We start from the raw sequence: 1153433 nt of genomic DNA on the forward strand, positions 1-1153433 counted from the left end.
CTTGCTGGCAACTCTGACAGAGGGGAAGGAGGGTGGGTAATGGAATGGACACAAGCAACACATCTCAAAGAACAAGAGTTACAAAAAGGTGGGTAACTTTTTTCTTCAAGTGCTTCCTCATGTTGATTCCATTCTAGGTGACTCACAAGCAGTATCCTCAGAGCTGGGCTCAAAGTTTACATCCAGTGGATTGCAATACTGCTCTACCAAAGCCAGCATCATCCCGGGCCTGCTGGGTAAGTGTGTAATGGGCTGTAAATGTGTGGATGGATGACCAGGCGGCTGCCCTACAGATGTCCTGGATAGGAACGTGGGCTAGGAAAGCTGCCCAAGAGACTTGTGCCCTGGTTGAATGGGTGGTTACAATCACCAGAGGGGGCACCTTTGCCTGCCCGTAGCAGCAGCGAATGCAGGAAGTTATCCAAGAAGAAATTCTTTCAGTGGACACTGGACCATCTTTCAATATGTCAGCCACCACGATGAACAATTGTGTCGACTTGTGTCGAATGGCTTGATCCATTCAATGTAGAAGGCTAGTGCCTTCCTGATGCCTAGGAAATGCAATGTACACTCCTCCTCCAACTTATGCGGCTTTGGAAAAGACAGGCAAGTAAATGTGTGGGCCTGTATGAAACTGCAAGACCACCTTGGGCAGGAAAGCCATGTGCAGCTACAGCTGGATCTTGTCTTTGTAGAAATCCATATAGGGTGGTTGTGAGGTAAGCACCCTAATCTCAGAGACCTGGCAGGCTGATGTTATAACTAGGAACATGACCTTCCAGGAAAGGAGAAGGAGATCAGGAAGCCAGAGGCTCAAAGGGAGGTCCCACAAGCTGTTACAGCACAAGATTCAGGTCTCATGGTGGAATGGGGTCCTTGATGTGCGGGTAGAGGCGCTTGAGGCCCTTGAGGAACCTAGCAGTTATGTTCTTCGCAAAAAATGATCTATCCTCGAGCAGCGAACGGAAGGCCGAAACAGCGACCAAGAGGACCTTGATAGGTGAAAGGGATAGGCCTTGGAGCTTGAGATGCAGAAAGTATTCCAGGATTAACTGCAGCGAGACTCGCTCAGGACAAATGCCTTTATCTGAGGTCCAACAAGTGAACTGGTTCCATTTGGCCAGATAGGACACTTTGGTGGAGGGCTTTCTGCTGCCTGACAGGACCTCCCTGGACAGTGGCTGAGCACTCCTGCTCCTCTGCATTTAACCATGCAGCAGCCAAATCGTCAGGTAAAGCGCCGCCAGGTTTGAATGCAGAAGACTACCGTGGTTTTGGGACTGCAAGTCCACAGCAGCCACTGAGAGGTCCAGCAGCATGCTGAACCAGTGCCGGCACGGCCAAGTCCTGTCCGGCTTGATTTTCATGAGGACTCTGTGAATTAGTGGCACTGGAAGGAAGGCGTACAACAAAGCTCCTGACCACGGGAGCAGAAAAGCATCCAGCAGGGAGCCTCTGTCGATCCCCAGAATCAAGCAGAAAATGTGGCATTTTCTGTTCTGTCTGGACTTGAACAAGTCCATCTGGTGAGTTCCTCACCTCTGGAAGATTAATCTGACTGCTTCTCGGTGGAGGACCACTTGTGGTGAGACAAGGTCCTACTGAGGCTATCTGCCAAAGCATTCCTGGACCCAGGGAGGTATGCAGCTACGAGGTGGATGCTGTGTTGTATGCAGAAGTTCCAGAGCCTGAGGGCTTTCTGGCAAGGGACAGACAATCTGGCTCTATCTTGCTTGTTGATACAGAAGATAGTCGCTGTATTGTCTATCAGGACTTGGAACACCCTGCTTTTTATGTGAGGCAGGAAGGCTTGGCAGGCCAGGCGAACCACTCTGAGCTTCCTGACGTTGATGTGTAGGGAGCAATTGTGACTTGACCAAAGACCTTGCATGCTGAGATTGCCCAGGTGGACTCCTTACCCAAGGTCTGAGGGTCACCGATGTGGACGGAGCCATGAAGGGCACTCCCTCCAACACTGATGCAGGATTCTGCTACCATGTGAGTGATGACAGTACATGGTCCACGCTGTATCTGTTGAGAACATAGCCCAACACCATCCACGCCTGCAGGGTCCTGAGGGGGAGTCGCGCGTGCCGGACCAGGTAAGCGCAGGCCGCCATGTGACCTAACAATCACAGGCATGTGTGAGCAGTGGTGAGAGGGTGGGCTTGCATGCATGAGATTAGGTCCGCCATGGCTTGGAACCAAGCCCCAGGAAGACCTCAGTAGAGTTGAGGACCGCTCCAATGAACTCTATGCATTGGACTGGAATTAAAGTTGATTTTTTTCTTTTTTATCAACAGCCCCAGGTCGAGACAGGTGGAGCAAACCAGATGGAGATGTCGCTGCATCTGCCCTTTATTAGTCAGTTGTCAAGGTACAGAAAAAATTGCATCCCTCAGCACCTCAGGTAAGCGGCCACTGGTGTTATGCACTTTGTAAACACTTTTGGGGCTGTTGAGAGAACAAAGAGCAACATTGTGAATTGAAAATGGCAGTCGTCCAACACAAAACGCCTGTGCCCTGGGAAAATGAAAATATGCATCCTTCAATTTGAGAGCAGGGTACTAGTCTCCTGGATCCAAAGAAATAATGGAGGCCTGAGAAACTTTCTGAGGGGGGTGCAGATCCAGAATGGATCTGAGGCCCCCATTTACTTTTGGGACTAGGAAATAGTGAGAATGAAACCCTTTACCCTTCAAGACTGGAGGGACCTCCTCTACCACCCACAGGCATAGGAGGTTCTTGACCTCCTGAATGAGGAGTTGCTCATGAGGAGGGTCAGGGAAGGGGAGGCCTGGCCATGAACTGCAGGGTGTAGGCTGAAGATATGTCAAGCACCCAATGGTCCAAGGTCAGCCGCGACCAGGCTGACCGGAAGGGGTGCAGGCGGTTGAGGAAAGAACAAGGAAGTGGATCCTGGAAAGTGACTGGGGTGCTGTCCTTGGATGCATCCTCAAAATGCCTACTTCTGGCTTCTTTGGCCTCTGGAAGAACCAGGCTGGACAGATGAATGGGAAGATGAACAATGATGTCATTTAAATCCTTTGTCTCTGTCTTCCTTCCTGTACGAGCTGGGCCGGGGGCCACCCCATGACCTTGACGGAGGACAGAATGGCTTTCTAGCCTGCTGAGAGGTGTGTAAGTTTTTGCAGATCCTGCACTTGTCCTTTCTGTGAGACTCCTCACAAACATTTTAAACAGTTAGTGTGTGTGTCACTAATGGGTAGCGGCCGGCTGCACGAGTATGGCTTAAAGCCGGGGGAGTGGGGCATGCCCCATTCAGAGGTGAAGTCCCAGCCAGGACTCTTGCTCCTAAACTACTACTCTAATACTTAACTAAATGGTCTAAGTACCTATCAACTAAAAATGAAGGGGACAGGCCAATGGCCTGCAAGAACCTCTAACACTCTTGCAAGGCAAAACAAGGTGTTCTGACCAATGGTAACGGGTGGTAAGAAAGAACTGAGAGGGCGTAGGTTTGGCACCACCTAATATACCAAATGATGAGCACAGCACTCAAGGGGAAACTACAGCTACTGCAAAGACAAACATCTTGGACAACTCTGCATGTGGGTGTGCACACAGCTAGAATGAAATCCACATGAGCAAGCACTTAAAGAAGAAAGGGTGTTGGGGGTGAGAGGGGACGTAAAATAGATGGAGAACATGGTTTGAATGCTTGCTAGGACCCATAGGAATGCTATCAATCTGTGGCCAAATGGGTGTGGAAAGATGGTCAGCTATGTCAGTCAGGGGAAGTGGTCTAGCAGTATCTCACCCTGCCCATCACAAGTGGTGCTTAGACATAGAAGGCTGAGATGAAGATTTGTGGACCAGGTGGCTTGCATTTAGGGCATTTTCCTTTCCTTTTTTGTAGCTCCTAGTGGCATTGAGTTTCTACTGAGACGTGTGGTCTATGCTGGGATTGAGGACTAAACTGTTTCTTTTGTCTCACTAGTGAATAAATACCCCATGATGAGAGGATAGCCCTGAAGTCCTTCAGGGTGGGATGGGAGGTCTTCTCAGTACAGAGCTTTGTGACCTCAAAAGAAAGTCCTCAACAGTGGGTCCCAACAGGACCATTAGCCTGGTAGTGGCACCCATGGATGGCTGTACCAAGATGATGGGGCCATCTGCAGCTATATCTTGAGCTCTGTTAGTGTCACAGTACTCCTTCATAGCGTGCTCACTACCATCTCCTCTGACTTACTGACTGAACTCTCACTAGAGAGTGGAGAGGCGTGGCAGCTGGGATACCTCCTATGCTCGGTGGAGGCGCAGTGCAGAGCTCTCGGTACAGAGAGGTGGGGACTCCAGTGCATGTGGAAGTCTCTGGAATGGCAGGATTCCAGTGGTACCCATCGTCCCAGCATCGGGAGGGGAGAGGTGAGAAGAGACAGGGATCTTGTCCATAGTGGTTACTCCTGTACTGGGCAAACTATCGCTGGCAGCGCCAATGTGGACTCACACACCAGGAGTGAGTGTTTACTCCTATCCTTCAGTGCTGATGACTTGGTGCCCATGCTCATTGTGTCTGTCAGCAGTACAGGTTGCAGTTTCAGTGAGACACGGGTGCTGGACTGACATGGTCTTGGTGCCAAAGATACTAAGCGAGATTGTGATTGCTTATGGCTCACTGTGGAGACTTCCCATTCTCTTCCGCAGCCTGTTTCCTCAACCCACAGCCCTTAGATGTGAGTGTTCCCCACATATTTTTATATCTGACTAAGGTCAGAGAATCACCGCCATGAAGATGATCTTCTGGTGTGATCTCAGCCAGAGTTGTTGGCAAAGACCACACTTTTGCTGTATGTGACCTTCCCTGAGGCAGCGAAGGATCTGGGAGTGCTTGTCTGCTCTTGGGATTGCTTCTTTACAAGTGAGGTACTTTTTTTGAAATCTAGTAATACACCAGTGGGGGGAGAAAAAGCAGGAAAGAAATTAAAGTATTTGTTCAAGGGTAAAATTAGAAAGGAGAAGAAGATTACAACTAGAACTCAGACTAACTGCAGATATGTAAAATGAAACAATAGTCTTAACAGACTAAGGGCTCTGTCTCTAGTAAGGAGCAGTGGTTAGCTCAGACCCGCTAGTTAGCTTTGGAGCACAGCACAAGGAGAGAGAGTGCATTTGCAGGTCTAATGGATGCTGCTGTTCAAGTGTACAATTTGGAGCACCCATAGGGACGCTACTCTAAGTTGAAGACCCAAGCCCTGTGGCATGCCACTAGATTCACAGCTGCTCAATGATTTACATGTTGACGTCTTGATTAAAAACTGGTGGGTCTCATGTGGTATCAAGTAAAATGCTTTACAGAAGTTTGTTATATAAATACTATTACCTTCATTAACCAAAATTGATATTTTTCTTATGAGATTACAAGTTAATTTGACAGGCTCTATTATTATCCATAAACCCATGTTGAGTGGCATTATTATATTACCCTCTTTTATTAATGGAGTCCTGTATCAGCTGCTCTGTTATCTTGGCTGCCAGACTTATAATTAGGCAGGTAATCCCCTTGTTAAATATTGGCATAACCTTAGCTGTGTTCCAAAATTTACTGAAAAACACCATTAACAATGCTGTAAACCCTCAGCCAGCTCCTTTAAAACTCTAGCATGCAAGTTATTTGGACCTATTAACACATTTTCCATTCTACTGTAGCTCAGCAGGATGTTAAATGTATCATCATATGGGGGGGAAAAAACCCTGAACACTTCTGCATTATTATTTATAATTCTACCCCAGTAATGCACCAAAGGGGCTTCATAGTGTAAGTGGTAATGGACAACAATTTTTCATCTCAAGAAGCAGGTGAATGCTTGCTCTTAATTTCTGGCTTAAATACGTCACTTACCTCCCAAAGGTCAATCTGCTATTACCCAGCTTTATTTGGTTTATGCATAGGCCAACAGCAGTAAAGACTTACTACATGTGTCAGCTAATGCCCTCCATAAAATACAAAACTTAAATTATAAGGGCAACTCTTCTGTGTCAGATTAAAATCAAGAGGTGATCAACTGATGTTCCTAGGCTACTCACCTTGTTAGCAGCATGAAAATGTCAGGAATAGGTTTCGACCTGTACAGCAATAGATGTGTCTGCGCCAAAGGACAAAGAGTGAAAAGAGCTTGAAAACTAAAATGTTTCATTAGGAAGGTACTGTCAACCCATTTTACATTGTTTCACTGCTTAAAATTGATCAGTTCTAGGAAATAGTTGTGCTCTGAAAAACTACAGATGGATGTAAAAAAGTAGCTGTATAAAATGCCTGAATTAATACTGAAAATATTTTGCTAAAGGTAGCACTATCCACATTTGCTGGTCTTTCCCAATGTGTTAATTTCCTGCTGCTATCTTTTCACCAAATCTAATGAATACTCATGTTCTCTGCATGCTAAACACTTATTCTTCATCACCTGGAGTCCTTAAAATGTAGCTTTTCTAGATATCTTTCTCAAAGCTATGCTGTAGTTCATGCTGCTAAGTGAGAAGCAGAAGTCAGACTGGATCATCATAAATGGTCCTTAAAATCTCTGAAGAAGAAAGGAATTGGAAGAAGACGACCCTAGGCTAAAGTTCTGGCTAACCACTTATGACTTACACTAGAAGGCACTAATATAAAAATACAAAACCAGACCCTATACGGTGATATTCCTCCCAATACAGCAAAAAGCAGTAGAGACAAACCAAGATTTTATTAAAACCAAATCAAAATATCATAACGATTAAGTATATTAACCAGTAACACTAAAAAAATTAACTGCATTGCTCTAAAAATATAAAACTTTTCACTGAGTTGATATTAAAGGAGAAAACTTGATCATTAAAACTCTTTAAATTGCCTCTCACTTATTTTGAGAAATAAAATCAATATTGGCACACAAATTCCCTTATCCACTCAGTTAGTGTAATGTAATTCCAAGGGTCTGTCCTGAGCACAAGAAGAGAGACTGCACATTACCACCAAAGTATATGGTCTTCAACCAGGAAACTGAGAAACCTATTTCAAAGAGAATCAAACACTTTCCATGCTACAAGAGCCATAATCCACTATTGAGTTTTAAGCATAACTGCAAATTGATTTCAATGAAGGGTTCTGTTTAAAATACAATGGAATGATAGGGCCATACATTTCCTGGAAAGCTAACTATTTAGAACTCCCCCTGATTATTAAGCATTAAATAACTGTATTAAACTGCTCTGAAAGTGCAGAGGTCAAGATATCTTAATTTCACTTTTCTTCCATATTCGCTACCATAGCTTCAACAGCATTCCAATCCAGTTTGCTCAAGATACTTCCTGTGCTTTCAGATACACTGTCATTAATGCTAAGAGGAGAGCAATCCTCTTCATGAGGCACAGACACCTATGGGGGGAAAAGATAGTGATCAGTGAGCCAAGGTACATATAATGCCTCTAGAAATCCCTATACATATAGCAAAAGTGCTCATCACATTTGTATAGAAAACTTTTGTCCTGATTTAAACAATCATCTACTAAGACTTTTCTATAAAATATCTTGAGAACAGAACACATGCTTGTGCTGAAGGGAAGCTAATTGTTCATTTGCCTAAGCAACAAGGCCATTACGCAATTGTGTCCCAGTTGGCTACTTGGTAGCAACTGAAATGAGTTCCCAGCATACAAATTATCAGTATGCATTTGCAGGTTATAAGGTAGTTAGTAGTTTTCCCAGTCCATGCTACACCAGTAAAGACATGGCAGGAGCAACAGCTTTATAATGTGAGCATGAGGTTCTGCTAAGCTGCTGCTGTAGTATTTATAACAAGAATCCTCAGCTACTACCTCCACCTCCTGCATGTGAAATCTATTTCAAATGCAAAAGAGGTAATAAAGGGCATATGAAATAATGGTCCTTTTGGTACAGGATAGGCACCAACTCATTCCTATTATAATTAGACTCCTTACCTCAAGTAGGGAATCGTAATTGTCATGAAGGAGTCGTTGGATATCATCTGGGACACTCCAGGGACTTATTGAATCTCGCTCGGACTCATAATCAAGACCTGTCTCTTCTCTCTGAATTGCAGCTGCACAGGGTGTAGGTCTTCTCAGATTCCTTGTGCTGAGTGTTTGATCATCAGAGGCTGAATAGGGAAACACAAAGGAATCAGGCAATTGTTTATGAATTTGTGATAAAATAAAAATCAGTATCCTTTATAGCTGTTCTATCCAAATACTTCTAGCTAAATACCCAGTACCCTTGCTCTCCCTAAAATATTAGCAGCACACCCCTACTCAAAGTACAGCAGAACTGCATGATCTCTCTCCTCTGCCCAATCACAGCTCAGCAGATATTTCTTGCTGCCTTCAGCAGTGTGGCTCTTATGCAGTCAATCAGAGCATGAAGTGTGGCTCTTCCAGAAAACCAGCATAGAGAAATGGAATTCTGGATCAGGGAATGGATGCTATAACATAATCCTATTCAAAAAAATCAAAGCCTAAGCTAAGGGAAATGAGCTGCTCACCCTGCTACTAACTGGCCACAATATGACAAGTCTCCAAAGACCGCTCCCAACATAGGCGCCAACTTTCTCCGGCGCCGGTGGGTGCCCCCCCACTCCCACTTTCCCCAGCTGGGCTTCACTCTTTCCCCATCCCCAAAGTCCCTGCCCTATCTCTGTCTGCTCCCTGCCCCTATTGGATCCCTTCCCCAAATCCCCTCCCCGGCCCCACCTCTTCCTCAACACACTGCATTCCCCATCCCTTCCCCGTGAATCAGCTGTTTCACAGCACTAGCACTGGGAGGGAGGGAGAAGCAGGATGTGGGGGTGAATGGGAGCGGGTAGGGCCACGGGGAGCTGTCTGAGCACCCACCAATTTTTTTCTGTGGGTGCTCCAGCCCCGGAGCACCCATGGAGTCGGCGCCTATGGCTCCCAATCCTCAGATGAGTATTACAAATACTATTAAAAAGGGGATGTTTGAACAAAGAGTGGGGGAAATTCATGGCTAAATACACTTACAATGGCCTAATCTCTTCAGAATCTATCTTAAAAAGAGAGCTACTCTAGCATATGTCCTTGACTGGGACTGGAGACAAGGGATATTCCATGGTTTTAGAGCTTGTGTCTCCACAAGAGGATAAATAGTTTTTTTTATGAAAAGGCTTTTTTGTAAACGTTCTTAATTTTAAGATTTAAGCCTCACATATTTCTCAAGATCATAGAAACAACTGTTACGGGAACAAGTTCATTAGTATACTAAAGATTAGGACACAGCTGTTAAACTGGGTGGAATGTGCCTAAAAGAGAATATTGTGGTGAAAGAAGACAGTAGCCTACCATTGCAGTGCACTTGCTTAGGTAATTTTCTTGGCTAAAGACTGAAACAGATCTGGTGAACTTCAGTGACCATTCCTTTTTTTTTTTCCAAACTGGAGGCCTCATAACCCAACAGAACCACTTCATGGAACATGGTTTTGTAAATTAAAATGCCGAGTTTCAAATGTAGGTTGTTTTGTGTAATCAGTAGGCCATAAACAACAAGATCAAATTTCTTATCACGTAGCTCAGAAGTGCACTTTAATGTTTAAACTACGATAACAACTTTTAGCAATACTGATCAAAAGGTCAAATGCTAAAGTTGTTTTCTCCTCTTGTATTCAGCAGCCTACAATGACTAACAATGCACAATTTTAAGATTTTTGTTAAACAGAAAGATGGAAATTAGGTCAGTTAGAGACATGGCTAGAAGTTTGTTTTATAGAATATATTCCAAAACTCATTAAATACCCATTTATAAAAAAATATAGGCCTACTAGAGACTCTCCTTTGAATGTAACCCTCTATATTAAACTTCTATGAAAATAGGCCCATGACCCTGGATTTTGGAAGTATACAATAATATATTAATAAAAAATGGCTTCTCTGATTCTTTTAGTTACAGCAGCTCAACAACATATGGTGCCCTATAGTCCCCTAGATTGTCTAATAATATGCATAAGATATGTTGCTGCAGTTCAGTTCCTTGAAGCAGATGTCATACTTTCCTTGACCTTGAAGTCAAGGACATTGGGGGACAGTCTAGACTCCCAACATTAAGTGATTTTTTGAAGATGCCCTGGCCTCAGTAATTCATGCCTTTGTCATTTCTTGGATGGACTGCAGAAACATGACATACATGGGCATGAAGCCTTCACCACTTGGGAAACTCCAACTAGTACACAACGCTGCAGGACATTTCCTCAGCAACACAGGTTACTGTGAGCACATCAAATCTGCCCTGTGCTCTCTAAACTGGCTTGCTACAGAACTCAGTCAAGTTCAACCTCTCAGTCCTTATCTTAAAGGAACTCAATGGTTTGGGTCCAGGATATATCTGAAAGACCACTAAAGCTCCAGGATTAACACCACAGTCAATAACTTCACTCCTCTGGCACAACTGAACTCTATAATAAGGAAAAGCTTCAATGTGTGGGAGACAGAACTTTATCAGGGCTGGTCCAATACTGTGGAATGAGCTCCCCCAAGAACTAAGGGCCATCGCAAACCTCACCACCTTTCCTCACAGGGGCAAGGGAAATTTCTTTGAAGTGCCTCCTTATAAATGCCTATCATCATGTATATTTGAAAAACCTACCAAAATAAGACACTCCAGTGCTTATGCTTCTCCTGGGGAGAGGATGAGTGATCGAACAATATGTCACATGCACAGTCACACTGCTTAATGCATGACTGGAAGGCACTCAGACATTATAGTGACATGCACAGTATAAAAAGCTATAGAGAATACAATATGTGCAATACAATGAGTGGCACTTAAACTTTTTAGGCAGTAATCACGAAGCTTCTTATGTTTTCCTGAGGACCTGATGACTGGAATTGGATCTTGCTACTCCAGCTAGTCTGAAATTTCCCAATGTAACATTTTCCCATCAAAACCGAAATGTTTCATGGGAATGTATTGATTCTCATGAAACTCAGAGGGAAATCTGCTTGATTTTCTGCCCATTCACCTGCCTAACTTGTAGGCAGGCTGTGAGATTATGAAGATAATTTTCAAATGTTCTTGGAACCCTTAGTAAAAGTCTTAATTACTTCCAGGATATAAGTAGACCTAATTACACAAAAGGAGATTCCAACTGGAGGTCACATAAGCCAAAGTCCATAAAAAAACGGTTACTCACCTTTGTAACTGTTGTTCTTCGAGATGTGTTGCTCATATCCATTCCAGTTAGGTGTGCGCGCACCGCGGGCACGTTCGTCAGAGAAACTTTTACCCTAGCAACACTTGGCGGGTCGGCTGGGCGCCCCCTGGAGTGGCACCGCTATGGCGCTGGATATATACCCCAGCCGACCCGGCCACCCTTCAGTTCCTTCTTGCCGGCTACTCCGACAGTGGGGAAGGAGGGTGGGTTTGGAATGGATATGAGCAACACATCTCGAAGAACAACAGTTACAAAGGTGAGTAACCGTTTTTTCTTCTTCGAGTGATTGCTCATATGCATTCCAGTTAGGTGATTCCCAAGCCTTACCTAGGCGGAGGGGTCGGAGTGAGATGTGGCGGTATGCAGAACTGCTGCGCCAAAGGCTGCATCATCTCTAGATTGCTGGACCAGCGCATAGTGCGAGGTGAAGGTGTGGACCAATGACCAGGTCGCTGCACGCCATATCTCCTGGATAGGCACGCGCGCCAGGAAGGCGGCTGATGATGCTTGAGCTCTAGTAGAGTGCGCTGTGAGGTGGCCCGAAGGGACACGAGCTAGGTCATAGCATGTGCGGATGCATGCAGTCACCCAGGAGGAGATTCTCTGGGAGGAGACTGGCAGACCTTTCATCCGTTCCGCGACCGCCACGAACAGTTGGGGAGACTTTCGGAACGGCTTTGTTCGCTCAATATAGAAAGCGAGTGCCCTGCGTACATCTAAGGAGTGTAGCTGCTGCTCCCGCCGAGAAGAGTGGGGCTTTGGAAAGAAGACCGCGAGGAAGATGTCCTGGTTGGTATGGAAGGCAGACACAACCTTAGGGAGGAACGCCGGATGAGGGCGCAGTTGTACCTTGTCTTTATGAAAAACAGTGTAGGGCAGGTCCACCGTGAGTGCTCTCAGCTCGGAGACCTGCCTGGCTGATGTAATGGCCACCAGGAAGACTGTTTTCCATGACAGGTACAGGAGCGAGCAAGTCGCTAGCAGCTCAAATGGTGGGAGCATTAGTCTGTTTAGGACCAAACTGAGATCCCAGGTAGGGGCAGGGCGACATACGGGGGGATAGAGACGCTCTAGGCCCTTAATGAACCGAGAGACAAGGGGTGGGAGAACACGGAGTGGCCACCCTCACTTGGCTGGAAAGTGGATATAGCCGCTAAGTGCACCTTCAGAGAGGATGTCGCCAGGCCCTGTTGCTTAAGGTACCAGAGGTAGTCTAGGACTGTGGGAATCGAGGCCTCCGAAGGAGTAATGCCCTGAGTTGCGCACCAGCAAGAGAAGCATTTCCACTTTGCCAAGTACGTGGAGTGGGTGGAAGGCTTCCTGCTGCTGAGGAGAATATGCTGAAATGGAGCGGAACAGCGCAACTCCCCTGTGTTTAGCCATGCAGGAGCCATGCCGTGAGGTGGAGGGCTCGTAGGTCTGGGTGACAAAGCCTGCCGTGGTCTTGTGTGATTAGGTCTGGGAGGAGAGGGAGGGGAACTGGGGTGTCCACGGACAGATCTAGCAGTGTGGTGAACCAGTGCTGTCTGGGCCATGCAGGCGCGATCAGGATCAGATGCGCTTTGTCCCTGCGGAGCTTTAACAGGACCTTGTGCACCGGGGGAAACGGAGGGAAGGCATACAACAGGTGGTGCCTCCACGACAGGAGGAATGCGTCTGTGATCGACCCTGGAGAGAGACCCTGAAAGGAGCAGAACTCCCGGCACTTCCTGTTCGAGCGAGAGGCGAACAGGTCTACGAGGGGAAATCCCCACCTCCGGAAGAGCGAATGGATGACGTCTGGTCTTATTGACCACTTGTGACATAGAAAGGACCGGCTGGGCCGATCCGCCAGAGCGTTCCGGACCCCTGGAAGAAAGGACGCCACTAGGTCTATCGAGTGGGCTATACAGAAGTCCCAGAGTCAAATGGCCTCTTGACACAGGGGAGATGAGTGGGTCCCTCCTTGTTTGTTGATGTAGTACATGGCCGGTGTGTTGTCCGTGAACACTGAAACACAATGGCAGTGAAGATGTTGCTGGAACGCCTGGCACGCAAGGTGGACTGCTCTCAACTCCCGGACGTTTATATGGAGTGTGAGCTCCTGGGACGACCAAAGGCCCTGGGTACGCAGGTGACCTAGATGGGCCCCCCAACCGAGGGATGACGCATCCGTCGTTAAGGTCATCGACGGTGGCTGTGGATGGAACGGCATCCCTGTGCATACCAGGGATGGAGTTAGCCACCACTCGAGGGAGCGGAGGGGGCTGGGGGGAACTGTGACCAGGACGTCTGTAGGGTCCCTGCCCGGGCGGAAGACCGAATGGAGCCACGTTTGGAAGGGTCTCATGCGGAGTCTGGCCTACTTCGTCACATAAGTACATGCGGCCATATGCCCCAGGAGTCCGAGGCAGGTGCGAGCTGAAGTGATTGGGGAGGCCTGTAAACCTCATATGATCGATACGATTGCTTGGAAGCGGGGCTGAGGCAAGTAGGCCCTGGCTTGAATGGAGTCCAGCATTGCCCCTATGAAGTCCAGCCTTTGTGTGGGGACCAGGGTGGATTTCTCGGTGTTGAGGAGTAGGCCCAACCGGGAGAATAGGTCCGTGACTATATCGACATACTGCCGTACCTGAGATTGAGAGGTCCCCTTGATGAGCCAGTCGTCCAATACAGGAACACATGTATCTGTTGCCGGCGCAGGTGGGCGGCGACGACGGCCATGCACTTCGTGAACGTCCTCGGGGCCGTGGAGAGGCCGAAGGGGAGGACTGTGAATTGGAAGTGCTGGTGGTTGGCCATAAAGCGAAGGTACTTCCTGTGTGGTGGAAAGATGGCAATGTGGAAGTACGCATCCTTCATGTTGAGGGCGGCATACCAGTCTCCAGGATCCAGGGATGGGATAATCGTTCCCAGGGAGACCATGCGGAACTTCAACTTCAGCATCCATTTGTTGAGTCCGCACAGGTCTAAGATAAGTCTGAGGCCTCCCTTGGACTTGGGAATCAGAAAATAGCGGGAGTAAAACCCTTTTCCTCTCTCGTCTAAAGGTACCTCCTCTATAGCTCCCGCAACAAGGAGAGATTGTACCTCCTGTAGGAGGACTTGCTCGTGAGAGGGGTCCCTGAAGAGGGTCCGGGATGGAGGGCGGGAGGGCGGTGATGAAGCAAATTGGAGGTGATATCCTTGCTTCACTGTGCGCAGAACCCAAAGATCTGATGTCAATTGGGACCACGCCAGGAGGAAGTAGGAGAGACAGTTGGAGAAGGGAGGGAAAGGATCCTGTCCTGAGACTGGCACGCCGTCCCCGGGCACACCTTCAAAAGTTGGACTTGGGGCCCGGTGGTGCCTTAGAGGGCCCGTGGTTTTGGCCCCCTTGGGGACCGGACTAGCATCTGCAGCCACCCCGCTTGCGCCTTCTACTGATGTCCTGCCTCTGCCGAGGTGTAAAGTACGGGTGGTGTGCCTGGGGCCTGAAGGGTCTACGCTGGGTTACGGGGGTATGCATCCCCAACGAGTGCATGATGACTCTATTATCCTTCAGGCTCTGCAGCCTGGGATCAGTCTTTTCCGAGAACAAACCCTTGCCATCAAAGGGTAGGTCCTGGATGGTGTACTGCAACTCAAGAGGCAGGTTAGAGACCTGGAGCCAGGAGATGTGCCTCATGGTGATTCCCGAGGCCAAGGTTCTGGCCGCTGAGTCGGCCGCGTCTAGGGAGGCCCGGAGAGAGGTCCTGGCCACTTTCTTTCCCTCCTCCAGGAACGTATTCAATTCCTGGCGTGAGTCCGGGGGTAGCAGCTCGGAGAACCTACCCACTTCTGCCCAAGTGTTATAATTGTATCGGCTCAGTAGAGCCTGTTGGTTGGCCACTCGGAGCTGTAGGGCCCCTGCTGAGTACACCTTACGACCCAGGAGATCCATCCGTCTGGCCTCTTTGGACTTTGGGGCCGGCGCCTGCTGGCCATGTCGCTCCCTTTCATTGACTGACTGGACAACTAAGGAGGAGGAAGGAGGGTACCATGTACTTTCTCTCAACTCCCTTTGCCATCGGTGGAATGGAGGCTGGAGACTGCCAGAGGGTGTCGGCAGTGGCCTGGATGGTTTTAATGAATGGCAGTGCGAACCAGGTGGGAGCATCAGCGGTGAGGATGCTCACTACGGGGTCCTCGACTTCCGGGACCTCCTCCACTGGGAGGTTGATATTGAGGGCCACTCTGCGAAGAAGGTCCTGATGGGCCCTGAGGTCTATTGGCGAGGGCCCTGATGCTGAGGTCCCTGCCACAGCCTCTTCCGGTGAGGATGAGGAGGATACCCCGGGAATGAGGGGGTCCTGGATGGCCTCCTGCTCCTGAGACGGTTCCTGCTCCAGCTGTCCCGGGGAGTCCGGAGGATGTGTCGCGTGCTCTTCCGACTCAACCGCGGGGGGGGCGGGAAATGGTGGCCTCTGGTGCCCGATGTTCTGAGGCAGCAGAGAGGGTCTGGACCAGGGGGGCACCCTGGGCTTGGTGGTACGCCCAGGGTGTCCAGAAGGACCACTGCTGGGGTCCTATGTCCTGCGGCCGAGAGTCTTGGAAAACCCCCATAGGTACCTCCGTATCCCAGTCCCGGTCGTAATAGCTGTCTGCCTGGGAGGATACAGACGTGTGCCTGGACGGCCATGGTGGGGCAGAAAAGCCTGGAGCTGAAGTCCCGACTGATCTTGCACCCCTTGATCTTGGGGACCAGTGCGGGTACACAGAGCGGTACCGAGAGAGAGACCGGGACCTGCGACTGGCCCGGTGCCCGGAGGGCGACCGGGATCTCGAGTCTCTACGCCCTGACCTGCTCCGGGAGGTACGGTGCCTGCGATGGTGCTGGGAACTGGAGCGGTACCGCGAGTAGCAGGTTGAGGAGCGAGAGTCCGACCGGTGCCGTGGCGAGGACCGGCGCTGGGATGAAGAGCGACGTCGAGAGCGTGAGCGACGTCTTGACTCAGAGCGCCTGCGGCATCGTGATTTTGATCGGTGCTGGTCCGCTACGCTGACAGACGGCTGTCTGGTCAGGGTCGGCTTGCCCATGGACTGCAATACCCGCACCGGCGGTGCCGGGGGTAGAGGTGGTGCCGCCTCGGTGATGGCAATCAAGTCCCTCGCTGCGGAGAAAGTCTCCGGGGTAGATGGCAAAGTGAGCTCTATCACGGCCGATGCTGGGGAGCTGTCAGGTGCCGGACTCAACGGCCCTCGTGGGGCTGGAGTCGACGGTACCAGTTTTGGCTGTGCCACGGCAGGTACTGGTGCCGGGCGGTCAGACTTAGGTGCAGTCTCTGGCTCCAACGCTGGTGTTCCCGTCTGACCCTTTGCCATCTTCGACCTCGGGGAGAGGGAGCGGCGTGGAGTCGATTTCGGTGCCGGTGGTGGCCAGTGCCGGGAATCCTTAAGCGTACCGGTGACGCCCGGTGCCATAGGGGTGCCTCTGCTCACTGACTGGCTCGTACTCGGTGCCGAGGGCGACAGTGTCAGGGCCGCTTCCATTTGGAGCTGTTTTAACCTAAAGTCCCACTCCTTTTTAGTTCTTGGCTTAAAAGCCTTGCAAATTGGGCACTTAGCCAATAAATGCAATTCCCCATGGCACTTCAAACAGGTGTCGTGGGGATCTCCTATTGGCATCGGCCTATGACAGGCCAAGCACTGCTTGAAACCCGGTGAGCCAGGCATGGGCACCGGGTGCGGGGAAGGGGCTACCCTCCGAACCCCGCAACACTTACTAACTAACAACTATAACTATGAACTATAACTAAAACTAATGAACTATATATACAATAACAGCTAACTAAACTACGAATATAACTAGAAGAGACTACGAGCAGCTAGGGAAGGTGGAGGTCAGCTAAGCCGCACTCCACTGTTCCAACGACCGACACGGGCGGTAACAAGGAACTGAAGGGTGGCTGGGTCAGCTGGGGTATATATCCGGCGCCATAGCGGCGCCACTCCAGGGGGCCCGGCCGACCCGCCGAGTGTTGCTAGGGTAAAAGTTTCTCCGATGAACGTGCACGTGGCGCGCGCACACCTAGCTGGAATGCATATGAGCAATCACTCGAAGAAGAACAACAATTTTAGAAAAAATAGTACCTTCATACAGAAATAGCAAATAGACAGGACAATGAAACAGAGTCCAGGGCCGGCTCCAGGCACCAGCTTATCAAGCAGGTGCTTGGGGCGGCAACTCCGGAGAGGGGCGGCACTTTCACGTATTCGGCGGCAATTTGGCGGAGGGTCCCTCTCCCCTGCTCGGAGCGAAGGACCTCCAGCTGAATTGCCGCAGATTGTGATCGCGGCTTGCTTTTTTTTTTTTTTTTGGCTGCTTGGGGCAGTCAAACCCCTGGAACCGGCCCTGACGGAGTCACACCACATGAGGCTAGTTTGAGCAAGGTCTCCACTCCATTAAACTACTTAAACACCATTGATACTAGCATAAATCTGGGTAATGGAAAGAAGACTTAAGACTCAATATATCCTAAATTTCTATTTCATTCCTTTTCCAAACCTTGTCTGGCCAAATTAGGTCTTCCTTTGCTCAAGACCTGCCTCTGGCTTGCATTGCCTTGCAACCATGTTCTCCTCCAGTTAAAATCTGTCAGCATTCCTCTGAGAGTGACTTGGGATGTTTGGTCTTCAGGCCGCATGGCAACTTGGAAAAGAAAAGTTTTTTGTTTTTTTTTTTTTTTTTACTAGTTTCACACAACAGAGCAGTTAATGTAAACCAAGCTCAAAAATTATTGCTCAAGACTCTTCTGTGCCATAGAATCATAGAATATCAGGGTTGGAAGGGACCTCAGGAGGTCATCTAGTCCAACCCCCTGCTCAAAACAGGACCAATCCCCAACTAAATCATCCCAGCCAGGGCTTTGTCAAACCTGACCTTAAAAACCTCTAAGGAAGGAGATTCCACCATCTCCCTAGGTAACCCATTCCAGTGCTTCACCATCCTAGTGAAAACGTTTTTCCTAATATCCAACCTAAACCTCCCCCACTGCAACTTGAGACTATTACCCCTTGTTCTGTCATCTGGTATCACTGAGAACAGTCTGGATCCATCCTCTTTGGAACCCCCTTTCAGGTAGTTGAAAGTAGCTACCAAATCCTCCTTCATTCTTCTCTTCTGCAGACTAAACAATCCCAGTTCCTTCAGCCTCTTCTAAGTCATGTGCTCCAGCCCCCCAATCATTTTTGTTGCCCTCCGCTGGACTCTTTCCAATTTTTCCACATCCTTCTTGTAGTGTGGGGCCCAAAACTGGACACAGTACTCCAGTCAAGGCCTCACCAATGCCAAATAGAGGGGAATGATCATGTCCCTCGATCTGCTGGCAATGCTCCTACTTATACAGCCCAAAATGCCATTAGCCTTCTTGGCAACAAGGGCACACTGTCAATTCATATCCTGCTTCTTGTCCACTGTAGGTCCTTTTCTGCAGAGCTGCTGCCTAGCCACTCAGTCCCTAGTCTGTAGCAGTTCATGAGATTCTTCCGTCATCAGTCCAGGACTCTGCACTTGTCCTTGTTGAACCTCATCAGATTTCTTTTGGCCCAATCCACTAATTTGTCTAGGTCCCTCTGTATGCTATCCCTACCCTCCAGCATATCTACCACTCCTCCCAGTTTAGTGTCATCTGCAAACTTGCTGAGGGTGCAGTCCACGCCATCCTCCAGATCAATAATGAACCGGCCCCAGGACCAACCCTTGGGGCACTCCACTTGATACCAGCTGCCAACTAGACATGGAGCCATTGATCACTACCCACTGAATCCGACAACGATGCAGACTTTCTATCCACCTTATAGTTCATTCATCCAGCCCATACTTTAACTTGCTGGCAAGAATACTGTGGGAGACAGTATCAAAGGCTTTGCTAATGTGAAGGAATAACACATCCACTGCTTCCCCCTCATCCACAGACCCAGTTTTCTCATCATAGAAGGCAATTAGGTTAGTCAGGCATGACTTGCCCTTAGTGAATCCATGCAGATTGTTCCTAATCACTTTCCTTTCCTCTAAGTCCTTCAGAATTGATTCCTTGAGGACCTGCTCCACGATTTTTCCAGGGACTGAGGTGAGGCTGACTGGCCTGTAGTTCCCCAGATCCTCCTTTTTTAAAGACGGGCACTACATTTGCCTTTTTCCAGTCATCCGGGACCTCCCTGGATCACCATGAGTTTTCAAAGATAATGGCCAATGGCTCTCTAATCACATCCGTCAACACCGTTAGCACCGTCAGATACAGCGCGTCCGGCCCCAAGGACTTGTGCTCATCCAGCTTTTCTAAATAGTCCTGAACCACTTCTCTCTCCACAGAAGGCTGGTCACCTACTCCCCATGCTGTGCTGCCCAGTGCAGTAGTTTGGGAGCTGACCTTGTTCATGAAGATAGAGGCAAAAAAAAGATTGAGTACATTAGCTTTTTCCACATCCTCTGTCACTAGGTTGCCTCCCTCATTCAGTAAGGGACCCACACTTTCCTTGACTTTCTTCTTGTTGTTAACATACCCAAAGAAACCCTTGTTACTCTTAACATCCCTTGCTAGTTGCAACTCCAGGTGTGATTTGGCCTTCCTGATTTCACTCCTGCAAGCCTGAGCTATATTTTTATACTCCTCCCTGGTCATCTGTCCAATCTTCCACTTCTTGTAAGCTTCTTTTTTGTGTTTAAGATCAGCAAGGATTTCACTGTTAAGCCAAGCTGGTCACCTGCCACATTTATTATTCTTTCTACACATCAGGATGGTTTGTTCCTGCAACCTCAATAAGGATTCTTTAAAATACTGCCAGCTCTCCTGGACTCCTTTCCCCCTCATGTTATTCTCCCAGGGGATCCTGCCCATCAGTTCCCTGAGGGAGTCAAAGTCTGCTTTTCTGAAGTCCAGGATCCGTAATCTGCTGCTCCCCTTTCTTCCTTGTGTCAGGATCCTGAACTTGACCATCTCATGGTCGCTGGCTCCCAGGTTCCCATCCACTTTTGCTTCCCCTACTAATTCTTCCTGGTCTGTAAGCAGCAGGTCAAGAAGAGCTCTGCCTCTAGTTGGTTCCTCCAGCACTTGCACCAGGAAATTGTCCCCTACACTTTCCAAAAAATTCCTGGATTGTCTGGATTCCTTCTCCTGCTCTAAACATTTGGAATTTCAGTCTATTTTAGAATCTGAATTTTGATTAAGAATAGCTTTGCAGATGTACCACAGGCGCTCTCGAACTCATTTTAATCACTGAGGAGTGTGCACCACTGCCACAGCAAACATGGAGGGCTGGAGTATGGAAACTGGTACACAAGAAAAGAGGCAGAACAATGGGTTCCAAATGCACAGCAACAAACAGATCTGGAAAAAGGCATTTTTTCTAAAGTTTTGCCATTTTCTGCAAAACAAATGCACAAAAAGTTGAATATTTTCTATGAGTAGTATCCTATGACTGCTTCCACTCTCTTATCACAGTTATATTTACTGTTTGTACTGCAGTACTACCTAGATGCCATAATTGAGGGGAAACAGCAGTACAGAATGGGGAAGAGACTTGCTCAAGGTCGCAATGCTAATTTGTAGTAAAGCTGGGAACTGAACCCAGTTCATTGCTACTTTTCTCCTGTGCTGCCTCCTGTACACTGCTTCATAAATACTTGAGCTTAACTATTTTCCTACTATGATTCATAAATTCCATCTCATAGAAATGATGAGATAAACAATGCATTTCAAGGCACTTACTGAACTTTTCAGGCTGTTAAAGGGCATTCAGTCATTGGCAGAACATGTCAAAACATTTAAAAACTCAAAATTTGTCAGTAAAAAAAGAGGGGAGGGACACTTTTCCCCCATTTTTCAACCAGTTCTAGTCTTGAGTACTATGCCAAGTAAAAATACCACCTGAAATGTGCAGCAATAATTCAGAAATGCAATAATTTTGTCTTATTGTTTAAATAGTTACTTACATCAGGGTTTTTTAGGTCTTTTAAAACACAGCACTATTAAACTTTTAGCTGAAAAGCACCATTTCTTTGTTCTGTATAGCTTACCGTGCCTAGAATTAACAGGATAATGTCTTGCATTTCTAATCCTCCCTTTGGATATATTCTTCTGTAATACCACAGTGGCAGTTCCTAAAAAAACACGTACAAACCAATTTTACTGCAAGCAGTTTTAGTATTGTGTGCAATACATATGGTTCTCAAAAAGGAAGAGAGAGAGTCAAGTAAGTGCCTGCTGCCTGGGTTCTACACTAGCCTTTATTATGGGCTCTGGACAAATTGCACAATCAAGACCTTCATGAATACAGAAAGGAAATGTGAAACAGTCAAATAGCTGACATCCTATTTGAGAGGCTAAAGTCATTATAATGGTGACATTCTCATCTTCAAAGAACAATCCAGATCTTGAGTCTGGGGCCTGCATTATACCATAAGCTTGTTAGCTTCCATGTACAAATGGGAGGGAGTGGGGAAGCAGAGTTACAATTCTTACCCCCAGATTGAGCTAAACCCTGAGGTGGAGTGGAATGGGATCTTGCTTGACCAAAGTCAGATTTGGCAGCAGTTTTTCTCCTTTCAGCTTGACTTGCTGATAGACTTCGACTACCAGGACGACTTATAAAGCAAGAAGAAAAAAATACATATTTACCACTGCTAGCAACATACAATTACATTAATACAAATGTACTGCAATAAAAAACAGACTATGTTTGAAACAATAATCTCTAGGGGAGGATATTTAATTATTTGTAACATTAAATGAAATATCATTATTTCCTACAAGGCAATAAGCAGTGAAGTACAAAACAAAGCAGAGTTATCTTGGTGATCTAAGCCACTTCTGTGAAAGTCTTTCTTTCTAGAAAAGGAGACGGGGTATAAATTCAGGAGGCTCTGCTGAAAACCAATATACGTGTAAGCAGGGTCTGCATGAGCTCTCCCCTGACAGTTACAGATAAGCTGGGGAAGAAAACTTCAGCAACTGACCTTGTTTGCACAGACAGACACACCTGCTCTGCTTATGTGTGCAGCATTGTCGGGCTGCTTTGCCCAAAAGATCACTTTTGGCTGGTGTTGGATCACAAATCATTCTGATATTGAGTGCAGTGGTAATAAAGTGTTGTTATCCTTGTGTGAATCAAGGATAGCAGAACTGTGCTTGGCATACCCTGACTGAGAGACTCACCCTCAACTGAACTGCACTTGCTATGCAAGGGACTAGGGGGCCAAAGCCCAGTTGAGTTGAGAGATGGTGGGGATGGGTGTTTGTACCTGGTGGTGTGGGTGCCATCTAAGAATCCTAGCCATCATTTGACTGGTCCCTCTCTCCACTGTATATGACAGAGCTGATTATTTTGTTGTGTATAAGTAGAGCTGAAAACACGAATAACCAGGCCTAAACATTTGACCTGTGATGAGACAGCATCTTTGGTGAAAGCAATTGCCTAGCCTGCACTGGCAATGAGACTCCCCCACTGAGAACAGAAAGCTGTGTTAAGTGGTGGGACCTCAAGACATCCTAGAAGGAGCAGAGGAGCAATGAGCGGCTGGCAGCACAAGCAGAGCAGCCAATCAGGCAGCCAGTGCAGCTAATGGAGTGGCCAGCTGAGCAGCTAGAGAGCAAGGAAAATGTCTTCCACCCCTAGCCCCCGCCCCGCACCGGGTGGGAGGTGAACTCATGTGAATGCACCTCTGGGTATTCACTGACCAAGGACAACAACTGTGAGTGGGGTGCAGTGGAAGGAGAAGTGAGGGGCATGTTAAAGGAAAATTTAGTTGTTGGACTTAAGAACTTGAGACAAAAGGCACTGCCCAACCTACTTGGAGGAAGGTATTTTACTCATGTTTTTTTGCTTATGAATCCTGCTTGCAGCATTTTCCTAAGTTAATGACAGGTTTCTTTCCCCCTTTTTATTAAAATTTTCTTTTCTACACTCAGACTCTATGCTTGCAAGAGGGGAAGTATTGCCTCTTAGAGGCACCCAGGGGGTGATATGTAAATTTCCCAGATTACTGGATTGAGGTTCAAGCCAGTTCTGTGTTGTATTGCTGAAAAGGAACCCCTAGATATTGAATCCAACCTTGTTGCCGCCAATTCCACAAGGCAGAAGTGTTACATATGCAACTACAAGTAGGATCAGGTAAGTTTTTCAGCTTTTACTAGTCTAGGACTTTAAAAAAAAAAAAAGTGGTGATTGTTACCAGATGTTACAGGGCTTATGGACTCTCATGAACCACCAGATTCTCAGCTGTGCTTGGTATCTCCTGGATGCAGGCAAGTTGGGGTGGATTTGAAGGAGCTGATTGCAGCTCTGATTCTGGGGCTGGTTATCTGGCTATGGTCTCCAAGGGGTAATCCACAAGCCATGCCAGAACAGCAGCATTCAATGCCCTGTTTTCTGGTGCTTGCCGGGGGATGGTGTAGGAGCTAGCTATACTAGCTGTGTGCTAGCTGGAGACTTCCACACACCAGGAGAAGCATCAGCTAGAGAGATCCAGCCCTTTTGCCCACTGCCATTACATTTAACTCATTCGAATTTAACCCATGTCACACAGGATTCGAGGTGGTCATCTCAACTAACAAATCTGATGTGCATTTGGGAGGCCTGTACACCAAAGTATGTTTGAATTGTAAATATGTTACCCTCTCGCAGATGTGGGGTGCTGCTTTCTGAAATCTCGAGGGGATCTCATTGTTTTGGACAATGGTCTGAGTTCACTTGCAGGAAGCTGCACTGTCTCGGATAACATCTCATTCATTAGGGAAAGCGCTTGTGAGACTCTAAGATTATGATGCTCAGACAACAGGGCTCTTTGGAGAAAAAGAGTAAGGCAAAAGTTACACATTAGTTCATTATATCATTCAGTGAAATTTATTTATTTTATTTTAACTTGAGCTGTTATATGGATTCCTCAGTTCACTTCTGTAACATCCTTTTACGATGGTTACTGAAAAACTTTCTGCAATCACTGAACTCAGTTGCAGAAATCTTAGGTATGTTACAATAAACAGCTTCAATAGAATGAATCAAAACATTACATTAAAAATAGTTAATAGAATACAAAAATATAGAACAGAAAAAGTTAAATATTCAACTTTCTCCCAAAGACAATTTAATGAGAATTCTGACACACACTGTTGGTGATTTTTACATCAAAAGTTATTAATATCTGAAACTCCAGAGTGAAGACAGACATAGTTAGCTAGGCACTGAGACTAGGGCAGAATGGTTAAATGTAAAAGTACATAAGAACTCCCAAAATGAAACTCTCTGTAACTTACTTATCTTTTTCATCTTTCTTTTTCTGGCTCAATTTGATTTCCTTTGCAGACACACCAAATTGCTATAAAAGAAAATGAAAACAAGCATTTAACTTGCTATACATTTTAGTTCACCTTCTAAAAATCTTTGAAAATACCTATGAACATAAGAAGAGCCATACTGGGTGAGACAAAAGGTCCATCTAGCACATGACGATGGCCAATGCCAGAAGTTTCAGAGGGAATGAACGGGGCAATTTGGAGTGATCCATCCCCTGTTGTCCAGTCCCATTTTCTAGCAGTTGAAAGTTTACAGCTATCTGGTGCATGGTGTTACATCTCTGACTATCTTGGCTAATAGCCATTGATGGACCTATCCTCCATGAACTTATCTAATTCTTTTTTGAACCTAGTTATATTTTTGGCCTTCAGAACATGTGTTGTGTGAAGAAGTACTTCCTTTTGTTAGTTTTAAACCTGCTGCCTATTAATGGCTAATAGCTTTTGTTTTAAAAATTATTTAATATTCCAAATATACCCAAAAACATTGTGAACAGTATTAAATGTAAATTCTTCTTTGAGTATGTGCTCATGTGTATTCCATGCTGGTCTCTGATGTCAAGACACTGGTCTCCATCTCCCCAGCACTAGCATCCCAGAGTCAGTCTCCAGAGAGAGGACGCCAGTCACCGTACCCTTGACGTCATTCCCCAGCACCTCGGGACTGCTCCCCAGCCTCACCGCAGCCGGCAGGAGAAAGACAATGGCTCCTCCTTGGCCTTTGGACATGGAGTCATCTTCAAGCTCCGGAGGTGAATCAGCTCCCCCACAAAAGAGGCGATGTCATCCTGCCTATGCACCGGATTTCCGTGCAGGGCTATCTATGGGAGTTTGGCCTCCAGGGCAGTGGGCACTTCAATGGCAATATTGGAACCCGGGGGGGGGGGGGAGAGGGAGGGAAGGGGGTTCACAGCATTATCCGGGCCATTCTTTCAGCCACTGTCATCAGTGGTCTCCCAAAGATGGGCTGCAGCCCTACCTAAGCAGGTTCTAGAGGCTGACTGAGGCTGACTCAGGCTCCGACCATGGCTCTGAATCCTTGGCAGTACGGCTGGTAGAGACCACCCCCAGAGAGGTGGAAGATCCAGTCCCTCCAGTAGTGGTGGCATTCTCCTCATCATCCCCAGATGAGGTGGTTATGGGCCCCATGATCCCACTGCCTCCAGGTGACTTTAGTGCTCACCAGGAGCTACTTAAAAGATTTGCTACCAACCTGGGACTGGAGGCAGAGAAACTGAAGGAGCCCATGAACAGCCTATTTGATATTTTGAATGCAAAGTGGCCTTGCCAGTAAATGATGGGGTGGTAAAGTTGGTGAAGGCACTTTGGCAGACCCCATTGTCTCTGCCCCAAATATTCAAAAGGGCGGAGAAAAAGTACTATGTTCCCAACAAGGGATTTGAGTACATGTATTCTCACCCTCCCCTGAGGTCATTGGTGGTTTCCACGGCTAATGAGCGGGACATACAGGGCCAGACAAGCGCCACACCCAAAAATAAAGATGTTAAGCAGCTCAATGCCAAGCTGCTAGGGAGATAAGAATTTAATATTTGAGACTCAATGACACAGTTTAAGGATTCCCTGCCTCAGGAGTCAAGGCAAGAGTTTCTGGTCATCATAGACAAAGGGAAGTGGGGGTCAGGACCTCTCTCCAGGCAAGGCAAAGGGGGGCCTCTGTCCCATCCTAGACCTGCAACATTCAACAAATATCTCAAGAAGCTGAGGTTCCAAATGGTCTGCATGGTCTACATCAATCCCTCCCTGAATCCAGGGAACTGGTACACCACACCCTTGATTTGAAAGATGCGTATTTCCACATCTTCATTTTCCGTGGGCACAGGAGATTACTCAGATTCGTGATGGGCCAGAGTCATTACCAATTTACAGCACTTCCCTTTGGCCTGTTGAGTTTTCACGAAGTGCATGGCAGCAGTTGCAGCCTATCTCAGACACTGAGGTATACAGATTTACCCACACCTAGATGACTGGTTGATAAAAGACCAATCACGGGCTCAGGTTCAGCACAGTATCAACGTCATACAAGCCACCTGTCAGGCTTTGGGACTCTTAATAAAGGAACAAAAGTCAATGTTAGTCCGGGTGCAGAAAATAGAATTTATAGGTAGTATTCACTGCATCTCAGGCCCGGACCTTCCTTCTGGAGACCAGGTTCACAGCTATGGCAGACCTAATCACCCAGGTCTCAGCTAGCCCACTGACGACCGCCCATGTGCTTCTAGGTCACATGGTGGCATGTACCCATGTCGTGCAGTACGCTTGACTACACCTCAGGTCACTTCAAATGTGGCTTACGTCAGTCTACTCCCTGAGAAGACATTGTTTAGACTTGATTCTAACCATTCCATCACCAGTTCTGGCATCCCTGATGTGGTGGTAAGATTCAGACTCAGTGCTGACCCGGGTACCCTTTGTAATCCCACAGCTCATGAAGACTTTGCCATCGGATCAGAGGCATGGTGCCCACATTAGCAACATCAAGATCAAAGGTCTCTGGTCACAGGGAGAGCTTTCAAAGCATATAAATGTAAAAGAACTCAGGGCAATATCGTTGGCCTGTGAGGTGTTCCTTCCACAACTCTGCAAGTCAGTGCGGGTCTCAACGAATAACACAGTGGCAGTTTTTTATGTCAACGAGCAAGGAGGAACTAACTCCAGGATCTTTTTCCAGGAAGCCTCAGACTCTGGGAGTTTGGCATGAAGCAGTCCATTCACCTGGAAGCATCGCATCTTAGAATGGGTTAGCAGATCGCCTCAGCAGGTCCTTTTCCTCTAACCACGAGTAATCTCTCCACCTGGCCTTATCTTCCACAGGTGGGTGACTGCTCAGGTGGACCTGTTTGCCACTGCAGAGAGCAGAAAATGCCATTGGTTTTGTTTGAGGCTCGGTGAAGGCAAGGACTCCCTGTCTGATGCCCTCCTGCTATCATGGAACAACCACCTGCTATACGCCTTCCCTCTGATTCTCCTGAAGATCAAAGGAGACAAAGCGAGAGTTGTTGTAATTGCTCCAGCGTGGCCACATCAACACTGGTTCTGCATGCTTCTAGATCTTGCAGTTGAAGCCCCGTGGATGCGTCCACTCAGGTTGGACCTAATCCTACAAGATTGCGGACAGCTTCTTAATCCAAACCTCACCTCCCTGAACCTGACAGCAAGGGTGCTGCATTGCTACATCTGGACAAGAGGGCCTACTCGGAACAAATCCAACCGGTCTTGCTAGGTAGCAGGAAACCCTCTACCGGAGCTACCTATCTGACCAAGTGGAAACGTTTCTCTTGTTGGGCAGCCGAGCGGAGCCTTTGCCTGACTCAAGCTTCTCTGCAGTCAATCTTACACTATTTACTTGGTCTGAAGCACCAAAATCTATCATCATCATCACTCAAGGTCCACTTGGCAGCCATCTCAGCATTCCAGCCTCCGATCCAAGGCAGATCAGTCTTCACCGACTGGGTATCAAAATAAGTTCTTCAAAAGGTTGGAAAGGCTCTACCCATAAGTTCGCGACCCAATTCTTCCTTGGAACTTAAACCTGGTCTTATCCAGACTCACAGGCCTCCCTTCTGAGTCCATGGTGTCTTGCTCCCTGCTGACCCTCTCATAGAAGGTCACCTTCCTAGTGGCAATTACTTCCTGCCAGAAGGATTTCAGAACTTCAAGCCTTGACTTCAGGTCCTCCTTATCCTTCTCCTCCCCATCCTTCCTGCCAAAGGTGGTGTCGCAGTTTCATATCAACCAAGACATCTTTCTGCCTGTGTTCTTCCCAAAGCAACACAGTACAGATGAAGAAAGTGTCTTCATTCTTTGGATGTTAGAAGGGCCCTGGACTTTTATATTGACAGAACTAAGCCATTCTGCAAGTCAACACAGCTTTTCGGGCTATAGCAGATAGAATGAAAGGGCGCTTTATGTCACCCCAGAGAATCTCATCCTGGATCACAGCCTGCATCCTGACTTGCTATGAGCAAGCAAAGGTACCCTCCCAGCTGCAGTAAAGGCCCATTCTACAAGAGCACAAGCACTCTCAGCAGCATTCCCTGCTCAGGTACTGACTCAGGACTGCAATGTGGTCATCAATTCATATCTTCCTGGCCCACTGTGCAATTACCCAATGGGCTTGGGACGATGCCAGTTTTGGAAGAGCTGTGTTGCAAATGGCACATCTGTGAACTCCTGGCCCACCTCCAAAAGCACTGCTTGTGAGTCACCAGACAAGTAATGGACATGAGCAAGCACTCGAAGAAGAAAAAACAGTTACTAACCTTCCCTAAGTCTTCGATATGTGTTGCTTATGTCCATTCCATGACCTGCCATCCTACTCCACTGTCGGAGTTGATGACAAGAAGGAACTGGAAGGGTACGGGGCCAGCAGCATGATGACGCATGAGCACAGGCCTCCAGAGGGCACTAGAACCGGCCCTATGGATACCATTGAGGGGAAAATCTCTGTCAATTATACATACGGCGCGCACACACCTGACATGGAATGGACATGAGCAACACCTCTCAAAGAACAACAGTTATGGAAGGTTAGTAACCATTTTTTTTACTAAGCAATTGTGTTGTAGTCTCTCTTTGAAGCTGACTGGAATCTGTTACTAATATTTACATTTAGGTTTTTGCATTTAATAGTCATGTGTTTAACTCTGTGTAATGGTTTCCAAAAAGCCCTGAAAAGACAATTCTAGCCTGGTCTTCAGCAAAGAGTTAAACTGCGGTGCCATCACTGTGGCAGGCCCAGTACCCTCCTCTACAAAGCCCGGGACTGCAGGTGTATCAGAACAGGTCCCGCCTACAAAAATTAAGAAAGCCAGTGAGCTAACTAGTAAAGCGACGGGTAGTGGGTAGTGCTCACCAGGGAATTGGTAGTGCCGGTAACGGGCGTAATATTATAGCTCTCACTAACCCTACTCAATAAAACCTGAATAATTCAGCCCACCAGGCAAACTTAAAAAAATTCCTAAACTATATTTTAACAAGTATAAAACAAGCAAAAAAACCTCCTCTAAATTGGTCTAAGGTTCATAATACCATGCAAAAAAACACCCCTCCAACTTTTATAGAAAACTTTGTAAAGCATTTTGTACTTATACTAACATAAACCCCAAGGCTGCAGACACACCGTCCATGGTCAGGCTTATTTTTATCTCTCAGTCAGCCCCGGACATTAAGAAGCGGTTGCAACAGCTCAAGGGCGCTAAAAAAAAAATCCCTAAAAAAACTGGTAAGCGTGGCCACCCGTGTGTATAACACAAAAAATAAAGTTCAAAAAACCAAACAGGTAGGGATGCTAGCACCCTTTGTAAACGCTGGAAGTAAAAAACAAGGGGGGAAGGCGGGAACCTCCTAAGTGGCAATCAAAAGCGAATCACGGGGGGGCCCCAAGCCGCGCTAATAAAATGTCATTATTGTAAGCAGCTTGGTCACTGAAAAAAAAAGTGCCCAAACCAATGTACCAAACGACAGCCCCGACCTCAACACCAAATGGCTGTAGAAAAAAAAGACGCTGTCAATAGTAAAAAATAACGGCGACCCAGGGGTCCACATGTTACCTATTCAAATAACTTTACCACTTATGTTTGTTCCTCCACAGACTCCCAGGTCCATTCAACTTTAAAAAAACCCACTTGTCTTCTGGACTTTGGGGCTGCCCTCTCCACTATTACTGCCAAGCCAAAAAAAAACACCTTTACAAATAAAAGCATTCCAATAATTGGTATAGGCAAAAAGCCATTTAAGTGTCCTGTATTGCAGAAGGCTGCTGTAAAAATCTCTGGTGTTTCAGCCTCCCATGCATTTTTGCTAGCTCCTGCTTCCCCAGTTAATCTCTTAGGCAAAAACCTGCTATATAAATTACGTGCTCAGATTTTCTTTTCAAATAATAAAATTATTCTTCAATTGCCTCAAAATTAACTCCCTCAGCTATGTGCCGCATTAACCCAGGCTACCAAAAACCCAATTCTGCCTGCAAGTCCAATAAACCTGCCTGAACAACTCAGACAAAAGGTACACGTCTCCCTGTGGGGCACTTCAAAAGCAGACTTAAGCACTCTCCAGACAGAGCCTGTACAAATAACCCTGAAGCCAGATATTAACATTCCTCAAATCCGGCAATATCCCATCCCCCAAAAAGCTCTGCTGGGCCTCCAGAATCTTATCAACACATTCCTATGGTTGGAAGTGTTGATTTGCACTAAGTCCCTCCATCCTGCCTGTTAAAAAACCTAACCTAAATCCAGAGGAAAAACTGGTATACCAATTTGTCCAGGATTTGCGTGCAGCAAATAAAGTTGTTCAGGCTAAACACAATGTGGTACCTAGGTACTGCTTGTTATTCAGTAATAAATCTGTGTAATGCCTTTTTCAGTATTCCTCTAAATCAAAACAGCTAAAATATCTTTGCATTTACATAAACAAACCCAAAGACCGGGATAGCAAAACAACTAACCTGGACTCGGCTACCCCAGGAATATGTTAAGTCCCCAACTATTTTCTCCTCCATCCTGGCATGTAACTTAAAAACCACCATCTTCGGGACAAGTAAAAAAAAATAAATCAAACTTTAAAACTTAAACTCTCTAAACTGTGCGCTCTGACTGGGTTAAAATGGCTTCAAGCCCTGCCTCTGGCCCTTCTGGCAGTTCAAACTGCCCCCAGAGGTTGGCTCCGTCTCTCACCCTTTAAACTTTTATTCAGCAGGCCATACACCGGATTTGCTAATCCAGAACCTATAACTAATTTAGCCACTTGGGATAACAAAAAACTAACCAAATATGCTGTTTCCCTCCAAACTACTCTCACACCTCTCTCCACAGGTACGCAGCACAATTTCAGTCCCTACCCGCTAATGTCCCAGCTCACCGGATCGCTCCAGAAAACTGGATCTATGTAAAAAAGTAAAAACACAAGCCTCTCCAACCCTGGTGGGCAGGCCCTTTCCAAGTCCTCCTTACTTCTCACACTGCAGTTCGAGTGCAAAAGCAAAACACTTAAATTCATCACATCCGAGTCAAGCTAGCCCCTAGGCCGGGGCCAAAAGCAAACAACTCCAGACCTCAAGGAAGCCCCGCCAGCTCTTCCCACCGCAACCTGGAAGACCCTGAAGCAGACAATACCTAAAAGGCTGAGCCTCTCAAGGAACTAAAGATCCTGTTCCAACAAAATAAGTCCTAAAACTTTAATAACTATAAATTTCTGGGTGGTAATACAATGGCTACTTGCTTTTAGTTTGCCCTTTATACATGCCAATCCCCACCCAACGGTTGAGTCCTTATAGCAACTGGCCACATTGGGACACCTGTCTAATTGCTGGCTGTGCCACCAAACTCGTTTTAAAAAAAAATACAGTTGTGGGCTGTTCCTGCAAATCTCGTCGAAGTACTCTCCTTGCAGGCAGTACAAAAAACTAAATAGGCATGGGTAGGGGAATACCAGTATAATAAATACGGAAAAGTGTCTAAAGTTTGGCATTATTACTGGGCGGCTAAAAGGGTCCCTCTTTTTAATATCCTTGAAATTAAATATAACCTGCCCCTTTGTTTAAAAAATACTATAAAAATTTTTAAAAAAGGTAGGCTACCTTCCCCTTAAAGCCTGTAACCAAACCCTTCAGTTTAATGTCGAAATTGAAACCTTTTCCCCTTTAAATGTTTTTAAAAATGCCCAAATGTCCCCTTGCCTCCTCCATGGGGCTTTTACTGTAAAATCAACAGGCATTCTTTATCAAAAAAAATGGTTCCCCTCATTCCTCCCGCTGAGCCCCATAAATAGCACACATACGTTTTATATAAATATTTACTCTGGCATTATGTTGCCTCACCCATCCCTTAAAAAAATGTCTAAATACCCACAGCCCATGGGATCGCTTGCAAGTTTTACAGCTAATTTGTTTGCTGTTATGTATTGTCGGGGTATCCTAAATGCTACCCATGCCCTGGAATGCTTAAATATCTCCCATTAAATGTGCCAGGACAGCATAATAGGTACCCCCAAGCAGTGGAATATGTCAGTAACCCAGCGCCACCAAGTCACAGGTAATACCCTTACCCTCTATTTAAACCCCCTCGGCTTGTATTTTATCTGTAGCCATAGCGCCTACAAGGCTCTCCCTCCCGGCTGGCAGGGTCGGTATGGTGTGGCCCGGGTGTTGCCTAATGTCCAAATTAACAACATGTTAAATTCTAGTCAAATCCTCAACCTGGAAAGCTATTCTCACAAGCTTTTTACCCCCTCCATAAAAACTAAAACCAAGCACGCCGAAAATCCCTAAGTTGTCAGGCAAACAGAATTCCATTCCTTTGTTCGTGTGCTCATTCCTGGAATAAAAGGTAGCTAAACTGAAAAAAGCAATTGTAAACATTTCTGCAAAGCTTAAAAAAACAGCAAATGCATCAATAAATGCTTTTCAAATATTGCAACAAAAAATTAATAAAGTAATAAAAATGGCTATGCAAAATAAATGTATATTAAATGCCATAAATGCTAAATTGGGGGGGGCTTGTGCTCGCATAAAAAAAAATGCTGTTTTTATGTTAATCACTCTGGCTTAATTAAAAAAAATTACAGGCTATTAAAAATGCTGCTGTTGTTTTCCATGCTGTGTCTCTTAATCACACCTTTAAATTTAAAAACCTTCTCCCAGACCTTGGGTCATGGTTTACTGGTCTTTTCCGTATAATCGTTAAATAAATTATTTTCTTCCTGTTCTTCCTATGTATTGTTTGGGTAATAATGCAATGTGCAAAATATCTATGTAATACTATAACCAAAAGCTCTGCTATCCGTAAAAAAACCCAGTACCTGTCTCTTCAGTTTAATCATAAAGGAAGAAGTCAGGGGGAAATCTGTGTGTGTTAGATTTACTAGCCTGACTTTGCATACCCTCTGGGTGAAGAGGGAAGTACTTCTGTTTCCAGGTCTGGAAATAGAGAGGGTGGAATCCCTCTGTTTAGATTCACGGAGTTTGCTTCTGTGTATCTCTCCAGGAACACTTGGAGGGGGGAAGGGAAAAGGTTTATTTCCCTTTGTTGTGAGACTCAAGGGATTTGGGTCTTGGGGTCCCCAGGGAAGGTTTTTTGGGGGACCAGAATGCCCCAAAACACTCTAATTTTTTGGGTGGTGGCAGCTTTACCAGGTCCAAGCTGGTAACTAAGCTTGGAGGTTTTCATGCTAACCCCCATATTTTGGACGCTAAGGTCCAAATCTGGGACTAGGTTATGACAGGGCCTGACAATCTGGGCCTGTCAGGCCCTAAGGGGGGACTGTAAAAGTTAAGGTAGCCCCCCTTAATAGCTTACAAGCAGCCAGTAGGCGGAAGCAAAAGCCTCACATACACACTACCCTGAACTTTTAAACTGTTTTTTCTCTTCTGCCTCAAAGCAGAGAAAACTTGCTTCAAACCAGTTTTTACTAAACAAATAACAAAAGCCCAAAGTTCAACACCTACCAATCAAGTGTTAACATGCAAAGGTCTTTGTCTAAATGTGTATAAAAGGTTTGTAAAATTTGTATAAGGCAAAGTCTTTGTACCAAGGTGCAAGGCTCTCTTTCTTCTGCAAAATAAAGCATCTTTTCCTTATCCCTCAGGCTGTTATTGGCTCTCAGCTAGGCAGACCCATTACTTCGATAACAGGATGCATTTACTTTTTATTTTCTTAGGTAACTATCTCTGACCTTTATGCCTAGCACTTACATTTTATCTTTCTGTAGTTAATAAACTTTAATGTTTTATCCTTAACAGTGAGTTTGTCCAAAGTGCTTGGGGAATCTGCTCAGATTACAAGGGCTGGTGCATGTCCACTATCCTTTGATGAAGTGGCAAACTAATTAATATGGGCTTGCATTGTTCAAGAGAAGGTCTTGAGCAGTGTAAGACGGTACATTTCTAGGGTGCTAGGGGGATTTGCTGGTGTTTCCCAGTGTATGGTTCCTAAGTGGCTCAGAGAGCATTCATGTAATTTTGCTGGGCGTGTCCTTGCATGCAATGAACTGGCCCATGGAAAGGTTTGCTGCTTGTCACTAGCAAAGCATCGTGAAAGACAACCCAGGCTGGAAAGTTAAGGGGGCACAGCAGTCCCCGCAGTTTCAGGCTGTACCCTGGGAATCCTGTTACAGTTTTCCAGCAGTAAACAAATTCATATGAAAGCATCTTAGTAGTGGCTGTAATGCCAAAATTCTCCCTCTGCCCTACAGGCAGACAGTGGTGGGGCTTGTAAAAGCCAGTGAAATGGAGACTGGTGATCCAGAGAAAAGCCCTGGCCCTAATTCTTAGATCCCCAGCCAGCTGAGTTGAAGGAATCTCCCTCTTCTGTCGTCTCTGGCTACTAGTGGTTTCTGGAGTAATTTCTCTAAAGTGAATGTTGAAGCCCCTCTGAATAATGCCTAATACTCTTGTATCTAACCCTTCTCTTGTAACCAGGCCTCTCCTGTAACCGGCCCTTGTAACCGGAGGCCATAAGAGATACAGGCCTCGTTTCCTTTTGATAGAAATGATCTTTGAGGCTAGCTATTCGTTCCGAAATAAATCTTGTAGATTTTATACTGCTTGTGGTTGGGGACTTGAAATCTTTTGGTTTCTGCCAGTAGGGAAGCCAAGAACCTGGATTCTGAATGTACTAAGCACTTATGATTTCAAACTGAACAGTGAGTTGTCTGAGTCTATGTGACACACCCCTTCATCTTTTAATGGGAAAGGATCCTTCTAACACATGCCAGTCATCCAGTTTCTCCTGAACCTCTGTGTAAAACTGAATGCATCACTGTCAGGGACAGTTTCCAATATTGCCATATTACCACCATTTAAAGCATGTCAACATCTGACTGGCCTCATACATTAGAGCTCAGATTTTTAAATCAGTCCTGTTTCCCTTTGACGGCAGAATTAATAAAGGTTCAGGCCTTCTTAACAACAAACGTTTACTGCTCTTGAAAGACAGGTATCTCCTAATGAAAGAAGAAAAACTTGTCATCTAAAGATATCAGACACTCTTCCATTGTAGTCAGGGGGTGACATATCGTGAGAATAACCCATTTGCCTCTGACCTTAGTCACTAACAACAAGGAAGAGTGAGAGGAACAGTTAGAAACATCCTATTGTTTACTAGTTTCAGCTACCTACCTACCACCCTTGACACAACTAGGGTGGTATTCGTTTCTCAAATCATCATCATCTTTCTCAAAATTCAACAGTTCAAAAACCTAAATGTAGGAAATTTTGTAAACACACAGTTATCCAATGAGTTTTCCAAATAATTGCTGATTAACAACCATCACTCCAGACTTACATTACCCAACTCAGCCTTAGTTTATACCAATCCATGAAAAGAAATTCATATTTTTTTGCCACACTAACTTATATTAAAGCAACAGTGACTATTCCAGACACCCAGTAATCTTACCGTATTATTTCTCAAATTAAATGGATTATATTCTCTCTCTCTTTGTTCATCCAGTTTTTTAAGATATTCTGCCAGTCTTTCCTTTCTTTTTCTTTTCATCCATGCTTGTATCTCTTTTCTCTCTCTTTCTGTTTTTGGAGACTGTCCAGCTGCAGTATCATGGATTCTGAGGACAGGTATGAGCGTGAAACAATTCAGTATGTATCTTTTAAACTATAGTTATGAGGGTCACATGAAAACACAGATATATAGTGATATACTAAAATTCAGACACAAAAAGGCTAAATAATGATCAACTGGAATAGTCATTTATTATATTATTATATAAAATGGTCCCTTCTGGCCTGAAAATCTCGTGAAGAGTTAGTGGACACTTACAATTTTTTTCACCAAAATAATTTGTTCCTTAGGGAAATGTATATCTCCCCTGTTAAATACATATTTCATGGAAGCTAAGTAGATTGTATTCACTGTTTGAATACTAGGGCAACTGAGTCAATGGAAGTGCACTCATGCTTAAAGTTAAGCATGTGTGGAGATGTCTCTTAAATTTAACCCTACAAACAATGACATTTTATAACGCATTTATTTAATCATGCTAGTTTTAACCAACAAGCTGCTTGTTTTATTAGAGTTTTAAACACTAGTGAATTTAAACAATTTAATTTACTCAGTACAAAGCAGAAGTGAAGACGACCGCTATATTATTACCTGGAGATATTTCTAGCCTGTGTTTTTGTAATGCCCAGTTCTGAAGTGGAAATGCCACCCTCTGTTACAAGATCATGAATAACATCAGTAATACCACTCAGTCCAGTAATTTGCAGGGGATTGTCTATGAAACTCAAATTAAGGAAAAAACAATGTTGTTACTAAAACAGGAATACATTTCCAAGAAAAACTAAAATTAAAATATCTTAAAATCTTCACTTTTGTGCTCAGGTGGACAAGAATATTCTCCTTATTCAAGAACTAGTTACCCACACTCTTGTCTACCCAGTTGCCCATATTTCTACATGTGTATTGTTAGAGTTGCACAGAACAATATTCTAGGTGTGACACATATCAATCCATTTTCATTCAATGGTTAAATACCTCTTCAATACAGAACTACAGCCTGCTGGGTTGCATTTTTATTCAATACCTTTGTAATGATTTCATTGTGTTAATTCTGCTTTTAATATGATTATTTCAATGGAAGCTGTGTGCTTGTCCAAAAGCAAAAATTACCCCATAAAAATAATATAAAAAAAAACATGCATAAACACTAGTAATGTCTTTCTTAAATGCTCAAAATGTACAAAAGAAACATAATTTTTGGCGGACTGCATGGTGTCTTATATAAATCATGTTTATTCGTATCGTATTAGTGCATGTTAAGGTTATTCTGATCTAGGTTACGTATATAAAACTGCCTAACTAGAAAAGCATTACACATATGCCTAGATTTCTATATAGATAAGATTTCCAGTTTGATGCTCCATTTTTCAGTAGGCTTTTTAGAAATACAAAGTTGGCAATGTAGTTTAATAAAATCTGCAATTATTTCAAAATACTTACCTATCACCTAAATCTTCATTTATATGAATGTCTGAAATGGAAATATCTTTAATCAATTAAAACGTAAACACAAGTATTAACATCTAATTTCTATGCAAATAGAACAAGACATACAGATTTGTTAGGTGAAATATAGACTTTTTCAAACTGGATATGTTTATATTATAATGAATATATGTACTATTGTGTAGTCTTAACTACCCTGTGCTCATGACAGGATTTGGGAATACATTATCTATAGGGCCCGACCAAATTCACAGCCGTGAAAAAATGCGTCATGGCCTGTGAAATCTGGTCTTGCCCCATGAAATTTGGTCTTTTCTGTGCTTTTACCCTATGTTATACAGATTTCATGAGGGAGACCAGCGTTTATCACATTGGGGGTCCTGACCCAAAAGGGAGTTACGGGGGGGTCACAAGGTTATTGGGGGGGTCACAAGGGGGGTTGCAGGGGAGTATTGCCACCCTTACTTCTGCGCTGCCTTCAGAGCTGAACAGCTGGAGAGCTGTGGCTGTTGGCCAGCCGCCCAGCTCTGAAGCCAGCACCCCACCAGCAACAATGCAGAAGTAAGCATGGCAATACCATACCATCCCACTTTTACTTCTGCGCTGCTGCTTTCAGAGCTGGGCAGCCAGAGAGCAGCAGCTGCTGCCTGAGGGCCCAGTTCTGCAGGCAGCAGTGCAGACATAAGGGTGGCAATACCATACCATGCCATCCTTACTTCTGCACTGTTGCTGGCAGCTGCTTTGCCTTCAGAGCTCAGCTCCCGGCCGGCAGCCTCTGCTCTCCAGCTGCCGAGCTCTGAAGGCAGCGCCCCTACCAGTAGCAGTACAGAAGTAAGGATAGCAGTACCGCAACCCCTTTACAATAACCTTGTGGCCCCTGCACAACTGCTTTTGGATCAAGACCCCTACAATTACAACACAATGACATTTCAGATTGAAATAGCTGAAATCATGACATTTACAATTTTAAAAATCTGATGACCATGAATTTGGTAGGGCCCTAATCATCTAGCATCACTATTCCTACTTAGTGGTCAAAGATATTCAGTGTAACAAAGATCAATCTTGGCCCTTAGCTTTGTAGTTACAGCTCTACTTTTAAATACAATTTAGTAACAATTATATAATCAGTCTGGCTTTTTATATCGTTTGATGTTCACTGCTTATAAGCAGATTTCACTTGGGAGCTGAGATTTGAAAACAGTGGTGCCAACACTTTTCCTGTTGTGCCCTGCTTTATCAGTATTGGAATCTGTCCGTGACTCCCTCTATTACTGAACAATTGGCTCAGCAGAGGAGCTTGGGGCAGAACTGGGGAGGGAGAAGCTGGGGCTCGATGTGGAGCTGGCCTGGGGAGAGAGAGCGATAATGAGGGCAGAGCTGGGCTGGGGCCAGGAGTGGAGCCAAAACAGAGAGAGGAGCCGGGGCCAGGAGTGGAGCTGGGAGGGGAGGCAGGACTGGGGCCAGGAGCTGAGCTAGGGCCAAGAGCTGGGTCCAACCTGTGGCTAGGGTTGGAGCTGGGAGTGGAGCAGTGACCAGAAGCAGAGCTACAGCTGGTGCCGAAGCTGCGGCTGTGGCCGGGCCTATGGATGGAAGCAGAGCTGCAGTCAGGCCCAGAAAAGAGCTGAGGGCGGAGCAGTGTTGGGTGGCACTCCCTCCCCAATCTCCATGGGGGCTGGCCAGGGCCCTATCACACCCCTCCATAGGGGGCACTGTTTTAAACCCATTAGCGAGGCTGCTACAGCTTGAGAGCTAGATTCATAGTCACTCACCAAAAGTACATATAATAACTAAGAATGTGAAAGAAGAGAAAGGCAAGAGAATTGTCATTGCACATACAGCAAAAGAGAACTGTAAAGTCAGTACAAATATTTAATTTGCACATTGAAATGAAGCTAGATGAAATAAAATGAACATTCAGGCTAGGATACAGCTAAGGGAACTGGTATTAGTGACATACAGCAACACATTTCACCGCCATGTAGTGGACTGGAGTTAAATTCTCATCTCAAGTCACTGGGCAGATAAAAAGGAAGGGATGCTGGCTTCAGAATCTGACCCAAAATTATTTATTTTCCTTCAACAACATTCTAATGGAGGCGTCTTTGGACATAACACAGGATATAATACCCCTCTGGACTGTCATCAAACATTAATGTACATCTGTACATTAAATGTATGTGCATGGGTTACAAAAACAGTGCTTCTACACTTCTGAATGCATAAATCAAGCAACTGAGAAAAGTTGCAAACTGATCTTTACGAACATATTGCCACCATGATACTTCATATAATGCTAATGATCTCACCACACTAAGCCATGAGGACCTTTGTTGGGCTTGGCAGAGAGATTGTGTTGATCCTTTAACGGAGGTTAGAGAGCCAGAGAGTTACCTGCAACATGGAGGAAGTTCCATCCCAGGTCAGCATGGGGATGCTGACCTATTACCCTTCCCTGAGGTGATGGGAAGAGAGGCGAACTGTTTATGCTCGTATCTGAGCTGTGAAAGCCCTCTTTTTCCCTGGGCAGGCAGAGCACCACCCACCTGTTCAGCAATATAAGTAGTTGAAATACCAGGTTTTCATTACGATCCACTTTGGACATTATGCTAGTTTCTCCTTTTGGGGTTCTGGGAAGGAGTTTTCCCTCACTGCCAGTTTGGCAAAGGCAAGGTAGTTTTTTTTTTTTGCATTTCCCACAGTGGACTGGAGTTTTGGGGGAGGAGGGAAGAACAAAAGGGGGGGATTGGGCTATGATGTCACAACTCATTATGTAAGTGTAGGTACTCCATAGGGAATGGATACAGTGATCAGATAAAATGGACTGGGAAAAAAGACTTAAAGGAAGTATTCATTGAAAGAAGGGAAACTGTGAGAGGGCAGGTTGCTGTGAGGTCGGGACTCCTATGACTGGGTGTGGCAGGTGCTCAACCCTCCCCCATTTAGCTCCATTAACCCTCATTCAAGGGGAGTGGAGGAGGTCCCGACAGTCTCCCTGAGTATATGTAAATGATTATGGAATTACCTGCATTGTACAATTTTATCTGCTGGGTACTCCCAGACATTTAGTAATACATTTGCAGCCTAGTTAAACCACACCCAGTGTCTCCTCCTCTCCTCCTTCCAGCATAGCCAGATAATGAGAAAGATTGTAGCAACACAAAGAAATGTGTCTACTTGCTTTTTAACAAGCGAAGGGGGAAAAGGGTAAATTAAAAATGATACCGGATGATGACTTTATATGACTCAGAAGGTTAGCAGATGAAGTTGCAGGAGAAAGAGAGCGAGCTTGCAAGGCTGTATAACGGGTTACAGAATATTCAGGTCTTGAACCCTCCTCTTCTTCATCCATAAGATCTTCAAAGTCCACAGAGCTCACATAACGCGCTGATGCAATAGAAGAATTAATAGACACAGTAAGTAAAACATAGTAAAAAATCCAGACAAAAACCAGAAAATGCAGTGAACTAATATATTTATGAATTTGTGTTATGGATTGATTAATATACCCTTCTAACAAAAAAACCCCCTCAAACCCAATGTATTCAGATCACTGTGCTGCTGAAAGTTAACCAGTTGAAGTATGGAGCCATACTGCCCCAGTCTGAGCTCTAGGAGTCACTGTGGCTCCTGGAGCTGCCGAGAACATGGTAGCCTGCCCATGTGGAGGACTAAATTGTGGCTCATCTCTGCACTGGGTCATGGATCAATTTTGTGTATCAATACAGAATGTAGCCATGATCTGGCCATATATTTGATATGAAATCACAATATGTTCCCTCTTGGCCTCAGTTAATCAGTACAGTGCAGCAGAGCTACCCATATAAGTATTTTCAATCCATTTTCTAGACAAAAATAATCAATTATATAATCAATACCTCACCACTAAGAAACCAATTTAACTGATGTGACCTTTTAAAAAGTCAGGCCAAAGGGTGGTAATATATTCTTTTAGCCACCAAAACGGCCTGAATAATGAAATTTTATTACAACATAGGGAAAACATTCAGAGGCCAAATTATGATGTCTTACAAAATTAGTGTGGAAGCCAATGCAAGCCCTGCAGTTGATTTTACAAAACAACTGCAATAAGAACCAGTTCCTCTAAAACCCAAGATTAGGTCCTGCATCTTAGTCATGGAAACAATTAAAAGTATATAAATAATTTCTAGTCCAATGTGGTTGAGTAAATTCCCCTTATATCAGTACTCTAATTTTCTAACTTTCATTTTACGTCGTCTTGATCGGTAATCTGATCTTTTCCCAATTTTATAATTGAGGTAACATTATTTTAAGTGGTAATAAATTTGCAAAATTCCATGATTCACCACAGGGCCCACCACTCCTCATTTCGCAGGACACATACCTTCATCAATAACACCCGCACCTTCAGAGAACAAGGAATCTGCACCCAAGTTTGGACTGGCAGCCATTCCTAAATCTTCTATTGTTTTTACTATCTAAGAAAAGAACCCACATATTTGATAGAAGTATTTTTGATTAATGTTTTGTTTAAATGAAACAATTATATATCACATTCATGAAAGGATTGTTTTAAACCGAAATATTTATTTAACATTTTAATAAATGTTATTCAAAACATTTTCAACGAAATAAATAATTTGGCTGTGAGAGGAGGCAAAGAGCCTTAATTGAGTCTTGTTTAATCAGTTCACGTAACAACTAAATCTTTAAAGACCTTACCCTGCTAATGTTTACAATACTATTCACATGAGTAGTCCCATTAAGCTCATATGCTAAGGGCTTGTCTACATGGAGAGTTAGTGCGTAGCAAGTCAGAGTGTGAAAAAAATGGTTACCTGCCTTCTGTAACTGTTGTTCTTTGAAGTGTGTTGTTCATAGCCATTCCATTCTGGGTGCGTGCATGCCCACTTGCACACTCGTTGGGGACTTTTCTCTTAGAGGTATCCATGGCACCCCTTGAGTGCCGCACTCACGCATTGGTATATCAGGTGCCACTAATCCTACCCTCTCTTAGTTCCTTCTCGCTGGCAATTCTGACAGAGGGGCAGAAGGGCGGGTAATGGAATGGACCTGAGCAACACATCTTGAAGAATAATAGTTACAGAAGGTAGGTAGCCGTTTTTTCCTCTTTGAGTGCTTGCTCATGTTGATTCCATTCTAGATGATTCATGAGCAGTATCCTCTGCGGTTCAGAGTTCACAGTCTAGAGCAGTGGTTACCAACCAGTCAATTGCAATCTCTGGCAGCACAGCAGGGCTCCCGCTAAGACAGGCTCCCTGCCTGCTCTGGCCCCATGCAACTCCCGAAAGCAGCCAGCGCAGCCCCGGGCCAAGGAACAGGGATCGCCCTCCGCGCGCTGCTTCAGCCTGCAAGCTCTGCCCCTGCAGATCCCATAGGCTGGGAACAAGGAGCTATGGCCAATGGGAACTGCGTGGGAGGAGCTTGCAGAGAGGGACAGTGCCCAGAGTCACGTGCCACCCACCTGCCCCCAGGGGCCATAGGGACATGTTGGTCCCTTCTAGGAGCAGTGTGGGGCCAGCTTAGGCAGGGAGCCTGCCTTAGTGGCAGCCACGCTGCACTGCTGACCAGGAGCTGCTGGAGGTAAGTGGTGCCCAGCGGGAGGCCGCACTCCAACCCCAAGCCCTGAGCCCCTTCCCAGAACCAGCAACCCAAGACCCCTCCTGCACCCCGATCCCCCTCCTACACCCCAAACCCCGAGATCCCTCCCAGAGCCATCACCCCAAACCAGCCCTGAGCCCAATCCTGGAGCCACCACCCCGTGCTCCAGCCCTGACCCCCCTCCCAGAGCCAGCACCCTGTACTCCCTCCTGCCACCCAACCCCCTGCACCTTGCTTGTTGATACAGAACATAGCCACTATACTGTCCATCAGGACTTGGACCATCCTGCTCTTTAGGTGAGGTAGGAAGGTGTGGCAGGTGAAGCGGACCTTCCTGACATTGGTCCCACCTCAGTTGTTCACTACACATCAATGACTTTGCGTGCTGAGACTACCTAGGTGGGTTCCCCACCCCAGGTCTGAAACATCCGAGATGAGGGTAATCAACGGGGCTCCTTCCAGCAGCGATGCAGGGTTTTGCCACCATGCAAGTGACAACAGAACGTTGTCCAGGACCTTGACTACACAGTCCATGCTGTGTCTGTTGGGGATGTAGACTGACGCCGGCCACGCCTGGAGAGGCCTGAGGTGGAGTCAGACATGCTGAACCATGTAAGTTATGGCTGCCATATGGCCCAACAGCCGCAGGCATGTATGAGCAGTGGTGAGAGGGTGAGCTTGTGTACACAAGATCAGGTCCACCATGGCCTAGAATTGGGTTTAGAGGAGGAAAACCCTGGCCCAGGTAGAGTCAAGGATTGCTCCAATTTACTCTATGCGCTGCGTCAGGATTAAGGTTGACTTTGTCTTATTTATTAACAGCCCCGGGTCGCAACAGGTGGAGCAAACCAGGTCGAGATGATGACGTACCTGATCCCGGGATTGGCCTTTTATTAACCAGTCATCGAGGTACAGGCAAATCTATATGCCTTTTTGCCTCAGGTAAGCGGCCACTGGCACTATACACTTTGTAAACATTCTTGATGCCGACAACAGGCCAAAGAACATTGCCATGAATTGAAAATGGCAGTGGCCCAACAAAAACCAGAGGAAACGTCTGTGCTCTGGGAAAACAGAAATATGCATCCTTTAAGTCAAAGGAGGCACTCCAATCTCCCAGATCCAGGGAGGGGATAATGGAGGCTAGGGAGACCATGCAGAACTTTAATTTTTTGAGAGACTTGTTGAGGTGTTGCAGGTCTAGAATAGATCCGAGGTCTCTGTTTGCTTTTGGGATTAGGAAATAACGGGAGTAGAACTCTTTCCCTCTCATGTTTGGAGACATCTCCACCACCACCCCCAGGAGCAGGAGGCTCTCGACCTCTTGCATGAGTAGCTGCTCATGAGAGGAGTCCCTGAAGAGGGACGAGAAAGGGGGATGGGAGGGAGGGTCAGACATGAATTGCAGGGTATAACTCAAAGAAATTGTGTCGAGCACCCAATGGTCCAAGGTCAGCCGTGGCCAGGCTGCCTAGAAGGAGTGTAGACAGTCGAGGAAAAAGCAGAGGGGTAGATCCTGGGCAGTAGCTGGGGACCGCCCTCCGGCACATACTCAAAATGCCCATTTCTGGCTGCCCTGGTCTCTGGAGGGGCCAAGCTGGGCAGAGGAACGGGAAGACAAAGGGTGCCTTCGCTAAAACTGCTTTGTCTTTCTCCTTTCTGTAAGAGCTGGATCAGGAGACACTCCACCAGTGTTCCCTCTAATTTTTCCCACCCATGTGTGGAATGAATTTTGTTCTGTGCACCAATATGGAGGGGATGTGTGACATATCTCCATACTGGTGCACATAACAAAATTCATTTGTCAGGGCTGGGGCTGAGGTAGTTTGGAGTGTATGATGGGGCTCAGGGCTCGGGCAGAGGGTTAGGGTGTCTGGTGGGTGAGGGCGCCAGCCAGCGGTGCAGGCTTTGGGGGTGGGGCCAGGGATTAGGGGTTTGGGATGTAGGCTGCCCGGGGCTGTGACAGGGAGAGAGAACCCCCCAGCTCTCTCTCCATGCAGCAGCACCTGGGTTGGCGGGGAGGGGTGCCTCTCCTACAGCCATGGCAGATCCAGGCCAGGGCTGAATTGGGACAGGGGTGCCTGCCTCCCCACCCCAGCATGGCGGGTCCGGGCCAGGGCCACGGGAGAGATACCTTTCCCACCTTTGCAGCAGATCCAGAACAGGATGGGGTTGGGGGAGGGGCACCTCTCCCTCGGCTGCTGAGAGAGGAATCTCTCCCTACCACAGCGCTGAGCACCGGCATGGTACTTAATAGGTTGCTTTGCAGCTCTGAGAAAACATAGCACCCCATGACCTTGACGGAGGTGGAGGCCAGAGTGGTGTGCAGGCCCAAGGACCAGAAGGCGGCACAAGAACTTTAAGGTCGTGGAGCTGTGTGCGTGTCAGCTCTAGGGTGACCAGACAGCAAGTGTGAAAAATCAGGAAAGGGGGTGCAGGGTAATAGGAGCCTATATAAGAAAAAGACCGCAAAATCAGGACTGTCCCTATAAAATTGGGCCATCTGGTCACCCTAGTCAGCTTTGAGAAGAGCCCTGCTCCCTCAAACAGGAAATCCTGAAGGCTAGCCTGCATCTCCTGGGATAGCCTGGAGGGCTGTAACCAGGACCTGCACCTCATGATCACCACAGAAGTGACCACCCAGGCCTCTGAGACCATAGGGTCCCAGGCCATCTGGAGGGTGCCTCTCGCCACCGCTTTGCCCTCTTCCACCAAGGTGGCAAACTCCTGGACTTGGTCCTGTGGAAAGCCCTCCTTCAACTTGCTGATGGAGTCCCACCAGTTGAAGTTGTACCTGCCTAGGAGGGCCTGATGGTTAGACATCCGAAATTGCAGGCTGACTGTTGAATAAATTTTCCTGCCAAACAAGTCCAATCTCTTGGCATCTTTATTTTTGAGTGTGCCACTGGCCCGGCCCTGCCTGTGCCTTTTGTTGACGACAGACACTACCAGGGACCCTGCTGGAGGGTGGAGGTACAGATATTCAAATCCCTTTGCCAGGATATAATATTTCTTTTCCACTTTTTTGGAGGTAGGCGGAATGGAAGAGGCAATTTTCAAGACCCTTGGAAGAACAGGCATCACAACCCGGGCTGCGGTGGAAGAGGGTATGATGTTGAAGAGGTCATTGGACTCTTCTGCTAGCTCCTCGACCTCCAAGTTCAGGTTAGCAGCCACCCTTTTGAGCAGGGCCTCATACTCTTTGAAGTCATTGGGAGGGCTGCTTGTTTGCGTGGGACTTGCTACTGCCTCGTCCAGAAACAACAAAGATGACTGTACCACAGGGGGCGGGACAGCTTCTCTTTGCCTGCCCGGGGATGGCTCCTTGGGCATTGGAGCCCATTGTGACACTTTTGTGACATCAGAGCATGGTGCAGAGTCTATCAGTGCCAGCTGGTCCAGAGGCAGTTTGTCCAATGCGGCCTGAGAGGAACGGCGGGACTGGCATGATGGGTACACCTCATGGGCTCCAGTACTGCCATTGAGGGGGCCACTTCTTCTGCTGCCACTTCCGGAGCTGTGCCTGTCTCACAGGCAGCTGACAATTCGCCTCTTCGGGGTGAGGGGTTGAACTCTCCCACCAACTCGGATCACTGCCCTTCTGGCGACCAGGGCAGAGCCACAGATGACTGAGTCCATCGGCTGACCTCATCGGCGACTGGTAAGGAAAGGGCAAGGAACGGTGCCTGCCTGAAAAGCAGTACCAGGGAGTTGGAGACTGGTGCCATGACCAGGAATGATCCCGCACCATGAGGGATCAATGCCGGTGGACTGCCTAGGCAATGGGGATCTGCACCATGGCAATCTCTGGTGGGAGGCCCAGCAGTATTGCGGGTAAGGGGATTGCCATTGTGACTTGGGTGTTCTGTGCCTTGTAGGTGGCGACCTTGGTGTTAGAGACCTGGTTCTTCTAACCAGAGACTGAGGCTGTGGCAATGGGTTCCTAGGCTGCAATGATGGGGATTGACATCTGCGGTCCAGGGATGCTCCGTTGCTTTAGAGGGAGGTCTGATAACTAGCTTCCCCTTAGAGGTCTGGGCCTTAACCAAGTTCACCGCCTGGCTTGGGATCTGCAGTGCTGGCCGGCCTACTTGTTCCTTGGCCGGCAGGGGCACCTCAGGCACAGGTGGCCCTACAAGGGGACAGGATTCCCTGTTACCCCTGGGAGTGGATATCCTGCTCCACTTGAGTTCAAGGGCGAAAGATTTTGTAGATTTTGCACTCTCCTTTTCTGTGTGATTCCCCCATACACTTTAAACAGCTATTGTGGGGGATCATTAATGGGCAACTCTGGGTACACAATGAACATGGCTTAAAGCCTGGGGAACAGAGCATGCCCTACTCCGCAGCAAAGTCCCAGCCACGACTTTAACTACTAAAACTACTACCTAACACTTAACTTAATGGCCAAACTAAGTACCTAACAATTAACTACAAAGGAGACAGAACAAGGGGTTGAAAGAACCACTAATGCTCTTGCGATGCAAGACAAGGCGCTCCAACCAACTGTCACCGGCGGTATGAAGGAACTGAGAGTAAGTAGGGTTAGACGCGCCTGATACACCAGCGCATGAGTGCAGCACTCAAGGGGGCACCACAGCCGACCCTGCAGATACCGCTAAGACAAAAATCTCTAACAACTGTCCACGTGGACAAGCGCAGACCTAGAATAAAATTGAAGAACTACAGTGCACCCTGCTACCATATACCAGGTGTTCAGCAGTGCACTTAGACATACATCCATTTCAAACAGCAGGACATCAAAGTACACTACAGAATTTTTACAGTGCGATAGCCAAATCCAACCAACCAATTAATGCACTGCAAGCTAGTGTGCAGGAGACTCATAACCTGGCTTACTGCTCAACTAAGGCCTGGTTTACACTATGCGTTAAACTTATTTTAGCAGCATTAACCCGATTTAACGCTGCACCCGTCCACACAACGAGGCCCTTTATATCGATACAAAGGGCTCTTTAAACCGGTTTCTGTACTCCTCCCCAGCAAGAGGAGTAGTGCTGAAATCGGTATTACCATATCGGATTAGGGTTAGTGTGGCCGCAAATCGACGATATTGGCCTCCGGGCGGTATCCCACTGTGCACCATTGTGACTGCTCTGGACAGCAATCCGAACTCGGATGCACTGGCCAGGTAAATAGGAAAAGTCCTGCGAACTTTTGAATTGCATTTCCTGTTTGCCCAACGTCAAGCTCTGATCAGCATGGGTGGCGATGCTGTCCCAAATCCAAAAAGAGCTCCAGCATGGGCCATACGGGAGATACTGGATCTGATCGCTGTATGGGGAGACAAATCTGTTCTATCACAGCTCCGTTACAGAAGACGAAATGAAAAAGCATTTGAATAAATCTCTAGGCTATGACAGACAGAGGCCACAGCACAGTGCTGTGTGAGAAGCACAATGGAAAGCCAAAGCATCAAATGGACGCTCATGGAGGAAGGGAAGGGGTACTGAGGACTCCAGCTATCCCACAGTCCCTGCAGTCTCTGAAAAGCATTTGCATTCTTGGCTGAGCGCCCAATGCCTGTAGGGTCAAACACATTGTCCGAGGTGTTTCAGGGTATGTGTCGTCAATTTACTCCCCCTCTCCCCCATGAAAGAAAAGGGGAAAAAAATAGTTTCTTGACTTTTTTGTATGTCATCCTATGACTACTGCATGCTGCTGGTAGATGCAGTGCTGCGGCAATGAATAGCAGCATCCTCTCCTCTCCCCTCCCCAGTGGCAGACGGTACAATATGATTGCTATCCATCGTCATCATCAGCCCGTGAGTGCTCCTGGCTGGCCTCAGGTGAGGTCGGCCGGGGGCGCCTGGGTAAAAATAGGAATGACTCCTGGTCATTCCCGGTAGATGGTACAGAACGGCTGGTAACCGTCCTCATCATAGCAACTGGGGGCTGAGTTCCATCAGCTCCCCCTTTCATGTCTAAAGAAAAGATTCTGTACTGCCTGGACTATCATAGCAGCTGGAGGCTGCCTCCCCCTCATTTTATCTCACTAAAAAGTCAGTGTTTCTTATTCCTGCATTCTTTATTACTTCATCACACAAATGGAGGACACTGCCACGATAGCCCAGAAAGGTTGAGGGAGAAGGGAATCAACGGGTGGGGTTGTTGCAGGGGCACCCCTCGTGACTGGCATGCAGCTCATCATTTCTGCAGGATCTGACACGGAGCGGCTGTGCTCTCTGGTTTTCTGATACACTGGTTCTCTAGTACACTTGCCCCATATTCTAGGCAGGACTGACTATTTTTAGATAAACCATAACAGAGGGATTGACTCGGGGAGTCATTCCCAGTTTTGTCTTTGCGCCCCGGCCGACCTCAGCTAAGGCCAGCCAGGAGCACTAATGACAGCAGCAGATGGTACAGAACGACTGATAACCGTCATCTCATCGCCAATTTACAATGGCACAGCAGACGGTACAGAACTGGTAACTGTCTCTGCTACCTTGCAATGGCAAATGAATGCTGCTGTGTAGCACTGCAGTACCGCTTCTGTCAGCGGCATCCAGTACACATACGGTGACAGTGACAAAAGGCAAAACGGGCTCCATGGTTGCCATGCTATGGCGTCTGCCAGGGCAATCCAGGGAAAAAGGGCGCGAAATGATTGTCTGCCGTTGCTTTCACGGAGGAAGGAATGAGTGACAACATTTACCAAGAATCACCCGCGACACTGTTTTTGCACAATCATGCATTGGGATCTCAACCCAGAATTCCAATGGGCGGGGGAGACTGCGGGAACTATGGGATAGCTATGGGATAGCTACCCACAGTGCAACGCTCCGGAAATCGACGCTAGCCTCAGTACATGGATGCACACCGCCGAATTAATGTGCTTAGTGTGGCCGCGTGCACTCTACTTTATACAATCTGTTTTACAAAACCGGTTTATGTAAAATCGGAATAATCCCGTAGTGTAGACATACCCTAACACTCTGCATAGGCAAGCCTTCATGTTTTCAGGAGTGCACCCTTATAACATGGTTGTTTTTATACATATTTTTACTCATCTGAACTATTCTCATAAGGTTAATTTAAAATAAGTAGCAGGGTGCACTACAATTTCACAGCCTGACTTGCTATTCACTAACTTTCCATGTAAATGTTCTAGGTCAGATATTTCAAAATTCTAGCAACGCATGAGTTTCCAGAAGGTGTGAAATATACCTCTGCAAACCAAACCAAAACTGATAAAGCTAAAATTCGATCCATCATTTGTCACTGTCCCTCAAATATTTTAAATGCTTTCGAATTCTCCTACTCCAGTTAGTTTATGCTTTACTGTCTCATTATCTTTTTGGATGTGCTAACAGCTTGCATGATAATGTACAGAGTAGATAGCTATGAAACATCACTTGATTCTAGACTACATGCTGGGCCAGATTCTCAGTTGATGTAAATCAGCATAGCTCTGCTGAAATAAAGCTATGCTGATTAAACTCCAGTTGGGTATCTGGCCAGCTGAAAGCAGAATTCATTGGCTCAGGTTAATAAAGTTACTTCCATTCTGTAGTAAACTGCAGTTATACTTTTAAATTGACTGAAATAATAAATAATACTTTGTAGTATTCATCAGATGTTCTAAAGCAACATTTTCCACGTTTTACAGATGATTAAACTTCAACAAATTTTAGATGGAAAATTCATAAGAAAATTAAACTAGAGGTACCATAAAGAGGCAAAACTCTTGCTGGTTTCTCAGTTCTAATGTTTTGTCATGGCATATAGGAAACTGCATTTCCTAGGATTTATACACTGCAATCCAAATACACTATATAATCAAATGGTATTTATTTTATTTATATAATTAGATTTATAAAAATGCTAAAATGGGCATCTAAGGTACCCTTGATAAAATATTTTTATTTATTAAAATAAACACTCAATAAATGTCAAGGTGAAAGAGATCCAGCAGTAAGGGTGAATGGACAGTCCATTATTCTCTCTTTCTTAAGGTATACAAAATTATCATCCCAAAATGTAAATTCTAATTTTAATTGAAAGAAGGAAAAAAAATGCAGAGCAGTCTGAACATACCAATTTAGTATTGCTGAAATCCTTCTCCATATTTTCTGCTATGTTCTGTAATGCCTGCAGTTGTATATCCATTTCCTGCAGTTTTGTATAAAAGTGTTCTTTGCTAATGATTTTGGCTGATAGTCCTGTAGAGTGAATGATGCTGACATCCTCATGCAATCGGTTCCAGGTTAGATTGTCTCTAACAGCATCTGATTTTACATCCCTTTCTTGCACTGGGAACAGACCATTTTGATAGTAATCTCAAAATAATAATAAAAAAGAACAAACATAATACAGTGAACTGTAAATATTTAAATAACTGGTATGTGTGTATCAGTTATGCTGATGTTTTTGGTGTGGGTTGGAGGAGTGCAGGGACCATCCCTATGGGAGTCATATTGTAAATGGTACTTCTGTGAATAAATCTCCCCCATCCTACATGGAGAATGGGATCAGTCACTGCTTCCTGCATCCCAGGACCTGCAGAAGGTCTGGCGATTTGTGGCAAGCAGTGGTAATTCTGCTAAAACATAATGCAGGTTGTAACTGCATGAAGCTTCTGATAGACTCCACTCCACCTTCCCCTCTACACTACTGAATGCTGGCATTAGGGAGAATGGTGAAGAATCACAGAATCTCTCAAGAAGAGACGTGACCTTGAAGAGAAAGAGAAAGCACAGGGGAATTCTGCAGAATTCCTTAGGAGGGATGGCCTCTAAGGTGAGGGAAGGACAGAAGGTCTCGTGTGGAAATGCAACAGTGCTATAATGAAGGATTTTTGTCAGCAATTATTTTCAACTAAAAAAAATAAAAATAAAAGTGTAAATAAGTGATTGTTACCTTTTCCCTGAAATGCATTAGGTGGAATTGCATTGGTAACAGAAGCTGCCATGTGATGCAGCTTTGCAGAAGATGGAACTTCAAAGTTCTCATTTTGTTGTGTGGTAACCATCTCTTCTGTAGACTCGACTATAGTAGGCAAATCCTTTAAGAGATCACTGTCTTCAATGTCAATCACGTTGATATATTTGTGTCCAATCTGAACCACAGCAGGAAAAATTAAAAGGAATTATACAATATGTACTCTGGGTAGTACTATGGCTAACTGTCCCCTTTTCTAATCCATTGTCTTTGGTTTTTGAGTTGAAATAGATATTTGTTTATTTCAAAGACTGGATAACAGTCATTTTTCTATAAAGTTTCATGCAATCGACTCATGCTGATGAGACGAACCCAAAATAACACAACTGGTTACATACAGCATGTTATAACTGTATTATCAGAAAATATTTCTAAGTACTAACCAAATTATATGCAGTATCAGACACAGAGGATGGTAAAAGTCTCTCCTCTACTTCTGTGTGGAGCTTGAAGTTTAAGTACATATCTGGTGGCAACATCTGAGGAACTCTTGAAGCCAGATGTTCTATGAGGATGAAATAATGGTTAGGAATACAACATACAGTAAATATCCCTGGCATATTAGAAAAACAATTTCACTAACTCAGAATAAAGGAAAGCTTCTGTTGTCAGAGCCCTTTGACCAGAATAAAGTGACATGCTATGCTATATTGTTGTTTAATACTTATTCACAATAAAGCTGATTATTATTACTACATGATCACCAAAACAAAAAATAAACAAAAAATTAAAAATAAATAATATCAAAGAAACTGTGAACTTCTATTAGTTTCCAGAAACAGTTCTTCAATTAAATAGTTAAAAAACCCAAACCTGACACTTGCTCTAAAACACACCAGAACACATTGTTAGCAAAAACTGTAGCACACATCTTCGTAATGCGTTGAACTATTAGATGGTGGAATGGTCTCACAAAAGAAGTGGCACCATCAAAATCTAAGCACTTGCGGGGAACAATCATGTACTGGAAGGGGGAAGTACCTAGGTGATTTAATGGATCTTTTCACCTCTAATTTCTATGGGAGTAGGCTAGATTAACAAAATTATAGCAATAATCCTTTTGTTGTCTGTAAATTCTAACTGGAAGATGTAGCACAGCTTTGGGGTTAAAAGGATATTCCCATTACAATCCACATTTTCAAGGTCTTATGTTTGGCAAAAAAACAAATACAAAAATTTCTCCTGCAGCGCCAATTTGCACAAAAGAGAAGTGTTTTTATCACAAAGAACAAATCAAATTCTGTTCTGCAAAAAAAACCTCTCTTGAAAAATCAAGGCCAGATCAGGGGAAAAACTGTTCCTGCCACTAAGTGGAAAAACTGAGTAAGGCAGCCTGCTCCGATATGGAGCGACTGGAAAATGACACAGATATATAAAAACACAAATGTATCTGCTAATGCAGGAGAACAACAATATGGACTACAAAGTCATGAAATGCAGTCACAATCAATATTTTCATATTACAAATCACTGTTATTTAGATTTTAAAAACAATTGGACTAAAATTAATGTCATCTTCATGATATTCTCCACTTAGCTACTGAAAACATTATATAATGCAAAACTGTATATTGAAAACCCATGCAATCCACAGAATAACAAAGAAAGGAAGAAGGCACACCTGTTGAAGGAACAGAGGTGATAGTTTGGTTTTTACTAAGTTCAGAAAGTATGTCTTCAGAGCCAGTTTCTATATCCTGGTATGACTTGAGAACTTGATTGGTAAGAAAAAATAAAATCAAAATGGATTACTAGAACAAAAAACATTTTACAGTTGGGAGAGCAGAAACTGATAAAGGAAACATTTGCTTACTATCCATTAACAGAAATTATATAAGAAAAAGGAAGTAACCAGATTCTAATGCCTAAGATCTAAATCTTAGCTCTAAACTGCTCAATGTAAACCATAATGTGGACAAAATGCCAAGTGAAATCAACAGGAGTATTTCCAGAGAAATACTTTGGGATCTGGCCCTCAAAAAAAACCCCTGACAATCATTTTATGTCAAGAAGAAATTTTGCATTTTTATTTGAGTATCTGTAGGAACAAGAATTTCTGTTGTTTTATTATTTATTTGAAATAAAAGATTAAAATACCAAAAATATAACAAGGTGGTCAATATTTTTAAGCTTTTTCGATTATTAAAATGAGCAAATACTGCAATACACAAAAGCAGATCTGGAAAACAACTGGTTGCAAAAGTGTAAAACCAATAGAGCAAACAAATTATAGGTGACATTTTACCTGGATCTGTATTTGTGCTTGCATCTTGAGTTTCTGCGGGTTTTTTCCTTGTGGAAGCCATGTAGTGTAGACCTGCTGTAGTAGTAATAGCCTCTCCCACTGTGTCTAAAATGGGGAAACAACTAATCATTGTCCACTATTAGAACAAGAATTATTTTATTTATCTGTTCTAAATGCAACTGTTATTTCAGTAAGCACGCTTTATAAAAATATTGGTGGAAATATGAGCCCAACTTAAGACCTTATGTAAGAGGATCCAACTCCACTGAAATCTATGTGGTTGTAACTACTTATACCAACCCCTAATTTGGCCTAGTAACGTTTAAATGTGATCTTTTTATATAATAAAATTTTGTACTTGTATCGTTTTAAAGAAAAAGTGTGTGTGTGTGTGTGTGTGTTTGTTTTATTCTTATTTTTGGCTTGTATTTTGACAACGCAATCACCTATTTCTCTAATACACAAGGTCAGGGAATGGATTTTCCTCTCTTTTTTCTCCTAGCAATACTAAATCTGATATTGAATTAGTGAGTTGGAAGGCAGAATAATCAGCCACATTTTCCCAAATATGGACTTTTGCTCTCTGGACAGACTGGAGAAGAGATCATTTTCAGAATAACCTGGGCACTTTGCTCCCGGAGGCACCTTATATTCCATGTAATCAAAATTTTCATTTAAATAAAAGTAGAGTAATATCTATTTTATTTAAACTACAGAACTTTGTTTGTAGCAGGCTGGTTACCCACTCCTGCCCTTCGGGGCTTAAAACAGCCCAGGAGAGGGCTGTAGCTGGGGCAAGAAGCCTCTGCTGACTGGGGGAAAGCAGGCTCAGCTGTGTCCGGGTCCCAATCAGGCCCAGCTGGCCCCTAAAAGAGGCAGTAAGCCAGGAGCCCAGTCAGTCTCCCTCTGTCTGCAGAGGGAGAAGGGCCTGGCTGCAGGGAGCTAGACATAGGGTACCTGAGTGGAGCAGGGCTGGGGAAAGTCAGAGGAGCTGGGGAGCTCCTGCCTGGAAAGCCCCAGGCTGTGGCCTAGCATAAGGCGAAGAGGTACTGGGGGTTGCAGGGGGCAGCCCAGGGGTAGGCAAAGGCAGCAGGTCCAAACCCCTTTGCCTATGATGAGTGGCTGATACTGCAGTCTGCCCGTGAATGGGGGCTAGATGGAGACTCGGCAGTAGCCATATACTGAGGTGAAGTGGGGATAGTGGGTTGGGGATTCCCCAGGGAGGGGAGACCCAGATTGGTGGGTACTGCCAGGGGGCAGCACCCTAGTTAAAAGGGCATCGGGGTCCAGGGAGGGACATGGGAGCCAAGAGGACAGGCGGATCACCGGCCTGCAGAGGGCACTCCTGGCTGGAAGTGAGCTAATTTCTCAGGACGACCAGCAGGAGGCACCGCAGGGGTGAGTCCAAGCTTGTTACATTGTTATAAACCTTGAAAAATATTTTTTCTAACAATTTTTTCCCAAAAAGTACAGGTAGTGTAATCACTGCAATGAACACCTAACTTTCCATTCTTTTCTTTCTCTCTCTCTTTTGCAGTATTCCAGGACAGAAACAATACAGGGACATTATACAATTATAAACAATACAGCGATCTCATTTACTCTCATGTAAACCTGGAGTAACTACATTCACTTCAGTGGAGTTATATCTGAGTGCACATTTATGTGTAACTGAGGTCAGAATCCAGTCCACAGACCCTAAATCTGTGAGGCATTTTTGGTTTGGTTGTTTTGGGAGTACCCTTCAAAATTTCAGTGCCATGAAAGACTACTAGCCTTATGATTCGACATGATGGTGTTCCCTGATCTACATTGCACAATTTGAGATGTTGCATCTTGATGTTGTCATGTTTTCATTATGCTCAGCAAGGCAAACAGTTAAACATATCAACCTAGGAACTCAGAATTTAACCAATGATCTAGGTCTTTCTGTGACATCTGACAACCATTTTGAAAAAAAAAGATAGAGTTCATGACTTTAGACATGATTTTTTTTTAAAAAAAACACGAATGTACATACCAAGTGAAATGACAAAATCATCTTCAAGATAACAGCTGGGTTCTGCTTGCTGATCCTAATACAAGAAAAATGTGATCAAACCAGTGTTACAGGATTCCTTGATGTTGTCAACTTTTAAATAAAGTTATGCTTCCTTTGAGCAATAATGTTAAAACTTGTTAGAAAACATACTTTTCCCACTTAGTGGCACAAACAGCTCCCTGACAGAAGAATTTCCTATCTAGGTTGTACTGAGCATGCTCAGTAGGTAACTACTATTGGTGGGAAAATGTGCCGGTCGCTGTTTTTGCTGTTACACTGGATCGTGTGAGGCAGCTGCTGATCTGGCTGGTGCCATGGAGCAGGCAGTCACAGCTTTCCCTCCTCTCCTGCTGATGCCCTGGGTTGAAGCTACTTCTCAGCTCCTAGCCCCCTTTGCTCCCACAGAGGCAGACTGTAACAGCCACCCATGTGGGGAGACCTGGCTCTGTGCCTGGCAGACCTCTCCTGGAACAGGGACCACGGGGGAGCCCTCCCAGCACACAGCCCCTAATACCCCTCTCCCTATACCCTGAGCTATGCCCTCCCTGCACAAAGCCCCAGGTGCACCTCTCCCTGCACCCTGAGGTACCCCCCTACCCACACACAGACTCAGCTACCCCCTCCCTGCACCCTGAGCTACCCCCCAGCCTGCACATAGCCTCAGCTACCCCCTACCCCCCCACAGCCCCTAGCCACCCTCTTTCTCTGCACCCTGAGCTACCCCTCTGCCTGCACATAGTCCCCCCAGAGCCCCTAGCCACTCCCTTCTCTACACCCACAGCCACCCTGTGTACACACAGCCCTAGCTACCCCCTCTGCACCTTGAGCTACCCAGTCTGCACACAGTTCCTAGCTACCCGCTTCCTGCACCCTGTGCTGCCCCCATGCCTGCACACAGCTACCCCCTCCCTGCACCCTAAACTGGTTTCAAACTTTCTGAGTTATAATTTTTGGTTGCACCTCTCCGCCCTCAACCCAGACAGGCTGGGTGGCCTGCTGAGGTGAGTCAAGAGTGTAGGTGGCACTCCCTCCTTGGACCCCACCATGCGGAGGTGGCTTGAGCCCTGCTGGCCCCTTCCCATGCAAAATAGAAGTCAAACTACGCCTATATCTAAGGCCTCTGCCCTGAAGGCTGACCCCTTGCTGGGCCCTGGCACTTTTTATAGCCTGTCTGGGAGGGCCTCCAAGAGAAAAAGTTTGAGACCCCCTGCTCTAAGCAACGTGAACTAGATCACCTTTTAAATAATTTGTAGAGAAGAGCCTTGCTATCCCCCATTCTTTGTGAGGAAGTGCTATATTTCTAAATCATATAAAGGAAACGCACACAGCAGTACAGTGGTGGGAGTCTTAAAAATGCACGTAATAAAATAGCAAACGGTACCACCACACTTAAGCAAGATCTAGAGTTTGTACTTTTTTAAATAAAAATGATCTAGAAAACATTAACGGATTTCTGGACAAATTACTATAAATGTCATAGAAATGCTATGGAATAAATAACCAACTAAATCAGAATTATAATCATTATGGGGATTTTCATCAAGTAAACACATTTTTTTTTATGGATTGTAATGCCCCTTGATTGTGCAAAAAAACCCCTCATCCACAGAAACAGGAATAGCTCATGCCCCAATTATATAGGATTGGTATGTTAACATGGCAGAACTTATTTCAGGTGAGCACCTGACAGGAGTAATTAAAATACCCTGAAGAGTTTCTTTTGGTAAAAGAGGGCTTTATCTCTGGCTTAAAGGAAAATGCAAGTGTGCAAGTAAAAAAGGTACATGAGATCACTACAGAGGTGCTGAAAAGAGTGGACGAGGTATTTAGCAGGGTTTTGTTTATATTGTGTTTGCTTGTTGCTTCACTTGTATCATTATTTTAAAAATCAATAAAAAAGGAAGGAAATAATTATTTTCATATACCTGTATCTCAGTTTCAAAAACTTTCTCTATATCATCAGTACTAATAATGGAATCATCTGGGCGGAATGTCACACTTGCTTTTTTCTTGTCCTCCTTCTCTTTTATCTGTTTCGCAGCACGTCTCTTTTGCCTGTCAACATAACAGAGAGAAATAACACTTTAACTTCACTCTGATAACAGAAACATCAATAATTCTTTCTAATAAGCAAGATATAATAACCTTCTTCTTAAAAAATATATTAGGTGTTTGAGTAAAGATAGTTAACTGCTATTCCATTTAAACTAATTAAAAACCTACGTATCTAAGCTATTTAAGGTGTTCATAAAATATTTAATAGTAACACAAACTTATTCACATATTCTAAACAAAATAATATACTGGTTATCTAAGACCTCATTTAACTAAATTATCGTAAACCTGATATTTTGTATTGTTTATAACATGATTACCACTGCTATCTTTTGTATACAATTAAAAATAAAATATTATACAAGCAGAAGGGCCTACACAGAAATGTTGCAGCAAGAAATCAGTGTTGCTATGAAACTCTCCCTACCCTGTAACTTGTTTTCCTAAAAAACTGCAAAGTTTGCTTTTAAAAATATTTACTATCAGATTAGTAAAACACCTTGCCTTAACCATTACAGTTTATAATATTTTAAAGCAAGATATCTAAAAATCAAACCAGTTACTCTTACCTGTCAAGAGCTAAGTTCAGGATTCTGTGTTTCTAACCACAAGTGAAGGCATCAGAATCACAAGTGAGGGTGCTCTACTTTAGGTGCTTTGATGTCATTAACTCTTTCAAGGGAAACACAGAACTATGAACTGTCATGACAGTAATCTACTGATGCTGCAGAAGAACCGCAGGGGCAAGGTAGGTGCAGCTCAACGGCTAACCTAGGAATTGCTTTAGTTTGTACTGACCATGTAATGAAAATAATTCTAGATTAATGTGCAACAACAGAGATCAGTTTAAAAGTCATGAAATATACAGCCAGTAAAACAGAAGTAGCAAAGTAAAGAACTCAATCGTGTATTCATTCAGGTCAGTGGGAGTTTTGCCATTCACTCCACTGGGTTCACAATCAGACTCAATGACTTTACAAGGAAATTTTCATCATTTTGTCAATGAGCCTAGAACCTTGACTTAAATTAAACTCCTCCAGAGGTCTGAGAGCATTCTCTCTTGAGGGATATATGCACTAGCAATGTGACTGTTTTGTGATGTGGACAGCTGATCACTAACAACTAAACTGTGACTACCAAATCATTTCACAGAGGCAATGAACACAATACATGGCAACAATTCACACCAGAGATTTAGAAGTGAAAGGCTCTGTATCCCATTATCAGCCTCCTCAAATTATTTAGCATCCAATCCTGTTTTCAGTGAAGCTGGTACAAAAACTCCCATTGTAATTAGTTGGAGAAGGCTTAGGTTACTAGCAAGCCTCTCCAAATGAAGACCAATTTTGAAAATTTGTCCTTGCCTTTTTGTATTGTTCTTCGTGTGTCTTGCATCAGATGGCTCAGTGTTAGCTTTTAACAACTCAATCTGACCAGAATGGTCTTGTCCAATGAAGTCATGTGGTGCACTGGTACACAGGCGGCTTTGCTCAAATGCAATGAGATTTTGAATTGGGATCAGTTTTGGTGGTCGGAACTGTTTGAAAGAGAAGCAGAATGAGACATTTATAGAAGAGGAAACCAAAAATTTTAATAGACTCTATTAAACAGAGTAGGTCCAACTCTGACCTCAGTTACACAGGTACAACTCCTAATGCAGTCGATGCAGAAGGCAACTATCTAGCAGTAGAATCAGACCCAAGTACTGAACACATTTATAAATTATCAGCCAGAGGCAACATAAGAGACACAGAAACAGGTGGTTACACCGTAAACAAAAGGTGCAGTACAAAACAGAAGAGGATATAGAAATGTTGTTGTTGATTTATTACTAGAGCTCAACAAAACCACTTCATTATTTTATTTGTCCAAATTTTAAGAAAATTTTGCAAAATTCTTTCCCATCTGTTATTCTCCAACATATTAAAATTCCTATAGCATGTTCCTGTGGATGAAGTTAGGAAACGGGCAACATGCCTATGGGTCAGAGGACCTCCAGCTCCCAGGAATTATTTATCTTTTGATATCCACTTGCCTTAAAAAAGGGGAAATTTACAACATTTTATATTCTAAAGTTAAATGTCATTTTCCTTTAAAAATATTTACCAAGGAATGAGAAATTTCTTACCTGATCGTTTCCCTTGTTAGCAGTTTCTCTCCCAATTCAACACTAATAAATTAACACCTCACCCTGGCTTTGAAATTTCTCAGGCAGTCCATTATTATTGCTGGAGGCTCCAAAACTAGCCCCTTGCCCTTCAGCTCAGGCCACCAGGATTCTTTCAAAGCTACAGACACACTCCAGCAACTGACTATTAGCATTAAGACCACTTGATATAATGTGGTAATTAGCCTTAACACAGTTATATATCTAAGTCTCTGTTTAGAGGAAAATTTCCATTTGTATTCCAATCATTTCCAGACTACCAGGATGTGCTGAATGAGGAGAGAAGTTGCTAATAAAAAGAAAATTATCATGAAAGAAATCTTTCTGTTGCACAGCTTCTCTCCTCATTCATCTCTAATGGGAAACAGCAAAAAGTGAATCATATAGAGGTAGGGGGAAAGATAAGCAGAGTTTTAATTATTTTTATAGTAGAATAATAGGCAGGAATGGAAGTTCTTCCCATATAAAGCAAGGAATTGTGTGGAAACCAACCCAGTAGCATCCTTCTATCTATGGATGACTGCAGAGAAATGAAAACTTATTTTGCAAATCTTCCATAGATGAGGCTCATACACTTTCCCCCAATACCCTAGGGCAGGGGTAGATTACCTATGGCACAGGTGCTGAAGGCAGCATGCAAGCTGATTTTCAGCAGCACTCACACTGCCCGGGTCCTGGCCACCGGTCTGGGAGGATCTGCATTTTAATTTAATTTTAAATGAAGCTTCTTAAACATTTTAAAAACCTTATTTACTTTACTACAACAACAGTTCAGTTATATATTTTAGACTTATAGAAAGAGACCTTCTAAAAACATTAAAATGTATTACTGGCATGCAAAACCTTAAATTAGAGTGAATAAATGACAATTCAGCACACCACTTCTGAAAGGTTACCAACCCCTGCCCTAGGGACTTCTGTCAATTGTTTCCCAAATCCTAGCATGATAACTGGTGAAAGATTTAACACCTTGCCTGCAGCAACTCTGAGGACCTAAGGCCTGGACTTTTTGGATAGAATGCGATGAAGAGAGTATAATTAGTATATGTATTCAATATGCTTGGGACAGATCTTTAGACTGGTAGGAATGCCCATTTCTGCCACAATCTTCCAGGTGTACTAGGGATTAGCACAAAATAACAGAACTATTTTCCTTGAACAGAAAGGTTTACTGGAGCTATAAGAATAATCTTTTACTCATGACAACAGCTACGTGATTCTTGTCTATATAGGAGATATCATTCCAATTCCAAATAGCAACTAGAAAGGCCAGTCATAGGCTTGTGTAATCTGATTAACATTGGCAATTGATCATACTCAAAAGGAGAAACTGATGTGTCTACCTACAGGATGCCATTAGGGAAGGAACATATGTTTCTATGGTGCTTGATTGTAGAAATCCTCCAAACAACCATTTTGGTGAAACTCACTTTATTCCTACACTTTTTGACCTTCAAGAGGTAGCCTTTCTTGCTGATCTTTCTCATCTTCCATTCCTTGTAGGCCTTCTGCTTTCACTTAATCACCTGTTTGAGATTCTTGCTGATCCAGGTTGGTCTGCAATCCTTCCCTTCAAATTCACACAACCTTCCCCCCTGTGGGGATGCAGGGTTCAGATGGCTTATGCAACTTTGACAAAATAATTCCAAGCCTCCTCCACATTCAGATCCTTGAGTTCTTCAATCCAGTCCACTTCCCTAAACAAATTCCCTTAATTCAGTGGTTCTCAACCTATTTACCATTGTGGGCTGCATATGCAGCTCTCTATGCGTTATGTGGGCTACATCCACACAATATATATATTACTTGTATGGCCCTGAGGATGTCACATGTGCTGATTCGGCTGTAAGCGGCCTGTGGGCCACAGGTTGAAAATCACTGCCTTAATTTTTTGAAATTAGCTCTTTTGAAATCAAGGAAAGCAACTATTTGGTGAAGAAATCTGTCAGCTATCACATCCAGGAAAATCTGGGCCTTACTATTATTAGTAGCATTTGTCTTCAAATCTCTATCTGGGAAGTTAAAGTCTCCCATAAACATACAATTCTCAGAAGAATTTGTTTCATTAAAAATACTAAAGAGGTCTCTATCCAAATTCAAATTGGATCTTTGTGTTAAGTAGCACACCCCAAGCACTACAGGGGAACCTCTAGTAGCTTTCTTCCCCAAAGTGGTTTTGGCCCAAACAGATACTCTCTTATCCATTCCATCACTTATTTCTTTACAGTCTACCTCATCAGGCATTGGGCGTTGTCCTTGGTGGCAAACAGATCTACCTGGGGGAAACCCCCACTTGTGGAAGTGCGAAAACACGACGTTCACTCTGAGCATCCACTCATGCATGCAGTACAACCTGCTGAGGTGGTCCGCCAGTTCATTCCGCACCCCCAGGAGGTATGATGCCTCGAGGTGGATGGTGTGGGCTATGCAAAAGTTCCAGAGGAGGAGAGCCTTGTGGCAGAGCGGCAAGGAACGGGCTCTGCCCTGCTTGTTTATATAAAACATGGCGGTTGTGTTGTCTGTCAGAACTGTCACACTGTGACCACTCAAAGTGGGGTGAAAAGTCTGGCAGGCTAAACGCCCTGAGGTCCTTCACATTGAAATGGAGCAACTGCTCTGCTCCCGACCACAAGCCCTGAGTCCTGAGGTCCCCTAGATGAGTACCCCATCCGAAGTCTGACGCATCCGTCACAAGCATCAGGTCTGGCTGTGGTGTGGCAAAGGGGATGCCTTCGCAAACCACTGTCAGGGACTGCCACCACCACAAGGAGTCTAGCACGTCCCCCAGGGCTGTCACTACCAAGTCCAGGGGGTCCCTGCCTGGGCGGTATACACGTGCGAGCCAAGATTGCAGAGTCCTGAGTTTTAGTTTGGCACGCTTGACCACATGCGTGCATGCTGCCATGTGACCCAGCAGCCTCTAGCAACATCTGGCCATCGTAGTGGAAAACTGGCACAGGGAGGTCACTGCCTGCTGGATGGCCAGGAATCATGACACTGGAAGACTCGCCTTCGCCTGTACTGCATTTAGGACCGCCCCTATGAATTCCACCTTCTGTGTTGGAATGAGGGTGGACTTGGGGACACTGACCAGGAGCCCCAGCGTGCGCAATAGTCTCAGGGCCACCTGTACGTGGGACGTAACCTCCTCTTCGGACCGGTCCACCAGGAGCCAGTCATCGAGGTACGGGTAAACTCTAATCCTCTGCCTCCATAAGAAGGCCACCACTACCACATGCATTCTGTGAACACTCATGGGGCCACGGCTAGGCCAAACGGAGAACCGTGAACTGATGTTCCTGGTTCACAGTGAAATGCAGGAATTGGTGATGCACTTGGTGGATGGCGATATGAAAGTATGCATCCTTCATATCGAGGATCCTGGATTCATGGAAGGGATGATGGTGCCCAGAGAGAACATGCAGAACTGGGCCTTGACCAGGAACTTGTTGAGCCCGCTTAAGTCTAGAATGGGTCAAAGGCCTCCTTTGGCCTTGGGAATGAGGAAGTATGGGGAGTAGAACCCTTTCCCCTTTAGGTCTTTCGGTACCATCTCTATCGCCCCCACGTCTAGGAGTGTGCGAACCTCCTTTTCCAGGAAGTGCTCATGAGAGGGGTCCCTGAAGAGGGATGGGGAAGGAGGATGGAGGGGGTAGGCAAGAAGGAGAACTGAAGCATGTATCTGTTTCGCACAATGCATAACACCTAACGGTCTGATGTATTGCTGGAACACGCCTGGGAGAAACAAGTCAGATGGTTCAGGAAACAAGCCGATGGATCCGGTGGCTGGTCTGGTACACTGTCCTCGAGTGCACCTTCAAAAGCATGGTTTAGGGCCCGGCTAGGACTTATGTTGGCCTTGGCCTAGCCTATTGGACCTATTGTTATTGCTATTATTACGTTGCCTCCTGTTATCCCTGCTTCGCCTGCAGTAGGGCTCGTATCTAGGATGAGACTGGTAGTGACGCTGAGGAGGAGGCTGCGGCTTGAAGGGCTTCCTTTGAGTAGCGGGGGTGTGCATACCCAGAGACTTGAGTGCATCCCTCGAGTCCTTGAGGCTATGTAGCTTTGCATCCATCTGGTCTGAAAAGAGCCCAGACCTTCGAAGGGGAGGTCCTGGAGCGAGTTCTGGACCTCAGGCGGCAGACATGACTCCTGAAGCCATGCTGAGTGTCACATGAACATGCCATATGTGACTGTCCTGGCAGCCACATCTGCTGAATCCAAGGACGCCTGGAGAGAGGTCTTCGCTACGGCCTTGCCTTTGTCCACCAGCGCCGTGAACTCCTGCTGGGAACCCTGCGGGAGGCTGTCCTTAAACTTCCCCACTTCTGCACAGGAGTTGAAGTTATGCCTCTTGAGGATGGCCTGCTGGTTAGAAATCCTCAACTGTACGCCCCGAGAATACACCTTCCTGCTAAACACGTCCAGGCGCTTCGCTTCCTTGGCCTTTGGGGCCAGGGCCTGCTGCCCATGGCACTCTTTTTAATTTATCGCCGAGACTACCAGGGAACATGGGCTTGGGTGGCAAAACAAGAAGTTGTACCTCTTTGACGGGGCGAAGTACTTGTCCTCCACACCTTTGGCTGTTGGAGCGCTGGAGGCCAGGTTATGCCATATAGTCGTATAGTTCGACTGTATGGTCTTAATGAGCAGAAGCGCTATTCTGGATGGACCTTCTGGGCTCAGAAGGTCCACCATGGGGTCCTCCTGCTCAACCGTCTCCTTGGCCTGCAACCCCAAGTTATGAGCAACCTTACACAGTAGCTCTTAATGGGCTCTGTGGTCTATTGGTGAAGGCTCTGATACTGCTGTGCCTGCTACCGCTTAAGCCAGGGATGACGAGGAGGTCAGCAGCTGCTCAGCTTCCTCCTGCTGGTCCCCTTGGTCCCCTTCCTCCGCAGGAGGGGCTTCCAGCTCGGGCCAGGACAGCTGACCACACAGCATCTGATATTCATGGCTGTAAAATGGCTTCTTTGTAGCCACTGTTAGAAGTCATTGCTTGTGTGACAAATCACATCAAGAGTTAACTGGGACAGAACCCAAGACATCGCACTCCAAGCAAGGATCATACCCACAGATGTTGAGCTTGCCACTGAGAAGGCTCTTTTATAAGGGTATGTCAATACAAAGAGTAAGCGTGCAGTAAACTGGGGTGTAAATCTACAGTGCTCTAGCCCGCTTTGGACTAACAGGCTATGTGGACCTGCTGCCACATACTAACATTCCATAGTGTGCTGTAATCAATCTTTTCTCATAGGTCATGTTTTCTAGATTTTTAATCATTTTTGTTGCTCTCTGGATTTTCTCCAGCTTGTTCACACCTTTCCCAAACTGTGGTGCCCAGAACTGGAAACAGTACTCTAGCTAAGGCTTTATCAGTGCTGAGTAGAGAGATTACTTCTTGTGCCTTGCATACAGCACTTTAGTAACACATCCCAGAATGAGGGGTTTTTTTGCAATACTATTATACTGTTGACTCATTTACTTTGGTGATCCACTATAACCCTGAGATCCTTTTCTGCAATACTCCTTCCTAAGCAGACATTTCCCATTTTATATTTGTGCAATTGAGTATTTTTTCTTATGTATTTTGCATTTGTCCTTATTGAATTTTGTCCTGTTTATTTCCGACCATTTCTCCAGTTTGTCAAGACCATTTTGAATTCTAATCCTGTTCTCCAAGCACTTGCAACATCTCCCAGCTTGGTATCAGTCACGAGGAGTGGAATCCTCATGTGATTTTGATCTGGTCACAGACTGCATGAAGTGCTCCTTAAGTTTTAATATGGAGCCAGCCTGTGGAGCAAGAGTGGAGTGGAGAGACCCTCTCTTTTGTGCCTTTCAGACTCTGAGCTCTTTTCTTTGGCAGAGCAAGGATTTATTGCTGACATAAAGAAGGCACAAATCACATTCATGGTGCTTGAAATCTGAGCCCCTTTTCTTAGCAGAGTGAGGGTCCTTGGGCTGTACACCACTGTATAATGGCACAATTCCCATTAACTGCAGCCTGAGGGAGTGTTTCACAGAATAGATGGGTTCTCTACATGCCTGGAGTGACACACCACAGGGCAAGAAGGGGAGGAGCACTGTGAGAACCTCTATATAGGAGAATGACCCCAGCAAACACTCCCTTATACTGAGGTGTTAGGAACTGCTGCCTTGCAAATATGCTTGCTTTTGTATTTTTGGGACTGAGTCTCAGAGGTTTGCCTAACTCACTCCTGAACATCATGACAGGCCCCAGATTTACAGTGAGAGGAAGGAGAGATGTTTAGAAGCCTTGCTTTTTTCCCCCTAGGGAGCTGAGGACCCACTTCAGTATCCAGGGAGTGATCTTTGGATCGTTCAGGAAATTTTCCCCCTCCAACCTGAGTCTGTTGTGGGTATTATCCCAAGCTGGCTGGACAGGATCCTTCTCATCCTTAGACTTTCTCCTTGAAATGTTCAGATACTCCTGAGCTTTTTTGTAATGGAGTTATCGCTCTTAGAGGAAGAGGGGACCCAACATGCTGGTCCAATCCTCTGTCCTTTCACTGCGAGGGCTGGCTGTAATTCGCCCTCTGGCTGTAATTCACCCTCTGCCTGTAAATACTGCCTCACACAGGCAACACTTTAGCCCAGTGTTTGCAGAACAGCTCTACCATCCCAGAGTGGGGGCAGAGAAATCCTGGAGAGGAATGACGGGGAGTGGCAGGTCCAAGTGGTTGAAATAAACATGCTGTCAAATACCTCATCCTGGGGGTGTTATGGGGAGGAGAAGGAACGATTATAAGTCTTTACCATATGGAAATAAATACAAATTAAAGTTATAAAACAAAATGATGGGGAGAAACCAAACCAACAACTTGTTCCTCTGCTGGAGGCAGAAAATCTGGTGGCCTGAGCTGAAGCCTCAAGCAAAACACTGGACCTCATCCAAATTACACAGGTGAGGGCATTATCTCATTAGTGAGGACTGAAGCTATGCAACAGGAAATAAGCTTATTTAATTGCAACATAGAAAAATATATTCCTAAAATCCATTACCTTGTTTTTTGGAGGTAAATTAGCATGAAGAATTGATATTCCTGTGTGCTGTAATGTGTCTCTGGAGTTGGTCTCCTCAGTTATAGGTCTAACAGGTATTAAAGAAGCAGGGACTGGTGGTCTTATAATTGGTGGAAATCTAGGTGCTGGGTCAAGCTGCAGGTGCAGTAAAGGAATTCCAGTTGAATGCTGGTAAGTTCCATAGAAGGAAGCATTCTGAGAACTCAGTGGCTTCTCTGCACTCACATTTGTACGAAGGTGCTGCAGAGGTGCAAGATTTTGCTCTCCTTCATACTGATCCAAATTAAGTAGTTTAGGAGGCCTCTTGCTTTCAGCTTCTGCCCACCTCTTCTTTTCCTCATATACTTGCCTTATAATTTCAGGATCATATTTATTCAGATTCAAGTGTGTCGTTGAAATAGTCTTGTCTCCTAGCATACATGACAGTGGAGGGTTCTGTAAATAATTAGATGGATCCCAAACTACTCTTGGTTGGGGGAGTGACCCGATGAAAGCCTGTGAAACTTTTAATGGATAAAAATTGAGTGGTTTTAAATTATCAGATTCAAGTTTAAGCAAAGGAAAGCCATTTTCATAATTTAAGGTTTTTGCAACTGGGATAAGTTTGGGTGTCTTCTGGATATCTAGGGAACTCGATAACAGATGAAGTGGTTTGGCTGGAGCGGAAGGAAGTAAGTCTTGAGATGCTGGAATAAATCCTGTTCCATTGGACTGGCTCTCTGATAGGCTTAAAGAAATATTCACATCTGGATAATTCTAAAAGAAAAAAGCACACACAATAGCACTTTAAACTATGTGTAAGATAGCAATAAATCATTACTAGATGTAGTCCCTATTACATGCTAATTCTGTCTAATGCAATTACTACAAGAAAGTTCTCCAATTTTTCAAATGGAATAACATCTGATATCCTTCTTAAAAAGAAATGCTTGGTTTTACCTACATGTATACTTTCTTTGCTGCTTTGATCATTTAGGATATTTCTTTCCTGAGAATGAGAGCTGCTCTTTTTATTAGACTTTCCAGCATTTTCTTTAGTGGGCAGCTGAGTCTCCGGAGAAATGTCTGCACACTGTATAGGAAGGGATGTGTCAGCAAGACTGTCTCTTACAGTGTGAAAAGCCTGGCTTCCTCCCAACTGAATAGACTGAGACTGCTGCAGAAGATGCTGCATATTTGGCAGGCTGGCAAAGGATGACCCCACTATTTGCATTAAGTTCAGAAAGTTGATTTGCTGCAGCTAGAATATAAATAAAAATAAAGCTAACATTATAAAAGTCGCTAAAATGGGTCTTGGCCAAAATCCCTGGTTAAAACTTTTTAAAAATCTAAACATTATCTAAAATTTACAGATTATCCTATTAAAATAGATAGCAACAGATATAATGTCTCAATGACAAGTGCATACTTATGTACTAAATTGATATTTCTTTCATGATACAATAAGCTATGTGGAATAATAAGGTCATGCTACAGCAATGTACAATCCTTTGCATTCCTTTATTTCAAAGCAAAGAAATCGAAACCTGAATAATACCAGGATGGAATAGTTTCAAATGTACCAGTATTAACTCATTACCATTTTAACTATACAGTTACTGTTGGTTCATAATCTACCCTAATTTATATGGATAAAGGACATTAAGAGAATGTTAAGTTAGTCCCCCTAAAAATATAATTGTTCAACCTGTACAGCTCCTCAAATTCACAAACCTTCAGATTAAGAAGTCAAAAGGACATGAATTATGCCTAAAATGACTGGTTTCTACCTTTAGTTACCTTTAACCCAGAAATTGGCATAAAAGCATCACAGAATAACCTTGAAAGCAATCATTTTTCATATTGCTTGTTTTTTAAAACTGAACAGTTTGATCTGTGTTTATTTTTAATAATGAAATTATTTTTACCTGAACTAATTTAAACATTTCATCTTGGAGCATCTGTCTGACAGTTTCTGAAATGTTCAATGGCTCTGATATCTGCTCTCCTTCCTGGACCACTTGCTTCTTTGAACACACCGGACCATTACAGGGAACACTTGATATACCAGTGAAAGGAGGTTGATCATCACACACAAAAATCTCTGTGTTACTTGAAGTATTGGGAATAAAAATCATAACTTTTAGACACTTTCCAAAACAGATGGATTCTGAACACTGAACCTGATGATGAGGATCAGAGTGAAGTAAATGTATCAACTTTACAACTGGTAAGTTAAAATGCTAAATGAAAAATCAGCAAAGAGTTCTGTGGCACCTTATAGACTAACAGACATATCGGAGCATGAACTTTCGTGGGTGAATACCCACTTTGTTGGATGCATGAAATGAAAAATGATACTCATTAGCAAAAATAAGAGATCCTTTGTTTCAGGTTTTCATTGTGCATTTACCCCTTCTGGAGATTTTTTTTCTTTTTTAAAACAAAAAATTTTCTAGAGGAAAAAAGTAAAGATACATTTTTAAAAAACAGAACCAGTTTTTCCCCTCTCTAATGGGTGGCAGATATCTGGCCAGACCTGCTTAGTTTCTGTGATCTCACAGGATCGCAGCATGAAGTGGTATGGCTGTAGGTCTTATACCACAATGTACAGTAAATGCAAACATTATACATTTACTGTAAAGGAACAAGGAACATATTATTAAAACTGCAGATTTAATAGTAATAATCCATAATTTACTACATAATGCATTAAAGTTTCTCTTACCTAGGAGCATCTGCATTCATTTCTAAACAGAATGAATGAGGAATGGTGCTGGAAACAGCCTCAGTCATACTGTAAAGAAAGACAAAAAATGAATTTATTAATATATTTTTTTTTATATAGAACATTTTTGAAAATTTTGTATGTAAAATTCTGGCATACTGAATTGAGTACCTTCTATCACTGTATAACACAAGCTGAGTACACAGTTGTTGACTGTTTATGCTTGGTCTCTATAGCAATCAGTAACTGACTCAAACAAAATAGTTGAATAGATTTTGATTATTCACACAAAAACTAGGCAACAGAAAGGCTGAGGACTGATTTGACTTGGAAAAACAAAGGAAAATCCCACGTTTAGGGGACACTGAACACGACTAAACTGTGCATTTCTAAAAGGAAAAAAGTTAATGTCATGCAACAACTCCCGAGAATATTTTTTATATGCTCTATTTTACAAAAAGGAAAAAATACTACTCTAAAATGGTCATGAAATACTAACGAAGACTTTATAAAGCTATGTAGTTTTTAAAGACTGCAACAAACTGCATGCATATTGAGGACATCTTATCTATATGCATAATCATAAGATTATTACAATATAATTACAGAGAATCATAGAACTAGAAGAAACTCGAGAGGTCATCTAGTCCTCTGCACTCAAGGCAGGACTAAGTATTAGCTATACCATACCTGATGGGTGTTTGTCCAACCTGCTCTTAAAAATCCCCAATGATGGAGATTCCACAACCTCCCTAGGCAATTTATTCCAGTGCTTAACCACCCTGACAGTTAGGAAGTTTTTCCTAATGTCCAACCTAAACCTCCCTTGCTGCAATTTAAGCCCATTGCTTCTTTCCTATCCTCAGAAGTTAAGAAGAACAATTCTTCTCCCTCCCTCCTCCTCCTCACAACCTTTTATGTACTTGAAAACTTATGTCCTCTCTTGTCTTCTCTTCCAGACTAAATAAACCCATTTTTTTTCAACCTTTCCTCACAGGTCATGTTTTCTAGACCTTTAATCATTTTTGTTGCTCTTCTCTGACCTTTTCGCCAATTTGTCCACATCTTTCCTGAAATGTGGTACCCAGAACTGGACACAATACTCCAGTTGAGATCTAACCAGAGCAGAGTAGAGTGGAAGAATTACTTCTCGTGTCTTGCTTACAATACTCCTGCTAAAACATCCCAGAATGATGTTTGCTTTTTTTGCAACAGTGTGACACTGACTCATATTTAGCTTGTAATCCACTATGACCCCCAGATCCCTTTCCGTAGTACTCCTTCCTAGGCAGTCATTTCCCATTTTATATGTGCGCAACTGATTTTTCCTTCTTAAGTGAAGTACTTTGCATTTGTTCTTACTGAATTTCATCCTATTTACTTCAGACCATTTCTCCAGTTTGTCCAGATCATTTTGAATTTTAATCCTATCCTATCCTCCAAAGCACTTGCAATTCCTCCCAGTTTGGTATCATCTCCAAACTTTGAGTTTACTCTCTATGCCATTATCTAAATCATTTATGTAAGAGAGCGGTATGATTGCTCAGAGCTCCAGTATCAAACTGGAGAAAAGCCTGTTGGAGACTCTTTCAGTTAAATTTAAAAGAGAGAGCAACAAGGATGATGTTTTGGTGGGCATCTGCCATAGACCACCGGATCAGGATGAGGTAGACGAGGCTTTCTTCAGACAATTAACTGAAGTTTCCAGAACACAGGCCCTGGTCCTAACAGGGGACTTCAATCACCCTGACATCTGCTGGGAGAGTAATATAGCAGTGCACAGACAATCCAGAAAGTTTTTGGAGAGTGTTGGGAACAACTTCCTGCTGCAGCTACTGGAGAAACCAACCAGGGGCTGTTCTCCTCTTGACCTGCTGCTCACAAACAGGGAAGAATTGGTAGGGGAAGTAGAAGTGGGTGGCAACCTGGGCAGCTGTGACCAGGAGATGGTTGAGTTCAGGATCCTCACAAAAGGAAGAAAAGAGAGTAGCAAAATACAGACTCTGGACTTCAAAAAGCAGACTGACTCCCTCAGGGAACTGATAGGCAAGATTCCCTAAGGAGGCTAATATGAGGGGGAAAGAAGTCCAGGAAAGCTGTCTGTATTTTAAAGAAGCCTTACTGAGGGCGCAGGAACAAACCATCTTTTTGCGCAGAAGAACCACAAATATGGCAGGCGATCAGCTTGGCTTAACAGTGAAATCTTCTGTGAGCTTAAACACAAAAAGGAAGCTTACAAGAAGTGGAAACTTGGACCGATGACTAGGGAGGAGAATAAAAATATTGCTCAAGTATGCAGGGGTGTAATCAGAAAGGCCAAAACACAACTGGAGCTGCAGCTAGCAAGGGATGTGAAGGGTAACAAGAAGGGTTTCTACAGGTTTGTTAGCAACAAGAAAAAGGTCAGGGAAAGTGTGGGGTCCTTAATGAATGGGGGAGGCAACCTAGTGACAGACAATGTGGAAAAGCTGAAGTACTCAATGCTTTTTTTGCCTGTCTTCACAGATAAGGTCAGCTCCCACACTGCTGTCCTGGGCAACACAGTACGGGGAGGAGGTGAGCAGCCCTCAATGGTGAAAGAACAGGTTAAGGGCTATCTGGAAAAGCTGGACATGCACAAGTCCATGAATACAGATCTAATACATCCAACAGTGCTATGGTAATTGGCTGATGTTATTGCAGAGCCATTCGCCATTATCTTCTAAAACTCTTGGCACTCGGGGGAAGGTCCCGGATGATTGGAAAAAGGCCAATGAAAATAGTGCCCATATTTTAAAAAGGGAAGAAGGAGAACCTGTGGAACTACAGACCAGTCAGTCTCACCTCAATTCCTGGAAAAATCATGGATCAGGTCCTCAAGGAAACCATTTTGAAGCACTTGGAGGAGAGGAAGGTGATCAGGAACAGTCAACATGGATTCACCAAGGGCAAGTGATGCCTGACCAACCTGATTGCCTTCTATGATGAGATAACTGGCTCTGTGAATATGGGGGAAACAGTGGACGTGATGTATCTTGACTTTAGCAAACCTTCTGATATGGTCTCCCTCAGTATTCTTCACAGCAAGTATGGATTGGATGAATGGACTACAAGGTGGATAGAAAGCTGGCTAAATTGTTGGGCTCAACGGGTAGTGATCAACAGTTCAATGTCTAGTTGGCAGCCGGAATCAAGCGGAGTGTCCCAGGGGTCAGTTTTGTTCAACATCTTTATTAATGATCTGGATGATGGGATGGATTGCACCCTCAGCAAGTTCGCAGATTATACTAAACTTGGTGGAGAGGTAGATAGGCTGGAGGGTAGGGATAGGGTCTAGAGTGACCTAGACAAATTGGAGAATAGGGTCAAAAGAAATCTCATGAGGTTCAACAAGGACAAGTGAAGAGTACTGCACTCAGGACAGAAGAATCCCATGCACCACTACAGGCTGGGGGCCAAGTGACTAAGCAGCAGTTCTGCAGAAAAGGACCTGGGAATTACAGTGGATGAGAAGCTGGATATGAGTCAGCAATGTGCCCCTGTTGCCAAGAAGGCTAATGGCATATTGGGCTGTATTAATAGGAGCACTGCCAGCAGATCAAGGGAAGTGATTATTCCCCTCTATTTGACCCTGGTGAGGCCTCATCTGGAGTACTGCATCCAGTTTTGTGCCCCCCACTACAGAAAGGATGTGGACAAATTGGAGATAGTCCAGCAGAGGTCAGTGAAAATGATCAGGGGGCTGGGGTACCTGACCTACGAGGAGAGGCTAAGGGAACTGGGCTTGTTTAGTCTGCAGAAGAGAGGGGGGCGGGATTTGATAGCAGCCTTCACCTACAAGGAGGAGGGTTCCAAAGAGCATGGAACTTGGCTGTTCTCAGTGGTGGCAATGACAGAACAAGGAGCAATGGTCTCAAGTTGCAGTGGGTGAGGTCTAGGCTGGATATTAGGAAACACTATTTCACTAGAAGGGTGGTGAAGCAGTGGAATGCTTTAACTAGGGAGGTATGGAATCTCCATTTTTAGAGGTTTTTAAGGCCCATCTTAACAAAGCCCTGACTGCGATGATTTAGTTGGGGTTGAGCAGGGGGTTGGACTAGATGACCTCCTGAGGTCTCTTCCAACACTAACCTTCTACGATTCTATGATTGATGAAGATATTGAACAGAACCAGACCCAGAACAGATCCCTGCAGGACCCCACTCATTATGCCCTTCCAGCATGACTGTGAACCACTGATAACTACTCTCTGAGAATGATTTTCCAGCTAGTTATGCTCCTACCTTACAGTAGCTCCATCTAGGTTTTATTTCCCTAGTTTGTTTATGAGAAGGTCATGCAAGACAATATTAAAAGCCTTACTAAAGTCAAGATATACCACATCTACCACTTCCCTCGTATTCACAAGGCTTGTTACCCTGTCAAAGAAAGCTATTAGGTTGGCTTGACATTATTTGTTCTTGACAAATCCATGCTGACTGTTACTTATCACCACATTATCTTCTACGTGTTTGCAAACTGATTTCTTAATTATTTGCTCCATTATCTTTCCAGGTACACAAGTTAAGCTGACTGGTCTCTAATTCTCCGGGTTGTTCTTATTTCTCTTTTTATAGATGGGAACTATATTTGCCCTTTTCCAGTCTTCTGGAATGTCTCCCATCTTCCATGACTTTTCAAAGACAATTGACTCCTCAGTCAGCTCCTCGAGTATTCTAGGATGCATTTCATCAGGTCCTGGTAATTTGAAGACATCTAACTTGTCTAAGTAATTTTTGACTTGTTCTTTCCTTATTTTAGACTCTGATCCTACCTCATTTTCACTGGCATTCACTATGTTAGACGTCCAATTGCCACCAACCTTCTTGGTTAAAGCCGAAACAAAGAAGTCATTAAGCACCTCTGCCATTTCCACATTTTCTGTTATTGTCTTCCCCCCGGCTCATGGAGCAACAGACCTACTCTGTACTCCTCTTGCTTCTAATGTATTTGTAAAATGTTTTCTTGTTACTCTTTATATCCCTAGCTAGTTTGACTCAGTTCACATGCCATCATAACTGGTAAGACATTGTCTGGATAATTCATGATAAAGCAAGTAGTCTCAAACAGTGATTGGAGGGAGTGACTGGTACAAGTTTGCCAGTTTGAAAGGAGTTGAGCTGCTCTCCTTCAGTCATCAAGAAAAGTATCAGAGCAGCAGTTTGAAACTCAGATTCCAGACAATGAACATGGCATTTAGAAAAAAAAACTTGGAGAAAAATACAAATGTCTTTATTTCAGAAACTCACAACTGAATCAGACAAATAAGCTACAAGTTATCAATTCAAACATAAGACCACAAGAGACACTCAAGGAAGAGATGGTCTATGCACAGTTCTTGTAATTCTTTATATGCTTTTTCATTGAAAAGACAAATGCTTCAACACTTTAAAAATGTTTTAATTAATATAAGCAAATGGGAGTTCTCTGTAAAAATCCTGTAATAATGTAATGAAGTCAGTTGACTGTATTCTTTAAGTACCGCAGAACACATTTGTTTTGTTCTTAAAATAAGCATTCAATTGTAGATACCTAGCTACTCATGGCCAACCCTGCAATAATACACTAGCATGCACCAGAAATGGAAGGGGGTGGTGGAATTTAGCTTCGAACTGTAAGTATGTTGTTATGAACAAGAACAAATCTTTTTTTAATTAAGAAAAATACATGCTCTCTTTATAAATTTAACAAGGTAGTGTGATAGACCCAGGCCAGTTGGGAACAGGAGAGTAGTAGAAGGGAGATATACTGGCCACTAGATAAGCAGTTTTCCTTTCCGAGTGACCAGAGCAGGGGCTGCTCCAGGCTAATGAGACCACCTGACTCCAATTAACCTGCTAAGAGTCAGGTGAGGCTGTTAAGCACCTGACTCTATTTAAGGCCCCTCTGATGCTATGAAAGGGCTCACTCCAGTCAAGCCAAGGGAAGCCAGGGAGCCAGAGGAGAGGAAGTGCATGCGAGGAACTGGGAGCAAGAGGCATGCAAGAAGCTGAGAGTGAGTAGGATAGTGCTAGAGGACTGAGAAGTACAAGCATCATCAGACATCAGGAGGAAGGTCTGGTGGTGAGGACAAAGAAGGTGTTGGGAGGAGGCCATGGGGAAGTAGCCCAGGGAGTTGTAGCTGTCACGCAACTGTACCAGGAGACACTCTAGACAGCTGCAGTCCACAGGGCCCTGGTTTGAAACCCGGAGTAGAGGGCAAGCCCGGGTTCCTACCAAAACCTCCCAACTCCTGATCAAACACAGGAGGAATTGACCTGGACTGTGGCTTCTACCAGAAGGGAAGGTCTCAGGGCTGTTTCCCGACCCACAGAGTGAATCTGTGAGGCAAGCAAATCTGCCAATAAGTGCAGGACCCACCAAGGTAGAGGAGGAACTTTGTCACAGTAGTAATAAACTAATTCTTTTGAAATGCTAATAATCAGTTTCTCTTACCCATTTTGTTTGGCTTTTTCTCCTTCTAACTTTTCCATCATGTGTTCTTCCCATGGAGATTCTACATCTAGAGCGGAGATATGCTGCAATTTAAAAAGATGCATAAGAATATGTATATATTTGCTTCAGCATACTTCTGCTTAAATAGATTATTATGAAAATTCTAGACTTTTGACACATTTCTGATTAATAATCCATGTGGTCAAATTCAGATTTTCATTTTTATTAATCAGAACATCCTAGTGTTTGCATAGCTACAGAACTATAGAAAATGCAAGGAGGTGTCCTAATGACTTCTCTAACTAAATTTAACAATATCTATAATGAGTTTTCAACCATTTTCAAAATTCAGTTCACTAGATTGCCACAGAATCAGGCCTGTGCAGCAGTATCACCTTGCTAATCAGGCATCCACCTATTACTACTCCAGTTGGTAGCATGGAAACAGAATGACTACAAACGAGCAAACAAACAAACAAAATGATTACAAGTTAAAAGGACAGACCCTATAATTATTTCCAGGAGTAGCAAAGGCCAGGATTTTGCACCAGGCACAAGAGTCCAATACTAGTAAGCCACATTGCAGAATTGAGGGCAATAGTACATTTTTAATACTTTTTAATCCTGTTCCTTACATTGGTTCTTCAGTGCTACATGAAAGTAAACCAGATTCTATTCTGATTCACACATCAGCAAAAGAATTCTTGACCAATTTCCTAGTACTGAATCTTTGATACTGGTGGTGATCAGTGTTCCCTCTAATTTTTCTCACCCATGCGTGGAATGAATTTTGTTAGGTTCACTAATATGGAGGTGATATGTGACACATCACCTTCATATTGGTGCACATAACAAAATTCATGTGGTGGGGGTGGGGCCAAGGGGTTCGGAGTGTGGGAGGGGCTGGGGCAGAGACTTGGGGTGCAGAGGTGTGAGGGCTCCAGCTGGGCGTGCGGGCTCTGGGGTGGAGCTGGGGATGAAGTGTTTTGGGTGCAGGAGGGTGCTCTGGGGCTATGGTGGGAAAAGAGAGGACTGCCCCCCAGCTCTCCCCCCCCCGCCGCGGCAGCTCTGGGGCTGCAAGATAGGTGCCCCTTCCCCAGCCGGGAAGGTGGGGGGGCAGGTTCCCTAAGCACCTGTGTGGCGTGAAATAGGCTGCTGTGCGGCCGTGCAGCTTACAGCGAACTTAGACGGTGATACACGAGCCAGAAAAAAGAGAGCTTATTTGCAGATCAAGTTAAGTTTTCAAAGTGGAAGTAAGAGACATATCTGTGTACTTGTAAACCAAATAAAACTGATTTGGAATCATTATATAATCACTTTGGCTATATAAAAGACAGCACCATGTATTAAGAATGGTCATTGTATCGAGATGGTCACCTGCTCCTGGCCTGAAAGGGTTAAAAGCCAGCCCTTCAAGAGGGCTGGGGCTCGGAGCCTTAGGCTGGGTTGACTGGGGAGGCAGCCTCACCTGTGGCCACTCCTGAAACAGACCAAGCTGGCCCTGTGGAACCCAGGAGCAGAAGCAGTCTCCTCTAGGTGTGAAGGGAGATAGGCCTGGTTGCTGGGAAGCTAGATAAGGTACCTGAGCTGGAGCAGGGCTGAGGGAAGGCCCAGGGAGCTGGGGAGCTCTGGCCTGGAAACCCCCACGCTGCGGCCTAGTATGAGCCAAATAGGTACTGGGGTTGTATGGGACAGCCCAAGGCTAGGCTGAGGCAGCAGGTCCAAACTCTTCCTTGCCTGTGATGAGTGCCTTATACTGCAGTCTGCCCCTGGGAGCGGGGTCTAGGTGGTGACTGGCAGAAGCCTACAACTGAGGTGAGGTGGGGATAGAGGGTTGGGGGATCCCCAGGGAGGGGAGACCCAGTGAGACTGCGGAGGGCAGCACCCTGGTCTGGAAGTGGCACCAGGGTTCAGGAGGGACTCGGGACCTAGCAGGAAGTGGGACACCGGCCTGCAGAGGGCACTCCTGGGTTGAAGAGCTAATTCCCAGGACGACCAACACGAGGTGCCGCAGGGATGAGTCACCACCCTGCTACGGTCAGACTGAATCAGACCAATGGTCCATCTAACCCAGTAATCTGTCTTCCAACAGGGACTGGTGCCAGATGCTTCAGAGGAAATGAAAAGAACAGGGCAATTATTGAGTAATCCATCCTCTGTTGTCCAGTCCCAGTTTCTGGCAGTCAGAGGCTTAGAGACACTCAGAGCATGGGATTATATCCCTAGCCATCCTGACTAATAGCCATTGATGGACCTATCCTCCATGAAATTTATCCAATTCTTTTTTGAAACCACTTACACCTTTGGCTTTCACAATATATCCTGGAAACAAGTTTGAGGTGATTGTGCATTGAGAGAAGTAGTTGTTCTTTGTTTTAAACCTGTGGCCTATTGATTTCATTGGGTGATGCCTGGTTCTCCTGTTATATGGAGGAGTAAATAACACTTCCTTATTCACTCTCCACACCAGTCATGATTTTATAGACCTCTACCACAGCCCCTTTAGTCGTCTCTCTTCTAAAATGAATAGTCCCCATTTTTAAAATCTCTTCTCATAAGGAAGCTATTCCATACCCCTAAATTTTTGTTTGTTTTCTCTATCCTTTTCTCCAATTCATCGTTTTTCAGATGGGGCCATTAGAACTGCATGCAGTATTTAAAGTATGGGCATACCACAGATTTCCATAATGGCATGATGATATTTTCTGTTTTATTATTTATCCTTTTCTTAATGGTTCCTAACATTGTCAGCTTTTTTGACTGTCACTGCACTTGGGCAGATGTTTTCAGAGAACTATCCATGATGACTCTAGGATCTCTTTCTTCAGTGGTAACAGCTACTTTAGATCCCATACTTTTGTATGTGTAGTTGGGATTATGTTTTCCAACGTGCATTACTTTGCATTATAAATGAAGAGAAATAATAGATTACTGTTAGTCACAAAGAGCTAAATGTAAAAATAGACAGTATTCAATACAAGCAGCATGTTAAACTAGAATCCTTCCACCCTCTAACCCCGTAGTTCTTTCTATAAACATTGGGTAAGATTTTCAGAAGTGCACAGTGTTGGCCTAACTTTACTATTGTTAAAATCAATAGGCATTGTGCCATTGACCTGGTGAACACTGAGTGCTTTAAGCCCCCTCCCATTATATATAACAAGAAACTATGCATTTTGAATATAATATTTTAAAGTAGTTGTTTCATTCATCTGAGAGAGTAACTTGCCTCCTCTTTTTGTTGTTGTACAGGTTTAACGCTGACAGAAATACTGGGACTTTTTGGAACTCCAAATGGTTCTTCAAAGAGCTCTATGAAATAAAGAGATGTAATTCATAAAGAAAATAAAGTGCATGCCATCAGTAAACTACTTGGTTGACAACTTTATGAAGATAAAGGGATATGGTATAAAAAACAGAAGATTTTTGCTAAAGAAGCAAACCTTCATTTTCTGAAGTTGCATCTACGTCCTCCTGCAGGAATGCTCCCACTTCTTCAACAAAACCTATTACTCCTTCTTCTGTACTATGAGTTACAGAATGACTCTCATTCATTTCATTCTTTTCAGAATGTTTTGTTTTTGTAGATATTCTGTAAATTAGTACAACAGATCAAATTACAAAAAATATGACATAAGTATATAGGGAGGCTATATGCTGTATGCATTCATCATTTAGTAAGTTGTGCTTATTTTACCTATAACTATTGGGGTTTTTTTTGGTAAGTTTGACGAGTAAGTATCATCCATTTTTTTCTATCTTTGAATTTCTATATTGAAGTGCACACAAATGATTAAAAATATCTGACATTTCCTATACATTAGTAAGATTTTTACATAAACTAATTTTTTTATAATTTAGTAAAAGTATGCAGTTTTGCTGTGATCATAAATGCCAAATTGGTGTATATTTACACAGTCAAGTTCTAAAGCTCTGAAAATCAAGATTTATATCAAAAGTACGAGACAACCTTGGCTACAGTCATGCAAACCAGGGGTGTGCATGGGGCAGGGGGGAAAACCATGGGCATGGGCCCACCCAACAACCAGCAGGGTCACAGAGCTCCTCTAGGCCCAGAGCCACGGCGAAAGCTAACATCTCCTTCAGCCTCAGGGGCAGAACTCCTCTAGTCCCAGAGGAGCTATATGCCCCTGCCACAGCTCTGGGCCTGGAGAAGCTGTGCCTCCCTCTCTTTTGCTATAACAAACCCTTGGCTATAACGGCCAAATGGCTTGGATCCCCAGGTGTTTGTTATAGCGAGGGTTTCCTGTATTTCCTCATACCATGTTTTTAAAATGCCCATCCAAAAGTGGTCAAGTTTAAATTCCTGCCTATACCCCCGATACAAACAACGTTCAAGTCTAATTGTTTTTTGCTTGTATTTTTTTTATAAACAAAAAAATTAGGAATATTAATTGTTCTGCATATTTTTCAATGTAGTTTTGAGCTTCCTCAAAATTAATTATATGATACAGCCTGTCATATGGAATATGTCCAAACAGAAGAAGTACATCAACACAAAGAATAGATAAACAACAAAAACAAATAGGAATGTGTAAACTGCACAATGGATCTGGTTACAAAACTGATACATATTAGCACAATAGAAAAGAACAAGTTCAGTTATGTTTCAGTGGAATTATTTATTTATATATGCACAGAAATCTTTGCTGAGTAAAGACTATAATTAACAAATACGGATCAAATTGTGCTCCCACTACACTCCCTTGCAACCTGCCTACAACTCCAAATGCCTTAAACAACTATGAATATATACGAAAACAGAATTTGGCCGTAAATCAAGAAGATACGATTTATATGTAGTATGCCAATGTTTCCTGCTTAGCTGAGCAATTACATCAACTTGAGTGTGGTAGTTAAAATATTACCCTAAAGCATTTTCACGAAGTTCATTGTAAGCATTTACATCCTGGGCAGCATGTGGCATTTCTGTTGCTGGAGAACAGCCTGTATCCATACTGCATTCTTTCTGTATCTTGGGTCTAGTTTCTGGTAGGGATGCAGAGTTCATTAGGTACTGATAATCTGGACTCTAATAAAAGAAGACCCAAAACACACATTCAAAAGTCTTTCTAGTTAAAAACACCTGAATTGTAAGAATCTCTCCCCTACTTCATACGTTGCATTTCTGCTTAACTACACATCCTTTTCTCCAGATGTTCTCCAATTTTACAGGCTGAAGATATTACAGATTTCACTCAGTTAGAAAATACCAGATTTATGGTTGCCTCTGCAATCTGAGTTTTGCCTCCTTTCCAATCCAACCTGTGCACTGAATGAGGCAAAGACTGCTGTGCAAAAAACAGTATGTGACCAGTAAATAGTCAGTATATGGTCACTATAATTATTATATAGTCACTATCATTAATAGTATGTAATAATTAAAAACTGTTTCATACTACATATGCCTGAATGGGCAGGAAAAAAACACCACATTTGGTTTTGTGCATCAGCAATAAAATCGTGTGCTAAATTCAAACTATTAGTTATTACTGGAAACAATGTCAGAGATAGAAAAAACAGCTCCAACATTGTGTATAACCAGAAGCATTCAGAAACATCTCTGGTGTCGGGAACGTTTTGGTGATACTTTAGTCATCTATACATTATACATCATTTGTGTTAGAGGAGAAGAGACGATGCAAACAAAACAATATTTTATCAAGAAGGGGAAAGAATGCTAAACAAAAAGAAAAATACCCCTCATAAATCCAAAATGTGATTCAGTTACTCTTAACTTCAAAAATGACTAAGACACCCTTCATCTAGTTATTTGTTAAATTCCACAGACATTCAACTTTTGATTAAAAATGTTCACACTTGACTCAAACTATGAAAGAGTTTGAGAACAAGAATTCACTATACCTATTTACCATTTACAATTCCAGTAACTCCTCACTTAAGGTCGTCCTGGTTAACGTTGTTACATTGCTGACCAATTAGACAACATGCTTGTTTAAAGTTATGCAATGCTCCCTTATAACGTTGTTTGGCAGCCATCTGCTTTGTCCACTGCGTGCAGGAAGAGCAGCCCATTGGAGCTAGCTGGAGGGGTCTTGGAACCAGGGTGGGCCCTATCAGCTCCCCATTCCCCTAAGTTCCCTGTGTGGCAGCTGCCCAGCTGGCTATCAATTGCCAGCAGTTCAGCTATCCCTCCCCCCAGTGCCATGTGCTGCTCCTGCTCTCCGCCTTGGAGCTGCTCCCTGGAGCCAACTGCTTGCTGTCCAGGGAATGGAGGAGAGAAGAGGGGGGTTAATGTCAGAGAGTCACACACACACACATACCCACCCCACCTCCATAGAGTGTGTGTGTGCGCGGAGGGGAGACATGACAGGGCTCAGGACAGAAGGAGCTTGCCGGCAGCAGTTGCTGTCTCAACTTGCTGATCTACTTAAGAAGGACAAAGTGGGTATTCACCCACAAAAGCTTATGCTCCAATACATCTGCTAGTCTTTAAGGTGCCACAGGACTCTTCTCTCCTGCTTTAAAAAGGCAGTGTACTTAGAGTGGGGTCAGCATACTTAAAGGGGCAATGCGCATCTCTCTCTCTCTCTCTCACATGGTGTGTGTCTCTGTCTTCCATGCTGTATCCCCTCCCGTCATTTGTGCTGCCTTGTAGAATGTGAAGCTACATTAACAACAATGGGTTAACCCCTGAGGGCTCAGCCAATTGCTAATTCATCATTTAGCAGTAAGGTATTCCCTGGGAAATACCCCACCCTCTGACTTCACCACTTCAACCAAGTTTCACCATCATCATCGCTGTGTACTAGTATTAAATTGTGTGTGTGTGTGTGTGTGTGTGTGTGTGTGTGTGTGTGTGTGTGTGTGTGTGTGTGTGTGTGTGTGTGTGTGTGTGTGTGTGTATATATATATATATATATATGTTTGAGAGAGGGAGAGAGAGAGAATATCTTTTGTCAGGTGAAAAAAAAGTTCCCTGGAAACTAACCACCCTATTTACATTAATTCTTATGGGGAAACGGGATTTGCTTAACATTGTTTCGCTTAAAGTCACATTTTTCAGGAACATAACTACAATGTTCAGCGAGGAGTTACCGTATATCAAATTATTCTTTTATATTTTTCCTTTTATTTTAAACCAAGAATGTCTGGTTCTGACCTATCCAGTAACATCCTGTAGAAATTAAAAATTAACTTTATAATGGCACTTAGCTAGTTTAAATATGTCAAATCTTAATAATCTTTCAAAGCTAAATATGCCTAATTTCAAGTCTCTCCTCATATGAGCCTTTTCCCTTGATTATCCATCTAGTTGATCTCTGCTGTACTCTTTTCAACCTTATCATAATAGAATCATAGAATATCAGGGTTGGAAGGGACCTCAGGAGGTCATCTAGTCCATCCTCAAAGCAGGATCAATCCCCAACAAGTGCTTTGTCAAGCCTGACCGTAAAAACCTCTAAGGAAGGAAACATACATTTCTTCAAATAACATAACCAAAACTGGACACTAAAGCCAAAATTTTCAAGTGTCCACTCAAATACAATAGTATCTAGATAAATTACATAGATCTCACAACAGACGATAGAGCTGTATCTACAACACAAGTCTTCTCACGCATAAAAATGCCTCACAGAAGGAACTCAAGCACTCTTGGAATGTTTATCTATTCCTAGCAACTCCTTACAGAGAGGTTGATACTCAGTATTCTAATCTTTACCTGGAATGCAGCTAGAAGGTAAAAGTCTCAAGCATTCACGTTGCGTTCAGTAAGTCTGTTGCTTTAAAGACTACGGGATGCTGTTTTTTGCTATTACTAGTCACTTTGACATGGCAAATCTTTTCATTGAGATAAAATACAACCTAGTTGTCAACATTTATCTTAAATTTGTTCCTCAACAAGGTCAAACATATGGTATTTAATGCTTTCCTATGAGTCAATTCGCTATCCCCTAGGATTCTGGTCCCCTCGGTCTTGTTATGATTTTAGCAGGTAATATGTGCAAGTTACAGGCATTCCTGTTGTAATAGAGGAAATTACAGAAACATACATATGAAATCTTTTACATGGATTTCAGTTATCTAAAATTGCTGTCAATCTTTCCAAGTAATGGAGATTACTCACACTTCTTTCCAATTTGTTTTACTATATTCATAGCTCTGCTCATTGTGCACCCATTTTTGCAAGGTGCTGACTACTTAAGTGACACTGAACATGAATTAACATCCTTAATATTTTGAGCATATTTAAAATACTTGAGCAAAAAAAAAAAAAACCCAAACAAAAAAAAAACAAAAAACCCAAAACCCTGTGTTTAGGTGACTGAATGGGGTGCAACATTTGAATATTTTTAATGTTCTTTTTTTCCCTATGTCAATAGAGAATTATTTTCAACAGCCAAAAATATAAACAAATACCCAATCAAAATTAAGCCCATGATCATGTATACCACTGCTGCAACTCAGAGCTCCTCTAATTTAAATAGGGTTCTGCATGGATGCATGGGATCCAGGTGCATGGAACAACTTGCAGGATAAATATAATAGATAACTATTTTTTTAAAAAGGCATGGGAAAAAGTAAAATTATATACTTGCATTTTTAAAATCTCTACTTCTAAATTAATGCATATAAAATAAAATATTATGCATTTGTGTATTTTTAATTCTAAGTTTAATTAATGACAATCTTAGCGGCTCTGCTAAATATTATTCAATCCTCTTACCTTAAAATTAGTGATCCTAGCTTGCGATTCATCACAATAGGGTCGTCCTAAAAGCCATAATGATGTAAGTATAGCAGCTGCTGATGTTTTCACATGCATCATTGGGCAGCTCTCTTGAAATGACTCTATTTTGTTGGTATCACATAGCAATCTCCTATCAGACCATCTGATCATCCATTCAAGCAGTCTTGCAATATTGCTGAATTTATTCTTCAGTTCTAGACCAAGTTCCTCTCTTGGTATAACATCATTCATATGAATTGTTTTGTATACATATTTACAGGTCACTGAAGTTTGTATATTAGAGCAAGCATTGTCAGACAAGGTCTGAGTTATGGGTGTAATAGTTATTTCTTGCTTTTTATCTTGTGCTCTGTAAACTGACAGGTGGTTTAGACCAAATAAACCTTTCTTTCCCATGTATTTCCTTAGTCCATTCACTGAGTCACACATTGAGGAGTCTGCTGGTTGTAGAACTGAAACAGACATTCGGTTTTCCAAATGTTTTTCCTTTTCATTACACAAGGAAGCTGGTTTGAAATCACAAGATGCAAGAGTAACAGTATAGCAGCAACCAGCTCTAAACACATTCTCGCTATTAGTTTTGCCCTGTCGACGTTTCAGGGTTGTATGAACATCAAAAAGGAGAGAGTGTAGTTCATGTTCTCTAAGGAGTTCAGAAAAGCTGGTCAGAAAAGGAATCCCAGGATCACTGCAATTAAAGTCTCTCTCAAGTGTGTAACTCAAAAAGAGATCTAAGAACTTAACATATTCATCATCATCACGTTCAAATTCCCATGCACCTACCACAGGCAAAGTATGTTGATTAGACAAAATTTTACTGTATTCTTTATGTTTTGCTTTCCAATTAAGATATTTTATCTTATATGCAGTTTTCTTTCTACCAGTTTGTTCTTCTGTGTGAGGCCGTGTGTCCCTACAATACAGAAAAACATGAATAGAAAAAATCAGAAGGCTAACTCTAATCCTTTTTTAAAAAAAAATATTAAATTCAATAAAGTATGTTAATGCAACAGTTCTCTTCATTTCTTCTTTTCCTCTATTAAATAAAAATAGGAAATTAATTGCAAAAACTTACATTAATGCAGTGTTAAGGTGGCAAAATAGACAAAATGTAGTAGTCATAATTCACAAACCAATATTAACTTAGAAGTATCACAAAGTAACTTTTATTGCTAATAATAATTTACAATCTAGTAACAGAAAAAATGAAAAAAATAAATGGTAGGTTAGGAGGGTTGGAGTAACTAAGATTGTATGGTTACTTTGGTAAATTATATAGGATAATGATTACATTTTGGGGGTGGAAGAATGGGAGTATAAGGGGAAAGAAGAAATTGTGCAGAGGGGCTAAGGTCACAGGAACAACAAAGGACATAATGGAGGATTAAAGAATTTATGAAGGGAGGATACAGCAGGGATGAGGGACTGATGAATGATGAACAGTTAGGTGGTAGGGATCATGAATAGTGACAAAAACTGACGTGGGAGTCCAAAAAGCAGAGGCTACATACCTGTATAGTAACTTGAGTTCTTCAAGATATTTTGTCACTATGGGTACTCCACTGTAGGACATGCCTGTGAACTCTTGATCAGAGACTAAAAAACTGTGTTTGCAGGTCCATGACTGTGCAAAGTAGCTCCTTATGCTCCTCTATGAGGGCACACAGGGAGATATGAACCCACCGCCACATAGAGGGGAAGGAGGATGGCAGATGTAGCACCCAGTGGCGATGATCCCTTAGGGTCAAAGATGATCTCTTCCACAGGTTTTTATTTTTGTATGGGTCCTTTGATAACTGAAGAGTCCAATCCTTGAGTCGCAAACACATTGGCAAACACTGGAAGTAGGTAAGATGGTGTAATGCTTGACAAACATGTGAACAGAGGACCAAGCTGCAGTCCTGCAGATTTCTGCAATGGGCACATTTTTCAGTAAAGTGTCATGGCCTGGTTGTGGGCAGTCTGACATAGTGGTTGGAGCGGGGGTCAGGAATCAGGAGTCAGGCCAGATGTGGCTATCAGGAGATTGGAATCTGAGAGCCCAAAGGGCAAACCAAGAGTCAGAAGTCAGGCAGAGTAAGGTTACCAGGAGATCAGAGGGCAGAGACTGAGAGTCAGGATCAAGAAGCAGGCCAGGTCAGGATACCAGTAGGCAGGTCAGAGTCAGGCAGAAGGTAGTGCAGAGGCAGAAAACCTCAGCTGCACAGACAACTTCCTGTTCCTTTGCTTGGTTTAAACTGAAACAGGGAACCAATTAGAACTCTTGGAGTTTTGCCAATCAGATCCCAGGACTGAAGTCCGTCACTGAAGTTAAGCTTCAAGTTCTAGTGACTTAACAGGTCACTGAGTGGTGGGTTGGAATATACTGGCTCCTAAAAGCCCAGTGGACTGGGGTTTGAAAGCCATGGCCCTTGATATAGGGCTATCGATGTAGACTGAGCCCTAGTGGAGTGTGCTGACACTCTTTGAGGTAGTTGTATTCCCTCAGTCTCATAGCACGTTAAGATACAACCCGAAACCTAGTTGGACAGTCTGCCTGGAAATAGCATGACCGGTCATCCTTTCAGTAAAGGATACAATCTGGGGAAGGTCCTAAAGGTTTTGGTTCTGTCTAGGAAGACAGCAAGAGCTCTTCTGACATCTAGCATGTGTAGGCTAGCCTCCTTTCTAGAAGTATGAAGCTTTCAGTAGAACAATGGTATATGGATTTCCTGATTAATATGGTATTCCGAAGACAGGAGGAGGCGAAGATGGGGACGTAGTGTGACCTTGTCTCTACAGAAAGTCACGAATGATGGGTCTGCCATGAATGCACTTAGTTCTCTCATTTGCCTAGCCAAAGTGATAGCTATAAGGAATGTCGTCTTGATGGAAAGGTGGAGAAGAGAACAGGTATCTGTTGGTTCAAAGGATGTTTCTTTAAGGCATTGAGCTCCAAAATAAATTTCTAAAGCAGGGCAGGATTCCACAGTGGGGGAAACAAATTATGTAAACCCCTTAAGGAATCTGACCACAGTAGAATGGGCAAAAAAAATGGAGAAGATTTCAAAAGGTGAGTGGACAGCTGTGATAGCAGACAATTGAACTCTGACTTAGCTTATTGGCAGATCTTGTGTCTTTAAGTCCAACAGGTAATCTAGGATTTTGGTAAATAGAACTTCTGAGCATTGAGGGAGCGAAGAGAACACTAGGAATTCAAACACTTCCATTTCTGAAGATAAGTTTTGCAAGTAATAGCTTTCCTCCTAAATAAGAGGGCTGACTGGACCCTATCTGAACAGGTCATCTCTATGCCCGATAGCCACCTGGAAGCTCTGCCCTGAAGTTCAAAGGGGTTGAGATGATTCAGGGTACCTAAGTTCTAAGAAAGGAGATCCTTCCTGAGAGGAAGACAGACAGGTGTCATCACGGAGAGGTGAAGAAGGTTTAAACAACAAACATGTCTCAGCCATGATGGTGCTATGAGAATGACTCTTGTTATTGCCTGTCCCAATCTAAGTAAAGTCTTGAGAATGAGAGGTAGAGGTGGTTAAGAATACAACAGGAGATGGGGTTGTGGTACTATCAGAGCATCTCCCAAGAAGTTGTGACCACATTGTCCCTTGGAGTAAAAATGGTGACAACTTCACATTTGTTGGGGGGTAGAAAATAGGTCCACTGATAGCAGACATAAGCTTTGACAGATGATGTGAAAGAATTGTTTTGCTCCAGTTCATGGTCCTGACAGAAGTTTCTGCTCATGGAGTCCACAACTGTATTCTGGAGGCCTGGTAGATAAACCACCAAGATTTTTAACTGGTGGGAGATGAATCAGTTCCACAGTTTTGGACTGGGATCTTGCTCCCACACTTGACAGTTTATATAACATTGTTATCCAGAATTACCCTGACACAGCATTACCCTGACATGTTATGCAGAAAGTGTTGATAGACTGCGCTCAGCTCCAGGACATTAATGTACAGCATAATCTCTTGTGGGAACTGCTTGCCCCCCAATTCAAGAGACATCCATTGTTAGGATATTTGAGAGTGCAGGATGTGAGAATGAGTTTCCCACGCAGACCTTCAATGGGTCTGTCCACCACCACATCAAATCTACAACTTCCAGAGGTAATATTTGTTTGGAGAGACTGTGTCTGTCTGGGGCACTGAAGTGCAGTCTCGCACATAGTGCAATGCACACAAGGCTGACTTATGGCTGAGGAGTTACAGACAGGTCCTTTCAGTTGTACGCAGATTGTGCTGTAGAGTAGATATGAGATTGGACACAGTGGAAAATTTTTAGTTATGGAGCTTGCAATGGCTCCAATGAAGTTGGACAAAGGTTAATGTAGACTTCTTCAGGTTGATGCAAAGGACCAGAGACTGAAATAGGGCTAGCACTTTGGAGGTTGCTGACTGGACCTCTAGAGCCAAGTGACCTCTGAGGAGCCAGTTATCCAGGTATGGAACTACTGTGATGCCCAACTGATACAGGTGGGCAATCACCACTGAAGACCTTTGTAAAGACCCTTGGGGGTATGGAGAGCCCAAAGGATAGGACTAGATATGGTAATAATTTGAGCTTATTACAAAACATAGGAAATGCTTGCGGGAAGGATGGATACCTACATGATAGTAGCAGGCATCCCAGAGGTCAAGCATGATGAACCACTCCCCCAGATTTACGGCTGGTATTATGGTAGCTAGTGTAAAAATCCTGAAGTGCAGTGAAAGTACACAGGAGTTCAAGTTTCTGAGGCTGAGGATCAGTCTCTGTCTCCATCCTCTTGGGAACTAGAAAATAGTTGGAATAGAATCCCCTTCCAATTAACTCTTGGGGAACCAGTTCCATCTCTCCCAGGAGCAGGAGAGATTTAAAGCAAGAGGTCCAGAGCTCCTCATAAGAAGGGTCCTTGAAGAGGGATGGGGAAGGGAAGTGGGGATAAAGTTGAAGAGGATAGTGATCACCTCCAAGTTCCATTCATCTGAAGTAATGTGTTCCCAGGAGACAGTAGTCTCCAAAGGGGTGGGGATGATAGAATCGAGCAGCAAAGGATCTGGAGAAATAGACTGCTTTAGCTCCTTGACCAAGATGTCAAAATTCTTTCTTAGAGGGAAGTGCCAATGGTGAAGTTGTAAAAGGAGGCAATTCCATTTTCTGAAGTCTACCTCTCCTCCTCAGAAGTTCTGCAGGTCTGTTGTGGATGGTACTGGAATGATCTGAGTGCTGTGCCATTTGGAATCTGCTAAACTATCCCTTTGTTGCAGGGACTTTAGTATTACCATTATTGTAGGAGGGGAGACTCCAGTTATTCTGGAATAAGAAGTTCTATGTGCAGCTCCCGAAATTGATGGCAGTTGTCGGGGGGGGGGAGGGGGAGGGTGTCGATGACACAGTCATACCCAGGGATGATAAGGGGAACCTCTCTGGATCCATCAGTACTGTCAGAGCCAGGCTGACTGGTGCATTGTCCAGCCCCAGTTCCAAACGTCTACTCAACAAAGGATGGGACGATGAGACAGAGGATTCGTCCTGAGTTGACTGAGATGGTTCCGAAGACAACTATTAGTGCCATGAGATCCAATATAGGCAACCTGGATTGATCCCGCTGTTGCTGTGGTGGTGTCCATGGAGCCAGGTAGCGGTGGCTCCTGGGCTTAGGCAAAGGAGGTACTGCCACAACCCTCTGGTAGTCATGCATAATATCCAAATCCTCAGAGGAATTGGAGTCCTATACGAATGGTGCGTCGACAGAAAGGCGTGTGCTGTAGGAACACAACCAGAGGGTGGTAGATCCGATGTAGAAGGAACCATCTTAGCAGGTGAATGGACCAGAACAGGGAGAGACCTCATCCATTCCAGGGCACACCATTCATAAGGCCTAGGAGCACATCCGATTCTCCTCGGTGTATATGGCACTGGTCCATGGACTGAACCGGGGCTGGTAAGAAGACCTGCCTTGGGATTGACTATTCATACTGCGCTAGCAGAGCTGACGCAGGAGTGATGCATGGTTCAGGAACAGGGACTGGCAGATCCGGTGAACAATGTGATTTCTTCTTGCTCTTGTGGGCCAGAACTCATGGATGGTGCAGCATCTTTCTTGGATATGGAGGAAGACTCACTGCCATACTTATGCGCATGGTTCTGTGGTTCATGGCTAGGTGCGGTGAGGGGTACTCAGTCTTGCTACTGGCAGAACCAGAATGGAACTTCACAGTAGGAGGCGTACCTTTGGACTGCTCAGGCTGATGTACAGGGGGGCTTCCCAGCTAGGATTCAACCACGGTCCCATGGTGACCTCCAGGAGGTGCTCCTTAAGGCAGAGGACCCAGCCTTCCCAGGTATGGGCAGGGAAGAAGAGACAGACACTGTACCTGGACACAATGTGGACTTTCCAAAGCAGTGCGCATAGCGTTGCTGCTGAGCGAAAATGAGTGAGGGCAGGAAGCACAGACCTTAAATACCGGCATGGAACGACAGACACTACTACTTTGAAAAGCTCTGTCTCAGGCGGAATACAATAGGGACCATCACTCAAAGAGGGTGACAATGGTACCAGAGACGGAGTAGAAGCCCTGTATGCTTCTCTGTGCTGTCTATTGGAGGACTTCTCTGCACGCTGCTTCATGTGCAGTACTGATGGCTCAGAACTATGGGGAAAAGACTTGTGGCAGGTCTGGTGGGGCTTTAAGCCAGGGGTCTCTGGCATAATTCAGAGTGCTGAAGGACCACAATTCAAAGGGACAGCAGGGACTCTCTCTGAAGCACAAATGTCCCAGAAAATAAAATAAAAATAACCAAACAACTACATAAAGAAAAGTGCTAATAAAATTAGCTAGATAAGAAGAGTGGGAAGCTGAGAACAGCAGACACACAAATGCTCAGAGGTGAGCCACAGGAACTGAGTGGCAGTGGGTCCATGCCTCCCTATATACCCTTGTTTGGGAGCACAAGGAACAGCTCTGCACAGGTGTGGGCCCACGAACACTGCTTTTTGGTCTCTGCTTGAGCACGCACGGGGATGTGCACATGCTACAGTGGAGCATCCATACGGACATATACTTGAAAAGAAGTCCAATATTGTTGATTTTCACTGACATTGGGACGACACAAGCTGCTGCATGGAGGAATCTCAGGGGATAGGGCAATATTTAGGCTACCTGGAATCTGCTAACAGTTGAGTTCTAAAATATGGGGCTGGAAAGACAATGAGAGGTACTGGGACCTAGTGCCCTTGAGCAGCTGTCAGGAGGTCTGGTGGATGAGCAAGAGAGGAGCTTATAAACCAATATTCATCTGTGATTCCCTGCTACCAATAAAACTGGCTGCTGACTGGAGTGGTATGCGTGCATGCATAAAATGGATTATGGATTAAGAGCCTAATCTAATTATCACACAAAACAACTGCGTACGTGTAAGAGTTAAGAAAGATTCAGGTTCAAAAGTAGTAGTCAGACAAATCCTCTTCACTTTTTAAAAAGTTGTCTCCCCTTTCCAGAGTGCCTTGCACAGGCCCACCATCACTCCCTGCCAGCACACCGACTGCCTGTCTCTGCAAGTTTGCCCTTTTCTTCGGTCTATATTTGTTAACTGTAACAAATGCATTAACAAAAAGAGACGTGGTGAAACTGTACTGAAAAACAATCTGACAGTAGCATTATGTTTTGCTCCCAATTTGTTACTTTCTTAATACCTCTGAGGTGAAGGTGCTTGATTTCTTGTTTCTTCTGTAAGCAAAGCTTCAGAGAGTGTATCCGCTGTTTCAGCATCACTATATACTTGAGGATTTCCACAATCTGAGAGTGTACTTCTGCTTAGACTGGTCCCTAATGAGAATCTATCATAGCAATGTGCCTCATCATCCGGTGTTTCCTCTTCCGATGGCTCCCAGATACTCATTTCAATGGGACCTATGTTCCTTATTACACGTTTCAGCGCTTTCAGCCTCACTTTGTGGGTGGCTTGGATAACAACAGACATCATTTCTTCACTTTTGGATCCTAACCAAAGAAAAAAACAGAGAGAAAAAGATGGGATTTTTGAGTGAAGAGTCCATATATTTCACATTCTCTAAGATTAGCAGGACATAAATTAATCATATACAGTATAATCAAATTTATATCCAGAAGAATAAAGATGAAGATATTTAGTATTTGGGACTCCATTTATGCAGTAAGTCTTTAGAATAAGTTTTAATTAATTTCAGCCTGTAAGTTTATAATGCTATAAAGAAATTTAGACTGTTTTGATTCATGTAGCTACTATTTATTTTCTAACTGAAGAAACACCATCACTTTCAAAATTGCACGTATGCTAGAAAAACTTCTATCTACTACTGGTGCAAGTCACAATTAAGATTACTAGAACCTAAATAGATTAGAAGAAAAATCTCAATTCTTCCCCATTCTCAAATTTGCTTATGCTATGACAGCAGTCTGTGGACAAATCAGTTTAACTATTTCCTCTATAGAAGTAGTCCATCAGACAGTTTTCCTGGTTGTGTTTCATATACTTGAGACAAATACTGTAAATTACTGTTCAAAATATACTCTCAAGAACGAGTTTTCAACACAGAACCCAAAATTGTACATGCAAAATATGACTGGCAGACACAAACAGGTACTTGTTTATGCAAAACAGCTAATATTCAAAATGATAAATGCATACAAAATATTCAATGCATACCAAAAATGAGTAATTGGATTTAAACTCCCATTCATTCTTGATAAGCTAATGAATTTACAATTTTTGTAAAATCTAATGAATGTTAGCTATCAACGATGCAGTGAATTAGAGGTTAAGCATGCCACAAGGAACCAATTATAGTCCCAATTCTGATGCTGACTCACTGTGCGGCTTTAAATGAGAAGTCACTTAAGATTTCTGAATTTCTATAAAATAGAAATAAAATAAACAACAAACAACAACAACAACAACAACTTTCAATTACCATCTCTTAGGGACATTAGTTAATGGTTGTACATTTAAAAATGTAAAGCAATGGTTAAGTGCCATCAAAGAAACCTTTTATGGCTTTGTAATTACATTTACTTAGTATACTGCCCTAAAATCACTGAATAATCAAATTTTAGGGATGGAATATGGCTCTGGAAGGCTCAGGGGACTGGTACTAGAATAGACACCAAAAGATAACATCACCTATTAACTTATACAAAATTAGCAGATGGTCTAAGTCCAGTTCCTAGTACACTGGATCCACACCAAAAACAAAACGTTGAGTTGTCTCAACGATAGAGACCAGGACTCAAATAATCATATTTAATCAATCTTTCAGCCATAGTGGGTATGCATGAGCACCATGCATGTGAGTTAGGAAATATTTAGTAAGCAGTATCCATTGGTCTGCGCATCTGCAGTTTTTCTCCTCATGCTCTGAAATGACGGTGTAAGGGGAAATGTGGACCAACGCCTCTTCAGTTCCTTCTACTATGAATGCAGTCATGATCCACAGCAATGGGAATAGAGGATGGGTAGTGGCATTGGCAGCAGGTGAAGATTCCCTTGGGGGGAGACTAGCTCCCTGTCCTGCCTCTTCAGCCTGCAGCCCCGCCCACACTATACTCCCGCTCCGTGCCCCACGCTGTCACTCTTCGTGTTCCTTCTCTCCTCCACCCTCTGCTTCGCGAGACCCCCACCACTCCCCATGGCCCTCCTGTCCTCTACCCCCACACTCTGCCACATGCGAGGCCCAGGCAGGGGAGGGGAGGTAGAGTGGAGGAAAGGAGAGACTCACCAGGCAATGGTGGGCACCTCAGGGAAGGGGCAGAGTAGGGACGGGAAGATGCGAAGCACAGCCGCGGCCACCATGACCCAGGCGTCCTGCGGTGGGGCGGTGGCGGTTGCGCCAGGGGAGACTTAACTTCCCCGGCCTATTATACCAGCCGCCTACAGGTAGTGGAATAAAGATAATGACCACACATCTCAAATAACCTCAGTTATAGATAAGTAATCTTCATTTAGTCTTCGAGTGAGGATCCCTCCCTATGTGTATTCCACACATGGAAGATTAGTAAGCAGCAGTCAATCAGGAAGTGACGTGAGGGGATGGATGGTATGGTTCTCTCTAATACTGCCATCCCCACAGCTGTTTTTGCAGTAGTAGTCTGCAATATATAAAAGGTGTGGATGCGGTTCACGTGGGCTCCCCAACCTAATAGGGATGCCTCCATAATGATGGTACTGTCCAGAGAGGGAGTGAGAAAGGGGTATACCTGACAAGGATTTGTTTGGTACAGTAGGGAAGTCAGTAATTTGGCCAGAACTGTCACCATGAGGTTCATGGAAGGACAGCTTGCAGAATATACCAATTGCAGCCAAGCTTGAAGGCAACAAAAATGGAGACTTGAAAATGGGGTGACATAGATGAACAAGACCATATGACCTAGGAGCAGAGGTAATGTAAGCCAATACAGTGTACCGACAAAAGTCAGTACACAGCCAACCATACTGGCAGGGAGCAGCTTCCCCAGGCCGGCAATTTAAAAAGGCCCCGGGCTCCAGCAGTGGCAGGAATCCTGGCCCTTTAAATCGCCACCAGAGCCTTGCTGCCAGAGCCCTGGGTAGCAGCGGTGGTCAGGAGCCCCGGAGCTCCAGTGGCAACTTAAAGGGCCAGAACCACGGGGCTCCCGGGGGCTGCCGCAGCTACCACTACCATGGGGCTGTGGCAGTGATTTAAAGGGCCCAGGGCTCCTGGCTGCCACTCTGCCCGAGACCCCGCCCTTTCCAGTTCAGTCCCCCCCACTTGCTCAGGACCCCGGCCCTGCATACTGGTAAGTCCCTTATGTTACTTTCACCCCTGCCTAGGAGAGACAGATATGTCTTGACTAGCACTCAAGGGTTGCTTGTGACATGAGCTATGATTTTTTTCATATAGTCTGGAACCTGTCCTTGGGCAGGAAAGCTCTTGCAGTGATAGAATTTAAGCGGCCCCTGTCATAAACAGATAGCTAAGGGTTAATGTCTCTTTCACCTGAAGCACCTGACCAGAGGACCAATCAGGAAACCGGATTTTTTCAACTTTGGGTGGAGGGAATTTAGTGTCTGAGTCTTTTGTCTGTCTGCCTGCTTTCTCTGAGCTTTGGAGAAGCAGTTTCTACTTTCTAGTCTTCTGTTTCTAAGTGTAAGGACAAAGAGATCAGATAGTAAGTTATATGGTTTCTTTTCTTTGGTATTTGCATGAATATAAGTGCTGGAGTGCTTTGATTTGTATTCTTTTTAAATAAGGCTGTTTATTCAATATTCTTTTAAGCAATTGACCCTGTATTGTATCATCTTAATACAGAGAGCCCATTTGTATGTATTTTTCTTTCTTTTTATATAAAGCTTTCTTTTAAGACCTGTTGGAGTTTTTCTTTACTTCAGGGAAATTGAGTCTGTACTCACCAGGGAATTGGTGGGAGGAAGAAATCAGGGGGGGAGATCTGCGTGTGTTGAATTTGCTAGCCTGATTTTGCATTCCCTCTGGGGGAATAGGAAAGTACTTTTTGTTTCCAGGACTGGAAACAGAGAGGGGGAGTCACTCTGTGTAGTTTCACAGAGCTTGTGTCTGTGTATCTCTCCAGGAGCACCTGGAGGGGGGAAGGGAAAAAGGATTATTTCCCTTTGTTGTGAGACTCAAGGGATTTGGGTCTTGGGGTCCCCAGGGAAGGTTTTTCAGGGGGACCAGAGTGCCCCAAAACACTCTAATTTTTTGGGTGGTGGCAGCAGGTACCAGGTCCAAGCTGGTAACTAAGCTTGGAGGTTTTCATGCTAACCCCCATATTTTGGACGCTAAGGTCCAAATCTGGGACTAAGGTTATGATAGCCCCAATGAAAGATTACGTGGGTGTGAGAACAGATTTTTCTGTTTATGCTGACTGCCAGTGAAGAGAAGAGAAGTAGCATACTGGAAGGTGACACCGAAGCTTCCCGGTGGGATCTGGCACCCTCGAGATAGGAGAAGACAGAAAGACCACAACTGCTACTACCAAGAATATCTTGGTAAAGACTCTGGAGGCAGTCGCTTTTCTGAAGGGGAGTACTCTGTACTGAAAATGGCCAGAGACTATCATGAATCTGAGAAAGCATCTGTGGCTGGGATGAATGTCTACATGAAAGCAAGTGTCCTCCTTATTGAGAGCTGTGAACCACATGCCCTTTTCTAAAGATGGAATTATCACTGCCAACGTGACCATTCAAAATCTGAGTTTGTGAATGAAGCGGTTGAAATGGCAGAGATTGAGGATTGGTCTCCAATCACTTTTCTTTTTGGGCATAAGAAAGCAGGTTGAGTAAAACCCTCTTTTCTTGGTAGTAAGGAAGGCCATGCTATCCTTCTTGCTGCAGTAAGGAGTTCACCTCATGTGAGACTACTCTGATGAGAGTGGTGAGAATGAGGGTTTTGGAGGAGGTAGGGATGCACACTATTATCTAGCCAGAGTAGAGGACATTCAGAAACCATGTGACCATTGTTATCGCACTCCAGGTGTTGAAAAAGAGTGCTAGACGACGCCCAAATAGTGTGTGGGAGTCGGGACGTGTTGGGCTTAGTGCTTCATGACTCTCAAGCTCCCATAAAAAATATGTTCTTGGGGATTGAGATGCCAAGCCTATTGCAGATAGCTAAGGAAATGGGACTTTTGAACCCTCTGTCTCTTACATGTTGGTTCATAGGGCCTCTGATGGAAGAGCTACTGAGTAGTTTATTTAGATTTGGCCGATGGGCAATGAAACTTCCTCTTAGGGGCAGGCATGTATATCCTGAGCAAGTGCAGGGTGGTATCCTTCAGGATATGGAGGGACTTGTCGGTCTTCTGATTGAAAATGTGCAATTCATCAAAGGGAAGGTCCTCGATGGTATTCTGGATCTCCCTACGGAATCTTGATGCATGAAGCCATGACTCCTTGTGCATGATGATGTCAGTAACCATAGCTATAGAGAAGGTATCAGTGGCATCGACTGCAGATTGGAGGGCAATCCTCACTATCAGTTTGCCCTTACCAATCAGAACTTGAAAAAAACCTCTGTCACGTTGCAGAAGGCTGTCAATAAATGACATAAACTTCGCATAGATAAGGGAATCTTATTTAGCTGGTAGTATTTGGTAATTGCCTATCCTGTGCTGGAGGCTGGATGATAAGACCTTTCTTCCCAGAAGATCTAGGTGTTTGCCCTCTGTCAGCAGGAGTAGACCAGGGATGTTGCTGTCTAGCACTTTCGGAAGCAGCATGGACTACCAGTGAATTGAGATTGGGATGAAAAAAACAAAAATTCCACATCCTCGGCTGGCACATAACGCTTCTCCGCTCTTTTGGGGGTAGGTACAGGGGTGTGCCAAACTGTTCTAGTTGGTTCCAGTATGGCTTCATTAATGGGGAGAGCTATTCTGTTGGATCCAAAAGCATGCAGGATGTCTAGGAGTTTGTGCTGGGAGTCCTGGATCTTCTCAAGGGGATCTGAAGCTCTGCAGCAACTCTGTGGAGAAGGTTCTAGAACTGCCTGAAGTCACTGGCAGGAAAAGGGGATTTAGAAGTCACTCCTTTGTCCAGTTATGTCAAAGCAGTCTTGCTGGTTCTGATGGAGCTGCCGGATCTGGAGCATAATATTCCTTTTTCTCTGTCAGATATGGGAGCAGAGCTGAGTGTCCCCGTAGAAGGGAGGTAAGGGGTGACTTCCTGGCAGATTGGATCAACTCTGCAGAGGTCCCAAGCCTCCCAATATGTTCAGTAGCAGAGGCTAACAGTTGGTTGCAAAGGCCTTCATGTCATGAGGTACCAGCGGCTTCAAGTTAGATGAGGTGGAGGCTGGTCTTAAACCTGTGTGGGACTTTTGGGCAGTGAAAGATACGTAGGGCAGTGCAATTGGACTGGATGTTTATTCTATATATGAGAGAGGTGATAAGCTCCTTCCAGCAGTCAATTCTCTCAGAGGTGACATTATCTCCCTGGAAACAGAGGGGCCTGATCGAGATGGGGATTCCACAGCCAGAAGAGCAAAAATACCCTGTAGGGTGCCAATAGATTCATATTTCCCCAGTGTGAGAGGAGTTCAGCCTGTCTGGGTCACTGGAGTTGGTAAGGAGGGTAGTATCTGAAGTCAGTGATGATCAGACTTTCTTGGTGCTGATGGCTCCCAGGGTTTGGGAGGAGCTGGGGATGATGGTACCAATGGAACATGGTCTGGCACCAACAGAGCCCAATGCTTATGGGCTTTCTTCTCATGCCTCTGAGACTTAGAACATACCAAATCCTCATGAGCCAAGCTGGAACGCTTGCTTACAGCTGAGTCCAACATCTTTGACGTGGACTTTGAGAAAGACTTAGTCTCATGCTCATGAGAGTGCTTTCTGACACCACCACACCGTCTGTGGGGGTAGATTCTCCCCACACTAAAGAGAGGCTTCACAGCAGCAGGTGACACATGTCTTACGAACCTCACAATAAGCAACTACCTGCCTCTATCAGGACACACTCCAAACGATCGCTCTCAACCTCCCTTGCATTCCTCAGTAATATTCCCATAACACAGATGTATGCAGGGCTGCCACATGGGCGTCCTCTGATACATTCACCCAACATTATGCCATCTTGCAGGATTCTTCAATAGACACCATTCTTGGTCCTATCCTAGGCAATAACAGCCGCTCTGAAGCCCCAACTCTCCAGCTAGGGGTACTCCTTTATAATCACCTACAATGAAGCACTCATAGGGATGTCATTCAAAGAAGAGAGGGTTACTAACCTTGTGCAGTAACTGAGGTTCTCTGAGACGTTTGTCCCCATGGGTATTTCACTACCCCACTCCTCCCCTCTGCTTCGGAGCATAACACTTGGGCTCTGCGGCACAGAAGGAACTGAGGGCGGTTGGACTGCACAGGGCTATTTATACCACCCATGCACAGCACAGCGACAGGGAGGTACACATGTGCAATCCGACGGGCATTGTTATTGAAAATCTCTTGGAAGGAGCGCAAGTAAACATAAGTGCACAACATCCGGAGTGTATGCCATATGCCTTGCCTCTATTACAAGCATGGCAACAACAATGGGGAGACGGGACTATACGAAATAAGAGAGGTATAGGGGAATATATCGTACATAGTATTGGTGCTGGAGCTGGAGTTTTAAACTGATATTGAGAGGTTACAAAGGAAAATGTCAGCTTTGGGTAAGATTTTGGGCTATACAGACACATGAAAAAATTTGGCGCACTATCAGAATAAGGAATAGGAAATGTGGAACTCCAATTGAAACAAGCCCAAGCCTTGAAAATGTCTCTACATGTAAATCTATTTTGTGAGTCTGAAATTGACAATAAAACTGTACTAGCAATATGATGTGTACAGATGCAAACTTCTGGGATACAATACATAGAGAGAATGGTTAATCTGTTAAGTAATGGGCAATGGCCTTCTGAGTGGTACAAAGATCTTCATATCTGGAATCAACGAATTGCAGGATGGAAGAAATATATGGAATTTAATTGGGATCAAGCTACTCTGAGGGGAGAGTGAAAAGGCAGAATGCTGTTACACAACACAGGGAAGCAAAGAAAAGCAGCAATGGCTTGGGTGTTGCCAAAAATTATTGAAGAAGAGTTATGGCAAATAGAAATAAGTGGGACACACTTGATTCAAGAAGAAGGGGATTATAAAGTAGTAAAATTAATGAAACATTGTGAAGAGTGGGGACAAAGTAAATGGGTGTGCTCACAACTAACTAGGTCCCTAGAGGGATTTGAACCATTCATTTGAACCATTCAAGCGGACAATAAACCATGCAATATTTAGCCTCTAATGGCACAAGAGTGTTTAATTTAGGCATCGTGTGTATTTCTGTGGTAACCACTGAAAAACATGTATTTTAGGGAAGTATGACAGAAAAAGGCCCAACTGAGTCATGTAAATGTAATGTAACACAGGTCATTAATGGGATTATTTACCAAGGTCCTTTATTTTAAAAAAAAGGAAATTGTTTGGGAACCAAAAGATATTGATTGTCCTTTGATTTGGGAACAATGGGAAAAACTGACTGATGAAAGTGAAAAAAATCAGGCAATATGCAAAAGATCTAAGTCTGCTCAGCTGGCGAAAATAAACATTTTGATAAACAATTGTCAAATATTTAAATTGGGGAAAGGAGGAGAAGAATTCGCAATTTCTCATTGGTATGATGTTTTTAAAGGATGGTCTCCCAGTGTCACAGCTCTTCTAAATTTAATGCTACATCCTATTATCATAATATTTGCATTAGATTTTGTTAACTTATCATGCTATGTTTATACTGTCAAATAAGAGCGAAAAGGAGTTTTGGAGCAAGTGATATATAAAATTTAATTGCTTGCAAAATTATGAAGTGATACAATAATTAAAGGCATTAATCATGAATCAAGAGGGAGGAATGTTGGGAGACATATACACACTGTGATTCATATATCCATGTAATATGTTATAGGTCACTGAGGCCTGGTATGAATGACGTGTGCTTGACATGACTACGTGCATGCAAGTTGGCAACCAAAGCAAGAACTTAAGGTCAAGAACTATTAGAACTATTTGTGCAAAAACCATCTTGCTATGTTCAGAGAAAAATACAGAGAATCAGCAAAAAAGGAAACACCTCCAGCTGGACTGAAATAAAATTGTATAAGAACTGGAGAAAATGGCATGCTTGGATCATGGCAGCCCACCCAGGATTGTCTCTCTGGAATTGTGTGGGTAGAAGGCCTAGTAAACAAAGGCAAAGAACTGATGACATGACAGAATGGACTATAAATGGTTGCCTATGATTTCTGCAAATCGGAGTTGTTAATTTATCCAGAGACCTGTTAAAATACAGATGTGGTTTTCGCCAGCTCCACGCATCTTATGACTGGAAGGAATCTTGACTGGCCATTGGGACCATTCTGACCTTTGGACTCTGGTATAATATGTTTGGAGTGTAAATGTGGAGTGAGTTAGGTTTGTTTTGTAATCAATAAAGAGCATTTAGAGTATTATATACCTACAGTGTGTCTGGTATCTGGCTGCTCCCCATCCCGTAGGGAAATCTCTGTTGCGGGTCTAAGACTGGTAATAGCAGTGTGTCTATTCTGGATGTTGACACTAATAGCAGTGGATGCCTGTTTTTTTGTTTATATGTCAGAACCAAGATGGGAACAAACGGATCCTTACTCCTGCATGCCATACTCTCCTGCAGGGACCTATGTTCTTAGAGCTCATGTGCTAGGACATACCTGACTTGGAAGGAGACTGAGATGGATATTCTATCTTCAGGACAAATTTAGGGGAGGATCCGTGTCTGTGATTGTCAGAGTGCCCCTTATTCTCAGAAAAAATCTTGGAAATTGTAGCTTTAGTTCCTGAGTTTGAGCATAGAGTTGTGCTGCCCTCTGATTGAGACCAATGCCCAGGGGAGTCTCCCCAACCTGGATCTGACTGGAGTCTTATGACTTTCTTCATTAGGTGTTTTCTAAGTCTGAGTTCTCGACCCTTACATGTTCAGGGAGAGACTGAATGGCTGATGCTACACTTAGCAGAGACATAAGTTTCGCCAAGACAGTAAAGGCAACGTTGGTGTGCACTGCTCAATCAAAAGGAGCAGGGGCATGAAGCACAATTCTTAATACCCAAGACTCTGAGCACAGTCCCTGTCCTCAGGTGAGAACTTCCCCAAGACAGGAAGAGAACTAACTAAGCTACACTATACTAAGTTCCAGCGGCTATAAATCTAAGAGTGAAATACTAAAATACTAATAATTATTTAAAATTTATATATTTAAAGATTGAAGCAATGATAGTTGTGGACAGAAGATTCCAACTTAGGCCATGAGGCACCAAGAAGGCACTGGAGAGGCATCAGTCCGCACTGCTTATACTTATACTCTCATTTCAGAGCACAAGGAACACAACTGAATATGTGCGGAGCAATGAACACTGCTTACTAAAACTTTCTGAACTAAGGTGCATGCTTCACGTGTACCCACGTGTGGAATACACATAGGGACCATCACTCAAAGAAAAACATTAAGTTTAAATTAGATACTTTTAAAGGATGGATATTGAACTTGAGTTCTAAATATGAAATAAAGTAAGCATGTGGTCCTTCATCTGGAGTAATATCTTTTGCTGTTATTTGTAAGGACGATTCTTAAAAACAACCAACAAAGAAATTTGAAAGTGGTAGTTTTTATATGCAGTACCGTAAAAACTGATTTAACTATTCTGCCATCATACCAAAAAAGTTTTGTGGGCTTTTTTTTTTTTTTTTTTTTTTTAACATCCCAGAATAATGGAATAGTACTTTCCTTCTACTGTTCTTATGCAGCACCTTTCAATTCATGATATCTGAAAAAATGTTTATAAATATAAAATAAGGAGACGAATACTGATAGCCCAATGATCACGTACACAAAATGAGCAACCATTAACTCAATGATAGCTCAAACAACCTTGGTAGAATTTTCAAAAGAGAGTTCAGTGTTTGGCTAACACTGCTCCCACTGAAGTTGATAGGAGTTTTACCATTGACTTCAGCAGGAGAAAAGTTAAACCAACACTGAGCTCTTTTGAAAATCCCACCCTTGAACTTGATTTGTTGGCAAGAACACTACAGTTCTCATTTCAAAAGCACCATATCGGTAGCTACCACCTAGACAAAAGGCAATAATTCAATGTCTCATCTAAAGGATAGAAATGTTACCAGTATTACTGTTCATAAGAAAAACTTAAAAGCAATGAAGTCATTGAGCCCATTTTTTACTCCCTGAGGAAGAATGTACATTACCTCTGACAATACAGTGTCTAAGTCGCTGCTGAAGAGCATGATATTTATCCCTTAGTGGAACTCTTACACCTTCAGAATTAGGAAATGCTTTCACCAAAATTTCTGCCACCTGTACAAAATATATCAGTTTCAGGGTTAATTTTGATGGAAAAATAAGTTATACCAAAACTCATATTACTCAGAGCTCTAAATATAACATTTGAAAGGAAGCCAAAACCCTGTCATTCTCAATCTCTTTTATGTTTTTAGCTTCTTTTACCTTTCTGATTGGTGGTAATTCTCCAACAAGACTCAGAATTATATCTTGAACAAGTTCTTCAACATTCATAAACCTAGCAAAAGGGAGCATTCGACAAGCCCATTCCACTGCACTGAGACAATGCTCAACTATACAGGCATCATACTCGGCCTTCTTGCAACCCTAAAACAGAAATGGTCAGACAAATATTAATTGACATATATCTGAAAAATTCCAGCTAGACTATATACTTATTGGCAATTTTCATGCCTTCATGCCAATGTATACCGAGAAGACTAGAAGCAGTTAGCTTAATGGTCCAGAAATAGTAGTTTGTGCTAGCAAGCTGAAAACCATTGACTGTCTTGCATGCAAAATCCAAAAAACTATTATAGTTTTGGAGATAATTTTTTGGCTCTCTGCTGGAAAGAGCCTTGAGTCACTCTGCAGCAAATCCTGCAGGATGAGTTGGATTGGTATTAACCACTTCAAAAATACACTATATGATTCATGCACGATTGGTAGTACCAGAACAGAAAATACTTTGGCAAACTTTCCTAGTTGCTTGTAACTTCTACTTTCTGAGACAAGATGCTGTAGTAAATAACTGGAAGGCAACTAAAATGGATCAGTTTTGTTTTGAAGCAGCCAGTATCTTCTGCCTCACTAGGGCCCCTTGCACAAAGCAGAGATACTCTAGTTATATTTATTGTTTTATATAAATTATCTTTTTAACTTTATCTTTTGTTTTCTTGTGCACAGAACATCTTGGCCTCATTTATAATACGGAAATGATCTACTCCTGCTAACAAAAATCACAAAATATTCAGGTTGCTCCCAGTCCCAAGAGACTTACACTAAGTCAATATGTAACCCAGATCTCACACTGTAGCGGGGTGGACCCCCGCTCCTGCCCTGAAGGGTTAAAAACAGCCCTGGGAGGGGGCTGCAGCTGGAGAAAACAGCTTTTAGGCTGGGCTGATAAGGGGAAGTGGCTGTAGCTGGGGCCAGTCCTCAAACAGACTCAGCTGGCCCTATAAAGGCAGAGAAGCCAGGAGCCTAGACAGTCTCTCTCTAGCAATAGAGGGAGATGGGCCTGGCTGCAGGGAGCTAGACATAGGGTACCTGAGTGAAGCAGGGCTGGGGAAAGGCAGAGGAGCTGGGGAACTCCAGCCTGGAAAGCCCCAGGCTGTGGCCTAGCAGAAGGCCAAGGGATATTAGGGATTGCAGAGGGCAACCCAGGGGTAGACCAAGGCAGCAGGTCCAAACCCAACCTTGCCAGTGATGAGTAGGCTGATACTGCAGTCTTCCCTAGGGCGCGGGGCTAGACAATGACTGGCAGTAGCCATATACTGAGGCAAGGTGGGATAGTGGGTGAGAGTTCCCTGGGAAGGGGAGACCCTGAGAGAAAGGGGTTACTACCAAGGGGGGTAGCACCCCAGATAAAGGGGCACGGGGTACTGGGAAGGACACGGGGGCCAGATGACAGGCAGATCACCGGCCTGCAGAGGGCGCTCCAGAGCTGAATTGAGCTAATTCCCAGAAATCACCAGCAGGAGGCGCCACAGGGGTGAGTCCGCTCATCTACACACATCAAAGACAACACTTGTAGCCAATCCTACAGTAAACTAACAGGATTCATTAACTAGGAAAAAGAAATTAGAGAGTTATTTACAGATTAAAGACAACATATATACACAAATGAGTTACAGCCTATGGTTCCAAAAAGTGACAGAACTGTAGTAAATCATCAGCACTCAATCCCCAAGTTGACCCTGGGGATCTGTTTCTGTTTTGCAGTTTCAGCCCTATGAGAATCCAAATAGCCAAAGAGACAAAGTTTCTCCTTGTCAGGTATTTTTATCCCCTCCACCCCAGAGTCCAAACTGATGGGATAAGCTCAGGAGTAGGTCTCTCCTTCCTGGAGGGAGTTTGCAATGCAATCAACATGGCGTCTGTCCTTTGATGCTATACAATTCCTTATTTGCCTTCAATTGGCTATCTTAATTAATGCTTCTTTTCCTGTTTGGTGAGAAGTATACAATGCAAACACTCAATACACCTCTACCCTGATATAACGCTGTCCTTGGGAGCCAAAAAATCTTACCGGCGTTATAGGTGAAACTTGCTTTTATCCACCAGAGTGTGCAGCCCCACCCTTCCAGAGTGCTGCTTTACGGCGTTATATCTGAATTCGTGTTATACTGGGTCACACTACATAGGGGTAGAGGTGTATCCATTTATACATTAGGCTTTAGAGCAGTGGTTCCCAAAGTGGGGCTCGTGAACCCCTGGGTGTTCATGAAATGTTACAGGAGGTTCTCAGGAAAAAATTCCCTAATGGCGGACAGAGCTATCCCTATAGACTTTGGGCAGCATGGGGCCAGCAGCCCGGAGCCCCTGGCCTTCCAAGAACTAAGCAGATCAAAGCAAACATATCTATCACACTGAGGAGATTTAAACTTCAAGACTCCTTATAAGAAAATGGAAAGGGAGATGGATATTTTTGTTGTTTTTAAAATTAAATAGGCAGCTAGTATTGTTCTTCATAATAATTTTAAAAACAAGTTTAAGCTTTGTTGTAATGTGTGTTGTTTGCCTGGACTGCTCAAGACCTGAATGCTTGTGTAGGAGGAGTTGGCTTCTTAAATACCTTCATGCTGTTTCAGATCTGATACTCCTTGATGAAACTTATTCAAAGTAATTCAAGTTACAAAAGTGAGATCTTGGAAGAGTGTTGCCGTTTTCATAATGTAATAATACTGTAAGGATTAATAATAATAAATAGTGTGTAATAAGCATGTCATAAAAACAAATTTTATATTTCCAAGATCACTGCTTTTACATTTCATATTCAAATAAAGGTGGAAATCCCTGGAAATATTCACTTTTAGGAGGGGGTTCGTGAGACTTGATATTTTAGTGAAGAAGGTTCACAGGTTGTTAAAGTTTGGGAACCACTGCTTTAGAGCTTATAAGATCAATATACTCAGCATCCTATAAGCATTTCATACAGACTAAACACATTCTTATCAACTTAACATCTAGTATCTATTTTGATAATGCACACAGGTAAGCAAGACTGGTTTCCAGCTATGCATTTGTAAGTGTTCAGTCAGACCTGAGGCCTTGGCACGAGCTGGCACCTGGTCTGCCAGCATCACAGACAACTTTTAGAAAATGTACTGTAACAGGATGGGTGAAGATCAAGTGATTGGTAACAGGCACTTAGCTGCTAAGTCCAACCATAAGGAACAAAAGGATAGTAGTGAAATCTTTGAGAAAAATGTCCAAAATGACAGGGATGCCAGTATCCTGATGATATCTACGCTGCTGGCATCAGATAGTAAACCTTTTTCATTTTGCTGTGTGGCACTTCCTTGTGGAATTCTTCCTATTAGGTTTGTTTTTTCATGTGTGGATGCTGGGTAGTGTTGGTGGTCTATGATATAAAGAAGGTCAGACTAGATCTGGTGGTCCCTTCTGGCCTCACACTCTGAGACTTAATTATTGTTAATAATGGATTGTTCTGCTTCCCAGAATGTCTTTTCTAGGTTAGTCATCCACCCAAATAGCAGGCTGTGATGTGGAGAGATGCCAGATTGGGATGTCTGATCTTGCCTCTCTCCTGCGGCCAACAGGTCCAATAAGAGCTGGATATGGACGCACAGGCATGCTGATATCTGTAAAATGCTTGGAAACCACAACTGTCTGCACCATCCAGGAGCAATCAGGATCACCAACACTCTATTCCTCTTGCTCAATCTTCCTCAGAACCTGACCTAAAAGCAGAATGGGTGGGAAGGCATATGTCATTTGCCCCAATCATGAAACTAGAAATGTGGCGCATTTGAAGCCCTGATCTTGAGCCCCCCGGAATAGTCATTTGGGCATTTTTTGTTCTCTTGAGGCACATGGAGGCTCCAAAGTGGGAACCCCCACTGCTGTAATAACTTCTGAATAATACCAGCGCAGAGTCACACAGATTCCACTTGTGGTTCTTCAAGAAGGGCCTGCTGAAGCTGTGGGCTAACATGTTGCGTATACCTTGAAGCTGGTACTGCCAAGAGGATGATCTGGGATGTGAATACACCAGTTCTAGAGATTGACCCCCTATTTAAAGTGGGGTGAGCTTTGCTCCTCTTTGTTTGTATATGTAGTTTGTACATGCTATCATGTCATGCATGACTTGGACAGGAGGAACCATTTGCAAGCCTCATCTACCGCCTGTAGCTCCAGGAGGTTTATCTGCAACGTGGATTCTTGGAGCAAGGGGGGGCGTTCACGTGCCTTGTGCCATGTTCATCCAGTTGGGTTCCCTAACCTAGCAATGAGGCATCTGCAATCAGTCTTTCTGTGGATGGAGGAGTGGCACACATACTTCCTCCTGATTCTCCCACCAGCAGAGAGAAGCCCACACTTTGTGTGTGTGTGTGTGGGGGGGGTGAGACTACTTTGCCCAGGCTGTGCTTGAGTGGCACATAAACTGTTCATAATCAAGCCTATAGATATCAAAGGTGAAGTCTCACGAAGGAGGTCACATAAGTACACGAAGCCATGTGACCCAAAAGGATGACACGAATGTGACCAACTGAACCTGAATGATGATGAGATGCTTTATGGATTGAAACAGAGATAGGGAAGCTTTGGCTCAAAAGCCCAGGGTCGCTACAATAAAATCAAGTCTATGAGTTTGAACACAGCCCCACCCTACAGATTTCCAGGAGAGGAACATCTCATGGATGGAGCAAGTTAAAAATCACTCAGAAAAGTTAGATGCCTGCAAGTTACCAGGGCCTGATGAAATGCATCCTAGAATACTCAAGGAGTTAATAGAGGAGGTATCTGAGCCTCTATCTATTATCTTTGGAAAGTCATGGGGGACGGGAGAGATTCCAGAAGACTGGAAAAGGGCAAATATAGTGCCCATCTATAAAAAGGGAAATAAAAACAACCCAGGAAACTACAGACCAGTTAGTTTAACTTCTGTGCCAGGGAAGATAATGGAGCAAGTAATTAAAGAAATCATCTGCAAACACTTGGAAGGTGGTAAGGTGATAGGGAATAGCCAGCATGGATTTGTAAAGAACAAATCATGTCAAACCAATCTGATAGCTTTCTTTGATAGGATAACGAGCTTTGTGGATAAGGGAGAAGCGGTGGATGTGGTATACCTAGACTTTAGTAAGGCATTTGATATGGTCTCGCATGATATCCTTATCGATAAACTAGGCAAATATAATTTAGATGGGACTACTATAAGGTGGGTGCATAACTGGCTGGATAACTGTATTCAGAAAATAGTTATTAATGGCTCCCAATCCTGCTGGAGAGGTATAACAAGTGGGGTTCTGCAGGGGTCTGTTTTGGCATCGGCTCTGTTCAATATCTTCATCAACGACTTAGATGTTGGCATAGAAAGTAAGCTTATTAAGTCTGCAGACGATATCAAACTGGGAGGGATTGCAACTGCTTTGGAGGACAGGGTTAAAATTCAAAATGATCTGGACAAATTGGAGAAATGGTCTGAGGTAAACCAGATGAAGTTCAATAAAGACAAATGCAAAGTGCTCCACTTAGGAAGGAACAATCAGTTTCACACATACAGAATGGGAAGAGACTGACTAGGAAGGAGTATGGCAGAAAGAGATCTAGGGGTCTTAGTGGACCACAAGCTAAATATGAGTCAACAGTGTGATACTGTTGCAAAAAAAGCAAACGTGATTCTGGGATGCATTAACAGGTGTGTTGTAAACAAGACACGAGAAGTCATTCTTCCGCTCTACTCTGCGCTGGTTAGGCCTCAACTGGAGTATTGTGTCCAGTTCTGGGCACCGCATTTCAAGAAAGATGTGGAGAAATTGGAGAGGGTCCAGAGAAGAGCAACAAGAATGATTAAAGGTATGGAGAACATGACCTATGAAGGAAGGCTGAAAGAATTGGGTTTATTTAGTTTGGAAAAGAGAAGACTGAGAAGGGACATGATAGCAGTTTTCAGGTATCTAAAAGGGTGTCATCAGGAGGAGGGAGAAAACTTGTTCACCTTAGCCTCTAATGATAGAACAAGCAGCAACGGGCTTAAACTGCAGCAAGGGAGATTTAGGTTGGACATTAGGAAGAAGTTCCTAACTGTCAGGGTAGTTAAACACTGGAATAAATTGCCTAGGGAGGTTGTGGAATCTCCATCTCTGGAGATATTTAAGAGTAGGTTAGATAAATGTCTATCAGGGATGGTCTAGACAGTATTTGGTCCTGCCATGAGGGCAGGGGACTGGACTCGATGACCTCTCGAGGTCCCTTCCAGCCCTAGAGTCTATGAATCTATGAATATCGTGAGGCTACCAATGCAGACTGGGCTCTCGTCAATTGGCCCCCAACATCTTGTGTGGTAGGAGTCACCATTAATTCATAATACAGAAAAATGCAGCCCAAAATTTGGAAAGTCACCTTTGGGATTAAAAAGTACCAGGAACAGAACCCCTTGTTCTTGTACTCAAGAGGAACTTCTTCCACCGCACCCAGCTGTAGTAAACCCTTTACCTCCTGCACAAGGAGACTCTTGTGAGAGGGGTCCCTGAAGAGGGAGGGGAAGGCAGGTGGGAAGGGAAGAGTAGAAAGGAACTGAGGGTATAACCCCGTTCCACTATGTGAGGACCCCGCGGTCCGAAGTTATAGCGGTCCATGCCGGGAGGAAATGGGAAAGGCTGTCAGAGAACATTGGGAAATATGGATCCAGGGAATACTCTCGGGCACACACTCAAAATGACTGTTTGGCCCCCTACTTATTATGGGTCGCACCCGACTGGGCAGAGGGTGGAGGTGGGTGGCTTGGGCAGCGCTTGTAACCGTTGGCTCATTTATGTGGCTGGTCCTGCTGATGCTGGCTCCCCTGGCCCTGAGGCTGCTGCGGTTTGAACTGCTTACGCGCTGAGGCTGGGAAGTAGAGACCCAAGGTTTTCAGGGTGGTACGGGAGTCCTTGAGGCCATGCAACTTGCTGTCTATTTGCTCTGCAAATAGGGCCCTACCGTTGAAGGGCAGAACCTGTAATGAATGCTGGGCCTCGGTGGACAACCCACAGAGGAGCAGCCAAGAGGCTCACTGCATAGAGAAAGTGGAAGCCATGGTGCGGGCAGCAGCATCGGCAGCATCTGACATCTCCTGGAGGGCCATCCTAGCCGCAGTCGTGCCTCACTGAGGATCACTCAGAACTACTTCTTGGAAGCCTCGGGGAGTGATCCTTTGAACTTGGCCATGGGCTTGCCACTATTAAAGTCATATCGGCCAAGGAGGGCTTGGTGGTTGGCCACTCTCAGCTGAAAGATGAATAAACCTTTAGGGGTGACCCCAGGTTGACCTTGCCTCTCCTTCTGGTTAACTGCCTCAACCACAAGAGAATTGGAGGCTGGGTGGGAGTATAAGTCCTCATGCCCTTTGGTTGGCACAAAGTACTTGCGTTGGGCCCTTTTAGAGATAGGGGTCAGGGGAGAGGGGATCTGGCACAGGGCCTTAGTGATCTTGGAAACCCATTCATGAAGGGGTAGAGCCACTCTGCCAGGAGTCGAGGAGCAGAGGTTGTCAAACAGAGGCCAAAGGCTCCTTTGATTTCTTTGCCTGAAGCCCCAGGTTAGACGCGACCCTCTTCAAAAGTTCCTGGTGTGCTTTGGCATCATCCTAAGGAACTGGGTCAGGGACTCCCCATGATAGCCTCATCCGGCAACGATGAGGACCATGCCGGTGCTGTGGGAAACTCCACATCTGCTGGTGGTCCAAAAGCTTCCTCCCCTGGGTCCTCCTGGACCCACAAGATCCTACTCCTTGAAGCCTTGTGTACTGGAGGAGGACGGGATACCAAGGCCGCTGGCCTCTCCAAGGCTCCTGACACTGACTGGGCAGCCCAAGAAGGTTGGGTGAACCCTCAAGGGTTCCATGGATACCATGGCGGCAGGGGACAGGTTTTGGTGCCGATAATGTAGTTTGCACCGCTGGTACCTGGGCCTGTCCCACAGTCAGGGAACCTCGCTCCAAGCCAACTGAGTCCTGTTTGGGGACTAATGAAAAGTTTAGAACTACTAACTATATACAACTATATTAAAGGTTTTCAAAGTTCACAAGAACAAAAAACGAAACATTAGCCGAAGCAGCAGACATTCTAGCACCATCACTGGTGGCAAGAAGGAACTGAGGGTGGGGGGAGCCGGCAGTGCCCCTTATACCACACCATGTGGGCGCTACTCCAGGGAGTGCCAAAGCCGGTCCCCTATGGATACTGCTGAGGGAAAAACTTCCAGCACCAGTTCATGTGGTGAGGACATGCACCTAATATGGAATGGACATGAGCAAACACTCAAAGAAGAATCTCCTGTGTGCAGGATGCACATCTATATCCAAACAATTGTGCTTCAAATGGAGAGATGTGTACCAATTGCCTTTGTTTAAAAAAAATGAAGGAATTATGGAGGTGAGGATAATCATCCTGAACATAAAGCTTAAGATAAAAATGTTCATCCATCTGAGATCCAGAATGGGTCTTCACCCTCCTTTTTGGGGAGCAGTGAGGAAGCTTTTCAAGTAAAGTCATTTTTCCTTCTGTTGAGGAGGTATAGGTTCTATTGCCCTCAGATGCAACAATGAATCTAACTCTTGACAAAGCATTTTTTTGTGAGGGGGTACCTAAAGAGGGACGGGGGAGGGGGAGCTTGAAGGGGCAGGGAAAATAATTCCATGGTGTAACCACTAGTGATAATTTCCACAACCCATTTGTCTGTTAAGATGTCAGGCTTGTGAAAAGTAGGCTAGGCAGCCATCAAATTGGGTATGTTGGATATAGCAGAGGGATTGATTCACAGTTCTCTAAGGGCCTATAAAATGTGTTTTCCGGTGGGATGCTGGGGCTGGAAGGATGACGGAACAGGCGGAAGAGGGGGGTGTTATGCTTGCTACTCTGCACCCTCTGTTGCTTCCTGGGTGGCTCATAACCCCTTTAATGATAAAGGACTGAGGAGCTGATCATTGCTTTGGAGGCTGAGATCCGTGATGTTTCATCACTGGCACTGGAGCGTAGATGCTCAGCGAGCAGAGTGCTCCCGTTGAGTCCTTTAAGTAACATAATGACTCCTGTCTTTTCACTAAAAGAATTGTTTCCTTCAAAGCTCAGATCCTTTGCCATGGATTAGACTTCTCTGGTGAAATCCAGAGGACTGGATCCAGAAGGCCAGACATACAATCATAGAAGTCGCCACCAAGTGGGAGGCTGTCCACACTGCATTGACTGAGGCCTGGAGGGACAATCTGGCTAGCAATTTACCCTCCTCAATGAGTGCTTTGAATTGGAGCCTAGCCTCTTGTGGGACTTTTAGTGTGAATTCCACTAACTTAGTACAATTAATAAAATCATATTTTGACATTAATACTTGACAGTTTGCAATGCAGAATGGTTAGCTGTAACTTTATTTCTCTCCTGAAGAGAGCTAAACATTTAGTTTCCCTATTGGAGGTGGTGGATCTAGGCTGTTGTCTGCCTCTTTCAGTGACAGTTTGAACTACTAATGAATTAAGAGCAAGGTGTGTAAATAAACATTCTGCTTCTTTAGTTGGCATGAAATATTTCTTCTCCATTCTTTTCAGAATGGGGGCATAAGTGACTGAAGTCTGCCAGACAGTCTCAGCCAGTTTTAAGACGGCTTCATTAATGGGACATGCCACCTTACTGGGACCAATGCTCTGGAGAATGTCCAAAAGTTTATGAGGGGTGTCCTGTACCTCCTTCAGGGAATGTGTCAGCAATCCTCCTGTGCAAGTCTTGAAACTGCCCAGAGTCATCAGAAAGTAAAGGTGAGGCTGGTGTGACCACCTTATTTGGAGATAATGATGGACCATCGGAGCTGGTGGTTCTGCCTGATCCAGTTCTTCCTATTCCTCCATTAGTTCTTAAGGAAGTTCAGAATCCTCTTTGCAAAGGGAGGCTTGTGTGGATTACCCGCAGGACTGTGTAGATTCAGGATATTGCATGTATGGGTCCCCTGGACCCCCAGAAAGGCCCTAGTGGAAATTAAGCCAGTGATCCCAAGGTGCATCTCTTTTAGGAGATTTGGACAGTGCCTAAGAGACTCTGGATGTTCTCTCTGGGCTGACCCACTGTCTTTCCCACTAACATCTGACTCAGAGGAAGTGGTGGCTTCAAATTCCATGAACAGTGCTATCTGTACATGGGGGCCTTGTTATTCCCTTTTTTACAAACTCTGGACCAATGGTGGGGGAGAGAATATGTCTGGGTAGGAGGAGACCCTTCCCCCCCCTAAAAACTGCACAAGAATAAAAATGGCCTAAAACTATTATCTAAAAACTATTTACATAATATTACAGCTAGATCTAGAAGCAGCTAGATAATGCTACAAATACTGAAGAGGCTCCATCTCAGATCATAGTTAGTAGAGAGGCAGTTGGTCTACACCACCCCTTATGCCCTCAGTTCAGATTATGATGAGGAAAGGGCTGCAGGTGTGGACCAACGGACACTGCTAGCAAGAAGCTTCTGGTCTCAGGCACATGGAGAACATATGCACCCACATTGGAATACACATAGGGATCATTACCCAAAGAACTATATGCTGTTACAGTAAACCTTTACTGTAATGTCACTATAATTACCTTTTGATTACCCACACTTTCTCTTGCAGTTTGGTAGTGTCTGCAACTGTCAGACAACCTTTCACGAACATGTAGCATCCAACACAATGCACATAATTCTCTGAAGCAACCTACCAGAGAAATAACACAATACAAGTTACTTAAAGGTGAAGTAAAGGAACAACTTGCTAATTAAAATTACAGGTAGCAGTAACTTAGAGGAAAGGTTTTAATTCTTGATTTTTCATCTTAGAATAGGACTTTCGGACAGATTTTTTTCTGTACTTAGACAGATTCAGGACAGGGAAGCATCAGGGTGCAATTACATTTACCTGATCCTCAAGCTATTACAATCACAGCTCTGACTCTGATTCAGGTTAAGGCAGCCTAGTGGATGCTCTAATTTAAAACTGCCAGTTATAGTCAGTCACTAATAGAACACATTAGTTGTATATTATCACTCTGATACCCTTCCCAACCCTCTTTACTCCCCCTTAATGCCCCACAGGAGAGTTATTTCTAGCATGAATGTGCCCCATGTGCTTGAGCTCAGCTTTTTTTGACTGGCGGCACCTGTTGGGTATGTGCCTATGCCCTAAGTGTCCTCACACACCCACAAATGAGGGCATAAAGGGCAGAACAGGCCCAAGTGTCCCTCAGTTCCTTTACCAATACAAATTGCAGGAGTTATAGGACTCTGCAGTACCAGGGAAGGAGGACAGGTTGCAGAATACATACAAACAATGCATTTCAAAGAACCACAGTTACTGCAGAGTAAATTACAGTTTGAGTGATTGTCCATAGGTATTCCACTTCTGGTGACTTGGAGGATAAGAAGAGGATGCTTGGTGTTTATTTGAACAGTGACTTTAGGACAGGTCTGCCAAATTAGACATCAGATCTTGATGCCTCTACAAGGGAGTAATGTTGTGTAAACTTTATGTGCTGAACCCCACATAGTCGCCCTACAGATCTCAGAAACTGACACATTTCTTAAAGAAGCCACAGTAGCTGGCTAGGCACTGATGGTGCTGGCTCTAATCTTTACCAGTGGATCTAAATTTGTTAATTGGTAGCATATTCTGATGCAACTGCAAATCAAGTTAGATAACTTCTCAGTTGATACTGCCTGACTCATCATAGTATCTGCAAAAGTTCCAAATAATCATGGGAAATTCCTGAAAGTTTTAGTCCTCTCTAGATAGAATGATAGTGCTCTAAGCATATCCAGGGTGTGCAGCTTGGCTTTCCCTTAGTTGGAGCTGAGTTAAGGAAAAAGGAAGATTACTTGATTTAGATGGAAGTCAAAATTATTTTTGGCAACAATTTAGGGTGAGGCCTAAGGAGCACCTTGTACTTATGAAATATAGCATGCAGTGGATCAGCCTTAATGGCCTGTATTTATCTCCTCTTTCTTGGGCAGACGGGGTATAGTCAGTCACGTTCTGACAATTCTAAACTGTCAGTCCTCTCAGTATTGGAAGGAATCTCAGGTATGACCTGTGAGATGGATGGATTGTTATGTGAAAATAAAAAAACTTGAGAGCCATAAACCAGCCATGGGAAGCCAAGGAGAAGATTAGAGAGGCCAGTGCTTTCCCATCCTGATCTTGAAATGGTAGATAAAGGCATTTAGCAGCGTGAAGTCTAAAACTGGTGCCAGCCCCCAACCCCCCTTCTTTAGATTTAGACAATCACAGCAGTAAGGAAACTTTGGATCTAAGAAAATTATGAGTACTAGAATCACTATCTAAAACAAAGGATCATGAGATCGTGACCTTTGAGAGCAGCTAGGTGATGCTCCAAGGCTGAACAAGAGAATGAGTATTCCTCTTCTAGGGGTGGAACTGTGTTAACTGGGGAGTCAGGAAGAGTCTCAGTCTCTAATCTGACCGGCACCAATGAAGTACTGAGTATTATAACATTACCTGCAATCAGTACCGTGGAGGATAATTTCACCACAGAGAACAGTGATGATTTGGACTGTGTTGAAATCATAAGATTGCTCAGAACCATAGAAGTTTTCAGCACCAGGAATGATGGTACTGTGGGAGGACTAATTGAGGCCATCAGTACTGGTAATTAGAACTTCAATACCAAGGGAGTGGTATTGTGCAAGCACGATTACTGGTACTTCTGAGGGTGTCAGTGGGACCCATTCTGGGCCTTGAACAACCTTTTAAAGAGGCAGGATGAGATTTCTGCCTTTTCATAGTGGGACCCAGAAAGGGTGATCAAGTCTTACACGCTTTCGAGTAGCAGTTCTCTTTCTTCTTTCTAACCTTCTTGGTTTTAGTAGTATCAGTCTCTTAGGGTTATGTCTACACAGCAGCTGGGAGATGTGATTCCCAGCTCAGGTAGATGTACACGTGCTAGCTCTGCTCACTCCAGTGCTCTAAAAATGGCAGTGTAGTTGCAGCGGCATAGATAGCAGTGTAGTAAGATGAGGCCTTGAAACATAAACCCTTATCAGAGGCCCGGTATGAGACCTAAGGCCTGAACTAAAGTAATGGTCAAGACTTTGCTAACATAAAGAAAAGTTAAGGTGTGAGCCAGAGGCATGCCCTGCTCACAGAAGATGGCAAGGAAAGGGCTGATGCTGCAAAAAGAGATGTATCTAAAAGGTACTGGACACCAGATATCAGAATATTTGCATACTTGTACATTTCACACAGATAACAAGGAACAGGCTGACCCATCCCAATGACAGGGCCAAAAGGGTAATATGATGGATAGAGTTGTTTTGCTTGAACCAACATGCACAAGGTGAGAGGCGGCACCTTGCTATGGAGTGGGGTTGTACCTTGCCACACAGAGGGGTTGCACCTCAATACGTCAGGAGTGATGTGTAACTTGTTTGTACCTCTATATAAGAATGCATCCCTGGGGCGGTGTCTGTCTCTGGCCAAGGGGGCAGTGGAAAGTCCTGCCACTGACTGAGCCGGTCCATTGTTAGGGAGCACATATGTACTAGCTAGCAGCACCTTGGATATCAGATTCGAGGAGCTGGAGACTGTTTCTCTTTGACAATAAACCTGGCCCGGATGCCTTTATACCTTACAAGAGTCTGTGGTCACTGGGGGTTCTCTCGGGGTCTGCTGTGTCAACTATCTGTGCAGAGCTGGGGCAGCACACAGAGGGAACACACGCATGCAGCCGACTGATCTCAACATTGAATAGAGCAGAGCACCACACTGGTAGCATCTGACAACAAACAGCATGGGTTAGTCACCTGAATATAACCCTGACCGAGGTCCTAGGTGTGTAGTCAGATGGCTATCCTGAGCTGCTGCAGCCACACTGCTATTTTTAGCATGCTAGTTCAAGCAGAGCTTGCGTGTGTACATTTACCGGAGCTGGGAATCACACCTTACATGCATAAGGTGAGGGCTGTGCCTGAGTTTGCATTCAATAAATGAATACTCTGCAAATGGTACATTTATCAGGAATGTGCACCTCACTGATGTGCCATTAAACAGCATCACCACATCACAAGAAGGGCAGGTCTTCAAACTAGGAGATTTCAGTTCAGTCATAAGGGCTAGTTACCAAATATGAAGGAAAAAAAAAAAAGGGCAATTTTTTTTTAAGGGGGGGAAAAAACCCTAACTACTAACCAACACGAAACTAACACTAAACTACCAACTAATATTTATATACAAGGGAGAAATTAGCTGCTTGGTGTATAAGAGGTGTGGAAGCCACTAGGGTTCCAGCTCCTTGACCTTGGCAGTAAGAAGGAACTGAAGGATGGTTGTGTCTGCTCCTTTTTTTATGCTCTCAGGTTGGGAGCAAGTGGACATTTACGGCACAGTGTGGCCCCAATAGACACTGCTGGCCAAAAGAATCGGAACTTGAGTGCATGTGCACCAGAAGTGGAATACATATGGACAAGCACGTGAAGAATTAGGGTTGAGAATCTAGCCTTTCCATTCTGCCGAAAGAATACATCAACAACTATTCACAAGTTAAACAAGATTCTTCTTTATAGGGTCAGATTCTCATTTCTCTTGTCTCTTCGCAAAACACAGAACAAGGAAAACAAAAATCTTGGTATCTTTACATTCACGTAGTAAAATTTCCTAATCAGTTAGAATCTTTGAGGAGAGATATTGTAAGTGTTAAAGAATTGGGAGAGCTCTAAAACAGATCAGCTTGCTTCGAAGGAATCAACAACATCACCACTAATTCTGATTATTTTCACATTCATCTGCCCCCAATTTATTGTCTATAGATTTCTTTATACTATAGTACATTTGATTTTCAGTAGCACGGATAGCTTTGACCGAATTTTCTCCCACCACATTTTTATACACTTAAAGAAGTCTCTAACATAAGATCTGTTCTAGCAATTTGACATTATGAAATTTTTTAATCTTCAAGTTAGTACATTCTCTGAATAACATGAGAAAAAGGCCATCTCTCCTGTCCCCAAAAATAATCACAACAAAACACAGAAGTTGGAATAAGAGCTGAAAAGCAGTGTACCCCAGTATATGCCTCAGTTTCTATAATTTTAGTTAAAAAAATTAAAATAAATGGACAGATATTACTAATTCATTTTTAGTCTTTAAAAAACAAGAATTAACTCATTTTCTAATAAATTGGAAAAAATATATAGATACAACTTTATTTTAGTAATATACTAATATTTTAAAATTATAGCAAAATATAAATATTCGTCTGAGATACCAAAAACTGCAAAAATTTTGAGAGTTACAACAGACAGCACTGCAGAAGACACCGTATCATATTTTCAACCAAATGCAAAAATAAATAAAGCCTAGAGAGTTCCCTTGCACATGCAGCTTCTCATCCCTTGTTCTAATTTTTCAACCGTAAGTTACAAATTCAATTTTATTATACACAAACCTATTATTTTACAAGAAACATCATCAAAGCGATGGTCTCCAGAAGATGCAGGTCTAAAGAATACTGTACTAAATTTTGAATAATGAAGCAAACTTTCAGGAAATGAACTTAAAGAAGGAAGAGTGCCTTTCATTCGAATCTATAGGCAGGAAAAGAAAACAAAAGTGTTATAAACTTAGAAGAATTTTATTTGTGACAATTTAGAAATTAGAAAATTACCTTTACAAGTGCTTACTAATTAAAAATGTTATTCTTCAGTTCATCTGTATGTGAGAATCCTAATGAAATCAACTGAAGTCTTTCAGGATTGAATGGCCTCTTTAAGTTACTGACAGAATATTGCCATAATCAACTATATTTCCATAGACCTGCTTTCTATTTCCTGTAATGCAATGGACTTGAAATCCACGTTAATTTTTTTCTCTTTTTTTTTTTTTTTAGGAACATATCTTCATCTAATAAATGTACAAGCTGTGACAACTACAATGTTTTATTTAATATGATGATAGAGTGAATTAGCAGGGTGATGGAACTTTAGTAGAACTACTATATAAAACAGCTAAGAAAAACCTGAGTTGCTCTGTTTCAAAACCTTCATCATTATATTTTAAGGCTTAATTGTAAGTCAATGAAATTTAAATAGTTGAGATTAAAAGACTTATTACAGGTGTACCTTGTGCTCTAGATGGCTGAAAATTTGCAGCCAGTTGCCAATCAATTATCATGGGGAACTTCTATGGCCTGTTATTCTGGAAATCAGATTAGATTATTACAAAGGTCCTTTCTGGCCTTGGAATCTATCTAAATCCATAAGGTGTTAATAATTATTTCTAAAGCCCCAAGTGGTCTGGAACCCAATGGTCACTTCTTTCCCACCTCCAGTAATGGTACTAGTAATTTGTAAGGCCAAAATCTTGGACCCCTATTGTTTAGGCTCCAGTTTCCTCTGGAGATTAAACTATGAGAAGAATACAGTCAGCCGCTATCTGAGACTGAGACTCTATCAGACTAGGAAGGCCATAGAGTGGATCAGGGGGATCTCCCTCCCTCCCAGAGTTAAAATTAAACAAGTTTATTATTTACCTTTTGCATTACTTTTCTTGCCCATTTCAGTTGTACAATATACCACTGTGCTACGGGGCAGGAACAACGAGCAGCCCGGAAGAGCAGCAGAATTCGCTGAAGGACCCCAGACACCTTTTGACGATAATCTCTCTCAATTTTTAAAGGAGAATCATTGCAGTCTTTCTGAGAAATGTAAAGTTTAAGTACATGACAATAAGGCCAATAGTTTGGGAGGATATAAAGAATAAAGGAATTGAGCTACACATGGAATTTCTGCTCTTCAGAACATTTATTTTCTTTGTCTCAAGAACAGAGATTCCACAAAGTAGAAAAAAAAATTGAAAGGAGCTTTTCAAAGAGGCTTCTTGTTATTGCCACACAAGTAATTGGCTGAAGTTTTTTTGGAAGAAAAACTAAATTAGAAAGTTCAAACTAACATTCATGCAACTTCCACTAAATATGCTTACTTCACTGAGAGAAGCTGGTTGTGGACAGTATAATGGTGGTGCAGGAAGATATAGCCCATCAGGAACTAAACCACACAATTTTCTGGTGAGGTCCTTGGCAGAGTCTATCAAAAGTTGAAATGTTTCTGAGAGAATGTCTGCATCTGCCATAACAGCTGCTTTCAGTATTTCTTGCACTGAACCAAACAGGACATTTGAATCTTCCTCTTCAATGGGATCTAAAAAATACCAAGAATTGAAACCAATACAGTAAATGCATCAATTGATGCAATGCTTTCTTCTGAAAGTAATAATCAGCATTACATTATTTTGCATTCATTTTTCCAGAATTTATGAATAACTCACACATTTACTTTCTTTAAGATTTGAAAGTGTGAATAAATGTAGAGGTAAAAAAACTCCTTCTAATGCTTAATCATCATCTCTGGTTGTTTTTTGTTACTCAACATCTCCCACAAATCTGGATGTCTGGACTGTTCTCCTTTCTCTGCAGCTTATGGAGGTGGATCAGTGTTTTAGTGCTTAGATGCTGGTAGACCAGGTGCCAGGTCTTGCCAAGGCTGTAGGGGTCAGCTAAGCACTGAAATTCATAGCTGGAAACCAGACCAGCTCATCTGTATGCTAGTAGTGTTTAAGATAGATGTTAGATTTGTAAGGATGTGTTTAGACTCTATAAGATGCTTGTAAAGTTGCTGCATGCATTAATCTTAACTTGCAATGTCTATCCCATGTTATAAGTTTTGCTTTACAATTATAAAAATGCATGCTCTGAACTTCTGAACTGGCAGGAACAGTAGTATCCCTGCCCACCAAGGAGGATTATCAAAACTAAGTGAGCCATGGTGAAGCAACAAGATTTTTTAAAAATGGGCTAATAGACCTCTCACACCCATAAAGGTGCAAGGAAGCTTGTCCCATCAACTTGAGTTCTGGAAGAGGAAAATACAGATAGATGACAAGAAAATTTTTCATCTCTTTGCTGTTTGGACTCTCACAGGGCTGGAGCTAGGAAGCAAAAGCAGAGATCCCCAAGGTCAACCTGAGTTAGCCCTAAAAGATATTCAGTGCTGACAATTTACTACAGCTCTGTCCTCTTTTCGAACCATAGACTAGAACACGTGTGTATATGTTGCCTGTTTTAACCTTTATTTAACTCTCCAATTTCTTTTTCCTAGTTAACAAATACTTAGTTTACTACAGGATTGGCTACAAGTGATGTCTTTGTTGTGAGATCTAGGGTCGAAACTGACATGGGGTAAGTGACTGGTCTCTCGGGACTGGGAGCAATCTGAACATTTTGTGAACTTTGGTGTAAATAAACATTTATCATTAAGCTTGCCTGGGTGGCAAGAAAGACTGGAGTGTCCAACCGAACAGTCTGTGACTTCATGTTAAGACTATTATAGTACTTCAGTTCACATTTGTTACCTAGTTGATAAAATCTAATGATAGAACATAGCACCAGTTTCGGATGTCCGCACTACTTTTCAACAGTCTGCCCTAAGGTTGGAACTCATGGTCATGAACCACTCCAAACAGCGTGACAATGGTTAAGACAAAGAATACCGTAAATCAACTGCAAACAAGGCCCTGAAATATGGACTTCACAAACCAGAGCAGAATAAGGGATATGGATAATTTTACTACAATGAGACTTTCTGGGACACCGAACCAAGGGCAGTCTGATCTAGCTATGGGAGCCAACTTTGGAGAAGTGCAGAAAGATGACATTTTGTGTCTTGCTATACGATGAAATAATACTTCAGTGTTCTGTAACTTTAGTGCCAATGCAATGATGCTTTCCAAACTGTTCATACATCCACATTTATTTCACTGTGTCTTATTTTTATTATACTCTAAAAATGTACATTTGCCAATAAAGTATTTTATAGTCAAACAAAACTGAAGTGAATATCTGATATGTCTAGATCTTCCTCCCCCAACAAGAAGGAAGATATGAGCCATCTTGGGCATGGGAAAAGCCAAAAGACCAATGGGATACTACGCAGTGTTGTTGTAGCCTTGTTGGTCCCAGGATATTAGAGAGACAAGTGGGTGAGGGAGAGAGAAAGAGAGAGGAGAGAGAGAGAGAGTGTGTGTGTGTGAGAGAGAGAAACTTTTGAGAGCTTACAGAGACCTGACAAAACTCTATGTAAGCTCAAAAGCTCGTCTCTCTCAACAACAGACCTTGGTCCAATAAAAGCTATTACCTCACACACCTTGTCTCTCTACACAATTCTGGGCACTTACACAAGCTATCTGCATATATGGTGATGATAACTGTATCTTCGTGATGCTAAAGACAAACACTTATTTTTAAAGTGAACGCCTAGGATTTGTGGAATCAACTGGAATAAAGTTGATAGTAAATAGGATGAAACTATATTTTTAATATACCTGTAAATTGTTTATATTTAGTTCCTTCATTTGATGTTTCAAAACTGACTGGCTGTCCCAAGAAAGACTGTAGTTTTTCCTGAAAAATTTGTGTTGGAGTCAAGTTCAAAGGCAGATGTAAATCCATTTTCTCTGACCTGAAAGCATATCAAGAAACTATTAACTAATTATGAAGTAAAAAAATCAGTGGAAAAATCAAGGAAATTCTGTGGAAACATCTTTCCTTTTTCTGAAGGGGAAAAAAACCCCAAAACTTCCACAGATAAAATTATTACTCTGAGGCACACTGGCTAAAATGCACATCTATTTAAATCTTTTATCTATTAACCTGGAAGTGTCTTAGGGGAAGGACACTACCTGCTCTGCTCAGTAAGATACTTGATAATACATGCTATTATATAATAAAGCATGATGATAATCCTGAGTTCCCTTATTTGAACAAGCATAACTCACCTTAAGAAGTCACCATCACTTTGACAGTACAGATTATAGGCCACACCTATTGAAACAGACATTTTCCAGTCTCCAAGTTTGTGTGCTAGCCACACAGTCTCTGGAATCAGTCCACCCACAAAGAGCAAGTCAAGAGCATATTCAGCTGTCCATACAGAAGAAAGGTTCTGGTCTCTAACAGCACTGGTGACCAAAGAGTGCTGGAGTGGAACAACTCGAGGGAACCGGTCTATGAAAGGAAAATATTTTTTTAATCATGTTAATTACATACCCTGCAGGTTAGTGAAAATAAATTCAAAGTTTAAAGTGTGGCATTTGATCACACCACTTTGTTGCGTAACTGATGTTTTTTATTACCTTTAAAACATGGTATATGATTTTTAAAGGATAATATGGGGCAGATACTCAGCTGGAGAAAGTTGTCATAGCTCCATTAAACTCAGAATTATGACAATTTTCACAAGCTGAGGATGTGCCCCATAGGCTTTCCTCTACTATTAAGTATGTTCTCCCTGTCTAGCACTTACAGATGGACAGAACAAGTTGCCTCTTAACTTTCTCTTTGCTAAGCTAAATTCAATGCCCAAAATCATTGTTAACACAGGGTCCAGGTTGACCAACAATGCCTTGCACCCTTCCAGAATGTCGAGTACACCTATATTTAAGCCTCTAAAAACAAGAGCATAACTTAAGATACACACCAGCCCTTCCCCTGCAACTTTACTCTACTCCCTGGAGTAGACAAGAACCATTGGGGACATATGGTAAGTACATTTCAGCCAGGGCTGCCCTATAATGAGCAGATATAAGGAATGACTACATTAAGTCATTTTATTTGGTGCAAAGTGTCCCATCGAATTGTATTCTCTCATTCATTTCCATAGACTCCAACTGCCCTTCACTGTGTGAGAGAGAGTTGTATTGACTGGTGCAGGGATTACTTGCAGTAGGTTGCCATAGCTCACTCTGTGATATGAAGAGAGGTACATCTGCACCCAAAGGTATCATGGACTGCTCATTTCTGTGCTGAGTTAGGTGGGTTGTGCAAGCCACAAGTCTAGTCTTGCCATGGAGATTTGTAGCATAAGGGAAAGGGGCACTGCACAACCTGCTGCAGCACGGGAAGATTGCAGAAGTAGAAAGCCCATAAATCTTCAACAGTGTTCTCAGTCAAGGTGTTTAGAACACCATGTGGAGGTGAATACAGACAGACTCAACCTGACAGGTGTGAAGTAATTCATTCACCTCATGGGGGTGCTTTTCTCCCTACTCTCCCAAAGCCTACCCCAGCCTCTGTTGTAAAGTACCTATTGTTGAGACAAGGCATGTGAGCTTTACAGCAATGTGATTATAAAAATCAGCTCCTTATTGTGAGGGATGTGGCTGAGGAACTAATCTCCTGACTAAATGACTCCAAAGTAGCACCAAGAAGCATACCCCTGCAAATGTCATGGCATACCAATACTCTAAATAATCTCACTCTGCACATGACTTTTAGAGCATTTTTAAAATTACAAGCTCATAACATAAGGAGCATGTGGTATGATTACATTACCCTAATGTTGCTTACTAGAGCTTTTCATCTTCCCTTTAGTTAATTAAAACTATTTTCCTTGACAATACTTCCAAAGTGAAAACAGAGAATACATGCGAATGTTAGCGCACTTTGAAATATCAGCTCTTAAACCAGAAACTGCTCTCAGGGCAAAACTTCCAAGAGGAACCCTTGCAGAATATAGGCAGACAACACCTATTGTGCAAACACATATTCCCAGAAAGCTGCCAAGGACAGGACCAAAACACACACTAGAAGATGCTGCTTGGATTTAATGGATTTAACAGCATGTCAGCTTGAGTCACCCAGTTACTCTAAAGTCAAGCTGCTTGGAACACCACAGCTCACAACAGAGCCCCAGTCCTTTTGCACATGCACGAATTATTTTCTCCAGACACACTGCATATTCAACTTATATCCTGAATAAATTTTAACATACTGCTTCTTTCCCCAAAAGGGTAGTGTGCATCAGACAATAGCTGAGATTTATCTTGAGCGGGTGATATCAATTTGAGGTGTGGCAGCATCAAAGTTTGAGCCTTAGATGTGTGTGAAAAAAAGGCATTATAAGAACTGTACAATTTTGATGTCACATTATTATAGTTTTAAGGGAGGGCTGTATCTTGGGAATCCCTTGTTCAAACAACCTCAAATTTGGATCACTAACTACTCTGGATCCCCATGAGGCACAGCAATTTTCAAAACAATCCAAGTATGTGGATTATAGAATAAACTGAGAATAATCTGTACTATACTTTTTAACTATGACATGAAAGCTTAAATATTTAAACATGAAAATATTCTCAGCAATTACCACAGCTACAAAATATTTGTTCTGTTGGCACAAAAAAAAATTTGCAAAAATATCTTAATAAAACCAAGTATAATTTTATCCTTAATACTAGAATTATAAAAAATAAAAATCACATATCTAAAAACAGAGGACTTACCTCTTTAAGGTAAGATAAGGCAAGGTAACACTGCCACACAAACCATAACACTAAATCAGAGCCAGTTAAAATATTTTTTGTTTAATGGAATACCTTGGTTGATGTGAAGCGGAGGCAGAATGTCGACTTTATGTGGGGGAAGTATATAAAGCAGATGATTAGAGAAGTAGGCAGCCATGAATCGTGCCATGGACTGTATTACTGCCATTGCAGCTTCAGGATGAACATCTCTTATCATCCACAATTCATATTGAGAATGTTCAGCATCTAAGAGATAGACATCTAATTAAAATGTTTTTGACAATAAAAAATTGCTATAAAAATTGAGCACTAGAACTGTTTAATTATAGTCAACACAGCTGTGTGCACAGAACAAACTGGCCCTAGTCATTTCCCCTGACAACATTCCTGAGCCTTTTAAAACAGAAAACACAGAAACCTCATACTATTAATTACTAGTTAGTAACAATTCCCTTTGAAGATTTTTTACAGCTATAAACTAGAGATGGGCCCAAACCACTAAGTTTAGATCCAGGACTGACTCTGAACTTTCCCAAAGTTTTGGTTATTCAGATCTAGGGCTTTGATTCAGCCCTTTATAAAGCAAGGAGCTTAGTCACAAAATTTGCATCTGTATAAGAATACAAATGTTTCCAAAGTTTGTGTGCTTAGATTTAGAATTGCGACCAACGATATGTCAACAGAAGTCTTTCCACAGACTTCAGTGATTTTGGACCAGGCTTTAAAAAAAGGGAACTTAATCAACTCACACACAAACCATAAACTATACAATTAAAACTGTCTTCCAAACACTCACTCTAATTATTACAGACTAGACAGAAGTTCTGCAGTTAATTTTTTTTAAGAGACAGAAATATTGATGATTCAGAAGTGGGAAATTAAAGAATTAGAGGCTGAAGAATGGAAATAATTAAGGAACTCTCAGCTTCTGTCAGAGTTACACAGAAAACCCATCTTCCATCCCTTAAGAAAAGAATGTATTCAATCCCCAGGGAGCTCTTAGAATTTTTAGAAAGGAATCATGGAGTCAAGTTCTTACAGGAGCATAAAAGTTAGACACCAGGTTATCTAAACAATGTCAACATACATTAGTAAAAGGATTGGAATTTTTTTTTAAACAAATAAACATACCAGAAAAATCTTCTATATGTCTTACAGACAGCTGAGATCGTCTTAGTATCTCTCTCACAAGATGGTCGCTCAGCCCCTGAGCCTCAGTTAAGTTGTAGTGATATAGGTGGCAATATAATATAGCAAGATAATACCTAGTTTGAAGAAACGGTGTCCTCTTTTCTCCTACATTACAAAAAGAAACAAATGCAGAACTGAATATTCAAAAGCAAAGGAAGATTACTATAGGTTAAAAGGATCTCTCTCTCTCACAGCTGTAATCCATGATGCAGAAAAACAAATGAGCATAAAAAAAGATTCACAAAGGCTAAACATAGCAGATACCCTTCACCTGAAATTGACTCTATGTAAACATGATACAACTAAGGATCCATAAGTTATAGAGGGAGCAGAACTGGAGGGCAGACATTCTAGAGGATGAGATCCTATTGCAAATCAGTGTATTATCAGTCAGAAATCTGCATGGGAGTTAATTCTCCTCCTTCAAGTTCCACTTCTGCAGCCTATACACATTTCAAAAAGGGGGTTAGTGAGCAGTTGTGATGTTACAAAGGCAGCACAGCTCAAGTTAGACATGATGCCTGGAGGGGCTGAACAGAAAGCAGCAAGTAGAATGCAGATGCATTGTGCCTCAAGATCCTGATTTGTCTAGGTATCCTCAAATACCAATAAGGTTTCAAACATCTCTCTCTTAGTGACAAGTTGTAAAGCTGTGTAACTGAATAATTTTATTGGATATCCTGTGAAATGTGCAGTATTTGGTGACAAATACAAGCAATACGTAGTTTACCTTTTTGCATTTTTATTGTTTCTTTAGGAAAATTAATTTAAAAAATCATAAAACCTCCCATATAACCCCTGTCCACTCAGCATACCTGAGGACTATTCCTTCTCGTAAGACATGAGTGGCTGTCCTCAAAAGGTAGTCATGTAAAGATTCTGGAGTACTTCTTTCCTCCTTCCTAACTGTCTATTAATACGTCAGGAGTGAACATCAGGGGAGGAGAAGAGCTATTTAATCTAGACGACAGTGCTGCTACAAGAACAAATGGGTATAAATGGGCCATACATAAGTTTAAGCTGGAAATCAGAAGGAGGTTTCCAATCATCTGAAGAATATGCTTTGGAACAGCCTTCCAATAGGAGTAGTGGGGGCAACCTAACTAGTTTTAAGATGGAGCTTGATAAGTTTATGAATAGTATTATCCAATAGGGCTGTCTACAATTCTGGGAACTGGACTCAATGAACCAGGAAGTCCATTCCAGACAGTCTACTTGCTCAAAGGGATTTTCAGCTAGGATTTATTATTTAAAACAAAACAAATTCCTCCTTTAACTTTACAACTTCTGAAATAATTGTCCTTTGGTTTTTCAAATGTATTTAAAAGTCTTCTGGACTCAATTTTTATTCCTGAGCAAATTTTGACTTCAAGATAACAGCTCTGAAAAATAGCTGTCTTTTACAAATGTGCTAACAGCATGTTAACTACAGCAGAGAAGTATGAACATCCTTGCCAATATATTGTGCAGACATCTGAAAACTGAAAAGATGAACACTGCACCATTTTTCCCTTGCCTTTTGCTTTGGTTTCTTGAAGAGCCCTCTTCCACAGATCCACAGATTCTTCGTATGAGCCTAAAAGAAACTGCTCCTCACCTTTAAAAAAAGAAATAAATAAAAAAAATCGTCAACAAAATTACAAGGTATTCACGTCTTTTCACACATACAAACACACAAATCTATATCTGTTTCTATTTCAGTTCAAATCTTTGCCTGTTATTAAATACATGACTTTTAACCACGATATCAGAGAAGCTGTCATAAATGGTAGCACAATTCCACAGCAGCTACTACATGTGCAAATTTCTCAGTCTCTGGAAAACCACTCTTATTCTGGCCAAATGCCTATTTGGCAGCAGGAGTGAAAATAATAATTCTGAATTACAGACTTTTCTGGGTTAAACATTTCTGACTGCAAAATCACTATTAAAGTAGAATTAAAATTGGTTACAATCTCTTTCCACAAAGCTTTCATAAACTGGTACTTTTTAGCATACTAACAGTAAATTCAGAAATACTAAGTGTAATTAAAAACTTTATGGTTCAAAAACATATCTTATTCACAGTGATAAGCATTTCCTGTTACTTTTTCAACTTTCACATCATTTTCTTTGTTGTTTTAGTAATAAATAATAATAGCTCAACTTTATATAATAGTCCCTTTCATTCCAAAAGGCAAATCTCCCAACGAAATAAACTTTATTTTGCCTGCATAAGAATGATAGCGCCCTATTTACACATCATTGAAATGTTGTGGGGTAATTGGTGGAAGCCAAGTGAACAACCAGCACAATAATGGGAGGATGGAACTTTTTTGCCAAAGACACCATCAGCAAACTCCTACTCTGGGGGAAAGCGGCATGGAACTTTAAAAACACTCTCTGTTTGTAAGGTCTCAGCTGAGAAACGAACATACAGTGAAGTGCCCAGGACTCCATTTATCTACCTCAGAAGAGACAAAGCTGTCTCAATCTTGTTAGGATTCAGATTTGTGGTACCAGGATGCCTATATATTTCAAACTTGATTCAGCAAACTGAAGTCAATGGAGTTTTTCCATTGAGTTCAATGGGTTTTGGATGAAGCCTGTAATGTTTAAAGCCACTAAACTAGACGTAGAAATACTGTTAACCATAAAATATTAAGATGCTTTAGTTGTGGGAGCTCAGAAGTTTGATTAATTCCTACTATAACTATCTCATAAAATAAATTAATTATGAATAAGTTGTACCTAATCTAATATTCAGTCCATACAATTGTCATCTGATTACAGTTTCTTCCAATATACTAACCAATCACAGAATTGAGCTTCCAGGTTTGTTCCAAGGTCTCTCCTGAAGACTGCAGGACTGCCTGTATATGACCTAGAAGTTGTGCAACAATGGATTCTTCATGTTTAATCTTCATTTCAGTTAATGACTTGCCATCCTTAGATATTTTTCTGTTTAGTTGAGTCTGATACCAAAGCACTTGTTTATATAATAACTGCCACAATATCATCAACCTGCGTATCAAAAAGTAATATACTATCACTGACAAAAAATACAGGTTAGCTGAAACAGAGGGATAATTCTATCTTATTCCTCAAACTTACTTGTTATTTTGTATATTATATTACAGCTACAGTAATGTTTTCTTCAATATTTCCACCATAATTTTATTTTTAGCTCTATATTTCACCAACGATATTTATAATTTTTTTCATTAATATTTTCATCTATTTTCTTGGATAGTCTTAAGAACCATATTTTATGCTGTTGTTTTTCTTTTGTCTATTAAACTTATTATCGTACAGAACTTTTATTAATAATTTACAGCTTTTAGTGTTTAGAAGAATCACTCTAACTCATGAACCCAGGTGTTGCTCCCACACAGTTATTTGTTTTATTGAACTTAGTACAAAACATAATAGTACCTGTGTCAAATAAATAAATATATGACACTGTATTTCACTCTAATAGCAAGGAATTACCATGTCTGCTTTAATAAATTACCACAATTTTTTCAGAGTACAAAGTGGTGATGAGATAAAATGCTGCTGTAATTCTTCTCTAATAAAACAATGAGAAAGAAATTAAATCCCATTTTTAAAAAGTTTTTAATGCACATTAACAATCATACCTGTTGTCTGGCTTTCCACCAAGTTTTACTGCCTGAGGAGGTATCTTAAGCAGAGAATTCAGTGAGGGAAATTTCTGAGCACTGCTCCCATCAAGAACTTGAAAAATAGGCACAATCAGGGAGTCAAGCTCTATAGCACTGTTAACATCAGAGGATGCAGACATTATTTCATAACAAGGTGTGAACTTCCCATTTAGACTACGTGCAACCATCTTTAGCAAACAGAAGCACCCCAAAAGGTGTTCTGAGAACAACTGATCTTGGTGCTGAATAAGCATCAGTTTTACAGTCCATGATGTCAGCTTTACCAAATGCCCAACTGTCTGTCTGTCTCTCACATCCCAGTACAGGACAGTTAAACACTGCTGAAAATGTTTTAAGATAGCATGCATCCATAGCTTATATTTTTCAGACTTGCTTAAAAATGCATCATGGGTTAGTAAAGGGCTTTTAATGAACTGGAGAATGTTGAAAAGGTGGGTAATGCAACCTACTGTGTAATTCAACAGCATATCTTTTTCTTGCACATTTTTTGAAATCCCTATCCCCCAGGCTGCAAGAAGGTTTTTCTGAATTGAATTTAGTTCCATAGATAGATCATCTTTTGAATCAGTATCATCTTTTGCATGAACAGTGTCAAACATTGATGCAAATTCCAACCGGCCTTGATCAGCTCTACTGAAAAATGAATTTGGTCCCTGGCTGCAGAAAGTAGAAGAGTTATTTTGAAATTGCTTGTCATCATCAGATTCGTCTTCATAATCCTATATCAAAGGGAAAAAACACACATGTAATCTGATTTGGGTCTATTTTCTTGAAAGCAAGGCTAGTGAAAGAGGCACAGTGAAGATTAACAGGTCTTACATATGAAACCTCTATCCATTCTAAATCATCTAACATTCAAAAAGCAATTAGCATAGTGTGTATCTGTTTCTGTGGACTCTACTCCCCACCTCATTTGCTGTCCCAAATAGTAAGGCTCAGAATGCGGGTAAAGGGGAATTTTTGCTTCTATAGAAGAGATCCTCAAAAGCAAGGAACACAGCAGATTTGAAAGGCTGCATGGCGAGTTTAACATACACCCTTTCTTCCTAAAGAGATTTTAAGATCTATGAGGTATACAAATAGCAGTACATGTCAAAGCGTAAAACTCAGTATTTTGAACAGCAACAGAAAGTGACTTAACAACATATATTCTATTAGCATGCATTTTTGGAAAAGAAAATTAATTTCTGAAAAAAATCATTTGTTTTAAGATGTTTGAAAACCATTAACATCCTGCTAAAATGACTGATAAGAAAATCAGTGCATTTTCTAGAACCTATAAGCCAAAATAAAATTAAAATTTTTCCTAAGAATTTGTTTAATGTAAAACCATTTAAGCAAATTTAGTAAGAGTATAATATTCAGAATATGACTTAAAATAGAGCTCAGGATAATTAGATTTTTTTTCCACATTCAGAATTACCTAAATTAGATCAGATGCATTAATTATACAGTAAATAGAAAACTGCTGTTAAATACCTGTAAATCTGCTGCTTTCTTCCTCAGTTCTGCTGTTTCTTCTTCTTGGAGGAATTTTGGAATGGTAGAAAGGGTAGAATTTTGGTTTCGATGTTGTTTCAATAGGCTAGCTTTTAAAGAAGCCAAGGATCGCAACTGCAGCCTTTTCCCTTTAGACTGTAAAAGATAAAAGTAAGAGAAACTACCTTAATATTATTACATATTTGTCTGTCTCTGGTAACACCTACAACATGCTAGATACTTTCCAAGCATAAAAGAAATTATTCCTGACCTAACCAATTTACAATCCGAGAGCAAATATACAAAGGATTAGGGCAAGGGTAGGCAACCTATGGAACATATGCCGAAGGCGGCACACCAGCTGATTTTCAGTGGCACTCACACTGCCTGGGTCCTGGCCACCGGTCCAGGGGGCTCTGCATTTTAATTTAAATTTTAATGAAGTTTCTTTAACATTTTAAAAACCTTATTTACTTTACATACAACAATAGTTTAGTTATATATTACAGACTTATAGAAAGAGACCTTCTAAGAACCTTAAAATGTATTACCGGCACATGAAACCTTAAATTAGAATGAATAAATGAAGACTCGGCACACCGCTTCTGAAAGGCTGCCGATCCCTGGACTAGGGGAAAGGGGCATATCCTAAATAAACTGGAGACGGTATCTGGCCATGTTTTCACAATGCAATGTTGTAACACCACCAGCCAATTGGTTTTTTTCTCTACTTATCATGGCAGAAGTGGGTCTTCAGGAGGGATTTGAATGCATGGAAGTAACAGACTGACAGACTTAGTATGGATAGTCTATGCATACAAGGCAGTGGGGAAGAAGGTGCAGAAATGCTTGTGGGAGAAGTGGACCATCACAGATCACTGTGCGTGCTATGCCTTATACCCCTCCACAGTCCCTTGTGAGTGCATCATTCCTAGTGACAGAACTGGGGCTCCGCTTCACTCAAAGGAGACTCCTGCAATTCTGTCACTCGGACTGCATACCTAGGCTTCAGCAGGGTCTGTTTTGCTTGGCTTCTTGTACAAGTCTTCTCTCAGGAGCTCTAATAAGAAAATATATGCAATGACTCAGCTCAACCTCTTCAAAATGAAGTATTATTTATTAGCCAACAGGAACACATTATTCAGAGAAATGGCTTACAATAACCAAGAAGGCTTAAACAAATGACTATTAACCAAACTTCATTCTTTCCTTGTAAGTTGTGGGTGAGACCCACTCAGCCTAGACGTTCCTACTCTTGGGCTGAGACAGTCAGCCATTGCAGCATTCTTTCAGTCTCTCTCTGTCACAGACTAACCTCCACCACTTCCCCTCTAGGCAGGGGTCTTTAACGGATTAGAGTCTCTTTGATCCTAGACTCAAGCCTGGGAAAATAAACCCGCTCGTCTGCCTTGGGCCAGGCAGATGAGGACTTCCCATTTAATAGCTCCCACACAGTTCTGTTGAAGACCTTTGGTATTCCCTCTGGAGGGATCTCATCTCTGCCATTGTTTCATTTCCTGTTTTGATTAAATCCATGCAGTCACACAGAATAATATCAAATAGATAAACTGAGACACAAGTAATAGTCACAGAAATAATACAGAAGTCTACCATTCTCCACACAGACAAACACCTGTGGGAGAAATAGTGTGTCAAGGCTGCCAACCCTAGCAGTGCGGATGAAACGGGGGCAATGAAAAAAAGAGACAAGAATTAGTATTCTGGGAAGGATAAGGTTATGTAGGCACCTGGATGGCATGAGAGGGAAAAGCGTGAATTTCATGTAATATAGGAGGAGCTGCCAGTGGAGGAATTGAAAGAGATGGATAACATGGTTAGAACAACAAGTAAAGAAACCAATCTGGTAATTGTATTTTCTAAATACTGGAGATATCAGGAAGTCTGAGAGGAGAAAGATGTTACAATAATCAAGATGGAAGATCATCAGACAAATGTTTTAGTTGTAGGGATAGAAGGAAGAGATCAGATCCCTGGAACAGACAGATTTTTGGAAGAATAATTGGCAGAATTTCTGTACAGCTTGCAAAAGTGGGAAAATGGAGAATAAGTGGTTAAGGTTGATCTTCTGATTCCAGGCCTTACCCTGCATCTATGATGTAGGGTCTTTTTTTTTTTTTTTTAAACTTTTTAAGATCTCAAATAACAGCTCTACTTCTGATTCATTTCTTTTAATATGTGCTTTCCTATTCAAGAAATGTAAACTGAAATATTAAAAAAAAATCTTGACAATTACAACATCACAGTAATGTAATAGTTCGCTTTCTATGCCTCTACATGGTTTTGCATGCGGTGTATCCAGGCCGACTGCACTGCCAACTAGCTTGCCTATAACTTCATCTCCCTGCTGGATACGCTCAGTTTATTAAACTGCAATGAACCTATACCACCACATATTCAACCTATTCATTTCAAACTCCTCCTCTCTTCCCACCCCCAAATCCATCAGCAATCATTCTCTCATCCTATTTGATTTTGTTCTTCCTAAACTGGTAACAACTGTCTTCTTCATTCACTAACATACATGGTGCCCTTAATCCTCTTTCAAAAAATCTTTCTCCTCTTGATCTCTCAGTTGATCGCATAGATAGTTTTACCGATACCTATAATTCCATCCCTTCTTAGGCTCTTAACAAAATTGCATCCCTAAATTCTCACATCCCCTCCTACTGTTCCAATTTATCCCAGTAAACAGATCATATCCATAAACTCAAGTATACTTGCTGGCACCTGCAAGGTGGTGATGCAAACTGGTTTCAGTTTCCATTGGGATATATGGAAATCCCATCTTATGCTTAACATCGAATGAGTCTCTGCGGGGGGTGGGTGGGCTGGAAATAGAGCTGAAAGCTCTGTCAGATCTAAGTTTTTCATTGAAAGTTAGCCCTAGTTGCTAGTGACTGAAAATTGTTACCCTTCAATAGCTGTTGATCTATGTAAAATAAGTTGATGGTTTCAATCCAGTTGCTATGGAGTTCAATGGAGTGATTATGTTTACAGTACAACTAGAAACTTCGTTGACTGTCTTGACAGAGACCAAAGACCGAAAATGATAAGGAAGCAAAATTACCCTCTTAATCACTAGAGATGGCCTATCCAGAACAGGGTTGAGGTATACCAAGTCACTGTACTGCCATTTTTTGTTCTCCATGGGCACATAAGAAAATTCAGTTTCACTTAAATTCAGAGCCTGTTTTTCAAATCACTGCCACTCTAAGTCTGTCTCAAAACCTTCCTTCACAGAGCACTGAAAGGAATATATCATGATTGTCCTTTCAAAGACTAACAGGCACATAACTCCACTGTTGCCTTTGAAAGCATTTTGTAATATTCTGTTTGAAAGAGATCAGAGTGTTCACTATTTTCTCCTTTTGACTAAAAATTCAACATTTAAAAAAATCTCTAACGTAAAAAAACCCCCACACAAACAAAGAAAACAACCGCCACCCAACCAAACAGTACCTTAGGTGTCATCAGACTCTGATGTATCTTTTCAAGCCTCTGGGCTGAATCAAGTAGAAGTGATCTCATAACTCCAGATGGTAAAAGATTATCAGAAAACTTAAGCACTGTAACCATATACCCATCAGAGACAATAAGGTAGGGTAATCTTGAGTGTGATGTTACAGAAAATCTCTGTCTCATTAGATCACTTTCAGAGGCAGATGAACCAAGAGAATGACTAGAATCTTGAGAGACAGACTGTTGCGGTCTAGCAAATAAAATAAAAATATATCAGAAAAAATAAACAAGCAAATATCATATGTAAAATTATTAAATGAAAATATCAAACATATTTTGTTAAAAATAATTATTTTTGTAATTTATATAATTTTTCTTGAACGGGAAAGTTTAAACAAAAAGTTCACAAATGCAAGATGACAAAATAATGTAAACAATTTAATAATATAACATGACATAATACAGAAGTTAAGCTTAACAGGAAAATGTGAAAATATTAATGGGCCTTTTTAACCTTAATTAGCTACTATTACAGCAAAATATTGACATCTTGAATTTTGGTTTGTAGATCTATCATATAGTAACATATCAATTTATGGTCCTCTATATGGTCCTCTATATAGCTCCAATTCTGCAAAGATTTATGCAAATGCTTAACTTTATACATTATCAGTAGACCCACTGAGACTAATCAGAAGTTAAGTCCCTGATAAATCTTTGCAGGATGGAGTTCTAAATGACTACTAATAAAAATCATGTATGTTAAGTAATGTAGAATATTAATATTTTGTATCTATTTTAAAAATAAACTCCTCAGCCATTCTACAACAATAATTTTTAAATACAACACACAGGACCTAGTCCTGTAGTCCTTACACAGAAAAGATTCCCATTGAAGTCCATGGGCCCTGTACTTGCACATGCATTGTAAGATTGGAGCCATAGGATTTCCAGATTATAAGTGAAACATTTGGTTATTCCCAATTCTTGACAGTTAAAATGTTAGGAAGTTCTCTAAAAATTAAATAGCTGAATGTGTGAATAAACAGTTCTATTACAATTAAAAACAGTCTTTTACATATCATAATATCACCTAGCTCCTACATAGGTTTTCATCAGCTGATCTTAAAGTACTTCAACAAAGGAGATCAGTATCACTATTCCCATCGTACAGATGGAAAAACTGAGCCAGAGAGATGAAGTAACCTGTGCAAGGTCATCCAGTAGTCTAGCAGCAGAGTCTGGAATAGAACCCAGGTGTACTCTACTCAGTAGGACACTCTGCCTCCCCTATATAAAAGATTAAATTCTGATTTTTAAATCAGTCAACGAAAGTGTGCACTGCAATATAATTTGCAAATATGTAACTTCAAATTCTTTTAAGTTATTGGCCAGCAATTTTTTTTCTACATCCATATGCAGAAAGTTACAAGAATGCCTGAAACTTAATTGCTAGTACAGATGTTTTTAAAGCCAGTAGCAAAATACTAACGGATTTAGCATAGGGAGCTAAGCATAGTAATGTGGTGGATTAATGTGCTATCTTTTCATCTGTGGAGATGTGGGTTCAAAGTTAAAGTCACAAGAAAAAAGGAGTTTGTTGGTTTGAAAAGAATAACTAAAAATGCTTCACATCCTGCCACAACAGAGATACTGCTCAAATAATGACAAAAACTGGAATAACACAGTTCATCTGTCTTAGATATGATGATGGCAGGCACTTTAGAAACACTATCCATAGATTAATGTAGAAAAGGATTTAAATGCACTAGCAGAGCAGTGTGTGACAATACCTCACTATAATCCATCAGTGCTAACAGTCAGGAGCTTTCATTAAATTAATCAGATTCACAGAAAAAGTATTTTAAAGATTCTTATATGCATTGACATTTTGTAAGTACCTGTAACTTGTAATTAAGTTTAAATAAAATTGTATATTGCACATGTGTGATTTCTTGTTATAACACATTAGAAGTGCCTTTTGTTCATTTTCAAGAAGCAATTTTCAATAGTGATACACACTACTGAACACAAATTCATGCACAACTGCACTTCTGATATGAGTGAGAAACTGCACGTGAAAAATAAGGTTCTGAGCTTGCAAAAGGCTGTTTAAATATAACTAGCTGCTTTGTTTAGATATCCTACTTTCCCATACAATTGCTATAATTTCATATTCAATCTTGAAACTCTCACAACTTGAAAGTTACAGTAAATTAAATTCTTCAGCCATCAAAGTTATCCTTGCATTAAAAATTAATCCAAGTTTTTAACATTTACAAAAAGTGCATTTCTTCCATCACGATAAAACAACAGGTTTTAGGTAATGTTAATCTCTGAAATATCTAAAAATTTAACCAGTCCTAAAAGTCACAAATAATTTATACTTACAGTGCCACAATGTCAATTTTTCAGCAGGACAAAGCCATTATAAGAAATAGAAGAGAACTATGAATGAGAAACAGATATTGAGAAAAAAAAGAAACCAAAAGACTTAATTTGAAAGATGAAATGTACTTTAAATAGTAGAAAACATGTAAGAAAGGAAGATATAATCAAATGATAAAGAAAAAAAATTTAAACTTTCAGGTTGTCTCACCTGTATGTTATTAGTGGATGAAAGGGAATAAACTCTGCTGGTCCAAATTCTATAGAGCAACCAGAAGTAACCAAGGTCAGCAATTCACCCATACAAGTCAATAATATCAAGGAGCCACGTTTTAACATGCAAGCCAGAAAGAGACTATCAGGAGTCCAGCTCATGTCACCTACCCAGTATGACCTAACAAAGACAGAAAAAATTAATAGCTTTAGAAGTCTACTTTCATATCAAATCAAGGCATCAATGATTTTACTTCTTAGAATAAATTCTACTCTTCAGATACTGACCTGACAAATTTGGATGGAACCATATGATTCTTGCTACTACAACCTTTAAGGCTACCAGAAACTGTAACAAAATTCAATGTATTTATAAACAAAATCTGAGTTGCCTGTGTAAAAAAAAAAAAAAAAGCACAAAAAAAATTAATGGACCATAATAAAGACTTTTAATACCAAGTTATGCCTTAGATTTGTTGTACTGAAAACATTACTACATGCAGAAATCTTGTCTGCATTACCACATGCAGAAATAATAAGTCATGCTTATTAATATTCAAAGTACATTTTTACCTTTGAAACTTTGCAAATCATAAATTGATTTAAATTATGTCTTTATATTGGCATATAATATCCTCAATATTCATTAAACAGAGAGGTTAATCATAGGCCGAGATGGTAGCGCAGCCCTATACTTAGGCTGCCTAAATTTTCTATTTCAAGACCTTGTTTTCCGTTGCTTGTAAGTCTGGCAAAGTTTAATCATTTGGGTTGAAATCATCTGGTATCTGCCTCAGACTGAATTTTTCTGGAAAGTTTCAGATAAAACAATACAGCCACATCCAGGAAAAATATTTGAGAATCTTTTCCCAACAATAAAAAATTCTCATATTCAAAAGCTCTAGCACACCAACCTCTGTAGCAAGGTTTTGAAATTTGGCAACAGCTTGCCTGTGTGTCATGATGTGCCTTTTACTATTCCCATGAAAAAGTACTTAAATTTGGCCAAATTAGAAGCCTTTAAAAATCTCATTTTCAGCACTGATTTGTTAGAGTTTGGCAGCTAAGTTCTCCAAAGATTCCACCTGAATTGAGCATGTTCCGTCCCAGGGCTACAGGGGCTGAGCTGGACTTCCCTCTAATTGCTGCTCCCAGGTGCTGCAGGTCTCTCTGGTTCCACACACCAAAACTAAGAGCAGGGAGACAGTCTCTCCCTATTGGCTCCCATGCGCAACGAAAAAGGAAGACTGACTTGAATTGAGAGGAATGGATGGTGGGAGGCTTGGACTTAAACAAGGAAGCAAGGTGGAGGGAAAAGACAGGACTGAAACAGGAACAGGCTGGAAGGAATAAAGGAACAATGGATGACGCTTGGAAGGCAACAGGGACAGAAGAGTCTGACCAACACAGCACACTCCCCTCAAGAACTTGGAATGGAAGGAGTGGTTCCTTAAATCAGAATAATTCAGTTCTTCGCAATGGTTTGTCCCTTTCAGTGCTCCACTGTAGGATGTGTGCGCATGCGTGTGCTCTCAAATGGAGAATGCAAAGAGGTGTCCACGGGCTCATGGCTGTGTAGAACAGCAACTCATGCCTCCAAACAAAGGCATGCAGGGAGCCACGGCCTGCCACCACTCAGTTCCTTCTCAACCATGGAGTAGAGTCTCCACAGCCAAGTGTAAAGAGGTTAGAAGCACCCACAGAAACAAAACATTTCAAAGAACTCAAGTTACTGTAAGGTAAGTAATCTCAACTCCTTCTTCAAGTACAGTACAGACCCATTTATGCGTGAATCCGCTTAACACGTGGTAGCACCATGCCTCCCAGTGCTACCATTTAACATACGAGACTCGTTAACATGCGGTACAGGAACTTGCTATGTAGTGCTACAGATTTGCTCACTAACTCACTGACACAGAAATCGACAGGAAGTGCAGAGCGGAAACATGCTGTACGTCTTTACCGCCGATGGGGGGGGGGGGGAGGGGGAGGAAGCAATGTTAAACAGTCCTTTGCTGCAGCAGCGCTGTGCCACCAACGGGGGGATGAGGGGGTGGAGGTGGGCAGAAAAGTTAAAGCGCTGCTGCAGCAAAGGACCCTGCAGCGCTTTACGGTCCGTGCCCCTTCCCCCCCGTCCCCCTTGGCCACCAATGGGCGGGGGGGGGGAGCAAAGGGAGCAGATGCCCCGGGGCTGGCGATTTAAAAGAGCCCAACGCTCCAGACACTGCTACCGCAGCAGTGGTGTTCGGAGCCCTGGGCCCTTCAAATCGCCATGGGAACCCCAGGCGGCACGGACCAGGTGGCCTAGAAGGGATGGCTGGGGAAAGCTGACCCCTAGCCCCGCCTCTTCTGCTCGAGGCCCAACCCCTTCCAGGGGCCAGATCTACCCCCGCCCCATACCAGTAAGTGTCCTGAGTTACTTTCACCCTTATGTAGTAATAATAATGTTTTTATTAAATTACACATTTGAATTTACATTCTTGCAAAGCACCGTTAACAGATAGGCCTGCAGTATTTGGAACGCTGTGAATACGTACGTAATCTTAGATAATTATACATTTATAGGTAGATATCTCAGCATGGCCCTCTTAACCCGCTGTCCGTTAACACACGTTCGTGATGGCTTGACTCCCGACATCCGTACGTAAATGGGTCTGCACTGGATGACTCTATGGATACTCCATTACACGAGACTCCCAACCAGTAACTCAGTGAGAAGGTAGCAGATTTTCCAGGCTTGTCCTGTCAATATAGGTGAGGGCCCTTCTGATGTCTAGTGTATGCAGGCTGGTCTCTCTGAAGACATGAGGTTTTGGGTATAACACTGTCAGACGAATCTCTTGATTAATGTGTAAAAGTACACCCACGAAAGCTCATGCTCCAATACGTCTGTTAGTCTATAAAGTGCCACAGGATTCTTTGCTGCTTTTACAGATCCAGACTAACACGGCTACCCCTCTGATACTTGATTAATGTGGTGTTCCAAAGAGACCTTTTGGAGAAAGTGAGGATGAGGATGCAGTATAACTTTTATTTATAGAAGGTAGTATATGGCAGGTCAGCCATAAAAGCACCGAGCCCTCCCTCTATCTAGCTGAAGTGATGGCTATGAGGAACAAAGTCTTAGGTGAGAAGTGAAAGTGAGAACAGGTGGCCATTGGTTCAAAGGGAGGTTTCTTCAGGGCATTGAGAACCAAATTTAGGTTTCACTAGGGGCCGGCTTCCATACAGGCAGAAACAAGAAGTGCAAGTCCTTGACATCAGGACATCTCATGAGTTGCGGCCATATCTTCCATTGGAACAGAAAAAGCGACATGTTTGGACTGACAGAGGTCTGCTTTTATGAGACCACAGATTTGACAAATGCGGTGGAAGGCAGAATTGTTGAGCTACTGTTCATGGTCCCAAAGAAAGCATGTGCTTAGGGAATCTGCACCTGTATTCTGGAGGCCTAGGAGAAAGAAATCTCAGTCTATCTGATGAGAGATGCACCAGTCCCATAGCCTTAGCAACTATGCGCAAAAGGACATAGATCTTGCTCTGTCCTGTTGGTTGACAGAATATATTGTTGCCCTGTTGTCCAGTGATGGAGTGACCCTATATGGGTGAACGAAACATTAGCAAGCACAATGAACTGCTCTCAGCTCCAGAATGCGGATGTGATGTGGACTGTGACCTCTTGTGCAGATCACCTGCTCTGGGCTGTGGCCCTTGGAGGTGAGTTCTTGGAGTAGGGGATGTGAGAATGGGGTTCCCACACATACCTTCCAACACCATCACCTGAGAGAGTTCAGAACTTACTGAGGTACTGTGGAAAAACCATATCTGCTTGGAGCATATATAGACTTTAGCCACGTCTGAAAGCATCTAAGGTGCAGCCTTGCCTGAAGTGTGATGAACGCTGAGTCTGTCATGTGGCCCACAAGGTGTAGGCAGGTCCCTGCAGTTGTTTGCAGGCTGTGTTTCTGGAAGGGTGGATAGCTATATGAAATTAGGCATCCTTGAGGTCAAGGGTGACAAACCAATCTCCCAGATCTAGAGATGGAATTATAGTGGCTAGTGTCACCATCCTGTAGAGCTGGAAAAGGACACAGGTGTTCAGGTTTCTTAGGTTGAGGATCAATCTCCAATCTCCACCAATTTTGGGAAGGTGGAAATAGTTGGAATAGAATTCCCTTCCGACGAACTCTGGGGGAAATGGCTTGATTGCCCCCAAGAGTACGAGAGACTGGACCTCTTGTTTCAAGAGATCTTCATCAGTGAAAGAAGATGGAATACCCCACACTGATCGCCTCTCAAATCCATCTTTCTAAGGTAATCTGTTCCACGGCAGAGAGGAAGTGTGATACCTGATCTCCAAAAGGGGGCTGGATAGAATTGTTCAGCACAGGATCTGGGAAGGTAAGTAGATTGAGGCCCTTGTCGAGGACATAAGAACAGTTTCTTAGAGGGAGGTGTAGATAAAGTTGCTGTAGAAGAGGGTAGGGTCCCCTTTCCTGGGGTCTTTATTTCCTCTGAAAGTCCAAAGGTCTGTGAAGGCTGTGGCTAGGGATCTAGAAGCCATGTCCGTAGAATCTAGGGTACCTTGGAGGGAGGCTTTAGCTAGCAATTTCTCCTCCAAAATGAGAGCATGAAATTGTTCCCTCTGGTCCTGTGGCAGATGTTCAACAAAATGAATGAACTTAGAATATGGTTAGAGTCATACTTCACCAACAGGGCTTGGTAGTTTGCCACATGGAACTTGTGGGCCATCAAGGAGTAGTTCTTCCCAGGAGGACTCCTTTATCATAAAGATATGGCATGGGATGCATCCACCACCAGGGAATTGGGAGAGGGGTCGGAAAATTCCATTCCTGTGTCCAGAATATAGTACTTGTACCAGCTTGCTTGCAGGTGGGCTGGATAGTGGCAAGTGTTTGCCAGACTGTGTGACCAGGCAATAACAGAGCCTTATTTATTGGGATGTCAATCTTTCCCTGAGAGGTAATATTTAAAATGTCTAGCAAGGAGTGTTGAGACTGTTGGACCTCTTCTAATGGAATCTGGAGGGATTCTGCCAGGCATTTCATGCGGTATTGATAGGTCCAAAAGACATCCGAGTGAAAAGGGTTGTGGAGGTATTACAGCCTCATCTGGGGATGAAGAGAACTTAGCTAATGTGGGTCAGATTCTCTTCATCTTGGGGTCCTACGGCTCTTGCATGTCTCCTGGTGCTGATGGGACATAAGGTACCAGACAGCGATAATGCGGTGCCAGCTGGTGAGCCTGTGGTACTGAAGGTTGGCCAGTCAGTGTCTGTGAAGGATGTGCTACCAGAACCTTTCTGGTTGGAACCCTATAAAATTGTTCAGCAAAGTGATGGAAGGAATTCCAGTAAGTCCAGTAAGGGGACAGATAAGAAAAGGGTCCCCAGGGAGAGTCATAATTAGCAGCTCTAGGTCATCTGGTGTGGTCTGAAAGAGCTTCTTCCAAATACTTGTTCAGCAGAGTGTGATGGTAAAGTGGGGGAAAGAGCCTGTAGTGAGAACGGAGTCTGAAGAATTATCATCCCCTGGGCTGAAGTGGGAAGCCTCAAAACAATCGCCGGTATCGCAGCCTGGAGGTTCGACCAAGGTTCAATCCACCTGGGCATTTCCAGGGAAGGGGCACTGGTAGAGGATTGTAGCAGGGGAGATTCTGGTATCTCTAGTATAAACAGGTTTTCCAGAGAAAGAAATCTGGAAGATGCTAGAAGACTATGGCATTCAGAAGACTGAGTCAGTACCAAGGTTTGAAGGTGCAGGGATGGTAAGCATGGTACCCGCAAGGCTTGTGGAAGAGTTCCTCTGACCTCAGAGTCCTGTTGTAAGGGAAATGATGGTACCAAGGCATGGGAGGGCTGTGCATCTCTCAGTGCCTGGATATGTCAATTGGTAATGAGATAGGCTGCTCCCTGTGTTGTCTGCTAGAAAACTTGTCTGCATGCTGTGATATTGGTGGCTTGCTACTGGATTCAGAAGAAGTCTCAGCAGTACCCCAGGAGGACATGAGATATAGTTAGTGTGGAATTTATGGGGTGACCTACTCCTCTTTGGCTTTCTAGAAGGAGAAAGGACGCGGCTTCTTCTACTTAGAAGGTGCTGCTGCCACCACAGTGGGCTTGGTTGAGGCTGAGGCTGATGTACTGCTGGGGCTAATGAACACTCCATTAGATGGAGCTTCAGTCTAGCCTCTGTCTTCCAAAGCCTTGCTTTTAGATCCCATACAGACCATGCACTTAGACTGGATGTGAGTGTCTCTGTGGCCATGGAGACAATGCAAAAACCCATCACTATGGGGGAAAAGACCTGTAGCAGGTCTGGCAGGGCTTAAACCCCAGAGTCTTAAGAATAACCTGGAGAACTGGTGAACCAAATAAGGAAAAAAACAGTGAAGTAACCCCCCTTATAAAACACAAGTGTATAAAACTAAATAAATAAAATAACCAAGAAAATAAAGAAAACCTTAAGAATAAATAGTATATTAAGAAAGGGAGAAAGCTGAAAAAATCAATGAACATGCAATCACTGTCTCAAGCTGCAGGCTGTTAAGAAACTGAATGGCAACAGGCCCACACCTCTCTCTGTGCCCTCACTTGGAGGCACAAGAGGCTGCTCTGTACAGGTGCAGGCCTGTGGACAGCTGCATTCTCCAGTTGAGAGTGCACAGGCACGCGTTCATCCTATGGTGGAGTATCCATAGAAACATATACTCAAAAAAGGAACCAATATTCCTGAGTCTCACCATTCCTCTGCTGTCTACAAATATCTGTGAAACTCACTGGTATCTGACGAAGTGGACTTTAGCCCACGAAAGCTTATGCTCAAATAAATTTGTTAGTCTCTAAGGTGCCATAAGTACTCCTCGTTCTTTTTGCTGATACAGACTAACACAGCTACCATTCTGAAACCTGTCACTGGCAGAGTGTGTGTTTCCTTCCACTCTAGTGGTTGCTGCACATAGAGAATGACAACATACTACTGGTGTCAATTATTCTGCTAAGTTAAGTGTCAGAGACTATGATTTGGCTCTAAAAGGATCCAACCCTGCTGATGACCCATGCAGGTGTCAATATGTTTCCACATACTCTATTTTTTCAATTTGTTGGTTTTTCTTCAAATATGTAGGACCTTACACACACACAAAAATACATTAAAAGAATGTTAATATTGCAAAGTCAAGCACACAAAAGTTAGGAAATGCCAAAATTAAGAGTGCCTGTACAAACTTAATTAAGTCCCTTTGTGCATATTAATTATCACATTCTTTAATTGCATACTATTTATTTCTACACGATCCCTGCCTCATCAGTGCACCCATTGGTCAAAGAAGATAAAACAAAATACTAAACAGCTGTTCATTCAGTGAGCTCTGTCCGTTCTGTGCACTGAATGTGGCAGGGATTGTGTAGGAAAAATAGTATGTGATCATACACACAAGGAAACAAAATTAAGGCTATGGGGCAACCTTAATTCTGGCATTTCCTAATTTTTGAGTGCCTGGCATTTTTTAAATGTAGTTTGTGTGCAGCAATATGAACATGCATAAAAGAGACCATTGCTAATGACTGCTCTCTGGATCCTGTTTGTGAAGAGTGATTTGAACATTGCAGTGTTGCAAGGTGCACTCCAGCTATGTCACGTGAGCTAGCCAACACTACTTATGGTTCAATGCATGGAAAGCTGCAGAGAGGTCAGGCAGAATTATCACTGAGATGTGTCCTCTATCCATTGGCATGAGGAGCTAATGAGAAGTTACTGAATTGTAACTGGAGGCTCATCAAGTTGTATGGTCCCAATCTGTATTCCACTGTGGGGAGCTATGCATACACACCATGTGCCCAGAGCTGAAAAATATGAAAGCAGTGTTCACTGGTTCACACATGCACTCTGGCACATCTTAAGGGCATGGCCTCTCTACCACATGGACGGAGGGACAGCCACAACCGTCTCCTGGTGGACAGAGCCAGGACACCTATGCCTGCCCCGCTGGAAGCAGAGAGGTGGAACCAGAACTGGAAATATAGAAGGCAGGCACTGGAACCTGTCCTTGGGAAGATGCGGTTTTTTGGTGACAGAATTCAAGGTGGTCTCAATGAAGTCAAAATTATGTGGGGGTGAGAACAGATTTTTCAGAGTTTACTCTGACTCCCAGTGAAGAGAGGAGGTGCAACATCATAAGAGTTGATGCACAGGCTTCCTGGTGGCAAGAAGAAAGTCGGCAAGATAGTGGAAGACAATGAGATCATGACTTCTGATGTGAGTTGCTATTACTACTAATAATATCTTGATCAATACTCTGAGAACGACAGATATTCCAACATGATCTTGAGAAAACTGAACTTGTGAATGAAGCAGTTGAGATGGTGGAGGTTGAGGATAGGTCTCCAACTGCCTCTCTTTTTGAGTAACAGGAAGTAAGGAGAGGAAAAATCCACTCGCTTGGTATTAAGCAGGGAAAAATTCTATCAATCCTCACTACAATAGGGAGTTTGCCTTGTTTGAAAATATTCTCATGAAAGTGGTCCCTGAACAAGAGTAGAGAGGGTTTTTTGGAGGAGATAGGGATGCAAACTACCATTTAGCCAGACTGGATGATGTTCAGCCCCCACTTGTCCATTGTTATTGCACTTCAGGTGTTGAAAAGAGTGCTAAACAACCCCCAGACAGTGTGTAGGGGTCAGGAACTGTTGGGCTTAGTGTTTTGCGGCTCTCAAGCACTCATCAAAAATAACATCAAGGCAGGGGCTGAGATGGAGATACATAGCCTGTTGGAGAGGGTGTGGGGAAACAGGTCATTTGAACTTTATGTCTCTTGTGAGGCGGTTCATAGGATCTCTGATGGAAAAAACTACTGAGCAATATGTCCAAGAGAATAAATCTAAAATAGATCTATAAAACACTAAAACTGTAGCCTATAAAAACTGTATGACTGTTAAAACTATTTACAAAACTAAAACTAATTCTTATTTTGTAGGACAAAGCTGAAGCTATGGACACTGGTGGTTCTGAAAACGAGTACGTGGTGGTGAGAAGGAAATAGAGAGGTGGTCTGCCTGCCCTTTATCCTGTCAGATGGAGACATGAGGTGAGTCAGGTCCCACACGCAGACCAACAGTCGCTTTTCAAATTCACCAGCTGCGCGCATACGGTGCACATGCATAACCTCCCACAGTGGAATACAACACGGACCATTACCCAAAGAACCTTTCACGCCAGGGCTGTGTCTATTCTGTGCTTCAGGCTGTAGCCTGACTGTGAAGCATTCAGGATAACAGCAGATGCAACATGTTGCTTGAGCTTAGATGTCACTGCTTTCTCAATGACTTTCCCTAGTAATGGGAGGTCAGATATAGTGTATTAGTGGGAGAGAATTTCTATATCAAGTTTTGATGTTTTGAGAATCAAGCAGATGATCCATCTTCCTGAGAGCCACGCTTTTCTGAAGAACTTCCTAGCTATAAATATGGTTATGATTAAATAGAAAGCCTATCTGAGAGGCAAGTTTAAAATAATTTAATAAGGTCACTTTTAACAAATTGTATTCTATTTGCAAGATTAGCTTTAGTGATCTACTTTCTAACAGTCATACCTTTGGATCATTTTGATTAACGGCTACTGCCAGTAAAAGTCCATCCCTTGAAAATGCAGTAAGCAAAGCTCCTCTCGACTTTACTGACACACACACCGGAACCAGAGTGAGCAGGGAACATGCTTGCTGTGCCCAGTGGATATGATAAGGTAAAGAACTGTATAAAAAAAAATTGTATTAAATGAGAAATAATGGTGCATAAACAAACTAGGGAAATACAACCTAGATGGAGATAATAAAAGGTGGGTGCACAACTGCTTGGAAAACCATTTCCAGAGAGTCATTATCAGTGGTTTCCACTCAAGCTGGAAGGGTATATCGAGTAGGGTCCCACAAGGGATCAGCTCTGGGTCCAGTTCTGTTCAAGATCTTCATCAGTTATTTAGATAATGGCATACAGAACACACTTATAAAGTTTGTGGAAGAACCAAGCTGGGAGGGGTTGCACATGCTTTGGAGAATAGGATTAAAATTCAAAATGATCTGGACAAACTGGAGAAATGGTCTGAGGTAAACAGATTGAAATTCAATAAGGATAAATGTAAAGTACTCATTTAGGAAGGAACAATCAGTTGTGCACCTTACAAAATGGGCAAATGACTGCTTCGGAAAGAGTTCTGTGGAAAGGGATCTGGGGGATCATAGTGGATCACAAGATACATATGAATGAACAGCGTAACACTGTTGCAAAAAAAAGCAAAACATTCTGTGATGTATTAGCAGGAGGGTTGTAAGCAAGACACAAGAAGAAATTATTCCGCTCTACTCTGCACTGAATAGGCCTCAATTGGACTACTGTGTCCAGTTCTGGGTGTCACATTTCAGGAAACGTGGACTTACTGGAGAAAGTCCAGAGAAGATCAACAAAAAATAAAGGTCTAGAAAACAAGACCTATGAGAGAAGATTGAAAAAATTGTGTTTGTTTAGTCTGAGAAGAGAAGACAAGACTGGGGGCGGGGAGGGGGGAAGAGAACATGAGAACAGTTTTCAAGTACATAAAAGGCTGTTACAAGCAAGAGGGAGAAAAATTGTTCTCCTTAACCTCTGAGGATAGGACAGGAAACAATGGGCTTAAATTGCAGCAAGGGTGGTTTAGACTGGACATTAGGAAAAACTTCCTGACTGTCAGGGTGGTTAAGCACTGAAATAAATTGCCTTGGGAGACAGCAGAATCTCTATTATTGGAGATTTTCAAGAGCAGGTTAGACAAATACCTGCCAGGGGTTGTCTAGATAAATGGTTCTCGACCAGGGGTACTTGTAAACATTAAATAAAAGTAAATCTCAGGGTAAATTTAGCTGATGAACAAGATTTAATTTATTATAAGTTAAAAATTCTCTGTATTTATAAAAAAGTTTCTAAAATGATTGCTGAAGGTTGAGAATGAATTTGTTTATTTGTATTCAACCATAATTCTGGCCTTGCATATAAATGCCCCAAATAAGCACACACTCATCCAGTCTGCCACTGTTACAAACAGGTGGTTCGACTTCCTGAAAGGCTTTGTGTGCTCAATGTCGAATGCTAGTGCTCTCCGCACATCTAGCGAGTGAAGCCTCTGCCCCTGTGCATTACCATGTGGCTCAGGATAGAAAACTGGTAGAAAAATGTCCTGGCCAATATGGAATTGGGATACCACCTTGAGCAGGAAGGCTGGGTGTGGCTTGAGCTGTACCTGTCCTTGGGGAAGACTGTGGGGGGGGGGTTAGAGGTTAACACCTAACTCCAACACCTTCCTGGCCGAAGTGACAGCAAGCAGAAAGGCACAGAAGGAAACGTAGCTTGTGGCTCGAATGGGGTTCCCATTAGTCTAGCTAGGACCAGGTTGAGGTCCCAAGCCGGTACCGGTGGACAGGACTGTGGATATAGCCATCCCATGCCCTTAAGGAAATTGCCACCATAGGGTTCGCGAATAGTGAGCACTCTAACTCTCCTGGGTGGAATGCTGAGATGGCCGCAAGGTGTACTTTGATGGATGATCTGCAATGCCTTGCGGTTTCAGATGAAGTAGATAGTCCAGGATGAATGAGATAGATGCCTGATGTGGGGGTATGTGACTGCAACTGCATCAGCACGAGAACCTTTTCCACTTGGCCAGGTAAGTGGCCTCGTGGAAGGTTTCCTGATACCAAGCAGCACCTCCGTCACCAATCCTGTGCATTGGAACTCCACTGGGTTTAACTATGAAGCTTCCAAGACATGAGATGGAGAGACTGGAGGTCTCGGTGAAGCAGGCAGCCGTGGTCCTGTGTAATCAGATCAAGGAGGAGTGTGATCAGGGTGTCCACTGACAGCTCCAGAGGCATGGTATACCAATGTTGGTGTGGCCGCGCAGGAGCCAGCAGAATTACCTCCGCCCTGTCTCTGCAGATCTGGAGGAGAACCTTGTGGACAAGACATATCACCGAGAAGGCATACAATAGACGGTTCCCCCAGGGTAGCATGAACGCATCTGAAATAGAGCCCGGACTGTGCTTTTGGAAGGAGCAAAATGTGGACACTTCCTGTTGCTCCTGGTGGCGAATATGTCTACCAGAGAAACCCCTACCTTTGGAATATGGAATGTATGATGTCCAGCCAGATGGACCACTCGTGACTGCAGAACGACCTGCTGAGGTGGTCCACAAGCTCGTTCCATGCTCCCAGGAGATAGGACGCCTCCAGGTGAATGGAGTGGGCTATACAAAAATCCCACAGGTGGAGAGCCTCCTGACAGAGAGGGGAGGAGCGGGCTCCATCCTGCCTGTTTATATAAAACATGGCAGTGGCGTTGTTGGTCAACACCACCACACACCGACCTTTCAATATGGTATGGAAGGTCTGGCAGGCTAGTCTCATCACTCTGAGCTCCTTTATATTGATGTGGAGCAGGATCTTGGACTGCAACCACCTAGCCTGAGTCTGTAGGTCTCCTAGTGGGGTCCCCAATGCAGGTCTGACATATCCGTTACTAAGGTCATGGATGGTTTAGGGGTGCTGAATGGGGCTCCTTCGCAGACCATGCGAGGGTCCAACCACAAGCCTAGGATATCTAAAACTCGCACTGGTATTGTTACTACCAAGTCTAAACTGTCCCAACCTGGGTAATAAGCTGAGGTGAGCCATGTCTGGCCTGACCTGAGCTTCAGCCTGGCATTCCTGACCACTCAGGTGCATGCCAGCATGTGTCCCAGGAGACTGATGCATGTCCTCATGGTCTTGGTGGGGTATTGTCTGAAAGTCTGAATGATGTTTGACAGTGTTTGGAATCTAGATTCTGGAAGAATGGCTCTTGCCTGAACCGAGTCCAGCACCACCTCAGTGAATTCTATCTGTTGGGTAGGTGACAATGTCAACTTGTCCACATTGAGGAGACCTAGTCTCTGGAAGGTCTCTCTGACTAACCGGACCTGGGAGTCCACCTGCTCCCTGCAGCAGCCAGTCATCAAAATAGGGATACACCTGCACCTGCCTCTTGCAAAGAAAAGCTGCGACCACAGACATGCACTTGGGGAACACCTTGGGGGCTGTTGATAACCCAAATAGGAGTATTGTGAACTGATAATGTATGTGGTTGACAACAAACCTCAGGAAACGTCTGTGGGCCAGTCAAATGGGTATATGAAAGTATGCATCTTTCATATCAAGGGCGGCACACCAGTCCCCTAGATCCAGGGAAGGAATAACTGTGCTCAGGGAGACCAAGCAGAACTTCAACTTCACCATGAACTGACTGAGTCCTCGCAGATCTAAGATGGATCTGAGACCCTCCCCCTTTTGTCTTGGGGATTAGGAAATAACAGAAGCAGAATCCCTTGCCCCTTAGCTCCTGAGGAACCTCCTCCACTGCTGCTATAGCGAGGAGCAATTGCACCTCCTGGATAAGGAGTTGCTCGTGAGAGGGGTCCCTGAAGAGGGACAGGGAAGGGAAGTGGGAGGGAGGGGAGGAGCAGAATTGGAGAGAATATCCCACTTCTACAGTGTGAAGAACCCAGCGGTCCGATGTTATATGGGACCACACACAGTAGAAGTGGGGACAGATGGTTCAGAAGTGGGGGGAAGGATCCAGGATAACGGCTGGTACGTTGTCCTCAGGCATCCCTTGAAAATCCTTGCTTAGATCCCGATGATGGCTTGGTCGGGCCTTGCCCTTGGCTGAGAGAGGGTTGGAAGGTGCACGCTTATTATTCCTACCCCTACAGCGGTATGAATCCTGCCTTGGGAGGGACTGGTATTGCTTCTGCTGCTGCTAGGGTTGAAACTTGAAGGGTTTTCTCTGGGTAGCAGGAGTGTTCATCCCCAGAGATTTCATAGTTGCCCTCAAGTCTTTTAGGCTCTGAAGCCTCCAGTTTATCTGGTCTGAAAACAGCCCTGCACCCTCAGAGGGAAGGTCCTGCAGGGTCTGCTGAAATTCCAGGGGAAGCCTGGAAGCTTGGAGCCATGCAGTTCTTCTCATGACCACCCCAGAGGAGATGATACATGCCGCAGAGTTAGCGAAGTCGAGGAAGGCCTGCAAGGATGTCAGGCCACTGCCTACCCCTCCTCAACCAGAGCCAAGAACTCAGCCTTCGACTCAGTGGGGAGCAACTCCTTCTTTTTGGACACAGAGTCCCACAAGTTAAAATTATACCTGCTGAGGACAGCTTGCTGGTTAGCTATCCTCAGATGTAAGCCCCCCACGGCATAAAATTTCCTGCCAAGAGGTCCATATGTTTGGCCTCTTTAGCCTTGGGATTCTGCACCTGCTGCCCCAGGTGCTCCTTCTCATTTACTGCCAAGATCACCAGGAGCAAGGGTGTGGGTGGGAGAATAAAAACTCATATCCCTTGGAGGGAACAAAGTGTTTTCTCTCTAGACCCCTGAGGTGGGCGGAATGGAGACTGAATCTGCCACAGGGTATTATAATTGTTGTAAATAGTTTTAATGACCAGAAACGGTACTCTGGAAGGACCTTCCAGGGTGAGAATGACCACCATCAGGTTCTCCGACTCGATGACTTCCTCCACCTGTAGGCCCACATTATGGGCAATGCAGCAGAGCAGATCCTAGTGCGCCCTGTGGTCAATGGGCAGAGGACCTGAAGCTGACGTTCCTGCCACTGTCTCATCAGGCGAATATGATGAGGAAGCCAGTGGGGATACAGGATCCTCGTGACCCACTATGTGCCCAAGTTGTCCTAGGTAGCATTGGTGTCCAGGGTTTCAGCGTAGTCAGATGTGACCAGGCTATGGGTGGGTCTGGAGCCGGTTCCACCGTCCCCTCTGTAGCATGACGGGGAGGTCTGGATAGGGTCGCCTCTGCAACATAAAGGGCAGGTCTGTTCACTGGCAACCGTGCAGGAGGATGCCCAGTGCCACAGACCTAGAAACCCTGGAAGGGGTACCCGGGGCCTGATGGTAAGCCCAGGGGGTCCAGAAGGGTCATTGCACAGTGGGTGGCAACTGTGGCTGCCAGGTCAACTGGGCGTCTCTCTGGCACTTATCCAGCCTGTGCCTATTGCACCACAAGTAGTAGGAGTTGGCATCAGAGTCCAAGGATCCTGAGGACGACAACAGGATGGTGTCGATGATCCCTGAGCCAGCAGTCGGTGCTGGGAAAGGAATTCAGGGATAGATGCCATGACAATCACTTAGAGGATCGGTGCTGACTGTCCTGCAACTGAGAACGGCTCCTGTGTTCCGGTGCTGTGTCTCGGTGCCGGCTGAGAGTTACTGTGATCGATGCCGACCCCTCGGTGCCGGAGACACAGATCGTTGCGCTCCCTGCGCTGGGCAATCTTGTACTGGGGCCAGTGTCAGGGGGTGCTGTGGTGACGGAGACCAGGAATGGTGCCAGCCCGGCAATTAAGAGAACCTCATCATCGTGGGCTTGCGTCTAGATGGCACTCGCCTGGGCAGTGCTGCAGGCTTCTCTCTAACAGTAAGTGGCTGAGGCACAGCACTTTCTATAAGTTCCTTTGCAGTCTCGATAGTGTCCAGAGTGGAAGGTGGGGGGTTCCCAATTCCTCCACCAAGCACTGCCCGGCCAGAGAGTAACTGAGTGCCGTGCTCAACAGCATCAACTAGGGTGCCAGAGTCAATGGCACGAACTCTTGCTGCTTGGAAGCCAAGTCCGTCCTCTGAGGCAGCAAAGTCTCCCCGGATGGTCTTCCTCTCTGAGGACAGCATCCTCTGTCCGCCTTCTTATGGCGTTTGTGGGGCATCGGGGATGTTGACCGGTGCCAGGGCACCACTCCTCGCTGTGGTGCTCTGGACTTCTGGTACCGAAGGTCTCTAGCACCAGAGTCCTTCCTTGGTACCAATTCATGGGCTGATGCCGGGGCACTCTACACCGAGTTTGGGCCCGGGACTTGGAGGTCAGGTGCCACTGGATGGACCACAGTTTCCATTAACAGCTGTTTCAAACACAAGTCACATTCCTTCCTAGTTCTGGGCTTGAAAGCCTTACAAATCTTACAGTGCTCAGGCTGATGCACCTCCCCTAAACACCTGAGGCATGAATCATGGGGGTCACTGTTGGGCATAGTCTTCTTGCATACACTGCAAGATTTAAATCCTTGGGCCTGAGGCATGCCGCGAAGCCCAACGTGAGATGAGGGGAGAACAACCCACAAACTAAGTCTATCCTAACTACAAACAAAAACAACAAAACAAAAACTGGGTAAGACTAAGTAATAGCTAAGGGAACACTTGCAAACAAGCGAAACGCAGTTCCAGTGCCACCACAGACGGTAAGAAGGAACTGAAGAGGGGTTGGGTTGGCAGGGTCATATATTGAGCGCCATGAGGGCACCACTCCAGGGGGCTCCATAGCTGATCCGACAGGAGCTGCTGAGGGAAAAAGTTTCCAACGACCGTGCATGTGGCATGCGCACACCTGATCCAATCATTTGAACGATTCCAATCATTTGAAGAACTAATATTAACAAATGGACAAGAGGTCAGAGAAAAGCAATACCCATGATTAGGTGGTGGGAGGAATAGATTTCTGAAGAAATATTAGAAGGGCTAAACAGGCAAAGCTTTATCTATACATAAAAGTTGTACCACTTTAATTTCCATATAGTTATGATTGTACAACCCTCATAGTGTGGATGCAGTTATACCCGTTAGTGTGCTTCCCATATGGGAAGGGGAATAAACTATACCAATATACAGCATCTTTATACCAATTTAAGTGCATCCACAAAGGGCTATACTGGTATAACTACATCAGTAAAAAGTCTCAGTTCCAGCAACCAACACAGTTATTCTAATACACAACCTGTGTGGAGATCAGCCCTAGAAATGACAAACAGGGATATAGTAAAAATACAATTTATAAATATTTGAAGGAAGTGAGAGAGGAGGACAAGTTACTAAGGTGTGTATGGAGGTGTATCACAGACTAACAGGAAGAAATTAAGAAAAGGGAAAATACAGGAAAACTATCAGGAATACTTCCTGACAGTAAACTACATTATATTCTAGGCTAATCTCCCAAAAAACTAATAGAATTTCATTTCTTGAGATGTGGACAAAACACTAGCCAAACACTAAACAATATACTGTAGGAAACAATATAATTTTGGCTGGGAATGGACTGGACAATCTAATATGTCTAGTATCTCTAACTTTTCTGATCTTCTGCACAGGGGCATGTTAACAGCATTCATTTTCAGGTCAGGAGATGCATGAGTAAAAACTTATGACCCGCATTCCAAATCATTAGGCCCTTGTCATAAACAGATAGTTAAGGGTTAATGTCTCTTTTACCTGTAAAGGGTTAACAAACAGTGAACCTGGAACACCTGAAAAGAGGACCAATCAGGAGACAAGATACTTGCAAATCTCGGGGGAGAGAAGCCTTTGGTTTGGGCTGTTTTGTGGGGTTTTTGTTCTCTCTTGGGATTAAGAGAAGCCAGACATGTAACCAATTCCTCCCATCTTCTGAAACAGCCTATTCTGTTCAATTTAGTAAGTACCAGTTAGAAAGGCGGTTTAGTCTTTTGGATTGTTTTCTTTATTTGCAAATGTGTATTTGCTGGAAGGATTGTATCTCTGTTGCTGAAACTTGTATTTGTGCTGGGGGGAGGATTCTCTCTAGTGTCTATAAATTGAAAGACCCTGTAACATTTGCCATCTTGATTTTAGAGAGACAACTTTTACTTTTTTCTTTCTTTTATTAAAAGATTTTCTTTAAGAACCTAATTGATTTTTTTGACTATCTTGTGTAAGACCCAAGGGGAGGGAGTCTGCACTCACCATGGAATTGGTGGGAGGAAGAAAAGAAGCGGGGAGGAAAAGCCTGATTTCTCTCTGTGTTAAGATTACTGTCTCTCTCTCAGGGAGAGTCTGGGAGGGGGAGAGAAGGGGGGGAAGGTGAATTTCCTCTCTGTTTTAAGATTCAAGGAGTTGAATCACAGGGATCTCCCAGTGTTACCCAGGGAGGGGAGAATCTGGGAGGAAGAAAGGAAGGGGGAATGGTTTATTTCCCTTTGTTGTGAGACCCATGGGGTTTTGGGTGTTGGGGTCCCCAGGGAAGGGTTTGGGACCCAGAAAGTGCCCCAAAACACTATATTTTTGGGTGGTGGCAGCTCTATAATTTCTAAGCAAGTAATTAAGCTTAGGGGGGTTCATGCTGGTACCCGATCTTTTGGACGCTAAGATTCAGAGTGGGGGTTCATACTATGACAGCCCTAAACAGAAATTCCACTCTCTCTCTTCAGTTAAGTGTATGCAGTTGCTCTTTCACAAAACACAAGATTGGAGCAGAAAACCTCAGCTCAGAACTCCTATGCTTTATGCAAATTAAGTGACATGCATTTTGAGCAGCTTCTTCCCAAAAATCAACAGTAAAAACAGAGCAATGTATACAGTAATAATTCACTCTGAAATAAAATTGTTTGTTTTTTTCTTAAATTAAACATTATGAGCTCTGTATTCAACGTTAGAGAGGTGCATTTGTTGTTTATATATCTGAGCATAACTAGCTTATGTGTATACAAGTGCTGCAGGCTAGCCACGCACACTTGCAAATATCTGATTTGTTCATGCACCTTAATTATTGGTATTCATAAGCTAGTTTGGCATAAATGTCCATGGTTGTCCAATCATTACTCTGAAAACTTGACTTCAAAATGCTTTATCAAAAATGAATCGATTCCTTGTAAAACTGGCAAAATTTCAAATATTTTGAACTCACCTAATGTATTTGAAGCTGTTTTCATGCCACCGCAGGGCCAAAAATGTCAGCATCAAGCATTCTCCAGAATAAAACACGAAAGAGCACAAGCAACAGTCACCTAGTATCTGCAAAAGAAACATCTTTTTCTCTTTTATCAGTGCAATACCTATTACAACAATTTTAAATTTAATACAATATTTTTCTCTTAGATCTAGAAGTTAGGACAAACCAATAAAAGCAATTTGCCAACCGTGCTGCAACCTTGCTTAAACTATCCCAGTATCTTACGAGATACAACATTTTGGTTGCCTAAGAACTGAATATGACACGGACTAGCCTGAGTAGGTAATAGATTACATAATCAATCTTACTATGCAACTTATCTTGTCACACTGTATTAATATTCAGTTGTGGTAATAGTTCAAATTATTCATTTTTTGTTTGTACAAACTAAAAAGCACTACAGACCTCTATAGGGCCCCACACTTCCCCCTCTTAGGTTTACTGCTTTGAGAAGCAAATTTCCACAGATTGCTGAAACTTTAAAAAGCTAGGGTTTTTAGCTGTTAAAAAAAGCATATTTGAGAGTTGCCTATACTTAAATCTTCATTTGCTACAAAAACTTGCCATATTTATTAAAAAGGAATTGCAGGGGGCTGTTTCTCAGAGAAGTGAACTAAAAATGGTGGCTGTGGGTAACGTGATAGAATTCCATGAATCCATACAAATATATTCTTACATAGGAGCAAGTTCACCACACCTGCATCTGAATTTACACCTCTATTCTTCTGGCTTACTAGAAAATAGTAAACAAATTAAAACAAAAACATGATTCAAATAATTCTATGCACATAGTGCAATATAGCAAGAAGTATGTAAGCACTTTAGTTTTATTATTATTAATTTGACAGTAAATCCCACAGATTACATTTGTGCAGACAAAAATGAATTGGTTGCAAAAATACATATATGATTCATGAACTGAGAGGAAACAAGACAGTTTTTCACAGAGTTTGGAATCCCATATAGTCTCCCTTAGCTAGAAGGATCAATAATGCAGAGCCTTAAACTGACGCTTGTAAAAAATAGGAAGAAGGGTAGTGGGAGATCTTCAGAGCTTTTGGAGAGACACAGAAGTAATCGCCCCTCCCAATTCAATCAAGAATAAATAAATACATGGCTGGATTCCACAAGGAAAGGCCTTCCAGGTTTCTGATCCTACAATCAGATCTGCCCAATCAGCTCCCCATGCCTGCACAGAGCCATATTGAAATAACTGGGGTTATCAGCAGATACAAGAAAACACCAATGCAGACGAGATTGCAGGACTGAGGCCCAAAACTGGGTTCTCATAACAAAAGTTGAGACAGTAAAACAAACAGTATGTTTGTCATAAACAGATAGCTAAGGGTTAACGTCTCTTTCACCTGGAAATAAGTATCTGAAGCACCTGACCAGAGGACCAATCAGGAAACAAGACTTTTTCAAATCTGGGTGGAGGGTTTTTTGTGTGTGAGTCCTTTGTTCTTGGTCTTCTGTCTGACTCTCTCTCAGCTATGAGGGGATTTCTATTTCCTGCTTTCTAATCTTCTGTTTCCAAGTTGTGAGTACAGAGATCATAAAAAAAATAGGGGTTATTGTTTTTTCTTTTGTATTTACATGTCTATAGTTGCTGGAGTGCTTTGAATTGTATTCTTTTTGAATAAGGCTGTTTATTCATATTTCTTTTAAGCAAACGACCCTGTATTTGTCACCTTAATACAGAGAGACCATTTTTATGTATTTTTCTTTCTTTTTATATAAAGCTTTCTTTTAAGACCTGTTGAAGTTTTTCTTTAGTGGGGAACTCCAGGGAATTGAGTCTGCAGCTCACCAGAGAATTGGTGGGAGGAAGAAGTCAGGCGGAAATCTGTGTGTGTTAGATTTACTAGCCTGACTTTGCATTCCCTCTGGGTGAAGAGGGAAGTGCTTGTGTTTCCAGGCTGGAAACGGGGGAGGGTGGAGTCCCTCTGCTTAGATTCACGGAGGTTGCTTCTGTGTATCTCTTCAGGAACACCTGGAGGGGGGAAGGGAAAAGATTTATTTCCCTTTGTTGTGAGACTCAAGGGATTTGGGTCTTGGGGTCCCCAGGGAAGGTTTTTGTGGGGACCAGAATGCCCCAAAACACTAATTTTTTGGGTGGTGGCAGCTTTACCAGGTCCAAGCTGGTAACTAAGCTTGGAGGTTATCATGCTAACCCCCATATTTTGGACGCTAAGGTCCAAATCTGGGACTAGGTTTATGATAATGTTGCAGCAACATCTTATCATTTTGATAATATTTTAAAATAAGGTCTCTCTTCTTGGTCTCTAGTTGAAAGGAAGGTTACTTACTTTATAATAACTGGAGTTCTTTGATATATGTGGTCCCTATGGATATTACACTGCAGGTATGCATGCACTCCATGTTCCTAAGACCAAAAGATTTTTCACTAGCAATGTCACCTGGTCTGCATCTGCACCCTGTGTCTCCTTGTGCTTTTATCTCAAGGCATAAAGGGAGGCACGGACCAACCTGTTTCCCCAGTTCCTTTTCTATCACAAATGACTTAGAAAAGGATCCAAAGCAATGGGGTAGGAGGGTGAGCAGTGGAATACCCACAGAGACCACACATTTCAAAGAATTTCAGTCACTATGAGACAAATAGCTTTCCTTTCTTTTTTTAAATGGTCGTCTCTATGGGTAGTCCACTATGAGTGACTTGCAAGCAATATTCATTGACAAGAAGGATGCAAGGAACCATGTAGGGCAGATGTATCAAAGGATGCATCTGCTGAAGAAGCGTGTATAATAGCATAATGTCTAGTAAAGATATGCACAGAGCCTCATGTAGCCACTCTACTGATCTCTAGGACAATACCCTGAAGAGAAGCCATGAGGCAGCCAGGGCTCTGGTCGAATGAGCCCTCATATTTTGAGGGGCAGGAGTCTCCATCAGCTCATAGCAAAGCAGGATGCAACTTGAGATCCATTTAGAATGTCTCTGTGAAGAGACTGCTTTCCCTTTTATCCACCCAAAAATGGAAATGAAGAATCTTGGAGATTGCTTAAAGGGCTTTGTCCTTTGCAGGCAAAAAGGTAAGCTCCACGGACATCCAGAGAATGGACCTTTCTGCCTACCCTGGCGATGTGAGGCTTTGGGTAGATCTATTGGAATTCAGAGAACACCTTTGGAATGAACTTGGGGTATAACCTCAAAGAAACCTTATTCTCAAGAAAGACAGGTAAGGAGGATCCACTTAAGAGCCCTGAATTTACCTACTCTTCCAGTGGAGGCAACCAGAGTCAGGAAGGCCACTTTATAGACAGATGAAGAAGGTAACAGGAGGCTAGGGTTCAAAAGAAGGATTAATGAGCATTGGCAACACAAGACTGAGTTCCCAAAGTTGGCGCTGGTTTCAGTACAGAAAGATAGATTCTCGAATTGTTTGGGTGAAAACCAAACAATTCTCCACTGAAGAAAAATGGAAGGTGTTGATTGCTGACAAATGATCAATGGATTGTGATGCAGCAGCTGGAGGAGTAGGCTGACATCTCATCATTGGTCTCTTTGTGTTCGATGCTGTGGTTCATACTGCTGTTGTTCCTGTGAATATGGTGTATGGCGGTAGCATTGCAGGATATAGTAACTCCTCTGTCGCTTCTTGAGCTTAGGTATACAAATACCCAGGGATCGCAGCGTCACCCTTAAGTCTTTGAGCATATGGAGAGAACCTTCGTTCTTTGCAGTGAAGAGTTTGGGTCCCTTGAATGGTAAATCTTCGACCGTGGATTGCTCTTCCCCATGGAAGCTGGAGAGATGGAGCCATGACGCCTTTCTCATCACCACTGATCTTGCTGCTGTATCTGTAGAGTCAAATGTGACTTGGAGGGCTGTTCTAGATATGAGTTGACCCTCTAATACAACTGCTGTAAATTGTTCTCATTTATCTTCAGAAATAAAGTAGGCTAATTCAGAAAATTTTGTGTAGTTATTATAATCATATTTAGCCAGCACGGCTTCATAGTTGGCTATCCACAGGTGTAGTGTAGCCGAGGAATAAGCCTTGCAGCCAAAAAGGTCGAGACTCTCCCAGTTCTTATCATAAAAAGTGTATTCTTAGGTTGCTGTTGTCTCCCCCATTCATGGACTGCATCGACTACGAGCGAATTGGGTGCTGGATGGGAGAAGAGGAACTCTGTGCCCTTCACTGGCACATATTATTTTTTGTCAGATCTTTTGCATGTTGGTGAAACAGTTGCAGGGGTGTGCCAAATGGACTTGACAGGTTACATTATCACATCATTCATGAGAAGTGTGATTTTGGAAAAAGAGGATGTATTCAGAATGTTCACAAGTTTGTGCTCTGCCACCAGGACCTCTTCCAGAGAGATGTCTAGAAAACTCGCCATCCTTTTAAATAGGTCTTGAAACTGTTTAAAATCATCCCCCATATTGCAGGGATAACGGTGTCATACGGGGAGAATAATGACAGGTGAGTAGGTGGTATCTCTTCCCGGTTTAAGGATTCTTCTTCCTCTTCATTCCCTTCTCCTGTACCAAGGGGTGCAGACGATTGCTGTGTTCTTAGTCTGGATGTGGAAGGCAGACTTTGTTGCGGAGGGTATGATGCCCAAGGATTCCAGTACGCACACTGGGACGGAAAGGGCATCACTGGGCCCCAGAGTTTCTGAGATCAGTATAATATGCCCCAAGGGGGTCCCCTTTTTGAGCGGTGCTCGGTGGGAAGGAGATTGTGGAGGAGAGTCTATTTGCCCTTCCTCATCCTCCTCACTTGAAAGAGGTGGAGCAGAATGTGGTTGGGTCGTAAGGAGGACTGGTGCCAAACACGCCGGGGTCACGTGAGTGCCACGAATCGGAAAGTCCAGTGTAGACTGAACCAGGAGACCTTTGTGCTGCAGGAACTCCTACAGTGTCTGCATAGTCTGCACCATGGGCTACATAGTTGCCAATGCCGGGAGCTGCAGTATATATGTCAGTACCACAGGCTGTGCAGGTGTGTGCACTGAACGAGTAGTAGAGGTTGAAGAGTGAACCACGGTCTGCACTGGTGCCAAGCCACTCTGTGCTGATCAAGACTTCAGCTGTATTAATACTGAGGCATGGGGTTTTGATTTCCTCTTACTGTCTGTCTTTGAGCTTGCTCTTTTAGAGTCCTTAGTTCTCACAGTACCAGCGGTGCTGGATGGTCCCGCTGTCTCTGCCATGGAAAAGGCTGGAGCAGTCGGTACCGAGGCTGTTTGTCTGTTTGCAGAATGGTGTTTCTTGACCAATTCCTGTGTTAGGGACGTGGGTACCCACTTTTTGGACACTCTTTTAGTGTGGGTGATCAAGAGCCTGGGCCACCAAAGAGGGACCCTTGTCAGAAGCCGTAGTTGGCAAGGCTTGTCTAGGTGGGGTCTTGGCTTCAGGTTCAGATGCTGGTCTGAGAGGCTTCCCACCCCACACTCCAGCTGCTCATCTCACGCCCAGGACTCTGCACCTGACTACGGTTGCAGGCCTCGGCTCCTGGCCGAAGGTCTGCTCCCATCCTCAGCTGTGGCCCTAGCCTCCACCCCCTTACCCTGTCCGCATCTCCCCCCTTCCAGAGCTCCTGCTCCTGGCTCCGTGGGAGGGGACAGAGACAGGGGTAAGGGAGGGCATGAGGTACAAAGTTTGGGGACAACTGGTCTAAGGGGATTGTCTGTGACTCCATGGTAAGACTGTTACAATGATCCAGAAGTTCACTTTTGTTACTGGGTTGGTGAAATCTAATTACATAACACACCACCAATTTGGTATGTCTGCTCTACTTTTGATAGGCTGCTATGAGATAGGCACTCACGGTGATGAGCCAGTCTAAGCAGCATGACAATGGGTCTTTTCCCTCACTTGGATTTGGGCATCAGGAAGTAACAGAAGTAGAAGCTGTGACCCTGGTGTTTCGGTGGAACTCTCTCCACCACTCTCAAAGCCAGCAGAGTGGACTTTCTCAAGAAGCTGCAACTCCTGAGAGGAATCTCTGAGGAGGGATGGAGGGTGGGGAGGAGGTGTGAATAGGAACTGGATGGCATAACCCAATCTGCCCATGCTTAGGACCCAGTTGTCAGTAATGATAGAGTCCCAAACACTGTGAAAGCAGGACAACTTGTCCCCAAAGGGGAGAGATGTGGAGGGAGGAACAGAAACTGGAACAGTGCTCTGGACCAAGGAGTCAAAATGGGAACTTGGAAGGCACCAGGGGAGAGGGTGTGGACTGACCAAAACCCAGCCATGACTACTTTCTCTAGTGGGACTTATCCCTCTTTCTGGGGTAGTCCCAATGCCTCAGAGGAGGGAAAGGCTGGCCCAACATACACTACGGAAGATACTGCTGCTGCTGGACTCTGTAGTGGCGCCCCCAAGGAGCCCTGGAGTTCTTGAAGGAGTGCAGTGTCCTGTCAGCTGTGTTCGAGAACAGCTTTTACCCTTGAAAGGCAAATCTTCAATGGCTTGCTGGACATTTGGTGCAATGCTCAAATTCTAGAGCCAGGAATCCCTTTTCATGGTGACTGCAGAGGCCATCACCCTGGCCAAGGTGTCCACGACATCAAGTGTGGACTGCAAGGACATCCCAGCCACCAAGCAGCCCTCAGAGACAAATGCCAAAATTCCTCCCCAAGACCTCAGGCAGCTGGTCTGCAAACTTACATCGCTGTCCAGTTAATAAAATCATACTTGGACAGCAAGACTTGCTAGCTAGCAATTTCCATCCGTAAGGACATGTAAATCTTCTTGCACAGGAAGTCCAATCATTTAGAGTCCCTATCCTTGGGGGTGGACTGCCATTCACCACAGTTACAACTAGGGAATCTGGAGCAGGATGGGAGTAAAACCCCTCAAATCCCTGCACAAGAACAAAACAGCGCTTTTCCAGGCGCTAAGCCATAGGCACTATTGAAGCCAGCGTGCTCCACAAGGTCTTACCAGTTCAAGGAGTTCATTGTTGATAGGGAGGGAGACATTCCCAGGGGAAGACAGCTATAAAATGTTCACCAATTTGCAGATGTTCTCTTGTAAGAACTCCACTTGCATACCAAGTGTGGCAGAGGAGCCTCAAGATCCCAGAAATAAGGGCAGAATGAGAGTAGGAGGAGCAAACAGGAGGTCTGACTCATCCATCACCCAGAACCAGGCACCGCCATTGCAAACAGTGTTGGTCTCAGAAGCAGTTATCAGTCCTGAAGTGAACAGCAATACCACAGTGTCTGATGGTACCAATGTTGAGGGTGGTGAAAGCTGCCACAGAAGCATTTGCAGTGCCAACTCCATTGGTGCTGAGGAGGTTCCCAGTTCCAAGGTCCCCTCTACCAAGACAGTTTCGCACCTACTTCCACAACCTCTGGAATGGAAACTTTGGAGTGTAGATCCCAGGATTCAGCAGCTTGTTCAATCAAAGGGATTATAGCTGACGCAACCCTGGCAAAGTCCTGGAAACAAAGGAGAGGTTGGAACCGAAAGGCAGAGGAGGTCTGCAGCTGCATGGTATGCCACTGACATGGAAACAATCGGTAGCAGTATCTCCCCCATCAGTACCAGACTCCACGGACTCCTGGAGGTCAGAGCTGGCATCAACGGTACAGGGTTTCTAACCTCCCTACTGCATACCAGTTATTAGGAAGAGACAGGTAATAGTTATGGGGGATTTGATCATTAGAAACATAGATAGCTGGGTTTGCGATGACCAGGAGAACCACATGGTGACTTGCCTGCCTGGTGCGAAGGTTGCAGATCTATCTAGACATCTAGATAGACTTATGTATTGTGTGTGAAGGAGCAGGTGGTCATGGAACATGTAGGTACCAATGACATAGGGAAGGATTGGAGAGAGATCCTGAAGGCAATATCTAGGCTTCTAGGTAAGAGATTGAGGTCCAGGACCTCCATGGTAGCATTCTATGAAATGCTTCCAGTTCCACGTGCAGGGCCAGTTAGACAGGCAGAACTGCAGGGTCTCAATGCATAGATTAGATGATGGTATAGGGAAGAGGGGGTTAGATTTATTAGAAACTGAGGAAATTTTTGGGAAAGGGGGAGCCTACACAGAAAGGATGGTGATACGGACTGTGAAATGCTCAGGGAGATTAGAGAGGCTATACAAATAAAAAAACAATAATCATGGGGGATTTCAATTATCCCCATATTGACTGGGTATATGTCACCTCAGGATGGGATGCAGAGATAAAGTTTCTTGACACTTTCAATTACTACTTCTTGGGGCAGCTAGTCCTGGAACCCACAAGAGGAGAGGCACTTCTTGATTTACTCCTAAGGGAAGCATAGGATCTGATCCAAGAGGTGAATATAGCTGGACCACTTGGTAATACTGACCATAATTTAATTTAACATCCCTGTGGCATGGAACACACCACAGCAGCATTTAATTTCAGAAAGAGGGACTACACAAAAATGAGGAATTTAAAAAGATATAGTGCCAAAACTGGAATCCCTGCAAGCTGCATGGAACCTTTTTAAAGACACCATAAATAGAGGCTCAACTGAAATGTATACCCCAAATTTTAAAAAATAAGTAAGAACCAAAAAAGTGACACTGTGGCTAAACAAAGTAAAAGAAACAACGAAAGATAAAAAGGCATCCTTTAAAAAGTGGAAGTTAAATCCAAGTGAGGAAAATAGAAAAGAGCATAAACTCTGGCAAATGAAGTGTAAAAATATAATTAAGGTCAAAAAAGAACTTGAAGAACAGCTAGCCAAAGACTCAATAAGTACTAACCCCATCTCAAAAAACATATATTGGAATTGGAAAAGGTTCAGAGCCGGACCGGCTGCTGTCCACTTCCAGTGTGTAGCGCAGTCTGCAGTGCCAGGACACGCAAGAAGCCTGCCTCTGCACCCCAGCTGCGCCGCTGTCCGGGAGCTACCAGAGGTAAGTCTGCGCCCCAACCCCATGCCACAATCCCCTGCCCCAGCGCTGAGCCCCCTCAACCCAGAACCCCTTCCTGCACCCCAAACCCCTCATCCCTGGCCCCACCCAAGCCTGCACCTCCAAAGGCCTGACCCCTCTCTTGCACCGCAACAGCCTTCCCCAGCTTTGAGCCCCCAAAACCCGAGAGCCCCTTCTGTACCTCAAACCCAACCCAGGCCCTACCCCAGATCCCTGACCCTCCTTGCACCCCAGCTCCCTGCCCTGAGCCCCCTCTTACAGCCTGAACCCTTCATGCCTGGCCCCACCCTGCAGCCCTCCCCAACACTCTGCCCCAGCCCTGAGCCCCTCCCACACCCCAAGCCCCTCATCCCCAGCTCTGTTAGGTCACAGGCATCAATTTTCTTCAACTGAGTCCCCAGAAAAAAAGGTTTGAAAACCACTGCTTTATGTCATTATCTAAATCACTAATGAAGATACTGAACAGAATTGGACCCAAGACGAATCCCTGTGGTATCCCACTCGATAAGCCCTTCCAGCTTCACTGTGAACCACTAATAACTACTTTCTGGAAAGGTTTTCCAACCAGTTAGGCACCCACCTTATAGTAGCTCCATCTAGGTTGGATTTCCCTACTTTGTTTATGAGAAGGTCATGTGAGACAGTATCAAAAGCCTTACTAAAGTCAAGATATAACCTATCTACTGCTTCCCCCACTAAACACAAGACTTGTTACTCTGCCACAGAAAGCTATTAGGTTGGTTTTGACACAATTTGGTCTTGACAAATCCATGTTGACTGTTACTTATCACCTTATCTTCTAGACATTTGCAAACTGATTACCTGTACCCCGACCCCCTCCCATGCCCCAACCCCCTGCCCCAGCCCTGATTCCCTCACGCCCTCCAAACTTCTCGGTCCCATCCTGGAGCAACCTCCTGCAACCCCAACCCCTCATACACAGCCCCACCCTAGAGCCCACACCCCCACCCATGCACCCTAAACCCCAAGTTGGTGAGCATTCGTGGCCCGCCATACAATTTCCATACCCAGATGTGGTCCTTGAGCCAAAAAGTTTGCCCACCCCTGCTCTAGTACCTCCTAAGAGGCTCATAAGCTGTCTGACAGTAAAAAGGCTCAGGAGCAGAATGCCATTTACAAGGAGATGGTTTGGAGTACTTCCTCCAATATGATGTATAAATACCCAAGGAGTGCAGAGGTTGCACATAAGTCCTTAAGGGATGCAGGCTCATCAGTTTTTTTTATTTTTATGAAAATTGTTGCCCTCACAGGGGAGGTCCTCCACAGTCTCTTGAATCTCCTTGGGAAACCCAAAAGAGCAATGCCATGAAGCATGCCTGATGACAATTAGAGATGACCTGGAGTGGGAAGCCTGATGACAATGAGAGATGACCTGGAGTGGGAAGCAGTGTCACAAGTGTTAATTGAAGCTTGAAGGGATGACTTAGCTACCAATTTACAGTTGTCAGTGGTGGCCTAAAATTGTGTTTGAGTTCCTGTGGAAGTTTGTTGACCAACGCAGACAATGTGCTGTAGTTAATAAAGTCATACTTAGAAATCAATGCATGGTATTTACAATATAAAACTGAAGGCTGGGAGAGGAAGAACTCTTTATTCCAAAGAGATCTGATCTTTTGGTGTACTTGTCAGAGGGAACAGACTTAGGCTGGTGAAGCCTGTTACATTCAATGATGGCCTGAACCACCAGAGAATCTGGGGTATGGTGTGAAAACAAATATTCTGTTTTCTTACTTTTTCTCTGTCCTATTTTGGGGTGGGTATGCCAGACCATCCTGGCTGGCTCCAACACAGCTTTCCTGATTGGATACGCCAGCTTGATAGGGCTTGCAGTCTGGAGGATGTCAAACAACTTGTGAGTAGACAGAGTCTCTGTTGATCTTCCTCCTCGAAACACTCCCAAAGGGGCTGAGAATCATCTCAATGTGTATCCTCTCTGTCACAGAATCATATAATATCAGGGTTGGAAGGGACCTCAGGAGGTCATCTAGTCCAACCCCCTGCTCAAAACAGGACCAATCCCCAACTAAATCATCCCACCCAGGGCTTTGTCAACCCTGATCTTAAAAAAAATGTAAGGAAGGAGATTCCATCACTTCCCTAGGTAACCCACTCCAGTGCTTCACCACCCCCCTAGTGAAAAAGTTTTTCTTAATATCCAACCTAAACCTCCCCACTGCAACTTGAGACCATTATTCCTTGTTCTGTCAGCTGGTACCATTGAGAACAGTCTAGATCCTTCCTCTTTGGATCCCCCTTTCATGTAGTTGAAAGCAGCTATCAAATCCCCCCTCGTTCTTCTCTTCTGCAGACTAAATAATCCCAGTCCCCTCAGCCTCTCCTCATTAGGGGGTTGGAGCACATGACCTATCATTTTTGTTGCCCTCCCTGGACTCTTTCCAATTTTTCCACATCCTTCTTGTAGTGTGGGACCCAAAACTGGACATAGTACTCCAGATGAGGCCTCACCAATGTCAAATAGAGGGAAATGATCACGTCCCTCGATCTGCTGGCAATGCTCCTACTTATACAGCCCAATATGCTGTTAGCCTTCTTGGCAACAAGGGCACACTATTGACTCATATCCAACTTCTTGTCAACTCTAACCCCTAGGTCTTTTTCTGCAGAACTGCTGCCTAACCACTCGATCCTTAGTCTGTAGCAGTGAATGGGATTCTTCCGTCCTAACTACAGGACTCTGCACTTGTCCTTGTTAAACCTCATCAAATTTCTTTTGGCCCAATCCTCTAATTTGCCTAGGTCTCTCTGTATCCTATCTACCACTCCTCCCAGTTTAGTGCCATCTGCAAACTTGCTGTGGGTGCAATCTATGCCATCCTCCAGATCATCAATGAAGATATTGAACAAAACTGGCCCCAGGACCGACCCTTGAGGCACGCCGCTTGATACAAGCTGCCAACTAGACATGGAGCCATTGATCACTACCCACTGAGCCCGACGACCTAGCCAGTTCTCTGTCCACTTCAGAGTCCATTCATCCAGCCCATACTACTTTAACTTGCTGGCAAGAATACTGTGGGAGATGGTATCAAAAGCTTTGCTAAAGTCAAGGAATAACACATCCATTGCTTTCCCCTCACCCACAGAGCCAGTTATCTCATCATAGAAGGCAATTAGATTAGTCAGGCATGACTTGCCCTTGGTGAATCAATGCTAACTGTTCCTGATCACTTTCCTCTCCTCAAAGTGCCCTAACGGTCAGATCCTTTGACTCAGGAGGTGTGAAGTAAGGATCCCAAGAACTCTAACAGGGCTAATGAGTGAGATTGTAAGGATGAGGGGGATACCATTGGTCACGAGCACAGCAGTGTGCCCTCCTGGAGTGGAAGCGTGACCAGGAGATGTGGGAATCCCTGTTGGGGCTAAACTCGTGCCTTGGGGAGGCAAAAGAGTCACTGTCTCAACCTCTAGTTCACCAGATAAGTAAAAATATTCAGTTCTGCCAGTTGAGCCATTGATACAGTATGCCTTGAAATACAGTAATGGAATATGGTACACTGATCATGTGGATATCTCCCTAGAGACTACCAGTTCCAAAAGTATCAGCGACTCCGGGTCAGAGTACAGAGTCAGGTCATAAGAGATAATATGCCATGATCTAACAGTGGGGGATACGAAGGGCTTTTACCTCTTGATGAAGCAGATAGTGCCAATTTAGGTTGGGTGGTGAATGTCGGTGCCACCAAAACCTCCTTCCTTGTGCTGTGGTGCAGTACCTCTGGTGCAGCTGCCAATCCTTTTTCTCTCTAGCAGTTTTGGGGTACCTCTGGACCTCAGTACTAGTGGTTGGGATCCATGACCCCATGAATTCCTGACATCCGTAATGGGGCACAGAAACGTATTACATTTGGAAAGAACAGGGGATGCAGTCCTCTTCATAGAGGCCTCAGGAGGGGATTTCTCCCACTTCTTAGGAGGGTATTTGTCCTTATCCTCCTCCCATTGCAGATTAGAGTATTTGGGCCTGGTTTCTGATGGTTCAGAGTTATGTAGAATCCAGCCATGAGGGGTGCTACTAAGTACACCTGGCCAGCATACCCGGGATGCGGATGACCCAGGTTTGGACTAGTTTCTCAATGAGTGCTCAATCAGGTATCTTTGGAGCTGGAATTTTCAGTATTGCTGGGTTCAGGATGGAAAAAAATTACAAATATTGCACACGAAGGGAATGTGGGATTCTCCAAGCCAATATACAAATAAGTGGTGGGGGATCACTCATTGGGAAGAGGAGGAGCAGACCATGCAGGACTTGAACTGGGGATCTTAGGTATACTAAGCAGGGGAGAATGAAAAGGGAAACTCCGGGATTCCAAAATGGTACCTACTAAAACTATCTAGAAGGTAAAACTATTTACAGAAAAACCTGATCTGAAGCAGAAATTCTAGTGAAGCTGCCAACACTTCAGGGTTCTCTCTCAGGTCATGAAATGTAGAAAGGAATTGGAAAGGCAGACAGTCTGTGCCTATCTTTATGCCCTTCGTATGGCACAATGAGGTGGCACAGGCATAGACCAACGAATGCTGCTAGTGAAAAATCTTCCAGTTTTAGGCACACGGAGAGCATGCACACCCACAGTGGAATACCACAGGGACCAAGAATTAAAATATCCCTCAGCACATTTTTTTTTCTTTGTGAAGAATCTCAGGGTCCACTCCAAAATCCCCTAAGTAAAAGCCGATTCTAAAGTTCATGGCTGTGACCAGCTATTGTTCAATTCAAAATCATTGCCATGTTTGCTAAGACTCTCCACAACCAGTATCTAACTCATTTTGCTTTCTAAAGCACAAACAGGAAAGTTACTATTTCATATTAATACATATAAGTATTCTAATTGTTTTTACATTTTCAAAAAGTACACCGCATGCAGTGCTATTTTATACTTTTTTTACCTCATTTTTGATGAAATCCGCACTCATTCCGGTTTCTTTATCTTCAGAGGAAGGCAATATAACTGATTCCTCAGGAACAATTTGTGACCAACGCCCAGCCGGTGAAGGATTTTTAGGAGAGGATATATTTTTGCATTCTGTGCTCTCCCACAGAAAGATACATGCAGTAGGAGTAATGAGTAGCACCTTGTTACCATCTCCTGAGACATACAGATACAATCTCATGGCGCACTCTGGAAAAATAATGTCAGAAAAGTGACTGTTTTTCAGTGTCCACAGATTTGCATAAAGAGATTTTACTAAAAAAAAGTTATGGAGTACTAACTGGCATCAAACCAGTTTTTAAAACATATTTTAAAGAGCATTTAGTGAGTTTCATACAAGGAAGACACATACGAACAGCAATCAGTGTTGTCAAACATATCAGGGTAACTGCATGGGTCTCTCTCCCTCCATGGTCCACTTCGCCCAAGAGAGATGATGGCTGGGAGACAGAAACCCTAGGTCAGTGCCCTCAAAGGACCACAGAGGGAGAATACAGATGCAATTGTCCTAAAACTGTGACAATATGTACCAAGTGTAACTCTTGTGTATGTGAGACACAAGAAAGAGTGGTGGTATAAGTCAAACAAACTTTGTTGAAGTAAGTCTCCAAATAGACAAAGGAGGCAGCATGCATTACATCTCAGTGTAAACTGCAGACACAGAAAGCTTTGCAGTAGCATCAATCCATACAGTGATATCCTATGTAAAGATGAGGCAAGAGAAAAAACCTGTTTTAAAAATTTCTTTTGGGATTGCTTTATCGTGATTGGGTAACAGTTGACAGTCTTCACTTTGATTAGTGTAATCTCTCCTCTCTTCACTTTTCACTCCTTCTAAAATCCATGCAACACACAGCTTTTAAGATTATTTACTTTGCCTCAAATGACCATGTAAACCCATCCACTGGCTCCCTTCTTCTCCATCATCACAAAGTCAACTTTATAATAACTGTTCTAAAGATTCTAAATTTCCATCTTCATAACTGTGGGTCCCTCCATTCTGTCACTGATGGCAGACTTGATGTCCCATTTATCTGCTTCCCTATGACCATCTCTACATTAACCTTCATGCCATAAGAACAGAAGAATGGCCATACTGGGTCAGACCAATTGCTATCTAGCACAGTATTGTGTTTTCCAGTGTGCAGTACTTTGCATTTATCAGCACTGAATTTCATCTGCCATGTTGTTGCCAGTCATCCAGTTTAGTGAGATCCCTTTGTAATGCAGCTTTGGACGCAACTTTGGACTTAATTGCCTTGAGTAATTTTTTGTATCGTCTGCTTTGCCATCTTACTGTTCATTCCATTTTCCAGACTGTTTATGGATATGTTGAAATTAACGCCACCCTTGCAGATAATCCAGGACATGTCAATAAATCTTGTTATGACGATGATTGGCTTATCAAGATGACTGTGGATAACCCTTCAGAACTTAATGAACTGATGAGTGAGGACGCGTATGAGAAAGTCTTAAAATCCATTGAGGACTGACCTGGAATGCTAAAATAAATCACTACAAAACACTTACTTCAGCATAGTTTGTCATAGATTAGTGGTGTACAGAATGTCTGTCATAGGGCAGCTTGAAAAAATTGCACATTCCAGAAATTTTGGATAACATTTCAAGACAAATATGCTGCCTCTGAATCGTGTTGTACTAAAGAGCAATCCTGTGACAATCAGATATTGCAGACAGGAAAATAAAATGCTTAACAAGGATACAGATCCTCGGGGGACCTCATTATTTACTGTTCTCCACTGTGAAAACTGGCCATTTATTCTTACACCTTTTTCCTATCTTTTAACCAGCTACTGGTCCATAAGAAAATCTTCCCTCTTATCTCATGATGCCTTACTTTGTTTAAGAGCCTTTGGTGAGGAACCTTACCAAAGGCTTTCTGAAAATCCAAATACACTATATCCATTGGATCACCTTTGTCCATCCCCTCAAAGAATTCTAACAGATTGGTGAGGCACGATTTCCCTTTATAAAAGCCAGGTTGACTCTCTCTCAATGAATGAGGTTCATCTATGCATCAGATAATTCTGTTCTTTACTACAGTTTCAACCAATTTGCCTGGTACTGAAGTTAGGCGTACCAGCCTGCAATTAGCAGTATCGCCTCTGGAGTCTTCTAAAAATCAGAGTTACATTAGTTATTTACCAGTCATCTGGTACAGAGGCTGATTTAAGTAATAGGTTAAGCACAGTTGTTAGTCTAGCAATTTCATATTTGAGTTCCTTCAGAACTCTTGGGTGAACACCACCTGGTCCTGGTGACTTATTATTGTTTAACTTATCTATTTTTTCCAAAACCACCTCTACCAACACCTCAGTTTAAAACCTAAAAAGAACAGCTGGAACCTTCCTCATATCATCTGCAGTGAAGACCGAAACAAATAATTCATTTAGTTTCTCTGCAACAGCCTTGTCTTCCTTCAGTGATCCTTCTGCACCTCGATTGCCCACTGGACCCAGATTGTTTAGCTGGCTGCCTGCTTCTGATGTACTTCAAAAAAAAATTGATGTTAATTTTTGAAGAGCAACTAGCAAAAGATAGATTCTCTTTTGGCCTGCCTAATTATTCTTTTAGACTTGATTTGCCAGAGTTTATGCTGTTTTCCTCGGTAGGATTTGACTTCTAATTTTTAAAGGATGCCTTTTTGCCTCTAACCACCTTTTTACTCTGTTTAGCCATGGTGGGATTTTTTTTTTTTAAATTAGGAATATACATTCCATTTGAGCCTCCATTATGAGGATTTTAAAAAGTTTCTGTGTAGCTTGCAGGTATTTCACTCTTGTGACTGTTCCTTTTAATTTCTATTTAACTAGTTTCCTCATTTTTGTGTAGTTCCCCTTTTTGAAGTTAAATGCTATTGTGGTAAGCTTCTTTGGTATTTATCCCTCTACAAGAATGTGCTATGGCCACTATTACCAAGCAGATCAGCTATATTTACCTGTTGGACCAGATCCTGCTCCAAGAACCAATCATTAACAGCATTTAGAAATGTTATCTCTGCATCCCATCAAGAGGTGACATATTCCAAGTCAATATAGGGATAGCTGAAATCCCTCATTACTGGGTTTTCTGTTTTTGTAGCCTCTCTAATCTCCTTACCATCTCACAATAGCCATCACCATCCTGATAAGGTGATTGGTTGTATGTTACTAATGCTATACTCTTACTATTCAAGCATGGAATTTCTATCTATAGAGATTTGATTAAACTGTTTGAGTCATTTAAGATTTTTACTATATTTGACACTATGCTTTCTTTCACATATAGTGCCACACTCCAGCCAGCGTGACCTACTCTGTCATTCCTATATATTTTATATGCTGGTATTACCATGTCCCATTGATTACCACCTTCCATCAAATTTCTGAGATGCCTATCATATCAATATCCTCATTTAATACTGGGCATTCAAGTTCACCCCTCTTTATATTTAGGCTTCTTGGATTTGTAGACAAGCACTTATAAAATCTGTCAATATTTAGTTGTCTACCTTCATGTGAAGTAATTGAATGGTAATGTTTTTCCTTTGCCTGTTTCTCTTCAACTCTTACTTGTACTTTACAGTAAGAGGAGAGGATAAAAGTTGATAGAGTATCCCCTTTAAGAAATCTTTCCCCAAGGGATGTGTCTTTCCTAACCATGTGTTCCTCCACACCTGTCAGCTTTCCACCAACCCTTAGTTTAAAAACTCTTCTACAACCTTTTCAATTTTACATACCACCTCAATGCATGGAGTGCCCTACCTGAGCTGATTCCTCACTATTTCAATTACTCCTGAAGACTCACTTTTATGAGGACAAGAAACTAGCTGAGTAAGTCCTCTACTTACCTATTTCACTTATTTCATGAATGAATTGCTCCTTTATATGAAAAGATAGGCTTGAATGCTAGGAGAGATATGTAAGGATACTAGAATTGAAGTTGAAAACTGGGATGGGGGAGGATGAGGTTGAACTGTGTACAGAGAATAGGGAATTTAGTGTGTTTAACTTTTAAAAAACTAGAAACATAACTAACAACGCATGCTGTCAATTATCTACTCGATCATCTTGCCTGAATGATGGCTTCCTTGGTATTTGGAAAGCTCCTACCACATTTTGGGTGCTACCAAAATCAATGTAAACAACTTCATCTGTAAGTGTTATACAAAAATAAATCCCAGTGACAAGAAGAAATCTTTAATTGTAATGGAAGAAAGAATATTTCCCCCTCTCTCTTTTGCCTTTAAAGGAGAGAACTGTCTGGGGGGCGGGGGGGGGGGGAGTGATTGCTACAGAGAGGTGAGGAGAAGACCTTTAAGATCTAGATCTCTCTTTGAGGAAGATGTTGCATTTTGACAGAGAGTTGTTGGCTCAGGGACAGAGCTATCTGTGTAACTAAGCTAACTTCAGCAGCAACTCTAAGTCTTGTCTTATCCCTGTTGTGAAGAGGCCGGGACAGCCAGAAAGCTGCTCCTGCTGCAGGTAGAGAAAGAGATAGCGATCCCATCTCAGACTCAGATATACCAACTTTCAAAGATCCTGTTATCAGAAGAAGAGACACTCCACTGGCATATCCCGTTAAGTATACTGGCGTGGCAATACTGCTGGGAAGGGGAACCCCTTCCTCATGGCCACCCATGGGATAGGAATGAATGGGGTAAGATTCTGAAGGGGCATTTCATGGGGAGAGGAGAGCAAGTGGTGGGTTCAATGGAAGCACAGATGTCTCTCCTACTACCTTACCTTGACCATTACCATTACCCCCATGGTTGCTTCTGAGTTCACTCACAATTCCTTGAAGCAAAGTGCTCGCTTTGAGTTCACCCTTCAGGACGCAATCCCCTGGAAACACTTATTACATTTGTCATGGTTACAGGGCTAGAGACATCTCTGGCTCGTCTTCTTGTCTCATTGAATAAACAACATCAGATGTTAAGGCTCATGTCTTCACCTCGCCTAGATGGAATTCCACAATTCTTCCACTCTTAGATCAGGCCTTGGGCTGTGTATCAACCTTGATTATTCAGCAAGTCCTACTGGGCTGAGCACCTGCAAGTCTTCCCTTCTGGAGCATGTGACCAGTGGTTAATACAGGTGACCAGACAGCTCTCTCACAAAGTGCTTTTTAATTTTAACAGAAGGAACAAAGCACTTTAAAACATTAAAGGATCTATATGCATGTCTGTCTTACCCTCATCCCCACCATCCAACTGTCAAAAACCACAAATTTATTCTGTTTAAGACAGAATCTTAAGAGTTTGGAAATCCAAAATGTAATTAACATTTCTGTTAATAAAAAGATTAAGGTTTGCTAAGAGTTAGCTTGGCATACACAAAATACTAATTAGATTTACAACTCTCTCTTCTGCCAAATAAAAGTTAGTCATTATTTAGTAAATTAAATTTAATCATCAAAGGAAGATCTTTCTTGTCAACATTTGTTTTCTATTTTTTATTTTAATAAAAAAGAAATTGCCAACTCCTACCTTGTGCTGCTGTAACCACCTTATTAGATTCTTCAATTCCTGGTACAATTTTCAGATAGTCCTGGTCTTTATTCCAAATAAATAGTTCTCCTGTTATAACTATTCCTGCCAACCAAGCACCTGTTTTCATAGGGAAAAGACTTCTTAAATTGTTTTACCATAAAGTATTTAAAATTATCTTCCCTCATTTTGTCCCCAATCCTGCAAGTATCTCTGAACTAGCAGATCCTGTGCTTGTGTGGAGACAGCCACAGTATCACAGTCTTTTACAGTACTGTATATTTCTAAATTGTTGCAATCTTAAATGAAAACAAAAATTTGAATTGGAACTTGAGAAAATACTTAACCATTTCTTGATGTTGCTAAGACGACAACATTTTTCAACAATGATTGAAGCTGAGGAATTTTCTTCTTTGTCTTTCCTGATAACAGGTTAATTTCACTTATACATTTATCATCTAAAAGAAAAACAGCTTCTTTTTCCTGTTAAAAGGAAAAAGGAATATTTCAGTTTTCAAAAATGATACTTATTATTTTATATTTTTGCCTGAAAATTGATGCAGATATAGAGAACGGTGTTTAAGACCAGTAAGGGGAGGGTTATACCAGGGTTGAATCTGGCCCATCATTTTTAATTAGCCTGACCCCACAATCCTTATTCCCACTTACCGGAATAAGATTATTTGCATAGAAGATGCAGGATTAGGCCCTAAAGATCTGATCCTATGTCTCTGAATTCAATGGGAGTTTTGCCATATATCTCAATGGAAGAAGGATCAGGCCCTAAACCGTTACATACTGTCTCTCAAATGATACAATGAAAGAAAGAAAAATTCTACTATGTTAGGTAACATTTGAACATATGAATAAAGACTCTATTGTAATGTATATATGCAAGAGAGGAGAGCTAAGGCTATATGTTTAACCTATAGCATTTCCTGACTACTAAATGCTTAAACATGCAATATTGATACTGCTTTAAATTAGTTTTATACATAATTTCATAAGTTGTTTTAAAAGAAAAGGATACAGTAAACTCATGCCCATCAAAGTCATTAATAAACTGTGTATTTTTTGTACAGGTGCTAGCTGGCTAAAAGGCAGTAGTGTCTGTGACTATAGCAGGTTAAGTATACATTCCCGTATCTGTGCACGAATATACGCAAAACTAAAGAAATCTTTAAGTAAAATAAGCAACTTCCACTCCTGGCTCCAGGCCCTTGCTATCTCCCATAGCACATTATTACAAGAATGTCAGATACTAAACGTAGGTAAAAATAGTTGAGTTCTCTTATGGTTGTCCCAGGGGAGGAATAAAATCTCAAACATATTTTTTTAGTGCATATAACCAAATAACGCCAATAGGAATTATAATTAAAATATATATATATGAACTCTTGTGAAGCATACAGCTATCAAAAGAAGTCTTCCATCAGGTATTGTGAGCAATATTGAACCTTTGGAATGAAGTCAAAATGGCAGCAATAAATCCAGTGATTTGTCTTGTTGCTTCTAACTTAATAACCAGTATGGCACTTCTAAACAATTCCCTGAAGTTTTTTGTAAACTGAGTTGCTAAATAACTGCCACCTAATCAAAACTATGTTTAATGTACAGTTAAGTTTAAATTAAAAAAACTACAGACTCTCACCTGTCCCAGCCAAGAGATTCGAGGCCAAGGTTTCCTATGTTTGATACACGTAGAGACTAAAACATCTAACTTGATCTCCATGCTTATTAGCACTCCTGGTAATCACAACAGTTTTAAAAAAAAAAAAAAAAAAAAAAAAGGGAATGGAGGGTGGTCTGCCAACATATCTGTAAAAGATTGAAAAAAATATGCTGGTTTTCATTTTAGTTTTCGGAAGATACAAATTCAGAACACAATTTTTAGTCTCCACATACTAAATAAACACAAACATCATTCCCAAGCATTTTTATTCTCAAAATAAACTGGACTTGTGGATTATTTGCATTTGTGAAATATATTTTAACTTTTGGGCCCATTTTTAGTATTAACAGGTGACGCGGTTTTTGGCTGACAAAGTAAATAATTAACGTAGGCTAAATATGCTTAGCTAAACCTTGGCTGTTCTAGCCCTATGCTTAAATACCAAAGCAACAATAGTAGGTTTCAGCACAGAACTCATCTGTACCAGAATTACCATGACAGTACAATATGATTGCTTAAACTCTATGACATTTTATGGTTCCACATAACACACAGTGAAGTAATCTAACTAATGTAAATAAATGAACGCAGCACATGTAAGTAAAGGTGGAAGCTGTGAAGAAAGACATATAGATAGGGAAACAATATCTTGATAAGCAACAGCACTGTGTAAAACTAATCATCATAGGAGTGAATCCAAACAACTCAAAATCAAAGATGTACATTTGTATCGAGAAGCAGACCACTAGCACAGTTCATTATTAACAGGGCCTTACCAAATTCAAGGTCCATTTTGGTCAATTTCACAATCACAGGATTTTTTTAAATAGTCAATTTCATAGTTTTAGGTGTTTCTAAATTTCAGTGTTGTAACCAGGGGCGTCCTGACCCAAAATGGGGTCGGGAATTTCCACCCTTACTTCTGTGCTGCTGATGGCAGGGGTACTGCCTTCAGAGCTGGGCAACCAGAGAGCAGTGGCTGCTGGCCAAGGACCAAGCTCTAAAGCCAGCACCACCACCAGCAGCAGCAGCACAGAAGTGAGGGTCAGAGGCTCTGGGTGAGGGGAGGTGTTTGCCGTATCTGCAGGTCTTCCCAGCAGCCTCCCACCCAGGTCAGGAGCTGACAGCTGGAGTCACAGCTTCCCACCTGGGTTGAGTGTGTCCTGGCCAGCAGCTTCCTACAGCTGAGGGAAGTTCAGAGAAGTAGGTCTGACCCAGCTCTAGGAGCAGCCTTTGCATGGGAAGAGTAAGTCCTTTCCCTCTCCAGCCTGGGCCAGGACTAACAGCTGGTACCCAGCCCATGGTAGGAGCCCCTGGCTGGGGCACCCACAGCCCAGTTAGATTTTATGGGAGAGATCAGATTTCATGGTCCATGACATTTTTCTCAGCCGTGAATTAAGTAGGGCCCTAATTATTCATCTAGCACGGGGTCCAGAGTGAGGCACATCACATTCCACAATGTAGCCTCATCTTTAATACAGTGACATGGCCCTCTGAAACAACATATCCCACGATGTAATGCTTTGATATGTATTACCAAGGGAGCTGCTCAGATGAAGTATTACATTTAGAAGCCTATCCTTTCTATAGGCTGCTCACATCAAGACAACATGTCTGTGTGGGGCCACATCTCCAATTAATAATTAGTTGTATCTTTATCCCCCTCTAATAGCTACAGCTAATGGAGTTATTCTTCTAGCTCAAGCAGTACAGAAACATGGTTTGAGCACTAAAGGCCCCATAATCAGACTCTAAGAATGACTCATATGGAGAATTCAAATGATTCAAAATCTGAGGATGATCCATTAAAAAAGTGGCACACCAATATGGGGCTTGGATGAGCATCTTTAGACATGGGAACTAGGTAACCCACATCAGCAGAGTGCAAGTCTTTGTTGACAGTTTAACATAAGAGGATATGTGTTTACTACAGTTGACAGCTAACTGAATCAGTATTGGACATAGTTTGAAACAATATATTGGATGCTTGGACCCCTTGTCTTTATTCGGTCATATTGAATGTGAACGTTTGTATGGTTTGAGGTGTAGCACACTGGGACCTATCATGTGTGCTGATGAACTGTATTTCTTTCCTGCCTTCAGTATAAGATAGCACAGTATTTACCAGAACGCATCAAGTAAGGGCCTCCTCCGTTAAAGACGGTACATCATACCATAATACTCAGTGTCTCTGCTCTGCTACGTTGATACAGAAATTATTGGGTGAGGTTCTTTGGCCTCTGTTGCATAGATCATACCAGATGATCAGCATGGTCCCTTCTTGCTTTAAAATCTAAGCACTGGAGAGCATGCACATGACTTAAATTAAGGTGGTGTAGAATAAATATGAAATTAAAGAATTAGAGTTAGTTTAAGTTTGGTTAAGGAAATATAAGTATTGTAAAGGAAGACCTTCAGAATAATGAGTTACAAGCCTAGAAGGAACAAAGTAGGGAGGAACCTGGTTCAAAGAGGAACTAATGACATAAAGGGAAGTTTCTAAAAAGAAGACCTATGATCGATAGGGGTGACTGCAGATGGTTTTAAATAAGATAATGAGACTCTGTCTTAGAAGAAGCCAACATGGACCTTCCCACCCCACATACCAGTGTTGCCTCAAAATTAGGGTATACGCAACAGAAAAACTGTTGGGTAGCGAGAAGGATCAGAAGAAATAAGAGGAAAGACCTTGGTGAAAAAGGAGAAGGTAAATTTTATCTGGATTAAGACCAGAAATAAAGGTGAACTGCCCAAACTGGTTTTTAGCTTGTTATTAATTGGCAATGTCATCATTTATCTGTTGATGGGTACAAAAAATTAATGTAGAATTCTTTGCCAGACTATCTGATCATGCTTGAGCACACCAAGATGAGACAGTTTAGCTAGGTTCTCTCTCTTTGTAATATATTGATCACATGCTTATGAATATTTTGTTACTGTATTGCAGTGGTGGCCAAACTTTTCCTGTCACGCTCTCCCTTACAATTAATGGAATCTGTCCATGCCCCCCTTACTGCACAAAGCTTGGGCTGAAGGCAGAGCTCGGGGCAGAACTGGGGATGGGGAAGGAGCTGAGGTTAAACATAGAGCTGGCCTGGCGGAAGAGAGGGAATGAGGACAGAAATGGGCTGGAGGCGGGGTACAGCTGGGGCTGGGGCCAGAGCTGGGCTGGGCATGGATTGGGGGTTGAAGTGGAGCTGGGGGCCGAGCTGGGCTGATTGGTGCTCCCTCCCCATCTCCCATGGGGGCTGGCCCAGGCCCTGCCAAGTATCCCCACATCCCTCCTTCCGCCACATCCCCCTCAAAGGGGGCATGCCCCACAGTTTGGGAACTACTGCTGTATTGGATGTAGTACCTGCTTAGTTATTAGGATTTAAAAGCTATTATATAAAATACCATTTGGCCTTTGGACTCAAAGGAATGTATGGTTAAATTAAGGTTTGGTGGTCTCCAATATTAACATTCATAATTCTGAATATTACTGTTAATTCCAACAAATGGTGAATCATGTGCTAAACCTCATTACCTCAATACTCTCCTATTGAAAGCAGAAGAGGATGCACCGTTCAAGGTAGCATCCTACATCAAAGGTAAGGGCATTACCAACTGGGTCAAGCTACCTTTGCATTGGTGCATATCACACCTACCTCCATGTTGAAGTAGAGAAAAGGTATGTTATATGCCAGGCCCTGTTGCCTCAACCTCAAACGCGTTGGGGAAAAGGGCGGATCGCATCCTGGCGCGGTTACCTCCATACTAAAGGGGGTGTTACGTTGTGGTGTTGAATATGAGGGGATGCAATGGCTCCTCGTCCCCCATCCCGGGCCCCTCAACTCACTCGCCTCACGAGCTGTGCCTCACAGACGGGGGCGCAGCGCGCGGAGACGTCCTGTGGTCCCGGAGCGGTAACGGCCGCGGGACCCAGGCTGTCCGGGCGCTAGCAGCACAGAACGAGCCAGCTCGGCCACACCCTCGGCCTAAGTCCCCACCGCGGCCCGATCCCGCTGAACGAGCAGAGCGCGGCCCGTCCCACACTCACCGCGCTTCTGCCCCGCACAGCGGCTGAGCCACGGGCCCGGCTACAGCGGCGTCCGCCCCCGCCCAACTGCCGGCTGCATCCAGCGCGAGAGCCGGGAGCTGAGTGGACTGGAGTGCGCAGCTGCGGGCGCGCGGGGAGGGGAAGGAGCAATGGGGCGAGTGATTCCCTCCGAACGCCTTGTTTGGGTTCGGCGCCCGCGGGGCACAGTCAGAGCAGCCTGGCGGAGGCTGCTGCCCGCATAACCCCAAGCTGGATGCGCTCCCTCAGGGGGCTGTGCTGAGAAATCGGGGCTCGCCGAGGACCAGTGCGAGCGGCTCACGTCCGCGGGAGCAGGCACGGAGCGTAGCGGTGCACACGCCCCAGCTTCCTTCCCTTCAGCTGGATGTTAAACAGCCATGTAAACAAACGCGCCACACAACCGGTAGCTCCTCAAATATAAACCTTGCAGCAACCCCGCCCCTACTTTTCATCTATTGCCATGGGCTGGTGCGTAGCTGCTGGAACAATGTGTGCGGTGGGGGTGTTGACAGCTATTGTACTGAATAAAACTCTAAACCCTGCTCAGGTGCTGCTGCACCTCGAGCACCTCTAATTCCAGCATCGGTGGCTGGTGTATTTGCAACAGCAGACTTGGTTTACCCTAGCCCAGTGGTCCCCAACACGGTGTCCGCGGGCACCATGGGGCTCGCCGGAGCATTTATGTGCGCCTGCCTAGTGCCCAGCAGGGGAGAGAAGCCACAGCCCCGCGCCTCCTGGGGACAGAGAACTCCAGGGCTGCAGGCGCCAATGTTCTCAGTCCCTGGCAGGCGCGGGGCCCACCTAATGCCCAGCAGGGGAGAGACGCCAGGGTCTCGTGCCTGCTGGGGACAGAGTCCTGCGGGCGCCGGTGTTCTCTGTCCTGATGGCTTCTCTCAGGCTTCTCTCTGCACTGCCCGGAACTGCTGCCAAAAAACCCCAAAACAAAAACAAAAAATGCTCTGCCTCTGCAGAATGGACAGAATGTTTATATTTATTTTGTAAAAACACCTTAATTTTTCTTACAGATAGATAAAAAAGAGCAAATTCACATGGTAAGGTGAAAGAGTAATTGCCTAATAATTTAATTAATACCTTTTACATGTAAAATTATCCTTTTTATCTTATGGATTCATATATTATGTAATATTAAATGATGTTTTTCACATTATTTAATGTACAAATACAAAATAAGCCTTGAAAAACTGTTGGCACCCTCCACACTCTTCTGAAAACATGAATGTGCTACTGGTCACAAAAAGGTTAGGGACCACTGCCCTAGCCTATCTTCAAGCGTTTTGCTCTGAGTCTGAAGTAAAAGGTTTGAAAGAAAAATCATTCAACCAGTTGTTTTCATGTTTTAGTTACAATCTGTATTTTTCAAAGTTATCAATAGTATAACAGGATGAGATCTAACAATGTAGAAAGCTACCCACAGTCTGCATTTTCCTTTTTGCATAATATCACATACAGATGATTAAATATTATGACATACTATACTTTAGATCAGGGGTTGGCAACCTTTCAGAAGTGGTGTGCTGAGTCTTCATTTTTCATTCTAATTTAAGGTTTTGTGTGCCGGTAATACATTTTAACGTTTTTAGAAGGTCTCTTTCTATAAGTCTTGGAATCCCCATCCCCTCAAAATATCTCCCCAAGCCTCTTCACCCCCTTTCCTGGGGAGGCTTGAGAATAAAATACCAACCAGTTGCCTTAGCAGTGTGAGCACTGACCAACCCCTTGTCTAAGGACTTTGGAATCAAAGAATTCTTTGAAAAAAGGTAACTTATTAAGAAACAAACACATCTGAAGACTCAGGCTTTAGGGATTAAACACCAAAAATAACTTTCTTGCATTTCAGCTTAAAGGTTACAAGGAAAACAAATGCACCTGGGGTTAGCACAGAGCAATCCACAAACCAAAACAACCAAAAATGTTCCTAATCACGTCTTAACTTTTCCTGTGCTTACATATCTGGGGTTCCAAATGAGGAGTTTCGAGGTATGATGCTGATGATTTCCCATTCCTGGCTTAAAGCTTACAGCTTGTTGCTTCCTTCCCCCCTCTCCAGCCCAAGAGACAGGAGAAAACAAAAACAAACAAAAAACAAAACAAAACACACACCCAGCAGTTTTTCCAATTTGAAAGGGTACAGCCTCCCTATTGGTTTCCTGGTCAGGTGCCAACTCAGGTTAAGCTTCTCTTAACCCTTTACAGTTAAGGCAATTAGGGTACAGCTGCTAAGGAGAATTCTATAGCTATTGACTGTCTGGGTGTCCATAAAAGGGAGCTACCTCTCTCATTTATCCCACCACCCTTAGTCAGCTCTTATTGACTTTTAAGCTCTTAGCAGGCTGGGCAGAAACACAGTCCCACCACAAGTGATTTCAGCATTTAAAACAACAAAAGGCTCTTAACATGAAGCCTATTTAACTCTATTTTTGAACAGTGGGGAGGAACAGGTTAAACCAGGCCAGAGACCCTTCGAAAGAGTCCATACCTCCTGGCTGGGACACCTATCCCCATCCCTCACTGCTTTCACAGGGCATTCGAGACCCTGGCTTAATGAGGTCTGTTCAGTTGAGGTTGACCCCCTCATTTGGGACAAGTTAAGCACAGTTGTTCTCCTTTGCTTAGACAATAAAGACAACACTGATAACATTTCACTACCCCTGCATTCAGTCCTAAAGTGATGTGTAACCCAACTCGAGCCAAAGTTGATCACTTGGAGCTACATAGCTCCTATCTGCGAGATACCTATGCAGAGTAAGTGTATTAACATAAGTACAGTTTGCTACTGAAGTCTCTCCTCCTCCCCAACTAGCTGTTAGGGTAGAGTTCATTCAGACTTTGCTTACTTAGTTTTTATAATTAACACGTTGTACAGTAACAGGTTAAAAGTCTTACAGAAGTATATTATGTCAACACTATTTACCTTTATCAATCAAACTTGTGATCTCATCAAAAAATATATCAACCTAGTTTGACAGGATCTATTCTCCATAAATCCATGTTGATTTGCATTAATTACATTAGCCTTCCTTAATTCTTTGTTAGTCAAGTCCAGTATCAGCTGCTTTATTTTTTAACCAGGATCAATATCAGGTTTACAGGCTTATACCTATCTGGTTCACCCCGTTTACCCTTTCTAAAAATTGGCACAACATTAGCTTTCTTCCAGTCTTCTGGAACTTACCTGGTGCTCCAAGACTTACTGAAAATTAACAACGATCCAGTAAACTTCTCAGCCAGCTCTTTAAAAACAGCTTGGATGCAAGTTATCTGGGCTTGCTGATTTAAAAATGTCTCATTTCAGTATCTTCCATTAAACATCCTCCTGAAATAATAGTGGAATGGAAAGAGAGTTATCTCCATATGAAGAGACTATATCATCTGATTTATCCCCAAATAAAGAACAGAAATATTTATAGAACTCCCCTTTGAAGGGAATAACCATATCCCTGGCAAAGGATGCTACAGTGGCATCAAGAGCCCTTTGGTTCTTGAATGTTATAGATCCCGAGGTCTCTCTTAATATTTTTGTTCTTATCAGGCTTGTTCCATTCATCCATAATTACTTACTCAAAGGAGTGAAGGGTATTGCAGCTTCAGGAGGATTTTGAGGGGAGAAATTTACTTTGGGGCTTACTCTCAGGAACCTGCTCAGGTTTCAGAGCCAGACAGCTCACCTTCTTTAGTAGGAGAGAGAGAGGAGGAGAAGGAAGAGAAGTCATCTCTCCTGGATTTTTGTGTGCCTTTTCTTTCCTTTTTTAGCCTTTTTATATATAAACCATTTTTGCACGCTTTGGGAGTATAGAAGCTGTACTTTGACTTTGGTGAGACTTTTTGTGGCTAGCTTTCCTTAGGGCCTGGAGCCATCTCAAGAGTTATGCCTCAGAATCCTTCCCCACTGGGTCCCATTCCTCGTGGGAGATGGGTAGGTGTGACATTCCCTGGTGTTATCTGGACCAGTGATCTGCTGGGTCACTTCAATCCTCAACTCTGGGAGCCAGCCTTACCCTGCTCTGCTGTGAGAACCCCCACTCCTGGGCTCTTCACACATAGCCTCTAGCATGTAAGCTGCTCCCAGCTATGTGAGCACTTTTGGCCAGCCGCTGCTTGGATTATGCAACTGAATGACACTAGCCACTATCTCCGGTCCCAGACACAACCCTAAGAACCTCCATCTTGCAGTGTCCAGTTATGCCTGCTGGATGCTCCAAGCTTATATGAGTTCATCAGTTTAACAAAGAAATGGATCTGTACCAGGCTTGTTATCCCAAGAGGAGCATCTGACACACTTCAAACCAAACACGCTGCTTCAGGTAGAATAAACAAATTTATTAACTACAAAAGATAGATTTTAAGTGATTATAAGTCAAAGCACAAGAAGTCAGATTTGGTCAAATGAAATAAAAGCAAAATGCTAACCTGATCGTAGCACTTTCAGTGCCCTTACAAACTTAGATGCTTCTCACCACAGGCTGGCTGGTTTCCCTTCAGCCAGGCTCTCCACTTTGATCAGCGCTTCAGTTACTGTGTTTTGATGGCTGTAGATGGAGGTGGAAGAGAGAGAGCATGGCAAATGTCTCTCCCTTTTATCATGTTCTTTCTTCCCCCTTGACTTTGCCCCCACCCCCCTCTTCAGACTCAGGTGAGCATTACCTCATAGTCCTAAACTGACCAAGGGAAGGGGGGGTGACTCACTCAAGAGTCCAACAGATCCTTTATCCCTTCGTAGACCAGTGTCCTTTGTTCCTGTGAGGCTGGGCTGGGTTTGTCCCATACATGTCCTGATGAGGGGTGAACTGCTCCTCTGCTCCTGGAGAGTTTTGCCTGGGCTTGTAAGCATAACTTATACTAAGCATAACTTATATTAAGGAAAAAGATGGGAGACAATGTTTGCTGGGCTTCTATTAGTGTATTTTTTTTTTCCAAACCCAGATCAAGCAAATTACGTTGTTAGTTTCTGAAATATAGTCCTAATAATTCTATTATGGTGTCAATTTTTGAGAAAATAGTAAGCATGGAACATATTGTCTTTATAAAAAAGTTAGCCATTATACATGATCATGTACAGAGATAGTTTTAAGATTGTGTTGCTAACCCTATGTCTAACCAGGTCTGAGGCCAGCTAGACAACTTTTCTCCAATTTGTAATTCTCTTCTTCTTGCCGCCTGCCAGTACCTTCTCTTCATGTTTTTCATATTTGTCAATAAGCTACAAAGAACATACAGTATGCTCACTTTTGATATTGCACCCCACTACTTCCTCCACTACATTATGTAAGTTATGTTTAGTAAAAAAAAAAAATAAAAGAAAAAGAAAAAATGTTTTCCAAATACATTTAATCCTCAAGGGAGCAATTATACAAAGTATCTTATTTCAGCAGTATAAAAAGTTTTCCATTGTTAGAAAAATGTGGTGGTAGCAAAAGAAATTAATAATTTGGCAAATATACATTCTACTATTGGTAGATAACTGTAGATTAGTAAGAACGTAGAACGCACAAATAATTGCAGCAGGAACTTTAATTTTCCCCTACTTCCTTCTGAGCATTTGTTCTTCCAGATTCCAGTGCAGACATCTGAGCTTCCATTTAACAATTCATTTTCTCTGGACTAACAGTTCTTTATCGTATTAGTCAATGCAGCCGTTCTAATTTAGCCTGTAGGGATTTAAAATTCCCAATAGTGGTCTTCACTGTTAGTGTAGGGCTCATAGACTGAAGTTCAACTAGGTAGCAACTGACAGCATCCAAACATACATTTGTGAATCGTCGTCTGTAAAGAAGAAAAAAAAAATGTCAAGAAAACTCATTTTGCTTTTGTTTATTAAAATCCATGTAAGAAAAGGAAGTGGGATTCCTTCAGATAGTAATGGAATAATCTGTAAACAACAAAAACCCAAATCTGCTAACTTTAAATTTTCTAACACAGTTAAATGAAAAGCAAATATTTTAAATTTAACGTTTGTGACTGAAGCATACAGGGAACTTGTTAAATCATTTCTATTCACCTGAGTTTTAATAGTTGAAGTAATTCAAAAACCAAATTTGTAGCTCTTGTCAGTTCAGGAGTGAAATATTTGTTTGAATAATTGCTAGTGTTTTTATCTAATAAATAACAATAAATAAATTGAGAAGTACCCCTTCACTCAGTGAAGAACTATGCTGACTTGTTAGGAAACAAAACTAGTTTTATTCAGTTAAATTTGTGAACATGAATGTAAACTTGGTAAAGAAAAGCACATTTACATATACAAAATGGAATGGAAAAACTGAAAATAATAAGATAAACATAATTCAACAGCAGAAAGGGGAAGCCTAAAATTAAAAAAATGAATAAAATAAGAAAAGCATATAAGTTAAATCTTACGCTTGTAAAAAGATGCTGGATTGTCAGTCCTGGAAAATAGTCCTCATTTCCCAGAATGGGCATTGCACAGACAGATTTACTGCAAACTTCCCTCCACTGTCCTGCCAAAGTGCCTGAACCCTGTTCCAAAGGAACTATTTATGTGCTAATAAAGTTTGCAGATGACATGAAGCTGGAAGGTATTGCCAATACAGAGAGGGACTGGGATATCCTACAGGAAGATCTGGACGACCTTGTAAACTGGAGTAATAGTAATAGGATGAAATGAAATAGTTAAAAGTGCAAGGTCATGCATTTAGGGATTAACAACAAGAATTTTTGTCATAAACTGGGGATGCATCACTTAGAAGTAACAGAGGAGGAGAAGGACCTCGGAGTACCGGTTGATCACAGGATACCTATGAGCTGCCAATGTGATATGGCCGTGGAAAAAAGCTAATGCAGTCTTGGGATGCATCAGGCGACGTATTTCCAGCAGAGAGAAGGAGGTGTTAGTATAGTTACAGAAGGCACCGGTAAGACCTCATCTGAAATACTGTGTGCAGTTCTGGTCTCCCATGTTTAAGAAGGGTGAATTCACACTTGAACAGGTGCAGAGAAGGGCTACTAGGATGATCCGAGGAATGGAAAACCTGTCTTATGAAAGGAGATTCAGGGAGCTTGGTTTGTTTAGCCTAACCAAAAGAAGGCTGAGGGGAGATATGATTGCTCTCTATAGAGGGATAAATAACAGGGAGGGAGAGGAATTATTTAAGCTCAGTATCAATGTGGACAAAAGAACAAATGAATATAAACTGGCCATTAGGAAGTTTAGACTTGAAATTAGAAGGTTTCTGACCATCAGAGGAGTGACATTCTGGAATAGCTTTCCAAGGGGAGCAATGGAGGCAAAAGACATATCTGGCTTCAAGACTAAGCTTGATACATTTATGGAGGTGATGGTATGATGGGATAGCCTAATTTTGGCAATTGATTGATCTTTGGCTATTAGCGGTAAATATGCCCCATGGCCTGTGATGGGATGTTAGATGGGGTGGGATCTGAGTTACTACAGAGAATTCTTTCATGGATATCTGGCTGGTGAGTCTTGCCCACATGCTCAGGGTTTAGCTGATTGCCATATTTGGGGTCAGGAAGGAATTTTCCTCCAAGGCAGATTGGCAGAGGCTCTGGGGGGTTTTCACCTTCCTCTGCAGCATGAGGTACAGGGCACAGGCTGGAGGATTTTCTGCACCCTGAAGTGTTAAAACCACAAGTTGAGGACTTCAATAGCTCAGACATAGGTCAGGGGTTTGTTACAGCAGTGGGTGGGTGAGATTCTGTGGCCTGCGTTGTGCAGGAGGTCAGACTAGAAGATCATAATGGTCCCTTCTGACCTTAAAGTCTATGAGTCTGTTTCCAGGGGTAGAAGAATTCATACTCCATAGGTAAAATCGTAACCCCAGTTAAGACAATAGTAAACTTCCCATTACAGCAACGGGGCCAAGATTTCATCTCACACCTAAGTAAATTCTTCACATACCTGGATTTTAGTCAAGCTCCATCAATAGTTGACAAGTATAAAATTGAAAATAGGTTCATAAAATATACACCAAAAATACCCTAAGTGTACCATATAAGTTGAAAGTTGTTTGTAGAGAGGGCCAGTTGCCACTAAAGATTTACCACAATCACTGTGAATCTGATTCTTGAACATGAAGCTTCAAGAGGCAGCCAATTTTTGATCTAATTCGAGGGAGTCCACATTTTTAAAGAACTATAAACATTTACTTAAAAGTCAGACACAATTTGTTTAAAAACAAGCACCATAATAATAATTAAAACCCCTTCACCTAAAATTGGAACTGCTACCCAGTACATACCTCTGAACAACTGTAAGAGTAACAATGACTTTTGGTGACTCTACCTTGAGTTGGATTTTAAAATCAGTGACCCAATCAGTGACCCAAAGGGCTTTGGAGCTTCCAAAACAACTAACTTGAGAGTATATTTTTAAGTTTTGCAGAACACTTGTTTATAGTTACCTCTCAAAGTTAAGCACTTTGTTGGGGTCTTGTACATATCCCGATAATAATACATGAATACATTCCAAAAGGTGTAAAGGCTTTTTCATTCTACTCCAGTATGGGTCCTAAAAGAAGATTATAATCAAGTTAGAGAGGCAGTACGAAGTTAATTCTGATTCATCAATAGGGAAATGTAGAGGATGTCAGTACATAAAAATTGTATTAAATCAAACATTTAAAATATTGCAGTATTACAGCAAAAGAATGAAAAAAAGTGAGAATTGGATGTTAGTTACACTTGCATGGGTTTCCACTACTGAAAATATAAAACACATGATATTCATCAAACAGTACTGTAAATATTAGACTTTGTATAATTCCAACACACTCTGAACTACTGAATAGTTTGGTAGGATATGGATATGTAATGGGGACTACAACCACCATACTGAGCATAGGCAGAAAGGTGAGGAAAGCCTCTCCTGTTTACAGGGAAGCAGCTTTACTACACCCCCATGCAGCTGCCCCAGTTCCCAATTATGGAGACAGGCACCCAAAGCTGAGGAATAGAGGAAACAAGGCCTGCTGCTATAAAGGATAGATTACAGAAAAGAAAGGGGAGGCAGAAAGGCCTGGGACAGAGAAGGGGTGACAGCTCTGCAGCCGGCTGCCTCCACAAACAGAGACTGCTAGACTCAATTAGAGGTATGGGCCCAAGTGTGACACTACACTCCATATTCATCACAGTAATATGATGATGGTATGATTATGGCATAATTGCGATGCATTTTGTACAAGATGAGTAACGTGAGGTGTCATTGGAAAAGTTATGATTTGCCGAATATGATTATCTTATTTGTATGCATGAATGATTTTTCTATCTAAAGTTATGAATATTGACTATATATCTGTATTTCAGATGTAGTCATTCCCCTCTATTCGGCATCATCTGAAGTACTGTGTTCAGTTTTGGCCCCACGCTACAAGAAGGATGTGGAAAAATTGGAAAGAGTCCAGCGGAGGGCAACAAAAATCATCAGGGGCTGGAGCAAATGACTTATGAGGAGAGGCTGAGGAAATTGGGATTATTTAGTCTGAAGAAGAGAAGAATGAGGGGGGGGGGGGATCTGATAGCTGCTTTCAACTACCTGAAAGGGGGTTCCACAGAGGATGGATCTAGACTGTTCTCAGTGGTACCAGCTGACAGAACAAGGAGTAATGGTCTCAAGTTGCAGTAGGGGAGGTTTAGGTTGGATATTAGGAACAACTATTTCACTAGGAGGGTGGTGAAACACTGGAATAGGTTACCTAGGGAGGTGGTGGAATCTCCTTCCTTAGAGGTTAAGGTCAGGCCTGACAAAGCCCTGGCTAGGATGATTTAGTTGGGGATTGGTCCTGCTTTGAGCAGGGGGTTGGACTAGACAACGACCTGAGGTCCCTTCCAACCCTGGGATTCCATGATTCTATGATCACCCACTGTGCAAAAACACTTCCAGCCTAGACAGCTGGTTGTGAAGGGCACATTCAGGGTAATGGGCCATTAGGAAAAACAATAGGCCTTAGGAGAAGGTTATCCTCCACCTGGTGAGCCTTCCTGAGTATGCTCCAGTAAGGCCGCTATGATGGGGTAGGGCATGTGACCAGACCACATGACACCGATCTCCATTTTGGGTACCTGTATTTTTCCACAAACGGGCTAGGAACTGTTTTTGGAATAAAGAGATCCCGCCACATGTTAAAGCAGGGAGTGACATCATCTGTAGTTCTTCACTCCCCAATACTCAACAACTGGAGAAGATTCTAAGGAACAGCACTTGGAACAGGGGTGGTGAGCCCAAGCTGAAAAGGAAGTGCAGCTTGCACCTTGAGAATCTGCAAGCCTGTTTGTATCACCAGTCAGATTTTTAGTATTTTAGGTTTAGCCTGCAGTTTTGTTTATTTGCTAGGTAATCTGCTTTGATTTGTTTGCTATCATTTATAATTGCTTAATATCTTTTTGTAGTTAATAAACGTGTTTTATGTTTTAGCCTAAACCAGTGTGCTTTAAGTGAAGTGTCTGGTGAAATATCTCAGCTTGCTTACCACATGTATGCATATTCCTCTCCACACTGAGGGAGGAGTGGACATATTTTGGGGGGGGGAGGGGACGCATGCCTGGGGAGCTGGAAAACTGGCCGGTGTCTGCTGTTTGCACTCCGGTTGCCCAGTTTGGGTGAGTGGTACTACCTGCTGTTGGGTTATTACAGGGCTTGGGTGAGGATGGCTGTGTCCCCAACTAGCTGTGTATCTTAGAGGGGCACCATGGTTCCCACAGCTCCCAGACTGCACCCCAGGGATGACAACCAGTCACACCAAGAACTGCTCTGACCTGGGACAAAACTGAGAAGGACCAGTCAGGAACAGCACGGACCCCTTAATAGATTACACCTGGAGCCAATGACAGGGCAAAATGAACCACAAAGATTATCTTTGTTCTTTAATCAGAAAAAACACACACTCTGAACTAAAAAGGCAGGAAGTGATTCTTATCCTTTGTGCCAGTCACAAACCAGGGAAATTAATAAGCTAAGAAAGATGAAATAGCTTGTCTGTTTCTGTTGATCTTTCCATTATGGACTACCCTAAGAAAGAAGAAAATCAGATTCAGGAATCCAAGACCTGTTGTCCATGCTGAATGCAGAAATTCTAATAATTTTAATCCTATTTATGACAGGAGGGAGATCATCTGTAGCTGAAGTAACAGGAATATCAGAGTTTAATAGCTTTCCTCACCTACTAGGATCAGAAACAGTGAGTTTTTTTTGTTTTTTTAAACTAGTAAGATATTTCAAAATCCGAAGGTCTATTAAAATGTCTGATAGATCTCATTTTAACTTTCATGTAAAATTTTAGAATTTAATATTGAAGATAAAATTTTAGCTCAAATATTATCCTTACCCGTGCTTTGAACAACTGATCATACACTTCAAGTAGCCTAGATAGTGGTACTCCAATTTCCCGCATAGTGTGTGTTACGAATCCCACATCCCAGTTCAAAGAACAAACTTGTTGCTCTAGAAACTGCACTAAGAAATCTGAAAAACAAAGAACTGCCTGTTCAGGTTCCATCTTGCTTTAATATTAGTTTAACAAAGCTAATGAATGTTAGGTATCTACACAAGGTTTAGTTATGTCCTTCCTTACACAGAACCTTTCAACTGTGGAGATCAAAGCATTTTACAAAGTGCGTAAGGGTTATCCCAGAATTTACAGATGGGAAAACTGAGGCCGAGAGGATATGCAAGATGTGGCTGCTTTCCAGAGTCAGATGCTGTTATGAGCATCACAAGAGGTATTACTCAGGAGCAACAACACTATGTTACTAAAGGCTTAGCACATTGTCCTTGTGATAGTTTCAGGCTATGCTATTGGCCAGGGAAATTCAATAGCCCAACTCTGATTTTCCCTGTGACAGCACAACACACTGCTATTAGACAGCCAGACTAGTCTGTCTTTATCTATAATACTAGCACATCCATACTGTGTTTAGCTCTCTGTAACATAAAACTAGTATTTGCAAAAGCTTAGAGTGACATATATCCATGCAGGTTTTTACACAGATATCCTCTTCACGATGGCATTTGAGTATCTCAAAGAAGAAAACACAGACCCCAATCTAATAAAGAACACAGAGTTCTCCTATACTATACTTTATGGAGTTGCCTCTGTAGATATATCACATATATAGATATTGCAAGTAGATACATAAAGAGTCCAACAATTGTACAAAATAAACACATACTTTGCATATACTTAGTATGTGAATAGAAGCAGGCTGCTCTACCCTTCAATGTCTAGTTTACGTAACTGTCCAAAAATAAATTCAGCTGTTGTCTGAATATAGCAAAATAAGACCATTTCAGAACTTAGATTAGCTGCAGTTTTGGGTGCAAAGTACTAATCATAGGTAAGTTCTAGGAACGTAAGAATTGCCATATCATATCTGTATTATCAATATACATTTTACCATTACAATTTTGTCTCTTCTCTTGTTCTAGCCACTCTCTCCAATCATCCACCAAAGTGACTGTGATAATAAAGCACCACAACCCCATTGTCCAAATTCTTGCTGTTAGACAACAAAGAAACGACCAGCCATCTGCCCTAAAACCCATCATCAGGGATTCCATTCCCTAATTTACTCAACAACCTCAATCACTATCATCTTTGCAATAGTAAACTTCAATAAAAACTGATTTCATTTTACTGTTCCAGCCACAAGGGAAAATTTCACATATAAAAACAGTGATTAAAAATTACAGACAGCGGAGGAAATACAGCTTTCTTTAGAAATGTAATCTTACAATTGTCTCTCTTTTCAGAAGAAAAAGACAGGCAATTTTCCAATAATCTCAAAAACATATTTGTTTCACTATGTTCTTTTGATTCTATCTTGTATAAAAAGTACAGCATGTAAAGCTAACATTTATTTAACATATGCAAAACTAGCATTTATATATACAGGTAAATTTAGTTGCTTTTTAATTAGCATCATACAAAGTTTAAACACTGAATAAAGTATGTTTGTTTCAATGCTTAGGGAGTACTTGAGGCCTTTGAACCCACTGCCATAATGCCTATTTTTCTTCCAAATACTCTGTTAAATTGCTCACCTAAAGGAAAATAACGAGGTGTCCCAGCGTATATCTTTCCAAGTAATACCATCTTTAGATTAAGAGCTTGCATTCTGTCAGTTGGGCTCAGAGTCACACTGTCACTCAACTCTGAAAGAGAAGAGTTAGACGTATAATCTACCTTTAAATCTAAAGTTTACCGAGAGTAATTAAATTAAAAAAAACCAAACATAGCTATTACCTATTACTACAGTGTTGTATTTGCATTTACCACTGACACTCCAAGCAAGTCTCTTCTAACCCTGACTTTTATATTCTTTAGGGCATACACATAACTACATTTACTGTTGGTGGGAAGTCAGTATGTATGCATGTGGAAATGCAAATACACTTTCAGATTTCATATGAATGCATATATGTTACATGAATAGGTTTAGTATTCCCTTGAATTTCATATGAATCCACTAATATACATGACCAAATGGCTTTAATATCTTAAAAAGTCTTATCCAATAGCTTTTGGGAGACCTATGTGAAATGAACTGCAGTTTCAATCCAATACCCAAAGTGGAAAAGTGCATACATTGCAAAATCACCAACAGTTGTGACACAACTTTCCTGGCAATCTCCAATATAAAAGCTAGGACTAAATGGGCAAGGAAAGTGAACTACTTGTTCACTATAGAGGTTAAGGCAAATTGGCAGAGCCAAGTTGGGAAGCCTGTACTGCTGGAACCAGTGCTCTACCTCTTCTTCGGATAAACAGAAGACTTCAGTTTCCATGACGTCAATCTGGCAACCTTTCATAAACACTAAATTCACTTAAGGCTTTAATCCTTCTCAGCATAACTTTATTTAACATTTTGATTATGATTTTCTTATCCTGAAACCTTCAGATGAAAGTCCGCAGGATTTCTGAAGCCATCTCTTTTAGAAATGCCCCAGTACAATGGCAACCAAGAGGAGCATAAACAGAGCTCCGCTCTGCCAAGCAGGTGATCAGGGGTTTGGGGTCAATGGGGTGGAGGAGGTAGCACACTCTGCGCTCTAGATGGATCTTCTTTTGCCATTTGGCAACTCATTTCTGTCTCCAGAGAACATTATGTCGAGACTCTCCTTGAAGAGAGACATGGTTGCACATAATTGGTACAGGATCTGGGAGGAGTTGCGGGAGATGGTGTTCTAGTGGATCACAAACTAAATAGGAGTCAACAATGTAATACTGTTGCAAAGCAAAAACAAAAAAGCAATCATCATTCCTGGATGTATTAGAAAAGAGTGTTATAAGCAAGAAACAAGAAGTAATTCTTCTACTCAGCACTGGTAAGGCCTCAGCTGGAGTATTGTGTCCAGTTCTGGGCACCACACTTCAGGAATGATGTGGACAAACTGGAGAAAGTTCATAGGAGAGCAATAAAAATTATTAAAGGTCTAGAAAACATGAACTACTAGGAAAGACTGAAAAAAACTAGGTTTGTTTAGTCTGGAGAAGAGAAGACTGAGGTGGGACATGATAACAGTTTTCAAGTAGGGCAAAAGGTTGTTATAAAGAGGAGGGTTTTAAATTGTTCTTCTTACCCACTGAGAATCGGACAAGTAGTGTGCGGCTTAGATTGCAGAAAGGGAGATTTAGACTAGAGATTAGGAAAAATTCCTAACTGAGAAGGATAGTTAAGCACTGGAACAAATTACATATGGAGATTGTGGAATCTTCATAACTGGAGGTTTTTAAGAACAGGTTAGACAAAATATCTGTCCAAAATAGTCTAAATAATACTTTACTCCTGCCTCTATGCAGCTGACTGGACTAGATAACCTATCTTGGTCCCTTCCAATCCAATATTTCTATGATTCTATAAGACAATGAAGGGGAGTAAGATGATTAATGGGGTGGGAGGATGTGCTGTAAAAAAATACCCATCTATAATGTGGGTTATTCAAGTCACATGTACATGTAAATCATCCTAAGGTTTGTTTGTACAAATGTTTGATTTCTACCTTCTGTTAGGCACTGGAAACAATCATGTTAACATTACTGAATTAATAGGCAGGCTCAAAAACCCAAGCACAGCTCAATTTCAACATACCACTTAATAAAGCCATTTTTAAAAAAATTGTGTAAACAGATAATGCTACTAACAAATGAACGTATTTATTATTATAATGGAAAATAAGTGCTTTTTTTCCTACTTATGTTATAACATGTCTGTGTTTGATTCAAATAGCTGCATTCCACTCACTGTTAACACAGCTCCTAAATCTTTAGAATGATTCAACTGCCATGTCCACAACTGGAAGAAAATGTACTTCTACTGCTGCAATACAAACTGACTCAAGCCCCAATCTCAAAACAAGCTCCATGTGAGTGCAGAGGATGAGGACTTCTACTATTCTTTTGTTTAAATAATAAACGTTTGAATTTTTACAAAATTCCTAAGTTCTGAAGTTAATATTTAGGTTTCACATTCAATGAAGTAAAGCACAGAATATTCCTAAAGATTTACTTAACATCTCATGAGGATAGGATACTAACAGCAGCACAAGATCACTGGCACTAAATGCTTTCATTATCAGTTATTCTATATTTCTAAGCTACTTCAGTCCCAGTCTGTCCAGACTTACCTTTCTCAATTATTTCTTGCCAAAGAGTCTGCACCAAAATAGGGTCTGAATGACCTGCACAATGTATAATTGCAAGCTTACACTCTGAGAGTTTGAAAGGGTCAGCAAATTCACCATACAGCTGCAATAAAAGAGACAGAGTTTGATATTTCAGTCAAGACAAAACAAGATGATTTACTATCAGAGTGACATTAAATAGAACAGTTATTTATTAACATGCAACATACACAAAGTGAAACTAAGCCAAAATAGTAGATGGTGCATTTTAATAGCTATTGACAGATATTGCATGAAGAACATTTGTATTGAATCAAGTCAGCACTGTATCACGATACAATCTTAAAATTTTAAAGCAAGCTAGGAAAAAACTAGAATGCTTGTCAATTCAACACCTCCAAAATCAAAGAAGCTATGCATTGTGTAAATAACATAACATATGTTTCCTACAGCAGACAACACAAAGAGAAAAAGAGGAACTTATTGGAGGTAAAACATGAAAAGATAAGATTAGACAGGCTAAACCTAAATATATATAAATTTTGAAAATAGAACGCTGAATTCAATGAGACTTTTTTTGGCTAATGGCTGATTAACAATTTGATGGAATATGTCATTCTCAGATACTAGAAAAGCTTATATTTAAGAGTGGGATATTGCATTTTTTTTGCATGAGTAGTTTGAGCAGTCAGGTGAACATCAACTTATTTCCAATCACCTTGGTGATGTCCATCAGCTCAGAATCCAACTGTGAAATTGCATCTTGTACTGAAGAATGATGGAAATATTGCCGCTGTAATGTTTCCTCTATTTGTAGCTGTATCCTAGCCACCTAGTTTAAAAAAATTAAGATAATTCAAGAGTCATTCATTTCATCCAAAGCTATGGAAACCTGGAAAAACCTAGAATTGATTCTAACACATTTGAATATAGAAATTCCATGAGTATATGTTAGAGACATAGTCCTACTAAAGTGAGTGCATCTGGATCTACTGATTTTTATTGGGACAATGCATTTCAGCCTAAACAGTTTGTTTTCGCATTTACATTAGTTGGAAAAAAATAGTGTAATTGCCAATAATACAAAAGACCTATGCTAACACTGATACTAATAGAAACATTAACTTTTCAACATAGCTTCTCCCTTGTCCTGTCCCTCCTTCTCCCTTGTCCCATCCATTCTCCTTCCCTCCAAGCCCCCTCCTCTTCTCACTTTTCTTTCCATTTCCTCCTTAATGAAGCCCACCTCCCAAAAAATAATTACGGAACTAACACGATGTTTGCTGCCATTACACAATTCACTCTGTGTGCTATAGCTCATTCCCGCAACCTGTCTGTCTTCTTTATTAGATTTTAATCTCTTCAGGGAAGGGACTGTGCTGCTCTGTGTTTGTACAGTGCCTATCACAATCGGGTCCCCACTCTTGGTTGGTCCTTAGGTAGTACCATAAACAAACAAGACTATAATAGCAACTAAGGAAAATGGTTTTTCATTTTTTCTTACTTCCATTTTCTCTTCTAGTTCATGCAGAAATTCGCCATCTGCAGCTATCGATGATATGGCAGTGGAACTCTTGGCACTCAAAATGGCACGTGCAATATACTCAAGACGCTGCTGAAGTGGAATTTCTGTGCTGTAAAAGAAATATTCAGACTGTAAGCCACATGCCTAGAACACAGACTTTCAGAAATGTAGGGCAGGAAGGGACCTTGAGAGGACTGGAACAGTCACTGTGCTGAGAAAGGACCAAATAAACCTAGACCATGCATGACAGGTGTTTGTCCAACCTGTTTTTAAAAACCTTCAGTGATGGGGATTCCACAACTTTCCTTGGAAGCTTATTCCAGAGCTTAATTCCCCATAGAGTTAGAACTTTTTCCTAAAATCTAATCTAAGTGTTCCTTGCTGCAGATTAAGCCCATTACTTCTTGTTCTCCATGTCCACTAAAGGAAGGTTAGTTCATCACCATCCTTTTTGTAACAGCCATTAACATAGTTAAAGACTGTTTTCAGGTCCCCCCTTCAATCTTCTTCTCTCCAGACTAACCATACACAGGTTTGTTTTTTGTTTTTTCCTCATAAATCAGGATTTCTAAACCTTTTACCGTGCTTCTTGTTCTCTTCTAGATTCTCCCAATTTTTTCCACATCTTTCTTAAAGTGTGGAGACCAGAACTGGACACTGTACTCCATCTGAGGACTCACCAGTGCCATGCAGAGTGTGACTATTCCCTTCAGTGTCTTACGTATGACATTTTTGTTATTACACTCCAGAACATTAGCCTTTTTTGCAACTGCATCACATTGTTGAAGCATTCAATTTGTGATCAACTATAAACATTAGATCCTTTTCAGCAGTACTAGCACCTACCCTGTTATTCCCAATTTTGTAGTTGCACATTTGAGTCTTCCTTCCTAAGTGTAGTACTTTGCACTTGTCTTTATTTAATTTCATCTTGTTGATTTCAAACCAATTCTCTAATTTGTCAAGGTTATTTTGAGTTCTAATCCTGTCCTCCAGAGCGCTTGCAATACCTCCCAACTTGGTGTCATCTGCGAATTTAATAAGCATACTCTCCATTCCTCTATCCAAGTCAAAATACTGGACTGACCCCTGCGAGACACCACTAGACATGGCTAACCATTCTGACATCAAACCACTAATAATTACTCCTTGAATAGGTCTTTCAACCATTTGTGGGTACTATAATACCCAGCTTTTAGTAATTGCATTTTCCTAGTTTGTTTATGAGAATGTCATGTGGAACTGTTGTATGCAGTGGTTTGTAGCCATGTTAGTCCCGGTATATTAGAGTGACAAGGTGGGTGAGGTAATATCTTTTATTGATCAACACATGTCTCATCACTCTCACCAGGAGAAGTTAGTCCAATAAAAGATATTACCTCACTCACCTTGTCTCTCTAATTTGGAACTGTGTCAAAAGCTTTACTGAAGTCAAGAGATATCATGTCTACTGCTCCCCCCTAGCCACTAGGCCAGTAATCCTGTCAAAAAAGTGTGTCCCCAAAATAGTTATACTAAAGAGAACATAGGAAGCAGGACTTCTAAATTCTCCTGGCTCTGACACTGACTCAAAGTGTAACTAAATAACACTTTGCACATGCCCATCTGTAAGACATTCCTCCCACAGCTAGTCTACAATTATTATACAAAGCTATATAATAAAATACACAATGTAACTAAGTTACCATTTTAATATTCCACAGCTACATTAATTCTGTAACTTGTTTATTTCTGTATAAAATATGCAACAATTTCCATTTTATCATTCTAATAGTGGTCAGGTTAAAAACTGACATTCATATAATAATATTTTAGGTTTTTGTTTATTGTTCAGTCTTTACACAAATTAACTTTTCTTTTATTATCTCAATACTAGGAATAACATATTGATTACAAAGTGTCCATACCTATGCATGTCTGCCAATTTAGCCAACACTCTGGCTGCATTACTGAAGTTCCTGTTCTTCTCAAAGTATCTCCACAGTAAATCCATATAACGGACTTTGTTTTGATCAACCTTGGCCATACGCACCAGATACGGCTCCAGAAATGGGGAGGTAATCTGCAGGAATCATATAAACCACAGTTAAGTTTTTTTTTTTTTTAAAGCATCCTTAAAAACTTCTCTGTTCCTAGTGTATGTGTTTTTAGCCAGTATTACAATCAAATCTTTTGGCTTAATAGAAGTACCCTATAAAATATTTTTGTGAGTATGTTTGTTTTGCATGATCTTACCTGTAGCAGTTTATCTGCAAGATCAGCTTGCATCAGCCAGTTGTAGAGAGCAATAGAGAAGAGTTCATCTGTTGAACGCTGAGCCAATTTTAGCATTTGTTCAAACTAAACGAAGAAAAGTCAAAAGTTGTTACTCCAGAACTGTTCACATTTCATACATAGCTCAAAGTCTTTGTCACTGGGTAACATCTATATTAACATTCAGTAATTTTTATGAACACCTATCTTCTCACATACTGAAACACGTTCAAGTCCTGACTTTCTCTCTGTTAATTTACTTTGCAACAATATGTTGTACAAACTTTTTATAAGAAGTTTTACAGCCCTCAGGAAACAAACTGGTAGCTTTTTAACTTAAGCCTTGCCTAGTATTTACAGAGCAAGATAGTTGTGACTGTATCTCTTTTGTAAATTTCTTACATGCTGTCCCGCTTCTTCATTGCTCAGCATATTGGGATCAGATGACAACACTGGAGGGCCTGGCTTTTTGGGTACACTGGGAGACTGAGGAGCAGCTTTACTTTGATTTACTAGTTCTTGAAGGGTGTCAGTGATGCATTTGTAACTGTTTAACCTGCAAGTCGGTGCAAGACAAAGAACAGTTTAAGTTACAGATATCTGTGAGATCCTTGCTCCCACAAGATAGGTTGCTGTATAAATCAGAAAAATATTTCTGAAACTAAAAAGAAAAAAGTTTTTGTAGGACCCGGTCAGCTGAATCAATGTAATTTACTAGCACTCTCTCTCTTCTGGAATGATCTTTCTTACAAATACTTTGTTGTGCAAATTCCCCACTTCAGTAGTAACTGCTAACATGTTATTTTCCTTTCAGTTAGGAGGGCAGGATGCAAAGGCCTTGTAGGCTGCTTATTCCCAATCAGAAATAATTTAAGGGTTATACACTATGAATACTACTCCTTACCCAGGGCATACTTTTCATAATGGAACATATTCCATTAAAAAAGTAACGTGACTAAAGCTGGCCAACAATTTACAGATATTCTCGAAGTCACTGCTTCCCCAAACAATAGTGCTGCAAAGGGGGACTGTTAAAAACTGGAATATCATCCACAATTTTTTTTTTTTTTAACAAGTTACAGGTTAATTCAATTATATAAAGGTTAGATCACAGACAGCCTTTCCCAAACCATATCTTACAGCCTATAATCAAATAACTTTTTGGCCCAAATAACGATGGCACATTTTACCAATATCTAAGGAACACGCACTGAGAAAAAAAATATGTTCTCATCCTGCTCTTAATTCTAGAAGGCTTATCTATTATCCCACCCAAATCAGCTGCTAAGTTCTTATGAGTAAATTGCCTTGAATAAAATTTCCCGTATATCCTGAAAACTTGCCTCTCCTGGAAAGCCTGGAGTCCAACAATATCCTCATCAGGTTCTCCATTTTTGTAAAAATGAAGTCCGAGACCTTGAGGATCCTTCTTCTCAGCAGCAGTAAGAGACAGTTCCACCACACCCTCATAGAAACGCACTTGAGATAAGGAAGAACTGAGAGTTTGGTCCATCACAATATTAAACATATTGCAAACTACTATCCAATACTGAACTAATATATTGCACACTTCCCATTTTAGAATGCAAGAATTCCCCAAATTCCCAATGGCCCTGATCCTACAAATTAAGAACATGCTTAATTTAGGGGACTATTCACATGCTTAAAGTTATACATTTGAAGGATTGGGGCGCAAATAATTTTGAATGTTACAGCAGTTGTATGATTATCTACAAAAAGCATTTATTTTCTCCGAATGCTACGTTAACACAGACATCTTTCAACAACATGTACGGTATGAGACAACACCTGCAACAATAAACAGCCATTTAAATTCTACCCTAAGTGTTTTGTTAAAATAATTTTACCAAATGGTTAAGTGCCTTGACAATTTAACTTAGAAAATGTGGAACAGTGCACAGGAATATTTTTTAAATAGGAAAAATATGCCTGAGTTGCTCAAATCTAATCAAGAAAAGCCATAAACAAAAAGAAGATTTTGCTGTGTATAAAATGCAAGGGCTAACAATAAGCTATTTATGGGTGAAATTTGCTCAAACCCCAGAGGGAAATAGAAAACATGGAACTAATGGACATCAGGAAAACTTCTTTATGCACAGAATAATCAGTTTATGGAATGGATAACAAAACACTAAAATTTTAGAAATGAAAAACCCAAACAAGTTACATAGGATGAAATTCAATAAGGACAAATGAAAAGTATTCCACTTAGGAAGGAACAATTAGTTGCACACAAAATGGGAAATGACTACTTAGGAAAGAGTACTGCAGAAAGGGATCTGGGGATCCCAAGCTAAATATGAGTCAACAGTGGAACACTGTTGCCAAAAAAAAAAAAAGGAAGCAAACATCATTCTGGGATGTATTAGCAGGAGTGCTGTAAACAAGACACAAGAATTAATTCTTCCGCTCTACTCTGTGCTGATTAGGCCTCAACTGGAGTATTGTGTCCAGTTATGAGCGCTACATTTCAGGAAAGATGTGGACAAATTGGAGAAAGTCCAGAGAAGAGCAACAAAAATGATTAAAGGTCTAGAAAACATAACCTATGAGGAAAGATTGAAAAAACTGGGTTTGTTTAGTCAGGAGAAGAGAAGACTGAGTGGACATAACAGTCATGTACATAAAAGGTTGTTATAAGGAGGATAGAGAATAATTGTTCTTCTTAACCTCTGAGAATAGGACAAGAAGCAATGGACTTAAATTGCAGCAAGGGTGGTTTAGGTTGGACATTAGGAAAAGCTTCCTAATTATCAGGGTAGTTAAGCACTGGAATAACTTGCCCAAGGAGGTTGTGGAATCCCCATCACTGGAGATTTTTAAGAGCAGGCTAGACAAACACCTGTCAGGGATAGTCTAGATAATACTTAGTTCTGCTGTGGGTGCAGGGGACTAGACTCTGAGGCCCTCCCAACATGTTATAAAAATTCCATGGCCCACCTGTGCCACCACAACTGTTTTTCAGACGATTAAAAGCCAGGGCCGGTATTAGGGGATAGCAACCAGAACAACTGCCCAGGGCCTCAAATCACAAGGAATTTTGTGAAACGAAGTTGCTCGGGCTTCGGCTTCAGCCTCGAGCAGCAGAGCTTGGGATTCAGCCTTCTACCCTGCGCCCCTGTGAGTCTAATGCCAGCCCTGCTTTCTAGTTTATTTTGGTAGACCTCCCTGAAACCTTCTTGCATCTCCCAGGGGCCCTAGACCCCTGGCTGGGAACCGTTGGACTAGATGACCTCTCGAGGTCCCTTCCAGTCCTATGATCCTATGGTGAAAAGAAGAATCATTACAGATTAAGCCTATTGATGGACAAATGTAAGTGAGCTGCTTAGATTCCTTCCACCCTGAAATGTGACTATCAATAATAGGTAAAGAGCTAACACATTTAGAATGTGAATTAATACATAAGTCCCTCTGTCTCCATGTATTCATTTCCTCTTACCTATATGTATATTTTTCTGCATTATCTCTCAGATACTCCAAGAATACTATGCCCTGATCTGAAGTGTCAAAGAGGTAAAAATGGAGTCTGAACCGAAGACTGAATTCAAAAGTTGTCAAGTTTCCAGTGTTGTTTGCCTCTCACCTTGTCTATACTGTGCACAGACATTAGAAAGGTCCACTTGATTGCTGATCTTTTGGTACTCCTTCAATGACTCTCTTAGCATCTTCTCTTTTTCCAATTTGCTCTGAACCTGTCGGGACCGCTGAAGCAATTCATTTGCCTACAGTGAAACAATTGGAAATTTAAATCCTTACTAATTTAAGTTACACTGTCAAAGAGATTTTCTTTGCAATAACTCACTCTGTTAACTCATGTTTCAAAGCCTGAAGTACTACAGATCCTATCACTTCACGTTAAAAAAAAATAATAAAAAGTTCTCTGCCCAGAGACGACATGTCAAGTTTTACGCAGAAAGATTCTGTATCAATGATGAGAGATGAAAGGAGGTTTTTGTTACTGGTTTACTGGCTGACTGAACTGAATGAATTGGTTCCTGTCTGAATGCTTGTTTTTAATGCTCCCAGGTGAGTTACAGTGTTGGAAGATTGCTTAAATGTAGGGCAACAGAAGTTTCATATAGATGCCTTTTTAACTATTATATAAATCTAAAGGAAATAAAGTTGGAGATGGAATTAAATGTAGATTCATAATGGAAAATGGGCATTTAGCTATTGTATCACTATCAAATGACATGTCATTTAATGGCAAATAAATCTGACAGTCAAGAGCACAAACATTTTGTGCTCATCTGATTACACTACCTAATATTCTGCAAGTTTGGATGGAAGACCAGTAATGATAATCAGCACATTTTCAAGTAATATCTACTAGATTTACATTGAGCTCCAAAAGGATACAGTGAGATTAATATAAAATGCACAATAGCATTTTGCTACAGCAAAAGAACAATTATACAGAACAGTTCTGTCTTCCTCTCACTATCACCACAGAGAATCAAAAGTACATTATACCTTGGAACAAACAGCATCATCAGTACTGTACAGAAGTGGACATATGTCTTGTAAATGTGAACTGATGCCATCCACAGCAGCATTATCTCTGATGTAACAGTTAATGAGAGAGGCAATAAGTGCTCCAGTTAACTCTTTGTCTCTAATTACTAAGTCTTTGAAAGTAGTAATCTTCAAATGCTCTTTAAATTCCTATGGGAAGAAAAAAAATCCATTACATTTCCAAAGATGCAGCATTCTCACATTTCGAAACAGAATTATTATAATAGAAGCAAATTCAGCTGCTTTCCCAACAAACAACAAACAAATTTCAATGATCAAAATTCACAGAATCAATGCACATTTTTTAATGCATGTTAAAGACTAAAATAGAAATACATTAAAGAGGATGATCCAGCAGTTATGGCCCTCACCTGGGACTCAGAAGAGCAGAGTGAAATTCCCTGCTCTGCCAAGGACTTCCTGTGTGACCTGAAGTCTGCGTCACTGAAGTCTCTGTGCCTCAGTTCCCCAACTGTAAAATGGGCTGATAATACTGTGTCCCTACCTCAGAGGGCAGTTGTGAGGATGAGTATGTTAACATTGTGAGACATTCTAGGGCTCATATATCTATCGAAGAGACATGGATAAATGAATACAGGTGTCTCAAAGGACTTTGGACTCAAAGGAAATTATGCATGTTTGCACCTTTTTTGTATAAAGTATTAAAGGTTATCATCCTGTTTTTAAAAAAATACTGTAAATATCTAGTCGTGTGAATCTTTTTACGAATGAGTGGTATATCTCAACAGACTGAAAACTAAAAGAATGCAAGAGAAGGGGTTTTTGTTTGTTAGTTTTAACAGCTAGTTAACTAACTCTTGACAAACACTGGAGAAATGCGTCTTCTTTAAAACAAACAATCACACTCAACCTCAAAAGTGAGGACTGAGAAAACTTCTCATGTTGATATTTCAACCAACAAATAAAACACAGATACTTTCCCTCAGCGCGCGCACACACACACACTTCTGCAAATCAAATTTAAAATTATCCTCACTATCACCAGGACAGAATTACTTATCCTCATAAATTAACTGCTGATGCTAGATTGGTGCTAATGGTGCAATGTTTTTCATTGCCAAACAAAACAACTTTGATTAAAGCTGTTATTGATGGTCAACTTAGAACACGCCATGTTATTTACACAAGACAAATGCAGTTACTTTCTTTCCTTTATAAAGATGACCTCAGTTCTACATTCTCTGTCACTGAAATCAACTGTGTTTCAAATAGGCTTTAGATTCCAAAGGTGTCTCCTGAGCTACTTGATGCAGCATTTGTTGACACATCTGCCAGTTATCTTAATGGTAGCAGCAGCAGAAGTTCCTCCACAAATTTCCTAGAGGACTGAACAGCCCGTCGCATCCCAAAACTGCTGAGACTTGAAGCCTCTGGTACCTGGGCCTTTCTTCCTCTGCTAGACTTTTGCAAGCCAGAAGGCAGGGAGTGCATTTTCTATGCAGGTTCATTTCAGTCCCCTTGTCTTCACTCCCCAGACTTTGCTCAATGGCAAAGTGAGGACAGAATGATTAGAAAACAAACTCAATATTAACTTCTAAGCAGAGTTTTAAAACAGCAAATCCAGTATTACTTAATAGCATCTCAAATATGTTAATTAGTTTGGGGCATGAGAGCAACACGTTAGATTTTATTTTAACAGAATACTTGCAACACCAAGAAAACTGAACTCTGGAAATCTCTGTACATGCTGTATAGGTTGTGAAGTCCATTTAAATGGATTAGACTAACACTGTTTAGAATACATATGTAAGAGGTCCAGACTTGTTAAATGCAATCAATTAAAAAAAAACCCAACAAACATACTGTTGTTTAGTAAAGTTTAAACCATACCTTCTGAAGCTCACCTACAACAACATTGAACTGGTGCTCACAGAGAAGTTTCCACAAAGCTAAAGCCTGGCAGGTTTTGTGAACAAGTTGCTGGATCCCCTGAAGTGAGGTCTTCTCTGTTAACTGTGCCTCTGCTGTAACATTGAACAGATCATGGGTAATTTTTTATTCAGGTACTACATGTACTCTTCTTGAGTTACCAAGCCAACTTTTGTTTTACAATGACATTTCCCCATATTTTTTAAGGAGTTTTTTCCTCTCTCTTTGCTGTTTGATGTTTCATTTTCATTCCTGTTTGTGTGGATCTTTAAATCTCAACACTTCCCAAAACAGATACTAATTTGTCCCCACTGATCTCCAACTACAAACACAACAGAAGACTTTTTTGAAAAATAAACATAGTTCTGTATGTGCACACTGATTTCATATATTGACCAGCCTCAAATAGAAGTCCAGATTAGTAATTTATCATAAATCAAAAAAGGAGTGTATTCAACAAACTATACTAAATTATTCTAGAAACAGCAATTATAAATAATGTACTTAATTTCTTTCAATTTATAACTGCTACGGTAATACAAATAAATTATTGATAATAGTAATACATTAATTAATAGCATCTTCTATTTAACAGCATCACTTAAATATGAAATCAAAGTAACAAAAATTAAAAGTAAAAACACCCCAATCCATGTATTGGAGTTAAGGGTGTGTTATGATGAAATATGAATGTCTTTATATTGGATATAATATGTTGATTTTGTAGGAAATGTAATAATTATGATGTCCTTAATTCACTTCTTTGGTAAAGTGCTTGCATGTTATGAAGGATGCAACTACTGCTGGTCACTTGGCAACCACAACTATGTTTTGAAAGGAAGTTTTTCAGTTTTGGCAGGCACACATTAAAATATAACAAAACATGAATAGGCAGTTGATCATTTATTCTATTTAAAGATTGGGTTTTTTTTACACTATTGGTAGTATTTGTTACAGAAATGAGAGAGAAAGCATGGGAGAATTAATAAACTGAAGAAACCTAAAGAATTTTGATCCTTGCTGTGTATGTGCACCAGATAGCTCGTGAACAGATCTCATGCTGCATCTCCGTGAGTAACTCCTCAACCTCTCTGGTTTCTGAGTGCTGGCTGAGGTCTAATAACCAGGACTGGCACTAGGGGTTTGAGCGCCCTAGGCGCACGGCAATTTCGCCACCCTGCACGCTGGTCCCACGACGCCGGTGGAGCTGCCGCAGTGGTGCCTGCGGAGGATCTGGTGCTCCATGGCTCCGGTGGAGCTGCCGCAGTGGTGCCTGCGGGAGGTCCACTGGAGCCGCGCGAGGAGCCGACCATCCGCAGGCACCACTGCGGCAGCTCCACCGGAGCCGCCTGCTGCCCCCTCCGGCAAAACGGCACCCACCAATTATTCTGGCGCCCTAGGCGATTGCCTAGGCTGCCTAAACGGTAGCGCCGGCCCTGCTAATACCTATATTTAAGGAGGAAGCATAGTCTAGTGGATTGGGTAACAGGAATTCATGAGTTCTAAACCGAGCTCTGCTATCTTCTTGATGGCTGGACTTTGCATGTCTCAGTTACTTCATCAATTAATGGGGAGTAATACAGAAGAATTGCTTGGATTAATGTTATTGCATCATTTAGAAAAGATAAACTGCTATGTACTATGATTAACAAATACAGACAATTTTATGAATTAGCATGACACAGATATGATCTGTATTACTGTATCACCTAGAAGCCCTAGTCATGGACAGAGGACCCTATTATGTATAGAGACTTGTGACAAAAAGGGAGAAAGACCATAAGAATGGCCATAGTGGGTCAGGCCAATGGTCAATCTAGTCCAGTATCCTGTCTTCCAGATACTTCAGAACAGACTAGGGTAATTACTGAATGATCTGTCTCCTGTCCTCCATCTCAACTTCTGGCAGTCTGAGGTTTAGGGACACTCAGAGCATGGGGTTGCATTCCTGACCATCCTGGCTAACAGCCACTGATAGATAAGTTCATAGAGGATGGGTCTAATTCTTTTTTTAACCCACTTACATTTTGCCCTTCACAATATCCCCTGGCAAAGAGTTCCACAGGTTGACAGTGAGTTGTGTGAAGTATCTCCTTATGTTTGTTTAAACCTGCTGCCTATTAAATTTCATTGGTGATCCATGGTTCTTGTGTTATGTGAAGAAATAAATAAAACTTTTGTTATTCACTTTCTTTACACTACTCATGGTTTTATAGACCAGCATCATATCCCCTCTTAGTCGTTTCTTTTCTAAGATGAACAGTCTCCGATTTTTCAATCTCTCTGCATATGGAAAATGTTCCATGCCCCTAATCATTTTTGCTGCCCTTCTCTGTACCTTTTCCAATTCTAATATACAATTTTTGAAATGGGGCCATCAGAACTACATGCAGTATTCAAGGTGTGGGCACACCAGGGATTTACAGAGAAAATTTCACAATGCTACTATCTCATTGTCTATCCCTTTCCTAATGGTGCCTAACATTGTTAGCTTTGATGACTGTTGCTGCACATTGAATGAATGTTTTCAGAGAACTATCCATGACTCCAAGATCTTTCTTGAGCGGTAACAGCTAATTTAGACCCCATAATCTTGTATGTATAGTTGATATTATGTTTTCCACTGTGCATTACATTGAATTTCATCTGCCATTTTGATGCCCAGTCACCTCGTTATGTGAGATCCCTTTGGAACTCTTTGTAGTGAGCTTTGGACTTAACTGTCTAGAATAATTTTGCATGGTCTTCAAACTGCCACCTCACTGTTTACCCCTTTTTCTGGATTATTTATGAACACGTTGAACAGAACTGGAACTATTACATATTCTTGGGGTGCATTACTATTTACTTCTCTCCACTATGAAAACTGACCATTTATTCCTGTCATTTGTTTCCTATCTTTTAACCAGTTATTGATCCATGAGAGGACCTTCCCTCTTATCTCACGACTCCTTACTTTGCTTAATAGCCTCTGATGTGGGACCTTGTCAAAGGCTTTCTGAAAGTCCAATTACATTATATTGACTGAATTACGCTTGTCCCCGTGTCCGCTTACACCCTCAAAGAATTCTAATAGATGGGTGAAGCATGATTTCCCTTTGCAAAAGCTGTGTTGACTCTTCCTTAACATACTGTGTTTATCTATGTGTCTGATAATTCTGTTCTTTACTATAGTTTCAACCAATCCGCCTGGTACTAACCGGCCTGTAATTGCCAGGGTCACCTCTGGAGCCTTTTTTTTTTTTTTTTTTTAAAAAGACCAGTGTACAGACAACCGTCTAGCTTTTATTTTATTCCAGTGTTTCTGAGTGTAAGAAACAGGACGGAGAAAACATTAGCAACTACACAAGATTTTGATCTAATTCTTCACAGAGGAGAAAGCAGCTTAAAAACTGCTTTAATTAGTTTAATTTATTGAAATGTCATGGGGAAACGTGACCTGTGGTTTGCCATACCTCTGACAGCTAGATGATACTATCTTTAATAATTTGATATTCATTTTACAGACAAAAGTTGTTTGTGAATTGCTTTAAGGAGCTAGTTTGAATACTAAATCTCATAGTATCCAATTGGAACTCATCCTAAACAGGATACACATTTGTATTCTGGGATGAGTGATGTCATCCATCAAATTCAAAGCAGAAAGACTAGCAAGTGTTGCTCTGTCTACATTCGGGTTTTCATGTTGGGCACATGCTTCATCCCCAAAGGAACCATACAGAAATGCCCACTTCAATTTCCCCATAGAAATAAACACAGAAATGTTGGTACTGATAAAATATTATAATCTTGTCAGAAATGAAGAGCAAAATGTAAACAGTTGATGTCACCCAGACTATATTGTTCTTTGTACAGTTCTTATCTCTGAGTACAGTTTATTCACAGAAGCCAATTCTGCATTTTTATTCAGGCTCTTAACTGGAACAACTCTGAGAGATTAGCATTTGGATGCACCACCTTTTGATGCTCATTGTTCAAGGGTATTTCCCTTACCATAGAACTTCCTCTGGAGCTCTTGTTGCACTTGCTGAGAACTTCCACCATCAGGCCGCATGAACCCTAGTAACCTCTGCTGCAGGTTTGCAGGAGTGCTAAAACTGAAATTCCAAAATAAATTAAGAAGCTATTAGTGCAAACCCTGAACATTTATTTAAAAAGAAACTAAAACTAAGTTTGAGAGTTTGAGTGGATATGTTTTATTAGAGAGGAAAGGAACACTTTAAGGCAAAATGAACAACACTGTTGTATCATTATGGAATAATTTTCAAACAGTAACACTTCTATGTCCTTTGTAAACCAAGCATATAAAATCCTACCTTGGGTTTCCAAGAGCTCCTATTGTTGCAAACTGTGAATTTCTGTCCAGAAATTCCTGTAAACCTTTTAGTTCCTGTAACACACATTCTAGCATGTGCGATGAAACACTGCTTTCAATCTGCAAGAGAAGGAGGGGGCTTCTTTACATTTCAAATCTCTGAAACTTTTAAATTTTCAGCTGAGAGACATGAAACGGTCATTAAAGAATAAAAACCACCAAGACAATATTATCAAAAGGACAGCATACTGAAGGTGCTATGTGGAGTTAATGCACTATCATTAATGCTATGATTTTGGCATGGAGGTCATGGTGTTCACAGTAATCATGAATCTGAATGAAGTCTGTCAGGAACCCATCCAACATTCACTCTGCAGCGACAGCTCCTGTTGCATGATGCTGGGCCTGGCTCCATAGGTGCCAGAGATGGGGGGGCAGGGAGGAGCAGCATCTCCCTCCTGTTTTTCTTTTTAAATAGGGGCCTCACTACCTTTTCAAACCTCTCTGGAAAGGAGTGCACCACAGCCTGGCTAGCTGGCACCAGCTCCCACTCTGAATGCGCAGCATGCTGGCCAGGTCCTGTTTTGTGTTGCACGCTGGCAGTTGGGTCTTCACCTGCCAGAACTGCAGCGGCAGCTCCTCTTGGTGCTGGGGACCGAGTGAGTCTGGGATGGATCCGTCACCTGAGGATCTTGGGCTCACCAGCAGGGAGGATAAGAAGTGGGAGTGGGAGGGGGGAACAAGGTGGTGGAGGAAGGGACTCCAGAATGGTCATGCTGGACTTTTGCAGTCCTTCCAGCACACATACCTGGCTCCCCACTAGGCAATAGCAATGTGGAGTACATGGGTCACCATGACATTCAGGTCTGGTGCATATAGATGGAGATGAGGGGAGGACATGCCACACCTGTGTGGCACTTCAACCATGTATGCCAGGCTGCAAAGCCTAGAATAGGGTAAACTTGCTTTTACGACTTTAAAGCCTGTGTGCATGCTGATGTAGCAAAAACTACATTATTGGCGACCTTTCTGTGACTTTTCTTCCTCTTCCCCCTCCCCACAGCTTTGCCATGAAACTTACAAAAATTTCCATGCCAAAATCATAGCCTTAACTATCATGTTCCACCTGAAGACCACAGCCCAAACCTAAATTTGGCTGAAGAAGAAGATGAGGCTGGCATTAGCTTAGTACTTAGAAGTTTATCCACTCAGAAATCCTCTACACATTTTGCCCCATGGGCTAAGTTGAAGCTCAGGACTGGACTATCTGAGATTATGAAGATTTTTGTTTATTAGAATATTTGCATGCATATTATATATAATTTTCTTTGCCTTTTTAAAGAGACTATTAGTGCCAGCTGACACCATTGGGAAATGAAATTCTCTCTTGTTGGAAAAATAAAAACAGAGGCAGCTTGCAAAGGTCTGAATGGACTTGCAGAGCTCTTCTGTTGACTCAGTCGGTCACAAGCTAGGACGCTGCACAAAGCATTAGAGCAATTTCTGCTCAGCCATTCTTCTGGGGCTGTCAGCAAAGCAAACAAGATGCACTAAACTAGTTTGGGTTTTCTTTTGAAATAATGTGTATTAGGAGATAAGACCAATGTATTTCACACAACTCACCAAACATACCAGCTAGTAATTTTTAGGCACCACTAATTTGGGTAAAACTTAAAACTAGTAACTTAGACAGGAAAGATTTTACAACCCATTCCCAGTCCTCCTATAAAGAAAAAATAAACACAATCAATAAATATTTATTGTTTCTGCTAAAATGCCATGAGTATCACAATGCAGTGTCACTGATAAGAGAGGACATGTAAAAGTGCTAGAGAGAAATAAATAAAGTCTTTAAGGAAGATTTTAAAAGACCAAATAATCTCCCACTTACTGCAACAACTTCTCGATTACCACTCTTGAAAACTCTCTCAACAACTATACTGCCATCCCAAATATTTCTGAAATACAAGACAATAGTATGTTAAACATCAAATAAATTAACAAAAATGCCATTGGCCTTGAAAAACTGTTTCTTTTCTAAACCATTTCCTAATACAAATTGCCAGTGTTTATGAATTAAAAAACTCTCCCCTCACCCTGAATCCAACCCAAAGAGTCAACCTGTAAAAAACAGGGTCTTGATTCATAAAAAACATGAGTATAGCAACTGTACCTTTCAGAATTAGGTAGATAGAAATTACAATTAAAGAAACAAAACCTCTTTATGTGCTTTAACAACACTAGGTTTGATTTCCACAAATTATTTTGCACATAAGCTAATAGTAGTCGCTGAAGAGAGTAGGCAGGCAAATATCATATATGCCAGAGGTTCTCAACTGGGGGTCCACAGAGCCCTGTTGCTGAAATCCAGTGCCCTAAGCCACAGTGCTGAAGCCGAGAGCGGCGTGGGGCTGAAGCCGGCGGACGCCCGCAAGGCTACAATTTCAGGAGCAACATGGGGCTGAGCTGGCAAACCTCTCCCCCACCAAGCCAGGAGCAATGGGGGCTGAAGCTAGGACCCTAGTGCCCCCCGCCCTGCTGAAGCTGGGAGCTGCGCGGGGAGCCCCCACCCAGCACCTAGCTACCCCCTGCCTGCATCGAGCTACTCCCCTGCCCACACACAATCCCTAGCTACCCCCTGCCTGCACGCTGAGCTACTTCCTGCCCACACAGCCCCTAGCTATCCCCTGCCTGCACCTTGAGCTACCCCTGTCCCTGCAGCCTGAGCGGCTGTCCAACTTTTTGACCTGAGTCCCCTCTTTGAGTTATATTTTTTGGTTGCATCCCTCCACAGCCCAGACAGGTTGAGTGGCCTAATGAGGGAGTTAGGGGGTGGAGGTTGCGCTCCCTTCCTGGACCCTGCTGTGCAGAGCTGGCTTGAGCCCTGCCAGTCCTTTGCCCCCTCCCCCCAACAGAAGTAAAACTATGCCTATGCCCTGGCCTGGAGCCCCCCATTTCCCCCCTGCCTGGCCATGGCATTTTTAATAGCATGTTGAGAGGGGCCTCAGCAAGAAAAAAGTTCAGAACCCCTAATATATGCCATATTACACATTTTTTTTCTTAAAGGCAGTACTTTTAGAGTACCAAAGAGGGTTCTGTTCTTAAACAGGCCTCCTACTACCACATGGTTAGAGGGCAAGCTAAAACTTGCCAAAATCCCCATTTTTGCAGTGCTATCTTCTAGCATACTAGAGATCAATAATACCATTATTTATTATTGGTAAGCACTAACAGCTTGCTCAGAATAGGACAAGGTTTTTAAAAATCCCTTAACCAGAAGGCTACAATCTAGGGGCTCAGTCCTGTGAGGTGATGAGCATTCTTGTTTCCTACAGACTTGAATAGGAGCTGAAAGCAAATAGCACCTTGCAGGACTGGACCTTAAGAAACGAGTTTGCAGGGGTCTGTGCTTGTAGACAGCCCATTGCAGGGTCAGGGCCTAGGTAGATCTGTTGCCCAGCTCACCCACAGAATGCAATTATGAGCAGAGCTGTAAACGGAATGAGATAACAGAAACCATATGAACAGGAAGGGAAGGAAACAAATGGAGCAGTAAGGGAGAAAGTAGAACAAGAAATTGCTGTGGCGTACTCCTTCTTTACTTGCTTCGTCTATTATGCGTGATGACATACTCTGTGAGATAACCTGGGTACTATTAGGTCTAAGAGAGGGAAGGGAACCAATAAATTCGACATTTTGCACATATGTTACAATGGCTAACTACACTCTTGTAGTGAGAAGCTAACATGTAAGACTAATTTGCCTACATTAGTCACAAATACACACTTTTTAATGATTAAACTACAGTAAATACAGTATCAAAAGCAAATACTACTCCATTAGTGGACAGAAAGACTGTGTTATGAACTGAGTGACAAAACATCTTTTACATGAACAACTCACCCTATAATTCGAGAGAAGTATATGCAGATGCCATTGTGTTTTCCTGAAAACACTATCTCTGGGCCCATCATACCACTCATGGATGCACCAGCCTGAGACACTGAACTGCCTGCAGCAAACATTGGGGTTGACATACTAGGAGGGTGCAAACCTAGGACAGGGACACATATAGATTAATCCAATTATTTTTTATAAAAATAAATCTAGTTGAGAAAACAACAAAAAATGAAAAAATAAGATACCTTGAGCTGGTGTTGTCAAAAAGCTTGGATTAGGATAGGGACTGCCAATAGGCATAGGGGAACCTAAGGTGAAAGAAAGTAATATATACATCTATTGCATCAAAAACAACAACAAAAACCCATGATATGAAAAGAACGTTAAGATTGCCAAGTCAAGCATCCAGAAGTTAAGAAAGATGAGAAATAAATTTACCTTATGCAACCTAGGTTTGGCCCCTTGTACATATCCATTACCATAAAGTCTTTAATTACATGATCACTAACTCTTGCCTCATTTGGTGCACAGAATGGTCTATACTCACTGAATGGGTAGCTATTTAATATTTCTTTTTATCCTAATTATGCCTCATAAACTGCACACAATCCAAACTCAGCACCAAACACAAGGGCTTTCCTATGGTGTTCTCATTGCTAAAAAAATATTGACTTTCTCTTCACAACACTCCTGTGAGGTGAGGTGGTATTATCCCCATTTTATTCCCCATGGGAATTGAGGCCAGACATTAAAGACAAAATTGTCAAAAGTGTCAACTATTTTTAGGTGTCCAATCTGCAAAGCCTAGGGCCTGACCTTTTCAGGATGCAAAAGCCTTATATAATACTTTGTACATTTAGATCGGGGCTTTCACTGACCTCAGTTGCAGCTGTGAATTTTCATCACTTCACCAAACCAGACAACAAGCGCCTCAAGTGGAGTACCCAGAAAAAGAGGCACACACAGTGGCCACATAGGAAAATTCGGTTTACGTTCCTTACCCAGCAACACATAGAACACGTCTGTGGCAGGGATAGAATTCAATTCTCCAGGGTGACATTCAACTGTCTTAACCATGAGACCCATCCTCTCCTGCAATAAATGAGGCAGGGTTCCTACAGACAACAGGCTCCTTCACTACACAACCCTGATTCATTCCCGAAGCAGGTTCACCCTGTGCACTGAATGAGGCACGATACTGCAGAGAAAACAGGAAGTGATCATGTAATTAAAGATTGTGTCATAAGGCATACCTATAAGGGGCCAAATTAAGGTTGTGCAAGCTTTAAGTAAGGTGCTTGACTTTGCAACCTTAATGTTCTTTTAATTTTTTCAAGATGATTTTTCCTAATTGTTTTAAGTAACAAAGACTTGAGAAGAAAAAAAAAACAATTTCATCACATGAAACCATATTGCCCCCTCGTGTCACCAACAGGGTTGAGACTTTTAGATCTACAGCATAGTTCTCTACCACTTGAGCTAATGGAGTAATTCATAGCAGGAGAAAGCTGTTATCTTCTGGGTCAACCTGCCACCAGAGGGGAATGGAGACACACACTTTGCCAGTGGCTCTGATTGCTGTCTTGTATACAGCTAAGGAATATTGGGAATGGGTAAATTACAAGTTCTGAAGGGGAGTCAATCTGATGGTTATAGGCCTTTATCCCCCATTTCCCCAGCCTCTCCCTGACCCCTTCTACTCCTATCTCTCAGTCACAGCTCTTGTTCCAGCTGTTATCCTCTTTGGCTCCTGTCCATTTCCATCTTTTCCTACTCCTGCCCCTGCCCCACTCCTGTTCCCCACCTCATCTCCTGCCCATAATCCCCAGCTCTCAGCTTCTCTCCTGCACTACAGGTCCAGCCCTACATGCTAATTCCCAGCTCCTATCATCCCTTGCTTCAGGGATCCTCCTCCACCCTTCATAACCATCTACTCCTGCTTACCTTTTCTCTCATCTGCTGCTTCTAACCTGTCCCCACACTCTATCACCTCTTCCTGTTGTTCATCCCTCTACATTTGAGTCAGGTTGCCTCCTCCTCCTCTGCACAGCCTAGAGCAGAGGTGGGCAAACTACGGCCCATGGACCGGATCCGGCCCCTGAGCTCTGTCTGGGGAGCGGGGTCGGGGGCCACTCCATGCAGCTCGCAGAAGCAGCAGCATGTCCCCTTCTCTGGCTGCTATGCGTAGGGGCAGCCAGGGACTCTGCTCTGCATGCTGCCTCCACCCAAAGTGCTGCCCTTCCAGCTCCCATTGGTTGGGAACCACGGCCAATGGGAGCTGCAGGGGTGGTGTCTGCGGACAGGTCAGCATGCAGCAGAGCTGCCTGGCTGTGCCTCCGCACAGGAGCTGGAGGAGGCATGCTGCTGCTTCAGGGAGCTGCTTGAGGTAAACACCACCAGGAGCCTGCACCCCAACCCCCTGACCCAGCCCTGATCCCCCAGCCGTCCTCCAAACCCCAGTTCCAGACCACAGCACCCTCTTACACCCCAAACCCCTCATCCTCAGCCTCACCCCACATGTCCAGCTAGAGCCCTCATCCAGCCCCCCCCCCCCCCCCCCGCACTCCAGCCTCCCTGCCCCAGCCCGGAGTCCCCTCCCACACCCTGAACTCCTCATTTCCGGCCCTACCCCAGAGCCCGCACCCCCAGCCAGAACCCTTACCCCCAATTTTGTGAGCATTCACGGCCTGCCATACAATTTCCATACCCAGATGTGGTCCTCGGGCCAAAAAGTTTGCCCACCCCTGGCCTAGAGCCAGCAGGGGAGCACTGAAAGCATAGGAGACTGTCTCTCTGATCTCAGTTCTGGTGCCCTGCACCACAGCAGCCTCTGGCACCAAGAAGGAGCAACTGCTGGAAAATTCCTGCTCAGCTCTGGGCTGGCCCACATGCTATTGCTCTGTGGGGACAGCATATGTGCAGCCTAGTTGCAGTTTGGAATGATGAGAAGACGCAGAGGGATTCAAAGAATTTAGCTGCCAAACTAACAAGTCTCTTCTGGGCAAGTGTGGACCAAGATTTTTCAAACACTTGTAACATGACCAAGTTTTGGCAAATTTTCACAGGGATGGCAAAAAACACACCCTCCAACAGCAGGGCAACCTCCTTCCAAATTCCAATTCCCTACTCCAAAGCATGGAGGTGTTAGAGCTTTTCAACAAAACTGTAATGTTTGTTTGTTTAAAACATAGGCAAAAATTTTACTACTCATTCTTGGAAAAGGCTGAAATGTTGTAGCTGAATCTTTAAAAAAAAAAAAAAAAAAAAAAAATCAGCTTTAGGCAGATACTTGGTATGGAAAATTTCAGCCCAAATAAGTTTGGCAAAAATTATAAAAAACTGAAAACAGACTCATAATGAAAAAGTATCAGGCAGTATCAGTGCTTCCCATAATACAGTGATTCAAATAACCTCTTTATGTTAGAGTTCCCTTGAGAGATCTGATTTGGGCTAAGGGATTGCAAAATTGAACAGTTACATCCCAAACCCAAACTAGGCAATCAAATAGAGATCTTGTTGGGCACTGTATAAATTCAAATGCACTAAAATTTATTTTAAAAAATATTTATGTTTCCACACAACCAAACCCTGCTTCTCCAGTATAAACAGAAATTAAATATTCTCTTTCTACCACAGGTTGCTGGGAGAATATTATTCCACAGCATAAGCTTTATATTAGGCAAAATCATAAAGCTTGGAAAGTGTCACTAACTGAACATTTAAAATGGCTGAATTCCTTCGTGTTTTATAAACCACAGCTAAGAGTATTAAAGGAAAGGGCTATTCATTGCAACAGGCCTCATCCCAATGCAACGCACTTTCCCAAATGCTTCCTTTCAGTTAGACATGGGGCTGAATATGGAACCTGTTGTCTTCGATTGTGTTCTATACACTCAATGAAATTCTCTCTCTCATAACAATATCAGAACCTTTTTGTCGTACTACTTTATTTTACGAAAAATCAAAACTGTGTGTCAGATCAGGCTAGAGGACATTGTAAGTTAACTCAATAGTCCTTCACCTTTAGAGAGCTAGGTTAAAATTCTATCAGATGAAATTTAGTTTAATGGTATTGTCAGAAACAGAGAGATATGGGTAACATAAATCCCTCCTGGGCAGCTGTACTGAATCGCTTTACCTGTAAGGGGTTAAGAAGCTCAAATAACCTAGTTGGCACCTGACCAAAAGGACCAATGAGGAAAGAAGATACTTTCAAATGGGAGGTGGGTAGGAGGGAGGATTTGTTTGTGGCCCTCTTTGTTTGTTACCTCTCCAGAGGGAGAGAGAAGCCAAGCAGGGACAACATCTCCTGAAAATAAACCTGGAATAATCCATCTAAGAATTACAGAAATTGTAAGTGAGGCAAGGAAATGCGTTAGGTTATCTTTTGTTTTAGCTTGTAATTTTCCTATGCTACAGAAGTAGTTTTATTTCTGCTTCTGTAACTGCGAAGCTGAGCCAGAGGGGAATTCACTGTGTTTAAAATCTTTTTATTACCCTGTAAAGTTACCTTCCATCCTGATTTTGCAGGTGTGATTCTTTTACTTTTCCTTTATGAATAAAATTCTTCTTTTAAGAACCTGATTGATTTTCAGTATCCTAAGATAAAAGGTTTGGCCTGTGCTCACACTGCTAACCAACTGGTTGGTATGTTATTCTCAAGCCTCCCCAGGAAAGGGGATGAAGGAGGTTGGGGGAATATTTTGGGAGAAATAGAGACTTCAAGTGACCCTTTCCTGAATTTTTGTGCAAATCACTTAGTGGTGGCAGCAATACCATCCAAGAACAAGAAAAGGAATTTGTTCCTGGTGGAAGTTTTAATCTAAGCTAGTAAAATATAAGCTTAGGGAGTCTTTCATGTGGGTCCCCACATCTGTACCCCAGATTTCAGAGTGGGGAGGGAACCCTGACAGGTATAATCAGAGTTCTTTGTTTAATCATGACAGACTTCATATGTAGAGACTGGTTATGACTGGAATAAAGGGGCACTGCGGGTTAAGATCAGGTTCTATTTGTAGATGTTTGCATAAAAACTGCTCACTTCATAACCACAGGTTCTAGAACTAGGGGGCCTGCTGCATCCCCAGGCTTGAAGTGGTTTTCATTGTTTATAGTTTGGTTCAATGGGTCCCAGCACCCCCACCATAAAAATTGATCCAGCACCCCTGTTCCTCACTTGGATCTGAATAATACAGAGAGCCCTTCCCTCTAATAAGCATCACATTAAAAGTTCAAAGGGGGTTAAGACAGGCCAGGTAACAGAACTAGTTCTCTTGTGGCACTGAAGACTGATCAAGAACCGTGTGTTGGGGCAGAAGCCTAGGAAGGGGAAAACTGCTACAAAAATCTTAACAGTTAACTTATTTTACTTCTCATTTCTTACATCACCCACCTGGACATGTTTTAGAATCACATCAGTGAACCCCTAAATCCAAAATAATTAAAAAGAAAAGTAATGGAAAAACTCAACCCTGATAATTAGCAGATTTATTCCTTGGAATTGAGGCAGTGAATGAAAAGAAGGAAAATATTTCATATAAATAAGAAAGGGTAAAGATACAAGAAGTTGTGAAAATTCAGAAAAAAAAAATCAATGAAATGTTTGCTACTCACTAGCAGGAACAGGAGAACCCAAAATTGGTCCTAGGTTGCTTGGAGGAGGCAAAGCTGATGGAAATCGCATCTGTGCTTCTCCGCCATACCTAAGGTATGCCAGACAAAGACTAACTTCTTTGCATATCACATACTTAGGTCATCTGATTTTCAGGCTTTATTTTATTAAATGTGGGTTAAACAAACAGAAAATAATGCAATTTTTCATTTCTCGAGTTAAAAATACTGACCTAAAATTTTCAGAAAAATGTATTTGTGACGGTGTGACTGATTTGTGCACCCAAATTTGGAAACTGAATAATTACAAGTTAGATGAACAACAGGTCATTATCCTATTACAGACACAAATTAGATGGTCAATTCCACATGCTTTTTTCTTAACATTTAAGACATTCTTATTTGTTGATTTTTTTTGTGGGGCAGAGCATGAGTTTTATGCAGAAGTTACAACTTCTAAAAAACAAAAAAGTTTCATACTCACTTCTAACTAAGTAGATATGCATGATCAGTTGCATTTAAAATGCATGTTCCAGGTTACTTTGTTAAACGTTTACACTAATTTTAAAATAATATTTACACAGAACTCAAACAGTTCCTGCCCACTGTAAACACAGCAAGAGCATTCCTTTGTGGCTGTAGTAGCATTAGATTTTAAACATAAAGATCAAGGCACAATCTACAAATTAAATGAAACTTACCTGAAGAATGCTCGGGTAGCCCAGGCAGACACTTCTCTATCACAAGCAGCAGTAGAGCAGGCAATGATAAGGCAAGTGGCACAGGCCTGGTCCTCCTGTAGGAAATCATGATTTCTATCAGAGTGACAATAATTTAGACCATGGTGTTAAAAAGTTTGAAGCAGTTATACTGATCCTTCACAAAATATTCAAGGCTCTGTTTGCCTCAACAGTGAGGAGACTTAAGGGCTGGTCAATGTTACAATTAGGTCAGCTTAACTACATCAATCAGGCTGTGAAAAATGTCACGCCCTGTGTGATGTAGTTAAGCTGAACCAGGAAGAATTATTCTGTCAATCTAGCTACCATTTCTTGGAGAGGGGGATTTATTACAGTGATGGAAGGACCCCTTCCATCACTGTAGTAAGTGACACTAGCATTTCCAGTGTAGACATAGCCTGAGTCTCATCAGTTAAACAGAAAGGAATAGTTAGTCACAGTAAGAGATCCTGCTGTGGCAGGTAAAGTGATTCATGAAAGCATTATATGAATGTTCTTAATTTTTGGCAGGTTAAAGAAGTTAGCAGTAGATGAAATATATGGAAAAAATCTGTTTTATAGGTATAGATAAGATGTATTATACTCATATGGAAATGTGAGTTTATTAAGTTAGTTAAGAAGGATAAACATCTATATCAGGGGTCAGCAACCTTTCAGAAGCGGTGTGCCGAGTCTTCATTTATTCACTCTAATTTAAGGTTTCGCGTGCCGGTAATACATTTTAATGTTTTTTAGAAGGTCTCTCTCTAGAAGTCTATATATTATATAACTAAACTAGTGTTGTATTGTAAACTAAACATGGTTTTCAAAATGTTTAAGAAGCTTCATTTAAAATGAAATTAAAATGTCAATCTTACGCTGCCGGCCCGCTCAGCCCGCTGCTGGTCTGGAGTTCTGTTCACCTAGGCCGGCAGCGGGCTGAGCGAGGCCTGTGGCCAGGACCCTGGCTGGCAAGGGTACGCCAGCCAGAACCCCCGACCAGCAGCGGACTGTGTGGGGCCGGCAGCCAGGACCCAGAGGGCTGGAGGCTGAAGGTGTCAGGGCAGGGGGGGGGGGGGGGCTAGGTATGAGTGAGGGTGCCAGAGTTAGGGCTAGGGTTGGAGATGAAGGAGTCAAGCAGAGGGCTGGGTGTGTATGAGGGAGGTACAGGTCTCAGGGCAGGGTCCTGGGGTGTGTGTGGGGCTCAGGGCAGAGGGCGTGGTGTGTGTGTGGGGGGAGGGTCAGGACTCAGGGGAGAGGGCTAGGTGACTGCCCCCCTAAGAACTCCCAACCCCGCTACTCCTTGTCCCCTGACTTCCCCCTCCTGGGACCCTTGCCCCCAACTGCCCCCCAGGACCCCACCCCCTATCTAAGCCTCCCTGTTCCTTGTCCCCAGACTGGACACTACCTCCTACCTGTCCCCTGACTGCCCTGACCCTTATCCACACCCCCATCCCCAAACAGACCCCCAGGACTCTCATGCCCCATCCAACCGCTCTCTGCTCCCTGACAGGACCCCCAGAACTCCCGACCCATCCAATCCCCCACCCCCCCACACTCCCTGCCTGCCCCAACCCCTCTCCACACTCCTGCCTCCTGACAGGACCCCAGAACTCCCAACTCATACAACCCCCCCCAGCTCCTTGTCCCCTAACCACCCCTCCAGAGACCCCATACCCTAACTGCTCCCCCACAGGACCCTCCTTGCTCCCGGTCCCCTGACTGCCCTGACCCCTGTCCACCCGCTGCCCCCTCACAAACCCCGGGACTCCCATGCCTCATCCAACTCCCCCTGCTCCCAGACTGCCCCCTCCAGAGACCCCCGCCCCTAGCCACCCCCCCACCAGAATCTCACACCCCATCCAACCCACCCTGCTCCCTGTCTGCCCCCACCCCTTATCCAACCCCCCCCCCAGCCCTGGGCTCTTTACCTTGAGGCTCCACGCAGAGCCAGACATGCTGCCCCGTGGGAGAGCACAGCCCCGGCCCTCAGAGCACTGCGCGAGGCGGCGGCAGAGCTCCAGTTGAGCAGGGAGCATGTCTGGCTTCCCACGGAACCAAACGCTGCCCCGCAGGAGCGTGCAGCCCCAACCCCCAGAGCGCTACGTGCAGCAGCAGGGCTCCAGGGGAGGGGAGAAGGCGGGGGAGGGGCCGGCAGCTTGTCTGCGCTAGGCCCGGCGCTCCGGCCCCTGAGCGTGGACCCCGGAGAGTGGGACCATTTGCCCACCCCGTGTGCATGGCTATGCTTCTGCTCCCTGCTCCTGCGGGGGGAGCAGAGGGCAGAGGAGAGTGGGCGAGGCTGGGCAGGATTTTTAATGGCATGCTGGAGTCCAGGCAGGCTCCAGCGTCCCATTAAAAATTGGCTCGCTTGCTGTTTTCGGCACGCATGCCATAGGTTACCAACCCCTGATCTATATGATTTAAAATGATTGCATTTGCTATTAAAGGACTAAACATTTAAATATGGCACTTAAAAAAACCTGTCTCACCCACTTCTCAAAGAAATAATAGCAGAGGTTATTGTGAGATTTCATTACTACTATGCTGTGATGTATAAATTAAGAAAAAACTACATGTGCCAAATAAAATCATGTTCTGTGAAAAAGTTTCATTCTACCTTGCTTGATGCCACTTTTAGGAAAAAAGGCAGGTGGATTCTAAGTATTTGCAGCCACTGAAGTACATACAAAACTTTTCTGAAAAGATCTAGGACTGTGATACTGTTTTTTCAAGATCAATAATTTTTCTGTCACTTACATGAAACAGACAGTTTTAAGGAAAATAATATTACCCTTATGTTTTTAGACCCCACAAAAAGGGTTATCTTCTTCCTTATATATTATCTTGCTTGTCAACTGACAAAGCAGCATTATCTTGACTTATACACTGTTGCTGCAGCTGTTGGCAAGATGGAATGTTTATAGATACTTAGATAATATGATTAGGAAACCTATATAAGTACCTAGATATGATAAGAAATATTATTTCTCATTTTACCAAAGTCAAAGAATGGCCACCTTTACAACACAAATTAATCCAGGTATATGACTATACACTGGGGGCATGCCTAATGGAGAGAGTTAGTATGTAACAAGCTGGGTTGTAACTCCACAGCACTCTAGCTTGCCGCACACTGACTGGCCATGTGAACCCTGTCAAACTGCATCATGGAACCTTTAGTATATGGTAACAGGGTTCACGTGGCCAGTCAGTGTGCGGCAAGCTAGAGTGCTGTGGAGTTACAACTCAGCTTGTTATGCACTGACTCTTTGCCCTAAGTCTATTCATAGAGGACTTTTTTGCCCCATGGCAAGTTAAAAATTCCCACCTGATGCAACTTGAAAAACCTTTCAATCTCTTCTCCATCACCTCCTACATTGCAAACGAGGAGATGTCGCAGTTGATCTACAGGTCTGAGTTTATGAAACATAAGGCTCCCCTAAAGAAAATAAAGCAACACAAAGTTTGAAATAATGAGATCTGCATGTTTTGATTGGCAAACAAAAATTCAATACATTCATCTAACACCCTGAGGACTTGTCTCACTTCAATGATAGCTCAAGGTATAGTGAGTTTTGCTCCAATCCAACTTCTGTGCACACAAAAATCTCTAGCTCAAGTAAAATGGTGTTTTAAACTCGAAATAGCTGGTCCATCAGGGGTTATCAGCTGAAGTTCTAGTACTCCTCAAGCTAGTAATGCAGTGAGGATGCAGCTACATACTACAGCTTGAGTTAGCACAAGTCATCACTCTGCTAAGCCAATCACTTTGTGTGGCTCAAATACTGTTTTCCAGTGTGGCCGCTCTCACTTGAGGGAGGCTTTTTTGAGTGCAGTAACTCGAACTAACTGAAGCAGTAAAGACATGCCCTGAGTTACAATAACCAGGTCCCCAATAACCTGCAGCATTTCTAAACCACTTTCATAGCACGTATCTGTACATTCTGTGACGGGTTCTGTGGTGTGATCTAACCAGACTCACAAATAGCCTTATCATTACAAAACTACAGCAGGACTTCAGCAAGCTGGCAATTCATTTTATTATATTTCCTAATTGCTAAAATTATTAGAAGGTCGAATTATAGCTACATTTTCCTTCCTATTGTAAAGAGTTATTAAATTTTAACAACACTTAATCTCAGCTATTTTTAAATGTTAAACCTTTTAAATAAAAAAACAAATACTGAAGTTCTTGCGTCATGGATTTCTTTTGAGGTGGACAGAAATGAAATTCTTTGCTCAAAAATCCACTAACAACAATAAATCCCTGCTTTTATTTCAAACTTTAGGATTCATATCGTTATCTCAGCAACTTGTGTTTCTTCCAATTTTACATAACCAAGGGTATATCTACATTCAGAACTGGGAGTGTGATTCCGAGATTGAGTAGCGATATTTGTGGTAGCTCTCATCAAGATGGCATGCTAAAAACAGTAGTGTAGCTACAGTAGCAGGGTAGTAGCAGCATGGGCTAGCGCACCATGTACAAACCCACTCAGACTCCATGGGTACGTACATGGGATGGCTAGCAAATGCCACTGCAGCTAAACCGCTGTTTTTAGCATGCTCTGCCCGAGTATGTCTATTTGAGCTAGGAATCACACCCCCAGCTCCAAGTGTAGAAATTCCCTAAGAGTATTTTGAACTATTGGCCACTAACTGATATAAACCCATATAACTCCCCTGAAGTCAGAGACATATCAGTTTATGCCACAAGATAATCTGGCCCTATAACCTTGAGTTGGTTTGCAGAATTTACAAACGGCTCCTTAACCTCTTCTTCCCTCCATTCCCCCCACCTCACCTTCACCAAAGGTATCTTCTGCAAACTCGATGCACATGGGTAGCCCTTTGCAGCACTGAGTCAGTCATTAAGCTTTAAGTTTCTGCTTCTCTCTCTCCCAATCTCTAAACAACAGGAAAAAAAAAATCTATGACACACCTGGGCTGAGAGCAGAACAAATTTCTTTGGTGGCCGCATGTGTTGTTGTACGACAACAGGAGAATCAGTTATTGGAATAAGGTCTTTATTCAGTGGCGTTATAATCTTTGGAACTTTCAACTCATCTATTGCAGAAAGAGCCCATGAATGTCCATCAACATGTGTGGTCATCTGAGTAAGAGATGAACATTATCAAAAATTTGAAACAGAATGCACATTTTGCACACCTATAGTGTCATCTAAATAGCCAGTATTTAACATTACACAGCATGGAAACAGAAGTACTCTCAAGACAACAAGCCCCTAAGAAAATAAGACATTAAATACAGATACATGCATATGTACCCCACCAGATTAAAAATTGGCCAAACTACTTCCAGTTATAAACTGTAAGCTCTTTGGGACAGATCATTACTTGTATGTACAATTAGCATAATGAGGCCCTATGATGCTTCTAACAATACAAATAGTAAAACCAAGCTGCAAATTGTACAAAACTCCAAATGCATAAAAGCTGTTTATTTTTAAAAAATACCCAAGAGCTGCAACTGAGACATGAGATTTAAAAAAAACTTCCAGTGACAGACTGGCAACAATGATATATAATTCAGGCCAAGGCATTTGGTAGCTTAAGACTACCTACCACCTACTTGGTTTTAGTCCACAGTTCTAGATCCAGTTTCTAACTGTCTAGTCTCCAAGGTGCTCCTTCAGTGTATGGCTGTTTTGTTTTGAAAGGACTCCTCCAATATGTTGGGGATCCTGCCAAGCTGCTCAAGCAGCTCCTACACCCACTCAGATCATCAGTCCTCTCCCAGCTCTCCCCCTGTACTTCAGGAACAGATGGAGAGGCCTTTCTGAAGGACCAAACAGCAAACTGCCTACACAGGAGCTATCTACACATTATTTATTTTCTCACACACAAACGTTGCTGAAAAGAAACAGAAAGAGGAGCCAGAAGGGAGGAAACTGATGAGTGAGTCAGGGAATGATAAAAAAGGGGAAAATTGCAATTCAGGTTTCAACTTTGTATGGACAGCCAGCCCCTTCCTCCAAACACTACTAAACTGCCCTAGCCAGGAAGGAGGGGGGAGACGGGGAAAGGGGGGAAATAGAGAAATCAGGATCTGATGTTTCTAACATAAGATTACAAGTAAATTTCTTGATGGAGTCTTTACAACAATTGTAAAACCAGCCAATAAGTCTATCCAAATCTGACTTTACATGGGACACTAAAACTAGCCTTGCCCCTTCCTACTTAACCATCCTGTCTTTTATAGTGTTGGCCCTCACCCCACCTTTACTTCACCAACCATACTACTCTTGACAGCTCACTGGTCCACTTCCCCAACAACAATGTAGTATCTCCCCTGCCTTTCAAATATTTACTCTTAAGGGAATTCTGCGACACTGTGCACGCACAGAATTAATGTCCCCACTGGATTTCTTTGCTTCCCCGCAGAAAAATGACTTTCTGACAGGGAAGCAAATGAAAGCTGCAAGAGCAGTCACACACCATTCCCTAGCAGCCTAGGTATATCGCTGCAGGCACCTGCAGCAGCTTGTGGAGAGGTAAATCACTGCAGGCCTGGGGACAGCCCAGCCAGCAGCTCCTACCCTCAGGATCAGCTGTTAGTCCTGGCTGGGCTGGAGGCAGGAGAGGATGGGACTTCCTCTTCCCCTGCAAGGAGTGGCTGGTGCTGTGTCAGACCCACCCCCAGAAACCTCCTCCAACTGCAGGAAGCTCAACATCCTCCCCTGCTTCCTGCCCCCATCACTCCTCAGCTGCCAGGGGAGGAGTCACTGTATGGGGAGCTGCTCCCCCATCCACCCAACCCCCGTGCATCTGGACCTCCCCTAACCAGACCCCCTCGCCAAGCCACACCTGTACAACCAGAATCCCTTAGCCCTCCTACTCAAACCTCATCCCACTGAACCTCAACCTCTGCATCTGGAGCCCCCCCTGCTCCCAGACCATCCCTAACAGTTCCCTGCATTCAAATCCCCATCGTGATGAGATGCAACCCTCTGCATCTCCCTGAACCCCACATCCAAACCCCCACACCACTGGCCCCCAACCAGCTGCACCCAGACCCCTACCCCACGAAGCCCCACTCCCCCAGTACCCAGACCTCCCTGCTGAAACCCCCATACCCAGAACCCTCACTGAGCCCCAACCACTTTCACCTGGAAGCCCCTGCAGAGTCCCATTGCCCCTGCATCTGGAACCCCCCTCAACAAGCCTCTGTGCATCCAGACACCCCCCTACCTAGACCCTTCACTGAACTGCCTGCACCCAGATTGTTCCACACAGAATTCTCTCACCCCACACCTGTATCCCCCCTATACTGAGTTCCTCCACACTTGGATCTTGCCTGGTTGAGCCTGCCTGCCCCACACCTGGTGCTCCCGGCACAGAGGGGCAGGGCCCTGGGGTGTTTTGGGTCAGGCCCAGGCCTTGTGCTATGTCAGGGTCTGGTGAAACCTCACCACTGCGTCCGCATTCCAGGGGCGGAGGGTGGGGAGGCTGCAGGATGATCTTCCACCTTTGTACAGCCAGTGGCCTGTGATTCCCAGTGCCATGCTGGAGCCTCTATTTATTTATTGACAAATAAAGCTTGCAGAATTTTAAAATATTGTGCGCAGAATTTCTCATTTTTTGGCACAGAATGCCCTCTGGAGTAAATGTTGCTCCTCTTAGATTATAAACACTTTGTAGCAGGACCATGTCATGCTGTGTTTATGGACAGTGCCTTGCACATTGCAGGCACCCCCAAAACAAAAACAGTAGAAAATTTCCAAGGATTTATAATGACCAAGGTGTTTCTTTCAATCCTACTTTGCATTAAACTGGGTTCTCCACCTGGAGAGTATTAAAGTGGCAGCTCCCACTGAAAGACACAAGCTCCATTCACAAAACAGAGATACCAAGTGTGAGACAGGTACTACAAAAAAACTACACTGAACTTTAAAAAAAAAAAAAAAAAAAAAAAAAAAAAAAAAACTTAGGTAACTTGACAAATATTTACCAAATAACTAGTCACAGGAGTTTGTGTAAGTTACCTTTTATATAAAGGAATGTTAAAAGTGATTCATGGAGCCTATGATATTTAAATAACATTCTCCATGCCTCCTCAAAAAAACTGATATATTACTTAACAATATTGAAGAGCTTACTACCTGTGTTTCCATCATTGGTTTTTGGAAAGGGAAAGAATCATGATTGATACACCACAAGATATCATTATCCTCATTTTCAGAAGCAGCCATCAGCAGGACACCTGACAAAAGAGTAAAATTAATACTCTGTAGTGGAAGCAAAAACTCATATCACGCTCACTGTTGCTAAACCTATATATAAATTCAGTACAAGTTCACTCTACACATTCTTAAATTAATCTTACAAGTGGATCAACACCTACCCATCGGTTGAGTTTGTAAACTTAACTATCTAAGGGGTTTTAGTGCAGATGTATATTTAACTGCTCTTTTGCTTCAGGAGGCTGTATTTGAACAATCCCTTTTTCAGTATAGTCTAACATGCACTATATATGCACACAATATATTCCAAGATACTCTATACATGCACACAAACAAGGATGAAGGTTAAAATTAAGATAGAAATGATTTAACATTTTTCACTGATTTTTATGAAAGATTATGAGATGTTTAAATATACCCTGAAAGTAAAAAATACCTGGAAGTTATTTTAATAATAATAATTTCCATGCTATGAAAATTTTAAATAACTCTTCCCTAAAGTAGATTCATCAGTCTATCAGTAGTGCAGTGACAAAAATGAAAATTGCTGCATTCAGAGTCGGAGACACAAAGTTTATCTAGGAGAAGGAGTTCAGTGCTAAAATAATACATAGACTCTCCTATTCACTTCAAGGATAGGAGCATGAATATCCAATCTTCACAACATAAGGGCCATACTAATAACTTTCTGGAAGTCAAGGAGCCCACATCTGTTTGCATATATTTATGCAAAATACACGGATTGTAATACGTGCTTACAGTTGTATCTTCCATGAGAGAGTAACAACAACTGCTTGTTACCAGGGTTCACCAGCAATAAAAGGTTCCAGTGGCTCAGTTATGTCTTCACCCTACACTTCCAGAGGGTGACTAGATCATAACAGAATGATGAATGATGCTTTTGGCCCTTAAGCTGCATGCTATGTAGCATAGATTTAAACAGAAAAAAGGTTAAATAAAAATATAAAAAGAAAAAATAATAGAATAATTTTACTGAAGAAAGGTCAGGTATTGCTATGATCTGGACCAGTGGTTCTCAACCTGCAGCCCACTTGAGATCCAATCAGCACACAGCTGCGGTCCCTGAGACATCCTGAGGGCCATACAGGTAGTATATATATTGTGTAGATGTGGCCCACATAACACACAGAAAGCTGCATATGTGGCCCACAATGGTAAATAGATTAAGAATCACTTTCTGGACCAGTTGGGTCAACCATTGCCTTGCTGAATGCCCTTGCAAACATCTACCCTGCAATCAATAAAACGAGCATACCCATCTACCTCACAGGAGACCTAGAAGGATTTGTTAATACTAGTATAGTGTTCTGAACATATAAAGCACAATGTAAGTCTTTATTATTAATTATTATTATTATTTATTGGTAAGGGCTATTTATTCTAGATATTTAGAAGGAGTCAAAGTTCCGAGTGTGACAAAGTCTGATTTGACATCTATAAGACAGTGGTCCTATTGGGTTCCGGGGAGATGGGCAAGTGCAAGCCCGCCCACAGATAAAGGACCCTCCCCCAGCCCATGGGGAGGATCCACAGAGCCCAGAAACTCAAGCAATTACCGGGGACAATGGAAAAAATAACAAGGATGGGTGTGAAGGGCAAAGGGTCAAAAAGAGGAAACCTGAAGGTGACACCGAGCAGAGAACCCTGGACAGCGCCCACTGCTCCTCAAAGGTGTCAAGGGAGCCAGCAAACACCACCCAGAGGAACTCTGCCGAGATGCGTGAATGGAGGGAGAATTGGAAATAGGCCCCACAGTCGCAGAGAACCACCTCAGCCAACATCCTCTCCTTGCTGTTATAGACGGCCACCTTGGCCATCGCTAGGAGGAAGTTGATGAGGAGGTCCCACGACTTTGTGGGGCCAAGGATAAGGTCTGCATATATAAGGAGGTAGGAGGAGAAGTGCAGCCAAAAACGTAAAAGGAGGTCCAGGAGGACCCTGGAAAGGGGCTGCAAGCCGGTGCACTCAAGGTACATGTGCGCCAGGGTCTCCCTCACACCATAGAAGGGACAGGCTTCAGGGACAGGAGTGAACTGTGCCAAATACACACCCATGCTCACAGCTCTGTGGAGGAGCTGCCAGCTGATATCCCCAGTGAGGCGTGGGACTAGGGTGGAATATAAGATAGTGGTGGAAGGCAGGTATATTAGCCCTAAAATGGTAAAGGCCCTTTTCACTATGAACTGAAAAGGTTACCTCCAGGTTAACTAGAGAACCTGAGGCCAGTTAAGGCTTGCCTGTGACCTTCAAAAAACCCCTCTTCTGGTAAGAGAAGAGGAGGAGAGATGAGAGATAAGTTGCAGCAGGGAGAAAAGGTTTCTCCTGAGTGGAAGGCTGCTCTCCTCCCTATATGGGATGCAATCAAGCGCACTGTGGTTTGGGGAAGGACTAGCACCCAGAAGCCAGCATAATAAGGTAACACCCCAGAGAGGGGTCAAGGAAAATTACTATCTCTCCTTGTGTTATCAGTTTGTTTCTTTTGTTTGGCTGAAGAGTATTACTTGCGCCTACTTTGTAAATATTGAAAAATAAAGGTGTAAAGGACAGGGAGACCTTCCAGAGCAAGACTAATTTACTCCAGGCCCCCACCACCAGATGGAGAAACACTGAGGCTGACAAGGTGGAGGAGTTCCCTTGTCACAATATGACTAAACTCAGTTAATACACAGCAAACTTAGTTTGATATTGAAGACTCAAAGATCTATGTTTTAATTAAAAACAGAAGAACAACCAACACGAAATGGTAACATTTTGAGGAACTGCAACGTGGTTTGATCATGTAGCGCTCAGGGACTTTAAAGTGCATAGTTGCATGTCTCCCCTATGAGTCTTTGAAAATTTACCTGGAGGACAACTGAATGGCTGAAGAGGTCAATGACATGATAAAGAGTTTTTTTTCCACTTCTGGGTCAGTTTTGAATTTAGCCTAGGTCAGAAGTGACCAAAAACTGAAGCCATCCAAAAGCTATTACGCTGGCCTATACAAAATCAATTAGTAATTTAGACAAGATCACTAACACAACTGGGACACTTATTGGCAAACTAAGCAAAGAGATCAAGGACTTAATGGGCATAGAACCTAACAATCACTATGTCATGTCTAGAGTGTCTTTCAAGGACAAACTTGAGGTACAGTGATAGGATAGTGTATCATACCACTGCCTGTGTTAAACTCAAAGTTTCCTACATCAAGTTTCCTACTTTAAAAAGCAATCATGGTGGCGTTACTTGCTATAAAAGTCTTAAAGAATGGATCTTATTTAAGCTGCATTCCAAGGCTTACCTTTGCTATAAAGAGCTCTGTGCACCTTTGATGGCTTCTCCACATTAGAAGAAGCGGAAAATCCTGGAGGCAAGCGGATGTGAACCAATGTTAACATGGAGGGTCGAGCCATTGGATGCTTAAACGGGGATGTACTAAAATACATTCGCACACCTAGGCCAAAGGAAAAAGGAGATCACTCTTTGGCAATGGATTTTGTGTAAATATTATAAGTGCCTAGCAGTCACAGCACATTTGATGCAAGGCTTAATTCAGAAGCTTGTAAGAAATTCTATATAAATATTACTACATTCCTTTCTTGAAAATGATCCTTCTATCCAAGTCAAATGATTCTAATCCTGATCTGCCACTAGTTTTCTGTGTAACCTTTGATAAGCCACTCTCCCCCTATTTCCTCAACTGTAAAACAGCATAAATAGTTATATGGTAGGATCAAGTATTTATCAGATGTCTGAAGTGCTTTGAACATATGGAGCAATATACAAGAGACAGGTAAGGTTATTATAACTATTATATACAAATGTTCTAGTATGCCTGGGGGATAGACAACCTTGCAAAGAAAGATGCCTGTCAATTTTCCAAACCTAAGCAGGTCTTATTTACCAATAAGAGAAGGAGGAAATATTGATTTCTTACCAGCATGTGTGACTGCCAGCAACTGACAATCTATAGATTCTGAATTTTCAATCACTGCTATCTGAACAATAGGCTTAAAAACAGAACGGTCTATAGTCCTAAAAGAACAGAAAAAAGAGTGTACATAACTGACATCATGCAATAAACAAATCAGAGAATACACAACATTCTTCAAAAGTTTGGTAAAACAAAAAAATGAAACCGATCACCCAACAGAAAGTATTTCATATCACACTCTTCATATTACCTGGCAATGTTTCCAGCAGCAGAAACAACAGCATTCTGAGAAACAGAAGCAACTCTGGTCATTCCTTGACCATCTTGGCCCAGATCATAAACCTGTAATTTAATAACAGTTTAATAGTTTCAAAATTAAATCAGTGCACATAACTTTATCCCATCATGCAGTGAATCAGAGTTCTCAATTCTTCTATGGCCTCAAGCTTCCATGCACTAGAGAACTGAAGCAATAGTCCTTCCTAGTTTGCAATAGAAAAGATCATGGCCATAATATAGTGCAGAAGGGAAGGGAAATAAATGCAGGAAAAAAATCCTGGGGGAAATCCTTCATGTCCTTACTGACATATAGAGAATTCTAATGTACAAACATAGTTTTTCAGATGGGGTGGGTAAAAATAATGTATGCACATAAGAAAATCCAAATAGGACATTGAAAATATTCAGATACCTGTATCACTCCTTTTTCTGAACGAGTATATAGGATGTTTCGAGAATTGTCAATGGCAATTTGAACTATGGGATCTGCAAAAAAAGCATGTGAAAATAAAACTGGATTTGATGCAAACTAGTTAATACAGTAAAACTGATAGTACTGAAAGAGTAGATTTACTTTACAAGAGTACATTTGACTGAATCACTTATTAGAATGTACTCATACGGGACATTCCATTTACAATGGGCTCCTGCCCAGGAACAGATTTAAAAGTGACATATTAATACCTCACTGAAGTACAGTAGGACAATAGACTATCACTGTCTAATCCATTACAAAACAAGCATTTTAAATATTTGAAGAACAATTTCAAGTAAAAAGTTTTACTATACTGATTACAATATTATCACTCCAGTATGTAAACTTACCAAATTTATACCACAAAACAGAGACTGTAGCCACTATGGCCAACATTTTCAGACTTCAATACCTAAATCCATATCTAAATAAGAAACTTGATTTTCATAACTGCCAACCATTTGCTATTCCCATAGTTTTTAATTCAATTTTCAAGTGTGAAAATGTCTTGACCTGAGGTTTTTTATTTTATATTAACTTATAAACATTTCAGTTATTGATACTTTATCACCTACCATCCTCTGAGAATGTGAATTGCAGCAATGAAGGAACAAGGAAAGAAAGGGAGCTCTTTGAATGATTGATCTTTCTACACCGTTGACTAAACCAGCCTGCCTCAGCCTACAATTAAAAACATATAAAGCATTAAAACTAGCTAGGTAGTCATGTGACTTGCATGACGACACAATACATTGAATTTTCATGTACCCAATTTTAAAGGGACACTCCATTTTAAATGTAATTAAAAACAAACAAACAAAAAAAACAAACAATAACACAACAACAAAGTAAAAATTGTTTCAGAAACTTAGAAGCCTCTGAATTTCAAAGCCATTGTTTGTGGTTTTCTAATCACATTTTCCATTTTTACGGTGCGTGGGTATGGTTGTAATAGCTTTCTCTCTCCTGCAATGTGTCAAGGAGCCATCCAAACAAAGGAAACTGATAGGCTAATTGTTACAGCCACCTGCTGAATAGATCTTAAAATTAAGATTTTTACTTATTTGGACAGGGATTGACTTTTACAGGACATACCACAATGGGCCCATGACTTAGTTGGGGCTTCCAGGTGCTGATATAATGTAAATTAATAAAAAATAATGAATACTTTCTTCTGTTCATTGTAATAAAAAAATAAACAGCCTATAAAAGACTTAACCTAAGAGTGCTGCTTTAGAGACAAAGGACTGCGCTCAAGTCTGTAGATTGAGTTAGTGAAGTAAAATCAAATTCATGACAGCAGATCAAACGCCATCCCAGTCAACTTCTGGGTTTTATCAGTCTCCAATAATCAGGGCAGCTGCTCCCATTAAGGTGGTTTTGAAGGCAGAGAGAGGATGGTTGGAGACAGCAGCGTCTGTAGAAGCTGTTAGAAAGGAAAGCTCATGATGCACGCCCTTTGCGGAACAAACTTTTTTGCTCATTCCTCAAATAAATTAGCTTATCTAGCCTATCACAACTGTAGGTTGATAGCATTTCTGTATTAAGAGCTCAGCGCTATCACTCAAATAAACTAAGGCAGGAAACAGAATTATGGAAATGAGGTGACAAGATTGACAAACTGTAAAATTCTCAAAACCCCAACCCCATAACCAAGAACAAAAATACTTATGCACAAAGACTATATTCACCTGGTAAGCTACTTCATATAAACAGCCATCCTTTCCAGCCAAAAAGATACGGCCGTTTTCAGTGGAAGTTATGGTTAGAAGATAGGTATTATCAGTAGGGAGTGAATAGAGAGGATCTGGAAGCAGTTGCATTCCTCCAGACATGCTGTCATTGAGGGCTCCAGAACCTTAAATAAATCAAGAAAAAAAAACCCCATCATATCCGTTGAGTTTGCTTGTTTAAATACATGGTATTGTGATTTAGGACTACTTTAGAAAATCAGGAAACACTATAGTGAGACTGCAGCTTAGCGGACTGACAGTTTCTTTCTTTCTCTCTCTCTCCCTTCTTTTTTCTTTTTTTTTAAGTCACAAGTTTTGTTTACATTTTTCCTCTCTCGGAAGCTTATAATCAGTACTGTATGTTAAAATATTTTAAGACAATTATTACCTCAAAATCCTGACAAATCTGAACATAAGATTTCCCAGTTTGTCTATCAGAGACATGACATAACCTATTGAAAGAATTCTATTTAAGCCCCCTAATAGTCTTCTTCCCTCATAACTTTCTCAAAACCTCTCATTTATTTTTTCTACTTACACATTTCATGTGTAAAAATATACAGCACTGGGCTTGAGTTTTCTGTGGTTCTGAATCAAATGCCAAAGAGTGTGGCGTTTGCCAATAAGGGTACCTCTACACTGCATTTTGCACCAAGTGGGAACAAGCCTCCCAGATTGGGTTGACAGATCTGGGCCAGTGGGGTCCCATTAGTGCTCTAAAAATAGCTGTATAGACAGATCTTTGAAGTTGCAGCTCAGGCTAGAGCTCAGGCTTGAAACCATCACCTGCCCTAGGCTTCAGAGCCCAAGTCACAACTTCAAAGTGCTGTCTAGACAGCTATTTTTGGAGAGCATGTAAGAGCACCACTAGCTTGAGTCTGTCTACTAGTCTGGAAGGCATGCTCCCGCTTGCCCCAAAATGCTGTGTAGATATACCCTAAGACACATTAAAAACTGATGCAGTTCACAAGCTGCTCCTCTCCCAAAACAATACTTGATTACTGGGAACAGTTAACAGTCAGACAATCTTTAAAAAGAACTAAAAGGTGGGTAACAGAGTAGAATACTTCTCCGAATCTCTTGCGGGTATAGAATACTGTATCCTATGTGAAAAGGATGCTATAGAGTTCTCTCACTCTGGATGCAGAAAGCCACAGAACTTAGGAAGAGCCCCTCTGCATGCAGCTTAATATTTTTTAAATTACAAGACTAGTAATAAATTAATGTTGTGTGGCAATTAACTCGCAACTGAGAATATTATCCTAGAAATTTATATTTACTTGGGGTGCAAGAGATAATTACCTGCTTGCAAATTAGCATAGCTAAGTCCTAGAATCACTATATCCACAGGAGTGGCCAGAACCAGTAGGTATCGTACATGAGGCTGGAAAATACCTAAGAAAAGAAGAAAAGTTAGAACTTAGTATGAATTTGGTGTGCTGGCCTTGAACTAAGATCAACCTCTTCCCTGCATGAAGGGTAGAAATTTACAATGGTCCGAGGGTTAGTCATATTGAAGGTATGACAGCCTGTGAAGCTCCAGTATTAGAAAACTATACTAAACACTCAGATGCCCAGTTTTCCAATGCTATATCTCATTCTATTCCAGCTCTGACAAGTCATGAAACATTGGATCTTAAAATGATATTCTTATTACTATCTTCTTTTCACCTCCAATCCTACCCCCTTCCTCCAACTTTGTGTCCAATCTAATGTAAGCAGCTGCGACCAAAAGAACTACTACAGCTAGAAATCAATATTTCATGCCAGCTCAAAGCAAGTCAGAATTCCTAGTTTTCAAACAGTATAAAATATTAGATTCTAATGTAACAATAATTATAAGATCTCTAACGTACATGACTACCTCATTACTTGTGACTTGTAAATCCTTCAATAATGCCTCTAGTTTAGTAATTTTTTTTTACAGTGTTCAGCAGCTACATAATTTTGTTCACTGTCATGCATTTTTTATTACCTGTCTTTGGCTTCACAAGACCCACAGCAAGAATAGTTTCACTTAGACCATCGAAATAAGCAAGGTCTCCCCTGTCAAAAAATGAAAAAAAATTACATCAAAGCACAACAGAAAAGACTTTCAATATCCAAAAATTTCTAAATATACAGAATCTGAAACTTTTAAATTCTTCTGTTACTATTTAACAATTGGACCGCATCGCCTGCATTTTTTTCTTAGTGTGGAACCAAGACCATTAGAATGGAACTGACAGAAAAAAGTCATCATAATAGCTATGTAACCAATCCTCTGTTTGGAATGAAGTAGCCATTTATGGTTTAAGCTTCACATTTGAAATCCAATTGTATTTTTAATTCTCAGTTCCTTGTCTATTCACACGGTCTATTTTGTAGTCTACAGTACTCCCAAAGTTAGTCTAGATATAGCGCAACATGAGAAAAGGATTCACTGCACTATTCACAACCAACTTACTTTCTTTCCGATAAAATTTGCTAAAGCAAATTTAATTTATTGTGGAGAAAAAAATCTATATATAAAAACCCACCTGTAATACTGTGAAGTTAGTATTAACTAATACTGTGTAAAGCACAAGTCTCATTTAAATCTCCCTTAGAAGTGTAATAATTCTGAAGAAATAACCTGCTGTTACAGAAAATAAGTTATACTATAGAGACACATAAGGAACACAAACCCATGCACTGAATGGGTATCACAAGCTTCTCTCCCTGAGCCGTTCAAAAAGCTATGAATTTATCATCATAGTTTTATGAATCTTTAAATCATAAGTCAGGTATGATATTTATATTCATAATAAATTTAAATCATAAAGCTTTGATATACCTTCATCATTCAAAAATCACATTATAAACATAAAAATAGCTGAATGTGGGAGCATGGTTGCCTACTACATATATATTAATACACCATAATGCACGGACTAAACCTAGTCAGCCAAGTTAATACAGAGTCTAAAATAAAAACGTTCCTCTTAAAAATTTTGAACTCAAGCTCAATATAAATACACCGACAACTTTAGGAGGGTAGAGAAGCCTAATACTAAAAGTATGCATTTTCCTTACCCACCTCTGATCCCCTCCGCACAAAAAAAATCAAGAACCTGAAATGATCAAGGTACCTTAAAATGATAAGTACACTTCTGTGCTAAAACAAATCACTCCCTTTATAACCATCACTTAATTCAGATTTAACACCATATATAACTGTAGAAATTTGTTTTCTACATACCCATCTTCATAATTCCACATAAAAATGTCACTGTCAATGGTCAACCATGCCCTGCTAATATCTGGAAACACTCCCATCATACAATTACATTGCATATCTGAAATACCACAGATGTAAGGAATAACGTACTCAAGCTTGCCAAGACAAAATCCCCATCAGGCTATTTTAAAGTTGTAAGAATATGCACAGATACTATTTAAAGAAGTTCTGTATGTGTACGAGAAGCTGACATATTTTGACAAGTGTGAAAAAATAAAAGAAAACTACCTTTAAAAGAAATCAGATATAGATGTTAGGAGGACAATTTCCTTGGTATTAACTGTGCACCTCCCAAAGTTATGACATCATACTGCAGTTTTCTCTGCCCTGCTTTGTTTTGAAGATATTGCACATTAGACACATGGGGCATACTCACTATTTCCTGCAAGTAAGTACCAGTAATACCAATGGAAGTTCCACCTGTGCATCATAAATAGACTACGCTCCATGCTGGGCAAACCAATAACTACCACTGTTGATGCTTGCGCAGAATCAAATGTTCTCTCCTCAGACACGTTTTTATACAGTTGGTTTAAAAAAAAAAAAAAAAAAAAGGTACCATTTTGTATCCCAAATGAGCATTACAACTGAACAATCCATGAAAAGCAATTATGACTGTTTTCACTTTCAAGGTCTTTCATGGCTTATCTCCATCCTACCTATCATCAATGATGCCAGCCTCCATTGCCACTCTGTTGAATTTTCAAAATAAGCAATTTTGTGCTTACTCCCATGCTGCCCCTCATGCTTGGGGAGGAGTTCTACATAAATGTCTGCAAAGTGACATCATTTTTCACCTTCAAATCCTTAAAACTCTGCTTTGCTGTGCTGATGCCTACAAAATGCTTGATAGCAGTTAGGCTACTGGTTTGTTGAGACTGCTGCATATCATGCTGACTAATACATATATACACACAAACCAAAATCTGAAATGGTGCCCCCAGTGAACCAGGAGTGGTTAGAGAGCTGTGGGATGGCCCTGGGCTCTGGCAAGACGTAGCCCCTGTGCGACAGCACGGAGCCAGCCTTGAGCCGTAGGCCGAGTGTCATGTGTCACGAGCTGCAGCAGCAGAAGTAAGTAACATCCAAAAATATTTAAATAAATGGTATTCTATTATTTTTTTAACAGTGCAATTAAAACTGTGATTAATCACAGCTATTTTTTAATCTTGCAATTAATTTTTTTAAACGTTTGACAGCCCTAAAAAATATGCATCCCATGCAAGCAACACTTAGTTATTCCACTTGATTTTGAAAGTATTTTATTTTTACCTCTAACATATGCAGACCCCTTTAATTTAAACGTACGAAGATTGTTATGACAAACGTACCCAACTGTCATTAAGCATCAAAATTACAACATGTAGCTGCTGACTGTTGAAGCAACTTCGCCTAGATGGACCCCTTCAACTTCCTGGGAGCCATATGGACCCGTGTGGGTATGTGCAGGATAGGGGTCTATCCAGGGGAAGCTGCTTGAAGGATCAGAGCCAAAGTGATTATGAAATAACAAAAATCCATTTTTTAACATTATACACACAAAGTAACATGCTATTTTTATTAGGATACGTCCAAATTGCTCCACTAGCTCAGGGGGAAGCGGGACTCTGCGGATTGAACTGATCTCTGGAAGATTGGGTATTGAGAGCAAACCAGGTCCTTGCAAAGGATAATCCATATCTGACATACCAGAAACTGTAGGACTACCTGCAATGAAAAATAAAAATACACTTTACTTTAAAGTTTCATATGAAAAACAAGTTGTCAGCCAAAAAATAACACCTAATTGGTACTTTTCTTCAATTATCCTTAAGAGATTTCCCCTGCCCCAATATTTGAATTAGCAAGCACTCATCTCTGTTAAACCTGAATTAGATTACTTTATATCCTTTCAATTTTGATTGATTATTTCAGATAAATGGACGAACTACAAAGTCCTCAAACCACAGGGAAGAACTAAACTAATCTTTTAGTCCCTGATCCTTCAAAGACTTAGAAACGTGTTTAATTTTAAGCATACAAGTAGTATTAAACATGAGTTAATCATGTACATAAATGTTTATAGGATCAGGACATTATACTGTAAATCTAAAACCTAAATAAGACATGAGCAAAAGCAAAATTTACAACAAACAATAAATAAATAATACACAAATGATACAAGTGCACTAAGAGTAACACAGCTCACTCAAAATATTTATGAAGTATTTTTAAACGAGGGACTTTCATAATTTCAAGAGTATTTGTTTAAAGCCATATCTGTAATAAAAACTTTAAATAAAGAAAACAAATAAAACATCCAGTGCACCCCTAAAACTGGCTGATAGGCTCTCAAAATCTAATTACATCTCTACCCCAATATAACGCGACCCGCTACAACACGAATTCGGATATAACACGATAAAGCAGTGCTCCGGGGAGGCGGGGCTGCGCACTCTGGTGGATCAAAGCAAGTTCGATATAAAGTGGTTTCACCTATAATGTGGTAAGATTTTTTGGCTCCCGAGGACAGCGTTATATCGAGATAGAGGTGAATTTTCATTTTAGAATTGTTGTTTCATATTCTATATTCATGAAATAAGTTTTCAAAACTGTACTCTTTATTTGAGGAAAAAAAGAGAACAAGATATGTAATCTGTCCCTGCATAAAAAGCTGCAAGATTGGAGCCTTTTTTTTGTTGACTTACCCTCTTTGGATGCATTAATCCCTTTTTTACTAGAGTCAACCCCAATGCCATCGCTCACTATAGGATCATTTAAAATGATAGGTACTTTAACTTAAGTAACTTATGCATAAGCAAGGTGTTCCTGACAAGGGAGAAACATACATAACCCATCAAAGATGACTGAACTGACTCATGTAATGAAAGGAGGCAAATTCTCAGTATACATGAAATATGGGCAATAAACTTTAAGGCAAACTGTAGGAATTATTTGGCAATTTGGTAGTGTCAGTGTTAGCCCTACTCCCCTGTGGACACTCACAGCTTGTCTACACTACCAGCTGGATCACACTGATCCAGCGGAGATCGATTTATCAGGTCTAGTATAGATGTGATACATTGACTGCCAATCGCTCTAGCATCTACTCTGGTACTTTACCTCAACGAATCGTGTAAGGCGAATTGACAAGAGAGCGTCAACACACTGAGGTGAAGACACCACAGTAGGTAGATCTAACGACGTCGACCTCAGCTATGTTTTTTATGTAGCTGAAGTTACATAACTTAGATCGATCCCCCACCCATAGTATAGACCAGCCCTAAAGCACCTCATAAATCAGGGTATATCTACAATGCAATACAACGTCCTCTGCTGACCCGTGACAGCTGACTTGGGCTGTCCATGTTCAGGCTCCAGCTCTGACACCACGCAAGATCCCAGCCCAAATATCTACACCGCAATTTTACAGCCCTGAAGCCCAAGCGCTGCAAGCCATGGGTGTTTCATTGCAGTGTAGACATAACCTCAGAGACGCCTCACTGGAACCAGGATTCTGGAGTGCATAAAAAACCAACCTTCCACATAAACTTCCTCATGGATACACTTTACAAAAACTAGACAAGCCATTTAAAACACAAACTTTGCCTCTCTACAAAGGAAAAAAGACACTAAATTATCTAAACTACTGCATGCCACAAGGAGCCACAACAGTAGTTCCCTTAACCCACTCAACAATATTGTTAATCTTTCCAGCTATACTCTTAGCCCAGCAGAAGTCTGTTCTATCTCGAGGCCTCTCCTTTTGTCCTTCCAGACCCACGAACATGATACAGTTTTACGGTGACCTAGAATCCTACTTTCGATGTCTCTGACTCAAAGAATATTTCCAACATACCTCTGAACAGCATACTAACCCACAGAATCCTCCCTACCAGCACTCCAAAACAAATGGATTCTGCGCGGACTCCTCCAGATGGTCAAAACAACAGACTAGACTTCTACACAGATTGCTTCCGTCAACATGCAAAGGCTGAAATTGTGGAAAAGCAACATCACTTGCCCCATAACCTCAGCCATGCTGAACACAATGCCATCTACAGCCTCAGGAACAACTCTGACATCATAATCAAAAAGGCTGACAAACGATGTGCTGTCGTCATCATGAATAAATTGGAATATGATCAAGAAGCTGCTAGACAGCTCTCTAATACCACATTCTACAGGCCATTATCCTCTGATCCCACTGAGGATTACCTAAAGAAACTACACCATCTGCTAAAAAAACTCCATGACAAAGCACAGGAACAAATCTGTACAGACATATGCCCAGAACCCTGACCAGGGGTATTCTATTTGCTACCCAAGATCCATAAACCTGGAAATCCTGGACACCCCAACATCTCAGGCATTTGCACTCCAACATCAGGATTGTCAGACTATGTGGACTTTCTCCTCAGGCCCTACGCTACCAGCACTCCCAGCTATCTTCGAGACACCACTGACTTCCTGAGGAAACTACAATCCACTGGCCACTATGGATGTAGAAGTCCTCTACACCAATATTCCACACAAAGATGGACTACAAGCTATCAGGAACAGTATCCCCGATAATATCACAGCTAGTCTGATGGGTGAACTTTGTCCTCACCCACAACTATTTCACATTTGGGGACAATATATACCTTCAAGTCAGCGGCACTGCTATGGGTACCCGCATGGCCCCACAGTATGCCAACATTTTTATGGCTGACTTAGAACAACGTTTCCTTAGCTCTCATGCCCCAACGCTCCTACTCTACTTGCGCTACATTGATGACATCTTCATCATCTGGACCCATGGAAAAGAAGCCCTTGAGGAATTCCACCACGATTTCAATAATTTCCATCTCACCATCAACCTCAGCCTAGATCAATCCACACAAGCAGTCCATTTCCTGGACACTACTATGCTAATAAACGATGGTCACATAAATACCACCCTATACCGGAAACCTACTGACTGCTATACTTACCTACATGCCTTCAGCTTCTATCCAGGACACACCACACAATCCATTGTCTACAGCCAAGCTTTAAGATACAACCACATTTGCTCCAATCCCTCAGATAGAGACAAGCACCTACAAGATCTCTGTCAAGCATTCTGAAAACTACAATACCCACCTGCTGAAGTGAAAAAACAGACTGACAGAGCCAGACGAATACCCAGAAGTGACCTCCTACAAGACAGGCCCAACAAAGAAAATAACAGAACACCACTAGCTGTCACCTTCAGCCCCCAACTAAAACCTCTCCAGTGCATCATCAAAGATCTACAACCCATCCTGAAAGATGATCGCTCACTCTCACAGATCTTGGGAGACAGATCTGTCCTCCCTTACAGACAACACCTCAACCTGAAGCAAATACTCACCAGCAACCACACAACAAAAACATTAACCCAGGAACCTATTCTTGCAACAAAGTCTTATGTCAACTCTGTTCACATATCTATTCAAGTGACATTATCATAGGACCTAATCACATCAGCCATGTCATCACGGGCTCATTCACCTGCACATCTACCACGTGATATATGTCATGTGTCAACAATGCCTCTCTGCCATGGACATTGGCCAAACCGGACAGTCCCTATGCAAAAGAATAAATGGACACAAATCAGATGTCAAATATTATAAAATTAAAAAACCAGTAGAACACTTTAACCTATCTGGTCACTCAATAACAGACCTAAGGATGGCAATTTTGCAACAGAAAAGCTTCAAAAACAGACTCCAAGGAGAAACTGCTGAACTTGAATTGATATGCAAACTAGATACAATCAACTTAGGCTTGAATAGAGACTGGGAATGACTGAGCCCTTACAAACATTGAAACTAGCTCCCCTTGTAAGTATTCTCACACTTCTTATCAAACTGTTTGTACAGGGCTATCTTGATTATCACTTCAAAAGTTTTTTCTCTTACTTAATTGATCTCTCAGAGTTGGTACAACAACGTCCACCTTTTCATGCTCTCTGTATGTGTGTGTGTGTATATATATATATATATATATATATATATATATATATATATATATATCTCCTCACTATATGTTCCATTCTATGCATCCGAAGAAGTGGGCTGTAGCCCATAAAAGCTTATGCTCAAATAAATATGCTAGTTTCTAAGTTGCCACAAATACTCCTGTTCTTTTTGCACCTACAGACTAACACAGCTGCTACTCTGAAAACTAGGGACTAGAGCTGCCAGTGTCCCATGAGCTGCTGTTTTGGCTGGGACGTGACGGCCTGTGGCGCAGCAGAGGCACAGTACAGGGCGCTCTGGCACTGCTGCCCGCAGAGGGTCCCCCGAGCAGCCATCCCTGTAGGGAAGGTAGATGTAGCGCACGGGTCCCCGTGTGGCCACCAGGACTCGGGGGCATGAGCCGTGTGCGCCCGACCCGGCTGGGGAGAATCACAAGAGGCGGAGGAAGCTCAGAGCTGCGGACCAGATCGGTGCCCGGGCCCATATGGATCCTCACCGGGCGCCGGCACAGCCAGCAACTCGGACAGGTCCGGGTAGCAGCGATCATCCTGGATCTGCCGGTCGATGATGCGGCCTGCGTTCTCCAGCGCCTCCTGCAAGGCCGGGGCAGCCGGGCTCATCGCCACAGGCATAGCGATAGCGCCCGCAAAGAGACAGGACCGCGCCAAACCCCAACAGCCACTGCGCCTGAGCGTGTGACGCACTTCCGCTTCACGGCCAGTCACTTCCGGCCAAGGACGTCCGGCAGCAGGAAAGGGTTAAGTTTAAATTGGCGGTCGCTGCGCGGAGTCGGTAGGGGAGAAGATCTGGCGATGGACACAGAGGAGATCGTTGGGGCAGGGGCGCTGGCGGCTGAGGCGTCTCGTGAGTGAAAGGGGGAGGGGAGGATGGAGAACAGGACCAGTGTTCCAAGAACCCGGCGGGGAGGAGCGTCCCGCGCCTGCTCGCAGCTGGTCTTGGGCGCTCGCATCTCGACTGCAGAGCGGAGCTCGGTAACCCCTGGGCTTTTGGGTCGGGCCGGGCTGTGCGCCGAGGTGACGGAATAAAAGAGCTAGGTTGCTCCTCTGAGGGCTGGGCTTAGGGAGCCAGCCCGCGCAGCGTCTCCGCAAGTGACCGCCACCCCCCCATTAGTGCCAAAGTCACTAGCAATGCCCGGCTCTTAGATGGGCCGAATCTTCTCAGCCAGCTTGTGACCTAACTCCCGATACTCTGCTGCGCCCAGGCTATGTCTCCGCGACAAACTCTCCTGCTGTGTTAACATACAGTCCTGGGCCCCTCACTAGACCTACATCCTTCCCTGTTCCTCACAAACAGATGCACAACCTGCTCTCAGGCAGAACGTTAAGATATGTTCCATGAAGGCAGGTATCATATTAGCCTATTACAGGGGTAGGCAACCTATGGCATGTGAGCTAAAGGCAGCACTTGAGCTGATTCTCAGTAGCACTCACACTGTCTGGGTCCTGGCCACCAGTGCGAGGGGCTCTGCATTTTAATTTAGTTTTAAATGAAGCTTCTTAAACATTTTAAAAACCTTTATTTATTTTACATACAACAATAGTTTAGTTATATAAGAGACTTATTGAAAGAAACAGTCTGAAAATGTTAAAATATATTACTGGCATGTGAAACCTTAAATTAGAGTGAATAAATGAAGACACGGCACACCACTGCTGAAAAGTTACTGACCCCTGGTCTATCAAGTACAAATAACATATTACAAAGTATGAGACTAGAGTTTTTAAGACTGCAATGTGGGCCAACATCTCTATTATGTGTGTTACTGTAGCTCCTAGATTGGAACCCTGTTGTGCTAGGGACTCTGCATACACACAGTAAGAGAGAGTCTCTGCATTGAAGAACAGCCTAAAGAGCTAAGACAAAGGGTACAGGAAAGGACATCTTATCCCCTGTGTTATACATGAACAAATTAAGGGCTTGTCTATGCTGGCACTTTACAGCACTGCAACTTTCTTGCTCAGAAGTGTGAAAAAACACACCCTTGAGTGCTGCAAGTTTCAGCACTAACGTGATAGTATAGACTGCACCAGCTTTGGGATCTATGCCCCTTGTAGGGGTGTTTTTTTAAAGAGAGCTCTCCCAGTGCTTTGCTGTGACTACTCAAACCATGTTAAAGTGCTGCCAGGGAAGATATGCCCTAAGGCACTGAAAAATTAAGAGACTTGTTCAAGGTCATATGTGATGTCTGTGGCAGAACTAGGAAGTCACAAGTTAATGCCTTAACTGCAAGACTATCCTTTCCTTAAGTAGAAGATGATAAATGGGAAAAACAAAGAGCTATGAAGCTGCTAGACTGTTACCAAATGACGTGCAAACCAATTAAATAAAGAAGTTAATAATAAAGACTAGGATTTTCAACAAAGCCTAAGGGAGCTAGGTGCTATCGTAATTGGGCCTACAAATTTATCCTAATTGTAAGCAAAATTATAAAGTGACAGAAAGCTTTTTAAAAAAACCAGTAACTTATAATAAATTTTGATCAGAAAAAGTGCAAAAGAGAGACTAAATAAGTCCAAACAAAAAGGCTCACTGATATAATTGAAGGGCTATTAAGTTAGGAATGGGAAAGAAAGAAAGAGTGAGACAAGAAATGAATGAACCAAAACTGGTGTCATAACATTTCTTCCCAGATCTGGACCTTAGCGTCCAAAATATGGGTGTTAGCATGAAAACCTCCAAGCTTAGTTACCAGCTTGGACCTGGTAATTGCTGCCACCAGCTAGGAATTATACAGTGCCTAGCTCACTGTGGTCCCCCAAAACCTTCCCTGGGGGACCCCCAGGCTCAGATGCCTTGAGTCTTACAACAAAGGGAAATAACCCCTTCCCCTTGTTTCCTTGTTACTTCCTCCCAGGCTCCCCTCCCTGGATGACCTTAGGATATTCCCTGCTTCCAGTCCTGGAAACACAAGTACTGAGAGATCTAATCTCTCTTCCCCCTCACCCTGAGGGTATGCAAAGTCAGGCTTAGTAAATCTAACACAAAGAGATTTTCCCCCTGACTTCTTCCTCCCACCAATTCCGTGGAGTCCCCACTAAAGAAAAACTCCAACAGGTCTTAAAAAGAAAGCTTTATATAAAAAGAATGAAAAAAGGACATAAAAGGATCTCTGTATCAAGGTGACAATATACAGGGTCAATTGCTTAAAGGAAAAAATGAATGAACAGCCTTATCCAAAAAGAATACAGTTTAACACATTCCAGCAACTACACACATGTAAATACAAAAGAAAACAATATAAACCTATTGTCTTACTATCCTTGTACTTACAACTTGGAAACAGAAGATTAGAAAGCCTGGAGATAGAAAAATCACTCTCAGAGACGAGAGGGCCCAGACCCAAGACAAAGAACTCACACCCAAACTTCCCTCCACCCAGATTTGAAGAAGTCTTGTTTCCTGATTGGTCCTCTGGTCAGGTGTTTCAGGTTACTGGTGTTACCCCTTTACAGGTAAAAGAACATTAACCCTTAGCTATCTGTTTATGACAACTGGTATGTTGGAAATTAGATTTAATTGGCGGACAAACTTATGATGAGATGGGCTGTTCTCATTATTTGCTTTTTGGGTTCCTTAAAGCTGGGGGTAAAGCTGGTTTCCACAATGCTGGCTGAAAAAAGGGGATAGAGTGAGTTACCCCATCGTCGCTGCTACCCACACCATCTTCTGGAATCCTGCATAACAGTATCGTACCTTCATCATCCTGATCCTGAGAGATGTCCTGATAAGATTGTGCCACAGAGAGGGACTCAGATGATATTGCCACCTCTGCTGGCTCCAGCTAAATTATTCTTGGGATGTGAGGCTTTGTGTGTGTCTCTTCCCTTCTTTCCTTCCCCCCACCCCGCCACCCTGCTCCATGTTTCCTTTTCCTTTTTTTACTTTATTCTGTCTTTCTCCTATCTTTCCTTCTCTCTAATAAGAGTCTGGCTTAGCCAGCCACAACCATATATTTTGGAGCTCTGCTGTAAGCCTGTAACTAGAAAAGGAGCTAAAAGCAATACCCTTAACAATCTGATGGTGTTACAAGTTTGCCAGGTCTTTGAATGGCTGATGAGACCATGTGCTTTGCCTGTGTTTTTCCAGCAATGAGGTTGCAAGTGAAAGTCAATACCAGAGGCAAAAGCTGCATTTTCTCTCTTTTTCCCATTGTTTTTTCTTCCCTCTTGTTTTATGCTCTAGGAAATGGGGTTAGACTTTAATGACATCAACAGTTGCTCCAGCTCATTTCAACTAACTTCTTTTTTCACTGAAACTATTTATAATAATCTTTAATACCATTTAAGAGACTGTCAAACAGGGAGTTTTGCCTTTGAAGTCTCTTTACAGCTGAAGGAAAAGGGAACAAGGGATGTAGTTAGAATGAAAGCCTTACTTAATACTTCACATTTCAAATGTTTTAACTCTTCCTTCTTTCAGTATCTTTAGTAAAAGGTTAAAATGATTTTTAATGATGTTTGCCATGGTACTAAGCAGGCTAAGTTCTCTGTATACCAAACCCCAAAACTTGTTTAACACTGTTTAATGTGGGATGGTGACAGGATTAGGTTAATACCTTTGACCCTTTGGGCTCTTTATTCCATCTCAGTTAATACAACAGTGCCGAACTCCCATTGATTTTATTGGAGTTAGGCACCTACTCCATAGCTCTATAGATTGTGGAGATCATTGGCCATTCTAACAATTTGCCCCCACCTCTTTCTGTCAACACATTTTTCTCATTCATGGTAATGTATGTTTAGAGCATTTAGGTCCTGTCTGGTGTTATCCTTCCATCTTCTCCCTGGCCAACTACAATGTCAGAAACTGTAAGGATGTCCTTCCAAGAGATGCATAGTTTATCTGTCTTCTGTCTTCCCAACTGCATGTCTTGCCCACTGAAGTGCTTAGGTTTTCATTACATCTACTATACTTGGCATTTGACTCTGTTGAAAATCTCAACCGTTACACTCTATAACCCTGTCCCATTGGACACCGAGGCCTGGTCTACACCTAAAATTTAGGTAGACCTAGCTGCCTCACTCAGGGCTGTGAAAAAAATTATATCCTGCACAGTGTCGTTTTGATGACATAATCCCCCGTTTATTCACAACTAAGTGGATGGAAGAATTTGTCTGTTGAGCTAGTTGGTACCTCTCAAAGAATCACTGTAGTGTTTATGCTACAGTGGCAGATCGCTGAGTTTTGAGCCTTTGTGACGTGTCTAGATTGAGTTCTGTCCAACTAACCCTGCTGCTAAACCTGTTTAGGGAGGATGATGCCAAGGACTTGCAGGTGTAATGTATTAGGGAAGGGGGACTATAAAGGATAACCGGGGGACATGGAGAGGGAAATGAGCTTGGCTGGGGAAACAATAGCCTGCTTGGGTGCTGCCACAGAGGCAGGGATGAGAGTCCGTCCAGCACCTTATCTGCTGCTACAATGTACTATGTGTGCAGCTCTACTTATCCAGTAGGGCTGCTTCTCAGTAGCTGGGGGTTCAGAGAATCCTCAGCAGGTGCCTTCAGGAGTCTCTGTGAGTGGGCTAGTCCCCTCGTGGCAGGGCTCCTCTTGATCTGCTGCAGTATCCCACGTGGTCACTTCCTCCTGCTGGTGGAGCCTATTGTGATCCCCGGTGCAATTCCAGCTGAGCAGCTAGGAGCAGAGGGCGATGAGTTTCCATGACTGGGGAGGTGCTGGAATGGTGGGCTCTGTGCACAGAGTTTACTCTAACCCCTCTGTTCCCTTATAGATGTGGAGCTGGTGGGAGAACCTGATCCAGAGCTGGCAGCCACGATGGGCTTCTCAGGCTTTGGTGAGTTCAGGGCTCATGGGAAGGGCAAAGGAGGCAATGTCCGTGTGCTGGAAGGATACACCTTGTGCACTGGGGAAGTACTGGTTGGGGATGGTGAAGGGAGCAGTAGGCAAGAGTGTGAGTCTCTGTGGAGTAGGGTAGCATTATCCATAGCTGGAAAGGCTAGGGTACCTGTTGGGGCAGGAAGCACTTGTTAAGGGTCTTGCAGTTCAGATGAAGCTTAACACTGAAGCTTGTTGGTTCTTTCCCCAAATTTATATTATGGGTTGTGATTTAGAACACAGTAAAATGCTTCTCAGTGGGTTGTAGTACAGTATTTGTGGATTTAACTTTTTGATAATATGCTTGGAAATGCAATGTAAAAGGAATGGTAGCAGGAACTGTATAAACTCTGTGTGTGTGTGTGTGTGTAGTGGGGGAGAGGAGGCAGATTTTTTCAAAGGCACGGAATGCAGTAAGGTGCCCAATTCCCATTTATGTAATAGCCCCGTGGGAGATTTTTAATCTGAAATTTGAATTGGAGAGCATCTGAGTTATCCTGGTCACTTACTCATTTTAATCTTCTGGATTTCATGTTACTTGGTCTAAATCAAAGTTTCTTTTCCCCTCATCTTTTAGGAAAGAAAGCTCGAACGTTTGACTTGGAAGCAATGTTTGAACAAACTCGAAGAACTGCAGTGGAAAGAAGTAAAAAGATGCTGGGTAAGATAGGTGACTCTCCTGTGCTTGTGTTTTTAACAAAGGGCTAAAACACAATAATCTAACACATGTTTTAACACTTGCCTTGTTTACATGTATGTGTTAAAACATGTTAGAGAACATGTTTTAAAAATACACGTTTTATCCTAGTATACACTGCTGTGGTGGGACTGGATCATGCTGGGACCACATACCGAGACTTTTGCTACCTGGAGAATGCCATTTTGTTCTGAAAATAGCATCCTTCCTAGAATGTGTAGTGTATGCACACTTCAGTAGAGCAAAGTGGTGTCATCTGCACAGCATGTGTGTGCACAAGGTCATGCTACCGCTGAATGTAGATAAGTCCTAAATGGTTTGGGGTCTGCTTGCTTGAAAGATGCCTCTCTTCCCCAGGCCACACCTTTGCAAAGTTGCTGAAGCCGGAGTCTCCTTATTATATACATAAGGAAACTGCTTCCAAGTCATTATCCTGGACCATCTTTCAGCCTTGGAATTTATTCCCCACTCTCTGGACAAAAATAACCAGAATTTGTTAACTTTCAGGCGTAATGCAAGGCCTGTGTAACTACTGATCCATTCAAGGAGGTGATGGGCTGATAGGTGCAGGATTTGATTATCATGGTTCTGATTCTATGCTGAGAGCCATGTGAACACACTTCTGTGAAAATGCTTATTGGCATTATGAGGCTCTGAGTATTTGCAGGAGTATACCTGCTTTGTTCTTATTTCAGGTTTGGGGCGTAAGTCTGCTGTAAATTGTATATTTATTTGCTTGTGTGAGGAACATTTTGATTATATTGTGAAAATCAGTTATATAATGGGGCCAGTGTGTTGACTTAAGCATCTTTTTTAATGTTGAATAAATCTAAATAAATACTATGTTTCTTCCACACTGAAATATGTGATGCTGGTAGACCATGTGCCAGCTCATGCCAAAGCCCCCATGTGACATTCCCCAAGGTACAATCTGGACTGTTGAACAGCTGTGTCCCCTCAGTTCTCCAGCCTTTTATATGCTTTGCTGTGAGAACAACCACTCCTGGCTTGCTCTCACACAGCCCCCAGCATGTAAATTAATCTGAGCTATACTGTAAGAATCAGCCACCCTTGAATTACACAGCAGAGCGACACAGCAAATTCCCAGTCCCAGACTTTCTCCCAGAAATATGCATCTTATACAGCCCAGCACCCTCCTGGACAACAATACAGGCTCATGTAAAGTCTGTCATTTCATTAACAGAAAACGTTATGCACAAACCTTGTTACTTCATACGGAGCTTTTCACTACAATGTTGTCAGGGTGTCTCTATTCGCCCATCCTGTCACCAACCGCTTTCTTAAGAGTATCAGAAATGTTTATCTGAAATACAAGTCCATACTCCACCTTGGGACTTGAACCTGATACTATGCTGTCTTACTGGTCTGCCATTTGAACCATTAGCAACATGCTGTCTGATACATCTCTCAACGAAGGTAGCCTTCCTAATTATTATCACTTCTGCCTGCCAAGTGGGAGAGCTAGGGGCCCTTATGGCATACCCAACATATACTATCTTCTTCAAGGACAAGGTCACCCTAGGACCTCATCCAAAATTTTTACCCAAAATATCATCATCTTTCCACTTGAACTAACCAATCCATCTTCCCTCATTCTTCCCAAACCTAATGGAAGTAAATAAGACTCAATTCTACACACTCTAGGTGTCAGATGCATACTAGCGTTCTACCTTGAAAAAGCTATGCCCTTCAGGAGGTCACCGAGGCTCTTTATTTGCTCTTTGGAATGATCTAAAGGTTCCACTATCTCCAAACAGAGGCTATCTAAATGAATTTTCAGGTGCATCCACCTTTGTTACCAACAGAAGGATCTACAGCTCCCAGCAGGGATCCAAACTCACTCCACCAGATCCTTGTCAACTTCAGTAGTCTTTCTAAACAAGATGGCTATCATGGACATATGTAAAGCAGCGACGTGGGCATTGGCATGCATGTTCACAGAACACTACGTGATTGACCAGGGCTCAAGATTGGATGCATTGTTAGGACTTAACTATATTATCATTAGTTACTCATGCAACTCTAAAGCCCTTTCTATCCACCTAGCAGCAGTGCTCTATAGTCACTTGAAGTGGAGCACCCACAGGGACATCTCTCTAAGGAGAAGAGACGTTTACTCACCCTGTGCAGGAACTGAGGTTCTTCAAGATGGAGGTCTCAATGAGTGCTCCACTACCCACCCTTCTCCCCTCTACTTTGGAGTTTAGTCTACAGACTCTGTGATAGAGAAGGAACTGAAGGAGGTCTGGTCGTACAGCACAAAATAGGTGCCCACATAAGATGAGAACACATGTGCAACCCAGACAAGCACTGCTGCTGAAATTCTCTGATCAAAGGCGCAGGGGTGCATATTCACCTGAAGTGGAGTATCCAGAGGGACGTCCATCTCAAAGAACTTCAGTTGCTGCACAGGACAAGTAACCTTCTAATGTGTTACCCAGCAAGAGAGTGACTTGGATGTTGCTCCTTTATTTGTTATTGGCATTTTGGCATGTACTCCCAAGAATCTACAGGGTTTTGCCTCCTCTGATCTCCTTTATGGGAGACAGGCCAGGGGACCCTGTTAACATAGATGCAAAAACCCACAGGGACCAATTTGAGACTTTGTCTCTGGGTGAGACATGGAAATAGTCCATATTAATGGTAAAGAAAATGTAGTGGCAGATGTCTTATCAAAAATAGGGGAACACTGAGGTGTTTATCAGGAATGTAAGTGGTACCTCTTCCTACGCAATTTTTGCATTGAGAGCATGACACTGGCAGACCAGGTGCCACGTCATGCCAAGGTCCCCATGTCTCAACTGAATACTGACAAATACATAGCTGGAATCAGTCTGGCTCACCAGTATGTTAGAATTATTAAAATAGGTGTCAGGACTATGTAAGAATGTTTTTAGACTTTATTGAATGCTTGTGAGTTGCTGCATGCATCAATCTCACTTATAATATCTGTGTTCCGTATTGTAAGGGTAGCTTTTGATTTTAATTAAAGTGAATTTTGTAACATGGTATTATATCACTATGGATTTGACGCTGGTGGCTACAGTTTCAAGCTTAACAGAATGAAAGTCACCTCTGCTACTTGTTTTAGAGTTAGTCTCTAGGAACACACAAAGACCAAGGGTAGTGACCACACATTCACATGTACAAGGTCTAGTCTGTTTTATAAGTTTTATTAAAGTTACAATTAAAGTTATGATTACCCTAGCATATAGAAATTTTATACAGACCTATGCATGTTACAAATAGTTATAATCACATTCTTAATAGTCATGCTAGGGTCTGATAGGTCTCTCATGACTTGATCATCAGAAGAGGAAGGTTTCTGCTGGAGTCTCCCACAGGAAGCTCAGATTTCCCGTTTTGGGCATCCCCTTTTTATAATATGATTCTGTCTATACCTACATTCTGCACATGTCCGTAAAAGTTTCAACCCTTCTTTCTCTTATTGGTCTGTGTCCCCTGGAAACTTAAGGGACTTCAATTTTCTATAGGCTGTGTAAATTCCCTTTTCTCATTAGCATTGATGTACAACCTGTATCCTGTGGTTAAGACATGTCGGAGGCAGTTGCGCCTTTACAGTATTTTTATGATCTAATAATCTGGGTAATTTTGTGCAATATTACCACTTGTTACCTCTCTTCTCATAATCTTAGGGTATCAGGTTATTTTCCGGTCACTTATGTCATCATTTCTTGCCTCCAAGGCCTAAAGTAGCTAAGCTTAAGTCTTGCAGGCCTCCGCCTACAGGTTCTTGCGTTTCAGCTTGTCTGTCTTATATCTACTACATGGTTCCTCTAGTCTAAATACTGATCAATTTTATACTTTTATTATCCTTCAAATTAACTAATATACAATGAATGATAACGTGTTATTAATCATATCACAGAGTAAATGAACAATAAACTAAAATAAATGGCTACAAAGGTAATATTTGTATTTTAAATGCTCTGTAACTGTGTAAATCACCAGACAGGAGATAAACATTAACTAGTGTAAAGTGTTGGTCTTCAACAGAAAGTGTTATGTCCTGGTCAGTGAGGAAAGGCCCTTCGAACCCAGATGGACTATCCTTGAACATTAAAGAGAATAATACTGTGTGCTGCTCTTACTCCCCCTCTCCATGAAATGAGTCATGCAAGTGAACTTCCACCTATTAGCTGAATTTGCAGCTCAGAGCACAAGGGGATGGAGATAAGGGAATAAGACTCCTAACAAGAAGGACCTGTATCTTTAGGCTGAATGAACTCTGATGGGCAAGGATTACGAGGCATAAGCAAAAGATCCCTAGTGTTTAGCCTGGATTAGCCCTAAAGGATATATAGAGCTTACTTATCATAGAAGAGTCTATGATTTGGAAAACATAAGGTAGTAACTCATTTGTGTACACAGGTTAACCTGTTTTAACCTGATAAATAACTCTTGTCCTATTAATACATCTGTGTATAGTTTATTATAGGATTGGATACAAGCTCTTGTCTTTGGTGCGTGATCTAACGTGCATTTTGTGATGCTGACAGGCCAGGTGCCAGCTTAGCCAAAGCCCCAGGCCTCATTGAACATTTACAAATGCATAGCTGGCAGCCAGGCCAATTCACTTGTGTATTAGTATAGATCAAAGTGATTGTTAAATGTATAAGAATGTATTTAGTGTTTAAACTTCATGAAAACAAATGACATGTTACATGCATTGTTTTCATTTTTCTGTATCCTGTTAAAATGTAAAACATTTATATCATATGTACCCCTATAATTAAATAACCCATCAAATGAGAAATAAGCCTAATTAAGAAGCACTAATTCTCATGCATTTGAAGGCAAGTGGTCATTGTGTCATCTCTGAGCATATTTTTCTGAATTACTATAGCCATCCTTGTTTCTTGTCTCCCTCTGATAAGAAGATGGAGCTACATTTTTAAAAGAGACTGGGGCAGTCAATTTTATCACTGTGTAGGTGATGGTGTGAGGCTGGCAGTGTGTTAACATCTAATATTTTAATAATGCTAAGTTAATAAGAATGTGTTTGTGACAAAGTTCCTCCTCTACCTTGGTGGGTCCTGCGCTTATTGGCAGATTTGCTCACCTCAGAGAACTTCCCCTCTGGTAGAACCCACAGTCTGGGTCAACTCCTCCTGTGTCTTATCAGGAGTTGTGATGTTTGGGGGGAACCCAGGCCCACCCTCTACTCTGGGTTCCAGCCCAGGGCCCTGTGGATTGCAGCTGTCTATAGTACCTCCTGTAACAGCTGCATGACAACTACAACTCCCTGAGCTACTTCCCCATGGCCTTCTCCAAACGCCTTCTTTATCCTCACCACAGGACCTTCCTCCTGGTGTCTGATAACACTTGTACTCCTTAGTCCTCCAGCAGTACACCCTCTTGCTTCCAGCTCCTCACAGGCACACTACAAACTAAAGTGAGCTCATTTTTAAACCCAGGTGCCCTGATTAGCCTGCCTTGATTGGCTGCAGGTGTTCTAATCAGCCTGTCTGTCTTAATTGGTTCTAGCAGGTTCCTGATTACTCTCGTGCAGCCCCTGCTCTGGTCACTCAGGGAACAGAAAACTACTCATCCAGTGACCAGTATATTTGCCCTCTACCAGACTCCTGTACCCCACTGGTCTGGGTCTATCACAGTGTTTTAGTGTTTTATAAAATGCTTGTAGTGTGCTACATATATTGTTCTCGCTCAACTGTATTCCATGTTATACTGTATCAGCATACATTTTCATTGTATATAACCTTGCAACTAAGTAACCCATCAAACGACAAAAAAGCCTTGTGTAATGTAAATAATGATCTCTTACAAGATGTTAAATCCTGTTCATTAAACGCAAGATCAAGGATCAAAGATATTAAGTGCATTCCCTCCCCACTGCCCTAATCCCATGAAGAAGAGAGGTGTGGGAACTGTTGCTTTCATCTTGGTTTCTGAGAGAAGAAGCTATAAAATGGACACGAGAAATTCTTAATCTTTGGACTTTTTGGACTCTAATGGCAGAAAAACTAAACAAGAAGACAGATATTCTTGCATTTACTCTGGGTAGCCCTAAAAACTTTTGGGAAACTGGCAGATTACTATATCTCTGCTACCTTTTGAAATTATAGACCAGTTCACCTGTTCATATATTTTTACCTGCTTTAACCTCTCAATAACTGTCATTCCTTTTTCTTAACTAATAAATCTTTAGTTAGTTTAGAATTAGTTAATTAGAAGTAGCTACTAGTATTTGTCTTTGGTGGGAAATCTAAGATGCATTCAATCTGAGTGAGTGACTGTTCTCTTGGGACTCGGTGTAAGTGACCATTTATCACGTAGTCCATCTTGCCTGGCTGGCAAGATAGACTGGATTATATAAGGGGAGAGTCTGTGACTGCCTTATAAATCTAGTGTAGTACTTAGAGAATTCACATTTGTTACTGGGTTGGTGAAATCTAATTAGAGAACATACCATCAGCTGGGATGTCTGCCCTGCTTTTTAAGTCTGCTGCCCTGAGGGAGACATGGTTGTGACTCACTCCAGTGTGACAGATGGTTCTATAGGGACTCCTCTATAGTGAGGAAAATGGGAGTAACTAATGAGAGTTGTAACTAACTTAATGACACCTATGTGTACTAGACTTGCTTCAACTGATTTAATTTCCAGTATCTCATTCCAGAAAACATTAAAGATCAGTATTGACTAATCATACCTCATTGACACTGAAAATGTTCAAAGGTGAAACAGTGGCATACGCTGTAAAACATATATTTATTCTGTACGAGCTAACAATTTTAGTGTCTTAAGCTTGCCTTTTCCTGAGAGGTTGTTTCTTTGGGTAAGCATTTGGGTATCAAAATGACAGAAATTTAAAGGAAATTAGCATTTTTAATGTGTGGGAAAGCTAACCAATCAGTTTAAATTAAAATGCTCTACTTTCATCTTTTCATACTTCTGGAATATATGTCTGAAAATGAAGAATTTAGTAATACTGTCTCAAAAAGAACCACCAAGCTTTCATTAATTTACGTACTGAAAACATGGAGATCTAACAGTTGCATATTCACTCCACATTTAGAAGCCCGTGCAAGAGAAGAGGAAGCCCAGAAAGAAAAAGAACTGAGAAGCCAACATGAAGATATTGATTCAACAACTTCAGGCTCAAGTGTGATGGGAGCTTGCTCTGCATCAACTTGCAGGTACCTAGATATAGTGGAAGTATCATACCATCTTACAACTCTTTTGTCTGAAGGGCTGTCCGAACTCTTTTGAGAGGAGGACAGGGACCACTGAACTTGTGTCCACAAAACTATGTAAACTGACATTTGTTTCACTGTAACTTGTTATTATTAATCTACACTTTCTTAATATGGTCTGTCAATTTACAATAGTTTTATGGCTTATAAACACATTGAAGGGCTGTATGCTATTTTGGTTGCGATCTTCTGACTGTTAAGTCTTTGTGTACTTGTTTTCTTTTTAATACAATAGATTCTGCCAATTTTTTGTACTAAAAAGAATAAATAAATGAAGTCAAGTAAAAGTCATAGACAGTGAGTCAAGGTAATAAACAGTCATAACTATGTCAAATCAAGGAACAAACAGCTGCTGTTGTGTCATAAACAGATAGTTAAGGGTTAATGTCTCTTTTACCTGTAAAGGGTTACAAGCAGTGAACCTGGAACACCTGACCAGAGGACCAATCAGAAGACAAGATACTTTCAAATCTCGGTGGAGGGAAGTCTTTGTTTTGTGTTGTTTGTTTGTCCGTTGTTATCTCTGGGTTCTGAGAGTGACCAGACGTACCTACAGGCTCTCTATTTTTCTGTTCAAGTAGTAAGTACAAGTAGAAAGGCAGTTTAGTCTTTTTGATTGTTTTCTTTGTTTGCAAATGTGTATTTTGCTGGAAGGATTTTAATTTGTGTTTGTGCTGGGGGGAAGGCTTCTCCCTAGTGTCTATAAGCTGAAAGACCCTGTGACATTTACCATCTTGATTACAGAGACAACTTTTACTTATTTCTTTCTTTTATTAAAAGCTTTTCTTTTTTAAGACCTAATTAATTTTTTCCCCTTGTTGAGGCTCAAGGGAATTGAGTCTGTACTCACCAGGGAATTGGTGAGAGAAAGGGAGAGAGAAGAGATGGGGGAAGGTGAAATTCCTCTGTTTTAGATTCATGGAGCTTGAATCTGTATTACCTCTTGGGGAGGGGAAAAGGTGCATTCCTCTCTGTTTTAAGATTCAAGAAGTTTGAATCGCAGTGATCTTCCAGGGTAACCCAGGGAGGGAAAGCCTGGGAGAGGCAACGGTGGGGGAAAGGGTTTACTTTCCTTGTGTAAGATCCAGGGGGTCTGGGTCTTGGGGTCCTCTGGGAAAGTTTTGGGGGGACCAGAGTGTACCAGGCACTGCAAGTCCTGGTTCGTGGCAGCACTACAAGATCTAAGCTGGTAATTAAGCTTAGGGGGATTCATGCTGGTACCCCATCTTTTGGACGCTAAGGTTCAGAGTGGGGGCTATACCATGTCATGGTGTGCAGCGTGTGGGAAAAATAGAATCCATAAGCCAGTAAGATTATTTTTTTTCTCTTTTCTCTCTGCTAGCTGTTGTAAGCAGAAGAGAGGGGAGGGGGTTTAAAACTACAGCCAGGAAAAAAAATTTTTTTCTTCTCTCCTTTCTGTCTGCTACGGTAGACAGCCCAAAAGCAGAAGGTGTTAAGTTCTTAAGGAGGGTCTTTTGTTAAACAAAGCAGGCTTAAGCTGTCAGCAACAGAGACCAGCAAAACACATTTGCAAATGAAAGTGTTTTTTCTTTTTTTCTAACTTGTCAGGCAAAACTAGTTAGGAAGTGTTAAAAAGTCTGTTGCCAAGCAACCCTGAGCTGCAGCATTTCAGGTACTGAGCAGCAGGGTGCCACCAGCACAAGAAAACAGAAACTATGAGTTCCAAAGAAGCCCTGAAGCAAAAACAAGCAAAGCTAGAAGCCATTAAAAAAAAAACAACAAACATAAAAAAATAAAACTAATAAATGCAAAAATAGCCAGAAAAAAGACAGCCCACAAAAAAAAAGCAAAAAGCCAAAAACGCGAACCACAAAAGAAAAATGAAGCTCCAAAGGGAGGCACACCAGCAGGCCCTGAAATTAGAACAGGCTAAGCAGAAGAACGCAGCCAATCCTACCAACCCTTCGCCAATTATTGTTCCACATTCCCCAAAATTTCCCACCTACAAGGCAGGTGATGACACTATGGCCTTCTTAAAAAATTTTGAAAGGGTCTGCCTTGGGTACAGCATCCCTGAAGACCAGTACATGATAAAACTGAGGCCACAGCTCAGTGGACCCTTAGCAAAGGTGACGGCTGAAATGCCTAAGGAGAACATGAATGATTATGAACTTTTTCAAACCAAGGCCAGAATCAGAATGGGGATAACACCTGAGCATGCCCGTCGGCGGTTCAGAACCCTGAGATGGAAACCAGATGTGTCATTCCCCCGACACGCCTACCACATTGGAAAGAATTATGAGGCCTGGATATCAGGAATAAAGTTTAACACTATAAACGAGCTGCACCTCCTAATACAAATGGAGCAGTTCTTAAAGGGTGTCCCTGAGGAAATAGAAAGGTACATCCTAGATGGAAAACCCAAAACTGTAACCGAGGCAGGGGAGATTGGAGCCAAATGGGTAAAAGTGACAGAAAAGAAAAAAGCTACTGTCAAGGGAAGCGAATACCACAGGGGGCATACCGACAATAAACCCTACAACCGAGGACAACCCAAAACCCCACCTACAACCCAAGGAAAGCCGCAAACTCCCTATTCTCCCACCTCGCCATTCTCCAGTAACCCACCTCTGCCCAGTGACCAGTCAGCTGGGCGATGCTTTAAGTGTAATGAACTGGGACATATAAAGGCCAACTGCCCCAAGAACCCCAACTGAGTGCAGTTCGTTACACCACCATCACACCAAAGATCCCCAGGCCCAGATGCCTCTCAAATACCCTCGAAGTGAAGGGAAATTTTGAGAGTGGGCGGAAAGAAGGTTGTCACATGGAGAGACATGGGGGCACAAGAGTCAGCTATCCCCCAATCCTTGATGGACCCCAAATTCATCAACCCAAAGGCCCAAGTGACAATTTACCCCTTCATGTCAAAAGCTGTAGACTTGCCTACAGCTGAACTGCCTGTCCAGTACAAAGGCTGGTCAGGAATGTGGACTTTTGCAGTCTATGACAATTATTCCATCCCCATGCTACTGGGGGAAGACTTGGCCAACCAGGTAAAGTGGGCCAAGAGAGTGGAAATGGTTACACGCAGCCAAACCAGGCAAGCTTCCAGACCCATCCCTGTTCCTAAGCCGTCCACAGGGGCCCCGTCTGTGTTACCAGAGACCCAGACGGAGGTAGTGGACCTGGATGCCCTGCCAACGACTGCAACAGCCACAGTGCCTCCAGTCCCAGACCCGGAACTGGAAAAGCAACCAGCACCAGAACCGGGGCCAGCACTGACGCCAGCGCTTGTAAACCCATCTTCAACCCCAATGCCAGAGGGTGCCAGCGAGCCTGAACTGGCAGAAGCAACAGACAACCATACCCAGGAGGCTCAGCCAGAGCCTGAAAAACCACCTGGTGCACCAGCGGAGAGCGGTTCACCAGCAACGAAAACAACCCTATCGCCTACATCGCTTCCTGAGGGACCAAGCCCAAGTCCACAGTCTAAGGAAGAACTGGTGTCTCCAGCCTCAAGGGAACAGTTCCAGACCGAGCAGGAAGCAGATGACAGCCTTCAAAAAGCTTGGGCGGCGGCATGGAGCACCCCACCGCCTCTCAGCTCTTCTTCAGCAAACCTGGATCAGTTAGAACAAGGACTATTATACAAGGAGACTCTTTCTGGTGGACACCAGGAAAACTAGCATCCACAAAAACAGTTGGTGGTTCCAACTAAGTATCGGGGAAAGCTCTTAAGCTTAGCCCATGATCATCCCAGTGGCCATGCTGGGGTGAACAGAACCAAAGACCGGTTGGGGAAGTCCTTCCACTGGGAGGGGATGAACAAGGACGTTGCCAAGTATGTCCAGTCTTGTGAGGTGTGCCAAAGAGTGGGAAAGCCACAAGACCAGGTCACGGCCCCTCTCCAGCCACTCCCAATAATTGAGGTCCCATTTCAGCGAGTAGCTGTGGATATATTGGGTCCTTTCCCAAAAAAGACCCTGAGAGGAAAGCAGTACATACTGACTTTCGTGGACTTTGCTACCCGGTGGCCAGAAGCAGTGACTCTAAGCAACACCAGGGCTAACACTGTGTGGCAGGCCCTAACAGACATTTTTGCCAGGGTAGGTTGGCCCTCCGACATCCTTACAGATTCAGGATCTAATTTCCTGGCAGGGACCATGAAAGAACTGTGGGAAACTCATGGGGTGAATCACTTGGTTGCCACCCCGTACCACCATCAAACCAATGGCCTGGTGGAAAGGTTTAATGGAACTTTGGGGGCCATGATGCGTAAATTTGTCAATGAACACTCTAATGATTGGGACCTAGTGTTACAGCAGTTACTTTTTGCCTACAGGGCTGTACCACATCCCAGTTTAGGGTTTTCACCGTTTGAACTTGTGTATGGCCATGAGGTTAAGGGGCCATTACAGTTGGTGAAGCAGCAATGGGAGGGGTTTACGCCTTCTCCAGGAACTAACATTCTGGACTTTGTAAGCAACCTACAAAGCACCCTACGACACTCTTTAGCCCTTGCTAAAGAAAACCTAAAGGATGCTCAGAGAGAGAGCAAAAGGCCTGGTATGATAGACATACCAGAGAGCGTTCCTTCAAAGTAGGAGACCAGGTTATGGTCTTGAAGGCGCAACAGGCCCATAAGATGGAAGCATCATGGGAAGGGCCATTCATGGTCCAAGAGCACCCAGGAGCTGTTAAGTACCTCATAGCATTTCCCAATTCCTCCCTAAAGCCCAGAATGTCCCATGTTAATTCACTCAAACCCTTTTATTCCAGAGACTTAAAGGTTTGTCAGTTTACAGCCCAGGGAGGAGATGACGCTGAGTGGCCTGAAGATGTCTACCACGAAGGAAAAAGTGATGGTGGCGTGGAAGAGGTGAACCTCTCCACAACCCTGGAACGTCTGCAGCGGCAACAAATCAAGGAGCTGGGCACTAGCTTCTCCCCATTGTTCTCAGCCACTCCAGGACGAACTGAACGGGCATACCACTCCATTGACACAAGTAATACTCACCCAATTAGAACCCCACCCTACCGGGTGTCTCCTCATGCCCAAGCTGCTATACAACTGGAGATCCAGAACATGCTACAGGTGGGTATAATCCGCTCGTCTACCAGTGCATGGGCATCTCCAGTGGTTCTGGTACCCAAACCAGATGGGGAAATACGCTTTTGCGTGGACTACCGTAAGCTAAATGCGGTAACTCGTCCAGACAACTATCCAATGCCACGCACTGATGAGCTATTGGAAAAGTTGGAACGTGCCCAATTCATCTCTACAATAGACTTAACCAAGGGGTACTGGCAAGTACCGCTAGATGAACCTGCCAAGAAAAGGTCAGCATTCATCACCCATGCGGGGGTGTATGAATTTAATGTGCTTCCTTTCGGGCTGCAAAATGCACCCGCCACATTCCAAAGGCTCGTAGATGGTCTACTAGCAGAATTGGGAAAATATGCAGTTGCCTACCTCGATGATGTGGCCATTTTTTCGAATTCATGGCTTGAACACCTAGAACACCTGGAAAAAGTCTTTGAGTGCATTAAGCAGGCAGGACTAACTGTTAAGGCCAAAAAGTGTCAAATAAGCCAAAACAGAGTGACTTACCTCGGACACCAGGTGGGTCGAGAAACCATAAACCCCCTACAGGCCAAGGTGGATGCTATCCAAAAGTGGCCTGTCCCAAAGTCCAAGAAACAGGTCCAATCCTTCTTGGACTTGGCCGGGTATTACAGGCGATTTGTACCACACTACAGCCAAATCGCTGCCCGACTGACCGACCTGACCAAAAAAACCCAACCGAATGCAGTTAAGTGGACTGAGGAGTGTCAGAAGGCCTTTACCCAGCTTAAGGCGACGCTCATGTCTGACCCTGTGCTAAGGGCCCCGGACTTTGACAAACCATTCCTAGTAACCACAGATGCATTTGAGCATGGTATAGGAGCAGTTCTCATGCAGGAAGGACCGGATCACAACTTCCATCCTGTCGTGTTTCTCAGCAAGAAACTGAGAGGGAAAGCCACTGGTCCATCAGTGAAAAGGAATGCTACGCCATTTTGTACGCCCTAGAAAAGCTACGCCCATACGTTTGGGGACGGCAGTTCCAGCTACAAACCGACCATACTGCGCTAAAGTGGCTTCATACTGCCAAGGGAAACAACAAAAAACTGCTTCGATGGAGTTTAGTTCTCCAATATTTTGATTTTGAAATTCAACACATTTCAGGAGTTTCTAATAAACAATAATAACTATGTCAAATCAAGGAACAAACAGCTGCTGTTGCCACCTAAAATTGGATAAAACTCATTTGTCCATATAGACTGGAAAACAAATCAATGTATGTATGTAGCCTATAAATTATAATTATAAAAATTCATAGTTTTGTACTGGTTGCCTTATAGTGCTCACTATAGTTTGGCCTGAAAACAAATTTCTCTAATAAATTTTCTCTCCTGTTGCTATGTAAAAAACCTTCACGTGAACTGTGGCCAGTGATTTAAGTAACTGACTATACACAAAGTGCTGTCAAATGCACAAAGTAAACTGAAAAAAATATAAATACGTTCTCTACACTCTCACCATACTAAAATGCTAATCTTCAGTACTGATACCTTGTTAATGGAAGGCTGAGGGTTACGATGAAACTTACTGTGACTGATACTAGGTCTGAGACTTGCACAATGTGTGTGAGGAGGAGGCTTAAATATAAGAAGTAAAGTAAGATGTAAGAAGAGGCAAAATAATAGAAAATTCTCAGAACACGTTTCTTTTGGATAAAGGATTTGAGGAAGAATGGATTGGCTATGCGGGTTGGAAAATGGGAGAAGGCCTATTCAGCAAACTGATTCATGCAGGTGGACCATTGTAACTGGGGGTGGGGGGAGTTCCATTGATGTTAATAGGGCCCTGGGATTGCCAGAGGGCATGAGATGAGAGTCTGCTAGAAAAAGTCTGAGCTGTAGTCAGATTCCAGAGTTACACATTACTTTGGAAGTTATGCTAAGGGGTTTGAACTTGATGCTGAAAGAGACAGGAAGCTGGGAAGAAAATGTGTCACTGTACCCAGTGTTAATCTGGAGGGACAATACATAATAGCGAGAGGCTAGTTAAGGTCCATAATTCAGACCTTTGTCCTCTCTACTGGGACTATCAAAATTGTACCAAATATAGCAGTCTTTGTGATGCTTGTCATTAGGGAATTGATCCAAGGTAACCAACTTGTTCTGTTAGCCAATAGATGGTAACTTTTCCCCTCAATTTTTAGTCTTTGTATTTCAAGTACATTGAGTCATCTAGCCACACCCCATACTAAAATTAACCTAAGAAGTTCTTGACAGTTTATATAAACACACACACACAAAATATTACTCCTGGGGGAATTCTGCTCCACTGCGCATGTGCAGAATTTATATTCCCCGCAGATTTCTTTGCTTCCCCGCACAAAAATGACTTTCTGATGGGGAAGCAAAGGGAAACCACAAGAGCAATAATGAAACCCTCCCCAGCAGTATGTTTTTGCATGCCCTGGGTGGCTGGCAGAGAGGTAAATGACTGTGGGACAGGGAGCAGGAATGGGGAAGACCCAGCTGGTGGCTCCTATCCTGTGTCAGGCTCAGCTGCTAGCGTCGCCTGGGCTGGGGAGGACAGGACTTCCCCTATCCCTTCACAGCTTCTGGGGCTCCCAGACCCACCCCATGATTTTTCCCCTGGATGTAGGAAGCTCTGCAAACTCCTCTCTTCCCCCCAAGCTTCCTGCACTCTTTGCTTCTCAGCTGCAGGGGGAAGGATCACTGTACTGGGAGCTGCTCCCCCATCCACAAAACCCCCATTCATACAGACCCCCTCATATCCAGACCCTCCCGCTGAGCCTCACCCCCCCACTTGCAGCAGGAACTCCCCCCGCCAATGAGCCCCACTCCCCCTGCACCTGGACCACCCCAACAAGCCACCTGCACCTGGATTCCCACCCCACTGAGCCCCAAACAACTGCACCTGGATTCCTGCCCCACTCCCGCAACATCTGGAATCCTCCACACTAAGACTCTGCCGAGCTATACCCCCACGCACACACTCTGAGCCCCATGCTGAGCTCCAACTACCTTCACCCCCCTGCAGAGTTCCATTACCATTGCACCCAGAATCCCACAAACCAGCTCCTGTTCATCCAGATCCTTCCTGCACCCAGATCCCCCGCTGAACCGCCCACACCCAGATGGCCCCACACAGAACCCTCTCCACCCACACCTGGTTCCCCCCACACTAAGCCCCTCAGCACTTGGATCCTGCCTTCCTTAGCCTGCCCACACCTGGTGCACCTGGCACGAAGGGACAGAGCCCTGTCCTTGTGCTGTGTCAGGTTTGGATGCAGCCTCATCACTGAATCCATGTCCTAGGGGGGAGCTGCACAGTGATCTCCCACCTCTGTGCAGCCAGTGGTCTGTGCTCCCCAGTACCGTGCTGGAGCCTCCACATTTATTTGACAAGTAAAATTTGCACAATTTTTAAATATTCACATAATTTTTAATATTATGGCACAGAAGCCCTCAGGAGTCTGTGGAATATATATGAGAGAGAGAAAAAGGAGACAGCTACAGTATGTTGATTCCTAAATTAGCTATGAGGAGAAGGTTCTAATAGTTAAGCTATTGGTATATTCATATGCATGTTTTAAGAATTATGATTATTATAAGGGGAACACACCTGCTAACATCTAGAAAGCAAAAACTGGTAGATAGTAAATTTACACTAAAACATGATGAGGGGAAAGGGGGTGGAGACATGGAAGGGCAGAGAGACTCCAGCATTTTATTGCAGCTCTCTATTCTTTTTCTTCCCCGCACCTTCCTCACCTTTTAGGAGTAAAGGGGCAACCGAAGACTTTATTCCTTCCATCTCTCCTAGGCTTGCAGGATCTCCTCTTTACTCTCTTCCAACATTTTGAAAATAGGAATCTACAATATGTTCTGTTTCTATGTTGGAGGAATTGTAAATGTGAAGCAAGCACACAATTATGGTTACATATTTTTCGAGTCACAGACCATGTCATTGATTTATTGCATTTCAGCATGTTGTCAGTGCCTGACAAATTATAAATACATTGTGGGTTTGTTCAGATGTATAGAAATTTTGGACTGTAATTACAGGGAACATTGTCGTACTTGTTAGATAGACATATCCTGACCATCTAGGACTTTGCATGTCCCTGGTTACTTTACTGTCTGAGTATTCAATGTCTCCCTTATTGGGTGAATGGTGTTTGTTCAGTATAAAGAACTAAATACTCGTGTTGTAATATTTCCTGCTTGGTGTGCAGTTCTTAGCTGGAAGATGTGTTTGGAGATCTGTGAATTCATCTCAGAGTTGAGAAATTTAGGTTTGTACTCAGAATAGTGAAGATTGGAACATCTTTCGTAAATCTGACTTTAAAATAGCTTGTATATGTTGAATTCTTGTTCTCAAAGTCTGACTTAAACTTTCCAACTACATTGAATAGTCTTTTATTTGGATTTACTGTTAAAATTAGGGCTGTCAAGCGATTAAAAAAATGATTTGCAATTAATTGCGCAATTAAAAAATGACTTGCGATTAATCACACTGTTAAACAATAATAGGATTCCATTTATTTAAATAGTTTTGGATGTTTTCTACATTTTCAAATACAGTATATTGATTTTGCTTGCAACACAGAATACAAAGTGTACAGTGCTCACTTAATATTTATTTTTGATTAAAAATATTTTACTGTGAAAATGAAACAAAAGAAATAGTATTTTCAGTTCACCTAATACAAGTACTATAGTGAATTTTCTTTATCATGAAAGTTGAACTTACAAATAGAATTATGTACAAAAAATAACTGCATTCAAAAATAAAAGAATATAAAACTTTGGAGTCTACAAGTCCACTCAGTCCTGCTTCTTGTTTGGTCAATCGCTAAGTTTGTTTACATTTATGGGAGATAATGCTGCTCACTTCTTGTTTACAGTATCACCTGAAAGTTAAAACAGGCATTTTCATGTCACTGTTGTAGCCGGCATTGCAAGATATTTATCTGCCAGTTGCTCTAAAGATTCATATGTTCTTCTTCGAGTGGTTGTTCATGTCCATTCAAAGTAGGTGTGTGCACACCGCGTGCACACCGCGTGCATGCCAGCCGGAAGATTTTCCCCTAGTAGTGTCAGCTCAGGCGCCCCCTGGAGTGCTGCCCCCATGGCACCCTATAAAGGGGCCCGCCGACCCTCCACCCCCTCAGTTCCTTCTTACCGCCGGTGACGGCTAGCTGGAACTTCTCTTGCATAGCAATCTGGCAGTGTCCTATCCGTACTGTTTAGTCCGTGTATTCAGTTATATTATAGTTAGTTAGATCTTTGTATATAGTTTTCATTGTTGGGGAGTCCCCCCACCCACAGTCTTTGTCACCCACTGGGGCATGCCCAGGTCCCCCAGGTTCAAACTCTGCGAGGACTGCAGGAAATTCATGCCCAAGAGTGACCCGCACTCTGTGTGCTTGAGGTGCCTCGGAGAGAGCCACCAAAAGGACTGGTGCTCTATCTGTAGAGGCTTCCGCCCACGAACTCTCAAGGACAGGGCTCAAAGACTTAGAGTCCTCCTGATGGAGGCAGCCCTGCTACCATCCTCGGACCCAGAACCGGCCGAGGCAGGTCCAGCACATTGTCCTCAGTGCGGAGTGCCACGGCATCAGGACTTAGGGCCCAGCCCAGGTCGTCCAAGACCTGGCACCGGGCAGAGTCGGGTCATAGGAAGTCGACCTCAGTGTGGCACCGCTCACCTTCGCCGGTGCCCACCAAGAAAAAGAAGCCGGTGAGGGATCGGTCTCCCCACCAGGACCCGAGGCCGCCCCCGCCCCCGGGGCTAAGCGGACAGGCTGGGTTACGGAGGCGTTCGAGGCGGCCTCAGACCTGATGGGTCTCCCGTCACCGGCCTCCCCACATCGTCGGGAGTTGCCTACTGTGGTCCGCCCACCAGTACAATCTAGAGGCAAGTCAGCCATGCTACCGCCTCCCTCTCCGCACCGAGCTGCGAAGGCGGCACCTGACCAGAGGAGAGGCTCCCCGTTGCCTCGGCACCGCTCACCTTCAGCACCGGGCACAGCTCCCCCCAGGTCCTCATACTCAGAGACCTCAGGCTCAGAGGCAGACTCCTATTGCTCCAGCAGGTTGCGGAGCAGGAGATCGGTGTCGGGGGCGAGCCACTAACGTTACCCGCAGTGGCAGCAACAATGGCAGCTGCCCTCGCAGTGGCCATTTTGGACTCCCTGGGCCTACCATCAGTCGGTAGGCCAGGCGTTTGGCCCTCGGTCACGATCGGCTTCGGTGTCCTCGATGTCGGTGGCCCCAGCACAGCTGCCTCCCCCACCGGCACCGTCGCCGGGCAGGGGTGTGCCATCGTCAAGTTCAGCACCCCCTAACTGGGCAGCGGCACCGGCAGCGGCTTTAGTTCTGGCTACGCTGGCACGACATGACACGCCAAGTCACTCACTGGCAATGCTCGTACCGGTCGTGGTGCCGCATTTGGACTTGGAACCGGCACCGCAACCTCAATACTGTGTGCCACAGGACCCGGAGGGGCCACATGCACCAGAGGAAGGGCCACTCCATGTAATCTCTTTGTCGTCCTCCCTGGACGAGGCGGTCTCGGGCACGGCTGCGGCTCCAGCCCTAGAGGACACTCGAATTCTCCAAGAATTGCTTCGGTGAGCAGCTCAAAGCCACACAATCCAAGCAGAGGAGATCGAGGTGGACGCGGACCCTGTAGTGGACATCCTGGCTCCCTCGGGGCCATCCAGGGTGGCCCTCCCGCTGATAAAGACGATAGCGGATACGTCCCCCACCCTATGGCAAACACCAGCCTCATTGGCCCCTACTGCCAAGAGGACGGAGCGGCGCTACTTCGTCCCCTCTAAAGGGCATGAAGACCTGTACACCCACCGTCCCCCCGACTCCCTGGTAGTAGATGCAGCTAACCAGCGGGAGCGTCAAGGATTTCAGAGGTCAACACCAAAGAGCAGGGACGCAAAAAGACTTGAGCTCTTTGGCAGGAAGGTGTACTCCACAAGGGGACTCCAATTCCGCGTTGCCAATCAACAGGCAATAGTAAGCTGATATGGTCACAACACATGTTTGGCCATGTTGAAGTTTGTGGAGCTCCTTCCTCAGGACTCAAGATCAGAGTTTTCGGCCCTAGTAGAAGAGGGCAAACTGATCTCTCAAGCCTCCCTCCAGGCTGCCTTAGATGCAGCGGACTCAGCCTCGCGTACCCTGGCCACGGGCCTGGTCATGCGGTGGGGCGCCTGGCTCCAGGTCTCGGGCCTGCCCTATGAGGTCCAGCAGATGATTCAAGACTTCCCCTTCGAAGGGCAGACACCGTTTTCAGAGAAAACGGACAAACGTCTCCATAGTTTAAAGGACTCGAGGGCCACGCTTCGCTCGCTGGACTTGCATACCCCCGCGACCCAGCGCAGACAGTTTAGGCCACAGGCGGCCCCTTGCCCATACTAGCCACAGGCCCGCCAGGAGTTGGGGCACAGGCGGGGTAGAAATGGCAGGAGGCGTCATCAGTGTCACCCCTCTGGCCAGGCGTCTGGCCAATCGAGACCACCATCTGGGTCTAGACCCCCTATTTGATGGTACGGTCGAGGGCGACCTACCAATCGAGACTCTGGATCCTCCCACCCCTACCTTTTGGGTCACGTCTGTCCCACTTCTACCGTGCCTGGTCCCGAATTACATCGGACAAATGGGTGCTCTGCACGGTAGAGAGGGGATATTCTATCCAGTTTTCCTCCCTCCCGCCTCACCAACCCCCTTCTCCGTCCCTCTTTAGGGACCCTTCTCACGAGCAACTTCTGGTTCAAGAACTGAAGAGGCAGGGGCAGTGGAGGAAGTCCCTCGGGAACGCAGGGGCAAAGGCTTCTACTCCTGGTACTTCTTTGTACCGAAGGTAAAAGGGGGCCTGAGACCCATACTAGACTTGCGGCGGCTGAACAAGTTTGTGAGGAAACTCAAGTTCCTCATGGTCTCCCTGTCCTCGATCATTCCCTCCCTGGATCCAGGAGATAGATTTGATTTAAAGGGCGCCTATTTCCACATCGCCATAATTCCACGGCACCGCCACTACCTCAGGTTGGTCGTGGCCGGCGTCCATCTGCAGGTCATGGTGCTCCCATTTGGCCTGTCAGCTGCTCCCAGGGTCTTCACGAAGTGCATGGCGGTCGTGGCGGCCTTCCTGCGCAGGCACGGCATCCAGATATTCCCCTACCTGGACGACTGGCTCATAAAGGGCCGCTTCAAGGAGCAGGTAGAGACCCAGGTGCTGTTCATCAGGCGGACCTTTCTCGATCTGAGTCTCCTCTTGAATGATGCCAAATCCACCCTGTCTCCAACGCAACACATAGAGTTCATAGGAGCAGTTCTGGACTCCACATGCGCCAAAGCGTATCTGCCGGAGTCCAGGTTCCGTGCAGTTTCCGAGCTCATCCTCGGACTGCACTGCGCCCCGATTACCGCGGCGCAAGTTTGCCTCCAGCTGTTGGGCTACATGGCAGCATGCACCTATGTGGTGATCCATGCCAAACTCCGACTCCGCCTGCTGCAGTCCTGGTTGGCGACAGTCTGTCGCCCGGTCAGGGAGCCCCTGGACTCCGTGGTGTCCGTTCCCCACTTGGTGCTGCGCTCGCTCCAGTGGTGGCTCAACCCATGGGAAGTTTGCAGGGGTGTTCCTTTGCTGCCCTGCAGCCCTCCCTCTCCCTGGTGACAGACACCTCGGATCGAGGTTAGGGAGCGCACCTGGAGTACCTCAGGACATAGGGCTTGTGGTCGCTGGAGGACCTCGAGTTGCATATCAATGTCAGGGAGCTGAGAGCTGTCCACCTGGCGCTTTTGACCTTCCGGTCTCACCTGGCCGGCAGGTGTGTTTCAGTCCTTTCGGACAACACGGCAGCAGTGGTTTATATCAACAAACGGGAGTGCACGCTCCTCTCCCCTCTGCGGGGAAGCCCTCGCGCTGTGGGATTTCTGCGTCCACAATGCTACTCACCTGACCGCGTTCTATCTTCCGGGAGAGCAGAACGGCTTGGCGGACACTCTCAGCCGCTCGTTCCAGGGTCACGATGGGACGTGGTGGGCTCAGTTTTCCAGCTCTGGGGCTTGCCCTGGTTAGACCTGATTGCCTCAAGGGAAAACAGGAAGTGCCAACAGTTTTGCTGCCTTCTGGGCTGCAGTCGGGGGTCTCTGTCGGATGCTTTCCTTCAGCCATGGGAAGACGGCCTGCTCTATGCCTTCCCTCCGATCCCCCTGATACACAGGGTGCTTTTAAAGATTCACAGGGATCGCGTCAGGGTAATCCTGATAGCTCCGGCGTGGCCACGCCAGCATTGGTACACGTCACTCCTGCACATGTCCGTTCAGGCACCCCTGACGCTGCCCCTACTCCCGGACCTGATCACGCAGGACCGGGGCTCCCTCCGCCATCCGAACCTCGAGTTCCTTCACCTTACAACCTGGATGCTCCATGGCTGAACCCGGTGGAGTTGCAGTGTTCCTAGCAATTCAGGCAGGTGCTGCTGGGTAGCAGGAAACCGTCAACTAGGGCCACCTACTTGGTTAAATGGAAGCGCTTCTCCATCTGGTCGGGTCAGTGGGATCACGACCTGCTGGGGGTTCCAATTCCGATTATCCTTTACTATTTGCCTCACCTAAGACAACTGGGCCTCTCCCTCTCCTCCATTCGCGTACATTTGGCGGTCATACTTGCTTTTCATCCGAGTGAGGGGGGTACCTCAGTGTTTGCGAACCCACTGGTTGGGCGTTTCCTCAAGAGTATGGACAGGCTCTTCCCGCATGTGCGTCAGCTGACCCCTGCTTGGGACCTGAACCTGGTCCTCTCCGTGCTCTCAGGGTCTCCCTTTGAGCCTCTGGCCTCGTGCTCCCTGCTGTACTTGTCATATAAGACTGCCTTCCTGGTGGCCATCACCTTGGCCCGACAGGTGTCGGAGCTTCAGCGTTAACATCTGAGCCCCCGTACACAGTCTTCTACAAGGGCAAGGTCCAACTTAGACATCCGGCTTTCCTACCCAAGGTCGTTTCACAGTTCTACATGGGCCAAGATAGCTTTCTCCCGGTGTTTTACCCGAAACCACACGCCTCCAGCGAAGAGCAGAGGCTACATTCCCTGGATGTCCGCAGGGCCTTGTCTTTTTACATAGAGCGTACCAAGCCATTCAGACACTCAACCCAGCTCTTTGTCGCAGTGGCAGAGAGGATGAAGGGGCTACCGGTCTCCTCTCAACGAATCTCTTTGTGGATCACGACCTGCATCCGGGAATGCTACCGTGTAGCGAAGACCCCTGTCCCTCTGGGCACGGCCCACTCCACTAGGGTGCAGGCCTCCTCGACAGCATTCCTGGCTCAGGTTCCAACTCGGGAGTTTTGTAGAGCGGCCACGTAGTCCTCCATCCACACGTTCTCGTCTTACTATGCCATCACACACCAGGCTTGGGATGATGCAGCCTCCGGTCGCGCAGTACTCCAGTCAGCAGTGGTCTCCGACCCCACCTCCTAAGGTTAGGCCTGTGAGTCACCTACTTTGAATGGACATGAGCAACCACTCGAAGAAGAAAAAACGGTTACCCACCTTTTAGTAACTGTTGTTCTTCGAGATGTGTTGTTCATGTCCATTCCAACACCCACCCTCCTGCCGCTCTGTCGGAGTGCCAGCAAGAAGGAACTGAGGGGGTGGAGAGTCGGCGGACCCCTTTATAGGGCACCATGACGGCGCCACTCCAGGGGGTGCCTGAGCCGACCCTACGGACGCTGCTAGGGGAAAATCTTCCAGCTGGCATGCACGCAGCGCGCGCACACCTACTTTGAATGGACATGAACAACACATCTCGAAGAACAGCAGTTACCTAAAGGTGGGTAACCGTTTTTTCCTTCATGCTTCAGCCACCATTCGAGAGGACATGCTGATAATGGGTTCTGCTTGATAACCACCCAAAGCAGTGTGGACCGACGCATGTTCATTTTCATCACTGGAGTCAGTCAGCTGCCACCAGCAGAAGGTTGATTTTCTTTTTTGGTGGTTCAGGTTCTGTAGTTTCCGCATCAGAATGTTGCTCTTTTAAGACTTCTGAAAGCATGCTCTGTACCTCATCCCTCTCAGATTTTGAAAGGCATTTCAGATTCTTAAATCTTGGCTTGAATGATGTAGCTATCTTTAGAAATCTCAAATTGGTATCTTCTTTGTGTTTTGCAAATTGCCATGAAAGTGTTCTTAAAATGAACAACATGTCCTGGATCATCATCGGAGATTGCTATAACATGAAATATATGGCAGAATGCGGGTGAAACGAGTAGGAGGCGTACAATTCTCCCCCAAGAAGTTTAGCCACAAATTTAATTAATGCATTATTTTTTAAATAAGCATCATCAGCATGGAAGCATGTCCTCTAGAATGGTGGCTGCAGAATGAAGGGGCATATGAATGTTTAGCATATCTGACACGTAAAGACCTTGCAATGCTGGCTACAAAAATGCCATGTGAATGCCTGTTCTCACTTTTCAGATGACATTTGTAAGCAAGAAGTGGACAGCATTATGTCTTGTAAATGTAAACAAACTTGTTTGTCTTAGCAATTGGCTGAACAAGAAGTAGGACTGAGTGAATTTGTAGGTTCTAAAGTTTTACATTGTTTTGTTTTTGAGTGCAGTTATGTAACAAAAAAAAATCTAAATTTGTACATTGTGCCTTCACGATAAAGAGATTGCACTACAGTATTTGTATGAAGTGAATTGAAAAATATTATTTCTTTGCCATTTTTACAGTGCAAATATTTGCAATAAAAAATAACAATACAAGGTGAACATTGTCTGCTTTGTATACTGTGTTGTAATTGAAATCAATATATTTGAAAATGTAGAAAAATATTCAAAATACTTAATAAATTTCAATTGGTATTGTTTAACAGTGCAATTAAAATTGTGATTACTCACGACTAATTTTTTATAGTTAATCACATGAGTTAACTGTGATTAATCGCCAGCCCTAGTTAAAATATTTGTATTTATTGTATTCTGCTCACTGTTTTTGTTCAAAACAGACCTGTTAAATTATAAGCTTTCTAGGGCAGGGGCTCTCTCTTCTGATGTGTTTGAATATTACCGAACATACAGTGGGGACCTTGACCTTGATACGGACCTCTGATTTAAAAAAAGAAAAAAAAAGAACTTTATCTGTATTGGGAGTATTAATTTTACAATTAACACAATTTTTTACACACAGTACTTAATTATTTTATTTTTTTTGCAATGGTATAACAGCTGCTGTTAGGACAACTGTGAAGTGGCTAACTGTTTTTGTAGAGCCAGTAGAGGGAGCACAAGAGCATTTATTTTCAGTCCCTTCTCTGTGACCAGTAATTGTGGTGCAGTTTTACTTTTCAAAAATTTTAGTGATTAAATGATGTGTGTATGCACAATTCCTGTGGACTTCAATAGATATTCCCTTTGTGAAATGGTAATAGCACATGAGCTTTATACTCCAGAGGCTATATTAGGAAATTAGACCAAATAATTAATCTCCACTGTAAAGTGCATGATCTCCTCTGTTTAAGTTTTAAGGGTTGTAAAGCTTATACTGTATTTTGATGTTCTCTGCCTTATTCTCTATTGCTTTTTCCCTTGTGTAGTTCACTTTCCACCTGTGCACAATGAGTCTGAAACATTGCCATTTTGATTTATTCCTGCTTTACACAGGTGTATAATGCCTGCACAAAGTGCAAGGCACTGGAGAATCAGACCCTAAAGTGATATATGATTAAGTACTGCTGTCTGTGACTGTGGACATTGAAAGCATATTAAATATACCACCATTAATTGAAACATAATCTAACTTTTTTTTTCTATTCTTCTGTGCAGTGATCCCTTGATTGGCAGATTTAGCACAGATTTCACCATACCTACCTACCTATCTACTTCACAACGGTATTCTGTTCTTCCATGGTTCTTGCACTGTGCCTGTCACTATAGTATCTATTAGTTTGGTAAATTGCTTTGAAGATTGTGGTGGACCTGTCTCTGCTCCCATTGAAGTTAGAAGTTTGCCATTGACTTCAATGAGAGCAAAGTTAGGCCAATGCTGAATGCTTCTGAAAACCACTATAGAAATGCTGCATGTTACTTAAATAACCGTTTTTACAATTCTTCCATACAGAGAGGCAGAAAGTAGTGAAAGTGAAGATGGGTCAAATGAAGAATTAATTGGTCCTCCTTTGCCATGCCAAACTTCCATTCAAGGACCAGCAGAGGAGGAGGAGGAGGAGGATGAATTTATTGGGCCACCACTTCCACCAGGTTATAAGGACAGTGATGATGATGACGACGACGACATGCAAGAGGAAGATAATGTAAGTATTGGGTTCTTCCTAAAGAAGGCATAAATGTTTCAATATGCGTTCAGATCTTCACATGTAACTATTCTTTCTGTACAGCTTAAATCAGTGGTTCTCAACCAGGGTACACAGAAGTCTTCCAGGGGGTACATCAACTCATCTAGATATTTGCCTAGTTTTACAACAGGCTACATAAAAAGCACTAGCAAAGTCAGTGCAAACTAAAATTTCATACGGGGAAAATGAGAAAGTAAGCGATTTTTCAGTAATAGTATGCTGTGAAACTTTTGTATTTTTATGTCTGATTTTGTAAGTAAGTAGTTTTTAAGTGAGGTGAAACTTGGGGTACACAAGACAAATCAAACTCCTGAAAGGGGTACAGTAGTCTTCAAAGGTTGAGAGCCACTGGCTTAAATGGTGCTGCTGCTGTTTGTAGGTATAAGATTTTTTGTTTTTCTAGTAGCTGTTAACATGGATTTGGTAATCTTCTTTTTCTGTAGTAAAAAAAGCGCAGCTTTGAATGCTTTAAACACAGCAATGTCAGTATTCCAGAACAACCCAGCAGTACAATCCCATAGTGTGTGTGTGTGTGTGTGTGTGTGTGTGTGTGTGTGTGTGTGTGTGTGTAATAGATGGGGCAGGGGGGGAATTAACTAAGGATTGGATTTATGTTTCACGTCTCGAAAGGACTATCATACAGTTGTCCTGACTTAAAAGTTATTGAAAATTGTTTGCTTCCTGTTGATAAATGTGCAGTTTTGTATTCCAGAATCCCTTTCTCTCAACACTGGTTTGAGAGATTTTTAATCTCCCTCCCCTACCATGGGATAAAATATTTTTCTGTTTTTTGAAGAGAGATCTTCTGTAATGTCATTATTATAAAGGGACAAACTAGGACACTATTGCAGGAAAAAAAAAATTCACATGCTAAGTTCAGTGGTTTTATTTTTAGTTGTGTCCATAATGTGAAGGTGACGAGTAACACATTAAAAGCAACTAATAGCTGCAAAATCACTTCTCAATCTATTTATCTTTACTATCGTTTGTGTTACCGAAATGTCGGGTCCGCCTAGCTGAGAGCCAATGACAGCCAGACAGGGGTAAGGAAAGGTTGCTTCATTTTGCAGAAGAAAGGAGAGACTTGTACCTTGGTACAAAAAACTTTGTTTTATACAAATTTACAAACTTTTTATACATGTTTAGACAAAGACTCTTGCCGTGTTAACACTTGATTGGTGGTTGCCAGATCCCGTACTTCTGCAACCTGCTCAGCAAAAACCGGCTAAGAGCCAGCTTCAACTGCCTCAAAACTGATAAGGGGAGACAGTTTAAAAGTTCAGGCTACTGTGTACGTAAGGCTTTTGCTTTCCCCTATTGTCTGCTTGTAAGCTGTTAAGGTGGGCTACCAGTAACTTTTACAGTCCCCCCTTCGGGCCTGATAAGCACAGATTGTCAGGCCCATCACGCAATTTGTGATTAAGCTGGAGAGATAGATACTGGTTTTTTGTATGGGCAGCAGAGTTTTTAGTTATAGTATTACAGAGACATTTTGTACATTGCATTATTACCTAAATAATACATAGGAAGAAAAGAGAGAGAATAATTTATTTGACAATTGTACAGAAAAGGCCAGTAAACTATGACCTAAGGTTTGGGAGGAGTTTTTTAAAATTAAGGGTATGATTAAGAGATACAGTGTGGAAAATAATAGCTGCATTTTGTTTATACATAGGTTATTTTGATATTTTGTTTTTTTTTTTATTTTTGAGAGATGCTAGTTTATATATTGTATTATTTATATAAGATTGAAAAATAATTTTTACATAGTTTTTTTAATTTGTTTTATATAATTTTTGTTTTTATAAATTTTGCGTTAAGGTTACAGCTAGCTTAATTTTTGCTAACAGAGATTGTTATGCTTCCTAAACTGTGGATCTCATGTTCTGAGGGCCAGATCTGTGTATTTTTATCCCCTCTGAACATCTTCCCTGCCCACATGGGAGAGAAGAAATGCTTCCATGGGTCCCTTGTTGGTGGCTGCCTGTAAAATCTCCTCTTGCTGTGGTAGCTCCATGCTGATACAGAACTGCCTTAAGTTAACTTCAGATTCATTGTCAACCTATATTGGGAATCCCCTTTGTCTTTGAGGTTGAATGATGTGGAGAGAGTCATCCCACTGGACGTACTGCTCCATACTAGCAGATTTCAGTTGATAGAGAAAGTGCTATGAAGTCATCTCCTTTTGCCATTTTCTTTTTGATTTGATGCTTCTTCAAGCCCTTAGAAAATCTGAAAAATTTAGGCCTTTGACAAAGAATTTCATCTTTAAACACATGAGCCAAAAGATATGTAGAAAATACTTACTGTCTGTTAAACTATTAGTGTTTTTTTACATTGAGGAAAAACTAGTTTTACTTCTGTGCAGTCTTGGAATATGAACAACAAATTGTGAACTGCAAGGAACCCTAGCGTGAGAATGAACACACATTATGGTATGTATCAGGTTCTAATCATGTTAAGAAAATATAAATTAACAGTTTCACAAAGAAGAAACCTGACTAAACATGTATACAGGTCTCTTGCAACTTACGCGCATTTAACATGCGCGATTTCAGCTTTACGCTAAAAGGCCTGGAGTCTGGGGAGGCGTGGCCTGAAGTAGAAGAGGCGTGGCCTCAAGATTTAAAGGTCCTGAGGCAGCAGCTGTGGCTGGGAGTCCCAGGGCCTTTAAATCACCCAGGGGGCTCCCAGCTGCAGAGGTGGCTGGAAGCCCCTGGAGCGAACTAAAGGGCCCGAGGCTCCAGCCACCGTGGAGCTTTGGGCCATTTAAATACCAGCCCCAGCCCGGCTGCCAAAGCTGCAGGCAGCATTTAAAGGGCTCCTCTGGGCTCCCCACCGCGGCGAGAAGCCTGGCAGAACCCTTTAAATCCCGCCTGCAGCTTTGGCAGCTGGGTCGGGGCGGGATTAAAGGGGTCCTCCAGGCTCCCTACCACGATGGGAAGCCCGGCGGAGCCCTTTAAATCCCGCCCACAGCTCTGGCAGCCGGCCGGGCGGGGGGGGCCTTTAAATCCCACCCGCAGCTCCGGCAGTGGGACCGGGGGGCATGTAAAGGGCTCCATCGGTCTCTCTACCGCGTCGGGAAGCCTGGCAGAGCCCTTTAAATCCTGCCCGCAGTTCTGGCTGGCGGGTGGGGAGCCCTTTAAATCCCGTCCACAGCTCCGGCGGCGGGATGGGGGGGAGCATTTAAAGGGCTCCACCAGCCCTTTAAATGCCCTTCCGCTCTCCCCCCCCCCCCCCCGGCTCCGCCGCCGGAGCTGCGGGCGGAATTTAAAGGGCTTGGGGTTTTGACTATACGCTGTTTTCGCTTTACACAATAACCGCGGAATGGAACCCCCGCCTAAGATGTGACAGACCTGTATTGATAGTTGGTAACATTGTACTGGTAACCACTGAAAAACAGTAAATTTCAAAAACTCTGCTAGTTCTGATCTTTCTTTGGAGGGTTGTTGGAATGTCTTCTAAATCATGGTGCTCGTGGGATTGTCCCCATCCTCCTCTCCAAAAACAAACAAAAACCCAAAACCAAACAACCCCCACGCCTCCTCTAGGACAGAGCGAGAAAGCAGTTCCACACACCCAAACCCTTCAGCTCTGCTGTCAGCTCTTCTGAAGCTTGTAACTGCTTTGTAGCACTGAATAGTTGAAGCCACACATAGCAAAACAGCTGGGCTTGGGAAGTCAAGTCCTGCAAGAATATCTAATCCCAGGGGAATTAGTTCTGCTGCTAGAAGCTCTATAAAGATTTCAGTGTATACTAAATTAAATTAAAATAGTATAAACTTTAAATCATGTTTTTATACATGGCCAACTAAAACCAAATTTAAACCTCATGTCTCTCTATTTCACTAATGTATAACAGAAGAAATTTACCTTTTATAAATACTCCTTTCCTTAATTATTCCACTTCCCCCATACGTGTCTGCATCTTAGTGTCTTTCTTTTCCATCACCCTTTTTATTTTTTTAAATCACAACAGAGGTGTGAATACCACAGAAAGTAAAAACAATGAGGAGTCCTTCTGTCACCTTAGAGACTAACAAATTTATGTGGGCATTAGCTTTTGTGGGCTATAAACTCAATATTTATCTCTTTGTTTTTTCAAATGAGTAGGCAACTGATACTTCTATTGTGGTTGTGGTGCCATGCTGAGGGGATGTAGCGTAGTGGGTCTGCCTGAGAAGGAATTAAAAATAAATTTTAAATTTAAAATGTCTGGAATGCTACTTCCAGTTGATTTTTGGTGGCAGTTTGTATATACTGCTACAATGGAGGGAATCTTGCAAAAATTCTTACAGATCTGCGTCAAGGACAATACTCAACACAAGGAGCAATGGTCTCAAGTTGCAGTAGAGGAGGTCTAAGTTGAATATTAGGAAACACTATTTCACTAGGAGGGTGGTGAAGCACTGGAATGGGTTACCTAGGGGGTGGTGGAATCTCCATCTTTAGAGGTTTTTAAGGCCTGGCTTGACAAAGCACTGGCTGGGATGATTTAATTGAGAGTGGTCCTGCTTTGAGCAGGGAGTTGGACTAGATGACCTCCTAAAGTCCCTTCGAACCCTAATATTCTATGTTTCTATGATTTCCATCTTTGAAACATTGCATAAGCTTTACCTAATTATTCCATGCTCTTGTTTAAGTATTACTATTATCCGTATTTAGAGATGATCTGCCCAAGACCAAAGTAGTAAGCCAGTGCCAAAGTAGCAGTTGCAGTTTGAGAGATCTTGGCTTGTAGCCCCATACATAATCTGGACTTATCTTCTTTTGTGATGAATGGCATGCTTAGCCTGAATATATAGGATTTTTTTTTAAAGAGTTAAGTAAGATCTTGGTTTGAAAGATCTAGATGGTAGCTCTGCCAAGAGCAGATTGGATGACCCAAGTGCTGTGGTTTTGCGCAGCTAGCTGATTATTGTGTGATGCAATACTTCATATAAATTGTTATCTTTATGGGGGAGAGGTGGACGAAAACATACTGACAAGCAAGAGAAATCTATTGGTGCACATTAGAGTGAAAACAATGGAAAGGTAGGGTCCCTTCCTCGTGAAATTCAGGTTAATATGTAATATAAGCCACACCTTGAACAGGACACCAAAGGCTCAACATTGATTTTAGCCTATGTTATCACTGTGGTTGAAACTTTAACAGTGTTATGAAATAATGCTAAAGATGCAACAGGAACTGTCTATATAATAGTTTTATAGATTATTATTGTCCACAGAAAACCCATCTCCCTGTTGGGCAAGAAAACTATATTGGAAATATATTAGGAAAAACAAATATAGTGTGGACAGGGTGCTAGGCACGAGTGCCTTGCCATTTATATTGTAAGTAGAGCATTTCATTTTATTAACTACATGTGAATCAAGGGTCCCATTTACCCTACTCTTCCAATTTGTGGTATAAACAGAACCTTCATTACAGTGGTGTAGGGAATATAAATAGTGAGGTAGAACAATGTTCCCACTACAGATTGGCATCATGTTGTAACAAGACTCCCTGACTTCCCACTGCTATATGCCAGTTCTGTTGCCCTCCATTAAAGATGCTGTATTTCCTTAGTGCTTTACATATATACGTTTAAATCTTTGGGGATGAAGCATGCAATAAATATAAGTCATAAATATAAGTGTGCAATAAATAATGTACATGTGGTAGCTGACACACAAACTGTTGCTGAGATGTGTCGGAACTTGTGATAGACTTACATGCAAAACTGCCTTGATATGTGGATTTTGAGTTCTGAAGACAGTATCTTTTCATTTTCTTCTCCATAGGGAAATGGGAAACTTGCTCAGTTAAATTCTTGCTGAGGTACTGTAAATCCCTTAAGAATGCCAAAGTGGAAACAATGTGCTGAACCATCTGACTTTACTGTTCAAATGTGACCTTTCTCAGTGGCTTTCTTGTTTTCTGGTTGACAGGCTGACTTTCTAGAAATGTCCTTACATGGTTGCTCTGTATTGATTTATATCTGTTTGAATGACTGTAAATGAAATAACTACATCTGATTGCTGGTGTGGGGAGAAAGTGGGAGGTGGGGAAGGCAGCAACTGGGAACTCAGTTTAGAAGACCCAGAATGAAAAGTTTCAGACCTAGAAGTAACAGCAGGCGGATGTGATTTAAGTTTGTCTGAAGTAAAGACAATAATTAAAAAAAAAAAAGTCTACATTAGATTTGAGAATAAGCAGAAGTGAGACTTGTGGGTTTTCAGTCTAAACAGTTAATTTGTAACTGGGAAAATTTTGTGTCAACATGGATGCCAGAGGCCTTTGGGGTCCAGAGCCTCCCATTACTGCTGTGCCTGAATTTAGCTATTTTCTTTCCTGTGAAAGGAATAAGGAAACATCTGCACTTTCCTGATTTCCTGTTGATCGATTGGTGATCACAGTAAGATCCTCTGAGCCGCAAGAAAAGCAGGTGTTGATGTTATGAGAACTCCCTGATCCCTTTTTCCTGATTATACCTTAGCCTGGAGGGAGTTATAGGGGAAGTGCTATGAGATGTTAAATGAAAGGATTGGTTCAGGAATATGCTCTTTGTTTCTAAACAGATTATGGGCCCAATTCTCTGTTCTGCTACAACATTTTTATGCTGATGTGACTCCGCTGAAGGACAATTTTTTTTTTACATTTTTGTCCCTCTAGGAAGCTGATTGCTTCCTTGACAAAGTGTAAATTTCAGTCATGGAGTTTCAAGTCTTCTAACTGTTTATAGAATTGATACAGCAAATGCATCAGTCATAGAAATGTAGGGCTTGAAAGGTTGTGTAGTCTATCCCCCATGCTGAGGAACAATTAAGTGTATACCTAGACCAGGGGTTGGCAACCTTTCAGAGAAGAGCCATCTTTTTGCTTTTGTCTTTGACCAAAGTATTCTGAGAGCTGCATCACATGCAAAGCTACTTGTAGAATTAGAATTTATTAAATAATAATAATTGAACATATTAAAGTTATTGCTACTCACCACTACTTTTAATGCAACTTCTGCTGTTGGACATCTTTAGAGAGTTGCTTAGTGTTCGGTGAATATGTGTTCGGTGAATATGCCGTGATTTTCATTTTTCATGCAGGACTCAAGACTAATATCTTGCAGTTGCCTCCTCAGTTTGTTTTTGATGAAATTCATGTTGGAAAACACTTGTTCACAGAAGTACATTGAACCAAAGATTGAGAGAGGCGTACATGCGTATTTCTTCAACTGACTGTATGTATCTGGTAGACCGGGGCGGGCAAACTTTTTTTTAGCCTGAAGGTCGCATTGGGTTTTGGAAATTGTATGGCGGGTCGGTTAGGGGAGGCTGTACCTCCCCAAACAGCCAGGCATGGCTCAGCCCCTACCCCCTATTTCCCCCCACACACTTTTCACCCCCTGATGCCTCCCCCAGACTTCTGTCCCATCCAACCCCCCTGTTTTCTGACATGCCCCCCCCTCCGGACCACTGGCCCATCCACTCCCCTGGTCCCTTTCCCCTGACTGCCCCCCATCACCTCATCCAACTCCCCCTCCTTCCTGACTGTCCGCCCCCCAGGACCTCGCCCCCATTCAACCCCCCTGTTCCATGCCCTCTGACTGCCCCAACCCCTATCCACGCCCCCGTCCACTTACCATGCTGCCTGGAGCGCTGGTGGCGCTAGAGCCACGCTGCCCAGAGCACCAGGACAGGCTAGAGCCATTCACGCCACCGCGCAGCACAGAGCACCAGGTCAGGCTGGGCTCTGCAGCTGCGCTGCCCCAGGTGCTCTGCAGCTGCGCTGCCCCAGGAGCTCGCAGCCCTGCCGCCCAGAGCGTTGTGCTATTTATGGCCATCTTAATACTTCTGTTCGTTACAGTCTTCGCAGATAATGGCATTTCTCTAATTTTCTTAAGTATTTAATCTTTGTTTTTAATATTGCCAAAGAGGTGCTTGGATGTTTTAATGAAACATTCTTTCACATATTCTCCATCTGTGAATGGCTTCCCCCGTTTGACGATTTCTAGAGCTGCCACAAAGCTAGCAGTAGTGGTTCCACTTGGCACCTCTATCCATTTAGCAAACGTACATCTTGTTTGCTCTGCTTTGCGTCGGAGCTCCTCTACTGCTTTTTTCCTTGTATTACTAGCTGGATAGGTTTCAGCAAACGTCCAATGTTTCTTTTCTAAATGTCTTTCTAGGTTTGATTTCTTATTGTTGGATAGTTTCTTGTTGCAAATGAAGCACACCAGGAGTCTAGCTGAACTCTCTATAAAAGTGTGAGACTCAGTCCAATCATTTTGAAATTCTCAATGTTTGTCTTCTTTCACTTTTTGGTTGTCATTTTTATCTGATATATTTTATTTCTAATTGTTGAGCATTGGAACATACTAGTTCCACAGTACAGACAGAGCACATCCGCTTCCTTTTCTCAAGAAATTCCAAGAGTTTTATTGATAGACAACAGTTGCCTTGGTAATGAACCATTTGAATATAAACAGGAGGGGGCTCCGGACTGGGGCAGGGAATTGGGGTACAGGAGGAGGAGCGGGGTCTGGGATGGAGTTTGGCTGCAGGATGGGATTCTGACCTGGGATGGGGGTTGCGTATTAGAAGGGGTGGGAGGTGCAGGCTCTGGCTGGGAGGCGTTTACCCCTGGCGGCTCCCAGCTGGCAGCGCAGTAGGGATCAGGCAAGCTGCCTGCCTGCCCTGGCCCCACGGCGCTCGCGGAAGCAGCTGGCTGCTGGCACTTCTCTGTGCTCCCCGGCGGGGGGAGCAGCTCCATGCGCTATCCCCACCCACAGCACCATCTTCACAGCTGCGGGGGCAGTGCTTGTAGGCGCAGGCAGTGCATGGAGACCCGCTGCCTCCCTCCCTCCAAGGGGCGTGCAGAGACATGCCAGCAGCCAGCCACTTCCAGGAACGTGGGGCCAGGACGGACAGGCAGCCTGCCTGAGCCCTCCTGTGCTACTGGTCAGGAGGTGCCTGTAGTGAGTACCTCCCGACCAGAGCCTGCACCTCACACCCCCTCAAAAAATGGCTGCCCTCAAGGAGGTAGCCAAAGAGCCGCATACAGCTCTGGAGCCTCAGGTTGCCGACCCCTGACCATCCCTGACAAGTGTTTGTCTAATCTCCAATGGTAGGGTCTCCCCAACCTCCCTTGGAAGCCAATTCTAGAACTTTACTACCCTTGCAGTTAAAAAGTTTTTCTTAATATCCAAGCCAAGTGTCTCATGCTGCATACTAAGACAATTACATCTTGCCCTCCTCACAGTGAAAATGGACAACAATCGCCATCCTTTTTATAACAATCTTCTACATATTTGAAGTGTGTTATCATTTTCCCCGCTCAGACTAACATGACCAATTCTAATGCTGGCTTCACCATAGTATCCTGCCTCAAACCTGACCTGACTGGCGACCTGTAGTAGTGGGAGGGTAATTATTTCTCCATGACAGATTAGTTTGTCAATGGAGACTGTCAATAGTAGTGTTTATTAATATCAAATGTGGTGGGAGGTTTTCAAGTGAGAACTGGTCCAAGGCTACCCAACTGATTTGCATACCCTATCGAACAGTTTCAGTAGATGGGAATACATTTTGGCCATTACTGACTATGACTGGAAACTTTTCACTCTTCATTTGTATGGTAATTTGCTAGGACATTGATCACCTATTATTACTGAGTGTTCTGCCTTAAAGTACATTGAATCAGTGCTGTTGGTTTTGAATGTTTTGCAGACACTTTATTTTATGGACAGTGATCATATAATGCATGAGTATAAACTAGGTGGTTGAAACATATCAGTGGTGTATAGTTAGTCAAGGCAGAGATCACAGACTTTTTAGTATTGTTCTTGGAAGTAAATTCCACGAGACAGCATGTGATGGTACCAGTTATTGGGGATCTGTCCGTGCTGGATCCATGCTAATGGTGCTGGTTGGCTGTTTGGTTGTGGGGTTTTCTTGTGTATGTCATATTTGCCATATACATTTTAGACCTAAACTCTCAATTTATTAGAATATATTATTTACATCTACTTCCCCATGGATCCTGAAGACTCTTGGTACCGAATGTAACTTTTCCAGCACCAGTGCAGATCCCTGCAGAACTAAGTCACACTATGCCACCCTTACTTCTGCACTGCTGCTGAAGGCAAGGAAAAAGGACGAGCAAGGACCAGAAAGAGAGGTCGTGTCTGGAAAAACCCAGACATGTGTAGCCCTATTTTTTGTGATCTCTCACAACCGCCCTACAAGAGCCTTGCAACCCACTTTTGGAGTGGGACCCCCAGTTTGAGAAACGGTGCTCCAAATTATCAGTTATAGTAATCATGAGAGTTATGAGTAACGGTGGTAGGCTTTAAAAAAAGACTTTCACACACAACTGTGGTTTAGGGTCAATGTCTCTTTAAAATATATTGGTGATAGTATGTGAACATGACACTTTTGAATGATGAGAAGGTATTTCATTTCACTAGCTGTATTTTAAACGGTTAAACAATTTCTTACTATTATCTAGTGCATTATCTAGCTTGTCTATAGTCCTTTTCAGCCAAGTGGAGCCCAAAGTTTGTTTGGGACTGTTGTTATAACATCTGTTTCCTGCACCCTCATGCCTTTCTGAAAAAAGTCTCCTTGGCTGAATCTTTTCATGCTTGATCTAAGCCCAGAAGTAAATTTTTATGGAAAATCTGAAGAAAATCTCATAAGCCATTGGAGAATGGGAAAAGTGTAGTTTTTTAGTCTCTTCAGACTTTTTTCTTTCATTGATAACTTGGCCCATTTGCTTAGCAAATTTTTTAAGACTTGTATGCAAAACGGTGAGTTTATGGCCACGATTTTCAAAAATGACTAGTGATTTTTGGATTTCCATACTCATATCTTAACAGGATTTGTTAAATTTTGAGGAATGTGGGGGTTAAGGGTAAATCACTTCTGAGCATCCTTAGCAGTACCTGCTAAGATTCTAAAAGAATTTAATGAAATCCTGTTTTCTTATGCCATCACACTGCATTTTCTCTACGTGGAGTGATAATCCCACTGGTTGCTGCTAGCATAGTTTGCAGTGGGTAGAGTTCATGGTCACATCTTCGCTATAAAAATCAACTATGTTGGGGGACCCAATTACAGCGCAGTTGAAACATATGAGGAGATAACACTGTTTCTTCTTGCAGGAGAACAGGGGTTGTGCTGTAATCATGTCCCTGAAACATTCTATAGCCTTGGATCTCTCCAAGGCTGTATCCTGAGTTGGGCAATGTTTTCCAAGTGACAGCCCTATGCCAAGTTTTAGGATTGTTTTGAGCCATTTCAAAGTTGTAGCAACAGTTTAACAGCACACAGCAACTGCACTCAACAGTTCGGGAATGGAGGAATACTATTTCCTGCTGATTTGGAGGGGGAATTTAAGTAGACTGTAAAACAGAACACACTATTATGCTCTATGCAGATGATGCTCTTGTATTGTATTAAGCCTGAGGTTACCATTCCTAATCTTCTAATCACGGTTAATAAGTTTAGAGACACCTCAGAGCATAAAATTAATTGGGATATACTAGAGATCTTAGGCATTAACAAATATGCCCACAAAGGCCTTTTCTAAAATTGAGACTTTCAGTGGCAGTCCTTTTACATTAAATATTTAAGATTACTGATTCCCAGTAATATTCAGGATATCCCTAAGATATGTATAGAACCAATTACTGCCCAAGTGGCTAGCAATTTGAGGAGGTAGAATTTCTTAATCCTCAGTTTGTTGGGTAAAATTAATATACTGAAAATGAATGTTCTTTTCAGAATTTTGTATGTCCCGAGGAATCTCCCTATTTCTATTCCTCAATCTTACTTTAAGAAATTCAGTAATATTTTCAGAATGTTCCAGAAACCTAGACTGGCTCTGAACAAATTACAGCTCCCCCTCTCTCTGGGAGGATTTTGTTTTCCCAAATTGGAAAAGTCACATCTCTTAACAACAACAAAAAAAGACAGGCATCTCTGTGGCTGTTAGATATGACCACATAGTCCCCATGCTGGGTTCAGATTGAATAAGAAATAGTATACCCCCTGTCTCCCTTTCAGGAATTGTAGGATTGAATTATTATAGATTTGATAGTTGTAGAGCTCCCACAATAACAGCTGTGGGGCAAATTGGTCAAACTTGGTTAGAAAGTTCTGCTTACGTCCATTCTTCCATGTAGAGGCGCTCCTGTTGAGCAATCCTATCCTTAAAATAGGTGGCAAAACTTTGATGTGAAGGAATTGGATGGAGAGAGGAATTATGACTGTGTCAAGGTCTGATTCCCACTTTGAACTTTAGCGTCCAGAAAGTGGGGACCTGCATGTACCCCTCTAAACTTAATTCCTAGCTTAGATCTGATAACGCTGCCACCAACCAAAATATAGCGTTTGGTACACTTTTTCTGTCCCCCAAAAACCTTCCCTGGGGAACCCAAGACCCAAACCCCTTGGGTCTTAAAACAAAGAGGAATATTCCCCCTCCTTCCCCCTCCCAGACTGTCCCCTCCCTGGGGTACCCTGAGAGATCACTGTGATTCAAACTCCTTGAATCTTAAAACAGAGAGGAAATTACCTTCCCCACTCCTTTCCCCCCACCTGTCCCTGGTGAGTTCGGATTCAATCCCCTTGTCTTACACAAGAAGAAAAATCAATCAGATTCTTAAAAAGAAAGCTTTTAATTAAAGAAAGAAAAAAGTAAAAAATTATCTCTGTAAAATCAAGATGGAAAATGTTTACAGGGTCTCAGCTTTACATAGACCAGAGGGACTCCCTCCCTCCTAGCCTAAGTATAAGTTACAGCAAACAGAGATAAAATATCCTTCCAGCAAAATACACATTTGCAAATCAGGAAACAAATATAAAGACTAATTTGCCTTCTATCTAGTACTTACTATTTAGAACATGAGAGACTGTTTTAGAAAGATTGGAGAAACCTGATTGCATGTCTGGCTCCTCTTAATCCCAAGAGAGAACAAAGAACAACCCAAAAAGCACAAAGAAAGACTTCCCTCCACCAAGATTTGAAAGTATCTTGTCCCCCGATTGGTCCTCTGGTCAGGTGTCAACCAGGTTCACTGAGCTTGTTAACCCTTTACAGGTAAAAGAGACATAAACCCTTAACTATCTGTTTATGACAGACTGTTTCACAGCTAATGGACAATGTTAAATTTAAACTATTTGTGGATCTTCAGCAACAATATGCCATGCCCTGCTACAGAGAATGGAAATACCTCCAATTAAAACATTTATTTATGAATGTATTTGGATTGGATGCATTGGGAACTCCAGAACTTTTATTATATCGGAGGAAACTTCCGGTATTTACTCCGCCAGTGGTATCTTTTTATGATTTCCTTAGTGGAATACAATTGTATCTAATGTTGAAAAAGCAAATATAGACTTGAGATTATGGTTTTTTCACCAAAAGACACTTTTTGTGGCAATGGGCCTCATAAATTCTGACCACTGTTGTAAATGTATCTCCCTTAGTGCTACATTAGGTTGTATGTTTTGAGAGAGCCTGTTTTTCACAAGTTTCTGGTATGAGCTAGGTCAAAGGACCAATTTGATATTGGATGCTATATAGGAGTCTTCCCCTTTAAATGTTATTCTTGGATAAGGACAAAAGCATAGTCCTATTGGGCTAGACCAATGGTCCATTTAGCCCACTATCCTGTCTTCCAATAGGGGCCAGTACCACATGATTCAGAGGGAGTGAACAGAACAGAGTAATTGAGCGATCCATCCCCTGTCATCCCATCTCCGCTTCTAGCAGTCACAGGTTTAGGGACACCCAGAGCATGGATTGTGTCCCTAACTATCTTTGCTAATAGCTATTGATGGAACTATTCCTGATACCTGGAGGTTATCTGGTAACAAGACAGTGTGGGTTCCAACATGCAGCATAGGTCACTAAAAAATTAATCCTGCAAAAATGAAAAGTCATTCCCCACCAAACATTGATACCTGGCTCAATGGTACAGATGACCTTACAGCTAATAAATGACTGACATTCCACAGAAGGGAATACCTGAAAAATTCGAAGTGATTTGGGCCGACTTTTTAGAAGTCTGTGGTTTGTATAGGTCCTGAGGGATAGATATATCACTTCCCCACCTCTCCCTTTATCATAGTCCTCTTTATTTACTTTGTATATTTTGATGAATCTGGTATTTTGAAATATTTTGTTGCATTTGGAAAAATAATAAAAAAATTATAAATAAAAAGTAAGTAGAGTGTAGTTACCTTGGTTAAAATTTGGCTAGGATACTATGGTTAATAACCCTTCCTTGGCAAAAAATGTCATGGGATTTTTAATCGGCACATTTAGTCCGAAAGGTGGCACCTCCAGGTGCCCAGTTCAGCTAATCTGGTCATTTACCCTTTTTGTCTAACTAGACTAAAGAGAAAAATGGGAAGGAAGAGACTTGAAGAAATGGCACAGAATGTGCCTATGTACCCATGAAAGCTGAGGGAATGAGGCAATGTTCTTTAATTATGCTGAAAAAAACCAAAATGGTAACAATTATTATTGCTTTTAATTTTCTGTGTAACTTGAAGGTATGTCCTTTCCCTTTGTCTAAGAGGAAAAACATTTCCCTTTATACACATACCTTAATTCTCAGATCTTAGCAATACTATACAAAAATTTAATAGGCTAAGTTTTCTTAACTGAATGTATGTGTTTTGATGCATGTATCCTCTTCAGAGTGCTTTCTAACAGTAGGAAAGTATTCTTCACAGCTCCCCGGTGAGATAAGTGGTATCTTCTTTCTATTTTGAGATTGAAATGTACAGATGAAATTTACCAAAAGCTACATAGTGAGTCATTGGAAGAGTTGAGATTAGAATTTTGGACATCCTGACTTCTAATTCTGTGCTTGTTTCTCTAGGTTATACTGCCTTCCCTTTCTGTCAGATACAGAATGTAAGTCATGGAAATGAACAGTTTGGTAAACTGGCTTGGATGTAGTTCTAGGCTGAAGCTGTCATTTTATGAACTGAAGCATATGGAATGTTTTAGTGTCTTTGAACCAAGACCTGTATTTCTCATGTAGGTTAGATTTCATTGCTGCAGGAGTCAGGAAGGCACATTTTCTTTTTGTTAAGCACTGAATAGTTCATTAGATGCATTGTGGTATTACTTTTACGAAGAGTCAACAATGTGCTTGGTGTAGCAAAGAAAAAAAATTAGTCTTAACTCAGTCTGGAAGATTGGATCACAAGACAGGGTAATAATTTGAAGGCTTTCAAAATAAAAAAAAAAGAGAACTTCCTGTGAAATAAGGAACAGCGATGACAATGGGAGAGAATCAGCCTGGGATTGATGTTGGCATGGTTAACAGAATGGAAGGATTAGGGCATTGCATGGGTGTGTAAGCTCTCATAAAAACAGTAATGGGAAGCAATGATCTGGGTTTACAGAAAGAGAGAGGATGGCATTTAGTGGAATTCTGCTGTTCTAGTCACCTGGTCATTACAAACATCCAACATCCTAGACATTTATGCATGTGGAGGTCAACTGAGCATAACAAAGAATCAAATTGACTTTGTAATGATACAGCAATACTGGAAATCAAGTGTCCGAAGGATGAAAACTTTTGCTAGTGCAAATTGTGGGTCAGAGTGTCAACTGTTAACCTCAAACTTAAAATTAAAACTTAAAAAAAAAATGTTTGTCAGATTTACTGCATCTGGACTTGTCCGGAAGCAATGAAAACTGCATGACTTCTGTCCAGAATGGGTTTTGAGGCATTGTCACAGGTAAAGGTGGAGAAGAACCAAAACAAATTTAAGAATATAATTAAAACTATTGTTCTTGAAGTTGGCAAAGTGCACATTCCAAACAGTCAGTGTCTGACTGCGCCATGGTTAACTTACGAGATGTTTTTAACTTGTGGAAAAAATGAAAGAAAGAGAATGATTAGGAGAATGAATAACATAGAAGAGAGTCCAAGGGACCGAACAGATTGAAAGGCAGACCAAATGAGACCAAAGTGAATACATAAGAGCAAAATGTGTTGAATCTGAGAATCACAAAGAGAGAAATAATAGAAAGGGTATATTCACAGTGGTCAGATGCTTACCAAAAAGTATCCCTCGCGATCAAGCATAATTAAAGATCATGATGCAGCATCTTCACTGAAGGTGGTGATATGAAATGCCAGTGGAGAGAACTGTTCCAATCTGTATGCTTCATTAGTGTCACTCGCAGTATAGGAAGACAGAATAAGTATTGAGCCGGAGCCATGGTACTGATGGTATTGATCTTTTGTGGAAAATTTGTTATGAGATATGGATAACTAAAAATTGGCTGTATGACTGGACAAAGAAAATCTTTCTGCCCTTACCAAAGAAAGGAGACAGAAGAGCATAGTAATAATTGAATAATCTCCCTGATATCTTATGTGAGGAAAGTTCTGCTCTAAGGTAATCCAGGATCACATGCAGTGAGTGGTAGAAGCAGAACTACCAGAAGAACAAGCTAGTTTCAGAGTGGGACAAAGCACATGTGATCAAATTGCAAATATCTTCTTATTATTGTTGAAAAATACAGGGCATACAATCACACATTGATTATTATACACAAAAGCGTTCAATGCTGTCTGACATGACTCTTTGGAGGATATTGGCAGATATGGGGATTGTAAAGCATCTAATTGAAATCATTCCATGTCTCTGTCATCGTCAACAGACCATGGTGCAAACAGCAGCAAACAACATAGTGTGGTTTTCCACTGGGCAGGGTGTGAGATAAGGGTATATTCTGTCCCCAAGCCTTTTCAACATATACACAGTTTTTTATGAGACAAGCCTTGAAAGGTTTAGACAAAGTAGAAGGAGCATTTCCTGTCCAAAACAAGTCTTTACAGAATTTTCAATTAACAAATAATTTATATCGAACCACTGGACCTGCAGACTTTTCCAGTTTTATCCCCAGAGAGCAATTTTGTTTATCAGAATGTCTGCTGTTTGTTTAAAAGATGGCTTTTGATTTTTATGCATGTGATACTGTTACACATAACATTTTACAACTCATAGACTCATAGACTCATAGACTCTAGGACTGGAAGGGACCTCGAGAGGTCATCGAGTCCAGTCCCCTGCCCTCATGGCAGGACCAAATACTGTCTAGACCATCCCTGATAGACATTTATCTAACCTACTCTTAAATATCTCCAGAGATGGAGATTCCACAACTTCCCTAGGCAATCTATTCCAGTGTTTAACCACCCTGACAGTTAGGAACTTTTTCCTAATGTCCAACCTAAATCTCCCTTGCTGCAGTTTAAGCCCATTGCTTCTTGTTCTATCATTGGAGGCTAAGGTGAACAAGTTTTCTCCCTCCTCCTGATGACACCCTTTTAGATACCTGAAAACTGCTATCATGTCCCCTCTCAGTCTTCTCTTTTCCAAACTAAACAAACCCAATTCCTTCAGCCTTCCTTCATAGGTCATGTTCTCAAGACCTTTAATCATTCTTGTTGCTCTTCTCTGGACCCTCTCCAATTTCGCCACATCTTTCTTGAAATGCGGTGCCCAGAACTGGACACAATACTCCAGTTGAGGCCTAACCAGCGCAGAGTAAAGCGGAAGAATGACTTCTCGTGTCTTGTTTACAACACACCTGTTAATGCATCCCAGAATCACGTTTGCTTTTTTTGCAACAGTATCACACTGTTGACTCATATTAAGCTTGTGGTCCACTATGACCCCTAGATCTCTTTCTGCCATACTCCTTCCTAGACAGTCTCCTCCCATTCTGTATGTGTGAAACTGATTGTTCCTTCCTAAGTGGAGCACTTTGCATTTATCTTTATTGAACTTCATCCTGTTTACCTCAGACCATTTCTCCAACTTGTCCAGATCATTTTGAATTTTGACCCTGTCCTCCAAAGCAGTTGCAATCCCTCCCAGTTTGGTATCATCTGCAAACTTAATAAGCGTACTTTCTATGCCAACATCTAAATCGTTGATGAAGATATTGAACAGAACCGGTCCCAAAACAGAACCCTGCGGAACCCCACTCGTTATACCTTTCCAGCAGGATTGGGAGCCATTAACAACTACTCTCTGAGTACGGTTATCCAGCCAGTTATGCACCCACCTTATAGTAGCCCCATCTAAATTGTACTTTCCTAGCTTATCTATAAGAATATCATGCGAGACTGTATCAAATGCCTTACTGAAGTCTAGATATATCACATCCACCGCTTCTCCCTTATCCACAAGGCTCGTTATCCTATCAAAGAATGTTATCAGATTAGTTTGACATGATTTGTTCTTTACAAATCCATGCTGGCTATTCCCTATCACCTTACCACCTTCCAAGTGTTTGCAGATGATTTCTTTGATTACCTGCTCCATTATCTTCCCTGGCACAGAAGTTAAACTAACTGGTCTGTAGTTTCCTGGGTTGTTTTTATTTCCCTTTTTATAGATGGGCACTATATTTGCCCCCTTCCAGTCTTCTGGAATCTCCCCCGTCTCCCATGATTTCCCAAAGATAATAGCTAGAGGCTCAGATACCTCTTCTATTAACTCCTTCAGTATTCTAGGATGCATTTCATCAGGCCCTGGTGACTTGCAGGCATCTAACTTTTCTAAGTGATTTTTTACTTGCTCTTTGCTTATTTTCTCTTCTAAATCTACCCTCTTCCCGTAAGCATTCACTATACTAGACATTCCTTCAGACTTCTCAGTGAAGACCGAAACAAAGAAGTCATTAAGCATCTCTGCCATTTCCAAGTCTCCCGTTACTGTTACCCCCTCCTCATTGAGCAGTGGGCCTACCCTGTCCTTAGTCTTCCTCCTGCTTCGAATGTATTGATAAAAAGTCTTCTTGTTTCCCTTTATTCCCATAGCTAGTTTGAGTTCATTTTGTGCCTTTGCTTTTCTAATCTTGCCTCTGCATTCCTGTGTTATTTGCCTATATTCATCCTTCGTGATCTGCCCTAGTTTCCATTTTTTATATGACGCCTTTTTATTTTGTAGGTCACGCAAGATCTCAAGGGTAAGCCAAGGTGGTCTTTTGCCACATTTTCTATCTTTCCTAACCATCGGAATAACTTGCTTTTGGGCCCTTAATAGCGTCCCTTTGAAAAACTGCCAACTTTCCTCAGTTGTTTTTCCCCTCAGTCTTAATTCCCATGGGACCTTGCCTATCAGCTCTCTGAGCTTACCAAAATCCGCCTTCCTGAAATCCATTGTCTCTATTCTGCTGTACTCCCTTCTACCCTTACTTAGAATTGCAAATTCTATGATTTCATGATCACTTTCACCCAAGCTTCCTTCTACTTTCAAATTCTCAACAAGTTCCTCCCTATTTGTTAAAATCAAGTCTAGAACAGCTTCCCCCCTAGTAGCTTTTTCAACTTTCTGAAATAAAAAGTTGTCTGCAATGCAGTCCAGGAACTTATTGGATAGTCTGTGCCCCGCGGTGTTATTGTCCCAACATATATCTGGATAGTTGAAGTCCCCCATCACCACCAAATCTTGGGCTTTTGATGATTTTGTTAGTTGTTTGAAAAAAGCCTCATCCACCTCTTCCGCCTGATTAGGTGGCCTGTAGTAGACTCCCAGCACGACATCACCTGTGTTTTTTACCCCTTTTAGCCTAACCCAGAGACTCTCCACCCTTCCGTCTCCTATGTCCATCTCCACCTCAGTCCAAGTGTGTACATTTTTAATATATAAGGCAACACCTCCTCCCTTTTTCCCCTGTCTATCCTTCCTGAGCAAACTATACCCATCCACACCAACATTCCAGTCGTGTGTATTATCCCACCAAGTTTCAGTAATGCCAATAATGTCATAGTTGTATTTGTTTATTAGCACTTCCAGTTCTTCCTGCTTATTACCCATACTTCTTGCATTTGTATAAAGGCATCTAAGATACTGGTTTGATTTTGCCTCCCAGCTTTGCCCTGACCCTCCTTCCTCTCTGCCATTATAGCCCGTGCTCCCTCCTGCTTCCAACCCATCTCCCAGGTCTTGTTCCCCACTTTCCTGTGGGCTTTGCTCACCTGTCCCCGTCGAACCTAGTTTAAAGCCCTCCTTACCAGGTTAGCCAGTCTGTGCGCGAATAAGGCCTTTCCTCTCTTCGAAAGGTGAACGCCATCTGTTCCTAGCAGTCCTTCCTCAAGTAGCATCCCGTGGTCGAGGAAGCCAAAGCCCTCCTGGCGACACCATCTTCGCAGCCAGGCATTCACCTCCACAATGCATCTGTCTCTGCCCGGACCCCTACCTTCAACAGGAAGAATCGAAGAGAATACCACCTGCGCTCCAAACTCCTTAACCCGTACTCCCAGAGCCCTGTAGTCACTCTTGATCTGCTCAGCATCACACCTCGCAGTATCATTTGTGCCCACATGGATGAGTAGCATGGGATAGTAGTCAGAAGGCCGGATAATCCTCGACAAAGCCTCTGTAACGTCTCGGATACGGGCCCCTGGCAGGCAGCATACCTCCCGGGATGAACGGTCAGGGCGACAGATGGGTGTCTCCGTCCCCCTCAGCAGAGAGTCTCCAACCACCACTACCCTACGTTTCTTATCAGTGGTGGCAGCAGACCTCCCAGCCTTAGGGGTACGAGGCTTCACCCCCTTAACTGTTCGGGGTGATTTCTTCTCTCCTATATCTTTTACCACAACAGGAGGGTTCGCAGCAGTGGTGGAGCACTGCCCGCTGCTAGAAGTAACCAGCTGGCTGTGTCCACCCTGAGCCTCCTCCTCCACTGGTGTGTCAGGTACACCCTGAGGCATCTCCTCTTCGACTGCAGTGTCAGTAGTCCCGTCAACTGGGACAGCACCATCAGCTGTCTCCACATGGATACTGTCCAGGAATTGCTCATGGACATAGATGTTCCTCAGCCAGGCCACCTCCTCCTGTAGCTCTCCCACCTGCTGCCTGAGAGATTCCACCAGTAGGCACCTTTCACATTGGATGCCACCCCCAGCCTGGATATCAGTAAGTGGAAATTGCAAATTACAGTCTTTGCAAGCCCACACCAGAATCTGGGTAAAAGCATCCATGCTTTGGTGCTCTGTCTGGCTACTGCTGCAATGGCATCTCTTATTTGCATGTGGACACTTAAAGGTATATGGGGACTACACATATTTGATGCTAACACTTTCCAGATCTAAAAATAAATTATACCTAACTTTTTTATTTCTCAGTTTTCTTTCCTGAATTTTAAATGTTTAGTATCATCCATTACAAATAATTAGGATCTTGAATAATATTTTACATGGTATCTTGTGTAGTGTTTGTAAGTATTACTTGCTTCAGTTGCATTGTTACTGAAGATTGATAAATGTTCAAAATATTGTGGGTATAGAATAGTTATTTGATTTCCTTTCATAAATCATAAAGACTGCCCTTTTTCCAAAGGAACAGAAGAATCATAAAGTTATAAATTAACAATTCCCCCTTCCCCAAACTTATGATTTTTGAAATATGTATAAAGCTTTCGCTTGAATCCCTTTAGGTACATTTGGTGCCATGTGTAAAATAATCTGTTCTTTTTGCTGCACCGGTTGCTATTTTCACAGAAACATAGAAATGTAGGTCTGGAAGGGACCTCAAGGGGTCATCAAGTCCAGCCTGCAGTGCTAAGGCAGTACGAAGTAAATCTAGACCATGCCTGACAGGTTATTTAAAAACCCTCAAGTGATGTGGATTTCATAGCCTCCCTTGGAAGCCTATCCCAGAACTTAACCACCTTTATAGTTAGAAAGAGATTTCCCAAATTACTAACCTAAATCTCCCTTGCCGCAGACTAAGCCCAATACTTCTTGTCCTATCTTCAGTGGACATGGAGAGCAATTGATCACCGTCTTCTTTAGAACATCCCTTAATGTTTTTGAAAACTTATCAAGTCCCCCCCTAGTCATCTTTTCTCAAGACTAAACATGCCCAGTTTTTTAACCTTTCTTCATAGGTCAAGTCTTCTAAATCTTGAATCATTTTTGTTGCTTGCCCAGACTCTCTACAACTTGTCCACATCTTTTCTTAAATGTGTTGCCCAAAATTGGACGCAGTACTCCCTCTGAGGCTTCACCCATGTTAAGCAGAGCAGGACAGTTATTTTCCAGGTCTATGTTCTTAATATTTTCTGCAACTGCATCACATTGTTGACTCATGTTTAATTTGTGATCCATTGTAAACCTTCAGATCCTATTCAGTAGTACTACCACCTGCAGAGTTTTTCCCCATTTTGTAGTTCATTTGATTTTTCCTTCCCAAATGCTGTACTTTTGCTTTGTTTTTATAGAATTTCATCTTGTTGAATTCAGACCAATTCTCTTAATTGGTCAAGGCATTTTGAATTCTAATCCTTTCCTGCAAAATGCTTGCAGCCCCTCCCAGTGTGGTGGTGTCTGAAAATTATATAAGCGTACTCTCCGTTTTATCAACGTAATTAATGAAAATATTGAATAGTACTATACCCAGGACTGACCCTCTCTAGATAAACGTTCCCAGTTGCACAGCAAAAGATTGAGAACTACTCTTTGAGTATAGTCATTCAACCAGTTGTGCCACTAACCTTAAAGTAATTTCACCTAGACCACATTTCCCTAGTTTGCTTGTGAAAATGTCATGTGACTGTCAAAAGCCTTACTAAAATCAAGCTAGATCACATCTGCTGCTTCCCCTTTTTCCACTGAGCTAGTACTTTGTCAAAGAAGGTGACATACTGCACCCCATTTTCTTCACAGTGATATTATATGATTATGGCATAATTATGATGCATTTTATGCAAAATGGATTGTGAGGTGTTCTTGAAAAGGTTATGATTTACTAAATACGATTATCCTATTTGTATACATGCATCATTTATGTATATAAAGTTATGAATATTGACTGTGTATGTGTATTTCAAATGTAGTTACACCTGGATAATGCTCACTAGACAAGATACTTTCAGTCTAGATCAGGCGTTCTCAAACTTCATTGCACCATCACCCCCTTCTGACAACAAAAATTACTACGTGACTCCAGGAAGGTGGACCAAAGCCTGAGCCCACCCAAGTCCCACCACTCTGGGAGAGAGGCAAAGTCCGAGCCACGCCTCCCTGGATGAGAGGGGGCAAAGTCGAAGCCCCAGGGCTTCAGCCCAAGGCAGGGAGCCTTTAACCCGAGCCCCAATGGCCAGGACTGACGCCCTTGGGCGTCAGCTTCAGGCCCGGACGGTGGGACTAGGGCTTCAGCTTTAGCTCCAGGCCTCACAAGTCTAAGGCAGCCCTGGTGACCCCATTGAAATGAAGTTGCAACCCACTTTGGAGTCCTGACCCACAATATGAGAACTGCTGGTTGAGAGGAGCCTATTCAGGACAGTGAGCCATTAGGGAAAACAATAGACCTTAGGAGAAGCTTATCTCTCACCTGGTGAGCCTTCCTGAGAACACTCAAGACAGCCTGTAAGTAATGGCTGCTATGACTACAATACGTATGAACAGGTCACATGATTCTGGACTCCATCTTGGGATGTCAGTATTTTTCCACAGACCGGTCTGGGAAACAAGTTTTGAAACAAAAGGGTTCCCTACATATGCTAGAGCTGTATAAGGCAGGGAGTGACATCATCTGTGGTTCTTCACTCACCACACAAGCAACAAAGAATCCTGTGGCACCTTATAGACTAACAGATGTTTTGGAGCATGAGCTTTCGTGGGTGAATACCCACTTCATCAGATGTATTCACCCATGAAAGCTCATACTCCAAAACCTCTGTTAGTCTATAAGGTGCCACAGGATTCTTTGCAGCTTTTACAGATCCAGACTAACACGGCTACCCCTCTGATACATGTCCCCACACAAGAAGGCTCCTGGAACACCTGAGGAACAAAGACTGAACCGGGGGGAAGTGCTGGACCCAGGCTAAATGGATTTCTAGCCTGTGCATGAAACACTTGGTGATTCCAAGATGCAAAGCAGGTGTCGCTTGTGCCTTAAGAATCTACAAGTCTGCCTGTACCATCAGTTAGGGTGAAAATCTGCTATTCATATCCAATCTAGTATATTAAGTTTAGGTTGTGGTTTTGTTTATTTGCTAGGTAATCTGCTTTGATCTGTTTGCTATCACTTATAATTAAGGCTAAGATTTTATCATGGTTATTTTTAATAAAAGTCATGGACAGGTCACGGGCAGTAAACAAAAATTTACGGAAGCTATGACCTGTCTGTGACTTTTGATGCTGTGGCTCCATGGTTTCCCCTGCCACTGTGATGGCTGGAAGCTACAGGGTTCTTCCCCACCCCTCCCCGCAAAGCTGTCCCCCGTCGCAGGAACCCCCTGCAGGGAGACTCTGAAGAGGCTGTCGCCTGTCACTGGAAGCCTTCGGGGGACCCTGAGGAGGCTGTGACCTGTTGCTGGAAACCTGCAGGGGGACCCTGAGGGGGCTGTTGCTTGCTGCTGGAACCCTGCTGGGGCCCCACTGACTGCCAGCTACAGTCCCGCGGAGCCAGGAGCTGAAGCAGAAAATGTCACAGAGATCTTTGGAAGTCATGGCCTCCGTGATATAAACATAGCCTTACTTATAATCATCTATAATCATTATAGATATAACCATCTATCTTTTGTAGTTAATAAACTTGTTTTTGTTTTAATCTAAACCAATGAGGTTTGACTGAAGTGCTTGGGGGAAACCTCTGCTTGGTTACCACAAGTGTGGATTGCCTTCTTAACATTGAGGGAGAGGCAGACTGGATTTTAAACCCATATACTGGCCAGATTTGGTCAGGACAGGATGGTACTACTCTGGGATCCTAGGCTGGGAACCTTGTGGTTAGAGAGCATGTGTGTAACTGCAGCTGGGTTTGTCCCTACCTGTGTGAATGTTGGTGAAAGTGCAGGCTGGAGTGCTTTGCAGCTTGTCTCAGCAGTACAGTGTGAAAGGGAGGCCAGGCTGGTGGGTCACAGAGCTCAGTGGTACCCCAGTTCCATGTGGCAGTCTGGGGGGAACCCATCACAAAAGGAAATTAGGTTAGTTTAATATGATTTGTTCTTGACAAATCCATGTTTGCTATTCCTTATAACCCTATTACAATTAGGTTCTTATGAATTGATTGTTTAATCATTAGTTCTGGGTATTGAAGTTATGCTGTCTGGTCTATAATCCCCTGGGTCCTTTTTGTTCTACTTTTTAAAGACAGGTTCCCTGTTTGCCTTTCTCCAGTCCTTTGGGACATCATCTATCCTCTCTGAGTTCTCAAAGATCATTGCTAATGGTTCTTAAATTACTTCTGCTAGTTCTTTAAGTACTGGATGATGAATTTTACCAGGCCCTGCCAACTTGAATACATTTAACTTAGCTAAATAGTCTTTCCCTCTTTTGGCTTGCATTCCTTCCTCCTTGTTGTTAATATTAATTGTCACCATTGACCTTTTTAGTGAAGACTGAAGCAAAATAGGTGTTATAAACTTTGTTGCTTCATTAACTTTGAGAATTTGAATATTTTGTATTCTAGACTTAATGTAGTTTTTAATGACTGTAACTGAAATTTCTCAAAGTGCAATCTACGTAAAGAAGACTGACAAAATAAAATAATGGAAAAAGATGCCTTTATGCTTTTTCATTTATGTTGAACCCTTATATAAAAATGAGACATGTAATTACAGAAAACAGGTGCTTTATTATAGCCAGTCACTGCAAGGTGCTTCTATTGTTTTGTAGAGCAGAAAACATGTCCTCCAGTGCTTCAAGTAATCGTACGAAAACAAAAATGAGAGAAGCTTTTCCTCCCTATTTAAAAAATAAATAAAAAAGGCTATTCACATTTTACCCTTGTTCATTAGAGTCAAGATTTCAAAAACGAGAAGTTTGAAGTATGGTTCCTGAATACCTGGCTCAGTAGCTTTTCTTGACTTGCTGTTTACTGTTGGCTGCTTGACAAAGATAGATTATTAGGCCGTTTCCTTAATTTGAAGCATCTGAGTGGTCCCACTGATATCAGTGAGACTGCTCATTAGCTTAAAGCTAAGTGTTGGCAGTATCAGTATGACTGGCAATACAAACTTAACATTGCACAATAAGTTAATAAAATGAAGAAAATGATTTGTGGCCCTGGAAACAACATTCAGAATATGTGGAATTCTGGCAGCAAAAGTTGCTAGATACTCTGGTAAAAGCAGGTACCTACATAATCAAGCACACTAAGGGTAATTCTAAATTGCAGTTAGACACTCATGGCTGCCCCATGTCGGCTGACTTTGACTCCTGGAGCTCAGGCTAAGGGGCCGTTTAATTGTGGTGTAGACATTCTGGCTCGGGCTGCAGCGTGTGCTCAGGATCCTTCCTACCTTGCAGGGTCATAGAGCCTGGATTCCAGCCCAAGCCTGAACATCTACACTGCAATGCAGCAACCCTTTAGCCTGTGCCCTGTGAGCCCGAGTCAGCTGGCATGGACCAGCCGTGAGTTTTTAATTGCATTGTAGACATAAACTAAAGTCAAAATGAGTGCTAAAAGTAGTGTCAGCATTCTGCTCTATGAAGTGTCTCTTTTAAAAGGAGACACTAGGGGGCAGTAAAAGCATCTTTGTAGCTGCCTGACTGTCTTGCCATAGCTTCTACAGTCCAATTAGAAAATAATATACAAGAACTTGAAGTGATCAGTTTGGAAACAGTTTTGATAGTAAATAGTCATGTATGAGGTTTGTTATATTTATATTTAGAAAATTATTTCATAATAACTGAAAACTATACAAACCATTGCAATGGTTACTGTTGTTGCTTGTATTTTGATGGTGCACAAAGGCCCCACTGGGCTCTTTCGTGCTAGGCTTTGTACAAGTATACAGGAAAACATGGTCCCTACCCTACTGCTTATCATGTGATAGCCAGGAATTTTAATGAATGAAATACATCCTAAAAAACTATCTGCGCACCCCTCCACAGAAATAGAAGACTTTGACTTGGAGAAACTGGAAGAAAAATGACTTTGTGAAAACCTGACATTCATACGTTAAAGAGCTTTGATCTGGAAGTTATCAAAAACAAATTCTCAGTTGATGTGTAACGTGTAGAGCCATCATTCTGCACAAATAATTCAGTTACAATGGATTAAGCTGCTGAACACTTAGCCCCTATTCTTCTTTATTATGTACAAATATAAACATTTTTCCTTTCCATACCTTGCTCACTGTCAGAATTTATTATTTTAAAGTTCTTTTAACGTTAAATCTGTTTTGACACCATTTATTCTACCTTTAATTTTTTAAAATCTTAAGAAAGATGTAGCCCTCCCTACCACCACCACCCACCCATATTCCTTGCTTTTGAGGTCTCCCTTCCACATTTCGCACACATGCCATTGGCTGTTGTCATTACGCTTTCTGATTTAGATTTCAACTACCTCTCAGCAGGGACTTGAAATCCTGCCCACATTTAAGTCATTAGGAATTTTGCCACTGACTTCAGAATTTCACCCCTTATGTCTAAGGCTACGATTTAGTCACGGGTATTTTTAGTAAAAGTCGTGGAAAGGTCACAGGCAATAAACAAAGAGTCATGGCCATGACCAGTCCATGACTTGTACTATATAAATACCCCTGACTAAAACTTAGGTGCTGGGGAGGGGTCGCATTCCTGCTCTGGTGCAGGGGGCTCTCCAGTGTGCCGCTGCTGCTGGTGGAGGGTGGATGGCCTGGGCTCTGCTGCTCGCGGACGGGGGGAAAGGGGGGAAGGCAGATGCCCCAGGGCCCTGCTGCTGCTGCTGCTGCTTGGGTGAGGAGGGAGGGAGGGTGGGCGGGCGGCCCAGGGCCCTGCCACTGATGTTCCCGGACCAGTGCTCCGGGGTAGTGCCCAGGACCAGCTGCCTGGGTCTGTGAGTAGCAGCCGATGTGGCTGGCCCCAGGGCTGCCCGAGCAGCAGACAGTGTGGGTAGCCCCAGGTCCCCCCAGCTGCTTTGTTGGCCCTGGGGTCACCCGCACCAGCCACTGCAGAAGTCATGGAGGTCCTGGAAAGTCCCAGAATCCATGACTTCCATGACCTCAATGAAAGAACCGCAGCCTTACTTTTGTCATGTACACTTATGTCTTAGACTTGGTCTACATTTAAAAAAATTATGTCAGTGTAATTAGAGTGCTCAGAGTTGTGAAAAACCCATGTGCCTGAGCACTGTAGCTATGCTGACCTAACCCCTGGTGTAGACACAGCTAGATTAATGGAAGAATGCTTCTGTCACCCTAGCTTCCATTGCTCAGGGGGGTGCTGTTCCTTGAGCAACAGAAAACCTCTGGTGCCGTGGCTATGTTACTACAGTCCTGTAGGAAGCAATCAGTGCAAGATGGAAATATTGTTACCTTCAGAAAGTAGCCTCACGGTGGGCTCTGCTGGCTGCCAATTGAAGTTGACTAGCAGAGGAATGTAGAAAAGTGTTCTGATGGTTGGCCAGGTGAGTTTGCTAAAGGGCATTTACCTCCAGGAGGTGCTTCATGACAGCAGCTTTCTTACAGTGTACTCGCAGCATGATAATGACAGATGTCAGTTTAGTGACAGAATGTTGAATGATTGTAGTGGGCAAGTGTTCGACAAATAAGAATCACAGCGCAGGAAAACATTTCAGGACAATAGTAGGAAGTATTAGAGACAAATAACAGTGTGTGCGTGGGGTGAGAAATGCAATGCTGCTCATGAGGGAAAGCGATTAGCAGAGGAGGAGATTTAAAGTACAGTTCTACTCTGAAAAGTAACTCTGGGAGAAAAAAATAAACATTGCACAGTCTGGGCACATGTTCATTATGTCAATCACATCTGTATCAACTGGGCTTAGTTTACAAGTACAGCAAAAAGATTTCTTTTCCTACTGCTAGCCCTGCAATCTTGACTGGGTTCTTTCCTTTTGATCATCATCATGAGAAATGATAATTCCATAGGCAAATTAAACCCTCAGTTTATACTTCTGTAGTTCCAATATCTGAAGTTACATTTTTCAGTAACACCCATATAACCATTTCCATAGTTCACAGTTACACCTCTATCCTGATATAATGCGGTCTCATATAACATAAATTCGGATATAACGCAGTAAAGCAGCACTCCGTGGGAGGAGGTAGAGTAAGGGGGAGGGGCACAGAGGAACCATTCCCCGCTCCAGCTCACCTCTGCTCCTCCTCCTTCCACAAGCACACCACTCAGCTCCGCTTCTCCTCCCTCCCAGGCTTGCCACGCCAATCAGCTGTTTGACGCAGCAAGCCTGGGAGGGAGGAGGGAGAAGCGGAGCTGCGGCGTGCTTGTGGGAGGAGGCGGAATGGAGGTGAGCTGGGGTGGGGGGGCCCTGGGGAGGGCTGCAGCAAATAACGGGGGGCACAGAGGAACTGCTCCCCACTCCAGCTCATCGCCGCCGCTGCCGCTTCCCCTGAGCATGCCATTGCCTCTCCGCTTCCAGGGAGGGAGAAGCGGAGTGACAGCGGTGTGCTCAGGGAGGAGGCGGAGGCAGAGCAGAGGTGAACTGGGGCGGGGAGCGGTTCTTCTCCCTACCCTGATATAACACGGCCTCACCTATAACACAGTGAGATTTTTTGGCTCCCCAGGACCACGTTATATTGGGGTAGAGGTGTAGGTAGGTGTATGTAGGGTTTTTTTGCTTCCTGACATCCATTTCTGTTCAAAACTGTATTTGCATCTTTTTAGCAGTTCCTGGTGATAAATATGAACTTGGGAGTAAACGGGGTACAGAGGAAGATTCTCTTGTTAGTTTTAGGATGAGGATATTTATTAGGAAAACTGTCTCTTAGAGTAATGACCTCTGGAAGTATCTTATGTTTTGTGTTCTTACTGTATGCAGTGTGCCTGGAATTGAAGAAAGGTGTATATAGAATATAAATACATTTGTTAATCATGCATCTGTGCCCACTCATCTCTCATCAAAGGAAACAACCCAGTTTTAGAGTCCAAAGCTTCCTGAAAACTCTGAAATCATGACAATACTGGATGATACACTGCCAGATGACTTAACTGAGCCTATGCCATTGTTCTCATTGAAATGGCATTCACATAAAGGAAAAGGCTGAGGCGCACAGACAATGTCCTATCAACTTGGCACTTTTAAAATGAGGATGGTTTACCATCTAAGCATCAGGCTTGACATACGTAGACAACCTGGAAACAGTTCCAAATCCCATCAGGGTCAACTCAGTCCTTCATCCGTCAGAGGGGGATAAATTGAATTCATGCAGTTTACAGTGTTGAGTCTTTTAGATGAGACTAGAAACAGAGGTCCTGTCTGCTCTGTGTGAACATCAAAGATTGCACTGGAACCTTCATAAGGTTAGATATTTGTCCCAATGTGCAGGCCAAAATTCCCCGACTCCTACTGTTGTGCTGCACTTTGATTGCAGACTGGGCAATGTATACATACCCATGTGTCTGTCAGTGTTAACAGATATTTCCAGACTATGGTTTGTGATGCACACAACCAGCTGAAAAAGTCTATTTATATCCTTTTGCTCTCTGTTAGCTTTTTTCTTCACCTATGTCCCACACCACTGGAGATCATTAGATGCTGTTCCATAATGGCACTGTCTGTTGTGAGACTGCATTAATTTAGAACAGAGGTGGGTGGCCGCATCCGGCCCTTCAGACATTCTAATCTGGCCCTTGAGCTCCCACCGGGGAGCAGGGTCCAAGGCTTTCCCTGCTCCGGTGCTCCAGCTGAGGAGTGGGGTCAGGGGCTTGCTCCGCTCTGCACATGCCGTGGCTCCGTGTCGCTGCCGGAAGCAGCAGCATGTCCCGTCTTCAGCTCCTATGCATAGGGGCAGCCAGGGGATGCTGCCGCCACCGCAACTCCTATTGGCCTGGACCTGTGGCTAATGGGAGCTGCAGGGGTGATGCCTGCAGACAGGGTGGTGCACAGAGCCGCCTAGCTGCCACTCTGTGTAGGAGCTGGAGGGGGGGCATGTCGCTGCTTCTTGGAGCTGCTTGAGGTAAGCAGCGCCTGGAACCTGCACCCCTGACCCGTTCCTGCCCTCCATACCCCTCAGTCCCAGCCCGGAGCACCCTCCTTCACCCCCAACCCCTCATCCCTAACCCCACCCCAGAGCCCTCACCCACCCCCTGCACCTCAACCCCATGCCTCCCTCCCGCACCCTGAACTCCTCATTTTTGGCCCTACCCCAAAGCCAACACTCCCAGCCGGAGTCCTCTCCCTGACCCATACCCGAACACTCAATTTTGTGAGCATTCATAGCCCGCCATACAATTTCCATACCCAGATGTGGCCCTCGGGCCAAAAAAGGTTGCCCACCCCTGATTTAGAATGCCTATAGACATGGTTTTCCTGTCCTTCAAGGCATCTTCTTTTCTGAGCAGCCACAAGAATTCAACATGAGCTCCTTGTTTCTTTCTCCCTTTATTAGTAACTTTTTTGTTTTTTTGCTTTGTCTTTACACTCCATATCAGACCTTCTGATAAGGTAGTGAATGGTGCCAGTGTTTCAATCTTATAAAAGAGGAGGAATTCTTTGAGTAGACTCAGAATTTATGGTGTGAGCTTCTCCCTGCTCCCCCGCCAAAGCCCTCGTTGGTTGTTTTTTCCCCTACAAATGCACTCTTCCAAGCACAATAACATCACAGTCATAAACAGAAATCCTCCTGTTTGTTGCTGTCCCTCCCCCCAAAATTAAAAACAGTAAGGTGCTTGTGTGATGGTATGGCAATCTGTACAAACTTCTTATTTCTGTTTGATGCTGGAGGGCTCTTTGTACCTATGTGTATCAGTCTGCAAATTTAATTTTTAATGTGGGGGTTAGTTGTCTTCTCTTGTGCTGTTGCCTACATAATGGACCAAAGTTCTAAGGCATAGTGATACAGCCTCAAGCGCTGTCTTTAGGTGGGCTTTAGCTGGGGAGGCCACTATCTTTTATTGGACCAACTTCTGTTTGGTAAAGAGACTAGCTTTCAAGTTTACACAGAGCTCTTCTTTAGGTTAGGAAGAACACTCAGGACTTGTCTACACTTCAAATTCTACAGTTCTGCAGCTGTACCATCTAGTGTTTCAAATGTAGACACTCACTATAGCGACAGGAGGGGTTCTCTCATCAACATAGTTAGCCCACCCATCTGAGGGCTTCTCTACACTACCAGCCGGATCGACAGGCAGCGATCACTCCAGCGGAGGTTGATTTGTCTAGTATAGACATGATAAATCGACTGCCAATCGCTCTAGTGTCAACTCCAGTACTCCATCTCAACGAGAAGCGCAAGGAGGATTGACAAGAGAACGTCTCCCGTCGACACACTGCAGTGAAGACACCGCAGTAAGTAGATCTAAGTACATCAACTATTTACATAGCTGAAGTTGCGTAACTTAGATTGATCCCCCCACTCCCTGATGTAGACCAGCCCTGAGAGGCAATAGCTACGTCAAAGGAAGAACAGCAAAGCTCTGGGTTGTGGATTTTCACACCCCTAAGTGAGGTAGCTGGGTCAACTTTACTTTTGAGTGTAGGTGTGACCTCAGAGCGTCACAGCTAAATACAAGGTGGAACTGATCCTTTAGCACAGTAAAAGCAGCAAAGAATCCTGTGGCACCTTATAGACTAACAGACTTTTTGGAACATGAGCTTTCGTGGGTGAATACCCACTTCGTCGGATGCATTTAGTAGAAATTTCCAGGGGCAGGTATATATATGCAAGCAGGAAGCAAGCTAGAGATAATGAGGTTAGTTCAATCAGTGAGGATGAGGCCCTGTTCTAGCAGTTGAGGTGTAAAAACCAAGGGAGGAGAAACTAGTTTTGTAGTTGGCAAGCCATTCACAGTCTTTGTTTAATCCTGAGCTGATGGTGTCAAATTTGCAGATGAACTGAAGCTCAGCAGTTTCTCTTTGAAGTCTGGTCCTGAAGTTTTTTTGCTGCAGGAAGGCCACCTTAAGATCTGCTATTGCGTGGCCAGGGAGGTTGAAGTGTATATTGCTATTCCTAATATCTGATTTGTGTCCATTTATCCTTTTCCGTAGAGACTGTCCAGTTTGACCGATGTACATAGCTGAGGGGCATTGCTGGCATGTGATAGCGTACATTACATTGGTGGACATGCAGATGAATGAACCAGTGATGGTGTGGCTAATCTGGTTAGGTCCTGTGATGGTGTCGCTGGTGTAGATATGGGGGCAGAGTTGGCATCGAGGTTTGTTGCATGGATTGGTTCCTGAGCTAGAGTTCCTATGGTGCCGTGTGCAGTTACTGGTGAGAATATGCTTCAGGTTGGCAGGTTGTCTGTGGCTGAGGACTGGCCTGCCACCCAAGGCCTGTGAAAGTGTGGGATCATTGTCCAGGATGGGTTGTAGATCCCTGATGATGCGTTGGAGGGGTTTTAGCTGGGAACTGTATGTGATGGCCAGTGGAGTCCTGTTGGTTTCTTTCTTGGATGCTGCTTTTACAGATCCAAACTAACATGGCTACCCCTCTGATATTTAGCACAGTGGTTCTCAAACTTTTGTACTGGTGACCCCTTCCACATAGCTAGCCTCTGAGTGCAACCCCCGCCCCTTATAAATTAAAAACAGTTTTTTATATATTTAACACCATTATACATGCTGGATGCAAAACAGAGTTTGGGGTGTAGGCTGACAGCTTGTGACCCTCTCCATGTAATAACCTTGTAACCCTGAAGGGTCCCGACCCCCAGTTAGAGAACCCTTGCTTTAGCTTAAGGAGTTAATACATTGTAAGAGACCATTCAAGATGAAGTGAGCTGTTAACACTTTTGCAGTTGTAGGACAAAGGAAGATTAGTGAGTTGTAATGGATTGTTGTAATGAGGAGTAAATACAGTTTCTTTATTGAGTCCATAATTTTTAGTGTCTAGCAAAGTTATGAATTTATCTCCCAGGCTCTTCTTTTAAAGGTCTTGTGCAGGTTTCCTTTGAGGATGTGGATTGAGAGGTCAGATATGGAGTGATCATTCTGTAAAAAGTGTTCATCCACAGTGATTTTTTTTTTTTGTCTTTATATGGTTTTCCTCTGTGAGCTCATTTGAGAGGGTAGTGATGGGTTTCATGCACATAGTTGTTATTGGGGCAGTTAATGCATGTGTACCTGGATGAGATATACCACATGTTGTAATAGGAATGTGTAGGACCCAGGGATCTTAAAAGATGTGTAGTGGGTTTTTTTAATTACTGTAGTGTGGAGATATGTCTTCAGGTTTTGCATTTGTCATCATGGCAGAGTCTGATTCTGTTTTTGAGGTGGTGTGTCCTGCTCTGTGGAGAGCTTGCGTCTGATGTTGAGCTTGGCAAATTGAGGGGATGTTTGATGGCCAGAAGAGGGGGGATTGGGAAAGATTTCTTTCAGGATGTTGCCCCAGCAAGTATGGATTGTAATTGTTTAATGATACCCTGTATGGGTTCCAGTGTGGAATGGCAGGTGCTGACTGGATGTGTGTGATTGGAGGGGGTTAATTGGGGAGATTAGCCTTCTGTGAAATGTAATTGCTGTAGTCAATATACTAGCTCCTACCCAGGGGACCTAGTTCCTCAGGGAGAGGTTGCCTTGGCAATTAAGTCACCTGGCAGGGGCATAGTGCTCAAGTGGGGCAGCTGGCGGGGTGTCACCTGACAGAGCTAAAAGTTATGAGGAGGTAGGAGCTGATCCTTCTGGAGTCTTCAGTGATTTTCTCAAAAGGAGAGAGAAGCTACCCAGCATGTAAAGGACTGCATAAGGCAGGGGAGGCCTTGCCTACTTTCCAGAGCCAAGGTGCACTATAAGGACTCTCAAGGGGAGGAGTCAGAAAGGTCCAGGGGAAGAAGGTTCCGTGTTGTAACCCACAAGCCATGCAGGGAAGCAGAAGAACTCCTGATAACCCAAGGGACTCCACCCCAGCCCCAAAACATCCTGTAGTGATCAGGAAACTGAGACAGGAAAATGCTTGTAGTGTTTATTGTTTTGTAATCTGTATTTGTGCTTTATCTGATTAATTAAAAGAACAAATACGTTAGACTCTAGACAGACTCTGTGTGTGTTAAATGCTTCACAACTACTGTGTGCCTCCAGAGAGAATAACACTAACCCTGAAGCTTCGCACCTTTGGAGTGGAGTTCTGGGAGAGGGTATATTTAACTGTGAGGGAGTCTGAAGGGTCAGCCCTGTGCCCAGAGGAGGTAGGCGGCTGGATGATGGGTTCTAGCTCTCAGGACGTAGTTTGAGTGCAGATCTGCACTTCAGGAGTGTGCCTAAGAGTCAGGGACCCAAGACTGAGGCAATGGCTTGCTGGATTCCATTCTGTCTCTGAAATATTAAAACATCTAGGTTCACAGAGAGCCAGAGGCTTGGATTCCCTTACAGCAGTCTGGTGTGTGGCTGGAAGGGAGCACCCAGCTAGAGCTGTGACTGCTTCGATATCACAGAGTAGTGCACTTTAAATGCCACATTAATAAGTTTTTCTATGCTTCAGTCTCTGTAGCATCTAATCAGCTCTAACATTAATTAATTATTGTTGCAACATACTTGTGGAGTAGGGAAGTATTATTTTTCTTTGAGTGTCCTCTGCGTATTCCCACTCATGAGATGCCCTGGCTGGTGTAGCCTGAAGTTTTGGAATCTGCTTTGAGCTATGCTCATCTAGTCACACAATATTGGCTTCCTTTGGTGCCAATTACTGTTTTGAGACTTACTTTAAAGAAATGTATCCAAGTGGGCTGTGTGTGTGAGAGAGAGAGTTAAACAGACCTCATGTGTGTACAACAAAACCATATTTTTTCTTATTTCCAGATGCATTGTTAGTCGCGTAGCAATTTATTGTCATGTCATATTATTCAAAATTGTGCTGCTATATCACAGTTCATAACAAAGTTTAAATGGTAATGTTTTGAAGGTAATTTATGGGTGGCGTGGGAGAATTACTAATCGAAACAGTAATAGGATTGGAACCAGCTGTGTGAGCTAGATAGGAAATTGTCCTTCCTTCCTGCAGTAACTTAGATATGTTGTAATTTTTCAGTTTTTTTTTTTAATGCTTGCAGTTCATCTGTGAATGGTTAGTTTATTTGCCAGCTGTAATTTTCAGTTTAGTTTCATATCTTAATTGGTGAACATATTTCTAGACTGAAGATTTCTTTATTGTTAGCTAAAGCTATGTATATAAATGTCTTTTTGATGCCTTTTAGAAGAAGTGTGTGGGTAAGCGCTTCTCTAAAATCAAAAGAACTGGTGAACACGAGGATCTGTGGATAACTGTCTACCACAGGTGGTTAGATTGTGTACAGTTAAGCTGAATTTCGGTGCCTCTTGCTAACAATATTGAGATCTCAGAGATCCTACTAAACGTTAAACGTTATTGGATTAAACCCTGTAGCAGCTCAGTATAGTAGGTAAATATTATCCTAATTTTAAAGATAGAGAAACTGAGGCCTAGAGAAGTGAAATAACTTGCACAAAGTCAAAGAGCAAGGGTTGGTCTACACACACTTTTTGTAGTGCTTTAAATATATCAAGTTAAAAACTGATATAAACCTTTTATTGTGCCTGCAGTTATATTGGCATTAAAAAACTTCAGTAGCTTATTTCTGTGAATTTGATATATTATAAAATTTTATGCTAGGATGAATCACCCTAACTCCTAAGATGCTTATCAGTCTCTTCCTGACAAGAAGGGGTTATTACTACAGTACTTTTATCTTTGTATGTGTTTCTAGGACATAGGCAATACTTGTCTGAGAGACTGTGGTTGAAGTAGACTTTTTTTCAGTTGTGATAACTAGTTTTATTTTAAAACTCCTCAACCAGTTGTAATAGATTTAACAGTCTTCCTATGTACTTGTGTGGTCTAAAAACATTAAATATGTGCATATCGTCCACTCTTTGAGAATGTTGGTCAGACCGTTGGCTTTTGAGAAGTATCATGTCACTACATTTAATAATAAATAAATAATAATAATTGGAGATATACCAATCTCCTAGAACTGGAAGGGACCTTGAAAGGTCATCGAGTCCAGCCCCCTGCCTTCACTAGCAGGACCAAGTACTGATTTTTGCCCCAGATCCCTAAGTGGCCCCCTCAACGATTGAACTTACAACCCTGAGTTTAGCAGGCCAATGCTCAAACCACTGAGCTATCCCTCCCCCCCAAAGTGTTCCAGAAGACACCTCAAACCACAAAAGAAAATCAGTGTGATTGCCATTCAGTGGTACAGCCCCTGTCCTCATAGCAGATGGTAATCAGATGCTCACAAACAAAAGCAATATTCTCTTTCTCTGGGCACAGCACTTTGGTCTCCTGACTTGTCAATCTGCTATGTCCAGCAAAGCCATTGACTCACTCCCGTATCATCCTGTCCTAGAGCCATCTTCAAAATCAAATGGCAGGACAAGATCCCCAACACTGAAGTCCTTGAGAGGTGCCAAATTCTTGGCATTGAAAGTATGCTCATCAGGTCCCGGTGGGTCAGACACATGATCTGCATGGAGGGTTCCCGAATACCGAAATCAGTGTTTTACAGCCAACCTGCTGTATGGATCGCCCCATCCTCAGATACAAAGACACCTTGAAGGCCAGCCTTAAAGCATGCATGGTAGACATTAAAATCTGGGAAAGAGTTGCACTGGAAACACCCAGATGGAGAGGCCATATCCACTTTAGAGGAGGGGCGTGTGAGGTCTTTGCAGAAGAGAGCATGACTTAACGACAGTGCTTCCAACTCTCCCTTCAACAATGAATACACTTATAAGACATGTAACCACATTTGGAAATCCAGGATTGGATTTATTTCCCGTATGAGAAGCCATAAAAACAAATAAACCCAGAACTTAAGTCATTACTAGCTGAATACTCATCCATTGAACTGATGGGAGAGTCCGTCAGAATCCATTAACAATTTTATTGGTCTTTACTCCATTGTTTGTAAAACTTGTGGAAAAAAAGATAAAAACTACTTTTCCTACTATGTGCTCTCAAGTCTCTTAGCAACTATTTAATTTTAACCTACTGCTGGAGAAAAGATAACTATAGCTGTCTTTTGGTTTGTTTCTTGAACTACAAAGGCTTAATTTTTTCACTGATGTGAGTCAGTATAACAACTCTGAAAGGTTTGCATTTGTAAAGGCTGGTGTCATTTTATCTAGAGCTCTCAACAATTTGCATAGACATGCAGTTTGAATTTCATAATTTATTTGTTTTAAGTCCGGACAAACCTCAAAAACAGTAAAGCCATTTTCTCAAATGAAGAAAATATGGAGGTATTTTTACCATTAAATTGTAGAATTGTAGGACTGGAAGGGACCTCAAGAGGTCTTCTACTGCAGTCCCTTTCACTCAGGGCAGGACTAAATATTATCTAGACCATTCCTGACAGGTATTTGTCTAAACTGCTCTTAAAAATCTCCAATGATAGAGATTCCATAACACCACGCTTTTTCTGGAACTGCTAAAGAATTTTTGGCTTCCATTAGTTTCTGTTGGTAGATCAAGTGAAAAAGCATAGGTGGTGTGTGAGGTATGTTTTTGTGTGTTTTATTATATCTTTTCTTAGCAAAGTATCTCTATAGATATTTTTGTTTCTTTCTCCTGAGTTAAAAGTATGCATTAAATGGTACCTATGTGAACAGGTCAGAGACCCATCCTTTGGTCTCATGACATGTTCCTTATCCTCTTTTTTGTTCCTGGATTCCTCCAATCTACCCCTGTGTGATTTCCCCACTGCAAAATTGTATGGTATAGAAATATAGATGTCTCCTTCAAAGTGGATATGAAATGTTAGTGGACTTCAAGGGGAAGGATATGTGTGTTTGAAAAGAAGCATTTGGCCCTTAGTTATCGGCTTTCTTTTCACTTCTAGTTTCAAAGGTCTACTGCCTTTCAGTTATTCTTTCTCCCTCCTGCCCCCCACCATGCCACAAAAGGGAAAGTTTAGCAAATTCTTAAAGAAGAAATAGTGAAAAATGTATGGTGGTGTTTTTGTTTGGTTTCACCTCAGGAGCAAATAATGGAGAATGCTGATTTGTTCACTCTATTGGGTAGAAACCAAGCATGGAAAGTTTCAGCCTAAAAGATTAATTTCTCTAAAAGTTATCAGTGAATGAAAACAGATTATAATTTTGAATTCTTAACTATACCTAGCACTACTCAGCCAACCACTATAATAGAATTGCATATATTGCCACCAAAATTAAACCATATCTTGGCTAAAACATAGGTACTTTCTTATAATGCATAGTGAACAGTGCACAGTAGTCTCTATCAAGTGAAAACTATTGTATCCATTTAAAACTGAGGGAGGGAGGGATGTTAGCTAGCAGAATATAATTTATCTGGAGTGTGGCCAGGACACTGGGGTTGAGGAAGATTATCTTATGGAAACTGCAATGGGATTTTTAATGACCACGTACAATTTTACATTTAAAGCCTTTTTATCAGAGATTATAATTTGCCTTGGAAAAGGCTCAAGTGAATCCATCTTTTCACACAAGTGAGAACAATTCCCAGCTCGTAAATATTAATGGAAAGGATGACTTCATAGATTGAGGGCTCATTATGAATTTAAAAACCATCTGAGTGATATTCCAGAATATGTGATGAAAAATAATCACACATCACCTCCCAACTTTTAAAGCTAATTATCAGAAGAAAAAGGAGACAGGCTCTGTATACTTTAGGAGTGTAATATTTATGTGTAAAGATACATTTGCAAACCATGCTGCAAATCTAATTGTATTACCTGTTGTTAGATACTGAACCAAAGGAGGTTTTTCAGGAAGAGAAACTGAGCAACAAGTGGCAAATGAAGGAAGCAAAGATTCTATGCAGTTGGTAAAGGGCTTAAAAGACAGTTCTACATTGAAAGTGACTATGTAAAAATGGCACTTTTTATCACAAATCTATAGAGTAAGACTTTTTTTCCAGTTTTTAATTCTCCGGATAGCACTGCAGACTCCACATTTGATAGAACTATGCATCATCAGCAAAATTGTTTACTAATTTCCATTCAGTTACACCTGTGGAAACCCATTGTAAGCAGGAGAGGGGGGTTTCACAGGCATAATAGAAGGCATTGTTTAAAGACAGTGAGGTTGCACAAGTGAGGTTGCACAGGGTTTCATCAGTCTTATCCAAACACAAGGTTTGGCCACTGAAAGGCAAGTCTCCCAATCCCTCGCTGGACATCGAGCGCAATCCCTGAGTTTTGGAGCCAGGAAGCCCTCCTCATAGTAATTACCGAGGCCATCGCCCTGGCCAAGGTATCTGCAAGGTCAAGGGTGGATTGCAGTGACATCTTGGCCACCAAGCAGCCCTCAGTGACAAACACCCAAAATTAATGACATGAAACCTCAGGCAAGTGCTCTTCAAATTTGGCCATAGCCAAATAATTGAGAAAATCGCATCTGGACAACAAAGCTTGCTTGTTCATGATCTTCATCTGCAATGATAAGCAGATGTATATTTTTCTGCCCAAAAGGTCCAAATGCTTAGACTCTCTGTCCATGAGGATGGACACGAACCTGCCCTGCTGAGCTCTTTCATTCACCGCTGTGACCACCAAGGACTTTAGGGCCAGATGGGAATAGAACCCTTCTTTCTATCTCTGTACAGACACAAAACAACTCTTCTCCAAAGTGCTTGGCCACAGGTAGTACTCAGGCTGGCATTCCCAAAGGGCTCTCGCAGGTTCAAGGAGCACCTCATTAACTGGGAGGGACACTCTCTCCAGGACAGAAGGCTGAAGAAGGTACACAAGTTTATGGGTATTCTGCTGGAGAAACTCTGCTTGAATACCAAGGGATTCAGTCACTTAACGCAAAAGGTTTTTGTGCTCCTTGAAGTCCTTCCAAATGGAAGGGAAGGACAAACCAGGTAGCACAGCATCATCTGGGGATGAGGACAAGGCTGCTTCTGACCCATCTTTGTCCCTCTTCAGGGACCTTTCTCACCAGACACTGCTCTTCGAGCAGGTAGCTCTCTGCTAACTTTGGGAGTAGTGGAGGAAGTTCCATGAGAACATCAGGATCACAGGTTGTACTCCTTGATTTCCTGATACCAAAATCCAAGGGTGAGATGAGGCCCATCCTCAGCCTCTGCGAATTCATCAAATATGTGAGATTCCTCATGATCACTCTCCACCTGTCCTCTCAGCTTTGTCTCAGAGTGACTGGTTTCCTGCTCTAGACCTTCATGTGGCAATTGTACCAAGTCACAGGAAGTTTCTTCACTTTGTAGCAGGAAAATGCACTATGAGTACATGATTCTCCCATTTGACCTGTCTTCTGCCCCCGCCCTCCTCCCAGGCGAGTTTTCACCAAAAGCATGATAGTGGTCGTGGTGTACCTCAGGGAGAAGAGAATCCACATCTTCCCCTACCTCGATAACTGGTTGCTGAAGGGCGGCTCCAGAGAGGAGGTTCTCACCCATGTCGACACCACACTATGTTTACTTAACGATTTAGGACTCCTTCCAAACACCGTGAAGCCAAGGTTGGCTGCCCCTCAACAAATAGAGTTCATTGGGGCCCTTTCAGGTTCTGTGAAGTCAAGGGCGGTCCTGTTGACTTACCACTTCCAGGCGATTCAACAACTGTGTCTCAGTTTGCAAATGCAACCATCCAGAACAATCCGAATGTGTTTGCGCCTGTTAAGCCACTTTTTTGCCTGCACCCAGGTGGTCCACTTCTCCAGGTTGTGTCTTCAGGCTCAGGCGGGTTTACCACCCTGCTTTGCATTTTCTGGACAGGTTGGTTTGCCTTCCTCCACCAGTCCTGGCATCGTTGCGCTGGTGAGACCCAGCACAATGTGTGCCGAGTCCCCTTTCCTTGGCCCTGATCAAATCAGTGGTTACTGAAATATACCTTCTGAGTTGGGGGATGCATCTGGACTTGTTGAGGACTGACGGCCTATGGCCAGAACAGAAAGCTTTGCTCCACATCAACATGTTGAAGCATTGGGCCATCCACAAAGCATGCCATGCCTTTCAGAATCGTATCGGGCATTGAGTGGTTCACATGCTCACCAACAATATCACCATGATGTGCTCGGTGAACAAACAAAGGGGGAGCCCAGATCACGAGCCCTTAGTTCAGGCTGAGTAAGACGTTTTCAGTTGAACCAGAGCTTTAAACCTTTATTTTGTAAAAGATTGCTCTGCCTAGAGGTGATCAACCTGAGGTAGTTCTGCAATGAAGAAGACTTCACCCCGGTTATTTGTCCATTTACCAGGAGTCCAGAGCCCTCTTGAAGATCACCTCAGGAGGATTTTCTCCCCAAGCCACAAATGGTCCGTGAAGGCAAGTGTCCTTTGGACTTTTTTTGGCAGTGTGGGATAACTCCATGATCGACTTATTTGCGATGAGGGGAAACAGGAAGTGTGACCTATTCTGCTGTCATGGGGGTCTCAGCCTGGGCTCCTTCTCCTACATCTTCTGCTGCAGCTGGCAGTATGCCTTCCCTCCTATCAGGGCCGCCCAGAGGGGGGCGCAATTTGGCCCAGGCCCCGGGCTCTGCAGGGGCCCCCACGAGAATGGCTGAGGCTCCCTCCCTGGCCCCACCCAACCCCGTCTCCACCCCTCTCCCGGAGCCTCTTCACATCCAGCAGCATCTCTCGACAGCTGCAGTGTGGCTCCGGCGGGGCCCCTGAGCTCTGCTCCGCTCAGAGCCACGTGGTAAGGGGGCGGGGCTGCGAGCTCCAGGCTGAGTGGAGGGAGCTGAGCTCAGCCTGGAGCTCTCAGCCCCACCTCCTTACCACGCAGCTCTGAGCGGGGCGGAACTCAGGCCCCGCCGGAGCCACGTTGCCTCAGTCGAGGGACGCTGCCGGATGGGCTGAGGCTCTGGGTGAGAGGGGAGCTAGGGGTAAGGGACCAAGACAGGAAGTCTCAGGGACAGTCGGGAGATAGGGAGGGGGCAGAGGTTGGGGGCGGGCGCTCAGGGGATAGGGAACGGGGGATTGGATCATGGGCGTTTTGGGGGTCTCTCAGAACTCAGCGGGGGGGGTGGATAGGGGTTGGGGCATTCAGGGGACAGGGAGCAGGGGTGGGGTCCCGGGGTGGTGGTTAGGGAGGGAGTCTCTGGGGGACGGTGAGGGGACAAGGAGCAGGAGGGATCGGGAATTCTGAGGGGGGGCGGGCAGTCGGGGCAGGAAGTGGGTGGGGGTCAGATAGGGGTCAGGGCCAGGCTGTTTGGGAGACACAGCCTTCCCTACCCTAAAGCTCATTCAGCAGTTTGATGCCTTCAGAAGAGCCAAGCTGTTAGTGTTTCCATTAGGGCTACCATCCCTTTCACTTCTCAAATGCCAAATTATAGTCTATATTTAATTTCAGTGCCATAGGGAGATTCATGTCATGGGAGGATAGCTTCATTTAAAATTAGCCACTGGGGGAGGGATCACATGAGAAGAGCAATATCCTTTCCAACCCTACCAAGGGAGACCCCGCCCCCCCCCCCCCCACATTCCCTGAGGCTCCAGAGGGGGTTAATTCAGTGGTTCTCAAACTTTTATACTGGTGACTCCTTTTACATAGCAAACCTCTGAGTGCGACCCCCCCCTCTATAAATTAAAAACACTTTTTTATATATTTAACACTATTATAAATGCTGGAGGCAAAGCGACGTTTGAGGTAGAGGCTGACAGCTCGTGACTCCCTGAGGGGTCCTGACCCCTAGTTTGAGAATCCCTGGGTTAATTTAATTTTAGCACCCTGGGTCCATTCCAATGCATGTGCTGTTTTGAGCATTTCAGTTTTCACAACATAGGCTCATCCCAGATTCTGAGCTCAAATGCTCAGTTCGTGAGTATGTACATAAGCTATTAAAGAGAAACGCACAGTAACCGTCTTCAGTTTGTGAGGGACCCCATGAAGCGAGTCTCTAGGAAGCAGATAAATGCATGGAGGTTAAGTCCATTAATGGCTATTAGCCAGGATAGGTAAGGAATGGTGTCCCTAGCCTCTGTTTGTCAGAGGGTGGAGATGGATGGGCAGGAGAGAGATCATTGAGCATTACCTGTTAGGTTCACTCCCTTTGGGGCACTTGGCATTGGCCATTGTCAGTAGACAGGATACTGGGGTGGATGGACCTTTGGTTTGACCCAGTATGGCTGTTCTTATGTTCTAACCTAAATGAACCCAAAGTTATGGAAACAGATATGAGTCAAGGAAGTCAGCAGAGTATCAGAAACCTGGAAAAATCTCTGACTGGATGGGCTCAGGCGTTTGGTCACAAGCTGAGATGGTTCAAAAGTTTTGGATTTTTTTTAAGCAGAATTTTTTTATTGTTTCTTTAAACAATCAAACACAGCAAGCAAGCTCATCCTTATCATAGATATACTGCTGGTTCTCGGACTTCCTTGCTCTGTCCCATGCTGCTTCTTCTCCTTCCTGATCTCCTCACACAGGGCTGTGGCCACACCCTACATCTGGCGATCAGCTGTCTGTACCTTGCGGTGTGGTTGCTGCATGGCTGAATGAGGAGGAAGAGCATTACTCGGAGACTGTCCAACAGATCCTACTCAACAGTAGGAAACCTTCCACTAGGATGGCCTACTTGGTGAAGTGGAAGATGTTTTCATTATGGTCTTTAGCCCACAAGGCTCATCTGTGGGAACTTTGATCCAAGAAACATTGGAATACCTGCTGTACCTTCAGAAATTGGGTTTGGCACTCAGTTGGCTGCGAGTGAACTTGGCAGCAATATCGGAGTTTCATTTCCCGATCCAAGGGAAATCAGTTTTTTCCAATGAGAATTCTGAAAGGACTTCTCTGCCTGCATCCTCTAGTCTGAGAGCTGGTCCCTTTGTGGGACCTGAACACGTTTGAGCAGTTCTAATGGGGGGTCCATTCAAGCCTCTTCTTTCCTGTCTGCTGCCCCTCCTGTCTCAGAAAACTGCGTTCTTGGTAGCTATTACGTTTGCTAGGAGAGTGGATGAGTTGCAGCCCTGGTATTGGGGCCTTCTTCTACGCAGTTCTCTAGGGACAAGGTAACATTGCTGCCATACCTGAAGTTCACATCCAAGGTGGTTTCATTTGAACTAATGTGTGTGCATGTATTTTTCCCCAAGCCACATTCCTCCCTGGAGGAACAATGCCTCCGTATGTTAGACAATAGATGCTATCTAGCCTTTTATCTGAACAGTTTTGTGTTTTGCCTCTCCTGTTTGTATCATATGCAGACTGCATGAAAGGACAGGCAGTCTGTGCAGACCATCTCTAGATGGATAACATTATGCATCAAGACTGCATATGAGATAGCATCATTTATGCCTCAGCAGATGTGAGCTCATTCGATGAGAGCACATGCAATGTCATTAGTGTTCCTCAATGACATTTCCATGTTGGATATATGCAGGGCCACCACATGGTTGTCCATACAAACATTTATGGACCATTACGTGATCACTGCTTCTTCCAGAGTGGACACTAATGTTGGAAGAACGGTTCTGCGATCCTTATTCAGATAGAGTCTGAGCCACACCTCCGGATCGGGGTACTGCTTGCAAGTCACCTAGTTGGAATACACGTCAGCATCTACTCAAAGAAGAAATGGTTACTTACTGTAACTATGGTTCTTCAAGACATGAGTCAGATGTATTCCATGACCCATCCTCCATCCCCTCTGCATCAGCGTCTTTCCCAGGACGTCTAGTGCAAAGGAACTGAGGGGGGTTCCAAGCCCATTCCCTTCCACCCTATATGATCCCTAGCCTCTGTTTGCTGGAAGTTGGGAATGGGCAACGGGGATGGATCATTGATGATTACCTGTTCTGTTTATTCCCTCTGAAGCACCTGGCTTTGGCCGCTGTCGAAAGACAGGGTAGTGGACTAGATGAACCTTTGGTTTGACGCAGTATGGCCATTCTTATGTTCTTATTCTGCTTTATTTAGCTTTCCCAAGGTTCACCTCAGGTTCAGCTAGGTTTAGTCCAAATTGTAGAATGACTGGTGTGCTCCTCATATTTTGTCTTGTCTTTTAAAGTGACTTTCTGGAAGGAGATCACCAATCTGAAGAAGCCTTGTGTTGGTATTAACCTATAGTTGCTTCGAGATAAGCAAAAGCTCCATCTGGAGCTGAGAAAGAAGAGACTGCAGGGAGGAGACACTGAAAGCCCAGCAAACAGGTAGAGGTGGAGTTACCTGCAACAAAGAGGCACAGTGGTCCAGATTTTGGACTTGTGATTTTCTCTGCAGAAATTGTTTGCAAGCTGAGACCAAATTCTCAACCGTGAAAAGTCAATTTAAAGGAGCAGGGGCTGCTGGCTAATTGAACAATATTTTACAGGTTTAAAAACTCATTAACATCTTAAAGCAATAAAAATGCAATGTTTTGTAGAAATACAAGGAAAAATGTTAATCAGACAGGTCAATTCCTGTGATAAGTGGGAAGGAAACTAAAGTTGCAATACCAAAGCTTTTGTTTATTACACTCAAGAATATCTGTTCAGATTTCTTGTTGCTCCTAGTAGGGTACGAATTCTCAGTTCAAATTCAACATTATTTAGCATGGCAATAGACTAACACAGAATCCTAGAAATGTAGGTCTGGACAGTACCTTGAGAGATTAACCAGTCCAGCCCCCTACACTGAGGCGGGACGAACTGTTCCTGAACATCCCTGTTTGTCTAACGTACTGTTCCTAAACAGCTGTTTGTCTAACATATTCTTAAAGCCCTCGATTCTACAACCTCCCTTGGAAGCCTATTCCAGTGCTTAAATATTCTTGTAGTTAAAAAGGTTTTCTTAATATCTAACCTAAATCTCACTTGCTGCAGATTAAGCTGATTATTTCTCATCCTGCCTTTAGTGGATGGGGAGAACAGTTGGTCACTTTCTTCTTTATAACAATGCTTAACATATTAGAAGATGGTTATCAGGTGCCCTCCCCGCCTCCTGTCATTTCTTAGGACTAATTATTCCAGTTTTTTAACCTTCCATCAAAGTTCAGGTTTTCTAAACCTTTTACCATTTTTGTTGCTTTCTCTGGATTCTCTCCAGTTTGTCCACATATTTTCTAAAATGTGCTGACCAGAACTGGATGTAATACAATACTCCAACTGAGGCTTCATCAGTGCCAAGTGGAATAATTACATACAATACTCCTATGAATACATCCCAGAATATTAGCCTTTTTTGTGAGTCCATCACGTCATTGACTCATATTCAGTTTGTGAGCCTCTATAAACCCCCTTTTCAGCAGTACTACCACTTAGGTAATTATTTTCCATTTTGTAATTATGCATTTGATTTTTCCTCCCTAAGTGTAGTACTTTGTACTTGTCTTTATAGAATTTCATCTTGTTGATTTTAGACTCATTTTCCTCCAATTTGTTCCATTCATTTTGAGTTCTTACTTTGTCCTCCAAAGTGCTTGGTGCCTTCTCAGCTTGTTGTTGTCTACAAATGTTATAAGCATACTCTCCACTCCATTATCCAAGTCCTTAATGAAAACATTGACTCGTACCAGACCCAGCACAGACCCCTGCAGGATCCCACTAGATCTATCCCCCGAATTTTACAGAGATCCATTGTAACCACTCTTTCAATATGGTCTTTCAACCAGTTTTGCACCCACCTTACAGTAAGTGCACCCTGTATTTCATTGGGATTCCAAGTTAATAACCCAAAGTTAATGTACAGTTTTATATTGAACAAACAATTTCTTTTAGTATTTATTCAAGCTTATAATTAAACTCCTAAGATGTTCTTCCTAGCACAAAAGTCAGCAATTGTCAGAATATACTACCTAATTTTTTTTCTTTAGAGTGTGAAAAATCCTTCTCTGGTGTTTCTTGTTTTTTGGAATTACATTACTGGAAAGTCACTAGTTACATCTGTACTTGTGTTCATATATAGACATTTGTTTTTGCAAGTTTGAGATATTTATAGTGTCCTCCATAATTTAGGAAGTTTAGAGTTACTAAAATAGAATGAGTCACATTGGTGAGGGTTTTTTTTTTTTTTTTTTGGTAAATATTTGGCTATTTTTAAGAGATGCTTTGCCAAGATATGTCCCTGGAGGTTGTTATCTTAATTTGTTTTGAATAATCTAAACAGATAGTTTAAATGTCAGGAATCCCTTGGACAGCACAGAGTATAGCACAATGAACCCTCTGACTGTGTTTGATTTTCAGGAACAAGCTGTTAGAATTCTAAGATTTATCAGGTGATACTGTGTACGCATATCTGTTGCTCTGCCTTTATTGTTAAGCAGCCAGAAATATGTTCAACATGAGTGCTTCACAACAAGAAACCTCTTTATGTGAACTTTGTGTTCATCTCAAAGAGAAGGAGACCTAATTACCACCACTTGGAGGTACTAGAGATTGAAATGAAATAAATGTTGGTCTGTCTTGAACATTTTATTTACTAATCTGAGGGAATTGTATGGGAAGCTTTTTTACTGGTGTTTCTTGGTAGCTTTGAGATAGTTAAATAAAGTTATGTTAATTTTTTTTGATAAGTGCTGTAACTCACCTAAAAGATGAAGCATAAACAACTAATTGAAAATAGTCCAGTTCCTTACTACTTAGTATGGTAGTGACAAACCTCCTTTTTCATATTTGTAAGGGCTCCCTTGCCTTGTAACACATTGAAAGACCCCACAAGACAGACAGGCTACCCCTTAAAACGACATTAAGTACTGAAATATAGACATAATTTTGAAAGTAAACCTGTTTTTTGTGAGCAAGCGTATAACATTTTTCTTTCACCCTTGCACTGAATATACTAAGAGCGTTCAAAATGCTGTTTTTGCTGCTGCTAACCAATGAAGATTCTTTATCTCTTTGGTGATGGAGGTTGTGCTTGAAAGTTGGTGCTTCCTCTGCTGTGGCAGATGCATAAATCTCTGAAACTTATCACTATCTATATATATGATTTTCCTTGCCTGCCTCCTGTTTATAAAATGCTCTAGAGCTCTTGGTGATATCAAGTACCATAAATTACTGATGAGCAGTTCTTGGTATCACCCAAACAGTAATTAAAAGCACTTTAGAATATTAAAGAGTCTCAGCCACTGGAGGCTTAATTAATAATACAAAAATAACTTTTTCTGGTGCTTTGTAGAGGTGGGGCCTGAATTATAAATAGGGCTCCAGATCCAAACTTCTTCCGTAAGGTTGCAGGTATTTGGATCTGGAGTTGTGATCCGTTAGGGTACTTTATGCTGACATTCAACTAAGTGGTCCTGTGGGCTGTATGTAGAATTATCCCCTTTTCTGAAAAATTGTCTGGAGTCTGAAAATGAGAACAAGTATAGGCTGTTTAACTAAGCACGTGTCTCTGATTTGAACCCTTCTCCTAAAGAGGCTATGTCAAACTCTGTATTATATTTACACTAATGACCATTTGGGGCACATAGAATGTAAATGGAAAGAAATTAAAATAGGAATTATTTAACCTTATGCTACACCTATGTCAAATAAATGTGCAACAATCTAATACAAGCAACTTGGATTGTGGTATCTGGTGTCTGTGAGTTTTGATATCCCTTGTTAAGGCTCTACCCTATGGACAGTTTTACTAATTACATGGTAAACTATACTTTAAAAAGTAATTTTTAATCAAGTTCTTGTAGTAGAAATTTATAACAACAGATCTGACATCAGAAAGATGGATTGTAACTATTTTAGAACATTAAGTAATGCCAGTTAAATTAGTGTTTTGTGAATGGTTCAAGTGACCTTCATTAAAACTTTAACTTACACAGACTGAAATTCCTTCAACTTTACTATTTAGAGTAACTATTTACATATTTGTAACAGTTGCTAAATAGATGTTTTAGAGTTCTTATAAATCTTCTGGGGCTTGTAAATGGCTTTAGGTCTATATATTGGGTTAAAACAAACTGCTCTGAATTACATCAGATTGACTACGTCGCATAGCTTGACACAAAAACTGTCCTAGTGGCATGCTTGTGGTCACAGTAGAGCTTGATATAAATCTTTAAAGCCTATCCTTTGTCCTAGCTACATTATATATAACATGAATTGTTATGATGTAGTTTTAGATTGTTGCATTAAATGTGTAATAAATAATACTTGACAAATTCCAATGATTTGAGAGAGAGTATGATTTATTAACAGCTGTAAGTGAAGATTTTACGGTCTTTGGGATCAAGGGCCCAACAGGAGAAGTTTTATTTTTTCTACTGGACAAAATGGAAAAAGAATAATAATTTAGATTTTCATTAGTTTTTAATTGTTTCACTTCCCTTAGGTATATGTTCATTTTTAAAAGATCCCAAATTGTAAGGTTTCTTCTCATTGAAACTATAAGAACCCTACATGGAATTTCTCCTTAAATACTTAAACCCTATCCATTATTCTGTTTAGAGTACTGCTACCTCATTAATGTCATATACATATTTTAAAACATTTTATGCTGAAATGATTTTACTCTCAAAAACATTATCAGGAAAAAGTAGAAATTGGTTTTCATTTCCTGTTCAGGGTAAGCAGCTTATTTTATTGCAGTGGTTTTCTTGATGTAATGGCAATAGGCTGCATCCATAAAATTGTATCTATTTTTTTTTTGTTTCAGAACCCTATCAAGAAAATTCCAGACTCTCATGAAATTACACTCCAGCACGGGACCAAAACTGTAAGTGATCATTCCTAGACTTTTTATATCCTTATGGATTTCTCCAGAATTTTTGAACCACTTATGACAAATGAGATAAATATATAATTGGTGGCAACAGCCATAAAACTTAAAATGAAATACAGTAGGAAAAGGTGAGTAACCTCTGTCCAGCTGAGTAGCCACCAGTGCCAATACAAAGTTCCTTTCTGGACTCTGCAGCCATGAAGATAAGCAACTAAAGGCCTGATATTTGGAGATGAAGATTTAGGTCATAAAGACTGATGGTTGCAAAATGCCTTTTTTTGGGGGTAGTGGCTGCTGATATCTGTAGTTTGGGGCTGTGGGTAAATCCTTAACTGGAAAACTGGATCATAAGAGCTGAATGCTGTTGGGAAATAATTTAAGCTCCTTCGTTTTCTTTCCAAAAGGATTAGGAAAAAAGCAAATGACAAGAAGTCCATGTCAGAACACACTGAAGTCTTGATGTTCTTGTGGGTCATTCAGAATTCAAATTGAAGAATTCAAATTTTCTGCCTTGAGAATAAAACAAAAATTAGTGGTAGTATAAAAAATTTAACTGATGAGACAATCCAAGTCCCAGTAACGATGTCCTTTTGCACATTTATCATACCATTCACAAAAGAACCCTCTTGAGTGAACCTTATGACGTGCAGTTTTTTACCTTTCAAGATTTGCAGTGAGTGAAGCAAGGGGCTCGCTTTCTCCTGCAGACTTCTTACAGATTCTTCCTCTCAAGGAGGATGACTATTTTGCCAAATTTCATCTTTTCCTTCAGTTTAATACAGGAGCTGTAATACTAATGCTAATACAAATGTAACATTCGTGGCTAATAACCACTAACCTCTAAAGTGTGTGAATGCTGTCTCAAGAGAGAAAAATCCTTGAGCTAGAATAACTCCTCAACCAACATGGTTAGAGTGGTCCTGCTTGTAGGGCAGACTGTCTTTCACTAGGTTTTCTTGGTGGAGCTTCATAAGCAGTTTGTGATTTCTTTTGACTGTTCACAGCAGGATGCTGTGGCACCAAACTTTCCAAATTTTAATACCCATGTAAACCTATAGCATTTTTTCCAGTTCTGACGTATCTCTGGTGGAGAAGCTGTTGAATACCTGGGATTTGAGTGAAGTGTCAGGAGGACTTCCATGAAAATAGTAATCCCTGCTGCATACTTTTTCTGTATGTGTAAATGATAATGCTTAAACATTTTTGAATTTTTAAGTGTGTGTATGTATGAATTTATTGTATAAAAATGTCAGGGTTTTAACGTGGCTTTTTACACTCATCACTGAAATGATTTTTTTTTTCATACACAGCAGTTAAATATGGTATTTAAAATGCTGGTGCAATAAAACCTTCATGATACCAGGTCAGGAATGTCTTTCTCGTCTGGGATAGCTCAGTTTAATCAATGACTCTACACATGATAATATTCAGACTGTGTTATTTCACTAAAACAGCATGTTCCTTTTTTATCCCCACTGTTCATTTTTAGTGCATTCTTACTTTGTGTTAAATACAAAAATATTACAGCATAATAAATCAGAGCAAATCAGATGTGCCCTACTCTGAAATTCAGGAAAATTCAGGAATCTTGAAAAAACATCTTAAAAAAACCTAAGTTCTGATCCCAGCTCTGCCACTTATTTGGTATGTGACCTTGGAAAAGTCCCCTAATCAATCTGTCTCTCTCCTTATGTGTGAAATGTGAATAATTGCGCTTATCCACATTTTTTTGCGCTTATCCACAATATTTTGACATCTGTGGGTGGAAAGCTGTGTGGAATGTTTCAGCTGTGAGCTCTTTGGGGTAGGGGCTGTGTTCTTGTGTGTGTGGAAGGTACTTAGCATATTATAACTCTTTTTTTCCCTGTCACAGACACATAAGTTTCTCATCTGCTTTCCTCCTGTAATCCCTTCATTTGCTCCAGTGACCCCATCCTATCTCATCTCCTGACCTCTAGTATGCCCACTTTCATCCCCTTCCTCACTCTTTATCTGAACACCTGGCTTTGCTCTGGCTCCTCTCCTCACAATACAAGCGAACTTTAGTATCTTCCATTTTAAAAGAAACCCATCCCTGACTCCACTTGCCTTTCCAACTACTGCCTCATCTTCCATCTCTCTTTCATCTCTAGGATTATAGAATATGTTGTCTACAAAAGCTGTCTGGAGTTCCTCTCCTCCAATTCCATCCTAGACCTTCTCCGATCTGACTTCCATTCCACCCTTTGCACTACAGTGAAACCACTCTTGCCAAAGTCTCTAATGACCTTTTCCTAGCCAAATCTCAAAACCAGTATTCCATCCTCATCCTCCTTGACCAGTCAGCTGCCTTTGACCATACTCTTCTTGAGGTCTTACCCTGCCTTTGCGCTATCCTTTCCTGGTACTCCTCCTACCTCTCTAATTACTCCTGCAGCGTGTCCTAGTTCAGAGGATCCTTCTCACACTCTCCCTGCAACTTTCTGTAGGGTCTCCATAGGTCTTTGTCTTTGGTCCCTATCTCTGGGTAATCTCATCTGCAAACAGAAATTCAGCTACATCTCTGTGCTGATGACTTACAGATCTGCCTCTTTACTCCCAACCTATCTCCTTTTGTTCAAACTAAAATCTTGGCTGTCCCCTCGTGGATGTCTAGCTATCAGCTCAAACTCAGCATGGTCTAAACCAGCATTTCCCAAATGCAGCCATTGTGGCTTTAGGTGGCCACCAGGAGCTTTTCTTGCAGCCACAGCCTCCTGAGTGGTGATGGGTGGTGGTGGGGTGGGCAAAGCAGCGGCCCCTCCTCAGTGGCCACCAGCAGTGCTTGTAGCCTGCCCCCCCTTGGAGAGAGACAAGCTGGAGGTTCAGGTAGCCAGTGAGTTCCCCACCTTCTGGGGAGCAATGGAGTTGGGCTTCAGCCCTGGAGTGGCTGGTGGCAGGCTCGAGCCGTGGAGCTTCAGTCTCCATCGCCAGCCCCTGTCCCCTGGGTGTGGGGCTTTGGGTTCCATTGCCGAATTGCATGGTGGTGGGCTCTGGTCCTGAACTCACCCCTCACCCATCATCCCTGGCCTCCACTGCGTCTCTCAGTGCCTCATCGCCCCAGGCCTCTGCTGCCTCTGTAACCGTCTCCCCTCCAGCACTTAATTTGTCCCCGGGCTTGCCGGGGCTGATTAAGTCTTCTATGAAAAGTGATATTTGTATGTTTGTTCATATTACTTTTCACAGCACACTTAGTAGCCAGTTCTGGTGTCCCTGGTGTGGTGGTTGGATCCAAACTCAGTGTTGACTGGGGTACCCTTCGCAACCCCATAGCCCACAATGACTTTGCTATCAGAAGCATCGGATTTGGGGTGGGGTGCCTATATTGGCAACCTCAAGACCTAAGAATGAATTAGATCTTATGCAGAATCATACATGTATAAAATGTGCCTTTCTTAATTGTTTATAACCTTTAGAAAAACTAGTTTCCTATTTTGTGTGAGGTGCTATCTACTTCTGCAGTACGTTAGATTAAATTACCTGAGAAATGAATTATGTGTTCTGTACAACTGTTTGTATATCAACTAATCTGCTGGAACATCTGTGATAATATAGATTAGTTCAGATCACCACTGATCAATTTCCCATTGTATTGTGCTGCTACTGGTCAACTGAATAATTGGAAAAGATTAAAAATGAAATGGACACATCTTTTTGAAAAATATTGTCCAGCCTTAAAGTAGTTTGAACAAATTCTCAAAATATGTTAGAACAGAACACAAAATTTATCTTGTGCTCATTTGGATGCTGCTTAAATATAGATGAAAGGTATATTTTATAAGCTTGATGGTTTGCCAGGGTTTCCTAAAAACCTTATATGATTTGCATTTTAAATGAATAGATTCTTGATCTTTCAACATCTCATCTTCTTAACAGTACTGTTTGGTGTCTGTTGGAAGTTCCTTTGAAAGACACTTTATTTTTCAGACCTGAAGTGATTCAGTTATGGCCTGCGTAAACAGTCTGAGTGCACTTTGCGTAGTTGATTTGCTGTATATCAAAACATTTATGGAAATATAAAAATAACTTATTTTTTGGTTTGCTTTCAGTCAATATTTTAAATATACTTTTAATTTGAACTAGGTTATATATACTATAAAGTTTTAGTACAAATGTCTGGCATTATCAATGCTTGTAAAAAAATAAAACAACAAAGGCACAACATTGTAGAGAACAGGTTGTATTATCCATGTCCAAGTTATGGAGTGCTGCTTCTTTAATGCAGTTTCTATATTTGTGTGACATTTTAAAATGGAAGTTGTCATTTCTAATTAAAATGTTTATTGTTGGGAATTATAGTCTGGGAAGCCTCTTAGAAACATTTTAACTACCTAAGAATGTGGCTGTCATCAATTTGAGAAGAGGTGAGATACAGATTAGGCATATACAGTACAAATAGATTGGATCAAATGAACAAAACAGATCACTGGAAAAAGCAGTTATTCCACAGAAGGGCTATCCAGTTTATTTATAATGAAATTACACATCTACACATTCATACAGTAAAATGTCAATCCTTTAAAAATGAGTGGAACTCATTATCTTTTTTCAGGACATAGTCAATGGAGTTTCATTTATTAAATATATTTCATCTAAACTTAAATATCCCATCTGTATTTCTTCAATCTAATGATTTTAGGCTGATGATGACTGTATTCCTGTGCAGCTGAAATGAATCAGAAAAGATTTCCCAAGCTAAAGGTTCTTTCCAGAAACCTGATTAATTTTCCAGTTGCTTTGCTTGTATAGAGTAATAGGAGTTACTTTTTCCCAAAGAAACTGCAGAGATAAATTTTTCCTGACAGCTTTGACTCTAGGTGAGCATGGGAAAAAGAACATAAAGAGATGTTCTGAATATCATGCTTTTTAACTTTTCAAATCACAGCTGGGACAGTATAGATAGTAATTGTAGCAATGGAGCCCATTTTCGAATATTACCTGAATGCATGGTTAATATGGGGTTTGTGCACAGGCTCTACAGTCTACAAATCCTAAACAAGGTGAATGGTGTGCAAAGATGTTTAAATTATTAAATAATTAGCTTTTCCAGAAATGCGAAATCATTAAGTAGTCACATTCTGTTTATCATTGTCCTAAATGTGAAATTTATCCTAGTGGACAGGGCCTGAAGATTATGTGGTGCCTGGGACCTTTTGATGGCCCCTTGTACAGTGATATATTTAAACAGTTTAGGGTAGAAAATGAAGAAAAATGCTGTATCCAATTGAAACTCCATGGGGAATTTAGGTAAGCAGGATATAATAGCCAAATTCCAGTTTGTGTAGAGATCCTGGACATAAATATCTGCTCTTGTGAAAAATATAATGGGTTATCAGGGTTTTTTATTAATATCTCACCTGAAAGATGGCACTTCCAGCAGCAGCACACTCTTAAAATTATGCTGGGTGATTGGATTAGTACTGACTCAGAAGAAAGGAAGTTGCGTGATTAATCACTATCATCACTTCCTACACAACTTGAATTTTTCTGGTAGGTCTCAGGATGGAATCTCGGACATGTATAATGGTACCCAGAGATACTGGTGACTTTGACATATAGCACTTTTGGAGAAGTCTGCTTTCACATTTAAAAAAATCTGGAAATCTCACCACAGGTTTCTATGCTTTTGCTACCAGAAAAAGTATTTATAGCTCCATATATACACTTCCCTATGAATTCTCTACTACTCCCACAGAATTTACAGAAAAACATATACACCTCTACCCTGATATAGCACTGTCCTCAGGAGCCAAAAAATCTTACCGCGTTATAGGGGAAACAGCGTTATATCGAACTTGCTTTGATCCACTGGAGTGCGCAACACCCCCTCTGGAGCGCTGCTTTACCGCATTATATCAGGTCGCGTTATGTCGGGGTAGAGGTGTGTGTGGTTAGAGCCTTCCACCACTGGAAGGGAATTCATGTATTACCTTTTCTTGATATCTTGTTAGCAAGGGGTTTGTTGCTGCAGAAGGTCATGGTTCTTCTTCGAGTGCTTGCTCATATCGATTCCAATTAGGTGTGCGCACGCGCTGCGTGCACGTTCGTCGGAAGATTTTTACCCTAGCAAAACTCGGTGGGTTGGCCGGGTCACCCCCTACAGTGGCGCCGCCATGGCGCCAGATATATACCCCTGCCGACCCAACGGCCCATCAGTTCCTTCTTACCGCCCATGTCGGTCATTGGAACAGTGGAGCGCAGCTTCGCTGATCTCCACTTCCCTAGCTACTCGTAGTTCTCTTGTTATTCTTGTGTATATAGTTGAAATTTCTATAGTTGCAGTTAATTCTTGTTCGTTTTTATAACATTGTTAGTGTATATAGTTAAGAGGGGTTCGGGGATTAGCCCCTTCCCCGCCCCCAGTGCCGGGGCCCATGCCCGGTTCACCGGGTTTCAAACCGTGCTCAGCCTGTCACAAGCCGATGCCAACAGGAGATCCCCATGACTCCTGCCTTAAGTGCCTGAGGGAATCCCACCTCTCCTATAAGTGCCGGATCTGCAAGACTTTCAAGCCGAGAACGAAAAAGGAGCGGGACTTTCATCTCAAAAAGCTCCTGATGGAGGCAGCTCTTACTCCTCCGCCCTCGGCACTGAGCGCTGGACAATCCAGTGGCAGAAGCGCTTCTTCGGCACCGGATTTCACCGGTACTGCTAAGGCCTGTCGGCACCGACCATCGTCGGCACCATTCTCTCTCCCTGCGGGTGAAGAGACATAAGACTCTCGCTACTTCCGTGCCACTGCACCGCAGCCAGAGCACCCGACTAGATCGAACTGCCTGGCACCTACACCTGCCGCGGCACCGACAACGTTGGCACCGTCTATTCCGGTCCCGCAAGGGCCATCGAGTCTGGTACCTGAAAGCTCCCCGGCAAGAGCCGTGGTTGAGCTCACTATTCCCTCCATACCGGAGACATTTTCCACAGCAAGGAAGCTGATTGTGATGACAGAGTCTGCCCTACCTCAACCCCCGGCACCACAGGTGCGGGTCATACAATCTGTAGGCAAACCGGCCTTGATGAGACCACCCTCTGTCGGCACCACAGAGCAGCACCACTCATGATCGTGATCTCACCGGCGTTCTCGGTCCCGTAACCGATCACGGTCCCGACGCTGATCGCAGTCCCGGCACCGATCCCCTTCTCGGTGCTGATCGCACTCGCGGCACCGATCAGCGTCCCGTTCACCAGCCTGGTACTCTCAGCACCGATCCAGCTCCTGGCACCGTGACTCTCGCAGCCACTCCAGACGCCGAGCTTTGAGATCCCGGTCGACCTCCCGGCACCGCTCCCGTCTACGTCCCGATCTCGTTCCCGGTACCAGTATGGCTCCCGGTACTGATCCCCGGTGCCACACAGAGCGAGATCAGTCCTAGAGGGAGACTCATCCCAGGGAGTTTCAGCTCCTCGGCCATCCCGACACGCATCGGTGTCCTCTCATGTGGACAGTTCCTATGCACAGGACCGTGACTCCGATGTGCCCACCAGAATCTTCCAGGAGACCCAGGCCCAAAATCAAGGCCCCCATCAGTGGTCATTCTGGACACGTTGGGCGTATCACCAGGCCCAAGGTGTACCTCCAGTCCTATCTCGCTCTGCTCCATCAAAGCATCGGGTGCCAGAGGCAACTATCAGCCGCCCCCCTCCTACCGGTATGGAGGAAGTGCCTGTTCAGGCTCCAGACTCCCAGATCCCGCTGGAGCCGGAGGTCGTCCAAGAGCAGGAGTCCACACAGGACCAGCTTGTCCCTGGCCTCTCCTCCTCCTCCTCTCCTGATGAGGCGGTGGTGGGGACATCCTCCACAGGCCCTCCTCCAATTGACCTGAGGGCCCATCAGGACCTCCTGAGATGTGTGGCACTCAGTATGAATCTCCAAGTAGAGGAGGTGCCGGAGATAGAGGACTCAGTGGTGGATATTCTGTCGGCTGACGCCACCACAAGAGTGGCCTTACCATTCATCCGGACGATCCAGGCCAATGCTGATACCATCTGGCAGTCTCCAGCCTCTATTCCATCCGCTGCCAGGGGAGTTGAGCGCAAGTACATGGTGCCCTCTAAGGAGCGCGAGTACCTGTACGTCCATCCTCCTCCCTGCTCCCTTGTCGTACAGTCTGTCAATGAGAGGGAATGCCATGGCCAGCAAGCTCCGGCTCCAAAATCGAAGGAGGCTTGGCGCATGGGCTTTACTGGGCCGTAAGGTATACTCTGCAGGGGCCCTCCAGCTCTGAGTGGTAAACCAGCAAGCCCTGCTTAGCCGCTACAACTACAACACCTGGGCGGTGCTGGGCAAGTTCATAGAGTTAGTCCCTCAAGACTCCCGTCAAGAGTTGCTGCCCTCTTGGAGGAGGGGAAGAAAGTGGCGAGGACTTCCCTCCAGGCCTCGCTGGATGCAGCAGACTCTGCAGCCAGGACTCTGGCCTCGGGAGTTGCCATGAGACGCATTTCATGGCTTCAAGTGTCAGGCCTCCCGCTGGAACTACAGCATAACATACAGGACTTGCCCTTTGACGGTCGAGGCCTCTTTTCTAAAAAGACTGACCCTAGGCTGCAAAGCCTGAAGGACAACAGGGTCATTATGCGCTCTCTCAACGTGCACACGCCGATGACTCAGTGCCGCCCTTTCCGCCCCCAACCTCACCGCCCTTACCCTCCGCCTAGACAGAGGAAGGACTTTGGCAGAAGGCGTGGTCAAGCCAGTCGTAGACGGCAGTCAGGACCCCAAGGGGGCCAAATCAGGGTTCCTCCAAGCCACCTATGGGACCAAAGCAAAACTTTTGAAGGTGCGCCCGAGGACGGCGCACCAGTTACTTTCCAGAATCCTTTCCCTCCCTTTTACAACTGCCTCTCCTTTTTCCTCCCTGCGTGGTCCCAGCTAACTTCAGATGGTTGAGTCCTACGCACAGTGAAACTTGGGTACCACCTCCAGTTTATTTCGCCCCCCTCTTTCCACTCCCAATCCTCGTCCCTCTTCAGGGACCCCTGTCACGAGCAACTCCTCTTACAAGAGGTGTGGACGCTCCTTGCCATGGGAACCATAGAGGAGGTACCAAAGGATGAAAGAGGCAAGAGGTTCTACTCCCGCTATTTCCTAATCCCCAAGGCGAAGGGAGGTCTCAGACCTATCCTCGACCTGCGAAAACTCAACAAGTTCATGATAAAGTTGAAGTTCCGCATGGTATCCCTGGGGACCATCATCCCATCCTTGGATATGAAGGACGCGTATTTTCACATTGCCGTTTATCCTTCACACAGACGGTACCTCCGATTTGTAGCCAACCGTCAACATTTCCAGTTTATGGTCCTTCCATTCGTCCTCTCTGCAGCCCCAAGAGTATTCACAAAGTGCATGGCTGTAGTCGCCGCCTCCCTCCGCTGCTGTCGGATACACGTTTTTCCATATCTCGACAATTGGCTTATTCGAGGGACCTCCGAGGCACAAGTCACGCATCATGTGGACATCGTCAAGGACCTATTCATGAGTCTAAGCCTGATGATCAATACAGAGAAATCCACTCTGGTTCCCACACAGAGGATAGACTTCATTGGGGCCATTCTGGACTCCAATCTCGCCAGAGCCTGCTTACCACAGCCTCGGTTTCAGGCGACGGTAACAATTATCTGAGGCCTACAGAACTTCCCAACAACTTCGGCTCGCACTTGTCTCGGTCTCCTGGGTCACATGGCTACCTGTACGTTCATGACCAAACACACCAGGCTACACGTCCGTCCCCTCCAATCTTGGCTCCTCGGTATACCACCCAGGCAGAGACACCATAGACATAATAGTCACGATTCCCCCTAGCATCCTAGGCTCCTTCGACTGGTGGTTGACGCCCTCCCTGGTGTGTGCAGGGATGCCATTCTATCCGCCTCAGCCTTCTATGTCTCTGATGACAGATGCATCATCTCTCGGCTGGGGTGCTCACCTCGGCCATCTTTGCACTCAAGGCCTTTGGTCATCTCAGGAGCTGGCCTTGCAGATCAGTGTCCAAGAGCTGAGAGCAGTCTGCCTTGCATGCCAGGCGTTTCAACAGCATTTGCAAGGCCATTGTGTCTCAGTGTTCACAGACAACACAAAAGCCATATATTACATAAACAAGCAGGGAGGGACACGGTCCTCCCCCCTTTGTCAGGAAGCCATCCAGCTCTGGGACTTCTGTATAGCCCACGCAATAGACCTGGTAGCATCTTTTCTCCCAGGGGTTCGGAACACTCTGGCGGATCGACTCAGCAGATCCTTCCTGTCTCACGAGTGGTCGATTCGTCCTGACGTGATTCATTCTGTTTTCCAGAAGTGGGGCTTTCCCTGTATAGACCTCTTCGCTTCCTGCGAGAACAGGAAATGCCAGATGTTCTGCTCCTTCCAAGGCCTGTCCCCGGGCTCGATCTCGGACACTTTCCTGATACCGTGGACGAACCAACTGCTTTACGCCTTTCCACCATTCCCGCTGGTTCACAGAGTCCCGATAAAGCTCCGCGGGGGCAGAGCTCACTTGATCATGATCGCTCCAGCGTGGCCTAGGCAGCACTGGTACACCATGCTGCTCGACCTGTCGATAGCCAGCTCAATTACCCTGCCTCTTCGCCCAGATCTCATAACTCAGGACCACGGCAGACTTCACCACCCAGACCTGCAGTCCCTTCACCTCACAACATGGCAGTTGTGTGGTTAAGCCAGTCTGAGTTACGTTGCTCTGCCTCAGTACAACGAGTTCTCCTAGGTAGCAGGAAACCTTCCACTCGGTCAACGTATCTGGCTAAGTGGAAGCGTTTCTCCTGCTGGTGTGCAACGCATAATGTTACTCCCACCGAGGTCTCGATCCCCACCATCTTGGACTACCTCTGGTCTCTCAAACAACAAGGCCTAGCGGTATCATCATTGAGGGTGCACTTGGCGGCCATCTCTACCTTCCACCCAGGGGAAAGTGGCCGCTCCATGTTCTCACACCCTATGGTTTCTAGGTTCTTCAAGGGCTTGGACCACCTGTATCCACAAGTACGCCATCCCGCCCCAACCTGGGACCTCAGCCTGGTTCTAACCAGACTTATGTCTGCCCCTTTCGAGCCATTAGCAACCTGCTCGCTACTATACCTGTCCTGGAAGACAGCTTTCCTCGTAGCCATTACATTGGCCAGACAAGTCTCTGAGCGTAGGGCTCTCATGGTGGACCCACCGTATACTATGTTTCACAAGGACAAGGTGCAGTTGTGACCACACCCGGCTTTCCTCTCTAAAGTGGTATCGGCCTTTCATATCAACCAGGATATCTTCCTTCCGGTCTTCTTCCCAAAGGCACACTCATCACGACGGGAACAACAATTGCACTCCCTAGACGTCCGTAGAGCACTCTCATTTTATATCGAGCAGACAAAACCCTTTCATAAAACGTCCCAACTCTTCATTGCAGTGGCAGACCGAATGAAGGGCCTATCCGTCTCCTCCCAGAGGATCTCACCTTGGGTGACAGCATGCATCCGTACTTGTTATGACTTGGCTTATGTTCCCTTGAGCCACCTCACCGCACATTCTACCAGGGCTCAGGCTTCATCTGCCACCTTCCTGGTTCATGTACCCATCCAGGAGATATGTCGCACAGCTACCTGATCCTCGGTCCACACCTTTGCCTCACATTACGCTCTGGTTCAACAGTCCAGAGATGATGCAGCATTTGGATCAGCAGCTCTACGTTCTGCGACATCTCACTCCGACCCCACCGCCTAGGTAAGGCTTGGGAGTCACCTAATTGGAATCAATATGAGCAAGCACTCGAAGAAGAAAAGACGGTTACTCACCTTTGTAACTGTTGTTCTTTGAGATGTGTTGCTCATATCCATTCCAAACCTGTCCTCCTTCCCCTCTGTCGGAGTAGCCGGCAAGAAGGAACTGAAGGGCTGTTGGGTCAGCAGGGGTATATATCCGGCACCATGGCAGTGCCACTCTAGGGGGCAACCCGGCCGACCCACCAAGTGTTGCTAGGATAAAAATCTTCCGACGAACATGCACGCGGCGCACGCACACCTAATTGGAATGGATATGAGCAACACATCTCGAAGAACAACAGTTACAAAGGTGAGTAACCGTCTTTTCCTCTTGACCATAAAGCTTCTAGTGCTTCTACTAAAATTTCCAGATTTTCTTCATTAAGGCCCCGTCCTTCATCCCATTCCTGAAACCTACCGCTTGGCTGCTGAACAGCAGGCATTACTAGAATATGTTGATCTCTACCCTTCTGGAAACATGTTTCCAATAGGCACTACTCTGCTGTATGGAAATGATACGGCCATTGACCCTGGGTCCCACTTCTTCAGAGTTCACCCTTAAGCACTGGCAAGACCTCCTGGATGCCAGAAAACAATCTAAATTAATCTCTATCCTGCACTTAGATTTTCCTTAGGGTAGTTAGGTTACAGAATCTTCCCAAGGCCTTCCAGTGCTCTTTCTGAAGTCTGAAACTTGTTCTTCAAGCCCCCATGGCTCATGTCTTTAAGTCACTTTATTTCTTCTTGCTGAGGGTAGTCTTCCTGGTGGCAAAAAGGCTTCTGATCTGGGTGCTTTACTGATTATGTATTTGAGGAAGAAAAGGTAATCCATGGCATAGCCCAGAACTTTTTTCCCAATGCTAATACCATCTACGCTGGGTCAAAATTCCCTCATTCTGCCTTAACCTGAAGCACCTGAAAGAGATGAAATGGTGGTACTTTGGACCTAACACATGAAATTTCACCTCTTACTTGCTAATTCCATTCTTAGGGGAAGCCTGTCCAACCCTAACCCCCTCAAATTGGATTTAATTTGCAGTAACCCAATTTTTTCATCACTTCTCAGATTTCGTATTTCTTCTGTTTACTGAGTTAGCTGTTCATACCTTTATAGGAGACCTTATTCTGGAGAGTTGAGTTAATGGACAAGGCTGAATGTCTTACTTGACTGACAGTTTTGCTTCTACCACGATGTCAGTTCATTTCCTCTCACTAAGGATTTTAGACAGACTTTCTGTGAGAATAAAAATTAGGGGGTCATAGGTAACATTTTTCTTTTTCTTTCTTTGTTTGAAAACCACAATATATTGCATTGAAGACACTTAGAGGAAGAAAATATTACCTAAGTAGTCCTTTTCCATAGAAGCAATTTCTATAGTTGCTGCAAATTCACTACTATTGATGCCACAATTGATGATTGTGAAGGAAAGAAGTATGATCCATGTGATTGCCTGTGGAAGAGTAGATATCCATGAGACACACTCTATTAATGTCCTCCATATTATGAAAAGTTTGACAACTCTTGGGGTGTAATTATTTAATTACACATTAATTGCAGTTTTAAACATCTGTCATGATTTTGTAGACTATTTCATTAAAATGAAATGCTGCATTTCACTGAAACTTGAGGGCAATAATTTATACTGAGGTGTTAGAAATGTTCATTTTGTATGTGTTTTAATTATAGCAATGAACTATTGATTTTGCTACTAGCATGATACCTTTCCAGTAAATTTTCAAGTATATGCATCATCTATTCTTAATAATGCTTTTTAAATTAGCTCTCTGCAGTTTTCATTGTCATTTGCTGAGTATCTTACTAGAAATATTGGTATTCCTTGTATAGGTAATGGAAATTACATTTCTTCAGTAAGAGAAATGAAAACAACTACATTCAGAAATAAAATAGTTTGCCTCAAACAAATGGAAATAAAATTAAAAATATTTTGTTAATTAACTTTTCTTCCTGAAATGATGCCATCAGCAGAGGTGATTTTTATTTCCCTGTACATAATTCAGACTTCACACAAGAGGCGATAGAAAAATGGCTGACATATGGAAGGAACAAATTAAGGCAATGACTGTGAAATATGTCTGTGTGAGACTAGTACCATTCTGTGCACTGGTTACAGTTTAAAAAAAGAGTACAAAGAAGAAGATCAGACTACCCCTGAATTATCTTCATTCAATTATTTTTGGTCTGTCTATCTGTAGGTATCTGCTTTGGGTTTGGATCCTTCAGGTGCCCGTTTGGTAACTGGAGGGTATGACTATGATGTTCGGCTTTGGGACTTCGCTGGAATGGATGCATCTCTTCAAGCTTTTCGATCACTTCAGCCTTGTGAATGGTATGTTTTGAGACTATCTTTCTGACTTAGCCCCTGTATTACAGCTTCTAGCTACAATACACTGTAAGTTGCAAGATGATTCTGTTGGAAAGGTTTTACTATCCCCTAATATTTCTGCATTAGACAAAATGTGGATAGAGATAGTTACATGCTGCCTGTATTTCAAGCTTTGTTTGAAAGACATGCATATTTTCTCTTGAGATGGCTCAGCAAACTGTACTATTCAGATATTTAGCACAGCAAACATAGGTATCAAATAAGCTAATTACAGGATAAATCTCTCAAGACAAATGCAAATGTAGTTTATTTATTATATGCAGCAGGTTGATAGAATGTGCCGTCCCCCACCCCTCCTACTCGTAGAATGCTAGCTTATAAAGAAAGAAGACGATTGATGGTAGTCTCATGTAGGGGCTCTAATAGGAATAGGGCTTCTATAATTACTAGTATTTTTTTTGAGGAGAGCATCATCAGAGCCTTCAGCCCCAAAACCCGAGTCCTGCAAGCGCAAGTCAGCTGCTCTGGGCCAGCCATGGGTTCTTTTTCAAGTGCTTGTTCATGTCAATTCCAATCAGGTGTGTGTGCATGCCTGCTGCGTGCACAACAGCCAGAAGATTTTTCTCCTAGTAGTATCTGTAGGGTCGGCCTGGGCACCTCCTGGAGTTGCGCCTTGATGGGGTTCAATACAGGGCCCAGCTGACCACCCCATAGTTCCTTCTTGCTGCCAGTGATGGCTAGTTGGAACTTCCATCGCTCTTGCTTCTGCAAGCACCTTTAGCAGTGACCCATCATGATTTGTATGTAGTTAGTTAGTTTTTTCATAATAGTAGTATTAGTAGTTGTTTCTCTAAGTTTCTGTTGCAGGCGTGCCCTCCCCTCCCCCCAGTTTCTCCCCCGACACCAGGGCATGCCTTGGTCCCTGGGGTTCAAATCTTGTGAAGACTGCAGCAAACTTATGCTGAAGAGCTACCTGCACACTTCTTGCTTGAAGTGCCTTGGCAAGAGTCACCAAAAGGACAAGTGCCACATTTGTAAAGGGTTTCAGCTCAGGACCCTTAAGGATCGTGAACAGAGACTCAAAATTATCCTCATGGAGGCATCCCTCCAACTACAATCCAACCTTGGGTTGGCGGCGCATGTGCCGAGCACCTCCTCTTCGATGCACAGTGCACTGGCGCCTAGAAAGGAAGGCAAGGTCTCCTGGCACTGACATGGCACCAAACATACTAAACCGACCTAATATCCTTCTTCGACAGGGTTACTGGCCTAGTGGATAATGGGGATGCAGTAGAAGGTGGTATATCTTGATTAATCTAGGGAAATGTGGTCTACATGAATTTACTATAAGATGGATGCACAACTGGTTGAAAAACCAAACTCGAAGAGTAGTTCCCAATGATTTACTGTTATCTTGGGAGGGTGTATCTAGTGGGATCCCATAGAAGCCTGTCCTGGGTCTGGTAATGTTCAGCGTTTTCATTAATGACTTGGATAATGTGTATGCTTGTAAAATGTGCAGACAACACCAAGCTGAGAGGGATTGCAAGCACTTTGGAGGACAGGATTAAAATTCAAAATAATCTTGATAAACTGGGGAATTGGTCTGAAATCAATGATGAAATTCTTTAAAGACTAGGGCAAAGTACTTCACTTAAGAAGGAAAAAACCAAATGCACAAGGACAAAATGAGGAGTAACTTGCTAAGCAGTAGTAGTGCTGAAAAGGATCTGGAGGTTATAGAGGATCATAAATTAAATAGGCTGCATTAACACAAGTGTCATATGTAATATGTAATACACGAGTGTCATATGTAATACATATGTAATTGTTCTTTTCTATTCAGCACTGGTGAGGCCTCAGCGGGACTGTTGTGTCTGGTTTGGGGTGCCACACTTTAAGGAAGATGTGGATAAACTGGAGAGAGTCGAGAGGAGAGGAACAGAAATAATGAGTTTTAGAAAATCTGACCTATGAGGAAAGGTGTCATGAATAGGGGGAAGGGTAGCAACCTTTATGCTACTGCATGCATAAAGGTTGCTACCCTTCTTTCAGGGTCCTCCCCCCACTCTGAACTCTGGGGTACAGATGTGGGGACCCACATGAAAGACCCCCTAAGATTATATTCTACCATCTTAGGTTAAAACTTCCCCAATGCACAAATTCCTTTCGTTGTCCTTGGACGGTATTGCTGCCACCATCAAGTGATTTACGCAAAAATTCCAGGAAGGGTCACTTGGAATCTCTATTCCCCCAAAATATCCCCCCAAGCTCTTTCACCCGCTTTCCTCGGGAGGCTTGAGAATAATATACCAACCAATTGCCTTAGCAATGTGAGCACAGACCAGACCCGACCCTTTGTCTTCAGGACGCTGAAATCAATCAGGTTCTTAAAAGAAGAACTTTATTTATAAAGAAAAAAATAAAAAAATCACACCTGCAAAATCAAGATGGAAGGTGACTTTACAGGCTAATAAAAAGATTTAAAACACAGAGGATTCCCCTCTGACTCAGCTTCACAGTTACAAAAAGAGGAATAAAACTACCTCTGTAGCATAGTAAAATTCACAAGCCAAAACAAAAGATAACCAAATGCAATTTCTGTGGTTTTAGATGGATTATTCCAGGTATATTTTCAGGAGATATTGTACCTGTTTGGCTTCTCCCTCCATCCGGAGAGGGACCAACAAAAGAGAACAACAAAAGTATCTTCTTTCCTCATTGGTCCTTCTGGTCAGGTCCAACTAGGTTATTTGAACTGCTTAGCCCCTTACAGGTAAGGCAGTCCAGTACAACTGCCAAGGAAGGATTTTATGCTACTGCATACATAAAGGTTGCTACCCTTCCCCCTATTCATGACAAAAGGTTAAGAAAACTGGGCATGTTTGGTCTTGAGAAAACAGGATTTAGAGTGGGCGTGATAAGTCTTTAAATATACTAAGGGTTGTTATAAAGAAGATGACCGTGATCAGTTGTTCTCCACGTCCACTGAAGGTAGGACAAGAGGTAATTGGCTTAAACTGCATCAAGGGTTAGATTAGATATTAAGAAAAACTTTCTAGCTATAAGAATAGTAAAGTACTGGAATAGGTTACTGAGGCTATGTCTATACTACAGAGTTAAGGCGCGCAAGTTATTCTGACGATCATAAACCACTATAATTACATTGCTTGTGCATGATCACACAACACTCCTTTTGTTAGTAAAGCGCGTCCGCAGTTGATGCTCTAGCATTGACAGTGAGAGCAGTGCACTGTGGGTACTCCATTGTGCTACTCACCATGTTCTGCAGCTAGGAGTAGTGAGAAGCCGGAGTAGATTACAGGACATCGTAAGGGTGGGCTAAACATCCCATGATGCAGTTTTTTCTGTCCCATCATTCCATGGGCTTCCAAATGTGTTTCACGTCATTTTCCAATGTTCCATTTACTTTGTGCTTGCCATCTCTGCCTGAAAGGGTGGAACGTGCACTGCTCTCTACTGTTGCGGTCACTGTTATGAACACAGCACGGCTGGTTATGCAATATATCATGAGCTCCCAGTCTGAACAGGAATCTGAGGTGCCTAATCTGTTGTGTGCCATAGAAAGAAACAATTCCAGAGTACTTCTGGCATTGACAGAGCAGCTGCACATGGTGGACCGTCTCTACTGGGCTCAGCGAACGAGCACTGAGTGGTGGGGTCACAATGAGCACTGAGTGATGGGGTTATTATGTAGGTCTGGGATGACGAGCAGTGGCTGCAGAACTTTTGGATGTGGAAAGCCAACTTCCTGCAACTGTGTGCAGAGCTTGTCCCAGTGCTGTGGTGCAAGGACACCAAAATTAGAGCTCGTCTCTTGGTGAAGAAGTGCGTGGCAATCGCTGTGTAGAAGCTGGCAATTGCAGACTGCTACCAGTCAATCACAAATCAGTTTGGAGTTGGGAAGTCCACTGCTGGGGTTGCATTCACACAAGTGTGCAGGGCCATTAATCACATCCTGCTATGAAAGACTGCGACTCTGGGAATGTGCTTGAAATAGTGGATGGCTTTGCAGTGGGGAGATAGATGACACACACAACCCAATTTTGCTGATGGACCATCTTGCGGTGGAGCACATCAAGAAAAAGGGGTACTTCTCTATGCTATTGCAGGCACTTGTGGATTGCCAGGGTCGTTTCACTGATATCAACACAGGGTGGTCAGGGAAGGTGCAGGATGCCCACATCTGCAGGAACATTGGCCTGTATAGAAAGTTGCAAGCAGGAACTTTCTTTCCAGACCAGAAGATTCCAATAGGGGATAGCTCATGAAGGCTTACACAGGAAACCTGGACAGCAGCATAAAGCGATTCGACAGTAGGCTGACCCAGGTGCAGAATGACCATGGAATGTGCCTTTGGCAGATTAAAAGTGCATGGGTGCTGCCTTTTTGGCAGGTTAGACCTAAATGAGAAAAATATTCCCATGGCCATAGCAGCCTTCTGTGCGCTGCATAATACTTGTAAGGCTGAGCATGAAAAGTTTCTCCAGGAGTGGAACGTGAAGGCAGATCGCCTGCTGCTGATTTTGAGCAGCTAGATATCAGGGCTATTAGAGGGTCACAATGTGAGGCTGTTCGAATCAGGGAGGCTTTGAGGAACCATTTTGACAATGAGCTCCAGTAATGTGTCTTCCTCTAAAGCATTCTGCCATGCTTAACTTACCACCTTGCATGAAAATTTTGATTGATTGATTCCTGACCATGATTTGTAGTCTGCAAATATGCCAGTTGCCACTGTATATTAATTCCAGCAGCAGCCACCGTGTGTAGGCGACAAATAAAGATTAATAATTATCTTTAACAGAGTTTTTTTTATTAAATAGCAATAAACAACACACAGAAAACACTTGGTTGAAAGGGAGATAGCTCTGAAGGGCCCCCTCCCGAAGGAGGCTCTCAGAGGTGGGTGTAATTCCAATTATTATTCTGGAAGCTGTCTGAAAGAGTGGAGTGAACAGGGTACTACAACAGGCTGGGAATGTGCAAGGAATGTTTGGGAGGCGTTTGGGGAAGGAATGGCAAGCAGTTCTTTATGGGATGCAGGAGGGGCGAGCATGCATGTGTTCTGCTTGTAGCATGATTAGGGTCTTCAGTATCTCCGTTTGCTCTTCCATCACTTTTAGCATCTGCTCCTTGCCCACTGAAATTTGCTCCTGGCTGTCTATTTTAAAATTTTCATTGACTCTCTCTCCACATCTTGTGTGCTTGCTCTGTGGCAGCAGAGGTTTGGAGCACCTCCCAAAACATATCCTCTTTTCTTCTCCTCGGTCATTACCTTATCTGGCGGAGGCACTCTGCCAGTGTGTAGGGGGTTCCCCTGAAGGCCACATCTGCAGAAGAATAATAAACAATAAACAGAAGCATGATTTTAGTGCACTCAGAGCATCGAATCATAATGGTAAAATACACCTCTTTCTCAGTGTCCCCTGGCAAGCGCACAGCTTGATGGATTCTCTAAACATGGTGAGTTCGTCCTGGGGAAGCTGGAGCATTCAGGATGAGGCAAAAGTTCTTGTGTGGTTTTTTGTTTGTGTTTTTTAAAGGGTTACTGCAAGTGACTGGGGGACAATATTTAATTCTGCCACTGTTTTCCACAGGCGGGGATCTAGTATGGAATCTGAGGGTAAGCAAGAATGGAAGGGTTTATCTCTTCAGACTGGGTCCCTATTCTGCTTTCCCATGTGCTGCTTTGATGCCTGCAGAAGTGATTGCTAATTGGTTTGGAAAAGTTTCTTACAATGGGAGAAGGAACAAAGCAGCTCTGCCAAGGAACCTTCGGCAGAGGATTGGCGAGTACCTCGAGGAAAGTTTCCTAGAGATTTCTCTGGAAGATTCCTGTGAAATCTTCGTGTACATTAACACACTGTTCCGTCCCACTGCATAGCTGCACAGGGGAATCTGAAGCACACGCAAACAGTTAATCTTGTACATTTCTATCCCTTCACCCACTTCTAGCATATAACAAAGCGAAGGACAGCTCTACCTCGTGTACACTTACCAGAGCTCCCCTCTCCTGCATCGTGTGCACCACAGACAGAGTGCTTGAACTAGGTCATACCCTCTAGGGTTGAGAAGAGGTCTTGGCTTGCCACAGTACCAGACAAGCCTTTTGCCTATCCTATCTCATTCTCCACTTCCTTGTCCACCACTTCATCCTTGGGGTTGAGTCTGGTGGCTGCTGTCTCCGGCCCCCTCCTGCAAAGTTTCCATGAGGCGCTTGGTGTCCAGCTCCTTATAGAAACTGCAGGTCTTCGACATAGTCCCAGAGAGATGGTTTGACTCTCTTGCCTTCTGGTACACCTATCTCAGCTCCTTTATCTTAAGACAGCACTGTATGCACCGTGTCCCATTTGTAGCCCTTATCCATCATGCCACACGAAATCTGACCATAGGTATCAAAGTTCCTATGGCTGGAGCGGAGGTGGGACTGCACAGTCTTCTCTCCTCACAGATCCAACAATTCTGGTGTGCTCCAAGTGGGAGAGCATTTACTGCGAGGAGTTGCCATAGTTAGCAGGGAAGATGCAATGTGAGTGCTGTATGCTGAGCAAACAGGAAGTGGAATTTAAAAAATTCCCCGTCCTTTAAAGGAGATGGGGCAGATGCCTGTATACCTGGGTGCAGGGCAGCAGAATTCAAATTGCTGACCAGACCGGTCAGGATGGCATTGTGGGATACCTCCTGGATGTCACTTACGGTGACCAAATCAAGCGCAGTGTCTACACTTACACTTTATTGATCCAACTTTGCTGCAAAAAGCTTTACACCGCACATTAGCTTGGTGGCAAAGCTGGAGAGTTTTGTCAGTGGAAGGAGCGTTGTAGTGTGTACACCTCTGCTGCTTTGTTGATGAAAGCTGACTTTTTTGTTAACAAAACTGTAGTGTAGGCAAGGTCTGAGGGAGGTTGTGGAATCCCCATCATTGGACAAACACCTATCAGGGATAGTCTAGGTCTGTGTGATCCCGCATCAGTGTCGGGAGGTAGGGGACTAGGTGACCTCTCAAATGTCCTTTCAAACTTTACATTTCTTTGATTCTATGATTAATCAGTGGTCAAAGGTAAGGAAAAGTCTGTTCAGAAAAACTCGGTCTACAATGGCAGGAAAACCATATTCATACTTTTCTGGCAAGAATTTCGTTTCAGCATAGTTCATTGAAAAGGCACAAGCACTATTTCTCTGTCCTCCATAGTCAGGACCAACTAATAAAATACTGACATTCCTTACTTCTGCAGTACAGGATTCATTGAAGCATGGCAATACAGCTAGTCCAGAAGGAAGAGAGTTCAAAGTTAATACTACTTTATAATAATGACATGAGATTTAAATGTTCCGTTCAGAGTGGATTTGATTGTTTAAATCACTAGTCAGGAGACTTAATTTAATCATGGATTTCTACATAAAAATGCATTCTTGTTGGTTGTTATAACCTTAGTACATATTCTTCACAACTCAGAGATAGATGTAGGTTTAATTTTTAGAAGGTACATGCTATACATTTTTTAAGTGATTTATTTTCAAAACTTTTTCAAATTAGTTTTACAGTTATATCAGAAAATGAATGATTGTTTGGTTATTTCATTTACCAAAGGTATTTGAAGCAGATACTTATGAAGTCATTGGGAGGTGAACGATCTCCAATTCAACAGGTTAATCATTAATATTTGGAGGAGAATGTCACCAGACAGACATTTAAATTGTTTTATTTAACTAAAACAACAATGTTATGTACTATGGATTTTTTTCTTCAATAGAAAACATATAATATTTTAACAAAACAAGCATATGAAGTTTTGAATTTAGTTAAACATGAGAAACTTTAAAAATATTGGCTTCTGCCGCTCATTCAGTCATCTCACCTTCATTTTCCAGTTTATTCATAATCTGGAAAATAAAAATAAGCTTTCCTGCTTTTTCGGGTCCCAAATGATTTCTCAATTTGCAATTAATTAGTCCAAAGGAAGAAAATACTCTTTCTACCTCAGCAGAAGAAGCTACTGTTGTTAAAAGTGAGATTATCACTTGAACAGTCTCTGAATCCAAGTGCTTAAGTGACTTCCATCAGTTCCCTGGTGTGACTTTCTTTAAAACATCATCAGCAAACATATATTTCTTGAATGGTTCACCCTTAGTTCTGAAGTTTAGTATAGTTGGTTTTGGCTGTGACAATGCCATCTATTTTTTCACTATTTTGTTCACAAATTGTCATAGATTTGGCCAGTTCTTGATATAGTGCTCAAAACAGTCCACTACTGAGTTCTATTAGATGTCTCGTGGGAGAGTTAGCTTGGTTCCTCCCACTTTTTTCAGAGCAGCTGCTGCAAAGTGAAAAGCATGAGGAGTACTTGTGGCACCTTTGAGACTAACAAATTTATTTAGGCATAAGCTTTCGAGGGCTAAAACCCACTTCATCGGATGCATGCAGTGGAAAATATAGTAGGAAGATATATATACACAGAACATGAAAAAATGGGCATTGCCATACCAACTGTAATGAGACTAATCAGTTAAGGTGGGCTATTATCAGCAGGAGAAAAAAAAAACTTGTAATGATAATCAGGATGGCCCATTTCCAACAGTTGACAGGAAGGTGTGAGTAACAGTAGGGGAAAAATAGCATGGGGAAATAGTTTTACTTTGTGTAATGACCCATCTATTCCAGTCTTTATTCAAGCCTAATTTAATGGTGTCCAGTTTGCAAATTAATTCCAATTCAGCAGTTTTAATTAATTATCCACTTGGGAAATGGCTTTGTCAGAAAAAAAATGAGTTCATTCTGTCAAAAACCAGAGCTTTGTCTGAGATCAGCACGTCTTATATTTGAAATTCCTCGGGTTGTTGTTCCTTGTGTGCTCTCTTCATCCCTGAAGCACGTATCAAATAAGAATGTTTATAGAAAAATCTTCTTCTTTTTATGTAGTCTTTGAAGATTCGTTCTCCTGGAGCTATATTTTTCGTTTCTAGTGGTTTATAACCCAAACAATTGAGTTTAAAAAAAAAAAATCCTGAATCTTGGGAAAGAATTCTTAAGTCCTCCCTTTTAGCATCTTCAGTGTTAGAGTGCAAGAAGAATGATACTGTCCCTTGAGTCTAGCACAAAGATGATAGCAAAATATATATATATAATATGTATATCTTAGGCCCTTCAGTACTGAAAGAATCCTCAGATATGTAGGTGTTTGGAATAACTTTAGATCCTTAAATCTGTTCATTCATGTAAAATCTAGTTATATCTTCCTGTATTCTTCAATTAAAAAATCTTCAGTTGTTTGCAAAGATTTTTCTAGAACTCAAATACTGTTTCATCCCTGTCAAGGTAGGGGGAATTTTTCCAGTGCTTCCTCTGAGCCTTATAGGCTTTAGCCTCCATTCTCTTTTGCTGGTAAAGCCTCCATTTATGCTCTTGAGGATCAGATCTTTCAGATGTAGCCTCTACTGAACTCTGGAAGTTCCCTGATTAAAGTCATCTTACAGGTCCAAGTAGACTCTACAAGGTGAGTTGTTGAGATCTTGTTTGTTTACTTCCAAGATCTGACTCTCTTGGCCATAGCAAGGATGAAGTTTTTGGAAGCAGGATGTAATTAATCTGGACTAGAATTTGGCCAGGACGCCCAGGTTCACACTCCAGATCTTGGACAATGTGCTCTGGTGTCATAGGTCCTGAGCTATACCCAGTCTTGGTACTGGGGTTTTCCCCTCTCCTTGAAGGTTTTCTTATGTTTCTTTTGCTCCTTTGCCAACCATCTAGAAACTAAGAGGGAAAAAAAAAATATTTCAGGACTCTCCCTTTTCATTCTTCTCAAGGAGAAGATAGTTTTGTGACTAAAGGAAGTATTCTTCAGGCTGCTTGTCTGATAAGCAGTCAGATGTCAATGATATAAGCAAAGAGGGAGATGGTTTTTCCTCTCTTCCCTCTTCTCTTATCTCAGAAATAAAGTCAAATTTTATTTTCTTCATCAGTGTGGAATTGAGAACTTTTTAGATATTGCTCTTATTTGGTTAGAGACTGTTATGATTATTATTGTCTATATTACAGTAACATCTAGAGGTTTTGGTATTGTGGACCCATTATTCTAGGCACTTAATGAATACATAGTAAGATAGTACCATCCCTGAAGAATTTACAAGTTAAGTATGGAAGATAGAAAAAGAATGAGGGAAAGGATTTATCCTCATTTTACAAATAAGTGCTTTTGAAAATGTTACCCTTAATCTTTGTGTCTGTCCCATTTTCAAAAGTGACTTAGGAGCCTAAATGTTTAAGTCACTGTAATGGTCCTCACTCGAGGTGTGGTTGGGGAGCATGGCCTAGTGGTCACAGCCACAACCGCTGACTGCCAAGGGGGTTTTGGGGAGGGAACCTGGGCCCTCCCACTCCACTGGCTCTGACCCAGGGCCCTTTCGGCTACCAGTAGTCTGGCAACCAAGGCTGCTTAAGGCTGTTCTCTCTGGGCCTCTTCCTCTCATCCCATCCCCCCAGAGGTCAGCTCAGTCCAAGGCCTTCCCCGGTGAGGGAAATCCAAACCAAAAGAAGTAAGAGGGAGTTACTAATGTCCAAGGTCCACAGGATACTTCTCTCTCTGGTGTGAGTCGTTCCTTCCCTCAAGTTGGGCCCCTTTGGGCAGCTGTGTCAGAGTTTTTAGGCTTCCCTCTGCTGTGGACTGCAGGTCTGCTCCCTTCCAGCTCTGCCACCCAAATGAGCTAATTCCTTGTCTTTTAATTCCTCCATTAGAAGGAGCATTTGCTGGAGGTCTGGTGGGATGGGGCTGGCTGAGCCCAAAATAATCCTTTAACCCCTTGTTGCCCATTGTGGGGTTTATAGACCTGATCAGTCACTTAAAGTAAGATTTTCAAAAGTGCCTAAGTGACTTGGCAAAGGTCACACAAAAAGTCTGTGATGTATCTAGGAATTAAACCCTGATCTTTATGGCCCACGTTTCCCTACCTGGACAATTGGCTCATCAAGGGCCTCTCCCAGGCACAGATGGAGGCTCAGGTGGTCTTTATCAGACAGACCTTCCTTGAGCTCAGCCTCCTGCTGAATGAGGCCAAGTCTACCCTGTCTCCCATCCAGTGGATGGAGTTCATAGGGGCAGTTCTGGATTTGATGCAAGCCAGAGCGTATCTACCAGAGTCCAGGTTTCAGTCCATGTCTGACATCATTCTCAGTCTCTGGCGTTTCCCAACTATCACAGCAAGGAACTGCCTCAAGTTGCTGGGGCATATGGCTGCATGCACCTATGTGGTTAGCCATGCCAGGCTTAGGCTGTGCCCTCTTCAGTCCTGGTTAGCATCTGTGTATTGCCCAGCCAGGGACTCACTGGACTCTGTGGTGACACTTCCCCTAACGGTGCTAGATTCCCTCCAGTGGTGGCTCGACCCGCGGGAGGTCTGAGCGAGAGTACCCTTTGCCAGCCCCCAGCCAGCCCTATCCTTGTTAACAGTCGCGTCGGATCTGGGGTCAGGGGCCCATCTGGGGAATCTCAGGACCCAAGGCCTTTGGTCCACAGAGGACTTCTCCTTGAACATCAACGTCAGGGAGCTACGGGTGGTGCGTCTCGCCTGCTTGACCTTCAAATCTCACTTAGCAGGCAGGTGTGTTGCAGTCCTCACGGCCAATACCTTGGCAAGGTTCTGTATCAACAAATGGGGGTGCACGCTCCTCTCTCCTGTGCCGGGAAGCCCTTGCATTGTTGGACTTTTGAGTGAAGAATGCAATTCACCTAATGGCATCCTACCTCCCGGGGGTACAGAACGGCCTATTGGATGCCCTCAGCCACTTGTTCCATGGTCACAAGTGGTTCCTTTGCCGAACATGTCATGTTCAATCTTCCGTCTCTGGGGCTATCCCCAGATAGACCTGTTTGCCTCGAGGGACAACAGGAAGTGTCAGTGGTTCTGCTCCCTCATGGGGCACAATCCAGGGTCTCTCACGGATGCCTTCCTCCTCTCATGGAAAGGTGGCGTGCTTTATGCCTTCCCTCTGATTCCTATGGCCCACAGGGTACTCCTCGAGGTTCGCAGGGATCACACTCGAGTCATACTGATAGCGCTGGCGTGGCCGCACCAGCATTGGTTCACATCGCTACTGCAGATGTCCATGCAGGCACTCCTCGTGTTGCCCCTGCTCCCGGACCTGATCACACAGGATCGAGGTCGCCTCTGGCACCCGAACCTGGAGTCACTCCACTTCACAGCCTGGATGCTCCATGGCTAAACCCAGTAGAAATGCAATGCTGACAGCAGGTTAGACAAGGTTCCTCCTTGGTAGCAGGAAACCCTCCACCAAGACCACATACATGGCCAAGTGGAAATGGTTTTCCATCTGGGCAGAACAGCAGGGACAGGCTTCATTGCTTGCCCCTATCCCACTCATCATCTGAAACAGCAGGGTCTTTCCCTCTCTTCAGTTCGGGTTCACTTGGCGGCCATCTCCACGTTCCACCCAGGAGCTGACTGTGGTTCAGTCTTTGCACACCCACTGGTTGGTCGCTTCCTCAAGAGCCTGGATAGGCTTTTCCCACATACTCGACAACCTGTCCCAGCCGGGGGCCTTAATTTGGTTATTTCTGCCCTCACGGGGCCCCCCTTCAAGCCCCTGGCTACGTGCTCATTACTGTATCTCTCCTATAAGTTCGCATTCCTTGTGGCTATCACCTTGGCCAGGAGGGTATCAGAGTTCAGAGTGCTGACGTCCGAGCCTCCATACACTGTTTTTCACAAAGACAAAGTCCAACTGCAGCCACACTTGGCATTCCTTCCTAAGGTGGTCTCCCAATTCCACATAGGTCAGAACATGTTTCTCCCTGTGTTCTAACCTAAGCCACACTCCTCCAGCATGAAGTGTAGGCTGCATTCCCTAGACGTTAGCAGGGCCCTGACATTCTATACTGAAAGAATCAAACCATTCAGGAAATCAATCCAACTCTTCGTTGCTGTGGCCAACAGGATGAAGGGGCTCCCCATCTTATCACAGCATAGCTCCTCATGGATCATGGCCTGCATCCGCGAATGTTACGATCAGGCTAAGGTGCCTGCCCCACCAATCACAGCCCACTCCACAAGGGCACAGGCCTCCTCCGTGGCTCAGGTCCTGACACAGGAAATATGCAGAGCTGCTATGTGGTTTTCAATCCATACATTCACGTTGCACTATGCCATCCCGCACCAGGCCAGAGACAATGCAGCCTTTGGCCGTGCAGTGCTCCAATCTGCAGTGAACTCTGACCCCACCGCCTAAATTCAGGCTTGTGAGTCACCTGCTTGGAATGGACATGAACAATCACTCAAAGAAGAAAAAACGGTTACTCACCTTTCTGTAACTGTTGTTCTTCGAGATGTGTTGTTCGTGTCCATTCCAATATCCCCCCTCCTGGCTCTCTGTCGGAGTGCTGGGAAGAAGGAACTGAGGAGTGGAGGATCAGCAGGACCCTTATAGGGTGCCATGGAGGTGCCGCTCCAGGGGGCGCACAGGCCGACCCTACGGCACTGTTAGGGGAAAATCTTCCGGCTGGCGTGCACGCAGCGCACACACACCTACTTGGAATGGACATGAACAACATATCTCGAAGAACAACAGATACAAAAAGGTGAGTAATCATTTTTTTCCCTTGCCTAAACATCCCATAAACCATTTAAAATAAGGGGCAATACATTAATCTAGAAACTCCTATGTAGGCAGCTCTCATTCTTGTTTTATTCCATTTCCCGTGGACTCCAAAGTCCTATTTTTGCACAATTATAATTCATCTGGCAGATATGTTGTAGCGTATCAACATCTAGTTCAAGCATTTTCATTTTTTTATAGCCTACACTTGAAAAGATTGTTCAGATAAATGCTTGATCTTAAAAAAAGTCTTCTGTGATGTCCACAATAAATGAGTCAATGTTCATTTTCCTGTATCTGTCTTTTTTTTTTTAAAGTCTTTTAATGAAAAACCCATTACAGGAACACAGATAGTTATGTGAATAAATTTGAGTATCTGCTTGATTATATTCCTGTATCCTCCTTCATTCCTCATCCACTTACCCTTCCTACACTTCAGATGTAGATTTTAAGGTCTTTGAAGCAGGGACAATTTTTAAATGTCCATGAAGATCTACTACACTTTTTTGAGCATTAAGATAACTATCCTCCAGTATTTGCTTTTATTATATTTAAGGCTATGTTTTAGTCACGGGTATTTTTAGTAAAAGTCATGGACAGGTCGTGGGCCGTTAACAAAAATTCAAGGCCCATGACCTGTCAATGACTTTCACTATATACCCCTAACTAAAACTTGGGCATAGGGGCTGCAGGTGCTTTGGGGATGGGATGTTCTGGGGGTGCCGCGAGTGCTGGGAGAGGTGGCCTAGAACCCCGCTGGTGCTGAGGGGTGGGTACTGGACAGTGGTGTGTGGCCTGGGACCCCCGCTAGCGTGGAATGGGGGGGCAGGCAGTAGCGCATGGCCTGGGACACCCGCTGGTGCTGGGGGGTGGGGGGTAAGGTTGGTAGGACTGGCAAGGGCTCCCTACCCAGCTCCACATGTTCCTCCAGCTCCTAGGTGGTGGAGGGGACCTGGGACTCCGCACTCTGCTCCTGCCACAAGTGCTGGCTGTGCAGCTCCCATTGGCCAGGAACTACAGCCAATGGGAGCTGCAGGGGCAGGGTCTGCGGGTGCAGGCAGTGCGCAGAGCCCCCTGGTCCTTCGCCACCTAGGAGCTACAGGGCCATGCCAACAGGAGCCAGGGAGCCCCACGCACCCTAGCCCGGAACTCCTTCCCACACTCCACTCCCAAACTGCTGCTGCTGGCCCAGGGGCTGCCCAAGCCAGGCAGCCCCTGAGCCAGCACTGGTTGCTGCAGAAGTCACAGAAAGTCACGGAATCCATGATTTCTGTGACCTCGGTAACAGACTCGCAGCCTTAATTATACTTCATTAACATTAAACATAACAATTTAATATGTAAGAGAATGAGCCCTTCTCCAGAGTGGACTCAATCAGCTTGGAAAAGAGACGACTAAGGGGGGTAAGATAGAGGTCTGTAAACTCATGACTGCTGTGGAGAAAGTACATACGGAAGTGTTATTTCCTCCTTCCCATAACACAAGAACTAGGGATCACCCAATGAAATTAATAAGCAGCAGCTTTAAAACAAACAAAAGGAAGTACTTCCTCAGACGACACTCAGTCAACTTGTGGGACCCGTTGCCAAGGAATATTGTGAAGCCCAAGACTGTAACAAGGTTAAAAAAAGCACTAGATAAGTTCCTGGAGGATGGGTCCATTAATGGCTATTAGCCAAGATGGATAAGGAATGGTGTCCCTAGCCTCTGTTTGTCAGAGGGTGGAGATGGATGGCAGGAGAGAGATCAGTGGTTTGAGCATTAGCCTGCTAAACCCAGGGTTGTGAGTTCAATCCTTGAGGGGGCCATTTGGGGATTGGTCCTGCTTTGAGCAGGGGGTTGGATTAGATGATCTCCTGAGGTCCCTTCCAACCCTAATAATCTATCTATGATTCTAAAATGTTAAACTTCCCAAAATAAACATCATTAATATTTTATATATAATTTTCATTTTCCCCAAATACAGTAATTTATTGTGTTGTGTAAGAAAGGTTTTGTGAGACAAAAAGGGTTCACCTATCTCCTTTTCCAATTGCTATCATGCATAGGTCACCTGTCTCTTCAGAGTCTACCATGTCATCCAGTAGCTGCTTGAAGTATTAAATATGAACATGGAGGCATGCTGAACCTTCTTTGTGGCCTGAAATTTGTACTTCTGACTATGAAATGTATTCTGGATATATATAGATAGATAGATAGATTTTCCCCCAGAGAATCTTTGTATGCAAAACTTATGCTTAGTTTAAGTTGCTGTTAGGAGAGTTAAATACGGTTACTGTTAATAACTAACCCTGAGCTAGTGGATTTGCGTTGGGGAAGAGGGTCAGATATGTGTTGCCACAGAAGGACTTTGCCCCATGAACCATAAGATGCTAAATTAGTAAGTGACAGATTGCTTTCTTGAGTTTTCAGCAAAACCTAAATTGTGCATTAATTTCAGTGATTTACTCAGCTTCTTTTAAAAATAGGAGAAAAAATTTATGTTGGAGTTGAACCAAAAGTACATTCTCCTTCATCTGAAGGAGGAAACCCCATAGAACATGAATACTTACTGCTTGAAAAATTTACCACAAGCTTAATAACCAGAGGAATATACCTAGTTCCGAGAGGCTGCAGTGAAAGATTTTTATGAGGGGAGGAGGCAAGAGCAGAGTGTAGGGGGACAGCTCCCTATTGAGAAACCCAGTCCCCATGTGCTAGGGAGGGTGTTAGGAGTTTTAGAATCATCATCTATTTTTTTGTCAAATGCTGAGCTAAGAAGATACTGAAACATTAAGAACAGATATTGGCATCTCCACAGGGCAACTAATTATTGTCTCATTAATAGAATCCTTCCCACCACCAACTTGCAGTTTATCCTGGCCACACTCTTGGAATTGCTCTTTCTAAGCAGCTTTATTCTGCCATGTAAGTTTGATCCAGGATTTTGTATTGGGCACTGCAGGAATCTATGTACCTTAGGAAGAAATAGTCTTGCCAAAATAGAACCAAATATAAAACTTCAAGCAATTTGGAGCTTATTTCTTAAGTCACAGATCCTTGACCTTGCATATTTGTCAGCAGTAAATTAATATAATAGTACAGATAAGTTCTGTTTTACTTTAATAGTTAATATAACAAGTTCATTCTTTACTCTCATCCGCTAATCATTTTGCTGATGTTATTGTGGTACTGTGCAGCAGAAAATATTGCAGTCAGACAGTGCTCAGTATTCTTTCTATGTGCAGTTGCTTAGTATTTATTAAAACAAACTCTACCTATACACACATGTTTTGCACATGAGGACTGATTTTAGCTTTGAATGTGTAAGCTGAAGGGAGGCGTGTCAACTTCTACAAACAGCTGCAAGAACTTGTTCCTTAAATCAGTGGCTCTCAACCTTTCCAGAGTTTTGTAGTCCTTTCAGGAATCTGATTTGTCTTGTGTACCCCAAGTTTCACCTGACTTAAAAACTACTTGCTTACAAAATCAGACATAAGAATAAAAAAGTGTCACTAGTACTGAACAATTTCTTACTTTCTCATTTTGTTTGTATGACCTTTTAGATTGTACTGACTTTGTTAGTGCTTTCTGTGTGGCCTGTTGTAAAACTAGGCAAATATCTAGGAGAGTTGATGTACCCCTTGGAAGACCTCTGCATATCCCCAGGGGTACGTGTACCTCCGGTTGAGAACTACTGTCTTAGATGGAACAATTCCAAAATGGTGACCACAAGTTTGAGAATTGATTCCCATCATACGGTATCCAGTGAATTCTTAGCTGTGGTCATCTGGCATGAATTCCAACTCTTTATTAATCAGCCAGAGGGCTTGCTTTGGGAGAAGGGTCCTTTAAGTTTTTTTTCTGAAAGTCATGCAACGGCACCAGGCCTTCTCCTTCTTTTCCACCTTTATATGCCAAGGTTTGTGCTTGGGTTAAAATCCACATTCACTTCCTTGTGAAACTTTGTTGCTTTTGATGTTTTGTTTTGTTGCACCCTATTATGGAGTTGCAATAGCGGCTTCATAGTTAAACTTTGTAACTAGTTCTTCATTCTAAGATTTTTTATTTTTTTTAACATATCCTATTAATCCTCTACTATTGCTCTTTGGGATTGTTATTGAAAACACAGGGAAAAAGGAATTAGAACAAAAAAAAAAAGGTTTGCTTAATGTATCTAAATTTACATTTACTGTGAGCTAACCTAGGTAGACTAGGTCAATGGTTCTCAAAGCCCCTGGTGGGCTGGGCTGGCTTGTTTACCAGCTGTGGCTGCAGGTTCAGCCGATCGCGTCTCCCACTGTCTGCGGTTCGCCGCTCTAGCCAGTGAGGGCTGCGGGAAGCTGTGCAGGCCAAGGGATATGCTGGCTGCCCTTCCCACAGCCCCCATTGGCTTGGAGCGGTGAACCGCGGCCAGTGGGAGCCGCTCTCGGCCAAACTTGCGGATGCGGCAAGTAAACAAACCAGCCCAGTCCTTCATGGGCTTTCCCTAAACAAGCGATGAACCGGCTTTGAGAACCACTGGACTAAGTAATCCTTCCTTCTCTGAACACTAGGTTCTGCTAATTTGTATAGAGATGTCCAGGGAGATCTATCAAGCCCTTCTGGCTGGGTCATCTTTCCTCCCTTGATCCAGGGATCATCTCTGCCCTGAAGAGATGTACCTCTTGTGACACTTATCTACTGTTACCTAGAGTTACAAAAGTACCTTATGGTAAATATGTTTGCCCAAAAGTAAAATGTATAATACTCTGTAAAAGTTATTATGTAGGCAATCAGGTAGGCACTACTTGTGCAAAAAATTGTTCTCACTGCAGGTGTAGCCTCTAATCCCTGCATATTAGTTGTCTCATAGAAATACTATATATACACTATATGTTTATATTCCGAGCATTTATGTTTTTAAGGATTTTCTCACTACTAATACATCTTCGTTTTCAAATTGGCGGAAGGAAATCATATTTAATGAAAACATATTTTGTGTTTTCTTATTTTTTTCAGTCACCAAATCAAATCTTTACAGTATAGCAGCACGGGAGATGTCATTCTTGTTGTGTCTGGTAACTCTCAAGCTAAAGTTCTTGACAGAGATGGCTTTCCAGTAATGGAATGTGTTAAAGGAGACCAGTACATTGTGGACATGGCAAACACCAAGGTAAGTAAAGAAACTTTAAATTGTATTGTTCTATACTGGTATAGTTGTCTTGTACTTTTATTTAGGTTATTTATTGTTCTGGTGATGGTCCTTGATATAACAGCATTTTCTTCCCTTCAAGCTTTCCGTATAACAGGGTGGCCAAATTTACTGACCCTCTGAGCCGCATGTGACAATTTTTAGACGTTCAAGAGCTGGGGCTCGGGACTTCAGTCCCTGCTCCTGAAGCATGGAGCCTTGGCAGGCAAGCTCCACAGGGCTGAAACCCTGAAACCCTCCATTGGGCTGAAACCGGAGGTGATGCATGGTGGGCACGTGGGGCTACTTGCCCCCCCCCAATTTTTGCTAAGGTTTGCTGGTGCTGCTCAGTCACATGGTGCTGCTGGGCCTCCTACCTGCATTGCAGTGTCTGGAGCTGACAAGCTGGGAGCTATGGTCATGAGGAGAGGCAGCAGCAAACACCTGGGAACTTCAGGGATAGCCTTTGCAGGTAAGGCAGGGGGGCATGGCTGAGGAGTTTACTCAAACTGTGGGAAAGGATGAACCTTTAAATTGTGCCCCCCCCCCGCCCCACGGGAGGCGCCATTTGTCTCTGGCAGAAGTCCTTAGCCCCATTACCCCACCGCAGAGCAGAAGCCCTGAGCTCTCCCCTGCCCCCCAGTCTGAGAATGGGGGGTGGGGTGGGATGCCGCACTTTAACCGTTAAAGAGCTGCATGGTGCTTGCAAGCCACACTTTGACCACCCCTCCCATATAATCCAGAAAGAATGCAAGAATTTAACTCATATTTCTTAATACTTACACCTTCTCCTTTACTTTCCCATTAACAGACCACAAAGCATACACACTTTCTTCGCACTTGAAAGATGAGCAAATAGAGGAAAAAATCCCTATTAAATTAAGGGCAAAGATAATTAAATGTAGCGCGAGTCCCAGAGAAAGGATTCACTGTGCACCATGTCTTCCTGTGTCTGTCATGTAGATTGTAAGCTGTTGAGGTTGGTATCATCAGGACACACAGATGAATGAAATCCTGACACAGAAATGGATTTAAGCATCAGGCTGCAACTTTATTAATAAAATTAATTAATTAATTAATTAAAATTCATCCACCATGTCTCACATACTAGCATTTAAACTCTGTCCAGTCCAAAGTTATAGTGCCCTCCTGTATAACCAGGGTAGACCCTCTTCAGCCTGCCTCAAGGACTCAGCTCACTCCTGAATACTGTTGCCCAAATGGGACGTTGGTCTGCAAAGACTTCAGGTCTCCCCTTTCCGTTTGGAAGGTGGCCATCCTCCTGCTGAGAGGGGAGGAACAGCTGTCTTGTTTGTGTCTTGGTGAGTGCCAAGAACATCAATGAATAGTAAATAGTAATAATAATGTGCATTTTTGTTTGTTAGTGGTTAAAAGTGTACATGAAAAAGGGCTGACTCCTACTCTTGTCAGTGTAATTTATTTTATAGTCTTGTGTTTTATGTAATTGAGAGAGAATAGAAACCTGTTTGTTATAAACACAATCATAATAAATTATATTTTAAAGTATTTTAACACGTGTTCAGTGGGTTTTGACCACTCTTCCATCTTCTTTCCCCATATGTTACATGGGATAACAAGTCTGTTTACATAGTTGATTTAAATGCAGGTCAGTTTTGTGAATAGTTTAAAATTAATAATTTAAGTGTAATGATAAAATCTACCACTCAGATTTGTGATAAATTTGCCATATTTAATGCTTGTAGCGCTTACTGCCAAGTAACTTGCCTAAGTACTGCATTACTTGATGCTATTCATATCAGAACACTATTTCTTTTGGCTAGCAGAATGTATATAAAGCCCCATATAACATAAACAGATGTTTTGTTCTTGTTTAATTAAAAATAATGCAGATTTTTTTATCTTGTAAACTTCTGAAATCTCACTATATGATGGTCCTACAATCAAAGTGCTGGAGTAGTTATAGACTTTTAGGTATTCATTCCCTGTTAATTTTTTTTAAATAGTTGCTAAAACTGTCTGCATAATAACTCTTAAAAACAATCTGAAACAATTTCAATTTTAACTTTCAAGGTGTGGGTTTTAAATTTTATGTAATATTATAGGAGTCCTTTGTTCTCTTCAAATTTATTTAATAAGCTTGTGCCAACACTTCAACTTTGTCAAACTAACTAAAATACACAAAGGAACTGGATAAAGGCATTTTCCCTGAGAAAGATAGTTTGCTTATTTTTTTTGCAGTTTTTTCCTGAAATCTTGTGAGTTGATATAGAATATCAGTGGCTTAAATTCTGGTAAAATGTCCATCAGCAGATATTTCCGTCTTGAAGAAATGGATCTGTCCACTCTCAGCTTACAAATTACACTGGTCTACAGTTTTTGAGAAGTCGTCTGCTTCAGAGATAAAATGTGATATTTATTATGTATTTTGATGTGCTGAATTCAAATATGACAATTAAAACAACAGATGGCTACTGTTTCTAAGATATTTAAGTTTTTACATTTTATGTCTATGTATATTGTGTAGATAGTAGAGTTTTAATCGTAAATTGTAAACCTAGTCTTTTCATGTGTTTATGGTTGCTTTACATGATAATATTTCACCTGTCCTGTTTATGTAACACTTTAAAAATCAGCAAAAGTGTTATATAAATAAAATTTATTATGAAACAAAAGGCAAAAAACTATTATGTACATAGTTTAGTCCTATTCAGTGTCTACTCGGCGCTTCTTGGCTTGTCTCTTGTATTCATTAAATGGAGCATCTCTTGTCACTGTCCAGCAATAGTCTGCAAGCATTGATGGGCTCCATTTGCCCTGATAGCCTGCCAGGAGATTCCACTGCTGTAGTCTGGAGCCCAACAGCTCTGCCTTCCTCTTGGGTAATTCCAAATCCCTGACAAGGTCATTCAGTTCACCTTGTGTTAGGAGGTGTGGTTCAGAGAAGGAGGATGGGAGAAAATGTGGGTCCTGTGACATTGATCGTTCAGGACCAGAAGTTTCATCCTCTTCCTCTTCCTCGTCTGACTCAAGTGAGAATGATTCTGGTGCATCAGGAACCGACAGTCCTTCTCCGTGGGGTACTGGGCGTATAGCTGATGGAATGTTTGGATAATGCACAATCCACTTTTTTCTTCTTTGACACACCTTTCCCAACTGGAGGCACCATGCAGAAGTAACAATTGCTGGTATGATCTGTTGGCTCTTTCCACATCATTGCCACTGAAAAAGGCGTAGATTTCCTTTTCCTGTTCAACCACTGGCCAAGATTTGTTGCACAAGTGTTGCAGCATATGTGTGGGGCCCACTTCTTGTCCTGATCTCCAATTTTGCAGCCAAAATAAAGGTGATAGGCTTTCTTAACCATAATGGTTATACTGTGCTTTTGTGATGCAAAAGTCATTTCACCACAAACATAGCAGAAGTTATCTGCACTGTTCACATAAGTACGAGGCATCTCTGCTCACTTTGGCTAAACAGAAATGTGTCCCTTTGCAAAATCAAACACTGACAAATAAGAGAGCACGACACTGTATGCTTTCTAGAGCTGATATAGGGCAATTTGTTCAGCAGAGTGACGTAAGCTTCGTTATGATTGCATCATCCATGACTTCTAGGAATAACATGATGCAATTCATATCATGTATGATGCAATACCAGCTTCAGATTGCATCATTCATTGTTTTGCCTAAAAAGCAAGTACTGTCCAAACCCAGTCATAGATTTATTCATAGATCCAGTCAAAGATGTATTTTAGTCATTTCTGGTTTAAATTGAGATCCCTTCCCTTTATAACTCACTTATCCTCCGCCATTCCCAAGTCAAGAGTCGTATATACTGACCCAATAGCATATCTTGAAAACTAGAGCCAATCAACAATTTTAAGCATAATTTTCGTTCTCAGTGACCCAGAATTAGTAAAGTTGGACTACATTTATTTCAGAAGCATTTTGGCTGTAGAGCAGCGTTATCTTTTATGAAAATACATTCTGATCCAGTTTCAGATCTGTTTCAAGGATCTAGTTATATTATTTAAAACTCTCCATGGTTAGGCTGAAAGATGGCTCAAGAGCACTCTATTCCCACAACTCACTCAAACAGGAAGTGGCTGATAGAGCTCAGGATGAAAGTTGTAGACCATAGCATTTTTGGTGAAGGACACTTGGCTGTGGAAATCCCAAGCACTTGAGATCAGAATGAGCTAGAGTCTTGTCTCCTTGTCTGTGTAGATTGTTCCATATTTCCATGAATTAAGTGATGATACAGTCCAGTTTTAAGTCTTTAGGTGACTTGCCATCGTGAGAGAGAAAAGAGACAAATGGAAGAAGAGTGACAGGAATAATTAAATTCAGAGGCACAAGTAAACTAGTAAAAAAAAAAAAAGAATGATTGTGTTTTGGGGGGAAATAGTGAGAGAGTGAACTGTAAGGTATATATACTGAAGTTTTCCTAGCACTCTCGGTAATATTTAATGTAAGTTATACACAGGCATTAAAGAAAGAATACCTTCACTTCTTATTAGAAGCACCTAAACTTAAACTGAGTCTGGTGTAAAACTGCTTGGTATTATAATGTTATTTTCAGTTTTACGAAAGTGACTAGAAAGATTTCTCCTTAATGGAAGTGTCATGTCATTTATTGTCCTCTAGATGTAAAAGGGTCGGGTGTATTTTCAGCTCTGCCCCGACTCTTTGTGGTCATGGGAAGTCACTCAGCCTCTCTGTGTATAGATCAGGAGTTGGCAACCTATGGCATGCGTGCCAAAGTCGGCACTATAGCCAATTTTTAATGGAACGCTGCTGCCTGCCGGAGTCCCAGCAGGCAGCAGTGTGCCATTAAAAATCCTGCCTGGCCCACTCTTCTCCTCCCTCCATCCCTCCCTGCCCCCTCCTGCAGGGGCAGAAGCTTGGTCCTGCCGGCTCCCCGGCCTCTTCCTGCAGTGAGCTGGGTTCCTTCCCCTCCTCTTCGTCCCTCCCTCCCTGCCCAATCAGCTGATGCTCGTTGCTCCCAGTGGAGGCAGAGAAGAAGCGAGGGCAGGGCCTTGGGGAAGAGAGGTCGTGGAATAGGGGTTTGTGATACTACTACCCTTACTTCTGCGCTGCTGCTGGTGGCAGCACTGCCTTTGGAGTTGGGCAGCCGGAAAGTGGCAGCTGCTGGCTGGGAGTCAAGTTCTGAAGGCAGAGCCATTGCAAGCAACAGCGCAGAAGTAAGGATGTCATGATATGGTATTGCCACTCTTACTTCTGCGCTGCTGCCGGTGAGGCACCGCCTTCAGAGTTGGGTGCCTGGCCAACTGCTGCTGCTCTCTAGCCTCCCAGCTCTGAAGGCAGTGCAGAAGTAAGGCTAGCAATACGTGACCCCCCCTAAAATAACCTTACAACTCCCCTGCAACTCGCTTTTTGGTCAGGACCCCCAATTTGAGAAATGCTGGTCTCCCTCATAAAATCTGTATAATATAGGTTAAAGCGCACAAAAAGACCAGATTTCACGGTCCGTGACACATTTTTCATAGCCATGAATTTGGTAGGGTCTTAGTTATGATCTTATGTTCTCTTCCAAGTCACTGATATAGAAAGTTTAAACAGTGTAGGGCCAAGAACTGATCCCTGCAGGACCTGCAACAGGGGTTGTCTCTTCTCCTTAGCTTCAAAGCATGCGCTGCCGTGTTGATTCTTTTCAAGGAGGTTTATTTCTTTAAACAGAGGTTATCAAACAGACAGAAAATAGTCTTATCTCAGTCCTTGGCCCAAAGCTTCAGGGACACCCCTCTCAGAGGTCTCTGGCACTCCAGTTTCTGGCAGCCTCCCAGCCTCAGTCAGCTCTGCTCCCTTCCCAGAGCAGCAGTCACAGGGCTGGCTTCCCTGCCAACCTGGCCCCTCACTCCAGGGACCCACCACAGGAGCCAGTTACTGTGATGTTCCGTCCATAGGGCTCAGCCTGTCTCAGTCCTTTCTTCTTCTACCTCTTTATATTGGTCTAGATATAGCCCAGCCCTGTTTAATTAGCTCAGTTGGGTTCACATACTCCAGTACAGGGAAGCTGAACTCAGCCTAGGCACAGAGGCAGCTACCCTGTGACAGCACTATGAGACCCATGCACTCGATGATGCTCTGTTTTATAGTTACATTTTGAGACCTATCAGCCAGATTAATTTTATATTGTTCTAGTGTTTAATCAAAATGTTGTGCAGAGCTAGTCAAATGCCTTAGAGAAATATGTCTATTACATCAACACTATTACTTTTATCAAACTTGTAATCACATTACAAAAAAATCAAGTTAGTTTGATCAGACCTTTTTTTTTCATGAACCCATTGATTGACGCTAATTATATTACCCTCCTTTAATTCCTTATTGATGTGCAGTTCCAATATCTTGCCTGGAATGGATGTTAGACTGAGGCCTGTAATACCCAGGTTGTGCCTTTACCCTTTTAAATATCAACACATTAGTTTTCTCTGTCTTCTAGAACTTGCCCAGTGTTCCAAGACTCATTGAAAATCAATATTTAAGGTCCAGCAAGGTTCTCAGACTGCTCTTTTTAAAAATCTTTACATGCAAGTTATCTGGACCCTGCTGATTTAAAAATCTCTAACTCTCCCAATTTATTATTTGATTGGAAAAAGTATCATCATCATATGTCTGCATGAACCATTTTTCTCTAAATACAGAACAGAAATATTTATTGAACATTTCTGCCTTTTCTGCATTATTTTTGATAATTATATCATTTCCATCTAGGAATGTATCAATATCATTGTTAGAATTTTTTTTTTGTTCTTAATAAACTTAAATATATTTATTGTTCTTTAACTCTGCTGGCCATAGATTTCTCCTTGTATATTGATATTTTGTATTTTAAAAAAGCATCCAACATGATGATTGTGTATTACATTATTGGTTTGAAGGACTGTTCTTAAAAGACTGTCCATTTTACATATGAAATAATTGGCAGTAAGGAATATAGCTAATAATGTAGGTTATTTTAGGTGGAGATCCTGAAAAATGAGGGGAAAGTAAATGCCTACTTGAAAAAATTGTTTGCCATAGAATTAGGTTCTCATGTTTTTCTGTATTCTTCCAGGGTCATACAGCAATGCTTAATACAGGCTGTTGGCATCCCAAAATAAAAGAAGAATTTTTGACTTGTTCCAATGATGGGTGAGTATAGGTTCATGTCAGTGCCAGAATGTTTTTGGGGTTTGTCAGCTTTTGCATTTTAGGATCTCTGTGTACCTTCCCCAATTATAACTTGGTTACAAACAGTCAATAGTGAACTTGTTTATTGAAATCTGGAACCCAGTGTAAGACTTGTCTATAATTTGGCTTCTAGAAGAGTTTATTGGTTTGTCTACATTCTTTATTTTTTAATATGTCGCTTTTGGTGATGAAATAGCAGGAAAAATATATGGATAAATATACTGTAATATATTTCAAATTAGAAAGATGTAAAAATGAGCCCCCAAATTTAGTATTTTCACTGAGTGACTGGATGTCTCAAAGGATTTGTAGGAGGGAAGGCACAGCTTTTCACTTCAAAGTCATAGGTTTGGATATGGCCTAGGTAGGTATTGATTAGTGTTACCATTTGACAGCTGTCTAGTAGATGATTGGAAATGAATTTGTGGTCTCAGTCTTGATCCTAGTGACAAGTGTCCAAATCACAAAAATCACTGTGATGTTTGGCACTAATTTACTCCCTTCTTGGAATTTTAAGCAGTGAGGTCAAGTATTAAATGGGAATGGAGACTTAAATGTACTGGTACCATTGTGCTCAGGGCTGAGGGCAGTGATTAAACAGAAGATTCCTTTGTGATTAAACAGAAGATTCTGGTAACCTGTGCCTTCAATATGGCACTTTTCAAAATGACAAAAGCATTGTATTAACAATCCCCACACACTCACTTATACCCTCCCCTCCCACAGTGAAACTAATGCTCCTTGTTGGAAAGTTCACACAGTTTGTAGGAGAGAAAAGAAGGCATGTGTACCAAAAAACAACATTTTAAACTACTAGGTTTTTTTTTAATGAAAAAAAATAAACAAAACCATTGAAATCACATTTTAGTTCTTAGACAAAAAAGTAAAGCAAAAATTTCATTACTATATTCAGCTATATTTATGAAGTGATAGGATTTTAAAATGTTGTTTCTCTTGTAAACACAAAGGGTAGACTGTTTTACTGCTTTTACCCCTTTAAAATTCAGTATTTTTACTTAGCTGAACAGTTTGTAGATAGTGAAAAATAAATTAAGAAATTATATACTCTCAAGACTGTCTAATTTTGTCTGCATAAACATATGCCTAGCAATTATACCAAATAGGGATTCAATGGCTATCTCGTGCTTAAATTGCTGTGAATTAAAAGGTCTGGTCAAGCGAGTAAAATGCAGATACACAATGCTATAAATGGATGTGTAATTATATTCTCAGAGAAACCAAATGGATGACATTATAAGAAAAGTATTTCAAACTATCCAGTGTACTTCCCATTTCCTTTTTCGCTAGCAGCAGTTTTCTCCAGTGTGTGGATATACCACTTTAAAAGTAACAATTGGGACTTAATGTTAAATCTGCAACAAAGCTTTTATAGACTAAAGAACACCTTTTGTCGGGAAAATTTCTTTTTCATGTTAACAAGCTCAACAAAGTATCCTAAACGTAAGCAAAACTTATTCTCAGAAATTATCCATGCTTTAGGAAAGAAGAGTCTATGACAGTTTAGATAAAATGTGTGTGGAGGTCATCTGTTTCTGCAATATTATCATCACTTGAAAGAAGTGACTATTTAGGAGATACAATTACTAGTTTAAAGAGATTAGTTCTTGTAAGTCTTGATCATTAGTTTCACTGTTTAAAGGTTTCTTTAGTAAACAGGATTTTAAGCATATATTTCACAATGGTGTAATGGCACATATTATGCAAATATATATTAGGTGAATTAATATATATTAGGTGAATTTCTGGCTTAATTGAAGTCAGTGGGAGTTTTTCCACTTCAGCAGTGGAATTTCACCCATTGTGTTCAAGTGGGTCAGCTTACTCATGATTACAGTTATTGTCACAGAATGGACAAGAGCAAGAATGGTGCTGAAGAAGTAGGAAAGAGGTCACTGCAGTCTTCTCCAGAATTAAAAAAATATTTACTGTAAGGTTTTTCTGTATTGATTTCAGAGAGTTTTTTTAATTTGGCAAAATAACTTCAGGATTATTGACAAGACTGTGGAGTAAAGACACTTAGAGCTAAGCAGAGAACTAGGTAGACTCAGGCAGAAGCAATCAAAACCTGTGCTATTGCTTTGTGTATGCGAGAAACTATATTTTCCTGAATTTTAAATGAAACCATTATGGGAAAAAATTCTTCTACTTACTTCAGAAGTGGCAATATTTGTATTTTCTCTGATTATTTTGTATTTATTAGGGCTGTCAATTAACCACAGTTAACTCACGTGATTAAGTCAAAAAAATTAACTGCGATTAAAAAAATTAATGGTAATTAACCGCACTGTTAAACAATAGAATACCAATTGAAATGTATTAAATATTTTTGGATGTTTTTCTACATTTTCAAATATAGTGATTTCTGTTACAACACAAAATACGAAGTGTGCAGTGCGCACTTTATATTACTTTTTATTACAAATATTTGCACTGTAAAAATGATAAAAGAAAATATTTTCACCTCATACAAGTACAGTAGTGCAGTCTCTGTTGTGAAAGTGTAACTTACAACTGTAGGGGTTTTTTTTGTTACATAACTGCACTCAAAAACAAAACAATGTAAAACTTTAGAGCCTACAAGTCCACTCAGTTCTACTTTTTATTCAGCCAGTCTCTAAGACAGACAAGTTTGTTTACATTTCCGGGAGATACTGCCGCCTGCTTCTTATTTACAATGTCACAAGAAAGTGAGAACAGGCATTTGCATGGCACTTTTGTAGCTGGCATTGAAAGATACTTAGGTGCCAGATATGCTAAACATTTGTTTTCTTCTTCATGCTTCGGCCACCATTCCAGAGGACATGCTTCCATTGCTGATGACGCTCATTAAAAAAGTAATGCATAATAAAATTTGTGACTGGACTCCTTGGGAGAGAATTATATGTCTCCTGCTCTGTTTTACCCGCATTCTGCCATATATTGCATGTTATAGCAGTCTCGGATGATGACCCAGCAAATGTTACTCATTTTAAGAACACTTTCACTGCAGCTTTTAGGAAACGCAAATAAGGTACCAATGTGAGATTTCTAAAGATAGCTATAGCACTTGACCCAAGGTTTAAGAATCTGAAGTGCCCTTCAAAATCAGAGAGGGACAAGATGTGGAGCATGCTTTCAGCTGTCATAAAAGAGCAACACTCTGAGGCGTAAACTGCAGAATCCGAACCACCAAAAAAGAAAATCAACCTTCTTCTGGTGGCATCTGACTCAGATGATGAAAATTAACATGCAGTGGTCTGCTCTGCTTTGGAATATTATCGAGCAAAACCCGTCATCAGCATGGACGCATGTCCTCTGGAATGGTGATTGAAGCATGAAGGGACATATGAATCTTTAGTGCATCTGTCACGTAAATACCTTGTGACACCAGTTACAACAGTGCCATGTGAACGCTTTTTCTCACTTTCTGGTGACATTGTAAATAAGAAGAGGGCAATATTATCTCCCATAAATGTAAACAAACTTGTTTGTCTTAGTAATTGGCTAAACAAGAAATAGGACCGAGTGGACTTGTAGGCTTTGAAGTTTTACATCGTTTTGTTTTGGAATTTTTTTAACCATCCCTGCATTGCAGTGTCTGGAGCTGACAAGCTGGGAGCTGTGGTCATGAGGAGAGGCAGCAACAAACACCTGGGAACTGCAGGGACAGCCATTGCGGGTAAGGCGCGGGGAACTGTTTTGTTTTTGAATGGAGTTATGTAAAAAAAATCTACATTTGTAAGCTGTACTTTCACAACAAGGAGTTTGCACTGCAGTGCTTGTATGAGGTGAATTGAAAACTACAATTTATTTTGTTTATCATTTTTACAGTGCAAATATTTGTAGTAAAAAATAATATACACTTTGATTTCAGTTACAACCCAGAACACAATATGTGAGAAAATGTAGAAAAACATCCAAAATATTTAATAAATTTCACTTGGTATTCTCTTGTTTAACAGGGTGATTAAAACTGCGATTAATCGCGATTAATTTTTTTGAGTTAATCACGTGAGTTAACTGCGATTAATCAATAGCCCTAATTCACACACAAGTGAATTGGCCTATGCTCTGGCCTGAGCTGGTCTATCACAATGACATCTATTTCTTCCCTCCTTCAAGCTGACAAGCATTTCATTGATGTTGGATAGAGGATGACAATCTACATGTTGTAGTTTAGATTGCTCAAGTCCACATGTGTAGACAGCACCATTAGGCTTCCTGGTGAGAACAACAGAAGAAATCCATTCTCATGAATCAACGGGTTCAATGATATCTGCTTTGCATAGTATCAGAATTTCCTCTTTGAGTGTTTGTCTCAGTTCAGCTGGTATGTTTCACACTTCATGCTGTACAGGCATTGCATTGTTCTTTAACTGGATCTTGTGCTTGAAATTTTTTTTTTAGCGGTGAGGGTGGGCGCAACAACTATGGTATCAGTGAAAACTTCTGGAAATTCAGAGATGATTCTTGGTTGTAGCCTATCTTCAGTTTGCAGGACAGGTTCTGTGCTATTCATAGCTAATGTCTGAAGATCCCTTTGTTGATTCCATCCTAAAATAGAAACTCCCTTTTCAGCTACATAGATTTTTCCCTTGGGCACTATGACCTTTGTACTCAAAGACAGCTGTAAAATAGCCATTGATGGGAATGGGAGATCGCACCATACCCTCTGGAATATATGTCTGAAGGATGCAACTCCGGTCAGGAGCTGTCAAACAGCACAGTGTCGAGTTGGCTGGGAATTATAGTGTAACATCCTCATCTGGTAACATCCTCATCTCATGGCTGTTGACTCGCACTTGCTAGTGTGCAGTGGCTTGGTGATCTGTCACATTTAGTTGCAGTTTGTATCGAAGTGCATTAACTTCTGCAAACTGGAAGACATCTGATATTATCAAAAGTTACTTAGCACAGTGGATGGCACTTTCCACTTGTTAGGTGGTTTGCATAGTTTTTTCCAAGGAATCATTCACGAATCTTGCAACTGGTCATCATCTTGACAATGTAATGTCTGATCATTTCATCTGCTATGCTGGCAAATTCACAGATTGCACTTAACTCATGTAATGCAGCTATGTAGGGATCGATGGGTCCGTGAGGCATTTGTACATGGGAAAAGAACTTGAAGCATTTGGCAACAATATTTAGTAGAGGCTTAAAATGATTAACCAGGGTTCAGAGAGCAGCATCATATGGAGTCACATCTTTCCATATGTCAGTAGTGGGTGAAGATACTTGAAGATAAATTGTCCATCAAGTGAATGGACCAGTAAGGCTTTCTGCTTTTCTAAAATGTACGTAGAAATTTCTATAGCAAGGATGTAGTTGCTGAAGTAAGACTTCCATTCTTCCCCTGGGAGCGGAGGATGAAGAATGGTGGTGGTGGAACTTGTCATGGTAATAAACAAACATTTTCAATATTTTAACCCCTTCCATAATGGCAAGAATCTAAATCTAATTGGATTCTGTAGGATTTCAGTGTTGTATTCTGGCACCCAACTATTAGCTGAAAGTAGATGAGTAAATGCTTGAAAGGTTTGGACTATTTTTTTCATTTTTTGAACTTGTTTTATTAAATATTAAATCATTTAAGAGCAATAAACTACAGTCCCATCTGTATGCTGGGTTCTTGGGTTGTCCACAATATGGAGCCCCCTTGTGGCTCCGCCCCTGCCACTTGGAGTATTGATGGTGGTCATTTCCCTGTTCCAGAAAGGCAGGGGCAGCAGCAGGGCAGTAACACCCCAGGACAGACAGGGAGGCAGCAGTGGACCCCTTTAGTATTTAGTCCAGCAGCTACCATTTATCTACTTGGTTCCAGGGGCCAGGCCAGCTGCTCTTTTTAACTCTTGCTACATGCAGTGTGCTCTGCTGTATGGTAGTGGTGGGATCCACTAGAGCAAAGGATTTTTGAGTTAACGTCTCATTGAGATGCATGGGGCAGTTCACTCTTCTCAGAGCTCTCTCTTGAATGAAGTCAACTGATTTCAGAACGTAATCATCCCAGAGTAACATCCACTCAGACCAGGGATTACACACCCAGGTTGGGCCACATTTTAAATTTATTGGTTGATTTCTAGTCAGATTCATAGATTCCAAGGCCACGAGGAACCATTGTGCTCACCTGATCTGACCTGCTTTATAGCACAGACAACAGAACTTTCCCAAAATAATTCCTATGATGTAGCTTTTAAAAATTGCCAATGATGTAGAATCCACCACAACCCTTGGTAAATTGTTCCAATGGCTAATTACCCTCACTGATAAAAATTCACACCTTATTTCCCATTTGAATTTGTCTAGCTTCAACCTCCAGCAATTGAATTGTGCTGTACCTTTCTCTGCTAAGTTGAAGAGCTCATTATCAAATATTTTTTCTTCATGTAGTTACTAATAAATGGCAATTAAGTCACCCCTTTATCTTCTCTTTGTTAAACTGAATAGATTGAACTCCTTGAATCTATCATTTAGGGCATGTTTTCTAATCCTTTGATCATTCTTGTGGCTCTTCTCAAAATCCTCTCCAATTTATCAACACCCTTCTTGAATTGTGGACACAGAACTGGACACAGTATTCCAGCACCACTTGCACCAGTGCCAATGCAGAGGTAAAATAATCCCTCTGCTCCTACTCGAGATCTGCCCCCCCCTTTTTTTTTTTTACATCCAAAGATTTCATTAGTCCTTTTGGCTGTCACATCAATTGGGAACGTATGTTCAGCTGATTATCAATCATGACCCCCAAATTTTTTTTATAAGATTGTGAGATCTGCAGTTGCGTATCACTTGAGACATGGGTCCACATGCTTTTGATGTCAGTCTCTGTGGAGGAGGCAAGTTGCTAAATGCTGGTCCTGATGCAGCTTGAAAGAATTATCAGAATAGTTGTATATTTGTTTCTTGTACATCTATTAAGCAGCAACAGTCAGCTTTCTAAATAACTTATTTTGTCCGTAGAGGCTAAAGCTAGTAGTATTTGCCCTTACCTTTTAGTTGCCTAAAATCCCAGATTTCACAATCTCGACTAGACATCAACAATAAATCTAAAATGTAGCCCAATCTGAGTGTGTGATTCCTGCTCTGAGTGGATTATTAAGATCTGCAATCAGTTGGCGTCACTCAAAAGAACAAAGGTATAATGACATCTGAAAAACAATCATGCAAGAATTAGCATCAGCCTCTAACAATTTTTGGACAGATGCTGCCATCCTTACACATATTGAGTGGCACCTTACTCCACAATTAATATTGCTGAAATCAGTGGGACCACTCTTAGAGTAAGATATTCAATGTGAGCAAAGGATGCAGACTCTGAACATATATAAGAATAAATTATGAGAGGTTTGTTTCATCAACCATAATATTAGAATGATTATAACATAATGCACACACCACATACAGGTTTAAAAATAAAGGAGGAAAAATTAGGTTTAATCTTTTAGTTGTATAATATAATTCTCTAAATGCATCGGAGATTTTAAAACAAAAGACCTGGAAAATAAAATGCAATGAGTGAGAGTAGTATAAACAGTAAAAAAGGAAAAAGCAAAACTTCAAAAGTATTTTAATACAGCCCTGGAATATCTCAAATTCTAATCTGTTAGTAGACTTCTTACGCATTTGACAGTCTCCATTCAGCTGATTAGAGCTATGGAGTCTACTTAGTGAGCTAAAAATTAATCTAAATGAAGGACCTAAGAGATGCTGATATAGATGAAGTGTTTCGAAACATGGGCCGGTTTGCTAGATTGGTTTATAGGGACATCTAAAGCAAACTTAAATCATATGACAATTTTTTGGATAAGTTTTGACCTCTTCGTATTTCCTAACTGGTGGTGGTTCTTCAAGGTATTGCCCTTGTCAGTGCTCCATGTGAGGAGGTGTGTGTATCGATGTGCTCTTGATCAGAGATCCTTGTCAGCAATGCTCACAGGTCTATGCCTGTGCCCAGCATCCCCTGGTGTTTTTGTATGAGGGCATATAGGTGGGGTGGAACTGCCACTGCTCCAGTGCCTTCTCATTGACTTGAGACAGAATTTTCATTGTGTCTGACACCTAGCTGGTGCAACATATTATTGTTTATTTTTGATTTCATCTATTTTATTTTATTTTATTTTATTTTATTTTATTTAGCACAGGTTTGTGCTTTGGGGTGGGGAGGGAGCAATTAGTTTCCAGTATTTTACCCCAAGCCTTTCTCCTCAGTAGAAGAAGTCTGTTTTCACACCCTGGACATAAGAAGAGCTCTTGCCTTCTACCTAAATAGGTTGAAACCCTTCCAAGTTTCTTTCAAACTCTCTTTATCTCTTTTGCGGTGAGATTGAACCCAGTTTCCATCCAAAGACTATCAAAATGGGTTTCAGGGTACCTTTTGGCATGCTACAAAGCTTCTGAGGCACATCCTCCCCTAGAGTTACTGCCCATTCCACCAGGCCCTACTTAAAAATAAACAAGAATGGCCATACTGGGTCAGAACAATGGTCCATCCAGCCCAGAATTTTGTCTTCCAACAGTGGTCAATATCAGGTGCTTCAGAGGGAATGAACAGAGTAGGCAATCATCAAGTGATTCCCAGCTTCTGGCAAACAGAGGCTAGGGACACTTCAGAGCATGGTTTTGCATCCCTCCTAGTCCTGGCTAATAGCTATTGATGGACCTATCCTCCATGAACTTATCTAGTTCTTTTTTAAACTCTGTTATAGTCTTGGCCTTCACGCCATCTTCTGGCAAAGAGTTCCACAGGCTGGTTGTGAGTTGTGTGAAGAAATACTTCCTTTTGTTTGTTTTAAATCTGCTGCCTATTAATTTCATTTGATGACCCCTAGTTCTTGTTATGAAAAGGAGTAAATAACACTCACTTACTTACTTACTTTCTCCACTCCAGTCATGATTTTATAGACCTCTGTAATATCCCCTTGTAGTCATCTCTTCCAAGCTTAAATGTCCCAGTCTTATTAATCTCTCCTCATATGTAAGCTGTTCCATACCCCTAATAATTTTTGTTGCCCTTTTCTGTACCTTTTCCAATTCCAATATATTTTTTTGAGATGAGGCAACCAGATCTGCATGCAGTATTCAAGATGTGAGTGTACCATGGATTAATATAGAGGCAATATGGACGTTTGTATGGCTGCCACTTGGCCATCTATACACACATTTTTCCAACACTATGCTTTAGTGTATGCTTCCAGACTGTGTGCAGCCTTTGGAAAAGCTGTTCTCTAGTCTGAACTGAACCCACCTCATAGATTCGAAGGCCAGAAGGCACCCTTGTGATCATTTAGTCTGATCTCTCTATATGGCCATGGAATGTCCCAAAAATAATTCCTAGAACATATATTTTAGAACAAATCCAATTCTTGATTTAAGAATTGTCAGTAATGAAGAATCCACCATGACCCTTCATAAATTGTTCCAATAGTTAATTACTCTGTGTTTAAAAATTTACACCTTATTTCCAGTCTGAATTTGTCTAGCTTCAACTTCCAGCTGTTGGCTTGTGTTACACCTTTCTCTGCTAAACTGAAGAGCCCATTATCAATTATTTGTTCCCTGTATAGGTACTTTTAAACTGTAATTAAGTCCCCTTAACATTCCCCTTTTTGAAGCTAAATAGATTGTGCTCCTGGAGTCTGTTACTATAAGGCATATGTTCTAATCCTTTAATCATTCTTGTGGCTCTTCTCTGCACCTTCTCCAATTTATCAACATCTTTCTGGAATTGAGGACACCAGAACTGGGTACAGTATTCAGCAGTGAATGCATTAGTGCCAAACACAAAGGTAAAATAACCTCTCTACTCCTACACAAGATTCCCCTGATTCTGCATCCAAGGATTGTATTTGCCCTTTTGGCCACAGTGGGAATTCATGTTCACCATGACCCCCAAATCTTTTTCATATTGTTGCTTCTTCTCAGAATAGTCACCCATCTTGTAAGCATGACCTACATACTTTTACATTTAGCCTTATTAAAACATACATTGCTTCCTTGCGTCTCTGTTGCCAGGTAAGTCATAGAATACCAGGTCTGCAAGGGACCTCAAGAGGTCATCTGTTCCAACCCCCTGACATATTTTTGCCTCAGACCTCTAAATGACCCCCTCAAAAATTGAACTCACAACCCTGGGTTTAGCAGGCTAATGCTCAAACCACTGAGTTATCCCTCCCCCAACTCAAAATCAGTGACTTGTCCTCTTCATTATTTACCACACCCCCAGTTTTTGTGTAGCCTGCAAACTTCATGAGTGATTTTATGTTTTCTTCCAGGTGATCGATAAAGACGTTAAATAGCAAGGGCCAACAATTGATTCCTGTAGAACCCTATGGGAAACATCCATTTGATGATGATTCTCTATTTACAATTACGTTTTTGAATCCTATCAGTTAGGTGGTTTTTAATCTAATGTGTGGCATGTTAATTATTGTTCTAGTTTTTTAATCAAAATATTGTACAGTATCAAGTCAGATCCTTCCCGAATTAGTTTGATAGGATCTATTTTCCATAAACCCATGTTAATTCACATTCATTACGTTACCCTCCTTTAGTTCTTTATTAATGAAATCCCACTTCAGGTGCTTCATTATCTTGCTTGGGACTGATGTCAGTCTGATGAGCCTATAATTACCCAGGTCATCCCATTTAACTTTTTAAAAATTGGCACAACATTAGCTTTCTTCCAGTCTTCTGGAACTTTCCCAATGCCCCAAGATTTATTGAAAATCAACATTAATGGTCCAATGAGCTCCTCAGCCACCTCTTTTAACACTCTAAGGTGCAAGCTATCTGGACCTACTGCTGTTAAAACATCTAAATTTAGTAGCTACTGTTTAACATCCTCCAGATACTAGTGGAATGGAAATCATGTTATCATCACCATATGTTGAAACTGCATCATTTCCCTGAAATACATAACAGAAATATGTATTGAACATTTTTGACTTTTCTGCATTATTGATAATTCTATCATTTCCATCTAGTAATGGGGCCTATACCATTGTCAGAATTTTTTTTGTTCCTTATATCTTTTATAAACTGCTTCTTGTCCTTAACTCTGCTGGCCATAGATTTCTCCTTCTGTCCCTTGGGTTCCATTATCAGCTTTCTACAATTTCTAACTTCAGTTTTTTATTAGCTAGTATCAGCTTCTCCTTTCTTCTATTTGTTAGATATTCTTTTTTACTTTTTACACCTCCCCTCTAAACTTGGTTAGTTTCTTAAACAGCACAGCCTTCTTCCTCAGTTGTGGGACTGTGGCTTTTTGGGCATCTAGTAAGGTTTTCCTAAATGATTCCTAATTCTCAGGCACATATTTCTGATTAAATTCTTCCTCATAGTTGATTTGGCTCATAATTGTTTTCAGCGTTGTGAAATTGGCCCTATTAAAGCACCAAGTATATATATTACTGTTCTGGACTTTATTCTTCTTGCACATTATAAATGAGATCAACTCATGATCACTTGTACCTAAGCTACCATTAACTTTTAGTCCTGTGGTCAGTTCCTCTTTATCTGTTAGGACTACACCTAATATAGGGTTGGCTGTAACACTTTTTGAGTCAGGAAATTTTCATCTACAATGTTTAGAAATTCCAAGAAGTTTTTAGTACTAGCAGCATGTGACTGCGAGCATATGCCACTCATATTGAAATCCCCTGTGATCAAACAAGATTTTTTCCCTGGACATTATGAATGGGTGCATAAGGTGACAGTCATTCTGTTCCCTAGTATGATTTGGTGATTTATAGCAGTTGCCAACGAGTACCTTATCTTGTACTTTTATCTGTTAGTATTCAAGTAGCCATTAGTATTCAAGATCATTTTCTTCTGAATTGTCAGTTACTCAGAAACTGTTGATGCCATTTTTGACATAGAGTGCCACTCTCCATCCCCTTTTGCCCACTCAGTCCTCCCTAAATAGGTTATAATAATCAATTTTAACATTTGAATTGTGTGAATCATCCTACTAGATTTCAGTAATACCAACTAGACTGAATTTATGCTCATAAATGTGCAATTATTATTTGTTACCCAGGTTCCTACCATTACTGTAGAGGCAATTCAGGAATTTTTTCTCTTCGTGTGCTTTGGTTCCTTGACTAATTTTGTACTCAACATCTCAATTTTGTGCCAAGTGCTCATATCTTTCCACTTTTTACCCTCTCTTTTTGCTATTAGTTTAACCCCTCCTCGCTACTCTAGCCAGCCTCCTCAGCACCCTTCTCTGTAACTACACAGGAATTTCCTCAGGTGGAGCACTGATAGAGACAGTAGCTCTAAGAAGAAGAAATAACTTATCTGTATAGTAACTGGAGTTCTTTGAGATGTTTTGCCACTGTGGGTGCTACACTATGTACTCTCTTTTCTCCACTGCTTCAGAGTCCTGCTAGGCTTTGAGGTTGAGAAAGAACTGGAGCGGTGGCAGGTCCATCCCTCTATATATTCCCTTTTACTGGAACCTGATGGGGATGTAGGGCTCAGGTGCTGGCCCATGAGCACTGTTTACAAGAATTTCTGATCATGTATAAGGCCAAAACATCTTGAATAATTCCAGTTTCTCTGCAGGTAAGTAACCTCTCCTTATTTAGCTATCTATGTACTTATTACGGAATGTAGATTGCAGTTATCTGGGTTACCAGCAGAGAGTCTCAGAGTGTCATATTTGACTGTTCAAAGACCCACATGTTTCCACTGAGAACAAAACTATAAGACTCCATTATTTTGGACTCCTCTATTAGATAAACAAAGATGGTCAGCTGACACATTACCAATTCCCTTAACCTGGGAATTATTGAGTAAATCTGAAGTATATTCTTATTAACCAGCTTTAGTTCATGGCTTCTTTGCACAATTGTTAGCAGTAAAGATAATTCACTGCAATACACCTGACTACAACTATTTGTTTTCCTTGAAAACATTCCAAATGATGGTTTCATGTAAAAACCTAAGCCTTATAAGACCAAGCTGCAGTTTGTCTTTTGGGCTTAGATGAATATAGGGCATAACAAAATGAGCAAATAAATGTTTCTTTATCCTTAAATTAAAGATAAATACCATTCCATTGTTGTGCTTTGCCGATAGTTAGCATTGTAATAGCATAGAGAAACTTCTATAAACAGACCTGACATTGTTATTAGGTATATGGTGGTTATCCTTATGTATATACTTGAATAACACTAACAAATTAACATGGATCCTTTCTGAAGGAATTGTTGCTTTGCATGTACATATCTAATCAGAATAAAATCCAACACATGCTTTCTTGCAATTTAACAAATGACTTTGTTTGCTTTTCTGTGTCTTATAACATTTAAAATAAAGTTGTATCCAAAGGATGTAAGTTACAAATATATAACCCCTATCCAAATTGTTGATTATGTGAAGTACCAATTCTCCCTTTAGAGTCTGACTGTCCTGTCTCTGCGAGTGAGGACATGTATTCCTGGTAACTCGGTTTTAGTGTATTTGGCCATTTTTAATCCAGACAACATTTCTAGTATTTTAAAATCAATATGCATTTACAATTGAAATGTTACTCTGATGTAGCCTTTTGCATTTCTTATGTGAAAGAACGCCTCCAGAAAAGGAGCTGTCTGTACTCATTAAATTCCCTAACCCTGAAAAGTGCTGAGTACCCTAGTCATCTTAAAGTTAATGGAAATTGCAGGTACACATCACCACTCAGCATGAGGCCCAGAATTAGTGTGTTAAAAGAAAAATTGGTGGTGGTGGTAGTATTCTATTAATAGAAGAATATAAACGTACCATTTCAAGACATAAAGAACTTAGTTTGTTTATATCATTCAAAAAATCAGATTATTTTTATGTTAAAATAGAGAACGAAGAGGAAATGGACCATTTTGTTTTTCCTATCTGGATATTTTCTTATCACACATGTGATGTGTATTTCTGTAAGAGCAAGCAAGAGAGCTGGGTGATATTAAATTCTACGCAGCAGGTGTTTTGTGTCCCTAATCTTACTTCCTTTCTCCTTTTCAGAAATAGAATCACAGCCAACCTTGAAATTTAGCAGTCCTGAGCTTTGTGATTTGTTGATGCAGCCAGGACTGTGGTTACTTTACAGCTGGTTTACTATTTAAAAAAAAATCCTTTCCCAACTATTATCTCCCCCATCCTGTTAAAACCCAAGTTCATACTTATATGCTTTAAAATGTATCTTAGAGACTGATAATCACCAAACTCAAGGGACTTCCTTAATAAAACATTTAGGGTTTAATTCTGCTTAATTACACCAGTTTAAATCTGGAATAACTCAGTTTATTTCATTGACAGCAGTGAAGTTATTTTATATTTACAGCAGTGTTATTGAGTACAATGTGGTCCTTAGACTTGTTTTCATTCTTATATTGGTCAAATATATGATTCATAATTGTGGCTAAATGCTTTACTGGGTAATGTGTTAATGTTGGCATTTTCATTATTCTTATTTTATTTGCTTCAGGCCTATAGGTATGTGCATAGCACTTTATCAGTAAATTACAGGACGGTTCCTTTCCCCAAGAAGCAATCTAAATTAGACTAAGTAGGGTGACAGATGACCAGAAAGGGAGCATGGGAGGAAGAATTGCCAATAGGCTCAATTAAATTTGCAGATATGATTTGTTGCTTCAGATATGCACAGTGTGTAATTTGCATCCTACAGTAGAGGGAGGAGTAATGGAGCTTCTGATACTGTATAGCGTCTATGTAATAGTCGCTGTTATTGGCATTGAGATGATGGTGGTTGTGTCTTTGAGTTATCTATAAAAAAACATTTAAGATTTACCTTCTCAAGCAGTGATACTGATGTTCGTGGGCAGCAAGTGGCTCTTTAATGTGTCTCCTGTGGCTCTTTTCAGCATATGGTATTAAAGCACTGTATGATTTAATTATAAACTGATCTAAGTCATTAACCAATAAGAATGCTTTTACTATGTTATTAACCAATTGAAACTGATAAAATAATACGTGGTTAGTCATTTTGCTGTGAGTATAATATATATATAAACTAAATATTTCCCTTGTCATACTGTTTAAATATAAATATCTAGTATTATAATAAATAAAACAATGAATTCACACTACTGTGGCTTTTTTGGGTAATGTTGATACTAATTTGGTTCTTGAACTACTGAGGTCTGAGTATAACTGGTCAAGTGTTTGCGCTGTTAGATTGTTTGATTTTTTTAACCTTTTTAGTGAAGACAGGTACATTAATCACTATTTTTTTAAAAACTCTAAGGATGGGATTTTCAGAAGCACCTCAGAATATGTCTACACAGCACTACACTGCCAGCTGTAGGTGTCTGTCTGCTGGGTAGACATAACCTAAGTGACTTTTGAAAATCCCACCTTAAATGCTTTAAATTAAAACGTGGGTTGTGCATTTTCCTTAAAGATTTTAATCTTAAATTTGAACTTTTGGTAAATGTTTTGGATTTTTTTCTATTTAGGTTCATTTTCTTTCATATCGCTAGGCGTTATCGCTATATATTTATTTTAAATCAAGACATGACATGCTTCTGAAATTCTGAAGCATTTCTATGCTTGTTTTATTAAAAATTCTGTACATATTTGGTACAGGTAAAGTTAACTTATTACTATGTAACTATATCATCATAAAGTTTTTGACAGGTAATTCACAGTGGTCCAGAGAAAATTAGTTAGTTGTCATGGAGGAGAGGCAGGCAGCTTTGACAGTTCTCAGAGTGTGTTGGTGGGGAAGATAGCTAGTACTTATTGAGCATGCTCAATATGCTATTTTAAAATATTTGTAACTTTAATTATGAATCTATTGTGTTCAAACTCACCAAAGGCACTTGTCTTCTTCAGTAAATAAGTATGTGGAAAGTCTGAAGGGTTTAAATCAAACCATTTATGAGTTCCTCACCATCAGAGAATTAAAAAATTGCTTAATTTTTCAAAATAGAAAGTTTGGGTTTGGGTGAAAACTACAGGTTAGAATATAATGACACAGCCTTTCTATGAAGTTGCACCTGTGATTATAATATCAGTCAAAGTGTGTGATAATAGAATTTTGATTATACCCACGATGGGACAGTTTCTCAGCTGGTGTAAATCGGGGTGGCTCCATTGATTTCAATAGGGCTATGTCAGTTTATACCAGGTGATAATCAAGACTATAATATTAAAAATAGCATCCTATCTTCCAAGTGGTCATAAAGAGTATGGCCTAATGGAGTGGGTTAATTCCTTGCTTTCTATGAAACTGTGATTGGATTTTACAGGAGTCCCCAATGCAGAGGTTGCTCAGGAAAGAATAAGACTCAATGTATTTCCTACCTTCCTGGCACTGACTCCCACAGACCAGCCCCTGTATTAATACATTTCCACTCTAGGTGTCCTAAACCACTACTCAAGTCCACAGCCTGCAGTCTGTGCACTTCCATTATCACATAGTAGTTCCCCAACCTGGTTAAAGCATATTTACATCTTGCAGTGTTTACAGGGCTTAACTGCATTTTAATCATCTCTCTGAATTGTGTTGAAGACTGACATGGTCTTACCATCCAACTGGATTGCTGGAGTTATGGTCCAAGTGTTCCTAGAATTTTGTAAGATAAACACTGATATTGGTGAGGCAAGACCAGAATTTGTCCCAAGGAACCCCATTATCAGCATAGCTGTTGTATGACCTAGCTTAAATTTTTATTTTTGTATGTAGTGAATTGTATGAATTTTTGTATATAATAATGGATTTGGAGAAATGTGAAGATTAAAATTCTTATTTACACATGCCATCTAGCAGAGCTTTTTGGATAACATTACTATCGTGAAGAAAGTCTTTGGATAAATATTAGTAGTCCGAACACCTTTTGCGTCATCACAGTGTTATACAAACACTTTGTGCTTAATATACACAGTTAATGCTGGCTATGCTGCAATTTTCAGAACTGCTAGGAGTAGTAGGGCAGCCATGCCAAGGCCAGTACCAGACATTTGTATAAACATCACATATTATGACTTAGATTAGATACAATATTTATCTTTACAAATTTGAAGACTAGTTGTCAAAGTGCACTTGAAACTAATCCTCCATCTTTCTGCCTTCCCCCAAACTCTCAATTAAAAATCTTTGCTTTAACATGCTTTCCATGGGTACTGCTATACCATAGAGTCTCTCTTAAGTATGAGCTCAGGTAACTGAGAGAGTTGAAAGCTTCTTAGGTCTTTCTGTGGGATCAGTGCAAAGATAAATCCCACAAATGGAGCTGTCAGGTAGCCCTAGCCCTTCATTTAATTCTGAACTAAGCTGAATTTGCCAAGGATTTGAATTCTAAAATTCAGAGGTAATGGTCAGGTCTGGGATTCCTCCCAAGAAAATATTTGAAAAGTGGAACTCAGGAAGCATTTTAATATCAGATGAAATTTGACTCTTCTGCTTTAATTTCCTCTTCCAAACGATCTTTGTTTTCAGACAACACATGGTTGATTTAGTGCCTTTGAGTATATCTACACTGCAATAAAAGACCCACAGCTGGCCCAGGTCCCAGAGCCAGGGCTTCAGCCTGAGCCCAAATGTCTACACTGCAGTTGTATAGCCCTATAGCCCAAGTCATGCGAGCCCGAGTCCGCTGACCTGGGCCAGGTATGATTGTGCTGCGGTCTTTAATTGCAGTGTAGACATACCCATTATGTCTTGTCTGCACTACAGGAACCTACATCCTGTATGCTGCTTCTCTAACTAGCACCAAGTTATACCTAGCTGAACTGGAAATAACAAAGTTCCTTTGGAGGAGGAATGGGACAGGTACGAGACTGGAGCATTGCACAGCTATGTCTCTATTTGAGCCCTCTTTTGACGTTGTTGAGTAAACTCTTTTCATTACTGCATGTCATACGGCTATAGGCCCATTTCCATCTATATGTGAACCTCAATTTCCCAAAATGAACTCTCTGGTGAATTTTAAACTATCACTTAACTTACAGTGGTATTTTCTCATGAGATACACATCTTGTTTTAATGACCAAAATTTTCCATTTACTGTAGTAAGTGTAGGAAGTACGGTAGACTTAATAAACCAAACTCAGATATTTGTGTTTGATAGTGAAAAAATATATGGGGTAGAACAGAATATTTGTCTTGGCATGTTTGCTTACAAAGATGATAAATCTGTTCTCTTTAAGAAATTGAAAGTGGTTGATTAAATTGGCACCATCAACTTGAAAGTCAGTTTTCTGACTAAAATTTCTACTGTGATTGTTAATAACATTAACATTACTATACATAACCATACAATACATACTAACGTATAAATACCCACTATACTATATATAACATTACAATAGCTAAAAGGAAATCATATGTACTCAATCATAAACTGGTTCATTTATAAGCCGACCCCCCCAAGATGGATAAGTAAAAATGGAAATTTTTTATAACCCGTTCATAAGCCGACCCTATCATTCAAGGATCAGCAAGCTTTGGCTCCTGGGCCATCAGGATAAGCTGCTGGGGGACCAAGACGGTTTGTTTACCTCGAGCGTCCTCAGGCACGAAGGTAAACCTAAGTAAACAAAGCGTCCCAGCGTGCCAGCGGCTTACCCTGATGGGCCGAGACAGCAACTGGTGCGGAAATTTGGGGGGGGAGAAGCTGGGAGTCAGGGGAGTTATCCCTGTCACCATCCCCTACATGATCCCACCCCTAGACTGGGACCCCTACACTCTCCCCATCCCTTCCCACCTTATCTAGGGAGGGCCAGGGGAGGATGTCTCTGACCTCGCTGGAGCTGATCCGGCAGGCTGGGCAGCAAGGCCGCAGACTGTTCTGGCTGACCAGATTGGGCGGCGCAGCTGCAGCATGTTCCAGTGGGCTGGGCCAGGTGGCACGGCCACAGCATGCTCTGGTGACATGGCCACAGCATGCTCTGGCGGGCGGGGCTGAAAGCAGTGTGTCCAGAAGCAGAGATACTCTGGCCCCACCTCTTCCCTTCCGGCTCTGCTGCCTCTCCTTGCTCCCTCTGTTGGGAGGGGGGGTCTGAGTCCCAGGTCTCCCTCTCTATACCCGCTCATAAACTGACCCCCTTCTCTGGTGCTTCCATTTTTTACTAAAAAAATGTTGGGCTTATGAACGAGTATATACGGGAATTCTGTATTTTTTCAGATTTTGCACAGTTAGGAGACAGTAGAAAGTGCAGATAATTTTGCAATTTATAATGTAGAATTTATCGTTTGTTCCCTTCATTGAGATTTTGTTCCTCTTGATATTTTTAAGTCAACATCCCACTGACTTCTGTCACTTTCTTAATTTTCTGCCACAAGAAAGATGTGAAGTTGCTTTAATGTTTGTCATTAAATGGGTGGTAGGGGAGTGAGGTTGCATTCTTTAACTACTGTTCTTTTCAAAGTCATGGAGTGTTCTGGCTGTTGGTTGGTCTGGAAATATTTTTAATGGTTTGGGGGTAAATGTAGTTGAGTTGAAGTTGATATATTCTTTATCACAGTTTTTGATTAAAACTAAAACTCCATTTGCCAATATATTTTCTAATGAGATAAATGTGTAAATCTAACCTATCTAGCTCTCATGTATAGTCGCCGTCACTATGGTATTTAAGCACAGAAAGGATCTGATCCAAAGCCAATGGATGTCAGTGAGTGTTTTTCTATTAATTTCAGTGGGCTTTAGATCAGGCCTTTAGTCGGGACTCATCTTGCAAACACACGTGACTCATGTGGCACAGATTAACTGGTTTAAAAAGTGGTTACCTGGCTGTATTAGCTCTCAAAATGTAATTGTTAATATTGTCTAAGGTATAGACAGTTACTTGAGTACACTTGTTTTTGATATAAAAAAATGTTCAAGAGACCAAATAACCAGGATTAACCAATTTATTGTCTAAAGACAAAGTAGTACAATATGAAAACAAGATATACATACCACTCCTTCCTGCAAGCAGTTCCCTTGCAGTGTGCAGTTCATCTTGCACAGAAAATGTGTTCCAAAGTATGCATTCAAAATTAGCCATACTTATAATATGATTGTTTACAAGCTAAAAACATTTCATACATCACCCAAGATTAAAATCTACCGATCGCTTTTTACTTTGTTTTCCTGTATTGACCTGTTCCTTCCTTATCTTTAGTTTTGGATACCACATTCCAAGTACTAAATCCATAAAGGCACAACCCAACCTGTACTAGGACACACTGCTCATATATGCTGCCTTTAACACGTTTCATATTAGCTAATGCCAAAAGCTACATTTAGCTTTGCAGAGTATTATGGGATAATATATATATATTTTATCAGCAAACAAGTCAGTTACCATAACTATGCCACATTCCTATTTAATATTATGTATGCAATATTAATATTGTGCTCATAATACATATTCATAGGGAGGGTGGCTAACATAGTATGTGTTGGCTAACATTAATCCAGAATCATCAGTTAATGGAAGTGTTTCTAGTGGGGTCCCATAAGGATTGGTTCTCAGCCCAAAACTCTTCAATATATTTATCAATGATTTCAAAGATAATATAAAATTCTTGCTGCTAAAATTTGAACATTGTACAAAGATTGCTGGGATCATAAATAACAAGTACAAGTCACTGAAAAAAAGCAATCAAGATTTCTTGGCAAGATAGATGCTATCAAGGAACTGTATTATGCAAGATCAAACATCTAGGAAAAAGAATGTAGGCTGTAATGCAGGGTGGGGATTATTTTATGGAAATGATTTAGGGGCCATTATAGATAAATATCTCAACATGAGCGCCCAATGCAATGCTGTGATATAAAGGACTAACATGATCCTTGGATGTATAAACAGAGGAATAATGTACAGGAGTAGGGAAGTGATATGAGCATTGTGTGTGTGTGAGAGAGATGGAGTGTATAAATCCCACACCCTCAAGGCAAGAGTTAATAGGCTGCTATGAGCTCAAGTAGCCCTGCCCCACCACAGAGGAAAGATGTAAAAGGGAGAAACCCAGCTCAGTTGGTGGCAGATCTGGCACAAGAACAGAGCTTCAGTCCTCAGATCCTGGACTGGTCCTGGCTGAAGACAGGAGCTGCTCAGGAGACCACTGCCTGTTGCCTATGACTGAAACAAGGGCCCCGTGCTGAACCATTACTTGGAGACTATTACTAAAGGCTCACCTGTGGGCAACTGAATTGGGTTATGGCCTACCCAAAGAATCTCTGAAGGAAGAGAGTCCTACTACAACCTTGTATTAGTTTATTTGTGTTTTGGTTTTCCTTTCAGTCTTTGATAGCCCCAGAAGGGGTGGACTCCCCTGGACTCTATCGGACAGCTGAGTTTCCTATAACCAGCCCCCGTGACAATGTGGTATTGGAGAGACCATTACTGGAATACTGTGTCCAGGTTGGAAAGAGTTCAAAGAAGAACTACAAGCATGATTTATGGGTTTGAAAATACCCCTTCAGTGAGATTAAAGGAGCTCGATATACTTAACTTATTAAAGAGAAGGTTTAGAGGTGACTTATTCTTTGCTAAGAAGCACTTACATAAGGAAAAGATATCTGATCCTTGAGATCTCCCTTAATCTATTCGACAAAGACATGAAAAGTTCCAGTGGCTAGAAGTTGAAGTCTGCATCTTTAAGCTGGAAACAAGATGCACAGTTTTAACAGTGAGATTAATTAACCATTTGAATGGGTTGTCAAGAAGTGTAGTACATCTCTTGGAGTCCTTAAATCAAAACTGGATATCTTTCTGAAGCTATGCTGTAGTTCAACCATAAATCCTTGGGCTAGATGCAGAAACCACTGCCTGAAGTTCTGTGGCCCCAGTTATGCAGGAGGTCAGATTGAATAATCATAGTGGTCCCTTCTGGGCATAAAATCTATGATTAGTCCTGTTGAAATAAGTGGGGCTACTTTTGTATGTAAAATTACTTGTGTGGGTCAGAGTTTGCAGCATTGGGTCTTAAGCATCTACTAAGTTTGTTGTTTGACTCTATAAGGCTGTAATCCTGCAAACAGACCCCTAACCTCGCACGGAGTCCCAGAGAAGTTGATGGACTCTATGTGGCTAGAAGGGCCGCCCATGTGGCGCTTTTGGCAGGATATGAGCCTAAACCTTATCTCTGAGGTGTGTTCATTGCAAGCGTGTATTTGAGTAGTGGCTGATCCTTTCAAAGTCCCAGTCAGCCTCTGTAATACGACTAGCCATTTCAACGCCGTTCTCCTTCCCTGCCTCATGTGCACCCTCTTTAGTATCTGAAAATAGTTCTTCAGTGGATGCTTTCCAGTAATTTTTCTATTGTGGAGGTGAAATCTTTTGATTTTATCCTGATTGTATCTTTCCAGTATTTGCTAATAAAACTTTACACTGAACAGGTTTCCCTTGAGAGGGATTAGTTCAGTTTTGGCAACTTTTGTGCACCTTCTTGAAATGTTTCCAAACCTGTGATTTGAGATATGTACAGTGTGTTATAAAAAAAGAAAAAACGTGATCAATACTCTACATTTTAGCTCATGAAGTGGTAGTGGAAACTTACAGTCCAATTATCTGTCCTATTGAGATGTACATTCATTGGTGTCAGTATGATTTAGAATCTGTTGGCAAACTATTCACTCTCCAGTGGCTGAACTTTCAGTGAGATAAGTTGCAGATCTTCTTTTGTCATCATAAACCTACTAGACTATGTACATTCCTCCCTCCCAAAATAAATACCTTACTCGTAGCCATATGTATGTTCCTTCTTTTATGTGAATTACAGTGCATTAAATGGATACTCATCAATATATAAAGTTACAGTATAGGAGTGCCAAAAAAAGAGTTTTGTTGTTAAAGGAATTTTTTTAAAACTATTTAAATTTAACATAATTGTTTATTTCAGTGGCACCCGCGACAATAATTACTCTGTCAGCATTTCCATTATAAAGTCCTGCTAACAACTGAGCCATAAAAATTTGTTTTGGGTTGAAACTAGGCATATAAAGTCTGTCAAGGGAGCAATTTTTGAAAATGAAATAGTTTTTATATTCAAGTTACAAGAACGGGGAAAAAACAGAAGTTAGAAGTTGTGGTTTCAGATTGGTTTTATGCCATTACTAAAAAATGATTATTTTTTTGCCCTAAATGTGACCATCTGTAAATGTGAACTTGTGCCTTTAAATTTGTATTTTAGAACAGGGTTTGAAAATTAATATAATGGTGGTAAAAATTGATATTCCTAAATATTGAAGTTCTCTATTGATTACAGAATGCAACATCAACACTGCTGCTTTCCCACACAGCACTGGACATTTGTTGCCAGATCTTTGACCTGGAGGGACCACCTCAAAGGGGAAAATATGGTTCCCTTTCAATATCAATACAATCCTTGGCCACTTTCCTGAGATGGCTAACAAGGGTGTCAGTTATTTGGTGTGTAACTGGAATGAGGCCATGAAACTTATTTTGCATAAGTTACTGATTAGCCATCCCGCAATAATTGTTTTAATGACTCCGTAGCTGGCCACTATTTGCACTGATTACCTAGATTTGAAAGGCTCCATGTCATATTACCAATCCGGTGAGGCAATATACTTTGAAAATAATAGCAGTATTGTCAACTCCAAATGTTCTAAATGTTTGAGTCATGTCCCAAATAACCACGAGATTTAAAAATAATAATAATAAAGTTTGGGGTTCTTCTTTGCAATCTGGTTTCACTTGATGTTTTCAAGCTTTTCTGCGTGATGATTTTAAGTTAAAACTGAGATTCTCATGCAAGCCACTGATTGGGCTTTAAGAAAAATGCCAAACATTATGAGACTTGTGATAAAATCACTAGAATAGGCAACACTTTTAAAAAACGTAATTTTTAGGTAAAATAAATTCATACAGCTGTTTAGTGTCCATGGATGGGTTATGGATAGTTATTATAATTATCTGTTTCGTTAAAGAATAACTAAGGGCTAACTGATACAGTTGACATCAAAGGAGCACTACCAGACTGTGGCTAGTTAGCGTTGCTCTGTGCAGCTATCTGTGAAATGGACACAACTGTTGGTATTGTGACATAGTTAGGCCCAGGAAGGAAATTGGAGAAGGAGCCCATCACTCTAAAATGGACAGAGGAGGAAGTAAAGTTTTACGGCTCCAAAGGAACCTAACATTGGATGAAGATAGGGGGAGAAAAGATGAACTTGTGATTAAGATACAAGACTGTGAGCCAGCAGCACAGCAGCCAACAAACAGAGTTGTAAACAGGAGAGTTTCACTGGGAGTTTACAGGGGGAGTTTGCGGGGCAGACTTAGATACTTAGGCAGAAGAATTGACAGGCTAGTGAAGAGAGTGGGTGGTGGTCTGCCAGTGTTCTGGTGCCTGGTGGGGGTTTGTTTTGGTTTGTGTTTCTTTGACTAACAGGTTTTAGGTGGGAAGGCTATGATCGATACAGAGGCAGAACTGAAAGACACAATGAGGGTGACTGGATGTGGAAGCTGCGGCATGTACATGATCCTGGAGGTGGTACCTGTAAAGAGTTTCGTCTGCATGAAGTGCCGCCTGATTGAGCTGATGGAAGAAAAGATCCGAGGACTGGAGATGCAGGTGGAAACTCTGGTCGAGTTTAGAAGGGAGTTCGAGCAGATGATGGAGCAAAGACATGAGGGTGAAGGGATAACCTCAGACTTGCAGATAGAAGCAGGATCAAAGAATTCTGAGGAGAGACTGCTGGGTGAGGAAAGTGGACAGTGGAAGCATGTGACTAAGAGAACCAGGCAGAGGAAAAGACGGGCCAGTGAAGGAGAAATAGAGCTCAAGAATAGGTTTGCAGAGTTGGAAAATGAAGAAGGGGCACAGTAGGTGGTTGCGGAAGGTGAGAGGGCAAGGAAAAAGAGAAGAGCAGCTAGCCCTACAGGAAGAAGGGAAGAGTCAATGGAGACAACACCAAATATGAGCCTCAGGAGGATACGGGATGGGTTGGGGAGGATTTCAAGGGCGAATAGGAATCGAGAGGTCTTGCAGCCAGTGGGAGCAGGGAATAGACCGGAGAATCACACTGTCACCAGGAAAAGTCAGATCTACGTGATTGGACACTCCTTACTGAGAAGAACAGACAGGCCTGTAACTAGAGCTGATCCGGAGAACAGAAGGATGTGCTGTCTGCCAGGTGCTAAGATACAGGATGTGGACCTGAGGCTGAAAAGGATCCTAACGGGAGTGGGAAAGAATCCGTTGGTTATCTTTCATGTGGGAACGAATGATACGGCTAGATTCTCATTGGAACGTATCAAGGGAGACTATGCCAGGCTGGGGAAGACGCTTACGGAAATTGAGGCTCAAGTGATCTTCAGTGAGATTCTGCCTGTTCCCAGAGAAGAGCAACAAAGGTGTGACGAGATTATGACGATCAACAGATGGCTCAGGCAGTGGTGCTATAAGGAGGGCTTTGGGATGTATGGCCAGTGGGAAGCATTCATGGACAGAGGACTGTTCTCTTGGGATGGACTTCACCTGAGTAAGGAGGGGAAATAGACTTCTAGGACAGAGGCTCGCCCAACTGATTAAGAGAGCTTTAAGCTAGGAATTTGGAGGAGATGGTTGGGAGATGTCCAGGTAATCTCCACGCTGGAATTTAACACTGAGAGGGAAGAAAACAAAGTAAGAGAGGATACAGCCATGGGCAGAAGAATGGACATAAGGAGTAAAGGTAGTTTAGATACCAGTCTAATAGGTGATACTAGTGGTAAAATGTCTGTGCCTAATCGGATAAGGAATGTCAGTAAAGCCAAATGGCAAAAATTAAGATGTCTGTACATTAATGCGAGGAGCCTAGGTAACAAAATAAAGGAACTAGAGCTACTGGTGCAGAAAGTGAAACTGGATGTTATAGGGATAACAGAAACATGGTGAAATAGTAGTCATGACTGGAGTACAGGTATTGAAGGGTATGTGGTGTTTAGGAAAGACAGAAATAAAGGCAAAGATGATGGAGTAGCATTGTATATCAATGATGAGGTTAACTGTAAAGAAATAAGAAGTGATGGAATGGATAAGACAGAGTCTGTCTGGGCAAAAATCACACTGGGAAAGAAAGCTACTAGAGCCTCCCCTAAGATAGTTCTTGGGGTGTGCTACAGACCACCGGGATCTGATTTGGATATGGATAGAGACCTCTTTAATGTTTTTAATGAAGTAAACACTAATGGGAATTGTGTAATCATGGGAGATTTTAACTTCCCAGATATAGACTGGAGGATAAGTGCTAGTAACAATAATAGGGCTCAGATTTTTCTGGACGTGATAGCTGATGGATTTCTTCACCAAGTAGTTGAAGAACCAACAAGAGGGGATGCCATTTTAGATTTGGTTTTGGAGAGTAGTGAGGACCTCATAGAAGAAATGGTTGTAGGAGACAGCCTTGGTTCGAGTGATCATGAGCTAATTCAGTTCAAACTAGATGGAAGGATAAACAAAAATAGATCTGGGACTAGGGTTTTTGACTTCTCAAGGACTAACTTTAAAGAATTAAGGAAATTAGTTAGGGAAGTGGATTGGACTGAAAAACTTGTGGATCTAAAGGCAGAGGAGGCCTGGAATTACTTCAGGTCAAAGTTGCAGAAACTATCAGAAGCCTGCATCCCAAGAAAGAGGAAAAAAACCATAGGCAGGAGTTGTAGACCAAGCTGGATGAGCAAGCATCTCAGAGAGGTGATTAAGAAAAAGCAGAAAGCCTACAAGGAGTGGAAGATGGGTGGGATTGGCAAGGAAAGGTACCTTAGTGAGGTCAGAACATGTAGGGATGAAGTGAGAAAGGCTAAAAGCCATGTAGAGTTGGACCTTGCAAAGAGAATTAAAACCAATAGTAAAAGGTTCTATAACCATATAAATAAGAAGAAAACAAAGAAAGAAGAAGTGGGACCGCTAAACACTGAGGATGGAATGGAGGTTAAAGATAATCTAGGCATGGCCCAATATCTAAACAAATACTTTGCCTCGATCTTTAATAAGGCTAATGAGGAGCTTAGGGATAATGAAAGGATGACAAATGGGAATGAGGATATGAAGGTAGATATTACCACATGTGAGGTAGAAGCCAAACTCGAACAGCTTAGTGGGACAAAATCGGAGTGCCCAGATAATCTTCATCCAAGAATATTAAAGGAACTGGCACATGAAATTGAAAACCCATTAGCAAGATTTTTAATGAATCGGTAAACTCGGGTTGTACCGTACAGCTGGAGAATTGCTAACATAGTTCCTATTATTAAGAAAGGGAAAAAAGATGATGCGAGTAACTATAGGCCTGTTAGTTTGACATCTGAAGTATATAAGGTCTTGGAAAAAATTTTGAAGGAGAAAGTAGTTAAGGATGTTGAGGTCAATGGTAATTGGGACAAGTTGCAACATGGTTTTACTAAAGGTAGATCGTGCCAAATCTACCTGATCTCCTTCTTTGAGAAGGTAACAGATTTTTTAGACAAAAGAAATGCAGTGGATCTAATTTACCTCAATTTTAGTAAGGCATTTGACACGATTCCACATGGGGAATTATTAGTTAAATTGGAAAAGATGGGGATCAATATGAAAATTGAAAGGTGGATAAGGAACTGGTTAAAGGGGAGACTACAGTGGGTCATACTTAAAAGGTGAACTGTCAGGCTGGAAGGAGGTTACTAGTGGAGTTCCTCAGGGATCAGTTTTGGGACCAACCTTATTTAACCTTTTTATTACTGACCTTGGCACAAAAAGTGGGAATGTGCTAATAAAGTTTGTGGATGACACAAAGCTGGGAGGTATTGCTAATACAGAGAAGGACTGGAATATCATACAGGAGGATCTGGATGACCTTGTAACCTGGAGTAATAGTAATAGGATGAAATTTAATAGTGAAAAGTTCAAGGTTATGCATTTAGGGATTAACAACAAGAATTTTAGTTATAGAGTGGGGACGCATCAGTTGGAAGCAACAGAGGAGGAGAAGGACCTCGGAGTATTGGTTGATCACAGGATGACTATGAGCCGCCAATGTGATATGGCCGTTAAAAAGCTAATGCAGTTTTAGGATGCATCTGGCGAGGTATTTCCAGCAAAGATAAGGAGGTGTTAGTACCGTTATATAAGGCACTGGTGAGACTTCATCTGGAATATTGTGTGCAGTTCTGGTCTCCCATGTTTAAGAAGGATGAATTCAAACTGGAACAGCTTCAGAGACAGACTACTAGGATGATCCGAGGAATGGAAAACCTGTCTTATGAAAGGAGACTCAAAGAGCTTGGCTTGCTTAGCCTAACCAAAAGAAGGTTGAGGGGGGATATGCTTGCTCTCTATAAATATATCAGAGGGATTAATATTAGGGAGGGAGAGGAATTTTTTAAGCTTAATACCAATGTGGACACAAGAACAAATGGATATAAACTGGACACTAGGAAGTTTAGACTTGAAATTAGATGAAGGTTTCTAACCATTAGAGGAGAGGAGTGAAGTTCTGGAACATCCTTCCAAGGGGAGTAGTGGGGGCAAAAGACATATCTGGCTTCAAGACTAAACTTGATACGTTTAGGGAGGGGATGGTATGAGGGGATAGCCTAATTTTGGCAATTAATATGGCAATTGATCTTTGATTATCAGCAGGTAAGTATGCCCAGTGGTCTGTCATAGGATGTTAGATGGGTTGGGATCTGAGTTACTACAGAGAATTCTTTCCTGGGTGCTGGCTGGTGAATCTTGCCCACATGCTCAGGGTTTAACTGATCGCCATATTTGGGGTCGGGAAGGAATTTTCCTCCAGGGCAAATTGGCAGAGGCCCTGGAGATTTTTCGCCTTCCTCTGCAGCATGGGGCCTGGGTCACTTGCTGGAGGATTCTCTGCAGCTTGAGGTCTTCAAACTGCAATTTGGAGACTTCAGTAACTCAGACATAGGTTAGGGGTTTGTCATAGAAGTGGATGGGTGAGATTCTGTGGTCTGTATTGTGCAGGAGGTCAGACTAGATGATCATAATGGTCCCTTCTGACCTTAAAGTCTATGAGATATGCTTTTTATTCCTGGCTCTGCCACAGACAACTTGTGTTGCCTTGGACATGTCACTTAGTCTCTCTGTGCATCTGTTCCTATCTGTACAATGAAGATAATACATTCTTTTCTGTGAATGAAGATAATACTTTCTTCTCTGTGTACGTATATATTCATTTAATATTTGAGTTAATGTTTAAGGCACACTGATACAGTGATGATTGTAGATCATTTAACTACCTAAATCAAAATACTATCACAAGCTATCTTAAAAGCTGTACCTGGGAGTTGCATGGGCTGAAAATCAAGACAAAATATGTCCCAGTATATGTTTTGTGTGCGGAAAAAAGGTATTCCCCAAGAAACGGCCTGAAAAAATGGTTTAAGCCTTCTCTTGGCTCTTGCTACATTTCCAGTTCTAGGATCTTACCTTTCATTACAAATAGGTTGCTAAAATTCTTGTGTGATTCAGGCTTGATCTACACTTACAAAGTTCTGCTGGCACAACTATATTGATTAGGGTGTGATTTTTGTTTTTCTGAAATAGTTGTGCTAGTAGAAGCCCTAGTATAGATGCAGTTATACCAAGATAAGTCATTTTATACTGATTTAGCTTGTTTTGATTCCTGAATCAGAATAAACTCTACTGATATAAGCACTCTTATAATGGTATAACTGCATCTGTGCTAAGGGAGTTTTTTTTGCCACTTTGCTGGCATAGTAATATTTAAAGCAGCAAATATTTCAATGGTAAACAAGGCCAAATTCTATTCTAGTATTGATAGCAATGCCTGTTATTATGATTGCCTGGAATTTCCCATTATATGACCCTGTTTTGTCTTGCTTATAACTGACATGTTTTAACCATTTGGACCATGTGTCTGCCTCTTGCTGAATGTTTTTGGAAATTTTCAGCCAGAACAGTTCATCCATTTACAAGAAAAAGACTGGGGAAAATTCAGTGTTTTGCCCATGTTAAATTCTGGTAACCTTTTCTTTGAACACTCTGACCCCCTCATGATTTGGAGCAAGGACTTGAAATTTGGCACATTGTTGGCCTTTGTGCCAAGAATGTGCCTTTTGCCATTCCTGTGAAAATCTGCTTACATTTTGTCCAAGATATTAACCTTTGAAAAATCAGTTTGCACATGCTCAGAAGAGATTTGCTAGAGTTCAATAGCTAAAATATCTGAAGTTTCCATCTGCACTGAGTATGCTTCAGCTGGTGGTTGTAGGGGGCTGAGCAGGACTGTCCCTGAATTTTCAACGCTGGGTTGCTGTGGGCCATGGGGGGAACCAGTGGGGCAGGAGAAAGAACCAAAGTGTGGAATGAGAACTGAGAGTGTCTTGGCAAAGACAGTGGAAGCCAGGATACTGATTTTGATAAATTACCATATATACTCATTCATAAGCCAAAATTTTTTAGTAAAAAACGGAAGCATGAGAGAAGGGGGTCGGCTTATGAACGGGTATAGAGAGGGAAAGGTGGGACACAGTCACTCCCCCCAACATAGGGGGCAAGGAGAGGCAGCACAGCCAGCAGAGCCAGAAGGGAAGAGGCAGGGCCAGAGTCTCTGCTTCTGGCCACACTGCTCTCCCCCCAGCCTCCAAAGCAGCTGCAGCTCCGAGGCTGGCAGGCTGCACCCATGATGCTCAGCCCCGCCCCCCAGAGCAGACTGTGACCATGCCACCCGGCCCGCCGAAGCACACTGCCATCCTGCCACCCGGCCCAACCCGTTAGAACATGCTGCGGCTGCGCTGCGTGGTCTGGTCCACTGGAGCAGGCTGCGGTTGCTCTGCCCAGCCTGCCGGAGCAGCTCCAGCCAGCTCAGAGACCTCCTCCCCTGGCCCTCCCTATATAAGGTGGGAAGGGATGGGATTGGGAGAGTGTGGGGGTCTTGGGCTAGGGATGGGGTGTCCCCCAGCTTCTCCCCCCAAAAAAATTTCCCCACCAGTTGCTGTCCCAGCCCGTCAGGGTTTACTTCCATGCCTGCGGATGCTCGAGGTAAACAAATCATCTTGGCCCGCCAGCGGCTTATCGTGATGGCCCAGGAGCCAAAGTTTGCTGACCCCTGAATTATAGGGTTGGCTTATGAATGGGTCATAAAAATTTTCCATTTTTACTTATCCAACTTGGGAGGGGGGTTGGTTTATAAACGAACTGGTGTATGATCAAGTATATACCATAATGTTTGTGTAGCAATCAAATACTGTAATGATAAATACCATAAAAAAAAACATGAGAAAATGAACAATTCTGTCTTCTGGGCAGTATTTGAATAATATGCAGTAATTAAAACCTAGAACTGCACATTAAACATCTAAGAGAAAATAAGATATTGAACAGCTGCTCTTAAATGACCTCCATCCCATCTGATTTGGGCACTGAATGAGGAAAAAATATGTGATCAAGTAATTAAAGACAGTATTATAATGCATAATAACAAGGGGACCAAACTGAGGCATTTCTAACTTCTGAGTGCTTGATTTTGCAATCTTAATGTTTCTTTTAACACAACAGTTTTTATTTATGTGTAATTCTGTGTAGGTTCTTATGCTGCACTCATTGCAGTCATATCTGAGGTGCCTTCTAGTGTAGTGCATTAAGCATGTGACTAATATCTATCTGATACTGTAGTGTAGATATAGTTTACTGTGGCTGTGGGCTATAAGCAGCCTGTGAAAAAATGTTTCTCAAAATCATACCTTTTGTGTGAAAATTCAAGGGCTAAACATTCTTGCAGTTCGGACTCAATTATGAAGCTATAGTACCAGAGCTCAGTATCACCAAGTTGACCCTCAGCATTGTCATCTATAATGATACAGTGAAAAACTAGTTCTTTAAAACAAACGCTTCATGTAATACAGAATTCTTTTCATCCAGAAATTCCCCTTCTACAGCATCCTATTTTGTGTGTAGTGCACCGTTGTGATAGGTGTTGCCCCAGCATTGTTGTGCGTGAAGGTGTTAAATTCACTCCACCTATGTGAGTATGGCTTTCCTAGCTGAACTTCTCTGTTTGTAAATATATACAATACAGAGCTGATTAAGAAAGCATAGCAAGTGAGCAGGCCTGGCACAGAGAAGTGTGAATAATTAATCTTTCTCTGTTCTGGCCCTTGCTGAATGCTGTATGTTTATAAAAGGGTTAGTAAAGCTATTTTTGTCTTTATAAACTATATATGTTTATATTAATATTTTCTAAGTTTTTTCTTGGTGAAAATGTTAGCTGCTGGTTTAAAAAATGTGGTCTTTTGAAACAGCTTGCATTTACGAACTTTTTCAACTGACGTATACTTTTACTTCAGAATGTCTGCATTTCTTCAGACAGCATAAGAAAAGTGGGTTAAATTAGGATTTATATGGAAGATTAAAATTTAAAAAATTTTCTATGCTATTCCTGTCTGTGAACTATTTGTACTAAGTGCTATAAGACAGTACGATGGACAGTGCCAAAGCATGTTACTTCTTCTAATAATTTTTGCCATATCCTGCTTCCATTAGTCACACAAGTAGTCTTATTAGGCTGTGGCACTATTAAAGTGAGAAAAGTTTGGCTCTATGCCTCTATAGTATGTTTTTTATTAAAATCTAGTATTAAAGAAGTCATATTTTCCAAAGTATGGTTAAAGTGAAGTAAGTTTAGTCAAGTGTTTTTCACATTCCAGCATTTATAAACAGTAACTTTTTGCTGGATGTTAAGTTTTCAGCTAAGCATCATGGGTTAGTATTTTAATCTCTCATCTTAACTTTTTAGAGACTCTGACCATGGTATCGTATGTGGCTAGATCAGCTTGCTCTGCTGAAATTGTAAACATGGAATCGAATGTTGTCTGTGAGGCCCAAGTTTATAGCTTATGTAGTTGGGGAAGCTCCCTCTGTTTATCTACATAAGATACAAAAACTCTTATTGGAAAAACTATGGAATCCACTGAGTCATGGTGAATCATAAATGAAGAGTTCGTAGCTCTTTCACTCTTTGTAGTTTGTAACTCTTTTACTTCTAGAATATTAATCCTGAAAAATTTGAGTTTCTGATTTTAGACAGTAGTAAAACACTTGCTAAAATTAAATCACATAAGCTAATAACTGCATAAATATTTCACTATGGATAACATAATCATTAAATGGCAGGATTATACCATAAATCAGTTTATGCAACCTACAAGACAGATGAGTTTTGAAGTTTTAAAAAGAAGTTTTAAACTTGACTTGTTTGATCACTAAAATGTACTTGGTTCAATACAGAACAAAGAGGTATACTATTCCTGCTCTCATACTGCTTCAGTCTCAGAGACATACAGGCAAAAAGAACAAAGCAGGTTGTCCCTTTCCTGATTTCCAGTACTTTTGAGACTGTAATTGAATATGTTGTGATTGAACTTTTACAGTGGTAAGCTATCATTTTGTGTGAGTGTATGTGTGTTATATATGTGTATGTGTGTATATATATATCAGCATTTCAGAGTGGTATAAAATTATACTTGTTTTAATAATATTTGAGACCATAACTTCAGTCATGAACCCATGTTTGTCAGCTTTAACAGAAAAATAACTAAGAGGGAGAACTTAGACCCCACAGGCAGAACCATAGCCAAAGGCTAGAATAAATATCTGTTGTTTTTATCTCTCTGATCTCCATGTTTCTATGCCTACTGCCTATCTTTTAAAACATCTCTTCCCTTCTTTATTATTCTAATGAGTTTTGTAACTTAGCAAAACCACACTGTGAGAATTTTAAACATATATGTAAGAACATGCTAAAACCCCCATTTAATTTCGGCTTCGGATGTTCAGTTGAATACCTCCCAAGCCCCTTCTCTCTCTCCTCCTCTTCCCCTCCCCCACCCCCCTTGTAAGTTGGAGGAAGATACTGGAATTAAAGCCACTGGGATCTTCATTCTTTCCCAGCAGAGGGAGGTGAGCAGATAGTGGAAGTTCACTGCTTTCTCCAACAAAGACAGGGGTGGTAACTGGACTTCCAGTTATCTCTTTATTTGAGGAGCAGCTGAACTCTTTTTGAAAACCTCCAGTACAGAAGCTTCCACAACCTCCCGAGGCAGTAAGAACATAAGAATGGCCATACTGGGTCAGACCAAAGGTCCATCCAGCTCAGTATCCTGTCTACCGACAGTGTCCAATGCCAGGTGCCCAAGAGGGAGTGACCCTAAAAGGAAATGTTTGCGTGATCTTTCTCCTGCCATCCATCTCCATCCTCTGACAAACAGAGGCTAGGGACACCCTTCCTTACCCATGCTGGCTAATAGCCATTAATGGACTTAATCTCCATGAATTTATCTAGTTCTCTTTTAAACCCTGTTACAGTCCTAGCCTTCACAACCTCTTCAAGCAAGGAGTTCCACAGGTTGACTGTGTGCTGTGTGAAGAAGAACTTCCTTTCATTTGTTTTAAACCGACTGCCCATTAATTTCATTTGGTAGTCCCTAGTTCTTATATTCTGAGAACAAGTAAATAACTTTACCTTATTCACTTTCTCCACACCACTCATGATTTTATATACCTCTATCATATCCCCCCTTAGTCTCCTCTTTTCCAAGCTGAAAAGTCCTAGCCTCTTTAATCTCTGCGCATATAGGATGCTTTTCAAACTCATAATAGCTTTAGTTGCCCTTCTCTGAACCTTTTCTAATGCCAGTATATCTTTCTTGAGATAAGGAGACCACATCTATACGCAGTATTCAAGATGTGAGCATACCATTGATTTATATAATGGCAATAAGATATTCTCCATCTTCTTCTCTATCCCTTTTTGAATGATTCCTAACATCCTGTTTGCTTTTTTGACTGCCACTGCACACTGCGTGGACGTCTTCAGAGAACTATCCAGGATGACTCCAAAATCTCTTTCCTGATTAGTTGTAGCTAAATTAGCTCCCATCATATTCTATGTATAGTTGAGGTTATTTTTTCCAATATGCGTTACTTTATATTTATCCACATTAAATTTCATTTGCCATTTTGTTGCCCAGTCACTTATTTTTGAGAGATCTTTTTAAAGTTCTTCACAGTCTTCTCTGGTCTTAACTGTCTTGAGCGGTTTAGTATCATCTGCAAACTTTGCCCCTTTCTCTAGATCATTTATAGAATAAGTTGAATAAGATTGGTCCTAGGACTGACTCTTGGGGAACACCACTAGTTACTCCTCTCCATTCTGAGAATTTACCATTTATTCCTACCCTTTATTCCCTGTCTTTTAACCAGTTCTCAATCCATGAAAAGATCTTCCCCTCTTGTCCCATGACAACTTAATTTATGTAAGAGCCTTTGGTGACAGACCTTGTCAAAGGCTTTCTGGAAATCTAAATACACTGTCCACTGGATCCCCCTAGTCCACATGTTTGTTGACCCCTTCAAAGAACTCTAATAGATTAGCAAGACACAATTTCCCTTTATAGAAACCATGTTGACTTTTGCCCAACAATTTGTGTTGTTTTATGTGTCTGACAATTTTATTCAATACTATTGTTTCAACTAATTTGCCTGGTACTGACGTTAGACTTACCGGTCTGTAATTGCCAGGATCACCTCTAGGGCCCTTTTTAAATATTGGTGTAGTATTAGCGCTCTTCCAGTCATTGGGTACAGAAGCTGATTTAAAGGACAGGTTATATACCATAGTTGTAAATAGTTCCGCAATTTCACATTTGAGTTCTTTCAGACCTCTTGGGTAAATGCCATCTGGTCCCGGTGACTTGTTACTGTTAAGTTTCTCAATTAATTCCAAAACCTCCTCGAGTGACACTTCAATCTGTGACAATTCCTCATATTTGTCACCTACAAAGGATGGCTCAGGTTTGGGAATCTCCTTAACATCTTCAGTCTTGAAGACTGAAGCAAAGAATTCATTTAGTTTCTCTGCAATGACTTTATCATCTTTAAGTGCTCCTTTTGTATTTTGATCGTCCAGGGTTATTTAGCAGGCGTCCTGCTTCCGATGTACTTAAAAAACACTTTATCACCTTTGAGTTTTTGGGTAGCTGTTCTTCAAACTCCTTTTTGGCTTTTCTTATTACATTTTTACATTTAATTTGGCAGTGTTTATGCTCCTTTCTATTTACGTCACTAGGATATGACATCCACTTTTTAAAGGAAGTCTTTTTATCTCTCACTGCTTCTTTTACATGATTGTTAAGCCACAGTGGCTCTTTTTTAGTTCTTTTACTGCATTTTTTAATTTAGGGTATACATTTAAGTTGGGCCTCTATTATGGTGTCTTTGAAAAGTGTCCGTGCAGCTTGCAGGGATTTCAGTCTAGTCACTGTACCTTTTTAATTTCTGTTTAACTAACCTCATTTTTGAATAGTTCCCCTTTATGAAATTAAATGTCACAATGTTGGGCTGTTGAGATGTTCTTTCCACCACAGGAATATTAAATGTTATTATATTATGGTCGCTATTTCCAAGCAGTCCTATTATAGTTACTTTTTGGACCAGATCCTGCACTCCACTCAGGACTAAATCGAGAATTGTGGGTTGCTGTACCAGCTGCTCCAAGAAGCAGTCTTTTAAAGTATCGAAGTTTTGTCTCTGCATTTCATCCAGTCTGTTCTATTGTTCTTTGTTCTTACAGTTAGGAAGTTTTTCCTGAGAATTAATCTAAATTTGCTATCCAGTAGTTTGAACCCGTTGCCTCTTGTCCTGCCCTCTCTGGGAAACTTTCTACATCTTTATATCGTCAGCCTTTTAAATATCTGAAGACCGCTTAATCTTCTCTTTTCCAAACTAAATATACCCAGCTCCTTCAGCCTTCGCTCATTATGCTTGTATTTCATCCCTTTTATCTTCTTTGTCACTCACCTTTGGATCATTTTGAGTTTGTCTACATCCTTTCTATGCTTTAGTGACCAAAACTGGACACTGTACTCCAGTTGAAGGCTAACCAATTCCCAGTAGAGCAGTACTATCCCCTCCCATGACTTGCATGCTGTGCCTCTGTTAATACAGCCTAAAAGTGCATTTTCTTTTTTTGCAACAGCATCACATTGCTGACGCATGTTGAGGTTGTGATCCACCACAACTCCCAGATCCTTCTCAGCAGTGCTGCTGCCAAGCCAGTTTCCCACCATTCTGTATTTGTGCATTTGGTTTTTCTTCCCTAAGTGTAGTGCCTTGCATTTGTCTTTTTTGAGTTTCATTTTGTTTTCCATAGCCCAGTTCTCCAATCTGTCAAAGTCCCTCTGAATTTTAACTGTACCCTCCAAAGTACTGGCAACCACCGTGGCTTTGTGTCATCTGCAGACCTGCTCTCCATACATATGCAGATCATTATTAAAAATATTAAAGAACACCAGACCCAGAACAGATCCCTGTGGAAACCCACTTGAGACCTTCCTCCAATCTGACATCATTCCATTAATAGTTATTCTTTGTTTGCAGTTGTTTAACCGCAAAGGAATTTGTCATTTGAATGGGTGAAATTTGTGGGTTTTGGAGTCACTCACAAGATGTGTAGTCATCTGATAAGCCTGGAAAATGACTGAAGGCTCTGTCATTTTCTCAAATTCCACAGTTAATTTCAGCTTGCTTCTCAGTGTTGTAAAAGTTGATATTCCTTTTATAAAGTTAACATAGTTGTATGCTTTTTAAGAATGTCCTTCTTTTGGTTTCAGATTTAAAAAGTATTTGTTAAGAAAACTGAAAAATCTGGTTGTCCTAGACTTATTAGCTTTTTTTTAAAAAAATGTTCCTATTGGTTAATAGAAGTATAGACATGAAAAGAGGCAGGATTTTGAGTAACATACTCTTAGATTCTAAATGCACTGAGAAATACTGTTGTCGGGCAGGCGATGGTCAAAGTGACAGCAGGATGTGCAGCAAATGAGGTGAATCTATGATCACACTGAAATTTCAGAGTGTAAGGCAAGCAGAACCTTGTGCATTAGAGAAATAACATGTTTGAGCTCCAGGAACAGTAGCAGTGGTATTGTGTAGGGCAATGAAAGGGGCCACTTCTCCATTCCCTTCCATCAAAATAAGGCTTGTAAGTATGATGAAGAGTGAGAAAGTCTTATTTTAAATGGCCTGTCTCCTACCTTTATTAGTTTTGTTTATAAACTGCCCAGTTCCTACACCACACACTTCCTAGAAAAATGGTATGCGTATAAATAGTGACCCAGAATGTCTTGTAATGTGAGAAAGGGAACTAAGAGGCATAATCTCCTCTCACCTGTGAACCCATTCTTGATGAACAACATAATGGAACCAAGGGAGGGTCATTCCCTTAGTTGCATGGTGTTAAGTATCAGGAGGTAGCTGTGTTAGTCTGTATCCACAAAAACAACAAGTAGTCCAGTGGCACCTTAAAGACTAACAGATTTATTTGGGCATAAGTTTTCATGGGTAAAAAATCTCACTTCTTCAGCTGCATGGCATGAAATTTACAGATGCAGGCATTATATAATGACACATGAAGAGAAGGGAGTTACTTCACAAGTGGAGAACCAGAGATGACAGGAACAATTCGATCAGGGTGGATGTAGTCCACTCCCAATAATAGATGAGGAGGTGTCAATTCCAGGAGAGGCAAAGCTGCTTTTGTAATGAGCCAACCACTCCCAGTCCCTATTCAAGCCCAAATTAATTGCAAACTGAGATGAACTAGGAGGGGGAATTCAAACAAACACACAACCAATTCCCATGGACTCTGATTCCCACCTCTGAATTTCCCATGGTAGTTTGTCATATTTGTATCTGTCCTTTAGAGTTGATTGTAAGCTCTCTGGGGCATGGACTGTGTTAATTTTTTGTGTTATAAAACATGCAGCATAGTGCCTGTGTTAAGCAAATAGTCTAACGTCTGAAACAGACATTTTATTTTTAAAGTCTACTACTGCACTTTTATCTCTCAATTCCTTTTGCTTTCATTTCAGTTGTTGTTATGCCAAAAATATCTTTTCCTAACAATAACAATTCTTGGCTAGTGATGATGATATTACCATAGTAACAGAAACTGGTCCTAAGCAATCTAGATCGGAATTTAGAAGTTCTTTTGTAAATTAATCTCTTCAGGACTGGATGTAAGGACTTGGCTTTATTAAAATTTGCAAATTACAAAACAGCACCTTAATTCATATTTTTTGGTTTTGTTGAATGTGAAACCATTGTATCTTCATGATGATTTAACTTTTCAAGAAATAGTCGGAAACTTTTATGAAAAAACATGCAGGCTATGCAGCACATTTCATTTTCAGCAACAAGTTTATTGCCCAAGTGTTTTAAAGTCTACATGACCTTTAGGGGAAAAAATTACCTTTGATATGAAACTTGTATATATATGCTTTTACCAAAAAACAAAGTTTGTGGTAGTTATGGAGTGAAATAAGTCTAGATCAGGGGTTAGCAATCTTTCAGAAGTGGTGTGCTGAGTCTTCATTTATTCACGTTAATTTCAGGTTTCACATACCAGTAATACATTTTAATGTTTTTAGAAGGTCTCTTTCTGTAAGTCTATAATATATAACTAAATTATTGTTGTATGTAAAGTAAATAAGGTTTTTAAAATGTTTAGGAAGCTTCATTTAAAATTAAAATGCAGAGCCAGGACCTGGGCAATGTGAGTGCGACTGAAAAACAGCCTTTGGCATGTGTGCCATAGGTTGCCTACTCTGGTCTAGATCTTGAGTGCCTTTTCCAAATTGTTACAGTTACATCAATATCACAAACTCTTGGTCAGTCCGCTGTTCATATTTCTTAGGAACCTTGAAGTGCGACGTTGGCCCGGAAAAGGAAATTATTTTATATGCTGCCTGTGGGATGCATCCAGAGTTATCTGTTGACTTTTAGTGATGAAATAACTTTTTACTGCATGTTATTTCTGGTAGCCATGCAGATTCAATGTGGCTATGGGACAAGAGAGCTGGATTCTTTTCTGGGATGAAATCAGAATTGTTAACCATGTTCCATTTGATGACTGTTAGAGCTGAGATCAGAGCTAGAAAATGTAACTTGGCTTTCAGATCTCAGACTGAGTTTGAGAAGGGAGTTAGGAAAGCCACCCTAATAAACTGATTATAGAATCAACATAGAGTCCCATAATAACACTTTCACAGTCACTTTTCAGGAAATGTATTTTAAGGAGATTGTAATTGTTTCAAGTCCTATTAACGTATATTGCTATAGTTACATAAAAACAGAAAATAATCTTTGTACTGTACCTTTTTTCAAATCCACATAGGGCATTTAAAATACTACTTTTGCCTACTTTTACTTATTCACCATTAAATAATTGTTTTCTTGTATTTATTAAAATAAAGAATCTGAGTATTCTTTACTTATTTATACTCTGGGTAACCCAGTTGGCCTGGTCTCTGCGAATCTTTTATATAAATGGTGGGAGAAACAAGTGCTACGAGAAGACTATAATTATAAAGTAAAACTATTTTTTTTCTAACTGTATTAATACAGTTCCAGGGAGGAGTACCCTTTATACTTAAGCCAAAAACTTTGCATCTTGTACACAGTAGGACAAACTGGCTAATTTTAAAATCACAATAATATACATTTTTGTTTCTGTTTTCTTAGAGTGGTTGGTCACTCTGTTCATTGTTAACATAGTTGCAGAAAATAGACTGTTATGGTGAGATCTGAGATGGCAGCAAATGAGGCTGAGAAGACAAATTATTGAGGTGCCTGTAGTATCAGCTGAGAAAGTTCCTCTAGAGAGCTTTCAATTATGGCAGAAGTTTTAATGGAGGGAGCTGTTTAAAGCTGGTTCCAATCACAGTTATTTATCTGAGTGGAGATAACTCTAAAACCAAATGAGCCACAACTATTTACAGCCTTGACTAATCAGAATCTTTTTAGAACCATCCTGTTTTCCCAGATTGACTCTTCCTGCTTTTGCTACACCATGCAAGACTGCCTTTGAGTCATTTCAGTTCGTATTGATAACAGTAACTTGAACTGTGGAGATGTTCTTTCCCAGTAATCTTTCCTTTGATCCCTATACAGAGATTGATTATATCCCACTCTTATCTTTATCAAGGATGAGAGTTAGATTAAATCTAAACATATTGCCCATTTGCCTAATGTGGAAGATGGCATAAAATGTCCATTTACTTTTACAGTTTTTTATAAGCCATTCTCTGATTGTCTGTAACTGATCTAACGTTTCTCGATAATAAAAATCAATACATTTGCAGTCGCAGTCGTTAGATGATGCTGAAATGGCAAATAAAATGAAGGATTTACTTTTCACACATATATGGGTTGAGAGTTTCAGAAATGTTTGGGTCCCTGTAAAGTGTATATGTTTGGCTTCTGACACAGAATTACACAACATAGATTTTGTATTTTTTTATTATTTGGCTCTATTCAGTGTAAAAGTAATTCTGCTATTATACAGGCTGCTCCCTATTTTAAGGGATTCTTTCTATCCGTGTATGCAGCTGCCTAATGCCAGTTTTGGTTTTATGTAGCCACCTGGTTATGCTTCTTTCTTAAGTGTGTGATTTGTTCCTATGAGCTATTCTAGTTGCATGGTAATTTTGGTCTCTTGGGAATGCTGACAGCACTGAATGATGCACCCCCAACTTTGAGGGTGTTCAGCAGACTTCCTACCAGCACTCATGCTATCTTCTAAAATATAAATGACATTTTTGCTTTTGATGATTTTCATGTTCTTTGTATCTAATTTTTAGAATAAAATTCCAGTTGGACTAAAAGAATGTCATGGATCAACTGACACGGACTCTGTTCATCTTTTTACTGAGGCTATTTCACCAAAGAACATGGCTAAATATAAGACAGAGGAATAGTCCAACAATGTATAGGAAAAACCACACCGTATTTTTATTTTAAAAGAGAGAGGGAAGGATAACACTACTGATCCAGCTTAAAGCAAACTGAGGCACAATGGTCTGATTCTCTTCTCATATGTGCTGTTTTTAACTAGTATAAATCCACCATTTCAATGGAATTATTCTGAATTGTGTGTGCATTAGACCTGTTTTCACTTATAAAGGTGGGAGGAGGCTATTCAGAAGACACCTTAGATTTCTTCTCTAGGAATAGCGCACACAGGCAGAGAGAACTGGCCTTGAGCTGGAATGACAAAAGTGTCAATAGTGTTCCCCTTCCAGATTTCCTCACCCTCAGTATGATTCACCAGAATTAGTTACTATTGCCTGGATCAAGGAATTTAGGAAGATTGCTCTCTGAAAGAAAAAAAAGGTAAATCCATTCCAATTAAGTTATCTTTAGTAACCTCATTCATGAAAGACATTCTTGTATATTTGCTCAGGTACCTGCGCAGTTCAGTATCAAGTGATATACCGAAATGCAGGCTTCTGTGGCTGCAAGATGGGATGGTAACACCCAAGAAAAACAACTCTTTTCTTCAACCAAACTTGAATGAAGACTTCATTAACAAGAAGCAAAACAAATTACTGCTCGATGCCAGTCGGAAAGGAATGATAAGTGTTCTTTTTCATTCCTCACAAAGGTTTAGTTACCCAAAGATACTAACATTGCTACAGGAAAACGCTGAGATCAGTGTTGTTTTAGGAACATACTGGGGCAAAAATAGAGGTGGAAAGGTTAAGCAAGAATTCAAGCACCACAATCACTTTCCATTTTAGAGCACCACAGATGACTTGAACATCCTATTTGCTAGACTTACCAAGCTAATCAGCTGCAAGTCTTGCTGTTCCAGAAGCACTGGAATCACTTATGATGAACAAATGGATGCTTGAAATAGCCTGCTAGGGAAATGGGCTGAAGTTCATCTCGTATCCTCCAAGATGGTTCCTTTAACCCCCAGGACCAAGAGATCCCAGAAATATATTTATCGTGCTTGGCTTTTTAGGGCCTGATTGAAAGCCCATTAAAGTCAGTGGGATTCTGGTTGCATAGACGTCAGTGGGTTTTCAGTCAGGCCTATGTAGTGCTTTTCATCAATAGATCTCAAAGCACTTTACAAAGATGAAAATTATTATTAAGCCATTTTTACAGATTGGGAAACTGAGGCACAGAGACCTTTAAAAGACTTTTTCAAGATCAACCAGCAAACCGATGGCAAAGTCGGGAATAGAACATAGTTTTCTGAGTCCAGTCCAATGCCCTGTCCACTAGATTATACTGCCTCCCAATATGAAGACAATATTCTGTCATGCAACTTCTTCAGGAGGAAAGAACCCTTTTGCCTGTGCGCTCATTCAAGCATTTCTTTGGCTTTTACTCCATCTTTTTCATGGTTGTTTCAACAAGTGGATGAAATAGCTCAGATTCTGGATGGGAGCCCTCTCATCATTCCTTTAAAACTGTGTCCTGGGGAAGATATCATGACCTCAGTTGTACTAAAGGAAACGGTCACATGCCAGTCAGATTTGAATACCTAAAGTAATTATAATATGATTATCATGAGAGTTACACAAAATACTTTCTGGTATTAGAGCATTTCCTTGATTTCAAGCTTTGATCATATTTTCCTAAAGTCTGAAAAAAGGTCTATCCTTAGATCCCCATTATGGTCCTTTTAAGGAATGTAAATCACTGCACTTCACTCTTTTCAGTGCCCTTTTTGTCCTAGACCAGTCCATGGAATCTTTCCCAGTTGGTTCAGTTTAGTTGCCTTACCTTCCAGTTCACCGTCTTCAGGTTTTGAATGTCTTTAAGAATTTGTGCTCGATACTTCACATTCAGCTATTAACATAGACTTAAAAAAAAAACCATAGCTTTCCTGTGTTGTAATTTATTCTCCTTCTTATGCATCTTAGGATTTTGTTGGCTTGCTCTTTTTTTTTTTTACTTTTGCCAGTCATTGCTACCTGGAAGTCTTTTTCCATCTGCCCTCAATGTATCATATGATTCAATTTACCATATATTTTACATTTTTATTCCCTTTCTTTATATGCATAACATTTAATTTTGGGTGCCAGTCTCTCCTTTCTTTCTGTCAGTTAGTTTTTTACCTTAAATATTTTCCCCATAACCTGAGTATTAGTATTCTAGTTTCATTATATGCTATCTCTCTCTTTTCTTTCTTTCTCTCTCTCTCTCTCTCTAATGTTGTTCTCTTCATAATATTTCTTTTTTGTACTTACTCATATACATTGGCCAACAAAGCCCTTTCTTATACTGTTGTTTTTATTTGTTTTGACATGTGGCAAACTTCTATTGGTTATTAAGTAATGGCTTTGGAACTAGCCTGTCTTGCCAATAACTGTTAATGGAAAAGATATGTAATCATGCTTTTTATCAGTCATTTCAATCTACAATTCAGTGTTTTCAGACTCCTATCTTCTTTGTACCTTTCTTTTTTGATTTGAATACTTGTATATTATGCTGACTAACCCTGGAGTGGAGGTTATGTTGCGAGTAAATTGTTATTTTCAATATGTATTGGTATGGGCAGCCCCATTATGTATTATGTGTTTTGTAGATTATATATAGTGTGTCTTCATTACATAAGAACACCTATACTATGAATAACTATTTTGATATTTGTCTTTTTATTGGGATAAATAAATTATTCTAAAGAGAAAAATGTAATTTTCTTAAGATGCAAAGGAAGCACAGTTTGGAGTTTGGGGGCTTTTCTGAGGATAAGGAGGAGATATGGCTCAAGATCTTCCTGGAAAGTTATTGCTAATATCTTGTAGATGCTTAAAGATGATAATCTGTTTGGAAGACAGTGTTCAGGATCTTTAAAGGCAAATGAATAGAAACTGGAAATGGCAACATATTTTGTATGACTTTGATATACACAGAGTTCAAAGGAAGCTCATAACAAACAAGTGTTCTTTGCAAAATCTTGGTATTCTTTCCACCCATCTACTCTGAAGTCTGCCCATCTATAGTAACTGACTCAAAAGAGGGGTCCAATGTTCTCTCTAAAGCCTGTTTTTTAAATAATAATCTGAAACCTGATCTTTATTCTGGCTTCCCCACCCCCAAAAAAGTTTTGTGTGATGGATTTTTCCTTAATTTATTAAAGGTCTAAATTATTTAAGTTTATAAATGATTAATAAATGGTTAATGTTTTAATAGCTGATTAGAGTACGATAGATGAATACATTGCTTATAACCATTGTTTATAACCATGCATAATACCTTGTAATGATGAGCTTATAATTATGTATACTGATCTTGTCTTTAACATGCATATAATGTAAAGAGTGACCAAAAATCGTGCCTATTTGAGATGTAAAATATGGATAAGGCTTTCTAATATATAGGTAAAGAAAAAGAGCAGTGTGATCAGATTCTAATGGAGATTCTGACATGATTTCTCCGAACTCCATTTTGGCCTGTGCTTTCAAAATAGACAATAAGACAGACGATGGAGTGGTTGTGAATGGAAGCTGAGTAAGAGAATTTAGTATGTCAGAGGATCTATATGTAAACACAAGGAGCAAGAACTACTCAAGTGTTACTAAAGGTAAGTCTCCACTGCAGTTAGACACCCGCGAGTGGCCTGTACCAGCTGACTTAGGCTTGCAGGGCTCAGGCTAAAGGATATTTAACTGCAGTGTAGACATTTGGGCTCGGAGTGCAGCCCAGACTCTAGTACCCTGTGAGGTGGACGGGTCTACACCACAATTGAACGGCCTCTTAGCCCAAGCCCCACAAGCTTGAGTCAGCTGGCATGGACCAGATGTGGGTTTTTAATTGCAGTGTTTTAAGTGTAGACATACCCAAAATTACAGAGAGAAGGCACCCAAACCTAACCTCCTTCCTGAAAATATCAGGTCTCCTGCAGAGCCGATGGCATTGCGAGTAGCTTGCATCTCTGTTTTCCCACCCATGGAGGACCATAGCAGGCTCAGCATGTACAAGTCAGAAGAAATAATAATGTTCTGTGTAAAAATTAGATCTTTCTGAGAGAGAGGCTGGCATATTTGCTGCCACAACACAATGCCCAGCATTGTGTTCTCAACCTCAAACTTTCCTTACTTCAACTTCCCTAAATTCTGTTTTCTATTCACACATCTCTTATTTAGCATATGCAGGGCCAGACACAGATGTTTGTGGCACTTGTGGAGGTGATGGCAGAGTGTGCGCATTCTGGTCACTTTTTTAAGTATATGGGTTTTCTGTACGATAGTCTATTTTTCTTTCTCTTCTCAATAAGTCAGAATTGCCAAAAGTGGCTGCCATGATAGTTTCATGTGGAACTTTCAATAGGGGAAATGATGAATTTTTGAGCTATTTGAGTGAGTTATCTGCAAAAAAATTGAGGGAATTTGATGGAAAGGGATATTTTGAGGATTTGAAACCTATGTGAAATAAATGTGCTTAAAATTATTTGTGCAAAATTCCATGGGATAATTTTCAGCAAGTTTGGATAGGCCCTTGTAGAGGGACATATATGGAACAAAAATACATGTGACCCATATGGAAATACAATATCAATAATGAAGCCGTTAGGGAATATACGAACACTTCTGAGCTCATGTGAAAGTAGCATCTTTTCATGTTAGTTCTCACCTCACCCATATATAAGCGTTTTTTATCTATGGCAGCAGGTCTGCAATGTATTATACACAGGTGGATCCCTGTATGCATGCAGAGCCTTTTGAGGTCATCAGGCCCCAGAGTCTTCCTGTCTCCAGTGCATTGCTGTGTCTGGAGTCTAATTCTGTATATGGATCAAATATGTCCTTTCCATATAGTAACAGTTCTGCACTGGAAAGGGGATGGATTGAATGACCCTAGTAAGTCATTTCTGTCTCTGAGTTCTGTGTAAGATTAGACTTCTGTCTCTACAGCTCCAGTGAGATTTGTATTTTGTTAGTTAGTAGTTTATTTCTAGGCAGACTCTTGACGTCGTATTCACTATTGCACTATATTTTCACAACCTCACTGAAGTTTGACTCCCTTTGGGATTGTTAGGGTAATTAGATTTGTTCAAGGAAAACATGTGAATGGTTCTCAGTCCATAAAGCCTTTGAGCTTTGTATAAATAAGGTCCTTTTATTAAATAATTAGGAGGGTCTGTTGTGTTCTGTTTAGCTCAGATAAGTGTGAGTAATGGATTATTAAATTCTCTGCCTTCCCTCATTCATAATTGGGGATGTCAGAAAGGCTGTGAAGATCTGATTATGAACTTTTAGTGACTTTATTACACATCCACAACACACTTATTTTCTTCTGTAGTATGTTTCTCGTCCATTGTTACATTTGCTGTATTTCTCTCTCTGCTTTTTTTGCACTTTGTGCTTATTTTATAGCCTGTAATGCTTAAAATAGTTATGAAAAAATATTTTCCCTGTGTATTTGAATGCATCTGATCGGCCAGTTGGTCAGCTCAGAAATGATAAAATGGGAGGCAAGTGGGGTGGACACATGCACAACTGCTATTTTTTCCCATTTATAAACATATCACACTAATTCTTTTGAATATGCATGGCAGATCTTGTGTGACTTTATCACTCTGATACACTTGCTTGTATCTAAAGGGCAAAAATAGTGACAGATGACTTTTTAAAAAAATGTATGCTTGAATCCATTTTATACTCTCATGCACTTAAGTGTGATTCTGGTGTCAGAGGCTTGGGATAATGAAGAATTTGGGATAATGTAGGCCTTAGGAAATAACATGGGGAAAACTACTTAACATCTTAATTCTCCATATTAATTCTTAATTCTCCATAATTTTATATATGAATAAAAGGTTTAAAAGACCTAATAAAGGTTACAAAAAGGTTAAAAGCAGGTCTGCAAAATCCACAGGCTTTTATGAATAAAGAGAAAAAAATACTCATTAAGTGAACATTGTCCATTCTGTGCACTAATTAAAGCAGGGGTCCTGCGCCCAAGGCTCTGTTTATTGCACAATAATCAAAACCTACTCTGAAGACAGAATTATTTATTTCATCATGGGCTTTTGTATGACTATCATCACAATAGTATCTATGTTCTTCTTGGAGTCACAATAGTATCTATATTCTTCTTGGAGTCATGGTCCCTATATGGATTACAAACCTGGGTACGCATGTGCACCACTGTTCACAGCACTGTCTGTTTACCCACACGTGCGTCATGTGTCGGCCACATGGTGGAACCGAGGCTTTAAGAGGCAGTGCGGATCGATGCTGCTCCAGTTTCCTCTTATCGCCACAAGGCCAGAGTTGAAATCTCCATTCCTCAGTACTCTGGCTTTCTAGAACTCTTCGTCCGTTCTTAACTTCTGTACATAGTTTTCTAGTTTGTTCTAGTTGTATATAGTTAGTTAGGGTTTGTTCTACTGTTGGACGACTTCTCTTTGTGGGGTGACCCCTTGTAGCGATGTGACCACTCATCGGTGCGGTGCCTCCTGCTGGTCGTCTGGGAATTAGCTCTTGTCCAGCTCAGAGCGCCATCTGCAGGCCGATGTCTCACCTACCGCTGGCCCTGTGTCCGTCCCAGGGGGTTATCTACCCCATTCTTTGCAGTTCACCCTAACGGAGTAACCTCTGTGTGGTTCCCTGGGACCCCCATCACAAGGCCTACAGAGAGCTTTCTGCTCTCTTCAGCTTTCCCAAGAGACTTTCTCCTGGCTCCGAGACAGATCTCACCTGCCCTTTTCTCACTGACTCTCTCAGGTTGCTCTTTCGCTGGGTCTCCTCCCTCCCTGTGAGCACCTGTTGTGGCACAGGGAGCCTGGATCTGCTTCAATTACAGGGGCTGGCTGCCTTGTGATAGTTCACTTCTTGGCTTTGTAGAAGAACATAGGCTTGGAAGGGGTGGTGGCATAGTGAATCAGAATTGGAATAAATACTCTGTGTTTAGAGACACAGGATCTGCATCCATATAAATCCCTTTAATATGTTATAATTTGTATACTACAATGCTATTGTGGACAATTCATTTTATCATCTCTCACCTGGAAGTCACAATATAAAGAGAGTATTAAAACACAAATGAAAGAGAGTGGGGGGAAAAAACATTCAGGAGACTTAACATTGACCTTGATAATTAAATAAGCTGTTTAGTTCAACTTCTCAATCATGAAAATATCCTCATTACTTTTCCAAAAGAACATTCCTATCCTTCTCAAATTGTTTTGAATCACTCTTGGCAGTTATAAAAACATAACAAATCTGTTTTGCAGATGTGGAATCTGCCATTTAAAAAAGTTAATTTTTAAAACTTGTATATATGATGTTTTTCACATACATTTTCTTTTAAAAGAAAGTTATTATTTAGCAGCTAAACATATTTTTGTAGATTTTGATATCCTTCACTATAAAAAAATTGTGATGGAAAGGCAATATTGAACTTATAAGGTATAGTATTTAAAATACTATTATGTCGTTTTCACTGAAATCCAGTTAACTTAGGTTTGTTGCAAAGCAAGTGTGTGCTCAAAATAAGTGTTCAGTGTATGGACACATTTATCTGAAAAGACCCCTGCCATTTGACAGAACAATGAAAGATGTCCAGCTGTTACTTTTTTCCCTTTATTTCTGCGGGAAAAGACTGTGCCATTACTTTTTTGTGCATAGTCTTCACCTTAATAACGGTTGACAAGTTGAAGGAGGCCACTTCTGGAAACCTTGCAAGGGCCTAATATAGTTTAGTACAATATTCCAGTTAACTAGTGTGGCACAGCCAGTATTAAAATAGCACTACAGTAGTCTGTCATTTAGAATTTACCTAGAATACCTCCCCTGGTCTGAAACAAAGTGTGAGAATTTTCAGCCCAAAAGGAATCTCCCTTAATCTGATTTAGCTGAACTCCATGGCAAAAACTGTAACTGATTTTAATGCGAGCAAGATTAAATTGGACCCAGAGTGAGTTAGGGAATGACAATAGGATTTTATTATTTAAGGCTACATGCAACCTCAGCTGCTGCTGCTGCCCTTTTTTTAAAGTTCCCAAATATGTGCAGGCACCTTGCAAAACAAAGACACAGTTGCTTCCCAGAAGAGATTACAGTCTAAATTTAACATGATATGAAACAAGTATTGATCAATAGGAGAAAAGAGAGGAAGGGGTGAAGAAAGACAAAAGTGAGAATAATACTTGGAATGATCAGAATAAGTAATATGGTTGGTCATTGAAGGCATTTGTATGAGAGAGAGAGAATTTAAGAGAATTTGGTGAGGAAAGTGGGTTGTTAAGTTCAGGGAGGTCATTCCAAGTGTAAGCAGCAGCATGGGAGAAAGCATGAATATGCTGTGAAGGGTGGAGACTGCATATGGAGATGGTCATTGGCAGAGCCGGGTGAGAGGAGCATGTCGAAGCAGAGATAAACACTATGTGATGTGAAGGGCCTTGAAATGGGCCAGTGGGGATGTTTTTGCAGGGTCCTGCATGGAGCTCTTCCCAGCCCAGCTGTAGTCAATATTTTTATTGATGAGCTGGAAGAAAATATCAAATAGTGAACATAGGTTGAATGGTAAATAAGCTAGTTCTACAAAGTACCACTTGGTATTCTGTACCACTTGGTAAGATGAACTCTTTTAAACATGCATTTTAAGGAAAGGAGGACTGTATTATGGAAAGCACTGATGCTGAAAAAGTCTTGAGGGTCATTATGGATATTAGCCAACTGAACAAGAGTGATTGCTTGGTGATCCCTTGATTTCAGGGAAGATCTCTACCATGGATTTACATAAGGATCCTGAAATGACTCAGGAGTCTGATCATGGAACCTCAAATCCGCCCACAGTAGGTACAGACATTGTGTGGCAGGCCAGGGGCTCGCTAGAAAAAGTTATTTCGTTTTCCTTCCTCCTCTCTCTCTTTTGAGCTTTGAGGGCAAGGCGGTTCTCAAAGTGGGCTACTGCCTGATGGCACCAGTGGAGTCAGTTGGTGGCTTGCTCTTCCCAGCTTGTGATGTCCACATCAGTTTTCTTAAGATACGCTTTCAGTGCATCTTTGTAGCGTTTACTGTGACCACCACAGGATCTCTGACCATGGGTGAGCTGAGAATAGAGGACTTGTTTTGGGAGGCGAGAGTCTGTCATTCGCACATAATGTCCAGCCCAGCAAAGTTGGTACATGAGGATCATTGCTTCAGTGCTGGTGACATTGGCTTCAGCAAGAATGCTGGCGTTAATGCAGTGATCTTGCCACCTGACGCAAAGGATCTTCCGGAGGCATCACTGGTGATACCTCTTCAAACTCTTGAGGTGCTGTTGATAGGTCACCCAGGTTTCACATCCATAGAGGAGTGTAGGAACAACAATTGTCTTATAGGCCTGGATCTTGGTGTCCTGCTGTAGGTCACAGTCCATGATCAGTTTCCCAAAGGAAGCACTTGCACACTGGATCCTGTGCTGGATCTCACTGTTGATTTTTGCATTTTGAGAGAGTTGGCTACTGAGGGAGCAAAAGTGCTCAGCTGTCTCCAAAGTCTGCCCCTTGATGATGATTTGTTCTGGGTCATGTGCAAGGCCTGAAGCAGGCTGATGCAGCAATTTAGTCTTCTGAATACTGAGTGAGAGTCCTAGGCTTCAGTAAGCTTGTGCAAGAAAATCCGATATGGACTGAAGGTGATTCTCAGTGTATGCGAGGATGACACAATCATCAGCATACTGAAGCTCAGTAATGGACACCCTGAAGACTTTAGACTTCAAATGGAGATGTCAAAGATTAAAGAGCCGCCCATCCATTCTATATTGAATGCCAGCTCCATTGGGGCGTTGATCTTTAATGAGGACCAATGACTGCTAAATAGATGGAAAACAGGGTTGGGGCAATAATGCATCCTTGCTTAACCCATTTTGATGACAAAAGGTTCCATCTCAAGGCCATTACAGAGAACTGTGGTAGTCATCTGATCATGGAGAAGTCTTAGGACCTTAATAAATTTTGGAGGGCAGCCAAATCTGGTCAGCACCTTCCACAGGGCTTTGCGACTGACAGTCAAAGGCCTTTGTCAAATCGATGAAGACCATGTACAGGTCCTGATTTTGCTACCAAGACTTTTCCTGGATTTGGCGGACATCGAATATCATGTTGGTTGTCCTGTGAGATGGTCTAAAACCACACTGAGATTCTGGCAGTATTTCCTCAGCAAGGAGAAGTAATCAGTTTAAGAGGATACGGGCAAGAATTTTCCCTGTTGTAGATAGCAAGGCAATGCCTTGATAGTTTCATATAGATGCAAGTGTGGCTTAGTGGGTATAGCACTAGACTGAGACCCACTGAAGATTTGGGTTCTATTTCTGGGTTTGCCACTGGCCTGAAGTTAAAGGCTTGATTTAGGAATCACTGGGTGGAAATTCTGTGACTTGTGTTATGCAAGAGGACAGACTAGGTAATCATAAATGTCCCTTCTGGACTCAAAAATGTAAGCATCTGTGAAAAAAAAGACAAGGTTGTTTTATGTAAGTTATGTCAGTAGCAGGGCATAGGGCTTTTGTTAGAATGGATATTGTCAACAGTGAAGTGGGATATGACAGGATTCTGATGCTGTAGTGATAGTTAAGTGAAAGTGTAGAATGGTGTTCTATGAATAAGAATTGTAAGAGGTTGTGAAGTGTTAGTTAAATTGTACCCATGTTGAATTCTTTCCGGGGAATTGGGCAAGTATAAGTGTGCACCTTTTTCCCTTTAATAGTGTTAGATAGAATTTCCTGTGGATCAGAGTGAGTAGGTTGTAAGAAGAGGTGAACTGTAGGATTGGCAAGTTAAAGTTATGTGTATTAATGGTGCATACTGAGGAGGGGAGAATTAAGGTTGAATAGGCAACCCTTAACTCTGCAGTCCCTGGTTTTCAGAAGTTTGAGTGTTGCTCAGCACAATGTTCTGCAAGGGGCTGACATACCACCAAGCAACCTTAACTCTGCATCATTGTTGTTTTTTGCCATTGAGTTACAAAACAATTTGCATTTTACTTTAGCAAGTATTTTGGGCCTCCTGTCTCAACATTCCAAAACCCTGCTTCAGCTTATAAAGTGCAACTTTGCTATATAGCAGTTGACAGTAAAAAGTGAACATTTATACCGTTGAAATAAGTTTCAAAATTTTATTATTTCTATAATCAAATATCCTTTTGAGTTTATTTTGGTGCTTTATTGTAAATGTTTACTTTTTAGTATAGCTGTTGTATGTGCAGCATAATCAGCTTCAAAAAAAATAATGAAAAAATCTGCATGAAATTTTAATGTCTTGAACTACTGACATTGCTTCTCAGGATACCATTTATACTGAATAGAACAATAACTTTACACTATACAGGAATATGTTCTTTGAAGAGTACTTACAATTGAACTAGGCTGGCCTGCATTATGGGAAGTTAGAGATTGCATCTATTTGATTTTACTAATTTCTCCCATGACATCAAGTTATAAATGTCTTCCAGGAGCCATTGTTGTTTGCAGTGCAGATATGGCATTGCAGGAGCCAAATCATTCATATAAGTTGCTAGGTGGATCTAACCTAGATTTATGTATGTAATGTACCTATACATCCCAGTTTGGTTCTACAACCCCTGCTTATATGCCTCAGTGTTGTCTTATTCTGGGGAAATGGCTGCTTTGATTCAGTTGCATTTATGTTTCCCATGAAAACCAATAAATGACGTGCTCTTGTATCGTAGGCATCGTTTGCCTTGAGAACTTAGTGGTTTCTATCTTTTTTTAATTAATGATCTCCCTTCCCTTGCCAAATCCTAAAACGCTTTTATGCATTAGATGCCAGAAGAGATTTGAATTTTTATCTGGAAAGAACTCAACGTTTTAAAAGGACAGAAAACATTTGTATCTAAGACAGTTTAAAGAATCCACCTGTATTCCAGTCCTCTGTCCTTCGGGTGTTTATATATATCTAAGAAACATAGAAGAGCTAGGCCAATATTCTTATTTCTTTAAAAAAAAAGCACATATTTATGAAACAGATTATGTGCGGGAAATTCAACTCTGAAAAAGAATGGTCTTTCATAAACGCATCATTGTAAAACGTTTGAGGAATTCCTTAACAGTGTAACTCAAAACTTCTGAATTTGGCTCCACAGAATTGCAGTATCACAGTTAATAGTTATGAAATTTCTTTGTAAATAAATAAAAGCTTGAATTAATAAGCAGTCAGCCAGTCTCCCAGACTGCCATTTTAAATAAGTTTGCTGGTTGTTGTTGTATCAGAATAACTATGATAGAAAAATCTCATATGTGACAGTTCTCGGGGTACTCAGGATTGTGAGTCACCTTGTTACATTCCTGCAGTGAGAAGGAGTCTTGCCTGTGGTACCTGGGTGTTAGCTCTCTAACACCACCAGCCTGTCAGTCACTCTAGCACTGTCCTGTGGGTTATGCCAGCCCTGTCTTCACCTTGCAAGTTAAAAAGAAGTGCACACCAGTGTCCAAGTAAAGTGTTCCCCTGTGATATCCAGCCCCTGACATGAGCTACTCAGAAATCCCAAATGCTCTACTCCCAAAGGAACAGTGTACCCCAGTTTACTAGTTTTACCTTAAATCACTGCTCCTGTGTAATACACAGCACGTATGACCACTTACAATGAAACAAAAGGTTTATTTAAGAAGGAATAGAAGTTCCACTAGAAATGAATAATGATTAAAGCAAGTGGTTGCAGTACAAAACAAAATAATAAAAATGCAAACTAGGGCCTGCAGTCATTATTAGATACAAAAGCTAGCTATTAAAGTAGGTTTTCCACTCAAAGTTCAGTATGTTACAGATCTGGCTAGTTTCACAGGAACCAGGATCCGATCTTTCAGGAAACTCCTCTGTGAGTGGATGCAGAGTGTCTTTCTCTCCCTGTGTTATACTGAATCAGGTTTTTGTCTTTATTCACAGACGGGACAATCCCTTGTCTGTTATCATGTTCCTTTTTACCTCCAAGAGGTTATTATTCTTTGCAGTTGTCCTTTGATAGTTTTCCATTGACTGTTTTGGGATAGGGCAAGACATTAGAACCTTGCATTAGAATCTCCAGCTGACAAGGGATGGGTGAAAATTCCTTCCCACTTGAATGGGTCATCACCAAGATATATGATTTCGTGGTGACTAACTTTTACCTCAAGACCATAAGACGTAGTTTTCAATATAGTTACATTATTCCTTACATGCTACTTGTGCATCTCACAATGATTATAAGTTATAAGCTTTCAGTAGAAACCTTACATGCTACCTTTCATGGATAAATACCATGAAAATGGTTTATTAGGTGTCATGAGTTTGTGAGGTCTGAGACAGGAGTAGCTATTACCAATTGGCCTCAGTGTCATGATCACCTACTAGTGCACAAGTTGTACAAGCATTTATGGTCTCAGGACTTTATCCTGGGAGAATCTTACTTGCTTCTGTTGAGAGTGCTTAGCATTTTACAAGATCAGTCCCTTTATTTTGTGTCAGACTCTGCTTATTTGGTGAAATTTTAATGAATGTATATGTTCATTAAGGAGGAATGGGAGTTTACACCTCTGAACAGTGAGGAAATGAAATATACATCCCATTTTTGTAAAGTGCTTTTATACATTACTGACCAGCAGACCATAGTTTATGTGTATTTTAGAGTTACTGTTATTAACTAAATAAACTTACATACCATGGGGTTTTTTTAGTTCAGTTATGCTGAAAAAAGTGGTTGTCTTGTATCATTATGGGAATTCTTTAATATGTGTTAACTGTTTGTAAAGCAATTATTTCTTTAAATCTCTTGACAGGACTGTGAGGACATGGGATGTTAACAATGACAAAAAGCACAAAGGTGTGTTTAAACCACGGTCAGTTCAAGGTAAACGGGTGATTCCTACAACTTGCACATATAGCAGAGATGGTAAACTTATTGCAGCTGGCTGCCAAGATGGCTCCATCCAGATCTGGGACAGGAATATGAATGTAAGTGAAGTATACTTTTTAATTTTAGCAAGATAACTGTTAATACACCTCTACCTCGATATAACACGACCCGATATAACACGAATTCTTATATAATGTGGTAACGCAGTGCTGCGGAGGGCGGGGCTGCGCACTCCGGTGGATCAAAGCAAGTTCGATATAACGCGGTTTCACCTATAATGCGGTAAGATTTTTTGGCTCCCAAGGACAGCATTATATTGAGGTAGAGGTATATATGAAATGCTAAATTTTGAAGGAGTTTTAGGATGTTTTATATTTTATACTTAAAATATTTTTTTTCTGAAAGACGAGCATTTGGTAAATGAGGTTTAATATTTCCCCTGCTACCACACCTCTGCAATATCAGTGCCTGCTGCTACCCCACGCAAACAAATAATGGCAGGAAATTGACTAGCTGGCAACCTGATTTTGTCTATTTTTATATATGTAGTGACAATTATAAATAAATACAATACTGTCTGTCTAAAGATAACAAGGTGACTATGAAGAAGCTGTCACTTCCTATAAGCGCTTATGACATTAAAAAATACATGTCGGTGTTCTACTCCAGATGTTGAATAATAATTCATCCACTTTGGAATGGGTGATACAGGTAATATACAGAGGAGAGTAAAGTCAAAACACACAAAGATGGGAATGCACCTCAAGTAAAAATCTCTTCCTGTATTGTCCAAAATGTGAAATTTAACACGGAGGTGATATTACTCCAAAAGACCACTGACTGGGAATCCCAAAATTTCATGGCTATGCTACATCCTCAGATGGATATGATGAGGAGTTAGATCCTGAGCATGTGGGCAAGACCCACCAGTCAGACACCTGGGAAAGAATTCTCTGTAGTCTGTCTCATCATACTATCCCCTGCATAAAGTTAGCAAGCTCAGTCTTGAAACTGGTTAGATTTTTGTCCCCACTGCTCCCATTGGAAGGCTGTTTCAGAATTTCACTCCTTTGATGGTTAGAAACCTTCATCTAATTTCAAGGCTAAACTTACCGATGGCCAGTTTATATCCATTCGTTCTTGTGTCCACAGTGGCACTTAACTTAAATAACTCCTCTCCCTTCCTGGTATTTATCTATCTGATGTGTTTATAGACACAGTATCTCCCTTCAGCCTGCATTTTGGCTAGGCTAAACAAGCCAAGCTCTTTGAGTCTCCTTTCATAAGACAAGTTTTCCATTCCTTGGATCATCCTAGTAGCCCTTCTCTGCGCCTGTTCCAGTTTGAATTCATCTTTCTTAAACATGGGAAACCAGAACTGCACATAGTATTCCAGGTGAGGTCTCACCAGTGCCTTGTGTAATGGTACTTACACTTCCCTGTCTGTACTTGCATGGTGCATCCTAGGACTGCATTAGCCTTTTTCACGGCTTCATCACATTGGTGTCTCATAGTCATGCTGTGGTCAGCTAGTACACCCAGGTCTTTCTCCTGCATTGTCACTTCCAACTGATAAATCCCCATCTTATAGCAAAAATTCTTGTTGTTAATCCCTAAGTGCATGACCTTGCACTATTAAATATCAACCCATTTCTTTTACTCCAGTTTACAAGGTCATCCGGATCTTCTTATATGATATTCTGCCCCTCGTCCATATTGACAATATCCCCCAAGTTTGTGTCAGCCGCAGATTTTATTATCACACTCCCACTTTTTGTGCCAACATCATTAATAAAAATGTTAAATAAGATTGGTCCCAAGACTGATCCCTGAGGAACTCCACTGTAACCTCCCTCCAGCCTGCTAGTTTAACTTTCAGTATGACATGTGGTATTCTCCCCTTTAACAAAATCTTTACTGACTTTCAGTTACCACATTAATCCCCATCTTCTCAATATAACTAATAATTTCCCATGTGGAACTGTATCAGATGCCTTACTGAAATCCATGTAGATGAGAGCTATTGCATTTCCTTTGTCTACAAAATCAGTTATTTGCTCAAAGAAAGAAATCAGGTTGGTCTGGCATGATCTACCTTTTGTAAAAACATGTTGTATTTTATCAATTACAATTTACTTCTATTTCCTTAACTACTTTCTCTTTCAAAATTTGTTTCAAGATTTTACATACAATTGAAGTCAAACTAAAAGGCCTGTAATATCCCTGATCACATTTTTTTCACTTCCTTAAAAATAAGAGTTCTATTTGCAATTCTCCAGTCATAATATACAACCCTCGAGTTTACAGATTGATTAACAGTTCTTGCTATTGGACTTGCAATGTCATGTACCAGTTCTTGTAATATTGTTGGTGGAGATTATCCAGTCCCCCGATTTAGTGCCATTAAACAAGTTTGACTTCCATCTCAGATGTGGGTAATTTCTACTTCCATATCATGGTTCCCATTAGCCATCCTACCACTACTCGTACCTGGCTGTTCGCAAAATATACAGAAAATTCAGCCATTTTGTCAGTTACCAATAACTTTTGTTATGTTCTTTTCTATTATATTTATTTTCAGGTAAATTGTTAAAGCAAATTGAAGTCTCTTGCAAATTGAGTGACAATGCACTTGGTACCTTTATTTAATAACCTCCTTCCTAGCTTCTTAAATACACTGGCCCAGATCATTCCCTCCTGTAGTGAAATCATAGAATCATAGATCATTAGGGTTGGAAGGGACCTCAGGAGATCATCTAGTCCAACCCCTTGCTCAAAGTAGGACCAATCCCCAAATGGCCCCCTCAAAGATTGAACTCACAACCCTGGGTTTAGCAGGCCAGTGCTCAAAAACCACTGAGTTATCCCTCCCTTGCTATCCCTTTCAATGGAAAGGGATTGGATAGGCTTGGGATCTATGACTATTCCCTTGGGTAGATCCTTCCACATTGTCCTCATGGCCATCCCCAGCACCCCATTGAAAAATGTTACAGGGCCTGACCCCAAACCTGACTACCTCTTGGGATTCGCAGGCAGCCAGGAGCATGTGTGCAGAGACACTGGACCTCCTACTCTGAATCTGCCTTCCTCAGCTCACTAACTATTTGGCTCCAAAAGTCTGCTGTTTCGCTTTGCTGCTCTAGGGAAAGGCTACATGGAAAAGATCACACAGTTTGGGATTGTATTATCTTCTTGAGTAAACTGTGCAGAACCAGGCCCATCTACTTCTCTCTGATTTCCCCAGTCTCTGTATCTTCCTCTCCCCCCCAATAAATACCAGACCTGCAGAGAATCGCCTCTGGGGTTTGGAGATTCGACAAATGGTGCAGCAGAGATGGCAGTAAGGGGATCATCCACACGAGGAGGTACCTCTCACTGCCTGGATATTTGGGGCACACTGGCAATTCAGAATGGTAGAAGAAAATATGCTAGAGACAAGTTCGTAATCCAGAGTGATCTCTTTATACCCCAAAATGCTAATTATTAAGTAATTTTAAATATTATTTATCAATGTAAAATCTAATTATTCATTTGTTTAGTCAGCATTCCCTGTATGGATGCCCACTTTTGGGGTATGAGAGTCCTTGGCATATGGACTCAGAACTTTATAGCTAGCAGGATCTGTTAGTACTTTGTGTGTACCCTCTATGGGTAGGCTATTCCATAGATGCCAATTACAGTATTTTTTGCTTTTCTTCTGAAGCATCTAATACTGTTGTAGTCCTGGATTGTTACTACTTACTTAAATTTCACAGGAGTGAGCACTCACACAGGAAATACCCAAAGAAGAAAGGCAATTTGTCAGTAATAGGTTCCTGAATACTATTGTCTATATGGATCTATATTCCCTGCATATTATTCTCAGTTCTTCTAGACTATGGATTATTGGTTCAGTGTCAGGAACTATGTTGTCATAAACAGATAGCTAAGGGTTAATGTTCTTTTACCTGTAAAGGATTAACCAGAGAACCAATCAGGAAACAAGACTTTTTCAAATCTGGGTGGAGGGAAGTTTTGGGTGTGAGTTCTTTGTTCTTTGTCTTGGGTCTGACCCTCTCGGCTCTGAGAGTGATTTTTCTATCTCCTGGCTTTCTAATCTTCTGTTTCCAAGTTGTAAGTGCAAGGATAGTAAGACAATAGGTTTATATTGTTTTCTTTTGTATTTACATGTGTGTAGTTGCTGGAATGTGTCAGATTGTATTCTTTTTGGATAAGGCTGTTTATTCATTTTTTTTTCCTTTAAGCAATTGACCCTGTATATTGTCACCTTATACAGAGACTATATTTTATGTCCTTTTTCATTCTTTTTATATAAAGCTTTCTTTTTAAGACCTGTTGGAGTTTTTCTTTAGTGGGGACTCCAGGGAATTAAGTCTGCAGCTCACCAGGGAATTGGTGGGAGGAAGAAGTCAGGGGGAAAATCTGTTTGTGTTAGATTTACTAAGCCTGACTTTGCATACCCTCAGGGTGAGGGGGAAGAGAGATTAACTCTCTCGGTACTTGTGTTTCCAGGACTGGAAGCAGGGAATCTCCTAGGGTCGTCCAGGGAGGGGAGCCTGGGAGGAAGTAACAAGGGAACAAGGGGAGGGGGTTATTTCCCTTTGTTGTAAGACTCAAGGCATCTGAGTCTGGGGGTCCCCCAAGGAAGGTTTTGGGGAGACCACAGTGAGCTAGGCACTGTATAATTCCTAGCTGGTGGCAGCAATTACCAGGCCCAAGCTGATAACTAAGCTTGGAGGTTTTCATGCTAACATCCATATTTTGGACACTAAGGTCCAGATCTGTGAAAAAATGTTATGACATATGTCAATTAAAAGTACTATCCATTTTATACTCTTTGGCTCAAGCATATAACCTAACAAACACTAGAAAGCTTTGAGCTCATAAATTACAGCCACATGCATCCTTAGAGTGTGGATCCTTACAGGTAGTCACCCCAGAGAACCAAAATTATCGGGATATAACTTTCTGTACATCAGATATGTTTTCATGATTGTAAAAGTTTAATAAAGATTTAAATGGAATTACATTGGGAGTAGCTAATATATTCTTGTCTGAATTTGCTGAATAAAACAATAATATGTTGTCTGTGGGAATGTATGTTCAATTTCCAATATTTATATGTGGTGATGGTTAAGTATATGAAGTCATGGCCATTTAAACTTTTGTGCAAATCCTGCCATGTTGTTACATGACACAGTATTTCTGAGGAATACCATCCAGAAAACACTGTCATAGAGCTGCATTAGCAAATAACTGTGTCATAATCAATAGTAGAAATTATCAGAATAGGGCCCAATTATTTAGAAGCTGAAGTAGTAATAAGCACTAGTAGGAAAAAAATTTTTAGAGCCAAGCTTATGTTGTAAATCCTTGAAAATGTGACAGCTCTACTACAACATATTGGCTTTATTGAACAAAAGGTTATTGGTGATCAATTTTTAACTTAAATAAAGTATCATAGTAATAGTAACCAGTTCAGCTTCTCCTGTCAAAACTCTTAATTTGGAAAAGGGGAACAAGCAATTTCGGGACTTCACAAAGATTAAGAAAAGTTTGATTGCGTTGGGGAAAGGGAAAGTATGGAGATATAAAGAGAGAAAAAGCTCACTCTGATCATATTTAAAGTGCACTCTATTTTTCGTTTGTCATCTATTTTTATTTCTGTTTTTATTTCCACTGTAAACCTAGTAAAACGTCCTCATGGCATGGAGTTTTTAGAACTCACTCTAAGTGTAAACTTCTTATAACAGACTAATAAATTTTTCAGAGACTGGCTTTCATCACCTATGTATGCTGTTGATTTAAACATATACAGTATTGAAATATTAAACATTCTGGTGTAGCTTTAACAATAATGCTCTTGGTGATCTGCTTATTCATGTGCTTTTCTTTATGAACCTTAGTGTGTCTTTATAAAATGACATATTACAATGCTGATAGAGTGCACTTTAAAGTGATTATGAATAATTTAAAGATGTATTCCATATATCTTTATCTCTTTTTCCAACCAGTGACCTCTAGGTAACTAAGGATACTAAACTGGTTGTCAGAGAGAAATTAATCTTATAATCCTTCTTTTGAATTTGGATTTTTTTTTAAAAAAAGACTAAGATGATTTTCCTCTTCAGTGTTGTTGAGAGTCATTTGAAAATACACACATCTCTTTATTAAAACAGTCATTACAATTTTGTTTCAATGACATTTGTATTTGAAGGTGTCTGGGTACCTAACAGAAAAAATACTTGTGTATTCCTAAAACTAGGCATTTTGAAAAAGACAACATGGCCAAATAAAATCAATATCTAAAGCAGCATAAATAACTCACCAATAAATTACCACATCAACAATAGATAAATACAAAATAAAGGAACTCCTGGGGAAAATAGTGTTCTCAAATTTAAATTTTGAGATTTTTTTAATTTGGCAAATAATCTCAATTTATACTTTTTCATTATAGCTATATATATGCTATATAAAGTGTCCTGAAGAGGAACTGGGAAGAGAGTAAGCCTGAATAGTGCACAGGATCTAGGAGGGCATTCCAAGCATGAGAAAAGGTACAGAGGTGTTTGTGAAAGAAGGAAAGCAGGGAAATGTCAAGATATGTCAAACTGACACAAAGCACTGGGTGTAAGCAGTAGGAGTTGAGACAGAAGTAGGTAGGAACAAAACTATGAAGAACCAAGAGGTGGGGATAAGGAGTTTGAATTTGATGCAGAAATATATAGGAGCAATGCTTTTCTTTTGTTTTCAGAGAGATTTTTTTAGTATGTTCATTCATCAAACCGTCATTTGACTTTGTTGGAGTGCATGCAGTGTTTCATGTATGACTCAGACTTTGCTGTATCACAGTAAAACCATTTCAGAATGGAAATTAAGGTATACAGATGTATCCTGAAAAATACTTACGGCTCTGTAACGACACATCACTGTTGTCGGAAGGGACAAGCATTCTTAATAACTGTTTACATTAGACCAGTTGGTACCCATTCCGATGCTATTGTTAAGAACTGTGATTTGGCCCTGACAGAGCGGGAAGAAAGACAAAACATGGTAATATGGTTTAAATCAGCTGCCACATTATCAATTCCATTCTAATAGAATAATCAGGCCAAAAATGATCCAATGCGGGTCTTGGAGGAGGTGATGGAGAAAGAATGGGAGGGGGGGGGAAGCTGTCCTGATTCACCCCCCACCAAAGAATTAAGAGGATTTTCAACACCATTGCTGAAAACTCCAACAACCCTGCCTGCATATCAGGATTGCTACAAATCAAATTGGGGGGTGGGGAGAGAGTTTCTTGCTGTACTGTACTAGACTTCAGGCCCACCCCTTTACCTATAGGCAATATCATCCCATGTATTTGGTCCCATGTTCCCAGGATCTGTGAACACTTTAATCCCTCATAGTGGACCCAAACATAGTTTTAAGAAACAAGATCATTAACCCAAAGCACCCTACTTATTGGGCCTCCAGGGTGCCAAGAGGAAGACCCTCTCTTCTCCCACCAACCCCCTACCCCAACACCAGCTACTCCACAACACTTCAGCAAATTTGATACAGAGAGAATACTACTTTCCCTGCCCCCATAAAAACTTAATGTCCTCTGCATGCCTGGAAACTTGGTCTCAACCTGACACTAGGTGAGAGGAACACTAGCAGTCATAGTATATGAAAGGAGGCTAATAAAGCTCTTCCCTGGGTCAGTAAGAGACAGTCAGCTCCCATGGCACCCTTTGAAGCAGTTAGTCAGCCGCAATGCTGGCAGAAAGCCATCCCTTATGTAAACCCATGCCCGGCAGCCCACTGAGGAAGGTAGTGGAATCCACCTGGTAGGGCTCCATGTCTTTTCCTTGCCATAACATCTAGAGCAGCCCCAGTGGTGGCTGTAGAGCATTACTCTTCTGCTCCAGATATGACCAACAAGTATAACACCTGAGCACAGGAATCATGTTGGTTTATCTCTTGAAGAACTATTGTGCTATAGTACTGTTAAACTATTTAATACACTGTAACATCATTAGGGTGAATAAAAGTTACATACAATAAATGTTTACATGACACATTGAAGTTCAGTATTAAGCAAGGTTTTGATTTTATCTGTAGTCTGTGTACAAGTAAGCACTGTAGTTAATATAGATTATAAGATATATATTTATAGCTTTCTGTGCATTACTCAAAAGAATGTTATTTATAAAGTTTTTGTTCAAAGACTTATTGCAACAAACTGAACACTCCTTCCCTTCTCACATCTCTTCTCTGCCTAGTTCTCATTCCGTGTCTCTAGTTACTAGTTAAATCCATCAGATGTTAGTCCAAGGCACATGTCACTTTAGAAATTTATTCTTTTCCATATTGCATTATGGTGTTAAGGCCATGAGTTTGGTTTTATGATCAGATTCACTTTTTCACTTTTTACTAGCAACATGATCTTTGAATGTTTGATTCAGTTTTCTCTCTCCTTCTGCTGTTTTTTGATGAAATTCCGAATCTCCCAGCTGTATGTCATGACAGTAAAAATGCTTTGGAGGAACATTTTTTGTCTTCATGAAACAGACATTGGTATCTTGCTTCCCAAGATAATGCTGAAGTTAGCCAAATGTACTCCAGCTTTGTCTTGCTTTTCTCCAAACTCTCCAGCATGATCATGATCAATTCTAATCACCTGCCTTGGAGAGTTTTTTTCATAGTCTCGTAAATCTGTATATTTTTCTCACGTCCATGTGTTGGCTGTACATGGTTTTTCCTTAAGGTTCATGTGCACGTGCACAGACACTACACATTAGGAGAACTATCTGTCAACTTCTCATAACTATTTTGAACCACTGTCAGCTTGTCTGACAACTACAGATTCAAAGGGTAGGAAAGTAACTTCACTCATCTATCTAATAGAGTGAAAATAATAGTATTAAATATTTAACCACATAATGACACATTAAAACAGTGCAAATTTGGGTACTCTGAGGGTGGAACAAGAGAAGTGAATGGCAAGTATGGGAGGAAGAGGAGGAAATGAGAGAAGAGATGTGGTTTAGATAAAATTTTGAAGGACCTGCGCAACCTTATTCATTTGCAGATCAAAGCTGCCAAAATGTTAGATCTACCTGAAATATTAGTAGACTTAAAAGTATTGAATCATTCTAAATATATTTTTAATCCTGGAATGGAGAACTGTGTCTTTTTGTCAGTTAACTTCTACATGTCCCAGTTTTCACCGTTTGGAAATTGGGAATAATACTTGCTTCAAGATACGTTATGAGGCTAAAGTCACATTTGAGATCCTTGAGGGGGTAGGTAAAAAAATAGCTTGTTTTGTTAATTGAGTAACATTTCTGAAAGCTACCTTGTGGCATTTTACTAAACTTTCTGTAGAGTCCATAATCGACCAGTCCCTGGAAACTATTGAGATGCTCTTCCTTGAGTATGTGGAGTGACTTTTCTGTATAATAGATTCTGTATCTGAATCCTGTTTCTCAGTCTCAGGGACAGTCTTGGCTCATTTTGTAAGTTTGTGAGGTATGTCACTATCATTTAAACCATTGTAAGCAAAATAGTAAATGATTAATTTACAGCAGATAGATGGTAGTAGAAGTGCTATCTTTTGTATACAGGAAAATATTAACCAAAAATGTAAAACATTTTGCAAGTCTCAGCACAATTTTTTATTTGCTCTTAAGCTGATTGATTTTTTTAATCTAATAGTTTCATAGGAAGACTTACTCTAAGTGATATGGTCAGCTCCTCATATTTTTTAGCTGTTTTTTCAGATATTTCTTAAACAATGGCCAGGATATTAGTCTGCTACTGCTTGTCCTTGTATTAAGTTTATATTCATTTTTAAAGCCTGCTTTGATGTTAAAATATGGTAATATTTTATTTTAACGAGTGTCAAAGACCCCAGCCTCTGTTATATACTTACATTACAGAACTTAAAATATAATAATAATGAAGCCCCATGCTATCCAAATAGACTGCTCACAGTAAAATCACCAAAGTTGACAAAATGATAACCCCTATAACCATTTGCCGAACAACCCTCAAACCACACTACCTTCAAAAACCTGATGATAAAAGAAAAAGAGATGGGCCTTGTAGTGTGTCCTAAAGATTAACAGATCTGAGCTCTACACCTAGTAATTTACCAGTACTCGTCTTAAAAGTAGTTTCCAAATATTTGTATGATTTATAGAACTAAGATAAATATATTTCTGTATTTAGCAATTGTTTGCTTTTAAAGGCTTTTTGTAAGCGTTAGGTTTGAATTGTAAAATATGACAGCAGGAAAAAATAGTTGTAACAGGGACTGTATTTTCAGATCTGAAAAGTTTTACAAATAATGGAGCCATTTTGGAGATATACTACACAACCAACAACATGGCTCTAGATTAGATAATATGCACAGACTGTAAGACTGATTTTTTTTTTGGCCTGAGAGGGGTGACCTTTCTGCTTTAGACTGGGAATCTAAGCCCAGAACTTACTTGGAAAGTATTTTGTAAACTTTATCTTGCTGTCCTTGTTAATGGACTTTTCAGCTGATGTTGCCAGACAATGCAATGAAAGCAAATAGGACGATTTGAGACTTGCTGTTAATATTTTCTCCTTTAAATGAGAAGTCCTCTGCTGGAATGTGTGTACGTATATGTATTTGTTAAAAGACTGATTTTTTTTTTTTGCAGTTGTAGTTTGCTCATTCCATTTGTGAAGACCTAGCTCTCAGGGCTAAATAAATATTTGTGCCAAAATGTAGCCTCTTAAAAAGGAGGTTTGATTTGTTTGCCCACATCCATTTAAATGCAGTATTCGGTACCAGAACATCATGCAGACTTGTGCAATATTATACGTTTTCATTTGTGGTAATTTAAAGCTGTCCAATATTGCTAGCTTGGTGTATTCTCTTTATACCACGTAGACTGTACTCAGCACTTTAGCTATATGATACATGTTTGTATGTGTCTTTTTTTTCCCCTTCTTTATGTAGAAATGGGCTTTTCTTAACATCATTATGTCTTAAAAATATGTTTTTTTCAGTAAAACAAACCAGTTTACTGATAGCTAAGGTTCTAAATCCTGGGTTCGGGGACAGAAAGGCCCACTGCTGCTCCTACATGTCATACGAGGTGACTAAAGGGGGGCTGCCTGGAGACTGATGGGCTCTGCCAGGTTAGAAATTTGCCCAAGACATACCATATGATGAGCAAGTCAAGCATGTCCATACCAGATTGGTCGCAGTCTGGATTAATAATGACTGCGGCAGCCGTCTCCCACCAGGGTGGATGCGACAAGTGTACTACCTGTATAACCCCAACAAAGAGGATCCGTGGAAGAGATAACATCACCATAGCCACATGGAATGTAAGGATGTTGAGACAAATAGGGAGGTTGAAAAAACACGTATAAAATGGAACAATACTCCTGTCACCTCCTAGGATTCTTAGAGGTCAGATGGAAGAACTTTGGAGAGACACTAACGGAAGAAGGCCAAGTACTCTATTACTGTGGAGAGGACAAACATGTCAACAGCATAGGATTTCTTGTGCATAAAGATATCAAGAATTCAGTATTAGGATGCCACCCAATATCAGCAGGCTTACTTCCATCCATCTAAGGGCAGTACCGTTCAGTATCACAGTGGTACAAGTCTATGCCTCTATAACAGACTACGACGATGAGCAAATTGAAGATTTTTACAATCAGCTCCAAGACATCATCAATATGGTACACAAGAAAGATAAAGTGGGTACTGACGCACAGGCAGATTGGCGAGATTATTGTAGCAGTAACCAATGAGAGAGGACTGAGACTTTTGGAGTTTGCCAGCTATAACGATCTGGTTCTTGCAAACACATTAGGGGCACATAAAGCATCCAGATGATCAACGTGGCATGCACTTGCTGGTTTGCATCACAGTCAGATTGACTACATCATGGTGCAAAATTTTGTTCTGGATTTAGTAGAGCTAAAACAAGGAGCTTCACTGGTGCGGATATTGGAAATGATCATGACCTTGTCATGATAAACTTTTGGCTGCAGCTAAGGAAAATCATCAGGCCAAAGTTCAGCAGAATCAAGCTTGACTTAGAAAGACTTAGAGACTGAAGCATTGCAGAATCATTCCAAGCAACGATCGGCAGAAAATTTGCTCCGCTGCTTTGCTCTAGAGGAAGACCTAGAAATAATGACCAACAATTTCAATGCTGTAATGAATGAGGCAGCAATGGACATTCTTGGGAAACACCATAAGAAGACAAAACCTTGGGTCACAAATGAAATACTACAAATATGTGACAGAGAAATAGAGAGACAAGAACAGCACTGAGGGAGCAGATAAATAGAAAGCGATTGGCAGAAAGATCAAGAAAGGAATGAAGGTGGCCAAGGAGACATGGATCAAAAAACAATGCTCTAAAATTGAAGAGTGTATCAATAATAAAACTAGCAAATGAGCCTTCCAGATTGTAAAAGATCTGACAAAGGAAAGATGGACCAAAGCTAACACAATTCAAGGCAAAGAAGGGAACAGTCTTATAGAAGAAAAGGACATCATCAGTAGGTGGACAAATTATTGCCATGATCTATACAACCACTAGAAAAATGGAGATCTTAGTGTCCTTCAACAGAGGAGGATGACTTTCCAATACTGCATGAAGAAGTGAAGACAGCTGTGAAATCACTCAAGAACAGAAAGGCTACAGGTATTGACAACATTGCAGCCAAACAGATAAAATTCAGAGGAGAAATAGTAATAGATGTACTCACCAAGATCTGCAACAAGATCTGGCAGTCTGGTGAATGGCTCTCCACGTGAACACAGTCACTAATCATCACTCTGCCAAAGAAAAGCAACTTTCAATTGTGTCAGAATTTCCAGACCATAAGCTTAATTAGCCATCCCAGCAAAGTGATGTTGAAAGTCATATTGAACAGATTGAAGCCACGAGCGGAGAATATCATCACTGAAGAACAGACTGGCTTTCATGCTGGAAGAAGTACCACAGAACGTATTTTCAATCTTCATGTTCTATGTGAGAAGTACTTACAACACCAGCAGGACATCTACCACATCTCTGTTGACCTAAAGAAGGTGTTTGACAGAGTATGGCATGAAGCTGTCTGGGCAACCATGAAGAAGTACAATGTTGGCCGTAAGCTTATTCTTACCATTAAACAACTGTATGCCAAGTCCAGCAGTGCAGTTCTCGTCAATGGCACAATAGGAGAGTGTTTTCATACCAGTATTGGAGTCCAGCAAGGCTGCCTTCTTTCGCCCGCACGGTTCAACATCTACTTGGAGTGCATAATGACTGATGCCCTAAAAGATCACACATGCACAGTCAGCACTGGAGGGCGAACAATTTCAAATCTTCAGTTTGCTGATGACATTTGTGGCCTGGCATGTAGCAAAGATGAACTTGCCAACCTTGTGAAACAATTGGCTGAAACCTCCACAAAATACGTCGTGGAAATCAGTGCAAAGAAAACCAAGCTGATGACAAACAGATGTTACAGGATCAGCTCACATATCACTGTCAGTGGACAAAAGCTGGAGACAGTGAAACAGTTCAAGTGTTTGGGGGCAGTCATTACTGATGAAGGATCAAAGGCAGAAATTCTGGCAAGAACTGTGCAAACAACAGCAACAGTAGCAAAGCTAAAATCAATTTCAAGGAACAAGTACATCTCCCTGGAATCCAAACTGAAACTGCTGCATGCACTGGTCATCTCCATATTTCTGTATGTAAGCAAGAAATGGATCCTTACAGCAGAACTTGAATCGAAAATACAGGTAGTAGAAATGAGATACTTCCATAAAATCATGGGCATCTCCTACTTCGACCACATCACTAATGAAGGGATCCACAACATCATCATCCAACATGCTGGGTTATATGAAGACCTCCTGACGACCATGAAGAAGCGCAAGGTGAAGAGCAAAGTGAAGTGGTACAGCCATGTAACAAGATCATCTGGCCTTTCCAAGATCACCCTCCAAGGACCGTACAGGAGAAGAGAAGAAGAGGTAGACAGAAGAAGAGATGAATTGACAACATAAAAGAGTCGAATGGACTTCACAGAGACTCAAGCACTGACACACAATCATCAGAGATGGAGACAATTGGTTAATTGCCCATCCGTGATGCTTCCCAACAGGCAATGCACTTACAGTAGTGATGATGATGAAGTTTCTAAACAAACAGGTCAATATGCAGAATATAGATATAGATCAGTAGAAATAGTGCAGCATCTCGCCCTAAGAGCATGCCTACATGGGGATGTTAATTTGAATTATTTATTTGTTCTAAGTGCACCATGGAAAAAGGGGTAAACGTTGAGGTGGCAAAATTTGCAGTTGATAAAAAAAATTACTCAAGATAGTTAAGTCCCAAGCAGACTGTGAAGAACTACAAAAGGATCTCTCAAAACTGGATGACTGGGCAACAAAATGGCAGATGAAATTCAGTGTTGATAAATGCAAAATAATGCACATTGGAAAACATAATCCCAACTATACATATAAAGTGATGGGGTCTAAATTAGCTGTTAACACTCAAGAAAGAGATCTTGGAGTCATTGTGATAGTTCTCTGAAAACATCCATTCAATGTGCAGCGGCAGTCAAAAAAGTAATCAAAATGTTGGGAATCATTAAGAAAAGGGATAGTTAAACAGACAGAAAATATCATGTTGCCTCTATATAAATCTATGGTCCGCCCACATCTTGAATACTGCATGCAGATGTGGTCGCCACATCTAAAAAAAGATATATTGGAATTGGAAAAGGTTCAGAAAAGGGCAACAAAAATGATTAGGGGTATGGAGCCGCTGCCGTATGTGGAGAGATTAATAAGACTGAGACTTTTCAGCTTGGAAAAGAGATGGCTAAGGGGGAATATGATAGAGGCCTATAAAATCATGACTGGTGTGGAGAAAGTAAATAAGGAAGTATTATTTACTCCTTCTCATAACACAAGAACTAGTGTTCACCAAGTGAAATTAATAGGCAGCAGGTTTACAACAAGCAAAAGGAAGTATTTTTTCACACAACTCACAGTCAACCTGTCCAACTCCTTGCCAGAGGATGTTGTGAAGGCCAAGACTATAAAGCGTTCAAAAAAGAACTAGATAAATTCATGGAGGATAGGTCCATCAATGGCTATTAGCCAGCATGGGCAGGGATGGTGTCCCTAGCCTCTATTTGCCGGAAGCTGGGTATGGGCAAGAGGGGTTGGATCACTTGATGATTACCTGTTCTGTTCATTCCCTCTGAGACACTTGACACTGGCCACTGTCAGAAGACAGAATACTGGGCTACATGGACCTTTAGTCTGACCCAGTGTGACCGTTCTTATGTTCTGAATATCACTGTTGCAAATAAACAAAACGCTTCCATTTTGGCCCAAGCAAATAATAAACTAATGGATCCGTAGAGATTTTTGAAGACGGCAGTCTCGCTACATCTGGAAGTTTCTTGTGTAAAATATAAGATAAGACACCCAAATATACCAGGGGTAGTTAATAGGCAGGACCATGGGCCAAATCCGGACCACCAGGCACTTCTGAATGGATCGCAAAATCTTTTTATTTATTTATTATTGTTTTTGCGGTGTGAAAAATGTTTCTCTGGAGTCTGGACCTTGATTATATCTTGACCAAGAAATTTGGAACTTGACAAAAAATAATTGACTGCTCCTGAAATATACTGTATTTCTCTTTCAGACTCTAGGTAAGTTTTCCATAACCATGCTATCCTATACTTTAATTCCACAGGTGTATGTGCCAGACCTTTGCTCTAGAAACTGGAAATCATGCACTAGCTTGCCAGGAGCTAATATTAACACATTCATTTATTATTCTTTTTTTGTATATGTCTGGTTCAGCCAGTACATCATAATCTGTACCCTTAAACTAACAGCATATGATTGTCAGATTTTTTTCCCCTTTTGTTACAATAAAATATGCACTGCTGTATTTCTAAGTGCATTTCTCATTTATATAATAAACAATTTATAATAGGGAACTATCTGACTGTTTGCACTAGCTAGTATAGTGATGAGAGGCAGTTCTAAATCTCAGTCTTTTACCCCTGATGGAAATACCAAAAGGATCCTTCTTTGAATTGGTGTATAGTCAAAGAAAGAAAGCTTATGTCATAATGAAATATGTTCTTTCTTTGGTTTACTATTAAGAGAGAGAATATATACTACAGAAATTGCTGAGAAACTACATAGTACTGATAGAAAACAGTTTTTTGAAATATTGGAAATGCTATAGTTAGATAAGTAGAGCGATTAATATGATGGCATTTAAATATAGCACGTCAGATATTGAGACCCTTACTCAGGCAAATCCCCATTCACTTTAAGGATTTGGTCTATTAACAACAACAACATTAAATTTGAATTATTTTTTTTCATAGCTTAAAAAATAATATAAAGAATGACCATTATGTGTGAGTCAGAAAATGAAAAAGTTCCAAATTTTGTTCTAACAGGATGATAGGTCACAGAGGTGAACTGAGTTTCCAAAGTGAAGGTTTCTAGATACCGTAATATATACACCACTGACACTAGCTAAGCACATTATTGGTTTAGAGCCAGGTAGGATCTGTAATGTAGGAAAAGAATTTTTTACTTCGTCTGTGTAATGGGAAGTTTGCATGGGGCATGAGTGTTTTTACTGTAGTTTTGTAGTATGTTGCTCTTTCTTGAGACAAGTGAGAAGGACAGCAGATTGGTACTCAGTTTCACACAAACAAGGATAAACGTAACTTTGTGCAGCTCCTAATCGTGATGTTTATATTATTACAAAGAATCCTAGAATTCATATCTCTTGCCATACTCAGGATAATAATTTTGCCGACACTGATGTGGATTTGTAAAAGTCCCAAAAAAACGTGTTATATAAATTATTTTAGACTTTTGAGAGGCTAGACATAGAATGAATAAATGTAAAACTGTTGAGGAAAAAAGGAAACCAAAAATATTTCCAAAAGAAGCTGATTTTGAACTAGCATCTATTACAAACAGGGTTGTTGTTGAGGTTTTTTTGTTTGCTTTTTGGACCCCATAGATGTTTGTTTTCTTGCATGATTGAGAAATGTCACCCTTCTGGAAGTTGATTTTTAAATACCATACAACATGTATCCAGTTTTCGTGTCTCTCCCAGCCTCCCATTTGGGTCCAACTATAGTGGGTTCTTGCTTCTGTTTCCTAATCAAGTTTTAGACAACTTTATGCTATGTTTTATAGGTGGAAGAACAAGGTAAATGAGATGAATAAACAGTAGGGTAAAATAGAGCAGGCTGAATTTTTTGTACAGAAAATTTTCCACTTAAAAAATGGCTTTGGCACAAATGAAATTTTTCAATTATAAATGTTTTTTATCAAATATTTCAATTTTTTCAGTGGGGAAATTTTGAAACAAATAATTGTTTCCTTTCTAAAACTGAATTTTTTTTGAAATGGTGAATTTAACTTTTCCCTTGTTCTCCATCTTTTTTTCTTTTTTGCCATTGCTTTCTAATTTGGTTTGGTTTCCTTTTTCCACTGTAACTTGTCAAAATTTCCTCAACTTTGTATAAGTTGTGGTATCAAAAGGAAAAATGTAACATAACTTGCCATACTGAGATCTAATGTTGGGAGGCAGATTATTCCAAATCTACCAACTATAGGGTACTTACATCTTCCCAGAGACATTTGGTACTGCCTACTTTAAGAAGCAGGAAACTGAACTAGATGGACTTCAGCTCTGATGCAGTTCCTTTGTTTCTGTGTAAATTTTTCAAAAATGAAGTTTTGAAAAGTTGGAGTTGCAAAAGGAAACAAAGGAGGTGCTTATAGAAAAGTTATAATATAAGATTGCACATTCAAAATACAGTGGATCAATTTTTGTTGAATTAACTTTATTACAGTCAGTGAGGTTTACAGGAGGGATGAATCTGGCCCAATGTTTTAGATCTATAATTGCAATAACTGTAGTTATTAGAAGATACTGTTTTATATACCGATAATATCAAGCAGTTTTTGTCTTCAAAACTATTTACAGACATCAGTTTATTAAAACTTGCAACACCCCTATAGCTAGGTAGGCAGATATTACTATTCCCATTTACAGATGCTGAGACATGGCCAGAAAAGTTACTTGACTTATCTGTGATCACAGCTGTGGAGACATTATCACTCTTGGGATTGGAATTTAGGAGTTTCAAGCTTTTAAATCTATGCTTAGACCAGACAGTGACACCTCTCACCAGCAGTTAGAGGTCTGTCAGAGAAAGCCAGCACAGACCTACAAAATGAAAATTATATATTCTAAAAAATCTCTCTAATTTGGTAATCTTTATTGAGTGAGTTTCTGTGGATTCTAGTTAGAACGCTCATAATTAAAATAGCTATTTTTCAGATAATCATACATTAGCTTATTAAGCAAAATAAAATAATTCTTTTTCATGGTGTCCCTATTATATAAAGCTTATTTTCAGCAGATGTTGATACTAAACAGTTAGCAGAGGGGGGGTGAAATAGGTGGAGCATTTTCCAGCTGTGTTTTATTTAATGTGTATGACTGTTGTGATACAACGCAGACTGAAACCAGATATATCCATGGAACAGCTGCCTTCCTTGAACCACGTTAATTTTCTCATGAGATAGAGAACTCAGTTTGGTGTTGATTATGAATATTTACATTTCACACATTTTATATGTGTAAGTGTGTGTGTATGTGTAGATAATGAATGTATATGTATATAATAAATACAGATTTATATCTAGATATTAGTTTATTTAATCAGATCCTGATTTCTCTCAATCTTTCTAATCTATAGTTATCTAAAGAGTAAGAAAGTTCACATCATATAATTTTTCATTCTGGCTAAGTTATGCAACATGTAGTTTTAAAATTAAGAAATTTTCTTGTAATGTATTTGATTGCCATTTCACTTTTATCGTGTATGTCTGTCTGAACTTGTAAAAAGCAACAAAGAGTCCTGTGGCGCCTTATAGACTGACACGGGTCGACAACCTTTCAGAAGTGGTGTGCCGAGTCTTCATTTATTCACTCTGATTTAAGGGTTCGCATGCCAGTAATGCATTTTAACGTTTTTAGAAGGCCTCTTTCTATAAGTCTATAATATATAACTAAACTATTGTTGTATGTAAAGTAAATAAGGTTTTAAAAATGTTTAAGAAGCTTCATTTAAAATTAAATTAAAATGCAGAGCCCCCTGGAGTGGTGGCTAGGACCCAGGCAGTGTGAGTGCCACTGAAAATCAGCTCGTATGCCGCCTTTCTGGAAATTTAAGTACACTGTGTCCACTGGATCCCCCTTGTCCACATATTTGTTGACCCCTTCAGAGAACTGTAGTAGATTATTAAGACACGATTTCCCTTTACAGAAACCATGCTGACTTTTGTCCAACAATTTATGTTCTTCTATGTGTCTGACAATTTTATTCTTTACTATTGTTTCAGCTAATTTGCCCAGTACCGACGTTAGACTTATGGGTCTGTAATTGCCGGGATCACCTCTAGAGCCCTTTTTAAATATTGGCGTTACATTAGCTATCTTCCAGTCTTTGGGTACAGAGGCCAATTTAAAGGACAGGTTACAAAACCTAGTTAATAGTTCCGCAACTTCATATTTGAGTTCTTTCAGAACTCTTGGGTGAATGCCATCCAGTCCCAGTGACTTATTAATGTTAGGTTTCTCAGTTAATTCCAAAACCTCCTCTAGTGACACTTCAATCTGTGACAGTTCCTCAAATTTGTCACCTACAAAAGCTGGTTCAGGTTTAGGAATCTCCCTAACATCCTTAGCCATGAAGACTGAAGCAAAGAATCCATTTAGTCTCTCCACAATGACTTTATGGTCTTTAAGCACTCCTTTTGTATCTCAGTAATCGAGGGGCCCCACTGTTTGTTTAGCAGGCTTCCTGCTTCTGATGTACTTAAAAAACATTTTGTTCTTCTTCGAGTGATTGCTCATATCCATTCCAGTTAGGTGTGCTCACCGTGCGTGCACGTTCGTCGGAAGATTTTTACCCTAGCAACTCCGGTGGGCCGGCAGGTCACCCTCTAGAGTGGCGCCGGCATGGCACCTGATATACCCCTGCCGGCCCTCCCACTCCTCAGTTCCTTCTTATCGCCATGTCGGTCGTTGGAACTGTGGAGCGCGGCATAGCTGCCCTCCACGTCCCTAGCTCTCCATTGTATCGTTGTTCTACTAGTTGTATATAGTTATAGTTGTAGTTAGAGTTTATAATATTAGTTGATAGTTGTATTACTTGATGTATATAGTTAGCGGGCTTGGGCTCTAGCCCTGCCCGGCGCCGGGCTCATGCCCGGTTCACCAGGGTTCAAACAGTGCTCGGCCTGCAAGAAGCCGATGCCAACGAGTGATCCCCATGACGCCTGCTTGAAGTGCCTTGGGGAATCGCATTTCTCCGAGAACTGCCGCATTTGTAAGGCATTTAAGTCAAGAACCAAGAAGGAGAGAGATCAGTGCTTAAAGACTCTCCTAATGGAAGCAGCGCTTAACTCTCCAGCCTCGACACCGAGCGCCGGCTCCGCTCTGGCACCAGACCGCGCCGGGCCCGGGAAAATGCCTCGGCACCGGCCCTCTCCGGCACTGGGCCCCGACGCAAGGGCTTCGACGTCTGCCACTCCGGCCAAGCAGACTCGAACGGAGCGCCCGGCACCAACTACTGCCACGGCACCGATGCCAGGGATTCCGTCGACTCCCAGCCTGGGGGGTCCATCGAGTCCGATCCCTCACAGCTCCCCCATAAGATCCGGGGTTGAGCTAATGGTCCCCTTGACGCCTGAGACATTTGCTTCGGCTCGGGACCTGATCGCATTGACTGAGTCTACGCTGCTTCAACCCCTGGTACCTCCGGTGCGGGTTCTACAATCAAAAGGCAAGCCTCTGGCCATGCAAGCACCATCTCCAGATTCACCGAGACGGCACCAATCCCCATCACAGTCCCGGCACCGTGGGTGGTCTCAATCAAGGCACCGCTCGCAGTCCCAGCACCGCTCTCTGCGGCAGTACCGGTCGTACTCATGGCGCTGGTCCTCTTCACGACGGTCCTGATACTCCCGGCACCCCTCTGGCTCGAGCTACCGCTACCAGCGCCGAGATTCGAGAAGCCGTTCCCATCGTTGGCGTTCTACATCCCGGTCAACCTCCCGGCACCACGCTGGTGGCAGGTCCCGGTCTCACTCCCGGCACCAGTCCCCGGCACCGAGGAGGTCTCCGCCGTCTAGAGCGAGGGACCCATATCAGTCCCGTTTGGCTCCACCCTGGCCATCCCGACAGCCATCTGTCTCCTCCCAAACAGACAGCGCATACACCATGGACACTGACAGGCCTGCTGCTCTCTTCCATGATTCTCCCCCTCAGGAACATGGACTGCAGCAGTGGGGCTTCTGGACTCCCTGGGCATATCATCAAGCCCAAGGGCCTCAGCAGGTTCCCCTGCGTTCAACGACATCTGAACACAGGGCTCCGGAGGCCACATTGTCTCGTCCTCCCCCTTCCCCTGCAGAGGAGGGGTTGTCTCACCATCAGGACCCTGATCTCCCTCCAGGGTCAGAGGCAGTGCTTCAGGCGGAGCCTCCTGCAGATCCTCTCCTGCCGGGTGTCTCCTCATCATGCTCGCGGATGAGGCAGTGGCTGGAACAACATCCACCAGCCCTCCTCCGCTCGCATCAGGACCTCCTCAGGCGCGTGGTGCAGAACATGAACTTACAGGCTGAGGAGGTCTCAGAAATTGAGGATCCGGTGGTGAGCATATTATCTGCAGATGCACCCACTCGAGTCGCCCTTCCCTTTATCCGGACCATTCAGGCCAATGCCACTACCATCTGGCAGTCACTGGCGTCCTCTCCCCACGGCACGCGGCTTGGAATGCAAATACATGGTGCCCTCAAAAGGTTACAAATATCTCTATGTTCACCAGCCCCCGTGCTCCCTCGTCGTACAATCTGTGAACGAGAGAGAGCGCCACGGCCAACAGGCCCCGGCACCAAAGTCTAAGGAAGTGAGGCGCATGGACCTGCTCGGCCGAAAGGTCTGTTCTGCGGGCGCCCTCCAGCTTCGGGTGTCCAATCAGCAAGCTCTTCTTAGCCGCTACACTTACAACACCTGGGCGGCAGCGGACAAATTCAAGGAGTTGCTTCCGCAAGATGCGCGTCAGGAATTTGCTGCAATCCTTGAAGAGAGCAAGAAAGTAGCGAGAACTTCCCTGCAAGCATCTCTGGACGCCGCATATTCGGCCACCAGGACTCTAGCTTCTGGCGTTACCATGCGCCACATTTCCTGGCTACAGGTCTCTGGCCTCCCTCCGGAGCTCCAGTATACCATCCAGGATCTCCCGTTTGAAGGCCAGGGCCTGTTCTCGGACAAGACTGACCCCAGGCTACAAAGCCTTAAAGACAATAGGGTCATTATGTGCTCCCTGGGGATGCACACACCCGTCACCCAGCGCAGACCCTTCCGGCCTCAACAACAACGCCAACCCTACCCCCAACCCCGCCAGAGGCAAGACTTCGCCAGACGACAAAGTAGGAATGGCCGGCGTAGACAATCGGGCAACCAAGGAGGGCAAAACCAGAGCTCCTCCAAGGCTCCCTCCAGCCTGAAACCTTCATTTTGAAGGTGCGCCTGAGGGCGCTGCACCAGTTTCCCTCACGGATCCGTCCCCTCCCTTTTCCAACCGTCTTTCATTTTTCCTCCCGGCGTGGTCCCCACTAACATCCGACCGATGGGTCTTACGCACATTGCAAGTTGGATACCATCTGCAATTTGTTTCACACCTTCCCTCCTGTCCCCCTCCCTCGTCCCTCTTCAGGGACCCCTCTCATGATCAACTCCTCCTTCAGGAGGCGTGAACGCTCCTCGACAAAGGAGCCATAGAGGAGGTTCCAGAGACCGAGCGGGGCAAGGGGTTTTATTCCCGTTACTTTCTGATTCCCAAAGCCAGGGGAGGCCTCAGGCCTATCCTCGACCTGCGGGAACTCAACAGATACCTGGTGAAGTTGAAGTTCCATATGGTATCCTTGGGGACCATTATCCCATCCTTGGATCCTGGAGACTGGTACGTCACCCTCGACATGCAAGACGCATACTTTCATATAGGCATCTTCCCGCCACACAGACGGTTCCGTCGGTTCGTGGTCATCTGCCACCACTGTCAATTCACGGTCCTCCCGTTCGGCCTCTCCACGGCCCCGAGGGTGTTCACCAAATGTATGGCTGTAGTCGTCGCCCACCTTCGTCGCAGTCGCATACATGTATTTCCATACCTCGACGACGGGCTGATACAGGGATCATCAGAGGCACAAGTCCTCAGCATCATCCACATGGTCAGCAGACTTTTCACGAGCTTGGGTCTAATCCTCAATACAGAAAAGTCAACACTAATCCCCACTATAATAATAATAATAATAATAATAGAGTTTATTGGAGCCCTTCTGGGCTCTACTCTGGCCAGAGCCGTTCTTCCTCTATCAAGGTTCCAGACCTTGACGGCCATCATACGATGACTGCAGGCAGCACCCTTGACCTCCATATGCACGTGCCTGACTCTATTGGGCCACATGGCCGCCTGCACATTTGTCACGGGGTATGTGCGGCTTCACATGAGGCGCACCTTCAACATGAGGCCCCTCCAGTCCTGGATCATCAGTCAGTACCGTCCGGCCAGGCACCTTCTGGACACGATTGTTAGCGTTCCCCAGGACATATTAGGTTCCCTGCAGTGCTGGATCAGTCCGTGGTGTGCGCGGGGCTACCGTTCCATCTGCCTCAGCCCTCGGTGTCCCTGACAACGGATGCCTCAGATCTAGGCTGGGGGGCCCATCTCGGAACCCTGCGGACCCAAGGCCGGTGGTCACCTCACGAGCTGGCCCTCCACATCAACGTACGGGAATTGAGGGCAGTCCACCTTGCTTGCCAAACGTTCTGTCATCAACTTCAGGGTCGCTGTGTCTCAGTATTCACCGACAACACAACGACCATGTATTATATCAACAAGCAGGGCGGCACGAGGTCTTCTTCCCTGTGTCAGGAGACCGTGAGGCTCTGGGACTTCTGCATAGCCCACTCCATTCACCTCATCGCATCCTTCCTTCCCGGGGTTTGGAACACGCTGGCGGATCATCTGAGCAGATCCTTCCTTTCCCACGTGTGGTCCCTTCGCCCGGACGTCGCCCTTTCGCTCTTCCAGAGGTGGGGATGTCCCCGGATGGACCTCTTCGCGTCCCGAGGGAACAGGAAGTGCCAGATGTTCTGCTCTTTTCAAGGCCGGGAACCCGGTTCCGTAGCAGACGCCTTCCTTATTCCGTGGACAACGCATCTGTTCTACACATTCCCTCCGTTCCCGCTTGTCCACAAGGTCCTTCTGAAGGTGCGCAGGGACAGGGCCCGCTTGATCATGATAGCTCCAGCGTGGCCCAGGCAACACTGGTACTCCATGTTACTGGACCTGTCTCTGGCTGACCCTGTCCCCCTGCCTCTTCACCTGGACCTGATCACCCAGGACCACGGCAGGCTCCGTCACCCAGACCTTCAATCACTGCACCTCATGGCGTGGCTCCTGAGTGGCTGACCTGGTCTGAACTCCGTTGCTCTACCCCAGTGCAGCAGGTGCTCCTGGGCAGCAGGAAACCTTCCACTAGAGCGACGTATTCGGCCAAATGGAAGCGCTTCACCTGCTGGTGCGCGGAACGGAGTTTCCTTCCCACTGAGGTCTCCACTGCTAATATCTTAGACTACATCTGGTCCCTCAAGCAACAGGGCCTGGCGATATCATCTCTCCGAGTTCACCTGGCAGCCATCTCCACCTTTCACCCAGGGGGGGATGGCCGCTCGGTGTTCTCTCACCCTATGGTGACTAGATTTCTTAAAGGCTTGGAGCGTCTCTACCCCCAGGTTCGATGCCCTACCCCTACGTGGGACCTTAACCTGGTTCTGACCCGGCTCATGTCCCCTCCATCTGAACCATTAGCGACTTGCTCCCTGCTCTACCTCTCCTGGAAGACTGCCTTCCTGGTGGCCATCACCTCAGCCAGACGAGTGTCGGAGCTCCAGGCCCTCACGGTAGATCCCCCGTATACTGTGTTCCACAGGGACAAGGTGCGGCTGAGACCGCACCCAGCCTTTTTCCCCAAGGTGGTCTTGGCCTTTCACGTCAACCAGGAGATCTTTCTCCCTGTCTTTTTCCCGAATCCCCACTCGTCCCGCAGGGAGCAGCAGCTTCACTCATTGGACGTCCGTCGGGTGCTCGCCTTTTATATAGAGAGAACCAAACCGTTCCGCAAATCCCCCCAACTCTTTGTGGCGGTAGCGGAACGTGTCAAAGGGTTACCCGTTTCCTCTCAAAGAATCTCCTCATGGGTAATGTCCTGTATCCGAGCCTGTTATGACTTGGCTCATACCCCTCCGGGCCACATGACTGCGCACTCTACCAGGGTTCAAGCCTCATCGACAGCTTTCCTCGCCCACGTGCCCATCCAGGAGATCTGTAGGGCAGCGACCTGGTCCTCCGTTCATACGTTCGCTTCCCATTATGCCCTGGTCCAGCAGTCCAGAGATGACGCGGCCTTTGGCTCCGCAGTGCTCCACGCCGCGACTTCTCACTCCGACCCCACCGCCTAGGTAAGGCTTGGGATTCACCTAACTGGAATGGATATGAGCAATCACTCGAAGAAGAAAAGACGGTTACTCACCTTTGTAGCTGTTGTTCTTCGAGATGTGTTGCTCATATCCATTCCACACTCGCCCTCCTTCCCCACTGTCGGAGTAGCCGGCAAGAAGGAACTGAGGAGTGGGCGGGCCTGCAGGGGTATATATCAGGCTCCATGCTGGCACCACTCTAGGGGGCGACCTGCTGGCCCACTGGAGTTGCTAGGGTAAAAATATTCGGACGAACGTGCACGCGCGGCGCACACACCTAACTGGAATGGATATGAGCAACACATCTTGAAGAACAACAGTTACAAAGGTGAGTAACCGTCTTTTATTGCCTTTTGAGTTTTTGGCTAGCTGTTCTTCAAACTCCTCTTTGGCTTTTCTTATTACATTTTTACATTTAATTTGGCATTGTTTATGCTCCTTTCTATTTACCTCACTAGGATTTGCCTTCCATTTTTTTAAGAAAGTCTTTTTATCCCTCACTGCTTCTTTTAAAAAGAAGTGAGATCCTGAGCAGAGAGTGGAATGGCGGAGGGGTTAAGAAGGGAGTTGAAGGTGGCAAAGAAGTTGCTGGGATTACAGGTATGATAATCAGGGTGATGAAGCAGAATTGTTTGGTTAGGAGAATGGCAGAACTGAAGGAGGAGAGAACAGATTTGTAGAGCGGGAAGTCAGCTAAGTCACATCAATAAGTAATTGGTTTTTAGGGGTGATCCATGACTGGGTCAGCCGGGGGAGCCTTACAATAGGAGAGGGTGTGGAGGAGAGTGTAGAGTGAAGGGGATCATCAAATGTGTCAGTAGAGCCGAAGAAGAGGTCTGGGAGTGGAAGAAAGTTCATTTTCAATTAATTGGAAGTCATGGAAAGACCAGATGGTGCGGAGAGAGGTAGGGGCACAAATGAACAGTGTTGAAAGAGACCAGATGGTGGGCAAGAGTGGGAAAACAGCAGTGGAGAGATCAGAGAGATGAATGGTTGGTGAAGATCGTATCAAGTGAGTGGCTATTTTGTTGAGTTTGAGAGTTGACTTAAGTCTGCAGTTCAAATGAGGAGGGAAGTTGAAGTTATTGAACATGAATGTGGAAAACTCAGAGGAAGATGCAAAACTGGAATTCAAAATAGAGGACGGTAGATGGAGAGGAGCTGGGAGGGTAGTAGATGACGGGGAATGGAAGGGAAAGAAGAAAGAGGAAAGGAGGGTTTGGAAGCAATAGTAGAGGAGAAACCCAACACCCCCATCACCTTCCTTTGGTGAAGAGTCTATGAAGATTCTGTAATCTGCAGAGACAAGATAGATGAAGATTATATAATTTCTTGCTATGTAATTGGAGAATCCCTAACTCAGTGGGCCCTGGAGACTGATTGGGATATATTAGCATTACCACAGTATTATTAATAATAAATACAAATATAATGATTTAAATGAAGTGAGAGAGAAAGAAGGACTAATCGATTTTGGGAAGTCATTCCAAGCATATGAGATAGCATGGAAAAAGTCTAAAAAAATCAGGTTCAAAAAAGTAAATACACAGCAAAACCCAAATATTTTATGCAAATATTTTTTAAAAAATATAAACACTTATTCAGAAATTGTACTATAAAATACCAAAGCATATCTTTAAGAAGGCTTGTTTATTACAAGTTGTAATCTATCTTCCTCCTATTTATCTTAAATCTAGTGCTGATGCATCTTGTGATGAAATGCAGTAACATACATTATTCTCTTCAAAGTATCTTGCCAGACCCTACTCTGGTGGCTGCGGCTGTTTTATTAATATCAACATTTGTTATACTTATACCGAGAGACTTCAATCAGGATTAGGGCCCCATTATGCTAGGTACTGTGTAAATCTATTTAAAAGACAGTCTCTTCCTGGAAAAGCTTACAGTCTTCAGCTGTAGTCTTGCAAGCTGCTCCATGTGGTGTTCCATGTGGTGTTTTGGGCAAGCTGTGTGGTGTTCCATTGACTTCAGTGAAACACCAGATGGACACAGTGGTCCACCTGCATGATGCTGAGACCTCCAGATTTAAGTTGATACAGCAGGAGGGAAGACTCTAAATCCTGTATGTTTTCCTTAACTTTATAGAGAGCAGTGTTTTTAAGGAATGGTTTAAATTTACCCACTCACCCTCAAGCAGTTCTAAATTATGCCATTGGAAATTGAATCTTAGTGCACCAGAACAGCACCTTACAGAGGCACTGAGATCTTGATTTGAAAGATGTTAATGTAACTGGAGGATGCTTTACAAAATATCTCTTACCCTGAAAGATCCCAAAGTCTGCTGGGTAGAAGTTGATATTGCCATAAAATGTTAATTGCCCAATTTATTTAGGACTCTAGGACTGTTTCTAAAGTAAGTGCTAGATTAAAGCAAATGCAGTGCTTACTTCCTTTCGTTTGAATGAAACCATATGTTTTGACAGAATATCTTTCCATTGCTTAACAATGTGCAGAAACATTTACTCTGATCTGAATGATTAAAATCCAATATTTTCGTATTTTGTAAAAAACAACTCCACAATTTGCAACTGGTAACTGCAGATTCACAATTTATGAAGGTGAAGTCAGAACTCGCTGCTTTTTCATATGTAAACTTCATAATAATTAATTAATAAAAATTATTTCCAGCAGATAACTTTGAGATTCAACAGTTTTGCAGTTTTTACTAATGTATGTATATAACTTTCAAATTTGTATGTGTTAATGGTAACTGGTGAATCATAAACTTTAAAGTTAACATGAAAGAGAAGGAGGGAAAAAATGCCAACATGTAAATAAATGTGACTGAAACTGCCAAAAAGAAGATATTCAAGTAAAATACTAAACCCTCTTGACTTATTTCCCTTCTTCCTCCCTCATGCCCTGTAAGTTAACAGGATTCTCACTCTCGTCTATTTGTGTTTCCATTGTTTGTGTACTTCACAAGAATCTGATCTGCTTCCCTCTCCACTCGATATTGGAACACAATGTGTAAATAAAAATAGGATGTGATCCTGGAAGGCACTGAGCTTCTCATATGAGGTTCTAAGCACCATTCAGGCCTGTTTAAGGCAATAGAAGTTGAGTGCACTTAGACTGGGCCCAATGTATTCTGGGTGGTATAGCTTTGCTGACATGTAGTCAGAGCAGTGGGGAAAGATGGGCCAAAATCTTGCTTAATTTTTAAATAAATAAAACAACTCCCACCCTTCCCAGCAATTTACTTTCTAGCACCCTGATAGCCTAGTTTGGTTTTCTAGGGATTTTTCTTTTTAAATTTGTATATTTAAAAATTGTAGTAAAATAACCTGACAACTTCAGTTCAGACAACTCAGTAATAATTGTACACCTGTAAACTTGGCTCATAAAAACCAACAGCCTCTGTTTGCTAGAAGCTTAGAATGGGTGACAGGGAATGGATCACTTGATGATTACCTTTTCTGTTCATTCCCTGTGGGGCACCTGGCATTGGCCACTGTCAGAAGACAGGATACTGGGCTAGATTAACCTTTAGTCTGACCCAGTATGGCTGTTCTTATATTCCTTGTACAATATTTGCGATAAAACACTTGTTCTTTGAGGTTTAGCTGAGTGTACCATGATTACCCTGTAAACAGAATGCACTCTCAACTTATTTAAGTATTTCACAGTGTGTTGCAAAATACAAACCTTATCCTCTCGCACCTCACCCCCACCCCAATCCCTGTGCTGTTTCAAGGGATTTAGTGCTGATAAGACTGGTTTGTTTAAAGCAGACACCTTGTCTTGGGAAAATCAAATATATGAAACAATTAATAGATCACAGTACCAACCAGTAGAATATATTGTGTACAATCACAGAAGTATTGTTAGTAAAACAAACATTACTGTTCCTTTCTTGGAGAAATGTGTGTTTCTCTTTGAGGAATTTATGTAAGTTTTAAACACTGATCAAGAAATCATATTAATTTCTCTTGGCTATCTGATAAAACAATTAAAAGCTGTAATTTTTTGGTCATGATTAAGATCTTCTATTTAACCACAGACACTGTAGTTTAATGTATATATCTGCTTATTATCACTCAGACTCTACAGTATCTTTTAGACTTATTAAAATGGGGTGTCAGTTTTGTGTGTGATCTTTGAAGTCTTACAAAGATTGTGAGAAATGGCATCTGAAAAATTATTGAAGTAATTTTGCTGCACTATGGTTAGTTCTCTATATGTCCTCTGAAAGCTTGCCCATGCTGTTGTTTGCTGAAAACAGTCAAAAGAATATTTCTATTGTACATGACGCTGTTCAAGGTTTTTGTAAGTGCTATGTTTGCATAGGCAAATTTAGAGATACCTATAGACCGAAACAGTGGTGTTATAGTGATGTTAATATTTTGTCAGGCATACGGTTTTAACAAGATTTCATAAGAGAGAAACTCATCATAGTTCAGTCGGTTCTTTTTTGAAGGAAAAAAACCAAACCCCACAACCCTTTGACAGTAGCTGGGCAAGTCTATTTAGAAGCAATCAGTATTTTTAATGAGAGAGCCAAGAGAGTGTTTTCCAGCTTAGAATAAGAAATATGTTTTTAGCAGGTATTTAGAAAGTGGAAATATCATAAATGTTGACACACAAAAAGACTAGCAAAGCGAGTTATTTTAGTGGCATGAGTTAGATACTAGTTTATGAAAAAATGCGCAGGGACATTGCTTTTCTATAGTTGAACATTTTCCACATATAATGTAAAAACCAAAAGGGGATACTGTCCAGTAACTTTTCTTTTATTAGTGATATTTATCATTGTTTGTTGGCCAACAAGGACTTTTGTCTCAGATATAAAGTTTGACAGTACAGCCAAAGGTTCAGAGGAGACTTAATTTTTAAAACTGTTAGGAGAATATTTTGCAATACTATTGAGAACCCATGTTCCCAAACTAGGATTTTTGATGTTTCTCTTGATTGATTCATTTTAAATAGTTTGAAACTATTTGGTATAGTTAATACTGTCTGTGAGAAATCAGTAGATGGATGAGAAAGCAAAGACAGAAGGCATTCTTGTCCGTATGTCCTAGATCATATCCTTTTGTTGACTTGCCCTCTTTGTCTGCAACTCCATTTAATCAAGTGTTTCAGGTTTTTTAGCCCAATTGTCTTCCCTGAGACCTTTAGATAAAATAATTGAATTTATGTGAGTCAGCTTCATACATCACTTTCAATGGAGAAAAGGGCAAGAGGTCTTTCACTTCCTGTTTGGTTATACCAGCCTGTGAATTATGTTAAAGTTACTCTCTGTTGTTTTTAAAAAAAAAATGATTAACTGTCTCGCCCCTCAAAATTGAGAATTCATCAGATCAAGGTTTTCACATTTGGTTCTTAAATTTTTTAGCACTGAAATAAATCTTTGTGGAAAAGCTTCATAATATAGCAGCAAGGTTCCTCACCACAGGGCAATATAAAGATGCAATTATTGAAATTAAGGATGGTAAAAGATCTGTTGCATCATCTATTCTTTTGCTCATGTAGGATTGTTTCCCACATTATATTTTCTCACTGCTGCTTGAAAGAGCCGTAGATATAAAAAAAAAATCTGTATTTAGTACTATTTAGAAATGCTACTATGCCATTGCAGTGTAGAAAATCACTACTGGAATGTCTATATAAAATGTATAAAAGACTGTTGCTGGGTATAGGAGGACACATGACTATGCGATCTTGACAAAGAAATTAGAAAAATAGAAACAACGAAAAAATACACCGACATTTAGTACAGTTGGAAAAACAAAACTTATACACAGTGAATAAAATAGTCACAATGTTCATAACCAATGATCACAGAAGTAGGAAAAATTGTATAAAGGAATCTTAAGCATGCTAACAATGCTTGAAAACATGTTTGAGAGGGAAAATAAGATTGCAGAGAAGGGTGAAGTAATCATGGATAAACTCTAACACCTAAAGTTTCATGAATCTTGTTTGGTACTGGTGAGACCACTTCTGGAATAACGTGTCCGCTTCTACCATTTAAAAAGGAAGTTGAAAAATTAAAGTGTTCAGAAAAGAGCTAGAAGAATAATTCAAGATGTGGTAAGCACACACTACAGAAATTTAAGGAGTTCAGTCTATTTAATTTACTGAATGGAAGCAATGTGTAATGGTCTATAACAACTTACCTAGGAAGAAGATACCACATGGCTCTTTAATCTAACAGACATAACCATATCCAGTATTGAGAGTTGGAGTTAGAGGTAGATAATGCTATTAAATATCTTTCACAGTGTTTGGCAGAGATAAGGGCATGGATGATAGCAAGCTGAATATGTCTTCTTCCAAATAAAACATAGGTGATATTAGTAGGTGTGAAAAAGAAATTGGAAGATATGGCAAAAACTATTGTCCCTCTCTGACTGAGAATATATCTTGGCTTTGTGACAGTTGTGATTACAGTTCTGATTACATTGCCAAGTCTCTCTGGATGTGATCACCCTTCAGTGTGAACTGTGACAGCTTTTTTCAGTTGCCACATTTTCTTTCTTTGCCCCCATAATTCACACCTTTGTCACCACAGAACGAGACTATTGTAATGTGCCGTACTTGGGGTGACATCTTGTATATCTATCTATTCAAAAGCTACAACTACTGCAGAATACAGCAACACACTTATTAAATGAAACACATTGCTGTGAGTGTCTTGCTCTCGTGATTCATAATTTACACTGACTGCCTATGTGTTTCCCGGTAAAAATCTTGGTATTGACTTATAAACACCTAAGTGGATTTCACGGTGGGAGACCAGATTTAATGGTCCGTGACACATTCTTCATGGCCGTGAATTTGATAGGATCCTACTCATAGCACACGCAGTCCCAGGGGGGACACGGGGGCTCAGGAGCAAGGGACGGAGATCAGAGCGGGACCAAGCAGCTGCCCTTCAAGGAAGGGGAACAGCAGAGCTCCTGGCTCAGCACAGCTATGGGAGCGAGGGAAGGACCCCCCAACAGCCTGACAACCAAGAGCTGCCTCCTGCCTGTCAGCTTTTGGTCCCTGCTCCAGGCAAGCTCCATGCAGCAAGGAGGAGCTGGAGCAGAAACTGCTGCCACCACAAGAGGAGCAGGAACAAAAAGCACACTTGGCCAGGTAATAATGGTGCTTCCAGCTGCTTCACTGGCTTCCTGCAGCACTGCTCCTCCACCGCTGGGATACATCCAGAGGACTTCCGGGACCTGAGTCAAGCTGGGGCTGCATGCACACAGGAAAGCAATAGGGTGCAGACCCTAGGTCCCAGCTTAACATGGGCTTGGATCCTCTAGCCCTGTGGGGTCCTGGGACCCAAGGTCTGAGCCCTGGGTTAGCACTATTGATGTATGGACAGAAGGGGGATTAGGCTTGAGCCCAGGCTCAAGCCTGGGTTTATCTTACTGTGTAGGCATACTCAAAGATAACATAAAGTTAGAAATGAGTGAACAATAAAGGGAAAAGTGAGCTTGGGTGAAGCATAGGGGGTGAAAGGGTGTATAGGGAGAGAGGAGGTCAGAGATGTAGATAGGGGAATAACTGTGTATGGTTATGCATTTGCAGCTGGAATATAGTAGCAGAATATAGCAAAATATTAGTACGTAATCTTTTCTTCTGCAGTTCTACAATTCAATAAGAGATTAGCACAGTAGAAACTTCCTCAGTGTCGTACATGTCCCACTTTCTACACCATCCACCTCAAATTAATGCCTCTGTTTTAAAAATAGCTACAAAATGTTAGGGACAAAAAAAAAAAAGCGGAGGAGGGGGGGAGCCTTGGCTGGAACAAATCTGTTGTGTTAAAAAAGCATTAGAAACTTGGAAAATCATCAACTAACTGAAACATTGTATCCTTGAAATGTGGTCAGAAGTTCACAAGTTTCATTTATTTTATGTATCATGTAACTCTGAAGGTGCCTTGAATTTCTGAGGTATAACATAACTATATATGCATCACCATGTCTAGCTTCTTCCTGCTAGGATTGATGAACATGTTTTATTTGGGATAGTGTTTTTTTGCAATGTGAATCCCTGTTCCCTTACTTCCGGATAGAGACCACTTATTTGTGGGAAACAGCTTTTTCAATGCTTGGTCATTTTCTGTCTTCATTATATTCCAACCCTCATCTCCTCCTCTCCAACTTCGCTACTTCCGATGTTGTTCCCCTTCAGTCCATCCAAACTTTCTGCACAGAATATATTCCTTACTTGCTGCTCTGACCATGTTGCTTCCCTTTTGAATCCTTCTCTGGCTTCCTCTTACCTTTTAATTCCATTGTCACCTTAAAACTCTGCAAAAGTGTGCCCCTGCCTATGTTGCTGCTCTCACTTCGCCCTGTTATCCCATCTCTCATTTTTAATGCCTCATTGGAACTTCCTCCTTTTCTTATGTGCCAACTGTGCTCCCTGTCTCCTTGTCAATTATTCCTTAATGCACATGTCCACCACAAGGCCAGTTGACTCTGTTGATCTGTTTCCTTATTTCCTCATGCGGGTATTGTAGTTTTGAGAATGCTTGGTGGAGATTTTGTAGGTGTTGGTCTCAAGCATTCTCAAAACTACAATACCCACACGAGGAAATAAGGAAATAGATCAACAGAACCAGACGTGTACCCAGAAACCTCCTACTGCAAGACAAACCCAAGAAAGAAACCAACAGGACTCCACTGGCCATCACATACAGCCCCCAGCTAAAACCCCTCCAACGCATCATCAAGGATCTACAACCCATCCTGGACAATGATCCCACACTTTCACAGGCCTTGGGTGGCAGGCCAGTCCTTGCCCACAGACAACCTGCCAACCTGAAACATATTCTCACCAGTAACTGCACACCGCACCATAATAACTCTAGCTCAGGAACCAATCCATGCAACAAACCTCGATGCCAACTCTGCCCACATATCTACACCAGCGACACCATCACAGGACCTAACCAGATCAGCCACACCATCACTGGTTCATTCACCTGCACATCCACCAATGTAATATACGCCATCATATGCCAGCAATGCCCCTCTGCTATGTACATCAGCCAAACTGGACAGTCTCTACGGAAAAGGATAAATGGACACAAATCAGACATTAGGAATGGCAATATACAAAAACCTATAGGAGAGCACTTCAACCTCCCTGGCCACACTATAGCAGACCTTAAGGTGGCCATCCTGCAGCAAAAAAACTTCAGGACCAGACTTCAAAGAGAAACTGCTGAGCTTCAGTTCATCTGCAAATTTGACACCATCAGCTCAGGACTGAACAAAGACTGTGACTGGCTTGCCAACTACAGAACCAGTTTCTCCTCTCTTGGTTTTCACACCTCAACTGCTAGAACAGGGCCTCATCCTCCCTGATTGAACTGACCTCGTTATCTCTAGCTTGCTTGCTAGCATATATATACCTGCCCCTGGAAATTTCCACTACATGCCTCTGAGGAAGTGGGTATTCACCCACGAAAGCTCATGCTCCAAAACGACTGTTAGTCTGTAAGGTGCCACAGGATTCTTTATTAGAAGACAGGATACTGAGCTAGATGGACCTTTGATCTCACCCAGTATAGCCGTTCTTATGTTCTTAATTCACCCCCATTCACTAATTGTCCACTAATTTGTTTGCTTAAAGGAAAGACATAAAACAAGAGTTAATGCACAATGTTCAGAAACTGATTCAGAGAGAGGGAGAGAACTGGAATTTTAGATATAGATGCAAGCAGTAATGTTAATTAAAAAAAAAGTTTTGCCAGTGATTAGTAAACAAGATTAGGCTATAGTTAAATATGTTAAGAAGCCAGAGGCCAAAAAGTTATTTTCCTTGAAAACTGCATCAACTGTTCCCAGTGTCTGCAAAAACTTTTTGTTCAACCTTCAATAACTTTTAGAGTACTTGATTTAGTATTACAATTCAGGGTTATTTTCTTCAGTAGAGTAATATATTGAGGGTGACTTTGCAGTTAGAAAAACAATTTTTTTTTTTACTGAGAAACTGAGCAAATTATTTTTGAAAGAGAAATGCAGAACCCCATTGTAGTTTTTACATCATTTTCAGGGTATAGCCTTATTTTAAGTGGGATCCTAAAACCTTTGGGCTGGGCAGGCTTGTTTAAAATCGCTGCCTTTTTTTAAATATTCAAACTTAATATAACGTATACCCTAACGTTCCCCCCCCCATCCATTTTTAACATTATTTTAGCTTGTAAAGGGAAAAACTTGTAAGTATCCTGAGGCACAGAGGCTTTCTGTTTTCACTTCTGTGATTAAATACAAATAAAATATCTGAATCTGGAAGCCTTTGGTAGGTACTACCGTACTAAATATCAAAGATTGCTCTTCGAGTGGAGAAAGATTCAGTTTAATGGACAGATTAAATTGACAGTAGTCTAAACATTTTACTCAGAAGAATCTAAATCCTACATTCATTGACTTTAGTGGAATTTTTGAGTGTGCAACCTAGTCAAAGATCTAGGTTTGGCCAGTTTCTTTAAAATGGTTAAATTCCATATCTTAATAATAGTTGTGATAGTTTGGTGTGATGGTCATTTGGCTATGGATAATTTATTTGTAAGTATTTGTGGTATCTTACAAACACAAAATAAATCATTTTAAATTATATGGTAATATTTAATAAATATTGCAGGATATTTATTTACCAGAATGATGCATGGTGCATCTCAAGTGTTTCATCACACATTCTGAAAACAACCTTTTTGTAGTTGATGTCATAAAATCTGTTCTTGGTTGTTTTAAGAGTAGCACCAACAAAAACTTGTAGTTCTCATTTAAAATCTGCTTAATGTGTAGCCTCCAGAATAAGTATATTAATTTAGACGTGACAATTTTAATCGTGGTTCCTAAGTGCATTGATTAAACCTAGGTTACTCTATTCAGTTTCCAAGTAGTGAGGGAGAAAATGTACATAATATCCCAAGCATGCTTTATATGTACATATAAGAGTCAGTTGTATGTGTATTTCCCCTACATTTTAGGCCATATTTAGGACTCAATCCTGCAACAGATGAGCAAGTAAGCAACTTTACCTATGTAAATATCTGGCCCCTTAATTTCTAAATATAATATATTACACACAGAAAATTACATTAAAAGAACATTATTATTAGTTTGCAAAGTCAAACTCTCTAAAGTTCATAAATGTCTCAGAATCAAGGTTGCCTGTGGAACCTAATTTATCCTACTTGTGCATATTCATTATGATACAGTCTTTAATTACATAATACCATACTATTTTTTCCACAGAACCCCTGCCTGATTCAGTGCACAGGATGGATGGTGCTCATTTAATGAACAGTTCTTCAGTTTTTCAATGTGTGGCCCTAGGCCTTATTTACTGCATGCTGTTTAAACTGGAAGATGGAATTACAGAATTTCCGCATTGGCTTTTCTATGTTGCTCATCATTAGTGTGTGTATGTGCTTTGCAAACGTTAATTATCTTCTCTCCAGCCCTGTGAGGTGATAGAGGTGTTACTCTCCCGATTTTACAGATGGAGAGCTGAGGCCCGGAGAACATTCTATAGATAACCTTTATGTTGACATTTCCTAATTTTTGAGTGCTTGACTTTAAAACTTTAGTATGTTTTTAATGAATTTTTTTGTGTGTAATAACCTAGCTTTTTAAAAACAAACTGATAAAACAGAAAGTCCATCATGGGGCATCATGCTGTGACCCACATGAGTCCTCAGGAGGGTTGGAAGCTTAGATCCACTGCACAGACCTCTGCCACTTGAGCTAACGGAGTAACTGATAGCAATAGTAGATTGTCATCCTTTATGTGGACTTGCGCTAGAAGAGGATGAGACACACGCTTTGCCACTCAGGTCCACAGATAATTGCTGACAGCAGAAAAATTGAGACACTGAGAAATACTGGGTTCTGCTATAGGCTGCAGAGGGGAGTGTTCATTAGTGGGGAGAGACCCTTCTGCCCTGTCTCCTCCAATCTATCTGTCCCAGGCTTGTCTCTTCCTTAACCCTGGCTCCTTTTCTCAGTCCCAATTTCCTTGCCAGCCAGTCCTAGTCTCTACTCCTGAGGCTTCTCATCTCAGTCTCCTGCCCAGCCAGCCCTTATTTCCCCTTCCTGTCAAAATCCTTCTGTTCAGCGTCCTATCCAGTGAGCCCCAGCTGTATGCAGATGTGCAGTTGTTTTTCTGTACTATAAAATGAAATGTAGTAAAAAGTTAAAATTTGCCTTTAAAACCACTGTAATAATAATAAGCTATAATGCAAAAGGAACATTTTAAAAAAATTATAGAAATATTAACTGGTTTCCCCTCCTTGACTCAAAAATGATTTTCTATTTTTTTTTAAGTGGGGAGGCAGGAAATGTAATAAAGAATGCTTAATGTTGTAAGGAAATAAGTATATTCAGTCTGGAAGTAACAAATTTTTAAATATGTTATTTGCTTGACAAACAGGTTCATACAAAGTTCCACTGCAGGCAGGCACATGCTCCTGGCACAGAAACTTCATGCTTGACGTTTTCCTATGATGGTACTGTCCTTGCTAGTCGAGGAGGTAGGTGAATAAAAAGCTCTTTGATGTATGTTGCTTAATGAAAGATAAGTTTAGATTTATGCTAACTATTAACTAATATGGGAAAGAAATTCTGGCCATTTTAAATCATATAACCTAGAGGTAATTTTTCATACTAGGAAAATAATGCATTGAAATCAGAAGTTAGCTATTCTCTGGATTTATTTTTTTTAATCTGAAATACTTCAGAAATCTGATCTTTCATTACCATACCTTACTCTAAAATTGTGTTTCAACGGCAGTTCTGAACATGGATGTGGGGAGTATGTCAAACTTTCTGAGGGAGTGCAGCAAGGCTTCCCGCTCATCTAGTCACAACATCGCTGCTGCCCCTCTTTCCTGAATAAATTTGAGAGAGTGTCTTTGTGACCTATTGCACATGGATGCAGTGCCACTCAAATTTGGTCCAGCCACCCTTCCATCATGATGAGGGGCACCTGAGCCAAATTCAGTGCTGAAATTAAGAAGTACTGCCCTCAAAACTTTGTGGATATTAAGATACGTGCTTTTAAATATTTCCTAGTCTATGCGCAGCAGGATCAAAGGGCTGGTTTATTTAAAGTAGAATCTCCTTTATTGGAATCACTGGATTAATAGCTCCAGTTCCATAAAGATTACATTAGAAAGTCCTGTTTTGTAAGGTGGGTTTGAATGTTAAGAACACCTATGATACATTTATGAAAGGACATTTATAAAAATAATTAAGGGAAATTGTAGAAGAAAGTGGTTTAATTTATTTTGCTGTGTTTTTATTGTACAAATTCTAATTTTTTTTAACCTGAGCAATAATAATCCACCAAAATCAGAAATTTTGAATAAAATAAACAAACAAAATTAACTATTAAGAAATTTTCTAAATTAATACAAAATGTTCAAAAGTAACAACTTTTTTCATTTGTTCTTTGTGGAAAATTTTCGATCTATCGAGCAGTATTCACTTTATATTGTTTATTGTTTATTCTCTCCCCTGTTCACTTGTCCATACACTGTATTTTTTTGTCGTTGGTTTGTATTTTATTTAATTTGTATTGTAAACACCATGAAAAGGGGAGCTTCTTATTTGCTTGTAAAGTGTTGTCAACCTCTGTGCTCCTGTATAAATAACGAAACATTTGTAAATGGTTCTCTGAGTCTCCTCCTGCAGTTATAGGCTGAGATTTTCAAAGGTGCCTATCATGCTCTAATCAGACTTTCTCTTTATGCTATTCATTTTCTTCGTTTGTCCATCCACGTGATACCTTCCTTCTGAGGACATTTTCTTAAGCTCTGTATTTGTGAATTTATGGTACTTGCTCAGTAGGCTTTTGTGTCTTTTTAGTGTTGTCTTGCACTTCCTTCCCCCTTGTTCTTGCCATCCTTATTTGTCCTCAGAATGTGTATCTGGATGATCAGTCATCCAGATGACTGGTCAGACTATGACTAACTTTCTTACTCTATTACATTTCAGTTTAGATTGTATAAAAACTTGATTTATAGTATTGCAGGATTTAAGCATAAAAATGGCTCCTTAGTGTGTTTAAAAATATTGCCTTAATATATAGTACTTGCCTGGTTAGATGATTTTTTAAACTCTGTATATCTGCTATACTAAAAATGAGAAGGATTCATACTTTATTTTAAATTCTTTGTTTGGTTAATGTTTTAATGCAAGTGTTGCTTTGGATTTGTACCAATAAAAGCATGTGTGGATCCAACAGTCATAGATTAGCACACCTGCCAAGTGCTGAGGATCAAAGAGAGGATCATTGTTTGGGGGAATGGAGACTTTCACTGAAAGCCTGATTGCCTCTCCTGCATCTGATGTAGATTCTGATTTGGAGATGAGGGAGGTGAGGCAGAGCTCAGCTGCAGGCACAAGGGAAAAGAAACAGCAGAGCAGTTGCTTATGGGAGTTCCTGGCTTCATTCTTGTCAGTTAACTAAGAACCTGACAGAAATTTACTAAATTGATATTTACACAGTTTTCGTTATTTTACAAAAGCATGTTTGACAATGTTTTCTTATTTTAACAATAAAGAGTGATTCAATAGTGTAGCTACTAATATATCATAAAAATAAAACTGAGTTTTATATTCTTGTATTATATAGAACTTACAGTGAACTTCTCTTGTTGTTTATAAGATTAAAATCTCTGAAGTCATGTGGTGGCTCAGTACATTTCTTTGGTGTATCTTCTTAGAGATGAACAACTCTTAGGTCTGATGACACTTAAATAGTCAACTTATAAATGAAAACCAGTGCATCATGACTTCATGTAGCTAAATCCAATTAAACCTATTCACCTCTGAGATTTCAGATAGCATGTGCAAATATGTGCTACCTGTAAGGCTCAGAGATGAATATACTTCTTTTTTTTCTCAATTTTTAACCATCTCCCATTTAAAATATTTAGAAGGAAAAACTGTTTTGTTTAGAACTTCTTGATGAATGTGAAGAGATTCCAGATACAGTATTTCTGATTAATACATTTAGAGAGTGTTTAACAATACATATTGGCCATGATTTTTTAAAATTTGATCTATACGGACTTCTGTTTTGATCATGACCGGCTCCAGGCACCAGTGGAAGAAGCACTTGCCTGGAGCAGCACATGCTAAGGGGCGGCATTCTGTCCATTCTTGGGACAGCACAGTCCAAGCTCTTTATTTTTTTGCTTGGGGTGGCAAAAATGGTAGAGCCGGCCCTGGTTTTAATAAAGAGCAAGATGAATTGTTCCTTAAGGTAAATTTTAACTTTAGATTTGCTTCAATCAGTATTTGCGTAAGTAAATAAACTTGACATTCACCTAAATAAAACACCAATATTTATTGACACTAATGGATATTATATAGCTATGTCACCTGTTTTTAATATCTGATTTTTAAATCAAGACTGATGTTTTTCTAAAAATTATCCTCTAGTTCAAAACAGACATTAGTTCAGGGAAGTCTTACAGTCTGTCTTATACAGGCGGTCAGACTGGATGATCATAGTGGTTCCTTCTTGCCTTATAATCTATGAATTTATGGAGCTCAGAGGGCTTTTTGGAAAGTTTGGAGTTCTAGCAGCCATAAATTCTTCATGGATAGAGAAGCTAATATTCTTAAACACAATGCCAAGTGGGATGGTCTTTTGGAAGGGTAAAGTCTGGAGGACCAGGTCATCCTGAGAGACACTGAAGATGATGTAAGTGTAGAAATGCGAAATAATTTCTCTCGCAGGTCCATCTTCTGTCATTTAGCTTTTGGCCCATGGGGGGAGTGATGAGCAGCTTCTGTCTCCTGGGTAGCTCCTTAATTGTCTTTCTCCAGCCTGGTGTGCATGAGCCATTGCAGAAGTACAGAGCAGTGACCTTGCCTCCTTTGAGGTGATGTACATTTCAAGGGTGCAACAGCATAAAAGCCCCTGCATTGCTCAGAGAAAACGGAGATGCTCATGCATACTCTCCTTCCATTTTTCTTACACATGTAAGGGCCAGAAAATATTTAGACATTGTTAAAGATATGTTTTTGTTTTCATACATTTAATATTTTGATGTTCTCTTATGTTAACCTTTTTATGTAAATAGCTTTCCTATGTGTTTTAAATAATTGAATCTTATTCTGTAAACTTTGTTGTTAGTGCAGAGAAATGAATCTTTTCCAGTGATCTTTGTGATGATTCAATTATCATCCTTGGATCTGTGCATTCAGCATGAGACTTGAGGGAAACTGCCACAGTTCTAATGTTTAGAGCCTTTCAGGCACTAGCACAGGAGCCTTATGCAACACTCACTTGGTGACTTAGACTGGGCCACACATTTCCTGGTCAATTGCTCTCCTGGCTGATGTCAACAGTGGAGCTCCCCAAAGATTATCATGTGGTTCACTTTCCAATTTATGACAGCACCCTTGCTTCACAGTATCTCCCTCCCTTGCCTGTATCCTTTACAGTCTTCCTGATTAGCATTTTCTCCTGTCCCATAAGCATGTTGGTTCTACCTTGACTGACAGCTATTTGCAAAAGACCTATCTTGGCTCAGCAAAAATGAATGCATTATCCTGGTAGCTCTCTGTGACAAATTTGGATCTAAACCTTAATAGGAATAACTGTGGCTGATCCCATCATTCTAAGAGTCTGGCCACGAATAATCACATGGATCAGGGCACCTGCTTGTAATCCCACCCTGGGATCCTGGTGCTGCTTATTGGCATGGAGATAGAGTCAGAGGCATTGTGTTTCTCCGCAACTATATAAAATCATCCCAGCTTCTCAGGAGAAGTCTGCCATAAGGACTTAAAAGTTTAAATGGGAAAAAACTGTGATGTGGTATGCTCAGGCCTAATGTGAATTCTTCTGAATGCCCCATTTAAAAAACTGCTTGACTGCCTTCTTTCTTTGTCTGAGGCTATATTTAAAAACTTATTCTATATGGATTCATCTGGCAGTTATTTTAGTCTGTCATGAACTAGTTGAAGGTAGACCAGTGTTGGTCCAGCCCCTATAGGGATTGATGCATTTAGAAATCATTATTAAATAAACCTTGGTGTTGTGGGATGATAATAATATAGTCATTTTCCAGGTGGCAGTGACTTCACCTCCAAGTGTGAGTGTGGGGCACCAGTGTCTCATTTACATTCGTATTAAATTTTCATTGATAAGATAGTTCTATGGATGCATCCTAAATTTATTCTAAAGTGTTCTGCCTTAATGACCAAGTCATTCTAACAACATTTCTCCCACATCTGTCAGTGCTCATCCCAACAAGGCCTTTCTCCAGAAACTGAATGTGAAAATGACCTTGGACTTTTATCTGGAACTGACCAAAGCCCTGCAAAAGTCTTTCTAGCTTCTTCTTGTCACATAGATACAGTAGATTTTGCTGTTAGCAAGAGAGCTATGTCTAAATAACTGTCTGATTGCATTTCTCCATGCTACAGCTTGGCAGGTCTGCAGCTTAAAGATCATGTCAAAGCTCATTCCATTAGGGACAGAGCAGCCTTGGATGCTAGCCTCAGATCTGTCCCTATCCAAGAAATTTGCAAAGCAGCCAAATGGTGTTCTTTGCACACATTAACAAAGCACTGGTGCTTTTGTTTTAGCATCTGACACAATAATTATTGTTTTTCATGTTACAGAAACAAACACTTCAGTACTACTGGGATGGGCACTATTAGAAACTCCTAAAATTAATAGATATTCCCAAGACAGGGAGTTCAAACCCCTTGTTCTCTTCTGCCCCTCCACCTTCCCAACCAACATAGATTTATTCTGGTCAAAATATTTTTATTTAAATTTGATACCTTTCAACAAGCTTTCATGTTGAAGAGGTATCTTAGTCCTTCATATTTTATTTACACCCACCCACCCACTGCTGCTTTCATTCAAAGACATGCCACTTATCTTGATTTTCTTTTATTACCGTCTGTTACCCATTTTTCCATTACATTTTATTTTAGATACCCTCTTTAAGCTCTTTAGTCTCCATGAGCAGGAATCCACTGTGATAAATATCTTTGGAGAAAAGAAAATGACTTCCCTCTAATTCTTGTGCTCTAGTTGTGTGCATTTCTGTGCATAACCACTCACCCCACCCTTTCCATCATAGTTCAAGGGAATTCTGTAACTTCTTATCTAGATTTAATCTAATACTTGTTAAAATGACTTTTATTTGCAAGTTCCTCTTCTCACCTTTGTAAGGAACTGACCTGGAATGCAAGGAGGTCAGCTAGTTGCCTTAGTGAGGGTTCTGTGATGTGCAGGACCTTGTTGGTGCCTCAGAGACTCAAAATTCTAGAACTATGAGAATTTCTGCCTCCTCTGTTTCTGGAAATATATACCCCAGAGTGATAATCCATAGATATGCACATCTCTCTACACACAAGAATTACAGGTAACTAGCCTTCTTTAACACAGAGTTAATATGACATAACTACCAAAAGGGAATAAATAGCATAACTTTGATTGACTTGCTGATTCATACCACGTTTATCAAAGACACATGACAACTGCTATAAATGGCTTATTGTGAAGTAGTTCTGGCTTTTACAGTCACAGTTGTATTGGAGGGGCTGTCCTGCAGTGTGTCTCCCACAAGGAATTCTGGCTGATTCAATCAGAATTTCAGTAGAAACAGGAGTGTACACAGGAATAAAAATGTGGCCACTTTTGAAGGGGCACTTTCTATGCCCCCTGCGGCTGGAGGAACTGCCTCCCTCGTCCTGCTCCACACGACCGGAGGACCTGGTTCTCTCCACCACAGCCCTGGGGCTGGTGGTTCTGGCTCTCTCCTCCAACCCCATTCCCCATGGCTCCAGGGCCAATGGAGCTTGCTCTCCCCCTGTAGAAGGAGGAAATGGATACTCTCTGCAACCCCAGGGCAGGAGGAACTCGCTGTCCCCACCCTGGCCCTAGAGGAGTTCTGTGCCACTGCTGATTGGGGAGGGGAGCAGGAGAACACATGCAGCAATTTTGGTTCACTTATAATGGGTGAAGTGTGTGCACCATCTGTAACTGGTCAGCTGGCTGGTGCAGAAAGTAGACTGAGCATTGGGATTAATTTCTGTCTACCTTTCCTTTCCCCTTTTCAGGTAGCTAATGCCTGCGCTCCATGCTTAGCTGCTGTGTGTCTTTTAAGGAAAAGGGAAGAGCTCCTTATGCTCTCTCTCTCCTCCTCCCTTGCACCCATGTAGGACGAGCTGTAATCTGGCTCCAAGTATCTTATGTAACATTTGAACTGTTCCTTCCATTTTAACCTTTGTGATTTAGCTTATGAAAAGTCAATGAAAATTAAATTGACAACTCCCCACCCCTAAAAAAAAACGCTTACAGCCCCAAAACCCCACAAGCACAGGAAGGATTAAGGGGTTTCCATTCTGCTAGAAACAGCTAAAAGTCATAAAGTAGATGTTGATTGGACTTTGCCACTGAGGAAAAGTCCATGACAGTCTCATTGAAGCATACAGTAAGGAACACTACAGGTGGTATTTCTCATTATTGAACTTGAAGTCATTACTTTAGGCACAAACAGCTCATTCTTTTCATGTAGCACTCCCACCCCATTAAACGTGCTGGTTCTTTTCTGCATTTGTTTTATTGATTTATTTAGCTTTTGGGTCCCTGGACAAAAATTAAGTTCCTACAAATATGTAGTTCTTGACTCTTGTGTGCTAACTTTTGTCATTTATTTGTTGTTTGTTTCATAGGAGATGATACATTAAAAACATGGGATATCAGGCAATTTAAAAAACCTATTAACTCAGTTGAAGGTCTGTCCAGCTTCTTCCCAATGTAAGTATTTTATTTACTCCATCCAGTAGAAGCAGCTGCAGAAACAGCCAAAGCAGGGATAGCTGTAGTGGGAGGTGAGGGTAAAAATGGGGGCCAGTGGGGGCCATCCCTGGACCCTGAACTGTTGAGGGGAAACACCCCTCCCCCACCACCACCACCTTCAAGCAGTCAGGAGGCACTGGGAGCCAGGTGGTGCTGCCTTCTCTCCAACCTCCCACCATCTGACCTTGGGGGGAAAACTGCAGAGGAACCAGCCAGACACTCCAGTCATTGAGCAGCTGCAGAAAGAAACCAAAGCTGGGACCTTCGAATATTCAGACAAGTTTTTACAGTTTTAACTCTGACCTGTGCAGATTGGCTGTTAGCACCAACCCTCTTGCTCCACCTCCATCAGAGTCACTTGCCCCTCTCACTTTCCATTCCCCTGCACTGTCACCTTCCCTTCCATTCAGTGTCCTCTCTCCTTTCACTTTTTTTCATGTAGTTTATTGCCTCCTAACTAAGCCCATCCCCGAAAAATGACAATAATTGTGCAGCTAACATGATTGCTGTCATCACATAGTTCACTCTGTTTGAGTATGCTGTCCCCTTCCGTACCCTGTGTCTGTGTTGTCTATTTAAATTGTAAACTCTCCAGAGCAGGGACCATCTGCTACTCTGTATTTGTACAGTGCCAGGCACAATGGGGCCCCACTCTTGGTTGGTCCCAAAGCACTGCCCATAATAAATATGATTAATAATATTTAATAATAAGCAGCTGTAGTATGCAGGAAAGTAGGTAACTGGACATTATATGTAACCAAGGGCGGCTCTAGCTATTTTGCCACCCCAAGCATGGCAGGCAGGCTGCCTTCGGCGTTGTGCCTGCGGGAGGTCCCCACTCTCATGGATTTGGAGGTGCGCCTGCAGGAGGTCTACCGGTTCCGCAGCGTCTGTGTACCTGCCACCAAATTGCCGCTGAATCTGCGGGACCAGTGGACCTCCCTCAGACAAGCTGCCGAAGGTGCCTGGAGCCACTGCTGTATGTAGCATCTATATGTTGAAATGATTGTGTTTGAGCTCTTGGAGGGCGAGTATTGTATTTATTTTATTATTTTGATTTGTACTGAACACCTAGTTTTAGGCACAGCCAGTTACAACTCTCACTCAAGATTTATAGTTTTCAAATGATGTCTCAGAAATAAGTCAAAGACGGATTCAGTCTTGGACTTGGAACTCTTTCCGTGTTTCTAGTATTGAGAGAAAGGAAGGAGCATGTTGTAAAATAGTTTTGACCATCTACTTACAATTGCTGTAAGTGACTAGGGTGTATAGCCCCTGGCCTAGGGGCTCTAACTGAGCGGAGGTGTTCAGGGACAGGAGTCATCAGACAGGAGTGGGAGTCAGGCCTCTCCCTACTCATGTGCAAAGTACACAGCAGTGAAGGGCACCAGGAAATTGTGCCCCATGCAACTGCCTGCTCCTCCAGCCCCTGCTACGCCTCTTCCCCATGGCCTCCGCCCCTGCTCCACTCCAGCCCCGCCCCCAGGCCCTGCTCTGCCCCCAGCCCTGCCTCTTCCCACCCCTGCTCTGCCCCAACTCCACCCCTTCCCCAAACTCCCCATCCCTGCTCCACCTCTTCCTGTCCCTGCTCTGCCCCCACTCCACCCCTTCCGCTGAAGACTCCAGAAGTGGTCAGGCCTGCCCTCACCGGTAAGTAGAGTGACCCGGCTCCAGCTTGCTCCGCTGCCCTGGTTCCCAGCCACGCCGCCAGCAAGTGCTTGGGAGTATTTCCCCCTATCCCCCCAAGCCTGGGAGCCAGGGGAGAGGAGTAGGCTGGGGCCGAGTCATTCCACTTCCCACAGGACGTGGCCAGCCCCCCCCACTCACCGCAGAGGCCTGGGGCGGGGCCCCACACATCCCCCCAATGGGGGGTGGGAGCTGCGTAGGACACCAAAATAGCTAGAGACAGTCCTCGTTGGAGGAATTGCAAGCCAAGGTCCCATAAACAAGAGTCAGGGTCAGTCAGGCCAGGGTTGGACACCGAAGATCAGAAATAGTACCAGGTTAGAATCAAAAGGCAGAATCAGAGTCAAACTGAAGTAGATGACTGGACTTCAGAGGGAGTACCAGGCTAGAATCGAGAGGCAGGAATCAGGGTCGAAGTCAAGCTGGAATCAGAGACCGGAGATCAGGAGATGAGGCAAAGTCTGGCACTGCAGTAAGCCAAAGTCTGTGTGGGTGCCCAGACAACCTGGTGTTAAGTAGGGGCGCTTGGCCAATTAGAGGACCACAGGGAACTATCATTCTGGGTCTCTTGGGTGGTACTTCCTGTGGCACCTACTTGCCACAGTGTTCCCTGGTTGTGCCTCTGCATGGCCTCCTGGTGACAGTGTGGGAATATCAGCTGCCCCATGCTATACAGAGCTGGGTCCTAGTTCCTTAGATTTATAATTGCAGTTTAAAATTAATTTGACAAATATTTCATTGGTGAAAACAGATTTCATGACCTACTTATTTGTTTGCTGATTTGGAAACTGCTGATTTTTTTTTGTTTCCAGTGCTGAAATTTTGATAAGACTTCTGAAAAAGAGATATTTTTGTTAGTTTTGCCAAATTTGAATATTTTGTGCACAGCTTTATTTGTACATATGATTTTAGTTGTCAGACATAGTTAAGCCATTGACAATAGGTTAAAAAAACCTTTTGTATTAACAGATAAAAGGCATTGTCTTGAAGATTTGTTTAACTGTATTTGTAATGATGTTCCCAAAACATATTACAGGTGTACCCATTGTGATGATGATTTATTTTATCTACAGGACAGATTGCTGTTTCAGCCCAGATGATAAGTTAATTGTCACGGGCACCTCTATTAAGAAAGGAGGTGGCAATGGGAAGCTTATTTTCTTTGAACGGGAGACGTTCCAGAAAGTGTATGAAATAGAAGTCACAGATGCTGTATGTATTTTATTTTTCTTCTAAAGTAGAATTCAATATGTAAGTTAAATCAAGTGATCTCTTTATTTTTGCATTTCACACATGAAAATTTAAGGTGGCACTTCTCATTTTTATGTGCATATAATTCCCATTAACATACATGTAATCTTCATTAACCTTAAATCTCATTTTTGAGAGCATCCCTGAATGAAGACAGTGTAGAATTCTCTGGAAAAATGCCACCTTTATTTATTCTACTTTGATAGCCACTCCTATACGAGATATGTTCCCCCAGGGACTCTTCAGTTGTGAAGCCATGTATAAGTCCCAAAATTCTAACACATATGCCTGTGCCATTGAATCCACTGGTTCTCATGTTAAAAGATTCAGCTCTCTTCAGGGGAAAACTCATATTTGTTCCCAATAGTTGGCGGTGTCAGCGCTATGGGTATAGCCTGGGTAAATGCAGAACTCTTCACGTTCTTGTGTCAAAATGTAAGTCACCTATCTGAAACCCTTGGACAAGGAATACCCTTTGTCAGCGGTAATATGCAGTCTTAAAATACTTGAACCTATAATACAAGAAGGCTTATGTGTATGACTTGAACAATCCAGCTATTTCCTAATACAAAAGTGAAGACTATATCATATAAAACAAATTGCCATAGTAGTGTACACAGGCAAGAATGTAGATTGTAGTAGTCAGGGAGCGGAACAGAGTTGTGGATGTCTGCGCACCAAATATGAAACGTCCACAATGTTGATAAGAGAATATCGGGTGGCCAATTATGTGCCCCACTAGGCCTACTAAGCCAATTCATAGATTCCCCTTTCTATGACAGGTGCCTCCTATTGACCCATCTTCTTGAGACATATCAGTCTTCAATGGCACAGCCCAACAAGGCTCTAGCTGGAATCCATTTACATTGAGACTGATATTTGTACAAGAATTTTCTTCATTAGATCCCATTTTCTGATCTTACTTGATCCTGCAGTGAAATCTGCCTGAGGCTGAATTTATTATAGCAAATACCTCTGTGTTGGAAGACTTGGAAATCAAAAACACAGAGAATTAAAGAAGAAAGAAAGAAGAGTGAGGTTTGAGGGGTAAAACTTTTTTATTCTAACTCACATCTTATATATAGCAGTTATACCGCATTGGAGTTTTACTTCAGTATTAAATAATTTCTCTAAAGAAAACATTGATGGGATTCCTAGACTTTGGTCTCACATACCTGCTATGAGACAGGCCAGAGTTCACCCTAGCTTTCAAAGATTTTTGGCCTTTTTGTGGCACCAGTAGTACAGCCTCAAATATCAGTACATCAGTACCCCCTCTAGAAAGAACATCATGACAAATCAAAAGCATATTCAGCTCTGTAAGTTAAAACATGGGTGACAGGTGCTGTGAGTAGCCTCTCTGGGGCATAGGGCAAATGATGAAAATGACACTAAAACTCCAGCAAAACTGAATTTGAAGTCCACAGGAGTGAGGGTCTGGAACTGGTCTTGATGGCTGCATCTCCTACTGGCAGGCAGAGAGAGCTCATTTTACAATAGCAGTCAGAAGAGGTTTGTAGAGACTCCACTTGAGCTTTTTGTTCTACAAGAGTCGGAATCTTGGGTGGTCTTTTATAGAAAAGTAGTTTCTGACCTGTTAATCTGTTTCTCTGAAAATGTCATTTGACTGTATTTCTACTCACCCACCCAAGTTCTCTGAGTTTGGAAGGGAAATAACATTTTCAGTGACTGACTTTTTTCCTGACAGTCTTGCCTTAGGATTATTGGAAATTTTCAAATGCATGCAATTTGAGGAGCTATCTACTTCTTACTCATCTAGGCACTGAAACAGGATGTTATGGACTGGTTATTAGGCCACTGACAGTTCTTGGAATTCGGAGGAGTGAACTGCTGTTGCCTCAAAGGGCCAAATATCTGAAAAGTGTGGAGAGGATTCCAGCCTGTCTCATTCTTGGGAACTGAGACCCACGAGTATCTAACTAGTCCTTTTTAAAAACTGTAGTAAATTACTTTTATCCATAAACATTTAGTACTTCTACTTTTTCCCAATTTGTAGCTTTAAAATTTAAGATGAATATTCTCTTAGTTTGAGTATATTCAGTGGATAAAATGGAACACTGGAATTACTAAATGAAGAATTAAGATTTACAAAAGCTGATCTTATGACATAATTTTCTATGGGCCAGCACTAATAATGCCTCTGAAATTGGTCTGTCCAGACTCCAACATCAACGCTGCACATCTAAGAAAAACACAGTTAAACATATTAGCATTCATCTTAAAAAAAAAAAAGAAAAGGAAAAAATTACTCTAAAATGCCATTTTAAAATAAAAGTAATCTGTTTTCTCAGTGCCTTTCAGTTGCTTGCACAATTCAGCTTTTTCATTAGTGTTTTCTTTTTCTTGTTTTTCTCAAGTTGCAATGTAAGATGAAATATAAACAAATTGAGGAATGTTGAAGAATGAATGGATTTTAAAGGCATACAGAGTTTCTGCAGCTTGCAAGTTGTACGTGCTGCTTGTTAGAAAGATCACGGGCTTGTAAAGAGATAGATTAATATCTTGTCTGTGGTTTACAGAAAGATTCTTTCAGCAGTTTGGTACAATTTACTTGCTTTCTACTGAAAGATTTCACAGTGTTTTTTTCCTCTGTTGTCACTTAAAAATATAAATAGAACACTTATTGTAATTGAAGATGAATATGTTCTTCAAGATTGCACATGTCCATTCCACTTTAGGTGTTTGTGCACTCCACTGGCACAGTTGTCACGGAGTTTTCCCTTAGCTGTATCCATCAGGGCTACACAAGTGTCCTCTGCTGCTTCACACTCCATGCTCAGGCATAAATAGCTGAGCCGCCCCAACCTTCCTCAGTTCCTTCCTACCACCCGTGATGGTTTTTGGAGCTCCCTCTCTTTGCTTCTGCAAGTGTTTGGGCAAATCCTGTGAATAGTGACCTTTGTATAGTTAGTTTGTAAATAATTTTTTTGAAATTATTGTTTTGTGTGGTTCTGGCACCCGATCTGGATACTGGCCTTGGTACAACGATATGCTGCACTCTCCAGGTTTCAAGCCCTGGCACTCTTGTGATAAGGGAATGCCTAATAGTGACCCTCATCCCAGCTGTGAGACCCATACTGGACCTCAGAGCTCTCAACAAATTTGTCAAGAATCAGAAGTTCAAGATGGTCACCTTATCAACGATCATTCCAACATTGGAACTACTACACCAACATCTAGAAAGCTCCTGCTCAAGGGAAGTGCAAAAGGTTCTGTTACACAGTAGAAAGTCCTGCGCATGACGTACTTACCTGCAGAAATGATCCAGCTTTCAGATTTGGTGCATGTCTCAACAAATTTCCCCAATATCTGTGGCTCTTTCACGCATCCTAGACTATGCTCTGACCCTTAAAAAGTCAGGATTATCTCTAAACTCTTTTAGGATTCATGTAGTAGTTATAACAGCCTTTCGCCAACCTATAGAAGGATACTCAGTGCTGTCACACTCAATAACTAAAAGGTTCTTCAAGGGTTTAATAAACCTCTTCCCTCAACCTCAACTTCCTACCCCCATGTGGGATCTAAAACTGTTGCTGAAAGGGCTGACTAGGCCTCTCTTTGAACCCATGACCGCCTGTTTGATAACAAACCTATCAATTAAAACAGCCTTCTTGACAGCAATTACCTCAGCCAAAAGAATAGGAAAGATAACAGCTCTGATGCTGCATCCCCCTTACAAAGTATTCTTTTCTGACAAAGTTACTCTCAGGCCACATCCAAAATTCATCCCTAAGGTAATCTCCCTGTTTCACATGAATCAATTGATTCACCTTCCAGTCTTCTACCCAAAACCCCTCACCAAGACAAACAGAGAGGCTATACTTCATAACCTAGATTTCAGGGGAGCCCTGGCCTTCTACCTTGATAGGACAAAGGCCTTCAGGAAGTCCCCCAGACTTTTCCTTTCCATTGCAGAAAGATTCAAGGGCTCACCAATATCAGCCCAAAAAGTTTCTAAGTGTGTCTCGAATTGCATCGGACAGTGCTACCAAATTTGCAGGATGACCCCTCCAGACTCAATCTGTACACACTCTACAAGATCAATCTCCTCATCTGTCGCCTCCTTCAAGAACGTTCCTATCAGAGACAGCTGTAAGAGCAGCGAGGTGGGCGTCAGTCCACACTTTCGCAAAACATTATGCTATCACGGTGGACTCTGCCTTTGATGCCATCTTCAGCTCCATGGTCATCTGTAACTGACCCGACACTGAAGTCCCAGCCCTCCAGAAGGCTGGTGATGCTAAATTTGGATACATGATTCTCCAGTCCCTGTTCAAATAGACTCCAAACCCACCTCCAGTTGGGACTGCTTGTGAGTATTTTACAGTAGAATGGACATGTGCAATCACTTGAAGAAAAAATAAATGGTTACTAACCTTTTAATAACTCTTGTTCCATGGCCCATCCTCCTTTCCCTCTATCAGTCTGTCTGGTAGGAAGGAACTGAAGAGAGTCTGGGACAGCTTGGCCCTTTATGCTTGTGCATGGTAGCTTGAAACAGCAGAGGGCACTCATACTGCCCTGATGGGTACCAGTAAGGAAAAAATATCTGACAATTGTGCATTAGACTGCACAAACACCAATAGTGAAATGGACACGTGAAACACATCTTGAAAAACAACAGTCACAGAAAGGTTAGTAACCATTTTTACTGTTGCCTAAAACTTCAGTTTGTCTGATTTACTGGGAAGAGCTACTTGTTCCGTTTCTTATATATATAGTGTTTAAATTAGAGCTGTCAAGTGATTTAAAAATTAATCGTGATTAATCGCACAAATAAAAAATTAATCGCAATTAATCTCATGATTAATTGCATTGTTAAACAATAATAGAATACCATTTATTTAAATATTTTGGACGTTATCTACATTTTCAAATGTATTGATTTCAATTACAACACAGGGTAGAAAGTGTACAGTGCTCACTTTATATTTATTTTTTATTACAAATATTTGTGCTGTAAAAAACAAAAGAAATAGTATTTTTCAATTCACTTCATACAAGTACTATAATGCAATCTGTTTATCATGAAAATTGAACTTACAAATGTAGAATTATGTACCAAAAAAACTGCATTCAAAAATAAAACAAAGTAAAACTTTAGAGCCTACAAGTCCACGCAGGCCTACTTCTTGTTTAGCTTGTTGCTCAGACAAATAAGTTTGTTTACATTTGCAGGAGATAATGCTGTCCGCTTCTTGTTTACAATGTCACCTGAAAGTGAGAACAGGCATTTGCATGGCACTGTTGTACCAGCGTTGTAAGATAATTACGTGCCAGATGTGATAAATATTCATACGTCCCTTCATCTTCAACCACCATTCCTGAGGACATGTGTCCATGATGATGACGGGTTCTGCTTGATAACGATCCAAAGCAGTGCAAACCGATGCATGTTCACTTTCATCATCTGAGTCAGATGCCGCCAGCAGAACACTGATTTTCTTTTTGGAAGGGTTGGGTTCTGTAGTTTCCGCATCAGAGTTTTGCTCTTTTAAGACCTGTGAAAGCATGCTCAACACCTCATCCTTCTCAGATTTTGGAAGGCACTTCAGATTCTTAAACCTTGGATCGAGTGCTATAGTGATCTTCAGAAATTTTACATTAGTACCTTCTTTGCATTTTGTCAAATCTGCGTGAAAGTGTTCTTAAAATGAACAACATGTGCTGGGTCATCACCTGAGACTGCTATAATATGAAATACATGGCAGAATGTGGGTAAAACAGAGCAGTAGATATACTATTCTCCCCCAAGGAGTTCAGTCAAAATTTAATTAACACATTTTTTTAAACAAGCAAGAAAGCATGTCTTCTGGAATGGTGGCCGTATGAATGTTTATCATATCTAGCATGTAAATACCTTGCAATGCCAGCTACAAAAGCCCCATGCGAACATCTGTTCTCACTTTCAGGTGACGTTGTAAATAAGCGGGCAGCATTATCTCCCATAAATGTAAATCAACTTGTTTGCCTTAGTGATTAGCTGAATAAGAAGTAGGACTGGGTGGACTCGTAGGCTCTAAAGTTTTACATTGTTTTGTTTTTGAGTGCAGTTACATAACAAAAAAATCTACATTTGTAAGTTGCACTTTCACCTTAAAGAGATTGCATTACAGTACTTGTATAAGGTGAATATACTGTTTCTTTTGCTTATTTTTACAGTGCAAATATTTGTAATAAAAATAACAATATAAAGTGAGCACTGTACACGTCTGTATTCTGTGTTGTAATTTAAATCAATATATTTGAAAATGTAGAAAAACATCCAAAAATTATTTAATAAATTTCAATTGGTACTCTTGGCATCCTGCTCTTAATTGTTTTATCTTGTTAGACTGACCTCACACTTGGTAAAGCAACCCCCATCCTTTCACGTATTTATACCTGCTCCTGTATTTTTCACTTCATACATCTGATGAAATGGGTTCTAGCCCATGAAAGCTTATGCCCAAATACATTTGTTAGTTTCTAAAGTGCCACAAGGACTTCTCGTTTTTTTTTATTGTTTAACAGTGCGATTAAAACTGCTATTAATTTTTTGAGTTTTTAATCACGTAAGTTAACTGCAATTAATTGACAGCCCTAGTTTAAATGTGTAATTTACAGTGTGTATGTTTTGTGTTTATTAGTGCATATGTACTTGGATTTACAAACTGTGTGTGTGTGCACGCGCTTGTTAAAAGAGAGAGTGTGAGTACACAAATGTATGTCAGTTGTTGACAAAGGACTGAATCTGTTCACCAGGCTCATGCAAGTAGTCTCAGTGACTTGAAGCAGGATTTAGTCAAAATTGTTGAGGAAAAATTGCATTGTTAGCGCTTTATTTCAACAATGAAGTTAAAATAATAGGACTTATTAAAGGTAATTATAAACCAGCTCTGGTGGTACAGTATATGTATCGGGAAGAAAAAAATAACACTACTCTGTAGAAAGTTTAAACTGTGCAGATAATACAGTTTTTATAGCTGTTTTGTGTTGCTTCCATGTTTTTATAGTGTTCCAACAATATAGATAATTCAAAAATGCTAATGGGCAGTAAACTTAATCTTAAACCTTCTTGATAAATAGTCAATGCATTTGGCCTGTAAATGAACCTGGTGGGTAATGGGAATAAATTGAATGGGAATGTCTGACCAAAGTAGTGTCTGACATTCCTTTCCATCGTACCAAGCAGACCTTTTTTCACCTCTTCTTCTAAGTTTTCATGGGAAAGTGCATTATTGCTTCAAAGCTGCTGGAATGAAACCTTTTGGTTTTACTAATGAGCTAGCAGTGTGTTAGCCTCTACTCTTCTGATACATTAATTTAGTTTTCATGCACCTGCAAGTTTTTTTAAGGGCTAGTCTGCACTAGAAGTGCTATAGTGGTGCAGCTGCACCAATAGAGGTGTGCTACTGTAGTGCATTTGGTGAAGATGCCATATGCCAATGGGAAAGAGCTCTCTTGCCAGCATAATAAAACCACCTCCATGTCGGCAGGAAAAGCTCTCCTGCTGACAAAGCACAGTCCACACCAGCACTTAGGTCAGCGTAACTTACATCACTCAGGAAGGTGGCTTATTCAACCCCCTGAGTGACATAAGTTACACCAACGTAAGTGGTAGTGTGTACCAGCCCTAAGATACTTTCTAAGACTGTCTGCTGCTCCTATTCCTGAGCATCATGCCACCACAAAGAGACTGGGACTTTCTAGGAGTAACGCTTATTGAACAATAACCTTACTGAATTAGAACTAAGCATTTGTAAATATACATGGTTCATATGCCTGCATTTCAGGATACTGGCAGAACATCCCCTCACCGTAGGCATCCGTACCTTCTGTTCAGAACCCTTAGTTCCCCCATCCACACATAGACTAAGTGGCTTGTGCACTATGTTACAATCCAACTCTGATCCAACATCTGCAAAATTGGGCCCTTTGTACACACACTGCCCCATCACTAGAAAATGGTGAGGGCTTTATCTTGTGACTGTTACTCATATTAAGCATCGAACTTGTGCACAGCTAAAAAGGATGGTCAGCCAAAGAATAGTCTTTGCTAGATGTTCTAGATTAGATTCTTCCTCTGTTGGCAATAATCACTCTCTCAGCTGTAGAAAAATAAGTCTTGTCTTGCCCAGTTCACACAGAATGGTTGTGTCTCCCATTCCTGTCCTGACACAATAATCCTAAAAAAAAAAGTTTTCCTCTTTTTGCCCTAATTCCAAATCTCCAAGATTAAAGTAGTTGCACTCGTTAAATGTGGTAGGGACTTTGGTATTGTTTTCACAGAACTAAGGAGTTCAAGAACATTCTGAAGCCATGTGCTCTCTCTTTATTAGGCTAAAGAAAGGAATAAAGGGCTTTTTATACTCTAGTATAATTAATCAAGGCCTGATTGACAGAAATTTACCAAATGGCCCAAGTTGATATTTCCTTGTTGTTTGAGTCCTGTTCTACTAGAGAGATTTCTGTCTCCTAAGCAGCAAGTAGATCAGTATCTTTCTTTATAGTTAGAGGGCAGTGATTTTGGTGACAACATTCCAGCAGCAGAGCAAACCTTTTACCTGTAATTGAAGTCAATAGAAATTAAACTTGTAGCTAAGTTCAAATCTGACACTATGCTACATGCATGTATCAAAATATTTGCAATTTCCAAAATACAGCATGCACACTCATGTGTCTTAAAAATTGGAATCCTGTCCTCAATTATTGCTCTCTGCAACTCTTTTTTAGCCTGTTTCCCATTAGTATATAGAAAATTGTAATTTTCTCTTACTCGTTTCCAGTCCAAATTCCTTTGAGCATTTCCACACGTTTTCAAAGTCACATTTCACAAAGTCAAAAACATTAGTGTTGCTTCCTTTGCTACTTTATCCTCCTGAATATTCTAATTCTAATAATTGTGTGAACACTACATTCTAGATACTTCTTAATCTCCCACTTTATTTACTGCACTTGGCTCCTTTTCTCGGATGAGAGCCAGAGGAGCCTCAGTTCAGATTTTTTTTTTTTTTGGCTTTTTGGGTTTAAGGCAGACCCTTTGTATAATTTTAGCATAGTTTTTCTTGTGTAAACAGGCTCTTTCGGGCTGGAATGGGAGAGCTTCAGCATAATATCAATACATGAGGATGTCTTTTTCCACTTCAAAGGGCAATTAATATGAATTGTATAAATAAAATTATGGCATTTGTTTTTCAGTTTTGCAAATATTTTTAAATGGAGCAGTTTTAAATGAATTTTTGATCTTTTTCAGTTTTGCATGCATCATAATTTGGAATAGTAACTGTCATAGGCCCATATGCCCCTGTCATGGAAGGAGGGAAGAAAGCTAATTAAAATACAGCTGTTCTCTAAGAGCCATGTCGTCTCTCACTCCTCTGGTCTGTGAAAGCAGTCAGGTGGCAGACCACCCCTTCCTAGCCATAGTAACATGACAGACCTACCATTGGCTGCCAGCTCACCACTGTGCTCTGAGACTCCAATAAAGGGAGATTACAAAGGGTTCAGGTGAAATTAATATTGTCACAAGCAGTGTTAACTTTCTATGATTTTTGTAATGCAGATCTTCAGCTGTTCTTGGGGCAGAACATGCCAATTAATGCAGCTAATAGGCCATGCAGATCTTTCACAGTGGGAAGAAAGTGGCTAAGGGAGGGATGAAAAGAGCATTCACTGCCTGTATCTGCTTTTTCTCTTACTCCCATAACTGCACCATGATTTCTTTGTAGTTTTGCTCTCTGTGCAAACAGACCTTAATTCTTACTCCCTAATAATACCTTACAACCTTGCACTTTATTTTATACCGGCGGTAGTTATTCCACAGTTAAGATTAAAGCTAGCTTCCCATTAGAAGTTTGAATTTCTGTCCACCCTCAGCTTCCCAAAAAATAAATGACTGCCCCCTGAAATTTCACAGCCACATCTCAGCCCAGGATACTTGTAAGTTTCTTGGAAGTTTGGGAAAATCGGAAGAAAAGTGCTTAATGTGATACATCCTAATTCTGAGCTTGGGTCAATACAGGCGGTAAGAAGTACTAAGGTGTCTTTACATCACCTTTTCAACCTGGAGGTAGCCAGGAATCATTCTTCTCTGTGAAAGTTAGAACAGTCCCAACCATCATAGCATCCCAGAGCAGCCAGTTTGGTGCACTCCTGCTCAGTTTTGTAATGAGTAATCTTGTGGTATATATTGGTATGTAGTGGAATTTTATAGTCTCCTAAAAAAATTGTTTTTAACATTTGGATATATGTGTGTGTGTGTATATATATACCATGTAAATCAAGTGGATTGAGAGTCAGGGATGAAGGATTTTGTGCCATTGAGGAACTGACTGAATGCCTAATCATTAAATTCAGGGGGAAAATAGTTGAGCCAAACGTATTTCCCAATGTTACAATTTGTCCAGGACACTGAAATTAACATCCCTGCTATTAGTTAAAAAAAATCAGAAGATATGTAATGACAGATTGTCACTATTTAGTCAGTAGACACAACATTTAGATGTTGTAAAACTAAACTTTCAAAACTTAATTTTTTCTCTTCAGCTATTTGTAGTATCATCGGTAAGAGTGTATGTTTTTTAATTTTATTAATATTGTAACTCCAGATGTACCCCTTAAATGTAAAAGCAACTCCATATAACTACCAAACCTCTGTGTCAGACAAAGTTAATGTTAATTAATTTATTGTTTCTTGAAGAAATCATGCAAATAAGCAGCGAGGGACTTTCTTAAATAATATTGCTTAATTATATTTTAAATGCTTTTAGAGACAATAGATGTTACTGTATTAATGTCAATAAAAATAAACAGGTCTTCACCATGAAATTACAGTTTATTGAAAATCTAAAGATATGATTTATTTTAGACTACATAGGTGTGTTAAATAAATTTGCTACCTGAGTACGTACCATGATGTTGACAGAGTGGTGTTCCATCAGCAGTGCTGACATAAAAATTATAGTTTAGACAAACACTCTGTCAAGAGAGCCCACTTGGCTGCTGTTATGGTGGCCTGTGATTATGGAGTCTGACTACCACTGTCAAAATGTCTTTTTATGCATTTCAGTATCTCTTCTGCTGACAGGCCGCTTATCTCGCTGTACGGGTGGCCAAGAACAGCAAATCAAAATGACACAATTCAAACAGACCCCAGCACATATCGTCATGGCCACTGAGGCAGAAAGCAATTGGCACTTTTGAAAGAGAAGTTTTGCTTTTTTAACGAAAAATATTTTTTATCAGCACCTCCTGCTGTCACTGTTTTATCTTATAGGTTCAAAACAGAACCTGAAATAGGATTATTGTGGTTTTTTTACCCCTAGTCAGTTTCAAGTACCTCTTGAGCTGAATATTTGACGTTTCAAATTGAGACCATGAAGATTAGCAGGAAGCTTTAATAAACTCTAAAGTTGTTGGCATTTTTATCTGCTGTACTTGTTGCATACTATTATAGTTTAATTTGATCTCCTAAATCACTAATCCTTTGCTCAGCTTTGGAGACTTTATCTATGAATTATGAACATTATGTTGTACTGTCAAATGGGTCCTGCTCTGAGTTTCTTTTATAAACGTTATTCCTCTAGCTGCTTGCTGTTTTCACTTACTGCTTTTAACATTTCTGCCATTTTAGACAACAAGTCCTCACTCTCCTCCAGTGGGGTTGACTTTCTTTGGTTGCTGGACCATTGGAAGATTTCACCTGTTTTACTCTGCGTTTAGCTGAAAGCAAAATGGGAGAGAGTGGGCTGATTTTGAACTCTTTTCCATTCAGTTAAGATTTTAAGGCCACTGGCAAGTTAAAGGAATATAGTGGAATAAGGATGTTCCCTAAAAAATTAGGAGCTCTCTGGATCTGACTAGAGTGACCAGACAGCAAATGTGAAAAATCGGGACTGGAGTGGGAGGTAATAGGAGCCTATATAAGAAGAAGACCCAAAAATCAGGACTGTCCCTATAAAATCGGAACATCTGGTCACCCAAGATCTGACTCCAAGTGTAACTGTCACATTACCTCATCAATAACTTTCAAATCATTTCATAGCTATTTCATTTAACTTTTAATAGACATGTTTTAAAGTATCATAATAAGGAATCCTAAATGAAGGGAAACAACTCAGATATACTGTTGCTGCTGTAATAAGTAGAGCTGTGTGAAAATCCACTGTTTTGCCTATTTCTTTTCAATTCCCAGTATTAACCCCCCGATTACCAATTTTTTTCCAGTGGTTCATTATCAATACACAACAAAATGCAAAAGAAACATCTCTTACATGCTCCAGTTTACCTTAATAGTGGGATGCTGGCTGCAATTTTTAATCTGATACATCTAATGGAGCTATGTTCTTCCTATAGTTAGCCATTTCACTATATCTTATTGGTACACTGACTCATCTTAAATACAGCCTTGCACTCTTTGATGGCAGAAGTGGTTAGGGTTTAAGCTACCATAGTACATTCAAAGACATTATGTACTCCTGAAACATGTTCCCCCATGGATTCTCTTTGCTTTCCCGCCAAAAAATGGTTTATGTAGAAAGCAGAGAAGCCGCACCAGTGCTCACTCACCCCTCCCCGGCAGCATGGGCACATCTATTTGGGCAGCTGGGGGAGAGGTAAGTCACCACGATGGGGGGAAGGGCAGGGTCTAGGGATGCCCAGCTGCCCGAGGACGTTAGTCCTGGCTGAGCTGGGCGGTGGGAGGGAAGAGGACAATGGTGATGGAGCATGGGTCAGATCTACCCCAAAAACCTCCCCTGGCTGCAGGAAGCTCTCCACTATGGGAGTGGCGGGTCTTGAAAGGGGGTCTGGGCGCAGGGGGTGAGACTCAGTGGGGTGGGGGTTCCGGGTGCGTGCGGGGGGAGGCTTGGCAGTGGGATTTGGGTGTGAGAGGATGCACAGGAGTTGGGTGGACGGGGGAGCAGCTCAATGATCCATCCCTGTACAATGATCTCTCCCCCCACTTCCTGGCCCTATCGCTCTTCAACCGCAGGGTGAGAGGTCACTGTACGGGGAGCTGCTCCCCCTATCCACCCAACTCCTGTACATCTGGGCCCTCCCGCTGAGCCTCACCCCTCTGCACCTGGAACCCCCCTTCTGAGCCCCTCCTACATTGGGAGCCCCCACACACCCAAAGCCCCACCCTGAGCCTTACTCCTGCGTTGGGAGCTCCCTACACCCAGACCGCCACCCCACTGAGGCCCAGCCAGCTGTATCCTGACACCCCCTTCCCCAGCATCCAGACCACTCGCTTGAGCTCTCCACACCCAGACCTCCCATCCCCCTGCTGAGCCCTAACGACCTTCACCTGGACTCCCCTGCAGAGTCCCACTCCTCGTGCACCCAGAACCCCCCGAGCCCCTGTGCATCCAGATCCCCACACCACATTGCCCGCACCCAGATTTAATCACACAGAACCCTGGTACCCTTGAGGTAATTCTGAACCTAGAATTTTTAAAATTCTGCATATTTTATTTGTCCGAATTACAGTAACACAATAACAATATAATCACGCCATTTTCAATTATATTGGCAATTTCAAAATACTTGTCATCAAATAATTGAAAATGGTGTGATTATATTTTGTTATTTTGACAAATAAAATATACTGAATTTTAAAATATTGTGCACAGAATTTTTAGTTTTTTGATGCAACAAACCTCAATGCCAACTCTGCCCACAAATCTACACCAGCGACACCATCACAGGACCTAACCAGATCAGCCACACCATCACCGGTTCATTCACCTGCACGTCCACCAATGTAATATATGCCAGCAATGCCCCTCTGCTATGTACATCGGCCAAACTGGACAGTCTCTACGGAAAAGGATAAATGGACACAAATCAGATATTAGGAATGGCAATATACAAAAACCTGTAAGAGAACACTTCAACCTCCCTGGCCACACTATAGCAGACCTTAAGGTGGCCATCCTACAGCAAAAAAACTTCAGGACCAGGCTTCAAAGAGAAACTGCTGAGCTTCAGTTCATCTGCAAATTTGACACCATCAGCTCAGGATTAAACAAAGACTGTGAATGGCTTGCCAACTACAAAACCAGTTTCTCGTCCCTTGGTTTTCACACCTCAACTGCTAGAACAAGGTCTCATCCTCCCTGACTGAACTAACCTTGTTATCTCTAGCTTGCTTGCATATATATACCTGCCCCTGGAAATTTCCACTACATGCATCTGACGAAGTGGGTATTCACCCACGAAAGCTCATGCTCCAAAATGTTTGTTAGTCTATAAGGTGCCACAGGTTTCTTTGCTGCTGTCTCTTGGGTGTAGTTGAAGTTAAGCACCAGCTGCCGTGTTGTAATGCCATTGCAAAGACTAAATGTTAAAGTAAAACAGGATTTTTTTTAAAAATTAATTGATTTTAAAATTAGATGGAATTTAGAGTAGGGCTGGATTAAATTACACCAGGGCCCTACACACACCAAGGCTCCTTATAACCTTGCCCTTCCCCTGTGCCATGGCCCTCATTCTCTTCTAGAGAAGCAGGGGCAGTGGATTGGGACCGGGGTTGTATCTGCATGATTCAGGCCTCCTGTATTCTCCTCCTGCTACATACACACTTTTGGGATGGAGTTGGCAGAGTTCCCAAGAACAGTGGGTTGTAGAGTTATCACACCATCGAGATTCATAGGGAAGTGCATACCTTTCAGAGCTATTGTTTCAGGCTGTCTGTGGACTAATGCTCACATTCTCATGCTCGATACACATTTTCAATCTTTTCTTTGCAGGCATGAGGGCTAGAAAATTAGGGTGTTGGGATTTTTTTTAAATGAAAGCTGAGATTCTGACTTCATCATGTGACTTCAGGAGCAGGGTCCCTTGGTTTCAGGACTAAAGTGCCTGTGCTTTAATACATTCTTAGTTTAGGTTGCTCACTAAACACCTACCTACTAAAATTCTAAATTAATTCTAAGTGTAAAAGCCAAGTTAACTGTGAGTCTTAGGATATATACGGTGGTTACTAATTTAATTCTTTATAGTGTGAGGATTTTCTCCTACTATCTTCACATATTTAGTGCCCAAGCCTGCAATGTTCCGTCATCTGAGTAGTCCATATTTGCACAATTGACTTCAGTGGGACAACTTGTATGAAGACTTATAAAGATTTAGTTCCTAGGATTCAGTATTTTAGTCTTTCAGGGTAGTGTATACTTCTGGCATGATCCTAAAAATCAACATGAGTATTTTTTGTCACGTGTTGTAAAGTAGATTTATACACCAGTGGTATAGTAAAGTTACTTGACTGTTCAGAGCTTGTATATGCTCAGTTTTGAATAAATTACATTCTGGAGACATTTTACTGTTTCAGAAGATTTATAATGCTGTGTTTTATGGCAGTTTCTTCTGCCTGCTCTGAAGCACGTGTCACAGTGTTTTTAAGTGTGCTGTGCATGTTTGACAAGCTAGAATTTTAGCAATTCCCATCAGTGCATGAGGCACAATGTCTCAAGATTTGTTATTGTTGGCTGGTATCCAGTACCATGCTATAAAATACATTTACTTGACAGAAGAAAGTGGTGAACTGCATTAACTACAAAGTTTTTAAAGGCTGGCTAAACACATGCAATAAATATTAATAAACGAAAAGGCCACTTACCTTTAACCTTTAATTCTGCTATTAGCTGTGTGTGTTTAAAATTACTGTAGCATTTGAGTAATAACTGATATTGCAACAAATAAGAATTGTTTTTTTAAAAAATAAACAGCTTATTAACAGGCTGACATTGACTGCATCGGTAACTTGTTATTGCAAATGATGGATTATGGAGATGCTGAACTTCAAGAAATTTAACGTTACATGCCTACTAGTTGCTGCCTGTAAAATGAACTTTGACCTTTAATATAGCTGTATATTTAACCTTGCATACCTGTGGAAGCATGGAGAGGTGTCATTTTTTTAAACTATTGTGTCTGTGTGATGTGTGGGATGAGGTTTATATTAGGGATGTTTCAGAAGGCTCTATTAACTGCCACTTCATTCAGGCTCAGCACTGTGAAACCTGTTTCTCAATAAATAATTGAGAAAAGCCTGTATTTATCTTATAGCCAAAAGAAGGTCCAACTGATTAGGGCTTAACAGATTTTTGTTTTTTCAGGATCAGGCATTCCACTAGTATATTAGCACATGGCTCATATTTAACATCCAAATGAAAATGTATTGGGACTAGGCCAGGAATAGGAAGGAAACTTGGGAATGGGAAAGGAAAGTATTGGATGGGGGTGGAAGGCTTGAAAATTGGCAATAGGGGAATATATAGCCATTGACTTAAAGGTCACCAAAGTAATATAATAACTCCGTAAAATGTCTCCAGTCTCCCAAGTTTACAGTATTCTGTTTCATTTACACTCGTTATTATAATTTAAATTGTTATACTTCTCTTGTTAAAACTAAAGTGAACACCTGTTCTGTGGCTTGTATAAGATATTTTGTGCAAAAGCACTCTTTCTCACGCCCCCATCTCAATAGATATATAAATATAATTTAATAAACAAATGATTATTCCAGGTTGAAAGGTTCTCCTGGGCAAGGTAGAACAGTAGGCTTGGAAGGAGGTTATGAAAGATGATTGAGCACATTTCAGTGAAATAATATCATGAGCATGAATCCTTTTAGCTCTAGATACATTTATTAGATAGTTAATACAAGTCCTGTCAACACTATAACCCTCAGTCTTAGAGTTTATTTATCTCTGTATAAGGTAGTTATCTCAAACAACAAGCACTCTCCAATTATCTAAATACATAAAGTTTATTGTTAGGTGAACACTAAGATTTGTTGTCGCTCACGGTAAATAATGGTCTTTGCTTTATTTACCTCCTCAGTCAATCATCTTGACCTTTCAAAGAGATTTTTCATTTTGGTTTTGTAATTCAAACTGAAATCTAGTTTTCATAGTTTCATAGATTATAAAGCCAAAAGGAACTGTTGTGATTATTCTGATCTCCTGTATAACACAGGCCACAGGACTTCCCTGAATTAATTTCTGCTAGAACTAGAGCATACCTGGTGATATGTCATATGGATGAATATGTTGAGTGTGTAAAACAACAAGCTCCTAAGGCCCTGACAGTCTAAAATGAGTTTGTGTACTGATCAAAATAGGGGCGGAGTATAGGCTGAGGCATTCACTACAGGCAGAGACTGAAATTGGATTAGTTCTTTAGGACATCCTGGGGAAAGAAGAAATCAGAATGAAAACTGACTGTTTTTAAGTTGTTGCAGAGTCAATGAGTGAGAGAGCAGCATTGTGAAAGTTTTAGTTCTATAGGGAAGAAAGACTATATGAAATAAGACTCAGGACAAGGACTTAATTAATTATTTTTAAAAAACCCTCGCAAAATTGTATGCTATATCTTATTTCAAGAGCTAAATGGTTTGAGACACAAAAACACTAATCCAATATCAATATGTAATTTTATTTCAGAGTGTTGTGCGTTGTCTTTGGCATCCCAAGCTAAACCAGATCATGGTTGGTACAGGAAATGGATTGGCTAAAGTATATTATGATCCAGTCAAAAGCCAGAGGTATTTAATAATTACATTATTATCATTAAAACCATGTTTTTTTTTCTCAACCTGAGACAGACCATATTAAAAGTTGAGGAAATTAGTTTATGAGCATTTGTGAGGCAGTGAGTAAAAAATAGTAGCTTATGATTTTCAGAAGCAGTGCATTTTCCATTGAGCCTCTGATTCCACTGTATACTTGGATATTAAAATTTGGAACATTATCTGAGGTTTTGAATACTTTCCATGAGGTTCCATCAGTGTACTGTGTGAAAACTGATTTAGGAATGCCCAACTAGCATATCCCTCACAATCCCCGAAGACTGTTGAAGTGGTGTTTGTAAAAAGACTGTTTAATGTAGTCATACTTGTTTTTCTGAAGTAGCATTTTGTTTAGGAGTCCAACTCTTAGTTTGAATTTCAGTGGTCTGTGCAGTTATGCTGAAAATCCAAATTTGAGAAGAGGTGAGGAATGGAATAAGAGAATTTCCCATCCGCTTCGCTTTCTTTGCTGCCTATGGCCAATAACTGCATATTTAAAGGATGGAAAGGCAGAAGCAATTAATGAAAAGGGAAGCTAGCAGTTGAGAGTGGCAGGATGAATTTAAAGACGCTGCCTTGTTTGGAATTTAACGTCCTCATCGCATAGTTTTTTTGCCAATCCAGCACATTTTCCTGCTGGCAGATGGAGAGAGCACAACTGATTTTCTGATTGTCCTTTCCCACCTGTATGTACAATGCTTAGTTCATTTGCATGCTCAGATGCTTCTCTCTCTAGCAGCCAAAGGAGTATTATACTCTAAATTTCAAGCTGTCATTCATATTGGATGCTGATTGTAACCTGAATGCTTGATTGTGGGGACAAGCTCAGGTTCCCAAGATTTCTGGGACCCAAGTGTTTTTTTCTTTCTGCGTATATTTTTGAGGGCTTTGTAGTGATTTGACATCAGAGCCTGGGTTCCTGCTCCTACATAAACAAATGCAGCAGGATTCCAACCCTGAAGTCTGAATGGAAGAGGCACACTCTTGTCTGTGATAGTTTCCTGGTTTCATTTTTTCCTTTTCCTTCACAGATATATAGCTTTATAAAGAAAGAGTGCACCAATTTGTCAGTTACAATTTAAGTTACTTCCAATGAGACCTATGCAAGCTTTGCCCCATAGTTCTGTCAGGGCATCTTCATTTAGACCGCCAATACTTTGCTGCTGAATGAGGATAATTGGGTTGAATAGTTGCAAATTGTGTGGTGGTTTTTGGGCTGTGGACAAGCAAAGCATAAGATGAAACTACCATATTCATATCCACCTCTGACTTTAAGCCACATTATAACAATTTCATCAACCTCTCGAGCCTCCCTTACATACATACATACATCATACATTTGTAAAAGTACTGTAGCCTGGCAGGGATTTTATCTTGAACAAACACTTTCTACTTCTATTATAATGAAATAAATTATGTCACTTTATTTTTTACCATAGGGGAGCAAAACTATGTGTGGTTAAAACAAAACGAAAAGCCAGACAGGCAGAGACTCTTACACAGGATTACATTATAACACGTAAGTAATTTGAACATATATTTGTAAGGTTAGACTCGTATGCATTTCTCAGGCTTTCACCTTTATATTTCCCCATCTCAAAAAGTCAAACTATCGCCATATTGCGCATTGTTTTTACACTTCACAGGAGACTAGGTATAGCCCAGAAGCAGTCCACCATACTACACATCATATGAAAATGTTCTTGCATATACTCTATATAGTTGTTAATATCATTATTTACAAGGTGCAAATACAGACTTGATCTGATGAAATTCTGGATGGGCTAAAGTTTTCCTTCAGAAAGCCAGGCTGGTTTTTTAAAGTTTATATATGTTTCATACAAAAAACTCCATGAAAAATACTTTGAGATTGCAAAGACAAAAACTTAGAAGTCAGGGAAAGACAGGATTAAGGTGGTCTATGGGGTTGATGCAGATCTCTGACACTTGGGAGCATACACCGTACCAATAGAATGTTCACAGACTTAAAGGACAAGTCTTGAAGACATTCTACTAAAAATGTGGAAGTGATGATTTTCCAGGTCTTAGAACTCAGCCAAAGATATGTGGAATTTTTATCTGAACAGATAAAACACCACTCAGAAGTACCCTCCTGCAAAATATCAAGTTTATACTAAAAACTGTGAAGATGCTAGGGCTGCTCAAAGAAATGGTCAAAAAAAATGTTAACATTGGCAAAATTACCTATTCGTCCGGAACCTCACTCTTGGAAGCAGCTAACCCATATTTACTGAAACTTTCCAAATTTCAGTATGCAAGATTTTCTGCCTCAACAGTTAGTTTGGCAAAATTATAAGCACATGAAAAGAGGGGCTTTATAATGGGTAATTTTAGGCAACCTTAACTGTAACATTGAACAGCCTATAATAGAAATAGTGTCTATACGTTCATTAATTAACGTTTGTATTTGAAAGTGCTTCAATTATGCAAATTTTCAAAAATTGGAGCCTAAAAATCCAGTGGGACAGCGGCCTCTGAGTCAGTTAGGAGCTTTAAAAAATCCCATCATTGGGTACTTAGGTATGGATTTCTCTAGTTTTTTGAAAATACTAATTTTATCATGAGGGTTTGTCTGGTTCTTTCTTGCACATAATTGTGGAAACCCGGTAAGAACAGATCCATACTAAGTAACGTACGGAAAATGTTTCTAAACTGATAGAATTCGGAGTTTCACTTGACAGTTTCTTTTTTTGTAGGTTTGTTGCTTGTTTGGAAGCTTTTCAGAAGCCCCCTCCTTACAGGGAACATAAAGCATCGTTTTACCAAGAAAGCACAACAAACCATATTTGAATTTCAGAATTGCATATACTGATTGCTCAAAATGCAGGAATGCCACTTGAGGGATTAAGTATTACTTTTAAAATACAGGCATATTATTACTCAGCTAGATTTTCTTCAAACAAGCTTGACTCCACATATGGCAAAATCTTGGATCTGTACATTAATCACCTCAAATGCCCTGTACAAACTGATCAAGCTCATTACTTGCTGACAAACTGTTCAGACACTTCATACTTCATGAAGTCTGCAAAAATAAACTCTAAACATTTATTCCTAAAGATCCACCACCATATAATCTGGGTTGTGATTTAATTAAGTCTAATAAATTAAGCAGACCTCCCAGAATAACTCAGAAAGAGATGATGATGATTCAGTGGATAGTTCTGATTCAGTGTAGAGCCAGTGCCCCCACATTAGAGGCTACTGTGCTGCTGAAGATACTGTCTTTTTGTTGAGAGGTTAAGAACAACACACTGACAATTTGTCGCCGTTAAAAATACCAGGGCAACTGTCTCAAGAGGTGTTAAATCCTGGTGTCCTGGCCAAATTCTGACTGCAGTAATTAGGTCCTGCCAAACTAAATTTACCTCATTTCTTGGGGAAAATTGATTTTGGCAACATATATAGAAGTGCATCACAACTTGAATCAGGGAGGTGATAATCCCCTGTCTGTCACTTTGCTGTAAAACTGTGCCTGGAATTTTGGTGACTTAGCACCCACTATTAGAAAGATGTAGAAAAATTGGAAGCTCAGAAAAGAACAAGTGGTTGATCAGGTTACCGGTGGGCTGACCAACAGAGAAATGAGCTAAATAAGTGTAAATTGCCCAGGTGATTTATTAGACTAGGGAATAGTCTTTGGAGAAGTTGTGGAAATCTGGTTGCTTTAGACTTTTAAAAACAGACATGACAAAGCCCTATAAAATATACTGTGATAAGCCAATGTGGAGGCATGTTAGAATGACGTCCCTGGCATTGCACAAGGGATGGCATCCTCTCCATGTAAGGGTCAAAAGCAGTCTGGCCCATAGGGTTAGAGATGTAAAAATAAATATAGTTGCTAACATTTAGAATTGTTTTCCTAAACTGTGAATCTTCTCTTTAGCTCATGCCCTTCCAATGTTTCGTGAACCACGGCAACGAAGTACCAGGAAACAGTTGGAAAAGGATAGGCTGGATCCCCTGAAATCTCACAAACCAGAACCTCCAGTAGCAGGACCAGGTAATGCATATTTAGTCTTTTCAGGTTGTTATAAGTAAATGGGAAACTTATTTCAGAGTTCTACAAGTAGTTTTGCTCATGAAATTATATTTACATTACAAGTTGTTTGGGACTGGGAATGCTGTCTTTCTTATGGGTGTGTACAATGTCTGGGTTGCTACTTCCATACAAATAAATAATAACAACGACTGGCTTTTTGTTTAGGCCCATAAAGTATTCAATAGAACACTGCTGTGAATGCAACTCTAAATGCTATTTTCTTTTCTTCCTCACATCTCTTTTCTTTATAGTAATATGTAAGTTCAGTACACTACTAGATCAGTGTTACACACACAGTACTTCACATTTTGCCTATGTGTTCATTACTCTCACTCTCAAATATATTTTTTTTCCAATTATAGGTCGTGGGGGCCGTGTTGGAACTCATGGAGGTACATTGTCATCATACATAGTCAAGAATATTGCATTGGATAAGACTGATGATAGCAACCCCCGAGAGGCCATTTTACGACATGCAAAGGAAGCTGAGGATAACCCCTACTGGGTTGCTCCAGCCTATTCTAAGTAAGGAAACAATTTTTAAAAATACAAGCAATATTTCTTAAAGCCATTGGGAGTTTGATATGAACAGAAAATATACATTTTTAACAGCATTCTCTGCCTTTTCTGGATTATTGCCAATAATATATAAACTAAGAGTATGTCAGAGCTCTGATTTTAAGGCAGTGTGTACAACCCATCAAATTGTTAAAAGTATAAATTTCTACAATTTCCATTTTTAAAAATTAACCTTTTAGTGCTAGAATGCTATTTTAAAGCTTTCTAAAATATATTTGTCTTACTATTTCTCATGGTCCTAAATCTGTTAGTTAAACTCCACTGTACTAAGTAATCCTGGCTTTATAAGTAGAAGAGTACAATAGTACCAATACGTATTTTTAAAATCTCTTAACACTTTCTAAAGTAGATGTTCCTCTAAAATGTATGACATAAATAGCATGGTGTGATGTGGATGTATTAATATTTTCAAAATTTTTCAAGATTCACACTACACAATCATGTAGGTATGTATACATGCTAAAAGACAGACCCATGTTACAAGACCTGTACATCTACTTAAGTTAGCTTGGCTTTATAGGTGGAAGGATACTAAAAATAGTTTTTTTCCCTAAAATAAGTCTCCTCCAAAATGGGGCATAAACAAAAACATGAGTGCTTATAGTGGTATAATGATTTAACTGGCAGGAGTCTGGGTTGACCTGTAGAATATACTTTTGCCATTTATGAGTTATTTTGCCATGTCTAATTCTTGCCCATAAACTTTTATACCATCAATATTCAATGCATAATATGTGTGTGTCTGGTGCATATGCATTACATGTAAGGGCATTTAAACTATGGAATAAATTCCCTCAACTCTTTGCTTACTTGTAAGATTCTAAAACAATATCTCACATTTTCTGGCTTTTTTGTTTATAAAAAATTGCCACTACAACATGTTTTTTTCCAAATTATTATTTATTATTATTTAACTCTTAACTAGCACTTTTCATCTGTAGATGTACAAATGCATCACAAAAGAAGGTAAGTATCAATAATCCAATTTTACAACTGGAGAAAATGCTGCCACTGTGTAAGTTTTACTTCTGTAATTGAGAAGATGGGGGGAGGGATAGCTCAGTGGTTTGAGCATTGGCCTGCTAAACCCCGGGTTGAGAGTTCAGTCCTTGAAGGGGCCATTTAGGGAACTGGGGTAAAAATCTGTCTGGGGATTGGTCCTGCTTTGAGCAGGGGGTTGGACTAGATGACCTTCTGAAGTCCCTTCCAACCCTAATATTCTAATATTCTAAGATAATTAAGAAAAGCCAAGTTTGAAAGTTACCCATAGTATGTTAACAGGGATGGGTATTTGTGATGTGAACACTTATCCTCTGAGCTGAGTGCAACTTCTTTGCATAGACCATTGAACAGCTATCATCAGGCAACAGTTTTTGGTCTCCATTGACCTAGGCTGGCTTTGAACTGGGAAATATTAACTTTTATAACACCTATGCCAGTGTTACAAAATATATAAAATAAATGAATAATGCAGTACGGCCTATATTTACCAGCCCAAAAAAGTACTCTTTAAAAAGATAATTCTGTGAAGGTTACTGTAATGGAGATACCAAGTATGGTGGTTGTTTTTTTCTTATTTGGAGATTCACATGTGCTTGAGATTAAATTTATTCCGAGTCTAAATTCAGATATTTTTACTTAAAATATATAAATATTCCTTCATAAAGAAGTAGATATGACCACTCAGACCATCAGATAGGTAAGTACTCCAGTGTATATTTGGCTAAGTAATTTCATTGATGAGACATTAGGTTTCATCCCTGACACCTGTAATGTAATAGACATGAAAGTTTTAAAATGTAGTAATATTATAGAAGGCTCACTGTGTCAGGTGGGCAGATCTTGTTACGGTTTATTGTTTAAAAATGTAGCTGCAGGGGAAGAAAAGAGCTGGCAGAGAAGTGGGGAGGATGTAAGTCCAGAATGCTATTAGATTACACACCAGACAGTGATGTGCAGGACGGAAGGGAGAGCTTGGACAATAGCCAGCAACATGCTGGCTTGACAGCTTGGTCGACGATAAATTTCATGCCAAAGAAACTGCAATTATCCCTGCTTAAAAACTTAATTTTTAAGAACGGTGTCAGAGTGGTAGCCATGTTAGTCTGTGTGAGCAAAAACAATGAGGAGTCCCTGTGGCACCTGTCATAACATTTTTCCCAGATCTGGACCTTAGTGTCCAAATTATGGGTGTTAGCATGAAAACCTCCAAGCTTAGTTACCAGCTTGGACCTGATAACGCTGCCACCAGCCAGGGATTTATACAGTGCCTAGCTCACTGTGGTCTCCCCAAAACCTTCCCTGGGGGACCCCCAGACTCAGATGACTTGAGTCTTACAACAAAGGGAAATAACCCCCTCCCCTTGTTTCCTTGTTACTTCCTCCCAGGCTCCCCTCCCTGGACAACCCTAGGAGATTCCCTGCTTCCAGTCCTGGAAACACAAGTACCGAGAGGTCTAATCTCTCCCCCCCCCCTTCACCCAGAGGGTATGCAAAGTCAGGCTTAGTAAATCTAACACAAAGAGATTTTCCCCTTGACTTCTTCCTCCCACCAATTCCCTGGTGAGCTGCAGACTCAGTTCCCTGGAGTCCCCACTAAAGAACAACTCCAACAGGTCTTAAAAAGAAAGAAAAAAGGACATTAAAAATAGGCTCTGTATCAAGTTGAAAATATACAGGGTCAATTGCTTAAAAGAAAAATGAATAAACAGCCTTATCCAAAAAGAATACAATTTAAAGCATTCCAGCAACTACACACATGTAAATACAAAAGAAAACAATATAAACCTATTGTCTTACTATTTTTGTACTTACAACTTGGAAACAGAAGATTAGAAAGCCAGGAGATAGAAAAATCACTCTCAGAGCCGAGAGGGTCAGACACAAGACAAAGAACAAAGAACTCACACCCAAAACTTCCCTCCACCCAGATTTGAAAAAGTCTTGTTTCCTGATTGGTCCTCTAGTCAGGTGTTTCAGGTTACTCCTTTCCAGGTGAAAGAAACATTAACCCTTAGCTATCTGTTTATGACAGCACCATAGAGACGAACAAATTTATTTGGGCATAAGCTTTTGTGGGCTAAAACACACTTCATCGGATGCATGAAGTAGAAAATACAGTAGAAAGGTATAAATACACAGCATATGAAAAGATGGGAGTTGCCTTACCACAGGGGTAGGCAACCTATGACAGACATGCCGAAGGCGGCACACAAGCTCATTTTCAGTGGCACTCACGTTGCCCGGGTCCTGGCCACCAGTCCGGGGACTCTGCATTTTAATTTAATTTTAAATGAAGCTTCTTAAACATTTTAAAAACCTTATTTACTTTACATACAACAATAGTTTAGTTATATATTATAGACTTATAGAAAGAGACCGTCTAAAAACGTTAAAATGTATTACTGGCACGCAAAACCTTAAATCAGAGTGAATAAATGAAGACTCGGCACACCACTTCTGAAAGGTTGCCAACCCCTGCCTTCCCAAGTGGGGGATCAGTGCTAAAAAGCCAAGAGCACTGACCCCCCGCTTGGTAAGGCAACTCTCATCTTTTCATATGCTGTGTATTTATACCTTTCTACTGTATTTTTCACTCCATGCATCTGATGAAGTGGATTTTAGCCCACGGAAGCTTATGCCCAAATAAATTTGTTAGTCTCTAAGGTGCCACAAGGACTTCTCATTGTTTTTTTTAATTGTTAAGAGGTATCCCATGGTAAATACATTTTAAAGTAATTTTTTATTAATATATACACACACAAATTTGGACTCTTTCTGTATATCATACTACATTTCTGATGAAAGTTTGCCTATTCGTACTTGGATTTTCGAGAACATAGGCATGTAGTTTATGCCTAATTTACATGTACAGTTTCGCCAGACAGGTGTATCACTAGTCATTTGTGCATATAAATAGCCAATGTCATAGTTGTGATCATTATATATATATATATCGGACTTCGCTATGTAAATAAATATGCCTTATTTATGCAACATTTTACAAATATTTCCAAAAATATTTTTAATAAAAATATGCAAAATATAATGTATGTTTGTCATAAATTATCAAACTTTTTAGCATACTTTATGCTATATGCAGCAGTTCCTTAGGGCCAGAATTGTGTCTTCCCATGTGTCTGAACATAGCTTGACACTGCGAGTCTGTGGTTCCAAATAAGTATCTGAGCAGTACCACAGTATAAATAATACAAGATAATGTGATATTTTAATTAGATTAGGAATCCATTTAAAATATACTGTCCTAAAGCATAGAAAAATGAATACATTTAGTGAGTGTTCATTTTTTAAAGGGCTTTAATTAAATGATTGTATCTACAAAACATTAATTTTTAAAATTTCAGTTTTTCTTTCTATTTAACTTCTGGGTACCAGAACAATGCTTTTAAACTCACTATTTCTTTGTTTGTATTCTTTCTCTTAGATAATGTTTTATTTCTGTATGTATGGGCAATGTATAGTATCATAAGAACATAGGAGTGCCTATGCTGGGTCAGACCAAAGATCCATCTAGCCCAGTATCCTGTCTTCTGATACTGTCTTCTGATACCTGCCAATGCCAGGTGCCTCAGAGGGAATGAACAGAACAGTAAATCATCAAGTGATCCATCCCCTGTTGCCCATTCCCAACTTCCGGCAAACAGTGACTAGGGACAACATCCTTGCCCATCCTGGTTAATAGCCATTGATGGACCTATCCTCCATGAACTTTTCTAGTTCTTTTTTTGAACCCTGTTATAGTCTTGGCCTTCACAACATCCTCTGGCAAAGAGTTTCACAGACTGACTGTGCTTTGTGTGAAGAAATACTTCCTTTTGTTTGTTTTAAACCTGCCTATTAATTTTGTTTGGTGACCCCTAGTTCTTGTGTTATGAGAAGGAGTAAATAACACTTCCTTATTTACTTTCTCCACACCAGTCATGATTTTATAGGCCTCTGTCATATCCCCCTGTAGTCATCTCTTCCAAGGTAAGAAGTCCCAGTCTTATTAATCTCTCCTCAGATAGCAGCCATTCCATACCCCTAATAACTTTTGTTGCCCTTTTCTGAACCTTTTCCAATTCCAATATATCTGTTTTGAGATGGGGTGACCACATCTGCATGCAGTATTCAAGATGTGGGTGTACCATGAATTAATATAGAGGCAATACGATATTTTCCATCTTATTATCTATCCCTTTCTTAATGATTCCCAACATTCTGTTTGCTTTTTTGACTGCTGCTGCACACTGAGTGCATGTTTTCAGAGAACTATCCAAAATGATTCTTGGTAACAGCTAATTTAGAACCCCTCGATATGCATTACTTTGCACTTATCAACATTGAATTTCATCTGCCATTTTGTTGCCCAGTCACCCAGTTTTGAGAGATCCTTTTGTAGCTCTTCGCAGTCTGCCTGGGGCTTAACTATCTTGAGTAGTATTGTATCATCTGCAAATTTTGCCACCTCACTGCTTACTCCTTTTTCCAGATCATTTATGAATATGTTGAAGAGGATTGGTCCCAGTACAAACCCCTGAGGAACACCACTATTTACCTCTCTCCATTCTGAAAACTGACCATTCATTTGTACCCTTTGTTTCCTATCTTTTAACCAATTACCAATCTATGAGAGGACCGTCCCTCTTATCCCATGATAGCTTACTTTGCTTATGAGCCTTTGGTGAGGGATCTTGTCAAAGGCTTCCCGAAAATCTAAGTATAGTATATCCACTGGATCCCCCTTTTCCACATGCTTGTTGACCCCCTGCCCCAAGAATTCTAGTAGATTGGTGAGGCATGATTTCCCTTTACAAAAACCATGTTGACTGTTCCCCCATAAATTATGTTCATCTATGTGTCTGACAATTTTGTTCTTTACTATAGTTTCAAACAGTTTGCCTGGTACTGAAGTCAGGCTTACTGGCCTGTAATTGCCGGGATCACCTCTGGGGCCCTTTAAAAAAATTGGCATCACATTAGCTATCCTCCAGTCTTTCAGTAATTTATCAATTTAATCCATTTAACAATGTAATCCATTTACCAATCTCTTGTTTCACCAGGCTTTTTTATATATATATTTCCCCATGGGTGATTATTCACTTAATGAGAAAAATAGAAAATTCTTTGCATAAGCTAAAAAATCCCTCACTACATATTTAATCTTTCCCCCCCATTCCTGGTTTTTTAAATAATTTTAAACAGAGGAGACTACTAGGTCCAAGTTTTTTTGCTGATCCCTTCCTTTAATTTTCATAATTCTGTAATTGCGATGACTGAGTTCGAGCTCATCTGGTCCTGATTCATAGTGGTAGAGTTAACAAGTATGTCAGATTATCAAGTCATGGATATAATTGACACTGCACTTTGAGGTTTTCCTTTATAATAAACAGTGGGCACAGAGCCAAAAAAGTTGTGGTTTACCCTCACATTCTTAGTCACAAATAATATGTGATGTCTCCTCACAGTCATACCATTTGCCTGAAGCCAGCTTTATTCTTTAATGAATGAATCCTATCCAATGAGTAACAATAATTTAGAAGAATTTGATCTATGAACTTCAAATTGCAGTGAAAACATTTGGGATGATACACTCTGGTTTTAAGTACTAGAGGAAAATGATTGTGCTTTAACCTCTGTCTTCTACAGTCACAAGCAGGGGAAGTCCTTTTTTATAAGGCTTATCGGGGCTGATCCTCTTGACATTTTAAACTTCTCTGTAAGAACAGCAAGATGTCTTCTGGAAAGAGGAAAAGAAATCTTCATGTTAATTAGTTACTCTTTATGTAGAAGCCTCTGAATAGAAACACAATAGTTCTGGCTTGATCTGCTGTATTTGGTAGACTTTTTCATTTTTATTTGAAAGTACAATAAGAAAGAGCCATACTTAAATCAGGTGTGGGAGAATATTTAAAATTAGACTTTTTTCCTCATTTACTAGCTTTGAAATGCTTTATGAAACTTACCTATTACACAGCTTATAGTCCACATTTATTTTTTGGAAGTCTCAAAACTAGCAGTGAAGATTAAATAAAATTACATTGCTGTAATAAAAGATTGACCTATTTTTAAAAAAATAAGAATGTTTTCTTAGGAAAATTGCTGTTCTATATTTAACTATATTGCTTAGCTGTGGTAATGAATTATTTAAGAAAACAATGAAGTAAAAACATTTTTTAAAGTTCTTTACTTACATTCTGACAGAACCATTTTTTTTAAAAACTGACAAAAATTGGTTTATTAGGACTGGTTGTTTAATTTTTTTTAAAGTTAATTAAAATCAATTTGGCAATGAAAATAAGACTTACTAGACAGTCTCACTTTCCTTTAGAGAATCATAGGAGTTGTCATATTGGAACAAGACCAGAACAGTCCATCTGGTATGCTATCCTGTCTCTGGCAGTGGCCCGTTTCAAACTAAGGTGTCCACAAAGTCAGCTATGTAAAAACAGGCCAATAGAGGAAGTTTGTTCCTAACTCTAGGCAGTTGGTCGTGGGCTCCTGTCCTGAAACATGGGTAGTTACATATTATATGCTAGATATTGTAACTGTAGATGTTATTTGCATAAGTGTCTTATCTTTCTTCATCTTTAAGTGGGTGTTCTAAAAGGATTACGGAGGGGGAATACAGGTGCAGTAACCCTGAAACTGTGACACACGTCACAATGGATGAAGATGGAGCAAAGACCTTGAGATTTGTCAGGGAATAAATTGTTAGAGACCTTGGTGGGACCAGTTTCAGTAGAGTGAAGGGGGGTTGAGGACAGATTGAAGAGTTCAAAGAAAGAGTTGGAGGAAAGGAACTTGAGGCAACAGTTGTTAAGATTTTCAACTTTCTTTGTGAACTGTTTGCTTTAACACAGCTTTGCAGAGATGCTTTAATTATTTCAGGTGTCCTTCTGTCTTTCAAACGTACCACCAGAGGGAACCACTAAATGTTGTAGTTGTGGATCCAATCATCCACATTTGAAGTGAATGGGTGTTTTACACTGACCTGAGTGGTACAGGATAGGAGCCTAAGCAGGAGGTATCTTCCTGTTAATCTAAGACTTTTATGATCAACATTTTATATTTAGCAGTGTTAAAAGAAACAGTCATTAAAATAAAATGGGCTTTAGAATTGGGGACACAATTAGAGCTTTATGATCAGATGGCAGTGATACCATATGCTAAATAAAAGCAGATACCTACTCCTTCAAAAAACATCAGTTTCCTTTCCTCCAGCATGTAGGCACCAACTAGGGTAGCTCAAGTGCATTTTTGGCTAGAGGGGTTTAGGACAAAAGAGAAAAAGAACTGTAACTCCCCTTTTTTGTTACTGCCAGGGTAGGTGTTTTTAGGAGATATCTTAAAGTTAAATAATGTTGCATCCACTTAGCCAAATTGTATAATTCCTGTCTGTGTCCTCATTGTTCCCTTCACAAAGGGAGGTGGCTTAGGGAAAGGAGTTGTAATATTGATTGGAGCACATGCAATCCTTTTCTCTAAGAAAGCACTGGTTCATTGTAACCTAAAGTGTAATAAAATTGTGGGTAGATTTTTTTTAACCTAGAGAGCAGACCTGGTCAGATCATTTTTGACCAAACAATTTCTCATCAAAATATGCTGTTTTGTCAAAGCCAAAACATTTTGCAGACATGTATCTATTCTTTGAGTGCTTGCTCATGTCAGTTCTATGCTAGGTGTGCATGCATGGTTGCCAGAGATTTTTTTCCCTTAGTGGTATCCATAGAGCCAGTCCTAGTGCCCCCTGGAGCCCCATGCGTATGTTCTGGTATAAGGAGTGCCACCGGCCCTACACCCTCTCAGTTCCTTCTTACCACCCATGATGGTGGTTGGAATGGCTTCTTGCCTTTGCAAGGCTTTTCTAACCTAGTAGTTTGAGCTTAATTCCATTGTATATAGTTGTAATTAGTCAATTTAGTTACCAAGTTAGTGTTTAGAGTGTAGATAGTTATCCCGATCTTAGCGGGATGTCATCCCATGGACTGGGTAGGCCCCAGTCTCCGGGATTCAAGCCATGCTCCACCTGTGGCAAATCTATGCCTGTGAGCAACCCGTATTCAGCCTGTCTGAAGTGCCCTAGGGAAGCTCAAGTGAAGAAGTGTAAAATCTGCAGGGGCTTCAGGCCAAGGATTGAAAAAGATACAGACATTCGTTTGAAGGCTCTGCTGATGGAGACAAGAAGCAGCACATGGAGAGAGGGACAAAGAGGACAAAAGGGAGTAGCAGACATGATGAGACCCTTGCTGGGCCACTTGTCCTCCCCAGATAGACTGCAGGAGTCGAGGCAGCTGTTCTTGGCCTCCAGGAAGCTCTGGACGTGGCCAAATTGGCAGCCAGAACGATGGTGTGTGTGGTTACCATGTGGCTCTGTTCATGCTCCAATAGCTGGGCCTCTCCCAGGAGGTGCAGCAGTTGGTCCAGGACAGATGGACACCAAGCTGTATGGCTTCAAGGATTCAAGGGCCACATTGTACTCTCTGGGCTTGTATGCACCCCAGCCTCCAGGAAGCATTTTAGGCCTCAACACGCCTCCAAGGTTTTTGGGGCCCCAAGACAGGACTCCTATGAGAGAAGAGGGAGGGGGTATAAACATCACCAGCCCATGCGTTCGGCCCCCACCTCCCAGTCGGGTTCAAGTAGATACGCCAGTGGGTTTAGGCAGGCCCTTTGAGTGTATGCCTGAGGACAGCATACCAGACTTGAGACAGGATCCATCCCCTCTTTTGTTTTTGGACCGCTGGTTTACCTTCTATGCTGCATGGTCTCACATAACATCAGACCTTTGGGTGCTCAGTACTGTGCCAGTTGGGCAGTTGCAGTTTTCATCTACCCCTTCCTCCCACCCGCTAGCCCTGTCCCTCTTCAGGGACCCCTCTCACAAGCAACGTCTCATATGACAGGTAGAAGCCCTCCTACTTGTAGGGGCTGTAGAGGAAGTTCCTTGAGATTTGAGAGGGAAGAGGTTTTACTCCCAATATTTCCTAATCCTGAAGGCCAAAGGGGGCCTGAAGCCATTCCTGGATCTGCATCGCCTCAATAAATATCTCAAGAAGTTGAGGTTCCACATGGTCTCCCTGGCCTCTATCATTTCCTTCCTGGATTCGGGAGACTGGTACGCCACTCTTGACTTAAAGGATGCATATTTCCGTATTTCTATCTTCGATATACACAGATGGTTCCTCCAGTTTGTGGTGGGCCGACGCCACTACCAGTTCACCGTGCTCCCCTTCAGTTATCGGCAGCCCCAAGGCTTTTTACAAAGTGTATGGCAGTTCAAAGTCTGTTTGCAGGCTCAGGTTCAGCACAGCATTGGCATAGTACAGACTACCTGTCAAGTGGGCCTGTTAATAAACTGCTCCTCTCATAAGAGGTTGCCTTCGTATGGCAATTACTTCAGCCAGGTGGGTTTCCAAAATCAGATCCTTAACTTCAGAACGCCCTTATACAGCATTCTTCAAGGACAGGGTCCAGCTGTGCCCATGCCTGGCATCCTACCAAAGGTGATATCACAGTTCCATAACAACCAGGACATTTTTCTGCCCATCTTCATTCCAAAGCCTCACAGAACTGAGGAGGAACATTGGCTGCATACCTTAGACAGGACCTGGCCTTCTGCAATGAAAGAACTAAGACCTTCTGCAGGTCGACATGGTTTTTTGTAGCAGTGGCGGAAAGGATAAAAGGTCTGCCAGTGTCATCCCAGAGAATCTCATCCTGGATAATCATCTGCATCTGGGCTTGCTACAAGCAGGCAAAGGTTCTGCCTCCGGCCATCATGACAGCTCATTCTACAAGAGCCCAGACTTCGGCAGCAGCATTCCTCATGCACATACCAATCCAGGACATCGGCAAAGCCATGACTTGGTCATCGATTCACACCTTCATGGCCATCACGCAACAGGTCATGAGATTGACAATTTCGGGAGAGCAGTGTTGCAATCAGCACATCTGTAAACTCCAAGCCCACCTCCTGGGATACTGCTTGTGAGTCACCTAGCATGGAATCAACATGAGCAAGCACTCAAAGAAGAAAAAACAGTTACTAACCTTTCATAACTATTGTTCTTCAAGATATGCTGCTCATGTTCATTCCATGACCTGCCCTCCTATCCTTCCGTTGGAATTTCTGGCAAGAAGGAACTGAGAGGATGCAGGGCCAGCGGTGTCACTGATACCAGCGCATTAGCTGGCCCTACATATATCACTAAGGGAAAAAATATCTGGCAACTGTGCACATAGAGTACACATACCTAGTATGGATTGGACATGAGCAACACATCTTGAAGAACAACAATTACAAAAGGTTCATAATGGGTTTTTTCCGAACAGGAAGGTTTCTGAGGTCCAGGGTAGTCTTTCCTTTGAAGTTGTGAAATGAAATTGTCATTCTCCAGCCATCTCTGCTAGAGAGAGAAATGTGTAGCTTTTACATGAGCATTATGGTAACACACACAACTATATTTTCCCTGTTTGTGTTTTAAACTCTTTTTTGTATAATCTTTACGTGGCGTAGGTGTGCATTTCAGGACCATTGTGGTGGTACTTTAGTAACTGGTGATGGTTGATTTTATGACAGTAAATGAAAATTGATGAGAGGGCTGAAGGAAGAATAAGTGTCATAGCTTTCCGTATACCATGGAGCCCTTGGAAATGAAAACATGTTAAAGTAATAAGCCTGTTCTAATAATTTTTTCTAGATGTTAGTCATGCAGCAAATTCCTACTACCACTGGCAACTTCTAGCTAGTGGTATGATTTTTTGTTTAAGTTAAATGATTTCTGCTAATAATGGCTTAACAAAAGCTAAATTTTTCCTTTGCTCATGTCTTTACAACAGTCAGATGAATGAATTATCCTAGGTGTCCCAATTCACAGTTATATATTCTGTGGAGGTGGGAAGGTTTATACGCCAGTTGAACCAAGTCCAGTAAGTCATTTCATGCTAATTGTAAAAATGCGATAGCAAACAGACTTGATTTCCTCTTCACATTTTCCCTAGATGTTGTTACTACTAGGTTGTGCTGCAGTTTTTTGTTTTAGTAGACTCGGAACATTTTACAAGTTTCAGCAAACATCCATATTTCATATATCATTTTACAATGATATTTTAAATCACACTATTCTGCTCCCCTAAATACACAGGATTTTTACCATATTGTGAATTAAATTATTCTTCCTTGGGGTTTAAATTAGCTGTTACCGTGCAAGAAAGAGATCATGGATAGTCCTCTGCAAACCATCTGCTCATTGTGCAGTAACAGTCAAAAGGCTAACAGAATGTTAGGAACCATTAAGAAAAGGATAGATGATAAAAGAAAATATCATAGCGTTGCTACACAAATCCATGCAACACCCACACCTTTAATACTGCATGCCGTTCCGCTGGCCTCATCTCAAAAAAGAATATTTTGGAACTGGAAAAGCTGCAGAGAAGTGCAGTGAAAATGATTAGGGGGATGGAATGGCTTCCATATGAGGAGAAATTAAAAAAGACCATTCAGCTTAGAAAAGAGACAACTAAGGGGAGATATGATAGAGGTCTATAAAATCATGAATGATATGGAGAACGTGAATAGGGAAGTGACATTTATCCCTTCACATAAAATTAGGGATTACCTGATTAAATTAATAGGCAGCAGAGTTGAAACAATCATAAGGAAATACTTCCACAGGTTGACTATACATTGTGTGAAGAACTCATTGCCAGAGGCTGTTATGAGGCCAAAAGTATAGCTGAGTTTAAAAAAAAATCGATAAGTTCGTGGAGAATAGGTCCATCAATGACTATTAGTCAAGATGGTCAGTGATGCAATCCCATGCTTGGGCTGTCCTAAACTTCCAACTGTCAGAAGCATCTGGCACTGGCCACTGTCAGAGACAGGATACTGGGCTAGATGGACCATTGGTCTGAGAGAGTATGGCCATTCTTGTTATGTTCTTGATGACTCCAACTCAGATTTTTATTTTCACAGATTTTTATATCAGAAATAAGTTATCACAGGTCAGTTGTGTTGCATTGACAAACAACCTGATGTTGACCTAACTTGTGACCACATGACACTTAGATACCTTTCTGTACAAAAGCCTAGATAGGCAGATAGATAGATTCTTAAAGTTGGTTAATAAACTTCCATCAACAAGTTTTGGAAAGAGAAAGAAAAAGAAGATTCCATAAATTGCATTTCTTCAACGGCCAACAAAATCATGTGTTTCAGACAGTGAAGCCTTCATCCCTGGTGACCATGTTGGCTAAAGTATTGCTACTGCTACTTTTTTTTTCCCCTATTAAATAAGTTGAATTTATGGAACTTTCTTCAGATTATTTAAAATGACTGACTATTTTCACTTTTCAAAGTGTTTAACTTGATATAGAATTAATTTTGCACACTATGAAGTGCATTATCTTCATGCCTTATGCTGTCTCATTAGGACTGATCCCAAGCTCTGCTTAAATGCAGTGAGTTGGAGGGAAAGTGAGTTTGCCCTTGTCTATGCGGAGACTTTAGTTCGCAACAAGCCAGGGTGTGAATGTACAGTGCTCTACCCTGCCATGTAGTGTCGCTGAGTGGACCCTGCTGCCGCTCACTAAAAGTTCCATAATGCTCTTTGAGGTATTCCTATTTGAACTTGTAGTGTGTGGAAGACTACTACACATGTACTAAATCTCAAGATTACTCAGGAACCTTACACCAGTGGAGGATGGTCCACTCTGACATGCCCATACCAACTGAAACACCCGCAACGCTCCTCAGCCCTATGTTGGGGGCGGGGAGTGGCGGGTGTAGAAGGCAGCTACACTGAGGGGAGAGCCCCTGCAAAAGGGAATTCTTTACTGATTCTCTCTCGCTTCTTTAAATCCATGTTGTGCCACATACTTAGCAGACTGGAGAATTCAACCTGTTAATATTAATGGGTGTGTTATACACGTTAGCTCTTGCTCCCATTGAAGTCAGTGGCAACTTTAATTATGCCTATTATTTTAAGTTAAGCACAATTTTGTTAAGGTTTATGCACTTTGCAGAATCTGCCAAGTAACAGTTTTAGTAATTGCTATATAAGTGCTCTGTATTGCTCTTTACATCCTCAAAGTGCTGTAAAAACATTAGTTAATATGCTAATAAGCCAAAAACACTGTTGACTGCATTTTGTACTTTACACTTCGAAGTATGGAAGTATGAATCTCTGTTGTGGCCAATTTTAGAAATTTAGTGGTTTCACTAGTAGTGCTTGAAGGTTTTGTGGTTATTCTTAAACATTAGATTGGTAACAGTAGACTAAACTGAAATTAAAGTGCCAAACAGTGGAATTGAACATACACAGAGTTTGGTGAAAAACTATTTGATACTGTTCTAGTTTAAAAAGTAGTGAGTATTTTGTGAAGTTTTTAAGTATGTTATGTAAATTACAAGCAAATAATGTCCGGATATAAAGGCTCAAGATTACTTGTAGGATACAGTATGTTCTCATATGTGTATTGTTAATTTTATTATGCTACAGTAGTGCTGGATGGTCTCTGTGGAGAGGAGCTGTTTTTTCATGCGTAGACTTAGTCAGAAACTGTGCTATTCTTGTTTTCATTTGATGACAGCTGTCAAACTACAGTGTATGACAGATTTATTTTAAAAAATACCATGAAATGTGAAAATATATAGCTCAGTTTTTGTAGCCTTATATTAAACTCCCTTTATTCCCTTCAGATATCTTAATTTTATTAACTGAAAACACATATAACAATGCCTGCTGAAGAGCAAACAGTACTTGCAAGATATGTATATTTATTCATTAGTCTGCTTGTTCATTCATTTTTTGCCTTATAACAGCAAATTTTTCCGATTTGCTAGAAATTTAGGGAATATTTTTATTTCATGATTAAAATGAAATAATTAAGCCCATAACATTTTTGTTCTCTTTTGGAAATAACAGAATTGTTCACTTCTGCATAGAAGAGCTGTAGTTTAATCATTATTCTGCTTCTTAATATTTTCTAGGACTCAACCAAAAGCAGTTTTTGCAGAAGTGGAATCAGAGGAAGATGAAACAGACAATAAGCCAGAGTGGAAAAAACGTAAAATATGAAGAACTTGATTTGGGGAAGGTGACTGTGGATTCAAAACAAAGTGAAGAGTTTTTTCATTATGCAATAAAAGGTTGAATTCTTTACAAACAGAAATTCTTTTAATGCATTGCACAGTTTGGAACAAGCCGACAGAAGATGATTGTTGCATTACAGTTGACTAGAATTGTTGATCTGCCTTTTGTAATAAGGAGTTAATTATATTATGCAGAAATCTTATGTCATTTTCTTAACTTTTGATTTATAAAAAAAGTATTTGTTTGTAATTTTTAACCAGAATACATCTTCGATGATTAATGAGAAAGCAACATTTTACTGTAATATTCCATCTGAGGATTTTAAGTAAGAACATAAAAACTGGAGTTTTTCGGGCTTCTTTTATTTATTCCAATAACATCTATCAAGCTGTGTAAAAAGGTCATGGTTTCACATTTTTTAGGAATATCAATTTAGGATAATTCTTCAGCATCAGGTTTGTTTAGCTGGTGTGCTAGTTTCGTAAAACATCAAATATTTTCTAGTATTTATGGCTTATCTGAAATAAGTTCTTTTGAATTGTACAGTATCTCACATTACTGGTAAAGATTTTATTTTATAAGCCATATGGAGTAAGAATGTACAATTCTGTATATTTATCTTAATTAAAACATTGTACACTTGTTACTTTTCTTTTTCTAATTTTGTATGGTTATTCAAAGTTAAATAGATTTTGTGCAGGCCTCTTAATTCTATTGTTGTGTATTCGTAACTAATAACACTTGATAATGCATGTTTGTTAGTCAATATACAGATAGACTTGGGCTTGCTGAGGTGTATAGCTGAACTGTGCATATATTGGCTGACAAAGTTAATTTCTAAAGTGTGATGTGACCTTTATAAAACGGTGGTATTTACCACCAAGTTGCTATGGTAAATATTGCTAAGTGAAAGAGCGAGAGATTTAAAAAAACAAAAACAAACCAACCTCCTTAAGGCAAATAAAGAGGAAGCCAGATCACTTGTGGGCTTGTATAGTTTAGTTTAGATACCGCAGTGATGACCCTGAAATGTACTAAGCACCCTCCATCCCCAGTGATATCATTGAGAGTGGAGGGTACTCAGCATCTTGTAGGATTGAGTTCTGTAAGTGATGACTGGAATGGGGTTAAGAAGGACTTTCGTCTACCTGACTGAGCCAAGATTCAGCAAATAAATTAAGCACATTTAATTTTAAGAACATAGTTATATCTTATTGAAATCAATGGCGTTTAGACACTTGCTTCAGTGTTTTGCTGAATAAGAACCTAATTTAAATATGTTTTTCCCCCTTTTCTCTTTGCTGTTTTCCTTCCATGTCTTGTCTTTCCTTTTCCCATCACCTGCAACTTTGCGGCCAGCAGGCCAGTTCCCAGAGGGTTTCCTGAATATTGGCCTGAGATGCTAACATCAGAACATCTCCACTGCTGCTGCCAGAACTTAGCCCTTTGATACTGATATGGTTATACTATGGCATTAGTGAGGATAAACCACCACTTGCCATTTATACCAAAAAAGGAAAGCATAACTTATTTAAAATAATAAATTAATGGTTTGCCATATTTTCTGCTACCATGAAATAATGTCAGTATCAAAGGCACTAAGCTGCTAGTTCAATAGTGACTGCTTGCCCAAAAAGTATAGATATGGAAAGGAGGGGAAGAAAGAGAAAGAAGGGAGCCGGTGAGCGTAGCAGAGAGTCAAGGGATGAACTCAGACAAACCTCACTCTTAATTAACAAGATCTATCGAAGTGCTCGCAACAGTGTCCACATCGGTGAATAATATCAATCTTTACAAGTTAGTGAAATATAAATTAAAACATTTTATTAATATGATTGTCATTCCTATTAATAGATGATCTAGGATTCAGCTAGTCCTCCTGATTTTATAACTTTGAACTCATGGCAACCTGTTGCTTTTAAAAACACTGGAAGTTCTTTACTGTGCCAGCATGGATTACTAGAATGCAGAGAGCTAGAAAGGAAAGACATGATTAAAAAAATGCTGCAACTGATGTTCTCTGATCATGCAAGCATAAGGAATAATTAAAGCAAAGTCTCCTCCTTTTACATTATTCCATCAGGTTAGTAGCCCATATAATATCTTAATAAATTAAAATTATGTTTATTTTTTCAGATGTTGCTTGATATTAAGATTTTTAATTATTTTATTAAAATGTAAATGTACCCTCCAGTAGTACAATCAGAATTTATTTCATTTTGTGTTTTAAGAACGCCAGTCATTTTTGTCCACAGTCATTTACTTCCCAGTCTTCGAGTGACCTCAACGCACCAGGTTATTGAGTAAATAATTCAAAAACTTCTTCCTTTTTTGCAAACACTGATACAAATTTTTAAACAAATTAGCTTCCTCTGTATTTGCACCCAATTTGGTTTTGTTTGTCACAAATGTACTGGCAGATGCATTCACCAAAAGAGCAAATATTAACACATTACAGCAAAATATTCTGAAAAAAGCAAATTTTAATCTTGTAATCATGAATGTTAGCACTGGAAACTGGATTGTAAAACGTGATCCAATTAGAGGAGAAAATCTGTGTGACCAGTCAAAACAACTCAAATGTCTAATTGCAAGTATTCTCAGTCACCACTTTGAATATTTCATAGGAAAAAGAGCTAAATTATTTCAGTTATAATCTTACTGTAGAAGGTTCACCTGAGGCACAAAATGGAAAACAAAAGATACCACTTGTGTTAATTTTGACAGAATTAAAATGAGGAGTTTTCATTTAGATTTAATCTTGGGCCTAACTCTTACTTGGCTTTAATCTCTGCCAAAGCTGTTATCACATGTACTTACAGGTCACATAGCGCATGATGAATTATAACATGAGATGACTCCATGTTTCTAAAACTAAACTGACTCTTTATTAAGAGAACTATTTACAGAACTGCTGCATCTCCAGCTTGCATTCCACCCATGTAGAGTTGCCAACTTTCTAATCGCACCTTCTCTAAGGCCCCACCCCTGCCCCCGATGCCCTGCCACCCGCTCACTACATTCTCCCTTCTTCAGTGGCTCACTCTCTCACATCCTCACTCACTTTCACTGGGCTGGGGCAGGGGGTTGGGGTGCAAGAGGGGGTGAGGGATCTAACTGGGGGTCTGGGCTTTGGGATGAGACCAGAAATGAGGGGTTCAGAGTGTGTAGGGGGGCTCCAGGCAGGGGGTTGGGGTGCGGGCTCTGGAGTGGGGCCTGGGATAAGGGGTTTGGTTGCAGGAGGAGGTTCCAGGCTTGGGGATGGGGCAAAGGGGTTCAGGGTGTGGGACGGTCTGGGCTGGGGCAGGGGGTTGGGGTGCAGGAGGGGATGAGGGCTCCATCTGGGGGTGTGGGCTCTGGGGATGAGGGGTTCAGGTTGCAGGAGGGGGCTGCAAGTTGAGATGGGGTTGGAGTGCAGGGGGAGTGAGGGCTCCATCTGGGGCTGAGGGCTCGGGTGCAGATGGGGATGAGGGATTTTGGGTGCAGGAAGGGGCTGCAGGCTGGGGGTTGGGGCAGAGGGGTTCCTGGTGTGGGAGGGGGCTCTGGGCTGGGGTAGGAGGTTGAGGTGCAGTGAGGGTCAGGTCTCCATCTGGGAGTATGGGCTTTGGGGTGGGGCTGGGGATGTAGAGTTTGGGGTGCAGGAGGGGGCTCCAGGTTTAGGGGGAGGTCAGGGCTGGGGCAAGGGTTGGGGCTGGGGCAGGGGGTTACCTCCGGCAGCTCCCTGTCAGCGGCGCAGTGGAGGGGGGCTAAGGCAGGCTTCCTGCTTGTCCTGATGCCATGCTGCACCCTGAAAGTGGCCAGCAGGTCCAGCTTCTAGGCGGATGGGCAGCAGGCAGCTCTGCGCACTGCTCTCACCTTCAAGCACCACCCCTGCAGCTCCCATTGGCCATGGTTCCTGGCCAATGAGAGTGTGAAGCCGGTGCTTGGGGCAGGGCAGTGCAAAGAGCCCCCACACACCCCCCCACCTAGGAGCCAGACTGGCTCCTTCCGGGGTGCAGTGCAGAGCCAGGACAGGTAGGGACTAGCTTTCCTTAGCTCTGCAGCATCACCAACTGGACTTTTAATGTCCCGGTCAGCCGTGCTTACCAGAGCCGCCAGCGTCCATTTTCAGCCAGGTGTTCCAGTCAAAAACAGGATGTCTGGTCACCCTACAGCAACGTGCTCACAGACTGGCTTCCTGGTGCCTCCTCCAAACTCTTCCCTCCTCCATCCAAGTTTCATGCAGGTTGCTACATTTTTTCTTTTAATAGTTCTTATTTTTGTTTCTTTTGTGCAAGCATTTGCTCACCTTCTGGGGCCAGAGGTTACTCATACATAGCCCACCCTCAAAACCTGGCCTAGCCTTTTGCAGTCTTAGTTCTCATATTCCATCAAGTATGCCGGTTTCTGAACCAGTCTCCCACTACTTGTTTGTGTTGCTGATTTTAGTGCAGGACACTGTTCTGACCTTCATTCTGTTGGGTAGCATCCTGCTGGTCTTCTGTTTTACTCAGATACCTTGTTTTCTTCTGACTCTCCTACATCAGGCCAACTCATGGCTGAGGCTCTTTCTAAGTTCTCGTCCTGTCATTGGCCTGTCTGTCCAGATGTGCCAGCTCTCCACCACTGTTCTACAATTGTGTTTGGTTTTATCTTCACCACTGTCCTGAGTCTGTAGCTATTTCATGTGACCTGTGTTCCATTGCAGCTTGGACAGTTGCATTTTGCCACTGCTATTTATTGACTAGACCAAGACCTGCTCACCTGTGCATATTGGCATCAGGTTCTTGGCTCCTTGCAGGCTGCCTGATTAGCTGAGCATTCTGTTAACCACTTCTTTGTCCTGTCCATTATCTCTCCGCTGAGCTGCAGCAGACTACTGCTCATGGAATTGTCATAGTCTGGTATCATGATCCTAGAGTATCTCTCAACATCTCCTTCTGCTACAATAAGAACGTCATTAGCGACAATCTTGATGATTGGGAGGTTCCTCTCGTGCCTGGTTCAGTTTACACTGGAACACCTCTGGAGCTGGACCAATGCCCATAAGCAATCGCACCCAGTAGTACTTGCCAAAAAGTGCAGCAAAAATTGTCAGGTGGCTGAATGGCTCATCTAGCTCAATATTCCAAAACTCATTCTTGGTATCACAAACAGTGAACACTTCTTCCCTGGATAACTTGGGTAATGTGTCCTCAGTTATTGGTAATGAGTAGTGACACATCCTCATTTTAGCTGAAAGTTTTCTCACCCTTACTAGACTGCTGATCCACTCTGCTAATTTCAGTGGGGTAATGATGCATCTTCTTTGCAGGCTTTGCCAATTCCCTCTTTTGTGGTTCCACCACAGATAATGGAACTCTGGGCTGCATGAAGAGGTATGAGGGAGGGTGTCTATTTCTAACTTCATTTTGCCCTGTATATGTCTGTCTCCTTGAAATATGACCTTGTATTCTGTTAGAAGTTTGGATAGGGCCCACAGTGAATGTTCTCCCTCCTTTCTCAAGATGAGGATGTTCTGGTGTTGTACTGCAATCACATCCATGGCTTGCACTTCTCTGCTGCCCATAGTGGTGGTACTCCTCTGTATCAACTATTACAAATTCCAAGCAATAACACTTCTAATTTTTGAGTTTCTTATTGACAGCCTACATTTGCACACTGGTTTTATTGTGTATCGCCAGCACTTGGTAACTTTTCTCCAGTCTAATGTTGCTACTTACCATTGCAGCTGGCTGCACAATCCAGCTGGAATTGAATTGGTCTTTGATCTAATAGCATAGCTGCAAGTATGATAAAACTTCTTTTGCAGACTGTCTATGCTCAGCGTCTTCGGATCTACTAAAGTCACACTGCAGATAACACTGCAGATATCCTCCTCTTCATTGGAAGTCTCTGTGTCTTCAGTCATAGCATTTACTGCTGCTTTTTTTTTCTTCCTAGGTAGCTGCAGCATTGTGGCATAAATGAGTTCTCTTTCTCACACTGCTTGCACCATTGCCTTTAGGCTGCACATTTTTCTTTGTCATTTATGTACATAAATTGGGCCGTGATGTCCGTATTCTCAGTCGGTTAGTCTTAGCTTGAGCCTGTGTATTAGTTCTGTATTGTTTTGAACCTGCACTGTTCAGCTGACCTTGCAATTTGGAGGCATTTCTCTAGGGTTAAATCTGTTTCAACCATTGCTACTGTGAGCTGAATAACATGTTGCACAAACAACCCTGTCTTTAATTAGGGAAACTTTAATATCTCTAAAGTTACGTGTGGATGCTCTGTAATGTATATATTCCCTGTTCTGCTTCTTGGTGTTGGGTAAAAAACCCAGTATCTCTGTACAGTCTCATTTCGTCTGGGTTAACAATACTCATCAGACATTTTTATCAACTATTCCAGTATTTCAGGCATTATTCCTGGCCACAGCATCTCACTCATTCACTTATCCTTTTCCCTCAATAAGATAATAAAAATCCTTATCTTAATTTTCTCATCTTTATCCACTGTGGTCAACTATGTATACAGAATCAGATCTTGCATCCACTATTTACATGATTGTGCCAAGCTTTATGTGTGGAAATCCAGCATTCCTGGTGGTTTGAGCTCCTTCATGCTGCTGTTTGCTCTATTTCTAGGTGCTGTTTTGTTTGCTGTACATTCCCTAGACTGATTGCTGTCACCATGTTTCACATACCTTGTGCTGGGTAATAACATTAGAGGACTCCATGTTCCTAAAACTAAACTGGTTCTTTATTAAGATAACTGTTTACAGATGTGCTATAATTGCAGCTAGCATTCCAGCCATGTGCACAGACTGACTTCCTGGTGCCTCTTCCCTGCTGCATCCTATGCTCCTCTCTCCAAGTTCTGTGCAGGTTGCTACACTCTCCCATACAGCTAGTAGTAGAGGGAATTTTGAATGGTATTCTTCATTTAAAATAATGGAGGATTCCATTTCTTTTCGTGGGGGTTGGACAAGACTTGGTCCAGTAGGCTCAGTCAGACACTTACACTGATTGTTCACCTACAGGCCAGGACTTCTGGCTACAATATCCAGCAGCTCTATAACAACAAATTTCTACTAATTGTACCTTCATATTACCGTAATAAAAGATGGGAAGAAATTGCATTGTTTTTCAAAAATAATGTAATGATCTTGACAATTACCTCCATCTGTAATAAAATAATAGTATAGCTAACAGAAAACTAAACATCTTGATCATAAAATTGGTAGTAATAAGGACCACAGATTTATTTTAAAAAATGCTATTAGTAAATCACTTAGGTGCAGTGAATCAGGAAATTTTAGTTGAATAATTAAGTGAATATGAGTCTGGATTGAAAACTGGCCGGAGGACATTAAGAAATGCGTAATGATAAATAGTGAGTGGGAGGTGACTAGTGGGAAGCCGGAATAGGAGTTATGTCCGGTCTTATATAACATCATCTTAAACTCCCCCCTTCCAGATCATTAAACATCATGTTAATGAAATTAACAGATGATACTAAATAGAGGACTGCTGCAAACACCATTGAAATGAGAGACAGGAAATAACAAAGGGAGTGAGCCTTGACAAATGCAAGATAATACAGCTGGAGGAGAATGATTCAAAACGCAGACTTTTTTTTCTTCATGGGAGGAGGACGTTTGGACTGTAATAGTATCTGAGTAGACTAGAGCAATGTTTTTCAAACTTTGGGTTGCGACCCAGTACTGGGTTGCGGCATGTAAGGCACTGGTCGCTGTGGTCAGCACTGCCACCTGAGACTTCAAAAGTCCCGTCAGCGGTGCTGCCCAGCTAAAGCAGGCTAGTGCCGACCTGTTCTGACACTGTGCTGCACTCCAGAAGCGGCCAGCAGCAGATCCGGTTTCTAGGCAGGGGGGCCATGGAGCGCTGCGTGCTGCCCCTGCCCTGAGCACCAGCTCCACACTCCCAATGGACAGTTCCCAGCCAATGGGATGGGGGGGTGCATGCCTGCTTTCGCGCCTCTGCCTAGGAGCCAGACCTGCTGCTGGCTGCTTCAGGCACAGCACCGTCCGTGGGGCCAGGACAGGCTGGAAGCCTGCCTCTGCACTCCGGCTGTGCCTCTGATGGGGAGCCACCAGGGATAAATCCATGCCCCAACCCCGTGCCCCAATCTCCTGCCTCAGCCCTGAGCCCCCACCAAATCCAGAACCCCTTCCTGCACCCCAACCCCTCATCCCGCCCTCCAAAGCCTGCACCCCCAGCCCAGAGTCTGACCCCTTCCTGCACCCCAACCGCCTACCCCAGCCCAGAGCCTCCTCCCACACTCTGAACCCCTCATTCCTGGCCCCACACCCCAGCCATCTGCCCCAGCCATGAGCCCCTCCCACACCTCAAACCCCTCATCCACAGCTCCATTGGGTCACTGGCATCAACAGTTTTCTTCAACTGGATCCCCAGAAAGAAAGTTTGAAAACCACTGGACTAGAGCTTGTCGATGGCAACTTGAGATAAGAGTTTGCATTCTGATATGGCAGCAGCAAAAGCAAATGCAATTTTGGGCTGCCTTTGGAAAAGCATTGCTCCTAACTAGATGGGTTAAGTGAGACCTACTCTGGAATGTTGTATATTTTACACCTCAGCCCCAGAAAAGTGACAAAAGTAATTATTGTGGTTCTAATCTGAGAAGTGATGGTAAAAATGTCCCTGAGGGATCTATTTTTATTAGGGCTGTTTATTAATAGCAATTAGCTCATGATCAACTCAGAAAAATTAATTGTGATTAAAAAAGTTAATCATGATTAATCGCAGTTTTATCACACTGTTAAACAATAGAATACCAATTGTAATTTATTTAATATTTTGGACGTTTTTCTACATTTTCAAATATATGGATTTCAATTACAACACAGAATACAAAGTGTACAGTATTCACGTTATTTTTATTACAAATATTTGCACTGTAAAAATGAGAAAAGAAATAGTATTTGTCAATTCAACTCATACAAGTACCATAGTGCAATCTCTTTATTGTGAAAGTGCAACTTACAAATGTAGATTTTTTTTTTTGTTACATAACTGCACTCAAAAACAAAACAATGTAATACTTTGGAGCCTACAAGTCGACTCAGTCCTACTTCTTCAGCCAATCTCTAAGAGAAACAAGTTTGTTTACATTTACGGAAGACAATGCTGCCCGCTTCTTATTTACAATGTCACTTGAAAGTGAGAACAGACATTCGCATGGCACTTTTGTAGCCGGCATTTCAAAGTTTTTACGTGCCAGATATGCTAAACATTCGTATGCCCCTTCATGCTTTGGCCACCATTCCAGAGGACTTGCTCCCATGTTGATGCTCCTTAAAAAAAAATGTGTTAATTAAATTTGTGACCGAACTCCTTGTGGAGAGAATTGTATGTCTCCTGCTCTGTATTTTACCCATATTCTGCCATATATTTCATGTTTTGGAAGTCTTGGATGATGACCCAGCACATATTCATTTTAAGAACACTTTCACTGCAGATTTGACAAAACGCAAAGAAGGTTCCAATGTGAGATGCTAAAGATAGCGACAGCACTGGACCCAAGATTTAAGAATCTGAAGTGCCTTCCAAAATCTGATTCGGATGGGGTTTGGAGCACGCTTTCAGAAGTCTTAAAAGAGCAACACTCCAATGTAGAAACTACAGAACCCGAACCACCAAAAAAGAAAATTAACCTTCTGTTGGTGGCATCTGACTAAGATGATGAAAATGAACATGCGTTAGTCTGCACTGCTTTGGGTCATTATTGAGTAGAACCCATCATTAGCATGGACGCATGTCCTCCAGAATGGTGGTTGAAGCATAAAGGGACATATGAATCTTTAGCGTGTCTGGCACATAAATATCTTGCAACGCCAGCTACAACAGTGCCATGCAAATGTCTATTTTCACTTTCAGTTGACATTGTAAACAAGAAGCGGGCAGCATTATCTCCTGCAAATGTAAACAAACTTGTTTGTCTGAGCGTTTGGCTGAAGAAGTAGTAGGACTGAGTGGACTTGTAGGCTCCAAAGTATTACATTGTTTTATTTTTGAATGCAGTTATTTTTTTATAATTCTACATTTGTAAATTCAACTTTCATGATAAAGAGATGGCACTGCAGTACTTGTATAAAGTGAATTGAAAAATACTATTTATTTTATTTTAACAGTGCAAATATTTATAATAAAAAATAAATGTAAAGTAAGCACTATACATTTTATATTGTGTTGTAATTGAAATCAATATGTTTGAAAATGTGGTAAACATCCACAAATATTTATATAAAAGTATACTATTATTGTTTAACAGCGCAATTAATCATGATTAATTTTTTTAATGATGTGATTTATTGTGATTACTTTTTTTAATCACTTGACAGCCCTAATATTTATTAGCACCTAGTGTTGATATCAAATGTACTCCATTTGTCAGTGAAAAGTGTTCCTTTCTATTCGCCATCTGCAAATTTAGCTGGACTCTGAAAGTCAAGCTGGGTTGTTTCCTTTTCTGCATCATTACCAGTTATTTAAAAAAGTTTTTGCCATATTCTACTGTTACACCTATCTCAAAGTCTACCCTTTATTAAACCTTGTTCAGCCTATTCTGTTCAAAGGGTTGATTTAACAGACGTTAGTTTAGAATATCCACTTGAATTCTTCAAATTGCGAGCTTTCTTTCCCAAACTTCTCCCCACACCTAATATCCAACTTATGTATACTTGAATTGCTCAAAATGCTGGACGGCTAGAAATGACTTTTTCTTCTCTAAAATCAACCTTGAACTATTTGTTTTTGCAATATGTAAACAATTACATGTACTTTCAAACAAATATATGGTAATATAAAAAGGTAGATCTGATATTCGGCTTGCTAGCTGTCCTCACTTAGCAAAACAAGACCAGGCCTCACTTAAATTGTGAACTCTATGATCTGAAATGCATTTATTTTTATACAACATTTTAGTACATAATATCACAAACCACATTTCAGATAATTTTTTAATGGTAAAGACGTGATGTGAAATAAAGGACATTCTCCTGCATATCAGTGACAAAAAGCATGTCACACACAACAACCCACAACCACACTTTTCCTTCAGATCAATTTTTACATGTTAAATTTATCATGATCTAATTACTCTTGTGAGACTAATGTGAGACAAATGTTTGCATATACTGCAGTGTTTTTATAATAAAAGTGAATTTTGTCGGTTTATTCAAATGCTCACAATTGCGCAAAAGTACGCTTTTTTTTGTTCATTTAGGGTAGTCTTCACTACTGGCATATCGGCTGGTAGCAATCGATTTCTCGGGGATCGATATATCGCGTCTCATCTAGACACGATATATCAATCCCCGAACGTGCTCCTGTCGACTCCGGAACTCCACCAACACGAACGGAGTGGACAAGGGGAGCCACGGACTTCGATCCCGCGCCATGAGGACAAGAGGTAACTCGATCTAAGATACTTCAACTTCAGCTATGTTATTCACGTAGCTGAAGTTGCATATCTTAGATTGATCCCCTCCCCTAGTGTAGACCAGCCCTTAGCTTGCAAGGTCTTTAGGGCAGGAATCATTTCCTCAATATGTGTTTGTACAGAGCTTAGCACAATTGGGGCCTCCAGATACGTCAGCAATATATATATATATGTGTGTGTGTGCGTATAAATTAGACAATTTTTTTTCAAAGAGAAGGGGGACTGTTTAGTGTCTCTCATACTAGAACTGATTACCTCTAAGCTGGGTGTTTGATACCGGGTGACTTTTACACAAGATTAGATTGAGCGGTTAAGAGACAAAGAAAGAATATGCACCATTTTTATGCTTATCTCATTACAAGGACTAACATTTCATGTTTATATCTTTTAGTGTAAACAATAGTTAAAAGCTAGTAAAATTAATAAAAGAGCCCCACAAATGGACATTTTATAGTCTTCTTAAAAAAGATAAAGCTTATGATTGGCAAAATCTCAAACTGCATTTGAGAGAGAACGTGGCAGCCTGTTTGACAATTTTACTTATTAAAATATCTTTCATCCAAGATCTTTCTTGCATTATGTGAGGATTTTCTCTGCACTACATTTAGGCATTTGTTATAGCTCTTGTAACATTAGATCTGGTCATTAAACTTTCTCTGTTGTCATAAAGGTGTGGCGCACAGGCATATTGGTAAAATACTTATTTTTATTTCCTGATCCCTGTTTGATGACATGGCTCAAGGTTATACCCATCACATGTCAGAGCTCAGTATCCATCAACTCCAAAGGCTACTGTAATGTATGTTACAACTTTCACTAACGGAGAAATTCAGCACAGTTATGGCTCTTAAACTGTGGCTTTAGAGTTGACAACCTAATGTCGGCCACCTGCACTGAGCAGAAAAGAGAAGAGACACTTTTACACCATTTAAATCCATCTCTTTATCTACCTCTCTAATGCTGTACTTATGCAAATAAGAAAAAGCCCCTAACAACTGATTGGCATCTCATTCTGTGGGCCAGATCCTGTGAAATGCTAAGCTCAGTGTTTTGCAGAACTGGACTGTGTAAGACAATGGAGACACAATACTTAGTCTAATCATAGACTATTAGGGTTGGAAGGGACCTCAGGAGGTCATCTAGTCCAACCCCCTGCTCCAAGCAGGACCCATCCCCAGATTTTTACCCCAGTTCCCTTAATGGCCCCCTCAGGGATTGAACTCACAACCCTGGGTTTAGTAGGCCAATGCTCAAACCCCTGAGCTATCCCTCCCAAAGCTCATTAGAATATCAAGGTTGGAAGGGACCTCAGGAGGTCATCTAGTCCAACCCCCTGCTCAAAGCAAGACCAATCCCCAGACAGATTTTTGCCCCAGATCCCTAAGTGGCCCCCTCAAAGATTGAACTTACAACCCTTGGTTTAGCAGGCCAATGCTCAAACCACTGAGCTATCCCTCCCCCCCTAGTCAGCTGTACAAGTTTCCACTTCTTATAAGCTTCCTTTTTGTGTTTAAACTCATCAAAGATTTCACTGTTAAGCCAAGCTGATCACCTGCCATATTTGCTATTCTTTCTGCATATCGGGATGGTTTGTTCCTGCACCCTCAATAAGGCTTCTTTAAGCATTCCTGGACTCCTTTCCCCCTCATATTAGCCTCCCACGGGATCCTGCCCATCAGTTCCCTGAGGAAGTCAAAGTTTGCTTTTCTGAAGTCCAGGGTCTGTATTCTGCTGCTCTCTTTTCTTCTTTTTGTCAGGATCCTGAACTTGACCATCTCATGGTCACTGTTGCCCAGGTTGCCACCCACTTCTACTTCCCTTACCAATTCTTCCCTGTTTGTGAGCAGCAGGTCAAGAGGAGCATGGCCCCTAGTTGGTTCCTCCAGCACTTGCACCAGGAAGTTGTCCTCAACACTCTCCAAAAACTTCCTGTATTGCTCTCCCAGCAGATGTCAGGGTGATTGAAGTCCCCCATGGGAACCAGGGCCTGTTATCTGGAAACTTCTGTTAGTTGTCTGGAGAAAGCCTCGTCTACCTCCTCCTTCTGGTCTGTGGTCTATAGCAAATGCCCATCACAACATCACCCTTGTTGATCTTGCCTCTAAACTTAACCCCAAGACTCTCAACAGGCTTTTCTCCAGTTTCATACTGGAGCTCTGAGCAATCATACTGCTCTCTTACATACAGTGCAACTCCTCCACCTTTTCTCCCCTGCCTGTCCTTCCTGAACAGTTTATACCCATCCACAACAGTGCTCCAGTCAAGTGAGTTACTCCACCAAGTCTCTGTTATTCCAATCACATAACAGTTCCTTGACTGTGCCAGGATTTCCAGTTCTTCCTGCTTGTCTCCCAGGCTTCTTGCGTTCATGTACAGGCACCTAAGATAACTAGCCACTTACCCTACTTTCTCAGTATGAATCAGGAGGCCTCCCTTGTTGCACCCTCCTCCTTGTGGTCCCCTTGGTATCCCACTTACCTCTGGGCTTAGGTCACCATCCCAGGCTAACCTAATTTAAAGCCCTCCTCACTAGGTTAACAAACCTGCCTGCGAAGATGCTCTTCCCTCTCATTAGGTAATCTCTTCCTGGCAATCCTTCTTCCAGGAACAACATCTCATGGCTGAAGAATCCAAAGCCCTCTCTTCAACACCACCTGCATAATCACGCATTTAACTCCACAATTCAATGTTCCCTACCTTGGCCTTTTCCTTCAACAGGGAGGATGGACGAGAACACAACTTGCACCTCAAACTCCTTCTTCCCAGGGCCACATGGTCTGCAGTGACCCACTCTGATCATTCTTGGCAGTATCAATGGTGCTCACGTTGAGAAATAGGAAAGGCTAGTGATCCAAGGGCTTGATCAGTCTCGGCGGACACTCCGTCACATCCTGAATTCTAGCTCCAGGCAAGCAGCACACTTCTCAAGTCTCCCGGTCTGGACGGCAGACGGATGACTCTGTCCCCGTTAGGAGGGAGTCTCTGACCACCACCACCCATCTCCTCCTCTTGGGAGTGGTGTTCGTGGAACCCCCATCTCTAGGACATGCATCCCATGCCTTCTGGTTGATGGGGTCTCCTGATCCCTTCCCTCAAATAACTCTTCCAAACCATTCTCCTCTGTAGTACCTGTTCTCAATTTGGTCACTACAAAAGGGGACATTCCTCCATTACAGTCATCGATTCCCTTCATCCTGGACTATTTCCTGCATCTGAAACAGCAAGGCCTGGCAGTGTCATCCATAAAGGTGCACCTGGCCACCAACTTGGCTTTTCATCCTGGTTCTGATAGCCAGTCAGTATTCACTAACCCAATGGTTGGCCACTTCCTCCAGGGACTAGATGAGGGGTGGGCAAACTTTTTGATCTGAGGGCCACATCAGGGAATAGAAATTGTATGGCTGGCCATGAATGCTCACAAAATTGAGACTGGGGTGCAGGAGGGGATGAGGGCTCTGGTTGGGGGTGCAGGCTCTGGGGTGGGGCCAGAAATGAGGAATTCAGGGTGTGGGAAGGGGCTCCGGGCTGGAGTAGGGACATGGGGTGCAGGGGGGGAGGGCGGAGGGCTGGGGCTGTGGGCTCTGGGGTAGGGCTGGGGTTGAGGAGTTTGGGGTGTAGGAGGGTGCTCTGGGCTGAGATCAAAGGGTTTGGAAGGCAGGAGGGAGATCAGGGATGGGGCAGGAGGTTGAGGCGTGGGGGAGGCTTGAGTGCAGGCTCCGGGCTGTGCTTACCTCAAGCGACTCCTGGAAGCAGCGGCATGTCCCTTCTCCATCTCTTATGTGGCAGCGCGGGCAGGCGACTCTGCACGCTGCCCCATCTGCAGGCACTACCCCTGCAGTTCCCATTGGCTGCAGTTTCCGGCCAATGGGAGCTGCGGGGGCAGGGCTTGGGGCAGGGACAGCCTGCAGAGCAAAGCCCCCAGTTGCCCCATGCATAAGAGCTGGAGAAGGGACATGCCACTGCTTCCAGAAGCCGCTTGATGTAAGGCCATGCCGCTTCTTCTGGGAGCTATGTGGAGCAGCACCCGACCCTGCTCCCCTGGCTGGAGCGGCATAGTGGGGCAAGCCTCAAACCCCGCTCCCAGTGGGAGCTTGAGGGCCGGATTAAAACAGCTGGCAGGCTGAATCTGGCCCGCAGGCTGTAGTTTGCCCACTCTTGGACTAGACAGACTGTACTCTCAAGTAAGATCGTCAGTCCTCCCATGGAATATCAACCTGGTGCTCTCAAGGCTGATGGGCCCTCCTTTTGAGCCCCTAGCAATATGGTTTCCTTTCCTGGAAAGTGGCGATCCTGGTGGCTATAACCTCATCCAGGAGGGTGTCTGAGCTTAAGGCCTTGATGTCCGAGCCCCCTTATACTGTTTTTATAAGGACAAGGTACAGTTGCAGCCACAGCCAGCTTTCCTTCCAAAGGTAATTTTGTAATTCCATGTAAATCAGGGCATATTCTTCCAGTGCTCTTCCCTAAGCTGCATGCTAGTAACCGGGAACGGATGATCCACTCCCCGGATGTCAGACGAGTGTTAGCTTTTAACATTGAGCGGACAAAGCCGTTTCAAAAATCAACACAGCTCTTCATTGCAATTGTTGAGTGGATGAGGGGGCTTCTGGTGTTGTCCCAAAGGATCTCTCCAAGGATGACAGCCTTTATCAGGATGTGCTACAACCTAGCAAAGATGCCTGCCCCAGCACTAACAGCTCACTCCATGAGAGCTCAGTCTTCCTCAGCAGTGTTCCTGGCACAAGTCTCCATTCAAAACATCTGCAGGGCAACAACGTGGTTGTTGATCCACACCTTTATATCGCATTGCCATTACACAGCAGGCCAGAGACAATGCCATTTGGCAGAGCGACACTGCAGTCTGCGACTCTGTGAATTCCAGCCTCTTCTTCTAGGGATTGGTTGGGAGTCACCTATTTCGAACTGACATGAGCAAGCACTCGAAGAAGAAAAAACAGTTACCTACCTCTTGTAACTGTTGTTCTTTGAGATGTGTTGCTCAGGTCCATTCCAGGACCCATCTGCCTACCCCTCTGTCGGAATACTCCGGCAAGAAGGAACTGAAGAGGTGGTTGGTCTGCAGGGATCTATATACACCGCCATAAAGGCATGACTCCAGGGAGCTCCACAGCCAACCCAACAGGTACCGCTAGGGGTAAAACCTTCCAACAACTGTGCACGCAATGTGCACGCGCCTATTTGGAATGGACATGAGCAACACATCTTGAAGAACAGTTACAAGAGGTAGATAACTGGGCTTTTTGCAGTGCAGGTGGACAATGTGAAGAAGTCTGATATAGCTGGTAAGTTGTATTTTAATTTAATATTATGCTTAGGGAATCTTCTGAGTTAATATATGTAGAAATGATAGGTTAGAAGACAGTTTAAAGCATAAAAAATGAACAAGACTTTGTGTGTGTGAGAGAGAGAGAGAGAATAACTCCCATTTTATGTTCCATTTATAATTTCTTCATTGACTGTAGATTGCTAAACAAGAGAACATATAATTTGTGCATATTTTGAAGAGTTCCTTTCCTGTGCTATTAATGCCTTAGATTAGATTATTAAAAGTTTAAAAAATTTTAAAATCTAAGGCCCTGATCCTGCAGCAAGCTCCACGTGGGTACAAAGACTGATGAATTTTCAGAATCAAAGTTTGTGATGTTTATGATTATTTAGTATTCTATGTTTAACTTTTCTCTTCAATGGTGAGGATGAGGGGAATCTCACAACATTTCAGTCAGTCTTTGAGTTTGGATTTGTATGTATCAGAATACTGCTTTGCTGGAGGTACCGGATATCAGCCTAGTGTTAATATGTGAGTACTTGAGTTGGTTACATTTTCATTTTTAATTGGTGAATTTTATGTGTTATAAAGGTAGACTAGAGAATCTTTACTGTTAAATGATATAATACCATCTTAAGTGTTTAGGAGAATGGTCATCATTAGGAACATATGAAAACGGGAATGAAGATATTGAACTAGGGTACAGTGATGGATGCCATAAAAAATACTATAGATATATAGCTGCACTCTTTATAGTAGATGTTCAGGTCCCAGCATTTAAACAGATTTATTAGAGCCACCCCCACTACCCCAACCTTCCAGCAGCAAACTGAAAAATAATGAGACAAATTAATATCTGCAGGCAGGATTTTTTTTTTAAGTATAGAGTGAAATAGTTTCAAATCCTCAAATCCTACTATGGAGTTACGTTGATTTACACCAGCTGAGCATGTGACCTTGGATTTTTAGTTTGTTTATTTTTCAAGGAATTGTTGTGAGTGTTACACAGACACTAGTTTTGTTTTAACTAGAAACTGATGGAAATCTGGGCCAGTGTTCTGTCTGCAGATTTGCACTGCTATAAACTGGAAGAGCTGAGTGTGAGCCAACAGAATGTGAGCATATCTCTGAGGTGAGATAGTTGATTACACAAGGGAGTGGAACTGATTGCCAGTTCTCTCATCTGGAGAATAGCTCTGGGTGGCAGCAAGTAAGTTAGGCAGAAAGAAAGAAAGAAAATCAAATGTATTATATATAGGGAGAGGGTTGATAGAACTATGTAGTTTATAATAAAATGTAGTTACAATGTTGTTTGTTCTTAAATGTAATTAAACCTTTTTCAAAGATTTTTTTTTTTTAATTCCTGGCACAGACAGTGTATGGATTTTAGTTTTTCTTTCTTGTAACTGTGCAGAAGTCCACCAGCTCTTGTTCAATATGTCTTTGCGGACTCAGGCAGTTTAGCTTAACATTCATATTTGGATGAAAAGTACTATACAAATGCAAAGTTTTATTTATAACTAAAATGTACAGTTTTCAAAATGTACTGAAATAAAAAAAAAATCAAACAATAGGATTCACATGAATGATGTAAAATAAGATCATTTTAAGAATTTTGTGCATGTGATACACTATGTGAAGTGTGTTTATGTGTGTGCGTTATATATAGTAATACAAATGCACAGTGCATCTGCAGTATTTTATGTAACACTGTATAAAAATCACACACAAGATGCTCAAAACTAAGGGTCTAATTTTCAAAGGGGCAACTTGGCCTTCTTTTAAAATGTATAAATGCCCATTTAAGCACTTTTCAAGTATTAATACCTGAAAACACAGATGATAGAATTTACACATGCAAATTACTCATATAAATTGTGTATCCTTTTCATGTTGGTGTTGTTTATTATTTGTATTGCAATCACGTCTACAGCCTTCAACTCCATTGTGCCAGACACAGGACAAACACACAACAAAAAGAAGTCCTTGTTGCAAAGAGCTTCTGATTGAAAAGTACACCTGCAGGTATTTATGCATGTACACAAGAAGGCTACTGTTAGCAAGCCAGGTTCTTTTTATCTGTGTATGTTATAGATAGATTTATTTGACTCTTAATGTACTTTTTGCCTTGTTCTTGTTGACAGACATAATAAGGTCATGTAGTGTGTGTGAATAGCATGAGTGACACACAATTGTGATAATACAGGATTTCCAAAATGACTAATTATATGTGAAAATGATCAGAAGCAGAGGGGAAGAGATAGTGTGTGTGTATTGCATGTACTGTAGTAAAGATGTATGACATGGTTTAGTTCAAAAGAAAATAATAACCTGAACTTTACATAAGTTATTTGAAACTAGGAAAATAAAGTAAAATAGAAAACAATTACTGACAGTTGGCAGAGCTTGTAATACGGAGTATTGTTGTATAATGTTCACTCAGCGCCTATAATTAGGTGATTATGTAAGGAGACCACAGTGTACATTTGAATAGCTACTGTATTGGGTTAATGATGTCACTCATCTTTACTGAGCCCTAAATTATTGTGGCTTAGCCAGAGGGACAGTGTGAATTTTAATAGGTATGAAATCATAGCCAAATTAAACTTTAGTGAAGTAAACAGAAGACAGAGCTATTGCAAGGGTGAGCAATGACACTATCCCTTTGAACCAAAGGTCTCCCAACTTAACTGATCCCATGTGGAATTGCTGGTAATTGTTATTCTATAGTTATGTAATGTTCCAGAAAACAGAGATTATATTTTTGAAATCACTGATAGTAGGAATTCAGTAGTTAATTTTGTCAGTATTATAATTCAGTGGGAACGATCAGATTTTGTTAGCTTTTGCATTTTGCATATTTGTATGTAAATAAAAACATTCAGATGCTATAGTTAAGGGTATTTATGAGCTTCCTTTCAATATACATGTAAACAAATGTGATAAAAGGTTTAGAAAACCTGACCTTTGAGGAAAGGTTAAGAAAATAGAGCCTGTTTAATTGTGAGAAAAGAAGACTGAGGTGCAGCTGATAACAGTCTTCAGATATGCTAAGGGCTGTTATAGAGAGGATGATGATCAGTTGTTCTCCCCATCCACTCCATTTGGCTCCATCTACTGCAGGGAAGATTTAGGCTAGCTATTAGGAAAAATATTAGGAAAAACTATAAGAGTAGTTAAGCTCTGGAATAGGGTTCTAAGGGTTGTTGTGTAATCCGTATCAATGGAGATTTTTAAAAACAGGTTAGCTAAACACCTGTCAGGGATGGTGTAGGTACAATTGGTCCTGCCTCAGCATAGAGGGCTGGACTAGATGACCTCTCAAGGTCCCTTCCAGCCTCACCATTTCTATGTTTCTATACATATGTCAAAGATAAAATGGGAGTTCATGTATATATACACATGCGCAAAATAATCCTTGATTTTCACACCATATACAAACCCAAACAACAAGACACACTGCATGTTCTTGGAAAGGTTGTATTTGTTCCAGGAGTTTCTAAATTATACTACATCACATATGCTATACATTAAGTTTCTCTGCCTATTTTCTTAAGTTTCTTGTATGGCAGTAAGTTTTGTTTCAGAACTAAATTTTGTGAATCTCAAAGCAGGGATCAGGCACTCAGGCAACCATATACGTTTGCTCAAAATCAACATGACTAAATCACTTCAAGTTGTTCAACTGTTTTTGCATTCATAATTCTTATTCCTTGATTTGAAATGTCATTGTTTAGATGAGCTTTCAGGACTCACATAGAGTTCACCACAGGGATACTGCTTTGGTCCAAACTTATTTCATGGGTTCACTCCTCAAATAGAATATCAAAGTATGTGTACACTGCAATTAAACACCTGCATTTGGCCTGGATCAGCAGACTGTGGGGCCATAAAATTGCAGTGTAGCTATTTGGGCTCGGGCTGGAGCCCAAACTCCGAGACCTTGTGATGGGGAGAGTTCCAGAGTCCAGGCTCCAGCCCCCGCTGAAACACCTGCACTCCTATTTTTGAGCCCCATGAGTCTGAATCATCTGACATGGGCCAGCCTTGGGTGTTTTATTGCAGTATAGACATACTATAGTCTCTGCCTAGATTCCAGTGGGATGATGTCAGTAGGATGATACAAAATCTTTGGAGCAAAAGCATAAAATAGCTTATTTATTTTCTAGCAAGCATCTAAACATGAGGTAACTGGAGTGCCACCTGCACACAGCATCCTGAATCAACTAGGTATAAGCCAGGACTAAACTTGTTTGTATGCTCTTCTATTGAGGCCATGTCTATGTGGGGACATTCAGAAAAGTTAAGGCAAATCAGCTAAAGTTGTGAAGTTAAATCTTAATTTAAGAATTTAGTTACAGAGAACTAAAGTCACTTTACTCCTGAATGAGAGCATTCACACAAGGTTAAATGTGCATTAACTTAGAGTATGTCTATATTACAAGTGCTACAGTGGAGCAGCTGCAGCTATGCTGCTGTAGCACTCTAGTGCAGACACTTACTGCAGCGCAGAAAGGGTATTTGTGTCACAGTAGTAAATCCATACCCTCCAGTGGCAGTAGCTAGGTCAACAAAAGAATTCTTCCATTGACCTAGTTGCAACTACAATGGGAGTTAGATTGAATTATGTCACACGGGGTGTGAAATTTTTCACGGCCCTAAGCAATGTAACTTGGTTGACCTCAATTTTAGGTGTAAACTGGCCTTATGCATATGACTTCACACCTTTTATTCATTCACCTTACCTTTCATGAGTGTCCCCATGCAGACAAGCCCTGAAAAACAGAAGTAGTAGTTCTGAAATGGTCAGCCAGCTTCTGACTGAGAGCATTCAGGTTTATAACTAAGAGATGTTTGAAGAGCATAGTTGATGCAGAATTCCAGTGCGTATGCAGCATCCCAAGCATACATATTCATCCCTGAGAAGCTCTATTATCTCAGAGCACCATGTAAATGCTATCTTTGGCTATCTGCCATTTCTTTAGCATGCTCAGACATGTCTTTGAAATGGCAGTTCCTGTGTGTTTTTTGTCAAAAGCTCCGCTGTGATGCACATTTGTTTCTATCCAGAAGGCTGTTAGCCCTAGGAAAGATTGTGTGGTGTTGCTCTGCATCCACTTGTTTCCAGTGAATGAGTAGCATTTTTAATTTTTATCAGAATCATAATGTGTACAGTTGCATAGGTATGTGAGACAGTTTGCAGAAAGGGAGTTGGCAATGAGGCCCCTGGAATTTGATGAACTAGCCAAGGTGCACAACTTCATAATTAAAATTGCTTCCTCATCTCACCCAAGTACACACTGCTGGGCTCGACATCATCTATTGTACTCTGCAATACTAAAGGCAATGTCTTTTAATGTGGCTTGTGATACCCTGACACTCCAATATTCACCTCTGTCATGTAATTAGGATATGTCTTATACAAAGAATGCCTTGTGAGGTGTCATTCTAAAAGTCTTGTTCTGCTAGACAGTAATATCTCATTGGATTGTATGTGCTATCATTGTATGTGAAGTTATGAAGTTTGGCTATGCATGTGTTACTCAAACATGTTGTGAGGTTGAAAACACCTACAGGCAGCCTTTCAGGTATGACAGTGAAAAGGCCAAACAATGTTAATGGCTTATTGAGGAAATGCAAACAAACACAAGGATTATCCCAGGAACTGTGTACAATAGAAACCTCTCAGAGATAGCACTAAACAATGGGAACTATTTGACCCAGGTCACAGCAAAAGAGCTTTCCAGCAAGTGGGGAGAAGATATAAAAGGAGGGAAATGACATCATGGGGGGACCTCACTCTCCCTACAACAGCACACCAGAAAAAACACCTGAGGAACAAAGACTGAACTGTGGGAAGTGATGGTCCCGGGCTAGAAGGATTTTTATCCTGTGTATGAAAACCTGGAAAAGCCTTAAGAATCTTCCAGCCTGTTTATCACTCGGAGTGAGAATTTGCTAATTTATATCCTATCTATCTAGTGTGTTAAGCTCAGTTTGCATTTTTGTTTATTTACTAAGGTAATCTGCTTTGATCTGTTTAGTATCACTGATAATCACTTAAAATCTATCTTTTGTAGTTAATAAAATTGTTTTGTTTTGTCTCTAAAACTAGTGTGGAACTCATACATGGGGCATGAAGCTGTTGCATATCTCTCTCCACATTGAGGGAGAGGGCGAATTTTATGAGTTTACGCTGTATGGTTCTCTGTGCAGCACAAGACGAGACAATTTTGAGTTTACACTCCAGAGGGAGTGTGCTCTTGTGCTGGACAGTTTCTTAGCCGAGCTCTCCCATGCAGAGCTGATCTCAACATCTATGTGAATATAGCTGCAGCTGGCTGTGTCTCTACTGTGTGTGTGCTGGAAGGGAGCTCAAGAGACTGTCACAGCAGCACAGAGTTAGGGAACCCAGGCGGGCTCAGTTGTTTCTCAGTTCCAAGAGGCACCCCAGAGGAACCCATCACATGGCTAAATATAAATGTATCCATCTAGGAACAAAGAATGTAAGCTATAATTACAGGATGGAGGACTTTATCCTGGGAAGCAGTGACTCAGAAAAAATGTGGGGATCATGGTAGATAATCAGCTGAACATGAGAACCCAGTGTGATGCTGTGGCCAAAAGGGCTAATGCAAACCTTGGATGTGTAAACAGGAATCTTGAGTAGGAACAAAAAGGTTGTTTTACTTCTGTATTTGGCACTGGTGCAACCACTGCTACTGTGTCCAGTTCTGGTGCCCACAATTCAAGAAGGATATTCATAAATTGGAGAGGGTTCAAAGAAGAGCCACGAGAATGATTATAGTGATAGACTCAAGGAGTTCGATTTATTTAGTTTAACAAAGAGAAAGTTAAGGGGTGGCTTGATTACCTTCTATAAGTACCTACATGGGGAACAAATATTTGATAATGGACTCTTCAGTCTAGCTGAGAAAGGTATTGTATGATCTGATAGCTGGAAGTTGAAGCTGCACAAATTCAGACTGGAAATAAGGCATAACTATTTAACAATGAGGGTAATTAACCATTGGAACAATATGCCAAGGGTCATGGTGGATTCTCCATCACTGGCAATTTTTAAAATAAGATTGGATGTTCTTCTAAAAGATACACTGCAGAACTTTTTAGGGGAAAGTTCTATGGCCTGTGTTACACAGGAGGTCAGGCTGGATGATCATAATGATACCTTCTGGTGCTGGAATCTCTGAATCTATGAAACAGTAGTTTTGTTTTTGGTTGGACTGCAATACTAACCACATACCGCTCCCTAATAATCCTGGTTAGAGTATATTAGTAAGTCTCTGAGTGCCTGATTCCTATGTGGTTTCTCATTCCATGGTATTCATTGTGAGCAGTCAAACTTTTGGTGGACTAGGATTACACATTAGGGTGACCAGTTAGCAACTGTAAAAATCGGGACGGGGTGGGGGGCAATAGGTGCCTATATAAGAAAAAGCCCCCAAAATCGTGACTGTCCCTATAAGATCAGGACATCTGGTCACCCTATTACACATTCCTTATGAAAATCTGTGTTAGGAATTTAGACCAGTTTGGAGTTCTAGAGAAATTGCCCTAAAAACTATAGAACTTAATAGAGTACTAAATCCCTACTTATACAGGTTCATTTTATAAGTCCATAGAAAAGTTATACTCTATTAAAGTCTGCAGGACTGTTCCATAGGGGTTTGCAAGGAAAGAAACCCCAATTTTATATTTCATTTTGTTTAATTATTTTTGTTCTAAGCAAAGTGAAAATGTATGCTTGGTTGGCTGTTTTTTCATACTAATTAGCCTATCACAGACTTATCAGAGTAGACATGGCCTAACAGAGAATCACGTAATTGTAAAATAGCCATCTTTATTTTCAAAGCACTAACTGAGCAATTCCAAATATCTTCACTATTAGAGGATTCCTGAAAAAATGAATCAGATTTTGTATTTGTTACATCCATCGTATGCTCCCTAGCTGCATTTTAGAGCTGGGAAATATGCCAGAGAGTGGACATCACTACCTAAAAAGACCTGCATTGTAAAGGCATCAGCATATGTCCTATAATACAGGACCAAAGGTTTTATATAGGTATACAGGCAGTGGGCTGTACAAATAATAAATAATGATGTACATTATTGTTGGCAACATAATACCCGGCATTTCCATGTTGTTTACGTTCTGCTAAATGCTAGGTATTAAACACCAATAGAATTTATTAATGATTTAATTGGAATAAAAAATAAATCATGAAATCAAGCACCCAATTTTAGTTATGCATGCTGCTTTAGAGACATATAATGAAATGTGTGGGTTTTTTTAGTTCAATGAGAAGATGAATCATAGTTTGAACTGAACAGCTGTTCAGTGAGGCAAACAAATATATCAATAATCTGTATTTTATAAGGATTTTCTGACACAGCGGAAAGAGCAGAATATCATCTAAATGTGAAGTAGAAAAAATGAATTCTAACCTCAGAAGCAAAATAAGGATGGGATTTTCAGAGGAGCCTAAGGGAGTTAGGCAACTAAATCACAGCAGGAGTTGGGCATCTAATTCCTATACACTCAGTTGAAAATCGCAGCTTGATAGCATAGTTTCAGAAAAGCAAGTTCTGGAATATATCAGCCAGCAGTTTTGCACTAGCAGTGTGGGTGGTCTCCATGAAAAGACCTGGGAGACCAAGGTAAGTGATGCAATGAAAAGGCAAATATCAAAACTCGTGCTGAAAAACAAGAGGCAAAGACCTGAAGAGTTGCAAAAGAACTTTCTGTTTTTAGAGCACCCATTTGCTGGTCCCTTTGCTGGAATGTTGGCATCCTTTTCCCATCATACAGGCACTTTAGTGGCCTGGTCCATTTGTGTGCTCAAGAAGCAGGACTTTACTCTGCCTGCTGATTGGAATGGTTGATTTAGACCCTAAATTGGTCAGGACCTCTAAGAAGGGAGTAGTAAGGGGCTGGCCACTTCGCAGTTGGCCACTCAAGGGCCGTTTTAGCCACTCTGACAGCCATATTTCTAGTGTTGGTCTTCGGTTGATATTGACTACATCTCCTGTTTCTTCTCACCACCTGATGGTCTGAGTCAGAGCTTTTGCTGACCTCTCGTTCTTAGTGAAGCATTTTCTAAAAATTGTTAAAAAACAAGACTGTTCTTATTTTTGTTCTTGGTTAGGATTTTATTGTTGTTGTTCTTCGGTAAATTCCTAGCAGTTTTTTTAATTAAGGACTTGGAATGCTTTTTCGGGAGTTATTCCCAAAAACAGTCCCTTCACTGCACCACCACCTCAGCTCCCAGGTCTACGTATTGGATTTTTCCGAAGACACCAGGTTTCAAAGTCTATGCTTCTTGTCCTCGCTCACTTTCCATTAGCGACAAGCACCAACACTGTACTGTTTGGCGGAAGCCCACATCACCTCCAGGTGCAGTATCTGCTCTCCTTCCTTTCCTGCACCCAGGAAGTCCAAGCTCTCTGCCTCAAAAAGCACCACATGGAGATCACTATGGGGTAGAAGTCAGATCCTGGCCAGAAAACCCCTCGCTTCTTACATCAGCCTGAGCGATTCAAGAGTGCCCCCCTATTGCAGAGCCTCCATCCGGATCCACTGATACTAATGCTACAGACCTCACATCTGGGACTAGCCATGAGCCACGGAAGCATGTGTGTAAGCCCGGCAGTAAGTCTTCCTCTAAATCCAAGAAGGACACTGCACCGTCCACGAATTCTGGCCACAGAGGAGCTACGCGCTTAAAGGTAAAAGAGTGATAAAAGGCCATCCCGCTCACTGGATCCACATATCTATCCTGCTTTGGCTCTGCTGGTGTCCCATGAATCGTTGGTCCTGACTAAGGCAACTCGTGGAAGGGACACAAAGGGGAGCATCAGCTAAAGGGGGGCATGTGACTCCACCCCCAATCCAGGGCCCCCCAATGGTCTCCCTGTCCCCTCCCCATCCCATGTTACCTGGGGGAGTCTGTCCTCCCACTGTGAAGTGGTGAAAGGAGCAGAATGTGGGTCCATCTGGTGGCCCCACGCCAGCAGCACCTCTGGTGCAGTTGTACCGCCCCCTTCACTGCCCCCAGCCCTTCCACACAGCTGCATCTCCTTTCTGGGGTCTGTGCAGCCCTTCCAGAGAACAGGGCTGGGGACTGGGCTGGGATCAGTACAGCCACACCAGAGGAGTTGCTGGCATGAGGCGCTGGCTGCTGAAAGCGATGGCCCCATGTTCTGGTCCTTTCACTGCTGCGGTTCCTGGGAGAGCCCTGCAGTTCAATTCAGTGCTGAACTGAACTGCTAGGCTCTCTCGGGAACTGCAGTGGTGAAAGGAGCAGAACATGCAGGGCTGGCTCCAGGGTTTCTGCCACCCTAAGCGACAAAAATTAAAAAAAAAAAAGCACCAATCGGCGTCTCTTCAGTGACAGCTCAATCACGCCACTCCATTCTTCAGTGGAAGTTCGGCGGTGGGTCCTTCACTCCCTCTCTTCCTCTTCGGCAGCATTTCGGTGGCAGCTTAGAGAGGAAGAGAGGGACTGAGGAACCCGCCACCAAATTCCTGCCAAAGACCCAGATGGGCTGCCCCAATAGCAGACGGAGTGCTGCCCCTTTCTGTTGGCCATCCCAAGCACCAGCTTCCTGAACTGGTGCCTGGAGCCGGCCCCATGCTGGCAGCTCCTCCGATGTGGCTATACCGCCCCCAGCCTAGTCCTCTGGCAGGGCTGTACAGACCCCAGACAGGAGACGTAGCTGCATGGAAGGGCTGGGGGCAGTACAGCCACACTGGAGGAGCTGCAGCCCCATATTCTGCTCCTTTTGCCACTGTGGTTCCTTGCTGAATGTGCCACCCCACAGGCATCTGGGGAGGGACATGTGACCATTCTTGCTTCTCCCAGGTGTCGCCTTTTGGCCCCATCAACAGACTGGATTCCATTGACTCCAGGGAGACTCAGAAGCACTCCTGGCCTTCACGAACTGTTAGGCCTAGAAGGTGCAAGGTATCCATGTATTCCAGTGTATTCACCTCTCCAGAGGACTCCATCTCCTGCACTACATCTACCTCGTGCTGTCTGTACCTTTCTAACACATCCCTTTCCAATGGCTCTATTGGCACTACCATTAATGCAAGAGTCCAACTCGTCTGAATTTGAGGGTCCAGATATTCGGCACAGTACACCGCTTGTTCCAGAAACAGGACTACCAGAGGGTTCCGACGGCTATGTGGCAATTTCCTCTATTGCCTAACTCAAGAAGCTGGTATCCAGCTGCTTGGGCACAACAACCACAGGATCAACTGGGTTGGCCGTATTGGAATTCTTGATCACAATATTTGCCTTCAGAACAGTCTTGTTCAGCTCAGGAGAACGCCCATTTCACTACCCCATCTTTCATCCAGTAGATGTTTGGAAATGGAATTAGACAATGCACTGATCAGCCCGGCTCTGACAGGACTGGTGGATATGTGAGGTTGCCATGTGGAGTTTGGTACACGCCTTTTCCTCTCATTATGTTCTAATACATGATACTGAGAGAGACACTTCATTTGGTGCAGCAGTTCTTCATTCTATGAGTCTGCAATCTTCCTCACACCCTCCTGATTTCTAGGTACTGCTTGTCAATCACCCTCAGTGGAATACAATAGGGAGCATCACTCGAAGAAGAGGAGGAGGTTACTTACCTGTAACCGAGGTTCTTCAAGATGTATGGTCCCTATCTGTATTCCAGTCACACCCTCTTCACTCTCTGCTGCAGCTCTGTAGGTCTGTGGTGGAGAAGGAACTGGAGATGGGGTCATCCTTTATCGCCTTGGGCAAAACCACAAGGCAATACAAAGAGCGCATGTGTGGACCGCTGAGCAATACTATTTTAAAAAGCTCCAGTTTTGGGCACATGGCACATGCGCATAACCCTCAGTGGAATGCAGAAAGGGACCACACATCTCAAAGAACCTCCTGTTACAGGTGTAAGTAACCTTCTCTTGCCATTACAATCCATATGTGACTGTAGTGCTGTATTCATGGTATTCCCTATACTTAACATGGACAGTACCTGAGGAATATTAGTAGCCTATAGGAAATCAAATGATGAAGGCAAATGATTAATAGAGATGGTCACAAAATGGAATTTCTGACCTACGCAAAATTCTGAGAAATTTGTTTTGTCCTGAATTGGTACAAAAAGTTGAAATGTTGGAATTTTTCACAAAATTAAATATTCCAAAAATATTTTTTACCTTATCAAAATGTTTTGTTTGTTTCGATAAGGTATTTATTTTGACTTTAGTGTTTTGACATATTATGTTATATTTGCTTGAAACAAAACATTTGATCTTATTGAAACAAAAGGTTTTGATAATTTACCATTGAAAATTTTTACAAAATGGATATATTCTCACCAAATGTTTTGAATCAGAATCTTCTGCTGGAAAAATGTTTTATTGGGAAATGTTCGACCTGCTCCAGTGATTGATATTAATTAATATGCAAAAAGCAGCTTGGAAATGACTGACAAATTCAGGGACATAAAATTGTCTACAATGGAAATTAACCTGTACTACTCGTGTTGAAAGTTTTGTATATGGAGATGGACAGGAAAAGTAGAATGTGAATCTGGTTCCTGCTGCTAAGCATCTTGAGAATTAGTGTCATTGTGTGAGACTCATTAAGACTAATGAAGACCTGTAACTGTTAAACCATTTCCTCTGCCTTCTGACAGACTCTTCCTCCCACTCCAATTCTGCACAGATTCCTAGATGTTTCCTCCCTGACAGATTCTTCCTCTTCTTGCCCCTGTATTCTTTGTGGCTGAGGCTCGGGAGAATACAAGTCTATATAAATAGTATGTGTGTGTCTGTGTCTATTACATGTCTATGTACAATGGAAGCCACCAAACATTAAATAATTGAGCAGCAAATTTACAGTATTAGTCTGTTACTGGCACTCTGGTAAATGTACTATGGGAGGTTAAGACCTCCATTGAATGTGTGTGTGTAAATGTACACATAATACTATACCATGGTATACAGTAGGGTATTATTCACACTTACAGTATCCATGGTGATGGAGGGATGCCAGCAGCCTGCTGAGTCAGGTACAGACACGGGTACTCTTGTGAATGGCCTTCCATTGGTCTTGGCTGATCTGAGGTACAGCCAGCAGCACACCAATGAATATGCTTGCTTTGTACTTCTGTACTATTGGGCAAAGAAAGTTTTCTGTGGAGACCCATGAAGTAAGGGGAAATTCTGTGTCCAGGGAAAGATTCCATGGCTGTACAAGGCCCTTAGATATGGGTGGATATGAAGATAAACGCATCATCTGGGCTTTTTCCAGTATGTTGGAAATTTTTGAGCTAAAGAATTAAGAAGTGGGAAAGAGGCCCCATTTAAAAATATGTGATTTCTTGGAAAAGCAGCCATAAATGTCATCAGCAGCCTGAAGAAAAGAAATATATCAATGGTCCCAAATCATGAGAACAGGGGAAACCCTCTTGTTACAGAAAACAGGTCTCTATTTCCTAATGAACAACATTTGACAGTTTAAAGAACTGACAATAAAACACGTGATTAAATGAGTGCCAGAAAGTGGCCTCGACCATAAAACCATACATTTAGTGATCATTCTAGTTAATCCATGACAGTATTTATTGAGTTATAACATTGGAAGAAATGAATAAACATTGTTGAGACTAAGTGGGCTCAGGGGATTAATTACCTTTGTTTTTTAAGGTAAACTTTACCATATTTCCTCAAAAATCTTCACATGCTGTAATTTTAAAGTATATTTTTGAGTTCAAAATTAAACAATGTCTGAAGAAGATATGGAAGATTTAGCACTTGAGGTGGGTAAATAAAACCTACGTATCTATTTTTAATTAACTTAATTGCCCTAGGTACTGCAGACATCACTCAGTTCTGCAGTTCTGTACTCACTGAATTGTTTTTTGTTCTTCAAGTGGTTAAGAATCCTTAGATCCTAAATGTTTTTATGGACTGTGCATTATTACCCCTTTCCCTAATCATGAAACCAAGGAAAATCTAAGAGGTGTTGTTTATACAAAATGCAACAACTGTGATTTCTCTTCCAATTAAATGAACAACGTTGCAACAGAGTAGGTGTGAGGCCGTGATAACATCGTCTTCCTTCAGTTACTGTTCTAGAAAGAGCGATCTGACACCATCATTTTGTTCAATTATATTAGCTCATAGTACATAATAACATCCTAGTCAGTGATAAATATAAAACAAAGCCTATTACTGAAGTGCATGCAGGGACCTAGTACTTTGTCCAGTACGCATTACCAGTATCTCTGAAACAAGACTGAAGTATTCCCAAGAAATTCTTAATATATTAACATAATAGATTCCAAGTTTCCTGACATGAGTCTGTCTTTTCTTTATACAGACTTGCCTTTTTAAGTATTCAGTTCTAGGAACGGCCCAAATTTTGTTCTACCAATGGTCAGAATCAGGAGGTGTTTTCTGAATACATGGTATTCAGCGCAGGGCAGGCCGGCGGTGGGCGGGAAAGCAGTGGACAGGCCCCCCTGAGCACAAGGCAGTATACAGCTCCCCCAGAACCAATGCCTCCAGACCTCCCCAAGCACAGGGTGGGCAGCTCCAGCACCTCCAGCCCCCCGTACCCCAGCACGCTTTCCTGAAAGGAGCAGCCTGCCTGGGCTGGGGCCAAGGGGGAAGGGCAGGCAGGAGGGCGCTTCAGGGAGGAGCATAGGCAGGGCCACACTGGGCTGTTTGTGGAGGCACAGCCTTCCCCAGCCTATGTGACGCACTGCTCATGGTCCCAAGCCATGAAGTGACACTGAGCAGCCTGTCCTGCAAGGTTTATATGCCCAGTTCCTGGCTTGTGGATTGGCTGGAGCCTAGCACAAGAATTGACTCATCAATGTATGTGACTTAATCGGGCCCTAGTTCAGGGATGACTTATCACCTCACAGTACCAAGCCTATTAACGCTTTGTGTCAACCAGCCCAATATTAACTAATGCAAAAAAGTTCTCTATTAACCAAATGAACCCCCAAAACCAAACTCTCTCAGACATCCCCATAGTAAAAGCCAGAGCAAGCTAAAATAGCAAGAGCAAGCTGAAATAATTAATTTATGTGGTTTATTTCCTTAAAAGTGATTTAACCTAGCTAAATATATTATGCCTTTTTATCTGTTTCCAAAATTCACCATTGCTATTTTTTTCCTTCTATCTAAAAAGCTGTTGGCACTCCTCTTGTTGGTAGTAAGTAGTAATGATTGTGTGTTTATTAAGCATTGTTTAAAATCCTTTGCACTTCTCCACAGCCTTTCGGTCAAAGATTTCAAAGGGCTTTATCTCACTTAACATGCAGCAAGGTAGGTAAACATTTTGATCCCCATTTTAACAATCAGCAAATGAGATGTTAAGTGACAGCAAGTCAGTGGCAAGGCCAAGAATAGAACTTAGGCTCTTGGCTTCTAATACTTTGTTCTGAACAGCAGTACAATTAATTTTCTATGTAGTTCTCTTATGCTTTCTATAGCTTTCAGAAATGGATTCTGGCTCTGGCCAGTGAGACCAGCCACGCTGGAGCAACACTGGCTCCAATACCTCCTAGGGTGGCTTATCTCTTCATGGGTAAGAGTGGGAAAAATGTACTGAACTTCCTTGTGCAATTTGCAAATCAACTAACTCCAGCCACTTTAGTAATCAGCTGTCAACCCCTGCTAAGGCCTTTGCCCTACAGCATTGCCCTAATCATACTTCCACATCCATGGGAAGGCAGACGTGAGGCTGATAAAAGTCAATGATTCATCTTCGTAACATCTAAGGGCTACATTGTACCCTGAACACTGCACTCCAGATCTTGGGAAAGTGCATGATCTCTGTTGAGTGTACAGCTGCCAACTATCTCCGTGCCAAGCAGTTTATGTGAGCTATGTTCCACCATGCTGTAACCAGCATAGCTCTCCCTTTCTGCATGGCTAATGTCCTGTGCTGTCAGCTCTCTGGAAAGTTTACAAGGAATTTCATTTCAGATGTACAATATCTTTGAATACCATGCATTTAAAATGCAGATCTCTGACTGCTACAACCCTACTGACAACTAATTTCACTTGTGTCCTTGAGGCTGTACTGCTATATATTCACTAGAGAGACACATTATGTCATTGCTGTTTGTGAAATAAAACCTAGACACCAGTATGTTGTGTAGGAAGAGAATGCATGTGTATTGTTTTGGTTAGGTCTTTTAAACTGATCTGTGCACTTTTCAAACAGTAGGACCCTCCTTCATCTTGTGGTTTCCACCAGTGCACAAAGCCTTATGTAAAATCCTTTAATTGTCCTATTATTAATTATTATCTTATTGTATTAATTATGTTTATTATGGTAGTGCCTAAGGACCAACCAAGCATGGGGCCCCATTGTGCTAGGCACTGTCCAAACACAGAACAGTAGATGATTCCTGTCCCAAAAAGTTTATAATTTAAATAGACAAGATAGACACAGGGTGGGGGAAAAGGCCTAACACACAAGCAGAGTGAACAATATAATGGCAACAAATGTCATGTTAGTGACACAATTTTAGGGGGAGGGTGTTTACTTAGGAGGGGATAAACTAAATAGAAAGAAAATGGAAGGGAGATAGGACACTGAATGGGAAGGGGAGTGAGGGAGACAGGGCAAGTGGAGGGTGAAGCTGAGGCGAAGAGACAAAGGGTACATCTACACTACCCGCTGGATCGGCGGGTAGCGATCGATCTACTGGGAACTGATTTATCACATGTAGTGTGGATGCGATAAATCGATCCCCAATCGCTCTCCCGTTGACTGCTGAACTCCAGCTCGGTGAGAGGCGGAAGCAAAGTCGATGGAGGAGCAGCGCAAAGTAAGTGATTCTGAGTTGATCTGAGATACGTTGACTTCAGTTACGCTATTCTCGTAGCTGAAGTTGTGTGTCTTCGATCGATTCCCCACCCAGTGTAGACCAGGCCTGAGGGAGGAAGAGTTGTGCAAACAGCCAGTCAGTGCAGGGCATAGAAAGTCCAGTCAAAACTGTAGAAAGTTCTCTTTCTGAAGGGAATGAGGGTTGCCAGAAACAATGCTCAAAACGACACTGGTCAGAAAAACCTGCCCAAACAGCTCCCCAAAAGTGGGGAAGGCGGGGGGAGGATTTGCATCTGTGCATCATAACGCTGGCTGAGGTTTGAGCCAAAATATCGTTGTGCTGCGTGCGGGACACTGTCAAAGAAAAAAAAATGCAGCCACAAAATAAAGCAGAAAAAAACCATGCTACAACAGTATGAAAAATGACACCCAACTTCAAAACAAAAAAACAAAACCAAATCTCAAGCCTAAAGTCACTCATTTACTGCTAGTTCGGCAACCTGCTCTCTGCAGTTTTCTCTCAAGGCCACATATTGATGAGGGGTGGAGAGAGAGGCACCAGCTAGTCTTAGTGCCCCAAGTGTAAAGTGATCTCTGTACAATTCTGTATCTAGGTAGTATTGGGCAGGGGGCAAAGGTGGTCTGAGATTGGCCCCATTTTACCCTTTCCTTCCAGTGCAGCAGTCCTTGCCTTGGCTGCTTCTGTTTACAGATTATGTTTAATGTGACCTAGGCAAACTGCTGTGAAAATTTACCAGCCCAGGCACCAAATCTAACCCACCATTTATTTTTCCTCTGATGGCTGAAGATCATGAAAAATCTTAATATTGTATTTTCCCATCAAGAAAAATTACTTGGACATGGTGAATGGAATCTTGCACGGCTGATTTAGTAGCACATCATTAAACCAAAAGGCAAGTCACATATTAGTTGTTGGACTGTAGCAGGTTGCATAGATGGACTATGCCACAGGCTAGGATTGGCTTGGAACTGTTGGGGTAACATGTTACAGCAAAAAAAGTGTGTGATATACAAACTTTACCCTTTGTAGTTTGATGATAGTGACCTGCTGTAATTAAAGCCTATTTCCATTTTCTGCTGTGTGAGCCAAAGGCCACAAAATTCTACAGTCTTTACACTCGCTTTTTTGAAGCTATGGTGAGATTAGTTTACACATTAGTCAAACATATTGAGGTATTTTGCATCCCCTACCAATGTCTGTTCCACGGTGCAGAATGGGTACAATGGATGAGGAGATCTCCACATAGAAATTTGCCTTCATTTGGGATTTCCCCTCTGGACTGGAAAAAGGGCAAGATCATAACTCTTTGAAAAGGATGGCTGTGCAAGAAGTATAAACAGCATCCATACAACAATAGAAATGAGTTTTATTTTGTAAAAAGTTATAAAATGAATATTGTACAAAAATAAAGTCTGTAGAGAACTTTGGTTGATTAACACAAATAACTGAGACATAAATTGTAGGTGAAGTAAAAACCTCCAGAGAATCATACTCCTGTTGATAAGTTTTTTAAAAAATCACAAACTTTACCCTTTGTAGTTTGACCATAGTGACCTGCTATAATTAAAGCCTATTTAGGCTGTTGCTTGAGGTAAGCTGTCAACCATCAGTGAAGTACCATAGCAAGTGATAAAGTACTTAAAATTTCTGTGCTCAAAGCTAGCCTAAACTAACCACAGTGTTGCTGAGTTTTGACTCATCACATAGCCAGAATTGTACTATGCAAGTAATGCAGATGATGCTTTGACAGCTGTACGCTGCCCAACACAGTGGTTAATCCCCTGACCCAGTACAGCACTTAAACACGTGCTTAATGACTTCCATGGGACTATTCATGATCTTGAGTGCTTTGCTGGAGTTGGGCCTTAGACTCATCCTGCAATTGATTGCATGTGGTGGATTGCCATGCATTCAGAGCCCATGAAGATGACTGTGCTCACTTATCATCAATTGCAGGATTGGGACCTTAGTGAAGAAAGGCAAAATTCTCCTTTAAGCCACACGATGGTGGACCTTTGTGTGTTTTTCCTTTCTTTCTCCCGCCCAACCATGGGACCTTCCCCACTGGTATCAGTGCAGGTTCCATGCACTTAAAAGGAACAGAATAAGTATGGAGCCATTGAATGGATTGGATAAATTATGATCCTAATTGTTGTTGTTGTTCAGTAGATTCTTGGTTGGATATTGTTTTTGTGGGAGTCAAGTCTTCACTTTTCACTTCAGTTGTCTATTATGTCTAGTATAAATACACTTCTGCTAATCTTTAATAAATAAACCTCCAGCTTCATAACTTGTGCTAATCTCCTTGATACATAACTTCCTTCACCTTAAAGCAGTATCTTAGATGAAAACTTAGAATAGTTTTTACTATGCCAGTTGAATCCTGTAACGTGTCAGCAAATTATACAAAACACTTTGGTTATTTAACAAAATAGTTTGTTTATCTTCAGTCTACATTAAATCCAGGACTAACTACAAAAAGGGATTTAACCTTTTCTATATGGAAATATGGAAAGAAAAAACAAATATAACATTAAATTAAAATGACAAAAGTGTGATTAATCTTCGTTTGTCAATCATACTTATGAGGTCAGTTGGCAGAAGAAGTGTTTGTGAGAAAAACTGCATCAACATTATAATATTAATAAAATTACTTTTTCTAACAAATTTATAATAGTGGCCCCCATTCTGCAACCTCCACTCATGTGGAGTGTCACTAACTCATATGGGTAGTAATGGAGTTGCTCACATAAATGTTATTCAACATGAATATGGATTGCAGACTTTGGCCCTCTATTTTGAGATTTTAAACAGAGTTTTGTTAAAAAGGTAAAGTAAGTGATTTTTTGCTTTCAAGTTAACTATTAATACTTTTAAAAGCATGGCCCCTTGTTCCCAGTTTAACTGTCTTTGTATCTTGCGAGCACATTCCACTTTGGCACCTTTGAAAAAAACTTTAATAAATAAGGAACGGAAACTCATTAGTGAACTGTAATAAATAACAATAACTTAAATCTCAATAAATATTTTCTGTATATTTATGTCTTTGAATGGATGCATTGCATCAAGTAGTCTGTTCACTCACAATGACCAAATATTAAAGGAGTTATGTAAGTGACATTAGTCCTTTGTAAACCAAAAGAAACACATTTTGCATTTGTGTAGGCCAGGCTCATTGTTTCTATTATTCTATTAGGAGTGAGTGCTTAAAAACACAACTTGTTTTCAGAGGTAATAGAAGAATTAAATCTGATACTTAACTGTTTTGAAGAAAAGTGAGATGGAAATAACCTAAATCAAACAGTAAGTGAAAGTGTTTTGTGTTGCTTTTCCCCGGATGAACTTTAGCTGATTAATTTTGACACTTGCCTGATTTAACCTTGCACATATACTATGTAATTAAAAAGTTATCTCCAGGGTTTTGGAATAACCTTTTAACAAGCAATAGTACAGTGTATATTGGAGTGAAGCTAATACCACTTAAACTTGCCATTATTAATGCTACCCCAGTTTTTATAACTAAACTTAATAAAAAATAAGAACAAGGCATGATATTGAATAGGTTGTGTTTTTAAGCACATTCCTAGCTGATTCAACTCTCATTGATAGTGTACCATGTCAAATGAAATAGTGATAGCAACCTCCACCCATCCATTCTGAAACTCCACCCCTGAGCTTTGATGCCTTTTATTTGCTTTCCTGTAGAAATTAAAAGTTCCAACTTTTCTGTCCTGTCCAGTTCTCTGTGCTGGATCTTGTCCTACCAGGCTCCCATGACATCTGTTTTCCTGCATCCTTGGTCCTCTTTCTCAGTTCTGAACAGACGTTTCCTTGGGAACCTTGGTTCTGTTCTTTGCATTGTAGTAGGAATGCAATATTGTAATAATCTCAAAAAAAATCAGACACATCCACATCTTTTAGCGGAATGTTTTTTCAATATATGGTAAACCAACTTATCGTCCAAAAATGAAAGGTCATCATCATAGGCAGTGGGTCTGCAGCAAGCTTGCCTCACTTTATCATTGACCAGCTTTTTCTTTCTGGTTAAATTTTTTAAAATTTTATCATATGTGGTCTCGGCTGCATCACAAGATCCACTGCAGTACCGGAAAATCAGCTCTTCTTTGGTTTCATATCCCAAATCCAAGTCAGTCACATTTAAATGTATTTCTGCTAAGACACAACCTCGATTTTTGCCCTTTTGACCTCGCCGTCCCTTTCTACTGGAATTCTCTGTATTAACAGCTGCATTTTGCCGACTTCTCTCTCGCTTAGAAAAAATTGGAGTTTGTTTATCTGGTGACCTTCTCAGTCTTTTTATAGTGGCTTGAATAAAGTCCACTACATTGTCAAATTGATCTGGATAATCCTCTGGCATGTTAGCTATTTGAAAAAGAAAGAGAGAACAGGTTTTGTTAGATGTGGATGGCCACTTTTATTTGTCTTAGACATTTTAAACAAAGTCCACTAGAACTTGACCAATATTATAACTCAACAAAATGTTAGGCCTATGGAAGCTATTCTATCAATTGTGTATTTCAAAAAGTATACACAGCAGGTCCAAAAACTGGGAAAGAAATATATGACAAGGTATAAATGTTAGATAAGCAGACTTACTGTAAAAGGGTCAAATAGACCTTCCTGGCCTACTGTAGATAAGGGCTCCCTCTGATTATCATTCTGATTAGAAAGACTAACAGTGGGTAAAGGATATGCTGCTGGAATTATGGTAATTGTAGAAAGGAGCTATCTGTAGTTAACTGGCTGGTCAAATTGAGTTACTGCTCCTGGCTAAATGCTTGCTTTTTGGTGCAGCTGAGGATGTTATTATTAGAGCTGGTTGAAAATTTTCACGTGGAACAGCTTCTGTCTGAGAATAAGGGCTGGTCTACACTAGGGGGGAAAATCGATCTTAGATACACAACTTCAGCTACGTGAATAATGTAGCTGAAGTCGAAGTATCTAAGATCGAATTACTCACCGTCCTCACAGCGCGGGATCAATGTCCGCGGCTCCTCCTGTCTATTCCGCAACTCCGTTCGGGTTGGTGGAGTTACGGAATCGATATAAGCACGTTCGGGGATCGATATATCGCGTCTAGATGAGACGCAATATATCGATCCCCGAGCAATCGATTGCTACCCGCCGATACGGCGGGTAGTGAAGACGTACCCTAAGTTGCCAACATTGAAACATTTCACAGGAATGTATCAATTTTAAAATTTTCATGGGAAATTATTGAAACATTTCATTTTGACTTTTATGTTCTGATATGCTATAATACAATATATCAAAATGAAACATTTTGATAGGCTGAAACTAAATATTTTAGGAATATTTTATTTCATGAAAAATTCTGTTATTTCAACTTTTCATACCAATTGGAAACAAAACCAATTTTGAAATTCTGGCATTTCCAGCGGGATAGAAATTCTGACTTTCAACAAGCTCAAGTTACTATGCTGTAAGTTTAACTAAGGCTACATCTACACTGCAGCCAGGATCAATGCTCTGAGATCGATCCACTGGCAGTCAATTTAGCAGGTTTAGTGAAGACCTGCCAAATTGACAGCAGATCGCTCTCAAGTCGACCCCCATACTCTACCCCTGACGAGAAGAGTAAGGTAAGTCTACGGGACAGCTTCTCCCTTTCACTCCCCGCAGTAACTCAACCTAAGGTACGTCAACTCCTGCTACGTTATTCACATTGCTGGAGTTGCATAGCATAGGTAGACATAGCCTCAGTGAAAGGGTGACTGGAGCCATTGTATGGGCATCATAAATAAATATAACACAGGAGTGAGAACTTTCTTGCCTCGTGCACAGTGCTAGAACTTTGGTCATTGAAGGCATGCATCCTTTGCAAGGATCAGAGGGAAGATATCTGTGGATTTGCCCCTCAACAGCTGGATGACATGCAGGATGATAGGGGATTGTGTAGACAAAGTCTTCACAGATGCCAGTACAGACTGCCACCTGTGAAGTTGCTTTCAGAGGGTCAGATCCTTAAACACATACACAGCTGTACACTTCCTTCTCCAACACTGAACCACACCGTCACCACCAAGATGGTCCAGTGTTTAGATGGGATCAGCTCATGGATGAAGCCCAGCTGGTTGAAGCTAAGGCTGAGCATGACAGAGGTGTTGCTTGTGGGCAGAGAAAAGCATTTTGAAGAGTTTGCAGCCACAGTGCAGTCTCCTTTGGTTGAAGATACACACCCACAACTGGTTTTAAGCATGCTCCTGAGTGCCTCACTGACCCGAGCTCTCACATAGCAGCATCTGTGAGTAATGCTTTCTACTGTCTCTAGTTGGCTAGGAGATTCCATCCTGTCCTGGCGAATAATGACTTGGGCTCAGTTATTCACACTTTATTCATCTCTTGGCTGGACTACAGCAATGCAATACATCTGGGCACAAAGACTTCAGCACTTAGGAAACTCCAACTAGTACAGAATGCTGCAGCACAACTCTTCCTCAACACAGGCTAGCACAAACACAGCAGACCTATCCTCCACTCTCCACACTGGCTCTCTACAGATTACTGAATCAAGTTCACGTTCTCAGTCCTTATCTTCAAGGTACTCGTTGACCTCGGCCCCAGGATATCTAACAGACTGTCTAAAGTGCCCAGATGAAGACCGTAGTTGAGAACTCCACTCCTGTGGCACAATGGAACTCACTACAATAAAGTAAAGCTCATCTGTGTAAGAGACAGAACCGTCTCTGGGGCCAGTCCAAGACTGTGGAATGAACTCCAGGAACTGAGGACCATCCAAATCTTACCACCTTTCTCTGTAAGTACAAAGTGCATTTCTTTGACCTGCCTTCTCTAACAGAAATACTTAGCAACATGTATATTTATATGTTTTTAAAACCCCTACCAAAACAAGAATTCCACTGCATACACTTCTCCCTTGGAGAGAGGGTGAAAGAACAAACATTAGGATGAAATTCAATAAAGACAAATGCAAAGTACCCCACTTAGGAAGGAAAGGGATCTGGGGGTCATAGTGGACTACAAGCTAGATATGAGTCAACAATGTAACCCTGTTGCAAAAAAAGCAAACATCATTCTGGGATGTATTAGCAGAAGTGTTGTAAGCAAGAGACGAGAAGTAATTCTTCAGCTGTACTCTGCACTGATTAGGCCTCAGCTGGAGTATTGTGTCCAGTTCTGGGCACCACATTTCAGGAAAGATGTGGACAAATTGGAGAAAGTCCAGAGAACAGCAAAAAAATGATTAAAAGTCTAGGAAACATGACCTATGAGAGAAGATTGAAAAAATTGGGTTTGTTTAGTCTGGAAAAGAGAAGACAGAGGAACATGATAAACAGTTTTCAAGTACATAAAAGGCTGTTACAAGGAGGAGGAAGGGAGACGAATTGTTCTTCTTAACTTCCGAGGATATGACAAGAAGCATTGGGCTTAAACTGCAGCAAGGGAGGTTTAGGTTTGACATCAGGAAAAACTTCCTGTCAGGGTGGTTAAGCACTGGAATAAATTGCCTAGGAAGGTTGTGGAAACCCCTTTCATTGGAAATTTTTAAGAGCAGGTTAGACAAACACCTGTCAGGGATGGTCTAGATAATTCTTAGTCCTGCCATGAGTGCAGACAACTGGACTAGATGATCTCTTGAGGTTTCTTCCAGTCCTACGATTCTGTTAGTTATGTTGCTTAATGCACTACTGGAAGGTGCTCAGATATTATGGTGTTGAATGAGGTACAAGAATTTATATAGAATAAAATAGAATAGAACATACATACACAGAGCCTGAGTAAAAGGGCTATGCATGGGGGAAATATGTGGGCATTTATGCTCTTAAAAATCCTCCTTCCAAGCTCAAAGTATGGTGTAGGGCTTCTGTGTATCTAGTTTGCAGTCTCACCTACAGTCTATATGCAGGAGAAAGGACCATCCAATTCAACAGGCCCTTGTATGTGAGGCTTGTGGTAATAGGATCAGCAGTGACGCGAACCCTGCAAGTTAAAAAATGATGACTCTAAAAATCATGAAACTGACTTAAAAATCATGAGATTTATTTTATTTTTACATCAAATTTGAGGCCTGTTTTCTGATTTTTGAACTTATGGTGGGAATCACTTGTGTGTATGCATGTGCACAGCATGTACATTTTATTGAACTTACCCTGAAACACAAAAATAAACACAAGGGGGGGTGAACATATCCCACTTCCCTTTACTGCTGACTGCTGGAGGGCCTCATCCCACCTCTCCCTGGGCAGGCTCCCCTAAACCTTCTCTGCTCCTGCCCTGGGAACTTTCAGTAGCTCTTTACCCTGGACACTATCCCCTTCTCTCTTCTCTCCACTCAGGTGCTGCCCTGACTAGCTCCCACCCACTCAGCAACTTCCATCCAATGAGTTCAATCCCCTGCCTGCTCGGTCCCTCCTCTGGACATGTGCCTGCCCAGCTGCCCCCACCCTCAGCACCGCCCCAGGACAATGTCCCTTCCTCTCTCCTAGCCCCACATAAGGCGCCCGATGCAGTGGATGGACTGTAGAGTGCAGCATTTCATAGCGGAGTGAAAGGGGCAGGGAGCAAGTGCTGCCCCATGAGCACTCTCCCTGCAGCTTCTCCTGCCCACATGGGCTACTGCTTCTCAGCTCTGCCTAGGCAGAGCATCCTCTGTTGGAGGCAGCTGGAACTGCAGTCCAACTCATGCAGCTAGGGCTGCCAACAGCCGTATTAGTGAGTGACGCTAAAGCTGCAGCATCAGTCCTGAGTTGGATGCCCAAAAATCATAAGAATGGCTTAAAAATCATAAGCGTTGGGTTCATTTTATTTGCCTTTTGTTTTTTTTGAGTCTTTGAGGTACACTCAGGCAATGCTTTTACCACAACCATTAGGGTAAGTTTTAGAAATATACTTTAAAAAAAATGAAACCTGAGATTTTCATCTAATCACTTGTCTTCAGGAACTGGGGCTTTAACATATTCATCAGATATCATGAGACTCATGATAAAGTTGTAAGAGTTGGCAACACTGATAGCTACACATTCCCTCAGCCAAACAACAATGGCTCCACTCATTTTCCTATGTAGAAAGCCACCAAAGAGTTCTGCTCCATGGCTCTCCGAGGATCATCATGTTCTCTGGACAAGTTCTCCACTACATTCCCCAAGTCTGCATTTCCAGTCGATTCAAGGCATTGACTGCCAGAGAGCATTGTATTTGGCGATGAGCCCCTTTTAAGAAACAATTTATACTGCATACAAGAAGAATTTATAAATAAAGTAGGTCCAAATGTCATTTTGGAACAGCAGACTCCAACACGGCCATGTTCCAAAGAAGACAGAAACTAAATTGCCCCATCTGTCTTTAATGGGAAACTATCAGAGCAAATCTGGCACAAAATTTAGGTTTTATAAAGCTAATCTTTTAATTCCACTGTCAACAGATTTTTTTGAAAAAATTCTCCTGCAGTGGTGACAATCCTGACAAGAGTATTAAGTACAAGAAACCCACAACGCAAAAGTGACCAGAAATTGATTTCATTGGGAGAAGCTGGATGTTCAGCACTTTTGAAAATCTGATCACTTATTTATGTAGGAGCCTAACTTCGGTGCTCACTTTTGAAAATCTTGGCCATCACGTTTTAGAGAAAAGGCTTAAATCCCACTTATTGCAAAATAGTTATCTGTAAAAGATGCCTTTTCACTAAAATGCAATTTTGAATGGAAACAATTTTTTCTGGTCCATGCAATTATTTTAGGAAACGAATAATTTTATATACTTATCTACAATAGAACCTCAGGGCAGGTCTTCACTACCTGCTGCATTGGTGGGTAGTGATCGATCTATCGGGGGTCAATTTATCGCATCTATTGTAAACACGATAAAATCGATCCCTGGTCACGCTCCCCGTCGACTCTGGAACTCCAGCTCATGAAAGGCAGAAGTGGAGTCGATGGAGAAGCGGCAGCAGTCGACTCACTGCCGTCCTCACGGCCAGGTAAGTTGACCTAAGATACGCCAACTTCAGCTACGCAACTTAGGTTGACACCCCCCTCCCTCCCTGCTAGCGTAAACCAGGGCTCAGAGTTATGAACACCTTCGGAATGGAGGTTGTTCGTAGCTCTGAAATGTTTGTAACTCTGAACAAAACATGGTCCAAAAGTTCACAACTGAACATTGACTTAATACAGCTTTGAAACTTTACTATGCAGAAGAAAAATGCTGCTTTCCCTTTATTTTTAGTAGTTTACATTTAACACCATACAGTACTGTATCTGTTTGGTTGGGAGTTTTTTAGTCTCTATTGCTTCCTTATTGTGTACTTCCAGGTGTGTGACTGATTGGTCAGTTAGTAATTCTGGTGTCTGTAACTCTGAGGTTCTACTGTACATAATTTTTTACTTTCTATGTTAACTCGCATTGTGCGTAGCTCTTTAATGTATCTTAAATGGTTGTTATGTTACCATGTCTAAACACCAAACACCATTTACATTATGACCCCCAAAGTTCAGGGGGTTTGATTCAGCCCATTATAATGATAGGGGTTATTTGCAAATTTCAGATCCAGACATGGATTTGGCTCTAAAGCTTCTTCTACCAAAATAAGGTCCAAAGTTTTAGTTCAGGACCCTCTCAACTTAAACTCTACTTTCATTTTGACCATGGTGAGCCCGAGAGGGTCCGGTTGTTCTCCCATTAGCCTCTCTAACATTTTGATCATTCTGTTGCATACATTTATAAGCTAGAAAGAAATGGGTTGTGAAGGGGAAAAAAAAGACTCATTTAGAAATATTTTTCAGTAATAAGTCTATCAAACAGAAATTGGAGAACTGAATCCCTGGAAATAAACTAACCTATCTATGTGGAAAAGTTATCAGGATTTAAACAATTAAAATAACACCAGTCTGAAGACTGACTTTGCTTTTATGCTTTGCATGAAAATGTGTGGGGTAAGAGGTGACAGAAACATGTCAGTCGTATTCATTAAAAAATATAACATCAAAGATGCCAAGGTCAACTTGTCTTTAAATGATTAATACTGTTCTAGTTCATTACCTTATTCACTGACTTGCCAGCTCACAAAGAGACATTACATTCTTTCCTGTAACGTAGAATTCCCATAGAAACTGACACTGTCATTGGTGTCACCTGTCTCTCATCAAGGTGAAGTGTTAAATATCCTGATGCATCTGACTCCTAGGCCTTTTAATGTCAGATACAATGAGCCAGTATTAGAAAAAGTACTGAATTAAAATAGCTTTTGTAATTTTTCCTTTTGTGGTTACAAAGATTTTCTCTTTATAGTTCACTAGTTTGAAGGCCTATCATATGCCAGGGTATGATCAATAAATCAGTTGATAGTTATCGCTAATCTGCCTATTGATTCATATTTTTTAGTTTGTGTTCAGCCTTTCACAGGGTTTTCATTTGTTTCCTGTTATCTTTCTACCTCCTCAGCTGTGCTTCTCAGTTCACAGTAGTTGCGACAACTTCTGAGAAAATCAGATTCCATCTGTTTCCAGTAAAAGAAGGAAACTAGGGCAGCAGTTCTCCAACTGTGGGTTGGGACCTCATTTTAATTGGGTCACCAGGGCCAGCATTAGAATTGCTGGAACCCATGGCTGAAGCTGAAGCCCAAGCTCCACCCCCACCCAGGGTAGCAGGGCTCAAGCTCTGACCCCCTCTTTCCCCCCATCTGGGGCAGCAGGGCTCGGGCTCTGGTCCCCTCTCCTCCCCCCCATCTGGGGCAGCAGGGCTCGGGCTCTGGTCCCCTCCCCCCCCATCTGGGGCAGCAGGGCTCGGGCTCTGGTCCCCTCTCCCCCCCCCATCTGGGGCAGCAGGGCTCGGGCTCTGGTCCCCTCTCCCCCCCCCATCTGGGGCAGCAGGGCTCGGGCTCTGGTCCCCTCTCCTCCCCCCCATCTGGGGCAGCAGGGCTCGGGCTCTGGTCTCCTCTCCCCCACCCCCATCTGGGGCAGCAGGGCTCGGGCTCTGGTCCCCTCTCCCCCCCCTATCTGGGGCAGCAGGGCTCGGGCTCTGGTCCCCTCTCTCCCCACCTGGAGCAGCAGGACTCGGGTTCTGTCCCCCCACCTGGGGTCATGTAGTATCTTTGTTGTCAGTAGGGGGTCATGGTGCAGTGAAGTTTGGGAACTCCTGAACTAGGGCCTTGTCTACACTACCAGGGAAAGTTGACCTAAGTTACGCTACTCGAGCTACATGAATAATATAGCTGGAATTGACATAGCTTCGGTTGACTTACTACGGTGTCTGTATCACGCTGCGTTGGTGAAGACGCTCCCCCGTTGACTTACCTTGTTCTTCTTCTTCTGGTGCAGTACCAGAGTTGACTGGAGAGTACTCTGTGGTTGGTTTAACGGGCCTTCACTAGACCCACTAAATCAACCCCCATTGCATCGATGGCAGCAGCATCCACCCCCGGTAAGTATAGACATGGCCAAAGAGAAGTGACAGAATAATCCTATTTGCTAAACTTCACTTGCTGTCATCTATGGCTGTGTTAGGGGAAAACATGCTAAGGAGAGTTGGGTAAAGTAGATACAAACTTATTCAAGGTGAGAGGTCTACAGTAGAGGACTTCTCAGGCCTAATTTTGAGGCCTGACGCAGACCCAAACTGGACTCAATCCCACGCAACCCAACCCAAGCACAAGAAGGTAGAGTAGTTTTCCGACCCAACCATGAATCTGATTCAGTACTGATGCCACCTCCTGTCCACAGGTTTGGTGCAGCAGCAGCCCCACATGTGCTGTATGTGCACTACAGAGTGGTGCTGAGATTTCTCTGGCATGGTCACTCTGCAACATAGGATGGCAGGAGCGAGGCTCATACACAGGCAGGAAGTGGAGAGCCAACCTACCCCAACCTGAGCCTGAGAGAATCCAGTTGTTTTCCCACCCACTCTGACCCAGACCTGGGTCCCATCAGTTTAGGTGAGTTTGTAGGGCTCTAATCTTTGTGAGTTGGCTTACCAGTTGATCGCTAGCTGGCCAATCTGAGTGACTAATAGTGTTCAAACTGAAGCCATTCATAAAATCTCCATTGACTTCAGTAAGAGCAAAATTGAGCCCTGTGAGAGAAGACCCTGTTTTGACAGCTGCAGATCCTACGTTTGATAGTGGTATATGATATGATTAGTCCAAGCAGCAAGAATACTTTTGTTGGATAGCTAGATTTTTCTTCTCTCTTCTTCATCAAACAAACAGAAATTGGAGGACATCTTTGCGGACACAAGAAGCAGTACAGTGTCACCATTCATTTTTGTCCAGGACTTGTTTCTTCATTAAGTCCAGCTGAGTCATATTCCTGCATAAAATGTTTCTCCATCTAGTCGGTGGTTGGCCTCTAGATCAGATTGTATTTGCATTATTTTCTTTGGCATCCTATCATCTGTTTGTCTTCTGCAGTGTTCTCACCATCATAATCTTTCTCAATTGTCACTAATCCCATTGTCACGCACTGAGGTGTGGGTGGTGTGTCTTAGAGGTTGGAACAAAATCTATTGGGCAGAACTGGACTTGTGGTCAGGAGACAATCTAGTGATTAGAGACAGGAGTTCAGAAGGAGGCAGGGACTAGGGCTGGAAGCAGGTCTGGCGCAGCTACAGGTATGGAACGCATTGAAAAGTCATTGTGCTGCTGTTCCTACAAGGCTTAAATGGTGATCTGTTGGCTCTTTTGTCCATCCAGGGAGCACAGTCACATGGTGAGCAGCAGAGCTCATGTGGTTGCCAAGCAACCAAGCCCAGAGGCAGCTGAGTACCTGACATCCATACCCTGACTTCACATCTTACTCTCCTTCTAACTTCTTCATTGGTCTTAACATTATTTCACCTTACACTTGTCATCTTCCAAAGAACTCTCATCTCTACTGCCTTCAGCCTTCTGATGTTTTTTTCCTTTTAATGCAGCTACCTCCATACGGTAAACTAATACTGTTAGTACACCAGTTTTATAAATTTTCACTTTTGGTACTAAATGTAATGTTTTTATCAGTCCATAATTTCATCAATTTCTGTGCATCAGCTTCTATGCAGCACTTGTATCTAAAGCACATCTTCTTTTAATTTCATTCTTGATGGAACCATCAGCATTGATCAAGTTTCCTAAGTACACATAACATTTTACTTGTTCTGTGACTTCACTGGCTGCTGCATTTCAACAATTCTTCTATTGTCCCTTTTCCAAGATACAACCACTTTGAATCCTTGGCATATATTGTAAGTCAAAGTCGATTACACCAATTTTTCAAAATAGAGTATCATCATTAATTCAAATGTTTCTGCCAATTGTACAATGTTATCTACATAAACTAAAGAGCTTAACTCTAGATTACCCAGTGTCACACCATCCAAATCACCTATCATTCTTAATGTCCAGTTTAAGAAATGATGAAAACAAAGGTGAATTCTTGTCCCCTTGCTTTGACTTGAACCAATTGCTTAATTTTCCACTAGTTCTTATGGTTCTATAGGAATCTTTGTACATAACTTTTATAATTGCAGTTATCCTATCTGGAATGCTACATGATTTTACTACTTTCCATAATGCTTCCCTCCAAGCTGAATCAAATGCCTTTGTGAAGTCAATGAAAACAACAAATGTCTTTAATCCCCATTCTCACTTTTTTCCATTAACTATCAGACTGTGACTATCTGATTAATGCAACTGCAGCCTGGTCTGAAGCCATGTGGTGCTTACTGCTGCCCCTAAAATTGGTCATAATCTGTTGACAATTATTTACATCATGATTTTTCCCCAATATTGATGAGCTTACAGCATAGCATAAAGTGATGAAGAAATCACAAAGATTGGATAAGCACAAGTTCTGGAGAGAAGGCGCTCAGCAACTACAGGAAGCATCAAGAAAACAAGATATGAAAATGATATACAATAAAGTTAAATCGTATGGAAATACAATCAGGCCAATGATGCTAGCAGGAAGAGATGCTAATTTGTTGAACTGACAACAAATTCTGAAGTGGAGCTGAAAGTATGGAAGGAGCATTTTTGACAAAGTGCTGAACCTTGTATTAATTCAGATGCAAGCATTCTGGACATCTAGATAATAGATAAACAGATAAACAGTGTATAAGGCCATATGGTGGATATTACCACCGAACCACTATCAGACCAAGAAATAGAAAGAGCAGTGGAACAGTTAAAAATGGGAAAGCTGCAGGATAGACGATATAACAGCTAAGCTGCTAAAAGTCAACAGGACAAGTGCTATCAAAGCATTAGGAAAAATATACAAGAAGGTATGGGAGCATTATCAAATATCTAATAGCAATAGTTGTACCAGTTTTGAAGAAAGTACATACTGGCAATCCAAATAAGTATAGATACACAGATTTCTATTAAGGCTTATAGTATGGAAAAGTGTTACTTTTAACTAATTATAATGTGACAGTTTTTCAGAAAAAGCATTATTACCTGTATTTATTTTAATACATCTATTGTGGTAGCACCTAGAGGCCACATCTGAAATCAAGGCCCCACTGTGCTAGGTACTATACTAAGAGACCATCTCTTCCCTTCAGAGCTTACAATGTAAATAGACAAGACAGGCAAACAGTGAGAGAAGAAATAGAGATGAGGTGACCTGCCCTACGTCACACAGCAGGTCAGTGACAGAGCTGGGAACAGAACCCCAGTCCATTGCCACAGGATACTGTGCTAGGTGGACCTTTGGTCTGACCCAGTATGGCCGTTGTTATGTCTTGACCCCTGGACCATTCCTCCTCTCTAAACCATTGTATTGTTCTAAAACAAGTATGGGCAGGGCTGCCCAGAGGAGTCAGGGAGTCTAGGGCAAAGAGGGGGAGCTGTGGTGCTTGTACTCACCCAGCGGCAGTCTGGGTCTTTGGCTGCATTTCAGCGGGGGGGGGGGGCCCTTCAGTCGCTCCATGTCTTCAGCAACACTGAAGAGCCCCCCACTGTCGAAATGCCGCTGAAGACCCGGACCGCCGCCGGGCCAGCGCTCATGGGCATTGTGGTGGCAGGGGGCCCTTCAGTCGCTCCGCATCTTCGGCAGCACTGAATGGCCCCCCCGCCGCCAAAGACCTGAACCGCTGCCGGGCCAGGGCTCATGGGGCCCTGTGGGGCCCAGGGCCTGGGGCAAATTGCCCCACTTGCCCCTCCCCCCCAGGTGGCCCTGAGTATGGGAATCTGTATCACTGAAGTACATGTCCAGTATCAGGCAGGTTCACATATCTGTGAGCTGAATATTCTGTTTATGACAATTTTTATATCAATCTCATCACTATAGTATCTGAGAACCTTTATTACTCTAGGAGTACCTGAAACCTATGAGCCTCTTGCTATTAGTCAGCACTCATAGCAATGAGCATGTAGCCAGCTAACAGACACAGTTCTGAGATTTCTGGGAAAGTAGTCTGTGATGGCCATACAAAGAAATTCCATCTTGGATTTCTGGTACAAAAATCCTCCAGCAGTTCAGCTCTCAAGTAATGTCATCAAATCCCTCACTAGAGTGACCTGGCTGCCAATCTACTACTATTCACATATTCAAGGTGAAAAAAAAAAAGAATTATCTCCCCAATTAAATTACATACTATCTAGTCAATATCAATCAAATACATTCTGACCTAGGAGTATATGCTCTGGCTTTGCAGGCTGCTCCTGGAGCAGTACACCACCATACTCCCCCATGTACAGGGCTTGTGGCAAAGCCATGATTGAATCCTGACTATGTGAATCTCAGCCGATTTCAGTGATGGTTTTGCATTATGAATAATACATGTTTTTCTGTGATGCTCTTTTACTTTCTAAATTTCAGCATTTTTACAGTTTGTCTGGATAATGAACATACTATTAGCATGAATGTTTCTCAGTATGAAAACGGTTAGCATACAAGCTGATAATGTTTTCATACTATTACAATAAATAGTGCCTAGCACTAAAACAGGTGCCACATGTTCTACTGCAGGGCATCCCAAACTGTGATCTGTGGACCACTGGTAGCCCATGGAGCACTTGATAGTGGTCTGCAGAGAGGTGTCTGTTCACAGGATGGGCTCTTATCCTTTCCCAGATTCCACACGATATTAAAATATGGCCAAACATACAGACCTAATATAACTTTTCCAGCTAGGCAATTGCTGTCATTAGAGAGTTGTTACATGATTGTGAATGGGAGCGGAGGTGGTCCTCACATTTATCAATGGGAGGGAATGTGGTATATGCCATTTGTGAATCAGAGGGGATATGTCCACAAGAAAATCTCTCTGTTAAGACATGGACTGCATTATGAAAAGATTTCGGAATCCCTGCTGTTCTGCAGCTATGCCCAGATTCAGCAAAGCATTTAACAAGTGTTCATCTTTAAACACATGCTTAAATCCATCCCTATTCATCACAGCACTGATGCATGTTCTTAAATCCCATTGATTTCAAAGAAATGTAATTACAGTCTTAAAGTTAAGTACATGTTTAGGTGTTGTGCTGAAAAGTAGGATAATTAAGCAAATGCTTAAGCTGAGTTGAGGTGGGACCTTATACCCTTCTAAAAAATCTTTGCTGAAATTTGTAACAAAATCTATCATTGCATAGTTCATTTTCATTCTTTTACCTTAAAACATGCTAAGTTTCCTGTAACATTTTATGTGCAACTGAATATCCTGTATGAACCTGTCTCATGTTTACTTCTGTTTTCCATCTTTATAACTAGGGAATGGTGTCCATGTTTCATTGAAATCTTCCATTTTATTCTGCTTGCCATGTATCGCTTTTTTATTAGATGCATCTTTTACACCTAAGATGATCCATTCTAATCCCGTTACAGCTTTCCAGTGTCAAGGATTAACTGTTTTTGCCACCACTAAACATTTTGAAACCCACTCTATTTTAATGTCGGATAAAACTGAGGATTCATATAACTGCATTATTTAATATTACGATCTTACTGATTGCCATTAGGATATTATCTCAGAATTATGAGATTCCTGTGCAACTCTACATCTTTTTTAAGCAGATCTACCAGAGATTATTTCTGAATTCTGGTCTCTGCAGTCCTAATGGGGATCAAAACAGTTTACACAGTATTTTAAACTGCATCCATTTGAGGATCACACAGTAGTAGAGCCATATAACTTCTTTCCCATCTTTTGGTCCATGGTCATCTGGACAGCTGAATTCCAAGAATTACCTCTGAATATGCTTTAAGTAAATATATACTTTTAAAATATGCATAAGGAGAAAAATATATACTTGTATACTTATTTACTCTTGAAGGACTTGGTCATTTTAATGTTAACTCTTTGAGTGCCCTCCATGGGAATGTATTTATTAGACACTGTATTTGACACAGAATGGAATGATGGTGTATTAGGTATTGTACGTGTCTAACAAGTGGTATATAGAATAAAGTCTATTTAGTCAGAACATATCATTTGTTTAGCACTAACAATGTGTTCATCTCTATATAGCATCAAAATATAAAGACAAGTCTTACCCTGAAGTGCTTGCATTCCAATATTATATCCTGGCTATTCTACATTTCCTCTGTATTTCTAATATAGTAAATAAAAAACACTCCAGCTCACAGGCACTGACTTTTGTTTTTGCAGGTGGGTACTTCTCTCCGCCCCCTCTTCCCCGTGCAAATGGCAGGCAGGGCCTTGGAGGGACAGGCCAAGCTAGGGTGGGGCCTCGGAACAGAGCGGGGATGTGGCATCACAGTCTGGCCACTGGGGCCCACAAAATATTAATCTAGCCCTGCAGGTGCTGATCCCCCCCCTACTTTTTCACTAGGTACTTGAGTCCTGGAGCACCTACGGAGGCAGTGCCTATGCTCCAGCTAAAGATGTTAAATGACCTAACACTAAATTATTTTTTAAAAAGAAACACATAACAAATCACTATTCAACAATCAAATCACTGTGCCTCAGGTACTGCAATTTATAAGAACATCTTCTGCCTCTTTACAGAGAGAAGCTCCTACAATGGTTTTTTGTGTGTTTTTTTTTTTTTAAGTACACAGCTAGATCTTACACTGTGCTCCCCCCGTGCCAGTGATCACATTGTAGGTAATGGCCTATGTGACTTGGGATCCCATTCACCCTACAGTTACAACCATGTTGGGGTACCCAGTTACAAAATATATATGCCTAGCACTAGGTTTGCTTTCACAGGTAGGGTCAAACAACATAACCATAATTTGACCACATCTTGTATCCACTTATTGGCATAGTTCTATTTATAATGTGTTTTGTGTTCACACAGTACATAGTATCTATAGAAGCTAATTGTGTGCCACTCTTGCTCATACAGGATCCTTGATCATGCCTATATAACAGGATAGCTTCCTCTTAGTCGCTATAACAAAATATCCCACACTGCATTGCCCTATGTATTGCGTGTGCCATATGCATATGTCTCCAGCAATTCTATCCCCCCGTCACAAACTATCCCATATGGCTCTGCTGGTTACATAATCAAGAAGCAGGGGGCTGATTTAAAATGCTCTGCAATTAGGGCAGGCTACATTGAGCAAGCTGGTGTCTATTTTAATCATATGGCTGAAGCCTGTGACTGCTGGTGCACATTCCTCTATGATCACTGATCTGAAATGGAGGGGTCATCACAGTACACCTGGTTAGAATGAGAGGTCAACACCTTGCTCATAATCTGGAGCAAGGGAAACTTTCAGGCCAATCTGAATTTGGTGCTACATAATCTTGTCATCTCAGAGCACTATCAGCACCTCTCAGAACACCTTGTGGAGAAAATGATGGATGAATTGAGGAAACATGAAGATGTGAAAGTCCTGGTGTAACTGATCTGACAACTCCAACTATGTATCAGGCCACTGCTGGACAAATACTCCTCCTTCTAGGGAGCTGAACAAGAGCCAGGCTAACCATTGCTCCTGCCACATATTGGATAGCTATGCATATTTCAGAGAGGAAAGGGAGGATGAAGAACCACAAAGAGGAGGAGAAGCCATTGATTCCCATTACAGGTAGTGTTCAACCCATTCTTTGTGTTGGGATGGTTGTGTGTCAGAGAGAGAGAGAGAGACACACACACACACATGCACTAAATGATGTGTGGAAGAGAATGGGACCAAAGTCACGAGAGCAGATTGAGGAAGATAACTGTGGAAGGGGAACCTGTTAAAAGGAACCTGAGTCTTGGATCTCTCTCTCTCGGTATTGTATTTGTATGAGCACCTTCCGCATAAAATCAATAGTGAATGGCGAAACCTCTAGTTGACTTTTTTTTTTTTTTGTTATTGCAATGGTGAAAATAGCTCTCAGTGAAATGGAAATACACCAGCATGCCCTCTGCCTACACACTAATGGCGTTCATCCCATCATGACTCAGATTCCCCCAGGCCCTGCTATCAAAATAAAGTCCCTGACTCAAATGTCAGTTAAAGTACTTTGAGTTCTGCCTACACCCTTTCTTATTATGGTGGAACCCAAACACCACTGTCGGCAGAAGTGGTGACACATCTTGGATATTGTTAGCTTATTAGGCCCTGTGTTTTCAGAATGGCATCCAGACGCCACACATTTTTAAAACAGAAACAGTAATAAAGTGAATCAAGGTATTTAACTAATTAGGCTGGAATATCAGCATATAGCCAACCAGCTCAGCAAACCCCTTGCTATTTATCAGGCTCACCAATGTAGCCAATACAGGAGTTTCTCTGAGCATGGATATTTCACCAGTCTTAGGAAAAGAACAAAAAAAAAAATGTTTGAGAGACTCACTTATCCAGCTTTAACCTCAGGGTGAGTAGCAATGCTCATCTTCCCTTTGCACCCAGGCCCATCTATCTGTGATTTCCATTGTAGGTTTGAATACTGCAGGAACATATTGCTCAGGTTTCTGCGGATAATTTCCCTAGTAGGAATATAGGAACTGACATACTGGAGCAGACCCTTCGTCCATCTCTGCTTGGCTCTACACTGGGCACATACTTCTGGAAGATGTTGCTCACTCATCCACCTGAAACACAAGGCCCACATGATGGACATCTCACTCCTTAGTCTACAAGATACCCAAACAACAATGAGAAGTTTAGTCTATTTCCAGTAGGAGGATAACCAGACCTAGTGGGTAAGTGATTAATGCTTCTGCTACCTGTCTGTCTCCTCTGCTTGCTATGGAACGGATCACTTAGGTGGAATAACATTTTCTAAAATGTCTTAATAGAGGGATTGGTGTTATAAAAAATAGTTCTAGGCCTCATTTGTAGGACCCAGAACAATGGAACACTGATATCTCACCACCCTGAACTGACAACTTGTCATCGTTGTAAAGTTACTAGTACAACTTTCTTCTTAATGCTTTTTTCTTCCTACAGAACTGAAACAGCTGCAGCCCAGAGTAGGGGAGACTGGCACAAATGCCAGCAAAGCAGATCCTGAGGTTTTGTGGAATCTTCCACTGCACATACACCCTCCTTTCCATGTACCACAATGCAGAAGACGATCACAGCATCATAAAGCCTCAGCAATCTGTGCAAGAAGAAGAAGAAAACTGGGAATGGAGTTCTTTTGGTCAACTTGCATCTGATGAGGGACTGAGACAGGATGTTGTCATTCATGGAACAGTGAGAAGGTCAGCTCAAAAGAGAGGAAAGTGAGGCCCAGGAAAGATTCCAATGGGAGGAAAATGAGAAAGAAGAGAGAAGATTAGAGGAGGAAGAAGCGGGAAGCCAGCACATCCCTCGGCCCACGCCACTTCCCGCAGCCCCCATTGGCCTGGAACAGTGAACTGTGGCCAGTGGGAGCTGCAATTGGCTGAACCTGCGGATGCTGCAAGTAAACAAACCGTCCCGGCCCACCAGCGGATTTCCTTCATGGGCTGCATGCCAAAGGTTGCCGATCCCTGAGCTATACCCTTGTACCATGTAAGTTACAGTATCTAAGCAGAGAAGAGAATTAGTTAAAGACAAAGTGGGCAGTCTCAATTCTGGGTCTTTGCTTTTATGGGTTTAAGACAAGGCCCTTCATGTTAATTGAATACTTCTAAGATTAATTTGTGTATGTTGCCACTGCTTACTGAGTCATATTAACACCAACTTTAAAGGAGCACCACTGTGTATTTAAAAATCACAGTGCTCTCTGAAAATGCTTTCCTTTGAGACCTTTTGTTATTTAGTTATTATTAATTATTATTATTATTATTATTATTTATTATTACCTAGAATTTAGATTGTAAACTGTCTCTTACTGTGGGCTGGTCTACAGCCAGGCTTACACTGATTTAACTGCATCAGTTTCCTAAAAGCCTTTTTTATTCCAGTGTAAGTCTGATGTGGACAATCTCACTTTGGAATAAATGGGGGGAATTAAATGAGGTCAGTAGCCTCCCTACTTGTTTGTGCAGTGTTTTGTAGGGTGGGCTCCCAATCTTGGCTGAGGGTTCTAGGTGCTACTGCCATACAAACAATACATAAGGAGATTTTTAGAACTGAAAAGGGATTAGTGGGGGAAAGAAGTGTTTCCTGTTTGGAATCAGTTCAGCAATTCCCACTCCTTTGCATGGATCTCTCACAGGGGAGCAACAAATAGAAAAACAGGTTTTAAACAAACCCTCCGGTACAACCAGGGATGGGGGCAGGTGTAGTAACTGCCCCTCAGTTAGAATGCCCCAGCCCCCGCCCGCCCCGCAGTTGTAGCCACACAGCTATGGGGCGCCCCGCGCAGCGAGCTCCCCGCGCTGGGGTCAGACACTGGAAAGCGGGTTTAGTAAGACAGACAGTGGTGACTATGAAGGGGAACGTTTCTTACAGTCACTTTGCACAGCATAGGGAGGCGGCAGGCTGATGGGGGAGTGATCGTCTTCAGGCCCCTCTACCACTGAAGGGGGCCTCTCGGGAGGCGTCTTACCGGCGGGCAGCGGGGATGTGGAGACCGTGCTGAGCAGCACCACGCAGACAGCCACAACATCCCATAACTTCATCTTAGATTTCCTTCCGACACAGGCCCCTGGCGAAGAGGAGACACAAGGTTAGCTCCGCGCTCGCTGCGCGCCCGTGGGGAGCTCGCTGTGCGCTGCGCTCCGGGCTCCCCCAGTGCCAGAGCCTGCGCCTGGGCTCCCGAGCTCCGGGGGGGGGGGGGTCTCAGAAGCCTTCGATGAAGCGCAGGTGCTGGAGTGAAACTGATCAGCTTCCCCCCGGGGGAAATGTTCGCTCCAGCCCAGCCTGCTGCTTTAATCCCATAACCGAGCAGTGCACAGACCAGGGGGGCCGCCAGGGCCCTAACCTCACCCCCAGTAGCCGGCCCTGCCAGCTGATATGATTCTTAAGGGGGGGGGTCACACAAACCCAACCCTCTGCTCGCCCGTTTCGCTCTGAAGCTCAGCCTAGGGTCTGCCCAGAAAACGCTGGGGCTGTTTGAGTCTCTTGGGGCCTTTTAATAAACCCAAAGGGTTTGGGGAGGGGCCGGGGCTCGTTACGAAACGCAGCAGCTCCTGGAGAGACGCTGCCCCCATTCCACGGATTCAGGCTCAGGAGCAGAGAAGGAACGTCTGACACGCTGCCTCCTTGCAATGGACAGGGCAGACGCCCGCGGGCTCGCTAAATGCCTGCCCTAGGACCCGTCCCCAAAGCCAAAACCCCAGTACCTGGCTGTGTGGAGGAGATTAGAAAGCAGGGGGGCGGCGGGATTAAGTTTAGCAGGCACTGAAATGTTCCTGATGATAATCACGCACTGGAAGGGGAGTAGGTGGAGGCCAGGAGCTCGAAAGTCGAACTCTTTCGGAGATACAAATCGTCGTGGCTCGTAATGGGAATCCGGGTTGGATTTAAGCGTATGTTTTAGAAAACCAGGCGCGTTGTAATTTAAATCCACAACACTGGCTTCTACATCAAAGAAGGGATTTGGCAACTTTCAGGCTTTTGATAGTAAAATATTATGGGCACCAGGAGGGGGTCAGGGGGCTGCTCCCAGAGATGTGAGAGAAATATGTTGTTGCTTTATTTACATCCACTCCAACCAGTTCTCCGCTTTTCGCAAACACCTAGGCCCGGGCAGATGCGTGTATTTTCCATCCTCCCTGGCTAGCAGATGTTAGCTTTTGCCAGTTTGTATTTTTGTCTTTGGAGAGGAAACTCGCTGAAACGGGTTTATTCGGATTCCGTTAACGTGGGGCCAGATCTGGCAAATCTTACTTTGACCTCTCTGCGGTCAGACTTTGCCTCAGTAGAGACAGTTGGATTTAGCCCTTACTAGCCAGGGATGTTGATTGTAATATAAATAAGAAATTAATGTAGCTTCCTGAAGCCCGTTTACAATTTGTCAGCTGTCATAAAAATATATTAAAACACAAACAACTTTAAAAAGCCTAAACAAGGCCCTTCCTCCTTTAATATTTGGGAGTAAAAGCAGCAAAGAATCCTGTAGCGCCTTATAGACTAACAGACGTTTTGGAGCATGAGCTTTCGTGGGTGAATACTCACTTCGTCGGATGCATGTAGTGGAAATTTCCACTACATGCATCCGACGAAGTGGGTATTCACCCACGAAAGCTCATGCTCCAAAACGTCTGTTAGTCTATAAGGCGCTACAGGATTCTTTGCTGCTTTTACAGATCCCGACTAACACGGCTAGCCCTCTGATACTTGAGAGTAAATAAGAGAAGGAGTAGGATCCAGATAGCTCCTCATGAGAGGATCACACTTTCTGTAATAAAGAGCTACATCTGTTGTGTTAAATCTATCAGCTCCAGGGCCATGGTACGTTTGAAAGCAAAGAGCCACCTAAAGCACGAGGGCCCCTACAGCTTTCACCCCCTTCCCCATGTAGCTGCAACCGATTTCCCTTCTGACTCAAGACGGGCACGTCTACAACCCATTCGAGTGTTTTCCTTTCTGCACGATGGGATTGTGGGGTTGTAACAACTGGACTTGCATTCTGCACTCAGATGCTTTGCACAGCAGGGTTTGGAATGGGGAATATTTAACACAGACAATTCCAATTCGCTCTCCCCCCCCTTAGGTAAAATCCCTCTTTCTGCTTCCAATACCAGAGCTGCCATCTCTGGTAGTATGAACGCATTAGCCCCAATCTCCCGTTCAGAACTGGGCTACCGTATCTGCGTCCCTCCTCGCCTCAGACATCCTCAGGGCATGAACAAGGCTTCCCAGTCCCGGCCTGTCCTGGGCAGCTCTTTGCGTCTTCTCTCTAATGCGGGAGTTTTATAGAGACTTTTGCAGGCTTCTAGCCTGGTCCCTTTGAAATATAGGGTAAATTTACAGTTGACTTTAGTGTGGGTCTAGAATGTCATCCTGCATTTCAGTGATTGCCCCGTCATTGTACATTAAAGAATTTCAGTAAAGATAGAGGCATCCGCACCAAACCGCATCTCCCGCTGAGCTTGCTCTAGAGGACAGAGCCATTCCTGAAGGTCTAAATTCAGCTCGCATTTTCTCTGCTATTTGCAAAATCCGTGTCATTTTCTTTGCATGCCTTTTTCAACACAAATCCTTCAGTGCGCTATTTCTTTTCTGTTTGTTTTTAAAAGAGAGAAGAAAACAGAAATTCAAAGCGATCATGAGCTTCCCTAAAACGATCCGAACGCGGAGAAGACATGTCAGCAAGGGGAGCGATTCTAGTTTCCCTACAGGGAGTTCAAGTGATGAGGGATGTTTGAAGAGTTTCCCCGAATGGAAAGGCACAAATGGGGCTGGGGCCGGTGGTGGATTAGTAACCTGCTCATTGCAATTGTGTGTTAGGACACACACGTTTCCGGCGCTAGAGGGCAGTGTAAACCGACCGCTTGAACTGCGATCGCTCGTTGTAGCCACCTATTAGGGGACGGAGAAGTTACTACGTTTGTGTAGCCCAGCATGATGTTTGGCGTGGGAAATTTGTATTTTTAGGCCACTCTTTCGAAAGCAACAGGAGTGAACGTGATCCCGCATGGATTGCTGGGGGAAAAAACTCTGCCACCAAGTTTCAGCCCTGTCTACGGGGTAGCAAAAATCATTCGTAAACGACAGCTAGGCATCCTGGGATGCAAAGCAGCAGAGAAGACTTGCGCGGTCTGTGCTAAACCACGTGGCCACGTCAACACCCCTCTTAATGTATACCGCGATTTCCAAAGTTTTGTTTCGCTCTTAACAGTTCCGCTCCATACTGAGTACATTGTCTGCAGAAAATGACCCGCGTTGGCGAAGTGCCGAGGAGCAAGCTATTGACTAATGTAACAAGCAGAGGTGGTAGCTGTCAGCTCTCTGGAAACATCCCTCACAGTGTGAGATAAATCACAGCAAGGAAACTCTTCCGTGCGTTTCCCGGTGCTATTTTCACGCCTGTGCACTATTTTAGACCCTGGCGGGGTATGGACCCTTAACGATTGTTGCTTGAAGGCGTGAAACGATTCCTGTTCGAAAGGTTTATTTGCACACGTTTTAGTTCGACCTCAGCAGCCGTTAGCGAGGTGCTGCGGAGCCCCCCGGGTTGCTGCTGCTGTCCTGGTAGCAGCATGGGAGGATGCTGGCATTTAGACGGCGTTGATTGCTGGGGCCCGATCCGTGGCTGAGTCCCTCCAGGATCGCTTACTCCGGTGTAAACACGTAGCCTCCAGCGGGGCGCACTCTCGCTCCCGGCTCTGGCAGGCCGGGAAGAGACGCTGCAGGCTGGCGAGGAAGACAAGGGCAGCGAGGGGTTCGCCGGCTCGTGTGCCTCAACTTCCTGCCGCAGCCACCAGAACCGCGGGCCCAGGCAGCGTGTCTGGCGGCCCCTAGCCCAGCGGGGAGCAAACGCCGGCTGCAGGAGGTGCTCGGAGCTGCCGCACTGGGCGTGGCTGGCGAGCAGCGCTGGGGAGACACCGGAGCCTCCATCCCCCAGTGTCAGCCCCAGCTCGGGGGCTCAGGAGAATCCTCACCGCTTGGAAAACGCCTGAAAAGGCAGAAATTCCTCCCTGGCCCCTCGCCGAGGGCAAGGGGAGCTTTAAACTCCCGGCGCCGGCTGCGGGCCGGGCACGGCGCCCAGGTGCGAGGACTGCAGGGAGCGGCGCAGATGTTTGCGTTGACCCAGGTGGCCTAGGCGGGCCTCTCTGGTTACTTCCCAGGATCCGAGGGGAAGAGAACATTAAACCTGTTTATTTCCCGTGGGTGCTCAGGTTCCTCCCTGTGCCCTCAAGAGCAGCGATCCAGAGCCTTAGCGCCCCCCCCTTCCCTGCAGCCGCCCCCAGCGCCTCGCCAAGGGCAGAAACGTCACCTTACCTTTGAGATGGGCTCGTCGGACCCAGCACGGACATTAACTCCAGGAAGCCGGGCCGGCCGCCAAGGGATGCATGTGGCTCAGCTCGGGGATCCTCCACGGGGGGCTGGGGGAAAGTTCACAATTCCGGATCAGGGGAAGGGGCTGCTGCCGCCGGCGCCGCTCCGTGTGCCTGCCCCCGCCGCCGCAGGTGCGCGGTCCCTGCGGAGAGCAGAGGCAGCGCCCGGTCCTCGCTGATCCTTGCCCTGCAGCCGAGTCCCAGCTCAGCAGCAGCCTGCGCCGCACGAAGCCCCGCCTGGCAGCGAGAACTGGCTCTGGATGCTGCGGCTGAGCTTCTGCCTGGAAATCTGAGCAAGACACCCCATCAACAACTGCGGGGAGTCAAATGAAGACATCAGGGCTCCCGGAACGCCAGCTGGGCCAGGGGGAACGGGGCACTCACGCATGCACGCGAGAAACAGCTGAGACGGGGAAATAGCAGCCTGCCGGAGAAGCAGAGGCTGGAGCTGAGATTTGTAAGCTAGCAGCCGCAGCAAGACTCCCTCCTCCAGAAAGGGTTCGCGTCACGTTGAAAGAGTAGATCCAAGAGGAACGTGTAGAGTAAGAGCGATCACTCCTGCAATCCAAACTTGGTGCGAGAGCATCCAGCTCCTCCGGACAGCAACCTGCGCGGGACCCTCTTTAATCCGGTGGGGTCAGAGCGCTTGGTGGGAGCGATCAGCTTTTGGGACCTGCCACTGGAGGGGTCGCACACGAGGGCAGATGTAGGCGCGCAGGCCAACATGCAAAGCAATCGATTTGCCAGGGTGAAGCAGCAATGGAGATGGATTTATAGGGCCCCTTCTGGTGACGTGCCCTCCGCTGCCTCCTCTGATTCGCTTTCGGATCTAAACACACGTTAGCCCCCAACACTGGATCCGACAGAGTTTCCAAATATCTCTTGGCTGAAGTCAGAGGCTGTACATATCATGTATTACATGGCAAGCAACGAAGAAGGCTTCTGAAGTTGGCCGGCATCTTAGGCTAAATTTTCAAGCGGATGTAACATAACACCACACTTTGGTAGAAAGGCACACACACTCCGAATCCCAATTCCAGAGCTGTAACATCATTTCTAAAGGAGCAGGTCAGAGAAGGCTGCATTAAAACTGATTTCATCCAAAGTTCCCCAAACCCACAGTGTGTCCTTATCCCTAGCCAGGGCGGTTCGCAGGTGAGCAGAACGCAAGGGGAAAGGCGCTGGGTGTACGGAGACCTGCTATTTCCGAGGCTTTTCCTGATTTCTTGGTGATCCAGGTAACTAGACAGAGCTAAATCCAATTTCTATGTAGCCGTGCAAAGAACAGCACGTGTGTGAGGTAGTTCCTATACCGGAACGGCAAGCTCTGCTGGTGATTTCTCAGGCACTACTGGGCAGATTGTCATTATAAAAGGAAATACGATCTGTCTCATTCACTTAATATATTAGCTTCCTGTAGGATGTAGAATGCCTCTTAAATGTGTTGCTGACTCTTTAAACTGCGTGACCTATACATTTCCTGAGATTTCAGAGCTGAACTGAAGGTTCAAGCGGATTATGTGATGTGGACGATCTCTACTATTTTAGTAGCTGGAGGCCTAAGAAAGTGTAAACAGCTTCAGTTTACACCCATACTTCTTGTATTCATGACTCATCCTGTTGTTCTGAGGCATGAAGTCTTCTGTAGCCCGTGTTACGAAATTTAAGAGAAGAGAGCCTGGGAAACAGGATTGAAGAGCGCAGGAATTGTGCCAGTAAGCAACTTTTGCTAAAAAGCAAAGACCCACGGTTTAGGAGGAATGGCAGCAAAAGCGTGCGAAAGACAGTGTCTTTCCTGACCGTACAAGGAAAGGAAAACAACGTTTTGTGCCGCACCTTGAATCAATACGGACTGCCTCACTCGCTCTTTCTGGCCAATGCTATAGGGCCTGACTACCCCCTCATTTAACTGTAATTAGATCTACAGTGTATTCTTAGAAGTAATGTCTTTAGACGCAGGGCTCTGAAACGTTCAAGGAGTGAGCGACAAACAATTAACTAATCGATCATAAAAAAGTTGTAAGCTGGTAATGAAATTCCTCCAGATTCTAAATATCATTTTTCATCCTTTCCTTCATCGTAAAAGAGGAACAACCTCCTCGCAAACAAAACAAAAAGCCTCTTTGCCTGAGACCCCTGAAACATTTGTGCTTTGCTTTTTTAATTTTTTGTTTACAGTAGCAGTTGATTAAGAAATTCCCGATCGCACTGATGAGGTGGCCGGTGAAAAAAAGGCGAAATCCCAGTTTCAGTCAACTCGGTTTAAAAAGAGTGAAGAAAGCAAGGTTTTCTAAATGGAAAAGGACACAGCTAAGAGGATGTTACCAATAATTCTCAGCTCTTGAAAACCCCTTGCTTGCAGCTCCTGCGGTGTTTATAATGGAGACTTGGGTCTGTGCTTCGCAGTAGCTGGAAAGAAAGCTACAAAGCCGCGTTAGAAAACTGAAAACGAGGCGCTAGCATTCAAGGGAGTGGAGTACACTGGGCTACCAAAAAGAGTTCTGTAAAACCACCATGCCAGGTTCAGACAACGAGCTAAGCCAGCTACCGGCAGCACAAATGACCTAGTGACTTCCTAACCCGACACACTAAAGGGGAAACAAGAGAAACAGAACTTCAGAGTATTATCAGCTTGGAAAAGGAAGATTTCTGCTTTCACAAAGGGTGAAATTGAAGTGTTGAGGGAGGAGAGACTTTATTATAAGCGAACTCTGAGGACATTCTAGGTAAAAGGATACTTAAAATACTATCTGTCTGTCTGTCTTCCATTAGGTATTTATAACAACACGTGTTCTCTATCAGTTTGTTGCTTTTCCATTTACTAGACATTGGGGTTTTAATTTTTAGCCAATTTCCCCATAAAAAGAAACGGGGCGTTTGGTTTGGAGAACAATATCAATATGCCATTGTTTGCCACTGGCATTAGCAGGTGGTTTTGTTTCTTTCCTTGAGCAAGCCAATCGTCTGAGATGTCAGCACAGCCCTAGTAATAGTAATGTTGTTCAGTATTGTTGTGGAGGGTAGAGGGGGAAGGTTTTAGCAGGGTTGTCAAACATTGCATTACTCATGAGATTAAAAAAATAGTTGTGATTAATCACAGTTCTAATCGCACTGTTACACAATAAGAGAATACCAATTTATTTAAATCTGATATTTTTGGATTTTTTTTCTACATTTTCAAGTACATTGATTTAGATTACAACATAATACAAAGTGTAGAGTGCTCACTTTATATTATTGTTTTGATTACAAATATTTGCACTGTCAAAAGATAAACAAAAGAAATAGTATTTTTCAGTTCACCTCATTCAAGTACTGTCGTGAAATCTCTTTATCATGAAAGTACAGCTTACAAATATAGAATTATTTTTAACATAACTGCACTCAAAACCAAAACAATGTAAAACTCTAGAGCCAACTAGTCGAAGCATGAAGGGGCATAGGAATGTTTAGCACATCTGGCACCTAAATACCTTGCAACCTGTGCTACAACAGTTCCATGTAAATGCCTGTTCTCACTTTCAGGTGACATTATAAAAAAGTAGGCAGCATTATATCCCATAAATGTAAACAAACTTGTTTGTCTTAGCAATTGACTGGACAAGAAGTAGGACTATGTGGACTTGCAAGAAGTGAACTGAAAAATACTATTGTTTTTGTTTATCTTTTTTACAGTGCAAATATTTGTAATAAAAATAATAATATAAAGTGAGAACTGTACACTTGTATTCTGTTTCAATTGAAATCAATATATTTGAAAATGTAGAAAACATCCAAAATATTTATAATAAATGTAAATTGATATCCTATTGTTATTTTACAGTGTGATTAAAACTGCAATTAATTGTGACTGTTTTTTCATATAGGTGGTCAAAGGTGCCTGATACATGCAATTATGCAATTTACCATGTGGTTATCATCCCCCACATATGTACTGCATGTGTGTAGAATATGTGTATATAATACACTGCATGAGGCTGTATTAATTTTTGTGCACTTCCTTTCTGCACTGTGGGATCCCCCTTCTATGATTATGAGATGGGGCAGTGTGTAAACTGCCTCCTTTCCTGACAGCACAATGGTGGCATCAGGCATTTCTGAAAAAATGTCCCCATTTTCCAACCACTTCTAACTGTATGCTCACTGGGGCACAGATTGTCATTGACTATGTATTTGTGCAGGGCTTAGCATAATGGAGCCCTTACCTGACTGAGGCCTCTAGCTGTGATCACAATAAAATGTTGAATGGTAAATGTTACTTTTCAGTAAAATAGTGAAACTTGATTTGTCATGGTGATATGGCTGGAGGTCCCGCAGACTCAATATGGTGTCAGTGGAAGCCTCTTACATGGTGTATGAATTTTAATATTTCCACTGATGCATCTCAGGAAGGAAACAGCCACCTGCCTGACATGATGTTACTGGAATGTGTCTTTCTACTCCCTCCCCATGTGTCTTATAAACATAAAATGTTGTTTAGATGCATCCACACATCCATTTACTGAAGATCCATGAGGCCAGAGGTGATAGGTCCATAAAAGCAACCAGGACCAACCTGATAGACTAATGGGACTTAGAGGTCATATTTTCAGGCCAGGCCAGCTAGTCCCACTATAGTGAGACTAGTGCATAGAATAAGGCTGCTATGCTGTTTTTTTTCTTCAACCAAAATTAATTTTGTGACATGTTAGATTAATCTTGATTAATTTTTTTTAGGAAATATATTTTGAAACAAGACTATCATAAATGTTTGTCAAACTAACCCGTCCTCCCCAGTACATGCGTGCTACCAATTCTGCAATTGTAAATATGTTAGGATGAAATGTTTCAAATCCATCTTCAACTAAAGTAACTGATTTGCAATGTAACCGGCTACATTCCATTGCAACAGTCTTCCCATTCAATGGGAACAACAGTTAGCTAATCAGAAATAATGTTCAGATAATTAATTCTATTGGAATTTTTTTTTTAACTTCAGACTACTTATTACCATAGCTATTCCACTTGGTTAGAGATGAATTTGCACAATACAGATTTAACGTGGGAACATCAGAGTAAATTATTTTAGTAATATGTTCCCCCTGCTGTAAATTCTCAAAAATGTGCAGGAATATTCATTTAAAAATAACTTTTTCAAGTAAAAACATTTCACTAATGGGCAGCTGGAATAAAATTCTCCAAAGTACAGCTTTTTATGGACAGCAGCAAATCAATGGAAGAGTGACAGTGTGATCTGTTTGAATGAAATTATGTATATGGCATCTGTAAAGCACAGTGATGGACACCTAATAATTCCATCTACATACCTATCTGTGTGCTTTAAGACAGAAAGAAGGTGCTTACAGGATAAAGACACAAGGTGAAGGGTGGAACAAAGGAAGTATTGTCCCCATTTTATAGATGAGAAACTGAGGCACATAGGAAATAAGTGACTTGCCCAGGGCAACAAAGTAAGTGTATGGTAGAGCTAGGAGTTGAAACCTGATCTCCTGGGTCTTAGCTGAGTGCCTTAACAACAAGACCATCCTTACTAACTAAATCTGTACTGTAAATATTGGATACGGTGAGCCTAATTCTCCACTCAGTTGCACTGCTTTTATGTTGGTATAACTCCATGGAATTTACACCAGTGTAACGAAGTGGAGTCTGAGGCCCCATATTTGCAACACTATTGGAATTTACTCTTCTTAATTATTAAAAGCCACGAGAGAGCTCTCTCCTTAGCATATGCGTTGCTTCCATTGATAGAAATAATAACAAAAGGGAAACATTATAAATGTCCTAACCCCTTTGTCAGTGTGTTACTCTCTAAATGTATCTAATTTAATTAGTTGATTCTGTCTTTCAGACTTTGTTTGGCCTTTGACAACAGGCTGAACCAAAGAGGAAGGCAAATCTAGTGTGCTGGGTGTGTCACTTCTATATCCCCAAATGAACACAGAACCCAGCATGGAAAGTCTCATGACAAGGATTTCGCCTTAATGGAATAGTACAGAAAGTGCCATAGCCTAACAGATCATCTCCACAATGTGGAAATAAAGTTAGTACTGGTTGAAAATTTTGAGACTAACCCTTACCCCCGAAAGAAAACCTGAAAACTTTTTTTTGTTTGTTTTCACCAACCCAAACCCCCACATTTTTGTTTTTTAAATGAAAAATTGTTCAGTCTTTGACAAAAAAAAATTGTTGGGAAAACATGAAAACTTTTGATGAAAATATTCAAATTTGTCAGTTCTTATGTGGAACAAAAATATTTCCTGCCCATATTTAAATAAGGTGCACCTTTCCATTGAAAACACTTCCTATGTGTGTTCAGAAAACAAACATTGCACTTTGTTATAGCAACTGAGATCAGAAGTCAGAACAATGCAACATGTGGAGCAAAATCCCACAAGCCTTTTAATCAAGCTAGTCATTACAATGAAATCAATTGTGCAAAAAATCCTTTGATTCTTAAAATCAGAGAAGAGCTCAAGCTGCAAAGGGTCTGAACCTGCCCCCATTGAAATCAATGAAATGTTTGCTCTTGACTTCAAAGGGAACAGAAGCAGGCCCCAAATCTGGTCTCGATCTGGTTCAGAAGTTCAGAAATGTTTGGAACTGTTTGACATTTTCTTGTGGATGTCCAGCTGTCAGCTGGAACTCAACATGGTCAAACCAGAGCATGGAATCTTTTCTCCCAACCTCTTCCACTTCTTTCTTTCTTTCTCAGTCACTGCAGACAACACCACCATCCTTCCTGCCACTCTAGCCCATAATCTGAGGATCATTTCTGACTGAGCCCTCTATCTAGATTCTCACATCCAGGCTATGTCTTAATCCTGCCATTTCACCCGGCTTAACATCTCTAAGATTTGGCCTTTATTCTCAATCCACACAGCTAGTAAAACTCTCATCCAGGTCCTCATCATCTTACATCTTAACTTCTGAAGTCTATTCCTCTCTGGCCTTGACAAAGCCCATATCCCACTTATATCCATTCAAAATGCAGCTGCAAAAATTGCTTCCCTGGCTTGTCACTTTGAACCTATCACCCCTCTCTGTGCATCCTTCCACTGGCGTTCACTTCTCCATTGCATCAAACTACTTCTCTTCACTATTAAGGACCTTCATACCCTAATCCTGCCCCACCTATAATCTCCCAAAGGCTGCTGAGATACTGATTCCTGTCTCTGCTCAGTCAATGACACCAGCCTCCATAGCTATTTGTTAAATTTTCAAACAAGCACCATTATGCTGTCTCTCATGTTCCCGGCCCCTACCCCCAGCGCATGGGAAGAGGTACCCATAAACATCGGTGGCAGTTTTTTACTTTTCTGGCAGATGAAACACAAATCACAAACTAGCTATTATCAGCACCTGTCCAATGTATTATTTGATAACTATTATTATATGATTGTTTTTAATACATGGGAAAGAATCCAAATTGATTAATCTGGTTAGAGAGAAAGAAGAAGAAGAGGAGTAATTCCAAAGTAAACAAACAAAAAGTCAGACATTTACACATTAATTTAACTATCAGACCAGTTTATGATAAAGTCTTAAATGTAAATTGACATTGTTCAAGAAATTTCATATGCTTCTGCTTAGAGCATTTTATGCATTCAAATAATAGACTGCAGTTGCTATGTAACTATACTTCCATTAATTCAAAAGCGAAAAGCAACATCAGCTTTTAAACACAAAAATTACAAAATTGCTAAAATAAAAGTTTGTGTAATCAATTCAGGGGTGTGGTTTGAGGGGGATGTCAAACTACACCCATGAATCAACTGGGAAATCTGAACCTCAAAATCACATATTATTTAGTGGAATATTCACTATAAAGACACAAAAACTCTATCACAAAATTATTAATTCAAAACAAGCAAGGTAGTTTGTCATGTCCTGGCAAGAAATTGTATGCAGTGTAGTTGTAGCAGTGTCAGTCTCTAATATTCTGGGATTGATACAGCTACAACTACATTCCTTGTCTTGCTAATGGCAAGAAATTGAATGGTATATATCCATTAAATGAGATGTAAGCTTACCTTATTTATAGTGAAGATCAATCAATCCTTCTGTCTTTGAAGCAAAACTTGCAATAACATCATTATACCAGGTCAGTCGCTTTTCCAGGGGAAGACCACAGTTCTTTTTCAGTGGATGTTGTGGCTGGCACATTGAGATGACCCTGATCAAATATGTCCTGATGTGTTTCAGGCAAGAAAAGCTTCTTTCCACACTTACTGGTGTTGCTGGCATAGTGGCAACTAAGCACCTTGCAGAGCCCAGTTTCATTGATTAAGTGCATTAAGTTGCCAAAAGAATGGTTCTGAGACTGCTTGTCTTTGTCGATGAACTAAACTTGTTCTTGAGATGACCTAAATCAAAGTAACTGCCATAAGAGTTGGAGAGTGAGGAAAAGAATTCTATGTGAAACTGCTTGCTTAAAGCTGGAAATCTTGAGTAAGACAGGTCAAGAAAGTGGAGGGCCTTTATGTCTGCAAAGCTGAGAGAAGAAATGCTCAACAATATTGTCAATTATTTTATTGTATAGTTGTAAATACATTTTTTGTCCATCTTCAGGAGGATCAGTCTTCCATTTTCATGCCCAGCCTATGGTCTTCTGGAGGTGAAGGTAAGTCAGTGACGGGAGAGGCTGCAGAAGTAAACACCTCTTTGAACTGCTCTTCTTTAAACAGATCACACAGAGAATGTTTCTTTCAGCCCATAGTTCATTCCAGCAGTTTGCTGCATTTGCCGGAGCATGTAAAAAATGTGAGAAGACTTGCAAGACTGAAAAAAAAGGCCACACATTTCTTTAATGCACCATGTCCCTTGTTGGAGAATTACATTTAGTCTGTGACAAAACAGTCCACAAACAGACCTTGAGGAGACTCTTTTCAAATTAGGGCTTGCAGACCTTCCAGCTCACTTGCCATCACTGAAGCACAGTCATACAACTAAGACACACATTTTCTTTTGTAGTTGTATTTTCTTATAACTGAATCCACAACCTGCTTCAAAGCAACTGCCTTTTGATCTGTGCTAACATCTTTAAAACCCATGAACTTCTCCTGTGTTTGCGTCTTCTTGTCCATGCAGCATAACACTAGTGAAAGCTAGCCTAAGTGAGAAATGTCAGTTGCTTGGTCTACCTTGCAAGTGAAAAAGCTGCACTCTCCAATCTCACGGTCAATGTAGGAAGTTATTTCTTCAGCTACATATTTGATCAATTTGTTTTGAATTGTTTTGAACTGGCAGAAAAATGCACCCCTTTTTTCCATCCTATAAACCTTCAACCCTTTGCGATGAAAAAAAATAATAATCAAAAGTTACCTGAAATCACCCTGGTTGATAGATTCCTCCGTCTCACAATGGCCATAGAATGTAGGGTCTTAATGAGATAAAACAACTGAAATATCAATTAGTCACTTCAAAATCCCTGTGTTCTTGACTTTCTCATCATGCTCTAAGATCAAGGTGCCTTTGCTCACTAAGCAACACATCTGAGTGTTTTCCTGCTCTAAGTGTTTCAAGGAAAAATAACTTTTTATGTACTCTTGTGATGAGTTGTGTGTTGACATGCTTTGTGACAGATTTTTCCAGTCACAATAATCTTCATTAGCCCACATGATGTTTTTAGTTGAAAGATGCAAACAGAGCCAACAATATCATTTGTTACTCACAGCACTGCCTGTTAGCCATTTAACGACCCCTGTGGGCTGGCGCCTCAGTGTGTCAGCACTCCCCTTTGGTCAGACAGGACATTGTGCAGGGTCTGCTTAGATTGGCAGAGCAGTCAGTCCGCCTTTCTTGTCTGAGTCTCTACAGTCCTAGTCTGGAGGCAAGGACATTAATTATCTTTCCCGCTGGTGTATGGACTTCCCCTTATGCTTGGTAGGGATTATCTGGTTCTTGTGCTCAAGGGTCCTGGAACCTTCTTAAGTCTCCGTTAAAGGGTAGGTAGGGGAACCTAGGCCCATCCACTCCACTAGGTTCCAGCTCAGGGCCCTTAACCCAGAAAGGCAGAATCTGCCATCGGCAATTCTCCTGATATACCCTGAGCTCCTTCCTACTTCCCTTGGTTTTGTAGGATTCTGCAGCCTGGGGCTCCTGATCATCTCTTCTTTGTGTTGTTGTCACTGGAGCAGCTTCTCACTAGCTTGCTGGCAGCACCTTCTTTCTCTGGCTTGCTTGGTCCTCTGGCTAGTGCCCCAACCCTCTGCTTCTCAGCTCTTTTATCCTCCCAGCTGCTGTGAGGTTGCCAATCAGCACTGGCTAGCAGTTCCTGCCTTGGTTGCCAGGCCCACATGGGGTCTATGCACCTCATGACAACTCCATATTAAGATGTCAGAAATTGCCACGTTGTTTCCCCATTTTTCTTCAAAATCTCCATTGCTAATGGAAATCTTCCTTCCTTGATGATTGAGCATCTCTCTTCTTGACATCTTAGTGGACCTCCTCTTTTTCTCAGGCTGCATACAATGTTACCTTCTATGGAAAATTTAAAGTTTTACCAATTCCAATAAATGTTACCAAGTTCAGGATCAGCCTTCACTGCTAAAATCCTGCCATGTCTTAACCAAGTCATGGTTACCACAGCTATGTCCTTATAAAGTGACTGCTGGGTGTGGTAAATTGTCATGGTAATAAAGGAGCTTCTCAAGGCACCGTAGCTATACCACGATTTGAGCCTCACACAGTACTACATTTTCTGGCATTGTGTCTCTCTTCTGAAGATGGAGAGAGAGTGAGTTATGACAATTTAAAACAAACAACAAATGCTCCTTGTGCAGGTATGTTAACGTATTTGATATATACATGCTTAACTGTCCTTAAAAATCTGTACATCTACAAAACCAAAATGTATTTTGTAGCTTTTGGGAATCAGCTATTGAATTCTTGGTTACAGTGATGAGCTGCCACTGATAAACATCCACAGAGCCACTTAATTTATTCCTTCAAATACCTCCCCAAACCCTCCTCTGCCATGTTGCCTACAAAAAAATGGACAATGGTCCAGCAGCGGTCTCAGCACACCAGTTGCCGGTCATGCTGATCAGTATTGTCTAATTGTTTCCTTGTGTTCCTCCTGTTTGTTGCGGTCACCTGTTGTCTCTTGTCTTATCCTTAGATTGTCAGCTCTTTGGGGCAAGGATTGTCTTGTTGTTGTGTGTATAGCACCTAGAACAATGGGGTCCTGTAAATGAGTTGGCCGCTGCCCGTGGTTGTCTTCGTGGCTGAGGGCCCTCTGCACTGCCATGTTTTTTACTCTCCCTCTTCCAGGCCCTTTGACACAGATTCCACACACTTCCTTATCCAATTATCACCTTTATTTGGGGCTGGGTTTAGTCAGACAAAAAAAAGTGAAAAGTAAAGCTTGCCACTTCCCTGCTCAGAGCTGACTCCATTGCAGATTTCCCAGAGTCACCTGCTCCCCAAGAACTGCTTCAGCTCTCTTATAAAGAACCTGCAGCTTGAAGTGCCCTCCTCGCACCAGGGGTTTCTGGTTGGCTCATTTAGCAAGCCTGCTCCAGTCATTGAGTCTCTTGCAGGCAGCTCCCTCACTCCCTTTGCTCTCTCTCATCTCTCTTGTTCTTTTGAGTGGGTATGTGGAGCACTCATTGCATGGCTTGCCATCTTCATCCGCCCTGGACAGAAAGTCTGCATTCTGGTGGTCCTGGTGGCCAGGACAATGCTCTATGACAAATGAAAGAGCTGTAAGGTGGGGTACCAACAGATAACCCAGGCATTTGAATCTTTCATTATCTGGAGCCATCAGAGCACTGTGTGGCCCCAAACAAATAATAGCACAGGGCTTTCACTGCCCAATGTATTGCTAGGCACTCCCTCTTGAGGACCAAATACCAAGTTTCATGGTCCATGGGTTTCCTGCCCACATGCAGAATAGGAGTTCCTGACCATGGAACTTCTGGGACAGTATGGCTCCCAGGGCCTGGTCTGAGGTGTCTGAGTGTGAAATAAATTCTTGTGAAAAATCAGGGCTACACAGTACTGGTTTGTTACAGGGAATACTTTTAATTTCTTGGAACATATGATCACAAGGGGGACGAACAGAACTGAGGAACTGTTATTTTCATGGAATAGGTAAGGGGAACCATTAGAGAAGCAAACTCAAGTATTAATCACCTATACAATTCTGCCAGCCCAAGAAATGCCCAAATTATTTTTTTTGTTTTCAGAATGGGTGTGTTGGCTAGGGCTTCCACTATGCCTTTCCCCAATCACATACCCTGAGTATATGGTCTCCTACTTGCCTAATGTTCATTTCTTTAGCTTGTGGTTAAAATGGTGTTCCTTAGGGCTTGAAGGACTGCAGCTAAGTCCCTGATGTGGGTTGGGCAGTCCCGACTAAAGACTACCACAATATTCAGATAGGCTGCCATGTAAAGTTGATGTGACCACACCTGGTTCATTAGTCTTTGGAAGGTGGCCAGGGCTTTGTGTAAACCAAGGGGCATATTAACAAACTGGAAAAGGCCTATGGTGTTGAGAAAGCTGTCTTGGCATGGCGATCGGGGGACACCAGGATCTGCCAATAGCCCTTAGTTAAGTCTAACATAGAGATGTATCAGGTGTGGCTTAGCTAATTGAGCAGGTCATTAACTTTTTTGTGTTGATTTGGTGCAAGTCCGTGCAGAATCAAATGGTCCCATCCAGTTTAGGCATATAGACCACGAGATTATACCAGGGATTTCTCAATTCCTCAGTCATGCCTAGATTTAACATCTCCTGGACCTCCTATATTAACTGGGATTTCAACCTCTCTGGGAATGGATAGGACTTTTGACTCAGCTGGGTCCTAGGAAATGTGGAAGATATGTCCTAGTACATCTGCACCAGCATCTCTAATTGCTCTGTCTGGCCAGTGGACAACCCATCCCCAAGTGGGACCCTTTTAGTCCATACCTTAACTGGTTCTGGGAGCTGGGGTCCCAAATCCTTATCTCCTGCTTCTGGATGGACAAAGAGGTTTTCCTGTGCCCTACGTGGTAGATCTGCTTTGCTCATTGCCAGTCTGGGCAGTCAAACTCTCAAAAGACTATCCAAAGGACATCATAGGGGCCCTGCCATTTGGCTAGGAGTTTGCTTTCCAAGCTAGGGAGCAATAGGAGGACTCAGTTTCTCAGCTGCAATATTCTCATCCTAGCTTCCTTATTATACTGCTGGGCCTGGATTTGTTGGGCCTGGTATAGGTTGGCTCAGGTCAACAACTGAGGTGCTCCAGATTCTCCCTCAAAGTAGACAGAGTAGAGGTCATTTGATGAGTGGGTAGGCTGGTTTCCAAGGCTCCTTGACCAGATCTAATAAACCCCAGAGTTGTCTTCCCTAGAGAAGTTTAAAGGGGGAGAAGCCGGTACACACCTGCAGTACTTCTCATACCAAAATAAAAGGTACAACAGCAGCTGATCCCAGTCTCTGGCTTCTGTCCTAACAAACTACTCAGAATTGACTTAAGGGTTTCATGAAATCATTTTATTAGGCCGTTGGTCAGAGAATGCTAGGCCAAGTTCTGGAGCAATTTACTTTTAAGAGGGGACCAGACCTGTTGAAACACTTGGGATACAACGTTTGTCCTCTGATCAGTGATAATATCTGAGGGGAGGTTTTCCCTGGAAAAGGTCTGCAGTAATTCCTATATGAGGGTGGAAGTGAAGGTGTTCCACAAGATGACAGCCTCTGGGTATTTTGTGGCAAAGTTGACTAGTACTAAAATAAACTTGTGTCCCCAGACACTTTTCTCTAGGGGGGCTTACAGTGTTAATCTCCACCCTTTTGAATGGGATTGTTTGAGCGGGAGGGGAATTAAGGGAGCCCAGCCTCATCCCTCAGTCTGGGCAGGACAGACAAAAATCTGCTACTTCCTGAAGTACATCTGTTGGGATTTGCTCTGAGAACTTTTCCACTCAGCTTATCCAGAACAGCTTGTCCAGTTCTGGGAGAATACTTTATCCAGTTCTCTGGGATCTGAAACACTCAGTTCAACTCTAGGTTTCATCACTCAGGTTCTTTTATTTGGCATACAGCAAAGCTATGCTGAGTTGATCAGACTCAAGCATTGGGGATGGGTGGATAGGGACTCCATCTCACTCATGGGTGAAAGTTGATCAGGAGCCTTTTGGGAGATCCCGGGGAGATCAGGGGGTCTTCTTCTCAGGACAGGCTTTCTCCAGATCCTGGGGGTGCACAGCACCCCCCCCCCCGCACATCACCAAGATTGAATAAGTCCGGAGAATTGCCTAGCAGAAGGGGCACAGAATTTCTGTTCAGGAGCATGGGGAAGTATTTCCAATTGTGATCTAGGAATATGGGCCAGGGAAAGTGCTTTTCTACACCTCCCCCACCTCCTGAGATACAGCTACTTGTAATATAATAGATGCACTTGGCTAAGTACATCTTTTCCCAGGTGCAAAGGAAGTTTGGACCATTCAATCAGGTATGAGGCTTTGGATGGGAGTCTCAGTGTAGGAACGTTTGGCCAAAGCCAGAGTCCATTAACCCCTCTAACCAGTGTAGTCTTATCTGGATGGGAACTAGGAAGGGTCTGATGGGATCCCTCTTTAGTGGGTCTGAGATCTTACCCTATTAGATGAAATGACACCCAAGATAATCACACACGCTGCACATGTCCCAACTCCCCACAACAATAACATATGATTGATCTCTTTTGAATGGTTGACAAAGGCCCCACCTTGGGGCCAGGAACACCTGCCCCTTGAGATCTCTGGGGAGGTAGGAGATTCTGTCCCTGGAGGGGGCCCTGTACTGTGGGTGCCGTCTTGTTCTGGGCCACCAAAATCTGTCTGGCTCCAATGACCCTCTAGTTACCATGGAGGGAGGATCTTCCCAACACTCAAGGCCTCTACCATCAAAAACTTCTCCTTTGTCTCTGTGACCTCTGTGATGGTTGCTGGGTGGAACCAACGGATCCTGGCTTGTAGTGCTAGAGGGAGAATTTTTAAATACTGTTCCAAAACAGTGCTATCCATGAGGTCATCCACAATCTTGATTTCTGGCATCAGCCCACATGTTGTGGCCAAATCTCAGAGTCATTGGGTGATGACCCATGGGCAGCCCCATTTGGGAATAGTTCCTTGTGAAACTTCCTCTAGTAGATCTCTGGGGGGACTCCAAACCTACCCAATATGGCAGCCTTCAGGATGGAATAGGACAGGGCTTTCTCTGTAAGCAGCCCAAGTCTTCTGGGTCAGGTAAGGGGTGAACTGTGTGGTCCAGGAGGTCCCCTCCCAGCTGGCAGTGGTCACCACATTCTCAAACATTGTCAGGAAGGTTTGGGGTCCTCAGAGTTAGTTGGTTTGATTAGGGTGGGTCTTGGGAGAGCCTCAGCAGTGTGCTTAGTGGACCTTACACAAGCAGCCTGGCCATCTCAGTTAGAACTGCCAATTCTTTTCCTGTTTGGCCAGCTGGGCCTCTGGCATGTGCAGCTGGCTTCCTGGGACAGATGATTTTACTCCTTCTCAGACTGTTGCTGCTGTATCATTAATTACAAGATTTCCTACATGGCTCATCTTGGAGGGGAGGATCAAGTCCCTGTTCAGGCGCCAAATGCAAATGAGTTGGCTGCCCCTGTTTGCCCTTGGGGTTCCTCTGTACTGCCATGCTCTTTATTCTCCCTCTTCCAGGCCCTTTCACACAGGCTTCACACACTTGCTGATCCAATCACTACCTTTACTGGAAGCTAGGTCCATTCAGACAAAACAACTCAAAAGTAAACTCAAAGGTCTAAAAATCTGTCCCAGGGCATGGCTGTTACCTCAGAGCCTGGGTGAATGAAAGGGTTCCTTCACAGAGTATTCCAGCTTCTAAGTAAGGGGGTATGTGTGTACATGCAGGAATGTCTGCCCTTAATGAAGCCTTCCACACCAGCTTCAGAACAGTATGGTTAACAACCTTCCTGCACTCCCTCAAGTGTGCTGAAATAGTGACTACTTCTTTGTGGTCACTAATGACGCTACTGCCATCTTGTCTGATAGGCAATAGAAACAGCAGCTATAATTACAGCAATCAGTGTTGTCAGCTGAACACAATGAAATAAGAAAATGAAATGGAGCAACAACCATTTTCAAAATGCTTGAAATGTGAGTATTTTAACATTGTTTTGTAAATTTTGGTTAAGTTTTCATGCAGTTTTTTAAAAAGTTTAAAAGGATAACATTTGGGCTATTTTTTAGTACATTTGTTTTAATTACAAGAATGTGAATTGTGTCTTTCAATTTTTTGCAATCAAAATATTATGTTTTTTTTAAAATGAAAACAAGAAATTTTGGGTGACAAGTAGAAAAATGTTTGAAATAAAATTGTGAAATGGCACTGATCTTTAGCAAGGACTGCATTGTCTCCCAAGTGTTTATCGGACAATCAAGATGGACTGGATATTAACTAAAATAAATCAAAAGGAAAAATTAAAGTCTGGATGGAACTCTCTTTCCATCTCAATAATCAGGTTTCACTCCTGTAAAATGAGGATAATGATGTTTATTTGTTAAGGTTGTAAGCTCTTTGGGGCAGAGGTTGTCTCTTATGTATTTGTATAGTGCCTAGCACAATGGCATTCCTGCCTTGGTGTGGCCTTTTGACACTACTGTAATGCTACTGCTAATATAATTAGTAAAGGAATAATATTCCTTTGTAAAATGCTTTGATCTCTGGATGATAAGCACTATCTGAGAGATTAATTATTATTAATATTATTATTAGTTTTCAAGTGGCTTATAGATCATTACATTTCTAATGTAAAAACACTCAGGGGAAAGAAACAAAACCCTTTCAGACATTCTTTGATACATCATAGAGCAGCAACATAGAGCAAATAACACAGACCCATTTTTCCTCCCGTTCTAGGTCACTTTTAACTCTCCCCACTGCTTTGTTTCAAAGGTTCTGTGTAAATTGAAGCTTCTATTGCTTATTCCACACCTGAAGCTTAAGGTTCAGACCCTGAATGCTGGCAATGCTGCTCCCGCAGCAGCTGTAAATGGTACAAAGGTGGTTGTAAGCTACCTTTGTGTAGGCCTGATCCTGGGCAGGTTACTGGAGCACGATAGAGCAGCCCTGAGACTGCTTTATCTTCTACTCAGCTGCCTCTGGCCCTCTGGATCATTTCCAGCAGACAAGAACCAGCTGGATTGCATGTTCCTGGCATACCCTCTTTCCTTGGTCATACACCTGGTACCCACTCTCGCTACACAGCTGGGGTTGTGGAACTGTGGGAGGGAAGAAATGGCATGGAAGTGGATATTCTGGCCCTACATCATGGGGATTTCCTACACTAAGTAAATCCCTGAGGAGCTATCTATTGACTTTGCTTCTGGAGCAGGGAAAAGCAGACTTAGCGGAGGTCAGAATCTGGCCCTTAATCTTCCTTTGTGATATAATCATCTCCATAGCAACTAATTGTGACATCACAAATAGAATATTAAGACGTCAGATAGGCATAAGCAAGAGTAGAAGCAGATGAACTCTACCGCTAAGCTTTTCATGTAGCTACTCTTAGCAATAATAGACGGTGAATATATAGAATGAGAAGAGTTGCCTCAAGCAGGAATGGTTTTTAAAAATTTTCCACAAGGCATCAGTGGGTCTTTACAAATCATTACAACACAAGGTTCAACTGTTTGGTCTAGGGAGAGTCTCTTCATTCAAAGTTCTAATGCCAGAGTGAGGTGATGCTGGCCATTTGTAATGGCAGGTTGTAAATAGCTGACCTAACATCTTCATTCAAAATAGTAATTTGTGCCAATGATAGTCATAGAATATTAGGGTTGGAAGAGACCTCAAGAGGTCATCTAGTCCAATCCCCTGCTCAAAGCAGGACCAACACCAACTAAATCATTCCAGCCAAGGCTTTGTCAGACGAGCTTTCCTGGCTTTAAAACACAGGTGTGAAATGTGACCTTCAGTTCATACCCCGTGTGTTGATATTGTATGGTTTATGTGTATCTGATCTGGATGTTCAGCTCTGTGGTGCAGGAACTTTCCCCCATGTTTATTTGTACAGCCTTTAGCTCACTGTCAGCAATTAGAAAATGAAGAACACCCATTAAGAAAACCCCAGTGCAATGGTAAATTTTCTGCACAACATTTTCTTCCATCTCCATTCTCTCAATGGACATGATAAAAAAATCACTCTAAAATACCAGTTTCTAGTACATACAGGGACAGGTCCATTTTACGATGTCATTTTTATTTTCCCAATTTAAAAAACAAGTGTTGCTTGAACAGTTTGATCTGTTGAGCCACATTCTGCCCATGCTACTCTGGCTACACTGCTATTGTCAGTGCGCTGGCTTGGACAGGGTTAGTGTGGTATGTCTATGCAAGCTGGGAATCACATCTCCCAGCTCAAATGTAGAAGTACCCTATATGATGCAAGTCTGGGAGGCAGAATCTGTCCTTTTATGCTTTGAATATATAGCATGAAGACGACCTACAGGTGTATTTTAAGGCTGGTGCACAGGGAATTTGTTTCAAATCCTGCTCAACTTAATATGAACTCACCTTGCATCTCTACAAAAACTCTCCCTTCTCCAGCTAACATGCACACATTGTTTTCAGGCATGTTCAAGACAGAGGCAGCTTTTCACCAGGGCCAGCATTAGATGCGCTGGGGCCCAGGGCAGAAACTAAGGAGTACCCCCCACTGGCCTCCCTTACCTGCTCACACATTGGATTTCTGCAACATTTCTGAAGCCGAAGTCCAAGTCCCGCCACGAGGGGCCCTCTGTGCAGTGGGGCCCTGGGTAATTGCTCTGCTTGCTAAGCAGTTTGTTAGGCTACCCAACATGAGGAGAAAAGTGGGCTCTGGGCTAACTCGCTAACACTGAGTTAAAAACGGAGAAGGCACCTGGGAAAACCTTTAATTGAACACAGCAAGCACAGTAGCAAATATTTAAGAATGTCAGGTTTTTAATGAATTACTGCTAAAATGATGACATCTTAAATGGAAAATACAACAGTTATGAGATCAAAAGTCTCGTCTGTGAAAACTGGTTTCACACACTTATAAGGGTTCTATAGATGACAGCTTCTGATTGCCTGGAAAAGGAAACAAAAGTTTCTCCTGCCAACAGTGGCTGCTGTTTTGATAATAAACTGTATCAAAATTGAAGCTGAAATGAGATCACCATCATATCTATGTCTGCTCTCCATGTATCTGCTGCAGCTTATGCTGATTAGAAAATGGAAAACACAAGGGATAAATCTGTCTGCCTTTGGATTAAATCACATTTATTTCAGCTTTCCTAGGAGATTTAAAGTTAACTCAGCCTGATCATTTGTAAGAAACTTTAAATATAACACATACGACATTTTGCTTGCTGCAGCCAAACACATAGAATAATAGAAATGTAGGGCTGGAAGGGACCTTAGAAGTCATCAAGTCCAGCCCCCCTGTGCTCTGGCAGGACCAAGTAACCTTGACCATCCCTGACAGGTGTTTGTCACACTTGTTTTTAAAAACTTTCAGTAATGGGGATTCCACAACCTCTCTAGGAAGCCTATTCCAGAGTTTAACTACCTTTATACTTGGAAAGTTTTTCCTAATAACTAACCTAAATCTCCCTCGCTGGAGATTAAGCTAATTACTAATTGTCCTATTTTCAGCGGACATGGAAACAATTGATCACTGTCCTTTTTATAACAACCATAACATATTTGAAGACTGTTATCAGGTCCCCCCCTCAGCTTTCTTTTATCTAGATTAAACATGCCCAGTTTTTTTAACCTTTCCTCACAGGTCAGGTTTTCCAAACCTTTTATTGTTGTTGTTCTCGTCTGGAGTCTGTCTAATTTGTCCACATCTTTCCTGAAGTGTGATGCCCAGAATTGGACACAGTACTCCAGATGATACCTCACAAGAGCTGATTAGAGTGGAACAATTACCTCCCGTGTCTTATATATGACATTCCTGTTAATACACTCTGTGAAGAAACATACCCTCACACTGGGTGGGAAGAGGCTAACAAGCACCCCCAGAGCTTCATCACATTGTTGATTCAAATTCAATTCGTGATACATTATAACCCCAGATCTGCTTCAGCAGCATACCATCTAGCCGATTATTCCTCATTTTGTAGCTCTGCATTTGATTTTTCCTTCCTAAATGAGGCAAGAATAAAACAAAGCTTGCTGAGGTACTTTGCACTTGTCTTTATTGAATTTTATCTTGTTGCATTCACATGACCACTTCTCCAATTTGTCAAGGTAATTTTGAATTCTAATCTTGTCCTCCAAAGTGCTTGCAATCCCTCCCAACTAACAACGTATCTCAAGTAGTCAAAAGAGCTAACACAACGTGAAGAACCATTAGGAAAGGAATTGATAATACGATAGAAAATATATAAATCCATGGTACGCCCACACCTGAAATATTGTCTGCAGTTCTGGCCTCCCCATCTAAAAAGATATATACTTGGAAAAAGTAGAGAGAAGGGCAACAAATTGATTAATGGTATGGAAAAGCTTCCATGCAAGGAGAGATAAAAAAGCCTGGGACTTTTCAGCTTGGAAAAGAGATGACTAAGAAAGTATATGATAGAGGTCTGTAAAATCATGACTGGTGTGGAGAAAGTGAATAAGGAAATGTTATTTACCCCTTCACATAACACAAGAACCAGGAGTCACCCAATTAAATGAATAGGCAGCAGGTTTAAAACAAAAAGAAGAACTTCACACAACACAGACTCAACCTGTGGAACTTGTTGCCAGAAGATGTTGTGAAAGCCAAAATTATAACTGGGTTCAAAAAAGAATTAGGTACGTTCATGGAGGACAGGCCCATTAATGGCCACTAGCCAAGATGGTCAGAGACATAACCCCATGACTGGGTTTCCCTAGCCTTTGACTGCCAGAAGCTGGGAGTGGACAACAGGGGATGGATCACTTGATGACTGCCTGTTCTGTTCATTTCCCCTGAAGTAATTGGCATTGGCTACTGTAAGAAGACAGGATATTGGTCTAGATGGATCATTGGTCTGGCCCAGTATGGCCATTCATCTTGTAGTAATTTTATCTAGACTGCATTGCCCTAGTTTGCTTATGAGAATGTTATGTGGAACTATGTCAAAAGCTTTACTGAAATCAAGATCTATCACATGCACCACTTCCCCTCTATCTATTAGGCCCTTCTGACAAAGAAGGAATTTAGGTTGGTTTGACATGATTTGTTCATGAGAAATTCATGCTGGCTATTCCTTATAACCCTACCCTCCTAGGTTCTTACAAACTGTTTAATAATTAGTTCCAGTATCTTTCCAGGTATCATAGTTAGGCTCACTGGTCTATAACTCCTTAGGTCCTCTTAGTTTCCCTTTTTAAAGATAGGTACTATGTTTGCTCTTCTTCAGTCCTCTGGGATCTCACCTATCCTCCATGAGTTCTTGAAGATAATTACTAACTGGAGATTGCTTCAGTTAGTTCCTGAAATACCCTAGTATGAAATACATTAGGCCCTGCTGACTTGAATACATCTAACTTATCTAAATATTCTTCGACATGGCGGCATGGAATAATCGTAGAGGTAATGATCTATTTTAAAATGATGGTTAGTCTGTAACGGTGACCTAGAAGAGTTTCTTGTGGCCAAGTCTTGAGTTTCACTTGCAGCAGTTAACTACAACACTAATTTTTGTTATAAAACATGCATGGAAGCTGTTTTCCTTGCACTGCTTTAGGTGTATGGGGCCCAGCCCTGCTTCTATTGGATTCAATGGCAAAACTCCCAAGGATTTCAGAAGAAAGACTAATATGCTTTGTTTGTACTGGGGTAAACACCGAGGACCTGTTTCTGACTGCAAGAGCCAGAAACTAACTGGTGGGGTGCTGAGAAACTGTGCTTCAGTCCAGATTCCCTGCATGACTCAATTAAAGTATGGCTGGAAATCTGGCTTCTTTTGGTTGTATGGCATAGGTCATTGGAAAAACTTACTGTTCTTTATTGCCTTCCCTGTGCAATGTCCTGAGACGGCTGCTTTTGAATTCTGTGTCAACTGCTCCTCAACGCCTCTTGGCTGATTATTCTCAAACATCTTGAGACCTTTGTTGGTGTGAGCAGAAGTTCTCTTCCTTGGTTCACCTCTGATGGATCTCAAGCAGCTTGTGTCCTGTGATGATTCTATTAAATCTGCTGTCTCTGCTCTAAGGATTCTGTTCTCAGTCCCCTACTATACATACTTCATCCTAGGAAATTTCTCTGTCACCATGGCAAAATGTCATGCTTATTTTAAAATTAGGTCTCATATTTCTTCTCTCTCTGCAGTGTGTCAAGGACTAGAGAATCTAGAAACTTACAGTTTGTTACATCTCAGAATGACAAACACCATGAGGGATCTACAGGGATCTGCTACCACCTTCTCAATCCTATCTTTTGGGAACTATTTCTTACACAGCTTTAGTTTAGGAGTGCAGCTGTTGGATCTAGGTTCAACATTTGAATCACATCTCTCTCCTGTGGTGAAATCTGCCTTCAGTCATCTTAGAAATATTGTCACTGTATGTCCTTGAGCTGCATCTCTGTCTTTGTCTCTTCTGGTTTATGTTATTGTAAAGCCCTCTGTGTTAGCTTCTAGTCTACAAAATTTAACATGTTTCATCTTGTACAAATTACTGCTCCTGTGGCTCCTCTGACACCTTGTGAGTTAACACAGTCGTAGTGCATTGCTTATGGTCAGTTTCAGTATGCTGTCTGAGGTGCTTCCACTGACTTTATAAAGCCCTTTGGAATCTGGGTATGAACTCCTTCTCTCTCCCTCTGATCTGATCACACCTTCCAGCCTCACAAGTGCCAGCTGAGATCACTGGTAACAGCCTGCTTGTTCTGCCAGTTCATAAATTTACACAGACTGGGCAGCTGCTGCTTCAGACATTTAGCAACTTCTCCCTGAAAGTCCCTGTCCAAAGATGCCAGAGATGCTGCTGCTCTTTCACTCTTTAAATCAATACTGTAGGCTTTGCTCACACTGTGCTCTCAATTGTCAGCTTGGCATTGCAGGCTGAGCTATTGTAGTGGGTAATATTTTGTGAAACACTTTATTGGCCATGATCCTATGAGAGGCTGAGCTCCCATTGACTTCAGTTGGGATCGAGGAGACTTAGCACTTCACAGGATTAAGCTGTATGTAACTTGTAGCCCAAATCTGCTCCCATTCGAATCAGTAGCAAATTTCCCATTGACTTAAAGAGGAACAGGACTAACCTGCTGTACTGGAGCCAGCTCAAGATCCGTGACTGTGATGTTTTGAGAAACACCCCTAATTTATGGGAAAACATGTAATTATTGGGCAGAGGTGAAAAGATAACGAAGTCTAGAAACTCGATTTCTTGTTGGAAAAACAGCTTTCTTTTAAAGATAATATGTCTGTCTTTTTGTGTGAGGGACCGTGATTGGGTATACCTGTGCTGCATTGGACAGGAAAGGGTTAACCCCATATTGTGGGCTGTGGAAGCCACATCCCCTCACTCCTGCCAGGCATGTTCCAACTGCAACCACAGTATAAAAGGGAGCAGCTCAGCTCAGTCTGGGCTGACCGCTGAGGTGGGAGGATGTGTGTTGTGGACTTCCACCTGGGAGCAGCCAGAGACCCAGACAGCAGAGGCCAGGTGCGCCATGACCTGGAGAGTACCTGGCTGCTTGTGGAAGCCCATGAGGGGAAGGAGTCATTGTGAGTTTCACTGATCATTGAGCCCAGAGATCCAGAGGACCTCTGGACTACAGCACAGGAAGACAGGGTAGGAAGTAGGGCGGGGAACTAGACATTGTTTTGGTTGTGGAACTGCGAACCCAGTCAACGTGTTTCAGATGAATCCCTGCTGACCCAGGGGCAGATACACTCACTGGTGATAGGTCACTGGGCTGGGACCCAGTGGAGTAGGGAGGACCCAGGTCCCCTAACCCAGCCAGCAACTCACTTCTTGGGGGCAGCTCATCCCCCTTGGGCTGTTAGGCCACACTTCCCTGCCTGTAAGGGCAATCCCATTGACTCGGGACACTGGGCCTTATTGCCTTGCGTTGAAGGGCAGTCCTACTGACTCTGACCATTAGGTCATACCGGTTTGAGCATTGGCCTGCTAAACCCAGCATTGTGAGTTCAATCCTTGAGGGGGCCATTTGGGGATTGGTCCTGCTTTGAGCAGGGGGTTGCACTAGATGATCTCCTGAGGTCCCTTCCAACCCTAATAATCTATGATTCTTATACTGCCCTGAGGAAAAGCATGGTTATTTGGACTTGGGTGCAAGGCTATAATGTCCCTTCCCTCCCCCAAGAGGTGATGGAGTATACCTGCCCCGTGACAGGGACACACTGCTGAAAACATTTCAGTGCGGAGCTGGAGTCTGAATTCAGTCTTCTTGGTCATCTGCCAGTAAGAGCTATAGTTCTCATACTATCACTGGGACAATCTCAACGTTCTTTGGCCTAAGTTCATTAGTTTTCACAGACAATTTTGAGAATTATATTTCTGCTTATGAAATACAAAAACTGATGTGAATTGAACATCACAGTTGTATACAGGAACCCCTGCAAAAGTTGAATTTCCATTGACAATGTAAATTGTACATAATATTCTATATTTGAGTCCAATCAGCAGCTGAAACTGCTATGTTTGTGTGATATAGCCAAGTAAATGTGGCTATTGAGACTTTAATTTAGTTGCATTTCCTTCTTGTGCTTCTGCACATGTCCAAGGAGGACAAAGGATATAAACAGCTTCTTCATTCAAAAGCAGTACATGGGATGCAGACCTGCAAATGGGATTCTGCCATGGGGCACAGAAGTATTCTGCTAATGCAATAGGATGGGCACAAGGGATCTGATCAGAGGGAAAAAGGCATATGGCTGACCATAATCCAGAAAGCATCTTTGTTTCCATCTACAACAAGAGCATGATGGTTCTAACAGCACCTTGCTCTTGAAGTTAGCGGGAGTAAACAGCACCTGGAAGTGCACTGAGCCAATCTGACATGCAGTATTGTGCCTTGTGATGTCAGAATTATTATTATGTATTTTATTATTTGTGTTGTGGAAATGCCTAGGACTCCCAGTCATGGACCAGAACTCCATTGTGGCAGGCACTGGACAAATACAGAACAGAGAGCCATGTTTGGCAGTATATCTGGTTTTACGTTGTTGTGTGTATGACAGTGGATTTACTGGTGACCTGCCAAGACTTGGCCTTAACATTAAAATATAGATATTGGCACTTCATTTCATGTTTCTAAGAGGGAAAAAGAAAGCAGCACTGCCAATCTCAAGCATTCAAAAATTACAAGTCAGGCCCTCTAAAATCATGATATTGTCTGAAAATATGCTGTGATTTAAAAATAATAATAAATGTGGAGTTCTTTTTATTTTCCTTCTGGTTTTTGAGCATTTAGGGTGCACTTAGCTCACATTCTCAAGCTTTTCTCTGCAATCATGAGGGCTAGAAACTTCCTTTTTTAAACAATGAACACTGAAATTCTTATGTATTCACATGCCTCCGGGAATTGGGGATTTAAGATAAATATTAAAAATCGCAAGTCTGGCAGTCTTACACTATATCAATCAATCAATCATCTGTCAATATGATGACATTGGAAAAGAGGGCAAAAGAAATGAGAGTTAAAAAATGAAGCCCTGACTGAGGCACTATAGAGTTGCACACCTGCATGTTGTTCAACTCCATACATTTTGAATTGTATCCTTCCTTGTGTCCTCTGCATACAGAATTTTTTAAAATCTATATGACCTTGCTATTTAAACTGCCCCTCTTCCAAATTTATCAGAAGTCTGTTTCTCATTGTGTTGTAGCAGATGCAAGCTTTGAATTTTTAGAGCTACATTTTCAGCCTGGACTTTAAAAAGGGCTTAAGTTTTGCAGACACAAGTAACTGTGGGCTTAATTTTGTACTCAAGTTTGTTTACACCATTTAGAGGTTTAAGTCCTTTATTTGCATCCACAATTTAGAGTGCTTAGATATTATCAAAATCACGCCTTTGATTTGCATCCACAGAAGTGGATGTTAGTGTCTGAAAATTTGACCCCTAATTAAATTCAGAAATGATTTGAAGTATATGTATGTGGTTTTTAAAAATCTCTCTCAATAGGAAATGTATAATGTTGTTACTCATCTAACTGAAAAATAGAACAGATGTTGCTCAAAGTTTCAGATCATAAAGTTCATGTTCTGACTGTGTTCAAGCATGGAAAGTCTCAGTCCAAAAGGAGAATTCCTGAGACATTTTTGAGTGAGTGAGTGTAGATGGGGTCCGCCGGGGCTCGACCCTCCTTGACGGGGAGGGGAGCCACACCGGCCTCGCTGTCTTCCCTGCAATTACAATCTGCTGTGGCCTTTCGGCAGGTCAGAGCAGTGGCAAAGTCAAAAGGGGCCCAGCCCTTGGTTCAGGCGGGGCACCAAACACAGTTATAAACAGCTCTGGCCCTTTGGAGCAGGGCAGAGCAGTGGCAAAGCCAGAGGAGGCCCAGCCCTTGGTTCGGGCGAGGCACCAAACACAGTTATAAACAGTTCTGGCCTCTTCGGCTGGGAAGTGGGGGGGATCTGCCACCCCGTTACGGGTGGCCGGGGGAACGCAGGCCCATCCACTCCTCTGCGTTCCAGCCCGGGGCCCTGGTAGCGGCCGTCACCGCTACCGGTGGTCAGTGGGGATCCTGACCAAAACACACTGACATCGGCAAGATTAGCGCTACAGCCTGACTGGAATCAGGCTCCCCTGGGCTACTTCCTAGCTCCCCCTCTACTCCTACCTGGTCCGGGGCCTCTGTTCCAGGGACGTCCAGGACCATTGGTTCCTCCCAATCCGGGCTGGGCGGCAGGTCTGGTAAGGTTTCAGGGAATGCGGGCCAAGCCTGCTCTGGGGGCTCCTCGGGGCCGTAGTAGGGGTGAGGCAGTTCTGGTGGCTCCTCACCATAGCGGCCTCGAGAATGCTCCGGCAGCTCCTCGTTGTAGTAGGGGTGAGGCAGTTCTGGCGGCTCCTCGTCATAGTAGGGGCGAGGCAGTTCTGGCGGCTCCTCACCATAGCAGCCTCGAGAATGCTCCGGCGGCTCTTCGTTGTAGTAGGGGCGAGGCAGCTCTGGCAGTTTCTGGTCTCGGCCTTGGCTCGGTCAGTCTCCCAGTTACGGGCGTCAGCGGACACGTCTGCTCCTGCCGGTGGCAGACCTGCAACTGAAGGCTGGGGTCTGGCTTTTATTCTTCCGGGTCGCTGCCTGACCCTCTGAGGGGCGGGACTTCCACTCAGCACCCCCGCCCCCGTGGATGACTGACGGGGCTCGACCCTCCCTGAGGGGGAGGGGAGCCACACCGCCTCACTACAGTGAGAATAGGGTTTTATAATGGTGATTACATTTTTTCAACCCTTACTATAGCTTTAATTGCCACTAATGCTATAGTTAAGGCTACATGATTTATTCTTTCATGGAAAAAAATGTGTTGCCATGACAGTTATTCCAAATCTCCTTAAATGCAGCCTCTGGTTACAATGTGACAGCTTTGTTTTCAATAATGATTTCAGAAGAGGCTGATGTGCCCCAGAATGCTACAGTATTTGACTAGATGAGTGTTATTTGTACTTCTCCTTATATTTTATTGTTTTCTTGCTCTAGGTCTGTCAGCAAAATCTGCTTTTGTCGTTATTTTGTTGTTTTGTTAGCTGAAAGGAAAGACAAGACAAGGGGAGGGAGATGGGTAAAGGCCAGAGAACAGGTGAGCAGAGGGAGAGGAGGAAGACCAAACAGGCAGGTGTGGAGCAAGACTGAGTTGAAGGGACTTGAGGCAGGAAGCAGTATAGGGGAGGGGGTGTTGGAGCAAACAGCCAATCAGCACAGGGCAGAGAATGTCCAGTCAAAACTATAGAATATATTGTCAGTGTTCATCAGTCCCAGCTTACGCTGCTTCTGCAGTTTCTTTCCCAAAGGCCACGTGGCTGGGAGGAGAAGGGATACAGAATGGATTAGTGACTTAAGAGGTGGTGTCCTTTGCAGAGTTCAGGATCTGTGAGGGCGTTGTGGGGAGGGGTGTCCCTGTTTGGGCCAGCTACTTAAGCTGTTTCTGCTACCTGGACTGTTGTTTTGTTTTTGGTTAAGGCAACCTCAAATCTCATAGCTCATTACTTAGAAACTGGTAGATGGATTAGATACAATAATAGATATTAGTTGGGGACAGTCACTGCTTGGTGTCTTGAGGAGAAATTGAACTATGACTTCAGATAAAGCAGGGTCTGGAGCAGGTAATGGCCCGAGTGTAAGGTGGGTAAAGGGATTGTGCTACCCTTCTCTAACCAGTATCAGAGGGGGCACTAGTTATGGCCAAGGGGGCACAGGGAGAGGAGAATGACCCAAATAATAGAAAACCTGGTTACTGCAACAGGAAGATCTTGAAACAAAGCATAGTGGGGAGGCAGATCTTGGCTGAGATTCCAAAAGTACATTTTCCTAAGCTCTGGCTTCAAATAAGCTGCTTTCACTATGGATTTATCTGAAGGTTGCTCCTATGACACATTGCCAAGGATCTGCTTTCACAAGAATTGTCAGGGAACCTCACAGAGCTACAGTGTTGTGCTCAAACGACTGAGCCACATTTGTTTACTTCACATTGGGCCAACCACTTCAGTCTGCCCTCTAAGTGACCTTTTGTTTGTAGACTAACGGGAGAAGTTATGTAATAGCTGTAGCAAGCGATAAACAGAATCCCAACTTCAAACAATAGAAAAATCCTCCTGACCTTCCAGACTATATATTTTGTTGATTTATATATAAGCACAACCAACTGTTGTAATACTTGACCACGATATGGAAATCTGATGGATGGGGTGGGAATCTCTTATGTCAATGCTCTTAGCACTGCTCTTGCTGATGGCAGAGTTTCAATGAAACTACATTCTAAACCACGGGAAGCAAAGATTGCTCCTGTTTAAAAGTGCCAAAAGCATCCTAGCTTGCTAAATAATAAGGGTAGGGAGGACTTTCAGGGGAAAAAAATTCTTTTATAATAAATGGCTAAAGTATTACTTCTGGCTTATTGAGGAGGCCCAAATTCTGCCCAGATCTATGACCCCTTTATCTCCAGTGGCTAAATTGCACCAATAGGATGTAAAAGATCTGGTATAGTTATTTGACCCAAATTGGAAGAAAGTGTAAAATATTCGTGTAGATGAAGGGCTGAATTTTACGGGGAATCAGCTCGGCAATGCTAAACATCACAGGCCTGATTCTTATTTACACTGAGACCCCTTTACAGTACTCTAGCAGTGTAAAGCATTCTTAAAATAGGTGTATCTGTAACTTTACACCTACTTTACACTTCCAGAGTGGAGTAAAAGGACCTTCTTGTTAATGAGACTCAGGTCCAGTGATTTAATCCTGTTTTTGATTAACAAACTACCACAGCAATAATTTTAATTTATGGAAAAGTACATAATTAATGAAGATTAATGTGCATTCTGTTTAATCTTCTTACATTTATAATTGAAGAACAAAAACATATAACAAATTAAATGTAATCCCCGATATTTGTGTCACTTAATAAATCATAAATAAGCTGAAGGAGCATTAGGTATTATTCACATGCCTGCTCTGAGGTGCCTACAAAAAGTAAATCACTCAAAGAAAACAAACATTTAAAGCAGGTGTTGAAATAATTGGTGTCAACTAGCTAAATCAACTGGAATTTCAGATGCTTGTAATGAGCACTAAAATGATCTAAAACCACTTTCTTCCGTACAACAAGGTAATGAAAACAAACAGGCTGACTACAATACACCACACATTGTTTAGGTCATCTTGAAAACATATTAAATACATACGTGGCTCCTAATGATGGTCTACATGAGTTATTTTACTTGTGATTAATCAAAAGTGTCATCTGCTTAAGTTTTACCAGTATAACTATATAACCAGTATCAGAGGGGTAGCCGTGTTAGTCTGGATCTGTAAAAGCAGCAAAGAATCCTGTGGCACCTTATAGACTAACAGACGTATTGGAGCATGAGCTTTTGTGGGTGAATACATGCATGACATGCATCCGACGAAGTGGGTATTCATGCTCCAATATGTCTGTTAGTCTATAAGGTGCCACAGGGCTCTTTGCTGCTTATATAACCAGTATACCCAATGACCTGAAGAAGAGCTCTGTGTAACCTCAAAAGTTAGGAGAGTGGCTTTTTTTTTTTTTTTTTTTGCCAAAATAGTTATACTGGTAAAAGCCCTAGTGTAGATTCAGTTATGCCTGAATGGTTTATTTCAGTTCCCAAACTGGAATAATCTATTGTGACATACTATACCTTGGGGGAGCATCTTGTGATCCCCATATTGCTCATCTGTGTATAATTGTGATATTGTGTATAAAGCATGCCATGTGAGGTATCTGGGAAAGGTTATGATCTGCTGAAAGACATTGTTCTATCTATATGATGTATATCATCAATGCATATGAAATTATAATAATTGTGTTGTATGGTTTTCACTAAAAATGCTCTGGGTTTGCGGGGAGCCCAGATACTAGCTCTACAGAGACAATAAGGGAGGTAACAAACATCCAGGTGGGTTCTGCTGAAAAGACATCACCAGCCATTGTTCAGCAAGGGAGCTACAATGCAATGACTCACCTGCATAAGGCCACACCAGTGGAATTGCTCAACCTTGCCTGGGGACTCAGCAATGCCCACCAGACATGCCTTGACTTGTGTTTTCCAATCACATTGGCTAAGGATGTAAAACAGAACACGGGCTCCATGCTTCACCTTTCTCTTGCCCCCACCTATGCTACAAGCAACAAGGGCACTCAAAACACTGAAGACTCCAACAGAGGAGACTGGCCCAGGTTTAAGGGACAAAACTGTATATTAAAGACTGAAATATCCACTGGGGTGAGAAAAACTGCTTAATCTAGATGTTGCTCAGTCTAATAGGGTTGAGAGTTTCGATTGCGTGCTTATATTTTATTTTATTTTGGTAACTAACTCTGACTTTTTGCCTATCACTTATAATCACATAAAATCTATCTTTTGTAGTCAATACATTTGTTTTACTGTTTATCTTTATCGGTGAGTTTGCCTGAAGTGTGTGGTAAATCTGCTCAGGTTTGCAAAGGCTGGTGTATGTCCACTTTCCATTGATCAAGTGGTGAACCAATTAATAAATTTGCACTGCTTGTCTTCAGTAGTGCAGGATGGTATATTCCTGAGGTACAGTGCTGGGAGTAATGGGGATTTGGCTAGTGCCTTTCTCTGTGTGATTCACGAGTGGCTCTGGGAGCATTCCTGCAATCTAGCTGGGTGTGGAGTTTCACATGTGGTTGTGCTGAGTGATAATGGTGCCTGGAGCGCTTTGCTGCTTGTCACTAGCAAAGCATTGTGAGAAACAATGCAGGCTAGAGAGTTAATGGGACACAGTGGTCCCGCAGTCCCAGGCAGCACCCCGGGGCTTCCGCCACAGCTATACTAGTATAAGACACCATTGGTGTGCTCATGGCACCCCACTGATGCTTTGACAATTCTTGGAGGCTTCCCACCCCAAGGGAAGCCAATCATCACACTAGGAGGGTCTCTGGATGCCTCCACTTGCCCACTAGCAACCCTGCCTCTATTGGGGGTTGAGGTGAGATGGACCCTTAACGCCCAGTCAGCATCACTGTCAAGCACATTGGCAGGGTGGCCCCATAGGGTAGTGCCCAAACCCTGGTTTGCGTTTGCCCCTCATGGGGATTAGACACCATGCCCCCATCTCATAAGGAGATGCCTTTGGTCTGATGTCCTCTCTCTTTAAATGTTTGAGCACTTCCCGTCCCAGTGCAAAGTCCCCCTTTTGTGCTGGTTTCAGTTTTGCTACCAGAACAACAATGTCTCCACAGCCGACAACTGTGTTTCCATCACTCCCTCTGTTTCTGACTATTTCCTTCTCTGCTGGGTCCAAATATAACATGCAGGATGCCCACTATGTTACCTTTTTATTTATAGTTTTTTATTATTTTTTACAAATACAACAAATACCAGATTCATCATGATGCACAAAGTAAATAAAGAGGGTTAGGACAAAGGCCGGGGAGGGGAATGTTAATCATAGATCTTTAAAAAGTCAGCCCAAATTACTTTGAATTTTTCAGGCACTCCTTTTTTGTGGAGTGCAGTCATTCATTAGCTGTGAGGTCAGCCCTAGTGGAGAGTGACTTTTCCATTTTTGCAGGATTTTTTAGCTGCACATTGGAACCATGCTGCTTTGTTATCTGGTAATCTCTGGGTATAAGGACTAGAACTAAGAATGAAACTTGGGGGGGAGGACTCCAGCTTAGCTTCCAATCTGAAATTAGTCCTTTGACCCACCTCATACCAGAAATTTGTGATACAGGGACATTCCCAAAACATATGAGCTAATGTAGCACCAAAAGAGTTGCATTTCCAGTGGAACCCATTATCATGAGTCTATGTGGGGACCAGGATATTTGAAAAAGTTTCTTCTAGTGACTAAGTCGTAGGCTCAGGTTTATAGTTGCTTTTTGAACATTAGATATTCATTGAACTGTATTCCATTGGGTTGGAGGTAGCTGTTTATCCAAATCTCTGTTCCAGGCAACTCTCAAATCATTGATCTCTAGTTGAGTTTTTTGGGCCAGAAAATCATAAAAGGATACCACTGGTGGAGTAAATCCAGGAAGTTTCTTTCAAAATAATAAAATTTCCAGAGGTTCTGGAGCTCCCAGTGCATCTGGTCCAAATACATTAATAACTGGAGATACTTCCATGCTCTGGAGCAGAGCAAACCAAACTGTTGCTGAAGATCTACAAATGGTTTAAATTTATCATTGTCATTTAGCTGCGACATAGTCATAATTCCTCTCTTCATCCAATCCCTCACATCAAGGTTTTGCCACCAATTTTAAGAATGGGATTGTTCCATAGGACTGCCTCTACATGGAAGAACAGATTGAAGCAGAACTTTCTAGCCCTGTTTGACCAAGCTTGCCTCAGAGCTGTTATAGTGGGAGCGCTGGAGCTATAATAATTTGGTCTCACAATGCCTGAAAGGGGGTCAGTGTACACCAATTCTTGTTTAACTGTACCAAAGGTGGGATCTGTGAGGTCACATCTAACAGCCACATTGATGACTGGCTTAACAACAAAGAGATCTGATAGTTTTCTAAGTTGGGAAAATGAAATCCTTCCAGAGACAGGGGGAGCTGTAATTTGTTCAGAGAGTCTAGCTTTCTTACCTGGGCCCCAAAGGAATCATCTGAAAATATTACTGAATTTCTTAAAATAAGTTTGAGGAATAGAAATAGGGAGATCTCTCAAACATACAAAATTCTGGGAAGGACATTCACTTTCAGTATATTAATTTTACCCCATATGTTACCTTTTTGGATCTGGAGCCTAAATCAGCAAGTTTCTGTATCGGGTACCTGCCAACTAAATGACTCTCACATAGGTCCAATCTGTGACTTCCAGGAGGGGGAGAATTCCAGTCCTCCCGTTGCGCAAAACCCAACACCTAGATTTGACAGCGAGGAAAGTGAAAAAACCCAACCAGCCATGGCCTGTCTAGTGGTATGGGGAAAAATTCCTTTCCAGCCCCAAAGTGGTGACTAACCTCACTTGCAGAGACCTAGATAATGGAAACCAGCTAGCAGGAAGTGGCCCTGAGCACCTGGCTCTTATCATGGCTCCAAATCAAATGCCAAATCCCACCAGACCTCAAGCCTTCTCTGGAAGTCCTGGGCACTGGAAATCTTGTGGGACCCAGCCCATCCTGTCCTTTTTTGCCCTCTTCCATAGTGGGATCCACCAAAACACACCCTTCATTAAGCTCAGGGCCCTCTAATGCTGGTATAATTTCATCCACACTAGTTGGGTTTTTCCACTTAAAGTGGCAAAACTTCTAGTGTTGACACACCCTCAGTTTCTCCATGGCAATGGCACCAGCATAAGCATTGCTATCTGTGGTAGTGCTTCTGCAGCTGCATCCTGAATTTACAATTAAGCGGGTGAGATAGTGATTAAAGATGTTAGAAAACCACTCCCTTCTAGAGGCAACCCATCCCCAAGCCTTTGTGTGGAAACATCTCTAAGATTATTAGAGTCCTAAGAAGGAGGGGGTTTATCGTGTCCATTTTTTTTTTAGAGTGGATGTGTGGGATAATCTTTAGGCTGCATGATGTTCTCTCTTCACTCTTTCTAACCTACTTAAAAGAGCCTCCAGTTAGGGAGATCCTACCATGTGCAGCCCCCTCTGTTTTAAAATTATTCTCTAGCGGACTGTCATTTCTCAGACTTTACACCACGTTATTTATCATTTACAAATGCCCAATAGCCATACCCAATAAAGAGGCACAGCAGTATCCTCGATCGTCCCTTGGTTATGGGGTAGGTGTACATGAATGCATAAAGCTCCCCACGCAGCAAGAATTAGAATTCACATTGCATTGGTGCAGCTTTGGATACTAGTGGAAGTTCCTGAGAGCCAATAGCTGCAGAGATTAATTTGGACTGGATAGGGCCAAAAGCAATTCAGATATAAGGGTTCCATTGTTTGCTCAACTTGCTTCATTGTGGAGTGCAGCCTGTGCTTAATTTTTAGTTAATATGGCATGCACAGATAATAAGCCAAGTTAAATGTCTGCAACCAGCTTCTACTGCAATTTGCTAGAAGATTCTTTCTGTGGTTTAAACTTTGGCATATGAAAAACTCCAGTACTTTACATATACAAAATGTCAGTTATGTGCCCTGAGGCAAAAGTCTAAGAATTATACCAAAGCATTGATTGATCTGGCTCTAGATCATTTATCTACAGAAGTATATTTCATAATTTAGGTTCAAAAGAGGGCTACAGAGCTCACTTGTTTTGAGTAAAATTTATAATCATTAATTTCTCATTAATTGCAAATGTCTAGATTCTACAGCATATAGAAAAACTAATAAGGAACTGTATTTTACAGGAGTCAATAATATGCAAGATGATGCTTTATTCACTCAGAAGAGGAGGACAAGGGAAACTGTTGGGGGTAAATTCTCTGCTGATTTAAGGTCCTATTGACTTTGGTGGAACAGGAGCAGGGGCTTACATTCTGTGCAACATCACTGATTTTAGTGCAGAATCTGGTCAGTAATGTCAGCTAGCTTGATCTCTGCAGCCATTACTACAGCAACATTCCCACTGTCTTCAAAGGTAATTTTGCATGAGTGAGGACTGCAAGATCAGACCCTTTGTATGCATCCATCATGCAGTGTTCTGAATGCTGCACAGTCTGTTGAGAGAAAGCTATAGTTTAAAGGAAGGAACAGTTAGGAGCACTTATTTTAAAAATTTCATTAGCAAACAAAACACCCACCCATATGCATGTGCTGGTTTAATGCCTGAACAAAGAGAATTTTTTCACTACATAAGAGGATTGCTAACAGACAGTAAATGAAAATCATAAACATAAAGGATCTGATCCTCATTTACACTCAGACCACTTTATATTGCTCTGGCAGTGTAAATGGAACTTAAAGGGAGAGTACTGCAGTACTGTACATCAGAGTAGTGTGAGAATCAGACCCACAGCAAGTAACACCGCTGGATTTAAAGCTGCTCAAGTATTTAGAATTTGCTTCACTTGATTAAAAAAAGAATCTAATGAAATTGTAGCAAAAGCTTTAAATTGTTGAATGGAATTTGGAGTTGGCGTTTGAAGTTTCTTTAGTAAAAAGAAGCTTCCAGGGATAGACAGCTTAAGTTCTATAGCTGCAAAAGTATATGGAATGTAACTCTTTGTGAAAAAGTCCTGTCTCCAATATTTCAGAGCTAGTCAAATTATTGGCAGCCAAAGTTGTGTGGGAGGTGAAATCTAGAGTGAGTGAAGAAATAGAAAGTCTGGGCCAGATTTTTATCTCTGTGACACCAGTGTAAATCCAGATAAGTTCCCCTGAAGCAGATGGAGTTGTTCCAGATTTACAACATGTAATTGAGCTCAGAATCTGATCCTCTGGTTTAGGCAACTAGGTATTCTCTGAGTTAAGAATCTGGAAAATTATACAAATTCCCATCAGAGAATGGAGGAATTTTCTAGTAATTACCACACCAGCCAGATCAGGAGAGAAAGGAAGAAGACAGACAGAAGGGAGACACAGGAAAAGAATAATCAAAGAATTCTAAGGACTGAACTAGAACAAAGCAAGTTATGATGCAGCCTACATTGGGACAAACACACTCCCAAAGAGTACAGCCTAGAAGGGCCAGGGAAGCAACATTATACACCAAACTGGTATAAGATCAATAAGTGTGCTGCTCATGTTTTTACTGAATGGGGTATAGTGTGTTTATGTGTCCGAATAAATAAAAAGATATGAGCCTCCATTGATGTAAATCAGCGTGGCTTCATTGACTTTAATACCGTTTTGTTGATTTACACCAGCTGACGATCTGCCCCCAAATTTTTAAGTATGGTTATAAGACAAAGATTATTTGTTCTTGAAAAAGATTAGAAACTCTTGTGATCACCTACAAATTAATAGGCTAATCTCTCTCTCTCTCTCTCCCCTTCGCTCCTTCCCTCCCTCCTTACAGAACATCTAACATAACATATCTAAGTTTGACATTGCTCCTTAAATAAAAAAAAATAGTTAATAGGATATGAATATATTGTGCTGTATGTATTAAAATATACTGCATGCAAGAGCTAAAAATAGATCATGAACTGTGAATTATATTTTGGCTAACTACATAGTAATGTATGAACTATTTACATAGTATTTTATTTCACTTTGCAGGGGAGGATGTGAGTAAAACAATACGTCCAGTAAAGTACATGCTATTTGAATTCATAAAGCAATTCTTCCCATGTGTGTAAGCAGCCACCTCCCTCTTGCTCACTAACTGATATTCTGTGTCAGGGGGTAGCCGTGTTAGTCTGGATCTGTAAAAGCAGCAAAGAATCCTGTGCTACCTTATACACTAACAGACATTTTGGAGCATGAGCTTTCGTGGGTGAACATGCATCCGACGAAGTGGGTATTCACCCACAAAAGCTCATGCTCCAAAACGTCTGTTAGTCTATAAGGTGCCACAGGATTCTTTGCTGCTCTAAGTGATGTTCTGTGTATCTTTCCGCTCTCCTCCAAACAAAGAAGAGGATAAAATGAAAGTTGCCAAGAGCAGATGATCTGGGGCCGATCCTTTGGGACCCCTATCACCTACTACAGCATGAATTTCTTAGAAGCCAGGCCTTGCCTGTCTCGCCACAACTCTTCAAGGGGGTTTTGAAGCATGGAATCTATAAAGATGAATGTTGATGGAGCCAGTTTTAATTCCCATTGATACTTTCTCAGGGCAAGATGTTACACAAATAGTTCTCTCTTGACTCCACCATAGTTTACACTGACTACTTCCACCGCTCCCCCGCCAAAGAAAACAAACACCCCCCCCCAACCTAACTGCATGTTGCTCACCTAGAGAAGCTGCTGGGGGTCAGAGAAAAAGGAGCATTATGGTACTTCCACCCTTCCCCTTTTGCCCATTTGAGCAGGTTTCCCTGCTCCTTTCTTTCCTTTTGCTGCTCACATTGAAGGGAGAGGATCTGAATACAAATTGTAAATCCTGTGGATGCAGATTAATTTTTCTTTGCTCAGGATTTACCTGGGACACAAGGACTGTGACGACTGATAAAGGGACTGAAAACATGTCCCCCTCTGTGTTCTATAGTGAAAGGTACATTTTCACAGCAGTAATTCCCAACGAATCACAATTCTACAATGGCAACATGCTAATTACTATTTTTTAACATTATGTTTTTAATTGAATTCACATATAGTAAAGATATACTAGAGATGGTCAAAAATAAAAAGGAAACACAAATTTTACTTTAAAGTATTTTGGAAAATTTTCCTCATTTTTTGAAGTAAGCAATTTTGTTGAAATTTCAGAATTTGAAGGAATGTCACCTATCCCGAGCAAATACTTACCTCATTACCTGTGAATTCACCACTTGTAGATTCAGGATACTGTGCGTCTTTGCCCCTCCATTCCCATCCTACAGTAGGTGTAAAATAACCTCTTTTTAGTCACTACATCTCATTATTTACAAATTACATATGCTAGATCAGTTCAATATATCTTTTGTAAGAGAGGTTCTCCTTGGAAAGCAATATCCTCAGTATGCCTGAGATATAAACATTCAGCTGGGCAAAATTTCAAAGGGTTTCCAAAACTGAATCCATGAAAATTTTGAGTGTGACATTTTATACATGCAAACCCCCTACATTTCCATGTGTGAACCCATTTATATCTCAGCGAGACAATAACACACAATATTTAGAGTGATAAAATATTGCAGGTGTATGTTAGAGGCCATCTATTCCATTATAATGGTTGCTCCCAGGAAAAGACAGACATAAGAGTTGAAATCTGAAAATAATTTTCTCTCTTTTTTAGTGTTGTTGAGTTATATGTGTTAGAAAATCTTAGTACAGTTTAGTGTTGCATGTTTACGTGACTGACACATAATCAGGGGTGGCAGGTTTGTAGAAATTTTGGTGGTGCACAGAACACCCCCACCTATTCTGCCCCCACCTGCCTAAGGCTCTGGGAGAGAGTTTGAGTGGGGGGAGGAGGTTTGGGGTGCAGGTCCTGGGCTGTGGCAGGGGATTGGGGTGTGGGGGGATGAGGGCTCTGGCTGGGGCTTGGAATGAGGGGTTTGGGGTGTTGGAGAGGCTCAGGGCTACGGCAGAGGGCTGGGGTGCAGGGGGTGAGGGCTCTGGCTAGGGGTGTTGGTTTTGGAGTGGGGCAGGGCTGGGGATGAGTTTGGGGTGCAGGCAGGCTGCCCGGGGGCTGGGGCCAGAGAGGAGGACTCCCCTCAGCCCTCTCTCCGCCAGCAGCAGGCCCCCCTTCTCCCCTCCGGCAGCACACTCACCCTGCACCACTGTCACTGCATATGCTCCTAGGGCCCCTCTCAGGTCCAGGAAGCTCCCTTGCCTTCCCTGTGATGGGTGCTGGGGTGGGAGCTGCCATCACATGTGCAACTCCTCCCCTGCTGCTGCCCCTCACTGGGGGTAGGGAATGGGGCTGGCCCTTGCCCAGTGCAGGTCAGGAGTGGTGACTGTGGGTGGGGGGGCCCTCAGTGATGGTGGAGGGTCCCACTGGAAAAAGGAAGGGTCTGAGGCAGAAGGGCAGGTTAAGGGCAGCCTGCCCTGGGATTGGTGGATGGGGGGCACTAGGACCCTGCGGCAGCAGTTGATGCCTGGAGCCAGCAGAGCAGAGTCAGCCTGGCGCTACAGGAGAGAGGCAGAGACGCTTAGGGACCCAGGGGAGGTGCGCAGGGGCAGCAAATGGGGGCTGGGAGGCACTCAGGAGAGGAGTGTGGAGAGGTGTGGCAGGAAGGGCTGGAGGAGAGAGACCCAGCCCCAAACATTGTTGGAGCCGGGCCCCCAGGCCCTGAATATTGCTGGAGCCAGGGCACTAGGGGCCCATACAACTTGCCGCCTTTGCATATAATGGCAACTGCATGTGTCACTGTTACAATGTTAAAATTATGGTTGGAAAGATCCTTCAATCCTGCTTTAAACCAGGTGAGGATCTGGTTTGACAATTTCTGTTTGCATTTTTGAGTTTATGTATTCACATGAAGGATCTGAGGATCAGGGGCGGCTCCAGGCACCAGCACGCCAAGCACATGCCTGGGGCGGCAAGCCACGGGGGCGCTCTGCCGGTTGCCGCGAGGGTGGCAGGCAGGCTGCCTTTGGTGGCATGCCTGCGGAGGGTCTGCTGGTCCCATGGCTTCGGCGGACCTCCCACAGGTGTGCCGCCAAATCCGCGGGACCGGGGACCTCCCGCAGGCAAGCCGCCGAAGGCAGCCTGTCTGCTGTGCTCGCGGCAGCAAAATACCTAGAGCTGCCCCTGCTGAGGATTATAGTGGATCACAAACTGAATATGAGTCAACAATATGATGAAGTTGCAAATAATGCTAATATCATTCTGGTCTGTATTAACAGGAGTGTTCCATGTAAGACATGGAAGGTAATTGTCCCTCTCTATGTGGCACTGGTCAGATCTCATCTGGAGTCCTGTGTCCAGTTCTGGGCATGATGCTTTAGGAAAGGTGTGGACAAATTGGAGAGAGTCCAGAGGAGAGCAACAACAATGATAAAAAGTTTAGACGATCTGACCTATGAGGAAGGGTTAAAAAAACTGAGCATGTTTAGTCTTGAGAAAAGAAGACTGAAAGGGACCAGATAACAATCTTTAAGTATGTTAAGGGCTGTTATAAAGAGGATGAGGCTCAGTTGTTCTATATGTCCATTGAAGGTAGGACAAGTAGTGATGGGCTTAATCTCTAACATGGGAGATTTAGGTTAGATATGAGAGAAAAATTTTCTAACTATAAAGGTAGTTAAACTCTGGACTAGGCTTCCAAGGTCTATTGTGGAATCCCCATCACTGGAGGTTTTTAAGAACAGATTGAACAAATACCTATTGGGGATGGTCTAGGTTTACTTGATCCTGCCTAGGGGGCTGGACTTGATGACGTCTCAAGATCCCTCCCAGCCCTACATTTCTATGATTCTAGGCAAAAACTATTTTTTTTCCATGCAAAGGAACCCTATTGAAATGTTTTTGTCCTCAAAACTCTTCCATCATAACTACTGCGTGTAGAAGTCAGGCAGAAGATCTTAATGCAGGCACTGTTTAAAAACACATAATAGAGATAACATTTTTCAATATCCGAGGCATTTCAAGAGATGGCAAAACAGCCAACAGCAGCCTACACATATGACAGACTTGGAGCTAAGACCAGAGCCCTCGTTACACACAGTTAGGAATTTTGTTGAGGAGTCAGACATCACTGGTGGAGGAATATTATTCACCTCTTGGAATAACTATAGGGTTGATAGAGTGTGTGGCCAAGGCCTATTATCAGGGAAGACAAAGTAGAAGAGAGAGGAGTAATCTTTTTCTTTATATGAGGTAGGCAGGGCCAGTGCAACCATTTAGGCTACCTAGGCGGTCGCCTAGGGAGCTAGGATTTGGGGGGCACCATCTTCTTCGGCAGCGACCGCGGCGGCTGGATCTTCAGCCTCCCCGGTCGCCGCCGACATTTAGGCGGAGAGAACTGGGGCAGGGGAGCATGGGGAGGGCCGCCTGCAGCAAGTAACGGGGGGGGGGCGGCATGCAGGAGAACTCCCCGCCCCACTCACCCCTGCCCTGCCTCCTCCTCGAGCACGCCGTGGCTACTTCACTTCTCCTGCCTCCCAGGCTTGTGGTGCCAATCAGCCACTAGGAGGGCGCCTCAGGGTGGAGGGGGGGAGCTGCTGCAGGGGGCGCCTCAGGGTGGGGATGCGGGGCGGGGGCGCAAGGTGGAAGTTTCACCTAGGGTGCAAAACATCCTTGCACTAACCCTGGAGCTAGGTGACATTCAACCATGAATACTGGGGCAATTTCTCAGCTGGTGTAAATCTGTGCAGCTCCACTGATGTCATCTCCATTGAAGTCAATGGAACGAAGTCTATTTACGCCATCCGATAACTCCCTCACTGAAGAAATTCAATGCTAGGAGGGCTGTTTTCAAAGAGGTAAGAAAATGAACAGCAGGACAAAATAACAAATTTGAGCAGACAAAGATGTTTTGTATCCCTTAGTATTTAAGGCCTTTCAGTAGGTTATGGAGTCAGTTGATCAGATTAATTCTGTAAAAGAGAACTATTGAAATAGTGAGACTGAGAGCCATCTTTAAAGCCATTCTGAAAGGCCTGGGAACTAGAGATGGACAAACTGGGTAAGACATTTTGTTGAAGGGCTTAAATGTGAATGCTTTTTGGTTACCTATGTATAGAGACTGAGGGAGCTAAATGAGGAGATTTGGGGCCTCTGAAGGCTCCTCAGGGCAGGCAAGGTAGCAGTTGCCAACCTGTTTGGAATCAGATGTATTTTATAAGGCAGAGTGAAGATCACATTCTAATGAGGAGAAGAAGTCATGATTCTTCTCTTGGCATCTCAGCTCCCCTGCTTGTCAGGTGTTGAGTACCTTCATCTCCATGGTGTGTGTGTGTGTGTAACTGCTGTCCTAACATATTTGGATGGATTTGGTGGGAGAAGTCTTACCTTGCACTTTCCCAAAGAAATGACCAGCTGGCCACCTCAAACATCTTTTCCAAATGTGAGGAAAATAGCATCTTTGGGAAAACAGATTTGGTATAAGCTTGAATGGCAGATGAAATTCAGTGTTGATAAATGCAAAATAATGCACACTGGAAAACATAATCCCAACTATACATATAAAATGATGGGATCTAAATTAGCTGTTACCACTCAAGAAAGAGATCTTGGAGTCATTGTGGATAGTTCTCTGAAAACATCCACTCAATGTGTAGCAGCTGCCAAAAAAGTAAACAGAATGTTGGGAATAATTAAGAAAGAGATAATTAATAAGACAGAAAATATCTATTGCCTCTATATAAATCCATGGTCCGCCCACATCTTGAATACTGCGTGCAGATGTGGTCGCCCCATCTCAAACAAGATATATTGGAATTGGAAAAGGTTCAGAAAAGGGCAACAAAAATGATTAGGGGTATGGAACGACTGCCATATGAGGGAAGATTAATAAGACTGGGACTTTTCATCTTGGAAAAGAGACAACTAAGGGGGGATATGATACAGGTCTATAAAATCATGACTGGTGTGAAGAAAATAAAGAAATGTTATTTACTCCTTCTCATAACACAAGAACTAGGGGACACCAAATGAAATTAATAGGCAGCAGGTTAAAAACAAACAAAAGGAAGTATTTTTTCACACAATGCACAGTCAACCTGCCAGAGATATTGTGAAGGCGAAGACAATAACAGGGTTCAATAAAGAACTAGATAAGTTCATGGAGGATAGGTCTATCAATGGTTATTAGCCAGGATGAGCAGGGATGTTGTCCCTAGCCTCTTTTTGCCAGAAGCTGGGAATGGGCGACAGGGGATGTCTTGATGATCACTTGATGATTACCTGTTCTGTTCATTCCTTCTGGGACACCTGGCTTTGGCCACTGTTGGAAGACAGGATACTGGGCTAGATGGACCTTTGGTCTGACCCAGTATGGCTGTTCTTATGTTATGTTCTAATTATCTCTATTTTAAATGCAGTTTATACTGAAGTTGTGAGAAACTTTCTGCTTTTAGAAGGGAGAAGCCGTTGTGTCCTTTTACCCAGTTGAGGCTCTGTGGTTAGTTCCCTGTTCTTTTGTTTGTGAAGGAAAAGATGTGACAGCAATCTCAAGAGATTTAAATTTATTTAAAGAACTGCTGAGAGTACATGAGAAGAGTGGAGGTTTGGCTGTTTCTGGTAGATAGTTAATTATTTTTATGGACTTTTAGAAGCATGTCACTAAATGCTGATGCCATATGGCATCCTTTGGCATTTATTTCAGAGGGGAAGGCTGAGGGCAACGTCTTCAAAACTGGCCTTGTGTTTTTCTATTTTTGATATCTTGGGTTCATTGCAACAATGAATATTTTAAGGAAACTCTTGTCTTAAGTAGAATTTCCCAAATTGAGGCCTAGGCCAAGGCTTGCCCACTTCAACATGATTGGACCATGTTATCTATATCAGGGTATATTTCACACCTGATTTGACCAGATACTCCACAGGAGGTGCTGCAAAGATAAGTGAGAAACTTCAACCACAAAGGTGAATAGAAAGGAAGGAGGCCTTGCCTTTTGGGTCAGCAAGCCATCTCAGTAGGACTGATGTTCCAGAGTCCCTGAAACTGATCATGTCTGAATTCATGACATCACACCAGCTATTTAGCCTTAACCAGTTCCTTTTATCTGAGAACACTTGCCTGCAACAATTGCCTGGTCCTTGACTGCAGCTACCCCTCCCATTATGTGTCAGTTCCAAGACTATGGGAGCTGAAGAGTTTGAACCACTTTTTATTTTAAGTATCTTATTTTTCCTTTTTCTGTTTTTCCTTTTTGTTTTTTTCAAGTGGGAGACACCCCAGTTTTCTATTATTTTAGGGTGTGAATATGTGGTGGGATGAATGAATATGTATAGGAATTCCTGCAAAGAGCACAGAGACAGGTGACAAAGAAAAATCCCTTAAATTTAAATGGTCCTAAAGTCTGCCTTAAATTCACTGAATCTGTGTGTTCCTAATTTTGTGAAAGGGACCAAAGAAACTAAGCTGTCAGCTATATATAGTGCTAAGTGAGAGAGCTGCTAAACATCCTCTTAAAAAAGTGTCTTTTAGAAGTTGGTAATTAGTGCTGGGGTGTGGAGGGATGTGTGGGGAGGGATCATGAAACAAATTAGCCACCAGACAAATAGTAAAATTTAAGGAAGACACCTCAATTGGCCTGAAGATTGGGCTCTAGACATAAACAGTAATTTAGTTTAAATACCAAAATATTCATTCAGTGGGTAAACATTCATTTCACTGTGGTGGGTAAAAGTCCTATGATTGTAGCTTATAATTAAACAATTGGCCGCCTCTATGAAGTCCTGTTTTAGGATTTATAAGGATTGAGTCTCTGCTGTTTTAATTTGATCTGGCTAAACTGCAATTTCAACATTGCTACTAACTTGTTCATTTGATCAGATTTTCACCTCAATTTGATAACTGTATTATTCAATTCTTAGTTTAGTGATGTTTATAGTAGTGTAGCCTTAGTGATATCTTGAGTCATGTTTCTTTCAATAAGCAGCTGGATCAGAACTACTGAGAATCTTTGGTGGGTATTAGCCAGCCCACCTGAGAGCCTAACGAGCTCCCTCTAAATTAATCTTTTGGTTCTCATAGAAACCACCAAAAAAAGTGTGGGTCAGCTCATGACACTCTTGCTCATGTCAAGTAATACTTTAGTCTCATAGTCAATGAGTAAGATACCTGTGAAAATGAAGTGGTGGATCAAAATCTGTCCTGGATTACTATAGCCACAAAGTTATCTCTTTGGATCAAACTAGCTATTAGCAATGTAACTCAGAGCAAACTGGCATCAGTTTGGCCTTACTCCACAATATTAAGGCTAATGGATAAGAAAATAAGATCAATGGGAAGAACACAATTCAGACTTATTTTCATCAGTCTGAAGAGTGTAAGATTTAAAAAGACTGATTAAAAAAACCAGAAGACTGATGAAATGATGAAATAATGAGATTGATGGAAAAATAACCAACCCCTTTTTACATTTGAAGTGGAAGGGAAAAGGTTACAATGGTTACCATAGCCACTGTTCTGATAAAGTAAAAAGCTCTGAACTTGATTTAGGCTTAGACTCTGGGCTATTGCTCAGGCTGCTGCACTTTCTCACGCACTGCTCTGGACTGCAGCTCTAGCTTCTCGGCTCTGCTCTGGGCTGCTGCAGCTGCTGCACTCTCCTCAGCTCTGCTCTGGCCACACCACCTCACGTGAAGGATGGTTCCTGGTCTCTCAGCTCCCTCATTGGCTTGCCCTACCTGTCAAACCAGCTAACTTGGATTGCTGGCCTCTCTTGGTTGTCCCTAGGGCCCTGTCAGTCTCAGGATCCTTACTCCTCTTTGGCCCTTCCCCTTTCTCCATGCCCCCTTACATCAGGAATGGGAGATCTGACATGAGGTGATAGATGTCTAGGGGTGAAGTATCAAGGGTTGGTTTCTTCAGTCTTGGCTGGACTATTACATATTTGAAGGAAGAAAGGAAGGTTCCTTCTCTAAATGATGCATTGCCTATTTTGGTCAGGAGTGGCACCAGTTGCTCATACCTCTCCTTTACAAATCAGGAAGGGCATGGGTTGTGTTCACAAATCTTGGGTTGTGACTTCTGGATATGCACTAGATCTGACATAAGCTCATCTGCCATGCCTTAGATGTCTCTATTTAATATCCAGAGAGGAGTTGGACTCCTGTCAGACTGCATCAGACAGGACTCTCAGATTCCAGTTTATGCAGGACATGTCAGAGGCAGACTGGCATTTTTAGCCATCAATTTTATGACTGTCTCAGCTATGGATTTCTGGTCTTAGTTATTGTATTTTGTAAGTGATCTATATGATCTGGGATTAACTTTAATACCAGCTAGAGTAATTATCAAAGCATGTGGCATGCTGATGACACACTTACAGCTTCACATAAACTGGTAAACATTCTGTTAACCATAAGCCAAGAAGTTTAAATCCCAGGCCAGCTGGAAACATACTTTCTGGATCTCCTTCCTGACATGTTTGCTTTGTTTTTAAATTTGAAAAATGAGTGGCTGGGAAAATATGGAAGCAGAAGATTTCATTTGAAGTTTCAGACATTGCATGATCACATCTTATATGTCTTTCTCTTTTCTAACCACCTGGTCAGGAGAACTTCTGAGTGCCCTCAGCTGCGCAGTCCTGCTCTCACTGAACTCAGTTGCAATGCTTGTTGACTTCAATGAGAGCAAGGTCAAGCCCATGGAGTTCAATGGCAGTTGAGGATGCTCAGCACTTCACATTCATTTTTTATTAATGTTCTCTGAAGTGTATTAAAGGTTCGTCCTGCAAATCCTTGATTCTGATGGGCTTGCTTGTCTGACTAAGGACTACTCTTGTGAGTAAGAGTTTACAGGAACTGGGCTAATTTGTGTCATTGTAAGCCTCACCCTGTGCTGGGAGCAATGCAGAGTCTTGTGGTCTCAGAGAAATTTGCAGGGTGGGGGTAATCCCACCCTGAGCTTCCCAGTGCACACTGGGAGTGCACAGGCTGTTTCCTGCTATAGAGTGGTGACTCCCGCTCTGCCTGGTGCACCCAGCCCTCTCTGTGGGTGTGGAACAGGAGGTCTAGCTTAGAAAGAGGATCATTATGCTTCTTGGAGAGAAATGCTGCAGAGTGGAGCCAGATCTGCACACCATGTATACTGTGAATGTGAAAAATGAAAGGAATAGGGCAACAAACGATGAAACATAAAGCACATGCCAGAGAACACTCAAACATGAGCACATTTAGGAAAAAGGGTTAAGTCAGTAATGAATCACCAGAAGTAGTTCCCTGTTTAGGGCCTGAGCCGAAGCCCATTGAAGTCAAAGGGAGAATTCTTGCAGCACAAGTGCAGCATTAGATGAATGTAAGTAGCCCTACACAGCCTTTCCTCCTTGTAGAGGACATGCTGGGAGCAGGGGCTGGGCGCCTGGTCAGGGATGTGTTTCTGATGCAGAGAGGATTCTTGAGCTGTGGGGTAGTTCTCAGGCAGCCCTTGCAAAGCTGCTCTCAATGAGAACAGGGCCAAGCCCAGGGCTGCTTTAATTTATGTTTAGGGTCCTGAAGCAGGCCAGAATCAGGGTGTTGTAAAACTACAATTGTCCACTCTGGGCTACATCACCCATGCTGTGCTTTTTAGGAGGCTCAGCATAGAATCTAACCCTTTGGCTTTGGCCACATTCAACCCAAGGAAGTTTGCTGCCATGCACTGAATGTTAGGAGAATGGCAATATGGAAGAAATCATTGAGTATCAATAGCATATAAATGACCCTCAAACCTCTCAGGTCTAGTCAGTTTGCCTAGAGGAAAGAAGTACAGTACTCTCAAAGAATAGAATATGGAACACAGGACTGAATCCTGAAGAAAACTTAAGCCATTTTCAGGGGGAAAAGCCTTTTCCTCAGAACTTGGAGGTGGAGGGAAATTACTAGACTGATAGGGATTAGGGGAAAATGAAAGAAGAATAGGACCCTGAGACTCAAATGTTGAATAAGAATATCACAGGCAACAGTGCTGAATGAAGCATGCAGCAGTAGAAGAATTAGGAATGAGAAGCTTTGGGACTGAGCAACAACCATTAAAATCCATCAGTGGTGCCATTTCTACAACCGTCACTGCAACACTCTGATCGATGGGGATCGAGTAAAGCAATGTGGCTGGAGTTATATCAGGGATGAATCTGGCCCATTCAGTCAAAAAGGAATAACTTGGCTCAAAACAGAAATGGAAGCAAAATAAGCTGCTGAAAGTTTCTGAGAAACTGTGGTTAGAAGGGCAGGTTTTCATGGGAACAATTAAAAAAGTATTTTAAGAATTGATTGAAAAAATGTTCCTGGGTGGCTAGTGAACCACCTAACAAAGACCGTCACACTTTAATATTTTGAAAGGTGAATTCTTTATGCATTGGTTTGGAAACAAACTGTGCTTTATCCCACTAAGTTGCAGATATTTTAGATGGTCATTAAATACCTTTTTATTATTTACTTTTTGATTGGAAAAAAAACTTGGATAGCAGATATTTTTCTGTTCAGGCAAAGAAATGGCCAGAGACTCTTCTGCTAGTGACTATATTTAAAGATTCTTTTTTCCTGAGGCGGTGGTGGTGGTGGGGTGTTGGTCCCCAGGGTGAGGCAGAGGCCAGGAGCAAGAGCACAGCAGGGCGTGTGTGTGTGTGTGTCGGTCCCTGGGGTGAGGCAGGGGATGGAGGAGAGCACAGCACAGCGGGGTGTGTGTGTCGGTCCCTGGGGTGGTACAGGGGCTGATGGCAAGTACAGCAGGATGAGGGGTTGGTCCCTGTGGTGAGGCAGGGGATGGAGGCAAGCACAGCAGGGCAAGAGTGGGGCAGTTGGTCCTCAAGTGAGGCAGAAGCTGGGGGCAAGAGCACAGTGGGGTGGGGTGGGGTTGGTTCCCAGCGTGAGGCAGAGGGCAGGGACAAGAGCACAGCGGGGGTGGGGAAGGTGTTGGTCCCCGGAGCAAGGAAGGGGCCAGGGCCAAGAGCACAGCGAGGGGACAGGAGGAGGAAGGGTGTCGGTCCCTGGAGTGAGGCAGGGGCCGGGGCAAATATAGCAGGGCAAGGGGGGGGGCAGACAGGAGCCCACCTTGGGGCAGCACAGACACAGTACCTACCTCTCTTTGCCAGAGTTGGGTGCCTGGGTGCCAGTTCTTTCTCTCTCCAGCTGAGCTACAGTTCCTCCAGGCAACAGCAGCTGCTTTTCCTGCCCTCCCGGTGGGGAGGCTAATTGCAGTTACTCCTGTAACCAGACTTTTAGTGTCCAGTCTGTAGTGCTGACAGGACACCGCCAGGTCCACTCTTTGACCAGAAAGTCCGGTTGAAAACTGAACACCTGGCAACTATAATGGGCCCCTTGTGAGTGTGGGCCCAGCGCGATGGCACCATTAGTGCCATAGTAAACCAGGTACTGGTGGGGGAAGGATCTGTTTTTGCTAGTATAAAATATGCATCAATATTACATTCTGCACTCCCATTTCCACCTTCCTATGGCTGAATGCCGAATAGACGACTATTCCTGTATTTCCTATCAAAACACATTGTGTATTCACTTTCACTGAATTCTTAATTTATTTGTTTTGAAATAGTGGCAAAGCAGTTGAATATTTTACTAGGCTGTAATTTCCACCTAGCAGCAGTTAACTTAGACATGGGAACCTGATCTTACACTTGCTAAGAATACTAGCTCTGTGAGGAATTCCTAGCTGGCTATTGTCCTCATGCTCAGCTAGTCTCCTCATGGGATTTAAAGGTATAAATAGAGAGAGACAACAGACGACACTGGCAGATTTCTCTTTCTGCCCTTCCAAGCTTCCCAAATGAATGACTCTCCACACTTTGTTGCTATAGAAAGATTTGGATCCCTGTTTGGCAGCTCAAAAGACTAGTAAAACATGTCTTTTGGAGGGATTCAAATGAAGCCTCATCCTCTACCTCTCTGTGTAAGAGAATGGAGAAGCCTAAAGATACTGTAGGTTATGCCCTCGATGTCTCAAGGATTGTTGTGCCATCTTCCATGCGATTTCAGTACTCTCCAACCCTGTCACTGTTCCCTCTTCCATCTTGGGTCAGAGATTCCTATATGAACTCCCACCTTGAGTGATTTAAGACATTTTAATTACTTATGTACAAAAATCTAAGTCTACAACGTGCTCTGGTAGCCAAGGACTTGAAACTTCTACTCGTGAGTCTTTATTGGACTTTAACAGAGAGGCAATACTTAAGTTAATACTACAGGAGTGAAATTTTGGCCCCATAGAAATCAATAGAAGATCTGCTATCCACTTCAGTGGGGCCAGGTTTTCACCCTTGGAGCTTTATATGAACTAAAGAACTTCACGGTTGTTTCTTCCTGCACTGAGGCAGAGAACAGAATGGACCTCAGTGGATATGCAGAGCAATCTTGACTTTCCAGTTCTGTCACCAGCTCTAATAATAGTTGTTTACATGGATGCTCAGAAGGAGGTGTACAGAAGGGAGGGAGAAGATAAGACCGTGACCAGTAACTTCAGATAGAACTCATCTAGTTATTCCTGTTTTCTCTTTTCTTCTCTCTTCTGCTGCTTATTTGTGTCCAAAATTAATAGTTATGATAGTGGAGGATGGTTGTGGAGGATTTGGAGGATTTCCTTTAAAAGCACAACAAAGCTACTTCTTGTGATTGAATGAATCTTCCTTACCACATACAAGTACAAAAGATTTAGGGTATCAGCACTTGGATATCACATTTGGCATGGTTTAGACCAGTGGTTTTCAATCTTTCTCATACTGCGACACTCTTTTCTATACCACCAAGGAGCCCCACCATGCACCCCATTTCCCAGTATAGGAAGGGCAGGGTGGTTGCACCCCCCAAGAACTTTCTGCAAAACCCAGGTTGAAACCCCTGGTTTAGATTGTTAGCCCTAAATACCATGCGAACAGCATTATTGTGTTTCAGTGATATGTACTGTATAAAAAACTAAGATAGAGAGATAAAGTCAGTATACAAATGAACGTGGTGTTTAGTTTAATATGGGCAAGCTACATGGATAGTCCTGAACAAAGCTGTGTAAAGAATAAAATAAATACATGTATAAATGATTACAGCCACCAGAGAAACTGAAGTGGAAAAATTGTATTTCTATTGGGTTTGCAATATTGTTAGTGAAACATTCTGTGGATTCATGTAATCCAGTTTAAGTTTTTGCCACAAAACCAAATCTGAGGGTCTATTTGAACCTAAAAGCAATGGGAAAGATAGTTCAGCTGGCCACAGTCGTTATGGCAAATATAGAGCTGAATTTCCACCAATTTACGGAGCCCCACCATTCAGTTCACAGTGCTGGAAACAGCAATGTAGCAGACTAGTGGCCCACTAGCCCTTTGCTGTGCATGAGAGCAGCTTTATTTATATTTATACAAATTCAGTTGCCATAATAAAAAGCCGGAGAAGCAACAATCCTTGTTAATACAATCTGTCCTTTGCCAGCTGCTGCACTTGTCTGATAGTTACAGCTCTTCCTTTCAGGACTTTTCCTCTTAACTGCAACTGTGTGAACAGAAAAGCTTTTTGAAGTGCTCTTATTTACAGTCCTGGAAAAGGGAGTGCGATCAACACACAAGGTCACCAAATGCCTAGGGAAAACAGTAAGGATTATTTCCAGAGGCAACATAGTGGCATAGCTTCTTGCTCACTCACAAATTGCATGTGACACTGTACTTTGAAATGCATTCTCTGACCTAGCTGGAGCTGGTTATTAATTTCAGATATCTGTTCTTTAATGGGGGTTAATTATTCACATACACTCTGTAGACTGTAAATTATTTGTATTGTGACAGCATCTGAAGGCCTCACTCACTAGCTGCTTTGAAAGAATAGAGAATTGGACCCCTAAATGTGATAGTAAGTGTATCTATTCCATAAAAGTGGCACTGACCCCTGAAGAGTGTAGTTAAAGAGAGTGGGAGGAATAAGTATATGTCTTTCCCAGCTGTGACAGTCCCACTGAAGCAAACATAGACAAAAATTAAGGGCCCAGACATTGCAACCGTCACTCATGTGTGGATTTTTATGCAAAAAATAATTCCATTGACCTCAAGCGGAGATAATGCGAGTAAGGATAACTTGATTACTCATGAAAGGGTTGCAGAATCAGGCCCTAAGACAATGGTTCTCAACCAGGGGTATGTGTATACCTGGGGGTATACAGAGGTCATCCTGGGGATACATCAACTCATCTAGATATTTGCCTAGTTTTACAACAGGCTACATAAAAAACACTAGCGAAGTCAGTACAACCTAAAATGTCATACAGTGACTTGTTTTATTCTGCTCTATATACTATACACTGAAATGTAAGTACAATATTTATATTCCAATTGATTTATTTTATATTTATAAGGTAACTTGAGAAAGTAAGCAGTTTTTCAGTAATAGTGTGCTGTGACACTTTTGTATTTTTATGTCTGATTTTGTAAGCAATGTGAGCTGAAACCTGGGATTACACAAGACAAATCAGACTCCTGAAAGGGGTACAGTAGTCTGGAAAGGTTGAGAGCCACTGCCCTAAAATATCTACCGGTATTTGCAGTTCCTCATTTAGTAACACTTTCTAAAGGCCTGCCACCAGTTTAGAGGAACACATACACACTCTCTCTCTCTCTCTCTCTCTCTCTCTCTCTCTCCTTAGCCTAAGATTTTAATAAAACAATTTCATAGGTCTAGAAACTAGGGCCCAGCTCCTCAGTTGGTGTAAATTGACATTGTTCCATTGACTTAAGAGAGCTATCCTGATTTACACCACCCGAGGATACAGCTCCACAATGATAGCTGCTCTATTAAAATGTACAATAGGTTGGATAGGTAGAATATAAACTGTGAGCATTATATAAGCAGACACACAATTGGTGGTTTATATTTTTAATGAAATATCCCGATATTTTTATGGATAAAACATTAAAATAATGTTATATCAGGGAAATACAATATACAGTTATTTGGATATTATGATATTGAGTCAAATTTGTCCTGAACGTACACCTGTTGACTTCAATGAGGTGATACTACAAATACATTTGACTATCAAAAATGCCATACATATTACTCACTGGCATTATTGACTGGGAAAGATACATGGAAAATACATTATTATTATATGCAATGTTATATAGTCTGTTTGACACCTGGCTGCTGCAGCATAATCTCTTGAGGGGGGAAACCTGCAGTTCCTGCTCCATGGCAGGTGAGCTAGATGGTTAGGATTTCAGCCAGTTTGTTGCTTCATTTATTTGCTGCCTGTAGAACTCAGTGTGAACAATATTGTGACAAAAACAATCTGCTGCGGCTCTCCGAAATAGTGGTACCTAAATGAGAAGAGCCTACGTCGGTTGTCTTGTGCTGAATGATCCTTCCCGGTTTGCTGTGTTCATTCCTGTAGCTTAGTATCATTTGTTTTTATTTTTGGTCTTTCTAGGAGGAGATGTGATGGTTATTTGCAGATCAGACCCAATCCTGCTTCCACTGAAATCTGTGAGAATGTTGGCCCTGATCCAACAAAGCACTTAGGTTCTGATCCTGCTCCCATAAAATTTAATAGCAGAAGTCCCACTGACTTTAGTAAGTGCAGGATTAGCACTTAAGCATTGGGAATACTCAGATGCTTAAAGTTGTGTATGTGCTTTAGTGCATTTCTCTTTTTGGGCCTTAGTGACCAATAAAAGCAGGATTGAGAGCCTTAATTTCTTTTGGGACGATTGTTGCATTTTGATAATCAAATACTTTTTTCTGTCAAGACTAAAAATTAGAATTATGTAAAACATTTTTGGTGAGATCAGTGACTATGCAAAAGAAGCCTGGCAACACCAAGGCTTGATGTAGTTTTGTTTGAAAGGTTCAGGTCTCTTTTGACCAAACCCAGGCCCAGTTTCAAGTGGACATGGGGTTACATACGGTTTGGCATCCAAAAAAGGTGTAACTTGCCATTCTGTATGATCTGGATGCAAAAAGAAATGAGAAAGTTCATTCTGAACATAGGGTTTATCTGAACCTGAAGCTCCAAGTGAAATTTAGGCACTATGAGCTGGGATGAATAGAAACTGTAGGAAATGTTTGCGCAGGCCCCCCTGGTACAGTACAACCACCTCTTTTCTCACGGCTTCTCTAACAACATTTTGTTTCTCTTGTTTCAGTGACATCAAGCTAAGCAAGAAGACACATTAATTTGTCAGTGACATTTTCTGTTATTTTGACTCTCTTCTTTTTCTTCAGATTCCCTAGAATAGGCATGAGCTGCTTTTGTTTGTCAGAGCAGAAGGGCCCAATCTTGCATTTCACGCCACACTTGAAATAAGCACTAATAGGACTTAGGCACCTAAATCCCTTTGACGATCTGAGCCTGATCCTCAATAAGATAATCCAGATAAGAGTCTGACCCAAAGCCCACTAAAGTGAGTGGAAAGTCTCCCACTGACTCTGCTGAGCTTTGGATCAGGCTGCAGCTCAGCAATAAGTTCTGTACAGTTGGTGATGGCTTTCTGGAAATTTGTTCAGAAAAAGGTGCAGTATATCAAAGCTAGGATCTGAGGCTGGTTTATTCTATCACACCCTCATTAAAAGGCTCCTTTTTAATATTCCTACAGGGTGAAATCCTGACACCATTGAAATCAATGGGGGTAGGTCTACACAGCCAGTGGCAGCAAGCCTCCCAGCCCCACTCAACAGACTTAGGCTAGCGGTGCTTGCACTAGTGCTCTAAAAATAGCTGTGTAGATGGCACTTTGAAGTTCTGGCTTGGGCTGGAGTTTGGGCTTTGAAGCCCCCCTCAATCTGCAGACTTCAGAGCCCCAGCTGCAGCCTGAGCCACAACTTCAAAGTGTTATCTACACAGCTATTTTTAGAGTACTAAACTGCTCTCTTTGTTCGGGTACGTCTACACTGAAATTGGAGATGTGACTGCAGCTCAGGCCAGCATACCTGTACTAGCTTTAATCTAGTTAGCATGGCTAAAGGTAGTAATGAAGAGGCATTGGCATGGACTTCAGTGCAGACTGTACAATCCTGGATCCTGAATATGCCTTTAAGTTCCAAGCCTGCACTGGGGTCCATGCTGTAGCACTGTCCCTCTTATTTTGAGCTATGCTAGCTAGATTTAAGCTAGCATGGGTATGCCTATGAGTTGCAATCACACCTCCGATTCCAGTGTAGATATACCCTGAGAGTCTGGTGTTTACAAGCTCATGCATAAAAATACATGTGCAACAAAATGCCTAATATGAATACAGTATTTCCCTGACTATGCTTGCAAATTGGGAATTTGCATGTACAACTACCCAATATTTGCATGTAATTATAATAACTATTGTAAAAATGAGGCATATAATTTCACCCACATTTTTTCATGTGTCCCTTGCCTTCTGACTGAGCTGGTGAAAATCAAGCCTTTAAAATCTGAGGCTCTCCAAGGTGCAGTTCTAAAGAGAGCTCAGCATTTTTTGCTGTTTGTCAAACCTTTTTCAGCAATTGTTTTACTTTGTATTCTGCCCACAGAAGTGTGTACTTGTGAAAAAGGCCAGCACAAACAAATATGTTTAATTCCTCATAAAAGGCTTAACAAAAATAACCCCCACTGTTTTCATTATTCAATACAATTAAAGAAAAAAAAGCTGCAGGGCTGATTCCATCTTGTGCTTGGATAAAGACAAATCTGCAAATATGTTTTGCCTTTTCTGCAAAAAAGATGGATTCCACCATCTGTAAGTGGAATTTGATGTGGCCTAGTTGCATAAAGTAAGTAATACACCTCAGTCATCTAGTAGGGATGGCAGAGTGAAAAAATTGAGTTTTGATTCCACTGCATTGCGTTGTGACCTTGGGTAAGGTGATGAACTTGTCCCTGGTGTCAAAACTGGACTCAGCTGTCTCAGATTGTAGTCTGTCTGTCTTTGCTACTGTTGGAATTTCTGTGTATTCAGGTAGCAGTGTCATATGAAGCATCCATTCAAATGCATGGGATGTCAGGACATGCTAGGCATATCTAGTTGCATTGTATGAATGCATTTATTTGGATCTACAGTACCTTACACTTCAATAGGCAGCGGCACTGGTAACATTGTTGACATTTCTGTGGCTGTAATTACATGTCTGAAATAAAGCGCCATTAAGATGAATGAAGGAAATTCACATCTGTCTTGGTGAAATTGTTTTATTTTGTTTGCATCTCCAGCATGAAAATAGTATATTATTGTCTTTGTAAATAGCAAATAGAATGGGCTAGAAGCTTCATTTAATTAAAAAATTGGATTTTAGAGAGTTCATCAAAATTGCTCATAAAATCAGAAATTTGTGATTTGTGCTGTTACAGATTATACATAGGAACATAATAGCTCCATTCTGGGTTGGACTACGGTCAGTCTTGCCCATTATTCGATCTCCAAGAGTGGCCTGTACCAGAGCTTCAGGGGGAGTGTCCAGAACAGGGAAATTATGGAGAGAACCACCCATCTTCAATTCCTGACTTCTGGTAGTCATGGCTAAAAGCCATTGATGGACCTATCCTACATGAACTTATTCAGTTCTTTTTTGAACCCAGTTATATTTTTGGCCATCACATCATCTCATGGCAATGAGTTCTACATGTTAGTTGTGCATTGTGTGAAAAAGTACTTCCTCTTGTTTGTATTAATCCTGCTACTTATTAATTTCATTGGGTGATCTGGGTTTTGCACTATGTGAAAAGGTAAATAATGCATCCCCATTCACTTTTTCCAATTAGGGTGACCAGATGTCCCAATTTTATAGGGACAGTCCTGATTTTTGGGTCTTTTTCTTATATAGATTTCTATTACCCCCTATCCTGTCCTGATTTTTCACATTTGCTGTCTGGTCACCCATTTCCAATCCGTTCATGATTTTGTAGACTTCTATAATGTTCCCCTTTAGTTGTCTCTTTTCTAAGATGAATAGCCCTAATCTTTTTAATCTCTCCTCACATGTAAACCATTCCATCCCCTGGATCATCTTTGTTACCCTTCTCTGAACATTTTTCACTTCCACTATATTCTTTCTGAGGTGGAGTGACCAGAACTGTGCACAGTATTCAGTGTGTGGGTACACCATGAATTTATATAGTGACATTATCTTTTTTGTCTTATTTTCTATCCCTTTCCTTATATTTCCTAACATACTTTACCCTTTTTTACCACCACTTGTCTTTAACTTCTGGATTAATGCCCAGGACATGGAGGTAGGGGCTCTACGTTTAGATCAGGTGTTTGTCCAGTCAGTTGCAAAGCACAACACTTTGAAAGTCAGCACTTTGATGCTGACAATGGAAGATGGTTAACGCTGAACTTTTATGGGTATTTCTATGGGAAATAACTATATTCTGCTTACGTAGGAGGCATTGAATTCCTAGCAGTCGTTCTCTCATATGCAACACACTTCCAGCAATAAACCAATATTTTCAAACATTTTTAGCAATTTTTCATTTAGCAAAATCAAACTATATAAAAAATCCCAACATATTAAACTCGATTGTTCAGAAAGGTGAACAAAGGGGAGGAGCTAGTTAGAAGGAAATGTGAGGCAAACTTGATAACAGAGGGATATATAGCTCCTCATTTTATCAAATCACCCCCCCATGTTCCTTTCCTTTGTCTTTCCTTGTCCTTTGAGGGATCACAAGGTGAAAGTGAACCTAAAGGGGTTTCTCATCACAGAGACAGAATCCGAAAAGATAAAACAGCATAGTACATAAATGAACTGTGCTAATAAATTGTTCAAACCCCCGCAACATCCATAATCACCCAGCAGGACACACAGTGTCTTTCAACTGAACATGATACCCCCCTGATTTAAACCAACACTTTGCACTGCTTCACTATTCAGACTGGCCACAGTGCTACATGACAACTAACAGCTGAAAGAATAAATCAAGGATACTGGCCCTTAGAAGCACTTACTTGACCTTACTTGACGTGACCTGTAATATCTCATTGGCTGGGGAGGGGAGTAGCCTTTCTCTAGGGAAAGTAATCACATCCTCCCTAATTTTTCTTTTCTGAATATGTGTGAGTGTGTTTGGGGGAAGGGGGTTGTCAGAGAGGAAATATTTCCCCTCTACTTCCCCCCCAGAGATTATTCTCAGGAAACCACAATATAAATCTTTATTCTGCAGGGAAGTATTTGTCATGTGAAAAATGTTAATAGTAATCCAGTATCACACTGAATGGGAGGGCTTGGGGGGTGGACGCTCTATGGTTATTTTTTGGCCTGGCCACTGTTGCACAGGGGAGTGGTTGAGGGAGTTGTAAATTTTTATGACTACATTTCCAAATATTGTCAAAGGGGCCTAGAGTTGTGCTTTCAAATCCATTTGTGCATCTAACTCAAAATATAATCAGAATCTTACACTACATGCTAATGTGTCTAAGAAAATGGGTCACATTTTCAAAAAATGCACATGGCCAACTCTTCATGCACAAACACCTGTATGTGCAGGCATTAGAATCCATCACCTGCATGCACAGGTATTAGGCCATGTTCACACTGCACTTTTGTTATTAAAACTTTTGTTGCTCAGGGGTGTGGACCCCCACATCCAAATGATAAACGTTTTAACGGCGAAAAGTGCCACTGTGAACAACGCTTTGTCAGTGGGCGACGCTTTCCTGGCAACGAAGCTACCTCCCCTTTTTGGGGGTGGTTTTGTTTTGTCCCCAGGATCTAGTGTGGGGATCTAGCTTTCCTAAATTGAAACACCCTCAGGGTCCCAAACTTTGATTACTCATGCTGGTCCAAAGGGGGCAACAATCTGATACATCATCTGACAGTGCGTCCATAATTCCTATGAGTAAAATATGTAGTCACCGATCAGATCTTAGCAAAAACCAGAAAGGACTTGTGGTTTCAAGCTTCTGATTTTCTTTCAGGGGGATAGATTCAGAAAGGGACATGGGCATTGTGATGCTCAGAGTCACTATGCCCAATTTTTAGGCTCCTAGAAAATCATTGGGATTCACAGATCCTGGGTTTGGCACCTAAACTCCCTATACAATGAATGGAGAAAGATAGCTGCCTAAGACTGTCATTCAAAAAAACAGGGCTCTGAGTGGGCAGCCACTTAAAATAGCCCACGGGAGATGCTGAGGAGATGAGGAGGAGTGCTGAGCCTTGCCCACTCAGGGGGGAGGGAGGCACCTATCTCTGCTTGGGATTCACAATCATGAATTTTTCCCAGGAGTCAGGCACCTGTGTCATTTCCTGCAAGAAACAACACTTGCAGTCATAGCAGGAAGAACTCCTGAGAGCTGGCAATCAGGGCAAGAAACGCAGTAGTCTGTGATGTCTCAAAACACCCCAGGCCAGTAAAAACAGGCCATGGGACAATTGGTGGGTTTCTCCTTCCCTAGATGTCCTGCACAGGGGACCTCATGGTCCGAGTGGAGTATCTTCCGCATATTTACACGCAGCAGTTGGGCCTCAGTTTCCCAGTCTGTCTCGCTTGCTGTACATGATAAGCTTGTTCTCCCCGTAATTCGAAATGGGGCCATTGTTTCTCTTTCCGGGGGTGGAGGGCTATCACTTCCTCATTTACTACCACTAATTGATCATATACATGGGAGAAGGTGGGGGCCACCTACCCACACAAAACTGGTATCTTGAGCAAGGATATCTGCATAGTCTTTATAGGTCTCAGATTTGTGCAGAGGACTTGGGTGGGATATGCTCTTTGGCATGATGGTCCCTCACCAGGGTTGTCGAGTTCACTCACCTCTACCCATGCAGGTTCCATAGAGGAGTGACTTAGATCCTGAGATTATGTTTTTCTTGTTCTGCCCGGACCTCACCAAATTGTTCCCAGTACCTGCTTAGTATAACTGAGTAGGCCAGCATGGCTGCTAAGCCCACCCACATGCTTGTTGAATGTTCCCCCACTTTCAATCATACTTGCTGTGTGGGGTAGGACTTTATGTCCCCATGGACACACTGGAGGAATATTGTTCCCCCTGTGTCCTTCCCTGGGTCTGTGAGCTGCTGGTGGATAAGGGTCTGATTACATCCTGAGTCCACCAGCCCTATTACTTTCTTTCTCTCCACCCATACCGGGACTATTAGCTTGGCAGGACTTTTCTTCTGGGGCCTAGAATGGTGCATACTTGCCCGAAGTTGAATTCCATATAGGGGTTGTCTCTACAGAAGGGGCCCATCTGCTCACAAAGGAAGCACTTCCTGTTGGATATCTTAAATGTCAGGGTTTGGCCTGGCAAGCTGTTACCATGTTGGTCTGACCTCTTTGTGGCTTCACAATGAGTTCTACTAGATGGTACCAAAGGCCCTTATGGGTGGCAGAGGGTTCTGACAAGCTACTGTCCTTCCTTGCTGCTCTGGTGTGGGGATCTAGCTTCTTTTCTTCAGCCTGTGGAGCCTGGCTGGACCTTGTACCTCCCATCAATGGCTCTTGGCAAGTCTCTCTATCCTTTTGTGACCAGCCTCTGGACATTCTGGTGGCGACAGGGGGTGGTAGGCAGCTAGGTAGTTTTCTAGAATATTCACAGCATTCTTCAGGGTCTCAGGCCAATGCCCATCCTCCTGCTGGTAAAATCTGGACAAATTGTTCTATGAGTATGAGCTCTGCCACCTATACCCCCAACCAGGGCTCTGGTTTCAGCCACCACCAGCAATGATCTTTTAACTTCTGGGCCATCATCCACAGATGTCTCCCCCTGGGTGTTATGCCTCCTCCCAGGACCATCACAGGTGGGTCTCCTTGGTGATGTCTGAATAGAGCATGCAAAACCATGCTCTAAAGTGTCCCTAGCCTCTGTTTGCCAGAAGCTGGGAATGGGCAGAAAGGGATGGATCACTTGATAATTATCACTTGATGATTACCTGTTCTGTTCATTCCCTTTGAAACATGTGGCATTGGCCACTGTTAGAAGACAGGATACTGGGATAGATGGACCTTTGGTCTGACCAGTATGGTCATTCTGATGTTCTTATGCAATTGAGGATCACCTCTTTTACCTTCACTTAGTCTCAGGCCAATGCTGAGTCGAGTTCCCAGTAGGCAGTTTGAGCCGGTCCTAATAAATGGGGCACCTAGCACAGCCCAGTGTTCCGGGGCCCATCCTGTGGTGGATGCCACCCACTCAAAAGTAGTGAGAATGTCTCAGGATTGTTATCTGGGCCCATCTTGGCCAGATTTACCAAGATGGGCGTCATACGAGGGAAGCAGGGTTAGTGTTCGCTCTCCCTCTCCATCCCGGTCATCCCTTGAGGCTGGAGCACAGTCAGCATTTATTCTGTTGCGGCTCCTGGCTAATTCCCTTACCAGCTGTTGCTGTTATTGCTGCTGGGTGGCCTGCTGCTGATTTTCAGTGACCTATTTTAACAGCCACTCTAGATCCACTTCTCTTAAGGATCTTTTTTAACTCCAGAACCTCTCTTTTCTCTTTCACAGCAGGGCTGACTGAATACCTGTATTCTCTACCACTTGTAAAAGGGTCCCTTGATGTTTTTTGCCCAGATGGTTGGAGAATCTGACCAAATTTTGTTATTTATGCTGGATGTCTTCAGTGCAGGCCCCAGCTTCCTACTTTCTTACTTTTCCTTTCAAGGAGCCCTGCCCTTTGCAGGCTGTCTTAAGTCTCTCTGGCTTACCCTGGGAGTTCACTGCACTCTCCATTAGGTCAGGGAGAAGATCTCCTGGCTGGGAATTACCTCTGAGTCTCCAGGAGTCCCTCCAGTTGACTGTAGTTTCCTCCCTTTTAAAGTCATCCTCCCTACCATACATGTTTGACTGGTCTGGAGAGGTCGGGCTAACCCTACACCCAGGGCATCTCTGGCACCTTCCTCATTTGAATGGGGGGGGTCTATACACCCTGTCACATAGGGATTTTGTGAATACCAGTGGTGCCTAAATCTGGCATTTAGGCAACTAAAGTAGTAGTTAGGCATCTAAATTCCTCTGTGAACCTAGGCCAGGGTCTCATTTTTTCAGTCTTTTTGCTTTTTTATTAACTTTTTAGTTACATGTATCTTAAGGAATTCAGATTATACCCAAGAATATCTTCTTGGTTCTGGAGTGTAGAGATGGACTAGAATCTTAGGTGGCATAAATTGGCATGGCTTCATGGACTTCACTGAAGCTATGCTGATTTATACCAGCTGAGAATTTGGCTCAGTGCCTGACCACAAGAAAAAAGTTATCTGTCTTCTCTCACTTTTCAGGAAGTGCCATCTTGTGATATATGTAGGCTTTCTTCTTTTGCGCTCTCTAAATTACACAGCCCTTCAAATAAGGAAATACTAGAAATCATGAATACTGGAAATCATTTACCAGCTACTTCTTCACTGGGGGCTACCTTATAAGGACTAGCTGGAAAGCTCTCGATCATGGCACAATGATTAAACAACACTGATAAATGGCTTGTTAAAGTTGAACAAAGGTTGCTCAGACATCCTGGGATTGTCTGGCAAAAAAATACTTTGATGTTTATGTCTAGTAGATTGGAGGGAATGATACAGTACAGTTATCTCCTAAAAATAGTATTATTCCATCCCTAATTATATAGCCATGTGTCAGTGACAGTATGAGTTATGGACATGGCAGATCTGCCTATGGGCTTCTTGTCTCCATGGCAAATCTGCCAAGGGGTTCATTTTTCTAACATGCATTCAAGTTTTCAGAAATTTGACAAAGTTTTTTATGTAGGAATCAGTTTTATGAATCGGCATCTGTTGTTTAATTGTTCAGATTCTGCCAGTGGTTGACATTCTTTCCTCCATTTTTATAGATAAGGGTCTGATCCTGCACCCCTTCTTCATGTAAGTAGTCTTGACTCGTGTGATTAGGTCCATATGAGTAAGGGTTTGCAGGTTTGTGCCTCAGAATCTCTTGCTACCTATTAGGAAATCTACTTTGATACATTTAGTTTACATGGAACTTGCGCAGTAATGATATGTAGATGATTTTTCCATGGAGCCTCCCCAATGAATTGTTTATAGTGCTCTTGCAGAGTGTAAATCATAACTCATTTGCTAGGTGTTTTTTTTTTCCAGATTGAGCAAAATTATATTATTTAAAATATTTTGTGCAAATAAATAAGTTTTCTTGAAACTGCAGTTCAGTGTTTCAAGACTTTGAGAGGCTTATTTATTTATTTGTTTGTTTAGAGTGGTCCAGTATTAGTAATATTTACTATTTTTCATCATGTGCTCTGAATTTTAGTATTTTTCCTGACAGCCTTGAAATAATTAACTGCCAAATTATATACATTTTACCTCATTATACTATGGGTAATTTCGACTCTAATGTTCACTCAAAGAACAGAAAAATTACGTCATCATAGGTAAATATTAGAGTTACAGTTCAGAGCAATCCTCATGTTTTTTAGTTTTAACTTTATCAGTAGTATGAGCAGACTATAGGATATGAATGCCTCAATTTTTCAAAAAATCAGTGTCTCCTTTAATTACTTATCCTAGCTTCAAGGAAAATACCATACCATGTTTTATTTATAAGTCCAGATTACTTTAAAATACTTATTAATACAATGAAATAAGACACAGGTCCACAAAGAGTGATACATTTTAAAGCAGATAGATCTGACAATACATGTGTTAAATGTGTGTTTATTTTTACATTGGAGGCTGAGACAGTTTAGGTTTAATCTCACACTGTTCACAACATAAAATGTATCCTCTACTGCAAAGATAACTGTGCAGCTGAGTTTGCAGTGATGAAATAATAAAATTAACAGGAGAATTGACAGTTGGAGAAAGGACTGTGGAAAAAGAATGACAAGGTAGTTTCTCCAGAATTATAAGCAATTAGTCAATAAACATAGCCATCCATACAAAGGGACAAAATCTAGAGCGAGAGTTCCTTTGGGCTGCAGTGAAGTGATCTTGACCTGTCAGTGGAAAAGATCTGCAGGAGGGATGTATATGAGGCATGCAGGGGTCAAATGAAAGCCTAGAACATTGTATCTTGATGGCAGATGAAGGTGATATTAGGTCTGATACTGTGAAGTGCTAAGCTCTATGCACTCACACTACAATCAAGGGGTGCAGAAGGTGCTAGGCACCTGATAAGATCTAGGCCCATCGTTACATAATTCATTAAGGCTAGAATTTTCAAAGTCCCCTGACTTAGGGACAGATTTTTTAGGGTGTTCAGGCACCTGAAGCTGCAAATAGGCACCTAATGGATTTTCAAATGGGCCTAGTTGCCTAACTCCCATGGATTTCAGATACCTTCAAAAATTTGACCCTTAGGGTTCCAACTGCCACTGAATATCAATAGTAAATTTAAAATCCCAGCCTATGTATTCATTTCTAAACACTGTATTGTATTCACATTTTACTATTAATATTTAAGATTCACTTTGTATGTACAAGGATTGTTCAGTGTTGAATCCTAGCTGAGCATTGGTCCCTGAACAGTCATGTGGTGCTTTGTGGGGCCAAATGGAAAATTAATTGTATATAATAAGCACCTTTTACCTCCAGTAGGGAGGGGTGGACTCATGGTAATATTTCCTTTCACTTTGCCTTAATTTTGAGTCCACAAATGTAGAGTAGGAAGGGTGGGGATGAAATTCCATTCATACCTGATTCTTTTTTTGATCTGGCCAACAGATTTCACCTTGTGACTGTCCACTCCTTTATGTTCTGAAATTAATTTAATGAGACTTTCCCCTCAGTACTGTCAGATCCAGCTAACAGAATGTAACTTTAGTATGGTGACAGAACAGCAAAGATTTTTACCTCATTGTGTGACTTTCTGCTCATCCACCTACACAAGGAAACAACTGTAACAATGAGAGTCAGTAAAATTGCTCCTAATTTGTGCACTTGACATACTGTATGTATCCAATATACCATGGAAGCTTTTAATGTCAGGCTTTCGGCAAGCCCAGTCCTGAGGTAACTGAAGTGGATGGGAGTTTGCTGCTTCAGGCACGAAAAAACTTCCCAAATCTGTAAGTTGAGTGCAATAAAATACAGCTTTTGCTACTACAAAGAGAGGGCCTTCTCAGCCTCTCATTACTGCAAGGAGGGGGCCTTTTCCTCATTGAAGGATCAATGCGCATGTAAAAGTATGGAGTCAAATCCACTCACCCTGTTCACAGAGAGAAAGACAAACAGAATTTGGCCTATAAGAAAATATATATGAAAAATACACTTGCTGTATAATGGTATCTCCTCCAAATCTGTCACGATGATGCTGTGTCCAATTTTCTTTATTTTGTTAATGAATAGTTGTGCCATCAGACTCTAATCTGACATCTAATTAGAATGAGGACATGGGGCTCTATCATGCCTCATGGTCCATGATCCTGTATATGCAGTGTCTGCCATCCCCATTAGGAAGGAGAATCAGCTGCCACCGTCCCACTGGTCTTTCCCTGGACCCCACAATGGGCTATCCAGCGGCCTGGGGATCTATATGGGGGAAGTGATGGCACTGGACAGGCCAGCAAGGAGCAGGCCATCTTGAGGGCAGGACACAGATTGACCTTTGTGGAGATCACTATGGGAAATAAAATAGCCTAGGGCTCTACTACCTTGCCAGTGGGGCTGCTCCATGGTGGTGAAGAGGGGAAGCCATGATCTGGGGAGATATGGATAGCATTATTCCAGTGGAGTCATGCTGCCAGGGAATGAGGGGATGGGATGCCAAGGGTCCAGAGCCAGTGCAATGACACAGGGACTTCATGCAGATGATGCTGGCCTCTTGCAGTTCCTATGCATTTCATTGCATTAGTTTTGGAGCTGGACCTATGGCTCACTGTGTAGAGAGGGAACACACTCTGTCAGTTTTCCTCTTTCTTAGCCACCTTTCATGGGCTTTTCCATAGGAGGAAGTAATCTGGCACATTGCTCTTTTTTATGCAAGGTCTTCATTACAAAACCAAAGAGCATCAATACATATATAGTATCAGAGGGGTAGCTGTGTTAGTCTGGATCTGTAAAAGCAGCAAAGAATCCTGTGGCACCTTAAAGACTAACAGACGTTTTGGAGCATGAGCTTTCGTGGGTGAATACCCACTTCGTCAGATGCACGTAGTGGAAATTTCCAGAGGCAGGTATATATATATGCAAGCAAGCTAGAGATAATGAGGTAGTTCAATCAGGGAGGATGAGGCCCTGTTCTAGCAGTTGAGGTGTGAAAACCAAGGGAGGAGAAACTGGTTCTGTAATTGGCAAGCCATTCCCAGTCTTTGTTTAATCCTGAGCTGATGGTGTCAAATTTGCAGATGAACTGAAGCTCAGCAGTTTCTCTCTGAAGTCTGGTCCTGAAGTTTGTTTGCTGCAGGATGGCCACCTTAAGGTCTGCTATAGTGTGGCCAGGGAGGATGAAGTGTTTTCCTACAGGTTTTTGTATATTGCCATTCCTAATATCTGATTTGTGTCCGTTTATCCTTTTCCGTAGCGACTGTCCAGTTTGGCCGATGTACATAGCAGAGGGGCATTGCTGGCATATGATGGCGTATATTACATTGGTGGACGTGCAGGTGAATGAACTGGTGATGGTGTGGCTGATCTGGTTAGGTCCTGTGATGGTGTCGCTGGTGTAGATATGTGAGCAGAGTTGGCACCCAGGTTTGTTGCATGGATTGGTTCCTGAGCTAGAGTTCCTATGGTGCGGTGTGCAGTTACTGGTGAGAATATGTTTCAGGTTGGCAGGTTGCCTGTGGATGAGGACTGGCCTGCCACCCAAGGCCTGTGAAAGTGCGGGATCATTGTTCAGGATGGGTTGTAGATCCCTGATGATGAGTTGGAGAGGTTTTAGCTGGGGACTGTATGTGATGGCCAGTGGAGTCCTGTTGGTTTCTTTCTTGGGTTTGTCTTGCAGTAGGAGGTTTCTGAGTACACGTCTGGCTCTGTTGATCTGTTTCCTTATTTTCTCGTGCGGGTATTGTAGTTTTGAGAATGCTTGGTGGAGATTTTGTAGGTGTTGGTCTCTATCTGAGGGGTTAGAGCAGATGCGGTTGTACCTCAGTGCTTGGCTGTAGACAATGGATCGTGTGATGTGCTCGGGATGGAAGCTGGAGGCATGAAGGTAGGCATAGCAGTTGGTAGGTTTTTGGTATAGGGTGGTGTTAATGTGACCATCACTTATTTGCACCGTGGTGTCTAGGAAGTGGACCTCCCATGTAGATTGGTCCAGGCTGAGGTTGATGGTGGGGTGGAAGCTGTTGAAATTGTGGTGGAATTTTCCCAGAGTCTCCTTCCCATGGGTCCAGATGATGAAGATGTCATCAATGTAGTGTAGGTAGAGAAGGGGCGTGAGTGGACGAGAGCTGAGGAAGTGTTGTTCCAGGTCGGCCATAAAAATATTGGCATATTGTGGGGCCATGCGGGTGCCCATAGCGGTGCCACTGATCTGGAGATATATATTGTCATCAAATTTGAAATAGTTGTGTGTGAGGATAAAGGCACAGAGCTCAGCAGCCAGTTGTGCTTTGGCATCATCAGGGATACTGTTCCTGACAGCTTATATTCCATCTGTGTGTGGGATGTTCGTGTAGAGAGCCTCTACATCCATGGTGGCTAGGATGGTGTTTTCTGGAAGGTCACCAATGCATTGTAGTTTCCTCAGGAAATCAGTGGTGTCACGGAGCTAGCTGAGAGTGCTGGTGGCATAGGGTCTGAGTAGGGAGTCCACATATCCAAGCAGTTCTTCAGTGAGAATGCCAATGCCCGAGATGATGGAGCGTCCAGGATTTCCAGGTTTGTGGATCTTGGGTAGTAGATATAATAACCCTGGTGGGGGCTCTAAGGGTATGTTGATTTGTTCCGGTGTTAGTGGAGGGAGTGTCCTGAGGAGATGTTGCAGTTTCTTAGTGTATTCCTCAGTGGGATCTGAGGGAAGTGGCCTATAGAGTTTATATACAATACATATATAGCAGTTACATTACTAAATAGAATACAGATAACATGATGGAGGAGGAGGGGAAGGGATATTTAACTGGAAATGCTAAAATTTCCCTCTCCTACACTAGCTGTTGCATGAAAAGAATGTCAGCAACCAAACCCCCAAATTCTAGCATTAGATTTAGGGTAAATTAGACAAGTTGGATGGGGTCTAATCCCTAAAATCTTTACTCTGGCAAAAACCTGTGGACTGTAGGATCAGTCTCAAAGCCAACTATCATGATAGCCTAATCTTGCAGCAAAATTCACTTTATTATATTATTTGTTAGACAAGGTCTTTGTGTTCCCTCTTGAAATAGCAGTAGAGAGTTCCTGACTTAGAAACTTAACTTGTCAAATATAAATGCTATCATTATAATCATTATTTCAACACAGAAAAGTGCTGGTAATGTTGTTAAATTAGATCATGTATTTTTCAGGGCAAGATTATATAAAATGATTAAAGAGAATCACAAATTTAACTTAATATAAAACAATATTTTATTTAAAATTTTGAAACAACATTTGGCTGGATATTTGTAGCAACATTTTGTATAAGTTTGAAGACGTTAACCACTGGATATTCTGGGAATTTGTTTTGAGATGTTTCAACCCAGTAGAATTAAGAAGTGTGTGAGAATATATTAGACTCTAGGACCCTGTGTTGAGATGTCTGACTCCTCCTGGCAGCCAGCTCAGTTGGATTTCATTAGCTCCAACCCAGGAATATAAAAGCGATTGTGTGTCTCTCTGAGTCAAAGGAACTACTAGGGTTTGAGATGGAAGGTAGGGTGACTAGAACAGAATCCAGTATTCCAGATCAAAGTATAGCACTAAATTATATAATGGAATTAGAAAGTTTTCAGTATTTTTTTGTTCCACTCCTTAGGCAGCATAACATTTTGTTTGCTTCTTTGACTGCTGCTGCTCGTTGACCAGAGCTCTCCACAGTGAGCTCTTGGCAATGACTCTCAAGGCCTTTCCCTCAGTGGTTACAGTTACTTTAGAACCTAGCAATTGTGTAGGAGTTCTTCACATTATTCCTTCAAATATGCAGTACATTGCACTTATTACCATTGAATTTCTTCTGCCATCATGTTGCCCTGTTACACAGCTTCATTAGTTCCCTCTTAAGTACTCCACAGTATTTGGGCTTGTTGATGCAGGGGGTTTATAACCTAGATTGATTTGACATGCATTATTTAACTCACAGTATATAAGCCTCAGGAATAGCAGGATGCTGTGCCTTCTTTTGATTTGCTTCATTGTTAACTGATAGCAATAGCTTGGTGCCTATGATGGGGAGAATCCAATAGTCCTTCGCTTCACTGCTCAGCAGCGTGCATTCTGGGATAATTTTTTGGCTCTGAATTGTGGGTTGCATAACAGAAGCCAGGCAAATTCAATTTTTTTAAAATCCCATGTTTCCATTGTCTCAAAGCCATGCTTCCTTTCTGGGTGAGCTAGCAACATTTTTGCATTGTTGTTGCCAGCTTGGATCCAACAATGGCTGTGCTGCTGTACTGGCAACTGTGGCAACAAAGGTTGCATGGCAGAATTTCAGCACTCAGTGCTGGATGAATTTGGGTTTAGATTTTGCCTGCTGAACCACCAACCAGGTGATGTGGCAGCAGTAGCTCTACCAGCAGACTCAGTGGCAGTAGAGGAAGCAAGATGGGGATGAGGAAGAAAAGGAGGACTCTAAGCAACTGATACAAGAGGAGCAGCGCTTGGAGCAGCTTCATGCCATGTAATGCTGTTTCTAGGCTCCAGAAACCAGTGTGGTGGGAAAAGATTGTTCTGCAGACTTGGGATGACCATCAGTGGTGAGGGAATTTCAGGATGGTGAAGGTAACCTTTTTTGTGATATGTGCTGAACTAGCAGGAAGGTTGCCATTGCCATCTGGAAAGTGGCCATACCTGAATGCTACCACTCCAGTATGGCTTGGAGAGATTAACTAGGGCCATTGTCATGCAGGTATGTGATGCCATGGAAAAGGTGGTGTTGTACCAGGTTGTAAAGCATGATGATGCTCAGGAGATTATTGATGGCATTGGCTTTGCACACATGGGGTTCCCAGACAGTACTAGTGCAACTGATGGGATCCATATGTCTATTATTTGCCCTTCCTCCCCCACCAGGGATGGTCTAGATAATGCTTAGTCCTGCCTTGAGTGCAGGGGACTGGGCTAGACAACCTCTCAAGGTCCCTTCCAGTCCTATGATTCTGTAATCAGAAAGGGGTATTTCTCAATGGTATTCCAAAGACTGGTTGGCCACCATGGTACGCTTAGAGACATAAATGCTGGAAGGGTCCATGATGGTCCAGAACTCAGCTCTGTTTACCTTAATGGAGAAAGGACTGTTTGTCCCCAGGATCTCTAGAGACATTAATGGTGTGGAGATTATTCCAACTGCTGCCTCAGTATAAAAGGCAACAGCTCAGCTCATTCTAGGCTGACCGCTGGGGAGGAAGGATGCTCGGTGGAGGCTCCAGCCCAGGAGCTTCTTCAGCCCCTGACTGCAGGAACCAGAGACCCTGAGGCCCAGAGAGGAGACCAGTTGCCTGCAGCCAGAGGACAGGAGTCAGAGTCCCAACAAGCTACCTGTACTAGGGGAGCTCAGAGATGCTGACAATCAGTGGACCCCAGCTTGAGGACTCACGGTAGGAAGTGGTGACGGGAGGTGGGGTGAGTGGTATCTCCCACCTGAAAAGAGTCAGCATGTTGCAGGAGGATCCCTGCTGACTGGATGGTGACCACTCACTGTTGACAGAGCCCTGGGCTGGGACCTGGTGGAGAGGGAGGGCCTGGGTCCCCCTATCTCAGCCACCACCCAACCTTAGATGGTGGCCCACCTTCCTGATTCCGGCCACTAGGCTGCAAAGCCCCAAACTCAAGGGCTGCTGTATTGACTCTAGTCACTAGGCTGCACAGCCCTGAATTCAAGGGAAGCTGTACTGACTCTGGCCACTAGGCCACACAGCCCTGAACTGAGGGGCAGCCATCTAGACTCCAGAAATTAGGCCACATGGCTCTTTGTCTAATGTGGCAAACTCAGGACAATTAGCTACCAGGAGAGGGGTAGTAATTAGTCCCAGAGGGGTTAAAAGGCCTCTCCCTATCCATTGAGGGGAGATAGCCATGGAGAAATAAGGTTCAGCTGGAACAGGGGTTACCAGCGAACCAATTAGCTTCAGCTGGCTCCAATTGCTGGGGACCTTTTTAAACCCTCCCTGGCAGGGAAGCGGGGGGAGGGGGGCGGGGGAGTGAGAGAAGTAGAGTAGCTGCCAGTTATTAGGTGCAGCAGGACTCTGAAACTCTTCCTGCAAGGAAGATTGCACTCTCCCCAGAAGGAGAGAAAAACAGAGCAAGGGACTGACTGAGAAAGGATCAGCCAGACCCTGCGTGTTCGGGAAGGACTTCTGCTTTGCCAAAGCCTGTGGCTTCAAGGCAACAAGGGATTGAGCCAGCAGAGGAGAAGCAGGTACTTTGCCACACTAAGTGAAGCCATCTTAACCCTGACCACTGAGCCGTGCTGCCTTCAGCCTAAGGATCATCTGATAGATGATAGTCGCAGTGATATCACTATCTCACCTCACCCTGAAATAGAACATGTGGTGGCGAATGTGGTCAGCAACTGGGCCCCGCAGAAAGGCTCCACAGGAAGGAGAGCATTAAAAGTAACCCTTCTTTGCCCACCTATTCATTGCTTCACTCAGAATAGAGACTGAGAAGATACTGAAATTGCTGTTGGAATGCCAGCAGCAACAGGCCACCCAACAGCAAGAACAGCTGTTGCAGCAAATTGCAAGTCAGCAGCAATAGCTGATGAGGGAATTGGTGGCACAACACCAAATCCAACAAGAGTGTTTGATTCAACAGCTAGCCACGCTGATGCATCCACCAAGGATGCCAAGCCCCGGCCCATCCGGGCCAGACTCCAAGGCTCTTCCCATAGGGCTCCCACTGTGGCTGTCAAAAATGGGACTCAGTAAGGATCCAGAGGCGCTCTTGATAATGTTTGAATGGGTAACCACTGCTACCAGATAGCCATCACCGCATTGGGCCACACTGTTAGCTCCTTACCTGACTGGCCCAGCACAGGCAGCCTATCAGGGATTGGACCCTCACGATGCCCTGGAATATGGGAAAGCAACGGCTGCCATTCTGGATCAGACAGCGATCAACCCTGACATACTGCCGCCATTTTCACCATAAGAAATACCCCCCCAGGGACCCAGTCACGAGTGGTAGCGCAACGCCTACAGGATAGCGCCTGGCATTGGTTGGAGCCAGAGAAACAACTGTGGGCTCAAGTAGCAGAGACCAAGGTCCTCAAACAGTTCACCCAGAACCTCTCGGGTGGGGGAAAGGAATCTGTGCAGTGTCACTGACCGGCAACTCTGGAGGAAGCAGTTGGACTAATGGAGGACTACCTGGCAGTGGATGGGGCAGAGGCCCGAACCTGGAGTTCCAGGAGCCTGAGAAGGAAAGATGGGCTAGCAAGGGGGAACCCCCATAGGACAGAGCCAAGGGAACACCTTGGGTGGGATGGATTGTGAGCAGTGCAGTCTTGTTTATGGGTGGTGGAAGTGGAACATTGTGATAATCCTTATTTTACCTTGTTCATGAGCCTAGATACTTTTGGAGAACTTTATGAATTATTTAAAATCGATGTGTTTTCTGTGTGAAATGCATTGAAGATGCTTTATAAATGAATGCTTAAGTCTGTATTATTAAACAATGTATTATATAGCAAACAGCAATAAAAATTCAAAGTGGCACAGTGCAGTGGAGGGCTGAATGCAACAAGGGGAAGTGGGATTCAAGTCACAGGTGAGTATCTGCCTTACCTCCACTTTCTTTTGTGCTTGTGCTTTCTGGTGTTGAGTGGTGAGGCTCGAAGTAATTAGAGGCATTAGATGGCTCAAAAGAGCTGGGCTCTCAAGTGCAGCTGTTCTTGCTGCCCTGATCTTGGGTCTATGACACAGGAATGTTCACTGGAAGCACTGCTGTAGGGGTACTGCAGGGAGGAGTTGCTGGTGTTCCCACTATCATGTATTTTCCAGGGATCGCAGAACGTGACTGTGTCCTGGTTTACAGCACCTGTCAAGGCCGATTCCTCACTCTGGCACTTCGAGTGGAGAAGGTGGAGGCCCGCAAGGGTTCTAAAAATTAATATTGGCCACTCCAGGCTTGTATTAAACTCCCATGTTTACAGCTTCTCTCTGACCTTGGATGGGTAGATGCTGCCACCACCCAAGTGCAGAACCCCATTGAGAGCCCAGGAAGGCACACTTGGGAATTCCTTCCAATGGGGTATCCTCAAGCCCCTTCACACCCCCAGGGAAGAACTGAGAAAGAAAGAAAAAAAGGAAATCAGCTGTTGCCACCAGCAAATTGAACAACATGTGCACAAACCTGTTAGGACACAAAATATCCAGTTCTGTTCTTAAAAAAAGGTACATTTATGTAATAAAAAAAGAGAAAGAAAATACATCTGTGAACTAGCAAATACATTGCTAGATTTTAAAAGAGCCACTACAAGAATTAAGCACCAAGAATAGCTTTCTTGAGGTCCAGCTTAAAGGTTACCAGGAAAACAAAGCATTCGGGGTTAGCACAGAGGAATTCCCAAGCCATAAAGAAATAAAAAGAGATAAACCTAACCGCATCTTCCTAGACATTTCCTCATCTACTTACATATCTGGGGTTTTACAAGAGTAGTTTCTAAGTCTGATACCAAGGATTTTTTGTACCTGACCCAAGCTTCTTACAGCATAGCTGTTGCCCTGTCTGCTGCTTCCCGGGAGAACAACAGGCAGACAAAAGGGGAGACTTTGTTCAAGTTTAAAAAGTTCTAGTCTTTCCATTGGCTCTTTTGGCCTGGTGCCCACTCAATTCCTTTTACCTATGCATAGCAGTGAGACTTTTTAACCCTTTACAGGTAGAGCAATTAGAAAACAGCTGTTAAGAGGGATTTTATAGCTACTGGCTGGCTGGGTGTCCATAAAAGGAAGCGATGCCCTCCCCCTTAGTTTATCACAGCACCGCATTGCCTGCTGTCCTATTAGCAGCCTGGGTTGCAGCAGAGCATTCTGGCTTTGTATTGCCTCCTTGAGTTGCCTCTGCCTCAGTCTTTTTCTTGATGACTCTAAATAACTTTGTCCCACCTCCCATTTTTGCCACCTCACTGTTGTGTTCTTATTCCATACCCATCACCATAATTTCTGAGCACCTTCTAAGCATGCATCTTGCACGGTGCACCCAATTTTCCAGATTATTAATACGTGTGTTAGAGACAGGTGCTAGTACAGAACTTTGGGGCATCTTACTGCTATCCCTTTGCCAACCTGGAAGTTTATCATTTGTTCTCACTCCTTGTTCTCTGGCTCTTAGCCAGCTTCTAATCCATGTCAGAGCTTTACCTCTCATCTCATGACTAGTTAGTTTTCTAAGAAGGAAGAACAGCGGGAAGAACCCCAGGAGATTTTGTGCCCCACCATCTTGTTCTCTGGTGTTCCCCACTTCCCCCTTTTTGTCCTTGGAGATTTAGCCTGTGCAGGGGTAGGAGCTGATGGTACCAATGTTGGGAGAAGGTGGTTGCTTCTTCTGCCTTGCTGCTCTCAGTGTCAACCTGCCCCCCCTACCCCCTTTGCTACTCCCTTGCTGTGGTGCAGTGAAGAGCAGGCCGAGTGGTGAGTAGGGAGGTAGCAGACAGAGCAGTGACTGTCTGGGAGGAGGAATGCATGGCTGCTGTTAACGGTTGCTCTGTGTCTAGCAGAGAGGTCCCTAAAGGATAGAGATCACAAATACAGACAAAGGTTTTAATTGCCTTTGGCTCCACATATGGGACAGATCAGAAGGGCTGTGGGACATCACAGGGCAATTATGGTTGTTTGGCAGATCAGATTAAAGGAAGAGTTTGTTGCTGAGTTGCAAAGTGATTTGTGGAAGGTCTTTTTTTTGTGGGGTGGGGATGGGAATGTCTCTTTTAAGTATCCAAACAATAACCATATTCCTATGCACAACTCTTCTTTTAAAGAATTGTTGAGTATAGTTCCAGTGGCAGCAGCCCGCAAGAGTACAGGCTTTGAATCCTCAGTGTTATACCACACTCTGAATCGGAGTAGTCAGAATCTGAGGCTGATAAACTGGCAGAGTTGCTGGGAAGCAGCAGGAAGGAAAGGATAAAAGAGAAATCAAAGGAGCAAAATGAAGTGGAAGTGCCCCAGACGAAACGAGAACTGGGGAAAGAGAAGCTATGAAAATGCTAGATGAATATGTTCCAGCCCTATCCTAGAACAGAAGAAAAAGTGGATGATAACAAGAGACTAGAGAAAAGTCATTGTGCTGCTGGAAAGAACACTTATAAACTGTGGTATACAAGCTTGTGCAAGGTGCTCACAATGCTGGCTGCCCTGGAAGACCCATAAATAGAGAATGCATCTGTGGAAGGCTTATGGCTAAGGTGCTTCAGGGAGTGAACTGATTCATCCTCTGGGCAGTCTCTGCTGATGGAGGACCAGATGCCCTCTCTAAACACAATCCCCAATGGAAAGCAATAGCACAAAGGAATAGCTAGATCTCCATTGGGGCACAGTTCAGTGAGCCCCTCTGCACTTCCCCACACCATCAGGAACAAATTAAGCCCTGTAGGTGGAACTATGTCAAGGAAGATTTGCTGTATCCAAAAGATGTTACATGACAAGCTTAGCACATAATATGCTCCATGATCAGCCTCAAACAGTGCCTCTATTGCATAATGCTGCATTTTGCCAAAATTAGACTATATGAAACATTGTTGTTGGTATCCTTTTGTCAGTGTACTTGCCCCAATTCAATAATGAAACCAAAGATTGTCAGACAATAAAAGCTGGAGAATTTAAAGAGTATTTCTGGCAGTTTCTGCAGTCACTTTGTGGGTGTTAGGGGAATAAATATTATGTTTGCCAAGGGGCTCTTCAAATTCCAATTGTTAACCAAGTGAGTATTCAAAAGATACAAAACTTGGATATGTTCATATGTCATTTTAAATACAGGTTCATAAATCTCTGCTCATCCATCTCCGCTCCTCATGCAGATTCCCATTTATGTAAGACCTGTTGGATTGGGTTGGGTTTTTTTAACTATAATTCTTCCCAGTTACATCTGATTTGTGTGTAAAACTGTTCAGGGAATGATTTCTAGTGAAAAAAACACTCCTCTGCTGGCTTATAGTTTATGGTACAAGTAATAATTTTCATGAAATCTGAACCAATACATTTATGATCTGAATGTTATGTGGATTTTTCAATTACTTATATTCTAGCTTTTCATGGTGATAACTAAGGCTACAATTTAGTCATGGGTATTTTTAGTAAAGGTCACGGACAGGTCACGGGCAATAACCAAAAAGTCAAGGCCAGTGACCTATCCGTGACTTTTACTAAAAATGCCTCTAATTATATCTTAGGTGCTGAAGGGAGGTGTGCTCCTGCGGACGCTGCTGCTCCTGGCATGGGGGGGGGGCAGCTGGGGCCCCACCACTGCCACTCCGGGGGGGGACAGTCGGGGCCCTGCCACTGCCGCTCTGGGTGGGGGGCAGCCCATGGCCCTGCTGCCACCACTCTGGGTGAGGGACAGCCCGTGGCCCCGCCACTGCTGCTTCTCTGGGCAGGGGATGGCTCGGGGCCCCACTGCTGCTGCTCTGGGTGAGGAGTGGCCCTGGGCCCTGCCCTGGGATGCTGCTGCTGCTCTCGGACCACTGCTCCAGGACAGCACCCAGGACCAGTTGCTTGGGGCTGCTGGAGCAGTGGCTGTTGTGGCTGGTGCCAGGGCTGCCCCAGCTGCTCAGCTGGCTTGGGGTCAGCCACACCAGCTGCTGCAGCAGTGAAATTCATGATAGTCCCAGAAAGTCACAGAATCTGTGACTTCCGTGACCTCCGTGAAAGACTTACAGTCTTAGTGATAACTTTCTAAAGATCCTTTTAGTGGATTAAAGTACAGCATAGTAACAGTTGTCATAAATATAAACTCCTCTGCTGGGGTATTTTCTTAGCCTGGATTTTACTTTGGACTTTTTATTTTAAAAGACATGGATATACACGTTTGGAAACATGTCAGTGTCTCTGAACTCCCATGGGTGTCGACGCCCAGTTTGGCTAAGGTGGGGATTTTTGACTGCCTGACACCACACCCAATCAATGGTTGCTGCCATCTTAAGTGATGCTTTGCTTCTCAACCACCAAAATACAGTCGTTGGAGTAGTACCCATTTACACCAGATCTGAATCTGTCCCATTGTGGCTGAAGATGAACTCTGATCATGAGCCCATATTAATGATGGCAGTGCCAGAAACACTCCCTTTGGGCTAGCTCCGAAGCCTGTTGTAGTCAATGAATAGAATCTCATGGACTTCATCAGGCTGTGGATCATGCTCTTTTTCCTCGTCAGGCTTTTAGAGGCTGACATAAAAACATCAGTAATAACACCTTGACCTTTCATACACAGCCTGCCTGTCAATACGTTGGGCATTTTGGAGGTGCTCCACATGACAATTAGTAAAAACAGCAAAGAATCCTGTGGCACCTTATAGACTAATAGACGTTTTGGAGCATGAGCTTTCTTGGGTGAATACCCACTTTGTCAGATGCATGTAGTGGAAATTTCCAGGGGCAGGTATATATATGCAGGCAAGCTAGAGATAATGAGGTAGTTCAATCAGGGAGGATGAGGCGCTGTTCTAGCAGTTGAGGTGTGAAAACCAAGGGAGGAGAAACTGGTTCTGTAGTTGGCAAGCCATTCCCAGTCTTTGTTTAATCCTGAGCTGATGGTGTCAAATTTGCAGATGAACTGAAGCTCAGCAGTTTCTCTTTGAAGTCTGGTCCTGAAGTTTTTTTGCTGCAGGATGGCCACCTTAAGGTCTGCTGTAGTGTGGCCAGGGAGGTTGAAGTGTTCTCCTACAGGTTTTTGTATATTGCCATTCCTAATATCTGATTTGTGTCCGTTTATCCTTTTCCGTAGCGACTGTCCAGTTTGGCCGATGTACATAGCAGAGGGGCATTGCTGGCATATGATGGCGTATATTACATTGGTGGATGTGCAGGTGAATGAACCGGTGATGGTGTGGCTGATCTGGTTAGGTCCTATGATGGTGTCGCTGGTGTAGATATGTGGGCAGAGTTGGCATCGAGGTTTGTTGCATGGATTGGTTCTTGAGCTAGAGTTCCTGTGGTGCGGTGTGCAGTTACTGGTGAGAATATGTTTCAGGTTGGCAGGTTGCCTGTGGGCGAGGACTGGCCTGCCACCCAAGGCCTGTGAAAGTGTGAGATCATTGTCCAGGATGAGTTGTAGATCTCTGATGATGCGTTGGAGAGATTTTAGCTGGGGACTGTATGTGATGGCCAGTGGAGTCCTGTTGGTTTCTTTCTTGGGTTTGTCTTGAAGTAGGAGGCTTCTGGGTACACGTCTGGCTCTGTTGATCTGTTTCCTTATTTCCTCGTGTGGGTATTGTAGTTTTGAGAATGCTTGGTGGAGATTTTGTAGGTGTTGGTCTCTATCTGAGGGGTTAGAGCAGATGCGGTTGTACCTCAGTGCTTGGCTGTAGACAATGGATCGTGTGATGTGCCCAGGATGGAAGCTGGAGGCATGAAGTTATGTATAGCAGTCGGTAGGTTTTTGGTATAGGGTGGTGTTAATGTGACCATCACTTATTTGCACCGTGGTGTCTAGGAAGTGGACCTCCCGTGTAGATTGGTCCAGGCTGAGGTTGATGGTGTGGTGGAAGCTATTGAAATTGTGGTGGAATTTTTCCAGAGCCTCCTTCCCATGGGTCCAGATGATGAAGATGTCATCAATGTAGTATAGGTAGAGAAGGGGCGTGAGTGGACAAGAGCTGAGGAAGCGTTGTTCCAGGTCGGCCATAAAGATATTAGCATATTGTGGGGCCATGCGGGTGCCCATAGCAGTGCCACTGATCTGGAGATATATATTGTCATCAAATTTGAAATAGTTGTGTGTGAGGATAAAGGCACAGAGCTCAGCAGCCAGTTGTGCTGTGGCATCATCAGGGATACTGTTCCTGACAGCTTGTATTCCATCTGTGTGTGGGATGTTCTTGTAGAGAGCCTCTACATCCATGGTGGCTAGGATGGTGTTTTCTGGAAGGTCACCAATGCATTGTAGTTTCCTCAGGAAATCAGTGGTGTCACGGAGCTAGCTGGGAGTGCTGGTGGCATAGGGTCTGAGTAGAGAGTCCACATATCCAGACAGTCCTTCAGTGAGAGTGCCAATGCCCGAGATGATGGAGCGTCCAGGATTTCCAGGTTTGTGGATCTTGGGTAGTAGATAGAATAACCCTGGTGGGGGCTCTAAGGGTATGTTGATTTGTTCTGGTGTTAGTGTAGGGAGTGTCCTGAGTAGATGTTGCAGTTTCTTAGTGTATTCCTCAGTGGGATCTGAGGGAAGTGGCCTGTAGAATTTGGTGTTGGAAAGTTGTCTGGCAGCCTCCTTTTGGTAGTCAGACCTGTTCATGATGACCACAGCACCTCCTTTATCAGTCTCTTTGATGATAATGTCTGGGTGGTTTCTGAGGCTACGGATGGCATTGCGTTCTGCACGACTTAGGTTATGTGGCAAGCGATGTTGTTTTTCCACAATTTCTGCCTGTGCACGTCGGCGGAATCATTCAATTTAGAGGTCCAGACTGTCATTTCGACCCTCAGGAGGAGTCCATGTGGAGTTCTTGTGCTGTTGGTGGGAGGGTACCTGTGTATCAGTGTGCTGTTGAGTGTTGTCCTGAAAGTATTCTTTGAGTCGGAGATGGCGAAAGTAGGCTTCCAGATCGGCGCAGAACTGTATCATGTTGGTGGGGGTGGCAGGGCAGAAAGAGAGTCCCCGAGATAGGACAGACTTTTCTTCTGTGCTGAGTGTGTAGTTGGATAGATTGACGATATTGCTGGGTGGGTTGGGGGTACCACGGTTGTGGCCCCATGAGGCAGGTAGGAGTTTAGACAGCTTACAGTCCTTTTTCCTTTGTAGAGAGGTGAAGTGAGTAATGTAGATCTCCTGTCTTATTTTAGTGAAGTCCGTTTGTATGGAAGTTTGGTTATTAATGAGATTCTCCAGGTTGGAGAGCTCTTTTTTGATGTTTTCCTGTTTGCTGTATAGAATGCTGATCAGGTGGTTCCTCAGTTTCTTTGATAGAGTATGGCATAATCTCTCACTGTGGTCTGTGTAGTATGAAGATAGCAGTGGATTTTTTACCTTTAGTCCATTTGGTATGATGTCCATCCGTTTGCATTTGGAAAGGAAGATGGTATCTGTCTGTATTTGTGCAAGTTTCTTCATGAGGTTGATGGATTTCCACTCCATACGGCTAAATGCAGTGCCTTGCATGGTGTTAAGTATGACGATTAGGTGTCAGAACGTATCCTTCTCTCCTTCTAGCCTTCGTGTGTGTCGATTTAAATTCTAAGACATGTCTGCATATTAAGTTTCAACTGTCTTCCTCGGGACGATTTAAAGTTTTAAGATGGTGCCAATATGTGGGGCAGCACAAAGTCACTCATATTATGGAACACTGGCAGTCTGATCTTTGAAATGTGATATATTTTTCACACAATTAATCTTAATGCCTTATTCCAGATGTTCCTGGAAAATGTAGAAATTAAGCTTTCTAATTTTTTTATTATGTAATGATACTTGCAAAACAAGTCCAGAGGGTTATAAAGATGAGTAATGCAATCATTTCAAGAATATAAAATTACCTAATACTTTGAAATATAATTTCATAACAAAGAAAAGATAAAGGGCCCGACGATCCACTTCATGACACCAGTTTTACATCAGTGAAACTCTGTTGTCTCCAGTGGAGTTTCACCAGTGGAAAACTGGCATAAAAGACTAGAGAATCAGTGACTATGAAGATCTCTATTTACAGAACAGTCCTATTTATCCACAGAACAGGTATAGCAGAGCCACTCTACCACCAATAAGCCTTAACCCTAGCAAATCATCTGCATGGTTGGGAGTAGTTCATTCTTCATGTTCTTCACTTCCTGCCATTTCTGAGAGGCTGACAACAAACAGGTAGGCTCAAAATGAATGGTAGACAGAAAACTATCTTCAGTCTTAACCTCTAATAATGTCTAGATTAGCATCTTTCCCTAACGGAAAGACAGCGGGAAAGAGTATTTTTATACTGACAGTATATGTATCTTTACAGTTCCATTATTTCGTGTCTATGCAATGTGAAATATTTATGGATGCAGTTCTTCCCAATGCAGAGAACCAACACAAAATCTATGAACCATTTCAGCTCTATTGTCTTTGCTTTGGTGCTGTTCCTCTGCACAGGGGTAAATTTCATCCATTGCAAGTACTGAAGTTTCAGGGACCCCCCTTTGCAAAATATACAGAATGCAGATTGAAGCTGGTTTGGGCCCTCTCTGTTTCACCCAAGCTCAGATTTCTGGGACCACATCATTCCAGTGCTTTGCTCTCTGCATTAGCTCTGCATAAAATACACACTCCATTTCGAGATCCCTGTCCCAATTTTCAAAGCCCTGCCTGAAATTGATCCGAGCTACGTGGGTCCCTCTCTCTCTATCTATGCCCATGAACTTCCAAAACAGCAATGGTCCACAGGAATGATTAAAATATTGGAATATTTATACCACAGGGTATAAAATGTTCATGGGAACTGGGCCAAGTGTTTGAAACACAATACCAGCTGAAATAAGAATGCTCACTAGTATCACTACATACACAGGAATATGTGTTTGTGTATACACATACATTCTTATTTTAGCTGATATCTATCTATCTATCTATCTATCTATCTATCTATCTATCTATCTATCTATCTATCTATCTATCTATCTATCTATCTATCTATCTATCTATCTATCTATCTATCTATCTATCTATCTATCTATCTATCTAATAGGCTGACTAGGAAAAAAGAAAAAATATCATTGGTGGCACTCAGATGCTACATTGATGGGATGCGATATAGGAACTGAGATGGAGGAAATAAAGGTAATAAATAGTAGGCAATGTGGATTTGTTACAAATGAATCATGGCACATTGAGTTATTTCTTTGCTGCTTTCTTGCTGTTTAGTGAAGTAAGGAAATGCTGTGCTAATGCTAGATTTTATTTTATCTTTTAACTTTTTATTAAGGCAAACATTAACATATTAATTGTATATTACTTATTCAGGATCACATTAATATTCAAAGAGCCTTGCTAAAGATTCTGGGTGGGTGGCTTGGAAAACCTTCTCCTCTGAGCACACTAAAAAGGGTGACCATATTTTGAAATGCCTGTCCTCTTTTTGGTGCTTGTCTTGTGCACATATTTGGTGTGACTGCTCTTCCATTACAAGGACAGTCCATATTTTACCATGCCCAATTCCATAGGAGGAGAAGTCACATTTTTCCAATAATGTGATATACAAAGTCTTACTGCTAACAATAAAAAAGAAATTAATTTGTCATTCTTTTTAAAATGTCAATCATTTCCTTGAGCATAAAGTAAACAGGGGACTCTCTAAGAAGTCGGCGTTTTGTCATAAGATGAATCTCTTCAATAATTTCTTCCCAAAACTATCTAATTCCTGGACACAGCCACCACATGTGCATGTATGTTCCCCTTTCCCCATAACCCTCCAACAAAGTGCCTCCCTAGTAGCAAAATTATGATGAATCTTAACTGGAGTCAAAGGATAGCAGCCTTCAACTACCTGAAGAGGGGTTCCAAAGAGGGTGGAGCTAGGCTGTTCTCAGTGGTAGCAGATGACAGAACAAGAAGCAATTGTCTCAAGTTGCAGTGGAGGAGGTCTAGGTTGGATTTAAGAAACACTCTTTCACTAGGAGGGTGATGAAGCACTGGAATGGATTAGCTAGGGAGGTGGTGGCATCTCCTTCCTTGAAGGTTTTTAAGGCCTGGCTTGACAAAACCTTGGCTGGGATGATTTAGTTGGTGTTGGTCCTGCTTTGAGCAGGGGATTGGACTAGATGACCTCCTGAGGTCCCTTCCAACTCTAATATTCTATGATTCTATGATTAGAAATGCCATATATACAGTAAATTATACAATTGTTCTTTATGAGCTAAACAAATTGAAGATGTGTATCCTATTTCCATACAGAGAGCCACATGCAGATCAGTTTTTTGTCCAGATCCCTCTCCCATCTTTTCATCTGGGGTTCTTCTGTTATCAACATCTTTTTCAGTTAAAATTGTATGTATCTTTGAAATTAAACCTTTTTGTTCCAGCTTGCTGGTTCAGCTCATCATATGTCATTAAAGGTCTAGATAGAGCCATGTTTGACATGTAAATATTGGAAATAAGGGATATTGATATTATTTACATTATTACATCTCTCTTGGTATGACTTCAAGTCAGGACCCGGGAACAGCTGTCCCAAATTGAGTAATCTCAGCTCTTACCCATAATGTCACTTTGATATTTCCTAGGGATAAATTTCTGATTATTAATGAAATTATGAACTCCATAATGAGGGATCAATTTCTGCAAAGCCACCTTGAGCACACCTGTGTATGGGGTAGGAGGCATCTACTCATAACACTGGCAGTGGTGGTCAAACTTGCAGAAAAATTTGAGGAAGCAGATTTCCCCTGTAAGGGGGTGCATCCACATAACAGGCTAGAGCAGGGAAAGAAGGTTGGAGAAGTGGCAGGAGTAAAGCTTGCAGAGAAGAAAAGGGAGGAGACAACTCCTTGGTGGAGTTGAGAAATTACCTTCTATTAATGATGAGAAACTGGGACATACAGAAAGAGACTGCCCTTATGTGGGCTGTTGGCTGACTGAATTTTGTGGTTGGACTGGGACCTTGAGGAAGTAGCAGATAAAAATGCCAATCATCTCAGTGAAGGTGGGGAACAGATGGGAGATTGGCATAGTGGACACTGCATCAGGGTGTTTGCTTGCCAGGAAAGATGTGGTAATGCCACACTGAATCCTGCCAGTGGAGGGGCTGAGTCTGGAGTGATTCCATGGGGAGTGAAAACTCTGCCCCATTGGCTGAGATACCCCTGGAGGTCTGGGGAAAGTTCAGATGAAAATGGGTTGGGGTTGTGGATAGGTTGCCCTATCCCGCGGTGTTAGGGACAGACTGGAACCCTTTGCCCTGTAAGAAGAAAGTAGGTATCTGAGGTCCATGGCAGAAGGGAACTGAGCCACTGGGAAAGATTGAGAAAGGGATCAAAGTAGGGGAAGAGAAAAGCCCGAGAAAACAGGATACAAGCCAGGGGATGAAAGGGAAATGAACATTCCCCAGGAGAAAATGGAGAAAAGGAAGAACTGACTGAGCAGGCATCTGGGGAAAAAGGAAGCCTGAGAGTATCTGAAGGAGAAGGGCTGTCCCCAAAATGCTTGCAGCCAGGGCCTTGAGATGAGGAACCCAGCAATACAATTATAGGGCTATAAGAATGAGAGATGATAGATAAAAGGGACAATGGGTGATAGGATATGCTATGCCCCAAAATAAAGAGGGCAAGGGTGCAGAAATCAGATCACTAGATTGCCTCTGTTGCAAAGACTTGTGAATGGAGACAGTTGTGGGAACAACCCCTGCCCACAAAGTGTGGGTGGAAGATGGACAAAGCCTGCAAGGAGATTCTGGATAACCATTTATAAGGCAGGGAAGGCGCAGGTCAAGAGAAATGAGATCACAGAAAGAAAAAACCTCACTGTTAGATTAAAAGGGGGATGGGAAGGTATTGAGATCCCGTAGATTTGTCTGCCTTCCAAACCAGAGTTATTTAACCAAACTCTCTTCGTCTGGAGCTTTCATCTTTTTGAGGTATGATGCTTTATTTATAAGGATCTCCCTCAGTATGGCCTTTCCAGCTCCCCAGAGAACACTTTTATTGATCCCTTCCTCAACACTTTCTTGTATATATTTCTGAAATTTTTCTTCCAGCTCTTGACCTCTAACAGGGTCAGAGAACAACTGCCAGGCTCTTTGTTTTTCCATTGACTCCCAATCTTTGAATCGAATACATGCAGACCAAGTTATCACTCCCAGATTAGCTTTTTTGACTAAACTAGCCAAGGTCCTAGTAACAAAACTCATATCAGTCCCTGAATAAGATCCATAAGTAGCAGAATAGTGTGTATAGTAAATTAAAATACTCCTGTGGTATATTCCCTGACCTGTGGATCCTGCTGGACATTCACCATATCCTCATTTTCTAAGTGATTCAACACATTTGCACTTGCTCCTCCTGAATGCCGCTGTGTACATTTGATTGATCAAAAGCAGGATTAAGCACCTTGTTAAAATTCTCCGAAGAATAATATCCCCTTCCTAATTTTTTTTAGGAATTAGGAAGTTTTATTTTTTTTTAAAAAAGACACTTGCCCTTGACGGGAAGTATATACTTTGGCGAGGGTGAGATGTTTAAACTCTACCTTTCAAGGACCCCTTAATTACAATATCTGCCCACTGTATGTGGATTGTGCTGAAACAATAAAAGGGAACTATTTAGCAGCATACTGCCACCCCCCTACTGTTAGATTGTCATGGAGAGACACTTGGCAGCTGTGTGCAAGAAGAACTCAGGTGTTTATCATAATTTTAATGTTAGATTTTATTAAGGAATTTTGTATAATTGCACATCAAGTTTTCATAGGGAAATTGCAGAAGTGTGGATTAGATAAATTAGTGTAAAATGGACTCAATTCTCCCCATAAAACTGAATTAAAAAAAAACAGCACAGAAAGTAATTGTTCACTTATTGTCAAATTAGGATGATGTAGGGGCACATTGTGAAGACAATGCTATTCACTGCTTTCATTACTGGCTTGACAGAAGTGGTGGAGAGTAGGCTAGTGGTATAAGAAGAGCTATAAATACTTTGGCGAGTATGGTTTAAAAATACTCTGACATGATGTTGACACATTGGAGAAATGGACTAAAGTCACTTGAACAAAAAAGTATGGTTCACATAGAAAGGAATAAATATAGAATGAGAGAATTCTGTGTGGATATAGACATCAGAGAAATATCTGGGGAATATAGTAGATGGTAAACTGATTATGGAGTCACTCAACTATGCAGCACTGATTGAAAAAAATGCTACTATTGTATTTGGTTGTATTAGCAAGAGTATCACACACATAGAGCAAGAATAATTATTCTGTTCTACTCAATGCACCATTAACTGTGCTGTATTCAGTTCTGGGCACCACATTTAAAAAAGACCAAGACAAGTTGGAGAGAGTTCAAAGGAGAGCAGCAAAAATGATACATGTTTTGGAAAATAAGACCTATGTGGAAAATGTTAAGAGAAGCGAGAATGTTTAATGTAGAGATGATTGATGGAGACATGGGAACTGACTACAATACATCCAACGGGTGTCATGATGAGAGCTGGTATCACTTGTTCACATTAGTCACTGAGGACAGAAGTAGTAATGGACAATGCAGCAAGGAAAATGTAAGTTAAGTATGAAAGGTTTATAAGAAGAACAATGCGATGGAGTAAGCTGCCAAGGGAGGCTGTGGGATTGCTTGCAGGGAAGGGATTCACAGCTAAAATAGACACCCATCTAGTAGAGATTTAAAAACATTCCTTCTAAGATACAGGTGGATTATTTTGATGATCAATTAATAATCCCACCCCCACCAATGTCTTCCATATGCAATCTGGGGTCTAGTGGTGGCCAGCAGCACTGCAGTCCATTTCTGTGGGGGAAAGGAAATTCTATGCAAAAAACATTAATTTCTGCAAAATTTTGCATTGCACAGTGGTGCAGAATTCCCCAGGGATAGGATTGAGACCTAGATTGTAACATGATTATTATCTATATAGAGCTTTTCATCTTCAAAGTACTTAACATTGACTAATTGATCCTTGCATCTACCCAGTACAGCAGGTAAGGATTCTTATCCCCAGTTTAAGGATGAGGAAACTATGACAGAGTTTAAGTGTTTTAAGGGATTAGAACTCTCAAATTTCTGGCTCCTTTGCTGTGTTGAGATTATTAGATTACACCTCTCCTTCTAAGCCATGATCACGTCAAGAAAGTAAAATATTTAGTAGGAAAGGAGTTGGGGCCAAATCCTTACCTGTTGTCAGTCAGCGTAGCAATAGCAGAAGGCTGGTTTTTTTCACTAGCTTAGGACCTTGGCCTTTTTGTGGAGCATTACAATTAAAAAATGTGTTTTTTCTCTCTTTACAAAGCTAGAAATTATCCTGTAACAGCACATCCACAGCCCCATACTTCTGTCAGTTTTTCCATTTTTAACTGATCCGTAACGTGTACTGTCAAGTGAAATCTAGCATTTAGCATTTGAGCCCAGGCAGAGGATTTTCTGAAGGAAATTTGAAACGAGCTGTTTGATTTTGGAGATAGAAGAATGCAAATAATAAGAAAACAGTGAAGGTTTTAAAAGTGCTCTTCATGGACATATATAACTTCAAAACATTGCATTTTAAAATGCAAATTGTAAGGTCAATAGTCACTAGGGTGGATTAGGTACTTTGGAAATATTAAAATAAAAAGCAAAGGCAGGAGTTAAAACAAAATATTGGAAGCTGTTCAAGTGCATGTGCAGACATATTTAAATTACCTCCAAAGTTTTGAGTGTTTTTTTGGCCTGCTGTCGTTATAGATCTGTGCCAGCACTGGTGCAGTCTAAACACCATAAATTGTGTTCTGTTCAGCCTTATTCAAGTCACTTTACTACAGCTTTACCCAGCGACATCTGCTTTGTTGCGTTTCTAACCTCCAGATTCTGGGATATGTTACTTTATTAATCAGTCATAGTGAGTGCCTGGATGCCAAGAGGAGAGTGTCAATGCCTGATTTAACTGAAACTTGGTGCCTGAGCCCCCTTTTCACACGGACAATTTACAAGGCACAAAGAATTGTGAGTATAACTGATGTCAGTTAGATATTTGGGTACTTGATGGTGCCTATCAGGTATTAGCTATGAAATGATATCAGCTGTACCTGCAGATATTTGCTGGTGAAAATTTACACCAGCAGTTTTGTTACTGCAAATAGCGGGTGCAAAAAATCAGGCCATGTGTGTATGTTGGTGACCAAAAATGGCTCTACAATAATCCGTGTGTCAGTGAAAGAAATTCATACACTAAAGACCACGCTGAAATCAATTAGGGTTTGCAACAGAAGATAGTGAAGGAATGAAGACTGACATTTCAAGAAAAAGTGTAGCATGTTTGTGTTCTCCATTGAATAAGTACATTGTAGTGCCCCTTTAGACTTCTGGAACTGGTCCTTTGCAGATTGATATAGGAGGATGTGTAGGGTAAAGGCCTGGTCTTGCTCACTGGAGCCATGGTAGGGGTAGAGGACACATGACAGGATGGCTCAATTTGGCATAGAAAGTAACACACTGCGGGACCCACCTTATTGTTCCTAAAAAAAAAAAAGCATGTTAGCAGCAGCCTTAATTTGCATTGTATATCACAGCATATGGTCTAGGGGGGCTGCTTGCCTGGTTACACCCCACAGACAGCAAACCATGCCCACTTCCAGCAGCGGTGCACTGATTGTGTGGCAGGTAGCCCCCCGCCCCCCGTGTAAATTTGAGTGCTAGGAAAGAATCCTACTCTGCTGCCAGAAAGGTGTGCTATGGGTATGGCTGTACTTTCAGCTGGAGGTATAAATTCCAACTCAAGGAGAGGTGCCCAAGCTAGCATGCTAAAAATAGGCCATAGCATATTGTTTCAGCTTTATCTTGTTCTTGTTTTCTACCACAAATTTGGTGTTCCTTTTAAGAAGTTTTTGTGCCAGATGCTGACCCTGGCACTTTGGCTGCTTTGCCTTGCTCTGTTAGCCATACCATATCAGGGTTGTGGAAGAGGTGATGGCTGAGAGAATGGACATCCATCTACTCCAGTGATCCACAGATGTGGGAATAGCTCTATAAGGCCATGAGGTGTCAGGCATAAGTTTGGACAGCCCTCGGTCTGCTTACACCTATGAGGAGAATGGGCCTGGTCCCTGGTCAGCTCGGGATGGGGTGGGGGCATAAAGGTGTCTTAAAAACACCTTCTTCCTCCCTGCCCCAGCTCCTAAGCTTTGCTGAGTGCTGCTAATCTGTAGCCGAAGACCTCTGGCCCTTATGTGTAAGTAACAACACTCACCTGAAGAGTCATGAACAAGATTAATAGCGTATGGAATAGCGAGACTAATTCTCCCATCCAAAACTCCGAATACTGCACTGGATGCTGGATTAGGAGGCTCTTTCTCATTCCAACATCATTTGTTCTAAGCTGTTCTACTGCACTGGATGGGAGAAATCTTATCTCAAACATTGACACACTCGCCACGCAGGCACACAAGAAATCTTTTGTAGTTGGCTTAAATCGAGCAGTAAGGAAAAGCTGCAGCTCATTCGTTGGAAATAAAGTTATCCCTATAAAAGTGAAATGCTAATAATAACCATTTGTAATTGGGGTGTATGTGTTATTTTTCATTGTAGTCACTGGTTAGCAAAAAAGACTTCTGTCTCCCAAGAAACATTTTATTCATTTTCTCATTACATTTTTGTCAGCAGCCCAGTTCAGCATGGAGATTTTGTACGGATGGTAATTAGTTTCAGCTGGTACTTACTGGCAGGCATATCCCAAAATCAATAAAAAAACATAAATATAATAGCATTTTTTAAATGATGCAGTGTTCCCTTTTTAGAGAAAGAAAACAAACACCCTCCCTGACAACACTAAGATATCAGATCAGTAAGTGAAGTGCTATAAAGAAAAGCAACTGGAAAATATTGCAAAGATAGTGTTTCCAACCTCAGCTAGCAGACTGCTAAGGATTCTATCATTTGCATGAATACCTTTTGATGGGTTTAAAAAAATCCTTGCACAATGGGGACTGTATGTAGCTGACAGCTTAAAGCTTTTGCAATGGGAACTAAGAAAAGTTCTGAATGTTAATAGAAGCTTTTACTGAAAGTGGATTTAAGCTTCTGAATGCTAGAAGTGTTATTTCTGGTGTTAGGTTAAAAAGATCATAATATGGTATTCATTAAACTGTACAGCCAAAAATAACATCTGTCTCTCATGAATAAGGGATAAGATCTCATTTTATCTCTCTTTTTATTTGAAAACAGTATTTTTGCTTGAAAATTACAATTTTGTCCCATTTAGAGGAATAACATTAAACATTACAGTAATTCCATCACACCATTTTAGCAAAACTGCAATCCGTTTAATAAAAATACACAAATAATTGCAGCACTTGGTTACAATAACTTTGGAAACCCCAATCATATTTCTATCTGTCTGGGGCTACCTTAATTCTTTGTTTCTTTTTTCATTAGAGATCCCAGGCACTACCACACACACTAAGGAAAGCACTGGATCACTTCATCTCTGGTATGTTTGGTTACTGTGAAAATGCAATACACTCACCAGGATATAAAGCTGATACTAATGTTCAGGATGCTACTGTGAAGTCCTGCTAGTGCAATGTGCTGATTGATTGCTTCTTGAGTGGGGCTGAGCTCCGACTGTTTCCACTGACTATTCACATGGGACTAGTGACATGAATAAAGCTCATTCGTAGGTGTAAATGTTTGCATGTCCAACAGCCCCAATCCTGCCGTGTGATCAATGTGGGTGGATCCTTGCATGCCACTGCTTGGTAATGAAATAACTGAAGTCAATGGGGCTCTGCACAGCCACACAGGTCCACCCTTTTGGAATAGCTTGCAGGATCAGGGCCTTTCACTGTAAGCTCTTCAGGGCAGGGGCTGTGTTTCTCTTTGGGTATGTCTACACTGTAGATGGGAGTATGCTTCCTAGCATGTGTAGACAGACACATGCTAGTTCTGCTCAAGCACTAAAAAATAGCAGTGTGGCTGTGACAGCAAGGGCAGTGGCTTAGGCTAGCTGCCTGAGTACAAACCTGCCTGACCTCCTGGACTCATACTGGGGTGGCTAGCTCGAGCAGCTGCCTGTGCTGCTGCAGCCACACTACTATTTTTAGCATGCTAGCTTAAGCAAAGCAAGTACATCTACCTACCTGTGCTGGGAAGCACACTCTCAGCTGCTTGCATAGACATATCCTTTGTGTCTTTCATAGGGCCTAATACATTGTAGCTGCAAAATAAATGAGGAATAATAATAAAAATGATGAATACTAAGAATCATCATTTCCATTATAGGTCTGTAGTTTCAGACTTCGTGGCAGGATCATGAAAATGTACTCTTTGTGTTTCAGCTCACAACATGTCTTACAATTGATTTGTGGAAATTAGTTAGGCTGTTTAGTTATTTATTTGACTTTTATAGAAACTAGAAGTTACAGATTTCCAGGGCCACAAAATTCCTTTTAACTAAAGTTTGCAGACTGCATAGCAAGTCCATAATGTAGACCTGTGAATTTGGCTTTTCTGGAAAAAAAAAGCTTGTTGAGGAACATGTTATTTTGATTCAGATTTTTAGTTCTCAAACATTTTTATGTACTTTTTTTTAGTAAAATAGACTGTGTTGGAAGCAGCTGTTGCAACCTGTCATATCAAAGTGTGTGTGTGTTGAGGGGAATATTTCTGTAGTTTCTGATGGTTCTGTAACAACCATACAGTCAATGAAGAATTTTGTATTTAAAAATGCATGGCCCCAATCCTGCAAGTGGAACATTAGGGCTTTCTGGGTGGGAGCACTCTTCATCCTCCGCTGCTCAGGATCAGGTCCTAATGCATTCTGAAGGTTGCAATTTGTTATGGTCTATATGAGATCAACACCTCATTGAAATATTTCCCTTCTTTCCTCTTTTGTGCTCTTTGCCTTGCTCCATTTCTCTCTTTTATCATTCAGGAAAATGTAATCATAGAACTATATGGTTAGAGGGGACTAGTCTAGGGTCATCCTAGTCTAACCCCCTGCCAAGATGCATGATTTGTTGTGTCTAAACCATCCAAGATAGATGGATATACAGCCTCCTTTTGAAAACCTCCAGTGAAGGAACTTCCACACCCTCCCCAGGCAGGCTTGGCTGGAAAGAGAAATTATTCACCTGCACCTGGGGGTTTAAGAGCCAACTGGGACATCTGTGTGCAGAGCACCATGGGCTAGAGCCCTCTGGAAAACTGATCACTGGGGACTCCCTCAGCACTAGAGCTGGGCAAATCATTTATTACTTTTTTTAGTGCACTGGCTAAACTGAAAAAAATAATAATTTCACATTAAACTGAAATGACAGTTTTTCAATTTTCCGTGCCAAATCAAAACCAAATAAAGTAAAAAATGGCTACTCAGCATCTTTTGTGAAAAGTCTAGGCATTTTAATATTAAGATGCTATGGTGCCTTATTAATATTTTAACCAGCTAGTAGGTATTAAAACTACAAGTGCCTTGTCTGCACTAGGATTTTAACAGTGTTAGCTAACATTAAAATACACCTGTTAGGGGGCTTATTCCTTCACCCTCTCACTTCCCTGGTCCTTCTCGCATGAACAGAAGGCAACAATTCCCAGAATCAGAAGGTGCAAACAATTCGATGTTTATTGGGGTGAACTTCCAGCAAACATGGTTCCAGTTTCCTTCCTCAGTGTCCCCCTTCCCAGCTCTGATGCCACAGAGCTTTGCCTGTGTCCCTGTTCCCATTTCGCTCCTTAGCAAACATGATTCCAACTCCCCCATACTTCCTGATTGACTGCAGACTATACAGTAAAACTTGAGTTCTGCTTAGCTATATCTTAACCAATCATTTTACTGAAATTTAACTAATCAATCCTAACATATCATAACATGATTATCTAACCAATTATATCCCGCCACCTTAATTGGTTTACACCCAACAAAATTAATTATACAGCAGACAGAAGCAATCATAGAACCAGACAGAGACCATGCAAATAAATAACACTGGTCTACAATTTTTGAGAAGTCGTCTGCTTCAGAAATAAAATGTGATATTTATTATGTATTTTGATGTGCTGAATTCAAATATGACAATTAAAACAACTGATTGGCTACTGTTTCTAAGATATTTAAGTTTTTACATTTTATGTCTATGTCTATTGTGTAGATAGTAGAGTTTTAATCATAAATTGTAAACCTAGGTCTTTTCATGTGTTTATGGTTGCTTTACATGATAATATTTCACCTGTCCTGTTTATGTAACACTTTAAAAATCAGCAAAAGGGTTATATAAATAAAATTTATTATGAAACAAAAGGCAAAAAACTATTATGTACATAGTTTAGTCCTATTCAGTGTCTATTCGGTGCTTCTTGGCTTGTCTCTTGTATTCATTAAATGGTGCATCTCTTGTCACTGTCCAGCAATAGTCTGCAAGCATTGATGGGCTCCATTTGCCGTGATAGCCTGCCAGGAGATTCCACTGCTGTAGTCTGGAGCCCAACAGCTCTGCCTTCCTCTTGAGTAGTTCCAAATCCCTGACAAGGTCATTCAGTTCACCTTGTGTTATGAGGTGTGGTTCAGAGGAGGAGGATGGGAGAAAATGTGGGTCCTGTGACATTGATCATTCAGGACCAGAAGTTTCATCCTCTTCCTCTTCCTCGTCTGATCAAGTGAGAAAGATTCTGGTGCATCAGGAACCGGCAGTCCTTCTCCGTGGGGTACTGGGCGTATAGCTGATGGAATGTTTGGATAATGCACAGTCCACTTTTTCTTCTTTGACACACCTTTCCCAACTGGAGGCACCATGCAGAAGTAACAATTGCTGGTATGATCTGTTGGCTCTCTCCAAATCATTGGCACTGCAAAAGGCATAGATTTCCCTTTCCTGTTCAACCACTGGCGAAGATTTGTTGCACAAGTGTTGCAGCATATGTGTGGGGCCCACCTCTTGTCCTGATCTCCAATTTTGCAGCCAAAATCAAGGTGATAGGCTTTCTTAACCATAGTGGTTATACTGCGCTTTTGTGATGCAAAAGTCACTTCACCACAAACATAGCAGAAGTTATCTGCACTGTTCACACAAGTACGAGGCATCTCTGCTCACTTTGGCTAAACAGAAATGTGTCCCTTTGCAAAATCAAACACTGACAAATAAGAGAGCACAACACTGTATGCTTTCGAGAGCTGATATAGGGCAATTTGTTCAGCAGAGTGATGTAAGCTTCGTTATGATTGCATCATCCATGACTTCTAGGAATAACATGATGCAATTCATATCATGTATGATGCAATACCAGCTTCAGATTGCATCATTCATTGTTTTGCCTAAAAAGCAAGTACTGTCCAAACCCAGTCATAGATTTATTCATAGATCCAGTCAAAGATGAATTTTAGTCATTTCTGGTTTAAATTGAGATCCCTTCCCTTTATAACTCACTTATCCTCTGCCATTCCCAAGTCAAGGGTCGTATATACTGACCCAATAGCATATCTTGAAAACTAGAGCCAATCAACAATTTTAAGCATCATTTTCATCTCAGTGACCCAGAATTAGTAAAGTTGGACTACATTTATTTCAGAAGCATTTTGGCTGTAGAGCAGTGTAATAGAAAAGTGGAAACTATAATGACAAAACGATATAGAAGTAAGGATTTCACACCTACATCTATAAAGACATAAGGGTTTCCCAGCTGTGTCTATTGATAAGTGAGTTCTTACCAAACAGAAAACTATCAAACTAAATTTTCTATTCCATTTTCTAGGCTCTTCCCTTTATCTGGAAGTGGTAGATTGGATCACCTTTTTAACAGCCCAAAACTGCCTTATTTCAGTGTGACCAGTGCGGATGTGACAGTTTGCTTCCCAGCTTACGGCTTCTCCTGCTATTTAGCCAAAGGCCTTAGTCTAAGAACAAGGCCTTAGGCCACATCTACACTACCCGCCGGATAGGTGGGTAGTAATCTATCTATTGGGGATTGATTTATTGTGTCTCATTTAGACACAATAAATCGATCCCCAAATCGATGCCCATACTCCACTTCGGCAGGAGGAGTAAGCGGAGTCGACGGTGGAGCTCATCGTGAGGATAGCCAGGTAGGTCGAACTAAGATACTTCAACTTCAGCTACGTGAATAGCTCTTAATTCACAAATACTTTTAACAAAAACTTTAAAAAAATTAACATGAGGTAGGAGAAAGTGACACGGAAATAAAGATGTTTACAAGCAAGGAGGCTGAATCTACCTTTTTAACTTGTCCTGTATTCCCCAGGTATCATGGCACACAGTGTATCCCATCACAATCTCTTATATGGCCCACCCATTAGCATAGTATCTGAGTGCTCCCAACCTTTAATGTAGTTACCTCACAACACCCGGGTAAGGTAAGGCAGTGGTATTAGCCCCATTTTACAGATGAGGAGCTGAGGCACAAAGTGTGTATCTACTCTGCAGTTGGGAGCAAGCCTCCCAGCTGGGATCGTGCTAAAAATAGCAGTATGAACATTGCAGCTCAGACTCTTAAGCTGCCCCCTCCTTAGGCTTGAAACCCTGAGCTGCAGCATTCACACTGCTATTTTTGAGTCCATCAAACCAAGCTGGGAGGTTTGCTCCCAGCTGCAATATAGACATACCCAAAGAGACTAAGTGACTTGTCCAACCTCACACAGGAAGTCTGTGACTAAATAGAGGCTAGAATCCATGTCTCCAAGTGCTAGGCAAACACCCTAATGACTAGACCATCCTTCCTCTTCTACAAGTGAGAGGCAATGAGATGAACTAAGGAACAAATGTTAAGCTTTGCTTTGAATTTTTTCATACTTGTCAGAGATTGTCACTAGCTTTAATGTTAGCCAAGGATAACATTTGTGTTGGATATGTATGTTAGGATACTTTAATATTATACTTGATATCACTATGCTGAATTAGAGTCCATACAGCTGACTGAGTGCTGCGACTTTTGGTCTGTTAGGTTCTTCATTTCAAAACTGAATTAATAAAGATGGGTCCATTTCAGTAGCTGATGTAGAACTGAAGTTACACAGAAAAAGTTTAGGAGAGGTAATCACTGAAATACTGTGGATGAAATGGAATAGAAGGTGATGGAATAGAAGGATGGGGAATTAAAATGAGGAATTAAAAACACACCCTATAATTAAATAATCATGAGTCAGGCCCTGAAAGATCATGAAATTTGCTCAGATTATTTTTTTTAGTCTGCATTATTTTTATTTGTCTTCCATTTTTTTGACCTTTTAAAATTCATGTTTTCAAGCTTTTCTCTGCAACCGTGAGGTCTAGAAACTTACTCTTAAAAACAATAAAAAGTTCAGATTCTCAGGAAATCCCACAACTCCTGGTACTGGGGCTTTAGGCAAAACACCACATTTCTCAGGACTGGAAGTAGTTAAGATGGCCAGGCAGGCTGCCAATGAGCTCCACAGGCTGTAGCTAGAGGAGGAGCCAGGGAGCAGGGAATTGATTGGAAGCAGGTTCATCTGGAGGAGCCTGTATAAACCAGGAAGCTGGGAACAGAAGGTGTGGTAGGGTTGGAATGACTAGGGACCAGCAATAGCCAATCAGGAATTAGCAGGCTGAAATAAAAGAAGCTGCTTGGTGGTAGCAAGGTAATTCCTGGCTAGAGCTAAAGGAGTGAAGAGAGATGCTCCGTAGCTTACAGCCAAAGGAACCAGTCTGGGCCAGGGCTCATTGCTGTACCCAGTCAGTGGTAGCAGTTCAGAAGGATCCTTATTAATTCAGTTTCAGAAAGGGCATTTAGCCCTAGAAGAGCATGAAACCATTTTGTTTATAATGGGCCCTGAAGGGCAAGGAACTTCTTCTGTTTAAGTTTGTTGTATCCCAGATGGGTTTGGACTGTGTGATCCTGGCCAGAGGGCTGAGCCAGTAATGACCTGCAGAGGCAGGCTGAGAGCTGAAGAGATTGGTGCACTGTGCTTGGTCTCTGGGGGCGCTCAAGTTGGTGAGTGCAACCCACCACAATGGGAAATGAAATTTTGAGTTTTAAACCAAGTGCCTACAAAAGTACAAAGCCAGCATATGATTGCACTGGGACAATGGCATCAAAGCTACAATTCTGGTAAGAAGCTAAATCCCATAGGAAGCAATCTTACACTACATATCACTGCAGATGTCTATAACAAAAATAAAGCACTTTTATTACAAGGTGTATTCAAACACAGACTTGTTCAGTAGGTTAAATAATTGAATTATTCATATTAAGTCAAGTACACTTAGTACTTACTGTAATGGATATGCAGAAATATGTAGTGGCAACAAGAAATGTTACACATGTAGTTGGACAAAATTCAAGGCTCTTTTAGTTTTGTTAAAATTAAAACATAAAGAGAAAATCTCCCAAAAAATCCTAAATCCTGTTGAACTTGTAACCCGACAGCTTCTTCTCAGAGCTTTATGTATGTTTGTATTGCCAGTTTATTATTAATTGCCTGATACAGTAAGTACAATAGGTGCAGTGTTCACTAGAAAGGCAAAGGACTGGTTGGTTGTTGGGAACTGGCAACTGATTCAGATACAATAAGGCCGTGTTGTTCTTACCTTTATTTGGGTGTGACAATAACATGAGAGGTGGCTCTGGCAGTATTTCTATCCTGACTGGAATCAGGAAGTAGAGAGAACCTTACAAGATACCTGATTTTGTGAGCTGCAATGATTCATCCCAAACTTTCAGGGGCTTATCTGACCCCAAGTTTTAATGTTTTCCCATCCTTACACCAATTGTGTGGATTGCAAAGCAAATGTCTTTTCTGGAATTAATGTTGTTGAGAAATAGCTGTAATTGAAGGGACAGATGACATGACCATCATCACTGTAGCATGACTTCAAAGGGAAAGAAATGTTCTGGGACTGTAAGATTATAGTAGGTCCAAGTAAATTTTTTGCAGTTTTTGATTATTTTTTCCCTTGGAACACTGCAGAGAATGGACGGCATACAGCTTTCTGGCTCTCAAATTATAGTGTCGCTGGCAGAAAAATATTTAAATCTTAAAAATATGTTTACTCTATAGTGTCTATATCTTTACAGAGCTTATTTGATCTTGGCAGGGCAAGCCTCTTTTGAGAACAATTGAAAACATCTTTTTAAAGCTGTTGTTATATATCTAAACAGCTCATGAAAACTAAATAGCTGCAAGCCCAATTAAGACAGTCAGACGATTATTGCACATAAAATCTCAGAGTTAGAACTGGATCTAGATTACCTAGGCTGCTAATGTTTTACACCATTCTGATATGATGAGCAAAATCCATGATGGCTGCTTATAAGGCAACAAAGTGTTATTGATGCAATGTGCTTGTAATAGTGTGAGGCGCTTTAAGGCATTTTTGTAGCTTGGCACAACTTTGTTAAAGTAGTAAAGCATTCTGGGACTTGTAAGATTGGCAATAATGCATACTGGGAAAGGGGCAGGAGTATAAAAGAGCTCTCTTTTCTCTTCATCTGGTTGTGGAGATCTCTGTGGGTGGGTCTCTCTTGGATGGGAATGGGAAGGAACCTGGGATGTGACCAAAGCTATCAGAGAGAACCAAGGGATACTGGGGAAGGAGAATCCCTGATTCAGGAATTTTATTTTGAGGCTTTAGATGCTTTGTTTTGGGAGTTCTTTCTGCATGAAGGTCGTGACCCTGGACATTGAAGCATAGCTTGTGGAAACCTAGGGCCAGACTACTCTGAGTTGAATAACAGAGCTGGGGCTTTAGTAAATTTCAAATATATGTAGGAAATCCAAACTGGTTATTGAATGCTTAGACTATCATAACCAATTATTAAAACATATTCTAATTCAGTCTGTGATGCAACAAAATACTTCTGGGTTAGCCATATATCCCTGTCAAACATCTGATTTTAATAGGAAAATTTTAACCTTAGCTGACACAAAATACTCCTTCAATACTGGCATGTCTAATGAGAACCATGGGAGATCCTGGCTTCAGAACCTTGCCCAAAGAATACAAAACAAAAGAAGTGATACTCTGCAGTCACCTGTTGGAGTCCCTCCCTTAGCATCCCATCACTGAGTGGAGAGTAGGTCTCAAGACATCAAGTTGTTGCATGAGGAAAGCTTGAGAGAGTTGGTTTCACTTTCAATGGAAAAGAGAAAGGTTAAAACACCTCTGAAAAGTGACAGCATTCATCAATATTGGGCATCCTTATGCTGTGCTGGCTGGGATCTCTGATGCCCAAACAGATGGGGTTCTACCCAGGCCTTTCTTGACTATACCGCTTTGATAAAGATGAATTGTTGCATACTGATGGGACTCAGTGTCTCCCAGATCTGGTCGTCTTTCCGGAAGATGAGGGTGACTAATCTGCCCAACTTCATGTAACTTAGGTGTTTCCTTTGGGCTCCTAACCAGTCACCAACCTGGCTTTCTGTTAATGCTGAAAACTCTTGATCTGGACATGGCAGCAAATGCGGCTAGACACAGGGATGGATTTTAATAAAGTTGTGGCTTGCCACTTAAATTTGACACAAGGGAGGAGTGCTCCCCATTCTCAGACTCATTCATACCAGGCGTTTTAAGTGGCTCCAATGCAGGGGTTATAGGGCTCCCACCGTATAACCCATAACTCTGGCTAGACGATCTTTAGCTTACCTCTAGGATTCAGCTTGCTCTTCTGAATCTTTTTGTCCCTCTTCCCCACCAGGCTTCAAAGTTTTCTCCAATCCCATAAGTACAAGGTCCATCAGCAAAATCCCAAGTCACTTACTTCAGGGACATGTCTTTTTAATCCCACTGGTTTGAATGAATCTCTAGCAAGTACCACCACTAACTAAGAAGTTCTACTGCTATTTAACCTAGTCATGCAAGATGCTGCAAGGAAGGTGAAAGTCCCACCAGACCTCTGTCAATGAGACCAAAAAAAAAAATCCTTGCTGACTTCCAAACAGGCAATCCCACAGCACCTATCCTACAGATGCAGGTGGGGACATGGGGCTGCTGAAACGGTACAAAAAGGTTTAAATAACGAAAAGGGAGAACTAGAGGCCAATCAACTCTCAGCCTCCAACTGGCCAATGAGTGGGCAGAGCCTCTAGAGGAGGTGGGGCCACTCCTGCATTCCTCCAGTAAGTGCTCCTCCACTTTCTTTTGGGACAATCCCAATCGCTGGCAGTTCCATCAAGTTTCCCACCTGTTGCAGCAGGTGGGTGGCATTTCTGAATGTCTAGATTGATGGAGAGAGAGAAAGAGAAAGACATGCACACACAGGAATTTGAATTCCTGTCGAAGTCAATTAAAAAAGCCTGTATGGTTGAATATATCAGTTGCTTTGTAATTTTTTTCTTAAGAAGACCCAAACCTTGATGAATTGTAAAGTTGCTTTTGAACTTCCAAAGCTCAGAATCCATTAGACATTATTTATAGAAAATGTCACTGTGGTCCTAGTAATAAAGTATAGATAAATGCTCAGATAATAGTAAGAAGGTACCAAATGTGGCTTTATGAAATGAACAGGCTAAGAAGATCTTAGAAGCACAGTTCTGTATTTTTCCAGTAGAAGAAAACAATTGTACAACTCATAGTTGGTCACCTTCAAACAAATTCTATATAACTCTTTTTAAAATGCTTGTAAATGGTGAGTGTAATACAACAGTGGAGTACATATTAAAATTGAATTGATTGCATCTCCAGTTGGTGACTTTATGCTATAATTTGTATAGTTTCTTCCTATGAGTGCATCTTAGACAAGGTTCACTGTGCTGTACTTTAATTGCATGGTAATACTACTTGGTCCTGTAGCAAAGTACTGTCCCTTTAAGGCCACAAAAGATAGTTTGAGAGGCCACTTACCCAATTTCATGTTCCAGAATAACCAAAATGGCTTTCGGGTGAGAGGACTATGGTTCTGATGAATAGTTGGTGTCTGGAAGGGGAAATTATAGGAAAAAATCCAGGCCATGTTTCCTGTTGCCCAGACTATAAAAGAAACATTGCAGAGTGGATGGGACAAGGCCCCTCTCTCTTCCAGCTGGCACAGAGAAGTGTTTGGGATAATTAGACCTCCCTGGGATGGGTCGAAGGAATTCCCAGATGACTGGGAGTGAGTGACTCAAAGGAGGCTCCCAGCCCTGTCAGGGAGAGCTTGCTGAGAGGAGAACTCTGCCGGGACATAGTTTCAGAAGGAGAGATATGGAAGACCTGAACTGAAGGGGTGAGTTTGCAAGTCAGGGAGGCCAGGATTAAAGGTTCAGAGGCCCTGAATCTAAAGGTGGAAGAAAGGGGAGGCTCTCCTGGAGGCCTGGACTATATCAAATACATTAAACTGCAAAAGAGTGGGGGAAATATTATTTTTTAAAGACTTTTGGGTGAGGGTGGATTCATTCCAGGAACCTGAAGGGAAACTGAGGCAGGGGACTGCCCTGCATGCCACACCACAAGGAGGCATGTTTGGAGATTGCATCCCTTGTTGGAGGGCACATATCTTTTTCCTTCCAGTTCTTAAACAGTCAAAATTCTACTTGCATTCAGTTATGTATGCTCATGGTTAACCATTAACAGTTTAAAGAGCATGTTCTGAGTGGCTGATGGAGGTTTACAATGGCCATCATTTGTAAGCACAACTTGGAGTTTGTAGCTCCTGGAACTCTGGACTGAGCCTCTAGGGGGTCCTATCCTATGGACCACAAGAATAATGGGTATCAGAGCCCTCTGATGCCATTTCCTAGCATGTTGGCATCAGGGTGGGGACAGAATGCACTAGAAACTCCTGCTGAAGCCAATATGGAGGCTTCTGCATAGGATGGTCTGGACAAGCAGTTTGCTGGCCCAGTGATGAGCCAGGGCTGCTCAGCCCGTCAGTGGGAGGGGCAGCCTGACTCAGAGACAAAGACAAGTATTAGTTTTCAGTTTTAAGCTTTGAGTTGGAGCATAGAGAGAAGCAGAACAGCTCAGGGAGTCTCTGAACTGCACACATATACACAAAGGGAGTCTTTGAACTGCAGTGGGACTAGAGCATGGGTCAAGCAGTTCCAGCTCTGTGGAGACCTGCATCCAGAGTGGCAGAGATCCAACCCAGTGCCAGCTACTGAAACCTCCACAGGAGCCCAGACCAGGGAGCCAGGAGAAGATGCTGCCCTACCCAGGGGCAAAGATGCTCTAAAAGGATCTCCCTTTTCATTTTTTTCTGTTTAATGCTCGCCATTGTTCAGAGTGCTGCAGCACTTGGTTTTGGACTGATCTCCAGCATACCATCTGCCTGGGAATGTGCCAGTCAGGGTGCTTGAGGTTCCGAAGAGTTGAGTGGTGGGAAATTTTGCTGAAGTTTTAGCACTTATTAGGTAACCCAAGCCCTTTCCTTCCTCAGATCCTATTATCCGGCCCCCAATAAAATCCCTCTTTGTTATACTATTGTTTTTGGCTGTGCCACTCCTTTGCTGGGGTTTGTGTTGAGGCACGTTATTGTTTCTTGTGCGCTGGAGTTTATATGCCTTGCCAGCAGCGATAACATTATTCCTTCCCCAAAGAGACAGCACCCTTTGTGTTTCTGGCACAATGAGGAGTCACTTTGGGTGGCACCATCTGGCATGGGGGGGGACGGGAGACAGGACCTAACTCACCACATGAAAAAGCCACACCCAGTCATAAGCACCAGGGCCACACCTTGCCGGATCTACAATTGTTTATGTTTACACTACATTAGTACCTAGAAGTTCTACTCAAAATAAGGGTCCATTGTGTGGGACATCATAAAACTCTTGTTTAGTTTTATTTTACCTCAGGATTCTGACTGATGGAAATAAATACCTCTTTTACAAGACTGTCCTTATTTCCATTGCCATTCTACTCCCATTAAAGTCTACACTTCTGAATAAATAAAGACCGCATTGCAGGATTAGCACCTAAATTGTACTATTAATAACTGATGTATATTTTTATGTTGATAGAGTTAGAGTGGAGAACTGAAATAGCTCTTACTCTCTCTTTGTTTGTGCACGTGTCACTTGCACGCTCAGTGTTTTACCCTTTGTTCCTAATGCACCCGGATATGTATATGCAATACACACCTTTACAGGGTTAAAACTCATCTGTGCTCAGTTTGTGCATACAAATGCAATTGGCAAATGAATCATTTGCACACACTAATGACGTGCATAAAACTACATCCACAAATCTGAATGTACACAAACAAAATTGCATTTTGAAAATCTGCCCCCCCCCCATCACTCCTATTCTTTGGTGTGTGTCTACATTGGACTGATGTTGAAGTGAAACCTCAAGACTTGCAAATGCAAGCTGGATCAGAGAACTGAGAGTAGGCAGGTGGATGAAGAAAGTGGTTGGTGGAAACGTGACTACAAGAACAAGACCGAGGAAAAGACTGGTCAGTGAGGGAGAAATAGAACTGAGGGACAGGTCCTCTGATGGAAAAAATGAAGGAAAGGAAGGCAGTAACAGAGAATGGGAGAGCAAGGAAGAAGAGAAGAGTGGCTAGACCTACAAGAGATGAGGAAGAGACAATGGAGATAGCCAGAGTTCAGAGTCCTGGGAGGATAGAGGATGACTCACAGAAGATTGCAAATGACAGGGAGAAGACAAGGAAACTTGCAGCCAGAAAGAACAGAAGGGGTAAGTCAGACACCAGGAAAAGGCAGGTCTATATGATGACTCCCTCCTAAGAAGAATAGATAGGTGTGGAAGAAAATGCAGTCTTCACTCTTAGGTTGTTTGCAACATGTCAGAGACAGTTTATTCTCAAGCAATTGCAAGGGGGAGAATGCGCACGGACAGGGATTCCCCCTTCCTAGGCAGGTCTTTGCCAGATAAACAATTAGGGCAAGCATTTATACCTTTTGTTGCACACAATAATGATCAACAGCCACATCTTGTTTATATATACTCCTTCCTGATATCTTACTTTTCTCAATAATTCCTGCTACAGCCTGCATTCTATTCGTATCTAACACAGGGTCAAACAGCATCTCTTACAGTTTTCCAACTCGCTTCCCGCTCGCCCAGGCCCTGCCTTAAAGTCTCGCATTATTAGAGTTAGCTTGACTCTTACTCTATTCTGTTGAAAACTAAGATGTCTGCATCCAAATTCCCTTTTTCCACTTCCACACTAGTCTGTCACCAGAGCTGATCTGGAGAACAGATGGGTGTGCTGTCTGCTGGGAACTAGGAAACAGGATGTGGACCTGAGGCTGAAGAGGATCCTAATGGGATCATGAAAGAATCCACTCTTTGTTCTTCGCGTGGGAACAGATGATACTACTAGATTCTCACTGGGACACATCAAGGAAGACTGTGCCAGGCTGAGGAAGATACTTAACAAAATGGAGGCTTAGGTAGAATATCATTGAAAAAAAATCACCTGTTCTTAGAGGAGGAGGGCAAAGGCAAAAGAAGATTGTGATGATCAAAGGTTGACTCAAGCAGTGGTGCTATAAGGAGGGCTTTGGGATGTTCTGCCACTGGCAGGCATTCATGGACCGAGGACTGTTTTAATGGGATGGACCCTATCTGAGTAGGGAGGGAAAGGAACGTCTAGCATGATCTATTTGGCACAACTGATTAAAAGAGCTTTAAACTAGGAATTTGGGGGAGATGGCTTGGGGATGCTCATGTAATCTCCATGCCTGATTCTAATAGTGAGTTGGAGGAAAATCCATGTAAAAGAGGGCACAGCAATGGAGAAAGAAACAACAGAGGGTAGGGAAGTGATGAGGGAAACTGCAGGCCCATTCATTTCACCTCAATTGTACTAAAGGTCTTAGAACAAATTTTGAAAGAGAGAGAAGTGGAGGACATATAGGTAAATGATGACTGGGATAAAATATAACCTGGTTTTACAAAAGGTAGATAATGCCAGACCAACCTGATCTTTCTTTGACAAGGTAATAGAATGTACAAAGAAAATGCATTAGATCTCATCTACCTGATTTCAGAAAAGCATTTGATACAGTTCCACATGGGAAATTTAGTAGATAAATTGGAGAAGATGGGGATTAATACGAGAACCAAAAGATGGATAAGGAATTAGTAAAAGGGCAGACTACACTAGGTCATGCTGCAAAGTGAATGATCAGGCTGGAGGGAGGTTACTAATAGAGTTCCCCAAGGATTGGTCTTGGGACCAATTTAATATTTTCATTAATGACCTAGCTACAAAAAGTGGGTGTGTGCTCTTCAGACTTTTGGATGACACACAGTTGGGAGGTATTGCTAATTCAGAGGGGGATTGGAATATAAAGCAAAAAGACTTGAATGACCTTGAAAACTGGAGTAACAGGAATGACATGAAGTTTAATAATGCAAGGTCATGCGCTGAGGAACTAACAAGAAGAATTTTTGCTATAGGCTAAGAACATATCAGTTGGAGGCAACAGAGGATGAGAGAGACCTGGGTGCATTAGCCAAACACAGGATGACTACGAGCTGCTACTGTGATGTGGCCATAAAAAAAAGGCTAATGCAATCCTATAATGCATCCTGTGAGGTATTTCTCACTCTCTCTCTCACGCACACACAGAGTTATTACCATTATACAAGAGTTTTGCATTTGAATTTAATAACAGTTTGAGATTGATCATATTTGACTAAATTTCACTTGAGCCTATTATTTGTCAGAGATTAGTATAACACTATTATAGAATACTGACAGAATAGATACATTACCCCCTTGATGTAAGGTAGAGTTGGTCTCTTATCTTTCTCCTCTAACTGATGGGATGCTGACAGTGCACTCCCCACCTAAATCCCAAACCTTGTGTCTTTCTATAGGGTATGAGACAAAGAAACCCATTTTTAGAGGGCAAAATACTTTCCCATGATTAATTTCACTGTGTCCTGTTTTGACATCTTCATTTCATCTCATTACTTATGGAATTCTTTGTATGGTATCTTTACGTTACATGATCACTAATGTAAGGGGAATTTTAATCTGGTCATTATTACTGTTCCATCTCTTACAGAACCCATTTGCACTAACAATAACATTCTCAATCATCTTCTTCATTACCAAAAACATCTGCTATAACTAGTATCCCTTATCAATCAACAAGTTTTGTTTATACTTTTAATAGTTTGAGGGTTTTTTCCCTGCCTGGATAATTGGATTGCCACAGACCTGAGGATGCTGGGGATAACTAGATACAGCCCAACACTCAATCAGATGAATTCATAAATACAGGTCACTTACAATTTAAAAATCAATGCTGTGGATCTGAGAATTCAAACACACTCTTTGCTAATACCATAAAGACACTGGGAGAATAGTGAATACATGAATGAAACTTCTATACAAAGAAAAAAGAGGACTAAAAGTGTTAATATTTTCTAACAGGTACTAACACAAGGCAGTGGTGAGACCTCATCTAGAATACTGTGCGCAGTTCTGGTGTCCCATGGTTAAGAAAGATGAATTCAAACAGGAACAGGGTACTAGGATGATCCGAGGAATGGAGAACTGATCTTACGAGAGGAGACTTGAGGAGTTTGGCTTGAATAGCCTAACAAACTGAAGGATGGGGGCGGGGAGAATATGATTACTCTCTATAAATACATCAAAGGGATAAACACTAAGGAGGAAGAGGAGTTAGATAAGTTAAGGGCCAATGCTGTCACAAGAAAAAAATGGATATAAACTGGTCATCAATAATCTTAGTCTTGAAATTAGATAAAGGTTTCTAAACATCAAAGGAGTGAAGTTCTGGAACAGATTTCCAAGGGGAGTAGTGGAGGCAAAAAACCCAACTTGTTTAAGACTGAACTTGATAAGTTTATGAAGGGGATGGTATGATGAGATTGGGTCATACACCATTGTAGGCATCCACGACTGCTATTAGCAAATATTTCCAATAACTCGTGATGGGACACTAGAGGGGAAGGACTCTGAGTTACTACAAAGAATTCTTTCCCAGAGATTATGGGTCTATTACAGGTGTAGCTGGGTGAAATTTTATGGCTTGCAATATATTGGAGGTCAGACTCAGTGATCATGATGGTCCCTTCTGGCCTTAAAGTCTGAGTTGCTGACACTATGTGTACATATGCAGTAATTGCATGGGTAAATTAGGAATGCACACAATTCTAAATCTGGGACTCTCTTTAAATAGCTTTGAAGTCTAATAGAGTATTTCTAAATTTGTCTGTTAAATATATACAGTTTCAGTGTATTTTTGAAAGGGAAGAATTTAAAGAATATTGGTTATATACAATCAATATTTTATCTTTATAAATAGAGGTGGGTCCAAGGCACAACACACACATTTGGATTGAGATTTTGAACACCACAGCATTCCGGTCTAAAGTTCTTGTTCCATCTGCTGAAGGGTAGGGTTCCACTGTGAGATTTGGATGTAGATTCAGGTTCTGACACCTCCCCACATCAATCAAGGTTTTGGTTCAGGTTGATCTTTACTTACAAATCACAAATAAATAAAAATATAATTTAGAATTGAACTTTTCCTTTTCTGTAGCTCGGCTGAAAGAATGTCTCTCTTACTGAGATATGCCCCAGTGCAGCAAGACATTTAGGCACATGTCTAACTTAGACCACATGAGTAGTTTCACTTCAGTGGAACTTCTAAAGTGCTTCAAGATTGGCATGTGCTGACTCAGGGTGATAGGCCTCAGTCCCGCTGATAGCTGCATGTGGGTTATATGAGTTTGCAAATGCAGTGCTCTTTTCAGGGTTGGGGCAATAGTAATTAATGCAGGACAGACCCAAAAGACGAAACAAACAACATATAGTGGCCAAGGAAAACTTCCCATTCCCTTTAATAAAAGAAGTTTGAGATCCCAGGAGGGAAACAGGCGAGTTGATTGAAAGGCTGTCTAGGAACTTTATAGAACAAGGCCATGAGACAGCAACTCAAAAGAACAAACCTTTATTATGTGAGGAAAAAATCCTCACATTCTTACATTGTTTCCTCAGACAAACTTTAGAATAAGGAATGAGTGAGAAGTGAGACCCCGATCCTGCAGTAAGAATTGTGCAGTGAACCCCTGAGCTGTTCTCAGCCCCACTGATTGTCAGGGGTTCTACCAGGGGTCTGCCCATGCTGTCCTCAGTGCAGATGTAGGGCCTGAGCGAAGCCCTCTGGATTAGGCTTAACATATGCAGTGAGATGGGGAGTGTCACTGTTCCTCAGTGGGCTATGGCTGAGGATCCCAAATTCAGAACTAACTTCTGAGAGATAAGACAGACTCACCCCAGACTGATGGTTATTCTACAATGTTCATGTCAATTGTTTTGGTAGCATTTGACTGATCTGGTCTTCAAAATATTATCCTGAGCACACACTTTATTCAACCACTCAAAATGTAGCTGTTTTGTTTTTAGAAAAGGATTCTGTTAGCAGTAGGGGTGAAATCTTGGGTCCCAGTGAAGTCAAAGGAAAAATTCCCCTAAACTTCAACAGGGGCAGGATTTCACTCCGGGCTTTTGCCCCTTCCAGCATAAAATGCCAAATTATGGCATGAAGTTTGACATTGGTTTTGCTAAAGTTATTTTTTTAACCTGGTTTGAAAACATACCTCTTCCTCAGGGCGGCGTTTCCATTTAGGCGACCTAGGCAGTCGCCTAGGACACCTGGATTTGGGGGGACGGCAATTCAGCGGCGGGGGTCCTTCCGTGCTCTGGGTCTTTGGCGACAATTCTGCGGCGGGTCCTTCACTCTCTCTGGGACCCACCGCCGAGGTGCCCCAAAGACCAGGAGCGCGGAAGGACCCCCCCCGCCGCAGAATTGCCGCCAATGACCGGGAGCGCGGATGGAGCCCTGCCTAGGGCGCCAAAAACCCTGGCGCCGCTCCTGCTTTTCCTGTGTGAAGTTATGAGTTTCTGGTTTTGTTTTCTAGGCCCTGAATAATTATCTTTATGTATTGTGAGGTTTTCTTCTGTGCATTTTTTTCTTATTTCTGATGCAAAAAGCTACATAAATATGAGTGGATAGGTTTGGACTGAATGATCTCATGCTAGAATTTGTATAGTGATTTGAACATGTAAAGACTACATTAGTGTATATTATCTTCCCAATTGACATGGATCTTGGTTCAAGGAAACAGCAACTATAATTTGCTGCACATACTTGGAACAGTACAAGATGGTGCAACATCAAGACTTTGATGCATCTGCTGTATGTAATCTAGCAACTTTTTATAGGTTTATATAATAGAATCAGGAACCAGAGGTAGAAAAATGAAACTCTTAATGAAGTTAAAAGGAACTCCACATAGAGGGCTAGCAGTTTTGGGCCCTCACTGAGCATTAAATAGAAGCAATAAAAGCCCAGCTAAGGGCTGCCTGGGCTTGGACAAACAACCTTAAAACGCATACACACAAACAATGGTCCCAATCCTTTGGAATGGCTGAAGAATGCTTAGTGCAAGCCTGGAGGGGATGTTCATGCAAAGGTTCCTGGTATAAATTATAGCAGCTGGGGATCAGCTGGAAATAGGAATACCCTATCATTTGCCTACACCATTGACTAGAAAGGTGGAAGTGTAGGAGTTTCAATGGTACCCTGTGCCTTTTGAATGGAGGGAATCCTCTGGCTGGATCTCAGCATTCTTTCTTGATGATGTTGAATATACTGTGTCTGTTCTTTGGAGCAGGTAAGTTTCACCCTATTATAGACCAATCCACGGTATTTTGAGACTGCACATGCCTCATGATTGACAATTAGCTTCTTGATATTTGTGAACAAGAGAGTTTCAGAATTTACAGAACCATAAGTTCCCTCAGCAATATAGTCTATAGTGTCTCTAAGGGGAATGCAGGCAAATCCAATGGAAATCATCAGTATGATTTTTTTTAAAAATTATATTAGTTAAATTATAAGAAATTGGCTGAAATATTGTTTAACAGAAACAGTCTTTGCAGTTTATTCTTTCAATGAAACAAATTTTGTCCAACCATTCCATCTGTTACAGCAACATAATGTACATTAGATTGATCCTTTCCATTCACTCTGATTTAAATACATTTTACAAGCTCTTCAATCCATTCCTCTTGATACGTTCAATTGTGATGCTTCTGGGAAAAGACATTTCTCTGTTTAAAAATATCCAAAATACATGTTATAACATAGGTCAGCATTATGTATGCATAGCACATTGCTTCAATAAGACAGAAAACTTAGAAAAAGAAAGCACTCAATCATACAATAGAAAGGTTACAATCCTGCTCTGAAAGGGTCAAGGCTCAATTGGCTTTACATCCCTTTAATTGTTGACTCTGATTTTGAAGAGTGGTTGTATTGACTTTTGGCCTTGCATCTTGTTGATTGCAGCTCCAGTCTTGGTATTTAGACAGATGTGAAAAGCAGCAGGATCTTGGGCAGACATTTAAGACAGCCAGAAGGATGCTGACATTCTTGGAAACTGATGCAATCAAATCATTAGGCTAGATTGCAAGACCCAAAAGACCTAGTGATCTCTTCCCTCAGATTGTACATGTAATTGTCAGAAGCAAAGAAACCAAATCTACATGCCCTGATGAATTTTTAGTCATAGGTAGACTCAAACATAAAGCACTTAAATATTGAATTTTGGTTTAGACTTCCTCCTTTTTCTTGCAACTTGAAGAAAAACAACCACGACTTCCATTTTCCACCTATAGTCGATCATTCACTAATGGTTTCTTATACTCATATAGTTCCTTAATGTGCAGTTTCCATAACATAGCTTCAGAATGCAAACAACTATGTGCAAACAAAACTGCTAAAATGGATCAAATACAAAACTGTGTCCAACATTTTGAGAAGAGAAATTAATTAATCGTTATTTGTGTTAGCCAAGATTATACTGGTAGAAACAGTAAGAGAGTTCCTGAAGAATTTGAAATCTAGATAGATAAGAGAGAAAAAGGGATAGGGAGAAAAGGATATAACACTCAGAGTTATGGTTTGCAAACATGTTCTGATGTATTTGTGTTTTTTAAAATATTGTTGGATAGGATTTTGTTTTTAAGACATCTAGTAGATGGTTTCTCTTAAGGCTAGAAGGCTTAAGATCACAGTGCTTTAAAAGAAACATTGAAACACCATTTTTGTAATCACATTGCTTAAAAGTAAGACATTACTAAAATTTGTAGACTTAAGGTCAACATTTACACTAGATTTCTCCCCTCCCTCCATGTTTTGGCTCATTGCTTCATCATTCTCTTCTGTTCCTTGCTAACAGTTAACTGAACCCTGATATGTAACATTCTTCTAGTACAATGTGTCTTTCTCCTCTACACTGCAACCAAAACCAGTTCTGTTTTAGAAATCCCTGTAGAGTATCTTGTGGTTCATTTGCTTTATTCATCAGGTATGCCCAATGCAACACAATATGTTAGAACATGGTGAAAATCCTCGTTTAAGTAAAGGTTTTTCTTGCAGACTCCACATTTCTTAATCCATATACATTCTCCCTGCGGTTTGTTGCCATTTATTTACACTTTGAAATGGGAGGTTCTGCATTTAATATTCCAGTTGAATCATTTTTATCCTTGTTACAATAGACATCACATAGCTGTCACGGTAACAAAGTATGCCTCTTGTCTAATGTTCTGCTTTTATTAAAACGGTGTGTGTCTGTGTTAAAGGGAAAGAGGTTCCTCTTGGGGAGACAGCTGCACATCTATACAACACTGGTCAGCTGTGCTAAGGGTAGAATTAAGGACAGAAACGAACATCTAGAACAATAATATAGGAATGGAAAGGAGCCATACAATGTTTTAAATGGGTGAAACAGCAAAGAGAAGGTGCTGTCTGAAGCTTGATTACATAGGACAAGTAATCTACTGTCTCATCTACTAATCCATGCCATGATGTAGTTTTTTTTTTGTTTAAGGAAGCACAAAGAATAGGCTAAACTGTTCAAGCCTGCTGGCTAAAGTTAGTGTCTTAAATAAAGGTAGCTGGATTTTTTTTCCCAATACTCAGAACCTGCAGCTGTCATTGGTACCAACTTCAGCAGGTGTAAATCACTTCTGTTTTATTGAAGTCCATTCCAATATATGGAGGTGAAGGGAAAGGAGCTTGTGCAGCCAAAATCACCCTTTTTGTATTGATGATCAAGCACAAATATTTTGGGGATTTGCAACCCTTAACCCCAGAAAATGTAATACCTCAGATGGGAAAATTACTTATCTGCCTCTTCCTTCCCCTGCTCCCCTACACATTGGGGAAAATCTTATATCAACAGTTCAAGGATTATTCTGGGAAGAGGTATTCTTGCTATTTGTCAGATAAAATAAATAAGGATAATGTGGCTAATCTTGAATGCCATTGATATCAATGCAGTTAAATCAGCCTACACCAATTGTGGCTTGGTCCTTTGTATCTCTCTTCCCCACATAGGTCTATCATCATTTTCACAAGTTAAGGGCCTGATCCCACAGTCCTTGCTCAGATGTAGCTTCATTGCTGTCAATAGCACTTTTGCATCCTTCAATCCTTGCGCAATATAAAGAAGTGCTTATTTAAAAAAAATAGTGCCATGGTTCAGGACACCAGAGAAGCCATTCACCAATGGTTTCATTGCTAGAAGTTTGTATGTTCATGCTCTTGGTTGAGGCAGTGTACTCTAACCTCATTTTGGCAGCATAGTTTTGGACATGAACTATATAACTGTTTGTAAAGCACAATGAGCTAGGTATGTGCAGATGGCACTTCAAAGATGGGACACACATGTTGAGGATTGGCCAGACAAAACTGTTGTACATTTCTAACCTTTATTTTAAAAGCATTTCTACGCTCAGACTTAATTCTGTGCAATAAAATGGCACCTGTTAAGAGTTCATGAAGTTCATGAAAGGATTACAATAAAGTAGCAGTAAATCAGGAAGCATTAGTGTCTCAAAACAAATATATATGATTGAAAACCATAATTTTTATCAGTCACAACCACACCTTGTCTTTTTGTTGCCAATATTTGCAATATGCAACTACAATGGGTATACCTGCAGTCAGAATGTGGCTCTCTGCAGTGCCTGTAGAAATCATTTCCACCTAATATTCAAAGTCAGCCATATCTTTGGGGGAGAAATAGCAGCATTTTATCCAGAATTTTGGAGACTTTAAAGCCTGACTCTAGTGGGACAGACTGTTTTAACAAATAATGCTCTTTTAAATCTTAGAGATGAACACTCTATAAATTATACAATATTATAAAGGAACAATATTGTGTTACTCAATTCAGACAATTGCAGAAATAAATTGCTCTTCAATAATCCCAAACTAGAAAATGCAGCTGTTCTGTTCATACATGACTGTTTGAAATATTCCTGGACTAGCAGGCTGTTACATAAGTTAAGTGTTTAATTAGCCATTAAATGTAATACATGATTGCTGTTAAACCAACTTTAACTTTCTAATGGGCACCACTAAATCCTTCACTGTTTAATTTTTCTCAGGAAATAATTGTTCTGGGATTTATTTCTTGCTGAAGTATTTTCTGAATAAAAATAGCCTCCCTCCAAAATATCCACATTTTCCCTTGTTTGTTTTTAGGAAGTACCTGTGGGAACCATACAACCAGGGCTTCTCACTATGTGCTCCACTTTGTCCATTTTCCTTAGGGCTGTGGTTGGAAATCTTTTGGCTACTGCTACTTACCCAAAGGCTGAAGCCTGTTACATCCTTGACTTGCTTCATTAATTACATCCTTTATTTAAAAAAACCCCCAAACTTAAATAGCCCATAACATTACATCTCATAGAGGTGATACTAACGTACCTTTGCCCATTTCTGTGTAATCAGGGTCTGAATGAATTCTCCCCTGACATCTAGTGATGAGCTTGGGGAGGGGGCAAATGTCAGGAAGAGACCACATTTGCATAAACACACCTACTCTGCCTAGGTACTCAGCAGACAGAGCTGGTGTTGGGTTACAAATCACTTGAATGCAGGGATAATGAATGTTGTTATCTTTATTGTGTAACCCTTCTGCCCCTCTGAGTTGGCAGCAACAAGGGCCAGGTTCAGCATCCAGGGGTTCTGTTTCAATAACACAATGCAAAACCGGCTCGAGCCCCTACCCAGTGACCTTGGACAATTACATACCACCCTCCCCCAGGTGCCTTTAGGAGGCAATACTTCCCCACTTGCAAGCACGGAGTCTGAGTGTAGCAAATTCCTTTTAATAAAGGAGGGAAACAATGCAGCATCATGCTGGAGAACACCACAAACAGGATTATAACGCAAACTATAAGCAAAAAACCCACCTCCAAGTATGTTTGGCAATGTCCTTTCCCCCTTAGGGTCTTAAGTCCAATCACCCCAAAGTCCAACAACCTGAAAGTCTCTGGTCAGTGCCACCCCAGAGTTCAAAAGTTTATCTGCAGAGTTCCCCCCCCCAGCCTGGGTGGAAATGGGGGGGGCACACACAGGGTGTTAAGGGGCACCTTACGTGGGCCAGGGCCAACTGCTCTGCCTCTCCATGGAGTTTTGCTGCAGCCTTCACCATGACCAGCTCCACTACACCAGCTGTGCCGCTCCTCCAGCTGGCTCGTGAGCCACTCCAGCCATCCCAGCAAACAGCTCCACTCTGCTCACTGTTCTGTGGGCTGCTCCTATATGCTGCAAACTGCTCCGCTCAGTGATAGATCTTCAGGCTCCCCCACTAGTTAACACAGCACTCAGTGATCTCAGCTCAGTAGTAGTAATTTCTTTTAGTGATTTCAGCACATAGTAGGGGAGCCCCGGCGCTGGTGCACCATTGGCCCAACGTGAATTCAGCTTAGCAGCCTCTAGATGGACTCCTAATGGAATCAAAATTAGCTCTACTCTTCAGCGGTGGAGAGAGGAGGATGTGCAATTTGTGTTCCAGGCCCTCAAAAGGGGGCCTATACCATCAGGTGTACACACCAGTTCCCACCTCTCTCATTTCAATGGGTTTTGGCACCCATGTCCCTTGTCTAGCAAGTGCTACTTAATATTGATATTGAGACATCTCTGTCATAATGTACTTGTCTACTTGACATTGAGACATCTCTGTCATAAAGCAGTCTCATAGTTCCACATTCACATAATCAAGATGACAACACTTTATTCCTCCTGCCCCAATAACAAATAAATTGGGGATCCCAGAGCTGTCAAAATAACCATCCCAGGCTGCCGTGGGCTATGCTAGGTGGGGTGGGTGTGCCAATGCAAATACCTGAAATTCCTTTCCACACTCCCCATAATTCACTACCAGATGTCAGGGTAGTGCTCATCCTGACTTTGCTTACAATTGTATGTGTAAAGGGCAGCAGAACTGTGCTTAGCATCATAGGTGCTGACTTCTAATGGCGCCGGTGGGTGCTCAACCCCAATCTGCCCCCAGTCCTGCCCCAACTCCATCCCAGCCCTGCCCCCATTCCAGCCCCTTCCCCAAAGTTCCTGCCCCAATTCTGCCTCCTCCCTATCTCTATTTGACTCCTTCCCCAAATCCCTGGCCCCGCCTCTTCCCTGCCTCCTCCCCTGAGTGCACCACGTTCCTGCTCCTCCCTCCTGGCGCTTGCTATAGCTGTTTGGTGGTGGCAAGCGCCGGGAGGGAGGGAGGAGCAGGGATACGGTGAGCTCAGAGGAGGAGACAGAGGAGGAGGAGAGGTGGGGGGGTGGAGCTTGGCTGACAGTGGATGCAGAGCACCCACTAATTTTTCCCCATGGGTGCTTGAGCCCCAGAGCACCCACAGAGTCAGTGCCTATGCTTAGCATACCCTGATTGAGGGGATCACTCTCAATTGAACTGCACTTGCTAAACGGGGTAGGGATGCCAACTCTCAGAGAAAGGACGGAGGGTAAGGACACATGTTCCCACCTGGAAGTGCAGGCTCTACTTAAGACCCTCCTTCTGTGCAATGTTTAATCAGCTCTGTCTTTGCACTCAGCTGAGTCTTTGTTTTAAGTAATCATTAGAGCTGTAATCAGTGATAACCAGGTCTAGCTGCTGAACATTTAATCTGGTGTAGGAAAGTGTTGCAGTGAAAGAGCCTGCACTAGCAATGAGGTTATCTACTACCACTGAAATCACTGAGAGCTAGGCTAAATGGTGGAACCTCAGAATGTGACATTGCAGAGTGGCAGGTGGCAGCAGCGACGCAGCTGTAGTGGCAGAGTGAAGGACAGCAGCAGTGGCCAGTGATGCCAGAGTGAATGACTGCAGCAGTGCATGGTGATGGCAGAGTGAATGGTGGCAATTGTGAATCAGTTGTAGAGAATTCAGCAGAAACTGAGGCATTGCTTGATGCTTCCCTCCATGGGTGAGAGGTGAATCCATATCCTAGAATATCAGGGTTGGAAGGGACCTCAGGAGGTCATCTAGTCCAACCCCTGCTCAAAGCAGGACCAGTCCCCAACTAAATCATCCCAGCCAGGGCTTTGTCAAGCCTGACTGTAAAAACCTCTAAGGAAGGAGATTCCACCACCTCTGTAGGTGGAACCCATTCCAGTGCTTCACCACCCTCCTAGTGAAATAGTTTTTCCTAATATCCAACCTAAACCTCCCCCCACTGCAACTTGAGACCATTACTCCTTGTTCTGTCATCTGCCACCACTGAGAACAGTCTAGATCCATCCTCTTTGGAACCCCCTTTCAGGTAGTTGAAAGAAGCTATCAAATCCACCCCCCATTCTTCTCTTCTGCAGAGTAAATATGAACTCAGTCTTTGCTAACCAAAGGCAGCCAACTGTGAGTGGGGTGCCGTGGAGGAAGAGGGGAGTGATGTGCTAAAGGGAAATTAATTCATTGGACTTTCCCACCTCAAGGTAAGAAAGTGAGGCACAGGACACTGCCCAATGCACTGTGGGGTCAGGTTGACTTATGATCACATGTTTTTTCAAACTAATGCTTCGTTTCCTTTCCATAAAAGTTCTTTTGTTATGCACAGACTCAGTGCTTGTGAGGGGGAAGTATTGCCTTTTAGAGGAATCCAGAGGTGGTGTTTAGTTTTCCCAGATTACTGGCTGGGGGCTTGAGCTGGTTTTGTATTGTTAAGAGGAGCCCCTAGATATTGAACCCAGCTGTTGTTGCAGCTGACTCCACCTGGCAGACTCATTAATTGCTCTCTCTGTAAGTGGTCTTGGTGGCACTAGATGGGACAGAACACCACATCCAGAAGGTATGTGGGTTACATATGCACAAGGTTGTCAGCCTGCTCTGCTATATATGCAGACCAGAGAACCCATTTTCAAACCTCCCTTCTCCCCAGTGAGCCATGCTGAAATTGTGGTGACTGAAATGCACGTGCACACAGTTTGTGTTAGGTGCACTCAAGGAACCAATTGTGTGGGTGTACTTTTTTCATGTGGCTTGGAGTTTCATTTTTGTCTGCATATCTGTGGTTGGAAAATGTGTGTGCATACAGCAGCTCTGTAGTTCAGAACCCACTGCACAGAATCATGTTCTTCCAGACACAGGATGAAGGGTCAAAGAACCCCAGGCTTAGTAGACCAGACATCCCTCTTCTCCCCCACCTAGTGCTTGCGCTTGTGTGAGAACTCTAAGTTACTGTAAATCCCAGAGCTAAAGGCTTAGAGGCTAGAGCTCTCTGCTCTCTCTGTAGGGGGGAAAAAAGAGAAAAGCCAGCACTGGATATCAGCCTTGTGTAAGATACAGCCTAAAGTAGGTGGGCCACCCTGAGTGTACAGGTGTTGAATTCTGGTCTGAGAATGGGACTCAAGCTCAACAAGGAGAGGGCAGAAGGCTCTGTCCTAGAGACCAGGAGCTCTATATCAGGCAACAGGACTCTGCCCAAGAGTCCTGTTTTGCTCTGGGTTCCTCACCTTGACATTCTGGAAACTGGGTAGAGTGATTCTGTAGGGGTGGACAAGTGGTGCACAGAGCTGACTTCCCTGTGAGGACTGGACCACTAGAGGTGGTTCCACAGAGCTGACTTCACCTTGAGGACCCAATTGGACAGTGTCAGAGCTGATGTTATGACCTTGGACCAGGCAGCTGCACGTTGGAGCAGGACCTGGTGATGTCGCCCTCTCTGGACTGGAACAGACAGGCGAAGGAGAGCTTACGTCTGGTGTCCCCAATTACCATTAACTCTAACTAGACATCTGAGTGTAGATTCAGGTAGGTGAATATTGTTGTGTGATTAAGAATTCTGGACTTCAACAAGCCAGACAGCTGATACTTTATACTGTGGAGTTGGCCATACTCCTGACACTCTGATGTGTTTCTCCATTTTTGCTCTTTCCCCTTGTAGTTCCATGATCCCAAGTACTCTTGAGAGCTTGTGAGTGAAGAATAACCACCTGCAATGGTGACCAGGCTTTATTTTAATTTCCCAGAGCCAGAGGTAGGAGTCTGGCTGGGGTAGGATGTGGGGGAGGATTCAAGCCATCATTCTAGTTATTTTAGAAACCATGTTGGAGTTCTGCAGTTGGCCAGCAGCACAATATAAAAATAAGTGGCACTGGCCAGGGAGTGAATGTGTTCAAGACAGTGGGGGAATGGTACTGTGGTTCTCTTGGCAAAACTAATACATTGATTAGTTCTTCTGAGAATAGCATTGAGGAAATGAGGAGAAGGGGGAGGCTGTGAACTGGATAATATCTTTGGTGTACCCAGTTGTTCTTTGGAAGGAGCCTTTAGCTGGGATTCTAAGGAAACTGTGACCTTGGCCACTGGCATCATCTGACTACTGTGTCCATCTCTCCTGGTCCCCTTTTAATACAGACATGATTGATAGTTTTCTTATCAAATTCTGGAACACTTTCTCCTCTCTATGAGCCTTGTAAAGCTGTGTGTCCCCCTGCATTCCACTCTGCTCTCATTTGCCTCTGTACAAACATATTGAACTCTTTTCCCTGATTAAGAACATCAGCCTTTTGTTTCCCATTTCTGGAGAGTGAATGGATTATCCCAGCCAAAAATATGACTTTACTATTATAGTCCGGTAATTCTACATGCAACGAATCAAGGTCGTATGTCCTAGATGAACCCCAAAATTCTTAACCACTGCTGAAATGTTCACAAATCACAAACAAGCCACCCATTACGTGATTCAAAGAGGAGTCACTGTTTAGCAAGATTTCAGTGCTGCTAACAAAGCTAACAAAACAGCCTTGGTTAGTCACACAGTCCCTGGTTCCTGTGTCTGCCATCAATGTGGCATCTTTGCTCTAGTTAAGAGGAAAGGATGAATAATGTTTCTAAGGCCCCTGTCAAAGAAAAAATAACATGGGGTGGATAACGTAGCATCCTTATCTATGCAAGAATCAGCGCCTGAGCTAAAACGACTACTTTCAGTTTGTCAGGGGCTATCATCAGATTCAGGACCCTTCACAACTACTAGATGGCAGCATGTTGGTAGCAATGGTACTTGCTACAAGTCTTTGCATTTTCCTTATTCTGCATCCTCCTATTCTGCTCAAAGGCTTTAAGAAGACCTCTCTTTACCTGCTTAAAGCCCTGCACTAGAGCTGGCTGAAAGGTGTGGTGGGGTTTGGCAAAAAATGCAGATGCACCACTGAAATGTGTTAACTTATGTCAGTTTTGCCAACTTGTTTCAGCCAAAATAAAATTAATTTCAACATTTTCGAAACAATGCTTCAATTTCAGTTCAAAGTGATTTTTTTGTTTAGAAATTTCCTTACATTTTTTTAACAATCCAAACATTTAAAAAATGCTCAAAATTGAAATTTTTTTTATTTTACCTATTGACTTATCAAAACTTCCATAACATTTTGGTTTTGGTTCAACCTGAAACAAATTTCCCTCCCTAGTTTTTTGGGAATCGCCAGCAAAATCTCAAGAAACTGCTTTATTAGCACAGCTCTACCCTGCACCACTTCCTTAAACCTAGACAACTCAACCATTCTCTGCCTTTTTTGGAGTATACAGTACAATCAATTTAGCAGGGTGCGGGGAGGGGACGAGGACCCCAAAACTATATCTACTGTGACAGACCCAGACCAGTGGGGTCCAGGAGTCTGGTAGAGGGCAAATATACTGGTCACTGGATAAGTAGTTTTCTGTTCCCTGAGTGACCAGAGCAGGGGCTGCACTAGAGTAATCAGGAACCTGCTAGAACCAATTAAGGCAGACAGGCTGATTAGAACACCTGTAGCCAATCAAGGCAGGCTAATCAGGACACCTGGTTTTTAAAAAGAGCTCACTTCAGTTTGTCATGGGCGTGTTAGGAGCTGGAAACAAGAAGCTGAGAGTGAGAGGGTGTGCTTCTGGAGGACTAAGGAGTACAAGTGTTATCAGACACCAGGAGGAAGGTCCTGTGGTGAGGATAAAGAAGGTGTTTGGAGGAGGCCATGGGGAAGTAGCCTAGAGAGTTGTAGCTGTCATGCAGCTGTTACAGGAGGCACTATAGATAGCTGCAATCCACAGGGCCCTGGGCTGGAACCCGGAGTAGAGGGTGGGCCTGGGTTCCCCCCAAACCTCCCAACTCCCGATCAGATACAGGAGGAGTTGACCCAGACTGTGGGTTCCACCAGAGGGGAAGATCACTGAGGTGAGCAAATCCGCCAATAAGTGCAGGACCCACCAAGGTAGAGGAGGAACTTTGTCACACTACTGATTCTAGCAGTGCTAAAGTCTAGGATGCACCAATTATGCATGATGATGTATAGTTTCACATTTGGTTCCTGTGAGCTGGTATGCTAATATGGCATGGCCCCCTCTGGCCAGATGGCACCTTGCACAGACCTTGCTTGGTCTGGTGGGGCAGTCAGCCAGCTCCTTTGCCTGAGTCCCTAGGTAGCCTCATTTTGGGCTATAAATGGTGTTTGTTTCAGTCTCGCTGGGATGTATAGATTTTCCCTTTCAGCAGGGTTAGCTCAGGGTTAGTTCTTAAGTCTGAGGTATCAGTATGGGAACCCAGTGAAGTGGTTAGACCTGGATGCCAGCTCAGGGCACTTAGACCAGACCAGTGGAATCAAGCCTCATAAACTTATCCTGCTCTGTTTCTGAGCTCCTTCCTACTTCCTCTGGTTCTGTAGGCTTCTCCAGCCTGTGGACCTGGTCATCTCTTCTCTGTCAATTTCACAACAGTTTGCTGGCAGGACTTTCCTTCCCCAGCCTGCTTGCTCATCTGGCAGCCGCCCAGCCCCTCTACTTCTTAGCTCTCTTTTTCTCCCAGCTGCTGTGAGGCTGCTAATCAGCACTGTCTGGTGGTTGCTGTATTAATGCCAAGGTGCCTGGCCAGCCTGGGGTCTCTATTTCCTATTTCAGTTCGCTATAAGGGTTTGTCACTTGGGATATCAAACAAAACTCTTTCCAGAGGAAAGGGTAGGATTTTTAGCCACAGGTTCCTTGAGACAATGTTCAAAATAGCATAGTACTATTTACACTTTATAGATGAGAAAACTGAAACACAGAGGCTTGGTCAAAGTTACACGGCACGTCTGTGGCAGTGCCAAAAATATCGCTCAGATCTTCTGATCCAAAGTCCTGTGACATAATCATAGGCTCTTCTTCTGAGCTTTTTCCAGGCGAAATATTTAGGCACACGCTTAACTTCAAACATCTGAATAGTCCTGTTGGGAGTATTCACATGCTTGCTTGCATTTAAGCACATATGCGTTTTTGCTGGATTAGGTCAAAGCACTGTGCACTTTGCAGGATGGAGCCCTGGGCTCAGACTCCTATTTCATACAGTTAGTCAATGACACTTCTAAGAACAAATCACTATCATTTTGTGTCCAGGTCCAGATATAATAGACACTGATTTGTAGAGTTTTGGTAAGAAAGATCTATGATTCTGGTATTAATAAATATATTAGTCTCCTGAGAAGGTAATAACTTTCTGAACTCTGATACTAAATCAAACTTTTTCACTTTCAAGTTTATTTAAAATGTGGTAGTCTGGCAAATCCTGGGGTGTGGAGATCCTTGAATAGCCTTCTTCAGTAGTCCAGCCGTTCTTTAAAACAAGCAATGAAGAATGTCAGAGATCTTAATTTTGCTCACTCTGGGATGTCTTAAAGATAGCACTTTTGAGCTTCTGACTCAGCAGAGGACTTACTACTGTATAGTATCTTTAGAGTGCAGTTGACCTTTGGCTTCCCAAACAACTGTATACTTAGCCACAAATGGAACCTCTAGTTGGCAGAGCATCTACATTGGAGAGGGGAAGGTGGATATAGGATGTCCTAAGAATTAGTTTGTGGGAAAACTCCAGGGCTCCTAGGTTAGCCTTTATTTAAAACCAAGCCTGGAAAAAGACACCTTTCTTATTTCTGAGGAGGTGGGGAAATGAGGACACCCCTTCCCGCTAACCCTCCATGCTCAGGAAAAATACAAATGCATGGTCATATATTTAAAGGCATATGTTAATTATTAACTTACTCTACTTTCTATAGTAAAGTTTTTATTTCTATTGGGATGCTGGCTAGGAGAAATCATAACACAGATCAATTTGTTTTATTTATATGCCCTTCAAGTCATCACAAGGGGTCTGGTCCCTGAAGCTAGCTGACATGTCAAATTCACTAGAACATCCCACAGCATTCTAAGAAATGTTGTCACAAGGTTAACTTGAGTTTTATTGCTTCACAGTGAAACAAGAGAGACTGAAATTGCAGTGAAACAAGCTGATACTGGATAGGCCCAGACTTACAATTTACTTTACATCAGCTGACACAGCCAGTTAAAAATCAAGCTGCTCTGTAACGCCATCTCTCTTGAAATAAGGTCAAGTGGGAGTATAACCCAATTGTTCCTTGGGTTATAGTTTTAATGTGGATTTTAGTATGTATTTTAGTTTTTTGCTTAACTGGTAAGGACTATGATCCTTGTCATGAAGAACATATTCCATTGACACCCAAAGGGGCTGCAAAGAGACCTATGCTTAACTGATGCAGCTGAGACAAGCTGGGGTTATGCCATTTCAGTTGACATGTATATTATACACAAAATGGATATGTGAATATATTTTATGAATGATATTGTAAATGCAGCCACAATGTTTACATGGTTGTGTCTAACACTGAAGTCTACAGTACAGGTGTAGTATTAAGCTACACAAAGCAGAGATAATGTAATGGAGATCAGCTTGAACTCTATAAGCAATTTATATTTTATTATTTAGTCATATGTTATAGGGCTAGCTCAAGTGAATTGCCGTTTATCTGTAATATATGAGGAAAAAAGCACAGTATATCAAATCAAAACATGTTTACATTCAATAGTATACAGCATGTGCCAGATTAAGTTGTTAAGTAATTATGTTTACTTCTGTGACTCTGAATTTTACAGTGTGGTTCCCCCAGACCCCAACATATTTTTTTTAACGTAAATTAGGCTGTTAAACTTAACCGATTGAAATTGGTAACTGACTGTTTCATACCAAGAAATTCTAGCAACATAACCTTCCTGTGGGAAGAACATACACTGGACAACAGAGGTTTAAGTAAGAGACACCTGAAATGAAAGTAGATTTCCATGAATAGCCCGTTCAACCAGAGATTGCAATAAAATGCCAGCTGGCTTAACGGAGCAGGTTAGCTACTGATGCCTGATTCAATTTGTTTTCTGTAGACAAGCATTCTTGATCAGAGGTCAAAGCAAGAAACCTAAATACTCTACCTAAATTGAATTTCTATTTCTTAATTAAATTATTTTTATTCTAGAAGTAGTATAACACTAAGAAAATAGATATCTGGATTTTAATGTGTACCATTAATATAATCCACATAAAATATCTGGAGGAATAACTTAAAACAAAGTTCCTTTGGTTTTGTGTGTGTTTAAGCTTAAATTCCTGAGTAGGGTAACATGTTCTCTACAAATATTTATTTTGAGTTGATTGAAGGGTGACTTTAATTCTAGCATTTCCTAACCTTTAGTGATTGACTTTCCAACCTAATATTTTTGTTTGGGGGGGGATGTGTGGAATTTCCTAGCTTTTAAAAAAAAAAACAAAAAACCTCCATCACGTGTCACCATATTGACACTCACATGGTTTATGAGCAGGTTTGGAACCTTTAGATCCAACACACAGACCTCTTTCCCTTGAGTTAATAGAGTAACTGATAGCAATAATAGGTCCTCTGTGTGGACCTGCACTAGAAGTGGATGGGACACTTTGCCATTGGGTTCCATAGATATTTGCTGACAGCAGAAGAATAAAACTGGAACTTTTTGTTCCATTTTAGGCTCTGGAAGGGAGTTTGCTCTATAGGGTACAGATTCTTCTGCCCATTTTACCCAAGAATGACCTCTTATGTCCTGTTTCTGTCCCAGTCCTGTGTCTTCCCCACCCCATGTTTCTCATCCCAGTCCCATTCTATTCACCTAGCCAGTCCCAATCTCCACTCCTCATACTTCTCATGACAGTCTCAGTCTCCTTCTCAAGCAAATCCAAACTCTTCATCTCAGTCCCAGTGTCTCTCCACACGAACTTGTACTTCCAGTTTCCCTCTCCCCTCTGCCAGCCTCCAGTCCCAGTCTTCCCACTCCCAACTGCCCTCACCAGGTTTCTTGTCCCAATCTTCTACTCCTTAGTTTCTGCAAGTCCAGCTCTTGTTCCCTCTGTATTTGAATCAGGCGCCTTCTTCCTCCGTGCTATGTGAGCCCAATTGGGGTGGAGGGAGTCGTTGGCAGCACAGAGGAAACAGCCTGGAGGATATCCAGTGCAGATGGCATCTTCAAGACATTTAGCTTTTGAAATTTGTTTCCCTCAGAGCATATGCAAATTGCTATTTTTCAGAGGCTTATAAATTGACCAAGTTTTGGTGCTTTTCATAGGGATGGCAAAAGTCACATCCCTGACACAAAGGTTGGCCATCCCTCCTCCTTCCTCTCCCAAGAAAATTTCAAGTTCGTGCTCCAAAGTGTGAAGGAGCTACAGTTTTTCAAAGGAAAACTCATCAGAATTTTTTAACATGGAAAAACAATGTATTTCCCACTAGCCTTGTTCTCAAATTGCTGAACCAATTTGGCAGAAGTTTTCCAGAAAAAATTAGCCTGAGGATCACTTGATGATTACCTGTTCTGTTCATTCCCTCTGAACCCCATGGCTTTGGCCACTGTCAGAAGACAGGATACTGGGCTAGATGGACCATTGGTCTGACCCAAGATGGCCATTCTTATGTTCTTATGAGACAGACACCTGGCATAGAAAGCTTCAACCCAAATAGTTAAAGTTTGGGGAAATTATAAGCAACTAAAACCAGGGTCTTGTAATGTGAAGTGTCAGGCAATCTTAATAATAGATGGTGCTATCAGCCCTAACTTATAATATTTCACACATGTAGAGTGGTATCTTAAACCCACGGAAGGCAATGGGAGGCTTTCTTTTGATTTCAGAGATGCTTGGCTAAGGCCCACATATAGCACCCTTCATCAGAGGGCAAGTATACCTATCTTCATTTTATACAGGAGACGAGAAGTTACACAGAGTTAGAGAGAAGTTGAGGCCAAAATTTAGGCAGTTGAGGCAGCACCTCTGAATGTTTATGTATGTATTCCTATGGGTAGAGCAACACAACACCTGACTAGGATCTTCAAAGCACCCTAAGAGAGGTAGGTGCCCAAATCCCATTGCAAGACACTCCATGCCAATGAGAGAGACTTCACCAGACACAATGCAGCTGTGCTGCAGCAGCGCTATATGTGTAGATAAGCCCATAGATAAAGCAGTCTAGAAACATGCAGAAGCTATTTCTAAAGCCATGCAGCACATTTCTGTTGAGGGCAAGTAGTCTTGCAAGTTTCACACATTCACCGTCTGAGAGCGGAGCCTGTCAGAGTTTGGGCATGGGGGGGAAGTTGTAAATATGGGGACCGGAGACAGCCTTCTGGACTCAGTGACTGACCAACATAAGAATGTGTCTGATTTGAAGGCAACATCCCAATACCTGTATTGTTTTGGATACAGGCTGCAGATTCCCATATCTTGCTGTAAAACTGTTAGCTTGAGGAGAGAGTTGGCTATTAGATCAAAGTGGCTGACAGCGGTGTTGGCTGTGAGGATATTTGGCTGTCAGTTGAGAAGATTCTGGAGTGCTCAGAGGGGACTAATAAGTGCCATTCTCCTCAGGCTCTAGAGAATTCATGTCTCTCTCACACATGCACACATTTTTGACCTCATTACAGAGACTGAGAAATCATCACTGAGATCAGAGGGTAATGTGTGTCTATGTGTGAATCAGAGTACAAAGTGTTTGTGTCTTGAATAAAATCTTGCACTGAAATATATGTAAAAGCAGCAAAGTGGGGGAATCTGTATAAAGAACACCAAAAGATGTATTGCCTAATAGTTTTGTTTAAGAACCGTTGTAGCTATGTTGGTCTCAGGATATCAGAGAGACAAGGTGGGTGAGGTAATATCTGTTATTGGACCAACTTCTGTTGATGAAAGACAAGTTTTCAAACTTATACAGAGCTCTTCTTCAGGGCTGGGACAGGTACTCAGAGTGTTAAGCTAAATACAAGGGCGGAACGGGTTGGGAGTCAACATGTGTTTGCAAGAACCATTCACCTCTCCAATATCCTGGAACCTACAGGGCTACAATAACACTGCAAACAACAGTGTGAGATATCTTTGCTGCTTTTACAGATCCAGACTAACATGGCTACCCCTCTGATAGTGCAAACAGTGGGAGATATCAAATTTTCCTTCTGAAATGGAAGCGCCACAACCTGAAGGAAAAGGAAGCCAAACTTAACAGTAACATCAGTCAGATGTTGCTAACTTCTCACTTCATCTTGAATGGTCTCTTGCAATGTGTTAACTCCTTATCTGTTCCACCCTTGTATTCAGCTGAGTACCTTTCCCAGCCCTGAAGAGGAACTCTGTGTAACTCACAAGCATGTCTCTCTTTTACCAACAGACGTTGGTCCAATAAAAAGATATTACCTCACTCACCTTGTTTGTTTAAGAAAGTTATTCAAAAATATTACTAATAGTATTTGCAAATGCGTTTGTATTACATGTTTTGTTCACTAAGACACTGACTGTCAGCTATTACCACCTACATCCTGGGATTTGCACATTATAGCTCTGAGGTTTTAACTGCAATCCTTTCAGGAAAAAAGAGTATGGAATTCTGGTCTGTGGCTCAGCAGAGAGCTAAGGAGAGGTGCAGGAAAAAGAGGACTGCAATAGTTTTACTTAATATCCTCTCAGGACACCTCTACATCATGATCAACTTATTTGGGCTATTTCAGACCAAAGGAGAGGGACTCTCAACTCTTTGCCAGCAGGCCCCATTTTTTTATTCTTTGGGCAGTTGGCCTCAAATGTAGCAACATCTGTGGGGAGAGGTAATCTCTCAGGTAGGAAGACCCTAGCCCCAGCTATGGTTTTAGGTGCCTACTTTGAGAAACTCACATTTGTCCCAAATAACTTGCCCAAGGTCACACCATGTGTCACTGGAAGTTCTGAGAATAGAAACCCAAGTCTCCTGGCTTCCTAGCCCTGTCCTCTTCACTACCTCTCACCATGCCCACTGTTCTGAAATCTCTGTTATAACAGGCACAGACCTTTCGTGGATTTGCCAGGTACGTAGTAGTAATTTAAGTAAGACATTTTACATTTTTTTTAATTTAATTTTTAAAACTCAAGGAAAGGCATTAAAATTGATGCAGAAAAATTAGAATACTTAAAATCACTTGAGACCAAATCAGCCTTCGTATATAGGCATGGGTTCTAGTGGCATCAGTGAGAACTACCGACTTCAGTTGAGAGCAACCAGAGGCAGAACTTGGATCATGATCTCCACTTGATTACCAGAAGCTCTGAAGCTGCCCAGTCATGTTAGTCTGCAGTACGGATCTATCCTGATGTTTAAGGGTTGTGCATTTTAAAAAAACTGAATATAGTTCTTGTGCATATATAGAGCAGCCAATCTTAAAATGTTAAGAACTTTTCAAAGTTTACATCAAACCAAACAAGCTGAAACAACTTCACAGACTGAGAAGCTGGGCCTTTGTACCTTAGCAAGTCTCTTCTTAACTGGGTAAAGTTCGACATTTTCCCTTCTCCCCTTTTAAGAACAATGAGACAAATTATTTTGAATACAGGAAACTTTAAATTAAGGTAAAGCTTCCATGGCTGAATATGTAATCCAAAAAAAGAGAGAATCCACAGTATGTAATGAAAAATCTAACCATAACCACAGTAACACCAATTGGCAGTTGTATAATCACTGCATACTTCAACTATTCTGCAATTCATAATGTAACTATATATATGAGTTTTCTGTGTGGCATCTAACAAAATATAAATAATGTAGGAATCCCTGTTATCCTGGTGTGCTTCTTAGCAGTTTTACACAGTACTCTAAAGAGCACTAGTGTTAGTTTCAGTGCTGGTTTCATCCCTTCCATGTGGTTGGTAGCATTGATACTGAGTACTGGAATGTCTGACATGTTTGAAATTACTGTAGCTTTGTGAATGACCTAATTAACACTTGCTGAGTTGCAGGACAGACTGACCCTGATCTGCTTATGTGTCATTCCATATACTCATAGTAAGTAGGGTTATTTAAGAACTTTACTCAGGATTGTGGCATATCAACAGTTACAGGCTGTGTCAGTTACAGTAGTGGTAAGCTTAAAGTACATTTTTCATATGTAGTCTAACATTCCAAGCATCAGCTCTCGTAAACGATAGCTGCATTTTCACATGGTTAGAACATAGTGGGCCAAATAATATCCTGGTCTAAGTGGGCACTACTCCATTTTCACTAGCTAAGAAACCATCCCACTGTCCCATTAATACAGTAGTACGTGTATGTGCCACTAATTTTGAATAAAATTAGAATCTCTGTAGTGTAGGGTTTTTGAGTCATGTGTTTTGAATTTCAAAGTGGTGCTGTGAAGCTGGGGCGTTTGCTTCCAGCTTTGTTAGACTCAGCCCAGAACAATGCCAAAGATGTGAAGTATTAGTGAATTAATCTGGTTTATGTTAGTGTTTCTTGTTACTTCATAACGCAAAGTCTTTACTGTAGAATAATTATGTAAAATTAATTGAATCCAGACCCTGCCTTACTTATTTGTGAAATGAGCAATTCTTGGGGGTGGTTCCTTATTTTACAGTTCAGTGGCAGTCTCCAGGGATAGATTGTGCCCAAATTTAGGGGACACAAATCCTTTCCAAAGGTGAGGAAGAGGCTTTGTCTGTCCACCTTCTCCACATTAGCCAAGGACCTGACTAGCCAAGAAGAAGGAACACTAGAAGGTACTCTGGGGGGGAATGGGCTTCTCCCCGAGCTGTGCAATTCTGCACCATGCAAAGTAGAGGAGTGGTTAAATGCTAGAATCAGGCCAAATTCACAGCCATGAAAAACACACACTATAGACCGTGAAATCTGGTCTCCCTCTGTGAAATCGGGTCTTTTGTGTGCTTTTACCCTATACTATACAGATTTCACAGGGGGACACCAGCATTTCTCAAATTGGAGGTCCTGACCCAAAAGGGAGTTGCAGGGGAGGGGTCACAAGGTTATTTTAGGGGGGGATTGCAGTATTGCCACCCTTATTTTTGTGCTACCTTCAGAGCTGGGCGACCAGAGAGCTGCGGCTGTTGGCCGGGCACCCAGGTCTCAAGGCAGTGCTCCACCAACAGCAGTGTAGAAGGGTGGCAATACCATACCATGCCACCTTTACTTCTGTGCTGCTACCTTCAGAGGTGGGTGATAGGAGAGTGGCGGCTGTTGACCAAGGGCCCAGCTCTAAGGCAGCAGCACAGAAGTAAGGGTGGCAATACCATACCAGGCCATCCTTACTTCTGCGCTGCTGCTGGTGGAGGATCTCCCTTCAGAACTGGGTGCCTGGCCAGCAACTGCTGCTCTCCAGTGGCCCAACTCTGAAGGCAGCACTGCCACCAGCAGCAGCGCAGAAGTAAGGGTAGCAGTACAGCGACCCCCCCTACAATAACCTTGTGACACCCCCTCCACAGCTTTTTAGGGCAGAACCCCTACAATTACACCACCAAGAAATTTCAGATTTAAATATCTGAAACCATGGCACTTTGTGATTTTAAAAATCCTATGACTGTGAAATTGACCAAAATGGACCATGAATTTGGTAGGGCCCTATTAATGATTCTATTTTGTTTTTCCTACCCCAATTATACAATAATTAGGACAGGTGAACAATTGTATGACCATAAAAATGCTGGAAAGGAAAATAGGATACAGACTGGGCAATCTGGGGGAAGCCTGGGGTGCAGTGAGGAATACATTGGATCTCTCCTCTGGTCTTATGACAAATCTCAGAAATAGACTATACAGCTATATTATCATTCCACAGAGCCCCTCGGACTGCAGTCCTGAGGCAGCCACTGTGCTGTGTGTGTGCAGGGCAAAGCACTGTTAGTGATGTAGAAGCACAGGGCCTCTGTTGAAATGATTCTGCTCTTCTGAAGACCTGTAATCTGCTAGGTTAGGGGTTGACCCCTGGCCTGGTCTGAAGGTGACGAATAGAGCTGGGTGGGAATTTTATGTTGGAGTGATTTTCTGATTGGAAAAAACACCCTTTTCACAAAATCTAAATCATGGGAAAATTTCAATTATATATATAAAGCTTCTGTTGTGACAATCAAAATGACGGCTGCCTGCAAGGTTCTTGTTAACTGCACTTTCTGCTGCTGTCAAGCTGAAAATGTCCATGTAAGTTCTTCCAAAGTGGATTTTTTCCCCCCAGAAATCCCTTCTTATGAAAATTTTTATGTTTTTGACATTTCATCCTGATTCCAGATGACACTTTTTCAAAATTATGAAATTTTTTCAGGAAGGGATTTCCATTTTCTGGCTAGCTCTACTGAAAAGCTCCACTCCCTTCCAAGCAACAGGAAGGAGATCCTTGTGGTGGTTTTTTTTCTGCCAAAACTCACTGCTGGGATTTTCTTGTGGAGGGGATGATCCAAGCCCTAACGTTATATTATGCTCCTGCTTTCTGTCTCATGCCATGTTTGCAATTATTCTGAGCACTTTCAATGTGTACTTCGGAATTTTCTGCCTAGCTAAAAACTCTGCTTAACAAAGTGAACAAAATACAGTTGGCCCCAAAGTGGGCATAGATCACATGGTGGCTAAAGTTCTATGTTTAGAATGGGCAATACCATGTATACCAAAACATTTCTATGATTTAACGAGGGGAGGTAAATGCCCATCTTTAAATTCTACCCACTGTATTCATTTCCCCTTCATGTGTTTTATTGCAGACCTGGATATTCTTTTGAACAATATCCTGAAAAGAGAAGGTGGAAATGAAGGTGTTTAAAAAAAATAAAGCTTAAATCAGTTATAAGAGAAAATCAATTCAATTGAACTGCCAGGTAGCACGAATTCTTGCACTTTCTGCTTCCTAAAACAGGCCACTGTCAGTATGTAGCCTCACATTCTTTTCTATATAAAAAACTTCTACTGTCTCTGTCATTTAAGACCTGTCTTCTTGTCAACAAGAACAATTAGATTAAGTATATTTAATTACTCCCCTTAATTTTCAAACTATAATGGGTATGAAAATAACATACTGAAATGTTCCGCTCATAAAACTGGCTACCTAGCTCCCTCTTGAGTCAAAATCCAAGTGCTCAAATCAAAGGGAAATTATTTCCTTATTGTTTCATTTTGGAGGACATTTGTTTTCTTTTATCTTTTTTGTTAATTTCAGTGGAGATATTTTTTATTTACTCTGGTATAAATGAGATCAGAACCTCTCTCTTTTCCCCTACATCTTTTAGATTCTCAAGTGATGCTTTCCTGTACATAGAATCTATCTTAATTTCTGCTCTCTCCTGTATCTATCTCCTTTTAACACTTAAATATCTTGAAGTCCATACTCCGTTTTTACCTCCCTTCCTCACTGACATCAGTGGAAGTTTGTTTGAAAAGCAACTGAATAAAATCAGAGTAAGGCCATCAAGTGTGTTGGTTCCTTATTTATCATGACCTTAGGAAAGTGCTTTGGACATTTTTCCCACCCTCATTTTTGCACTAAAATGTTCATATGTTAGAATTTCAGCTTCATAGCTGATTGTCACTCACTGTGTATGAGTACCTGAGGGCAAAAGGTAAGTGTTTATTTAGTGTACACCTGTTTAACTTCTCTGGAGACAGAATCATGCAGAAGAGCAACTTAGAAGCTAATAGTTGTAATAAGGGTCTGACACACAGAAGTGCAAATCAGGATGCAGTCCCCTTCTCCTCACTTATGAGGGGTTGGGGATTTGTCTGAACTGAGAGTTGAAAAATACACTTGGGTCTAGGCCAGCCTGGGTGGTAATAGCCACTCAACCCCTCTGGCAACCTGAGTCATGGGCAAGGCTTGGACAGGGCTCTGGGACCCTTACTTCTCACCCCCATGATCTGACTGAGCCATTCATAGGCTACAAAGATACCTCATTGTATCCCAACCCCCGAAGGAGGGTAGCTTATTTGTTTCTTCCTGGACATAAACTATCATTTTCACCTGTTTCCTTTGCCCCTACCTTCCCTTCCCTCAGGTTTGTCTTGTTTCTTACTGCTAGATTTCCTGCTTTTGGATTTTGGCACCTTGAAGGCATCTTTACACGTGGCAAATTGGTGGCTACTATTATGGGTTTTTTGACTTCCTCAGCACACCCAAGGAGGGTTGATTAAGGAGGGAGTGCTGTAGTACTGATGGCTATTTTGTCACAGCTGGACAGGTGGCGTCCAGCACTTGAGTGGGTGAAATTTTTTGGACAAATAGTTTATTTGCTGAAAAACACAGTTCTAGCCAACCTGAAACTATTCGTGAATTCAACTCGATTAGCTTTGGCTGGAAAATGTCTTTTGGACGCTAGAAAACCATGTATATTCATCCATTCCTTTAGCCTAGTGGTTAGGGTACTTGCTTGGGATGTAAGAGGCCTAGGTTTGAATCCTCACTGTAGAGCAGTCATTTGAACTGACCTCTCGTGCTAGCTAGGTGAGTATCCTAACCACCATATTATAGGCTATTCTAATTCTGGCATAGGGGAAGCTTTCTCAATTCCTCCTGTTGAAATGGTTCCATTTCGTATGGATACACAAATATTCACTAGGCCGGAGAGAGAGAGAACAATTCTTTAGCCTGGTGATTAAGGCATTCACTGGGAGGTAGGAGTTGTGGTTTCAGATCCCTCCTGAATCTGACAGGGAGAAGATCTTGAATTCAAGTCACTGCTGTAGAGTGTGGATTCAAACCTGTCTGTCCTCTAGCCCGGGCAGATACCCTAACCATTGGGCTAAAGGCTACATGTATGCAATATTTGCTGGCCTGAACAAGATTTTGCTGACAAGTTCTAAACAGTTTTGGAACTGAACTAATTTTATTTATTTTGAATTTGATGACAGAACTGAAAACCCAGCTGTATCCAGCATAGGTTAACTGAGGTAGCAAGGGGAATACAGTTGCTGCTGCAATTGAAAGCACCAGCTGGATGGTATCTGTTTGGACCCTGACCATGCACTGCACAGGGTCTAGAGCAGAAAGTGGCACCCCTTGTTTAAATTTGCCTCACCATTTCTGGATCAAAATCTTTTAGAACTTGTGTTATGTGAAAACTATCAATATTTTGACTTTTTGTTCTGATTTGGGACAAAACAAATGTTGAAATATGGGAATTTTCTGTGGGTCAGATATTCTGATTTTTTTTTTCCCCACTCCACTCTAGCATCCTCTCATTCCCATGTGACTAGCACTTTTACACTAGTGGGAAGAATAAATGCTTCAGAATATTTTATTGTGATCTTGGAAGTCTTTGCCTTTTTTTCTGTTTTTTTTTTAAGTTAAGCTGTTGCGGGTGGGGGAAAGAAAATCAAACTGTGTGCTTCATGGCACAACAGAAACAATTATCGAGTGGCCATTCCCTCCTGCCCCTTCATCAAACTACAGCAGGGATGTGTCACAGAGCCCCCATTGGATGAGGGCTAACATCAATGCAGCTTCCTGCTAGCCTTCCAGAAGTGCTTATGAGTAACACTATATGCTGATTGTAAGCAAGGAGGGGGCAGGGAGTTGGAAGGTACCTGTGGGGAGATAGGGTCCTCACCAGGATTATAAGAATGGGCTCAATCCCAGACTGGCAAGTCATTTGTTTTTCCTTTTTTAGTTATGTTTACTTTTTTTTGTTACAAAAATTTTTCCCCAAGGAAAAGACCTTACCGATTGGCTTTATTTTCCTTTTCTGCTGAGCCTTTTGTCCAGTTAATGTCTGTTCCTATACATTCTAGCTCAGGGGTTCTCAAGCTGGGGGTCGGAACCCCTCAGGGGATCGCGAGGTTATTATATGGGGGCATCACGAGCTGTCAGCCTCCACCCCAAATCCCGCTTTGCCTCCAGCCTTTATAATAGTGTTAAATATATAAACAAGTGTTTTTAATTTATAAGGGGGGGTCATACTCAGAGGCTTGCTATGTGAAAGGGTCACCAGTACAATAGTTTGAGAACCACTGTACATATTATATGGTTATGGTGCCGTTTTATGTGTTGTGTTTTTTTATAGGCTTAGGCATTTCACTTCTTTGGTCCTCTTCTCTCTGTGTGTTCTACTTCTGCATTGTAAAGCTAATGACAGTATTTTGTGAGATTATACCAGTATAGTTGTTATATATAGTTACTAGTTTTCCAGCCTAGAAGTAAATAGAATGAAAACTAGTCCCAGTAGATGTGAAATTGGCATGACTTTCTTTGTCAAATTTAATTGTTTTTGAAGGCTGACACAACGTAGCCTACAGTGCGCTGAATTCTTCAGTACTGCTGTGGCATTTCAGTAGCCGGTAGAAAATAAAGCAGGCTGGGTCAGTACATTTTACATTCCCAGGAACTGAGTTCTGATGGTGTCCATACCACTAATTAGCTTTTTGCTGTATTACCATGCTGTCAAGCAATCATTTTTTTAAAATGTATTTGAATATCATGTTAAACTTATGTATTTAAATACTCAAAGTCAGGCTATTACAAACTTGTATGCCTTTGCACTTCCTGTATATATTATGTCTATATTTAACATCAACAGGAATATATTAATGAACACAGTTTAAAAGTGAAAGAGGAATATAAAGTGTGTCATATGTTGCAGTGTAGCTGAGAGAGTGTTAAAATGGGATGTCTAGCTTTCTGATTTCCTCTCTGAAGCATTCAGAACTGGAACTCTAATGTAACATTAACATCATGTATTGTATTTTAACTTCCACAGGCCAACTCCTGGGACTTTCAGGGCCTGGTTGCAGATCTTGATGTGAAAGATGCGCATCTCTTACTATGTATACTTATATGTGTAGTGCCAATCATAACGGAGCCCTGATCTCATTTATATGGGACTACTAAGTGGTGTTGTGATATGTATAACAAGGATCAGCAAATGTATACATAAAACTGCAAACTGAACGCAGATCAAATTTTTATGTATTTCTTAAATTATCTGAGTTGGTAAAAGAGCTAGGAGTATGTTACCAACTAAAAGTAGTTTGAAGGTGATTTCCATTCATATTCTTTGCTATCATTTTTAATTGGGATGAACTTGCTTCTTGTTCGTCTTATTTCCGTGTCTGTCCAAGTCATGCCCACTGTTTTCAGTTTTTTTCAGTTCCTCCACAAATCTGTTTCCCATAATTTACTTTCACTAAATCTTTGCTGCCAATTTATTTTGTTTTATTTTCCAAGCATTTACTTTCAGTGCCAGATGTCTAAAAATAAAAAGTTGCATTTAATTATCTCATTTAACTCAGAGCTGTTGTTTCTTTGTTTTCTGGAAACAATTTGCTATCCATGATGACAATGGAGGCACCTAATCCATTGGTCCTGAATACCGGAATGCCCCAGACTCCCAGAATGAACTGAAAATTACAGCTCCTCAGAAGATATCTTCACCCTTCCTTATCCTCAGTCTCCTCTTGGGTCCAACCTCCTGAGAGTCATTGTGACATCAGAGGAGGAAACTACCTCAAAGAGATGGGAATGTTCCACTCCTCAGTCCATAGGCAGGAGCTTTTACCCACTAGAACTAATTGCTCCACGGGTCAAGCAGGAACTAGCCTTCTCCTTGGAGGAGTTGGAGGTTCCAGACATTGCTTCACCTCCCAGGCAGGTAGGTGAGTTGGGACAATGACTTGAAGATCTGGGGTCCTTTCTCCATCCACCTCATAGACTTTAGGGTCAGAAGGGACCAATATGATCATCTAGTCTGACCACAGAATCCTACCCATCCACTTCTATAACAAACCCCTAACCTATGTCTGAGTTATTGAAGTCTTCAAATTGTGGTTTGAAGACGTCAAGCTGCAGGGAATCCACCAGCAAGTGACCCATGCCCCACGCTGCAGAGGAAGGCAAAAAATCTCCAGGGCCTCTGCTAATCTGCCCCGGAGGAAAATTCCTTCCCAACCCCAAATATGGCAACCAGCTAAACCCTGAGCATGTGGACAAGATTCACCAGCCAGCACTCAGGAAAGAATTCTCTGCAGTAACTCAGATCCCATCCCATCTAACATCCCATCACAGACCACTGGGCATACTTACCTGCTGATAATCAAAGATCAATTGCCAAAATTAAGCTATCCCATCATACCATCCCTTCCATAAACTTATCAAGCTTAGTCTTAAAGCCAGATATGTCTTTTGCCCCCACTATTCCCCTTGGAAGGCTGTTCCAGAACTTCACTCCTCTAATGGTTAGAAACTTTCTTCTAATTTCAAGTCTAAACTTCCTAGTATCCAGTTTATTCCCATTTGTTCTTGTGTCTACATTGGTACTAAGCTTAAATAATTCCTCTCCCTCCCTAATATTAATCCCTCTGATATATTTATAAAGAGCAAGCATATCCCCCCTCAACCTTCTTTTGGTTAGGCTAAACAAGCCAAGCTCTTTGAGTCTCCTTTCACAAGACAGGTTTTCCATTCCTCAGATCATCCTAGTAGCCTGTTTCTGAACCTGTTCCAGTTTGAATTCATCCTTCTTAAACATGGGAGACCAGAACTGCACACAGTATTCCAGATGAGGTCTAACCAGTGCCTTATATAACGGTACTAACACCTCCTTATCTTTGCTGGAAATACCTCGCCTGATGCATCCTAAAACTGCATTAGCTTTTTTAACAGCCATATCACATTGGCGGCTCATAGTCATCCTGTGATCAACCAATACTCCAAGGTCCTTCTCCTCCTCTGTTGCTTCCAACTGATGTGTCCCCAATTTATAACTAAAATTCTTATTATTAATCCCTAAATGCATGACCTTGCACTTTTCACTATTAAATTTCATCCTATTACTATTACTCCAGTTTACAAGGTCATCCAGATCTTCCTGTATGATATTCCAGTCCTCCTCTGTGTTAGCAATACCTCCAAGCTTTGTGTCCTCTGCAAACTTTATTAGCACATTCCCGCTTTTTGTGCCAAGGTCAGTAATAAAAAGGTCAAATAAGGTTGGTCCCAAAACTGATCCTTGAGGAACTCCACTAGTAACTTGCTTCCAGCCTGACAGTTCACCCTTCAGTACGACCCGTTGGAGTCTCCCCTTTAACCAGTTCCTTATCCACCTTTCAATTTTCATATTGATCCCCATCTTTTCCAATTTAACTAATAATTCCCCATGTGGAACCGTGTCAAATGCCATACTGAAATCGAGGTAAATTAGATCTACTGCATTTCCTTTGTCTAAATAATCTGTCTCCTTCTCAAAAAAGGAGATCAGGTTGGTTTGGCATGATCTACCTTTTGTAAAACCATGTTGTAATTTGTCCCAATTACCATTGACCTCAATGTCCTTAACTATTTTCTCCTTCAAAATTTTTTCCAAGACCTTACATACTACAGATGTCAAACTAACAGGCCTATAGTTACTCGGATCACGTTTTTTCCCTTTCTTAAAGATAGGAACTATGTTAGCAATTCTCCAGTCGTACGGTACAACCCCTGAGTTTACCGATTCATTAAAAATTCTTGCTAATGGGCTTGCAATTTCATGTGCCAGTTCCTTTAATATTCTTGGAAGAAGATTATCTGGGCCCTCTGATTTTTGTCCCATTAAACTGTTCAAGTTTGGCTTCTACCTCAGATATGGTAATATCTACCTCCATATCCTCATTCCCATTTGTCATCCTTCCATTATCCCTAAGCTCTTCATTAGCCTTATTAAAGACTGAGGCAAAGTATTTATTTAGATATTGGGCCATGCCTAGGTTATCCTTAACCTCCATTCCATCCTCAGTGTTTAGCGGTCCCACTTCTTCTTTCTTTGTTTTCTTCTTATTTATATGGTTATAGAACCTTTTACTATTGGTTTTAATTCCCTTTGCAAGGTCCAACTCTACATGGCTTTTAGCCTTTCTCACTTCATCCCTACGTGTTCTGACCTCACTAAGGTAGCTTTCCTTGCTAATCCCACCCTCCTTCCACTCCTTGTAGGCTTTCTGCTTTTTCTTAATCACCTTTCTGAGATGCTTGCTCATCCAGCTTGGTCTACAACTCCTGCCTATGGTTTTTTTCCTCTTTCTTGGGATGCAGGCTTCTGATAGTTTCTGCGGCTTCGACTTAAAGTAATTCCAGGCCTCCTCCGCATTTAGATCCACAAGTTCTTCAGTCCAATCCACTTCCCTAATTTCCTTAATTCTTTAAAGTTAGCCCTTGAGAAGTCAAAAACCCTAGTCCCAGATCTATTTTTGTTTATCCTTCCATCTAATTTGAACTGAATTAGCTCATGATCACTCGAACCAAGGTTGTCCCCTACAACCATTTCTTCTATGAGGTCCTCACTACTCACCAAAACCAAATCTAAAATGGCATCCCCTCTTGTTGGTTCTTCAACTACTCGGTGAAGAAATCCATCAGCTATCACATCCAGAAAAATCTGAGCCCTATTGTTGTTACTAGCACTTGACCTCCAGTCTATATCTGGGAAGTTAAAGTCTCCCATGATCACACAATTCCCATTAGTGTTTACTTCATTAAAAACATTAAAGAGGGCTCTATCCATATCCAAATCAGATGCCGGTGGTCTGTAGCACACCCCAAGCACTATCTCAGGGGAGGTTCTAGTAGCTTTCTTTCCCAGTGTGATTTTTTGCCCAGACAGACTGTGTCCTATCCATTCCATCACTTCTTATTTCTTTACAGTTAACCTCATCATTGATATACAATGCTACTCCACCACCTTTGCCTTTATTTCTGTCTTTCCTAAACAGCGCACCGTCTTCAATACCTGTACTCCAGTCATGACTACTATTCCACCATGTTTCTGTTATCCCTATAATATCTGATTTCACTTCCTGCACCAGTAGCTCTAGTTCCTCCATTTTGTTACCTAGGCTTCTCGCATTAGTGTACAGACATCTTAATTTTTGCCATTTGGCTTCACTGACATTCTGTACCCGGTTAGGCACAGACGTTCTACCACCAGCATCACCTGTTAGACTGGTATCTGCACTACCCTTCCTCCTTATATCAATTCTTCTGTCCACGGCTGTTTCTCCTTTTTGTTTTCTTCCCTCTCAAGGTTAAATTCCGGCATGGAGATCACCTGGACATCTCCCAACCATCTCCCCCAAATTCCTAGTTTAAAGCTCTCTTAATCTTTTGGGCAAGCCTCCATCCTAGAAGTCTATTTCCCTCCTTACTCAGGTGAAGTCCATCCTGAGAGAACAGTCTTCCGTCCATAAATGCTTCCCAGTGGCCGTACATCCCAAAGCCCTCCTTATAGCACCACTGCCTGATCTGTTGATCACCATAATCTTGTCACACCTTTGTTGCCCTTCTCTAGGAACTGGCAGAATCCCACTGAAGATCACCTGAGCCTCGATTTCCTTAAGCATCTTCCCCATTCTGGCATAGTCTCCCTTGATACGTTCCATCGAGAATCTAGCTGTATCATTCGTTCTCACATGAAGGACAATCAACAGATTCTTTCCCGCTCCCGTTAGGATCCTTTTCAGCCTCAGGTCCACAGCCCATATCTTAGCACCCAGTAGACAGCACACCCTTCTGTTCTCTGGATCAGCTCTAGTTACAGGCCTGTCTATTCTTCTCAGTAAGGAGTCCCCAATCACGTAGACCTGCCTTTTCCTGGTGACAGTGTGATTCTCCAGTCTATCCCCTGCACCCACTGGCTGCAAGTCCTCTCGATTCCTATTCACCTTTGCAATCCTCCTGGGGCTCATATTTGGTGTTGCCTCCATTGACTCCTCCCCTCTTCCTGTAGGACTAACAGCTCTTCTCTTTTTCCTTGCCCTCGCTCCTTCAGCGACCACCTGCTGTACCTCTTCTTCATTTTCCAACTCTGCAAACCTGTTCCTGAGTTCTATTCCTCCTTCGCTGGCCCGTCTTTTCCTCTGCCTGGTTCTCTTGGTCATATGCTTCCACTGTCCACTTTCCTCACCCAGCAATCTCTCCTCAGAATTCTTTGGTCCTGCTTCCGTCTGCAAGTCTGAGCTTATCCCTTCAGCCTCCTCATGTCTTTGCTCCATCATCTGCTCGAACCCTCTTCTAAACTCGACCAGAGTTTCCACCTGCATCTCTAGTCCTCGGATCTTTTCTTCCATCAGCTCTATCAGATGGCACTTCATGCAGACAAAACTCTTTTCAGGTACCCTCTCCAGGATCATGTACATGCCGCAGTTTCCACATCCAGTCATCCTCATTGTATCTTTCACTGCTGCCTCTGTATCAGTCATAGCCTTCCCACCTAAAACCTGGTAGTCCAAGAAACACAACACAAACCCTCAACAGGCACCAGAACACTGGCAGACCACCACCCACTCCTTTTAACTAGCCTGTCGGTTCCTCTGCCTAGGTCTTAGTCTCCCCCACAACCTCCCCCTGTAAACTCTCTCTGAAACTCCCCTGTTTACAGCTCTGTTTGCTGGCTGCTGTGCCGCTGCAGCTGTCTATGCCGCTGCCTGACTGGCTGGCACCTAGATATGACTAGGTAAGGGACTCTCAAAAGCTCAACCATTTATATTGGCCCTAATGGGGTCCGTGAGATCCCTGCACATGATATCCTAATTCCATCCATATTTACCAGCTCCATCAGAGTATGAGGGAGAAGTGACCAAACCAGATCTGCAACTATCTATGAATGTTTAATCTGTTTACCAGGTAAGGCAATTGCCCCATCTTTGTCATCTCAACCACAGGCTATATCAGAAGCTACTGCAGAGAGCATCAAATTACCTCCAGATTCCACTACAGAATGTCCAGGATACCCTCCATCAACTTTTTGACATGTTACAACCTTCTGGTCCAAGTAAAGTGGCCCTCCCAAGAAACGAGGCCATCATGGAACCAGCTAGAGTAGTCTGGTACACTCTGGCCCCCTGAACCGCCTACACTGAAAAGGGCTGAGAGGCACTATTTTGTACCAGCCAAAGGAATGGAGTACCTCTTCCTCACCCAGCTCCCTGATGGTACAAGCAGCCACTGAGAATCCATCTACACTCCAGTACAACATGTGTGGATGGCCCATATCAGCTGACCTGTGCTTGTGTGGGCTTGGGCTGTAAGGCTATAAAATTGCAGTGTAGACACTGAGGCTTGGACTGGAGCCTGGGCTCTGGGTCCCTGTGATGGGGAAGGATCCCAGAGCCCTGGCTCCAGCCTGAGCCCAAATGTCTACACAGCAATTTTATGACCCTGCAGCGGGAGCCCGAGTCAGCTGACATGGGCCAGCCAAGGGTGTTGTATTGAAGTATAGACATACCCTGAAGGGTCTACATTACAGCATCCCAAGGCTACACAGGTGGAAAAGGGCTCTGAGTGACTTGACCTTCTAGGGGGGAAGGTGTTTTCTTTACAAGTCTTCAACTCTATATGGCTAATATAATGCCCCACCTGTATTGGCAGCTGTGAAGTCAGAAAGCAATGGGAGCAAGTGAAAGCTGGTTGCTCTGGAGCAGCATCATGATGTTTAAAATGTTATGTTTTTTTTATGGGAAACCTGAAACAGCTGGTGGGGCAGGGTATCTTGAACTCAAACTGCCCCGGAATCCTTGAAGTGGGGTGAGATTGAACCTGGGGTGACTTTAGAGGGAAAAAGTAACGCCCCTCCAAACATTGGGGTGAGCAGGCAGCAGTCTTCCCACACATACAAGTACTGCTGCAAGCAGGCCAAACAGACATTAGCAGAAATAGCTAGTGGAGTCTGGCAGGAGGCTGCCCATCATTGTGAGAGGGAGAGAGAGAGTCCAGTAGTGAGTAAGGCAGTGTCTAGCACCAGAAAAGAAGGGATGTATCGTTGGGGAGCCAGTGGACAGGGACCCCAGTAGCTGAGTTGCATCATCAGAGGGATGCCAGGAACAGAGCTGAAGGGAGAAAGTCCAGTTCAGAAGGGACGGGAAAGATTGAGATAGTAGGAATAGCCAAGGGCACAAAAGAGGAAAGACAGTGGTATAAGGAGAAAAGAGGAAAAGTTAAAGGAAGACAAGTACAGTTGAACAAGAGGAAAAATAAAAAGTCAAATCTAAAAAACGATTAGAAAAACATTGTTGAAAAACTGAGAAGTAATGTAAGAATGAAATGTAAAAGAAATAAGCTGTAACAAAAGATAAACTGTAATTAATGGGAAACAGACTTAAGAAATAAAGAGGAAGTGAGCTGTAGTGAAAGTAAGAAAATAGTAAGGACTGTAAAACACAACATCCGGATAGCACTTTAAGGTATACAAGGTGAAATGACAGGAATAGAGAAATTATCAGAGACCAAAGGCACTGTAAGCCTGCAAGAAATGGAGGGATAATTGTTCAGTCAAGAAACCAACACATCACATCAAAGAGTGCATGTTTTTTATTTAAGCTGGAACTCAAAACAGTAAACAAAGATTGCTCAAGCTATAACTAAACATCCTAAGAATTTTTCCTCCAAACTCTAGGCTTACAGAGGCTGAAAAGGGAACATATAATGTTGAGGTTCATATTTTAGTGCATTGGATTAACTAATTCCAAATTCTGTTCCATAAATATAAATTGTTACCTATAAAGTGAGTTTAATTAAGATAATAGTTAAAATAGAGTAAGTGAAAGTAATAGTTTACAATGCAACTCAACGTAGTAGTTCCTGCTGAAACAACCAACTCTGATTTACTTGTGTTTATTCCCCACTTAATTGATTTTGACTTTATTCCAACTGATTGAGATAAAACATAATTTGGCTTCTAGATTGCCTCTGCCTCTCCTTATTGCTCTGATTCATTACCCCCTCCATCAGGCTTATTACACTAAACACACAGCCTTGCTAGCAAAATAGGATATCAACAATTACTCAAAGATCTTATCTGCCTCAAGAGAAAGGGCCCAATTCCAAACCCTCATTGAGGAAGGCAAACTAGTGGCCAAAACATCCCGTCAAGCTATAGTGGATGCGGCTGACACTGCAGTTAGAAGGATAGTGCAAGAACAGTCATAAGGCATGAGTCTTGGCTGCATTCTTCAGGGTTCCCCAGAGAAGTTCAAAATACTACATAGGACTTGCCTTTCGACGAGTCTAATTTTTGATGAGTCTCTACACTTGTTGCAAGACTCTAGAACAACCCTCAGCTCCCTGGGCGCTTATACGCTGGTTCCAAAGAGAAAAAAACATTTTAAAAAAAAGCATACAAGCAAAGACCATCTCCCCAACCATTTTGCAATGAGTGCTCATTCCAACCACCACAGAAATGCCAGATGGTGCAGGGGCCTAGTTATACAGCTGCTACTACCACAAGTGCAACTACTTAACCCTATCCACCATTCAGGGGTTGTTTCTGATGGGATGATTGAGAACAGCCTACCACTATTGATGCCATTCACTACCACCTCTCTCCCACAGCCTTTTTGGTGGCTGCTCACCCTCTTTGCCCACAACTGGAGGGCAATCACAACAGATAAGTGGGTATTATCCACTGCCGCTACTCCATAGAGTTTCTGAGAACCATTCTTGGCCTTTTGGCAGTTAAACATTTTTATTGGCAAATCAAAATTCCATATAGTTACACTGGCATCAATAATTCCCTCCATATAGGAGGGGATGTGGCTTGTGGCTCTTGACTTGAAAGACACTAATTTTCATGTGGACATTCATTCATCTTACACAGAAGGTTCCTCAGGTTTCAGATAGGACAAGAACACTACCAGTTCAGAGAACTCCCATTTGGGCTAGCAACAGTAGACAGGGTCTTCATGGACGATCTTGTTCTCAGTGGTGGCAGTTCAAATGAATGGTCATGGCTACACAGTCTTTCTGTATCTGGGTGATTGTGCACTAATGGCTTGTTCCAGTCAGGAGGTCCAGTCAGAGACTCTGTTCTGGCTCCATCTCTTGGAAGCCTTGGAAATCTATGTCAACAAAGAGAAGTCCGCTTTGACTCCCATAAGGACAACAGACTTCATAGGAACAACTCTAGATCTGACCTCAGCCTGGGCTTACCTCCCATTGGAAAGATTCCAGGCCACGAACAATTGGATATGACAACCACTTTCAGATCATGTCTGTCAAGGTCTGCCTTTCCTTACTAGGCCACCTTACATCATGTACTTACGTAAAACCATTCATCGGGCTTCGCCTATGTTGCCTGACTTTAGTCCATTTACTCACCAGACAGACCATAAACACCAGAGCAATAATTCCCACCAAAGTCACAGATTCTCTTGCCTGGTGGACAAACTTGGAACATGCACATGTGGGAGTTCCTTTCATCACAACCACCATTGTCACAGACACATCCATGATTGGATAGGGATTTCATCTGGGCAACCACACCATGCAAGGCACTTGGTCTTCTCAGGAGGCCAGGATGCATGTCAACCTACTAGAGTGGAGAGCAGTTTGTCTAGCCTGCAAAGCATTCCTTCCACTTACTTGATCCAACCATGTCCAGGTAATGTCAGACAACAGGACAACTGTCATTCACATAAACAAAGTGCAGTGAATTCTCTTCCTCCGTGTTTAGAAGCAGTGAATTTATGGAATTGGTGTATTAGAAACCCCACAATTCTCTTAGCTACATACCTGCCATGTTCACAGAATTCTCTAGTGGACAGTCTCAACAGGCACTTCTCCACAGTCCATGAGTGAGAGAGGCACAATTCCATCCTGAACAAGATCTTCATATCATGGGGAACCCTATCCTGGGATCTGTTCACATTGCAAATGAACAAGAAGTTCACCCTCTGCTGCTCCACGGCAGCTCTGGACCCTGGCTCCAGGGGTGTTGCCTTTCTGTTATCTTGGACAGACCATCTCAGATATGCCTTTCTTCCCATCCCTCTGTTACCACAAGTTCTGCAGAAGATTCAATATGACAAAACTCAAGTCATTCTCACAGCATGAAACTGGCCTAGACAATTATGGTTGCTGGACCTTCTGCAAATGTCAGCCCATCCTCCTATCAGCATCTAACCCTTCCCAGATCTACTAACTCAAGAGAATGGCAAGATCAGACATCCCAACACAGTCTTCCTTCACCTGGTATTTGGATGAGCATCAAATCTAGAACATTCATGCTCAGTAGACATTCAGTCTACTCTCAGTCATAAAAGGAAAGACTCACCAGAAAATGCCATCTGGTTAAATGGAGATGTTTCTCTTCCTAGATGCAATGTAATCAGTCATCTCCAGAAGTCCCTGCCATATTAGACTCTCTCCTGTCCCTGAAAACTTCAGGACTTTCCATTAGTTTCCATCCTACCAGCAACTGATGCCTTCTACCTTCCAATAGAAGGACACTCCATTTTTACTCACCCAACAATTATTTTCTTGAAGGACCTTCCCACTGGTGGTGAAACCTGCCCTACAATGGGACATCAACCATATACTATCAGTACTTCCCAGATCCATTTGAATCACTAGCCACATATTCTGTGGCCTCTCATTCCATGAAACTTGTCTGTGTAGTGTCATCACGTTGGCCAAAAGGCTGAACTAGGATCACTCATGGCTGATCTTCCTTGCACACTTTTTCATAAAGACAAGGTTTCCTTCACCCGAAATTTTGTCCTGAAGGCAATTTCTGAATTTCACATGAATCAGCCTATCCACTTACCAGTATTCTTCCCAAAACCTCACACTTCCAATAAGGAGAAGAGACTTCTCTCTCTGGAGGTCAGACAAGCTCTGGTATTCTGCCTGCAAAGGATGAAATTGATGAGAATCACCAAGGTTATCCATCACTATAGCAGTATGGTCACAAGGACAGGCATTATTTGCTTAGAGACTAAGTGGATCTCTGGCTGCATCATTCTGTGTTACCAACTGGGATGTATTTCGCCCCTCAATGAGGTGAAAGCAACCTCAACAGTAACTTTTCAAGCTACCTGGAGCTCCAGCCATACATTCACAAAACATTATGATTAGTTCAAGCTTCTTCTGAAGATGCAACTGCTGGGACTGCAGTATAACAAGCATCTATACCAACTGCATCCTCCCCCTCCCCTTGCTGTTGAAATACAGCTTATCAATAACTCATGTGTGGAATACATATAGGGACCAGCACTGAAACAAGAAAGGGAGGTTACTGACCTGTAAGTGGAGGTTCTTTGAGATATGTGGTCTCTATCTGTATTCTGTTACCTGCCCTCCTTCCTCTGTGCTTTGGATTCTTCCGATTTGCAATAAGAGAAGAACTGGGGAGGTGTTGGTCTGCACCGCGCCTTATGTCCCTCTATTTGGAACACGAGAACAATGTGCAGGCTTGAACCCACGGACATTAGTTGCTGGATCTCTGCTCTCAGCTGTATGCTGCACATACATACCCTGCGTAGAATGCAGATAGGGGCCACACATCTGGGAGAACTTCCAATTACAGGTCAGTAACCTCCATATACCATGACATCATATTAAAAAAAAAACCCTGGGACTGTCCCAGGTAAAACCTCTGTGTGTGTGTGTATATATGTGTACACACACACACACACACACACACAGAGTCCCTCTACCCAGGCATTGTTAGCCCTAGTTTGCCACTAGCATCGATTCCAAGCTTCCCCCAACAGCTCCCACTCAGTTAGTCTCTGATATCCAACACAGCAAACCCAGATGCCACAGCTGGCAAGTGTTGTGCTGCTCTGTCCTTGAGGATAGGGTGTTTATGGCTCTATGCAAATTAATTCATTAAATAAAATGTCACACACATGAAGCTGCACAGAACTTGGCAGCTCTGCATGACTTCTCCTTTTCAAAGCTTTTCTGGCTGGCTTGTTCCTGCACAGCAAGAGACCCTTCCCCCTCTGCACTGGCCCCACTGCTATCACTGCTGTAAAATGTAGATCTTTCCCTGCAAAAAACTCCTCAGGGAATACTGGGGCCCATGAAAGTGTATTGAATAACAACAAAAATGTTGCTTTACTAACAGTGTAAGTGGGAATAGCATTAAGTGGGGAAATGCGGAGTGAGGTCACAGGAACAGAACCATCTTAATGGTTTTTTCCTCTAAAAATGGCATTGAGAGGGACTAGATGGCCCATAGCACCTATTAACTAAGTAAACACTTCAAATTCAAACATAGCTGGTAAGGCCAGAACACCATTACATGGCACTCCCAGATGGCTGGCTGGTGATCTATGACAAATGAAACTGTTTTGGTTTAGTTCCTATTTGTAATGTCCAAGAGATATAGCCTTAAAATTCCTGACCTTGGATTTTAGAGCAACCAAAGGAGAGCATGCCTGCAGCTAATCCATCCCAATGTATTCTGGGACAGGCCTTTAGGAAGGGCTAGGCTATGTGTCAATGTAGTGCAGATACGGTTAATAAAGCTTGCAGTTATCCACCATCCTATCAAATCTTAGAGCTTTGCTTAAAGACCTCTCAGTCACCTAGGATATTAACATCTACATTAAACAAAACTACCATATGGGCTCTGCTGGTATCACACTCAGAAACCAAGCAGGGCCAGTCTTAGTAAATATTCAGTGGGACACTCCAACAAAATGTGAGGGTGCTGCAGTAAGTTGCAAAGATGACTCAGTAGATCGCTTAGATTGGTTTAATGAGAAGAGCCAGTTGAGAAGTTTAGATTTGGGACAAAATTTCAGAGGCATTTCAGATCTGTAGGTTTGGCCTGGGCCTCTCTTTAAGAGCTAGACTGTAGAGGCAGAAAACCAAGGTGACCTGTGTTGAAGTAACATTTAGAAGAAGGGCATGTCATTTTAGCTAAATGAACTGCCAACATCGTATAAAGGAAATGCCTGATTATGCTGGATAGATGAAGTTTAAGAACTGCATCCAGAAAAGTCTTGATCGACACTCCAGTATTCATGTTTGGATTGCCTGGCTGTTGCAATTAAAACCCATTTCTCTTTACCTATTTGTAAAGAAAAAAGATTAGCATAACCTATCATTCGGGGTCTTCTAATTTGTCTCTCCAAATAGCCTGTATTTAGGATCAAATTGTGCTGGGCACTCTGACATTTCCATAGTAACTAATGTACCACAGTGGAAGAATAGAAAAGAGACAGGATGTTAACAAATAAGTGGCATAAACAGAATCTGTGATGCTTCAAATTCTTAGTGGCATGAATTTGGGGTGATTTCATTGCTCACAAACCTTGGATTGGTGAATGGATTGTACAAGCCATCCAAATAAGTGGTAAAAACACTTTTTACCATCACATACCAGACATGACTGTAATAAACATAATTGATCAAGCACCTTTTGGCCATCTTGCCTATATGCTGCTTGCTAATTAGTCTCTGTTGGGACTATTGCTAATATGCCAAGTTTCTAAACTGCTTAAAAAGCTGCCACATAGAAGAAAAAACAAACAACCCCCACAATCTGCCATGTTTTCCTTCTAAATCCAGGTCCAGTGACTGGATTGAGATCTGATATCTTGTCGCTCATTAGAGCTAGATGTGGGAATTTTATGCTATTAGAAATCCAAGATGTGGTATTAAAACTTCTGTTTCTAGACCTAGTAGATAATGAACTATTGGATCTTAAACCTCTGACATTGTTATGTATGACAAAGCAACTAAGTAATATCAAGAGGCTTCAAAAATGTATTATAAATTTCTTGTTACTCCTTTTAGTCTTGGCTGAATTTTTAAAAGCTCTCTAAGTTTGTTTGGGAAGACCCACACAGCTTTCGCCTGGCCCTTCCACCAGCGAATAACAAGATTATTTCAAACACCGACTGGTTTAAAAACACCTTTGTAGCATAGGCGGCCATCATGTATTTTGTATCTACATCAACTGTATAAAACATTCATCATCTGGGACTATTGCAGTCACATGACTAAAACAGATATGCACTTTGACAACAGCAGGAAGGAAATGTGTCACCAAGGATATCATCATTGACCTCTAACGTGGTTAGCTGGTGTTAGCAGCAAAGGACTGATGCTTTGGCCTTTGTAGTTCCTCCTGTGGAGAGAACAAATGCCTACCAGCTGGCAAAAGCTGTACTAGAAAGCCCTCTTATAAAAATAATCGCTATGACTGGGCAATATTGCCCTCAGTCTGTAGCACCGTAATCTTGGAACTATTTCATGCTTTGGCTCTGGAAGCAATAACAGTCACATATTGTCCCTCAATTAATTACATGAATATTACAATATTAACATTTTTCTTTTGTAAAATCTATCAGAATTTTGACAGCCTGCATGTGCTTTGAAATTTAGAAAAGTGTGTTTGAAACCTCCTTTCTGTGTAAAACTGGACAAAAGAGATGACATTTTTTCCCAGACAAAACAATTGTTTTCTCTTGAACTAAAAGAGGAAAAGCTTCAGTTCTCGCTTATCATCTTTTCACCCCTGTCATCTGATGCTAGAGACTAAAATGACAAGATACTGCAAATGTTAACTTTCTAGGGTAACAGCCTTTAACTTCAATTTCTTTTCAGACAACTGTTCATTGTTGAGACCATTTCAAGGTTAATTTTTCAGCATGATCGATAGAGGAATATTGGGACTGAAAACAAACAAAGCGCTGTAAGCAGGTTTGAAAATCTGAGGATTTTTTTTCCAGTAAAGTTTTTACAATAAAGCAGCATCAATGAAATTATGTAAATCTTTTGTGGAAAATGTGCATCTGTTGAAAAGCAATGGAGCTGAGATAGGAAAACTCCTTTCTAATATTATACCAAAATACACGTGCTTTAGAGCTTTGTGCTGACTTTTTGTTTGGCTGTTAGCTATGCTCATAATCTATGCTACCCTGCTAGCTTTACTTATGTGAGTGGCCCTAAAGAAACCATTGAGACTTCTTGTGTGAAGAAGGCGATCAGAAAAATGGCAAAAACTAGTAAATGGTGTGCCCAGTTTGACAATATTTAAAATATATTTAGAGCTACATACACTAACAAAGATAGCTATAGAAAACTGATTTCACAGTCATTGCAGGTTGGTTAGTAGGTTTATCTTGCCTTTCAGCATTTTGAGCTGAAATGTGACACCTGAGAGGCCAAGTTCCTATTCATTAATGCAATACTAATTGGACTACAAACTCTCATGCAGGCCTTGCATGCCCAGCAAATGACACTCGGCTGATCAAGATGACATGTTATCTCCTGGTCTCAGATTCCATATGTTAAACTAATGGAAGCCCTCTTTGGTGATGTGCTGACCCCCAGCCTTTCAATTCTTGAATGGCACACCTTTTGCCTGAACCAAATTTACCTTTCATTGCTAACAAGGGAATGATTTATGAAAGGAAAAATGTTTCTCTTTATTTCTATTCATCACCATTCTAAGAACTACTGTATACTGAAAATTATGGAATTTAAAAGCACAACTTTCTTTTCTGTGACCTAGTGTCACATTGTGATTTGGATCCAAAGGTTGCATGCACTGCAATGAACCACTTTGGGGTTCACTTTGATGACCCCTTTGCTGTCCCCATTGCCGACAGACAGAGGCAAAGGGGACACCATTGCTCCAGTTCAGGTAAGTGATGTGTTCTAGTTATAAGCCGATGGTTTTATACATGAATGAAAAATATCCACAGAAAAAATACAGAATTTCCCTAAAATCAGTGGTGGAAATCTCCTGACCTTTCCTATCACTGACTGTAACTGAACTTTCAATAATTTATATTTAATTTTTATAGGTAGGACATTTGAAAGTAATTATAATGTCTTAACTGTATTTTACATTGAATCAAGGGGTCAGAAACAATTTTATATTCCACTGCAGTTTTCCTTCAATAATGGTAGATGGCTGGATATCTGGAGGCTTGGGGAGTTCATCAACAAAAACAACTGAAGTTGAATAGCTTTGTCTTCCACTTGCATTTATTTACATTTTGGTAGTACCTATAAGTCCCATTCAAGATCAGAGCTCCATTGTGCTAGGTGCTGTACAAATATTTGGAAAAGGATTCAGTCTCAGCCCCAAAGAGTTAATCATCTAACAGGGTAATATCAAATTTGAGTCTCTCTGCTCCCAATTTTGCTACAGAACTTGGAGATCTTGTCTTATCTTCTGTTCTGTTCTTCCTGTCTCGTACCATGAGAACAAGGGGACAAACAACGAAATGGAAGGGTGGCAAATTTCAAACTGATAGAAGAAAATATTTGCTCACACATTGCAAATTTAAACTGTGGCGCTCGTTGCCACAGTATGTCATTGAAGCAAAGAATTTAAGATTCAAAGTGAGATGCAGGATGGAATGATTTAAATCAAGATTTTAAAATCAAGATATAATCACTGATTTTTTTAAATTGATTTAATCAGGTTGAGACTCTATAAAACTAATTTGAACATTTGTGCTATTGCAACTTTTGATTTAGAATGTATAATAAACTAAGAATAAATGCCAGGTGTTTTTTAGTGGCATAACTAGTAGGCTGTCTGTCTTTAATTTTACAAAACTGCTTTACAGAGAAAACAAAATATGGAAAACTAACTCCCTGATCCTGCAGACACTTAAGCAAATATGCAACTTTACTCACTTAAAGTTGAGCATGTGCATAAGTATTTGCAGCATCAAGGATTAAAGCTATATTTTTATTAAAAACTTCCTTCTTAGTGGCATAAATTCTTTGTCAACCAAAACACAGTTGTATCAGTGTTTATAATGAAAAGCTATTTAGACTGCCAATACATCAGAGTTACTTTTGGACATACTGGCCAAAATTTTGCAAAAAGGAGTCAAAGTTTGGCTTCTAATCCCAAAAGGTGAGATTTTTCAAAAGCACCTACATGATTTCGGTGCATAAGTTCCATTGACTTCAGACTACAAATTCTGATCATGTGTAGCCTGGTTGAAGCATTTCAACTTTCTTGTCTTGTGGAAGTTCAGTATATCAGGAAGTGGTATTGGCTGCATATATAGCATGGGCTGTTTGTTATCAGTTTTGTCCAAGTTTGTGGTGGTTTCACGGTAAGGATGTTACTGCCCCTAAAACTTGTCTTTTTTTTTTCAGCAAAATAGATGAACAATTTGAACTGTGAAACTTCTTAGTTTTTATTTAAACCATGTAAAATCTGAAATTCTATTAACCATTAGGGAGCTAAATTCCTAAAGTGGATGTTTTGTATCATTTCTTTCAAACTAAAATGGAATGAAAATAACTAGCAACACATAAAAATCTGATTTAAATTTAAAAAATTGTTTTTTATTTTAATCATTATTTGTATCCACCTTGATTGGACATTTATGTATAAAAAGACTATCCAGGGAAATAATAGTTAATGCTAACAAAAATATTATTGGAAGCGAGATAAAAAATTGTTTCAGATTTTAAAACAATATATTAACTATCAGGAATTAGGATGAGGTTTGGATAGGGGGCAGATTATCCTAGATCACCCCAGATCTTCCTACTCTGGGGTTTCTTGCACCTTGCTCTGTAGCCTTTGGTGCCAGCCAATGCCAGACAGGACATTGGACTAGATATCTGAGCCTGTATGGCAATTCCTATGTTGCAGGATAACTGGAAGTGTTTAGACTCTTTAACTTCAATGTATCATTAACATTTTGGAAGGTGGGAATCTATGTTAATTAAGTATTAACAAAAACTACCCGAGAATTTCGTGCTGATTGAATTTTCATTCCCCTCCCAATTGTTTATCTTTTACTTTCTTGGCCCTTGGATGTCATCCTTTCACGATTAGTCTACTCATCCTATGGCTGGTCTACACTACTTCATAACTTGATGTAACCTATGTCACTCCAGGGTGTGAAAAAGACAACCTCCCCCCCACAAGCGATGTAAATTACATCGACTTAAGTGATGTCTACACCAGCTCTATGTTGGCGGGAGACGCTCTCCTGTCAACATAGCTTCCATCTCTCGTGGGGGTGGAGTAATTATGGCAGCGGGCGAGCATTCTCTTGTTGACATAGTGTGTCCTCACCAGACGCGCTACAGCAGTGTGACTGCCCCTGTGTAGCTATGCTGCTGTAGCGTTGTAGTGGAGACTTGCTCTGAGAGACTTATGGCCTAGACAGAATTTCTAAATGTAAAAACAAGCAAAGCAGCAAACAAATCTTTAAAAATGAGAATCTGAAGCCTCTTTTATGTGTCATAAATATATTATACTTGCATCCCAGCCCACTGAAGTCAATGGCAAAACTTTCATGCACTTTGATGGGTCCAGGATTTTACCCATTTTACTTGGGCCCTTCAAATATTTGTAGCTGGTGATCACATCCTCCCTTGTGCACTGGCTAACCAAGTCTTGCTCAATTCCATTTCATGGATGGTAGGTTTGATGTGATTCTGTTTTTTTTATTTTTTTTTAAGAAAAACAAGATACGATGGTCATAAATATTACAGCAGCCTGATAGCACATACATGCAGAAATGAAGGTGAGATAATCAGATAATTCAAGGCTCCTTCCCCTCTTAACTGGTGAGATTAAAAAATAGTCTGAATTGCAGAAGTGGCTTGTCCAAGGCAGGAAATACTGGAGGTTTTTTTCAGTGATTTGCATAAGTCTCATTGTGGACCACATCCTTGTGACATGCCAAGCACCTTCGAGTCCTACTGATGCCAGTGGGATGGAGGATGCTCACTGTCTCACAACAGATGCTCAGCTCCTTACAGAATCAGCCCCAGTGTGAGACAAACTTAATAAATAAATAAATCAATTCAGAAGAAGAAAAGGGACATGACCAGGAAATAACAGTAACAGTCTATCAAATTTGCCTTCCACATTCAGATACGACTAGATCTCTGCTGCTTTGCATTTAATAGTCTCTTTTGAAAGGCAAAACATCTCGGTGACCAGTATATTAGAACTGACCTGCACAATTTTCTGCTGAATTTTTTTTAACTGCATAAAAGGCTTTATAGAAACTAGAGCAATGTAAGGTTACTTTAGTTCCCCATCTCTTGGTTTTTCTCTCCCCCTTTCACTGACAGGGCAATGATTCCGGTTTGAAACCTTCTTGTGCAACACAGGTGTTTGTCCAGAAATCTGCCATCAAGTATTATAGCTAATGGAAATATATACAGATGGCCAAATTCTGCCCTTGAATGTCCTTGTGCTTCAGAGGGAATCCAAGGGCAGAATTTGGACATCTGAATATATTTCCTCCAGCCATAATACCTGGCAACACGTGCTGGAGGGCAGCCTACATGGCATGAAAAAGTGTGTGAGCATTTAGCCTCTGATTGAAGGGAAAAACTGAGAAACAGGGAATTAGTTGCCATACACTGAGCCAGTTTATACACAACCTTCTATGTAGTTAAATAAAATAGTCAACAGAAAATTGTATTGGGCCAGTTATATTCTGCCATGTTGGTCATCTAGAATATTTGCTTTGGAGAGGGAAGCTATTAAACACAAAGTGTATCAATATACTGTATAGTTTTGGTGTTTGATTCCAGTGTGATATCACTCTTAATTGAAGCTCCTCAGTATGCACTTAGCCTATACATTGTAGATCCCAACATCTAGTCCCAGTAGATTTTAAAAATGAATTTTGAGAATTTATCAGCTATTTGCCCCAACTGAATTCAATGGGAGTAGAACTGAGTCGTATGCAATAAAGTTTAAGGAAATATTAATAACTATATTTAGGAAATATCCTTAATACACTTAAGTGTAAAAAAAAGCAGTGAAATGCCAAAAAATCATTCAATATATATTTTTCTAAACAATATTTGTCTGGAAAATGTAAATAGTTCACACCCACTCTCATCAATAACTATCTTTTTCAGGGTTTAGCCAATCAAACCCATCCCCTTTCTGGGAAGGACTGAGCATGGTCCCTCTTCTCACAGTGACTTCGTGTAACCAGACTGTGCATTCCCGCAGCATGCCTGAGCATGCTTCAGCACAGGGCTATGGGGGCTTGACACTCTAACTGTAATGGTTGCTCCAGGCTGGAGCTATTATTGATCATTTTAAATGCCTGAAGGAGATAATATAGATCAAGTTTAGTTCTGTTCCTTATCCCCTCAGCTACCTTCACTTAAAAGTCACAGGTGCTGATGTAACCCATTGGTGAATGTGTTAAGAGTCCACCTTTGTACCAATCCACAGACGATATGAGTTATTACAGCCCCCGACCACAGAGACTTGGATCTTTAGCTCACGCTGTAGCAGTTTATGCATTTAACTCCAGACATCGTTTCAGTCCCCAGTGTGTCCAACAAGCTGCCACACTGACTCCTCCTTACTTGTCCTTTTGTGCAGATATGCATTACTGTAGGGCTGAAAATTTGGCTATTTTCGAAGCTGCCAAAGTGATTCAGATGAACAATTCCCATTGAAATTAATGGGAGCTGTGTGTCTAAATTCTGTACTCTGCTTTCACAGTCTGTGTTTGCACAATTAAACTGGTTTCAGCTCTTCTGACTGCTTTACCCATACCTTATTGAGTCATTATGCCTAAAACAGTTGAAAAGTGTGTTTCACCGACCCTGTATGGACCATCGAGACTTCATTTTATGGAGAATAAAAAAGGGGCTTGGCAATTAGGATGGGAGTATCTATTTTATTCATAGATTTAGTGAATCTTTGTGTGCTTTTCTGTAACCCCCCCCCCATACTGTAGAAGAAAGGGGTTCGAAGCACAAAGAGGGTGAATCCTTATTTTTCCATGTATTTATATAACTGGGATTTTCATCTAACAACTTGCTCTTGTCACGGCACTGGCCCCAGAAGTAAATTCAGACCCAGATTTAAAATTTGAAGGAAGTTTAAAAACTCTCAAAGCTTTTATGGAACAGTATAATAAGACAAAGTATTCACATCTTTTCAACATTTCCAGTGAAAATAGTTGTTTTCAAAAACACACATCCTCCTTTTCTGTCTTAAATTCAAACCTTGTAGCAATAACAACCTCAGAGTGAAACTGACTTTGATTTTCATTGTCCAAGCTGAGAAAAATGCAAAAAAAGAAGCTGAATGCATTACCAATGACATGTAAATTGACTACTGAGTCTCTTTCACTTTTAATAACCAAGGTCCTAGTCCAACAGTGTTCATGACTTGTCTGCAATGTTCTTCCCTGTCCTGTGTTTTTTCTGACAACCTTTTCAGGATTTTTTCAATTCCTGACTATTGTTAAAGGAGGAATTGCCATGGTTAGCCAGTCATAAAAGAGAAAGTGCTACGGAAAACTGGGATGGAAATCATGAATGTGATTTGGTACTGAAGGTTCTTTGAACACACTAGTGTGCCTGGCAGCCCATAAGATGATTCAGTGCTGAGGGAATTATAGCTGTATCAACAAGTGGACTTATCTGTGCTTAAGGCCTGAGATACTGAATATATATTATGAGGTATTTGCTTTTTATAGGTTTTTCTGTTGCTTTTTATATATGTATAAAAAAGCCTTTTAATAAGAATATTATGTTTTGCTCTAGTTAATACTACAGTTGGCGTGTTTACTAGAGCAAAAGGTCAGGCAACTGCTGGAAGAGGATCACATAACAGTGGTGATTGCCCAGGGGCAGCAGGAGGTGAATGTAATTTATGTGGTGTGTTTAATACTACTCATGTATGTATGTAATGCATAGATACAATGCATCTTTAAAAGACACCCCATTGCATAGTCTTTATAGAAAATTCTGAGAGTGAACAGGCAAACAATTTAGCCTGTTTCCTGTCTCCATGGAAACAGTCTCCCTACCCTCAAATGGAAAATCTTGAAAATAAAACTTGCTGGAGTATACCAAATATAAGAGAAGAAGTTACTTGTGTGGAAAGTTTCAAGTGTCTCTGAGCCAGGAGACACCAAATTTCTACCCATGTATTTGTAAGTCAGGTATTTTAATCACTCAACCTATCTACTTGAACAGGCGTGGAATTCTGTTTCCTGGGAGCGCTGATGCCATGTTGGGCACAAAGAAATGCTGGCCATGGACTTGCAACGTGTTCATTGCTGACTCTGGCCTTTTAATATTTGTGGCCAGGCTGATGGGTCAGGTATCTCACTGAAACTGTACATGCCTGCTAAAAATATTCTGACTTAAGAAGATTGAAAATAAAGACACATGGAAATGTCACCAGGAATACAACGTGGCAGGATTTGGGATTCTCAATCTGCATCTGAAGGAAAAATGTTTACTCAAGAAGCATTAGTCATTGTGTATCGCTTTCTAACATTGGCTATGGATTGCAAGCACAGCTAGCTTTTCTCTTGAAACAACCTCTCTGACTGTTGTAATATAGAGAGACAGTGTCAATGGTGGTGAGTGAGAGAGGGGACAAAACATCCAATATTTGGCAAAAAACACTGCAGAAAAATGACTTTTGCTCAAAGCCCCTCAACCTCATATCTAAAAAGTTGAAACCACTGGCTTAAAGTAAAAGCGCTGTAAAAATGTCTTTCCAGTTGAATGGTATTTGCTGGTTTTTGGTGAAATTTATAGAGAGATCTTAGGTGCCATTAAATAGATGTAACACAGCTGTGTAATCCTGGAAAATGTCATCATCTGAACATTCTTATTTCTTTTTTTCTCATCAGATTTTATGAAAAAGGACATCCAACCGTGGTAGTCAGGAAGAGAGCTTCTGCCTAAATGAGACTCGTTCACAGTCCCACTAATCCTTTTTCCGCTCCGATGAGTGCATGGTATGCTGTAACAGACTTTTACCAACCAAATGGGCCTTCTCTTTGGAGGAAATCCCTGAGGAAGCTGTCAAATACGCCACTCAAAAGAATAGCTTAGAAATATGGAAAGGGTGTGTTTACGTCCTTTAAACTGAATGTTGACTAACATTAATTGTTATTAGCAATGTTTAATTTATAATTGTAATATAACAGTCTAAATTGCCAAGTAAGTAAAGATCACAGATACTTGGCATTTAGACAAGAGCGCTCTATGCAGAGGGGAAAGTGGACCGGTTCACTTTATTTTTTCTAAATGACTAGATCTATTCATAAATTCTTTGCTCAGTTTCACAGAAATCAAAACTGCAACCTGAATTGAATTCTCTGTTCTGCAGTGTGTCTTCAGTAAATGGTGGTGGTGGTGGTGGTATTTATGATGACTTAGTACTTACATTATGACACAACCCTCGTTTTGTTTCCTATAATGGAGTGTTTAACCATTTGACCATCTCAACATCTTCATTTCCAGGGTGGAGTGTATATTGATTTATTTGTGTGTGTGTGTGGCTGGCCAGGTCTCTGTTCTATACATTAGGATGGATCAAAATACAGTTTTATATACTCTACCTTTTTACTTTATTAGCATCTTTTTATTGTAGAAAACTGGGGCCAACTCTCGCCATTTGCACCAAGCAGCTTTGGTATGAGCATCATTCAGGAGGCCGCCATTATCAGCAACCACTGATCCCAGGTATTTAAATTATTAGATTCTTCTAAGCTCTCTGCCTATAATATCCTTTATGGTGGGTCCTCCTTTCTCAGTTGTTGTAGCTTCAGTCTTACCAACATTCACTCTAAGCCCGCCTGCTCAAAACTGTTATTACTCTACAAACCAGCTTTGAACAGTGGCCTCACAGTCTTCTGCCCTAGATCATCAGCATATTCCAAAGTGGCTCCCTTTGTATATTCTCACTTATCACATCCAAGACAAACACAAAAGGGCTCCGCACTGATGCAGGCCATTTACTGGAAAGTCTCTGCTATAGTCCCATTTGGTTTTGACTTAGGTAGCCACTCCATCATACATATCCTGAATAAGAGCGACATTATCCTTCCAGCACACCTCTCCCTTGCAAACTCCACCATACTAATTATCTTGATACAGAATCATAGCCCTTCTCCGAGTGCACAAAGACCATGCCTGCTTGCCATCTCTTTTCTCTGAAGATCTCCATGAGGATTCATAGAACAAATATAACATCAGTTGTACTTCTTCACAGCATAATTCCATACTGACCCTCCCAAATTTCAACTCTTCCATGCAATAGTTTTTCAATAATTTTTGTCCCATATTTTCAAAGCATGTGATATCATCTTAATCAAGAGATAATTAGCACTCAGTGTAATATTTCCTTTATGCTTAGAAATGGGCACCACAGAGATTTTACACCATTCACCCAGCATTTTCTCTTTCTTAAGACTATTATTAATCAGGTATGTAAAATACTTGATGCTTTCCCTTTCCAATGACTTCAGCGCATCCACCAGTATTTCAACTGGCATAGATGCTTTCTCTTCCTCCTGCATACAGGAGGAAGTGCTTGTACAACTTCTTCCTCCTGTATGCAATCTATCATACTTCAGTTTGGTGTACATATTCTAAGTTTCTTCCTTGGGTTATCAGTCGTCAGACTTTACTGAGGGCTTGTCTACACTTAAAGTCCTGCAACTGTGCATCTGTGCCGCTGTAGCTTTTACTGAAGATGCTACCAATGCAGACGGGAGAGGTTCTTCCATTGGTGTAGATACTCCACCATCCGAGAGGTGGTAGCTATGTCAACAGGAGATGCCCTCCCATTGACATAGCGCTATCTACACCGGGAGTTAGGTCAGTATAACTGCTTTGCTCAAGAATGTGGATTTCTATACCCTGGAGCAACGTAGTTATGTGTCTTAAGTTCATAGTGTAGACCAGAGCTGGCTGGCTGATTCACTATTCATATGCAATATACCATGGTCCTTTCTACCTAAGCAAACTCATTCTCATCATTTTCTCTCTTCCCTTAGTGAGTTTGTAGGTGGAATTTTCTCCCTCATATCCTCTTTGTCAGTTATAGTTCATCACAGACCAAATTTTTAGCTGTTGCAACACTTCTTTTGGCCTCTTTTTTGCCTTCATATATGCCAGCTTACCATTTGCTCAAGCTGCTGGCCTGGCATTATTTAAAAAGTTACTTTTTCTTCTCAACAGATTCTTTATATTGAGGATTCCAATGCCTTTCTTATCCTTTTTGGCACTGGTTTAATCTCTCCTAGGACTTCAAGTGCCATTTCCAGTAACATTAACTTTAGTTTGTACCAGTTATCCTCCACCCATCGCTGTGTGTAGTCAGGATATCTAGGTAGTTTACTTATTTACCTATGTTTTCATAATATTGTTTGTTATAACTTCTAACACCACCCAAACAAATGTCCCAGTCAGAAATATCCATGTAGACAACGTATTCTGAAAACACACAGTATGATGTTTCTATGATTTATTTTTATGTTTTTCTATATTGTACAGGATTTGAGATCTCTTATAAACTAAATTAGGGTGGCCACATCCACCCTAATTGAATTGGCCTCATTAGCACTGACCCCTCCAGCCCACACACACACACTTGGTAAGGCAACTCGCATCTTTTCATGTTCTGTATATTTATACCTGCCTACTGAATTTTTCACTCCATGAATCTGATGAAGTGGGTTATAGCCCACGGAAGCTTATTTATGCCCAAATAAATTTGTTAGTCTCTAAGGTGCCGCAAGGACTCCTCGTTGCTTTTGCTTATAAATTGTGCTGCTATAAAACAATATTGGTGGTAATTCAGTTAGTGTGTGCTCACATGTAACATTGCCCCGGTGATACAGAGATATAATACTTCCTTCAAAGAAAAAACACATGTTTATCATTTGAACTGTAGTAAAATTTCCAGAGCTTGACAGGAGCATGTTTGAAAAATCTATCTGTTCAGGCTAAAATTTAAATATTTGGTTTTACACTATATTTAGGACTGACTGGCAGTTAGCCAAGCCTGTTCTTATTGCATATCTGAAACTCTGGGTGGAAGGTCATATCACTGTTGTTCAAGAAAGTGAATGTTGTTGTAAAATGCTATGTTTCTATTTTTTGTGCATGTCATCCCATTTTGGGTTGTTAGGGAATCTGCAGAATAACACAACTGTATAATTATTTTGTTTCTGCAAAAATATGAACTCTGCTGTATTTGTAAACAATAGCAGTTCTACTGTTTGGGATATTTTGTAATCCTCAGAAAATGAAACATACTGTATATTGTTGGGACAAGTTATAACTCTTTGCAGTATTTCTCTACCCTAGTATAGTCTAATCATAGAATATCAGGGTTGAAAGGGATCTCAGGAGGTCATCTAGTACAACCCCCTGCTCAAAGCAGGACCAATCCCCAACTAAATCATCCTAACCAGGGCTTTGTCAAGCCTGACCCTAAAAACCTCTAAGGAAGGACATTCCACCACCTCCCTAGGTAACCCATTCCAGTGCTTCACCACCCCACTAGTGAAAAAGTTTTTCCTAATATCCAACCTAAACCTCCCCTACTGCAACTTGAGACCATTACTCCTTGTTCTGTCATCTGCTACCAGTGAGAACAGTCTAGATCCATCCTCTTTGGAACCCCCTTTCAGGTAATTGAAAACAGGTATCAAATCCCCCCTCATTCTTCTCTACTGCAGACTAAACAATCCCAGTTCCTTCAGCCTCTTCTCAGAAGTCATGTACTCCAGCCCCCTAATCATTTTTGTTGCCCTCTGCTGGACTCTTTCCAATTTTTCCATATCCTTCTCGTAGTGTGGGCCCAAAACTGGACACAGTACTCCAGATGAAGCCTCACCAATGTCGAATAGAGGGGAATTATCACGTCCCTCGATCTGCTGGCAATGCCCCTACTTATACAGCCCCAAATGCCGTTAGCCTTCTTGGCAACAAGGGCACACTGTTGACTCATAGCCAGCTTCTCATCCACTGTAACCCCTAGGTCCTTTTCTGCAGAACTGCTGCCTAGCCATTCGGTCCCTAGTCTGTAGCAGTACACGGGATTCTTCTGTCCTAAGTGCAGGACTCTGCGCTTGTCCTTGTTGAACCTCATCAGATTTCTTTTGGCCCAATCCTCCAATTTGTCTAGGTCCCTCTGTACCCTATCCCTACCCTCCAGTGTATCTACCACTGCTCCCAGTTTAATCTGCAAACTTGCTAAGGGTGCAATCCATGCCATCCTCCAGATCATTGATGAAGATATTGAACAAAACCAGCCCCAGGACCGACCCTTGGGGCACTCTGCTTGATACCGGCTGCCAAGTAGACATGGAGCCACTGATCACTACCCGTTGAGCCCGACGATCTAGCCAGCTTTCTATCCACATTATACTCCATTCATCCAGCCCCTACTACTTTAACTTGCTGGCAAGCATACTCTGGAAGACCATATCAAAAGCTTTGCTAAAGTCAAGGAATAACACATCCACTGCTTTCCCCTCATCCACAGAGCCAGTTACCTTGTCATAGAAGGCAATTAGGTTAGTCAGGCAAGGCTTACTTAATTAATGCCTTTCAAGTGCTTTGAGATCCTCAGATGGAAGTAGGTATAGAAATACGAAGCATTCCTATGATTATAGCCATGGCATTCAGATAACTAACCAGGAAACAAAATGCCTTAAGCCTCAACTGGAGGGTTTCCTAAGATGTCCTCTGGCATAGAAGTCTCTGCTCCTTTTCTCATTATCAGGAATCAGGGCCTGCAGCAGAGCCAGTCTTCAGGCAAGCTAAAGAGTGCTGCTGGCCTTTAGTAGGCTGCCTGATTGGCTATACAGCCTGATTGGTTGGGAGAGTCAGCAGCGGGCTCTTAAGCCCAGCAACTAGAGCAGTTCAGTGGCTGCTCAAAGCATTCACCTATGGCTGCGACGACTCCTGTGCCTGTTTGTTCCCAGCCTTGGACCCAGCCATGCTCCTGCCTTGCCTCACTCCAAGTAAACTGGTCCTGATCCTCGGCTCCAATTCCTGACTTCTGACTGCAGCTCTGACCTTGGCTCTGGCACCTGGTGTCTGATTCTGGCTCTGACTCTGGGCTCTGTTGCCTGTCTCCTGCTCTAACTACTGGGCAAAACTGTCCATGTCCTGGGCACTGATGGTTTGAGCAGCCCAACACAAGCAATAGGAGAACTAGAGCTGATACTGCGAGTGTGGAGTCTACAAAGACTAATAAATGGAGATACTGGGAGCCCTACAGACTTTGCACCCTGCAGGTGCAAAATGCAGTCCTGCAAGTTCAAGGTGTATTGCCTTCGGCTCCAACCCCTGCTCCCCACGAGCCCAAGATCATGACCAACTTTGTGGATTCCTAAATCAGTGTTGACTCCTATTTTTGCCATATCTGCAGTTGTACCCCACTGACCAAATGCAAATGGGACTGATTATCAGTCTGCTTACTGGGGAGGCCGTGGCTTGGATGTTTCCCCACCTGGAATTATCAAATGTGCTTTTGTGACAATTTGAGGACTTTGCTCAAGCTATGCCAGTTATCTCTGATGACCCATGTCAGGAGTGTATGGCTAAAGCTGCACGTCATGTGTTGCTGCAGGGACACTGACCAGTTGCTAAATGTGGAGTGGAATTTTGGTGCTTAGTAGTAAAGATCAAGTGTGAACGAGGCCTCCCAGCATCATTGTTTCTATCTCAGCCTAAACAACGATACTAAAGATGAACTGGTATGGGTGGAATCCCCCTCTGACCTGAATGCTTTAGTTGACCTATGCATCAAGAGATCAACTATTGAATGCCACCAACAAAAAAGATGGTTCTCCTGACTCCTGCCAGTCCTGCTGGCTCTGCCTGCCCTCCCATCACCAGTGCCTTCTCAATCCATGCAAACCTATCCGGTCCAGACCCGCCTCTCCAGTGTTCAGAAGAATCAGTGCTGGGTATTGGCCGTATGCATATAATGCAAGGAACCAGGACACTTTGCATCAAGCTGTCCTGCCAAGGTCCAATCTGTATCCTAGTTAAAAAAAGCCAAGCCCCAGTGGGGGTCTGGGCTGGGTTGGCACCCTTCTCCTCTCCCTAGCAACTCAACCCAACCCTCATCCACCAGTATCCTGGTGATGGCCAATCAGTATCCAACACATCTCCAGCACCGTGCGATGCCTGACATCAGTATAGAGACACTAGTAGACTCAGGTGCCTCAGACAATTTAATGCAGCTGGAGTTCACCTGATCACACAATATCCTTTCTCTCCTTCACACCCCACCCCCTTTAGCACAAGGATTCCCCTAACTTAGTGGAGTCCACAGAGAGGTCACTCCTTTCATTGGGACTGGTCACCCACCAGATGGGGACTGAGAGGAAAATACCCGTTAAGGTCACTGAGAAATTCCCCAGTTTGTATTAATTTGTGTATGTTGTCCTTGGCTGAGACTGTTGGGTTACTGTCATTATTATTATTTATTATTATTATTATTTGCAATAGTGCCAAGGGACTCCTATCATAGAGCAACAAATGCTTAGCAGAAAAAACACTAGACTAAAACAAGTAATCCCACTTCTCAACACTGTAGTGGTTGCACTAATAGCAACTTTTGTAGTTACGCTGTGAAACCTCAAGTTTTAACACACTCATAACTTTCTGAGATTTTTACCTTTTGGGCTGAGATTTTTCTTGCTTGGTTTCTTCAAGCAAGTGAATTTCTTTTATATCAGAAAGTTTAAAAAAGTACCTCTGGCCATTTTGGAGTTATGCAAGCATAGGGGGAAAAGTGCTTTCCTACTGTAAAAATAATTCAGAACACCTTTTCTCTGCTCCAATCCAGATGAATCTTAAAACTTCAAATGTGGCCTGCAAATAGGCCTTTTGGGCAGAATGTGCTATGTTTTGGTTTGGAAAAAACAACTGTTTTTCAAGTAATAAAATTATTTACATCTGAAAATATGGAGCTGAGTAGGCACTGTAGAAAATACTATGAAAAGTTCCTTACAGAGGGTGTCAGCAATTGGCATGAGTTTGGGACATGCATTCTGAACATAGACAGGTGGTGCCAGGCCACTCAGTAGAGCATCTTGCCTGACCTAGATGGAATATTTTAGCACATTGTGAAGGAAGTATATGTCTTCATTCTGATATGGCTACCACAATTCACCTGGAATGAAGAATTGTCTAAGGTGGTGCCCAGTCCACATCCCTACTGCAAACAGCTGTACCAAATATTACCAAAATTATCAGAAAATATATTTATCATGTTCAATGTGCCTTTTGTGTTGTGGTTGTATCAAGTTGTTTTCTGGACAAGAAATGAGTATCCTAGCTAGCTTTAAATGGAAGAACACCAAATACAGAAGCAGCCCAACTAGCTCATTTAGCTCATGTACATTCTAGTACCTGTTTCATCTTCCTAGTTCTTGAGCATCCGGTTGGTTTAAGGTGGCAATTGACTTTTCCCTGCTGTGGGGTGTGTGGTTTTTTTTTTGGTACTTATGCCCAGGAGGTGAGCTGCCCAGATCCCTTTCCAATATTCTTTGCAGTAGTTGCCCACAAAGTGGTGAGGTGACATACTGAGCTGTAGCTGCCCAGGAGTGGTCAGAAAAATGGGCATTATTGCTGGATGTCCCTCTTCAAAATCCTGAGGGGTGTGTATGTATAGCCCGTTTAGCTTGGATATACTCTGAGGTTTGAGCATGGATTTCTACCACCTAAGCTAAGAGAATAAATCCTATAGTGGCAGCATTAGCAGCTTTATAAACCTCTGTACATAAACCACCAGAAAGAACTATGTTATGCACAATAATCTCATGTAATGGCCAGAATTTGTGTGTGCCCAGATCATTGACTTGCACAGTTTTATTTTTAATTTTCATCTTCTCTGAGTGATCAAATCTTTGAAAATAGACATTGTTCTGTACATACAGGTCACTGTGTGCCTATAGGATTCTCTGAAAATATGAACAAATAATTTTATTAAAATGTAATACTAACCAAATAGTACAAAATAATCAAGACCATCTACTGCCTTAATTTTGAACAAACTGGAATTATCAAAATGCATTTAAGAATTATACTGTAGTTCAATTAAGAGCTTATAAATAGAGATTAGTAAATAATAATAAATAAAAAATAATAAATTAAATTTTTCTCAAGTTCATTCAGAATCAAAATTCCAGTTCAACCATGTTTGCAACCCTTTTGTGTTTTCCTTCTGTGATCATTCAAACACTATTATTATGACAATTCATTCAAAGTGAGTGAAGTCTTTGCTTTGGCTACTCAAATATTTGCCAGAAGAAAATGTCAAGCTGCAATTTGTGCTGTGTTGTTTAGACAGATAAGGTGACCAATTAGCTAATGGAAGAAAAACTGCACACCTTATGTAGCTAAACAACAAAGCACACATTTTGAATTATGTATATTCCCAAATGATCTGCAGTTCAAAAACTTTCACCGAAGAAATTCTGAAACAATTTCTCAGATTCTAAACTGGTAAACGTTTAAACATTTAGGAGACAGGAATTTCAGAACATTCACAAACAGAGAGAGACAATATTCAATGACTGACTTAATCATTGTACATTTACAAATCATTTTCTCATGAATACTGTTGGATAACCTGGCACTGAAATAAGACCTCTAAATGTGAGCATTTTGATCAAGTTCCCCTCCCGCCCCCATAAAAAAGACATGGGGTGCAAATAACTTCAAACTATATGGCAAGAACAAAAATATAAAACATCTATTTACCTTAAAAGCACTTTCATTTCAAAAGAGGCACAAGCCATGCCTAGCTGTAGCCATTTATATATTTTCATGTACGTGTATTTTAACACAAATGGTACAATAAAAATTGCAACCAAGTTGTGACTGTTTGTTTGTAAAGAGTGCTGGAAAATCACATTTGTGAATGGCTTATCTGTTTCAGAATGTTCGTCTCTTGTTTATTTGCTTTTGGTGAACTTCTGTGTGAATGGGTTTTGTTAATTCAAATTGTTTGGGGATGGCTTCTTTGTACAGATGAGCAGCCAAGGTCAGTCATGCACAAAGGAGCGGTGTTCTCCTGTTTTTAAATTTTCCCATCTTCCAATTGGGGAGCAGAAACAAATGCCATGTGACTTAGGTAACCCATCAGACATAATGAATAGTAGAAGTGAAAGGCATGGAAACAACACATAAGCTGACATCTTTCCCATGAAACTGTTCACAGAACATTTTGTGAACGGAGCCGAAAAGTTAGTGAATAGATTTGTAAAAAGCAAAGTCTGCATCCAAATAATTCATTAGGAGAACTAAGAGCAAAACACAGCAAGTTATATATTTGCCATGAGTAATTTGACCAGCTTGGTTGCAGATATGTGCCAGCCAGAAAGATTAATAGATTTAGAGGCCGCAAGGAACAGTTAAGATCAAAGACTATGGTCAGAGTAGACCATAGAAGTGGAAACACTCTGTCTAGATTCTGTTTTTCCTGAGACCAACCTGTTCCACACAGTCCTCTATGGTGCTTCCCAAGCAGACTTATACAGGAGCATTCTATAGTGAGGCATGGGAGGCTGGGGGCATGGGCTGTGCTTCTTAGGGTCTACATGGTGGTGTATTTTGAAAAATCCCCAAGCAGTCATTTGAATTTCCTTGCTCCAAAGCCTATTGAAATCCATGGAAAGAGTCTCTCACATTGGGCTTCAACAGCCTTCAGATCAGGCCGTAAATGCTTAATTTTAATTAAGCAACAAAGAGTCCTGTGGCACCTTATAGACTAACAGAAGTATTGGAGCATAAACTTTCGTGGGTGAATACCCACTTCGTCAGACGCACATTAAATTAAATTTTATTACACATTAAAAAAAAAATTCCAAAGAGTCAGGCCTGGAAAAATGACAGAATCTGGTCCTATAACTGTCATTCTTTTTATAAACTAAGTTACATGGCTATATAGCCCCTAATTATCTTGTAATCTGCAGTGCATACAAAAGCTGTGTGAATATTAATATTTACATACCATTGGGACATGCAGTCTGATTCCTCTGTGCTGTACTTCTGTGAGTGCTTTTCCTTCCAAGAAATGCCTGCTGAAGTCAGGAACAAAAACTCAAATGAGGGAATAAAGATAAAGTTTAGCCTCTCACAACATCCAAATGCATTACTGAAATGCCAGAGCTGTGCATGATATAAATTAGAGAAAAAACTGATTTGGGGAAGAGGGGGGCAGAAGGGGCAATGTGTAATAAAGCTCTTGGATTCATATGTGCATATTACTGCACTTCAGTTGTGCATCTCATATGTTCAGGTTTCGTTCTCAAATCTTAAAATATATTTAAGCAGATGAACAGCTTCATTAGATCACAGTGTAATTATATTCTGCTGCCCCAGAATTTTTAAGGCTGCATGGGGAATCTGAGCCTGATAGCTGTCTGTCTGGAATTTAGGCTGGTTGTGTGAGGTTTGATAGAGCTCCTTCATTGATCACATGCATCAGTGGGTTTTGTTCCCTGATCTCTGCTTGTTTTCTGTTATGCTTATCACCATGGCTCTTGCAACCCTGTTGTTCATCATCATGCAGCTCTGCTCACCCTCCACACCAAATTCATGCCTTTCCACCATATGGCTAATTTCATCCCTTGTTACACCTGGGATTAATTTGGCTCAATAAGTTTCTTACTGGCCCCAGAGTTGGACCATTCATAGAATCATAGAAATGTAAGGTAGAAGCGACCGCAAGAGATCAGGCCCATCGAGAGTAATTTGGGGCTCCAGCACGTCATCTTCACTAGGGCCCCCCCTGCTCCCACTTCACTTTACTTATACAGATGCTACAGATGTGTTTTAGGAGCCCCTGTTATGTTCTTCTGTACCAGATGTGGCTTGACTATAGAGCTGGCTTATACATACCAGATGTGTTCATCGTAAGATCCTTTAATGCTCTGCCAGGTATGACTGAGGTTTGTTTAAATAAGGTATTTTAACCACAGTGCCACCTAGTGGCTGAATGGTATAATACAGTGTAACATCCCATTACTGCTCCCCCTTTCCGTTCTACTTTCCTGCCATTTACAATATCGCACTTTCCTTGAGGTCCAGTGCGTAACAATCTGTTAAGTAGTTCTTAATTGAACTGACTTTCTGATTATGCAACCCCTACACGCAACAACTTGGTCATCTGGTGGTCCATTAGTTGCAACGAAAGGCTCTGGTCAGTCTGGAATCTTTGATTTGTTGTCTTGTTTTGCACTTGCCATCTGTAGAGATGCTCTGTTCTTTGAGGAACAAACTGTAGATGGTGATGGTTTCTGTTGAACTCTCCACTGTTGGTCTCGATCACATATGATCTGGATGCTGAATTCTTTTTCTTTATGAGAGTTGAGTTGTCCCTCCTTTTTCTCCATCCAATTTGACATGAACACAGTCACCAGGTTCTAAAACTGGCAGTTCTCTGAGTGTTGTCTGTGGCAAAAGTGTTCATAGGCTCTTTTTGCCTTTTTATCCAATTTGGCTACTCTCTTCATGTTTGGCCACATTTGACAGAGATTCTTGTCCAAAGTAGGAACAGTAGTTCTGAGTTGTTTGCTAAACTATATCCAGCAGCTGCTGTTGGTAGAGCCCTGCATGGATACAGAAATGTGGATCCGCATCTGCCAGGATTAACCCGCGATCCGCTAGCCACCTTTTACCTGAAACCGCACCTGCAGTAGAAAGATGTTTCACAAGAGCTAGTGACGGGAGCGGGGGAGGGAGTTACGAGTGGGGGTCTTGAAGGGAAGAGGCACTGTGGGGGTGGGGACTGGGTGTAAGGGACAGCACGGGGGGTGGGGTCTCGAGGAGAAGGGGTGGCATGGGAGGGCTGAGGCAAGGGGGTGTTGCATCGCATGCTGCTTCTGGGGGCTTGCGAACGATGGCATGCAGCAGCAGTGTGTGTTGGAGCGCAGAGGGGGAGCAGCAGTGTGAGTTGGAGCACAGGGGATGCCATGGCCCCACCCATTCCAATCCCTGTGGCCGGAGGCGGGCCCTGCTGCCCAGAAGCTGATGGGCTGGGACCGTGCCTGGGAGCACGACCAGTGCTGCCAGGTCAAGTCATGGTGGGGATGCTAGTACTGCCCGAGGGGCCCAAGCTGCTGAACAGGAAGCAGCAAAGCGAGAGGGTGCTGGACTGCCCTGACTCCAGCCTGCTGCCCAGCCCTAGCCACTGGCTGGTAACTGCCAGCCCCCGAGCGCACTGCACCTCCCGGGCTGCCTGAGCTGTATACCGCAGGCCAGGTACCACTGGTGAGTAGAGCCCTGCACAGTTGTGTCTGCATCCAACCCACTATCTGCCAAAATGTTCCATGGATATGAAGCAGATTTCCATGGATTTGCATGGCTCTAGCTGATCTGTAACTCAGAAGAGCAAGGAATAATCTTCCTGTGGTTGGATTTTCTTGGCTGTCTGTACAGTTCTTTCAGACTCTCCATTTGTTTGTGGGTATTGTGGGCTGCTAGTAATACAATCAAAATAAAATTTAATTTGGAATATCTTAAATTCTTCTGCAGTGAATTGTGACCCATTGTCTGTCACTAGTTGTTCTAGAATACCAGTCTGACTAACATGCACTCTGTATGCATAGTTTTTGTCTTTATAAGCTGTTTTTGTGGTGAACTGGTCCATGCAGTTCCGAATACCTCCATGGCTAGTCAGAGCTGTGTCAGGTGACTTCAACTCTGGGAGGGGTTGATGGTGATTGCAAGTCCCTTCTAAGATGACTGTGAAGTCAGCTCCTGAGTTAATTTTAAAGTTGATAGTCTTGCCAGGAATATTCAATTTCAGTCTCCAAGTAACTTCTGTGTCATCATAAGTGGTAGATCCCAGAGACAATGGCTCTTAATTGTCTGTAATATGAGTCAACTCCCTGACTGCTTTGGTGCGGCAAATAGCTTCAAAATGTCCATATTTCATGCATGTTCATTCATGCAGAATGTTGGAAATTATTAAGAAAGGGATAGAAAATAAGGGAGAAAATATCATATTGCATCTATATAAATCCATGTCACACTCACATCTTGAATACTGCATGCAGACGTGGTTGCCCCATCTCAAAAAAGATATATTGGAATTGGAAAAGGTTCAGAAACAGGCAACAAAAATGATTAGGGGCATGGAACAGCTTCAATATGATGAGAGATTAAGAAGACTGGGACTTTTCAGCTTTGAAAAGAGACGACTAAGGGAGGATATGATAGAGATCTGTAAAATCATGATTGGTGTGGAGAAAATAAATAAGGAAGTGTTACTTACTCCTTCTCATAACACAAGAACTAGGGGTCACCAAATGAAATTAATAGGCAGCAGGTTTAAAACAAACAAAAGAAAGTATTTCTTCACACAATGCATAGTCAACCTATGGACTTTTTGCCAGATAATGTTGTGAAGGCCAATATTGTAACAGGGTTCAAAAAAGAACTAGATAAGTTCATGGAGGATAGGTACATCAATGAATATTAGCCAGGATAGACAGGGATGGTGTCCCTAGCCTCTGTTTGCGAGAAGCTGGGAGCGGGCGAAAGGGGATGGATCACTTGATGATTACCTGTTCTGTTCATTCCCTCTGGTGCACCTGACATTGGTCACTGTCGGAAGACAGAATACTGGGCTAGATGGACCTGTGGTCTGACCCAATATGGCTGTTCTTATGTATTAAACCATGCACCACTGGCTGGTCATGCTTCATTTCTTGGATTATGACTTTTTCAACACCTTGTGTGTGTAGACTGGAATTTGTCCCTCTTAGCCTGGAAATTCTCTGTCCTTATCTCATGGATTTTATGATAATAACTTTTACCACTCAAGTGTCTGATCATATCAAAGCTAGTTTCAAGTTTTCCTCTGCCTTTGTTCTGTTGTTTGACTAATTCTAACTGCTTTGCTATCTGTATAGCTGTGACTAGAGTAAGTCTCTTCAACTGTAGCTGGTGTGAAAGATTTTTATCTAGCTCTTTCATGTTTTGCATTCCTACAATCACAGTTTTCAGCCAATGTATGCAGAGCTCTTATAAAACATTCAACATTTTCCCTGGTTATTGAATTGTCTGGTGAAAACAAGATCTGGATAGGAAATGATATAGGAGCTGGCTACACCTAGGAATCTCCAGCTGGCTGGCTACACTGGCTTTCAAGCCCCTATGTACCACCAGGGCAATGCAAAGAAGCAAGTCTAGGGAAAAGACTCTGACTCAGTCTCCATTAATATTACATATGTCATCACAAACAAAAGTGTAATGACATATGTAATATTAATGGACACACTTCAACTCCTAGCCAACCTGTGATTATGGTAACAGAGTGTCTCAGGTTCACATCCAGCCCAAACATGTCTTGATGTGTGACATGTTGTCTCTTGGGATTGGATGCTGCACTTGTGGGGGAGTGGCCTTGATCTCCTAGGCTGTTTTCACTTCTAACGTCTATGATGTTGAGGTAGATAATATTGTTGATCATCCATGGAGGTTGATTGAAAATAACTTTGGTTTCAGTATTTGGGCCTAAATTGTACTCACATAAGAGTCAATGCACACACAAGCAGTGAATTATATCCTTGTGAGATCAGAACAGCTTATTATGCATGCAGTTGGGGTACTTTGGTCTATATTTCTCTCTTTTCAACCTGCAAATATGTCGTTTCCACATGTGAGGTCCCTGTTTTAGAAACAGATTTATATTTATTAATAATTTTAAATATTTGTTTATTGTACATATTTTTGTTCTGGTGACATTATATAAGCAGCTCAATGGGAGCTACCCCTTTAAGAATAAGGTGGGGGCACAGTGAGTGAGTGACTGCAGGGTTAAAGCGTGCCGAAGGTGTGCTGAGCTGCAAGAGGAGGCTGGACTGTAGCCAGCTCTCTGAGGGGATGTCGGTGGGCAAGAAACTCTTAAAGAAAAAGTGTGAATTCCCAGAATAAACAAAGTTCTTGGTTAAAAAAAAAAAAAAAGCTGAGTCATATGATGGTGTAATATGCGCAGGCACATTTTTTGCAGGGACACCTTATATTCAGAGGTTTGCAAATTTGGCCCTAAATTTCTTATCTAATAATGCTTAAAATGTTGGTTGTTAGGAAGTAGATTTCTAGTCCAAGCATTTAAGAGATCGAGAGAGAAAATATATTCCTCTGTGACTGGTTAGGGGCACTCTTTCCTTGTCTTTATCGGAGCTCATTAGAAGTTGCTAAAAGTTGTGACTAAGGGTATGTCTGTGCTTCAAAAATCCAGGGCAGGGAGTCTGAGACCCAGTCAACTGACTCCTGGGGCTCACATTACTGGGCTAAAAATAGCACTGTAAATGTTTGGGCTCAGCTGGAGCCTGGGCTCTGAGACCCATTTCCCTTGCTGGGTTTCAAAGCCCGGGCTCCAGCCTAAGCCTGAATGTTTATACTGCTGCTTTTAGCCCTGTAGTGTGAGCCAGAGTCAATTGACCTGGATGCTGACACATGCTGCCGCAGGCCATTTTTTGCAGTGTCAATGTACCCTGAGCCACTCATTGGTCATTCATATTGTTCAGAATCAGATCTCATTATAGGGACTTTATGGGTGAAGTATCCAGGTATCATAGTGATGAGTGCCGTACAAGAACCAGATAAAAAAGGATATGAGATATGAATAATTCCGTTGGCTTCTATGTCTGACAAACCTTGAGTTCCATGCTGGATCAGTTGCACTAATTTTCCCCCTTTTATTTAGACTCTTTTTCTTTGCCATAAGGCTGGTGGGAATTATTTTTGTTAAGGATGGGGAGGGAAGTTTTGTTTCTCTGGTAAGCTCACCTTTCTCTAGGTACTGCTGAATTATGCCTGCCAGAGCTGGCTTTACCCCTTCAGTTCACAAATATGCTTCTGAAAAGTAAATCTGCAGAACTGCTGCTTAGCCAGTCGGTCCCTAGTCTGTACCGGTGCATGGAATTCTTCTGTCCTTAGTGCAGGACTCTGCACTTGTCCTTGTTGAACCTCATCAGATTTCTTTTGGCCCAATCCTCCAATTTGTCTAGGTCACTCTGGACCCTATCCCTACCCTCCAGCATATCTGCCACTCCTCCCAGTTTAGTGTCATCTGCAAACTTGCTGAGGGTGCAGTCCACACCATCATCCAGATCATTAATGAAGATGTTGAACAAAACCAGCCCCAGGACCGACGCCTGGGACACTCCGCTTGATACCGGCTGCCAACTAAACATTGTTGATCACTACCCATTGAGTCTGATGATCTAGCCAGCTTTCTATCCACCTTATAGTCCATTACTTCTTTAACTTGTGGGCAAAAATACTGTGGGAGATGGTATCAAAAGCTTTGCTAAAGTCAAGGTATATCTCATCCACTGCTTTCCCCATATCCACAGCACCAGTTATCTTATCATAGAAGGCAATCAGGTTGATCAGGCATGACTTGTCCTTGGTGAATCCATGTTGACTGTTCCTGATCACTTTCCTCTCCTCCAAGTATTTCCAAATGGATTCCTTGAGGACCTGCTCCATGATCTTTCCAGGGACTGAGGTCAGGTTGATGGGTTTGTAGTTCCCTGGGTTTTCCTTCTTCCCTTTTTTTAAAGATGGGCACTATATTTGCCTTTTTCCAATCATCCAGTACCTTCCCTGATCACCCTGAGTTTTCAAAGATAATGGCCAGTGGCTCTGCAATCACATCAGCTAACTCTCTCAGCAGCGTTGCATTCGGCCTCATGGTCTTGTACACGTCCAGCTTTTCCAAATAGACCTTAACCTGTTCTTCCATCACTGGTAGCAAGAAATATGGTCAAAATGTGGATTTAATACTTATTATCTTCTTATAATTTACTATAAATAGAGTAGCTCCCAATTTATGGGGTGTTCCATACACCAAAAGACATAGTTTAAAGGAAGGTCCCTACACCCATTCCTTAATCAAAGGACTGATCCCCCATTGGTGTTATTTCATCTTACGAATGTGACTATAAATGTAAAGTTAAGTTCTTATACTGTAATTCTTTTGTGCATGCTTGCTCTACTTTTATCATATAATAAAATTTTGAATTTCACCACTTGTGTCACTCAAGGTTCTTAGACTGATTTAAGTAAATTACTTATAATCAAATCAAGGACCAAACCTTGATTATATTATTTTAAATTTTGCACCTAAATATATTAATGGAAATATCTAAAACAAAGGTAACGCGGGGAGGGTAGTGGAGTTGTCAGTAGTGACTGGGGAAGGGTGAGGAAAATTGGTTTTGGGGAGCTGTTTATGCTACACAGTGTGTTTGACAGGACAGAGGAAAATCACCAAGCTTTGGTATCTAACTCTACATTCAGACACAGACCTGCCAATCATTCAAATTAGTCTCACCTCCCCATCACACAAAATTCCAAATGACAGCACGTATTTCCAATTTCTAAAGTGAAAGATTGAACTTGTCGTCAGAGTTCTTTGCAGAGGGGGCCCAATTTGGTGAACTGAGGTAGGCAGAGCAAATTCATGCTACAGTGAAAATAAACATTGAATTCCAGCATGTTGCAAAATGCTCACTCAGGTTTGTCAGAACGTAGTTTTAAAGAGAGAAAAGTGCTGACTCATGGACATTAAAAAGCTGGTGGTAGCAATAAACTTCTGCACTTAACTGGGCCTACGGTAGCTCCACTGTCAGTCACAAGAAACTTTTTCACTTTCACCATACACTGCACAGGCCAGAGGACAAATGAACAAATGAAACCTGTAGTCTTTATAAAATGATAGGTACTGGGCTAGATGAACACACAGAGACACAATATTTCTCAATGGTTTTAATGATGTCCACGTATACCACCTTTATTGTGTGTTTATCCAAGAAGATGGATTGTTTTGGATTTTAGAACAGACTTTGCTCTTAGAATTCACATGCTACATCCTGTAAAGGGTTCAGTTGCAAAATGGCATTTTACAGCCAGGCTTGGGAGTCAAGAATGGTGTGAACCCTCTGATCTTCCCATAGAATCATAGAAGATTAGGGCTGGAAGAGACCTCAGGAGGTCATCTAGTCCAACCCCTGCTGAAAGCAGGACCAACCCCAGTGAAATCATCTCAGCCAGGGCTTTGCCAAGCTGGGCCTTAAAAACCTCTAAGGACAGAGATTCCATCAGCTCCCTAGGTAACCCATTCCAGTGCTTCACCATCCTCCTAGTGAAATAATGTTTCCTAATATCCAGCCTAGACCTTCCCCCACAGCATCTTGAGACCATTGCTCCTTGTTCAGCCATCTGCTACCACTGAGAACAGCCTAGGTCCATCCTCTTTGGAACCCTCCTTCAGGTATTTGAAGGCTGCTATTGAATCCCCCCTCAGAGACTTATTTAGTCTCTTCTGCAGACTAAATAAGTCCAGTTCCCTCAGCCTCTCCTCATAAGTCATGTGCCCCAGTCCCCATATCATTTCTGTTGCCCTCTGCTGGACTTTCTCCAATTTGTCCACATCCTTTCTGTAGTGGGGGCCCCAAAACTGGACACAATACTCCAGATGTGGCCTCACCAGTGCCAAATAGAGGGGAATAATCACTTTCCTCAATCTGCTGGCAATGCTCCTACTAATGCAGCCCAATATGCTGTTGACCTTCTTGGCAACAAGGGCACACTGTTGACTCATATCCAGCTTCTCGTCCACTGTAATCCCCAGGTCCTTTTCTGCAGAACTGCAACTTAACCAGTTGGTCCCCAGCCTGTAGCGGTACATGGGAGTCTTCCTTCCTAAGTGCAGGACTCTGCACTTGTCCTTGCTGAACCTCATCCAATTTCTTTTGGCCCAATCCTCCAATTTATCTTAAGTGATGGGACCTCAAGCCATCTCAAGTGGCAGGAAGGGCAGTCGGTGGAGCGAAGCGATGAGCAAGCACCCAAACAGCAGCGCAAGCAAGGTGCTTTCTTGCCCCTGCCTCAACCAGGCTGGGAGGTGAACTCTGAAGATGCACCTCTGAACTCTGGGTCTGCACTGACCAAGGACGACACCTGTGAGTGGGGTGTGGTGAAGGGAGGGGCACATTAAAGGACCTTTTGGTTGCTGGACTTAAGAACCTGAGGCAAAAGGACACTGTCCAACTAACTCTGGGGTGGATGTCTTGTTCATGGGTTTATGCTTATGAATCCTACTTGTGGCATTTCCCCAACTTAATGCTGGGTTACTTACCTCCTTTTATTAAAAGTTTCTTTTCTACACTGGGACTCTGTGCTTGTGAGAGGGGAAGTATTGCATCTTAGAGGCACCTGAGGGTGGCGTGTAATGGTTTATGTAAATAGTTACATATTATGTTAGAGAAGGCAAGGTTAGAGAAATATGCCTTTCACTTGGAGCAGAAAATGGTGAGGTTTGTGATGCTTCTTAGTTCCTGTGGGAGGTATTCCACAGTCTTGGACTGTCCACTGGAGAAAGTTTTCTCTTGTACAGATGAGTTTTAATCTTACTTGTTGAGAGTTCTTTTGTGCCAGAGGAGATCAACCTTGGCCTTCATCCCAGAGCTTTAGTCTCTTTTAGATATTCTGGACCCACGACAAGTAGCACTTGGAAGATAAGGACCAACACATGGAACTTGATTAAAAATTCTGTGGGAATCCAGTGTAGGGAGTGGACAGGCTAGTGTTCATGGTAGCCTGTGTTGTTTGGGAAATGCACTTCAGCATTGTGTAATAATTGGAGTCTCCTAAGCCACCAAAGTTCTCATGCCCAGGAATATCATATTGCTGTAGTCCAGCTGAGAAGTGAGGAAAGCATGGATAATTGAGGCCAGATCTTCATTCAAAGGGGTGGGATTGAGTCTCCTAACCAATGGAAGGAGTTTGAAAGCATTATTTGGAGATGCTACTATGTGAGAGCTCAGTGTCAGCCAGGAATCCAAGAGTACTCCTGGACTAGAGACTGAGTTGACTAATTATGTGTGTGTACCTTCAACCAAGGGAGACTGTGAATTCCTCAAAATACTTTCCTATGCCAATGAGCATCACCTCTGTCTCTCAGGTTCAGCTTCAGCCAGCTGCTGTTCATCATGAGCTTATCTCATCCAAGCACTGGGCCATCTTGGTGATAGTGGTGTGGTTGCCTGTGGTGAAGGATGGGTAGAGCTGTGTGACATCGGCATATTGCTGACAGTTGAGTCCATGTATTCTGTGATCAGTTCTGATAGTGACTGTATGTAGATGTTGAAAAGGACCGAAGAGAGAATTGATCCTTATGGGTCTCCACAAATGAGGACACTAGTGGTGGAGGCAAGGCCATCCTTAGGCATATGCAGCTGCGAAGGGTACCTGAAAATTTGGGGCACCACTGGGTCTTAGTGTCCACCCTCCTGGCTCTTCTTATCCCTGTTCTGATCCTTCCTGCAGGCTCCCATCACAGCTGGCTGCTGCAGCCTGGTGACTCTTACTCCAGTGGGGATCTAGTAACTTAAGGGTATGGCTACACTTACAGCTGTGCAGTGCTGGGAGTTACAGCTGTCTTCGTACAGCTGTGTAGGGAAAGCGCTGCAGTGTGGCCACACTGACAGCTACCAGCGCCGCAATGTGGCCACATTTGCAGCATTTGCAGCGCTGTTGGGAGTGGTGCATTGTGGGCAGCTATCCCAGCATTCAAGTGGCTGCAACGTGCTTTTCAAAAAAAGGGGGGTGGGGTGGAGTGTGACAGGGAGCGTGGGGGAGACAGAAAGAGTGGATTTTTGGAGCTGACACTGTTGTCAGCTCCCTGCCTTGCAAGTTCTAAGGACTGGAAGATACACAGCACCTACCTTCAATCATTTTAAAAGTTTTGACCCCTTCCCCCACCCCGCTCTTATTCACTAAATGCAAATTATGCACTCCTAAATAGCCTTCAGACCACATAAGCAGCTGCTCAACACGGACTCCCCCTCCCCCTTCGTCATGTGGCTTCTCTCCTCAAGCAAACAGCTGTGAACATTCCAAAGCAATTCCCCTGCCTGCCTCTGCTGACTCGAGCAAACAGGAGCTGTGTTTGTTTTTTAGATAAGCAGCTCTGGGGTGCCCGGAGTTCAGCCAGTCTTCTGGTTTGTTGTGAACAGGCATTCTGGGATACCTCCTAATACCCGGGAGGCCAATTACAGCGCTTTTGGTGGCCACACTTGATGACCAGCGCTGCATCACCAGCACTGCAATCGTTATACCCCAAGCAAACCAAGTGTACAGCCAGCGCTGCAGCCAGGGAGTTGCAGCGCTGGATGTGCCTTGCAGGTGTGGACAGTTACTAAGTTGCAGGGCTGTAAACCCATCACCAGCGCTGCAACTCTCCAGTGTAGCCATGGCCTAAGAGTGAAAAAAAGCCTTCCAGCCTGCCAGACCTATTAGCACAACATTGAAACTGTTGAAGAGCCATTCAAGTGGTAATGAAGCCATTTAACAGGTTTTTGCTAACCTCCAGGTATATACTGTCAGTTTCTGAATTTACTGACAAAGGGTATGGCTACATTTGGAATTTCAAAGCGCTGCCCCGGCAGCGCTGCGGGAGCGCTGCCGCGGCAGTGCTTTGAAGTGTGAGTGTAGTCGGAGCGGCAGCGCTGGGAGAGAGCTCTCCCAGCGCTGCATGTAAACCACATCCTCTATGGGTGTAGCGTGCAGCGCTGGGAGCCGCGCTCCCAGTGCTGCTGCCCTGATTACTCTGACGTTTTACAGCGCTGTATCTTGCAGCGCTCAGGGGGGTGTTTTTTCACACCCCTGAGCGCGAAAGTTGCAGCGCTGTAAAGTGTGAGTGTAGCCATGGCCAAAACCGGTTGTGCATTACTGTAATACAGGGGTAGGCAACCTATGGCATGCATGCCGAAGGCGGCACATGAGCTGATTTTCAGTGACACTCACACTGCCCAGGTCCTGGCTCTGCATTTTAATTTAATTTCAAATGAAGCTTCTTAAACATTTTAAAACCTTATTTACTTTACATACAACAATAGTTTAGTTATATATTGTAGACTTATAGAAAGAGACAGTCTAAAAACATTAAAATGTATTACTGGCACGCGAAACCTTAAATCAGAGTGAATAAATGAAGACTCGGCACACCACTTCTAAAAGGTTGCCGACCCCTGCTATAATACTTACTCAGAACATGTTAGTCTACACTACAGGACCTTAGTTTAAAATTTGCTTTAAAAATATTTTATTATTGAGTTGGTGAAGATTACAAAATCACATCTCTAAAAAATCCTTGCATAGATTTTTGGAGGCACAATCGTCTTTAGCCTTAAATGCTTGGATCTTCAGACATACAGTTTTTTAAATAAATCCTTCAAAAGACCACCCTTATCTAAAATACTCATTTTCATTTTAATTACTATAGTAAAAAACACTTGCTTCCAAAGTCTTCCTGTCCTTTCCGGCCATCTCCTTCTCCCTTCATGCCCCCCCTACCCCGCACACCATTGTAGAGCGCCCCTAAAGGGACAACACCCCTTTCCTTCCAGATAGCTGGACAAAGAGTTTCCCTTTCTTTACTTCTGACTATCTGATGAACTAGTTTTAAGAGAACCCGCCAGCAAAATCAGTACCTTAGTAAGATATAAAATCCTTTGTTATGCCTAAAATCTTTGGAAATATATTTTTTTAAAGTTGGTGACATTTCATAGACATGTCTATTGTTGTGGAGATCACACGAAGTAAAATAGGGTTCCCTTTTTCTAAAAGCAGTGAACATTGTTATGAACACACTAAACCTCTGTGACTGATTAATTTAAAATAATGTCTTTGTTTCAGTGAGTTAAATATGTAGTAATCTGGAATGATTACCTAGGCTTAAGAGTACATTTAAATATAAAATCGGATTAGAAATACTGATTAAGAAAATGTAAAACAGAGAAGAGCTGCATCATGAATTCCATAATATTTAATGTTGTATTCAGCAAGACAGCTGACTTGCCCTCACTACAAAGTTTTGCAAATAAATTTCCGACAAACTTCAGGGCATATCAAAAAACTTGTGATGACATTTTTTATTCCCAAATTTAGTGCTTTTAATTAGGTACCTTCCACATGTCCAGTCTTCACAATCTGGCATGCAGTGGAAAACATGATCCATTTTCTTTAGAAAGAAATTGCAGAAGTGTTTTTTTTCAAATGTCATTTACTTCATTTGTGTTCAGGGATTTGGCTGGAAGAGGGTGAGCAGGGTGGGGAAGGGAAGAGAGGAGGGAGACTGTGTGGGGGGCAGGTCCTAGGAAGAGGGGGGGTGAGGCCTGGGGCAGAGCAGGGGTGGAGTATAGGCAGGGCCACAGGCAGAAGAGGTGGCTGAGAAGCCAGCCTCTCCAAGCAGCAGCTTCACCCACTGCCCATGACAACAGATTAGAGTGGGTTGGCTCCCACACACCCAGTGAGCACTGCAGTCTCCTTGGGCAGGGGCCGTATTCACAGAGCTGAATGCGCCGGTGCTGTGCATTCTGTGTGAGGGAGAAGGTATGGGGGTCTCTGCGGGAAATTGTGACTCTTCTTGGTATCATTTGCTGCCTCGTCTTGCTGTCAGGTAGAGGGGCACTGCTTTAATAATACTTCGTAGGGCCCCATAGATCTTAAGGATGATCTGTGTGGAGGTGCAGCTTCCCATCAGTATTTATTGGTGTCTCCCTCCAGGAAGGACTAAAACCATTTTAGCACATCCCCTGGACTTCTGTCACCCCTGATCAACCAGGTTGAATGCTGCAGCGAGGTTCAGGAGGATGAGAATCAATGTTTGTCCTCTGTCCATTGATGGGAGGAGATCATCCATCAGTCCCACTAAAGCGGTTTCAGTTCCATGTCCTGCTCTGAATTCAGACTGTGCTACATCTAGAGTATTAGCTTCAGTTAGATGAGCTTGTAGTTGGCTTTTGGTTAATTTCTCTAATGAGCTTGCTTGGAAATGGGAGGTTTGACACAGAGTGGTAGTTATCTACAACCAATATATCCAGGTTGGGGTTTCTCCAGTGTTGGCTTGACTATGGCATGTTTGAAGGAAGATGGAAAGATTCAAGTCCAGGTGTGGATTCTGAAAATTGACCCTCCAAAGTTCCATGGGCTTCAGTTCCAGGGATATAGACTGACTCCATCTTCAGCTGTGTCCAAAATTTCCTTTCACTAAACTACGTGAAATGCGTTAGCAGTTTCCATATCACAAAAACTGGTAGCCTTGCCAGAGAGGTGAAAGACTGAATTCTGTGCAGACCAAATTTTCACCTTCCCCATAGAGCTGGTCCCTCAGAAATGGTCGAGATGTATTTGTCAGAGCAGTGTGAGAGAACTGCTGTAGAATCTGTTGGGTATCTGTACAACTTCATCTGTTGGGTATCTGCACAACTGGGCTGCCAATCTGGCTCTCACAAATATGTTTCCAAATGGAAGAAAAACATTTAAATGACATTTCACCCCATGCTTCTCTCAGCTGTTTTCATCAAATGAGCACTGGTGTAGGACAACATCTTGATCCAAACTTTCCTTCTTCCCACCCCACTCCTATTCAAGTCCAGATCCAAGCTTGAACATGGCTTTTCATTTCTGCAGCTCCATAGATGCATATTTCCAACTGGAAAAAACAGTTGGCTTGATTACACTAATGAAACATTTTTTGGCCCTGGGTTACTCTGCATCTCATGCTGAATGAATTCTTTCAGGTTCACAGGGAGAAAGGGCTGACCAGGCAGCAAAAACCTTGGGAGTTTGATTACTGCAGCTCTTTGGAAAGGCCCACAGGTGGTTGCAGTTCCAGTTCCAGTTAGGTTGCCTTTTCTCATGATAAAAATCACTTACTAAAACTACAATTTGTATGGTACAGCAAATACCATCCTGTGGCCAGTATACTAAAAAAGACCATTTTTTTAAAACTTTGGGTATTATTATGGCAAATTCTGTTTTTCAGCCTCTACAAAAAACTTTTCCATTTAATTGATTTGATTTTTTTTCATAAAGGAGATATTCCAGCATTTTTAAAAGTGATTTAATTTAGGTGGATGAAACTGTACACCATTAGCAGCAAAACTATTGGTCAAGATTTTCAAAACTAGGTGCTAAATGTCAGCACCTAAATCCCTTACTTAGGTGCCTAAATAAGTGGCCTGATTTTAAAAGTGCAGAGTGTCTGGTTGCTTGCATTCACATCACTGGGAACTGCTGGATGCACAGCACTGTTGGAAATTTGATCACTTAGTTACTGACCTAAGTACTGAAGGAATCTAAGTGTCCAGTTTTGAAAATTTTGGCCTTTATACTGGCTGCAAACTAGAGATGAGCTTGACCTAAATCTCAATATTGAACACCCTGGCTGTTAGCAGTATTCAAAATCTCAACCTTGATTCTAATTTTGCAAATGTCCCCTGTCTTTATAGCAGGCTAATCCAAAATTCCAGAGCTAAACAATTCTAAAATGTAGTTTTCAAAATCTGGGTCAGAATTCTGCAGCTTGAAACCCTCTGTATTTCCTTCCCTTGATAAATTATATTCCTTGAAACAAAACTCAGTTGACCTAATGTTGACTGTTTCTGTACGCACTAGCTGTTTAGAAGGGCTAACACCCAAATGATTACATTATCCTTTGAAGTCAACACTCTCCTAAAGATAAATGGCTGATGTTAACACCTCAGTTGGTGCTATTGCTTTAGTCTGTCTGGATGAGGTCTCCACAGGGCCAAAGTGCATTGTTTTATAGGTTGGAGGTTATCTTCACATCTACAAGGGCAGAACACTTCATTTCCTTTTTTTTTCCACTCCCTCCCCTCCCCCCAAAGGTTTGGATTCAGGAAAATGTAGGAAAACATGTGGCAAGGCCGTGAATCTCCAGAATTTCCACACCTGACCTGTCTACATGGATTACAAGATTTTTGATTCATGCAAGCAAAATGGATTCAGGTGATTTATCAGTGTCAGACAGAAAATCAAACATGAAGGACCCCAAGAGGTTGTAGATAATTTGCCAGAGTCTGAACAGTTTGTTTGCCTCTTGTTCTGTTTTTAAACAAATTGAACAGTTATGGCCAGGGTTTTCAAAAGCACTCAATGTAGCCCCGACTCTGCTCCCACAGCTCAGAGAGAGGCCAATGCTGAGTAGTTAAAGTGCCAGTGGCTTGGCTACTCTACAGTTCTTACTATTGCTACCATCAAGGGAATTGCATCAATGGTAGCATGCTGGGATTTTTTTTAAAGGGTTAGTGTAGGATATATTCACAGACAACACTCTATCAGTGATTCACTATAATAATAATTTGCTGGATTCACCTAGCTCTTTTCATTCAGATCTCAAAATGATTTATAAATATGCATTCAACTTCGCAACACTTCTGTAATGTAGGCAAGTTTCACTATAGCCACATTATAGATGGAGCATCTGAAGCAGAGAGAGGGCAATAGAAGTGTCAATTGGGACCCAGACTTGAGGTACTCCAAATCAGTCTGAAAACACTGCCATTAAACCTGTTCCTGGTAGGTCTAATGAGTAGGTTGAAATAGCAAAGGCCACTCTGCTCTATCTAAAGTTGTACCCCCACTCTTGGTATAACCAGTGGTGTTGCACCAGTGGGTGATATTAAGAGAAAATGTAGATCAAGATTTTCAAAAGTGCCTAGTGAATGTGAATGCCTCCACTTTTGGATGAGTAACTTGGGACACCTTAAAGGAGTGTGATTTTTAGAGAGCACCCAACCTCAGCAAATCAGGCCTCTTTAAGGAATCTCAGTTTGAGCACCTACCTTCACTAGTCACTTCTGAAAATCTTGGCTCATGTAGATAACCTTGTTGGATCCCTCAGGCCTTATTTTTGACTCTCATGCTTCACTCGCAGAACAGAAAACGGTCCTGAAGGGATGAACCTTATAGAAAAGCAAGATATTTGCAAGTTCACAAGCCTTTAAGGGCCACTCTCACAGGCCTTTCCAGCAAGCCCAGAAGGAATTTGACCACCCATGAACAGATTTTGTTCTAAAAGGACTTACAGATCACAACTAATGTTTGTCTCATGGGAGATAAGAGACATGCTTCGCTGTGAAGCACACTGACTATCAGAGGATATGATTGATTTCCACCGTGCGTAAAAGACTAGCTCACAAACTTAATTATATCTTGCCGCAAGATGGATACAAACTGCACATGCCAAGATGATCCACCAAAGTAACTTACATCTGAAGCACAAAGGAGGCCTGTGCACAACAAGTTCATCTTTTTGTAACACAAGAGGAGTTTAAGGACGCTTTGTGGGAAACAACAACAAAAAGACACAAATGCTTAGGATATGCCTGGAATTCAGAGATGTAATTTTGGTCAATTATCTAGATCTCTAGCCAGTTAGTTACATCAAAAGAATATCAAAATCCTTGCCTGGAAACATCAACAGATGCAAAGAGGACTATCTGAAAATGGGCAATGCATCCTGTTTTGAAACAACAGGACAAGGTAATTCTCATTATTCATCTGGAAATGTTTGAGGGAATTTAGCTTGTGCAAAGCCTTCTGTGGTTTCTTGGTATTGCCAGCAGCCACTCAGTTTGTCCGTGACTGTACTGCATTGTGTCCTTGGCAATGGATGGGAAAAAATTACTTGTGACTCTTGTTAAAGCTCTTATAAAATGCTTTGTTAGAGAGAAAGAGAATAAGACATCTTAAAAAATTGCAAAGTTGCTTTTTCTAGTTTTGCATGTATGGTCAAACAGGCTTGTTCTCCCTTTCTATCTCCAAGGCTAGTTGTCTCTTTGCAGGGAGATCACGGAGGGAATCACACTGATGGTAGAAAGAAAAACAATCCTGAAGTGTAACACCCCTCAGGCACTGGAGTGCAAGAAATTCAGATCTAAATCTGAATTTTTCAGCCCAAATTTTTGTTAATGTGTGTTTTTATACACTATGTAATTAACCTATTGAACTCATTTCCACAAAATATCATTGAGACAAAATGCTTAGCAAGATTTATAAAAAGGATTTTATGGATGTGTAGTTGCATTAGACAGGAATATAATTTCTAGAAGGGATATAAACCCTTATACTTCAGGGAAGAGCCCACCATTAACTGGGTAAGCAAGAAAGTTCCCCATAGGCAGGTTATTCTGTAATAGTCAATTAAGGAGTTTCTTGCACCTTCCACTGAAGCACGTGGTGCTAGCTCTGTTGGAGACCGGATCCTGGATTGGATGATTTCCTGAACCAAACAGGTATAGCAATACTCATGATCCGGTGTAAGAAAAATATGTCACTGAAAACATTTACCATGTGCTGCACTGCTGTGTTTATTCATAGGCCATGGCAGGTGTTACAGTATCTTTGTTTTAATAATTCCTTCACACAATGTCTGGCTAATTGAAACCAGGAAAGAAATTGAGAAATCTTTAATTTGACACCTTCAAACAATAACAATGTCACAGAAAATAGTTTTTGCTTTTAAACGTTTTGAATGTCACTTTAAGATTTAACTGAATTTAAAGGGACTTAAGCACGTGCTCAAAATTAAACATACACTGAAGTGCTGTGCTGAATGATGGCCTAAGTAACTTTAAATGACCAACAGGGTCTAATTTTGAACTATCTCAAATTAATTTACTCAATTACTTTGGCAAATCCAAAAAGTGCCCAAGCTAGGGTTTAGCTTTCTCTTGCCTCTAATTGCCTCTACTTCTTATTTTTCCTCTATAACTCAATCTACTCTTGAGGCAGCACTGTGAGTTTGTAAACAAACAAACAAACAACCCCTCCCCCCAAATAAGAAAAATGAACCCTAAAATAGTTTTCCTTCTCTATTGAATCATCTGCTTAGAAGAATGTAACAGTAGAAAGGAGACACGTATCAGGAGGTAGCCATGTTAGTCTGTATCCACAAAACAACTCGGAGTCCGGTGGCACCTTAAAGGCTAACAGATTTATTTGGGCATAAGCTTTCTTGGGTTAAAAAGAACTCATTTCTTCAGGTGCACCATCTCCTTGTTGTTTTTGTAGAAAGGAGAGGCAAGGTGGGCGAGGTAACTTTTTTTTTTTGACCAATTTCTGTTGTGAAAGTGACAAGCTTTCTAGCTACACAGCGCTCTTCTTCAGAAAGTTTCTCTCTTTCATCAACATAAGTTGGTTCAGTAAAAGTTATTACCTCACCCGCTTTGTCTCTCTAATATCCTGGGACCAACACCGCTACAACAGCACTGCTTATAGCAATAGGAAGAAGGCAGTTTTCTCTAGAAGATTTTTCTTTAATGGGAAATGGCATCTCTGACATGAATGACTGATTTCAGAAAATAAATTCTGCAGCTAAATTTGATGTCTCATACAAGCTCAGATATCTCTTCATGCATCTAAATGTCAATAACTCGCCTTTCAATTTAACTGTCAGAAACAGTGTTAGCATAATGGTTGATTTGGGATCATGCCAATTCTTCTCAGCTTTCTACTGTCCTGTTAGAATGGCCTGTGGCTTGGAATTCATTAAGGCTGCAGGTTTTCTGACTGGATTCAGTTGTTTTTGAGGAATGAAGCTCAAAGAACTCCCCCTGTCATAGTAGAAGGGAGCAGTGCCACCTCTGTGGTATCTTCTTCAAGATCTTGTGGAGACCCCTCTGTGAATGCAGGAACCTGTGCGTGGGGAGACAGTGACCAATGGCAGGTCTGGAAGAATGTACACACTGTAGGGTTTCCATTCAAAGTTAATTCTGATGGAGCCTTGTGTGCTATTTCGTCTTGCTAAAGGGATTCAGAGGGCAGTGACAGGCCTGGGAGGCCCTGGAGTCAGATGGGGCCTGGAAGAGGTAGGAGGAAGTTGGGGGCACAACCAGAATTTTTCTAACGTGGAGGCCCAGATTACCTGCCAGTTAGCAGAGGTCATTTAGGCATATGGGCCTAAAAGTCTCTATTTGTACATATACATAAAATTAAAGTACAAAATCAAGGTGTCAGGGTGTGAGTGCAAGATTGCCAATCACATTCTCTACCATGATAGGCCAACCACTATGCACTTTCAGTAGCGCTAATCTAGTAAGTCAGCTTTCTCCCACAGTTGATCATGCATAGCTCTCTATTCACTGGAAAGCACCAGAGAGATCCTTCAGCATAACAGTTGAACTAGCAGCATAGCCATAATTCTCAGTAGATGGGAGATATTAGGGTAACTTGTGGCATTTCAGTGTGCCAGTGTTTTGAGCACATTTGGTGGCATTTCTTCTACTGGACTATTTGCCCATTTGAGGTGCCACCTGTCTACTTCAGGAGCAACCACAGTGAGATGTGCTATATCTGCCTATTACATCTCCAGTGAGACAAAATGATTGTCACCAACTTGTTCACCATAGTAGAATTAGTTAATACTTCATGTTCCTAATTCCCATGAAATGGACTTTTTGAAAAAGTCAATTTGCAAATTAGTAACAACACCCTATAAAATATACTCTGTAACGGCATAACTAAATTAGCTCCATTATTGATTCATAAAAAGAGTCAGCCAGGTGCTTAGGCAACAAGTACCAAAGATTTCTATATCCCTCACATAAATCTGCAAAACAATTGGTCGATTCAATGATCACAAAGTTGAGATATGGTGAAGGATTTATTGTTGATAGAAGTCTTCTGTACAGTAGTTGCTGTGATGTCTCTCTATCTGCTTGCTTTGGAGTCCCCATAGGAATGTTCAGTTCTTCATATATGCTATCTAACTGCTTTGGTAAAGAGGGAGCTAAACAATGTATCATGGTTATCTCATAAATTTTTTAGTATATGGATGATGGGCTATACTATTATGGTCACCACTTTTATAAGATTATGATAAATTTTGTATGAAGTATGCCTTGTGAAGTATCACTTGAAAACTCATAATCTGCTGAACATTATTGCCCTGGTGTTAAATGTGTGTCAATATTCTATGTAAAGTTATACGTTTCTACTGAATAACGTTGCTGTAATATGTTCCAGAGTTAGAAAGGCAGGCTCAAACCAGTTTTTCAGAGACAAAGACACACTAGCCACCAGACAAGTGATAGAGGGTGATCACCTACTTAAGCAGCCATTGTCCAGTGGGGGGGAAGGTATAAAAAAGAAATTTACATTTCATCTCAGGAATGATTTAAACCTCACATCCACAACAAACTGCATGTCACCATGACTCAGCAAGGATGTTTCTAGCACAAGAAATTGAGTTATAAAGGGGGAGGAAAACAGTAGACTTTATCTCTCCTCCTCCCATCTCTCTGCTGAGGACATCGACTCTCAAAGAACTGAACTAAGGGGGAGTGGTCCCAGGCTGGAAGGAGACCCAGCCTGTGAAATTTACAACAGCATACGATGAGACAAAACCTTTGCTTTTAAGTTCCTTTAGCTTGTTAAGTTAGGTTTTAGCTTGTATATTACTCTTTTATTTAGTCGACATTTATGCATCAGTACTAGTAATCACTTAAAATCTATCTTTCTGTAATGAATAAACTTACCCTATTGTTTTATCTTAACCAATATGTTTGGTTTAAAGTGTGTGGGAAACTCCGTTTTGGATAAATTAGGTGGTGCATATATCATTTTCCTTTGATGAAATGATGGACTTTCTATGAGCTTGCATTGTTCAGTAGTTTTCTGGACAGTACAAGATGCACATTTCTGGGGGAATAAGGCTGGGACTTGAAAGCTTGCGGGTGTTGCCCTGTGTGTAACTCATGAGCAACTGGTCAGAGTGCGTATGTGTTTAGCTGGGAGTGAATGTACATGTTGAAGGCTGTGTGAGCAGGCCAAGGGTGGCTGTTTTGACAGCAAAGCAGTGTAAAAGGCACCCCAGGTTAGAGAGTTAAGAGGACACTGCTGTTCAATGGTCCAGACTGTAACCTGAGTAATGTCACAATGGTAAATTTCATTCACCAACTGATTAGTAGCAAAAATGTCCAGATTTGCTTTCTGTAGTTCTTTGGGCAAGGGCAGCACAACACTTGAAATGCTTTCCATGTCAGCTATGAAAATTAATCATGGTATAGAACATTTGTGCTTTTAGTGCAGCCTCCTTTAGTGGCATGCTTTGTATTTCCTCTAGGGCATCAATAGCAGCTGAAAATAGTTCCACAAATACGACGACACAGTCATGGCACTCCATCCACAAAGAGTCTCACACAGGCTTGAGTCTTGAATGCACTCCAACTGGAGTTACCTTTCTGATTATCTTGAATAAATATCTGATCACTGAACAGACTGGGAAAGGGGGAGGGGGAACCCTTGCAAGTTTCCTGCACAGTGCCAATAGTGCTGCAGATAATTGGAAGTGTTGCTGCACTAATGATGGCCAGATTTAAGACATTGTAGCAATGCATGTATGTAGCTTTGACTTTTGCTTAAACACTATGGCACGCTTATCGTGCTAGCTCCAGAGAGAAATTCCAAATTGAGGCCATGTTTTGCCAGCTCCTGATGAGTTACAGAATCTAAGTCAGAGATGGTTAAATCCTCAACACTGATGTAAGTTAGAAAATCCTCAACTATGGAATCCTCAGAAACATAGCATATTGTAAGGACCCACAGGGCTAGAAGGCAGGTCTGTGGAGTGGGGGATAGCTGACAGTCCCATATCACTAGCAGGAGGTCACACAGAGCTTCCTCCATGGAGCATGTGGGGATTAGGTGCCACAGAATATACTGCCCAAAGGGTCTGAGGCCTTCTGATTGGCCATGCTCACTATTTAATCCTGGAGGGTCCCCCTAAAAGTTGTCTGAGAGAGAGCTTTGTGTAGCTCAAAAAGCTTGTCTCTCTCACCAACAGAAGTTGATCCAATAAAAGACATTGCTCACCCAAATTGTCTCTCTAATATCATGGGACCAACATGGCTACAACAACATGAGATATATTGGTTGTTTAGTCAATGAGCCCTTCAAAGACCTTGGCTTGCAAAATGTGTGCAACAATTTGTTGTTGAATTTGGTGGCCTATAATGGCTATTATTTCATTGTGAATCTTCCAGATAATTTATGATGCATTTCTGGTGATAGATTGAAAGTTTTGCTTGACGTTCTTATCCGTGGCGTCTAAGTGAAGATATAATGCAGCTTGGACCAGTCCTTTGTTGACAGTCATCTGTTCTAGATGAAATGATCCATAATCTTAATGACCTCTGAGAGGCAGCTGTTGATGTCTGCAAAACTCAGGTGTCTTGATAATGTGGACAAGACATTCCTGATTTGCTGAAACTGTCTTTTGTCTGACTCTTGAAAGATTTTGAACATTGGTATTCTCATCAATGAATACTTTAAATAAGTCATCAACCTTCTGTATGGAGTTTTTATGATACTGAGCATTCTTGTGGTGGCTGAAGACTTCTTTGGTGTCTTTACAGTTTGTAGAGAGATGCATAACAAGCTGCCTGAGTTTCTGCTCTTGTTTTGTAACAGTGGCAGGAGTAAACATCACACAGAATTTACAAAAACCCAGCTATATGGCACTGTACGCCTTCCAGGGATATTGCAATAGCCATTTGCACTGAAAAGTGTTTCTCTTTGCCTGCAGAGCACAGGAAATTTGTAAGTGGATAGTGATATCCACCACTCAGTATAATAATTCGGTCGCTTTTACTGGAATTGACTACCACAAAATAAACCAATATCAATTTTTCATATATGGTTGTCGTTCTTTCATTATTTCATGAGTGAAGAGTAGGGTTGATTTCCACTTGGCCCTTCACTTGATTCTGCTGTTTGTGGCACTGGAGATCTAGCCTGTTTCTGCAAAGACGCTGGCATTGGTGGGAGAAATATCTGTTGCTTTCTTCATATTAGTTTTTGGCTTCTAAACTCAGTTATGTAATTCCTTCTAGCCATGTGTTCTGTCACTGTGGCAACAACATTTTCATAAGTTCCAACATTTCTGTGTTTCCACGCTGTAGATAATTACCACATTTTGTCTGAAGTGTATGTGCATGGTTTTTATTGGTTGGAAGAGATGTTTGCTTCTCACTGCTTAATGTACATGTAAATGAGAATGTACAACTGTGAATTTGTAGTAGCATCTATGGCCAGTGGGGGAGTTGGGACCCAAAGTCCCCCTGCTTCATTGAGCCTCTGAAGGAAATACAGAAGCACAGGGCATCTGTGTGGATGGATCTGGCCTACGGCAGGTCTGTCCTTTGTACAATGTCAGCTACCATAGATGCTGGAATTGGAACAAAGTCGAAGATTATATCCTAGACAAACACACTGTCAACCTGTTTATCATCATTCTGATCTCCATTTTGAATCATGGGTCTATAGCTCTTGCATCTTTTAACTGAGAAACTTTCTTAATGCTCTCCTATGTGACCAAAATTAAACAGACTCCAAAGGAAAATAATTCAATTACTATATTAAGCTAACATGCAGGGAGGGGCGGGAGGAAGCTCTCATTTTAATCCTTTTTCATTTATAGATATTCCACTCACAATGAAACCTGGGTTTCACCAATGGAGTCCTTTGCAATACATATGTAAGCAGTTAGAAAAGAATGCTGGACTTCATTTCTATCCTGAATAGCCAAGGAACAGATCAGAATCTGCTTCTTACACTACTTCCTATAAAATTTTAACATGAGATTCCAAAATAAAGATAGTAAATGGTGATATTCAAAGTTCTTTTATCCCCAAAGAATGAGGTATGCTACTATGGCTCGATATCCCTTGCTCCCCGCCAAATCAGAGGAACATTCAGCACACAAATAATTTTGAATGTACCTTTCCTCTCAAGCTACCTCTCCCTCTGGTCACACTGAGAGCTCCATATCATGAGGTCACCCCAAAATGCAGCATTGGGTGATGATACTGGAATTGAGCTGAAGGATTTCAACCTAGTGACAATACTCATTTGTATAGAGAGACATTTTACAACATGTGTTATGATAATTTTATACCCCAAACTGTATAAAATACAATTAACCTTAGGATAAAGAAGATCCTAATAACCTAAAAGTAGGATTCTAAGTTGAAAGACAGAAACCAGATTCACTCAGTTTCCATTTCTTTTGTCCTCTTATATCCATGTTATTTTGAAGGTCCAAAGCTAGAGCTGGTTGAAAGTTTTCAAACAAAAATATTTGTCAGAAAGTGTCTTTTTTTCAATAAAAATGTTCTTGAAAACATTTGATATTTCCAACTTTCCTGAAAATGTATTGCCTACTAGTGATTGGATTTTTCATCATTTTTTTTTAATTACCAACTTCAATTGGTCATTTTAGTGAGGAAGATGTGAGTTTAAAAATAGAAAATTAAGATCTAAAAATGTCTACTTTGATATCATTTTAAAAGAAAATTCTGACTTTTTAAAAACCAAAACAAAACATATCCATAAAAAGATTTTTTTAACTGATAATTTTGAAATGCAGAAATTGGTCTCTTTTAAAAAAAAAAAATTATCGGAACAAAACTACAATTTTCACTAACAAATTAAAAAAAAACATTTTACAAAGCTTTGACCAGCTCTGTCAAAAAGTAAATTAATCTAGGGCTTGATCCAGCTCCCTTTCAAACAAATAGATGATTCTTCCTTCACTTCAGTGGGAGCTGGATCAGAATGCAGTCAAATATACTTTTCATAATGTTTTGTAGCGGTGCAAAGCAGCTATAAATTCTCTGTATCCAGCCCCTCTGGATTTCTCTTACATAAGGGAATCCCAGTGGCTCTGTGCCACCTTGTGTCCAAGCCCTGATGTGGAGGATGTTTCCAGGGAAAAGGAGGTCTGGTTGAGGTGACCCTGTGGTCCCCTGGCTGTTGGAATGGTGTCTGGAGCTGTGTGTAGCTGGATCGAGTGTAAGAGTACTTTGATTGCTTTAATTTACACCAAACCAGCCTGGTACCTGGCAGTCCCCAGGATTAGGGGAATGCAAAGATTTGTGTAAATTCACTTTTGCCCTTCTACTCTTTGAGAATTCAGGCCACTGCCAATAACTTTAGCATGAGAAAGATCAGGCCAGGCATTCTCTGGAATGGAGCAAAAATGTTTAAATATTAAAAACTTTAGACTGTGAAACTGAAAGCAAATGTGAGACTGTGGAATTTACATCTGTACATTCTGTATTGATAAGTGGAATTTTAAAGACTTCTGTGCATATTGACTTTAATGAGGGTTACCTGTTTCAAGTGCTTTGTGTCAGCGATGTGCTGGACAGAGCCCTCACTAACATTCCAACACCAAATCAAAAAAAGAGTTGGAAGTGATTTTCTTGCTTCTGAGAGAGTCCATACATGCTCTGTCAAATTTCTTCTGAAGAGCAAATTTTGCCTTTGAAATTCACCAGCCTACAGCAAATAGAGGGTAGTTACTAAATAGGTATCTGTTATGACCTGCCTAAAAATCTACAAGATGCTCAAGCCCCTTACAAATTCTACACCAACTAGGGCTATCGATTAATTGCAGTTAACTCAAGCGATTAACTAAAAAAAAATAAATTGTGATTTAAAAAATTAATCACGATTAATCAGTTTTAATCTCACTGTTACATTTCAATTGGTATTCTATTGTTTGTTAAATATTTTGGATGTTTTCTACATTTTCATACATATTGTATTGTGTGGTAATTGAAATCAAAATGTATATTATTTTTATTACAAATATTTGCAGTATAAAAATGATAAAAGATAATATTTTTAATTCACCTCAGACAACTACTGTAGTGCAATCTTTGTCGTTAATGTCAACTTTCAAATGTAGATTTTTTTTTGTTACATAACTGCAGTCAGAAACAAAACTGTACCACTTCAGAGCCTGAAAGTCCACTCAGTTCTACTTCTTGTTCAGCCAATCGCTAAGACAAACAAGTTTGTTAACAATTACAGGAGATAATACTGACCTCTTCCAATTTACAGTGTCACCGGAAAGTGAGAACAGGCATTTGCATGGCACTTTTGTAGTTGGCATTGCAAGGTATTTACGTGCCAGATATGCTAAACATTTGTATGCTGCTTCATGCTTCGGCACCAGTCCAGAGGACAGGTTTTCATGCTGATGACGCTCAATTAAAAAAAATGTTAATTAAATGTGTGACTGAACTCCTTTGGGGAGAATTGTATGTCCCCCTGCTCTGTTTTACCCGCATTCTGCCATATATTTCATGTTACAGTAGTCTCGGATGAAGACCCAGCATGTTGTTCATTTTAAGAACACTTTTTCACTACAGATTTCACAAAACGCAAAGAAGGTACTAGTGTGAGCTTTCTAAAGATAGCTATAGTGCTCAACCCAAGGTTTAAGAATCTGAAGTGCCTTCCAAAACCTGAGAGGGATGAGTTGCGGAGCATGCTTTCAGAAGTCTTAAAAGAGCAACACTCTGATGTGGAAACTACAGTACTCAAACCACCAAAAAAGAAAATTAACTTTCTGCTAGTGGCATCTGGCATGCATCGGTCCACACTGCTTTGGATGGTTATCAAGCAGATCCCATTGTCAGCATGGATGCATGCCCTCTCGAATGGCGGTTGAAGCATGAAGGGACATATGAATCTTTAATGCATCTGGCATGTAAATATCTTGTGACACTGGCTACAACAGTGCCATGCAAACGCCTGCGAATATAAACAAAGTTGTTCGTTTGAGTGATTGGCTAAGCAAGAACTATAGGACTTAGTGGAGTAGCAGGGTCTAAAATTTTACATTGTTTTACTTTTGAATGCAGTTTTTTTGTACATAATTCTACGTTTGTAAGTTCAGTTTTCGTGATAAAGAGATGAAGGGGCATACAAATGTTTAGCATATCTGGCATGTAAGTACTTTGCAATATCAGCTACAAAAGTACTTGTATTAGGTGAATTGAAAAATATTATTTCTTTTGTTTTATATGGGGAAAATATTTGTAATAAAAAATAAATATAAAGTGAGCACTGTACTCTTGGTATTCTGTGTTGTAATTGAAATCAATATATTTGAAAATGTAGAAAACATGAAAAATATTTAAATAAATGGTATTCTAGTATGGCTTAACAGTGTGATTAATCGCAATTAATCTTTTAAATCTCTTGATAGCTCTAACACCAACCCAATTTGAATGACACGAGCTGAACTTTATGCTATGCCTGTCTATAATAGTCACATAAACATTTCCAGCAAGTACACCTAATAGAAGTTTGTTTGCCAGCTGGTTTTGCTTCTTTCCTTTGTAGTAGTTACAAGAAAGCATTTTTATTTAACTGTGAAAAAACATCTAAATGGATTCGCTGATCCCTCAGCCCTGCTCTGGCTGAGCTCTCACACAAGGTGTACATGTTACAAGGGAAGGAGGCCATTTTTGCCAGAGCCTTTTGTTAAAATATTGGCAGCACATCACTGCTTTGTGCATGCCTAATGTTTAGAGAGATGGTATTTATGTCATATCATTATATACTCAGAACCATTTTCCAGTATAAGATATTTCAAAAGATATTTAACAAATCACACATAAAGATGCAATTCAGCTTGATGTCAAAGTGTTTCTTGTTCATTTTATGTGAAGCTGCTTGGTTTATTTAGGGAATAATTAAATAAAAACTCATCCTTGGAACATCTGTTTGTACTGATAGATATCTCAGGGATTAAGGCATTGCTGTCACTTTTGACCTATACAGGGACTCTGCTGCCACCCACTGTGTGGGTTAAGGAGGAAAAGCTCAAATGTGAACTCTGCAGGCGTGCTTTGTATGCCTCATCCATACACATTTCAAATGAATCACCATGACAAATAATATGATTTACTCAATAGGCTAGACATGATTTATTCAATGGACCAATTATATGCCTAGTTTCCTTTTGTAAAATCCCCTTTAAATTTCTTTGAGTACAAAGACATTGTTGAAGTGAAACTCCTTATTTTTAAAAGAAACAATTTTAAATCAGCTGAACTAATTTTTGGTAAAGATCTGGGCAGACAGAGGCTAGATTCATGCTAAATTTCAGCTTAGGCTTCTAAATCACTTTGAAATTTTTGAAACTTTTATATCTTATATTTCACTGTATTAATTTTGCATTGCTCTATGGACAGTTGATGCATGTTGCAATGTGTTATGTCACTATCTCACAGAATTTTTGGAGGGCATGTTGCTACTGTCTGAGTACCTTTACTTGTGGCACTCAATGGGTTAATAATAACAATATCAAGTACTATCATAACAAATGGCCAGAGAGTTGACTGATTAATATTAGGTAACATACTGTAATGTTCAGTTAAATAACCATTGAAACTCTAGCATCTCATCTAATGTCTGGTTTTATTTGAGCTGAAAGGCTGCAGTTGAATCAATGAATAGGACTCAAGTCTTTGCTATTTAATCTCAATAAGCTGCATGATCTGTGCACAATTTTATTTTACCAGGAACATTTCATTTCTTCCAGAGAATTTCACTACTTATTTTTGGCTAAAAACCAACCAAACAAAAAGAAGATTGGAAATCTGGCCTCAGGTTTCATGGAAAGTTCACCAGAATGTTTTGTTTTCTGTCTATATTCTATTGCACTTTAAAAACAAAGTACCCTCTTTAGAAAGCTCTTTGCCATAAGGCCACCAGTTTTAAACATGCACCTCTCTATTACATGCAAGACACCTGCCTCCCAAGAGCAGCCTTCTAGAGGAAGCACTATGTTAGGCAGCGTGAAAGGACATACCAGAGTACAATGATCTATGTTCATTCTCACTGAGAGATTCAATTGAGTATTTGTCCTTGAGTTCCAACAGAGGACAATACATTCTTCCCCAATTTTTTTTTTAAACAGAAGTTTAATTTTGTTAGGACAAAGAAAACCAGTACAACTACCTGTTTCTTGGATACAGATGGAGCTGGGGTGTTTTTTTTCAACTTAGTCAGGCTCCCAAATATAACTTTATCCAGGGAATTTTGTTTTACAAAAAATCAAATTTAATTCAATTTAAAATCTCTGTGGACATTTAAAGAAATTAGTCTGCAAAAGCCATATACATTGTGGCATGACTAACACAGTCCCTTTGTGATAATAGGACATTGAACCTTTTCTGAACTCGAGTTCAGTAGTTCCAATCCTGCTTGGACTTGTAAAAACTGAAAGTCATTACCATCTCATAGTTGTTTGGTGACTAATATGAAATTAATAGGTGATTTCAATCCAGTTCCCATAACCACCAACTCATTTGGTATTAATTAAGACCCTTGTTGGAGGATCAGAGCAGAAGGGCAAAGGACTAAATAGGCCATGGAGACTAAAACATTTGTTCATCCACAAAGATGGCTTCTCCATACTGAGGTTTAAAGATATTTGTACAGTGGTGGTAGTCTTGCCCCTTCTCCTGTAATGCGGGTATATAGAGAACTGCAATATCCAGGGCTAGGGCCTTCCTCATGACATCTTCCATGAACAGTAAATTCACTTATATTCTTAGCTTAGTAGTTAGTCATTAAAGTTTATAGCACAGTACAGATTATTTCTCTCTCCCCGTTTTGGGAGCCCCTCCCTGCTTCTGATACTATTTCCAGAGTCCTGGGATTCAGGAATTGCATCTCCTGCCCTCAATCTTCCTCCATCAGTGATGAACACTGATGCTGGCTCTCTTGAGGAGTATTCTTATTCCAGAGGAGGAGTCTACATCACCGTCCCAGGAGCTACCTCACCTCCACCTATCTGGCAGGAATGCCCTGGTCAACATGGCAGGCATCACAGCTACTGATGGAGCAGTTCTCAGACTTGAATGAATCAGAGGAGATGATAGCTCTGGTGTCTCTGCACAGCCAGTTAAGCCCCACAGACAATCTAGGGGTTATGCTTGCCATTCTGCTGGGGATGGACCCCCCAGGGACAGCTTTTACCGATTTCCTTGGAATCCCCTGCAACCAATTGATCCCTATTTCTGGCCTTGTTAAAGTCAGAGGGGTCCTTATGACAGGTATTTGGGCTTCTCTCCCTCTCGTTAGCCAGTTCTCTCAATGTAAGAGGAGAAGGAGGTGTAACTGGAACCATAGGTGCAGACAGGTGCTTCTTCATCATTCCCAAATGGGCGGTCACTCCTTTTCACCTTCTTCACCAGATGACCACTGCCAGTACCAGGAGCTGTTACAGAGAGTTGTCAGTGACCTACAGATGCCATGAGAAGAGATCCAGGACCCTCAACATCAGCTTCTGGACATCTTGCAGCTGCAGGGACCTAGTAAGGTGTCCCTATCCATCCATCAGGCCATATTAAAACTGGTGAGAGCAGCATGGCACACTGCTGCATCCTGTGCCCATACACTGAAAATGGCCAAGAGATGGTATTTTGTTCCTTCCAAAGAGGCTAAATTCTTATTCTCCCATCCTGTTCCCACTCGCTGGTAGCATGGGTGGCTACTGAAAGGGCTCGGTCACACTGTCTGTGGCAAATTGCCGGCACTATTATGATGGGTCTTGCACTTTCTCTTCTTTGGGGAGGTTCAGGGTGCCATTTCTTGCCCCTAAATTGGAATATTAATTGCCCCACTAATGTCCTAGAGGAGGGGAGTGGAGAGGGAGGGACCTGGGCCCACCCTCTACTCCAGGTCCCAGCCCAGGGGCCCTGAGGAGAGTGGTGAACCACTTGAACTGACAGTTCCTTCCCCTGGGCTACTTGTCTCTCCTGCCCTTCAACTTGTGGGGGGCTTCCTGTCCTCCATCTGCACAAGCCAGATGCCCCTTACCTAGGGTCTAGGACTTAGCCCACTGCAGCACTTCTCCAAACTGTCCTCTGCTTCAACACCAATTCTTTCTGCTCCAACTCCTCCAAACTGTTCTCTGCTCCAACACCAATCCTTTCTGCTCCTACTCCCACTCTGTCTGATTGAAGCATGGGTTTTTATCATGTGACTGACTGCAGGTGCTCCAATTGGCTTCAGGTGCTCTAATTGGTGTCAGGTGCTCTAGTTAATCTATAGCAAACTTTCTTCCCCTTACATGGAATAAGGCTCCCTTCTAACCCTCTCCTGCTGCCCTCTGGCCATGCTGTATCAGATATCCCACCCCCCGTTCAACACCATGGGGTTGGGCTACTTAGGATGAGAGGCAGTGTTGTCGTGATAGGCCATCAGCATTGCCATGTTGGCTTCCAGTCCTGTGCTGTACCTGGAAATGGAAGGGCTGCAGGGATAGGAACCACCTAGTCACTCTTGCGTTCTTCTCCTTGTTTCTGTGCATACACTAGAATGGGGCGTGGTCTGTCATGAGGGTAAACTGCCGCCCCAGCAGATAGTAGCGGAAAGTCTCCATAGCCCATTTTACTGCCAGACATTCCTTTTCAATGACAGTGTACTTTTGTTCCCTAGGGAGGAGTTTCTGGCTGAGGTACAAGATTGGGTGTTCCTCCTCCTCTACCATCTGTGAAAGGACTGCTCCTAGCCCTACCTCTGAGGCGTCTGTTTGTAGGATGAATTCCTTCTCGAAGTCTGGGGCTATAAGTACTGGATGGCAGCATAGGGCTGTCCTTAAATCTGCAAATGCTTCTTCTGTCTTATCAGTCCACTTTACTATCTCTGGGCCCAGAGCTTTTATCAGATCCGTCAATGGCCTGCTCTTGTGGCGAAATGAGGGATGAATCTCTGATAGTATCCTACTATCCCTAGAAATGCTCTGACTTGCTTTTCGAGGACTGGTCGAGGCCAACCTTGTATTGCCTCCACTTTGTTCCATTGGGGTTTCACCAAACCTCTCCCTACTACATACCCGAGGTATCTGGCCTCAGCTAGTCCTATCATGCACTTGAGAGGGTTAGCAGTGAGGCCGGCCTTCTGCAGGGCATCTAGCACTGCTTCTACTTTTCCTAGGTGCGTTTCCCAGTCAGGGCTATGGATGACTATGTCATCTAGATAGGCAGTGGCATACTTGGCATGAGGTTGCAGTAACTTATCCATAAGTCTTTGGAATGTTGCAGGGGCCCCATGGAGTCCAAAAAGGAGGACAGTGTATTGAAACAGGCCATTGGGTGTAGAGAAAGCAGTCTTTTCCTTGGCATTCTTGGCCAGGAGAATTTGCCAATATCCTTTGGTCAGATCCAGAGTGGTTAGGTATCGGGCCTTGCCTAACTGATCAACTAGCTTGTCAATGCGTGGTATCGGATAAGCATCGAATTGGGATACTTCATTCAATTTCCAGAAGTCGTTCCAAAACCTCAGGGTGCCATCAGGCTTGGGGACTAGGACGATAGAGCTGGACCACTGACTGTGGGATTTTTCAGTAACCCCGAGTTCCAGCATCTTCTTCACTTCCGTCCTAATTTCTTTCCTTTTAGCTTCCAGTATTCTGTACGGTCTTATCGTCACCCTTACTCCAGGGCTGGTGACAATATGATGTTGGACCAGTGTCATACGGCCCGGTTGTGTACAGAACACATCCTGGTTCTGGTGGATCATCTCAATGACCTCTGTTCGTTGTTCTGGGGTTAATTCAGGAGATATCTTTACCTGCCGCTGTGGGTCGTGTGTCTGGGATGGAGCTCCTCGAATGACCAGACACTTCTCTCAGTCACGCCAGGGCTTCAGTAAGTTGACGTGGTAGATTTGCTCTAGCTTTCAGTGGTCTCGTTGTCTGACCTTATAGTCCACCTCCCCAATCACTTCCATTATCTCATATGGTCCATGCCAGCTGGCTAGCAGTTTGCTTTCTGCTGTTGGTACTAGCACCATCACCCATTCCCCCAGCTGAAATCTCCGTACTTTCATCCGATGGTTGTAATATGTCTGCTGGGCCTTTTGTGCTATTTCCAAATGTTCTCGTACTATCGGGGTTACTTGAGTTATTCGCTCTCTCATCTGTGTCACGTGCTCAATGACATGCTTTCCTGGGTTGGGTTGTTCTTCCCAATCTTCTTTGGCGATATCTAATATCCCGCATGGGTGGCGTCTGTATAGTAGTTCAAAGGGAGAGAAACCAGTGGATGCCTGGGGAACTTCCCGTATAGCAAACATTAGATACGATAGAAGGGTATCCCAGTCTTTTCCATCTTGTGCTACCACCTTCCGGATCATACTTTTAAGGGTACGATTAAACCGCTCGACCAGTCCATCTGTTTGTGGATGGTAGTCTGAGGTCCATATGGCCTGGATGTGAAGTAGGGCACATAAGTCCTTCATTAATTTTGACATGAAAGGGGTTCCTTGATCTGTCAGGATCTCCTTCGGGATGTCCATTCTGGCATAAACCTGTAGTAGTTCTTTTGCTATTGCCTTGGATGTGGGGTTTCTTAAAGGAATGGCTTCTGGATATCGCGTGGCGTAGTCAAGAATGACTAGTACGTTTCGGTGGCCCCGTGCCAATCTTTCCAGTGGGCCCACTATGTCTATGGCTATCCTCTCAAAAGGGACTTCAATAATAGGCAAAGGTACTAATGGGGCCCGCAAGTAAGGTTGGGGGCTATGCAACTGGCATTCAGGGCAGGAGGCACAATAGCGCTGGACTTCTGCGTGTATCCCTGCCAATAAAACCTTCTTAGGACTCTATCCAGTGTCTTGTCTACTCCTAGATGTCCCCCAAATAGATGAGTGTGAGCTAACTCTAATACTGCCCTTGTGTGTTTCCGTGGGACTAAAAGTTGCTCTACTTCTTCCCCTCGTATTTGCCCTATCCTGTACAAGAGATCGCATTTGAGCACATAATATGGCCTTGGGCCTTTGATCTTTCCTTCCACAGGTACGCCATTTACTTCCACTACCTCCTCCCTCACATTCGCATATAGCAGATCATTGGCCTGGTCCTGCCCAAAATTCTCACGTGTGGTACCGATCTGACCTAATTCTAGGGGGCCTATTTCTACTCTTCCCCCTGAGTTGCTCCTACTTGGGCTAGGAACCGCTTCTGAGTCCTCCCTGGCCTGAATTATCTCCTAGCCTCCTGAACAGGTTCGCCTACTCACAAGGGAAGTTTTTTGATTCTCTGCTAGAATCCTGGTCCCTAATCTTTTATCTGCCCTCCTTTCCCGCCTAGACATTCGGGGTTTTCCAGGAGATGAGAATAACTCTGGAGCAAATTCGGCAAACATTGGGGTGAAGCTATTTTTAGGTGCTTCCGTCTCAGCCTGGGGGTTGCTACCCTCCCCTGGCTCTATTGGGGTAAGTAAGCTCTCAAACCCAGGGAAGTCCCTACTGATTAAGGGGACCACCCCTGCAGTCACCCTGGTAGTATTCCCCTGGATCTCAGTCTGTACCGGGATTGTGGGGTAGAAATTCACGGTGCCATGAACGCATGTTACCCCTGTGTTTTTGGCCCGAGTTAATTGGTCTCGCCCCACCAACTTCCATGAGACCAGCGTGACAGCACTCCCAGAATCTATTAATGCTATGGTCTTAAAACCATTCATTTTTACTGATCTTGTATACCCATGTGAGGTCATTGTGACCCCTACCAGGCTGACTAGGCCACATTGCTCCCCGTAATTCACCAGATTACACTGCATAGGTTCTTCCCTGTTGGGGCATTGGGCTGCTATGTGCCCCAATTCCCCACACTCATAACACCGCCTCCTTATTCTGGTTGTCACCCTCTGCCTGGGGCTATTTGGCCAGCTCCCCACCTCTCTTCCCAAACACCCAGGTCCCTTCTTGGCCTCGGGCCATTCCTCGGTGTCTTTCCTCCCTGTTACAGTTCTCCTGTAGTTCTCGACAGTCCAGGGCCTTGGGTTTGGGGTTGGCTTCCTGGTTTGCTGTGTCTCCCCGCCTAGGGTCTGGAACAGTTCACGGGCTGCCAGCTGTCTTTCCACGAGGAAGACCAACTCATCATGGGTGGAGGGGTCATTCTGGCCAACCCAAGCCCAGAGTCCTGGTGGTAGCCCCCTCATATATCGGTCCAGTACCAGGACCTCCATCATCTTCTCAGAGCTGAGGGGCCTCAGGGTGCAGCCATTTCCGGGTCAGGTGGATCAGGTCAAACAATTGTGATTGGGGTGTCTTGCCCTCTGTATACTGCCACTCATGGAACCTCTGGGCTCGCAATGCCGTCGTTACCCCAGATCTGGCCAGGATCTCTGCCTTCAGTTGGGGGTAATATGCTGCAGTCTCTGCAGCCATATCATAGTAGACCTTCTGGGCCTCCCCACACAGGAATGGGGCGAGGATACCAGATCACTGATCTCGGGGCCAGGCCTCCCACAGGGCTGCTCTTTCAAAAGCCAGGAGGCATGCCTCTAGTTCATCCTCCCGTGTCATTTTCTGTAGGCAATGGCTGGCCTGTATGGTCCGGGTCCCTTCACAGTTGCGGTTCAGTTCCATAAGGGCCTTCATCTGGTTCACCAGGTCTTTCAGCAGGGCCCAGTCCTGGGCAGCCTGACTCATCAACAGATGATTAGTCTCCTGCTGCATCCGTGTTGTCTCCTGTTGAGCTGTTGCTTGGACCTGGGTAGCCTCCTGCTGGGCTGCGGTGGCTTGTATTAGGGCCTTGACCACATCGTCCATCTTAAGGATGGGAGGGTTTTGGCTAACCCTGGTTTAAGTCCCCAGCACACAAATCCCACTTCTGACACCACCTGTGGCAAATTGCCTGCACTATTATGATGGGTCTTGCACTTTCTCTTCTTTGGGGAGGTTCAGGGTGCCATTTCTTGTCCCTAAATTGGCATATTAATTGCCCCACTAATGTCCTAGAGGAGGGGAGTGGAGAGGGAGGGACCTGGGCCCACCCTCTACTCCAGGTCCCAGCCCAGGGGCCCTGAGGAGAGTGGTGAACCACTTGAATTGACAGTTCCTTCCCCTGGGCTACTTCCCTCTCCTGCCCTTCAACTTGTTGGGGGCTTCCTGCCCTTCCTCTGCACAAGCCAGGTGCCCCTTACCTAGGGTCTAGGACTTCTTAGCTCACTGCAGCACTTCTCCAAACTGTCCTCTGCTTCAACACCAATTCTTTCTGCTCCGACTCCTCCAAACTGTTCTCTGCTCCAACACCAATCCTTTCTGCTCCTACTCCCACTCTGTCTGATTGAAGCATGGTTTTTTTATCATGTGATCGATGGCAGGTGCTCCAATTGACTTCAGGTGCTCTAATTGGCATCAGGTGCTCTAGTTAATCTATAGCAAACTTTCTTCCCCTTACATGGAATAAGGCTCCCTTCTAACCCTCTCCTGCTGCCCTCTGGCCATGCTGTATCACATGTCAAAGGGCCACTCCAGCAGATTAAGGTTCTAAGAGTCTGGACCTGCTGGGGAGGAAGGTCTTTTCCTCCATAGGCTGCAATTTTCTGTTGCTAGCTACCAAGTGTTGTTAGAGAAATTAAATTTTAATACCTATTCCAGGCGTGTGGACTTCATGGACAAGTTTCCTGTGGAAGACTGGGTCCGATTTCATTCTCTTTTACTGAAAGGGAAGCCAGTGGCCTAGGTAGTCATCCAGGCTGCAGTGGATGCAGCAGACATGGCTTCCAGAAATTTGGTCTAGTCATGAGAAGGGATTCCTGGCTGCAATGGTCGGGGTTTCCTAGGGAGGTCCAAAACACTGTCTACTGGGACCTCCCTTTTGATGAGTCGAATCTCTTCCGTGAAAAAAAAACAGATGAGTCCCTTCACTCACTGAAAGACTCAAGATTGACTCTGTATTCCCCGGGAATTTATACTCTGGCCCCCAGGAGGAAACACCAGAGACAATTCTACAGACCAAGACCACCCCCTCTTCCTCTACCTTATTACCAGTGCACAGCTGAGCCTCTGTGCAAATACCAAAAGATTCAGAGGCTTCACTTCTTAGCCTCCTCCACTACCACAGCCTCTACTCACTCTCAACCACCAGCCAAGATCTACATTTGGCATATTGATTGAGATCCCACATGCCCCCACTGATGCCAGCCACACCATCCCCTGTCATCTGTAATCTTCGCCCACAACTGAAACAAGACCACTACAGACAATTGGGATCTAGAGATTAACCACCAGGGATACTTCATATAGTTTCTCTTCTTCCCACTTCACAAGCCCCCTTCCCAGTCCCCTTTCGGGGACCACTCTCATGAGGTAGTTCTTTGAGGGGTAATAGAATGCATCCCACCTCACAGCCACAGGAGAGGGTTCTGTTCCCTCTATTTTCTAATCTCCAAAAAAGACAGACGGTGGAGACCCATCCTGGACCTTTGGCAACTTAATATCTTTATTTGAAAGCTGAAGTTCTGGATGATTACGCTGGCATCTGTAATCCCCTCCATTTGAGAAGGGATGTGGTTTGCGGCTTTCTATATGGCGGACACATATTTCCATGTGGACATTCACGCGTCACACAGGATGTTTCTGCATTTTATGATAGGCCAGGAACACTTCAAGTTTCAAGTCGTTCCCTTTGGGCTGGCTATGGCACCTAGAGTATTTACAAAGGTTTTCTTTGTGGTAGCATCCCAGATGACATCCTGGGCTATGCAGTATTCTCATACCTGGATGATTGGGTCCCGGTAGGCCGATCTCGTCAGGAGGTCAGGATGGCGGCAGGTTTCTCATGTAACTTTTTACAGTCTGAGGCATTTGCACAAATGACGAAAAGCCTGTTTTGTTGCCCACAAGGCCAATAAACTTTACAGGGGCAAAGTTGGACTCATTCTCTGCAAAAGTGTTCCTCTCACTAGAAATGTTTCATGTAATAAACAGCCTGATTTCACACAATACCAACTGACCATGAACTGCAGTGCACAAGTTAGGCCACGTGGTTGCATGCACATATGTCTCCCTCAGAGAACTGATGGGCAGGATCTCCTGTGGCTAATATGAGGTGGAGTGGAGTCCAGGAGAGCTGGCTGTATTTTAAAGACGCCTTATTGAGGGCACAGGACAAAACCATCCCGATGTGCAGAAAGAATAGCAAATATGGCAGGTGACCAGCTTGGCTGAACAGAGAAATCTTCAGTGAGCTTAAACAAAAAAAGGAAGCTTAAAAGAAATGGAAACTTGGACAGATGACTAGGGAGGAGTATAAAAATATTGCTCGAGCAAGCAGGGTTATAATCAGGAAAGCCAAAGCACAAGTTCATAGGGACAGATACAATGCATCCAAGGCTGCTGAGGGAGTTCGCTGATGTGATTGCAGAGCCATTGGCCATTATCTTTGAAAACTCGTGGAGAATGGGTGGGGGTCCCAGCCGATTGGAAAAAGGCAACTATATTGCTCATCTTTAAAAAAGGGAACAAGGAAAACCTGGGGAACTACAGACTGGTCAGCCTCACCTCAGTCCCCAGAAAAATCATGGAGCAGGTCTTCAAGGTATCCATTTTGAAGCACTTGGAGGAGAGGAAGGTGATCAGGAACAGTCAACATGGATTCACCAAGGGCAAGTCATGCCTGACCAACCTGATTGCCTTCTCTGATGATATCTCTGGATATCGAGAAAGCGATGGACTTGATATACCTTGACTTTAGCAAAGCTTTTGATACAAGCTCCAGTGATATTCTTGTCAGCAAGTTAAAGAAGTATGGATTGGATGAATGAACTATAAGGTGAATAGAAAGCAGGCTAGATCATTGGGCTCAACAGGTAGTGATCAATGGCTCAATGTCTAGCTGGCAGCCGGTATCAAGTGGAGTGCCCCAGGGTTGGTCCTGGGACTGGTTTTGTTCAACATCTTCATTAATGATCTGGGTGATGGGATAGATTGCACCTTCAGCAAGTTCGCGAGTGACACTAAGCTGGGGGGAGAGGTAGATACCCTGGAGGGTAGGGATAGGGTCAAGAGTGACCTAGACAAATTGGAGGATTGGGCCAAAAGAAATTGGATGAGGATCACCAAGGAAGTGCAGAGTCCTATACTTAGGAGGGAAGAATTCCATGCACTGCTACAGGCTGGGACTGAGTCGCTAAGCAGCAGTTCTGCAGAAAAGGACCTGGGGATTACAGTGGATGAGAAGCTGGATATGAGTCAACAGTGTGCCCTTGTTGTCAAGAAGGGCACACTGTTGGGCTGCATTAGTAGGAGCATTGCCAGCAGATCAAGGGAAGTGATTATTCCCCTCTATATTTGGCACAGGTGAGGCCACATCTGGAGTATTGCATCCAGTTTTGTGTCCCCCACTACAGAAGGGATGTGGACAAATTGGGGAGAGTCCAGCAGAGGGCAATGAAAATGATTAGGGGGCTGGGGCACATGACTTCTGAGGAGAGGCTGAAGAGAGACTTGGCTTATTTCATCTACAGAAAAGAAGAGTGAGGGAGGATTTGATAGCGGCCTTCAACTACCTGAAGGGAGATTCCAAAGAGGATGGAGCTAGGCTGTTCTCAGTGATGGCTGATGACAGAACAAGGAGCAATGGTCTCAAGTTGCAGTGGAGGAGGTCTAGGTTGGATATTGGGGAAAACAATTTCACTAGGAGGGTGGTGAAACACTGGAACGGTTACCTAGTGAGGTGGTGGAATCTCCTTCCATAGAGGTTTTTAAGGCCTGGCTTGACAAAGCCCTGGCTGGGATGATTTAGTTGGGGTTGGTCCTGCTTTGAGCAGGGGGTTGGACTAGATGACCTCCTGAGGTCTCTTCCAACCCTAATCTTCTGATTCCTTTTGCCAGACTCCACTTGGGATGCCTTCAGGCTTGATTCTACTCAGTCAGTTGGTGAAGGAAGGACCACATCAACAACCCTGGGGTGGTTGTTCTTGCCAGAATTGTCAACTCCCTAATTTGATGGTCAAACCCAGAAAAGGTCATGGTAGGAGTTTCCTTCAGCTTTCCCACCCCCGGGGCCATCATTGTGATGAACACCTCCCTTCTGGATTGGGGTACTCACCTGGACAACCACACTGATCAGAAGCAAATGTCACTGCTAGTGAAAGTACAGATTAGATTTCTCAGAAGTAAGTAACCATTGAACATTAACTCAGCCAGCACATTACAATACAGTCTGTAATGACGTGACCACATACTATTTCTCAAGTTCAATATTTTGGTGTTATACAAGCCTTTTGTTCAACAATAGATCCACGTGTGAAACATCTTATGAAACTGTGTACTACTGACTTGTGTATGCCAAACAGGCTCTATAAAAGTCATTTATATGAAAAATGCCCAGAAATGCCTACTTATTGATATACTTCTGATGATTACCACAGACTAATACTGAAAAGCACATGCATAAATGTGGGTTTTCAATCAAGTGGCAACATTAATTCTTTCACTGATCAATCCTTTGAGAGTCTCTTCATGTGACTGGTACTTACTTGTCTGATTCTCCTCTCACAACAGTTTTTCACTATTGTAACTGTTGGTCTCAGTGACTCCATAGACCTCCATTCTCTGGATTCAAACCAGTGTGAAAAGAGAATCAAAATCAATCAAGGTCCCTGCCGCTGTATGCATGCTGTGAACCGTGAGCTTGGCAGGGGCAAGGCTGCCCAGAGGGAGACAAAAGAGGTGGTTTGTCCCAGGCCCCAGTTTGAGTGCCCCCAAACCAAGTGGCATTGTGACTTGGTGCACTGGGTCACAATGTCACTCACTGAAATTTGGCCCAGTTGCCCTTCCAAATCTGAGTGATGCTAAATTAAAGTGAGAGTGGTTCTGTTGCGTGGACTATGCAAAAAAATTCTGGGGTCTTCTTTGAATATCAATGACTGCAAGAACAGCCCTGAACCTAAGGACTAAGAGGTGAAGTCAGTAATACTGATGTATCTGAGAAGGAGAATTTTCAGGTGAGCCTGGGAAGAGATCAGGGCAAAGAGAGAAACACCTAGAAAGAGCTGCGAAAATGCTGAGGTGTAGAAAAGGGGAAGGAAAATAACAGAGTGGTTTGGAATATCCAGATGGAAGGTTAGAGGTGCAGATTTAGGGCATAGGAATGGAGAGAAGTGAGATTATCTAGTGGCAAATTTAATGGAAATATTTTAGGGAAATAGCAATGAGTTGCAAACTCAGTAGGACCTTTTTATCTAACATCACCAGTAGAGTTAACAATTTGTTGCTGTTCTGCTAACAGTGTCAGTTTATTGACTAATATTGATTGTCTAAAAAGCTGTATAAGCCTTTTAGGTATTCTGTTAGTCCAATGATTGAATCTGATCCTGGTGACCATTTACAGATTTATTTCCAGTTCATCTCCTTTTTGGCTTTGTGTCACAAGGCTCAGTCATTGCCCCTTTATTTGCTAATATAGCTAATTTCTGTGTTCAGTCATAGCTTTGTTTCAAGCCCCCAACAAGGAGCAATATATTGTTATTCTGCCCCTTGAGCAGACCCCAAGAGAGATTTTGACTTTCAGATGTTTCCCCGAGAAAGACTCCTGTACCAGGGAAAGGAAAAGATTCCACTGAAGTTCAGTAGGTTCCTTGCCATACTGATCTAATTTACCTGGATAGCACTTGGATACTGTGGTGTTGTACTCTGCAAAAACCCTAAAATAGATGTAAGCCTCAAACCCAGCTCCAGGGCCTCTGAGTCCTGGCTAATTTTCAGGCAGCTCCCTGAGCATTTTAATTTTATAAAGAAAGGTGTTCCTGTGACGAAATGTCACTGCAAAGCATGCTCGCAGAGCCTGTAGCTGAGATGCTCTCCCTCCTGCCCTCAGACAGCAGCAGGAAAGGCCAAGACAGGGAGTGAGAGGAGAGTTCTCCAGGCCTATGCCACGTTCTTGCTGCTTGCAATGCGAGAACCAGCTTCCCATGTCTTTCTACCTCAACCACCCCTGTCAAGGGGACCAGAGGACTTAAATTTTAAGTTCACAAAACCTGGTGGTTAAGGTTTTAGGTGTGCTCAAGCCGTGCACTTTGTTAATGTTAGAAAAACTGCTTGGCTTTTGTAGCCATGGAGACTATTTCTGATGCTCTTATTTCCTCCTGACAGGCTTAGTGTAATTATTTGCTGCAGTTTTGCCTGCATCAGATTGCAGCTGGTCTAAAATGCGGTAGTAGGAATTATCCTGAGGGCCCATGGCAAAGAATATATTGGTCTAACTTTAAATCTTTAAATTGTCAGCTTCGTCTCAGATCAGATTACAATGCCGCAAGGATGTAGCAGAAATGACCTGGTAAACTGAAATAAATTAATATGGACACAAAGTGATTATCCTCTGAGATCAATGATGATGTTTAGCTAATGCCCCATTTGGAGTCCTTAGGTTTAAGAGCATACTTGCCACAGTAAAACAAGGGAGGAAGAGAGAGACTGAACAGGAAGCAACCTTTGGGACCTACACAAAGGGAGCCAAATTGTGGATGAAGGGGCACAAAAAGGCAACACAAAGTGGTTCACAAATGAGAGTGTCAAAGGAGCAGAGAGAGCTGTACATGCACACACAGGATGGCACAAAGCAGCACAGGAAACATGTTCAGTAGCAAGAAAAAATTGGGATCCAAAAAAGAAAAGACAAAATGGGGGCTCTGCCTCACAATCTGTGTAGGTAAAGTCCTATGCAGTCTCTGGGAAGATGGGAAAGAGGAGAGAACTCCTCCTGGAGGTGAGAGCAAACAGGCTGCCATCCGTCCCCTGGATACAGCTGCGGGGGCCTCCCTGAAAGAAGACATTTGCAGTAGGGTAAGCCTGTTGTGGAGTTGTCATGGTATAAATCCCCACTCTGAACCTTAGAGTCCAAAAGATAGGGTACCAGCATGAATTCCTCTAAGCTTAATTACCAGCTTAGATCCTGTAGTGCTGCCACCAACCAGGACTTGGAGAGCCTGGTACATTCTGGTTCCCCTAAAACCTTCCCTGGGGACCCTAAGACCCAGACCCCCTGGATCTTAACACAAGGAAAGTAAACCCTTTCCCCCACCTTTGCCTCTCCCAGGCTTTCCCTCCCTGGGTTACCCTGGAAGATCACTGTGATTCAACTCCTTGAATCTTAAAGCAAAGAGAAATGCACCTTCCCCCCTCCTCTTTTCCCCTCCCCAAGAGGTAATACAGATTCAAGCTCTGTGAATCTAAAACAGAGGAAATTCCACCTTTCCCCCTCCCTTCTCTCTCCCTGTCTCCCACCAGTTCCCTTGAGCCTCAACAAGGGGAAAAAAATCAATCAGGTCTTAAAAAAGAAAAGTTTTTAATAAAAGAAAGAAAAAAGTAGAAGTTGTCTCTGTAATTTAGATGGTAAATGTTACAGGGTCTTTCAGCTTATAGACACTAGAGAGAAGCCCTCCCCCCAGCACAAATACAAATTAAAATCCTTCCAGCAAAATACACATTTGCAAATAAAGAAAACAATCAAAAAGACTAAACCGCCTTATACTGGTACTTGCTGTTTGAATAGAAAATTAGAGAGCCTGTAAGTATGTGTGGTCACTCTCAGAACCCAGAGAGAACAACAGACAAAACAAACAACACAAAACAAAGACTTCTCTCCCCCGAGATTTGAAAGTATCTTGTCTTCTGATTGGTCCTCTGGTCAGGTGGTCCAGGTTCACTGCTTGTAACCCTTTACAGGTAAAAGAGACATTAACCCTTAACTATCTGTTTATGACAGGAGTAGAAAAGTGTGTAGGTTAGGGTAAGCATCCAAATAGCTGGATGTTTCTCTAGACCCCAAACCTCTGGCAGCTTTGAATAGGGTATTTGCAGAATGCACATGTAGATTAGGGGGCTTATGCTGCTAGCAGCCCCAGGTCTCCTGGCTCTTTGGGGAATTGTCCCTGGCAGCATTTTAAATTGTGTATAAAGCCATTTTGTAGCTTTTGTTTGACAATGGGACTCTCTTCCCCTGAACTTTCCAACTACTGCCGCCTTGGCTAATCTTTATATTGCCATGAAAACCTTTCCTCCTTTAGCACTCCTATGGCAATTGAAACATTTTTAAGTTTCTTTGCATTGATATTGGTATTTCTTTTGAAGTCTTTCTCATTGGAACTAATATTCTGATTCACATGAATACCGTTTCAAGAATCAGGATCACCTTTAAGCTTAGTGGAGAAAGTTTTGAGATGCCTGCGTCAAGAGGCACCAGACACATATAAAAAAGGTGGTGTGACAGGGTGTACCAACCCCACGCTGAGGCAACAGGATCTGACCAATAACGGTGGGCCCAGGAAACCATGCCCAGTTGGAGGAGACTGATAAAAGGAGGCAGCCCAGCACAGTCGGGGGTGGCAGAGGAGGAGGAAGGATGTGTGCTGCAGCCTTCTGCAGAGGAAACTGTGACTCTCCAGGCTGTTGAGACTGTGGACCTGGACTATGCTGCAGCTGACCATGGAGACCGACTGGGATGCTGAGCCGCTGCTGCTAAGTTGATGCCTGAGATGGGCCTTATGATAGGAAGTGACTCAGGTAATATATTAAAAGCCAATGCTTGAACCCTTAACAGGGAATTCTTCGGCTTCCCAGGGTCCTTGTTTGGAACCCAGTGATGTAGGGTGGGCCTGGGTTCCTTTCCTAGGCGTGGCTACTGAAAGGGCCTGGCTAGAAACTGTGGGTAGGTCTACACTAGAGGATTATTCCGATTTTACATAAACCTTTTTTTTAAAAGATTGTATAAAGTCGAGTGCATGCGGTCCCACTAAGCACATTAATTCGGTGGTGTGCATCCATGTACCGAGGCTAGTGTCGATTTCCGGAACGTTGCACTGTGGGTAGCTATCCCGTAGCTATCCCATAGTTCCTGCAGTCTCCCCTGCCCTGTCATAAACAGATAGCTAAGGGTTAATGTCTCTTTCACCTATAAAAGGGTTAACAAACAGTGACCTGAAACACCTGACCAGAGGACCAATCAGGAGACAAAATACTTTCAAAACTGGGTGGAGGGAAGTTTGGGTGTGAGTTCTTTGTTCTTTGTCTTGGTTCGGTGGCCCTCTCGGCTCTGAGAGTAATCTCTCTATCTCCAGGCTTTCTAATCTTCTGTTTCCAAGTTGTAAGTACAAGGATAGTAAGACAATAGGTTTATATTGTTTTTTTGTATTTACATGTGTGTAGTTGCTGGAATGTTTTAAATTGTATTCTTTTTGGATAAGGCTGTTTATTCATTTTTTCTTTTAAGCAATTGACCCTGTATATTGTCACCTTGATACAGAGACCATTTTTATGTCTTTTTCTTTCTTTTTATATAAAGTTTTGCTTTTGAAGACCTGCTTGTTTTTTTTTTCTTGTTGAGGCTCGAGGGAATTGAGTCTGTACTTAACAGGAATAGAGAAGAGGGGGAAGGGTGGAATCCCTTTGTTTAGATTCACGGAGCTTGAATCTGTATATCTCTCCAGGAACCCAGGGAGGGAACACCTGGAGGGGAGGAGGGGGAAGGGAAATGGTTTATTCCCCTTTGTTGTGAGACTCAAGGAATCTGAGTCTTGGGGTCCCCCAGGGAAGGTTTTGGGGAGACCACAGTGAGCCAGACACTGAAATTTTCTGCCTGGTGGCAGCAATATCAGATCCAAGCTGGTAATTAAGTTTGGAGGTTTCATGCTAGCTTCTCATGTTCTGAACTCTAAGGTTCAGATCTGAGTAGGAAAGTTATGACACGCTCATTGGAATTCTAGGTTGAGATTCCAATGCAAAAACAGTGTCGCGGGTGATTCTGGGTAAATGTCGTCACTCAATCCTTCCTCTGTGACAGCAACGGCAGACAATCATTTCGCGCCCTTTTTCCCTGGATTGCCCTGGCAGACGCCATAGCATGGCAACCATGCAGCCCGTTTAGCCTTTTGTCACTGTCACCGTATGTGTACTGAATGTTGCTGACAGACACGGTACTGCAGTGCTACACAGCAGCATTCATTTGTCTTTGCAAGGTAGCAGAGACGGTTACCAGCTATAGCACCGTCTGCAACTGGAAACTGGCGATGATGTTTGTCAGTCATTTTGCACTGTTTGCAATTGGAAATTGGCAATGATGGTTATCAGTCCTTTTGTACCATCTGCTGCTGTCATAGGTGCTCCTGTCTGGCCTCACTGAGGTCAGTCAGTGGCGCATGGACAAAAATGGGAATGACTCCCCAGGTCATTCCCTTCTTTATGTTTTGTCTAAAAATAGAGTCAGTCCTGCCTAGAATATGAGGCAAGTGTACTGGAGAACCAGAGAGCACAGGCGCTCCGGGTCAAAGCCCCAGAGATCCCACAGAAATGATGATTCCATTCTAGGGGGTGCCCCTGCAACAACCCCACCCATTGCTTCCCCCTTCCCCAACCTTCCTGGGCTACCGTGGCAGTGTCCCTGCCATTTGTGTGATGAAGTAATAAAGAATGCAGGAATAACACTGACTTTTTAGTGAGATAAAATGAGGGGGAGGCAGTCTCCTGCTGCTATGTTAGTCCAGGCAGTACAGATTCTTCATTAGACATTAAAGGGCGGGGCTGATGGAGCTCAGCCCCCAGTTGCTATGATGAGGATGGTTTTCAATCCTTTGGCACCGTCTGCCGGGAATGACCAGGAGTCATTCCCATTGTTGCCCAGGTGCCCCCGGCCAACCTCACCGAGGCCAGCCAGGAGCACTCATGGGATGATGAGGATGGTTTTCCACCATTTTGCTCTGTCTGCCATCAGGAAAGGAAGGGGAGGGGATGCTGCTGTGCAGCGCTGCAGCACCAGCAGCATGCAGTAGACATATGATGACATTGAAAAGAGGTGAGAAACTATTTTTTCCCCTTTTCTTTCACGGGGGGGAAGGGAGGTAAATTGACGAGATATACCCTGAACCACCCGGGACAATGTTTTTGACCCTTCAGGCACTGGGAGCTCAGCCAAGAATGCAAATACTTTTCGGAGACTGCGGGGACTGTGGGATAGCTGGAATCCTCAGTCCCCCCTCCCTTCCTCCATGAGCGTCCATTTGATTTTTTGGCTTCCTGTTACGCTTGTCATGCAGCACTGTATTGAGTCCCTGCTGTGGCCTCTGTCTGGAGATTTTTTCAAATGCTTTGGCATTTCGTCTCCTGGAACGGAGCTCTGATAGAACAGATTTGTCTCCCCATAAAGAGATCAGATCCAGTATCTCCCGTACAGTCCATACTGATCAGCGCTCCACACTGGGCAAACAGGAAATGAAATTCAAAAGTTCGTGGGGCTTTTCCTGTCTACCTGGCCAGTGCATCCGAGTTCAGATGGCTTTCCAGAGCGGTCACAATGGTGCACTGTGGGATACCGCCAGCAGGCCAATACCGTCGAATTGCAGCCACACTAACCCTAATCCGACATGGCAATACCGATTTGAGCATTACTCCCCTCGTCGGGGAGGAGTACAGAAATCGGTTTTAAGAGTCCTTTATATCGATATAAAGGGCTTCGTTGTGTGGACAGGTGCAGGGTTAAATCGATTTAAGGCTGCTAAATTCGGTATAAACGCATAGTGTGGACCAGGCCTGAGCATTTGCTCTGCCTCACCCCAGGGCTTGCAGACTGTTTACTCTGCCCAGCCCAGAGGGTCAGAGGCCCCAATTTTTATTGTTTGCCCCAGCCTGGAGGCTTGAGAGGCTAGAGACTGAGCATTTGCTGTGCCCTGCCTCAGGGGCTATGGATTAGTTACTCGGCCTTACTAGGGGCCCTGAGTCCCCCCTTCGCAATTGTTTGACCCAACAGGGAATCCTGACAATCAGGTGGCAGTGTGTACCAACCCTGCAGTGGGGCCAATGGGGGTGGCCCTGCTCAACATGCTGGGCCCCTTGTGACAGAGGGAGGGGGCCATAAAAATAATTGGCTGCTGATTTCAGGCTCAGTCTTGCAAAGTGCTGAGTGCACCTGAAAAGTGCAGAGCACTCTCCACTCCCATTGACTCTCATCAGTGGACTTAAATGGGAGTTGAGGGTGCTTGGCACCTCAGTGGAGGAGTTCAGGATGGGGAAGGTCTCACTTTATCATCCAGGTTCTAGTTGGGCCCTACTAAATTCAAGGCCATGAAAACCATGTCATGGACCGGACAATCTGATCTCCCCCTATGAAATATGGTCTTTTGTGTGCTTTTATCTTAAACTATACAGATTTCACACATAAGGCTGTTTCTCAAATTGGGGGTCCTGGCCCAAAAGGGAGCTGAAGTGGGGTCACCAGGTTATTTTAGGGGGGTTGTTGTATTGCCACCCTTACTTCTGCACTGTCTTCAGAGCTGAGTGGCTGGAGAGTGGCTGCTGTTGGCCAGGCACCCAGATCTGAAGGCGGCATCCCACCAGCAGCACTGCAGAAGGGTGGCAATACCATACCATTGCACCCGTACTTCTGCGCTGCTACCTTCAGAGCTGGGTGGCCAGAGAGTGGCGGCTGCTGACCAAGGGCCCAACTCTGCAGGCAGCAGTGCAGAAGTAAGTGTGGCAATACCATACCAGGCCATCCTTACTTCTGTGCTGCTACTGGCAGTGGCTCTGCCTTCAGAGCTTGGCTCCCAGCCAGCAGCCACCACTCTCCAGCTGACCAGCTCTGAAGGCAGCACTGCTGCCAGCAGCAGCACAGAAGTAATGGTAGTAGTACCACAACCCACCCTACAATAACCTTGTGACCTCCCCCACGACTCTTTTTGGGTCAGGATCCTACAATTGCAACATCATGAAATTTATGATTTAAATAGTTGAAATCATGAAATTTATGATTTTTTAAAATCCCATTACCGAGAAATTGACCAAAATGGACCTTTGGTAGGCCCTACCAATGAGAGTTCAGGATGCTGAGCGTGTCCAAAAATTGCCCAGCACCATAAAAGATTGAGCTCACAGAGCAATGAGGATTACCAATAGTCAAGACCAATACCTGGGCCCCCTTATTTATGGTGAGATAGCAAATAAGTGGTGAAATATCAGACTTTGTTTATTCAATGCAAAAAAAAAACCCAAACCTTCTTATGATTAAGACTAAGGCATCAGGACACGAGTGTTTGAATTTCATGTGACTAAGCTCCTTTTACCTCTCCATAAGCTCAGAGCTGCCAAGTGTCCTGATCACACTCTGTTATCTGAACCAAACAATGTAGAAAAGTACATCATTGTGTGAATGACTTTTTCCAGGGCCACATTTCATTCTCATTCATTTTGGGATTGAATCCCTTTTTTATTCAGCTGATATTTAAACATTAACATTCATTGCAAGTGTCAGCTGAATTTTCACACCCAAGTCCTTTGCTGCACTCTGCCTACTCTTCCCTCCCCAAGCCTGACCTGCCCACACCTCATCTTGTGTTATGAACACTTTTAATAGCACTCACAAATAATGACTGCTTCAAGCTGCTTGCCTGCTGTTTAGCATATTACAGCTGGCATGGTGCAAACTAGTGGGCAGAATGTAAAAAAAGCCCTAAGAATCATGAGACCCTGGATACATATAGTAGGGCTGCTTCTCTAGCAAGACAGAACTCCTGTGTTCTCATCCCAGTTTACTCATCGACTCACTGAATGACCTTGGGGAAAGTGTATTGAAACAGGCATTGACTTCATCAGCTGGTGACTCAGCCATGTCAGCTCCATAATGGCAGAAGAAGGGCCTCAGTGTCAAGCAGATACCCCCACCTCCCCACCCCATTCCCATTCAGCTTTTTTCAGTGCTTATTGAACTTGTCTGTGAGTTTGCTTTGAAGAAACAATGGCATCCATTATGTACCAGACTAGAACAGAGGGACAAGGTTCATCAGAACAGAGAAATAACTTAAAACATAGGCAACTGACAAAAGAGCAGCTAAGATTCAATCCAGCTGTGACCAGACTAATCTAAAAGATGTTCCTCCAAATGTTACTGAGTGGTGCTCTAATATTAATTGAAACAAGAGGCAGCTAGTCAAATAGTCCTGTTTTGTACAGGATCTTATGTATGAATGAGCCACAAGATGTAATAGGACCTGTAGTGTCTTGACCTCTTGGATTCTGTAGTAAATATCTACCAACTCTATGGCGTAGTTTTAGCTTGAATAGTATTCACAGTTTTGGAGAAGCTCCCAGTTGGCACTTTATTGGTTGTGTTCTTTTTTCATTCTTCTAAATCTCTTGAAATCACAGGTTTATCAAACGTAATGTATTATATTCACAATGGGATTGATAAAATCAGCAAGTATTAATCAATCAGTATGTAAGTGGTAAAATGCTACATTAATCTTTAAACTCTTCCTGTGGTAATAGAACACCTCCTGGCCAGTGTTAATAAGATCTGCTTGTGAACAGAGCTGGGAGTACCAAGAAATGAATGGTAGAGTTGGTCTGAGGCTACAATATCTGACCAGCCTCAGCCAACCTAGCCATGCTCAGTTTTATTCCCCCCAAAATGAAGCTTGCTACCCACAATTATGTCAATGAGGGGCAATATTCTCAAGGAGAAGGCAGGTGGATTTTAATAAATCCACCATAATGTTAACCACTTTGCTGCTGCTTTGACCTTATACTGTTCTGTTTGAAATGAATGGCAAAACTCCCATTGACTTCAACTGGAGGTTGATTGGGCCCCTGGAAAGCAAACATTTACCACACATGTTGATTAAAATTTTCAAAGTTGAGCAGGGGATTTATCCATACAGTTGCCACTGAAATTAATGGAGTTGTGTGGTGAAATATATTACACACTATAATAACCTCAAGTCCCAGTTGCTTTTTCCCAGTTTTGCAAAAGGAGAAAGTCTTATCTGCTTATCTGCCCCCAGAACCCTGACTTGAATTAAAATGTTCGGTTTAATCAGTGGGCAATAGGAGACACGTACATTTTGACCTATACCTTTTAAGTTTGCAACCGGTGAGGCTGTGCCTGTCTTTGAAGCACTTGAATTTCCTCCCACCTGTGCAAGGTGCTCACCCCAGGCTGCCTCCCAATTCTGAGCAGATGCAAGCAAGAAGCAAAGGGTAGGTGAGTCACCAATAAAGAGTAATAAATTTAACATTGGTTAGATAAATAAAAATCGTCTTAACAGCCACCTCATAATAAAACTTATTAGAAGTAAATCTATGAAATAGACTTTTCAAAGCTGAATGAGAGCTGAATCAGGAGCCAATGAAGTAGGGGACAACATCCTTCCTCTACTATAATAGAGATTGTTTTTTTGTTTTCTTTTTAATTATGTCATAAGCAAGTCCAAAGGAGGCACATCCATTATGACTTGAAACAGGGAGAATGTCTGTCTATTTTAAGTCTCTGGCACTGGATCCCTGGATACTTCTATGCCTGAAAATTGAGGAAGATAACCTCATGTTAGACCCCCAAAAGGAGTCTCTCTGGTACATTCTGTGGTACACTGAGGCATGAGCAAACCAAGGTTAACATTTTAGCTGCCATTGCCTGGGCCCCCCTGTGACGAACTGGGAATGTTCTTAATGTTTGCTCTGAATACTGTGTTGGTGCCTCAGTGTCCCCATGGCAGTTCTTAAGTATCTGGCAGAGCAAGGGCCAGTGCACCTAAATGCCTGACACTCTGTCTCCTAGCAACTGATGGCCTGGGCCCCTCCTCTGCAAAGGTGCCAGCTGAAGGTGTTGGAGACAAAGGGATCAGGTGACCTCCTGGCCCGGGAAAGGGGCTGAGGAGAGAGGAGGGGCTGGGAGGGGTTGTTAGTCTGGAGCTGGCTGAGGGCAGACGTGGGGGTCAGGCTCACTGACCCCCAGAATGGACCCAGCCGAGGGGTCCGGTTCTCTGTACCTACAAGCTCTGTTTTAGACCCTGTTCCTATCATCGAATCAACCTCTGTGTTACTGGCTGGCTGAGAGTCACGTCTGACTGCAAAGTGGGGGTGCAGAACCCGGTGGCTTCCCCAGGACCCCGCTGGGGTGGGCTCGCTGTGGGAAGCGCACGGAGGGGCAGAGGATGCTGAATGCTCCAAGGAGAGACCCAGGAGGTGAAGCTGTGTGAGCTTCTTGCCCTGAACAAGTCTGCTCCAAGGGAGAGGAGGCTCCCCAAAGTCCTAACTGGCTTGCTGGGGAGCAGTTCCAAAGCATCGCCCGGTGACTCCGTGACAACATCATGTTAGACCCCCAAAAGGAGTCTCTCTGGTACATTCTGTGGTACACTGAGGCATGAGCAAACCAAGGTTAACATTTTAGCTGCCATTGCCTGGGCCCCCCAAAATAGCTCCCCACCCAGAAACATCCAGCTTTCTTAGTACTAAGGGGAAATCTATTAGAAACAATAGGGTTGAGTGGTAGCTAGTGACAATTGGGTAAGATATCATTCATACAGAATGGTGCTTTGTTTACTGCTTTCCAGAGCATCATTATTAATGGTGAACTTGTGATATCCTTACTAGTTGCTGTGGCAGTGATTATGATGTCCGCTGAAGCACAAGGTCCCTCTAGAAATAAAAATCATATGTCCATCCAAATATTTTCAAAAGTAAAGAGCAAGAGTAGATAAACAAAGAAAATCTGTTACAGGATATATGCCTGGATTTTTGTTATATATGCATGTGTATGTGCCTATCTGTGCACATTCGTACATTTAATGTGCACATGCAGTTACTATAATTAACCCTTTGCATGTAGAGTTATCTGATATGTGCCTGTAATAATTTGTTTGGCAATCCACTACCTTTAAAAATCAGACGTTATATGCAAAATTAATTGTAAGTTGCTAGTTTTCCATGAGAATTCTGCTTCTTTGAAACTCCATAGAGAATCCCAGGTCTTTGCAAGTGCACTAGGACTGACCAGGGCGCTTACAGTGTTAGAGAAAATACAAAGAACTATTTATTCGCTTAGCAATCTGAGAGTTCTTGTCGCCCACAGTGTAAGGCAAAAACTCGACACCTCTACTTAACTCAGGTTTCCTCTGAGATAAAGCTGTTCACTGAAGAGATCTTTTAAAAGCACAATCTATATTTGTAATGCATAGTATGGAAAGATAGGAGGCATGTATGATAATCACAACAGCAATTCATAAGAGATTTTAACACTTGTTCAGTGTCAGTGTGTTAACTGTACTACCCCATTGCTATTCTACAGAAGCATTTTGCAGATATGATCATTACCATGGGTGCATTTTTTGCGGTGGAAAAAACATCCAATCTAGTGGATATTTTGATGTGACTTGCCCAGGGCATCTTTTTCAATAAGGATAAAAGCAGTGCCTGGCTGATGAACCAATGGAGAATTCAGAAAGAGAAATCATTAATGCCCAGTACATTGCAGTTTTGTGGACCCAGTGTTCTAAGAATAAAAAGTCACCCACAGTGATGCATGTGCACTTTGCAGGGATTAACCTATTCGTTTATAAATACCATCTCCATGACATCTACTGGACTCATGTGATGATTAGTCTACTGTGCATCTGTTAAAACTAATGATTCAAAGAATTTCCAAAGTTCAAACAGTTTCCTCATTTCCAAACACTTATGACAAGAGCATTTCTGGGAACAGGATGGGAATTTCTGGATTAAATTATGGAGAAAATTGGATTAGAGGGAAGTCTTTTTTCCTTCCTCAGAAGCGGAAATTGAACATCATGGTGTGTGTTAATTCAGAAATAGGTAGTTAAGTGACTTAATTTCTATTTATTTTCAAATACACAAAATGAACTAGATCCTTAAGGAGTTACATTGTTTTACACCAGCTAAGGATCTGGCCCATTACATCCAATTATGTCTCAAAGCATATGTATATATTTTAAAAAATGGGGCAAATAATTCCTGGAATTTTTTCCTCAATAGCTAGCCATGTCCAAACCATGTTGGGATCAAAGTCAACGCCTTGAACTGCACCCAGAAGCAAACAAGGAACAAGTTTAGTGGCTGTAATTAATTTAATATGGACCTCACTGTCTAATACCACCTATTAGGTCTAACCAGACAGATAGAAAAGATATTTTGGCTGCTGCTAACATCTGAAATGTTAGGAGCAGTCAGTAAAATAAAAAGACACCAAAATAGCAAGTCTCTTGTAATGTGTGGACAAACCCTCTCAATAATGGGCCAAAAGGACCCCATGATCCCTTCATTTCCCCATCCCTCTAGCATCACCTTTTGCCTTGTGTGAATTAAAGTTCAGACATCTTGATCTCATCAACATCTGTCTTGGGCAAGCACTGGGAAAGCTGCACCATCTGCGTCTGATGGAAAATGACACAGCTGCATGTCATCAACATACTGATGGCTCACTAACCTTCTCCACTTCATAGTTTGGTCTCCTTTTGAGTATAATGGTGTAAAGTATGTAACAAGTGAATTTATCTCATAGCTGGAGTAGAGAACTGGAAGTCCAGCTTCTTGAGTTTCTATGCCTAGCTCTGCCACTGACTTGTTACACAAGTTGTCACTTAACCTCTCAGTGTCTCATTTAACTCATCTGTAAAAACCCAGAAGAAGGTTGTTCTTTTTTGACATTTTGGGATTCAATTTCTGCCTATTTAAAACCTTCCTATTTAATCAGCATCTAGCAGAATATTTGTTTTTTAAGAATAAATTAATCTAACAGAGATTAGTTGAAACTCTGTTCATAAGAAAGGCTGCTTCAATATACTGTCTTAGTAGGGGAGACCATAAGATTTAGACTTTAAGAGGCATATTACATTTGCTTACTCCTGGACTGAATTGACCCTTTGATCTTACAGTCCACAAAGATAATAAATGGATGCACATCTTACAATATTTTCTTCCTTAGAAATGTAAATCATAGTTAAGGGAAATCCTACAAACATTTATTACTGGATGTGATACTTACTACCGTGAGTTGTTCCATTGACTTCAAAGGATGACTCATGGTAGCAGGCACTATGCCTGGTAATAATTACTTACAAGATCATGCCCTAATGGCATAAGTGCAGCAAAATCTGGAATGAATGCTGTAGTAAGGTTGCCACCAAACTCTAGTGGTTTCTATACAGGAAATATCTCAATCTTGTGCCTACTTGGCATATTTGAAGGGTGTGTAATTTCCAGCCATGGCAGCACTGTACCACTGGCTCAGCATCACCTTCTTCCAATGCTGCCCTTTCCACCATCACAACCTTACCGTAGTTCCTCCTTCAAGAGCAAATCTGGATTCAGATAAAGATCTTGTAAAGAAGTCTATGAAACTGTTGTTAACATATCTAGGGCAGGTTCAGAGAATGATACCAGACTAAAAATAGGCAGATGGGGTCATGTTCTAATGTACTGTAACCTCCCAATCTGTTCAGCCCATCTCAGGTGTAGACAACCATCTCTGCCTGTGGCACACAATAGTTTAGTCTTCTATGGGCTCTAATTTTGGTTGTTGGGTTTAGTGTGTGGGTACTGTGACAAAGTTCCTCCTCTACCTTGGTGGGTCCTGCACTTATTGGCAGATTTGCTCACCTCAGATTCACACTGCAGGTCAGGAAACAGCCCAGAGACCTTCCGCTCTGGTAGAAGCCACAGTCCAGGTCAATTCCTCCCGTGTTTGAGCAGGAGTTGGGAGTTTTGGGGGTAACCCAGGCCCACCCTCTACTCTGGGTTCCAGCCCATGGCCCTGTGGACTGCAGCTGTCTAGAGTGCCTCCTGGTACAGTTGCACAACCGCTACAACTCCCTGGACTACTTCCCCATGGCCTCCTCCCAACACCTTCTTTGTCCTCACCACCGGACTTTCCTCCTGATGTCTGATAACACTTGTACTTCTCAGTCCTCCAGCTGTATGCCTACTCGCTCTCAGCTTCTTGCACGCTTCTTGCTCCCAGTTCCTCACACACACTTCCTCTCCTCTGGCCTGGCTGGAGTGAGCCCTTTTATAGCATCAGAGGGGCCTTAGAGTCAGATGCTTAACAGCCTCACTTGACTCTTAGCAGGTTAATTGGAGTCAGGTGTTCTCATTAGCCTGGAACAGCCCCTGCTCTGGTCACTCAGGGAACAGAAAACTGCTTATCGAGTGGCCAGTATATCTCCCTTCTACTACTCTGCAGTTCCCAACTGGCCTGGGTCTACCACAGTACTTAGTGATGTTGCTGGCCTGTGATATACTGGAAGTCAGACTGGATGATCTGATCATTTCTTCTGCCCTTAAACTTTATGACTTTATATAGACAGAACAGGTGGTTGCCCTGAGGGGCAGTATTGTCGTGTGCATAATTACAGAATGTATAGCTGTCTGTCTATATCCTGTTGCCGACAACAAGCCAGTAGTCACTGTTTATCAAGTGAGTGACTATTGGTTGGGAAGTTGGCTGGGTATAGATTTTCCCGTTCCCCCTGTAATACATATATTTATTTAGCACTCTGCACCAAAGCTCTGTACAACAGAATACAAACAACTGCAGTCTCATGAAAACCTAATATAATATCTTATACACATACACAGAAGAGAAGGCCAAATTTAAACAAAGGAATGAAAAAGTTTTGAAGGGAAGATGGCAAATATAGGGCCAACAATGATTGCTCTAAAATCACATTTAAGAAAAAAATCCACATATATGCTTTGTAAAAATGGGGATATCTATGGGAATTGAGGACGCACAGTATATTTCAGGACTGACCCAGCAAAGAATCTGAGGATTTAGCTCATACAAGAATCTGAGGATTTAGTTCATACAGTTGTAACAGAGAACAGTGACATTTAACACTCTGGTTTAATTTAAAAACTGATTCAAATGCACACTTGTAACTTTGACTGCTGGTACTCCTGAGGATACCATCTCCCATTAAATGTTCATGCAGGTGACTTTTGCCTGCCTCACCCAGAAAATGTGCACAAAATCAAGGGTGAGCTGAAGGGAAAGTGTTTTGCAGAAGCACTAAACAGTGTGACCCCTCTCAGAACCCTTTGGTCACATGGAAAACTCCAGTGCAGAGGCAACAGTCTGTGAAATTCATCAGGGGGGCCAGATGCTGCTGCTGAAAGCCAAGGAGAGCCAGGGAACAACATGCAAGTGGCAGAGAAAAGAAAATGCATAAATAAGTCAACACATCTAGTACTTAACCTGTCAACTGCATGTTTTACTTGTAGATAACCAAGGCTAGTGCAAAGCAAATCAAGCATTAAAATTCATACACCAGCAAAAAGTTAGGCAACGAAGAGACATTTTTAAGACTCACACATTCTTTTCTTCAAAGTAGGCCATCCTGGCTCCTGAACATGAGGCATCCAAATCAGTTTCCTAAGATAATCCATTACAAATTATGACCAGCTTCCAAAAGCATGGTTGGAAGCTTGGCATGATCTGCTGCCTAGGTTTCACTTTTCTGTCCTGTTCATCTCAGACAAGTTCCAGGCATGACAGGTCAGGAGACTGTTGGGTTCACACTATAAATTTTTTAAATGATTTTTATTTTATTTTTAATTTCCACACAAATGCATGCCAGCAGCACAACTCATCAGCCGTAGACATAGCTCTCAAAGCTATGCTGCCCTTCCATAGATCATGCTGCAAAACAAATTAAGGTCTAGTTACATAGAAAAGTGATTAGGATTAAGGCTGTGATTCTTTCAAGGAAGTCACGGATTCCGTAACTTTCCACAAGCTCTGTGATTTCTGCAGTGGCTGGTGCGGCTAACTTCAGGGCCCTACAGACAGCTGTAGTGGCCGCTACTGGACCAACCCAGGGCCAGCTACTCTGGAGGTCGCCGGAGCCAGTCGCATCAGCCGCTGCTTAGGAGGCCTGGGGCAGCTGGCTTTGGGAACCGCGGGTGTAGCGGACGATGTGGTGGCTTCAGGGACCGCCAGAGCAGTAGTCCTTAGGGGTGTCCTGGGAGTGTCGCTGGAGCAGTAGCGGTCCCAGGGTGGCTGAAGCGGCATCCTGGGATGTCCCCAGGAGCAGAGGCTGGGGGGCAGTCAACCCCCAGCCCTGGCGCAGGCCCCACCCCAGCAGGGCCCCCCCAGAGCAATGGTGCCCCAGAGGTAGAGATTTAGTTAGGGGTATTTGGGGTAAAAGTCATGGACAGGTCACAGGCTCTGAATTTTTATTTATTGCCAGTGACCTGTCTATGACTTTTACCAAAAATACCTGTGACTAAATCTTAGCCTTAATTATGATCAGTGAAATAGCCATGATTTCTCATAAATTTACAGTCCCCAAAAGGCGAAGAAACCCCATTCATGCTCTCCTGTCTCCAAATCATACCTTTTACAATTGGAAACAGCCTTCTTATAAAATTAGGCCACGCTTTATAAATGTATTGTGGTTTTAAGTCTTCATGGTGTAGTAGCTTTTCGATGTGGAAAGTACACATACTGGGCAATGCAAGAACAATTAGACATTTGTTGTTTGTAGAAGGGATTCACTTGTTAGTCCATCGATTTCTCTTTTTTTGTTTGTTTGCTGGGCGTTTTGAACCCATTTATTTCAAAACTTTTCCCATTTTTGTCCTTTCCACCAGGGATGGGTAAACAAGATCAGATAAAGTCAAAAATCTTTCCCCATGTCTCGGGCTGAAAGTATGTGGAATATTTTTGAATTTTAGAAAGTTAGGTTAAATGTTTCACTTGCTCTTGTGTTTAGGTTCTGGCCAGGATGAAAAACACAAATCCCAAAATATGAGGAGAAAAACTGTTGTCACAGTATTAGTGGCCTGACAGCAATCACCAGAAATTTCTCAACAAAGCCAAGATTTCCACCTGAATTTTGCATACCCAAGAGGATTGGATAGTTCTGATAACCATCAAACAGAACTGACATTCTGAAATTTGGACGCTGGTGACGGGCAGATTTTAAAAATTCTGCCCCTGTATTTCCTGAAAAATTGCATAAGCTGTATACACAAAGGGCTAAATTCATAACTGGCGTAAACTCTTGGCTTCTTGGGATAGATGAATGAATTTTGGCCACATGACTTTTGTTTCTCTTTCTGAGCTATATTGAAGTCCTTTGATCCTGCACACTTTTCTTCTGTATGGAAATAATATTGCACCTCTTTATGACATCATTTTGATGCACCAACCCATTTTTGTTTTCCCCCAATGAGTCTCTAGAGAAGCTGGAAGAGTGTTTTGGATCATTTGCTCACAATGTGATTTAATCCTGGATTAGGTAAAGTCAGATGTAAGGGGATACGGTACCAGTCCTGAAACCTGTGCATAGAATGTTAGACCTTACAACTGTCTCAGTTTGATCAGGACATCCGGATTTTGTAACATCATTTTATAACTGTTCCTCTGTCCCTAATTCCATCCTGTAGAGTTCAGAGACTATGTAACAAGAAGCCACCAAGTTACTATCCCTTGCCTCTATCTGCCAGTGTCACCTGCTGTTCTGGCATCATCATCCAAGCATGTCACACTATCAATCGGAATGTCAGTTTGATGTTTGAGATTCACAACTAGCACTCAGACTGGGGAGAGGGTTGACTTCTGGAGCCAGAGCTGAGTTTGGGAGCACATAAAAGCACTGGAGTCCCCTCGCTTTTTGGCAGGACTTCAAGGATTATCCCAATGAAGAGATCTTGACAGCATACTTGTAAACTCCACAGGCCCCAGGGGCTCAAGCACCATGATATTTATGCTGGGGTCTGGATTGCCAAAATAGTTTTACTGTTACGCAGACATAGGTCTCTTGGTAAGAACTAGCATTTCTGACACCTGTTAATTGGCATTTGAAAGAATCAGGACTGTCTAAAGTCTGTACAGTAGCAGAGCATGACAATGCCTTGAAAGCCTATGTTTGGCATTTTTCTGTTCTCTGTTTAAACTTACCTCAGCTCCACGAGCACTACAAATATTTGTAAAAGCCAATATCAGATGGAAGAATTACATGGTGTATTGTTGGCATTCCTGATATATTTAGTACAAGAAGCTCTCACAGCTCGCTGGGTCTTTATTACAGCCTCAGTCTCTGCAAAACGGAAAAAAATAAAGCTTTTAAATTAAATAGGAGCTAAGGCATTTACAGCAAAGCATTTAAACATGTGCTCTTCTTTAACGGGACTACATGTGTGCTTTAAAGTTAATCACTAGCTTAAGCGCTTTGGTGAATCAGGGCTTATGTCATGTGGAATTGTTGTATCTAAGCCGTGTGCTTTGTAATATTTCACCAGGCAAAACAAATAGGTTCTTTCCATTCCCCTGGTGTGGGATGGCTGAGTATGCTGCTCTGTGACAGTAGGAGAACATGATTTAAGCAGAAAGGGAAAGGGGAGAGAGAGAAAGTGGTAAAGAAAAGAGAATGAAAGATAAAGAACTTCTTTCTTTTTCCTCATCTCCCATTCTTTTTTTCCCTTTTCAAAACTTTTTGTCCTCGTCTCCAGCCTCATGTCCTTTCCTTTCTTGTCCTCTTCCATTTTATCCCATCTTTCTTACCTTCTTGCCTGCCTGTCTCACAAAACACCATCTTGCCCTCTCCTGGACAGCTGTACATTTGCAGGCAAATACAGAGGGTTATACAGGGACCGTCTCTGCAGCAGGGACATAATTGGTGAGTGACTTCTCATTTGGTACCTCCATTGCCTATCAGTAGGTGCACCCCTTGCACCATTAAAGATAAATGTCCTGTAGACGCGACCTCTGCAGTACAGTAATGAGGATATTTAATCCTAACAACTTTATTGCCCATACATAGCTTTATTGTAATCACCTTTGGTTTTTCCTCTCTCTTCTGAAGGAGTGGTCTCACAATTCCAGGGCTGTGAAGAGAAGTAAGTGGCCTTCAATTCATATCATGTCAGTCAATCAACAAAGCCACTTGACAGGGGACTGGGAGGTATGTATCTTCATATTCACAAGGGCTTGTAAACATTGGCACACATGGAACATCATAGTAGATAGCTAGTTAGGCCCTTCCCAGTTTGGGCCTGACTCCCTCATGTTGCTGCTTGCCTGCTCTTCATCCTGACAGCAGCTGTTCTCGGCTTCCTCTTGCCCTCTCTCTATGTTATCACTGCTCTGTCTGCCACCAGCAGAGCAAAATTAACCAGTTAATGTAGTCTACCATCCAGGGAGTGCTGTATTAAAGGAATGACATATAAGAATGCTTGTAAGAGACCTGTCTGCATTGCTTGGCTTCAGTTAGCTGACATGGGTCAGGGTTAATATCTCTGTCATATAACAGGGATCAAAATCCATTGAATCCAGCAGCTACTGTTATAAACTCCCTGTATGCCTCCTTCATGCTACCATTGGCAAGATTCAGTCATAGCCCAAACACAGTAGCCTTAGTACCTTTAGAGGTGCCAGAAGGAAACCTCTCTCTGACCAGTCAAACTGGAGACGTGCTAAGCTTCTCTCAGATGGTAGTTGCGCTTTTATTACCTCATAGTTACAGAGGATTAGTCAGGTCAGATCAGTCCTTCTAATCCTGCATCTTCCCTTCCATAGCGCCTAGCACAAATGTTACAGTAATACTCTTAATTCAGCCAAGTTCACTTTATGATCAGTAATATATAAAGCTACAAATATAACTGGGAAAACAGGAATCCATATGTGCAACATGTACTAATATATAGAAGCTGGTGTAACCTTCACATTTGCATGCCCATTGTATTTTATGTAGGTTTATTTGTACTCTATTACCTTTTTTTAGGAAAGTAGGGGTGCAAAGGGAATAAAATACAAGGAGATAAGTGCAATTATTCCAATGATTACACCATTTCTTGTTCAGAAAATATATTATTTTATTATATTTGTATTTTGGTAGTGCAAAGATGGCTCATTGTGCAAGGTACAGTGCAAGTCCAGAAACAGACAAAAGCCCAGATTGTTAAAGGTATTTATCAACTGCTGCACTCAGTGTTGCAATGCCTAACTGATTTTGGAGCCTAAACCTCCTTTTCCAAAGGAATTTAGGCAGTTAGGAGCCTAAATCCCACTAACTGTCCCTTTTGAAAATGAGACTTGGGCTCTGAAATCAGTTAGGTTTGCATTATCTTCTGTAAATATAAACAAACTTGTTTGCCTGAGCAATTGGCTGAACAAGAAGAGGACTGAGTGGACTTGTAGGCTCTGAAGTTTTAAATTGTTTTGTTTTTGAGTGCAGTTATGTAACAAAAAAAATCTACATTTGTAAATTGTACTTTCCTGACAAAGATTGCACTACAGAACTTGTCTGAGGTGAATTGAAAAATACTATTTCTTTTGTTTATCATTTTTACAGTGCAAATATCTATAATCAAAAATAATATACACTTTGATTTCAATTACAATATATATGAAAATGTAGAAAAATGTAAACTATGTAATGAATTTCAATTGGTATTCTATTGTTTAACAGTGCAATAAATTGCAATTAATTTTTTGTAGTTAATCATGTGAGTTAACTGTGATTAATCAACCACCCTAATTAAATTCAATATATTATATGCTGTTTCCACATTTTCAGTTTTCACTATATCACAGATTTTTATATTGAAAGCAAGTAACAATGTTATAGAACAGGGGTCAGCAACCTTTCAGAAGTGGTATGCCAAGTTTTCATTTATTCACACTAATTTAAGGTTTCCCGTGTCAGTAATACATTTTGACATTTTTGGAAGGTCTCTTTCTATAAGTCTATAATATATAACTAAACTATTTTTGTATATAAAGTAAATCAGGTTTTAAAAATGTTTAAGAAGCTTCATTTAAAATTAAATTAAAATACAGAGCCCCCAGGACTGGTGGCCAGGACCAGGACAGTGTGAGTGCCACTGAAAATCAGCCCCATGCTGCCTTTGGCATGCGTGCCATAGGTTGCCTACCCCTGTTATAGAAGTTGTTGAGGTGATAGTTTGAGAAATTGTACTTTTGGCACCAGAGAAAATGGTTTCAGATTATGGTATGAGCACAGTAGCTAGGTTTGTCTTCTAAAATGACCAGCAGTGAAATTAGATAATAAAGTTAACTATATCAACAATGAAATGACCATCATTAGGTTTCAGACTCAACCAATTGAAATGAATGGAGCAATTAACACCTCTCAGAACTATTTTTTCAGGCTATCTGCAGATTCAGGAAGACTTTCACTGCACCACTTTACATTGACTCACACTTTTAATTTTTTTCTCTGCAACCAGAAGGGCTAGATATTATATATTTCTTTTAAATAAAAGCTTGGATTTTGAGACACAATTCTGTGGCAAAGCATGAATTCCAGAGCTGTGAAGTAACAGAACACACAGGGTCCTGTTTATAACTTCCTTTTCTTCAGCCAAATTTATTCAGACTGAAGACCTTATTCTCCTCTCACATATTCCTATTTGAATCAGGAGCAACTCTATTGATTTCAGTGCCAAGATTTTCAAAAAGTGCTTAGTGGCTTTGGGGATAGGCTGGATGGCTCAGTGTTTTTTGGATATGGGTACCTGGATTTAAGTTTAGTCAATCCTGAAGCAATTTTTGAGTTATCCATTCTCATAAAAATAAAATCTCAATATAAAAAACACCTCAGCAAGAGTTCACCAAACTTTTTTTTAAAGGTCTGAGCAATTAAACGAGGACTTTAAAATGGATGTATCTCTCTACCAATTGAAAGAGTGCTATGAAAGCAATGCTCCAATTCAGGATTCCTTGCTGTCTGTATTTGCCTGTTTCTGAAAAAGGTTAGGAGATGCTACTCTAGCAGAAATTCAGACTTGAAGCTACATCAGCTCTGGATTTGCCTCTCTGACTCTTTGTATCCTAGCTGTGGGGTTTTTATTTTGTCATCTTTAGATTTTGCTTCTTCCTACATTTTCTTTTTATATGAACAATTCTCATCCACTCCTTCCCCGCACTCAATCAGGTTTCTATTCATTTTAGTAGCACTTGTCAGTTACCTCTGAAAGCATTTTCAGAGCAAATAAATCCTCAAACTATTAAAAATAATTCCCAATAAAACGGGGTTTAGAAAAGTGAATTTACACCAGAAATGGGAGGAATGTGTAGTGACAAGAGGTGACCCTTGTCACTATACAACTGATTTTCCGGCCTTGCCTATCACAGCTATCTTGTGGGCAAACTGCGCCCCCTGGTGCCTAATATATGCCAAGATTTTCAAAAGTGCTTAGTGGCTTTGGGGATAGGCTGGATGGCTCAGTGCTTTTTGAAAATCAGCCCCTTTTAAGCTGTCTCAAGTTAGGTACCCAAAAATTGGGTCACACAAAAGAATGAGGCACTTCTGAAAATCTTATCCATACTATCTAAAGGAAGCAGGGAGCACAGCTTTGAATTGTCCCTCGAATGTTTCCAATAACTTTGCAACATTGCAACAAGCCTCTTTAATTCTAGGTTTCTGTCACTGAATGTTGTAAACCCATATAGTTAAAAAATGACCTGGACATGAATTTTCGTGAGTTGATTTATTTTCAGTTTTGCTCTAGTATGAAATGGATGGAGCAGTTGTTATAAATATTTATCCCAAACTGAATACTACCTAGAAGTAAATGATTTCAGCCAAATTAATCTAGGAAAGCCAGAAATTAATTTACAAAGGCCATAGAAATTTTTACTAATGCTAGACCACCACTGTAGCAGATCATATTTTAAACTTATCCCAACACATTTATTTATTCCACTGCATCTCCACAGCATAGCACTTCATTTTCACAAAAGGAATACATTGAGTATATATCATAGTTGTGCCTAATAGAAGCCTCAGATCTGAGTACCCCTGAATGTTGTGAATACAAATTCTGAACCCAGATCTGAATTTCTCAAATGGCTCCTAACTTTACAATGGCCTGAACCAAAACTCTGAACTGGATTACATCAAATGTGGATCTAGATCTGAATTTTAATGCTCAGGCTTTGTATCACTAATTTCTAAATGTATTCTTTCTTAGTGATTCTACTGTATAGCTAAGCCTTATTGATTATCCAAATTATAAACAGGGGTTTACACACATGTTACTGTGTGGACCATATCTTTACAGAGATTGTTTTGAAGGCCTTTTCCTCTGATTTGCAACCATGAGGGCCACCTTCCTTTCCATTTGTGATTGCAGAACTAAGGATGTGTGTGTTTTTAGCTGGCTTTTAGTGGTACTTAGTAGCTGGAAATAAGAAAAACCAGTGTCCCATGACTAGCTCTCCACCGACCTCTTGCAAGTGCTTCAAGCAAGAGTCTTGCTATACATCTTGAACTTAATTCAGGGTCAGACTAAAAAAAATCGGGTTTCTTTCAATGGTGCTGAAGGAACATGGGCAGGAATTCTTGATGCTGACTGCATGTGACATTCCCAGCGACTGGCCTTCATTAAGTCAGACTCAGCCATCCTTTCCTCGTGTAAGGAACTCTAGGATTTAACTGTACCTGATAATCAAGCCTAAGCACAATAATGCCTGACAAGCCTTTCCTGGCCCACTGTAAGAATGCTGGAGTCTGGGTTGCTATTTCTGTGAACTGTTTACTCTGCACATACTTCTGCAAATCCAATCTTGCTCTCAAATTGCTTCCCATAAACAATGCAGCATGGTTTTGATATATGGTGTCATGTTCTTAAGTCTCTTTTGCTAGCAGAAATATGACTGTATTATAGAATATTGTGTTTTATTTCCCCCCCATGTGCAGTGCTTCATTAAGTGCCTGAATAGGTCTCTCGGTGAAATCATTTGTGACTGAATGGTAAGAAGACAGACATGATGTGCTTAACTCTGGCACAGTTAACATCTGTGCTTAACTCTGTGTTTCTGCTGTCTGTGTGTAGGTGAGCACTCTTGACAAATGGAGACAGGGCAGCCTCAGTTAAGGGTTCCTGAATTCCTTTAACAGCCCATCAAAGCCAGATGTTAACGTTCAAAGCATGGTGCAAGGCTTATTTTATAGACAATGCCTTTGCTTAATCTTACAGCATCATTATTTATTATTGAGCATCAACAGTGTGTTCAGTGCCATTCGAGCATACAGGAAAATATGATCCCTGCCCTAAGAGGCTTGCAAACTTATGTAGACAAATAGAACAGTTCAGACGCATGTAATACTTGGGGAGCTGGAAGCAACCTGAGGAGGTTTAACAATTTTACAGAGGCAAAGGCTTCCAAGAAGTGAATTGGATTTGTTGCTGACCATTTGTTTAGTTATTCCATTTCTGACAGACAAGGGAATGTGAGTCTTGAAGGAGATGCTCTGTTGTCACAGAGTATTCAAAAAATCTGGCTCCTTTGAGTAAATGCGTATTTCTCCAACAATATTAATCACTTTTCTGGACTTCAGAAGCCTCTAGTCATATTACAAAACAGTAAGCTTGATCTTACATGGTGCAGGTGTTGAGTGTTGTGCATAAGGTGAAAAGTTCTGAGCAGAACATGGGGAAAGGTGAACTCACTCATGGGTTAATGAAAGCACCACAGAGTGGCCACCAAGTTATTCCTGCCTAGCAGGAGTGGGGCCAAAGAAGGAAGCAAAGGGTTTAGAATCTTATTCATCTAATGAAAATTGCACTTAACCTCATGTCCTTCCGAAACACCCATTCTTCATCATGCTTTCTTTTAAACTTATGCTTGTCATTCCTCCCTTCAATTCAGTGCTCAAAATAGTGATAATAAGGAGTAAGAAGTTCTTAAGTTGTGAGCAATAAAGAGTATTCAAAATGAGTATTGGTGCTTGAGGGAAAATAAAGCCCTAAGTAGTAGATGCTTTATAATGGGGTCAATGGATGTTCTTTGCACAGTACCTCTCATATATATGTCTGTAATTGTGTGTGTCAGAGACATTTTCTTTAGTGTTTGCAGAGGACGTAGAGTATTTCATTGGACAAATACAATCCTCTGTTTAATTGAATATCTATGTGATAGGCCATGTAGTTGTTTTTTTTCCCTTTTTTCCACTAGATGTCTCATGAGGCCAGCAATCAAAATTATTCTGTCCAAGTTTGCCTTTTTTCTCAAGTACACATAAAAGACTTATTTCCCATAATTTGTCTTTAAAATAAATTATTTTTACTAAATATATATGCATATATATTGGTTTGATATTTGAAATGGTATTTGCTCTGATAGCTTTAAAATTCTAAAGGGTGTTGATATTATGGAGTTCAGTGGAAATTTATTGTTGCAAGCTTGTCCTGATGAAGAATTTCTTGAAGTCTGAATTTGATCAAGTTGTAAAATGTGGACTGGAGCACAAGGTAATTAATCAAGAGCATCAGCTTTTAAAACCTTAAAAAAAACTGTAGTGCTTGCAGAACAAAAAACAGTCACAAGATGTAAAAAATGTTGGTGTGTTCGTTCTTTTATTTTGCTATTCTGAAACTACTTTTTCAAGAGAGAGATTTCCTACTTGTAAATTCTCAACCATGCCCACTCCAAAAAACCACATATGGTATAAGAGTTTATTTTTGCAGTGGAAGGAGGGAGTGTTGTGAGTGGGAAAGGTTCTTCTGTTTTTATCTAATGGTTCATAATTAGATAGTCTAATGGTTCCTTCTGGCCATAAAATGTATGCATCTGACCTCCTGTATGATACGCTTTAGAACTTCATCCAGTTATCCCCATTTTGAGCCCAATAACTTAGCTTGCCTAAAGCATATCTTCCAGAAAGGCAACCCATCTTGATTTGAAAACTTCAAGTGTATCCATCACTTAGTTTGTTCCAATGGCTAATCAGCTTCCCTGTAAACTATTTGTGGCTTATTTCTAGTATGAATTTGTTCTGCATGAAAGATTTGCAACTAGTAATTTTGCCTCTCTCTAGTAGGTATCTTTTCAAGTATTCTCAAGATAGAGTTAGAGAGAATGGTAAAGTGAGCAAAGCAGGATTAGGAATGCACAGGAGCCTGGCACCAAAGCACAGGGACTACACATCTAAGTAGTTTTAGGCACTGCTGCAATCCACAAAACCATCACTCAGCTGCCGCCTCGCCCTGGAGGTGCCTAAAATCACTCAGCATATAAATTTCCATTGTATAAGTTCCCTACATATCTAAGTTTCTATCTCTGGGGATTTCACACTGCTGCCTTACACTAGGCATCCTGGTGCTTTATTCTCCTGTGCAAAACCCATGGCAATCCTCAAACCTGTGGAAGAGAGGAGGGGGAAAATGCTATCTTGCCTGGTAGGTGTGTGCAGAGGAGGTGTGGCTACAGGAGATGCTGGCATCAGTGGCTCCATTCCAATTTTTATCCCAAATTACTAGAGCACTCACCCAGGATGTGGGTTCAGTTTCCCTTGTTGCTTGATAGGGAGAAAGAATTTGAACAGGGGGAGGGGCCTAACTGCTGAGTTACGGGATATTCTGATGATGGGCTTCCTCAGTCTCTCTCACTGAAGCTGTTCCATTTAGGATGAATAATAAGAGTCATTGTAACAGGGGTACTGGACCACCAGGTTATACAGTCATTCTCTTTTTGGCCTAATGGCTATTTAAGGGATGGTTAGTTTTTTCTAATGGTTATTTACTATCACTGTTAAAAAAAAATTGCACCTTTTTTCTAATTTGTATTTGTTTAGCTTCCGCTTACAACCATTGGATTTCATTATACCTTCTTCTGGTAGACTAAGGAGCTTTCTACTATCAGAAATCTCTTCCCCAGGTAGGTACTTGTAGATAGTGATTGAGTCACCTCTTAACTGTCTCTTGAATAAACTAGATACATTGAGCTTCCTTAGTCTCTCACTAAAAAGGCACGTTATCCCTGAAGTGGGATTTAACTTCCAGTAGTAGTTGTTCCTTGTAGTGTTCCTTCCTATGGGGATAACTGGATGAAGTTCTAAAGCTTATCATAGAGGAGGTCAGACAGTATCATACAGTAGTTGTGGAGAGGTCCCTCCAGGATGGGATGATACAACTGTGAATCTACATAAGTTCTGGTGATAGGAAATTTGATCGTTAGAAATATCAACACTTGGGTGTGAGGTGACCGTAACAGCTATTTTTTGACTCAGCTACCAGGTACAGAAGGCGAGACATCGGAGACGTAATAATCACTGGAGTAATGTGAGGCGCAGAGTGCTGGACAGATCACAGATTAGTCAGGAATCTCTTCAACTTCACATCGCTCCCTCTTGGCACAAACGCCCTAAGCATGTGCGACCTGCTTTCAACATAGCCAAACTGAACGATGCTCAATGTTTCAACAATTTCCAGAGGAGTCTTGATGACAAACTGACATCCCACAGACAGCTGATTGGTACTGCAACCGAAAAGTGGGACCAGTTCAAGCAGATAGTGACTGACACAGCAATAACATCTCTTGGACCAAAGAAAAGAACACATCAGGATTGGTTTGATGAGAACCAAGAAGAAATATGCTCAGCACTGGAAGTAAGGAGAAAAGCCTTTATCGAATGGCAGAATGACCCCTCCTCAGTCTCTAAGTGCGACCATTTCAAGTACCTTCAGAGCAGAACACAGAAAGACTTTTGTCAGATACAAGACAACTGGTGGGAGAGCAAAGCCAAAGAAATTGAGCCCTATGCTGAGACTCACAACTCAAAGATGTTCTTCAGTGCTATTAAGACTGTCTATGGACCTTCTAAACCAAGGACCACCCCACTGCTCTCATCAGACAACACAACGCTGATTAAAGATAAAGAAGGCATCAACGAAAGATGGCGAGAACACTTTAGCAACCTTCTCAATAGACCATCAACCGTGAATAATAATGTCCTCAATGAAATTCCACAACAACCTGCTCTGACAGATCTTGACTTTCCGCCCACTACAGATGAGATTAAGAAAGCTGTTAGCCAGATGAGTTCAGGAAAAGCTCCTGGAAAAGATGAGATACCAGCAGAGATATACAAAGCAGCAAGTCCAGCAGCATTAGCAGCATTCCACAGCGTGATCATCAGCATCTGGGAGGATGAAAACATACCCCAGGACCTCCGCGATGCTACTATTGTCTCTCTTTTCAAGAACAAAGACAGCACAGCAGAATGTGGAAACTATAGAGGCATATCCCTCCTCTCCGTTGGAGGGAAAATCATCGCCCGCATCATCTTGAACCGCCTAATAGCCAGTATTTCTGAGGCAAATCTACCTGAAAGTCAGTGTGGTTTCCAACCTGGCCGGAGCACAGTTGACATCGTGCTTGCTGTCAGACAAATACAAGAGAAGTGCCTTGAACAGAATATGCACCTGTATGCTGTCTTCATAGATCTGACAAAGGTGTTTGATACCGTCAACAGGGAAGCCCTTTGGACCATTCTAACACAACTTGGCTGCCCAAGAAAATTTGTCCAGATTATATGCCTTTTTCATGACAGCATGACAGGCGAAGTATTGTCTGATGGAGCCACATCAGCCCCCTTCAACATCACCAATGGCGTGAAACAAGAATGTGGTCTTGCACCTGTCCTATTTAACCTGTTTTTTGCATGCGTCCTTAACCATGCAATGAAAGATCTGGACCGAAGTATATACTTGTAATACCGGCACGATGGTTCACTTTTTGATCTCCGTCGCCTGAATGCAAAGACTAAGACAGTGCAGAAACTCCTTCTTGAGGCACTCTTTGCCGACGATTGTGCCCTCATGGCTCACACTGAAAATTATCTTCAACACATTGTCAACAAGTTTGCTGAGGCCTCGCAACTCTTCGGACTAACTATCAGCCTCGGAAAGACAGAAGTTCTTCATCAACCTGTATCTGGATCAAATGCTTCTGTCCCGAGTATCTCCATTGACGGCACTCATCTTAAAGTAGTGGAGAACTTTAAATACCTGGGTAGTGTCATATCCAGTGACAGATCACTGGATAATGAGATCAAGGCACGAATATCCAAAGCAAGCCAGGCACTTGGCTGTCTGCGTGTTTTAAACCACCACAACATCTGGATGTCAACAAAACTGCTTGTGTACAGAGCTGTTGTTCTCTCATCTCTTTTGTACGAGTGCGAAACATGGACACTATATAGACGTCACATCAAGCAGCTTGAAGCATTCCACATGCGCTGCCTCCACAACATCATGAAGATCTACTGGCAAGACAAAGTGCCCAATCTCGAGTTCCTCAAGATAGCCCAGATGGCAAGCATCGAAATGATGATCATGAAGTCACAGCTACGTTGGACCAGTCATGTCAGCCGCATGGATGCCAACAGAATCCCCTGTCAGCTTCTATATGGTGAGCTCTCCCAGGGCATCTGGAATAGAGGTCATCCACGGAAACGTTACAAGGACACCATCAAAGCCAATCTGCAGTAGAGCAGTATCAAACCTAGGGACCCTGAGGACGCCACCAGCGACAGAACACAGTGGCATGCAACAGTTAGAAATACCTGCATCGCCTTTGAGGAAGACTGTTGCTGGCGTCTACAAGAGGCACGCAAATGACGTCACAGAGCATCAGCAGTGCACAATCCACTGACTGCGAACTTCCCATGCACCATCTGCAGCAAAATGTGCACCTCTAGAATTAGCTTGTACAGTCATCAGAGGTCACACCATGAGACCAACAATAGATTGTGAGGGAACATAACCCCCTCCCCCCCCCCGTCTCGTTGGATATAGCTTTGCAACTGTTTATATGGGATCTTGTCTTGCCACCAAAGCCTTTTGGGAGGTTGCTGTCACTGATCGAATACTGTATCAGGGCCCTGATTGAAATAGTAATCGATTAGTCCCTGCTGCAGAGCCCTGCCATTGATATAAGCATCTGTGATTTTAACATATAATATTGTAACAATCATATGCTTTTAGCTTTATTAGTTTACAGGCCCATGCAAGCTAAATAAATGCAAAATAAAAGCCATGGTTTTAGTTCTCAAAGAAAACTTGTTTATCTGCATACTGTGGCACTGGGTGTGGAGAAACTAGATATGAGAAAGCGGGGTATGAAACACTGACAAAAGAGGAACTAGGAGGGGGAGAAGTGGTCTCTTGAGTGCCAGCTGCTTTAAGCAAAATGTAGTATGATAATTATTGCTTGCTTACAGTAACTGCAAGGTGGAGTTACAGAATGACCAACTCACCCACTGCCAAAACGCATGGTAAGTGTGGAAATGGCTTGCTCAATTATAGAATGACCAGCTCACCCACTGCCAAAATGCGTGATAGGTGTTGAAATAGCTTGCTCACTTATAATATTTTATACCAGATATGGTACACATGTTATATGTTGAAATAGCTTGCTGATTTGCAATATTAATTTACCAGAAAAGGCAAATAACTTGTGTAATCAATATGACGTTTTGCAGTTTTAACCTTTATAAGCTTGGTAAAAATTGTAAAGGGCAGAGCAGCCTACCCCTTGCATGGGGTTACGCTGTCTCTCTCTGTATGCATACTTGTAATCTTGTAGTCTTGTTATAACAATAAAGGTGCCTCAGGCTGTCTGATCCAAAATCAACTGGGTGGTGGTCTTTTCCCCCACAAAATGATCTGCACAAATTTGTCATCATCGTATCGATGGACTACCAAGACAAAGATGATGGATCTCAAGAGAAATCTAGACAACCATTTTGTGAGTTTTATAAAGAAGCTGTGGCCATTGTGTGTGTTGGTACCAAAGATATAGAGTGATGCAGCAAAGGGGGTCTGGAAAATAAATTTAGATTGCTAGGACCCTCCTGTGGTAATTTCTTTGACATGCTCTGGTTCTACACATAGGTACCAGATCCAGAAGATGATATAAAGATGAATTTAAATGTTTTAGACCTGCAGACGCTTTTGGGAGAACAATGTGTCTTTCTGGTTTCACAAACTATTCCTCACAAGATCTTTGGCTCGTTCTAAACCAATCAAAGAATTTCCTTTCTGAGGGATGTCTTCCCCACCCAAGTCTTTCACTGGAATCACGGACTCATTTCTAGAGAGGTTTTGGCAAATCCTAAAATCAGCACACACAAATTCCCCAGGCCAGTCCGAGCCTCAAAGTAAAATAGACTTAATTTGACAGTTTCTTTCTTCCCTGTGTCGGGGGAGAACCTCAGTGCTCCTAGGCCCACCAAGTCTGCCATGAAGTCTCCTTCCTTCTGAGGGAAGCAGCACCTGTGGCACCTTATAGACTAAGAAGACATATTGGAGCATGAGCTTTCGTGGATGCATGTCATGGAAATCTCCAGGGGAAGCTATATATATGCAAGGAAGAAGCAGACTAGAGATAACGAGGTTAGTTCAATCAGGGAGGATGAGGCCCTCTTCTTGCAGTTGAGGTGTGAAAACCAAGGGAGGAGAAACTGTTTTTGTAGTTGGCTAGCCATTCACAGTCTTTGTTTAATTCTGAGCTGATGGTGTCAAATTTCCAGATGAACTGAAGCTCAGCAGTTTCTCTTTGAAGTCTGATCCTCAAGTTTTTTGCTGCAGGATAGCTACCTTTAAATCTGCTATTGTGTGTCCAGGGAGATTGAAGTGTTCCCCTACAGGTTTTTGTATATTGCCATTCCTAATATCTGATTTGTGTCCATTCATCATTTTCCATAGGGACTGTCCAGTTTGGCCGATGTACATAGCAGAGGGGCATTGCTGGCATATGATGGCGTATATTACATTGGTGGACGTGCAGGTGAATGAACTGGTGATGGTGTGGCTGATCTGATTAGGTCCTGTGATGGCGTCGCTGGTGTAGATATGTGGGCAGAGTTGGCATCGAGGTTTGTTGCATGGATTGGGAAGGAAACTCCTTTTATGTACTCAACCTCCTTCCCAGCAGGAACTGCTGGAACTCAATGTAGTCTGACCTTCTTTAACTTCCTTCTGCTTCTACCACTGGTGTGTCTCAAAGGAGAGCTTACAACTGGTCTGAGGCCAAGAGATATTGGTGGCTGGGAAGACGAGGACAACCAAAGCCAGCTGAACTTGATCATCTGGAATACTTAGGCATATGATTAGGTATCCAAGAGACGAACAGAGATGGGCATAATTTGGAGCAGCCAATACATAGTCACTTCTGACAAGCTGCATTGGATATGGATATGGATATGCCAGATAGTGCTGTTGAAGCAGATCAAATACTGTCCCTAAAGGGGTTAAAAGCTGCAATAGAATTTGGGAATCTGAAGGAGGAGGAGAGCTCTGGAAAGGTGTGGAGATTCAGGTGGGAAGATGAGGCTGATGCTCTTGTATCTGGGGAAGGCTTTGGCTTGGTTAAGGTGTTTTGGTTGGTCCAGGCTGTGTTTTGGCTCACTTGAATGCATGTTCACATTGCAGAAATCCCCTTACTGGCATTCTCACCAGAGAGGTGATACATTGGATTGGCAGGGAGAATGAATTACATCCTCTTCCTAGAAGTGGTTCTCCAAGGTTAGGGTTGAGGCATATTTGCAGGGATAAGCGAGAATATTGCACTGATGCTGAGTTTCATGGGCACTCACTTCACTCTTCCTAAAAAGAGAAAAATAAACTTGTTTGAAACTGTTTATGGAAAGCAAACATGGCATATATGACAGGCATGTTTGTGTTGGGCTCCTTGTTGTCCATTTACTTTATCTTGATTTTCATTTGTTTTCCCACAGACTATAGGCATCTAGTTAAAGCTGTCCACAACTATGGAAAGAAAGAAGTATCCATAAGATCTAATAACTGGGGAACAGAAAGAAGTCAAGCTAGACCAGGCCTTCTTCAAGAAATTCTACCTCATAGTTGTCCTCTCTAGCAAGTATCCTGTCACTCCACTCCTCCCATTTCAAATATTTATGAGTTATTTGGAGAATTGAGAGAATCTTAGCACTGCAAAACTGTGGTCTGGGGAAATTCCATAATTTGAGGACAAAATGACTGCAAAACCATTTGTTGTGGACTGGCCACGGAGTAGCATTGTGAGCTATTGAGGAGCATGATTTCTTTTGCCTCCCTCTGAATTATCAGCTGTTAGCTACTGAAGAAGGCAGAATACTGGGATTGATTGACCATTTGTGTGATGGGACTACAGGTGATGCTGAGGCTTGACTGCAGGCTACTGTCCCACAGTAAAAATGATCTGGCATGTGCTGCAGAAAGACCTTAAAAGAAAACTCAGGAAAAACCTGATAGACTGAAATATGAAGACACTTGAGGGCCCAATGTAGGAGAACAGCACTTCAAGAAGATCCATTTGATTAGAGGACTGTTAGTTTTGTGTTTTCTAGACTTGATACCTTGGCTATTGCTAAGAAAGAAAGATATTTACTGAATCAGCAGTTCACATTTGAAGGAGCTATTGTGGTTGTTTCATATCCAGTAGTTAGATAACTAAACGCATATTCTGGGACAAGGATGCAGAAGTCCACCTTCTGGTGAAGATCAATATAGAGAACATCGCTGATACCAATGGTTTTTTTATCTCAAGGAAAGAATTTCTATTTTCTAATGTCCATTTTGCAACTGTTCTTGAGTAACCAATCACATTATATTTTTGTAGAAATGGATTTAATTCTTTAGGAAATGACTCATACAATGTGGCAAAATATCAGACTACTGTTTACGGGTAGCTGGCTCCTATTTATCTATTGGAGTTGGACTGATCCTGTTGATTCTTTGAACAGTGCCTGTGGTTTTATCGTTCACAAATGTTGTAAAGTTGATTTTGTTTTATATTTTCCATATCAATTTTGAGTTGCTGGATTTATTTCCTTTTCAAATTACTTTTTCTTAAGAAGACTCTGCTGAAACTTAGTATATTAACAAATGAGGTCAATTTATTAGCTCTTGAGATCCATTATGGATTAGCTGTGATACTGGGACAAATATCTTTAATGGGAAACTAGGCATGGAATATTTTTTATATTTCTCTTGACCACCTGTGGGTGTATCTGTTCTGTCTCCTCCTATGGTGGTATCCAGCCTATGTATTCTTAAGGTGGATTTTGAAGCTGAAAAATTCTAGTTTGAGGTCAATATTCTTCCCACTTATATCTTTCATTCTCTACTGGTCTCTCTGCAGTTTTGTCCATCTTTTCTCTACATTTTCAGGTGAAGACCATAAAGAATTATTTTTTCTGTCTTTTATTGTGAGAGAGTTGAAAGTCTACGTCAATAAGAGTACTCTATTAATTATTTCAAAGTATTTTGGAAAGAGCTGGGGTTTTTTTGTCTTTGAAAGTAGATTTTATATTAGTAAATGCTCTTTTTTCCAAAACATCTCACAAAATGACACTTAACATTGCAATAGTACAAAGGCCAACCTCCCAAAAAAGGCCCCAAACAACCCCCTCAACTTTCTTTTCCTTTAGCCTTATGTTGGGCTGCTTTTTTGTCTGGGTATCTGAATCAGATTAATATAATTTGTCTAGTAGATCTATTGGGACTGATCTAGTGCTATTGAGATCCAGGGAAAGACTCCCATTGACTTTAAATGGGGATTAGATCAGGCCTGTAGCCAGTGCAAATACTTCAGCAAAACTGGGATTGAACTGCTGTATCTTGGCCTTTGAGAATAGAGAGTGCTGCTGTTTTTAACTTTCTATGCCACTTGCTTCAGAATCCCACCAAGTTAATCATTATGCACTGGTATTCTATTACAAAGGAAAGAGGAATATATGCTGTACAGTACATTTGTTGTAGGTTTTTCCCCCATTGACGGTACTCCCTTAATTTCTCTCTCCCTTTACTATGTATTATTTATCTTCGTAATTGTATTCTTTCAGTCGCGTAGCCTATTGGGATGCAGTTTGTATGACAAGTACTATACAAAATAATGTCTTATAGCATGAAGTATTGTCTTTAAATATTAGGCATATTGGCCATTGATTTCGTTTTTATTGCACTCCAAACTCACAAGCCACTTTAACAGTAAATTCTCATATCCTTAATAGCAAATAAACAAAAAAGAAATGAATAATGTATTTTATTTACGTTGCTTCCTGCAAGTTCTGTCTAAACCCACTGGGTGATGATTTAATTTTCATTGCCTTGTATTGCTAGCAGTCACACATCTATAATCCACTACAAAGTAAGTAAGCCATTTGTATTGCTGATTTCCTCCTCACCCGCCCCCACCCCCAGCATTCTGCACTGATGGCAGATTCAAAATCACAGAGCTGCACACACATTTGCAAAGAATCCATCTTATCATCCATGTTTTTTTTCCACCAATGGGTAATATTGTATCCATAAACTAAAATGAAATGGCTAAATTTTCAACTGTGGCTGACTAACGTTAAGGCCTAAAAGCCATATTTAGAGCTCTAATTAAATAGCCTCTGAAAATCAGGCCACTGATTTAAGTGACCAACTTTGTCCCCCATCTTTTGAAAATTTGGGCCTAAATGGCTTCTTCTGTGCAGACATGTAAGTATTGAAGGGAAGGGAGATGGCTCACCTATTGCACTTCTCTCCTCTTCTAATATATGGCAGGAAATCTTAGCTATTGAAAGCTGAATCTCATCCAAATGCTCAGATGCTTATCCATACATCTGAATATTATGAGGCTCTGTTCCTTTCGCCTCAATATTGTCTTCCCCAGCCAGCCTTCTTTTCCACGAACAGACCCCCATTCTCCACCCTCCACCACCCTGTTTTTGCTAATAAAAAGACATGGGTTTGATTTGTCCCACTGATTTTTTTCAAAATTTGTGGTACTGTTCTTAGTCCATGGAGCCCTAAATATTTCCATGGAAAAGGCTTTATTATTTTGTTTTGCTTTTAAGGAATACAAAATAGAGAACACTGTAATGTCGGGGTAGCTGAATGCCTTTTGTGGTTTGCTTGTCAATAGGAATGCAGAGTTGTGTGGGTAATAAAAGGGTTGAAGTGAGCAACCTCACCCCCCTAGAAGTAGCAGAGGCACTAGCGAGAGTCTCCTCTTGCCCCCTGTACAGTTCCATTAGTTGCATTAGTTCCACTTGGAGCATGTTTCTAAGTTTTTCTTCACAACCATGAGGGCTAGAAACATGTATATTAAATGACAGCTGAGATTCTGATGTAATCAGATGACTTCAGGAGCTGGGGCCCTAGACATGGAGGCATGGTGTCTATGCCTTAATTTGACTCTGAATTAAACATTATTGGAAGGTACTGTTGCATGAAGGGGAACTTCTGGGAAGAGATAGTGTCCACCTGACAAACAGGGGAAGAGCAGTTTCTAACCGCAAGTTGCCAGTCCAGCGAGTGGGACTTTAAAATCAGTTCAGAGGGGGCAGGTGACCAAAGCCCACGGGTACTTATTAAGAAAAGTGACCTTGACAGAGGGCTGGAAGTTGAGGGGGACAGGGGAAATGGAAAAATATCAGTTGCATCATAGGAGCAATAAGAAGGAATACAGATAGGGATTCTGTTCAACATCTTAGATGTCTATGCACAAATGCAAGGAGTATGGGGAATCAACAGGAAGAACTGGAAGTGTTAGTACATAAGCTAATTTATGACCTAATAGACATCAGAGAGACTTCTGTCTCATGACTGGAAAATTGGTATAGAGGAGTATAACTTGTCCAGGAAGGACAGGGAGGTTAAAAAGAGAGAAGGTGTTGTGTTATACCTCAAGGATATATTCACTTGTATTAAGGTCCAGAAGGAGGTGAGTGATGGATCAGTTGAAAGTCTCTGGGTGAAGATAAAAGGGGAAAAACAAGGGTGATGTCGTGGTAGGAATCTACTAAAGACCACAAAATCAGGAAGAGGAAGGTGTATGAAGCATTTCTAGTAAAAATAACAGAAATACCAAAACACAAGGCCTAGTAATAATGAGCGGATTTAACTACCGCACAGCTGTTGGAAAAGTAATATGGCAAAATACAAAATCTTCAATGAGTATTGGGAATTGGAGAATATATTGGGCTATATTGAGGACAGCTTCTTGTTTCAGAAGGTGGAGAAAGTAAACAGAGGAACAGCCATTTTAGACATGATTTTGACTAACAGGAAGCAGGGGCGGCTCCAGGTCCCAGCATGCCAAGTGAGTGCTTGGGGCAGCAAGCCGCAGGGGGCGCTCTGCCAGCGCTGCAAGGGCAGCAGGCAGGCTGCCCTCCGCGGCTTGCCTGCGGAGGGTCTGCTGGTCCCGCGGCTTCAAAGGACCTCCCGCAGGTGTGCTTGCGGGAGGTCCGCCGAAGCTGCAGGACCAGCGGACTGTCCACAGGCAAGCTGCGGAGGGCAGCCTGCCTGCCATGCTTGGGGTGGCAAAATTCCTAGAGCTGCCCCTGACAGGAAGGATTGGTTGAAAATCTGAAGGTGGAAGGCAACTTGAAAGTGATCATGAAATGATAGATCTCATTATTCTGAGGAAAGGAAGGAGTGAGACCAGCAGTATATGGGAAATGGACTTCAAAAAAGCAGACTTTAACAGACTCAGAGATCTGGTTGGCAATGTCCCATGTTAAGAAAGGGAAAACAGAGTTCAGGAGAGCTGGCAGTTTCTCAAAGTGGCAATATTAAAGGCACAACAGCAAACTCTCCTGATGTGAAACAAAGATAGGAAGAATAGCAAGAAATCAATATGGCTGCATCAGGAGTCTTTAGTGACCTGAAATTCAAAAAGAAATCCTACAAAAAGTGAAAACATGACAATTGCTTAAAGCCGAGTACAAAAAAGCAGCGCAACCATGTAGGGACAAAATCAGAAATGCTAAGGCAAAAATGAGTTCCAACTAGTAAGAGACCTAGAAGGCAATAAGAAGAGGTTCTGAAATACATTAGTATCAAGAGAAGGATGAAGGAAAGTCTAGGTCCACTGCTTAGCAGGAAAGGAGGCTAATAACAATGACATCAAGAAGGCTGACATGTTTAATGCCTATTTGGCTTCAGGCTTCACTAAAAATTGTGACCAGATACTTAACACAAGTAATGTTAACAACAAGGGGGAAGAAACTGCAGTCAGAATAGGGAAAGAATGGGTTAAAGAATATTTAGATAAGTTAGATGTATTCAAGTCAGCAAGCACCAGCTGAAGTAATCGCAGATCTGTTAGCAATTTTCTTTGAGCACTCATGAAGAATGGATGAGATCCCACAGGACTGGAGAAGGGCAAACATAGTATCTATCCTTAAAAAGGGGAACAAAATGATCCCAGGGAATTATAGACCAATCATCCTAACTTCAATTCCAGGAAGGATACTGGAACAAATTATCAAACCATCAGTTTGTAAGCACTGGAGGATAATAGGCTGATAAGTAATAACCAACAGGGATTTGCCAAGAACAAATCATTACAAACCAATTTAGTTTCCTTCACTGACAGGTTGACTTGCCTAGTGAGAGGGGGAAAGCTGTGATATATCTTGATTTTAGTAAGGCTTTTGACACAGTCACACATGATAGTCTCATAAACTAGGGAAATGTGGTCCAGATGAAATTACTATAAAATGGATGCACAACTGATTAAAAATGCCCTCAATGGTTCATTATATAGCCTTTATAATTGGTATTACGAATGGTATCTTAAACCACAGTGACCTGTGCCAAGGGTTCATGCTTCCTAAAGGCTATAGTATCAGAATTAGCAAGGTGAGAACGACTATTAGAAATATGATTAGATTTGGAAGACACACACAATGAACGATAGCAATGACCACAACATTCAAAAGCTGTCAATCATCCTTTTATTAACAATTTAATTAAGAAGATGAACAAAGCCACAATTACTGAGACATGCACAGAGATAAAGGTAAACCATAAAACATCTAACATCAATTACTGCATACTCTCATCCCCAAGGGTACCATAGAGATGGGTGTATCTCTCAAAGGTGTTTTTTTTTTGTGTGGAGGGTTTCTTGATAGGGTCTTGCTTCCTTATTCATGCTGTGGGAGCCCCTTTTATTCTATTTTGTTACACCCACCCCCACAACTCTTATGCATATGCAGGATGGGTTCCAACCTCTTTTTCTTTATCTGGATTTCCACACTGCATAAATGTTGGGGTGCCCCGCTTTTCATAGGCTATCCTGTTAGTTCCCCTTATTTTCATTAGCATTTCCAACAAGTCTCCATGATAACCTGTGGTCATTTCCCATGATGTTACAATTTGTCATCTTGCGGTAGTGACAGGCACATTGTGGCATATTCTCCCAAACAGCACCAATTAACACATCTTTTACAATAGTCTTGCAATTTTACTGGTACTGGGTTACCCCTGGGTCAACTAGTCATGTCAACTTCTTTCAAGCATAAGCCCTGATATGGCTAAGCTGAATTTGACAGGCCTGAGGCCTATAGAACTTGCTTTACTGCCTTATCTTAATTATGAACCTAATACATTCTTACCAATAATATATGCTTATCAATCCTATACCCCTATAATACTATCCTACATATTCCTACGCTTCTACCTACAACTTAAATCTATTCATCACACACTGATTACATATGATTACATACTGATTACATACACAACAACAGAGAACAATTAAATGATTATATAAAATGATTCACTATAGCTGTCAAACAGGGATGATGTATCTAGTGGAGTGCTACAGGGGTCCGTCCTGGGCCTGGTAATATTCAATATTTTAATTAATGGCTTGATTAAAAGGGTAGAGAGTATGCTTATAAAATTTTGCAGTTGACACCAAGCTGGAAGGTGTTGAAGCACTTTGGAGGACAGGTATAGAATTCAAAATGACCATGATCAATTGTAGAATTGATCAGAAATTAACAAGATGAAATTCAGTAAAGAAAAGAGAAATGTAAGACGAAAGGAAGGACAACGGATTGGTCTGATATACCTTGGAGTGCAAAGGAACACACTAGATCCTTCACCTAGGAGGAAAACTGACAGCATGCTTGTTTCAGCTGTCTATAAAGCAGCCTGGTTGTAAAACACTGCAAGGATTTTGGGTGAGCAATATGATAGCAAGATAGGATAGTATCTTGTTAATTAAGCCTGGACTCTAGAATACATATTATGATTTTGTCTATATGTAACCATTTGTTTCCAATACTTCTACTTGCTATCACTTGAATCTCTTTGTTAAATAAACATATTCTTGATTTCAATATACCTTATCTAAATGCTGTGTGTTAAGTGGAGCAGTGATCTGAGGTGGAGCTGGTAAGCCAGGGTGTACTCTTTCTGTGAAAGCAGCAAATTTATGAATGCTACATGTGTCTAGTAGAACAGAGACAGGATACTTTAGGGAGATGCTCAGAGGGTCAAGGGTAGGGGTATGCCAATCACTCACCAGAAGAGTGACAGCAGGGACTAGAGGGTAGTGCTTGTGTTGCCCATAGCTGGTGGAGTTGGAGAGCTGACTCTCAGCAGGCACAGACAAGGCTTCCTCATGCTAAGGGCAGTCACAATCTTGGGTACCCTGGGAAGCATCACAGTGCTTCATTCCATACTGTCACCTGTGCAAGGAATAGCCTCCCAGTTCATGTACCGCAGACCTCCAAATTCTTATCATTCCTAAGGACACATTTCTTCCACAAAGACTACAAACACTGAATTACACTGACCACATGCGTTCTCCAATCTAATGTTATATAAGAGAAGAAGAGAGTGAAAGACTAACTCTGAAATCTTCTGGATCTTCCAGTGCACTTTGTCCTCTAAACTCCTGGGTGCAGGGGCTACCTTTAGATTTGTGTCTTGTACAGTGCTGTGCACATCACCAGTGTTGAAATTATTGCTAATTCTCTAAGGTTTGACAAACATGTTTTCCTTTCGTATTTTTATTAGGAATTAGGACTATAGTTACAGCTTTGCAGATCCAGTAGTAATATCAATCAACAGTGACACTATGCATGACAAAAACTATTCTCCACCAAATAGTTCTGCGCAGTACAATGCCTTCTCTCATAAGGCAGTGCCTATAGACATGCAGAATACAAAGTACGACTGTTAAGGAGCTGTTTAACAGAACAACACTATGTATTTTACCAACTTTAGGGGAAAGGGGGAGGGAGATGGGATATGGAAATTCAAACTGAAAACAAAATTTGGCTCTTAGATACAGAATCCAAGTGTTACTGAAGCTGAGCTTAGGGTGCAAAGATTCATTACATGAGAGAAGCCCCCACACAAACGTATTACAGGAAATGATATTATAAAAAAGAATAAGCAGCCTTCAAGCTGAACATGTGACAATCACCAAGAGATCCAGGGCAGGACGTCCCTTAGGATTCTGGGATTCTTCTGAAGAGGGGAAACAATGTCCTATAGAGGACTATCAAGATGATGGACATACACTAAACTCCCTGATAAAGTGGCTCTGGCAGTGTTGAGAGAATGAGGCAGTAATGCTTAGAAGTGACTTTTTCAGCCGGGGTGGTGTGAGCAGTGATATAGTTTCAAAATTCAAAAAGAGGCTGCCACAGAAATTTCCCTTCAAGCTTGTATACCAGAGGTGCATGAGTCTGAGTAGAAATGTGATGGATTTGGAAATCTATTTATTTATTTTCTAATTTGATCAAAAAATGCTTTCTCATAACCTAAACCAAGGCACTAGGCAGGATCGTTTGCTGAACAAAATGGTTAAGCGGCAGTGTGCTGGAAATGTGTATACTCTGTTCCTGAACATTTTACTGACTAATTTGACTGTAAGGCATAATTTTCAACGGATGTAGTGCTCATTGAGGGAGGGCCAGGGTGTCATCTCTCCTCCCACATGCTCAGTGGAACTGGTTGGGTGTTGGAGGAGTGCAGGCTATCTCCATTGAAATGATCACTGACTGAGCGCTTGCCTGTGAGCAGAGTTGCACTGGTTTAACTTCAAGTGTGATTTTTAAATTGATTTGGTTAAACGGGTGCAAAAGACTGTGTGGACTTATTTGGTTATTTTAATTCAGTTAGGGAGTGTTTAAGCTAAACTGCAATAAGCCATCCTGAAACAAAACAGGAGCATCCACACTGCCATTTGCACAGGTTTAACTACTCCAGGGCAAGACTGTGGGAAGGCAAGGCCAGAGTCAGCTAAAATTCCTCTTGCAAGTCGTGCTCCTCTGAGCCCTTTAACCTGCCTCCATTGAGGCTCTGCCTGTAAAAGCTAGACTCTGCCCTATAGACTGTGAGGGGCCTTGTCTCCCATGTGTCTAAAATCCCATGGAGACCTATGAAGATGTATAAGTAATAGTAATTTCAAGGTGTCACCCTTTATTTATTGGCTTTTTTTTCTGGTGCTCATCACCTTAGTAATGGAACATCCCACAAACATCAATTAATTCATCTTCACAACACCCCAGTGAGGCCAGAAAGTGCTATAATCCCCATTTTACAGGTGAGGAAACTGAGATACAGAGAGATTAAGTGACTTGCCTAAGGTCTGTGGCAGAGCCAGAAATAAAACCCACATCTCCTGAGTCCCAGTCTAATAATTTTACCATGCTGCCTTTCTCTGCTAGGGCCCAATCCAATTCCTACTGAAGTGAATGGGAGTCTTTCAACTAACTGCAACAGGACATGGATCAGGCCCGTATACCTTATCTTTTCTTTCTTTTTCTTTAAATGGTTAGAAATACATAGGACACACATTGGCAAACACATTGACAAGAGAGTAGATAGGCCAAGTTAATCCCTGATGTAATTCTATTGTCTATAACACAGGGCTGGCTATAGGCCGATTCTCCCAATTCCCCAGATTTGGGCCCTGTGCTTAAGAGGGCCCCACGCCGGAGCCTAAGAGGGCCCAGCGCCAGCACCTTTTAAATTTTTACTCACCCGGCGGTGCTCCGGGTCTTCGGCTGCATTTTGGTGGTAGGCCCTTCTCTCGCTCCAGGTCTTCGGTGGCGGGTCCTTGAGTGCCGCCGAAGACCCGGAGCGAGTGAAGGACTCACTGCCGAAGTGCCACCGAAGACCCAAAGCGCTGCTGAGTGAGTACGAATTGGGCCCCACACTTGGTAAAGCCAGCCCAATCTGTAAGACCATTATACCAGGGAGGAATTTAGAGGGTTTATTTTTAATGTAGCTTTAAAAATCCTTAGCTTGGAGGTAAAAATAAAACCAATCCCATTCTCTGGAAAAAATCTGAACAGGCTGTGAGAGAAATATATGTTCAGAAATTGATTTCACATCTTTTTCTTAACTTTTTAAATTATTTAGATGATTATGCCACCCTCAGCTTTCTGGCCCTTTGCACTCAGTGGAAAAGTTTGTAACTAGGCTTCACTCTCTGTTCTCTATCTCACCTGCTGTATGTGGGAATTGGAGACTCTAGTATATAAAATGCAGTGTGATAACAAAAGAAACTACAATCAGTGGTGTGAGAGAGATGAGATTCATGCTATACGCGCATCCCAACCACAAAGGAAAGAGTTAGTTTCAAGGAGGAGGAGGATGGGAGAGATGAGAGGAAGCAAATGTTACAATCGGCTGTGTCAGCAATTTGTGTTCCCAGGGTAATCTACAGGGTCATCACCTATGATGACCTGCTAACAAGAAAATACTTTTTTTTCTAACCATTTAAATCTGGTGACAAACTTTAAAATAATTGACTGTCACTGACAGATTCACACCGCTGCATCCCAAGTTTAGAAAGAGAGGTGGGATCTTTAACATTCTTGCTCAGTGGAATTTGTTTTATAAGCTAAGTGATGCTAGAACATTGAACTGAATCACACTGATAAAATAAAACTGTAAAAGATCTGAGACTTAGGCCTTAGTCTTTCTTCCATTGAAGTCAATGACAAAATTCCCACTGACTTTAATGAGAGCAGGTACAACCTTTATGTCAGAGACAAATTTTCTAACTTAAAATTAAGGTTATAACACTGAGTAACAAATGTTAGAAAAGTAATATATCAAAACAATAATGTTTCAAAAATAGAACTATTACAAAGTGTGGAAGTGATAAACCAAGGTAGCTGAACATTAAAATTCTTTAACAGAGTTCTAGACATATGGAGATGTTAAGTTTAACCAAGATTTTGTTTTGGAATTTTCTTGTTACTTTAAAGAAAACATAACTTAGACTTTTGAACGATTTACCCTGTTTGCATGGACTCCTGCAAATGTTGTACTGCAGTCTGTAACACTATGGACTACAGCTTGTAAAACTGTGCATTTAAAGTTTCTGAATTGTCCTCTAGCTCCAAACTCTCACTATTCCTACAGAAATGCCAATTTGAAACAAAGCATTTTGTTTTGAATTGATATTTCAACTTAATGTCATTAAAATGACATCTTAAATTGAAATGGCAATTCAAAACTGTGTTTCCATTCAAATCTCCATTTCAAAATGAAACATTTTGGTTAGTTGCAAAATGTTACTTTGGAAAATTGAAAAAAAATAATCAAAATTGAGTTTTCTTACAGAAAACTTCAATTTTGACACAACTACATTTTCTGATGAAAAAAATTTTCATCAGAGAATTTTGAGGAGCTTTGCTGGTGACCCACATATATGTTTTAGGAAGCCAGACATGGAGCTGAAGCAGATCAGTTTAGGGGGACTGAATTAACATGGAGAATTAATTATAGTCCACTCCAATACAAGATTGTTCCCTATTGAACATTTGCTACTTTTTAAGTGTTTTGGAGTAGGGTACAGATTCTCACTATATATTTGTACAATGCTCAGCACAAAATAGCTCTGATCACTATCATAATATAAATAATAACCAATACTGTTTTGTTCAGTCTACTATGGTTTTAAATATACCAAGCGATGAGGCTTCCACCCTTTCGCAATGGAGGTTATTATAAAAGTCACACTAAGTGTTAGTGCTTTTAACATTTTTCAGATGTGTTTTATACCAAGATTAAGGGTTTCTGTTTCTCCACGGGATATTTCACACAGCTGCATTACTCAGTCTCAAGTAGTGATGTCTTATATGAATCAAACCTCACTTCTAGGTGATCACATATCAGTGCTGAGTCTGACCTTCCACAAATTCCCATGAGTTGAAATAATTCATTCTTCATGCTAACATCGTAGCCCCGAGCAGGAACTAGAGCACTGACTAGTTGTATAAGCTATGGGCTTGGTTCTGACATCTGACTCAGTGTATCTGCCTCATCCTGCTCTTATTTCATTGGTCATGGTTTTGAAACCATTCGTGGAGTAAGGGCAGCAGAATCTGTTCCAAATTAAATAAATAATTTAAAGGCTAGATTGTGCCAATTGCACATAGTCCAGCAGAGCAGAGCTGAAGCACCCCAGAGGGGGCAAACTACAGATGTTGTTTCTCTAAGGTTACATCTATGCTATGCACCACTGGCAGTGACGTGGAGCATACGTATAGCTACACACCACAGTGAAAAGCAGGCTGTGTCCACATTGCAGCATGTAGCGATATGAGTCAGTGAAAGGCTCTGGTGGAGGGGATGCAGCCTTTCCCTGCCGGAATCTTTCCCTGTGACAGTGGTAGGGCTCCACAGCAGATTGCTGCTGGAGTCTTTCCCTGTGGCAGGGGCAGGGCTCCAGCAGTGGGGGAGTCTTTTCCTGTGGTGAGGAAGGCTCTAGCAGGGGGGAGGCAGCAGGGAAATCCTCCAGCATCTGAGAGCTGGCAGATCCTTTCCCCCCTGCCTGAGTCTTTCCCTGCCACAGGGGAAGGCTCCAGCAACAGGGAGCTGGCAGAGTGCCTTTCCCCACTGGGGAAATTTGCCCTGCAGTGGAGAAAGGCTCTGGCCGTGGGGAGGCAGCAGGACACTACGCTGATAAAAATAGCAATGTAGATGGGGAGGCACTGCTTGGGTGAGTGCAGAGCATGTACGGTGTGTATTTACATGCACACCCACACCTTTCAGCTGTGTCTTTACTTGCCCAAGCCGTGCCTCACCCTACACTGCTATCTGTACCTGTGTTTCAGGTGCTATGCGTGTATATACTCTTATATGGCTACATTTGGAATTTCAAAGCGCTTTGAAGTGTGAGTGTAGTCAGAGCGGCAGCGCTGGGAGAGAGCTCTCCCAGCGCTGCATGTAAACCATATCCCTTATGGGTGTAGCGTGCAGCGCTGGGAGCCGCGCTCCCAGTGCTGCTGCCCTGATTACACTGACGCTTTACAGCGCTGTATCTTGCAGCGCTCAGGGGGGTGTTTTTTCACACCCCAGTTGCAGCGCTGTAAAGTGTGAGTGTAGCCAAGGTCAGAGCGCCTGCATGGACAGCCTCTATGTGCCTCCTACTACAGCCCTTTGTGGGCTTCAGCTCACTCCCTGCACCTGGACAGCCAGCTTCGCTGACTCTTCTTCTCTGGTTCTTGCTCACGTGCTCAGGGTCTCACTGAGGGGTAGTCAATAGACAGACTGTGGAGCAAATCTGGACTGCCCGACACTTCTGAATGGACCTTGAAATCTTTTTATTTACTTTATTTTAATTTTTATTTTTTTCTCTGGAGTCTGCATCTTGACTATACCTTAACCAAAAATAATTGACTACCTCTGCGAGTGCCATATGTGGGGCTAGGAAGGAATTTCCCCAGGTCAGATTGGCAGTGACAGGTTTTTTGTTTTTTTTCTTCCTCTGCAACATGGGGGGCAGGTCAGTTGCTTGGATCATCTGTGTATATCTTACTTAATTCTCTGCCATTCCAGAGTCTTTTGGCATTGGTGCACCTCAGTCACTCCTATTCTCTGCCAGTGGCAAGTAATAGTCTAGTCTCCTTTGGTTGTAATACTTCAGTCTAATTTCAATCTGGGGTTTCGTGTGCAGGTGCTTGGTGGTGTCGGTGGCTTGTGATAGACAGGAGGTCAGACTAGATGATGTGGTGATCTCTTCTGGTCTTAAACTCTATGACTAAAGAGTGATCCAAAAGCAAATAGCAGCCATCACAAGTGATTCTTCATGTTGGTATGACTGAGAGATCTAGAGCATTCAAGGTATGGTTTATGAATCCATTGCAACACTTTGACACCCTCATTCTTCTGTGTTAATTATCTTTATTGTTTCCATGTCAGGTTATTGGAAAAGTACCTCCTTCTGAAACAGCAAAACAGTAGATCTTGCATGCTGACTTACTGATTAAGGGCTCTATTGTACCATTTAGTAATAAGAAGTGGTGCAGAAGTTCATCACCATAAGCTCCACAACAGGCAAAGGGAATGTATCTACTGTTCACCTTTACTCCTTACTTCATGGACTGGCTATAGAGGAGGGTAGGAAGCTTAATGATCTCTGTTTTTAATGTGGATGGTGAGTCATAAGGATTTTTATTCTACTCCTCTCTTGTCCCCATTATTGCATTAAAAAGGCTTCTCATATGTCTACAACTAGAGAGATCAATTTCTATACTAGTGAGATGGAACTGTATGCACCTGAGGACAAAGATATTATTAGCAGTTTATAGCACTTGACTTCAATAAGCAATTTAGAATCTGAAAGTTTCTCACCTTCTTGAGGATCACAGTATAACTGTGGCTAATTCTGGCTAATGAAATGTTTTATCAGCAGAAGCTGTGTGCAGAAAAGCACAATTCTAGAGTAATTTTTTCTAGTAAGAGACATTAAAGATTTGGTTTATCCTTTTGTATAAATTTCAGTGCATTTAAAATAGGGGTGAGCCAGCTCTCAGATAGCCAGTGTATATATCTTGAGTCTGATTTTACACTGGTTACTCAGACAAACTTCTCGATGAAATCAATGGGCATTTTGCATGAGTAATGACTAAGGATGTCAAGACTGGGCCCATTCTAAGTAGCTCCAGTGTGAGTCCTACCTCCAAATGTCATTTCTTGCATATGTGACAATGCAGAGCCAGCCAACGAGTGCTTTCCAGTGTTCCCATATAAGGCAGTGTGTCCTGCGACAATGAAAAAGAAAACCATGGTAACAACCACAAACTGCTCCTGCTCTGATGGGTTGTTGCTCCAATGGTCAAATATATGCCACGATTTTCAAAATAATCTGCCTTGTTTAAAACTGTATTTAATTATATATTTTCCATGATTAAGGTAAGATTTTCAACAACAAAAAATTACTAGTTGTCTTAGTACTGGACTAGATTGTCACCATTCTGATCTGCCTGTCCAAGGGTCTAAACAGCAACAGGATTCCCCCTTACTCTCCTGCTTGGCCCTGCTCAAATTGTGGCTAAAGTCTCAAAAGGTGGTAGAGAGGTCAGGTGCTATTTGCTTGATAGCCTTGTGAGGAAGTGGATGGGAAGGGTCTGGAGAGTGAAAAGAGCTCTGGTTCCATGTCTCCTACTCACCAGCAAGCGTAGCTGGTTGGATGCATAGGGGAGGGAGTACGTTCAGTATTGCCAAGCCCAAGTTTTCAAAAATCATGAGATTTCAAAAACAGTAAATTTGGGGTTCATTTCATTTGCCTTTTGGTGTTAGAGCCTTTAGGGTTTGTGATTTCAAGCTTTTCTTGGCAGCCATAAGGATCAGGAACTTACTATTTTTCTAAATAAAAGCTGAGATCCTCACATAATCACTTGAATCCAGGAGATGGAACTTTAAGAACAATCCCTAATAATGTGAGATGCGTAATAAAATTGTTAGAGTTGGCAACACTGAAAAAGATGCTTTGTGAAAATGAATTACTTCCTTCTTCCCCAGAGCTGGGTGGGAGCAGGGTTGGAATTACGACATTCTGAATAGTGGAATCATTCTCTTGTCTACTCCTGGGGCAAAGCCTTATTCAGGGCAGATTGTAAAGTTACAGTCTGCCCCTTAAAGATTTGTAGTAGCAAATGTCTTTGTTAGAGTAGAAAGGAAAATAGAAAACGGCCCAGAAAATGATCTCTTCCTGCACAGTATACTTGATGGTTGCAGTCTGGCATTCAGCCTTTCACAGTACTGAAACTCTTCATTCATTAATTGCCTTTCCTTTACCTCTGATCATAGCTTTCTCGCTCTCTCTTTCTCTCACCCTGCCTGATCTCATGTTGATTGAACATGCATGCACTTTTCATACATAAAGTAAGGTGGAAAATTTTATCTGAAACAGAATCTTTGAGAAAGGGAAGAAATATTCATGAAAAAGTACTCCATGAGCTATATTCCCATCTTTGCGGAAATGTGTATTAATTCTATTCCTTAAATCACTTACCTGAACATTGGAGATTTAGGGCTTGTCTTCATTAGGGGGTAAGTCGACTTAAGTTACTCTAGTCCACCTATATGAATAACGTAGCTAGAGTTGAGGTAGCTTAGGTCGACTTACCCCGATGTCTTCACTGTGATGCATCAACAGGAGACACTCTCCGGTCAACTTCCCTTATTCTTCTCCAAGAGCTGGAGTCTACCAGAGAGTGCTCTGCCGTCAATTTAGTGGATCTTCACTAGACCTGCTAAATCAACCCCTGCTGCATTGATTGCAGCAGCGTTGATCTCCCCGTAGTGAAGACAAGCCCTCAGTCACCTTAAATCCTTTCTTTACATTTCAGGGGATTCAGAGTCCTGTAGCTTTCCAACAAAACTTTAGCTCCCAGAAACTGGAGCCTACCATCACCATCCTCCCATTGTCTTCCCTGGCTTCCTCTCTTTCTCTGAATTTCTCTAGTTCAAAAATTGTTTTCAAAACTCTCCATAGTCTTGTTCCGTGCTCTCTGACCTTATATACACTTCACTCCTGCAGTCTTGGCTTCATCTCTTTCCCCCAGATCTTTTCTCTTTCACTTGTGTTGTCCCATTCATCTGGAACTTCCTTCCCCCAGCTCTTGAGACCTTTCCTCTTTTCTAATCTCCCTTAAAAATCTTCCTGTTTGGGTTAGTCCACAGTTCACGCTAAACCCATCTCAGTACTACATCCTTCCATTCTCTTCTTCCCTTCTCCCCCTGTGAACAGCCTAAAAGGCTACTTCCTACTTGCTCCCTTTTCCCTATATCTTTATTTTTCTGATTGCAATTTGCTTGATTGTGCATTGCATCTGCAAATGGCTGATTAAGCATACTTGCATGCTGAGTTGTGGTAAGTGCACATATATATCTTCTTCTGAAAATCTGCTCTTACTATATAATACATTAAATGTCACATCATTCAGGCCCTAGAAATTATGTATTCCACATTTTTGTGAATGGTAAATGTGCCCATTTTTACAAGATCCCAGTAGTGCAGATATATGGTTTTTCAAGAGCTGGATTGTAGCTCTACATCCAGCCTAAGTAAAGTGCAGCAGGAGCTGTGATGTCCCAAGAGTAGGGCAGGAATCACACTGTGACTCTTAGTGTCACAGTCTAATTCAGGCCCTGCTTCCCTCGTGCTCCAGAGGCAGTAATCTGTGCCAGTTCTTTTGCTGGTGCAGGTGACTTTCTCCTTCGCGCTATCTCCAGGATGTGGTATATTGGAAAGCTCTGAACCAAGGCTTCACCTGCTCCCCGTCTTTGTCCATTTCCATTCCACGGTTGTGTTGCTACTCCTCCTCCAGCTGTTCTCCTCTCCTCTGAACACAGGGTTAGTGATGCAAATAGCCCATGCAGGACTGCGATGGGGGCTCTTTCCCCCATAATCCTTTGCATGGGTGAGTACTTGCATAGGCAGGAAGTTATTTGGGTCTGTGGTGCCTGTATTCCACCAATTTTCAGGAACATGGACCCAGCTCCACCAATGTTTGGGCTTATATTTTCAGAGCAGTCCTATTCACAGGATGGACTGGGGCAACCGCCCTGGGCCCTGTGCTTTGCAGGGCCCCACGCTTCAGGGAGATAGGGGGTGCAGAGCAGCATGAGGGGTTAGTGAGAGCCCTGGTGCCAGCGGCTGCGAGTACCCCTGCCCTGCCTCTTCCCACCCCTTCCCCACTCTACCCCTTGCCCCAACCTCCTGCCCCAGCTCCGCCCCACCCCACCTCTTCCCACCCCTGCTCCACCCCTAACCACCCCCATTCTACTCTTTCCCCCAAACCTCCACTCCTTCTCTTTCTGGCTTTTGTCCTCTCCCCCAAGTGATTCTGGGAGCTGGCTGCTCACTGCTGCCGGCTCCAGGCCCCTGGCTCACCCTCCAGGCCACATCCCCCTGGAGCGCGGGGCCCCCCAAAGCATGAGGCCTGGGGCAGTTTCCCTGATCTGTCCTATGGATGGGAGAGCTCTCCTTGGACCCACTCTGGGCGCCACCAAAAATTATGCACACCTGGCACCCATGGCCACGTGGGCTCACACTTGTTCCCCAAGACTTTGCTTGAAACATGACTTGTTTTTTACCAGTTCTCGAATTATGCTACTGTGTGTCATATTTAGGTTAAGAAAACACACAGGCAGCGTCCAACCCCCATCCCCAAGAAAACTAAACCACTGATGTTCCAATGCCACTCTTCCACGCTGATTGGCTCATCCTGTACACAGCATTCAGCAGTGTTGTCAGGATATGGGGAACTGGGGCCACAGCTACCATAGTGGTTTGAGTTTTTGCAGAAAAACTGCTGACAATGACTCCAGATCTGTTGGAGGGAGGGAAAGTGAGCCAAGCAGCATGATCCTGTCCCCTTCCCATGCCTACAGAAGCATCTCTGCATGACCTCCATGTTTGTAGCTCCAGCAGCTTGAACATATTTGGGTGGGGAGAGGAGGGCAAGTGGTCAAGGTAGAATAGCTCTAAATTGCACCACTCCTGCAACAAATACACAGAGAATAAAGGCAGGAAATAACAGCAGCCATGTCAGCATGACTCCTTAGTTTCCCACTGCTCCCTGTTTTAGAGAATAGGGGTCAGGATCAAGTGCTGAGACACTAACCATGTCACTCCAGATGCTATTCTGACACTGCATCCCATATTCTTTATAGTTGTATGATTATGATATGATTATGATACAGTTTGTACAAGATGAGTCATGTAAGGTGTCATTGGAAAAGTTATGATTTGCAGAATATGATTATTCTATTTGTATGCATGTATCATTTTTGTATGTGAAGTTATCAATATGGGCTATGGATCTGTATTTCAAATGTGTGTACTCTGAGTAACACCCACAGCTAGCTTTCAGGTAGAATAGTGATGAAGCTAGTCAATGTTAATGGTTCATCAATGAAGACAACGGGCTGTGGAAAAGCTTAGGCTTCCTGTAAACGTTTCAGCCAGCCTGTAAGTAATGGCTGCTATGACTCAACAAGGGCATGTGACCAGACCACATGATACTGAACTCCATTTTGGTACCTATATTTTTCCACAAACGGGGCTGGGAACTCTTTTTGGAACAAAGGGTTCCCACCATATGTTAAAGCTATATAAGGTGGAGTGTGATATCATCTAGTGGCCTCACTCCCCACAAAAGGACACTCCTGGAAACATCTGAGAAACAAGGAGTGAACTGGGAGGAAGTGCTGATCCCAGTCTAAAAGGATTTCTAGCCTGTATATGGCGAGGTATTTCCAGCAAAGATAAGGAGGTGTTAGTACCGTTATATAATGCACTGGTGAGACCTCACCTGGAATACTGTGTGCAGTTCTGGTCTCCCATGTTTAAGAAGGATGAATTCAAACTGGAACAGGTTCAGAGATGGGCTACTAGGGTGATCCAAGGAATGGAAAACCTGTCATATGAAAGGAGACTCAAGGAGCTTGGCTTGTTTAGTCTAGCCAAAAGGAGGCTGAGGGGGGATATGCTTGCTCTTTATAAATATATCAGAGGGATTAATATTAGGGTGGGAGAGGAATTATTTAAGCTTAGTACCAATGTAGACACAAGAACAAATGGGTATAAATTGGACACTAGGAAGTTTAGACTTGAAATTAGACGAAGGTTTCTAACCATTAGAGGAGTGAAGTTCTGGAACAGCCTTCCAAAGGGAGTAGTGGGGGCAAAAGACATATCTGGCTTTAAGACTAAGCTTGATAAGTTTATGGAAGGGATGGTATGATGGGATAGCTTAATTTTGGCAATTGATCTTTGATTATCAGTAGATAAGTATGCCCAGTGGTCAGTGATGGGATGTTGAATGGGATGGGATCTGAGTTACTGCAGAGAATTCTTTCCTGGGTGTCTGGCTGGTGAGTCTTGCCCACAAGCTCATGGTTTAGCTGATCGCCATATTTGGGGTCGGGAAGGAATTTTCCTCCGGGGCAGATTGGCAGAGGCCCTGGAGATTTTTCACCTTCCTCTGCAGCATGGGGCACAGGTCACTTGCTGGTGGATTCTCTGCAGCTTGAGGTCAGGTCACTTGCTGGTGGATTCTCTGCAGCTTGAGGTCTTCAAACCACAATCTGAAGACTTCAATAACTCGGACATAGGTTAGGGGTTTGTTATAGAAGTGGTTGGGTAGGGTTCTGAGGCCTGCTTTGTGCAGGAGGTCAGACTAGATGATCACATTGGTCCCTTCTGACCCTAAAGTCTATGAGTCTATCAGCCAGAGTCAGAAATTGCTAATTCATATGCAATCTATCTAGTATGTTAGGCTTAGTTTTCAGTTTTGTTTATTTGCTAGGTAATCTACTTTGATCTGTTTGCTATCACTTATAATCACTTAAAATCTATCTTTTGTAATTAATAAACTTGTTTTTGCTTTATCTAAACCAGTGTGCCTTTGAGTGACGTGTCTGGGGTGAAATCTCAGCTTGGTTAACGCAGGCTTGTTGCATATCTTTCCCACACTGAGGGGAGAGCGAACTATTTATGAGCTTACATTGTACAGATCCCTGTGCAGTGCAAGACAGTATAATTTTGAGTTTCTACTCTAGCCAGGGGGGCAAGCCTGGGGAGCTGAGAAATTGGCTAACGACTGCTGTTTGTACTCATATAGCTCAGTTTAGGTGAGTGGCACCATCTGCTGTCGTGTTGGGAGATAACAGGACCTGGTGAGGCTGGCTGTGTCTCCAACCAAGAGGGCCAGCCCAGCTGGGAGTTTAGCAAGTTAGAGTGGTTCCCATGGCTCCCAGACTGCACCCCGGGGATGACAACCCATCACAGGTACCATGGTGCCAGGCACTACAGGAGGGTTAGGGAGTAGGGCAGAGTGGCTGGTCTGAAGAGTCAAATGTCCCAGTCCCCTTCAGATGCCCTGATACTCACAAGATTTCCTAGCGGCTCTTGGGCCTCATTCCCTGGTAACTCATTGGGAAGCAAAACTCCCCCTGCACCAGTGGAATTATATCCTCTGAGTTTGTCGATCTGTTGATCTTTTGCTGGTTTCTCATCCAGAAGGGTCAAGCTGAACCTTAGTATCCAGCAAAACACTGAAGCTAAGGAACCCCCTGGGGTTGAATAAGGGGCAATGTGTAGCTGCATCAGTCTAGGAGGAAAGTAACTATTCCTCCCCATCCACACTCTTGCTCCGTCAGGGAGAATAAGCAACTTCACCTCTTTCACGGAGAGCAGTTTATTCTCTGTGTGTGACGGATCAGATACAGGGGATGGTCAGTAAGGGTGTGGGAGGAGCCATCTTTCCCCACCCTCTCCCTGCCAATCTGCTCACTGGGGTGCATATTGGGTGGGCAGTCCCTGCTCTCCTCTCCAAGTCTGGATTCACAGTCTGTGTGGGAGAAGAGCCCACTCCTCCTTACTGCCTTGTCCAGCTGAGTCAGGACAACAACAGTATAGCCCTCAGACACAGCAAACAATACATAAATAAAACAATACAATTCCCCTACAGCTTTGACAGATCTACCCCTTAGCATTCTGAGTTCCTAGAATGCCCTGACATATCTAATTGAAATGGTATGTTTACAATTTGCCACTAACCACTGTGCCTGATGTAGTAACTGTCTTGAGTATTTAAAAGCATGTGGTGCTTAATTGCTCATAACATTGCCATACACGGATGATCATTTAAAGAGAAAGCAAATCTCCTGAGCCTGTGCACCAGTGCATGGCAGCACATCTCAGCACATTCTCTTCTTTCTAAATCAGTGCATCCCACAATTCTGAGGAAATAACATATACAAATGATAGTTAAAAAAAGAAAAGAGTTTGCCCTTTGTTTCTGAAAATCACAAACAAGGAAAGAGTTGTAAACAGCAAGAAAACTGGTTACAGAATTTTATTATAATCCTCAGGTAAGTATGTCAGTCATTATAAACACAGTTAGTGGTAACAACTCCATCAAACACTAAGGCCCCAGCCCCGCCAAGTAGATACATGCATTCTTGCTACCGCATCTACTTGGAGGATCAGGGCCCAATTACATAACAGCATTCAGTATAACGCAGATGTGTCTTTATGGAAAGATATAAATTCATTGGTGCTGATTCTGAACTCCTTTTCACTCAGTAATTTTACTGAAATTAATGCAGTTGTGCCAATTTAAAGTCAATATCAGAGATCAGAATCAAGCCCTTTCTCTTCAGTTTACTTGGGGGTGTGAAGGCTATAGTCTCATATTTTGGTCATAAACATAGATTTATGACCTAGTATTATTTAAACAATAAAGTCATATTAGGAAGCTGATTATGTGAATTACTTGGTTGGCACCAACCTGTTTGACTAATCTGGATTTTGAATATCTAGCAGTCAATAGAAGAAGGAAACACTCTCAATTTGTTAGAAAAGGAGGTTAAGATAGTGGGGGTTGGAATAACTGGAATCCTACTGTATATAAAGATACAATATTGGATGGATCCAAGTGGCTCTATCAGTATAAAATAGCAGGGTTTGCCTCTTCGACTGGTACAGGAATAGAAATAAATCAAAGAAAAATGGTTCCCAGACAGCAACAGAACAGTGCATGGGGGGAAAGAACGTGAATATGCCAACAACAAAAAAGGGTTCAATAAGTTTCAAATTGGCCTCATCCAAGGGGCAGCATGATGTCTCACAGATGTGAGACACAGGATGCAAGCCTGTATCTGTTATTTTTGTTACCAGACTGCATCTGGAAAACTGTAAGGCTCTGACAAGCTTTTATGTGTTCAAGTTTTGTTCTGCACTTCTTCTTTTGGAAACCAATATCCATTTTCCAGAGACAGCCTAAAACAAAACAAAACATAGCTATCTTCTCTGTGCTGAGTAAAAAGTCAAAATAGTTTATTCCGTAAGATAAAATGCTATAATACCGTTAACTAGAAGGAGCAGATTTCTCATCGTTTACTTTCATGACGGTGAGGTGGGAAAGGAAAAACTTTGAGTAAGGTTCACTCCATCTAGAAATCACAAATAATACATCAGTCTGCGAACCTATGTCCATGAACAGCCTTTTGATCTCTGCTTCCCACGTTACTAAAGACTGGTATGGTTGTCCAGAGCCCCAGCTGGTGTAAACTGGCATAGCTTCTTTGAAGCTAATGATGCTTCAGTGAGCTATGCTGATTTACACATGCTGAGGCTCTGACACAGTCTCTTATAAAGGTGACACACTCAGTGTCCAAAGATTATGCACGCACAAACACTCTCATTGCTCCCCTGACAATTGGTCTGTGGAGCAGCACTGATGATAATATCAGGAAAAGCTACACATTCTGCTTTTGTGGCTGCAAAGCAAACTTGATACTGGCATTCACTGCCAGCTTAGCCCCCAAATGAAGAGGTGAGCTACTGCCTACATAGCAATAGAGGGGTCAGAACACCTTCTAGTGAGGTCACCAACAAAATTTTAAATGATTTTCAATGGGCGCAGGATCTGACTCTGCTTGTGCAGAGGGTCTGTCAATCTTTCTCCTATAGAAAAAAAAATGATCAGTTCTGTCATTTAGTAAGTAGAGTATTGGAACAATGGGTCACTTCATTCTAGCTATTTAGCTAAATGCTTTTATGTCCTTCATCAGTCTAGTGCCTGAGCACATAATGTAGATATTGGTCCTGATTCTGAACCAAGAAACAGTGGTGTAAATCCAGAATAGTTCCATTCCATTGGATGGAATTACTGTGCCTTTGCACTGGTGTATCTTAGATCAGAATCTAGCCTGTTGTTTATAATGACTGGAGTTTAATCCATATTGCTTTATTTATTTTGCAACTAATATGAAAGGTCAGTGCTTTCTTCCTTCCCCTCTCTGCAATTTCTACCATAGAACTAACCACTTAACATAACATAAAAGCGATCCAGAACATTAGCAGACATAACACTGTTATGCAGTATTGTTAAACAAATAAAATAACTTCGTTTTAAAAGAATTAAGGCTGATAGTGTCTTTTAATAGAGTCCCCTCAAAATTACACTTGCTTTAATTTTTTTATAAAAATACAATCTTAAAAAAATGTACAAATGAATAATTAGGGGATTCAGATGTTTCTCTAATGCCATGTATCCTTTATGGCTCATTATTATTATTACAGCTGACTTAAGATCAGTCTTAACTTTGCCTTCTTGTTTTGTTCTGCAATGGAAACGTTCTTGAGTGTATACAGTTGATTTTATAACTTGCTTGTTTCATGTGTAGTAAAAAGTTTAAAAAGAATATAGTCCCAGGATACATTAAATTATACCAGAGGTGTATAAAGTTTTCAATAGTGTTAGGTGTTGGTGGAATAGAAAAATATTTTATAGACACAGTTGGAATGATTGATCCATTTGATATTGTGAAAAGAGTTGATTATAAGGTGTTGGCAGAACTTGTAGGTGTATGTTTTTAACTACTTTGTGCAGCTACTAGCATATGGGACAAAATTCAGACTCTGTTGAAGTCAATGAGAGCTTAGTCTTTTTGCAGTGACCAGTGCTCCATCATATGTTAATGCTATAGTGTGTTGGAAATGAAGCCCTTGAAGAGGAAATGATAATTTCATAATCTCCTACTTTGTTATTCCAAACACAGCGGTGGCTCCAGGCACCAGTGCTCCAAGCATGTGCCTGGGACGGCAAGCTGCAGGGGACGCCCAGCTGGTCCCTGCGAGGGTGGCAGTCAGGCTGCCTTCGGCGGCTTGCCTGCGGGAGGTCTGCCAGTCCTGCAGATTCGGTGGCAATTCAGCGGTAGGTACACCGAAGCCACGGGACCGGCGGACCTCCCGCAGGCAAGCAACCGAATCTGTGGGACTTCCTGCAGGCATGCCGCCAAATCCATGAGACTGGGGACCTCCCGCAGGCATGCCGCCAAAGGCAGCCTGCCTGCCATGCTTGGGGCACCAGAAAAGCTAGAGCCGCCCCTGTCCAAACATAGTATATATCTTTGTAAATTTTAAGATTAAATGGGCAGCTCTGCTACTTTTCAGCATGTGCACCTCGGTAGATTGAATGCACTAAACATTTGTCCACTATACAAGTAGTCAGACAACCTTAACTCATCTTTTTTGTTTCAGATTAAAAACATCATGTTTGATAACATCCTACTTCACCTGTACTTTGTGATAAGTGGCTAATTCTTTTGTAAAGGTTACATTTGAGAGCTCAGAGAGGAGGGGGAAGAAAGCATTATCATTCCTCCCATAGTCTACTTCATAACTGGCTGCATTATTCATGTCATTTTAACATTTTTATGAGAGGAAGGTTGACAGACCTTCTCTTGGATTCCTTCCAAGTATAGGTCCGGATCCTGCACTCACTAAAGACAATGGGAGTTTTGCCAGTGACCTCACTGACAGCAGCCTTGTCCAAAAAATGCAAAATACCCTACTCCACATCACATTATTTAGCGTTGTCATCCAAGTGGAAAATCCTAAGAGTGTGCACAGTGCAGGGTGTGCTTAGCAAAGGCAGCCACTGATGGCAGCTGCCCTTTGCAGCTTTAGTTTTATTGTAACAGAAAAGTCTGCCAGCCACCTCTTCCACCTGGCAGGGCGGCACTGTAAATTACACCTAACAAATTCAAGGCATGACTCAAAGTCCCCTGAGGTCAGTGGGAGTCTTCCATTCACTTTCTTGGCTGTGGGTCAATAAGGTCTGTAGGACTATGTGCTCATAGTTATAAATGATATATCTTACCCATATGGGACCCCTAATCACAAATACTTATTCAGATAAGCTGTAACTTAGTCTGAGAGAGATCCCCACATTCAAATTACGGTCTGAATGCTCAGCTGCTTCTCTTGGCAGAGGGAAGTGTAAATCAGCAGACCCAGATAGAGGTGGTGGAAGGAGATGAGTGCAAGCTCATGGCAGCCCTCCCTATTTCCCTAATCATGGGACCGCCTCTCCACAGGTACTGCAGGCATTTGTGTGCTGTGAGTGAGAGGGCACAGGGTGCACATGGGAGAGTGATGCTGGGAGGACAGCTGCACTCTGCAGGAATTCCAGGGGTAACATAATGTTGAGACTGTTAGCATTAATTTTACATGGGTTTCTCCACTGCACAGTCAGTCCCATATACAAGATGAGGTTTCACAGAAGTGGGCAGCAGGGAAGCAATGTTAATATGGCTGATTCAGAAACTGGAGAGTTAAGGTTGAGAATTTTCTGTTGAGGATGAGCTGAAGATCCTTGGGGTTTAGGAGCTGAACACATTGCCCCACACACAGGGCTTAATTTGTAATGAAAGTAGTGCCAGGGCTCAAGCAATTTTTTTTTTTACATTCATAACTGATGCAGCAAGCCCAGAAGTGCCTGGGCTATGAATTGTCAAGCCAAGAGGTGCTGGGGTGCTCATCCCTGGCAAGCCCTGGCACAAATTAAGCACTGCCCACACCTCATCCCCAATACTTCCTGTGTGGGACAGTCAGGCAGAAACAGATGTATTAAAACGTATGTAATTTCTCATCCCCTGCACAAGTGTACACCACACTGAAAAACATTTGGCGCTTTATCTCAAAGATCAAGTTAAAGGAACACAGTCAGATCCAAAATTTAGGGCACAGAACTTAAGACTGGTGGAAATGTTTCCAAGATATTTTTAAATTGCACCATGGAAACAGTTTTTTGAACAAAAATGTTCCTCTGCAGTGTTGCAACCCCCAGCACTGCAGCAGTGAGCTAGTGCATGAGAACCTGAAAGTGAATTTACTAGAAAGAAAAGTGAAACTGATTGCTTTATTTTCCTAGCCCTATCTCAGTAATAGGCTGCACAGGTAAAGTATTGGTTAGATGTTTTGTTTAAGAAACTTTTATCCTGTAGAATAGAAACCATGACTGCATCATAATATGAACATCCGCTAACCTAATGGTTTTGCAACATGTGTGGGCTGGTGGACTTTCCTAGTGAAAATTAAGGAATTAATCACCTCAGTTTACTCTATGAAATAAAAATAATACAACTTTTCTGGGCTGTTCTTTTTGAAAATGAAAAAGTTAAAGGTTTCACAATTTCTTCACCACGTAATCCTATCTCAGTCCTGTCAGTATCTTAATGGCCTATTGATTGGCTCTTGCTATCTCCTATTTTTCCTGTTGAAGTAAACATGAAAAACTACTTCTAAAGATCTTTTTTAAAGTTTTATGATTTTTCAAAAAGCTTTTTAGAGGCTCATTGACCTAATAAAAAGCTGGAATTAATTCTAGAAAATTCTCTTTTTATTTCTGAGACAGTGAATTAATCTGTGACAGATGGAATTATCAGTCTATGTGAGGGAAAGGAGACAGAGCATGAGCAATATATTAGTGTGGTAATTAGTTGCACTATCTTTTGCACTCATCCAGATAAGCATGCATGATCTTGAATGTCTTTTTTTTTTTTGTGTGTGTTTAAAAGTCATGGTGATGAGGTGACCCATGATGAAATTGCATCCCTGGTGCTCCTGAAATCAGACACTGAGACTTGAATGTGAGGAACATCTGTAGGCCTGTTGTCCCCTCCAAGTTACATGGCTCCACTTGTGGAGTTCTCATTGCTCTTCTGTCCAGAGGAGAAAACTTGGCTTTTACTGTCCATCTCCACCTCTCCTGGACCTTACATCTCCTTACAAAAGACCCCGGGGGTGGTGGGGCGAGAAGGGGGTTGGCCCTGAAAACCAGAAGAGTCCCCTAAATTCTAAGCGGATCTTGTGGCCCTATACCTCTCATTGTCTCCTGGATCCCACAATTCCCTCTGGCTTCCTAGAAGTATAAATAGCCATTGCCCTACAGTCCCCTTCTGGTGAGGTGGAGGTGGTTCAGACCAGGGAATGGGAAAGAAGATAAGTTCATTTGGACTAGGTCAGCATGTATCTATCCCAAAAGATCTCACAGTTGTGCAGAAGGGAAGGTAGAAATGGTGCTGCAGACAGCATTTGTCACCCCATCCTGCCCCCTGCCACTTCTGCCTCAGCCAGTCCCCAGCCACGGATTTCAACCCTCATGGATCTTTTGAATAGGAATTTTTGCTAGGTCATTGGGATAAGGGGGAAAATGAAGCTATGGAAGTGGTACTCTCCTTTGGAACCCTCTCCCTTCTCCCCAGCACAGGTCAGTTAGGATCACGCCCCCATTACCTGCAGAAGTGGAGTGATGGTGGAGGACAGGGCTCAATTGCAGTGGAGCTCACTTCTAGTTTATGTCTTATGCTCCTAAAACCTCCTGGCTTCGGGGTTTTAGGCGGCCACCTGCAGAGTTCAGGAAGGGTTTCCTCCCCCTGATGTATTCTGGGGTTTTGTTTTTTTACTTCCTTCCTCTAAGCATCAGGGATGGCCATAGTTGGAGATGGGACTAGGGTGACCGGATGTCCCAATTTTATAGGGACAGTCCCAATTTTTGGGTCTTTTTCTTATATAGGCTCCTATTACCCCCCACACTTGTTCCGATTTTTCACACTTGCTGTCTGGTCACTCTAGGTGGAACATTGGTCAGGATGGGCCAGGGCTCTGAGGTGGCACCGAGCATTGTCTCTCTCTTGGCTGGCTGGTTCTTGCTCTCAGGCACAGGATATAAGTGATCGCCATCTGTAGGATCAGGAAGGAATTTTCCCCCCCAAGTCAGATTGGCAGTGACATGGGGGGGAAGGGGTTGCCTTCCTCTGCAAAGTGTGGGTGCGGGACACTTGCCAGGATTATCTGGTCAAATCTCACTTAATCATTTCCGTGCATTGTGGATGCCTCAGGCACTGGTGCACCTCTCTCCCTCCTAGTCTCTACCCATGGCATATGAAAGTCTAGTTTCCTGTGTCCTGTAATACTTGGGCTTAATTTCGGTTTTTGGGTTTAGTGTGTGGGCCCTAGGTGGTGGCAGCAACCTGTGATATACAGGAGGTCAGGCTAGATGATCTGGTGGTCCCTTCTGGATTTAATCTCTATGACTCTCTAACAGGGCCATCCCATCTGTTGTGAAAATTTAATCACACAAATTGGTGGAAAATAGCAGAAATGTTGAAATTGCAACAAAAATGGCCCCAATTTTTAATGTGGAAATCTCCACAGTCCCCGTTTTTGACCATCAATATTCACATAGTCATAACTAAACTCACTAAGTCCTGTCCCCACATACCCTGAGCTCACTGTTAGATCTAGAGGGATTCTTTGTGGCCAATCTCTTTCCTTGTTCAAAAGTGCTGGCGTGGAAGCTGGAGGGAATGCCACCAGGAGATTATAGAGTAGGCTACAGGTATGTATCAGTCTGATATACTGACAGATGAGGGGAAAGGGAGAGCATGCATATTGCATGAAGCAGCAACACAATGAAAGAAGCAATTCTGAGTCATTTTTTCCCTAAGATCAGCAGAAAGACTGAAATGGGAGAACGGGATGAGAGGAGCATAGTCTGAACTCCCCAAAGGTCTTTGAAGTCATTCTTTTTTTCTTCATAACATAATCAGAGAGTATGAAAAGAACAAAAGAGAAGGGAAGCCAGCACTGGGCAATATATTGTTTCTCCAGATTGTAAATACTGTGTATGTACTATCTGGATGCAAGTGAGTTTTGTAAGCTCCCAAAATAACACTTTTCTTACGTTTGTGAAAGTACTTATTTCCTCCCTCCGTTGCCTTTAGCTGAGGGTGCTAAGGCTGGCAAAAACTGAGAAGCTGAAAACAAAAGCAAGACAGAATCATAGAAATGTAGGAGAGCAAAAATGTAATCCCTCAAGCAGTCATCTAGTCCAGCCCTGCCATGCTGAAGCTGGACAAACTATACCTAGACCAGCCTTGACAAGCATTGGTAAAACCTCTTCTTAAAAATTGCTAATGATGGGAAAGGGAGTCACAACCTCCCTTGGAAGCCTTTTCCAGGGTTTAACTATCATTATAGTTAGGAAGTTTTTCCTAATATCTAACACAAATCTCCCTCGCTGCAGATTAAGCTGATTACCTCTTGTCCTACCTTCTGTGGACATGAAGAACAATTGATCACCATCCTCTTTATAACAGCTCTTAACATATTTGAAGACTGTTATCAGGTTTCCCCCTCTATCTTCTTTTCTCGTGACTAAAAATGCTCAGTTATTTTCAACCTTTCCTCACGGGTCAGATTTTCTAACCATTTCTCATTTTTGTTGCTGTCTTCTGGACTTTCTCCATTTTGTGCACATCTTTCCTGAAGTGTGATGCCCAGAATTGGACACAGTACTCCAGCTGAGGCATCACCAGTGCCAAGTAGAGTGGGACCTTCTGTGTCTTGCATATGACACTCTTGTTGTTAAACCCCAGAATTATGGTAGCCTTTTTTGTAACTGCAACACTTTTTGGCTCAGATTCAATTTGTGATTCACTATACCCCCCAGACACTTTTTCTGCAGTACTATTGCCTAGTGCCCTATTCCCTATTTTGTAGTTGTGTGTTTGAGTTTTCCTAAGTATAGTACTTTGCATTTGTCTTTATTGAATTATGTCTTGTTAATTTCAGACCAATTCTCAGATTTGTCAAGGTCATTTTGTTTTCTAAGCCTGTCCTCCAAAGTGCTTGCAACTCCTCCCACCTTGGTCTCATTCTCAGATTTTATAAGCATACTCTCCACTCTATTATCCAAGACATTAATGAAAACATTTATTAGTATCAGACCCAAGTCAGACCCCTGTGGGGTTAGCTACATCCTCTCAGTTTGGCAGCAAACCATTGACAATTTTGAGGACAGTCTTTCAACCAGTTATGCTCTTGCCTTATAATAGTACCATCTAGATTACATTAACCTACTTTGCTTATGAGACTGGCATGTGGGACTATGTCAAAAGCTTTACTTAAATAAAATTATATCACATCTGGTTCCCCCTTATTGTATAGGCCAGTAAGGAGATTAGGTTGGTTTGGCATGATTTGTTCTTGACAAATCCATGTTAGCTATTCCTTATAATCTTCCTCTTCCTCTCGGTGCTTCCAAATTGATTGTTTAATAATTTGTTCCAATATCTTTCCAGGTATTGAAGTTAGACTGGAAATAGATAATTCCCTGGGACCTCTTTTTCTCCTTTGTAAAGATAGGTACTATATACTTAATACAAGCTCTTTGGGGCTGGGCTGCATTTTGGTTCTGTATTCATACATCACCTAGTGATAGGGGTCCTTGCCTATGGCTGGGGCCCATAGATGCTTCTGCAGTAGAAATAATAATGTCAATGTAAGCAGAGGGTTGTAAGATGGAGCTCTTACATTTGAACATACAGGCACAACCTGTAGCACACCCTACATCTAGAACTGTTGGCTTGAATAAATTATACATTTATTACTAATGATTGTGTTCGTTTTAGTTATGAAGAGTAACAGACACTAGGTCATAAACTTGTAAAAACTATTTTAAGAGGGAAATTAAATTGTTACTCAGTGTAGTAGTAGTGTAGTAGTAATGTAATGCAACATAATTTTTAATAATAGACAATATATTATACTGTTAATGCTGGGCAAGATACAGTCCTGTGGCTATTGTGATTTATATCATGTTTGGGAGGCACTGTTTATGGTGTGTGGTGAAAAAACCCTGTGGTATATAGAGGGATAGTAAGAAAGGTGGGAGAGATCAGAGCACTTATGAAATATAATGAGTGGGATAAAACTTGACAATGATTAGGCAGCTGATGTGCTATGACCACTGCTTATCATGCTGTTCATAATTGTCTCATTGTTATCCCGTGTGTCCTCCGTCTGTTTGTTGTCTCTCACTGTAAGTTTTGGGAGCAGGAACTGTTTTTTTGTTATGTATATTTTTGTATGTACAATGCCTGGCACAACAGAGCTCTGATCCCTGATTAGAGCTTCAAGGTGATACTGCAATACAAATAATTCATAATGATAATTAATAAGGAGCACAGTAAAATATAATAGGTGACAGAGGATGACACAAAGGAAACTGAGTTAGAGGAGGGTATAAGAATTCTGACCTGCCATAACTGTGGTCTGTACAGGCCTGGAGCATATCACCTTTGTGATTAAAGGGAAGGGGCAGCTGGCAGCGCATTCTTTGTAAGAGTCTCTTTCCTTTGTAGTGACTTTCCTAATAGTCAGAAATAGCCTGAATGTGTTGGCTTTCTGGCTAGGCCACAAAACCCATGTGTTTGAATGAGCATTGGCAGAGGACAGAGACTGCTGAGGATCTGAATTCTATCAGGTGGGAAAAGGCAGTGGGGGGTTTAAGCTCAGAGTCATGTGACAGATGAATAAATGATGTGTGGAAGGAAAGAGAAGCACTGCTGCTTCGGATGGTTTTACATATTGTAACTCCTGTTATTGTATTTTTAAATTTATGTCAAGGGGACCTTTGGTGTGGAATTTTTTTTAAAGTGAAATATAAACAAATATCATGCAGGTTTTTGTTCAGATTAATGAATGGACCAACTCCTCTTCACATTTGTGGTCTGATTCAACACCTATCCACTCCTTGGAGATTCCATTGACTTCAGTGAGAGTAAGGGCTTGTCTACACCATGCAGCTTTTAGCGACGAAGTCTTGTCACTAAAAGTCAGCGAGTGTAAATGCTCTTTGTCAGTATTTTGTTGGCACTTTTGCCAACAAAATACTTCCAGCCTCATGAGTGGCATTAGCTTTGTTGGCAAGAGAGTGCTCCTGCCAACAAAGCCACGTTCACGCTGCCACTTGCATCGGCAAAACTTTTGTCTTTTGTGGAGGGGCTTTTTTAAGTACCCATGAAAAACAAAAGTTTTGTCGACAACTTCTCAGTGTAGACATATCCTTAGATTAGTGCCTGGACATGCAGTTTTCTGGTCCTCACATGAAATAGGTTTGGTAGCCTGTGATGATGGCAATGTATAGTTTTGTAGATACTGAGCTAAAGTATATTCGGTTGTATCAGCATAGGTAGTGCAATGATTAGCCAACCAAAACATAGAAACAAAAGTTTCTGTTTCACTGAAGTATCAGAGGGGTAGCCGTGTTATTCTGGATCTGTAAAAGCAGCAAAGAATCCTGTGGCACCTTATAGACTAACAGACGTTTTGGAGCATGAGCTTTCGTGGGTGAATACCCACTTCTTCAGATGCATGTGGTGGAAATTTCCAGGGGCAGGTATATATATGCTAGCAAGCAAGCTAGAGATAACGAGGTCAGTTCAATCAGGGAGGATGAGGCCCTGTTCTAGCAGATGAGGTGTGAAAACCAAGAGAGGAGAAACTGGTTCTGTAGTTGGCAAGCCATTCACAGTCTTTGTCAATCCTGAGCTGATGGTGTCAAATTTGCAGATGAACTGAAGCTCAGCAGTTTCTCTTTGAAGTCTGGTCCTGAAGTTTTTTTGCTGTAGGACGGCCACCTTAAGGTCAGACATTAGGAATGGCAACACAAATCAGACATTAGGAATGGCAATATACAAAAACCTGTAGGGGAGCACTTCAACCTCCCTGGCCACACTATTGCAGACCTTAAGGTGGCCATCCTGCAGCAAAAAAACTTCAGGACCAGACTTCAAAGAGCAACTGCTGAGCTCAGTTCATCTGCAAATTTGACACCATCAGCTCAGGATTGAACAAAGACTGTGAATGGCTTGCCAACTACAGAACCAGTTTCTCCTCTCTTGGTTTTCACACTTCAACTGCTAGAACAGGGCCTCATCCTCCCTGATTGAACTGACCTCGTTATCTCTAGCTTGCTTGCTAGCATATATATACTGCCCCTGGAAATTTCCATCACATGCATCTGAAGAAGTGGGTATTCACCCACGAAAGCTCATACTCCAAAACGTCCGTTAGTCTATAAGGTGCCACAGGATTCTTTGCTGCTGTTTCACTGAAGGCAATGTCAAAACTCCCACTGACCAGGCACAGGGTGAGGCCCAAATGTAGAATTTGGTCTGTATATTGGGTGCAACATAGGTGCAAGTGTAAACAATTGCTGTATTTCACACACTCTTCCTCTCCTGATGTCATGAGTCCACTGTTGATTGCTCATAAGGCAAAATAATCTAGTGAAAATAGAAAAGACTTTCTTGTATCAGAGATTAAAAAAAACAGCCCATGCAGACTGCAAATCTTTTATGGTGACTGAACTGAAACAAGCTCAGAGGGGATAGTTCAGTAACATGATCACCACATTTAAAGTGTGTAGATCCTGTCAAAAGTTAGAGTTCTAATAGGATTGCCTCAACCCTTTATCCTTTCATGGCAGTTTTCCTGAGTAAAATATTGCTTTCTGTGTGAGTCTTCACAATACCTTAAAAACTGAAGTCCTTTCTCCTCTACATGGAAAATAAAGCTCACGTGGCATTTTCTCTATGAGTTTATCCCTCAGACTAAATTTTTCTCTCCTTCCATTGTTATGTTGTGTGCCAGCTGTCCAGTTAGATGCCACCTTTCACTGGGAATGTAGCTACATGTGGGTGATGCTGTATGCATATTGTTGTAAACTGCATTGGGACCCTTTGTAATGAAAGGCATTTACACTAGATTGTAAGTTCTGTATTGTAATGTGTCATGCACATCTAGGACTAGAGCCTTGCAAATCCGTGGACATCTGCTTTATATCCACAGATATCTGCAGATCATTTTTGCAGATCGCAGATTGGATGCAGATACAAATTTTGTATCCACACATGGCTCTATCTTTGACACCATGCAAGTGAAAAATAAAACAATAATAAATATAGATAATTATCTTACCAAATAATTAACTAATTACTTGCTCTTGTAAACAATTAGGGGATCATTTAATTCTTGATCAGTAATAGTTATCAGCATATGCATTCATAATCAAACATTATTTCTAATTAAACTGTAATTAGGCATAAATTCCAGTCATTATGTCTGATATTGCTGTAAAATTGAAAATGACAAATTAAAATACTGTCTGGTATTTTTAATGGAAAGCTACATTTGCTGGTTTTATACCTAAAATCTTCCATCTTATTGGTTCCTCTGCTTTCCATAAGCTTATGAATAGTCTGTGTATCAACACCAGCTCCCATTAAAGTAAATGAAAAGACCCTCAGATCCATGTAATTCTCTATATGGGGTCAGTAGCATAGGATCATAGTCAATATCTGATTTGGTAAATAATATCAGGGCAGTAAATTAGGAAGGACTGTCCCAAGAGAAACATTACCTAAAAGATCCATTTCTAAGGTAAAAGTTAAAGGTGAATCATTCTAGAAATTTACCATTTGGGTTGTGATCTCAGTAGGATTTTTTTATTTATTAGTTTTGTTTTACAAGTTCCAATGCAGACTTTATAAAATGCCTGAACAGCAGGGAGAATAACATGAGGGCAGATCTGTCCAGTTTAGAAGGATCTGGGAAAAGGGAGAACCACAGGGAAAATGATTGGCTGTCCTGGAGTCAAAAAGGAGAGACACAGGGGCATAGGACGGCCTGGAGTTGATCTGTGGAGCTTGCAAGATCTGTAGTGTCTCAGTGTAGCATGCAAGATCTAGGAGAGTGTGTGTGCAGCTTGCAAGGTCTACCAGGGACTCTGAGGGGCTTGCATTAAAAGAAAAGAGAGATTAGGAAATTCCCAGACAAAACTTTGCTACAACAGAGTTCAGGCTGAGCAGATGTAATACCCCGTTTTAGCAGTCCCCTTAAAAGAAAATTGCAATTTGGTTAAAATAACTCCCCCCACCAAAGACTTTTTTGAAAACGTTGAAAGGTTTCAACTGAATCCAAAATTGGGATTTTTTTTCTAAAGTATGAAAATACACAGATAAATTAATTTAAACTTCTTAACTCTGTCTTGTACCGTCATCCTAAGAACAACCAGAAACGTGTAGAAATCCTCATTTCATCAGTGATGCCAAGCATTAAGAATGATATTACTGGAATAGCAGATTGCCTCCAGGGATAGAAGCTTGGCACAGTGATGTAGCAAACCTGGCAACTAAAGAGTGGATAGCATTTTAGAGAAGAAGGACCTCAGATAAATTTGAAAAGATTTGGTCTAACTTTCTAAAAACTACTGATTTAATTCCAAGTGGATGGAAACTGAGATGTAGCTCTTCTTTCCCTTTCCTTTCCCTTTTGTTCTCTCTTTTTTATCTGTTCTCCCATTTAAAAAACCCTACAAATTTAAAGAATTGATCTTACTGTCTTCCTTTGCTCTTAATCTTACAGCGATTATACATGATGGTATAATTTAATTAGCCTTCACCTATGTTTATATTGCTAACTCACAGGACTTCTTCACTGGGATCTTCTAAGGCACTGGCATGCCCGTTTTCCTCCATGAATCACAATGGAAAAACCTGCTCAGCCCATTGGCCAGGCAGCTGTTCTTTCACAGTCTGCTCACTTAGCTGCCCAGAGAATAAGACTGCCCCATTTTCACCAGTTTTTTCAGCTGGATATCCTGTTGGCTGGAATTAAAAACAAATCACTTCATCGCACACTGCTTCCTAAATTATTTATGATCAAATCAGGTGTTAGAAAGGGAAACATTTTTAATAAGAATGAGTGAGGAGCTAGGTATCTGCTAAAACCACTTTATTTTATGAAGATACCAAGTCCAAACTGTTGAATTTTACAAAATAAATCCCAAATTAGGAGTTTTAAAAGGGGAGCTCAAAAGCTGAGACAATCACAGTTAGTGGCTGTGTTTGAAACTCTGGCTGCATATCTTCCATTTTTATAAATTGCTTCAGCAAATAACAGTGACACAATCTCAGGACTTGCAAAATGACTTTTTATGCTAATGGTTCATAGCTGTAATATAGTTATATAGAAAGTCATGCCAAACTCTGAGAAAATAAGTCAAATCTGCTAGACTGTGAGGGGATGGACTAAGCCCAGAGGCCACCAGAGGAGCAGTGGAGAGGCTCTCCAAGTGGGCTAAAGTGGCAGAAGGGGAAGCAGCCAATCAGAGAGGCTGCAGGGAGCAGCCAATCAGGGCCCAGGAGGGCCGTATAAAAAGAAGCTATGATGCCAGACACAGGTAATTCCTTGCTGGAGCTAGAGAAGTGAAGCTTGTGCTCCTAGCTGGCTAATGGGAACTGCAGGACACTGGTCAGCTCAGTGCTAGCAGGGACCAGGGAAGCAAGGAAGAGCTCCTAACTGGCTGCTAGGTTTCAGCTTAGAAGAGCCCTGAGCTACAGGTAAGGTGTCCCAGGGAACTGAAGGCAGTTTTGCTAAGGTGATGTGGCAGCACACAGTTGCTATTCTTAGGGTCCTTGTGCTAGGACCTAGAGGAGTGGGTGGGACGGTGCTCCCTCCCCCCCCACCCATAGGCCACTGGGGAAGGGCCTATGATTGGACAGCAGTAAACCCTCAGAAGGGGACTGAACTGTCAGGAGGCCCAGCTGAAGACTAGGGCCAAAACAGACTAAGAGGGCAAAACCATTGCCTCTAGGGAGGAAGTCCCGGGGATACAGCCCAATAGCAGGACCTGGACTTCTTTAAAGAACAAAGACACACCTGACCAGAAGGGGGCACTTGTGAGAGGTGGGTGCCACACCATTACATAGACATAAAACCTTTGGCTATGAAGGGGCTCAGGGAATCTAGGAATATGAGTGTTTGTTTCCTCTGCCTTCCTGGGTTTCCCAGCATGTCATTCCATGCACTACTATTGCCATAGTGATTCTTGCTAGTGGCCCTAGATCCCTAGGGAGAGAGCAAACATTGTCTGCTCAGAGGACAGGGATAAGGGAAAGAGCTCTGGGTCCCACACTGTGCTCTGCTCTCTCCTGGAGTGAGAGATTGTACAATCTGCATCTCTGGGGAAGGTGGAACTAGGCCTGCCCAAAACTAAAGGCACATCCCCTCAGCTAAACCCAGACTACAACATGTGAGTGCGGAGTGAGGAACTGTGGGGACAGGATTCTGGTTCTCTCCTGGGAATGGGTAAGGGGAAGGGGAAAGAACCTGGATACTTAATTCTGGACTCAGTCTAACTATTGCTGAAGACTTTATTTTAATAGGAGTTGGAATGGACTTTTGGTGCCTTGCCTTCTGTCTTGCCTTGGAGACTTTGGAGAGAAGGTCCCAATATGTACTGCTCAATATCCCACTCCCTTTTGGTTTAAAAAAAAAATTCTAGCCCTCATGGCTGCAGAGATAATCTTTCAATTGTGGCCCACTTGTAAATGATTCAGTAATAGTTGCTAGAGTCTGCAAAAAGCCTGAAACAACTCAGAAGGGAGAACTCTCCTCCGCCTACTAGGGTATGTCTACCCACAGGGCCGGTGCAAGGATATTTTGCGCCCTAGGCGAAACTTCCATCTTGCCCCCTCCCCCCCCAAAAAATCACATACATTATACACAATACACAGTCACAAAATTGTGCCCCAGACTTTTTTTTATCTGCCATGAGGCTGCATCAACTATAAATGAAAAAAAAATGAAATTTTATTCCTATCAGTCCTTTTTCTTGTTCACTATTAAAAGTAAAGGATAGAGAATGCATGTCACTTACTATAATTAACTATTTGAATTTCATCAACTGTTTGACGTAAATATTGATTAAGAGATCAAGATGACTTTCCCTTAAAATTAAGCAATGTTGATTGTAATCAGAAATACACCTTTTTTAGTCACGTATACGTCCTTCCTTCATATCAAAATCTGACTGGGAGTGCTGCGGAACCCATTCTGCCTAACTAGCCATGCACCTCCAAATGATTAAAAACATCAAATGGTACAAACTCAATTTGAATGAAAAATTCCATTTTCTAACTAAATAGGTCACACACACTCAAATGGTTGCCAGGTGCTCTCTGTGGTGGTATGTTCATCTGCTCTAAATGCCTACTAACTTCCCTGTGAAAATAATCTTTGACTTTGATCCAATGAAAGTAGGATGGAAAAGTTCCCCCCTCCAGAAGACCTAAGACATGATGGCTGGATGACATAAACAGACACCTGTCCCTCACAGGCACTACCTCATAACATGCCAATTGTGCTCAGGACAGAACATCACAGAGGAATATTATGCATTCAGTGGTCTCTACATTGGCCAAGCAGCAGCACGACAACCAACCTAACCAGTCCATCCAACTTTTTTGACTGCTTCTTGGGCACTGGTGAGGGGTAACGGTGCCAGACTGAGCCCGGTGATGGGTGCCGTACAAGTCCACAAACTGAGGCAAGGTGCTGGGCCTAGAGTCCTGCTGAGACTGCTGTCCTGCACCAAGTGGAGCACAGCCTCCATGAGGAGAGAACTCAAATAAATATCACGCTCCTTCTGCATGATTCCCCAAGCACTTCTTCAGGCAGCTGCTATGGGGGTCACTCACAGGCTTAGGCTTGCCTGTTGCAGGCAAAACACAGCAGCAGGGCTTAAAACTCAGACAGGGCTGCCGAGAGGATTCAGGGGGCCTTGGGCAAAGCAAAATTGGGGGCCCCTTCCATAAAACATTTGCAATACTATAGTAACATGTATTAGGAAATGTAAAAAAATAACTAGTGAAATACATTCAAAAATTAACTTGTAATAATTTGAAAATACACTAAATACATTATTTAAAAACATTAAAAGCTGTAATGGTCTGTATACATTTGCAATTACATAATGGGCAGATAAGTGATTGTGATGGTTGGTACCAATGGGCTGTCGCTGCCTGGGGGTGGTGCCGTTGTTGCCCAGGGCTGGGTGGGGAGCTGGGCTCTGGGTTCAGGGGTGCCCAGCTCACAGGGGGTGGGCTCAGGGATGTAGGGAGATGGGGTTAGGGTGGTGTCCAGCTCAGAGGGGCTGGGCTTGGAGCTGGGGGTCAGGGCTGTGCGGGGGATGGGGTCAAGAGGGGTGCCTGGGGGCACTGGGGCAGCTCAGCTCTGCAGGCTGCTGTTCTCTGGAGCCACCCACACACAAGGGGAGCAGGAGCAGGGACCAGCCAAGGACCAAGGGGGCAGGAGCACAGGCGCCTGAGGCCGAGCTGTGGGGAAGCACTTGCTTACCTTGCCCTGCACATGAGTGTCAGGGTCTTCTTTCTTCCTCCACTCCACCAGATCACTGCTGAGGCTCTTTTCTTCTCCTGCCCCTCACTGGGGCTGATGTGGAGGCTGAGCCAGGGGCAGCCCCCGCTTTCCTCCAGAAGCCCTTGTGTCGCTCCGTCGCAGGGCTCCTACCACGTGCGCTAAGCAGAGCTGCGCAGCTCTGCCCAGCCGCCGCTGCCACCACCACAATGAGAAAAATTGCATCGGCTAGAGCCCCTGCTCTGGGAGGGAAAGGGATTCTGATTTCTGAGCCCCTGCTAGCAGCCCAGGGATTCCCCTGGGTCAGCGCACCGCCGGCAGCCTGAACCTCTGGGCAGTTGCAGCGGCGCCCTGACCCAGGGGACCCCCTGGGCTGCCGGCTGCTGCCTGCCGCAGTGGCGCCTGACCCGGGGGACACCCTGGGCTACGGGCTGCCGCGGCGGCGCCTTGACCCGGGGAACCCCCAGGGATGCCGACTGCCGTGGCGGCGCCCTGACCAAGGGGGCCCGTGGCCTACCGGCTGCCGCGGCGGTGTGCGCTGACCCAGGGTCAGTGCTCCTCCATGGCAGCCGGCAGCCCGGGGTTTCCCAGGGCCAGGGGACCCCCTGGGCTGCGGGCTGCCGCGGCGGCTCCCAGGGCCAGGGGAACCCCCTGGGCTGCGGGCTGCCGCGGCGGCGCCCTGACCCGGGGGACCCCCTGGGCTGCGGGCTGCCGCGGCGGCGCCCTGACCGGGGGACCCCCTGGGCTGCGGGCTGCCGCGGCGGCGCCCTGACCCGGGGGACCCCCTGGGCTGCGGGCTGCCGCGGCGGCGCGCTGACCCGGGGGACCCCCTGGGCTGCGGGCTGCCGCGGCGGCGCGCTGACCCGGGGGACCCCCTGGGCTGCGGGCTGCCGCGGCGGCGCGCTGACCCGGGGGACACTCTGGGCTGCGGGCTGCTGCGGCGGCACCCTGACCCAGGGGGACACTCTGGGCTGCGGGCTGCTGCGGTGGCGCGCTGACCAGGGGGACACTCTGGGCTGCGGGCTGCCGCGGTGGCGCCCTGACCCGGGGGACCCCCTGGGCTGCAGGCTGCCACCGGCAGCTCAGACTCTCTCTCTGTCCCAGCAGCAGCGGTCGGTCAACCATTTAAAAAAAATTGGAGGGCTCTTTTTGGTGCCCCCAAATCTCGGCGCCCTAGGCAACCGCCTAGTTCGCCTAAATGGTTGCACCGGCCCTGTCTACCCAGCAAAGACAAACCTGCATCTGGCCCATACCAGTCAACTCAGGATCACAGGGCTCAGATCCTGTGAGGTGGGAGAGTCCCAGGTCTCGGGCTCCAGCCTGATCCCAGAAGTCAACACAACAATAAAACAGCGCCACAAGCCTGAGTCACCTGGCACAGGCCAGCAGCAGGTTTGTGTTTGGTGTGTAGGCATACTTCAGTTAGACTTGGGGTATCACCTTTAAAGCCCAACGATGACACTTTAGTATCAGCAATGATGATTTAGTTGCTGTATTTTAATGGATGAAATGGAGGAGGGCTGGTAATAAAATCCACTGTACTGGGAATTAGAAGTTGCTATAGGGAAGGAATTCAGTGGAAAAAACAGAGAGACAAAGCTAGGAAACGGGGAGAGAAACATGGATGGAGAAGGAAGAAGAGGAAAAAGGGCAGATGTAGCAGTGGGTCTAAAAGGGAACAGATTTTCTCATCGAGTGATGAATGTGACAATTACACACTAAATAAATAAATAAAGCTTTTAGTTACTACATAAAGGCCATATGCTGCCCTTGAATTCTGTGCAAAGCACTTGCTGACATCAGTGGTCATGGCTCTGTGCCTTATGGAGAGAGTATAGTCCCAAATTCATACCCTGGCCCATGGACCATAATTAAACATAGCATTTGGCCCTCGCCTCTGACTGAGTTTGACACCACTTCCTTAGGCCCTTGCCTCTCCCTGGATGTATTGGGATCCATCGGTCTCTGGTCAGACTCAGGGGGCTGCCAAACCTACAGCCTCAGTGGTTCATGTGTGGGAGAAGGGAAGTAAAGGATCTGAAAAGAAGCTTCAGGATGGGCCTCAGCTGAATGGCTTTGCAAAGGACCCTGCATTTGCTTACAGCATTGCTCCGCCTCCCCATTCTCCCCAGGATTTAGACTCTCTCTCTCTATGCCTGATGAAATACATCCTAGGATACTCAAGGAGTGGACTGAGGAGATATCTGAGCCATTGGTGATTATCTTCGAAAAGTAATGAAGATGGGAGAGAGATTCCAGAGGACTGGAAAAGGGAAGATATAGTGCCAATCTATAAAAAGGGGACTAAGGACAACCCAGGGAATTACAGACCAGTCAGTTTAACTTCTGGAAAAATAATGGAGCAAATAATTAAGCAATCAGTTTGCAAACACCTAGAAGATAATAAGATAAGTAACAGCATGGATTTGTCAAGAAAAAATCATGTCAAACCACCCTAATAGCTTTCTTTGACAGGCTAACAAGCCTTGTGGATAGGGGGTATGTAGTAGATGTGGTATATCTTGACTTTAGTAATTCTTTTTATACTGTCTCACATGACCCTCTTATAAACAAATTAGGAAACTATAAACTAGATGGATCTACTATAAGATGGGTGCATAACTGGTTGGAAAACCGTTCCCAGAGAGTAGTTATTAGTGGTTCACAGTCAACCTGGAAGGGCATAATGAGTGGGGTCCCACAGGGATCAATTCTAGGTCCAGTTCTGGTCAATATCGTAATCAATTATTTAGATAATGGCATAGAGAATACACTTATAAAGTTCAAGGATGATACCAAGGTGGGAGGGGTTGCAAGTGCTTTGGAAGATAGGATTAAAATTCAAAATGATCTGGACAAACTGGAGAAATGGTATGAAGTAAATGGGTTGAAATTCAACAAGGACAAATGCAATGTACTCCACTTATGAATGAACAATCAGTTGCACACATACAAAATGGAAAATGACTGCCTAGGAAGGAGAGTTGCAGAAAGGAACCTGGGGGTTGTAGTGGATCACAAGCTAGATATAAGTCAACAATGTAACACTTGCCAAAAAAAAAAAAAGCAAACATCAGTCTGAGATGTATTAGCATAAGTGATGTAAGCAAGACACAAGTAATTTTTCCGCTCTACTCTGTGCTGATTAGGCCTTAACTGTTCTGGGCACCACATTTCAGGAAAGATGTGGACAAACTGGGGAAAGTCCAGAGAAGAGTAACAAAAATGGTCTAGAAAATATGACCTATGAGTGAAGCTTGAAAAATTTGGGTTTGTTTAGTCTGGAGAAGAGAAGAGTGAGAGGGAACATGATACTGGTTTTCAAGAACATAAAAGATTGTTACAAGGAGTGAGAAAAATTGTTCTCCTTAACCTCTGAGGACAGGACAAGAAGCAATGGGCTTAAATTGCAGCAAGGGTGCTTTAGGTTGGACATTAGGAAAAACTTCCTGTCAGCGTGGTTAAACACTGGAATAAATTGCCTTGGGAGGTTATGGAATCTCCATCACTGGAGATTTTTAAGAGCAGGTTAGACAAACACGTGTTAGGGATGGTCAAGAGATAATACTTAGTCCTGTAAGTGCAGGGGACTGGGCTAGATGACCTCACAAGGTCCCTTCCAGTCTTATGATTCTATGCCCTCTCTCTGTGGTGGGCTCACTTAGAACCCCTCTGAACTTGCAGTTTATCTCTCTATCTGTGACAAGTTCTCACGTTCTACCTTATCCCTGAGGGACTTCGGGTAACGTTCTCCCTGCTGTCTTGCCAAGAGGCTTTGATTCCTTCTCTGCTTTCTCCTCATGGTACTTAAAGACATGGGCTCCCTCTTATCAGGATGCTCAACATTTCCTTCTCCAACCTCTTTTCAAAGGGAATTCAGTTCCATCTCCCTGTCCTCTCCTTTGGAGAGGTCAGAAACTATCACTGCCCCATCTCTCCTCAAATGGCACAGGCTCCCTCTCCTTACTTCCTTGTACTACCCATAGTGGGCTGAAGCACAGCTCCTTCTCTCCTTGTTTCTCTTCACCAGGAGATTTTCTCCCCCACATAATGTGTAATTAGATTGTGGCATGCATTGCCCCAGCATGTCATTGGGATCAAGAATTTAACCAGATTCATCAAAGGAGTGGATAATTTTATATGCATAAAATAATTTCAATATGCAAAAAATATCCAGAAGTTATAATTAATAACAATTTTGGAAGACATAGGAAACTTCATGCTACAGGCAAGGTTTAAAATTCTATCAGAGATTAGGCTGAGACTTAACCTGGGAGGTGGAGGGCAAATTATCCCACAGCTGTCTAATGTGAGGTCTCTTACACCTTCCTCTGAAGGTTCTGGGGCTGGCCACGGTTGGAGACAGGACACCGGCCTAAATGGACTGTGGGTCTGATCCGGTAGGGCAATTCCTATGTTGCAATGATAGGGTGGTTTGGGCTCCTTTGCCCTATTCCCCTCCTTTCTTCCCAGGACACTTGAGCTCCCTCCTCCTGCTCACCTCTAATCCCCATGAGAGTTTCTATATTAGTCTGAGTGGCTGGAGTGGATTCAGAATCCATCTGGGGGGGATTAAATCTCATTGAGCTTCTTAACTCTGCAACCACTAACCCATCGAATCCTCCTCCTGGCCCTGCCCCAGGATGGGGCTGCCACTGCAGCCACTTACTCTCCCAAAGCCAGAGAAGAAAGAAGACAGCCCATTGACCTCTAGTGCCAAAGGAATTGGTACCTGGTGGGGTGGAGGGGGAATAGAGGAGAAGGCATTAAACACCCCAAACACCGGTAGGCGGCCCAGCAGGGTAATGTAGAGAAGGGTAAAGGACAGGGAGCTCAGCAGAGGGCAGTGGCAGGGAAGGCCCACTGAAGGGTGAGGGAAAGGCTGCTGGTGGAAGGACAGGTGGGAGGATGGGTCTTCCAGTGGGTTGGGAAGATGAGGGGTCACCCCACGGGGCCTGCCCAGAGGGCTATGGCACCATGCAGAAGGGGGGGGTGCCACAGACAGGTAGGGCATTGCCTGGAGAGAGGGGTTTCTTTGGCTGCCCCGAGGAGAGAAGGGGACGGGGTCTCCAGGTGCCCTACAAAGGAATAGGGGTCCTGAAGCCCTGCAGAGCAGTGAGAGCAGGAGCGGACTGCGCCCTCCTGAGTGAGGAGGAGGGGACAGGCTAAGCGAGCCATAGCTGGGGTGGGGGTGGGTGTCCCCCGCTCCCTTGCGCGGGGAGGAGGGGAAAGGCTGCGCGAGCCATAGCGGGGGTGGCAGGGTGGGTGTCCCCCCTCCCTTGCGCGGGGAGGAGGGGAAAGGCTGCGCGAGCCATAGCGGGGGTGGGGGTGGGTGTCCCCACTCCCTTGCGCGGGGAGGAGGGGAAAGGCTGCAAGAGCCATAGCGGGGCTGGCAGGGTGGGTGTCCCTGCTCCCTTGCGCGGCGTGGGTTGCGCGCTCAGGGGAGGTGTCCTGCCCACTGCGTTAGTCCCTTCCCTGCCCGTCTGCGCTACAGGGGACTGTAATCCCATCAAAGGGCTGGTCCCAGCCTCCTCCCTCCTGCGCGTGTGACAAGCCCGGCTGCTCGCCGCCAGCGCCAGCCCCACTCGCTGTCTGGTTGCTGCGGACTCCGGACGTCGGCTGCTCCCCACAGCCCCAGCCCCACTCGCTGTCTGGTTGCTGCGGACTCCGGACGTCGGCTGCTCCCCACAGCCCCAGCCGAGCCGCCGCGGAGCAGTTCTCGCCCTCCCTGGCCGCCTGGTGGTCAGCTGCCCCCTGCACGCTCAACTTCCCCAAACTTCCCTGTGGCGGGGTGGGCTGAAGGCTGGCGGCGATGGATTTACAGAGTCCAGCCCGCTGCTTCGCTCTGCTCTTGTTGGCCTCTTGCATTGGACACACGGCAGCTTCCAGGAGAAACATCCCCAGAAGGCAAGGTAAGAAACTGTCGCTTCGCAGGGACAAATAGGAAGGTTTCAACTAGGAGACTATCCCGGGCGGAAGCCCACTCTCAAGACAGTTCTGTGTATGGAGAGTGGGTGGGAAAGCAAACCTGTGCAGTCCCCCGGCACAGACAGGGTTAAATCCATATCACACATCTCCCCTGATGGTAAATCCTAGAGCTTTAGAATCCACTGTTTGTATTTCATTTCTTTTTTAGCCACAAAGAACTGTGCGAGTTGAGCCAGTTTCCATGTGATCTCAATTACTGGGCACTGGGAGGACTAGAGCCCCTCCTTGTCTTTAAACGTCTATTATTTGATCCATATTGTCAAAAGGCTCTCCATTTCCTGTTGTTAAAAAAACCAGAAGGGTGTTTTTTCCTCCTCTGTTTAGCTATTCCTGATGTTCTTAGATTTTTGGTGCATATGTTTTGGTCATTTGCATCATCTCTTCTGGCTTTGATCTGTCTGGTTTTCGAATCAAACCATGGGTTTCTTTAACTGTATGTGATCCTGTCTTTTAACAGCAATTTTTAGCCTTTTTTAAAGAGCTAATTAAGAAGTATTTAACTTGGAGTTTCTATCTGATCTAAATAACTCTTTCTAAAGAGAGGTACCTCTATAAAAAGGCAATATAAGTACAATGATTTTGTTCCTAACTTTTTTTCTTTCATACTTGAGATAAGTATTAAAGGAAAAAGTGAGGGCAAGGAAAGCAGTAATAAATATAAAACTGCTCTTAATTGGCTGCATCTGTTCTTAGTAAGTCTATTGTAAAATTTTTAAATTGTTTTAAAAATATGTATTTGGAATAGTAGATATCTGTTTTGGGATGAATGATCTATTTGAACAGTGGACAGGATACCACTTTATTTCAGAATTTACATTCTGACTCTCAAAGTGCCTTTAGAAATAATATTTCTGTAAGGAGGGAGATTCTGTTAGCATGAAAACAAAATAGTGAGCCCCATCCTGTTCCCACTGAAATCAATAGGAGTTTGTCCTTGTCATATGGCTGCTTAACATTTTATTGTCTCGTGATGCATCTATTTGAAAATTAACTTTTGTCTCAGCTCAGTAAAGATGGACCTGCTTCACACTCTGCTTTCTATTATTGTGTGGCTGCTTCTCGTCTTGAAGTGGAGTGGTATCTATTTACCATATAGTATTCCTGGGATACACATTGTTTCATTTCGTTCATTCTGAACATAGCACAAGTGCATGCAAATATAGTATTACGTTGTCTCTTATTGTGCAGAAAGTCTTCAGCTCTCTATGCATTATCCAGGTAAGTTACCAGAACTATCAAATGCCTCTTTGCATAAGTTTAACATGACAGCCCTTCTTATTTTAAATTTTTAAATGTGTCCTTTTTTGTAAATTGTAGTTGTGACTGAAATACTAAGTGAAATATTTCCTATGTAGCCCCCCAATACACTGTCCAAATTCTTTCAACATATATTTTACCAATATGTACTTTCCCCAATGTTTTATTTTCTGATCTTTGCTGATTGGCTAGGGATTTGTGTCTGTAAGGGGCCTCATTCTGATCTAGGGTGACCAGATGTTCCAATTTTATAGGGACAGTCTTGCTATTTGGGGTTTTGTCTTATTTAGACGATTATTACCCCCCACCCCCTGTCCTAATTTTTCCACACTTCCTATCTGGTCACCCTATTCAGATCTCATATGCATGAATGCACATTAGAAGAAACTCCAGTGAAATCAGTGGAGTTACAGGATCAGAATCTGTCCCATTTTCTCTTTTCCTTCTAATACAGCCTGCTTCTCCTGGATGATTCACCAAGGTTCCAGTTCAAGAACCAAGTCCTCCTGCCACTGAAATTACTGACAAAATTCTAGTGGCCTCCATTCAAAGGAGGATCTGGCCCATAATTTGTGGCATTGCAGTGAACATAGGTAACATCAGGTGAGGCTCCCAATCAATGGGAGGTTTACCTGGATAGTGACTGCAGGATTGGCCAGAGTATTTCCGATAGCAGAGTTACTCTCACAGCAGTGGAGTATGCAATGCACAGAGGACTGGCACATCAGTGAAAGAATATGAACAGGAGGAAGCAGACAGTCATTGCATCAATATGTAATTGCAAAGTTTTTGTAAAGCATGTTTTTGTACAGTTCATTGGACCATGACATGGGGAACTTTAAGTTACAGCAAAGACTCCATTAGTCCCGTAAAGGCCATACACTACCTTTGAGCTGCAGTTGAGCTTCCACTGACGTCAATGGGATTTTTGCATGTGGATCAAGGGCAGTATATGGTCCTTGGTTTTTAAAAGTTAGAGGTCTAGATACTGACCAAATATTTATACCCCATGCAAATTACATTATTTTCAGTTCCCTGTTGCACTCAATAGAAATGTAAAATACAAAGATGAGGCACAAGAAATGGTAAAGTCACTAGGTTTGCCAATTTACTAATTGTATTTGCATTATTTATAAGATAGTAATGATTATAGGGAATACTGCTGGCTGAGACAAGGAGTTCTAAAACATTGAGCCATATTCTGTCCCTCTAAAGTCAGTGTAAATTTTGTCATTGACTTTGTTCGGATCGGGATTATTGGTCTAGTGAATCAGATTAATTGAAAATTTGACAAACTCTCTATGTATTCCTTGGCAGTATAAAATATTTGCAAGATTGCATCCTTTAGTTTTTATATATATTCCACAGTTTTCTTTTTTAGTTTTCACAGTTAATTTAAAATTAATAACATCTTTGTCACTTGCTGTTGTGAGAAATGCCAGTACAGTTGGAAACATAATACAGAAATACAACAGAGCTTAAAGTCTTTATTGGACAGATGGCTAATTTTACTGGTCTGACCTTACCTCTTAAGGATCTAGTCCCTTGATCCTTGGTTAGCACAATAGCTGCCACTAAAGATTGGAGTAAATTAGATAGACAGACGTTGCATTCAAAAATTAAATGTGCACTAATAATGCCACATATGCAAATGTGGCTATATTTGTGAAGGTATCACTTAGTGGTAGTCTCTTTGTGTCCCTCAGTCTTAGGTTAACAAACAAGAGAACAACTGACCTAAGGGAAGTGTATTGATATGCGTTCAACTAAAGTAGCTTTAATCATAGAAAAAGAAAAACTTACAATAATTTCCTCTGTAATAATACACTAATATTGTGTACACAACTCTTTTACTGTTGCTTATATTATGTTAAGTATTCCTGTTTCACGTCCCAAATGATTTATTTTCTTACAAAAAGATGCCACTTATTTGTGGCAACAATTTTACAAAACCTGTGCAGGCATTTGAAAACCTGCATTGCCACAAGAGTTAGAGAAGAAAATCCCCTAGGGAGTCTGTCTGCAGAAGTATGTAATTTAAATCCCACCTACATGCTGCCAAAGACTATTGGAACTGTACGTTTCCAAGAAACCTTAGACTGAGTCCATGCTGTGAAATGTCATTTTCAATCCCCTGAGAACAGGTCTAGTTCTAGGTAACATGCGGCTCTGCTTCAGTCCTGCTGTTTATCATATGTTGGAAGGTTAAGAATGAAAGATAACTATCATTTACTCTTACATCAAAAAGTAGTGGGTGAGGAAGAGATAAGATAGTAAAAAGGGTTTTTTCTTTGCCCTTTTAATACGAATAGAAAATGGGACTTATACAAGAATTGTATCTGAGATACAACCAAAAAGGTCACATTGCGAGAGAAGTGATAAAACCAGTTCATCTTCAATAATGAGATCTGACTGAGAGGTCTTGAGGGTCAAAAGAAGAAAGGTAGTCAAACTCTCTTCAGTTTTTCAAAGTTTTCATTCAGAGTCTGGTTGACAAAGATCAGTTTTGTAATCCCCAGAAAGCGGCAGAGAGAAATGTGTTTGTGAAGTTAAAAGTAAAATAAACAATAAAAATGCTACAACTACAACTTACTAAATGAAATTTCAGGACTGAAAACCCTTGTGGGCAAATTCAAAACATCCCGATGAGTGCAAACTTATTTGCACATTTGTTTACAGTAACATTATATATTTATTATGAAGGAGGAAATGGAACATCAGGCACATTTTAAAATAGATTAAAATGAAGCTAGAGCCAGCGTGTGACAATAAATTGCATAGCCTGGAGTTCCCAAAAGTCTTGCACTTTTATGTTATTTCAATGTCTCTCTAAAGACCAACATGGCTATAACAACCCCGCATAGGCTAAAGCTCTCTAAAGCTGTCACTAGTGTTTAACATTCAAACTGTTTTCTTGCTTTTTCTTTATGCATGGCCGTAGATTTTTGCTCTGCATTCTACTTTTATTCCCACTCTCAGTGGTCTGGTTGCTAAAATAGCTTAATCATGCCTTACTCCATGGTATAGTAGTAATAATAATATAATGGAGCTTAATGGTACTCTAGTTGCATGGAGAGGAGAGCAGACCCCTTAGGTTGATGTTTGTGACATTAATATGCATAACAATATAATGTGTTGTTACTTTTTTGTATATCACAATATGAAATAGAAGTCAAAAGACTGTACTTTATAAGGCTATTGAGTAGGGTGGAACACAGAAGATAAGATTTGTATTCATTTCTGATGCTTTGGGATCAATTTTGATTCTGAATACAAATAAATACAAATATTGGACTTGAATCTCCTGACTAACTCTAATTTTTCATTGGTGTATTCCGTTGGCTTTACTGCTATGAGTGACAAGATACACAGCTCCACAGCTTCTATGGACCAGATTTTCAAAAGTTTTTCACACTCACCGTCAGGGCCAGATTTTCAGAAGCTAGGTCCCAGGTAGGCACTAAAATAAATGGACAGATTTTATGAAGACCTGAGTGTGGAATAACTGAATTCTTTAGAAAATATGACCACAACAGAAACTTCTGGGTTGTAAGAACTTTTGAAAATCTGGCTTTTTAGATGTCTAAATAGGATCTGAACTATTTTGAAAATTTGGCTCAATCTGTGTAGAGAATGTTGTTTTCTTTGGAAAGGAAATGGCTTTCTGTTACATTTTTTTAAAATGTTTTGGACTCTACTAGACAACATTATAGCCTGAGAAGCCCCGGGCAGGCAGGAACCCTGAGCTACCTGTCTCTCCTGTGCCTCCTTCCCCCCTGCCCCCAGCCACTAGAAGAGCCCTGTGCCGGAGCAGGACTAGGTCCAGGCCGGAGCATCCCCAGCCCTGGGCCAGCTGGGCCCAAGCCAGCCCTAGCCCAGTGTTCCACGGCAGCAGCTCCAACTAGGGAAGACAGAGCCTTCCCTGGCCTATTATACACACCGCCTATGGAAGTCAGTAACCCTACCCCACCCATCCAGCAATCACAACATTCCTCTTTTTAAAAAAAAAAAAAAAGAAAAGAAAAGGGAAAAAGCTGCCAGTAGATCTCCTTCCCACCCACCCAAATGCTCTACAATGGTTCCACATACATGGTTTTTCGGAGGACTCTCCCCTAGACTCTCAGGATTTAGGAGTCTGTCGAAGACATACAGGATTTTTGAAGGCATTTCCAGAAAATAATTGGTGTGGGGACTCCCTTCAGCCCCCTGGAATTTTAAGTTATCTTAATATGAACAGAATAGTCTGGCTCCCAACAGTGCTCTGAAGAGTAAGGATAGTCTTGGAGTTAAGGCATTAGCATGGGTTTTGGAAAATATTTGTTAACTTCCTGATGCTGCCACAGACTTCCTCTGTGACCTGAGGGAAATCACTTAATTTCTCTGTGCCTCGGTTTCCCACCTGAAAAACGAGGATAGCAATACTTTCTTATCCACTCTTTTTCTGTCTTGCCTCATTAGATTACAAACTGTTTGTAGGACAGCCTGTTTCTCAGTATATTATATATATATATTATATTATATTATATTATTATATTCTGCAGTGTCTAGCACAAGGCAACCCCAGTCTCAGTTAGGTGCTTGTAGGCACTATCATAATACAGACAATAATGATGCTTGAAGTTCTCCTTGTCCTCCAAGGCTTCCCCGAGAGATGCTCTGCAGTTATAGCAGTGCCACTGTAGCATTTCAAGTGTAACAAGAACTAAGATAAAATGCTAAGGGAGCTCAGAAGAATTATTTCCTGGATCGATCTTGCTTTAGGACTCAATCTTACAAACAGTTACACCTGTAAGTAACTTTACACATATGAGCAGCCCCGTTGATTTTTAATAAGACTATTCAAGTGAGTAAAATTGCTTGTGTAACTGCTTGCAGGATTGGACCCCAAAGCAAGACTGATTTGGCCTTTTCACATTTTCTATCATTGAATAATTGAAATACTAATGTAAAAAGACCATACATAAATTTACTCATATGAGCTCCATTTAAAATGAAAAGGGTTACTCATGTAACTAAATCACTTACATAAGTAAGTCTTTGCAGGAATGGGCCTCTCATTTGGTGTGTATGAATATATATATTCAGCTAATGTTATAGAAAACGTTAGTTTAAGCATTAAAGAATACGTGAGTCAATGCAGTTATGCTGAGCTGAAGCATTTACCTAAAAATATGTAAACATCAACCAGTGTTGTGTGATCATCTAATGAAAAGTGTGGTCATAAGAGGGGCAGATTATGTTTGTGTGACCTTAATTCCAAATTCCCTGATTTGTTTGAAAAAAAATCCATCTGGGAAACTTATTCACATGAGGAATCCTGATTCCAGTAAGCAAGCCCATTGAAGTAAAATAAAATACTCATCTGAATAAGTGTCCAGGATTGGGTTCACCAAGTATAATTTTTTTCCTTTGATTTTTTTGTAATGACACACACACTTTAAAAGGAAAAAACATATTTGGTTGGTTGTTCATTTAAAAAAAAATAACACAGGTGCTTGTTTGACTGTCCAAACTAATGAAAAAAGCTGAATATTGTTTCTTTGAACTTTACAAAAAACATTCACCTCTGGGATAAAACATGCATGGGAAACTTCATTGCCAAAGGTAATTGCTTCAGAAAGGTATAAGCCACTGAAAATAAGGGCTTAGAATATAAGTGCCATTTCGACCATAAATAGAACAAAAACAGTTAATTATGCACTCTGTAGTAATTAATAAAATCACCAAACCTGATGTGTATTGTGTAGAATACATACAGCGAGTGTCCCCATCGTGGGAAATCCTTAGTACCATTGAGTTCAATGCAACACATCCATGAGTAAGGATCACTCATGAATAAAGGTTTGCAGATCATAGGTACTGAATGAAGGATTATCCTTCCTTGTGAGGAATCTGTTCCATTAGATTACTGATCCAGGGAGCTCTATATCCAACAGCAGTATAGCGACTTATCAGTCAATGGAGAAACTTTTTTTTCTGTTATCTGTGTAGTGTGATATTCAAAAGATGCAGGTATAGCTCAAAAGATACTCAATAGATACAGGTATACAGGAGATAGCTCATCCAAATGTTACCAGAAGCCAACCTGTCTAGCTTTCAAACCTAGATAAGATCAACCATATTAAAACCAGAACAGACTTGCTTGTTCAAGCACCCAGCTACTCTCAACTTTCTGTGACTCTCACATATTGTGCTGATAAGTGCCTTCCAAAACCCTAGGACAAAAAGATAGATAATCTCTTTTGGTTCATGATGCAATTATATCTGTTTTATCATTATTTGAGTTGGCTTTACAGTTAATATAACACGTTGTAAATAACTGTTCAGGTGACAATGAAAACTGAAGAAGGTTATTCTTATGAAAAAAGATTGAACTGTGCTCAATCTAACTAACAATGTCCAAGCTCTTAGTGGATATGGAGACTGGTGCATCATACCCAGAAAGACTCTCATATCTGAAAAAATTCCAGGTCCAAATTAGCCCTCATGCCTCTCTTGATTTTTCAAAGTCATTTAAAATTACTAGCACCTGTGAGAATGATCATGCAATCAAATTCACATCTGTGAACATTTAGAACATCCCAGTTTGATATCTTTCTAAAATTAGTGGAAATGAACACACTGTAAATGTTCAGCTTGCTGTTTTCAAATACCTAAGACACTTGGTTTCTTCTGACATGTCAGCGGCATTAGTACAAGTGTAACCCTTCTGCCAGATGGAGCCGGCAGCAGCCAGGGCTGGGTTCAATATCTAGGGGTTCCTTTTGAACAACACAACACAGAACCGTCTCAAGCCCCCACCTAGCAACCTGGGAAAATTACACACCATCCCTGGGCATCTCTGAGAGGTGTTGAGGGGGTACCTGGAGGGTGTTGGAGGGGGTACCTGAGGCCTCACTGTTGAGTTGGGGGGCGGTGTTGCTCCCTGCCATGAAAGCTCAGGGCGTGGCACCAGCCCATCCATCAATGCCTGCAGGCCCCTCCCCAGGGCTGGGAGCCAGGCCCTGAGTGGGAAGGAACCAATTAGCTGGGGATGGACCAATTCAGGGTGCAGGGACAGCTCTTTCTGAGCTGCAATGTCTGCTCTGTAAAAATCCTGGACATTGCCTCTTATTTTTAAAATCTGCCTGGACAGAAAATGGAGCATGAAAAAAGAGGAAATATCTGGGAAAACCCGGGCATACGGTAACCCTATTTATTATTATATTTTAAAAACCTTTTAAAGAGTTATTTGATCATGTGGTGGGGTGGGAGAGGAAGAGGAGAAGGATTTTTGAGAATTTTCCCAGAATTAACTTCTGAGCTTAGGCCAAGAATGATAAATTTTAATCTAAAAGGTCACTTTAGAAGAACAAAACACACAAACAAAACCAAAATACCATAATGATTGAAAATAGGGGTTTAGGACCAAAACTTATGTGACTTCAGAGGGAGCTCTCTGCAGAGATCAGTGGCTAGGATCTGGTTTCATGTACCATATGCTGGGTAATAACAGGAGAGAACTCTATGTTTTTAAAAATAAACTGACTCTTTATTAAGAAAACAATTTGTATAGGTACTGCAAGTGCAGCATTTTAGCCATGTGCATGCAGACTGAATTTGTGGTGCCTTCTCCAAACCTTTTCCTCTTGCAACACTTGCTCCTCCCTCCAAGCTCCATTCAGGTTGCTACAGTCTCCAGCTTAAACATAGTGTCATGGTAGCAACACTATAACATCATGAACTGCAATGTCAAGAACTGCAACTCTCTCTCCACATGCTTCTCAGCGGATTAGGGTGACCAGATGTCCTGATTTTATAGGGACAGTCCAGATATTTGGGGCTTTGTGTTATAAAGTGCCTATTACCTCCCACCCCCATCCTGATTTTTCAGAACATGGATGTGACATGACACCAATGGATTATAACGTTTAGCCATTTGCAACTTAGGGCTAGAGGGCAAAGCTGCTCCAGTGATAATGAAAGAAGGAACTTGGAGAATGGTAGGGGAAGACTCATCACTGCTGGTAAAAGACAGAGCTAGTATATGAGATTGGATAGAGGAATGAAAGAAACCTTTGTAGGAGCTGAGCTTGAGAGAAGCATCACTGAGGAAGAAGAAGGAAATGCACTGCCTAAGGGCTCAGACAAATGCATTCATAAAATGCAAAGCTGGAGAACAGAATCCACAACCTGTTTATGTGATTCATGGTGGGAACAGTGGATGCAGCTAATATAAAGTTTTTGGGCCAATAGGTCCTAACTCTGTGCGCCCACTAGATGTGCCCTGGCCAGCCGACCAATCTGTATTCTCACAAAGATAGCCAGTGTGAAGTTTGCCTGTGTTCTGCCCAAATAGGTTCTTCACTGTCTAGACTCCCTCATGTCACAGAAACATGGCGTTTCCCTGGTGTGTTGGACCAGAGTGTGGGGGAGCAGGTGGAGTGTGACCTTACTGACAGCAGAGGAGAGTGAAATTGATTCTTTTGCCCTGTTCTACACAGAGGAGCTGTAGTCTGGGAAGAAATTAGTTTTCTACCTTTTCAAAATGGATATCCTGCATGGCCTTCCATGTCCTTTGGCAATCAGTGGCCTTAGTTAAAATCTCAGTTGTGTTTGTGCCAATCCCCTCTTCTGTAATCAGTTTATGCTAAGTATGCAGTAGCATCTAACTGTGCCTCATTGTTAATGCTCAAAAGAGGTGGAATGGGTTTGTTAATGAAAGTAAATAGGTTAGATTCCTTCACTTCCGCCAGAAGCACTAGATACCTCAAATTTCTGTCACTTGCTTGATTTTCAAATTTCTCTAGTCTCCGCTCCTCATTCTCACAGAATTCAGTTACACACACAGAGAAGAAGCTTAAGGCCTGAATTTTCAGAAGTGACTAGTGATTTTGGATGCCTCCGGTTTTGTGACACCTCAAAGAGGCCTGATTTGATCTGAGGCCTAAGACACCTCAAAAGGAGCAGGTACTCAACACATTTTGAAAATCAGGCCCCTTCAGCCTGTCTTTAGTTGGATACCAAAATTGAGACAATCAAAATCACTAGTCACTTTTGAAAATTTACATTTCTTACAGCACTTTTTCTGTTACATAGTTCTCTTCAGGTCCCCCCACATGCTGCCTTCTGTCCTTTCCATCTTCTGATCTAGATGGCACAACAAGATGGTGATAGCTCAGCTGTGCTCTCCACAGAGGTGATGATGATATGCTTTGTGTCAGTTTTGGTCCGAATGAAGATAAAGATGTTTTATGGTACACTGCCTGGGGGATGAGGCTAAAGCTAAGGCCTGTTCCCAAACTTGTGATCTAAAAAAGTCTGCATTTTCCTTAATGTCATTTCCTTTGGGGGACACTCAAATAGTTTGTTCAGTGTCCACTGGCAATGAGGTTCAAAAATATTGGGCTTAGAGTACATAGAGGCTCTGAGAAGCCAAAATCTTATGGTTTTTCAGGAGAATTGGTACACACATTTGCTACTTGTCACACACTAGACTCTACTCCCTCTAAATATTAACCTTTGAGAGTATGTGCATGAGAGAGAGAGAGAGTATAAAATATATCTGGACTTTGTGGTTTCTTTGCATGATAGCTTACTGTTCATTTAAAGCAGGTTAATGTCTAAATGCTCAATATGAAAGATATTTATTGTACTTAATTAAAATGTTTCCTAAAGAAGTGTAATTTGGGCCGAGAATACACTTAAATGTTAGGTTAACATAGCTGTGGTGCTCCATGATGTGAAAAATTCACACCCCTGAGTGCCGTAGCAATGCAGACCTAATCCTTGGTGTAGAAACAGCTAGATTGAAGGAAGAATTTTTCCGTCAATCTAGCTACCTTTGCTTGGGGAGGAGTAGTTTCTATGGTGATGGAACGCCTTCCCCCTCTTTCATTGTAGAAAACATCTACACTATGTAACTACAAAGGCAGAGCTATGGCACTGTCATTATGGTGCTGTTACACGGTAGTGTAGACCTGGCATTCATATCTTGTCAGAGGAAGAGAAGGTTTTGTAAGAGAGGATGGAAAAACATTGAGAGGCAGCAATGAGAACATTTTCCAAATACTGTGCAACAATTTAGCCAGATGATTCTCACTGAAGCTTCATATAGCTAAATCCTGACAAATGTACCCCTGAATGATGACAATTGATGGGTAAAAGGTTTTCAAGGTTATTTATTTGGAGTTATAACAATTGCAATGGTACCACACTCTCTCTGTTAGAAAGCTGTACTTTTGTCTTTGATTTCAGTAATAACTGTTCTCATGGGCTTTGTATTTGTCCTCACTGCCATGCCCCTGGCAGGAATACTCAGTCAATGTAGAAGTCTGACTTTTATACCTGTTCTTTCACTTAATTTCAGAATAGTTATCACACATTTCACACAGTGTGTTGCCAGGGAATCGTGCACAAGAATCACATGCACTTTAAGCATGAGGTGGCTGAAATCCCATGAGACTTCAGCTTTCTGTCTCTGACGGCATTATGAGACACACTCACTATGTCATGTATCTTATTGCTTAATTATTTTCACTACAAATTCCATCAGCTTGAAGTAAACAAACATTTATTTCTGCACCTTGGGCATCATCAGATATTTGCAGTGTCTGGAATGTCTGTTTCCTGCCAGTAGTGACAAATATTATGGTGATGAGTGCCCTGGATGTACCTTAGCTAGAAGGAGGAAAAGATTGCTCTCTGAGTGACAACTCACCCTTATACCTATGTTTACTAGAGCTATTATAAAAGGATAATAGCAGGTAGTAAGTAGGTCACTTTCAGAGAGGACATTCGCTTTTATCAGTTAAGACATGACTGGTTACAGCACATTTGTGACTACTACTTGTTTTCTACAGATGATATAACTCAGGGGTAGGCAACCTATGGCACGTGTGCCGAGGGTGGCACGTGAGCTGATTTTCAGTGGCACTCACACTGCCTGGGTCCTGGCCACCAGTCTGGGGGGCTCTGCATTTTCATTTAATTTTAAATGATGCTTCTTTAACATTTAAAAAACCTTTTTACTTTATATACAACAATAGTTTAGTTATATATTATAGACTTATGGAAAAAGACCTTCTAAAAACATTAAAATGTATTACTGACATGCAAAACCTTAAATTAAGTGAATAAATGAAGACTCGACACACCACTTCTGAAAGGTTGTTGATCCCTGATATAACTTGTGTTACACAAAAATAAATGTTTGGCATGGTATGGTTGAAGTATTTCACTATGAAATACGTAGGAGCTTGATTCTGGCATGATGCTGAAGTCATGTTGCTTGAGGCAGTGGGAAGGCATTCTGCCTGAGCAGGAGCTCCAGACATTGTGCCTAAAGCATGTACAGTTGTGCCCAGAAGTGCTGTGGAGTGTGGGCACTGCACCTCCCTTGAAATGCATGCAGTGTCTGCTGCCTTCTGTGCCCCAACAGCTTTGTTATCTGCCCACTTCTGAGAGGCTAGTGCTGGCCCTGCATTATCTTCTCATTCTCTAAATGCAAGGACTCCCATTGGGTTACATTGCTAGGCTTCAGTTCAGGAACGTGTCCCTTTGCAGGACACATGTGTAAGCATATACTTGACTTTAAGACATTCTTAAATCTTATTAATGTCTGGTGCTTAAAGTTAAGTATGTGTTTGGTAGTGTTTTCCTGGACTGGGGCCTTAAACCGGTGCCACAAGGGGTGGGATGCCATGACAAAGTCAATACTGGGACATTGTGTCCACTTATTTTTAATGAGACTCCTTTTATTGTATTCTAGCTTAAGTTCTAAACCACAGCTGTCTTATACCTTTTACGTAGGCTATAAATACCACAGTGATATATACCTTACTTGTACCTGAGATAGAAATTCTGTGCATAACATATACTAAAAGAACCTAATATTACCACTGATGAGACCTTTTGAAATTCAGATACAATTGGATGGCTGATACCTCTAAATTAATTCCAATTAGAGTCTGTCTACACTGCACATGCCTTTTGGTAGCTTGTAGAGTACATACCCCTGTGGTGTGGATACAAATAACAGAACACACTCTCTATTTTCCAAGCCGTGCCTGCCTATCTACACTGCTGTTTCGAGCAGCGTAGTATCCCGCTGCCTTCCCACTGTGGGAGCCTTTCCTTCTACAGGAAAAGACTTGCCCCGTGGGGAAAGGCTCTTGCATGGGGGAGGCTGTAGGGAAAGGCTGACAGCTCCTTGCTGCTGGAGCCTTTCCCCACTGAAGGGAAAGACTCTGGCAGCTGTCCACTGCTGGAGCCCTTTCCCCCTCTAGAGAAAGATTCCTGCTGCTCCCTGCTTCTGGAAAGACTCATGCAGTGGGGAAAAGGCTTCTGCAAGAGCCTTTCACTAATATTTGTAGGTGTGGGCACAACTAACTTTTCTCTGCAGCATGTACCTACACGTACTCTAAACGCCACTGCCAGTGGTGTGTGGTGTAGACGTAGCCTGAGTTATTCTTCTTGTGTAAAATTCACCCATGTACACAGAGCATATGCAAGACCCTCTGCATCACTTAAATCCTGCGGTGGTAGGGTAGAGCACCCATGCAGAACCCTGTATGCTGGGGGCTCTCAGGGAATGAACTCTCTTATCTTCTCTTGTGTAGATCCTTTGATGCAGGGCGCAGAATGGCAGCAGCTGCTATTCCAGAATGTGAGCTGGAATAGCCAGGAACAGAGAGACTGCACTGTATGTTCTGTGGCCTGCTCTAGACTGGGAGAGAAGGGGTAAATTCCGTCCTCTTCACTCCTGCTCAATTCCCCACAGAGTGCTTCTATTTCACCTTTTGTTGTTTTCATTAGTTAACCCACAGGCCCATCAGTGCATGTACTGAAAAGAGAAGCTGTATAGTGCTTATCGTCATTTTCTGAATGCTTCAGATATAATAAAAATGGCAGCACAGGTGTCTCTTCAGTCACTGTTCTACTGTGGTCCTGACAGCTGTGGTTGGGAGATTCCTGCTTTCTTACTCAATGCTGCTGAGCAGTGGTAGTTGGACCAAGGTTCAAAAAGATGAAAAGATGCCACATTTTTTTAATTTAAGACTTCCTGACCTTTGTTGGTTTGTTGTGCCATCTACATCCCACAGCACTCTTTATTTAACTTAGTTCAGTCTGTAGAAATCAAATAAATAAAAGTCTGACATTGTTTATTTTTGCCACAAATGATGGACTTTTTACAGTTCATACTGAAATCAGTTTGAGTATTTTCCATTGATTTCAATGAGACTGTGATGAGGCCTCATATATCTTAATTTAGTACATCTTCAGCTACTTTTATTATATGGATTTGTGTGCTAGTGACATCAGAAATGTACCGATTGTCAAAATATTATTTTAAAACTTAATTCTTTCCAGTAATCACCCATCACTACAGTAAAATCTCTGGGTCAGATTGTGACTGGTCCAAGGGGAGGGAGGGTGCTTTCCATCTGCCATCCCTTTAGCATCTGTACAAGACACAACCACAGCCACTAGGCATGATTGCAGCTCAAGCAGATCTATCTGAGCTAATTTTAATCTCAGTAGCTCGGGTACCAGATTAGTGAAGCTATCGCAGTGCATGCCTCTGTATGGGCTGGTGGGCTTATATAGCCCATGCTGAAACATGTATAAGTGTTTGTATGTGTAGAGGCTGGTAAGGGCAATGTGCTGGGAGAGAAGCTGAGCCCTGTTTTGAGGGCAGGGCTTCCCTGATTAGGGGTCCTATAAAGGTAGCCAGCCAGTCAGGCAACAGCACAGACAGCTGCAGTGGCACAGGAGCCAGAAAACAGAGCTGTAAACAGGGGAGTTTGAGTAGGAGTTTGCAAGGGGAGTTTGGGGGAAGACTAAGAGAGGCAGGCAGAGGAACAGACAAGCTAGTGAAGGGAGTGTGTGGTGTTCTGGCAGTGTTTTGGTGCTCATTGGGGGTTTGGTTTGCTGTGGGTGGTGGTGTTTTGGTTGGTTTATGTTTCCTGGACTAACAGGATTTAGGAGAGAAGGCTGTGACAGATACAGAGGCAGCAGTGGTAGTGACCCAAGCAGTAGAAGAGACAATGAAGATGACTGGATGTGGAAGCTGCGGCATGTACATGATCCTGGAGGGGGTACCTGAAAAGAGTTTCGTCTGCATGAAGTGCCGCCTGATAGAGCTGATAGAAGAAAAGATCCGAGGATTAGAGATGCAGGTGGAAACTCTCGTTGAGTTTAGAAGGGCGTTCGAGCAGATGATGGAGCAAAGACGTGATGAGGCTGAAGGGAAAAGCTCAGACTTTGCAGATGGAAGCAGGACAAAAGAACTCTGAGGAGAGACTGCTGAGTGAGGAAAGTGGACAGTGGAGGCATGTGACTAAGAGAACCAGGCAGAGGAAAAGACAGGCTAGTGAAGGAGAAACAGAGCTCAGGAACAGGTTTGTGGAGTTGGAAAATGAAGAAAGGGCACAGCAGGTGGTCACTGAAGGTGGGAGGGCAAGGAAGAAGAGAAGAGCAACTAGTCCTATAGGAAGAGGGAAAGAGCCAATGGAGATAACAACACCAAATATGAGCTACAGGAGGATATGGGATAGGTTGCAGAGGATTGCAAGGGACAATAAGAATCGAGAGGACTTGCAGCCAGAGGGAGCAGGGGATAGACCCGAGAATTGCACCATCACCAGGAAAAGGCAGGTCTACGTGATTGGGGACTCCTTACTGAGACGAATAGACAGGCCTGTAACCAGAGCTGATCCAGAGAACAGAAAAGTGTACTGTCTGCTGGTGCTAAGATGCGGGATGTGGACCTGAGGCTGAAGTGGATCCTAACGGGAGCAGGAAAAAATCCACTGATTGTCCTTCATGTGGGAACAAATGATACGGCTAGATTATCGCTGAAACGTATCAAGGGAGACTGTGCCAGGCTGGGGAAGACACTTAAGGAAATAGAGGCTCAGGTGATCTTCAGTGGGATTCTGCCTGTTCCTAGAGAAGGGCAACAAAGGTCTGACAAGATTATGATGATCAACAGATGGCTCAGGCAGTGGTCCTATAAGGAAGGCTTTGGGATGTATGGCCACTGGGAGGCATTCATGGAGAGAAGTCTGTTCTCTCGGGATGGACTTCTCCTGAGTAGGGAGGGAAATAGCTTTAAACTAGGAATTGAGGGGAGATGGTTGGGAGATATCCAGGTAATCTCCACGCCAGATTTTAACATTGAGAGGGAAGAAAATGAAGTAAGAGAGGATATAGCCGTGAATAGGAGAATGGACATAAGGAGGAAGGGTAGTGTAGATACTAGTCTAATAGGTGATACTGGCAGTAGAATGTCTGGGCCTAATCGGGTAAAGAATGTGAGCGAAGCCAAAGAGCAAAAATTAAGATGTTTGTACACCAATGCGAGGAGACTAAGTAACAGAATGGAGGAACTAGAGTTACTGGTGGAGGAAGTAAAAACAGATATTATACGGATAATAGAAACATGGTGGAATAGTAGTCATGACTGGAGTACAGGTATTGAAGGCTATGTGCTGTTTAGGAAAGACAGAAATAAAGGCAAAGGTGGTGGAGTAGCATTGTATATCAATGATGAGGTAGCCTGTAAAGAAATAAGAAGTGATGGAATGGATAAGACAGAATCTGTCTAGGCAGAAATCACATTGGGGAAGAAAGCAACTAGAGCCTCCCCTGGGATAGTGGAAGATGGGAGTGATCAGCAAGGAAAGCTACCTTATTGGGGTCAGAACATGTAGGGATAAAGTGAGAAAGGCCAAAAGCCATGTAGAGTTGGACCTTGCAAAGGGAACTAAAACCAATATTAATAGGTTCTATAGCCATATAAATAAGACGAAAACAAAGAAAGAAGTGGGACCGCTAAACACTGAAGATCGAGTGGAGGTTAAGGATAATCTAGGCATGGCTCAATATCTAAACAAATACTTTGCCTCAGTCTTTAATGAGGTTAATGCGGAGCTTAGGGATAATGGTAGGATGACAAATGGGAAGGAGGATATGAAGGTAGATATTACCACATCTGAGGTAGAAGCCAAACTCAAACAGCTTAATGGGACTAAATCGGGGGGCCCAGATAATCTTCATCCAAGAATATTAAAGGAACTGGCACATGAAATTGCAAGCCCATTAGCAAGTATTTGTAATGAATCTGTAAACTCAGGAGTTGTACCTTATGACTGGAGAATTGCTAACATAGCTCCTATTTTTAAGAAAGGAAAAAAAGGTGATTGGGTAACTACAGGCCTGTTAGTTTGACATCTGTAGTATGCAAGGTCTTGGGAAATTTTTTGAAGGAGAAAGTAGTAAAGGACATTGAGGTCAATGGTAATTGGGACAAAATACAACATGGTTTTACAAAAGGTAGATCATGCCAAACCAACTTGATCTCCTTCTTTGAGAAAGTAACAGATTTCTTAAACAAAGGAAACACAGTGGATCTAATTTACCTCATTTTCAGTAAGTCATTTGATATGGTTCCACATGGGGAATTATTAGCTAAACTGGAAAAAATGGGGATCAATATGAAAAGTGAAAGATGGATAAGGAACTGTTTAAAGGGGAGACTACAACGGGTCATAGTGAAAGGTGAAGTATCAGACTGAAGGGAGGTTACTAGTGGAGTTCCTCAGGGATCGGTTTTACGACCAATCTTATTTAATCTTTTTATTACTGATCTTGGCACAAAAAGTGGGAGTGCGCTAATAAAGTTTGCAGATGACACAGAGCTGGGAGGTCTTGTCAATACAGGGAAGGACTGGGATATCATACAGGAAGATCTGGATGACCTTGTAAACTGGCGTAATAGTAATAGGATGAAATTTAATAGTGAAAAGTGCAAGGTCATGCATTTAGGGATTAATAATAAGAATTTTTGTTATAAGCTGGGGCACATCAGTTGGATGTAACAGAGGAGGAGAAGGACCTTGGAGTATTAGTTGATCACAGGATGACTATGAGTAGCCAATGTGATATGACTGTGAAAAAAGCGATTGTAGTCTTGGAATGCATCAGGCAAAGTATTTCCTGTAGAGATAAGGAAGTGTTAGTACGGTTATGCAAGGCACTGGTGAGACCTCATCTGGAATACTGTGTGCAGTTCTGATCTCCCATGTTTAAGAGGGATGAATTCAAACTGCAACAGGTACAGAGAAGGGCTGTTAGGATGATCCGAAGAATGGAAAACCTGTCATATGAAAGGAGACTCAAAGAGCTTGGCTTGTTTATCCTAACCAAAAGAAGGCTGAGGGGAGATATGATTGCTCTCTATAAATATATCAGAGGGATAAATACCAGGGAGTGAGAGGAATTATTTAAGCTCAGTACCAGTGTGGACACAAGAACAAATGGATATAAACTGGCCATCAGGAAGTCTAGACTTGAAATTAGATGAAAGTTTCTAACCATCAGAGGAGTGAAATTCTGGAACAGTCTTCCCAGGGGAGCAGTGGGAGCAAAAGACACATCTGGCTTCAAGACTAAGCTTGATAAGTTTATGGTGGGGATGGTATGATGGGATAGCCTAATTTTAGCAACTAATTGATCTTTGACTATTAGCAGTAAATATGCCCAATGACCTGTGATGGGATGTTAGATGGGATGGGATTGGAGTTACTGCAGAGAATTCTTTCCTGGGTGTCTGGCTGGTGAGTCTTGCCCACATGCTCAGGGTTTAGCTGATTGCCATATTTGGGGTCAGGAAGGAATTTTCGTCCAAGGCAGATTGGCAGAGGTCCTGGGGTTTTTCACCTTCCTCTGCAGCATGGCATGGGTCACTTGCTGGAGGGTTCTCAGGGACGTAGCAACAAAGAACGTGGCCCCCTCCGAACATATTTCCAGGGCACCTTACAATGCAGAAACTGGAATGCTGTATTTATTTTATACAATATACAGGGTTCATATTATGCATACATAGGCCTACAGTGTACATGTATTCCATATTTACGCAAAGCACTTCTTTCGAGCCTTGTTCTCTGCAAATTGGGTAATCAGTGCGTCATAGTCCAGAGATCTGGCAATCTTGTTTTCGATTGAGATAACTGCAAGCGCAGAAAGCCTGTCATCTGTCATGGTTGAGCGCAGGATGTTCTTGATCAGTTTCATTCTGCTGAAGCTCCTTTCAGCACCAGCGACAGTAACTGGTGTGGTCAGAAGAATTCTGATGCAAATGCAAAGATTCGGATATATCTCCTGAAGGCTGTTCTTGTATATGTATGTTAAAAAATTGTTTGCCGTGACAAGTCCTCTCTCTTTCTCGATGACATAAATAAAACGATTCAGTTCCTTTATGAGTTCGTTGGCATCAATGTCTCCCATTTTTCTTTCAAAATTTTTGCTGTGATTCTCCAGTTCATTTTCTTTGTGACACTGCTTCAGGCTGTTAGCGTTGTACAGAAATCCAAACAACTTATACCACTCCACGAGTTGGTCAAATCTCGATGAAACAGAAGATATGACCTGATCAGTGAGAACAAGAAAGAACTGCTATTTGAATTTTTCTTCGGCAGAAAGACGACTCGAATCATCAGCACATTCGTAATCAAACATTCTCTTCTTATGTCGCACCCTGGTTTCTGGAAACAACTGCTCGATACCCATATGCTCTGATATTTCACGTGCATTTGTGACCACAGAGTTATATCCTGTATTTCGATAGTCTTCCAAAAACTTCATTGTAGCACCGACTTCTGCCTGCAGTACGTCAATTGACACATCTGGTGACTGAATTAACTTGCTGGTTTTGTTGACGTGAAATAGTATATCGTACCACATGTACACAGTCAGAACAAAAGGCCACGTAGTAACATAGTCTAAAAGCTCACTGGCTTCTGTTGCTGTATTGCCCTCTTTCTTTTCGAGCGCATATTCTCACAAAGATGACAAAGCATTGCACAATTCTTCAAGGTGATAATGCAATGGCTTCACAGCATCAATTCTTGACTCCCACGAGTGTCCGATAACCCTTTAACAGATATTGGCATATGTTCTTGAAGTATATCCCAACATGAAGGTGAAGAAGAAAAGATAACGTATATTCTGTTAGACCAAAAAAATCAATGGCATATTTCGATGACTTTGCCGTGTCTGAGATCACAAGATTCCAAGTGTGAGCTCCACATGGTACATACAAGGCATGGTCATTTATTTCTAGCATGCGGTCTTGAACTTCTTTATTCTTTCCTCTCATATTTGCGCCGTTATCATAAGCTTGGCCTCTCATGTCAGCAATGTCTATTCCTAAGTTGTTTGCCTTTTCAAGAAACGCTTCCAATAAGCCCTCGCCAGTTGTATCATGAACATTAAGAAAACCAACAAACGCCTCACAAATATTGACACCATCTTCACCATTGCATTCAACAAAGCGTAACACCACAGACATCTGTTCTTCATGTGACACGTCGGGAGTACAGTCCAAAATAACTGAATAATATTTTGCTTTTTTAAGCTGTGCTATGTTGGCCTCTTGAATGTTACTGGCAACAAGTTGAATCAGCTCGTTTTGGATCTGTGGACTGAGGTACTGAACATGTGTCTCTGCCTTCTTAATCCTCTGTAAAAGTTCGCTGAGGACAGTATCATACTTTGCAAGCAATTCAAACAGTCCCAAAAAGTTGCCATTCGAAGGATCGCTGAGCTTTTCATTACTTCCTCAAAATGCCAAGTTTCTTTCAGACAAGAAAATAATGACATCAACCATGCGTTTGACAACATTTCTCCAGAAATCTCTTTCTTTCTGAAAAGCCTGCAATTCGAATTGGTCAATAGATGTACGGTTTACTATGCCTGTCCGAAGGTCAAACCATTTCACCATACAGTCTTGATGACCTTTGCCTTTTTCATGCTGCTGAAGTCTTTTTGACAGTGCTTTCCAAGCAGATGTTCCACGACATAGCGGTATGTCGCCAGTGCCAAATAATTTACAACAAAAACAAAAAATGGCATCTTTCTGAACTGAGTACATTAACCATGAACGTCTTATTTTCCCGCCATTTGCCATAGTTCGATAGAAATGAGTACTTGTGAACCTCCGTCTTTCCTCGTTAAATGGAAATTCGTAACTTTCATTCTGCTGCGGTGGGCCACGTGCAACAATGTCACACACTTGCCTGTCCGATATTATAGACGGCCAATCTCCTGGATCATCAGTCAGTGGTTCAGATTCAGATACTTCTTTCTCGGCAGCAGCTGGAATATCTGTCACAGTTTGTTTGGTAGAACAACTTGCTTCACCTTCGACCTCACTTGAAGCACTTCTGGATACTTCTGGATACGATTCGTCGCTGCTAGTGCTGTCCGTTTCATGTGCCTGTACCTGTACGTTGGATTGCAGCGCAAAATACGTTGACAACTTTGGAATTTTTTCAAGTTCCTTCTCGGCATCTTTTGCTGCCTTTCATTTACTAGTTCCGCTCTTATACATTCTCTTAGACATCACAAAGCACACTTCTGCGTTGGAAACGATAAAAAAACTAAACAACTAAATTAATAACATTTATCTGCCGACCGCCATTATGAACACAAATACACATTCTTTGAATGGGTCCAACTAAAATTCGAAACTGACCGACAGACAACTGATGTAGCCAATAGCATTATGATGTATCATAATGACTTCACGGTTTTGTCAGTAAAACCGACATGTATTGTGCAATATCGTCAATAAATGTCACTTACCTAGTTATACCTTACATTTTTTTTTGCCACTTTTAGGGGCCCCCTTCCTTGCGGGGCCCCCTCTGGTCAGAGGGTACGGAGGGCGCTCGCTACGCCTCTGCGGGTTCTCTGCACCTTGAAGTCTTTAAACCACAATTTGAGGACTTCAATAGCTCCAGACAGGTTAGGGTTTGATACAGGAGTGGGTGGATGAGATTTTGTGGCCTGCATTGTGCAGGAGGTCAGACTAGATTATCGTAATGGTCCCTTCTGACCTTAAAGTCTGTGATTCTATGGTTCTATGTATAGCAGTGGCTTCACTGGTCTTGGACCGAAGTTAATGAGAGAACTTTAATCTCCAGTACATCTACTCAAGCTGCAGTCAGAGGGTAGAAGTAGCTGTAGTACCCACACACTGGAAATGCAAAGGGGTGAATTCACATTATCACAAGGGACTTCCTGAAGGAGAGGAAGCCTGGAGTTGTTCCATTTTGTTCCCCAGGTTACTTAGTACATCAGAAACATATGGCGGACAAGAACACAGGTGCAAGTTTACAAAAACGCTTCCGCTGTCTCTAACTAGTGTTAAAGCTGGTGGGACTCAAAAGGTAAAAAAGGCTTCTGTGGTTGGAATTGTTTTGTATCACCATTTTAATGTGACTTTAAACATGCTTTCTGCAAAGCAAATGGTAGTAAAATTATCTCTGGCTGAGGGAGCCATGTCTGTGCTGCAGCTCCCACTGGTCATGGTGGGAATGGTTTTCGGTAATTTTTCCCAGTGTTGTAGTTACTTTGTGTCACGGAGTTCCCAGGTGATGCTCTGGAACTGCTCCCTACAAAGCCCGTCAGGACTCTGGCGAAGTTTCCTCTCTGTGAGCAGGCTGTCTCTAGGGCAAGAAGCTCACACGGCTTCCACCTTCCTGGTCTGACCGTGGAGCATTCAGCATCCTCTGCCCCTCCATGTGCTTCCCACAGTGAGTCCGCACTGGTGAGGTCCTGGGGAAGGCAGAGGGTCCTGCACTCCCACTTCACAATCAGATGTGACTCTTAGCCAGCCAGTAAAACAGAGGTTTATTAGATGACAGGAACATGGTCTAAAACAGAGCTTGTAGATACAGAGAACAGGACCCCTCAGATGGTTCCATCCTGGGCGGGGGGAGAGCGCGGGCCAGATGCAAGCCATGCCCACGTCTGCACTCACTCCTCATCCCCAGCCAGCTCCAAACTGAAACCCCTTCCAGCCCCTCCTTTTTGACCTTTGTCTCTTTTCTGGGCCAGGAGGTCACCTGATCTCTTTGTTCACCTTTAGCCATCCCTTTGCAGGGGGGAAGGGCCCCAGTCATTTGTTGCCAGGAGACAGAGTGTCGGCCATTTATGCACACTGAAGACTTAAGAAATGCATAGGGGAAACTGAGGCACACACACAGTGTTCAGAGAAAACATTAAGAACAAGTGTAACTGTGCTCCTCATAAACAAACTTTTTCTTGGGACCAAGATTAATGCCTCTGCTTTGTGTTTCAGAAAAGCATTTTGAAGTGCACCAAACTTTCTGTGCCTGTCGTGGGTTGCAGAACCCAGTTCCAGGAGAAAAAATAATAAGAGTTCTGCTATATTTTTTCAGAACAATTTTTATTTTTTTTTGTAGCATGTAAAATATAGTCTTAGTCACTCATGTCTTACTTATAATACTGCTATCTGCTGGGCTCTGTGTGTCCTGTGGTTTTATTCAAATCTTGCTTCATAGGCTATTTTGAGGTGAATAGATGAATCATTAATCTGACCGATCTATAGAACACATGGGGATATGGGATCTGTTTCTTGTTCCCTGGCTGACACTCTATCATCTGATCTAATTTTCAAGCATCTTGAGTCATCTATCATTTTGAAGATTGTTTAACATAGATTTTAGATAAAACACCTTACTTTATGACCTGTTTATCCCAGAGCCATAGCTAGTTCCTTTACAGTATTTTTCATATGGAAGCAGTGGCAGATTAGCCACAGAGCCAATGGGGCCCCTGCCCAGGGGCCCCAGCCAATTGGGGAGCCCCTCCCAAAATGAGCAGTCCCATGGACCAACCTGCTCCACTCACCTGCCTGGTGCTTCTGCCAGGAAGTGGGGGAATCCCTCGTGTTCCGACCCTGCTGCAGGCAGGGGGGTGGGAGCCCCCACGTACTCTGATCCAAGGCCTTACAACCCCCTAATCCACCTCTGTATGGAGGAGTCCAGTCCTCTTTGGAAAAAATTTCTTCTCATGAACTGAACTTAGAGGTTAGGTGCATGTGGGTCTATTCACATCTCTTTTACTACTTTGCAGAGTAGTGAACAAATGCACTTAGGCTACTTGGGTTCAGAAGCGCCCCTCAGTTTATGTGATCAGTAGTCTTCTGCACATGCAGATCCAAGCCCAGGGAATATGGAAAGAGGAAGTACGGGACCAGTTGCATTCTTACACGTTTCTCTGAAACTGTGGAAGCCATCTCTAAGATGCAGGCTTTGTGGCTGGGACAGCAGGGAGACCTGGGGGAGTGGGTAACAGTCTACACACTACCAGGTATTCCTACTCCCTCCCTGCAAAACCTGCTTCTGTGGGAGACAGAGCAACACAAGTTAATTTTGAATGAGTCACCATTAATTTGTTCAAGTTTTCCTTCGGTGCTGCCCAGCTTGACACCCACATAAGGGCAGAATCAGCAGTCAAGGTGTGCAGGGCAGAATGATGGGGAACCTGTACTAATTAACACTGACTAAGGGCAGGTCTACACTGAAAACGCTGCAGCTGTGCCACTGTAGCGCTTCAGTGAAGACACTACTATGCTAATGGGAGAGCTTCTCCCATCCTGGTAGTTAACCCACTCCGCAAGAGGCAGTAACTATGGTGACAGGAGAAGCCCTCCTGTTGACATAGTTCTGACTACAATGGGGGTTAGGTCAGTATAACTGCATTGGTCAGGGGGTGTGGGTTTTTCACACCCCTGTGAGACGTAGTTATAATGATATATATTTATAGTGTAGACCTGGCCTCAGTCAACAGTAATTTGTCCATTTGTTCTGCAGTTTTGTTTGGGGGAGGGGAGAAGAATGCTTCTGTCAATGTAGCCACATCTACATCTGGGGTATAGGTCAGCATAGTTGCAGTACTCAGGAGTGTGGATTTTTCACATCCCTGAGTGCATTAGCTATGTCAACTTAAGTTTTAAATGTAGACCAATTCTGAGAGTGTTATTTGGCTCTCTCTGTCTTTTTCATCATCTGCAAATTGAAGTTACTAAAGTATAGGGGATCTGGATGAATAATTTGGAGTGGGTCTTTTATTAAACAGTTTTGCCTCTTTATGTTTTCATTGTGTCTGCAATGGATCGTGACTTTTTTCAAATGAATTCCAAATTATTCACCAAATAATTTCTGCAATCAATGTTATTGATCTGCAGCACATCACTAATTAAGAATTTAAAATCATCTTTCCAGGGATATTCTTCTGAGTTGCTTCAATTCTTCCCAGCAAGAGCATCCATAACAAATAAGCACAGGAGGGGCAAAAATATTAAGTGAATTGGTTTATAAATTCTAAGAAATATTAATGGCATATTTTCCCCTCATTATTTACATAGCTTTGATACTTACGTACCTCACTGGGCTATTGTGATGTTTAGTTAAAGTTCGAGAAGCCCTTTCTAAATGTAAAGGGCTACCAAAGTAGTAGTAGTATTTCCAGTAGGTTTAGTTTTTCTGAGATTCTTGCTGTTTTGTTTCCAAGGGGGGTTGTAAGGTCTTCTTGTTCTCGTATATCAATACTTTAATATGTGTCAAGCTGATGATCCTGAGTGCAGGACAGAAGAGGGAGCTGGTAAAATGGACTAGAAGGGTCAAATTTTCTGCTGCACTCAGCTACTGCTATGTTCAGCAAAAAGGGGGGCTGAACCTAGCAGCTTCCTGATTCTCCGTTTGGCCCCAGAACCATGGGCTGCTCTAAACTGCACCAGCTGGCTACATTCTCCTAGAAACCATATGCCAGCTGGGGTAGCTAGAGCTTCCACTCATCCTTTTTGGGGACTGGAGGGAGAGAGGCTTAGAAGATGGCTCCAGCAGCTGTATATCATGCTAAGGGTGTACCCAGTGAGGGAATTGCAGGAGGTTTCCACTCCCTGTGTGCTGCTTGGGCACATATTGAGTTCCCAGGAATGGGCGCGCACAAGCCCACCTGCATGTAAAGGCACCTCCCCCAGCCTCAGGGGAGGAGCCATTGAACCCAGGGCTCCAGTAAAGTCAGAGAACAACAGATGATAAAATGGGCATGGGAGTGAGGGTCACAGGGTCAAAAGCAGGGAGCACACAGGTAGTGGAATGGGGCTGAGAATCTGGCTCAAGGTTTCCATTTTCTAAATAAAGGCCTTATTGGGTAAACCTTTATTCCTTCCATTGTTTCTATGCACTTCAATGCAGTTGTTTTTGTGAGTAAGGACTACTCATGTAAGGAAAGTTTTGCAAGATTGGACCCCAAGTTTTTCACTCTAGTTTTACTTTTTCAGTGCAGTACTCTCTTACTGTATCCACGAGAGCTTCACAGAGGGATTTTAGTGCTGCCCTGGATTTCAAAATTTAGTCTCAAAAGGTTCAGAAGTACAATTCTTACAATGAGACAAAAAAACAAATTCACCAGGTGCTTTCTTAAACCTTGTCTATTTGTATTATTATGGCTGTATCTAGCTTTTATCCACCATAGCTGGTAGCAAATAAAAAAAGAAATGGACAAGACCACAAGGTAAATAGTGAAACTTACTTGATTATCATAAGTAGCAGTCTTGGCACCCCAACTACCTGTTCAATAAAAGAAAAATGTATAAAACCAAAAGCATCCTAATAGTGGAATAATGCGGAGTAAATTCTTAAAATAGCTAAATGTCAGCAGTACTCTTGTTTTAGCTTCTCTTCTAAAGTATTGTTGCTGATTAATCCTGGTGAGTATTTCTAAGGTTTTAAGTTTTATATTTTGCTTCAAATCATATAAGTTGGTGGAAATGACAAGTGTAAATCTGATTTAGGCTTGTCTCACATCTAAAAATGACCTTTAAAATAACTTGATTTCACATAGTATTTTGTTAGAACTAGTTGAAAAATCAGGTTTTCTCAGCCTTCCCTGTCATTTATGGTAGATAAGGTCACAAAAACATTACATATAATAAAACTGCTTCCATGAAGGAAATAAAAGTTACCATAGAAAATTCTTCTCACCACCAAATTTTCATCACTTTTTTGTTATGCTTGTTTATGAAGAGTCTTTACTATGTGTTTTTGGTTTCAAGAGCATTGATAGTTGTCTGGCTACTTACGGAACTTTTGTTAAAAATCTTGGGCCAGATTCCACACTCCACAGTCAAACTTCCTAATGATTTCAAGGGAAAGGTTGTCGGTAAGGCTGTGGGTTTGGGGCCCTGAGTTGTAGTGTTCTACGTTAAGGCTTCATAGACAGTGGCTAAAATTCCTTCACTTTGGGTAGTAACATTTGCTCTCACTATCTTTTCTCCAGGTAAGTGGAGCTCATTGCACATGCCTGTGCACATGCACACACACATACAAACACCCACATCTTTCATTTTGCTTCCAGAGCTTAGACATCAGACCTGTACTTTGATTACAGTTACAAGAGGGGCTCACCCAATGCTTCATGGTCCTTGCAGTTTGACTCAGGATGACAGAGTTTCTTTTCAGTGCTTATTCAATTTACTGTAGGGGTTGACTTGTGATCCTTATAATTTTACCAGATAAAGTGCCTTTGTTGTTAAAGCTAATAACCTTCCTCAGTTAATTGCAAGCTTTTTTTTGGCAAGACCATCAAAGAAATGTTGTGTACAAAAATTATGAAACACATTAAAGAATCCTTTAACCCAACTGGTGAAGAGTAATTAAGTATTTCCATAGATTTACTCTGGTTACAGAGAAGGTAAATTCTCACACATGCCCCTTTCTTCACATGGTCTGCAAGGGTTGCATGCATGTACCTAGGGGCATGGGCCCCAGGGAATTTTCCTCACATCTCTGTTTACACCACTAATGCTAAGTAAATTAATAGGTGTGCTGCAGTAGTTGCAAATACATTGAAAAGAAAAGCAAATGTACTCTGATGGATTGATAGATAGACCCAAATTAATCCTGGGTCAGATTCTGCTCCACTTGTCACGCTGAGTAACACCACATGGACAGCATGTGGAGTAAGGAGCTACTTGACATCAGTGAGAGTGGTAGAATCTTGCCCTTTAATGATTGGGTCTGTCTGATTTCTGAAGGTTTTTAAAGAATAGGGCAGCATAGTGTATTCTTCTTCAAAGATGTGCCCCTCAGCTGATTATAAACAAGGGAATTTTGTTTCCTGAAACTTCTTACACAATATCATTTTGCTTTGAGGCAGATAGGCTGGGGCCTCCTCTAGATATACTGATGGATTCACTGAACTGTACAGCTTTCAGCATACAATGGAGAATGCCAAGGCAGCATGCAAGTACCATCACAGGATACACTGTAAGTAAACCTTCATTTTTGTTAGCATAGAATCCAAATGGACCATATAGTCCCATGCATTGCTCCCAAGGAAAGTGAAAACAGTAAAAGAAAGCAAGGAGAGTACTTTGGATCCCAGACTCAGTACCATACATTAGAGTTATCTAGAAAGAGCTCTGTGAAAAAGCTGAGTTGGAACTGATAATATGGAGTCTTTAATTAACAAGCAGCTATGTTTTAGAAGGGAATTTTGTGTGGCTGCAAGAAGCACGTATTCACAATAGTTTACATTTCTCTTGTGACTTTTATCCAAGGATCTCAAAGCACTTTACAATTAATTAGGTAGGAGAACATTCCAGTAAGGTAGAGTAGGGCAGATAAATATTATGCTTTTTTTTTTTTTTTTACAGATTGGTAAGCAGAGGCACAGAAAATGAAATTTATTCTAACTTCCTCAAGCCTGAGTATTTGGCCCACAGTGTCACTCAGCACTCCACTCCCATGGATTTTACTCTAGCCTGTGAACTAGAATAGCATCCACAATCCTTCCATGCTGATTGTGCTGGACTGTGGGGCCACTAGGTTTGCATAAATGTGGATCTGATGTTTGCCCTCTGGCTATCTCCAGACTAACCTTCTTCACTAGTCCTGCATGGACTAGCGCGGAGACCAGTTCTATGGTGCATATGGGGTTCCACGGGCACTCACTACACAGAGACACAGTTGGTCAGTCTCCCATGCAGCCCCAGTGTGAGCCTTAAATACCATGAAGGACTTTGTGTAAAACCTCCACTGAAATGGTGAATTTGCTCTAGAGAATTTAAATGGCTTCACAAGTTCATGAAGTGATTCTGTGCCAAAGAAGGGACTAGATCCCAGCTATCCTGACTCCCAGTCCACTGCTCGAACAATAGACACTCTGAGTAAAATTCAGTAGAGATGTATAAAAATAAGAAAAGGTGAAAAAATGGGCATGCTCAGTCTTGAGAAAAGAAGACTGAGAGGGAACCTGATAACAGTGTAACAATAACAATATGTTAAGGGCTGTCATAAAGAGGATAATGATCAATTGTCCTCTATAGCCACTGAAGGTAGATCAAAAAATAGTGGGCTTAATCTACAGCAAGAGAGATTGAGGTTTGATATTAGGAAAAACTTTCTTACAATAAGGATAGTTAAGTAATGGTATAGGTTAACAAGGGAGGGTGGGGAATCCCCATTGGAGGTGGTTAAGAACAGGTTGGACAAACACCTTTTAGGGAGGTCTAGGTATACTTGGTCCTGACTCATAGAATCATACAATATCAGAGTTGGAAGGGACCTCAGGAGGTCATCTAGTCCAACCCCCTGCTCAAAGCAGGACCAGTTCCCAACTAAATCATCCCAGCTAGGGCTTTGTCAATCTTGACCTTAAAAACCTCTAAGGAAGTAGATTCCACCACTTCCCTAGATAACCCATTCCAGTGCTTCACCACCCTCCTAGTGAAAAAGTTTTTCCTAATATCCAACCTAAACCTCCTTCACTGGAATTTGAGACCTTTACTCCTTGTTTGGTCATCTGGTACCACTGAGAACAGTTTAGATCCATCCTCTTTGGAACCTCCTTTCAGGTAATTGAAAGCAGCTATCAAATTCCCCCTCATTCTTCTCTTCTGCAGACTAAATAATCCCAGTTCCTTCAGCCTCTCCTCGTAAGTCATGTGCTCCAGCCCCCTAATCATTTTTGTTGCCCTCCGCTGGACTCTTTCCAATTTTTCCACATCCTTCTTGTAGTGTGGGGCCCAAAATTGGGCACAATACTCCAGATGGGGCCTCACCAATGCTGAATAGAGGGAAATGATCAAGTCCCTCGATCTACTGGCAATGCTCCTACCTATACAGCCCAAAATGCCGTTAGAGTCCTGGCAACAAGGGCATACTGTTGACTCATATCCAGCTTCTTGTCCCTAGGTCCTTTTCTGCAGAACTGCTGCCTAGCCACTCGGTCCCTAGTCTGTAGCAGTGCATGGGATTCTTCCATCCTAAGTCCAGGCCTCTGCACTTGTCCTTGTTGAACCTTATCAGATTTCTTTTGGCCCAATTCTCTAATTTGTCTAGGTCCCTCTGTATCCTATCCCTACCCTCCATCATATTTACCACTCCTCCCAGTGTAGTGTCATCTTCAAACTTGCTGAGGTGCAATCCACTCCATCTTCCAGATTATTAATGAAGATATTGAACAAAACTGGCCCCAGGACTGACTCTTGGGGCACTCCACTTGATACCAGCTGCCAACTAGACATGGAGCCATTGATTACTACTCGTTGAGCCCAGTGATCTAGCCAGCTCTCTGTCCACTTCAAAGTCCATTCATCCAATCCATACTTCTTTAACTTGCTGGCAAGAATACTGTGGGACACCATATCAAAAGTTTTTCTAAAGTCAAGGAATAACACGTCCGCTGCTTTCCCCTCATCCACAGAGCCAGTTATCTCATCATAGAAGGCAATTAGGTTAGTCAGGCATGACTTGCCCTTGGTGAATCCATGCTGACTGTTCCTGATCCCTTTCCTCTCCTCTAAGTGCTCAGCAGAGAGGGTTGGACTAGATGACTTCTCAAGGTCCCTTCCAGCCCTATTGTTCTAACAGCAGTTCTCAAACTTTTTTTTTTTCACAGACCACTTAAAAATTCCTGAGGGTCTCAGTGGACCACTTAATGATCTTTCCAAATGTTGTTTTTACTGTTAGCTAACTATAGTAAAGCTCTTTGGATAAAAGCACTATATAAAGAAAACCCTTAATAATTAACTTTTTTTTGTTCTACAAATAAAAGCACACAACTCATATTTTAATATTAGTAGCCTTTACTTTCTAATGCGATGGATGTGCCCTCTGTCCCCGCTGTGGCAGCCCCTTAGCTGGGGCTGGGAAGGAAAGAGGTCTCTCCCCCACCGCAGGAGCCACAGAGCTGAGGCTAGAAAGGAGGCCTATTTCCTCTGGCAGCTGCAGCCCTAGAACAGGGGAAAGTCACCTCTTTCTCTGGCCACTGTAGCCCTGCATGTCCTAAATTCCTCCAGTCCCTCTCCTCACTACACTGCCCCTTCCCACCTACCCCCTATTCCCACCAAGGCCACCACCTCAACTTACACGTGCATCTTCTCCAGGGTCCAGGCACCTAGTTAGTGGAGCCACGCCTGTGCGGCTCCACTAATTAGCTGGGTGGCCCTTCATTCTCTCATGTGAGGCCACCCAAGCATGCACCTTAGAGGGAACTGTCTATGGACCACCTGAATGGAGCTCATGGACCACTGGTGGTCCATGGACCACTGTTTGAGAACTTCTATTCTAGGATTCTTTGCTGCTGTAAGTTGTTGATAAAAGAGGTATCAGTAGGTCTCAGAAGCAAAGCAGTGTAACTTTGCGCCAGTCTGGCATTTGGTATTAGTTGTATGCAAAATAAATGAAACTTACACTGCTTTTGTATTCTGTAGAAACCAAATTTAACCCTTAAACTGAAGTCAATGGGAGCTGTTTTTGCCAGGGGTGAACTTGGCCCTGAGAATGTCAGGGATAGTAGACAAGAGCTGGTCAAAAATGTTTTGTTTTTCCCTATGGAAAATATTGATGGTAACCCCCTCCTCAAATCTAAATGCAAATTTTCATAGAAAAAAACAGTTTTCAAGGGACATGGACAATTTCAAGAAAGATGTCCATTTAATGACAAACTCAGTTTTCCGTTGGGAAAAAAGTTATAACAGAAAATGTTTGACATTCTCTAGTTCTGATATAAGTTATGATGGTGAGGGGCTGTTTCATCTTATACCTCCATGCTACTTGTTTTTCCTGCTGTGCCCTATCTTTTCTTCCCTTTGTTGTGTAAGTTACACTTGTCTTGCACATCTGCTGAATTATTTGCATTATTATTGAATTATTTATATTATAGTAGCTCCTAAAGGTTCATAATAATACAAATCATAAGTAATAATAACAGTAATTGAGCTAGGCACTGTACTTAGTTTGGTACATCCTTGGATGTATAAACAGAGGAGAAGTGAATAGAAGTAGGGAGGTAGTTTTACCTCTACATACAGCATTGCAAGGCTGATACTATAATACCAGCATCCAGTTCTTGTGTCCACATTATACAAAGGATGTTGAAAACTTGGAGAGGGTGCAGAAAAGGGCCATGTGAAGGGAAAATACCTTGTACTAAAAAGTTCTTTAGTCTAGCAGAGAAAGGCATAACATAATTACTTGACATTGAAGCCAGGCAAATTCCAATTAGAAATAAGGCACAAATTGTTAACAGTGAAGGTAATTAAACACTGGAACAAACTACTAAAAGAAGAGCTGTGTTTTCCATCTCTCGATGTCTCCAAACTGAGATTGGATGCCTTTCTGTGCTTTAATCAAAGTAAATACACGTTATTGGGCTCAATACAGAGTGAAATTCTCTAGCCTGTGTTATATAGGAGGTCAGACTTGGATGATCTAATGATCTCTTCAGGCCTTAAAATCCAAGAATGTATGAACAGGCATAAGTCAGAGATGGTACAAGCTCTAAAGAGCTTGTAAGCTAAATAAACAGGCCAGACAAACAGTGGAAGAAAGGGGTCATCCTCATTTTATAGATGGGCAATACAGGCACAGAGAGATTAAGTGGATATCCAGTGGGTAAAAGTTACACTTCTTTGCAACTTCTACCAGTTTTATCACCAATTTACACAGTAGCCAGATCGTCAATTGACTTTAGTGGGTTTACGCCAGTTGAGAATCTTGCCCATGATGTATAACTCACAGCGCAATTTTTTGTCATTGCTGAATGAAGCCCAGAGACTTCCATGGGAATTCAAACTACTGTACTTGTTTCAGGCTGCATTTTACTGTACCAGGAAGGTCACTGAATTCCAACTAATACATGTACACTGAGGGTTTGTCTGTACTGGGATATGACATATGTTAAAACACACATATTAAAAACAAGGTTAAACAATCAGTTTAAACAAGGATTGTTGAGTCAGCTGAGTATGGCTAAGCCTAGAGTCCACTCTGATACAGTGCTAAATATGACAGTTTATTTCTAGAACTATGTGCTAAGTTGTGTTTAACATTGTATCAGCTAACACGTTATAAATTATATCATTTCAATGTGTAGACAAGCCCTGGTGAGTCTGAAGAATATGTCAATGTATGCTAACTCTTCGTGTGTTTGTGGAGGGGCAAGGGATATATAAGCAGCCACTGTCAATGATGTGATAGTAATTTACTTATTATTTCTAAAGTATGTGTATCACTGCCTTAACTATATCTCTTCAAGGTATTTTACTCAGAGGTTGAAGCTGATAAACCAGTAAAACAGCTTTCGCATGATGTCCCCCTTAGCTTGGATATGCTCAGCATGGTGAGTATCTGGTTTTATACATTGTCAGAATGATCAGAGCCTCTGGAATTTTGAGAGACTTAAGTTTGGCATTTTCTAATAATTGGTGGGACTTCTGTAGTAGGACCAAGGAATTCTGACTTCTTTGGCTGTGTGAATGACATACCGGCTTCAATTCCAAACTCACAGGGACTATTGGGTAAACAGGAAATCATAACACACTGTTGTAATCTAATCAGAAGTCTGGGATATGACTTTTGTACCTCATTCTCCTGCTAGTTTTGAATTCACAACTGTTGGGACTTGCTGTGGGTTTTAATAGCAATTACCTATGGCATCTCTTTAAATATTACTTTTGATATCAAGTTCACTTTTTCACTTGGGAAAAGTTCATTTGTGCATGCAAAAATGGAAGAGCAATCACATGCCTCAATTTGCTGTTCCATGTATTTAGGTGTCTAAACGCCCATCTGGGCAAAGCTGTGCCATCATGGTAAATGTCTGAGCAAAGAGAGTTGTTGAATTTTTGGCAAATTCCTGTGTGTACAAGTGAGACTCTGCCCACTGAAAAATTGAGATTAAAAGTTTAATTGCGAGCTTTAATAACTCCTATTAAAAAATGGCAAATTTGCAAGTTCTTGCCTCCCAGGGGATTTTCTGGGATTGGAAGTTTTTTATTCTTTCCAAAAAATCTCATCTTTTCCTCATCACCTCCCATTTTCTTTCCATTTTCCCCTATTCTCTTCTTTTCCTTACGCTCTTCATCCCTTTTCTTTTCACCTTTATATGCTTCATTCTCCTTCTCCCCATTTCCCCCTCTCCTTCTAATCAGTATCCTTCCTTCTTTCAGACCATGACCTCTTTACCCTTCCTTTCACGTGGCTGAATTAGGAATGTTCCCTAGGACTGCACCAGCTAGAAAGTGGCACTGAGATAAATTCAAATATTTGTGGGCAGAGGGGGGATTTCTTTCTCTTTTTGAAGTGCATTGTGGTGAAGTTGATGAACATTAGCAAACCTCTTCAAAAGGAAGGGATGAAGTGAAGAAGAGGGAAGAGTAGCTTCTCAGATTCCTATTGCCTTAAACTCTTTCTTGGGCTACTCCTAATTCTCATGGCTTTTTCACAGCTATATAGGATCATGGTAAAGGAAAGAGTCTCACTGTCATGATTAATTATTACTTTGTTATACACTATTTTTTGTCCCTTCTTTGTTCCTCACTTCTTTTTCCTAAAAGTACTTCAGTTGCCACCATAGGATATGACATCATAGGGTATATCTACACAGCAGCTGGGAGGTTTAATTCCCAGCTCAGGAACCTATACATGAGCTAGTGCTTGCAAGGCTCAGGCTCACCATGTAAGTACCTACCCAAGGGGTCAGATGGGATTGCATGTGGGCAGCTAGCCCAAGCTGTTACTCATGTAGTTATGGTTACACTGCTATTTTTAGGCACTAGCTCAAGCTGACCTAACACGTGTATATCTACTTGAGCTGGGAATTATGTGTCCCATCTGCTGAGTATATTGGTAATATCTTGCTTTGCTGACCCATCACTTATGATTTGCCATCAACTTTTAAGTGTGTCGTTTGTTAACAAGTCTCATTCTGCTTTTTCCCCCCCAGAGTCAACTTGATGGACAAGCGATTTTTGTAAGTACTGCACTTCCTGAAACTGTCACAGTTGTGATCCAAAATAAGACTGAACATTCAGAGCCTCCCTTTCCACTGATTCATATGCAGTTCACTAAAATGCTCCATAATCTACTAAAATAATACTACTTAGCACTTAAATGGGGCTTTTCATAGTCAAAGTGTCACAAACATTAACTAAAGCTCAGAGCAGGTAAGTAAGAAAGCATTATTATCATCTCCGTTTTAGAGATGGATAATTTTCCACACTAATCATCAAAAACACTTAAGGGTGCCTTGCTGAGGTTAGAGGAGATCGATTGTAAAAGAATGAGACCCAGGCAGTGAAGACCACAGGAGAGCTGAGCAGTCAGCCAGAGATGGAGGGCCAAGCAGTGAGACAAAAGGGAGAGGATGGAAAGGGGATGTACCCTGTGGGTAGGAGGGAAGAACAGAGCAGTAAGGAAGTGTGAAAAGAGATGGGAAGAGTAGGTCTGAGCTGAGCTAAAAAGAGGGTAGGATACAGGAATAGGGCGGCAGAGAGAGCACACAAAAAGGAGGCAGGATTGGGAGATTAAAGACAATGTTGTATAGAAAATAACCCTCCTTTATGACTTTTGCTGCTGGTGAATTATTTCCAGTCTTGTATTCAGTCCAATGGACCATTCTGCTTCCATAAACAATAACCCTAAAGGGTTTAGTTTTAGAGATGGGCTAAAAAGGAGGTGTTCATGTATGGAAGGCTTTTGGTTTGAGACTAAATCAAGACCAGGGTATAAGCTTGGAGTCAACATTGACAGATTCTTGCAAGCTGTTTATGTGAGGTTTTGGCCAGAAATGGTGGAAATCATGTGAGATCAGTAGATTTCACGAGATTTCAACTATCTGTATTAATGGAAATTTTGCTAGATCTTGGGAGAATCACTGTGGTTGGGAGACTTTTAGGATGCATCTAAACCAGAAAAGGGAAAATGAGCTCCTAGTTTTGGATCTGATTCGATAACAAAACTGTAGGATTGGGTTTGAAGTGGAAGATTTTGAAGGGGTTTCAGATTGAGGTTCCAGGATTGATCCATCTGTACATCTGATAACAATAATGACTTCAGTTGGGCCATTTCTTAGAGAATTAATGACTTGCTGGGATTCATCGGCTCCCAGCTGGTCATTAATCCCCAGGAAATGTTACTGAGCTTGGACATTCTTGCTGAAATGCTTTCTGTTATACTCATACCAAAGTCAACAGAAATCTGCAAGAACATTGTGGTCAGGTTTGCATGATTTGTCTTTTAGCCAGTGGGCCTGATTCTCCTCTAAGTTACAATGATATGATTCCATTGACTTCAATGGAGCTCCCTCCTGACCTACACTGCTGTAACTGAGAGCAGAATCAGTCCCAGTCTGTAAATATAAGCATTATCAAATTGGATAGTATGTATTATATCTGGCCATGGTATTGAATTACAACACAGAACATATAAATAACAGCAACCAGCAAACATGGAAATATAGTATAAAGGCACCTATTAAGGCTCTTATCCAATTGAGTTTAGTGGAGTTGTTCACATGCTACACATTAAGCACACATGTAAGCCTGTGGACTTGGTCCTAAAAACAGAATAGGCAGGCTTTAGAGGTGGAAGGTTTCTAGGTCAAGTGCCTGAACTTGGGGAACAATGAATACCTATGAGATTGTGTACCCTGACAGTAGAAATACATTTTGTGATAGAGTCAAAGTTAGGCCTAGGTGATTTTGCAAAGCTCATGTTTGGCCAGATCTTCAAAAGAGCTAAAAAGAGGGTAGGATACAGGAATAGGGCGGCAGAGAGAGCACACAAAAAGGAGGCAGGATTGGGAGATTAAAGACAATGTTGTATAGAAAATAACCCTCCTTTATGACTTTTGCTGCTGGTGAATTATTTCCAGTCTTGTATTCAGTCCAATGGACCATTCTGCTTCCATAAACAATAACCCTAAAGGGTTTAGTTTTAGAGATGGGCTAAAAAGGAGGTGTGAATTGGCAAAGCTCTATTGCCGTCAGCAGAGCTTCTCTCATTTATGTCAGTAAGACCCATAATGTTTTAATAAAACAGAAGGCCAAATTTTGCCCCATTGTATGCTGTTTAAACTTTGGCATACCTTGCTATAGTACCTGTAACACAGCCATTGGACTGCAATAGCGATTTCAGCCCACTATACGTCTAGTATCACAACACAGCACATCTTTTAAGATGCATTAAGAGTACAAGAAGGTGGAACTTGTCCAGATCCATGTAGATATTTAACTTGCTTTAAAAGCACTTCATATAATTGCATTGACTTTCTAACGTTAGACTAAAACCCCGACTCACAACAACCTGTGTGTGGCAGGACCTCTGTCCAATCAATTGGACTGTGCATGAGCTTATGGTGTCTACTTCTCTGGAGCTCACTGCAGATTGGGACTGGAGGTAGCAATAACAGGCAGTAGAACTATTGGACTAGTACAGTATTTACCCACAGGAATAAAGAAGGAGAGTTTATTAGAAAGACTGGCATCAGGAGGCTGGCAGATAATAAAGTATTAGGATCTTTCACTAGCTTGCTGCACCTGGAAATACTATTTCAAGTTGATCTTAGCTTTAGGAGAAAAGAGCTCTCTGAATTTTCCCATGCACTGTGAGTGATATTTTAAATATCTGGATGACTCTTTAGAAGTTCATATATGTATGTGTGTGTATGTATAGATGATGTTTCATATAATAAAATCATCCAGTTCAATTATTGCCTCATGTAAATACTTTTGTTAATCTTTGGAACTACAGCTGAGTTGTCATTTATGGTTTCCAGTGAAACAATTGGATGGACCCATATCAAAACCCATATCCAAGAGCTTCCCAACTTCTAGGATTTTTGAGATCCAAACCCTGACCAGGAACTGAATTTTGCACATGGACCCATCTTTATTAATGTTTGGCTGAGCCAAAATATGAGATCTGAATAGTTCCAGCTGACTGATAGTACATATTCTGTAATAGACCAGACAGTAAGATAAATACTTGACCGTGCTGGGATCACCATGCATCACACATAACAAATTATCACATGCAGAGCTCAGCAATGCCTTACATATGGCAGTTGACAGTTTTGCCTTTGGGTTAACCTGTCCTGTGATGGTGGCACAGAAACAAGTAAGTCCTTGGTCTTCCATAAAGGGAGGCACTCATTTCATGTCACAGTTGCTAGCTTTTAGCAGAGCAGTGTGGGAGGAAAATTTCAGGGGCATCTACTTCCATTGTTTCCTGATCTGTGTACAAGGAGAGGTCATACATTTCTTCACCATCAGAAACAGCTACAGTCCCCTGGAAACAGATGATGAACTCCAGCATTTGGCTCACGAGGGGAATGTATCTGACTTAAATGTCAGCAGCCAAAGTGTGTGATTGTGAGCTCCATAAAAACTTTCTTCAGACTTCGGAATTATGCTGAGAAATGGGTCTAGGTCAGTTCTTTAGATCCCTGTGGGGTAGAACTACAGCTTCTCAGGAAACACGTGACCTTGTTTGTGTGTTTTGTTTGTGTACTGAATTGGCATTGTTGCAATTTCCCTAGGGGCATGCATGGAAAATATCATGTAAGAGGATTCTCCCATCTGAGCAGCACAGCACACAATGTCATTTTCAGTAACATGAAACAGATCTGTTACTATTTTGTATCTTCTTTTTCTTGTCTCTGACAGGATGTTGTTATTGGCAATTTAAAGCCAGGCACTCCACACCGCGTTAGTGTAGGAGCTTATGGCTGGGCAGGAAAAGGACGGCCCAGCATGCCCAGAGACATCACAACCTTATCCCAAGGTAAAATCTGTGTAAATAGCTTTCCATTATGAAACCGCTGAGGCAGAGTTAATCCAAGACATTTCATTTTGCTGGCAGGTAAACACAGAGTGAGAACTAAAATTTCTGTTTTGCTCAAAGTCACTCGTGTCAGAGGGCAGGCTGTATTTGTAATGGCAAAATGGTCAGTAACATTATTAAAAGATTTAAAAGGATAAATGCCACCTCAGGTACCAGGTGTCTTGTGGACCCTTTATAAATGCCTGCAAGGGCATTTGAGGAAAGAAACCTCTTTCCTCTAGCATATTTCTTGCCACAGTGCAGCATGTGAATCCTAGCTAAATCTGATTTTTGTACAGTACTTAAGTTTAAATATTTTTAACACAATACTTTTACAAGTCTGATTGTTTTGTGGTAAGAAACCAAGCTGATTCTCAGTGCTGGGAGGGGTATGCGTGTGTGTTGAGTTTTGTGTCTATAAAATTTATCTGCTTTTCTAATACTGATTACATGCCATTCTTTTGGCTTAGATAAATGCATGCCCCCTGAACCACCCTATCAGCCTCAGGTCATAATAGTTTCTGATTCAGAGGTTGCGCTATCGTGGAAACCTGGAGTCAATGAAGGAAGTTCCCCAATCCAGTACTACACCTTGGAGTTTCTCAGGTAAACTGGTCTATGGAATCTGAATTTCAGTATATGTGCACTACATGTATTTCAAAATTATATTATTAGTTTCAGTGCAGATGTTCCTCATTATTTATTCGTTCATTTTATATAGTGCATTTATCACTTTCTCTCTCTCTCTTTCTCTCTCTCTCTCTGTGAAATGTACCGTAAAAATTTAAAAGAAATAATCTCAATTGATATAAAGTCAGCAATGACTCCCACCCTTCACCTTAAAAAAAAAATACCCACCCTCTGGGGAAAATCTGAGTAAACAGGGTTTGAAACATGCTCTGGAAGTCATCAAACTCATGCCCAAGGGGAGAAGAGAATTTCAGAGTCAAGGGCCTTCCCCTGAAAATGTCCTGCCCCCAGCCCTCAGAGGTAGAAATGCCCTGCCCCCAGCCCTCAGAGGTAGAAATGCTGGGACTATCAACTCAATCGTCTCAGCTGATTTCAGTTGTCATGTAAGAATATAAGAAGAGGTGGTATCTTGAGTTTGCAGGTCTCAAATCACTATGTGCTCTCTACTTTATGGATCTCATTTACTGTTACTGTCCTAGTTTTTATGGAAAGTTATTAGAAAACCTTCAAGGAGTTCTATCATGAATTATCTATAATGTGCTATATAACATAATAGAGCAGGCATGGCCAAACCGCGGCTTGCAAGCCACATGTGGCTCTTTAAGGAGTCAACTGTGGCTCGCTGAGTTCGGGGCTTCACTCCATGGAGGGCGGGGGTGTTGAGCTGGTGCTCGCTGCTCAAGCCCATGGTGGGGCTCTGAGGCTTGGGGCTTGACCCCACAGCAGGGCGAGCTGGTGCTTGCGGCTTCAGCCCTGTGGGGGGGAGCCAAGGCTCAGGGCTCCAGCCCCAGAGGGATGAGCTGGTGCTTTTGACTTCAACCCTGCAGGAGGAGGGGCACTGCTGCTTAGGGCTTCAGCCCTGCAAGTGGCACCTAAACTCCAGCTTCAGAGGCACATGCTTATTATAACAGGAAATTGTTTCACTCTAGTGCTGTGCAGACCTCCTGTGCTGTGATCTCCTTGCATGCTGCACACTACAGGCTGTGTTTACTGTTCATAAATTGCAGTTGAATAGTTATAGATTTAAGTGTTAACCCTATGTTAATTTTGTGGATGACAATGACATCATCAAACTGTAAGAAATGCAAGTATGCAGAAGAAAACTGAAGTTTTCAGCCAGAATGGGAGGAAGATTTTGCATTCACTAGTAAAAGTGGCAGACCCCTATGCCTTATCTGCAATGCATCGCTCTCTCACTACAAAGCGAGCAACTTGAAACGTCACTATGAAATGAATCACAATAACTTTTCCTCTAAATATCCTTCTGGATCAGAATTAAGGAAAAATGAACTAATCACATTAAATTTACACCTCAACAGTTAACAGAAACTACTTTCGGCATTCAGTAAGGAAGCTGACACAACGACTGAACCTAGTTTTGTTATGGCATGGAATATCACTCGTGCAAAACATCTGTGATGGAGAATTTGTTAAGAAGAATATTGCAGAAGTGGTTGCAATTTTAGATCAAAGTAACACAAAACTTCAATGACTAATACAGCAAATTACAATTTCGCGCCATGCTACAGAGAGGCAGATCTCCCAGATCTGTGCTGATGCAAGCAAGATGCAAAATTATCTAAAGAATTCTCTGGCATTCAGACTAGCTGTCGACAAATCCACAGATATTCAAGATAAACCACAACTAGAGATATTTGTTTGCTATGTTTCCACGGATGTAATTGTAAAAGAAGAAATGTTGGACTTATTAGCACTAAAACAACTTGTGGTGTTGACATAAATTTTGCACTTGATAAAGCATTGACAAATGCCGATGTTCTACTGGATAAACTTGTCAGTGTTACAACAGATGGAACACCTGGAACAGTGGAGAGAAAAAGTAGGCCTTATCAGACTTTTGAAAAGTGATCCTAAATTTCCAGAGTTTCTCCCTGCATCATCTGTCGTGAACATCTCACAGGTAGATATTTCAGGTATGAAATTGTTTACAAAAACAGTCCTGGAAATTGTCAGTTTCATCCATTCAAATGAGAAGACTCATCAACAGTTCAAAAATGTCACTGAACAGTTGGATCTTGAAGACAACCTAACGAGGTCTCTTTCAACTGTATTGTGAGGTGGTTATCAACCAACAATAACTTAAATAGGTTTGTGGAACTGATGGAGCCTATCAATGCTTTCCTTTGAAGAAAAGGAAAAGTCCTGTCCAAGCTGAAAGATGAGCAATGGATGCAGGATCTGATGTTTTTCATTGATATTATGCAGCATCTGCAAACTCTCAACTTGGCACTCCAAGGGAAGGATAAGATTATTTCTAACCTTACTCAGACAGTCTTCAGCTTCCAGAACAAGTTAAAGCTTCTGCAAAGAGACATAGCGTCAAGAGACTTCAACCACTTTCCCCATCTCAAGAGTAGGATAATCAAAGTAGAAGATCACAGAGGTAAATTACAAGGCCTGCTTAATGACTTCCAGTCCGGATTTGAAGATTTGAAGAAGCTGAGATCCTGCTTCCCTGTTTTTGTAAATCCATTCATGGTTGATGTGATCAGTGACGGCTGTCCAATTCCCAAAACTGTGGTTACAGAAACAAGTACTGTAGAAATGGAACTCTTGGAACTGCAGGTAGAGAAGGCTCTAAAGATTACGCATAAATCACAGTCTATAATTGAGTTACGGAAACAAGTGCCAGGAATGAAGTATTTTCAACTCAAAAAGACTAGTGTGTGACTCATTTCAATTTTTGGCACAACATTTTCCTGTGAATCACTGTACTCTGTGATGAAGTTTGTAAAATCGAAACACTGTGCAGTCCTTACAAATCAACATCTGACCGAGCTCCTCCATACCATCTTAACAACATATCAACCAGATTTCCAAAGACTTATGACCAGGATAGAGACCCACAAGGCCTCTAGCTCTAGCAGTAATTAGCTGTGATACAGTAAGTAGGATGCTAATATTTTAAAAAATACATGCATAAAGGTTGTTCCTGTCTTGCGGCTCTTGAACTTCTGAAGATTATCATATGAGGCTCAGAGGGTCAGTAAGTTTGGCCACCCCTGTAATAGAGCTAAATTTTGTAAAACTGGTCCCTGAGCTGCAGATATAAAAAGTATGTGAGTGGTACCTACAAACATATATGAGGCTACTTGTTTGTGTTTGCACATATTGTAAGAGCACTACATACTGCTATGTCTCTTCCTTTGGTTTGGTCCATTAAGTAAACATATGTTGATTAGTTTCACTGAAAGTTATTAGGCAACAAGACAGATTTGCCTCTAGACTGCTGTGTGCTGTGAGGTCAATACATCTTTTTTTCATGCTTCAGCTCATCAGGGAAACCACATCTAAAGATTTTTTTGTAAGAGCTTGGTTTTGTAAATTAAAAAGAAAACTGCAAAAAACCCCAAACATTGATTGTCCTACAGCGCAGTTACAGTCCAGAAAACACAGATATAATGACAAAGATTTCCCCATGCCCAAGGTCCGCTTCTGAGTTGCTGTGACACTTTGTGTTCAAATCAAAGTGCCTGATGTTTAGTGGGTTTGAAGTGACACAATGATAACTGCATTTGGAGCTAGTACACTAGAGTGAAGGATGTCTAATAGGCATTATGTAAGATTAGCCGTGCTTTAGAATTATCAGGAGATTGTTCCACTGCCTATTTTCCCAATATAATAGTGATCTGAATCTTTCCCTCTCCCTCCCCTTCTTTGAATTCAGCATGAAATGTTAGAAAGGGATTTGGTTGAGTACTGACTCAGGCTATGTCTACACTACAGGATAATTTCGAATTAACATAAACCGGTTTTATAAAACAGATATTATAAAGTCGACTGCGTGCGGCCACACTAGGTACATTAATTCGGCTGTGTGCGTCCATGGTCCAAGGCTAGCATCAATTTCCAGAGCGTTGCACTGTGGGTAGCTATTCCATAGCTATCCCATAGTTCCCACAGTCTCCCCTGGCCCTTGGAATTCTGGGTTGAGATCCCAGTGCCTGATGGGGCAAAAAATCATTGTCGCGGGTGGTTCTGGGTACAGCCTCACCCCCCCTTCCTGAAAGCAGCAGACAACCATTTCACGCCTTTTTTCCTGGGTGAACTGAAAGCAAACGCCATAGCACAGCAAGCATGGATCCTGCTCAGATCAATAGCGCAATCATGGACGTTGTAAACACCTCACGCATTCTCGTGCAGTCTATGGTGAACCATGAACTGCAAAGGCAGGCGAGGAGGAGGCAGCTACGGCAGCGCGGCAACGACAGTGATGAGGACATGGACACTGATTTCTCCCTAACCACGGGCCCCTGCGCTTTGGAGCGCCTGCTGGTAATGGGGGAGGTTCTACCCATTGAACGCCGATTTTGGGCCCGGGAGACAAGCACAGACTGGTGGGACCGCATAGTTTTGCAGGTGTGGGACGATTCGCAGTGGCTGCGAAACTTTCGCATGCGTAAGAGCACTTTCTTTGAACTTTGTGACTTGCTTTCCCCTGCCCTGAAACGCCATAATACCAAGATGAGAGCAGCCCTCACAGTGGAGAAGCGAGTGGCAATAGCCCTCTGGAAGCTTGCAACACCAGACAGCTACCGGTCAGCCGGGAATCAATTTGGAGTGGGAAAATCTACTGTGGGGGCTGCTGTGTTGCAAGTAGCCAAAGCAATCATTAAGCTGCTGCTACGAAAGGTTGTGACTCTGGGAAACGTGCAGGTCATAGTGGATGGCTTTGCTGCAATGGGATTCCCTAACTGTGAGGGCGGGGGCAATAGATGGAACCCATATCCCTATCTTGGCACCGGAGCACCAGGGCACCCAGTACATAAACCGCAAGAGGTACTTTTCAATGGTGCTGCAAGCACTGGTGGATCACAAGGGACGTTTCACCAACATCCACATGGGATGGCCAGGAAGGGTTCATGACGCTCGCGTCTTCAGAAGCACTGTTCTGTTTAAACGGCTGCAGCAAGGGACTTACTTCCCGGATCAGAAAATAATAGTTGGGAATGTTGAAATGCCTGTCGTTATCCTGGGTGTCCCAGCCTACCCCTTGATGCCATGGCTCATGAAGCCATACACAGGCAGCCTGGATAGTGGTCAGGAGCTATTCAACTACAGGCTAAGCAAGTGCAGGATGGTGGTAGAATGTGCATTTGACCGTTTAAAAGCCCGCTGGCGCACATTACTCACTCGCTCAGACCTCAGCCAAACCAATGTCCCCTTTGTTATTGCTGCTTGCTATGTGCTCCACAATCTCTGTGAAAGTAAGGGGGAGACCTTTATGGCGGGTTGGGAGGTTGAGGCAAATCACCTGACCACTGATTACGCGCAGCCAGACACCAGGGCGATTAGAAGAGCTCACCAGGAAGCAGTGCGCATCAGAGAAGCCTTGAAAACGAGTTTCATCACGGGCCAGGGTAAGGTGTGACTGCTGTGTTTGTTTCCCCTTCATGAACGTCCCCCCCTTTATTGACTCCTCCTGTAAGCAACCCATCCTCCCCCTTCGATTACAGCTTGCTTAAGGAAATAAAGTCACTATCGTTTAAAAAGCATGTATTCTTTATTAAAAGTCATTCCCTGTAAGCAACCCACCCTCCCCCTTCGTTTAAAAAGCATGTAATTATAAAAAGAGGAAGTTAATTAACAAGATATCCTGGGAGTGGTTTGGGAGGAGGATAGGAGGGAAGGAAAAGGCCATTAAGCACATTTCAATGTAATGACACCCTTTTGGTTGGACTGTCCACGGGGGGGAAGTGGGCTGGTGCACAAAGCCTTCCCCCACGCGTTCTTACACGTCTGGGTGAGGAAGACATGGAACATGGTGAGTACTGAGGGTGGTTAAACATGGGCTGCAGCGGCACTCTGTGACCCCGCTGCTCCTCCTGAAGATCCACCAGACGTCGGAGGATGTCAGTTTGATCACGCAGCAGCTCCAGCGTTGCATCCTGCCACCGCTGATCTTCCTGTCTACATCTCTCATCTCGAGCGTCTCTCCTATCCTCATGTTGGTCCCTCCTGTCCTCACGTTGGTCCCTCCTGTCCTCACGTTCACTGGCATCTTTCCTGTACTTTGCTAACACGTCCTTCCACTCCCTCAGATGAGCTCTTTCACTGCAGGTTACTTCCATGATTTCTGAGAACATTTTGTCTCGCGTCCTCTTCTTCCTCCGCCTTATCTGAGCTAGCCTTCGGGATGGAGTAGGGAGGCTTGAAAAATGTGCAGCTGTGTGAGTGGGGGAAAATAGGGAGGGAAGGATTTAAAAAGATACATTTTACAGAACATTGGTTATACTCTTTCACAGTGAACAGCACTATTCACCTTACATAACATGTGATTTCACTACAAGGTCACATTTGGAAACCTTTAATATTGAGTGCCTGCGGCTCTGGAGTTACAGATCAACACAGACGCAGGTCTGGGCATCACAATTCAGCTTGCATGCAGTCATGGTAAGGCAACAGCTTCTCCCTTTTCTGCTTCTTTCCAGTTAACAAGGAGCAGCAGACACCAACCCTTCCCCTCCCCAATCCAATTCTCTAGAATTGCTTTACCCCTCCCCCCACCGCATGGCTGGTATCATGGAAGATCACTGCTAATCATCCACCTTTCTCCCCCGCCCACCGCGTGGCTGGTAGCTGGGAAGATTCCTGCTGGCCAAACGCTAAAAAGCCCAGTGCTATCCTTCCTCTCCTCCCCCATCTCTCTGTCCCCTTACTTAAATTCCTTAATTTCAACCAGGTTACCATGAACGATATCACTCTGCTGAGGATAACAGAGCGAGATAAAGAACGGATATTTCTTGAATGCCAGCAATCATCGGGACCATACGCAGCTATGCTTTGTCATGCAATGATACCCGATTACTTGCTACATGCATGGCGTGGTAAAGTGTCCTACCATGGTGGACAGAACAAGGCTGCCTTGCCCAGAAACCTTCTGCAAAGGCTTTTGGAGTACCTCCAGGAGTGCTTCATAGAGATGTCCCTGGAGGATTTCCGCTCCATCCCCAGACATGTTAACAAACTTTTCCAGTAACTTTACTGGCCGCGAATGCATCCCAAGCCCTCATGGCAAATCAATCATTAAAAAAATGCTTGCTTTTAAACCATGTTTTATATTTACAAAGGCACACTCACCAGAGGTCGCTTCCATGGCTTCACTGTCTGGGCTAGTGGCTTGGGAGGGCTGGGAGGGTAATTGCGTCTGGGTCACAAAAAGCTCCTGGCTGCTGGGGAGAATGGAATGCTGTGTGCTCTCTGCAAGCTCATCCTCCTCTTCCTCCTCCTCATCTTCCCCCTCCATTGAATCCTCATCCATGGTTGAGATTATAACCCCCACCTCGGAATCCACGGACAAGGGGGAGGTAGTGGTGGTTGCAGCCCCCTAAAATTGCATGCAGCTCAGCATAGAAGCTGCATGTTTTTGGCCCTGACCCTGATCTTCCCTTTGCTGCTTTGGTTTTCTGGTAGGCTTGTCTGAGCTCCTTCACTTTCACTCTGCACTGCACTGAGTCCCTGCTGTGGCCTGTCTCTATCATGGTCCTGGAAATTTTTTCAAAAGTTTTTTCATTTCGTCTTTTGGAACGCAGTTCTGTTAGCACTGAATCCTCTCCCCATATAGGGATAAGATCCAGTACCTCTCGTGCGGTCCATGCTGGTGCTCTTTTTCTATTCTCAGGAGACTGCATTGTTACCTGTGCTGATGAGCTCTGCGTGGTCACCTGTGCTGATGAGAGCTCCACGCTGGCCAAACAGGAAATGCAATGCAAAAGTTTGCGGGGCTTTTCCTGTATACCTGGCCAGTGCATTAGAGTTCAGATTCCTGTCCAGAGTGGCCAGTGGTGCACTGTGGGATACCGCCCGGAGGCCAATAACTTCAATTTGCAGCCACACTAACCCTAAATAGATATGTTAATATCGATTTTAGTGTTACTCCTCTCGTCTGGGAGGAGTACAGAAATCGATTTAAAGAGCCCTTTAAAGCGATATAAAGTGCATTGTAGTGTGGATGGGTACAGCGTTAAATCAATTTAACGCTGTTAAAATCGGTTTAACTGCGTAGTGTGGACCAGGCCTCATTGTGCTTCTCTCACCTTCAGTCTTTGTCTTAGAATGGTAGGCTGCAAGTTTATGTGCATCTGTGACAGGCTTGGGGGGACCCCGTCCAGTGTGGGGTGAGTGCACCGTTTTCCCTAGGGTGTAGGGGCGGGGTCTATGTAACCTGCGTTTATGCCTCCATAGAGTCAATATAATTACCCATGCTAATGGGGCAATGAGGCCTAATACATTGACTTTGAGTATTCTCCCCTGTTAGCAGGGCAGTGAGGCCAAATGGCCAGAGTCAATAGAAAAATCAATAGATTTGCCCCACTCAGCCAAGCAGCAAGGCCTAAATCAATGGCTTTGCCCCTGTTATCAGGTCAGTAAGGCCTAATGGCCTAAGTCGATGACTTTGCCCCTGTTAGCAGGTCAGTAAGGCCCAATGGCCAAAGTCAATAGATTCGCTCCAGTCAGCAGGGCAGTAAGGCCCACTGGCCATAGTCAATAGATGCACCCCAGTTAGCAGGGCAGTAAGGCCTAGTGGCCAAAGTCAATATGTTTGCTCCATCCTTGGAGTAGTAATCTCTCGTGGCCAAGTGGCCTCTGTCGGGGAAGGGGGTCACTGCATACAAAAAGGCGGGGATGGCCTGGGTAGGGGGGCCCAGGCCCTCCCTCTCCATCAGGCCCTAGCTCAGGGCCCTAGCTGGTAGTAGCCAGAGGATGTTCCACTGAATCAGCGGAGGGTCTGATCGAAACACGCTGACTCAGAGTTCCAGTTCACTAACCGGACCACCGTCTAATTCCCCTAGGCTGCTTCCTACTGCAGTTCCCACTGCTACGGTCTGGGATCTCCGTTGTCTCCAGGTTCCCTGTCTGCACTCTCCTCAACAACTGGGACTGGGGCCTACAATGTGTGTCCTTCCTCTCCAGTGGTTCTCTCCCGCAACTGAGCTGCTCCCTTTTATACTGGTGCATTTGGAGCATGTCCAGTAGAGCTGAGGGGGTGTTGCTTCCTTAGCCCACAATGTAAGGTTAACTCTTCCCGATCCAGTGTGGAGCAAATGCATCCTGTCACAGCATCTCTTTATAATACCCATAGCCCACTAGCGAAAGTATAAACTGGGCATCCCAATCCCCACTTGACACGTTGAAAATGCATCCTTGAATAAATTTACTTAGCTGCAGAGTACATGCTTGCATTCTCTTCTGTAGGTCAAGAGATGTGAGTAATTGAAATTCAGTGTGTAGTTGTTTCCAGACTTTGGGAAAGAATTTGCTAACAGCACATTGTTTTGATAATATTGTTTAGTCGGAGGTTTTAAAATAAAACTCACAATGTATTTGGTCATTTAGAGGATTATACCCTCTTACATTTGGATGCTTCAGAATGTTTGTTTGGAGAAAGTTCAGTGAACCTTAAGCCTTAAATAGTGATTAGAGATAGACTTTTCACTGCACGTGCGTTTTCTTTTGCTGCATACAGTTTTAAGGCTAAATTACACTGGTATCAATCAGGAGTAATATCAGTGAAGTTGAGTGGGGTTATACCAGTGTAAAAACAACAACAACAACAAAAAGTCTATTCTGAATCAACCTTCTTTGTCTTAAATAAATACTCTTCCAATCTGATACTCTGTTTTTGCAGAATCAGTAGCTGTACTTCTCTATGCATGTCTCTGGTTTTCTTGGATTATGAATCTCTTGTGCAGGTAAAACAAGCCTTCAGAAACGATGAAATTGTTTGAATCATTTCACTCCCCCAGGGCTAACTTTCTTACTCATATCCTAGAAAAGCAACATGGGGAGAGTCTGCCACAGACAGGAGACCATACTGTCTGCATTCCATCCAGGTGGGAATTTTGGGATTAAAATCTCGTGGAAATTCAACAAATTAATTGTTTGAGCATATCTGAGTCTGATTTAGAGCTAACTTGTGAAATACCTATCTACTTACCGTTAACAGTACAGTCCTTAAGGAATATGTAATCGAACAGTTGGTAGGCTTAAACAGGCTAGTGTCTTCTTTCTTGGATGCCTGCAGGAATAATTATTTTAAATTTTCAAGTTGAGGAATATTTTGAGAAGTAGCATATCTGTGTGAGGTAAAATATTAGGCTTCAAATATGCCGGGTTTTTTTAAAGGGCTTGCCTATAGCTAACACACACACTTTTCAGCTCCAGCTGAATTTTCTGGAATACGGCACTTTCCCTGAACTATTCAAAGGCTCTAGTCCATTGGGTGCATAACTGAACTTCTAACTTTAGAGGAACTAGTTAATCAGAGTATGCATTTTTGGCTAACATCTTTAGTACTGTAAAAAAGCTATTTCAGCTGCATACATCCATTAATAAGTGAGCAGCTAATGAGTCTGCTGCTTTCATTCAGTCTTTTTGGAACTACTGATGCAAAGGACACTTGTTAATATGAATCTCCAGATATAGGGAAAATCTGGCCCCTTTTCCTGTGGCTGGTGGCAATGGAGGAGCCATTAACAGTGAACCAGGATGATTCAGCCGTTCAAAGTAGGAATAGTTGTTAAGGGAGGGCCTATGCAGTAGGCATACACCTGTTGCTTGGTCAGAAGCTGAGCTGTACTGTATGTTAGCTGACAGCAGAGGGTAAGGGTCTGGCTGGGGTGTCAATAGCTGGGCCTTCCCCTGTTTTACCCTCAGACACCTGCAGTAGGGAGTAGAAAGACTGCATGGTGCAGGAAACTAGAGGCTACAGCAAGAGCTGCGAAAAGGCTGTGTCTGGTGGGTAGCTCCCTTCCCACTTCCCCCTGTGCATTTCCATAGCACCTGAGCAGGGTGCTGAGAAGAGGACTGGGACCAAAATGAACCCCTTTTGGTGTTCCATTCCCTTCAAATGGAACTCCTGATTTCTGTGAGTAATTCCATTGCAGTAATGAATTACAGTAAATCCTCATTTTAAAGTTCTCCCAGTTAATGTTGTTTAGTTGTTACATTGATGATCGATTAGAGAACATGCTTGTTTAAAGTTGTGCACTGCTCCCTTTTAACGTTGTTTTGCAGCCGCCTGCTTTGTCCACTGCTTGCAGGAAGAGCAGCCCATTGGAGCTAGCTGGTGGGGGCTTGGAACCAGGGTGGGCCGGCAGCCCCCCTATTAGCTCCCTGCTCCTCTAAGTTACCTGTGCAGCAGCCACCCAGCAGGCTATCAATTGCCTGGCAGTTCAGCTGTCCCTACCCCCACTGCCATGTGGTGTCCTGCCCTCTTCCTCAGAGCTGCTCCCAGAGACTCCTGCTTGCTGTGCAAGGGGTTGGGAAAGAGAGGGGATAATGTCAGGGTGCCCCCTCCCCCACTCCTGCCCCCTGCTCCTTTACCCCATTTCCATGAAGGGGAGGGGACACTACAGGGCTCAGGATGGAGGGAGGCAGCTGCTGTCTCAACATTAATTCTTATGGGGAAATTGGATTCGCTTAACATTGTTTCGCTTAAAGTCCCATTTTTCAGGAACAGAACTACAATGTTAAGCAAGGAGTTACTGTATCACTTAGCAGCCCAGATTATTTCAGTGGACACAACATGGTAAACTGTATCCCTGAACAGCTGTCTATTCTTCCCTGTTGCAATGGGTGCAAAGAGGACATAATTTACAGCAAAGAAAAAAATTTTCATATAAGAGCTTATTCTAAATTCACCACAGAAAGCATCTCTCACATTTAAAACTCAGCTCAAGAAGAAATCGCCCATACTCCATACAGGTGTAAATCCTTTCCCTAGTGCACAGTCCAAGCAATGAGGATTCACAGCGAGACTCTCTATGGGAAAATCCTCTCTCCTGGCTCCACTGCAGCCTAACAGTCACACTTCTGGCCGTGGCATCCCCGCATTGTGGGGTCAAATGGCTGGTGAATTTGCATAGTCCAGACACACAGAGAGCCCTCTGTGGTCACAGAGAATAGAATAGAATTTCAGTTGAGGGGTCCTTGGGACAAGGAGTATGTTTGCATTGTTTGTACAGTATTTCATAAAGTATGGCATGCCACAAAAGAATAATTGGATGAGGAGGCATGGACGGATTTCTCAGTTGTTCTCCAGAGTCTCCACTTTCATCTTTTTTTTTTTTTAAAGAGTAATTCTAGCTGTTATGTACAGTGGAGTACAACTGGTCAGGAATTTCCTACTGAAAATATTTGATTTGTTTTTAATGGGAAATACAGTTTCCACACAATTGAATTGTACACAGTAATATTTTGATTTTTGACAAAAAAAATTTATGTTGGGAAAATCAAAACAAAATATATTATTTCGGGTCAGTTCAACCCAAATCAAAATATTTCAATTAAAGTGAACCAAAATATTTTGTGATGCAGTGCCTCATGGATGTTGTAGTTCAGGTGTTTCATGCCCCCATTCTCTCCTATGGTCCAGGCTCCTTGGTTGGATTACATCTCTCATGATTCCCTGTGGTTTCCTTTTACTGAGTTATTTGCTACAACATGGGAATCACATGACTGGGATGCATCATGGGAGATGTCTGGCCAGGGAGCCCAGTCCATAGAGTACAAGAGGTATCTGATATACCACTCCTGTGAGGCACCTTCACGCCAGAGGTGAATGCAGTCTAATATTGAATGAACTCAAAGCTAAATGTTGCAGTTTGCTTCAACAAACCAAAACTAAATGTTTATTTCAAATAGAAAACAAAATGTTTTGGTACTTACAAATTGAAAATTTCCAATATTTCAACTTTTCATACTGATACCGGATGAAAACGAATGTTGAAATATTATAATTTCCTGTGGGAGAGGAATTCTGGTTTGTTTTCCTTAGCTCTGTTGTAATGAAGACATTCATACCATAACCTGAGTGTAAGCAATGCTGGGATGACTGCTTGAGTTTGCAGAGAGTCTGAAACAATATCTCTGACGTATGAACTACCTCATTCATTTCAGTGTTTGTGCTAACTCAAGTGCCCAGTGATGATACTTCTAATGTCAGTATTGTTAACTATGTCACTGCTCAGATCATGCAGGAAAAGAGAGGAAGTATCATATTATGAAGAGCTACATCTTTGGAAAGCGTGTGTGTTCATGTGTGTTTGTGCGTGGTGCGGTGGGAGAGGCGCTGCTAGGGAAGATAGGGATGTGGAAGATATATAAAGTAAGTAGGGTAGGCCTATAACAACATATGATTTGAGGGCATGATTGGTTTCATTTTCCTGAAGGGGACTCAACTTTCAAAAGTTTGGGAAATGCTGTCATAGTACGGTGGGGTCCTGACTGCAGTTCTGAGGCACAATTGCAATAGAATGAAGAAGCAGAATGTAAATAACAATAATAATGCCCCATAATGAGTTACCTTATATGTAGAGTATTTTTTCATGGCAAATATGAATTCCCTATAATTTTCATATATTTACTGTGTATAGGAGCATTACAACTAATATTTTGCAGGTCTGAGCTTGTTACTTGGGCTAAGTAAAAACATGGCTTAAAAGGGCTGAGAGCTATAAAAGTTGGATTATTGGCAGATGCTTTATTCTACTAAATTATTCCCAGCTCATTTAAAAAGAACATTCAAGTGCTTATGAATTTGTAGTTCTTTACAGTTCAAAGGTTTCTTTTTTAAAATTTAATCAAACATTAGCTTATGTTATAAAGTAGCAACCCAAATGTTCTAGACACACATGGGACAAAATTCAGCTCTTAGTGAAATCTGCCCAATCCCTCTGATTTGGACCATTTGGCTTATTATATTTTAAAACACCTTTGTTTGACTTTGTTCTTAATGTTGGCCATTTCTGCACTCAGTTACGCCGTGCTTCTCCATACACTGCTTTGGAGATGCACTGCTGTAACTTAAGAGCAGAAAATGGCCCTGGAAGTCTTCTGGTTTCCTCATACACAGGTATATTGTATTGAGCTGTCTGATAAGGGTCAGATTTATGCACAGTATTGTAGCACAAAGGGCTATTCCTAGTGTTTCAAGGGAAAGGAAACATAGCTGCATGAAGTGATTGTAGAACTCATTACTCTCTCAGTGAGCCGCACTGATGTAAAAGTTGACATAAACTGAACTTTTATGTAAAACATTTCTAACCCCCAAAGAACAAGAAAACATTAAAGTTGGCTCACTCAGTGAGCCGAGTTTATCATAAATGTTTCTCTATCCATCTGTTTGCCATTTTATCATGTTGTACTGATTTGTTAATACAGAGGACAGGCTGGAAAGTAAAGGTCAAGTGATAAATCTCTGTTTTTATCTGCATACGCTTAGTGGTTTGAAGACTCTTCCTCTGTTATTGTTTCTCTAGAAGAAAGGCCTGCAAAAGACAATTAGGAAAAGTCAACAGTAGCCTAGGATCTTTGGAGACTGAACATATCTCTGCAATCCACTCTCAGCAAGCTATGTCTCCACATGGTTTCTCCTTTTAGATGTGTGTATTCCGGTGCATATGGTAGCCGTATCCATTATATTATATCCACAAGGCTATTTTTAATTGGCAGGAATTATTTGTATTATTATTAGATCAAATGAGACTTGTACTGTAAAACTGAGATTGCTATTGAGAAGAATATATAAAGAAAAAGCATCTGCACCCTTTAATTTGAAAAATGTTGCGTGTTTTCATTTTGGGCATTTGGCCCAGGCATGGAAAGTAGAGTGGTGAACTGGTTACAGTTTGCAAGGCTGCCCCCTGCTGCTTGCTTAGGAAAGCCAAAAGAAATTTCCTCTGTCTAACATGATAAACTTGCTATTGAGAGGGATTTAAAGCAATATTTTTAGCTGAATCATCACATCTTGTGCATTTCTGTGAAGGTGTTGTGTTTTTTTTAACTGATTTCTCCTTGTGGCACCCACTAAGACAATCAAATATTCACATTTCTAGCTCTTAGGTTATGCCCTAAGCAGGATGCAGGTAATAGTTGCAAACTCTTGTTTTATTAATCCCACTCTGCTAGCACAAAAGAAATAAAAACCTGGATGATTCAATAAATCTTGTATTGACTAATAAAACATACGTTAACATTCTGTTCCCTGCAGCTGTAAATAAACAAGAAATGCAAAATGCCTATTTTGTGCTATAATTTTCATTAGAAAACTGCTGGAGATATTTGTAGCTAGTCCTCTGTAAACAATAGTAGATTCAGGGAGCACTTGAATGCTATTTCCTGCAATAAATATCAGAAGGACATCTTAGTAAAGGATACCAGGATAATTTTATCTTAGAGGTCATTTCTTTCCCTTTTTTTATTTTCAGCTACTTTAATCTGAGTTTCTTTGAGCTGGCTTCATGTTTAAATTTTGGGGGTTTTACATTTGTTTACTTCCTTCCATTATATTTTCTCTTTGGTGGTGCAAGTTAACTCTTCTGAAGAGTGGGGACTGTGTCAAAATATCAGAATAGCTCCCCTAAGGTCAATTACAAAACAGGCAGATGCAATGCATGCTTCCCTTTTAAAAAAATTCATTACATATGAATGTTAATACATCTAATTTCTTTGTAACTTTTGTTTGGGCCATATTCTCATGTGAATGATCCCACTGACTTCAGCTGGTCTGCTCATGCGAATAAGGCAAGCAGGATTCAGTTTTCTGCTTTCAGTATGATTAGGCTAAGATTTAGTCATGGATATTTTTCGTAAAAGTCATGGACAGGTCACAGGCAATAAATAAAAATTCATGGCCTGTGACCAGTGTTCCCTGTAACTTTTTCACGCATATGCAGAATGAATTTAGTTATGTGCACCAATATGGAGGTGATGTGTGACACATCTCCTCCATATTGGTGCACATAACAAAACCAATGTGCTGGGGGTGGGGCTGAGGGGTTTAGAATATAAGAGGGGGCTCAGGATTGTTGTGTGTAGGGGGGAGCATTCTGGGGTGGGGCCGGGATTAGGGGCTCAGGGCTGGGGCAGAGGGTTGGTGTGCGGGGGGATGAGGGCTCCGACTAGGGGTGCAGGCTCTGGTGTGGGGCTGGGGATGAGGGGTTTGGAGTGCAGGTTGCCCAGGAGCTACGGTGAGGAAAGAGGTCTCCCCCAAGATCTCTCCCCCAAGATCTCTCCCAAGATCTCTCTCCCTGCAGCAGCACCTGGGCTGGGCAGGGGAGAGGCGCCTCTCCCCTGGACACAGCAAGTCCGGGGCAGGTCCATGCTGGGCCCGGTGGGGAGAAACGCCTCTCCCCGCCACAACAAGTCCATGCCGGGGCTGGGTTGCGGCTGGGGCTGGTGCCTCTCTTCTGGCCACAGCAAGCCCGGGACAGGTCCATGCCGGGGAAGATGCATCGCTCCCCACCGCAGACCTGAAGCCCTGTGCACAGGGCTTTATAGGCAGCTGTGCAGTAGCACAGATTAGAGGGAACTTAGCTTGTGACCTGTCCATGGCTTTTACCAAAAATTCCCCTGACTAAATCTCTACATTTGGGACCCTGCTGCTCCAGGGACCCTTGCTGGGAGATGCCCTGCTCCACTGCTGTGGGTTGACTGCCCCTGGTTGCTGCTCCCAGTGTCTGCTCTCCGGACAGCCTCCAGGCACCCCTGGGGCTGCTGCTCCAGCTGCCCAGGGACCGCTGCTGCACAGGTGATCTGCAGGGCATCCCCAGGACTGCTGCTCCAACGCTCTCCATAGCTAGCCACACCTTCACAGCTACTCTTCTGGTGGTCCCCAGGGCCACCTGATAAGCAGCCAGGGGAGCTGGCCCTGGGGAGCCACCAGAACTGCTAGGCAGGCACTCCTGGGGCTGCTCAAACAGCAGCGGGTGTGGCTGGCCCTGAGGTAGCCCCTAGGACCGCTGATTGCACAGTCCCCGGGACCAGCCACACTGGCTGCTGCTCATGTGGTCCCTGGAACCAGCTGTCCGGGGCCTCCTGAGCAGCAACCAGAGTGGCTGGCCCTGGGGACTGCTAGAACAGTTGGCCCCAGGTTGCTCCAGCCTTGGCAGGTGCAGCTGGCCATGGAGTGCCTGAGCATCTGGCCTCGGGGTTAGCTAATCGTGCAGCTTCTGAAATCAGCTGCACCAACTGCAGCAGAAGTCACTGAGGTTGCAGAAAGTCACGGAATCTATGACTTCTGTGACCTACGTGAAAGAATCGCAGCCTTAAGTAGGATTCAAGATTTAACTAGGCATCTCCCAGGAGCAATGATGGGAATTGTATTACTTGTTACTGAATCCACATATCTAGAGCAGATTCTTCTCTCCCACCATTGTTACTCCAGATTTACACTGATATATCTGAGAGAAGAATTTGACCCCCAGTTTTCCAATGGGAGATTTGTTAATGGACACTTAATCATACGGCAAAACAATCATTTTCAGTTTAGATTCTGATCTTGGTTACACCCGTGTGAGTAACTCCATTGACATCAATTTGCAAAATTTTACTAAAAAAGATCAGAATCTTGCCTGATGTGCCAAAGTGCCACTCTGTAGTTTAAAATATAGCATTTGAAGGTCCTATTAAGATATCTACATTTGAAAATTGTGCTCATAAAATCCATACAAAAGGCTAGGAAAAGAAGGGGAAAAATATGTAGCGCACTTGAATTGAGAAACAGGCCTCTAAATGATCTCATAATAATTATGAAAAATTAGAAAAAAAATTCCACATACACTTACGTTTCTGATTCTACCACCTTTACTTATGCTGAGTAGCATTACTTCACATGAGTAGCCTTCTTGGCTTTAACAGAGCAACTTTCATCAATAAATGCTTTTCCACTGTGGTGTGCGGACTTGCTTCTATGTACTTTCTAGCCCCAGAAACAGCTTGAAGACTTTCTGGTAAAGCATTGTGTGCAATTTTATTTACAATGGTTATTTACAGCAAAGGGATCTGGGGGTCCTAGTGGATCGCAAGCTAAGTAGGAGTCAACAGTATAACACTGTTGCAAAAAAGCAAACATAATTCTGAGATGTATTAGCAGGAGTGTTGCAAGAAGACATGAGAAGTAATTCTGCTCTGCTCCACGCTGACTAGGCCTCAACTGGAGTATTGTGTCCAGTTTTGGTTGCCACATTTCAGGAAAGATGTGGACAAACTGGAGAAAGTCCAGAGAAGAGCAACAAAAATGATTAAAGGTCTAGAAAACATGACCTATGAGGGAAGATTGAAAAAAATGGGTTTGTTTAGTCTGGAGAAGAGAAGACTGAGAGGGGACATGGTAAGTACATAAAAGGCTGTTACAAGAAGGAGGGAGAAAAAATGTTCTCTTAACCTCTGATGATAGGACAAGAAGCAATTAGCTTAAATTACAACTGAAACTGGACATTAAGGAAAACTTCCTGTCAGGGTAGTTAAGCACTGTTGCCTAAGCAGGTTGTGGTATCTCCATCTTTGGAGATTTCTAAGAGCAGGTTAGACAAACACCTGTCAGGGGTGGTCCATTCTAGATAATACTTAGTTCCTTCATGAGTGCAGGGGACTGGACTAGATGACCTCTCAAGTTTCCTTCTAGTCCTACGATTCTTTTCCACCATCTTTACAGATGCTGCAGCCTCAACCCAACAGTAACATAGAGCTCTCAGCTCCAGAGACAAGGAGGAGAGAGGTCTTGAATGGCTTTGACTCTCTATAGGCCCTGGCTCTGCCTGGCCCACTTCCTCTGCCCTTTGTACTTCCTTCCTGTGCCTTTTTTGTACCTCTTTATTTTGTATACTTCTGGACAGTTTAAAGGCAATTAATGCGTACAGCTAACTTTACTTATTTATTATCTTGTTTTTAATTGTAGGCCAGACCTTGACAGCAACTGGACAGTAATAAAAGAGCAGATCCAGATGGAATCCATGGTTCTAAAAGGACTTATTCCAAACACCAAGTACCAGTTTGCAATCAGAGCAGCGAATTCCTATGGATCCAGCTTACCCAGCACTCCCAGCGACATTATCCGAACATTCAGTGAGTAGCACACCTTTTCTTAATTAAGGCTATCCTAAAAGTGCAGTTTTTAAAGGATCAGAGTTGTAAGGAGCTCTCATTGAACACCAAAGAACACAAGCACCCCGACCTGACACCACGTGTGCTTCCTTCTGAGGTTTGCAGTATTCTGTGAAAGCTGAGCCACTAGTAAGATTCTGTGAGGCTCCAGGCAAAAGCAGTCTCATGCTGTTTCCAGGCTCCAGAGGTCATTGCCAGATATTTTTGGATCATGACTTACTGACTTTTGTGTCAACTTCATACAGAATTGATAAGTGAATGTCACAGGGAGAAGTAAGACAGACAAGTCTACTGCTCACCTTTTTTGCAGTTCTTTAAAATTGAATTGTATATATTGCATGCATAATTCAAACAACTCAAGAAGACCAAAGCAAATTTATACTGCCATGTGAGAAGGACTGAGGCACTTGCACTTTTAAGCACAGATACAGGACTATTAGTATGAACAAGTGAATATACATTTTGGATTGGAAACTGCATGGAGAAGTTGTATTTTAGGCAGAACTGCATTCAAACACTATTTAAATAACCACCCGCTACGCGGTCTTCCTATAATGTTGTTTGTGGGTTTTTTGAAGGGAGATTTTAATAACCCCATACTCCCAGCTGCCTTTAAGCACCTACAGTCTTCACAGTCATAAGGGAGGGCTGGGAACTTCCAAGAAGAATCAAGTTTAAAATACCTTTAAACAGCTTGTTATTAGAACTATAGAGGGACAGATGCTACTATCTTGTTACCAGTGGTGTTTCCCCCATGAGGTATTTAATTGAAATATCAGGTGATTGTCTTCTCTCCTGGGGGGGCTTGGGAGAAAAGAAGAGGGTATTTTGCTGGGAAGACTGAAGAGCAGCCAACTTCCAGCCCTGCTGATTTGGGGCCAGATTGTGACAAGCTGGGGTGCAGAGGAAGTGGGGGCAGGTGCAAGGAGCCTTCTCTCCCTGCCCCATCTTTGAATGCTTTGTGCAAGGTCCAGGAACAACTGCAGTCCCTACACTTTAGAGCATCTTATGCCCTGAGAGAACAGACTGTCCCAAAGAGGAGCAGGTAGGAAGTGTAGCCTTGTCCTCCCCTGCGTTGTCCCATGGAGCAAGCCAGGCGCAGCACAAAGGAAGGGGCACCCTGCACACACTCTGTACGTGTAACTGGAAATTCAGGGAAGGATTATGCCTCCCTAAGGAGCAATCTCTCGCTGGGCTGACAGTGGGGTAATACGGCTCTGCAACTCCTGGCTGCAGCTGATAGTCCCAGTCTAGCCCTGGCAGTGGTGGATGTACACTGCGTGCTACATTTACAAATAAAAAATCCTATTGTCACAGAGAAAGGAAATAAGATGCCAAAGCTTGTTTGGAATTTGGACCATAGAAGCTATATCGTACACGTACCAACCTCTCGGCTGGATTTTTGAAAGTTTATATGAATAAGTCTGGTTGGCTTGTTGGAAAACAAAATTTTCACCACATTTAGGTCGTATATTTTAGTGTATTTATAAGTAGGTTTGGCAGAATTTAATTTTATATTTTTAAAATAATTTTGATGGATAATATCAATGTTTATTTTTAAGCATTTTTGTCAATGTTTATTGATTTAAATTTTTACCATTGTGGAAATTATGGAGGGGGGTCCAAAATAGGGGTTCAGACAATTATTTAATGAAAGTAGATGTTGATTCAAAAAGTTAAAGCTTTTCCTGAGTGCACATTAAAATACTAATTGTCAACATCCCATGACTAAATATACACAGTAAATATCCTTCAGTCAAGTGCTACTAAGTTCTCAAATAGCATTTTTCCTACTTTGCTTCTCTGTAATTGGATGATCATCAGGGAAATATTTTTCATGTGTTTGTGTGTGTGGTGAAACAGATGTTTACCAACATTTGCCGATCCTTCCAAGCCTCTTTATAACATATAAGGGACAAATGCCTGACAAGTATGTCCTCAAAGTGTATTTGGCATCAGCACATACAATTATTGCATTAATGAACTTTTAAAATCAGCCCTTAAAGATTGAAATCTCTTCTCGCATATGCACGGGAATGAAAATTGTCTGTAATTAAATTATTACAAAAGGCCAACTGATATTAGGGGGATATAGTTGTGTTTTTAGGTCAGGCTTGTATTTGGTGAGGCACAATAGCAGCAAACAGTTGTATGCTGTGTAAATAGAGACCTCAGCTTTAGAGGTTGGTCTGGTTCTTACAGATTATATTTTTAACCCACCATGGATTGATTTTCAAGCCCTTTAGCTTTATATTCTTACTTGTGAGTCCTTTTATTTTGTTGATAATGATCTCATTTCACTCTTAGTTTTGCTTTTCACTTCTTGGTCCTTTGCTTGCTGGTAAATTGGATCCCTTGAACTGTTTGGGCAGTGTTTATTTTCTGAGGCTGCTATGCTTTAAGTTAAACTTCTGAACTGAATGTTCATGGAAACCTAAGATACACTATGCTCCATGGGACCCCTGATTCTTAGATCCTGAAGGGTCAGCTTCCTCCACTTCAGACCCAGGTGTGTGCTCATCTATTTCCTGTTTATCTTTCAACATGAATGTTTGCATTCTTTTGTAAGAAAAGATAAAGTGTTTAGCTCTGCTATTAAGGATAGGATTAACTTCCTACTGGGCTTATTAATGCGGTACTCAGCTAACAGTTTAATTGGCAAACCTAGTAGAGGCTATTTGCCTTTACAAGTCTGAAAACTGGAAGTTGCCTGTTGTTTTGTAGAGAGTTAGAGCAATGGTTCTCTAGGGAATTGTTTGTATCAGAAAGGCTGGGGATAACTTAATACATCGTGGGTCAAATTAATCCCTGGTGTAACTCCAGTGGCTTGTGTGGAGTTATTGTGCCAGGGATTAATTTGTTTCAGTATGTTTGGAGGGATCTGAAAAACTGAAATTTTAAACGGATAGTGCATTGCACTGAGTGAGCTCACTTCATCCTGATTGGCACAGATGGTGGAAATTACATCCCATTTGCACCAGTCAGAGCAGCTATACATGATGGGCTGTTCACCCCTAGGGGAGTGCATGCAGTGTTCAGGAGTTCTGATAGGGGAGAGCAGCTTTCATATGTAGACAAGATCCCATAGGAGCCCCTCTGTCTAAAGTTCCCTTGGCCACTGCAGCCATATCCCTTGTCTGGCCAGTGCTGGGGGATGCATTGGCCAACTCCAGGATCCCTGCAGAGTGAGGATGTTGGTCACTGTGCACCACTGCAATTCCCCACGGGGGGGGGGGTATGTGTGGAACTACAGGTGCGGCTCCCCCATCTTGAAATAATAATAACTGAATGCATGGCTTCCATCATATGCAGGGTTTACAGTTTTGTTCAGTGGTGTTCACCACCCCCACTATATTGCTCCAGTGCCCCTGGCCCACATAGGCTGAAAAAGCTGCTGACAAAGCCGACACATGTGAAAGCCTCCATTCGTTCTCTGTACCTATGTGCAACAATGGTAACATCCTCCAAGAGTCTGCTGGGTTGAGACTTTCAGAGATTAAAAAGGGCTCGTAGGCACCCAATTTCCATTTGAAGGTCAATGGGAGTTGGCTGCTTATCTGCCATTTATGCCTTTGAAAATCTCTTCTATGTCCCCAGTGCCTATCAGCTCCAGTGTCCAATGCCTGGGCAAACAGTGACGTTCTGTTACCATCATTATGTATCGTCCCTTTTACTGTCACCAGGGGTTATCAGCGGGCTCTCTGATGCTGTGTGTGCCCATTTTGTGCAATGTTCCTGTATCTAGACATCCCAGTTTACTGCTATTCAGAATAATAATAGTACCTTAACTTACAGTGTCCAAGACACTCATAGAGGTGTTAATCATTAGATATATTTAAACTTCTCAAGTTAAATAATTGTTTGTCTTTGCAATCATGCAAAAGGAGGGACCAAACAAGTTCAAAACCCTCCTTAGTTGTCCTGGAAGTTAAAGGCAGGCTTTTTAATGTGGACTAAGAATACAGCAATAAATTAACCCCAAACCACGTTGTGTAGGGAGTGAATTTAGACACTGAAAATATGTAGGTTTTTCCCCCTGCTTCTGATGCTTACTTGAATACTGTTTACTCATGTTCTAGAGGTTATGACATTGCACTGGTAGTTGGGACCCTAACTTGTCCCATCACTTCCATGTGATATTTCTTACCACTCCCCCACTGCCATTTTTCCCATGTGCAGAACAATTGTGCCTGCACATATGATGCAACATGACCTATGATTTGTAATTGTGTAAAACAAGTCTAAATCTTTTTACAAAATGCATGTAAATTTTTTTTACAAAATGCATGTCATCTTACTTGTAATAGAGCCAAGATTTTAATTATTGCATAAATGTGTCTTTTACTGGAAACATTCACACTGTAGACTTAGGCACAACTCTCCTACTTACTGGTGCAATAATTTGAAAATTTACCAGTAAGTGTAAATACTGCAGTGCCTGTGTCCTGTAGCAAGAGTACACTAGCATTAGTACAACTGGCATGTTGTCTGATGCATTGTACAAGAAGCTACCACAATATTATTCAGATTCAACACATAAAAGCATGTTGTTCACGCCTAGAGCTGATTGAAATTTCTAAAACTTTGACAGTTTTCCTGCATGGAATCTTTTTGTAGAAAAATTGTTGCTGTTTTTTGACCAGCTTATAGAATGATTTATATTTGTCCACAGTCCCCCCTGATGAAAATTTTTCTGAAAAATGTTGAACATTTTCAATCAGCTGTTCATTAGGAATTTAAACATGGCAGGAGCATGAATCCATAAAGGAAGGAGTCTGAATTTATGTTGTTATCCTCATAAAATTCATACTTCTGAAAGCTTTCAGGGACGAGGGCACCTTGCCAGCGTACTGTGAAGGAAGAGAAACTGTTTTAAAGTGACAGTGTCCTAATGTGCATAACATCATTTAGATCATCTAATGATCCTTTACTAAATGAGTGGGTACCAGTCCTGCTTAGTGATGACTGCATCTACAACTTGTATATGTTTTCTCCATCTTCTACTGTGGGCCATTGCCCAGAAAATATGGTCTGAATGCTAATTTGGGAATGTTGCACTTTCTGAATAACATTCCAGTCTGTTGAAATTGAGTAATGGAACTGACATGACATTAATCTGGAAAGAGTAGGGAAAACAACATTTACATTAGAAATCTGTACATGTAACTGCAACAGGAAGATGTGAATGAGTTAGCTGTCAGCACTGCCGAGTCCCTCGAAGGCTCAGTCACAAAGTCAGGTACAGTATATATAAGACTTCTGATTTTAAATTTTAACTGATAAAAAACAATAAAACATCCACAAAAAGAAAGAGAAGTTGATGTTTATCCAATAAACACCAGAGCAACACTGGAAATGATCACTTGTGTTGAAGGGCTTGTCTGCACAGAACAGTAATGCATACCACGGGGGTATGATTTCTAAAGCACACTATTGTGTTGTACATTAATTGGTCTGTGCATAGACCTTGATGGTGCACACTAAAGGCTTCCTGATGTACTTTAACATATTGCTGTTTGCATTAGCACAACATTAAACATGACAAAGATTGCTCATTACAGCAATATATACTGTCATGTATATAATATACATTACAATCATATACAAAAAGCGCTGAAAACTCCTGATTTTTGGACATCCTACATAAAATTAAAAAATTTCTAAAAATACTCCCCACCCCAATGAAATTAATAAACTCCAAAAAACAGAAGCCATCAATGTACATACACTGAACTTACAATACTTCATTACAGAGGTCTAACATGGCAGAAGATGCACAAGAGTCTAACAAAACCCTCAAGCAAGTTCCATTGGAAATCAGAGTAGAGATCTACAGGTAGTGAAATACTCACCTCCCTCCAGTTCACATCTAGTCATAGTTAACCTGACCCAATCGGCTGAAATAAAATATCAGCAGAACTCTGATAGGATGGATTTATTTAAATCAAGTCAATCTGAATCACCAAGTGAAAGCCTCAATTTAAATCATCAATTTTAATCAACTTTTTCAGTTATTTTCTGAACAAAGGTACATTATTCTTATTGGTTGATATAACCATTAAAATGTGTTGATTTACAACTAAATAGAGCTTTTACACTAGGTTTGGTACATCTCTTTGCTACCTAGGAGGAAACACAATGTACATTTATTTAAACAATGATATAGCTTAATATTTTCAGATTCTTATTGTCCATTTTTAGTATGTTAGAAAATGGTGAATGATATATTGCTTATTTACTAGATAATTAACTTTTTGCTCATGATTTGTGTCAAGCTGCATTAGCATGATAACTGGAATTTAATTAAATGAACAAAACCACAAATTATATTTATTTTTATTAAACACCACAACCTTAAATGTTTTGGATGCATAAACTTCAGTATTTTTCCATGAGCTGGAAAGTAAGTTTACATGGTGGTTGGTGTCATAAATATTTGTAAGTTGAAAACTGAGCTAATCAGAGGTTAGGTAGGGAGAAGCTATAAAATAAGAGAATGAAACCCCGCAGGTGAGCTCAGTTGTGGTGAGATACATGATGCAGTCTCTGGAGTCAGAGGCTTGGTCCTAGTGCCTGTCATGACTTTACCAATCTCTTGTACCTAGTCACACAGCCGCTGGGTCCCCACAGGATCAAGCCCTTAATACAGTACATGACCTATTATGCCATCTTTATAAAGCTTGACCAGTTATATTTGCCCCGTTTCTTTCTTTAAATAGAAAAGCAACCTTTAACTCAAAGTTTTTGATAGAGGCTTCTGGATTCAGCATATATATTTTCTAATTGAATGTTTTAAGATATTATAATAAATTTAGGCCTTAACATATTTTGTATTAAATTCAGATTTTGTTTTAAACGAGTTTATTTTTAAAAAGAAAAAGTTGCTATAATTTAAATAACAAAATAAAAAAGTCAGATTTAAATAAAAAAATCTATATTTTTTCCCCTCGAAATACTGATTTTTATCCACTCTGAACTCCGAAGAAGATAGTGTTACTGCAAAGGTTATTTCATTGCCAGAAAATTGGCATGTCTGATACTGAAGCATCTTTTCTCTTTTAAGTTTTGCATCCTAGGAAGTCGTATTACTTCAAAGAGCAAATAGTAGTCTCATCCTCCCCCTTCCTTTCCCTCCCTCTCAGGGAATAGTAGGTATCACAGCAAATATTTTCTTTGGTACCCTCTCACAACTTTCTGGCTACCAACTCAAAATTTCTCAAGAATACCTGGGACTTTGTCTAAACTGTTGCACATACTCCATGCTTATGCCTGTTCCCCATACCCATGATGTGTCCACATATGCTATGCTGGACCTGGGTACCCATATGCCCATGTCCATACTGCTGCTATACTGTTTCAGAGGCGGTATCCCAGGGTTCTATGCATCACACAGAGACACTCTAGGAACTGCTTTGCTGTGTGCTCTTGGTACTGTCCCAGGTCTTCACGCATTTGCAGATGCCAGTTTCTGATCATGTCTCTCCCCAGCCAAACTGGGTAGAAGACATGGTTGAAGCAATGGGATGATGATGTGGTTCTGCTCCTGGTGAGATGATCAGAGAGATGATGGATGGAATTTGGGCAGAACTTTGTGACATGTCAAAGATTGCTGACATTGAAAGTGAATGACGATTCATTCAGCTCCTATGGCACAGGTATGGTGAATGCTGGTGTTGCCCAGAGGTGGACCATTCCTTCTGGTGCAGGAGAACCAGTACAGTATGGTGGGATCACATTGATTTGGAATCTGGGATGACAATCAGTGGCTTCAGAATGTCTGAAGGAGGAAATAGACCTTCATTGAGCATTGGTGCAAGATCTTGCACCACACCTCTGCTTTGCCAGAACTCTCTGTTCAGGGAAGCTGTACAGGTGCAGAAGCAGGTGGCTATAGCCCTGTGGAAGCTGTCAGCACCATACAGCTATTGATCCAATTACAAACCACTTCAGGGTTGGAAACTCCACTGATGAGATCACGGTTGTGCAGGACCCTCAAGTGTTTCCTGGCATTGGGCTGGAGTTCACTCAATGACCCCCTGCTCCTGAAATTTTCTGGTACTGGTATATGTTCCTGCTGCTCCGGGTGAATTTGTGGAGGACAGTGTGTTCTTACTACACATTGATTAGCACCTGGGTGTAGTGGGTGTGCCAGGGGGCTGCTCTGGGAGCAGGAGCTGTATACACCAGTATGGATTAAAAGAGTGACCTTTTTAGATTGGGTAGGGTCAGGCAGAAAAGGGCTCAGTGCATAATGGGAATGGGGGTGTGGAGGACTATTGAAACTCAAGACCTTATACATGCCCCTTTTCCCTATCCACACTGCACACTGGCATGAGTATAGGGCCATGCCACAGCCTGAAGCATATACTTATCTATACCCCTCAGGCATGCCAGCTTTCTCACCCTCTACTCACCTTCAGACACATGCTTCTGGAGTTTAGGTGTGGACAGTACGGGATTATGATGGCATAACCACGTGCATGTACAGTTGCTAGTGTAGATGTAGCCTGAAATATCTCGATGAGATGGCATTTGTCCACATGACATTAATACTGTTAAATGCAGATGGTTGAGTTACTAATACGTTTGGATTTCTTTTAACTGTAGTCTTCAGTTTGTATTTCCTAGGTTTGCAATGTTTGTTTTGGGGATAATTACAATATTTTTATGATGCTTCTTACCTGTAAAGTACTAACAGGTCCTTTAAGCCTTAATGCCAGTTTATCGTACTTTTTGGTCTGGGAATATAAAATTAAATAAACCATTTATATTATATAGTGACATGCATGCACGTGGTGGACCAGATCCTGAGCGTTACCCTAAATGCATTTGAACTTATGTTTCTGCTTTATTGGAGGCTAACATAGAAGGAGCACTCCACTCCTGCATATATTCCATGCATTCATAAAGCACCCTGTTCTTCTATCTCATTTTCCTACTGTGTCACAAGCTGCTCTGATTGTTATTTATTTTTTAGAGTTCACTAGTTCCTATACTGTGTAAGGCACTTTCCAAACCCCGAGGAAGACATGGACCCTGCCCTGAGAGAGTCACACTATATGCCTACTTACCATGAACTAAACAAGGCCTTGGACATTTAGGTGTTTCTAGGCCTGCTTCTGACAGATGCTGAACTCTTTCCCAATCTGTCCTTCATCCCCCAGCTCCCACAGAATTCAATAGTATCTCTGTGTTAGGCTGTCTGTGAGTTAAAAATTTTATTAAAGGAAATGTTTGAAATGAAATATACACAGGTTGAGAGGGAAGGTACTGTACATCTGGGGTCAGGCTTGGCTTATGAGGGGGTTACAGATACCATTTGCAAGGATAAAAAGATACATACATATTGCATAACTGGCATAGGTCCAGATTGGTGCAAAGGTTTTTTAAAGTGTCAGTGAATAAGTAGGCTTGGGTTCGCCACCCATGGAATGAATAAGGAGTCCAAGTCAGTATCGGTGGAGCGGATAGGTACATGGATGGGGTGCGTCCCTTGGTCCCTCAGGGAAGGAAGTGGGTTATTTCCCTGGTCGGCTGTCTCAATTACTCAGGCTACGTCTTCACTACCCGCCGTATCAGCGGGTAGCAATCGATTGCTCGGGGATCGATATATCGCGTCTCATCTAGACGCGATATATCGATCCCTGAACGCGCTTATATCAATTCTGGAACTCCGCGAACCCGAACGGAGTTGCGGAGTCGACATGGGAGCCGCGGACATCGATCCCACGCCGTGAGGATGGTGAGTAATTCAATCTTAGATACTTTGACTTCAGCTACGTTATTCACGTAGCTGAAGTTGTGTATCTGAGATCGATTTTCCCCCATAGTGTAGACCAGCCCTCAGTGTGGTATTGGCGGTGTCCAGTGATGTGTTCGGTATAAATGTCTCTGGACCACCTGATGGTGTCAGACACCATGAGCTGTCTCATGAGCCGGGTATAGCGTCGACCGACCCCACATGCTCTCAGAACTGGCTCGTTGCGGGGGTCCCATGAGCCCAAGGCTCCCACAATCAGGGTGTGTACCTGGACTTCGTCGCTCTGGGCTCTCAGGATCTCAGCCAGTGAGGCATACCACTTGTGCACGATCACCTTAGCAAAGCTGACCCAATGTTCACTGAAATCAATGGAAAGTTTTCATTGACTTTAACGGGCATTGGATCAGGTTCTTATATCATCCTAGCAATGTCTGTACTCCAAATATATTAGTTACAGATGTCATTTAATGGCAGTGTTTCAACCAATGCAGGAACCTGTTGGAATTGCTTACTAAGAGAAGAATGTATTCTGAAGAGCTGCTAACAGTGTCACCTGATGTGACAGACCTCCCAGAATCATTGCAAATAGAACATCTGGCCTTGATTACCTGCAAAGAGCTTATTATTATATAATAATACAGTGTGGTTGGTTTTATGTTACAATTATCCACATGCAGAGAGGGGACAAAGGGAGATGTTAACCATGGATTCTCCTTGAGTCCTAACTATATCTTGATTTTTGTATTGGAAAGAAATGATGTAATATTTTGCTTTAGTTAATTTTATTGTATATTTTTGTATCTGTGTTCTGGTACAGCACTTAGCACAGGGGGGGTCCTGGTCCATGACTGTGGCTCATAGTTGCTACAGTAATACAATAAATAAAAATATTTCCTTAATACCATGTAAAGATACTTCGGATATTTTTCAATGTATTTATTTTTCCAGTATATTAAAACACACTTTTTAGAGATGACTCTGGGTGCATATATACTATCTCAAAACCAACATATTTCAAATGTAACAATTACAAAAATAATAAATTGTCTCACAGAATCAAATAAGCAAAGTAGCCCCACCTGCAACTCTCATGCCTTTGCCCCTGTGCTGCAGCCTGGGAAAATAGATGGAATTTTTATTATGGCCTGGAGGTCAGCAGTCTTGAGCTTCATCATACCAGCAGGGGAAGTAATTCTACTCAGGACATTTCACTGCAAATATTCTGCCACCTGCCTTTTAGGGCAAACATTTCAAAAGTGTCCACTAATTCTGGGTGCATCACTTTTTCAGGGACCAGCCATCTCAAGCTGGCTACTTGCAAAATGAATTACACCAAGAATCAGCTGCCCCTTTTGAAAAAGGGTGGCACAGATATTTAAAACTGGAATGTCCAAGTTTGAACTCATCTGAGCTCATACACAGGGAAAGAGGCAATCTTTCAGGTAGTTAGGATTAATGGATTAGTATTATTGTTCCCATTATATAGATAGCAAAGTGTTGAGATCCAGTGATTTCTGTAAGAGAATCATTGACAGGAATAGAATTCAATCTCCTGATCATTAAACAAAATTGCCCTCCTTGTATTTTGATGTTAAAACTACGCGATTCTCTGAATTGAATGAGTTTGCGGCACCTACATTTAACAAGGCTACTCTGAAGCACTTTGCAATCTAGTTCCTACATAATTCTGCTTGTATTGGTCAATATGCCCATGACTACTTAATTGGCAATAACAGTTTGTGCTGATTCCTATTTATTTTGAAAAGGTTTCTTTGGTATAACTTAATCCCTGATTATTTGGAGAGAGGCTGTTTTATGTCAATGACTCCCTGCAGGTTTTTCAATTAATTATGGGACAGGATTACAGGGCTGGTAGAGGGTCTTAGATGGGCTTCATCTCCTTGCACACTGGAGCACTGATGTAATGAAATATATAACATGTTTTTAGTCTCTGTAATCATTGTTTTGGTATTCACAAAGCACCGCTTGGTTTAATCATTCCTGGTTTGCCACCCATTATGTGATGAGCTCTTTGCTAGAGTTATGCAGTGCTCCCTAATACATCAGCCAGCACGTGGTTTCTCTTTAAAATACTCCTCTTAGCTTCTTTGTCTTCCGTTTATTTTATATTTGTGTTGCCTCACATGTGGGTATCATGTCATATCATATGTGAACTGAAAACTCAGTGGGGTATAAGATAGTCTCATCTCGCTATGTGAGAATTCTTCCTCTAAATCCAGACACATCAAGATAAGGCTATACCTCCCAGTCTTTGTATTCGTGTTTACAACTGCGTCATGCTTTACCTGAGTCATGCACAGATCAGCAAGTAGAGTAATAAGTTATGCATGCTGGCTGCGACTATCTGGCCTTCTGCTGAACTTTTCCTTTCCATGTGGACCAAGCACCCCCCTAAAGTTTTCCTTACAATTTTTCGTTATTTCGAAAAACAAGTTTCTGTTCATTGTCAATTTTGGGTGAGATCCTGCAGTTGTCTCAGAATCCCATTGATCAGCAGGAATTTTTCCTAAGAATTCGGCCCTGTATGAATGGCAGTAGGGGGTTGGGAAAGGGTAATCTTAGCCAAATGAGAGATCTGTAAGTACTGGAGCCCTATCATTCTCCTGTCCCCATAATGCCAAACTTCTACATCAGGGGTCAGCAACCTTTCAGAAGTGGTGTGCCGAGTCTTCATTTATTCACTGTAATTTAAGGTTTCAAGTGCCGGTAATACATTTTAACATTTTTAGAAGGTTTCTTTCTCGAAGTCTATAATATATAACTAAACTATTATTGTATGTAAAGTAAATAAGGTTTTTAAAATGTTTAAGAAACTTCATTTAAAATTAAATTAAAATGCAGAGCCCCCCGGACCGGTGGCCAGGACCCGGGCAGTGTGAGTGCCGCTGAAAATCAGCTCGTGTGCTGCCTTCAGCATGCGTGCCATAGGTTGCCTACCCCTGTTCTACATTCTCTCATTAAGTAAAATGCCACACAAAACTAGCCAGAAGAAGGGCTTTGAAGCAACTTTTTTCTTTTTTTGTCAGTCATAATAAGCCATATCTCTTTGCTCTTCTTCCTAGGCTTTAAATGTGGTGCCTGCTCAATACATTAAAAAGCATTGTCAAGGCAAAATATTTCATCTCTTTTGTGCTTCACATTGACATGGAACATTCTGATCCAAAACCCAAAAAAGATACACACTCTGCCCTCAGAATTGGGCATCTTTTCTAAGTCAGTGACCCTGATTCTGTTCTCATTAAAACTGGTGTCACTCAGGAATATCCATTGTGGTCAGTTATACCAGTGCAAAACTAGCATGGAGTCAATACCATACCCAGTGAGTATGTATCTGGAGGCCAAAGAGGGCTCTAACATTTTTCCTGTATGTGGTAGTAGGAAGAAGTCTGCTTTCTTTCTTTTCATTTTATCACAAGGCAGCTTCTGCTATCCTCACTCAGCCAGAACTCCCATTAAAATCAGTAGAAGCTTTGCTTGAGAAAGGATGAAGTGTCACAGGATCTGCCCTTTCGTAAATATTTCTTATGTAGTCTGGGACCTTTAAATTAGACAAGGTATGGTACATATGTTAGATATTTTGAATATAGTTTTGACCACATCCCAATGATTTGTACCATTGTTCCATGTTTCTCTCCGCCCCTCTCCTCAGTTTTGTGATCTATCAACAAATGAGAGGAGTATTCACTGAACTGGGTTGACTTTGAAACAGCTACAGACACACTATATAAGTCCCTCTTTTAGAAAGGCAAGCTGCCCCTAGTGAAATTACAGATCTGACATAAAAGCAAAGATATTCCAGTGGACTGAGATTGCCTATATCCAGGGTGAGCTGATGAGAATGCTGGCTAGCCATATGCTCCATTTCATTCAAACCACTCCCCAGTATAGTACAGATTTCACTGATAATGTTGCTGCTGTGGCTGTTATTATTTCCTTAGTTTCTCTTGCACAGTGATTCTTTTGCAGACACTCATTATAGCTCATAAAACATAATTTGCCAATGGTATAGAGTGGAGAAGGAGGACATCCAGCCAGTGATTGCTCTTTGTATGAGGTAAAAGCAGGGTGCCTGCCTAACTATGGTTAAATTCTGCTCATCCTACTAACATGATTAACCCCACTGACTAGTCATGTGAGTACTGGGAGTAGAAGCTTTCACCAATATTTTTATAACAGATATTATTCTGCTCCCAAAATGAAAGCAGGATTGGGCCCAATATATATTATCTCTCTCGTTAACTATAGTAATAATCTGTTTCTGAATACATACTGGGGGACAAATTCTACTCTCACTGACACCGTTGTCAGTCCAGAGTCAATACCAGTATTTCAGTAATTTACATGGTGTCCCCCAAAGCAGAATTTAATCTTTTAACAAAAACCATGAATATATTCTGAGTATGTGCATGACTAGTTAACCTTGAACTTTTACCAGACTATTAGGAGCTGAAAGTCATATAAACTCAGCAGAGCTACATTTCTAAGATGTAACTTATTTACACTAAATACTTCCAGTTAATATAGGGCTGATGTAATATCTTATTTATAGATAGATATAGATAAGATTGGATTAAAAGCCTTGCACGTTTTCTACAATTATTTGGGCTGGAAACACAGATGCCTCATTATCTCTGCCAAAATTGCTCCCTATTTGTGTTGTGTGCTAATATAACAGCTTCCATCTATAAATAAAACTAGTACCTAGCATATTATGGGCTGCCTTTGGATTGGTAAAGTACCAGCATGAATATATATCTGATGAGTATATGTTGGATTTCATAACTGTCTGCAGCCAGAGTTTCTGGGTTGTTGGTGCAGCGGTAGAAAGAGACAAAATGCTCCAGTTGTGCTAATCATTATCTGCAAAAAGCTCTGTGCTTGAACTGGCATTTCCCCCTCTGGACTTTAGGTCACTGAGATTCTTTTGCTGTTCCCACACTGCAAGCAGAGTTTGTTAGCCAGAACTAGACAAGTACAATCTATGTGATAATGCCGAATGCCTCAGCTCACACTGCGCCTACTGCATGTCCTTTCAGTCATGTTATCTTTGATCAATTCTATCACTTTGCTCAGTGGAGGAAGTTAAGGCCTCTCTGCTATAAAGTGGCTGGCTGGTTTTTTCATGTTGGCAGCTATTCCTGGTACCGTGCTCTCCTTCAGCAGGTGTTCTTTGGCTGGACAGGCTATGCAGCTGTACGCTATGCAATGTAAATTACTATCTCTAACTAGAGAGAGTACAGGTAGTTCTGGGGTCCTAAAATAAGCAAGCACATGCATTTAACCCACACAGAGACTTGGCAAAGCATGGATCAGCAGTGGTAGCTTAAATGGCCAATTTAAGGACTTCGCATTATGAGGTGTGCATGAAAATACATGTAAAAATGCCTCGAAACTGGTTGTTTTTGTGAGAAAATTATTTTGTGAAAAAAGCAAATCTATGAAAACACTAGTGCATTAGTTACTAAGGGCATGGCTACACTTGCAGATGTAGCGCGCTTTGAGTTAAACCAGCCTTCACAGAGCGCAGTAGGGAAAGCACTATAGTCTGTCCACACTGACAGCTGCCAGTGCACTGGCGTGGCCGCATTAGCAGCTCTTGCAATGGCCACAGACAGCAGTGCATTGTGGTAGCTATCCCAGCATGCAAGTTGCTGTAATGTGGGGGTGGAGTGTGACAGGGAGTGTGTTGTGTGTATGTGGGGGGAGAGAGAGTGGGTTTGAGGGGGCTAAGAGCATGTCAGCATGCTCTCTTGTAAGTTCAGACAGCAGCAGACTTCTCCCCGCCCCCACCCCCCGCCTCTCTCTTACACACACAGCATTCCACAGTAATTGTTACTTTGTCTTGGAGCAGATAAACATGCCGGCTGTCAAACGGAGCTTTCAAAGGGCATATCCAAAACAATGACAAGAGTGGCCACTTGACTTAAGGGAATTATGGGACGTTTCCGGAGTCTGATCAGAGCTCAGTAATGCAACACCTCATTCACACTGATGCTGGGCCACTCCAGCAGGGGTGCAGCAAATGTTATTCCACTCGCCGAGGTGGAGTACTCGCTATGGGTAGGAGCACTCTCGCTATGGAGTCAGAGTGCTCTACGTGCCTTGCCAGTGTGGACAGGTAGTGAGCTAGTGTGCACGGGGCTCCTTTAATGTGCTGTAACTTGCAAGTGTAGCCAGGCCCTAACTCCCTAGTATTTTAAACCACTCTCAAAAATAAGACTTGTTTGTAATGCCTAATGTCTATCCTGTTAATCTTTGTTAGTTAGGATTATCTATTGTCATTGTTTGTCTAGTGTCAATGTTGGTCTTGAGACTATAAGAGTATATGCAAATAAAGAGAGTCTCTGCCCTGAGATTGCACCAGCTGAAATAATGGCCCTTAACCTGTTGTCTGTATAACTCTTCTGGTGGTGCACAGAGAGCAGGTTCCTCACACGGTGCTGGCTCGCCTCATTTTCAGCTGCTAAATTGCACTTTAAAAAGCTAAAAAGACATTAAAGGTGGCATTTTTCAAAGTGCCCAAGTATGACCGTTGACATAAATGAGAGCAGACTAAGGCCAAAGCTGAGTGCTATTGAAAACCTCACCCTGAATATCTTCCTGCTTTTACTTTTCCAGGTAAGCAGTTGTTGTGGTTAACACAGGGATGATATTCGGTCACCAGTAGAGGAGGTAGTGGACCATGCACTCGCAAATGGGGGAGAATTTGTTCAGTGAGACACTAATGCTAGTAAAAATGGGGTCCACACTGAAACTCTGGTCTCAAAGAATGATGTACAGAGCACAAAGTGCAGTGGGACATCCAGAGGAGAGCGTCACTTGGTTTGCTTTATAATTAATTTTTGATGTATCAGCTCTACAGTATGCTTTCCATCTTGACACTGGCACATTTGCTGATTCTTTAAAATGAATGCCAACACCATCCTGTTCTCATTGTTCTGAATAGGTGAGTTAAGACCTGAACTTCTGTGCAGGAATTGATGGCTCTGTGTTGAAAAGAGAAAAAATATGTGAACTGAATATGCCAGCTTTGTCTTCACAGGTTCTGAGGAATTAGGAAGTGGAAGCTATGGGCATCGGTATATCACAGGCACCATAGTCGGTGACGATGATGGATTTGATATTGATGATTCAGACTATGACATTTATATTGAAGAGGTAAATTCAAAGGTTCCAGTTTGGCATTTCTATTTGTATTTATTTTCTAGTGGTATTTTAGAAAAAGGGACTTGATCCTGTTGGCATATTTAGCCTTTAACCTTATGTGCACAGGTAAAATAAAAGTGGCTTGTTTGTGTCTTTCTCTTCCTTTAGGATGAATTTGTTTCTTCAAATATATTTCTTAGGGGAAGTAGCTTTAATTTCCATGGAACATGTTTAATTTTAGGTTGTGACTGTACTAAACTTCAGTTTCTTTTATCTTGCTTTAGCTCAAGCCACTTCCTGCTATCAAAGGAGGCAACAGGAAGTTTTTGGTTGAAACCAAGGTTGGTCCAGGGTCTAGTACAAGGCTCCTTTCCAGGCTAATTACAACCACCTCTGATCCTATCACTTCCCCTGCAACAACTATGCGCCCCATTCCTACAACCACTGCTAGCACCACTCCAGCTAAGGCAACCAGAAGGAATGGCCAAGCCTCAGCAGTACGGCTATTTGATCTGTCCTGTGATGAAACCATCTGCTCTGCCGACAGCTTTTGTGTCAATGATTATGATCGGGGCGGTTCTCGGTGTCATTGTAACCTGGGCAAAGGAGGAGAGACTTGCACAGAAGGTAGGTTTTGTGCAGGGCCAGGGCAATTATTCTCCAAGCACAACACAATTCCATCCTTAGCAACTTGACGGATGGATGAGATTCTTTTCCTAATTGGCTCCCACAATTTGCCTCTTATGATAACCAGTTTGGCAACTACTGATGCTTGCATGGTGGTGATGTTGTTCTACAGTCTTTGACATTTACATCTCTGCTAATGTAAGCTGTGATGAATTGCTCTGCTGTAAATTTCTGTTCTATTCAGTTCAGTTTATCTGTGGGAAGAAACACAGTTTCATGGTAAACCAACGAAAAATACTATTATTTAAATGGGGTTTGTTCTTAACAGGGCCCTAAAGGTAACAGTTAGCATCTCAGTCAGCTTCTCTCTCTCAAACACCAACTATCTTGCCTCACTTGCTTGTCCTTCAGCAGGGTGGGAAGAGTGACTTCTATACACTACAGGGAAAGGCTTAATTGAGTGGTCTGTGCACAGTAGTTGTAGCCAGGAATGTCAGAATTCTAGTCCCAGCTCTCACACCATGTGGTTTTGAGAAAGTTCCTTAACCTCCATTGTTACCCACACACTCTAGGGCACTCCACCTTTACTCTTCCATGGGCTCAAGGCATGACCTGGTTAATTTAGGCACTCCCACCTTTTCCCAGTTCCTAGGGCTCAGGACCAACTGTACCCAATTCCTAGCGCTCAAGGCATAAGCTTCTGCAGGTTTATGGGGCCGCTTACCAGTGAAAGAGCCTTACACAGTAATATCCTAACCTCTGTTTATTAACAGTTGCCAAAACAGAATACATACGCTAAGCACACAATCCTTACCACTCCCAATAAGGCAGACAAACTTTTGCTGGTGGCCAGTCAGGATCAGGTCATCTGGGGTGCCTCCAGCTTCTGCATGATATAGTTGGCAGGATGTTGAGGTCTGGTAGCTCTGATCTTGGGCTGTGTCCTGGAGTTAAGTTCCAAAGAACTCCCTTTTATATAGGCCTTGGTTATACTTGGAGGTCTGCAGTGCTGGGAATTACAGCTGTCTTCATACAGCTGTGCAGGGACAGTGCTGGAGTGTGGCCACACTGACAGCTACCAGCCCTGCAGTGTGGCCACATTTGCAGCATTTGCAGCACTGTTGGGAGTGGTGCGTTATGGGCAGCTATCCCACAGAGCACCTCGTCCCATTTTGGCGCCATGGGTTGTGGGAAGGGGACGGAAGGGTGCGGGTCATTCTGCTTCCTGTCCCAAAGTCCCGTGATGCATCGCTTTGCATCCCAGCAGTCCCTGTTTTTCCATCCATGTTTGGCGCCATTGTGACTCTCCCAACGGTTTCTGTGCAGCGCGATTTCTGTGGGAAATGGAGCCCGAACTGCTGAGGACTTTGCTGACGAGTGTCGCCAGCACATCACGTTTGGCAGTTGAGTTATTCCTTAAGCTCCAAAGTGATGAGGAGTCCAATGATGATTGTGAGTTGCCTGACGCGTACGACACAACATTGCCTGTGGCTTTCACGGAAATGCTCAGCACCATAGAACGCCGCTTTTGGGCTCGGGAAACAAGCACTGAATGGTGGGATCACATCGTCATGGAAGTCTGGGATGATGAGCAGTGGCTGCAGAACTTTCAGATAGAAAAGCCACTTTCATGGGACTGTGTGCTGAGCTCGCCCTCACCCTGCGGCGCAAGGACACGCGATTGAGAGCTGCCCTGACAGTGGAGAAGCGGGTGGCTATTGCAATCTGGAAGCTGGCAACTCCAGACAGTTTGGAGTGGGAAAGTTTATCGGGAACCAGTTTGGAGTGGGAAAGTCGACCATTGGAGTCGTTTTGATGCAAGTTTGCAGGGCCATTAATCACATACTGCTAAGAAGAACCGTGAGTCTAGGGAATGTGCAGGACATTGTGGATGGCTTTGCACAAATGGGTTTCCCTAACTGTGGAGGAGCGATAGATGGGACACATATTCCTATTCTGGCACCACCCCACCTAGCATCCGAGTACATTAATTGGAAGGGGTGTTTCTCTATGGTTCTCCAGGCGCTTGTGGATCACTGTGGGTGTTTCATTGACATTAACAGAGGCTGGCCTGGAAAGGTGCATGATGCACGCATCTTTTGGAACACTGGCCTATTCAGGAAGCTGCAGGCAGGGACTTTTTTCCCAGACCGGAAGATCACAGTGAAATGCCCGTTGTGATCCTTGGAGACCCGCTTACCCCTTAATGCCTTGGCTCATGAAACCGTATACAGGGAAGCTTGACAGGAGCAAGGACTGGTTCAACTACAGGCTGAGACAGTGCCGAATGACTGTGGAGTGTGCTTTTGGCCGTTTAAAAGGGTGTTGGCGATCTCTGTATGGGAAGCTAGACATGGGGGAAAGCAGCATCCCTGCGGTTATATTCATGTGCTGTACCCTCCAAAATATTTGTGAAGGGAAGGGTGAAACATTCAGTCAGGCATGGACTTCTGAGGTTCAACGCCTGGAGGCTGAATTTGCACAGCCAGAGAGCAGGGCTACTAGAGAGGCCCAGCACAGGGCTTCAAGGATCAGGGATGCCTTGAGGGAGGAATTTGAGGCTGAAAACCAACAGTAATGTTTGGTACCTTGCACGGGAGTGAAGTGCAGTGGTTACAATGTTAGTAGGAATCTGTTTTTCCTAAGCTGAGTTGCAGTGCCTGTTTCTTTCCTGGGCTAAGGTATCTTTGACTTTCTGCATTAATAAAAACTGTTTTCAAAGGCAAGAATTCATTTATTGAAAAGAAAATAACTTTATTGACAGACACACAACAATTTGGGAACCTAAACGGGCAGGGAGGTGGAGTGGGGAACTGTACAGTCACAGGTTTGAATATGTCCTGTCTGGAGTGCTGTGCAATGACTGCTGCACTTCAGGACGCCTATACTGCATGGTGACGGGGGTTGAGTGCAGAAGGTAAGGGTCATAGTTCTCAGGGCTGGTTGGTGAACGTACAGGTGTTGGAGGCAGCTGGTGGAGGTAAGAACCTGGATGCTGGGGAAGGGGGTTTGGAGCTGACATTGGGGCACAAGGGAAAGAGCTTTGGGATGGGGGGGTGGCGCGGTAGTGCTCTGCCTGCATGGATAGAGTCCACTTGGCGCGCCAGGATGCTTATCAGCTGCTTTGTGCTTTTCTTCCTGGCCGCTGCGTTTCTCTGGTGGATCCTGCTTTCCCTTTCCCTCCAGTCCTGCAGTTTTTTATTCTCTCTGGCAGAGTGATCCATAACTGTTTGCAGCAGGTCGTCTTTGCTTTTTCGAGGCTTCTTCCACAGGTTTTGCAGTCTTTGAGCTGCTGTTAACACGGGCAGCTGAGAACTCAAGGTTGCTTGTGGAAAGGAAAAAAAGGCAACAGTTAACAGAGGCAGCATTGTTTATATCTCAGACAGTTATTCCCAGACAGTGAAGGAGTTTACAGTCTTCACTTTAGCATAATTTTCCCATACCAAAGAGAGTGCACATAACCCACAGGAGCCCCGAAATGGTGAGTAAAGGGGACTGATTGCTTCAGGGCTGTGCAGGGGTTTCTGTGCTTTGAGGAAAGCAAACTGCTGCAGGGAGCACCTACAGTGAACATTCTCCCAACATTTTCCACAGGAATTAATCTTGGAAGCTCTCTCGCTGCTGCGGGTCACCTGGGAAGAGCGGGATGGTCTTCTACAGCAGTGTGGATTCCGTCCTGGCCCCTATGCAGCTTGCCTGTGTGCAGCAATGGTCCCCCCACCCCTCGCGGCACAGTGGCATGGACGCGTTAGCCTGACTGGGAGAAGGACCACAGTGGCTCTCCCTATCAACTTGCGGAAGCGCATTGCCCATGCTCTGGCTGAAACTCTTGAAGAGATTACCGAGGCCGATTACCGCGATGTGATAGACCACATCAATGGGCTATTCCACATCTAGGCATGCATGCATGCAACCCTAACCCTCCCTCCTCTCCTGAAACTTTTCCATCCTGAAAATAAAAGCCGCTTACCAGGAACCCGCTCCTCTGCTTGTCCTTCACCAAGTACCGGCTGCTGCGACTGGCTGCCTTCCTCCTGGCTTGAGAAGAGCTCCTGGCTGCATACCTCCTGGGACTCCAGGGTGTCTCCCCCCACCCCAGTACTCTCACTCTCAGTTTCCTCCTCCCCCCGCTTCTCCTCCGCCTCCACCTCTCCCCCCCGCTCTGAAGTGTCCATCGTGGTCCTCGGATTGGTGGTGGGGTCACCCCCAAGTATCGCGTCCAGCTCTTTGTAAAAACGGCAGGTCATGGGGGCAGCACCAGAGTGGCGGTTTCCCTCACGGGCTTTGCAATAGGCATTCCGCAGCTCCTTCACTTTAATCCTGCACTGCATTGTGTCCCGGTCATGGCCCCTTTCCAGCATGGGCCTTGAGATCTGCCCATAGGTATCGTAATTCCTGCGGCTGGAGCGCAGCTGTGACTGCACAGCTTCCTCCCCCCAAACACTGATGAGGTCCAGCAACTCGCCATTGCTCCATGCTGGGGCTCATTTGGCGTATGGAGGCATGATCACCTGGAAAGATTCACTGATTGCACTCCACACCTGGCTGAGCAAACAGGAAGGGGATTTTTAAAATTCCCAGGGCATTTAAAGGGCGGGTCACCTGAGGCCAGGGCAGTAGAGTGTGAACTGATGAGCAGAGTGGCTGAACAGGCATTCTGGGATACCTCCGAATGCCTCTGGAGACCAATAACAGCGCTTTTGGTGGCCACACTGGCAGAGCAGCGCTGCATCACCTGCGCTGCAGTCGTTATTCCCCAGGTAGAGGAGGAGTACAGCCAGCACTGCATCCAGGGAGATACAGCGCTGTATGTGCCTTGCAAGTGTGGATGGTGAGTAAGCTGCAGCGCTGTAAAGCCACCACCAGCGCTGCAACTCTCCGGTGTAGCCAAGGCCATAGTTAAAGTTGAGTGCTGCTTATCTCTACCTTCACCAATCATTGTAAACTAAAATACTACAAAACAGTGGTTTTCACCAATTCTAGCCCATTACGAGACTATTCTTTAACCAATCAGACTCCATCACCGTAGTTGAATTAAATCTTGCAAAATTAGTTACACAACAGACAGAATTAATCAAAGAACCAGACAGAGACCATACAGATAAACAATAATGAGGGAGGGACCGTAAAGGCAAAATAATAAGGAAGTACTGTTTTCACAGTCACACCTGTTGATAAGTGATTCCTTGCCAGACAGAATGCCATCAAACTGTTCTTTAAACATTTTAAGATCTGTGTCTTTATCTGGTGATGGTAGGTACTATTAGAACCTAAGTGCCTTCTTCACAGCTCAGTATTACATTGTTTTAATGTAATTTAGATGAAATGTGAGGATGTGACTTTTTCTGCTTTTTAGCTCATGGCGGCTGCTGTCATAATGTGGCTGCAGAAAAAGACCTCAGATCTCAGAGAATGGCTACATTGCAACTTCAAAGCGCTGCCACGGGAGCGCTTTGAAGTGCGAGTGTGGTCGCGGCGTCTCCCAGCGCTGCAGGTACTCCACCTCCCAGCGCTGGGGCACTGTTTACACTGGCGCTAGCATTGTAACTTGCTGTGCTCGAGGGTTTTTTTTTCACACCCCTGAGCGAGAAAGTTGCAGCTCTGTAAAGCGCCAGTGTAGCCAAGGCTTTAGAACATGTCTCATTTTCTCCTTCTGGAAAACAGTGATTGTAACAACCAGGTACACTCCTGCTCTTTAAACTGACACCAATCTGTATGATTGTGATGGGTTGGGTCACAGAAACTTTTTTGGGAATTGTCACCTGATGTGCCTAGACTACCTCCGAGCCCGTTTTCCCTGCCAGCTTGGGGCTTCAGTACCTTCCCTTGTTTGAGCCAGACACGCTTACCTGCTGCAAATGCAGATCCAAGTCTGAACCACGTCCCCCATAAGCTACCAGCTTAACTGAAAACAGCTTAAGAAGAGCTTCTATCTCCAGCACTCAGATACCCAGCTCTCAATGGGGTCCAAACCTCAAATAAATCCATTTTACCCTGTATAAAACTTAAGGGCAAACTCATAAATTGTTCGCCCTCTGTAACTCTGATAAAGAGATATTCAGAGCTGTTTGCCTCACCCCAGTATTAAAACATACTCTGTGTTAATTAATAAGTAAAAAAGTGATTTTATTAAATAAAAAAAGTAGGATTTAAGTGGGTCCAAGTAATAACAGACAGAACAAAGTAAATTACCAAACAAAATAAAATAAAACCTGCAAGTCTAAGCCTAACACAATAGGAAACAATGCAGGTAAATCTCACCCTCAGCGATGTTCCAATAAGCTTCTTTGACAGACTAGCCTTGTGTGATAACGTCCAACTGCTGAATCCAAGTACTACTAAGCTCCCTGGGTCTGGGTAGTGAGGATCACTGTTCCTAGTTCTGGGTCTCTCAGATGAACTCTACAGCAAGGGCGTCAGAGCCTTCCCAAACCCCCCTGAGGCCCTGCCACCTGAGGCCTCACCCCTGGCCAAGCCAGAAGGGGGCTGGGGAGCCCACCCCCACACCGGGATGGGTTGGAGGGCCGAAATCAGTCCCCTGTCTATGTCACCACCCTCTGTATCCCCCGCCCAGGGCAGGTGGAGGGACCCAGGCTCCCCAGAGCTGCCCACATGGCTCTCTCTGACATGGGTCCAGCCAGGTGGGGGCCTCAGAGCTTCATCCCAGCCATTGTAAGATTTGCATGGGCAGTTGTGGGGAGCCTTGGTGGACCCTCTAGCTGCCCATGATGCGGGGCGGTCTGAGCAGCCCCCGGCTTGTGTCCCCGCATGCTGGGCCCCCCATCCAGGGCAGGTGGAGGGTTTGCGGCTCTCCTGCCTGTGTGGCTCTTACCATGGTCAGGCTGTGGCTCCGAGGGCCCCCTTCAGCTGGAGACAGGTCGGGGAGTACAACGCGGGCAGCTGTGTGGAGCCAGAGTGGAATCGCGGACTCTCTACCTCCACCTGCCCTGGGCTGAGAGACTCAGGGGACAGGGACATGGGACAGAGACTGCTCTCAGTCCCCACTCTCCCTGCACAGTGGACAAGTGGAGGGTCTGCATGCCTCCCTGGCTGGATTCCACACTGGCCTGGTTGGGGCCTCAGGGGCGAGGGAAGAGGTGGGGAAGATGACCAGATGACAGAACAAGGAGTAATGGTCTCAAGTCAGGGAGGTTTAGGTTGGATATTAGGAAAAACTTTTTCACTAGGAGGGTGGTGAAGCACTGGAATGGGTTACCTAGGGAAGTGGTGAAATCTCTTTCCTTAGAGGTTTTTAAGGTCAGGCTTGACAAAGCCCTGGCTGGGATGATTTAGTTGGGAATTGGTCCTGCTTTGAGCAGGGGGTTGGACTAGATCAGTGGTCCCCAACATTTTTCGTCTGGCGGGCGCAGGACGACGAGCCACCGAGGACCATGGCCAGCAGAAAAGCATCTGCTGAAATGCCTCGGAAAATCAGCGGTATTTCGGCAGCAACACCTCTTGATGATGTTGCTTTTCAGTAGCTTTTTCGGCGGCCAGGCCTCTTGATGTTGCCACTTTTTGGTGGCATTTTGGTGAATGCTTGTCTGCCGGCCAGTATGCGGGAGCAGATAGATGCCCCGGCGGGCACCGTGTTGGGGACCGCTGGACTAGGTGACCTCCTGAAGTCCCTTTCAACCGTGATATTCTGTGATTCTCTAAGGGGGCAGGACCCACCCCCGTGAAAAGTGGACGTGACAGGCTAAGTACATCCACTTTCTATGGAAAACAGCAAACCCGTGGATGCAGTCCCTTCAGCGTGTGCTCACCTCCTTTTGTAAGTCCCTTTAGAGGGGCAAAATCCTTCCTGTCTCTACTTATCCAGCTGGGATTCTGTTCCTGAAAATGAAATGGCTTCATTGGCTTAGAAAGCAGATATCTAAACTCCTGAGGGGGACCAAGGCATCCATGTGCCAACTGGACATGAAGTCCAGGGAGGTGTGCTGCCTGCTTGGAGCCTGCATCTTAGATACTATGGGAAGGTGAGGCTCATCTGTCCCTTTAACCACTACCCCAGGCTGCTCATCCACATGGGAACTAGTAATGCTGCCGGGCTTGGCTCTGAGCAGATCAGGAGTGACTGCAGCATGAAGAGACAAAATCAGAAAGGCTAAGCCACCAAATGAGTTACACTAGCAAGGGACATAGAAGGCAATAAGAAGAGGTTCTTTAAATACATTAGGAACAAGAGCAAGATGAAGGAAAGTCTAGTTTCTCTACTTAGGGTATGTCTACATTACAGGATTATTCCAAAGTTACAGAAAACGGTTTTTTAAAACAGATTGTATAAAGTCGAGTGCATGCGGCCACACTAAGCACATTAATTCAGTGGTGTGCATCCATGTACCGAGGGTAGTGTCGATTTCCGAAGCGTTGCGCTGTGGGTAGCTATCCTGTAGCTATCCCATAGTTCCCACAGTCTCCTCCGCCCATTGGAATTCTGGGTTGAGATCCCAATGCATGATGGGGCAAAAACAGTGTCGCGAGTGATCCTGGGTAAATGTCGTCACTCAATCCTTCCTCCGTGAAAGCAACGGCAGACAATCATTTCACGCCCTTTTTCCTGGATTGCCCTGGCAGACGCCATAGCATGGCAACCATGCAGCCCATTTAGCTTTTTGTCACTGTCACCGTATGTGTACTGGATGCTGCTGACCGACGCGGTACTCCAGTGCTACACAGCAGCATTCATTCGCCTTTGCAAGGTAGCATAGATGGTTACCAACCCTATATCACCGTCTGCATTGGAAATTGGTGATGACGGTTATCAATCCTTTTGTACCATCTGCTGCTGTCATGGGTGCTCCTGGCTGGCCTCGCTGGGGTTGGCCAGGGGCGCATGGACAAAACTGGGAATAACTCCCCAGGTCATTCCCTTCTTTATGTTTTGTCTAAAAATAGAGTCAGTCCTGCCTAGAATATGGAGCAAGTGTACTAGAGAACCAGAGAGCACAGCCACTCTGGGTCAGAGCCCCAGATATCCTGCAGGAATGATGAGCTGCATGCCATTCTAGGGGGTGCCCCTGCAACAACCCCACCCGTTGCTTCCCTCCTCCCACACCCCTCCAAGGCTACCATGGCAGTTATCCCCCCATTTGTCTGATGAAGTAATAAAGAATGCAGGAATAAGAAACACTGACTTTTTAGTGAGATAAAATGAGGGGGTGGCAGTCTCCCGCTGCTATGATAGTCCAGGCAGTACAGAATCTTCATTAGACATAAAAGGGGGGGCAGGGAAGGCGCTCAGCCTCCAGTTGCTATGATGAGAACGGTTTTCAATCCTTCTGTACCGTCTGCCGGGAAAAACCGGGAGTCATTTCTATTTTTGCCCAGACGCCCCCGGCCGACCTCACCGACGCCAGCCAGCAGCAGTCAAGGGATGATAATGAGGACGGATATCAGTCATTTTGCACCGTCTGCCACCGGGCAGGGGAGAGGATGCTGCTGTTCAGTGCTGCAGCACCCCGCCTACCAACAGCATGCAGTAGACATTGACATAGGGTGGGACATTGAAAAAAGGCGAGAAACGATTTTTTTCCCTTTTCTTTCAGGGGGGAGGGAGAAGGGGGTAAATTGGCAACATATACCCTGAAACACCCCGGAAAATGTTTTTGACCCTTCAGGCATTGGGAGCTCAGCCAAGAATGCAAATGCTTTTCGGAGACTGCAGGGAGTGTGGGATAGCTGGAGTTCTCAGTCACCCCTCCCTTCCTCCATGAGCGTCCATTTGATTCTTTGGCTTTCCGTTACGCTTGTCATGCAGCACTGTGCTGAGTCCCTGCTGTGGCCTCTGTCTATCATAGCCTGGAGATTTTTTCAAATGCTTTGTCATTTCGTCTTCCGTAACGGAGCTCTGATAGAACAGATTTGTCTCCCCATACAGTGATCAGATCCAGTATCTCCCGTACGGTCCATGCTGGAGCTCTTTCTGGATTTGGGATTTCATCGCCACCCGTGCTGATCAGAGCTCCATGCTGGGCAAACAGGAAATGAAATTCAAAAGTTAGCAGGGCTTTTCCTGTCTACCTGGCCAGTGCATCCGAGTTCAGATTGCTTTCCAGAGCGGTCACAATGGTGTACTGTGGGATACCGCCCGGAGGCGAATCCCGTCGAATTGCGGCCACACTAACCCTAATCCGACATGGCAATACCGATTTCAGAGCTACTCTCCTCGTCGGGGAGGAGTACAGAAATCGGTTTGAGAGCCCTTTATATCAATATAAAGGGCCTCGTTGTGTGGACGGGAGCAGGGTTAATTTGGTTAATGCTGCTAAATTCGGTTTAAACGCATAGTGTAGACCAGGCCTTAGTGGGGGAGGTGAGCCAATAATAGATTACATCAAAACAGCTGAGTTCTTTATTGCCTATTTTGCTTAAGTCTTCACTAAAATGGTTAATGGTGATCAGATACTCAACCCAGTTAATCATTAATGAAAAATGCGAAGGAAGACAAGCCAAAAGAGGGAAAGAACAGGTTAAAGAATATTTCAATATGTTGGATTTGTTCAGGTCAGTAGGGCCTGATGAAATTCACCCTAGAGCGCTTAAGGAACTAGCTGAAGCAATCTCAGAACCGTTAGAATTCATGATGGACGAGTGAGGTCCAAGAGGACTTGAGAATGGCAAACATAATACCTATCCTTAAAAGAGGGAAGAAATAGGATCTGGGGAACTACACACCAGTCAGTCTACCTTCCATTCCTGGAAGGATACTGGAACAAATCATTAAACAGTCAGTTTGTAAGCACTTAGAGGATAATAGGGTTATAAGAAATAGCTAACATGGATTTGTCAAGAACACATCATACCAAACCAATCTAATTAGCACTGAACCCCCACTTGGTCAGGCAACTCCCATCTTTTCATGTGCTGTATATTTATACCTGCTTACTGTATTTTTCACTCCATGCATCTGATGAAGTAGGTTATATCCCACAAAAACTTATGCCCAAATAAATTTGTTAGGGTATGTCTACACTACCCACGTTACAGCGCGGCCATGGCTGTGACATGGGCAGTATAGACACACTTTATCACTGGGGAAGAGCTCTCACGGCGATTAAAAAAACCAAACACCCCTAATGAGCAGTGGTGGCTTTATGCCAGGAGCATGGCTCCCAGTAATAAAGCATTGTCTATACTGGTGCTTTTCAGCGCTAAAACTTTTGTCGTTCGGCGGAGTGTTTTTTCACACCCCTGAGCAACAGAAGTTTTAGTACTGAAAGTAGCATTGTAGACACAGCCTAAGTCTCTAAGGGCATGGTGACACTTGCAGATGTAGAGCGCTGTGAGTTAAACCCACCTTCGTAGAGGGCAGTAGGGAAAGCACTGTAGTCTGTCCACACTGACAGCTGCCAGTGCACTGGTGTGGCCACATTAGCAGCTTTTGCAATAGCCACAAAGAGCAGTGCATTGTGGGCAGCTATCCCAGCATGCAAGTGACTGCAATGTGCTTTTCAAATGAGGGTGGAGTGAGGTGGAGTGTGACAAGAAGTGTGTTGTGTGTATGTGGGGGGAGAGAGAGTGGATTTTTGGGGTGCTGAGAGTGTGTCAGCATGCTGTCTTGTAAGTTCAGACCCCCTCTCCCCCCACCTCTCTCTCATTCAAAGGAAACAGTAAATGCTTGCTTTTTTCTCGGAGCTGATAAGCGCCCGGCTTCTCCTAAACGGAGCTTTGAAAGGGCATTTCTGCATTCCTGCAGCCAATTTCACAACAATGACAAGAGTGGCCACTTGACTTAAGGGGACTATGGGATGTTTCCGGAGGCTGATCATAGCGTATTAATGCAACACCTCGTTCACACTGCCAGTGGACGGAGAGTGAGCTAGGGCACCCGGGGCTGCTTTATTGTGCTGTAACTCACAAGTATAGCCAAGGCCTAAGGTGCCACAAAGACTCCTCGTTGTTCATTATGAATCAGTGGCCCTGCTGGTTGCAATCCTTGTTTCACCAGGGGAGAGCCATTAACTGCTGATGGCCCTTGATAGCTTTATAACAGCTTTTCACACATAGCTTCCCCACTAGGGGTGTCAAGTTCTAACAATGAATTCTCACAGCCACAATCAAAGGTTACAGTCCTAAATAGCATTCACAAACCAAATGAAATGTGTAAGTTGACTTAGACAAATCCCATATTCTGTCACAGTGATAACAGTATTTGCAAACCCAAAGGTTATTGTTTAACATTTGTTCATCTTTGGAAATGGGAATTGCTCTGTATTATTATGATTACTCTCACAAGTGTGGTCCCATCTGTTAAGGAGCCTTACCTTTCCATTCTGTCACCACAACAGAACATTTGTGTGCATGGTTAAGATGAGATGCACACTGCATTTTCTTGTACAGGTGTCACATCAGAAGTCATGGCACTATACATTGTATGATTTAGTTCATTATATGTATTTACTCTCCTTACTTCAATGAACAGTAGCAGTTCGTGGGGAAAGTTCAATCTGCAAAGCAACTATTGTGACAATAGCTGATGGAACAACTATAGATGTAATTTTATTTTATTTTATTCTATTTAGTTAGTTAGTTATTTTGCCATAATGCCCAAGCCTGTGAAGTTATGGAATTCTTATGGCGGTCACATAATTATATAAAGCTAGTGGAGCTGGATCTGTTAATCTGAGTCCAGAATCAATTCTCTTTAATGGAGTATTTATCCCCAGGTGTCCCAACCAGATCATGCACTAATACTGCACAGTAGTGATCTTCCCCTCATGAGCCATCATCACATGTTAAACAGTGCATTTATTAGGCTCATGCTACAGAGCTTCTTTATACTTAACAGTCCTCGTTAGAGGCACAATTGATCCAGTGAACCCTTTTTATGGTCAGTACCTCTTGGGGATGAGTTTTCATCAGATATTTCATTTGTGCTATACCCTGACTCATTTTTATATAACAAACTTTTTGTTAGTAGTGTTATTGTAGCCATATCTGTCCCAAATATTGTAGCTGTATCTGTCCCAGAGAGGCAAGCTGGGTGAAGTAATATCTTTTATTGGACAAACTTCCGCTGGTGAGAGAGACGTGCTTTCGAGCTTACACAGAGCTCCTCTTCAGGGGACGGGGAGGGGCTTAGGGCAGAATGGAGGCAGGGCCTGGGAGGAGTGTGGGCAGGGATGCAAGTGGAAGAGGTGGGATAGGGGGTTAGCCTCCCCCATGGGAAGCTTCACCTGCCACCTATGCCTATCAGACATCATCCTCAAGGGACACCTGCACAACATTTTCAAAAGACAAACCGGTGAGCTTAAATTCATAACTCTGCTAGACATTAAAAATCATGGATTGAATAGAGACAGTGGATTTATAGCATATAGCAACAATCTATAACACACTCATAATCCCCTCCTCCCACCCGCTGCTTTTCCCACACATACACTTTCCCCATTATGACTGGTGGGGTGCTAATGGATCATTCACCTTGAATGGTCCCTTGAAATAAGTGTTAACTATTTATGCTAAACCATCTGTTAAACCTCCTATTTAGTTGTGACACTACTGAGTACATTTCCCTGACCTGAAGAAGAGTGTAACCTCGAAAGCATGTCTCTCTCACCAATAGAAGTTGGTCCAATAAAAGATATTGCCTCATCCAGCTTGTCTCTCTAAAGAAGAGGTCTCCAGATTGTGAGGCATGCCACCCTAGACGGGTGCAGAGGAACATTCGGGGGTGTGGTAGGACTCAGGCCAGCCACCACGGCAGGCAGGGAGGGAGTGCCACCCAGCCCTGTGCAGCACCCAGGGACGGCTCCAGGCACCAGCGCAGCAAGCTGGGGCGGCAGGCTGCAGGGGGCAGCCTCCCAGTCGCTGTGAGGGTGGCAGGCAGGCGGCTTTTGGTGGCATGCCTGCAGGAGCTCCACTGGTCCCGCGGCTTCGGCGGCAATTCAGCAGCGGCTACACCGAAGGCACGGGACTGGCAGACCTCCCACAGGCATGCTGCTGAATCCACGTTACCAGCTGCCTGACTGCCGTGCTTGGGGCAGCAAAATACATAGGCCCCGCCTGCAGCTTCAGGTCCCAACTATGGCCCTGCACAGCTCTACACCCAGCCCCAGCCTCAGCCCCTGGTTGCATCTCTGTTCTCAGTCCCAGACCTGCCCCCAGCTGCAGCCCCAGCCTTGGCCTCCTTACCCAGTCCACGTCCTCCCATCCCTGACCTGGGAGCTGTGACCCCACTCCCAGCTCTGTGTGTGTGTGTGTGGGGGGCCTCGGACAGAGGTAATGGGGGGATGTGACCTGAAAAGTTTGGGGACCAGTGCTCTAAAGCTCTGTTAGCATCAGTCTGAGCTTTATTTTGTTTCTTTGCAGTACAGCTGTAAAAGTAACTGTACTTGTGTATAAATGGAAAGGCAAAAATCACCCCAAACAGAAATAATAGAGAAAGGTTAGTGTCAAACCTTAGTCCCAGATTTGGACCTTAGCGTCCAAAATATGGGGGTTAGCATGAAAACCTCCAAGCTTAGTTACCAGCTTGGACCTGGTACTTGCTGCCACCACCCAAAAAATTAGAGTGTTTTGGGGCACTCTGGTCCCCCCGAGACCCAAACCCTGGGGACCCCAAGACCAAAACCCTTGAGTCTCACAACAAAGGGAAATAAATCTTTTCCCTTCCCCCCCCTCCAGGTGCTCCTGGAGAGATACACAGACACAAGCTCTGTGAATCTAAACAGAGGGAGTCCCCCCTCTGTAATTCCAATCCTGGAAACAAAAGCACTTTCCTCTTCACCCAGAGGGAATGCAAAATCAGACTAGTAAATCTAACACACACAGATCTCCCTCTGACTTCTTCCTCCCACCAATTCCCTGGTGAGTACAGACTCAATTTCCCTGAAGTTTCCCAGAAAAGAAAACTCCAACAGGTCTCAAAAAGAAAGCTTTATATAAAAAAGAAAGAAAATACATAAAAATGGTCTCTCTGTATTAAGGTAACAAATACAGGGTCAATTGCTTAAAAGAATATTGAATAAACAGCCTTATTAAAAAAGAATACAAATCAAAGCACTCCAGCAACTATAGACATGTAAATACCAAAGAAAAGAAATCATGTAACTCACTATTTGATCTTTGTCCTTACAACTTGGAAACAGAAGATTAGAAAGCAGAAACTACTTCTCCAAAGCTCAGAGAAAGCAGGCAGACAGAAAACAAAGACTCAGCCACAAACTTCCCTCCACCCAGAGTTGAAAAAAAAATCCTGTTTCCTGATTGGTCCTCTGGTCAGGTGCTTCAGGTGAAAGAGACATTAACCCTTAGCTATCTGTTTATGACAGTTAGAAACTCCATCCTTCCTACTTCATTAGGTTTATATCTGATTCAGAAATAATAGTCACATCCTGAGCTGTGGGTGAGGCGTCCTTGCTGCTCCTCAGGACCAGAGTTTGCAGAAGTGTCTTTAAGCCATCTTTGTGCTCTTCCCAATCATGGGGCCGTCCTGCACTGGGCTGACCTTCTGACATAAGCTCGAGATGCATGAAAACTGATTTGCCAGCGGCCAACAGCCCTAAGAGACCATTATAGCAGCCAGTGATTGCCAGGGCATAGGCTGACCTGGCCATACACTCTAAACTGGCCACAGAGAGAAGGTGGTAATGTGGAAGCTGTTATACCCACTCTAAGCCACCTAAGGTTTCTCTGGGTGGCTAAGTACATCAGCTTTATAGCAGCTTTGCACTACAAAGCTGACCTAATGCAGCCTGGAATCTGACTCACTGTGTATTTCTCACATATGTTCTCTTCCCTAAGGAAAAAAATGCCTTGCTGTCTGTCTCTGTATTAAACAGTTTCCTAAATCAAGATGAATCATCAAGGACCAAATTCTGTTTTCAGTTACATCAGTGAAAACCTAGTGATGCCACTGATGAAACTGTTGAGCAGAATTTTCCCATGAATATGCTGTTTCTGTGCAAGTTCAGCAGATCCTTTGGAATTAGCTCTGAAAGGTAGCAGGAGGAGAAAGCAGTAGGTTAACTGATTGTTGACTATTGATCACTAATAGTTGTCTCTGGAGGAACTCAGGCCTGGTCTACAGTGGGTGGGTGGGGGGATCCATCTAAGATACACAACTACAGCTACGAGAATAGCATAGCTGAAGTCGACGTATCTTAGATCAACTTAGAATTACTTACTTTGCGTCCTCGCGGCATGGGATCGATGGCCGCGGCTCCCCTGTCGACTTTGCTTCCACCTCTCGCTAAGCTAGAGTTAGACAGTCGACAGGAGAGTGATCGGAGATCAATTTATTGCATCTACACTACACGCGATAAATCGATCCCTGATAGATCAATCGCTACCCGCCGATCCAGCAGGCAGTGTAGACATACCCTCAGTCTTGTGTTTTTGCCTGATGTTAGCTAGTGCTAAATGTGCATATTGATTTTATATTTGAACCCATTGCTAAACAACATGCTCTTATCTTTGCCTTTCAGATATTATTATCCAGTATCCTCAGTTCTCCGGCTACTCATACATCACCTTTGAACCGCTGAAAAATTCCTATCAGACATTCCAAATTACCCTTGAATTCAGGGTATGTTTAAGCAGTCCAAAACTCACAAAGCATTTTTAAATGGCATTCAGTTCCATTAGTGTAAAGAAGGAACAATAGAAGAGTGAGTAGCTTCAAAAGCCTATGCTGCAAGCTAGATATTGCAGTGAGTTAATCTGTAGCCTTCACCTCTGGAAATCTGGGTTTGCATCCCACAAGAGAAAATAAATTTGATAGTCTCAGCCGAGATGTTTGTCCATACTCCTGGTACTCTGTTTCTTAAGGAAGGTCCTGGAAATAGCAGTGTTGAGGGATTACAGGTTAGCACTGACTTACTGTGACAGAGCTGTACAAGTGAACTTTAGACTGCGTTATGTCTGGAATTTTTGTAAATGTCTATCTGTTCAGCAGTGGCACACATATAAACTAATTAAGTACCTCTGAACTTCCTGTTTCATAGATAAGTAGATGTCCCTCATGCTTTACAGCATACACTGATCATCTGCAGAGATGAGGAAGTTATTTTTTCCTTCTTCCACCAGGCGTAATGTCATTATGATTATTTTCTTCCTCTGAAACACTAGATACTGGACTAGTTAGATCAGTGGTCTGATCTGATAGTGTAATTTCTGTGTTCACTTGAATTCATGCTACTTATTACAGGCAGAGCTGATAGCCTGTGATTAACGTTGCCCAACACTTTCCATGAATAAGTCAGCGTTTTTATACCTGCTCCTTTGCAATATGATAGTTAGTATACATAGAAGATGTGGCCTAAAATCTGAGCCATTTTCCAATAAAACCCTAATAGTGGATGCCCATCGAATATAAGATTTGGAATTGAACCACTTCTAATTTTGACTCTGCAAGAAAAAATTCCATCCAACAGTGGTGTTTCAAAACCAATATCACTACTCCCTGTTTGTCCCCCTCTCTGAGAAAACAGTTCCTGGTTCCTGCACTATTATTTCCATTAGTGCATTTACTGTGTAGCCAGGTTTCAGAGTGGTAGCCGTGTTAGTCTGTATCAGCAGAAACAACAAGGAGTCCTTGTGGCATCTTAGAGACTGACAAATTTATTTGGGCATAAGCTTTTGTGGGCTAGAACCCACTTCATCAGATGCATGGAGTGGAAAATACAGGAGCAGGTATAAATACATGAAAAGATGGGAGTTACCTTAGGCCACTCTCATTACCACTACAAAAGTTATTTTTCCTGCCTTGGTATCCTACTGTTTATTGAATTGTCTTGTTAGACTGACTTCACACTTGGTAAAGCAACTCCGATCTTTTCATGTATTTATACCTGCTCTTGTATTTTCCACTCCATGCATCTGATGAAGTGGGTTTTAGCCTACCAGAGTTTATGCCCAAATAAATTTGTTAGTCTCTAAGGTGCCACAAGGATTCCTCGTTGTTTTTACTTTATAGCCAGGAGGTGGAGACTGACTTTTGCATGTTGATACTGTGATCGCAGGCTGAAGCAGAAGACGGTTTGCTGCTGTACTGTGGAGAGAATGAGCATGGTCGTGGTGATTTTATGTCACTGGCGATAATCCGACGCAACATCCAATTCAGGTAATGAATCTACTGCCCTTCCATGGGTGAGCTCCTCTCCCACTCCAGTCCTTGTGTGCAGTAAAAAGGGGCCCTTAAATGCTCTGCAACCAGCAAGCAGAGTATTCCCCCAGCTAAGGCACTGGGGAAGTCAGCCACAAGGCTGCCTCCTGAGGATTCCTTCACAAAGTGAACATTATTATTTCTTAGCAAGGTCAGAAATGTCTGCAGTCCACTAGCACTATGCTAGCACTGTAGCTAGGTGTGTACATTTAGTTTGCTTTATAAACAAAGGAATCCCAAGAAAATTTTCAGAACAAAGGAGACGCAGCTAACCCAGTTGTCTAGTGGTAGCACAATGCATTACTCTTCAGGAATCAAGTTTGGGACTGGAACTCAGTACCACATCACTGATCTGGTAGGAGCTTGAGGAGCTTTAAAGGAAATGAAGAAGAAGAGTCTCACATTGCTCTGTGACTGTATAGGATCATCTTAAAGGATATCTGGATAAACTTCCATCTGGCATTTATTAACTGGAATGGTGATTGCTATAAAAATGGGGGGGAAACAAAAGGGAATGATGTGTCCTAACCCTATTTCTGGCCTACCTCAACCTGACCCATATAGTGGAGACAAAGCAAAGAAAATAGCATGCTTTGTGCACATTCAGCTTTGCTGCTGTTGAGGCCTCCTTGTCAATCAGTACCAAACAATCTGAGTTTCTTACAGAATCCCGGTATTATTGCTTTAGCTCCAGCTTTCACCCGGGAGCTAGGAAAATTCCCAAGAGAAATTTTTGTGATAGCAGCAACTCAAATTCTAATATGCTGCATCTTGAAACCATTTCAGAAAGTTGGCAGGCTTCGCAATATACTTTGTATTGCCAGAGGATGCAAAGTCTCCTACATGGAAGAAGGAAACATTAAAGAAAGTTTAAAATTTGAAAAGATATTTTATCTGCACTAAAACAGACCAGATATAGATCAGTTGTCTGAGTGTTTTTATCTTGCACTTTAATGTAAAAGGAGAAACAGAGAGGCTCTGAGAAGAGAAGGCACCCTTCTTAGTCAAAAAACAAGGTTAGGTTGTTTGTTTAATGAAAAATTGTCACTTTTGGGCCCATTGTCTGGCTCTTGCAGGTTCAATTGTGGGACTGGAGTTGCTATCATTATGAGTGAAAGCAAAATCAAACTGGGCAACTGGCACAGTGTCACTGTGTTCAGAGATGGGCTGAATGGCTGGCTCCGGCTGGATAACGACACACCAGTCACAGGTAAATCTCAGGTAAGTAATCAGATTCCTAATGCTCAGCCCTGGCTCTCTGCAGACTGATGGCATTTCTTCCTAACAGGGAGTGTGTTATAATTGATCAGATTAAATTTGTGTATCTTTATTAGGGATGGGACAGTTGCATGAACCAGAATCAATTTTAACAGATTTATAATCACATAAATCAGACTGAATATTTAAAAAGGCTTGGTTTCCTCACTGCACTTTCCCATTGTCCAGCAATCCTCCAGCCACTCTCCCTAGCCCCAGATGTGTTCTCCTTTCCAATATCTAGCAGAGCGTACTGTTGCTCTCCCGAATTCCTTGCCTTGCCTCCCATATCTGCTCCCCTCTGCTGCCTAGTCCAGATAAAAAAATACCTCTCTCTCTCATGCATGCACACATTCCACCTCTCCCCACCTCACCCTCTGGGCCTGGTCTATCCTTAAAAGTTAGGTTAACATAGACACAGTGCTCAGTTGTGTGAAAAATTCCCACCCTGAGAACTGTAGTTTAGCCAACTAACCACCAGTGCTGATGCAACAAGGTTGATGGAAGAATTCTTCCATTAACATAGCTACTGCTGCTTGGAGAAGTGGATTACCTACAGTGACAGAATACCCCTTCTGTCACTATAGGAAGCGTCTATGCTACAGCACTACCATAGCACAGCTGCAGCACCCAAACTATGTAGCACCTGTAGTGCAGACAGGGCCCCAGAAACATATACAAATGTGCATATACAATGACACAGGGGCCTCAAAGACAAAAGATCTCAATAAGATTTTCATTAAATAAAATGTAAAATACAGATGGTGGAAAACTGTAGAAACACTGGTTCACTGTAAAAGGAAAAATACTAAAACATCTAAGAATGAATTGAAAAGAAAAAACAAAGAAAAATAAAATTAATAATAGACTATGAACAGTTGTCATGCAGTTAGAGACACAGTGCAAGAATCTGCCCTGAGTGAGGCCTCATTTAACTCCAATGATTTCATGTGGCACAACCAAGATAAATATTATAAATGAAGATACCTTGACTTGATCCCCTGTGACCTGAAGAGAGAACAGAAGGAAAATAATTAGTGGACAATTGCCAATAACTCAGCTCCTTTTACTTCTACTACCCCCAGGACAACTACAACATGCCCCCACCATCACCCCCTGAAAATGGAATGGTTTTGATTTGGCTCTAGAGGTTATATCACTAGATTTGGCTTTAGACATTTATTTACAGACTCTAAATATAGTATTTAAAATAAAAGACCCAAAGGCACTGGCTACACTTAAAAGTTGTGCACTTTAACTATGCTGGCATAGTTGAAGCAGTAAACCCCCCACCTAAGTGTAGCACAATTATACTGGTTATACAAGTGCTTATGCCAGTAAAATTTATTCTGATAGGGGAACCAAAATAAGATGTACTGGTGTAAAGCACCTTATCCTGGCACAACTGCATCTGCCCTAGGACTCTTACTGAGATAACTATGTCCTAAAAAAACCAAATAAATAAAAAAAATCACATGCTTTTCCAACATAGATATGCCAGTAAAACTATGTTGAGTCCTGACCTAAAGAAAACAAATGATGTAGAATAAAATTTAGCCTTGACATAAATGGGTGTAATTCCACTGAAATCTCTCCTTTTAACACTGGAGCTTAATTTATTATTATTTTTTTATTTAATGCTCACACTTTGCTCAGTGCTGTCCAAGACACAAATGTTAAGTTACTCTGGACCCCACAGAGCCTACAAATGAAAACACAAACATAGGAAAACAAAGTATACTGGGAAGTGCAAAGGAAGCACAGACATGCCCTCATAATCAAATGATTCGTTAATTTTGTTTACATTAGTAGATCCATAACATCAAGATAAGAAATAGGCATAAAAGTAAATGTTTAGGGTGATAATTTTTTGGGGAGGAGGAATGGGTGGGAGAGAGTTACTAATGGACAACCTAGTTTTCCTCAAAAGGCCTCTTTTTCTTCATTGAGGGGAAAAAAGTGATCATGACTGCATAGCTTAATTATCTTGCCTTCATTAGTCTATCATAGAATATAATGTGTTATTTAAAATAGTTAAACAGCTCTGTTTTACGTTGTAGGGCCAATATAGTAAAATTACCTTCCGGACTCCTTTCTATCTTGGTGGTGCTCCTAGTGCATACTGGTTGGTCAGAGCAGCAGGAACCAACCGTGGCTTTCAGGGCTGCGTTCAGTCACTCATTGTCAATGGGAAGATAGTTGACATGAGACCCTGGCCACTAGGGAAGGCTTTAAGCGGTGCTGATGTAGGTAAGTGCAATGTTATGGGATCCTTTATCAATGTTAAACAAGAATAATAGGGTTATTTTCTACCAATTGAAAAATGAAACAATTGTGTTCAGAGTTTGGTTGGGGAGAGTGGGGGATGGGTCTGTATATTTTGTATAGTATTTCTCTAGACTCTGTAAAGGATTTTGATCTTGTATTTCAAACACCCAGTGAAGACAAGCTCTCAACAAAGCATGCTGACTGTTGGCCTGGGCACATTATTAGTAATTGCCCCAGGGAAAGTGGGAGCTCCCATGGACGAATTTCAGATCCATGACAGAATTTCTTGGTATGATAAAGGACTCTTCTTCCCAAATAAGGCCCCAGAGCCCAGCAGTTCTCAAACTACGGTCAGCAGACCCCTGAGGGTCCGCAAGGGTACTCCAGGGGGTCCGCGAGTCATGTCCGGGGCCGCTGGCCCTCTGATCAACTCCTCCCCCTCCCTCCCAGTGCCTCCTGCACACCACGCAACAGCTGTTCAGTGACGTGCAGGAGATGCTGGGTGGGAGGGGGAGGAGCAGGGATGGGGTGCACTTGTTGGAGGGGGCAGAAAGAGGCGGGGAAGAGGAGGGGCAGGGATGGAGTGGGGCCAGGGAAAGGTGGGGTGGGTGGAGTCTTGGGGAAAGGGGTGGAGTAGGGGAAGGGCCTGGGGCTGAGCAGTGGTTGAGCACCCCCGGGGAAAATTACCAGAGATCACCCCCCAGTTCCAGTAAGGACTCTGATAGGATTCAGTCCTTCAAATTCCACCAAGGGGTTCTTCTGTCATCACAAATTCATAACATTTTTGCCCAGAACAAGAACCCTTGTGCATAGGTTAGCCTTTCCTTTATGCAGACTGCAACTGTGATCTGCAGAGACCATGAATAGATTATCAGCCAGACAATGGTTCTCTCTTCAGGGCATAGCTGCAAAAGATTGAGTGCTGAGGTGGGAATCTGTATTCCCTTTCTTCCCCTTGTACTTTCTAGGGAAATCCCTATATCTTTATCCAGAAGTTCCTTCTTGTGTGGCACATTGTTTAAAATAGTCCTTTGATGCTTATAACACTTAAATAGGCCGTATCTTCCATCTAGAGAACTTACATACAATTCCCACAATAATACATCAGTTTTGTCTTTATAATACAATGGACCCCAAAGCTATTTAAACCTAGTTTAGTAAAGTCTCCCAAAAATATTGAAGGAAATTGACATGTCTGTCACACTTACAATCTAAACAGAACAGGTGATTTGGCCAGGGTCACACAGTGAGTCAGTGGCAAAGGCAGGAATAGACCCCATACATCCTGACAGTTCTGTGTTTCAGCCATAAAGTCATCTTTCTTCTCTTTTTTTGTAGTTTTGCAGTCCAAATCCCAGTATGGCAGCGATCAGTATGAAACTTATTAACAACTGCTCTGTTTTCTCTGGATAAAATGACCAGACTTCTGTGCCATATAAGAAAGGAACAGATTGACCCAGAAACCGGACACTGAAAAAAATAGGGTTTTGGAAGCACAGAGGGTAATTTCATGATAGAGTGAGAATCTATGGAAAATGGCTTAAAACCTTTCTAAGGTTCCCTGATCCCTAATCTGTAGTGCCTCTTGGGTCTCAACTAGTCATTTCCAGCCATGTGCCTTCCGCACACTGTTGCATTAACAATCAACATCAACTAAAATAAATGTTGAATTTTTCCCTGTGTGACCTGAAGCTGAAAGATAGAACCATACTGTGTGTTACATTGCTCCTCACAATTGCAAAGCTTGCTGTGTACCATGTACCATGGAAGCTTTGCAGACAGTACAGAAAATGACTTAAAACTGTACATAATATAAACTGGAATTAGCCATTCAAGTCTTTTAGCTTTTCTGGTAACTGACCTTCTATTCTGTTCTGCTTATATTGGGTATAAATCAGGGACCACAAAATGGAAAAAAAGAAGAGAGAGGCCTGTCCTGTGTATAAATCAGTCCTACTGGTGGGATTATGAATCCCATATAGAACTGTAAATCAAAGTGTTCGCAAAGGAGGAAGGGCTGACACCTTTAGTACTACATATTCCTGCTGAAGCTCCCTTCTTGTTCTTCTGCCACTGTGAGGGTCCCACACCCTGGGATTTGATGTAGACATGAGATGCAGGAGGGGAAGCTTGACTTTTCAGTGTACTCATCAATACTGAACTGAAAAATGGAATACCTTAGTGTCACCTGGGGAGGACGGGGAGGAGGGTTTGTTTGGACAGCAGGATCATAGAACCATAGGGTTAGAAGGGACCGCAAGGGTCATCTAGTCTAACAGCCGGGCAAGATGCAGGATTTGTGGATGGTCCTTAGAAACTGAGAATGCGCTGGCTGAAACAAAAGCTGTCTCTTCATCTTAATCACTGAATCCTGTGGCACCTTATAGACTAACAGACGTTTTGGAGCATGAGCTTTCGTGGATGAATACATACATGCATTCGACGAAGTGGGTATTCACCCACGAAAGCTCATGCTCCAAAACGTCTGTTAGTCTATAAGGTACCACAGTATTCTTTGCTGCTTTTACAGATCCAGACTAACATGGCTACCCCTTTGATACTTAATCACTGAGAACATGTCAGCCTACCATTAATTTTAAAAAATGTATTGTCCTTTATCTCAAAGATATTTTTAAAATTTGTTGCTCATGAAAGTGCAAAACTAACAGAAATGACCACCACTACACTAGACTTAGTACAGATGGGTGTTGTGTTGTGTAGGTTTCTACTTACATCTCTGCCCATATCAGGGCCAGCTCCAGGCACTAGCGAAGGAAGCAGGTGCTTGGGGCATCCAATAGAAAGGGAGGCTGCACGCCCGGGTCTTCAGTGGCAATTTGGTGGTGGGTCCCTCAGTCCCTCTCTTCCTCTTTGAGCTGCTGCTGAAGTGCTGCCGATTGGCTGTTTGTTTGTTTTCTTCGCCACTTGGGGTGGCAAAAAAGCTGGAGCCAGCCTTCGCCCATGGGTCTCTGGTAACCAGCAACACCCTCCTAATACAGTACTGGTGCTCTCCTCCCAAGCAGGGATTTCAAGTAGCACTTTCCAGGGCCAGTCCCACAGATGTCAAAGCCTGACATTTGAATGTAGTCATCTGTTCATAACTGATGAGATCGCAGATTGATTAGTATATTGTTGAATTAGGGAAGGGATGGTACTGGCCATGATTAGTTTGGCTCTTTGTGTTGAGGCCTTAAATATTCCACGATGATAATGATGTGGATCAGTGAACAGATGGGTAGGAAGAGGTCATCAGTTGCTGACATCTGCTTTGAGAGGTCTGTTTATTGGATTTTTCTTTATGAAGCTTGGTAAGTGAATTCAGTTTATCTGGCCTTTCTTGCCTCGGTGTGCTGCTGGACTCCTCCTTTTCACTCCTTTGGATTTGATTTATCACAAGCTGCTGTTTATATTGTGGTAGAGCATAAGGGTCCCTATTGGGAACAGGCCCCATTGTGCAAGCACTGCCCCATATAGCTGACAATCTGGGTAGCTAGTGTGGGTTGGTATAAATTGTTGCATAATTTGTCCCTCTTTAGCATCATGATGGTGACGAGTTAGATACTGCTGGCATAACTCAGGGCCCCCAGGTAATGCAAAGTCCCCTGGGAGCGGTGCCCAGAAGAGTCTGGCCAGGCAGCCAAAGGAGAAAGCAGTGGAACTTTCATTCCCTAGTGTGGACTCTGCAAGAGATGGCTCCTATGGAACTCCAGTCACAGTTTTAACGTTCTTCTGCCCCAGTGGGAGCCATGTGGGGAAGGAAGCAGTGTGTATGCCGTTTGGGACAGTCTTGTGTAGGAAAGACGCAATGCAGACTCTGCTCACTGTGTCCATGGGAGAATTTCCCTGTGGCACAGCAGACCTTCATAAAGCCTGATGTTTTATTAGCGGTTTTTCCCAGGCCACAAACTCAGAGAGAGCTGATATGTAATTTGGAATTCCCCCTGGGTGGAATCCTTTGGGTGAAACACTTTGAAATCAATGCGAGCTTTACCATTGACTTTGATGGGGCCAGGATTTCATCCCATCTCAGAGGTATGTTCCTCTGAAAAACATCTGCGAGCAGGTGCACAGACCTCTAAGTCTTGGTCTGAGCTACAAACTTAGGTTGGTATAACTATGTTGCTCACACCCCTGAGTGACACCGTTGTATTGTCCTAACCCCCAGTGCAGACAGTGCTATGTTGACAGGAGGGCTTTTCCCATCGACATAGCTACCATCTGTCAAGGAGGTGGCGTAATTATGCTGCTGGGAGAAGCTGCAGTGCTGTTAGTGTAGACAAGCCTTGAGAGTGAAGACTCTGGAAGCGCTACACTGCTACATCATATATATTTACAGATGACTCCATAGTCTATCAGAAAACTCATATCCTTATGATTAAGAAATAAAAGTAGAATCTAACAGTTAGAGAACTCTACTGGAACCCGTGATGTCTGGGTTCCATCTGTGACTTTGCCATTCACTGGTTGCCTCAGTTTCCCCATCTATAAAATAGGCCTTTTACTATTCACCTCCATCATGGTGCTGCTATGATTATTAGTGATAAATGGAGAGAGAGCCTCAAAGTATAGGTTTCCTAGTGGTAGCCGTGTTAGTCTGTATCAGCAAAAAGAATGAAGAGTACTTATGGCACCTTAGAGACTGACAAATTTACTTGGGCATAAGCTAAAACCCACTTCACCAGATGCATGCAGTGGATATATATAGCTTCCTCCTGTATTTTCCACTGCATGCATCCGATGAAGTGGGTTTTAGCCCACGAAAGCTTATGCCCAAATAAATTTGCTAGTCTCTAAGGATATGTCTACACAACCTGCCGGATCAGCGGGCAGTGAGCGATCCAGTGGGGATCAATTTATTGCATCTAAATTGGCCCCTGAGCCCTCTCTCGTAGACTCCTGTACTCCAGGGCCACAAGAGGTGCAAGCAAAGTCAACGGGGGAGTGGCAGCAGTCGACTTACTGTGGTAAAGGCACCACAGTAAGTTGATCTAAGTATGTTATTCACATAGCTGAAGTTGCAGAACTTAGATCGACACCTCCCTGCCTCCTACCAGTGTAGACCAGGGCTAAGGTGCCACAAGTACTACTCGTTCTTTTTTCAAAGTATAGGTGCTCTGTGTGTGCAAGTATTATTTAAACCCACAACAGTGGAGTATATTCAGATGACAGGCAGTACCGCAGGATTCCCACTCTTAGCCAGCCCCCCTTTACCATTGTTGACAGCTGTTTTTGAGAAATGAAGGGGAAAAACTAGCATTGCAAGAACAGCTGTTCACATAGCTGGCTGGCTGGGGAGGCATTTTGTAGGGTAATTGCCTCTCTTCACCTGAAAGTGGAACTCATCCTGTCCCTGAGGAGATGTATCCACATGGGTTCTGTCTTTAACCTGTCCTCTGGTTGGGTCATACTTTGTGCTATGAATAGTGTAATCAGGCCATCACTTGGTACATTAAAAACTAGGCTTGAAGAAACACTTATAAATGTACAATAGGGAACAATTCTGCACTGTCAGGGAGACGGACAAAATGACCTCATAGACCTTTTTCCTTCTGTGATCCAAAGTTTTTATTCCAGGTTGTATAGCACAGTGGTCTTGTTTGTGTAATAGGACAAAACAATTAATCAACTCTGGTTGAAATGACTGGCTGAATTGAAGTTTATCATGTGTTAAATCTCTACAGAAGTTCTTTTCCTGCTGTTCTTTACACACTGAATGAATGTGAGATAGGAAATCAACCTCTGAGTTTGAACTGCACTCATGCTAGGACCCCACTGAGGTTTTGCAGTGCCCTGTGCAGTAGATTAAATATTTCTGCCTGATGCTCCTCTCCCTGTTTAAAAAAAGGATTCCTCTTGTCAACAGCAGGTTTGCCAAACTTTGCTCAGTCACTCCAGATAATACAACCACTCCCAGCTTGTCAGTTCAGACTCTGTTTCCTACTCACCCTTCTGCATGTTTCTTGTCTAAGTGATCCAATCTGTAATCTGAGGTAAATCACTTTGAAAATACTCACTTGGAGTTCCCTCTCTATATATACCCCACCTCCAGGAGTATGTTTGAAGGTACTCAAGTGTAAGTTTGTTCTTCTTCACCATTTTGTAGCACTTTACCCCTTTAAAACACTGCAGAAACATAAGCAATGTGCTTACACTCACACACAGTGCATGTGTTGATCTGGGCCTTGTTAACTTATATTTACAATTTATTCTTGTAGACTAGGGGGGAAATGATTTAAAGAAACAATAATACAATTTAAAATAAAGAAAAATATCTGAGTTAACTGGTACTTTATACACTTCTAAGTATTAAACACTGACTGAGAAGGAAATTAAAAAAATCCCTCCTTCTGTGACAGTTTTGATATTGTTACCTCAGAGCACCTTTCTGTACTGTAGACATCATATGCCAGTGTGGTGGAAATGGTGATTAGAAAACCCATATGTTGGTAATATGGATCCCCTGCAGTGCAGACAGAACAGTTAACAGCTACATGTTGGTTAATAAGCTTAGATGCTCCTGCTTAACACATTCAGCGCTTACCATACTGTCCCCAAACTCTGAATGAACAAAGCAGCACTTAAGATAATTGAGGTTAAACAAATCGCCATGTTTGTAATGTAAACAATCAAGTGACACATGGAGATTCTGAAATACACATTCGTGAGAACAACAAAGATGCTACTGAGGGTAGGCAAAACCCAGTCATCTGGTGAATGGTTATACTGTAAAAAAAAAATCTTGTGAGTTGTTATTTGGTTAGTTCTCATTTCTACCATTTTAAAATCAATGCTAAAATCAACCACTTAGCCTAAAATCTGCTTTGTAGTTTTGCAGATTGAGAGAATTCTGTTTATTTGAGAAAGCAAATTGCATTTGTTTGTAACAACAAGCAAGCAGCTGGCTAAATCCTCTTGGATTAACTGGTATGGTATGACATTCTGGCTGTGAGTTTAGGTGAATGCAGCAGTGGAATCTGCGATGAGGCTTCCTGTATTAACAGTGGTACCTGCACTGCAAGCCAAGCTGATGCATACGTGTGCCTTTGCCCTCTTGGATTTAAAGGTCGTCATTGTGAAGAAGGTGAGAGGACACCAGATGTGTTTTATTTCTGACTTACATGTTAGTCCTTGTTCAATACATTTTTTCAGTAGGATAAGACCACTTTGGATGTCATTGAACTATCAGAAAACAGCCCCGATTTGTTCCTTCTCCTGCAAAACACATGCATATGCTGGTAAGATGGTGATAGATGCCTTGTGTGCATGTCATGTTGTTTATTTTTATGGGCTAGAGTGCATCTTGCATGGATAAGCAGGTGAGACTCCATGTTCCCGTTGACTGCTGCGTGTGGATAGGGGAACGGTTGCAGTCCTTGTGCATTTCAGAGCACAGGGACTGCTCCTTCTTCACACTGCCTGCTGGGCAAGCAATTCTAAGGGCTTGGGAGAAAACAGGGCCACGTTTCTGATTTTTCTCTATGCCTGACCAATAGAGCTGGGCTGTCTGAGGAAGGAAGTTCAGCAGCATGTTTATCCTGTGTGCCTGAGAGTTGCAGAATGAATGGCAGGGCATCTAGTGTGACAGTAGATTTAAATGCATAATGAAGAAAGCCGTCTGAAATTGGTTAGTGAGTTAGTCAGTTTCTTACCTTATAGCCTAAGGTGACCTACTTATTTTTTCTGGACTTCCAGCATTTATCCTGGCCATACCTCAGTTCAATGAGTCATTGAGGTCATTTGCTACAACACCCTGGCCATTGGAACCACAGAACTACCTTTCTTTTACGGAGTTTGAGATGACATTTCGTCCAGATTCAGAGAATGGGGTCCTTTTGTACAGCTATGACACAGACAGCAAGGACTTCCTGTCTCTTAACATGGTGGCAAGCTATGTGGAGTTCAGGTTTGATTGTGGTTCAGGAACAGCCATTATCAGGTAAATGTTATTTGTAATAGTTTTTCAGACAATGCCACAAGGAAGATATAGGAAAGGAATAGCCATGTTGGAGAGGCTACTGGTTTGTGCAGTTACGTATTCACTCTCCAACAAAATCCAGTGACGGGTACTTCTGGGGAAGGCATAGAAGCCATGTGTCTAATTGCAATACTATAACACGGGAGTATTTTTCCTATTACCCTTATCCGGTGGTCTGAAGCTAGCATGAGCATTGATAGCACTTATCATTTCATCCTACCCTGCAACTGCAGATGTTATTCTTATCCACATAGAGAAAATACTTTAAAAATATTAACCCCCTTGCCCCAATAATATTATCACAAGAAATTAAGGAATAATATATAATGAAACTGTAGATATTTTACAGTAATCTTTAGCAATAGCCTAATATGTAGCAATAATGTATGCAAAGATGTGTGAGTAATAGAGTATATTACCTGTGGTCTTTATATGTTGTATGCTTCCTGTGTTCATAGGAAATGTTAGTCATACTGGAGGCTGTGAAATATATTGATTTTCACTGTGGGAGGGCCTGAGTGCATACATTCAGATAACATCTTGCAGTCTCTATCTTCTATATGTAATCCATACTACAGATACATATTGAAAGAAATTATTATTTTTTTGCCCCAAATAGCATTTTTACTGCTTAAAAACACTTTGGGCCAAATTCTAACTCAGATAGATGGGTGCACATCCCATCAGAAGTTGTACATGTGTATATGAGAGTGGAATTTGGCTTTTTACATTTAAAAAAAGAGAGGGAGAAATAAATTAATATTTGAATTTCAAATACATTGAGGAAAAATACAAGTTGTTATGATTGCTGAAAAAAGTAAAATTGGTCAACCTGATGGTAAGCTTACTTGAAAACAATCAAAGCTATCCCAAAGAGTGATATCATATAATACAGAGTACTAACAAAGAGTAATAACATACAACTAACTGTGTTAAAAGGTTTGCAGGTTACAAAGTGAAGCACTCAAAGTAGGAATTTAGGTTGTCCATGCTACCTTAGTTCTTCACCTTGTGTGTATGCAGTTTTGATAGTCTTTGATTATATGATCACCTATTATTTTTTTCCCAAGGGATTCCTCCCTCATTTAGTGCACAGAATGGACAGGACATAGGGAATAGGCAGCTGTTCAATAAACATGATTACTTAAATGTGATTTATTCAGTGAGCAGTCCCTGCCTTATTACACACCATCCAAAGCCTGTAACAAATACAGAATTACTCATTTCATCACGGTGCTTTCTTGGGCACTCATCATTATAGTATCTGAGTGCCACACAAACAATGAATCTCTCTCCAGCATAAAGTAGGAGAACATTAGTATCTCAATGATACAGATTCGCTATACAACTCTGATGGGGATCAAGAATCAAGTTCTGTGAAAAATATAGTATGTGAGCATGTAAGTAAAGACTGTATCATAAATGCACATGTGCAAGTGTTAGAGCGTCTAAAAAAATGGTTTCAAGAATCTTTTATAATGGCAAGTGTTAGGCAACCTAAATGTAGGGATTGCTACCAGCTCCTCATGAAATACTTCAGTCTCGGATAGCACTGTTCCTCCATAGATCTCAAGATGAGGTAAGCAGCATTATACCTGTTTTATTGATGGTGAAATAGGCTCAGAGAGTTCATAGATGACTTGCCCAAAGTCACACATGCAGGCAGTGCCAAAGCTGGGAATATGACTCCTGTCTCCTGGCTACCTTGGCCATTGCACCATGCTGAAATGAGCTGCATGTAAATGTTATCATTATAATTAGGGATAGATGAGCTCGTTGTCACTTGGATGATGAGAGTTTAAAAGTTCATCTTGAAAGTGATTGAGTTTTGTGCTTTGCTTAGGCGACATGGTGAGCAAAGAAGCAGAATGCAGGCAGATAGCAACAGAGGGTGTAAAAGGAGGAGACAAAAAAACTGAATAGAAGATTAGGTGCAGGCTACCACTGTGTCACTCTATCCTGTACCAGGATCCACTGTGCTTATGAGACTTCACATGGGCACAGATATTCACATTCCTGGATCTTAATGCAGGATCAGGAACCTGGAAATGAGGGGAAGTGAGTCCATCCCTAACACATAGACAAAGATTCAATATAACTAGAAAAACAATTTTAAAAAATGACTCATCCTTGAGGAAAAAAGAGTTTAAATTATGTCCAAAAGGGACCACAAACTTGTACTAGTTTTGCAAACCCTGTGAATCCAAAAAATAAACTTGCAGTTCTGAAAATCTCAAACTCTACAAGGTTCACTCATCTCTAATTAAAATTACAGTTTACAAAAGCAGGAGGGTTGGCATGATGATGACTTTTTCTGCAAAGGACAGAGAATACATATATTGCATCTTATTAAGTAGTCAGACTCATCTGGTTTCTTTATTACATATTGATTTATCCAAGGCATTAAACCCTATTACCCACTGATTTATCCAAGGTGATTAAACCCTAATGGTCACTAAACAAGAAAAGGACAAAGGATGAATGACATTGCTTGGTGATGCTTTTTGGAGGGTTTGGTGTCAGAAGAACATTGGCAGAAGTGAGGTCCAAAGGCTTTGAGATTTGATTTGGATTTGAACTGCTTTAACCTAAACTAGTAAAAATGACATTTCAAAGTAAAGGGAATGTCTATAGGACTTCATTAATTGTAACATCTATGGGGATGTGGTTTCTATCCATTCTGCAGACTGTTTTTCTGTCCCAGATTAGTGCTGGGTTAATAAAGATTATCTGAACAGTTTTAAAATGTTTCCTGTGAGACTGGTGGTCACTTGGCATAATAAGAGGAGACTATGGTTCTTATTCAGAATCTCATTACATAATTAGGATCATAATTTGTTTATGGCCCCTAATGTACAACATGCAGTTAAAAAAATAAATAAATAAATAAAATAAAGGATTTCACTGTGATGGCCTGCATCAAAAGAGCTTATCCGAATTTAATGGATAAGCAAACACAAAATAACAGGTTTCAGAGTAGCAGCCGTGTTAGTCTGTATCCGTAAAAAGAACAAGAGCACTTGTGACACCTGAAAACTAACAAATTTATTTGAGCTTAAGCTTTCGTGGGCTACAGCTCACTTCATCGGTTATGTTCCATTCTATGCAACTGATGAAGTGAGCTGTAGCCCACGAAAACTTATGCTCAAATAATTTGTTAGTCTCTAAGGTGCCACAAGTACTCCTGTTCTTTTTACAAACACAAAATGTTTCTGTCTCATAAGGAGACAAAGGCTGTGGGAAACTTCTGCCTTAGGTAAATTTCTGTATCTCCAGTTTCTGTCATTGGGAGCTGGGGATGTATATCTGAGACTTTTTCCTCATATATTTAAACCTAAGTAACTGCAGAAATTGAATAGAAAGTTTAGCTCTCAGATAGTTAAATGTGCACTGGTTGCTTAAAGTGGTTTTTACAAATAAAACTAAAATGCTCTTAGTTTAGTAAAGGAACACTGACACATATTCCTTCACTGCCAGTGTTTAGAAATGGTGCCCTCTGTTAAGCCTTATATACATTGAGTTTTTGTGCAGTCATATTTTTCCCCTTTATTTTATTTAATGCTAATAGGTAAAGATACTTAGTAATTTGTTTCTGTTGAAGGAAGGATCATGGACATTATCTTCAAAAGGCTAGTTGGTAAAGACAAATGTTTGAAAGTATCAAAAAGATGCAAGTGTAGACTTCCTATAGGTTTTTATGTTTGGAGTTTTTGGTTTAAACAGGAGTGAAGAACCTGTCATTCTGGGCCAGTGGCATGAACTCACAGTGTCTCGCACTGCAAAGAATGCTATTTTGCAGGTTGATAAACAAAAGCCAGTAGAAGGAATGGCAGAGGTAAGATGCATATATTGTATATTCTCATATATAAAGCAATTTGTTCATAAAATGACCTAACTTCTCATCCAAACATTAACAAAAATGAGATCTTCAGATAAACCAGTCCCTGCTCTCCAAATCCTATAAGAGTTTATTGAAGCACATATATGGGGAAGCCTCTTCTTTAGCTTTGAGTTGGGAAGGAGAGGAGCCCAGGACATAACTGGGAGCATCTCTCTTCGTCCACTTGACCCAGGTATGTGTGCTTCGACCTACATTTCTTGTTTCATACATGAGGTTCATTTCTTCCTGTTCTTCAATTTATTGGTCATAGCTGTACCTATTACAAAACACCAGCATGTGCATTTTTCAACCCCCTAGCACCTCTAAGCACAAGTGTTAGAATTTACACTCTGAAAAACTTTTTCTCCAAATAAGCTGAGACTCAGGAGGGTTGAAAAATGGCTTCTTATTTTCTTCATGCAGAAATATTTGACTTTTCACCAAAAATCTGAAATCCAAAAGTTTTCAGGAGCAGGGCGGCCCAGAGGGGGGGCAAGTGAGGCAATTTGCCCCAGACCCTGGGCCCCACAGGGGCCCCCATGAGAGTTTTTCGGGGCCCCTGGAGCGGGGGTCCTTCACTCGCTCCAGAGGCCCCAGAAAACTCTCACGGGGCCCAGGACCCCAGAGCTTCTTCTGCTCCGGGTCTTTGGTGGTAATTTGGCGGTGGGGGGGTCCTTCCACTCTGGGACCCGCTGCCAAAGTGCCTGTTCAGGAGAAAAGTCTTCAGGTTTTCAGGCAAACTAGTATTTTTATATGGAAAGCGGACACTTTTCATGCAAAATTTCATTTAATTGGAGCCAAATGGATGGAAGTGGCAGAAAGCAAGAAAGCTACTGTCAAGGGGAATGATTACCCCAGGGGGCACACCGACCATAAACCCTACAACCGAGGACAGCCAAAGACCCCACATACAACCCAAGTAAAGCCACAGACACCCTACTCTTCCACCTCACCAGTCTCCAGTAACTCACCTCGGTCCAGTGACCCATCAGATGGAAGATGCTTTAAGTGTAATGAACTGGACATATCAAGGCCAACTGTCCAAAGACACCATGCGAGTGCAATTCATTACACCACCATCACACCAAAGATCCCCAGGCCCAGATGCCTCTCAAATACCCTTGGAGCGAAGGGAAAATTTGAGAGTGGGCGGAAAGAAGGTTACTGCGTGGAGAGACACGGGGGCACAAGTGTCAGCTATCACCAATCCTTCGTTGACCCAAATTCATCAACCCAAAGGCCAAGTTACAATTTACCCCTTCATGTCACAAGCTGTAGACTTGCCTACAGCTCAACTGCCTGTCCAGTACAAAGGCTGGTCAGGAATGTGGACTTTTGCAGTCTATGACAATTATCCTATCCCCATGCTACTGGGAGAAGACTTGGCCAACCAGGTGAAGCGGCCAAGCGAGTGGGAATGGTTACACGTAGCCAAACCAGGCAAGCTTCCAGACCCATTCCTGTTCCTGAACCGTCCACAGATGCCCCGTCTGGGTTACCAGAGACCCAGACAGAGGTAGTGGATCCGGATTCCATGCCAACCACTGAAACAGCCACAACACCTCCAGTCCCAGGCCCGGAACTGGAACAGCAACCAGCACCAGCAAGTGCAACCACATCTTCAAACTCAAAGCCAGAGGGCGCCAGCGAGCCAAAACTGGCAGAAGCAACAGACAGCCATACCCAAAAGGCTCAGCCAGAGCCTGAAATAACCTCAGGTGCACCAGCGGAGAGCGGTTCACCAGCAACGGAAACAACCCCATCACCTACATTGCTTCCAGAGGGACCAAGCCCAAGTCCACAGTCTGAGGAAGAACTGGTGACCCCAGCCTCAAAAAAGAGGTTCAGTAGAAATTTTTTTGACCAGTCTATTGGGTTTTAGTTAAATAATCAGGGTTAATTATTATTTATGAATTAAAGGTTGTTAGTTAAAAATTGGTACAGCACAACATAGAAATAAAGGCTATGGTTACCAAACTGAGTTGAAGACTGGAAAAGTGACTTCAGCTTGATTTATCCCTAACTAATATCCAAAAACTCTCATCCTTATATACTTGTTCAAGACCGAAAATAATTCCTTTCCCATAACTGATTTATCTGAGGAGTTCCTTTTATGGTATTTCAGCTTACCTAATTAATGAGCTAACAATAGCTTAGTTTTTGTCCTTTTATGGTATTTTAGCTTATTTAATCAATTAGCTAAAGATATTTCTAACTACATCCTTATTATAGGAAACACCTGTGATAACAAGTAATTTCTAGTTAGCTAAAAACATCTTTCAGTGAGTCACTATTGTATTGAATATTGAAGACTTTTGTAATAACAAGTATCCCTCATTAATCAATCAAAAGATGTCTTTTCCTTGGTATTTTGACACATTCTCAACAGGTCAGGGTAAAAATATTACACAGTTTCCCTTATTTGGTCACACTATAAAGTTCAACCAAACATCCAAAGTCCTTAGAATCATAGACACAAAGCTCTAGAATTATAGATACAAAGCACTTTGGTTCATGGACAAAGGATCATAGCATTTTATATATAAATTAGGGCTGTCAAGCAATTAAAAAAATTAATGGCAATTAATCATGTGATTAATAAAATTAATTGTGCGATTAATTGCACTCTTAAACAATAATTAAAATACCATTTAAATATTTTTGGACATTTTCTACATTTTCAAATATATTGATTTCAATCACAATACAGAATACAAAGTGTACAGTCCTCACTTTATATTTATTTTTGATTACAAAGTATTTGCACTGTAAAAAACAAAAGAAATACTATTTTTCTGTTCACCTAATCCAAGTACTGTAGTGCAGTCTCTTTATCATGAAAGTTGAACTTACAAATGTAGAACTTTGTAAAAAACACCTGCATTCAAAAATAAAACAATGTAAAATTTTAGAGCCTGCAGAGTCCACTCAGTCCTAGTTCTTGTTCAGCCAATCACTCAGACAAACAAGTTTGTTTACATCTGCAAGAGATAATGTTGCCCACTTCTTGTTTACAATGTCACTGAATGTGAGAATAGGCGTTCACTTAGCACTGTTCTAGCTGGCATTGCAAGATATTTACGTGGCTGTAAATGTAAAGAAACTTGTTTGTCTTAGCGATTGGCTGAACAAGAAGTAGAGCTGAGTGGACTTGCAGGCTCTGAAGTTTTATATTGTTTTGTTTTTGAGTGCAGTTGTGTAACAAAAAAATTCTACATTTGTAAATTGCACTTTCACGAAAAAGAGATTGCACTCCAGTACTTGTATGAGGTGAATTGAAAAACACTATTTCTTTTATCATTTTACAGTGCAAATATTTGTAATAAAAATAATATACACTTTGATTTCACTTAAAACACAGAATACAATATATATGAAAATATAGAAAACCATCAAAAATATTTAATACATTTCAATTGGTATTTATTGTTTAACAGTGCAATTAAAATTGCGATGAATAGCGATTAATTTTTTTATAGCGATTAATTTTTTGAGTTAATCACATGAGTTAACTCCGGTTAATTGACAGCCCTAATATAAATCTGGGACTACAAAGAATTATGGGTAATCTAGTTCATCTGCTATCAAGCTATCAACAATAATGAACAAAGGAGAAGAAGGTGGTTTCTAGTTTTTTCTCTCTAGCTGAGCATTGTGCCTGAGCTGTAAAGAGAGGTTAGCTTTGAAGCTGCCAACAAGGAGCTCCTGCAGAACTGGAATTACACAGTTAGCATGTCCTTAAATTTAGAGTCCTTCCAATTCATACAAAAAGGTTAACTAGAATTCCAGTGTAGTCTGAGTGACTGCTTCAGCTTCCAGCACCCGGTTCAGACATATGATATTTCTTCCTTTTACCTGTTTCCTTTATTACAACTTTGCTTTTTTCAAATACTGCAAGCGTTTGACTCTTCTCTGTTTAGTGTTGATTTTAACTCTGAGGGCCTGGTTCTGATTTCACTGCTACCAGTATCACACCAGTGTGACTGCAGTGGAGTTATTCCCACTTCACACAGATATGATCAAGAGATCAGAATTAGAACTGGCTAAAAAAAGGAAAGAGAAGAAATTCAATATCATTTTAATGCTCTTCCTCCCCACCCCCTGCTCCCCTCAGTTTTTATCAAAATGTTGAAACATTTTACATTTTCCAGACAGCTCTAAATAGAATCAGGCCCAACCACTTAGTACAGGGTCCACATTGTCCCTTCCACGTTAGCACGAAGATGTAAGGATATGTTGCATACCATACAGAAATACTGTGTCACCCAGGGCTCTCACCCTTCTAAAAATATACAGCAAGCTAGCCTGAAGATGCAAGCATGGGTGCAGCTGATCTAACAAAAATGGATTCTGACTTTTGTGACAGGGAGCTTTTACGCAGATTAAGTGCAACACTGGCATATTTATCGGTGGAGTCCCTAATTACGATAACCTGAAGAAGAACTCTGGGATACTGAAGCCCTTCAGTGGAAGTATTCAGAAGGTACATGTTTTGAAATAAACTAACTCTGTGCATTCACTTCATATCTTCCATATCCCTGACACTTGAACATCGAGGGTGAAATCCTGGCCCTACTGAAGTTAATGGCAAAACTCCTGATAGGCCAGGATTTCATCCGTAGACCTTAGCAACCCTTCACAAGGTGCTTGCTTAAAAATATGTTTAATAGTCAAGAACATCATTTTCTTCCTAATGCTATTGACATATTACTGGTAAGTGTTGTTGCTGTTTTTTTATTTACCTTCCATGGTGTACAGAGCAGTGAACCACAGACATGCTGGGCCAAACTCAGAGGTTATGTGTGAAGTTGATGTCCAAATTAGATCTCTTTAGACTAATTAAAAAGAACAGGAGTACTTGTAGCACCTTAGAGACTAACAAAATTATTTGAGCATAAGCTTTCGTGGGCTACAGCCCACTTCTTAGGATGCTGTAGCCCACGAAAGCTTATGCTCAAATAAATTTGTTAGTCTCTAAGGTGCCACAAGTACTCCTGTTCTTTTTGCGGATACAGACTAATACGGCTGCTACTCTGAAACCTTTAGACTCATTTACACCTATATGTAAATAAGTGAACATAAGGGGAGTCTAAAGAATGCTCAGTGATGGACAAGGTATAGACATATAAATGGTTTGTGTAACTTATATGCTAGAGAGCCAGAAGAAGGCTCATGTCAAAGTATGGTGAAGACTAACATAACTTAGTGTAATGTAACGTACACACTCTTACAGCCTTCCATTAGTTGCTTTTCTTGCTATCTTCCTTGCTTGTGGCCTCTTAGTGTGTGAGCTACACCCACCTACTCACCCTTTCCTTGGTTAGTGGTCAAAATTCAGGAGTGATGTTTAATGGAGTCAGGTGTAAGCAGACTAAATTGGTATAATATACACAATGTGGGGCCAGAAGAAAATATAGGTTACTCTAGCACTGGCTTCCTCTAGAGTTTTTTAGAATAATGTAGTCACACCTCTGAATTTAGCCCAGAACCCTGAGAGTTAAATCTGAGTAATTCCATAGAGTTAAATAACAAATCAACGTAGCCCATAGTAAATGGATTAAAAACTGGTTAGTTGATTGATCCTGAAAAAGTGATTGTAAATGGGGATTTGTCATACAGTGGGGGTGTTTTTAGTGTCATTACTCTTCAATATCTTTATTGATATGGAAAAGGATACAAAATCATTGCTAGCAAAATTTGCAGTTGACACAAAAATTGATGGAGAGGTAAATAATGATGAGGACACATCATTAGAGAGTCCTATTTTGATTACTTGGTAAGACGAGCTTGTTAGAATAAGATGCATTTTCATTTAGCCAAACATAAGGCCATACATCTAGGGGCAAAGAATGTGGGTCACTCTTCCAAGATGGGGGACTTGGAATGCAGTGACACTGAAAAGGGCTTAAAGGTAATGGGAAATAATTGACTGAGCACATGGGCGGTGGGTATCATAGGCTGGGAATATAGGCACAGCCTCCCCAAACAGCCTGATGTGGCTTCACCCACGCTCCACCCCTAGGCCTCTTCTTGCATTCCTACCTGGAAAAACTTACTTAGGGATGGTGGATTCTCCACCACTTGCAGTCAAGGCTGGATATCTTTCCAGAAGGTATGCTATAATTCAAACAGAAAGTATGGGCTTGATGCAGAAATTATTGGTGACATTCTGCAGCCTGTGTTATGGAGGAGGTCAGATCAGATGATAATACTGGTCCCGTTTGGGGTTAAAATCTGTGACACTATTAATGTAAATGGTCTTTTGCCATATTTACACTGATGTAACCAAGATCAGAATATGGCACCTTGTGTATAAATTCATTATATATTAAATGAGGTTGTACAAACCGCAATATTTTTTCTTAGAGAGCTCAAAATGCAGACACGCTTTTGAAGAATCCTATAGTTTCACAGATATCTTCAATTTAACTGCTCCCAACATTTTAAGAAATAACAAATTGGACCTTTCACCCATTCCTAGTTGTGAGTTCTCCAGGCAAACATACTAGCAGTAGGCAGTGCTAGATACACTGCTCTGCATTACTTTCCTGTTATGTTCTCCAAGATATGTCTGTGACAGGTAGGACCCCTTGGGAAGGAAGACACCTGATGTGCTGAGATACCACTGAGTCTACCTGTTCTGCCAGAAACACCGCCAAAGGCCGCCTGACTGCCGTGCTTGGGGCTGCAAAAAACATAGAGCCGCCCCTGTGGCTCACAGCTGAGCTACAAAACAATGCACCAAAGTTCAAACAAAAGGCTGGTAAATGTCAGGCAGCTTTTATCTGACTGCGCCGTTAAATTGCTTTGTGTTCCAAGGAAAAACAAAAATAATCTTTTATTCCCCCACCTCAGGATAAACAAGTAATTGTTTTGAAAGGCTAAGATCTGAAAATTCATTGATGACAATAAATAGATGTTAGATGAAGTCTTCAAAACAATGTTTTTCTCTGGAGCCATTCAGGGAAGTTCTGATGCTAAGTATTGAGTAATAAAGCAAAAAATGTGTTTCTGAAGGGGTGGCATCTGAATTTGGAGATTTCTTCATCATTTTCTCTTCTCTTTTAAACCAAGATTATATTGAATGACCGGACAATTGATGTGAAGCAGGATTTCACTTCTGGAGTCAATGTGGAGAACGCTGTCCATCCCTGTGTGAATTCGCCATGTGCTAATGGGGGAAGCTGCATGCCCAAAAAGGACAGTTACGAATGTGATTGCCCTTTGGGCTTTGATGGGCAGCACTGCCAAAAAGGTAACAATGAGGTTTTTTTCAAGCTTTAAATATAGAATTCTTCCAAAAATAAAGGAAAGTTTTAGTACATCTGTCCAAATAGAAACCGTAGGGGCTTGCACTTCTTCTGCCTTACTGCACATTCCACCTACCCATAGCAGCATCCATTCTGTCATTTAGGAACATTATAATTGCTATCTCAGAACAGAGCAATGATCCAGAGATGGTACCATGGCCTCTGATCACCCACAGTAGTCAGTGCTGAATGCTTCAGAGAATGCCATAAAACAAAACTCCCTAATTATGCAGCACTATATGAAGGGGGAATTCCAGCCTCTCTCCTCCAGCTGGTGATTATCTTACACCCTGAATCATGAGGATTGAAAGCTATTGTAATTTTATCCTCATTATGTTAACAACAAATGCTGTTCTTGTTCACATCAAGGTCTAATCCCTTTTTTAGCCTCTGACTACCCTGCAATTTCACGGTAGGCACAATTTCTACCTCAGCAAAACAATGGAGACCACCAAGGATTTCTTTCCAAAACAAAGAGTTTTGTTCTCCTCTACTACAATACTGTATTTCAAACCAGTAGGTTTATGAAAGAGAGTAAAGATTGCATAAACATGGAAAACATGCACACACTATTAATCCACTAGATGGAGTTGTTTCCCTTCTGTCAAGTATTATCTTGGGAGACTCACTAGGGAAATAATTGTGCTACACCAGCATGCTAACTTAGAAGGACGTTAAAATCCACTCTTTAGTTTATCACAAACAGTTTTTCAGATGAAAAGTATGTGTTTCAGTTAAGTCATGATGAAACAATAAGCTTTTCTTCTCAAAAAAAGAAATTTAGCACAACAAATACATTTTATTAAAAATTAAAAAATGCAAACTGCCCTACATTGATAATATTGTGATTTAACTAAAGATGGAGCATCATTAATTCCAGAGTCTTTAATTTGTCATTTTATTGTCTAGGTATTTACAAGGTGGTAGTAGAGAAGCCTTACATGCACAGCTATGTGTACTGCAGTACCAAAATGTACAGCATGAGTTAAGGGCCAGTTAATGAATTAGAGATAGTCTTGTCAACTTCGTTCCAATGCCCTGAACATTGTTTCACAAACCTACTGGATTAACATGCAAATTTGTTTTAACCAAATTTCTGGAGTGACATTTTAAGAGCACCTCTCAGATCAAGAGGTGATTATGTTTAAAAAGCACCTTTTTCAATGAGACTTAGGCTCGTCTGTTTTTAACCAAGGTGGTATAAGTGCGAGTACATAAGACACATACTTTGATGTCTTAACTGGATGAGGAGTTAGTCGTTTTCTGCTGAAATCATTGTTGTATGTTTTCTGTCTAAGCTGTGATGAGTGATAATGGTAATTAATATTTAATAGTAAGAAGTACCAAAAAAGCTAGCCATTCTTTTTCCCTTTGTGTGAAATTCAACCTTGTGCTGAAGTCTGCGCATGTCTGATACATCACTTAAGACCTTAAAATAATATTTGATGCATCCCTCTGCAGAGGGATGAATTTCACCCTTTTCACATTGTAAGTAGATAAAACTAAATTATTTCCTAAAGACAATAGAAATAGGATACTCTACCTTCTAAGCTTGTCGCTCTCATCATACCACCACTTTATCTAGAGATCACTCCACTCACTCACTCACGCCCGTCACCCCAATCGGGGTATGGGCCGCCAACAACAGTTTTATTGTTGGCGTTTCTGTAGCAGGTTGATTTTTTATGGGGTGGAGTTGCTAGCCCCACGCCCAACCCTCCTCCTTTATCCTGACTTGGGACAGGCAGATGGCCCCAAAGGACCTCTCTGGTGGAGTTTTTACGTAGAGATACACTGCAAAAATGAAGCAGGGAAAGCTCAGTGAAGGGAAGACCTGCTTAAAACAAGACAGACTATTGAAATCAAGATTTTAAAACCACTGAAAAATAAAATCTGCATGTTCTTGTTTTGTTTTACACTGACTCGCTGCAGAGTGTGGGAATTACTGCTTTAACAGTAAGTACTGCAAATGGCGTGAAAACTGCTCTGTCTCTGTGTGTGCCTAGTCAGTCAAGGTGATAGCTGGATTTACACTGCAGTCTGCATGTAAGCCAAAAATACCCTCCAAGGTTATACAGTAATTCTCCAGCACTTTGTCCTGTTAGTGTTTTTAAATGTGACTTCAGAACTCCTGGAGAGTGCCACGCTGACCGTGGTAGAGACAGAAGCGAAGTCCTGTATTCCAGAAAAAAAGGCTCAGCACCAGTTGACTGAGCGCTTTGTGGAATCCTGCACTGTTGCTCCCTGTGTGTGTTTCAACCTGACTCTGGAGGATTACTTAGGAGTCAGAGGGAAAGCCCAAATCAACAGACACTTAATTGTTGCAATGCCTCATATTACAGTGCCTAACTTTTAGGTGCCTACCTATCCGGTGGAATCCACAAACTCTGAGTTAAACTCATAGGCTCTGTTCAGTGAATGGGGAAGAATAGGCACCTGAGGATGAGATCCAAAAAAGCTAGCATGCCAGGCAGAGAGATGTATAAACTAGGCAGTGGGAGATACTGAGGCAAGTGATTGTATCCTAAGCCCCACCCCTCTCAAGGAGTTAGGCACCTAAATCCAGGCTGAAGGGAAGTGCTTATCGCTGCTGGGGATCCAAAGCCAGGAGCCCCTCTCCTGGAGTCAGGCACCTAAGCTGTTTCTAGCCAGTATGGTGGCAGAGCACACCTAACTCCACACAAGACAGCCAGGGGCAAGACGTACCCCTGCATAACCTTTAGCCCAGTGGTTAAAGCACTCACCTGGGAGATGGAAGACTCCAGTTCAATTCCCCCCTCTCCCTAATGAGGAGAAGGGATTTGGATGTGAGTTTCTCAACCTCAGTCAGTATAACCACTAGGCTAGAGAGTCAGTCTCTCTCTCAGGCCCATTTTATTATTTATCCATAGTGGGACAGCTTCAACAAGAGAGATGGAGAGAGACCCACATCAGAGTATCCCAGAGTCCAGCAGCTAGGGCACCAAGGGGATTCAGGCACTTCCAGGGTTCTGTAGCAGTTTAACAGGGGTTTTGGGGATCTCTGTGATGCCTAAATTTTGGACTTGGGTGTCTAACTCCCACTTTAGTTGCCTTAGTCCTTCTTGTAGCTCAGTGCTCACCATGCCCATTCAGGCTGGGGCCTCACTGCTGTGACTGTTATCAAGGATTTCAGTGAGAGGAGTGGTTTGGGCACCTGCCTGCTGGGAAACCATTTAGATAGTGACAAATTTTGGTTACTGTTAACCTAGATAGGATTCAGACTGACAATCCAGCTCAGTCAGATTCAATAGCAAAGGAAGAGCATACCAAAGACTCAGCACTAATAAAGACAAAGGGCTAGATTGTGTCTCTTTGGATATGTCTATGCTGCGGTTAGACATCCACTGCTGACCCATGCCAGCTGACTCAGGCTTGAGGGGCTCAGACTACAGGGCTGTTTAATTGCGATGTAGACATTCGGTCTTGGGCTACAGCCAAGCTCTGGGACTCTTCCAGCTCGCAGAGTCCTAGAGCCCAGGCTCCAGCCTGAGCCCAAATATCTACCTCGTAATTAAACAGCCTCTGAGCCCAAGTCAGATGGCACAGGCCAGCCGTGGGTTTTCAGTTGCAGCGTAGCCATCCCACAGGCTTTGCTCTGAATAGGGAAGTGAAACTGCTCAGGTGTGTTCCAGCAAGGGCAATACATGGTGCACAGATGGAGCTACTCCCATGAGCCTCTAGGTAGCAAGGACTCTGCCATCCCCAGTCTGTGTGCAGCAGGAGGAGGGTCCTTGAATCCTTGCACTATCTTGCTCACCCACACTAGGGTCAGAGACCATCTGGCCTACAGCTTTTCCATTCATGCAGTGAATGCCAGGCCCAATTATAATACAGTTTCTTTTGAAACCTGAGAAAGATTTCAGTCTTTCAGTAGCATTGCACAACACATGGTTTCCTCTTCAGACACATTGGACAGTTTTCCTAATTTCATTACCGATGCAAAAGCCATTTGTTACCTTTGAAATTCCCAGTCTGCATTGATATCTAAATGCCTTATTGCTGCTGGTGGCTTTCAGCGTGCACAAATTATGACAACTTTGTATTAACAGTAGTGACTAGAAGCCCAAAGCAACAGTGCGACCCCATTGTGCTAGGCACTGTACAAACACAAGTGAGAGACAATCCCTGTACTGACAGGCTTCCCTGACAAGCTGTGGCAGAAGAGGCTGCAGCATTCAAACAGAAGATTGAAATCTAGGGCATGGAGGGATTAAGGCCCTATGGGATTAAGGCAAAGATTTATGCTCTTGCTTGATTTTAAATGGATTAGGACCTAAGGGACTTGATCAAGATCACATAGGAAGTCTGTGGCAGAGTTGGGAATTTAATCCAGGTTTCTTGTCTCCCATTCTAGTGACTTAACCGCAAACCTCTACCTGACTAGTGCACATTTTCATGTTGTTGTGCTACAGAAATGGGGGGTGGGGGAGGGTTGTTATCATAGAGTAGCTTTTTCAGCCATCTAAAAGTTATTTCAATAAATAACATTTTAAATTTTAAAAGTATTGTAATTGTTTCCATCAGTGAAATAAAAGAATTGAGCTTTTTACTGCTCATTCTGCCATACCCTTTCCACACTTGTCCTCTGAATGGAACATACACTTATAGCTAAGCATTTATAAGCAGATGGATGAAATGAAATCAGCTATTTTATGAATCCATTAACTGTATTATTAAGGAAATGATCAATTGTGAGAGCACTGCAGCAAATTGCAGGCCATTCACACAAAAATTGCGGCCACAGTGGAGATTTGCTCTACTATTCTTCCCCACAAATGCTCTGTATGCTCAAGCTCAGTCACTCTTCTGCTGGCTTCAGTCTGAGTATATTGTCCAGAATATTGCAAAAGAAGCTCTTTTCCCCAAACAAGGGAAAATGACTAGTCCAAACCAACAGCTATGTATATTGTTCACCTTCCCTTATTTATGGACCGCTAGATATTGCAATAATCACAGCCTAAAAAGAAATGGGATGTTACGTAAATCTCAGGATAGAAATCTAGCTAGTGAAAACTGAGCAGAAAAGCATGGCTTGCTCTTATGGGAGCAGATGTGAATTAGCAGACAATGTCAGTCCTTGGCCATTTTTGTTCTTAGGCAGGTGTGGGCAGATTTGATCTGTCTTCCAAGCCTGCAGTGAAACTTCCGGAGAGGCCCCTAAAGCCTCTTGCCGCTTGAAAGGATAGAAGGTGGGAGAGCTAGTCTTGGGACCATTGAAACTATGAGCCACCTTCTCTGTTGCCTTCAATGAGACAGGCTAATTTACACCAGCTGAGTTTCTGGCCCACTGGCCCTGAGCAAAGGCTGCTGCCTGCAGTGCCTCCCAGAGCATTTGGAACCACACTTGCAACAGCAGCCTACTGCTCTTCCCCTGCTGTTATCTGTACTGGGAGTGGCCAAGGAAGCATAGGTGCTGACTCCATGGGTGCTCCGGGGCTGGAGCACCCATGGAAAAAAATAGTGGGTGCTCAGCACCCTGTGGATCAGCGACTCCCCCTCAACCCCCCAGCGCCTCCTGCCCACTGGCAGCCCTGCCAATCAGTTCCTCCACCACCCTCTCAGCACTTCCCACCCATCATGATCAGCTGTTCAGTGCCTTGGGGAAGGGGTGGCGTTGGGGGCAGGGCCTGGGGCAGAGCAGAGAGTCAAGCACCCCGCAGGAACTGAGGAAGTTGGGCCTATGCAAGGAAGGACACTGCTCAGGAGCAACTGGAAGGGGAAAGGTTGGAAGGGGAAAAGTGGGAGCTGTAACCCCACCCCTCCTGCTGCTGCCCATCCCTCCCCCCGCAGGAGACCGGAGCCCACTCAGGAACAGTGATGGGCCAGAGACCACTTACAGCACACGCTCTGTTGAGAACACTAAATCAGGAACCCAATTTCGTTTCTTCAATAAAAGGCAAGAATTGAAATGGAGGGGTGGTTGAGCCACAAATTTCTGCTGACTGGGTATCTGGGCTCAGAGGGGGAGTAGAGGAGTCTGTTAACACTGGGTAAAAGAAACAGAAAATAAATGTTAGCACCGTTTTACCTCTTTCTTAGTGTGTCCATTTTTCAGTTAGGAATGACTTTCCACAGTGGGAGGATAAACTGAATATGAAAAGAAAGCCAGAGGCAGAGAGAATGGGGCTTGAGGTGGCAGGAATGAGGGCGGGGACAAGATTTAGAGGCCTGGCTTGACTCTTTCCACACCCTTAGGTGCAAAACAGCTCTGCTATTTTGCTCAGCAATGTATCTGGGCTGCCAGTTTCGCTTAGTGTCAGTGAGTCGTGGCTGTAAATGGAGTAAAGAAACTAAAGCAGTGAAGCAGTCAGTTCACTGTATTTTCCTGCCAACTAGCTGAAAGTCTCTGATTTTTCCTTCATTTTTCCAGCTGTTACAGAAGCCATTGAAATCCCACAGTTCATTGGCCGTAGTTACCTCACATATGATAACCCGGATATCCTCAAAAGGTAATTCACCAACCCTGACCCTAAATGATTCTGCTTTTCTTGTACCATTAAACTATAAAAGAAGTTGTGTATGTAGGTTCTATTGTACCATCAGTTTAGTCCTGCTAAGCCATGGCTGCCACATGGAAGATGTTTCTTAATTTTAGAAAAACAAACTTTTTATCATATGTCTATCCCCCCATCACTAGCATCTGAGCACCACTCAGTCTTTAATGGGTTTAGCCTCGTAACACCTCCATGAGGTAGAATAGTCCTTGTTTTACAGATGAAGACTTGAGACACAGACAGACAGAGCATTAGGTTCACAAAAGGACTTAAGTGCCTAACTGCCCCTTCAGACACCTAAATCCCAGAATCCAGTCCAAATGGGATTCGCAAAATCCCCACTAAGATGTCCCTGAACCATGTAGTGTCTAAACTTGCTCAGTGTCCAAGTTTTTGAGGTAAAAGTTCAATAGGTACCAATATTTCTACTTCTGAATATGCACCCTGCCACCCCATGCCAGGTGTCCAAGCCCGAGAGCAGTACACAAAGTGGGAGAAGATAGTTAATGCTCTGCCTAACTTGCTTGCAGGGCATGCCTGGCTTAGTGTGCTCAGAGTTTGCCTACCAGATCAGGCCTGTATAGGCAAAACAAATGTGGAATCTCTATGATATGCCATCACCAAGGAAAGTTACCATATGATCTATTGCTATTATCATTTCCTCCCTCCCCACCTCTGTGTTTGTAATCATTCCTCATCAAGTCACTCCTGAACATGGGGCCGGAGCCTGTCAACACGTGGTACTGCTATCCAGGAGGAGCAGCCACTCCTGCTCCAAGCCATGGTGGTCACTGACAGCTTCAATCACTCTCACTTAGGCCAGTCCTGGGAGATAGGTTTGAAGCTGTCAGTGACCAGCATGGCCTGAATTGGGGACCAGGGGGTTTCTCCTCCTGGAGCTCTGGCCCGGGGTGTGATTTCAGGGGGTCAAGGAGAATTTGGACCCCTGGAAACGCTTGAATTTTTTTGAAGGTTAAAATGTAAAGATCAGTCTATTTCAGGAGCATTTGTTGTGATTATTTCCTATGCCACCCAGCTGAGCTCCCCCTGCCCCACGCCTCCATATGCTCCCAATCACCTGGCAATTCCCCCCACATACACACCCCTCCAATCACCTATCAGTACCCCATCTTTAAATGACCTGGCAACACACCTACCCAGCAGGTCCCCATCCCCTCAACAGCACTCTGTTCCATGTTGCAGTGAGTCCCTGCCCCTAGTCCCATGTCCCGGGGGCTGTGGAGGGGCCTGATCCCTTGACCCCATCTGACATCCCAGACACAAAGAGGCAGGCAGGTAGAGATACTCTCCAAAGAGCAGCCACTTCATGGCCCCTGCCTGCAGTAAGAGGTCCCCGTGGCAGGGATTAGGTGGGGGTTTCCATGCCCCACCCCCAGCTCACCTGGGTCAGCGCTTCCAGACAAAGGCAGCCTGGTGCATGTGTGGCAGGGGGGAGGGATCAGCATGCAGCATCCCTACACACACCACTCAAGCTGCAGTGACTGGTAGCACCATGGGCCAATCCAAACCATGTCCTGTGCAAGCTTGGCCCTGTGAAGTATCCTGGGGGTGGTGGTTGGGGGCAGGGGGTGCCCACTTGGCACACCAGCTGCAGCCCATCCTCTGTGCTCAGATCTTTTCCCTGGGATTGGGGGCAGGGAGGGCAGGCAGGAAAGTGCACCCCTGGCTGTACTTAATAGCCCTCTGGGTCTGGCCCTGGCTCCCTGCTTCCCAGAATCCTGGGAAAATCAGGACTATCTGGGATTATGGCTGGGTGGGGAGGCAGGGGGAGATTTCCCCCATGCACTTTCCTGGATGGGACTACTTGCAGCAGCAAGCACTTCCTGTAATGTTTATGGGATTGTAGTCTGTATGTTCTCTGGGACTGATCCCATTTATTATAGGCCAAATAAAATAGCACCACGTTGGCAGTCACCCTTGCTATACCCACAGCCCCTGGGCGTGTGCTAAATTGCAGGGCTGTGATAGGTCCTGCCAGTGCATTTCATAGAACCAAGGATTCCAGCACTGCAGTAGCATTCCTAGGAATTTTGCCCTGAGAAGGGGAAGTTTAACTATGATCAGAGTAAAATATGTATTATGGTATCAAATTATACCTTGCTGAGAGTTAGAGTACCCAACCTATACGTCCCTAAACAGCCTTGTGTTGAGGGGTACATTGATGAAGTTCAAAGGGTAAAAAAACCCAGCCAATAACTTTCCTGTGTGATTATTTTTTCTCCCAATCAAACAGAGTGTCAGGATCACGATCAAACGTGTTCATGAGGTTTAAGACTACCCTGAAGGATGGTCTGCTGATGTGGAGGGGAGACAGTCCCATGCGCCCTAATAGTGATTTCATTTCTTTAGGTCTCCAAGAAGGAGCGTTAGTATTCAGGTAATTGCTAACTGGTTTAATTATTTACACAGTGTACACAAATCACCACACTTTACAGTAACAACATGGAGCAAGGACCCCCTGAGATTATAACTTCATGGTTTTGTGCACTGATAAGAGTCCAAGTTTGTTTGGTCCTTTGGGTAGGTGCCTGGGTGTTTGAAATGCACCCTGCTAGTTGGTTTTACATTTTTTCCCTTGTGTCAGGAGGTCAGACTAGATGATCACATTGGTCCCTTCTGACCTATGAGTCTATGAGTCTATATTGATTGGTGGAAGCCATGTCTTTCTGTGTTAGAATTTATTTTCAGATTAAGTAAGGCAAACAATGAAGTAGAGCAGGTCATCTTTTAACATTATTATAGCTGTACACGCTGTTCACAAATGGAGAAGCTTTTTAAAAAAATTAATTGATGCTAGTCTAATGCCAAGCTACATTATCAACGTTTTGGCTTTATCTGGTTGTGGCTGAATCTCATAGATACAAATACTAAGTTTCCCATGCCAAAGCTTACCTTGTAATGATTGCTATAAAGGCATTTTCATGTGGTTTCCTGTGGTTAACCTTGCAAAAATCTTAGCTGTGTCAGTGTATGCAAAATGGGGAATTGAAACAGTTCACAGGTTTCATTAGGACAGCCAGTGCTCCCAAATAATTACATGTTCTTTGGAGCAAGGACTGAACTGAGATCTCTCACATCCCAAATGAGTGTCCTACCCTCTGAGTCAGTCTTCCTCTTTCTTTGGCCTGATTAATAGTTCACTATTTATACAGAGCAAAACAGCTTCAACAGGAGCTAATGAAAGCAACCCACCTCAGACTGTGCAATAGTCTGTTGTATGCTGTGTAGTTGTAGCTCTGTTGGTCCCAGGATATTAGAGACAAGGTGGGTCAGGCAATATCTTTTACTGGACCAGCTTCTACTGGTGAGAAAGACCAGCTTTCTCACCAACAGAAGTTGGTCCAATAAAAGAACCCTCACCCACCTTGTCTCTCCAATAGCCTGCTGGCTAGCACACTCACTTGGGATGTGGAAGACCTGGGTCCGTGCCCAGAGCAGCCACGTGGTATTACTATACCAGCAGAAAAACTCCTCATGTCAGCACATGCTGCACCTGCAGGGCTCTGTCATTGTAGCTGTATTGTCAGACCCTTCATACTGAGATGGAGACTTTGAAATTGAGGTGCTCCTGGTTCTTGGTCCTGTGCTCAGATCACTGGACCATGCCCCTTGCTAACATCATATGGCTCATGTTCCCCCTAATACAAATGATCCCTTTGTGAATTTCAGGTAATTTGTTTTATTCACTCCTATAATGTGGCCTTATTAAGCCAAAAGATATGTAAGTTACTGATCCTTTTAGCCTCCGTTTCTATGAAAAAACTGCCATACAGGAGCCCCCAATGTTATTGCTGATCTCATTTGCTGGCCTTGCAGAGCTGTGGAAACAGCACCCCCTGGCCTTTGGAGAGTAAAGAAGTGTCACATTTCATCCTGCAACCCCCTCCATCCAATAAAGGTGCAGCACTGATAGCCTTCAAAGGGAGTCCCAGCCCTTCCCCAAGGATGCTGTCTGCAAGGTGGAGCTCAGGTGGTCAAATCAAAGCTGGGGCCAAGGGGTGAGGCTCCCTGGACAGCGTGTTAGGGACTCCGGGTCCCATAAGGGAGGTAAACAACATCTATTTGTTTTTAACATTTTAGCTACAATCTGGGCAGTGGCATTGCTTCCATAATGGTGAATGGCTCTTTCAATGATGGCAGGTGGCACAGAGTAAAGGCAGTTCGGTAAGTCCAGCTTCGTGTTATCAACAAAGTCTCACTTATCTAGGAACCATTTTGGAGATTGCACCAGAGAAGTGCCCTGACAAGAAACTGAAAACAGAAGAAAACTGTAAGGGCCAGATCCTCAGGCAGTGCAAAGCCTTGCAGCTCCATTGACACTTAGACACATTAGATGTCTTCAGGTTGGACGGCCTGGTGAAATATATGCTAGAATACTTAAGGAACTGGCTGAAGAGATCTCTCTTGAAGAACTCATGGAGGATGAGAGAGATACCAGAGGACTGGAAAAGGCATGGGCAGCAGGTATAATTAAAGACCAGGGGAGGCAGATCCTTCCCTGGCGCTTGCTGCTGCCACCAGACCCCCAGTTGCAGGTTTGGCAGGGGAAGTTTTTGCTTTATTATGCCCCATGCAGGCAGGGCCGCCCAGAGGATTCCGGGGGCTTGGGGCCATCGGCGGCAGGCGGCTCTGGTGGACCTCCTGCAGGCGTGCCTGCGGAGGGTCTGCTGGTCCCGCGGCTCCGGTGGAGCATCCGCAGGCACACCTGCGGGAGGTCCACCGGAGCCGCGGGGACCAGCGGACCCTCCGCAGCCATGCCTGCGGAAGGTCCACCGGAGCCATGGGACCAGCAAGCGGCAGGGGACCCCCCCGCGCGGCAAAATGTCTAGAGCCGGCCCTGTTCGGCGGCGGGGGGCCCTTCCCTTCTGGGACCCGCTGCTGAAGTGCCCCGAAGACCCACGGCGGGGGCCCCCCGCCGGCGAATTACCGCCGAAGCGGGACCCGCCACCAAAGTGCAGCCCGCTCTTCGGCGGTAATTCGGTGGCAGGGGGCCCCCGCCGCGGGTCTTCGGGGCACTTCGGCGGCGGGTCCCTGAACGGAAGGGCCCCCCCGCTGCCGAATTAACACTGAAGACCGGGTTGCACTTCGGCGGCAGGTCCCGCTTCGGCGGTAATGCGATGGCGGGGGGTTCTTCCGCCCCGGAGTGGAAGGACTCCCCTGCCAGCGAAGACCGGGAGCGGAAGAAGCTCTGGGGCCTGACCCTGCAAGTGTTTTCTGGGGCCCCCGAGCGAGTGAAGGATCCCGCTCCAGGGGCCCTGAAAAACTCTCATGGGGGCCCCTGCGGAGTCCGGGGCCTGGGGCAAATTGCCCCCCCCCGGGTGGCCCTGTATGCAGGTTCCAGAGCAGCCAAGGAGGCAGTATGTGCTATTCAGCTTCCCAGGTTCATCAATAATTTTCCTGGACTCCAGAGAGAAGTTGAATAGCAGATGTGGCCTCCTCAGCTGCCCCCTGAATCTGCATGGGGCATATCAAAAGCTCAGGTTCTTCTTCGGGAAGAGACACTGTCATGCTGCAGTTTTTCCTGGGCAGTCTGGGGAGGGGCAAAGAAGGAAGGGGAGGTGCGGTGTGGCTGCAGCTGGCCTGGGGCTCCTCCAGGCAAGTGGAGGGGTGCCTCGGGGCTCCTCCAGACAAATGGGGGGGCTCCTCCGGGCAGGTGCTTCAGCTAGCCCAGCGGCTCCTGTGGCCAAGGGAGGGAGTACTCAGGCCTCCAGCCAGCTTGAGGCTCCTCCAGCTGACAGGGGTGCTCAGGATGCCTCTGGGTGGGGGGGGGCTCATTGCTCTGGCCACAGGGGGTCTCAGGCTGCAAGGAGGTGGGGGGCACAGATGGAGGGGGGGAGCCAAGGGCTAGTCTCCCCGAAGGGGGATTCCACTTGCTACCCATGGGAAAAGGATAAATACAGTGCCTGTCTATAAAAAAGGAAAACAGCAACCCAGGGAATAATAGGCATGTCTGCTTAACTTGGGTACCTGGAAAGATAATGGAGTAAATGATGATCAATTTATAAGGATCTAGAAGAAAATGAGGTGATAAGGAACTGTTGATATGGATCTGTAAAGAACAAATCATGTCAAATCAACCTCATAACCTTCTTTGATGGTGTAACAAGCCTGGTGGATAGGAGGAAGCAGTAGATGTGATGTATCTTGGTTTTAGTAAGGCTTTTGATACTGTTACATGACCTGCTCATAAATAAACTTGAGAAATATAGCCTAGATGAACCTACTATAAGGTGAGTGCACACAACTGACTGGAAAACCATTCCTAGAGAGTAGTTATCAATGGTTCACAATCAAGCTGAAAGGGCATATTGAGTGATCAAGGATCTGTCATGGGTCTGGTTCTATTCAATATTCGTATAAATGGTTTGGATAATGGCATAGAGAGTACACTTATAAAGTCTGTGGATGGTACCAAGCTGGGGGAAGTTGCTGGCTCTTTGGAGGACAGGATTAGAATTCAAAAATGATCATGACAAACAGGAGAAATGGTCTGAAATCAATAAAATGAAATTCAGTAAGGACACATGCAAAGTGCTACACTTGAGAAGGAATAATCAATTACACAAGTGCAAAATGGGAAATGATTGCTGAGGAAGGAATACTGCAGAAAAAGATCTGAGGGTAATAGTGGATCACAAACTAAATATAAGTTGACAATGTAATTGTTTTGCCAATAAAAGTGAAAATTATTTTGGGATGTATTAGCATGAGTGTTGTAAGCAAGACATGGGAAGTAAGTCTTCCACTCTACTCAGCATTGGTAAGTTCTCAACTGGAGTATTGTGTCCAGTTCTGGGCGCCACATTTCTGGAAAGATGTGGACAAATTGGAGCAAGTCCAGAGGAGAGCAACAAAAATTATTAAAGATCTAGAAAAGGTGACCTATGACGAAAGATTGGTAAAAAATGGGTTTGTTTAGTCTGGAGGAGAGAAGACTGAGGGGACACATGATAAGTCTGCGGGTACTTTAAAGATCATTATAAAGAAGAAGGTGATAAATTGTTCTTCTTAACCACTGAGGACAGGACAAGAAGTAATGGGCTTAAATTGCAGCAAAGGCGGTTTAGGTTAGATATTAGTAAAAACTTCCTAACTGTAAGTGTAGTTAAGCAATGGAACAAATTACCTAGGGTAAGGGTGGAATAGCCATCATCGAGGCTTTTAGGAAACCTAAAAACAAACAGGTTACATAAACACCTGTCAGGGATAGTCTAGATAATATTTAGTCCTGCCTCAGTGCAGGCAACTGGACGAGATGATCCGTTGGATCCCTTCCAGCTCAACATTTCTATAATTCTATGGCACGGAGCTCTGGCCCTAAATACTTAGCAACTTTGAACTCATGTGGCAGAAGAATTACAAACAAACATTGTCATACGCAAGATGATCTAGGCAAAGATCACCCTTGAAGTCAGGCATAGCTCAAACCACTCTGCCATAGTAGTGCATGGTTCATTATAGAGGCGTGTACTTAAATCCATACCACTCACTCGAAAGCTGTTTCGTTTGATTCCATGTGTGTCTTATCTCAGATTGCCGTTTGAGTTGAGAGCGATATTTGAACTTTCCAGATAAATAAAATTCTAATTGTGGGTTAGTACCTGTGCTGTAGCATTACATCTATATCACTATTTTTCCAAAGTATTTAGAACAGCAGAAACAGTATGTCTTAGGCATTTTGGGAGGTACACTTAATGGGCGTTAAGTGCCCCATCCGCAGATGGCAGCTTTGGTTAGCTATCTTGAAATGAGAGGATGAAAATAGCACATTTCATATGCTACCTATTTCAGTGAAAGTAGGAGTAGGGTTGCCAGGTGTCCAGGACACCTTATCGTAAAGGGACCCTGAAGGCTCTGGTCAGCACTGCTGCTTAAAGTCCAGTCAGCAGCACAGTGGGGCTAAGGCAGGCTCCCTGCCTGCCCTGGCTCCGCGCTACTCCCGGAAGCAGCCAGCATCTCTCTGTGGCCTCTCGGTGCAGGGGGTGGCCAGGGAGGCTCAGTGGGCTGCCTCTGCCCTGAGCACCAGCTCTGCAGCTCCCATTGGCCAGGAACAGCAGCCAAAGGAAGCTGTGGGAGCAGTGCCTGTGAGTGCATGCAGCATGCAGAGCCCCCTGGCCCTTCCACCTAGGAGCTGAGCATGCTGGCCACTTCCAGGAGCTGGATGAGAGCCCAAACCTTCTCCTGTACCCCAACCCCCTGCCCCAGGTTGGAACCCCTTCCTGCACCCTAACTCCCTCTCAGAGCCCATACCCCTCACCCCTCCAAACCAGCCCTGAGCCTCCTCCCACACCAAAACTCTCCTGGAACCTGCACCCCAACCCCCTGTCCCAGCCCTGAGTCCTCTCCCGGAGCCCAAACCCCATGCCCCCTCCCATACCTCAACCCCCAGCCCTGAGCCCCTTCCTGCACCACAAACCCCTCAGTCCCAGCCCCACCCCAGAGCCTGCACCCTCCCCGCAGCCGGAGCTCTCACCCTCTCCCACATCCCAACCCCCTGCCCCAATCCGGTGAAAGTGAGTGAGAGTTGGGGAGAGCAAGCGACAGAGGGAAGGGGGATGGAGTGAATGGGGGCACAGCAGGAGCAGGGCCTCGTGGCAGGGAGTGGGGCAAAGGTGTTCAATTTTGTGCGATTAAAAAGTTGGCATCCTTAAGCAGTAGCAGTCCATGAAATGGCATTTACAGCAATGTAAACATTTATACCATGGAAGTGCCCAACAGCCCAGCTAGGAAGAGGATTCCTTTGAGTTTGCTGCTGTCCAGCCCCTAGTACGAGGCAGTCACTAAAGGTCTTACTATCAAGATGGAAAGGTGCTTTTTCTGTATTTATGTTTTAACTTTAGCCTGTTTTTTTCCATTTATTTTCACATTTCCCGCCCCCTTTTTTAAAACAAAAATCCTGCTACTTTCCTTCTTTTGGGTTTTAAACAATTGGAATGTTTAAAAACCCATCTGAAAACTTTGCCCCTGTCCGTTTTCTGAAGAATGTTACCCGCTGCCTCTTACTTTTAGTCATTGTATAATGTCAAGTGATCAGGTTTTGTAGCTCCCCAGACCCCTCAGCAAGGGGACTGTACCCTAAGAGAAGAGACACCCCACTTGGAGCCCTCTCGGGGCCATGCCACAGTCCTGCACTGTTGATTTCCTAGCAGCAAAGGGGAAGCGGCGTTGCCCCCACTACTCTCGTCACCCTGGCAACCTTTCTCACTCAACCAATGGGAGGAAGAAAAACAGCAGCACTCTCCAGTAGCTAGTCAGAGGGCAGAAAACAACCAGGCAGACTGCCAGCAGTCTCTGACCCAGGGCAGAGCCCCAGATGCCTGGGAAAGCAGGGTGGAGGCTATGAATAGCCTGCCTGTCCCACGTGGCACAGACCAGCTGCTGGGGCGCAGAGGGGAGGGAAGATCTCCTTGCAGCCTGCCAGCACAGAGTTGCCAGATCCAGCAAATGGCCAGTCTGTAATCCAAGCCTGCAAAAAAGCCTCAGCGAGAGACAATCCTCTCCTCCTCCCCCTAGCCTGTCGACAACAGGAGGAGACAGCCCATCTCTCTGCCACCACCTGCAGCCTGCTTGCACTGCAGCGAGCCCACACCAGATGTAAGATTTTAGATCCAGAGCCCTGGCCGGCTTACAATGAACCCATGGGTTCCAAGCTTTAAAAACTGTCAGCACCATTCTAGGAGGGAATAGGCAGTAAGCCCCTCTCCAGCAATCCCCAGGGAGGACCTGCTTGCCTGCATCAGGTCCTGACAGCTCAACCAGAAAAGGAGCCCGAATGAGTATCCTGTATTATAGTTAGATATGTCATTAGGGTTCAATCTTTCCCCATTAAGGCATGTTGCAGCTGCACAATGACTTTCATCTACATGGATCAAGACCCTGCATTGCCAACTCCCAGTATCATAAAGTATGTTTCTACCAGAACCTTACCGGCATGCAGTGTGTATCCACGTGCACCATCTGGGAACCTGAGACATGGGGACAGATGGCACAGAAGGGGAGGGTCCATGACTCCACGGTGGCTCCCCACAGCTGCCTGCACAACTTTCCCTGACCCGGGAGGGAAGCCTTGGGGGACAGGGACACAGGCCAGGGGCTGCTCGGGCCCCCTGCCCTGGGGCGAGGTAGAGGGTCTGCCATTGCTCCCCACAGCTGTCTGCCTGTCTCTTAACATGGCCGGGCTGCAGCTCTGAAGCCCTTCTTCCCCCAGCCAGAGCCAGGTTGGGAAGAGCTGCACGGGCAACTGTGGGGAGCCTCGGGTTGCCAACCCTCCCAGTTTTGCTAGGAGTCTCCTGGAATCAGGCCCGATCTCCCAGAGCCTCCTGCAGCCAAACCGGGAGATTTTGGGAGTTAACAGTCTGGCAGCAGAGTGGGGCTAAGGCAGGCTTCCCGCCTGCTGTCGTTCCACATCGCTCCCAGAAGCGGCCAGCACTGTCCTTGTGGCCCCAAGCAGAGGCCGGGGGTCTTCACACGCTGCCCTCAACCCAAGCACCGACTCCTCAGCTCCCCTTGTGTGAGAACTGCAGCCAATGGGCGTTGTGGAGGCAGTGCCTGCGGGTAGGGGCAGCACGCGGATCTTTCTAGCTCCCCTTCCCCCCTACACACCTAGGAGCTGCTATCAGAGGGATGTGCCGGTCACTTTCTGGACCCACCCTAGGTAAGTGCCATCCCCCTCACCCCAACCCAGAGCCCGCACCCAAATTCCCTCCCAGATCCTGACCCTTCACCACTTCCCACACCCAAACTCCCTCCCAGAACCCACACCACATCCAGGATCCCCTCTTGCACCCCAACTCCTTGCCCCAGCCTGGTGAAGGTGATTGAGGGTGAGGGAGAGCGAGCGACAGAGGCAGAAGGACTGGAGTGAGCAGGGGGTAGGGGTCTCAAATAAGGAGCGGGGTGAGGGGGGTTGGGTTTGGGCCATTAAACAGTTGGCAACTCTAGGGGAGCCTGGGCCCCTCCACCTGTTCTGGGTGTGGGGATCTGGGACACAGGCAGGGGGCTATCTTTCTTTCCACCTTGGGTGGGGCCCCCCTGCCTCCCACACTTTTGTGAGAGCTCCAGCACCCTTGCCCTGGACTGAGGCTAGTGGGGGCTGTCCTGCATGCAGGGATTCCGGGTGGCTAGAACTGGTGCTCGTGCTGCCCACCCACCCAGGACTAGGGGCTGTGCTGCCCGACCACCCAGCTCTCCAGGGTTGGGGTGGGGTTTGCTCAGCTGCCTACCCGCCCCCCAGGCGTTCCAGAGATGGGGAGATGGGAAGGAGAGGATGCTCTGGGATCTGATGGGAGGCAGGATGGGCAGGGGCTAGCTTGTAATAAACTAACTAAAGATATTAACTAGGAAAAAGAGTTATTTACAGATTAAAGCAAGCAAGTGTATATACAAAAGATGCCAGAGCTGTAGCAATCTATCAGCACTGAATGGACTTACCCCTGGTCAACCTTGGAGATCTCTGCTGTTTTGTTTCTTTAACTCCAGGCCTTGTGAGAGTCCAAACAGAAAAGGGAAGTCAAATCTTGATGTCAGCTATTTTTATTTCCCTCTTTCAGCACTTCAAACCCATAGGACAACTGCCCCAGCCACGCATGGAGACAGCCTTAACAAAGCTTTTGTCCCATGATGGTCCACTTAATTTTTGATACTCCTTTTGCATTTGGGGATTGGGGGGGTACTCTTCTCATCTGAGCTCACAAGTTCAGAGCAGGCATTGTTACAATTATAAAACAAACATATTTTACCTGTACCATGGAATACAGATAAGTGAGATTAATGCATGTAGCAATTTACAAGCATTTCATAGGGTCTTATCACAATACATTTTGACAATACTCCTGGGGGAATTTTGGGCCAAATAATTAAAAAATCTGTACCTAATATTTTAAAACTCTCATATTTTATTTGTAAAAACACCACCATATAATCAGGCCAGTTTTAATTATTTTGGTAATTTATTTCAAAATACTTAACAACTATGTCTGTAACAATAGAGATACAAAAAAATTCCCCCAGGAGTAGAGAATTAAGGAAACCTTTACAACAACCCAGTTCCTTTTCCCTTCCCTCTTATAGCCAGGGGGCACCCCCCACACACACCCTATCCCCACCCCCACCCGAACCCAGCTGCAGGACACTCTCCCAGCCCAGACACCCACCTGCACCCTCTGCCCCTACACCCTCCCCCAAACCCGCCATGCACCCCCTGCCCCCGAGCCAGAGGGAAAAACAGGCTAATGCTGGGTCCTGGGCTTGTACGGAGTTTCCTGCACACAGCCTCTTTCCTTCAGGGCATTCTGGGAACCCTCCAGCCTTCTCCTTCCGCCCACTCCCCCGACCAGCAGTGTTGTCTATTTGCCAGGTTCAGTGTCCTGTAGTGATGGCCAGCAGCTTGGCAGCCCGTTTCTGTGGGCAGAACAGGAAATGCTGCACCTAATGTTAATTTATGCACACATTCTGCAAAGATCCTAGAATTCCCCAAGGAGAACTATAAGACAAATATCTGTTTTGAACAAAACTAACACAACAGGTGAGCTGTTTGTCAGTTCTGAGTTAATGCCTATGGCCTTGGCCACAGCTGGCACTTGGTTTATATATTACAGGTATTGCTAATCAGCGTAATCATTTAATGCCTTTACTGACTGTATGTTTCTCTGTAATCAGATCCTTACATAATATTTATAGTTACTGTTTTAAATTTGTTAGCTTGCTTGAATTTCAGTTATTTGTGAATTCAAGTGTGGTAGCCACTGCCTTAATGTGGTTAGCCCCTTGTCTCACTGGAGGCCCCGCCAAGTAGCTTTATTCTTTAGCACACCAGGAGGAGGAGAGGAACGCCTACCAGCAGCACTGAAATGAGCTCAGTGACTGAAACTTGGACACTATCCAAAGACTGTGAGGTATCCCACTCCTACGTGTACATCATATACTAAGCTGGTGCTGAGAGGAGGTTACAATTATGTAGACCATAACCCTCAGCAACAGAGATATGTGGCCTATCTGTGAATGTGGCAAAAATGGAATACATGCACATTGACACGATTAACCAAAACAGGATGCAAACAGATTCACAAGGCTCAAGCTGTAGATGGAGTAGATACATTCAATTATCTGGACTTGTACATATGCAACCAAAACAACTGTTCCAAAGTGATTGGAAGATTAGGAATGGCTCGCTCAGCCATGGCCTCGCATCTCAAAATGTACAAAGGTTCGATTGATGAAAAGTAATTTTTTTCATAGTGACTTACAGATGTAAATCATGGGAAATTAATGCTGCTGACACAAGGAAATTAAAGCTTCTGAAAGATGTTAGAGCTTCTTGCATACCTGCTGGACTGAAAAGAAGATGGGTGCTGATATTATCAATATTATTGTAAAGGAGCAGATCCTGCTGTCGAAAATCAGTTGGTGCAAACTTATGTATTTTGGTCACATCAGGCTAGAGCTGGAAATAACCTTGAGAAAAATATCATAGTAGGGGGTGATCAGCAATGAGATGGATAGATTGTGTGCAGCAGATCACAGGGAGCTCAGCTGCTAAGTGTGCAAAGCTAGCAGTGGCTCAAGGCGGCTTCCGAAAATTCTGCTGTGATGTCACCCATATTTCTTTCCTTTGTAACCCTCAGAATATTTGTTTTCAATTTTCTTCTTTCATCCCTCCAACAACCCGTAGAAACTCATTCCTTCTCTCCTGCCTCCTCTTAATACTTTACTCACCCAAATGACACTGTGATGTTTCAATTGAATAGAACCTCATGGAACCTTCCCCAAATCAAGATCAGGCGTTCACAATAAAAGCACCGTGCTCAGTGACGATGGGTCTAAGCTGTCCATGCTTGTGGAGGAGGAGCTGCTGCTGCTTGATTGTTTACAGCATGCAATGGAGGAATCAGTTGCTAGAGTAAACCCAAATTCTGGATTTCATTTTCCATTTCAGGGATGGGCAGTCTGGAAAGGTAACTGTGGATGATTATGGTGCTAGAACTGGTAAATCACCTGGCATGATGAGACAATTGAACATCAATGGAGATCTGTACATAGGTAAGTGACCACCATTGTAGACTGTACTGGCCCTCTGAGAACCCTGCATGCTAGTGATTAAAGCATGTAACTAGATGCTGAGCTCTAATCTCCTTTTAACAGCTGACTCACTATGAGCTGTGATGGAAGGGATTAGCTTCCCAATTTACTCTATCAGGCTCATCACAATTGTATTTTTGAGTGCCTAAGAAATGATATTTAAAAAGAAGGAAGAACACCATTAAAAACCAGCTGCTGTATTAGAGCTGATGCTTCCTTTTATGTTAGAATAGGAATCTAGTACTGTAGTGTGGTTTACATTTTTTAAAGTGGAAATAAGGAAGCACATGTTCTTCTAGGAGTTACTCATTCATTTGATCACACTCTGTCTCTCCTAGGTGGCATGAAGGAAATAGCACTGCACACAAACCGACAGTACATGAGGGGTCTGGTGGGGTGTATCTCGCACTTCACCCTGTCAACAGACTACCACATTTCACTGGTTGAAGATGCCACAGACGGGAAGAATATTAACACCTGTGGGACAAAGTGACAAGAGAAGACTCTACACGTGGAAGGACCATTGTGCGGATGTGTATGTCGCTGAGACCAAGATTACCGATAAGGCCAATGCTTTGAGTTGGTCATGGAGGAAAGAACCAAATTGAAGGGAAATCATACAACGGGAGACCATTTCCCACTCTCCTCCTTTTGATGCTCTGTGACTAAACCAAACTGAGTATTTTGTGTAGGAAAGGTCACATTTAACCATTAAATGTTTAGTGAACACTGAAGATCATACATCAATGCAAATTACCAAGAACAGTGTGACGTAATGAGTGTTGTGATTCCATAGAGATTTTTTTACATATCCAACAGAACAGTATTGAAACATATTCTTTCCAGCTTACAATGACTATCATCCAACTAACATCTTTTCAGGATCTGTATCTATGCATTCAAATTTCTATCCCAGAATAAGCTGATCTTCTTACCATTCATTGCAGTGTTCAAGGTTATGTTCCATCCTGTGTAAATAACAAAAACCTACATCTCCTGGTTTCAAAACAATGTTGCTTGCTGAAGAGGATAAATTCTTAATATTAAAGTCTACTTTTTTATTGCCAGCAGCAAAATCAACAATCCAATTTTGTAGAAGTAATTTTGTACTTGTATATTTTTATAGCTGCAGCAAAAGAACTGATCAATTAGTATAACTTAAAATTTACGTGTAATACACTTAGCTCTTTGCACATTTTCCTAAAAATAACAAAACAAACTGTGTTTTTAATTTGTTATATAAGGAAGTTTAATGTCTGTATTATACGGTGTCAGTGAAGATATTTGTGAATTATAACCAGTTTTAAATCTGACTTCTTTTTTGTAAATTTTGACAGTTAAAATTGTACATTCATGAAGCTTTCATGGCTTAAACAGATTAAAAAGGTATAAAATTCTCTTGCTACTGTGATATTTCACTATCAGTATTTATATATCTCATCTCACACAAAGATCAGACTGAGTAAGCAAGAGCACCTAGCAGAGCGCAGCCAACAAATACTTCATTTTCCGAGCATCAAATCAAAACATATTCAACAGTATTTGTCAAACTGATGTTTATAGGATCAGCAGAACAGACAGAAAACGCTGCAGGGAGAGGGAATTTCAGAGAGTTTGGAGATTTGTCATTTTCGTTTTGCTGTGTTCATATAAAGTAGAATAGTGAGCCATGAACAAACGAACAAAAATATGAGGCAACACGTAATGGTGTGTCCCTTAAAGGCCACCATATCATGGTAACTCAAGAACCCCAATGCTACTGCCAGAATCAGTCAGTATTGCAGTCACAGTTATAGAATACTAGTCAGCTACTGGAGTTCTGCCAAGGAAATGGTGCTGGATCTATCGGACAGGAGAGGAAGATGGATGTAAATATTTCCAGAAGACAGTACACAGTATGGTGCACTGACGGGAGCACACTGACTCAGAAGGATTTCCAGCCTGGGTACCTGAACTTTTAATATAGGGCTAGGGCCATTCAAAAACCTAGTGAACCAGAAGAGATAAGATAAAATAGAAAATTGTTCTGCTAAAATACTAGATTAGTTACATGAAGACATTTTGTAAGCCAATATACCCTTCAAGTAGTACTTCTTTAGAAGGTGATGTAGAAACAGGCATTTAAGCAGGTTTCTGCTGCATTTTATTGGGAACATGGAGATGTCAATTGGCTCTGAGCCTCCTATTCCTATACCTTAAATATATGGGACCATTTATTAAGAGTGACTCTGTGTAGTCTCTGTGAGGCACAGCTGTTTGGTAAGCACTACATGACTTTCTTATCGTATTTACTTTTACTTTTTTTCATCTGGTTGCTTCCTCTCTCCTTTCAACTCTGTCACAAAATCTGGAGCCCTGTTCAAAGATCACCACCTGGCAGGAGATGACTATGTATTTTAAGAAAGTTTATTACAGAAAAGGCCACTTCAGGACAAGGAGCTACATTGGTGGAACAGGAGCTGGTCTTTGAAAAGTGTGGAGTTGGTTTTTAAGAAACTCCATGTTTTTAGTGTGGGAGGCCAATAGCTATACGCCACAAACTGACAAACACTCATAACTCAGATTGCCTCACTCGCTATGTGAGAACTCTTGAGTTGCCACTGAGCCTCACCCATCCAGCTGAGCAGATGAAGCATAATAAGTAACACTGCTGCACTGGCAGATGCTGTGCATACTGTAATACTTGGCTCCTTTAAAGCGGATTTCTTTTGGGCAGCTTTAATTTTAAAGACAGCCTCCCTCACCCCTTGAAGAACAGAGCTGAGAAATCAAAGGCCCCTTCACTGCAGTGAGAGCTACCTACCACCACTAAAGCTTCCAGCTTTTCGACTTGTCACACATTCTTGTTGGAATTCCAGCTGCAGTGGGGTAGCAGTGACATGTTCAGCTCCATGGTGACTGGGGGAGAAGCTGCGTGGTGCTCAACACTGGCCCCTATGCTTGCTTAAGGAGTGATACTGCCAGTCTAAAAGGAAGTGATGGCCTCCTTGGCTGGAAGTAAACTGAGAGGAACAAACAGACTTTGAGAGTAGAATAAAAAGGGAGGATTATTTGGGATCTAACTTTCACATCACAGGCTGGGAAAGAAGAAAAGGTACCTTCCAAAGCAGTCATTCTCCACAGGAAAATCTGACACATGCTCTGTCAACTTGTTGCATTGACACAGCTGTGCTCAGTACTTGTGGTTGAGTTAGTTTAAAAAACAAATCAAAAACTATCCAGCACAGGTTACAAAACATGGTAGCTTTGTGTGGTGAGGGCAAGCTGTTAACACTCCCACTTAACAAGAAACTGTGACTGCTTCAAGGTTTTCCTCCACAAAAATTCTGGGCACACTAGCAGCTCAAATACTTGTTCTTCCTTCCTTCAAGTTTTAGGACTTGACAATGTAATCAGCTTGCTCCATAAATAGCCTGGTATAATCGGTACAGCAGGGAAAGATAAACAGCTTTTTCATGACTGCTTTCAACCGCCCTTGGTTCACAGTAACACATTTCACTTGAATCTGACATATAGGCAGACCCCGGACTTACAACACAATTGATTCCTGAAAATCACTTCTTAAGCTGAAAAGGGCGTAACTCGAATTTCCCATAGGAACAATGTTGACTCGAGTGTCGTAAAGTCGAAACTGACATCGTAAAGTCAAAACATGATGACAATTTATAAACGTCGTAAGTACCGTTTGGTGTAACTCAAATGTTGTAAAGTGGAGGACTGCCTGTACACAGAATCATTGCAGAATATCATGTAATATTAACACATAATCATAAATTAAATGCTACACTTCATATCTTTGGGGCCAGTGAAGTGTGTCTTTTTGAGCTTTAACATGGGCATAATACTTCAAGCATCTCCAGGTAGGGGGATCTGTCTACTTTCCGGCCCCTATATGCTATGCAAGGGGTGTAAAGGGGTCAGAACACAGTCCAGAATTGGGCCTATAGCTTGATAAATGCAGAGCACGTGTCTTGGGCCTAGATTCACAAAAAGATTTACATGCCTAAGGCCAATGTTTAGGAATCACGGTGGTTCTTAGAATTACCACTCTGCTGCTACCTAACCTGACAGGTGCTTACATTTCCACCAGTGGGCACACTCAGCACCCCCGAAATTCCTGCCACTGCCCCACAGTTAATGAGCCACTTAGAGCCCTTGCTGACTCCTAAGCCATGGCAAGATTCTCAACATAGGCATTCGTCTGCCTGTCTCGCCAGCAGGGCCCAATCCTGTAGGAGATTCTAGAGCACACTTAAAAGACATTTAAAAGAGGTGAAAATGTTTGTGGCTGTCTGGCAGGTGTGTTTAAGAACATAAGAATGGCCCTACTAGGTCAGAACAAGGGTCCATCCAGCCCAGTATCCTGTTGTCCGACAGTGGCCAATGCCAGGTGCCACAGAGGGAATGAACAGAACAGATAATCATCAAGTGATCCATCCCCTGTTGCTCATTCCCAGCTTCTGGCAAACAGAGGCTAAGGACACCATTCCTGCTCATCCTGGCTAATAGCCATTGACGGACCTATCCTGCGTGAATTTATCTAGTTTATTTACCTATCCAATAGCCTGGTGGGAGAGTCAGGCTTAAGTCTCTTCTCCAATAAATCTTTATTTAAACCAAGTGGAATATCTCCAGCAGAGAGCCCCACCCCCAGAAAGAACCTGGTGGTCAGGGCACTCAACATAGTATGTGGGTTCAAGGCTCTCTTCCAAATCGGGCAGAGCACAGATTTGAAAACAGCTCTCCCACATCCAAGGTCAATGCTCCAACCCCCACATCCCCTCTCCGGATTGAGTTGACCAGACTTAGACACCTAGATCTGGGGGGGGGCATGGCTGAGATTTCCAAGTAGAGGGTGACACCTATTTCCAGATGCCTAAGCCCCAGCACCCTAGGCATTAGGTGCCTGGGGAGCTTGGCCCAAACCTCACTCCTCTCATCGTTCTAACATTCCACGTCTCTTGAACGGAATGCCCCACTGCAACCAGCAGACTGGCCTCCTGCAGCTTTGTGGCACTGACCCAGTCTTGCCTTAGTGGACGTTTCATACCAGTTCTTCTCCGCCCTAGTGCTAAGTACACAATAGTCCTTGACATGCACGAGTAGCCAAAAGCTAGACATAAAGTAGACTGGTGACATCAGGAACACAGGCAAAGGCAGGGTCTTGCTCCTCCATAGATTTGCTACTCACCTGCCCTCCCAAAAGGCAAAAATCATTTCCCTTCTTAACAGACCCTCCTGGGCACCTAGCACCAACTCAGTTTCTAGGAGACATGTATTTGGGAATTAGCTGAGTTCATAGCGGTTCAGGCCTGACACTCACAGAGCAGCTCACGCACTAAGCAACACAGAAGAACATCAGGAGAGATAAAAACAGGCAGAAGAAAACAAAACACAGACAGGGAGTACCAACACATATTGTGAGTGTGCCTTTAGTGCATGGCGCTGGCACACAAAAATTAACATGGATTCAGAAAGCAAGGCACTTTATGGCAAGCAGCTGCTGGGACAACGTTGCTTTTATTTAATTAACTTGGCATGAGTGATTGTTTTTTAATTAAAAAGCACTCTGTGTTTGTAACAATTTACATTTGGTAAACAAACTACATCATGCCAGACATGCTGTCTACGTATAACAGGGCCCAGCTGTGGGGCACCTCTGCTAGCTATATCAGTTACAAAAAACAGACTGCATCACTTTTTCCCTTAGGGTGCAAGTCTCCAGCATTGTATATATAGGGTTACCATATCTGAACGTTCAAAAAAAAAGGACACTCCACGGGAGGTGGAGTTGTGGTTGGGAGGTGTATTTGCATCAGTATCTACCAACTGGCGTTGTATTAATGTGTTATTATACTATTATATATGCTGTGCGCTACATGTCATCTATATTGAGTATATATATAAGAAAAAGTGATATGGCCTCAAAAGTGAAATTTAATTACTTAAAGTTTACTGTACTTCTTTATATGTAGTGAGTCCTTCCCTTTCACCAGTTCTTCAGTTTTCTTTCTCCTCATGTGCCCACACATACGTCTCTGTAGATTGCATTTTTCTCAGCAGTGGTTGATTGCTCTTTAAGACTGCATGAAAGCCTTTACAAGAAGTTTGTCTGAAGTTGTACTGTACAAGTAGAATTCCTTCCAGTGACTCAACATTCAAATTGTTCCTTTCCTCTGTCCACTGACTTTGCATCAGTGAAACAATTTTCTCTACATTTGCATTGTGAGAAGGAATAACAAAGAAGAATTGTGCAATCTTTAACAGTTCTGAATGGCACTCAGTGTTTTTAGATTTCTCAGAATATTTGGTCCACTTCTGGTGTGCTAGCAAATGATTACTGAACTCTTCATCACTATTGCAACTTTCCGTAAACTTCTTCAGGTGCTGACCTGATCAAAACACTTTACGTCATCAGTTTGCACTCCCTTATTGATCAGGTACTTGATACAAGGTTCCACATCACTCCAATTTGGTATCTCACTCAGGGTAATCCACCTGAAAGAAGAGAAGTCTTCCAGGGGTCTAAGCCACTTCTCCAAATATTCTAAGCATCTGCTGTACATATTATCTCCGTCAGCACAGAATTTGTCACGCCCTTCCATGCGCTTGTCAATTCCTTCCATGTGCTTTTGTGCCAGTAGTCACTTAACTTTCAGGGACATAAAGTTGTGAGTCTTGTGTTCAAGAAGGATAGTATGAACCTAGTTAAAACTTTTCAGCACTTCCACGACAGAATTGCCTTCCTTTTTGATTTCTTGGATGTAAGTTTGGAATACACTCATGAGTCTATTCCATGTGCCAGAGGTAAATCTCACTTAATTCATTCTCAAAAAATGTCTTACACATTGTGAGTGATTTGTCCTGTGGCAGAAAGAATGACTTCAAGGCCGGAAACATCTGTGTTAGCCTTATAATGTCTGGAAATAATGACAGCCATAGTGTCTTGCTATGAGAAAGCAGCTTTCTGTAGTCAACATCAACAAACTCACAGAACTCTGTCAGCCGCTCAGTTCGGACAGTGTAGATATGAAAGTACTGGTAAATTTTAAAAGTAATGGTCTCAATGTCAACGTTCATTCTTTCTGCTGCATGGTGAACACGGTTGTTCAAAATGTGTGCTAGGCAACCCACACCAATTAATGTTCTCTTCGGCAACAACTTCTTTAAGTTTGCAACCACATTCTTTCCATCTTCATCACACCGGAGTCCTCCAAACATTGGATTGCAGTTGTCACCTGTAAATGCAATACACTTCTCAAACAAACCATTTTTTTCAAGTGTTTCTTTTACTTAATGAGCAATCGTGTTGGCAGTCTCATTAGGTGTGTTCTGGACCTCAATCAGTTTTGACTGCAAACTGCCATTCTTCCAGTCGAAATATTGAATAATTAGTGGAAATATTTTCACCAAACCATGATTGCTTCTATCTGTAGCTTACTGTGGAGTTGCTATGTCATTTTCTTCAAATGTTTTCATAACAACATCAACAGAATGCGGTGCAAGTGCAGAGATAACAATTGCTTCTGTCTTGGTTCTAGCACTTGAAAATTTCTGTGCTACTTCAGAATCAGGGAATGTGAACTTCAACAAGACAGATGTGCCCTCCATTGACTTAAAGCTAGTATGATGCTTAATGGTGTGAAATGCAAAAGCACCCTCCACTGCAGTAACTGTATCCTCTGATTTGCTGCCTGATTTTACAAAATAATCTGTCAATTTTGTTGATGAGCTCTCTCCTCAAACTGCTTTTTTATGCTTCTCTGAGTCCACATGAGTTTGTAAATCATTAGCACCTTTATTTTTCACAGGGACATAAGTACCAGGTTTACATATCAAGCACTCAACTTCCCATTCTTCTCCACCACTTCGACAACACAGGAATTTCATCTCTAGTTCTGCAGTGAATTTACACTTTCGTTTTGGCATTGTGTTTGAGGGTAGTAAGAAAGAGCTCTTGAGGAACCACTAACGTGCACGGTACAAACTCAGAAAAGAGACTGAAACTGTCGATGTTGCACTATCACCACTATGGAAAAATGATCATACCTGTCTGGAACTATAGGGCTAAGAGTCAACTTTCCCTGGTACACCATTCACCACGCACCATTCACTTCACTGCAGAGTGTCACACTCACGCTGTGGCAGTTACCCTCTTTGGACAGGACTTTCACAAATGAGTAACCGCTCTTCATTGGCATCTCTGTTTGGCATAGCTCCCAAATGGCCTATCTTTTCATTGAGTTCAGCATCATGTAGCTCAGGCTGCTCTGCGAACACAGGAAACTGTCACTTTGTGAGGCCTGCTAGTCTTGCCCCAGAAAATAGAAGTGATTAAAAATAACCACTTATGCTGGGCCCAAGTTTGAGACATGGTTGGGCCCAGCTGCATCTTAGGGGTCTCTCCTTCAGCTTGAGATGTCTGTGTAATGCAGGGGAAACCTCCACAGCTGAAGGTCTAAAGCAGTCATGGGTACTGTGTGGGATGGTCACAGAAAGGGTTAAACATCCTGAAAAATAAATAACCCTCAAGATATATGGGAAGATAATGTTTGCGGTTTTGTGTATTTATATGTATATGAGTTTGATTAACAATGTAATCAACGGTCCCTGTCTATGTTGTATTCTGTTAATGCAGAGAGCAAAAAAGCATCTTGGCATTTAAATGAATTGTAAACACATGGGATCTTGGTATTCATCTCACGTTGAAATATACTGTGAATAGTGGAGGAACAAGGAAATTGCCTTTTGTTAATTCATATAGCTAAGTATTGGTGATGGTGATGGACCTCCTTCAAAGTCATGCTAATTACCTTTTGAACTCCAACTTGTCAAAAGACAAGAAAAGATCCTTGGGTTCTGATTCTGTCATCTTAGATCTGCTTAAGCTTCATTGGGGGAAGTTTGAGTTGCAAGACTGAGGTTCCAGTTATGCTGGTATGCCCTGAATATGATATTTGGGCATGAGACCATAACCCATGAACTATTTCTGAAAGAACTCTTTGCATCTACAAAGTTCACCATCTCTGCTATGAATCTGACCCTCAATGACTTGAACTCATGTCTGTATGTATTGATCTTTTAACCATACTCTCTCTTGCTTTTGTTTTTTAATAAATTTTAGTTTTGTTAATAAGAATTGGCTGTAGTGTGTATTTGGGTAAGATCTGGAATATTCAATAGCCTAGGAGGTAATGTGTCCGATCCTTTGGAATCAGTAGAACCTTTTCTTTTATATAATGAAATAAGATTTTCAGAAATCATCATATTTGACTTGGGTACCTGGATGGAGGCCCGAGGCTGGATCACTTTAAGGGAACTGTGTTGTTGACTTCTGAGTAACCAGTAAGGTAATAAAGACGCTGTTTTATACTGGCTTGATAAATCTAAGTCTTGGAATACCCACCAGCTTTTGGGGGATTGTCTGCCCCATTCTTTGCAGTTCACCCTAATTGAGTAACCACAGCTGGTCACAGATGCATTACAAACATTTGCAACAGGTTTGTTTGAGGCAACAGAGATGATCTTATCTGTCTGGTAACCAAGTGCTTGCACTCCTTACATCTGTGGCACCTGAGACACTCTCAAAGCTTCCAATGTGTCTAAGGCCTTGTCTACACTACGCGTTTATACCGATTTTAGCAGTGTTAAACCGATTTAATGCTGCACCCGTCCACACAACAAGGCCCTTTATATTGATATAAAGGTCTCTTTAAACCGGTTTCTGTACTCCTCCCCGATGAGAAGAGTAGCGCTGAAATCGGTATTACCATATCGGATTAGGATTAGTGTGGTCACAAATCAACGGTATTGGCCCCCCGGGCGGTATCCCACAGTGCACCACTGTGACCGCTCTGGAAAGCAATCTGAACTCGGATGCACTGGCCAGGTAGACAGGAAAAGCCCTGTGAACTTTTGAATTTCATTTCCTGTTTGCCCAGCGTGGAGCTCTGATCAGCACGGGTAGTGATGCAGTCCCCAATCCAAAAAGAGCTCCAGCATGGGCCGTACGGGAGATACTGGATCTGATCGCTGTATGGGGAGACAAATCTGTTCTATCAGAGCTCCATTACAGAAGACGAAATGCCAAAGCATTTAAAAAAAATCTCCAGACTATGATACAGAGTCCAGAGCACAGTGCTGTGTGACAAGCGTAACGGAAAGCCAAAGAATCAAATGGATGCTCATGGAGGAAGGGGGGGAACTGAGGACTCCAGCTATCCCATAGTCCCCACAGTCTGCGAAAAGCATTTGAATTCTTGGCTGAGCTCCCAATGCCTGTAGGGTCAAACACATTGTCCGGGGTGGTTCAGGGTATATCTCGTCAATTTACTTCCCCTCCCTCCCATGAAAGAAAAGGGAAAAAAAATCGTTTCTTGACTTTTTTCAATGTCACTGTATGTCTGCTGCATGCTGCTGGTAAACACGGTGCTGGGGCACTGAACAGTAGCGTCCTCTCCCTTCTCTTCCCCGGTGGCAGACGGTACAGTGCAGTAGGACTGGCAGCCGTCCTTGTCATCAGCCTGTGAGTGCTCCTGGCTGGCCTCAGGTGAGGTCAGCTAGGGGCACCTGTGTAAAAATAGGAATGACTTCCGGTTATTCCTGGCAGATGGTACAGAACAGCTGGTAACCATCCTCATCATAGCAACTGGGGGCTGAACTCCATCAACCCCCCCTACCTTTCATGTGTAAAGAAAAGATTCTGTACTGCCTGGATTATCATAGCAGCGGGATGCTGGGCTCCTCTCCCCCACACCCTTTAATGTCCTGCCTGGACTATCATAGCAGCTGAAGGCTGCCTCCCCCTCATTTTATCTCACTAAAAAGTCAGTGTTTCTTATTCCTGCATTCTTTATTACTTCATCACACAAATGGGGGGACCCTGCAACGGTAGCCCAGAAGGGAAGCAACGGCTGGGCTTGTTGCAGGGGCACCCCCTAGATTGTCTGCCATTGCTTTCACGGAGGAAGGAATGAGTGACGACATTTACCCAGAATCACCTGCGACACTGTTTTTGCACCATCATGCATTGGGGTCTCAACCCAGAATTCCAATGGGCGGGGGCGACTGCGGGAACTATGGGATAGCTACGGGATAGATACCCACAGTGCAACGCTCCAGAAATGGACGCTAGCCTTGGGCCATGGATGCACACCGCCGAATTAATGTGCTTAGTGTGGCCACGTGCACTCAACTTTATACAATCTGTTTTACAAAACCAGTTTATGTAAAATCAGAATAATCCCGTAGTGTAGACGTACCCTAAGTTAGCATGCCAAAGTCTTCATTTTGGACACTTGGACGAGCATGTGGGCTCTTAAATACTAGCTGGAGCCTACAGCTTTGGAACTCAGTACCCTAATTTCTTGAACTGGCAGGAAATATCTTAAGTCAACATTATTTTTTTCTGGGAGAGTTTTGAGAACTACACTAGCAGATAGAGCCTCCCTAATTTTTACACATCATGTATCCATCTACTAATTACCCTTCCACCTGCTTTCTCTTCCTGTTTAGAAACTTCCCGTAATGTCTGACTGTGACCTAGGCACGCCTGTATTCACATGCTACTGCAGCATTTGTACAGAATAGGCCTAGTAAGGTATCATATGAAAGCTAACACCACTGGATAATGTCATTGTAAAATGCATGTGCTAATGCTAGATGTGAAGTTGTGAAATCCCTCTGTAATGTTACTAGTGTAAGTATAGAACATGGTAAAAACTAGACAGACTAGCCTAGGTCAAGGTGATAAACAGGTTCATCTTAGACAAAGGAATGTGGGTTTATCTCAGCTTAATTATTAGCAGTAAAAAGCCATCAAGCTAAACCAGCAGAGGTTATCCTGATTCTGAACTCCAGACAGAGAATTAACCTGGCTCCAGGCCCCGGACACAGGAGACTGAATCGGGGGGGGGGGGGGGGGGGAGAGGAGGGGAGGGAGGTGCTTCTTGACCTTTAAGACAAAACAACCCCTTTAGAGATACAAGGAACAGAGAGAGAGGCTCCATGTTTATCCTTCACCTTGGGAGACAAGGAAATCCAGCCATTTGATCTCTGTGAGGTGCCCTCGCCAGCAAAAGCCTGGAGACTGTGGGTGAAAGAAAACATCTTGAACAAAGACTATCTTGCTAGATTGTTTTAGACTTTTAGATGCATGTTTTCACTCTTATTTGCTTGCAGCCATCTCTACCTTTATCCCTTTTTACTTGGTGTCATTGATCATGTTCTTCTGTCACTAGACTTGTTTTGCTTTCATAATAAGTCATCAGTGTTGTGTACATTCAGTAAAGTGTGCACTTCTGGACAGCGAAGAGGTTAGAGTGTTTTACTGTTTCTGTAAAAGCACTAAACCTAACACTTTCCCTGTTGAGGGTCCAGTGAGAGGGATTGGTCCCTGCACTAGGATGATTTTTAGGGTGAATCTGGGGCTGGACGGGCACTAAAGTCAGCCTGCAAGGTGCAACCAGGTTGGGGAAAGCCAGTATGAGGCTTGTAGGCTGCTGGCAGTCTGTTGGGGTCAGAGCTCTGGCCCAAAGCTGCACAGCTATAAGATATCCAGGGTTTCCAGGCAAACAGTGGCTGAACCCCTTGCAAGTCTACGTGAACTCCAGAACATCACACTGACATATTCATGCCTTTGGCTTCAGTTAACATTTTTTTCCCCTGGGGTCAGATGCAATAATCTCTCCCAGCAGTTAGGTTGGAAATCTGTCATAAAACTAATTGCCTATATGATTTAGTGTTTTCTAAGGCCTTGCAACTAATTTTAAACGAGTCTTGAAATGTCAGTGTGTGACAGGAATTTCTTTAGGAGCTTGTTTCTAAACTTCATAATACAGTAGGCACTATGGAGCACCTCTCTAGCCCAGTGGAGCAGGAAACCAGAAATGTCATTTGAACTGATATAATCATAGAATATCAGGGTTGGAAGGGACCTCAGGAGATCATCTAATCTAACCCCCTGCTCAGGCAGGACAAATCCTTGGTTTTGTTATTTTTAACACCAGTTCTCTAAATGGCTCCCTCAAGGATTGAATTTACAACCCTGGGTTTAGCAGGCCAATGCTCAAACCACTGAGCTATCCCCCCCAAGCCACATAACAAGGGAGCACATTGCCATGAGATCAGTAGCAGATTTATTAAACGCTCCAGGCCAAATTCTGTCATCATTTACACTGGTGTAAAGCTGAAGTAATTCAGTTTACACCAAACAAAAACACTTGACTCTCTCAGTTAAAAAAAATACATAAGCAAAGAATGTTCAAACCTATAATCGAGTAAGAAAATATATTTATTTAATTCTATGGCAATACTATGGCAAAACTGTTAAATACATGCATATTTTTAAACAGACATAAGCAATATGTCAAGAGTTACACAGCCAAGCAAACTAGCTCAAAATGTATGCAAAAAGTTGGAATATTAGCATTAGGTTAGTTATACATGTAGCATACCATATTGTCATGTCTCCCAACATGACGTCACGCTTTTCTTTCCAAGCATGCATTTGTTTAGATGCTCATCCAGTAAAACTGTCTGCTAATACATTTTCTTGAATCAACATTTTGTTTACTTGGTGTGTTTTAACTTTATTTAGTAAAGTGCCTTGTGATTATTCTGTTTTAATTGTGAAGAAAATGTTTTAAATACATAGCAGATTTGGAAATGTATGCCAATTTCAGCAGAAAACCGTAGTGGTAAATTTCTAAATTAGAAATAATATAAAGGGAAGAGTGTTAAATTGACTCTTTTTCACCTTCATTTATTCTCAGAACTAACTTTATACTTTACAATTTGAAATTAGTGGACAATGCTTTTATTAGTGTTATAAACAGATTCCATTGAAATACATGTAAAAAACATAAAACATTTCTAAACAAAATATTTAGGCTGTAAAAAAATATGGTATAAAAGAGAGACCTAAAATATCTATTAAACCCATTCACAGTATGTGTTTTCAAACAACAGCATTTTAGTACAAGACAATTTCTCTCTCATCACCTGGAGGATTCTACCAGAACCTCTAATGTGTGCACCATCATAGGATAAAGTTAAGAATTGCAATTACATTGCATTCTGGTGGGATTTTAGGCAAGATCTGAATTGACATAGTCAAAACTGAAAGTCGACCTGCTTTGCAAGCATTCTAGGAGTTCTATTAAATGTAGTACTGCACATCCTCATTCACTTTTTACTATTATTAAAGAGATACTGCCAGATTAAAAATGTATTCTTAAAAATTCATTCTTTCTTATGTTACAAACGCTTGAATAATCTAAAGCAAAAGAAAGCCCTTTGCTAATTCAATTTGATTTTTCACTAGTTAAACGGATTACTTTTTAAATTTTTGAGTTTGAACAATGAAAATAAATTAGCAACTTTCCTTTATAGTCCATTTCTAATCAATTACACTCTTCAGTTCTCATGCCTTAGTGAAATGCTGCAATATAAGTTGCAAATGTTTGTTTTAAAAAAAAATTGTTTCAATTAGAATTGTTTAAATCATGAAAATATTTCTGTTGGTGTTAGCTTTTTTTCTTACTACACAGACCCTAACTCTGCCAAATTTTACCTAGCAGTATCTCCTTAAGTGGCATATAATAAAAAGGAGCCTGTGAAATAATTTAGGCTTAAAATTTAGTCTGCCAAGGTTTGAAACTCATGTGGATATTCATCTCCCTTCTGCAGAGAAATTATCTACCATTTTATGGGCAACACTATTGTTACACCTGCTGTGACAATTTCTAAGGCTGCAAAACATCACTCCTGCTAGCCTAATTTGATACTTGTTTGCCTAACATGAAAAAGGAACCACAGACACTGGCTATATTAGAAACACTGGGGAAAATCCAGTGTTAGACAAATGGAAAATAAAAAAATGAAGAAATGAACTATTTTCCAGCTGCTATGAGGACATTTAAAAAATAACAGACGGGCCCAAGCTTCAGGATGTGGAACTGGATCTTTAAACACACCAAAGTTTGGAGCTGAATCTGGGTTTGGATTTCAAAAACTCCGAAATCTGAATGTGTTTGGATTTGGGGTTCTTGTTCCTCTCTAAAGAGCTGAGAGATACAGAAACAAAAGCTACAGCAGCCTAAAGAACAATTGCTGACAGCATCCATTTAAACATTAGTTGCACAAGTCAATATTTTACATGCAACAACATGAACCACAATGTAACCATGTTGTGGGAAGTGCAGGTAGTATTCCCCTTTCTAGCATTTTACAAAATGTTCCACCTCTAATACATCATATGCTAGAGTGGGGCTCTCTGCTAAGATGTCCTGGGAATTTCAAGATGATTTATTATACAATATGGAAGTACAGTATAAGTACAAGTATATATTTGCATAAATAATTTAGGACCTTTAAAAATTAGAAATGATATTAAAACCATCTGAACTAAAGCTCTCATTAAATTCCTCTTCTTTGGAACTGAGAATACTATTTTATTTACACGAGAAGCTAGGACATGCTAGCTATTTATTATAGTAAAACACAGCACAGCTATCCATTTGAGTCTTCCAGTCTAATCAATATTCACGTTTTTCCTTTATATTTCCAATATAGCATTTGAATAATAGTCACATCTATTACTGTAGTGTATTTAATATGTAATAATTAAATTGATTTAAAATATTGCACTGGTGATCTTGTTACATTTCTCTCTGGAGTATCTTGTCCCCTCCCATGTTTACAATTTCCTTTGATTCTGCAATTACTCTCCCTCTCTGAGCAATTTCACATTCAACTGAAGTTGGGTCAGAGGGACCACATTATACAAACCTGCATCAAATGGCTACAAGGCCCAAACTTGCCTTGCTTAGGTGAACTTAGTTCAGAGGCCTGTATTTTCCTCTTCAGAGTAACCCAGGTTTCTGTTTCAGAGGGAAAGAAGTACCCTATCCCACTCCCCTGTGAAACTAACACCCTCATCCCACCATGTACAGCAAAGGATACATCTACACTTTGCCCTGGAGGTAAGATTCTCAGCTCAAGGAGACATTAGCCAGCAAAAGTATTTTGAGCTAGGAAATACACTGCTAGCTCAAAGTGCAGACACACGGTAAGAAAGGAATATGCTGAATCTGCCAATTGACTTCAATCTGAGCAACAATATTGCAAGCTGTTTCTGCCAGGTGTGGTGCTCATTACTGTATGTAGTCCCATTACTTCAATGGACTAGTTACCATAGTGAGGCCTACATGGCAGTGAGTGTTTGCAGGATCAGGTCCTAAACCTGCATATGCAGAGAACTTGTGGCAGAGGAAAAAATTCACTATCTGTAACATTAGCTTACTACATTTGATGGTATATTAACCAGCTTTCTGAGGTATATCATATATAGGCTATTCAAATTTACAACCCTAATTAAAATGTCGTATCAGTCCCCATGTATCAGTCAATACAACACAAATAATGAACACAGACTAGAGAGTACACACAAATAAATCAAATGCTACTGATGCTCAGTAATGGAGAGAATACAAAAATTCTTTTCACAAAACAAAATCCTACAAACCAGACATGGCTCAAAATGAAAAAGCAGCAGCATAAATTATTTGCTCCAGAATTAAATCGCCTGACATTTAAAAATCAAAATAAGAACACATTAACATCTCTTAGGTGCCTGAACAGCGTTAAAACTGAAAAACTAGCCGCGATCTAAAACAGAGTGATAGTGTGCATTGACAGAATCCCTTATTATTATATTCAACTCCCTTTTGGAAGTAAAATTTATTCCTCCGCTCCCCCACTTTAAAATACATATCTACAGGTTTTTAATAAATCCAAAGGCTAAGATATAAAAAAGAGAAATGTGTTGCAAAATTTTCTATTATATGAGAGGCTTTTTCAGAAACAGGGAAAACAAGCCTACCTTAACAAAGGGATTTCATGGGGAAACTACACAGCATCAATTAAGGAGCTTAATTTCATTTGAAACATTTGGCTTTCTCCTTACAACTCCCATTAATGTTTATGGAAGTTAAACAGCACCATGCAGAGCGTAACCTTGGTATGGAAGACCAGTTACGCCCCTACCTTTTTCTTTAAGATGCTTCAGTGATTAGTGTACATTTGCACAGGTTTGGAAAGAAATTCAATCACTGAACAATATTAGTCATTCAATCCTATTTTACCCTTTCAGACCCAAAGAATGGCTGACATCTCCACTAATTTGTTATGCCTCTTCCTGGAGATTTTACTGGTGTTTGCACTAATTGAAAATGACAATCTTTACTTTAACATCAGGCATCTGAAGTAGCTTTCAAAGTACTCCATTGTATCTGGGAATAGCACATAACTGAATTGTACTGCTAGCCAGGCCTAGATTGTTATGAAGACAGCTTGTAACAATTTAACACACTGTATAAGATATATGCACATACAACATATAGACACACACCTGTCTGTCTCACCTACTAGTCTCATCCCCATTACAGGGGTATTCAAGCCCTTGCATTGAAAATAGGAATTCTTGGCCATAAACCCCAAGATCAGAAAGTGCCCCAGAAAGCCAGTGCAAGGGATGTAACTAACTCACATTTTTTAAAAGTAAAGTAGCACAGATGGTGAAAGAAGAAATACCTGCACTTTACTTGAGTGTCTAGGTCACAATGCAGAATGCCCTTACCTTAAGAAAATAAAGTGCTCCCTCATCACTCAGAAATCAAATGTCAAATATTGTTGCCTTTACTGTCAATAAATGGTGAAACACACAGTATAACCTGAGAGCAAGTATAGTATATTGCATCTGTCATGGGCTTAACTGATCTTCTATTCTGGGCAAATCCAATTAATTATTTTGTTTCCAATTGTATAAGAGAAACAAAAAGGGACAGTTATCTAAGTACTGGAGATTACCAAATGCTATATCCAGGTAAATGAAGTAAAAGAAATGTAATATAATGGTACTCTGCGTAGATAAAAACTTAAGATTTGTCTTTGCACAAATATTTATCATAGCAAATAAAACTATACATTTCCCATGGAATCAAATTAATCTGCATTATATATCTGCAATGTACAGCTGAAATAATTTTGTTCAAAGTTTAATGAAAATAGTAAAGTCTATGCAGCGCAAAGTATGGCGCTTGCTTGTAATGTTGAAACCTCTATTTGCAAAGGGCTTTTTGCCACTGTTAAAATCCATTTTGAAGATTAAGATATGAAGTTCAGGTCATGGAAGACCTTGGGGCATGTACTTGCATTTCTTAACAAAATTTGTGTGGTAGCGAGAAGAGTTTGAGTAAGGCCACCACCAGAGTTTCTTCCAATTTGTATTCCCAATTGTGGAGTTTCTCATTTAGCTACCGTGTCTAGGAAGTGATACTTGTAGTTATGTATAGAAATCCCAAGAAAAAATTTAATTTAATTCTGAGCAGTTCAAAAGTCAACTGCATTATGACTTGGGATAAATAAAAATCTCCAAGGATCTACTGTCCTTTGACAGCCCATCCTTTGAAGTTACGTTCTTCACATCCTGAAAGAAAACCTGGTACCCTGCACACATCTGGGAAGTCAATGAGAATTTTGATAACAGACCAAGGTATGGAATTGCTTTTTTCTCCACATTTGCAGAGTGGTCCGAAGGACAGGATGTTCTCTGATCTCCAGATGGAGCAATGTGCCTTCACCATAAATCAGATTTGAAGAGGTTAATACCCTCTTTTGTCTTCTGCCTTTCAAGCCTCACCAAGTTGATCATCAGTATCCTTTTATGTCACATAAAAATCAATACCTGATCCATCCAGTGTTTTCCGGTGTAAGAGAGGATAGGGAACACTTGGAGAAGGACATTCATTTTTATCCAAGAGACTCAGCCAAACATAGATCATGGTAAGTTATGCCACCTCTGAAGTATAAAGAAGAGTGGGTGCAGATACAGAATCTTAGTATTTATTGCTGTGATCAGGTTTAGGGTAATTTTCGTCTGATGGGTGGCCAGATCACAGTTCCACATGCAGTGGATGTGTTTGGTTTTGGAGACCTGCCTTCCTGATCTGCTCCGACTACTTCAGAGCTGGGGTCTGATACCAAGTTCAGCAGGACTGGTTGTCTCAGTGCTCGGTTTAGAAAGCTATTTCTGCAAATTAATTATTTGAGGAGCCACAAATTAATGCTTGAAATCAAGACCTAAAAAGGATTTAGCTAAGAGCTTAAGGGCACACTGTTTTACTTCAATGCGGTATCACATGACCCTCCATTTTTTTTTTCGTAACAATTGGAAACAGATTTAAGTTATAAAAAATTTAAAAAACAAAGTCAGTGAAGTAATGGCTTGGTTCTTGTGATGCATCTGTCACAATCTAAATGTTTATACATTACGTATTACAGTTAGAGCTGTTTATAGCAGGTTTATGTGACACAGGTGTGAAAGCAGAAATACTCAAAGATGATGATTTTTAACATTTCTTTAAACCACACACAAACGCTAATCTTGCCATAATGGACCATTACATCGGGTGACCAGTGCTGAGGAGTAGCTATTAAAACCCATTAGTGGCGTTAGCTTACCTTGGATCCCCTTTGCCTGAAAGGAAATTCCACCTTATGTTTCCACCTAGGATTTGGAAAAAGTGCTCTGTTTGGTGGATAATGTTTCTGGGGTTTAGCCACAGAGAGTCTTCCTGGCTAGTGGGGACTATTACAGATAAAGACCAACCTTTCTCACTGGTGGAGCAAATCTGCCTAGGCAGCTAGTGCTACTAAATGCAATCTATGGAACAGTCTCTAAATGCAACCAACAGCTGTTGAAGAATGAGACTAATCACTTGGGTGGCCTGCTCACGGCACTTTAGTTCTAGACTAATAATGGTCTAAACTAGTCTTTCTAGAAGAAAAAGATGCTTAACCTCTTTGAGGTAGCAGATCTGGAGCTGCAACTTTAAAATACAAAACACATTAGTGCAATATGTTAGGAAATACTACCTCCTTAACCAAAAGAGACAAAATATAGTGTTTTAAGGTTAAAAAAATTAATGTTGAAGTTTAAACATTTTGCAGTTCTTCTGAGGTTTAAATCAGTGTTACACTCATTTTCCACGTTTGTACCCCTGAGTCAGATATTGAATAAACATTGTACAGTAGGTACAGAAACTAGTGTTCTGGTTATCAAACAACAAACATGAATAGCACTTAATAAAGTGTTAAATTATTATGATATTTTTCCCATGGGACTTTAACTATGCACAGATTAAAGTGCTAATTTCAATGTCTACATAACAGATTTAATTAACTACCAATCTAAGCATGTAATTTCCAACTGTTACACTGAAAGTTTACCTACCGCCATCACCCTCATCTAGACGGTCTGTAAACTGATTTGGATTTAGTTATTCTGAATATTCATTATAATCACCAGTTAACAACAGAAGTGAACACCTTTCAAAGTAACAGGTTGTATGAGATCACATTGATCTCAAAACACAACCTGAAAGCAGACAGAGTTCTTTGACAAGGATTACGAGGAGATCTAACCTCAAAACCCCTATATCTTCGTAGTGTAATAATTGTGTTTCTATAACTTTGAGTTTTTAGCCTGTATTAAAATGGAACATTAACACTTTAACTTAAATGTGGTAACATTCAGCTCACACACACAAAAAAAAAACCCTGCTGACTGTCTCCAAGGATAACCCATGCTGATATGACAACACTAGGAACAAGAACTTATTGAATGGCAGGTTCAGATTGAAATGACAATTACCATGATTGTTAATCATTTGGTTTGTTCTGAAAAAAATGTGTAAAGGACCACCCTGTGTTATTAGGGGTGGGAGAGTCTTCATAATCCTTTGGGGGGATCAAAAACTGTCGAGAATTAATGGAGCATGGACTTCCAAAAGATCCATTTTCATTGTTGCTTTGAATTGATACAGGAGAGTCTGGAGAGTCTAACTTCCAGATATTAGTGTTTGCTTGAGGTCTGTAGCCCGCAGTTTTATCTAAGTCCTCTTCTGTGGGTGCATGACTCTCCATTTTCATAGTATTAATTGGCAGTTGCATTTGTGGCTTATAGCCTGCTGTAGTGACAAAGTTAATTTCGGGCTCTTCCTCTGGATTAACTTGAGGCTGATACATTGATTGAATGTCAATATAAATGACTTGAGAAGATCCCACAGGTTCATCTATTGGTGGACTAGAGATCTCCTCCTCAATGATTGGTGGGCAGTATGACACCACCACGTGGCTTCCTGTTCCTGGGTCAGACCCATCTTCAGGAAGCTCACTATCTGCTACAGGGGATATAATTTCTGTGTCTTCTATTTTAAGGACTGTGGATCGTGTTTCCACCACTTCCACACTATTCGGGGTACAAGGGTTCATTTCCAAGGTTTTAAGAGCTGTGTTCCCCTAAAAAAAAGCCACAAGAAAAGCAGGAAAGTGAGGATAATGCAAATGAATTGGATATTAAGAAAACATAATACTATTTTAGTTCATATAGACAGTACAGTAACTCCTCACTTAAAGTCGTTCCGGTTAACACTGTTACATTGCTGATCTATTAGGGAACATGCTCATTTAAAGTTGCACAATGCAACGTCGCTTGGCAGCTGCCTGCTTTGTCTACTGCTTGCAGGAAGAGCAGCCCATTGGAGCTAGCTGGTGGGGGCTTGGAACCAGGGTGGGCCGGCAGCCTCCCTATTAGCCCCCCGTTCTCCTAAGTTCCCTGTGTGGCAGCTGCCCAGCAGGCTATCAGTTGCTGGCAGTTCAGCTGTCCCTCCCCCCGCTGCCATGTGCTGCTCCTGCCCTCTGCCTTGGAGCTGCTCCCTGGAGCCAACTGCTTGCTGGGGGGGAGGGGATAATGTCAGGGTATTCCCATCCCGCCTTCTCCTGCACCCCGCTTATCCCATTTCCAAAGCGCGGGGGGCGGAGGGACATACAACAGGGCTCAGGACGGAGGGAGCTTGCTGATCTATTTAAAAAGGCAGTGTACTTAGAGTGGGGTCAGCGTACTTAAACGGGCAACGCGCATCTCTCTCTCTCTCTCACACACACAGTGTGTCTCTCTGTCTCTGTCTGCCATGCTGTCTCCCCTCCCTCCATTTGTGCTGCCTTGTAGTGTGAGGCCACATTAACAACAATGGGTTAACCCTTGAGGGCTCAGCCGAGTGCTAGTTCATCATTTAGCAGTGAAGCATTCCCTGGGAAATACCCCACCCTCTGACTTCACCTCAACCAAGCTTCACAATTATCACTGATGTGTATCAGTATTAAATTGTTTAAAACTTATACTCTGTGTGTGTGTGTGTGCGCGCGCACGCGCACGCTTGTGTGTATATATACATACATACATATATATACATACATATATATATATGTACACACACACACATATGTGCATACTATAGTCTTTTGTCTGGTGAAAAAAATTTCCCTGGAACCTAACCCCCCCATTTACATTAATTCTTATGGGGAAATTGGATTTGCTTAACATTGTTTCGCATAAAGTCCCATTTTTCAGAAACATAACTACAACATTAAGCGAGAAGTTACTGTATATTGTACTGTAGTTTGCTTAGTTAAATTGAGAGACGTATCACCATCTATACATTGCAACAGAGCAATTGTTAACTGTTTAAAAAACTATTCAACGTATTCAACTATTCAGCTCCCCCGCTTCCCCATATATCTATTTGTATATTTCATGTTCAGTTCATTTTAAAATATTTTAGCAAGTTCAACTTCAAAACTATTCATGAATTTTGCCAAAATATATTTCTAATATAAAACCAGCCACTATTTGCCTTTTATCTTTCTTATGTAATCTACTCTGAAAGCATTAGTTTGACTTTCCATTTACTTCCAATTACAAACTGTGAGTAGTGGGCATGGAGGGGAGCTGGCGAGAATGCCATACCCTCACTTCGCACTGCTGCCAATGCAAGGAGGAAGGAAATTAACAGTTGGGGATAAGCTAGGTCATATCATCACTTCTACTGACTCTTGGGACGTATCTTCTTGATGCAACTGTACATTTTAGATCAGTGGTCCCCAAACTTTTCCTCTCGCACCCCTCCTTAACAGTAACAGAATGTGTTCTCACCCCCCCACCCGCCTCCCCTCACACCGGGAGCGGAGTTGCAGCCAGGATTGGTGGCTGGGCTGGAGAAGAGCTGGGGGAAGAGCAGGGCTGGGTGGTGCTCCCTCCCCACTTCCTTCTGGGGGCTGGCCCGGGCGCTACGGTTTGGGGACAACTGTTTTAGATGCTTAAAAATGTAATTAAAATGAAGGTTACCTCACATATATTCTTCTGAAATTGCAATGCCTTACTGTTTTCAGGATTTGGAATGTCAGGGTAGAACGTTTCTTTAATCCTTTATAGAGAAAAGTTAAGTAATTTTCAAAATTACCAGCAAAGGTTCAGCATGTCAAAATAAGAACACAAGAAAAACAGTCACGATGTTTCTATCAGGTCGTAATCCTCAACACAGAGTATAAACTTTAACTGTTCAAATTTTTCACTTTACACAGTTGTGCTTTAGGCTGCATGTAAAGAAAAACGTACACATTCTTCTGATGCTTCCACTGGAGTTTCAGGTTTCTGAAAGTTTGAAGATGGACTGTAAATTGATCGTGGGCAGATCATAAATTAAATGTATGCCTAATTCTCCACGTTTTAATTCGAGTTCTACTACACCTGACTTTGCACGCAGCCTCAGGCGGAGGAGAAGAGCACTGGACAATGAGCAGAAGATTTGGGTTCTTCTGGCTCTGTCACTGACTCACTGTGGGACCTTGTGGCCAAATCGCTACTTCTCTGGGCCTCCCTTCCTTCCTTCCTATCCCTTCCAATTATAAATGGGAATACCACCCACCCTCACCCAAAAGTCTTGTGTAAAGCCCACTGAAATCCTCAGGTGTTTGGGGAAACATGACAGGGGTACCAGGCCTTTTAAAGCTCCTTGCAGGAGCCGTGAAGGTGAGTCCTCCAGGCCTGCCTAGAAAGGCTGCAGGGAAGTAACCAATCAGAGCCCAACAGGATCAGTTAAAAGGAGCCAAAGGGGCTTAGCAGGTCAGTCACTGGCTAGGACCAGAAGGGTGAGGAAGGGCTGGAAGGCTGCAAAACTCTTCAGGGAAAGAGGCCTGGGAGAGACCTGCTCAAGCAGGGATAAGGCAGAGAGAACCCAAGGACTGCAACCCTAAGGTAATAGGTGAAGGATGAGTGTGTGACAGCCCAGGGAATGCAGCAGGAACTATTAAGGAAAGCAGCACACGGCTGCTGTTTGCAGGGTCTTTGGGTTGGGACCCAGAGTAGCAGGTGAGCCAGTGGAGAAGTGACCTAAACCCTGAAGAGGGTAAAAGATTCTTTACTAAAAGCCCAAGAGAGGGGGCTAAAATTTAAAGGTGCCCAACAGGGACTGAAGAGAGAAGGCACCCTCAGGAAGAATGGGCTGAGTCCAGCTTGAGCCAGGGAACTGAAAGACTTGTTTATGTTTGTTTTTGACTTGAGTACCCTAGAAGGAGTTTGTCCATTTTAGATTGTATGTGACTTGCCTGGAGTGCCGAGCCACTGAAAACCTGCCTAGCGAGGTCGGCAGCCTACAGGGGGCGCCAGGAGAAAACTAAGTTTGCAGCACCACAACCCAGCCAATAGGAGGCACTCATGAGAGGTGAGTGCACACCCTCACAGGACGGCAATAAATTACTCAACATAAACAAATAGAAGAATTTAACTGAAAATGAGTGTTTACCATTCCCTCTTTTGGTAGCAAAGGATGCTGGTCACCACTCCAAGCACAACAGCTACAGCCACTGGGATGAGAATGGCAATGATCAACCCCACGGCTGGGAAAAAATAATGAAAAACAGTAAGAGATATTCAAAGTTATCACCAAAGTTTGTGGTTCACAACCCTTTTGTAACATTCCCAGATATTATCGGCCGCTTTATAGATCAGTGGCAGCTCATTGAGCCCCATCTGCCTGCAACAGTGGCCTATACTACATCCTTCATTGCAAAAGACAAACCCTCCCATACTGTAGTTGGTCAATTGTGAAATAGTGTGTAGAAAAGGAAGAAGTTTCTGTTTGATCCCCTATTGGTACTAAGCTTCACATGTATGATGATAGGACTGATGGCAAATTTTATCCCAGACAGCATAACTGCTAGTGTTTATAGTATTTTAGGTGGCTATTTAAAATTCTCAAACTATTTGTCTATTCTGTGCAGTGATTTCTACAGGTTAATTACATGTTGCATAAGTGCATTGCCTTTTACCTAGTTTAGTCTTTTAAGATCACTGAGCATCTCCTTTTCTCCCCTAACAAAAGTGCCCGTTTAGCCTTCTGGGCAGAATCATTTCATGCACTTCTTCTTTCCAAACTGAGTAAACCTCTTTTTTTCCACCTCCATCTTCAGGTGGCTTTAGTCATTTTCAATCTTTTGAGCAGTTATGAGTTCAGACCTCATCCATATGTATGAGTTGATGAAGTTTTTAAACAAGCATTAATTACTATGAGCTTCATAGTACCTGTAACAGTTTAATAGCTGTAAGGTTATTTTTTTCCCCCAATCTGCTACAACAGGCCTGGGATAGCTAAGCAGGAAAAGACATCAGATGAGTCCAAGGCCTTGGCTACACTGGCACTTTACAGCGCTGCAACTTTCGCGCTCAGGAGTGTGAAAAAACACTCCCCTGAGCGCTGCAAGATACAGCGCTGTAAAGCCTCAGTGTAATCAGTGCCGCAGCGCTGGGAGCGCGGCTCCCAGCGCTGCAAGCTACACCCGTAGAGGATGTGGTTTACATGCAGCGCTGGGAGAGCTCTGTCCCAGCGCTGGGGCTCCGGCGGCAGCGCTTTGAAATTTCAAGTGTAGCCATACCCTAAGATAAAGATCATGGTACTCTCACTTAAGCACTGCCATCCTAGAATGTTCAACTTACAATTCTCCTTTGTCACCACGTACAGGTCTTTCGATGGGCCTATTCCACCAAGGGTATAAGCTCGTAAGTCCAGGCGGTAACTTGTTTTGCCTTGAAGATCAAGTATTCTCAAAGACTTTTTCGTTAGGTCAGTAATATTCTTAACTGTTAGCTCAGGAGACCCTGTTTTGTTTTGTGTTTAAAAAGATCGGAAATGTACACCACATTAGAATATGTTCACAAAACCCAAACTTCATATTAAACTGGAAAACAATCTTTTTAATGGAGCAAAATCCTGAGTACAGAATTATGCTGCAGAAAATCCACTACTGTGTAGTGTAACGGTGTTAATTAAGCAGCACAAAGGGTTTATCTTCAGCGCAGAAGTAACTCTCATTATGTACACTTGAGTTACTCCTCTTAAGTTAGCCTAGCTCGAGTGAGAGCAGCCATGCTATGAAATAGTACTCAAGCTGCTGTGTCCACACTGAGGCTGCACTATGACTTCTGATGACATAATTGCATTCTTAGCACTGCTGTAAGCTGAGCCATTCTATGAATTCTTTCTTAATGAACTGTGGGAAAACTTGTTTGCCCTGCCTGGCACATGGGGAGGAATTGTGAGAAGGCCTTGGAAGACTTAGCCTGCATCCATACTACAGAGTCATTGTGTTAGCAGATGTCTAGCTGCGCTAATCAAGTTTTAGCCTATACTTCCTGATGGACCATCCAGCTTGAGTTAAAAGCATCACCGTACTGGAATTAAAGCCTGCTCACAATCCTAACCTTGATTTGGGGGCAGAACTCGAATTTTAACTCAAATTAAGTTTGCAGTAAAGACAAGTCCAAAGAGGGAAGAGAAAGGATTATGGCAGACTAAACGTTAATAAAACTGCAAGCTGAAAATAAAGATGTCATGCACTGAACTCCACAATTTGCTACAGACTTCATATAATTACATTTCACAACATCTTTGGTAAGTGCAATTACATTTTATAAGGTTATTTCTTCTATTATTCACACACTACCACAATTATCAGTTTTGGAATTAACTGAATGAAAAGTATCACACTAACAGGGAAAGAAACTGGCCTTCTCTTTATCTACAGACCAGAGACAGCATGAGCAATGGCAATGCAACATTATCCCAACCACACTGCCAATGCACTTAAACCCAGTTCTGGCGGGTTCGCCATTTTCACACTCTCTTCTCATCAGTGTTTTCCTAAGGGACTGGATGTTCATTGTCATGGTGACTTGTGTGATGTGAGTGCCCTAGTCAACTAGAAATTCCACTCAGTTCATCTACTCTTGCTCACTCGAGCAGTTAGTATTTTAAATGTCTTCACCAGTTCTGAAAGGCCAATTTAGGTGCTGAACAATGCCAACTGAACTGTAAATAAACAATTGTTTCTTAAAGGACTATTCATTCGCTAGTACGGGGAGTTTACAGGAAAATTGAGGACCATATGTTTTATTTACCTTCTTCCATAAAACTAGTCTTTGAAGAACCTTTCTCCCCTTTTGCAAAGTAAAGAATATATCCCTTTAAAAACCCCTGGCAGTCTTCAACAGGAATGTCTTCCCATTTTACTAATATTGAATCTGAAGAGGTTTCTTCTACAGTAAAATTTGGTGCTACCTTTGGAGCTGTGGAAAGAATTGGGAAAAAAAAATGTTAAACAACTATCCTTCCACTGTATGCTAAAAGTATGCTAGTATTACAGCATTATTATTAGGACTGACATGTTGATCACTACACTGAAAATTTTCTAGATCCATTTTTGTCCCTTTCAAACAAAATATTAATAAAGAGGTGACATTAGCCAGGTGTCACTACATCAGCCTCCCTGTTGGAATATTATCACCAATAATTTGTATTGCAAGGGCATCTACTAATCCCAGTCATAGACAAGGACCCTATTGTGCTAGGTGCTATACAACAGAACAAAAAGATGCTCCTGCTTGCAATATCAACACACATTAAAAATAAATCCAGCTAGTGCAAACGTTTAGAAAGATGTAACTTAATAAAAATTGTCTCATTTTCAAATGGCTGTAACTTTGCTTTATTTGAAGAAATTGTATTTAGTAACAACAGAGTCTGCATTCTTCCTTGAGAAAAGTATTAATGCTGTTTAAAAGGAGTCACAAATCTCCAACACAACACATGGGCTTTAGTGCAGGGATCACAGCAAGGCACATTCACAGAACAGGCCTTAGCTGGAGGTACAGATAACACCACGAGTGAAATTTTAGAAGCCAACTGTGTTATTACAAGATAAGAAATTATATATTATATCACAATTTCTGTTTTGAAAAATATGACAAACTTAGTCCAAATGCTTTGTTGTTGTTTTTCTAAGAGAGATGTAAATTGTTGAAAACAAGAGATTAGAGTAAATGTTTCATTTCATCTTCCATCATAGCTTTAAGCAACAAGCAATGATCTCCTACAAAGCAATACCCTGGCTCAGACTAAGTAATCAGAAAAAGTTTCCAATAAAATTATTCCAAGCACCCGGCAGAAGATACCTTAAAGTTCAAAATGAAATGGGTCCTATAGCTACACAATACGCATTTATCCTTAACAACTAGGAGAGTGAAGTATAAAGAGAGTTCAGACTTCCAGGAACAGAGCAAAAGGAAGTGGAGGGGTGGTCCTTAAATGCAGGGCTGGTGCAACCATTTAGGCGACCGCTGGGAGTTGGGGGGGGCCATTTTCTTCGGCAGCCACCACGGCAGTCAGATCTTCGGCTGCTCCTGTTGCCGCCGGCATTTAGGCGGAGGGAACTGCAGCAGGAGAGCGCCGGGAGGGCCGCCTGCAGCAAGTAAGGGGGGGGGTGTGGCATGCAGGGGAACTCCCTGCCCCAGCTCACCCCTGCCCCGCCTCCTCCCCGAGCATGCCATGGCTGCTTCACTTCTCCCACCTCCCAGGCTTGTGGCGCCTATCAGCTTAGGCGCCGCAAGCCTGGGAGGCAAGAGAAGTGAAGCAGCCACGGAGTGCTCGCGGTGCTCGTGCGTGGAGCTGGGGTGAGCTGGGATGGGGGGGTGCCTCAGGATGGAAGGTGGGGAGCTGCTGTGGGGGGGGGGCCCTCAGGGCAGAGGGGGGGAGCTGCTGCCGGGGGTGGTGGGGCATCAGGGCAGGGAACCAGCTAGGATACAGAGAGTGGAAGTTCACTGAATTAGTGAATAAGTGATACATTAGAAATCTTTATTAATGAACTCTAAAGGCTGGTGGCACTGAAAGAGATAAAGGAAATATTCAGCAGTAAGAAGATTCTACTTTCAGACTTTTTAAAATTTATCTAGCGAAGACAAGTACAAGTTAGTCATATTTATTTTATCATGTATTTCTAAAGGATCTTAACAATAAAATGCACTTACGCAATTCTTTCATATATCCCGTTATATTCTGTAATAACTGATATCCATTGTGTTTGCAGCCATATACAGAAAAATTGTATCTCACACCAGGTTGAAACAGAGCTGCAGAAGAATATCACTGGTAAGCAAAATCTTTTCACATTTTAAGCTTTTACATGCATATTTTCATACAAAAACATTTAAAGAACAGCCCAAATAATTAAACCAGCATCCTAAGCTGGGGATTCGTGACCCTCTGGGGGCCACAAACAGGTTTCAGAGGGTCTGCCAACCCCACCACACTGCAGGGGCTGGAGCCCCACTGCCCTGGAGTCTTGCTGCCTGGGGCTGAAGCCACAGAACACTAAAGCCACAGGAAACAACTGTTTTTCTGCATATAAAAGCCTAAGCAACTGAGCTTCCCGGCGCCCCAGACAACTGTCCTGCTTGTTACCAGCCTTGGCTTTTATATGCAGAAAAACAGTTGTTGGGACACAAGTGGGCCTTGGAAAGAAAAAGGTTGAGAACCCCTGAACCAGACCATATGGTATTTACATATTAATATTTCTCCTATTTAATCCATACTGTATTTATACACAAAAGGTGTGCCATTACACACACTGTTCAGAGCCAGTAAATAATTTTGACCATTCAGAGCAACCTAGACAGTCTAAACAAATATCATTAGGAAAAGGTTGGAAGCAGCACAGATTGTTGCTTTCCATTATGAAACACACACTTGCAATGTTAACAGAAATGCTATTTTTCCTTCAAGGCTGTCATGTTTCTTCTTTCCCCTCCCCAGATATAGTGGCTCATCAACTGATTTCTTCTTAGTTATTACAGCCACATCCTTACAGCACTGTTATTCAGGGTGACTATTCTCTTCAATAAGGAGCTCAAGGCTTGAATAGAGTTTGTATAAAACACACATTGTTGTTCTCTCTCTAAACAAGGGGAAGATCCCAGGGGAAGAAAAGCTAAGTGAAAGAGAGCTGGCAGTTTTGCAAGGAGACAATATTAAAGGTACAACTGCAAACTATCCCGGTACAATGGAAAGATAGGAAAAATAGCAAAAGGCCTATATGGCTCCAACAGGAGCTCTTTATGAAACAGAGCTGAAAATCAAAATGGTATCCTACAAAAAGTGGAAAACATGGACAAATTGCTAACAAGAAGTACCAAAGAATAGCACAAGCATGTAAGAATAAAATCAAAAAGGCTAAAGCACAAAATGAGTTACACCTGGCAAAGGACATAAAAGGCAATAAGAAGAGGTTCTTTCAATATGTTAGGAGCCTGAGAAAGACGAAGGAAAGTATAGGTCCTCCGCTTAGCGAGGAGGGAGAGCTAGTAACTGATGGCATCAAGAAAGCTGAGGTGTTTAATGCCTGTGTTCTGTCAGTCTTCAGTAAAACGGCTCATGGTGACCAGATACTCAACATAATTAATATTAAACAACCAGGGGGAAGGAATGCCAGCCAAAATAGGGAAAGACTGAATATGTGTAAGTAACAAGGCCTAATGAAATTAAGGAACTACCCTGGAAAAAATCTCAGAATCATTAACAATTATCTTTGAGAATTCCTGAAGTACCCGTGAAGTCCCACAAGACTGGAGAAGGCAAACATAGTGCCTATCTTTAAAAAGGGGAACAAAGAGGACCTGGGGAATTACAGACCAGTTAGCCTAACTTGGATAGCTGGAACAAATTATTAAACAATCAATTTGTAAGCACCTGAAGGATAATGGGGGTAATGAACAGCCAGCATGGATGTGTCATGAACAAATCATGCTAAACCAACCTAATTTCCTCCTTTGACAGGGTTACTGGCCTAGTAGAGGGGGGAGGGGAAAGCAGTAGATGTGATATCTTGATTTTAGTAAATCTTTTGAAACAGTGTCATATGACATTCTCATATGCAAGGGAAATGTGTTCAAGATGACATTACTATAATGTGGGTACACAAAGAGACCATACTCAAAGGCTAATCATCAATGGTTTCCTCTCAAACTGGAAGGGCATATCTAGTGGAGTCCCACAGGGGCCAGCCTTGTGTCTGGTACTATTCAATATTTTCAACAAATGTCTTGGATAATGGAGTGGAGAGTATGCTTATAAAATCTGAAGGTGACATCAACTTGGGAGGGATTTGCAAGCACTTTGGAATACAAGATTAGAATTCAAAATAATCTAGACATATTGGAGAATTTGTCTGAATTCAACAAGATGAAATTCAATAAAGACATGTGAAAAGTATCTAAGAAGGAAAAATCAAATGCACATCTACAAAACGGGGAAGAACTGCCTCGGTGGTACTACTGCTGAAAAGGATCTGGTGTTATAATGGATCACAAACTGAATATGAGTCAACAGTGTAATGTGAAAAAGGCTAACATCATTCTGGGGTTATTAACAGGAGTGTCATATGTCAGACACAGGAGACAATTATCCTGCTCTACTTGGCACTGGTGAAGCCTTAGCTGGAGTAATGTGTTCAATTTGTGGTACCACATTTCAGGAAAGAAGTAGACAAAGTGGAGAGAGTCCAGAGGAGAACAACAATTTAATCAATTATAAGATATGTAGAAAACCTGATCTGTGAGGAAAGGTTAAAAAAACTGGGCATGTTTAGTCTTCAGAAAAGATGATTGAGGGGAACCTGATAAGAATCTTCACAATATATTGAAGAGTCTTATAAAGAGGATGAGGATCAATAGTTCTCCATTTCTACTGAAGGCAGAATAAGACATAGTGGCCTTAAATTGCAGCAAGAGAGATTTAGGTCAGATATTAGGAAAAGCTTTCTATCTATAAGAGTAGTTAATCTCTGGAATAGGCTTCTAATGGAGCTTGTGGAATCCCATCACTGCAGGTTTTTAAAAACAGGTTAGACAAACACCTGTCAGGAATGGTCAAGATTACTTGGTCCTGCCACAGCGCAGGACTTTACTTCTCGAGGTCCCTTCCAGCCCTACATCTCTATTATTCCATCATTCTATAAGATGACAAAAGAGTCAGCCCTACCAAGTGCTGCATGCCCTCGACACTAAGTGAAGTTGCAGGAGGTCTTGAGTAGTAGTCTTTGTGCAATCAAATGCTCAGACCTTGAGCCAACAATTTGATGCATGTGGGTAGATCCCTATGAGTGCTGGGAGACTCCGTGCTGTCAACTGGGCTCCGGGCAGGTGCAGGGGTCTGACTACAAGGATCTCATTGTAGGGCTGAGGCTCTAGGTGACTGAGTCTTAAATGTTGGCTCTAGATGGGATCTTTATATTTAATTTTTTATGTTCTAGTCTTTGTAATGCCCTCTTAGACAGCAGGAAATATGCCTCTTTTCCTGTTTATTTCTCTTCTCTCCATTTGCTCCCCACTATTCCCACCACAGCTCTCACCTTCTCACTTTTCTCAAAAAACCAATGTATTCTTCCCCCACCACCCTTGGTGTCCAGAGTGGTACATCTGAAATCTGGAAGATTTGCCCTGGATTTTAACAATTTTACAGAATGCTAAAGTTTGGGCTTCAGCTACATTTCTTTTAACAACTTCAAAACATTCTGGAAAGTGTAAAGAAAATAATAGTTGAATCAAGAACTAAGAGATGGAGACAGCTGAGGAGAGTGAGAAGTTAACAGAAATATTAGCGCAAAGAAGATATTTAAAAACAGTACCTTTTATCCTTTCTACTGATAATTTTCTGCATTCACTTGCAAAGCCAGTATACCATGCAAACTTTGAATTGGAAAGTCTAATTTAAACAATGATTTCCTCTTACCAGATTTGATCACAGCATCTATTGCATTTGAAGGAAACATTTCCCAGTCCACAATACACGGTTCAGATCCAGATGAAATACACCATTTTAATGTGTAGCCACAGGTCACGTTAGGGTCAGAATGCCAAGAAATGTAAATTCCATTTCCTGTTGCAATTGCCAGCTCTGTTTTGACATTGTCTATAATAAAGACAGTATATAAAAAAACATTAGAGTTCAGCCCTGTATCTTTACCTCAAAGGGCTTTCAGAAGCCTGAACTACAGTTCTTAGAAAACAGATGCCATGAGAACACACATACAATGTGTTCATGCTAGGAAAGAGGATCACACAACTGGCTCTGTGAAATTGGAGTAAATTATACTATACTTTTTGAAGCACTATAAATCAAGCTTAGAAGTCTATAGTGAAGTCTGCAAGAGTAGTGCAGAAAGGAGTGAAAAAGTTCAGCAGATCCTCAGGTTTGGATACAAATCACCTTCTCTGGATAAGTTTCTATTGCAGGGGTTCTGGTTTAATTCAAATTGACACCAATTTGGTATAAGTCTCCAGCTACTAATTCCTTCCATCCATCCACCCCCAAAACACCAGCCTGTTGACTAGTTCCTACAGAGCCACCACCTATGGCTACCATTCAGGTGGGACCCGGTAAGTCTTAAAGATCCCCTGGAGCAACTAAAATATTTAAGTACCCATCACATCTTCAGAACCTCCTCAACTTTTCTTGAGTTTCTTTAAATGTTCTTAGCCTTGATCCCTGTTTGCTTGGATCATCATATTGTATTAAAACTGTCCAGTCTATGCAAGACTGAGTTTAAAGGGAAAGACAGATCTCAGTAATTAAAAAAACCCAAAGAGAAACACTAATTCCTCCCTGAGGTATTGTGAATATTAAAGGGCTATGTAAATGCTGAGTGTTCTAGGAGAACGTATGCTGTGTGCTAGCAGAACAATTTTTTGGAAGAAAATATCATTGCTGAATTGCCACTTAAGGGAATGTCAATTTCACCTCTTTTTGTATTCATTTATCTCCATTTGATGTGACTATAAGAGTAAATGTATAGACAGGGCAAGTTCTTAAACTGTTAAAAAAACAACCCTGAAACACACAGTTTCTAAGAAGTTGAACATTCAAGGAAATAATTACATGTTAGAGTGCATGTTTATATGACACTTGCATAGTATTTTATTTCTAGAATTTTGTTAATATGAATTAATTTACTGACAGTAGGCTCAATAGTATTCTCTCAGCAAAAAAACCACTGGATATTGAAGAGCTGCACGTGCATGTTTTTGCTGCAATCTAGATTTCTGTTTCACTAGCAGCACAAATACTGCCATGATGGAGGCCAGAAAGGCACCCACATAGTAAGTTTGCTTCTCCACCATTGTATCTTTTTAATTACGTTGAAAGCTCACATTAAGTAGGATATGACGCAGGCTTTGCTTCCCTTTCAATTTTCTCATGAAACCTATCTCGAGCATCAGAAACATTTCTTTCTTATTGATGTTATAAACATTTGCAGGCTGTACAGGATGCAGCCGGAAGTGACTGTATAGCCACGTAATCCAGGTCAGCGGGTGAGTCATGTTTCAAATAATTCCTATGTCAACTCAGAAGACAATTCAGAATGAGTATATGGTGGGTAACACCAAAGGGAAATTCAGTCTTCCAAATGTTACCTTTCCAGTACTGTGCTCTAATAATCACAGAGTTCCAGCCGTTACGCTCGGTCACAGGGTGCAGAGCGGAATTATCTAGAGAGCCCTACATTCTGCAGAGTCAGCTACTGTTGTTGCTCATGATATGGAGTTATTAAAGTGATGCCATTAATTTATCTATCCTGCCTAATTCCTCTTCCTTCACATATGCGGTGATAAATTAATAGGTAGTATCGCTATAGAGGAGCTGAAGGCTATTTAGCCTGAGGACAAAACTCGTTCTGGATAATGGAGGATCATGGTTACTGACATCCCAACTATAAATCTCAAACAAAACACATTTCTGCCTGAAGAGATGTAATTTTATTTTCAGAACTTCAGACAGAAAGCACACAGCTATGACGTCTATTACATGTTCACATGGGATGTATGGGTCACATTATGTGCCTTAAAAGAGGTCACAGCTGAGGGGCTAGGAAGCACAGCTTCTGCAGAGCTGCTACTCCCTGCTCCAGCACAGTTGGGTAAGGGCTAGCAGTGCCTTCACTCTGTCTTCCCAATGTGCCAGCCAACCCAGATGAATGGAAGTGGATGGGGAAGTAATTGGCACCAGGTATAGGGCTGGCAAAGATTCCTTTTCCCCTGGAGCACGGGGGAACTGGGACCATGTTGTGACTTACGTGGTCTGCTCCTGTGCTTTGTGCTGCCCTTTCCCCAGCATTTGCACCAAAACCAATTTAGCCCAAAGCTTTTCCTTCACATATTGGAGGGTAGTTCACTACCACGGAGGGCATTTTTAGATATCTTAAATGAGAGGCCTCAATAACCCAACTTACACCTTCAAGCCCCTGCTTTTGACACTATATCATGATCCAGGCACATTACTGGTTAGCTCCATTAGTATTCTCCCTTCATGTGATCAACTACACATGCATTTAATTGATGTTTGAGTCCCACAGAGTGGAAAAATGTTAAACAACTATGCAACACTGAGAAGCTTCCACGGCAAGAAAAATCTGTTTTGATCCTCTTACATTTAATCAAATTTATTTGAGTAAAAAAGATAGCAAAGAAATAAATAAAACCTCCTAAAAGTTGAAGATTTGTGCAAAAGATTTAGGCTCTCCCTTGTTATTCCTGGGAAGTCTCCAGAAAATTGCAACACAACAACCTAGCCTGTAACTGCCACCTTCCTTCTACATGACAAATATAATTTGCTGGTGAGACACTGCACTTAAAACAAAGCAGTAGATTGAAAGAATCACTTGTTACTTGCACAGATCAGCTAAATTCTCTGAAAAACCCACCACCCAGCTGTTCCACAAGCTTTGAATGTTTTAAAACCCTGAATCAAGTACTCACCACTTGGAAGATCCACACTAGTTATCCTAGAAGGGGGAGATGAGCCAGCACGATTTTTGGCTGTAACACTGATTAAACAATCATTTCCCCCAAGTTTTATTTCAGTGCTGTTCAAGGGTACAGGGACTTCATAAGCCTTTAGCATTCTCTCTTGCAAGTAACATGATACCTCATGGGATAGTATTATTCCATTTGCTTCAGAAAGAAGTAACGGCTATGCAACAAAACAAATCACATTAAAAAACAAAACTATTGTTAAAAATCAGGACACAGGATTACATGCATCTAATACTCAAAATTGGGATTACCAGGCAAAAAAGTCAGTAAAGCAAGAATGGTTTTAGGAGTTAACACATGAGCACTGAAGACAACTCTCAAAGGTTTTAGGAGTTAACACATGAGCACTGAAGACAACTCTCAAAGGGACAAATTTAAGGAAGTTATTCTGTATGTGAAATCCTACTTAATTCCATATGCAGCTGTTTTTAGTAATACTTTCTTTTTTTTAAAAGCATAGTCCACATTTCTGGGATAATGATGTTTTCATTTAGGACACTACTTTTCTGAGTAAATGCACTATAAAATATTTAAGAACAACAATTAGATTTACTGGCTATAAACTCTTCACACATTGAAAGTACATAAGAAAAGCAATGAACACACACACACCGGTACATACCTTCCAAAAGACTGTTAGAGTTTCTCCGACAGGACTTCTCTGTCTCCAAATATCCGGTCCTCTTGCAGGAGCTAAGAAAGGAGATTTTACAAAACAAGATAACTTTGTTAAGCATATGGCTTACAAGTTCAATAGTTTGACATAAAAGACAGTTCAATAAACTTACGGGCTTCCAAAGTTGTGAGCTTTTTTCCCTCACTCCATTTACTCCATCGCCAGAAATACTCAGAAGCTGAACAGCGTACTCTGAATGTGTATGTGCCATATGGATGTAATGCATCCACCCGAGCTCTGTAATTTGAGTTTTCTGCACCGGCCATTGAGACATTCTGCAGTTAAGAATTAATAGAATTCGATATGAAAACCTTTCTCCCATCCTGTATCATGCTAGTACCACTACCTGGAAAATGTTTTTTAAAAGTCGACTACAGTATTAAAGTTGTACAATCAGGCAACTGTGCGATTATTTAAGAAGAATGTGTTATACAAAGTCCAGTGGGATGTAGTCTCTATTAGCGGGGGCAACGGGGATGTACCCTAAAAAGCTTTCATGCCAGAATATATGGGGAAATGAATGTAAATGAAAGAAAATATATATGGAAAATATATTACATAAAATCACCGTTCACCAGTGAAAGTTTTTCAGGGGCCTATCATAAGACGTTACCCCTAGTATAGAAATTAAAATACCAATAACTACTTTAAAACACATGTGGGTATATACTAAATTGTCAACATTAGACGCTGTAACCCATATGATAATGGGAATATTCCTATACCGTAAAGGAGAGTAATCACAATGCTAACAATACTCTCTGCTTTCCCAACTCTCTACCATTTGATTCCCAAAAGTGTTGCACACTCTGAACCACCAGGAAGGACTGGTGGTCCACTGATCATAATGTGAATACCCTTTTCTTTTGAGCCGGTTCCACGAGGCTATATATGACAGCTATTATCACTGAACACTCTTTCCACACATGTATTAAATCCTGGCTCCACAGAAATCAATGGCGAAATCCCCTCTGATTTCAATGGGACCAGGATTTCACCCAAGGTGCTCCTATGCTCACAGTGATGAGCATGATAGGAGAACCTGGACAGACAAATAGCATTCTCTCTTTGTAAAACGGTGCCTGCACGAAGCACACCCAAGAAAAACTGCTTGACCAACATCCATATCATGCAAATAAAATATATACCAGTAACAATATTCCTACTAAGTACTCCTTTTTCCTTCGAAGGAAAGCAAACATAATCATAATCAGGTTTTAGTATAAACAGTCAATTGCAGCGTATTGAGTTTAAAGCAGTTAAAACAGTGCATAATAGTGACACATATATGCATAGTACTATAAATGTACAGTGACTCACTGCCACAGCTGCTGTGAGAAATCCTGACCCTGGGAACATTTCTTACCAAATCTACTTATAAATACACATCTATTCTGGCTGCCAAGAACTGGTCTCCAAAGTGAATTTTAGTCTGAAATTAGCTATAATTGTTTTTCTAATCCAAATGACAAACAGAAGATGTCAAAAAGCCAGCAATTGAGCATATGGGCGGAAAAGCTTCTGCCACTGTCACCAAAACATCTTGTAATATTGATAACAATTTCACAGCTATTCCTTGATTACACTATGCCCTGTTCATCTGTTCATTTATATTCTAGCGCAGCATTTCTCAAATGTGGCCACTGCAGTCACATGCAGTCACCAAGGGCTTTTTGTGCAGCCACAGCCTCCTGGGTAGTGATGGGGTAAGGGAGGCAAAGCAGAGGCCCCTCCCCTGGACCCACCAGCAGGGGCTGGTCCCTGCCCCGGTTTGGATCCACAAACATTGTAGGAGCAGGTGATCAGTAGGAGTTCACCGTCTTCCTGGGGCTTCATCCATGTGAAGGTGGGCTCCTTCCCCCAGCCACAGGGTTTCATGCTCTAGACCCAGGCTCACCCCCACCATTGCCCTGGCCTCTGCTGCCTCCTCCAGCACCCCATCCAGACACCCAATCGCCACTGCACACCCCCCGCCTCCCTACCCACCTCCCCATCCAGGGCTTAATTTGTCCCCCAGCTTGTTCAGTAAGTTTGCTCTGAAAAGTAACATTAACAAATACACAAATATCGCTTTTCACAGAAGCAGATTTACTAACTAGAAAGTCTTAAAAAACTCACCAAAAAAGCAAAACATGCAAAGCACCTTTCTATTTCTATTTTTCTATTCTGTTTAGGTCCAGTAAAGGAGAGAGACAACTGTTGATTATTTTGTCTGCAAAAAAACTCTACAAAAGTACATTACAATGATTTGGACATGTATATATGCATATCTGTTTGTTTTTCCTAAAGTTAATTAAGTATTTTAGGAAAAAATTGTCAGATTGGCAACTAGCAAGAGTTGGTAGCCACACTCTGAACCCCTGCTCTAACGTCTGGAGAACAAGGTAACAAAGCTATATCTTTTGTCAAGTTTCAGCCTGTATTTCAATAGCAGACGCCAAGGACTAAACTTACTCATGTCTACATGTCATTTCTTTCCGCTCTCCCCTCAAACCCTCAAGCAACCTGTATGGTTTTTACTTGTGGTACTTAACCTACTAATACTTTTTAGCACATTTTATAATTTTAATACAAAAGATTCAAAATCTCTCAAACCACAGAATGCAAATCAAGATTTTGGAGTGCACAGCTTAGTAGGGTGACAAGATGTCCCAATTTTATAGGGACAATCCTGATATTTGGGGCTTTTTCTTATATAGGCTCCTATTACCCCCCACCCATCCCGATTTTTCATACTTGCTATATGGTCACCCTACAGCTTAGAAAGATCAGGTCGAGACAGCTTTGAAACACTAGCCCATCAATCTATATTTAAACCCAGAGACTTCCCCAGTGTAGTTCATTTAAAAAACAAAAACACAGACTTTGCAAAAAAGTGTTTTCCACTGACTACAGCAGGCTTTGGATCAGGTTCCAGGATATGGTAAAAGCTCTTTATCCAATAATTTCTGAGTTCTCAGGTGTTACACACTTACAGTAGATTTTTTTTGCAACGATAGCTTTAAGAGATGGTAATCTACAACCTTAAAAAGGGGCAGATTAGGAAAATGTCTGGCGCTGCTAGCACAACAGAGCAGCTTTTCAAGGGACCCTAAGAGTTTTTCTGGAAGCTGTAAAAATGTTAAATTAGGCTACACCTATACTTGAAGTTAGGGGGGTGATTCTCAGCTAGCATAAAGATGCTTGAGTTAATGGGCTAAAAATAGCAGTGTCAAGGGCTAACATGAGTGGTAGCTCGGGCTAGCTTCCAGGGAGTCCAAGCAGGAATGTTCTCAGGACAGCTAGCCTGAGTAGGGTGACCAGATGTCCCAATTTTGGGGTCTTTTTGCTTATATAGGTTCCTATTACGCCCCACCCCGTCCCAATTTTTCACATTTGCTGTCTGTTCACCCTAAGCCTGAGCCATCACATGTGCTACCCCAGCTACCCTGCTATTTTTAGCAGGCTAGCTTGAGCAGGGCTTGTACAGGTATGTATATGAGCTCAGAATTGCACCTCCAACTCTAGTGGAGACCTAGCCTGAGAGGGACCTTTTATAATAGCTGCATAGGAAAAAAAAGTGGGGAGGGGGAGACAGAACTCAGGGTAATTGTACTGTGTGCATGGTCACTGAATCCCAATCAGCATCAAGTTCCAGGAAGTCTACCTCGCCTCTCCAACTTTCACTGAAATTTTGAGAACATCTAACAGGTGTTTTTAGTTTTCTCTAAATGACAGGTATAGAGGATTTCAGTAGGGATATCCTACTAACACACTCAGCTCATCTTACTCAACGGGAAAATTCTTCCCCTCTCACAGTCTTTATATCATCCACAGATTGCAGTAGTGAGTTGCTGAAACTGCTGACAAACACATACACAGCATTTACTGAAAGTAAGAGGATTCCACTTACACCAACTGTACAAGTGACTTGGAAGACTTGAAGTTGTTTTAAGATTCCAAGGAAATTTTCAGAGTAGAAGAGTAGTGATAATGTGTGCATGAGTGCTAACTACCTCCCAAAAACACAACCACTATATTTTATCACCTAAGAGTGGCAATTTAATAAAGAAACATCTTCAGAAAAGCAATTTTGCAAACTTATGATAGAACTCAAATATTATGGCTAATTTTAATGCTTTGCAACGTCTCAAAACACTACTTAGTTTTGGCTGTTATGACCTACCACTGCACTGTGAAAAGAACTGGAAGTAAACATGACTAGAGCTTCTCTGTAAGCTTAGGAGCTAGACTTTGGACATTTAACACAGGTAGTATTCAATAAATAGTCAGTATAACCTATCAGTTTCTCTTTTACTGGTACAAAACTGTAAAGAAACGAATTTCAATAAAACCATCGACATTTCAGCAGAGCAAAATTACATTAAAAATAATACTCACCAGCTGTCGTTCTGAATTACTGTTGCTAATTTCAATTTGACACAAAAGTCTGATTTTAATAAAGTTGCCGGGTATATACCAAGACAGATGGGCATTTGTTGAACTATTAGTGCTCACAGTGAATTTATCAGGAGTTTCCAGATGAACTGAAAATTAAATTTATAAAAAAAATCAACTTGGATTTCTTAAAGGTGATAAATAATAGCTTTATTATTATTTTTAGTTCTGTAAGAAAAATCTTACTTTTAAAGTAGTCAAAAATAATCAACAGAACAGAACATTAATCAGATTGATAATTATTGTGACAGATGGGTGTTGTTTTAAAAATCAGTCTCTTGCTATGTAGGCACACCAGCAAGCAGTTTTTGTCCATACTGGAAATTTGACTGACACTCATGGGAATAGTTTTATTTTAGTCAGAAGCTGTAACTGGCATAATGGGCCAAGGAGTTAAAATTAACAAAAAACATCCACAATTAATTGGAAAGTGAGGCAAAAATATAAGGCTCCTATCCTATAAAAGGTAGCAGGGCAGTGATATATAACACATCATTTCCCACCCAGCTCCTTTCATTTCTTCACCTCTTTTGTCCTCTTTCTATCTCTGAATATTGGCCACAGATCCTCTGCGCCTCCTGTTGAGAAGATTCTCAGCCACTTGACTTAACGTTTTTGGGAAATAAGAACACAATGTATATGCAAACCCTGCACTCTGGTCACCTGACAGTTACAGGGATGTATGTGCTCTCTGTTTGAGAACTATCTGCACAGTAATAGTACCAATGAAGGACAGAAAGATCGCATGTAGTAGGAAGAGAACTGAAATGGCAGAGGGGAAATGGCAAAGAACAGCATCTGTACAACAACCCTACATTCTAAGCAGTTAAGAGAATTCTATTTCAACATTACATGATATTTTGCAACTTCATTGCCAATTCAAATTATAAAGTGGCCGTACATGGAAAAATGTATTAAAAATGCAAGTTTTATAATAAACATTTAAATGCAATTTTCTATTTATTATTTGCCATTACAGTTTTCAAGAGAAAAATATGAGCATTGAAGTTGTTAGGACACAAAATGCATGCATGTATTATGGAGGCACAGAAGGTAAGTGCCACATTTTATTGTTACTTTATAAAGACCTGATCCTGTTAAGACATATGCATGTGTTTAACATCATGCACCATGAGCAGACACACTGAAGTCACAGTGTCACTCTCAATGCAGAAAGTTATAGCTGCCATGGCCACACATAAGACTTTGCAGGACTGGGTCCTAATAATGTTGCAAATTTAGTTATTAGAATTTACTGGAATATTATGTGCCATGTAAATGATATATTTAGCTAATTACTAGTGCATGCATAAGATTCTTCTCCAAACATAGGGCTAAGGTGCCAGCTGTATGGTTGCTGTGCAGAACTGTCATCTCATCACATCCTTACCCGCTTGTTGGCACAAACAGTAGAGGGGAAAAAGGACCTTTACTTAATCCCAATTACTGAGAAACCAAACCAATGAAGAAAATAAACCAAAAACAATTACAAATGCAACATTCTATATTAGTGCCCAATGAGTTATCATCTATTGCACTAACCCTCTATTTGACCACCCTTTTTGGTTTTGCACCCTTGTTAATGCTCACCTCTTTGATTTACATCAATTAAGAGCGATGATTCTGCCTGACCAAGAGGATTGGAAGCACCTAGTGTGAAATTGTAGATTTTCTGATTGGCATGCACTGGAAAGTCACAGTGATGTTTCTCATTCAATTCATCTACTTTGCATGTAACTTTTTCTCTAGATATTCTGTGAATTAAAAAAAGATTATTTTTAATTTCTGAGCAACCCCTTTAACAGCACTGAATTAAGTTTCTTACTACAGACTTCACTGGATGAAGATGTTATAAGGAATGAACGGCATGTCACTGTACCATTATTTAGTTAATGCAGTGTCATGATTTGCCTACTGTGACGTTGCACTCCAAATGTTTTATGGAAATATGCTTATGAGTGTGACAATAATGTAATTGGAATGTACTTTATGCAAAAGATCTCTTGTAAGGTATCATTACAAAGCTTATAATCAATGAGTGTGTTCATCCTATTTGTATGAACGTATCATTCTTGATCTGAAACTAGGAGTATGAAGTATAGCTCTGAAGTCCTATTGTAATTATGCAAAGTGTGGGCCATTAATGAGGGTTTGGAAGCTTGATGGCTCCCATTGACTAGGACAATTCGTTATAAATGGTCTGTTTACTTGCAAACCTTCCTGGGTGCATGTCGGCCAACCAGAGGGTAATGAAGAATGAGGTCTCACAGGACATGTGACCATGTCACACGATATTGGAATCCATCTTAAACCTGGTGTTTTCCATTTAGAGGGGGGGGTGAGGACCCAGAGACACAAAAGATTCCTACCTTGTGCCACAGCTATAAAAGGGGGTGGAACAGAACAAAGGGCTGCCAGTCATGAGAACACTCCTAGTTTCCACCTAAGATGTCTGCTAACAAAGACTGTACCAGGGGAAAGGATTGGGCCCAGACTAGGAAGGAGTCTGGTCTGTGAAAGAAGCTTATTGGAACATCTCTAAGGGTGAGATTTTACCTGTAATCAGCAAAGAATCCTGTGGCACCTTATAGACTAACAGAAGTTTTGGAGCATGAGCTTTCGTGGGTGAATACCCACTTCGTCAGATGCAGATCCAGACTAACACGGCTACCCCTCTGATACCTGTAATCAGTTTCTTAATGTATTGGCTTAGACTTGCGTGTTTTTTCTTTATTTTGCTTGGTAACTTACTTTGTTCTGTCTGTTATTACTTGAAACCACTTAACCCCTACTTTTTATACTTAATAAAATCACTTTTGTTTATTAATGAACCCAGAGTAAGTGATTAATACCTGGGGGAGCAAACATCTGTGCATCTCTCTCTATCAGTGTTATAGAGGGTAGACCATTTATGAGTTTACCCTGTATAAGCTTTATACAGAGTAGAATGGATTTGGGGTTTGGATCCTATTGGGAGCTGGGTGTCTGGGTGCTAGAGATAGGTGACCTGCTGATCAGTTTTTCGTTAAAGTCTGCAGCTTTGGGGGCATGGATCAGACCTGGGTCTGTGTTGCAGCAGGCCAGCACGTCTGGCTCAACAAGACAGGATTCTGGAGTCCCAAGCTGGCAGGGAAAATGGGTTCAGAGATAATTCCAGCACGTCAGATGACAGTCCCAAGGGGGTCTCTGTGACCAAACCCGTCACACCTACCTCATGCTGCATTGGATATTACATACAATTTAATGCCACAATGTAGCTTGGATTGGCATTAGTCACAAAATCCATGGCTCCCAGCCCAAAGAGAATATCTTTCCTTCTCTCCAGCACAACCTACTTCATCCTTACTTTTATTTTTACTTCCACTCTTACCTCCTCAGAAGCCTGGGAAAATAGATAGATCCTGTAGTGAGCCCTGAGGTCAAAACTAGGCTTTAGAGCTCTGATTCAGGAAAGTATCCATATTCAGGACACCACTTAAGCATATGCCTATCTTTAATGGGATTTAAGTATAGCTTAAGTGCTTTCTAGAATCAGGAACTAGTTGACCCAGCAGAGGGAGTAGGTTCTAGTGTTAAGGTCTTTGCACTGAAGATGACCGATCACCAGCCCTCCCCATCTAAGCAGGGTCAGGCACTTTGTGTATCTCATCTGATCTCAAGTGCTCTGGGCCACACAAGGAGAGAAGCTGTCCATCAGATAGCCAACACACGCATTATTTAGGTTTTTATATGATAAAGCCAAAATCTTGAATTGCAGCTGAAAACAAACTGAAAGCCAGTGCCGAACAGAGAGCATAAGTGTAATATGGTCTCTGTAAGCAACCAGCCATCCTCATCTACAGTAGCAGAAGTCTGAGTGGTTTTTAGGGGTAGCTCCATGTATTTGGGGAAGCAGTAGCCCACTGTGCACTCAGAACAAGGATGAGAAAGCTTGGCTTGAGAGCCCTCAACAAATGTTAGGCAGCTGTGACTACTGGTTTTGGTGTTGACCAGTCCAATCTCATTGTTTTCTTCTGCACCCGCATCTGTTGGTCTTATCCATCTGTTGTCCATAGTCTTACACTTAAGATTGTAAGTTCTTCAGGACAAGGATCTTCTTTTTGTCATGTTTGTACAGTGCCTACCCCAATGGAGCCCTGAACTCAAGGTGCTACCATAATATAAGTAATACATAATATAACGATCACCATCAAATGTCATATAAAGAAATGTGCCCCCCAACCCTGACCTTACTATCACAGTACTACTGCAATCATGTGATTCTGCCGTGAAGTAATTTAAAAATTAGTTCCAACTTCCTGTGTATTTTTATATTTATTTTAACCTCTAAGCAGTGGAAAGTTTAAATGACTCGAGTGGGCATGCAGCAGTCATTCAGTATCCAGGGACACCCATAATGTACCAATTTGTATTCTAACTGTTTAATCCTTCCTCGCTAAATGGCTTTACCTTTCAAATAAAATATATTTTGTTTGCCGTTTCGTGTACAGTGCTGTGGGTCTGCCCGGGTTCCAGCTACACGTTATAGTAATAAAGGTGCGTGTTTCACAGTTCAGGTTTTGTGGAGTATCAGGAGCATCTGTAGCAAAGAAGACAGACAAAACAATCAGCCTGTATGTTCACAGAATAGGTCCTAACATAGAAGGTTAGACAATTGCTTGGAAAGCAATATTTTGTTTCCAGGATATATAGCATAAATATACAGTAACAATTATGCCCCAAACCTGCAAACAATTATGCGTGTACTTAATTTTAAGCCCATTAACAGTCCTCATTGTCTAATGCTTGACTCAATGGGATTACTCCTGTATTTAAAGTTAACCAATGTATAAGTGTTTGCAGGATCAGGGCACTGAACTATAAGCATTACACAATTTTGCAAAACATGTTTCAAAGATCCCAAACTGCACAATTTAGTCTCCAAGCAACTTAGGAAGATTATTAAGTTGTGTGCCATGTTTTGGCAAGTGCAGGCCTCACTGTTGCTTAGAATCTATTTAAACAAATCATTCAAACAATTGAACCCACATGCACTGTATGAAACATGAAATTCTTAGTATATGTACCACACTGTATTTTATATTTAAAGTTTTTGATTTTTTTACGAAGACCACACATCATCCTCCTCCAAGAGGGATAGCTCAGTGGGTTGAGCATTGGCCTGCTAAACCCAGCACTGAGTTCAATCCTTGAGGGGGCCACTTAGGGATCTGGGGCGAAAATCTGTCTGGGGATTGGTCCTGCTTTGAGCAGGGGGTTGGACTAGATGACCTTCTGAGGTCCCTTCCAACCCTGATATTCTATGATTCTATGAAGATGCTTTACAAGTCTCCATCCCCAATTTTCATTTGAGCTTGTCCCTAAATTCTAGACCCCAGGACTGCAATGATCATAATCCCTGGCACAGGAATGATGGCAGCTCTCTCCCTAGAGGACTCACTTCAGAATGACATGCCATACTACCCCTAGAAACCAGAAAAGGTAGAGCTGAATAACTGTGATGGGGATGAGCCTCTAGGGAACGCCTGTCTCCAGCCGCTTATGTGCATCTTTCCTCCCAGAAACCAGCCTCTTTCTGGCCACCCCTGGGGGGAGGGGGAGGGGCTTCATGCCATGTTAGTTTGGCCTGAGTGGTAAGGATGTCTCAGTTAGGATTCTGAGTGATGTAAGCGAACACCATGACTGTAGGTCTAATGTACCAGGGGAAGGGCACTTAGCTCACCAGAGCCACAGGTACTCAAGCTGACATCTCTAAAGCACATATAAACACCCTGATATAGAGATGGTGCTCCCCTACTTTCTATCTGGCTTCTTACCTTTTCACTTTCCCCTCCCTACATCTCAGTCTTGCTGGACTGGTGTATCCAAACAAGATGTCTCCACTCCCCTCGTGGAGTATGCAACAGAGAGACAGAAGTTGGTAAAATGCTAGAGAGGAAGTAGCTTGAACACATTAGACCTTCAAGGATGGACACATCTGTAAACCCTTTGTGTACTGCACTGTCACTGACCCACAGCCAATATTTTGTGCATCCTTGACTTATATTTACACGTATAGTTATCCATTTTAAAAGTTCCATATGACTGGACAGTATATTAGAGGGATGCCAAAAAAGGGAGGGGGGGTTCTTTTGGGTTTTTTTTTTAATTACCAGTTTAAGATTCAAAATCAGTAACAGAATGTGCAGACTGAAGTACTAAACACACATCTTTAAAATCAGCCGTTTGCTTACTTGCTAGTCTCCAAGTTTAAGATGGTATTTATTTCCCCACTGCCAGTGAAGTAATATACATCTAAAACTGACAAGGAGCTGCACTGTGCTTTGGAGGTGTTAGTGATGCCCTTTGCCAGGGCCGTCCTAAGGATTTATGGTGCCCTAGGTGGGATTATTAAACTGGTGCCCCTGTGCCTGTCTTGCTTTTAGCAACACAAACATAAGCTTACAATACTGGAAAACTTGCCACATGCATGTTATTAAAACCAGTTTAACGTAATTAAGCACACTGTAATGCTGATGGACTAGCACTAAAGAAGTAGCACTATAGAAAAAATTCTGATTTGACAGAATGATGCAAATAATATAATTTTTTAAAATTTGTCAACATTTTATTGGAAATTTCTATGCAGAGGGATTGAAACAAGGATTTGGTTTTAATTAGAAGCAATCTTTCTGGCTTTTTTGACTGCAAAATCAGGAATAATGTCATCGTATGACAAAGACAAAGTGATGTCTTGTTTGATTGCAAGAATAGCAAGACCAATCAAGTGTTCCTGACTCCTTGCAGAGCGGAGATTGTTTTTAATGAGCTTTAGTTTTGAGAAACTCCATTCTCCTGATGCTGCTGTTACAGGAATTGTCAGTAGAATATGAGTGGCAATGTACACATTAGGATATATGTCAACAAGTTTGCTGGTATGAGTAAACTGTACAATGTCCATCATTGATTTCGCATGTGGCAACATTGATGACAGTGTACTCAACTCTTCATACAGTTCAAGTCCATTTAAATCAAAACGATCGCTGTCCTTCAGGAGGCTCTCTAGGTCAGGGATCTCCAATGCGGTACTCGTGGGTATCATGGCACCCATGGGGCCTCTCAGTGTACCCACGTACTGGCCGGTAGACAAGCATCCGCCAAAATACCACTGAAATTCGGCGGTGACGCCTCTGGATGACGCTGATAAGCAGGATCATCCAGAGGCGTCGCCGCTGAAATGCCATCAAGTTTCAGCGGCATTTCGGTGGATGTTAGTCCACTGCCACAGTCCTTCGTCTGGTGACTGCCAGACGAAAAAGGTTGGGGACCATTGCTCTATGTTCTTGCACTTTGTCATTAGTTGCCCTTGTTTTCCTGTTTCGTTGAATTTAGTCCTGCTCAGCCCGTTACCAGCTGAATGAACGGAACCCCAGGCCGACAGCGGGTTGAGTGGCTCAGCTGGGGTCTAAGCCACCAGCCTGCTCAGCCCACTGCCAGCCTGGGGTTCCTTGGGTGTCCCCAGGCCAGCAGTGGGTGCTGAGTGGGGCTGGTGGCCGGGATCCTGGGTGGCAATGGGGCAGCAGCCAAAACCCCAGAGCAGTGGCGGGCTGAGCTGCTCAGCCTACCGCCACATGCCATCAAAAATCAGCTCGCGTGCCACCTTTGGCACGTGTGCCATAGGTTGCCGACCCCTGCTCTATACATTAGTAAGGAGATGAGCATATTACAGTTATTGGAGGGCTCTATTTAGCAGTAACAGGGATATAGCAAAGTCAGTCAACATTTTTTGTTTCTCTGATGAAAACTGGCCCACTCCCTTCCTCATATGAAACTTGTGACAAATAATTGTCAACAACTTAATTTTTTGTTTTTGGCTAAGATATTGATTTTTTTTAAAATATTGAAATTGAATTCAGGATTGTTAGCATTTTTGGCAAACAAATTTGTTAAATGACAATCTAAATGGCAACACAGTACTTCTTTCATGCTTGGCTCGCCCCCCCTAGTCTGCTGGTCCAACAGCAGCAGTAGAGGAGGAGACAGGTGGAAAACTGCAGGACCCCAAAATCCACCTCTTGGGATGCAGAGTGGCAACAGCAGCAGCAAACTCTCAGGTCCGATCATATGCCAATGGGCACCACCGCCAGCCCAAAGGACCATGGTGAAGTTAGCACAGCATCTGATCTCAGGAACAGGGCACCCATGGACCCACAGCAGCTCATCCTGCCCTGTGCAGCTACCCCCAGATGAGATGGATCACTGCCAGCCCGGGGGAGAGACGTGCTTCCCAGCTAGGGTGACCAGATCCAGATGTCCTGATTTTATAGGGCCAGTCCTGATATTTGGGGCTTTGTCTTATATAGGTACCAATTACCCGCACCTAGGGTGACCAGACAGCAAATGTGAAAAATCGGGACGCGGTGGGGGGTGAAGAAGAGCCTATATAAGAAAAAGACCCAAAAATTGGGACTGTCCTTATAAAATCAGGACATCTGGTCACCCTACAGGTGAGTTCCTTCCCCCATCCCTTCCCAGACACCCCAGCAGCTAATACCCTCCCTGCGACTGTGCTGCATTCAGCTCTCTCTAGGACCCAGCAGCCCTGCTCTTACATGCTCCACTATTTGCCATCTGCCCAGGCTCCCAGCAGAGCAGTGCCCCCAGACCTAGTGGTGCCCTAGGCGGCTGCCTGTGGCTAAGGACGGCCCTGCCCTCTGCCACTGTAGGGAAAGCACAGAACTCTGAAATTGTTATGGGAAAGAGGAACTAAACATTTGCAGTATTTTGTTTTAAGATGTAATTATGTTTGTAGAAGGTTTTTGAGGCTTGTGACCCTAGACAAGCAGCTAATGATTTGGTATCTTAAACAGATTAAAGTTTTTCCATTCATTTTTCAAAAGATAACATTTTTCATAAGAAACTAATAATTTTAAACCTTGATTCTTTTACCATAACAAGGCATCCAAAAGCTAATGCACCGGGTAGGAAAGTTCAACATCCAATCTGGCCCTTTGAACACATCAATGTGTATTTTTGGTAGTTTAACACCAAATGAGATTCAGATAGAAATGCTAGTAATGTAAGGTGTAGCACTTACATTACCCATTATATTACATGCTCCGCTATTTGCCTTTTCAGAATCAAATAAGAAATTCTAGGGCTTGCAAAAGGAACAGGCGTAAATGTAACTGGTGAAACAACGGTTAATCTTCAAGCAAATTGGCTGCCAACTGGTTTTTTTTTGGCACTTCGATGGCACTCTGGCCGTTTTTTTCTTTTTTGTGCTTCCGCGGGGCTCTGGCCACCTTTTTTTTTTTTTTTTGCTTGGGGCAGCTGGAGCCACCTTATGATCGCGTTATTGCGGGGTGCGTTATAGCGAGATTTCCCTGTATTTTGGTTTACTCGCTTGGCAATTGGGAAGATGAGGATGGAGACACTTATCCCCCACTCATAGACAGTGAGGGGCATTCTGTACTCCACTCTTATCCCGCTACCTTCCGGTGGGTAAGGGTGCTCTCAGCAGCTCTCTCTCTCTCCTCCCTCTCTCTCCCCCAACCCCACATAAGCTCATCACAACTCTGATAGATCTGGGGCATCATCTGTTGCTCTCCCCCATGATCATGAATAGCAGTGACATGATGGCATTGAACTTCCAGGTTCTACTGGAGATTATCTATTTCTATTCTGTTTACACTGCATTCTTAACACTATGGCATTGAGGGAGAGTTAATTGGGTCATTAGGATAAAAAACAAACATCCCCCCACCCCCAAATGTAACCTATCCTTGGAAACCAGATAGGCCAAACTAAACCACTGTTTTAAAGCAAGAGGGCTGGAGCCATAATACCATTTAGTTTCCTTCTTATATTTTGATTTTCTCAAGGTGAATAAACCATAGTGAACCTCATTTCAGTAACAGTACAGTATACTTACATCCTACAAATAATACTGTTCCCTCCAGATCATCTGGCACCAGCGAGCACAATATATTTGTCCCACTAGGAATTGAAGCACTGACATTCTGCACTTTGATTGCACTGCTCCACTTGCTGAGGCGAAGGAGTGGATAACTTTCTGATCCATAGTTCATGAATTTTACACTTTTCCCTTCATTGTATAAACAACAAAATGTCACATTTGAGCCCACTAGTACCACTTTGTCTTGAGGAAAAACCATAGCGCTAATGGGCTTAGTATCTTTTTCTAGAAGGAAGAAAAATAATACATGATCAAATGATTCTTATAGCTCAGTAAAGTAAGATTACTTTCTTATATATGCAGCTGGTCAGTGCTAATTCAAACTAGGAGCACTCAGGCTATTCTGTTTTGCATAAAACCCCTCTTGTAAAATGTACAGAAATCTATTTTTAACAAGTTTCACTCACTCAAAACATTTGTTACTGCACATTACACATCTTTACATATTTACTAGAAATTGAAACAGTCCCACAAAATCTACAATGGTCTGTCAATCCTCAGAATTAAAAGGTAATATTATTCATTCAATGTTTATTTTGAATTCGGCACAGTTTTAAAAGTAGCTAAATTCAGTGCAACATGCAAGAAAATAAACATACCAGGAACTGTTCTAACTGGGCTCCATTCACTCCATTCCTTCCTACCAGTAAAATACAGCTCATTAATGTAACATCTGATTTTCACATAGTATGAAGTACACTCCAAAGGTATGTCAGATGTCCAATTCCAAAAAAGAATAGAGTCTTTGCCTGTCAATTTTGAATCATAATTAATCTAAAAAGAAAAACAAATAAAGCTTTTTCAAAAAGACAGGCATTACAACCTAAGTTAGTATTAGAAAATGGGTTTTTCCACCTGTGAAAATTTTGCCCCCAACTCCTCCCCCCCATAATAATGAAAAAAATCATACTTGCTGAAGTTTTCCAAGGAAATTTCAATTTTCTTGGCAAAAGTTTCAACTAAAAAATGCCAAATAGGAAATGCTGGAATAGTCCCTCATGCCCTACTCTTCTCTACCTGGACCAATATCCCATGTACCAAGACTCCCTTTGTGCTATGCTGCCACAGTGCCTCATCGGAGATGCTGCCCATCTAGGGAACTCAACCCACAGAGAATAATAGTGTCAAGAGACACTGTGATGGCATTTCTGAATGCAGAGTTTTCAGGTTTTGGCCAAAACCAAAAGCACTTTGGTTTTCAAGGGTTTATTTAATGAAAAGTTGAAGTCTTTCATAGGAAGCAGACACTTTATGAAACACTTCATTTAGCCCCAACTCCTCCCCAATTTTCCACTGAAAAGCAGTTTTAACAGAAAAATTTCAACCAGTCCTATTAGTTAATCACCTAAGATTTGTAGAGAGAACTAACAGGTAAGCAGACATAGTCTTTCAATGCTGTTTATTGTAATGTAAAATTGTATTCCAATGCTGGCCACAATTTTGACCAGCCTGCATTGATTTGCCAGCTCTACTAGAAACTGTTTTCAAACGTGTTTTTTTTTTTTTGTTTTTAAAGCATGAGTAGAAAGCAGCCATCCCAACCTGGACCCTTATCAAGGCCCTATCCTACCCCAAGACTGGAAAACATGTTGGCATCACAGGAAACATATTAAACCCAGATCTTGATAGAATAGTGCTAAGTTAATAGCTAATTACAGCAGTCAACTAAATTCTTCTCCTTTGGGCTTCTAAATACTGACAAACTACACTATTAATTGTGCTGAAAATGTAATTAAATTTTACATATAACAATATCTCTGTACAACACACAGACATTTTAAAAGTTAATTAATTATGGCGTAGGATTCAGTATGAAGCTGGAAAATGAATGCATTTTAAAACATGCAGTTTACTACTAGAAAAACAACTTAAATTTACTGTTCCTGGTTCAGTTCCAGCTTAGGCAATTAATTCAACCCCTGCATCCATTCAACTCTGTAAGATATCCTTTATTTCCTGTCCAAAATTGTTGGGTGGTTTTGCTGTGCACAACTAACAACGGCTATGTTCCAGCCAAGCGGTGACTACATTTTAATGATGGATGGATACACACACACACTGCAAGGTGCTCTGTAAATGTTAAAAACTGTTATCTAGAGTATTCAGATATAAAAAGTTTCATCACAAACATTTTAGCTCTGTACATTTTTTAGATATTCATTCTAGAACAAGCTGTTTCTGTTTTGTGGGCATCTACTCTGCCTTCATAGAGCCTGTAGCACATAACACAAAGTGGACACAAAAGTAATACAGGAAGTGTTGTTATTAAGCATTGTTTTCTTTTAGAGGGAATTGACACTGTTTAAAATGTGCAATATTGCATTAGGTTTACTGTCGTCTTCCTACGTCAACAAACTGACTAAAGTTTTTCTAACTTCACTTTTCCAACTTCACTGACGGATGAAATATAAATCTGTGATCAATATATTATTACTTAATTACCTTTTTTAAAGCCTTGAATTGGCTGTAATTCCTTCACCCCCACAGTACCCCCAGCTCACTTGTCTTCTAATACTGAAACAAAGACTCATTTGCAATCACTGATAGTGAAGAGTTCTTGTATGAAAAACCACAAGAAAGTTGGTGTTTATCTTTATTTGTTAGAATAAAACACCTGCTTTACTGTCTCACAGCCTTTAAGGCCAGAAGGGACCATTGTGATCATCTAGTCTGACCTTTTGTACATCGTAGGCCACAGAACCTTACCCATCTACTCCTGTAACAGACACACAACCTCCGGCTGAGTTACTGAAGTCCTCAAATCATGATTTAAAGACTTCATGTCTTCCCTGAGCAAATAAAAAAATTATGCTGATGTCATCCCCTTATCATTGTCCTCCTCAGCCCTCTCCCTTTAGTTTTGTCACTCCCTTCACTATATAATATTTGGAATTAGGTTGTGAGCTCTTTAGGTGAATCCTGGTCCAACTGAAGGCAACGGCAAAACTCCCATCGACTTCAATAGCAGCCAGAATTTCACTCCATGTCATGTTATCTGAGATGTGAAGCACCTACCACACTTCTGGATTCTCTGAAAATAATATAAATGAAATTTAAAATCAGATCACTATGTGAATTCAACTGGTTTGGTTGTCTTAAAAGAGCAACTCATGATCCGAGTAAGTCCATGATTACACTCTACACTGACACACAAGAGGAGAATACAGGCAAGCATTTGACTCCTATTAATTACATCTAAAGAATCAAAATGTAGGACCAGATACTGCAAATACTTTCTACTCGTGCATACAGCATTGTTAAGAGCATGGGACTCCCTGTAGGACGACTACTCATGTGAACAAGAGTTTGCCACAAGAGGCCCTTATGCATTAGCCCAAACTAAATATCGTGCAAATGTTTTAACAGTTATAGCATTTAGATACAAAGGCCAGGAAGGTCCCCGACAGGAGATGGACCTGGTGGTGTAATATGCCTTTTCTTATCTGTAATTGCAATGATCATCTACATATCCTAGTGCACATATTTTCTCAATTATTAAACTTACAGAACAAAGTCACATGTGTTGACAAAAGTTTGAAGAACTACCATCCTCCAAACGTTTGTTTAGTTTATGACATTATACAATACATTTATAATACACACTATATTTACTGCATTAGCTGCCAATGAAAGTAATCAGCCATTTGAAAAACAGAAATCTTTCACAGAATACAATACAATATACTTAATACAGTTTTGAGGAACCTAGGAAATCGCACTGATGAAGAAAGCTCTTTATTACTCTGAAAGGAAAGTACAGGGGTTTTCACTTGATCTGAAATCTGCTTTTCGGAGACAACAAAAGGAGCACTAAAACTTGACTATTTAATAGCACTCTGAAGGAAGTCACCAACCAGGAACAGAAAACAATGAAAGATCAATTGCATAAGGAAAATGTACCTCTAAAGCAAAAACCCACAAAAAATAAGATCCACTGGGAAAATAACATCCATTGGGAGATTATACTTTTCTTTTTTAAAGTAACTCTTTCCCATAATGATGAACTAATTTCTTATGGGAACTTTCTAAAAACTCAAAGACTGCAATTGTCATTGTTATGATCCTACCACATTTTATATAAAATATTTTTAAAATGTAAAATTGAACTAAGCAGAATTTAAGTTTATGAGATGAAAACTTTACAGCATGTCATGTAATGTATTTCGTTTTGGCTTGTTCATAGAAAAATTTTACATTTATCTTTCAAAATAGACTGTCAAGCCATGCTCTCTGGGTTGCGGAGTAATGTAGGTCATCCTAAAGAAGATGTTAGGAAGAAAAGATTAATCCTGTAAATCAACAGTATGACTGGACAAACGGTTTGGGATGCAATCAGAACTGCCTGCTTTTGAGCCTGCTCAGTTGAACAAAATCTGGAGTTCAAGTTCAGTGGCTATTCTGATAAAATGAGAAAATCTCCCCTCCCAGTTGTCATCTCTAGTGACAAGAACCTTGAACTCATTCTACTAGCTACCCATCCCATCAGCACTGAGCAATCATAACCCATCGAGGTACTTAAAAAGCACTTCTCACCATGCTCTCTCACTGGTACGGACCTGGCAGGCTGACGTACTCAAAGTTATGCACCTTGGATTTAACTTGCATACCATCCCTGGGCCTAGACTGGGAGAGGGCTTGTCCATGCAGCCTCAGCTCCAGGAGGTGGGCGGCTTTGCAGTGCGGCAGAACCAAATAGGCAGGGGAGGAGGAAGGTGGAGCCATTAATGGGCATAAGATATCTGCACAAGTCTTATGATAACAGGGAAGGGAAACAGTAAAATTCACTTGGTTCTAAATGGCACTGGCACTGCACAAGTGAACAAAAACTGCTGAAGCTGCCAGTGCCATGTGGAGTAAGTGCAATATCCATGGCGTGCCTTTCTCCCTACCACTTTCCATTGTTTTAATGCTATGATGTACTCAAACAGTAACAAAAATAAATGAACAATAGGAGTCCATAAGATCTGTGTCCATGTTTTCCTGAACTCTCCTGCTTTTGTGACCCTCCAAAATGTGTGCATGTTGGGGAGAGGGGGGAAGAGAGGGTAATTGCATTTTCATAAAAAATCAAAAAAGAGGACTTACTAGTGTCACTGTCTCCATTGTTTCCTTATAAAGAATCTGAATCTGCCAGCTGGCATCTAATTCATGCTGGAAGACTGAGCCACTGTCGTTCCACTTCAGATATAATGTGTAAGTTGAAAAGTCAGCACTCAGATTAAGAATTTGCGGGGTGAGTGGAATAAGTGCTTGAAAAGAAACAAGGAGAAAAGCATACATTCAAAATCATTACCAGCAACAGCATTTACAGGTGTTTAATAGCTGCAGCTCTGAACTGGCCTACAGCCATAACAACATGAGGTTTGATCTAATTAATTAAGCTGGGTTGGGACTTGTCATTCCTCATGCAGGAAACTTCCCAAGAAAACACAGATCCTCTGAAGTTGTGTTGGTGACTCAGCAGGCAGCATTTCTCCCGCTACATTAGCTGTGCCAAGAGCTGCTCTCCTTCAAGCTGCTCTAACACTAACTTCTTTCCCACTATCAGAGGGGTAGCCGTGTTAGTCTGGATCTGTAAAAGCAGCAAAGAATCTTGTGGCACCTTATAGACTAACAGACGTTTTGGAGCATGAACTTTCGTGGGTGACATGCATCTGACGAAGTGGGTATTCACCCACGAAAGCTCATGCTCCAAAACGTCTGTTAGTCTATAAGATGCCACAAGATTCTTTGCTTCTTTCTCACTGCTATCAGCGAATGGCTAAGAAAATCTCTTCTTCATCCTAGCCCTTTACCTATTTTATCTATACAAATGAAACTGTAAGAGTCTCAGGATCAGCACTTGTCTAAATCATAAATGGTTGTGAATGCAAAGTAACAATGCTTCCGTGTTTGTTAGGAAGTCCTGTGCTCTTGCAGGGGATGTTCTTCACATGAGATAAAATAGAGGACCTTTTGTCACTCAGGTCTCATGGTGCTTTTTTGTGAAGTGTGACTATCCTGCACAATTCCAAGTTGAGAAAAATACATTCTAGTTCCTTCTTGCCCTCTGCTTTAACTAGAGCAGAGGTTCTCAAACTTCATTGCATCACGACCCCCTTTTGACAATAAAAATCATCACATGACCTCAGGAGGGGGGACCGAAGACTGAGCCAACCCAAGCCCCACGTGGCGGGGGGGGGGAGGAGGCAAAGCCTTCAACCCCAGTCAGGAGCCTGTAATCTGAGTCCCAACACCCAGAGCTAAAGCCCTCAGGTGTCATCCCCGGCGGTGGTGCTCAGGCTTCAGCTTCAGCCCCAGGTCCTAGCCCTAAGTCAGCACTGGCAACCCCATTAACATCGGGTCACAACCCACTTTGGAGTCCCGACCTACAGTTTGAGAACCACTGAACTAGAAGGTTTTTTCCTAGCTCCCAATCTAAAAATGGTTGTTTATAGTAGTCATTCCAGAGCCACAGTTCCAATGTGGGTACATTTCTAGGGTAGATGACAAGATTACATCTACATTCTGTCACTCCTATGAAATCCATTAGGAGGGAGGCAGCCCTGAAGCCAGTGCTGTGCAAGAGAAACAGCACTTTGTTCCAGGGTCTTATATCAGTAAGTTAGCTTCAGTCCTGTGGCTCTGCTCTCCAGCCACAAACCAACTCAGCTACTCCACTCCACAGCCAACCCAAACTGTTGGGCTTCCTCTCTTATTAAGTACCACACCTAGAACAGGTACAGCAAGGCAGAGCTAATTAAACAGGGTTGACCAGCCCCAGGCCTTACGGGACAGGCCACCCTGTTAGATTGTTTTGTTTTTGGTCCAAGCAGCTGTGAGAGAGACCAAGGAAGATATCATTTCCCTAAAATTTTGTGAAAGAGTGGAGATAAATGGTGTTCAAGCAGTGATGGTTCAAGGAAATATCTTGGAGGTGAGAATTACCACAGATTTTTTTTTTTTTAAATATAGTTCTCCTACCTCATCCCCAAACAAATTAGCCTGAGGGAATAAGTTGTTTTCTATTATGGCATCAAATACCATACTTGGCTACCAAAATACGCATTTAGCAAAAGTGCCTGTGCATGGTGGAGCACGGGCGTGTTCTGCATCTCAACAAGAGAAGCTCTTTATACAGGGAAATGCTGCCAAAGAAAACTATAAAATCACCGTATCCATTTACAGAATGTTATAGTTAAAGGCTCATATAAAGCCATTATAAATGAACTTGATACTTACAAACATTTTCCTCAGGCAATACAAATGTTTCAGTAGCTAAAGGAGTTCCAGAAGCATTTAGTGTGGTTATCTGTATGTTAGTGGAGCCCATTGCGACTGGAAGATCGGCCCTTTTTCCCTCAGTTTCAGTACACACTGGAGAGAAGGGCTCACTGAAACAATAACAAAGAAGAATTAGACAAAGTTCTACATGAATTAGGAAGTTAGAGAACTCTTTACTAAATTAAACATTGCAAACCTTTAAAGGTCCAATTTATTCTCAGAACAAAACTGTGAGAGATCAGAGTCAAATTTCAGAAGTAGTAAGATTTGGCTAAGCATCCCATGTTGTTTTAAGAAAGTCCTTTCTAGTGGCATAGCTTGTGCTAGTTGTCTAACACAGATGCACCGTTTGGATAGGTTCAGCATTTGGATACCAGGGTTGGGGAGGCAAAAGAAAAAGTTAAAAATTGTGACATTTTATTCAAAACACTATTCCAACCCCTTACTCGGCTCCAATCAGTGTTTTACCAAACACCACAAAATAGCTTTTATTTGCCTTGTGTTCTGGCTTTTTTTGTTTTTCTTACAACTTTTTGTGGTGGAGGATGTGGCTGCAGAAAGGATGTTCATCCCCATCAGGGGACAAAGCTGGTGCTTCCTTTTGGGGCTTAGCCTACAGGGGAATAAGGAGGTTAACTAAGAATGTAGGTGTGAGAGAGAGAGAGTGTAGAATGCCCAGCACAATGAGGTCCTGGTCTGTGACGGACTCCTCAAAGGCTATGGAGGTCATGGCAGTCACAGATTCCATGACTTTAACAGACTTCTGTGACTTCCAGGGCTTCAGGAGGTGGGACTATGCATGCGTCCCTGCCTTGCAACTGGAACTGGCTGGAACCAGGACCCTGGAGCCCCGACCTGGTGCAACTTCTGCTGGGAGCTGCAGCCCCATGGCATCCTGGCCTTGGTGGGGGCTGCAGCCAGGGCCATGTGCCCCAACCCCACAGCATCCTGGGCTTGTCAGAGGCTGTGCATCCTAACCCCGTGGCTTTTGCCAGGGGATGCAGCTGAGGTTGCGCCTCACTTGTGGCTTCCCAGAGCCATGCGCCCCCTACCCCGTCCCTGGCTGCAGCCAGCACACCTCTGTCCTGCAGCTGCGGTCAGCACACCCCTGTCCTGCAGCAGCGGCCAGCTCAGGAGCAGGGGTTGTGCGCCCCCCATGGCTGCACCCCACGCTGCGGTTGCTGAAGCTGGTGCTGTGTCCCCCACTATGGCAGGGGCTTTGGCCTGTCAGCCCTCCACCCCCATGCCATGAGACTCCATTCCTCTCCCCATGCCTAGCCCTGCCCCTCAGTTATTTTTAGTAAAGTCACGGATAGGTCATGGGTTCTGTGAATTTTTGTGTATTGCCCGTGACCTGTCCATGACTTTTACTAAAAATGACCATGATAAAATCTTAGCCTTACACATAATTAATGATAGACTCAACGGATAGATCGGATGTGGCTTGAGTTCTCACTCTCCTTATCATTTCATATGTAATTGGAGAGGAGAAAGAGCTTGGAAAGTGCCCAGATCTTCCTCTCAGGGCTGGGGGGTGGGGAAAAGGAAAAAGTCACAACAATGTCCAACTACCTGCCAATTAACTATTCCTCACTTAAATGGGACCCTGGCGCTTTCCCCTTTTGAAGTGGTTTGAATAAGAGGACTTGGGGAGGTTTTTGGACTTGCCCTCACAGACCCTGATTGATAAGTCTAATATACCCTATTGAATCTCAAGTGCTGAAGAGAACTAATCCTGTGCAGAGACATTTCCAAAAGGATCTTGGCCACTGAGAGTATGTGGAAAGCATCAGGTAAAGGTCTGGTGGATGGGATTAGCTGTGGCTGAGCTCCCGTTCAGTGGCTCCCAAGAATGTCTCCTCACCTTATTGCTTTCCGTGCCACTTGCCTACTCCACCATGCTAAGGGAAGGGGGAATAAACAGAGTCAGCAGCTCACTAGGTGATCTTGTTCAGGATGCAGAGCCTCAGAAAATTTGTTCCTCCAAACAAGATGGTTGTGAGGGGTTTCACTTCACTACTAACACACACAGGTACTCTTTACAAACTGGGATGGCAATTGAAAATGCAGACACACTAAATTGCCACTCTCTGCACCACTGGAGGCAGAGAACCTGGTGTGTAAGGTGGGGAAGGGGTGCAGCCAAGCTCTGCAGCTGGATGAACAAGTGTGAGCTGTCTTCACTATTCACAAATATCAGAACCGAGGAAGAAATCAGGATCCAGAAAAGACTTAGAACCTCATGCCTAGTGCAGGATACAAAAAACTGGCAGATTTTCATCCTGGTGAGTTACACATGGAATGCACGAAAGTTCTAGAGATGTGCCTGAAAATATTAAACTTTTTTAATGTACCTTAAAATTCTAAACTATATTCCATTTCAAATAGGCTATGTCAATTTTGTTTTCTACTCCAAAACAATTTATCTTCAAAAGGATTTAGGGATTTTATTTAGATGTAATCTAAGTTTCCTAAAGGCATTTTCATGTCTGAATCTTAACACTTAAGGTCCCTGGTATTTCAGCACAGAACACATTTCAACCATTTCCTCTTGGACTGAACCAAACTATGAAGATATCTTTTGAGAACTGAAAACAAGGGCCATATGGACACTGAAAATTCAGAAGTAGGAGTGAGAAATCCCAGCCCAATGTGAGGGGGTAGCAGGGTGTTCTGGCAGGGGAATCTTGGGAATCCAGAGGCCCTTTGGTGGGAAACTTAAAATTGCCCAATTTAGAACTGAAAACATTCAGAGCAGAAGACACCATCTAGATATAACTGACTGGTGAACAGATATACTCTGAGAAAAACAGGATGTTACAAATTTCATGAATATGGATTGAACAACAATGATACACACATAATTTGATAAGAAGAAACAATTACCTGTTTGTATAACAAATCTTATAGGTCAGTCCAAGGTTTGCACTGGAGGTGGAATCCCAGGAACAGATCATTCTGTTTAAGTCATGTGTGATACATTTCAAATTCCCTGGTGCTTCTGGAAAACCTGACATTGCAACATCTACATAGTTACAGTGTAACAATTTAATACTCTCAGACTGATGCTCAATCAGATACACACATCCTACAGATTACCTCAGGTTCATTTACAATACTTTAAAACTTCCATTACATAGTTGCAGGCCAAGATTTTCAAATGTGACCAACGATTTTGGGTGCACTATCTGAAACATCTTAAAAAGTACTCATCTTTGGAGGGTGGATTCTCAACATTTTCTGAAAAATACAGCTCCTCTAAGGTGTCTCAAGTTGGGTGCCCAAAAACTGAGGTGACTTTGTGTTTTGAAAATCTTGGCCACTGACTGGTTCTGTATATTAGAGTCAATAGTATTACACTAAAGGAATAAGAGTATCAGAATCTGGCCCCGTGTTATGAGAAGACTCCTCCTGGTTGGGTCCACACTATAGCCTCCATGAAGGGAGGTACACAGAAGATTCCTGCATCCAGAGACATAAACCTGTTAGTACTCCTTTTCACACACAAAGGTGAGGAGTTTGTTTTTGTTTAGTTAGCACCTGGGTCAATTAAATTCCTATTGTACCAAAAAAGGACCCAATCTTAAGAGGTGCTGAGTAATATTAATTCCCCTCCATGCCTGAGGGGTGTCAATGAGAGCAGAGATTGTTCAGCGTCTTGCAGGATCAGGTCCTAAGTGGTTCTCCCTCAGCATTTTGATTTGACAAGTGAATTCTGCTTGGGAACCCTTACAAAAGTTGTGTATATCAGATACGCTTGCTTTGAAACAAAGTTTTAAACCCCCAACTTTCTTGTGATATGTGCAGTGCAGCCTATTCAGCTTTGACAAGGACAATTCAGCTGCTGCAATTCTCATGAACTGAACTTGTTTGGTTTCTTGAGTTTTCAGTAACCCAAATACGTCAAATGTACTTACACAAGTTTTGGGCAGGGAGACTTGGGAGGAACAGGAACAGAATCTTCTTTACTACATTAAAGCTGAATATAGAATACTTAAACAGCTGGGCCAGGGATTCTATTAAAGCCTATGGGTGTAGCTGCGGTCTTCTACAATAGATCCCATCCCACATGAGCAGGGTTTGGGCCCATGGAGTTGCACCTTGCATATATCCAGTGTCCAAACCTCCAAACTCCACTGGTCAACTTACAATACTCTCCTCTACAGTCCAGCCTAGACAACACTGCTCTATGATGTGTGGAGCTGTGGAACCTCCATGTGCAGGCTCTATGCACAGGAGAACTGCAGTGGGCCAGAGTCTCTGTTGCCCTGCACACTGTGGAATCATTTACACCAGTGAATTTAAATGGCCACCATTGTCGGGTAGGAGCACCCAACTTTGCAATGGTGTTAGAGGCTACACAAGATGCAGAAGATTGGAGCATTAGAGCAAGCATTTCTACTTTTAAGATCTTTCATGCCTACAAGGGCAACATTATTTGACCCTAAGTACTGTGAGGGAACATAACCCCCCGTCCCCGGCCCCCCCGTCTCGTTAGATAAGCATGGCCATTCTTTATAGTTAGAGCTTTGCAATTGTTTTGTTTTGTTTTTTTACAGACTCCTGTGTGCGGGCAGGACCGGCGCTAGGGGTTTGAGTGCCCTAGGCGGACGGCAATTTCGCCGCCCCGCGGTCCGGTGGAGCCGCCGCAGTGGTGCCTGCAGAGGGTCTGGCGCTCCGCGGCTCCGGTGGAGCTGCCGCAGTGGTGCCTGCAGGCACGACTGCAGGAGCTCCACCAGAGCCACGGACCAGCGGACCCTCCGCAGGCACCACTGCGGCAGTTCCACCGGAGCCGCCTGATGCCCCCTCCGGCAAAACGGCGCCCACCAATTATTCTGGCGCCCTAGGCGATTGCCTAGGCTGCCTAAATGGTAGTGCCGGCCCTGTGTGCGGGCCTCGGGCTTTAACTAAACAGATGCTAAATAAGAACATTTTTTTGGTTGGTTTCCGAGGCCTGCATATAGGGTTATCAGCATACTGAGCACTGAGTCACTAGCCGCATACTGTACCAGGGCCATGATTGAAATAGTAGTCTATCTGTCCCTGCTGCAGGGCCCTGCCATTGATATAAGCATCTGTAATTTTAACAACAATTATATGGTTGCTGTCACTGGTCAGGTACTGCACCAGGACCCTGACTGAAATAGTAATCCATCAGTCCCTGCTGCAGAGCTCTGCCATTGTCTATAAGCATCTGCGATTTTAACATATAGTATTGTAACAATGATATGCTTTTAGCTTTATTAGTTTACAGGCCCATGCAAGCTAAATAAATGCAAAATAAAAGCCATGGTTTTAGTTCTCAAAGAAACTTGTATTACTGTGGCACTGGGTGTGGAGAAACTAGATATGAGGAAAGCAGGGTATGGAACACCGACAAAAGAGGACCTGGGAGGAGGACAAGGGGTCACTCAAGTGCCAGTTCAGTTTTAAGCAAAATATAGTATAATAATTATTGCCTGCTTACGGTAACTGCAAGGTGGAGTTACAGAATGACCAGCTCACCCACTGCCAAAACGCATGGTAAGTGTGGAAATAGCTTGCTCAATTATAGAATGACCAGTTCAATCACTGTCAAAACGCATGATATTTGTTAAAATAGCTTGCTGATTTGCGATATTAATTTACCAGAAAAGGACAAATAACTTGTGTAATCAATATGACGTTTTGCAGTTTTAACCTTTATAAGCTTGGTGAAAATTGTAAGGGGCAGAGCAGCCTACCTTTTGCATGAGGTTACGCTGTCTCTCCCTGTATGCATACTTGTAATCTTGTTTTATTAATAAAGGTGCCTCCGGCTGTCTGAACCAAAATCAACTGGGTGGTGGTCTTTTCCACAACAGTACATAATAAATGCAACACGTTTATAGAGTAGACACATATCCTAAGAGCAAGCAATCTAGCAAACAGTATCAAACTACACTTACCTGTCTCCTGACTATATATTAAGCTCAGCAAATGTAAGAAAGCTATTGCTAGGAGACATCGGAGACTTGGATTATCCCACATTCTTTTATCATTTACTATTTAGGATGACAGTCTCAAGCAGGAATAAACTTCATCTTCCACACAAATTTGCCAGTTCTGAAATCAAAAACAAAACAAATCATCTCTTTAAAATCATTTACACCTCCTGCTATGCAGCAAATAGTACAAGTTTTTATAGATGTATGTTTGCACAAGACTGAAATGCCGGACAGATGCAGCAGTTACTTTAAAAGACCCTGATAAAAAGTAAATAAAGAGCATAAAATTACTCCAAAAAGAAACATGGAACTGGAAGTGGACATTCCAAACGAGAAATCACAAAAGTAGAGCTGGTCAGAAAATGTTACTGTTTCTACGCCTATGAAAAATTTCAACACAAATGACAAAAATATATATTTTTTTGAAGAACCAACTTTTTATTTAAAACAGTTGAAGTTTTCTGTAGAAAGTATACACATTCAGTGGAAAATTTAGTTTTACTGAAAATGCAATTTCCCACTGAAAAGCAGTTTTGGCCAAAAAAATGTTAAATTGAGCTACACGAAAGCCTTTTTCACAGAAAAGAACCACCACAAGAGAAAGACCTGACATATCAAGTAATTGACAACCTCCATTTTATCTATTTAGAGTATTGTAAAATTCTTGTAGGAAGGAATCTTTCTGATAAAACAGAAAATTCTTACATAGATATCATGAATACTTCTTGAATTGAACCAGACATGCACTGCTGCAGAACATGCTCACAGAGATCCCAACTTTATCCTCACCAGCAAGTGCAGCCCACATTGAAACATTTAAATACTAGGCCACCAAATTCTTACCACCAAAAGCACTAGTGGTTATTGGGGGGAGAAGTGGAATTGCATTTTTTTTTTTTAAACTGAGAAAAGTATGTAACAGGTGAGTTACAAGAAAGCCAATGACAAGATGTGGTTCTCCAAACCATAGGCACAAGGTAATAATTCACTTTTCTTCATATCCTCCACTCACTTACGTACTTACTTAAATCTTTTGCATCAAGATTCAAACTCCTCATTCACTCATGTTAACATCTCTTGCTCAGTATCTCCTCCTAGTATATCTTTCTCTCTCTGCCTATAAACGTCTCCCAAGTCTCTAGCCTAACCACATCTTTTATTTTCTCCACTTGTCTTCCTCAGTACTGCCCTCAGGCCTTTCTTTGCTTGCCAAGCAACCTTCCTCACCATGCTCAAACTCCTTCTTAGTACATATTTCTTTTATGAGGACTTTCAAAGATAACTTCAAGTACTGTGTGTACATAAAAAATTCAATTCCATGTATACTTTTCCTTCAGTGGATATTTTATGCTGGAATAGATTTGTATGTAGATTATACTAGGACTGTCCTGTGCAATTTAGACTAAGCTGCAGGGGAGGGGCGGGGGGAAGAGAAGGAAGAAAGCATTTCCCTCCATTCACCCCTTTTAAAAACCACAAAACATCACTGTGCATACAGCTGGCATTCAAATTGTCTCAGTTTGCTGGCAGAAGTAAATAAACAGATGTCCTTTCTTAACCAGTGTTTCTTTGCAACTGTATGTCAACCCCCTAAAGGTCAAAACTACAGTATCTACGTTTTTGGCTGTAGAAGTGGACAATGTGTTATTTTAGGACGTGTGGGTTGAGGGCTTTACAAAGTGATCTTTTCAGTGTTCAGCAGCTTCTCTGGAACAAACTTTGTTTAACCTGTATTCGTGTTTAATAATTAGCCTCTGTCAATTTTTGCTCATAAGGAGGGAGAAGGGCAAAGTTTACCGCCCAACACCCACCCCATCTCTTCTGCACAGACACATTCTTTTTCTCCTCAATGCTGGAAAAGTTTGAAAACAGAAGACTGAACACACCTGTGAACAGCACAGTTGCAGTACAGTAAGTGGCCTTATTATACTGAAGAACCATAAAAATTAAGACGAGAAAGACCTAAGCACATAATCCAACCAGTCCATTTCCCTGCAAACCCAGAATAGTTCCCTACAATCCATTTACTAGTATTTTGTCCAGAATACTTTTAAAAGTTCCAAGGGACAGGATTTCAATGCTCATCTTAGGACAGTATTTCCCAAACCACGGGTCCCAGGAAGGTTCTAAATGGGTTTCAGACCTAGGAGGGAGGGGAGACCTGGGAAGGTGTGAGGTTGGAGGTGGAGATTAAGCCCACCTTCCATTCATCCCACAGCAATAGCTCCTGTCCCCACAGGTCTGGGATAGATCCCTGCTCCAGGCACTACAACCAGGCACACAGTATCTCATGGCATGAGTGGCCAGGCCAAACCAGAGTAGCACTGGGACACCACCTGCCAGGTCGCAATACCACTCACCCAAATTTGGCCCAGACACCCCTCCGTCATGACAGAGGCCAGACCAAACCTGAGTGGTGTGGTGACTATGTGCCAGATCACAATGCCTGGAGCAGAGAGCTAGGCACAATTCCTTGGGACAGGAGCTGCCACTGAGAGTGGGTGGGATCACTCTCCAAACATCCCTTCCCTCCACACTAGGTCAGGATTAGGTTGTGGTGCCAAGGCAGAGGTGCTGCTGTAGGTGGTCAGTGCCCCATAAGTGGCCCAAGGAAGAGTTGGCAGAGGATGACACTGACCTATGATTCCCTCTTTCCCCCGAGTTTGGACACTGTGTGGGTTTAAAAAAAAATCAGTTGGTAGGTCACCTTAGTAAAAAGTTGGGGAATGCTTCCTTAGGATCCTATTCCACATCCAAGCACAGGTCACCATTAGGGAGGTTTTCAATACATTTTTTTTTCCTAATTTCATTTTATTACTTCTAGTAATATCTCTATACACCAAACAATCTTCTGCTCCACTGGGCATTTACACCATTTGACTATGTATAGCTACATGTCCCTCTCAACCTTGAAATCTAACCAAGCTATATTTAAGCTCTTTTAAACAGATTCATCTTCACAACTCAATCCTGTTAGACCCCCAGTCATTGTAGTAGTTCTTTTCCTAATACCCTCCAATTTATCTATCTTTTTTGTAGTGCAGTGACCAGAACTAAATGAAATAGAGTAGACTCCTGTTTATTCAAAGGGCCTCTGGGACAGCCAAAACTCTTGGATAACTAGGTGTTCAGATAAACAGAAGTGCTATTAACTAACATAGGGCTACCTGGGGAACACACTGCATTCAGATAACTGGAAGTTTTAGATTACTGGAAAAGTGCTGTATAGAAAAGGACTATCAGCTCCTTTCTTAATTTTACAATGCCAAGGCTTAGGGGGAAAGATCCAGTGGGGAAAGGAAGTAGGAGGATTCCAATGGTGAGATTTTGATGAGGAAAAGACAAAGATGCCATCTAAGGATGTTACAATGCCACAAAATTAAGCCTCTCCAAACCCATAGGAGGTACATAAACAACACACCCTTTTTATACAATGGTGAATTGTGGTACAGAAACAGTGACATATCCAAGGTCAGGCAAGTCAGTGTTGGTTAGAAACAGAATTGAGCATCAGAAAGGAGAGGAAGATGGCCCTGTGTTTAGAGCATTGAATTCTTTTTCTGTGTGGCCTTCGTTAAGTCATTTAGCCTCTCTGTGCCTCAGTTCTCCATCTCTAAAATGGGGATAATAGCACTGCTCTACCTCACAGAGTTGTGAGGACAAATGAAGTAAAGATTGTGAGGTGCCTGGATACTATGGTGATATATCATTAGCTTTAAGGATGAGATGGCTCATATTCATTTACCAGGATTCATTTTTGGTATAGTCAGGCCAAACTAACTGGGGCTCAAATCCATGTGTGCTCAACTCTAATATTAGCCTACGGGCTGCTCTGACACTAGGAACTTACATCAGCATAGCTGTTTCTCAGGGGATTTTCTGAAAAATCCACACCAAAGACATAGCTGTACCAGCCTATCCCCAATGTAGACAGCACTACATTGATAGAAGAGTTCTTCTGTTGTCATAGCTACCGCCTCTCAGGGAGGTGGCTTACCTACACCAATGGGAAAATGCCTCCCATTGGCATCAGTAGTGTCCGCACTGAAGTGCTAGAGCAATGCTTCAGCTGTGCTGCTGTACTGTTTCAAGTGTAGAAAAGACCTTAGTTAGGTATGCCCAAAGCTGAAAACCTTTGTTTAGGCAATGACATCACTTTCCAGTCTACTATAGGCTCAGAACTTCAACTTCAAAGATCTCCAAGACAAATGGAAAATTTAAGCGGTTCTGGGAGGTCAATGCTGCATCACAGGATTTCATGTTTACTGTTTCTCAGTGCCTTTAGATCAGATTTGTTCATATTATTTTGTAAGTAGAAAGATATTTTAACTACTTCTGTGCAAACTCCATTTAGCACACAAGACTCATATTTTTTCAAGTATGCATGAAAAAAAACTGCACATGTACTTTTGGGAACAAAATGCCTGCACTGCATTGATATGCATACCCAACTCACAGCTGCGTATATACAAACACTTGAGTTATCTGATCATTGGGCATTTGTTTATTTTATAAAAATAAAAATGAAAAAATAAAAAAAATGCAAAAACTTAAGTTTGGCCTTCAAAGTAGTTGACCGTTTCCTTTCAAAAGCGGCAAAGAGTTCTGTGGCACCTTATAGACTAACAGACGTATTGGAGCATGAGCTCTCGTGGGTGAATACCCACTTCGTTGGATGCATGGCATAGTTTCCTTTCAGTTAGCAGCAATGAAACAGTAAAAAATGCAGCATGGGCCATCTTCAGACCTCAACAGAATGAGTGGGAGTTTTGCCACCGAAGTCAATGGGATCAAGATTTGGTCTTTTATACAACTATATAATATGAATCTATTTGTTTTACTATGGCAATGGCTAGAGTTCTGACATAGCTCAGTACAGTACTATGGCAACAGTGTGTTTATGCCTTGGAGGAAACAGTCTTGTCCCTTAGGTATCGTTGCTACAAGCAGGAGTAAGAATCTTATTTACTGAACTGCCCTGCTGTGCAAAGTTACAAAACAACATTTTAGCAGAGGCACACTAGAAGTTCAAATAAAATGAGACAATCCTAAATCATTTCTCAAAACAGTTTGCTTTCATTTCTAAGTCAGTGAGACACTAAAACAATGAACAAACGAGACATGCACACATATGCAGAGTATTAAAAGCATATTTTATTAAATATAATCTGTTACACACAGAGTACTCATTGGCTCTTGCCTATTTTTCATTGAACTATAAAATGTACTACTAGAAGAGTCACATACTGTAACTAAATGTCATTAGTCAAGAAAAAAATCCCATTTTATAGGTTTATTTCTTCTCTCTAAAGTTACAAAATATATTAAGTAATTTTGAAACAGAAAGTTCTTTTGTCTTTTGATAAAAGCTGTCTCCAGTCTCCTAAAGCAAATTCACGTGAGAGTTAAAAAGTTCTTCATTATCAGAGTGGAATACAGTTGTTTTAAAGGAACCATACAGCAGTTGTATTCTTAAATCTTCATAGGACAATGCAAGCTTTAGCTTATGAGTTATATGACTCACTAGAACTCAGTATCTTATCAGTTTGTTAAATTAAAGCAAAATTTTGCCCGAGGCCTCTCTGAATGTGCCAGTAGTGACACTGGCTTTAAGTATAAGTGATCTTTACTGGCATACAGTAGATTCATTTTCAAGAGTTTTCAGAAACAGATATTCTACTTTTAAATTACTCTTAAACAATAGCGTAAGTGTGTATGCCCAAAGGAATATCCCTGCACTCTCTAAAATGAGGCCATTTCTAGGGTAGAAATGAAGCAGCCATTTTTGCAGTAAACAAATGTCCAAGTTGTGAAAAGAGCTAAGATCTTCTTTAGTAATGGCTTTTATTCCACCTACCTAGACAGACTCTCACTGTAGCCTTCTCAAACGCTACATTAATGAAGATATCCTAAAGTGCATCCAGAGATTTTACATGTAGAAAGTTCAGTTATTTGCCTGCATACCATAATTGACAGAAAAGGCAGAGCAATTCTGATAAGCAGCATGGGTGAAGTTATTACACCTACATTAGGATGTGATCTTGAACCACTTAAGTCAATGGGAGCTGGTCCATACTAAACAGGGACCATCCTCAAGACAGCCATTAATAGTTTAACAAACAGTTGACTAGAGAGGACTAACTTGTACATATGTTTTTGATGCATTCAACACAGTCATCTGTAGGGAGTGCTTGGTAATACATCAGAGAGAGAAAGGAGTGACTACAGTACACCTAGTAAAAATATTTATGAGAAATTTATATTACATTTTGTGATTGTGTATCCTGCTAAGAGGAAACAGGTTTTTGAATTTCATTTTCTCAGCTAGTCACAAGACTTTTAAACACATGCACTGATTACATGTCAATATGACACAAACACACATATCTGGTTCCACTAAACAGTAACTTTCACATAAAATATTTTGGTTGACATCTATTCCCCCTTCCTTTCTGCTATGTTTTAATACAGTAACTCCTCACTTAAAGTCATCCTGGTTAATGTCATTTCGTGGTTACGTTGCTGATCAATTGAGAACATGCTTATTTAAAGTTGCGCAATGCTCCCCTATAATGTCATTTGGCAGCCGCCTGCTTTGTCTATTGCTTGCAGTAAGAGTAGCCCGTTGGAGCTAGCTGGTGGGGGCTTGGAACAGGGTGGACTGGCAGCCCCCCATCAGCTCCTCGTTCCCCTAAGTTCCCTTTGCGACAGTTGCCCAGCAGGCTATCAATTGCCGGCAGTTCAGCTGTCTCCCCACTGCCATGTGCTGCTCCTGCCCTCTGCCTTAGAGCTGCTATCCGGAGCCTCCTGCTTGCTGTGCGAGGGGGAGAAACGGGGGCCTAATGTCAGGGTGTCCCCTCTCCCACACCCTGCTTACCCCATTTCCAAAGAGCAGGGTGGGGACATGACAGGGATCAGGACTGAGGGAGCTTGCTGGCAGAAACTGCTGTCTCAACTTGCTGATCTATTTAAAAAGGCAGTGTACTTAGAGTGGGGTCAGAGTACTTAAACGGGCAACATGCATCTCTCTCTCACACACACACAATGTCTCTCTCTGTTTCTGTCTGCCATGCTATCTCCCCTCCCTCCATTCAAGCTGCCTTGCAGATTATGACACTACATTAACAATGTGTTAACCCTTGAGGGCTCAGCCGATTGCTAGTTCATCATTTAGCAGTAAGGCATTCCCTGGGAAATATCCCACCCTCTGACTTCACCTCAATCAAGCTCCACAATCATCATCACTGTGTACCAGTATTAAATTGTTTGTTTAAAACTTATACTGGGTGTGTGTAATATATACTTGTACCTCAATATGACGTTGTCCTTGGGAGCCAAAAAATCTTACCACGTTATAGGTGAAACCGTGTTATATTGAACTTACTTTGATCCACCGGAATGCACAGCCCCCCCCCCACTGCCCCCAAGCACTGCTTTACCAATTATATCGGGTGGCATTATATCGCGGTAGCGGTGTATATATATTAGTCATTTATTTGGTGAAAAAAATTTCCCTGGAACCTAACCCTTCCTATTTACATTAATTCTTATAGGGAAATTGGTTTCGCTTAACATCGTTTCGCTTAAAGTCACATTTTTCAGGAATATATCTACCATGTTAAGCAGGGAGTTACTGTATTTGAACTTACTGATTAATTCCTGCATGTCCCGATGAGTTAGCATGTGTACGTAATGATTCGCTTTCTGAAACAAAAACATTTATTTGATTAGGTAATTGAAGCATAAAACTCAAGTTTTGTTCAAATAGCATCAGTTCAGTTCAATGATGCTCCATTAAGAAAAAAAAATCAAATGTAAAGTTGCAAATCTCTCTCTATGACAATATACTTCAAAGTAAGTGTTTGGAAAAGACTTGGAAAACAAAGGAAACTATACAAGTTGCAATTCCCTGGCATATGTTCTGCTGGAGGTCAGACTCGATTATTGTAATGGTCCCTTCTGGCCTTGAAATCTCTGTGTTAGGGTACAAAGCTTACATTTTTTAAATGTTTGGTTATCTGAACTAACTAAAATTGTGTCTTCCATAAGTAGATAATGAGGAACAGTGAAAATATACACACAAACCTTGGGGAAAGCTTTTTCTGATTACAGGAGGATGACTTAAGGCCATGAAACTGTTGAAGGATAGGTATCAAATGCTGTATGGGAAATCTGTTCTACAGTGACTTATGAAACCTGTGAAAGTTATTGGAGATTTTTTTCTTTCCCCTAAATTTTAGGTGTCACCATCCAGACAGCCAACTGAAGCTGGAAAAGATTGCAGGGGAAAGTGATTAGATAGGGTGGCAGTGAAAAATCTAAAGGATAATGGAGATTCAGATAGTGTTTGATCCTGAGCAGTACTAAGCATCCATAACTCCCAATTCAGCCAAAAGGAATTGCAGGCATTGTGTATGGTCAGACTCTTGATGCCAATAAAGATAGATTTGAGGCCTGGTAATGGGCAGGAGGGAATGAAACAAATGTTCTCTTTTTTATGTAAGTGGAGTTGCATGTTTTTGAAAATAAAGGAATTAATTAGTATCCTAAGGAAGAGAACACTTTGAGCTCCAGAGAAAAGATGTATGTATCATAATACATATCCTAGTATTGCAGGATGCACACACAAAAAGCTTCCAAAAATTCCCCCTAATTACAAATCCATGCCAGAAGTACACATTTCTGGGAAACAAAAACACGTTGCCAATACAGCTGACAGTAAAGATAATAGTAACAGAAACAGAAGATTAACTTGCTTCCTTTAAGGATAGGCTTTGCTGACCTTCCCGCTTTCTGTCCTTGGCTTTCAAACTAATTGATGTGATACAGAATGAAAGTAAAATTAATTGTCATGCCAATGTTTTTCTTGGCTTTTCTTCAATGGACTACATTCTTTTCCAAAGAAATTCCCAAACTTAAGGCACAAATCTTCCTTTAGTCATCTAAAATGTAGGCTTTCCTTCTGTGTCCTGTATTATGGCAGTATTCCAGAGTACACACAAAAAAACGTGGGACATAAAGGACTAAGTGAACAGTTTCTGAAGAAAAATGAATCCCCATTGGGAAATTTGGTTTCCACCAAGTTCCATGGAATCAATTCAGGGACTGGACTGTTAATCTTTTCTGAAGGCAGACAGAATAATAGAATGAAATAATTCTGATTGTAACTTATGCATGCAGATGTGCCTTAGTAATCTGCAAAGATGGAAACGGATTTCCTAGTAAAGGCAGGAAAGAGTGCAGGACAGCTTGCTCAACTATTGTATTAAAATAAGTAGGAGCGCGCTCAGGCAGCTCATTGAACACTTTGCAGCAAACGCTTCTTGTACATGCACATACCAAGCACAAGGAGTTTGGAAGGGATGAGAGAGGTTCCATAGCAGTTTCTTCCAGCTGCAGAGTTGCAGTATAAAGTCTTTCAGTGGTTGGAACTGCAGCACATATGCTGCAGTAGCCAGATTGCTCCTGTGACCAGCGATCTGAGAATGGAGCAGAATCAACTTATGTGAAGGACTGAGACTTTCATAAAACCATTTTGCAAGTGATTTCTCATGAATATTATTTACTGATGGACACACTTCAGATGAATGACAATCTAGTCTTGCCCGTAGAACCATTCTGCAGTGGGGATGCCCTTTATTTTGAGATGCACATTCTGCCAGGACAAGAATTCTATGGCAATTTCACAAGTGTTCATGATTGGCTTAAGTCTGCTTCCACTAAAGTCAACATTTGAACCATTACACACACAGGAAAACTAAAGTCCTGAGAGTGACTTACCCTAAGTCACTAAGTTTGTGAGAGCAAGGAAAAGAACTCTAATCTCTAATGATCAAAGTGGAAGCTCCATGTGTTTTTTCAGCTATGAAGAGTTTGATATTTTAGACCAGTGGTCCCCAAACTGTGGGGCACGCCCTCTTAGGTGAGCGTGGAGGAACATTTCGGGTGTACACAGCAGGGCCCATGCCAGCCCCCACAGTGGGAGGGGAGGGAGTGCCACCCAGCCCAGCTCCATCCTCAGCCATCTGTCCCCAGGCCAACTCCGCCTCTAGCCCCAAATCCTCCTCCATCCCCTGCTCCACCTTCAGCCCAAGCTCCTCTGCTGAGACAACTGTGCAGCAACGGATGCGGGGGTGAAGGAGGGGGAGAAGAGACGGCACAGACAGATTCCATAACTGGTAAGGGGGGGGATATGACAAGAGACGCTTGGGCACCACTGTTTCAGACTATATTTTCCTCTATTTCCAATTTCCCTTTCCTTCATGCTATTTCCTGCGTATTTGGATCAATTAAAACTGAATTATCACCTGATTAATATGGGAGATAGCTCTTAAGAGCAATTCTTTTCTATGTTGTTTGCAATATTGTTGTAGCTGTGTTGATGCCAGGATACAAGAGAGAAGGTGGGTGAAAGGAGGGCAAGGTAATCGGTTTTATTGGACCAACCTCTGTTGGTGAGAGAGAAACTTTTGAGCTCCACAGAGCTCTTCTTCAGGTCAAGTCTGACTATCTGGGAAAGATAATTAAGAGTGTCAGTTAAATACAAGGTGAAATAGATAGTTAAGCGTAAGAAGTTAACAAGTTGTAAGAAACCATTCAAAATGAACTGTGCAATTAATACCTCTGCAGTCATAAGACAAAGGAGGAGAGTTAGTAGGATACAGATTGCCTCTATTGAGTCCAGGGTTTTTAGTGTCTAGCAGAGTTATGAATAGGCTCATCTTTAAAAGAAGTCACACATGGAATGATCCTTTTGTGAAAGGTGTTCACCCACAGGTGATAGGGTGTTTGTGTTTACCACTTTTCTTTCACAGTTCATTCAAGAATGAATAGCACAAAGCATTTCACATAGGTGAGAGGGGTTTGGGATCTTGTTGACTCATACAGAAAATCCCCATTTTTGTTTCCCCTTCCACGCTCTCTACCTATCCCAACCTTCACAAAGCAGGAGAAAGCATTTAACACATTGTGGTCAATAGAGCAAACAAACATGGACTAAAACTTTTATTATGCCTATTTTCCTTCAGAAATAATTCCTGTCTGCAGGAAAAACAGGAACCAAAAGAGCTTAATCAACTGTTGAATACAATCCTGAAGGCATCTGGGATGAAAACAATAAGATGATGGCATGAGATTCCCCTAATCCATGTGTGTGCAACAACAGGACAGGAAACTTAGGTCCTGTCTACACTGGCAAGTTTTTGCACAGTAAAGCAGCTTTCTGCGCTGTAACGCCTGAGGTGTACACACTGCCAAGCCACTTAGTGCACAGAAACAGCACAGTTGTAGCGCTGTAAAAACAAACAAACAAACAAAACCCCAAACCTCTCTGATGAGAGGCATACAGCTTTCTGTGCTGGGGCTACTGCAATGCGGTGCCAATGTACACACCGTGGTCAATTACAGTGTCGAGATTGGCCTCTGGAAGGTGTCCCACAATTCCTGTCCTCAAGTGACCAACCATCATCCCCACCCTGTAAATTCTTTTGAAATTTCGAAAGTCCCTATCCTGTTTGCTTGGTGACATGTGCAGTGATCTCACTGCATCTTTCCAGGTGGCCATGCCTGCTCCATGCACCAGGTGATCCCCCACTTGGAGCAATGCCAAGTTGCTGGACCTCATCAGCATTTGGGGAGGGGAAGCTGTCCAGCCTCAGCTGTGCTCCAGCTGTGGGAATTATGATACCTACGGACAGATTTCTTGATGCATGACAGAAAGGGGCCATGACCAGGACACACTGCAGTGCAAGGTCAAAGTGAAGGAGCTGCGGAATGTTTACCACAAGGCGCAGGAGGCAAACCACTGCTCCGGTGCTGCGCCACGAGCTGCCAGTTCTACAAAGAGCTGGACGCGATACTTGGTGGCAACCCCATCTCCACCGCGAAGACCAACGTGGATAGTTTGGTGGCTTGCATACCAGTCGAAAGTGGACCGAGCCAGGATGAGGAAATCTTGGACAAGGATGTGGAAGGGGGGACCCAGAGGCAGAGGATGACTCGGAGGCATTCCTTCTCAGATCTGAACCTTAGAGTTCAGAAAATGAGATACTAGCACCTGAATCCTCTAAGCTTAATTACCAGCTTGGATCTGATAGCACTGCCAGCACCCAAAAATATAGTGTTTTGGGGCACTCTGACCTCCCCAACCTTCCCTGGGGACCCCAAGAACCCAGATCCCCTGGGTTCTTAAAACAAGGAGAAATAAACCATTTCCTTCCCGCTCCCTCCCCAGCTCCTTCCCGCCCTGGGAACACTAGGAGATCACCTGATTCAACTCCGTGAATCTAACACAAAGAGGAACTTTACCATTCCCTCCCTCAGGCAATACAGACTCAAGCTTCTTTGAGCCTTAACTAGGAGAAAACACTCAAACAGGTCTTAAAGCAAAGCTTTTAATTAAAAAAAAGAAAAAAGTAACAGGTTTATCTCTGCACTTTAGATGGTAAAAAGTTACAGAGTCTTTCAACTTATAAACAATAGAAAGAAACTTTCTCCAGCAGAAACACAATTTAAGCTACATCCAGCAAGTACACATATGCAAATGAAAAAGAAAACAAATTAAAAGCCTATGACCGCCTTTTCTGCTTACAATTCTGAACAGATAAGAGACTGTAGAAGGGAGATTGGCAGAAACCTGGTTACACCTCTAGCCCCGTCCAGGACTCCGAGAGAACAAAGCCAAACCCAAAACCCACAAACAAAGGCTTCCCTCCTACGAGATTTTTAACTATCTTGTCTCCTGATTGGTCCTCTGGTCAGGTGTTTGGGGTCCCTGGTTGTTAACCCTGTACAGGTAAGAGAGACATTAACCCTTAACTATCTGTTTATGATAGGAGGCCAGAGATGCATGCAGCCAGGAACTCTTTTCTACCCCGGAGGAGGCTAGCCAGTCACAGCTATTGGATGTTGGCAAAGTGCAAACAGGAGAGGAGGCCCTGGTAACTGGATCTGATTTTGGGAATTTCTGAGGCAAGTTGTTGGGGGCAGGAGGGTTGCAGAAAGCAGGCTTGTCTCCCACCGCATGCCTAGTCTGAGCAATGGAACAGGCTGCTGATTGACTCCCTCACTTCATGGGAATCTCCCTCAGAGATCTCCAGGAAACTCTCGTGGAGATACTGGGCAACCCGCTGCCGCAGGTTCTTCGGCAGAGCTGCTTTGTTTCTTGCCCCATTAACATTAACTTTCCCGTGCCACTGTGCTGCCATGGGGGGGTGGGGTAGAGAGGAGCAGCACTGCTGCACACAGGCGAGACGCATAGGGGCCAGGGTGGAAGCTGCAGGCTTGGAGAAGATCCTTCATTGATATCTCGCTGCTGAGGGTGAGCAGGGTATCTTTCATAATGATCATATCCTGTGGAAAGTGTGGGGACAGGAATGACTATCAGGCCCCCCCTACAGTGCTGGCTCTTCCCAAGAGCCCCGTGCTCAGTGTACAGCAGGGTCAGGAAGAGTGATTTACCTGGCCCCTGCAGCTACTCACCATTTTGGGGGTCTTGTGGCTCATGTGTGTTCGCCTGGGGTCAGCCAGTGACAGGTGTGTGAGTACTGACTGTTTTAAAGCACCGAATCAGTGTTCTCTGCGTTGCAAACAATACTGCTTCTGTAAAACACTGCATTGAAACTTCACAGAGATGAGCTTGGGAGCCCAGCCTCCCTCTGTTATCGGTGGCTGAAAGGCTGTACAGAATTAGAAAGTGGCCAAGAAGAACTAAGGAGGATTTTCTGCATGAAGTTATGATGCGCTCCGCCATCGAGAAACGAGAATTGAAGGAATGGTGGAACAGTGAGAAGAGGGACCAAAAAGAGAATGAAGCCACAGAGCGGATCTTAAAGGTTATGGAGTGCCAAGTAGACACGTTCCAGGCAGTACTCGCTCTTCAAACCAACCAGCTCTGTGCCCGTCCTCCCCTGCTGCCGCTGTCACAAAACTCTTTCCCATGCACCCCGTAGACATCACCAATACACCGTTATCAATCTCCTGGCTCCAGTCTATACTCGCGGCATTCCACTCTTCCCCACTCACAGTCCAGCACTGTGGACTCCCACTACCCATTGCATTCAACACCCATCCCCCTGCAGTTTGGCCCTGCTGAAGCACAGTACCCGCTACACTGTACTCCAAAGGAGAAGGTTAGGTATGATCCCTACACATACACAAATCTTTAGCCGTCCAGGGACCCCTCCTCCTCCTGGGACCTTCCATTCCCCCATCCCCGTCACTGCTAATCTTTTTTTTCGTTTGACTCTCTCCTCTGGTTGTTGGTTTTTAATAAAAGAACTGTGTTGGTTTGAAAGCAATCTTTATTCTATTATTTAAAAGCAAAAAGAGCTCTGCAAAGCAACATACAATTATGTTAAACCCACATATTGCATCATCTGCACCAATCACTCTCTAGCATTACAAGCACTGCACTCCCGAGCATAGCAACAAATATTAGTGGCTTTCAGCTTTATATTGCTGTCTCAAGGCATCCCTGATCCTTATGGCCCCGCGCTGTGCCTCTCTAATAGCCCTAGTCTCTGGTTGTCACTGGTAGCCGATGAGTCTGAGACCCTCGGTGAGTTAGGGCCTGTCTACCCATTGCATGCGAAGGCTGGATCTGGCTGACTGAGGAAACCTGGTTCAATGGTCAGAAAGGAGGTGACAGCAAGCATTGTGGAACGCTCAAGAGCACGACAAGACACACAGGCGTCCTGGTCATCCACTGCGCCCTGCCCTATCTCCAGCCGTCTCGACTCTTGTCTTGCCACTGGATACAGATAGGAACTGGGACGAGAGAATGAGGTTGATGTCACGCAACTCTCCCTCACTTTAATTCAATTCACGCGCAAGTCTCGACATCATATCATATCACACCATATCAAGTCCTGTGGCGATGGGTGAGTGACGAAGCAGCAGGTGTGGATACAGTGGGAGCTGTAGCCACGGACCTGCACACAGGCGGCTCAGGTATAATGGTCGTTCCTCACTGACCGAAGCAGCAGTGGAGCTCGGTGTCTTCTTGAACGACTGAGCAGCCCTATTCAGGATTGCACTGCTCACCTCCGTAGAATGAGGAGGGGGCTAGAAAAGGTGCCCTAAACATTGCCTGCTTCACCTTACCCTGGCCAGCATACCGCGGCTGGCGGGGATCCCATAAAAGCAGTTGAACAAAAACAAAACTTAGAGAGTGACATTGATCACCACTGGCACATGGAATGTGCGCATGCTGCTGGACAACATCACGGCAGACAGACCGGAGAGAAGAACAGCACTTGTCGCCAGAGAGCTTGAACGCTACAACATTGACATTGCAGCCGTCAGTGAAACTCACCTTGCTAATGAAGGACAGCTGTCCGAGTCAGGCAGAGGTTATACATTCTTCTGGAGTGGCCGCAGCAGTGATGAGCATTGTGAATCTGGAGTTGGCTTCGCCATCAAGAATCATCTTGTTCGGAAACTTGCCAGTCCCCCCAAGGGTGTGAATGATCGTCTCATGACAATGCAGCTTCCACTTCAAAAAGGAAAACAAGCTACTTTGATCAGCGCATACGCTCCCACAATGACCAACCCAGAGGATGTGAAGGATAAATTCTAAGAACTAGATGCTCTGCTATCATCAGTGCACCGCACAGACAAGTTGATCCTGCTTGGTGATTTTAATGCAAGAGTCGGATGCGATGCCACAGCCTGGGAAAGAGTCATCGGGAAAAATGGAGTGGGAAAGGGTAATAGCAATGGTCTGTTACTGCCGAAAACTTGTGCAGCAGATGACCTTCTGATCACCAATACGGTCTTCCGCCTCTCTACCCGTAACAGGACTTCATGGATGCATCCCTATTCCAAGCACCGGCATCTGATTGACTATATCATCATCAGGAGAAGGAACAGACAAGATGTCAGGGTTACAAAAGCTATGTGCGGCGCTGACTGTTCAACGGATCACAGGCTCATAGTATCTAAAATGAAGCTCCGTATCATGCCGAAGGGACAACCACAAGGCTGTAAGTCTCTCAAAAGGATCAACGTGTTGAAGCTGAAGAACAGCCGCATCACAGAAAATCCAGCGGAAGACTTAGAGGATGAGCTTGCTGATCTTTGTATTGAGGATGACGCTGAGAAAGACTGGGAGCGATTCCGCAACACTGTCCATACAGCTGCATCGAAGGTATTGGGGCCCTCCACACGCAGGCGGTAAGACTGGTTTGACAAAAATGATGCAGAAATCCAGGCCTTACTTGCTGAGAAGCACTGCCTGCATCGTGAATATCAGAACGATCCATCCTTAGTGGCAAAGACGACCACCTTTATCAACGCTCGCAGAACAGTACAGAACCGACTGCGCAAAATGCGGGACTTGTGGCTGAGTGCCAAAGCAGATGAAATACAGGTGTACGCGAACAGGAACGACTATAAGCAGTTCTATGAAGCCCTCAATACACTCTGTGGTCCACAGTCTTCTGGGAGCTTTCCCCTCCTGAACTCCGATGGCACTGTGCTCCTTACAGAAAAGACACAGATTCTCCAGAGATGGGCTGAATATTTTGAAGCAGTTCTCAACTGCCCCTCACTCATCAATGATGAGGCCATTGACAAGATGCCCCAGGCCGCAGTCAATGACTCCATGGATGCTTCACCAGAAGAGGACGAAGTGAAGAAAGCCATCGACCAGCTGTCAAGTGGCAAAGCCCCAGGGTCAGATGCCATACCAGCAGAGGTGTACAAAGTCGGTGGACCCGTGTTGCTACGGAAACTCACTGAGCTGTTTCAGTCCTTCTGGAATTCCTTCCACAGGAATTTAGAGATGCATCCATTGTGCACCTCTATAAGAGGAAGGGCAATCGCCAGGTATGCGACAATCACTGTGGAATCTTGCTGCTCTCTACAGCGGGGAAAGTTCTTGCACGGGTTCTGTTGAACCGATTGATCACTCACCTGGAGCAGGGTTTACTGCCAGAATCACAGGGCAGCTTCCGCAAGGGACGTGGGACTATTGACATGATCTTCGCTGCGCTTCAACTACAGGAGAAATATCAAGAGCAGAATCGTGAACTCTACACAACTTTTGTGACTTCACGAAAGCATTCGACTTTGTCAGTCACCAGGGCGTGTGGAGGATCATGTCAAAATTCGGCTGTCCAGACCGATTCATATGAATGGTACGTCAATTTCATCACAGTATGATGGCTCGTGTCCTGGATGACAGTGAAACATCTGAGGCCTTCCCAGTCACCAATGGCATCAAACAAGGGTGTGTTATAGCACCCACTGTGTTCAGCATGATATTCTCTGCCACTCTGACTGATGCCTTTCAACACTGAACTGAATGAGTAGGCCTGAAGTACAGAACCGATGGGAAACTATTCAATCTGAGGCGACTGCGTGCCATCACCAAGGTGAAGGAAACTGTACTTTGAGACTTTCTCTTTGCCGATGATTGTGCTCTGAATGCTAGTACAGAGCCAGAAATGCAAGCCAGTATGGACAAGTTTTCATCTGCATGCAACAACTTCGGTCTCACCATTAACATCAAGAAGACTGAGGTCATGCACCAGCCAGCTCCCCACGCTCCGTACTCAGAATCGACCATTACTGTAAATGGACAGAGACTTCAGGCAGTGGACCACTTCACGTACCTGGGCAGTACCCTTTCCCGAGCAGTGTCAATCGATGATGAAGCAAACTGCCAAATTGCTAAAGCCAGCTTCGCATTTGGCCGATTGCGCTCCAACGTCTGGGAACGTCGAGGGATCAGCCTACCAACAAAGCTGAAGGTCTACCAAGCAGTGGTGCTTCCAACTCTGCTGTACGCCTGTGAGACGTGGACTGTCTATCAGAGTCATGCATGAAGGCTCAATCACTTCCACATTTCCTGTCTGCAAAAGCTTCTAAAAATCAGATGGCAGGACAAAGTGCCAATAATGAAGTCCTTACCAGAGCCAGTCTGCCGTCAGTTCACGCACTGCTGATGAGAGCCCAGACCAGATGGGACGGACATGTCGTGAGAATGTCAGACGAGCGCATTCCCAAACAACTCTTCTACGGAGAACTCACCCAGGGAAAGCGCTCCCATGGAGGACAAAAGAAGCAGTTCAAGGACACACTGAAGACCTCTCTGAAGTCCCTCGAGATCAACACTGCCATATGGGAAACCCTCGCACTGAACCGTCCAGCCTGGCGCAGCCTCATTCACACAGGCAGTAATACCTCTGAGGCGAGGCGTACTGCTGAGGCTGAAAGAAAGCGTGAGCTGCGCAAGTCCAGAACTGCCCGCACCTCATCGACAGTGCCATCACATGTCTGCCCAACACGTGACAGGACGTTCCACGCCCGAATCAGACTGATCAGTCATCTTCGGATGCACTGAGTCTGGTCATCCAATTAATGAGTTGTTGAGGTCTTCATCAACAATGATGGACGAACATACATACATACATACATAGTCTCTGGCTGTTCAAACTCAGCCTCCAGGCGCTGAGCCTCTGCGGTCCAGCCCTCAGAGTAGCTTTCACCCTTCCCAACTATTATGGAGCATATAGCACGCGGCTATAAGCATAGAAATATTGTCATCGGCCAGGTCCAGGGCAGCACCAGCAAGCTTTAAAATGGCCAAAAACACACAACAGCCATTCTTCACTTGCTCAGCCGGTTGTTGAACTACTCCTTGCTGCTGTCAAGTTGCCCCATGTATGGCTTCATAAGCCCCTGCATTAAGGGGTAGACAGGGTCTCTGAGGATCACAATGGGCATTTCAACTTCCCCTACTGTGATCTTCTGGCCTGGGATGAAAGTCCAGGCTTGCAGCTTCCTGAACAGGCCAGTGTTCCGAAAGATGCATGTGTCATTTTAACCTCTGAGGGCAAGATTTTACAAAGCATGAAGAGGACTTTCAATGGGAGCTGAATCTTACTCTTGAATAAAAAATCTCAGCCTGTGCTGTCTAGACTTTTTCCATGCAAGCAGCTACAATTCAAGCACACTTGCAAGAACACAATTCATTGCTATACTCGCAAGAGCTTGACCAAGAAAAAAACAAAAAAACTAGTATAGACTGTTTGGGAATTTCATGCAGACTGTCCCAGAGAGGTGAACCAGTGTTCATGCTATCACATGACATCAGGATCCTCACCCCATAACCTCAGCTGGGCAGAACACAATGCCATCCACAGCCTCAGGAACAACTCTGACATCATAATGAAAAAGGCTGACGAAGGAGGTGCTGTAGTCATCATGAATAGGTCTGAATATGAACAAGAGGCTGCTAGACAACTCTCCAACACCACATTCTACAGGCCTTTACCCTCTGATCCCACTGTGGGTTACCGAAAGAAACTACACCATTTGCTCAAGAAACTCCCTGAAACAGCACAAGAACAAACCTGCACAGACACACCCCTAGAATTCCAACCAGGGGTACTCTATCTGCTACTCAAGATCCATAAACCTGGAAATTCTGGACGACCCATCATCTCAAGCATTGGCACCCTGACAGCAGGATTGTCTGGCTATGCAGAGTCTCTCCTCAGGACCTACGCTACCAGCACTCCTAGCTATCTTTGAGACACCACTGACTTCCTGAGGAAACTACTATCCATTCGTGATCTTCCAGAAAACATCATCCTGGCCACTACTGATGTAGAAGTCCTCTACACCAACATTCCACACAAGGATGGACTACAAGCTGTCAGGAACAGTATCCCCAATAATGTCATGGCAAACCTGGTGGCTGAACTTTGTGACTTTGTCCTCACCCATAACTATTTCACATTTGGGGACAGCATATACCTTCAAATCAGTGGCACTGCTATGGGTACCTGCATGGCCCCATAGTATGCCAACATTTTTATGGCTGACTTAGAACAACGCTTCCTCAGCTCTCATCCCCTAACACCCCTACTCTACTTGTGTTACCTTGATGACATCTTCATCTGGACCCATGGAAAAGGAGCCCTTGAGGAATTCCACCATGATTTCAACAATTTCCATCCCACCATCAACCTCAGCCTGGACCAGTCCACACAAGAGATCCACTTCCTGGACACAACAGTGATAATAAGCGATGGTCACATAAACACCACCCTATACCGGAAAGCTACTGACTGCTATGCTTACCTACATGCCTCCAGCTTTCATCCAAACCACACCACACGATCCATTGTCTACAGCCAAGCTCTAAGATACAACCACATTTGCTCCAACCCCTCACACAGAGACAAACACCTACAAGATCTCCATCAAGCATTCTTACAACTACAATACTCGTCTGCTGAAGTGAAGAAACAGATTGACAGAGCCAGAAGTGTATCCAGAAGTCACCTACTACAGGACAGGCCCAACAAAGAAATTAACAGAATGCCACTAGCCGTCACCTTCAGCCCCCAACTAAAACCTCTCCAGCGCATCATCAAGGATCTACAACCTGTCCTGAAGGATGATCCCTCACTTCACAGATCTTGGGAGACAGACCAGTCCTCGCTTACAGACAGCCCCCACCCCAATCTGAAGCAAATACTCACCAGCAACCACACACCACAAAACAAAAATACTAACCCAGGAACTTATCCTTGCAACAAAGCCCATTGCCAAATTTGTCCACATATCTATTCAGGGGACACCACATAGGACCTAATCACATCAGCCACACTATCAGAGGCTCGTTCACCTGCACATCTACCAATGTGATATATGCCATCATGTGCCAGCAATGCCTTTCTGCCATGGCCAAACTGGATAGTCTCTACGCAAAAGAATAAATAGACATTGGTCTTTGTTGGGCCTGTCCTGTAGTAGGTGACTTCTGGGTACACTTCTGGCTCTGTCAACCTGTTTCTTCACTCCAGCAGACGAGTATTGTAGTTGTAAGAATGCTTGATGGAGATCTTGTAGGTGTTTGTCTCTGTGTGAGGGGTTGGAGCAAATGCGGTTGTATCTTAGAGCTTGGCTGTTGACAATGGATCGTGTGGTATGGTTTGGATGAAAGCTGGAGGCATGTAGGTAAGCATAGCAGTCAGTAGCTTTCCGGTATAGGGTGGTGTTTATGTGACCATCGCTTATTAGCACTGTTTTTCTCTCCCGCTTATAATAGCTCACCTTAATTAATTACTCTCATTACAGTTTATATGGCAACATCCTTTTCTCATGTTCTTTGTGTATATATATCTTCCTACTGTATTTTCCACCGCATGCATCCCACGAAAGCTTATGCTCAAATAAATTTGTTAGTCTCTAAGGTGCCACAAGTACTCCTCATTCTTTTGCTGATACAGACTAACACGGCTGCTACTCTGAAACCTCTCCCATAGGGCATATCATTTCCAGAACTGCAGATGGGCAACACCTACTCATCTACATGAAAACTGAGTTTAAGGGCCTGAAGATACTTTATCAATTAAATAAACGGTATTCTTTTCATGCCTTACAGCTCAATATACATGATGGAAGCTATTATGATAGTTGAACAAGAAATCACTAGCATTAGTTCATGAAATTTTAACCTGTTTGAGCAAAACATTTTGACTCTTACTGTAAATGGCAAGTCAACAATATCACCTTAAGGTGAAGGACTCTATTATTTTATCTTTGCGAATCTGAAAAAGTTATGCCAACTTCTTGGAATTCAGTCAGCTCATGTTCACACTTCCTTGAATTCTTGAACTATGCAGCATATTAACTGAACAAGTACACGGACCAAGGACACGAGTCCAGGATTACGTCAGGATATCTGAATACCCACTCCATATTTTCAGCACTGTTTCTATGCTGTAAAGAAGTATAACCCATGCACAGAACAGTGCAAACTCTTTTAGTAGTTTTGTTTGAAAATATTATGTAAATTACACTAGACATAAGTTTTCCCACTGCCAATCTGCAACAGCATTTTATTAATATATCATAATAAATCATTACATATATCAAACACTCACAGACATGCCAACTATGGTCTGAAATCTCAGAAATACATTTCTGGTAAGATAAGAACTCAATACAACGGTCATAAGAGCAAAGGTTTCAGAACAGAAAATTATTCACAGCAATATTATCCACTGTGCTTTACTAAATGTAGGCCTCGAAGCCCAATGTCAATGCACACACTCAATAGTGTGTGTACAGGGTCATAGGAGAGGGAAGAGAAATAAAACTGGCATTTCTATTTTGGTAGGTTCTAACACAGCCCCTATCACAAGTATCCAAGTGCCTAGTTTAGTAGATGCCATGTAGAGCCTGCCACTGGATGATCAAGGTGTTAAAGGAGTACACAAGGAAGACAAGACAATAACAGAGAAGAAAACAATTCTTGGCATCAGTCTTCACTGCATAAGATGTGAGGGAGATTCCTACACCTGAGCCATTCTGGCAATTATAGGCCAGTAATTTCAGTACCAGGCAAAGAGTAAAAAAGAGAATTATCAGACACACAGATTAACACGATATATTGGAGAAGACTCAACATGGATTTTGTAAAGGGTAATCATGCTTCACCAATCTATCAAAATTCAGAAAGCCTTTGACAAGGTGAACACCAAAGGCTCTTGAGCAAAGTGAACAGTCATGGGATAAGAGGGAAGGTCCTCTTATGGATCAGGAACTAGTTAAAAGATAGGAACCAAAGAGTAGGAATAAACGGTCAGTTTTTTACAATGGAAAGAGGTAAATACATGGTCCCCAAAGGATCTGCACTGGGACCTGTGCTGTTCAACATAATCATAAATGATCTGAAAAAAATGGGTGATGAAATTCAATGTTGATAAGTGCAAAGTAATTCACATAGTAAAAAATAATCCCAGCTATCCAGACAAAATGACGGAATCTAAATTAGCTGTTACTGTTCAGGAAAGATCTTAGAGTCATTGTGGATAGTTCTCTGAAAATATCTGCTCTATATGCAGCAGCAGACAAAAAAAAAAGCCAACAGAATGTTAGGAACTATTAGGAAAGAACATAAGAATGGCCCTACTGGGTCAGACCAAAAGTCCATCTAGCCCAAAATCCTGTCTTCCGACAACAGCCAGTGCCAGGTGCTCCACAGGGAATGAACAGAACAGGTAATCATCAAGTGATCCATCCTCTGTCGCTCATTCCCATCTACTGGGAAATGGAGGCTAGGGACAACATTCCTGTCCATTCTGGCTAATAGACCTATCCTCGATGAATTTATCTAGTTCTTTTTTGAACCCTGTTATGATCTTGGCCTTCACAACATCCTCTGGCAAGGAGTTTCACAGGTTGACTGTGCACTGTGTGAAAAAATACTTCCTTTTGTTTTAAACTGGCTGCCTATTAATTTCATTTGGTGACCCTCAGTTCTTGTCTTCTCTTTGTTATGAGAAGTAGTAAACACCACTTCCTTATCTACTTTCTCTACACCAGTCACGATTTTATGGATCTCAATCGTATCGTCGCTTAGCCATCTCTTTCCATGCTGAAAAGTCCCAGTCTAATCTCTCCCCACACAGAAGCCTTTCCATATCCCAATCATTTTTGTTGCCTTTTTCTGAACCTTTTCCAGTTCCAATATATCTTGTTTTTAAGAGACGGGGCGACCAAATCTGCACACAGTATTCAAAATGTGGGCGTACCATGGATTTATATAGAGGCAACATGATATTTTCTGTCCTATTATCTATCCCTTTCTTAATTATTCCCAGCATTCTGTTTACTTTTTTGACTGCCACTGCACATTAAGTGGATGTTTTCAGAGAACTATCCAGAATGACTCCAAGATCTCTTCCTCTTTTAAACCCCATCATTTTATATGTATAGTTGGAATTATTCTTTCCCATGTGCATTACTTTGCATTTATCAACATTAAATTTAATCTCCCATTTTGTGCCTAGTCATCTAGTTTTGAGAGCGCCTTTTGTAGCTCTTATCAGTCTGCCTGGGTCTTAACCATCTTTAGTAATTTTTTATCATCTGCAAATTTTGTCATTTGTTTATCCCCTTTTCAAGATCATTTATTAATATGTTGCATAGGACTGGTCCCAGAACAGAGCCCTGGGGGACCCCACTATTTACTTCTCTCCATTCTGAAAACTGACCATATATACCTACCCTTTGTTTCCTTCTTTTAACTAGTTACCAATCCATGAGAGCACCTTCCTTCTTATCCCGTGGCAGCTTACTTTGCGTAAGAGTCTTTGGTGAGGGACCTTGTCAAAGGCTTTCTGAAAATCAAAGTACACTATATCCACTGGATCCCTTTGGTCCACATGCTTGTTTACCCACTCAAAGAATTCTAGTAGATTGGTGAGGCATGATTTCCCCTTACTAGAATGATATTAACTCTTCCTCAAAAAATTATGTTCATCTATATGTCTGACAATATTGTTCTTTATTATAGTTTCAATCAGTTTGACCGGTACTGAAGTCAAGCTTAGAGGCCTGTAATTGCTGGGATCACCTTTGGAGCCTTTTTAAAAAATTTTCATCACATTAGCTATCCTCCAGTCATCTGGTACAGAAGCTGATTTAAATGATAAGTTACAGACTACAGTTAGTAGTTCTGCAGTTTCATATCTGAGTTTCTTCAGAACTCTTGGGTGAATACCATCTGGTCCTGGTGACTTATTGCAGTTTAATTTATCAATTTGTTCCAAAACCTCCCTTAATGATACCTCAATCTGGGACAGTTCCTCAGATCTGTCACCTAAAAAGAATGGCTCAGGTTTGGGTATCGCCCTCACATCCTCAGCCATGAAGACCGATGCAAAGAATTCATTTAGTTTCTCCACAATGGCCTTATCGTCCTTGAGTGCTCCCTTAGCACCGTGATCATCCAGTGGCCCCACTGGTTGTTTAGCAGGCTTCCTGCTTCTGATTTACTTAAAAAAAATTTGCTATTAATTTTGAGTCTTTGGCTAACTGTTCCTCAAATTCTTTTTTGGTCTTTCTAATTGTATTTTTACACTTCATTTGCCAGTGTTTATGCTCCTTTCTATTTTCCTCACTAGGATTTAACTTCCACTTTTTAAAGGATGCCTTTTTGCCTCTCACTGCTTCTTTTACTTTGTTGTTTAGCCACGGCAGCTCTTTTCTAACTATGTTTTTTAATTTAGGGTATACATTTAAGATGAGCCTCTATTATGATGTCTTTAAAAAATTTCCACACAGCTTGCAGAGATTTCACTTTTGGCAATGTACCCTTTAATTTCTGTTTAACTAACCACCTCATTTTTGTGTAGTTCCCCTGTCTGAAATTAAACGCTACAGTGTTGGGCCGCTGTGGTGTTTTTCCTGCCACAGTGATATTAAATGTAAATTGTATTACGGTCACTATTACTAAGCAGTCCAGCTACATTCACCTCTTGGAACAGATCCTGCCTCCCCAAACATCCAGGCGTGGCCCGGCCCAAGGCCCCTATCCAATGCCCCCTGCTTCGCTTTCCCTGACGCCCTCCCCTGGGACCCGTGCCCCTGACTGCCTCCTGCCACCCCATCCAACCCCCTCTCTCCTTCCTGACTGCCCCCCTGGGACTCCTACCCCCATTCAACCCCCTTGTTCCCAGCCCTCTGACCACCTCAACCCCTATCCACACCACCGCCCCCTGACCACCACCCCTAACTCCCCTGTCCTCTATCCAACCCCCCTCCACTTCCTGCCCCCTTACCACGCTGCCTGGAGCACCGATGGCTGGCGGCACTACAGCCGCACCGCCCAGAGAACCAGGATAGGCAGTCATGCCACCTGGCTGGAGCCAGCCATGACACCACACAGCACAAAGCACCGGGTTAGGCCACGCCGTAGCTCTGCAGCTGTGCTGCCTGGCAGGAGCGCTTAGCCCCACCGCCTGGAGCATTGCACCAGCAGTGCAGTGAGCTGAGGCTGTGGGGATGGGATGGGGGCTAGCCTCCCAGGCCAGGAGCTCAGGGGCTGGGCAGGAGGGTCCCTCAGGCCAGATGTGGCCCACGGGCTGTAGTTTGCCCACCTCTGACTTAGGACTAAATCAAGAATTGTCTGTCCTCTGGTTGTTTCCAGGACCAGCTGCTCCAAGAAGCAGTTATTTAAGGTGTCAAGAAACTTCATCTCTGCATCCCGTCCTGAGGTGACATGTATCCAGTCAATATGGGGATAATTTAAATCCCCCATCATTATTATTGAGTTTTTTATCTTAATAGCCTCTCTAACTCCCTGAGCATTTCACAGTCACTATCACTATCCTAGTCAGGTGGTCAGTAATATATCCCTACCGCTATATTCCTATTATTAGAGCACGGAATTTCTATCCATAGAGATTCTATGGTACAGTTTGATTCATTTATAATTTTTACTGCATTTGATTCTACACTTTCTTTCACATATAATGCCAATCCCCCACCAGCACGACTTGTTCTGTCCTTCCGATATATTTTGTACCATTTTATAATATGTATATTTTGAAAGGGAAAGACAATAAAATAGATCATATAATAGTGCCTCTATGTACATCATTAGCATGCCCACACTTTGAATACTGTGTGCAGTTCCGGTCGCCTCATTCCACAAACAATACACTACAATTGGAAAAGATACAGAGAAAGGCAACAAAGTGATTAGGAGTGCGGAACAGCTCCCATATGAGGAGAGAATAAAAATTGGAGATGTTAATCTTAGAAAAGAGATAATACAGGATATGATCAAGGTCTATAAAATCACATTGAGAAAGTGAATAGGGAATTTATCCCGTCACATAACACAAGAATCAGGGTCACCCAATGAAATTAATAGACAGCAGGTTTAAAAACAAACATAAGAAAATCCTTCATCACAGAACTCTGAGTTAATCTGTAGAACTCGTTGCCATGGGATATTGGGAAGACAAAAATTATAAGTGGGTTAAAAATATATGTATAAGGTCACAGAGAATAGGTCCATCAATGGCTGTTAGCCAAGATGGTTAGGGAAGTCACCCCAAGCTCTGAGTGTCCCTAAACCTTCAACTGCCAGAATCTGGGAGTGGATGACAGTGGATTGATCACTCAATAATTGCCCTGTTCTGTTCATTCCCAATGAAGCATGTGGCACTGGCCACTGTCAGAATACAGGATACTGGGGTAAAGGATCCATTGGTCTGACCCAGTATGGCCACTTAAATTAGCTTAGATAGAAAAAGGCTGCTTGAATATAAAAAACCTTATTTAATTAAATACTCTCAATTTTTCTTACACTGTTTATAAGCAAAAATATCAAACTATTTTGTACTTCATGGCCTTTGCTCTTCTTGCCAAAACAGAACAGCCTAGTTAGTTTTATGATGGGATAAAAGCAGTACGTTGTAGGTCCACTGACAGTTACTGTTGCAATTCCAGCTACTTATCTAATACAAAGGACAATGATCTGAAATTGGAATCATACACTAAAGAACCGACAACTTTCAATACTGTGGAGTGAAGTGTTTGCTAAAAAGGAGAACACTTTAATATCAAAAAGCAGCATGTTTTTTAAAATAAGCCTTCCGAAATGCAAACTGAAAAACTGATCAGTGATGCTCCATAATTAAACATAAGATTATTGGAGAATTTGATTTTCTATTGTGACATAGACAGTAGTGTCTCACATGGAGATGCACAATCTGTAAATTATAGTAATAAAATAATAAATCATCAAGAAATAATTTTTCTACATATATTTTTCTTCATTAACTCATCTTTCCATCTGGAGCTTGAGTCTCCTCCAGTGTCCCCAACTACCAGCAGTCATCTGGAATCATCACACTCCTTTGGTTCCCAAAGAATAACTATTTCCAAATCTCTGAACAAGACTAACATTGGCTACTGAGTAATGAAGCAGTAAACAAAGAAGTTAAGCATATCAACTAGATCTCATGACTCCCAGACTAATCTCCAACGGAAAAAGGTGCGTCTATGATGACAATTTTATGGATCAGTTCAGACTGGGGGAGGAGTTATCAGTGAAGAGAAATTAGCAGGTAAGAAATCTTTCTCCCTCATAAATCATCTGCTAGCCCAGTACTGAGGAAGTAGTGTATTACGTTGTGAGAGGTATTAATAATGACAGGAAGGAAGCCCCATGCTAAATAGAGATCGCAAACTTGGAATTGCTCCTTTCGAAAACAAAAAACAAACCCAAAACTTTGAATTTCACACAAAGACCTCCACTTAAGAAAATCCTCCTCCCAAGGGAAGCATTAGAAGAGAAAAGCAAATCCAATTTGCAACTTGTTGTGGACATGTGAAATGAAATCCACCTTGAGCCTCTAAAGACTGCTTCATCTTCAATAATACTGAGGCTCGAGTGGGCCAGGAGAAGGCTGTTGTACTTGCAGAGAGCCAGGTCTAGAGCAACTCACCCTTTCTGGTGTAAGGATCTGAGATTAACTGCCATATAGCGACACTAGTCTTCTGAGTGCTCCCATCTCAAACTTCTGGGGTGAACTGAGGGCCTATGAATACTCCCTTGTTTTTTTCTTTTGGTAATTCAAAAAAAGTTTAATTTTAGAACAATAAACACACCCATGCATAGATTTAAAAAAACCCATCCAAGTATTAAAAATTACCAAATCAAATACAAATCTCAACATGCTCTTCCGAGGACCAGCTTTATGACACAACCATGGCCTGCAACGTGGTTTGTTTCTCTTTCCTTTCCTCTCCTCCTGCCAGCAATAAAAAAATTTAATATTAGAAATTCAGGTGTTGCTCACCTTTGATGACCCTATGGCCAACTAGAGAACTGGCAGGTTTATGACAGACTTCAGAAATTAAACCTGATAACAGAGGGGATGCGATTATTATTCACAGTGTTTTAAGCAATGGTGTTTGTTTAACTCAAATGAGGATTCAGGAAGTTTCCAGTCCACATCTGTGAAGTGACCCCACATAACAGAAGACAATATCTGACATTCTGAATATTTAAATTTAAAGAACAAAACAAAAACTAATTTAAACCTTTCTGCACTTCTTTATTAATCATATGGCAGCCAGAATAACCCATCAATAAATTACTTGAAACGAAAAAATGTGTTTGACAATAATAAAACAAAATCCGCTTTTCTGTCTCCGATATAGTAATCAATGAGGCTACTCATAATAGTAAAGTTAAGCAATTGCCTAGTATTTTCAATATGGGAGTCTTAGTTCTGATGAAGGCTAAGCTCACATTTCTGGAAACATGGTATGTATTTCTATATCTAACTTGCTCACAGGCAAAACTAGCAGAATTAATATTTATGGTTTGTAGTGCAGTGGGGGCCTCACTGTGCAGGGTGCTGTACAAAGGGAGAGTAAGAAAGAACATGCTCCAAATCATTGAAAACATTCTATGTTTAAATTATACATGACAAATTCCTGTTTTTTCTTTCACTCTATTCTTTTAAATTAACAGCAGAATGGATAAAAACTGATTTTTTAAAAAAATCTATTTTTGTATTTAAATACTTTTTAAAAAAAATCAACGATTTGAAATTAAATTTGAAATTAGGACAACTTTTAAAGCCTAAATTTAGTATAATCTATTAAAATAATCTGAATTAAAAAGTAATATTCAAGCAGTACATGTTTTCTACTGCCATTTTTAAGTCAGACCACTAACCTGGTGGAAGTCACTCGCTGTGCATCTGGAATCAGAATTTGCTGAAGTGCAAGAACAGCTTTTGACCACAGAAGCCTCCTATGCATATGCAGAGAGAATATTTTCTTCATTTTCATTTATGCAACTATTTCAGTTCAGTGATTTACTGAGAAAATGATTAGCAGTTGAAAAAGAAGCAGGACGTACCATGGATTTATATAGAGGCAACATGATATTTTCATCTCATTATCTATCCCTTCCTTAATGATTCCCAACATTATGTTTGCTTTTTTGACTATCCATTTCCCATCTACAGATGAGAACCAGTTCAGAGAGGATGAGAGCTACTAGTTCTAAAATCGTCAAGAACACGGTGATTATAAATAATACTTCCTCTGTTTAATAAATCAATTTTAAATTAAAAACATGTTTTAATAAACTTGAGACAAAAATACATATCTAACACAGTGTTATTTAAATTTTAAAATGCTGATTTTGCACATTTTTAATTGAATTTCAATTTTCATTAAATAATCATTTATATCAAGATTTCCTGCTTGCCAATTTAATTCATGATTAAGAATAGAGATTTAAATCAGTCCACCCAGAATAGTAAATCTCATTCCTTGGCCAGCCCCATCTTCCCTCCTCCCTCATACACACACAGTGAGTGACAGTCACTTTGCAATGCTGTGGGAGAAAAAAAGTCCACAGTGGTTGATGACAATAGTGTATGGTGAGTTATCTGTGCCTAGTTACATCGTCCATAATTACCTGAACAGAATGGTTGTCTAGTTAGATTAATGTACTGAGGTTGAAGAAACTGACACACTGTAGGCAGGTGTCAAGAGCTGAAATACTACATGGTAAGTAACGTTTTAAGACACAGGAAATACTAACACAACAGTAATTCATCAGAAAATATGGATCTGTAGTTTCAGGAATATCTTGTTCCCCAGATTACTAAGAAATCAATTTAATTCTCGTAAAGTACTGTCATTCCTTAAAAATGTCTTAGACATTCACAGCTAAATGGATACTGCATAACCACTACCCACTATTCTGTGTATTATTTATTTAATATAAAACCCCTAAATGGGTGTTTAGTCTATTTGTACAATATTCATACACAATTATTTGATTCTTTTAAGATACCCTGAACTCAATCCAGACATTACACAGTTATTTTAAACAAAGTATTTATTATAAGTAAAGCTATGATTTAGTCATGGCATTTTTAGTAAAAGTCACGGACAGGTCACGGGCAGTAAACAAAAAGTCACAGCCCACGACCTGTCTATGACTTGTACTATATAAATACCCCTAACTAAAACTTAGGTGCTCTGGGGCGGGGGACATCCTGCGGACACCGCTGCTGCTTGGGGGGGGGGGGGGCGTTCCAGCGTAGTACCACTGCTGCATAGTCCAGGGTGGGGAGGGGCATCTGAGGCCCTGCCGCTGTTCCTGGACCATTGCTCTGGGGCAGCACCTGGCCCCAGCTGCCTGGGGCCACCCAGTCAGTCACACCAGCCACTGCAGAAGTCCCGGAAAGTCATGGAATCCATGACTTCCGTGAAAGACTCACAGCCCTAATTATAAGCCATCTCTATAGAGATTTTTTTCTTCATTGCGTATTTCACAGAATTCAGACAGAGACATAGTGACACTCCACTCACAAGGCCAAGGATGCTCTTATCTCACTTTTCTAAGTTCAGACATACGTAACACAATTAGTTTGAATTTCACAGTGTGACACTTAAACAAGATGCAATTGACTTTGTGTATGAAATGTTCATGTTCAGCAAAAAATGTTCTTAATAGCTCACAGGAAAGCAAGAGTCATAAAACCTACTTAACGTTTAAAACCCAGTAACACTGAAATAACAGGCTTTCAAGGTTACTAAAGTAAAGTCAGTCAGTAAAGAGTGTTATTTCAGTTCTATAACCTTACATATTGAAGATCTTCCCCTAGGATCCTTGCATCCTTACACATGCAAGATTTATTTCAATTATTACATGAATACATAAGACTGCTGATAGTATGATATACAGCATGTGGTGGCAATATAACACATATCAGCAAACCAGGTTATCAAACCTTCTCAGTAGATTCACCATATAATATACATTTAGAGAACAATAGAGACAAACATAAATTGTTTTACTTGCAAACATTTGCTCTTTGCACTTCTGGTATGGATGTGGATTTCCCATCCATCAACATTTCTCCCTGTACCTGACACAGGACATTAAATATACTTTATTTTCAAGTAACTCAGATTTATTTTTTATAGTAAGCAACCAACAAGAGAAAAAAAACATTTTACCTTTGGGGCTTCCAAAAAAAGTAAGAATGTATTAAAAAAAATCACTAGAAGATTTTCCATACCCAGTATTTTGGACTGCAAACTCAACTTCAAAGAAAATTAATTAGCATTGCCAGTAATTGGAACATGTTTACAGCAAGCCTGGAAACCACTATAAATGGTTTTCAAATGGAATAATCAAAGATCCTATGTGCCACTTATTGAAAAGATGAAAGTGTCTAACCAGCCTTGGCATGCTGTTCTGCAAATATGCTACAGCTGATCTTATATAAATATTGTAAGTAACTCCACCCCTGCCACACACACAGAGTCATGCACCCTCGTCCCAATCTTGCAAATATAAGCGTGCGAGTAACTTTGCTCAGATTAATAAATACACGCTTACAAGCCTTTGCATTGTAGACCAGGGCCAATTTTGCGTACTTCTAGGATGGAAGGCTCATACCTAAATTCTATCAAGGCAAGATTGGGTGCTAAAGCATTAAGAGTACAATTTAAAGCCTGTAAGGGGTAAGGAAAAAGCTGTGTGGGTTTTTTTAATATGTGAAGTTGTTGTAGAAATGCTGGTCCCAGGATATTTGAGACACAAGGTAATATCTCTTACTGGACCAACTTCAGTTGGTAAGAGACACTAGTTTACAAACAACACACTACAAACACACACCTGAGTATAAGTATGCATAAAAGGGGAAGGTGGCATTTTGTTTCATATAATCACTGAGAAACTGATCCTGCAAACACTGTGCTGAGTACCATGATTGCACTCCACTATTTTCAGGAGACCACTTGCAGCAGTAAATTTTACACTGTAAGTATTTGCAGGATAAATCTCTAATATAGCATGAAAAATTGAATAATCTCAATAAACATTAAATCAAAGGATAAGCTACAAAACCCCAAAACCTTATTTTTTGTACAAACTCAGCAGTCAAGTTTTCTATGTGGGTACTTCCACAGTGTGTGCTAACAATGAAAGAAAAAAAAAAGAAAAAAAAATTGTTGTTTCCACAGAGTTCATAGAACAAAGCAGCACACATTAACATTAATATAGTACCATGCTTAAATGGATATTTTCAACATAAAAATCACTTCTACTATTTTTTTTTTTTTGTTAATAACTGTTACAAGTAGGGTCACCAGACAGCAAGTGTGAAAAATCGGGATGGGAGTGAGGGGTGATAGGTGCCTGTAAAGACAAAGCCCCAAATATCGGGACTGTCCCTATAAAATTGGGACATCTGATCACCCTAGTTACAAGAAGCATTTTTTTATTGTAACTGGAAGAATGGGGGAGAGGGGGGAGAATCAGCTTACCTGACAGCACTTTGTATATAATATTTAGGTTCCAATAATGCAAACACTTAGTTGCGTGCATATGTATTTTGCATGGTTAGGGCCTAAATCAGTTTTCCCTGCTTGAATGGGTTCTTCATACACAAACTGAAGGGAAAAAATGGAAAAATAGGAAAATGCATTTCTAAAACCACAGGGGAACTATAGCAGACATAGTACTTCAAAAATTTTTTTTAAAGTTCAAAGCTATTTTAAAGTTGACATCGTCCCTTTATTGACTCCCATTACAACAACTTACAGTAAATCAGAACTTACTCCATCCTTTTTCTCCCCAGCTTCCACTATGTGTTTGAAGTCGTCAACAAAATAAGAATTAAAACCCTAAAATAATAGAATTTCTACTTCGCAAGTTTCCAAAGATGAACTACACAGAAAAGAAATACAGTAATACTATTAATGTGCATATAATATCAGTAATTAAATCTAGTCATGTTTTCAATCAGCAATTTTCTAATATAAGCCATTTACACTCAATATCCTTACCGGTCTGAAAACACACATACAACCCTTTCCCCAACAGTTGGTTTTATAAAACAAAGAACAAGCATAGCCCAAAGCTGTGTCAATTTTATTACATAAGGCCCCTGGTCTTAAAAATATGATATTCCTTATAACAGTGGTCCCCAACCTTTTTGTCGGGTGGGCACCAGATGAAGGACCGTGGTGGCGGTGGAGCACCCGCCGAAATGCCGCCGAATTTCTGTGACATTTCGGCGGCGATGCCTCTCGATGACGTCACTTGCCGCCGACAAGTGATGTTATCAAGAGGCGTCACCACCGAAACGCCACAGAAATTCGGCGGCATTACGGCGGGTGCTCCACCGCTGGCCAGGACGCGGGCGCATTTAGATGCCCCTGCAGGCACTGCGTTGGGGACCCCTGCCTTATAGGAACAACATGGTACTGTGAGGTAACATAACTCAAGAGAATAAAAGGAAAATTTACAAATACTATCATAGAAGTTAGTGACAGAAATTATTTAAATAATCACTGAGTCCATTCTCTTGCATAATCAAGCATATTCCCCAAAAAGTGGGCACGACAACAGAAGAACTACAAGAGCAGCCCAGTCTGGATACCATGCCTTACTGCGAGAGGCTACAAGAAGCTCCACCTATTTAGTTCATCCATTAGAAGCTTAATGTGACTTGTTGATAATTTGCAAGTACTCACATGGAGAAAAGATTTCTGATAGTAGAGAGCTCTTTACCCTAGCAGAGAGAGGGCATAACAATCCAATGGCTGGAAATGAAGCTAGACAAATCTGGCTTTACAATAAGGTGCAATTTTGTAAATAGGGAAGGTGATTAACTCTTGGACCAGCTGACCTAGTGATATAGCAGATTCCTCATCACTTAAAGACTATAAATCAAGATTGGACGTCTTTCTAAAAGATATGCTCACCCAGAAGTGATAGGCTTGATGGAGAAATTACTGGGTGAAGTTCTGTAGGCTGTGTCGTGCTGAAGGTCAGACTAGATGATCCAACAGGTCCCTTCTTGCCTTAAAAAACAAACAAACAAACAAACTGTTAACCTAGGAATAAAAGGGCCTACAGAAGGCAGCATGAAAGGAGCCAATCCAGCAAATCTTTGAACAAAGGTGTGTAGCACAGAGTCCCAAATTCGTTATAAAGCTGATGTCAAAGAGAAATGATCCTCTGATTTGACCTGTGAGACAGCATTTGGTCAAACAGATCTTCTCATGAACAGGTCCTATCATTTCACTGCAAAAAACAACAGACAATCATCTGTAATATGGATGATGTGAGAATATTGTTCTATATTGAGATCTCATGCAATATTAATAATTCATCTGCTTCAAGCAGATGAATTTATATGCCTAGGGCCTTATGTGCCAAGTATTCTCTATAGCTCTATTTTTTCCCCTGTGGCTGGGGGAAAGGGAGGACAAGTAGACACCTGATGACAGACAAAAGGTGCTGCTTCAAAACCTGCAAATAAACCCTGACTAGAAGTTTTCTTGGTGCCACTACTAAAGTCTCTCATGGACTAAAACATTAAGAGCTTCTCTCCTATGTTCTAGCTCTTGAGTGGGTCTAAAACCTCAAAGATTAAATGTCTATCTTTTTCACCACAAGCTCTGAAGCTGCTCCAAACCAGAAATAATATGAAAAGATCAGTTTGGGCGATTTCCTCTGAAAAAAGGATGCTTGTAATTCCCATCCACCTTTGAGCAGCACAGTTAGAAGAAGCCCAGATAATACTGGGCAACATAATTTTCTTCTAAATTTCATTAGACATAAGCAATACTTCTGCTCTGCTGTATTAAGAGCAATTATTATTCAAGCATTATTTTATAAGTCCATATGCAGACATTTTAAAGCCACAGGGTAAAATCTATTCTGACTTCCTGAATAGCACAAATCACAGAATTTCACCCAGTTACTACCCTTGTAGCGTGCCCAGTTACCCAAGCTTTAGCTAACGTCACCAGATAATTTGTGAAGTGTTAACAAAAATGAGTTGTGTAGATTAAAGGCATACTGAAGTTCCTCAAACAAATATTTACAATCCAGAAATTAACACGAACATTTATCATTTATGTAATACCGTAAGAACATACTACAGGTTCTAAAGGTGAATCTACACTAATATAGATGTAGATCATGCCTAGCATAGATGCAGGTTAGAATAGTTTATACCACTTCCCTAAACGAAACAAGCTATACTGGCAAAAGCACTTTTCTTGCCAGCGCAAGTGCTTCTAGGGCATTTGCCAGTAGAGAAATGCCATTTAAAAAAAACAAACAAAAGCTACAGATACATACATTCCCCTAACCAATATTACTGTACTAGCACAAGTTTCTAGTGTAGACCTGCCCTAATACCGAACACACAATGTAGCCAAAACCCTCCTTTAGTTATCTAAAGAGTGGCACCTTCGGACTCCCTATAGCTGGGAATGAAGCTCTGCATCATTTAGTGCTGATAAAGTATTAGCACCTGTTGTAGGGAAAACAGAATCCTGAATTTAAAGTGTGTCAGTCCTCTCTTAAAATGCAAAATGCACACAATTTCGCCAAGTGAGACATGCGTTATCCTGGTCCAAATCACTCCCAGCACCAAAATCACAGCACTGCTTTGGCGAAACACTTAGTCTTCATTTGCATGTGGTGGAGACTTTCTTTCGAGGAAATTTTTACAGCATATAGAGAGGGAGGAGTAGGGCATAGCTACAGTGTTCTCCCTGCTCCCATGAGATGCATTTTATAAATGGAGCGTAATTTATGCCTCCCATCCCTCCTTGGCAAGAACCACATCCAAATCACAAGCAGATCCCAGCCTTTGTAGGAAGGGAGAGCTGTCTCTGCTGCACCATTCCCTCTTGATCTCACCTGGATAATAGTTCTGCAATGTGACTAGAAGAGGAGGGTTGTGGGACAGGCACTCTTCAGGAATCTTACATCCTCAAACCCATAGAGATTCTCTGACTTAAGTTCCTACTCACAGGAGTCATTTTAAATTAGACCAGCCCCCCGCTCCCTCCTTCCCATGCAGCAGAATCCTCCCTACTAAGGAGGATTCCAGAGGTAGTGGCTGATATAGGAGACTGAAATGAAGCAACCACGGAATCACTGCCAAAACGTGAATTCTTGCATTTCCCCTGAAATACAGGCTGAATTTCATTGATCTGTAAGTTCAGGGGTGTGAATCTTCCATGTGCTCCATAGGGTGGGAGGACAATGATAAACAAGAGGTAACTTCACAAACAAATTTACAGCGTTCCTAGTCTTTATTGGGCTTAACAGGAAATCCCTCCTGGGGACAATATTGGATCAGGCAGTGAAAGCCTGAAATTTGACTGCGGGCCTACAAACAGGAAAGTAGAAGAGTAATTTCAGCATTAAATAAACTGTAAGGTCTTTGTGTTTGCAGAGCGCCTAACAGAAGAGGTCCCTGAGCCAATTGGCTCCTTTAGTCACTATTGCAATACAAGCAGTAATAAAAACAACAGGAGCAGCAGCATTTCAAATGCAGCTCCATCATTTGGACTGGAATTTTTTCATCTGCTTCTCTCAGTCCAGCAGTGACAGCTGCTGGACTGTGAGAGAGGCAACTAAAACCTTTTGGGCCACAAGGCAGACACTTTTTTACTCATTTTTGTTCTCTTGTTGCATCACTACCCATAGTTCAGAGTCATTCTACATAATGCACAGCAAAAATCAATGACCAAACAGGTAGCACATGCAAAAAGAGAGACAAATCAATGCTCCCATATCAATGTATCAAATCAGAAGGCCTAGTTCTACCCAGGTACTACTTATTATTTAATATTTGTATTGCAGAAGTACTTAGGAGCCCCAGTTATGGACCAGGACTGCAGTAGGCACTGGACAAATACAGAACATAGAGATGGTCCACTCCCCACCTAGTTTTACCTATTTAGGTAAGTTAGATCACTGTAGTTCTGAGCAATGAGTTTTCAACCTCATTTGCATAATTGTATTCGTCTGTAGTCCACTGTACTTAAATACTTCATACTTCAAGACTCCACATGAGATTTTAGTATAAAACAACATGCCTAATTTATGTTAATTTAAAAGCTTTTGCATTGTTTTAAGAAGCTTCCTGTTCCCCCCCCACTTTTTCCTTCAACTAATGATAGCAATGGTTAACACACACAAGAAAGGATCATAGCTTATTTCAAGGTAGATTTCTTTTATTAATAGGAATGTCTATAAGAAGATTGTTGGAGGAAAACAAAGACAAATATGCCCCAACAGGCTTTAGAACTACACAGAAAGGAGTGGCTACATTTGCCATACAAATCAGCATTCCTATTCCAAATTAATACATAAATAAAAAGGTTCTCCAACTTCTGAGGGGATGTAATACAAATAATATAAATGGAAGGGGAAAAAAACACACATAATCTACTGAGTCATATTTATGAAAACCTAATCCAGTTGCATTGACCTTGCAATACATTAATTCTACACCACAGAGCCTGCATAAAATATGTGTTTTAAAAAATAAGACTACCATTTTATGAACCTGACCCACTACCAAAAAAAGCCTATCTATTGAGCCACTGGTCTATTTTTAACTGGACATTTCACAAAGAACGTTTACTATCTTGTTTTTATACAAATCCTATTAAATGGGCATGAAACAACATTACATTAGTTATTTCTGCAATAAAACAAGTTAATGCTCTAATAGGACTGTTACTGATAGAACTACAGAATCATATAATGTTCTAAAAGTGTATATGGAGATTTACATATTCAGATAGCCTTACTGAGGCACAAAATTATCTTATAATACATGTAAACCATGCACTGTCTGAAAACAGATCTGACCTCATTGCAGCAGTTCCCATTCTACAACAAATCCTTAAAAAAATATTCAGAACCCTTAATTTCTGGGTTAAAGTCACCGCAGCAGTGGCTTTATGACCATAAATATGCAAGTTTATCCATAAGTATCTACACATCTCTTGCAAAGAGAATCCCCACTCCATACCACAGCTGGCTGGTCATGGTTCCACACCATTTAAAGAGGCTAGCAGAGTGGCTTTCTTATGCTCTGTCCCTGCCTGGAGGACCAAAGGATGAGTGGGGAAGTCTCTCCTTTTCCGCGTGCATCTGCAAAGGGATTGGGCACAATATTTTCTATAAGCCATACTGTCCAGTTCAGGTCACTATGTCTGATTAAATATACCGTTAAAAACTGGTGATAATACAGTGGAGATTTATCAAAGGTGATCTATCAAAGACGATGAAAAGATTAATTAGTGATAAGGAGGGATTTACCAGAGACCTATGTAAACAACAAGAAACAAGCAGAGCAGCTAACTCAAAGGATCTGATCTCTGCACAAAAACTATACTCCCCCAACAGCAATATTTCTATCTAAATAATCAGAGTTAGCTGAATGTAGTCTGCCATGGTCTTCACCAAGCAGGCTGTTGACAACAATATTCAGACATAGTAAAATTTCATAGACCCACTCCTTCCATTTACTGCTCCTTCCCCAGCCTCCACCATCTCTCTTGTTCTTGGTCTACACTAGGTCCTGATCCTGCAAACCCTTATACATATACTTAACTTTCCTACTGTGAGCAGTCCCATTGAAATCAAGGTAATAAAGATAAGCACAAGTGTATCCTGTTTGCAGGATAATGGCTTACACTGTAAGATCCTTGGGGCAGAAATTTTCTTTATCTTCTAGTAAAAAAACATGTATACTTATGGTCCTACACAGGACTGGCGCTAGGGGTTTGAGCGCCCTAGGCAGACGGCAATTTCACCACCTCGCACGCTGGTCCCGCGGCTCTGGTGGAGCTGCCACAGTGGTGCCTGCGGAGGGTCCGGTGCTCCGTGGCTCCGGTGGAGCTGCCGCAGTCATGCCTGCAGGCGGTCCTCAGAGCCATGCGAGCAGCCAACTGTCCGCAGGCACGACTGTGGCAGCTCCACCAGAGCCGCGGAGCACTGGACCCTCCGCAGGCACCACTGCAGCAGCTCCACCGGAGCCACCTGCCGCTCCCTCCGGCAAAACAGCGCCCACCAATTATTCGGGCGCCCTAGGTGATTGCCTAGGCTGCCTAAATGGTAGCACCGGCCCTGGTCCTACATAAATTATAACAACATGTGAAATTGGTTCAATTAGAATTGTTACATCTTGATAGAAAATGGCTGAGAAGTGACAGGACTTAACATTTAAGTTACCTCTGATGTACTAAACCCGTTACGTCTGACGATCTGTTCAAGGTCATTCAATAGGCCGCAACTAAGGGCTCTAAGGTTTGAGAGAACTATAACAAGAATTCAAATGAGGTATTATGAGGAAAAGTGAAGAGGAAGAATAGACTTCCAACTGGTATGACAGAAACAATCAAGATTACTTTACTTGAGCTTTGTAACGGTATGGACTTTAGCATGAGATATAAGGCAGTTTTGTCTTTGAAGTAACCAGCCTACCTTCAGGGGGCAATGAGGACCTGTCCAACTTGGTTACGGTCTATGAGACTATTTTTGCAATACTCTGGTACAAAAAAGTTTAAGTGTTTTTAAATTTGAAAATCTCTGTAAAAAAGTGGGAATGATAATTCTTGGCATGAAGACTGACAGCTGCCTGCTTCTGGCACTTGATCTAAGATAATTACTAGTACTTATCCATGGGTCCAATTCTACTTACAATGAAGTTAACATGCAGTTGATCATTAACTTCAGTAGGAGGATCAAGCCCTATATATCACTATAACTTGTAAATTCTTTCACACAGAAGGGAGACAGGAAGCATACATAATACAATATTGTTGGTTCTGAGTCTAATTTATATACACTTGAAGAATTTTAAGTGACAACACTGTAAATTTCATCTCTTCTAAGCAACTTCAAATATTATAAAATGGATCATTTTTGTGTTGCATTTTACAAAAGAAATATGTATGATAAACTGGAGAAACGGGCTGAAATAAATAAGATGAAATTCAATAAGGACAAATGGAAAGTATTACAATTAGGAAGAAAACAATTGCATAAATACAAAATGAGAGATGATTGCCTAGTAAGTAGTACTGTAGAAAAGGATCTGGGGGTTTTAGTGAATCATATACTACACATGAGTCAACAATGTAATGCTGTTGCACAAAAAAAAAAAAAAAAAAAAAGCAAACATAATTCTGGGATATATTAGCAGGAGTGTTGTAAACAGGACATGAGAAGTAATTGTTAAACTTTATTCAACAGTGATAATGCCTCAGAAGGAGTATTGTGTCCAGTTCTGGGTACCACATTTCAGGAAAGATGTGGACAAATGGAAGAAAGTCCAGAGGAGAACAACAGAAATGATGAAACGCCTAGAAAACATGGAAAGATTGAAAAAGTTTGTTTAGTCTTCAGAAGAGAAGATGGGGGAGGGGAACATAACAGTCTTCAAGTACATAAAAAATGTTATGAAGAGGAAGGTGATAAACTGTTCTTAACTACTGAGGCCAGGACAAGAAGCAATGGGCTTCAATTGCAGCAAAGGAGATTTAGTTTAGACATTAGGAAAAACTTCTTAACTGTAAGGGTAGTTAAGCACTGGAACAAATTACCTAGGGTGGTTGTGTGATTTTTGTCATTGGAGGTTTTTAAGAACAGGTTAGACAAACATCTATCAGGGATGATCTCTAGATAATACTTAGTCCTGCCTCCATGCAGGGGACCGGACTAGATGACCTATCAAGGTCCCTTCCAGTCCTATACCTCCATGATTCTACAAACACTGAGCACTTAAAATTAAAACAGGCATAAAATCCTTGCACAGATCTAGGACTAGATATATAGTCCTGTATTGATCAAAAACAGCATAGAATAAATAATCCAACCTTTTAGAACCAGAGTCATATTGCATCTGAATGTCTAAGAATTTCCCATATGATTACTAATTGAACTAAATTATTCATACATATTCCAAATTTCCCTCAAAAACCTTATCTAACAAATAAAAAGGGAGGATTGCATGCTACTTACTCAAGAGCAATTTTGTTTACATTTTGCTTTCAAGAATTTAATAAATACACAAAATCTATCAACTGCAGTCTTGTATAAGTAATAGCTGTTTACAAAACAAAACTCAATGCAACTCCCGCTCAGGTTGGAAGCAGAAGTATAAATAGATCCTAAGATACCATTAAGAGTTTATGGAGTTCCTAACAAGTCATTCCTTTACCATGCACAGCGGACATCTATTTACCCTCCAATACCAACCGACACGGGGGTTCAAAGATTTTTTTGGTAAAGTTATTTGATAACTATTTTTCATTCTGAAATAAAAAGCCGCTTAAACGACGGAGTTCCTCCAGCAGAATCACCCCCGGCTGGGGACTGAACAGCAACACAGAAACGCATTCCCACGTTTCCACCCACGCAGAACCGCATCAGCGAGCACCAGCGCCGAGTCCGCCCTTACCCGCGTGTAAACACAGCCACCTCCTAAAACTGGAGACGGCCAGGAGACCAGCAGGAGAGGCGCCGGCTCCAGATCGGGGGGGTCCGATTCCGAGCCAAGCGACACCGGCAGTGACCTAACCGGGCTGCGAGCAGAGGCAGCAGCGCCGCTGACAGACGCGATTGCTCCCCGGAGAACGGGAGGGACGGCGTGTGGCAGGGGGTGGCACTGAGCCCGTTCCCCCGGGGGAGGCACCTCCCTGTCTGTGTCTCCCACCCCCCGCCACCTAGGGGGTAACGGGACGTTTCTCTGACCTGGCCCAGGTCAGAGGGGCTCGGCGCTGCATGTGGGGCGAGGCTGCCGGCGGGGAGGGGGTCAACCTGGGGAAAGCTCCCCCCAAATCGGTCCTTCTCCCCAGCCCTGCAGGGCCCCTCCGCCGACACTTACCCGCTAGCGCCTCTCCCGCAGCCTGGTCCCGCGGGCGGCGAGCCCTGAGCAGCAGCTACGTGGGGCGCCCCATAGCGCACGGGGCCCAGCTCCGGCCGCAGCTGCCGGTTCTGCGCTGCGCTGCGCAGCCGGGGCAGGAAGGCGGGGAGGGGATTGCGGGGGCCGGCGTCTCCACAGGGAGAAAGGGATGGAGGCGAGCAGAGCCTGCGCGCTGGAGCTGCGGGCGGGCCGCTGGTGTTCACACAGCAGGACCGGGGTCGGGCCCCGAGGCGGCGGCGGCTGCCCGGGCTCTGCCCACCCTGCAGGGGGAGGGGAAGGAGGCGGCGGCCTCGCAGCCCGGCTTGGGGAAGGAGGGGCTGGCCGGAGTTTGAATCTCAGCCGGCCCAAGACACCCAGCCACTGCTACTGCCCGGGGCTGGATTGTGCCGCAGAGCAGCAATGATACGCCAGGGTAACTGGGGCTCTGGGTCTCCCGCGAGCCCCCCCTCTGTCTGTCTGTCGCTCTCCGAGCACCGGGACAGAGGAGGGTGCGGGGATTTGGAGCCAGTGTCACAAAAAACAAAGCGGGGAGAATCATTGGGTTGTTCTGAACACTTTGATCACCACTTTCCCCTGTCTCCGAGGCCCTGATTCTGCCATCAGAGAGATTACTGCTCAGTTTCCAATTAGCTGAGTGATCCACCCACCACAAAGATTTCTAAAAGCACTGCACATAGTCAGTTTCACAGTTTTCCCGCTATGATCGTGGATTGCTGCACCCAGGCAGATCTGATTGGAGGATCAGGTCCTTGCCCAGGAAGCCTTTATAACAGGAAGGTGCATTCCCTTGTGTCCCTTTAATACATCATCTTTGTGCCCAAGTTTTACAGCGATAATGGTATAAACCACATTCCCATTTTAGACTACTGTGTATTTTGTATTAAATATGACAATTTAAATTCAAATAATCTGCAGATGAAAGGTTTGGCTTATCTTCCAGCCTGGTGCTCCTGATCTGTAACAAACAACACACTTTTTTTTTCATCCTGTCTTATCTTGCTTCCTCTCCCATCATAAGATAGCATGGCTGCCACAGTTAAAGCAAAACTTATTTGCATCTATTGCATTTTACCGTTAGGGCATTTATTTTACCTGTTGCATTATCTCTGGTTTCCCAAAAAAGGGTTTTCTGTCTTGAAGGGCTGAGTTTTGGAACACATACTGAGCCATCAACAACAAAGTGCAAAAGTATGATCTAAATTCTGTCACTGACTTTTATAGAAGCAGGGTCAAACCCCTGGGTGTTAGCATTCTGCACAGCCAGTGAGAGGATTAAAATTCACTGGTAATAGGCTAGCTAACTTGTTTTATTGGCTATTACTTATAAAGTAACTTCTCTGTTGACTAAGTCAGAGAAAACTTGCCAGTGGGTTGTAAATGTCAAATGAAAGTGAGCAGCACAGGCAGGGGCTTTTTCCTTAATGAGAATTTCCTGGAGCCATTTAGTCTTGCCTTTAAAGACATGTTGAATTTATTTATGGCAGGAGAAAGAAACGGATGCCTTAATGGTGTGGGACTTTTCCTCTATGCATTGTTTCCCATTTCCGCAGTTGTATTTGGCAATCACTTTCCTCCAGCTAATGAAGAATAGAAGAGAAATGATGTGCTGAGAATATTTTGCATACTCTGTATTATGCATATTTGGAGTTTTGCCAAATAGATTATATGAACATTTTAAAAAATTGCCTGGTCTATTAGCTGATATCAGTACACGTTGTCTTGGAGGCCCTGTTAGATGTGACAGGCAAGTCTTTTTTTTATTAACTTTATAACTTTATAATCCCTTTTGAAAGTTATATTTATAATGCAAAGTTATATTTATCAACAAGGCAGCCTTGGGGCCTGAGTGCCTGCTCTCATTGAAGTCAATTGCAAAACTCACATTGACTGCAATGGGAGCAGGAGCAGGCCCTTTTATAGAAGGCATCATTCTTGCAAGAATAAGGTTTTAGGAACATTGGATAGTGGATATATTTTTGGTACATTCACAAGGCAACAGTTTTTGCCTAAGAAATCTCAGTGGAAGCATCTGTGTGTTGCCAAGCTGCTTCCCGAGCTATTCTTGGACTAAAGTAGCCTCTAAGGAATTCCATAATTAAGACTTTTAAGATATCTGTCCATCATTAGGGACCCAATCCTGCAAATCCCAGGGATGAGCCAGCAATATGTTATCATGGAGTCTCCACAAAATTTTCTGTTCTCCTTTGCCTGTGATAAACTCTATGTACAATTTAAGAGGTGCACAAGTTTACAGAGAAGAGCAATGAAGAACTACACATCTGTATCCTCATTCAATTTAAATAAATTACATTAATAAATTGTATATTCTCATGAATGTAAAAAAAGAGAAAGGTAAATCACCTGGCGAATAAAAAATTAAATCTAATGCACGTGCTGGAAATGTTTATACTTTACTACGTTCTGTTCCTGAAAAACATACTAGGTGAAATTAAAGTTAGGGCAAAAGTCTCATTGGTTTAAGTGGAGCCAGGACTTCACCCACTGAGGATACTGATAATTCAGCAGATGGATTGTATTCCCTGTGCTGCAGAAAATACTACATCTATCTTTAACACCCATGCTGCAAACTTTATTCAGTTAATACTTATTGCAATGTTAAGCAGCTATTTGCATGATTAAATGCTCTACAAGGGAGCCTTTGTCTATTAAAATATTCTGCATGATGTACGCTAACTCAATATATTGCAGGACTGATCCCTATATTACACTGCTAGTGCAGTATCCAATGGGGATTACTCACATGATTAAAGTTAAGCACACGTTTAAATGCCATGCTGGATCAGATAGCTCAGCGACTTACAGTACTATATGAAACCAATCCTGCAAGTCAGTGGAACAAGATACAGAAGAGGGCTTGAAAGAAACCAGTGCAACTAAATATAAATTTCTTAATAAAGGATAAAAGACAAAAAAATGGTAACAGTCTTACTAACTGTGTAGTGGTGAGTGGAATTTAAATCTGATTTATGGATGTGAAATTAAATTGATTTACTTTAGTGTGCACAGTAGTGGAAAGAATTTGGGAACTTTAATTAAAACATATACAACAAGAAGATTTATAAGTGTAACTATTTTGAATCCTTCCATTAGCTTTCTCATTTCACTACATTCAGTTCAAGCTTCTTGCCTTGAGGAAAAAGACTATTCGCAACTCTGCCCTTCTTTGCTTATCTGTTCTTGTCTTCTGTTGTATTACCTCCACCTCCTTCATCCGGTCAGTGATATCAGCCTTGTCTGTCCAGCTTCTCACACAAATATTTCCATGCCTCATCAGTCCTTGATTTCCCTCTTCCTTGAACTAATCTGTAAGGCTACTGCCCTCCCCTTGCACCCCTTCTTCAAATTTCTCCTCAAGACCAACCTCTGCTGCCATACATATAAGAAATCAGACAAGCAGGAGTAGATAGGGTGGGGGGAAGCGGGGAAGTGATGCTTTACTTTATGATATTTTAAAAGCTTGATTGAGTCCCTCTCACACCCTTTATATGTTACTTCTTAGGCCTCAATCCTGCACTGTATTGTGCTGGAATGGACTGCTGTACCCACCTACCGCTTCAATAACTTCAATGGGACACCACGCAGACACAGCAGTTCACCCAGGAGCAATAGTAGCAGGATACAGCCCTTAGACTGTAACCTCTTGGGAACTAGGGCCATGTCTTCATCTGTAAATGGATAGTGCGTGGCACAATGGGGCCCCAATTCTGGTTGGGGGCTCTGGGTGCTATAAATATTAAATAGTAATCATAATTCTTGAGAAGCTAGCCTTACTAATAGTGGGCCCGATGCTGCTTCTATTGAGGACAGTGGCAACAGTCACTTACTTATATGGAAGCAGCCTCAGGCCCAGAACGTATAACTTTTCAAATATCATTTTTGGGTTGGTCTTGCAAATGGCTTTGGTTAACTTAAATCCTCTTAAATCAGAATAAAGGGATTATATTTATTGTGTGAATATACATTGTAACCATTTAAATATTGATGGAGAGAAAATGGAGAGAAAATAAAACCTCTAACATATTTAAAAGTAAAGTTGAGAAACATTTTCATACAGATATTTGTCTAGGGCAGGTTAAATTGAAAGCAGCTTTGTATCCCTTCCATAAGTTTTTAATAAAGCAGAGTTGTTTTTATTCTGTGTTGTGCCTTTATTTTTACAATAAAAAAGAGGAAAACATTTGTATTAGTATAACGTATGTAATCTTAACCTGAGTACCCACTTAATTACATATCTGAGTCCATCCTCAAACATCCTCCTGGTATATCTTACATCCTCACTTCTCTATCCTGAGCATACTTTAGGCTGTGATATGGCAATGTTCTCCTCACTGGCAGGTTTCTGCCCCTATATGGCTCCCCATCGAAGTCAAGGGCCTCAGAGGCGCAAAGTTTCTGAGTTCCCAGGAGGTACTCAACCCCCTCTCCACCCCAGTCCCTGCCCCACTCCACCCCTTGCCCCAACCCCCACCTGCTCTACCTCTTCCCGCCCCATCCCGCCTCTTCCTGCCCCCACTCCTCCTCCTCCCCCCTAGTGTCCCCTGATCGGGGGGGCGGGGCGGAAGGGAGGAGCTGATTGGCAGGGATGCTGAGCACCCACTTTTTTTTTCTTTTTTTTTTCTCTTTTTTTTTTTCCCTATAGGTGATCCAGGCCCAGAGCACCCATGGAGTCGGCGCCTATGAAGGGCCTACCCACAGGGGGAAAGGGATAATTGTAGGATCAGGGCCTTCGGGCAGAGATCTGTTTTCTGTGTGTTTCTGTGATACACCTAGCACACTTACAGGCACTATTAAATAAAGATTTCTACCTCTGTACTCCTAACATTTAGAATGTGGAAAGAGGTGGACAGTCTGTTCTTATTTAAGGCCTGGATATCTTCATTTTCCACAACATTTCCCAGTGTTTAAATTATTCAGGTACTTATATGACCCACATAATCATAGTTTCTGAGCACCTCACAATCTTCCATGTATTTATCCTCACAACACTGGACAGGTAGTGCACTGCTATTATCCCTATTATACAGATGGGGAACTGAGGTACAGAGAGGCTCAGGGCCAGATTTTTAAAAGGGATGTAGGCACCTAAGTCCCAAATCAATGTCCCTTAGTGACTTGCCCAAGATCACACAGGAGGTCAACAGCTCCTACCCTTCCTATTGCTCTTGCAGGACCTGTACTGCCATTAGCTGGGTCCCCCTGCAGCCTAGTAGCATCCCAAAAAGATGCCCTAGGGAAAGTGAAAGCTGGTGACACAGCTCAGAGATGTCAAGTATCAGAGGGGTAGCCGCAGGGCCACCCAGAGGATTCAGGGGGCCTGGGACAAAGCAATTTTGGGAGCCCCTTCCATAAAAGAAAGTTGCAATATTATAGAATACTATATTCTTGTGGGGGCCCCTGCAGGGCTCGAGGCCTGGGGCAAATTGCCCCACTTGCCCCCCCCCCCCCCATCTGGGCAGCCCTGGGTAGCCGTGTTAGTCTTGATCTGTAAAAAGCAACAGAGAGTCTTGTGGCACCTTACAGACTAACAGATGTATTGGAGCATAAGCTTTCATGGGTCAATATCCACTTCGTCAGACTTCTGATGAAGTGGGTATTGACCCATGAAAGCTTATACTCCAATACATCTGTTAGTCTGTAAGGTGCCACAGAACTGTTTGTTGCTTAGCTCAGAAATGGGAAATCTAGAGGGGCAGGGTTGTGGAGCATGGCTGGTCCAGCCCCCAATATCTGTGGACCCCAAATTCTCTGTTTTGCTATTATCCTCCATGTCATACACTCTTCCTTTGTCTCCTACCTTGTTTTTCTTTCCTCTTTCCCCCTTTGTTTTTGCCCACTTCCGTATCCCTCCATCTTTGTCCCTTTCTCTCTTATCAGGCTCAAGATGACAAAGAGGCTGCTCAGGGCTTCTCTCATGCTGCCCTAAGTACTACTAATGCTTCCACAGAACCTTCTCCCAGTAAGCTCGCTTCATGGCTGCAACAGCAGCAACCACTGACCAGACACACTACCGCATCCTTAATTGGATACTGCACCCAGCAGCAAGGACTCACTGAGTACCCTCTTGGAAGTCCAGGCCTTTTACAACTGCCACAGATGTCCTCCTCTGGTGGCAGTCCTGCAAAGAGGAGTACCTGCTATGGACACTCTTCTCTTTGACAACTAATGGGAAATACTGGACTGTATAAGAGTTAAAAAAGCCTTTGTGAATTTAAATGTCAAGGATAATTAATTGGTTAATATTTGTGCAATGATTTGAAAATATAAAACATTATAAGTGTTAAATATTATTAATTGGCATATAGCAGCTTGGTACAATGAACTCCAACAGTACTACTCCTCTTCGCATACAAATTCTGCTGCTAACGTTAAACCCAGTTGTCAAGCAAATTAAGCATGAGCCCCTAGCCCTGGACCTGATGCTACTCCAACTGAAGTCAATGTAAACTTTACTATTGACTTCACTGAGAGCAGCACTGAGCCCTTCTGTTTATAACCTATGTTCTCACTAAGTCTTTCCCATAAGATGAATTCAACAGAGATGACTATTTTAAGAGACATTTCATTAGAAAAACGGACACTTTATCTCTTTACCATGATGCCTCACCTCACTGCTTGTTTTTTCTTCATTTTTTTTCCTAAGTGGAAAAATTTTTAAAGCAGATTGATTAAGTTTAAAAGAGATGCTTTAATGTCTTATCAAAAACATGGTTAATTCACAAATACCGCTTTACTAATTAACACTCAATTTTGGCCATTGGTAGTTCTGAAATTAACTAAACACTTCGCATTCACTATAATTTTAAATATCAGCATTATTTTACCTTATCTTGAGGAAATATGAACTCATGTATGTAAGCAGAATTTCAAAAGCAGATAGAAAACTGCAAGGGTGAAGGTTAGGGGGAGGGATAGCTCAGTGGTTTGAGCATTGGCCTGCTATACCTGAACTCAGTCTTTGAGAGGGCCATTTAGGGGTCTGGGGCTTGGTCCTGCTTTGAGCAGGGGATTGGACTAGATGACCTCCTAAGGTCCCTTCCAACTTTGATATTCTATGATTCTATTAAGCAAGATAAATTGCATTAGGAGAGGGAAAGAAAGTTCTCTATAGGTGCTAACGGGATAATATTGTACCATATCATATAGTCATGACTATTTCAGGTCCTGATCTTGCACTCTGTACTCAGAAAAACTTCAGTGAAAATGTTGCCTGACAGCAGGATCAGATTCTTATGGAGCCTGGCAGTTATAATGACATGAATGAATACACCAGTAGATACATATTAGTACAAATCATTAGATTTTTTACTTTGGCTGGGATCACAGAGCATTGAAAGAGACACAGAGCTAGCTGCCTAAACTACAGGAAAAGAGAGAGGGTTACTATGTCTGAGTCATTCAGCTCCTAAAGACGAAGGCTACAAACAACTTCCAGTGAATATATCTGCTCACAATTTTAAATGAATTCACTTTACACACACTCCTAGATCTTTTCTCCATTTGCTTTCTCTGATTATTTGTTTAACAGGCACAAGTATTCACAGAAACGGAATTTTAAACTGATAATCACAATTATTTGTGCTGGAAGTGATCCAATCAGGAAATAGAAGTGATATCCTGTGACTTCTGTCCATTCATAACTAATTAACAACTCAAATCATAATTATTGACAGAGAAATTTGTGATAGATCTCAAATATCCCTTTATTTCAAGAGACATCACTCCTTTTACTCCCAAAGTTACCACATATTTGACATTCCCTCAATTTTATTGTTGAAAATTATTTATATTGAAAATTAAAAATCATGAAACAGAGATTATAGAAAGAGTTATTTATACTAAAGGAATGAATCTCAGTGTTGTAACTTTACTGGATGAATGTTTTGTGCCCTCCATTTTGGATCTTTGTCACAAATAGCATCACATTTGGGCCTTGGGAGGTTGAGAGATATGAATCCATACAGTTAAAAGAGACATAAAAAAAGTCAGACAGTAAAGAAATTGTGATATTCCATGAGTAGAAAGGCTACATTTTTGTGATATGTTTTTATTTGTTGAATCATTTTTCAGCTCTGTTCTTCAGAAAGCCTGAGGAGCATATAGACTAAAAAGCACAACAGGATGTGCAGATTCCAAACTAGTAAGGAGCGATAAACAGATAGCCAGACAGCAGAGCTACCATAGACTAATGAGATTTGCTCTCCAGGCATTTTGAAGAGAGAAAATGGTACCATTGATTCCTTCCTCCCCAAGGCTCTTTTGGTACTAGCTGCACAGTTCTTCCATGGATTACTAAAGGAAGTCACACAAATGAGTCAACTTACTGTGTCCAGGAGTATAACTCTATTTTAGGATGTTATGTTCCAACATACATCCAATCTCCCACCACTTCACAACAACTAAAAACAAACAAAAACACCCAAGGGAAATTATGTTTTTGCTGTTTTGTAAAAGGATCTGGTCTAATTAACTGCATTCATGTTACCATTATCACTCTACAGATAGGCAAAATGTCAATTGACTTCAGTGGGAGCAGAATCGGGCTCTTAGGGTATGCCTACACCACCCGCCGGATTGGAGGGTAGCGATCAATCTATCAGGGATTGATTTATTGCGTGTAGTGTAGACGTGATAAATCGATCCCCGATTGCTCTCTCATCATCTGCTGAACTCCAGCTCGGTGAGAGGCAGAAGCAAAGTCGATGGGGGAGTGGTAGCACCAATCCCGTGCCATGAGGACGCGAAGTAAGTGATTCTAAGTCGATCTAAGATACGTTGACTTCAGCTACGCTATTCTCGTAGCTGAAGTTGCGTACCTTAGATTGATCCCTCCCAGTGTAGACAAGGCCTTAGTGTTAGATATCTAAGGCCAACTTTACCCTAATATAAGCACATACAGTTTCCACTGAAGACAATAGTACTTGTCTATGTGTATTTTAGAAAAAGCTTTGATCCCAAAAATATCTAAGGTGAGAATATTAATTTGCATGTGGAAATCATAGTTACACAACTCTAGATGACTGCTTGATAGAGTAATTTAGCTCTAGACCTGAATCAAATGTTACTATTTATGGTTTATTACTACAGGTGAATAAAGCATCATCAGAAACATGCTTAACTCTAAGCTCATAAACAGGGTCCCAATAGATTATCTGAAAACAAAAGCCTTGAATTAATACAGCCTTGAATTAAAATGTTTCTGACTTTGATCAAATAATACAAAATTGCCCATATCTATGATTTATCTCTCAGGGCTTGTCCACATTTGAAATGGCACAGTGGCACAACTGCACCACTGCTAGGGTTGTCAACTCTGACTGAAGCTATTCTGGGACATTTTTCCCCCTATGTGATGTAATGTCATTTTCTTAAAATAACCTATTAAAAAATTGCCCAGATTGCTTATAATAGTCACTGGAGGATCAACGCTGATTCCGGGGGACTCCAGGCCAATCCTGGAGGGTTGGCAACCCAAAAACTGCAGCTGCACCACCGTAGTACCTCAGTGTAGACACTAGCTACACTGATGGGAGGAGGTTCCCTTGTCAGCATAAGTAATCCACTTCCCCAAGAGGTGGTAGGTAGGTAAACAAAAGAATTATTCCGTTGATTTAGCTCTGTCTACACTGTGGGTTAGGTCAGCTTAACTACATCGCTCGGGGTACGGATTTTTCACACCCTTGAGTGACATAGCTGGGTCGACCTAACTTTTTAGTTTAGGCCAGGCCTCAGTGTGGTCAGAAGCCAAGGAGCAGAGGTTCCCTAATCCAGTGATTCCTGAATTTTTTTTTAGCATACAGGCATCCTTACCCCTCAACTTTCTAATTTGAGATCTTAAATGGAATGTAAGTGTTTCACAGCCTTATTCTGGCCCTCTGTATAGCAATGAATTTCACCTTATTTAACAATTGTCTCCATTCCCAGATCTTTTGAAGCTGCCTTGAAAGGCCTCAGGCTTGCCAGTGTATTGCTCAGTAAATTTAACTAATTTATGTGAGGTAAAATCCTGCCCACGCTGAAATAAATTGGATTCTCTACAGACAAGATAACTATGAATTTAAGGCGGTGTTAAAAATTAGGGCAGATAAAGCTGCTCCTGAGTTAGTTTAACTTGCACAGCTGATAAATATGCATCTGATAACCCAGGCCTCCAGGAGCTTAATCATCTTACAGGATAGACTGTAGGTCTGAGAAATTATTTCTTCACTGTATCAGAGGGGTAGCCGTGTTAGTCTGGATCTGTAAAAGCAGCAAAGAATCCTGTGGCACCTTATAGACTAACAGACGTTTTGGAGCATGAGCTTTCGTGGGTGAATACCCACTTCTTCAGATGTTGCATCTGAAGAAGTGGGTATTCACCCACGAAAGCTCATGCTCCAAAACGTCTGTTAGTCTATAAGGTGCCACAGGATTCTTTGCTGCTATTTCTTCACTGTAACAAGTACAAGTAGGTTTTCTTCTTTTTTTGAGTTCATGTTTTTTCTTCACTCTCCACTCCCATTTTAATGGACTATTAACAAGATTAAACTGTAGAAACAGTTTTTCCTCTCTATGAAATTAAACCAAACAGTTCATGTGAAGGCAATTCATGTACATCACCAGTGCAATGATGAGAACTATCTTCTTACTGTGTCCTGTATAAAGTGCACAGTCAAGTGTAAAGACAGCTGACTTTCAAAAGTGCTGAATACCCACAATTCCTATTTGCTTCAATGGGAGGTGCTGGCACTCAGCACCCGGAAAATTCAGGCCATTACTAGGCCCCTTTCTCCTATATGCTCCAGAATTAGGAAACGTCCATACATATGCTTGTGGTAAGGTTGTATATGACCAAATTCCACCCAAACACCACTTCCTTTGAATGTTTAATTACTTCAGACAGCATATCCCTCCTGTTTTATATAAGGGACGTGCAAGGTTCAGGGAGACTTGTGTGACTTTGTAAAGCTAGCATACATCTCTAAAGGGTGCTCTTGTCATGTGTTTAAAACATCAGAGCATGGCGATGGGTTCTAGAGACCTCTCTAAAGGGACATTTCCTTGGCTCTAGCTGCCTTGCACTGCTGAGGCAACACAAAGCAGCAGGACAGCTAGTCTAAGGGCCATTCTAGGATTCCACCAGCTATCAGCTCCCCCTCTCTGTAGGGGACAGGAAAGGGCTGCTGGAGATATGCCAGGAGCATTAGGGGTGGGACATATCTAGCACTCTAGCTGATCCTCAGATGATGCAGTAGTCCTTATGGATTGCTGCAGTTAGTATCATTTAGCAAAGCCCCAAGGCTGCTCTAAGTAATGCCAGGGGTCATTTTGGTTCCTATCTGGCAAAAGACTTGGAAACAGAAATGTGGGTTACAACCATTTTTACCCCTGCTCCTCTTTGTACTTGATGTAGCTGAGTATTTGGGTCAAAGGATGTAGCAGCTTAAAAGTCTCCTTAGAGGATGCAATCTTTGTGCAAATAACTCTCTTTAGAGCAAGGAATCGAATTTCTCACAATAGCGGTTCTCAAAGTGTGATATCTGGAGCACTTGCTGATGGCTTTGCAAGTGCTGGCTGTTCTCATTGTTTTTAACTATTACATCAAATTAAAATACAACTTCTAAATATATTTTGGAGGAGATGAGCCAAAAGACAAACTCTTTTAAGTTGTGATCCACAGTATGAAAAGGTGTGGGAACTTGCCTTTATTATATTTACTGCTTTGCATTATATTCAAAGTAATGCAAGAAACCTACAGGCTTGTGTATCCTTTAAGACAGGGGTCGGCAACCTTTCAGAAGTGGTGTGCCGAGTCTTCATTTATTCACTCTAATTTAAGGTTTCGCGTGCCAGTAATACATTTTACTGTTTTTTAGGTTTCTCACTATAAGTCTCTATATAATATAACTAAACTACCGTTGTAGGTAAAGTAAACAAGGTTTTCAAAATGTTTAAGAAGCTTCATTTAAAATTAAGTTAAAATGCTGATCTTAAGCTGCCAGCCTGCTCAGCTCGCTGCCGGCCTGGGGTTCCGTTCACATAGGCCGGCAGCGGGCTGAGTGAGGCCAGCAGCCAGAACCCCAGACCGGCAGCGGGCTGAGTGGGGCCGGCACCCCAGACCAGCAGCGGGCTGAGCTGCTCAGCCTGCTGCTGGCCTGGGGTCCCGACCGCTGGCTCCTGTCAGCCAGAGTCCTGACTGCCAGCCCCGCTCATCCTGCTGCCAGTCTGGGGTTCTGGCTGCTGGCTCCTTGCCAGTTGGGGTCCCAGCCACCGGCCCCGCTCAGCCCAATGCCAGCCTGGGGTCCCAGCCCTGCCTTGCCCATATAGAGTGGATATCTACCTTCTCCCTGGTTCTGGCCCATTCTCTTCCTCTCTCGCTCTGCACTGAGCTGAGGGTGAGGATGCACTGAGCACAGGGCTGGGGGTGAAGGAGCAGGTTGGGGGTTGAGGTGCAGGGTCTGGCCAGGAGCTAGAATGAGGGAGGGGGCTCAGAGTTGGGGCAGAAGGTTTGGGTGTGGAATGCTTACCTGGGCAGCTCCCATTTGGTGCAAGGGGTGCAGGTGGGAACGTGGGGGTGGGGGGGGTGAAGGAGCTCCCATTTGGTGCTCAGGGTGGGGGGTGGGGATGTGGGGGGGTGCAAGTGTCAGGGCATGGGGTGTGAGGGGGTGAGGATGTGTGGGGAGTGCAGGAGTGAGGGCAGGGGATGTCGGGGGACTGGGTATGTGTGGGGAGTGCAGGAGTCAGGGCAGGAGGTGTGGGGGCTGGGTATGTGTGGAGGGTGCAGGAGTCAGTACAGAGGGCTGGGGGCATGTGAGGGGGTGCAGGAAACAAGGCATGGGGTGTGGGGGGGCTGGGTATGTGTGGAGCATGCAGGAATCAGGGATGAGGTTGTGGGGAGGGGATGCAGGGGGCTGGGATGCAAGGGGGTGCAGGGGTCAGGGCAGAGGGCTGGGGGGGGCTGGGGGGTGGGCTGGGATCAGGAGGGCGCTCTCAGCCCCCTGCCCTGAGCGGCTCACGGCAGGGGGCTGGAGGGATACGCCCCGCTCCTACCCCCCCTTCCCCAAGGCCCTGCTCCTGCCTCCCTTCCCCGCCTTCTTACCGGTCTGAGCAGTGAGGGCACTGGGGCTGCTGTTCTTCCCTCCCTCGCAAGGGCCATCAGTGGCAGGGAGGGAGAGGAGGTGGGGCTCGATGAAGCATGCTGGGGGAAGAGGCGGGGGAGGGGGAAGCTTGGCTGCTGGTGGACCCTGCCGTACAGCAGCAGTCGGCAGGACCAAGCTTCCTCCTGCCCCCTGCCACCACCAGAGAGAGCAGTGGGTAGGGGGCGGAGAAGAGTGGGCTGGGTCAGGCAGCATTTTTAATTGCACTCTGCTGCCTACCGGAGTCCAGCTCAGCCTGCTGCTGGGTTCGACAGCGGGCTGAGCGGGACCCCGACAGGCAGCAGCATGCTATTAAAAATCAGCTCACGTGCCATCTTTGGCACGCGTGCCATAGGTTGCCGACCCCTGCTTTAAGACATTAGCGTCTGCAAGTTAGCATAAGCCTTAAGGCCTATGCACTTTGAACAGATAAACTTTGCATTGATAAAGACAACTGACTTTCAAAAGTGGTGAGCACCCACAATTCCTATTTGCTTCAATGGGAGGTGCTGGCACTCAGCACCTAGAAAATTCACCTAGGTAGATGGCGATGAGCTAAAGCATAAGATCCATGTATGGCTGAGACCTTATTTTTTGCCTTATAGTTTTTGCCTTTGGAGGTGCCAGAATGATGGTCACTGGTGATGAGGGGGAAGGTGATGGTGATGAGGAAGACAATGGCTAACATTTCAGATTATCCTGCTAGGGTTGGTGTGAGTATGTGGATGTGCAGATGTACCCTCTGTAGTATCTCTGTTTTACTAAGCTGGGGTGTTTGTGACTCTGCTAGATGTATTCATAAACTATCTTTGTAAATATAAAAGTGTTTCTATTGTGTGAGTGTTGCACCTGTACACATTGGGGTTCCCAACTATGTAATAATTTGAATAATACTGGGCCTGATCTTGGGTCAACAACATAGCAACCCTCAAAGTGACAACTGGGGATTCTTAAATAATCAATATAATTAATACATAATCTAAAGATTGGACAACCGGAACCCAGGAAGAAGAAGAAACTCTTCAAAATAAATTTAGATACGTTTAATTAATTCATGAGTGAGCTATACCATGTTAAATAAACAAGGCACATTATTTAATAATTTAAGGCCCTGATCTTGCCTTGAGAACTGTGCATGCACAGACAGTGACCAGGCAATTCCAATATAGGATCAGAGCCAAAGCCATATTAAAAAATAATCAGCTAAGGTGTTTCTTGTCAGAGATATCAGGTTATTCTTAATCAGGTTATTCACCTCTTTTTTCTAAGGCCCTATATTTCTAAGGATGCTTTACTATCTACCTCTGCTGAGAGGCATAATTTGATCACTGTAGAGCTCCCAGCATTCTGTGATTCTCAAAATTTTTAAAGAGGTGAAAGAGCATCTCTTAAAAACCCAAAAGCTTAAGTTGGCAAAAGTCAGGGTTTTGGAGATGTGACATTTGGAGAGACAGATCAGAGTAACACATGAGAAGATATGGAATCTTCAAACAAAGCCTGAGGGTTTTCTGATTAAATATTACATTGAAAACAGAGTTCCAGGTATCTGATTTATTCCAGCAAAAGGTCCTTGCACAAAAGTTCCAACTTACTTCTTGTTTACTTGCTGCTGCAGAAAAGTTACTTAGGCTTTCCCAAAGGAATCATGTATTCCAATGGTACAGCTTCCTTCAGTCAAATGCACAGAAACACACAGATAATCCCATTCTTTAAGTATAGTCTGGAAGAAATAATCTATCTTCAACATTTTTGGTTCTTGTACTATACAAAAAGCCATATCAACTTTTTCAAATAGTTTTGTGTTCTAAAAAGCATTCAATATTCTTAGCTGTCAGGTTCATCCATGACATCGTCTACTTTTCATTTTACGAACAAGTGGGATGTAAAGTAACCCTGATTAGGTGTACACAGTAGGTCTGCAATTTTGCATTTTTATTGATGGGAAATACTCTCCTGAGACTGAGGTTCAGATCTGCAAGCTCTACTCACATGAGTAATATCACTGAGCTGAAACAATCCTGATTCTGCAGCCCAAAGTAGCTTTTTAGCTTCAATGGGAGTAGGACAGGGCCAGAAGTAGGCTACAGTATGGATGTTTATAAAGAAGGGTTTATGCACAGTGCAGAAAGCTCCAGGTGCTCTCTAGTTCCGTACTGATGGAAGCACTGTTTTATATTACTCATTCACTGGGCTACTGTACTAGTACTAAGGGCCTAATATAACACTCAGTGAAGTCAATGGAAGGACTCCCATTGCCTTCAATGAGCTTTGGATCAGGTCCTATGTACTTGACATCTTAAGTGCCATTCCAGCATGGACTAATTAATCTTGACAAGCACCCCATGAAGGAGGTATTGTCTCCATTTAATAAATGGGGAATCTAACACAGAGAGAGCTTTTAGAGCTTTTTGTCCCAGGCTACATAGGGAGTCAGTGTCAGAGGTCAGATTAGAGCTCAGAAGTTCTTGCTTCCTATTGCATGATCCAGTAGATCACACACTGTATCTTGAAATATATCCTTAGCTAAATCCCTGAATTGTAACAGCAAATGTATTGAAAAAGGAGACTGAGATTTTTTTCCCCAGATAACACTGCTGAGACTATGCCCACAATTGCACAGCTGCATTTCCATTGTTTCCTCTGAATCCCTGAAACGTATAGCACACTGATCATTCACTGGGCCTCACACAGCACTACAGCACGGCAGGAGTTAATGCTTAAACTAAACTTTTAATCTGCTGTTGTGAAAGAATAGCATTTTGTTTAAAGTCTGTGTTTAGTTCTGCTAAGACAAATGGAAATTAAAGGTTTTGGCAGCCATTTTACGGTCACTGTATAGACTATGCACAAACTTTGTGGTCACTTTCGCCACTATAGTCAGGACCAATGACTCACCCTAAAATGTTTTTGTATTCTTAAAATATAATTTTGGTTTCAACTCCAGTATGGTATATATGGCCACATTTACTGTACAGCCTCTTCAGGTCTAGAGGATATTTGTAAAATGCTCTCTTTTCTGCCTGTGAAGCTAAGATTGAATTCAAGGTTCCCAATAAGCAACAGATAGGGCTATAGTTCATTATTATTTTCAATTATTGTACTTTGAATCCAGTAGAAAATTGCTGTTTAAAAGTGTTTTAGTTACACAATACCATCCACTGGATTCTTGTGCCCAATGACTATATATTCTCTATGGCTGTGTCTAATCACATTAAGGGAGAATCCTGAATAAACAAAGTCAATCAGTGGGGGCTGCTGACATGTGAAAATGGGCAAGGACGCTTGACATAACCCTTCTTTTGAAAGAACAGAAGCAGGTTGGTTTAATAAAATAAAATAAATCAGACCCTGGCAACTAAGGCTTCAGATTTGGCTGTCCAGCGTAAAAAAAGTTTGTCCCAATTTTTGGCATGTGATCTCATTCCCTCAGGTAAATTAAAATGAAATACTATTTCAGCTGGGATTATCTAGTTTGGCAGCATCTAAATTAAGACTCTAGACCTGATTCTTCTTTTTCCAGGACCAGCCAGGAGGACCAATTCCTATGCCTTCCTTAGTCTGCCTACCTCAGCCCTTTCCCTCCTCAACTGAGCACCCTCCATCTACTTATAAGGCCAAGCTTTGCCTCTTCTTGCCTGGAGGCAATTAGGTGATCAGCCACCTCCCCAGGTGCAGAGCATGACTAACTGGTGTTTTATCCCTTGCCTTGTAGATGATAGAACAGGAGTACTTGTGACACCGTAGAGATTAACAAATTTATTTCAGCATGAGCTTTTGTGAGCTACAGCTCACTTCTTTTATGCATAAGAAGAAGTGAGCTGTAGCTCATGAAAGCTCATGCTGAAATAAATTTGTTAGTCTCTAAGGTGCCACAAGTACTCCTGTTCTTTTTGCGGATACAGACTAACCCGGCTGCTACTCTGAAACTTGTAGATGATGGAGGTTAAGATCCATCACACCTGTAACGGTAATTTTTTTTAATATAAGGGCCAGGATTGTCTCTCAGTGCTGACGCTGCGTCTATACTAGAAAATTGGGTTGGTTTAACTACATTGGTTAGGACAGGGAGAGTGTGTGCAAGGCAGTTAATGTATAAAATAATGCAGTGATTACCAAATTTAATTAAAATGTTATTACATTATACTCATAGTAATGTGTAGGAGGTTTAAGAGCTGTAATTAATTTTGTGAATCTTTTCAAACCACAAATTGTGCCCATAATCTGTATGGGGAAGGGGAGTCATTGTGTTCATCTCCTATTCTCTACATGAGGGAGGGATTCCTTAGCACTGCCCCCAACTTCCCAGACCCTGAAGAACCCTTTCTATATGGTCTAGAGTGCATGCAGATGGAATGAGACTAAAAAACCCTTGAAGTAACCTGGTTTTGCTCAGGTATCCTTTTCCTTGTCCCTCAACAATAGGATTATTCTATTATGACTATGTGGAGAAATTTGCTTAGTCACTTCCCAGGATGTAAAAGTAAGTAAAGGACTTTCGTTTCCATGGCTTTTAGTCTGTCACTTTCCATGAGCAGTAAACAGTTATGACAAAAATATAAAGATATATATGCAAAAACTAACGCAAGTCAGATCTTCTATTATGAATACACTTAGCTCTCCACAAGATGAATATAATCACACCAACCTGATTCTTACCTTGTTGTACAACTGTGGTTTTAGAAGTAAGTTTACTGAAACATATCACATCTATGTATGTGCTCCAGATATTTGTATTCTCTCTCAATTAATAATTAATTATTTTAAATGTCCTTACCACTAGAAATCAATATAACCTCTCTGTCAACTTAAGACATTTAATTTACACCCTGCTTATCTCCATAGTATCTGAGCATCTAATTGTATGTATGTTATTTACATTGATACCAGCCTTTTTGTTTTTGTTTTCGGGAGTGTAAAGAAAAAACCTGCAATAAATGTTTTAAATATAGCTCTGGAAAAGTCAATTAAGCAGTTTTAATTGCCATAAAGCAATGGTTCTCCACCTTTCCAGACTATTGCACCCCTTTCAGGAATCTGATTTGTCTTGTGTACCCCCAAGTTTCACTTCACTTAAAAACTACTTACTTATGAAATCAGACATAAAAATACAAAAGCTTCACAGCACACTATTACTGACTCATAGACTCTAGGACTGGAAGGGACCTCGAGAGGTCATCGAGTCCAGTCCCCTGCCCTTATGGCAGAACCAAATACTGTCTAGACCATCCCTAATAGACATTTATCTAACAAATCTGACATTTATCTGACAAATTGCTTACTTTCTCATTTTGTCTGTATGAAATTTTAGTTTGTTTCACTGACTTTGCTAGTGCTTTTTATGTAGCCTGTAGTAAAACTAGGCAAATATCTAAATGAGTTGATGTACTCTCAGGGTACATATACCCCTGGTTGAGAACCACTGCCATAGAGCACAGCCATTATCAGCCTTGGTGAATTGAGCAAAGGAGCGCTACAGATTAAGATTTGCATGTTTGGCTCAAATAAACTATTTATTGAAAGGACATAGGGCAGGAAGGTGAATTTGACAAGGCTGAAATACTAGCCAGTAAACAGGATATGCACTCTCACCAAGAGGTTAGATGTTATGAAGCGAGAGTCCTGAGAGAGAACACAGGAACAAGAGAAGTAGGTGGTAAGAAAAGGAAGTAAGTAGGCAATGACAATATGGTTCTGCTAAAAGAGTAAACAGGATTAGCCTGTAATGAGATTATCAACTCATTCTGTGAGGTGACACCCAAATAAAACAACAAGGGAACAGGAGGAAACTGGAGGACAGTACTGGGTTTATGACAGCATCATAGTCCACAAGTTTCATAACATGAGTAAAGACCTGTTTACATTACATTTCACTACAGTTGTAGCCATAGGACTGAATCATATTTAAACATGGTTCTTGATAGCAAGGGTTTCTCTGCCAAGCACACTGCAAGCTATAGCATGGGCCCCTTTGGGCGAATGAAGTGGCTTTTTCAAGTTGTGCCACCTGTGTAGTAAAACGACGTATGCCATATGTAGTGTCACATCCGTGTGATGAAACTGCATTTTTCACGCACCTCTGAATGCCTCTCTTGCCCAGTTTCCATTAGACTATGTCCGCTGAGATTTCTTCAAGCATTCCAAAACTCTGAGCATCTTCAAACACAGGTAGTTAAAACAGTTAAAATAAACAACCAACAACCTGCAAAAATTCCCTCTCACCAAATTACTGTAGCATGCAGCTCCAGGATGGCCTTGTTCAGTCCTGGAGTAATAGCAGATTTAAAGTCCCATGGCGAGATTCTCTAAGAAGCACAGCACAGAACTTGCAGCCCCATGGGAGGGTAGCTTTAAGCCTTTGTTTTCTCCTAATACTGGACTTCTCCAGGGGCTGGAGGCCCCCAGAGTAACTGAATCAGCTCTGCAGGAACCTCTCTTAATTACAGCTGCCTCCATGGGCCACCACCTGGAATCTCCATGGGGCTGTGGGCCTGCAGCACACATCTTTCTAACCCCCACCCTGCTTGTGGTTCACCTCTACACCAAAACTTGTGAAAGGGTTCTCAGGAGGCAGCCGTATAGCTATCTTCCACTGTGGCTGTGCCAGGGGGATCCTCTCCTAGCCAAATACTAACCCCTTTATGTTACTCTGGCTCTTTTGCCAGACTAACCGGACTGGGAGTGAGGTTCTGATACCCAATACCTTGTTATTATTCATGGCTAGAAATGGAAGACTGGAAAAGAGAAGATTCCCAGCTACCCAATGGAATACAGAGCACTTGCCTCTGATCTTGGAAGGTCCCCCAGTACTGTACCTCAGAAGTAGGACATATAAATCATCCACTGTAGGGTAATTTTTAGATTTTTATATGTTTTTATTATAACCTCTTTCCCTGTGGTCTGTATACTGGTCTGTGTGCCAATAACATTTTTTAAAACTCTTATGCCACTTCTAAAATAGCGGGATTTGGGTTTTGTTTGTAATGTAGCTGTCATAAACAGATAAGTAAGAGTTAATAGAACAGAAGTACTTATATCTCTTTTGCCTGTAAAGGGTTAACAAAATCAGTGAGCCTGGCTGTCACCTGACCAGAGGACCCATCAGAGGACAGGATACTTTCAAATCTTGAGGGAGGGAAGTTTTTGTGTGTGCTGTTAGATTTTGGTGGCTGTTCTCTCTGGGTTCTGAGAGTGACCAGACGTGCAACCAGGTTTCTCTCCGATCTCCCTGATACAGATTCTTATAGATTCAAAATAGTAAGTACTAGGTGATAAGGTGAGTTAGGCTTATGTTTGTTTTCTTTATTTGCAAATGTGTATTTGACTGAGAGGAGTTCATATGTGTATTTGGCTGGAAGGATTTTAATTTGTACTTGAATACTTAGGCTGGGAGGGTATTCCCAGTGTCTATAGCTGAAAGACCCTGTAACATATTCCATCTTAAATTTATAAAGATAATTTTTACTGGTTTTTCTTTCTTTAATTAAAAGCTTTTCTTGTTTAAGAACCTGATTGCTTTTTTATTCTGGTGAGACCCCAGGGGACTGGGTCTGGATCCACCAGAGAAGGGGGAGAGAAAGGTTAATTTTCTCTCTCTGTGTTAGGATTACTTTCTCTCTCAGGGAGAGTCTGGGAGAGGGAGAGAGAAGAAGGGTGGAAGGTGGATTTTCCTCTCTGTTTAAGATTCAAGGAGTTTGAATCACAGTGATCTTCCAGGGTAACCCAGGGAGGGGAAGCCTGGGAGAGGCAACGGTCAGGGAAAGGGTTTACTTTCCTTGTGTTAAGATCCAGAGGGACTGGGTCTTGGGGGTCCCCGGGCAAGGTTTTGGGGGGACCAGAGTGTACCAGGCACTGGAATTCCTGGTTGGTGGCAGTGCTACAAGTACTAAGCTGGTAACTGAGCTTAGAGAAATTCATGCTGGTACCCCATCTCTTGGACGCTAAGGTTCAGAGTGGGGAATTATACCATGACAGTAGCATTGTGAGGAACTCATAAATTCCAATAATGCAGGCCATACAGGTACCTTAAATAGACAGATAGCATCTACAAAACATATGCTGGCTTGGCATAATGGTTTTATTGGTACTTGTTTGGGATGACCTGCTTAACTCATTTATGGTGCAAGATGAACATTCCAAGCTCATGCCAATAATAAATATGTTATAGCACAAACATCTGTCATGGTTTCAGGGATTGCTGAACATCCATCCCCTCCCTGTTTTTTCTGAGTGCACTCCCACAGCTAATAGGCCTCATGTCTTTACCTTTTCTAGAATGGAATCATGTGATTTCTCCACTCTTAGATTGGGTTGGGGCTACAGTGCCTTGATCATGCTTACCCAGAAGGTCCAAGTAGGTTTGGGCAGGGGCGGCTCCAGGCCCCAGCACACCAAGTGCGTGCTTGGGGCGGCAAGCCGCAGGGGGCGTTCTGCCGGTCACCGCGAGGGCGGCAGGCAGGCTGCCTTCGGCGGCTTGCCTGTGGAGGGTCCGCTGGTCCCGCAGCTTCGGTGGACCTCCCACAGGCATGCCTGTGGAGGGTCCGCTGGTCGCAGAAGGTCCACCGAAGCTGTATATCATTGCACGCCCTCCTTGCCATCAGATTCACAGTTTCCTTGCTGTAACAGAGGATCAGCAAATATGAATGTGACAGTACTTAAATAAGACATTTTTAGAATGAAATATTTATCATACAAAGGCATTTTTTCCATTGCAGGACTGCAAATATTACAAGACTTCTTATTCTACCCAAAGTACATAAAGCAGAATTTTTTTATAATTGTGAACCACTTTTCACCTAAGAGTAAAGTATGTACTTGTACACCACGACTTCATCTTAGCCTGCTTGGAATGAATCCTCAAAGTCATATTTTACATGCAGAGCAAATGAGCTCTTCTTTTACCAGTCTTAGTATGTGCATGGGCAATGGTGGTGCAGAAGTGCCCGAGGCACTTTTCTTTGTGGAAGGGGAGCAATCTACATGCAGAGGGTTCCCTCCATCCATGGACTTAGACAGAGAATCTGGACCATCTGTCCATTCCACTGGATGCATATTTACTGGACTTCATTCTGAAGAAGCCTCTAATTTTTCTTTCTTTTCCTAAAAGTTCACTCTGTTTTATGATTACTGTTTAAAAGTGGGTTTCTGCTTTGCTTTTTTAACCTTCTCTGTCCATGACCTTTAAAACAATAATTAGTAAATAAAGGCTCAGCTGGTCTCAATCCAACTGGCTGGCAGCAGGAGTGGGAAAGAAGCCAAAGTAAGCTTGGATCATGTTTGTGTAAATAAATATCAGCAGCACCTTGTTATTCTGCTGTTTATCTTTGTTATTCCACTTCACCTTCATGTGTATGGCTGTCAGTTGCCTCCTGTGGCGGGATGGTTACCTGCTCCTGCCCTGAGGGGCTTAAAAAGCGGCCTGGGAGGGCTTGAAAGCTGTAGCTCTAAAAGCTGGGCTGATTGGGGAAGCAGCCGCTGCTGGGCCACACCCTAATCAGGCCACAGCTGGCCTGTATAAAATGGCCAGGGAGGCCAGGCGCAAACAGTCTTCCTCTGCCTGTAGAGGGAAAAGGGCCTGGCTGCAGGGAGTTAGAGACAAGGTATCTCAAGTGGAGCAGGGCTGGGGAGAGGCAGAGGATCTCGGGAGCTCCTGCCTGGAAAGCCCCAGGCTGTGGCCTAGCATAAGGCCAAGAGGTACTGGGGGTTGCAGGGGGCAGCCCAACAGGTAGGCGAAGGCAGCAGGTCCAACTCCCTTTGCCTGTGATGAGTGGCTGATACTGCAGTCTGCCCCAGTTAATGGGGGCTAGATGGAGACTAGGCAGTAGCCAAAAGTGGGGATAGTGGGTTGGGGGTTCCCCAGGGAAGGGAGACTCAGATCAGTGGGATACTGCCAGGGGGCAGCACTCCAGTTAAAGGGGCACCAGAGTCCAGGGAGGGCACTCCTGGCTGGCAGTGAGCTAATTCCTGAGGACAACCAGCAGGAGAAGCCGCAGGGGTGAGTCTGCATGTCTACATCTCCGCAGTCAACACAATGTCAGTGTTGCTGCAGGAGTTATGTAAGGAAGAGAACTCAAAAATGAAACCAGTAGCACTAGATATTGCTCTGTGCTGGTGTGCAAAGGGGCTGTTAGTTCATGCATACCAGCTAACATGAACAACCTACAAGTAGGATGGCAGCAGTAGAAGGGATGTAGGTGATCACTCTCCACATCCTGTGCTCAAGCAAGCAGCAGGGCAGGATCCTTCTTCCCTTGTATTCATGACAGCACTAGATAAACTGCCTGTTTACTAGCCAGTTCCATGTACTCCAAGGATGTGTAGGCTGCCAGCTGGTGGTGGGATGTCCAGCCTCTTAGCACCAATGCAGACAGCAGTGTACTCTAGCCTGGCACATACTGTTCCTTTTGATTTGCAACAGCAGTGCAGTGCAATCAAGGACATGCCTCCTACACCCACCCAATGGAATTCCATCCTTGAACAGAGATGGACAAAAGGGTGTCTTCAGGAGCCTGGGCAAAAATTCTTCCAGCAGCTGAATGAAGGATTAAGATCATTTCCCTGTCTCTGATGGAGTCCCTCTCGCCAGATATTACTACAGTAAACCACCCTTCACTAAGGCTCATATAAATGCTTCTGAGGAGCATATTGTTTGCATTTGGAATGGACTGCATTGCACAAATGGCAGGTGTTGCTTCTCTCCTTAGTTATGAGATTTGACTCAAGATAAAAAGGGAGGAAAATATGTAAGCCCATTTTGTTAAAAGTACTGGCAGCATAGCACCAGCCTACCAAATAAAGCCTTTCTGTTCTGCTTTTCAGCACCAGCCAGCGCAAAATTTGGCCTTTACTCATTACATATCATGAAACATTAGAGCAGGGGTTTGGAGCCAGGACTCCTGATTTCTAATCACTGCTGTGCAAATGACTCACTGCATGTCATTGGGCAGGTCTTTAAAGTTTACATTTTCAAGTGTGCCCTAATGGGTGCATCAGTTTTTGGGAGCCCAGGTTGAGATATCTTGGGCCTATTTTCAGAGTGTTGAGCACATGTAGCTCTTATTGATTGTAAAAGGACTTTTGCCTTGCTCCTCCACCACTGATTTCTGTCTCTCTCTCCTTTCTGTTTATAATTATTCCACTCCTGTCTCTTAGCAGCCACTTACAATCATACCTTAACTCTAGCCAAGAAAGCAAGCAAACATTTCCCTTTAGCACTCAATGCAAGCGGAATTAATGGACTGTCTCCAGGGGGTGCTCCCTGAGTGGTACAGTCTGAGTATCTACACCAAGCTCCCATCAGCTAGCACTGCTATCAGGAATGGGAGGCCGAAACTACCATCAAAACAAGCGTCTCCTGTGTGATCAGCAGAACAATATGCTGCTAACTGATCAGCTAGTGCAGGAGTTGGCAACCTCTGGCACGTGGCTTGCAAGGGTAAGCACCCTGGTGGGCCAGGCCAGTTTGTTTTACCTGCTGCATCCGCAGGTTCAGCCAATTGCGGCTCCCACTGGCTGAGGTTCGCTGCTCCAGGCCAATGGGGGCTATGGGAAGCAGCGCGGGCCGAGGGACATGTTGTCCACGGCTTCCCGCTGCCCCCATTGGGCCAGAGCGGTGACCTGGCGAATTGGCCAGTGGGAGCCACGATTGGCTGAACCTGCAGACGCAGCAGGTAAACAAACTGGCCTGGCCCACCAGGGTGCTTACCGTGATGAGCCGTGTGCCAGAGGTTGCCAACCCCTGAGCTAGTGTAGAAGTATATGCTTTCCTGTCCTAAAATGTGCTGTAAGGACTTGACGCACCAAATCTAGGTCTGAAGTGCTTCCTTTGAGCCATCCCTCTCCTTTACAATGAATATTAAACGTTATGTCAAAACTAAGGAAATCTTTTTCTATATTTTAAGATATGCCTAAATCTATCTGTATGCATATGCTAGCTTCATATGCACATGCTATATTCCTCTAACATGACTAATGTCTTCTAGTGTTTTCTCATCATATTTTGAACTTAAGTTTTCAAAGGAACCCTAAGGCCTGAAACTAGTAAATGATAAAAGCCACGTTTAATTTTTTTTACTCCCCAAATGCCCCTTATTTAACCCATCTAAAGTCACCCACCTAATTAAACATACATATTTTGCTTCCTTTATCAACAAGAAAACAAGTTCAGATGACCCCTCAGCAGATCTTACAGCTGCCTGAAAGGTGTCTAAATTACACTATTCATCAGAGGGGTAGCCGTGTTAGTCTGTATCCACAAAAACGAGGAGTCCAGTGACACCTTAAAGACTAATAGATTTATCTGGTCATAAGGTTTCATGGGTAAAAAAAACCCCACTTCTTCAGATGCCTGGAATGAATCTTCTCCATGCATCTGAAGAAGGGGGTTTTCTAGCCATGAAAGTTTATGCCCAAATAAGGTGCCACCGGACTCTTCCTTGTTTTTCTAAATTACACTAACTGCCAACAGCTCCAAGGGGCCAAAATGGCAGCTAGGGAGCAGTGAGATGTAGGGGAACCCCAGTGATGCCCCCTTTCCTTAGCTTATCCCCCTTAGATGGGCAGGTTGTGGGAGCTACTATACTGATTCCATGTCACCAGATGACCCTGTTGTCACACAGGAGTGATCCTCTGATAGTTGGTTGCATTGACTCCACAGCCAGATTCTGCTCTCAGTGCTGTGCAAAAAGGTCACATCCCACCTCAAGATATAACCCTCCATCTCAATTGGACCAGCAGGAGAAGCAAGCACCAAAAGCTATGGCTCACTGAGAACCGTCTACAAGTCCTCAGATATTTAAATGAAGAGATTGTTAGCTTGAGCATCCCAGCTGACCAGAACCACTGTGGTTATACCATCTACAGCTACATTTTCCTCACCAGCTAGAATGTAGTTGAAATGTTCTTCACAATGAGGAGACATAAGTGATTAATTCCTTATTTGTGAAAACACTTGCTCACAGAGAACTAATTTCTCTGTTGCTGAGACCTATTGTACACTATACAAAATACATGATAAAAGATTATGATAATCCTAATTCTCTCTACTTCCATGGTATAATGGGGCAGTGAGATGCTGAGGCAATGTTATGTGTAACTCTATTACACTCCCCTTCTTCCTATGCATCAGCTTAATTCTGCTGCTGCACAGGCAAAATTCGGTCTTTTCAGAAATTAGTAGAGTGGAACCTCAGGGTTATTGTACGTAAAACCCTGATAAGCAGGTGTTAGTACTTTGACTTCAGAGGGAGTACCTACAGTTCCTTAGTAAACAAATATTTAATGCACACAGAAAACATGGTAAATAGTATGTAATATAGTAGTATTTAAAATACTATGAATAACTTTTAAACAAAATCTGATAGGCAGCAAATCTACTGGTGCTCTTTATACAGCCTTCCCCACTATGTTGATGTTACATATAGCCTCTAAATCTTCAGAAACAACTACTGAGCCTGTGTAGAAACTGCCACACACCATTTCTGGGAGTTTCTGGGCTATTCTAGTTGAGTTGCTCAGACCTGCTCTATGCACATGTGCAGAGACACAGAGGAGTCAAAACAAAATCCGTGTCTCCTCCCCACCGCCTCTCTCCTTTCCTTTTAGCTGTGGTATAAAACTAGTGGGTTACAATAGCAGCCAAAGATCTAAAAGCATTTATAAATTTGAATTATACATCACAACATGCTTGTGACGTGGGAAATATTTTAACCATTCTGTCCCAAGACTGCTCACTTTACTCATATGAGCAGTCCCATTTAGGTCAAGGACTACTTGCATCCACAGCAGTTTTCAGAATTGGGAAAACTGAAGCAGAAAAAAGTTCAGGGCCAGATCATAAATAGTGATGAGCACCCACAAATCCTACTGCTGTAAAGAGAAATTGAGAACACTCAGCACTGAAGAGGATCCAAGCCCTCACTGACAGATTTTCAGAAGGGTTCCGCATACAGAAGCTCCCTTTGTCCCAGCCCTAATTGTAAGTGCTGAGCACTTTTGCCAGTCAAATCTAAAGAGTCAGATTTTTAAATATCATTAGGTGCCTAGAGATATACCTAGGGACCTAGTAGGATTTTCAGAAGCACCTGGGACCAGATCCTGTAGCATATTTAGGCATTTCATTCCCACTGAAATCCCATTCGGCACAATCTACATCTTTAGGTGTCCAAATACCTATAAAATTCTGATTCTGACTTCCCTAGTTAGTGGATATGTCAAGTAGAGAACTCAGTGGTTTTGACTTGCGGTGCTCTGGACAAACTGCCTCTCCCCACGGCACACCCCTCTCACGTTACATTGTTTTCCTATAATATCTGCAGACACTCTGGCACCAATGGGGCAATCTCTAGCAGTCTTCTTCAAGTCTAGTCCAGCTAAGTGTTTATAATGTGTGAAGGACTGTTATTTCCTGTTTTTAAGCAGCATGTTATCTGGCAGAATAAGAACTTTATTATTACAATGTTGTTATTCTCTGGCACAATGAAAATATCATTAAAGCTGAGAACATAACAATGTCTGGAAAATTAGGCCATTTATACTCACGCTAATTAGTTTAATTCCTTTGGAAACTACCTGTTGGATTAGAATTAGAGAATCACCATATCTACCTCTAGGATGGAACATTCACAAAATTCAGACCTAGATCCAGATGCAAATTTCATAATGGCCCCTATATTTACAACATTTTCAACCACTTCCAAATCTTAAACCCTCTAATGTTTGGGTGTTCAAAATCTAGAGCAAAATTTTGAATATCAGGCCCATCCCTATTGTTGTTTGAATAATAGCAGATTGGGCCCCCATTTTGCTAGGTGTTGTACAAACACACATTGAGGGATAGTCCCTGACAGATTAAGACTGGAGAAGAAACAATGGCACAGAGAGATGAAGTGACTTGGCTACGGCCACAGCATGTCAGTGGCAGAGGCAGGAATAGAGAATCATTGGGGATGGAAGGAGAAAGTTCTTGTTCCTTCCCTCACCCCGATTCCCACAACCACCTTACTCTAAGTCCCTGTAACTCTTAATTGGTGTGGGGAATGGAATTTAGCCTTTATTGTGTTATTCCATTGAATTTGCCATCCCAGCTGAAAATAGGTGAGTTCTAGTATCGCCTAGGGTCTGATTTCTTGTGTCTATCATGCCAGTTTCCTCACTTACTCTAGCTGGGAGGAGCTTGCGAGAGACCGCCCATGGCCTTCCTTTTAATGGATTTATCTTGGATATGAAATAAAGAGATCTTTATTTTGTTGGAAAAAATCACAACTGCTACGACAAAGGAAAGCAAACAGATAGTTCTCCTCAGCCCAGACAGCACAGTACTCCCAGCCTGAAAATGCTGTCTTAACTGAAATGACAGATATGTGGCCCAATTCTGGCCCTCCCCACGTTTTCCCTCCTTTACGCTCAAATCCTGGCTGTCCTGAGACATACAAACCCAGTAGGATTCCTTGTGCTGTAAGCACGAGAAAACCAAATGAAAGAGGGCATGTAGGAGCTGTGGGCCGGTCTGGGCAATATGTGCTAAAAAAGCCATAACATGCTGAACCAAAGATTCAGATGCAGGGAGCAACAGTATTCTCCAGGCTGAAGGAATTTTCTCCCCACCAACCTGGCTGGGTTCCACATGCCTACTTTCTTAGCCACGCCATAAAATGCCACAGGGATCTGCAAAAGGTCAGATATGATATAATTTGGGAACGCACCCTCAGGAACAGGGTACAACAGTTTTGCTCAGTAATCCCGCTGCTCACCATAGCCTGGAATCTGAGTTTCAGAAATACCCACAAAGAATTGCAACTGCAAACAGATTAATAAATTCATAGATCTATAAAGGAAGAAGGTTTTGTCAAATCATTTAGACAATACAATACAGGCAACAAAATTTTCTCCTGCACAGAGCCTCACTTATCTGCATTTGACTAAAGCGTATCTTCTAGAAAGGTTCCAGTTTGGATGTGAAGACTTGAAGATACTGCAGCCACAATTGTTTGCAAGTGCAAATGATTAGCACAATTAGACCTCTACCTATCTGATTGCACCTTCTAAAAACCAGGCCCTGACAATCAGGATGGTTAAACACAAAATTTAATTTAAAATAATAGGCTTGCACTCTAGTCAGCATTTTTATATGCTATCAAATACCAGTTCCTTTGTCTGTAAAAACACAGTTGAAGAAATAAAAAGTAAGAACAAGGGCCTGTGCATATAAGGAAAAATTCTGGTCCCGTTGAAATCAGCTGCAAAATTCCCATTCACTGGGACCAGGATTTGACCAACAGGGGGAAATCCTGAGACCCACACCAAACCTGAGGACAGTAAATGAGCTTGGCACTAGGAGGCTGAGATGGGATCCTTCTCCCGAGCTGAAGAGCAGCAGTTGAACTCAACATGCCGGCTGCAGAAAAATTCAATTTCTGCTGTCTTCACTCTGACACAAAGGAACAGGAGAGGTCTGGCTGGTAGATATGCATAGTTACGGATCCACTGGCCCTGCCCCCAAACATCCTGTATCCTGTGTCTACAAAGCACATCTGTGCTAGGGCATAAGGAGCCTATGGTGCAGCACAAGGGACGTAGACCGACTCCCCGCATCCTGCCACACAGGTCCCTCCATGCTGGTGGATGTGCAGGGGGGATTCAAACTGCCTCATCATGCAAGTGTGAAATCCTCTTATGGTTGGTTTGGTTATTTAAACTTGTACTGGAAATTTCTGGAATCCCGAGGCATTTTGTTTTATAATTTAACCTTTTATTGTAGTGTATTGGGGTGTACAGTCCCCCGCAAAGAAACTAAGGAAGGGAAGGAGCAGTATTCGGTCAAGTGGGCCCCACTTTCTTTAGATGGAGGGATCTGTTCAAAAGGGGACTCTGACAATCAAGCAGGTGGAAGAGTGAAGGAGAGACTGTCTAAAGACAGGAAGTTGGGTTGCAGCTTCTGAGGGCAAAGCGATCCATTGCAGAAGGGATTAGACAGAGCATAAGACCCCAATCAGAAGGGTAGGGACCTGACTCTTTTCCCTTCCCCACTCCCTGTGGAGAGAGGACAACTGAACATTGGGGAAGAGAGCTGGCGAATACTTATTTGACCAACTGAGCTGGTCAAGTTTTCTAAACCTTTTATCATTTTGTTGTGGCCCTTTGGAATCTCTCCAGTTTGTCCCCATCTTTCCTAGAGTGTGGCACCTCAAACTGGACACAGCCAAGGCCTCACCGGTGCAGACTACTCTGGGACACCTATTTCCCATGTCTTACATACGACACTCCCATTAGTACACCGCAAGATGATATTAGCCTTTTTCACAACTACTTCACATTGTAAACTTATTCACTTTGTGATCCATTATACTCCCCAAATCCTTTCCAGCAGTACTACCACCCTTTTAACCAGCTACTCCCCATTTTGTAGTTGTGCATTTGATTTTTTTCCTTCCTAAGTGTAGAACTTGCACTTGTCTTTAGTGAATTTCAGACTAATTCTCCAATTTTCAAGGTCGTTTTGAATCCTAATCCCACTCTCCACAGCTAGTAACCCCTCCCAATTTGGTGTCATCCACAAATTGTATTAGCATACTCTCCACTCCATGATCCAAGTCGTTAATGAAAACTTGAATAGTACTGGAACAGCACTGACCCCTGAGATCCTACTACATATGCCCTCCCAATCTGATAGCAAATCACTGTTAAATATTCTGTGAATATGGTCTTTCAATCAGTAGTGCACTCACCTTATAGCAATTTAATCTAGACCACATTTTCCTAGTTTGCTCATGAGAGTCATGTGAGACTGTGTCAAAAGCCTACTAGAATCAAGATATATCATGTCTACTGCTCCCCCTGCCCCATCCACTCTTTGCCAGAAGCTGGGAATGGGCGACAGGGGATGGATTACTTGATGATTACCTGTTCTCTTCATTCCTTCTGGGCACCTGGCATTGGCCACTGTTGGAAGACAGGATATTGGGCTAGGATGGACCTTTGGTCTGACCCAATGTGGCCATTCTCATGTTCTTATGTCATCCTGTCAAAGAAGGAAATTAGGTTAGTTTGTCATGATTTGACAAATACATGCTGGCTATTCCTTATAACCCCATTATCCTCTAGGTGCTTACAGATGGATTGTTTGATAATTTCTCCAGTATCTTTCCAGGTATTGAAGTTAGGCTGACTGGTCTGTAATTCCCTGGATCCTCTTTGTTCCCTTTTTAAAGATAGGTACTATATTTGCCCTTCTCCTGTCCTCTGGGACCTCACCTGTCCTCCTTGAGTCCTGAAAGATAACTGCTAACAGTTCTGAGTATGCTTCAGCTAGTTCCTTAAGCATCCTAGGATAAATTTCTATCAGGCCCTGTCAAGCTGAATACATGAAATCTATCTATCTATCTGTTCTTCAACCTGTTCTTTTCCTAAATTTCTTGAATTTTTTCCCCTTTGTGGTTAATATTGTGTTGACTTTCTAGTCACCATTAGCCTTTTTTGGTGAAGACGGAAGCAAAATAGGCATTTAACAGCTCAGCCTTCTTGGTGATGGTACAAGCAATGCGAAAAGTGTGCCAAGAAATGTCTATCGGAAATAGGAATGGTTCCTCAAGCATCAATCAAGTCTGGATTCAGCACTTCCCATGGGCAAATTGGTACATGGCGTTAAAGATCACCCAGTATCCACTGGTCAAACTACACAGTCCTGATTCTGATCTCTGTGACTCTGGAGCAATAACAATGACTTCAGTAGATTTATACCACTGCTACTGAGGTCAGAAACAGTATTTGGGACTATGATCCAACTAACAGGGCAACACAAAGAAAATGTTATACGCTGCATTGATTGAAACACTTGTCTGTGCATTACCTTCAAGAGGACCTAACCATGTGAATGTTCAATTGTTTTCAAACATCCACTGTTTGTCATTCTTTTCTGAGTATGAAGTAGGCTTTTAATTCATTCAGTTTCACTTTAGATTCTCCCTGCCAGGGTGTTTGGGTTGCAACAGTGGGAGAAAATTTATTTGGTGTAAAAAATAATGTTCATTCAGATTTTCCTTTATGGAAACGTTTCTATTATTCTCAAATTTGATAAAAGCTTTTTTTTTAAATCAAATCTGAATTTGGTGCCAAATTGGAGCTTGCAATATCACTTTTAAACATGTTATGCCAGACGTAAACAGGAAACTTTTAGCGTGCTGAACCAATGATTAGTGTTTCAATATAAATATAGGAGCCACTCTTTTCTTTCCTAGGAGGATTCTCTGTTGCATAATCTGCAAAAGGTCAGTGACTTGGGAGCTGCCTAGGCCATCCAAAACAGAAACATGTGAAAAATAGCATTTGCATGCAAACTCAAAGCCTCTTCCCCCTGAAATCAATGACCAAATTCACATTTATTTTGATGGGAGTGCAGTCCATGCCAATTTCTTAAATATTTATGCTTATTTCTCCTTTTGCTGCCAAAGATGCTTCCATTATAAAATTGCATAGGAACTCTCAGACCCACTGTCTGTCATTAATAATTCTTTCATGGCTGCCACTCAGAAGTATTAGATCTATCTAGAGTTTGGTATAAACCTATTGATTTCACCCCTTTTACATTTCACAGCACTTTTCAGTCTGGAGAAAAATTAATCTGGCTCACTGGTTCCAAGCCATGTGGTTGTTCCAGTTATATGGATATAAATTTTAGTTAGCCACCCACATTTCTCCTTTAATTCTGCCCACCACCTTCTAAATGCATGTTAAAAGCAGAACCTAAAATAAGGAGCTCTCTAATGTCCGAGCAGACAGTGCCAACTTAGGACAACAAAAGCACAGGACAGAATTTGTTAACTAGTACTCACTGTCCCCAGATCAACACACTCAGGGAAGGAGAGGGGAGAAATAGGAGTGCATGTTTCTGTAGCCATTTCTTCCCTTTACAAGGATATAGAACAGGGGTTCTCAAACTGGGGTCGGGACCCCTCAGGGGGTTGTGAGGTTATTACAGGGGGGTCGCGAGCTGTCAGGCTCCACCCGAAACCCCGCTTTGCCTCCAGCATTTATAATGATGTTAAATATATTAAAAAGTGTTTTTAATGTATAAGGGGGGTCGCACTCAGAGGCTTGCTGTGTGAAAGGGGTCCCCAGTAAAAAGTCTGAGAACCCCCGATATAGAAATCACAGGAGCCTCAGAGATTCTATGACCTTCATGTGCCAGTCTTAAGCTCCAGGACAAGCCAATAAGCAGCTTTGCAAAGAAATAGAAACAGCTCTGGCTGAAGCATCTCTGAGCAAACTGAAAGGAAAACTGAATGGTAAAAGAAACTCATGCACCCAGCTTTCTAATTTACTCACAGGCAAGTTTAGACTTTACCCCAAGAGCCAGGTGGCTGCTTGCCTCCTGCAAGGTAACTGGGAGCCTAAACTCTCACTGCCATCAAGGGGAGTTGATGGGGTTCCAGAACAGGACTTCTCTCTCATTTTAACTGAGAATTTTTTTTTTGACTTTTTTTTTTCCAGTTTTACCACAGGCAAGACCCCATTGTTCTTGCCTTTGGCAATACTGTGCATCTGAGCTCTTTGTGCAAGAGGTAGAAATCTCTCTGTAAACACTTATCTACAATGAAAACAACATACTGGGTAATTATGTGGCAGAACTAATTTCTTATGTAAGGGAAGTTGCACCACTGAAAACAAATTCCACCATAAATCTCACAAGAGTGAAGGATTACTTAAAGTTAATAACTAACTGTAAAACAGTTCACTTGCAAATATTTTTAACTGTTAATTTTTAAAGCAGCCTGTTGTGGCACAAAAAAAGAAGTAGTGATGTTGTGCTCCTTTACTCTTGATTAACAGGTGTTGAAAAGATTCAATACACAAAGTCTATAGATGAGACATAAATACATGCATCAAGGACCTGATCCAAAGCCCACTGAAATCAATGGAACTGCCATTGACTCCAATGCGCTTTGGATCAGGCCCAGATTGTCTAGCATAGTTGCTGGAGCCAACCTCTTCACACTTGAGTGTTTCTAGTTAGGCACCGACGTAAGTGACCTGATTTTTCAAGCTTCAGTTTTAGCTTGAGGTGCTCAGGACCTCTGAAAACGCTGGTCACTTTTTAAAAAATTTCTACCTACAGATGTAGGTGTCTAACTATAGGCTGCAAGTTTGAAAATGTTGGCCTGTATTACTGAACCTGTCTATATGTTTAGAGAGGATTTCAAAGCTATCTGCCTGTGCCAAACTTACACACACACATCAAATATTTGGTATATTCACATGGCTACATGCCTGATTTGTTAACATATATTAGGTATGTGCTTGCAAAAACCAGGCATGAGCAAATGTATGTTCATGTGTCCAATCCTGGGTTTTTAGTGATCTTTTTGTAGCTTGATAATACTTGAAGCCACATAAAACTGGTGTGGGTTTTGACACTGAATGAAAAAACTAAAAGCTGTGAATATGTTGCAGAGTTTGCTTTTGTCAAACATAATGAAAGTGAAAAGAACTTTCTTTTATTAATTATTTTCACATTTTTGATATGGTAAGACTGGATTTTTCTCTGCATTTGACCTCTGGTTTGACTATTTAACTTACCCTGGAATACTGCTTTTTTTTTTTCTTTTCTTGCCAGAAGGTTAGGAAATAGATATTCACCATCTTTAATGGGCATGAACTTGCAGTCTGGATTCAGGAAAAACTCTTAAGAAGGTTACATTCTTGAAGTGAAATTAATGAGTTTTTTTGCCTGCATAAGGCCACTGTGTAATCTCCCATTTACTGCAGAGTGTTTTCTCTCATATACAAATCCTCTACATCATGTTTGTTAGCAAGACAGCATGCACACAAATATTCTGGCAAGCAAATCTACCACATGACAGACACAGACATGGGTTTAAATATATAGAGAGACCCAAACCAGAACACTAGAGCTGAAATCCCCACTTTGGGGGGGATTTTAAGTGTGTGGTGTGTTTTATGGCTTGGGTCTCAATTTGTAACGGGCCAAACTAGAATGCTGAACTAGAACACCCTGAACTTTGGGGCCTTTGGATTCAGAGCTGACTCTGTATCTGAGCTAGCTTGGGTCTATCTCCAAATGTACATTAATTATACGTAACTGCAGGTGGGTCCAAGTTACCAACACTGAAAGTATTCTGCAGTAAATGGAAGTCTACATAATTTTAAAGGTATTGAGGCACATAATGAGATTTTCTATATCATCCAGGTGCCTAACACCCACTGAACACAATGGCTGTCAGGTGCCCAGGTGCTTTTGAAAATCTCACTAGGTGCCTAAACACCTTTTAAAAAAATCTGGCCCTTTGGGCTTGGTTGTGATTTGGGGCCTAACAGCGTCACTGTAAGAAAAGAAATGGCAACTCCAGTTTGTGCTGTTGTGAGTGGATCTTGCCAGTGGGCACCCACAGCTGTTCACACACATTATGCATAGTGCGTACCATTGTGGGGGGCAGGGTAGTCAGAGGGGCCAAGGGGCAATGTGCCCCAAACAGAGTGGAGTTGTGACCCCACATACTGAGATGCTGATCTTGCAGGGGAATTACTGAGCAATCCAATCTAGATAATATTCTCAAATCAACTCATGCCAAGAATTAGTTCCTCCGTGTAGTTAAAATGATCTGGTAATAATCACTTATATTCCTTAGCCCATGATTGTACTGCAGATTCCCATTCAGTTTGCACTGGCTCTGCTGGTCTCTCAGCCAACATCTACCTTCATACTGAGGTTTTCATTTGAAGAAGGATCCACCCTCTGACACCCATTTTTTTTTGTTTTGTTTTTTGCCAGATGCTTGCAATGCTGAGCTTTGTCCTTGAAACCCACCTGATGTAATTCTGCCTACACTTGATCAGCCATGTGCTGAGCAAGAGATACTTAAGTCCTTTAGTCTGCAAAATTTTGATGACAGCTCAAGACAGTAAGAGCGTATAGCTTTTCAGAAACAGAGATGTTAGATCTGGTCACTGCAACTGCATGCTCCGGTTTCACTGTATGTTTTTGAGAACAATGAGATTTGAGGGTGTTCGGTCACTTAGGCTGAGAGTGAGACACATTATCAGTGACAAACACTATGACTAAAACCATAGCATGCACCATCAGAGAAGAAACAAAGGTTAGAAGAATATATTCACAAGATTGTTTTGTTTTTCTTTAAGTTTTAATGTCTCTAAGAATTAGACTCTAGATATTAAGCATGTGCAGCTCTGTGACACTTGCTTTGGATGGTTCTTTTGAGCACAGTACCTCAGTACTCTAATCTCAACAGTATTAGAATGTTTAACAGTATTATTTATTTGTATTACCATACCAATAAACATTACAAACAGCAGGTGCCTTAATTTCAGGATCCCATCCTGAGCTTAAATAGTAGAGAGGAGGCTGAACACACTGGTCTCACTCTGCAAATTTTACATATGCACTGTATTTTTTGAAATGTTCAAGCAGTGCCACATGCCACCCCATATATCCCATCTGCACCTCATATTTACATCAGCTCTTTGGTCACATGATTCTGTGATGCACATTACAGGGTAAATATTGGGGACCTAGTAGGACCAACAGGATTCTGCTGTGCATGAAAAGAGTAAGCTGCATGGAGACTGCATCGAAGGTCTACATCACCTGTGCTTTGCAGAGCACAACTTTGCAGAAGCTGCCTGTTCCTATGTATGGAAGGGGAACTTTGGAGGCCGGGCAGGGCTGGCAGATCTGCAACTGTGTATGGTTCCACATGGGGTTACACATCAGCTATGGGAACTACTTCAACCTTCAAGATGTACCAGTAATAGCAGCTGCTAAGTGGAGTACCTCTCCACCTCTATGGCCTCAGGGGTGGATCCCTTCTTTCTGTCCCCTAAGGCTGAGCTCTTAGCAGTGGATTTTAGCCTAACCAGCCTTTAAAACAATTCACCCTGCTTGCACTTGCACAAACATAGTACACAAACACCTGAAGACACGTGGGTTGGCAAAAGTCAAGTACTTCCTCCTAAGGATTATAGTAACTTCTCATCAGTCTCATCTCATGGCCTCCACTGATGGGGCATGTGCTGTCTTGTATGACACTGAATGCTGAACTTTCTATTACCTCAGCAAAAAAATCCCCAAACAAAATTATATCCTAGCTTCCTTGCTAGGAAATAAATTTAGAAAACTCATTTGTTCTGGGAATGACTTTCTTGCAAGATGACACTTAGCTATCCTGTTCCTTATCTTTAGTTTGCTTCAGTTCAGTTTCTTGGCGCTAACAGAAAAAATTCTATCTTAAAGTTCAGCTTCTACTGGAAATACTGTGATGTAATGCTTCTAAGCAATTAAATCTATAACAATAAATAGTAGCAGTGATCACAGGAACAATCTAGCACATATCTCCAATAGATTATGGAAGTTAGCACTGAGCTGATGGATTATATTTATTTCCATTGAGCTGTGAATTGTCTTGATCTACTTAGCTTTCCTACTTTCCTGCTTACATTTTGACTATCCCATTCTTATCACGATCCATTAATCATTACAATTGTTTGGTCTGTTTTAGCTTACCAAGATTATGACTAGGATCTGACCTAGATATATATATATTGATGTGTTGGCAGTACAAAGTTAACATGAAATTAATCAAATCTAGCATGGCATAACAAACATGAACGAAGAATCAGGTTATCTGGTAACTCAGTTGCTCTGGGTACAGTAAATGGAGAGGGGTGTGATTTTATTTTATGTTATATATTTTGCATTTCTCTCAAGCAGAAGTGAAGAAGTTAAATTATCTGAATATATGACATTGGTGAGACCACCATTGGAATGCCCAGTCAGGTGCCTATGTTTTTAAATGGATATTGAAAAGATTTGAAAGAATTCAGAGATGAGCCATGGGAGATTCATTGCCTGGAAAACCTGCCTTACAATGAGAGAGACTAAAGGAGCTTGATCTTCTTAGTTTAACAAGCAGAAGATTAAGAGCTGACATGATCATGTTATTTCAGTACCTACATAAGGAGAAGAGTTCTGATACTGGAGGGGTCTTTAAGTCAGCAGACAAAGGCACCACAAGGTCTCATGGCTGAAAATTGCAGTTAGAAAAATTCAAACAGGAAATAAGATGCATATTTTAACAGTAAGAAATTAACCATGAAAACAGTATATCAAGAGATGCAGTAAATTCTGCCATTTGAAATCTTTAAATTGGAATTGAATGTCTTTTCTAAAATAGAGGTTGTTGGTCAGCCACAAGCTATTGGGATTGATAGTGTTCACTTATCTAAAAAGGAAAAATCAATTTCTTCCACTGCAGAAATTACTGGGTGACATTCTGTGGCCTGTGTTTTGCAGAGGGTCAGACTAGATGATCATGATGGGCTCTCTGGCCTTAAAAATCTGTGACTCAAAACAGTTTCCCGGGCTAATTAATTAAACATCACACTGCTTTTACAAACTGGAAACTGATGCACAGAGAAACCAAGGACCATATTTTCAAATCCAGATGCCTAAATTGCCAGCAAAACTTATGCACAAACCTGTGTGTGTACACAAACACAAATAGGTATTAATATATACAAAACTATTATTTCACAAACAAATTTTGTGGGCTTGATTTAGGCACCAAGTAGTGTAAGTTTGGCCCTCCTTGAAAGCCACATGACCACAGCAGCCCATGAACATTGCCCTCATGCCTATGATTATATAGATAATGCAGCCCTGTGGGGATAGTTTAAATTATATTATACAGGAGGGAAATAGAGTGGTTTCATGGAAATTTTAAAACCTAAGTTTCCAGTGGAAGAACAAGGAACAGCCATATTCGACATCTGGATACTCAAACATGCTGGATATAAATCTTATTTTTTTCATGCCTTGAGCATCCAAATTCATAGAATCATAGAATATTAGGATTGGAAGAGACCTCAGGAGGTCATCTAGTCCAATCTCCTGCTCAAAGAAGGACGAACACCAACTAAATCATCCCAGCCAGGGCTTTGTCAAGCCAGGCCTTAAAAACCTCTAAGGATGGAGATTCCATCACCTCCCTAGGTAACCCATTCCAGTGCTTCACCACCCTCCTAGTGAAATCCCAGAATGTGAATACTGAAAATTGTGCTCCAAATGCATATTTCAGCATCAAATTTGGTCATAAACTGGGTCAGGGCCTGATAGCTCTTTGCCTTATCTTCTCTCAATGCTTGTTCTTTGTGTTGTCATTTCTTTTATGACATACACTCATGAACATGGATAACTTCTGCCATTCAGTATCTCCAGCAATTTCCTCATAGCACACTCACTAGCCCGTGGTCCCCAACGCGGTGTCCGCAGGTGCCATGGCGCCAGGACTGGCGCTAGGGGTTTGAGTGCCCTAGGCGGAAGGCAATTTCGCCGCCCCGCGTGCTGGTCCAGCGGCTCTGGTGGAGCTGCCGCAGTTTTGCCTGCGGAGGGTCCAGTGCTCCGTGGCTCCGGTGGAGCTGCCGCAGTGATGCCTGTGGGAAGTCCACCGGAGCTGCGCGAGCAGCTGACCGTCCGCAGGCACGACTGCGGCAGCTCCACCGGAGCCGCGGAGCACCAGACCCTCCGCAGGCACCACTGCGGCAGCTCCACTGGAGCCGCCTGCCGCCCCCTCCGGCAAAACGGCATCCACCATTTATTCTGGTGCCCTAGGCGATTGCCTAGGCTGCCTAAATGGTAGCGCTGGCCCTGCATGGCGCCCACAGGGGCATCTAAATGTGTCCGCATCCTGGCTGGCAGTGGAGCATCCGCTGAAATGCCCCCGAATTTCTGCAGCATTTTGGCAGTGATGCGTCTCAATGATGCCGCTTGTTGGCGGAAAGCGGCATCATCAAGAGGCATCACTGCTGAAATGCCACAGAAATTCGGCGGCATTTTGGCGGATGCTCCACCGCCGCCACAGTCCTTTGTCTGGCGCCTGCCAGATGAAAAGGTTGGGGACCACTGCACTAGCCTTTCTGCCCAATAGCTAGAGCCCCCTCTAGTGCTCAGCTTTCACTAGCACATCAGCTCCCCCTGCCCAAGCTCCTTCCCCGAGTGCTCCCAGTACCCACAAGCCCTACATCCTTCACCTAGCATCAAAATCAGCTGGAGTTCTTGCTCTTCCTTCAGTTCTACAGTCCTTTAGAGGCACAGAAATCTTTAGAGCGATAAGGCTGTTGTCTGAGTCCCTGGCAGAAAAAGGTTGAGAAATATTCATCTATAGGGAAACTCCAGCATCTTTGCCTACAAAACTTTTTTTTTTTTGTATTTAATGGCTCACAGATTAGAGTCATGAGCATAACCAGATGTGTAAACTGTTGGTGAATCCTTTTCCACCAGAGCCACAAACGTATTCCTTATGTCTGTTGCACTGACTAACAGCTTCCCAGGTTCAGCCCATTGCATATGATAAGGAGGTGGTTTATAGCAGAGGTAATTAATAGCAGCAGGATCAGACTGGACAGAGTGTGAATGTTTAGAAGTACATTTGAAATAGTCTTTTTGTAAAGGGGCACCTGTGGGGTTTAGCAGTCAGATTTTGAACATGTTATGGACTTTGCCTGTTGTATTCTCTTCTTTTCAGATTCTTCACGGAGTCAGATGTAGTGTAGCAATTTTTTATCCACTTCTGGGATGAAATACTCAATGAAAGAGCATGTCAGCGATATCAGACTGGATCTCTCTGTGACAATACAGCAGCACTATCCCTTATATGTTCTGGCTAGTGCCCACAAAGCAGGAAGTTCTTTCAGTATGTGGATCCATGAGCAGGGGTGTAACGGGTGGTCACCCTGCTCAGGTCCAGAGGGGTTAAAAACAGCCCTTGGACGGGGCTGTGGCTGGAGAAAGCAGCTTTTAGGTTGGGCTGATTAGGGGAAGTGGCTGCAGCTGGGGCCATGCCCCAAACAGATTCAGCTGGCCCTATAAAGTCAGAGAAGCCAGGCAGACAGGGAGTCTTCCTCTGCCTGTAGAGGGAGCAGGGCTGGGGAAAGGCCAAGGGTGCTGGTGAGCTCTGGCCTAGGAAAGCCCCAGGTTGAGAGTCTAGGGTAAGGCCAAAGGGGCACTTGGGTTGCAGAGGGCAGCCCAGGGGTAGGCCAAGGCAGCAGGTCCAAATCCAACCTTCCCAGTGATGAGTAGGCTGATACTGCAGTCTGCCCCAGAGCACGGGGGCTAGACAATGACTGGCAGTAGCCATATACTGATGCGAGGTGGGCATAGTGGGTGGGGGTTCACCTGGGAGGGGAGACCCTGAGAGAAAGCAGGAGCAGCACCAGGGTTTTTGGCGCCCCAGGCGGGGGTCCTTCCACGTTACTGGTCGTTGGTGGCAATTCTGCAGTGGGGGGGTCCTTCCGCGCTCTCTCTTCAGGGCACTTCAGTGGCAGGTCCCGGAGTGAGTGAAGGACCCACTGCAGAATTGCTGCCAAAGACGCACAGCGCAGAAGGACCCCCCGCCACTGAATTGCCGCCAAGGGCAGCAAAACGCCGCCCCCCCCAAATCCTGGTGCCCTAGGCGACTGCCTAGGTCACCTAAATGGAAGTGCTGGCCCTGAGAGAAAGAGGTTACTGCCAGAGGGCAGCACCCCAAGTAAAAGGGGCACCAAGTCCAGGGAAGGACACAAGGGCCAACAGCAAGAGACAAGTGGATCACCGGCCTGAAGAGGGAGTTCCGGAGGCTGGAAATTGAGCTAATTCCCTGAGACACCAGCAGGACGCACCGCAGGGGTGAGTCCGCACGCTTACAAGGGATCAGCACCACTATGTTGCATGACAGACATGTAACAAAATCACCATACTTAGTGATGGACATTGGTGAGGGGAAAGGGTTTGTTGTTCAATTTTTTGAAAAATTACCACGGACCTCAACATTTTTACTACAGATACATTTGTCTGTGTATGGACACGTTGCTGACCCCTGTCCATGAGAAATGGGATAGGCAGTAGGCCTTTTGTCCCCTATCCTATTCTGAAGGAAGCCATGACTCTGAAGGTGCGGCATGGCAAAGTGAGACCTCCTGGCAACAGTTATGCAAACAGCTTGTCACACTGCTTTGGTGTCAGGATGGTACAACATTCTGCTGTAGGCAGAATACACTTGCTTTCATTGTGGCCACACCTCCTTTGTAACCCGTGGACCCAGACTACCAGCAAACCAGTGCAAACAGCCAGGCACATGAGCTATAGCCTGCCAGAGTACTGGCAGAATCTCACCTCGGCACAGTGCAGGTGTGGGATGAATATCACAGAAATAATGCCATTACTTCCCTTCATTACTCTTGCTAGGACCTGGACTATTTCCTTTCCAGACACCAATGTTCTCCTTGATTTGCTGACTAGTAGAAGTTTCCATTGCTTTGGATGAGATGACACTGGTAAAAAAAAATGAGAAGCTAGCTTGTTTCCTTATCTAAGCATCTAATTTAGGTTTGCTTTCCATGGGCTGCTTTGGTTTTCAGCTATGAACACCAGTGAAAATCATCTCCCTTGGTGCTGTTTGTGGTTCTCCCAAGGAGCAGCACTGCAGAAAGAACCCAACCTAGCAATGGGCAAGGACAACAAGCTTGAGTGATTACACCATAAAAAAATGTCAGTTGCAAAACGCAATTTAACTTTGATTCCACAAATTACAGATAAATACAGAGGCAGAAAAATCAAAAGCAGAAACACACTGTACACTTTATTTGCAAATCCCCAAACTTCTATCAAATTACCCAGACCAATTCCAGACACTCACACAAACAAACTAGCTGCTTCCTTTTGCTCTTAGTTCACATACAAAACATGTCTGGTCCAAAAGCAGACCAGAGAACTTGAGATTAAAACACATTCTGTTTTTAAAATGCAGACATGTCCATCTTTACCTAAACATAGCAAGCACAGTCCTTTCCTAGTCACCCAAGATGCACTGGTGCGGAGGGGCCCACATATAGTAGCCATTCTGCTGGAGCAAGGCGGAAAGCTTCAGAGATTGCATAGGACGTGACGTTTCAAAGAGTCTGGCACACTTTGCTCCTCTCACTAAAAGGACCACTGTGGGCTTCTCCACTCTCCCTGCCTCTGTCTAAGACCCCACTACTGACTGTGCCACCCTTGAGATGGTGGGCTATCAGCAGGTGCATTAGTAGGACCCCTTCCCCCTGAGTATTCAAGAGAGCAATACACTTCTGGTGTGGCCTGCTCCTGCTTGCATGCACAACAAGTGGGGGAGAAGGCTCCCAGAGCTCTCTGACCATAGTACAGCCGTGTAAGACAGGGCAGAGTTTTGCTTTTTAATATACGGGGAAATACATCCAGGTGGCATTTTTCTAATTTGACATACATCATAATAATCCTTTCCATTTTTGTAGCATCTCCTAGCTGAGGATCTCGAAGTACCCACAAACAGTAATAAATTAATCCTCTCAGTACTGAGGCACGAAAATATTACATCTGCATTTCACAGATGGGGAAACTGTGATTAATTGACTTGCCCAGGGTCACCAGGGAGCCTGTGGCAGAGTTAATAACAGAACCATGACCCCCTGACTCAGACCTGTAGGTTTCCCACAAGACCATCCTTGTTTTCACCTACTCTGAGACCTACAGATATTATACTGACATGGTCATGTGGGCGTCTGTAAAACCCTCTCATCCACTCTGCACATAAATCTTTGACAAACAAGGGCACAGAAATTCTGCCTCTTTCAGCTTCTCTGCATCCTGTTTTGACTTTCTGCCTTCTTTGTAACTGTCTGTGGTTTGCTAGACTTTCTCTCTGAGGTTTGACATCATCCAGACCAGGGTGAGAAGAGGCAGGTCAGAAGTTCTAAACTGCTCCTCTCCTGCAGGTCTCATCACGAGTTCTGCAGAAGGGACAAGGTGACCAGCTGGAAGAGTGAAGAAGCAGGAACAGTCCGTAGGACCAAGGGCTGTCATCTTTGTAGGGACAGAGTAGCAGGATACGGTAGCTGCCTAGTAATGCTTCCAAGGCCTCAAAGAGTAAAGCCTTACTCCCATAAACTGCCACATAATTCCCAGATTGCTGCATACAGTATCTTAACCCTGGCACTGAAGTCAGAGGACCTTGTAACATAATTTAGGTCAAATATATCAGCTAGTAATCAGGGCTTGTATACAATCAACTACATCTAGTATCATTTTATTGACAACATAACTCACAAGTTATTAAAAGATTAGGGGCAAAAAGTTGGACTTTCCTGTTCCCACACAAATTTTCCATGATTGTCCTCTACACTAATTTTAGTCTTGCACAACAATAGGAGGAAAAATATGCATTCCAAAGTATTGCATATTGGGCATCAGGGGAGTCCATCGGAACCTCCTGAATCGCTGAGTCACAGCTGAAACTTTCAGAATTAGCATTTGGAATCCCTACCAGATTTGCATTGCTTCACCCTGTACCTGGCTGTGCCAGCTTTTAACTTGCCTGGCACTTTACTCTCTGTTGTGATGCTGTTATGCTGAAGGGTTGGACAAAACCTCATTGAGGCTGGTGGGCATAAAAGCTGCTCTTCAGTTAGGAAGAACGTAAGAAATAAACAAGAACAGCTATCTGGTTCTTTTATGGAACCAGATAGCTGAAACAATGGGAGCTACCACCCAAAACACAGGCACACAGCAAGGCTTGAGTAGAAGCTGAACCATGTAGCCCAAGGGGTTTCCCGGGAAACTGACACAGCAAATGCTGGGGCTGGGACATTGAGTGGTGGAGCTGTGTGTGCCTGTATTTGTGAGAGAAGCAGTAGCACAGACAAAAGGACACAGAGAAGGAGGAAAAAAGCCCCTGACACAGCCAGAGAAGCTGTGGTAGTGTGACCCTGAGGGGAAAAAACCAAGAGAGCTTTTGGGTAAAGTTTTGACTGAAAGTGTCTTGGAATTAGAAGCACAAACTCTCTCCTGCTGTTTCATTCCTGTTGTGTTCAGGGAAACAGAATTTGAGATCCATTCTCTGTAAATAAATAGGATTGCATCCAAGAAATAACCTGACTCCATCAATTTAGCCTAATGGAAGCAACCTGCTAGACCCCCAAAACTGGCTAACCATTTGGATAAAAAAGGGGTAACAATATTTTTGTTGATATTTAACTATTTTTATCTGATTAACCCATTATCATTATTTGATTAACTACCTTGCCACAACTTACTGGTCAGAATGCTCATTTATTCCAAGACCCTGTTACACAGCCAAAGTGGTCTTAGGCCTTAACTGCACCCAAAAGTTGCACCCCTTTAATTATACTGTTGTGAATGCAGTTATGCCACTATAGCTTATTCCTGTATGCAAAAAAGAATAAGTTCTAGCAGTTCAGGGCAGCTTTATACCAGTATAACTGCATCCACACTAGGGGCTATACTGGTATAGCTATTCTGCTGTAAATGCGTGGATGAGACGATGGTGTAGAGAGGAGGGGTTTACGTTCATTAGGAACTGGGGAAACTTTTGGGATGGGAGGAGCCTATACAGGAGACATGGGCTCAACCTAAACCAAAGTGGAACCAGACTGCTGGCACTAAACATTAAAAAGGTTGTAGAGCAGTTTTTAAAACTAGGAGATGGGAGAAAGCCGACTGCTGCAGAGGAGCAGGTGGATCGGACACAGACTTCTCTTAGGGGAGAGTCTGATGATAGGGAATCTCCAGGTTATAGTCAGGAACAGAGGACGGAAGAGGATAATGTAAGGGCCGGATCAGATGATAAACAGTCACATAAAAAAGAATCTGGCACATCAGAAAAGGGCAGACAAATAAACAAGGACAAGTTTTTAAAGTGCTTGTACACAAATGCTAGAAGTCTAAATAATAAGATGGGTGAACTAGAGTGCCTTGTGATAAAGGAGGATATTGATATAATAGGCATCACAGAAACCTGGTGGACTGAGACCAATCAATGGGACACAATCATTCCGGGGTACAAAATGTATCAGAAGGACAGAACAAGTCGTGCAGGGGGAGGAGTGGCACTATATGTGAAAGAAAATGTAGATTCAAATGAAGTAAAAATCTTAAGCGAATCCACATGTTCCATAAAATCGCTATGGATAGAAATGTCATGCTCTAATAAACATATAACATTAGGGATCAATTATAGACCACCTGACCAGGACAGTAATAGTGATGATGAAATGCTAAGGGAAATTAGAAAGGCTATCAAAATTAAGAACCCAATAATAGTGGGGGATTTCAATTATCCCCATATTGACTGGGAACATTTCACTTCAGGACGAAATGCAGAGATAAAATTTCTCGATACTTTAAATGACTGCTTCATGAAGCAGCTGGTACGGAAACCCACAAGGGGAGAGGAAACTCTAGATTTAATCCTGAGCAGAGCGCAGGATCTGGTCCAAGAGGTAACTATAGCAGGACCGCTTGGAAATAGTGACCATAATACAATAGCATTCAACATCCCTGTGGGGGGAAGAACCCCTCAACAGCCCAACACTGTGCCATTTAATTTCAAAAGAGGGAACTATACAAAAATGAGAGGGTTAGTTAAACAAAAGTTAAAAGGTACAGTGACTAAAGTGAAATCCCTGCAAGTTGCATGCGCCCTTTTTAAAGACACTATAGAGGCCCAACTTCAATGTATACTCCAAATTAAGAAACACAGTAAAAGAACTAAAACAGAGCCACTGTGGCTTAACAACCATGTAAAAGAAGCAGTGAGAGATAAAAAGACTTCCTTTAGAAAGTGGAAGTCAAATCCTAGTGAGGCAAATAGAAAGGAGCACAAACACTGCCAGCTTAAGTGCAAGAGCGTAATAAGAAAAGCCAAAGAGGAGTTTGAAGAATGGCTAGCCAAAACTCCAAAGGTAATAACAAAATGTTTTTTAAGTACATCAGAAGCAGAAAGCCTGCTAAACAACCAGTGGGGCCCCTTGACGATCGAGATACAAAAGGAGTGCTTAAAGACGATGAAGTCATTGCAGAGAAACTAAATGGATTCTTTGCTTCAGTCTTCACGGCTGAGGATGTTAGGGAGATTCCCAAACCTGAGCCAGCTTTTGTAGGTGACAAATCTGAGGAATTGTCACAGACTGAAGTGTCACTAGAGGAGGTTTTGGACACCCACTCACTCACTCATGCCCGTCACTCCAGTCGGGGTATGGGCCGCCAACCACAGATCTCCAGAGTCCTCTATCCTGGAATTAATTGATAAACTCAACATTAACAAGTCACCGGGACCAGACAGCATTCACCCAAGAGTTCTGAAAGAACTCAAATGTGAAGTTGCGGAACTATTAACTAAGGTTTATAACCTGTCCTTTAAATCGGCTTTGGTACCCAATGACTGGAAGTTAGCTAATATAACGCCAATATTTAAAAAGGGCTCTAGAGGTGACCCTGGCAATTACAGACCAGTAAGTCTAACGTCGATACCGCGCAAATTAGTTGAAACAATAGTTAAGAATAAAATTGTCAGACACATAGAAAAACATAAACTGTTGAGCAATAGTCAACATGGTTTCTGTAAAAGGAAATTGTGTCTTACTAATCTATTAGAGTTCTTTGAAGGGGTCAAGAAACATGTGGACAAGGGGGATCCAGTGGACATAGTGTACTTAGATTTCCAGAAAGCCTTGACAAGGTCCCTCACCAAAGGCTCTTATGTAAATTAAGCTGTCATGGGATAAAAGGGAAGGTCCTTTCATGGACTGAGAACTGGTTAAAAGACAGGGAACAAAGGGTAGGAATTAATGGTAAATACTCAGAATGGAGAGGGATAACTAGTGGTGTTCCCCAAGGGTCAGTCCTAGGACCAATTCTATTCAATTTATTCATAAATGATTTGGAGAAAGGGGTAAACAGTGAGGTGGCAAAGTCTGCAGATGATACTAAACTACTCAAGATAGTTAAGACCAAAGCAGATTGTGAAGAACTTCAAAAAGATCTCACAAAACTAAGTGATTGGGCAACAAAATGGCAAATGAAATTTAATGTGGATAAATGTAAAGTAATGCACATTGGAAAA

The 1153433-nt window shown here is 42.4% G+C and overlaps 7 protein-coding genes, 1 long non-coding RNA gene and 1 pseudogene across 21 annotated transcripts; 4 read left to right on the forward strand and 5 right to left on the reverse strand.

The window, feature by feature from the left end:
* Nucleotides 1–6685: 6685 nt before the first annotated feature.
* Nucleotides 6686–188449, reverse strand: CPLANE1 (ciliogenesis and planar polarity effector complex subunit 1). Of its 5 annotated transcripts, XM_050943758.1 has the most exons (55): nt 183185–183622; nt 179125–179291; nt 177821–177956; nt 177474–177593; nt 171942–172174; nt 158068–158174; nt 148905–149061; nt 139584–139687; nt 139294–139476; nt 136695–136944; nt 133215–133370; nt 131691–132454; nt 130862–131073; nt 129587–129667; nt 128011–128175; nt 126952–127125; nt 124354–124582; nt 123901–124037; nt 121504–121721; nt 121055–121219; nt 119972–120110; nt 115121–115230; nt 104494–104655; nt 104235–104343; nt 93145–93451; nt 85443–86379; nt 81622–81785; nt 80176–80324; nt 79962–80044; nt 76733–76815; nt 70280–70348; nt 69480–69663; nt 68516–68812; nt 67552–68328; nt 59720–59892; nt 58226–58355; nt 56280–56334; nt 54260–54364; nt 53636–53728; nt 52398–52519; nt 51934–52132; nt 51112–51353; nt 41813–41906; nt 40672–40833; nt 37441–37471; nt 36592–36723; nt 35881–36046; nt 30933–31013; nt 24428–24489; nt 23789–23956; nt 21638–21759; nt 21193–21276; nt 17683–17826; nt 7939–8117; nt 6686–7375 (listed from the first exon to the last, which is right to left on the reverse strand). In XM_050943758.1, exons 2-55 carry the CDS (start codon nt 179203–179205, stop codon nt 7241–7243), a joined length of 9921 nt encoding a protein of 3306 aa, XP_050799715.1. In that variant the 5' UTR covers nt 179206–179291; nt 183185–183622; the 3' UTR covers nt 6686–7240. The 5 variants fall into 5 exon arrangements, with proteins under 5 accessions (XP_050799715.1, XP_050799716.1, XP_050799719.1 ...); XM_050943759.1 differs by lacking the exon at nt 30933–31013 and having other exon boundaries at nt 183185–183621; XM_050943762.1 differs by lacking the exons at nt 30933–31013; nt 53636–53728; nt 183185–183622 and adding an exon at nt 186396–188449.
* An 82-nt stretch (nt 188450–188531) lies between these two features.
* On the reverse strand, nt 188532–248094 carry NUP155 (nucleoporin 155). Of its 2 annotated transcripts, XM_050943770.1 has the most exons (35): nt 247915–248094; nt 243019–243156; nt 241411–241507; nt 240166–240236; nt 239493–239585; nt 238149–238315; nt 237033–237138; nt 236395–236468; nt 235954–236045; nt 235707–235804; nt 235071–235223; nt 231686–231786; nt 228506–228676; nt 226892–227002; nt 223546–223640; nt 222848–222936; nt 217480–217542; nt 217238–217388; nt 215226–215292; nt 213336–213454; nt 213013–213116; nt 208981–209114; nt 207088–207279; nt 206198–206336; nt 203937–204072; nt 202996–203149; nt 202576–202680; nt 202248–202402; nt 200320–200449; nt 199534–199647; nt 198819–198939; nt 196236–196346; nt 194521–194657; nt 191602–191708; nt 188532–188983 (listed from the first exon to the last, which is right to left on the reverse strand). In XM_050943770.1, exons 1-35 carry the CDS (start codon nt 248048–248050, stop codon nt 188845–188847), a joined length of 4170 nt encoding a protein of 1389 aa, XP_050799727.1. In that variant the 5' UTR covers nt 248051–248094; the 3' UTR covers nt 188532–188844. The 2 variants fall into 2 exon arrangements, with proteins under 2 accessions (XP_050799727.1, XP_050799728.1); XM_050943771.1 differs by lacking the exons at nt 188532–188983; nt 194521–194657 and having other exon boundaries at nt 191608–191708.
* A 44-nt stretch (nt 248095–248138) lies between these two features.
* WDR70 (WD repeat domain 70) lies at nt 248139–513760 on the forward strand. 2 transcript variants are annotated; one of them, XM_050943791.1, is made up of 18 exons: nt 248139–248282; nt 253171–253233; nt 253852–253935; nt 261051–261171; nt 279425–279617; nt 330089–330148; nt 344144–344277; nt 362882–363035; nt 370116–370192; nt 425745–425919; nt 463909–464008; nt 471189–471273; nt 474075–474213; nt 491703–491803; nt 493267–493346; nt 495735–495851; nt 496253–496415; nt 511462–513760. In XM_050943791.1, the coding sequence occupies exons 1-18, from the start codon at nt 248231–248233 to the stop codon at nt 511547–511549; spliced, it is 1986 nt and encodes a 661-aa protein (XP_050799748.1). In that variant the 5' UTR covers nt 248139–248230; the 3' UTR covers nt 511550–513760. The 2 variants fall into 2 exon arrangements, with proteins under 2 accessions (XP_050799748.1, XP_050799749.1); XM_050943792.1 differs by having other exon boundaries at nt 248157–248175.
* A 34980-nt stretch (nt 513761–548740) lies between these two features.
* GDNF (glial cell derived neurotrophic factor) lies at nt 548741–572487 on the reverse strand. Of its 2 annotated transcripts, XM_050943845.1 has the most exons (3): nt 572381–572487; nt 567942–568139; nt 548741–549560 (listed from the first exon to the last, which is right to left on the reverse strand). In XM_050943845.1, exons 2-3 carry the CDS (start codon nt 568111–568113, stop codon nt 549076–549078), a joined length of 657 nt encoding a protein of 218 aa, XP_050799802.1. In that variant the 5' UTR covers nt 568114–568139; nt 572381–572487; the 3' UTR covers nt 548741–549075. The 2 variants fall into 2 exon arrangements, with proteins under 2 accessions (XP_050799802.1, XP_050799803.1); XM_050943846.1 differs by lacking the exon at nt 572381–572487 and having other exon boundaries at nt 567942–568144.
* A 287829-nt stretch (nt 572488–860316) lies between these two features.
* On the forward strand, nt 860317–999815 carry EGFLAM (EGF like, fibronectin type III and laminin G domains). Its single transcript, XM_050943772.1, has 23 exons — nt 860317–860557; nt 888906–889015; nt 894291–894374; nt 895980–896006; nt 899701–899818; nt 900328–900463; nt 919248–919414; nt 936277–936392; nt 936665–937007; nt 953438–953538; nt 954974–955074; nt 956193–956337; nt 958434–958623; nt 965597–965722; nt 966334–966577; nt 970340–970451; nt 974863–974979; nt 977571–977751; nt 984198–984276; nt 986576–986719; nt 988423–988506; nt 998276–998379; nt 998757–999815. The coding sequence occupies exons 1-23, from the start codon at nt 860458–860460 to the stop codon at nt 998909–998911; spliced, it is 3084 nt and encodes a 1027-aa protein (XP_050799729.1). The 5' UTR covers nt 860317–860457; the 3' UTR covers nt 998912–999815.
* On the reverse strand, nt 939787–941696 carry LOC127046616 (uncharacterized). The gene is made up of 2 exons (XM_050943836.1): nt 940978–941696; nt 939787–940332 (listed from the first exon to the last, which is right to left on the reverse strand). The coding sequence occupies exons 1-2, from the start codon at nt 941366–941368 to the stop codon at nt 939941–939943; spliced, it is 783 nt and encodes a 260-aa protein (XP_050799793.1). The 5' UTR covers nt 941369–941696; the 3' UTR covers nt 939787–939940.
* A 17371-nt stretch (nt 999816–1017186) lies between the features above and the next one.
* Nucleotides 1017187–1054787, forward strand: LOC127048058 (uncharacterized). 2 transcript variants are annotated; one of them, XR_007773531.1, is made up of 8 exons: nt 1017187–1017261; nt 1022907–1023038; nt 1023138–1023236; nt 1024335–1024436; nt 1027735–1027796; nt 1037363–1037572; nt 1040605–1040678; nt 1054702–1054787. It is a non-coding gene; the product is annotated as an uncharacterized LOC127048058 (long non-coding RNA). The 2 variants fall into 2 exon arrangements; XR_007773530.1 differs by lacking the exon at nt 1054702–1054787 and adding an exon at nt 1041239–1042456.
* On the reverse strand, nt 1017261–1105541 carry LIFR (LIF receptor subunit alpha). 6 transcript variants are annotated; one of them, XM_050946883.1, is made up of 22 exons: nt 1105328–1105541; nt 1097382–1097480; nt 1070462–1070516; nt 1062774–1062930; nt 1059733–1059856; nt 1056805–1056956; nt 1054669–1054832; nt 1050183–1050357; nt 1049539–1049808; nt 1044075–1044204; nt 1041216–1041379; nt 1039569–1039714; nt 1035301–1035463; nt 1035135–1035205; nt 1034456–1034669; nt 1031433–1031612; nt 1027676–1027777; nt 1025771–1025938; nt 1024310–1024471; nt 1023120–1023213; nt 1021664–1021742; nt 1017261–1019778 (listed from the first exon to the last, which is right to left on the reverse strand). In XM_050946883.1, the coding sequence occupies exons 4-22, from the start codon at nt 1062853–1062855 to the stop codon at nt 1019140–1019142; spliced, it is 3279 nt and encodes a 1092-aa protein (XP_050802840.1). In that variant the 5' UTR covers nt 1062856–1062930; nt 1070462–1070516; nt 1097382–1097480; nt 1105328–1105541; the 3' UTR covers nt 1017261–1019139. The 6 variants fall into 6 exon arrangements, with proteins under 6 accessions (XP_050802840.1, XP_050802835.1, XP_050802838.1 ...); XM_050946878.1 differs by having other exon boundaries at nt 1059733–1059871; XM_050946881.1 differs by lacking the exon at nt 1105328–1105541 and adding an exon at nt 1104902–1105051 and having other exon boundaries at nt 1059733–1059871.
* LOC127046574 (uncharacterized) lies at nt 1078018–1080223 on the forward strand (annotated as a pseudogene).
* Nucleotides 1105542–1153433: the final 47892 nt, after the last annotated feature.

This window comes from Gopherus flavomarginatus, chromosome 3, assembly GCF_025201925.1.
Source record: "Gopherus flavomarginatus isolate rGopFla2 chromosome 3, rGopFla2.mat.asm, whole genome shotgun sequence".
In the NCBI taxonomy this organism is placed as follows: Eukaryota; Metazoa; Chordata; order Testudines; family Testudinidae; genus Gopherus; species Gopherus flavomarginatus.

What these genes read in the sequence shown, in the direction of transcription:
- NUP155 (XM_050943770.1), bottom strand. Translation starts at nt 248,050, where the DNA reads ATGCCTGTGGCGATGAGCCCGGCTGCCCCGGCCTTGCAGGAGGCGCTG. An exon ending in CAGAAAAAGGAGTGATACAG is followed by an intron (nt 236,046 to 236,394) that starts GTATCTGAATAT and finishes ATTAAATTACAG; the next exon opens with GTTTATGATCTGGGCCAAGA. An exon ending in TTTGACAACACCAGCTCAAG is followed by an intron (nt 217,389 to 217,479) that starts GTATCTTATTTT and finishes TCCCTGTCCTAG; the next exon opens with GTTTGCACCCTCCTAGTATG.
- WDR70 (XM_050943791.1), top strand. Translation starts at nt 248,231, where the DNA reads ATGGACACAGAGGAGATCGTTGGGGCAGGGGCGCTGGCGGCTGAGGCG. An exon ending in GCTGGCGGCTGAGGCGTCTC is followed by an intron (nt 248,283 to 253,170) that starts GTGAGTGAAAGG and finishes GTTCCCTTATAG; the next exon opens with ATGTGGAGCTGGTGGGAGAA. An exon ending in CTGTCCAGCTTCTTCCCAAT is followed by an intron (nt 471,274 to 474,074) that starts GTAAGTATTTTA and finishes TTTTATCTACAG; the next exon opens with GACAGATTGCTGTTTCAGCC.
- EGFLAM (XM_050943772.1), top strand. Translation starts at nt 860,458, where the DNA reads ATGGATTTACAGAGTCCAGCCCGCTGCTTCGCTCTGCTCTTGTTGGCC. An exon ending in CAGTCACAGGTAAATCTCAG is followed by an intron (nt 956,338 to 958,433) that starts GTAAGTAATCAG and finishes TTTACGTTGTAG; the next exon opens with GGCCAATATAGTAAAATTAC. An exon ending in GAAGGAGCGTTAGTATTCAG is followed by an intron (nt 986,720 to 988,422) that starts GTAATTGCTAAC and finishes TTAACATTTTAG; the next exon opens with CTACAATCTGGGCAGTGGCA.
- LOC127046616 (XM_050943836.1), bottom strand. Translation starts at nt 941,368, where the DNA reads ATGCTGGAAAGGGGCCATGACCGGGACACAATGCAGTGCAGGATTAAA. An exon ending in AGCAGAGGAGCGGGTTCCTG is followed by an intron (nt 940,333 to 940,977) that starts GTAAGCGGCTTT and finishes CCTTTCCACAAG; the next exon opens with CAACCTTGAGTTCTCAGCTG.
- LIFR (XM_050946882.1), bottom strand. Translation starts at nt 1,062,855, where the DNA reads ATGTGGGATAATCCAAGTCTCCGATGTCTCCTAGCAATAGCTTTCTTA. An exon ending in AAATATATTTTATTTGAAAG is followed by an intron (nt 1,041,380 to 1,044,074) that starts GTAAAGCCATTT and finishes TTTAATTCACAG; the next exon opens with AATATCTAGAGAAAAAGTTA. An exon ending in AATTGATGTAAATCAAAGAG is followed by an intron (nt 1,039,715 to 1,041,215) that starts GTGAGCATTAAC and finishes TTTAATTTTCAG; the next exon opens with TTCATCTGGAAACTCCTGAT.
- GDNF (XM_050943845.1), bottom strand. Translation starts at nt 568,113, where the DNA reads ATGAAGTTATGGGATGTTGTGGCTGTCTGCGTGGTGCTGCTCAGCACG. An exon ending in CTATGCTGTGCAAAGTGACT is followed by an intron (nt 549,561 to 567,941) that starts GTAAGAAACGTT and finishes TTTTTCAAATAG; the next exon opens with CTAACATGCCAGAGGATTAT.
- CPLANE1 (XM_050943758.1), bottom strand. Translation starts at nt 179,205, where the DNA reads ATGGAGATCAAGTTAGATGTTTTAGTCTCTACGTGTATCAAACATAGG. An exon ending in TAGACACTGTATTGTCAGAG is followed by an intron (nt 93,452 to 104,234) that starts GTAATGTACATT and finishes TTCTTTGGTTAG; the next exon opens with GATCCAAAAGTGAAGAAATG. An exon ending in GGGTTTAGCTCAATCTGGGG is followed by an intron (nt 21,277 to 21,637) that starts GTAAGAATTGTA and finishes GTGTTTTTTTAG; the next exon opens with GAACTGCCACTGTGGTATTA.